The following is a 1,021,733-nucleotide window of genomic DNA, read 5'->3' on the forward strand; positions in this document are numbered from 1 at the left end:
GTGCTCACTCAGTGGTGGCTACTATGTAAGTAAGGACTCTTGGCCTTACCCATGAATAGGCTCAAGAGGTTTTTTGCCATTCTCAGTGGGCCCCAGACTGAGGGTTTATGTGTGTTAGACCTTCTTCAGGAATCCACACCTTCTTCCCCTGCCTGGACCTGGATGAGTCTTAATGATCCTTCAATATTCAACTTAAGAGTTTCTCTCCCTGGGAGTTACCTTCATCCGTACCAGGCTGATCCAAATGCCCCTCCCTTGGGTTTCATAGTTCGCCTTGTATACCATATTGTTTTGGAATGATTTGTTTAAATCTCTCCAACTAGGTGGTAAACTCCTGGAAGTCAGGGACTGTATTTTTTCTCTTTATATTTCAACGTCATTCATGGTTTTTGGCAGAGAAAGGTCCAGTCTGAACAGAACTGAATTCAGTGTCTAAGTTTGTCCCTTTCTACAGGTCAGTTCAAGGTACCTGCTGAGTAGAGTCTTATTTCTGCATCTCTTGTCTGAGCTGGCAATACCTGTGGGGGCTTTTGGCAGATCTGAGCCATTAAAGGGAAGAGAACAAAATGAGAGGAGAGAAAACTAATAGGAGAAACAGGAAGAGGAGAAGCAGATTTATAATAGGTCCATTATAGCTCTTCGCTGATTGACCCAAATAATTGTTGCTTGGTTGGGCATGAAAGGGGAGAAGAGAAAGAGAAGAGTATCAGGGAGAGGACGACCGAGTAACGCCTCCTAGACTTGCACCTGCCTCTGTGCCTTGCAGTAGGTAAGCCCCAGTGACGTTTCAACGATGGGAGGACAGTGTGAGGTGCAAACACCTCCGGCTCCGGAGTCAGCTTGTCTGATTAGGATCCATTTCCACCAAGTGGGCACTCAGTTGGTTTTGAAACTGCATTTTCTGAGTTATACATTCTGGTTAATAATACCTGTCTCATTGCTGCAAGGATTGAATGAGATAATCAGTATAGAAGCAGTTGTCAGAGTGCTTGGTGCATAGTAGGTGCTCAATAAATTATATTAATTTTATAAATATCGATAATTTTTTCTGAATGTCCTGGGCTTACCTCTGGAGTCTCAGAGAGCTGCGGAGAAAGTGCAGTGAAGGGAAATCCTTGGATATAGGATAATATGGCACAGAAAAGTTCTTCTCTCCCAATTTACATTCATTAAGATACTCAAAGCTTTTTTTGTACTGTGGACCCTAGGGAATTAGCTGTATGGAGAGAGGAAAATAAAAACAACTATAGAGGAAAGAATGGTCCTGGAGTCAAATCCCGTCACTGCTCAGTCTTGTGACTTTGGGCAAGTTCTGGAAGCTCTCTGGGTCTCCGTTCACTCATCTGTCAAAGAAAGTAATTGGTCCATAAGCTCCTTCTTCTTTTTCTTTTGGCTGCAAGAATCATTGATGCTAATATTTAGGCAACCTGCATTGTAACATTTTTTTTTTTCTGCTTGTACCCAGTTGGTTGGGGGCTATAAACTGATTAATAGGCAACACAAACCTCACCAGACAGGCTCTTCATAAAAGGAATTGATGGCTGAATAAATACAAGCTGTATCTAGCACTATATGTTCAAGTTCTTAAGTTTAAGAACCCAAAGATTTTTGGGGTGAAGGGGGTAGGAATGAGTGGGCATGAAAAATACAGTTTCCTTAGAATGCGTGCATGATCAGGCATGGGTGTGCACGCGTTCCCCTCTAAAATGCAAACAGTGACTAAATAAAGCAGGGGTTTTCCTCTCAGAGGAGAGACAGCCAAGAGCAAACCCCAGTGATTTATTTTACATAACCAAAGGCCTGCCTGGGGGAGGAGGTGGGGAGATTCTGATGGAGGAGGGGACAGCCTCCCATGGTGCTCCAGGGAAGAATGATGACCCAAAGGGAAGTTGCAGATTTCAGTGGAATGTTAGAAAACTCATCCTTTCCTTTAAAAACAGGGGTTGGGGAACTTTTCTGTACAGGGACAGAGAGCAGGAATTCTAAGTTTAATGGGCCATACAGTCTGTCATAATCCCTTAACTCTACTACTGTTGTGTGAAAGCAGATTTAGACAGTACATAATAAGCATGGCTGTGTGCCAATAAAACATTATTTACGAAAGCAGGTGGCAGGCCAGATCTAACCCATGGACCGTAGTTTGTGATCCTTTCATTAGAGGAGCACTGGGATTGCGTGGCATCCCAAACACCACAGGGGACCAGTGTTCAGGCAGAGGTTGAAAAATCTTAATAGTGCCAGAGTGTATATCTCTTCCTCGGGTGGGGGTTCTGGTTAGCGGGCCTGTGGGGTCTCTTCTAATACTAAAGTCCACAATACTTAGAAGATGGACAGATGGGTCACGGGGTCCTGAATGTCTGGGAGGGGGCAGAGGACCTTGGAAAGAGAAGCCGAGGCTCATAAGGCAAACTCCACAGTTAACCTGTGGCTGCTGCAGTCTACCTTTTGCTTTTGATTCCTCTCTCTTTGGAGGAACGTTGTCTGAGAAGGATTGTCTTATAATGTTGGCAGATTTGAGGGGGGTTCTCATAGAGATGGTCAATTATTAATATACCAGATGGAAAACACTTCTTTCTTTTGTTATTTTGGTTTCCCCTTACCCCATTTGCCCAACACACACACAGACACACACACACACACACACACACACACTTCACCACTCACTAGTTGTGTTTACATGCTTATGAAGACCAGCTGAATACAAAACAGGCATCTGATAACCCAGAAGAAGCACAGCCTGAGTGGAAAGCTGCAGCTGTCTCGTATCCATGGCCTTCTCTCCGTGGTTTGCTCCCCTAGGACATCGTACCCTTTCTGGGTTTCCTTCATAATCTGTTCAGTCTTCCAAAAAACGTAGCAGGACTTGAAGCAGAAGGAGGGGTTTGGGGTTGCTGGAGGGAGTGCTATGTGATACCACCCATGATGTCAGTATGTGACTCCAGGCCGCCAAGCCCTGATGCATGTGGAATGTCAAGGCACTGGGCTCCTCCAGGGGCTGCCAGCAGCTCCCTGTGGATCCTGGAAGAGGCCACTGGTAAATGGAGACCCTGCAAAGCCCAGCTCTGGTAGAGCCAGGGCAGATTCTAGGTCTTTATCTGGCCATTTCTTCCAGTCAAGAGCCAGCTAGGCATTCTTGCAGACCAGCACTGAATTATCTTTCAGTCTTAAGGGGCAGCTGACAGCGGATTTCTAAGACCCGGCCTGCAGGACCCTGGCATTTTTGCTGTTTTAGCATCTTCACTGTTTCAGAGTAGAATTATGGTAGGAGTGGAAGTCAGGCCATTTGGGCTCAAGTCCCTCCTGCCTCCATTACTTAGCAGGTACAGGACCTCGGGCAGTTCTTAGTCTTGTGCAACTTAGGGTCTCCATTTGTAAAATGGACATTACAAAGTAAAGGAAAACAAAGCCATTCCAGTACAGTGGGTTTCATTTTATTCATGATGTTTATGTTCTATGTAGCACTGTGCACACTGAATTAGGGAGTCCTGAACCAGTGACCCTAGGGGAGACAGAGTTAGGCTCCTGTGAACTTCTGGCCACAGCAGTTTAACCAATCTATCAACACCTAACCTTGTCTTACGTGTGTTTCTGTTGGAAGATATCTTATTTAACATATAATTGTTGATTCGTTAATATTAAACCCACTGCCAACAGCACTATAACCCATGCGTGAATGAAGCTAATCTAACCCGTGTATTTTCTCTGTAAGGCGCATCACAGCTTTCTTGCTGTGTAGAACTCCGGCACTATACTTGGGGGCTGTTTTCAACAGTGAAATCACTATCACAAAGCATAAAAATGAGGAAAATGCAGCGCTAAATAGATGGCAGAAAGGGTACTGCTTTATAGAAGGAGCCGAAACAAACATGCGAGGTATCACTTTGTTCAGCCGCAGCTGGGAACTTGTGCAAACATTTTTGCTGCTCTGCACACGTCTGTGAATGACCGTGAAGGTGCTGCCAGGATTGAGTTTGGGGTTAAAAATAAGTTTTAGGGAGTAGGAGACTTGGCACATATCAAATCTGTGAGCAATGAGAATCGACTGTACTTCAGCGAGCCACTGTGAGGATCTGTTGTGATGAAGTCCAGAGGGCCCCGTCTCGTGTGCAGAGCCCTCCGAGGTCTGTCCCATGCCTGTTCTTCCAGCCCTTTCTGCAGCTGCTCCCTGACATGTCCCGCAGCCGTCCCGCTGTTCTCTGGTCAGGGAATGCTGTTTCTTGCCTCACTGCCACTGCACACACTTCGTTTCTGGACGAAAATGCCCTCTTTATCCTTTCAAAGTTAAGCTATTTTTCTTCACAAGGGATGCCAATATATGGGAAACCTGGTCTTCCACACAAGCTGGATATTTGTCTCAGACTAAAAGGGTTTGATTTTTAAGATTTATTTTTTAAGACGCACGTAAGTCATGGGACAAATGGATGAAAATTTCTTTTTGTTAAGGAAATGTTTCTTCTGTTTCTCCTAATCATGAGTCACTGGCAAATGCTGTTAAGTGTCAGGACTCCATTTCTTTGGCCATTGAGCCTCCCTCCCTCCCAGCCTGTGGTTTCCAACCTGGACCGAAGCTTCCAACACTCGAGGCCCTTGAGAATGGTGAGGCTGGAACAAGCATCACCAGAATAACATCAGAAATCAAGGCCGACACTTTATGTCTTAGAATAAGCATCTAGCTCTCATCCTCGGTCACCCTGCGTCAGGGCTGGACTTCTTAGAGAGGTAGAGCGGGCGATGCAGCGAACACCATGCCTCTGGGTCCCAGGTAGTTGCCTCTGCGCAGCTTGGCTGGTGCCATTGCCCGCTGGGCTTGGGCTCCCGTCTGTTCTGCCTGCTGCCTGGACACGCCTGCTCTAATTCTGCCTTTATCTGGTCCTGCAGCTTGTTTCCTCTTCATTCAGCCAGCTAATTTCTAGCGTCTCTGGGTTCCTCTACCTGTATGAAATGCCTTTCCCCCACCCCTCCTGCCAAGAAAAGGTGGCACTGGGTAGTGAAATAACACTGGGTTGACAGTTAAGCAGACAGGGTTCCTTGTCTTGTCCCCATTTCTCATTATCAGGGTATTCTTGTGCTGAGCTTTATTTTTCTGTGGTCCTGTTTCCCATCTGTTCAGTGAAAGCAGTGACTAGATTGCTAAGGGCTTTCCAACATCTACATTCTACGATGTCGTAAGTCCTTGGGAGGGAGGCGGGTAGGATGCATCTGATTTGTCCACAGGTGGATAAATGACCTTTGTGTCTAGCTCCAGGGCTCGTGAGAAAGCTGTTCTGTCACTGTGTGGTTGAAAAAGTCCAGCCAATGGATGTACATTTCTCCAGGCTTGGTGGTGATACCGCCTGTATGCGTGCTGTCAGCAAGAATGAAAACTAAGCAAAAGCAAAAATATTATGGAGGGTACATTATTTGGTTTTCAAAGTAATCTCACATTCATTTATTACTCATCTTTCGGGGGAGAAAAATTTCTTAGGGTATCAGAGAGAGCCTTACGGCTCACTTTTCTAATGTTGCTTGGAGGTTCAGAGATTGGCTCAAAAAGGAAACACGAATAGCCAAATACCCATGAATCAAGTATAGAGAATGTTCATGAATTTGGGGCATTTATAATTTAAAATGAACAACAAAGGATGATAATGATGAGGATGATGGTGATGATGATGATGATAAGAATGGCTAGCACATACAGTTTTTGGTTGGCCAAAAACTTTGCTCTGTCTTTAAGTAAAAATAGAAGACATTTTTCATTTTCACCAATAACTTTATTAAACAGCATATTCGCTATTTTAGTCCACTACCTTCTGCCGTCTTTCAGGAAACTTCATAATTCCATCTTCCCAAAACTTTTTATCTTTTTGAGAAAAGAACTCTTCCAGCTACCTTTTGCAGTCTTCCAGGGAATTGAAAGTTTTTCCATTAAGAGAATTTTGTAAAGACCAAAATAAACAGAACTCCGAGGGTGCAACTGCGGGTGAATCGGAACTTCCCAGCCAAGCTGTAGCAGTTTCTGCCTGGTCATCAAAGAAACATGCAGTCTTGCGTTATTCTGATGGAAGATTATGCATTTCCTCTTGACTAATTCTAGACGCTTCCTTTGAGTGGTGCTTTCAGTTGGTCTAATCGAGAGCAGTACTTGTTGGATTTAATCATTCGGTTTTCCAGAAGGAGCTCATAATAGAGGACTCCCTTCCAGTCCCACCATATACACAGTTGTCATCACCTTCTTTGAATGAAGACTGACCTTTGGTTGGTTTGGTGGTGGTTCACTTCACTTGCCCCACGATTGATCTTTTCCATTCCACATTGTTGTTAAAGTGTCCACTTTTCACTGCCCATCACAATTTGTTTTAAAAACGGAACATTTTTGTTATGTTTAGGTAGAGAGTCACATCCAGAAATACGGTCAAGAAGGAGGGTGTTTGTTTTTGTTTTTTTGTTTTGCCTAACTTATGTGGAACCCAAACATCAAAGTGATTAACATAACCAAGCTGGTGAAAATGATAAATGATTTTCAGTGCTTGATTTGGATGAGTATATCGGCTCTCTCTCATGTGGTATAATGTTAATTGTTCTCAATTCATGTCTCAATTTGATCACTATCCACTTCAACTTGTCTACCCAGCTGTGGAGCTTGGTCCAGTAAGAAATCTCCAGCATGAAACTTCGCAAACCACTTTTGACACTTTCGATCAGTCACAGCATCTTCTCTACATGCTGCACAAATCTGCTCTTTTTTTTGCGTTTTTACCTTGAAATAATAAAGCATAATATTCTGAAATGTTGCATATTTTATTCCATCTTCAATATTAAAATGACTACAGAAACATTCACCAATTTGGATAAGATTTTTAAAAAATGCATGCTGATATGACAGCGGTCACAATCCAATCTAACAAAATTGTTTCGAATAACTTAAAGATAACAGAGTGCTCCTAGAGCTGTCTTATGGAAAAAAATGAATGAGCTCAATATTATGTGCTAGGTAGGGCCTGGGCTAAGTCTGTATGTGTACCATCCCATTTAGTCCTTGGAGCCACGTTGTGTTATTCAAGGTCACAGAAATGAATGAACAATGACACTGTATAAGCCACAAACTCAGATCTGCTTAGGAGACAATAGTAATATTAGTAAATAATAATAGCATCTTACATTTATAAGCCATTTCTTATCTATATCTTTTCTGTTTTGACTTTGGTAAGACATGGAAGGGGTGGATGTATCTCACGCTACAGGTAAGGAAATTGAGACTTGAAAAGGTAAAGTTAATAGACCAACAAACGTGTAAGAAATGACGAATGAAGAACATTTCAGAGGAATTGCTTTGAGGATTGGAGGACAATCTCATCATTGCAGTTTGTACAACACAAAGTGAACAAAGTATTTACTCTTATATTGCAAAACGATTTGCTTAATTGCATGCCATTTGGCTATGTTGAAACCCGATTTGGAAATATTGGAAACTGTGAAAGTTCCCCCAATTTTTTAAAACAAAATTGTTCCCCTTCGCCTCCATGACCCTGAGCTTATTGTTTTTCTGACTTGGTGGGACTCTGGCCCTGCCTGCCCAAAGCTCATTCCTTGAGTTGGCTGTGGGGGGTCTGCCGTGTCGTTGCAACCACTGCTGAGCTCTGCCTCCCAGAAACAGCTGCTTTCTCTGCCAGGCTTATGTGGGAAAGCATCGTCCTTTGAAATGTAGACACGCTTTCTTAATCTCCGGTTTGTTACCCCGGCTGCAACAAACCCTTACTTCAGGCACTCTGTGGAATGGGGCGATGGGCACTGGAGTGAAGTCGGAGATTGGGGCCCTTCTCCTCTCCACTCTGTCGTCACTGCCCCCAAGGCTGCCAAGAGGCTTAGACAAGAATAGAAGGTGATCTCAGTGAGCTCACCCCCTGTTTCTATGTTCAAGAACTTCATGAACTCATTCTTTCAATCTTTCTTTACATTTCTGCCTTGTCTCAGCTTAGTACCTTGTGCCCTTCTGAGTAACTTTCTTCTTATTTCACCTTTTAGGTCATTCATAAGGATGTTAGTCATTTAAAAGGATGGGAGCTTTCCCTACCTGGAGAGTGCTTTTTCCTAAACTCATCAGAAGTCTCTTTGATTTGCCCAAGAACTAAGAAAATAAAATCTAGACTAAGGGGGGAAATATTCTGTGTGAATAATGTATTTACAAGCTGTGGATGTTATATCAAAATCCCCACACTGTGAAGAGGCCTGCTGGCTGCTCTCATTGGCAGAGTAGATGGCTGCCTATATAGTGTATTTTAAATTTTGCTAAAAATGCTTCCTGCCTCTGAATATATTGCCTTGGATTTTACCATTACAGATTTAGAGCTTAGTGTTAAATATTGCCCTCTAATGTTTGTGTAATAGTGGTGAAAACCTCTTTTAAAATAAGAATCCTTCTAAGGTGATTTTCAGCTAGAATAGTGTTTGTCTGGGGTAATGGAGTCCGGAATGAGTTTTAGCAGGTATAGCAGATGTTGTTAGCACCTCGCCCATGCCTGTGTACAAGATTCTTACTGCTACTGCAGATATCCCCTGACTGGTCCTGGGACTCTTTCAGGCTGCAGGAGCATGTTTAGCCTGTCCATGTGTAGGGCAAGCCCATGTGCTGGACAGTGAATGCGCTGCAGAAGCAACCCTCTCCCAAGGAGGCCTGGAATTTCATGGATGCATACCCCAGCCTCCTCTCTTCTTGGTGGGATAATTCTGATATGTGTCCTACATTGTCTCCCAGACTTAACCAGTGGGACTAAGCTCCAGTTTTCCATGGTGGTCATTGGCTTGATGACACACCATTCTTGGCTTCCTTTAATTCCCTGTGGTATTTCCTATCCCTCCTCTTGTGTTTCCTGGGATTACTTCCCAAATAAACTACAGTTGAATTCTTGTCTCAGGGCTGCTTCTAGGGAAACCCAGATCTAGCCACCAGGTAACAGCACGTAGGCACAATCCATGGACCCAGGTTGCATCTTCCAGGTCCATTACTCGAGTCTGTGGTTTTCAGTGTCATGGTAGCAAGAGACCTGTTGCCCCTCCACATGTTACATCCGTATTTTAGGCAGGAAAAGGGAGAAAAACACCAAAATCCAAAGCAGAGGCCACAATCTTCTCCACCAGAGGTTTTACCACTACACATAGAAAGAGATGCTTTCTTCAGAAAGTTCTCCCTGCATCTCTTTTGTCAGAATTATGTCATCCCCACTCCCACTAAAATGGAGACGGAGCATGTTACTCTGCCAAGCAAAATGGGGAATCTGTTGAAAAACAAAAGGTGACAGATATTGGATAGGCAAGCAGCAGTATTTGTTACAGAAGTTAATGCCTTATTATGTATTAGTAACACCCGAGTGAGGCTCGGGTTTATTAGATTCATGCTACTCAGAGTATCTGACTAGCAGCACTGCCGTTACCTGGGGGCCTGTAAGAAATGTAGGATCTCAGGCGAACCCCAACCTGCTAAATTAGAATCTGCTTTTTAACAAGATTCTCCCTGATGCCCCAAACAGGTAATTTGTATACACAATCACATTTGAGAACCCTTGTTTTAAATCACTTTTTTTGGTGTCAAGATGAACAAGGGAATCACTGGCTCTTTATCCTTCCCTTGGCTTTGCTCCGTGCTTTGTCAGTGGTAATTTTAGCTGAATGATGGAGTAAGTCATGCCAACCCAGACTGGGGGAAAAGCTTCCTCCTTAGTCCCTCACAGTCAAAGTGATCCCCTCTCGTTTGGACAGCCCCTGCTCCCCTCAATGCCCTTTGCATCTCTTTTCTGTACCATAGTCAGTTTTGAACATCTCTCATTGTTCACACATACCAAAAAGTCTAGGGTATATTATCTCATTCATCTTTGGCATCATTACTATATCCATCCCAGTATCCACCTGGGCGCTTTGCTAAGTTAAATTGAGCTGAATTAAACTTTCTTCTATACCTAGTCCTTTGTTTTTTCATTGCTTTAACTATTCATTTCTGTGTTTCTTTCCTTAAAGCAACTACCACAATTAATAAGATAGTGTTTTCTCTGGATTTTTTTTTTTTTTTTAGTCTTGTTTCAAATGGCTATGGTATTTGAATAAATTAAAAAATGTAATGCAGAGATTTCAGACAATTTTTGGCAGCATGATTCTTTCTGCAAACATAGAAAGTCGTTGTATGTTCATATGTGAGGCAGACTGTTATGCTTTAATGAAGTGGGGGGCCTGGACCCCATCCATGGGCTTCCCCTGCAGTGCCCCTCCCAACCCTATTGTCCTTAAATGTCTTTTGACTATAGCCCACTTACATGAGGCAAAAGATTCCATGACTCACCCATTCCCTCTTTCAGTGATGGATAGGAGTCCAAGATGATAAAAAAGAATTGAAGAGAAGCCAGTCAACAAATGGTGATAAACTTGTTGCTGGTAAGCAGTACATACTGCATATTATTCACATTGCAGAAGAAGAGAGGGAGCGCATGCAAGTCTATATAACAACCCAATGATTTTATTGCACTTTCTTTGACAGAAGGTTCAAGTTATTCCAATGGCACAAACTCACAGGCAGCACATTACAAATTAAATGTCCTTATAAAAGCCAGTTAGCACAGGGATATAGATAATTAATGTTAAACTTTAATTATTGGAAAAATTATAGGCCTGGAGTACTGCTAATGCACCTATATATCACTACGCACTATAGGGTTAACCAAATAATTGATAGTATCCTAAATTGATAACAATGAAACTAAATGAACAGCAATTTATATTTTAACGAATGGAAAGTAGCAGCTCTTGAAAACCCCACCAGCTCAACATAGTTGTGTTAATCTTGTTGCTAGTAAGAGATCATATGGAGTATTATTGTCATTATGAGTAACGCTTAGTAACACTGAAGACCTGCTGGTGAGAAAGCCAACTTCCTCAGAATTGTTGGGAGCACAACTGTTTATAAGGAGTTGCACACACAGTGAGCAGGAGCTATCAAACGTGGTCAGGCTTTGCAAGGCATTCTTTCTTTTTAGTGGGTACTGAATTAAACTCCTCTGCAAACTCCAGTGATGAGCTGTTTTTCGTTTATGAATGCCAGCACTTAATAACCCCAATAACTCAATGTAAGTTGTTACTAAGTAGCCCATAGTCCCATGTCACGCTTAAAGTCTGCAGAACAGCTCATCATTCCCTGCAAGAAAGGAAGACCTCTTGCCTTCGCCAGGCTTTGAAAATCACTGCTGTAAAGAAGGCAGAGAGGTTGGCTGGAAAAATGCTCCGCTCCCCTCAGAGGAGCCTCCTTCATTGTGTCCTGCTACTGGAGATAGAAGCTAAACTTACCAGATGGACTCCCTTGATGGGCCAGGCACACATTCATCTCCTGGCAAACGTGCTTTGATATTGTGTGACTTGCAGGGAAGTAACCGGCCGGCCGCAGTGCTGGGGGTTCATTAGCAGTCCTCGAAGGCCCCAGGAGGCATGCCAGCAGGACAGCGTCTAAGTGAGTGTTCCTTAATGGGCTGAACTTCTTTACTCTTCTGCTTAAAGACCAATTTAAAAGCAGTTCTGCACTTCTGCACTTCTGCTGCTTCTCACCACCCTTGACCCTGAACTAACCACAGGAGCTGCCTGTGGGTCTCTTCAGTGTTCGAAGGCCACTCTCTAAAGTGGCCCTGACTCTGTGTGTGTGAGCAGTAGACAGTTTGTAAATATGGCTTTCTGTCTCCAGCGATGCTCGTCCTTAGATGTGGCTATAACTCAGGCAGGCTGCAGGTGAGACCCAGCCAGCATTAGCAAGCTGTCAGGGAAGGAAGAAGCAGGAAGAGGGCAGAGATGGGCACAGGACAGCCAACTTTCTCACAAAAATGAAAGCCAGCACATCAGTGATGGGGCAACCAGGGGATGCATCAGAGGCCGTCTTGACTCTTGTTAGCCTTAGTATCCGAGGCAGTTAGAAGCAGGCCAGGGGTTCTGAGACACTGGAATTAGAGGCAGGCTTGCTTTGTGGATATGTGCTTACAGGGCCAGCCTTGGGCACGTGTTCTCTATGACTGGAAAGATCTCCTTGTTCTAGGCTCTCATGGCCCATCCCACTTAAGGCTGATTTCTCTAAAGAAGGTTCCAAGTTACCTCATTTAATCAATGAACATGTCTTGGTCACTCCCTTTGGAATGTCCATTGGAATCTACCCAGGGAAGATTCGCATGTGTCTCCATCTTCCCATAAATTCATGGAGACCCCTGGACATTCTGGGTCAAAATAGTTTAGAAATAGTGTTTGTTCCTTCTAGGGTGGTCAGAGCACACTTAACTAGTTCTAGTGACAGCCTGTTGATTTAACTTGGACCTGGAAGAGTTGAGGAAGAAGGGTTGGACCTTCTAGGTCCTGGGGGAAATCTCATCAGCTCTGGTAGTAGTGATGGAACAATAAGGCAGCGCTTCTTAGATGTTGGTTTGCTCGTCTCTATAGCCCAGGATTCTACAGGTTGAAGCAAGCATCCCAGGCTAGTTTGTTGGGAATCACTGCTGTGAAGTTTGGTTTTACAGCCTACACAGGGGTGGCATTAGTTGTTTTGGGGTCAGGATAGAAAGTGTTTGAAATGACTCACGTCTAGGCCAGAGATATGATTTGTGAGTCAGAGACAGACAAGGACTTAGGAGGCCCAGGGGGAAGAGTGCACACGCGCAGAGATGTGAGGGCGGGGTCGCGGGGCGGGGGGGTGATCATGAGCGCACTCAGGTAGAGCAATAGTGTATGAATAGTTTGGGTTTGAAGGTCTTACAGGCACAGTTTCCTTTACTTAAATGTTCCTTGAAAACTAGTCAGGCCCCAATAATAACTTCTTATTCTGCACCCTAAACTAAAATTTGTATAGTACCTTCTTTTTGGTAATCCCTTTTAGAGGAGAATGTTTAAAAATATCTTATTCTGGTCTTCAGGCCAGAGTTTACCACCTGATTCTAGACAGCAAACTCATCCCTCCAGTTTGAAATGTACACACATTGTCTACAGGTACAGGATGGGAGTCACAATAATTGATTGAAAGATCTGAAGCTTTGATGGAAACATGAAGTTTGGAAATGTAAGAGTTGTAATTCAATAAAAAAAGATGTGTTTCTCAAGGCAAATCCCAGCATCAAGCTTAATAGTGAGATATTAGAATCATTCCCATAAGGTCAGGAATAACACCAAGCCCTATGCTACACTCAGTATGATTTCCTTTGGTTTTTGGAGGAGCTAACCAAGAAAATTTCATGGGAGAAGGAAAGGTGGTATAAAAATCAGAGAGAATGAGGCAAAATTATAATTGTTTTTAGGTGATATAATTGTATACTTGGAAAATCCAAGAGAATCAACTGATAAACTGTTGTAAACAATAAGTAGTATCTGGTTAAGAAGGCTGGACACAAAATAAATAGAGAAAAATTAACAGCATCCCCACATATTTTGCCAATAACTGGTTAGAAATTATATTTGAAAGAAAAAAATCCCATTTAAAATAGGAATAAACATTACACTGTAGATTTAACTAAATAATTTGTAGTATTCTAAATTGATAACAGTGAAGCAAAATTATCAGCAATTTATATTTTAATGAATTAAAAGTAGCAGCTCTTGAAAACCTCACCAGCTCAAAATATAGTTGTGTTAATCTTGTTGCTAGTAAGAAATCATATGGAGTATAATAGTCATTATGAATAACACTTAATAACACTGAAGACCTGCTGATGAGAAATCTGACTTCCTCAAAATTGTTGGGAGCACAACTGCTTATCAGGAGTTGCACACACAGTGAATATGCAAGAGCTATATGCAGAAATTGTCAAATGTTACTAAGAACACAGTTAAAAAAAAGATCTAAGTTCTGGAATAGAAAGACTCAACATTATAAAAATGCAGATCTCCCTATATTAATTGGTTAATTTTAACTGATTTCAATAAATAAAGTAAAGGAACTTTTTAAAACTAGTTGAGTCAGTTCTAAAATTTATATGGTAAAATAAAGGCGTGAGGATAGGTAACTTCTGTAAAGAGAGGATACTTGGAAAGAGGGGACAGCTTTCTACCTATTATACTCCTGGGGAGGGGTAGACAGATGGATCCTTAAATAGAATGGGGGAACCAGAAAGAGACCCAAATACAGGCAAAAAATTATTTTATAATAAAAGTGGCATTTATTATTATTGAAGACCAGATATATTTTTTAAAATCCTCACCTAAGGTACACTTAAATTGATTTTAGAGAGAAGGGAAGGGAGGAAGTGAGATAGGGAGACAAATATCAATGCAAGAAAGAAACATCAATCGGTTGTCTCTTATAAGGACCCTAATAGGCCTGTGCCCTGACCTGGAATCAAACCTGCAGTGTTTCAGTTAATGGGACGACACTCCAACCAACTGAGCCACACCAGCCAGGGCTGAGGAAAAGATATTTTAATGAAATAAATATTGAGTTTATTCAGTGATTCCCATATAGGAAGGAAATAAAAAAATAAAGTTGGATTCCAATATAATTCTTTACTAAAAAAACCCAAATACATTACAAAGAGTAAAACCTAAAAACTCATAAAAATCGTCGTCGTCGGCAGCCGTCCATCTCGAGAGACGATGGTGTAGCTTCTTAAGAGTCTATCTGCACCGCCGAGAATGGCTGTGCAGTCCGACTCGGGAGTGACATGGTAGTATCTGTCTCCTCCCGTGTTGAATCGACATCTTGCGATGACACTGGAGTGTCCTCTCCAGTGAAGCTGAAGCTACAGAGCCTGGGCAGGGTGATATGGAGGGTCTGCTGTTGCCCATGCAGCAGACCCCCCCTCTCTTCGCAGCTGAAGGATCCAAGGGAAAGACGGAGTCAATACAGCTTGGCTTCAGGTGCGCCGCAGGAGTTGCCGGTGTTGACTACAACGTCAAACCGCCTTAGGGACTCCGGCTCCGGATTTTCTGTCGGGGTTTACTCCCTTAGCCTTTCCCCTGAAGAGGTATGCCGCAAGGCAGCGGAGGTTTTTTGGAGTCAGAGTTTTCCTTCTCTGACTCATAAAAATACTAGATTAAAATATAGGGTAAATTTTAAAATAGTGTGTGCATGTGTGTATGTGTGTGAGTGGGGACTTATAACCCAGAAGCCATTAAAGAGATTATTAATTTGATAATTGCAAAATTTAGTTTGTGTGGTGAGATAAAATAATCAAAAGGCATAAAACAGAAATGTGCTGATTTTCTTAATATGTAAAGAAATTCTACTAATAAATAAGAAAGAACTAACAAATCAGAAGACATATGGGCAAAGCACATAAGTATAATAGAAACTTCCCAGAAAAGATACAAGACTTTTCAAAATAGGAAGATATACTCATCTACTATTAATAGGAGAAATGGAATTTAAAAGTACAATAGGATAACATGTTTTTAACTATCAGATATTAATGACCAAATTTTGATAGCATCCTGTGATGGTGAAGTTGTGAGGAAGCCGTCACTCTCAACTATTTTGGTTATAAAAATGGATATATTCTCTATGGAAGGCAATTTGGCAGTGCCTATTTTAAGTGTGTAAACCCCCTGAGCCCGCAGGCCCACCAATAAGAGTTTACTGGAGCGATATCCAGCAGTCCTCCCTTATCTGCAGTTTCCCTTTCCACAGTTTCAGTTACCTGTGGTCATCTGCAGTTTAAAATACTAACTGGAAAATTCCATAAATAAACAGCTCATAGTTTTAAATTGCACACCATTCTGAGAACAATGATGAAATCTTATGCTTTCTCATTCCTTCCCACCTGGGACATGACTCATCCCTTTGTATATTCTCCCCACCTGATTGGGGGGTGGGGTGGGTGCAGGCCACATTCACATAACTTTTATTACAGTAATTGTTATAATTTTTATATTTTATTATTATTGTTGCTAAACTCTTACTGGGCCTAATTTATTATGGGTATATATGTACAGGAAAAAGCAATGTTTATAGAGTTCAGGACTATCTCCAAGTTCAGGCATCCACTGAGGGTCTAATAATGTATCTCCCAAGGATAAGAGGGAATTACTTGCATTTGAACAAAATGAAGAGAAACAATGTTGTTCTATGCAATGTTGTTGTGTAACAGTAATAATGAAAGCAAAAGTTTGAAAAGAAAGCACACTTCATCAATAGGAGCTGGTAGAATACATATGGAACAATCATAAAATAGGATGAAATAGTTATTTTAAAACACCAAGGCTATTTTATACGTGTTGAGATGAAATAATCTCAAAGATATATGGTCATATTTTAAAGAGCTACAGTATGGCCTGCTACCAATTGTGAGTGTGTGTGTGTGTGTGTGAGTATGCGTGTGTGTGCGTGTGTGCACGTGTGCATGCTTTAAGGTCTGAACCAACAGATCTCAAAAATTTGGGTCCCAGGAGGCCCTTACATTCTTAAAAATTACCAAGGAGCCCAATCAAAGATTGTCTTAGAAAATTTTAGAAACCTCAAGAATATACAATCACACATTCTTTTAGTGTCAAAGTGATGATATTATCACATGTCATGCAGTCTCTAGAAAATGCCTTTATACACTTGTGAGAGAATAAAAGTGAAACAAATGAATAAATTTCCTTGGTATTATTACAAGAATAGTTATGACCTTGTGGACTCCCTGAAAGGGTCTTGAGGATTTCCAGGTGTCTGCTGGTCTACTCATATGTGATTATATGTGCATACGAAAGTTCCTTATGAATATCCCAGAATGGGTAACAATTATTGCTTCTGGAAAAAGAAACTGGGAGGGTCAGGAAACTCCAGTAGGAGGAAAATATATTTCACTGCATAATCTTGTGACTTTTCAATTCTCTTCATGTGTTACTGGTTACATTTTTTTTAACAGAGAAATTTAAGAACCTAAAGAAATGAAATGCAAACAGATTTATGAGCTACAGAATTAATCAGAGTCATGTACTAAAATTGATGTACATGAATATTTGCCACAAAATTATTTATTACAGCAAAGACTTAGAAACAACTCCCATATCCAAAAATAGAGACTGGTTAGACAAATAATAGTACATCTATATATTGTAATTCTATGTAGTCATTAAAAATCATAAATCCCTAGAATGTCCTGTGAAATGGGAAAATGCTCACAATCTAATGTTAAAAAATATAGCAGGATATAACTTTGCATGAACTAAATTGTACTAATTTAAAACAATATTGGAACTCTGAGTCATTATTTTTGGGTAGTGAGATTATGGGTTATTTAAACTTCCATTTAAATATCTTTTTGAATTTTCCAAGTTTCCTATAATTAATATGTGTCACTTTTATAATCAGGAAGAAAATGCTATAAAAGAAAAAAGTGTAAATGATTCATTCCCAGGGCTGTGAGGAATGTGTAGCTTCTGTTGCAGGTGCTGAGAGAACAGGGAAGTGTTTCTGAGGGGGTCCTGCCCCTGGCTGCTGAGACTGAGGGGCTGTGTGTGGCCTGGAGCGATGAACACTGTCTCAGGGGTGTTTGGGCACAGGTGGCACCAGCTGTGGTGGGTTGCCCTGCAGTGGCATGACTTGGCTGGAAATGCAGGTCAAGAGGAGATAGAGGAACCTCGTGAGTTTAAAGGGGGTGGGAGTGAATTCTTTATCTATTATGCTACAACAAATTAATGCCAAACTTAGCAACGTAAAATAACAATAAACATCATCATCTCATGGGTTCCATGAATCAAGAATTTAACTTAGTTTAGTCGTTCTGGTTCAGTGTCTCTTACGAGGTTACTGTGAAGATATCAGCTGAGGTGACAGACATCTGAAGGCTGGACTGGGGCTGGAGGATCCACTTCCAAGGTGACTTATTCACCTGCCTGGAAAACTGGGACTGGCTATTGGCAGGAATCCTTTGTTCCTTGCCGCATGGACCTCTTCATAGGGTTTGTTGAATATCCTTATACCATGGCAGCTGGTTTCCACTAGAGCAAATGATCCAGGAAAGCCACATGTTTTTTATGACCAAACTTAGAAGTCATACACTATCATTTCCACATACCTGTCGGTGACACTGGCCAGCCCTATTCAGTGTAGGAGGGCAATGCACAAGGGCACAAGGGCATCTTTGAGGCTGGTTACTACTGGTGGACACTTGGCAGTTGAAAATAATGAGCAAGGCTTCAGAGCTTGGTTAGTACCCCGTGGCCAGGCTGGGTTTGAGGGTCTGTTTTTGCAGAGGGGGGACTGACTCTCTGGGCTGTACTGAGGCTGCTAAGCCACCAGGAGCCATCAGGCGGTGTGTGGGAGTTGGAAAGTGGAAGGATGTACAGACGAGGCTCTTCCCTTTTGAAACTAGACAGCTTACTCTGTTTATAGGGCTGGTGTTATATGCTGGGGGCCCAAGTATTGGTCACTGGTATTATAACCGTGCATCCTGGATGCTTGGGTAGGCATGATGTAACTTTTTTCCTCATAAATCCTTGAAATATCTGCAAAATATGAACATCACAGCATTCAGATTGCCTCCTGTGTGGAAACCTGCCGTACGCAGATATCATATCAGACCACAGTCCAGATTTATGGCTTTGAAAATATGGTCCTTGTGGACCTAGGTTTCTCCAGTTCTGTCCAGATCTACCTGATGACTCAGTTGAGAGTCAAAACAGAAATGAGAGCAGAAGGGCTAGTTCTCAGCTTGTCTTAGTTTGATTGCCAGGAGCAAAGTCCATCCCAAATTTGCCTCCAAAGTGAGTTTTTTTTTTTTTTCTTTAATTTTATTTTTTGCCTTTTTAAAGTTGTTGTTCTTTTACAGTTGTCCTAATTAAAGTGAGATTATTCATTATAAGACCACAGATCTGATATAAAACCATCAGTCCTTGGGGTGCCGCACTGTTGACATGACTCAAATGTCAGTTTCACACAGCCTCTTTGATTCCTAGTTCAAATTTTGGAGAGGGAAGCTGATGGGCTTAACCTAGCATAGGGTTGGCCTCTTTAGAGTCAAGGGTTCATCTCTGGTCTAATCAGCTATGGCCGTTAGCTAAGGTAATTAGTGATACCTTCTTTTGGCTGTGGGCCCAATTAGAAGGAGGGGTAAGGGATAAAAGATGGGCATTTTTAGTTCATATCCTTGGGAGAGAGCATATATACACCTGGGCCACAAAGGATTGTGGCCTCAGGGAAGCCAGTCGGTGGGCAGCAGACTTCAGAGAAAGGATATCGCCTGGAGAGAGAGTGCTGTAAAAATAAGGCTGAGCCAGCCCTTTAAGAAATTAAGGATGAGATGTGGCTGGGTCACAGGGGCAGGCTAAAAATAGCAGTTATTTGAAATAGAATTCAAAGTTAGAGGATGTTTAGTATGAGTGTCAACTGATGCTGAGCCTTCTGGTCTTAATTCTTCCTAACTAGAACCAAGACTGGTCTCAACCTGGTAGGGCTCAGTCTAAGGGGTACAGTCAGCTCTGGGTCTGGAGAAGAAGGGAAGGGAGAAATAGAAAACCAGCCAGGACAACACAGATGTAAAATGATGGATTGGGATGGTTAGTAGGGACTGTCTGTTATTTTGATCATTAAGGTAACTGGAGCAGGTCAATTAGATGTAATCCATTGCTCAGAGATGGACTTGTCTACAGTTGATCTGATTCACCACAAGCATGACTAGGCTCTAAGATATCAAAGCCTTCTCCTTGATGCCAGTAAAAGTCACAGGCCAGCACACTACCCTGTGTTGGCCAAAAGTCAGAAAGAGCTAAATGGAATGGATACTGTGCATTGGGTTGAAGCTCATTAACAGGCTTTTCAAGACTCTATTGATAAACTAAACACCCCAAAAGTTTTACTTTCCTGTTCCTCAGCCAAAAAGGATATTTAAAAACGAGAAGCAGAAAGTATATTTAAAAATACAAGAAAATATTAGGATAGCAGCAGTTGATAAGATCCACATGTGCTACTTAGAGTAATAGCTCACGCTCTTTTTCCCTAATGTACCACGCTTCTGCAAACACGGGGATTGCTGTGAAATACGTATGCTGTACTGTTTGCTTTTATCTCTCTTGTTTCTTCTCTCTTCAGTGAATGTGATATTATTTGTAGTTTCTGGGAGAGAGCTGTCACTGTCGAGTGTTTGAGAAGGGCTTTTTCTGTGGCTGTGTGGCCTCATATCACGCATGGGGAGGGTTAAAGTAGACTGAGCTCTTTTGTCGTTTTCATGATGACATATGCACTGGCTGAGAGGCTGTGGTTTCTGGTGGTGGCTGGGCTCCCCAGCTGGCTGTGGATCCCGGGGGAATTAAGGTCTTTTTCTTCTGGGCAACTCCAGTCTTCTAGAGTCCTCCTGGTTCAAGTCACCTAATGCAACACTTGCAGGTTTTTTCCATCTTTGGAGTCAATAAAGCTGTTTGCTAGATATTTCTGACTGTCTATCTTGTGGGTCTTCTCATGAAAGGTTGGGGCCAAATGGATATTTATAGCCAGAATTGTGAGGGGAAATAACAAGTGACATTTCCAGGCTGGAGTATTTAGTTGTTGGTGCCAAACTCTCCAAGATCATGGTAATGGCTGGTCCGTCAGCATGGGTCCCTAAATCATGATGGTTACATCCCTCTGCTCATCTGAAATGGATATGGACTCTCAAAAGAATATGTTTTACTGTTTTTAAGTTACTGAGACTTGGGGGTTTTGTTTGTTTATTATTGCAACATAACTTAAATATCCTGACTGATACAAGGTCTGTCCAGAAGGTATCCCACCACATAATAAGAAAAATAGAGACATTTATTGAAGATACAAGATACAAGAAACACTGTACATAGGGCAGTGACACCTCAGTCCCCTTCAAAGTAGGCACCTCGAGACCTCACACAGTTGTCCCAGTCTCCATCAGCTGCCCTGTTGTATTTTCCTGAATCTCATCAATGGTTTGAAATCTTTCCTTTCAAAGGTGATTTTGGTTTTGGGAAAAGCCTGAAGTCTCAGGGCACTAAATCTGGGCTGTAGAGGGACTGAGTCACCTGGATGATTTGATGTTTTACAAAAAAATCTCTGCACAAGACATAATGCATGAGCAGGTGCGTTGTTGTGATGAAACTGCCAGTCACCAGTTTCCCATATCTGCGGCCTTCTGAATCATCCGAACAGTTTCCTCAGAGGAATGTTCAAGCTTACTGCAAAATTGGATGCAGATTCATTACTTTACTTGCTCAGTCATTTTGAATGTGATGGCTACACAGTACACATGCTCACTCAATGGCATTTACCTCCCCCACTGACTAGTACAGTGAAGTCGTCATTGTTCTTGCATGCTCATTCCAGTCCACTCTCTTTGGCTGTCAGGTGACATTGATATCAACTGGCAAACCATTTTCATTATATTAACAATGGCTGGACTTTTCCAGACAGACCTCATATACTTTCTTTATTAAATTCTATTACTATAGGAGTCAAATTCTATTATTTATTACACACTAGAAGTTATTTTCAAAAAGAAAAACTTCACCCACAATTCTGCCACCCCAAGAAGCCTATTTTTCAGTATTTTCTCCAGTTTATTTTTATTTTTATTTTTTAATATGCTTTATTGTTTATGCTATTATAGTTGTCCCAATTAGCCCTGGCTGGTTTAGCTCAGTGGATTGAGCGTCGGCCTGCGAGCTAAGTGTCGCTGGTTCGATCTTCCAGTCAGGGTACATCAGAGAAGGAAAACTCTGACTCCAAAAAACCTCCGCTGCCTTGCGGCATACCTCTTCAGGGGAAAGGCTAAGGGAGTAAACCCCGACAGAAAATCCGGAGCCGGAGTCCCTAAGGCGGTTTGACGTTGTAGTCAACACCGGCAACTCCTGCGGCGCACCTGAAGCCAAGCTGTATTGACTCCGTCTTTCCCTTGGATCCTTCAGCTGCGAAGAGAGGGGGGGTCTGCTGCATGGGCAACAGCAGACCCTCCATATTACCCTGCCCAGGCTCTGTAGCTTCAGCGTCATCGCAAGATGTTGATTCAACACGGGAGGAGACAGATACTACCATGTCACTCCCGAGTCGGACTGCACAGCCATTCTCGGCGGTGCAGATAGACTCTTAAGAAGCTACACCATCGTCTCTCGAGACGGACGGCTGCCGATGAGTTGTCCCAATTTCTTTTCCCTTTGTTCCTCTCCACCCAGTGACACCCCTCCCTCCAGTTGTCCCCCACCTTAGTCCATGCCCATTGGTTGTGCATCTAGTTCTCCTCCAGTTTATTTTTTATATTTGTAATATTTGCTTGTAACCTAAGCATGAATTCAATTTTGTATCCTGGTTAATTTAATTTTATCAAGGCCTCAAGACAGTTAGGGCCTTGATTGTTTTATTCACCACAGTATCTCTCCTCAGCACCTCATGTAAAGCCAAGCACACAGTAGATACCTAATAAATAATGGGTGAATTGATAACTATAGCTACTTTCTTCTTAGCATGGTGATTATTAGAAGATACCTTATGTCTGACTGGTCAGCAATTCCAAAATATAGATTTAGGACTCAGATTTGTCTAGTAGAAGATAAATATATATATTTGTATATTCACTCCTCACTTGAGGATATATTTATTGATCTTAGAGAGAGTGAAAGGGAGAGAGAAAGAGAGGAACTTTGATGTGAGACAGAAACATTGATTATTTGCCTTTTGTATGCACCTGGACTAGACCAAGGATCGAACCCACGACCTAGGTATATGCCTTGACTGGGAATTCAACCCACGACCTTTTGGTATACAGGATGATACTCCAACCAACTGAGCCACTTGGCTAGGTAAAGATATCTTTGTTTAGTTTTTCTTCTCTTCAGCATTAGATCCATGCTCTTCCTGGTTCCCATGGAAGTTCATAAATCTCCTTTTAGAACCTGTCATCTGTGGTTTCCAGTCTTGGATGAGATTTTTTTGGCTACTTGGAGAATCTCACAGTGGGCATGTGTCTTAAAGACTATACCTGGTCCTTCTTTTAATTTGATACATGAGCCCAGAAAAATGAAGGGTTTCCCCAATCATATAGTATCTGAAAATCAAGGTTTTGATTAAAATCCAGTTTCCTGAACCCACATCCACAGTTCATTTGAGTTTCTTCTGGGTCCCAGTTCCTGCTTTCGGCTCAGGGAAAGCTACTCAGGTTGTGGGTTTCCAAATGTCTTAGCAGTATCCTGTGATGTCTAGCTTCAGTTTAACCTACTGATTTTTCTCTTGCCTCTTTTTCTTTCTCCTTCTCCTTCCTCTTTTTCTTGCTCCTCCTCTTTTCCTTCTTCCATTTTCCTTTCCACCTTCTCTTCCTCCTCCTTCTTCGAAACCAACTGTGCATGCCTGACTTAACCCTTTAGGTCTCAATCAGATTTTGCAGTTGTGGGGTTTATTTTGACTGAGTCACACTGCCTGGATTTAAAATGCCATTTTTGTTATTTCTCCCCTTACAGAGAATTCAAACACCTCCTGGACTGAGTTGTGCATGTCTTCTTTTTCAGAAACTGGAAATTTCCGGAGGAAGGTCTTGGTGTTCTCAGTGTCCACCTTGGCCCATTCCCCTCCTGGTAAATTGTCTACTCACTTACCTCCCTCCCCAACTTAACTGCCCGAGCCCTAGGCAAGGTGACTCAGTGCCGCCCACCTCATTAACTGTGTCCTCAGGGCTTCCAGTATCTCTTGTGCTGCCCTCCCTGCCGCCCCCACCTTCTGTCTCTGAGTTGGTTTTAGTTTCTTTCTGCGTTCACCTTTGCCCATCTCAATCTATTCCACCCACTTTGTTTTCTCTCTTGTGAGGTTGCCCAGGACTTGGGAGCATGAAATTATTAGCCAGACATGCAGGTTCAAATAACTTAACAAATCTTGTTAGCTATGTGAGTTTATTCTTGGAAAGGTACCCTCTCTGAGCTTCCATTAGTGATCTGTAAAATAGAGGAGATACTATTACTCCCCCTCATAGTGTTATTGTGAATATTAAAGGAGATAATATATGATAATTATTTTGAAATATGCTGGTCCATAGTAAGTGTACCAGACGTATTAACTATTACTTTTTCTTATATGTTTAATCTTTCTGTCTCTATTTCCCTCACTTGCTTTTAACTGCACTCTCTCATTTCCCATTCTCTTGATGGCAATGATATAGGATAGAACTGTCAAAATTTTAGCCGTCAGCATGAGGAAAAGGCCTTATTTGTTCCAGCAAGATGTGTAAATTTGCGGGGAAAAGAATCACTGGTTTGAATTCCAACTCTGTTATTTACTTGTTGTTTCACCTTGGCCAGATTATTTTGCCTCTCTGAGTTTTAACTGTTTTGTCTCTGTAATGGAAATAATATGTAACTTTCCCCCAATGGCTACAGTGTGATGTGACACACACACACACACACACACACACACACACACACACTCCTACAGATGCATATATATATATATATATATAGTGACCGATAGACTCTCTTAATGTTCATTCCTGTCTCCCTTTTTAAATTAACAAAAAAGGAACATTTTTGAGATTTGGTGTGATGTGATCTACAGGAAGAAGAACTTGTCTTTCCTTGGGGGAAGTTTGAGAAAACTTAGAAAAGCATGAGATTTAATCAAGACCCCTGTGTTTACTGGTGCAAATGCAATGAATGGTCCAGGATGTTATCCTGGAGAACGTTAAGAACCCTGGCTGCTCATCTGGTTTCAAGTCTCTGCAGCCCCCTAGTGGCCATTGGTTGTAGCAGAAGATCTCTAGTTATTGACAAATAACTGGAGTCAGTTTGACTTAGAACAAGAATTATATAGAGAATAAAAAATGGAGTGAGGAATGAAAGGTCCTAAATTGTAGTTAAAACATTTTAAGTGGAAAACTATTCTTTTATTAGTGTGCGTGCCAACAAACCTGATGAAAATCCAAATATATATGTTCACATACTAGCAAAGTATCAACTTCTACACCCTTTGCTTCCTGTTATCTTTCTCTTTCTCCCTTCCTGCCTTCCTTCACCTAGGTAGGAGCATAATTTCTTCTCAGGTCAAATTAATCTTTGCCCTTAAACTTGAAGAGCCAGTATATGCAGTTTGAGTTTTGGGGAGAGGCCAGTTGCCTGTCAAATTAAGAGAGTTGCCAAACATTGAGGAGAAAGCAAGTCATTTATAGAATGAATAGTTTTTTTGTTGTTGTTGTTATTGGGTCTTCCAGTTGCCAAAAGCAATATAACACAATGCTCGAAAGAGCCCAGCTTGGGAGAGCAGGGACCCTGCTTGGCCACCACCTCCTATGGGGCAATGGGCAAGTTACTGAAGCCTTTTGAGGCCCAGTAGGGAAATTCAGCTTTACTCTGTGCTCTGGCTCCACCAAGATTGCTACCTGCCAGACTGTTGAGCTTGCTCCTGAAGGGAAGATCTTGCCTTGTTCTGAACCCCTACAAGATCTGACAATCAACCTTTAAGGAGAAGGAACACAGAGGAATTTGTGTGAACCAAAGGTTGTAGTTTTGTCCCTGGTTCTACTGAATTACTTGTTACAAACACAGCCATTATCTGAGCTTTGTGTAGGCAACTGGGAGAGAAATGAAGGGAAAGAGAGACCAGAGGTGCAGTCCTTACTTCGCAGGAGAGTAAAAAAAGGCCTGCGGTTCTGACCTCTCAAGATTGTGAGCAAGAGTATCAGACCATGACTCCTTCCAGATAAGACACTTCTAGGTCTTCTTGGCCTGTTACCCAAAGTGGGGTGGGGGGTGAGGTGGATGGGAGAACAGTGGTTAGGAGCACGTGGGTATGCCTTTGGGATCCAAGGGAATTCAATTAAGATTTCTGCGACTCAATTCCTCATCTCTAAAACTGGAATGTAAAATATTTACCTTGCGGAGACTGAAGGAGGTGACACATGTAAGTATTATTTTGAGAAAACGCGGGGAGAATGGCAGGTCTGAAAAGTACTTACTGTAGCAGAAGAACTCTGCATTATCATTGCCACTCCCCACCCACAAACCTGCCAACTTTCCCTGCGTAGATGGCAGACTGCAAGGTTCTCAGAAATGCGTTCAACTAATAGAAGGGTCAGAGAAAAGTCTCTCAGGGCTCTAATCCAAGCTTTCCTCGGATTTGGCAGTGTCGCCCTGCCCCTTCTTGCCCTCCTTCCTAATCCTCGCCTTCAGTTCTATTCCGGAACCTGATCGTGCCGAAGTCGGACCCATTTAATCTCTTAAATGCATAATTAGGGAGAGTGCTTGATTGCAAAGGCCTCTGCCATCCTCTCATTTATCTAAAACAAGCTCTCGTTCACATAGCAGAAATATAGGGCAGGGAATCTGGAGGAGGGGAAAGAAGGAGAGGGGAAAGGGATGGAGGGAGGGCAGGACGGGCTCTGAGCTTTTCTCAATGAATGCCGAGGCCTCTGCAGATTTGCATAGGAGCCGACTTTGGCGCGCCATTGGTTGGCAGATGTGAGAACGGCGGGGCAGGCTTGCGTAGCTCTGACCGCGGCAGGAGTTGGCTTTTGAGTCCCGCCCCCGCCGAGGCCCCGCCCCCTGGCGGCGCGCGCTCGCGGCTCAGCCAGCTCGCTGCTAGTGGCGGGCGCCCAGGCAGCTGCGATCCAGCGGCTCCGGGGGGCGACAGTGGCGGTAGCAGCTGGCACCTCCTGCAGCCGCTGTCCGAGCGTCGGGGGGCCCCGCCACGCCTTCCGGGCGCCTTCCGGCCACCGTCCGGCCAGCCGACCCGAAGCCTCGGGGGCTGCGGATGCGTGAGGACGGGGCAGCAAGATTTCGGGCTCTCCTGCTGCAGCTGGGGCCGCTTTGGTGGCGCCTGAGAACTCTGAAGAGAAGAGACAGAAGGAGGAGAGCAAGGACGCTAATGCAAACTTGCGCCTGAGCCTCCCCTTCACGGTGCGGGTCCTCCATTCAAGCCCAGAAGTTTAGTGAGAGGTGCAGTCCGAAGAATTCCCGCTGCGGAGAATCGGAGGATCACAGGAGGGTACGCGTGAAGCACTCCCCTCCCTTGCCACCCCCCTGCCTACTGAAGACGGGGCGAGAAGCCCAGAACAGCAGGCAGCAGCTCGGAGTCGCCGTTCCCAGCTGGAAAGTTGTGGCCGATTGGAGGATTGGAGGGCGATCCAGAGCGGCCAGGTACCCAGTTGCCACCTCCCTTCAATCATAGTAGTTCCTCTTATTCCGGAGCACGGCGAGCGAGTTACGGCCGGGGGCGCCGCTCGCGCGAGGCACAGGGTCCCAGCTGCTGAGCCCGGTGCGCTCAGGGTCTCTTGACGCGCCCCTGAGCTTCCTGCTCCGTTTTGCTGAGACTCCTGCTGGCCTCCCTGCAGTTGGAGGAAAGCGAGTGCACAACAGTTCTCCAGAGATCAAGTGGAAAGAGCCGTGCAGGACCGAGGACTGTTTGGTGCCCCTTCCCATTTGGGAAGCGAAGGGCGAGGCTGGATTCCGGAGAGTCGGGAGCACAGTGTAAATAACCGTTCTCTAGCGGGATGGGAGCAATAGGACTCCTGTGGCTGCTGCCGCCTCTGTTTTCAGCAGCAGCCTTGGGCGCCGGAACCGAGACCGGGACCGACCAGCGCGTGGGCTCGCTGGCAGCGGGGCCGGCGCTGCAGCCCCGAGAGCCGCTTAGCTACTCGCGCCTGCAGAGGAAGAGCCTGGCAGTGGACTTTGTGGTGCCCTCGCTTTTCCGCGTCTATGCCCGGGAGCTGCTGCTGCCGCCGCCTTCCCCCTCGCAGCCAAGGGATGGGCGGCCGGAGGCGCGTGGCTCGCTGGCTCTAGATTGCGCCCCATTGCTTAGGCTGGTGGGGCCACCACCCGGAGTCTCCTGGACAGCGAGCACCAGCTCGCCAGAGCCAGCACAGACGCTGTCCAGGGTGCTGAAGGGCGGCTCAGTTCGCAAGCTTCGACGGGCCAAGCAGCTGGTGCTGGAGTTGGGAGAGGAGGCTATCCTGGAGGGCTGCGTTGGGCCCCCAGGAGAGGCGACTGCAGGGCTGCTCCAGTTCAACCTTAGTGAGCTGTTCAGCTGGTGGATTCGCCACGGCGAGGGTCGGCTGCGGATCCGCCTGATGCCCGAGAAGAAGGCGTCGGAAGTAGGCAGAGAGGGAAAGCTGTCAGCGGCTATCCGTGCCTCCCAGCCCCGCCTTCTCTTCCAGATCTTTGGGACCTGGGGTGAGCAGTTCCCGCCTTAGCTTGTCGGGATTTGGTTTTTAAGATATATCAATTTGCAACCACTGTCCAGTAACTCTCATTTCCAAAACCTTAGCCTCTGGTTCTCAGCCCCCTTTCCTCCTGCAAACCTTTCCCCCCAGTTAGACTATATTCTCGTATTTTCGCCATGAAGGTAGTCATTCCTCAGGAGTCTTCTTTCCTCTTCACAACCAAATTGGGAGAAAAGTTTTCTGCTTTTGGCAGAATGCCTCCTTCTCCTCACTTACACAGGGTCCCAGCCAAAACTGGATGCCCTTCTTGGCGGCCTTGTGAAGTTGGAATACCTCTATTATTTATACGTTTCAAGTTTAGTTCTAGATCACAAAACTATTGCTCATCCTCCCTTCCTCTAGTTCCTCTTCTTGGCCACCATGGGTTTGGGTATCCTTTCTTAGGGAATATAGAATTCTTCGTCATACCGAATTCCACCCAGCTGTTTCCTTCAAATGTTGGGTTACCCAGTCTGCTACCCACTTTCAAACTCTTGTTATTCCTCTCAGATGTTGTTGGGAGAGTACCAGAGGAACTACAGGACAGGGCACAGGAGGGAGATGTGAAGAGAGGGAGTAAGGCTGCCAAGATTGTCTTCCTTGGGGGAGTCACTGTGAGGTCTGGAAGGGACAATAGTTGATTGCCCTTTCTTCCCCTGCACCCTTCCTTGCCTCCAATTCTTTTCTTGAATATCTGCAGCAGCAGCTCTGGATGACTGTTTCTGGCAGGCCTGTTTCACTGCAGTTCTCGCTGCTGGAGACTCTTAAAATGAGGTTTCTGTTTCATTTACTCCCTCATTTTCTTCCCATATTCACTGAGTTGTGTGTGTGGGGGGGGGGAGGGCACTCACTTCTGTCTCTTCCTATAGTATCCTTTAACTGGATAACCAGGTGGTTTTGGAAGGATAGTTCTCTTGTAAGACCACTGGGGAAAGTCTTGTGAATAAAATATACGATGTAAATGAATGAAAAAGCACAGGAAAGAAACCATGCCTTTTAAAAGCCTACACCAATTCCTTTGAGCAAACCCAGCATCTTTTATGTCATTCTTATCATCAGAAATAAATGAAATTCTTATGCTCCACTGGTTACTAATGTCTAGTATTAATTGGATGAAAAGCATTTTAAAAAGCCCACTATAGAGTTACAAGTATCTCCCATGCTCGTTCCAACACACACGCATACTCCCACATACCCCCAGTACTCTTACGCAGCAGGATTATTCAGAAGCTGAGGTTCCTCAGTCATTGCACAGTAAACACACTGGTGTGTGGTCCCCAAGCAAAACAGAGCCTGGATGCATATATTAGCATTAACATTAGTGACATTGACATCTAAATGACTCCTTTGCACTCAGTGCTGGAATATATATTAATGCACAGTAAGAGGCAAGGTCTCCCTTCTCTGAACTGAGGGAGACCAATACTGTTGTCTCAACATAGATACTTTTGTAAAGAACAGCTGTGTTTTAATGCCATTGTGGTTTTTGTGGTTTGCACATACAACATTCTCTTTTAGTGCCTAATGTTTTCATAATGGATATAAAAATGACTTCTCTGGGAATGTGGATTTTTTCCCACTTTCATGTCTACGAGCATCTCTAGAGTTTTCCCACCACCTCTTCTGAATGACCGTAGGCCCTAGCGGTCTAGATCAGCCATTGTTAGATGTTGGTGACAGGCAAAAGGGATCCTTTCTGAAGCCCTGGACTTGCCTACTATAAACAGGCAGGTTGCATGAAATTATTAGAAGGTGTCTCTGAAGAGTCACATGCTTAATGCATTTGAAGAATATATTCTAGTTGAGCCTTAGATAAGAGATGAAGTTGCAGAGTGAAGGGGTTTCATGTAGGTTTGAGAGCTGCTCTAATACTGAGAGTAGGGAAGAACTGGGAGCATCCCAAGTCCTCCCTCAGCAGCACAGTCCATTTGGCAGCTGGACGAAGCCCTTATGCATCATTTGACACATCTAGCTATCCTAGTTTCAGAAAGAGCCAGGATTCTGCCATTAAAAAGCTAGAAATTTTGGCCAAGCATTTTTCAACAGGATTGGGATCAAATGATAATTGATAGAATCAAATAAGACAGTAAGTGTAACTGGATGAGTTCCCCATGACCTACAGAGACAGAAAGCTTATTGAAAAGCACTTTGGGCCTGTGGTGATCACACTTGGAACAGGCTGGACTCTCCTGATCTGAGATATATGCTGTCTTCAGTTAGGCAGCTGGCCATGCAGAACTAGCCTCTTGTCTTACCGCTGCCTCCCCAGCCTCATTCAGATATAGTCTCCACTGCAAAACCCCCCTGTGGATGGAGGGAGTAAACATACCCTGCTTTATCATGTTTCATGCCTGGGGCAACATATATCATTGTGGTTTCATTCATTTTATTGTATGAAAACTTAAGCTTAGGTTCTCACCCTTGGATTGATTTTACTATTTATCACATTGGAGGAAATGAGTTTATACTTTTTATATAGGCTGTTATTTATAGAAAAGGCATTTAACTCCTCTATGACATAAGAATCTTCAAGTATAAAAAGGGAAAATAGTTGCAACTCAATTTATTTCTCCCTGCTCTGCCCAAATGACTGGTGGTCTAGCCTTGTGGGGCACAAAGATGAGATTATCTGTGGAGAGGAGAGAGGTGAGGTTGGGTGTTCTGCCACCCCTTATGGTAAGGGGCCTAGAGTAGCCCATTTGTCTGACTGAAGATACATTTGTAAATCTGAGCAGGATCATGACTAGGGATGGGCTAAAAGTGGAAAAGTACTCTGTCAGGACAAAGCAGTATCTTCGTGTTGCTTGTGGTTTGGGTTATCTGAGAGGACAAAAGGATGTCTGAACTGCCTTATAACACATGACATGCTAATATGTTTTCTATGTGTGTTGCTTTGAACTCACAAATGGGATCAGGATTTCAAAGTCGGAGGCAGGTCCCCAGAATACCCTTTCACGGAGAAGAAGCAGAAGGATGATTGCTAGAACTGTACGAGTGGTAGTGCACCCTCAGCCCAGACCTCAGAAAAGAGGTCTGCCTGGAGGCTACCACACTGCTCCCCGCTGCACTCTGTAGCCTGTTTTATAGGTGTTTTAACATCTTGCATCTGCCACCCCCCAGGCAGAGGCCTAGAGGATGATTATTGGTGAAGGGTAGGAGGGCCTATTTTCCTATAAGTACTCCCCTTCTTCCCACTCCAGAAAGGGGGATATATGACTGGGAACTTTACATGTACTATGGAGAGGCCTGAGCAATTTAAAGTAGATGTGTGCAATCTAATACGCCTGACTCTTGACCTCACATATCTGTCAGTCCCTTCCCATTTCATTTCTGGAGAGAGCAAAGAGAGTGAAGGAAGACAGAGAGGAAATTGGAGCTCCCAGAAGGGATGTCATTTCTTGGAGGTGAATTGGGGGAGTTGGAATTAGGCCAGAGAAGAGCAGAGAGCTGATTTAAGAGTTGAAGGGACTGATTTATGGCGAAATATTAAAAGAATTGAGTATATGTGGCGGGGCTAAGTGGTGATGGAGAGGAGGCTATGGTAACAACCTATAGATCTCTGAAGAAGAAGAGTGGCAGTGAAGGAGAGGAGTTATTTAGTGTGGCCCATAGAAGTAATAGGATGATACCTGCAGAAGGAAACTTCAGGCTGGGTATCAGGGAAACCTTATTTTCTGAAATTGATACTCCCCTACTATGGAATAGAATTCCAAGGGAGAAAAGAGTAAGGTGAGATGTGGGTCAGACAAGCCACAGAGTTCATAATTAATCAGTTCTATATTTTCAAATGTTGAGAAGCCACAATGGGTAGGAGAGCTGGGATGGGGAACAGTGGAGGATCAGGATCCTTTGGGATACAACGCTATTTTCTGTCTTATTTCTTTATTTTTAACTTTTGAATTTTTCAATTACAGTTGACATAAATTATTATATTAGTTTCAAGTGTACAACATAGTGATTAGACATCTGTTTAACCTAAGAAGTGATTACCATGATGGGATGTAACTCTTGAGAGCCTTTGAGTATTGGTATTTCCAGGGGAAAAAGAAAATGATTGCATATGTATCTTTGAAGTTGGTGGGAAGTGTTTACAAGAAGGTTGTTAATGAAAAAATACTTTGAAATTACTGGGTGTATTCTTCTCTGCCCCGAGATTAAACACAGAGTGTTTTACTAGGGTTTGTCTGTGTAGCCAGTGAGGGGAGGCACACTCCCCAAAGTATTAAGATGCACCTGTAAGTGTGTGCATCATCAAGTCATTGGATAGGGCAGAAGGTTCCTGGGTCTTGAGAAGATGAGATCAGTTCTGGATTTGGTGGACTCCTACTGGCTTTTTGAAAGGCGAAGTTCCTCTAAATCCAACTGATCCTTTCACAAATGTACAACAAAGAAAAAGAAGGAAAACTCTTGAGGGCTTTGTGTGTGGGGAGGAAAGTGCTATCATGAGTAAAAATGAATCTTTATAAGGAAGTTTGTCTGCTGAAGGTCAGGAGGGACTAGCCTGCAGGGAGGAGAGCGGGAAAATTGGATCAGCAGAGGCTGCAGTCCCTTGCCACTCTTTGGATTACTGCTTGTAAACTCACTTCATGGGAAGTTGCCCAGCTTAATTCCTAAAAGACATGTTGCCTTTATGACTGTTATTAATGCCCTGTTATGGGACTTTACAATTTATAAAGCGTTTTCACATTTATTATTTTTACCAATCCTACAGTAAGCAGGACAAAAAATAATTTTATTTTTTAAATGGAGTAACTGAAATCTAGATGTTTCATAACACTTTTTTAAGGTTATACAGGAGAAAGTGACAGACCTGGAAACTCTAATTTATGTACTGAGAGGTTATGAGATGCTAGATACTGTGCTAGGTACTGACCAGGACCACGGATCTCCTTTTGTTCAAATGAGGGCTCTTTCCACTAAGGGAATCATCTCAAGGTATAAATTATAAACAACCAAGATATGTAAATAGATGAAAAGCTTCAATTTATCTTTGTTATAAGGCCATGAAACAAATATTTGGTGTTCCATAGCCATGACTTAGGAAAGCTTCTCAAAATTTCTGAGACCCAGTTTCATTATTAGAAAATGAGAGTAGTAACAGTTTCTGTCTCAAGGTGTTGTCATGGAGATTAAATTAGACGGTACATGTAAACACTTAACCCAATAAAATACACGTAATGAAGTACTCCATCAATATGAACCATATGATTTCCCCTCACAGGAGCAACACCCCAATGTTGCATATACATTTCGGTCCATTTGAGTGGTGCCATCTGGAGTTGCACAGTCCTTATCTGTGGCCATATGTGGCAACCCTGGCAGCAGCAGTTGTGATGCTGTGAGTTTCCTGTGCAACTAACTTCTAATTCCTAACAGATGAGAGGAGGGTTCTGGTGGAAATGGGGAGAGTGACCAGAGTGGAAATACAGATTTTCTCACTATGGGAGGCCTGCCTTTCCCAGAAGTCTGGATGAGAAGTGTTGAGGTGTGGTATCTAATTAATTTCTATCAACTTGTATCTTCATATTCACAGTCCAATTCTTTTTCTTCTACAGAAAGAAACTGAGCCTTAACTTTATAAAAGTACGAAATCTAATCCTGAGGAAGAACAAGACAGGCATTACAGAGGAGTAGTTTTCAGGTGGTGGATCTTCCCTGAGAGTGATCTGTGCAGTTCAAGCCCCTCCATGCCCTGATACGTGCTGGGCCACTAGTCTCTGGAAACTCCTTTGTTGTAATTAGCTGCAGCTGTGCCCTTTTCTTACATTTCTAGCCTCACCATTCATTGTCAAGTAGAAGGCAGGAGAGAGAGATGGAGAGTACCTACTGGTTAATGGACATGAGCCCATTAAGAGCAGTTAAAGTTTGAGATTCCATGGAAACACAAGGCCCAGGGATTTGAGTTGGAGGCTGCGTAGGAAAGTGCCTGGACCTGAAAGAAGCTGTTAAGCATCCACACAGCATTGTATAGGTGGTGTTTTTCTATGAGCCATAGTTGAGTGACTGCCTCCAAAAGAAACACATGGACCTCATCTCTGCTTGGGAGTAGATGAAGAATAGGGAGTATTGGTGGGAATGATTATAGGTGTCCAGGAGTCACGTGGAGAGAGCAGTGAATGAAGCTATCAAGGAGCCCAATGGATGCCTTCTTCCTTAGAGACGTGGTGTGTCCTCTGGTCTAGGATGTGGCCAGTGTTTCTTAACCTAGTGATGACCTGGCTCTTTCTCACAGGTTGAAGTGTGAAGAAGAAGTTAAAAGAGGGTTTTGGACTGGTGGTGAGGTAGTGTAGTGAGGGGGTGGGAGGTATCCCAGTACTTTTTTCTGGTGAGCCAGATTTTTTATAGCAACTTTTTTTTTTTTTTTTTCCCAGTAAATCTTGTGATGGATTTTCCAGCTGGGCTGTTCTGAGCTTGGGAATTTTCCCAGGGAAATTCTATCAGAATCACTTGGTGATATAATGTAGGTATTCCGGAACGTGGAAGGTCCCAGTGTGGACAGAAGGAGAGCTCGCTCAGTGCAGGTATACCCAACCCTACCTTTGTGGTTAAGGAACAACAGGTGCACACAGAGTGGGCAGTCGGAATTCTCTGGAGTAAGAAAAGGGCTAAAGAGAGGCAAAGAAAACTTTAAGCAATTGACCGTACTTTTCTTTCCCTCTTATTTGTCTTTTATCCAGTTTTCATTGGAAAATGGTTCATGAACATGAGCAGGTGTCCTTTATAGATTCTTTCCACATTCTCAGCCCAGATAATTAAAATAATTGTTCTATGGCAGAGAGGACACTAGATTAGGAGATGGAAGACTTAAAATCTGTTATGATATTTGCTTTTTATTAGCTTTGAAGTCTTGTGAAACTCCCTTAATCTTGTTGAGCCTCTGGGTCTCAGTTCCTAAGGGAGATAATACAAAACTTGTCTTGACTACCTCATGGAGTCTCTGTGAGCATTGTATGAGATAACTTATGTGAAAAGCTTCAGTCTGGATTATTTAAAAATAAATACATGAGGCAGGAAAGAAATGAATATACAAGATCATAAAAAGTGCTGAGAGTCAGCTTCATCCACTTATGGTTTCAACCAACCCTTGGCTTTAGGAGAGGCAGTATGAAGGTCCCAGACTTTGAGGCAGGTCTTGGGGTTTGGTTAATGGCTCAGTAGTCCTGAAAAGGGGTTATGTGGTTTTTTTCCCCCGCTACAGTCAATTTTCTCAATTTCAGACTTTTCTGGAAATGAGTCTCTGGTATTGGGACATAAGAACCTGCATTTTAACATCAGAAAGTGATCTTTTTAAAAAATTGAGGGATGACAACTATAATAAATTGCACTGAATGCATTAATCTGTGTACAGCTTGATGATAATTCACATGTGCAAAATCCATATAATCGCTGCTCAGATAAAGATACACAACATTTTTCACATCCCAGAAAGTTTCCTCCTGTCCTTTTCTTATCTGTATCTCCCCCCTTCCCAAGGTAACATCCTTCTGATCTCTTCGTCAGTTAGTACTTCTTGGTTTTGAATTTCATGTAGATGGAATCATACATACGTACTCTTTGTGTCAGGCTTCTTCTTCTCAACATGGTTTCTGTGGGCTTCATCAATGTTGTTCTTTCTTTCTTCCTTTCTTTCTTTCTTTCTTTCTTTCTTTCTTTCTTTCTTTCTTTCTTTCTTTCTTTCTTTCTCTCTATTGCTGTGTTGTAATTCTTTATGTGAATATAACAGAATTTATTTATCTATTTTCCTACCAAGGAAAAGTAAATCTAAAAGAGTCTATTACAAATAATGGGTAGCATAAGTCCTAGATTTGGGGTTGAAGCCCTGCTCTACCATTTACTGGCCCAAGGCTATTTCTTTTCTTGTCTTTTAACTTCAGTTTTCTTATCTGTAAAGTGAGAAACATAATACCAGTCTTATAGAGTTATGTGATAATTAAATGGAATGAGGCATGTAGTAGGCCCTGATGCACAGTTGCTATTCAACAGTTAGTTTTTTTCCTTAGTTCTTGATTATATATTTTCTCTTGATGGCCAGAATGGAGACTTCAGATATTTCCTGAAGCAGGGAAGGGAAACATTTTTACAAGTGAGATCAATAACTCACAGAGGTAAAAGTAAAAGCAAAGGACCACATAAATTACATGTCATAATTTTTTAATAAATGCTTTTATTTAAAATTAATAAAATACAAATATTTTTTACACTAGCTTTCAAAATTAACAAAGAGAATAAACTGTTCAATAAATAAATAAAAACATTTATTAAAAAAAAAAAAACCTCTTTGGTCTTACATTCAGATCAATTAAAGAAGAGCGAGAACCCTATATATCCTTGAGGGGGGCACGGGTCTGGTGTGGGGCCGTCAGGCAGCAGCACAGGTGTGGCTGCTCCCCAGGGCCTCACGGGATTCCACTCAGCCTCTAGCCCAAGGCGGTTCTGACCTTGGCACCCCACCCTCTGTAGCCCTGCTTGTGACTTCTGTCGTTGGACAAGTCCATTGGAACCTGGCTGCTTTCTCTGCCATGTACCTGGAGCATTGGTTTGGCAGCTGAACTGGGTCACTTTCCAGATTGGTACATGTTATCTCTTCTTTGGCACTAGAGCTGTTCTGATGTGTGGAGCAGGGTGTACTATTAATGACATGTGGGACTGGGATGGGACTCCAATTAAAAGGTTACAAGAACAACAAATCACCCAGTAGCAACTAGAGACATTTCAACTTTTCAGTCCTTGGTGTTTCTCCGGGATAGCTGACCCTGGCACTGGGTGTTCTGTGTATGAATTACTACAGCATAGCTCTTGGAGCAGCATCCCTACTTCTTGCATTACCTACCCCCTAATGAAAAGAATTATGTACTGGCCTCAATTAGCCTTGGGGTTCACTTTTAATTGGGGAGCATTACTTGGATTGAATGCTGTCATGGGCTCCTGTGATCCATCTGTTTGCCTGACTCTTTATTTTTCTGGGATTATGTGAACTCTAATATATGATACTACCTGTGCCCATCAGGACAAGAGAGATGATGCTGTGATTGGTTTTAAGTCCACAGCACTGAGGATTCATGAAAACACCAAGCAGTGGCTTAGTGGCTTCAGTGTAGTGATGGGAGTGGTACTGAGCCTGATGGGAGTGAACAGTGGTCAGACCATGCCCTGTTACACTGCCCTGGCTGCTGTGGAAGCCCATCTGACTCACCAGGTTTACCGTCTAGACATCCCCAGATAGGAGGATTGTTGGGATAAATTTGCCTCCAACCAAACAATAGGACTAACAGTTTTTTTAGGGATTGTCCTTGGGAATGTGTGGAAAGAAGACAGATGAAAAAAAGATATAGATAGTACAATAGGAAATTAGCAAATGGAATTTTTCTAGGAATTTTAAAATCAAACTTTTATAAAACACTCTCAGGTCTTGTTGCTACTTAATTAGATTTGAAAAAGAGTCTTACACTATGTTAAAGAATTAAGAATCAGAAGATGAAGACTTAAAGCATATTTGCCTGGATTTTAGTACAAGTATTTACTAGAAAATTTTTTTTCTCTATCACGGAAACCTGGGACTCTTCAGGATTTGAGATGACCTTGAGTATTTAAGCTGATGAGATCTTCTGCTCATTATAATTCTTAGCTGCAGTTATGGGAATTGTATGAGTTTTTGGCACTTTAAAAGAAACCTGACATGCATCTCACCTAAATGAATGTCTATAGGAAAAAAGCACTCCCTTTTTAAGGAAAAGAAAAGCTGCCATGGAGAGTTGGGGCTTATTGTTCTTTATTGTGACCTTTATCCACTGCCAAAAGCTGTAACTCAGAAAACTATTCTGTTTTTTTTTTTAAACATATTTTAGGAGAATTTAAGTAAATAAAATGTTTCCTACTATAATTATAAAAAATAGAGAAAAAAGTGTAGAGGACAGAAAAAGATGGACAGAGAAATAACGCCATTTAAGGAGACAAAAGTGACTGAGAACAGCAGACACACAAGTGGAGAAGCGGAAGAATGTGAAAGAAGGGGCAACCCAGGAAAACAGGAGGCGAGAATGACCTCCTGGACACAGACACAGAAAAGGAGGCCAGAAGAGGCACAAAGAGAATGAGGGAGAGGAGGGCAGGAGGTGGGGGGGAACATTTGATTATTTTGACCTGGAATGACTCTGATCCGGTGTCAAAATTTGCACTCTGATTCCATGGCCAACATTATAGGATGTTTATTTTCAATTTCGTTGAAATGTAACTCACATAGAATAAATGCACCTATTTTAAGTGTGCCATTTGATTGTTTGATAAACGTATATACCTTTGAACCCACCACTCTAATTAAAACATAGAACATTTCTGTCAATCTCCAGAAGATCCATCTTGAGTTTTTGCAATGAATCCTCTATACTTCCTGTTTTAGGCAACTTCTGATTTGATTCCTACTACAATAGGTTAGTTTTGTCTGTTTTGGAGGTTCGTATAAATCATACAATATATTCTCTTTTGTGTCTCACTTCTTTCACTTAGAACAATGCTTTTGTGTTGTGTGTATTAGTAGTTTATTTCTTTTTATTGCTGGATAGTATTTCATTGTATGAAAGCATCACACTTTTTAAAAATCCATTCATCTGTTGATGAGCATCTGTTTTCAGTTTGGGGCTCTCATGAGTAAAGCTGTTATCAACATTTTGTATATAAGTTATTTGTGGACATACTTTGTCAGTTCCCTTAAATCCATTATGGAATTGCTGGATTGTATGGTAAATGTATGTTTAACTTTATAAAAAATTAAGAAAAGTGCTTTTCCAAGTAGTTGTACCACTTTACACTCCCAATAGTGATGTATGAGAGTTCTGCTTGCTCCACATCCTTGAGAATATTTGGTATTGTCAAGTATGGTGGTATCTCATGGTTTTAATGTGTCTTTCTTTGTATTGCTTATCTAATGTTGCATAGGAAATCAGCCTAAAACTTAGTGGCTCATAACAACAACAACAGCAACAGTAATACTGTATTATCTTTTCTTGTCCCTGTAAGTTAGAAATTTAGGGACAGCTTGACTGGGGATTTTTTGCTTGGCCTCTCATGCGATCGTAGTCAGATATCAGCCAGTGCTGCAGTCATCTTAAATCTTGACTGGGGCTGCAAGGTCTACTTGCAACATGCCTTGCTCACATGGCTGGTCAGCTGATGCTGGCTCTTTGTGGGAGGTCTCATTTCTCTGGGTGGTTCTCTCTGTAGGGGTACTGGGACATCTTTGTGACATGGCATCTGGCTTCTCTCAGAGGGAGCATCTATTGAGATAGTCATATGATTCTTCTTTCTTTCTTTTGTAAATGTGATGAATTATAGAGTTTGACTTTCAAGTGCTGAATTAGCTTTATGTTCCCAGGATAAACCCCACATGGTCATGATATATTATCCTTTTTACATATTGCTGGATCAGCTCACTAGTACAGTATTCCCTCACTTATCGCGGGTATTATGTTCCAGATTCCTGCCCTCCACCCCGCCCCTGTGAAGTAGGAACCTTACATTTATTCTACACTCTTAAACCTATGTAACTTTAACAACATACATATACAGTACTGCAAAATCCCGCGACATAGCAAAAAATCCGCGATAAATAATTAAATATAATATTTTAAAAAATCCCGTGATACAGTGAGGCCGCGATAAGTGAACCTCGATATAGTGAGGGACTACTGTATCTCAATGAGGATTTCTGCATCTTTTATTCATAAGTATTATTGGTCTGTAGTTTTCTCGTCTTTGATAGATTTTAGGGTCTGGATAATGCTAGGTTCACAAAATGAGTTGGCAAGTGCTCCTTCTAATTGTCATGGAAGAAAATTGTAATTTTTTATTTCTTGAATTTTTATTTAGAATTTGCCACTGAAGTCATCTTGGCCTGGTAATGTGGTCTTTGTTGAAAAGTTTCAAATTATCAATTAGACTTATTTTATACAATTACAGGATTATTCAGATTATTTATTTCTTTTTAAGTGAATGTTAGTAGTTTGTATCGTTTAAGAAATTGGTTCATTTCACCCAAGTTGTTGGATTAATGTAAGTTGAGTTGTTTGTAATATTCTCTTACTATTTTTTTATGTTTGTAAGGTCAATAGTGATGTTCTGTCTTTCATACTTGATACTGGTAGTTTACATCGTTTCTCTCTTTTTTTTGTGGTAATTCTGGCTAGCGGCTTACCAATTTTATTGATTTAAAAAGACAGGCTTTATATGATACCAATTTATTTATTTTTTAAAAATTTTGATTTCATTGGTTTCTACTCTTACTATCTTTCATTCTGTTTGGCTTGAGTTTAATTTGCTCTTCTTATTTCTAGTTTCTTAAGGTGAAAGCTTAGATAATTGATTTAACACATTTCTTCTTTTCTAATATAAGTATGTAATGCAAAAATTTCATCTAATAACTGTTTTAGCTGCATTGTAAAAATTTCATTATGTTGTAATGGAATTTCATTTATATTCAATTAAAATATTTTCTAATTTTCCATGTGGCTTTCTCTCTGTCCCATACTTATTCATGTGTGCTTTAGTTCAGGATATTTGGGCGTTTTCCAATTAGCCTTCTGTTTGTGATTTCTAGTTCAATTCTGATATTGCCTGAAAATATACTTGGTCTGATTTCAATTACTTAAAAAATTTTAAGGTTTATTTTATGGTTTAGAATATAGCCTGTCTTGCTGAATGTTTCATATACATTTGAAAAGAACATATTTTCTGCTGCCATTGAGTATTCAATCAATGTCATTTAGGTCAGTTTGGTTAATAGTGTTGGACAGGTCTTTTGTGTCCTTACTGACTTCTGGTTTGTTACATGCATTACCAATAGAGGAGTGCTAAAGCTTCCAAGTTTTGTTTACTATTTTTCCTTGCAATTCTGTCAAATTTTCTTCATGTAATTTGTATTATTAGGTGCCTACACATTTAGAATTGAGTCTTCTCTTGATGATTTGACTCTCTTATTATTGTGTAATACCTCTTTTTATCCTTGGTGATATTCGTATTTTGAAGTTTGATTGATATTAATATTGCCACTCAGGTTTTAATTTTGATTAGTGCTTGCATGGCAAGTTTATTCCATACTTTTACTTTGAAAAATGTGTATTTTTATTTAAAATGAGTTTATTGTAGAAAACATATAGGTGAATCTTGTGTGATTTTTTAAAATTCAGTTTTATTTATTTATTTAATTGAATTTCTTGGGCTGACACTGGTTAATAAAATTATTTAGGTTTCAGGAGTACAGTTCTACAGTGCATCATCTGTATATTGTGTTGTGTGACCACCCACCCCACGTCAAGTCTCCTATCACCATTTAACCTCCCTTTACTTTCTTCTACCTCCCCCCTTAAAAATTTAATTTTATAATCTTTGTCTTTTACTTGACCTGTTAAGCATTTGTATTTAATGTTATAATTAGTATGTTGTGTTTTGGTCTACCATTTTATTATTTGGATTTGTTGGTTTGCTTGTCTCCCTGTCTTCTGTTCCTCCTCTTCTTTTTCTTTCTTTCTTTCTTTTTTTCTCTTTCTTCCTTCCTTCCTTCTTTTCTTCCTTTCTTCCTTCCTTTCTTCCTTCCTTCCTTCCTTCCTTCCTTCCTTCCTTCCTTCCTTCCTTCTTTCCTCCCTCCCTTCCTTCTGTCTCTGTCTCTGTCTCCCTTCCTCCCTCTCTCCCTGCCTCCCTCTCTTTCTTCTTCCTCTCTTTTCTGTGTCCCTTTTCTGGCTTTTTCTCTGGAAAGTCAAGCTGCTTCAGCCTTCACAAATTCCATTCTCTGTTACCTCAGGGCAATGAGACTACTATACAGTATTCCCTCACTTATCATGGGTATTTCATTCTAGACCGACCCCCCCCCCCCCGCAATAGGTGAAAATCCGTGAAGTAGGAACCTTACATTTATTTTAGTATTTATATATATTTTAAGGCTTTATAAACCCTTCCCACACACTTATAAACCATTCCCAGTCCCTTATTAACCTTTCCCACACTTTCATAAACACTACTTATGTCTTAAACATATTCTACACTCTTAAACCTACGTAACTTTAACAACATACATATACAGTACTGCAAAATCCCGCGATATAACGAAAAATCTGTGATAAATAAATAAATATTAAAAAACATCCTGTGATACAGTGAGGCCGCGATAGGTGAACCGCGATATAGAGAGGGACTGCTGTACTCTGTTTGGGTCCAGTTCTCCTTCCTGTATCAGGGTGTGGTAAATGCTCCAGGCGGGAAATCACAGCAGAGCTAAGGTCTATCTCATTTACTCTCTCTCTCTAAGGGATTATAATTCTGTGCTATTGATTATCCAATATCAACAGTTTGTTTTTCCAATTTGTCCAATTTTATAGCTATTTATTTCATAAGGGCTAATCTAGTGCTTATTACTGCATGGCTGGGGAACCTGGATAATGAACTTTGAAATCACAGCCATATTGGCTTATATCCAGATATACCATATAGATCTTTATGAAAGGCGCTCATCAAACAGAAACTAGACAAGGGAGTTCTATATATATATATATATATATATATATATATATATATATATATATATATATGTTTGGACCTTTGCCTGAGAAGATGCTTATTTATTGGTTCAATTGTATTTTATTTACTGAATACTTACCATGGTGAATGAAGTACAACCTTTTTTTTCCAGGAGGACATTCACAATACTGGCTGGGGAGAAGAGGCAGACGAGGCACGCTAATAAATAACTCCAGTGAAAGGCAGCCCTTGAATGCTGAACAAATTATGCAAGTGGTTATAGTGGTTCAGTGGAGGCTTGGAGAGGTCACTTCTTGCTGCGGATGATTAGAGATATTTCCTTCTAAACCTCCAGGTCTCCAAAACCATTCCCTTAGAGGCTCATGAGCTCTGCTTTTCAGTGCCTGACAGGAGGGGTGAAGTTCCTCCAAGACAGGACATTATAGCTCTTGAATTTTAGAAAGGGTAAGCTTATTGCCTATTGGCAGGGAGTCAGGTGAAAGGATATCGACTGAGAATGATGGTTTTCTTTTGGTATTGAGATAGAAGCGAGTTAGGATAAAACTTCCAGAAGGAGGGGCTTTGAGAACAGGATCATGGAGGGGAGTACAGAATTAGACTTGGAAAAGAGAAGTGTGAAGGGCCCTCCAAGTTGGAACAATAGCACAAAATAATGCTCAGAGGAGGAACAATTGGTTATTGGTTAGAGAGAGAGAGAGAGGAAGCGAGAGGGAGGGAAGAAGGGAAGGAGAGAGATAAAGTGGGGAGGAGCGAAACTCTGTGTATGTGTGTGTGTGTAAGAAAGCAGGACTAGCCAGAGCAAAGAGGTTAAGGTATTGAGTCAGAAACTCTGAGTTAGAGGTCAGGCTGGTTTATTGAGTCAGAAATTTATATTTGATGCTGAAGAAGTCAGATATTGTTTAGTTCTTGAGTAGGCAAGATGCATGTTGACTGCATATAGACTGCGGATTCTTTAGAAAATGTCATTTGGTCATGGGTCTTAGGCCTGGATGTCAGAGAGAGATTGTAGTAGGATTGGATCTCTGAGAGGCTGTTGCACTGGCTTAGGGGTCAGGAACTCAGAGCTGGTTCAAGAAGTACCCTCATGTAAGAGGAACAAAAAGCAAGGAGTCAAAGGTCTAAGGTTTCGGCCTGGGGACCCTGAAGACTGATGGTATTATTGATGAAGGAGACAATTGGAAAGAGGATCTGATTTGGGGAGAAAGTGGCAGACATGATAACAGTTATAGTGGGCATCCATCTGAAGATCAGGTTGTCTGGTATGAAGACATAGGATGGAAGCAGGAACGGGTGAGAAGTCCATGCAGAAGATATAAATGGGGGAGTTATTTATTTGGACCTGGTGGTTTAATTCTTGAGAACAGATGTGTTTTCCTGAGAAGAGAAAGGGGAAGGAAGGTCACAACTTGGATTTAGGGAAGTTCAAAATTAAACAGTGGAATGAAGTCAATGATGTTACCAGAAAGAACTTTTTTTCACAAGAAGGAAGAGAGGCCACTGGATGGATCATGTGGTGTCATTGAAGTTAAGGACAGCAGATGTTTCAGAAATGGGATGGAAAGGCCATTGTGTTTGGCCCAGAGCCTTCTGGAGAGCAAGGATAGGCAGAAGGAAGTGTAGAGGGAGTGCTGAAGAAATCAAAGCAGAATGTGGTATGTAGTCATTCATTCCGTGAAAGGAAGAAGAGGATGGAAATGAGATGTTCGTGATGTTAGAGGGTTCAGCAGAATGAAGAAAAGATGTATTAAGGATAGATGAAACTTTTTAATGCCCAAAATCAGAAAGGCAAAAGCTGCAGAGAAAGGTTTTAGGAAGGGAGGGGATATTTGTGTAACCAGACCACTCAATCTGGGCACTTTGGACTCTTACACAGGCCTTAGATGCATTCCATCGAGGCCCCTGTCTGCTTCTGCAGTCTTTTCTTAAAATAGGGTTCCTGCCATCTCATCTTTCAAAATGTCTTGGGAAATGGGGATCACTGTTTTATGAGGCCTCTCTGTGCTTGCTGGACAGATCTGTTGGGGAAAATATTTAAAAGTGGCTAAATTCTACTCTTTTGTAACAATAGTAGTGATAACTGCTACCACTGAACAATTTTACACAGGTTATTTAATCCTCACTGTAACAAGGTAAGGTTGATATTATTATTATTATTATTATTGTCCAGATAAAGAAACTGAGGCTCAGGGAGGTTAAGTAACTGGCCAAAGTCACATAGCTAGTAATAAAAGGATCTGGTATTTGAATCCCAGCCTGTTTAACTCTACACCCATAATCTCTTAAGTTTTTTGCTCCTATTTGTGACTGTCATTCTGCCTTCAAGTATTGTCTTTTCTACAACATGAGAGCCCTTTAAATGTTTAAAGTCATTTATCTCACATATCCAGGATAATCTCCTTTGTCTCCTCCTTTTCTCTCTCTCTCTCTCTCTCTCTCTCTCTCTCTCTCTCTCTCTCTCTCTCTCTCTCATTTGCCTTCTTTTTCTTTTCTTTTTAAAATTGTTAATTCAACAAAACATTATTGATCAGCTTCAATATACCAGACACTGTGACAGGAGCTGCACAGATATCAATGAACAAAACAGACCAGGGCTAGGGAAGCATATTACATGTGCAAGTTAACAAATACATAATAAGAAACGGTGATGAAGGCTGTGAAGGAAACAGACATCTCCAGCCCTCCTCATTACTCTTCCTCATATGCTCTGGTTTCAGAGTGCTCTCTATGCTTGCTTCTTTCCTCCTGACATCCTCTCTTCTTCAGGGGTGGACTCCAAATGAGGGCAAGTTTCCACCACTCTCATCTGACATTCTTGGAGCACAGTGAGGCTCTTAACCTTGTGTTAATGCAGCTTAGAGGTGGGAATGGGCAGAACCACAGCAGGAGACTGGAGAGAAGGAAAACAACTCCCTTCTCTGAGACAAGAAGACAAATGTGCAGACAAAGGACGGAGAGCTCAGGAGTCGGGCCAGATGGTCTTAATATGTTCCATGAAGTATGACCAAAAGTTATGCTAAATAGATCACAAAGCCATGCATTCTACAGATCCCGCCTTTTCCTTCATGCTCCAGCCTTTTTGTACCCATACATCTTGACAAATGTAGCCGGGGGAGGAAGAATAAAGGTTTACTAAATACATGTCAACTAAGGTAGGAAGCCCCTCCCCTCCCCTCTCTTCCTTCCTTCCTTCCTTCCGTAGCATTAGTCTCAATACCATAATTTGAAAAAAATCTGGTTGGAGAAAAATGTCAAGAAGTACAAATGCAGATTTGATACATCTGACCTTTCTTCTCTTCAGAAAAATAAATGTCAAATAGCTTAAAATGACAACCAGGATGGCTAGAGATTATTTATGTGCTTAAATAGTTGGGGAAGAAACGTAATTTAGATTTAAGGCAAATTTACGTAAAATCTGACCTATGAGAATCATAGGCACTTTTAAGAAACCAGTATAAGTGGTGATGTTTATATTTCAGAAAACAGAAAATGTGAAAAATCAGAATAGACTGAAGTGCTAAATGATTCCTGATAGGTAATAAGAACATCAGGAAAGTGTTTTGCAACCCAAAATTGTGTTTGGGTTTTCACATCTGTGTGGCGTGGTAAGTATGTTGGCATTCCAGAGAAAGACCCACAATCCACATGCCCTTTCCTTTGATAAAATACAAAATATTTTATAGTATGTGCATTTTTACTTGTATCTCTTATCCCCGTTTTACTGAAGACTTTATTGTTAAAACAGAAGGAGGGAGAATCGTCTTGCTCCAGCTGTGTAAATCCTGATAGAAGTATAATCCTCCAGCCTGGAGTGTAATTCTCTCCTCAGCCTAATTCTCAATTATCACAAGAAGCAGCAGCAGCGTAGCTTTCAGAGTGGAGGCTCCGAAAGGTGGTTTTGTTTTTACAGAACTGTGACTGTGAGTTAACCCATTTACTTCTGAAAGGACACACACAGTATTGCGCTGTGTTAAGAAAACAGAATGTGGAGTTAGTTCTGGGTCTGGTACTCAGCTTCAGAATTTACTAGTTGAAAGTTCTTAAGGTAGTATGACAATAATTTAACTTTTCTGCTCTTGGCATTCTTACCTACAAAACAGAGATGATTATAGCCTTTGCTTTATAGGGTTCTTATGAGGAATAAATGAGATAATTTTAAGAAATGGTGTAGTACCTGCTACATGGTTAAAACACTGAAAATGTTGCCCATTATCTTCTGTTTTATTATTGTTGTTTTATTCATAAAAGGGTTTCTCTCCTAATTATTTTTTTGTGACTTTCTTTTCATATCATCTTTGCTGAAATCTAACTATACTCAAAATAAGTTTACCTTGTAGAAAATAAACAAGTGGAATATCCAAAAGAAATATTTAAATATTGTAGACTAAAGCAGCCTATTTAAAAAAAAACAAACTAGTCATCAGAAATTCAGTGCCATCCTATTGTGTATTTCCTAAGAATTCCATAAGGAATCAGTAAGTCTTATTTATTTTTTAATATCAAATAATTTTAATTAAGTTGTGGAGGTTAATTCCTGAGTTCCTGTTGTATTTATATTCTTTAAAGTAATTTTTATAGTATTTTTTCCAATTATTGTTTAGTCACCTTACACCCTCCTGACCCCCCTTGGAATCGCCACACTGTTGTCCCCGTCCATGATTCTTTTCACCCTTTTGCTCAATGCCTCCGCCCCGTAACCTCTCCCCCCACCTTAGCTGTCATCTTGCTCTTCATCTACGAGTCTGTATCTATTTTCCTTGTTAATTCCGTTTTTTCATTTGATTCTACATATGAGTGAAATCATATCATATTTGTCTTTCTCTGACTGGCTTATTTCATTTAGCATAATGCTCTCCAGGTCCATCCATACTATTGCAAAGGATACAATTTGCTTCTCTTTTATAGCCTAGTAGTATTCCATTGTGTAAATGTCCCGTAGCTGTTTTATCTATTCATCTACTGATGGACACTTGGGCTGCTCCCATATATTGGCGATTGTAAATAATGCTGCAATGATCATAGGGGTGCTCATGTTATTTTGAACTAGTGTTTTGGGTTCCTTTGGATATATTCCCAGAAATGGGATAGCTGGGTTGAAAGGCAGATCCATTTTTAATTTTTTGAGGTATCTGTGTACTGCTTTCCACAGTTGGTTGCACCAGTCTGCATTCCCACCAACAGTGCAAAAGGGTTCCCCTTTCTCCACATCCTCGCCAGCACTTGTTGTTTGTTGATTTATTGATGATAGCCATTCTGACAAGTATGAGATAGTATCTCATGTGGTTTTAATTTGCATTTCTCTGATGATTAGTGATGCTGAGCATCCTTTCATATGTCTATTGGCCATCTGTCTGTCCTCTTTGAAGAAGTGTCTATTCAGGTCCTTTGCCCATTTTTAATTAAGTTGTTTTTTTTTCTGGTGTTGAGTTTTGTAAATTCTTTATAAATTTTGGATATTAACCCCATATCAGATATATTGGTGAATTTGTTCTCCCATCCTGTGTGTTCTTTTTAATTTTGTTGATGATTTACTTTGCTGTGCAAAAACTTTTTAGTTTGATGTAGTCCCATTTTTTAATATTTTCTTCTGTTTCCCTTGCTTGGGGAGATATATCCAATAAAACATTCCTATGAGCAAGGTCCAAGATTTAGCTGCCCATGTTTTCTTCTAAGATGTTTATGGTTTCAGGTCTAACATTTAAGTATTTGATCCATTTTGAATTTATTCTTGTGTGTGGTATAAGAAGGTGGTCTAGTTTCATTTTTCTGCATGTATCTGTCCAATGTTCCCAACACTATTTATTGAATAAACAACCTTTAGCCCATTATGTGTGTTTGCTTCCTCTGTCTAATATTAATTGACTGTAAAGGTGCGGGTTTATTTCTGGGCTCTCTATTATTTCCCATTAATCTATGTGTCTGTTTTTATGCCAGTACCATGCTGTTTTGATTACTATGGCTTTATAGTACAGTTTGATATTAGGTAGCATGATTTTTCCAACTTTGTTCTTTTTTCTCAGGATCACTGTTGCTATGCAGAACCTTTGTGGTCCCATATAAATTTTGGAAATATTTGTTCTGGTTCTGTGAAATATGTCATTGAAATCTTAATAGGAATTACTCTGGGTAGTATGGACATTTTAATGATGTTAATTCTTCCTATCCATGAATACAGTATGTGCTTTCACTTATTTGTATCTTCTTCAACTTCTTTCTTCAGTGTCTTATAATTTTCTTAGTACAGGTCTTTTACATCCTTGGTTAGGTTTATTCCTAGGTATTTTATTCTTTTTGAAGCAGTTGTGAATGGAAGTGTTCTCCTAATATCCCTTTCTGTTAGCTCATTATTGGCATATAAAAATACAACTGATTTCTGGATATTAATTTTGTATGCTGCTACCTTGTTGAATTCATGTATCAGTTCTAGTAGTTTTCTGGTGGAATCTTTGGGGTTCTCTATGTTCGGTATCATGCCATCTACAAATAACAGAAATTTTACTTCTTCCATTCCAATTTGGATGCCTTTTATTTCTTCTTCTTGTCTGATTGCTATAGGTAGCACTTGTAGTACTTTGTTGAATAAGAGAGGTGGAAGCGGACATCCCTGTTTTTTTCCTGATCATAAGGGGAACACCTGTAGTTTTTGTGCATTAAGTATGATGCTGGCAATGGGTTTGTCATCGATGGCCTTTACTATGTTTAGGTATGTTCCCTCTATTCCCACTTTGCTGAGAGTTTTATCATAAATGGGTGCTGGATTTTATCAAATGCGTTTTCTGCATCTATTGATAGATTCTGTGGTTTTAATCCTTCATTTTGTTTCTGTGGTGAATCACGTTTATTGATTTGCTAATGTTATACCAACCTTACATTCCTGGAATAAATCCCACTTGATCATGGTGTATGATCTTTTTGATGCATTTCTGTATTTACTTTGCTAATATTTTGTTGAGGATTTTAGCATCTGTGTTCATCAAGGATATTGGTCTATCATTTCCTTTATTTGGTGTCTTTATCTGGTTTTGGAATTAGGATAATTCTGGCCTCATAAAATGAATTTGGGAGCCCTCCCTCCTCTTGAATTTTATGAAATAGTTTGAGAAAGTGAGGTGTTAGTTCTTCTCAGAATGTTTGGTAAATTTCACCTGTGAAGCCATCTGGTCCAGGGCTTTTGTTTGTTGGGAGTTTTTATTATTATTATTATTATTGCTTCAATTTCATTAGCTGTAATCTGTCTATTCAAATTCTCTGATTCTTCCTGATTTATTGTTGGAAGAGCGTATTTTTAAGGAATTTATCCATTTCATCCAGGTTGTCTAGTTTGTTGGCATAAAATTGTTCAAAATATTTTCTTGCAGTACTGTGTATTTCTTTGGTGTCAGTTGTTATTTCTCCTCTATCATTTCTGATTTTATTTTTTTGGATGGTCTCTTTTTTTCTTGATGAGTCTGGTTAAAGGTTTGTCAATCTTGTTTATCTTTTCAAAAATCTGGGTCTTGGATTCATTGGTCTTCTGTATAATTTTTTAGACTCTATTTCATTTATTTCTGTTCTCATCTTTATTATTTCCTTCCTTCTACTCACTTTGGGCTTTGTTTGTTGTTCTTTTTCAAGTTCTTTTAAGAGTGAAGTTAGATCATTTATTTGAGCTTTTTCTTGTTTTCTGAATAGACCTGTAATGCTATGAATTTCCCTCCTAGGATTACTTTCCCAGAGTTTCACAGATTTTAGATTGTTGTATCCTCATTTTCATTTGTTTCAAGGTATTTCTTGATTTCTTTCTTGATCTCGTTGTTGACCCATTCATTGTTTAATAGCATGTTATTTAGCTTCCATGTATTTATGTGTTTTTCAGTGTTCTTCTTGTGATTGATTTCTAGTTTCATAGCATTATGATCAGAGAAGATGCTTGATATGATTTCAACCTCTTAAATTTATTGAGACTTGTTTTGTGTCCCAACACGTGGTCCATCATAGAAAACATTCCATGTGCACTTGAAAAGTATGTGTATTCTGCGTCTTTGAGGTGAAATGCTCTGAAGATATCAATGAATTCCATTTGATCTAGTGTGTCATTTAAGGCCACTGTCTCCTTGTTGATTTTCTGCCTGGAAGATCTATCCATTGAAGTCAGTGGGGTGTTAAAATCCCCAACTATAACTGTATTTCCACCGATCTCTCCTTTTATGTCCATCAAAATTTGCTTTACATATTTAGGTGCTTCTGTGTTGGTTGCATAATTGTTTACTAGGGTTATATCATGTTGTTGGATTGGTCCCTTTATCATTATGTAGTGTTCTTCTTTGTCTCTTACAGAGCCTTGGTTTTAAAGTCTATTTTTTCAGGTGTAAGTACTGCTACCCCAGTTTTTTTTCTTTTTCCATTTGCATGAAATATCTTTTCCATCCCTTTGCTTTTAGTCTGTGTGTATCCTTTGATCTGAGGTGTGTCTCTTGGAGGCAGCATATATATGGGCCTTGCTTTCTTATCCTTTCATCTACCCTGTGTTTTTTTGGTGGTTTTTAAGCCATTTACATTTAAGGTGATTATTAATAGATACATATTTAGTGCCATTTTATTGTTAGACTATTTTCCTCTGTTTTTTTTCTTCTTCCTCCTCCTCCTCCTTCTTCCTCTTCTTCCTCTTCTTCTTCAAGCAAGCCCATTAACATTTGTTGCAGTACTAGTTTGGTGTTAACAAACTCCTTTAGCTTTTTCTTGCCTGGGAAATTCCTTAGTTCTCCTTCAATATTAAATGATAACCTTTCTGGCTAATGTAGCCTTGGTTGTAGGTCCCTGCTTTTCATCACCTTGAATATTTCATGTTACTCCCTTCTGGCCTGAAATGTTTCTGTGGAGATATCAGATGACAGTCTAATTGGTGCTCCCTTGTAGGTAACCACCTGCCTTTCTCTTGCAGCTTTTACAATTCTTTCTTGTCTTTAAGCCTTGCCATTTTAATCATGATGTGTTTCAGTGTAGGCCTCTTTGGGTCCAACTTGTTTGGGACTTTCTGAGCTTCCTGGATCCATGTGTCTTTTTCCTTCACCAGATTAGGGAAGTTTTCAGTCATTATTTCTTCAAATAGGTTCTTGATCCCTTACTTACTCTCTTCTCCTTCTGGTATTTCCATGATGTGAATGTTGTTATATTTCATGTTGTCCAAAATGTTTCTTAATCTCTCCTCATTTTATAAAATTCTTTTTTCTTTTTGCTGCTCTGTCTGGGTGTTTCTTCTACCTTGTCTTCCAAATCACTAATGTGATCCTCTGCTTCATCTAACCTACTATTTATTCCTTCCTTCCAAATATTGCATTCTTTATTTCTGATGAGTCCTTTTTTATGGTTTCTGTGTCTTTTTTCATGCTATTGATTATCCTTATAATCATTACTTTAAACTCTTTATCTGATAAATTACTTGTCTCCATTTCATCTAGTTCTTCTGGATAATTCTCTTGCTCTTTCATTTAGGGTTTGATTTTTGGTTTTGGTTTTGTCTTCCCATTTTGCCTCCTTCTTTGTATTTGTTTCTATGTATCAGGTAGAGCTGCAAAGCCTCTGGTACGGGCCTGTGTCAGATGACGCTTGTACTGGCCCTGGGCAACCTACCTGGAGCCATCTGCAACCCACAGGTTGTGGCTCCCTTTGCTGGGCCTAGGTGCATGCAGAAAGAACCAACTGCACACCAAGGCCAGCTTTTGCCAGCACCAGCCTGGGGGAGGGTCAGCTAAAGTCTCCAAGCTCCCAGAGATCTGTGTCAGTTGTTAAACTAATCAATGACATAGCCTCAAGCTGTACTCAGCAGCTGAGCTGAGGATCCACAGGCTGGGGCAGAATAATCCCTGTAGGTGTGGCTATTGCCTCCCCTCAGGCTGATGCCACTTGGAGAGGAGTGCTCTTCTGAGAAAAATGGCCTCTGCAGTGTGGGAATGACTCAGCACAGGGATCCTGGCGGCTATTCCTTTAGTTCTCTCCCCAGAACCAATGGCCCTAGCCTTACCTCCCCTGTCTCTAGTCCACTCTGCTCTCCCTCTGCTGGAGTCCAGGGTAAGTGGCTGCAATAGAAATTTTAAGAAAGCCTTTTAAGAGCTTTCTGTGTCTCCAGCCATGTCTCCCTGGTAGGTAGAAACACTGCAGCTTTTCACAGCTGGATGTTATCTGGGTTCCTTTCCCAGCTCTGGTGCTGTAGGCTGGGGAGCTCAGCTTGGGGTTTAGACCCCACACTTCTCAGGGGGAACCTCCTGGCCACTGAAATATCTCTCTAGATATCAGCTTCAGCCCATGGGAACCCAGCCAGCCCCCTTGCACCTCCTCTGCACGTCCTACCAGTCACATTGTGGTGAAGTGATTTTTTTGTCTGTCCTTGGTTATAAGGCTTCTCTCCAGGTAGTGTTCAGTTGGTTATTCAGGATGATTTCTCTATAATTTAGTTGTAATTCCAGATTAGTTTTGGGAGGGGATTAGTGTAGCTTCCACTTTCTACTCCACCATCTTAGGTCTCTATCCAGACTTACTTCTGCCTTCAAATAAGTAATTGAGGTGCTGGAGCATTGAAGGCATACCAGGAGCTGTAGAGTGAGGGGGTGAGTAGAGCTGAGCAGAGCGCACATGGGCTTGGGCTTGATATACTTATTAGAGTATCTTTTACTTTCATTGCAGAAAAATCCTTATTTCATTAATTATCTATGAAGTTTTAAAAACTACGTGAGTCGAGGCAGTGGAAGGAGGGAAGAGAGTTCTGGCCCTAGGAGTCACGGCATTAGGTTTTCATTTTAAGATGTGCCAAGTTGTTCTGTTTGAACCTTATCATATCACTTAAACTTTCTAGGGTCTTAGTTCTGTCATCTGAAATAAGTGAGTTCTAATCTCTAATATCCCTTTCATATTAAAATTCTGTGCTCTAACTTATTTCCAGAACTGGTGTTGAAGTATTATTGGGGAGATTGGAAAGATGTTATTTCTGCAACATTTCGGAGGAGGGTCGATTAGAATTTCACAGAGCAGTGATAAGAAATGATAACCTCTTATTCTTATGTTTGGTAATTTAGCAGATTATAAGATCTGTTTGGCTCTAACTAATATGAATAGAGACTATAATAAAATTAAATAAATTTATTTCCCTTTCCATAACAAATGTGAATACCCAGGTGTTTTGATGCTTTTCTAGATAAATAGTAAACTTACCCAAGATGCTTTGTTCTGGTGTTCTTTTTTAATCATTACAGCCAGTCAGGGACCAATTGTATGGATAAAGGTGAAAGAAAGAAAGGAAGGAAAGAAGAAAGAAAGAAAGAAAGAAAGAAAGAAAACAAATAGATAGATCTCTATGAACCTACACACAATAAAACTGTACTTCTTCCTTATTTGCAGTGTTTATGTTAGGGGAAGTTTTGAGGGATAAGGGAGTATTTGACCCACCTATCTCAGTATGAGGTACACAGGAGGTGTTCAGTAAGTACTTGGTGAATCAGTGGTGGAAAGAACAAAGAATGGATGATGGATGAAAATGGGGTTTATTAAAAGGGCTACTTGGCAAGTCCTTTCCATCTTTAATACTCCATTCCCCAGTGAACACAGTATTATCTTATGAGTTTATTTGCTCACTTCTTTTTTTAAAAAGATTATTTATTTATTTAGAGAGGAAGGGAGAAAGAGAGGGAGAGAAACATCAATGTGTGGTTGCCTCTCACGTGCCCTCAAACAGGGAGATGGCCCACAACCCAGGCATGTGCCCTGACTGGGAATCGAACCTGCGACCCTTTGGTTCACAGGCTGGTGCTCAGTCCACTGAGCCCCACCAGCCAGGACTCTTTGCTCACTTCTTAATGGCTTATCAACTCTTTCCTTAACTTCAGTTTTCTTTTTAACATAGAGACCTCTTGTGTGTTCAGAACTTTGTAAAGTTCTATAGGGTAAAGGACAACAATTACAAAATGTGGTTCCTGACTTTAAAGAACTCGTAATCAAATAAGGAAGACAAAAAATACAGAATTTGAAATCAAAAGTTGGGGATTCAAGACAACAGCATCAGTTAGCTTTATGATCTTTATTTAAACTCTCTTGAGACAGTGAAATGCAGAGCATGATTTCCTTCTTCCAGGGTTGTTAAGGTTATATATGTAGAAGAGTGCTTTGTAAAATAGAAAGCACTATAAGTATTATACCAGCTACTTAATTAGGAATTGTGCAAGAGATGATGGACTGAAAGGCTAAGTGTGTTGGGGCAAAGAACAGTGAGTAGGGGATGTGAATGGTGACTTCCTGATGGCGCTGATGGGTCCTGAAGAATGAGTAGGGTTTGGATAGTAAAGATGAAAGAAGAGGAGCATTCCAGGTAGGGAGCAGGGATCATGGAGTATGGGGTGAGGGATACTGTATTCAGTTTGATTAAAACTAGTTCTGGATTACTTAACATGAACCTCATGCTTTTCTGGGACATCTTTGGAGAAGAGATTTTATGTTGGAAAGTGTAGTTGAGTGGAGAGGATGGGATCAGGACATGACTGGAGGGCCTCGGAGAGAAAGCAAGAGTGTTTAACCTCATAGCAAGAAGTAGGCAGCCATCAATAGGTCTGACATGAGTAGCATTTTAGGAATGGACTTGGTAATGGTGTACAGTCTGGATTAGCATGTAGAGGCTACAGCCAATCATCTGGAGTGATGGGATAGGGAAGATTTGGAAAGTTGAAATAGCAGATCAAAAAATGACTCCAAAAGCTTCATAGACCTTGGCATCAGAGATGGAAGAGTCAAGATTAGAATAACAGTGGTTCATTTGATAGGAAAGAAGAGTTGGGGAAGAAATGAAAGTTGGGAGGAAGAGTTGAGTTGTGTTTGTACATGGAGGGGATGAGATGATAGCTCTGGGCAGCAATATCCTACAGGTAATTGGGAATGTGGGACTAGAACTCGTAAGAAGTCAGGGCTAGGCCTAGGGATTTGGGAATCATCAGCACAGAGACGCCTCATACATTATGCACTTTGCTTAGAACTTAATTTCATGATTTTTAGAATATAAGAGGAGTGAAAAATTTGCTGAATTATGGATTATGCAAGTGTATTAAAAGCAATTCTCTCTTTCCCCTTCCCTTCTGCCTCCCTGGTGATTTTTGTGTTCTTTCTTCCCTCTGATCCATTCCACCTCCCCCTAATACTTTATAAACTGAGGGAAACAGTAACCTTTATTTCTGTCAGATCAGAAGATTGTCAGTTAAGAGATCGTGGTGTTCAGGGATGTTCACCAGAAGATACGATGATCCTCTTGGCACCCTCTCCAGTCCTTCAGAGATCAGAGAGATGTTCGCTTTCCCTAGAGGAAAGCAACCATTTATATTTATATAAGGAAACGTTTAAAGAGCTAAATTCTCAGTTCCCTGCACAGCCCTGTTGTTTGATTTGCAGCTTTTCTTTTTTTTTTTTTTTTTAAGATTTAATGTGTTTTATTGATTAAAATATTACATTTGTGCCACTTTCCCTTCCCTCTGCTCCCCTCCACCCGGTGGCCCCCTCCCTCCAGTTGTCCCCCCCTTTTAGATTATGTCCATTAGTTGTGCTTACAGTTCCTCCCAACCTCTCTCCGTCTATTCCATTCCCTCCTACCATGATCTCCAATTCCTATATCATCTCCCTCCCTCTCCCCACTCCCCCTCCCTGTTGACCTCCCCCCACTATATTTCCCTTACCCACAGTTCCTTTTCCACTCTCGTTGCCTGTTTCGTTTGCCTTTGTTTCATCTCCCTAGCTTCTGTTTTTTAAACCAGTCCCTTTAACTTCTCATATAACAGTGGTTTGGATCTAATGAACTCTTTCAGTTTTATTTTGTCCTGGAAACACTTTCTCTGTCCTTCTATTCTGAATGACAATTTCGCTGGATAGAGTATTCGTGGTTGTAGGTTTTGGATTTTCATTACTTTGAATATTTCTTGCCAGTTCCTTCTTGTCTGTAGGGTTTCCCTTGAGAAGTCAGCTGATAGTCTAATTGGGACCCCTTTGTACATAATTCTTTTCTTCTCTCTTGCTGCTTTTAAGATTCTCTCTTTATCTTTAATTTTTGACATTTTGATTATAATGTGTCTTGGAGTGGTTCTCCCTGGGTCCAGTCTCTTGGGAACTCTCCTTGCTTCTTGGACCTGCAAGTCTATTCCCTTCCCCAAGTCTGGGAAGTTCTCCTTTATTATATTTTCACTCAATTTTTCAAGTTCTAGTTCATCTTCCTCATTCTCTGGCAAACCAATGATTCTTATGTTGGGCCTTTTATAGCTGTCCCAGAGGTTTCTGATCCTCTCATTGTTGCTTCCCATTTCCTCTCGCTGCATTGGTTGACTGCTAGTTTCTTCTCCATATTCCAGTTTGTTGAAATGGACTCTGGATTCCTCATCATCTGTCTCATATGTGGTTTTGTTCCTTTCGTTATGAAAGTTTTTCGCTTCTTTCATATCTTTTTCCTGCTCTTTTGTGAATTCTGTAAGCCACCTGATAACAATGGCCCAGAACTGAGCCTCTGACAGGTTTCTTATCTGTTCATCTGTCAGGTTCTCTATCTGCTGTCTGGTGAGTTGTGTTACCGGTATTTCTAAAGTTGCCTGCCTCATTTTGACAGATGCGTTTTGTTTTCCTGGGCTGGCTGTCGGGAGCAGGGGGCAGTGCCTGCGTACGCGTCACAAATCAGCGACCGGCAGGCGCCTGCCTGTCCGCGACCTATTTCGCAGCCCTGTGGTGCTTTCTGTGGGGGCGGGGGTCCAAGATGGATTCACACAGTTATTCAGCTAGGAGACCGGGATCCGTCCTCCCGCCCCCCTGGGCCTCACTGTTCAAGGCGATGCTGCGGCCGCTCTCCCCAGCGCCGGAGTCGCGCAGGAGTCGCGCAGGAGTCGCGCAGGCCAGGGGCTTGAATGCCTCCAGGATTTTTCGCCGCCCCGCCCCGCCGCTCCGCAAGCAGCTTTGCCTTCTTTAACTCTTACCTGCCCAAATGGCACCGCTGGTTTATAACTTCATATGTTGGGCTTCCGTGTAGCTTTATTTTCTGGAATTTCTAGTTATCCTTTGTTTTGAAGTAGTTGTATTCCACTATAGTTGTAGAGGGAGACCTAGCGTGTCCGTCTAAGCCTCCATCTTGGCCGGAAGTCCGATTTGCAGCTTTTCTTAAGCAAAGCACTGATTCTCACCAGGAGATGAGCTGCTCAGCAGATAATGTGATCAGATGAAGTAGAGCTTGTAGAGCCTGGTGGTTGGTCTTGAAGCTGGGCCCCTCTCCTGGCACCAAGCTTTCATTTGTGGTTTGAACCGAGTTCAAACTTCAGGTGCAGCACTTCAAAGTAGAATTTTCTTTAGTTTAATCTTCTTTCTCCCCGTGAAAGAGAAAATTTACCGAGGAATTTACTTAGCTTTTCTTAAGCATTACCCGGCCCAGAGAGTATCAGACTTGACATTAGATAAGTTAATAATGGGGAGGGGGAGTTGCAGGAATAAGACACACAGTGCTAACATTTATTGAACATTATTATATGCCGGGCACTTTACAGACATTCTCTTCATGTGACTTGCCCAGATCATACTACTAGTAAGTGGTTGAATTGAGATTTGGTTCCCCTAACTGGGGTAAGGTTTCAAAACCTGAAGATTCCCTTCTTGTTCCAAGCTTAAACTTTCTTTCTATCCCTATTATAAGGAAAACAACTATTTAAAAAAGGATCTTGGTTGTAGTTTTCCAGAGGCCAATGGAATAGGATGAGAATCCCGTAGTGCTCATATCCGTCTAGTCATTTCCTTTGTTCCTTTTTCCTTCCTGCATTCTCCTGTTTTGCCTCCACCTCTCCCTCTTGAGGAGGGTGGGTCAAAGGATGAGGCAGAGTGGTAAAGCTGCGTGGCATCAAGTCCTTTATTTTTTCAGGGTGTCCAGTGCACTTTTCATTGATCTTCTGTGGAGCCCAGTCAAGGGCGGGTAGATACTACAGTTTGACTGCATTACAGCTTCTGATTTTCCTTTTGGCTGCAGGCAGACATTGAGAAAAGTACCTACTATGTACAAGGAACAGTGAGTGCTAGAAAAATTACTTTGAAGTGATTAACTTAAAATTTCCTTAACATAAAAAAAAAAAAAAGAGTGCTTACGTTTTGTATAATTAAGAACTGTGGGGCTTAGAGAGAGAAGTAGGGGAGAGTAAGGAGCCGGCAGCAACCTTGCTCAGAGGCTAAGTTCCTGGGGAGAAAAGGCAAAGACAGCTTAATGTGTGTCCCTGGCCACTTTCCCTGGTCCACTACATGGTCACTGCTTAGTTCAAAACCGTTATGTCTCCATGGCTCTCTATTAGGCAGCCTATTTCCCAGACATCCCTCAGGTGGTACCCATGCAGATTCTGTCCTGCCTTTATTCTTTTCTCCCCCTCTGAAATCTAATACATAAATGAGTTGGCCTGTGCCCGGGGTATATCCGTCTGTGCTTTCCGAGACTCCTTAATCTGGGCAAAATGGGAAAAATGGGGTGGGCCAGGGCCCCTCAGAGCACTCCCAGGTCAGTCGGTGCACGTGAACTTCAGCCTTCCAGAGAAATGTTGCTGATCTGAGGGTTTTAGGTCAATGGGGCAGTGAGGCCAACTGTGAAGCTGGATTGAGATGATGCACATGAGACACCATGAGTCTCCACAGCACTTGGCACATGTTAAGTGACTCATAGATGTTATTTAGTAGCTAAACAATCTCATGTAACGAGAGGTCCAGAATGTGGCTCCAATGTTGGTTAATTCAGTGGCACAGGACAAACTCAAGGACCTAGGTTCTTCTTCCCTGTCCCCTCTGTCTTCCTCAGGGTTGGTAGCTGAAGAAGCTCCAGACACCTTCACACAAAGCTATAAAGGGGCAAGTATTTGCTCTTTGTTCTTGCATAGGAAAAAGGAAAACTTTTCCGAAGGCCCCCAGTGGACCTCTCCTTGTGCCCTGTTTGCTAGGGCTGCCTTAGAAGACTATGCCTAAATCAAGAGGAAATAACACAATTCACTTAATGTCAAACTTGGAAATGCAACAGAATCACTGGCAGAGCTTATTAAAACAAACACTGCTGGGCCCCATCCCCAGCTTCTCATTCAGTACGTCTACAGTAGGGCCTGGGATTTATATTCTAACAAATGCTCAGTTGGTGTGGGGACCGCACTTTGAGAACCATTGGCTTAAACTATTCAACAGGCATTTCCCAGGTCTAGGACAGTGCCCTTGACTACACGGATGACCCAAAGCTGATCAAAATAGGGCTTCTGTTAGCAAGAAGGAAGAAGGAAATGCCTGCTGAGTAGCTACATCATCATTTAACATTTTGGAGTTATACAAAGGACAGACTGTCTGCTCCATATAAGGCTCCTGATTTTCTCTGGGTTGTGTCTTGTAGGAAGCTTTCCCTTCATTTGGGACAATCCTGGAGAGTGTCTGGATTGCAGTTCCCACTCAGCGGAAGATAGGAGAACTTTCACTGGTATTCTGCTACAGAGGCTTGCGGGTACCAAACCTTCAGAACTGCAGAACACTGGCAGTGGTGGTGGTGGCTTCTTCGTCCTCCTCTCTGTCCCCCTCCCTGTCTTCCTTCTCTTTTTCCTCCCTACACACTTCAGTGTCATATGAAAGTTGTACTTTGCAGATAGAAAAAAAATTTTTCGCCCTGCAATGAATACACTCAAAGTCCCCCGCGTTAGGGATGTGCCACTTCTGTGGCAGCTGGGGCTGAGGCATTTCTGCTGGAAGCTGAGCAGCCACAGACTCGGCCATTAGGAAACTTGATGCTGTGGTTATTTCTAAATGAACGCTCATTATCGATGCTAATAGAGCTTGTAGTTAATGAAAAGGATTATTTTACAGGGCTTAAGTCAAGGCCAAAATTGTTATTACAGGTTAATTAGTCTCCTTAAAAGGTACCATTACAGCTATGATTGTTTTCTATCAGCCTTTTCTCTGGTACTGAAAGAGATTTCTTCGAAGGAAGATGCCTGATATAATTAGTCCCCTCATCTAATTCTCAAGCACCAATCATTTCTCTCCAGATAAAGATTAATCAAAGGTATATAAGTTGGATATTCTGCCTTAATTGCATTTGATCAACTTCAAAGAAATTCTTTTCCATTTTTGGTAAGGAATGTTGCGTTTCCCTGTGCTTTTAAACCAAAAATCTGGAAGAAGGAATAAAGGTGGGCTCGTTGAAAGAACACCTGTTCTGCCGCTGGTGGCAGCAGGAGATGGACATCTCTGGGAGTTCCTGGGGCTGGAGGAGGGAGTGGGAGAAGATTCTCTTTGGCTCTACTGTTGGGAATTAATGACATAGAAAGTGGGTCTTCTACTATCCTTTCCCTTCACTCTCCTCCATTATTTTTTTCCTTTCATGGGTGGGGGGTGGCACGTGACACAATTCATAGCAACCCCCAGTTTACCCTCACAGCTTTTGTCAAGCGGTTCCCTCTTTGGGGGTGCCCTTTCCATTTTTCTCCTTCCTGGGAAATGCTCTATTTCAAATTTTTGCTCCAATGTCCACTCCTCCAAGATACAGAGCCTCCATAGCCCCCTCCCTGCTTCCACAAGAGAGACCTCCTTCCTCCTTCATGTTTCCCAGGAGCTTGTGACCACATGCTTGTCTTGCTGTTTCTACGGCAGGGTCTGGGCCTTCTTGTACTCCCACTACCACTCCCACCTTCCCATTGTAGGTATCAGCTTGTGAACTCCATGGGGACATTCAGTATGCGTCTCAGACTTCGGGACGGAGGGACCTCTGCCAAAAGTTTCTGGCACCAAACACAATAGCTGGTAAATGCATGGAAGGTCAGGGAAAGAGCCAGACTCATAACATGTAGCCAGCCCCCTTTCATCACCCCAGGCCCTTGAGAATACTGGCGAACCATAGATTCACTTCTGTGGTCTTCCTTTCAAATCCCACTGGCTAAAAAATGATTCTTGGAAGAGCAATAACCTGGCTGATAAGCTGATGATTGCCTAGATCGAGGCTCACAATTAACTGTTGAAGTGAGATTGCTAGGGACCTCCTGAATTTAGCCACTGGAAGGACTAGTAAAATGCAAATATTATCTAGAAGGAAAAAAAGAAGAAGAAGAATCTATGGCCAGTCATGCAATACTCATTTACTAAGACCTTGAATTCTTTCCCACATTATTTAACTAGTCACCCAGTAGGTTTCTGAAGGACAGTAAGGAGCCAGCCCACGGTTGAGACAGGCTGCTAGCTACTGTGCAAGGATTCTTGGAGCTGAAGCTTGCTGCTTCCATTCTCAGCTCTTGTCTTTCTGCCAAGACTTTTTCTCATGTAACTCAACTCACAGCCCAATGCCTTTTAGAGAACAGCTTTGTCTTTTAACCCTGTTCACTTTCAGTGTCTTTCAAAATGAAAAGATTTTTTAATGGAATCCTGATTCACTCCAGTGTGGTCTGCCTTCCCAGGTTGTCACCCATTCACAGTGCAAAATGGTGCAGAGGAGGCCAACCCAAGTAATAACTTTCAGGGCTAATTAAGGCTTTAAATCATTCTAGAGAATTAGGATCAGCCAGCAGCCCGCAGGTGTGCCCCTGTAACTTGCCAACCCAAAATCCCACCTTATCTCCAGGCATAAAAGCCACATTAAGTTTTAAGAGCTGATTGAAAAACAAATTATGGATAATAATGACGCCTTGATATTAAGTCTACAGAAAGGAACCTGAGCATGTGACTTGACATATAGAGATTTTACCATGGATAGAAATGTGAGGGATTTTATGGTTTCCATTGATTGTTAAGCAAATACTACATCTTCCCATTGGAAATATTCACCCCCAAAGTACATTTTAAGAGGAATATATGTAACTTGCATGTTGTGTTGTGTGTTGTGTGTGTGTTGAAACATCACTGTTCTCAGGTATTGACATTTTCCCTTGTCTTCCTCCTAATGGAAAAGCAAAATACTTGAGAATTTGAAGGGAGTCTAGAGTCAAAAAATATACTGCATTAAAAAGTGCTTAGGTGTAAGAATGAAACAGTATATAATATTATAACACATTTATGTTTTAAAATTTTATTTTTCTGCAGTAGAAGAAAGTATCCTGGCTAAAAGTCAGGCTTCCTGGGTTCTCATTGCTTTCTCATTAATTCACTAGGTGATCTTAGATAGGTTGTTGAAAATTTTAAGAGCTAACTCTTTACTGTTGTTTTGAATCTGGTTTTGCCTCCATTTCTCATATCACCCTCCAAGCAGCCTTGCAAGGGAAGTATGATGACTTTTCCCATTTCACAGAGGCTTAGAGAGGTTGTCACTTGCCCAAGTGGGCTCTTGCTTGGAGCTTGCAGACTCTCAATACTTGACATTAGCCACCATGCTATGCTTCTGTCTTCAGACAAACAACACCATCCATAAGAGCAGCAATGCTCACTGAGTGCCTGCCACGAGCCAGGCTCCGGGAAGGGGACAGAGACAGATGTGGCCCTGGCTCTCAGAGCTTATAGACCGGGACAACTAAGTTCTCTCTTGGTTTCTTGATATTCTACTTGAGAAGAGAGTTCAGATCCTTGACATCTTTTCCATTTGAAAGCTTAAGAGCATTTAAACTATTTGCAATGACTTCTAGTCTTCCATTTCTTTATGAATATTATTAGCCACACACTTTTATTGGATGACAGGCACTCTGCCATGGGTTTTTATAGGACTGTTTAATTTAGTCCTCATACCAGTCCAGGTATGATTGCAAATGGGGAATTGGAGGCTCAGAAAGGTTATTACCTTGGCCAAAGTCATTTAGTTTATAAATGGCAATGCTTAGATTTGAACCCAGCACCTATCATCCCCTTGTTTTCCCCATGTAAGCAACTTCTTGAGCTACAGCTCTTAAAATTTAGTAAGCTCCATTCATTTAAATGAACTAATTCTTATTACTACGGACATCATGGGAATAGAAATGTAGGTAACTGAGCAATCTTGAAGCTAGGGCAGCAATCCACTTATTATAGGCAACATTGTATGCCTGAGATTTCATACCTGGACAGCCTCAACCCCAGTGTTTGGTTTGTTTGAAGCTGAGAATATATCCAGAAATCTTCACAGCAGTGAGAGTTAATATTTCATCTCAGTGAATTGAACTTAGGAAGTTGTTAGTTTTAAGAACAACAACAACAAAAACAAAGAAGTAGTATTTATACATCTTTTTATATTTTTCCAGGCCCTTTCACATCCATTATCTCATTTGGTAAAAGGAAGATAATAATGGAATGAGTTAGGAGCCTGAAAATATATAAAATGATTTTGAATCTGCCAGGGAGAAACTCAGAGCAATGAGAAAAAGGAGCAGGGTCACTCGTCAAAGGAGATGGGCTTATCTTTAAATACCTGATCAAGAAGGTGTCTGAGCAGTAGATAAATGTAGAAAGGCCCACGAAGCTGAGAATAAATGGAGCAGTCTTTTTCTGAATAGAAACTAGCTGAAATTCCAGGGCCAGGGAAGAGGAGGGGTGGAAATATTCAGAAATTATGACCTAAGAAGAATCCCTAAAGCTGTCAGACAGTGGGGGATAAGAACAGCCCGTCAGGAGTGGCCTGGAACAGATGGGGCTGTAACTCAAGGGGAGAAGTGATGGCCATCACAAGACACTGCTGTGCCTTAATGGGGAATGGGCTGAAGGACTTTATAAAGCTGGGTCTGCCTGGTTCTGGGCTTGATGGAATTGACTGTGTCAACCTTGGGAAGGCTCAAAATTCAACTTGCTTTTAAAAATGGGCTTGTGAGGTGCTTAGATCATTCTGAAGATCCACAAGTCATTTTTCCCCCCTCTTCAAAGAGTATTTTTAAAAATGAAATTTCCTTTAAAAACTAAAAATGGAACTGCTTTTTGATCCAGCAATTCCACTGCTGGGAATATACCCTAAGAATCCTGAGTCACCAATTCAAAAAAAACGTATGCAGCCCTATGTTTATAGTAGCGCTTTTTACAATAGCCAAGTGCTGGAAACGGCTTAAGTGTCCATCAGTAAATGAGTGGATCAAAACACTGTGGTGCATTTACATGATGGAATACTACGCAGCAGAAAGAAAGAAGGAGCTCTTACCTTTGTGACAGCATGGATGGAACTGGAGAATATTATGCTAAGTGAAATAAGCCCGTTGGTGAGAGACCAATACCATATGACCTCACCTATAACAGGAATTTAATGAACAAAATAAACTAATGAACAAAATAGAACCACAGGCAATGAAACATGGATCAGACTGAAAGTGACCAGAGGGGGTGGAGGATAATGGTAGAAAGAAGGAGAAGGGACTAGACAAAGACTATGTTTGAATGACCCATGGACACGGACAGCAGTGTGGGAACTGACTGTGGAATGGGGGTAGGATGGGCAGAGGAGGGCAAAGGGGGGAAATTGAGACAACTGTAATAGAATACAATAAAAAATGATTTTTAAAAAATTTAAAAGATTGGGACTTCCGATCGAGGTGGAGGTATAGGCAGGCACACTTTGCCTCCTAGTGCAACTACAAGAAGACTTACAACTAACCTCAAAATGAGTAATACCCAGAACTGCCAGAAAATTGAACTTTATGGAAGTCCAACAACCAAGAATTTAAAGAAGCCACATTCATCCAGATGGGTAGGAAGGATGGAGACACAGAGTCAGGGCAGGAAGGTGAGGAGACATGATGTGGTGCTGAGAGGCAGCCAGTGGCAAAACAGGCAATCCCACATTCACGTGTGGTGGGTAAAAATTAGGAGGGATACCTTGGAAGCAAGTGATCCCAGCCCCAGGCTAGACTGCACAGCTCAGGGTTCCAGTGCTAGGAGGATACGGCCCATAACCTCTGGCTGTAAAAACCAGTGGGGGTTGGGGGCAGAAGAAAAAACTGCCAAAAGAGTCTATTTAAAAGGCCTGCATGGACTTAGAACAAATGCACCTCCCCCCCACCTCTGGGATTCACCACCAGGGTGACAACTGGAAGGGCTCCAGTCACTTATGGGAAGCAGGTGAAGTGACTGGAAAAGGGGTGAGTGCAGGGAAAACCTCCAGAAGCCAGGCAGCAGCACTGTCCCCTCTCTGAGCCCTCCCCACACACAGAGCCACAAAGAAGTGAAGTAGATGCCCCACCCTGGTGAATACCTAAGGCTCCGCCCCATACAATTTACAGGTGCCTTTTCTAAGACAGAGAGTCAAAGCAGCTCTACATAATACACAGAAACAAACACAAGGAGGCTGCCAAATTGAGACAATGAAATATGGCTCAAATGAAATAACAGAACAAAACCCCAGTAAAAGAACTAAACAAAACAAAGGTAATCAACCTATCAGATACAGATTTCAAAACACTGGTTATCAGGATGCTCCAGGAACTCATTGAGTATGGCAAAAGCATAAGGGAAGGAATGAAGGCTACACTAATTGAAATAAAGAAAAATCTACAGGGAACCAACAGTGGAGAGGATGAAGCTGAGAGTCAAATCAATGATTTGGAACACAAGGAAGGAAAAACTATTCAATTAGAACAGCAGGAAGAAAAAAGAATTCACAAAAATGAGGATAGGCTTGGGAACCTCTGGGGCAACTTTAAACGTACCAATATCCAAATCATAAGGGTGCCAGAAGGAGAACAAGAGCAAGAAATTGAAAAATTACTTGAAAAAATAATGAAAGAAAACTTCCCTAATTTGGTAAAGGAAATAGACATACAAGTCCAGGAAGCACAGAGAGTCCCAAAGAAGCTAGATCCAAAGAGGACCACACCAAGACACATCATAATTAAAATGCCAAAGGTTAAATATAAAGAGAATCTTAAAAGCAGCAAGAGAAAAGCAGAGTTACCTACAAAGGAGTTCCCATAAGTCTCAAAATAAACTTTGCAGACAAGAAGGGACTGGCAAGAAGTATTCAAAGAGATGAAAAGCAATGGCCTACATCCAAGATTACTCTATTCAGCAAAGCTGTCATTTAGAATCGTAGGGCAGATAAAGTGCTTCTCAGACAAGGTAAAGCTAAAGGAGTTCATCACCAAGTCATTATTACATGAAATGTTAAAGGGACTTATTTAAGAAATAAGATCAAAACTATGAACATTAAAAGGGTAACAAATTCATAACTATCAACTGAATCTGAAAAAACAAATTAAGCAAGCAACCAGAACAAGAACAGAATCATTGATGTGGAGATCATATGGAGGGTTATCAGCTAGGGAGGGGGTGGGGGAGAATGGGGGCAAATGTGCAGGGATTAAGAAGTATAACTGGTCATTACAAAATAGATGTTGGGGGGGGGGTTGTCAAGAATAGTATAGGAAATGGAGAAGCCAAAGAACTTATGTGCATGGCCCATGGACATGAGCTAAGGAAGCAGATCGCTGGAGGGAAGGGGAGTACCAGGTGGAGGGGGGAAAAGGGGAGAAATTGGGACAACTGTAACAGCATAATCAATAAAATATATTTAAAAAAAGAAAAGTGCTGCAGAGATGGTAATTTGTAGCAACTGAGAATCTAGAAGTCACCATATTATATCTAGAGGTTTATAATTTTTAAAATTCTGCTTTAGTTGTACCATTCCTTAAATAAACAAGTAAATGTTAATAAAGTTGTATTAGCGTTGATCATTAGCTAATATATAGGTTCCTTTTTTACAGAAAAAAATAATTGATTGAACTATGTGCTCAGTGCCTCAGGCCCAACCCTCAACACCCAAGAACAGCCATGATAATTGGGTCACTGACTTGTATGACTAGAACCCAAATCACCAATATTTATATTTCAGCCATTAGCTGAGTCCCAGTTATTGTTTGAGTATCTAAGAGATGATAAACTTCCAATGAGTCTTCTTCTCACAATGATCTTTTTGTATGTGTTTCTACTCAAATGGATAGTGGAGGAGAAGTACCCTAAAGGTTTTACAATTAGCTGACCTGACATCCTCCTTTGCCAAGTGTTTCTCTTTAGTCATTTTAAGCTCCCCTGTGACATCTAAACACAGGGATGTTTCTTTCTTTTGAATTAAAGATCTTTGAACATAGCAGTACTTCCAGCAACCCTGAGAGAAGTTTGGCTGGCTGAGTTGTAAATTAAATGAAGCTACAAGGGAATAAGACAACAGAAAAGTAAGAGAAAGGATTTTGGTGCAATGGAACATGCAGCATAATGGGTTGTTGAAAGCTTTTCTACTGAAAAATGTAATCTATGGAATGGCAGTATCAGCATCATTTGCACATTTGTTAAAATGTGGAATTCCAGGCCCCAGTCCAGATCTAAATTAGAATCTTCATTTCAAGAAGATTTCCAGGCTGGCAGTTTAAAAATTGGGCCCCAATTCTCTGATACTCCTTGTTTACGGAGAGGGGTGTATTCTGTGTCACCTCCCTAGAATCTGGGCAGACGTAGTACTGTTTTGACCAATAGTGTATGGCAGAAGTGACTCTGCATGACCTTCTGAGAGTGGGTCTGAAATGGCCATGTAGCTTTCTCCTGATTCTCCTGAGATGCTCAGTGTGGAATAAACCAGCTGCCGAGTAGGAAGTGTGAGAATCCTCAGATAGCCATGAAGGCGCTTTGATAATCTGTCCCTCCTAAGCCTAGACTTCCAGCCTTTATTGCCAAAGTGCTAGACATGTGAATGAAGCCGCCATGGGCCCTCCAGACCCACTGAGTACCCCCAAATGACCCTACTTGGTGGTACGTGGAGCAGACGCATCACCCAGCCCTGCTTGAGTTTCTGAACCACAGAATTCATGAGATGTAATAAAACAGTGGTGTTTTAAGCCACTACGTTTGATGGTACCTTGTTAGGCAGCAAGATGCATGAAATGTGTCTGTACCAGGTGAACTGTACGCCCAACAAAAATTTAAGAAGCATAAGGCAAAATACCAGTAATAAATTACTCAGGGAGGCACGGAGAGAAATGTGCAGAGTAGTCAGAATGCTAGGGTGGGTCAAGATGTTTCTGATTTGAAGTCAGAAATGTTCTTTCAGTCTTTCTCTTTCCATCTTACTGGGTCAACTATGGCAAGTCTTATCATAAGGATTTCAAAACTGACATCTATTAAGTATCTACTCGGCCAGCATTGAGCTAAATGCTTTACTGAGCTATATCAGCCGCTCTTTGCAGCACCCTCATGAGTTAGATGTAATTATTCCTGTAGCATCAATGATGGAGCTGAAGCAAAAGAGGTTTTATAATTTGTCCAAGGTCAACCACCTAGACGTTTAAGGTAGGTCTCCCTGATGTGAACGCTTTGTTTTCTCGTGTTGTACAACCTCTTGATGGCATAAGGTTGAACTGCTTTTGCCCTCAGATCAGACAGGGTATTGTCAAGGGCACATTCTTCCTTCCTACTCTTCCCTCCTGGGAGGAAATGGCCATGGTCAGTACCATTGGCTTGAGTTTTGAGTTTCATCTTTTAAAAAAATATCCAGTCTCTGATAGAGGGCTGATGAAGGTCAAGGTGCAGGTGGCAGGACGGGTACAGGACCACGGTGCCGCACAGATGTGATGGGCATTTCCTAGGCATCAAGCTCAAATGTAACTAACTGGCTTGAGGTAAAATTCTGTCTTACTCTTCAAAGGATGAGTAGGTCTGAGCCTAGTTTTACCCCACTGAGTATGAGTCACCCAGCTTCTCTGTATGCATCTTTTCGGAGAGAAATGCATTTTAATTTAGCATCTTTTACTGAGTTCACTGTATGTCTGGTGTGATGCTGGCACTGCTGTTGGGGATACAGTGGGGAAAAAGACTCAGCCCCCCCCCCTGAGGACTTCATCATGCACTGATGGATATCACTGGGCAGCGGCCAGAAGGTGGGCAGTCTAGGAAGGGCAGAGAAGGTTTTCTAGAGAAGGTGGGCTAAGTTGGGGCTGTAGGAATTTCACAGAGAGAGGGCTAAAGGCGTTCAGCCAGAGGGACACTTAACAGCACAGGCCTAGAGTAAGGAGAAGGTCAGAGGGATTTGGGGAATGGCAAACAGACCTCGGTGTCTGGAGCTAGTCCAGGCTTTGTGCTGTGTGTGTGGATAGGGTGAAGTTGTGGTGGGGGCTCCCCATTCTGTACACCTTTCTAACAGGTAAGTAAGGGACCCTTTAATTCTTTTTTTTTTTTTTTTTGGAGAAAATAGTTCTTACCAATGTTAATGGTGAACTTACTTGATTTTTCATTTATGACAAAGGCAAAAAATACATTTGCCTACTGGGTAGTCTCTAGATTTAGCAACTAAAAATACAGGATGGCCAGTTAAATTTGAATTTCAGATAAACATATTTCCTACACTGTTTGGGATACACACATGCTAAACATTTATTCTTTCATTCTTTATCTGTAATTCAAGCTTAATTGGGTGTTCTGTGTTATACCAGGCAGCTCTAGTATTAGGAAAGTATAAAACAGCCCCGTTGACTCCTCATGTCTATTCCACAGGTGAGGTGAAACCTATTTGGTATTGTTTAGGTTTTATAAATAGATTAAATTTTAATTTAATGTTATGTCAGACATGTTTTGTTTATACATTGTTTTTTGTTTCTTTTTTTAAAAACACCTGTTTGCATTTTGTCACTTGGTTTCTTCCTGTCTCCCTTTATTCCCCTGATTTTTACACTTGCAAGTCTGACAACCATAATTCTGGAAGGTGTTCTGCCTCAAACCAAGGTTTGCTTTGAGGGGATACCAAGGCTCTCATACTTAGAATCCTTCACTACCTTTTGTGTTTCATGACAAACTTGGAAATGATTAGGTTTAGTTAGAAAACCTCAGATAATGTCCCTGTTTGCAGATGGACAAATTGAGTGTGGGCTGTGGTGTTGGTGAGGGTCTTCACCAGGCTGGTGAAGAGCTGAGGATCAGGAAGGCTGGGCGTAACCCTAAAGGGTCTTCCCCACTCCTAGTAGGGCCCATTGGGCCGAGGAGCCTCTTGTTGGTTTTCCCTACAGTTTCGTGGCAGTAGAAATTATACGGAATTTGAAGTTTTAACACTAGGGAAAAGGAGGAGTATATACAAAGACAATAATGATGAGAGGGTGATTCATTTTGATGTGGAAAAGGTGAAGGGGGTGCAGGCAGGTAAAGAATCAGGAAAAGTTTCATGGAGGAGGTGGCACTTCAGCTGAGCCTTAAAAAGTTGTGTGGAATTTTTACTCCATTCTTGCCTGTGAATCTCATCCCCTCTTCCGGGCCCCCCATGTTACTTTGTAAAGAGTACAAGGGCCCAACTCTTAACAGCGCACTGAGGAGTCAGGGAGCCAGCCAGCCGTCTGCTGAGTCTGGATGAGCTGGCCGCAGGCATAGAGGTTTGCCATTCCCACAATGCCACCGTGCCCTTGGCTCCGGAGTCAGAACAATTCAGCTCCAGCTTTCTCCCTATACAGAATGCTGCTCTTTGAAACTGGGTAAAAGCATTAACCTGCCAATCAGAAGAGGGAAGATCACAATTAATGATAAAAGCTTTGTTTTAATGATGGCTATTTAGCAAGTTAGCAGAACAATACCAATAACACAGCTCCACACGGAATGGGTTGGTAGCAGCCTGACATTTTCTCAGCATTCATGTGGTGCCCCTGGAATTTTGCAAGGTTCAGCTTCCTGTAACTGGAGGGATTACAAGTGAGCAGTCTCCACTTCCTCCTTCCCCAGCAAGGTCTTTCTTCTTTCTTCTCTGTCATTCAATTTGCATCTCATGCCAGGTGCATCTAGCTTGAGTAGGTGGCCCCTGAAGCTACAAGGTTGAACGTGGACCCACATTCTGTTGGGGTAGAGGCAAGAGCCAGAATATGCAGACCCCAGGAAGGCCCCTTTTGAGCTCTTCATCCTTGGTGCGTCTCCCTATCCTGGTCAGACGTAGCATCCTAGAAAGTTAGCTCTGGAAGGGACCTTAGAGGTCCTCTAATCCAGACTTTCAAACTCTTTAAGGCCAGGAGAGCTGTCTTCTGATTGAAAGGAAGGGGCGAGAGAATGCCTGGAAAACACTGCTACCCAGCCTGTCTTGTCCTGGCTGTAGCCGCCTATTTGCTCCATGAAACCCTTAAGACTCCTTGAAGAAATTATTCATCACCGTCATTTTTAAGATGGGGGAGTAGAGGAAATGCATTCTTTTCTACACCCAAACAATTAGATATTGGAAAAATTAAAACCCAGATGTTTTCCATCCCATGCATATGACCTTATAATAAACCCAGTCAGGTTTTCCTTTCAGTGCTGAAAATTCAAATCTATCTATTCATAGATTCCCAAGGGCTATAGAGGAGGAGCCTAGGTAGGTCTCCAGGTGGGGGAGAGCCCCTAAGTCAGTGGCTTTTAAGCTGGGATCCGCAAGTGAGTTGGGGAATTGTGTGTGTTTGGGTAGCACTTATGGGAACGTTTTTTCTTTGTTGAGAAGAGGGTTCATAGTTTTCATTACATTTCAGCAGGATTCATGACCCCCAATATTTAAGAACAACTGCTCAAGGTTGTTTAGCAGTGAAGGGCTCTGACAAAACGCAAGCTCCTGCTCTCTTCCCAGACCAGATCATCACACCCGCCAGCACTGGGGCACATCAGCCTTCCCAGCTGGTTTTTACTACTTCATAGCTGATTCCAAATGACCACAGACACAATCAAGATAGAACCTGACAGGTAGCAAAGGCGAAGCAGAATGGAGAGGGGCAGGTTCTTCCCCAAGGCAACCAGGGAGAGATTTGCTCTGAGAGATGACAAAGTGGCCTTGTCATTAATGAGGCAGACATCTCTCCAAGGATGGGTCTGCAGGAAAGATAGCATTTCTGCAATTCCTTTTCTGTCATGACGCAGCCTTTAACGGATGCAGAGGAAATCTGTAGGATGAGGTTTCTTGGATCTGCTTTAAATCTGCCATGGGACATGGGCAGTCCGAAAAATCATCTCAGATGATAAAGAGTTGGATATAGCATCAGATAACTATAAAGTAATAATTCATCCGTTTGAAATAATTCAGCCAGACTTTCTTTTCTCACAGATTCAGACTACGGACTTTTAGCCTTAATAGTTATCAGATTTACAGGAAACTTATTGGCTGATTCTTAACCAAAGGGAAGAGAAATTTCTCTCTAATAGACTTTGGTCTGGCAATTTTCTGTCCTCTTCTGATTCATAAGTGGCCATGTTCTCTTTTGTTTCCAAGGAACAATAAATCTGTTGCTTTTGGGAGCAAAAGGATAGAATAAGCTGGTATACTACAACCACCCCATCTTTTGAGTCAAGATGAATAGACCGTTGTTTAAGAGGCAAGTCCTGGAGACCGCAATGTCCCATGTTTTCACTCTTCTGGGACACAAGTGGAATGCAGCCTTGGTTTGGGAGAGGAAGGAGCTGGAGCAGAATAGTTTAAAACAGGCTGCCTGTTCACACACCATTGCCAGTCATTGGTGAGATAAGGATCTTGCACCAGAATGTAGATCATCTTTCTCACTTAACTTGAGGGTTAGTTCAGTTGACTTTTTTTTTTTTTTTTAATTGCAAGACTTCTTGAAGGAGGATTCAATGTATTGCTGCATGCTTGGTGTAAAATCCTAGTTTGGTTAGGGGCCAGTATTTGAGAAGCACTAGTTGAAAATGAAAATATTTCCACAAGCTGCTTTGTTTAGAGGTTGAAAGTTTTCCAGGCTAGGTGTTCTCTGGATCTTGGAAAATTAATGGGAGGAGGATTCTTGTCCACTGGGTCAGATCTGTGTGTCCTGGTGGTTCCATGGAGACTCAGGCTGGAAGCAGACAGTAGCCCTTCAGGACCATGCAGGGGAAGGCTGAGTGCTCACTGGGTTCAAAAAACTGTATGGTTCTGGAGTCATTGTTGGCAAAAGGTACTGGGTAGAATTGCCTTTCCTGGGTGCTCTTGGGCCCATCAGGGTGCTTGGTATCAGTCTTCTTTCTGACCTGCTCACTGTTTGGCCCCTTTGCCTGGACTCTGCCCAGCCAGCCTGTTGTGTTCCTGTGCAGCTCCTTGCTCTGGCTTCTCTCTGTGCTCTATCCACCAGCTTTGCCTTCTTCACTCTGGATTCCCGACTGATTTTGTATCCTGCTGCTACTTTCCTCATAGACCCAGGGACCCTGTACCCCACACACCTGCCAACTATAGTGCTTCCCAAGCCCTCAACCCAGCTCTCTATTGGGCCCAGTGCCCACGTCCCCTACTGTGGAGTTCTCTCTGCTACTTAATCCTATGGCAAGGAACCAGCATAGCGATTGGCAACTGGTTCATTCTCTAGGGTGGAATGGATTTTTCAAGGCCCCAGTAGTGATCTGGGCCTGCTGGTAACATCCAGATCTGAACTGGGTGGCGCCGTGTTACAAAATACTCCAGCAGGACAGCTTAGCATATTTGCTTAGGAATGGTCAGAGACCAAAATTTAGGTTTGGGATTAAATCTGGAGTTGATGGTTACCAGCTGTTGGAGTTCAGACAGGTCATGTGACCATTAAGCCTCAGTTTATCTGTATGTAAAATATGGATAATCACAGGAATGTATGAGGGCAATGGAGGCAGTGGATGTGCACTTACAACGAGGCTTGGCTTATTATAGTTTCCGCTACAGTTACTCAGCCGCACGGAGACCTAAAGACCTCTAACGTTCTCCTTCCTTTCCTCTCCGATTTCTGGACTCCTGCACTCCTCCATGGTGGAATAGAATACTCTGGCTCCACACTAGTGTTTCTCAGAGGCAATCAAGTCCCTTTACAAATGGTAAACATGGCGTTTCTGGGTAAACAAAAAGCTGTGTACTTGATGTATCCTGCAATCCAACAAAATAAAGGGACTGTTTTTTCATCCTGTACAATAGCAGAAAAGCTATTCTTACCAAACAATACTGTCCTCAGCTTGTCCACCAGGTTTGGGTAGGTGGGATAATGGCCCTCACAGGCGGCAATAAGCAGTAGGCAGGTGGGCCCCTTACCCACCAATCTGGTGGTCATGTCTTCCCTCCGGGTCTTAGAAGGTGACCAGTGTCCTGGTCCTGGGCAGAAGGACGAGAGACTTCCTTGCTTCTGCTTCTCTGGGAGCCACATGACAGCAGGTCATCTCTCAGGAAATGCACCTCCTTGGCAGCCCCTGCATTCTCCCACCACCAAGACAGGGGCAACCACAAGGCGCAGACCTAGCTGTCCTGCTCTGAGGGCCTGGTTCCCCAACCATATGTGTGCAGATCCTCCGCGTAGGAGGAGTGGGGAAGTGGGGGTCTTGCCCATAATTTGCCTTTACATTCTGTGAAGTTTTGGACCAATTATAACTCAGTGGTGGACTGGGCCTCAGGAGTTCATAGAACAAAAAACTGACTAGCTTACTCACTGAATGAATGAACGAACAACCATTTATTTAATACCTATCATGTGCCAGGCATCCTTTCAAGCACTAGGAATACAACAATAAACAAAATGGAAAAAAGTTTCTGCTCTCATGCTTTTTGTATTCTAGAGAGGAGGGCAGACAAAGACACCAGGAAATACATAACATATCGGGGGTGACACGGGATGGGGAGAAAATGTAGCCTGGGAAAAGGATGGACGGTGATGTGTGGGGAGGGTGCTCACTCAGGATGCACAGGGCAGGTCCTGTGGCACATGATGTTAGAGCAGGAATGGGAATGGTGTAAGAGATGGGGCCGTGAGATGCTTGGAGGAAGTTGCTCCAAGCGGAGGGAACAGTAAGGACAAAGGGTCTGAGGCAGGAGTGTTTTGGGCCCACGCCAGCCTCCAGCTTTAGCTTACAAAGAGACCAGAAAGTTCCAAGGAGACGCTCATTCTCAAGCAGTTACTTGATTGGACCTCTATGATTTTGCTTTATCAAGGACCTTCATATAAATGAAATCATACCACATTTGTTCCTTTGTTTCTGGCTTATATCACTTAGCACAATGTTTTCAACACATGTCAGAATCTCACTTCCGTAAGGCTGACCAGTGCTCCATGGCACGCATACACCACAGTTTGTTTAGCCATTCACGTGTCCATGGACAGTGAGGTCGTCTCCAGGTCTTAACTGTTGGGAACAGTGCTGCTGCGCACATTAGCGTACAAGTGTCTGTTTGAGTCCCTGCTTTCAATTTGGGGGGATCTCAACTCAGAAGTGGAATTGCTGGATCGTATAGTAATTTTATGTTTAATTTTTGAAGAAATGCCAAGTACAGGTATGCTTTTAAAAGTTCCCTAGGTGCTTGGGCCGGTGTAGCTAAGCTGGTGGGAGTGTTGTCCCATAAACCGATGCAGGTTTGATCCCCAGTGGGACACATACCCAGGTTGTGGATTAGATCACCAGGGGCAGTGCATGCGGTTGGCATCCAATCAGTGTTTCTCTTCCACATTGATGTTTCTCCCCCCCCCCCCCCCCCCGTGTCTCTCTCCCCTTTCCTCCTCTCTCTCTAAAAGCAATGAAAAAAGGTCCTTGGGTGAGGAATAAAAAAAAAAATGTTCCCTAGGTGACTGATGTGCAACCAGAGCGATAAGATCTGGCCATAGGTAAGGGCAGCTGAGGAGGTTTGTTGATGGGTGGAGAAGGATGGAGCCAGGAGTCAAGGCAGATCTTGGTAGTTTGTATCTGTGCAAACTCACCTCCAGTACCACTTATTATATCTCCTGTCTCCGATAGGAGAGTTAACGGAGTTCAAGTCCCGAATGTATTCTTGACCTTCCCATTTGCTTCCTGTAGGGTTCTCTGAAACGATTTTCCCCTGTGAATTCGTTCCCTCGTGTGAAAACCCCTCTCGTGCCTGTGCTCCACCTTACTTCCTGACATGCTGAGGAATGATATTGGCCGTGTGGGACAAAATCTCTGAAGCGTGCTTGAGTATTATACACAGTATTTTCCCTGGATGCATGTGGGCCAAGAGGTTCTGTCCACGATATGGTAACTGCTTTAGGTAAGGGCTCCAGTGCTGCTTACTTGCAATGTCTGAATCTTCTCATTCGTTTCTGGGTTCCTCTCAAGAGGGAGGAACATGTCTGATCTGATGTAGCTCTTATTTCACTTAGTCCCTTTGGATTCGTCTTGTCATTGCCAAGGTTTGTTTCAAGTATGTCAGTCTTTGTCACGCCGACAGAACATTTGTTGTTGTACTGGCCTTCAGTTGACAGATGTTGCCTGGTCCTGGATGGTGGGGCTGGAGTGGGGACTAGTGAAGGACGCTATAGATGAGGAAATAATCTCACAGTCTTTTAAAGCCACACAGACAGTCAGACCTGCAGGTGCTTTGGGACGCACAGGTCCTGGGGAGAAGAAGATTCATAATGTTTCTTTGCATTTGTGGGTTTGGTCAGTTGTTGGATGCTTTGATCATGGAACAATTTCCAGTCACAGTTGGGAGGTCAGTGTAAGACTGTTCCTCCACGGACTCCGTAGTTTTTCGCTGCTTAATTTGGGCCATGCCAAAAGAGAGCTTCCAGAATAAACCAGGTTCCCGTGACACATGGGGAAATATGTGCTTTATTGGCCAGAGGCCGTTGCTCTGTTGGGAACATTTAAAGGGTCAGGCTTTTGAGGCCCAAACTCAGAGTGGAAGTGCAGGCAACTGTGGTCTGGGCTGTGAGGAACAGCAGGGGTGCTGACGGTCCTGGTTGCATTTCCGTATCACAGGAGCCCAAGAGGAGTGACTCCAGCTCCGTGGTCTGCTGCCGTGCCCTGGAAGAGGCATCTGTTAGCCACCCTTGCTCTCCTCCCGCTTCTGCAGCGCTGCGTCCTTTCTGTCCCCACCCTCCAGTGGGAATCGAGGGCACTGTTGTTCGGGCAGCTGCGCATTCCTCCGTCCTCACCAGCTGTGGCTGCCTCATCTCCTTTCACCACACTCTTCACTTAAGTGGGACAAGGACACCTGGCCCTCAGGACAGTCCTGGGAGGCAGGAAGGCCAAGTATGGAGGCCCCCGTTTGCAGATGTGAGGAAACTGAAAATCCACGTGGTAAAAGAGCTTGCCCAGAGTTATAAAGAAAAGCAGCTGGAGCTAAGATGCCTTGACTTAGAGGCTGTGAATTTCCATTTGTACGCCTCACTTTCCTCCTGATGTGGTGACTGTCTTTGTGGCTTTGGGCCATTTCTCAGTCTCTTTGTTTCAGTTTTCCCCAAAGTGAATCACAAAACATCCCAAGTTGTAAGCCCTACAGTTGTCAGAGACAAAACAGCATTGTTATAATTCATGAAATCAGTTGAATAACATGAATATTGCAACAAAATGGTTGAATATCTCTTTAGGACAAGCGAACCTTGTAATTTGATCAAATTACCTTCCAGAAATATCATTGTGACTATTTTTAATATAGAAGTGACATACTGAGCAAATGACTATTTTGGTTATGGTAGTTCTACTTCTGACAATCTCTCTTTTTAAGGACTGAATTTTCTTGAATGGATGTGAGGGCACAGGAAAGTAACTTAATTTTGCCTTCTTTGACATGCTTATTTGAGTTCTGGGCCACTGTAGATTGGAACTATTTTCCAGGAAGTTTCTCTTCATCCTGTCATTCTGTTGTCATGGGTTGGAGTGTCCTGAAGAACGTGGAATGGGCTGGAGGTTTTCTTTATGTAAATATATGAATCCTTCTACTGCCTTGAAAACTGTCATCCAGGACCAGTCAGATAATGAATTTTGCCCTTCAAATATTGAGCCAGTGTATATATTTAATCCAAAAGATAGAAACTGGCTTGTTTGTAAGTGGCAAAAAAAGGTCTAGGAATGTAATTTTGACAGGTGCCCATGGTTTCCAGTGCACACTGCCGGCTATGAGCAACAGATCAGACAGAGCAGGGGCAGAGAGCCCCAGGGAGCCTTACTGGGGTGCCTCTCGTAGGCTTCTTGCCCACATGACTGTTGCAAGAGTTTTGGAGTTTCAAACAGGTGATTTGGGCTCCATGTGGCACATTTTCAATAGGCCTTTGAGGGCCTTTTATTTTTTTCTCAGTCCCTTCTGTTTCTGTCTCTCAGCCCCTTTAATCATGGAGCTGTTTTTATCTGCTAACTCTGATTCCTCCTTACATAGGTTCTCTTTAGTCATCACTAGTTCCTGCTAAATCTACATATCACAGTGATTAGCCTGGGGCGTAGGGATGTAGCTCATAAGTTTAGCCTGTAAATAGAACCGGAGTTTAATCTCCTTATTACCATAGAAATTAAAAATTCTTCCACTGCCAGGTAGGTTTGGTCCTTAGACAAGGTCCACTAAACCCGCCAGCTCCCAGCGCCTTCCTCTGAAAGGCTTTGGGTGCTGCCAGCTCTCACTGCTTAAGGCCCCTGGTGTATTGCGCTGTCAAATGTTGCTTTGTAAATATTGGGTTGGCCAAGAAGTTTGTTACGTTTTTTCTGTGCGATGGCTCTAATAGTACTTAGTTGTCTTTAAGTTTATTTGAAACTAATTTATTAGACTGTATTGTAACAGCTGTCATGTTAGCGTGTATTTTAAAAATTATCAAAATTGTTGAATTTTTGTATAGCTAATTTAATACTGAAGATGGAATAAAATAAGCAACATTTTTGGCATATTATGCTTTATTATTTCAGGAAAGGTAAAAACGCAACTGAAATGCAAAAATGGATTTGTGCAGGGTATGGAGAAGGCGCTGTGACTAATTGAACGCATCAAAAGTGGTTTGCGAAGTTTCTTGGTACTATTGACATTTTGACCAAATAATTCTTTGCTGTGGGGCTGTCTTATGCATTGGAAGATGTTCAGCAGCACCCCTGGCCTCTACCCACTGGAAGCCAATAGTGGGAGACAGCCGACATACTCAAGATATCCAAATCAATACAATTATTGGTGAAAATGAAAAATGTGCCTTTTATTTTATGGAAAAAACTAAACCGACTTTTTGGCCAACCCAATACAATTGGCTTCACTGCCCTTCATTTCTCTCCAGTTACCAGTTGGTGGGGGTGAGTTCAGTCCTGGAGCTCAGCTGCAGATGAGAGATGCTGTGGAGGAGGAAGACCGCCTCTCCTAAGGAACCAAGTGGCCTCATTCCACTTCCTGAGGCCGGGGACCCTGCCTGTGGGCCGGTCAGGGTCGGCCTGCAGTTCCCCTTGCTTTCCCTCATGCTCGTGTCTTTCTCTGCCCTGCGGAGAAACACTGATGTTGCTGTGGTTCCAGAAACAGTGGCAACGACTGTCTGTTTAACTTAAAAGAAATTGAAGAACCCATTCCCTGCCAAGCACCAGGCTAGATGCCAGGGATCCAGCGCTGAATGACGGTCCTTGTGTCCAGGGAGCTTCTGGCATCCAGAGACCTGGTTTTAAGTTCTGAGTCTTCTCTTACTGACAATATGACTTTGATCAGTAGTAACAGTATCAATAACCATAATAACTTTTGTTGGGGGCACTAACTGTGTGCCAGGCATAATGTTAGGTGATTTTACACACATTATCTACTTAAGTAAATTTGCCTTTCTTTCTTTTCTTTCTTTCTTCCTTCCTTCCTTCCTTCCTTCCTTCCTTCCTTCCTGCCTTCCTTCCTTCCTTCTTCCTTTCATTTTTGGTATCAGAAAGACTTTTTGTCAGTCTAGCTTTTTGTCCATCATAGTCCCCATGCCCATGTCTCCATGGCTATGGTCATGTGACCTACGTATGGATGTCTGAGCAAAGCTGGGCCAATAGTTCCTTATCCTGGAATTTAGAGAGTGACTTGTGTCAAGAGAGGGCAGGGGAAAGGGAGAAGGAGAGGACGTCGGTGGGGGGTGGGAAAGAGAGAGAGAGACAGACAGAGAGAGAGAGAGAGAGAATATGAATCTTTGAGTCTTTGGGTGTGTGGTTGTTCCACATCAAACTCGGGAGCAGGGGAGGAGCAGAGGCAGTCAGTCCATGCATGAGAAAGAAATAAAGCAAACTGGCAGGACGGTGGAGACAAAGGAAGGTGAGAGGGGTCCCAGGGACTCTCCAGGCCCAGGTACCAGTGTGTTGTGGATATCCAGATGATGACCTGTTCTTGGACTCTGTGAAACAGCCCAAGGACTAGTGAAATCTTCCCTTCCTGGCTGGAGCTAGTATAAATTGGCTCTCTAGCCATTATAACGAAAGGTCCTAAATAACACCTTTCTTTTGTCTAAAGGGGAATTGTCAAAACTAAATGGGACCATGTGTCGGAAGATGCTTTATAAGCTGAAAGGACCTATTTAAAATACAAAGAGTTGTTGGATCATGATAGTGGCCATAATGATAACAATAATATGATGATTAATATTACACAATGTTAGACAAGTTAAGTTTTTTACAAGATGAGGGGAATTTTCTAGTAGAAGTCAAGTGACGCTGGTGTTGCTTGGTGTCAAGTTAAGTAGACTTGGATTTGGCTCTGAACCCAGTGGCTTCCAGGATGACTAAGTTGTCGATCTAGAAGTTTGAGCTCAGTGAGGATGGAACTTGGGTCAGGGGAGCAGCCGGGTTCCCTCTTAAAAGAGCCTCAAGAACTATTGCCCTGGATTGGCCAGAATGGGTCTCCTCTTGCTCCTGGCAACACCCGACCCTGACACTAGCCCATTACCTTGAACTAGTTCTGGTCAGCTGTTCAGTAAGAATAGGGGTTAAATTACAGTCCCATGAAGTGCATGTGCCTTGAGCAGGTCACCTTAGGGTGGCAAGAAGGTCATGGCCGTGTTAGGAAGATGTCATTGAATGAAATCACTCCAGCCACCAGCTCTATTATTTTAATTGTCAGCAGCAGAGTTCTGCCTTGGGCCGACAGGGGCAAACCAATTGAACTCAGTAGCATTAGGCCAGAATGTGGCCGAAAGGACTTGGCTGACATCTTTGACACCATTGATGGATGTCAGCCCTGCTTGATCTCCAGTGTCCTTCAGGGTTGAGGATGGGAGGTGTTTGTCATCATGATGTGACTTGCATTTGAACTGCTAGCTTTATAAGCATCTCTTCTAAGAAAAATATTGCCATTTCTCCAAAGATGGGGCATTTCCTCATAGACCAAAGACTCTCACATTATCAGAGACTCCCTTGTAGCTGAGGCCACTTTGAGGATGTGAAGAATAAGTTTTTCCCACCCAGTAGATTTAATCTTTGCCTTTTTCTTTCCTTTGTGTTCTCTTCTCCCTGTCATTAAACGAGATAATATTTATGGGAAAATGACATGCAAACACATTCATTATTCACCTACCCATTCATTTATTTATCAAATCTGTATTGACTATGTGCCAAGCACTGTACTAGGATTTATTAATACACTAAGAAGAGAAAGACATGATTCTTGGTGTCATAGGTCTTGCACTCTAGGGGTAGAAACGGACAAAACCACTAAGCAGTAAAGTAAAGGAAATAATCTTATATTGAAGTGAGTGCTTTGAAGTAAATAAGCCAGGGGCAGAGATAGAGGAAAAGAGAAAGGATATACTTAGTTAGGGAGGCCAAAGATACTCCTCTGCCAAGACCTAAAGGAGGAGAAAGAGCCAGCCCTTCAAGAGAAGAGCATTCCAGATAGAAAAAACTGTGGGCAGAGGCCCAAGGCAGAAAGAAGTGGGTGTGTGTTCAAGACATGGGATATGCCCAGTATGACTGCAGTGATCTTGAGTAAGCGCATACCCATTCTTTGCTTCACCTGGAAAATGGAGATAATTGTACTTATATCTTGGGTTATCGTAATTATGAAATGGGATAAAGCATTATATTCAGTCAAGTCTTCAGAAAAGCAGATACCAAGATAGGATTAGGTGTGCAACAGATTTATTGGGAGAAACATGTTGGAGGATAAAGGGGAAGAAGCCAGAAAAGGTGAGAGGGTCTTCAGACCTCAGTGCGGGTCCAACATCTATGAAGGAGACAAGAAAGAAAAGCGTTCCGAGAAAGATTTGGAGAGAAGAGGGTGCTTGAGCCGGAGCTGTTTATTGGAGGAGTCTCGCAACTCAATGAGAGGGTGTGGGGGTACAGTAGTCTCTCGCTATATCACGGTTCACTTATTGTGGCCTCACTGTATGGCGGGATTTTAAAAAATATTATATTCAATTATTTATCGCGGATTTTTCGCTATATCATGGGATTTTGCGGTACTGTATACGTATGTTGTTGAAGTTACGTAGGTTTAAGAGTGTAGAATAAATGTAAGGTTCCTACTCCGCGGGGGTTGGGGGGGCGGTCTGGAACGTCATACCTGCGATAGGTGAGGGAATACTGTACAGCTGCTTCACTGCTTTGCTTAGTCATTGGTTGGGAACTGCCCTGGGAAAGGCGTGGCCTTGCTGTGGACTCCATGGAGCCAGGGGGATGGCTCCCACAGCAGGAGGTCTGAGTAGTGCCTTTTCACGGTCTGCCAGCAGTATGATACCTAACAAGTGTTAAAATCAAGGTGTAGCTTCTGTTATTACCAAGGAATCTTAATAATAATTACAATTGTTATATTATTCTTGTTTTCCTGATTCCTTTTCTGTTTCTTTCTCTCCTGCCTTGGCTGCTCTTTAGCCATCTGCTAGGACCTCTTGACATTACCCATCCTCACACAGACACTCACACCTAAGTACAAGTAAAACCAGGGAAATCTGATTAAGATGGTTGGATTGTATCATTGTCAGTGTCCTGGTTGTGCTATTGTACTATAATTATACAAGATGTCACCACTGGGAGAAACTGGGTAAAAGGGACAACATAGGATCTCTCTCTCTATTCTATTTTTACTACTGCACATGGATATATACTTACCTCAAGATAAAAAGTTTAATTAAAAAAATGGTTAGCACTCATAGTTCTAATACTCAGTGGTATTTGTTGAATTGAACCATTTATTTTTCAGCAAGTTCCGCCTCTTGAGAGTAATAGATTTCATGGGGTTTCTGTTCACCTAATGAGAGAATATTTCCACTTACTTTCCTAGTGTACCTCTGGCTTCAGCTTCTCCATTGTTGTCTTTATTCTTATATTCATGATTTTGCAGACGCCACTCACACCTCTCTTGGTGCTCTTGACTATGAACTGAAGACTCCCAATCATTTTAGTACAACCTCAGTGTTCCTTCGGTTGTTTAAGTTGCTCTTCTCTGGTTCCTCATCCGGGCATTTTTTGCTTTCAACAAGTTCTGCAAGTCACAGGATCAGACCCACACTCAGCCGCAGCCCAGCTGTGCTTGCACTATGATTTGGCACAGTGAGTAGGGAATCTTCTATTTAGTTTTTATTTTTCTTCATTCCCCTTTTTTTCTTTTGAACATGTTTGGCTACAGAAACGCATTACATGAAAGTCCTTAGGGTCTGGTCTAGTAAAGACTCCCAGGTCAATTCCATGGGTCTTAACTGAGCACTCAGAGCTTTGACTCCTCTACATAGGAGAAAACTTCTTGCTGCCTTCCCACACCTACTTACAGTGCCTCACAGGAGCTTTTGGCTTTTTCCCATCCGTTTGCCAGTTTGAGATCCAGAAAAACGTAGTGTCACCCTGCAAAGTATGAAAGCGTACTGCACATACCATAGTTTGGGTAATTTATAAATAAGTTAAATAAATTTGAGCCCACTTCTAATTCCACAGAGATGCATGCTCACCCCTTCCAGATGTTGCCCATGTCTAGGTCAGGGTTCTGTAAAGTATTTGCCAAATCCCATCCCCGCAGTTCACTGCCCTGCCCACACCGTCACACAAGAACATGAAGATGCCTTGGCTAAATGTAAAACTAAGAACTGTGGTCTAACATATAACAAAATCCTAGAGGCAGAAAAAACTGAGGTCATCCAATTTCCAATTTAATGCTCTACCTAACTCAAGAACATCATTAGTTAGACAACCTTTCTCATGGTGAGTCCACAGCTCTTGGCCCTCAGGAGGGACAGCGATGCCTCCACCTATGATACTTTTCTTCTAATCGATCCTCCTGTCTCCTCAGTGTCACCTGTACTTGTCTTCCCAGTCATTTTGTGCATATCAGGGGTGGACAGATGACATCACCACTCCTTTCTACCCACTTACATGTGAGTGTCTCCATGAAGGTATGATTTGGTGAAAGCAACCTGATGCTAGAGTGACATAAATCTGGGTTCAAATGTCTATTCCTATACCTGCTGACTGGGTGACCTTAAGCAAATGACTAGCTCACCTTCAGGCTATTTCTTCTCATGTAGAAACCTCTCTCAAAAGGTTGAAGTGAGAAGTGAGATCATGTCTGTAAAACGCCTGGTACGCAGTAGATGCTTTCATTATGAGGACTTAGGTTACTAGCAGTAGCTGTAGTAATCTACTGAACACTTACTACATGCTCGATACTGTGCAGAGCACTTCATGTGCAATATCAATTTCTAATCCTCACAACAACCCTACCATAAAGTTGCTATTTTTATTTTCCACGCTACAGATAAAGGAGCTCAGACGGGGTTAAGGCACCTGCCATGGCCACATAGCTGGAGAATGGTAGGGCCAAAATACAACCTCAGACTTTTCTGACACTTGAGGAAGGAGTCCTAACCCACAAGTCCATGTCCATTTTTCCCCTTCTTCCGTCAGAGAAGCTCAGTGTATTCATTAGGCAGTCTCTGCACATCTTTCTTAGGAAGAGACAGTGTATCAGTAAAGAGAATATGCATATTTTAACTGGAAAGAGCCACAACACCTCTCACTCAATGTTTATGTAATTATTATGAATTTCAAATTAATGTCATCTGAATTAATGGGGTTGCACATTAAGGAAACAAAACATGATCTTTAGGGCAGTTTTTAGTTTTAAAATTTGATGATTCTTTACACATAGCAAATTATAGGGAAATAAACAACTAAATAATTAAAGAATTGAGAAGACAAAACAGAGGCTAATTTTGATCAGGATTATTTTAGGAATCACAAGGCCGTGGCTGTACTGAGACAAAATGGACAGGGCCTCCATCTGTCCACTTCTCTCTGAACCGATGGTTCTAAAGCAAGAACCAAAGCATTTCTGTAACCCCTTATTTAAGGGAGGCATGGGCACTTTTGTCAGTGTGTTGATTTCTACCAATTAATTGTTAGAAGCTGTTCTGTTAATATTTCCTAAAGTTCAAGGTGTAATATTGACCAATTAATTAAAGGTTATCTCTGGGCCTATTAATCTGGGTTTTCTTCTTTACATTTCCATTTTCCCAGGAATGTGAGGTAGCCATCTCTTGGTAGCAAGAAGAAGGCAATACCTCTCCTAGTATTATTCCCAAGAAATGGACATGGCACTGCAAGGAGATGGGTCATTTGTGCATCTAGGCAGCGGCACTGTGCAGCATGAGCCCGAGATTCAAACGGACTCAGATGCAAGTCTCCTAACCTATGTGCTTTGCTGTAGTCAAGTACAGAAACTATGTAATATTTCTTTAGGGCAGCTATGAAGATTAGATGAAATTTTGTATATTAACAGTCACAGTACCTGCTCCTTCGCTGGTTCCTTCAACAAATATTTAGTGAGCCCTCTGTGTGCCAGCCTTGTGCCATGCACCAGCATTGCAGTGGGTCACATTTTTTACCTTAGAAAATAAGGCAGGTTGTTCCTACCCTCAAGGAGCTTACAGTCTAATGGAAAAGACAGAAAAAAAGTCACAGGTAAAATGTGTAATTACAAAATATGTTAAAGGACATAGAAAAGAATACAAATAAAAAAAGAGAATGTATCAGGGGCTGCAGGAAGAGGGACATGGGAAGTTTCTGGTCAATGGGTATAAAGTTTCCGTTCTGCAAGATAAATACATTCTAAACCTCTGTTGTACAATATTTTGACTTAAAAATTTGTTAAGTGGGTAGACCTCAGGTTAAGTGTTCTTAGCACAATAAGATAAGTACATAAATTAGTGTATGTAACTAAAAAAAGTATGTACACACATCAATGAATTGATATTAGTAACATTTATAATACTGACGGATACACAGGAAGTGCTATATAAGTCTATGTTGACTGAAATAGATAAGTTTGAATATAAGGGCTGTATTCTAAGAAAATAGTTGTGGATGAGCAAAGATTTAATTGCAAGGATGTTTAATGCCAGGATTAATTGTTTGTTGTTGTTGTTTTGTTTGTATGTCACAATTTATTTTCTAGATTTTAGGAATGGTGAATTAAAAATAGGACTAGTACTTTTTATGGCATATATCTATATAATATCTATATTTGTCAGGGAAAAGCTTTAGAATTCTCTATTGTTTTCTTCTCCTCCTCCTCCTTTTTTTTTTACTTAAAAAAACTAATTGGGGTGACATCGAATACCAGGATTGGTAATCTAAAGTTGAAACCCACTTAATAATCCAATAGTGGATGATTGATTAAGTAAATGATATTAATCCATAAAGAATAAATAAATGCAAGAGAACCCAAAGAGTGTTAATATAGATAATGTGGATAGTGAATGCTCCTTTGAGGAGGTGACAATCTGATTAATAACTGATGGGTAAGAGTCATTCTGTGTGGGATGTGGGAGGGTGGCTTTGGGGTAAGAGGAGAATATTCCAGTTAGAGAACAGTAAATGCAAAGGCTGGGAAGTAAAGAGGGGCTTGGCAAGTCTGAAAAACAAGCCCCAAATGAGGAGAGAACTGAAGGAGGAAAGAGAGGTATCAGAGAGGCTGGAGAGCCAGGCTGGGTCTGATTCTGCTAGATCTCCCAGGCTGTTGATGTGAATTTAGATTTTATTTCCAGCATGAGGAGAAGCCTTAGAGGAGGTTTAAGTGGGAGGACAGCATGATCTGAATTACATGCTAGGAAGACTGTCCAGATGGCAGCTTGGAGAGTAGATGTGGAGGAGGGCAGAGGAGGAAGCCAGGAGGCAGGCAGAGAGGCTGCGAGAGCAGGTGAGACCGGGTGAGAGATGCTGGCACATGGGCTGGTAGGGTGAGCAAGATGGGTGGCTCTGAGATCCTTGGAGTCAGAACCAACGGTACTTGCTGATAGGTTGGCTATCCAGATGAGTGAGAGAAGGTAAATAATTAAGATCAAAGCCGTAATTTAGTGTAAGTAATGGGAATAATCGAGGTGTTATTAGTTAAGATGGGGAAAAGGCACAATATAACTACTGGGCAAACCCATGAATGTATAGTCACCACTAATTGTATGTTTGGTACTGTGCTAGGCATGATGAAGGATGCAGAAAACACCTGCATGTTTCTTTCAAAGGGTGGAGAACCTGAGTAAGAAGACAAGACAAAATTACACACACACAACTTCCATCCAGCGGAGGATGCCAGATATTCCTAATGGCCTGGGTTGGCAGGATTCTAGAGACTGGGTAGTTATAGAAGTGCTGGGGCAGACAAGGCTTCCCAGAGGGGTGGGGCACAAGTCTGGCATGGCAGAGGAGGAGGACCTTGGAGGAAAGTGTAGAGGCAGAGATTTGCCAGGAATTCCTCTGTGTCCACGGGGAACAGGTTGGACAGGAGTTCACAGTCCCAGTGGGAAGTATTAGAAAATACTTTGGGAGGAGTGGCTGAGGCCAGCTTGTGTGACCAGGCCTAGGAGGAGGAAGCCTCCCAATCTGGCCATATAGACCCTCAGACTCTTCTGACCCTAAATGAAGCATCCTCAGGGTCATTGGCAAGAGCACAAATGGGGGACTCAAGCAGGGTAAGGGGGACCATTTTTTTGCAATTGCTGCTGAGAATTTCTTCTCCCTCTTTTTCCCAGGCTCTTGGGCATTCCCTGATAATTGATTACTTTTCACTTTTTATATTCTTTTATTGAAATATACTAGTCACAGGTCTTAAGTTAACAGCATAAAAAATTTCCCCAAATGAACACACCTTTATTAACCTCACCACGATCAAGTAATGGGACATTTCGACATTCAAAAGCCCCACTTTCCCGCCATTCCCTTCCAAGTTCCCATCTTCTAGAGAATCACTGTTCTGACTGCTGACTTGCTGCTTTTTGTAGCTTATGGGTTCTCTATATCTGGATTCCCAGCCTTACGTTTGTGAGATCCGTCTGCATTATTGCCTGTAGTCGTAGATTATGCCTTCTTATTGCGCCTATTGTTTGGATACAAGACAGTATAATTATTCATTCCACTGCTGATGAGCATTTAGGTAGTTTCCAGTTTGGAGCTATCATTTTGTCACACTGTCACCGTTGATCTGGGTCTTCTTCAGTTTGCTCGGATTTCCTTTATTGTCACCAAATTCATCTCTAAAACTTTGACTGCTGTGTTGTACTCGTATATGTGTTTGGCAAAGGAAATAAATATAAACGAATTCTAAATAAAAAGTGAACAACCAAGAGATAGGTGGGTTAAGAAAACCCAAACTGCCTCCCCCATCCTCCACCTCTGGCCCACTCCTCCTCTTCCTTAGGAACCCAGGTGAGTTGCTGCAACCTGCGCCCCGTGTGCTGCCATCTAAGCACTCGCACAACTGGGCCAGGTGGATGGCTCTCAAGGGCCTGTGGAGGCTGGGAAATATCACTCGTTCATTTTCAAAATGGCTTGGTGTAGGCACTTTGTAAATGTTTCTCAAATGAATGAGTTTCTAATAAAACAAAGCACACAAGTTGCTGTGACTCTGTGATGAGCCACGTGGGCCCTGAGAATACAGCGAGGTATGACTTCCTTCTCTGGAGGATCTTTTGAAAAATGTTTGTCAAGTACTTCTTTCTGTGCCAGAGACCTTAGGTGCTTTACATCCCTGACCTCCTTTAATTCTTACACGGCTCTGTGGGGTAGTTATTCTTCTTACCCCCACGTGCAGAAGGGGAAGTTGAGGCACAGCTGGCCTAAGCAGCTTGCCAGGCCCATACTCACAGTCTCATAGTAATGTTCAAAGCCAACCTCTCAGGCTCACATCTGTGCTCTTAACTGCTGTGGCTGGTGTCAGACAAGCACAGCCAGCAGCCAGGGTTGGGGCGTGGTGGCAGACAGGGAGCCATTCCCAGGTGTGGCCATGGGAGCCCCAGTTCTTCAGGAGAAATGGGATTTGGGTGGGACCTTAAGAAGGGGTGATACTTGCTCTGGCAGAGAAGAGCAGTCAGGTCCTGTGAGACGGGGGACCAGCCTGAGCACCCTCCTGGGGTAGGCATGGGAATGAGAAAGCTGGGGGCCCAGTGAGGTTACCAGAGGGGCTGGGAGAGGCATATCTTGGTTGTACTCAGAATACACACTCTGGGAGGATATCATGGCAGCTCAATCCACCAAGTACTGCCTGAGTCATTATTTCTCGCCCCAAGATCTCTGTGGCATGGCTGCTCTTGGGCTGACTGGTTGCCAAACCTCTGTGGCCCTGACTTCTGCGTTTCCTGTGAACTCTGCTTCCCTCCTTCCCAGTCTCCTAAGTTAGCTGCTGTGCAGCACCCCCAGAATTTGGCCTTCACCTGACACTTAGAGCAAGGCTGCCCCATCTCACCCTCCTGGCCCCCTCAGGATCCCAGCCTCAGAGAGCTCAGGGTCCAGACCGACTGAACCCCTCCCCTCCCACAGATCTGAGAGCTTGACCTGCTCTCCCTGTCCTAGGGAAACGTCTGGATGACAACAACAACAACAAAATCCATTAACATTTACTGAGGTTTTAGAGGCTAGGTATCAAAACATTGTGCAGAAACCCTGCGGCTAGTAGAAACACTTCCACATTCTCTACTCATCCCCTTTCACCACCAGCAATTTGATAATTATCTTGGAGACCATATGGTTTAAAAACCTGCATAGAGACGCTCCCTTCCCACCTCCCTTTAAGTCTAGCTCCGTGGTTCTCAAACTAGCATGTGAGAAAGCTTTTCTGAACCACATGTAAACATAAAGCATGTATGCTGCACTTTATAGGCAGTTTATAGGATTTTCAAGCACAGTTTTGACTATTTTATGTTTTTAACCTTTTCCACTGACTTCTGAATTAAATTCCCACTATACTGCTGAGTCAGCTGGGAAGAAAAGTCCTACCATCTCCCAGGGGCACGAAGGCACACTCATGCCTCACAGCTTGTGAGCCCCCAGTGATGCAGGCAGCTGCATACCCAGCCTCGCCAGCAGCCATAAGGACACTTCCTGGAGACTTAGAAACCCCTGCCACTTATGGAGGGATTGAAATCCACTTGGCTGCTGAGCTGAATCCATATTTTTGGAGCCAGGAGTCTGTCTCCATGATAGATAATGCGCTCATCGTAGGCAAGACTCTTTCCTCTTCTCCCTCTTCTCCCCCTCCTCTTTCTTCTCTTTCTCCTACCTCTCCTCCTCTTACTTCCTTCTCCTCCTTCATCCTCTTCCCTCTTCCTCTTCACTCCTTCCTATCTTCCTCCTTTCCCTTCCCCTTTGTTTCTCCCCTACCCCCCATATTCCACCAGTGAGCAGAGTGTCTGGCACAGAACAACTATTATATAAAGTATGATGAATGAATGAATGAATGAATGAATTAATGAATGTCATTATTTGGCATTGAGGAATATCACCCCCCCTTTTTTTTCTGGTCTGGGGTGCCTGGAACTGGATAGTCATGTTCACCTTTCTGTCTTTTTCTTTATTCTCTGAAAGCACAAACTCAATTTAGGCTTTAGTGAAAAATGAAGAGCAGTAGACCAACCTTTTAAAATTGCTTGGTCAGTACTTCCTGCTTGCTTGTACTTCATGGTGCTGTCGTTACCCGGTAATTATAACATTAAGTATGTACCTGATCAGCAAGTTGCTTTAATTAAAATCCCCGGTTGGTTTTCTAGCATCTCAGGGCTCCTGGAGCATTTGTTCAGCTCCTTGGGCTGCTGGCAACGTTTGAGCTCCAGGGTGGACAGTAGCAGGCTTCCCGTGGTCCTAGTCAACACATCTCCCCCAACCCCTCTCCTAGCTTTCCCACTAGGAGTTTGCCAGCGGTGCGGTGAGCAGTCCATCACGTTCACCTGAAGAAGGCAGCTTACTGTCCATAGACCGGGGGATGGTGAGGCCCCTCAAAGAAGGGAAGGAACCCTGGAAACCAGAGCTCTTGGCGATCCCTAAACTACCTGCAGTGAGATTCCTCCCTGTGCCTTAGCTGGTGGGGCCACCCAACCCCTCTTCTCATGTTTCCATGCAGGGGAGCTGCCAAGTGTGGCAGAGCTATTTCTACTCCTACGCCCTTCACGTGTATTTACAATTCTACAGCTCAGCATGAGTCTGGTTCTGGAGACAGGCAGGCCTGTTTATGGATCCTGGGGCAGGTGATTTTTTCCTGAGCTCCATTTCCTTATTTGTAAAGTGGAAAAATAATAGAACTGATTTCTTGGAATCTTATGAGGATTTAAGGATATATGTAAAGAGCTTTACCTGTTCACGTGTTCCTGGCACATAAACCCTCAGTGAGTAGTGTCTACGACTACTACTACCAGTGGCAGCAGAAGTAGTATTTCCTAACAAATACCCAGTAGGGAGGTTGCCCGACTTCTGATGGTCTCCAGAGGAGAATGGCATCCTTTTCTGGCAGTGTTGCATGTCCTTCAGTGCCAGAGAGAGGAGGTGGGTCTTGGACTACCCAGAAGGGGTAGAAAGAAAATTTTTGCCAGGATAGACTGAACAGATCGTGGAGACTGAGAATCTAATTATGGCACAGCACCAATCTTGAACACCAACATATATTCCAGTAAAATTCACTTATACTTAAAGTAAAGGCCTGTTTCTTTTTGCCAAAGGATTATGTCCCCCTCGCCCATGTAAACAAAAATGATGTATTATGGTTTTATTTCGTGAGTATTTATTTGACGCTCATAGACTATCTAGTAGATGTGATAAATATTTGGTCAATCACTCAGTGACGTTTTCTGTGCCTACCCTGAGTTGGGTGTAGGTATCCAATGGTCAATAGCTGAACTGCTACACAGGAGGAGGACATGAGGCACAGAGAGGGCAAGAGCCTCCCCTAAGGGGGCTCAGTGGTAGAATTATGATTGATCCCAGGCTTCTTCTCACCGTCTTCCCTTCTGCTGCACTGCACTGAAGACAATAGTCTCTGCCCTCAAGGAGATTATAATACTTCTTAAGGGACAAAAGTCACAAGAAATAAATCATTGAGAGCATTCATTCGTTCATTCAACAAATAGTTAATATATCTCCTATGAGCAGGTTCTAGGATGAGTACAAGAGACAAATTCTTGTTCTCATGAAGCTTGTATTTTAGAGGGGAAGACTGACAATAAATAAGCATATAAATAGATGAACAAGGCCCTTTTACACAGTGATAAGTACTATAAAGAAGATAAAATAGGGGAGTGGAGCAGCAGGCAATGCAGAGAGGGGTACTGTTGTGTTCCAGTAGCTGAGGAGAAAGAGCCAGCTGGCCTGAACTGGCTATGGGGAAGAAGAGCAGAGAAGTGGACAGGGTTGGAGGCAGAAATGAATCAGACATATTCAAGAAACAGATAGGAGTCCAAGGTGACTGGCCTAGGAGAGGACACTTACAGGTGATGTCACAGAGACTGAATGGGTCAGATCATAGGATTTACAAGGCATCACATTCCCAAGTCCTAAATAAATTAGTCATGGGCCAAAATGTATGGCCAACCTATAAGCACTAAATGTAGACTGAACAATTGGAGAAGTCTTCCTTCATGAAGTAGGATTTAATATGAGCCTTGAATAGGATTGTGCATTGTGCTAAAGAGAGCCCTGGCATGAACCAGGGCAAGGAGGCCTTTTAGGAACACTTTGGAGAGCCACCTTTCCCAAAATATGCCTTGGAGCACAGGTGCTCTGAGATGCTCCCGAACCAAAGGCTTCTGGGAAAGTCTTCACAAAATTTGGGGAACTAATAAACTAGATTTTCTTCTCCAGGGTTGAAAAAATATCCATAAAGAGTTGGGGAAGTCTTGAAGCAAGATACCTGTTTTACCTTTTGTAAACCAATGTATCCCAAGTTTACTTGACCATGGAATCTTACTTATTTCCAGAGTTCTTATTAACATCTCCTAGAACTAAGGTACCAAAGAGCACCCTTTGAGAATCGTCGTCGTCGTCAATGCTGAAGAAAAAGCTGGGTTTTTTGTGGGCTTGAGGGATCAGTAAGTAGCTTCAGCTTTGGAATCCAAGGATGAATGATTCACCACTTGTGCTTACAATTGTTCATGCTGATGATCCCCTCCAGTGACTCAAATCATTGAGTGTCAACTGTGCCTTTGTGGCTCTGGTCCCCTTGCTTTGTTTTCACTTTGTTAGCCAGACAAGGCAGGCCCTGGAGAGAGGAAGTGAGTACATGTGTATTCATAATCTCCCTCGACTCAGCTGCGACTGAACAGGTGATGAAAATGCCCTTGGGTCTTAGACGACAGCCCTGTGAGCCCCTAGTGCCAGTCTTCTGAAAATATTGATATCCACAGCCTGTGAGGGGACTTTTCTTAGAATGGTCTCTGTGTGTGTGTGTGTGTGTGTGTGTGTGTGTGTGTGTGTGTGTGTGTGTGTGTGTGTGACAGAGAGAGAGAGAGGGAGAATGGGAGGAATCAGTGGGAAGATGATTGTATTCCTTACTCTGATGTCAGCAACATCAAACCCATGTTTGCTAACTTTGAGCTCTAATTTCCCTCTGGTGACAGTGAACTTTAGTTTGTCAACTACTTAGATGACTCAATTAGTCTTAGGCTCGTGAATCTTAGAGATGGAAGGGACCCTAGAGAGAAATCATTCTGTCTACTCTTCGAGTAAGAACCATGACAATGGTTCTAACCTCGAGCATTGTGGACCCCTTTGGGAATTTAATGACAGCTATGGACCTTAACCCTGGAGAAAAAGCACAGACAGGTACTTTTCACCTATAACACCAGAGGTTTACAAGCCTTTTAACATTCCTTATCTATAATCAGTACAATTTATTGAGTACCTATTTAAATCCCCTTAATTGGTTCCTTTTGCTCTTTGGATAAAGTAAAAACATTCTTTAAAATGGCTCCCACAGCCCTGCATGAAGTGCGCCCACTGCCCACTGGCATCATCTGGCACTACTCACTCTGTTCCCATTTGCTGCCCATCTAGTCATGTTGTGTCCCCACTGAGGGTTCTTGTGCTCACCATGCTTTACTTTCCACTGTGCCTTTGCATGTGCTATTCCCTCTGCCTAATATGTTTTTTCTTCCCCAGTTGCCCAGGCAAAACCATCTTATCTTTCAGGTAGCAGTTCAAGGGTTACTTCCTCAAGAAAGTTTCCTTTACCAGGTCCTATATGTCAGAATATTCATTCTGTGTTCTCATAGCACTGTGGATGTTTCTTTCACTGTTGAGTTTTACCTCTCTTTGTGAGAGTAATTGATTGGTCAATATCTGGATCCCCCACTAGATGGTAAGCTTCCTGAGGGCAGGGTCTGGGTCTTTGGTGTCTAATGATATGCTTGACAAACAGAAGGTGCTGGTGAGTAACTGTGGGTGGGATGAAGGGATGGCTTTCTGTCACCAGAGCGCACTATATCTTGAGGTGACCCATTCCAGGTTTCAGTGCTTCTGTTGGGTTCTGGTTTTGGTAAATGACAACTTATTGATTGTGTTCATCATACTGATAAAGTATGAGAGCTTTTGTCCTTCTCTAGGTAAATCAGTGAGCACGTCAGTCTTCACAAAGCTGTGTGCCAGGTCTCTACAATATAAATTTCAATGAATAAATCTACAGGCGGAACTTGTATTTCACTGTTCACCCTCAGGCTGTAGGAGTATACAAGGTCTCTCCAGAAGGGATCCAGCCATATAATATGAAAATAGAGACATTTATTGAAGAAGATACAAGAAACATTGTACATAGGACAATGACGCCTCAGTCCCTTTCAAAACAAGCATTTTGGGACCTCACACAGTTCCCCCAGTTGCCATCAGCTGCCTTGTCATATTTTCCTGAATCTCATCAAAGGTCTGAAATCTCTTCCTTTCAAGGGTGATATTAGTTTTGGGAAAAGGCAGAAGTTCAGGGCACCAAATCTGGGCTGTAGTGGGGCTGAGTCACCTTGATGATTTGATGTTTTGCCAGAAAGCTCTGCTGGAGACAGGATGCATGAGCAGGCACATTGTCGTGATGAAGCTGCCAATCACCAGTTGTCCATAGATGCAGCCTTTGAATCATCCGAATAGTTTCCATGGAGGAATGCTCAAGCTTAAAACAAAATTTAATGCAGAACTGACTAATACAGTGAAGTTGTCATTGTTCATGCATGCGCATTCCAGTCCCCCCTCCTTGGCTGCCAGATGACATCGATGTCATGCAAACCATTCTTGCTACATTAACAACGGCTGGACTTTTTCTGGGCAGACCTGGTATAATAACCACATCCAACAGTAGCCATCTTCCTTCCTCCCTCCCTTCCTTCCTCTCTCCCTCCCTCCATCCATTTCTTTCTTCTTTTCCTTCCTCCTTTTCTCCTTTCTTCTAGCAATGGCATAAGTACCTTCAGAAGTTAAGAAGTTGTGCACACACGCACTGAAAGCTCTTGGAGAAAATTTTATGTATGTGTGCACCTGGTGGGTGGGAGTGGGTGCAGAGAAGGTCAAAACTTCACTAGCAGTAATTCCAATTCATAATTGAAACTAACTCTGCACGGCGGTGGGGCCCTAAGACCCCATCTGGCTGATGATGCCCTTGCCCTGCCCCCTCCTCCCATCCCATTCCCCTCCTCTCCACCAAGACTATCTCACAATGTCAGTATTACTGAAGTCTGAAGTCCTAATATCTTTTTCACCTAATCATCGTTACGGGCTCACCTTTCCCTTACCACCTGGTCAAGCTACGTCCTGGGGACTTCCCACAGTGGGGAGGAAAGATCATGAACGTAGTCTCACAAAAGGCGAGAAACCTTATCTCCTCTGCCCGTAATGTTAGAACATTTACTGAAATGCCCTAAAATGTTCCCTTTCCCTCAGCCTCCTGCCAGTGGCCTTTGAGCCGCATAGTTCCCCAGGTGAAATTTGCCTCCCCACTTGTAAGAGAGGAATCTGGGTGGAACTAGACGAGGAGAGGGGTGCTTCCACAGCCCCAGGTGCTCAGAGCACACCGCTTGCGCTGAGACTGCACCGTCAGATGGAGCGCCTGGCAAAGCTGCTCTGATGGAAGTAAGTCCTGCCCGCCCAGGATCTCCTTACCTTCTTCTTCCCCCTGTGGCCCAGTCCCAGCGTTTGGTCCGTGCTGCGGAGGCCTGGCGGCTGAGGGTAATCAGCTGCTGCCCTTTCGCCATTGGAAATTCCAGAGGCTTTACTGCCTCTTCACCGCTGCCCCCACTAACGCAGAAGCACGAGCGTCTTCCTTAAAGAGATGAGTGGTAACCATGTGCTGTAAGAAGTCCATTGGTGAAAGAGTCCATTGGTGAAAGGGTCCATTGTTAAGAAATTCAAACAAACAAACAAACAAAAAAACCAGACACATGGGATGTAGCTGTGTGCCCTGGTGGAGCCCTGGGAATGAAGAGTGAGCCCGTAAACACCCCCAGGTTCAGATTCTCCCTCTGGCTTTCACTTTTTCTGAAGCGTTGTGCTGGGGCACTTCCTGAGCTCTTGTACTCATGGATCCTCCCAGTAAACCCCTTGTGACTTGAGGTAACTCATTGGAACCACGGGAGAACCTCTCTCCCAGGGCCCTGAACATTGCTTCCCTTTAAACAGAAACACAAGTCATAGATACACCTGTTACGTTTTCCTTATCAGATTATAAACTCCTTGAGACAGGTTCCAATTCAAAGTCGTCCTTCTAGCTTCCGATAAAATTTGTTGGAATAAAGAGAGAAAGGAAGGAAGGAGGGAAGAAGAAAGGAGGGAAACGGGGGAAAAAGGCGGAAAGGAGAGAAGAAGAAAAAGGAGGAGAGGGTGAGTGAGCAGGAAGGCGGAGTGGGGAAGGGAGGGACAGAGGAAGAGGGGCGCAGGCAAAGCGAGTTTTTAGGTGGCGTGTGGTTTTTAGGTGGCATGCCACCAGACTGTATGCCGTGGCTGAGGCGGGATGAGGGTGCAGGACATTTTTCATTGAAGAAGGCCAGGCTCGATTCAGAGCTGAAGTTTTTGTTTTGTTTTGATTTTGAGAAATTAGTTTTGATGGATATTTTTGGAAGCTGAGAAAATGGAAGTTTGTTTCACCGTCACGTCTCCTTTATTTCAATTTGGCAAGCAGATTCATTCACCCTGTTTTGTGTTTTAGATGGCGCTGAAATGAGCATCAGTGGCCGGGCTGTGTTGACTCTGATGTTGGTTCAGTATGTATAGCTCTCTCTACCAGACTCAATGAGCCCAGCCCCGAGCAAAGGCTGCCTGCTATTCCCCAGAAGGCCAATAGAGGGCTCCCAAGAACATTGAGCAGACTTGGGTGGAAGTCTCCGGAGAGGTTCAACTCTAATGGCAGTGGTTTTTATGGTTATGTAACACACAAACAGATGGTAAAGGTAAAAATGATGACGTACCTTCTATGAATGCAAGACAAGAATTTTCTGCATTGGAGGGAGCTCAGATTAGATTAATTTGTATGTAGTATGCATATAGTATGCTGGATATGTTAAAGCCTTGATTCTGTGCATTATGTTATCTTGAAAGAATCACTTAATTTCTCTAATCCTTAGTTTGCCTACTTAAAAAATATGGAATGATACTGACATAATGAGAGTCTGGCTTTCCAAGGACTTCTAAGGTATAACTTGCTATTACTACAAGTTGTAGAAACCACATTCAGCAATGATCTGACAGAAATGGCTTACTCAAAGGGGAGAGGGTTAATCCTGTCTCCACACACAGGCCTGACAAAATGGTCACTTATCTCTCATGCACTTAGACTAACAGTGAGAATAGGGCATGCAGTCTTTGATGACCAGGAAGCTAGATACACTATGGTCTGGGTGAAATAGAACATTAACTACAGCCAAAACACTTAGATTAAGATCTTGACTTTATTTACAGTCCTAGCTAATTACTTTCCCTCTATGAGTCTCAGTTTACTCATCTGCAAAATTGGGATAATCCAAATTGCCTTATCTATTCCAGAGTGTGAAGGTTGGATAAGATAATACAATGGAGGTACTTTGCCTACTGCAATGTGTCACACAAGTGTTCAGCCATTAATAGGTGCACTACCTTATGTGGTCCAAATTTAGTGACATGGTGAATGCTGTAATACTTTCTTTCCTGAACTTAAGATCCCATTAAACTGCATTATAGTCATAGTTTTACTGTGTAATAGTCTTGCAACAGAAAACAAATTAGAAGAGATAGAAATATTTCTGAGGTACAGAGGAACAGGAACTAGTCTTGTAGGTCTTAGAACTGGAAGGGCATTCAAGAGACTGAGTGAAACCAGGTGGTTTGTAACCAATATTGAGACTACGTTTGAAGTAGGAACGAAGATTTGACTGTATTCATTCATTTATTCATTCACTTTAGTTGCTTAAGGTTCTAAGAATACAGATTTCTGAATTGGGAAAAGAATTAGAATCTCACAGTGGGCTTATCTATCTATTCATCCCTTTGAGCATGTTTTGAGATGTATCTGTTTTTCAGATACCATGTGAAATGCAGGAAGCAATACAAGGCTTTGCAAACCACGAACCCTTCCTTAAAGGAACACTGAACACTCTGTCACATAGTAAGTGCTACAGAGCTAGAGATACATAGATTCTTGTTTTTTGTTGTTTTAGGATAAATGAGACATGGATGTCGGAAGATAGAATCATGGTTCAGAACAAAAGGCTATGGGGTCAGGCAGCTTTGGGCCTAACCCTACATCCGCTACGTAGACTAGCTTTATCCTTGAGCAAGGTGTTTTGGCTTGGTTTCCTCTTCAGAGCTGTCTACCTTGAGGAGTGGCTGTAGGGATTAAATGAGCTGATGTATATAAAGCACAGTGAGTACCGCCTGTTAGTAAAGCCATACTACATCATAGTTACTGTTGGTGTCATCATCATTATCATAATGAGCCACAAAAACAAGCCAAGCCCTGGCTGCTGTGGCTCAATGGATTGAGCATCGGCCTGTGAACCAAGTGTCGCCGGTTCGATTCCCAGTCAGGGCACATAATTAGGTTGCACGTCAGGTCCCCAGTTGGGGGCGCGTGAGAGGCAACCACATAGTGGCGTTTCTCTCCCTTTCTTTCTCCTTTCCCCTCTCTCTAAAAATAAATAAATAAACAAACAAACAAAACAAAACAAGCCAAGCTAGATTTCCAAGACAGGCACTGAGAGCCATTGACGTTCAGAGGAGTGAACACTCAGCAAAGGCTTTGTGGGAAATGACCCTTGGGCAAGGATTTTGCACTGGCAGATATAACCAAAAGATCATTCCAGAGGGAGGGAGAAATGGAGGGGGTGGGGAGAGGAAGAGAGAGAGGGAGAAATGGGGGGGGGGGTGGGGAGAGGAAGAGAGAGAGAGAGAGAGAGAGGGAGAGAGAGAGCGTGACAGATGCGAAATGCGAGCAAAAGGGGGAAGCAGGAGAGAACGTGGCAAGTGCTGGGAATGGTGAGATATTCATTCTGCCATGAACAAAAAACTCATGTTGTGATCTGCTTAATGTATTCATTCTGACTCTGAAATTTCCATAAAAATATCTTGCCATGTCTCTCTGTGTAGGAAATTGCTTCAATTACCCTAATGTTTTTCTGGTCTGAATTGGAAGGAAGTTGTGTGAAATCTCGAAGACGATGAAATTTGTCTTCTGGAATCCTCAGCTGCTCTTCCCTCTGCCAGCGCTTCCTCTGGCTGAGCCCCTACCCTCCCAGGTCATCCAAGATCCCCACGTCCTGGAAACGAAACAAAACAGAAGCCTTCACACGTTTTTCTTAAGACCTAAGTGTTATATGTTTATTGAGAAAAAATGAGAACACACAAGAAAAAAGTCTTGACCCCAATCGTATTTGACCCAGGCATCCCCTTAAAACACATTCTTAGAAAAGGACCTAATAAATTAATTTATAATAAAGTAAAATGGTTTTCAATGTGGCCTCATTTAAGGGTTTTCTGCTTTTTGAACAGGCATAGAGCTTCAGATAAATAAGTTGGAATTTTAGACATTCATAGCCTCGTAGGAAAGCCATTTTGGGTGATAAAGTTAAAACCAGGGTATATTTTAAAAATGAAATATCGACCACTTATACATAGATGTTGATTTTCTTTTAAAAATTCTTATTGAAAATAAAAGATATACCATGAGATACACATATTTTTAGTGTACAGTTGGGTGAATTTTGACAATTAACATGTACCTGCATTAACCTCATTCCTGTCAAGATGTACAATTCCATCTCCACAGAAAAACTCCTCACACGCCTTGCCAGTAATACCCCCTACAGAGACAACTACTATTATTTCTTTAAACATAGGTTTGTTTTTCCTGTTCTAGAACTTCACATAAATGGAATGATACGTATGTGTTCTTTTGTGTTTGGCTTCTTCCACTTAGCATACTTACATAAAAGTATTACTTTATGTCTGGCTGTTTTCACTTAGCATAGTATCTGTTTGTTATTGTATATATCAGTTCCTTGTTATTGATGAATCATACTTGATTGTATAATATTACAAATTTTTATACATTCTCTTGCTGATGGATTTTTAGCTTATTTACAATTAGGAGCTGTTATAAATAAAGTTGCAAGATACATTTATCTTATATAAATATTCTATCATTTAGTTTTTTTAAGCTATTTGATTATGATATGCCCTGATATAGCCTTATTTGTGTTTATCTTGCTTACGATTCATTAAAATTCTTAGATCTGTAGATTTGTAGTTTTCATCAGACTTGGAAAAATTTTTACCATTATTTCATCAAAATCTTTTTTTTTTCTGACCCTAATTCTCCTCTCTTTCTGTTAATTCGATTATATTTGTGTTATACTGCTTAATATTTTTTCATAAATCACTGAGGCTTTGCTCTTTTTTGTCATTCTTTTCTCTTGGTTTCTTTCTTTTTTTATTAATGTTTTATTGTTTATGCTACTACAGTTTTCCTATTTTTCCCCATTCGCCCCTCTCCACCCAGCCTGCCCCCCACTTCTGTAGTCAATCCCCACACTGTTGTCCATGACCATGGGTCCTTCATACATGTTCTTTGACTAATCCCTTCACCCTCTTTCAATCAGTCCTCACTTCTCTCTTCCACTCTTACTGCTGTCAGTCAATTCTATGATTCTATGCCTCTGAGTCTGTTTTGTTCATTAGTTCATTTTTAAAAATTAGATTCCTTTTACAAGTGAGATCATATGGTATTTGTCTTTCACAGACTGGCTTATTTCACTTAGGATAATAGTCTCTGGTTCCATCCATGCTCTTATAAATAGTAGGAATTCCTTCTTTTTTCCGCTGCATAGTATTCCATTGTTTGACTTTTTAGCTTGGATAGTTCCTATTGACTTCTTTTCAAGTTCACGATCTTTTCTTTTAGTGTTATCTGTTGTTAAGCCCATCCAGTGAAATTTTTACTTTGGCTATTGCATTTCTCTATTCTTGAATTCCCATTTGGTTATTTGTTTATTTACCATTTCTCTATTGTGATTCCTTCTTTGTTCTCTCATTAAGTTCATATTTTTCTTTAAATCTTTGTATATGGTTATAGTACCCAATTTAAAGTCATTGACTGCTAATTCATTCTTCTTTATTATTTTCAATGTTTTTACTAACTTACTTTTTCTCTTGGTTACTGGATAACATTTTCTTGCTTCCTTGCCTATTATTTTTATTGTATGTTGGCTGTTATTTATGCTACTTTGTTAAGACTATCTTGATTTTATTGTATTCCTTAATAATTCAATTTTGTTCTGGCAAGCAATTAACTTACTTGCAAATCAGTTTAATACCTTTGAGGCTTGCTCTTAAACTATCTTAAGGAATACTTAGAGTAGCTTTGAACCTAGGGCTAACTTAGGCCTACTTTTACATCATGGGCTTTTTGAGGTTTCTACTAAATTCATTGAGGATTTTCCACTCTGGTTTGTGAGAACTCCAATGTCTTCCAGTCCTGTGCAATCTCTAGTAGATTGGGATACAACCTCTAGTAGATATGGGAACAGTTATCCTCTGGTAATTTTTCTTTCTCTGTATGTATAATTTTCCTGGCCCGTGAAATCTTGCCTTGAACATGGGAACATAGTATTCAGCCAAAAACCAAAGAAGACTTCTTTGCAGATTTGTGGATTTTCTTCTTTGTATAGTTCCCTTCTTTCTTGTACCATTCCCCACAAATGCCAGCCACTGCAGTAGCCATGAACCCCAATATCTCTCCCCTGGGCTCAGCAAGATCATGTTTGGGTTCCTTCTTCTTGTGCCACAATCCACCAAGTGTCTCCAGATAGAAGACTGAGTCAATTGCATAGAGTTTGTCTCATGTGTTTCTCATTTCTCAGGAATCACAGGTGTTTTTATTTTATTTTTTGCTGCTTCCTTTTCAATGGCTGAAAACAGCAATTTTGTATGTATTTTTCTGGTCTTATAAATGTCTTCATTAGGATGTATAGCTCGGTTCCAGTTATTCTGTCTTGACCAAGTGAAAGACCGCATAATGTAGTTCTGTTAGTTTGTTTCACCTATGGAGAAACCAAGACATTCACAAGGATTATCCAGGATCACCACATTGTCAACTCATGGCAAAGATGGGATAATAGGAACAGTTTTCAGCCCTTGGTTTCTCTAACCAACCACATAGTCTCTTGTAGAAAGTGTCTGTAAGCAGATTATGGGGATAAATTGATATTCATGGACATCAAATTGAATTTCATAGAGAAGTGACAGATCTTAGGGTTTTAAGCTCTAATTTACTGTAGTAATCATTAGGGAAGTTTTCCTCTGACCCCCTTCTAGCTGGATGGGGCCATGAAACTGGTACAGGACACAAGGCGTTGTAAGCAGAAGTGATTCGTGATAACTCTTAGTGAACACTTATTGTTAACTGAATGTTCTAGTCTTTCTATTCATTATGTCATGGGAACCAGCAACGTTCAAGATGATGGCTCTGCTATCCTGGGTCTCTGAGTGACTAAGGTGAGCGGAGGCTGCGTCTTAATTCTTAATTCTTAATGGAAATGTAGCATGAACAAGAAGTAAACCTTTGTTTCAAGCCACTGAAATTTTAGGGATTGTATGTTTTCATAATACGACTTAGCCTATCCTAAGTTATAGAGAGAATTTTGATAAAATTTGATCGTCTTAGGTTGGTTCTTCTGCAGCAGACCCTGAGGTGAAAATTAATATGAACATGACTTATTAAAGAATCACTACCAGGGGAGACTGCTAAAGGAGTGGGGGAAGTGGGACAGGGAAGGGAAGGTGTGTCTCAGATAAAATTTTCTCAGATGCTGTGCTGCAGCCTAATTTTTCAGGGGAATTCAGGAACGTAAGCTTTGCTCTGGTGTTGCCTCGATTCAAGGCAGGAGAGTTGGGCTTTCTTATGTCCACACACAGTCAGGGCTGTGGAGGGACAGCAAATCAGCAGGAGATGACACCAGGATCTAGATGAGTCACCAGCATGGTTCACTGCTGTGGTCACATGGGACGAAGAGAACGCTCTGTACCTTCACTGTCAGTTCTGTACCACAGAAGACCCCCATCAGTTCTCTTCTCTTATAAAAACGACGTGTAATAAACTAACTGTAATATTATATGAGGATAGAAATGCTGGTGAGTACAGGAGTCTCAGGTGGAAAGGCCTTTTCTTTCTTAGGTCAGTATGTCTTGATTTCCAATAAATACTCCACGGTATAGCCACGGAGCCTTTGCCCCAAATCTTAGTATTTTCTCCTACTTTCTCAGCCTCTGAATCTACTTAGAGCAAAAGGGAGCTTGACAATTTGCCTTCAATCCTTGTTATCTGTTATTTGCTGGCCGCCAGCAGGGTAGTCAGACCCCTTTGCTGCACGAAAAGACATGGCTCACAATTGCTTGTTTCCCTGTCACCACTTGATTTACTCCCTCATGATCCCAGCCTGAGGGATGCTGCTTCCTCATGTGGCTTAGCATTCAAGGCTTTGGGGAGCTTGGCGAATGGGGTGACTTTTTTTTTTTTTTACTAATAGTGCTGAATGAGTTGCATTGCCTTAGTGCTCTGTTGAAAGGAAAGCAAATGGAATTTTGCCTGCCATAGTTGGAAGGGAAGGTGTGTGCTTATTTTGCTCCAGTTGATGATGCAGTTAGTGCTGAAGGCAGATCAGGGAACTCTGGTCTTTGTGTTTTGGTGTGAGTGTTGTGGGACAATTTCTGAATCAGGTGCAGTCAAGTGGTCTGGCACCAGTTGCCAGTTTGGGAATATAGAATCGTCACCCTGTTTTGCTTTTCCTCTTTTTTATGGTGATCTCCCCTCTCGACACTCAGACCCCTTTTATTTGTTGACATTTCTGGACAAACTATTTCCAATTGTAACCTCAGTTCTTGATTTTTAACCTGCTAGAATGTCTGTCATATAGACATTATCTTGATGTCTAAACCAACTTCATTATTAACTTTGGAAAATCGTTGTCACGCCCTCACAGTCTGTATAGATTCTACATGTTAACATTACCCTAATTGTTTAGAGCTGACCCTTCCTATAGAATTCTCTGCCTCTAGCTTTGTCAACCCACTTGCCAAAATAATCTGTCAAATCAGTTGATAAAATTGATGAGACTGGCTACTTGGCATTTAGCTAACGCAGCTGATTTTTCATTTTTTTAAAAAAATTATTTATTTATTTATTTATTTATTTTTAGGGGGAGGGAGGAGAAAGAGAGGGAGAGAAACATCACTGTGTGGTTGCCTCTCACTCGCGCCCCCAACTGGGGACCTGACGTGCAACCTGGTCTTGTGCCCTGACTGGGAATCGAACCAGCGACACTTGGCTCGCAGGCCGACACTCAATCCACTGAGCCACAGCAGCCAGGGCTCTGATTTTTCATTTTTGTACTAATTGGATGGGTACTATGTAGACAATAAAGGTACCGTGTAAATGAGAGCTCTTAGGCAGAAAGCAGCATTCTTCTCACATTGCCCCTAGACGGCCCTGGCTGAGGAGTCACAGTTTGGGCCTTACCAGACATGTGTGAACTTGCTGGATACATGATCTAATTTCACTAGCATTTTGGAGTCTCACATTCCTGCTGTATATATTGGGATATTATAAATAGTAGATCACACATTTCTTTGGCCCTTTGCAGTTTACGAAATGCTTTTATATACCTGCCTTCATTTTATCTGCTCAACTATGTGCCCTTTTGACTTTACATTATTAAATTGTGCTCCCTGGTTTAAGAAAATGAGGGCTGGGTTAGGCTGGGAAGTACAATTGATGCTGCTAATGACGAAGTCTATGAGGGGTCTCCAGAAACCATGTAATTAAGCTTCCAAGGGCAATGGCACCAAAACTGCCTAGAACTGGAGGTTATGCATTACATTTACAATTTTGCAGGAAAGGAGATATAGGGAAGGACTTTAGAATCAGGTAGACTTCAGTTCTAATCCCGAATCCACCACTTATTAACGGTGTCACCTTGAGTAAATTCTACATCTTTGAGTCTATTTCCTCATTTGTAAAATGAGAGTTAAAATGTCTACAATGTGCAGCACTATTGTGAAAATTAAATAAAACAATTAACGCGAATCATATGTACTATGCCTGGGATATAGTAAGTGTTCAGTAAAATCAACTATTATTTCCTTTACTGAATAATCCTTGCTACGGGGACTCCTTAATCATGTTTAACTTCAGTCTCTTTTAGATAGCTCAAAATATGAAAAATGACTGAATTCTCTAACCCAACTGGTGAAAATTCAGATTGTGGGAGCATGGATGACCGTTATGTCCAAAGATGGACCTGATAACATGAAGAGAACTAGATATTTTTTTGTCTAGTCTCTTCCAAATTCAGGGCCAAACCACAAGGCTGCTACAATATTTATTGATCGAGAGTTGGTTCTCACACAGGTGATCTGAGGGGTGATGGCGGAAGATACAGAGACATAGGAGTGTAGAACCGACTTTTTATCACTCATTCCATCAGATTCCTACAGGTGCTCTGATAGAGGAGAGGAGAAAAAGGGCCTGGTGCTCACTTCCTTCTGGGCATGAAGACTTCTGAGTGGCTAAAATCTGGTGGCTGCCCTAAAGACCTTGTCCTCTGATAGACGTCTCTGTCCTGTGCGGTGTGACTCTGCCTCCCTGGGCTCTCCATCCCACGCACTTTGGCCTTCTCTCGGCTCGCCTCCCTTGCTGCGCTTCCTGCCTCCATTGAACATGCCCTTCCCACCCCCTTTGCCAAGTCAGTTCCTATACATCCTCCAGAGTTCAGTTCAGTTGCCATTTTCTTGAAGAAGTAAGCTTTTTCTAACCTCCTAACTACATCTAATTCCCTCCCATGCTCTCACAGTGGAGTGACAGTTTTATACTCATTTCTGCGCTTCCTTGATCTATGTCCAGTAGTCTTAGAGATCCATGGTGGTAAGCACAGCTTCCCTCAAAGCCTAGCACGTAGTAGGTTCTCCATAATCATTTGTAGGGTGAGTGGATAAACGAGTGGATGGGTGCATATGAGGAAGCAGACACAATGGTCTATGGCGGGCCCAGTGTGCCGAAGAAGCAAGGGCTCTAGCTTTCCTCCTAGCCTTCAGGAGCCAAGTTCAGAAACTTGGAGATCCCTGGGCAAAGCAGCTACAAATGCAGGCTGATGAGGCCTGACACGGAAAGCTAGGGAATTGGTGTAAGCCCTAGTGTGCACATACCCTCACTCTCACGTGCGTTCTTCCCATGTCGACTCTCCCGAGACAGCTCACTTGGGGCCTCTTGGTTATTGTTCCTTGATTTATCCCTTTTGAGAGATTTATCCTTTTCTCTTCACCATGGTTCCTTGGTTCTGACACATTGGGCTTTTTCTCTACCTCTTGGACATACTCCTGCTTGTGAGACCTCCTGCCAAGGACTAATGTGATAGGATCCCCCACTCTTGGCTTTCTGAAACTGCCACCTGCTTGCCTCATAGTTCTGATTTTTGGGTCTTCCACCCCTCTCCCTTCCTGTCACGAGTCATGAATCCTATGGAATCATCTTCTGATTGTCCAGAATTCCAATCCAGTCTCTCCATTATATTGAGTAAGATATCCCACATTACCTTCCCTTGCTTGTCTTAGTTCCATGGAGATGGCAATTCAGACAGGAGACCTTACCATTTAATATAGTAAACATTCACCGTTACTCAAGATTTCTTTCTTGTTGCTAGAGATTCTTCATAGTCTGTTAAGTACACTGAAGTCTTTGAATGATAAGATTTTACCTAGTTGGAGATCACTGTGAAACCCCAACTTTTCTAACAGCCTTACAATTAAGCATGGAATGAAAATGGCTAGCCTATTCAGGAGAATAGTGGCCATTAACCCAAACAGATACTCACAAATAATGCCTTGCATTCCCTGTATAATAATGAGCACTGTTAAATATGCATGACCTCATTTGTCCTCCTGACATGTGTGTCCCATTGAGAGTGACACATACGTATATCATCGTTTAGCATCTGCAGCAACTGTAGTCTAGACAGGTTAAGTGATTTTTATTAACAGTGGAGGCTGTTAGGTATTAAACCTTGAGAAAAGACTGAATTTGGTGGACTGACTTGGGTCAACAGTTCTGGGACTGGGTCATCATGGGACACAGTGTGAAGTAAAAACAGAGTTGCTGATTAGGAACTAGGAGCTTGGCCTCTAGTGGAGGGAGTCCTTATACCTAAGGGCACAGGGGAAAGAAAATCTAAAGTGCAATCCTCAAAGTTTAATATATGTACATATCTCTTAGGGATCTTGTTAAAATGTAGATTCTAATCCAGGGGGTCAGAAATGGAGCCTGGGACTCTGCATTTCTAACAAGCTCTCAGACCATGTTGGTGCTATTGGTTATAGGATCATCTTGAATAACCAGGGGCTCAGGAGCCCTGGGCTGGGCCTGGAAAAAACCTTGCACCAATAGTACTGCTCTGAGCTGAAGTCTCTTTTGAAAGCCTCAGATCTATTTCCCCAGTGGAGTCTTTTTACATCCTGGGAGTGGGGAGGTAATGGCTGTCATTGGAGCATGCTGATATGCCACAACCTGGAAATAGACAATAAATAGCAACCCTACTTTTTAAAGATTGGAAATCATTTCCCCCTTCAATAGTTAACTCAGATCAAAGGATAGAGAACTCTTTGCCGTTTGGTGTCTGTGTGAAGGACAAAGCACATATTTGCTCACAGAGATGAAAGAAATGATTGAAAATAAGTTTTAGTGAAGGTATTTACAGCCAAGAGCCTCACTAAAACATCCACTCCGTATTGAATACAGGGGGTGAGAGACTACACGAACACTTTGTCTTCAAAGTCGGAGCCACGTCAACACTAAACTTGTTGGCGGCCAGCGGTTCCATATCACTTCGGTTTGCCAAGGGAGTGATGAAGGATGTCTGGATTGGAAACACAGACCTTGGGAGACACAGCAAATTATGGCATCAACTTAATGGAAATCTCAAATCTTTACCTGGAAGCTGACAGCTCCTGTGCTCCCACAGCCCAGAGCGTGTGATGAGACTTAGAGCTACTGTGAAGGAAGAGCCAAGTCCAATAGGGGAAAAGAGCCTCACAGATCAAGGTCACATCAGGCTGCAGAGTAGAAGGATGCATGCACCCATAGTTTGGAGCAACAGGCTTCAGAGAATCTGGGACAGCCTTCCACTGGCACCCTGGGATTTTTCTAACACCAGAACTCGTTAGTAGCGGGATGGGTTCAGTGTTCACTGAAAATTAATCTAATGAAGAATGTCTTTCCCTGTGTAAGTGGAAGTGATCTTAAGAGTATACCCACCTCATTCATATAAGTGCATACCTATAACCTGATTCTGAATGAACTGTCCCCAGAATAACTGTGACAACCCTAAAGCATGTATAACCTTGCTTGGTAATGATCTTAAGTGGTAGGACTAAGAGTAAGACATGTTCTTGATCTCTGTCTTACAAAACAACCACTTGGACTACTTACCACCCAGCTCCCTTGTCTTGCGAGGGATGCTAGACTCTGTCAGTTTAGCTTCAGCCAGCCCTGAGTTCTGCTGGGTTAGTTTAGTCATAGCCAGCCTTCATCCCAGGGCCCCTTGCAAAGCCAGTGGTGGGAATTTTTCTCAGACTGTGGAACTGGTTTCTCAGTAGGGACACTACATAACCTCCGATGGGGTTTGAGCCTGCTCAGCCAGTCCCTGACCCCGCCTTCAGCCAACAGAGCTCACTGAACAGATAGGACTAAGAACTAGGAATAATAACCAGAAAACATCTCTAATATGGAAACTGCAGAGAACTCATCTTTCGATAGCAGCTCATAACGGAGAAGACCTGTGCATCAGGGAACATCACATCATTACAGCAAACCACAGGAAGCAAATGTGTTTCTTGTTGGAAATGTTTGGCTTGTCTCTTCTTAGAAGGTCAGTGGGATTTTGCATTAGACAGTGAACCACAAATTAGGACTTTTGAATAAATTCCTTAGCCTCTCTGGACCTTGACTCCTCACATAGAAATTGATCTCAGAGGCCTTTCCTTCAAGCTCTGATGTTCTAATTTTCCTGTGATTGGCAAAAGCTATGCATTCATAACTGCTTCTGAATTGTGCACTGTCCTGAGACCATTACTTAGTATTCCTAAGCCTCCCTTTTCCTTTTAGCAATATTTGTTCCATCAAATATCTTATGATCGTTGGTTGAAAGATGCTGTATTGAGACTGATTTCTCTGTTAGTCTCCAACACCTTGGATTTAAGTTAATATATTTGGAAATCAATCTCCTGTAAGAGTGTAGCCGCCAAAGGCGAACCTTTCTGAAATGTCCCACTATTCACATGCCCCCTTAACTGGGTTTAAAGTTTGACATCTGACTTTTATCAGCATAGCAGTTGTCTGTGAAATTACAGCCAGAAGTTTAGACAAAAGCCTCTGAGTGCCAGTCCAGTTCTCCGTTCCTTCTGCAAAGAAACCAGGTGGTGTCCTCTCTTCAGTGCTCAGTCAGTGCTTGGGGGTGGGGTGGGGTGGGGAGGTAGGGGGTGGGTCCCAAGGAGGTGGCAGGTATCGGGGGTGAGAAAGACCTGATTTATTGCTCTGATTAATCATGTAGGACAAGACAGGAATTGCTCTGGTGTCAGACTTTCTCCTGAGAGAGTATAAGAGCATTATTCTCCTCAGTCCTTGCACACCAGGAACATTTGCTGCTGCTTCAAGTGCAGAAAGGGTTGCATAAACATTTTAATATTGCATGAGGCTTGTATAAAACTGAGTACATGAATGCTAAATCCTGACACATAAAGAGAGACAGAAAGAGAGAGCCAGGTAAAGACCGAAGGTTGTCTTATGTATTTATTTATGTATTTATTTATTTATTTAATTAGCCAAGAGGCTGTCTGTAGTAACTCAGCATGTTTTGATGATTCTCATTGTAGAATTTTGTCATGGTGGTATATCAAAGCCCATGATAAATCAAGCCCAAATGCCAAAAACTAGAGGGATAATTCTTGTTTTTGCTTGATTTTCACAGACAAAAAATGTCTTATAAAAATCACAAACACTCTGTGTTTCTTTTTTCTAAGCGTTTGGGGTTTTACAGTTGAATTTCTACTAGCCCAGATGAAGAGGCAGGCTTCCGGTAGACTTCAGAGCTATGATCTATTTGTTCTTTCTACAGAGCTACAGGCCATGACAGAGCTGCTGTGGAAGGGGTGGTAGGAGAGCACAGAACAGGCCAGTCCCAGGTGGGGTACCTCTCACCTAAAAAGACCCCAGGGGGAACAGTTGTGTAGGGAAAACTTATTTTGGTTTAGCATTCAGTGGGTCACCAGATCAAGACATGGGTCACCAGGAATTTTTAGTCATGACTCCCCAGCCTCCAGAGCATTTCTTATAATCACTGTCTTCCAAGCCTGCCCGCTCCCCAACTACCATATCTAATGCTCATTTGGTTGAAATCATCTCATGACTGGAACTCTGCACTGGTTTCCTGGCTGGTTTCCTTTATCTTCATCCAGCCAATCTGGGCCATACAATAGTTTGTTTTTAAACAAAAAATGATCTTTTCAGGAAAGAAACCTAGTTGCTTTACAACCATGTTTAAAATCACTCAATGATCTTTTCTAGGAGTCCTTTAGATAGAAAACATCACCCTTCAACTGGAGTATCAGGCCCTTTAGATCTGTGTCCTGCCTGTTCTCCAGCTTGAACTGCTGTCATTCCTTGACTTGTACTTCATGGCCCAGCCCTACTGACATGTTTTAAAATTGAATTTATTGGAGTGACATTGGTTAATAAAATTACAGAGATTTCAAATATATAATTTATAATCATCTGTATATGTGGTTCACCACTACAAGTCAAGTCTCCTTCCATCACTGTTTATCCCCCCCTTACCCTCCGCCACCCCCTTTCCCTCTTGTAATCACCATACTGTTGTCTGCGTCTTTGAGTTTGTTTTTGCTTAATCCCTTTTTAACCCAGCCCCCAATCCTCGTCCCCTCTGACAACTGTCAGTCTGTTCTCTGTATCTATGAGTCAGTTTGTATTTTGTTTGTTAGCTTATTTTGTTCATTAGATGCCACATATAAGTGAAATCACATGGTACTTGTCTTTCTCTGAATGCTTATTTCACTCAGCATACTACTCCCCAGGTCCATCTGTGCTGTTGCGAAGGTAAGACTTTCTTCCTTTTTGTGGCTAATAGTCCATTGTGTAAATGTACAACAGCTTTTTTATCCACTCATCTATTGCTTCCAAATCTTGGCTATTGTAAATAACTCTGCAGTGAACGTAGGGGTGCAATATTCTTTTGAACTGCACCCATTTCTTTGTATTTCTTTGAATATATTGCCAGAAGTGGAATTGCTGGGTTATAAGGCAGTTCCATTTTTTAATTTTTGGCAGTAAGTCCATACTGCTTTCCACAGTGGCTGCACCAGTCTGCATTCCCAGCAATAGTGCATGAGGGTTCTCTTTTCTCCACATCCTCACCACACTTGTTGTTTGTTGATTTATTGGTGATAGCCATTCTGACAAGGTGTGAGGTTGTATCTCATTGTGGTTTTAATATGCATTTCTCTGATGATTAGTTATGTTGAGCATCTTTTCGTATGTCTATTGGCCATCTGTATGTCCTCTTTGGAGAAGAGGCTTTTCAGGTCCTTTGCCCATTTCTTAATTGGATTTTTTGGTGTGTTTTATAAGTTCCTTATAAATTTTGGATATGAACCCCTTATCAGATGTATTGGTGAATATGTTCTCCCATTCAGTGGGCTGTCTTTTCATTTTGTTGATGGTTTCCTTTGTTTTGCAAACCCTTTTTAGTTTGATATAGTTCTATTTGTCTATTTTTTTTCTTTTCGTTCCCTTGTCCCAAGAGACATATCAGAAAAAAAATATTGTTATAAGAAATGTCCAAGACTTTACTGCCTGTTTTCTTCTAGGAGTTTTATGGTTTCAGGTCTAACATTTAAGTCTTTAATCCATTTCAAGTTTATTCTTGTGTGTGGTGTAAGAAGGTGGTCTAGTTTCATTTTACTGCACAAATCTGTCCCATTTTCCCAACACCATTTTTGAATGGACTGTCTTTAACCCATTGTATGTTTTTTTCTCTTTTGTCCAATATTAATTGACTATAAAGGTATGGATTTATTTCTGGACTCTCTATTCTGTTTCATTTATCTATATATCTGTTTTTATGTCAGTGCTTTAAAAAAAATACAAAAGATCAATGAAACCAAGAGCTGGCTCTTTGAAAAGAGAAACAATATTGACAAACCTTTATTTAACCAGACTCACCAAGAAAGAAAGAGGACCCAAATAAATAAAACAAGAAAATGAAAGAGGAGGAGTAACAACTGACACCAAAGACATAGAAGGGATTATAAGAAAATATTACACACAACTATACACCAACAAATTGGGCAATCTGGGCAAAATGGATAAATTTCTAGAAATGTATGATCTTCCAAAACTGAATTGGGAAGAATCAGAGAATCTGAATAGACAGATTACAGCTAGTGAAATTGAAGCAATAATAAAAAAAAAAAACTCCTATTGACTTTTTTTGACAGTCCTTGAAGTACCAAGGTCTCTTGTTCCTTTAGCTCTTTACACACTTTGTGATATTTATTTAATTCTCTGTCTCCTCTCCTTCACTGTCGTGAGCACACCCACCAAACCATGTCCCTCTTTCTCATTGTCATGTCCCACCGCCTAACAGAAAACTTCGCCCTCTAATGACACTCAATATATATGTGACAAAGGAATAGATGGACAGGCAAAGGGATGGAGTAAAGAGAGGAGTCAATGTCTGGAACAGACTCTTTCTACTATAGTTTCTTCCATGTACAATTATTGAATTTAGAGATAGAGGCCAGAACTGGGAGGGACTTTTGGGAGAGTTTAACCAACTGCTTCATTTTAGAGGTGAAAGAATCAAGGCTCTGTCAAGTAATTTACCCAACATCACACAGCCAGCTAATGTGCTAAGACTAGAATCCAGGTCTTCAATGCCTATTCCATATTTATCAGGTCCTGGAACTTTAGAGATGGAAGGAATCTTTCATTTTATGAGGAAAGGATGCCACTGAGGCTCAGAAAGGCAGAGGCACTTGCTCCCGGTCAGTTTTTGCAAATTGCCAAAGTCCTACAGAACAGGATGGGCGTCAGCCACTCAATGGTAGCCACTTTTAGGCTGAAGTGAGGCAACCCATGAGCTGATAGCACATGACTTTTTGACTACTCACGAGGCTAGGAGAAAGAGTCAGGATTCACATTTAGCCACACCAGCTTCACATTTCTCACCCCACTCCCTAGCTGAGAGTTGTTTCTGCCTTTGTCTTCCCTCTGCTTAATTGCTGTGGCACTTCAGCTCCCTAGGCTGGGCCCGTAAACCGCCAGCAGATGCTAGGTAGTGGTCCAAGACCAACCAGGTGGAATTCAAACTCTCCCCCCTCAGGCAGCGGGAGACATGCTTTGATTACTTCCTCAGCTGCATCAAGAGGCATCCAGAGCCTGAGCTGACTTGACAGGATTGCCAGAAAAATGTGGATAAAATCCTTTGGACTCCTCAGGGAAAAAGGCAATGTAAGTCCCAGACATAATTTTTATTTCTTCCTGCAGAAGAAGGACTGATTTTGGCCTTAGAAGCTAAGCAAACAGGGACTGAGAGAGCTTCCTGAGATCCTTTTACTTCCTAATAGACCCTGAGGAATGTCAGGACAACGTATGGGCTAGCCAACTTGGAGTGGCCTATCAGGCCTCACAGCCCCCATCTGTGCTCATTTTTAGAAGAGCAACTGTGGGAAGGGAGAGTTCACACAAGACTGATTTTTCCTTTGTTAAGACTTAATTGTGGCTGGCAGGCAGGAGGTTGAGTTTCCTTCTCTTCCCCCAGGTTGAGGATAGGAACAGCAGAGGGAGGCCAGGACAATTCGCTCTGTGAAGTGCATTCCAGAGGTCTTCCAGTTAGTGCTGGGAATATGTCAGGAGCCGAGTGGTCTGGAGTAACTGAGCACCCCAGGACCCCTCCAGATGCAGGGCTGGGTGGCCAGGGATGGGGGTGGGGCTGGCTTCCTTTTATTCTTATTTGTGAAGGTTGGTCTTGACCTTCTCAGAGCAGGAAGATTAAGTCACGAGGATCAGAACTTCTCGCTGGGAGGATCTCTTGATTTTGAAGGTCAGGTTCTCTTTACTTTTATCTCCTATACAAGAGAAATTTGTCAAGATTAGTGTCAATCCACCTACAGTCTTTCCAAGAGATAGATCCTTGAAGGGGAAGGGGGGGACAGAGGAGAGGAAAACCAAGCAGGGTCGGAGGCAGGGGTGGAAGGTAGAATGGGAAAGGGTGACCCCCATTACTCATAACCTGCCCCCTTTTTCTCTGGCACCAGTGAGTTGGAAGAACATGAGTTGACTCCACATAGTTCCACATGGTGCCACCTTCCCCAGGCGTCACCAGGGACGCTTGGTTTGACAGCACACGCGGTCACTGCTCCAGCAGAGGCTCCAGTCAGACCCCGTCTCTCACCCAGGTGGGGCATACATGCCGTCTCCTCTCTCCCCCTTCTTCATGTACCCTCCTTCTTCCCCACCCCCACTCTATGATAGCAAGATCAGTCCCCAAAGCAAATGTCCTGGGGTTAGGTTAACAGCTGCATGGGATCTGAAAGCTAGAAACAAACAAACAAACAAACAAACAAAAAAGAAAAATGGGAAAGAAGAGAAGTATTGTATAGGAGTAGCAGTTCCAACCCTCAGAGACACATATGTTAGGTCTCTGACCTCACATCCTCTCTACTCTGAGAGGAAGGTCAGTTAAGGGACCCATCCAATGCCATAAAACCAGTCAGCAGCAAAGCCAGGATCAAACTCAAGTCTTCAGGCTCTAAAGTCTGTGTCCTTTAAGATTACTAAGAATTCAAGGACGTCACAAGTCCTCATCTGCTCTCATGGCTTGAGACTGGCTTCTTTGTCAGCTCGATCCCTATCCTCTCTCATTTTTCTGCGTTGCTCAGGCTTTCAGAAAATATCCATTTGACTTTTACCCGGCCAGTGTATTAGTTATATACTGCTACATAACAGATTTCCTCAAAACTTGGTGACTCAAAACAGCAACAAACTTTTGCTATACCACACAGTTTTGGTGGGTTAGTCATCCAGAAGGGCCTAAGTTGGCTGGTTTGGGCTTAGAGTCTTGCCTGAAGTTGTGGTCAAGTTGTTGGTCAAGGCTACAGTCATTTTAGGTCTTGACTAGGGCTCAGGGATCTGCTGCACTAGGGCCCACTTCCATGGACTCAGTTCCTCCCTGTATGGAACTCTTTATATGGTAGCTGGCTCGTGTCATGGTAACTGGCTTTCCCCAGAGCAAGAGCTATAGCAGAGCGCAAGGAGGAAGCTGCCATGCCGCCTATAACCTAATCTTGCCCTATGTATCGTATTCATTAGAAGTGACTCACTAAGGCCTGGTCACTTTCAAGGAAAGAGGAAGTAAGGTCCATCTCTTGAAGAGAGGTGTATCAGGGACCTTGTTCTGAACATATTTAGAAATCACACAGACTGTTACCCACATCACCCCAATCATAGGGACAGATGTTTTTTACCCTCCTACCAAGTAAATGTACTGGAATTGCCTATTCTTCCCCACTTTCCGTGGAAAGAAAGACACATTGCATTCTGGTCTACTGAGGTAGCTCACTGGTGGTGTGGATGGTGTAAACCAAGCTTTTGGTAGCATTTTTTAGTGCTCTGCTGACAGTGGAGAGTCTGTCTCAGAATGAAGTCCTTTTAGCAAAAGAGAACAAAGGTTCATGTATCCTAATGCCCAGTCTACTTGGTTTAACCCTTTCCTAGTGCCTAATGCTAGCACTTGATCAATAACATTCCGGTTTGGACTGTCAACAGGTTTTCCCTACACACAAGGGGATGTGAAAATAGCAGGGTGAGTGCCAGTCTAGGGTTACACCCAATTGTCCCTCTCGTGTAATAATAAATAACACTCAGAGAACACTTACAATGAGTCAGCAATGTTTCAAGCAGTATTAACTGATTTCCTTCACACAACAACTCAGTGAAATAAATGCTGTAATTTATTTTATAGATGAGAAAACTGAAACACAAGGAGGCTGTATAACATATACAAAGTGAAATAAGTAGCAGAGTGCTTTTGACTCAGGTAGTGTCAAACCAACTCTGGGTTCTTCGACATAAGTCCTAGTGGCTTTACACATACCCTTGAACGAAAAAAAAAAAAAAACAAAACGGGAATATGGCAGTTTTTCAATCTGTAATGTAAATATGAATCCTCTGGAGTCCAGGAATTTTCATTCAGTGGGTACCTGTTGGGGGCTGAGATTCTGCATTTTTAACAGGCTCCCAGATGACATTGATGGGGGTGGGGCGGGAACCACAGTTTGAGCGATGAGGTATCCTTCCCCCATCTCCTCATTCTTCTTCAGGAACAAAGGTTCCTCACCCCGGCTGGACATCAGAATCATGGGAGCAGGGGTGGAGTGGAGTATGAAGATGTTAAAGAAACAAAAAATAAATAAAAGACCTTTTGCCTATGTCCTACCCTCAGATGCTTTGACTCACTTGGTCTGGAGCATCTTTCTGGGGAAGCAGTATTTTTAAATCACTCAAGGTGATTCTCATTTGCATCCAGAGTGTAGATCCAAGGCCCTAGGGGTAAATTTGCAGTCTGGGACCTGAGCTGTCTCATTTCCCTTTGTAGAATCTGTGGGATTGAGGTCCCACGATGAGGTTGGTAGTGCCTGGCTGGGTGCCGAGCTGCTGAAGGGATTGGGGACAGAGTGGCTCAGAGCTGTGTTATTTCGGCAACAGAATATTCTTGGAGCACTAAGGGGTTGCCTTGCTTTAGGGGAGAACAACAGGTCCCAGCCTAGAAGACCTGCGCGCTATTCCCGGTCTGTGCACGTTGGAGATGCGGCGCACGTGTGCCCAGCCGGGCTTCCTCTAGCGTCCCGTTTTGCATAACAGTTTTTGTTTTCATTATGCTTAAATTTGGCCTGCCCAGAGAGCGTGATTAAAATGAAAACCTAATTCTAATAGAGCTCAGAAAATGGGAGGAATCTAAAAATAGGCCATGGAGAAGGGAAAAACTCAAATGATATAATGACCAAGTTGGTTCAAACACACACACTTGCAGTAATTTCTCATGGAGAGAGAAAGCCGTGGTGACGTCCATGCAGGTGTTTGTATAATCCAGGTCACATCAAAGCTCCTGTCTGTTTTACAAATGTAAAACCTGGGGGAAAATGGAAGCAAACAGTAATAAGAGATAATAATAGGGATAATAAGTCTTACTCCCTGCCCCTCGCACAGCACAGTTTGGTGAGCCAAGAGGGTATCTGTAACGCATTGTACTCTGTGGACAAATGCTGGATGGCAAGAGGAAATATTTTAACATTCTAACACAAAGCCTGAGGACTGCCCAGGGGCACTTGGGATTTGGTTTCATTCCTTGCTTTCTCTATAACTAGATAACGCACACTTCCAAGTTCTGCCTGAACTTAACTGCCCGCAGGAAGTATCCTCTAGTCCTTGGCCAAACTTAAGCTTTCTGGATCCAAGTTCTCAGCAGCCGCACCCCATTTCCCCATCAGGGGACTCTTTTCTCTTTCTTCTGTTTGTTTAACCTACGTTTGGCTCAGCGCTGCCTCCCCATGGCTTTGCGCAGTACAAGACACAGAGGACGTGCTCAGTAGGAAAGAATTAATTAATTCCTGGGAAAGTCACCTAAGTTCCTTGGGTCTCTGTGTTCAAGTCATGTTGGTGGAGAAGTTTTGGGCAGATGACCTCGAAGCACCCTTTCTCATCTGATGCTCCATTATGAAGGCTGCAGTTTTTTCAGCTGAGCAGCCCACTGTGCCGGGTAGTTGTCAGCTGGACAGACCAGAGGTAGAAGACATGGCCCCAGTGCTGTTGCTCAGAGGATCGGAAAAGGCCACGAGGAAAGATTCCTTCTCACAGTGACACTGATTACCTATCTCACACCTGTTTCCCCCACCACATCCAGGCCTTGTGATCTGTCTCTGCTTTGTTCTACCGGCTGAGTGTTGAGTGTGTTGGCTCTGGAGTCTTACTGCCTGGGTTTAAGTCTCAGGCCTTGCTCTTTACTTACTAAGCTGTGTGATTTGGGGAGAATCGCCACTTACTCTCCCTGTGTGTCTCTATCTTGTCCCTTGTAAAAGAGGGATGATAACTTTTGTACCTTACAGAGTTGTTGTGAGGGATTAATGAGTTAATACACATAAAGCACTTTAAAACAAGGCTCAAAGTAGGCACTCAATAAATGTCAGTTTTTTTAGTTACTCCCTTCGTCTTGTATATTCCTTTCTCTGCCTCTGTACCTTTATTCATGAGCTCCCACTCCTCTACTGAAATCTGATTCATCTTTCAAGGCCCAGCCCTTCCTAGACCATAGATCACAGCCTGTCCAGCTGGGAGGAGCCATGCAGATAATTGAATTCAACCCCCTCATTTTACAGATGAGAAGTCAGAAGCACAGAGAGGTGCAGCCAGTTGCTCAAGGTCAAAGAGCCAGCTGGTGCGGCACCAGCCACAAACTCATGGAGACCAACTTTGCAGCCAGGGTTTCCCTTCTGACACTGGGCAGCCTCCCCCTTTGGAACTCAGAGCTGTTCTTTCCATCTGGTGCCTGCTCTCTTGTGAAGCCTTTTTACTAGGATACGATTAGTAATCACTTGTAGAGCAAGTAGTCTTTCTTTATTAATCTTACATCTCCATGCGCTGAGCATGTTATTTTGTCCATAGTAGGTGTTCGCTAATAATAACAATGAGCTATATAGGATTAGGAGTTTATTATTTATAGAGTACTATAATAAGATATATTGCTATCTTACTGATATAACAACACCAAGAAGCAGGGCTTATTTTTATCTTCTCTAGAGAGGAAGAAACAGGCTTAAAGAAAGAAAGAAAATTGTTCAGGGCCACTCAGCCAACAGGGAAGGTAGCTGTCTGTCTGCAAATGGCCCGCTCTTCCTGCTTGCCTGAATGAATGAATGTTACTTAATGTTCCATGTGGATTTATCTTGTTTTCTTCACTGGAAAGCCCGGATCATGCCTTAAGAATTCTTTGTATTCTTAAAGAGTCTGCAGTAATCACAGCAGGCTCACAATATGTGTTTGTTGAAGAAAATTAGGAACAGTTTTTTACTGCTGCCTCCAACCCTGAAGAGATAGGGTCTGTCCAGACACAAATATTGTTGTCTGTATGGCCTTAATCCACTTACTTACCAGTCTGTGTTTCTCTTTCTTCCTCTGTACAATGTGGTTGAAGCTATTTGTCTTCTAATTCTCGATGATGCTTTGAGAACAGGCTGGCAACTAAACATTTACGGACTCCGCAGGCTGTGTCAGCAAAAAGCCAGGGGATAGAGTATGAATGGGGGCATCAGAGACTCAGTCTGGGGACAGAGTGTTTCAGGATTGCATGAGGAAACAAAAGTTGGGGGGACAGGGGAAGGAGATGGGAGGGGAGGCATGCCCTGTTTCCTCAGTCTTTAATTCCTTCCTTAATTCATGAGTGAATGATGGTACCACCGCCTTAATATTATTCATTAAAGCAGTTGATTTCATGCAACTCTGAGTGGCCTCCTCTGTGAATCCCACCAGAGAGACCTCTCTTGCAGTCTTAACAGCAGACGGTTTAAAAAGCAAACCTCTCCTTTATGAGGAGGGGACCAGCCTTCAAGATACTTCCATCACCTCTGGGTCCCAATAAAGTGAACTTTTAAATGGATGGTGGACCAGGAATAGTGTGGTCACTCAAAAACTTGAATGAACAGCCCTTACTCCATCCCTTTTATTTTTAAATAAATTTAAAAGATCTGTAAAAACAGGTAATTTTAATCGAATCCAAAGGAACCACACATTTAAATGCCTGATAGGTATAGGCAATATATGCAATGCAGTGAAAGAATAGAGTCCAGTCTGATAAAATGGGACAAGTTGACTTTGAGGAAAGTGGCCAGGGCAGGCTTAGGCTCACTCTTGCCTGATAGGAATCTGAAACCATAAGGAAAGCTTGCTCTTTTTCAAGTGTTGGCAACTGATTCAAAATAAAATAAAATAAAATAAAATAAAATGACAGACACACACAAAACATGTAAGATAAACAAAACTGACTGTGGGACGAGATGCAACCTGGGCCACCAGTTTAAGAGATCCCATAGGCTGACTGCATCCATGTGACTGATGCCAGAGGACCGAGCTTTGGGGGACAGAGAAGCTTTTGAAGGTCTTTGGGGGTGGGGGTGGGGGTGGGGCAGAGAAAGTGTTTGCTACTTTTTTTTTTTTTTTAGTCTAAATCAAGTGGAGTAAATAGTGACTCTGCGATGAAATGTCAGGCAAGGTGTTAAATACTTTACATACTTTGGCTCTTATCCTCACAGCCCTGCCCCTTGGCTATTATTATCCCCATTTGACAGAGAAAAAAAAATGGCTAAGAAAGACTAAATAGCAACTTAGCCAAAGTAACACAATTATTAAGTGACAGAAATAAGATTTTATTCCAGTTTAGAATGCTGCAACAGGAATATCTGGGGTTCTAGAAACAATGCACAAAACACTCCCAGTTTTATGGCTCTCTGCTCATATCCTGGACCATGCCAGAAAGTATGTTATGCTAAGACTGGGCGTACTCATCTTCATTCTTTCATTCATTCCAGATTGTACTAGGGGGTCCCTAGGACTTGACATTCTCTGATTCGGAGGCATAGCACCACCACCGCTGCAGTGACGTTTTCCTGCATTGACCGCTTACTAGGTGTCGGGCTCTGTTATATGCATTTAATTGCACGTAATTCTCATACCAACCCTGTGACATAGGTATTAGTCCCATTGCATAGAGGAGAAAGCTGAGGCTCAGGCACGTTAAATGATGTGCTCAAGCTCACGCAGCTAATAAGGCAGACCCAGGGCTGGGGCTAAGGGATGTCAGACTCTTAATCCCCAAGCAGAGGTGGGGTGGAGGCTTTGAGAGGGGGTGTGGTCCGTCTGCCCAAGGGCACGGGAAAAGCAGTCCTGACGTCTGAGTCGGGATCACAGCTCCCGCACGTAGAGGAAACAGTGCGTGTGACACGGGATGTTCACTTACCTCATCTGTGACACGGGGTGACAGGAGTACACCTGCCTCCGAGGGGGGCTGTGAAATTAACATACGGGGTGTGGCAAAAGTAGGTTTACAGTTGTTGGACCAGAAAATAATATAACGATCAATCGATAATATTACAAGAATAAACTGTGTACTCACAACTGTAAACTTACTTTTGCCACGCTCTATTTACGTAGTGCCCAGAGCTGTGCGTGACACATACTGAAGTGTTCGATGTTTTTTTTATTTTTTTTATTTTTAATGCCAGCTGCACGTTTTTTCCTCCCCTGCGTCCCTGAGGGGGAAATGAGGCCCCAGACTTCTAGCAAGAGGCTTGACGAGTCAGCTTCTCTAATGTTAAGGAAACATTAACTTACCCTTTTTTCCTCTCCTTAAGTTTCTTTCAGCCATGACAGCCACAGACTTAATAGAATTTAATTCACTAAAGTTGTATTAGTTCTGGATATGAGTTATAGAAGGAGCTTTCCTAGGAACCTGCTCATGGGTCTGGCAGAGTAACAACTATTTGCCACACAATTACGGATTAAAGGGTTCCTCAAGGAAAACCTGCTTGAATAGTTTAGGTGAGAAACTCAGAGCAGGCAGGTGTGCTGTAGGGTTCAGCACTGGGTCTAGGTAACAAGTTGGTTTCACTACAGTGGATTATCATTTGCACAGGGGCAGGCGGCCTCCCAGTTTTTGAGGAAACATGCTCGTATCCCTGCAAGTTCTAGGAGGTTTATTTTTATGCTTCTTTCTTCATCTAAGTAATGAACTCAGTACACTGTTTGGAGGGAGACATTGTCTCGGTGCTTCTGGTGTAACCAGAATACGTATTCAACTTCGGGCCCTTGATAGTTATTTTCATGACCTGCTTTCCCCTTCTTCATCCACTTCCTAATTCCTCTTACCTCTCTGACCTTCGTGCCAGAGAGTGTAGCTTGTGACACATCCGCTTTACCCTTGTTTGGAGATGCTATCCAGACTGAAAGGGGTGATTGGCACCTTCACCAAAGTATGAGAAATAGCACAGCAACCAGAGGGGTGAGGGGAGCCCCAAAGAGTCATTCTTGTATCTCCTTTGACAGCTGGCACAGTGCGGAACCCTTAGTAGATGCTCCGCAAATACTGGCTGGAGGAAGGCATGAACTTTCTATGCTCAGAATTGGCCATGTTGACTGGGATGCTTATTAACCCTCCAGCATGTCATCAGTGAAGTTTCGCCTGATTGAGTCTTCATCCAGAAATAATGTCTTACCATCTGATATATCTAGCTCTTAAGAGAGTATCATGCTTCACATTGTGTCAGGTGTTAAGTCCTGGTTCCCTGGAAGATCAGTACATGTCTTCAAGTGAGGACCAGGCGGACCCCCATCTTCATTCTCTGAACAGGACCTAGCACAGAGCTCATTCGTGAGAGGTGTGTGTGGGGGGTTGTGAACAGCATTTCCTCTACAAGCGCGGTCTGCACTGTAACTCAGAGTCAGCCTTTTCCTCTGGACTGTGAACTTTTTCCAGGCCAGTGATTGTGTCTCACTTCTTTGCCTTACCCTAGCCCATGGCAGAACCACACGCTCCCCACACGGCCATGGCCATGCCCGCCCCTCTAGGCGACTGCCCTTGTCATCTCTTTCAAGATCCTTCCAGCTACGCTGTCATGAGGTTTCAGATGAAATTCCGTTTGCCTTAGGGTAAGTGATGCAAAGAAGAGAGCAGTTGTCAGTAGCCCTGCGCTGCGCTTCCCTCCCCTCGATGGTGAGTTGGAGCTCAGTTCCCATGAGCCCCTGAGAGCCGGTTGTGCACGTGGCTTCCCAACTCCGCTCAGTGGCTTTTTGTCGGTAGCTAGAAACTGACAACGGTGGGAGTGTTTACGCCCCAGAAGTTGGCAAATGCTACAACTTGGAGCTTATCGTTTCTCTTCTCAGTGTTGCTGAACCTTTCGCAGCAATGCCTCACCCTCCTTCCCTCCCGCCATTCCAGCAGGCTTTGCTTTTACTTGACGTGTTGCATGGAGCTGTGATGGGCTCAGCGTAACGAAATGCGTGAAGGAGACGCGGGGGAATGTGGACTATGTTGAAAACTTCTGGGTCTCATACCTTCTTCCTTCGTGTACCTGCATGCCCCTGGCAAACACCTGGTAGGCACAAGGAGGCAAGGGGAACCTGAATTACTGCAATTTAAAACTAGAAATGTGCCTTGTCATCTTTTATATTTGTCTGTTTTCCCCCCATTTCTGTCTTTTTCCCCTTCATCCGCTACTTAATTTTTTCCAAGTCTTTATTTGTGCCTCATAGCTTTGCCATATTAGCATCACAGACTCTATGAACATTTGAACTGAGAAGGACTTAGACATCATCTAGTACCCGGGAAGGCACATAGATTTCATTCCTTGTATCACATTGGATCCACTGATTGAGGTTTGCCTCTGTCATTGGTTTGTATCTAAAATCACTGAGAATGAGAGCCAGCATCGATTATTTTTGCCTGCCAAGGGTATGGGGTGTAGGAAGCAGGACTAGCTTTGCACATGCCATGTACTTGCAGACCCCAAGTTCAATCCACCTCATGAAATAGGTAAGAGAACTGGGGATCAGAAGGCTTAAGTGGTTTGCCAGGGTCACATATCTCCTAAGAAGTTATCCTGGAATTTAAACTCAGTCTTTTCCCAGTGTCTTACTGTATACTTTATTTATGCAAAGAGTTATGCAGCCTTCAGGGAGGAGAGTAGAATTACCAACAATTTGAACTTTAAGTCCAGATCAGATCCAGGAATGAAGAAGCAAAGAGATTACAGGCCTTGCAATTCACTCTCCCATCCTCTGCTTGGTCTTCTTGCTTTTGTGTTTCAAGACTTACCTCCTTGTATAAAATCAACTTGTGTAAAGAGAGGAACAGGATGTTTCCTCTGTAAGTCAAACTGTACATTCTCATACCCTGTCGCTGAGTCACACGGCTGAGGATTTGAAAGCGCTGCTTGTGCATAGCCTTTGGAGTCAGGGAGCAGCCCGTTAGGAAGGACTATTACATTTGGTTTAATCCCCTTCTCTTGAGGAATGGTTCAATCTCACAATGACCCGATGGAGCTGCTATTTTAAAATATCTCATAGGTTGACAGTCTCCACATCTTAATGTAAGATCTGTAATCTGTGCTTCTCTGTTCTTGGTTATGATCTGAATTTAAAGGTCAGCTACTTAAGGGAAGAACTCTGACCCCATCCTACCAAACCTCTGCCGATTGTGCTGCCTCCCCAGGCCCCTCCTCTGTCTCATGCTCTTCAATTGCAATGGGGCAGTCTAACGTGCCCTCTACCTCTGTACCTCCCCCTTTGCTAGCTCACTGCCTGGCCTCAGAATACCAGAATGTTCCTCCTGTGTGTGTCACTTTACAACTCTCGTCATACCTCATCTTTTTGGGTTCTATGTTTTTCTGACCAGCTGCTGTAATAAATACCACAGACTGAGTGGTTTAAACAACAGAAATGTGTCACAGTTCCAGAGACTGGAAGTTCAAGATCAAGGTACCATCAGGGTTGGTTTCTGGTAAGGCTTCTCTTCCTGGCTTGTGGATGGCCTCCTTCTCAGGGTGTCCTGACAAGTCTTCTCTCTGTGGGTGTGTGGAGAAAGGGAGAGATCTTCCTTTTCTTATAAGGACACCAATCCTGTCAGATTAGGGCCCCACCTTGAGGACCTTCTTTATCCTTAATTACCTTCCTGAAGGCCTTATCTCCAAATACAATCACATTGAAAGTTAGGGCTTCAACCTATGAATTCAGTCCATAACAGACCCGTAATATAAGGTTCCGGAGATAGTCAGGACAGCATTGTGATTGTCATTCTATTAGCATAGGATTTGAGGCTCAAAATTTGACAATGGAGTCAATCAAATCGCACAAGTTTGCCTGGATGATCAATATGAAGCTGTGGAGAGAACCTGGGCTGTCTGTCTCTGCCTTTGACCTCTTCCCATTGTTCTCCCAGGTTCCCCCACCACAAGTGATTCCCAACTAAAAAGTGCAACCGTCTTTTCTCAGTCCTTACCTCCTTGACAATATTTCACAATATAACTACCTACCCATTAATTTTTAATGGTGACATCTCTATTAATTTAAATTGTAAAGAAGAAAATTTTACCCAAAACACCACCATCTTGACAAAATCACTGTTCTTCCCTGTGTCACCTTTCAAGTTTTATCCATTTATATTCATTAGCTCAGTTATAACCAGTGACTTGGAGCAGGAAATCCACAGGCTTGTCAAGTTCATTCAATCGATAACTTGGGAGGATTCCAAAGCCACAGGCAGAGGCAGCCCCATGCAGTAGGAACTGGCTGCAGATAGACTGGTTTGTCCCTATGAGGCCAGGAAGTCCGGCAGCTACTTTGTTGCTACCTTCAGAAATCAGCTGGCTAATACTAGTTCCTCTCTGGAATTTTCTGGCCTTTATGTGTATCTCTGGGAAGTAATAATTTGAATTCAAGACAGAGCAGCACAAGACACATCAAGAGCCCCAAGAAGTCTCTCTTCTGACTGTATCTCAAGATGTGTTGTGGGTGTCATTGGGATTTCATATACTCTTCCAAACGTCCTGTACCCCTGACATCAGGATGAGGGACTGGTAGGGTGCAAGGCACCAGGAGAACACATCAGGAAGAACCCGCCCTTAAACCAGGCCTTCTCACTTAGAGAGAAGTGGTGACGCCTAGTAAAATGAGTATGCGTGGTGTCAGACCAACTGTAGTTCACATCCCAGCCCTGTCATGTGGTCATTCATTCTTTGTATCCTCTCTCATTCCTGCAAAAATTTTAAATGGCTTGCTGCATTGCTACTTGCTATTGGGGTGACATTGGTAAGACACTTAACTGATTCTGATTCACAGTATAATGGAGATATTAACAGCCACCTTGTAAGGCCGTTAGGAGGATTAAACAAAATAATGAATGAAATTTCCAAGTAAAACATGTGGCAGATTGTAGATGCCCAATAAACAGTATCTGTTACTTAAGAAATGGAATGTGTGATAGTCTTGCAGAACCTTGTGTAATAAAATGACCCTGATCCATATTCTTCTTTAAAATTCATATGTTCTTGGATGCAGTCTAGCTTCTGTGTAAAGTTTATGCTGCCCCGGCATCATCAATAAGGGACTTAACATTTCATTGGTTTGGTGAAGCAGTCCCTGGAAAGGCATTAAGATTTGGGAATGGCAGGTCATTATGGATGGGGCTAAATAATTTACTTCATCAAAGTGTCTCTGGGCTTTATCATGCAGAGCTGTCATAGGAAGCTGTTCATAAAGATGAATAATGGTCCCTTTAACTCAGGGATCTGAAAGGTCACTGGGGCCGTGGCAGACATACAGAGTTGTGTTTGCTGCATCCATCAAGATGCAATTGTGTATGGATGTGATGCATGGCGGGCAGCGTGAAGGTGGACTGGTGCTTTCTCCTCTGTATTCTGGTCACGCTGGGCTACCATGTGGAAAGGCAGAGATCAGCCCTCCAGAGGCCCAGAATCCTGTACTTACACTATTCTGTGCAGCCACTACCTCCTGTGGCACAGCATTCAGGATGTCAGGGGTTTGAAGAACAGACCAGTGAGGATGGGATAATGGCATGACTGTTTTTCTGTTTGATGGATATCCTGGCTTGAGCTCAACTGTTATCTCCCAGGCATCTAGGAAATTGATGGAAAAGGAAAATAAAATGAGGCAAAGGGACTTATTCTGTCATTGCCATGCAACGTACCCTACTGGACTTTTGGCTGTAGACTTCTTGGCCTGAGAAGGCTCTCCTGCTGCAGATCTTGGGACCCAGACCTTTAGAGAAATCATGTGGCTTCTCTGAGCTCCACATGCTTTTTGGACAAGGCTGACTTTTACCTCCACTACACGTTTTGGGATTCCAGCAGCAGGAGAGGAAGACACCAACCAAATATGCCTCTGTGGGCAAGTCTTTTCCTGCTCAGGGCCCAACGTTTTTATTCTCCAAGCTCCAGTCATGTTTGTGCCACCTCCATCATCTGTGTCCTGTTTGTGTAACGTGTGCTTAATATTTCCCCAGTGGGCTAATATGTTATTTCAATAAATTTATTTTTAGATAAGAAACCTTATAGTGTTATAGTAAATAGATATAGAAAATATGTGAAGAAATAAAAAAAGAAAAGAAAACCAAACAATGAGATTAAATTCTTGATAGATGCTTTGGTCAAAGTTTCAACATTAGAGGTTTGTTCCTTTTTTATTCAAAAGAGAGTTAGCAAGCGTTAGAGAATTGTTAAAGATATTGTAGCACCCAGCTGAGACTTTCTCTTTGAGGTGCTGGGAAGGGATAAAATAATTGAAACAAGGAGTAATTTTCTCACAATGCAACTTAATGTTTTTTAATAAGCCACACTTGTGTCATGCATTGCAGCATTTTCTGAACCATCTAAAATCATATGTAGGATTACCACAGACACAAATCTTCTGCTTGGAGGAAAGCCGTATTAGGCATCTTTGGTTCCCTTGGACTTCAGTTTTTTGTTTCTTTCATCTGTTATCCCTAATGATCACCCCATTAACCCTTTCTATTTCTGCTTTCACTTCTACTAGTTGCTTACTGGACTGCCTTAAGCCAGTATTTATTTGAACTGCTCACCTAGAATTTCGCACCCTCAAAAAACTTTCCAGTGCTAATTAACAACCATTGACCCTTAAACTCAGCAAATGCCTGAAGGCTGGCAGCAGGCCAAGGAATGAGCCCGAGAATCTCCTCTGCCCACCTCCCCTGGTATGCATGGGGCTCTTGAGCACAGAGCCCTTCCTACAGGAAGGAGACCTCCTTGCACCCTTCCTGAGGAATGTTTTGAGACAGATGCAAAATCGATAGCACTAGCCTCACACTGCTCTGGTTATCTTCCATTGTTTTTCATTCAGCCTCCCTTGCCTTCCCTAGATGAGAGTCTGGGGAGAGATTCATCTCCTCCCTTGTTTCTTATTATATCACTTTGGTAGCCACAGGGACAAGAGTGACTGATATTTTTAGGCTGTCAAGGGAGAGATAAGAAACATGAGCTCTTTGTAGCACCTGCCAACTCACTATAAAGACTCAAAGTACTATTGGTGGGTTTAAAGAAACAACATTTTAACTGTCATTTTCAATCTGCACAGATTGTAATCCTTGCTCAGGATTGCTCCCAAGTGAAGTTCGAAAGTACTTTAGGTGGTTGGGTTGTCTGAGATCTCTTTAATAAAGGTAGGGATGTGTGTGTGTGTGTGTGTGTGTGTGTGTTTTCCTTGACAGTTGCTTAACACAGACCAATGATCTTTTCCTCCAAGACCCCTGTTTGTTCTTCTTATCACCATCTAACTCTAAATCTTCCTCTGTGGCTCCCTCTTTCTGTTTTCTGTCTCTTAATCACCCAAAGGAGGCCGCTGCCCAGGCCTCGCTGTTTCCCCTGAGGTGGGGAGACCTGTCATGAATTGATCATTTACCCGACTGACCTCTTCATGGTATCACCAGTTCTCCAGCATCTCCCTGGGAAGCTTAAGTCCTTACCACTCTTTCTTCCAGTCTCAGAGTTCATCTGTAAATATCCACATTGCTGGGCAGAAAATATCTCCAGGAGAGCGCATGGGAAGGATGGCCTCAAGCAGCCCTAGGTCCCACCCAGACTTGCCAGCCTGCCGCTCTGCAAGCTTCGGGTAGATTTGTATTTGCCCACATGGGCCTGCAGCTCCTTCTCCCTCGATTCCAATTCTTTAACAGTAGTCTACAGCTCTCTTGCCATTTTGCTGGGGTATGTCTAGCTTTCTAGCTCATCTCCTTTTTAAATTATTTTTTTCCCCCTTCCTCTACCCCATGGACCTTTTTCCTTCCAATATATAGTACTGTTAGTCTTTCTCAGATGCTCTGAAGACGCTAGTCTCAGGCCTTCACCATTCCACACCTGTTCCCCTGGCAACATCCACAAGGGACACAAGGCGCACGTTGAGGGCTTTCACTCAACTTTCTGTGACCCCGTCTTCAGCTTTGAACCCTCCCTCAAGCATTCAGGTCTTTCCCTAAGGTGACACAGCTGGAAGGCAATGAAAACGTGTAACAACGCTTTGGTAACTTTAATTAAACATCTGCATATTTGAAAGCTCCTGGAAGTTATTCGCCCACTGAAGGCTGAGGTTGTGTAGATTCATCTTTAGCTTCCCCCATTGTTATAGCAGGCATACACATGTGTGCACGTGTGTATGCACACACGCACAGACATCTCTGCACAGGGCCCCTCGGCTTTGCCCCCTCATTCACATGTACGTGTCTTGCCCGGTGTGCTACACTCCTTGCAGACTGGGCTCTGTACTTCTCAGCTGGTGACTTTGTCTGCCTAACCCAGCACTGTGAAGAGGGTGTTCAGATAAAGAGTGAAACAGGAAGTGAAGAGACAAGGACAGAGGGGTGGGAGAAACGAGTGGCCTGCTGCCTACAAACAAGGGCTGGAAGGGGTAGCAAGGGAAGAAACGTGCTCCCTGGAGCGAAGGCCTATATGGAGGGTTCCTGTCTCTCAGTCCTTGATATGTATGAGGCCCCCTTGTCTGTTCTCTTAGCTGCTTCCTGCAGTCACTCTGTGAGGTTGGGGAGTGGGCATTATTCTTGCCTCATTTTATAGGTAATGGATCTAAGAAACAGAGTGTAGACATATTCCGGAAGGTCAGAGAGGTAGGCCTAATGGGCCAGCATTCTTACCGCTGGTGAGCACCTTCAACCCAAAGCTGGCATTCCTCTGGAAAATGGCAAGCAGTGGGGGCATGGTGGGAGCTGTGGGCCAAGCTCCGTGTAAGGAAGCTATTATTAGTTCAGTGACCATTTTGAACTTCTGTTGCCTCAACAGCTGAATGCAGACAGTCACCCTGGCCTTACAACCTCACATGGTCATGCTCATAAGCTGCATATGAGATGGGGGTATGAAAGTTCCTTGTGACCTGCAGAATGCTGTGCAATTGTAGAGCTTTAGTGACTAAGTCACTCCCTGCATGCAGGCCTACTCCAATTCTTAGACATCTCATTAGTTCCAAATGGAATGAAATAGCATCGTGAAGGACTGAGTGCTGGCTGCTCTGCCTTGTACCCAACCTGTGACCCCCACTCATCTGTCTGTGGGACCAGGGGCAGCAAATGTTCACTTGGAAATTTGTCTGTAAATACAATAGTTAGCTCTTGGAAGATGAGATTACTGTTCTGAAAATGTTCTAACTGCTGGCTTCACAAATAGGCAGTCTTAAATTTGCAATGTAGTAATGAGGGGGAAAAAGAGATCTCGTTTTCCTGGTTTGCCTCTGAGTGTTGCCAAATTGTCTTGAAAAACAATTGATATGGTGTTTCTTACCCTGCTTCAAATACTAAGCATTACATATATTATGTCTCCCAGCTTCCTTATCTGCTGTTGCTGTTGCTGGGGGAAGGTGAATTTCTTCTCAATCTAAGTTATTTGTTTCCTGAAAATGCTGCCTTTAAGGGACATCAAGACTGAGCCCATATGGATGAATGGGCACTTGGAGAGCGGTGTGATTTACCACGCCACAGAAAGTTTGGAGTCCCTTCCTCCATCCTCAGCTTCCGAGCTAGGGATTCCGTTATCTATGTATGTAGCTGTCTTATGTCTACATTTCACTATGTAGACACCCCGAGACAATGTTTATTCTACATGAATGAATCAACTCTGATGCAGTTAATTTACTTCTCTTAGTAGGATAAAGAGACAGTTTCCACCTGAATGATCTGATCAAGCATACAGCAATCTGAATTAATGATGTAGCAGGTGAAGACCAGCACCCTGACAGCCAATGTAATTAAAACAGTTGAAACTCTCTATTTAATCTTCCACGCCTCAACTGTGAAAAATCCCCCAAACATGACAGTGGGGTAGTAGACTTATGCAAGCAACCAATGATTGTCTTAAAGAAGTTAATAACCAGTTGCCAGTCATTTGTTATTATTAAGCAACCAGTCAAATTCAAGCAAAAAGAGTTTGCTTGACTATATTCAGCTTTTCCATAATAGCTGGTGGGACCTCGATCTCTTCTGGCTCATTCGCTACTCAAGTCAGCTGCCTAATGAGCTAAGCTGTTCAGAACCCCCTGTTAATGGAGTTGTGGTGATGGCAGATTTCTTTGGTCTGAATTCTGTGGACAATTGCCCGAACTACCGCTTTGTTTTGCTGGCATGGATAACAGCTCATTGAGAGTGAGTACTGTAGCTCCCAAAGATTGCTTTTAAAAAAGGGTTGGCATTTAATAAAAGAAATTCTTCACTTGCATTACAGTTGGAGTCTTTTAGATAATTAAGAAAGAATTCCTTTGCATACCTCTTAACTATTTTTAAAAGTTCTCTTATTAAAAAAAAAATAACCACAACATTTTGATTATTTGCATGTTCAAGGGTAAACAGAGAGACTGGACTTACATCAGAATACCTGGTTTGTTAGTTGGTGTAGAGGGGATGGCTGTAACTATCTAAAATGTGCCTTGGACTTCCGTTTTGGTTGTAGACCTCCCTTTTTGTCATTGTTGTTATAAACCACAACTGCTAACCAAACTAATTAGTTTCAGTGTTTTGTTTCTTTTCCTCTTTTCAATGTAGATACCAGGGAATAGAGCATGGATCTAAAAATCATATTGGCAAAGGAAGGGGGAAACAGCAAAGATTTGGAATAATCTACCAACTTGATAACCAGTCCCTGAATACAGACTAGACTATAGAGGGTTTTCTTCTCTTCTCACTTCGCCCTCCTGTCCCCTCCCCTCCCTTCCTTTCCTCTCCTCTTCCCTTTCCTTCCCTCTGTAAGCACGAGTTGCCCACTATAATCGCTACAATCATTAGGCTTTCTTCTCTTCTCATTTAGTCTTCATACTTGACTAAGGATAAGTGGGTAACTATTTTGGGAGACATGCGTGGGTTTCTCATGTGACTGAGAAAAACATATTTGATCTTAATTAGGTTTGGGAGATTTTAATTTTGTTTTGTTTTGACATTTTAAAAAGTAAACGTTTAAAGCAGAACTATTTTCTTTGATAGTATAGTTTACCTTACAACACTAGAAGTAGGTTTTGATTCGGAATCTATTATTATCATCATCACGATTATTTATGCCCTCCTAGACCTCAGGGTTAAGAAGTTGTTTACTTTATCACACCTCAAGTTGATTTTCCCTGTAACCATATTGCAGTGCTACAGGACAAAGACTATGGACAAGAAGTCCACTGACCTGGATCCCAAAGCTGACTCAATAAACAACTGTGATTCCAGATTGTGATTTCTCCACCTTGATTTCCTCAGTATGAAATGATGAGTCACTGGAAGATTTCTAGAGATTATTTTAACTTTAATGGTCTGTATACATCCAGAAAATGGAGATATGTCTTTCTTTTCTCCTGGGGCAGGGGTTGGGGATAGTCAGGCAGAAGTAAAGAAAACAGAAAATGAAGAACTTAAGGGAAGAAAAGAAGGAAAAATAAGGAATAGAAACAAATTTTTATTGAAGTGGCTGTGTGGCTCCTCTGATCCTTAAAGGCTGAAGGTAGCAGCAGCATACACAATAAACGATGCAGGCAAAAGTTATACATCTTGGAGTTGAATTCAGAATCATTAAAAGTAAATTAGAAAACTGAAATGTTGTTCAGTATCAGTAGCAATCAGAATGCTATCTTTTAAAGAAACAAAAACAAACAACCAAAAAACAGTCTCTGGGACCAAGAGATAGATGACTAGTCATTGAGCTTAAAAAATTCTGTGATTTTTTCAAATTAGGTGCAGTGAAGGGGAACTGCACACTGGGAAAGCAAATGGGTTATTGTTTACCATGTTTCTTGTTTTCTTACTCTTGATGGCAGACATTTCTCACACCATCTACTAATTATTATATGTAGTTTTCTTTTCCTCCATCAACTAGGTTGGGGAGGGGTCTCCTTTGACTCCACAGTCTTCTCTGGGTTAAAGGTTGTACCCATCTTGCCATCTGTGGGTTCAGTACCTGTCTCTCCCTGGGAAGAAGAAGATGGTACATGCTTTTAGGTTGCTCTACCCCTAGCTGTGAGTAAGATCCATCTGAATATAAGTGTGTGTGTGTGTGTGTGTGTGTGTGTGTGAGAGAGAGAGAGAGAGAGAGAGATGCAAGGCTCTGCTCTGTCACTACATACCAAAAAAAATAAGCTGTGAATTAGCTCTCCAAATTGTTTGGCTTAGGACCCAGAGACCCCAACCCCTGGGGAAGTTCCCCTTTGCCTGTATGCCTTGGTGGCGGGAGCCAATGGGACTTGACTTGATCCAAAAGGACTCTTCTTGAGTCTCAAAGAGAAGGATCTACTGTTCAGTCCTATGTGGAGGAAATCTGAATGCCCTCAGTGTTCTCCCTGGCCATTCTGAAAGATTTTCAGTTTCCAGCACTTTCCGCTAGAAGCTTCTAGGGGTCATAATTCCAATTTTTTTTTGGGGGGGGGTGGAGTGGTTATAGGGGGTAGTGAGCAGCCTGTTTCCATTGACCAGCTGCTCTTAACAGGAATTCTGTTCCGTAGTGACTTGCTCTCTGTGAAGTCCCAAACTCCTTCCAGCTTACCCTTATGAAACCACCTGGATTGCTAGGAATGATGAAGATATGTTCAAGGATTTGTTGGGGCCTTCCCTTTGGTTAGCATGGTGGTGGCTGGACCTGCCTTAGGACTTTCTTCTCTGAGAGGCTGAACCTGCTGTCTCAGCCATGAATGCCTCACCCCTCACTCTTTTAGACTCAGTTTAGTCACCACCTTCTTAGAGACATTCCCCCCCACTCCTCACTTCTACCTCTAAAGAGTGTGGGTGTCCTCATCTTGGGTGGCCATCATTTTTAGACTGCTGCTGGCACCACAGTTGTTACTTTGCATACTTGCTTCCCTTATGTGGAGGAAGGGCCTTTGTCCTCTTCTTCAGTCTAATGCTACACAGCGCCTGGCAGAGAGAAAATTCTGAACACAAGTGCTGTGCCTAATAGATGTAATAGGTCCGCTGGCCAAAGCCATGACTATTGCATCATTGCATTTTGGGTCTACTGTTGCATTCCTGTGCAGTCAAATGTAATTTGTTTATGATAATAAAATATTTTATTTTTCATTTTGAAGTATTCTTTTATTATACTTTTTTATCCATTTCTCTATTTCTTTTAGTTTTTGGCCAGCTACTCTCTAACTTCAAAACAAAACGAAACAAAACCCAAATACTAACGTTCTTAAAGTGATGTATGGTCATTCTTTCTGACCCATCTGTTCCCTACAGCCCCATTCAGAAGTACTTCAATATCCTCCTTGCCACCCTGAATGCATCATTCAGGAGGTTTTCTTTTTTCTTTTTAAATTAGAGTAGAAGTTTCTGAAATGTTTCTTCTTTAGTTGAAAGACAAGTGAAGTGAAAAAATGTATAGAAAATATCTATGAAAACTTTATTGGTTCCATTTTAATCTGGCTAGTGAGAAATGCCACGTAAAGAATAGCTAGCTGGCATGGACAGGAAGAATTAATATCATTAAAATGCCTATGGCACCCAATTCAATCTATAGATTCAATGCAATTTTTGTCAAAATACAAATGATGTTTTTCACAGAACTAGAACAAATAATTCAAAATTTTTATGGGACCACAAAAGACCCTGAATAGCCATAGTGATCCTGAGAAAGAAGAACAAAATCAGAGGTAACACACTATCTGATATCAAACTATACTACAAGGATGTGGTCATCAAAACAGCATTGCAATGCCATAAAAACAGACACATAGATCAATAGAACAGAATAGCGAGCCATAAATAAACCCATGTGCATGTGGTCAAATATATGAGAAAGGAGGGAAGAACACACAGTGGGGTAAAGATAGTCTATTCAATAAATGGTGTTGGAAAAATTGGACAGATACATGCAAAATAATTAAACTAGACCACCTTCTTGCACCATACACAAGAATAAACTCAAAATGGGTTAAAGACTTAAATGTAAGACTCAAAGTCATAAAACTCCTAGAAGAAAACATAGGCAATAAAATTTCTGACATTCCCCTTAGCAACATTTTTTTCTGATATATCTCCTTGGGCAAGAAAACAAGAGAAAAAAATAAACAAATGAATTATATCAAACTGCAAAGTTTTGCACAGTAAAGGAAACTATCAACAAAATGAAAAAACCTGAATAGGAGGAGCTATTTATCAATGATACAACTCATGAGGGGTTAATATTCATAATTTATAAAGAACTTATACAACTCACCACCAAAAAGACAAACAATGCAATTAAATAATGGACAGAAGAAGAAAAAAGAATTTAAAAAAAATGAGGAAGTGTAAGGAGCCTCTGGGACAACTTCAAGCATACCAACATTTGTATCATAGAGGTGCCAGAAGGAGAAGAAGGAAGAGCAAGAAATCGGAAACCTGTTTGAAAAAATAATGAAATAAAACTTCCCTAACTTGGTGAAGGAAATAGACATACAAATCCAAGAAGCACAGAGGGTCCCAAACAAGATGGACCCACAGAGGCCTACTCTAAGACACATCATAATTAAAATGCTAAAGGTTAAATACAAAGAGAAAGTCTTAAAAGCAACATGAGAGAAGCAGTTAGTTACCTACAGAGGAGTTCCCATAAGACTGTCAGCTGATTTCTCAAAAGAAACTTTTCAGGCTAGAAGGGATTGGCAAGAAATATTCGAAGTGGTGAAAAGCAAGGGCCTCCTACCAAGATTACTCTACCCAGCAAAGCCATAATTTAGAATTGAAGGTTAGATAAAGAGCTTCCCAGACAAGAAAAAGCTAAAGGAGTTCATCATCACCAAATCAGTATTAAATGAAATGTTAAAGGGTCTTCTTTAAGAAGAAGATCAAAACTGTGAACAAGATGGCAATAAATACACATCTATCAACAATTGAATCTAGAAAACAAAATAAACAAGCAGAACAGAAACAGAATCATAGATTCAGAGAATGTTTTGATGGTTGCTAAGTGGGAGGGGGGCAGGGGGATGGGTGAAGGAATTAAGAAGTACCTATTGGTAACTACATAATAGTCATGGGGATGTAAAGTACAGCACAGGGAATAGAATAGCCAAAGAAATATATGCAAACCCATGGACATGGACAACGGAGTGGGGATTGCTTGAGGGAGTGTGTGGGGGGGGGTTGGATGCAGGGGTCAAAGGGGGAAAATTTGGGACAACTGTAACAGCATAAACAATAAAATATAATTAAAAAATGGGCGGACAACCTGAATAGACACTTCTCCAAACAGGACATACAGATGGCCCATAGACATATGAAAAGATGTTTAATGTACCAATTATCACAGAAATGCAAATTAAAACTACAATGAGATATTACCTCATGCCTGTCAGAATGGCTATATCATCAATAAATCCAGGAAAATAAGTGTTGACGAGGGGGTGGAGAAGAGAGAACCTTTGTGCTCTGTTCATGGGAGTGCAGATTGATAGAGCCACTATGAAAACCACTATGAAGATTCCTCAAAAAAGTAAAAATGGAACTGCCTTACTACTCAGCGATTCGACTCCTGGGGGTACTATATCAGAAGAAATCCAAAACACTGATTTGAAAGAATGTATATACATACCCCTATGTTCATTGCAGCGTTATTTAACAATGGCCAAGCAACTCAGGCACCACCAATAGATGAGTGGACAAAAAAGTGGTGGTACATATATATTATTAACATATTACTTGGCCATAGAAAAGAATGGAATCTTACCACCTGTGACAGTGTGGACCTAGAGAGGGTGTTATGCTAAGTGAAATAAGTCAGAGAAAGACAAATACTATATGATTTCACTTATTTGTGAAATCTAAAGAACAAAATGATCAAATAAAGAAAACAGAAACAGTCATAGACACAGAGATCAGACTCATAGTTGCCAAAGGTGTGGGGGTTTCGGGGGGCTAGGTGAAAAATGTGAAGAGTTAAGAAATACAAATTGGTAGTCACAAAATAGTTACCGGGATGTAAAGCACAGCAGGAGAATTATAGTCAATCGTCGTCGGCAGCCGTCCGTCTCGAGAGACGATGGTGTAGCTTCTTAAGAGTCTATCTGCACCGCCGAGAATGGCTGTGCAGTCCGACTCGGGAGTGACACGGTATCTGTCTCCTCCCGTGTTGAATCGACATCTTGCGATGACGCTGGAGTGTCCTCTCCAGTGAAGCTGAAGCTACAGAGCCTGGGCAGGGTGATATGGAGGGTCTGCTGTTGCCCATGCAGCAGACCCCCCCTCTCTTCGCAGCTGAAGGGTCCAAGGGAAAGACGGAGTCAATACAGCTTGGCTTCAGGTGCGCCGCAGGAGTTGTCGGTGTTGACTACAACGTCAAACCGCCTTAGGGACTCCGGCTCCGGATTTTCTGTCGGGGTTTACTCCCTTAGCCTTTCCCCTGAAGAGGTATGCCACAAGGCAGCGGAGGTTTTTTGGAGTCAGAGTTTTCCTTCTCTGAATTATTATAGTCAATAATATTGTAGTAATTGTATAGGGCCACATGGATATTGGAAATACCAGTGGGACCACTTTGCAGAGTATATGCTTATCTAACCACTGTGCTGTATACCAGAAACTAGTACAAAATAATATTGAATGTAAATTGTAATTGAAAAATTAAAAAAATAGCTGGTGCAGCCATGGGTTCCGATTCCAGACATATTTTTACATCCCCTCACCTCACTGATTCCTTATAATAGCTCTGTGAGGTAGGCGAAGTAAATCTTTGTAATATTCTCATCTTAAACATGGTAAACCTGCAACTCAGACATAGTCAACAACGTACTCAATTTCTCATGCGTAGTGAGCTCTGAAGCGGAACTAGAGCCAGTACCCGTGAGGAACCCATTGTTCCAGCCACTACACCAGAGGGCCTTCTCTCTCTCTCTCCCTCTCTCTCTCTCTCTCTCTCCCCTTCTCCCTCTCCCCCTCCCCCTTCCCCTTCCTCTCTCCCTCTCCCTTTCTCCATCCCTCTTGTCACAAAAATGGTGCAGAAAAGTTAGCATCCTTTCCTCTCTGGGACCAAGCTCTCTGAGCACTGTCTCCTCAGGGGCGGGATGAAGGTTTATGTACTTAAGTGGGGTTTGGAGGATGAATGGAGTTCTTTGCGTTATTACCATTCCACCTTTGGGTGTCTCAGGAGGTGTGGCAGGTTCTACATGTGGTGGCAATTTATAAACAAGGTCAAAGATCATCTCCTACTTCTCGAGAGCTTCACCATTCCTTAAATACCCATGAAAGTTGCCTTTTCTAGAAAGAGTTGGGCACTAGAAGTAGGGAGTTTTGTAGTTTGTAATAGGAAGACCACATTCTGCACATATTTTTGTCCACTCAAATCTATGTCATGTATGATTTCTAAATTCTAACTATTCTCATCCCAGCAATATTTGAATTTACAATTTTTCAACTTCAGTAAAACAGAAATCTAATTCCTTAGTTTTCCATGTAATGGGACTTATGTGGATAACAGAGGATGCTTCAAGGGGAAGCATTTGAAAACAATCTTTCATAGACCAGTGAACAGTAGCAGGAGGACAGCATTTTGGGTGGAGGGCATGGCAGGAAAAAAGACAAAGGGGTGGGAAAGCAGAGAATGTGCTCAAGAAATACTGGTTAAAATATGGAGTGTACACCAGTTATGGAAACAGGACTTAACAGAAGTTACAGAACTAATTATTTTTTAATTTATTTTTTAAATCTTCTAAAAATGATTTAAATTCAAAGAAAAATGGCTAGAATAATATAAATCTCCATATACACTTCTGTTAAATTTCTCAGTTCTTCACATTTTTCTATATTCCCCCTCACTATATAGGTACATTTATACACATATGTATATATACCTATATATTATATGTATATATGTGCATCTACATATAATTTTTGTTATTGTGTTGTTATTGAACCATTTGATAGTAAGGTGTAGACATCATGACCGTGTGTGCATCTGCTAAAATCAAACAAATAGGACTTTATTTGAACTTACTCTTCTACATTAAAAAAAAAAAAAACATTAAAAGCTTAACTGCTCTTCTCTTCTCCCATGACATTCATTATAAACTATTTCCACGTCTCTGCCAACCCCATCCCAGCCACCGCAGGTTTTCTTTAAGGTAGTTTCATCTCTACCTTCATCTTTCTGAGCCTTGAAGTGAACAGCTGCTGAATAGCCAGGTTGCCTGGAGAAAAGGAACAAGTTTACACAACTCCCAAGTTGTTCTTAGTCTCTGCTGGGCTGGAGCAGACAGGGCCATCTGTACTTTCTGTTCATATCACAGGACCTCAAAGAAAATATTCTATGAGGCTTAGGAGAAAATGACAGAAAATGAATCCATTCTGCTGTCAGAGATCATAATGAAACTGGAGAAGAGGTACAAAATCAATTCATTCTTATTATAATTTTCAGATTGCCTTCTCCCCGTTTATTCAGATGTCAGCCTGATGGCTCAAATTGGTCTTTGGAATATTTAAGGAGCCTTTTTGGTCCCTTAATATTGGCTTATCAGTTCCAGTAATTTTACCTCCCAGAGTGAAATTGGCTGCTAACATTTGGAGGAAATCTGTGCTATATTTTTTTATAAGTTGTGCTGATTGTTACCCACCAGGCTACAGTAAATGTGCTTCTGCTTATTAGCAAGACAGCCCCAGGGACTGGACGCTTTATCACAGAATCTGCGGTCATTACAGGAGCTCTTCCCCAGCAGAGAGAACTTTGGTTAAGCATTTATCTATCTTCCTTCCTGAATAATACTTTAGATCTCCTGTTTATAAGAAATCTTCCCATTTGGCTGCTCGGATAAAAGGGAAAAGTTAGGCCTATGACAAGAGATCCTTTTATTCCTCCTTCAAGGCTGTGTATGTGGACTTCATAGAGAGAGATTAGGAAGAAAAAGGAGGATAGAAAGCAAGGATGACTGAGTTTAGAAACCCTGTCTTATCTTTCTTGTGTTGCAAAGTAGTAACTGGAATGTACATTTGTGTATTGTTTCTATACCTCTTATTTTAATTGTAAATTATATATATTAATTTTAAGTAATTGAAAAAATAGAGAATAAAATAATTATCAATTATTCTACAAACCCAAAACAACTACTTTTAGCAATTTAATATTTCCTGACAGTATTTACTTTGTGAGTCTTAAATGTAGAGTTTAAAATATATCCCATATAATATTTCTAATATCTTTCACTTAAAATTACATAAACTTACATAAACTCTTAACAAATACCTTTTTTAGAGGTGACATATTAACTTGTGGATGTCTGTAATTTACTTTATCCTTTCTTATTTCAGGTAGCTAGTTTGCTTCCTCGTCGTTCTGGGTTTTTTTCCCCTTGTAAAGACTGGAGCAATGAATATCCTTATGCAGAAAGCTTTTAGGTACATATCAGATCACTTTGTTGGGATAGATTTTAATAAGTGAAATTACTGGGTCAAAAGGTAGGCACATTGTAAGGACTATCTATATTTTCCTTCAGAGAGTTTTTAAAAATGCTCTGCCAGACAATTTATTCCCCTGGCAGTGTGTAAGAATGCTTATCTCAATGAACACTTGTGAGGCCTGAGTATTACTTTAAAAATATATGTTAATTTAATAGGTAAAGAAAAAATACCATCATATTTTAAATGGCAATTCTTGGCTTATTAGTGAGTTTGAATAAAATTTTGTGTTTTTTAGCAATGTGTGTGTGAATTTTCTGTATGTTCATAGTAGTTTTAACTGCTAGTCTTAGATTTTTTTCTAAGTTATTTCAATGATATCAGGAGTAACCTTTTGTCTACCATGTTTGTTGTAAATTTTTCCCAGTTTAAAAGCCTTTTAGATAATTTTTATGCAGTTTAAAAATTTTACATAGTCAACTTTTTTCTTTAAAAAATTTTTAAAACTGTTTTTACTATTAGAAAAATCCTCTGTTATCTAGAGGTGCGTGGGATGCTTCTTTATATTTTCATTGAGTTTTGTTATGGATTAACTTTTTTTTTTTTACACTTTATCTGCCTTTTATTGTGGTAGATGATTGGAATTGAGGTTCCCCCAAGTAGCTAACCAGTGGTCTCAGCAATATTTATTGATTAATCTCACCCTACATCTAAACTGAGATACCCCATTTATTATATAATATTGATAAATTCTTATGTAGATCTGGGTGTTCCTGGAGTTTCCACCGAGTTCCACTGGTCTGTTCTTGTGTCAGCACAAAATTTTTAAGAATTAAAATTTTATAAAATACTCTAATGTATGGTTAGAGAATCTCTCATCCATTAATTTTTTTTTCCTAAAAAGGTTAAAACTATTTAAAACTATTTGTTATAACAGGAATTTTAAAATTATTTTTCCAGGTTCCAAAGTAAACCTTTTGGTGCTTTGGCTAGAATTGTTAACCCTGTACTTGAATCCAACTTTCTTCAAGGCTCCAATTTAACTTTTATTTCATTACTTATATTGTGATCAGAATTGTGATTCCTAAACATGAGATGCTAAATACTGATTTTCAGATCACTTGGTGCATCTAAATTACCCTGATTTAGATGCTCTGAAATGCAACGTTTTAAATTCCATAGAATTTCAATTATTAATTGATCATTAATGACAAAGTTTGTCTCTGGGTCTATATTGGACAAAATATAAAAATTAGTTGAATGTTAGTCAATGAGTAAATGAGATTACAGGTAGACTGTGAAAAAGAGAGATATGGCTTACCAGACGCCCTCATTGCCAGGTAGGCAGAGTGACTGCTACTTGTAAATCCCTGATATTAAGTCTGATAATATCAACCAATGGCTCCCCGTTTATTGTACAGAGATCGGAAACTAAATATTTATTGAGCTATGCTAGCTATTTTGCTAGGTGCTTTTCATGTGTTATAAAAGAAAATAAGGTACAAAAAAGGAAGAGACTTGCCTAGAGGTCCTGAAGGTTGTAAAAGGTGGAGCAGATACAAATTCACATCTCTTGGTCTCCAGAGTCTTTGTGATGCATTCCAGTTCCTATCACCTGTGCATGAGCAGGGCTGATGTACAAGTTCCTAAACAAAGATTTCCCCTGTTCCAATGTCAATGTATGAGAAGCAGTGCAGATAGTAATGTTTTAGAAACACAGTCCCACTGATGACTATTTACCCTTTGAAAAGACCTACAAGATTCATCTTTTGTTTCTGTTATACAAAAGTAGATCTACAAAGACTTGGGCCATAAAGGAGTCTACTGGTGTGTGCTTGAAGACCAGAGGATTCTGAATAGATTAATGTTTTTAAGTCAAGTCCATGTCAATTGTAATTGAATAGACATGTCTCATGAACACTTGACCTGGCATCTAGTCTTAACAAGAGCAGACCTTTTTTAATCTACTTTCCACTCTTCTGCTCTCTATCCAGGGTAGATAGTCTAATTATGGCAGATGCAAGGTTGTGAACTGTGGTTTATTCTTCCTAAAAAAAATGACATTAATGTTGCTCTAATCATTCTTTAGCTGCATATATTAGAGATTCCTTCCCCAGAGCCCCAAACACTTTGCAAATATGATCTCATTAACCCACATGCTAACCCTCTGTGGTAGGTCAGCCATCTTGGTGGCATTTGGGAATTGAATTATGCAAAGAGAATGTGGTCTTTTCAGAGCTATCTGCCAGCTGAGGATGGGACCAAGATTAACAAGGGATCTTAGAACTGTGTAGGTGCCTGTATATCACTTGATTCAACATCCTCTTTAGATAAAATGGAAACTGAGGTCCAGAAAGGCTGTGTTGCTAAGCTTCTCAATTATGGTTCTATGTTGGTATCACCTGGGAAGCTTTAAAAATATATACCATTGTCCAGGCTCTACCCCAGACCAGTTTAATCAGTGTCTCTGAGATCTCACTCCATCAATGATTTTACAAGCTTCATAGATAGTCCCAGTGAGTATCCAGAGTTGCAATTTAGCTGAACAAAGGCAAACTAAGAGGGCGGGGCTCTATCTATACACTCCTGTCTACGAATCTGTCCATGGCTTCCCTGTGTTCTTCTATGTCATACAATTTGTCTTATGTCAAAAGTTTTTGAGGTTTTGACCATCCAGGCTAGTATCTTTGATACAGGAAATATTTGAAGTAATTTCTCAGCTTTTCACTTTATTTCACCAACAGAGGCACATTGCAAAGCAATGGCAATAAGATGCTAAAGTAACTGTGTTATTCTTCCAAGTTAGTCAACCAACTAGTCATTTTACTGGACAAAAACAGTCAGAGCAGTTTGTTGGCTAACTCGGGCATTTCAGATAGGATAGTCTACTTAGTTGTCTGACATTACTTTTCTAAACCTTTCCTTTTACAAGGTATGCAATGATATTAATTTTCTATCAAGACCTTAGTGCCAGCAAACGCTGGAGATTCTCAGCATTAGCCCTCTAAAGAATGAATGAAATCCAGTCCTCTGGCACTATAAGGATTAAAGGTTCAAGTGTTTATCACAGTGCCCATAGTAGGTGTTCAATAAATGGTAATAATTATTGGGTTGGCCAAAAAGTTAGTTTAGTTTTTTCCATACTATGGCTCTAGTAATGCTCAGTTGTCTTTAACTTCATTTAAAACAATTTTGTTAGGTTGTATTGTGACAACTGTCATATCAGCATGCATTTAAAACTATTACCAAAATTGGTGAATTTTGTGCAGCCATTTTAATATTGAAGATGGAAGGAAATATACAACATTTTCAGTGTATTCTGCTTTGTTATTTCAAGACAGGTTAAAATGCAACTGAAATGCAAAAAAAAAAAAAAAAAAGGTTTGTGCAGCGTATGGAGAAGGTGCTGTGACTGATCAAATGTGTCAAAAGTGATTTGCAAAGTTGCTTGTACTATTGCAATTTTGGCCAAATAATTCTTCTCTGTGGGGCTGTCTAATGCATTGGAAGATGTTTAGCAGCCCCCCTGACCTCTACCCGCTGAAAGCCAATAGCAGGAGACAGCTAACACCCTCAAAATAGCCAATAAATAGTTATTGGTGAAAATGAAAACTGTATCTTTTATTTTACAGAAAAAGCTAAATGAACTTTTTGGCAAACCCAATATTATGCTTTCATTGCCTCGAGCTATTGCATGACCTAGACCCAGATCCAGATAAACACTTGTGTGTGTGTGCACCAGTATGGAGCATGTTTTTAGACTTGGCTCTTTGCAGAGGAGAGTGGGAGAAAGAAACAACCAGATAAAAAGTGATAGTACAGAAAGTGAAATTGGTTGGGGAACTGGAAACACAAGCAACATAAAAACTATACCTGAACAAGAAAATGCAGTTACTCTTACTTTTTAGCTTTATACGAGGTACACTACAGTGAATTTCTTGGCTCCTGCCCCTTAACTTTTTGGCTTCTGAAGCTCAAGCTCCTTGATCCTGCAATCTGGAATCAGTTCTACCCTCCACCTCAGTAGCTCTGTATGTCCTTTTCAGTTTTATTATTTTTGACAGTAAGCCAGTGTCCTTGAAGTCCTGCCTGGACCAGTGCTCTGTACCCAGTAACTTGAGGCTCACTTGGTTCCTGTGAACCTTCCCCTGTCTCTTATTCAGTAATCAAGTCCGTATCTAGTGGCCTCTCTTTCCCTTTCCTATGAGTTCCCGAGTTCCCCATACAACCTATCAGTTCTCGCAGGCCCAGGCATCCTACCTCTGCATCGCACAGACTCCCCAAGGCAGGCTGTCGGAGAGACCCCCTCTGGTTTCATCAGCTGGATCTCTTCCTCCCCTATCGAAGAATGGTATGTTAGCACGCCCGCTGGACCATCCCCTTACTGCCTGCCTTCCATGACACTCTAGCCCTTCTCGTTGTGAAACCTGTCATGACAGGTGCTGTGGCTACGTGGCCACGTCATGAACCACATCACCGAAGCACTTGACAGGTTACCACTAGGCCCCTTAATCTAAACAGCTCTTTTACATCAGGTGGCAGGAAGAGCTAAGACAGCTCCGTGGGTTGTCCCTAAAGACAGGCCGCAGCCTAAAGACCAGGCAGAGGCTACGAAGCAGATTTCTTATCAACTGTGATCACTGCTTACTTTCAAGAAGCTCTCTTGCCTTCATAGAAATTCTTAATGTCTGCAACAAATGAGGATGTGTTTCCGTTTCCACAAATATGCTTACATGCCATACCTAACCAATACTTTCATACACCAACACTTCCATTAGAGACATTGAGTCTAATCTCGCTCTCCTGGGATTAATGCTTTAATGAGAACAAACCATCATCAAATGGGTTACTGTGTGTCAATGTGCCCAACCTAAAGCCTGGGTACCAAAGATGACCAGAAGTGACTTTGACACCGTTTTATTTTTGGTGAGGGGCATGGTCAGTTAGTTACTCCCACCCACCTCTTCAGCATCATTTCCCGCCTCTCCTTCAGAAAACCACTTAACTGTTCTTCTGTAGGGAACCCAACCTACTTTCTCACAGCACCCTGTCTTTATACTTGCTGCTTCCTCTCTCCAGAATGTCCTTTTCCCAGTCTCCTCCTGACTAATTCTTACTCTCCTTTCAAACCTCAACCCACTTGTCAACTCTGCTATAAAGCCTTCCCTGAGCTGTCCTCCTTCTCCCTGTGCGAGTACCTTTCATATGCATATGTCCCGTGGCCCATTTATAATTCTTTGAACTTTTTTTTTTAATCCTCAATGAGGGATATGTTTATTGTTTTTGCAGAAAGAGGAAGGGAAAGAGAGAGAGTGAGAAACATCAATGAGAGAGAGAGAGACATCCATCGATCGGTTGCATACTGTATGTGCTCTGACCAGGGATCGAACCTGCAATATTTTGGTGTGTGGGATGATTCTCCAACCAAATGAGCCACCCACCAGGGCTCCTTGAACTATTGAAGGAAAAGCCTGGCTATCATTTGATTTCACATACATGATATATACAGTATGAGCACAAAAAGTGTTTTGATAGAAGTGCATAAATGTGAGCACCAAGTAACAGACACCAGGCCTTGTATTGCCATCTGTTACTTCTGATTCAGTCACAGAACAATGGTAAGAGGCTTGACGAGGAAGCACTGATTTATTCACCTTTCCATCCTTCACCTGACACCTAGCACTGTGTCTAGTACATACTAGGTGCATAATGCATGTTTTCTAGATAAACCATCACCACATGAACTACCATGGTGCCAATGTATCCTACCTGAAAACAATACTTTCTTGGGTTAAATTGAACCTGACATGAAACATGCAGGAAACTGGACTTTAAGAGACTTTTCTTTTTGTTAGTAGGTTTCCATCCACCTTGAAAGCTCCCAGAGTGATCCTTGGGACATTTGTCTGTGCAAACTTAAGAAGCAAAGGGAAAAGTTTCATTTTCATTTCGTTTTCACCTGGACTTTGGGCTCCCACCACTGAGACTCTGAGGCCTCCAGTCAGATGACTGCGTTATTCCCCTTGAAGTATAATTTCCTAGCTCAGTGCCTGGCACACACCCAGTGCTTTATGAGTGTTATTCAAGGAACACCCACGTTATGCTCTCTACATTACTCAGGGAAGCCCTCTTGCGCCATCTCTCCTAACACACATTTTGGTTTAACATCTATCATTATGAGTGCCATTTCCTCTCTAGGCAAAAACTGTTGCCTTTGGATTGTCCTTGAAAAAGAATCCCTGCGGGTTGTGCTGATGTTTCAATGAAATAGGATGAGGTGGCATCCATTTTCACATTGTTGTGTTGGTTCGTGGGCAATGGTTAGAGCTGGGGGAGCAGCCCTGTCCTTTTAGGACGTTAGGGAAGTCTCAGATAATGTGAGGGGGGAAAATGCAAGATTGGATGGAAGAGGGCGGGGGGAAGCGAAGCAAGGCAAAGAAAACGAATATGAAAACACTCTCCAGCGGACATAAAACTCGTTGGCATTCATCATTAGAAAGAGAGCATCAATCATTCCCCGTTTCATTTTATTTTTATTGTATGTGTGAGTGAAGGCACAACTGGAAATGACAATGGTGAATAACTTTTAAAAGGTACTTTATCCAGGAACAGTGAATAAAAAAGATATTTAGTTCCAACCTTGCAGATAGGGTAAAAAAGAAATCTATAAACTCTAAAACATTGTCCCCCTGGATGAACGAAATTCCTTGGAACCTTTCTTGTGCTTTCTAATATCAAGGGAATGAAAGATAAGGAGTAGTTGGGACCCACAGGGAAGTAAGTGCCCATGGGGAGCCAGGGTGGAGCTCGTGGTGGCTCATGGCTGCAGGTCTCACTAAATCCTTTTTCCTGCTGCAGGGGTTATTTTCAGTCTCGTCTGCTTTCTTTCTAGTTCTTAGTCTCGTGGCCCGCACAAATTTGCATGCTTTGCTTCTGGTTTTACACGTTTTGAACCCTGGCTGGTGTGGCTCAGTGGATTGAGCACCAGCCTATGAACCAAAGGGTCGCTGGTTCGATTCCCAGTCAGGGCACAAGCCTGGGTTGCGGGTCAGGTCCCCAGTTGGGGGCGTGTGAGAGGCAACCACACAGTGATGCTTGGGTCTGCTGCATGGGCAACAGCAGACCCTCCATATCACCCTGCCCAGGCTCTGTAGCTTCAGCTTCACTGGAGAGGACACTCCAGCGTCATCGCAAGATGTCGATTCAACACGGGAGGAGACAGATACCGTGTCACTCCCGAGTCGGACTGCACAGCCATTCTCGGCGATGCAGATAGACTCTTAAGAAGCTACACCATCGTCTCTCGAGACGGACGGCTGCTGCCGCCGACGACACGTTTTTCTAAATCACAAGAGCTTATACCCATGCGACTCACCTTTGTTAATGCAAGGCCATGTGAAAGGTTGTGGACAAACGGAACTTTCGTAAATTTAACCATCTTTTAAATGTACTTGGAAGCTTTCTATTTAACAGAAGGCACAAAATGGGAGACTTTAATAATCTCACTCACAATACCAGTTTGTCTGCTCTGAAAGGTTTTTTTCTTTTTAAGTCACCAGTTTTCTGAAAGCCGAGCCTGGCTTTCCTGAAGCGATGAGTAGGTGTCTGCAGTTTGCAGGACATCAGTGTCCTCTGCTGCAATAGCTCTGATCCCACCCCCCTGCCCCTACTCACTGCCAGGAAGTGCCTGGGACAGAACTGTCCCGTGCTTCTATCTAACACCTAATACCAATTAGCACATGTGCACCCAGGTTTTCTGCAGCGCTTGGAGGTGGGGCAGATAGGGCCCATGCAGAACCATGCAAGAAATTTGTGGCAAGAGCTTAGACTGGGCTTGTCCCTCTTTTAGGCCATAGTGGGATTCATCCTAAAACATTCATCCTACTTCTTGTCAATGATTTAGGGTATGTTTACCTTTATCTTCTCCTTATACATTAGGGGCACATTCAAAACTGCTGATAGCTAAAGATACGGCCTTCATGGATTTTTGATAAACCTCTACTTGAACTATATTTTATCAACTCAAGCAGAAGAGATCACTGATCTCTTGCTGAACAATTGGGAGAATGGTTTAGGAGGCAGTATAATATGACAGAAAGACTGGCTTAGGTTCTTGGGTTCAAACATGGTCTAATTAATTACTAGCAGTGTGAACTTGGACCAGTTTCTTAACCTCTATGAATCTCATAGGTAAGATGAATATATTGACACTAACCTCAGAAATCTGGGGCTATTAGGGAAAATGCATATATAGCATGGTAGGTGCTGAGTACGTAGAAGCTATCATCATTGGTGTTCATTAGCACAAAAGTTGTTTTGACCTCATCTTTTTATCCTCACTCCCCACTTTGTCTGCCTTTACATTTTCTGTCGTTGTCCTTCCCACGTGGTTGCCTAAAGACATGTTCTGTCTTGGGTCCCCTCACTTCTTAATTTCTCTCTCGCGCTCTCTGTTACTCTGCACTCTGTCAAATCTAATGTTATTTTATTCCCAATTTCCCTTCCACCTAAGAATCATAACACTTCAGAGCTAAAATCGCCCTTGGAGATTTCTGTATCTGGCTCCTGCATGTCAGATGAGACCACGGGAGCCCAAGGAGGTTTACATATACACAAGGTCCCCAGGTGGTGGAGTCCTGGAGAACTCCGGGGTTTGCTCTGTGTACCTGCTCCTGTAGGGCTCTGTCCCTGGGGGTGACCGCGTGAGAAACGTCCATCCCTAAGGAGCCTGGTAGGGACAGGGATGTGACAATTCTGTTTCCCTAAGGGATAATGTTTTTTTCTCATTCTTTTTTAACCTCTCAGGAACATTTTATATTTCAAAGCTCTGATAAAACAGCTAAACCGGCTCATCTCCTGGGGCAGCAAAACTCAGCTGAGATTTCTTATGAAATTCTCTTGTTAAACTGGGGGTATTTACATTTTTTCTCAGTTCTAAAAAAATCTGTAGTTGCTCAGCGTGGATAATACATCATGAATGAACAATAGTGAGCCTTTGATCTAATTTCTCTGTATGTCTGCTTTCTCAATAATAAATGGGCTTTTGTTATGAGACCGGTTGACGCTTACTGAGTTTGCTTTTCATTGGTCTGTGGTGAGTTGGGAGCAGCTGAGGATGTGCTCTCTTTCCTTAGTCCTGTAGCAAAACTGTGAGTTGACACATAATTGGACATTGTTGCTTAGGCCCGTTCAATATTCTGGGCATTGAAGAAAGAGAAAATTGTGTTCCATCTGAGAGAATAGCATCCACACTAAATGTCAGGTGACAATTTAGCATAGTGGTGCCTGATGTGCTCCATCACAAAGGAGAGATGAACTATTGATTATGATGCTAAAAAGAGAAGAACATATCCCAGAGAAAAAGATAGGGAAAAAAAAGGGACCCTATAATGTAGCCTGCTATGTTTGAGTCACTGCCCTTGAGTAATGACAGCTGCCTCACAGTGGTTCAGAGTTCTTTCAATCAGCCTGGAAATGGAGCCCAACACCTATACCATCAAAGGCATCGGGAGCAATGTTAAGTCCTCAGCCTGCCATTCAGAACTTTCCATATTTTTCCCTTTCCATATATTTTCATTCTTTTTCTGGAAAGACATTCCCCTGCATCTTGTTTTTCTCAGTCTTATTGGCTTGTGAGCCCGTCCTTCAAAACTTCATTGTCATTTACTGCCTGTGGGCCTTTCCCCAGCTCTTCTACATAGAATAGTCCCCTGTTCCCATACAAACTTAAAAAGAAATTGGGTTTTACAAATTCCATTTAAATTCTTCTCTAAAATATTATTGTCTAGATTATTTGGACTCCCTTATTCCCTTATTTCTTCATTCTTCTCTCTTATGGTTGTTTTTCATATTTAATTGCTTTAAACATTATTTTAAATGTAGTAGCAAATGAAGAGAGGTAGAAAAAATAAAATGTAGACTAGCGTCTGTGATAATCTCAGGAAATGGTTACCAAGGAGGTTGTTCTTCTCGGTGTGTACTTGCTACTCCAGCCCATCAAGAAGTCAAGTCTGTTTTCCTTTTCCTTAAATATGGACTGGCTCTGTGACTGACTTTGGCTAATAGAATGCAGTGCAAGTGGCAAGCTCCGACTCTTGAGTCCAGGCTTGAAGAAGATTGGCATCCTTTGCTTCCTTCCTGTTAAAGTCAGATACATTGTAAGAAAACGAACTACTGGTCCACCACGTTGTGAAGAAGGTGAGCCAGTAATAGGGAGAGATTGCAAGGAAGAACGAAGCCAAGGAAGCCTTCTGAACATTTCCAGGCCTTCCCAGCCATCAGCTAACTGCTGGTGGGTGAGCTCCTCCAGCCAGCGACATGTAGAGCAGAGGAACCTTTTGGTGAAACTCAACCAACCCACAGAATCCTAAAAGTTGTAGATGTTTTAAGCCACTACATTTAGAGATGGTTTATTCCTCAATACTAGTAACTGAAAGTTTCTTTTAAAAAACTGTAATAGCATGATATTAATATTATGCTATTACAGTTTTCCCAAATTTTTCCCCTTTGTGCCCCTCCACCCAGTACCCCTATTCCCTCCAGCAATCCCCCTACCCCCTGCTTAGTTCACGTCCATGGGTCACACATATATAAATTCTTTGGCTACTCCATTACCTATACTGTTCTTAACACCCCTTGTTTATTTTTTACCTACCAATTTGTGCTTCGTAATCCTTGCTCCTTTCCCCACCATTCTCCCCCACCCCCTTCCCAAATGATAACCCTTCAAATGATCTCTGTATCTATGATTCTGTTCCTGTTCTGCTTGTTTGCTTAGTTTGTTATTTGGATTCAGTTAGTGATAGTTGTGAATTTATTGCCATTTTAATATTCACCATTTTGATCTTCTTTTTCTTATATAATTCCCTATAGCCTTTCATATAATAATGGCTTGGTGATGATGAACTCCTTTGGTTTTACCATGTCTGGAAAGCACTTTACCTGTCTTTCCATTCTAAATGATAGCTTTGCTGGATACAATAGTCTAGGTTGTAGGTCCTTGCTTTTTATTGCTTTGAATACTTCTTGCCAGTCTCTTCTTGCCTGCACAATTTCTTTTGAGAAGTCAGCTGACAGTCTTATGGGAACACTTTTGTAGGTAACTTTGCTTTTCTCTTGCTGCTTTTAAGATTCTCTCTTTATCTTTAACCTTTGGCATCTTAATTATGATGTGACTTGGTGTGGTCCTCTTTGGCTCCATCTTGTTTGGGACTCTCTGTGCTTTCTGAACTTGTATGTCTAATTTCTTTACCAAATTAGGGAAGTTTTCTTTCATTATTTTTTCAGATAGGTTTCAGATTTCTTGCTCTTTCTCTTCTCCTTCTGGCACTACTCTGGTTTAGATATTGATATGTTTAAAAATGCCTCAGAAGTTTCTAAGCCTCTCCATTTTTTTTTTTTAATTTTTTTCTTCCTGCTATTGTGATTGAATGCTTTTTTCTTCCTTGTGTTCCAAATCGTTGATTTGATTCTTGACTTCATCCTCTCCACTGTTGGTTCCCTGTAGATTTTTCTTTATTTCACTTGTTGCAACCTTCATTTCCACCTTGGTATTTTTTTTTTTTTATGTCAGTGAAGTACCCAATGAGTTCCTGGAGCATCTTCATAACCAGTGTTCTGAACTATGCATCTGATAGGTTGCTTATCTCCATTTCATTTAGTTCTTTTCCTGAGGTTTTGTTCTGTTCTTTCATTTGGGCCATATTTCATTGTCTCCGCATTTTGGCAGCCTCTGTGTTTGTTTCTGTGTATTAGGTAAAGCTGCTTTGACTCCCTGTCTTAGCACACCTGTAAGTTGTATGGGGTGGAGCCTTAGATAATGGCCAGGGTGGGGCAACCTGTGTCACTGCTCTGTTGCTCTTTGTGGGGAAGGGCTCGTGGATGGTACATTGCAGCTGCCTGGCCTCAAGAGTTTTGCCCAGGAAGAAGCTGTCTCACCATTTGTACTTCACCTTCTCCCCATATGCCACTGGTGCCCTTCCAGCTGTTGCCCTGGTGCTGACTCCCAGAGGGGATGAGTCTGTGTGAGTCCTAAGTCTGTTGTAGGCCTTTTAAGAGGACACAGTTTCTTCTGCTGCCCCAACCCCTACTGGTTTTACAGCCAGAAGTTATGGGGACTTATTTTCTTGGTGCTGGAACCCTGGGCTGGGTGGTCTGGACTGGGGCTGGGATCCCTCACTCCCGAAGTATCCCTCCCATTTTTTTTACCCACCGCAGGTGGATGTGAGACCACCAATTCCTGTCTCTGTGCCTCTTCGCACCTCTCCAGGTCTCCTCCCCTCCTACCCATCTGGATAAATGTGGCTTCTTTAAATCCTTGGTTGTTGGACTTCCACTCAGCTTGATTTTCTGACAATTCTGGGTGATATTTGTCTTGTAGTGTAGCTGTATTTTTGCTGTCGGTGTGCTCAGAGGTGAGGCATGTTTACCTAAACCTCTGTCTTGACCTCAAGTCTAAAAGTTTCTTAACTGCTTATTATATGATTTAGAAAAAAAGGAAAGTTTTTGCACTTGAGAAAGGAATCAGCAAACGAGTTAGGGATTACCTGTAATACATTTTAAAAGTATGATCTTTTATTATTACTGATTATTTTTAAAACTCATTATTAGTTGGTTGAAAATCCTGTCACAACTACTCATTAAGCTAAATGACCAGTCAGTTTACTTTACCTCTGTGCCTCATTTCAATCATCATTAAAATGGAAATAATAATATTGTCTCCCTCGTAGATCTGTCATGAGGGTTAAATAAGTTAATGATGGTAACATTCTTAACACAGTGCCTGACTGAGGTAAGGCCCTATTAATTGTTTCCAATTATGATTGTTATTACTATACTCAAGAAATAAGTATATCTCAAAAATGCCCGACAGGAAGAAAGTTGTTAGAAAATCATCACTCTTAGTGAAGCTCAAGATTAAGCATTCCTTTTATGCCTAAGTGCTGCAAAATAACTGTTTGCTTTTTCTGAAGACCCTATATGGTTTCTCCCATGTTTTTCCTTTTAATTTGCCATTAAGAAATTTCATAATCAAATTTATATTTAGCTGTTGCAAATGTGCGGAATCTTAAGGCCTGGCTATCTTTTTCTTTTTTACTTGGAAGGAGTTTGCAACTCATAAATAAGCAAAAAATATGAATGGTTGGATTTTAAATACATTTTGGTTTTGAATCTGTCCAAATTGTGGTATTTTTTTTTTTTTTGCAAACAGTATGCAAATATGAGCTAAGAGTTAAAATGTTTATATAATATATGCAAATGAAGCTTTCTAGGTTATCAGATAATGTAAATTTGTAAATGTTATGTGTAGTTTTCTCATTAAAATCATATTGCTAATTATAAAAAAAAAAGATGTTTTGAGTAATGTTAATGAATAGCAGGATGACTCACACAATGGGACGTCCCTGCAGAATGTGTTTGAAGAGCAGTCTGCGAAAGGCCTGAGAATAAGGACTAGGCGTAAACATGCAGGAAGACTCCTTTGTTTGTGCTCTGGCAAAGGGGCATGAGAGGCAAAGCCGGAGGCTGGCTCTGGGGAGTGATAATGGTGTTTGGATTCTTTCACTTCAGCGCAGGTCACTGGTTCATTTCAAACCCTAACTGCTGGAAATCGTTACAGCTTGATGGCTGATGGGAAATTAGGTCCTGCCTTTCAGTTGGCTTCCTAAACGTCTTGGCTGTAATTGGTCTCCCTTCCTGGAAGCTGCTGAAGGCTGTGAAGGGCAACAGGTACAGAGCTGTTGTGAGGCCAGGAGGGGACTCTGTCGGGGTGGGGAGGGGGTTCAAAGCTGGTCAGGCACAGGGAGGAAAGGCAGTGCAGTGGAGGGAGGAAGATGCTTTCTTTATTCCTCTGGCTTCTCGAAGTGTGAGGGCTGCAGGGGTCCTGAGACCAGTCCATTAGCAGACCAGCCTGGGAACACAGGACAGAGTTGAACTGAGTCACATGAAGAAACACTACCTGACCCATACGGCCTCTTTGCCTCTCTGATGCGCCTCTCTCTGCTCCCCCACCTCTCCAGACTTCAGAGAGCCCTAATCTAATTTGGGGGCAAGGGAGCATGATTTGTGAGCCAGCTTCTGAATCCCCTTCTTAAGCCTACAGACCTTCAACTCAGGCTGTTGCAAAGCCCAGGCCCTTGTAAAGCAAACCTTTGGCTCTTAAATTTCAACCACTTTTCCTGGATTTTTCTACTGTCACCCCCCTCCTGATACAGTGAATGGGAAAGGGGAGGGTCAATAGTTAAGAGGAAATATATGGAATAAAAAGCCCATCAGTTATTATCTCCAGCTGTCACCCTGTTCTACTTCATTACCTGTGTTTCTTTCAACTCTTACCTTATTTCTGAGCTTTTGAAGCTTGCACCCAAATCAGCATGGGGGACCCATCTGAGTCCATCAGCTTCTTGTTAAGAAATAATTCTTTCTCTGGGCAATCACAGAGTGCAGAAGCCCCACGAAGATCTATCTCATAGAGTGAGATAGGAGCTAAAAGACAGGAGACAGAGAAAAGAGCCCATGAGAAACCTGGCTGGTCTAATATTTTATGACTTTACAACTTTTTGGTCCTAAGCAAGGGAAATGAGAGGGGAAAAACTCAATATAACTCCTCACCCATCATAAGTAGGCAATGTCATTTTTATATAGGTGAGATCATTTAAATTTACTTTTCATATTGTAATGATTTGGTTTCTCTTTGCAGATTATCTGTTTCTAAAAGGTGTGCCTAGCATGTTAATTGTGGGATCGTGGGCATGTTCTCTCTCCTCCTTGGAGGTGGGAGCCTGGTTTCTGACCTGGAAGGCCTGTGGGAGAGTGGGGAAACAGGTGTGCTACAGCTCTGTTGGTAGGTCTGTGAGGAGCCCAGAGCATGGCTTCCATTTGTGTCTGCAGTACAGGATTTGTGCAAAACCTTAAATGCTGGGGTACAGTTTTTTGAGGGAATGGCCCTGCCAAGGCAGAGGGTGGGATGGAAAACAAAGATGGCGTTTTCTGGAACACGCTGTTGCGTGTGCCCTCAGTCTCAGAATGAGGTGGGTGTGTTTTAAATATTTCTGTGTAACTTTCTCCTTCATTACATCCTGAACTCCATGGAGGCAGTGTCTGTATCATTTGTGGTCCCTTCCTTCTCAGCAGCTGCCAGACACATAGTAGGAGCACAGAAAACACCTGCTATAAGAATAAATGAAGGGGGAGAACAGAGCTTGGGGCAGTCCTAACTTTACTGCAGATGATGCATGGCTGCCTTGACATTTTTCGGTCAGTTCTTTCCTGGCTTTCTCTTGAAACTACACTTAAGCATCCAGAAAATCATCAAAGAACATTTTGCTGAGTAGGCGAGACACATCTTAAAAATTAGAACTTAGGCTTTCATACGATGATAAGGCCAAAGCTTACTCAACAGGAAGGAAGGGTGTCTGGTATATCGGGAAAGCCTTTTGCCAGCATCACCTTCCTCAAGCAGCATAGGCTGTTCCTGTGGCGTTGGCTCCCGCCTGCAGTCCGAGAGCTGTGCTTCAGCGGAGAGTGAGCCCCAGACCTCGCTCAGTGTCCAGGGAGTGGTTTTCCCCACCTGGCTTCCTCCCGCGTACTCCTGAACCCAGGTGACCCTGTCATGGTGTAGGTAGGCCCGATCAATAGTCTTTTAAAATAAGCTTTGCCCTTTGAAAACCAGCCTGAAGTACTTTGCATTCCTTTCCTGTTTGAAAAGTTCAGTTCTGTTCTCTGCGCGGATCTAAAAATAACACGGTGAGTGGAAGCCGCGAGCCCTGCAGTTCAGAGCTGTTCCGGCAGGCGAGGGTCTCTGGGCTTGACAGGGAGCTCGTGGTGGTGAATTCATCATGGCTTCGGGAAAAGGTGCGTGAGAGACAGAGCCGGGAGGTGAGCATTCTGTCACTGGCAATCTCAACCCCATAAACAACAGGAGGTCATCGAGAAAGTTGTTGAGATGCCGGAGTTGAAAATTGCTGTGACATGTCTCAATTTTTTTTTTTTTCTTTTCAAGATGGATGCAGTGGGTAGACAGTATTGACTGCAAATCGATTGATAATCTTCAGTCTGTTTTCTTGAGTGTGCATGTGGAGATCAGGAGTCGATACCCATTGTCTTCAGGGCTGGGATGCTTGGTCCACAGTGGATGCTGGTTATTTGGTTCTCAGCATTCTCAAGATCAAGGAGTCATATCCAAAGCCCCGTGAGTGAAAGACTGTTTACTGTTTCTGAATATGAATGAAGTAATGTGCTTGTCCCCTTTGCTTATAATTGTCCCAGAGAGGGTCGTTGAGGCCTAATCACTGTTTTGACTCCGTGTCCTTGGAGAATAAAGGCACACGGAGATACATGCTGTTTAAACACTAAGCTTTTTACACTCTGTTTATTTGATTCTTCTGTTTAATTAAAGTTACCTTCTATACTTGATTGGTTTTTAAAGCCCAATATTTGGCCATTAAACCTCCTTTTTTCTAACAACTGGGTGGCACTTCGCTGAGTGATTTAACACATGATGTAGTATTTACAGAAACAAAGACTGGCTCCCTGGGAGAGCTTCTCTTGCAGAATTTAATGTGTGGGTGACGACTCTGAACACCCACCAAGGAATCTGCAGGCAGAATTGTGTGGATTAGGACCAGGAATCCATGGAGCTGGTGTGGGGAGAGCCTTGGCTTGAATTAGGATTCAGGAGACCTACTCTCATGCCCAGTGAGGCTGTTCTTCTAGAGCTCCTGAAGGCCTTCAAAGGTGCACTTTATCCACGTCTACCAGGCATAGCCAAAGAAGCACTGGCAGGTGTTAGCAGAGAAACCGGCCTGCCCCCGCCGTTGCAGTGGGCCTTCAGCCCAGTCAGCCGGGGCCTGCGCCAGCCCTTCCCGGTGCGTAGAGCGCCTGATGGTGGGATGCTGGCGGATCGTGGGGCACACACAGCTTCCACACTGGACTTGCAGAGACTCCATGGGGAAACCACCTCCACTTGGCCCTTCCTGGTAATCCTGTCAAACCACCACGGAGCTTTGCTTTATTCCATGTCCTCTCAGGCAGGAAAACTCGTGGCAGGACATTTAGGGAGTGGAGAGGGCACTGAGATCATAATCACAACCCCTCCCTTCACCTCATACGAGTGAACTTTAGTTCCTAGATGTGTTAGATTTTTGAAGGATGGAGTTTTAATGTCATCTTTTCCAGGGAAATGGAGAAAAGGTGGTTGAGTTACCTCTCAAATGCCCTAGAAAGGTGGGTGCAAGGGAGATGACAGCCATTTTACAGAGAGAGGATCCCTGTTTTACCTCTTCCTTCCTGCTTTGCTCCTGCTCCCCTCCCAACACATACACGCACACACGCACATGCATGCACGCTCAGCCTTGCATCTGCAAAGCCAGTGAATCTCAGCTGTCTAGGAACACTCATCGTACTGTCATTCTGGTCTGTTCTTACTCTGGTGGGAAGACATCTTCTCCAAGTCTGGCATTTGAACTGAAATTTACTCAGTGACCGTGGCCATTCCTCAGAGCCTGGTCCTACCACATACGACATTCTTTATTTGTTTGAGAGTTTTTTTTCAGTCCTTTATCCTCACATATGAGTCCACGGTGATGCTTAAGGGAAGCTAAATTACTGCCACCAACCCGATCTGATTCACTGTGAGGTGATTAGCTCTGCCTCCTCACACCAAGGATTGTGGAGAGCATCCTAATGCATTTGTATTTCATGTACTGTGAATGCAAATGATTTAAGGGGATTCTTTTACACTTCTTATCCTTTCCTGAGGACTCCCCTGGAGAGGATAACTGGGGCTATTGAAGACCTGCTGTAGTCATTCTAAGGGTTTGTAGGCTTGGTTAGCAACACCACCTGCCTGGAGCTGAGGTGTCCTCCTGCCCCTGGAGTCCTTCCATATCTGAGCTTCATTGTTTTTACCAAGTGTAGGACTGGGCTGGTATGTGGGGACAACTGGAAAAGCAAGTGGCCTTTAGGGATGACTCCTGAGACCATATTGTTCTCAGAACTTCTGGCTGAGATGTTTCTGGCTCACAGGCTTGGGGCAGTCAGAGCTGGAAGGGGCTCTAGTACCCCTTCCTATACTGTTGTGGTCTGATGCAGGAGCCTGGTAGCATGCAGAATCTCAGACCCCAGCCTAGACATGCTGAGTCAGAATTTGTACTTTTAACAGGAGCCCCATGTGGTCCGTAGACCTGTTAGAGAAGACAGCCAGTCAGCTCCCTCATCTTATGGGCTGTTCTTTTAATAACTGTCCCTCTGAGATATATTGCACTGAGAAAATGTCCATGTGGGGAATCGAAAGGAAGCAAGCCTGAGTAATTTTCAGCGCGGGCCCTGACTCTGGGGTTGTGGTAGCGGAAGGACCAAGGAACCCAGCAATAGGCAAAGGAACAGCTGGTGATTGGAGAGGGCACAGTGAGAGGTCTGAGTGGACAAAGACTTCCTTGACATCCCTTTCTTCTCTTCTCTTTCCCCGCAAACCAGCTGCTACTGACCTCATAAGTTGCCACGTCTAGGCTGGGTGACGATTTTAAGAGACCCTTGTCCCTAAGAAGATTATAGTGTATTCATTTCCCTACTTCCACCATAAACTTAAAAATAAAAGATCAGGAAACTGTAAAACAGGTATAAAAGATCTAATGAAATTCTAATTCTCCCCTTGATGAATATTTTGATCCTTCCTTTAAAATAGCAAATGTAAGTTTTGTGGGTGAGCCCCTGCATTGCTGGTGCCCCAAGCTTCTCCTGGGGGCATCAGATCCTGCCCACTGTTGTGCCCTCGCTTCAGTTTGAGGAGACTCATCCCTGATGCAAGACGGGGAGACTAAGGTCCCAGCTCTGTGTTTGCTTCCCAGTGACAGAGCCAGTTACCAGTAGAGAGAGGGCCATGACCTGGTTTTTGGAGTTCTACCTGGAGAGGTGCTTCTACTCAGGTAATCCTAGGTCCACCTCGGCACAGCTGGGGCCCTGAAGGAATCATGAACATAATGTTGGCCTCCAGGGCTTGACACAAACTAGGACCTGTTTTGAATGTTTCCACATCTTAGTGTCTGGATGCTGATGAAAAGCAGACCCCACTCAGACTTGAAATAAGCCAACTAGTCATTTAACCACGAGCATTTCACTACATGCTTGAGGATCAGAGGGACAACTTGGCTCCCCGACAGACCACAGGAGGCATGCCCCTGGGAATGAGTCCCTGGCACACTCACTCAGAAGGTCAGCGTAGCCAGGAGGGAAAGAGAGAAGCCGCCCTCCTGGATCCTACCCTCAGCCTCTTGTCCGGTGCTACTTCTCACTCAACACTGAGTCAAGGTTGGGCTTGGAAGGACTGAGGAGGGAGTTAAGAATCTTGGCTACTTTAGACTTGCCAGTCAGTTTGTTTTATCAGTCAATTTTTGATGAACATTCTTCTTGCCCATGCTTAAAGGGCAAGCTTACTTATTAAAAGTCTTATTGGCAATAAACTCTCTTTTCTAAAATTCCCTTGCTTTTTAAAAATTCCAGACAAAGGATATATATTAACAATATGTAGCTTTCTTCTTTAAGGAGGTGCTAAATGTAATTTTAAACTTTGTGTCATGCCTAGCACCAGGCCTGGCGAGGAGAAGATGATCAACATATATCTAACTCAGGGAAGGGTGTGTGATACCGTCCATCACATGGTTCAGTGCTTCAAAAGTGAAAATTAGTAAGTGTCTCGCTCTGTGCCTTACACATGTACTCTTTTAGATGTGGGAGTTCTCCAGTCTTTGAACAGGCATGAGACTTTTTCAAAATGATCCAGGATTTGTGAAGCACCCCATTACGCCAAGACTTTTCTTGCTATAACCTTCATGGTTCTCTTTCAATGCAGCACTTTCTCCGTGAAAACTTTGACCTACAGCAATTCCTCATTCTAATATGCACGGGGTGGTTACTACATCCAGCGAGGAGGCTAAGTAACTCTCCTTAATTTAGTTCTACAATAGCCAGTGGTTCAGTTCTGTGATTGTACCCATTTTACAGATTAAGGAGTTGTCTCAGTCACCCACCTAGTAAGTGGGGAAGCAGGGATTGGAGCCCAAAGAAGGCTTTCTAGAAGAGCTAGGCTATTAACCACTGTGCTGTCATCTCCTAAAAGTGTATGAATCCCTTCCTCTCTTCCCCTCTCTCCCCCTCACCCCCTCCCTCTCCCTCTGCCTTAGCATTTTTGCAGGTGAGGTGAGGGACCTACTCACATCCTACATGGTGGACCAGGTTTCCAACTACGAGGAAGAGATACAACATTTCAATCCTTCATCTCATCCTTCCATGTGGCTTTAAAAATTTTTTTTTATTTTACCTTTACTCTACTTTTTGCCATTACCATTGAGTCCCCTTATACCGTGACTACCTCTAGTTCCTTTGATGAGCACACTAATAAGATTCTGTCACTTTCCCTTGGTCAAGTGTTTTGGTAACAGAGATAGTCAGCATCAGTAAGTGAAACAGTACCCTGACTTCCAAGCTAGAGAATGGTTTTGCTCAGAGTTAATCAAGACCTGAGCATTATTAGGGGTTTTAAAGGCCCTTTTGTCCAGATGCTGATTTACTGTATGACTCCCCTTTATAGCTTTCCACCAAGCATCACGTGTTTTGGTTTGTCTTTTAGTCAGACAGAAGTGGCCTTGTGCTTGTTGACACTTTCTATTATTAAAATAATTTTTTTGTATTATTCTGAATCTTCAATCTGCCTTTCTTATCTTCATCTATTTGTCTGTTGACATGAACATCTAACTTAATTACATCCAGAAATAAATCCCTTCTTTTCAATTATAGAATGATTAACTATGTAAATTTAAATTAACCCATCCCCAAGTCAAAATTTTGAAATCATCTTTTTTGGCAACTCTTTGGTGAAGTTCATTTCGTCTATTGATTTTTCTTGAGAGTGCAATTATGTCATCCATTTTCGAAGAGAGGTCATGTGTACACAACGGAAACTCTTAAATTGCTGCCTCCAGTTTTTATACTTTTCTGGTTCAGAGAGTGGTACCTTTTGCATTCTACTGGAAGAAATTTCTCAGAGATGCAGCGTTCTATTTTTACTACGTGGGCCCATTTCGGAGTCCAAGTGTCAGCGTTTTATGGAAAGGGCGCTGGGCTGGAAGCCGAAATAACTGAGTGAGTCCTAGGTTGGATTCTGCCCTGGAAAGTTGGCATTCATCCTCAGGAAAATGGACATTATGCCAGCTCTGCCCTCGTCATAGGCTTGTTGAGAAGCCCAAAATGTCTGTAAGAGCACTTAGTCATCTGTAATACAGTACGGCAAGTGTAAGGCCAAAGCCCCACGCTCCTAGGATGGTGATGGAGTGGGTAAGGATGGAGACGGGGAGCCAGAAAACAAGAGAGCCCAAAGCTCTCAGCCTGACGGTTGATTCTTGTCTATTCAGAGTGTGTGTCTGCAGATGTCTGGGAGGGGTTGAGATTAAGTGGCCTCAGAGCTGGGCATTCCTGTCACTCAGAAACGTGCAGCCAGGGAATTTCAAAGCAATGGGGCAGCAAATCTGACAGCTATTTGTACCACTTTTATGAACGCTAATTAAACGTCCTGTTTGTGTACCATCAACCTTACCTGAGCCGTTTTAGGAGGTGACATTAACAAGAGGTGTGTCGCTCCAGCCACCACTGTGCTTGGGCGCCTTATTTATATCTTTTAGACATTTTCCTCAATGGGACCAGCTCTCAATGGGCTTTTTAATATTTTATTAAATTTTGTAATCCTACCAAATCACATTTTTCCATAATCCTACCCCCTCCTTTTTTTTTTTTTTGGTAGCATTTCTCTCCCCAAGTAGTAGAGAATCCCGAGGTGAGGATGGAGGTCGCTTCCAAGAATGCCGGCCCTGAGGAATTATTGGCCAATTCTGTTTTTAGTCAGGATTTCTCCTTCCTCACTGCTGAGCAGTAGATAGAGGTCCGGTGGTGTGCTGGTAAGTGTTTCACAACTGGCACTCTGGAAAGGAAAGAGGGAGTATGTGTGTGTGTGCCTGTCCCTATACACACACATTTACTGTCGGTTTTACTGATCTAAAAGAGGTGTAGTGCACATTTTACATGTAATGAAAACTACTTGTTTCTTTGTAAATTCATATTGATTCTCACAGAATGCTTTTGTTGCTTTTTGCCAAAAATTTTGCTTGCAACCAGCATATGGTTTAATTTAACAAACGGGCATAGTTGCCACAGCGGTGCTGTTTGATGTTTTTGTTTACATTCACAGGTAAGACAAACATGAAACAATACGGTATAGACGGGAACTCCCGCACACTTCCGTGTGCATCTCATTTTCCTAGGGCTCTGAGGAGGGAGACGGCGTCCCAGGTCTAAGCCAACGTCCTTATGTCGCATGATCCGCCATCCTCTGCTTCGACATGAGTGTTGGTAGGAAAAACTGTTATCACCTGTGAGAGTGAAGGGTGCTTGAAGAGTTGAGATTCACGTTTTTTTAGGTTCTGATATTTTATTAAATCTTATACATGCCCATAGTTTTAAAAATAGTGCACAAGACTTGTCCTGAAAAACAATAGTCCTCTGTCCCTCACCCTCTGTTTCCTCTCACCAGAGAGACTCCTTTCAACTCAGGTAGCTGATTTAGGGGCACCTATACATAGCTCTCTAAATACCATGATCATATTGTCATTTCTTGATCTGGGGTTTTTAAAGCAATCTATTGACTTCCCATTAGGATAGGTGAGGAATGGATTCTTTCATGCTTCGCTAATCCCCACCAGCCTCCCCAACTCCCCCACTCGACCATACATGCGGAGACGGGCCTTTCTTTTCCCTCCGCTCTCCCAAAAGTGTTACATTTTAATTTTGTTCAAATCAATATTCGGTGTTTATATTATATGGCAATGCAAATGATATTGATGTCTAAGCTTTTCCTTTTCCTTTCATGCACACTCTATTATTTTCCTTTGAGGTTTGGTTTTGTTCTATATTTACATTTAGATTACATTATATCATTTTATATTGGCTTAGTTTCCTCTCAGTTTATCACTGTTTCAACCTCAAACCCTCCACTAGCTGTCTTAAGTGTTTTCTCCACATGTCAAACGCCTGTGCTCTGCAGCCCACCTCATTCTCTGTAAGAATCCTCTCCTGGAGCCCTCTGCCAGGCTCTGACCTGATGGATGGGCTACCCACTGGCATCTGGGCCCTTCCTTCTGCCTCATCCTGGGAACTCCCTCTGTCTCTCCTGTGTTAGGCCCCACTCTTCCAGTATCCCACGGATACTGATGGAGCCCATCCACAGGTAGCTTTCTGAGAAGGATTACAGGGCGATAAAACATCCGGGGCATTGTATATCTGACAGAGCCATTAGTTTACCTTCCCATTTGATTAGTAGTTTCTCTGTGTATAGAATTCTAGGTTGGAAGTCATTTCTCTCCCGAATTTTTAAGGCATCACTCCATTATTTTCTGGTTTCTGACATTGCTATTAAGAAATTCGAAGCCATTCAGAGTCACAATCTTTGGAATGGGATGCTTTATTTTCCTCTTTCTGGAAGTTTATTTGATTGTGTCTTTGTGCTGTGATCTGAAATTTCACGACACTGGGACTTTTGAGTTTATTTTATCTATATTGCTTGATGGATCCCTTTAATCTGGAAAGTCAAGTCTTTCGGTTTAGGGACATTTCCTTGAATTATTTTGTGGTTCACTTTTTTTTTTTCAGTTTGTGTGTGTGTGTGATTTTTTCTGTCTGAACTTCTTATTCTTACTCATTATTTTCATGTTAAGTATTCTGGAGTCGTCATTTATTTTTCTTATCTTTTCTGTTCTATTTTCTGACTCTTTACATTCTAACACTCTGTCAACTTTTTCCATTTCTACTGTAACATTTTTAATTTCACCAGTCCTATTTTACTCTGTCAGTGTTGATTTTTTATAGTATCCAGCTTTTTTCATAAATGCAATATATCTTGTTTTATATCTCTCAGGATATTAAATATATTTTGAATATAAAAAATTTTTTTTTGCATAATTCCTGCTAGGTTGCATTTATCCTGTTTGTTTCATTTCATTTCCATCCTTCATGTCAGAATCTTCCCTCAAATGTCTATGAACTCTATAGTTTCTGCTCTTATTAAGGGAGTGCTCAGATGCTGTCTGAAATTCTGAACTTGCCATTGGGACTTGTCACCTGTGGGCTTCACTATAGGGTGTGGCAGAGCTATTTTGTTGGAGAACCTCAATTTCAGTGTCTTTAGATCTTTTCTCTTGAGCTGTTTAAATCCCCCTGGAAAATTCTCCCAGTCTGCTGTTTGTAGGTTTAGGCTGGGTGGCCACATCTGTGGAAATGCAACAGGGAAGGAGGTTGGCGGTCTCTGCATTTAGGGTGCACAGCTCACACCTTCCCCCCGCGTCCAGCACTCTGCCCTCTTCCTTCTATGTGTTATAGTTCATTGTAAATCCATCTAAATTCTCCCCTGAAGAGAGAGTTCCTTTAAAGGAGGAGATGCATCCCACATATTTAAGAGCCCTCAGTCCTTAGCAGTGAGAGACAGTCATGTGCTGCAGTGTTCCCACCCTAAGGTCAGTTCAGTGGCCCAGCTGGGCATGGGGCTGGGAGCTGAGGCCCAGACACCAGTGGGCCCAGTCTCTGCCCTCACGGAGCTTGTGAGTGGGTGATGTTTTCCTCCCTCCAACCACAAGGAGTCTGGTTCTGACTGTGGGCATCTCCATGGCAGAACAGAGAAGTGATAGCTCTGATCACAAGCTTTTGTTGCTCTTTCTTGATCAGAAAAAGGACACGGGGGGGGCGGAGTGGTGGTGGTGGTGGAAGATAACCTAGACACAGCCTTCTGGAGACTGGTAGGAAAAGGAAGGGCTGAGGCCAGGATGAAATTCAAGAGGCTCCAACCTCTTTCCATATTCTTCTCTGCCCTTTTTATATGAAAGATTGTTTTTTGATTAGAAAGTAATGCAAGTTCAATGTGGGGAATTTGAGAAATAAAGTGAAGTATAGAGAAAATACTTGCAGTTGCTGATAATCCCACCATTTTGAAAGATTCTGTTATAATCGTGTGTATATATACACATAGATATCCATATAAGTATATATATGGTGGGCAAAAGTAAGCTTACAGTTGTTTGTATGGAAAATAATACAATAATTAATGAATAATAATACAAGAATAAACTGTTTCTCATACTCACAGCTGTAAACCTACTTTTGCCCCTCCCTGTATACACATATATATAATTTAATGATTTTGGAATCATGCTGATACAGTTTTAAATACTACTTTTATACTCATTATTACATATTGAGCTCTTCTTATATCAGTTTCCTTTGACAGGATAATTCTTAATGACTGCAGAATTATACTGTGTAGATATATTTTGCATTTCAAACTAGTTACGCTTTAAAATTTTTTCCTTATTATAAATAATACTTTAATTATATTTATTTAGAGATTATAAAAAATGGATTTACTGGATTATGGAGAATGGATATTTTAAAAGAGGTTAACTCATATTATCAGATTATAAAAAAATAAAAAAGTACCACTCATATATAGTACCACCAGAGAGGATAAAAGAAACTATTTCTCTAGTCTCTCACACAGCGTGTGTGTGTATGTCACCCGTGGGCTTCACTATAGCAAAATTTATTTTTAAAATTTGCTCTTCCATATTTGGTTAAACTACTGCCCTTATTTTTTAAGATATTAAGTAACTTTTTAAAATTCCTATTTTGTTAATTTTTCCCAATTTAATATTTCAGCTGTTATTTTAATTGATTATTAAGAACTCTACATATCAATGTTATCAACACTTTGTTGTGTCTTTTCCTTTTTCTGCTTTTCACATCTTCTGACGTAGAAATTAGTAGGTTTTTATGTAATCAAACCAATGAATTTTTTTTTTCTAAGAACATACACCAAGTATATTTTTTGAACAGGACATGAGTAGCTTTATTTTTCCAAAAGCCATCAGATTTTCTTGCAGTTGCTGAATTATCATTTATTAAGCTTACACTTACTTGGAATCTGAAGGCTTAAAGATTGGGCTCTTTAGAGCTCTGGGTCCCGATGTCAAATCCATCCATTCTTCCCTCTCCACTTGCAGGGAGAGGACCTGCCAGCTGCTGGCAGAGCCACAGACCTTGCCACACCTGTCATCAGATCTCTGGACTGTGAAAGTTCACAGGTAGCCCCTTGGGATACTCCAGCTTATATCCACCTTAATTTGAAAGTCCTAGTATCCTTTCCAGAAAACTTGCTAAAACAAGAAGCAGCAAAGACTGCTCCAGGCACCAACTGACAGTTTGACTGTAGCAAGTCGTTTTCCTCTCCTTGTAGCTACCTAATGAGTAGTCATCATGGCCTCCCCAGAATGGGGCCCAGAGACGAGCAATGTGCCTGGGAGTTACGTCCTTTCATCTTGTCTGTTTGACATCCCTGCTGACAGGACCTGAGATGCCGGGCCAGATGGCGCTAGGCACACTCTGCAGCTGAGTGGCAGGAGTCCAGGTGTGCTGAGCGAGGGAGGAGGCAGGGGAGAGACGGGGCATTTCATCACTGGAGTGTACTAGAAAGAACACTTCCAGCTGGGGTCTGTCTCTTCTTGAGAGCCTGGCTGATTGATGTTCTAAACAGTTTCTGAAATGCCTGTTTCACTAAGGACTCAGGGAAAACAAATACATGCATCCTAATGACTTCATCTTCTATTATGGAGAAAGGATGGCTTATGGTGGGAAGAGCCCTGTGTTCTGTGTTAAGAGTCAGAGGCTCTGGGTTCTACTACCTCATAGGGTGACCGACCGTCCTGGTTTGATGTGTTGCCTGGCACACAAAACATTTCATTTTAAAATTGCAACAGTTCAGGGCAAACCATGATGGTTGGTCTCATCCAGCTGTGTGGCCTTGGCTATGACACTTATCCTGCTGAGACAGTCTCTTGACATTTGTCCCTGCTCTGCCTTTAAAAAGTTGAAGAAAGGGTACCAAGGTATTGAGAGGTAGAGCAATTTATAGGTTGTATCGCCTTAATTGGGTTACTTAACCTCTTTAAGGCAGATCTTATTTCTTAGCCTCTACAATGGGGGTAATACTAGTGAATATCTCATCATATTACTGTAGAAAAGAATGAAAATAAAAGTAAATTCTTGATCACAGTGCCTGGCACATAGTAGGCCTTATTAAATGTTTGCTGTGGCTCTCATTTTCAGTACATGTAAAACATTGTCGAAAGTAGGCTACATTTACAAAATAGAAACAGATTCATAGATACACAGAACAGCCGACAGAAGATAGGGGGTTGGGGGGCTGGGTGAGAAAAGTGAAGGGATTAAACACAAAATAGACACAGACAGGAGTATGGTGATTAGCAGAGGGAAGGGGGATAGGGGAAGTGGAAGAGGATAAAGGGGGTAGAGATGGTGATGGAAGGAGACTTGGGGTGCTGAACACACAATACAGTATACAGATGCTGTATTATAGACTTGTACACCAGAAACCTACATAATTTTATTAACAAATGTCACCCCAATGAATTAAATAAAAATTTTTTTAAGTAGTTTACACTTATGTCATTATTACTGGAAGAGCCCTTGGGTTTAGGAAAGTCAATTCCACCCTCTGGGTTGAATGGCCCTCATCAAGGGCAGTCAGAAGTCTCAGAAGGCCAGGATGTACAGGGACTTCTCAAAGAGCTTTCTGGAGACTGGGCTCTGGGCAAATTATTAGCCATGCTCAGAAGCTGGCAGTAAAAAGCTCCTCCTCTTCCCCGAACATGTGTTCTAGTTCTGTCAAGGACTGTTTCATGCTCCTTCTTAGAAAATAAATGCTGCGGGGGAGATGGAAAGTATATAAAGGCTTTTATTTAACAATTGTTATTAAGCTCTAGCTCTTCTCCAAGCCTGATACCAGTTGTTTTGCACACAAAGTTGGGGAATACTCAATTCCTATCATATCTTTGAGGAGTCATAGTCTTGTTGAATAGACAGATTTACATAACCTTAGGTCACAGACATTGTTTGGGTGCCCAAACAGATGTGTGTGTGCAGTGCTGGGCAGCCCAGGGGAAGCGCTGACTGCTGCAGGTATATTTTGAAGAATGAGCAGAGGATGAGGGGGGAGGGGAGGGAGGGGCGAGAGAAGGGAGCTTCAGAGATCAGAGAAACAATTTTTAAATATATGAGGCATACATAGTCTGTATGGAGACTATGGAGTGATTCATGATGGCTGAGGAAGAGAATGGAGCCCATACTGTGTACAGTATTCCCTCACTTATCGCAGGTATTACGTTCTCGACCCCCCTGTGAAGTAGGAACCTTACATTTATTCTACACTCTTAAACCTACGTAACTTTAACAACATACGTATACAGTACCGCAAAATCCCACGATGTAGGGCAAAGTCCGCGATAAATAATTAAATATAATATTTTTAAAAATCTTGCGATACAGTGAGGCTGCAATAAGTGAACCGTGATATAGAGAGGGACTACTGTATACTTAAATACCCAGCTTAGGTGTCTGAGAGACACAGACAGCCTGAGGGGCACTAAACACCCTGTGAAGAAGCTGGGCTGTATAGGTGGGCCAAGGGGATCAGTCCCAGGTGTGTAAGGAGAAAATGGGAAAGGTCAAGTTTCTGGATTTGAACTTGCTTTGTCTATACAGATTTCTCTTCAGGTATGTTCCCCAGGGTTTTGTTTATACCAGAAAAAATTAGAAAAGAGTTTTCATGTTTAGTTCATTATGCATGGATATAATAGAATATCACACAGCTATTTAAAATTATATTGGTGATATATATTTATTGGCATGGACAAACTGTAACGAATGGGTTACAAAGAAGGATGTAGCATTTCCACATTTCACGTAAAATTATATGTGTATTTTATAGTGGTATGCTAGAGCCATCTCATATGAGCTCGAAATAACCAATTGTTAGCATCTCTTCCCAAGTCCATGTTCAGTGACATCATTCTTGTAGCCTGAAATCAGCTGAGTGGCAGTACTTATCAAGGAAATTGGCAAATATTACAAATCGGGGCTTTCTGTTGTTGTTAACAGAGAGCAACTTGTTAATTTATCAGCATATCACTGTGTGTGTGTGTGTGTGTGTGTGTGTGTGTTCAGAGAAGAGCCTGGGCACCACTGGGTGGTAAGCTTAGAGATGATTGCTTTATCTGTATTTTCCAAGTTTTTAAAGTTAGCATGCGTTACTTAGGTAATTTTTTAATTAAAAAAAAGGAGCTCACTCTGGCAGCATTGTCATGATGAGGGATAGGAGCAGGGAGACTAATTAGAAGATTATTCTGACACTTAGCTCGGCCTGCGAGCTAAGTGTCGCTGGTTCGATCTTCCAGTCAGGGTACATCAGAGAAGGAAAACTCTGACTCCAAAAAACCTCCGCTGCCTTGCGGCATACCTCTTCAGGGGAAAGGCTAAGGGAGTAAACCCCGACAGAAAATCCGGAGCCGGAGTCCCTAAGGCGGTTTGACGTTGTAGTCAACACCGGCAACTCCTGCGGCGCACCTGAACCCAAGCTGTATCGACTCTGTCTTTCCCTTGGACCCTTCAGCTGCGAAGAGAGGGGGGGTCTGCTGCATGGGCAACAGCAGACCCTCCATATTACCCTGCCCAGGCTCTGTAGCTTCAGCGTCATCACAAGATGTCGATTCAACACGGGAGGAGACAGATACCATGTCACTCCCGAGTCGGACTGCACAGCCATTCTCGGCGGTGCAGATAGACTCTTAAGAAGCTACACCATCGTCTCTCGAGACGGACGGCTGCCGACGATTCTGACAGTCCTGGGGGAACTCATGACAGCCTGGGATAAGGCACCGATAGAGGCAGGAGGGGAGGGGGTTGCAGTGAGATTTCTAAAAGAGGCCACCCTATAACTTTAAAGATTCTCAGTCACTTTCAGATGAGAAATACATGGAAAATGGATACTTGGCTAGTACTTTCATACAACCAACCCAAGAAAGACCAGAAACAACTGTCATGAAAATAAAGCATTCATGGCTTTGAATGGGATTGCTGACCTTCACTCTAGCCCAGAATTTTAAATCCTCTCTCCACCGCATTATTCCTGAAGCTGATGACAAAAAGTAAATTGGCTAGACTTCAGCGTCTCTGCTCTTGGTCGTTCCTGTGGACCCTACAGGATTAGATGAAACAAGTGACAGAACAAAAGACGTAAACAGACAAGATCCATTATCCATTTACATCTGTAGTGCCTTGTACAGCACCTGGCCCAGAGTGCGTGCTCAAAGAATATTCGATGAATGCATGAATAAAAGATGGGCCTACACCTGTGGTGTGCTGGTAAATGTTGAACAACCATCTCTCTGAAGAAAAAAATTTCTAATCTGTTATTTGTGGTACAAATACTCCCAACCTGGCCACTTTCAAGTTCTAAATGTGAAGTTCCTGAACCTGGGGTTGGAAAGAGATGAGCACAGTGGGCTCTTGGGAGGTTGTGGGAACATGCTTCAGCACACAGCTTCCCAATTGGCAGTGGGGCCTCTCTGGCTGGACCCACCACCCTCCTACTCGCTTGGAGAGCTCTGCTTTGCCCCTCGCTCTGTACTCATCCCAAGGCCTCTCCCTGACCTTGAGAAGACTTGCAATGAATACTGTGATCCCTGAACAGAGTCTAGAATAAGTAAAGGGACTGACACCAAATAAGGAATCCACTGGAAACGTTGGATTGGGGTTGAGGGAAATCTGGGTTATGGTCAGGGCTGACCACAAAGAGGTCACAGGAGGTGTCTTGTTTTACCCTCTCACCTGTTCCTTGGTGATTAGTGATTTCCACCTCCCAAGGTGACTATGCGGACAAAATAAATAAGGTCTTATTGGAAGGAGTTATTAAGGATCACTGAAAGTGGGCATGGAACCCTGAAAGTCATTTCTTTCCCTCCTCCTTTCTTTCTCCTTCTCCCATTTGCACCCTCCTCCCCAATTTTGGTCTGGGCCTTATTGTATGGGAACAGGAGCTAAGACTTCTTTTTCATGTATCCTGGGGTTAGGGGACATGGATTAAGGTTTCATTTTCTCAGGGGGCTAAGACAAATCATAAATAAGGTGTGGAGTTCAGCCCTCAAAACTCATGCGAACAGGACAGCAGGACAGTGATCTGAACCCTTCTGCTACAGCCAGTGACCTGTCAGGCAGGGCCAACTGGTTTCCTTACAGCAGAGACCTATGAGCTCTTTCAGAGGCAGCTGGGCCTCCAATGGCCAGTAAACATGGGGACTGAGCCTGGTTTGATGGGGAAACATTTAATTTCCTGATTTATGAAGCAGTCATTTTTATTAACTGTTCTATTTTATTAGGCTTCAGTCACAACTTAGGAAAATCCCTATCCTTATGGTTCTCAATGCCAAAGTTACTATTTAAGCAGAGAGATAGATGTTCAGGGGACACATGTCTGGGAGAAATGCTTACTCACAAAGTGACTAGAGGAGATTATAGCATTTATAATAATTGTAATAACACGATTTTGATGCCTGCCATGACCTGATCATGGGCTGGTGCCTTATATGTCATCTAATCCTCAAAGCAGTCCTATGTGATGGATGTCATTACCTCCATTATACAGGTGGATAAATCAAGATTTAGCAAATGTATGCCACTTATCCAGTGTCACTCATAGCTAGAGAATGCTGGTGCAAGACCTATCCCCAGATGATCTGAGTCCAGAGGCCATTATTGAGGCACTGCCTTGTATTCTTGGAGCTGGGAAAGGGCGTACAGCTCTCCCCTACAGCCTTCTTGGGGGGTTGGGTGCCTTTAGCTAGTTACTTAAACCTCCTGTATCTTCTTCATTTCCTCTCCTGATTCACAATTCAGAAGCACAGTGGGATATGTCTCCAAGAGCTACTATATTTTCAGGGCTAACATCATCTCAACCATAACTGAGTCCTAACCCAGCCTTTATTTTTCTCTCTCTCTCCTGAAGCATGAATCTGGTGTGATGCTTTTCTCTTGTCAGATGGATTGAGGGTTACAAGTTGTTATGCAATATATACTCATGGGAGACTGCAAAAAACAACCCTCTGCTCAGCTATTAAAGTAACCTTCCCTCTGTAATGGATTAGTTATTTCAGCAATGAAGCCCATTTGAAGGGAGATCATGAGATAATTGACTGTCAAACAGTTGAGCAATGTTAAGGTCAATTGTAGTGGAGGTCAATTCATTTGAACAATGGGCTTGCATGTGACAGGCTTCATAATGTTGATAATAATAACTTTGGTTTAATGGAAGTGTTCAGTGACGTTAGAGAAGAATGACCTATTAGATGTTCAGATTAAGTATTGTCTGAACTCAGAAGGTTTTGGAGATGGTTTGGTCATAGCAAATGCAAAATCCTCGGCTAGGGAAAACCAACTTTAAAGAACAGCTGGATTTACTATTAAATTATTTTCTTTCCCCCTTTACCAATTGACTTGCATTACACTGTGCAGACCATGATTATTCCCCAACTCTGTATTTATAGCTTCTCATTTGCATTTTCTGGAATAATTAAGAATTTAACCTGGAATTGGCCATTTTTGCACAGAGGTGAATGACTTCTTATTTTTAAATGAACCATCTAAATTAGATTCTAAATATACATTGTATTCTCCTTGCCTCCTGCATAAAGTCCTTCTACACTCCTGGGCTCATTACTGGAATCCAAGGGGAGAAATTGCTTACTCCATCCAGAAGTTGGTCTTTGCCTGGGAGGGTGACTCTCATCTGCAGAGGATGACAAGCTGTTTTACAAATGTGACCCTCTACCCGCGGCTGTGTGGAGCCAGAGGACAAGCCCTGCAGCCTCTCTAATGGATCCACAGAGGGACTCCCCAGCCTTTGCTTAAATTCCACTGGAAATCATTTCCAATGAATTTTGCTTTGCTTGCTAGTCCTGGTTCTTCCTTGTGCTTTGAAAGGATTTACTTCTCCAGGAAGACTGTAACTCTGCACACCCCCTTGAGTAACACTGCCCTGCAGGTTCAGCCAAGAAGGGGAGAGCCTCCTTCTCTGTGAGGAGTGTCTTAACCTTGGCCACGGCACAAGGAGGGCTGAGGCTCTGAGGAGTAAGAAACATCCCCCACATCACGAAAGGGCCGGAAAAACTAAGAACATGACCCATATCTGTCTGCCATAAGGGTCTGCTTACTCTTTCTCCCTACTGTGATACCTCCCACATTTATAAATATTGATGCCTGGTGGATGTCTTCTCCCTGAGTTTATTTTCTGTAAGTCGGGTAGGAGACCAGTAAAGCCAACTTGACCCTGCAGTTTCAAGATTCTGTAATGTGACAAAAAGCTTCTAGGGGAGGGGATGCGTCCTCTCTTGGCAGGTGGGCCCTGTGTCCCATGGCAGGCATGATCAGAGCTTCAGAGATGACTCATCCGAGCTTTATGGACAACCTGCAACCACAGACAGTTGTCTTTTTTCCTCACAGCAGAAGGGAAGGAGGGGGCACCGTGTGGCTCTGGGGGGATGCAGGTGTGAAAGCAGCCAGAGACTTCTTTAGAATGGCAGGAAGGAGGCAGGGAACACTGAGGCACGTTGAGGATATGGTGCATCTGATGTTACTGTAGATTAATAAATTGTCTGCAAACTTCTCTGTGCGGCGGATTCTAGGGTCCCAAACATTCCTTCCATCCTAAACAAAAATGAGCAGTGATCCTGACATTAGTGTCTGTAATGACTGTTGCAGAAGACACAAGAGCCAGTCATACAGAGAAACTCGGGGATCCCCTGGCACTCACCTGGGCCAGGTCATAGGTCAGACTAATTAGCAAAGACCCAAGGGGAGGGTTTTATGGAATCTGTTGGGTCCATCTTGCTGTTGAAGTCCAGTCCTTGTGACATCCTTGGGAAGGCGGGGCCTTGGTGAGGTTTTGCACTGGGGGAGCGCGGCTACTGATACCAATAATAATAACAACAGCAAACACTTGCTGACATTTACCATATGTGCCAGGTGCAGCAGGCAGGACATCAGCATGCATTTTCCCACTTCATCTGCACCCAGTAAGGATGTGAGACAACTGTTATCCTTGATATCCAAGTGAGGACACTGAGACTTGGAGAGGTAAACAGCTTGTCTGGGGTCACCCAGATAGTAAGTGGCAGTGCCAGGAGTCTCACAGAAGTCAGTCACTTCGATTCCAGGGACAGGGTGAGCAAACAGGAGTGTGTGTGTGTGTGTGTGTGTGTGTGTGTGTGTGTGTGCGCGCGCACATGCAGTGCTGAGGAAAGGGCAAGGATTTTGCCTCTTTCACAGTTGTCTTGAATTGTGCTGGCATTCTTATGACTACATGGAAAGAAAGAAATATATCACTTTCCTTCCCACGGTCAGGGCTATCAAACAAAATTCTTAGTATAAATTCTGATGAGCCATTGCTATATGTTTATCTGGAAGGCTGGTATAAAATTCACAGCCAGGGTAAAGCAATTATAAAAACAATATTTCCAATACCAAGGACGCAAAATATAATATTCATACATGCTCAGTAAATAAGCCTGTCCTGAAAACCTTCTAAGTAACTTTCCTTTGGAATTCATCTTTCCACTTCGTGGCTGGACAAAATGAGGCCAAGTATCCTGCCTGGCCTGAAAGAAAGAGGAAAATGTGGCTGTGGCTGAGTAGATACTTGTAGCTTAGTCACACTTCCTGTGACAGAAAAAAAGACTTTACCATCCAGAGAATGACAGGCAGGGGTTTAAAGAAATCCTATAATACTTCCTTTGTTTTGGCCTCAAACAGGCTGTTGATAACAGCTGTTACCGGTGTACAGCATGTTTATTGTTGAGTAATTATGTTTTGCTTTCATATTGGCAGAGCTATTATTTGCACTCTTAGGAGCAGCAGACATCTTGTGTGTACAAATGACTTAATGTGACAATGGCTTTTGACGTGGAAAGCAGTGACTTATTAATACTTTCATCTGCAATGTTGTTAAACAGACACTCAGATCCGCTCATCATGGTACCTGTCACCAATGGGTTTCTCCAGCTGGAAATTCCACAACAGCACGAAACTGAAAGAAAGGACCAGACCACAGAAAAGAGAGAGAAGTTACGGACGTCTCTCTAATTATGACTTTGAATTCTGTCCAAAAGCCATCGAGTGTTTCTGATTTAAAACAGATTGGTCAAAGTCAGACACTGGAAAGTCCCCAGAGAGGATGTCAAGGGAAGACTCCTGTGGTGTATCCTGTCCCTAGAAGACTAAATCAAAATGACATTTCTGTCCCTTAATCCCACACAGATGTGCGTGCGCATGCATACCCATATTCAGAGATCTTTCATTTCTCCAGAACTTCCTAAGTACCTGGTGGAAGGCTCATTCGATAGTATTGCTTGGCTGTTTTATTATTATGTACCATTTCTCGTGCACCAGGCAACCCGCAGTTAGCTAAATCACCCACTCAATTGCCTAAGTGGAAAGGCAGACAGAAAACCTAAGTTAGGCAAAAGATGATGAGTATTCTCAAGGAACAGGAAGGTAGAATAATGAAGAAAAAGGTCTGGTGTGAAGATCCTGCAGACTTGCATCCAAATTGGAGAGCTTTAGAAAAGAAATGAGGCTGGCAGGGGGCAAGGAGACAGCCTAGACACACAGGGAAAGGGGAAGGCACAGCAAAGAATTCCCCCAGGCAGTTATTCTAGTGCCTTCATTCTGTATAAAAAAGTGTGGCTTGGGAGAAATAGAGATCTACTTTGAATCCCTGGAGAAGCCAAGTCTTAGGACAGGGTACAGCAAGCACACAAAGAGGTGGCGGTTCCCGCGCATACGAATGGCCTTGGTAGGGCGTTGCGAAAACAAAGCAGGAACAAAGCTTTGCCTCTGAGACTCTTCTCAGGCAAATCCGAAGTGACTAGAAAATGGGAAACTTGAAGGGCTGATGGAAGCTGAAGCCTTTTAATTAGGGGTGGAGGAAAGAGAAAAAGAGTCAGTAGAGGCTAGGAGGGGGTCCCCCATGGGGACGAGTGATGAATAAGGCAGGAGCAGAGCCTGGGGAGAGAATAAGCAGCCCAGGAGAGAGATGCCACCAAAAGGTGGGAGCAGACAGGTCTACAAGGTGAGGTGCAGATCCTCCTTATCTCTGATACATCACACGTTGGGGTCAAATCACCTGCCCAGATTCAACTGGGATGAGCCTGATCCTCAGAAGAGGCTTATCCATTGCCTCGTTAATCCGGAGCCGTGGTTGAACCATGAGGCCAAAGTGAGCGCCAACTCCAAGGCCAGCAGACAGCTGCTCCTCTTGTCAGTGTTGAACGTAATAGCACTGCGAACCCCTCCAAGCTCCCCAAATAAAAGTACTGTGGGAAAGGTATGGATGCTGTCTCTTAGGAATGTGCAAGAGTTTTCTTAAGTGCAAAGAATCCAGACCTAAGTTAGATCATGTCTGTCCAGAACCTTCTAGATCAAGGATCAGAAATTGCAGCTCATATGCCCTATGAGCTAAGGTAGTTTTTACATTTTCAAAGGGTCGTTAAAAACATACAACAGTAACCAAAAAACAAAGAAGCATGTCTGACAAGAGACTATATGTGGCTTTCAAAGCTCAAAATATTTACTGTCTGATCCTTTGAAGAAAATGTTTGCTAACCTCTGCTCTAGAGGATTTCGGCACTTTTAGGAAAAACCCTCCGTTTATTATGGCTTACAGGTAGTGTTGACAGATCTGACAAAAAACCAACAATGAGAACAGCAATAAAAACAGGAGGCTCACACAATATTTGGGATATGTTCATACAAAAAAACTACTCGCTATTTTTCTGAAATGAAAGTACAACTAGTCATTCTGTATTTTATCTGGCAACCTTAAGTACAGGGCATAACAGGGTGGTATAGCAAAAGCCTGTGCTCTGGAATAAGACTGTCTGGGTTCAAATCCCAGCTCTGCCACTTACATAACTGAATGGGCAGTTGACTATTCTATGCCTCAAGTCTGTCATCTGTAAAAGGGGGATGATGGGCTCTCATAGGGCACCAGGAACAGCGCTGACACTAGGAAGATTACCAGGAGTATCAGCCTCAGCTGTTGTTATTACACTCCAGGCTCCCTGTCGGACTTCACCCTCTGCTGCTCTCCATGCTGAGGCTTTACTCCAGCCATGGTGGCACCCGACCTTCCCCACACCCTGCCACAGGGGCTCCTGCCTTAAACCTATGCACTCAGCGTGCCCTGCCTGGAACTCTCTTCTGGAATTCTGCTCAGCAGCTGTCTCCTTAAGAGGCCCTCCCTGGCCACCCTGTCCCTCCCTGGCCCTTCATTCTGCTTTACCTTGTCATTATAGCTTTTATCACCCCCTCACATGTACATCTCAGCTGTTTGCTCCTGGTCTGCTCTCCCAGTAGAATGTCACTTTCCTCGGGGTGGAATCTTGCTGGTCTTGCTTACTTGCTCCTAATCTCTAGCCCAGTATCTGGCATTTATTTGAAGAATAAATGAATTAATAAATGATAGGATATATTTCCATAAGAGGCTTAGTTCAGAGTTTCAAGGCTGTTTTAAAATAGTCAACATGTGGTTAGGAGGCTCTCCTAACCAACCACAGGGGATGGAGCCAGCCTTGAGTGTCCTTCCACTGACAAGCTGTAATTGTGGGCAAGTTGGTTACTCTCAATTTTTCCATGTGCAAAATCGAGTATCATATGCGCTTCATAAAGTTAATAAGATAATTGCATGAAAAGATATGTAATGTGCATGGTTTGTTGCCTGCCACAGGCAGGGCACCTAGGAATGGTGAGCTCCTATCTCCTACTCCCCACTTCTCAAACCCAGCCTTCTTCTACTTGGCAGGATCCATTCCTAGGAGAAGGAAGACTTTAGTTTAGCATTATCCATTGTGTGCCCCTTGAATCCCAGTCCCTTGAGACAGTCTGCAGATATAGGAGCTACGGCAAAATACGTTCCCAGAGAAGTCCTCCCCTAAAACCTCAGGGTTCCTTCTCAAAGCACCAACCAGTGGATTTGTTTCAGAACAGAGCCCAGGAAGTTTGGGTGTTTTACGTACTGGAGCCTCCTGGCAAAGCTATATGGTGACGCAGCATAGGTCCTCATATAGGACCGCTCATCTCTGACGAGTCAGGCCTACAAATACAGGGTTGAGGTGTATTGGAGAGAAGCAGGTTCACTTAAAAATAAAGTCCATGCACGAGAAAAGGTGGGACCAAGAAACAAACATCCCATGGACAGGGAGTTGGCCACTAGCTTCAGAATGAAGTTACCTCATTGTGGACAATTGCCAGAGGGTCCCTCATAGCCCTTCCCCACTGTCCCCCCAGTACCTCCCCCCTGGAGCGAAAGCTGTTAGAGAAGCTGCTGGTGGAGAAACTTTATAAATGTTTTCTCATAGGCAACCAAGCTCAAAATCACATGCTCATAAACCCTTCATACCAGCTCTGAGGCTGGGATCTGGAAGGAGAGACCTCGCCATGTGTACATTTGTGTTGGTACCCAGCAGCTCCTTAGACGGCGGGGATATTTGTCCTGCAGATTTCTGTGCTACTTTTGCTCAAATGAATGAAGAAGCTTTTGTGGTTAGGAAAATATAAACTCATTCAGAATTTTTTTCCTTGTTGGTAAATAGTACCATTGACTACTATGCATGCACGCGTTGACAAAAATGTTTAGTCTGAGAATAGATCTTCATTCCCAAATAGATTTGAAATGCTGCTTTAGAATATTTAGTATTCCCTCATCTGAGATGGAGAAGCAGTCCGGGAGTGGCTGGTTTCTGCTTATAGTCAGGGAGGGTGGGCAGGGGGTAGGAGTGTTAGCTCACAGCCAGTGCCCTGAGCTCACCCTTCAAACTGCTCTGTCCTCCCGAGGGAAGACAGGTGCTGTGTTTTGCATTCTGCCAGGGTGGCTTCTGTTTACCTCGATGGCCTGGATTCAAGACCTGGCTGACTTCCTTGATAAGCCCACTCCTTCTTTGTTTGGGCTGGCAGCGTCCTGCAAAGGTGCAGGGAAGAGCAGAAATAGCACTGCTTTAGGAGTCAGAAACCCTAGGTTCTAGTCCAGCTTAACTACTTGTTATCCTTGTGGCTGTGAGCCAGTCAATTCATCTTTTTCTTTTTTTTTTTGTTTCAATGTTCACATCTGTATAATGGGGGGAAAAAACTCCCTGCCTTCCTTACAAAGATGCTGCAAAAAAGTAACAAGATGTAAAACACTTTGAAAACATTTAAAACAATTCCACCAGATTCAGGCCGCAATTGTAGTTAGGTGTTAATGTCAAAAGCAAATGTTTTTGTTTCTTTCAGCATGTTTAGCATCAGATCCGTGGCCTGAAATTATAAAAATTTGACCAGGAAAAGTTTCTTGGAGTCTTTCAAGGGCACCCAGCTCTGCTTCAGTTGAGTTTAAACCTTGGGATGCGGCTGGCTGAAATTGGAAATCGCCCTGGGTAATGTAGAGCCAAATTGGGCCTTAGAGCAGGTAGCAGGGTGACTTATTTTTTAATGTTTCCAACATGAAAGAACACAATTGATTTTTTTCCTCCTTAATCCTTCCAACTCTCTAGCTTTTATTGTTTCTAAAATAAGATAAACCAAGCAGGTGTTATTTCAGCTCAGTAAACAATCTTTATTTTTCTGGCTGATAGGAATAGAAATTGAGACGGAGACCAGGCTTGCTAGGGGGGAAACAAGGTAATCAAGGAAATCATTGATCTTAAGACTCCAACCACTTCTGCAAATGCTGGCCGGGGTCCTGCTCCCCTCCCCTGCAACATACCCGCCAGCCTTTGTGGTTACCTCATGGAAGTTCAGAGCCTCTGGCAGCGAAATCTTCAAATGCTCTGGTTCCTTTCATGGATCAAATCATACTCATTATTTTCTAAGATTAGTGGCTGCTCTGAAATGACTTCACCTTCTCAATCCTGGCAAATAATTGTCAAGTGATTTTATTTTAATGTTCCCGCGCTAGGCACACTGCAGGGGTTTTCGTTTTATTGCACATTCTGAAATTCTCAACCTGTTTCTCCTCCTTTTGTGTGCTTCTGCCATAGGCAGAACTATGCTAGCTTCAAAGGCCTTTTCTGAGTTGGCAGACCCTCAGCAGTATGTTGACAGGAGTAGAAATAAAACTGAATGGGCCTAGCGGAGGAGACAGGCACTTGATCCTGGGCGCGGGACACACAGCCCCAGTCCCTCTAGCCTCAGGACCAGGTGGCATCTGGATGCGTGTGGCCCAGAGGATATCCCCTTTGACTCCACTTGCAGGCCCTGGCAGACACCCAGCTAGCTGCCGCAGGAGGGTAGGCATCCGGCCAGCCAAGCCTCAGCCCCAGTTCCAACTCCGAAGCCTCTTGCTCAGCCTTGGGTGTGTCCCTCGATTTCTTGGGCAGTGAGGTTGACAAGACTGTTTTTCCTTCTTCCTGCCTTCCAGAGCCCCTCTACAGTGTTGATGTGGTAGTGTGTGCCAGGCGAAGAGGCAGTGCACAGAGCCCAGTAAAGTCTTCGGTGACAGACCCATGTTAGGTGGTGGTAACTTTGGCCAATTGCCTTAGCCTTCCAGTCTCTGTTTCCTTATTTCTAAAATGGGGAGATGCTTTTTCTTGTCTTCCAGGCTGAGGTGAGGAAGGGGGACAAGACATCAGCCCTCCCTCTGAGGTCTGTGAGATACTCTCCTCTTCTCCTTTCAAAACCAGTGTACCCACATTGGTGACTCAGTGGTATCTATAGAGAATATAATGGGAACTTCCATTTTAATTGGTGTGAAGATACTGGTTCATTCATTCGTTCATTTGTTCAACAATTTAATGTCATTTGTTCAACAATTCTAATGTCTGCTACTTGTAGTTAACTGTTCCTGAAATTTGTCTTTAGGTTTTATTTTGGAAACAATCTTTCTTAAGAGCACCTGCTTTCAAAGATAAGTTTTTAAAATTTCAGACTAGTTGGAACATATTCTTATGAATAAAGTGCTGATTAGAGAAGAAATGGGCTATTTGCCCTCAGGTTTCTTAACCGGCAGTTTGAGGAAGGTCAAATTGAAGTTCTAAATAAAGAGGACCTTTCCATCAGTCAGCACTGGCCACTCATGGCTTATAGAGACTCTCCCAACCCCCCGTCTCCCCACCCTCAAAAACACACTTGAAACCTTGTGTAGGAAACGCAGAAGGATCAGCTGTTATGGCCACACGCTTTGAGCTGGTACATGAACTCGGTGACCTCCCAAAGCACCTTTCAACTCTGAGATTCTGTGAGAAATATAGGAATGTGTAAGATGCATCTCAGGGACTGTGTAATTCTTTTCGCATAATAATATTTGATATATGGCTTATTCCATTATGTTTCTGCAGGATGACTAGAAAGGCTGGCAAATGCATGATAGATTCTGTTTTTCTGTCCCAGGTGAGAAGACACTGGGAATATGGCTCGCATGCAACAGACTGAGTAGAAAACATAAAAGGCTTAGAGTGCAGCAGATATCTCAAAGCTGGCAACTGGAAACAATTATAGGAATTTTTGTCCCTAAATTAGCCCCAAGTTTTAGAGTTGTAGAGGAGCCCAGAAAACGTCAGAGTTCTCTCACTAACAGATCTCTTAGTTACATGAATACCTCACAAGACACAACCAGGGGGAGTGCTGGAGATTGCACGGGGGCCAAGTTCTGTGTCAAAACCTATTCCTAGGTAGCAAACTGAGAGTTTAGTGTAAGTTACATTAAGTTAGCCTCTTATTTAAAGGGTTCAAGCAAAGCTGAACCTTTCACACCACCCCTATCTGTTTTCTGAAGATCCAAGCTACAAGTGGCTCATGAACGTTGCTCCTACAATTTGGGTATCTTTCACCAGGAAGCGGGAACCTGGTCCAAATACTAGCTTTATGTCAAGAATGCGTTGTCAGAGATTCTGGTATGCAGTTCTTATTTTTTATAAGAATTGTTTAAAATTTATCACCAGGTGCTTTTTTATCAAACCTTTCAAGAAACCTGTGTTGGCAGTACTGCTTAATAGCGAGAGGCCAGGCTATGGAGTCAGACAGACCTCAGTGGGAATCTTAGCCTTGATTCTTTTGAGCTGTGTTAACTTTCAGCAGGCTGCTTATCTTCTCTGAACCTAAGTTTCCTCATCTATAATGTGGTAAGAATTCTAACACAAATGTGATGGGGTTATTATAAGGATTAAATGTGATCATTTTCATAGAGTGCTAGCAGGGTATCTGACTCATAGTAAGTAGCTCATTAAGATCACTTCTATAACTGACCCTTCCATAGTGGGACTTGAAGGTGTGGACCTAAGGCCCTAGCATCCTAGAGGTCAAGAATTGATCTCAAGACATTCACAGTCTAGGATCATTGTTTCATTCATTCACTTGTTCATCCAAAAATGCTCTCTACTATGCAGTTTTAGATCCTTGGTATAAATGAATAAGGAAGCGATTATCTCTGCCCTCATGGAGCTGACAGTCTAGAAGAGGAGTCAGACAACGAACAATTGATTAAATAGGTATATGCTTACAGATTGGGATGAATAATGTGAAGGAAACAAAAGTGGGCTGTGACAGAACACACCAGGGCGAGGGACCTTCTATGATAGGGAAGGACTTTTTGAGAAGATGACATTTAAGCTGATCCTGAAGGATGAAAAGATCTAACCAGGCAAAAAACCACTGATCACTCCATTAGCACACCAGGTAGATGTGGTTTCACCAGGAGCACGCCATCCAAGTTGAGAGTTCCAGTTTTCTTCCTATTTGTACAAGAACTAGACTTTGCCAGCAACTGTGAGAATTTTGCTAATTTTATTGCATATCACATCACAGTTCCCTACGGCTCAGCACTTTTTTAAGGCTGTTGCACCATGTATTAGTCAGCGTTCTCCAGAGAAATAAAACTATAGGATATATATGAGATTTTTGATAGGGAATTGGCTCACGCAATTATGAAGGCTGAGAAGCTTCATGCTCTGCCATCTGCAAATTGGAAATCCAGGCAAGCCAATGGTGTAATTTTCAGTTGGAGTCCTAATGCCTGCGAGACAGGAGCATCACTGATGGTGTAAGTTCTAGCCCCAAGATAGGAGAAGACTGAAGTCTCAGTTCAAACAGTCAGCAAGAGAGAGAAAATATTACCGTCCTTCCTCTTTTTGTTGTATTCAGTGGAATCGGTGATGCCTACCCACGTTGGGGAGGGCCATTTGCTTTGCTCGGTCCACCAATTCGAATGCGAATCTCTTCCAGAAACACCTGTACAGACATATCTAGAAATAACATTTAACCAGATAGCTGGACATCCCTTGGCTGAGTCAAGTTGGCATATAAACTAACCATCACGCATCACCAGGATGCAGTTCCTGCCCACTGCTGAAATGCAGCTTGTGAGAAGAGAATGAGCTTTAGATCAAGGCCTGGGATACAGCCTTTCCCTGCCCTTTCCTAGTTGAGTGAGCTTAGGCGAAGTTAATTCTCAGAGTCTCAGTTTACTCATCTGTAAAATGAGAGTATGGTTTCTGTTGTTGTTGGGAATGAAATTGAAATGAGATGTTGCACGTAAAATGTTTAATATAGTGCTTTTTATAGATTAGGCACAGAGTAAGCAAGTTTTCCTGTGGGATTGTTTAAAATAGTGGAATCCCATTCTTATTTTCTACCCCATGTGGTAGAAAAAGAAGTCTTTGGCTATGTGGTGGCTTTAAAACAGGCCTGCAGGTTCTTTGACACTCCTCCTTCTCCTTGAGAGTGGGCTTGCCTGGGTTATTCACACATAACTAGTGTTCAGCAGTGACACTGAGTGACTTCTGAGGCTACCTTGGAAAGGGTAATAGCTTCCATCTGGCATTCTCTCTCTCTTTTGGGATGCCGCTGCCCACCCAAACCCGTGGACCCCAGCTACAGGAATGTGAGGAGGCCAAGCAGCCACACGGAAAGGCCACTTCTAGGTGTTCCAGCTGCTGCCCTGGGTGATGTCCCAGCCCAGAGTCAGCATCAACCACCTGACACGTGAGTGAATGAGTGTCTGTATGATTCCAGCCCCGGCCTTCAATGCCCCAGCTGACTCTGAGTGGAACAGGGATAAGGTGCCCCTGCCGAGCCCTGCCCAAACTGCAGGTTTGTGGCAAAATACATATTGTCATTATTTGAAGCCCTAAATACGAGAGTGGTTTGCTACATAGCAACAGGTAACCGGAAAAGCACACTCTCCTGCATTGGTCCATCCTGCCCTCTAGCCAGAGCCTCTGCCATTACCTTGGGCCCTACATAGCAGAGATATTAAGAAGGACATTACTGTAGTGGGATCTCGTCTCTTCCACCAGCACCCTGCGAAGTTTGGGGCAAGTAGTTTCTCCCCTTTGGGCCTCAGTTCCCTCCAGTGCGGTGATTTTGGATTAGATACTCACTGGAATTTGCTAGTCCCAAGGTCATGTAGGAAACTGATGTGGAAGTAGGAAAAAATGCTAGCTTTTGGTAGTTTGGATTGCAAGCCTAAGTTTTACGTTCTGTAGTACAGAAACCCAGCATTTTATTCTCTGAGAGCTTGCTTTGTGAATTTTCAATTAGAGAAAATATAGTCTAAGCACTTTTGATCTGAGAGGGGGATTTTGCATGTCTTAAGACCTCCACGTGAACCATAAAATGGGCTTGGTTGGAGCCTCACAGGCCTGTCCTGATCCAATTGTCTATTGATTCTCATGGAATCCTCATTAGAACCTGCGCCCGAAGGAGGCCTACCATCCTGGGGGCCTGTTTGACACCTGCCAATTCTGATACAGTTTAAACAAAGACTGACTAACAGAGTTTTCAGCCCCGATCTGCTGAGTGGTTTCTGGCAGATGGTCTCTAAAGGGTGCTGTGTGTTTTATCATTTCAGTTTCCTCTGAAGAAGGATTTAAAATCAATTTAGGGGTCATGTTCGAGGACTTTGTCAAAACTACAGGCTCCAAGGCAAACCGGAATCTGCCCCTCAGGGCCGCTGTAATGACAAAGGAAAGTGATCTGGGCTGTCCTCAGTATCCTTGTTCTCGTCCCCCTTCTTTGCTGAGGGGGTGGCTTTTCTCCTGAAGTCTGTTGCCTCCTTCATTTATTCCTCAATTTTATACCACTGACGCAAGTCTGCTCTGTCTGGTGTGTTTAACTCCCGTTGTGAGCAGCCTTCTGTAATGAACATTAGCTAGCCTGAGAAGGGGTGCTTTGAAAACCAGGTCATCACGCTGAACATCACACCTCTAAATGAAACACAAGAAACTCTTCTAATGAAAGGAAACTTCTGGGTAAGCTTTGGACAGGGAAAGGAAAAAGAAAGATTGTAGAGGCTTTAATGATCTCGGCGAGTTTATGGGAAAGCAATATGGAAAATGGGTTTGTTTGTTTTTCTCCGCCCCCACACCCTGAGCCCCTACCCATAGACAGGCAGTTCATGATACTCAGAGCCAGAAAAAGTTAGTAATAAGAGCCCGGCAAGAACACAACCTGTTTTTCTTGGTCTGTTTCAGGCTATTGAGATTGGATTATATTCCTGTTATATTGGGTTTTCTCGCCTTCTACTGCCTAGAGCTTGGCCATTATTGACATTGGCAGAGCTGTTGCCAAAGTGCAAGAGATGCTTGGTGTTATGAGTCCTTAACTGAAGGATGGCCAGCGTATGGAGGGCTCTGCTCATCAGCGAGGTTTTGTAGCTGTCACCCTAGGGGGTGCTGCATCTGTGTGTGGGGCTGGCTCTTGTTCTCGGATGCTCTTATCTGTTCTAGACCAAAGGAAAACGAGGGAATATGCAGTTTTTCTCACCTGGCTAGAATGAGAGAGTAGGTCAGACATGCCAGCAGTCTCTTACCTGGGGGGTCCCTGGCTCTGAGCTGTGGTTGTTGGCTTCTGTTGGTTATAGCGCTAGACCAAGGGATCAACATCCAGTGTTGGATCCCTAGCTGCGTGAAGGATCTAAGATATAGACATAAAGGCTGTAGGTACAATCAGTGCCAGGAGGGCCCTCGGCAACCAGGTATTCTAGCTCCTTTGTATGACAAATGCAAAGTCTGAGATTTACAGCCAGGAAATAATTTGCCCATAGCATGTAACAGCGGCAAGTCTGCTGTTCCCTTCTCTCAACTCCAGCCCAGCTCTCAATTCAGGGCGCAGCCTGTAAAGGCAAACCCTCGATCACAGAGGTGACCAGAGGAGCTGTTAGCACCATTAGCCCATACCTGCTAAGGGAAAAGCAATTTAGTGTTTGCACTGAGCATTTGTTACCAGTGACACCTTAGGGTTAAAGATGGAACCTCACAGAATGAATCTGGCCCTGCCTCTCCTCCAGCAAGAGGGCCCTGGATAAAAACAGCTCCCTGCGCAGTCATCACAGTCATGCAGGCCCTGCCTGAGGTGAGGCTGAATGGGAACGCAGGCCCTGGCATGCGGTGGAGGTGACTTCAGGCCCCGGGGAACCCTGTGGCAGTGACGCTGTAGTGTGGAAGAGGCCAACGTGCTCACTGATATGGGAGGCAGATTTTAGGTCTTGTTGCAAAAATATATAGACTTTTTTTTTTCATGGATGATAAAAACTTGAGTCCCAGCACTTTGGATACATGGTTCTCCTTCCCACCCAGTCCAGTCAGGCTTTGCCAACTGGAGTCCCTCTGTAGCTACAAAGGAGTCCTGCAGGTTGAATCTGATTCAGTTTATCTGCGCGGCACCTTTAACTTGCCCTGGAGATTTTTGTGAGAGGTTAGCGGCCAAAGAGGTTTTTTGTTTTTTGTTTTTGTCTTGGAAGAATCACCATAAATAATTCTCTAATTCTAAGAGAGCGGTGGAGCCTGATTGTTGGGAGCTTCCCAAAGACTGGATGGATGTCACTGGCAGTGACTTGGGCTCATTAGCATGATAACCAAGTAGCTTAATTTAAAGGCTCAGAATTGATCTGACCTCTTTTTCAGATTTTTTTTGGTGAAGATTGATTGACTTCGGTATGCCAATGTTTAAAAATCAAATATACTTATAGTTAGCATGTTTTGTCTACTTTATTTGACATTTAATATTGACACTTTTCATTACCATTTAGAACCTAATACTCTCATTTTTTAATCCTCCCTGAGGATGTTTTTTCATTGTTTTCAGAAAGAGAGGAAGGGAGGAAGGGGTGTGTGTGCGTAGGGGCGGAGAGAGAGAGAGGAGAGAGAGAGAGAGGGAGAGAAACATTGATGTGAAAGAGTAGCATTGATTTGCTCACCTTTTTGTAGGCACCCTGACCGGGGATCAAACCCACAATCTAGGTATGTGCCCTGACCAAAATTGAACCTGCAACCCTTTGGGCTGCAAAATGACGCTTCAACCAACTGAGGCACTGGTCAGGGCTTGCTCTCATTTTTAAAACATTGTTTGAATAGCCTGTGAAGTAACTAAGATACTATCATGGTTTAAAAATAAGATAACAGAGTCTTTTTGCCAGTCTGACTATTCTTTTAACTAAGTGCCTGTCTTTCTGACTGTCCTCTCTGTCCATCACTGCCCCTGTTTTTCCTCACTCTTCCTGTCATCTTCCAACCCTTCCTGTCTCCTTTTTCATTGAATAAGTATTTGATCTCCTACTATGTGGAAAACATTATTTTTTGTTCATTTATGAAGCTGATAGAACTCCTTTGTACCGGCGTGGAGCTTAATGGTCGAGTAAACTGGCACTGTGGAGTTGAGGACAGAGAGCTTCTCAGTGTCAGTCAGAGCGAGAGATTTGAAACACCCACCTCTGACCTCCCAGCAAAATGCAATAGCTCTCTGAAGTTCTGCTAAAGCAGAAAATGAATATGGATGGTGTAGGCACTCAATAAATGTTTGCTGAATTGAATGCAATAAAAATGATAAAAGAGACATTACAAATGCATTTTTTAAAACTTCATTACATGTACTGAGAGATGTTTTTGACATTTTATGTACATTTCTAGTTACATCTCTAGCAACAGGCACATATGATGATAGAATTCTTGCACTGCCATGTTATGAATAAACCGGCCACAGAGTCAGAACCCATGCCGGCCTCCAATAATTTGATTCTAATGAGGGAAGGGGAGACTCTCATTAAAGCAGTCATTGATATGTGTTTGGCATTTACAATACACATCTCATAAAATCTTTAAATATTCACATAAAACAGACTTTTCATCCTCACTCAGTTTTTTAACAGATGAAAAAGTTGAGACTCAACTATGTTCATTAATCTACCTCAATCACACACCTAATAAATGGTTGAATAGAAATGTAAATTCTAATTTAACAAACTTTGAAAAATATGTAACCATTTTTTTTTCTACACTCTTCTGCACTCCCTTGAAATCACATGTGACAGAAATTATTATTATTATTGTTTGCTATTTTTGGATTTGGGTTATCAGTAGAAAACATCTTCCCATTATTCTAACTTAGAAACATTTCATTTTGAGTCTTATGAAATTTTAAGCATAAAGCTTTAAGTAAAACAAATGGCTCATGGTGTTCTTCCCTTGTTTTAGCTTTAAGTCCAGGTCACTCTTTAATGAATTCATTTTCAAAACAGGATAAATGAGTTCAATAATCCCTGTTTGATTATTTCAGTTTTTCATTTGATACCTCTTCTTCATGTTGAAAAGTCCTAAGATCTGCACACTCAAATCATGCCTCAAAATTTTTTTTTTGGTTTTGAAAACCTGGGCAACTTACTCTAAGGGGTCTGGGATTCATTCATACATGAGCCTCTTTATGGCCACCATATAATTTTGCAGTGACAACAAAATAGTAGATGACTGCCAGTTAAAGCATTTGCTCGGGGGGCTTGTAAGCTAAATTATGCTGTCAGGACATAAACATGGAAGTCTGCTTTATGATAAAGAGTAATGATACATAAGATTTGAGCATGAGTCTTCTGCAGAAAGAAGATGTAAATTTATAATGTGTCACTTATTTTTCAACAAAATGCATTTGGTTGTCCTTCTCCTATTGACACAGGCTCCTAGCTCCAGGGGGGCCAGGGACACTTGGATGGGAAACTCATTTTTGTGTCTGCAGCACCCAAATACTCAGGTAGTATTTGATGAATAAATGAATGAGTATTACATAACACAAGCTCCTCCCTGACCTGAGGCACTTTCAAAGCTACTGCCAAAGCCACCTTTTTACTTTGCTGTTGCTGGTGATCTCTCAGCTCCTCACTTCCTCCCATGCAAAGATCTGGGTTCAAGGCTCTCATTGGGCCGTCCAGGCTTGCACTTTTGCCCTTGTTTCCTCTTGTGCCTGCCTTTCTCCTTCTCCCTTTATCTTAGTTCCTCTCTGCAAGACCTTTCTGTTCCTCCTGGGCCTCACTCCAGCTCCAACTCCAACCATTTCCCACCCTCCATGCAGACAATAATGTGCTATTCTGGGGAACTAGCCCAGGATGTTTCCCACTGGTAGATACTTAGGGAGGATTATGTGAAAGGAGACAGATACCAAGTTGGGAAGGATGGTAGAGATAATGCCTCCCAGGAGACCCTTCTTTTCTGGGCAAACTTTGCTCATGACAGATGTCCCTGCCACCTGCTGCTTTGCTCTGGACTCCCTGGTTTGTTGGTTCTTTTCCTGAATTGAATGCAATATTATCTGTGTGCTTTGCCCATTGCAGAGCCCAGGGGAGTCACTGCTGTCCATAGTCTGGAGGTTTTGCCTCTAGTGGTGTCACTTAAAATTGGAATTAATGTCTTGTTAGCTGCCACACTGCATTGCTGCTCTATACAAGCTCAGGGCAATCGAACATCCAGACTTTTTTTTTTTTTTTCTTTTTCTTTCTTTCTTTCTTTCTTTCTTTCTTCCTTCCTTCCTTCCTTCCTTCCTTCCTTCCTTCCTTCCTTCCTTCCTTCCTTCCTTCCTTCCTTCCTTCCTTCCTTCCTTCCTTCCTTCCTTCCTTCCTTCCTTCCTTTCTTTCTTCTTTCTCTTTCTTTCTTTCTTTCTTTCTTTCTTTCTTTCTTTCTTTCTTTCTTTCTTTCTTTCTTTCTTTCTTTCTTTCTTTCTTTCTTTCTTTCTTTCTTCCTTCCTTCCTTCCTTCCTTCCTTCCTTCCTTCCTTCCTTCTTCCTTTCTTCTTTCTTTCTTTCTTTCTTTCTTTCTTTCTTTCTTTCTTTCTTTCTTTCTTTCTTTCTTTCTTTCTTTCTTTCCCTTTCTTTCTTTCTTTTGTACATAAACTGTTATAAAATGAGCACCAACTGCAACACCCCCAAATGCATTCTAGAGTTGTAGAGAAGATATTTTTACATTAAAAAAAATAATTTCATGTTCAACAGAATATCATGAAAAAAATACAAATACATAAAGCTACCTGTATCACATCACGCAAAGATATCTGCCACTAACGTTTTAATATATTGCCTTCTAATCTGTATTTTATGTATTTATCTCTAGCTATTTACCACTTTAATATTTTTTAACAAAATTAGGATCATGCTGTTTGTATTGTTTTATGAATTCTGTCCAGAAAGTGTTGTAATGTGAAAAATAGAGACATTTATTGAAGATACAAGGTACAAGAAACATTGTACATAGGACAATGACGCCTCAGTCCCCTTCAAAGTTACGACCTTCTTGAGGAAATCTGGTTCATTGGTAGTGGTTTGAATCAAGTCATTAGTATCTGGAGCATGATGTTTTTTCTGCTCTCGTAGCAGAAGCTGCAGAATGAATTTGTCATGACAAGTTTTATGCCAAGATCCTGTGTCAAAATCTTGGACGCAGTAGTTTTGGAATCCCCAGATCAGCTTCTAATGATCTCACACTGTCAATCACCAGTCTTCTTTCTTTTTAAATATATTTCATTGATTATGCTGTTACAGTGTCCTTTGCTACCGTCCACCCAGTACCTCCCTTCCCTCCAGCAGTTCCATTGCCCTTAGTTCATGTCCATGGGTCATACATATAAGTTGTTTGGCTTCTCCATTTCCTATTCTATTCTTAATATCCCCTTTTTATTTTGTAACTACCAATTATGCTTCTTAATCCCTGTACCTTTTCCCCTGTTCTCCCCCTTCCTCCTCCCGAATGATAACGCTCCATATGATCTCTATATCTATGATTCTGTTTCTGTTCTAGTTGTTTGCTTAGATTGTTTTTGTTTTTTAGATTGAGTTGTTGATAGTTGTGATTTGTTGTCATTTTAATGCTCATAGTTTTGATCTTTTTCTTAAATAATCCCCTTTAACATTTTATATAATAAGGGCTTGATGGTGATGAACTCCTTTAACTTTACCTGGTCTGGGAAGCACTTCATCTGCCCTTCCATTCTAAATGATAGCTTTGCTGGATAGAGTAGTCTTGGTTGTAGGTCCTTGCTTTTCATTACTTTGAATACTACCTGCCAGTCTCTTCTTGCCTGCAAAGTTTCTTTTGAAAAATCAGTTGATAGTCTTATGGGAACTCCTTTATAGGCAACTCTCTACTTTTCTCTTGATGCTTTTAAGATTCTCTCTTTATCTTTAACCTTTGGCATTTTAATTATGATGTGTCTTGATGTGGTTCTCTTTGGGTCCAACTTGTGTAGAACTCTTTGTGCTTCCTGGACTTGTATGTCTATTTTCTTCACCAAATTAAGGAAGTTTTCTTTCATTATTTTTTCAAATAAGTTTTCAATTTCTTGTTCTTCCTCTTCTCCTTCTGGCATCCCTGTGATTCAGATGTTGGCACTACTGGAGATGCCCCAGAGTCTTCTTATTCTCTCCTCACTTTTTTGAATTCTTGTTTCTTCATTCCATATTGATTGACTGTTTATTTCTTCCTTATGTTGCAACTCATTGATTTGGACGCTGCTTCCTTCCATTCATTATTGGTTCCCTATGGATTTTTCTTTATCTCACTTGGTGTAGCCTTCGTTTTTTTCCCTTATGCATTTGCTGTACTCAATGAGTCCTCTGAGCATCCTTATTACCAGTATTTTGAACTCTGCATCTGATAAGTTGCCTATCTCTGTTTCACTGAATACTTTTCCTACAGTTTTGAACTGTTCTTTCATTCAGACCATATTTCTTTGTCTCCTCAATTTGGCAGCCTAGCTGTGTTTGTTTCTGTGTATTAGGTAGAGCTGCTTTGACTCCTTGTCTTGGTGCATCTGTTACATTGTAAGGGATGGAGCCTTAGGTATTCATCAGTGCCGGTGACCCATTTCACTGCTTTATGGTGCTGTATGTGAGGGAGGGTTTAGAGAGAGTAAAATGGTGCTTGCTTGGCACTCTCCCCTTTTCCTGTAATTTTACCCACTTCCCGTATGTGACTGGCATCCCTCTAGCTGTTGTCCTGGTGGTGATTCCCAGAGTGAGTGTGTTTGTATGTGTTCTGGGATAGTGGGGGCCCTCTAAATGGACTCTCCTGGGAGACAGGCAGTTTCTTCTGCCACCCCAACCCTCACTGCTCTTCACAGCCAGAAGCTATGAGGCTTTATTTTCCGGTTGCTGGAACCCTAGGCTACATGGTCTGGCCTGGAGCTGGGATCACTCCCCAGGTGTCCCTCCTAGCTTTTAGATGCCACACATGAGTGTGGGACTACCTGTTCTGCTGGCTGCCCGCCATTGCCTTGCTGCTGCTGCCGCCTTGCTACCACCACACTGCATCCTCTCCACCTTGGATCCCCAGCTTCGCCCCCACCCCCTTCAGTCTGGATGCATATTTCTTCTTTAAATCCTTGGTTGTTGGATTCCCATACAGTTTGATTTTCTGGGAGTCTAGTTGATTTTTGTTTTAAAGTTAGTTGTGATGCTTATGGTTCTGTGAGGAACGCCTCCGTCTTGGCCAGAAGACTAATTATCCATTTGCATTTATCTTTGTGAGTATGTGTCAGTAAGAGGGAGGTTGAAAAAAAGAGTGTGAGAGGTATCAGGATCTATTTATTTTAGAGGGGTCTTGATTTTGTACTTCTTTTACCTTTTGGGGGGTCAAGGAATGTGTGTGGGGGATTATGTTGCTTTTTTGATAGCATGGATATTATCCTTAGTCTGACCATATCTTATTCTTATTGAACTAGTTTTGTCTTCCTGTAGTTAATATATGTTTCTAAAAGTTTATAAGCCATGCAGTTAATAATCCATTTTAGAAATTTACCAGAGATCATTTTTAAGTTTATAAGTCTGTGGTCCCTGAACTCCATTTTATTTTCTCATTAAAAAAATAAATCTGAAAACATTAGCCAATATTCTATCTCTGGCTCAACTTGAAATTTTCATGATTGCTCAAAGCTTCCAGAAGGCGATGGAAATTTTCTGCAGCACTTTTTACTTGGACTCAAATGTGGGCAAGCAGAATGAGTATAAAGAGCAAAGACTACTTGATTATAGTTAATGAATCTGGGATACATGATCAGCAGGAGGCTGACACCTGGGCTCAGTCTTGGTTCTCTGTCCTTTCCCACTGCTTGTTCTCCAGTTTTCCCCAACTCCCCCGGACCCCGCACATGCCATTGGGCCCCTAACTTATTTCTCCATGCCTGAGTTCTCAACTTGGTAACCTGATTTATGCTTTACTGTGTCCTAGACTGACAACCTAGCTGGCACTCTCCACTATTGGTGAGCATTAAGTCTTCAAGTTCAGGCCATCTGCTGTTGGCCTCTCTGATATTGGTCAATGGTCTATCAGGATCAGCAGGCCCAAGCTCCCATTGCTACCTTTTCCTGAGGCAGTAGCTCTGACCCCTCCTGTGGCTGTGTCTGGATGCCTGCAAAACTTTTGTCCTCCCATGTAAGGAACATGTGGACTCTCTCCTGAAATGTTAGAACTCAGACCTCTTATTGGCTGGGCCCAGATTTTGTCCAGCATTTATTTTATTTACTATAATAATAATAAATTACTATTTATGGCAATAAAATAACATTTACTGAACACTAACTGTATGCTAGGCATTATGTCAAGAGGTTCATAAGCACTTTCTCTTTGCATCTTCAAAGCTAGCATATGGTTCTATTATTGTCCCTGCATCACAGAGGAAGAAAACAGAGCTTAGAGAAGTTGTAGTTAGCCTGAGGTCACGCTGGTGAGCCTCTGAGTTGATTTCAGATCAACCTGATGTCTAAACCCATGATCTAAATTCCAAGATAATATGGCACCATTTGGGACTCCCCATCTGACCTCCTCTTCCTAATCTAGTTTGTAACCCCTTTTATAAATCCACGTCTCCTACCACATATCTCTACAAAAAATGACAGTCCATAGCTGGGAGATGCCTCAGCTGCCATTTCATTCTGTTGGGGTGATATCAGGTATTCTCCTCTCTGATCCTGCTTGTGATTCCTGCATGACTTCCAGGGATCCTGACTGGGTTACTCTCCATCTGTGTCACCCTTGCAGGGGGGCCAATTGTGTGTCTTTCTCTTTGGTGTCACACTCTCCTATTTGCTCTGTGAGTGGATTTTCTCCTACTCACTTCCTAGCTTTCTTCCTTCTCTCCCTGGCAGCCTGCTTCACATCCTAGAGATTCTCTCTATTTCTCTTATGTCCATTCTGCTTTATCAGGTCTCTCTAACAGCAAGCCAGAAACATGCCTTCCTCAAGTCTTTTCACTTCAAGGGTGAGCTAAACCTATTATGGACATAAGTGCTACTGATCTCTGATAGGAAAACTGCGTAGATCTACAAATGTGGACAGTGAGGAAGCCAGGGTTAGTTAGAACTTCTGGGGTGTGTGCTGACAGTTATTGCCTCCCACAGCCCCAGCCCTGTTCAGAGTCTGGACCCCCAATATATTCTCAGTGAATTTCAATATACCTGGAAAAGTACCTTTATGTCTGGTTATATTCTTCTTTTATATTTTGATTATAACAACCTCTCAGTAGTGGCAGATTTAATAGTCACAGCTCTGTTATTTGCAAGTGACTCCAAATTCCATAATATGCAATAAATTGTCATTTTCCTGAAATAAGAATTTGAAAGTCTCATACTGTTAGACTGGGTGTGGTCACAAGTCACTTAGAGAGTGATTGTTGTTTTATGCCTGCTGTGGCAATGAATTTTATGAAGGTAATGGTATATTACAACATGATTCAAGGAAGTGAGCATCTCAGAAGTCTCTGGATATATCTGCCCCCAAATCAAGCGTTAACCCTGTGTGTAAGACACAGGGTAAAAAGTATGCCTCTCCTCCCCACCCAGTGCTAATCTGTTGTGGAAGTTGAGCAATTAGCAAGGAATTGACTTCCCCTTCCCCTTCCTACAACACCTTCCCAGGTCATTGACAGAATATCCCTAGAAGTCAGGCACGCTCTCTATACAAAATTGTTAGCCATAAGAGTAGCATTATTCAGTTAGTCCATGTTTCATTCGCCTGCTTCAAATATTTTTAATGCTTACTTCTGACTGCTTCTCTTGAGTTGGATCAGTATAAGGCATGTTATCCTGGTAAGAATGGAAACCTTTGGTTTGCATTTGGAACCCAGGAAATATTTTTATTTTTCCATCCAGAGGTTTAATGTTGTGAAGATGCTGCCTGAGTATAACTTGCTTATATCTAATATAACCTTTTATTCAGGGGGCTACACCTGGTATAGCAGCCATCATGCCCTGGTGCTGCCCAAAATCTCCAAAACCAGGAAGACCTGGGGAGACTTGGGGAGACACGGTGTCACTTGCAGAAAAAGAGTCCATTATCTTGGAAGCCATTCCTGGTCTCATTGCTGAAAGCAATTTCTCAGAGTTAAAGCTCAAATCGTAGAAGGCTCCTCCTGCCACTCTGATGGAAGGGACAAGGGAGGGAGCCAAGCCATTTTGGTCGGCAAATGTCATCAGTCATGATGAGCCACTAATCCTGATGAGACTTCTGATAACACTCTGGTGCAGTGACGGATGAGGCAGTGTACAGCAGTTAGCTCAGTCATTTGTAATCATTACTTTTTGGCCATTCAGTAACCATCCTGTGAAATTATTTTCTGCATTTCTCAGAGTAGAGAAAGGAGCCGAATTTTACCTCTTTTTTTCTTTGATGAAGCAGCCCTACTTGAAGGGAATGTTCTAGGGCCCCATCAGATCCAACCTCAAGACTCTTATTCACCCAGATCACCTGTACTGTGTGGGTGATGACAAAGTGTTGGGCACATCTGCTCTTTTCTGGACTCTGCCACAAAGTAAGCCCAGAATTCTTTTATGGCTAACTTCTTTATCGTTGTTTCAAATCTCCCCCGCTCAAGAAGCAGGGTGGATGGCACTGTCGCTTCTCACAAAGGGGCTGTGGCCACATCTCTTGGCCCAAAGTCCTTCCTCAGCAACGTGCAGTGGTCGTGCGTGGGCTACAGGTGGCCAGGTGCGTAGAAGAGATGCCGAACTGTTGAGCCCTCAGCACTCTGGGAGGCTGGGTTGGACCAGGAGTAGCTGAAGCACTTTGTCCAGTCGCCTCTAACTGTGGGCAGCTTCTTCTATTTATCCCAGTCGGCCCTACAAATATTACTATTTTCTCTGTGTGTCATGATATGAAAAAACGTTAGGAAGTATTGACTTTGGTTTTCACTTTCCTCCTCTGTAAGTTGGGCTTCTAAAAAATTATCTTACAAGACCCTATCAAGGATCAAAGACTTGAATGCATATGAAGGGGCTGTAAGAGCTCTGTACCTTTATCAGGTGTTATCACTGGTCACGGAGAGACAGGACTCTGTCTCCAGTTTACCCTCATTGGTTGGAATTCCACATTAAAAAATTTTTTTTTCAAGTCATGAAATCAATGTGCTGCATCTCCCATTGAAGTTCAAGCACTGACATAATTCACTTTCTATAGTTTTTGGTTCTTGTAATTTTTTTAAAAAGGCATCTACCAGAGCAAAAGTTCCTTGCCTCTCTGCCCAGTGATGCTGAACATCCGTAGCAGTGTATCTGCTCCCTTGGTCTGTCTGCATGTACATCCCAGATGTTCTCAAGTCCACCCAGGCTCAGGCCTCCCTTCCCACTAAAGACTGGCCTTTTGCTCCCTTTTAGCCTGTGTTGCCTTGGAATGCAGGCCCAGTCCCAGGACCTGGGCCAAGAGGACCTCATGTTTCCATGGTTTCAGAATCTGTGCTCTAGGCTGTGAGCTCACTGGGGTTGATCCTGGAGGTAGTTCCAAAGAATGACTTCTCCTCTCCTCTCAGCCCTGCAGTTAGACACCTCATGGGTTGAGAAGAACTCCCCTCTGTCCTTCTCCTCATCAGGCCTTAAGCCAAATCTTACCTTGATAAGTGTATGAAAGCCAAACCACAAAACAATCTACCATAAAATGTTAACACTTGTATTGCGGATGCTGGAGATATGGGTTATATTTGACTTCTTTAGACCTTCCTGATTTTTTCAGATTTTCTCTAGCGAAGCTGAGTGTGCATTAAATTATATTTCTAAAAGATGCACTCAAGATGTGCTTCATGAAGGCAAATAACAGCTCTGACATTCCTTCACACTTGCTGGCTCAAAATTACTGCCTCTGCTTTTAGAGCCAGGCTATTTGGAGGGGGTGGAAGTCGGGAGGGAGGGAGAGGAGGAAGCAGTGTGGGCCATTGAATTTCTTCTTTTCAGACATCGCTCTGGCAGCTAATTCCAGGTGCTCATCTGTATGGTGGCAGCTTGACTTTCATGTTTTCCCCAAGGTGTTTTATGGCCTTTTTACAAGGATACTTGGAATAACTTTTCCTCCTAACTTCCAAATAGTGAAAAATATCAGGTGATTTCTCCTTCTCTCTCTGTACTTTTCTTTTTTTCTTTGTTTCTGCCCATTCCGTATCTTATTGTTAGTATCTTCACTATCTCTTCTTTCAACTCCCTCCTCCTTTTTCTCTCTTTTTCAGCTGCCCCAGCCCCCAGCCCCAACTCTCTTCACCTAATATTTAAAGCAAAATAAAACATGGCAGTGAGAAAGACAGGATTTGATTATGGTAACAGGGGCCATGGTGAGGGGAATGGAAATACAGGTTGATCATAAGGAGCTCGGTGGCTGCAAGGGGCAGTCCTGTCCCTTCACTTTTCTAGAAGGCAGTTCAGTTTTCAGATTTGTAACAATGGACGTGTCTTTATTTAACTTCATCCTTAAGGCTAGGGGAGGATTGCCTGAGAAACTGATGCTTAAACGGTGGTCCTACAGTGGTTGAATAGAGTTAACTAGTTAGAGAGAGTGGGATGGGGTCGGAGACCGGAGGGGGCGCTTGTCCTCCGTTGGAGAATGCTCCAGGCCTCTGTGATCTGACCGGTCCTTCCGCTGCGTTTCACTGGCTCTTTTCTCCAGGGGAAAGAGCATCATCTCTCAGAGGTTCTGAAGTAAACAGTGGTGTCACTGGTAGGTCCATGCAGCAGGATCCTCAGGAGCACCTCACCTTTCCTGGTGGTGACTGAGGAGCAGGTGCTCTGGGCTGAGACAGACTTGGCCTTGAAAAGACCCCTGCCCCCTCTGGCCTCCCACCCCATCCCGAACCCTTGAACTTGTTAACTCCGCTCATCCACTTTCGGACCCAGCTCAGGCTTTAGTTTCTTAGGCAGCCCTCCCCTGGCCTTATGGCTGAAGTCAAGTCTGTCTTTTATATGTTCTCATAGGGCTGCGGATCTCTCCTTTAGAACACGTACCAGCACTGAGGCGTAGCAAGGATTTGTGAGGTTTTTGGACTGCTGTTGGCATCAGCCTCTAACCCTTAAGAGCGTAGTGTTTAATTCTGCTCACTAATGCATCCTAACTGCCTTGGCACATAGGAGATGCTCAACAAATACTCATCAAAAAATTATTTACTCTCAGCTCCATACCTTTGGCTCTCGGACCTAAGGCAAGTTACTTAACCTCTCTGAGCATCAGGTCCCTGAATGGGAATGGAGATAATAATCCCTCACTGAGAAAATTGTGAGATTTACCTGGACAATGGTGCTAAAGCACCCAATATGGGGCCGCATACACGACAGACACACACAGGAAGTAATGGTTCCTTTCCTTTTCTTTTTCAGTCCCTGACTATTGCAGAGTAGCAGTTTAAAGTTTTAAAGAACATGTACCCCTATTTCTCTCCCCTCCTCCTGTCTTTAGTGCCTTCTTCCTTGGATGGGTGAGGCCCAGGATGAAGAGTCAGAAGATCAGATTCTTGACTTTTCACTAATAAGAAGACCTTGGGCAAGGCATTGTTCCATCCTGTGTTTCAGCTTCTGCGTCTACGTGGTGGGAAGACACAGATAAATGGTCTTTGCAGTCTTCTCCAACCCTCTCACCCTGGTCTCTGCATGGGGGTTAAGGGTAGCATTGATCACTGTTATTCACTGTACAAGATGAATGGGAGCACAAGGGAAATGCGGCGTCAGAACAGGGAGAAGCAAATTAGGCTATTGGCCTATCTATTTTTAATACAAGCTGAGTTTATTTTAGTAATACAGGTGAAGAATGGTTTAAAATGTATCATCATGACAATGCCCTTTGGTAACAGCGCAAGGATTTCTAATGTATCTTTCTTCAGAAGAGCCTGAGGGCTTTGTACATACTGTCTCATTAATTCTCAGCGCGTCCCTGAAGTTGGATGGGAAAGCAAGATGAGTTCTGTTTAATATGTGGAGAAAGAAAGCTTCCAAAAGGTTATGTAGCTTATGCAAGGTCACACAGTAACATTGCCATTCCTAGGACCCCAGGTCTCTAGCTAGCACATCAGACTGTTAGAGCATTCTATTTCCAGTCTCTGAAAATGTGCCCACCCATGGGTGGGGCCTTTGTTCTGAGCCATGTGATGGTTAGTGTCATTTCCTGGAGGATAGGCTCTTTTTCCTGAAATGAGAGGGATGACAAGTAGATAAAGAAGGATTGAAAAGGCTAGATGTTAATAGAAGTCCCCACCACCACCACCACCATTCTGTGTCCTCCCATCCCAAACATTCTTTCACTGGACCAGCTAAGGCACCATCTCAAAGGCCACGCATCAGACCTGGTTGCCATGGAAACAGTGCTAGCTGCGCTTGAGGCTCTGAAGAGCCAGCTGCATTGACTGAAGGTGTGTGATTCTAGGTCACCTTCCTGGCTGACCTGAAGGGATTCTGTCATCCCCAGTTAGGGGAATGTTGCAGGCCTCTGCAAGCTGATCAATCTTCCTGCTGTATTTAACTCAGTGTAGCTGTTCTCCAGGGCAATCAACATCACCTCCGAGATCTGTGCTGGAGAGTGGCGTTTCTGCTTGGTCCACTTACCAGGGATCGTCAGTCGCACATCCTGTTCTGGTTCTCGGTAGCTCTGTGACCTAGGGAAGGGCAGTTGTGCCTTCTGAGCTTCAATCTTCTCATTTACAAGAGGGGTTAGCTAACAGGACTATTATGAGGATTATGAGAGTGAATGGCTCTGAAAAGCATCCATGAATCATAAATCATGATGAATGTATAATAGTATCCATTCTTCTGTGCCCACCAATTCTTGTGAAAGTGGGCCATGACCTTCCCTTGGGCTACCCTGGTAACTGTCTCTTCCCAGCTCGAAGCATCAAGTCAAGAAAAGAGCCAGTTTTTTTCTGGGTAGCTTGTAGCTTCTTTTCTAATTTTTCCAGAGACTGTGGGCTTGCTCTGAAAGAGAAAGGTCTTTCATTGATGGACTTGGTTTTCTGGCTGCCAGGTCTTTGTGTCACTTGTAGTATATAAATTATTTAGTGCCCAGCAAAGCTCTCTGAGATCACAAGATGAAAGGCCTGGTGGCAGTTCGAAGTTTTCCTTTTGATTATTTATTCTAGTCAACATATTTTGGGGAGAGAAAATAGGCTTAGCTTACAGTGGAGTAAATTTCTTAAGGAGTAGAGTAAAAACAAGTCTCAAAAATGGACCCAGAACAGATAGTCATGGTGCCCTGCTAATGGAAGCACTCAGGCCTGGGTGCGTGTATGTGTGTGTACGTGTGTGTGTGTGTGAGCGCAGAATCAGGCCACCGGGAGAATGAGAGCCTCTCAATGCTTTCTTGGATTAGTACAAACATCAGTTAGTCTTCCTTTGCCACCACCCTGAGCATCCACCCTGGCTAGGGAGGTAGGACCAGTGACCAGGAACATGTGGAACAGAAACTCCAGTGCAGGAGGAGGTGTTACCGGGCTTGCAGGCCAGTCAGGAACACTTGCTTGGGAAAGATGGATCATCTCTTGATGTCAAAATGCAGTGATTTGAGACACAAAGTCTGGAGGGGTGGCATCAATTGCCACATTGCCTTTATTATCTGGTAGCTTACATGGACATGGTCAGAAAATGCCTCTGATGTTGACCCTGGCGTTGACCTGGGGAAGCATATTCTACATAAGGACTGAAACACTGAAAAGTTTTCCCCTAATTTCTTCTAAATATGTGCTCTTGAGATTTGTAAGCGAAATTAACATACCATTATACTCCATTGTTGGGATCAACCAAAGTGGCCAAAATGTGAAGGCTTCAAATTTCAGCTATTTCTGCAGTAACCACTTTGTTATATTCCTTTTTGGTGTGGGTCTAGTATATCCTGCAGGTAACCCACTTCCCAAGGGCAGGGGCCATGATAACTATCTCCTTTGTATCCCCCTCAATACTCCTTAATGCTTCTCCTGGGGAAGGAGTGCCGCTTGTATTAAATGACAGGTTCGATTCACCACTGAGTGAATTCAGTAGTCATACATGGGTGCTTTTGGGGCTGGGGAGAGGCGAGAAACGTTGAGATGATCACTGTACAAGAGAATATTATAGTAGATAATAATTATTGCTTCAGGACCCAAGCTACCAAAAGAGTGCCAGCCTTCCCTGGCAGGATGGGAGTGGGGCTTAGAGAAAGGTGAGGTGCAGCGGGGCTGTTTAGTTCCATTCAAATTCCGCCCCTGACACTAATAGCTCCTCTCTGAATGAGCCAGCTGGAGGAGATGTGAAAGCGAACTATGGAGAACTGACAGCGTGTGAACTGGCGAGGACCTTAGTGAACAGCTAGTTCAACCCCCTCATTTTTCAGGCTCTAAGAAGGTATGGGAGGTCTGTGTGTTCAGGACAAAGGCCACATCTGCTAAGTCTCCTTTTCTTTACTCTGAAAATCATATCTCTGTTGCTCAGACTAAATGAGCTGCCTATTCCTCCTTCAGTATCACTGCTGACTCCAGTAGTCATATAAATTCTCTGAGAAGGTTTCTTTGGCGGAACAGGTACAGGCTAGACACAGTGAACACTGAAGCCAGTCCTCTGGAGCTGCCAGTCCCAGACGGGAGGCCTGCTCTGCGCCCCGGCCCTGCTGTGCCCACTCCCCACCACATGTGACATCCAGACTGCTATCTATTTGGCCACAGTAAGCTTTGCCTTGTGTGACACAAAGTCATTGTACAAGAATGCATTATTAAGTGTGTTTTCAAATACGGAGGGAAACTAGCAGGCTGTCACTGATTGTTTTATTGTTAGAAAAAAAATAAATAATTAAAATGTGTACAAGGCAAGGCAGGAGCAATTCCAAGGAGCGTTTAGAAGAGAGACATCTTTACATTTTAGTGATGTAGGTTTGTAAAACATGCTTGCTGGTGAACCCAGGGCATTCATGCAAGTAACCATCACACACACATAGCTCTTTATTATCTGTACCTACACATGTATGATACATTCACTATATTATGTACATTGAGGAATAAACAGACACAGAGTGAGACATGTAAAAATAAAGACTGGAAATAGAGATATTGCCAACTGGCTGAAATTGGGGTAGCAGAGATCATGGACAGTTGGCAGAGCTAACCATTAACGAGCGGATAATAGAGAAGCAGCTCTTTGGGAGCACTTCAGATTTCTGGACATTGTATTCACGATCTGGATATAGAAAAGGAACCAAGACTCCCATTCCCTTTGGATTCTGAAGCAGAGATAAGAGAATGGCATGGCTGATATTTAAAGAGTACATCACGCACACATACTCATCTGGCCGTTAAGACATGCTGAGAGTCGGTCACACACACATCACTCTTGTTCTTCCCATCTTTTTCAGAGCATTGGGGTCCCACAGACTACGCCTACAGTCCAACAGCTAATGAGCGCTAATACTCATGATTTTCTCAAGGGCTCTGGTTTCATTCATTTGACAAATATTTATTGATTGCCTACTATGTGCCAAGCATGGGATATAACAATGATTAGTGCAGGAAATATACAATGAACAAATTAATATAAATATAAGAAATAATAAGTGCAGAGCAAGGGGATAGAGTAGCCTATGGAGAGTGATATTTTTCTACAGGATGAAAAAGAAGCTATTTCTGAGGAGGCGACACTTGGGCAGAGGGCTAGAGGGAGAGAGGCGACGAACATATGTGTCCAGGCAAGGAGCATCCCAGGCAGAGCCCCACCAGTGGGGTGTGCTCGGTGAGCATGAGGACCAACAAGGAGGCCTGCGGGGCTGGGGCCCCATGAGCAAGGGAAAAATGGTCGGAAATGAGGTCAGACAGAGAACCTGGGGCCAGGTCACATGGGGCCTTCATGGGGCAGGCGATGGCAAGCAACGCGAAAGCTTTCTCAGGGCTGAAGTGTCCATCTAACTGCTATGTGGAGAACCCCCTAAAGGTGAGTGATAGTGGGAGCGGGGAGACCAGTTGGGATCTTATAGCAGTGGTGAGGATGAAAGGCGATGTGGGAGAGCTGAGAAGGGATACAATTCAGGTAAAGATTTATTGATGAATTGATGTGGGTGTGAGAAACAGAAAAAAGCCAAGGGTTCCTCTTTGCTGTTTGGCCCAATCAATCACTTCCTGAAATGGGGAACACCTGGGGTTTAGATGGCATGACCTTGTGTTTATTTTGCATGGGTTAAGTCTGGGATGTTTATCAGGCAATAAAGTGAAGTTCAAACTGGCAGTTGGATATATATTCTGTTGTTCAGGGAAGGGGCTGAGCCTGGAGATATAAATTTGGTAGCACTAGTATATAGATGCTATTTAAATCTGTGAAACTGCATAAGATCATTTTGGAAGAGAATTTATAAGGAGAAAAGCCTAAGCTTCCCAACTTTTAACAATTGTCAAATAATAAAATAGAGGGCCCCCACCTCCCCAAATTTAAAAAAAAAAAAAAAAAAAAGCTGACCTTATTTACATGTCAGGCAAGGAGAAATTCACTGAGTAGTTCTCCACGAAAGAAAAGTCAGAGTCTCTAGAGATTTAAGAAGAGGATTGCATGGTGTTCATGCTGATTCAGAACTGAAAATCAGCACTTTGGATAGGATAGAATGAGTTTGTAAGTCTATGTGACTTGGTTAAAACAAGTCCCTTGTTCATTAAAGTCCATGAGGGGGTCGTGTGTCCTAGGGTCACTTGGGATTCATGGTCTTTTGATCTTCGTCAGCTGGTTAACGCCACTGTAATGAAATACAGTATTCAGCCATGAAATCTCCTACGCACATGCTGCTGGAAAGCGGAGATCGTTCATTTTGTATGGCCTAGAAGATGGGGAAGGCCTGGCAGAGAACAGTCAAGGGGACCTGCCACTGAAATAGGAGGCAAGGAGTATGGCAACCAAGGACCGTGTGGTCACCAAGATGCGAGGAACCCAAGGAGCAGGGACGGTTGGTAGGGTCCAGTGCTGCTGAGAGGTCGAGTAGGATAAGGACCGAGGCCTGTCCATTGTATCTGCAACTTGGGGTCGCTGGTGACCTTGACCCGGAGTAGTAGAGACCATCTTGATGTTACTGAGTTTAAGAGAAAATGGGAGGGAAGAAGTAGATACAGGAGCATAAACAAATCTTTTAAGAAATTGATCTGAGAGAAAGAGCAGAATAATGGGACAACAGCTGAAGGAAAGTATGAAGGGCAGGGGAAATTTTTCCTCTCTCCTACTACTTAGGGTGACATATATTTGCTGCAGATGAGGTTGACTGGTGAGGGGGGATTGTTGGTGTGGGACAAGGGGGGACTGCTGCAAGAGCAGATTTCTTGAGAAGGGATGAGGTTAGCACCCAAGTGGAGAGGATGCCATGGCTGAGTGTATGTATTGTGGAACGAGAGAGAAGGTAGTGTGTAGAGGTACTGACCCCTGCAAGTTGGTAGAGTTGCTTCTCTTTTCTAAATGAAATAAGAAGCAAGATGACTAGCTGAGAATGTGCAGAAATGGGGGGAACTGAAGGTTTGAGGGGTGAGGGGAAGTTGGAGGTGGTGATGCTGGAGACAAGGAAGGTAAATGGAGCTCGTGGGGAAATGCAGTAGGATCTCTGGGCAGTCCTGAGGGTTCTCTGGAGGTTTGTAGTCATTGGGGTGTATCCCTCCTCCCCTTATGCCCCCCCCCCGACCCCGCCACCACCACCACATCCAGCTGCTCAGGACAGCTGTGAAGCAGGAAAGAGGCCAAGAAGGAGCATTGTTTGCAAGGGAATTGTTATAATGACGAGCCCTGGAATCACTGAGGATGCGAGGAGGCGAGGTGCTGTGGAAGGAGGCGTGTCGAGAAGTTGGGGTCCTCACTCTGCCTGCACGCCCTGCAGTGCCTGGGAAGGGCTCAGGAAATGACAAGAACGAACACCCTGAGACAGTGTCATCTGTAGCATGTCAGTAATGCCCTCCGTCCAGAGAGCGTTTCTTTCCCTTTCTCTCTTCTGGGGGCAGCGTGCGTGGCAGCCTCGGCCGGGACAAGCTCTCCTCCGCTTGCACCTTTCCCTTCCTCTCCCCCCCCTCCCCCAGGGTCCAGGATGTGCCCTTCCCAAGTCAGCGGGTCTTAATTCACACCTTCACCCACACGTGGGTTCTGGTCAGGCCCGTTTCACTCTGGATCCTCACATTTTCAGAGGGAAGCCCCCCAAACAAGCCTTTCTCTCACCGACATGGATTGGTTCTCATGGCATCCCGTTTCCCTGTGCTGGGGTGAGGATGGGGAGGGCAGGGGTGTGAAGGCAGCAGAGAGCCTCTTCCCCGCACTTGTTAAAGGCAGAAGCACTTCCTTCTTTGTATTCTAAGTTTATAAATATTCTATGAACTGTGACTAGAACCTACGCTGGTCTCAGTGCTTTAGAAACCGGCAAACGGCTTCATTCATGCCGGCTGTGTTTTTCTCGGTCTTCTCCTTTTCAGGTGAGGAAGCCCATCCTTTTGGTTGATCTCTCTATTTGTACCCCCAGCCTCATGCAGTATTTCACTATCCACCTCCCTCTGAGAACCACGCAAGCTCAGCCTGCTGGCAGAAATTCTAGGAGTTCCTGTAAGGGCGAGATAAAAATTCCTGCTTTCTCTCCAGTACTCAACTTTGGAGATGGCCAATAATTTATTGGCATATTTCTTTTTTTTTTTTGATACAAAATGCTTTAAGCTTATCTTTAGGGATGACCCACAATGACACCCATGACTCTTTGCTGGGCCATGATTCAGTTCCCAGAGCCCTTTCTTTTGAATGATTTCAGGTATTTTTCTGTCACCGAATATATAACCTGGCCCTTGTCCATATTGAAAGTCATCTGTCATTCTGTGCCCAGTCACGGGTTCCTAAGTGCTTCCTGAAGTCTAGCCCCATCTGCTTGGTGCTGCACATCCAGGAAGAAGTTAATACCATTCCCAAACTGTCCGTTTAAGAAAAATGACCTCACTTGGAAGTCAGGAAATATAGCTAGGCTTAATCTTCCTGTTGCTTCAAAAGTACTTAAAATTTGAGCTACACTTATGACTCAGAAGTGCTAATTTTTTTTCACATGGAGGTCATTCTAGGGGTTAGTTGCCAGAATCTTCTCAGACCTCTCACACTGTTGTCCAATTCTGAAGCATGCTCAGTGGTGACTTCTGACCTTTGCCGTTGCCCTGTGGGGGCTCTGAATGGCCCTGCAGAGAGCTGTAAAACACCCTGCAGTAGTTTTTAGGCGTCCATAAAAGGCAGTGAATAAACTGTGGGTGATTGCATCAGACTACCCTGGTCTGTGACTGGGCAGCCACAGTCAGAATATCAAACCTCTCTCCACCTCAGTTTCCCTGGCTACAAAATGAGGACCAACAATACTACTTATTCACAAGTACTTGTTATAAGAAGTGAATGTAATCAGACATTTAAAGCACTTAGCATAGTGCCTGGTCCATATGCACTTAATTCATATGATTAATTATTTGAAAGTCTAATAAACTCAAGCCAGCCCCCAGGCAGACCTGTCTGGCCTCGGGCCTCCCCTCCCTCAGCCCCGTTGCCCATCTATAAAGCAGATGCCGTGAGGGTGAAATGAGATGGCTTCCCTCCGAAACTTTCTAGCAGAGATCCTGACCCCTTTCCGTGCATTTCCTCTGAGCAGTTTTGTAGAAATGCTACCAGAAAAATGTGTCTGGGCTATGTAGTCATTTGCTAACCAGAACTTATTCTCAAACCCTTCTTTCTTTAACAGAAAAAGCTTTGCATGCCATAAAATATTAGCAAAAATACTGATTGAGTTGGGGATTTCAGGGAAGAACTGCATAAAAGCCCGTAATGTGTATTCATTTGATTTGTGGATTAATTTAATTTTTTTAAAGTCTAATAAAACTTAAGCCTGCCCTTAGGTAGACCTATACAGCCTTGGATAAAATTACTTTTCACCACACAAAACCCACTCAAGGTATGCAGAGAAATAATGTTGCTTTTGCTCCTTTTCTCTCAATCGTTTTTTCTCTTCTGCAGATAAGAAACAGTAGTCATCTATGGCTTTCTGGACTCCTGGTTATGGGAGAAAACCCATCACCTAGGCTTTTTTTTTTTTTTTTTTTGGAAAATAACATAATCATCAAAACCTCATAACTTCTGAGTGCAATTTCAACCCTCTCATTGATAAGGCAATAACCCAAGCAAACTACATTTAATGAAGTTACACATCTGAACATAAAATAGAGTAGAAGCATTATTTGGATGAGATGAGTTGAAGTTCTCTATAAAGTTGCACAAATTCTTATAGGCAGAATAGATTTTGGACAGGGCTATTAGACCAAACCATTCAGTAGCCTGGCTTTTGGCTCATCTCCCAGAGACATTTGGCACGGCCTTGGTCAGAAGAGTCAGACTTCTTAGATTTGGCTGCCCTTGGTAACACATGTGCATTGAGGTCTTAAGGTCTGTTCGGTGTTCTGGTGGCTCATTTTCCAATGGATGTCATGAAAGCCTCTTACGAACTTTTTTTTATAAGTGATAGAAGTGACAGCTGAAAGATACTCCCCAAGCACATGGGTTATTATTCTCTTTGTTTTTATGTCCAGGTCACAGCTCCTTGGAGTCACCGACAGATCTGCCTGCTCTTCCTCCTGATTCTTTTGCGTGGAATTTGACCTGGATAATGAAAGATTCCTTCCCTTTCCTGTCTCATCGCAGCCGATATGGTAAGTATATCTTGATGCAGTTCACCATCTCATAATTAAGGAAGATGTGAATTTCAGTGTGTTATCTATCCATGGCTCTCTGTGGATCCTCAACCCCCTAAACACAATGGAAGCCTTTCTGTGACCGTAGCGTTCCACTGGCACCCAGGCCTGTGCCCTCTAGACTCATAGTTGCATTCTGCATCCTAAGGAAACCAAGGGTTTTATTGCTGTCTTATCTCACTGACCTCAGTCTTTATGGCATTCCCAATAGCCCCTTGCTGATCATTAGATGTAATACATATTTGTATTTTGACTGCGATTTTCCAGATATAAGGTTCTAACCCATGAGTGAATTTTAATAATGGTGATCTCTTGAGAGAAGATTGTTATTATGAAGATTGCAGGTCTTCTGGGACCCTCAGGTGACCCCCTTACATTTGGTATCTCCTTGAAGCTATCTAAACATGTTCCTAGATATTATTTCAGTTCATTTGATTTTGCAATAACCTCAGTGGTAAGGAGGCCAAGTGTCATTCCATTTTAACAAATGTAGAGACTGAACTTAATAAGACTACACAGAGTAGATTCTCTTAATACAAAACCAGAATTCTTTCATTATGTTCACTTTGTCTCCCTGCTCAGCCTGCTAGATCCTTTCTAGGAGGCCATGTTCACATGAAGTAGGATTCCTTATTCCCTGTGCTCATCCTAACAGCTCGTAGGAGCTGAGCCTCTGCAGAGGGATGAGCAGCTTTGGAGGAGAGCTGATGTATTTTTAGGTGGATATTTCTTCTTCTCTTGAACTCCTCCAGAGTGAACCCCATAAGGGCAGGTGCTAAGTTGTGCTTGCTCCTCACATTATCCCATCATATAGAAGACACATAAAGGTGGTGCATGATAAATGATTGCAGAAGGCTTCCAGGGGCGGAACTCACTCATCAGGCCTGATTCAATTAAGTATTTATGAACCCGGTACAGCTCTGAGTTCTAGATCCCTTCTGGGCATATTTACCTATTCCAGATGCTCAGTCACTGCCCTTGGGCCTGAGCTTTTAAAAATGCACCTAACAGAGATTTTTCACTCACTGAGGTCTCTCATCCATAATGCAGTTAGTCTTGGTTAATAATAGCTGTACCTTTCATTTAAAATTTAAAAAAATAAATGTATCAAAAACCCTAAGGTAGTTTAGGATTATACTCTGCTGGGATGTTTCCACCTACTCCTAAGCCTCCCCGGTGGGAGAGAAAGATCAATAGTTGTCAGGAGATTCCAGATAAGAAATACTTCTTGATGTTATTTAACCCAGACATTGAATGTCATCTTATAATAAGGGCAAGTGTCTCTAAATAATTAAAATATGGTCCTTTGTATCATTATTGCCTTTTAACCAGATTTATGATAAAAACTGGTCTTGGGATACAATTTTTGAATTTGCTTTTCAAGTCATTCAGTATCTCCACAGGATGACAACTTATATAAAGTGCAGAATGTCCAAAAAAGGCAGGTTTACCTCCTGCATGGCACAAAGGGCGTTGCGTTTATTCCCTGTGGAGTATCCAGAAAGAAGGTGTGGGTTGAGAGGAGGGCCCTGGCTGCTGGCTGCCGCTGGTTGGCCTGCTATACCTACTTCCTCTCCCTGGGCCTCATCTTTCTCATCTATATGATTAGGGTGGAGGGGCAAAGGAGTGTATCTGGAGGGTCCCCAAGGTCCCTTCCAGACTCTCCTTGTCCCCTAGAACCTCATGATTTTCCTTCTTGAGAGAGAAGACTCAATCCAATATTGGCCAGACATTGCCCAGATGCTCCACGAGGATTCCAAAGTGGGCACCAGTGCTGCTACTGGTTCACACGGGGGGCGAGAGCTGATTCTTCATTTCTTATTATATTTAATTCAGCTGAGTCTGAATCAAAGCCCTGCCTACCCCCACCTCTGTATGCCTGGCCCGGTGCCAGATGCTGGAGGTGCTAGAAATACAAAAAGGAGCAAGACTTGCTCCTGCTCTCTCAGAGCTCAGAAAACAGAAATCATTCTGTAGGCAGCTAGGCCACAAAGAGCACCTTTGGAGGCCCACCCAGGAGCACAGAGGCTGAGGAATCCCCTGGAGCCCACTGCAGAGCAAATGAAAGACAGTGAGGGTCAAGACTCTTGTCCCCTTAAGAATGTTTGTGAGGGCTCAGCCCAAATCTCTCTGAACCGAAGAGGCCACCAGGCTCAGCGGTGATAAATCCACACCTTTCAGCCTACCATGAAAGACATTTTAAGAAATGTTAACAACTTCATTAATTTTAAGTCCTCAAACTTGGGCCGAGAAATTTGACTGGAAAATTGCCGCCTGAAGGGGTAGTTCGTCAGACACTGAGAAGTAATCAAGTCTCGGCAAATCGATGCGGGCCTTTGAGTGATAGAGCTTTGTGCCCGGCCGGCTGCCTGCACCTGCATTCTGGGGAGACGTCAGGGGGTGTGACGAGAGCAGGTGTCACCAGCCTGCCCACAGGCGTCGCAGCGCAGTGCAGCAGCAGGCCAGCCCTGCACTGAGTGTGGCTTGCTTTTCACCAGTGTTTTCCGAGAAGAGACAAAGCAGAGACAGGCTAGGAAGATTTACTCGGCCCCAGCCTCTAATTACCTGCTTGAGGAAAAAGTTTGACCTACCTTTTTGAAGCCTCCCTTTATTTCTTCTAATTTACATTGGGGCCTTTTATGTTGTGTAAAATATATTCTCTTCACTGGCACTTGGTTTCAGATTTCAGTTCTCTCGCCTCCTGTCTTGAATGACTGAGCCTGCTAATTTCCTCATGGCCAAGCAGAGAGCTGCACATTCATCCCCCCGAGGCTTTGAAGGAGGGAGGACATCTAAAGAAAGACTTTTTTTCCCTTTTATCATCAGCTCTGATGCCTGAAGTCTTATTTATAGACTTGACTACAAGGACTGGGCTCTAACTACCTACCCAGATAAAAATCTGTTCCATCCATTAGCTCCAGGTGCTGAGAAATTAAGGCCCCTGTGGTGTTTGATGACTCATTGAGGGGCACAGTTCTAGAGCCACAGAACAGTCGGTACCCTGCCCAACTGTAATTCAGGTTTGCTCACTCTGGGTGTGGGAAAAATCAGATCAATGTTTAAAACAAAATAACCCAAAGTTCTGGCCCAAATGAAGAGGAGAAAGAGAATTTTCATAGGTTTGAAAAAAAAGTGTCATGCTTTACAAAACTCTTTCATACCCATTTTCTAACTTAAGCTTGTTATAAAATTGTGGTAGGTGGATATTATTTCATATAACAATTTTGTAGAAATGTAAATTGAGGGCCAAAGAAGTTTATTAATGTGCTCCCAAGTTACAGACCAGGTGAACAGTTAGAAAAGACTGAATCCAGATTTTCTGACCCCAAGTTGAGTGCTCTTTCTACCACACCACAAAGTTAATTCAAAGATAACGTCTCCTCTTAATAAGAGGTCTCTCTCTTCCTAGACAACCTGATGTTTAGACTGAATGACAAGTTGGATATTCAAGATCTGGGCAGGACTAAGACTTGATGTCCCTAAGTTGAGACTGTCCCAAGTCAAGTAATTCACCTCTTCCTAGACATAGGTATAGGCCCCCAGGCACCATGGTTAACCTTGTCTTACTCACCATAGACTATGGTCCCTGTTATCAGTTGAATTGTGTCCCCCTAAAAGATATATTGAACTCCTAACATCTAGTACCTGGAAATGTGATCTTATTTGGAAACAGAATCTTTGAAAATGCAATCGAGCTGAGTTCATACTGAATTGGAATGAGCGCTAATTCAGTATAACATGTATCCTTATCATAAGAGTAAACAAAGACACACACAAATGCAGGATGAGCACCATATAAAGATGTAAGCAAAGATCAGAATGATGCATCCACAAGCCAAGGAATGCCATGGATCGCTGGCAGTCACTGCAAGATATGAGAAAGGCATGGGACAGGCTCTCCCCAAGAGCTGTCAAGGAGAGCATGGCCTTGATGACACCTTGATTTTGGACTTCTTGCCTCCAAAACTGTGAGAGAGAAATTTCTGTTGTTTTAAGCCTCCCAGTTTATAGTACTTTGTTATGTCAGCTCTAATAAACTAATACAATTCTTCATCCTTCCAGTCCTCCAATATCCAGAGCATAAACTCCTGGAAAAGAAAGATTCCTCTCAACATGTCAACATCAGGGCACAATAGTCATTGTTGGACTTTGAATAAAATTTCTATTAAGACTTTTTCTGCTTCCAAACCCATGGGACCATCCAATTTGGGGACTGATGCTTTTGGAAAGAGAAAAATTAGACTTTTTAATTACTTTCCCTGCTGCTGCTACCACTGTCACCAGTCCTGTTAATATATCAATTTCTTTGATTGAAAAGACTGGGTAAATTAAATATATTACTCCCTCAAAAAAAAAAAAAAAAAAAATCAACCTACCACAGAATACAAAATGGAAAAGAAAAAGTCCCTCCAGTCCCATGTAGGATTTGCTTCATAGCTCTGGCATGAAGTCAGTTTGATCACATTTCTGAAATTACGTATTTAATGTGGCTGGCTGTGATCAGCCAATCCACCCTCCGGAGCCCGGAATCAGTGAAAAGCAGCTCCCAGCTCCCTTGTGGACTATTGTCAGGGCTGAAAGCTTTCTTACCAATTCTTCTGCCCTGCTTGGCCAGGCCTTTTTGTGTTCTCTCCCCATCCCTGCTCCATTGAACTGGGAAGTCAAGTCCTTTTCTAGTCCATGCTACTGCAATTTTATCTACAATGTAGTAAGCGAAAGGCTTCTGGGTGCATTCACCACAAAAACTGAGTCCCAAAGCAGACAGCACTGTCAACAGTCATACAAGACCAAGAGTATGGAACAACTGTCACCCTGAGGACCCCTGGCCTGCTGGGAGCCAATGAACTCAGTCCATGAAAATTAAATAAAAAGTGGTTGGCTCAGGTGTTTCAAGGAGAGACTTGTTTAAAATGCTCCACTTGATCATACCTTGTACCTTTAAAATGAAGACACAGAGCTCCACCTAATAAATACCCACAATTATTTCTGTGTTAGTGACAGATTGAGTAAAAAAAAGAAAGGAAACAAGTTAGATTAAAATATAATAAATGATTAACCAGTTGGCACAAAGACAAGAAAAGCAAATCAGAAAGAGATCCATTTAAAACAGTTGCCACAGCCAGAGAGGGAAAAGCATTAACAAAAGGGAAAGAAAGAGAGATGCATGAAGGACAGAGAAAGAGAGCAACCGAGAGAAAGAGAGACAGACAGAAAGACAGTCACGGAAAGGATCGCTCAGGTCTGTGTGGGCTTCTGCCCATGTATTTGTCCTCCTGCTAACATGGTCTTAGCTCTCACACCTGGGCAGGTGACTCCCTCATGCTTGGTCCAGTTTTGCTTTCCTACCTACATGCATTATTTCCCTCCTAGTGTGTCTCTGACACCACAGAGAATGGAAGGACGGGGACAAACATTCTTTGAGCACCAACAGTATGCCTGGGTCTGCTCTAGGCATAGCAGTGATCAAGACAAATTGACACACTCCCTTTCCTGGAGGAACTCTCACGGAAGAGGCAGACTTGCCTGCTCTATGACAAGTACGGTAGCAGAGGCATGTTCAAGGCTCCCTGAAACATAGCAGAGGCCAGTTCTGTAGAAGACATTCTGGGGATGGGAACCGCTGAGCTGGGCCTTGGACCCAGGGACAACTGAGACCGGTGAGAAGGCCATGCCAGCCAGAGGGAATGAGTGTGAAAACGGATGGAATTTAAAAAATAACACTAGAGTGGTACTATCCCCATCTTGAAATCTGAGAAGATTCTGATTTATACAGGCTATGATTTGAACATTTGAACATTCCAGATTCTTCAAGAATCCAGTTGGATTATGCCCATTCACAAATCCCGGAGCTTCCTTGTCTTTCCAACCAAATCACTTTCCTCCTTTGTATTTATCCCTTTTATGGCCCAAATGTAAACTAGGTCACCTGATAAAGCAATCATGGATGAGTGTAATGCACCTAACCAAAAAGCAGAGAAGATGTTAAATGCTACATTTATCTCTTTCTTCCTTCTTTTTCTTTCTGTCCTTCCTTGCTTCCTTCCTTCCTTTCTTCCTATCATCTGTCATTTATCCACTTGTCCAATGAGTTTATAGTTGGCCAAGCTCTTTGCCCCTGCTCCTCATAGAGATTTTAACCTAGTTCACTTTTATCACAGGTCTAAGATGGTCCCAAACATCTATCTGGAAAGTGCTTTTTAAATACTTGTTTCATGATTGTTTTATATGTGTGTCCAGTATCCCTGGGCTTGAGGAACCATCAAACCTAATAGGAGGGTTTGCTTGGCTGGCAAACAAAGCTTTTCAGTTTTAGCAAAGATATAGTGGGCCAGTTGATTTTAGAAGAGCTTCATTTTGGAAACCATATAGCGAGCATTCACAGCTGGCAGCTGGTGACCACATTAACCCCAAATCATGAGAGCCTGCAAGGTTGTGGACCTTGTTTTCCCCATTTTACTCCAAGGGAGGTTATATAACATCTTTCTGTAACACTTAGTTATTCATGGCCCGGAAACATCATGATTCCTAGACTGTGAGCTCTTCAAAGTCAAGAAATTCACATCTTGTTCCATTTTGCATCCCTAGTACTTAATCCAGTGTTTTGTCCTCAGTTAGATTCTTAATAAATATATAATAGACGAAACTGCAACATTTGCTGAGCAATCCAGGGGCAAATGAGGAATATATGCAGGTCTCTCAATTCTCAACCGGAACTTTTCAACCTTCCAGGGTATCTGTTTTATTTATTTTTTAAATAGGGATGTTCCTAACAGCCCTCTTATTCATAAAGTCATTTAATTGGTTCCAGGAAAGACATATGTCTAAAGGGAAAGCAGTAGCTGGGCTGGATGTACTTTGGTTTAGAATTCAAAGCTGAGACTTTACAATGGGAAATCTTATGTTTTCTCTTAATCTACAAAAGCATATTCAGTAGGTAAGAGTGAGCTGAGGAATTTTTGTTCTGACAGCCTGGAACATCTGAGATATTATATATGGAACATTTCTAACCAGCTTAGAAAGACATGTGTCCAAAACATATGCAGGAAAATGACTGATTAAGAGGGAGAAAAATGAGAGGAAATCCTCTTAAAATGAAATGTTTTGTCAAGGGCAACTTTGGTTGCAAAACTTGATATCAGAGGAGACCTCAGATTAATAGGGTTTTAACTAGCCCATTTGAGTAGATGGCTAGAATAATTTTGGTCTATGAGAAATTCATAGAAATTGGGAGCTGTCAGGACCCACAGCAGTCTGGTCAAATAGACTCATCTTACAAATGAAGAAACGAGGCACAGAGAGGTCAGTGATCTGCCTACGGCTGGTGGCAAAGCTGAGGTTCAAACCCAGGCCGTCTGTTTGGCAGAGCCCACGTGTTATCCCTCCGCAGCACGGGCAGTGGTTCATATTTCCTCAGACTTGGACTGCAGAGCATTTCCTCACGTGTCCCTCCTGTCTGCTGCTTTATCCATCCCATCACTTTAACTCGCGTCTCCACCAGCCCGGTGGGTTTGTGCTGTCCTAAGGGCCACGCAGGGTCATGTCAGTGCCATCCTGGCATGGATGGGCCCAGGGCCAGGCTCAGTCCAGTTTCCTCATTATCACCTGGAGAACTTTTATTTTCACCTGGAGAACTTCTTAAAAACAAGATCCTGGGGCCTGGGGGCTGGGGACTGGGGGCTGGGGACTGGGGACTGGGGACTGTAGGATTGGTTTGGGAGCCACAGGCCTTTCATTCAACTCTTCATTCATTGCCTGTTTATATCTCCTTTGCCACATCCAAGCCAGTGGTCTACTAGTCTGTCTCTGAAAGCAAAGCACAGAGCAGTGGGGAAGAAACTTAACATGGGGAACTGAGATGTAGAACTCATTCCCAGTTCTGATTCTTATGAGTTTTTTATTACCTTTAGCCAGTAAGTTACTCTTTTGACTGTTTGTTATCCAAAAATGGGAATGTTTATGATTCCTAGTTGACAGCATCATTGTAAAAACTGTAAAAACAGATTTCCATGTGCTGACAAGCACAGGTGCCTTCTGAAGAGGAATGATACTCATCCCATGGAGAGACCAATCAAATAGCCTGCATTTTGGTGGCTCTATTTGCTAGAAGGTTTTTTCTTTAAACTCTTTAAGTCCCCAGTTTTGCACTTTGCAACCTGAAAGCACTTTACCTTTAACCGTGATACTATCCAAGCTAAGATTTAATCCTGTGTACACCAGCTTCAAAATTTATATAACTACATAAAAATAAGCAATACTAGTTCCCTATCTGCCTGGCATAACCTTATTTTCTCCTCTATTTTTAACAAATGTCCTAGCTAAACTTTTACCATCTATGGAAATCCTTTTACTCTTCAAGATGCAGTCTAAAAGTTGTCTCCTCCATGAGACTCTTGTCCTCCCAGGCAGTAAGTGTCTTGTCCTATGTCCCCATGGCCTCACTGTGCCTGCTCACTGTAGAAGTCAAGTGTGAGTAAGTCCATCTCCTCCATTGGACTGGGAGTTTTGCAAGGGCACAAAGTCTGTGCTATGGCAACCTGGCACCTGCTCGGTTTTTGAGTTTGGCATCAGAGAAGAGCTCCATATTCACCTGCAGCCACCAAGAGATCCTCACCAGCAGAGACAGGACCATGTTGCACATCCTGAGGTAGAGACCTTCTGTGTCCAACAGCCTCCCCTGTTTGTTGTGAAGACCACATCACTCAGAGCTGTTGTCCCACCTACTGGTGTCAGGAATGATCTCATTTAGAATGATGTCATGCTAAGCAGTATACGTACTACTAGGCTTTCTATCATGCCTTCTGGAGCCTGCTTCATTCTGTTAGAGACTCCACATGGATGGTTGCTTCCATGGATGCTTCCTGGAAGCCAGAGGCAGAGGTCTAGACTGGAAGTCCAAGCTGAGTTCTGATCTCCGCTTTCTTACTTCTCTAGAACTTAGGCTATTCCACGTTAGCCAAGTCAGGACACCTTCCTAACCTTCAGTGTTCCCATGTGTAAAATGAGGAGGCTGGGCTAGTAACTTCAAAATGCCTACAGTTTTCATTATCTTCAATGTTCTGTTCTGGGATGAAGAGCAAAGTCCCACTTGTTTCTTCTGTAACACTGTTACGACCACAGATAAGAGAAATGAGGATTAAGCTTTTGGTGCCTGTCTCCTACCACGTGGGCATGCATGCTACACAGCCTCTTCCAAGAATGTCTTCCCAGGCTATGTTTATATAATTGATTCATTGAAGGAGACTTGGCCCTTCTTCACTGCAGCTTGATTATAAGTGAGTTAAACAGATGTCTTGAATAGGGTGATTGGTTCCCAGATGCATTTGAGGGAGCAAGCTGGTGGGAAGTGAATGATTTCAGTTCCAGGGCTCCATGAAAAATGAAGAATGGTTGGGGGAGGGGTCAGGCAGGTGCCAGGTTTGGTACTTAGCTTTATGAAGTGAGTGACCAGATGTTGATGACAGCTGGTTGGTTAATATCAAAGGTGACTGGTGGGCTAAGTGCCCCTTTAGGAGATAACCTAGAAAGGGAGGAGTAGAAACCCCTAATTATTTGAGCCTGGGCTGGAAGTCAGGACTCCTGGGATTCTGCTAACTGACTAGAGCTTGTTTCAGCCATCTGCCCAACAGGTAAAATTGGTCTTAGAATGGTAGACATGGGAGAGACTTGAGAATCATTTTATTTCTCCACTTTATTTTTATGATGGGGAGCTAAGGTCTAGGGAGGTTAAACGATTTGCTTGAAATCACACCACAGAGCCAGGGCTAGAATCCAGCTCTTGTCACTCAAGGTCTAGTGTGACTTCCCTTTCAAAGGGAAGCTTGATCAACACATCAAAAAGCAAAGATTGAGTAAGGAGTTTCAACAAGGTTTGACACAGTCAAAGCGTTCTGCCTTCAGTGCCGGGCACACCCCCCCTTCAACAGTCCTCTGCCATGGCTGACCCCTGGAGCCACCCGAAGAGCTGCAGGGATGACTGCCATCATTTCCTAATAAACTATGTGCGAGTCATGCACTAGGTGCTTGATGCATGTACTTACTGCATTTCATCCTCCGCATAATTCCCTGAGCTGGTCCCTGCTTTAATCCCCATTTTACAGATAAAAAAGTGGGGCACAGAGAATTTAAAGAATTTGCCCTGCGATACACATCTAGTAAAGTTACAGAGCCGAGCTTTCATCTTGAGCAGCCTGACCACATGCAGCATGTATGCTCCTAAGTACCTCCCAGGGACCCCGGCGTCCCCTGGAGTGCGGACAGGAAACAGAGCAAGTGAGGAGGATGCCTGTTCCAGTGAGCATGTCCCTGGGTCCTCCAAGGTTAAGTCAGCCCAGCTTCTCCCTCAATGCCTAGTGGTAAATCTGAGGCTCAGGGAGCCCACGATGGTGAGAACATCCACCCACAGCATCTCACAGTTAAGAAGGCACTTCCATATTCCTTTCCTTATTTGTTTGTCACAGAAGATGTTTTTATCAGCATCATTACTGCGATAAATATCTCAGGCTTATACACAAAAAAAACAAGACTCGAGTGACTAAATGAGTTGCCCCAAAGTACAGGCTGATTGGGCCAGAGTTGGAAGGGTTTCCAAGAATTCTCTAGAGATCTTTCTCCTTCACTCCTGAGCCACTGCTTCCCCTCCCTCTGTTCCCACTGTATCTTCTGTCCTGTACACAGACCCACTCTCTAGCAGGGAGCCTCCAGCAACCATCAAAAGGCAACTTGTTGGCAAAGGCATACATCTAGGGTGAGGGAATCCAGAAAGCCTTACTGGAGATTATTTGAGCTATTAAATTATCAGGAGATATTTGAAACCTAGCCATGTATATTTTTGCTAGCTTATTCCAGAAAAACATACTCTACACTATTGAGAAGTTTCCTAATTCTTTAAGGCATTGTTTGCTTGTTTGCTATCTACAGCTTTGAGTAATTACTACTACTACTACTACAACTACTACTACTACTACAACTACTACTACTACAACTACTAAAAATCACAAGGTTAGGAACCTGACCAATGTTGCAATCCACCTACTGTACATCCTTAGACAAGCTCCATCATGTCTCTGGGCCTCAGTTTCTCAATATTAAACCATCTTCAAGGTCTCTCATGACCTTGAAAGTCAATGATTGGGAGGCTCATTTCACTAAACATAATACTCTCCAGTTCCATCCATGTTGTCGCAAATGGCAGGAGTTCCTTCTTTCTTTCTGCTGCATAGTACTCCACTGTGTAAATGTACCACAGTTTTTTGATCCACTCATATCCTGATGGGCACTTAGGTTGTTTCCAGCTCTTGGCTATTGTAAACAGTGCTGCTATGAACAGAGGGGTGCACAGGTTCTTTTGAATTGGTGTTTCAGGATTCTTTGGGTATAATCCTAGCAATGGAATTGCTGGATTAAAAGGCAGTTCCATTTTTAGTTTTTTGAGGAAACTCCATACTGTTTTCCATAGTGGCTGCACCAGTCTGCATTCCCACCCACAAAGCACTAGGGTTCCCTTTTCTCCATATCCTCGCCAGTACTTGTTGTTTGTTGATTTGTTGATGATGGCCATTCTGACTGGTGTGAGGTGGTATCTCATTGTGGTTTTAATTTGCATCTCTCTGATGGCTAGTGATGTTGAGCATTATTTCATATGCCTATGGGCCCTCCGTATGTCCTCCTTGGAGAAGTGTCTGCTCAGGTCCTTTGCCCATTTAATTGGATTGTCTGTCTTCTTGATGTTGAGTAGTGTAAGTTTTTTATATATTTTGGAGATCACACCCTTGTCTGAGGTATCGTTGGCAAATATGTTTCCCCATATGGTTGGTTCCCTTTTCATCTTGCTAAAGGGGAAGTCTTTTTTCTTGTCTGCATCTTGTTTTTTTCATCTGTCCAATGGGAGAAGCAGTTGATCTTGAATATTGTTTCAAGTTTTAATAGCCTCTGACTCTGTGAATATCACCTAAAGGCAGACATGCAACTTTCCCATAGTATAACCAGGTACTAAAGGAATGGTCACCTTCCATCAGCTGGAATGCCCTACATAAATCCTATTTCTCATGGTAAACACAACATTGGACTCACAATGGCCATGACTGTGTGCATTCTGAATCAGCTCCTGTACACTAGGATTGTCTCCATTTCAAGTACATGCATCACCTCATTGAGTCCTCCCAGCAGTTCTGGGAAGTGAGTCTTCTCACTGTTAAAACTGAGGCTCAGAGTGAGGGAGAGGGCACCTCCCATACCACCCAGCTTACAAGTGGCAGGATTGGAGTCAAATTGTAGGTCTTGTGCTCTGTCGTTGAGGAAGAATCATGATGTTATTAGGGTCGCTTAATGAATAACACAGATGGGCAACAGATACATAAGAAAAGATTGTAGGGCTGGATGGTACCATAGAGACCACCATTTAACAAGCAAGGAACATCAGGACCAACATCAAGGCCATCTGCATTCTTTCAGTTAAACATCAGCTCAAGGTAACTAAAGATAAGAAAATAACCCCAAGATAAGATTAAAATTATGTTGACATATTGTAAACTAGCAGCAAACCTGATATCCTCTGTTTTCAGATGCAAATCCCATGACCAACTATCCAATTGGATAAACTCTGTCTTGGGCCCTTGGTGGCCATAGAAACCTTGCATATCCTACCTGCAGTCCCTCTACTGGGACCCCTAGTCTTACCCAAGAAACAAAGCAGATACCTTGGAAGACGTCAGGAAAGCTCAAAGAGAGCATTGAGCCTGGGCCTTACTGTACACGTAGCTTTGGCTTTCTGAGTCACATATACACTGGGGTGAAGACTTGCATATTGGAAATGTGTGCTCTGATTCACTCCTCACTAGAGCATCTCAGGTTGAACTTTATAAAGGTGGTGTCAGGTCCTTTTAAGGACAGCTCCAATGCTCTGGCTTCTGTCTTACCTCCAGCTTGACCCTACCTATCCCTCCATGGGTTCAGTTCCTGTCCTACCTCATTCAAGTTCTCAACCCCTGTTGGTGTCTGTGGCTCTGGATGAGAGGAGCCATTTCTGCTACCATTTTGATTCACAATTCCCTGTTTGTGAGATATTGATATCAAGGTCTCAGGCGTCCCAGGGAAGAAGCAGATCAGTGATAGTCTACTCGGTCACTTCCTATCTCGGTAACCTCAGATGTGACCTCACTTCTCTAAGCCCCAGTGACTTCTCCTGTTAAATGGGGATAAGTTCCTGCCTCCATAATATGGATTGAATAAGGTAATGATGTAGGATTTCTGGCATAGCATCTGACCACAGAAGAACATCAGTAAATGTCACCAGTTGTGAAAATACTTTCCAAGGCCTTCATTGAAGTCCTACCCTCGGGACTCAGAGCTCGGGGCTCTTCTATAAATGCATACTCAGTGCTGCCAGAGTCAAGAACTTAAGTGTGACCCCAGGCTCAACTTCCGAAACACTTGTAATAAGAGACAAAATGAAAAAGGATGAGTATCCATGAGGTTGATAAACATGTGTTCTTCTCTTTTTTATTAGTGGTTTGCGCTTTGTAATATTTCCTTCCTAATCTTATTACGGGCTAAGACTGACATTATCAGTGGGTTCCTGTGACCTGCTCCTTAAGGCCTCTGCACCCTGTGGTCATCTGGAAACTAGTCAGCCTTTGAACAAGTGTCTTAAAAACTTACGGAGATTGCTTGTCCCCTAAACTGAAATTGACCTAGGGACTGAAGAAACTAGTAGGAGGTCTCTGGGTTTCCAGGGTCAAGATCAAGATGGCACAAAAAGCCTTGATGCAGATGTTTTTGTTTGTGTGTTTGTTTGTTTTGGAGCCCGAGGTCAGTCTGAAAACAAAGGAGAATTGTCGGGTTTTCTAAGCCCACCCAAGGGAAGACATGAGTGTCCAAAGTACACATCTCCCCGCTATCCTTCCGTGGTGTTCTGGACAGTGCCTGAAACTTCAATGCGATCTCCTTTGTTTGACTCGGGCTGATACGGCCCCCATCTCTGCCTGAGTCGCTGGTCATAGGCCTCGCACATGACTACTCAGATAGCCTCACACATACCTAGGGGCTAGATTTCCACCTTCAGACTCAGTGTCAGAGTGGGTGGTCACTGCCAACTTCTCTGCAGCTCAGGGGATTTGATAAGGAAACTGGGCATCTCTGGGCAGGCTCACCACAGGGTTTTCTGATCATTTACCGTAACAGTCCTCTGAATGACCGCATTTCATACTAGGACAATGTCTTGAAGCTGACTACTAATGAATTCAGTTTTTGAAATGTGACCCATATCCTGGAAGGGTTCGGAATATAGGTACAAACTGATAAAAAATGCATGAAAACACACATACACTCACCCTAGAACAGGCATCAGTAAAACTTACCTGAACTTTCCTTCTCAAGTCTTTGAGAATTTGGAGATAAAGTGAGTCCCTGTTGAGTGGGGTGCACATTCAGCTTCCTGTCATGAGGAATCTGCTTCTAGGGATGGCAACAAGCCCTCACTTAGAAGAAGACAGAGAGTGAGTGACTGATGGTCTATATGTTTGGGTGTGTTGGCCCAGAATGAACCCTATAGAATAAATCACCATCATAGACAGAGGGCACCATAAAGGGTGTATGCTCAATTTCCTTCGTATTTCAAATGCACTAAACTACACATAGAGAGGGGTATACACCTGCTGAGGTCCTTCAGCTGCTGTTTGCAGGATTGACTCTGGAACCCTCCTCACTGCCCTGCCAAGACCTCTCTCTTCACAGCATTTGGCTCTTGGCAGGCCAGTTCTTTTCAGGAGATTCATCACCTTATCTTTCTTTCATGATAGAAGTGACTAGAAAGTGGGTAGTTGTGATTTCAACTATGTGGTCAGCAGGTTCTGGAAAGTGTGTCTTTCTCTCATCATGTTTTTCAATGGTTAGATTTTCCTCCTGGGTCCTAACAGGTACATAAAGTAAGGTTGAGATCCTAGGATTCTTCTGAAGATCACCGTTACTTTGCACAATGGGGCTGGCACAGAGCACATATCGATCTGTCCCCTTAGGGTAGTGAAGAAGACTTTTCAAACCTGATGAGGTTGCAAAATTTGAGTATAATAACCAAAGTATATAATAGTGGATTGAGATTTTTGAAGCTGTGGAGGTGTGATGAAAAATACCTGGATTTTCATCATTATCCAGCCCTGGGTCACATTCTGGTTCTGCCTCAGGGTAGTTCTTTGACCTTTGGGCAAGAAGAAGAAACTTTCTGAGCCTCAGTTTCCCTCTGTAGAGAGAGGACATCATCATTCATTTCTCATTGTTTTTCTGCAAATTAAACATAGTGACATAAGAAAATACCTAGCATAATCTCTGGCAGATAGCTCGGACTTAGGGAATGTTATTTCCCAATCCTTCCCTTAGGTGTAGACCTGCCTTTGCTATTGGGTTACGTAAAGCTAAACACATCAGTGAAGCCGTGATCCCTCTGAGTTCCATCTGTAAAATAGACTGGATGGTTCTGATCTCACAGGGACTGAGTCAGAGGAAGGTTAAGGAGAGTGATTCAACAAGTACCCTAGGTCTAGAACCTCAAAAAAGACCTAAGGAAAATGAGACTTAACCTGGTGTTTTTAGAAAAAACACATCCCAGGTATTATTGTACAAAAGGCACTGAGGCTAGCTCAGGAAAAAGAAACCCATCTTGATATTTTATGAGAAATTAAGTCAGAATGTAGAAAAGTCTAATTTAATTTCACTCAAAATGAGCAGTAATGTTAACTCCATTTTTATTTAAAGTCAAAGAGTACAGCTCTGACAACAAAAATTTCAAAATGAACTCATTTGATAATTAGACTGTCTGCCTAGCCTGTTTCACTAGGGAGGGTCTGGTCCAAACCCACCCGATTCTTAGACTTTCCAGAGTTCAGAGATCCCAAGATTGATGATACTTGATGATGGGATTACATATTCTGTTTTCTGTTTATCTACAATGTGTACCCAAGGCACATTTGCCATGCAGTGTCTGAGAATGCACACCATACCACTGTCCCAAACAAAAGTAGGATGATTTTCACTGGAGGAAAAAATCAAGATAGAGGCTGGACCACAGAAGTTGAAAATTTGAGAAAGGTTTGATGTGGTTTGCGGATGGCCAGAAAATTTCTCTTCCATCTTCTGACTTGATCATTTCCTAACGTGGATGGGTCCTTCTGACCCTTCTCAGAAGAGCCAGATTTAGTGGCTTCACCTTTCATATGAGGATAATTTTTGTGTTACAGAGTACAAAATGTTGAATCAGTTTTCTCCTTCCATTCCACTATCAAAACCTGATACCTGACAAGAAAGTCTTAAAGATTAAGGCGGCCTACAATTCATGGATAACAATTCATAGCAGCAGCTCAGCCCCCAGAGGCAGGCTGAAGGTCTTCAAGGCTGACAACATATGTAGACAGCTAGTGTCATGTCAACTCAAACAAGGCTTGTTTCAGCTTGCCATTATAAAGGTGAATTGTCTGGATCGTGAAAGGGCAAGTGGTATTAACCTTAGGACCAGAAGAATGGCAACTTCCGGAGAGTCCTTGGTACATAAATCTCCACTGGCTGAGAAGCAGAAAGATACTTAATAGAAGTGTAATTGAAGGATTTCGTTCTTCCCTGTAAACTTAGTTTGGCTGGTGTCAATGGTAATCATTTTACTCCCACTGCAGGGCAGGGCCAGCTAGCTACCTACGGGTATGACAATCCTGTGACCAGCTGCCTACACTAGAATTGCCCCCACTTCTCAGCATTCTGAAATTCTAAACATCAGACTCATCTTGGAGAACAAGATAGCAGTAGCCCCAGAGTCAGCCATTAAAAAGCACAGTGATAGTTGGGACTTAGCACCCCTTAGCACCATCACACAGGTTGATTTACCGAATTAGTTATAACCCTTCTGAGAGTAAGGATTTGGAGCCTTTAAAAAGTTACAGCAATATGGAACTTTAGAAGACAACTAGTCTAGTTCTCAGTTTGAGGAACTTGAGGCCCAGGGAGGTTAAGTGGCTTATTAAAGTAACCAGCAAACCAGTGGCAGAGCTGGAGTTGGAACCAGGCTTCACTGGGTTGCTGTTTCTAGAATCATCTTGTCTTTTGCAGTTGAGTGTACCAAGTTCTACATGTGAGAAGAAATGGCCAAGCCTGGACACTACCAAATTCCCCTAAATGTCCAACCCAGCAGTTCATCCTTGATATCTCATTCTTTCTGTCTTCACATCCCCATGCTGAGGAGAGACAATGAAGTAAAAGGTGGATGAATAATTTGCATTTTGGTACATATTCTATTGATGTGTCAGCTAGCACTGAGAGCCTCCCAGCTGAAAAGTACTTCATCCACTTTGGGTAATGCATAACGAGCAAGCAAGGGAAAAAGGAGAGTGTACCCTAAAAGTAGGGCAGACATGGAATGATTTGGACACAAGGGTGATTCTCCCCCAAAGAAGCCCAGACAAAGGCAGAAAAAGATCATAAAACATCCCAGGGCATGGCCTCTTCCTTCCTCTCTTCTCTCTTTCCTCTTACCCAGTGGTCTTTCCCATTCCCTCCTGAAGAGACAATGAACCTGAACTAGCCTTGGCCCTCTGGAGAGGGGTTGAAGGGTAGACGATAGGGCTGGCAAACAGAACTACGAGTAAGACTTGCATTCCCTTTGGCTTCCTCTTCTCTGATAGGGCAGGACCTGACTCCGGCCTTCCCTGAGCACCAACGATGGACTAGACTCATGAATATAGATAATGCATTATCCTCCTAGTTCTGGCAGCAAAATCCCGAAGTAGCTATTATCATCCCCAATATACAGGTGTAGAAATTTGAGGCCAGAGAGGTTAATTTTATTTCCTAGTGTCACCCAGCTGGTAAATGGCACAGCCAGACTTCGATTCAGACCTAGCTGGTTGCAAAGCCAGGCTCTGCCCACCTGACCTCAGGCCCTCTCCATGTCGCCAGGTAGCCAGCCTCCTAGGATGCAGAGCTTCTAATGGTACCCGCTGTGAGCTCTTTGTTTTACCTGCCTTCCCTGAGGACACCATCCATCATCTGAGTCATCCAAAGAGCACCCTTTTTCTCTTAGACTCCTTTTCATCAGTGTGGAGCCTGGCCACCTGTGAAGTCGTCAGCTTACCACCTCTGGATAGGGTGAAGATTTGTGTGAGATGAAGACCAGCTGCCTACAGTGGAGGAGAGGGGCTAGAAAGTTGCCTTTGGGAAACTGTGCTCCACTGACTGCTGGCGGTTCTTGCAGGTCTGGAGTGCAGCTTCGACTTCCCGTGTGAGCTGGAGTACTCCCCTCCGCTGCATGACCTCGGGAACCAGAGCTGGTCCTGGCGCCGCGTCCCCTCCGAGGAGGCCTCCCAGATGGACCTGTTGGATGGGCCCGAGGCAGAGCAGTCCAAGGAGATGCCCAGAGGTAAGGGCGGAGGCCACTGCCAAGCGTTCTGGGTGGGTCAGGACAGGGCTGGAATGTCAGTTTCTGTTTGAAATGTTAAGGTTTCCATACACCTGCTCTATCCTGTTTCCTTTGAAACCTGCTTTTACCATCTGGACCTCACTGTGGATTCTTGGGCCATGCATGGAAGGGGAGGATGCAAGTCCATTTTCAAGACCAGTCCACCCTTTATTCTCTTACCAAGTGAAAAAAAAAGGGACTTCATAACTCTTTCACACAGATTTCCTAATGTAAGATGTGGGAGAAAGTGCTCACCTGTTTGTCCATTTGGGACAGGGTTGCCAGGTAAAATCCAAGACACCCAGTTAAACATGAGCAACAGATGACTTTTTCATATAAGTATATCTCATGTAATAGTTGGGACAAACTTATACTTTAAAAATTATTCCAATTGTACTAAAAAATTCAAATTTAATTGAATATACTGCACTTTTATTTGCTAAATCTGGCAATCCTAATTTGGAAGGTATTGCATAACTATATTAAAGGTTACTTTCAAAGCCATTAATGAAGTTCAGTCTACTTATTAGCTTGCAAGGTGCTTCTAATAGGCCTGCACTTATTATGAACATGCCCTTCTGAATTATCATGGGCTGATAAAGGCAGGCTCTCCGTAAGTAGCAGGTGCTGGTTGAATAGTTGCTGAATTTGTGGGGAGAGCTGTGGAGGCATTAAGCCCTGCTTCTGCCCTCAGGTGATTCCCTGGACCCAGAAAACTGCTGACTCAGAATTGTCAGCCCATGTTTCTGGCTTGTAGGAAGAAATAATAATCGCCATGGTCCTTTCAGTTTGCAGAGCCCTTTCGCCGCCAGTCTTACTGGATTCGGCTTCCTTGAGGGGGCCCGTGAAGATGAGAAAGCTAGGCCTCTGAGAGAGGCAGTGACTTGCTAAAGATCACACAGCCTGTGTGTGTGGGCCCAGGTCTAGATGTCTGTTGTGATGTGTCCTAGGCAAGGACACTTTCTACCACAGTGTGTTTCTTCTTTGTAGCAGACGCTATGGCCAGAGCTTGCCCTGGGCTCATTTCGTGGGGGTGGTTACTTCAGGCTCCTGTTATCGGGAATCTAACAGCAACAGGGCTCAGGTCAGCCCACAGGGGTCATTGGAGGTGGCACAAAAGTACCTACATCAGCCCTGAACCCTTGAATCCTACACTTTCTCCTTTTTGCTTCTTATGACTCTCTTGAACCTGCCTGACCTTGATTTATATGTTAAGCTCCTTTCACCTGGATATTAATGTATATTGTAGGATATGCGTTTGTATGTAGGTGATTGGCTTTTAACCTGATAGTGCATCCAGATCTTCTGGAGAAATTATAAAATATACTGCATAGGCCCCACAGACTGAGATTCTGATTCAGTAGACCTGAGACAGAGTCTAGAAATCTGTATATTTTAACATTTTTATTATAAAACTTAGTATGTGCAAAAAAGAAGATATAACATATATGCATGGATTAAAGATTACAATAAAGTCAGCACTTGTATTCTCTCTATCAAGTGTAAGAATTTGAACGTTGTTCATCCCTTTACAATCTCTTCTGTCCTTCACCTAGACCACAAATCTCTTCCTCCCTCAGAGGTAACCACTATCCTGCATTTTGTGTTCATCATTTATTTGCTTTTGTTTATGGCCTTACCACTTATGTACGTAGACCCAAACAACACATGGACTAGGTTTTCAAACTGTTACAGAAATGGAATAATACTGTCCTTTTGTGATTTGTCCATTCCAATGCATGGGGCTGTGATTCATCTGGTTTTAAATCCATTTCATGAAACTACCCCAAGTTATCTCTTCTGTTCTCATTAGACACTTGGGTTGTTCTCAGGTTTTTGCTATTACCAACAACACCAATGTGAGTATTTTTGTATATACCTTGGTGCATGTGCATGTCTAAGAGTTTTCCCAGAGCAGAGATCTAGGAATGGGAGTTCTGGGCTGTGGGTGCAGCTTTCATTCTAATGGGCAATGCCAATCTATTTTCCAAAGTGGTGGCACCGAGTTCTACCCCCCACTAGTGATGTGGTCGTATTCTTCCTGAGGACTTACATTCTCACCGGTGCCTTGTACCGTCTGACTCTGTCATTTTTGTTCATGTGGGAGATGAAATCGAGTGTCTCACTGCAGCTTCCATGTCCGTGGGACTCTGTTTTATTTTGTTTTTTTATAAGTGTCTCAGATGGTTATGAGGCATAGCTAGATTTGTTGTACTCTTGATGTAAACCCCTTTTTTAGACTTACTCCCATTCAGCCTCCCCTAGGCATATCTCTGGATCCCAGTCCCCAACCTGTAGAAATAGTCCTGGCAGTACATGCAGTTTTCATCATTGAGGGTTTTTTATTTGATAACTATTGTATTGTGATCACAATACAGTGAGATCAGGAGAGAGAAACAAATATCACTTGTACACATTTTGTGAAGTCAGACTTTATAGGTTTGAAAGCCGGTGCTTTTAAAAATTTTAACCAATTTTTAAAATAGTGCCAATAGATTATGCATTGACATTCTTTGCCCATTTCTCCTCCTCCATCTGCTCTATCTTGTGATCTCTGACGTCTGCATGTTACACTGATTACTATGAGAAAAAAGAAAGGAAAAAGGAATGGAAACAAAGACACTCACTTAGCAGTGTGGAACTATATCAATGCTTTTATGTTTTTATAAAGCTGGGTCCCAAGAACCAAGGCATGTACTGAATGTGAGCCCTTTCCCATTAGATAAATCAGTCAAGATTGGAATATCTAGTTTTTAGTAATTGTTGTCAACTTCCAGCTCTCTGAAAAACCATTGCTTTTCCAATATGGTAGTGAGTGACATACTCAGGACAAAGATGTGACTAACCATGACAAATGCCACTGTGGACACGCCAGTTTGCTTTATTAAATTATTTAGTGAACAAACACATCTAAACATAACTGGGGGAAACCTAACCATTGTCAAAAAACTTGTGTTTATTTTTCCTGGAGTCTAACGGGGATCTATACTCACACAGCCTTGATCAGTCTTAGAAACAAGGGACCTGCAGCCCAGATTTCACAGGGACACTTCTGGAATGTCACTGAGAGGTGTTTAGAACTTTCAGTAACAGGCCGCTCATTCCTTTTTGAGTCAACTAATTGCATCACTACCTGTTCCCTGAAGTAGGGTTGTCTCTCATGAAGCAGGCTGATGTATCTTTAAGTCCCTTGACCATTAGAAAAAGAGGTAAAGGTGAAGGGCGAAGCAAGGACCTGCCTTCCAGCTCTTTAGAATCTCACTTTCTCTGTATTTTTTTGGCAGAAAGCATGCTAGTAGTAGAGATAAGAAGGAGTGATGAGTGCCCTTTAGACTAGTGTAGTCACTAAAGTTTTTTTTAACCCAACATTTATTGGTTAGATGGTATTTAGACTCTATTGCAATATTTCTTGTCAGGGGATATAGAAGGGCCAGAAAAAAGCAGTGAGATAATACCAATCATAGATAATGAACTGTAAGATTATAAATTCTGCATGATTTTAATTTATGGCCCCTGTAGATGAGAATAATAAGGGAGATACAATTCAGAGCAGCAAGATAATAAAAAGTGATGATCTTGATGGAACACAATATTATAAATTAATAAAGTCTTGAGGAATCATCAGGCTGATGAATTCTATGACTTTTCAAGAAGTCCCAGGGGCATATTTTATTTCTGCTACTTCCAGTGTTTTGGAACGCAGTCAAAAAAACATATCTTTCTTCTCCAGAAAGATAAGATTTTGATCTCTGGCATGAACCCGAGCTTTAAAATGGAAAATGGATTAATAGCCTCTCCTCAAAGCCCCTCCCCAGTCCCTCACTCATAAGCATACACAAAAAGAATGGGGGTAGACTGAGCTGGGAGGGGCTGACTCTTCCTGCATGAACACAACTTTTGCCCAGGGCACCAAGTCTCAAATTTTTGTTTTTGGTTGAGGACCTGAGTGGAACTCTGCTATTGAGATTCTTTGGTTTATCAGGATGACTTTGTTTTCAGAAGGTTGGGAAACATTGTCCTAGAGCTCAGGAATGACGAAGAATGCTGCTCCAGGTGACTGGGGTACTGCAGTACCAGAATGGGGTCATTCAGCCTTTTGGTCCACTGCTGTTATACTTGTGTGTGTTAGTTTCTTGTAGCTGGTATGACAAATTAATATAAACTGGGTGGCTTAAAACAACAGAAATGTATCCTCACTCAGTTCTGGAAGCCAGCAGTTGAAAATCAAGGTGTTGGAAGGGTCGGTACCACCTGGAGGCTCTGCAGGAGAATCCATTCCATGCCTGTTTTCTGGCCTCTGCCGATTGCTAGTAATCTGTGGTATTCCTTGGCTAGTAGAGGCATCACGCCAGTCTCTGCCTCCATCTCTACATGCCATTGTCCTTTGTGTCTCAGTGTTTCAAATCTGTCTCTTGTAGGAACACATGTCACTGGATTTAGGGCCCACCTTAAATTCAGCATGATCTCATTTCAAGATCCTTAATTACATCTGCAAAGGTCACCTTCCCAGAAACCAGGGATTAGGACTTGGACATATCTTTTGGGGACCACTCTTTGACTAACTACATGTTGATTTTTCTCTCCCTGTATGTAGATGGGCACATGGATGCTTTGTGTCTCTCCCCGTACCTGGGGGCTGTGGGTTCTCAGACCCTTCAGGAAGTTAGATTAGGCAGGTTCAGAGGAGGCCAGATTAATACCAACATTTCATATTTTTCCTTCAATTCCTTCCTTCACCCCAAGGGTTTGCAATATTCTTTTTTTTTAGTTATATATTTTTATTTTATTGATTATATTGTTACAATAGTTCCAATTTTCTCCCCTTTACTCCCCTCCACCCAGTATCCCCCTCCCCCAGCAATCCCCCCCCCAAGTCCATACCCATGGTTCGTAAAAAATAACTATCCCTCCCTCTCAGGTATTAAGACCCTTTGTAATCTTGTAAAGGACAATGGGCGAAGGTCTCAAGCTCCTCTAGCTACTTCAAGCTGGACATGGTCGTCGTCCTACCTACCCTTGGGTCCAGAAGTCCCTAATAATAGTGGGGGCATGGAGGGGAGGGTGTGGCCTTCCCACATGGGGAGGGATCATGCAGACTCCAGGTCAGTTGGTTGTCTCCAGACAACGGCGTGCTTGGTTTAACAGGCTGGCATCCTTGTTGTGTTCTGGGGGCAACAGATTTGGCAAAAAGGGTTAAAAGACATCATTCAATCCATAACTACTAGGTGACACAATATTCTTTAAAGAGTCCTTGAACACCTCTTAAGCAGACTCCATCCTGAGATAGCTGGAATCTGGGCCATATTTTGACCTACAGGTGCAGCTTGGATGGGAAGTTTCTCTCAGGACACAGCTCCCTTTGCACCTACAGTCACCGAGGCTGCAGCTGGCTGATTAATTGGCTCTCAGCCTCATGCTCTGACCCTTGACCCTTTGGGGTACTAATAGGCAACTGCAGTGATAAAGGTCTGACTAGCATGTCCTCCTTCCTCTAGAAACTTATCATTAGCCACCGTGTCTGCCTTCAGGCTTTATTTGCTCATTGACTGGGACCTCATAAATTAGCCTCTTCAGTCATTGATACACCTGCATGTGAATGGGTTTACATACACACACATGCACGCACACACATGCATATATACATATTCTGAGACAGAACATTGTTTCTTTCTTTTCATTGGTTTCACATGGGATGATTCAGTGATCCAGACTAGGACTGTCCATGCCACATGTTCATGGGCTTCAGCCCCTGAGCTCCCTTCCCGTGTTGCTCCCTGTATCCGCTGTGAAGTTTCTGTCTGCTGACAATGGCCTCTGAGCTTTGTTTTATTGTATACCCACCAGTAAAATATTTCTGAGCATGCACCTGTACTATGTATGTATTTCTCAATTGTATGCACATGTTTGTTCCTAACTGTACAACACTATTAGTAAGGCTAAATTTCTTTCTTTCTTCTTTAAATAAAAATAAATATAATCACACTTTGATAACTACCATAGCACATCTGTCCTTCAGAATTGGTATTGGACTTCCAGGTTCACAAAGGCATTTCACCCTGACCCCAGGGTCACTGAAGTCTCTGTCCTATTTAAAATCCTTTAAGGTGCCTTCTAGGCAGGTTTATTTCTGTACTCAGCTCCCATCACCTGGGCTGGGATAGCCAGGCACTCCTCTACCAAGAAGGCCTCACAGGTCTAGGCCTTGTGGTCTTTTTCCTCAGAATCTACAATACTCACTTAAAAGATACCTTTCTCTATGGAAATTCTTGTTTCCATTTCAACTGACAGACCTAAGGTTGCAACCAAATATTTCCTACTGGTTTATCTAAAGAACTATCTCAGTGATGTTGTTTGGTGGTGAGAACTAGATATAATTTAAATACTCAAACAATAAAGAATTAAACAAAATAAAGTATACCTAAAACATTATGCAGCCATTACATTTCTGTTATGTAAAAATATTTGATAATATGAGAAAGTATTCAAGGCCTATTATTTGATTAGAAACAGGTTAAACTATGTGTATAATTTGGTATGTAAAAGAGAAAACTATGTATATAAGGGAAAAAATCTCAAAGGAAATACACCAATGGAGTGGCAGAAGTTATTTTTAGAAGACTGAATTATCAGTGATTTTTATTTTTTTCCTATGTGCTCTTGGTATTTTCTAAATTTGAGTCCATAATTATTCATTACTTTTATAATAAGATAAAACATATTATCTTTAATACCAGGGGATCAAAAATTCTCATTTAATATTCTATTAAATTATTTTTTACTTTTTTGGGGAAAAAAACATGTTAAGTACTTCCTGCCACAATAACTAAAAAAGCCAGCACTACTGGCTGGGGCGAGATAGACAAGCAGACAGACAGACAGGTTGTTGTCATGCCTGCCGGGGTAGGGTACAGGGCACCAGCAGTTCGCATAGGTTTACAAATCCAGATCACCCCACCCTAACCTCTTCCTGCTCAGCTTATCCTTAAAGAGTTGGAAAAGGTAACGGTGGCGCCCCTCATGTGCAGCAGGCTCAGGAATGTACCCAGGGACCAAATGCAGAATGTAAGCAGGAGTGACGTAAATGTGTTCTATTTCAGTTCAATTTTTGCCCTGCATCCGAAGGGTTCCGGCTGGGCACGCCTTTCATTTGAGCATGACTTCTCAACATACTAAGGTTACCGGGGGGATTTGTAGCCTCTTGTCCCTGTCTCTCTTCTGGCACTTACCATACGAGGCTACGTTAGTTCTCTAGTTCTGTCTGTAGAAATATATCCCCTGGATCCTGAGCAGTGAGGTCACTGGACCTTAGATCTTGACCATTGAGCAATCCCTTCAACAAGGTGTGCCTTGTCATTCTGTCATCCTAATGAGATTACGGTACCAACCTGGCAGCTAGAGCTTGAGCTCCAGAGAGGGGCCTGCCTTTCTGAGCAGGGTGTCTGGTGAAGTATTTTGCTCCTCCCCATCAGGACGGACCTCTCCCAGGGTGTAGCCTCTGTCTTCTAAGGGAATCCTTCAGTGGCAGGGAGGGAATAGATTGTAGTTACTTTGTGAACATTAGCTAAACCTAACAACTCTGCCCACAGGGCAATGGGGATCTAGGCACGTAGAGTAAGGAAAGAAGGGCAAGTATTGCAGGTAGAAGGGACTTGGGCTCTTGTCTCAGAACTGCCATGAGAGATGTCACTTTACTTCTTTGACCCTTGGGTTTCTCATTTGCAAGGTAAACGTCTTAGACTAGATTGCCACTGAGGCTAGTTCCTGCTCTGATATAGGAGTGGGATTAGGCACACCTACTGCCAAGGATGCCCATGTGTACCTGGCTCAAAATCTGTGAGCCACAGAAGTCCCCACCAGCCCTGGGAGAAATATCCATCTCCCAAGGTTTGGCCATGGCTTCTAGAAGCCTGATAGCCCCATGGATCAGATCACTCTCTGAACCTCAACATCAAGATGGGAGCATTGCCTCTAGAAACCTGTGTGGCACCTGGAGGAAGAAAGAAGAGCTCCTGCCTCCATTAGTATAGATGAACCTGTCAAGTCAGTTCCTGGAGGCTAGGGAACCCGAGGAGAGCTCCCAGCATTGTGCTGTGGGCTCGTGTGGCAGCTACGATGATGCCTGCCTGAAGAAGTCCTGACCCCCAGAACCTGGGAACCTGTTGCCTTCTGTATCAGAAAGGGACTCTGCAGATGAGATTATCCTGGATTACTTGGGTGGCCCAAAGAAATGACAGGTGTTCAGATAAGAGAAAGAGGGACACCGGAGAGCCAGAGTCAGAGAGATACAATGATGGAAGCAGAGGCCAGAGAGAGACAGAGATTTGAAGGGCATTCATTATAATTATGGGGTAGTTTGTATCAGTTTTAAAGTATTATTTATTCTTTGGGTCATGTATTTCTTCATTAAACTAACACCTAACTGTAAGTCCCTACTGAATGCAGGACACTGTGGATCAAAATCTAAGTGAAGGGGACATCTAAAATCAAGGGGGTACAGTTCCATGTACAGCAGCAGCACATAGCTGTTGACATCAAAGATGGAGGAAGGGCTGTGAGGGTAGAAGCAGGCAGCTGCTAGCAGCTGGGAAAAAAGGCAAGAATGGATTCTCCATAGAATCTTGTTCAGAAGGAGCACAGCCCCGCCAACCCATTTTAGACTTCTGTCCTCTAGAACTGTGAGATGACACATTTTTGTTGTTTTACGCCTGAATGTCTGGTAATTTGTTATAGCAGCAATAGGAAACTAGTACAGCAGATCTTGACCAAATCTGGAGCAAATGTGATGTGCTTTTGGGTCCCCACTCCAGAAAAAGCAGGGCTCGGAGGGCTGATGGGGCCTCCGAGAAAGCTTCCACGTAGTTATTACAGAGGGTGTCCGGTGAGTTATCGCTGGGAGGGCAGTCTGAAGACCCCCCACCCCTGGCAACAGAGCCAAGATCTTTGTGGTTCAGAAATGGCACAGAAATAGCAGCAGCAGGATCTGAGGCTAGAAATCAGCAGTTGTGTCTGCAAGTTCGTCTCCTGTGGATAAGAGGGACTGAAGGCAACCCTGGCAGAGGCCTAGAGAGGTTCATTGCCTGAAATGGTGGGGCCGGGGTGAGCCTCCTTTGCCTGTGGAAGGAAGCCGTGGCACTGCCCAGGGCTGTTTCTGTGAAGCTCCTGAGTGAGGGCGTCTGGAGGGGGCCGTGCAATCACATGCACAGGGCCTGCGCCGAGCTGTCGGCTGGGCTCAGCGACTCACCCTGGGCTCTGCCCCAAATGAAACTGGCAAGAGCTACAGACTGCAAAGCGCTTTTCTATTCACGATCATGTTTGATTTTCATAGCATCACGAGATGGGTATTACTAGTTTTCCTAACTTATAGATTGTTAAACTCTGGCTAAATACTAAGCGTTAAACAGAGGAAACTCGGTGTTTCTCATTCTTGTGGTGTTCTAAGAACCTGGCCTAAGTTCCAGCATGAAGCAGATATTCATTAAATATTTGTTGACCCACAGATGGAAGCTTAGAGAGAAGTAAATTGGTCTAGTCTGCAAAGGCAGTATGTGGCAGAGCTGGATCCTGAATTTCAGTGTTTGAACACTGAATCCCATGTTCTTTATGTTATATCAAACTCTTCCTAAAATATGATGTCTTACCTACCTAAGACTTAACCTCATTAACTTTGTAGCAGTATCTTCAAGAATCTAGGGCATTTTTCACGTGCCAGTGACGCTGAGGAGACTCACTCTGTTCTATGACACAACCAAATTACATCCACTATGGTATCTGTTAAGGGCAGTGTCTTCAGAAGAGTCTCAAGACGCCCACCCTCACCTGTATCTTCTCTGTAGATGGACAGGGCGACGGGTGCTGCCTAAGGCACCACAGCAGGACACATGCCAGCCAGGCTGCTGAGTGGCACACTCAGTGTGAGAAGGTGGCATCGGGTTGTTCCAACCAGCATTGCCTTTTTAGAAATGAGAAGAGCCCGTCGCCAAGAGTCACAGGTACCCAGTGGGCCTGCCACTGGCTGGCGTGTGACCCTCGGCCTCAGTCTTCAGTTGGCAAACTGAGCGGGTTGGACTGGATCATCTCTAAGAGTATGTGAATCTGTCTTTCTGAGTCCCTTACTCCCTCTTATCAGGAACCTTTCTTTAGTGTTCTCTGGAGTTTTTAGCCCCACGGATCTATACAGGGTGGGCAAAAGCAGGTTTACAGTGGTGAGTACACAAAACACGGAGTTCATTCTTGGATTATTATTTATTAATTATTGTATTTTCCATACAAACAACTGCAAGCCTACTTTTTCTGCACCCTGTACATAGCAAATGGTTCTGATAAGACACATGTTAAAGAAATATAGGCTTTGTCTAAGAAAACCCATGAACTGCTCTGAACTTATACTTGAAGAGAACTGAAGGAAAGCCAGGACCTTGCAAAGAGAAAATAAAATTGTCTTGAATGGGGATAACTACAGTGTGATTCTACTTAAAATAGAAAGATAATCTTTACTCACTCAAAGTAAAGAAAGACTGGTTCAATGTAAGTTGCAGAGAGATCTGGGGCTCATTCTACCTCCGTGGCTCTCCTTCCTGACTTATTATAAATATAAATGGAAACAATGCACCAGAGACTGCTCTGCAAACAGGAAAAGAGCATAAAAGAGTAACATGTAATCCAGTTGGGCAGCAATCATCCCAGCCACAGCAGGTGGAAGCAAGAGTTTCTGCTTCGTCTTGATTTAAGAATCATAACCCTAAAAGACAGGGGTCTTATTCCACCCAGGTATCCATGTATAAGAGTTTTAGGAGTGTTTATTGATTTAGGACTTTTGGGACATGACAAAGGAATTTGCTGAGCATGACTGAGCTCTCACCCATGATGGCAGCCACGCCCATTTACAAATGGAATCACAGGATCTGCAGGTGACACCAGCGTTAAGAGCTCAGTGTCCAGTTCTCCCCACTAAACAACTGGGAAAATCCTCCAACCTGGGTGGCTGTGGTGGTGGTTCAGGTTATTCTGATCCAAAGCTTTATGATCTATTTTGATTCTTTCCAGTTTCCTTTAGAATTCTTAGTACTGGTTGCTAGTCATGCCTGATTGATGCACAATTTCTTGGGTGTTGGGTCTTTCTTAGTTGATCTATAATGAAGCTGTTATTATTTGGAAATATGCTGGGTGCTTGTTACTTGTTAACAAAATGGGTGGCTTGCACGGCATGGCCGCTCCCTGTGTCTCTGTCATGGAGTTCCCTGACCTGCACTTTTGTGGTCTTTGGCAACTATCTTCTCTCTAATGTCATCAGCATGTCTGCAACTGGAAACAATGGAAGAGGTGTTTAAAATATTATGCTGGCCCTGTCCAGCCAGCTCAGCTGGTTGAAGCATTGTCCTGTACACCAAAAGGCTGAGGGTTCAGTTCCTGGTCAGGGCACATATCTGGGTTGCGGGCTTGATACCTGGGTGGGGCTTGTATGGGAGGCAACCGATCGATGTCTGTCTCTCACATTTATGTTTTCCTCTCTCTCTTCCTTTCTCTTTCCCTAAAATCAATAAAAACATATCCTTGGGTGAAGATTAGATAGATAGATAGATAGATAGATAGATAGATAGATAGATAGGCAGACAGACTCTGGCAATAAGGAACTACTTATTCCTTACACATAAAATGAGGGTGATTTTCTCATTGTAAAGCGATAGACATTAAATCCACTTTGGCAACAACAGTGCAGGATACTCCTGTTTAATATCCTTGTCTCCAGTATTGCTTGGGCTATGCAGATGTGAAGTATCATTAATGCATCATTCCTCAGATTATACGAGTATACTCCCCCTCTCCTGAGAATCCTTTTTCTTTATTTATTAACATCATGTGTTTGTGTGTTTATCCCTGATAGCTATCCTTTTCACAGTGGTGTGTACTCAGAGAGCTGAGTGAGGGGATGCCCAGTGCGGTTGCTGCCATCCCCCCAAGTCCAAGCTCTTAGCACAGATTATGTTCTATTTAGAGTCTTCAACTATAAGTTTGATCAAGAACACTGAGACTATAAAAATAGAACAATTAAAATAATTAATGCTTTCAAAATGAGGAGTTGGGAGAAGGTAAGACAGCCTCAGTCCTTCTGGCTGGGCAGTTCTCATGAGATCACCTGCAATTGCCCAGCCTCCGCACCAGTGCTGCGTTTCTTTCTCTCTTCTGCCTCTTGCTTTTTCCTTTTTTCTATCCTTGTGCCCTCTTTTTCTCTTTCTTTTTCAACCTCTTTCTCTCCGCAAAAGCCAAATGCATCCTTCCCATCTCTGACTCTGGAAGCAGAAGGATCAGCAGGAGTGGCTGGCACAGACTGGAAGTGGACTTCCCCTACCCAAACCAAAAGAGACAAATTTAGACCTGTTGGTCTTTTGTGTGACATGTGTATAAAGACAAATTTGAGAAACATTGCTTGCTAGAGAAACAAGAGAGTTAGGCAAATTCTGGAAGTCCTCTGCTCCATGAGGAAATAATTAAAATAAAAATCTCATCTAATAGAAAAATAAGCTGAGCCAACTGGCTTCCTTATTCCTGAGGGAAAATCAGTGTCCTTCAGAATGAAGCAAGCTGCCTGCATGGAGTGAAAGAAGGATCCTGAAGGGGTTCTGTGTCTTTCAGAGGGGTTTAGAAATTGAGTTTCTGCACGAAATCTAATTAGCAACACTGTTTTCCAACACCCCACCTCCCGCAGCAGCAGCAGCACTCCACAACTTTTAAAAAATTCATGTTTCTCTAAATGCATGAGTAAAGTCACCAAGTCCATTTACTTGGAAAAGGGAAAGAAAAAATAAAGTGAAAATAGACAAGAAACAACCAAAGAGTGTGAGATTAATATGGAGCTTTTGTGTGAGCATGATGGGCCAGCTCAAGATAAAGGACTTAGCCTGAACCAGGAAGGGCTAGGATTGAAGGGAGAGAAAGCAACAGGAGCCAACGTTCAGGGACCAGCAAAGCTGTATGGCACCCCTGTGTTAGTTAGAAAAGACTTTCCTTCTCTGGGTGAAAGAATTAGGAAAAATGCCTCCTCTGGATGGATGCAGCCAGTGTGGGAACTGAAGTAGAGCATGAGCTGCATCTCAGCCCCACTCACCCCTCACTCAACATATTTTTTAGGTATATTATATTGACTATGCTATTATAGTTGTCCCAATTTTTCCCCCTTTGTCCCCCTCTTCCCATTACTCGTCTTCCCTCCAGTAATCTACCCCCCTTAGTTCATGTCCGTGCATAAGTTCTCTGGCTTCACCCTTTCATATACTGTTCTTAACATTCCTCTGTCTATTTTGTTCCTACCAATTATGCTTCTTGATCCCTGCACCACTTCCCCACTTCTCTCCCTTCCCCCTCCCAGCTGATAATCTTCCAAATGATCCCCATACCTATGATTCTGTTCCTGATAAAGTGCTTCCCAGACAAGGTAAAGCTAAAGGAGTTCATCATCACCAAGCCCTTATACAAAATCATAAAGGGACTTACTTAAGAAAAAGAAGATCAAAACTATGAACATTAAAATGACAACAAACTCACAACTATCAACAACCAAATCTAAAAAATAAAAACAGAAGCAAAAACAAACTAAGCCAACAATCACTCAACATATTTTTGCAGAGCACACATATCACTCAATTGTCGATATTTGTGTTATGCCAAGCACTTATTATACATTGCCTTATAATATTTTTATAAAACCCCATAAAATAGTTTCAGAAGCATGGCTATCCATAGTCCAGACTAATGAAATTCAAATAAAGTGAGGCAAGACTTCCAAGTGAAGGGACTGGCAAATTCTCTCCCCCAAAAGCAACTCTAAAGCAGGAAAAAATGGACAAAAACAACTATTTGCGTAGTCTAAAAATTGATCAATGAATATAATATACTGAAAAGCATCTGTAATTAGGAAATTGCTGAACTTCTATCTTTCCTGCAGTGTGTGGTTGTAGACAAGACCCAGGAAATAACCCTCGGAGTCTGTGCATTCTGACCTGATACTTTTCCTGTCTACCTCACTCAGTCTGCTAAAAGGTCCTGCCAAAGTAGGGCATACAATGAAGAATAAAAGCTTCTATGCCATAGTCAAAGGGGGCTCACTTGATTTGGAGCAAGGCACAAAGTATATGCCCAGCAGTATTGTAGGTGAAAGTGATGATCAACTCAATTAGCCTGAGGCTCTTTCATGGTAGGGGCAGCCATATTCAGTAAGTCTGTGTATTTATATATATTTCCAGTGGAGATGGAAAAGGGTCCAGGCTAGCCACAAGCTTCTCACTAACCCTAGGATGTGTGTATATGCAGAGGAGACATGAAAGAGATCAGCAGCCTGAGAATTAAAAGCACTCCCCTACCCACACACAGATCTATTGGCAAAAAAACAGGAGTCTTACTGGTTCACGGTGTTTGAGCACATCCTCAGTCTGAACGTCAGTAGACCACCAGGCTACACACTGATGTCCCATAGGAAGCCAGGCTGAACGATCAAAACAAGATTTTTTTTTGAAAGCTGAACAGATATATTAGCAGTCACACACTGCAGAGAAAACAGATTTTACAGATAGAGCTCAGCCAAGTTATTAAGCAAAGAAACAAACTAACTTAAGAAAGAAATAAAACAAAACAACAACAATAAAAGAATCAAAAACAATCATCATAGCAGAAAATTGGAATCCGAATTTGCTAGCAGACCTGCCTTAACAATAAATATTAAAGTAAGTCCTTCAGGCTGAAATGAATTCATACCAGGAAATAACTTGAAGAACACCAGAAATAGTAGACATGTGGATTAATATAAAAGACTCAATAGATATCTTTTCTCTTCTTTTCTTAATGTCTTTGAAAGGCATAAGATTATATAAATGCATAACTGCAAAGCTATATTGTTGGGCTGACACATATATCCCAGTGATATATATGACAGTAAAGGGTAGGAAATGGGATGGAGCTATACTGGGGCAAAGTTTCTATATTTTACTGGAATTGGGTTAGTATTAATCTGAAGTAGACTGTGATAAGTTCAGATGCATATAGTATAGAGCAACCACCAAGAAAGTAACTCCAAAAACATTTTAAAAATCAATAGAAAAATAAATATATAAATAAGTCAATAGAAGTTTGTAAGTGGTACACTGAAAAATACTTCACAGCCAAGTAGGAATAGAGGAACCAAAAAGAAATATATAAAAAATAAACAGCAAAAAGACTAATGTAAATCCAACAAAATCACTAGTTATATTAAATGCAAATAGTTCAAACAGTCAATCACAATACAGAGATTGTCAGACTAGATAAAAAAGAAAAGCAAGATCCATCCATACGCTTTTTACAAGTTGTACACCATCAAATCAATTCAAAGAGGCAGAAAGTAAAAGGATAGAAAAAGAGATGCCATGTAAACAGTAACCATAAGGGAATGGGAGTAGCCACATTAATATCAGACAAATGGACTTTAAAATAGAAAATATTACTAAAAAAAGATGAACATTTAATAATAATAAAAGGGTCCATTCACCAGGTCTATATAACAAGTATAAGTGTATATGTATCTAACAATAGAGCCTCAAAACACATGAAGCCAAACTGTCATAATTTAAAGGAGAAAAAGATAATTTAACAGTTATAGTTGGAGATTTCAATTACCCGTTCCCAGCAATGAATAGAACATCTAAACAGAAAACAACATCGAAGACTTGAACAGTACTGTCAACCAACTGGACCTAACTGAAAAATATAGGACATTCTACACAAGGCCTATAGAACTTCCTCTGGGATAGATCACATGCTAGACTATAAAACAAGACTAATAACAGAATTCATACAAAATATGTTTTTCAAGCGCAATGGAATACATTAGAAGTTAATAACAGAAAGAAATTGTTGAAAATCCATAAATATTAGGAAACCAAATAATCAATGCATAAAAGAAGAAATCACATGGAAACTTAGAAAATAGTTTAACTTAAAAAATTAAAATAAAATATATCAAAACTTCTGGGACAAATCTTTAAATGCTTAGAGAGAAATGTATAGCTTTAAACACCTATATTAGAAAAAAAAAGAAGACTCAAATCCCCAACCTAACCTTCTATTTCAAGAAACAAACAAAAATCTGTGGAAACCCAAATCATACAGAGGAAAAGGAATAAAGATTAAAGCAGGAATAAATGAAATAGAAAACAGAAAAAAACAATAGTGAGAACTAATGAAATAAAAAATTGGTTCCTGGGAAAGAACTAACCAGTGGGGGGAAAATAAAAGGAGAAAGAAGACACAACAAATCACCAAAATCAGGAATGAGAAAGATAACATCACTACTCTCTCTAAACAAATTAAATAATTATAAGGATATATTATGAATATCTTTTTGCCAATAAGTTAGACAACTTAAGTGAAATGGACAAATTATTAGAAAGACACAAATTATCAGAATTAATTAAAAAAGTAAAAACTTTTGAACAGATCTATAATAAAAAGTAAACAACATGTTTTATTGTAGTAACTGACATCTTCCTGCAAAGAGAAACTAAAACCCAGATGACTTCGCTGGTGAATTCTATCAGGGATTTCTGCTTCCGTGATTTCTGTTCAACAGTAAACCTATCCAGTGCACTAAGAAAGAGAGAAAGATGAGAGAAAGAAGGATGGAAGGAAGGAAAGAAGGAAGGAAGGAAGGAAGGAAGGAAGGAAGGAAGGAAGGAAGGAAGGAAGGAAGGAAGGAAGGAAGGAAGGAAGGAAGGGAGGGAGGGAGGGAGGGAGGGAGGGAGGGAGGAAGGAAGGAAAGAAGGAAAGAAGGAAGGAAGGAAGGAATTGAAGGCATTAAGATAGAAAAAAAAAATCAAAACATAAAATTTTTCCTTAGTAGGAAACACTGTCCTTTATTTTGAAAATCTAAAAGAATTCACAAAGAAACCCAAAACTAATAAAACAAATAAATAAATTTATCAATATCACAAGATACAAAATCAACATACAAAAATACATTATATTTCTATGTTTAACAATAGACAATTTCTAAAAGGAAACTAAAGAAACAATTCACACAACAAAGGCATCAAAAAGAAGAAAATAGGAATAGATTTAACAAAAGAAGTGAAAGCCTTATACACTAAAAATTACAGAGTATATTGCTGAAAAAAATTAAGGATAATATAAACAAAAAGAGAAACATTTTCATGGATTGGGAAAGCTCAATAGTGTAAGAGGGCATTTCTCACCAAATAGATCTGTAAATTCAGTGCAATCCCTATCAAAATTCCAGAAGGCCTTTTATTTTGTAGCTTAAAATTTATATGAAAGTGCAAAGGACCTAGAATAAATAAGGCAATCTTTAAAAAATAAAAAATTGGAGAACCTATGCTACCTGATTTTAAACTTAATATAAAGTCAAAGTAATAGAGACAGTGTAATATTGGGGCAAGGAGAGGTATATATATCAATGGAGCAGAATTGGGAGTCCAAATATAAATTCTTAGATTAATGATCTTTTGATTTTTTTTTTCAGATTTAATGTGTTTTATTGATTAAAATATTACATTTGTGCCAATTTCCCTTCCCTCTGCTCCCCTCCACCCGGTGGCCCCCCTCCCTCCAGTTGTCCCCCCCTTTTAGATTATGTCCATTAGTTGTGCATACAGTTCCTCCCAACCTCTCTCCGTCTATTCCATTCCCTCCTACCTTGATCCCCAATTCCTATATCATCTCCCTCCCTTTCCCCATTCCCCCTCCCTGTTGACCTCCCCCCAATATGCTTCCCGTACCCACAGTTCCTTTTCCACTCTCGTTGCCTATTTAGTTTGCCTTTGTTTCATCTCCTTAGCTTCTGTTTTTTAAACCAGTCCCTTTAACATCTCATATAACAGTGGTTTGGATCTAATGAACTCTTTCAGTTTTATTTTGTCCTGGAAACACTTTCTCTGTCCTTCTATTCTGAATGACAATTTCGCTGGATAGAGTATTCGTGGTTGTAGGTTTTGGATTTTCATTACTTTGAATATTTCTTGCCAGTCCCTTCTTGCCTGTAGGGTTTCCCTTGAGAAGTCTGCTGATAGTCTAATTGGGACCCCTTTGTACATAATTCTTTTCTTCTCTCTTGCTGCTTTTAAGATTCTCTCTTTATCTTTAATTTTTGACATTTTGATTATAATGTGTCTTGGAGTGGTTCTCCCTGGGTCCAGTCTCTTGGGAACTCTCCTTGCTTCCTGGACCTGCAAGTCTATTCCCTTCCCCAAGTCTGGGAAGTTCTCCTTTATTATATTTTCACTCAATTTTTCAAGTTCTAGTTCATCTTCCTCATTCTCTGGCAAACCAATGATTCTTATGTTGGGCCTTTTATAGCTGTCCCAGAGGTTTCTGATCCTCTCATTGTTGCTTCCCATTTCCTCTCGCTGCATTGGTTGACTGCTTGTTCCTTCTCCATATTCCAGTTTGTTGAAATGAACTCTGGATTTTTTTTCCTCACCATCTGTCTCATATGCGGTTTTGTTCCTTTCGTTATGAAAGTTTTTCGCTTCTTTCTTATCTTTTTCCTGCTCTTTTGTGAATTCTGTAAGCCACCTGATAACAATGGCCCAGAACTGAGCCTCTGACAGGTTTCTTATCTGTTCATCTGTCAGGTTCTCTATCTGCTGCCTGGTGAGTTGTGTTACCGGTATTTCTATAGTTGTCTGCCTCATTTTGACAGATGCGTTTTGTTTTCTTGGGCCGGCTGTCGGGGGCAGTGCCCGTGTACTCGTAATGACCCAGCGACCGGCGCCGTTTGGCGTCACAAGTCAGCGACCGGCGCCTGTCTGCGACCTATTTCGCAGCCCTGTGGTGCTTTCTTTCTTTGGGGGCGGGGGTCCAAAATGGATTCACACAGTTATTCAGCTAGGAGACCGGGATCCGTCCTCCCGCCCCCCTGGGCCTCACTGTTCAAGGCGATGCGGTGGCCGCTCTCCCCAGCGCTGGGGTCGCGCACTGCCAGGGGTTTGACTGCTGCCGGGATTTTTCGCCCCCCGCCGCTCCGCAAACAGCTTTGCCCTCTTTAACTCTTACCTGCCCGAATGGCACCGCTGGTTTATAACTTCATATGTTGGGCTTCCGTGTAGTTTTATTTTCTGGAATTTCTAGTTATCCTTTGTTTTGAAGTAGTTGTATTCCTCTCTAGTTGTAGAGGGAGACTTAGCGTGTCCGTCTAAGCCTCCATCTTGGCCGGAAGTCCTGATCTTTTGATTTTTGATGAGGGTACCTAGGCAGTTCAATATGGGAGAGATAGTCTTTTTAACACATAGTGCTAGGCTAATTGACTATCCATATACAAAAATAAAGTAAACTTAGACCCTTACCTTATACCATTTATAAAAATTAATCATAAATTATAGGCTTACATGTGAGAGCTAAAACTAGAAAAAAATACAAGAAAATATCTTTGTGATTTGGGAAAATATTTCTTAGGTATGACACTAAAATCACAATCAATAAATGGGAAATTGATAAGCTGTACCTTATCAAAATTTTTGTGCTTAAAAGTCACTATTAAGAAAATGAAATAACAAGACAAAGACTGGGAGAAAATATTTGCAAATTATATATCATATAAAGGACTTTTATTCAAAATATGTAAATCACTTTTACAATTCAATAATAAGACTAAAACTCCAATTAAAGAGGAGAATTATCTCATGCATTTCAAAGGGATTTAATGAGAATTAAGATAATGCCCTAAAGCTCTTTTTGACATAATGTTTGGCATATAGCAAATAGTCAATAAATGATCGGAAAGGTTATAATTATTTCTTAAATAAACTTAACTCCAGAGAAAGTAAAGAACTTGCCCAAGGACACCCAGAGTATAAGCAATGGCATAAACCAGGCTCCAGACTACAGTGTCCAGGGAGAATTTGGGAAATTCTACAGTGAACCTCACATTGGATGAGTGAAAGGTGACAAGATGAGGCCTCATCCAGTGTCTCTGTCCCATCAAGTTCTGCTATCAGGGGAGCTTGGGGGGAATAAGAGAGGCAGGCTACATTTAGTGGGGAACCCTCATGGTTTCACAGTTCCCATCCTTCCCCTCACTTGTTTTTCATTGATTGTTTCAACATTATTATAGTTCATTGTCAGTATTATTTGAAAGAGAGAAAAATTAAAAACTACTTTAAATATCCATTAACAGGGACCAGCCAAATTAACTAGGATTTATCCATTCAAAGTAAATTACAGTCAGTATATACTTATTGAGAAAAAATTTTAGATAGCAGTAGTCACTGACACAGAAGATAGTAATAGTTAAATTAAGAAGGTAGACTGTAAAACAATATGCATGTTGTGATATCATTTTGGTTTTCTATATATTTATTTAGGTATAGAAAATATCCTGGGAGTATATATACCAAACTAGTATCACCAGTTATAAGTGGAAAGTGGAGACCCAAGGGGAGAATACATTTCTGTAGCATTAGAATTTTTTCATGTATTTTTTTTGTAATTAAAAACACAAAACAAAACACATTTTTGAATATTTTTACTTCAAAAATTATATTCACTTCCCATTTAAAAAAGAAATAAAGTGTCTTCCTTAAAGTCACACAGCTAGTAAATGGCACACTCAGGATCTGAACTCAAATCTGTGCCCTCTTCTTTTGAAGGGACCTAGATGAGAAATTAGGAAGTGCTTCCTGAGCATAAGATTGTGAATCATTGATCCATTTACCCAAAGAGATCTCAGATTCTCCTGTTTGGAATGGTTCAGGACGGCGATGGAGCCTTGTGAAGAAACAGGGGCACTGACCAAGTGACTCCTGGAAGCCCCTTTTATATTCTCCTGTGATTCAACAGAATAAGAAAATACCATTTTGTTGATAGTATCAAATTAAATAGGAGACTCTCAAAGCAGCAAGGGAAAAAAGGATCCCAGAAATGACCATCTAGTAATTCAATCCCTGATCAAATAGTGGAACAAATATTAAGAGGAAAAAATACTATCTAAGATAATGGAATTATGAGCAATAAGCATTATGGGTCTTAAAAGAACAAATCATGCCAGACAAAGTTGATTGCTTTTTTGATTAGTAGACTAAGGGAATAGACTAGATGTAATACATCTTGATTTTAGCAAAAGGTTTGATAGTGTCTCGTGAAATTTTACTCAGGAAATTAATTGAAAATGGCCTAGAGATGAGCACTGTTGTGTGAACTGTGGCAGGAGAGTGAAGGCGAATGAGAAACGGAGATGCACCACAGTGAGGAGACGTGGGGCGGGGAGGTTCAGGTCAGGGGTCAGTCCTATTTAATTATTGCATTACCTCTCAGGAAGAGGAGGAGGCAGCTCTTACGTGAGTAAAATTTATATAGTATGTCTTTTCTGTTTTAATGAAAAAATCCTTTGAAAGCTAGCGAGTCTACCTGATTGCCTATCACAGGCGTAACCCCATTCTGGTCCCATGAGAAGCCCTATGGATGCAAACAATATCCTAATGAGCTTCAGCTCTAATTCTGAATGATGAATAAGTGTGATGATCTTAGACAAGAGCCCCACCCATCTGTCACCACACCCTTATCCTGCTTAGGGACCCTCTCAACCCACAATACCAGGGGGCACTCCAACACTTTGGAGCCCAGCACTCAACCCTGTAATTAAATACACAATACGTACCTGTCAGGTCCATGGTAGACATCAAGGATAAAGGATGTCAAAAATACATAAACATAAAGGTAGTTCCTGGATTAGAGTAGATGGCAGACACATTAAACTGGTCATAGCTAGTGCTGTAATCAAATTTAAACAATTTTCTGTGGGAAAACAGAGAAGGCTGAAAGTAACATTAGCTGGCGGTCAGGGGAGTTGGGGAGAGCCAGAGGTTGCTGAGGCCAGCTTTGAGGAGGAGATGACATTTTATCAGGGGCTTCAAGGAAGGGTAGATTTTTATGTAGGATAGAAAAAGAAAGGGCAATTCAGCCAGAGGTTGAAGACTAGTTACTAAAGCTCTGTAAATGCTCTGTAAAACTCTAACGGTGATCAAATCAGCCCTAAGTGCTTTTGTGAGGATGAAGTGATGGGTTGTCTAGGTAGAACATAGCAAAGCAGAGTAGAGGTTCCACAGCTGGAAAGCACTATGGGTGAGGGCAAGGGGCACTGTGGGGCAATGTCATGTGGGGTGTTCTAGTGAGATGTGGGGATGAAAAGGCAGGTTGAGAACCACATTGTGAAGAAGGACCTTAAAAGTCCCATTAAGGAATCCAGGCTTTATAAGGCCAACAATAAATAGGAGAACTTCAATGAGCTTATAAATAGAGGGGTAACTTGCCCAGATCTTGTTTTACCAAGATCAGTCTGACAGTGATGGAGGAGGAATATGAGTCAAGAGTGACCAAAACACAGCCAGGGGAGAGGCTGCTTAAGTAGTCTACTGACAGACAAAGACTCAAACCAGGGCAGTCACATTGGAAGGAGAAAGAAGGCTTTGAATCTGAGAGCTGTCTTGGTAACCGAAGAAAAGAGAATTAATATTAGTTTAATTGTATAATTCAGCCAACTGAATATTTAGTGATACCACTATCTAAGAAGTGGAGCTCAGAAACAGCAGCCCATGAAGCTGGTTTTTTATCAACCCATGGAAAGTTTCTCTGCACTTACGCAAATCAAGGCTCTGAACTATGTGGTAGAGATACCGTTCTCATCTTTATGACCTTTTCATGGCAGAAATGGAGTCCTGGTAGGCTGACACGGAGTTGTTTCTCCTGGATCTGAAAAGTATTGGCAATGAGAGCACTATTTGTAGGAGAAACATCTCTGGATGTTTTACCTGGGCAAGAATTGGAAAAGTTGTACTAAAAGGAAGTAAATTAGGCATCAAGAAAATGGGAGTTTCCAAAGATATTACCCTCCTTCCTTTCTTCCAATCTTATTCTGTTGTTTTAATGTAACAAAGAAACATTTTCAAAAGTCATTTTCAGGGTGCTTTCAGCATGGAGCCAAGCATTTCATTGTTTCTCTACTTGACATATAGGTAACCACAAAGAGAAGCATTATAAATATCCTGGCCTGAAACATCAGGTTATAGATGAGACCTGCTCGCTATGATTTCCCTGCATTGTTACATGGAACCAAGTCTAAGCTTTTACAACCCCTGATGTCTAAAGTTAGATTTAGTCCTGTGCTTTCTTTTAAACATTAAACAAAAGAGGATGAAACTAGTGGAAGATATTCATTGAAACCTGTTGTGAAAAGATATTAAATGTCTTAGATCAGTGATTTTCAACATTTTATTTTTATCTCATGGCACACATAAACTAATTACTAAAATTCTGTAATACACCAAAAATATACTTTTTGCTGATCTGACAAAAAAAAAAAAAGATAGGTATAATTTTGATTCATTCACTTCAGACAGCGATTGTTGTATCGGCCGTTATCATTGTTTTAATTTGATCGTCTAACAGAAAAGAGGTCAGCGCCCCAGACTAAATAGTCAGGTATTGCATGTTTTAAAAATTCTTGCGGCACACCACTTAAAAATCGCTGTATCAAACGCACGGCAGCACACCTGTGAGTCACCCAGAATACAGTCCAGTCTCTTGACACGGTCCTCATAAGGCGAAACTCAACAGAGGGAAAACATGCCAGAGTCTCACAGCTGTCACCGCTGCTTGTGCTCCTTCTAGGGTGAAAGTTGCTGAAGGAATGGGGGCGAGCATGAAGGAGGACAACGGGAAGGAGAAAGGGAGGGAGAGCAATCATTTCTGGACCAAGAGTTTCCATTCGCTCTCTTCCTATAAAGCTTTGACTGATTATGTTTACTTTAACTCACCTGAAGTGATTAATAAGAGGGTGGCTTCATGAAAGAATATCATGTCAGTGTAATCAAGACAATTTTACTTAAACTTTTTTCAATGTCCCCGAGATATAATCACTAGGTCATTTTGGAATCATGTTTTATGGTTGCTCGGGAAGATGAATCTTATGAGTTTCAATGGGGAAATTAGGCCCACAGTTTAGTCTGCTCTGATTTATGAATTGTCCTTTAAGAAAATATAGTGGTAGCTGTACAAGGATTTATGGAAAGTCAGTGTTGTTCAGAGAATGTGTTCAGTGCAGGGAGTATTAGTCTAATAGTCAGACTTCCTGTGAGTTGATGTATGAATGTGCAGATCTCGTTTCTTGTCTGTCATCAAGCAACTCTTAAGCACCTAGAATCTACAGAGCACTCTTCTAGGCCTAGTGAGAAATACACCGTAGTACTGTATGATTCTCATTCCAAGGACCTTACGCTTTCATTAAAGTGATGTATGTCACAAACATGTGATAAGGGTCAGAAACTGTGTTATAAAAGCTGACACACAAATTCCTCTGGAAAAGAAACTGTCTTTATTTGGAAAAAAAACCTTAAAATGGATTGCTTGAAGGATAGATAACAGATCTTAAGTCATGAATGTCCATATGTTCTGATGAAAATAATGAGGATATTTCCTGAAAAAAAGAGAGAGGGGAGAGAGGACCAGTGAAACTATATTTTTTTTCCATTGATCAGCACTTCAAATTTTATTTATTTTAAAATTTTATTTTTCAATTACAGTTTATATTCACTATTATTTTGTATTAGTTTCAGGTATACAGCACAGTGGTTAGACAATCATATGGTTTGCAAAGGGATGCCCTGATATTTCAAGTACCCACCTGGTACTGTATATAGTTATTGTAATACTATTGACTCTATTTCCGGTGCTGTACTTTACATCCCCGTGACTATTTTGTAACTGTCAACGTGTGCTTCTTAATCCTTTCCACTTTTTCACCCACTCCCCAACCCCCATTCCCTCTGGCAACCATCAGTCTGTTCTTGTGTCTATGAGTCTTGTTTCTATTTTGTTTGTTCAGGGAGAGTCATTCAGGAAGAGATAGAAAATAGTGGAAAAGAAGAGAAGATTCCAAAGGGAAGAAATCAGTGCACTTTGACTAGAAGGAACGTTCCAGGCTTCCCTCGCTTGCTGCCTCTCCCTTTGCTCTCCTTCCCCTCTTTCCCTTGCTTCTCTCTCTCTATTTCTGCTCTTTTTCCCAGTGGTCTCCTGTTTGCTTCCTCCCCCTTTGGCCCTCACCTCCTCTATGTGGCTTTCTGTCTTTCTTTCCACATCACATTGGTCTGAGGGTTGATAGAGCTGGGTGGATTGCATCCAGACGGTAGCCCCGCCCCCTTGGACAACTTCCAGATGAGAGAGGCACCTTGGGGGAGCTGCTAAGGCCTGCACTGGGCACTCTTCTTAAGACTGTTTGTTCCTGACTCCTCTGAACAAATTGGGCACCGATGACTCAGACTTTAAAATGCCCTTTGCTCTGTGTTCACAGTCAGTCCGCATACTTACTTTATTTAGCAGGTACGGCATCTCCTGGACCAGAGTTCAATCACATAACCAGTCAGCAAGCTTGTTTGGGGGCGTGTGGGTGCAGAGACCTGGCGGGGCCCTGGGGCCCAGAGGGACCCTCGTGGGAAAACTCTTGATGATGCGTTTTCCAGGGTACATGAGGGACATACTTGCTAAAGTCGAGGCTTCCTCCCAAAATTGTATATATTAAAGGGCTGTTTATTTTGTGATGTCCTGGGATGAGAATGCTGATCTTTCAAAAGATATTCTAGCGAATAATACAGAAAATGACGGTATGCAAGAAAGGACCATGTGAAGATGAGGAAAAGGGAGAAGGCGCAGAATAGGAGAGGAGAGGAGGCAAAGTGAGACAGGAGAGAAAGGAAGGTGGAGGGTAAGAGACTGATCACATTGTTTATATTAATTTTTTACAAAGCTCAAGACCCCAAAATAAAAAGATACATGTATACATATATACATACATATATGTTACCTTTTTTAGAAACTAACAGTCCCACTCACTTTACAAGTGAATATTGCTTTGAGTGAATTGTCCCTGAGGACAGATACTATAAATGTAAGGATGGGTTAGTTTTTATTTTGGTGTCTGTTTACCTGGTAGGCTGGTGCAATTTGTTTGCTTGCTTGCTTTTTTAATGCCTTGGGTCTAGAATCAGCCTTGAGAGAAGTTCCAATCCCTCACCTTTCTTAAGGGGCTGCTCACGTAAAGCATGTGGCCAGCTTTTGTGAGCAGTCCACACCCTATGCAGTGCTAAGTCACCGTTGACAGCAGTGGCAGGAGAGACCCCCAAAATAAGACCCACCCTCAAAATAGACCCAACTAAAAGGGTGGACGTCTCCTTAGCTCACTTTCCCAAAGCAGAGGAGCCCAATCTTGGATGCAGTGATGTCTAGTTGTACATGCTTGCCCAGCCTAGGGACCATCAGCAGCTGATTTATCATGGGACATGAAGTGCTGTCTGTAAACGCAATGCCTGTTTCATTAAGTAGCATTGTTCCGGTGAGACTGCAAATCCTCCTATCAGCCACTAACTCTTTTGTTTGAATGGGTTTAGAGGATCCCAATCATTCCTGTTAACTACCTGCAGCAGGCTCGACAGTGAATGTGTGCTCTGGAGGAGGCAGAGGGAGAGGAAAACCGTGCGTAGTTTGTGAGCACCTGCAGAGGCATTAAAACTTGGGCTTTAATACCACAGTCTCTTATTCAAGAGGAGACGGAGGGAAGGCAGCCCTGGAAGCTCAGTGCGGTGTATGTGGTGCCTTGAGATAATGGGCCCCTCCCCAATTTTATTTTTTCTTTTTGCTGAAAACTATAGTTTTTGAGTAAAATATAAGAGATGTAAAAACCACAGCAGTTGAACAGTAGCTTAAACTAGCTCAAAGAAGGGATTAAATTTACAGTCTTTGCTTTAGTGTAGTTTATCTTGCTCTATTCTGGAGGTGGATATGTAATAAATGTTATATATGTGGATCATATATTAAGCAGTACACATAATTAAGAAAATTTGTATCACTTAATCCCCCCCTAGAAAGTAAATATACAGCATGAATATGCATGCTAAAAAACAGCATTCATTGTACTTGCATATTATACATCTTTAAAAAAAAAAAACGCCAGGTCAACCTCTGTACAAAGGGTCTATACTAGGCACTGATTTCTCTCCGAGAGGGTGTTCAGTAGTTATTTGGCAAATGCCTGATATTTCTCTGAGAAAAGACACATTTATTAACTCAAATTTCCTAACACTAGAGAGGCCAAATGAGCACCTTTCCGTGCAGGTGGGCAGTGTGGGCGAGCTAAGAGAAGCCTGGAGAAACTAAAGCAACCTTATCCTAGTTGTAGAGCTCCTCACGGGGGGAGGTCGGCATACAGTCTGGACCAGAACGTTTGCAACTCTGCAGGGTCTGCTGCATCATAGCGCTCTGCTTCTCATTTGAATGATGGGTGTACAGAGGTGGAAATAACCTCTTTCTAAGAATTCTTGTTTTCTCTGTGTCTTGTGGAATTGCAGTTCTTCGGCCTGGCTAGAGGGATCCTGGGAGGGAAGGATCAGGAAGAGTGCGGGCAGCTCATGTTTTGTTGGCCTTGTACTTGTTGGCCCTACCTCATCCCAGGACTGGGACATGTGCATGGACTGGAGACACACCTACCATCCCTCCAGCTGTTCAGTTGAGTGAGACCGATGATCCGGCCTGCAGGTGACCTGAAGTGACTGGTAAAAATTAATTCACTTGCTGCGGAACTAATAATAAGCTGCCGGTTTGTTTTTTCTTTTCCTAACATCAGTCGCTGAAGAGTTTTTCATTAAGGGGGTTGAATGCTTCCTTTGTAATCAGAATAACCTCATTAGTTATGGTCGGTCCCATCATGGCTGGAGCATTAGACAACAAATCATTGTCTCCTCTTCAGCCACTGTGACCTAACTTGTCATCTTTCATTGTCTTGCTGGGAGGAGTTTCTCTCCTCCCCCGACATTCTCCATCCCTTCATCAAGGCCTCTTTCAGAAATGACTTTCAAACATATCTACTTGCAGTTTTTTCATTGACAGCAGCGCTGTTTCGTGGTTGGTGACCTAGGCATTTGCTCCATGTTTATGTTACCAGTCTTCCTGGCTTCTTTGCCCTGCCAGCTTTGTTTGGTGTTTTGCCATTTTAATTCATATTTGCTAGGTGCTTTACAATGTGCACATCAGTTTGAAAGGCTTCTTTAGTCTTCACAACAACCTTACTATGGAATCCTATTTTACAGATGAGGTCATTGAGGTTCACAGAGGTGACATATCCAGAGTCATGCTTCTATTGGAAGGTGCACTTGAGATGAAGACTAGGACTTCTGACTCAAAATCAATGTTCTTTAACCCATCACAGTTGCCCCTTGGTCCCTTGTTTTCTTCTGTTATCTTCGAAGTTCAGATTTTTCATTCCCCATACCCACTTCCTTTTCCCTTAGTCCCATTGCTCCTTTCTTTGAGGCTTTTGAGCCCAACTGTCTTAAAGTCTCCATAAGTAGATGGCATGGCAGGGGCACTGGATTGCAAAGGATCCACTCAGTTGGCTTCTTCTCCTTGGGGCCTCAGAACCGACACCCTAGTCCTTGATGGATACTTTGTGTGCTTAGCAAGGAGGAGAATGTGAGGAGCCCAACCAGGGAGGCACTGTGCTCTTTATATAACTAGGAAGAGATTTCTAAGATTTCTTCCCTGACCAGTTTTATCTCATGCAAAAAAGTGATGGAGAAGAGGACCAAGGACAATGATGTATGTCTGTGATGGGGACGCTTGGACTCCAGAATTCCAGATCTGCCTCTAAAGAGTTCACTTTTGTTCCTCCTGCTTTACTGGGTGTTGAGTCTTCCCACAAAGACTGCTGTCCAGCTTTAAACCCTGGCTTCATAGTTAAGTTGCTTTTTGGACCGGTTACCTAACTTCTCTGTGTTTCAGATTTCTCCTGTGTAAAGTCAAGGCAATAATAATCTCAACTTTATAGGGTTATATTAAATAAATTTATATACATACACATGCTGCATAGCAGCGCTTGGCATATAGTAAATATTTAATAAATACTAGATAGTGTTATTACACTTGCTAAGAATTGAGATATTAATTTTTTTCTTTTACCATATTCCCCTGGGTATGGGAATGAATGTGTGAACATATGTTAGCCAAGTTTTAAAACATGCTTAACGGTCATTAGTTCTCCTATTAGTGCTCTGCAGCATAGAAATTTAAAGTGCTTGATTTAGGATGGTTTAAATGTCTAAATAATATTAGAGTTGGAAGAGACTCTAATCTTTCTCTCTTTCTCTCTATCTATATATGTGAGACTGTTATTTTTCTTTTACTCAATTCTTCTACTGCTCCAATGAGGACATGAGACTTGTGGTGTGTATGTGTGTGTGTGTACATGTTATTTATATTGGTTGGGTTACTTAAGTATTTAATGTAAAAGTATAAATTTGTAAAGTTTATTTTTATAATGTACATTCCCATGAGTTTGGATAATATATGCTGCTATAAAACCACCACAAAAGAAGCAAATGTTTTTCACCTTAAAACTTTCTGTCATGCCTCCTCTGTGTATTTGAATCTGTATATACACATATGCTTTGACCCTCAGATAGAATTATAGATTCTCAGAGGAAGGAGTCTGCTGACAGTAGTAGAAATAGTAATAAAGATAGAGATATGGAGACAGAAATAGAGATGGGATAGAGGTAGAGGCATTTAGTGGAATGGAGATTCAACTCCTTTATGCCCAGTCTCTAGCTATTATACAATTATATGTCAATCAGTAGAGAAGTGCAAGAAATATTGAGAAACTTGAGATTTAACCCAGTATTTCTCTAAATTGTATAAACTCAACCCCTCAGAAAAGAAAAATGAAACTATATATATATATATAAACATATATATATATAAACATATATATATATATATTTTTTTCTTTTTCTACGAAGAGTATCTATTTTTAATGAACCCGATCTCTGAAACTAGTCGAGCCTTTGCACTATAAGGTGAGGGTGGTAGAGTCCAACGGTCATAGGCCTAGAACCCCAAAGACTATCTTCTTGCCCCACGTGATCATTGCCAAGCCTCCCTGGACACAGCTCAGAAAAAGCAAAGGGAGGACTTTTTGAGTTTCTCATGGAGTCTATTGTTAGATTAATGTGGATCTTCTAAGACATTACATTCAGTATCTTTTCAAGCACCCAGGAGACTGACTTGAAGAAATACCATAGAGAGATGATATATTATCATTTACTGTTCCTTTAGACATCTCGATATTTTTCCAAAATAATTCAACCAGGTCCACAAAATGCACAGTTCCCAGGTCCCCCAATTATCCACTTTATTAATGCCACCGTATTCAACACCTATCAACATTTCTATGATATCCCAAAGGTGCCACTTTTCTACCTTCACGAGCATAGTGAGATCACTTTTCTCTAATCCAGACACAGACAACCGTCTTAGAATTTGAAGGGTGGTAAGTTAGAGCCTAATATGGCTTGTTCTCCTTGGTTTGGGCACATTTCTGTCAGTATTTTTTAATGTTCCTCTGAATTCTGTCTCTAGGAACCAATATCTGGTCTTTAGGAGCTAAGCTCCATTATGTTCCTTGAAGATGTCTCTAGTTGGTGGAACAAAGACCGGGTTTTATTGGCTTGTAGTAAGCTAGCAATGACAGAAGCAGCCAGTTTATCATCTTTTCTTTATTAACAGATGTCACAGTAATTGATGAGGGATTTTTCCCTCCAACCTCTAGTATATTTTTTAAATGGATTGATTCTGGGGCATTTCAGTTCACTTGCTGACAGTGTCTTAAGACATAGAATGTGACTATAATCAATTTTCATTATCATTGTGTAGCTAATAGGGCTAAAAATAAGAACTCATAATTTGCTATGGCATGATTGATTATCCAAGAAGAATATGGAAATAGTGTCTTTTAATATGCCTGGAGAGTTACATTAGACCTTTAAAATTTTTATCCTCAAAACATATTTCCTGTAATTTTCTATTTACTAATAATAATATCAAAGCTAATAACATCATTTTGTCTGGCTCTTAATGTCAATGGGTAATCCCCAGTTGTAGATTTTATACTCAGTGTTCCCTGTACACAAACTCGTGGCCCAAGCTTTCTTTTTATTCTCTTCATTCTTGTTTCTCTTGGGATATTTGATGGAAGCCTTGCTAAACTTGGAAGATCCAAAGCAGCTTCATGGAGTCTTGACTCTGCTTGTATAAATTCTCTTTAGACCACAAGTTGGTCATCTGAAGAATGAGATTCATCACAGAGTCCTTGAGATAGTGTGGTAAAGACAGAATGGGGAGTGGGGGGCGGGGGATTGGGACAAATGTAATAGAACAACAATTTTTTTAAAAAGGAAATTTGAGGATTGTATGGTCTCATGAGCAAAGTGCTGGACTGGAAATAAGGAGACATTCCATCATTTAGGTCAGCTCTTTTATCTCTGGAACTTCAGCTTCCTCATCTATAACATGAAAACAAATACCTGTCCTATCTCATGGGGTTGTTGGGATATACCAAGGATAGAATATGCATAAATTCTCATTGTAACTATAAAATTCTATATATTATTTTTACTACTTATTATATTCTTTCTCTCCCTATTTTGCATCTCCTGTTCCTCATACCATGCATCTTCCCAATTCCTTAACTTCCAATAGAACTTTGGTTGCTGTTTGCTCCTGTCTAATATTTAGGGAACATCTATACAAATCTGGTCCTTTGGGATGTGTTGAAGCATTTGATCCTCACAGTGACTCTGTGGAGTGTTTACAGCCGTGGCCTCTTATAGACAAGTGACTGATGTTCAAACTAAGTTAACCTAGGTAAGCAAGTGGCAGAGTCCTGATGTGAACTGAAGACTATCTGATTTGGGGGATCTGTTCCTCAAGGAGGTCTTCTCAAGTCTAAAGAGATTGCTATTTCCTGGTCTGGCCTAATTAAAAGACAAGTTGTGATGCACTGTAAGGCAGAGAGAGACAAAGGAACAGAAATCGGAGAAAGCTCCAAAGGTGTGAATTGGTGGCTGTTTTTCTTCTTTAGGATTGATGTTTCATGTGCCCTTCAAACTGTCCAGGAAACTTACATTATGGAACAGGGTACAGGGTGGCTCTCAATAGAACACCGTCACCATTCTCCCCTTTCATTTTAAACTACTGTTATACAAAGAGAGTGCTTTATCACTTATTAACTACCCTCAATCATTTTCCTTTGCTACGAGAAGGAAACCCTAAGCCAGGAGTTTCTAACTTGAGGTCTGTTAGGCCTGGGGAGTTATGATACAGAATCCCAACATCTGTGCACCGAGATAAAATGCCTCACACCTCTGGGTGCTCCTTTTCAAAATTACATAGAAGCAATAATTAAGAACAAAATAAAAATTTGTTTAAGAGCATCGCTAAATTCACAGGACAGTAGAAGCTCTCTTAATCTGTTTCCACTTTACCAACTCACTGTATTAAAGTACTCCCTCTGTTAAGCATCCTGATCGATGACCGTGGCAGCCCAAACACTCGAGGTCAACAGGCTTTTTTCTACTGTACCTGCACACTTCTGCCATCAATTAAGATGTTAGTTTCCCAAGAGTCCATTGTATTTATTCTCCAAGTTATTTATGGTAATTATAAAATTCAATTACAATGCAAGAACAGAGCTATTATTTCTATGAAAATTCAGTTGAATGCTTTGGAAAGATTCAATAAAGGCAAGTCAGTAAAAGAAGAAGCTGCTGCTGACTGAGGCAGAGCCGCTGAGGAAGGTTCTGCAGGTCGTCACTGCACAGCTCCAGGGAATGCCCTGGATGGTGCCCCTCCTGTCGCATAGGGCGCAGCTGCAGAGCAATACAGGGCCTTTGCTTTGGGAGTAAGATGACAAAGTTTGGAAAGGAAAGTATTAACATGTTAAGTAGTCTCTATTTCAAATGCTTTGCAAATCTTTTTAGGTTTTTATTCCCCTTTACATAAACCGAACAGAAATTATAGATAATACATTGTCGTAAGGGTATGCTGAGAATATAAGAAAGATGATTCATAAACAGAGGACCCAAGACCTTGGCCTTGGTCCTACATCAAAACATTGGTGTATGAATATATGTATGTGTTTCCTAGTTAAATTAGAATGTTTAAGATATACTATTTTATGATTCTCTGACTTAACTGGCTTTTTTGATAAACCCATGAACTGCTAGTCCATAGGGAACCTAGCTTTTGCTTGTTTTAAATGTTCCCAAGCAGCAGATATTCAAAGTACAGCTACTATCATGTTCTGACAGGTGGTCTGTGAAAAGTTTTAAAGTCGCCAAGGACATTTGTTTTGGTGACACTCAGTCAGCTCTTAACTGAGTACAGGACTAGGAAATTGTGTCATTGTCAGAGAGAGGACTGAGATTCCTGCAAACACCTGTATCAGTTTCTGTGTATGCCACTCACCCTTCCTGAATGGCCCACCCCACTGTTGTTCCAAGAGCTCCAAGTCACTGTGAGGCGACCAGAAGACTCTGCATTCTCCATAATTACACCCAATTTTCCAATTGAATTATCGCATGATTTAATTCGTTGGCTGCATCTGGAGAGTATCAGCATTGTGCAGCTGTTGCAGCTTCAAGAGCTAATTGTTGCTAAGCACATTAGAAGTAGCCCTATTGCAATGCACTGGAGTCAGAAGGGGAGGGGTGCAAACTTTCACTTCCTGTTTTCTCTTTGGTTGAATCATCACCCAAAGAGCCTGAAGGGGTAGAAAACATTTAAGCTCTGTTAACATGGAGACCTCATCGGGTATGGTTAGTGTCACTGGATGAAAGCCCTTAAGTGAATCAGACATATCTAGATACCAAAATACACAGAGACCTGAAAGCTTTATTTAGTATGTCTCAGAGAATCATGACAAATAAGATTAGGTTGGAAACTGAAGGCCCCGGTAAAGGGGAGGCAGTGCATCATTAGAAAGTATTAGGAAGCCAATTGTTGATATCCAAAGACCCCAAATCTTAGTTCCAATAAGAAACAACCATATACCTGCCACCCAATCCATATGTTAAATTCATCTTAATGCATCCCCATAGATCATCTACTATGTGCATACTCATGTTAAGGCTTGCTTCAGTCTGAAATATTTGCCAATGTTCATTTTCAATCTATTGTTATTTGGTATCTTAAAGTCAGAGATCTGAAACTCCAAAAGACATTGATTGGGCGTTTCCATTCCCTTAGTTCCTTCCTTGTAGTTCTAAGGATGTAGAGTTTGATTCCCAAAGGGTCTCAGTCTGCTGCCTAAAATTAGGGATTTAACCATAGGCTCTATTTCTTATGTAAAATATAAAAATTATGAATTCATTCATGTCTTAACTGAAGGCTGGCGGCGGCGTGTGGGGGTGGGTGGGAAGCAGGCATTGGGGGATACATATGTAAAGGCTGAAGGGTACAATGGGTTAACTGAAGAAAAAAAGAGAGGGACCCAACATGTAATCTAAATACAGAGTCCAAGAGATGGCAGAGATGAGATCCTGGGTGGATTAAGGAAGAGTATGTATCTGAAAGGTGAGATTCTCTAGTCTCTTCCTCACCTCTACCACCAGGCTTCAGAAGAGTCAGGCTTATGTCCTCCTACCTAGGAATGAAAGCAGAAGGTTTCTCCTTGAAGATATTGTCAAGACCAAGAGAAATATCTAATGATAATGACATGAGGGACCCTTTATGCAATGGTTAGCTCTTGGCCTGATCACCCTCTTGTAAAATTTACAAGGCAACAGCCCTCACCCATGCACACAGAAATTCTGATTGGTTTTTAATTTCTTCCAATATTAAACAAGAAAGGATAATCAAAGACCACCAGACATTTAATGATAGAATTCTATCAGAAAAAATAAATAAATAAAAAAACAGAAATCAAAACCAAAACCAAGTAGAATATCAAAACAAAGAGGTTTCTCAGAGTCAATGCTGGGAAAAGGAATCATCTTCAAACAATCACACACACACACACACACACACACACACACACACACACAATAACCTCAGAAAGTGCCCGGCATGATTAATTCCAAAACATAAAAGTAATATAAAGTAGCACATAATTGTAAAATTTTGAAATACTAGAGAATAACAAAAGATTGTACATCTTTCATAGGAAAAAATGGAGATCACATTCAAATAACGGAAAGAGAACAGCTTCTGCCTTAATACCTGCAATTTTGGATTCTAGCAGTCAATTAACAAATGCCTTCAAAATCTCAAAGAAAATGATTTCCAGCCTAGAACTCTATATCCAGCCAAACTATAATTAAATGAGAAGTTAAAGATACTTTTAAAAATACAAAGTCTTTATAAACTTACCTTACATGCACCTTGCTTAAAAATATACTGGAGGGTGTGCCACATGGAAATAAAGGAATAAAATAGGAATAGGAAAACACGGGAACCAGGAAACAGAAGAGCCATCTCATAAGGGAAACAAAGAAAATTCCCAGAATAAAGGAGAAAAGAAGCCCTGGGGTGCATTGAAAGTGTCATTTGCTACAATACAACACAGATGAACCTCAACATCACTATACCATGTGAAATAACCCCGTCACAGACTGACAAATACTGCCTGGTTACACTTATAGTGGAGCTAGAGTAGTCAGGTTCACAGAGAAAGAAAGCAGAATGGTGCTTGCCAAGGGCTAGGAGGATGGGGGAATTGGGAGTTATTTTTTAATGGGTATAAAATCTCAGTTTGGGGAGAAGAAAAGATTCTGGAGATGGATGGTGGTGATGATCACACAATATGTGATTGTACTTATTGCCAGTGAACTCTACACTTAAAAATGGTTAAAATTATAAAATTCTATATTGTGTATATTTTATGACAATCAAAAAAGAATTGAAAGTATTTTCTCTGTGGAGTAGGAATTAGGAGGGAGGGACAACTGCTTGCTGTTAAGCCTAAAGTATTAACTGACTTTTAAAAATTGTTATATGTAATACTTTAGTTTTTAAAATGCTAAAACTCAATTTTTATTGTCATAGGCATTCCAGGCAAAGGGAACTGCATGAAAAAAATAAGGGAACCACGAAACAGCATGGAGTAAATCCTAAGAAGTTCCATACACCTGGAGGGTGTAGGCCATGGGAAAGAGCTGGGGCTTTGTTCTCTAGGCCAGCATTTCCCATAGTGTGGTGGGTACTTACAGATGTACCAAATGATCTTTGTCATTTAAATAGTTATATATTTAATTTTAAGGTTACCTTCAATTCATAATAAAATATACTGGTTTCTAGTTTATGGTGGTAATAACAGCAGTATAGGTTCCTTAAACTAAACTTAAGCTTATAAATGTGAGTTGATTTTAAGAAAACCATTAAATGAATAATAATATAAGAGGCACATTCACTCATTCATTCATACCACAACTATTTATTCAACACATATGTGTAAGGACCTGTTCTACACACTGGAGACCCATCAGTGAATAGAAGTGACATCAGTTTCTGTTTTTCCGATGCTCACATTCTCATAGAAAGAGACAGAAAATAAATAAGTAAAATATACAATGTGTTGGAAGCGAATAAGTGCTATAAAGAATAATAAAGCTGAGGAAAAAAGATAATGAAGCTGGGAAGGCAGGAATGATGGGTATAATTATTTTAAAGGATGGTCAGTTAAAGCCGTGTGTGAGGGTTGACATTTGAGCAAAGACTTGAAGGAGGTAAGGTAATGAGCCATGCAGGCATCTGGGGAAGAACACCCAGGCAGAGGATACAGCAAGCATGAAGGCCCTGAGGCAGAAGAGTGCTGGGAACATTCAGGAATAACCAGCAGTCCCATGTGGCTAGAAGCAGGGTTAGCCAGAGGGAGAGTATCAAGAGCTGAGCTCAGGGACGTTTGGGGCAGTTGGATGTACAGGTTCTTAGAGACCATTATAAGTCTTTGGCTTTTACTCTTCGAGAAGCAGGAGTCCTTTGAAGGTTTGGAGCAAAGGGGTCACATATTCTAAAGTGTTTTAAAAGGATCCCTTTAACTGGTATGTTAAGACTAGACCACAGTGCAGCCAGGGATGAGCCATAGATGTGTAGAAGGCATTTTAAGAATGCAGGCAAGAAAGAAAGAAAAAAAGATAACTTGAATCAGATGTTAGCAGGGCAGGGGGTAAGAGGTTATCAGCTTTGAGGGATATTTTGGAGGTGGAGTAAATGATTTAGATGCGGAATGTGAGAGAAATATTTCAATACTTTTGGCTGGGAAGAATGGAGTTGCAATTAATTAGAGTTTTGAAAGACTATGAGTAAATCAAGTTTGTGTGGGTGATTACGAATTCAGTTTTTGACATAGAGAATTTAAACATCTATTAGATGTCCAAGTGGAGATCTAAGGAAGACAGTGATAAATGTGCCTGAAATTTACTGGAGGGGTCTGGGCTGAAGATGCAACTCTGAGGTCTCCACTAGGGAGGTGAAATCCCCCCAGGGAATGAGTGTGCTAAAGAAGAGCAGAGGTCCAAAGGTGGAGCCCCGGGGAACCCCACCATTAAAAAGTTGGGGAGATGAGAAGTAACAGCAAAACAGATGGAAGAGGATGGTGAGGGAGGAGGAAAACCAAGAGGTTCCCCTGTGTCCTGGAAGTCGCGTGAAGAAAGAATGAGAAAGGGATGATCAGTTGTGGATGACGGCTGCTGAAGGTCTGGGCAGAGGATCCGAGGGCTGACAACATTGAGGTGACCAGTGACATCCACAGGAGCAGCTGGCTGGAGGGTGGGGGCACAAGCCTGCCTGACGTCATCCGTGCTGGACTTAGTCCTCACGCGCTGTGACTGTGGCTAAATCATGCAACTTCTGTGGAGTCAGCTTCCTCGTTTGTCAAGCGAGAGGTTTGAACTAGAAGATCTCTAAAGCTTCTTCTAGCTCTAAACTTAGAAGATTTTATGATGATTCGAATGGAACAGTTTTGTTTTGTTTTTTTAAAAAACAGTATCACAAAAGTATTTGAAGTCTGAAACTTGTGTGCAGGGCTTCCCTTTCTTCAGAGGGAGGAAAACATGGGTGGAAATGCAGGACATTCAGCAAGCTGACTGTTGGGTCTTACATGGAAAAAAAAAAGCCAAGTTCATAGTTTGTTTCAATTTAACACACACACATTTTTGGACTTTTCCCACAAGGAAATATACCTCATTTGTATTTGTATTTTTGTTTGTGTTTCATTAAACAGGGTTTGTTTTGATCATTTCCTTGAAGTGAGCCTTTACACTTCCGTAACTCCATCTTTCCAAGGGTGCACCTACCTACTACCACCTGGTGGTAGCAAAAATATTACAAAATAGAGTAAAAGGGGAAAGGCAAAGAGCCTTTCTTAGTCCACTGCTCTCAAGGATTGGTTCTGGGTCTTTCCCAGCAATATTGATGACTTGGTGAGGCCTCCAAGGCCTCTGAGCTGTGAGATCTGCATGACCCCATGGACATCTGACACCTGGGGCTTGGCATGGAGTCCTCACACCCAAAGCCAATGAAATCCAGACACACTTAACATGTTTTGAATATTCTTGCAGGACTGAACCAAGTAAGCGAAGACCATTAAAATTACTCCTGACTTTCCAAAACCACTGTAACTCTCTGTTTAGGAAATTATCTATGCAAACAGGGTCTTTATAATCATCTTTTTGAAGTACTTTTAGAAAACTTTTTAGTAGAGGTTGAGTTTTTGTATTCTTGAGGTCTTCCATTTGAGTCAGAGACAAACTGAGCATATCTGGTTGCTAAGGGATATAAAACTTCTTTAAATTATCAGCCAACATAATAGCTAGCAACTGGATTCCTATATGAATGGAGAAGATTCTGCTATTCCTGGAGAGACCAAAAAAAAAAAGAAAAGAAGAAAAAAAAGCAGAACCAAAACCCCCTTCAGATTGGAAAAAAAAAGTTACTGGGATTTATCCTGCCGATGCAAAGAAACACCAACATGACCATAATCTCTCTCTGTGTTTCTGAAACCACAGGGAAAGCTGGAAGCAGCTCTTAGCAAGGAATAATAAAAGAGAACAGGAAACTGTTAGATTTCTATCACTGCAGCAGCCCATCTCCTCTGCTCCGCGGATCTTCCTGAGCCAGCACTGTCTGAGGTGCACAACAGAAAGGGCTCGAGTCACGACCGACACTGAGGAGAAGGGAGATTTTCCCCGAAGAAGCCAGTCTTGTCGTCCTGAACAACGCTGGGATTCCACACCAGATCAAATGAGTGAGATAAAGGTAGCAGCATATCTCTTAATAAAGGAAACGATTCAAGACCACATGAGTTTAAGATCACTTTAAGGGATAACTTTACCTGAATGGTTATTTCTTGAAGTAGTTCTGTATAAATATAGAAAAGTTTTAAATTGTACTAGGTAGTGTTTGAGTGGCAGTTTCTCTAATCGTGACAGAAAATGAGAAGAAACAGCCTGGCTCAAATTGAGGATGGAGACCTAAACACACTACAATCCAATTTTATATTTCGACATGGGAAGAATTGAAGCAGCAGGCAGGCCAAGTAAATTTAGTAGAAGTGTCAAATTATCAGGAATTTGGCATTGGAAAGGAGAAAATGTGACATATTTGAGTGATGTCACAGAGTGAAAGTGATGGTCTTCATAAACTTTCATGTCACTGTGGAAAGACTCATAGAGTTAGATAGTGGATCTCCTAATCTACTCCTCTCCGCTTTATTTATTTATTTTTAAATTTTATTTATTTATTTTTAGAAAGAGGAGAAGGGAGAAAAAGAGGAAGAAGAACATCAAAGTGAGAGAGAAACATCAACTGGTTGCCTCCTGTATGTGCCCAACCCAGACATGTGCCTGGCCAGCAGTCAAAGTGGTGACCTCCTGTTTTGCAGGACAAGGCCCAACCAAGTGAGCCACACCAGTCAGGGCTCCTCTCTGCTTTAGATGCAAACTCAAGACCAGAGAAGTAGGATTATCTACCCCAAGTCTCAGGGAAATGAGTGCAGACCTAAGACTAGAGTCTGCATTTCCCAGACTAGTGTTCTTCCTAATGATTCACTGGCATCTTTAAGCCCTCTGTGAAATGTAGAACTTTAGGAGCATAGCTTACTGAGAAGCTCTGATAGAAACAAGCAGGGAAAGCTGCTGTGGAGGACGGACAGATAGGGGAGAGTAGGCAGATAAAGCATTTTCCCCTCAGCTGTACTGATTTCAGAACATCCAAATAAACACCCTGGGTGCTGTGCTCTTCCTTTTCTTCCTCCTGTCTCGTTCAGCCCCGTACCCTTAACTCCTGCCTTCAGAGCAGTGGTCCCAAACCACTGCCTTCAGTCTCTTCCAGCCTCAGTTGTATACTTCTAATTGCCTGCTGGGCATTTCCTCCTGAACTCCCCTGGTATCTGAATTTACCGAATTGACTGCCTTCATTTCGAGATGACTATCTTGATTCCCTAATTAGTACCATCATCCCGTCAGACATGGAGATCCAAACTTTTAGCATTGCTTTTACTTCTTCTCCTTCCTTGCAACCCCCCAATGAATTGCAATTTAGTTAGATGCCAGTTGTAGTCCTTTATGACATTACATCTCTTGCCCCTGCCCACTCTTCACTGCCTGCTCTTAGCTCACATCTACACAGCCCTGTGCTTAGCCTCTCATATACCTTCCTCTGGGCTTCAGTGTCCAATACGCTATCATCAGGATTTTTCTCCAAAACCTCAGGCTTAGGCCCTTTAAGTGAAACCTGACCTCCTGTTGGTTAACCTGCTGATGGTCACACATTAAGCCAGAAGACCACTCCTCTTGTGCTTATGTGTATGTGGGGGTGTGCACTGGAGGACTCTTCTCTTTCCAAGATTCTGTACATGTGTGTGTATATATATATATAAAATCTTGTTACAAAAAAAAGAAATCTTTATTATTTTTCCCCAACTGAAAGGGACCTTTCCTTTGGCCGTCCCCCAAACCATTTTATCTCTTTTTCTTTTGAAATCTTCACTTTGCAGTTTCTGTTAGGCATTACTATTCCTAAAGTTTAAATCCCTAATAAACTATGAGCTCCCAGAGGGTAGAGGAGACAGGTTCAATTTAACCTCACCTAGTATGTTACATGGGCTATCATACTAAGTAGGTGCTCAATGAATATTAGGTGAATTAATGACTAAGTGAATGTTAATGAATAAATTTCTGAAGACGGTAGGTAAATTGAACGTGAGTGAGGTAAGAATGGAAAGAGAATTGGAATTTATTCATATACTTCTTATGGAAAGAATTACAACAGGTTTTCGTGGTTGCTGTTGCTTATTTCATTTGCCTTTTTTTAAACAGTAGATGAAAAGGTGAGATCCAGGCCTGAGAGGAAGGAAAATGCAGAACATAGCCCAGGATGAGAAAGACCCAGTGAAAAAAGAAGTGGAAAGAGAGAAGGATATACAATACCCCTGAGGAGAAATTTATGCAGACCCAGATTTAAAGTCAACCTCTGGTTATCTACTATTTATATATTTTAAAGAAATATGCACAGATTTTAGTGCTTCCTTTATTATTTGTCTCCCAATATATGCACGAGCCAGCACAATCCAGGACTTGATTTACCTTTGCTGATTCGGCTTCTTTTCTCTGAGCTTATTTATGGCTGTGAGGGAGACTTTGTGTCCTTGCTGATAAAGGACAACCAGTATTCTAGGCTCAGCTGCCGAGCTGCTTGTACAACTAGAAAGCTGAATGCTCCCCAGTGGCCAGGTTTTCCTGAACTATAGGACGTGAGGACCACGTGCGAATGTGAAAGGGAGAGTCCTAGACTAGAGCATCTGTAATTTTAATGTGACCTCCATCTCATGAAACTTTTGTTTAAAAAGTAGATTCTGTTTCATCAGATGGGGCGTGGGACCTGAGAATCTGCACATTCAACAAGCTCTCACACTGAGTAGCAGAGTCCTAGACTTTTGAAAACAGAAAGAATCTTAGAACTCAGCCAAGACTGTTTATTAGAATCACAGGGGAACATTTTAGAATACAAATACCCAGGCACCATACTCAGAATCTTGGATGGGGCCCAAACAGGTAAGTTTTTAATAAGCGCCTTAGTTCATTGTGATGTACAACTAGGTTTGAGGACCACAAATATTGTCTGATCCCCTCCCCCCAGCACATTAGAAATGGCTAAGGTGAGGCCCAGAGACTACTTAAATTCTTTGAAGAAAGATTCTGTTCATACAGAAGGAGTTTTCCTGACAAAATAACACCTATGCATTTTGCTACCCTATGGGAAAGCTTCTCTTTAACGACCACAGAAATAACTAGATCCTGTATATATTTTATTTCTTTAAATCTACTAACACAAAAACCCATTTTTTTCTGACTCTTAGAATGCTAAATACTCTTGAATATTTTAGTTTCATCGTAATGGTAGGGGTGGTAGTGGTGGCGGTAAGGAATAGCTATTAAGCAATTATGTTATTCAAACATCGTCATTATTATTACCGTGATGAGTGGACTCATTATAATTGGACAATAGAAGGACAAATGACTTTGCATTGTTATTAGTGTCTGTCTCAGGGTCCCTGCCTTTCCCAGGGGCTCTTGTGTTTGGCAGACATGATTCACAGTGTACCGTACTTGTGGTGCTAAACTTGCAAGCTGTTGAATTGATTTTCAGAATCCAATGTAGTCATCTTGTCTTTTCCGGTGCTGACCTATTGTTCATTCAGGACTCTCCTCTCTTCCAAAACTCTTGCCTCCCCCACCTCCTACCAAATACGTAAAATAATCTGAGGAAGACTGTGTCTTTCTGCCTCCATTCTTGTTGTCTTCTCCCCCTCCCCCCACCCCACAGCAGCTAGTGATCATCAGAATTGTGAACAGGTGTTACAGTTCTCTTGCTTAAAATCTGCCAATGTCTGCCTGATTCTTCAGGATAAAATAAACATCCTTGGCAAGGTTCCCAGGCCCTTAATAAACTGTGCCACTTCCTTTTAGCAACCTCATTACCAGCCACTCTTCCTCTTCCTCTCTCTAGACTGTCTTGGGCTTCTGAAATGTTCCAATATCTCTTGCCTGGGGACTTTGTACATGTTCTTCCTTCTGTTTCTAAGATTCCTTCCCCAGTTCTATTCTTTTCATCCTTCAGTTCTCAGCTTAAATTTCTGTTTCTCAGGGAGGCTTCCATGATAACCAGCCTAAATTAGGAGCCCCACTGACCCCCTCCATAACACCTAGTGTTCCTCCATTGATAATAGCAAGTACACCACTAATTACTCAATATCTTTCTTCTTTCACTCATGATAAGCTCCCCAAAGACACGAGTGCCCTTTTGAAGCTAATTCCCCATTGCCCAACACATATCTGACTTAACAGTTATTTGTTGGAGGAATGGGTGTAAGACCAGGCACCTGAATTGACTACACAAAATCACGGAGATCTAAAGGGAAACAGAGGTGCCTGGCTTATCCCTGTCTATTCCCCACCTAGGTACTGCTTTTCTTTTCCCAGTGTTCACAAATCCTCATATGTTTTAAAAAACTTTCTAAGTGATTAAGATATTTTTATCCCTAAGTTAAACTCAAGACCCAACATATTGGATATATGGTCTGTCCAGAAGGTATCCAGCCATGTAATATGAAAAATAGAGACATCTACTGAAGAAGATACAAGAAACAAGAAACATTGTACACAGGACACTGGCACCTCAGTCCCCTTCAAAGTAGGCACCTGGGGACCTCACACAGTTCTCCCAATCACCGTTAGCTGCCCCATTGTATTTTCTTGAATCTCATCAATGGTCTGAAATCTCTTCCCTTTCAAAGGGGATTTTAATTTTGAGAAAAGGCAGAAGCCCCAGGGCGCCAAATCTGGGCTGTAGGGGGACTGAGTCATCTGGGCGATTTGATGTTTTGCCAAAAATCTCTGCACCAGACGTGATGCATGAGCGGGTGTGTAGTCGTGATGAAGCTGCCAGTCACCAGTCGCCCATAGCTGCGGCCTTCTGAGTCATCTGAATAGTTTTCCCAGAGGAATATTCAAGCTTAATGCAAAATTTGATTTTGATTTACTTGCTCAATCATTTTGAATGTGAAGGCCACACAGTACACGTGCTTACTCAGTGGCATCTGCTGCCCCTACTGACTGGTACAGTGAAGTCGTCATTGTTCATGCATGTACATTCCAGTCCACTCTCCTTGGCTGCCAGGTTACATCAATGTCGTGCAAACCATTCTCGTTATATTAACAATGGCTGGACTTTTTCTAGACAGACCTCTACACTTCTTGAAACTGTTACCACAGTGTTACTCTAGAACAGCAATTTTCAACCTTTTTCATCTAAAAGCACACATAAACTAATTACTAAAATTCTGTGGCATACCAAAAACTGCATTACATCTTTTGCTGATCTGACAAATAAAAAAATGTATAATTTTGATTCATTTATACCAGATGACTATTGTTGTTTTGGCTCTTGTCACTTTTTAATTTTGTAATCTAAGGGAAGAGAAGTCAGTAACCCTAACTAAATGGTCAGGTATTACATGTTTTAAAAATTCTTGCAGCACACCGGTTGAAAATCACTGTTCTAAAAGAATATATGGGTAAAGCTGCATAGTCCATAACTGTACTTTATGGACATGTTGTTGAGGATGCTTTTTGCTATAACACTTTGTGTCCTTTACAGAAAGGCCCACCCAAGAAGTGGCTCCTTTAGATTTCTGTCAGGAAGAGGTTTACTTCCTTCAGAAATTATTGAGTGTTTTTCTTACGTCCACTGAATATGTGTATCATACTTATTGCTCTTAACTTTTCCTGCCAAGAAGTTCAGAATCATAGTCCAGCTTAATTTTTGTATCTGTGGAAACCTATGGCTTGCATAGTTGTAGTATAGCTTTGCTCTGGCCTTAATTTTCTATTCTAAATATATTTTCTATGGTCTTGATTTATTAAATTATTTATGCCTTTTTATTTTAGAGTATGAAGCCTTCCTGGCTTCCTCAAATCCTTGGTGGAATGAGGTAGGGAGATATATGAAAAAAAGAACTTCATGAGGCTCTGAGATACAGTCCTTTTAAAGGTAGAGGGTTCCTTTCTGCAAGTAGCATTGGCAGGACCCATGAACAGAGTGAATCTTGCTGGCAACGGTGTCCCTTAGCCATGCAAAGACACGGAAGGACTCCCAGGAGAGGGAATCCTTTTGGAACAGCTTATTGGGGTGATTTTGTTTCTGATCTCTAGCCAAAGCTATCTTCAGGTCACCCATTTCTGGTGAGTGACTCTATCTTGTTTGAGGTCTGAATTCTTTTTTGGGTGGGGGGGGATAAATAGAGTGAGCTTTGTAATCTCTGCTGAAATTCTGTGTGAAAGCTATATTTCCATTGGTGTAAGGTCTTCTTTTGTTGACAAGACCAATTTTAGCTACTTCCCAATCCTTCTTAAGTGTCCAATTTAACAATGGAAATCCTATTTACTTTAAGACAGCATTCCTGGACTATATTACTCCAATCTCTGCCTCTATTGTTAATCATCTTCTCTTTGTGTGTATAATTACCCTCTGCCACTCTCTTATAAGGACACTTGTGATTGGATCTATCACTTGGATAATCCATGTCAAGATCCTTAATTCAATCATGTCTGCCAAGACCCATCTTCTTTATGAAGTTAATATTTAATCTACAAGTTCCAAGGATTAGAACCTGATATTTCTGGGTGGGCATTATTCGTGCCTACTGTAAACCTATATATCAACTTGGGCTAGGTTTCTTTATTTATTTAAATCTTTTTAAACTTTTTTTCATCACATTTTGTAGTTTTCACCACTTAAGTTCTGTATACGTTTTGGTAGATTTATACCTAAGTATTTAATTTTTGAGCAATTGTTAATTGTATTTTATTTTTAATTTTGATGCCCACACATTATAGTGTGTATGTCTAGTATATAGAAATAACATTGATTTATATATGTTGGTTTTGTATCTGGCAACCTTGTGGAATTCACTTATTAGTTATACATTTTTTGGTTGATTCCTTGGGATTTTCTATGTAAACAATCATGTCTTCTGAAAATAAGGACAGTTTTATATCTTTCTTTCTGATACATATGCCCTTTATTCCCCCCCCCCCCTTTATCTCCTGCCTATAATATCTTGTACTGTATTAAACAGCAGTGGTCAGAATGGACATCTTACCTTGTTCTCAGTCTTTGGGGGAAAGCATTCAGTCTTTTACCGATAACTGTGATGTTAACTATAGGGTTTTTTGAAGATTGTTTTTTTATCAAGTTGAAGGAAGTTCCTTCTATTCTTAGTTCTCTAAGTTTTTATCATGAAAGGGTGTTGCATTTATCTATTGCTTTTTCTGCATCAATTGATATGATCATGTAATTTTTCTTTGTGAGCCTGTCAATACGATGGGTTATGCTGATTGATTTTGAGTATTGAATCAGCCTTCTATCCCTGGAATAAATCCCAGTTGGTCATGGTACCTAATTATTTTTATCTATTGCTGAATTTTACTTACCAATATTTTGTTAAGGGTTTTTGCACCTATATGCAGGAGGGATATTGGTCTGTAGTTTTCTTTCTTTCCTTGTTCTTCCTTCCTTCCTTTCTTTTCTTTTTTTGTATTGCCTCTGTCTAGTTTAAGTATTAGAGCAGTTCTAGCTTTATAAAATGAATTGGGAAATATACCTTTTCCATTTTCTGGATGAGATTGTGTGAAATTGGCATGCATTCTTTTCTAAATGTTAGGTAGAATTCTCCAATGAAACCATTGAGACCTGGAGTTTTCTTTTTTGGGAATTTTTAAAAGATGAACTCAATTTCCTTAATAATTATTGAGCTGTTTAAATTATCTATTTCATATCAGGTGAATTGTGATAGTTTGTGCTTTCAATAATTGGTCGGTTTTATTTACAGTACATTGTTGAATTGATATGTGTAGAATTATTTATAGTACTTTCTTATCTTTTTGATGGATGTGGATATATAGTATTCCTTGTTTTAGTCTTCATATTGGTTATTTGGATCTTATCATTTCTTTCTTTGTTATTCTTGCTTAGAAGTTTGTCAATTTTATTGATATTTTCAAAGAACCAATTCGATATTTTCTTGATTTTGCTATTTTTTCTCTTTTCAATTTTATTGATTTCTGCTATTATATTTATTATTCCCTTTCTTCTGTTTGCTTTGGGTTTACTTGAGTTTCTTTTCCTTTTTTGTTTTGTTTCTTGAGTTAGGAGCATAGATTATATTGATTTGAGAATGTTATGCTTTTCTAATATAAGCATTTGGTGTTATAAAATTCCCTTTCAGCACTGCTTCAGCTGTGTCCCACGAATTTTAATGTGTTGTTTTCTCATTTTCATTCAGTTCAGTGTATTTTTAAATTTCCTTTGAGACTTCCTCTTTGACCTATAGGTAGTATTTGGCATGGGTAAACTATTCTACACTCCTAACCACATACCCAAGTGGAGCCTCTTCATTTTCTAAAGATCATTTTTAACATGATAATTATGATTACTATGACTAAGCAGATTCTACCAAAAGAAAAAGTGAGAAATGAAGCCCATTAAACCCATGAGCTGAGTCATCAGGGACTTACTTCACCCCTAGCCCAGTGTTCAGTGTGCTCCCCTGCTGCCTTAGTCTGCTAGGGGTGCCATAACAAAGTACCAGTAGACTGGGGTACTTAAACGAGAGATAAGGATGCCAGAATGGTAGGTTTCTGATTAGAGCCCTCTTTTGCCGATGGCCATCAGAGAGAGAGAGAGAGAAAGGAATATTTTCCCATTAAAAGGCCACCAATCCTATTGGATTAGGGCCCCACCTTTAATTACCTTTTTAAACCTTTTTATTTTTTAATCTTAATTTAACTGTATTGAACCTCAATTATTTAACAGAAATTAACTCCTCAGTTACCTAAATTTAACCTTACTTGTGTCCTAAATTACCTAAATTTAACCTTAATTACCCCCTTAAAGCTGTATCTCCAAATATAGTCCCAGTGGAGGTTAGGGCTCCAACCTATACATTTTGAGTGTGACACACAATTTACTTGGTAGCACCTGCGTTCCCACCGGCTCCCACCCTGAGAAGAGAACCTCACTCTCAGCTCTGACAGGCATCACTCACTTTTATTGACTTCATACTCTGTGTAAAGCGCTGCATCAGACAGCATGGAGGTATGAGAGAGAGCAGTTTTCGCCCTCTAGGAATTTACTACCGACTCCAGGGAGAGACGTGCAGACACTATCCAGGCAGCAGTACTAAGAGACAGATCTGGACTTAACTGCTGGCCCCACCACTTGTTGTGTGGGACGTGCACAACTCAGTTATTTCCACACTTACCTGCTAATTAGAAACCATCTCTATTCTGTTCACCTCAAAGAACTAAGATGGTGAAATGAGATATGCATGAAATATGCAGGCGTAACACAATAAGGTGTTATGCAACGTTGCCATGCAAGAGAAAATGGTGATTTGATTCATGTTGCTAGAGCAGAGGGTACATGGATCAACGGAGAGAAAACTGAGGCAGGGTACACGGGAGGGCACTGAGGGCCATGTTGCAAGATCTGATCTTTATTCTTAAAACAGGTTAAATGTGAAGTTAAAATCATATTTTAACAGCTTTTAGAAAACCTTGACATCCGTTTTCATTTGATGCACGGTCCTTTTGTGCATGAAGGTACTATATTATCAGTTTTAAAGATTAAAAGAAGAAGAAAAAGAAGAAACTCAGAGAGGTTAACTAATATGCCAAGGTTGGCAGCTAGTAACTGGCAGAGCTGGGATTTCTAACTCCCATTTTAGTCCTTTGTCTGCTGCCCCACCCAGATGCTCTAGGAATGCATGAGCACTCCCTGGATGGGGTCTGGAATTAAAGCCCATTTTCATGCTCATGGATTTAACATATTAGCAGAGCCCCAAGTAAGGGCTCCCCCATGTGAGCAGGATTTCCTCGATTGAGCTTAACTCTCTTGAATTTAGGAATAGCGTATAGCTCCTACCTGGAGTGATGATAAATGCTGGGTTTCCTTTGATTTGTCAAAGTTTTAGACTTCATCTGCATCACCCTCTTCATGACATACAGTGCAAATATAATGTCATCACTTGCTTAATGACATCTACTACCAGGAAGTCTTCTTAAATGAATCTTAGTGAGCAACATTTATGATGTAAAGAATGCGTAACTTCTTTTTGAATCTTGAAGTTCTGTTTATAACTGTAAGAGCTTGTTATTCTTTTACATTTTTATTTAATTTGTGTATATTTAGTACAGTTCTGCTTTGGTCATTTTATATATCTATAGGCCTGTGAATTTACTTTTTTATTTGAATATTGTGAATATGTACATTTCTAGTTCCTCATTTTTCATAAAGAACATAGAGTACCATGTACTACACAGATCACACCTAAATATATCTATGTGTAGAGAGATTAGTAATGGATCCTTGATTAATAACAGCCATTGTGATGCTGGGCTTGTATAAAGTTAGCCCACTAGAAAAAGTGGTTCTCAGTGGGTAACTAGCATGTGAATCCTGCAGTGTGAATGCCGAACGTCCTCAAAGACATCAGATAACCAAATTTCAAAGCAGAACCTGTGATAACTATAGTATCTATTTCCTATGAAAAACAGGTCTTTATTCAGAGAGGAAAGCTTTAACCTAGGAGGACTGCTAATACTTGGTGGTTTGTAAGACATTTTTTGTGATACCCTTAAGAGCATTTAAAAATTATATTAAAATTGCAAATACCTAGTGTACTCAGGTACTTAATAATTGCCAATCTTGATTCCATGTCTCTTTTCCTTCTCTGCTTTCAATAAAACATTAACATTTTCCTCTCATTGTCTAAGTCCCTAAGCTACCATATAATTTCCTGGTGTTTGGAATTAGAGACACTATAGTTAGACTTAATATTCTTTCAAAAAAAAAAAGAAATAAAATTTCTTATCTATGATGGCTCTATTAATACCAGAAAATCCCTAAGGTCACCTTACCTTTTAGTTATTGTTTTATTTCCCTCTTTCTTGGAGGAGAGGAGGGAATTTATTTTCTCCCTAGTGGCTTTGGAAGAAACCAGAAGAGAAGAAATACCCACAATCCTCTCTGGTTACTTCCCTGTGCATCCACAAGTATTGTTCTCCAACCAAGTGTTCTTTCCCCTCACCCTCTTCCACGCCAGCTGCCGGCCCTTTAAGGTACACATGGCCATTAACATTCAGTCAAGTTTCTGCCTAGATTCTGAATTGTAGATGTGGTGCCACCAACTACCTAAAAATATGTTTTACTATTTAGTACGAAAGCAGTCTACAGACAACTGTGGGACGTAGACTGAAAACTGTGTTTGGGGTATGCTGCTGCCTCTAGGGTACACACGTCATTGTATGGGACTAGAACTGTGATGCAACCCACATGGGTCTGCACTGCAGTCAGGCTGACCCGTATTCAAGCCCTGACCCACCACCTGCGACAGTGTGGCTTCCTGCACCGAGCCTGCATCTTTAGAATATGAACAGTAGCATATACTCACCTCGGCGGGTTGTCAGCATTAACCAAAATCATGTATGGGAAGGACCTGGCATAATGCCAGGCGGCGGGTAATGTTGGATATTGTTGTTGTTGCTGAAAGACAGATGGTGGTTACTAAGTGGACAGCGGGGCCTGGGATCTCGTTTCTTGCAATCTGTACTTGCTGTAACAGAAAGAATTATGAGAGCAATTTAAGATTATTTAATTTAAGGTTCTCCTATAAACCTTAGCTTTGAAAATCCTAAAAAGAAAAATCTGACTACTACGTGGGAAAATTCAATATTCCATTTCAAGAAAGATTAAAGAAAAACAACAAACTCCTGTTGTAGGTCATTGTGTGTTTGTTCACATCATCATAGATGTTTGCTTGAAAAACCATCTGTGGTTAGGAAACATTTTTCTACTTGCCCCATTCTGTCCTTAGACTCTGGAACTTTTTAGCACTTGTATGTATTCCTAGTTACTTTTCAAAATACAATAAGGTTCTAAATACTTGGTATGACAAATTAGTTTAACTCTAGTTAATATGCAATAGTCCCATACATTGACTTTGGGTGTGGGGCATCATATGTACCCAGAAACATGTGTGAGGAGGCAACTCTCACAGGGTGCCCAGGTCTAGATATGAGCCCACTCCTTTAATGCACACATAACTAAACAGAGAGCGGAGTGCCCTCTCTAAATAACCATCGGTAGCATATAACTTTGCCTTCCAAACACTTCCATGACAGTCTTAGGCTTTGTTTCCATTCTGGGTCCTTGTATCTTCTCCACATTAGACAGAATGGCCACTCCATGTACATGGGACCATTCTCCATTTGGGGGCTGCTCCTATTGCTGTGAAGAGACAAGCCACAGAGGTTTGAACATACTAAATCTGTACCATGTAACTCTTTTATCATGGTCCCTTCTTTTTAAACAGAATGTTCTCCTTTAAAGCTTCATTAACTTAAAAGTTATTTGCATTGACTTGCTTGGGATTACATGTGAACTATTTTTGAAAACAAGTGTTGTAGTCTGGTCTCTGCCAAGCATTTGGTTTTAGTTATAAGGCGGCCAGACATATTTTTCTGACTCAGGCATTTTAAACAGAATTTTGCTAAGTTTTAAAACAGAACTGTAAGCCAGTTTCTTTATAACACAACACAGTACTTGCTATGCAATAACAAATGAGTGCCGTATAATACTTGTGAAGTGGTACAACAGGATTCTGTCCAAGAAAACTCTGCCATATGGTTCCTCCAGCTTACAAGTTTGGCTGAAACCCTGAAGCATTATCCTGGTAACTATGGCTGCTTGTACACTGAGATCCCAAGGAGTCATGAAAAATTGAAGTAAAGTGGAAATTAGTTATATAACATGTTTTAATGGAGAATATATGTGATTCATCCTGAATGTGCTAAGATTATATGAAAAAGTGTACATTTTTCTTATGGTTTTGTGGGACAATTTAATGCTCAAAGATTGCACATTGACAAAGGTAGAATGCTTGCAGTGAATCATAAGAGGCCTAAATGGTGCTTTTATTGTATTTTGGGGTCTCAAGGAAACATATCTCTGAAATCATAATGGAAGTCAAAGGGAAAAGAATGTAGCTTAATGCATACTTTTTAACTTTACACAAGGCTGTTCGGGGACTGCCTGAGATACATACGTAAGACCAAGCTTTACTGAATTTACCAATTTTTCATCTAAAGAATTCTTAAACTAAGCCCTGTTGATTTCTCAATTGAATGCTGAAGGGGAATTAATGATATTTCCCAACTCAAATCAAGGTTTGATGCTCTCAAGATCATTTCACTCCCTTTCCCTTTTTTGGCACTTTTCTTTCAATTCGGGCCCTTTGCAGTGCCATCTAAAATGGAGCACACTAAACTTTTCTGTCTTTATATACACAAGACCTCTTCTTGCTTAAGTGGTAATGAATAAATTACTTTTTGCCGCCTGACAGAAAGATGAATTGTTTATCACTTATTATGCAGCCACCTACTTTAAGTCCTGATTACAGTTCAATTCATATTTGATTCATAGAACATGAAGTATTCATCATTCCACCCTCTCCCCACCCCGCTTCAAAAGGTCCTGGGACATCTTCCTGTTGTAACAAACAAGACATGACTCCTGCCTCCTCATTCCTCTCCCACACTGGGGTCTAAGCAGTAAACCCCCCAGAGACATGTGTGAAAAATGACTTAAGTCGAATGGATCCAGTGCTTCACAATTCCCCTGCCCACTATGGTTCACACAACATAAATGCAATAATCATCTTGATTTGCTAAATTGGGAGGTGGAAGTGTGCTACCTGCCATCTAATGCAGAAATGTGCAGCATCAACAATGAGTCGTCCTTGCCAACGGCCCTGCCTTTAGAATGCATGAAATGATGTGCTGTTCTCTCTGGGTACTGTGCAGAGGGCGGCTGGGGCTGGAGAACAGAGGAATATTTTCTGTTGTAATTGGACTAGAGAGAAATCTTTTGCCGTGGTAGTCTGGAAACGGCACCTATATGCCTTCCAGAGAGCATCTAGCCCAGCTGAGCCTCCTTGTGCCCCTGGGCCTCAGGGCCACAGCATCGCCTAGTATTAAGCATCATTAGGGGATGATGGACATGATTACCTGACACAGGGAAACTGCAGCCAAGTTCCTAGAAGCAGGTCTAAGAACTGCTCTGGGGAGATCGCAGGCAGTTTGGAGGAGCCCTGGGTGCAGGGATGTTTGACAGCTGGGGAAGGAATGAGAGGAGTTTTCTTTCTGCTGCAGGTCCCTCCTATTCCCTTGGACCTCCACCATCATCTTGGGCACAGATGGAGGCTTATCTTGCTAGAAGGCAACCATGTTCAAAGCAGAAAAGTAGAGTGGTAAAAGCATACTATGTAAGCTTCTTGGAATTCTATAACAAAATACCACAGAGGGCTGAACAACAACATTTATTTCCCATGGTTCTGGAGGCTGGGAAGTCCAAGATCAGGGTACCAGCATGGTCAGGTTTTTGGTGAAGATTCTCTTCCTGGCTTGCAGATGGTTTCCTTCTTGCTGTCTTCACATGGAAGAGGGAGAGAGAACTCTGGTCTCTTTACCCTCCTTCTCCTCCTCCTCCTTCTTTTAATTAAATTTATTGGCTAATAAGATCATATAGAAAATATTTATTCACAAAGATATATACACCCCTTCTTATTATAAGGACACTAATCTCTTCATGTGGACCCCACTCTCATGACCTTGTTAAACCTAATTGCCTTCCAAAGGTCTCACCTCCTAAGACCATCACAGTGGGGATTTAGGGCTTCAGCATATGCATGTGGGGTGGGTGACACAAACCTCCAGTCCTTAACATGTGCATCAGCGCTTTCCAGAGCCCCCTGCTACTGTTCACAGCTTTGCCTTTGTATGGCTTTTTTCCTCCATTGGAAATGCCTTGTCTCTCTTGCCCTCTTGGCAAACCCATGTTTTAAGATGCAGTGTGAGGGGTCCTCGAAGCTCTCCCCAGCCTGATCCTAGACCCCAGGTGGAACATAAAGCCCCCAGTATGTGCCCCATCCAGCACTCTTCTTCCCCCTCCCCCACAAGGCAAACAAAGCACAGGGGCCTCCTCTCACCAGGCAGAGACTGAGCATGATTGTTCCGGTCTCCAGGGCCAGCCCAGCCCTGGCCCAGCAGCATCAGTCAGCGGAGGTTTCCTGGATGAATGAATGAGTGCAGCAAGCATGGGACTTACAGCCAGAAAAAGTGGCTTCATGCATTTACTTTGCCATTTACTAGTTACTTATCTCTCAGACTCTGACAATCAGTTTTGTAGCCTGTCACATTAAGGTAATTATAATTGCTATTTTCTGGGCTATTGGGATAATTACATTAAACACCTACAGGAGAAGAGCTTTGTGAATAATAAAATATTATTTGATTCAAACCCTTTAGAAAGTTCTTAGGAATACATACATATGTACGTATACATACAAATACATGGGTATTCTTTCATTCTACCTATGAGCTTTGAAATCAGAGTTACTTTTGGAGTAGAACTCCCACCCTCTTCTAGCTATGTAATCTTTAGTGATTAATTTTATCATTTGTAAAATAAACAAATAAATATAGGATGTTGGTGAGGACCACATAAAGTCATGAAAGAGCTTAGCACGGTGCCTACAGATGATCAGCGCCCATCCTGGTGTCCCACATGTCGCGCAGGTGAGCCAGACTGACCCAGTGCTGCTCACGTCCATGCCACTCACACTGGCCACTACGCTTCCCACACAGTGTGGGCCTACCAGTGACCTTTTCTCTGGGTGTTGAGCATATTACCCCAACAACCATGTAGACTTCTAGAGAAGCGGTACCCGTGCCTCATGTAGTATCAGGCGCTGCCCACGGGGAACATTCTCCCCGTAAATATCAGCCGAACAGAGTGGAGGCTGGGGAGGAACACAGGAACGGTGGGTCGCAGGTACTGAGTAACGGTGATGGCGTCCTTGGTGTTCCTCCTCACTCCGCTCCATGGGCATGACTCCTCCAAAGCAAGGTCTCCTCTTCTTTTCTGCAGGTCTGAACGCCAAAGCGGAACACAGACCCACCCCTCTCCCCAACATTTCCTCTCTCTTCACAGCCCTCACTCCCCTTAGAATGGTTCTCACTCACCTACAGACAGTAAGGCTCCCTCTGGACCACAGAAACGATTGTGTGCTAGAGCTCAAGGCAGTTGGACCGTTGGTTCTGTTTTCATAAAATACCTCAAACCAGATGCACCTGGAAGAAGCTTAAAGGTACCCTTCCATGTGCCGCTGAAACAGCCCCCCTGAGCAGTGCCCCCAGAACTTGCCTGAGGTTCCTACTACCAGCTAGATAGAGCGGGGCCGGAGTTTGAGCACAGGGGTCTGCCCCCCTTGCCCCTCACCCAGCCTCTCCCACTGCAGGGAGCGTACGTTGCAATCTGAAAGCAGAGACACGGTTTGACAAAGGTTTTTTTTTCCTTGACTAGTGAATTGATTTCTTTCTATGAAGAGTCTTGCTAGGGTATAAACATCCAATGCCATATGTTACACATTACACTGAATACACTTCATTGGAAAGGAAAAAAATACAATTTTAGCTTTATGTGTATCTATCTGTATGTGCATCAGAAAACTTAGCAGTTAAACATTTTTATTCATGAAAGTTCCAGAATATTTAACCCAACAACGGAACAACTGTTGTCAACATGCTTTGCAAGGAGACATTTGAAGAAGATTTATGTTATGATTAAATTTATTACTTTTTTTATTTAAAACATTGTTCTGTTGTAAAGGTAGTATAAACACATTTATAGAAAACTTTAAATAGAAAAAAAAAAAAAGAAAAGTCATCTGTGGTTTCACAACCTTAAAAAAAGCAATAACAGTTTGTTTATTTTCTTCCAAACTCTGGATGCATTTTATACCATAGTGGCAAAGAGCACACAGCCTGGGTTCAAATCCAGGCTCTGTCACTTACTAGCTGTATGATTTAGGACGAGTTACTTAACCTCTCTGTACTTCTGCCTGCATCACATATAAAATGGAGAAATTAACAGCACTGTTAAAAGAGGTATTCATGACATTTGTTAAAGAGCGGTAAGGCAGACTTTATTCGTGGGAGCCTGCTATAGTGGGGTTGGGAGTAGTGGAAACAGATTGGGCTCAGCTCTGACTGCAAGGAAAAGTGAGAATTTATAGCCAAGTAGCAGGGAGGGGTCCGTGGACGGAAAGAGGAAACTTTGGGAGTAAGGGAGGATTCTGGCTGAACTCACCTAACGGGATTCTTGCTGAAGGCAGATAGGGTGATTAAATGTCACCTGGGGGTTGGTGGGGAATGAAGAACTGGACCAAATATTGAGGGTGATAGATTTTTAGGGGTTCTGGCTAAACTGACTTAGCAGGATTCTTACTAGAATTGGACTCTACAAAGAAGGACACAAGAGCCCAAGTTTGGGCCTACTTGAAAAAGGACCTCAGAAAAGCCTGCCCTGAGTTTGGTTAAGGAGAGAATCTTTGTGAGTACTGACCACAAAAAGTCAATGCATGTGGATTATTAAAGCGGGCCACCAATATGTGTTAGCTGTTATTTTTATTTTACATGGTCATGTCATTCTATATGTGCATTTTATCTTTTCATGTAATGTTTTACCATATTTGACATAGGTTTCCATAACCATAATTTTTAATGGTTACAAAACATTGCATCAGAGTGCAATTTAATCATTCCTCTAAAGTTCGACATTTAAATTCCAGGCATTTTCTATTTTAAATAATGCTGCCCTGACTATCATAATGGTGATCCCTTTTCCATGGTTTATATTAGTTCCTGAGACTAGATTCCCAGAAGAAGACTGCCAGGGTTAAAGGCTATAAAGTTGCTGTTGCTCGTGATACATCGTGCCACGTGGCTTTTCAAAGGTTTTGAATCAGTTTCTGTTTTCACCACAAAGTAGAAGATGAGTGCTTCCACTCACCCTTACCACAATTGAGTTCTATCGTTTTTTAATCAGCAAGTGTAACAGGTAAAAGGAAAATGGTACATTCACAGTAAGTGATTTTCAGCATTTCCTAGGTGCCAGCGACTAGGTCTCACACCAAGGATGCCTAGATGGAGTCTGTTGATTCTGCCTATGCTCTAGAGGAAGAAACTGGATACTAGACTCACAGTTACAACCAGGGTGACAAGTGCCGTTGGGTGCAAGGGAGGGACCCTTACCTAACCCAGGAAGTCAGGCAAGGCTTCCTAGGAGGGGTGGGCTTGAGTTTAGTCTTGAATGAAGAATAGTGGTTAGCCAGGTGGAAAGGCCCATGAAGTAAACAGCATGTGTGAAGGAGGTGTGAGAGGGTTGGTACATCAGGGAATGACAAGAAACTGGGTATAAGTATGTTTGAAGGAGTGTTGAAAGATGAGGCTGGGGCCAAGTCACGCAGAGAAGCCAGGTTCAATTCAAGTCACTGTCTTTAAAGCTTGTTTATTTTGGTAATAAAAGCAGCTTCAGTAAAACCCTGCAGGAGAGAGCCTGACTGCATGTGATCAGGTTTGCCAAGTAGATCACAGGATAAAATGCTCAAGTCATTCAGCCATATTGAGGCTTCATTAAAGGAAGTTAACCTGCAAGCTACAAGTATTGCTGCTTCACGAGATCAGGCTAACCTGTACTATAGCCCACGTGGCAGAGTAGTGAGGCAGGCAGAGGTGACTTCCAGTGTCTTCTCACTACCCCACCTCACCCCAGTTTGTTTCTCCTCCTGCCTAGTTCCCACCGTGGGTCTGGGGATGTGCCCTGCCCACTTCCTCTCTAGGTGATGTCTCAGTACTATGGAGAAGGATATAGTTGGGACAAATTCTTTCACAGTGAGATGCTAGTGATTACTTAAGAGGTCTAGTCTTATTGTCTGGGTCTTTTTTTCTTAATCCCTTCACCCTGTCACCCAGTCCCCAGCTGCCTCCGCCCTGACAGCTGTCGGTCTGTTCTCTGTATCCATGAGTCTGCCTCCACCTTGTTCATTAGATTCCACATACTAGTAAAATCATATGCTACTTGTCTTTGTCTAACTGGCTTATTTCACTTAACAGTATGGTGATTGCCAAAGGGAAGGGGGTTGGGGAGAGGTAGAGGAGGGTAAAGGGCGGATAATTGGTGATGGAGACTTGACTGTGGTGAACACACAATACAATGCATGGATGATGTACTGTAGAATTGTACACCTGAAACCTATATAGTTTTATTAACCAATATCACCCCGGTTCTTACCACTCCAGAAACATTTGGATTTTAAAAGAAGTGACTTGGAGATAGAAATTCTTGCAACCCCAAAATCTCCAATAGTGGGATTTTAGGCCAGAAGGTGGGCCAGGGAAGGAACTATTTAAGGTTGGGGTGAGCAAGCAGCGCACGGCCAGATTTTTCGTCCTGCTGCTCAGGGTCGATTCAGCCTCAGATTGCCAGACTTCATTGTGCCTTCCAAATGGAGTGTGGAACCAGTGTGCTGGGACGGGGTGTGCCCTGTGCACAGCTGTCTCTGAAAGGTGGTCAGAATGAGGACAGTGGCCAGTGACTGGGAGAGGGTAAGCTTCTGTGAAACGGCCACATTCCTGTAGTCTCAACCCCACCTATATTTTTAACCTTGGTAGAATAAATTGATATATTTTTCCCACTTCCAGGTAGGCAAAAAAAAAAAATCTACGGCAGTGCTTTTTTCTTACCTCAGGAAAACATTGTAATTCCCTCCCCAAAGATTTCCTAGATCTTAAATATCAGCTCAAATATTTATGCATGAAAAATTTGAGATCATGAATGATGCATGTGTTCTGGAAGGTCTACTCATAAACCCCCTCCCTCCTTCGGAAAGTCCCAGGATGGCAGCCAAGGCCTCATTTCCAACCCCTGTTTTCAAGCCACACGAGGAGAAATTTTCTGTTTGTTTCTGACTTGCCTGGCCTTTGCAAATTCATCTCTCCCTTGTGGCAGGCGAGTCTGCTATTATCTTGTCTGCGATACTATTCTTTTCCTTGACCAGATTAGAGCCCAATTGTTAGTCTGCTCTTTAATAATACTACATCACAGGGGGTTTGTAAGGATTAATGAATAATGTTTGAAAACCACTTTGAATTTGTACACACTCTTTCTACAGAGGCTCTGGGGTTATTATTTCCTAGTGTTTATACTGTCTCTTCCATGTAAGAAGTTTTAAATGCCTAGCAAACATTTGGATCCATTTCCATTAGATAATGAAGCTGTTGACTGTTAGAGCTGAGGGGATCATTGAGAAGATCTAGTCCTACCTTCAGACTGAAGAAACTAGAGAGCCGACTCCTTATACCCAGCACCGCCCAGCTGCTTAGCGGTAGAACTGGTACCCTGAATCCAGGTGCCCTGACACCTGCTTCAGGACTTCATGTCTGTTCAGATGAATTGTGCCCCTCCAAAATTTACCTGTTTCAGTTTTAACCTCCTGGTACCTCAGAGTGTGATCTGATCTGGGTCACACATCACTGGTAGTAACTACTTACTTGTTCCTTAGTTTGGACAACTCCGCCCTGGGAGACAGCAGGTGACAGGGAGAGGAGAACCAGGGGCAGGGGTAGCATCTTCAAATCCTGGAGGAGAGAGAGTGGGCCAAGGTAGGAACACAGTGGGAGCACTTAGCTCTGGAGAGGAGCAGGGACCCTCTTCCCCCAAAATGAGGGTAAGTGGGTTCGGGGACAGAGTACCATTAAAATGGAGGTGAAAGAAGGTGACAGAGTTCATGCCCACTGACCCTGATTTCTTCAACAAAGTATAACAAACTGATGACAACTTGGAAGGAGCACTGAGCTTTAGGTTTTAAATTAAAATGGTATTTTAGTCCCCTGAGACTCAGCCTTGTTTCTCAAAGGGCAGAGGCAAGTTGTTTCAGGAAAAAAGGCTGGACTTTGAACTTCAACTGTGGTTCTTAAAACTCTACTGTAATTGCTTCGGGATTGGATTTTGAGGTTGACCTTTGATCATAAACATTGGTTTCCTAAGATTAGGCCTCTCCCTGATTACAAGCTTGTTTGATTGCTCTGAACTGGGTTGAATGTGGGTCAGAGACTAGGAGCAGCTTCTAAAGTAGTGGCCTGGCCCCTCCTTGGCAGTTTACCGTATTGCCTCTGAGGAAGGAGAATGATGGATGTTGCTGGGCAGACTCTATTCCCCTCTTCCATTTGACCCCAAACCACCTACCTGTACTTACAATAGAAGGGCAGGTCTCCCTGGCCCAGCTATGGTGCCAGGAAGGAAGAGTTATCACATGACGGTGGAAATGCTGCCTTTTCAACCAGGAACTAGGGAGACAAATTCTACAACCTTTTGATCCCCAGAAGAGAAGAAAGATAATGGCAATAATCGTTGGCATGTATTATTAAAGAGGAATGAGTCTGGTGATGGTTAAAATGGTAAGGAAGACATTATTTAAGACTATTGCAATAGCAGGGAGAGACCAGGCTCAATTCTAAATACAAGGAGGGCACATGGGTGCGAGGATCAGCAGATGGAAAGTTACTAAGAAGAAACTTAAAGGGCAAAGGATTTCTTGCTAAACTGACTTAGCGGATTCTTGCTAACACTGGGCTAGGATGGGGGCCAATGGAAGCCTTGCTGAAATGTGGGCTCAGAGGAGCCTAACTAAAATTCAGTTAGGTCAAGAAGAGTCTTTGTCAATACTGAGTATTCACTAGGTACCAGGCACTGGGCTATAGTGTCACATCCAAAAAATTATTGCTAAGCTCAATATGATCCGGCAGTCCCACTTCTGGGTATATAGCCAAAGGGTCTGAAATCAGGATCACAAAGAGTTTTCTGTCCTCCCATGTTTATCACAGCATTATTCACAAGAGCCAAGATATGCAAACAACCTAAATGTCCTTTGATGAGTGAATTGATAAAGAAAATGTGATATATAAAATTTAACTTTAAAAAAGAGGGAAATCCTGCCATTTATGACTGTCAGTTTAGAGAGGAGAACCTTGAAGAGAAGACACAAGCGGGGTGAGTCTGCTGGGGAAAAGGACTGGAGAGTAGAGGGGAGGGGAACTAACCATAACGAAATCTTTACTCATGGCCTGACATCATGCCAGGCACCTAAAATAAATTAAGAAGTTTTTAAATTTCTTTTTCAGCTTTATTGAGATATAATTGACACATAACATTGTGTAAGTTTAAGGGGTACGACTTGATGATTTGATACTCATATGCTGCAAAATGATTACTGCCATAGTATTAGCTACGTCTTCCATTATGTCACATAGTTACCCCTTCTTTTTTTGTGGTAAGAACATTCAAGATCTACTCTTTTAGCAGCTTTCAAGTATATGGTACAGTATTATTGGCTATGGTTGCATGCTGTGCGTAAGACCCCCAAACTTTCTTAATCTTATAAATGGAAGTTTGTACCCTTTGAGCATCATCTCCCCATTCCTCCCATGCCCCACCCCCAAGCCCTGGCGACCATCACTCTAATTCCTGTTTCTCCACCTTTTTCTATTTTAGATTCCACATATAAGTGGTATCGTACAGTATTTGTCTTTTTTAGTCTGACTTATTTCACTTAACATAAGGCCCTCAACGCCTATGTTGTCCCAAATGGCAGGATTTTCTCCTTTCTCATGGTCAAATAATATCCTAATATATATATATATATATAAAACATTTTCTTTATCCATTCATTTGTTGATGACCACTTAAATTGTTTGCATATCTTGGTTATTGTGCAAAATGCTGTAATAAACATAGAAATGCAGGTATCTTTTTGATATTCTGTTTTCATTTTGAAATCAAATAAAATTTAATCATGAGGTGGGGATTATTCTCCCTGTTGAGCAAACCCATCTTCTAAGAGGTCAAGTGATACAGAGCTGGCAAGTGGCAGAGCTGGGGTTAGAAACCACATCCCATGAGTGCCAGCTGCCCCTAGAACCTACTACAGGAGTTGCTGTCGAGGGAGGGTTTAGGGAAGCAGGTGGCCCTGGTCAGCAGGTGTCTTAAGGATACAGGGGCCCAAGAAAAGCTGGGCACTGGCTTAGGGAAGGACCCACAGAAAGGGAAGAAGGAAACTAACACTACCTCAGCTCCTCTCCACGTTTCCCGATCCCTGGCATCCCTGGTGAGTCTCCTACAGCTTCGGCTGCCTGGGCCAGATCAGCCCTGGTTGGATGGTAGAGTTAGAGAGCAAACACTGGCTTCTGCCTTATTGCCCATTAGTTCTGTGCTGTATAGAGCTCACCCGCTCCCTGACGGGCTAGAAGAGGATCTGTCTACTTAACCAGAGGGAAAAGCAAGCCTAGCTGAATCTCACAAAGCTAAGTAACCAAGTTACCCCAGGTTAGGAGTAAATCCATTTTGATAATCGCATTTGGCTATATTCCAAGCCGTTTTGCTTGGACAGCACAAATTCATTTTATGGTATAAAATGCTGTTTGCTTCAGCCTGCTCTCTGGTGATCAAAATCTCCACTCATGAAGAACAGGGTTTTATTTTCTTAGTGGAAGAGGTAGGGGTATGTAAGGTGCTTGTACACCTACCTATGTGATGCATGCCCCAGCTGAAGATCAAAGCCAGCTGTTGTCCATAGCAGGGAAGAATAGTGTCCAAGCCAGTGGACTGTGTTTCCATTCACACTCATGTTTTCAAGCTAATGTTTTACAGGAAGGGCTTATTCCTCGAAAGGAAGTGTCAACCTCTGAAAATATTAGCTAATTTGACTTCCCGAGGAGAAATGCAAAAGGGATTAAGTGTTTTATTATGTTAAATCTCAAATAAACCTGGACAATTAAAAATGGACAGGGAGCCAAAACTAATTGAAAGAAGAGAATGAGAAATGCCAGGCATCTGGGATAAATTTACTATTGCAGCTGAGCACTAAATTTAGCTCTAGGCTTCCTTTTGGCGCAGGCATTTGAAAAATAATTTGGGTTAATAAAGTTATTTAGCTTCATTTACAGAAAGTGACCGATGATCACAATCGTGGCAGAACACTTAAAATTAAACAACGAGCTTGGGAGATTGAAATGTAAATAGAACTAAAATTCATGCATTTGCTCTCCGTGTTTTCTGACGAAGCTCGTGTTGGATATTGTGCCTTCACATACTGTATACTCTGCCCACCCTTTGTGTGAGCATGCCCAGAGTGAGAGAAAGTCGTGCTCCCTAAGTTTTATATTTGTTTTGATTTGTTTCTCCCCTAACTGGAGGGATGTGTAGTACAGAACTCTAAAGTTCCAAAGGCGTTTGTGGAAGTAACAAAGAAAACGATCGCTGAACAGCACTTCCAGCGGTGAAAGCAGATTTCACTCAGGGACACAATTGCAATAGCAGCAAAGAGAACTCAGTATACAACTGGGCTCAGTTCTAAACACAACAAGGACAAATGGAGATTCATAGCCAAAAGCAGTGGGTGGATGGGAATTACTTGGAGAGTAGGGTAATTCTTGTTGCATTAACCTCACAGAATTCTTGCTGAAGGCAGGCTAAGGTAATCACATACTCTCTGGCGGTCCGTGGGGGACGAATAACTTGGTCAGGTAATGGGGGTGGCAGATTCTGGCTAAACTGACTTGACAGCATTCTTCCTAAAATTGGGCTCTGCGGGCCCAACAAGGATGAGCCCTGAAGGTCAAGGCCTAGATGGTTTAGAGGAGCCTGACTAGAGTTAGGTCAAGGAGAGTCTTTGTCTGAAGACGGGAAGGAAGACAGCCAAACTGCCGGTTCCCAGACTCACCTCCTCGTTCACATTAACATTTCGAGCCTCAGTTAGAACATCGTGGTTCTCCCACGCCCACCACCACCCCTGCGTGAGCTAAACCACCTGGAGAAGTTGCCACCACGGAGTCCCCCACGGCAGCGCCAGCCTTCAGGGTGTGGGGCCGGGGGAAGGAAAGAGCAGGTCCACAGGGCAGTGGCCGGGAAGAGAACGACCACAAGGCAGAGCTCTCTGCACAAGCTGGTGCAGTGCTGTTGAGCCCACGATGACTGGGAACCAGAGAGAAAGGATCCGTGTCGGACGTAGAATTCCTACATTCACCTTCAGTGTGGAAACCCTGAAATGTGGCCCTACCTGCCATGAGTGAGTGAGACCAAAAAAATCGAAGGGAAATGAAGCTTATCAGGGACTTGAAAGATCACCCAGATAAAGACTGAGGGAAAACAAAAACACAGAAGTTGGAGCTGACATGAAGGGAGCACAGTCCTAGTGACAGGGTGACTACTGACGTCTCTTATAAGCACAAAAGCAGATCGCTGACGTGGAAGGCAGTGGGCAGGGAGGGGCGGGAGGTGTGGGCTTCAGGGCTGCTCTCCTGTCCCTATGTCCCCATTCTGCCACTCCCTGGCCTGGATCGGCTCCAGGAAGGAGGTCCTGGCATTGATACTGTAAAGGAAGCACCTATTTGTCTGTCTGCTCTTTGTTTCTTTATTCAATCTCTACCTTCCTGCTGGTAAGAGTTAAGATGGTTGGCATAACCATTTAATCAAGCTGCTCACAGCAAACAAGCAGAAAAAAGCAGGTCATTAAAACTCCACCGATTTCCCATGTTTGTAGTGAGAATTAAGTGAAATACTATTTATGAGAATGTTTCCTTTATGGATGGGCACATAGTAGATACTCAGTAAATGTGTATTCAGTCTGAAAATGTGCTCCCACCAGTCCAAGGAGGCGAAACATGATGGCTTCTGCCCACAATGCCCCAAAGAGAACTAAAGAAAATCTCTTCTGCAGCAGCTGCCTTTCCCTTGCATGACACATGCCCACTCCTTCCACCCCTTCAAGGCCTGTAACCTGGACATGGGCTCTTTGCTGCCCGTCCTCTCCGAAGCCCGTTCATCCCTGGAGGTGAATCGTGTTTGGTCTCATGGGCAGCAATTCCCCACCTGCCCCTCTCCCGTATTCTGCCATTGTTAGTGACTCAGGTCACATGATGGAAACTTTTGTTCTTCCTTAGGAGCTGACGCCTAAGAAACAGGCTTCAACAGGGATCTGGGAGGATCAGTAAATGCTTCCAGACACCTCAAATAAATTTTTCAGTGGGGTCCTGGAGAAAGCACAGTGTCAGCAACTCCAGACTAATTTTGGTCTAAGTGAAATGTATTCAAGTAACAAAATTCACAAGCAGACCTAGAGCGTGATTTTATCTAGTCATTTTTTAAATTATTGTTGAGAGGCAGAATCTAGTTACCGAGAAATGATTTGATGCCGAAGCCCAGACTCTAGCTGTAAAATGAGATACAGGGTAACATTTGCCCAATGACCTTTTCCTTCCACAGGACAATTAATAGATCTTATTTTTGTAGAGCTATGATCTTGTCAGTTTAAATCCAACTTGCTGACCAAACTGGAGAGAAACCTTTGTCTCCAGCAGACCAAGCGCTCTTGTCTGTGGCTGCCTGGAGTGGAGTTTGCGGCTGGTGTGCGTGGAATTTTAGCTTCATCGGGCCAGCAGTGGAGTGGAAATAATAAACATGGGGTTTGAATGAAGAGAAAGCAGAAAGTAGAACTCATCTAAGAAAAATGAAACCCTTTAAATGAAAGTGCATCTTTCTCAATAATAGGAATTCTAATGTTGTTGGAGTCGTTGCTATAATAGCTTTCTCCAAAGCTTGCAGTACATTAGGGGATCCCAGGCAGAGCAAAGAATGAGCAGCCCCAACCATCTGTCCACTGAGCCAACATTGAGTCATCTGCCATCCACATGCCTCGGTGTCCTGGTAATGGCAATAATTTAAACTCCTGTTGTGGCCTGTGGGTAAACGGACATATTTACTACCCTATATGTGGTTGAATAGCCAATGGAGTTACATATGCTGGTATCTACATCAAAAATTAATGGAATAATTGCTTTTGTTCATGCTCGTAGGCCTATTGGAAGACGTGGAAAATAAATGGAAGGTGAGAGTTAGATAAAAGTAGGTCCCACAGGCAAAATCAGGACCAATGTGTGGAGGTTTTAGAGATCTGGTTTGTACTCAATCCAAGGAAAGTTGTACGAGAGTGAATATAGTCTGTTTCTAACAGGCTCAAGTGAAGATGACTCACATGTCACAAAAGTTTCAAGGGTCACTGCACTGGTGCAAAACGGTGGGACAATTATGACATTCAAGATCCCGCGCAAAACTGGGTTCTCAGATGTTACTAACTCTGAACATGTTAGATGACTGAGGGAAGATCTCTGAAACAATGGTTCATAACGTTTTTGTTCTGTGGGCCACCAAGATGGGGTAAAAAGCTCACAGAGCCTCTTGCCCTCCTTACTTGCAACTGTGTAACAATTTTCTCAAAATCAATGGGCAGACTTACAGTGCTTTGGACTAGACACTAGGGAAGGCGGACAAAATTAAAGCTGTTCACTATCTAGATAAGGTGTGGGCATTATAAACTGGAAACGCAAATATGAGAGACCAGCCGCTTGATGCTGGGACGCCTCCCAAATCATGCAGATATCCACCCCTTGTTCATAGTTGTCTTTTAAGGAGCTGAAGAAGTTGCCTCAAATGTGAGGGGTAAATTCATTTCCTGCTCTAGAATCCTCTTAGATTTATACCTGTTTAAAGACAAACATCTTCTTGGGCTCAAGGGCTCATTACGATGGTGGTAATAAGAGGTTACTAAAGGAACCTAGCCTGGAGGTCAAGGGGTGAGTTGCCATTGTCTGTTCAAAGTACTTAAGAGCAGAAATGGAACCTGCATCCCACTGTCCCTCACAGTGGCTGGCACTTAGTAAAGACTCAATAAATGACCAGATTTCTAATGTCAGTCACTAGCAAGCCATGTGAACAGAGGCAGAAAGAGCTAAACTTAGCTCCCCCAGCTATGAAATTCTATTGAATGCTACAGTCCCAAGGCGGACAACTCACAACTCTATTCATCATCCCAAACTATTTACTTAGTGCCAACTATGTGTCTTTTTGGGTTCCAGGCCCTGGGATTAGAACAAAAAAGTGCCTGCCTTCATGAAACTTACGTTCTAGTGAGAGGAGACAAACAATTAACAAATAACTAAGCAGACATAGAGGCTATCAGATGGCTACGAAGGTTTAAAAAAAAGCACAGTAAGGGAACAGTGGAAGGCAGGAGTGATGGGGCGAAGGTTGTTATTTATACATAAGTTTATAGAGAGTGGTCAAAGAGGACCATACTGATAATGTGATATTTTAGCAGAAACATAAAAGAAGTGAACCCAAGAAAATTTCTGGGGAAAAGCATTCCAAACTGAGGATGGAGATAGAAATGTAGGAGTCATTGGTAGTTAAGTTGTGAGATTTTCTAGAGAAAGTATAGATAGAGAACAGCATTCCATTGAGGTGTCTTGAAACACTTCAACACTTAGTGGTCACAGACATGACGGTGACCCACTGAGTAGCTGAGAAGGAAGGGAGTCAAACGAGAGTGGGATCCCAGAAACCAAGAGAAGGAAGTGTTTGGGAGAGGGAGGATCATTATCATGTAGAATGCTGCAGATATTTTGAGTATGATGACTGAGCCTTGACCATTGGGTTTAGCCACATGGAAGTTATGATGACCTTGACAAAGACCATTTCAGGGGAAGGGTGGGGGCTAAAGCCTGAGTGAGTAGAGTGCATTCTAGAGAGAATAGGAAGAGGGGTTTTGAAGAAGTGAATATAGACAATGCTTTAGAGGAATTCTGGTGTAAATGGCAGCCAAAGAATGGGTGGTAGGTGCCTGGGGATAGGGTTCATGAAAGAATTTATTTTGTTGTGGATATGAAAGATATTATGTCCTTTGCTGTATAGGAATGATCCAATAAAGACAGAACAGATGATGACATTGTAGGGGAAAGCCTCTGGCCCACTGAGACTTCCCCCAATTTTTGATGTTGCCTCTTTCTCAAGGAGAGAGGCCCTTGTATCACTCTGGCCTAAGGGGAACACCACAGCCCTCCCCCCAGATTTCATCAGCATAACTGCCACTAGACTGGAAAATCTAAGCAAGGCTTGTCCACAAGCTTAGGAAAAAAATAGAAAGAAAATCAATTCAGAGAACAGTAATAAGCAACAAGATTGGTGTTTCGCGGAGTGTGCCTTATGCTCCATGGAATGTTGATAGGGTCAAGTGAGTCTGAGGAATGCTGAGTTAAACAAAGTTAAACAGAAATGTGCTGTAAGATTCTTAGAGCCTTTAAAAAGGCTAGTGAGCATCTGGTGTGAAGAATTTTACAAGGTGGCATCTGGTGTGAAGAATCTCCCCAAATATATTTGGAGGAGTATCACATAGGACTAGTGTTGCCAGGCGTACAATACAGGAGATAGTAAATTAGATTAGGAGTTGAGACTTTCTTTAAAGGGCAATATATCAAATATTTTAGGCTTTTGGGGCCATAGTCTCTGTTGTAACTACTCAACTCTGCTGTTGTAGAACAAAAGTAACCAGAGACAATAAAAACTTTATAAACAGTCAACAGCTGGATTGGGCCTGAAAGCTATGGTAGTTTGCCAACCATTGGATCAGATAATCTGCCTCAAGAGGTGAACTCATTTTCCTTCAGCCTTACTACCACTGGGATGCTCAGTTCCTAGCTACCTCTGTATAACAGAGGTCATTCTTTCTTTACCTTCCACTTAAAAGCATTGTCAAATACTCAAAGTCTTTGAAGTTTAGCATGGAGACCCAAGACCTGGAATGGCCCATCTAGATTCATTCCTGTTTTCTCTCTGGGATCCTGCCCCCTTCCCCTGTGATTGATCAGGAGTATCTACTCCTTATCCCGTGTCCACAAGACAGCTGTTGGGTTTAAATTGAAAGCAATTCTGAATGCTCCAAATAGTGGCTTATCTAGTAGGCAGGCCTTTTACTTCCTTGCATCTCATTTCCTCATTTCTGGAAGGAGACATGGAAGGGAAATGGAGGGAGCATGTACCACATTGGCTACTTATTGTCTCTGTTGAAAGCTTTAGTGAAAAAAATGAGACTTGGAATCATATCATATGAAGAATGTGTAGAAAGTATTAGCTTGTTGTGTCTGGAAAAGACTAGTAAGGTTATGGGGAGGCAGCAATGGGCGTTGGAGGTGGAGACAGGTGGAATGGTTGTGGGGTTGTCCCAAACTGTTCCTTTGGAATCCAACGGCTGAAACCAAGACCATCAGGTTGGACTTACAGGGAGCAGATTTCAGCTGATTATCAGGAGTTATGATGATTTTGTCAGAGGTGAGGAGGCATCACTACATGGTCATTCAAGCAAGGGCTGTGGAGAGGACATTCAAATTCAGGGGTGCAGATTGGCTGGTGTCTTATTTAGCTTGTAATGCTGTAATAAAATACCATACAATACACACTCATTTCTTCTAGTCTGGAGGTTTAGAAGTCTTAAGTTTAAGGTGCTGGCAGATTAGGCTCTGGGCAAGCACTTCTGTCTGACTCAAAGTTAGCTGCCTTTTCTCCAGCTATGACCTCAAATGATAGAGAGAAAGAGAGCTCTGGCCTCTTCCTCTTCTCATAAGGACCCTAATCCCTTTATAGGGGCGCAACACTCGTGACACCACCTGAACCTAATTACCTCCTGAAGGCCCCACCTCCTAAAACCATCACATTGAGGGTTAGGGTTTCAATTTATAAGTGTAGGAGGAGGCAATTATTCAGTCCATAATGGATGGATAAGGCCATTTCCAATCCTGGGAGTTTATGTGAACAAATGTATCAACTCAAAAATGGTTTCCCCTGGGCTGTAGATTAATATGAACCCCGTAACTTCCTCCAACAACTGCCCTGGCTCCCGTTGTCATTAAACATTACCTATAGTTATTAGCAGGCGTGAAACATGCAAGAATATCAAAACAGTAACGATTGACGGGAGGATTCACCTGCTTTCAAGAGACATGAATTAATATCCATGTCACCACATTAAAACAGTTCTGGTCTGTTCAGGTTGAGCTGAAGCAAGGCACTCTAATCCAGGGGCGTTAGTCTGCATGGGACTGTGGCTTTGTTCCCGTGTCAGCGATATAAGCAGGAACAAAAGCAAGGTCTGGAAGCAGAGCCATGTGGTGTCAGAACATGAAACTCCACGGTAATTTCATTTTGTAGTAGAATGCACACCAACCTCAGCTTGGCCACAGACAAACACATCAGGCGTCTTTTCACCAGAAATGCTTTTATCCCTTTAAGTGTCTTTTCTCAGGGAGGTGTTCAAAGTGGCTTTTAACAAAGCACCTTGTATCCCTGGTCCTTGGGGTATTTACCTAGGGTGGATATCTAGAAAACCAGCTGAAAGGGGCCAGGTTAGATTCTGGGCCACGGTGTTTGCAGTTTGCAGTTCTCTTGCCTCTTCGGAGAAATTCAATAAGTAGAAGCTCAGCAGGAGTTTGAAAGGTCTGAGTTTAATCCCTGACACATGTCTGAACTTTAGCATTGCCCTCCTCTCCTTTTTCTCTCTGTTGTAACTACTCAGCGCTGCCATTGTAAGGGAAAACAGCCTTAGTTGATATGCAAATGAAGAAACTTGCTGTGCTCCAATTTATTTATTTTATGAAGTTTGAATTTCATATAATTTTCAATGTCATGGAATATTATTCTTTTGATTTTCCTAGCCATTTAAAAATGCAAAAACTGTTCTTAGCTCTTGGGTCACACAAAAACAGATGGAGGACCAGATTCGCCCCATGGGCTGTCCTTTGCCAGCCTCTGGGCTTAACCTTGGGTGTACAGAAGTGATGCTGATGGACATAGTCCGGTCTCATGGCACTTACTCTGGATGGGAGAAATGGGTATTAAACAAATAATTCAGATCACTTTTATGTGATTACTAATTGCATAGGGAGGGAAACAAAGGGTATAATTAGGAGTTATAACAGGGAAATATTTAAATTGGGGAATCAGCAAGTGAGATGAGAAGAGACTTAACGATAAGTGATATTCATCCAGGAAAGAGTGACTAATAAAGGAAGCATTCCAGGCGGAGGGGAATCATAGCTCAAACTGATAAACTGAGTAGTGATTGTTATCCTTCTCTGCAGTCCTATCAGGTAAGTAAATGCTTCCGGAAGTTTTCAGAGAGAATGTGGTGCTCCATCCTGGAAGAATGGCCTGTCTCCAAATGTGACACAGGAAAAAATGTTCCCTGTCCCTTCTTTATTGTCATTGTGTATTTTCAAAAAGGTTCCAACCTCTTTATCCTGATCTTAATCACTATTGTTTCTCCTCAAGGAGGCATGTGAGGGGCAGTGATATTATGAGCAGAACAGGAACTCTGTACAGCTGGGAGTCATGCGTCCTGAGTTCTAGATTCATTTCTGCCCCCCTGTCGTGTGGTTCTAGTCACATCACTAAACCTTTCCCAAACTGGAAAATAAAGGGCTTTTATATGTCAAGAGCCTCCAGGCAGGTGACCTGGGAACTTACCCTGGTTTCTTCAGGGCAGCCCCATTAGTATCTGTTATATACGATAGCAAGGAGTTCTTTCAAAAAGAGGTCCATGAAAAGTCACTGGACTTGATGACTGCAGGTTCCTCCCAGGCAGGCCCTCCTTGATTCTGTGTGAGAGTCTCTTCTTCTCCAACGTTGTCCACATTGGATCTCAAGCTAGGAGAGGACCCAGGTCTGGGGACTCCTTGGGAGAATGTATTGTGGGAGCGTCCATTCAAGCTCTTTGCAGTGAGATTCTGGGGAAATCAGACAAATGATAAACCCCATCCAGCTGGCAAACCATGAGGGAAAAGAAGTATGATTCAGATCCAGGTCATTTAGCCTTGTATTACATTAGTGGCACCCCAGGCCATTGGTGACATAAACTAGATGGAAGGCCTTTGCTTTCCCAAGGGATCAGCATCCTATAGTGAGAAGACTATACCCCAGAGAATGCTGAGCCAGGCTGAATTCCTGTCACCCTTGGAGGCAGCTGTGGGGCCTCCACCCGGCTCCATCCACTTCCTTTTGTGCCACCTTGAACATGCTTCCATCAGAGCTTCTACCTCCCCCTCAGTCCTGATGGGCCAATGAGCTTCGTCTCTGAGCCTGGTGAGGGACGTCCAGACAGCAATGCCAGAACAGGGTTCTAGACCCTGTCTTTGGAAATCTGCCCAAACTGTCTTCTGAGACATCTGAGCCCAGTACCACTGCTCTGGCCTTTTTCTTTTTCCTTTTTTTCCTTCCCACAGCTCTCTACACTTTATAGAGCACTCAGAGAAGCCAGGTGAGCATCATAATTTCTGTTCTTGTCCTCTCCACACCACCATCACACTGAGGAAAACCCACTGTTACTCTTGACCCTGCCACTGAGATGAACGAAGTCTTTAGAATCCAGATTTGGGGTACAGCTCCTTCTTCTGGAGATTCCCTCTACCTCAGCCCCTACTCTGGTTTCCCATCACAGTTAATAAAGTTTTTTTTTAAATTTTAATCCTCACCCGAGGATATGTCTTATTTATTTGAGAGAGAGAGAGAAATATCGATGTAAGAGAGAAACATCAATTGTTTGCCTCCCATACACACCTGGAACCCCAGGATTGAACCCACAACCTAGGTATGGGCCCTGACCGAAAATCAAACCCACAACTGTTTGGTGTATGGGATGATGCTCCAGCTAAGTGAGCTACCCAGCCAGGGCAACACGTTTTTTAATTCATATCCTTGTGGTGGACACTCAAGCCAACCCTAATAGGCAGAAGAGGCATGATGATCCCCAGAGATTCATGGAGAGACTGAGGCACCAGGATCAAATTATTAAATAGGGACAGAGCTATAGCTGGTGCCCAAGGTCTTATTTAATTATCAAATTAATATTTATGAAGTGCTTTGAACCAGCCTGGGGGCTTGCTGCAGTATCAGGCCCCATCTCTGGTCCTATCCCTTGTCCTCCCGACTCAGTATGTTCTGTATCGCTCACTGGGGCCATATGCCAATCTCTGAATTGGCTGGTTTGAAACTGTTTTTAGAAGGGGCATCAGACAGAGCAAATTCCTCTCCATATAGGCACAGCTATGTGCAAATGCAATTCTATCTATTTTGAACTATTTTACACTGAATTTGAGCTTTATAAATAAGTGATTTCTGAGGAATTATAAAATAGGTTACAAACTCAATTCTGAAAACTTTAACCAAATATATTCAGTGACCCAAGCAGCCCTCTCTCTTTCCACCTAGACAGATGTCCCTCTGGGCTTGCCTGTTAAGGAATTTGCCATTATCCTTCAGTAGAAACACTTAGCCCTTTTCAGCTCTTCACGCTAAGCTGCCTATTTTCAAATATATGACCTGGGTGCTTTCTACCTCGTACCCACCACCATCTGCCCCTTCTCAACTAATTTCTACTTTATATGTTTACTACCCCAGCTCTTAAAGTGTCCCCAGCCCCTCCCTTTGAATCATCTCATCCTCCCATTAGTTCCCACGAAGTTCAGCCCTGCCTGAATCCTCAGAGCTCTCAGGGGCACCACATTGTACAACGAACACAGCTCACAACCAGGGCCTTCCCATGGGTGGCTCCATGGTCTCGGCCTGGACAGCTCACCCCTCTCTCCCAGCATGTGCCAGAGTCTGCTGCTCTCATCCCAGTCTTTCTTTTTGCATCTCCTCTAATGCCAGGAGCTATGGCTTCAGCCTAAGCCTTTCGTTGCCCACAGAAGCAATGATTTAAGTTCTTCTACTTTTACAGCCTTCATTTCCAAAATTTCTATGCGTTTTCTCCTTTGGAACTCCCTCTTCTTATTCCATATCTTCTATTTTTTCTCCATGAATGCAATTGGCTCTTTTACCTCTTTCGTTTGACCCCTCAAGGAAGGGTGGTGTGGGACTGAGCCCTGTCATCACGGGTGCAGTACAGCTGCGGGGCCTGGTCTCAGGTGACTGGAGCTTTCCTAACTTGGACACAGGGGAGCAGTTGGACATCACCCTCCCCCCTCAACCTTGGGAAGGTGGCAGGGGTGGGAGACGGCACACACTTAGTTCTGCAATATGATGAGTATCGTGACCCAGCCCCCAGCCTCATGATAGTGGTGTTGGCCTTGATGTAGTCAAAAAGTGTCGGCCCTATTGCTCATGATGGATTTCCTTTTTTCTCTTCCTTTCTGGGGTTTGCAGAATCCCTACTTTACTCTAATGAGACATCTCTTGCTTGTTTTTGAGTATGGATTTATGTTTGTTAACTCTTATGCTCGTATATATTTTTTATCTTTTCCTGGGCTTGGTGTGGAAAATGAAGAGTCAGCTTATGTGCCATTTGCCATCTTGAACAGAAAATTCAAGTTCAGATTCTCCACTTCTGGTTCAGGCAGATCCCTGAAAACATGCATTTTTCTACAGACCATTCAGATAAAGCCCTGGTCACCTTCTTATACCCCAAGAACAGATGCATTCAACAGTTTAATCTAAAAGCCCCCTTGGTATGTCATGTTTCCAGCCTCCAGCTTCCATAATAACAGCTCCTCATCCCCTGCTAAGGGATTTTTTTCAGCTTAAAGAAACGTATCAAGTGAAGGAGCCACCATCCTACTCCCTCGTTGACTTTGAAACATTAAAAAGTACTTAAGAGCTCCCATTTTTACTCTATCTCATCTGGGATTGTCCCTTATTCTAAGGATGTTCTTGTTATACCATAGGCTTTTCAATTACATAGCCCTCCTCTAGGACAGTGTGATTTTTTTTTGCAGAGTCAGATATTTAAGTGAATTTTATTGCCAGATTCTCTTTGTAGTCATTTTAAAGCCAGCACTGCTTCTTAAGCTACCTCTGAGGGTAACTTATCTGTTGATGGCACGGCTCTATCTTTTTATAGCGTTCCACTCCATACAGCTTAAGTGCGTGGACATCGTTATTTTAAAATACAGATTTTTTGTCTGTGATTTTGTATTTCATTTTATATGTAGTTTAAGGCAACTATATATTTTACAATAAGGAACAGAAGACATGGCTTATGGCGCCTTATAATTTAAAACATAGTTATTATTTGTATAATATAAATTATATGTTTATATTCGATTATAAAAGCAATTCATGCCTGTTACAGAATATTCATAAAATACACAAAATGTGTAAAGTTAGAAAATAAAAATCGTTCATGATTCCATTAACCAGAGGCTATTAATTACTATAAATATCATGGAGTATTTTCTTACAGTCTTTTTTCAATGTGTGTGTGTGTGTGTGTGTGTGTGTGTATAAATATAAATAGTAAAAAATCCAGAGCCAGATGCCCTTTTTTGTCTAAATCCACTGGAGCTGCCCTCCTTCTTCATAAAGTGGGGAAGCCATGAGCTCTCATGGTATCCCTAATAAAAGGAATTAGGACGGGAACAATTTGCTTTAGGATCATGCAGTGCCTCAGGGTCGCCCCTAATATTCTACACTGGGTGCTGATACCCTTGTCTACGTGTAACAACTAGGGACAAAAATGTGTTCCCCTTTTATTTCTTAAAACGTGTTTTTCAATCACAGTTGACGTACAATATCATAATATTGATTAGACAGATACCTTACGACGCGATCCCGCCGGTGAGTCTAGTGCCCGTCTGCACCGGACACAGCTATTACAGTATCACTGACTACTCTTCCCTTTTTCAAAGCGCCCTCTGAACCGCAGTTTCCTCTTCTAAAGCGCGGAGACGGAGTTCGCTGTGCAGCGCTGGGCCGGCCTCCCTCCGCGGACACGGGCGCACGGGAATGGCGCTCGGCCTCTGGCCCGGGCACCGCTCCTCAGCCTGCGCCCCTGCCTGCCCTGCTGTCCTCTCACTCCCCCCGGAGGCGCCCTGCATCTCCTCATCTGCCGAAGGGAAGAGAGGCTCTCCAGGAGCTTCTCAGGTTTTAATTAAACATGACTCCAGTCGAGCAGCAGTACATATTAAAACTTATTAAAAACACTGCTAAGACTCCATGCTAATCAGAAAGCCAGCCACATCCTCCCTTAATGGACAGAATTACTCATTAGATCGTTAGAATCAGTTGAGACTTTTCAGCTGTCAGATTTTTTCCCCAATGCAAAATCTATATGAGTCACGCTCATGTTAGTGTTTAATAAATTTATTATTATTTGATTGGTTATGTGATTTTAAGAAAAGGGCACCAGGCTTTATGGAGAATTTCTGACCACTCCATGGCACCAAGTTAGCAGCATTGATTCATATTCTTATTTGATTTATCATCTTCCACATGCTCTGAAGCACAACAGATATGATGACTCTAAGAAAGAGCATTGATCTCTCCCTCGCCACCTGGTTAACAGTAGCTATTTAAGTAGAGTCTGATTTGTGAGGCTGGTCAGGCTTGCGTGTCCATTTCTTCTGTCACCATGAGTCAGCGGACTCGATTTCTAGAGACCCTCCCCCCCTTTCCTTCCAGTTTCCTTCATCTAACTGTTAATAATGGTCTCATATTTCCCAGGCACCTTCTGTGGCCTTAAGGAATTTCAATGACCTGTCTTATTCCCAGTTTTGGAGTGAGTGGTATTTTCCTGCCCATTTTGGAACTGGGGGATGCTAAGAAATAGAGATACTGACTGGCCCATAGTTACACAAATGAAAGATCCAGTGGCCTAGACTGAAAGGTTCCCTCTGGGGAGGAATTCAGTACTGGGTCAGGGGCCTTTCGCCCCCACCGCAGGGTAGTGATGAAAGACATCGTGAACCACTTTGTGAGGCCTGACCTCACTCAAGACGCAGTCATCAGTATGCACTCCACAAGTGTCTGTGGGAGGGTTCCCACATGTTCTCAGTGCTCCTCATAGGAGTTAGGGCCTGCCCCTGTGTGTCTGGGGAGTTCTCAAGTGGCCAGAGCCTTTGTCACTACATCAGCACTTGTCTAGAGTCCGTTTTCTCAAAGACTCTTTTGTCTACAGCCAGTCCCTTACCCTTAGAGTTTCCTGCTGGGTTCCATGCTCACATTATAAATCTGTAACGTGACTAACTGCCCTCAGAACCTGGCCCTGATCACCTCTCCAGGCTCTCCTCGGCCCCTTCCCCCTCCCATCTCTCAGCCATTCTGAATGTCTGCCATTTCTTGAGATATCTGTGCTTTCCTCTTGCCTTCAGTCTTTAGGTGCATTGCCCCCTCTACCTGGAACCCTTTTAGATAAGGAAAATTGGTTTGGGGAAAGGGCTAGTAAGTTGTTTTGGACACTTCGAGTGAAGGTGACAGCGAAACATTCAGAATACCTATAGGCTACTAAAATGACAGGACGTGGCGAATGCAAGAGGCTGAGACTTAAGCTTTGAACCTAAGAGTCATTTTCAGAGATATGAAAATTGAAGCCATCAGTTGGAATATAGGGGGAAGGTCACAGGACCCAGAACAGAGCCTCTAGTGAGGTTTGGGGGAAGAAAAGTCTATGGAAAGGGTAGGCTAGAAAGATGTCTAATTGAAGGAAATTGGGGGTAAGAGGAAAATCCAAGTAGTGTGTGATTTGAAGTAAGAGAGGGTAGCTAATGTTTGTTGAGTGTCTAGTCAGTGCCAACACTGTTTTGGGTTATTTATACGCATGTAGCTGAAATTCAAACCTAAAGCTCATGCTCCCATCAATGTATCACCCAAGAGATAATTCCAGTGACAAATATTACAGAGAGATCAATAGGATGAAGATTGAGAATAGTCATTGAACCTAGTTCAGGAAATTATTGATAATTATCAACAGATGAGACATTGTTGAAACAAGGTTTAATAATTATTAATATTTATCATATTTGGCATATAGTAGAAGCACTAGACTCGAAATACATAGATTCTATTCTTAATACTTCCATTAATAAGAGAAATCATTAATGCGCTTGATCTCAGTTTCCACAACTTAAAAATGGAATGAAGTATATTCTTAAAGGATTTGGTCCTTCAGCTCTTAGTAGAATCCATAATCCTAATTTTGTATATTTTCCTAGAAATATATGTACCTGACATCCTGCTATGTGAAGCAGAAATATTATCTATTTTTTCCACTATTGTATCCACAGAACCTAGAATGATGTCCTGAACACATTAGACACTAAATATATATCTGTTGAACAAATAAATTCAAATCACTTTTTATTAATCTAAAACTGAAGTATAGGCATTATCATATTGGGAACCTGGATAGTTTAAGAGAGTACATTAAAATCAAACTTCAAAACTAAAAGGTAAAAATGACTGGAATTCCTAAAGTGAATATTCAGATATATTTTTATTCTAGTTATAAAAGAATATGAAACTAGAATTGAAATTGAGGAGTTGAGCAAAGAAGTATGAGAATTACTGGTCTAAATTGCTCTATCTTTGAAGCATTAAAAGTGAGAATGATGTAAGTTAATCTAAATCTTTGCCAACTATCAGTAGTACAGTAGGGTGCCGATACTATTAGGAAAACAAACCCAAACTGCAACAAAGACAGTTTGGTGCTGTGCTTTGGACCAATCATTTTATATTACACTACAGCCTAGGAAGATACAGATCGCTTACATATGTTTACTTATGTTCAATTTCTCTTTTTAGAAACAACTTTTTTTCTGGTTGTAAATATCTCCTGTGTGTGATAGGACATTTTGAAAATACAAGACTAAAGAAAGAATAAAATAGAAACTCCTCATAACCCTAGCTAGTAGCGATGCCCCGCTGGTGAACGTTCCACACGCACCTCCGCCTTCTGGACTGGAAGGACTGGGCTCCATTGCCTGGGCTCCTGGGGTCTGAGTGAATATTCTCTACTACTCACGCCTCCTGGACACAGTCCCAGCCCCAATTTCTCATTGTTCAGCCAGTTCGCAGCTCCTGGAGCGCAAGGTGTCTGATTTCAGGGCACGGTTCCCTCCTGGCAGTGTGCAGGGCTCCCTCCTCAGTTCCAGAACTCGCTCAGCTGCAGACCTTCTCTCTGGGCTGCGGTCTCCAACCCACCACGCACTCGCACACCCGTGTCCTGCATGTATTCCGTTTGAAAATGTATGAACTTCTATTTTACTTTGAAAATATTTTGTTTTCTCTCTCTTCTTTTTCTGCTCCTCCCCTCATGTTTTTTTCTTACTGAGAGAATCTAAGTCTCTTACCACAAGCAACATTATCTCAAATTCTTTGCAAGGTAAGTAAGTGAATCTAGATAAAGTGTCCTAGCTTCCAACCTGAATCACTTTGAAACCAACATCTGCTTCAGCATAAGTAAAATTGCTGTCAGATATCCTAACAGCAAGAAAAAAAAGAGAGAGAAATCATCTTACCATCTCCTAATATTGATATATTATGCTTCGTGTAATCTATTCAAATATTTATCACAATGAAATGACATCTGGGTGAAGGAGGCTGTTCACTTCCCATCCAGATGTTTTGATCGTGTAAAAAGATAGCTTTAGTTGCACTACCTCCTTTCCATTTTAAATTACTTCTTGTGAACACCCTATTTCTTCAGTTTCTTCTGTTCGCATTTTTGTCAGAGACTTCATTTTTTCAGTCTTCTTTGGCTACCTCCCCATTTTTGTTTAGGAAAATAGAGGGCTCCACTCCACTCTTTTTTTTTTTTTTTTTTTTTTAAGAGAAGCAAAGAAGAAAGAGAAAACCCTACCCTTTCAGATAACCTATAGCTACACCTCCGGTGCTATCCTGGTGAGTGTTTAACAACTGGGTCTTCAAAAGAGCGGGGAGACCTCACTTGTAGTGTTTGCCTGTTTCCACGATTTTACTGAATGTGAGGTTGGAAAGAGATGTGAAGTTCACACCATTATATGGTATTTCTCCATACAAGATGTATGTAAGCAAATATCCTCAAAACCATTGGCCCTAGTAAATAATTAGGAAGTGGTGAATTTTGATATTTCGGTCATCTGTGTTTTTAGTTTAATTTATTTAATTCAGGATTTCTCAATTTTGGTACTGTTCACATTTTGGGCTAAAAAACTCTTTGTTCTAGGAGGCTATACTTTGATTGTATAGGATATTCGGCGGCATTCATGGTCTTTACCCGTAAGAGACCACACTCTAGTTGGGACAACCAAAAAACTCCTCTGGACATCACTAAATGTCTCCTGGGGTACAAAAAGATGTTGCTCTGCATATAGGAATGAGAAGCACTAGACTGTAAATTAATATACTTTAATTTTAATAATGGCCGTATTTAACAATCTTTTCCCAAATTCCTGAAAATTTAACAATCAGCTCTCGCTCACCCACCATTACATCTTCCTTGTTCTGAGAGCTTAAGGGTTTGCCATTCGTTTTGGTTTGTGCATTTAACCACTGAATTCTTCTCATTCCTATGTGCAGAGCAACATCTTTCTTTCATCACGTTTCTGGTTTTCTTTGAAGTAAAGAGTGTCTTGGCTGACTGTCTGATTTTCTTCTAAAGTCAACTTAGTGTAGTGCACAGCTCTAGAGTTGTGATTTTCTACTTGGCCAAAGTTAGCAACCTCCTGGAGGTCCGTATGTGCTTTCTATGGAAGCCAGCTTTGGAGTGAGAGGTGAAAGGGAGAGAATGAAGGAGGGAGACGCTTCAAAGGCAGTGTTGGGCAGTGCTCTGGATGAAGAAGGGCCAGCTCTGTCATTCTCCGGAGAGACTACATCCTGGAATAAGAAATTCTAGCCTGTCCCCATCTCTCTACCCCAGCGGAAGCAGAATTGGAATGTTAAAGGTGTGAACTGATAGGGGTAGGGATGGGGGCAATTCCTGTCTCATCTATAGTCAGTGAGGTTAGCCTCTGCAGATAGCTGAGACTGTCGCCAACCATTTCCCTCTCAGGGCCTTTCCCGATGTCCTGATGCCCTCATTTTGTGCTTGCACCAAATGCCTGATGGCCCATCACAGACCAAAGCTACCCAAAGCTCCCACTGCCCATGCCCACCAGGCAGAGTAACATGACCTGTGGACTAAATCGTCTCAAGTTGTGAGGGCCAATTTATAACCCTGCTGTCGGCATAAGTATTCCACTATTGATACACCTTGCCTGGCCTCCTAGGATACAGTCGTTTCCTGGGACTGCCATAGTCAATTGCCACAAATTGGGTGGCTTTAACAGAACAAAAATGGGTTCTCCCATAGGTTTGTAGGACAGAAGTCTGGAACCAAGTTGCTGAAAAGGCCACGTTCCCTCTGAAGGCTCTAGGCAAGGACCCTCCTTGGTACCTTATAGCTTCTGGTGGCCCCGGTGTTTCTGAGCTTTTGCCGGCACGGCGCCAGCCCCTGCTGACATCTGCACGCCTCTCCTCCCTGTGTGCCACATTTCCTTCTCTTATCTTTTATAAAGTCATCCGAGTCAGGGCCCTTCTAAACCTAACTGCATCTGCAAAGACCCTATTTCCACATAAGGTCACCTCCACAGGCACTGGAGTTGAGGACTAAAATGTACCTTTTTGAGGGACACTATTCAACCGTGGCGGGGGAATTAGGAGCGAGGGTTATTTCTCCTGCTCCATGAGTTATACAGCTTGTCTGGCCCCCCAACACTAAAAGCAGCCAGAGAGTGAGTTGACTTGGTGGTTCCCAGCTATCTCTCTCTCCAGGTGTAGGCAGGGACCGAACACCCACCCTTCCTCCTCCTACCAGCTGCACATTGGGGAGGTAGCCTTGACACTACAGTCAAGAGGGACCCTTTCTAACTCCAAGCGGCAAGCAGAGAGGGCTTGCAGGGCTGGCTCAGGCTCGGCCTGAGAGGGCAGGACGCTGGGTCCCAGGGAACACAGTGCTTCACAACCCAGGGCTGAGAGCGGCCAAGGGGCAGGGCGATGTGGCTGCAGGGGGGGTGGGGGTGGGGGTGGGGGGGCGCTGTGGTACCACAGGAGCAAAGGAGAAGCAAAGGGTGCTTTGGGATCCCTCTGAGCATCCAGGGAGCCATCAGGTCTTGGTGACTCAGGAGTTTTGGGCCTCTTTCCTTCCTACATTCCAGTCCCTCCTGTCCGTCCCTGGGGATTCGTCATCTGGGTGTTCTTGGGGGCTGGTTCTCCGGTGACAATTTTCCCAGCTTTAAATGTTGGTAGCTTTGACTTTGTACCCGAGACAGAGACTGGCAGAGTGGATCTTAAGCCAAAAAGGATAAAGACCAACCCATGAGCAAGACAGCAGAAGGAATAAAACTCAGAATGAATTAAGATCCTGAAAAATGCTAGCAACAGACTAAAGATGTTTTCTATGTGTGGTATTTTTTTCCCCTCTAATAACGGTGAAATGAGAGGGCACCAGTCGCCTTGAGAATATACATAACTAAAGTTCTGGGAATTGATTTTTAAAAAATGTTTTCTGCCTTCTCCTACCAGGACCCCTCCTTCCTCTTCTTCCATTTCTCTCTGTTTCTCTCCATCTCTCTCTGTCTCTGTCTCTTTCCTTCCTTCCTTCCCTCCTTGTCTGCCTTTTATCTCTAACCTTTAGTAAGAAAAAGCCAAAGCACAGCTTCGAAGGGGTTGCTTTGGAGCTCTGTGTTTATTTCCACCTCTTTAAATTCTCGCAGAGTCCAGCCTGCAGCTGCGCTCCTCTGGCGGTTTATATTCTCCTGTCTTTCTAGCCATCGCCATTAATGTGCCACAGCTTTGCAGCGTCATTGAGGAGGGGGCCGTTCCCACTTACCTAACTCCAGCCCTGCTACATGCCTCTCTGTCTTGCTGTCTATGCTTCTCTTTGGTTGCCATACTGGCTGGGGCTGGCTGGATGCTTTGGTAAGCCAAATATCCTTTGAGATTCCAAATTTAAGAGGAGCTTTCAATCTTTGAACTTCTTTCTAGTGGCTAACAGGAATGAGAGAAGAGACTAGCTTGTCAGGATGAGGAACTTCAAAGGACCTCATAAATGAAGCTGATTAAGATGCATTGGTGTTTTATTTTAATATGGGCGTTCCTGAACATGAACATGAGCTTGGATGTAAAAAATTCAAGCTTTAAAAATGACCAACCGGAAACAAACTCTGAAACCACACATGATTTGGGGTATACTTATGTAGACTAATTAAGGCAATACAAATTAGTGACCAATTTTTAAGGGATTAAAATATAATAAGACTAACAACAACATTATGCTTATAATAATTAAATTGTTTCATGATTAAGAAGGCCTGTGTTCTTTTTAGAGTGCCTCTAGTGATAATTATGCACATCAGTCATCATTGCCTTTGGATGTAGGCATGTGCTGGCTAATGAAGTAATCTTCTCAATGACAATGCACACAAGCTAGCTGAGGCTGGATGGTGTTCTGGGGTGATTCTTTCCTAATGTGCTCAATAATGTTTTATTCCTTGGCACCTAGAGAGTTTGACCCGACGATCCCCCTCAAAGTCCTTACAAACTGGTAATTTGAAATACATGCTACAGGGTATTTTGCTGTTTACATTATGTTCTGCCACAGAGCTTTTACCTGGCACAGAGATAACTACTCCCTGGCCGCCAAATCTGTCTTTATAGAAATACTGTTCTCTGCATATTGATTGGCTTCTTTTGATCTAGGCCATGTTCTGGAACTAGCTTACTCATCCATAAAGTGGGCAGAGTGCAACTTCCAGTGCTTGTATCCTGGTGCCAACTCTGCCCAATAATGATAGAGTTACCCAAAGTCTTGGGGTGTTGTTGTTCTCCTCACAACCTGAAGACAGCAGGTTGTGAGTTTTTGAGGTTTCTCTGACACCCGTGATACTAAAAGTTGTGTCGTGTAGCAAAACCGGCAAACTTCAGGAGTCCAAAGATCCGCGTTCACATTCCAGCGCTATTGCCTGAGCCAGGTGCCCAATCTCTCTCCTTGGTTTGCTCAGCGTGCAAACTTACAACCACCACCTTTTCCCTGGGCGCTTCCTTACACCGGGCTGCTGTGAAGACCTGTGCTCATCTGGAGAAGGACGAGGATGGATTAGGTTAGAGGTTCTCCACCTCCTCCCATTAGGCAGCTCTGGGGCATCAATGACAGTCTGTCCTACATGCAAACTTCGCCTGTCATTCATGTACCAGTAGGCCCCTTCTCTTTATGCTAAGAAAGCAGATCAGAATGCAAGTGAGACAGAACCGCATTCTTACAAAAGCATCAAAGCTGCTCTGATTTATAAACAGGCATAAATCACTTGTAAGCTTTGGTAGTTTATCATCAGCAGCAAATTACTTTACTTAGGATACACCTCATATCGCTGCTCTGTGGTTGAAAACTGCAGAGGTGATAAGATTTCTTCCATCTCTAAAGATCTCAAACCTCATGCTTGTCTTCAGGTTGTATAAATGTTCACTATGATGATACCCAATGTATACAGAGAAAATGGATCTAACAGAGCCCCCTTTTTGAAGAGACCAAGGGGCTTGTTTACCAGAACCCACATGTGTTCAATAGCACAGGACCGGCTCACACCTGCAGGCCACATCTAGCCCATGAGTGAAGAATGGCTATTATATTTCAAATGGTTAGAAAAATCAAAATTAAAAAAAAAAAACTATTTTGTAACTCATGAAAATTATATGAAATTCAAATTTCTGTGCCCATAAATGAAGTTTGGTTGGAACATAGTCAAGTTCATTTGTTTACATATTGTCTATGGCCACTTTCCCTGCAGCAATTGAGTTGAATAGTTGCAACAGACTGTCTGGCCCATAAGGCCTAAAATATTTACTGTCTGATTTTTTTTAGAAAATGTTTGCCAACTCCTGGAATAGCATGTGACTCACTTTACCTCAATCCTCAAACCGAGAGAGAAAAATGAGAGTTTAAATTTCTACTTCATCACTTTCTCCACAAACAGTTAGGGGAACTGTATAATTTGTTGTCCAACTGAGACCTTTTCTGAGAGTCTTAGTCATATGTGGGCTGTTACACAAAATGCCACAGATGGATTGGCAGTTTATAAACAACAGGAGTTTATTTCTCAAAGTTCTAAAGGCGGAAGTCTGAGATCGGGGTGTCAGCATGGCCAGGTGAGGGCTCCCTTCCTTGTTGCAGGTGTCTTGTTGTACCCTTACAAGGTGAAAGGGGCTAGGAAGCTCTCTGTGGTCCTTTCTGAAGGGCACGAACTGCATTCGTGAGGGTGGAGTTCTCCCAAAGGCCCACCTCCTAATGAAACTGGAAAAGCTGGTGTTCCTGTTACCTGTCGTCTACCAAACCCAATAAGCAGAGGCAGGAATTCCATCTTTATGGGCTCTTTACGCAGATGGTCGGCAGTCTCAGAAGACAGCGGCTTTGTATCCTAACAGACCATCTTAAATTTCATTATAAATGGACCCTTTTTATAAGGAGAAGAAAAGTGTAGGTAAGGGGTTTGGAATTCAGAAAAAAAAAATTACTCGTATAAAAGTTGTAGCATCCTTTCATCTGTGTCCTGGGCAGTGGTCTTTGTGTTCTGGGTGATGGTGGTGGTCTCATCCTTGAGTATAACGGCTCACATGCTGTCTTTAATTGCTTGCAGTCCTGCTGAGGCACAAAGGTGGAATTGCTTGTGGTCTTCTGGAGTCAAGGCGGGCCATACCTTCAGTTCCAGAAACAATAGCGTTTTACATACATTGATTACTAAGCTTATTAGATATTATCTGAAACTAAAATGTTTCCAACATTTGATTCCCCCATCACTAATACCATCCATCCCCGGAGCATTAGAATTTCAACATGTGAATTTTGGAGAGACACAAACATTCAGATGACAGCAGAGTGAAAAAAGGATGGTATGCATAAACTCAGAACTGGGAAAGCTGAGACACATGGTCACCCCACCTTAAATTCTTGGTGTGAACAAACTACATTTGTCCAGGGTGGGGGCAGGAGGCTCTGTCGGCCCCAACGCCAAGGGATTCATTCTCTGGATTCCTGCACTAGAGGAGGCATCTCTTTGCCCAGCAAGGGAGAGCGGGGCTGGATTCTGGGAGAGTTGACCTCCCCTTTTGCCTCGTCGCACACCCTCATTGTTTAGGCACTATTTTGATATTTCTGTATGTTACCCTATTTAAAAAAATTTATTTTTAGCACATAAGCGAATACTGAATACAACATAAACAGTCTTTCACCTTTAGTCATATTTTTTAAGTTTACTAAAAATATGTCCATCACCCAGCCTCTAGTTATTTGTATGGAAGATCAGGAATGAAAGAAGTCAAAGAAAAAAGTGTGAAGCTGCTGACAGTTATGCATTTTCAAAAAAAAAAAAAAAAAACTGAAAGCAAAATGCTATTTGCCCCTGGTCAGCAAATTGACAGATCAGCATGTGGTTGAACCAAAAAGAGAAGTGGTTTTCAGAGGGAAACAAACAAATAAAAACCTGATTTACTGTGGGAGGGGCAGAAGGAGAAGTGATCTCTCAGAAAAGCCAGGGTTGTGTCACCTTGGGCTTCATATTTCATTGTGAAGTCAATGCCCTGAGTTGTGCTTAAAAATAAGCTTCCAGCCTAAGCAAGTTATGAAAGAAAAATGTAACACATCAAGCAACAGCCGGGGATCGCAGGTCTGCTGTACCAGGAGACCAGGAACTTTGAGTCTTTGCCCATGTTTGGAGCTTGGGAACATTCTGCCCCTTCTCTGTGTACACAGGAAGTATATTACTGTCCCTCCAATTGCCCTAGAGGATGGCCTAAGTCACCACCATCTGTGGGAGGAAGACTAACTCTCAGGCTAGGGAAGGCATGAGCAGGAAGATACAGATGCAAAGCTGTAATCCAGGCCCCATCCTCATGGGAAGTAAAGCCTGTGCACACCTCAGCCTCATGGATCCCCTTTCTCAATGCTCCTACATCCTACACTCTGTTCCACTGGACCTGGGACTCTTAGCTTACAGTCTTGGAAAATAATCACCCCTAATTCTTGGAACCAACTCAAGAATTTTGCTTCCCTGGCTTTTGGGTTTTGTTTGCTTGTAATCTGTAGAAAGACAAAGGGTATATGTATAATGGTGAAATTCATTTGGGTCCTCTCCATAGATGCTAAAGATCCTATATATTTTTTTGAGAGGTGGCAATGGAGGGATTCACTGATTCACTTCTAATCATCCTGCGGAAGTTGTTACGAGCATTACCAGCAGCCTAAATTAGGAATGCTTAACAGCGTCCCTAATCTCCCAGGATAGACATCAGAGGCACGACCCCAGGAGTCTTGGAGAGGACTAATACATTCCCATAGGCTCAGACCCGGAGCCTTCAATAGAAGACCGGAATACGCCAAAATAAACTTTTGCTAAATTTGATTAAATTTAAAAGGTTAAAGCATTTTTGAAACTTAAGTATATCTACACATGAATAGTTATTTTATCCTCAAATGTAGAAGAGAATTAAAATAAATTGAATAAACTTTTTGAGATGATTATGTAAGAAATAAAAATCTATAATCTAAAATGATTTTAAAAAATGGAACACAGACATATTTTCCAAAAATAAATAGGAAAATAGTTGATGTGTTTAATGTATGTAAAAAGCTTCACATAAATAAAAAAAAGAACATTCTTATTCCCAAAAGAAAACTAGGCAACTGATAGGAAGCAAAATCCAAAGAAAAACACATGAAAAAGGTTAATAAAGAGCTGAAAAATGTTTCAGAATGTTTCAGATTCTAGTAATAAAAAATTCTAATTAAAAAATAAATTGTTTTCAGCTACAAAAATAGCTAAGTTTTTAAGTGATGACACAATGATGCCGGTGAAGTTATGATGAAATACGCATGTTTCCTATGCTGCTACCAGCAAAGTAGACTGATTTAGTGTTTTTGGAAAGCAGTTGTACAATATTTGTTAAAAGCATTAAAAATGTTTATATCCTCTGACTAATCCCTTCACCTTCTTTCAATTAGTCCCCACCTCCCCTGTCCCCTCTTGCAACTATCAGTCAATTCCATGGTTCATGCCATGAAGGACCCATGGACATGGGCAATGGTGTGGGGATTGAGTATAGAAGTGGGGGATGGGCTGGGCAGAGGGGAGTGAAGGGGGGAAAAATGTGGCAACTGCAATAGCATAAACAATAAAACATTAAAAAATAAAAATAAAAAAAATAAAAGTGTTTATATCCTTTAAACTATAATGTCTCCTAGGAATCCATTCTAAAATAATAATTAGAAACTTGAAAATATATATATTCTGGAAAGGTCTTTAGTATGTATTATTTATAACAGCAAACAAAACAAAACCCTGAAAACATGCTAAAATCCCTCAAATAAGAAAGTGTTAAATATAGAGAATATTTAATGTCATAGAATATTAAATACTGTAAGGAGGAAAAAAACAAGATACAAACTTGTATGTAGCATATGATTCCGAATATTTTTTAAATGATTGACAGAAAATACATCAAACTATTAGCAGAGGATAACTTTCTCTAGGTGTTGGGTTTATAGTTGATTTTCACTTTCTTGCATCACCACTTAAAATGAACAGTTAAAAATTTTTAATTTTGCATTTTGCATTTATTCCTTGTCTTAGTCCATATAGAACTTAGGGTTTAAAAATACAAATAATTTAGCCAGATAAAATACATTTAAAAAAATTCAGAAGTTAGGATGAAGTAAAAAATATGAATAATAAAATTACTGTGGGTCTTTGAATGTCCTTAGTACCACAAACCATATCATGTATTGCAGAATACTAATGGAGGAAGCCACCGATCTGCCTGTAGGCTTCCTAGCAGCCCTCGCAAAGCATGAAGTTCTTTTAGTTACAAGATTCATCGTGTGTCTGTTAACCAGCAAAGCAGGGCTTGTTCTTGTGGTGACTTGGTGTACAACCCAACAATTACTGTTGGGAAAAGCAGGTCTTTATTTACAATATTCCAACCTTGGAGGGTCTGGGAGCACTTCAGCTCAGAGCCCTGTTCTCCCACAAGACCCAGCACTTCCCTTGCTCCCGAAAAGGCTATAAACTAAAACCCAGCCCGATCATTCCCCATTCCTTATTTGTCAGCTCTCCTTCAGGATCTGGGGTATACTGTCATTAGCTTCCATATAATAGTTCAGAAAAGCATGTGCCATGTTGCACTGGATCATGGTGAAGTCCAGGAAAGGCACAAAGTCCTAAGAGAGTGTCCTGTCCTGATGTCCTGAGTTCCAAGGGTCCAGATACAGTCTGGGACTGCAAGGCTGAGTCCTTGGTGGCTTCAGAGTCAGCTGGAGGGGGCACGACCAAAGCAGCAGCATGCCTGCTTTCTTACTAGCCCAGCCCACATGGCCAAATCCTGACTACAAACTTCATAGCTGCTTCTTCCTTCTCACTGTGGACCAGCTTCACTACAAACTGCACAGCTGCTGCTTCTCTACAGGCAGCGTGGCTGAACCCCCTTCCAGCTCATGGGTCCTTCCTCACGGCTACTCCTCCTCTTCTCTTCTACACGCACTCCACCCACATGGCCTCTCCATCGCACACCAGCGCTCCTACAAAGCTGCCTAGCTGCTATGTCATAGTCATAGCTCTCTTCCTACACACCAGACCTCGTAGCTGACTCCTGTCCACACCCTGTCAGACTGCATGGCTTCTCTCTTTTTATGGCTACCTGCCCTTATTTTAAATGCTGACCTGGAGCACCGTGTGTTGTTGTTTTGAAAAGTATCTTTAGGCTATCATCTGTCCTTTTGCCCTGGACTGCAGCACAGCTATTATCCAGTTACCAACTTTCCACAGATACACAAAGTACCTTAAAAGCTGTACTATCTCCTTTCCCCATCCCCCAAACGATGCTGTTGGTACTTTGGGGAGGGCCCTCACTCTGTTACGTGTCTACAGTAAAACCAAACCAATTGTTTATTAAAAATATGTGTTCTGAAACTGACCAGATAGAAATGCTTTGCATGGGTCCTTAAAGAAAGATGAGCAATCAATATCATCCGAATAATAATCACAGCAATGCATTTTATTCAGCTTTGCTTACAGTGACTTTTAAATATGGGCTGATGTCACCATACCGAGGTATAAATCAGAAAATAATTCTGATCATTTGGCTACATCCAGAGGTAGGCTCTAGAACACCTAAACCAGCCATTCTAGAATGAGTTCTGCAGATCCTTGATGGCCAAGTTTCTCCATGAGAAGAGGAAGTGTTTACATGGTCACAGGGGTTTGAGGACACCTGTGTATCCTGTGTGCCTCTCTGACAGCCCCAGTGCATGTTATGAAGTCAAACTTTGTTTAATTCAGGTTTGCCCAAATTTATTTGCCAAATTTCTTTGCAAAATTCCTGTTAAGATCCAGATGAGCAAATCATTAGCTTTCCTCGTATTTTACTTGGGAAAAATACCCAAGGAACATGCATTGCTTTTAAAAGCAGATGAATATAATTTAACATATAATAAAAGAAGAAACTTCCTGTATCATGGAGCCTGTGCATGTGGTTTCCTGTGGATTCACTGTGTTCTTGCCCTTGCATTAAATCCTGCTACACTGATGCTAGGATGGTTCCTAGGGACTCATTCTCACAGAGACCCCACTCAGATTTGGTGATTCTTTGTAGGATTTTGGGGGGGAGGGGAGTCAGTCTTTTGAACTTCTACCCCTCTTACCCCACCGCATCTTGGCTTTGTCTTTAGCACTCTGCTTCCTGCTGCTCCACGGCCAAAATCCAATAAAGGCAAAACTACGTTTTATTGTTGCATAACTGTAGCTGGAGTTTCTGTGATACAGAGCTGGGGAAGGTGGGCAGACCTTGAAAGACACAGAGTAAATAAATCAGACCTCTAATTAAATTTACATGATAAATAAATAGGTTGTCTCGTTTATTTAGTAAACAAATGTGGTCAGATAATGAGGTTTCCACTGGAGGCCTGACAAAGCCCCAGAGGCACATGCCAGCAATCACCCTGTTAACATTCTGTGTTTTCTGTAGAAGCATTTATCTGGCTCATCAGGTGGCTGTCTGCAAGAGATGGGACAAGTGACAAACAGCAAGGAAGAGGCACTTCTGTATATATGGGGGTCTGTCCTTCTATTTGTGGCCACAGAAGAAATCGGAGACATAGCACCCAAGAAAGGGTTTTTTAGGGAAGAAGGTGCAGGTATTTGGAAAAGCATGAGAACGGATGGAGCATTTTTATATCAGTGTTAAAAAATCAGAAAACAGAAAAACAAAAGAGAGAGAGACTGGGGTTGGAATTAGCCTCAAGACGTGACCAGCTCGTGTTCCCTGAGCAGGGCTCGGCTGTGACTGGCGCTCCAGCAGCCAGGCCTTTCGCCTGCGCGGCGGAAGCTTCCTTGAATTAAGAGAGGCAGGCTGTGGGATTTCCCACTGACAAGTGCAGTGACCTTAAGCAAATCATCCCACATCTGTGTGACTTAATTTCTTCATCTTTAAATAGAGACTAATAATGGTGAAAGGATCACTGGATTGTGAGGCTTGGAATGCTGTGCAAATGGCGAAGAATGATGCAAATGTTTAGTTTTAATATTGTGAATAGCGGCAGGAAGCAAAGCACAGTGGGAAGAACTGTTTCTCCGGATTAAGAAGAGTGCTGGGCTTGAATTCTGATTTTTCTTTTTTCTTTTTTTCTTCCTATGTATCATGACACAGGAAGAAATTCTGCCTGTCTGATTCAGTCTGTCCGTCTTTCTTTGTATTCATGTCTTGTGCTCTGTCTCTCTATCTATGAAACAAATGTGACTGCTTCTTAGAAGGAAATCTTGGTGCTGGGCTTTGGAGAATCGTGCTCCCCAGAACTACTGTGCAGGTGAACCTTCTTTAATGCACCAGCACAGAAACTCACAAAATGAGATGGCATCACAGTGTCCCTTTAATTTGCAAGCCTCTGTAGCCTTGCAAAAGCCTGGCAGATATAGGACAGGTAAGAATGTCCAGGATGGAGCATCTGAACAATCTAACACTTCCATGTCCCCCCACCAAAATCCAAGGCCCCGGTTTTAGGTCCTACATATCAGATCGGTCCTATGAGCTCCTGCCTCACACTCACAGACCCTGTTATTAAATTACATTCTGCACTTAGGGAAATGCACACACAGGAGGAACGGGAGGTTTACATTCTTCCAGGACTTGGAATGGAGTTTCTAGAGTCTCCTCAGACCTCTCCCCCCAATTCCACAAGCCCTTCAGGGTTGCCCTAGCAAGAAGTTCATTTTCCTCTGCTGCACCTCAGAGTGGTTTGTGTGTATCACTCGTAGGCACTCTTCCCACTCTCTCCTCCAGAAACGGTTGGTTTGTCTCTGCAGATCCTCTCCTCTGTGAGACGTGCAAACAGCCCACAGTTGGAAACGACTCTACATGGGAGATATCTCTACATCTTCACAACATTGGCCCATGTCTTGCCAACAGACAGGAACTAACAAATACTTTCAGAGGGAATGTTTGAGTTGAGCCTGAGAGGACCCACACCCTTGCCTCCCTCATCCTGGCCTTTCACACCTTTCCCTTCGCTGAAGTGATGAGGAAGAAACGAGGCAGGGTGGGCAGTGAAGCCATCATTGGCCAAAAACTTGGCAGAGCCAAACACCAGTCTTCTCAGAGGTGATTCCAATTTGGAGAGAAGTAAAAAGAGAGAAGAAAGAGACTTTCCTGATCTGAGAGTGCTGGGGCTGGACTCCCTCCGTCCCCCTCACCGCCCTGGTCATCTAGATGGTCATCACTTCCTGGAACTCTGGGTGTCGCTCCCAGGGACTCCCACCTCTAGTCCTGACCCGCAGCCTCCAGACCTCAAGGTGCCCCCAGGCTGTATTTCGCTTCCCCAGCCTCTCGTCCTCATGGGCTCTGACAGCAGGGAGTGGTGAGCAGAGCCCGGTGAGAAATGAGCACAGCAAAGTGGTCCTCGCTGGGGTTTCCTTGCCTCTGGGGCCACAGGTGGATTCCACACAATAAGACCCCCTCCTCTGAGCTATTGCCGGGTCTGCCCTGTGCAGTTCTTGGCAGGTGTTCACTGTGAGGCCTTAGCGCACTGTGGAAGACTTTGACCTTGGGAAGAGAGGCAGCATATGTTCACCAATACCAATTTATCCCTGAGTCCTGGCCTTGACGCTCCTTTCTCTCCAACCGAGACTTGAGGAAATTGAGACCAAAAGGACATTTAAGGCCTCAGCAGCACATGCTGACCACTGCTGAGCGCTGGGGCGCGAGCCCGCCACTCAGCATCTTTGACACACAGCCACTGAACGGCGGGGTGGCATAAACAACCCCAAACCACATCGGGGCCTGTCTGTGTGCAAGCTGAACTAAACCGCCGTATGCATGGCAACTTTCCCCTCCACATCTGTTTCGCATAATTTAAAAATCACAGCCCCTGCACCTACCCGATCAGAACCACATGTTGTTCATCTTCCTTATTATCCCAAATTAAAGTGTGGCCTGGTGTCTGCATTTTCTGCATTGACTGTAATAACGGAGCTCTAATCTGACCCGCAAACTTTGGGAGAAAGCTTATTGAATGGGAGGGGAATCACGTAAACCTGCGTTCCCCGCGCTCGCAACAAGAGACCTTCATTGTGTCTGAGCCTGAAATCCCAGGCTTTGGTTAAAATGCTGTTCAGATGCCAGCGCGGACCTTGCGGTTTGGCTCCTGTGCATGACAGAGCCAGAGCGAGAGAGGACACGGAGGCGAGTCATCTGGGCTTCATTAGTTGCAATGTAATTTACAAAAGGCAGCTTTTCAGATGTCGGGATAATCAGCAGGCTGTTATCGAGGCAGCGCATGGTAATCATGGATTGACATGAGCAATCCATGCTCAGGGAGATAAATGAGTTTGACTGGCAGGGCAACGGTTGGACTTTAATAAAAAACAAATTGAATTTTTTTCCTGTGGCTTCATATAAGAATCATCTGGACATATGCATAAAACCCACACAGTAGCAAAAACCTCTGGCAGAAAGAAAACGCCACAGTGCTGGGTCTCAGAGCCAATTTCTGGGTTATAAATTCTGTAGGTGCTTGGGCAGTGGTTGAAGTGGGGGTAGGGGGATGACTAGGAGAAAGCAATGCAGGGACCTCTCGGCCCAGTCCCAGCATAAATCACATAATAATGGACAAGTAATTTAATACCATTCTGAAGCCTCAGAGTGAATCATTGCTTTTTCCTACAATGAGTCTGGGCTGTGGTGAGTGAAAAACTTGAAGCTGTTGACTCCTAGAATTATGCCCGCTGTGGGGGCGATATATCCATGTGTCTAGTTTGGCCAAGACTGAAGTTTTTGCTGAGGGGTCTGCTAACCTTTCCTCTACGTACCCAGTGCCCAAGGCCTCTGGGACTGCCTTCCTTCTGCCACTGGTACTGTCCCCACGCCCCCGAGAGCCCCATGGAGGGCCTGGCCATCCCTCGAAGCAGCTGCTTCTTAGCCTGACTGGGCGGCTGTATGAACAGGTTTTCAAGTCTAGCGTGTAGCAGGTGCTCCTGGATAAGCCTCAGAGCAGCTTACTTAAGCTGAGCTAGTTTGCAGGGCACAGGGGAAAAGAGCAAAGTACAAGCAGAGAATAAGGAGGCCGTCGCTGAGGATAGGTGGAGAGGCCACCAGAGCTTTCTTTGTGTGTCACAATCAATCCACGTGGTCATCAAAGCTGGGCTGAACATTTTTTTATCATGTCATGCCTACGTGAACCAGAATGTCACCTTTTTGAAGGCCAGATTAATATGCCATGGGGTCTTTAAGTCACCTGAAGCTTGTGAAGCTAGAAAGGAGCAGCAGAGATCTATTTTTTATGGCAAGTTGGTTTAACATACAGATATTGGTGCAAGGAAGAGGTGGTTGCTAAAGATCAGAGAGAGCAAGTCCAGAATTCTAAAGCTAGAGAAGCTTTAGAACCAATCTCTTCGTACATGAGGAGACACCAACACAGAATGACTTGCCCAAGGTCACAAGGCAAATTGTCAGGGCTAGCACCCCGGGCTCTGAGCCCTTTGGTGCTGCTTCATGTCCTGTGGAGCCCCAGACCCGCTCAGCAGGGCTACCTATAGGTGCTGAAGAAGGGGCCTGCCAAACCCAGAATGCCATAAGCACAGCACTGCAGGCAACTGCTGCTTCTTCAATAGGGCACATTCCCACGGCGACATTACTCAGACTCCCTTTCACTTCCCACATTTAGCTGCCCATGGCCACTTCCTGGCATCACCAGACGAGAAAGCATAGATAGTGCTCAGGTTTCTTGAAGGACAGGTGGAGGGGGGAGAGGTCTATCATTGACCAGCTGGCTGGGATCTGTACTAACCAGCTGGGTGACCTTGGGCCAGTCTCAATTCTCTGGACTTTAGGCTCCTTTGATTAAAATGTGGACGTGGAATAAACCAGCTCTGGAGCTTTAGTGGCAGTTTTTGATTTGCTACAGTGGAACCCTTTTATTCTAGATGAATCCTTCATTGGCCACGGACCCCAGCATTAAGGAAGAGATGGGGCAGAGTGGTTCTGGTTGAAGGCAGGGAGAAACATGTGCCTTCTCTTATCTCCTCTGCACCCACAAGCAGACCCCGAGTTCCCTTCTTAAGCTCAGGACTCTGCAGAGCATAGTTAGTAAAACAATGGAATAAGCTGTCTCAAAGCCCTTTCAGCTTTAGCATTTTATGATTCTGTTAATAGCCTGGGCTCAGGTGTCTGAACAGAGACCATGTTAATACAGGGCACAGTACCCTGTGACCTCTCCCTGAGCCATTGTGGATCAGGATTCTCTCTAGCTCCTCTTTGCCCAGGGCAAAGAGCCCAGTGCAGCCAGGGGCTGCCACCCTCTGCCTGCCCATCTCCACAGTACCTGCTGCCTCTCTCTCGGCTTTACCCAGAATCAAGAAGCAGTGTGGCTTCAAGGACTAAAAGCCTGTCCTGAAGAAGAGAGGCCTTGGGTATATTGAGAATTACATTAGACTGTCCATTTAGGTTGCTGGAAAAAACTCATCACCTGCCAATTCATGTGAGAACCGGGCCAGAGAATCACCAAGCACATGATTTGCTCTTGGACCAGCGTTTTAGGCCATCTGGGAAACAAGGAGGTTGTGAAGAGCCCTCTGGTAATTGCAGGGGCGTTTGCACGTGCGAGAACAATGGTCACATGAGGGGCAGTGTTCGCAGAGCTGCAGTGTCCCCTCCGGCCAGACCCTCGTCTCCTTTCTCTGCCTTTCCTATTCTGTCACCATCCCAGCCCCAGGTCTCCCCAGCCCACTGCTTGCCCCCATATATTACTAACTATGTTATTTAAGGAAATTAGACATATTCCTAGCACTGGGCTGCTCACTAAATCCCTTCCTGCCTTTTTTTCACACCTCGGGAAAGGAAGGGAGGGTCACTTATTCAGTGATTGCTGGGTGCCAGCACAGGGCATAAAGGGACTGCTACAAATGTCATCTGCTTTAAACGCATCTGAAATGGATTATTTATTTCTAAACGAGGAAACTGAGGCTCAGAGGGGTAAAATGGCTCAAAGAGAATCAAGGATAGGCCCAAGATTTGCACTCAAATACACCAGGTTTATTTTATGGACTTCCGCTGCCACTTTATGCAGAAACAGAGATAAAAGTCTCGCTCTTCTGACGAGCGGGAAGTGCTGACAGGCAGCTAGAAAATTTGACGGGTGACAGAGCACCTGCTGAGGGCGCTTGCCCCTCCCTCATGGCGCTGGCATTGACAGTTGATGGGGGAGCTGGTGGGCTAGGCCGCAGTCAGAGGGGAGCGTGCAGGGGAGGAGAGTGAAGAGCAGGACCGCGACCCTGACCAGGGCCTGCAGCCACGCCCTAAAGGAGGCAGGAGCGGAGACATGAGTTTTCCCCCTGCTCTCAGACGGGTGAGTTGGAAGTAAAGCGCACTTGTAACCCAGGTCATTTCTGAATATCCAGTGACTATGTGTCAGTGGGGATATATACAGGCAACCCCCATTTCTTCAGCGCATCACTTCCTCTGTTTCATCCATTTCACAGTCTCCAAACTGCACCGCTCTTTCATGTCAGTCTTGCGCCGCAGCGAACCCATCAGCCCTCGTGCCTGACCCTCCACCCTGTGCGTCACGTTCCATCTAATAGAAAAGGGGGTCACGCTAGGCTCTCGCCTGCAACCCCTCCTCGTTCCATCTGCAGCAGGGAGACAGGTGGGAGCCTTTAGGCACGTGTTGACGGGGAAGGCGGAAGAGGTGTACCAAGTGTTCTAAATAAAAACATTCTCCTGGCAGTACTCGAGTTTTAGGTTACGCCTCTCAGGAAAACATCGGCCGGGCCCCTCATGCGGAGCCCCCTGGACCCCGCTGCGTTTGCAGTTTGGCGAGCCTGGCACTCGCAGACTTGGCTACCCTCGACAGCATCCCGGGCCGCAGCCCTGCGGAAGAGCAGCCTTCTGCCCAGAAACTTTCCAGAGGGCTGGGAACTCACTTATCTGCCGGCAAAATTGCCGACTTGGGGATTCAGCGCTGCTTCTCTGCAAAAACAGGCGCTGAATTACCCCGCACTTAACAAATGGTTGCCCTGCTCTCCTAAAGCTGCCAACACAAATTGAATTGTATTTTTTCACTGGTGTGTACAGTGGGTGTGCTCCGGAGCCAGCACTAATTCCCCCCAAGCAAGATAAATGCACAGACCTGAGCCTTCCCGCTTACATTCTGTCTCATTCTAGCAAATTAAAATGTCACAGGGCTACAGTGATCCTCTAGGAGACCCAGGGAATGGGGGGGGGGCGGAGTGGGGGGCGGGCTAGCATTTGACCCTACACCTCAGCCACCGCTTGGATATCTGGGGCGAATGAAAACGGATGAAACGTGGTTACAAATACTCCCAGCTTGCCATAGAGTAAGTCTGTAGAAGGCAGTGTGGATGGAATCTTGCAAGAAACAAAAAGCTATTATTTTGGCAGTTTTCTTAAGCATGATTTTTACCTTCCTGGTCTCCGCTCATGGATTACCCTCTGTTCACTCTTATAACCAAGCACAATCAATTTGGTTTAATCGAGTTCTATGAAAATTTTCACCCTGAGTGGCCACTTCGTGAATCAAACTTTATCAGCAAACAAAGTTCACATGATCAGGCACAGAGTTTGATTTCGAGGGGCTCTCGGAGGGGAATTGCAGTAGGAAACGGAACCGTGTTTGCAGCTGGAACGCCGCTGGCTGTGCCGCCTGGGTTCTCTGAAGTCGCAGGAGAACGGGCGTTAATAATGTAACGGCCGGCGATCACGTGCTCTTTTTCTCAGCCCTCTCCCAGGCCTTCAAAGGCCCTGCCGCAAGCTCACCTCCTCCTCAAGGCGCCCTTTCAGGCATCCTGTTTCCTGAGAGCAGAGAGCACTGGCCTGTAGGAGCTTCTGAGGACCGGAGCAGTAGCTGAGAGAGGAGTCCAGGGCCAGCAGCCCCTCCACCCCCAAACCAGCGAAGTGGTAGAAGCACTGATCTCAAAGCAGTTCCAGGGGCCTTCTTCCCTGTTCCTGCCCACGTGCCCGGAGGCCAAGCTTTCTTCCTCAAATCTTCGTTAAGGACCATCTGCAAAGGGGCACTTCCTGCAAGAAGCAGTCAGGAGGTTGAAATATGAGACTTTCCAGGACATTTCAATGGCTCATAGGGCCAGGGGAACAAACACAAACTTGTAGCTCTCCCAGAAAATTGAAGATAAATGGCGGCCAACCCATGGGGCCTTACAGTCAAAAGCAGAGAACACCCACAAAGGCAGGCACATAGAAACCCATCATAATGGTGTTTAAGCTCCTCGTGCATGTTTCATTTAGAAAAAGCCTTCATATCCTTGATCTCATTCAACATCCTGGGGATGGGCTGAGGGGAGGTGGCATGGCCTTGCTTTACGAGGAGGGAGCTGAGACTCAGAGAGACCGGGTGGCACGACACGTCTCTGAGCACAGCTGGGATCCAGACATAGCTCTCCTGATACTACAGCCATGTTCTAACCACTGTGCCACACGCCCCTCCACACAAGACTAGAACTAGTGGAGCATGTCAGCTCGGCTCCAGCACCCATGACTGTCACACGGAAAGATTTCAAATTAAAGGTTCTGTGCAAGGACTCTCTTCCCTCAAAGCCTTTGCACTTGGTGCTCCAAACGCCTGAAATTCTCTCCCCCATATGTCTAGTCTCCCTCCTGTCCCTTCCTCAGGTCTCTGCTAAAATGCCAGCTCGCCAGTGAGGTCTTTTCTTACCAGTCATCATGCCCTCCAAATTTATCCGCCTCACTCCCTTAAAGTTTTCCCCCCAGCATTTCTCCCTTTTCATTTGTCAGGAGCCAGTTTCCTTCTGAGTCCAGCCATGACAGCTGAGACTTTGTCCTGCTCATTCTATCCCAGGGTCTAGATTAGGAGTTAGCTCTTTCTATAAAGGGCCAGGTCGTAAATATTTCAGGCTTTGGGGGCCATAGATTCTGGTACAACTATTCAACCATGCCATTGTAGTGTGAAGGCAGCCATAGACAATGCATATACAAATGGGTATGAGTGTCTTTCAATCATATTTAATTTATGGACACTGAAATTTGAATTTCATACGCTTTTTGTGTCATAAACTATTCTTCTCCGCCCTCATACCGTTTCAAGATATAAACATTATTACCTCTGGTCATACAAAACAGGTGGCAGGCTGGATTTGGGTCTAGATCAGTGGATAATATAGAGGAGGCATATAGTAAGTAATTGTTGAGTGAGCAGCTAATCAAATATGTAACCATATCATGCAATTGCTTCAAGTAACAGGTACTCAGCCATCGGTGTTTCTGAAGCAGTTAGGTGCCATGCTGGGTGCTGTGGCAATCAGACTCGGCCCTGTGCTCAGGGAGTCTGTGGTCTCCTTTTACATTAAGCAGAAGTAGGGCAAGGAGGAAGCTTCTGGAATTCTTTATCTGTTCAAGAGAAAGCCAGGGAGCTATCCCAGCTTCCCTGAAGCTAACCCAGCGATTGGGTCCCCTTAGTAGCACCCTCTTGGGACCTAAGGAGAGACAAAATGACAAGCTCAGCAGCCAGGGCCTCAGGGGAGCATTGTCATCTTGGGGGCTGATTCTCGAGAGAGATACTGCAGGACACTTGTCCCCAAACATGCACAGACAGCTACGGTGCTATGTGTCTAAGGCTGAGGGAAGAAATGCACTAGGCACTCTGGGAAGGCAAGGGAAGAGGACCTTCTGGCAGCCTGGGGAAGTGGTGGATCAGAGACACTTGCTCAGTAGGAAATATCTGAGGGAAGGCTTCATTCGTACATTCAACTACCATGTGTTGAGAGGCATTGAATAGGAGCTAAAGATAAAGACAGGCATAAACTTTGCCTTTGAAAAACTCACAGCTGCAAGGCAATCATAGACATTAATCATTCTTTTATTAGACTGGTGGTAGGTGATATGGAGAAGAAACAGGTATGAGAATATTACAGGCACCCAGGTTAGGTGCCAAGGAGATTATGGGTTTGTCTGATAGACAAGGTGCCAGGCATGTAGGACATGTGCAAATGTCCAGTCGCATGGAGGAGCCATTAGTAGGGCTACACTGTGAGATTTGTGCCATGGAGTGAGGGTAAGTAAGGGCCATCCCATGAGGGAGTGCCCAGCTCACCCAGGCCCTTTTATGCTATGCTAAGGAGTTTGGGTTCAATCCTGAAGGCTAAAATTTTTCATTGGTGGCCAGCCACCTCTCTGGATGGGCTAAACTCTTGAGTTCTCTATTGAGGGATCAAGGCCTCTCATCAAATTTGCCTCACAGGGCAATTTCCAAGAAGAGAAACCCTTATCTCTACTTAGGGCTGAACAAACCCAAAATGGCTTTAAGTGACACCAGCCAAGATATTCTAAACAAAGTACCACGATTTGGAAGTGATACCCTGAACCCAGGCCTTTAAAATGAGATGTGACTCTACCCACTTTGTAAGATGAAAAGTTTAGAGTTCTCTCCAGTGACAGCGAGGATGAGATGATTTTCCTCACATTGCCTTTTAACTGTGTATCACTCATTCTGGTAGGGTCTACTAGCATGTTCTTCATCTGGGTCTTCTTTGTGTTTGCTGGTGTTCTTATTTGTAAGTTACCCATGTGGGTCTCTGGGTGGCCTTGCATAGATCTCCTTTGGTCCATCCCTCTGCAGAGTATTCCTTTTAGTGGTTCATCCTCAGGGGGTGAGGGTTGGGGGGCAGGAAGCACGTGATACCACGCCTGTCCCATCACTCTGGGCCTGTAGACTCCTTCTGTGTCCCTCTGTTTTCATTTTTCTCCTCCAGCTATCTCTTCCCTGCTTTCCCCCCTTCCCCTCTCCCCGAGTCTCTGCTTCATAATTATACATAGTACAAACAGAAGATTTTATATTTTTGTGATAATTTGAGAAGATTTTATAGTTCCTGCTTCTAGTTTAAAAGGCTGAAGAGAGTACTGAATTATATTCCTCTCTCAGAAACAGGTAAATAAGTTTTCCTTTGTTGATGAGCCCTCGTTGGATAAAATGTTCACCATCTGCTCTCTGCATGAGTACGCCCTATGCCAGGGAACTCTGTTCTCTTCAAAATCACTCTTGAGCAGCCAGCTTTCCTGTTGAGAGAGTAAGAAGTCTGAAAGAGATAAGCAATGTTTGTCAGAAGCTGTGAGGCTCATTACTCTGCAGTTGGGGTTCCCGGGTTCTGAGAAGGAGCTTTCTGCCAGGGCGCAGCCTCAGGACCACCTCTGGGAGGTCGCCATCTCCATGTGAAATGCCATGGTCGGGGGCTGGGGGGCCCTGTGAGCCCGTTCACCCCAGAGCACTTCCACAAACACAAACACCTTCTGTTCAATGTTTCCCTCGTCACACACGGCACTCCCAGGAGTTTCACATTCTTGAGCACGGGCCGTCCCGTGGGAGCAGACTCAAAGACGCTCCCTGGAGAAGAGGGCCTTAAAAAATAGGCCAATTTCATATGCAAAGTTGACGACGCGTGCACATATTCACTCTGTCTTAAACATCACCTTCCAGCTCAGATGTCTCTGCAACATCTTGAAACTCCATCTCAGTTGTTTATCTTCTCTTTCTTTTTAGAAATCTGTTAGATTCCTGGCTTTTAATAGTTGTTTCCTTGATATAAGGAGTTTAATTGTGCAGCTCTTAGCATGCCCTGGAGAGTCTAATGAGAAATAAATAATCTTAAATAGCTTCCCTCAGGAATGAAAGCTTAAACTCTTTACCCAGAGACTCTTGTTAAGGAGATTTGCTAATTGCTTCAACAGTGGTAGACTACTCCCCAATTAAGTAGGAGGTTCCCACTAGGGTGTCCCCTTTAAGTCCTTAGCACAGGCCCTGGGCAGAGGAGGGCTCAGTATAACCCCCAGGAGCCCTTCTGTTCCTCTTGATTGTTTGAGCAATGGCTAAGGAACTGTATCAGTTTTCCTGTTGCCTCCATGACCTCATCTTTGAAAGAAGACCCTCTCTTTCTTTGGGGGAAGAAAAGGGAAAGGAAGTCACATTTATTGAGCATGAGCGACACCCTGCGCTAGGTACTTTTTCATCTGTAATTACCCCCAGTCTTTATGCAGCCCGTTTAGCATCCATTCTATTTTATATACAAGGAAACTGAGGCTCTGTAAATAAAGCTGAGTGACTTACCCAAGTAACACAGTTATTAAGGGACAGAGTTGGGATAAGTGACATACTCTGGATGAGGACCTCGAATGGCAGCGGTAAGGGGCACCGTAGGTGGTAATCAGTGTCCCTGCCCCTGCTGCGGTGACAAAGCCAAGTGATGTGATTTCCAAGCCTAGGCCCTAAGGGTGAATGAGAGAAAACGAGATCGGATGAGGAGCTTCACAGGTTGGATGAAATTCAAGTAGTTTATGCCCTATCAGGTGCAAATTAACAGCCAGTGTCCCCAGGGCTAGCCAGTGGGGCCTGTGGTTGGAAGCTCTCTGGGCTCTCAGCCTCTGGCCTCCTGTGGAAGGAGGGGCACTGCAGGGTCCCAGGCTATAACCTCTAGAGAAAGACTCAACCCCCGCCCTGCGCCCCCCCCCACCACCCCATGACAAGAAGTGAAAAGAACCAGCCTAGTTTTGGAAAGTGCTCTGCGGTGCCCCTACAGAGGGCACACAAGAGCCAGGAAGAGATGTCACCTCTCACGGCCACCTCAGTGCCAGGTCACGGCCACCCTAGTGCCAGGCAATTGCCTTTCCCACCCAGTCCCACTGAGAAAACACTGGCAACACATTGACTTTAGGACCCAAAAGGGAAAGGGGGCTTTTCCCCAAATTCAGATTAGCTCCTTCCTCTCTTTCCTCTCTCCACCAAGCAGGAGGCCAGCCCACGCTTTCTCTTCCTTTACTTCAGAGACTGTGGAGTCGATGAGCAGGTAGCACAGGGGGCATAAGGAGTTATTTGCCTCCCCCTCCCCAACTTCCAGTGGCTGAGCTTTGCCTGCGGACCCCTCAGGACCTCCGTTTGAAAGGTCTGCTCTGCCCTCGGAGTCACCACCAGAAAAGCGCACTGCACATTCACAATTACTGGCCGACACCAGTTTGCAATTCGATGTTCTCCGCCCCTTCTCAGTTCTAGACTTAGGCAGTGACAACTTGTTGCCACTCCAAAAGGTGGCAGTGGGAAAAAATGACTGTGCTGTTGACAAAAGGGGAAAGGCGCTCTGTTCAGTCAGCTGTGGGAGAGACTGAATTATTCATACTGTCTTTGTCAGTCACTGGGAAAGGTAATTTCATTGCTGAATTTAAATCTTTCATTAATTAACCACTTTTTCAGTTCAGTGCCCTGCAGCTAGGCTTAAACCCAGGGTAGAGTCATTTTGGAGGGGGACGGGGGCGGGAGGGGCGGGCCTTGGCCCTGCTGCTCCCAGTGACATATGGATGTTTTCGTGTTGCTTCTCTGCAGTCTCGTTGGCTGTAGGCTGGTGCAGATATTGGCTGTTTCGTTTAGGACTCAGAGTCTCACCCAGACTGCCTGCAATTTAGTGTATATGTGGGTAAATCATCTCTGTGTCACCTTTCCCAACATTCTGTTATTAAAGCCCATTTTTCATGGTAAAATATTCCTCCAAGAGATGGCAGGAGGTGCACACATCCCAGAGCCTCGTATTTAACACTTAATAGACTGAGCCTTCTCTCTGAACCTAAACTAGGAATTGGGAAAACGTAGCAGAATGAATCAGGAAAATGCTTTCTTGGAAATGGAGTGAGATTTAGGCTGGAAAGGAGATTCAGAAAGAAAGCTGACATTTTACCTGGACTCTCCAAGATAATTGCTTCATCTTTTGCACTTTGCTTAGAAAGTAGAAGCCTGGCTAGACTTGCATAGGGAGCGGCAAGTAACTTGTTTCAGGGAGTCTGCACCGTGGTACTCCGGAAGGAAGAAGTGTGCAAATTTTCAGAACTTTTTCAAGTGTATGAGTAAGTTTGTGTCAGGAGAGTGTGAAACTTCTGTCCGAAGGCATCTTTTTGGCTAAGAATCTTTGAAATATCACTCCTGCTGGAAAAGGAGAGCAGATAAAAGCTTTGTCAATTTCAAGGAGACACCTGAGTGCCTACTATGTGCCAGGCACTAGGACAGATGCTGGGCATGTGACGAAGAATGTGGGCTTGACCCCTGCCCATTGATGAGTGACTGCATTGAGACAGAAAACATCCGTGTGTCCTGTCTGTTGGCTTTTGGCAAGGCCAAGGCTCTGATCACATTATCCTACTACAGTAGTCCCTCTCTATATCACGGTTCACTTATCGCAGCCTCACTCTATCGCGGGATTTTAAAAAATATTATATTTAATTATTTATCGCGCATTTTTAACTATATCGCGGGATTTTGTGGTACTATATACATATGTTGTTAAAGTTATGTAGGTTTAAAAGAGTAGAATATGTTTAAGAACATAAGTAGTGTTTACAAAAGTGTGGGAAAGGTTAATAAGGGACTGGGAACGGTTTATAAGTGTGTGGGAAGGGTTTATAAAGCCTTAAAATATATATATAAATACTAAAATAAATGTAAGATTCCTACTTCGAGGATTTTCACCTATCACAGGGGGTGGGGGGTGGGGGGGGTCTAGAACGTAATACCCGTGATAAGTGAGGAATACTGTATATCAGTAAACCATAGGTCATCACTCTGTCAGCAAGGACGTACTGAGTACCTACTGAGTCCTTAATGTTGAGAGAATGCAGAAGATGGTAAGACAACCAAGTGGTGCTATCTAGTTTCCATTGCCTTTGGTCTTCCTACACTGTGACTTCTTCATTTACATAAAGCCACAGCCAGAATTCATTGCATCTTTTTAAAATTCATTTTTATGATTTATTTTGATTAAAATAACATATTCATTGTGAAAAAATGAGAAAAAAGAAAAGACAGGCATAAAAGTTCAGAAAAGTTGTTCATAATGTTATGACCTAAAGATTACCGTGTTTAACATTTCGGTGCCTATTGTCCCAGTCCCTTTTTTATATGCATATATTTATATATTAACATAGAGTTCATATATCATACTACAATTCTGTTTTGTGAACTTTTTCATTACTTATGTATATATCATGATCCTCTTCTAGGTCATTAATTATTCCCCTCCAACCTTACTTCTTATTCCTACTTTTGTGTGAATGACTTCACTCAGTCATTCTCCTTTTTAGGCTATTTCTCTTTTTTTTCTTTGCCATTATAAGCAATATTTCTTAGAATATTCTGGACACTAAATTTTTACTCACCTTATATCATTTCCATTAAATAAATTTTGAGAATTTGAATTGCTTGGGCTAAAGTTCTTGCCAAATTTTAAAGTTCTTCCCATATTTTTTACCAAAAATATTCAGCCAATTTCCATTCCTACCAGCCATGTATGCAATAACTTGTTTCTCCATATTCTTGCCTTGGTTTCTTGCAAGGGTTAACTTCTTAACAATATGAGAGTGTTTGGGAGATATATTGTCCCCAAAGATCATTCAAGTTCTATGTAAACCCAAGTCAATATAACAAGAGCAATTCATTTCTTGTGCTGGGTGTAAAGCAACTCCATTTTGCTACGATTACTGATTTCTTAAATATAATGAGGCAAGCTAGCAGTACTTCCTTGATGCTCTTGTGAGTTCAGTGTAAATCCAAGATGTCCAGACCAAACATGATGTGGCCGCTCAAATCCCTTGGATCCCAATAGCTGATTAGAATTCAGCAGTGGTGAGTGGCCGCTATCAACAAACCAGAATCAACTGGGTGGCACATAAAGTGATCCAGGCAGGGTGGCTCTGCCTCTGGCCTTCGCCTATTTTCCTGGCCTAGCTTTTTTCCCTGCAAGTTTGTAGCTCAGCGAGGAACACCAGGTTCAATTTTCTGTAAAGGGCAGCTTCCACATTGGAAGAGCCAGGAGTAAAGCTCATTTGGTGCTCATACACAACGGTTTGAGTGTTAATATAGTTCCCACACCTGCCCATAGATTTTTCTCTTTTCTTTTCTCTTGTTTTTCTTTCCTTCTCCTTTTTCCTCTTCTTCTTCTTCTTCTTCTTCTTCTTCTTCTTCTTCTTCTTCTTCTTCTTCTTTTTTAACTGCTCTATTTTAATCTCACCAAATATTGAACTCATATGGGAAAAGTAATAAAATCCCTTTAGGAATAAAACAGTTTACGTGCAGAATAACAACCTACCAGTCTTGCAACGTGCTGTGAAGTTGCCGCCGTGCCAGTGATTGCGTGGAGTGAGGCTGGCTGCCTGTGTCTTGTTGCCCTGCTTTTCTGTGCGATGAAGCAAGGGAAAGGGGGCTGCTGGGGGTTAAGAGTGCTGGGCCATTGCCTTGAGGATGCTCCACTAAATAATCTGACTGCGAAGTAGATCCCCAGAGCTCCTCTCATTTATGAAAGCTCTGTCGTTGCTTATTCAGTAGCTATCAACTACAATTTTACCATAATCCACTTGCTTGATCCTTGGTTTTCCTTTGCTTTCCTTTGCTCTGACCACCCTCCCCTCACTAACTGAAAGTTTTCCTTAGGCTTGCTAAGCAGCTGAACAGGGTCTTAGGATATCTATGTCTATATATCTGTATCTCCATGTGTATCTGTCTGCATCTAAATTCATCTCTAGATCTATCTCTCTATCCATCTGTCTCTATATCTATCCATCTTCACGTTCACCATTAGTAAGCAACATGCTGGCAAGACCTAGGTTTAAATCTTAGTTTCATCATATACGATCTTTCTGCCCTTAGACTTGAACGGTCTTTGCCTCAGTATTGTCATTTGCATGAATTGGTATTCCCAGGGATTTATGGAAAGATTACTTGAGGCCACATGAAGTCATCCTTCCATGCAGGGCTACAACAGCACCTGAACCCAGAAGGCACAGTTCATGTTGTCACTGGAGTTATGTGGTACAATTGTCCCTTCTCCAGCTCCATGCCTGGCACAGTGTAGGTGATCAGTACATGGAAGCTATGGCCTTTATTGTTGTTATCATTATTACATTCTTCTCCTTTCTGAAGATGGTCTCAAGTCATTATTCCCAAAAGGTTATGGTGAATGCCCCTGGTCATATGTGCCCTGCAAACCTGGAGTCCCACTGTGAGGTTAGCTGTCCTACTTCTCTGGAAAGATCCATGAACAGTAGATCTGAAGGTAGACAAAATGTTCTCCTCTCCAAGGAAGAAAGCAGTGTGCCTTTGCGGGCTCATTGTGTGCTCCTTGTCCTGGCAGAGCAGTCTTGTAGAAATGCTCCTTATACCTGTGAGAATGGAACTAGTTGCCTTGCCTGACCTGCCCTAAAATCCCGCTCAGCAGGTTGCTGAGGTTCCCTTGGAGCCCTTCAGTCAGAGGCTGTGGTCAGAGTTCGGAACTGATCTAATTATCAAACTGTACAATTCCTGGATCTCTTCTGGAAACAATGCTTTTCAGCAATTCATCCCAATGGTACCCAAATTTATCTGCACATTAGAATTTTCTGAAAAAATGTTAAAAATTGTCAAAGTCCAGGTCCCACCAAGACCAGTTAGTCACAGTCTTGGGAGTGGGACACCCCCCCCCCCATGTTTTTTTAAAGCCACCAGGTGACTCCCATGACAGACCAGTCTGGGAAGCACTGGTTTAGCCTGAGGGGGAAAGCGGCGCAGGGTGGGAGTGGCACAGAGCCTGCCATGCTCCCTGCCTGCCATCATCTGATTCACCCCAGTGCTCCCCACTCCCCCCCACCCCCCAAGTAAGACTGCTGGGAAATCTGCTATGGAGTTTGTGTTATTCCATTGACCATGATCCATTATGTCTTAGATTTCTAAGGCCACCTTGCCACATGCTTCGTGGATACAGCATCTAATATATATTTCCTTGCGAAGAACTCAGAGGAAGTTTTGCAAATAGTACCATAGTCAGAGCCTTAAGAGAAAGTAAACCAAAATAAAAGTTCCCACTCACTCCGCCCTAAGCGGGCAGGACTGCCTCCCCTGGTCTCTCTGTAATAAAGTGAGAAGGCGAGGGTCCTCTCAGATCAAACCCTGGAAGAACCATGGAAAAATCAAGTATAGCAGCACACACACACCTAAACATAAAGCAACAACCCGAAGGTGGCCAGAGCGGCTCAACCTGCCTCCGACGTGGAGCGGAGCCTTAACACTACCTGCGTTCCCGGGGCCGAGTTGTGAGGGTGCAGCTGCGCTCTGCCATTCACCCCAGGACCCGCCTATACGGGTGCTTTTTATTACTTTCATTTATTTATTAAGAGGGAAATGGATAGGCTGGCCAACCCAGTGTGAGGCATCCCCTGGCAGGAAGACCGTGGCAGTGACAGGAAACCTCGGAGGAGAAGGACATTCTGCCGGTGGTTTTGGTCGTGTGCGGAAGCCACAGCTGCCCCTGTTGCTGGGAGAGGAACTGACGGCGGAGATCCGACGTGGCAGGCACGGGCTAGGCACTCTGTCTCCCTCATTTTTGTTCAAACACCCGTTTGACCGTGTCTGCTTCTCTCTTGATTTTATTTTGTTTCGATTTTGATAGTTAAATAGATAAGCTGGGTAAGAGAAAGTGCCTGTCACTTCTTGAGACTGGCCTTTGAAAGTCCAAGCTGGAAAAGTCTGTTTTCAGGGTTCAAAAGAATTATCCCCTGGGAGGATTTGTTACCTGGGGGTGAGGTGGGGAGGAGCAGAGACCAACAGCCATCAGGAAGAGGCTGTTGGTTTGTATGTTGCAAAAGCATCCGTTACCCTGCCTGGTGTTCCTTTCAGCCTCTGCTGTGTCTGCCTGGAGAATATTGTTAATTTCAGAGGGGCAGGAGACTTCATCCATGTGAGCAATGTCACTGGAAGGCAATGTGGTAGGATTTGAAAATGGTCCCAGTCTATGAATAATCACAGGATTAGGCAGGAAAATCGAATATTCCTGAGTATTTCTGTTACTTCCCCGGGTCTTCTCCCAATTCCAGTATCAACTCTCCATCCCCCTGGAGTCCGGTAATTTTTTTTTCTGAATACCAATCAATGTCTCCCCTTCCACTCTGTAATCCAAGTAACCTCATTGCAAAAAGCCAAAGAGGTTTATATAATAAACCATGTGTAGGGGCACCCTACGTAAGTGTCTATCACAGAGTGAGTACTTGATATACATAAATCGAATTTGAAATGAATTATCTTTGGAGAGACATGTGTATAATTAAGCTAGCTGAGAAGGAAGTACCTCCTGCCTGTGTGTGGGCCCTGCGCCAGCACAAAGGGGTCGGACATGGGCACTGTTCTTTGGGAGACCATGTTTTTGTGAGCAAAGCAATGTAAAGCCCAGCTTTACTTCACAGCATGGAATTTAAATGGCCTCTCCAGGCAGATGTATTTGCATTTGATGTGGGCTTATCTTTGGGAACCAAGTCATTTCCCCAAATAGAATGTACCCTACCCAAGACACACTAAGCCCTTTCAGATGTGCTAAGCCCTTTGCTGAGTATTGTCATTTTGCCAATGTCCCCAAATTTTGATCCCTGGAACACCTGATGAAAGCCTAATAGTGAAGAAATGAGTTAGAATAATGAGAATTCCTTTCTCTGCCCAAAACCTGTCCATTCTCATAAATGGGGTCCACTTTCACTCAGATGTGTATTTTGTGAAGTGCCATACTCAAACGTTAAAATTTTACAGGTGAAAAATTTCAGGAATCTAACTTTCCTTTTTTTTCTTCTTCCCTCTCCTCTTTCCAATTGTTCTGCTATTGAGCCAATGCAGTGTGGTGATTGCGTTACTGGGAATGTAATGGCCTTATCAAGGAATGCAATTGTCTGGCTGTACTCTGCCCTAGGCAGGCACCATCTGGAGGATGAGCATTTGGAGTCTCCACGTTTTATTTAAAAGGGGTATTGACAAACTCGTGCTGAGAGGTGGTTACAGGCCTGGGGGGTGGGGGGCTGGGAGAGGGGGCACGCCAGGAACAAGACAAAAAACTGGGAGTATATATAGTGTAGAAAAGGGAGTTTAGAGAGCTAGATAATTGCTTTCAAATAATGGAAAGATCATTGTATGGGGAGTGGACACTTATCAGTTTTGTCCTGATGGCAGGGTAGGACCGAGAAATGGACATCAGAGTGCAGCAAGTCTGAGCTTGGACTAGGAAAGACACATCTCACAATGAAAGCCTCTCCAGCACAGGAAGAGCTGTCTCATGAGCTGCAGGGATTCTCCAGCGGAGGCTGGATTGCTGCCAGGGAGAGCTGAGGGGATTCTAGTCCTGGCTGGGAGGAGGATTGGGAAGTCCGCATTGCCTGTGGGAGGGAGTCTGCGCTTCCTCCTTGTCAGCTCTCCCCAGTCCTCTCCCTAATCCAAAGTGCATTATCAAGTGCTTATGAGCAAGGCCCTGGATCCCTGACTCTCATGCTGGCCTCTATTAGAGTCACTTTGAAAATATTAAAAAATATCATTCCTACCCCAGACTAATTAAATCAAAATATCTGGAGATGGGGCCCAGGAATACACATACTTTTGAAGTTCCCCAGGTAATTTCAATGGGAAGCCTGATGTGGAAGCCACGGGCCCCAGACAAGGACAGAAAGTGTTAACCCTGCTCTCCTCACGCCCAGGCCACTAACATGTACTAGTTTAACACACTGTATGATATTGTTTTAAAAAATAAAATTTAGTTTTGACTCAATAAATTAGTAGTATTTAAGTTTAGATCCTCCTAGATGGTTTTGAGAGTTGATATTCTTCTATGATTTTAACAGGTAACACCGGCACTGAGAGGTACAAAGGGTGGTAGACATGTGGATGTACAATGAATATGATCCATTTTCAGACATGCTGGGTGCTCTCCTGACACTGCACTGGGTTCCCCTTTGGCCTCTGTGTTTTAACTGGCAAAGGGCCACAGCCTCGTCCGTGCCCAGCCCCACACCTCTCTTCCAACCACCAGAGTACGTTGTTTACTCGATTGCCTAAACAGCTGCAATCGATGCAATTTCCCCCTATTTTAGAGTCTTTTGAAGGATGCAAGCACCCTGTTCACCTATGAGACTGAGTGTGAGCCAGGGAAAAGGAAAATACATCCTCTGAAATTGAACGGAGTTATGAGGATTGCTTAGTTGGTGTCATGGAAACTTCTAGAGTTGTTTTGCCCAGTAGAAACATAATGCAAGCAACATATGTAATTTGAAATTTTCTAGTAACCCCATTTAAAAAAAGGAAAAATGAACAGTTGGCATTAATTTTACTAATACATTTTACCTAACTAACATATCCCAAACATTATAATTTCAACATGTAAGGAATGTAAAAATCATTACATTAAAAATCACACTGGGAATTATTACATATTAATGAGATGTTGAGTATATCATACTACAAAGTGCCCTTATTTTAGGTTTAAGATTCTATGATTTTTAGTAATTTTACTGAGTTGTACAACCATCACCACAATCTAATTTTAAAACAGTTTCATCACCCCAAAAGAAGGATGCAGCCCATTTGTAATCATTCTCAGTTCCCATCCCAGCCTCAGGAAATCACCAATGTATTTCCTGTCTCTATAGCTTTAAAGGTAATTATACAATATGTGGTCTTCTGTTTGCCTTCTTTTATTTAACATAATGATTTTTACTTTCCTTCATGTTGTAGCATGTATCAGTACTTTGTTTCTTTCTATTGCTGAATAATATCCCATTTATGGATATGCCACATTTCATTTATCCATTCACCAGTTAATGGACACTTGAATTGTTTTTAATCTTTGGCTTTTTTTTTATCCTCACCCGAGGACATGCTTATTGATTTTAGGGATGTGGGAAGGGAGGGAGAGAAACATTGATATGAGAGAGAAACATTGATTGGTTGCCTCTCCTACATGCCCCAACCAGGTACCTCTCATGCCCAACTGAGTACCTCTCATACTCACTGGGGACCAAACCCACAACCTAGGCATCAGACCCATGACCTTTCAGCATAATGCTCCAACCAAGTGAGCCCCACTGGCCAAGGCTTGTGTTTGGCTATTACATACAAAGAAAACTGCTATGAATATTCATGTACAAATCTTTGTGTGGATGTTTTCATTTCTCTTGGGTAGGTTCCTAAGAATGAAATTGCTACGTATATGTAAATTCTATGTTTAAAATTTTAAGACACTCCAAAACTGCTTTTCAAATAATGAGTTATTTTACATTTTTGAAAAACAAAGTCTTCACAATCTAGTGTGCATTTTATACTTACAACACATTTCATTTGGGAATAGCCTCATTTCAAAAGATCAGTAGTCACATTGGGCTTGGGCTATTGCATTGGATAGTACAGAACAAAAGTGTCTGCACAGCATCTGTTGGTGTGGCTCAGTTGGTTAGAGGATTGTCCCAATGTTTCTCTCTCGCATTGATGTTTTTTTTCTCTCCCTTCCTCTCTCTGTAAAATCAATAATCATATATTTTTTAAAAGTCTCTGCACAGACATTCTATTCAAATCCCAACCAGGTCAGAAGGATGTGTTTTACAGATCAACACACACACATACACTAAAGCATCTCCACACACATCTGTACACTCACCATAAACACATGCAGAGCAGCTCTGCCCTCATTACCCTTCGTTCATGACTTATTCATTTGCCTTTACTGAATGTTGCAATAATTAGATTGCACTAAATAAATATACTTTACAATAATTTATCCATGACTTGCTAAAATTTCTCATGGACTGAAGGTGATAAATTAATAGAAGTATATCCCGCAAAATGAAGATATAGAACTTCACTAAGGGTTGATGGCAAATATTAAAAATGTGGAGAGACAACAAAGGTTAGAAAGCTGAACATATTAAAAACTGTGTCATATTGCTAGAGATCTCTGTTACTTGTCACGGACAACGAGTGTTCAGCCAGTGATCGATCCTCTGTTGCTCCACTGGCAAGGGTTGGGGCTACTTCTCTTACTTACCCCATCAGTCCTACCCAGTTATCCAAGATCCCAAGATGTTCATTCTTGCATCTCTCTGAATCTCTAACAGATAGCCTTGGATATAATTCTGAGGCTCCAAAACCACCTACAGAGTACAGATCCCAAGGCCATCAGATGAGTTTCCCTTCAAAACACAGATTCCTAGAAAGGCTGATGAAATTCAGTTTGGGGTTTTCTATACCACTTCAGGCAACTAAGCTAAAGTCCATGCAACTTTTCAGGAACTCTCTTTGCTTTCATATCTGGGTAGATCTGTCTGAATCTTTCAAAGTGTATCAAATGGTGGGTGCATATTAACTGGAAAGATACTTTTCCCACCTGTACATGTTTATGGTAGTATTTATGGACAGAAATTTATAGGCTGTCCTCTTAAACTTTTCAACTTTGATCTATTAAAGCAATTAATAAATTATTTCACATTTCTAAACCTAAATTCCATCTGTTTAGTTCAGGAGTCACTTATAGGTGCCAGGACTGGGGTAAATGATTGAATGAATGAATGAATTAATGAATGCTGATTGAATGAATCAGGAACACAGACTAGCTGGAAACATGGGTACATAGTCATAATAATACACAAAGTTATGGATGTAAGAAAGGAAAAACAAGACAAACCTTGCTTGAGGAAGTTGGAAAAGGCAAACCAGAGGAGGCAACCTTTGAATAGGACTTGAAGGGTGAATAGGAGATTTCTAGGTAGAGAAGGGGAGAAACGATGATTCATAGAATTGGAAGAATGGCACCTTGGCTAGCAGTGACCAGCTCTGTGGATTGGGGGCTGGGACATGGAGTCAACTAAAGGAACTGAGGTCAGGAGGGTATAAAAAAGATGCTGGGCCAGGCTAAAGAGTTTAGACTTCATTCTGTAGGCAAGTCTAAGAGTAAAAAGTACTCATGGAAGAGGCAGAGTGAAAGCATTTAACCAAGGCCTAACCCTGAGATGAGCAGGAATGTCAGACATTTCCAATTCTAAGAGTTCTTTCAGGTCTAAGGTTCTCTGATTCTGTGAATGATCTCAAGTGTTATAACATTCCATAAGCAGGCAGACATAATAAAAATGAAGAAGAAATAAGCCCACAATTAAGGATGATATGTAGTATTTATACCTGCCAGGAAGAAGAACTTTTCAGATCAGATTTGGTTGGCATCAGTTTTTTCCAGCAACCAGAAGAATTTTTGAAACACATGATTTAAAGGGGGAATGTAATGCAGACATCACTGGCCAGACAGAGAAGGAGTAAACAGATGGTCTTTCATCTCTTTAAAGGCAGTACAGACTCCCCGCCCAGAGGTCATCCGTGCCAGGGGTTCAAAACAGCATTGCATGCAAGCTCAGACCCCCTGGGGCAACTTGGAGGAGAAAGCACAGGACACTGGACATAGGCAAGTGTCTAACCTTAACTCACAACCAAAAATCTCAGCATCCCTTATTTTATCACCCCCTGGCTCCTGTGACCTATCTGTGCCTTTTGTTTTTCTTGTTTTTTTCCCCACTATACTCTCTGTTCCCTGAGGACAAGGAGAGTGCATATACTACTTTCGAGACACCCCACCCCCCACGCACACTCAATATAATGTTGTGTGTACTAGATGCTTAAAACTATTTCACAGCCTGTGAAATGAAGGAGAATACTTGTATTTCAGGGCCCTTGGTCAGTTTTGTCTCATGCTCAGCTGTTAGTTAAGGGATCAGAGTAAAGGATGCTGATCTGCTCTTGCTACTTATTCCCAGTCTATCAACCTGCCAAAACATTCCTCTTGCCACATACTGCAAGATCTGAGATCAGTGAGCTCTGAACCCTGAGCCCTGACGGTCTGATTGGAATTATTTTAAAGGTAGTTTCCTAGGAGAGTGTCAGCATCCTTGGCTAGATAGGAAGTACCTACATTTCTCGTGACCATTTGGTTCCTGAAAACCAAGCACTTCCAATATGTCTTAGTGTTTCCAAATAGGCTATTTGATGATCTGCTCTGGGCTATGTACGGGCAGAATCTAGAGGCTACATCTCTATTTCAGGGTTATTCTTAGCTCTTCTATTCTTTTCATTTTTCTATTAAGATGGTATAATTTGCATTTTTTTTCAGTTAGTAAACATTTACTTGTCTAGGACCTACTCAGTATTTAGAGGACAAAGTATAAGTGATTTTATTATGCATTTGTATGGTAAACGTTATTATCAATGGGACAGACCACATGTTATATAAAATGTTGTAGAAGGGAGTCAGATAGTAAAACTGGAACACTTGTAAAGATATTTCTGATTTAACTAGTTAGTATTTTTTTTAAAAGGAAGAAATCCAATTATGGAAATGTAATTTACTACAAGTTGTCTGGAAGAGAGATATTTACAACTTATAACATAAGCTTTACAGTATAAACTTATAAACTCCAGATGGAGGCTAGCTGAGGTCCCTTGAGGCCTCCCAACAAGCCTTGAGAAACCTAGGAAATGTCATCAGTATAAATCTGTGCAGGTGGAATATTGATTAGAAAACCTTAAGCTGAATGTCACTTCTAGGTTTAAATGAAACCTGCGTAGCTCTTACAGGCCCCAAATCACTAGCAGAACCTAAGTTTCTTGCTTTTGTATTTAAAGAAGAATGAACTTATGAAGTCACAGTGGCTGCCTTCCTAATCCCTCTACCTGGCCCAGCTCCATTTAGGTTCCTTTTGTGATTACGGCCTTGGGAATTTGTCCGTGTTACGTTTCTTATATCCCTCATCACTGAAAGTTGTCCTGACAGCAACGCAAGTGCTCAGGGCAGTTTTGTTTGGAGAATAATGATTGTGTTGACAATAATCATGAGAGCGAACAGTTATTGAGTCCTCAGTGAATACCAGAGGGTATGCTAAGTGCTTTTCATGGCTTTCTTCTGTGAATCTTCACCAAAACTTGGTGAGAGTGTCCTGTTACTGTCCCTCCTTTCCCAGTGCCATAGAGAGGCTGTGTACCTCATCCTACAAGTGATGCAGAGCCAGGATTTGGCCATAGCTGTGGTCTAAGTGCTGAGCCATAACCAACCACTCTAGGCTGCAGCCTCTCCCAGGTAAAATCCCAGGTGTGAGTTGGGCATCGCAGGTACAGAGCTTTGGTGCCAAGTTCCTCTTGGGGCCGATGTTGACCATGTCCTTACTCAGTGGGCATATAGTTGCTCTTACGTCAGGATTCTTTAACTTGACTCTTTGGACAGTTTCTATACAAACTTATACCTTTAATAAGAAGAAAAGCCACTTTTTCTTTCACAACCAAAAGTTTTTTTTCCTCCAAATGTTACTTAGAAATATATAACAGTTATTCTTTTCTTTTTATTTAATCCCAAACAACTGACTGATCTTTGGTCATTTTTGTCGTCTTCTTCTTCTGATTTTTGGAACTTGAAGCATTGTATTTTCTGAAGAAACTGAGAGTCTGCCCCTATTAATTTACCTCATTGCCTATGGCCATTAGGATGTAAGATAAAAGATACCAGCTGCATCTTCAGGCTTTCGCAGTGAGGATTATTTCAACATCTGTTTATTTTGCTGGACTTTAAGTACAGAGTTTCTGAACTGAAGTCAATATAAATCATATTCATTAGATCCAATGGGATAGGAAGCAGGCAGGGGTTTCCATTCATAGAAACAGAAGTCAAATACTCGTAGATCGCCTGTTCCCAGTTCAGAAGCACTGGATTTAAATGTCATCCTCATAGCTCCATGGTTGGTGGGATTACCAAGCAGATTCTAGGAGCCTGATCTGATATCCTAAACCCAAACTCAGGTGCCTACAGCAGCCTGGCAGACATGGTAACTGAGTGAAGTGGACCAAGAATAAGATGATAAATGGCCCCTGACCCTGACCCTCACCCTCAGTGATGCGACACCAGGGAACGTGAGAGCACATGGCCATCTGAGGGGGCAGCAGATACTCAAACTCAGCCAATTATTCTCACCCAGAAAAACAGGCCTGTTGTCACCAAATCTCCCCCGTCCATCTCTGGACTCTGCCAGAACAGCTGGGTATGCAGATATTCGTGTGATTGCTGTTTCCTGACTTTTGAATGTTGACTGTCAATCCAAACGTAAAAGCCAGTGCTGCTCAAGACTTGCGCCAAAGGAACGCCCACCCACAGACAATGGGCACGTAGGGCTGACTCTGCCATTTCTTTCCTAACCCTTCAGACCTGGCTACTGTTTTGCAACTTAGATCTCACTTGAAATTTAGGGCTTTTTCTCTCCCTAGTCTAATAGATAAGGAGGCTTAATTTACAATATAAAATTCGGTAACTTCACTTAGTTTTTCCTGTTGTTGTTTTTTTGTCTGTTTAGTTTATGATTACCAGGAATATAATTATGCTTAAAAATTCCATCCAAAGATTCATAAAGCAACTTGAATACCTTTACATAAAGTTATTCTTATCAAATATTATTGCAAGTAATTTTTTAAGATTTTATTTATTCATTTTTAGAGAGAGGAATGGAGGGAGAAAGAGGGAGAGAAACATTGATGTGTGAGAGATACATTGATCAGTTGCCTCTTGCATGCCCCCTACTGGGGACCGGGCCAGCAACCCAGGCATGTGCCCTGACTGGAAATTGAACTGGCAACCTTGCATTTCACAGGCCAGCACTCGATCCACTGAGCCAGGCCAGCCAGGGCAGCCTATTAAAGCCATTATAGAACATTTAAGTTCACCAATATAAAAAAGCAAATTGGTAAACTTAATGTATAAGATTTGATAGCATACTCACCTGACAGAGGAGGTACCATGATCATGACGGTGGTTTTCCCAAGGTGAGGTTTATCCATTGCTCTCTGAATGCGCTGACCCCTGCGATTTCCCCGAATGTGGGAAACTCAGCTGCATAATTTGTGGTCGTGGGGGACTGCATTTGCACTCTCCCCTAATGGGTGGGGGATTGATAGCATAAAATTGCACAAATTTTATGCATTAAAAACAAAATTAAATGACAAGGAAAAATGAGAGTACTTTCTTTTAGCAAATATAATAAACAAAGGGTTAATGGCCTCGCTTTAAAAAGTTTTTACAAATCAATAAGGAAGACACTAAGCCTCCTATAGATAACTGAACAAAAGAAATGAACAGACAATTCACAACAGAGGAAAATACCTAATTAAGGAACATATGGAGAAATGATTCAACCTCACTAGTAATTAAAGAAATGCAAATGGAACAACAAATGTTAAAATCCCCAGTGCAGCAAGAGTGCAATGAAACAGGTACCTCAGTGCATTGCTGATAGACAAAGTAGAAAGCCTTGTTGGTGAGCAATTAGTTAATGTAAATCAAGAGTTCAGTCTGTTAAGCAAATATTGAGCTCCTCCTCTGTGCTACAAATTGGTGTATGCAGATGACAAAGGTCCACCCTTAACTGTCAATGAGTAAGGGAGTGTGTCCCATGCAGGAGAGACACAGGTAATCCCATGGATCAGTGGTAAATGGCAGAAGCATCCTCAGCATGTGGCAAGTGCAGGGGTAAGACCATAGCTCAGCCTGGAGGGTTTGGAAGGATTATTTGAAGAAATGATCCTGAGCTCAGTCTTAAAGGGTGACAAGAAATTAGCTGGATGAGGAAGGGCAATGCGAGGAAGAAAAGAGTAGTCAATGTCTGCAAAGGGTCCGCGCAGGAGGCTGGGACCGCTGCAGCACTGAGCGTAAGGCGGTGAGGCGGACAGGAGGCTGCCCGAGGTACAGAAGCGGGGAAAGGACACAGTCAGATACGTATTTTTTAAAAATTCTGCATAAAAGTCACTGTGGTTTATCTTTCTAATTTAAAATGTAACAGATGAAAACAAACAACCCAATTAAAAATTGGGCAAAGGACTTGCATAGACATTTCTCCAAAGAAGATACACAAATGGCCAATCAGCACATGAAAAGATGCTCCACATTACTAGTCATTAGGGAAATGCAAATGAAAACCACAATGAGATACCACTTCATATTCGTTAGGATGACTTTTTTTTTTTTTTTAAGTAGGGTAACAAATGTTAGTATTTGGAGAACTTTGAAGTGTTGTTCATTGTTGGTAGGAATGTAAAATAGTGTAACCACCGTGGAAAACAATTTGTCAGTTCCTCAAAAATTTACACTTAGAATTACCACATGACCCAGAAATTCCATTTCTGGGTATTTACCCAAAAGAATTGAAAGCAGGGACTCAAACAGATATTTGTACACTCATACTCGTAGCAACATTATTCACAATAGCCAAAAGATAGGACACCTTACTGTTGATCAACCAACGAAAAGATAAACTACATGTGGTACATACATACAATGGAATATTATTTAACCTTAAAAAGAAATGAAATTCTGACACATGCTACAACATAAATAAACCTTGAAAAAATTAGGCTAAATGAAATAAGCCAATCACAAAAGAACAAATACTGTATGATTGCACTTATGTGAGATGACTAGAGCAGCCAAGTTCATAGACAGAAAGTACAATAGAGGTTTACAGGGACTGCGGGAAGGGAGTAATGGGGAGTTTCTGTTTGGGATATTGAAAAAGTTCTAGCATTAGATAGTGGTGATAGTTGCATAATATTGTGAATGTCCCTGAATTATACACTTAAAAGTGGTTAAAATGGTGAATTTTATGTTCTATATATTTTACTACAATAAAAAAGTACAGAAAAGTAGCATATTTTTAAAAATTCAGAAAAGGTATATGGAAAAATATTCTACCATCCAAAATTACCCATTTTACTTTTTCATAACTACTCTCAAATGTTTTCTTTTTTCATATATATATTCATATATGTTATATTTTACTAAATTGGGGTCACACTACCCATGTTGTTTTGTAACTGCCTTTTCCACCTAATGACAGATGGCGAACATCCTAGTATTTACACAGCATAGTGGTGAAGTGTATAAGCCCTGCAGACAAAGTGCCAGGTTTGTGTCTTCGATCCACTGCTTTTTGGGTTACCAGCTGTGACCAGCTGTGTGGCCCTCAGGGGTCACCTAACCCTCTAAGCTTGTTTCCTCATCTGTACCAAGGAAATGAATAATGATAACAGTACCAAATGCAAGGGTTGTTAAAGATTAAAGTATATCCTAACTATGTATAAACACAGTGCCGGGAACTCAGTAACAGAAAGCTACTGTAATTATTAATTATTATTATTATTTATAATCCTCACTTATTTTTTAAGACAGCATATCTTATGGTGTGTTGCATGAATATACTATATGTTACTTAACTCATTTCCTATGTGCAACATTTACCATTTCTAAATATTTGTTCACTTAAATAATGCTGAAAACCTTTGCAAAGAAAGAGAATTGTTGCGTCAAAGAATAATCACAGTATAAGATGTTGATACGTGTCGGTGGACTAACCCTCCAGATGGACTGCATATTGAAAAGAGCAGGAAAGCAACTTTATAATAACAAAAAATTAGAAACACTTAATTGTCTAAACTAAAGAAATAGTTTAAATGTGATGTTCACTTATTGGAATATTATACGAGTGTTTATAAATATTTTTGCAAAGCCTACATAAGAGAATAGAAAATGCTTATGGCATTATTTTAAGTGAAAGAGCAAATTTAAAAAGTATATTATAATAATACATTTTTAAATCCTATGAATATTGAGAACAACAAAAAAAGAAAGTTTTAGTGATAGATCTATATGTTTCCCCTTACCATTGTTTTTTCTAAATTGCATTTAATGTGTATACAATGTTTAAAACAAAAGAAAAATAATTTCACTGGGAAAGCATGATATGTTTATGCTATATATTAAGGCTGTTATTGAAATTTAGTTTCACATTGCAAATAGATCTTTAAATAAGCACCCATAGTCATGAAGCCCATATTTCAATTTTCTGGTTGAAAACTTTTTAGAAACAAAATCACCTTCTTGAGTCTTATCTATATAGTCAAAGATTGGAGCTTGGAAATTTCTTCTGTGTGGTGTGGAATCAGCAGCAGGATAAACAGACATTATTTCCCAAAGGAAATTAATCTAACAGGACTCTGGGAGATACCCCTACACATTACCTAAACAGAGCCCAGCTGCTTTTGTGAGGGCCACGGACCAGGGAAAGGCCCTAAGTATTCAGTCATTTGCATGGACGTCCTAGACCCTGGGCTCCTCAGTTTATACCACCTTGAGGTGATAGGCAGGTTAACCAGCATCTCTGAATTAAGATGAGTTTCCTCATCCTAAAAGTGGGTATAATAATACTTATACCTACCTTATTGGGTTGTTGTAAAATTAAATGCAGTAAACCTTTTCAATGTAAATCTGGTGCCCAGGAATTATTAGTTACTCATTAACTGTTAGCCATCATTATTGTTCACTCCAGGCTTCAGGAGCTGTAACTTGTAATTCAAAGGGAGGAGTCATGGACTTGGTGTTGAATGACCTGGATTGTCACAGTAGGTGAAGGATTTACTCACTCAGTGGCCTAGGGGAAGATACTTTAGCATTAAAGCAGTGCCATCCAAGAGACATGTAACATGACCCAAAAATGTAACTTTGGATTTTCTAGAAACCGCATTACAGAAAGAAAAAAAGAAACAAATGAACTTAATTTCAATAATATACTATATTTAACCCAGTATATTTAATATTATCATTTTAATATGTAATAAATATAAAAATATCCATAAAATGTTGTATTTTTAATACTAAATCTTTGAAAGCCAGTGTGCATTTATACTTAAAGTACATTTCAATTTGGAGGCTAAAATTTTATCTGAAATATTTTATCTGTATTTCATAAAATATATAGTTGAAAATTTAGATTCACAAGCCCAAGCTGTTCCAAACATATTCTGATAACTAAATCAGGCTTCAGTTTTTAAATGTAAATTAATTAAAATTAAATAAAGTGAAGAATTCAGTTCCTCAGTGGCATCAGCCACATTTGAAGTGCTCAGGAGCCACACGTGGCTGGTGGCTGCTACAGCAGACACAGTACATCTGTTTCAACGAGTTGTTATAAGATTGTTTGTATGAGAGAGTTTTATAAATCATGAGATGCTGTCCAAACAGATTACTTCTCCCAAAGTCGCCCAGCTAATGAGAGGTAGACATTTGAAATTTGAACAGTATACTCAATGAGCCTTTCAATTTCTTAACTGTGATCCATAGTAAGAAATGTATCTTTCGTAACACCATGGTATACATAAATTGTGTGTGTGTGTGTGTGCGCGTGCGCACACGTGTGTACATATAGATAAGCACCCATTATTTCCCAAAGGAAAATTACAATATGGATATTCTTAATTCGTTTTATTTTTTCTCCTCCTGATCCCCCCACCCCCTTCTCCTTCTCTTCCTTTTTATTTAATGCTGGCCATGACCCACTAAACTGATTTCGTGGCCCACTAATGGGTTACAAACCGCAGTTTGTAAAACACTGAGTCTAAACTTATGAGCATTTTAAAAATTGATTTGTTTTGCATTGCAAATAATTCCCCTCCATAGCTACCAGTCAGTTCAAAAGGGAAAAATATTCTCCCCTCTATAAGTAAGAAGAATGATACTATTTTGGATAAGATACAAGGAAACAAGGACATTACCCATCGCTGCTGTTGTTGTTAAGTACCATTTCTTTGTCCTTCCAGCAAGTGTGCATTAAGGAAGCACTGGCCCTGTCATTGTGCTAGGCACTAGACAGTTGGCCCAAGACAGACAAGATCCCTGATCACAGAGCGTCAGCTGCAGAACAACAAAGTCCTTGTTGCAATGGCTTCGTCAAGTCAAGATCTTGGGTATTTTGTTTTATTGTTCATGTAAGAAGACCAGAGACAGGCAATGGTGCAGATGTCCAATGACACCATTAGTGACTCAACTCTCGTTACCTCTCTATTTTACACACTCGTGCTGGTCACTTCATGGTTGCAAGACAGCTGCCTCATCTCCAGGCATTATGCTCCTGCTCTAGGCAAGAAGAAGAAAGAAGCAGAGAGGGGAAGATTTCCCCAAATTCTTCAGATAGAACATAGGATATCCAGTTAAATGTGAGTTTCAGAAAAACAACAAATAGAGTTTTTAGTATTGTTTGTACTAAAAAAAAATTATTCATCTGAAATTTACATGTAACTGAGTGTCCTGTGTTTTATTTGGTAACTCTGGCAACCCTATGAGCACAATTCTGCTTAGATGTCATTGGCCAGAACTGTTACATGGCCACTCCTCTCTATAAGAAAGGCCCATTGAACAAATTATTTTTTAACTTCCAGTTTCAATAAAAGAGAAAGGCAAGAGAGAAGGAAGTCAGTCATAAAGTTGAGTGAGCCAGCCTATGGTGTCCGCTGGAGGCCAGTTCCCTTCTGGTCTTCCTTATAAATTATATTAAGGAATTTACATTGTAAGCTAGGGTCAGTGGGAAGCCATTGAAGAGTTTAAAACAAGGGAATGACTGACTAAATTATAATGAAGAAGAGGCCTGTAGCTGCTCTGTGCAGAATATATGTGAGGGGGGAAACTGAGAAGTGGGAAGAGCCATTAGAAGAAGTCCAGATTTTCCCCGCACCTTTGGGAGCTCAGCCTAGCCCTGCTGCCCTGCCCCGCCTGCCTCAGACACAGACCTCACCTTCCTGCGGGTGAGTTTCTTGTTCTGAAAAACGAAGAGTCTCAGGGATGGTGTGCTGGTGCTCCATTCAGCCGTCCCTGTGGCCTTCCCTTGCTCTTCAGCTGCAGGGCTCTGCTGTCCCCGTTTGTCCACATTTTGTTCTCTTTCTTCAGCGGTCTGAGAGCCAGGGTACATGCAATGTCGGAGCTTATTATTTCCAAGGCTGGGATCCTGTGAGACTCCCACAAGGAATAAGTTGTCACTGTTTCCTTCTATTTATTGGCTTTGCCTTTATTTAAAAATTGCTTTTTAAAACTTTTAATTAAAAAAAAATTTTTTTTAATTCACCAAAAAATAAAATAAAATCTGTTACCACTTAGCAAAATTTTAAAAATAACATGAAAGGTTTTTATAGCCTGGCATCTGAGACTTAAAGAGAAAATTGAGCAATCTGAGTCCAGGCCTAAGGACCTCTGTGGGAAAGGGAAAACTCGATTTCGTGCTTCTTTCTCTCCAAAGTGGGTTTTGTGACACCAAAGGCACTGTGGTCCCCTAACTGCCTTCCCTCCCCGACCCCCAATGCAGACACTGTTATCGCCCCCCTCCGGGCTCTCATCGAATTACATAAGTTGTTTAGTTTTCATTTGGCTTCTCCTTTCTCCCTCTTGTCAGATCAAGCGCTTTTCCATTTTCCTTCAGGATTACCAAAATGAGCTCTTAGGGGGGAAAAAAAAGGTTTCTCAGTACTTTAGCTCCTGTTTCCTTCTATTTATTTGCTTTGCTTTTTATTTTCTTTTTTTCTTTTTCTTTTGCTGACACCTCAGGACACATGTGCAGTATAGAGATTATTGGCTCTTTCCTTTTTTCCTAAATAAAATCTGTTGGTTAAACACACACACACAAACCAAAACCAAAACCTATGTGTCTCCTGTTAAAAAGGTTTATTCTTTTTAACAGGGTCAGAGATCCTGTATACATATGTATACGGTGGACCTGTGAACCGAACGTGGGAGTTAGGGACACCAACTTCCCACGCAGTATGACTGCAGTGGGCTCTGTGTATGTGTGAATTCCCAGCCACAGAGTGAACCCTAGAGCGAGGAGGATTTGAACTGCACAGCTCTACTGAACTGTGGTCGACCGAAAAAAACTCCCTGCATAAGTGGACCTGTGTAATTCAAACCCATGTTGTTCAAGGGTCATCCATAAATATACATATGTATATATATGTAATAGATATAGCTATACACACACATACATGCAAATGCACAAATATACATGTATTTACTATGTACACACACAAGCATATATATATTTTACTATTTCTAGGGAACTTTTGCTTCTCAGAGGTAATTTACAGAATGCCACCAAACATGCAAATATACTCCTACTTTAGGCTACAACTGAACTCATTATGTTAAGATTAATAATACTGTCAAGAAAAATCAACTCCCTCTACCTCCCTTTCCTTCCTTAATGAACACATTCGGTTTTTTTAATCATTTGATCTCGAACTCTGATACCATTTCTCTTCAAAATGTTTCCCAATGAGGGTGCAGAAAAGCAGTCAATGGAAGTCCTTGTGGTAGAGGGTAGCCAAGCTAATTCCAAATGTTTGACATTCATGGCAGAGCGAGGCGGACAGAGAACAGCACAGGACTGGGACCAGACCACCAGGTCCTAACATAGCTCAGCTACCCAAGCATATCTTTTCACCTCATTGGGCTGAATGTCCTCACCTGCAGGGTAAAAAGGTTGCATTAAATGCTCACCTAAAGCTCTAGGTCTTCGAAGTTCTGGAGACCTGAGTTAGGAGATTCCGCCTATTCCTCTAAGTTCCAAAATTCTGCTCTCAACTCTTCACGCCTGAGTTGAGGCTACATAGATAGTAGAATTAGAACTTGTAAAATAAACAATAAGGGCACCCTTTCAGTGACCCCAATTTGGTGTGGCCACTTCATAAGACCACATGACCAGAAAAGACCCTCAAATACTGCCTAGCCCTTGGTGACCATACTGAGACCTCATGAGTGATTTTCAAGGGACAGCTAGTCTGTCTGGGTCCCACCTGCCCAGGCCTTAGTCTGTGACCTCTGGAGACAGTCAGATGGGTGGGCAAGAGACCTACTGGGCCCGTTCCTCAGAGCTGTGAGAATGAAGAAGAAGGAGAGCGATCTGGGTGCAACTGGGGACCAAAACCATAGGACGTTTGACTGGAAACATTGTAGATTTCTATCATGGGCAGACAGAGACCGGACTTTCCCCTGAACAGGGAGCAGAAACCTTGCTTCTAATCCCAGATCCACCACTAATATGCAGTATGAACTTAGGCAAGGCCTTAACTCTGTGCTCCTTGGTTTTCCTCGCAGTGCAGCAAGGGGCTGAGCTGTGTGACCGCCATGTTTATCTCTAGCTCCGACATTTCGTCAGTCAGATATGGGCTGTAGCATTTTAAGTTGCTGCAGGTAGAAATGCGGTAACTCAGAGGAGCCTTTCCGAACACATTATTCTGCCATAAGGAGCTTAGTTCCTGATGAGAGGACAGTTTGAAAGTGAGACAAACAGAGAAGGCATAGGATTTAAGAGATGATATAATATGTAGATATACATTGGGCTATATTATTCCCCCTGTAGAATACATGTTTTTCCCCCATATTTTTTTCCTATCTTACTTCCTGCAAATGGTCTCTAGAGCAGAAATAGATGAGAAGAGGCTTTCCGAAGCATATTACATGGTACATTATACATAATGGCAAAAGAGTTCTGTGCTTAAAGGAGTTTGGGAAATCTTCATTTTATATTCCACTCTTGAAGAGTCACAACTCTTATTGGCATAGTAAGGTCTTAAGAAGTCCTGCAGTAAAAGAGCATGTTTACTTGGGTTTAACCTGGTAACCCTCAGGCTTGCTTGGTCCCAGAGCTTTCCCATATACCCATTAACACCTTGTGGGGCCCGTGTTCTAGGGATTATTGTTCCCCGACACTGCATCTAGTGGCAGAGACCTGTGCGCATCACATTGCTCTCCTTCTGTCCATATTCCAGCCCATTAAACTTCTGCTATTCCTTAGGTGCCACCTGATATGAATAGCACCATGATCACTTGAATAAGTGATAGCTTTATGGTAATGATCTAACAGTTTAATTGCAGTATGGACAATTAGCCAATAGTGCCACAATCATGTGTGATTTATTGAGATAGAAATCTGTCCATTCATGTATTTGTTTATTCAGATTCTCACTCAAAGAATGATTAAGAGCCTTCTGGTTCTGAATGGTGGATTGAGCACACATTTTGTCTCCTTTCCCGCAATCCCACTGAAGAGATAATAAAGGATTTAGTGGAGGAATAAATTCTGAATAGCAAACAGAACAGGAATAGAGCTGTGAGTGATTTCCAGGCACAAAGAGGATATGGAAGCTATTGATGGAGCAACTATAGTCCACCATAGCTAAGAAGATCCAAAAGGGGGTTAGAATAGAGGAGGGGGCCCATCTGCTGGGAGATATCACAGGAGGTCTGGTAAGTCTCCTCCAGAAGGAAGGAAGAGACTAAGGAGGAAGAAATTCCTCTGTGGTGTTATTAACCCATATGGTCTCCAGCCCCTTTTCAACCCTTTTTTTTTTTTTTTTTTTCCGAACTAAAAGGCAGCAGGATGCTTAACCATAAGGGAAAGAAAAAGAGAGAGCTTTTGTAAAAATTTAAGTGAACGGAAAGAATGAGGGCTACTCATGGGAACAGAGTGTTCATTCCCAGAGTGACATATCCATCGTGCTAGTATTGGAGAGCAGCCCCCTGGAAAGTGGCCTATCCCTGACCTTTGCCATCAGGCCCATTCTGACATAGAGAATAGGTGTAATCTATGTACATAGAAGTTCTACCAGCATTGCTAGTCTCTCCAGGATCAAACCACATATGGTTAAAAAACAAAATTCAACTGAGAAAAATTTAATCTTACTGGCTTTATTTAATGATTTACGACTGGGCAGCATCTCCTCTAGCAAACAGAGAGGACCTCCAAGAAGCTGTACAAAATGAAAGACATATTCAGAAGGGAGCAGGACAAGGAAGTTATACTAGCAAAAAAACGGATTGGTTGTGGCAAAGTCTCCTTCCTTTAGGAGACAGCAGGGTCTATCAGACTGTTGACTTCATTAGTGCTGACCAGAAAATTCCAGCTTGACTAGTTTTGAGATTCCACTTCTGGGAGAGGCTAAAACTGTAATTAAATTAGGAATTAAGTCTCAGTTTGGTGATGTGGGCTTAGCACAAGTGACTCCATTTTGGGCCTGTTGTCTTTTTTTTCCTAACAATATAAATAACCCAGAAACATGAAAAAGAAATATCAACATAAAAAATTGATAAAGATAATTAGGTAAAAAGTTACATAAATGATAAAGCTCTTCAGAAAGATTCGAGACTGAGAAGAAGGGTGGGGAATGAAAATATCAGATAAATAATAAAACAAAGTTATCAGAGATGAAAGAGACATGTATTTCCTGATTAAAAGAGTCCATCAAATGCCACAGAAGAATCTCTATAGAGATCCATACCTACACACAGTATATCGAAATTTCAGCATCTCAGTGTTAAAGAGAGATCCTGAAAGCTTCCAAAGGGGAAAAAACAGATTGGCTACAAAGAAACTAACAGTAAAAACACCCTCAGACTTCTCCTCAGGCACCGATGCTAAATAACAGTGAAACTAGGCATTCAAATTTTTGAAGCATAATTCTAATCTAGAAACCATGGCTAGCGAAGCTATCAACCAGGTATGAAGACAAAATAAAAATATTTGAGATATTCAAAAAGAAGTTTCCCCTGGAGGAAGTTACCTGAGGCTGGTGGCACTAATAGAAGTGTCCCAGTGAAAAGAAATTCCAGAATAATGTAACTATGCTGGAGGCCCAGAAAGCAAGAGCTGCAAATTAAAACAGAAAGTCAATTACTTCAAGAAGGGAAAGATTTTCAAGCAATATGTAGAAGTGTTAGTGATATGGTAAAAAAGGTAAATAGAAAATAAAGGAGAAGAAAGAAAGAAGCTAGAAAATAGAGAAAAGCAATTAGAAAATTCTAGAAAAACAAACTGAACAGGGTAGTCCTGAGTCAAATATAAGGCCAATTAAAATGTGCCACAATTTTGACAAGTAGCTGTGTGTGTCCGTGTGTCTGTGTGCGTGTGTATGTGAGAAAGAGAAAGCGGGGGAGAGAGAGAGAGAGAATATTTATTTGATCTTGATGCTGGGAGCATTCTCCACAGAGTGGGATATATTATTGGACCTATAGAGAAGATTATAAATACCATCCTTGTTTGCTGCAGTGCAAAAATATACAGTCATCAGTATAAAAGTTCTGCTTATTGATGTTCAATGTTTAGAATCAACCTGCAAACAAAACACAAAGCTTAATCATTCTTTTACAACCTTGACAATGGGAAGGAAAAGCACAGCCCGGGAGGTGGATGTGGAAGAGGAAAAGTGCAGACAAGGGCAGAAAGACTAATAACTTCCTCTTCTAGTGAGGAGAGTGACGTGATACTGTCTAAAGCTGATGGAAGGAGTAATAAATTTGCCATGTAAAATTAAAAAGGTAAGGAATAAAACAGTAAGAAGGGATTTTAAAAATCAAGCAGTAGAAGGGCGATAGCGTCATTTTTCTTACTGTCCCACCAGAGGAAGGAACCTGAAGCCGTTGCCACACGTAACACTATGATCAAAATATTTAGTCATGAGGCAAAAGAAATTAGAAATCTTTATTTCTTTTTTAATAGTTCATTTTCATTGTATTTTTCCCATTACAAATTATCTTCCCTATAACTTCTCCTGCCTCTCTCCACCCTCTCCTCCCCGCCCCTCATCCCCCAGCACCACTCTTGTAAATTTTTAAGACTTGGTGAGAGGAGCAAGATTTGGGGGTAGTTTTTAAAAATTACTATTATTAGTTATTCTGAACAATTTTATTTCTTGCCATGCATATATATTACTTTGATTTTTGAAAGTCATTGAATACCTACCTTGTGTCAAGCATCATTTTATACCAGACATTTAGCACTGGTCCCAGCTTTATTACGGAAGTATCTACAGAAACAAATGATGTGAGGGCAGGAGCCCCTGATGTGTTTGTATAAATGGCAGGGAATCACAGTTCACAGAGTATTTGGGCAACTGATTGAAACTCTTGGTGTAGAACCCCCAGAGAGATGAATTAGGAGAAGTCTTTAGGACCTGGGGGCTTGGAGACTTGACAGGGATCCTTTAGATGAATAATGTTCTAGGCAGACAAATAGAATTACTGGCAGTTTGGAGCCCTGGGGGCCAGAGAGGCTCTGTCCAGGCCTTTCACCTCACAAACCAAGGAAACTTAATAGTGGCAGAGCTAGGGCGCAAATTAGGTCCTTCTGATATCAGGTGTAGTGACAGATAAAAGGACCTCTGGATTAAGACACCCCTTGAAGCAGGAAATCACCATTGATCACATCCCTACTAAGGGCCAGGAACTATACTGGCCATTTTATGCATCTTATTTAATTTAATCTCCACAACAGCCATATCAGGTAAACTATACTCATATTGAATTTGAGCAAACTAAGGTTTAAAGAGTTTAAATAATTTGTCTAAAGCCCAGAGTTGGATAGAGACAGAGCCTGGACATGAAAGAGTCTCTCTGACCTCAAGGTTCATGGCCCTTGGTTTCTAGCTTGTAGTTTGAGTCCTGCTGGCTGAGAGGAGAGCGGCACATCCTTGTACTGGTGACCAAAGGTAAAAATAACAACCATTTCATATGTCATCAGTGGGCACATCAACACAATCCAATAATAAGGAGAACACAATCCAGTCCTACCACTGTGGAAGCAAAGCTTTTGATCTGCCTCTCCATTCCCCTTTGGCCCACAATGGGGGAAGGTCTGTGAGCGGCCGGGCCATCCTTCTTAATTAGAAGGGACCCTAGGAGCTTTCACATAGCCCCAAGCTATTCTGAGCAAAACAAACAGGAAACAGAAAAGAGGGAGAGGAGAGATGAATTCTCACTGACTTTAAAAGATTTATACTGACAATATCCCAAGGAGATTATGAAATATATTCTTTTCTTTCTTTTTCATTTGTTTGTTTTTTTGTGGTAGAGGAAAACTGCTGATGAAGAGATAGCTCTTAACTATGGAGTTTCATTGAAAATACTTTAAATTCAATCTGTTATTGATAGTCCAGTTGCACAAAATAAAATTCATATAAACATCATCTCATATATTAGAAGGGGAAAAATCATCTATCTTCCAGTCAGCTCTGAAAGAGTCCATTATTGAGGTACTGAATCACGAGGACAGTATCCGCATGTTTCCACACCCACGAGGGAGGAACAGTGGTGCAGGAAGACCCCAAGGCCCAGCATCTTCAGTTTCATTCTCTCCTGCTGGGAACTTGAATCTCCCAGGAATGTGTGTGTATCTGCATGTGTCTGTGTACACATGTACACATGCATGTAATCTTTCTGAGAGGGGGAATATCTCCTTTATTTACCCACATTCTTCCCTTCAGAGGCTCCAAAATTGGTTTCAATTAGACTTGCCATCGATTTGAATACATCAGAGTAAAGTCTCAGACCCAGGGCACCTGATGTGTGATGTGTGTGGCTTTATCCTAACCCCAGACCAGGCCCCCAAAGTGTCTGGAGCAAGATGAAGTCCCATAGGTGTTTCCAGAATTCTCACCTACTCTGGACAGATCCACTCTAACCTAGTACAGTACTGGAAACCCTAGTCAGTCCCAGAGTGTCCCCAACAGTGCCTTTGCTTAAAACTGTAACATACCAAACACTTCATGCTCACATTTAGTCGCATCCTTGCCAAGCGTGGGCTGCTGGGGTAGGATGAAGCTGGGTCCGCACTGATCCCCCCTTCCTCCCACTGTACCAGATTATTCTTCCTGAAGCACCACTCGGATGATGTCACTGTCCTGCTCAAAACCCTTTTCTGACTCCCTATTATCCACAAAATAAAGATTAATATCTTCAGCCAGGAATTAAGTATTCTTTATGGTCCGGCCCCACCCCCACCACCCTAGCCTTTCTTATTCCCCAGGCTGCCCTTCATGTACCCCATTCTGCAGCCAAACGCCATGACACACTTCCTACATTTATGCCTCTCAGGTCCTGCACAGTGGATCCTGCCAGGACCTTTGCTCTTCTTGCCCATTAAGACCTTGCTCAGAAGTCATCTTCTTTATGAATCTTCCCAATGGAACTTAATGTCTCCTTCACAGAGGCCCCCAACGCGCTTTGCCTGTGCGTGTCTTGTGGCTTTAGCACTTCTCCTTTTGACTGTAGTTACTGCAGACATCTCATCACTCCTCCTGGACCAGAAGTTCCCTGAAGGCCACAACTGTGTCTAGTTCATATCTGTGTCCCCAGGGCAGAGCCAGTGCTTGCACATTTGCTCAGAGTAGGTATGCAATAAATGAAATTTGAGGGCAGAAAGGAGCAAGGAAGCCAGTGAACAGATGGGTTTGGTTCAGTACCCATGTGCCTGTATTTCTCCTCTCCCATCCCTCTGATTCCTGAACTACACACCTTGGCCACAGAACACCCTGATCTTATTTTAAGCTAAAGGATACAGTGGGACAATGGGAAAGAAGGAAAACGGCACTGGTTAGGAGTCCAGAAACCTGGGCTCTGGTCTGGACTTTTAATTTAAGACATTGAACGAGTCATTTTTCCATTCAGATTGCCATCCCGTCTGCTTTCGTAGAAAAACAAGGCTGTTATATTACATGATCAGTAAGTCCTTTTTAATTCAGAGGCTTTGATTCTAATCCTCTCATTTTACCTCTGTGCCCATGACAAGAATGTCTCCCCCATTGTCAAGCACAGTAAAAATATAGATTATTTTCTGAGGATTGGAAAACTTTTCAAAGGCCCATATGCCATGCTAAAACTTCCTAACAATTACAGAGCAATCAGTTTCCAGTACTGACCCATGTCCCCCCCATCCAGCTCAGAAACAGTCTAGTGCTGACCTCATCCTGATTTTAACCAGAAGTCACGTTTACCTACTTCCAGAATATCGCAAATCTCCAATCTCAATGCAATAGCTTCTCCTTGCAAACTGCTTTGCTTCTCATAGGAATTCCACCCCCCAATTTTTTTTTTAATCTGCATCATTCTCTAGTGCAGGCTGCTAGTTCACTTGCCTACTTGGTAAATGAGGTTATTTTATTTGGAAGAGGAGACTAATCTGAGGTGTAGAGGTTGAGGGAGGTGGTAAAAGGCTGAGCACTCATTAGCTGGTTCCCACTGGAAGTGTTAGGGATCTTGTTGGAACAGCTTCCACTGCAAGAGAAGCAGCACCTAATGGTCTCAAACTTTAATGCAGAAGCGTGGCAAATAAATTTAAAGTGTCGGAAGGAATCCTGAGCTTTTATGCTGACAGTAATCCCATGAATATGAGTTTCTGGCAAGTCACTTGGCCAGTGCTACCGGAATCAGGGTTAGCTTGTCCCTCTGGAGACGGCCAGGCACGGCACCAGGGTGTATTTGCAGGGCTTCCTTTGTGAAGACCAGTTGCAAATTCACATCACTCACGGACTTCGAGCAGAAATGAATCTTAAGAGATTACTAAATTCAGCCAACCCTTCTCACCCTATTTTATAAACAGAAAACTGAATCTTGCGAAAGTCAATGCTTTGACCAAGATCACTCAGCTAGTAAACAAAGGAGCAGGAGCTGTAAGTGACCCAAAGGACTTTCTTTCCAAGCCACCCACCTCTCAAGGAAAACCTTGAGCCTGCCATAACTATGTGAGAGCCTAAAGCCGACCCACACATTACTGGGAACCTGAATTGTCCAACAGTTGTAAATAGTGTATTACAAGGACTTGAATGTGATATGGAACTCAGGTCAGGTCTGATTTAAACTGTGACCTCTAGGGTTGCCTGGGATGCCCGAGTGTCCTGGTTTGGGAGGTGTGAGGTACCCTACCTTGGTATTTACAAGATGGCACTGATGTCCTGGCTTTACTTTTGGTACATTTATGGAGGGAGTGACTCTGTTAGGCTGTCCCCCTAGACCAGGATGTAAATCGATAAGACCGCCCTAGCACCTGGGTTGAGTTTCTGACTCTGATCACTCTAGTTCACACTAGTCTTTCCCTGTGTCCTATGGGACTTTGTTCATTGTGCCTATTGGCCAGCAAAGAATCTGCGAGCTGTCATCTCTACTTTAACTCAGAAGGTAGTTGAAATCAAATAACTGGTTATTTAATAGGGTGCTTCCTCCCTTTCCACGCTTATCTCACATAATCCTTGCGAGCATCCTTTGAAATAGATGTTCTTGCTCCCATGTTACAGGTGAAGAACCTGAGACTCAAAGACATAGAGTGAATAATTAGGGGCGCTAATGTGAGAACCTTGGTCTGCTTAATTATAAAGCCCAACTCCTCAGTCACCATTCTCTTTCAAAGACAGCCTAAGAGAGGGGCAAGAGGGCTGGTGCGTGCCAGGAGTGACCAAGACCTCCAGCATTGCGGGCTTTGGTGCCTCTGGTCTCTAACTTCTGCCGCAGAGCTACGCTGGCTCACGGGTCCCGGTCCCTGCACACCTGCAGAGTCACTTTCCCTGTCTCTCAGCAGGCTCCTTCCTCCTCCTCAACACCTCGGCCAACTCCAAGCACACCATCCTGAGCCCATGGATGCGGAGCAGCAGCGAGCACTGCAGGCTGGCCGTCTCCGTGCACAGGCACCTGCAGCCGTCTGGGAGGTACGTCGCTCAGCTGCTGCCACACAACGAGGCTGGAAGAGAGATCCTCCTGGTGCCCACCCCAGGGAAGCATGGGTAAGTTTTTTCCCATTCCAAAATTCATCGTATCAAAGGCGATTTGGCTTTTGGCTGCAAATTTCCAGAGTCTGTGGCACCTACTTAAAACTCACAATTGCCCTTTAGTGGGTAGGGACCAGATTGAACTGTAACTGCTATTTTTCCCTGGATAGTGTCTCACGCACTGTTCTGTGGGGCTCTCTGGCTACCCAAGCTGGTGGGCCTTCCAGAGGCCAGAGGACTAGTTGGCAGAGTGATCGTTTAATGATTGAGTATTCATTTCCCAAAATCCAGATGAAGCCAAGAAGAAAACAGCCAAGGGGGAGTGTTAAAAGGCCAAAATGAAAATAATCTAATATGCTGGAAAGTGGATTATACCAGCAGAATTTTTGCGGGAAGGCAAAGAGCAAACTATTGTAGCCTCCCAAGCAGGTCCTGCAGGAGTGTGGACTGCAGAGCAGAATTGGTCAGGGAGAACACAACGGGATCAGTGCAATGGAGTTTGGAACAACCTTTGTTCTAGAACATTTAAGGCTTACACAGTGTTCTGAAGTCACATCTAATACTCATGTCAGTGAACTATTCTGCTTCTAGAAGACACTCACCTGCTTACTTAGCGATCCATTGTGCCTCCAGAGGCGGTGACATTGGAAAGCCACCTTGAACCATGGCACCTCTGTGCCTGCCTTTTCTTCATTCCATAAGTGTAAATACCATTGTAAGACTCCAGTTCTGAATGGCCCCAGATCTGATTACTTTATAATCAGTAAGGGTGAGACATCCTTCTTTATGGAATGTTTTCAGGAGAAAGACCTCTAATTTTTAGCTAAGCTTAGATTTAGCTTCTCTCTGAGAAAATACCTTGCAGAGAGGACCCATCTGAAAGATGATGTTACCCATCCTCAACCTCCATGGTGTGCTGGGTTGGGGGAGGGAGATTCCGCCTGCTACTTTTCCAGCAAAGCCATATGACCTCCTTAGTAATTTCTTGAAGGTTTCCACCCCACTCCCCTGTTACCGACTCTTCTGTATTTAGTTGTGCTTCAAAAAACCACAAGCTGCTAACATTCCCAGCAAGAATGAAATCTTGGCTTCAGGAAGGATGTTGTCCCCAGGCATAAACTCATATCCATCCTTTTGCCTCTGAAATGCCTTCTGGTGCTGGCTGGGAAGACCCCAGCCACCAAGTGCCTCTTGCTCTTTTTAACAGAAGGCAGGAATGTTGGGTGTCAGGCTGCCCATTGTTTTGAATGAGCTGTCCTCTGGGCCAAACCTCTGTCCGGCATGGCCTCCCTTTCCTGTGAGAAGCCCAGGGGGTAAGGCCACCCATCCATGCATGGGGCTGGTGGCGGCCTGCCTCCGCTGCTGTGACACCCTATAGGCATTTGCCCAGCCTCGTGAGCTGTTTGTTCTGACTTCTGCCCCACCAAGCCTGGCAGAGACCAGAGAGTGCTGCTCAGGGCTCCTGGGACTTCAGGCAATCCATCTGTTGAGGTGCTTGGTCAGGGAGTGGGGGAGCTCACTGATGTCACAAGGGAAGGTGGAGTGGGGGGATCTCCCTGAAACATCAGCTGAGAATGTGTGCGAGTGTGAGAGGAAGAGTGCCAGAGTGACTCCAGCACTTCCTGAGTAGCAGGGCCGGGTCCCCTGCATGGTGTGGTCAGTGTGACCCCCAGGAGGGCTTGCAGCGAGCTTTCCCCTCTTTATCTTCTTATGCTCCCAACTACCAAGTCAGTTCCCATTTAGCAAATGAGAAAACGGAGTCAGAGAGACAAAACAGGAAGTTATATGGCCCAAAATGGGCTCCAGGTCTCCCCTTTCCCCATCCGTGCTCTTTCCAGGGAACCCATAACCTCTCAGCAGGAACTCTGAGGGGGGAGGGTGGCAACAGGAAAGGCCCCTCCAGACAGGTGAGCCCAGGGGACATGTGATGGCAGTCCCCCATCTGCATGTGGGGAGAATAAGGAAACCACGCCACACAGCACAGGCAGGCTGTGAACTTCCTCTGAGGCTGCCATGGCCACCTTTCTCAAGGCCCCTGCCGCTGGCCAGGGCATATTCTTCCCATAGTCACTCTTCCATCACCAGAACTGCTCTGCCCTCTGGAAGGTGGGAGATGAAGCTGGAGAATCGGTGGGGGTTGCGAGGGCAAGGCCACTAACTTGATGGCTTTGCCTGGGGCTGCCCTCCATTGACAGGGGCTTTGCCTCAGGCTAGGCTCTGTACATCCGGGCAGAGATGCTCTCTCCTAGCCCTGCCGGAGCCATCTCAGGGCTTGATGATGAGCAGGAGTGATTCTAAATTTAAATTGAAGATGACCTAGCCAGCCTGCCTACCTCCAACAAGATCAACGTGGTGAGGTTGGAAGGTGGCAGTCAAAGGGGCAACCCATAGACTTCCCTGCTGTGCAGAGAGAGTCTGCTGCCGTGAGCATTTTGGCCAATGGCAGGACATAGGCACTTGTCCAGCAATCCAGAGAGCTCTGGGTGTTTGTGCAGAGCTGCATCTGGGCAGCTCCATCTTGGCGTTATTGACATGTAGGGCCAGACCATTCTTTTTGTGGACACTGTCCTGTGCATGGTCTCAGATTCCCAGGCCTCGACCCACGAGGTGCCAGTACTGGATGTGACCCAAAAAAAAAAAAAAAATGTCTCCAGACACTGCCAGATGTCCCTTGGGGTACAAAATCATCCCTATTGAAAACCACTGAAATAAACAGCATTTTGGAGGTGGGAGGAACCAGGGGATTTACCTGATCCAACCTCATCAGTTCACGGGTGTGGGAACTGAGGCCCAGGAGAAGGAAGGGTCTTGCTCTCTGTCGCATGATGAGTATCAGTGTTGTCAGGAAAGTGTCTTGAGCACTATACTCACGTGCCGACCACTGTACTGAGTCCTCGGTTACAAAGCTATGTAATGCCCAGTCCCTACCTTTGAATAATAATTATTGCCAACACTTACTAAGCACTTCCTACATCAGCTAACCAGCCATGGCTGTGCACTTTACATGCATTTTCTTATCTAACACTCAACAACCTTGTGAAGCAGGTGCTATTATTATCTTTCATTTTATAGATGAGGAAATTCAGTGTCTAGACAGGATGGAGGGGGTCTGAACCTAACTAGCCTGGCTTCAGACTATTTTTACCCGTTGCTGGAAAAGCTCAATTAGTCTACAGAAGTGCAGCAGAAAAAAATGTGATGCTGTGGATCAAAGTCCTGAATGTAAGTTGTAGTTCACTATTTAATCATCAGTTCAATTAATGATCATTTATTGGCTCTTTTCTATTTATCAGGATGTAGAGGCACAAGAGATACAAAAGGCCATCCCTTGATGGTCCACAAAGGATGTTTTATGAAAGAGCTCTGTGACTGTAGGCAAATCCCATCCCCTCCCAAACCTCAGTTCCTTCGTCTGTAAAGTGGGGATGATGCCGCTAGTCCTCTTCAGTTGGTGCTGTGGGGTCAGTGCAATGAAGGGCATGAAGGGTTTTGCACCCTGAGCTGGACGCAAATGTAAGAAGTCATTAATACCTTCATCGGCTCTGCTCTGCTCAGAATTGTGGCACAAATGATTGGGACCCGTTTGCTCTCTGATTATGGGTCAGTGTCAGTCTCAAGAATCCTTTGGCTTTGGGATCCTGAGCAGTTTGCCTCTCTGGAAGCTCACCCCTTTTAATGTCAGAGATGACCCCAACAGCAGTCTTCAGTGTGGCAAGGGGGACATAGTGAAATCCTGGTGGGGAGGGCAGGGACGATTATAAGTGAGGCTGGCTTCTTCTCAGAACAGAACATGGTGGTTTGGGGACCGCTATTTGGAAAATGGCATTCAGCGTTTATAGCAATAAGGCAGGAAGTCATCATAGCAAAGTTGGCTGGGGAGAGCCTGACGCAGAGGAGTGGGCTGAGGAATGACGACTCGGAGAGGCCACCAAGTCCCCAGAAGCCATGAGTCATGAGCAGGCAACATCAGGGGAACAGCGGCCTGCTGGAGGCGCTGGAGATGGGAAGGCCATTGGAGAATGCCGGCAGCCGCTCCTTTCCTTCTGGAAAGCAGCAGCATGCATAGGATCTAATGAGTTACAGAGAGTGAGTGCATGTCGGCCAAAATGGCCTTGCTTTGGCCAGGGTCTCCCAGGGTACCGATGACAATGATGAGTGCCCAGCCTGTTCATCTGCTCACCTGGCCAGCCAGAATGGGACAGAAGCAAGGAAGCAGAAAAATGGGATGTCAAATAACCCAGCCCCATTCGCCACAGAATCCAGTAGGCATAGGTTAGGACATCTTAACTAGAAATTAGAAACCACAAGTCCCCATGAATTAAATGAGTATGATAATACCTAGTTAATATGGTGAGTTGTGAAATGGCTGAGGAAAATGGCTCCCAATTTGCCTGATTGAGGTAGATATTTAATACATGCTAGATCCTTTCCAGTTCATACATTTATTTTACAACCATGAATTGAGCACCTACCATATCACAGGTGCTGGGAAAACACGACACAGACATGGTTTTCAAGGAGCATCCAAACCAATAAGGAACTCAGGCAAAACAGCAACAGCGCATGCTTGTGCAGATGTTTTTAAGTTGGGTCCCAGAGATATTGAAAGGCTAAGCTGAGATCACCGGCAGCAGGCCAGCACAGGAAGCCCAGTCCCTGCTTCTGCCCCCTGCACTTCCTTGCCTTTTGCAGAAAGCTGTTTTAGAAAGAGCAATCCAGCAGCAATTGGCAGTGTGAAGTCAGTGTGAAGCCGGGTCCTGGACTCAGAAACACAAGCTCAAGGGCTGGTTGTAGGAGAGCAACTCTCCAGGGCGCCTTCCATCGCAAGCTCTTCTTCTCTGAGCACACAGCTTTCTCCTGCAGCCTTGGGTATCTGGGGACTTTATGATGCGTGACCAGAACTACATACACGGTGTGTGGAGGGAAGAATTGGGCCCAGAGGGGATAGACATTGCCAATCATTTGAATTACTAATACTTGAAAAGATGTTTTAAACCTAAAGGATTTGGTGATACTCAGTCTTGAACCAAGATGAGCTGTCGGGGCCGTTTCACAGCACAAACAAGGCTCATTCTGGAGGGTGGCAGAGAAATAAGAGTATCCTCGGCACAAAGCTTGACTTTCTGCAGGATCTTAAGCCTATACTCAGAGATCTGCGTTCCATTTTCCCCATTGATTTCCTGATGGGGAGCAGCAGGGGGTGCAGGGGGACCAAGCCTAGAGGCATGATGGGATGAGATGAAGGTCCAAGTGCACAGTCCTGGCACGGTCAGGACTCATGCCCGTGTTGACCCTCCAGAGCCCAGCCCTCCTGTGCTCTGTCTCCTGGCTGAGCAGCTGTGTCCAGAAGTCCTGGAACTTACTGGCCTTAGGTTAAAATCTGCAGGCAATCTCCCCAGGTGAAGAAGAACCAATGTCAGTGCTGGGTACTTACATGGCTGCCTCGTTTATGTCAACCAGTCACTTCTGACCAAAGACCCCAGCTGTAAAACCAGTAACAATTCTAATGGGAGACCTGTGAAAGTAATCTAACCCAAAGTGGTTTAACTCAAAAGGTGTCAGGAGGTGTAGTTTCAGTCGTGGTTTCACTGCTAACTTGCAGCGTGGCTATGGAATAAGCATGGCCCTTCCCAACCTTGGCTTCTTACCTTCTCAAATGGAGCTTCCAGCTGCACTCTGCTCCCTTCCTTTATCCGGCAATAGCAGCAACCCCCATCTCAGGTTGCCACTCAGGATTGGGGTCGCAAGACATGACTTTCCCTGCCCAGGCTCCTGCTCTTTGCCCTACCCTCCCCCGCTCTGGCAAATGGGACAGTTACCCATCACTGACCCCCAGAGACTTTCTGCCGCTAACATACAGAACCCTGAATTTTCCTGCAAATAGACCAGCTGGACTCAGCGGGCTGTGTGAGGAAGAGGCTCAGGCTAAGACGACATGGAAAGATGCCACAAGGAATTTGCTTCTGAAAAGATGCCTGACTGCCTTTGTCAAGCTATGTGGTGTTAACTCCAGTCGGCCCAGAACAATGTGGCAAATCGGGCCAGTGTGGGGAAATCAAATGCCTATGGCCCTCAACATTGCCCAGCCAAAGTTCGCCTTGCGTCCTGCCTACACGATGAACGGATGGAAATAAAAAGGGTGATCATTTACTGAAATTGATGCCCTCGAGTGGCAGTGTCGCAATGATTTAATTTCCAGCCCAGCATTTTCTCACTTTCAAAGTCATTCCTGGTATCAGCTTCTCCCTTTTTCCCCTTGGTCTGAATAACACACTGATAAATATACAATAAGGGCTTTAATGTTCGGGTGATTTACACTAAAAAGAGAAAGCCATTCAAAGGCTTTAAAGATAATTTTTAAAAGCCTTAAAACTCACACCCAGGCTGGTCAAGGGCATCTTTCTGAGGCATGGAGCAGTCGTGAGCTGGGAGTTCTCTGAGCATAGCATAGCCATGGGATGCGGGCCCTGAGTGTGATGGGCGTAGCTCCCACCAGTGTGAGCTTGGGCAGATCTTTGTATGTCTGTGAGTCTCAGTTTCCCTATCTGTAAAATGGTTATTGTAAGGATTAAATTAGATTACACACAGAGTGGGTGCTAATCTGCTCCTCCCACCAGCCTGCACCTGGCTCCTGGCTGCCCCTCTAATAGGTCCAGGTCTGGCCCCCTCTAAGGTGGTGGGGGAGTGGGAGTGAGGAGAGCCATGTTCAGCAATTTTATACCCCTCATTCTTGGAGTAATCACCTGTATTCCCTAAATTGGACCCCGAAGTCCTAGCCTCACTGACCATGCCTAGATTTACCATATTTCTCACCCTGTGAGTAGTAATATTAAAAGAACTAGTAAAATGCTAGTCCTCTCTGCAGTGCCTGAACTTGAAGCCATTAATAGGGTAGGTCTCAAGCTTTAGGGGCACAAATCAGAGCCATACATTTATATAAAACTCATACAACTAAGTCTCATCTCAAGTGATTCTGATTAGTCTTGGGAAGGGGCATGAGTGTATATGTATTTTAGAAAGTGCCACAGGGATTCTGGTATGCATTGAAAGTTAAAGATCACACTAACATCTCAGCTTGAATTGGTTGATAACATAAGCTGATAGCTTTTTTATATCCATTTACTAAATAGTAAGGAGAAAAGTCAAAAAGAAAGCTTGAAGATGGACTTGATTGCAGGGTAGTCATTTTTCTCTCTCACATAGGGGGACAGGCCATGACAAGGCTTTCCAACACTTGCCTGATCCTGCCTGTGCAGCCCCAAAGCTGGGGAAGTTGGGGCACATCTAAGGCCATGTATAGGACTGGTCTCTCTACCTGGAGGTCTACTCAAAACACACCTGTTATTCTCTCTCCAGAAAGACTGGCTTTCAAGGCCAAAGGGGCCTGAGAGGAATACTGAGTAGACTATAGAGACACAGTTCTTTAGCCTTTGTTCACCCATCTACCCATCCATCCATCCATCTTTGTTCTTCAAAATGTCATGTATTGACTCTCATCTAGGTCCCAGGTTAACAGAAGAGCTATTGAACTGCTCTTTGTTCTCAAGAGGCAGATACCGTGTTAATATTCACGCTGACTACCTGTATAGTGCTCGTTCAGGTTAGCAGGTGCATCAACATCTATCGACTCATTTCACCTTCACTGTTTTGTCATATATTGTCTTCTCCTCATTTTACAAATGGGTAAACTGAGTCTTGAGCAGGTTCATTAATTGGCTTATAGTCAGGGGAGCACAGATCTTTTGGGTCTTTTTTTCCCTTTTCACGTGTCATTTCCCCAAGCGGGCCTTGTAGTTGAACCTTGGTATCACTCCTGGCTCTGAGAAAACTGATACCTGTTCTCATCAGTCAGGAAAATCTCTTTTCAAGAAGGCTCATCTGATCTTTGGTCATTTAACTTTGGGCCACAAGCCTTGAAGGTAAAGACCCAGGCTCGTATGTCTTCTTATTCTTCACAGTGCTTGGCACAGCACCTAGCAATAGTACGTGAGCAAACACCAGATCAATTTGTGGTGGTTCTACAGTGCTCTTCTTCTCAAACCTAAGCTCTGGGTCTAAAAATTAAATCTCCGTCCAAGATCACAGGAGAGCCTTCAATTGATGACAAGATGGAAAGTATTTTCCCTCGCCCTCTGCCCAGGTGCAGGGATGGATGTATAATCCTCCCTGGGGCTCAGGAAGCAGCTGTCAGAGTGTACCTCAACTGTGAAGGTTGCCACTAAGTACAAAGGACAATTCCTTTCCTGGCAGGTACAACTTTTACTCACAATTGCTTTCATTGATGGGTGTCAAGAAAAATAAATGAAAAGACCATTGGCACCTGCCAACTTTGACCTTTGAGATTTGACAGCCCAGGGCTTATAGTGGAGCTCTCCTGAGCCAGTTGCTTTCGTTTTCCACTCTGCCCTGGACATGTGATGGATTGGACACCAGGCAGCTGGGAGAATTGTGAATACCTGTAACTCCTTGGCTTGTCAGAATAACATCTTGACAGATCCCATAATGATAAATATAGGTTGTATACAGAGAGAGGTCAAAATGCATAGAGACAATCACTTCTCATCTCAGAAGTGTTTACGGAGCCTCGCCATTTCCCAGTGTGGAGGGAGATGTTAGAAATAGGTGAAGGAATTTAGGCAAGAGACCCCTGGTGTCAAGGGATTCACTCATTCATTTCAGCAGGTGTTTTGTCAACAACTGTTGATGAGTCTTAGGCACTGGTTGGGCTCTGATGACTCACCTGTGTTAGGGGTTCACAGTGAGGTTTGGCATTGGATGACAAGGGACAGTTATGATGCTATGGGAGAAGGACTGTAATGGGTGTGTGCACAGGTGCCATGGGGGTGAAGAGGAGTATATGCCTGAGTGGCTGGTGGCTGGCAGGAGCTGGCTCTGAAGTGACAAGGGGAGTGGCCAGAGGCATGACGAGAGGGAGGCATCCCACACAGAGAAGGCAGGTGTGTCGAGGCGTGGAAGATCGAGAACGTGGGTAGTGTGCTGCGTCTGCACCATCCTTTGGGTTTGTCGCTCAGCTTCCCTGCCCCTACCCAGTTTCTCAGAGTGCTCACATTTTTGTGTGTATGTGCCACCAGCTTGTGTGGCAACAAATCCTGTCCCCTCCCTACCAAGGTAGTCTCCAAACAGAGAAATCTCATTCCTGGATCCCCCACATCCTTTGCATACCTCTTCTTGTAGCAAAAGTCCTGCTACACGTGCTCAGATGGTATCACCGTGGGTTCAGGCACTTTCCTCACATTCTCCTTCTCTCCGGTAGTATCTTCCTCCCAGACAAGGACTGAACTCCAAGGTTCTATAGATGCTGCACATATGCAACAATTTTCCACCCCAGCACATACGGATTTCAGAGTGCAAGCAAGCTGTTCCCCCCTTTTGCTTACAATTGGCCTAGACTTTAGGACTTTCCTGTTGTCCCTCCTTGCCTTCCACTTTGCAGGAACAGTTGCTGTACAGTCTGCTATTCCCGGTGGGTTGCCCTTCACTACCTTTTCCATCAAAGACCCTTACTCATTTTTAGCACCCAATTCAGCGTCTCCTTTCCAGACAAGCTCTCTTAGGGTTTCCGGAAAGGCATTGCTCCTGGGAGCCTTGTGATGACCCAGCCCAGCCTGTGTCTCCCACTGGTCAGCAGGGACCCAGGGCCCTTTCCCTGCTGACTCTTGAGTGCCCACCCATAGGGGAGAAGGGAGGGAAGCTGCTGGCTGGGGGAGAGCCTGGACCCCGACTCCCCTTCATGGGAATAATAATCATAGTAGCAACAACGAGGGGGAGAAATGTCTTCATCTGTCTGGGCTGCTGTACCAAAACACTGCAGGCTGCGTGGCTCAGAAGCAGAAGGTATTTCTTTCTCACAGTTCTGGAGGCTGGCTGGGTCCTGGTAAGGACCCTCTGCCTGGTTCCCTGCCAGTCTCTCCCTGCCATGTGTTCTCATGGAGGAAGGGGGCAGGATGCTGCTCCTGGGAGCCTCTTTTGTAAGAGCACTAATCCAGTTCATGAGGGCCTCACCCTCAGGGTCTAATCAATTCCCAAAGGCCCCGCCTCCTAAGTCATCACCCTGGGGGTTAAGTTTCAACACGTGGATGTGGGGGACGCCTGCAGACCACACCGAGGAAAAGGAGGCAGAGAGTTACTGAGTGCTTACCCTGTGGTGCCAGGGATTGTCCCAAGTGCCTTCTTCATGTCCTGTCACTTACTGCTGTGCTTAGGTACTATGCTTATCCCCGCTCGTGAGGGACGCACCTTTATTGCCTGCATTTTACAGAGTGGAAGCTGAGGCTCAGTGAGGTTAAACAACTTGCCCAGGGTCACACAGCTAGTAAGGAACAGACTGGATTTGAACTCAGGCCATCTAGCTCCACAGTCCAGTCTGAATCACTGGACCGCGGGCCTCCCTATCACCAGCCAAAAATTAAGAATATATTATTAGTTATGTGTAATTATTAACCAGTGTTTATTCTTAATTAAATACCCATGCATATTTTCTATGGTGTTACATGTAATCTTTTCCACCCTAAACAAAGGGCAAAATTCTAAGGCCTTGGCCTGCAGAAGCAGCACATTTTGGTGAGCGGGCAACCCTGGGAGCAGCGACTAGGAAGCGTTGTGCCTGGCCCTGCAGAACGTTATGAAAGGTCCAGCCAGAGAGGGTGGTCTCGGCTTCCCTGTCTCCTGAAGCTCCGTGCCAGTCCCATCCCCTCACCTGCAGATACAGGTCTCCGTCCGTGCGGAGGAAGCAGTCAGGCGATGGGATCATCAGCTCTCTTATCTGTAATGGAAAAGGTCCAGGCCACCAGTGCTGATGGCACATGAGTTAAAGACACACCGTGACCTGCCTCATAGCTCAGCTCAGCCTCGCGTTCACTCCAGGCCTCAAGATACACCTCCCTGGTTTTCCTCACCTGGCCTGCTCCTATGTGTTCTCCTCCCCGCTTGGTTTTGTTTATAGTTCCACACTCACTACCTAGCTAAACTTCCTGCTTTTTATTACAGAAATGCATTTTCGTATGGTTCACAGCTTTAGTTAAGAGCTATATCAGCCATGGATTTCACATTTAAAAGGCTTTACAGAATCTACACACGGATTTGGTGCAGTGTTTATTCCTGGGAGGATCTTACATCACTAAGACCCTAGAGGGAGAGTTCCCACTACTACTTCCGTATTACTGATAGCTTTCCCTCTGCCAGTGGATAAGTCTTTCGGTGGCCAGAAAGGGGAGGGCATGCAGGGAAGGCCCCCGCTCGTTGACTGAGAGCAGGCTGAGCCAAGGCACCGGAACTAACATGGCTGGTAGCCTGGATATTCCTTGAGACCATTCACACAAGAGCACTGGCTTAGCCTAGGGTCTGAGGCTGACCCCCCCTCCCCAGGGCAACTCCACTCAAGTGGCTGGTGCACAGAGGTGGTGCTGTGGTGTCCTGCCTGGCCCCACTTCCTGACTCACGCTTCCACTTCTGCTGCAGGAACGCGGGGTTCTTCTGTCTTGGTAATACCGTGAGGTGTTCCTTGAAGTCTTTGACAATGATAACTTCTCTTCCTGGGCATTAGGAAGTTCCAAAATGGAACAAATCAAGACCTTGATGAGAGAACTGGCAAGTGAACATTGTAGGCTATTCATCTTCGGCTTCGAACCCTTCAGTGAGACCCTGTGAAACTGAGGAGCTGCTCTGAGCTCCGTGTTAGCCTGGCACACGACCCCATCTGACCCCACCCCTCCTGAGCCTGGCTCACCCATCCCTTTGGACCCGTACTTCGTTGACATCAAACTATCACAGTTGCCCCAAGTGAAACAAGTTGTTTCAAGCCCTCTCGCCTTCTCCCACCTCCCTGACCACCAAGAACAATTTTCCTCCTCAAGAAATAATCTCCTAGCTCCCAAACCTTTTTGGAGACCCCAGCCCCACTCCAAGCAGGGTTGTTTACACCATCCTTTTGCACCAACTTCCGTTGCCTCTTCCACATCCCTATCAGAGTTCTCAGCACTGCACCACATTTGTCCCTTTACATGTCTTTCTTACCAACCAGGCGCCCTAAGGGGAGGCATAAGCATTACAGTATTCCCTCACTTACCGCGGGTGTTATGTTCCAGACCCCCCGCAAAGTAGGAACCTTACATTTATTCTACACTCTTAAACCTACGTAACTTTAACAACATACATATACAGTACCGCAACATCCTGCGATATAGCGAAAAATCCACAGTAAATAATTAAATATAATATTTTTAAAAATTCCGCGATACAGTGAGGCCATGATAAGTGAACCACGATATAGAGAGGGGGACTGCTGTATTTATCTTTGTATCTCCAGTGCCTAGCACAGTGCCTAATTCACAGCATGTGTTTAAGAAGTACTTATTCAATGAATAATACCCCCCATCCCCACCCCTGCAATTTAATTGGACCGGGGACTCTTTGAGAACTTGAGATATGGTTTTAAGAAACAAAATGCATCTAAGAAAGCTCTTGACCAAAATTTTATCTCCATCTTCTATAACAACCCACTTCCTCCTACCCAACCCCAGATATAATGACCGTCCTCAGTCTGTGTCATTTCCATTTGAGCCCCAGTCATTCACACGCCAGACAAATGCTGGCATACGTTAGCCTCAAAATAAGATGGTTCCCACGCTTTCTGGTTGCCCTCTCTGTGATCCTTGTAGCTCCTCCGATTTTCCAGGTAATTTCTTACATACGTTCCCTGTATGTGTTCTAATCTCCCACAAGAGACTCCTACCTGGTATTTTCCCCCAATTTCTCCTTCCCTTTAGTTTACTACTCTTAGTCCCCACTTAAGCATACTGACTCCTGTTGCGTTTTTTTTATCTCTTCAGACAAGCTAGAATTAATTTCAATTGCATTCTCTCCAACTGTTCCTTACATATTCCCTCCATTAGTTTGTTTTTTCTCTCCCAGGACTAAAATTCCTTCCTAATTGCATGAAATTCTAATCATTACCACACTGGATGCTTCTCTACAGCCTCAGAGTGACTGCTCTGTCTAGAGTTTGCCTCCCTGGTCACTTCCCGTAGGGACCCTCTTGGTGCCCATTGAATGGTCATCCTCTCAATAGACCCAGATGACTTCCATTCCTAAAAATCCTCACTGTCTGTCAACTTTTGTAATTAACCTTCTGTCACCTTGTCTAACTTAAGGCTGGCTTCTGGGGATTGGGGAGCTGGTGGCAGCAAGTTCATCGTGTATGGAACTGAGCCAGGAAGTTTGGTAGTTGGCAAAGCCAGAGTTCAAATAAAAATATAAACTCTTGTAATTCATGGTTCTCAAGGCCTTGGCCTTCTTCTGTGACTGCCTCTCCAATTTCACATCCCCACAGGACTGTTTATACTAAGCTGGGTTAAAGCATAGTAAAGCTAATAGAACTTGAATAGAATCACTGAGCAGAAAAGAACCTTAAAAGTAATTGAATTCAACTCCTTTACCCTCCACCACAAACCAACGCAAGAGCCTCTTCCAAAGCTCATCTGGTTTCAGCTTACCCGGCTCGGCCAGGAGGGTGCTTACCCTCTTGCAAAGAAGACAATCCTACCGTGGGGCAGCCTGAACTGCTAGGAAGGGCTTGCTAATGGCCTCCTGGCTTTGTAAACTTGGGAAAGTTATTGAACATCTCTAAAAAGTTATTTAACTTTGTCCAGCCTCTCGTGTCTCATCCTTAAAAAGGGAATAGTAATACCTACTTTGTAGAAGCTTTGTGAGGAGTATTGCTTTTAACATTACATAGTTAATATGTACTGAGAGTTCATCATGCTCTTAGCATTAAGGCATAGGATTGCATTTAACACCATAATTTCCCTATGAAGTAATACTCTAACAGAGTATTACTTAGAATAACTTGAGCAGAGAATATATGTCTGTTCCTTTTCCTATTTCACCATTATCCGGTTGATCTTGTATTTCTCCTCTGAAATCACATAGAAAAAGCCTGCTTATACTAACAAGGCAATTTTTCTTTCCTTTGAAGATAGTTTCCATGACTGTTTTTAACTTTTTTTTCCATAGGCTAAACAATTTTAGTTTCTTCTATAGTGTACTTCCCAGAGCTACATTTTTCCACTGTTATTCGGAAGTAGTTGGCAGTCTGTTCTTCAGTGATCAGAAAGCTTCACCCACTGCTGTAGCTTAAGCTTGGATCACTCTTCCACTAGCTGCACCCTGCTGTCTGAACCCCAGCACCCTAAAATTGACACCATTAGGAACCAGGGAGGCTGTAGGAGCATTTCATCAAAATCATTTTACACTATCTGCATCTTTTCTTTCCGATGGAGAATCTTCAAATTTCTTCTGCAAGCAAAGAAGACCTTTCTTGTTTGCTATTGACATTCCCAAAAATGTCTAATTCAAAAAGAAATTTAATTCTGTCCCCAGCTTTCACGTCATCTTGCTTTGTTTGTCATCCTTGTGGTCCTCCAGCTTTGCCCCTTTGTTCCCCTAATTGCCAGAGACATTTTTATACTGAGCAAATTGCATCAGGCCCACTGCAAAATGAATCAATTTGGGAAGAGTATGAGCTGCACTGTTGTCTTAAGTGTGCATTAACATTTAGATATGTTATTTAAAACTGGTCTGGGGTTAGTGCCAGGGAGACAGTCTCATGACTATTCTGACTCATTCCGCACAGTCAGACTCCACAGAAGGGAACTGGGGAACCCTGTAACTCATGCCCAGCCCCGTTTTAGTCACATCCCTCTAGGGAGGGCTTGAACTTGGTAAGATCTTTTAAGAGCTCAGATTTGGTAACTTGATTGACAAACTGAGTTTGACTTGGTGATCTCGGGGCGAAACACAGCCAGGAGTCGGGGAAAATGGGGAGGAGAGATGCTCTTTCTCTCATCGGAGGGCAGGCACACACATGTCCTCTAGGTTTAAGTACAAACCAGCCAGCCAGAAGCCTTTGACAGTGAAATAAACACACGCAGAAACAACAGGCAGCCAACATTCTCCAGCATAAAAGTTAAACAGCGTCCCGGAGCCTGGTGAAAAGGAAGAGCTGCGGTTCAGGGGATCATGTGGTGATTTGATGAGCTAATTCTTTTATCATCAGGAGAGTCAGGTAATCTCTCCATTAGTAGTAGAAGGCTTGAAAATTGGAGAGAGTGGCAACACCAGGACAATTGCCTGATTTGTGCCTTTGCAATCACCTGGGCTCATGGCCTAAACCGATAATGGACTCCATCCATCAAAAAATTATTCCATCTGGCCTCCTGGTTTCTGAAGAAACCTGGTCATCTTCATAGAGAGTTGGATAAATGATATAATGCGTGTGAAAGTCCTCAGCACAGTGCCTCGGTAAAAGGTGGTCAAATCTATTCAGTCTATTTTAATTTTATGTTCAGAAATATAACTGTGCATTCAATGCATAAGAGAAATAAAACATTGATTGTATAATGCCATAATTAAGATCCTGAAGCGCTGAGATGTACAACTATGAGGGTTGTAAGGATGGTATCTGCTCAGGGAGACCTTTCCAGACATTTCTGTCCCTGGGTACCCCTTCTGCCTTAGCTTCTAAGGCCCTTAGTAAGTAACAGCTCCACTCCCATGGAAACTCAGTAACTGTATACATTTCTGCTGAGTTCTCCCAACAGAGTCTGAACCTCATGCCAGCATACACTGCGCTTTCACTCTGGTGTCCCCAAAGTCCAAAACAAGTGCCTGACACGGAATAGGTATTCAATAGGAGTTTGTTGACTGAGCAATCAGAACTGAAAAAATATTGTCATGATGATATCCAAGTTGAGGTGAATGATAAGTAAGGGTACCTTACACCTTTGTGCTGGGTAGGTATAAAGCAGTAGGATCCTTGACTAGAGAGAGAAATCAGTGCTTAAAGACCACTGCTAACCAGCTTGTTGCCTGAAAATAACAGCTATGACATATAGCACTTACTATATGGTGGGCATTGTTCTGTGGGGTAACATCATTATTATCCCCATTTTGTGGATGGAGCCACTGAACTTGCCCACAGTCCTATAGCTAAGAGCTGGGATTTGAACCCACAGCATCTGTCTCCAGAGCCCATGACCACCACACTCTATGATATGAGATGTGACGAGGTGGCTTCCCCCACTCCCACCCCGGGAGAGGAGTTCACCGATAGCCCTGCCAGGTGACCTGTGAGGTGGACAGAGGCAAACACCAGTGAGAAGAGCCTGTCTCCTCTATATTTTCCCTGTGAAATAGCATCTTTGCTGCCTACCCAGAGACACACCACTCCCTGCAGGGTAGAGAAGTGGGCCCCTTAATTCAGCTACCGTAAGGCCCCAGGTGGAGGATGCTATGCATGGTGCTGACTTGGGAAACTGAGAGCAGGATCCTTGTAGGCTTTCGTTGCGTGCTGGAGAGAAGCTTCCAGCATGGCCCTGTGTCCTGAGGACCAGAATGGGGAGGGGGAGGGGAGGCAGATCACATTTGCACTCCCCCCAGTCTCCCAGCAGTGCACTTAGTCATTTCCTTCTATTCATAGGTGAAATTAAATAACAAACCACTAAGAGGAGGGACGGGTACTTAATGTATTATTGGATAAACTGAGGCAAGATGGAAATAACAAAGTCTGCATACATTCTGCTGCTGGATGGGAAATAATGTTGAGCTGGGACCCAGACTCCAGCTCTCCACTGCTGAGGCCAGTGGAAGGGGTCGGGGGCTGGGGGCCAAGGGAGTGGGGGGGTGGGGGAGGCACTTAAATCACTGGATCCTGCTTGCTTCAGTCCTGCTCAGCCAGGCTCGCACTGGTCTTTCACATCAGTGTGAAAAGGATTTCCAAAAGCTCTGGAGGAAAAGTGAAGAAAAAAAAAAATACAATCTCCTTTCCAATTGGCTTATGAAAATATCCACCTCTAATTGAACTTTCCCCTTTTGCTTTTGCCTTTTGATGCCTGGACTTAATTGCTTTTAAACAGGAAACTGCTGTGATCAGAGAATTCAGTTACATCTGCATCTTTTGTGCTGAAACAATTTTACCACATGTTTCTAAAGCTGGCTACAGGTTGATTTTGATGAGAGTGACATAATCCCCACCAGTCTTGCTATAATTAGTTGTCTGCTTATATGATGGAGGGGAAGAACATTATTTCTTAATTCCTGATTCAGAAAGAAAATCAACAATTGTGTTTTCTACAACCACATGTTTCTATTCTGACCTCGCTGTCTTAGTGAGACGGTGCCCCTTGGCTTATCCCCTTCCCTCCTTCTACCCGCGGTTGCCCTTCTCTTTGTCTTCATTCATTTATTTAGTAAATACTTATCTCGATAAGTACTCCTCTATTACATGCAGGGAAAAGTGCTGGGTGGTGGGAACAAGCAGGAACAATTGCTGTCCTCATGAAGCTTACAGTCTAGAGGGGGAATGAACATACATCACTGATTACGTGTGTAATAGTGAAATTACCACAGTGATACATGGTGGAGGAGGATAGGCTTCTGTGAGCTCTTATAAGAGGGGCACCTGACCCAGGCCGGGGATCAGAGAAGCCTTCCCAAAGAAGTGGCATTGGAACTGCAGTCAGAAGAGAGAGTGGTAGAGTGTCAAATTGGAAAGTCTTTCTGGGAGTAGGAACAGCCTACAAAGGCCTTGAAGGGGAAGAAGTGAGACAGTTTTAAGGAAATCAGGGAAAACTGATACATCTGGGCCTGAAAGTAAAGAGACCTGTTGGAGAAAAAAATGGGGGTTAGACAGACACAGGAGAGACCAGGCACATTTAGGATCACAGCTCTTATCTTAAGAGCCAAGGAACAGCTGGTGTAGTTTTAAGGATGGGACCCTGAGCGGATTGGAGGTGGGGCAGCAGTGGGCATGGAGGGCCAACTTTTGCCGCAGCCCAGGGGACCGGAGGGCAGTCCTGCCTGGAGAGTGACGTAGAGAGAGGATGAACAGGCTTGTGCGTATCTCTGTACAAGGTGCAATAGACAGGTTTAGTGATAGACTGGATATAGGTGGGAGAGAGAAGAAGGTATTTTGCCTTGACTGATGAGGTGAAGGGAGCCATTCACTGAAACAGGCAAAAATGAAGGAGGCACAGGTGTGGAGAGGAAAGCAGACAGTTCTGTGTGGCGGTGCTGAGAGTTTAGAAGTGGATATGCACGTGGACATGGGGTTCTGGAGCTCAGAGAAAAGATTTACATTCGAGAAAAAAATTTAGGATTTGTTGGCATGACCTTGGAGCCAATGGGAGTGTATTAAATTGCCTAGGAAATTAACTGTTAATGAGTCATAAACCTAAATGTAAAATCTAAACTACAGTGAGTCCTTAAATAACATTGTTTCTTTATAACACTGATAACAGAAAAAAATCAATTGCCAGCAGGGGCCACTGTCTGTGTGGAGTTCGCATGTTTGCACCGTGTCTGCATGGGTTTTCTTCAGGGACTTTGGCTTCCTCCCACATCCCAAAGATGTGCACGTGAGAAGCATTGGTGTGTCTAAGTTGTCCCAGTCTCCATGAGTGTGTGTGTGAGTGGCCCTCTGATGGAACTGCATCCTGTCTGGGGCTCCTGCCTTGTTCTCTGAGCTGCCAGGAAAGGCTCCCGCCACCCACTCCCCTGAACTAGAACAAGCAGTTTGGAAAAGAATTAGTTAGCTTACTTGCTTTTATTACTCCTTCTCTCAAATGTACGTCTAGCTCACATTTGTTTCAGTGTTTAATATTAGTGGTGTTTGAGTCTTTCTTTAGAAGTTGGATGATGTTTTTGTGACCAGAAATACGCCACAGGAACTTAGCTCTTATTTATATCAATTAGTCTACAGTAAAATTGGTTTCGTTATAGATCGGTTCACTTAAAGTCCCAGTGATCAAGAAACCTACTGATGATGTTAAGTGAGGACTTACTGTATAAGATCTCTGCAAACTTAGGTAAGCAGATATTTCTTAAGTAGCACACAAAAAACATAAACAATAAAAGAAAATATTGATCGATTAGAAATAATCAAAATTAAAAGTCTGTTCTCAAAGGATTTCATTAAAAAATACGAAAAACCAAGTCGCAGAATAGGAGAGATTATTGAGAAGCCAGGGACAAAGACGGCATAATGTGTGCTTCCATGGACATACAATTCCAGAAAATGCCAACTAATCTACGAATCCACAGTGACATAAGCAGGGCAGCAGGGGCCTGGGGAGTAGGGCAAGACGGACTGCAAAGGGAGGAGAGCTTCCAGGGGCTGGTGGGGAGCTCGTGGACATCTGCATTTTGAATGTGGTTATGGTTTCATGGTATAACAACTATTAAAAGTCATCATGCTGTACCCTTTAAATGGATGCCGTTTATTGCACCAACATTGTTCCTCAATGAAGTGGATTAAAAAAAAATACCTAGAGAGGGAATCGAGTGGGAAGACGGAAGAGGTGAGAATAGTGAAGCTCCTCATGTGTAGGCAGATCAAAGAGCTTAAGTGTGAAGGGGGGTCAGAGGTGGCAGCCGGAAGGACAGAGAGATCAAGTCCACTTATTCATGTCCCATTTGTCCTTCAGTCTGACATGCCTGGCTCAGATACAGCCCCTGATTCATGAAGTGCCTCCCTCTTGAAGGGTTCAACCGATTCAGTTCTCTTCTTTTCTCAACTCCGTAACTGTCCACACTACAAAATAACACTCCAGTGTCTCATCTGATCAGACAGTCACTAGGTTCCTAGATTCGATTCTTTGTTTCCTTAGTCAGTCTATCAATATCCAGTGTTATCTTTGTTTATAACTTGCTTTGTGTAGGTGTTTCTGGTTTTCCCCAAGACTGTTCTCTCACTACTAGTTATAGAATTTTTGCACATATAGAATACTTGTAACATCCTATGAAGTAAGTATTATAAAAAACAACAAAGGCTCAGGGAAATTAAGCAAGTTCCCAAAGCAGTAGAGTGGGGATTTGAACCCAGGTCTTTCTGAGTTCTGAGTTTTCATTTCTTTTGGAGTTTTAAAGCCCGTTCATAGGCATGGTAGTCTTTGCCTCCTTCCAGTTGGAGCATGTTTGATACTTATTTTGCACAGTTTTGCAACTGGTATGGTGCTAAGCACACTGTAGATGCTAAACAAATATTGATTTATTCATTGATTGATTCCCCCAGCTAAGATTTTTATGCTTTAAAATAGCAACCACCAGCCACCAAAGACTCTTAAGGAGCTTTAAGAATGTCAATTACTAGGTACATTTCATCCTTCTAGGGCAGAGTAAGGAATTAATTAAAGGAGTCCCAGGCTTTATGTCACTGTGTGGGTGGGAGAAGAGATAAGACAGCTGGAATGAGCAGAGAGAAGGAAGCTGACCTTTCACTTCCCCTGGGACTTCTTCCTCTTCCCTTCAATCGAAGCCACAGGATTATCAGGGGATTATGGCCACTTCCACTGGTCACTTTGACCCAGACTAATGTGGGAACTTCCATTTGCACTCATGACCCCATAGGGAATCCTGAGCAGGGAGTGGTGAGTAGGGCCACTCATTGGCCTTTCTTCTTCTGATTGCAAAGTGGTTAAGTCCCAAACTTGAAATACAAATGAGTCATAATTACCAAACAGAACAGCCACATTCAAAGCCCCCTCTCCAGTTCTCTCCCTTCTCCCCTCCTTCCCTCCCTTTTTAAATGTCTTGCTCCAGCCTACCTTCTATTTCTCTCTCAAATGTCCCAAAAACTCTACATTACAATTGCTTACATAAAAAGTTCTAGTTGTAAAAGGCATTGTATTAGAAATACATTGGAACTAGATTCGAATTATGTATCTTTGATATTTACATATTTAGGGTGAGTCACTGTTCTTTGATGACTCATTTGGGGGGTGGGGATAAGAATGAATGAATGAATGAAGGTTTCCAAGGATTCCAAGGATTCATGAGGGTCCAGAGTGAGATACTTGCCTAAAAGATAGAAAGGCTTTTTTCTTTCAGATTTCAGAGTTTGTATTCAGTGAAAAGCGTGAGAGTAGGAGGGCCTGAAAGGGATTGTACAAGTGAGTACAGAAAGCTTTTGCTGATCTAATTTACTCTTAAAACAGCCTTCTCCACGGTTGAAGGACTCCCTCTTCTCCTTAAGCCTTTCTATCTTGGCTACGCTTTTAAAAATAAGCTTTTTTTTTTTTTTTTTTTTTAGTGTATAGAGGAAAACCAGGGATGTTTTAAAGATGCTTCAGAGAGAGATGAGGCTGGAATCAGTAATGGTGGTAAAGGTCAGAGTCAGAATTAGTTAAATGGTGAATACCCTAAATTTGCTGTAAGTTGCTTATAAACATTCACAAAAATCATCGCTCTTTTTTTTTCTAGAAGCTTTCACTACAAGAAAGCCTTCTGCACATGACCATTGGCACTGTGAATTGTCTGTGTCCCAGAAACACATGGCTTGAGCATTTCTCTTCCCTGGTGCTTCAAACATGAGGGAATCTTCACATGGTGCACGTAGCCCATTAGGAACCTTTTTTTCCTTTCCATTGAAATAAAAATACCTAGTGAATCAGAATCACCAAGGGGGGAGGGAGCCTGGGAATCTTCTTTAATAATAATGCACCCCAGATGACTCACATGACTGAGCAAGCTTGGGAAACAAGAGTTAGGTGGTCTGAAGCAGATCTTCTCAAGGTTTGTTGCCCACATGGATTCCCCAGGGATCTAGTTAACATAGAGATTCCGTTTCAGTAGGTCAGGGATGGAGCTGAAGAGCTGCATTTGTAACAAGCTCGCAGGCAGTGCCGATGCTGCTCCAGCCACTGGGTAGCAAAGGTTCAAAGGAAATGTGTCTGAATGTCCACACACAGATATTAATTGAGGCTAGAGGTGAGAAAAATTAGAGTCTCGGTGCACCTTCTGCTCTCTTGGCCCATCACATGGGCGATAGTAGAAATGATTCTGGATCCTCCAGAAAGCCAGCAAGGCCCTGCAGGGCAGCAATTTTTCAGTGACTCGCCTAGTTGATCAGACCTTCAGTCTGGAGGGACAGACGTGCTCAGGACTCAGGCTAAGTACACCCCCAAAAGACGTATGTAAGTTATATATGCTAATTTTTAAATGTCCAGTAAAACATATTATCATTGGTGAGAATCCTCTCTTAAATGAAAGCCTCCTAGGCACCAGGTTCGGTGTGGGGGCACTGAGGTCACGGAAGTGTTAGTGAAAGTTGAGTTCTGCTCCTCTGATTTGCCTCTGGAAGCCATTCTGTCTCTTTCTTTTAAAAAGTAATTTTTAATCATTAAAAATGTTAATAATGGTAAAAGACACATAACATTTGCCATCGCAACCACTGTTAGGTGTACAGCTCAGTTGTGTTAAGTACATTCACATCGTTGTGCAGTCGTCACTACTGTCCATCTGAACTTCTTCATCGTTCCAAACTGAAACTCGGTAACCAGCGAACACCAACTCCCCGTGCCCCTCCCCCGGTCCCTGGTAATCGCCATTCTACTTTCTGTCTCTGAATTTGACTATTTCAGGTGCCTTGTAAAGGTGGAACCCATGGCATTTGTTTTTTTGTGACTCGCTTATTTCACTCAGCATAATGTCCTCAAAGTTCATTCCCGTCGCAGCCTCTGTCAGAGCATCCTTCCTTTTAAAAGACTGAATAATAATCCATTGTATGAATACGCCGCATATCGTTTATGCATTCATCTGTAGATGGACATTTAAGTTGCTTCTACATTTTGGCTCTTGTGAATAATGCTGCTATGAACATGAGTATACCCATACCTCTCTGAGACCTGCTTTCAGTATGGGGGGTATATATCCTCACGTGGAATTACTGGATTATATGCTAATTCTGTTTTTAATTTTTTGAGGAATCACCATCTGTGCTATTTCCATAGTGGCTGCACCATTTTACATTCCCATCAGCAGTGCACAAAGGTTCCAAGGACATATTCATATCCTTGCCACAGCTTTAAGCGACCTCCTTGGCTATAAACTGGGTATTTGCTGCAGTGTCCCACCCGAAATATGCTGCCAGTCTTCTCTGGCCCTGCCAACTCCTGTTCAGCAGCTAAAGTCAAGGCAAGTTCCATGTTTTCTAAAACGTCTGATGCCATCAGCTTGATGATGAGTGTATCCTTCTCTGATCGCCTCCTGTTGCTCCAAATAGAGGTCATGTTCTATGCTCCTTGGTTTAACCTAGCAGTAAGTGCAGTTGCTATATGTTGTAACTTATTTGATAGCATAATATGAAGAAAAGAAATGTGTGGACTCCGATAAAGGGTTAGGTTTAGGGGTAGAAGTCAAAGCTTGATTCCTTATCTGAGAACCCTGTACATGGAGAACACAAACCAAGTCCTGCTGTCCCAGATCATTGTCTCGGGTGGACACTTACTATGATCCTCTGCATCCGCCTAGCCAAACATCCTTCCCACGGGCACAGTCCCCTTGGAGAGCACTGACTCCAACGATCATCAGGTGAGGAGAAATCCTCCCAGGGCAGGACTGATGCTGGGAGAGCTAATGGCAAATCGCAGCAAACCAGAATTCATTAGTTCGGGGGCTTGCTGTAGGAGCCCAGGTGGTTTTCGTTACAATGTCTGCAGCTCATTACTTACACAAGGGCTGAGTTTTCTTCCATATCCATTCGCACCATCGTGGATGTCAATAAATGGCCCTGATGAGGCTGATGCTGGCTACCCAACTAAAAACATGTTACTTTATTTCCCAATTAATCTGCCCCCTTTTGAGCTTGAATTCATCCCAGCCTCTCACTGTGTTCTCTTTAGAGAGGCCATAGTATGATACTTCTTGGCTACCTTCTACATTACAGAAGGAGCTAAACTGTGCTGGTGTTGGCCTCTTGAAAAGATGATTTCTCTGCTCTGATGTGTGTCATGGTTGTCAATGTCCCTGGCTTGCCCTGCACCCCTTTATCAATATGAAGCTACTCACCGAAGCACCCACCCACCACGAAAAGGGGCTAGGCAGAGAGGGCCCACTTCCAATGGCCTTTTCAAGCTCTTCCGTCCAGATGGAATTCCAATCATGTCAGGAGTGCGAGCCCAACACAAGGCTCCTCCCAAGCTCACCAGAACCAACAGGAAGGAGATTTTTAGGGCCTTTAGTACAATTTCCAGTTTTATCTGAAGCCCCTGCTAAGTGGTGATCAGTCTATTTGAACTTCTGTGACAGGGAACTCACTGCCCTTAAGAGAGTTTAATCTTCTCTAGATAACACATTCATTCTGGAGACATTGATGTCCCAGGAGTCTACTGAGAAGGAGTGGGAACACACTCAGGGAGGGGGAGTCTCCTGCCCAGCTCCTAACAGCAGGTCCCTGGACACCCTCCCTTTTCCGGGTAGCCATGGGAAGCTATGCTGAAGACAGTGTGAGGTCTAGGTGCCTCAGATGGTTAAAAAACTGCCACCGAGGTACCCCATCTAGTATGGAATATACCAACCTTCCCACTCTGAGGGCCAAAGATCCTCCCAGCTGCTTCCCAATTATGCCCCATCAAAGGCTCCAAAGATTCTGGGGTTACTCTAGACCTAGCTGGCTTCCCTTGCCCTGCTTTGATTACTAACCCCTCCCAGACATGTTCTTTTTCTTCATAATCCTAACAGAGCCAGATACCTGAGGAGTCACAGACCATAAGCAGCCTGGGAACTCTGCCATATTTTAGACCCTCATCACCTCAACAGTCATCCTGGACTCCCGCCCTGCCCCTACTCTCCACCCAGCTGTCAAAATGACTTTAAAATGCCATTCTGACCATGTTCTTCTTCTACTCAGCATCACTCAGTGGCTCCCCATCTCCTGTGGGATCAAGCCCAACCTTGCTGCCAAGCCTTGAGGTCTCTAGTTTTTCCATGTTACTCCACCCTGGGCTGATTCCTTAACTGCATCTCAGGAAGAGGCCTGTTATCCAAGCATTACCCAAGGTGGTAATCTTCCTCATATCTTTCTTTCCTCTTCACCCAACGTCCACGCATCAATTCTAGCTCCAGAATATAAACTTACCCACTTTCATCCTGTCTCCCAGCATCCTTGGATGATGGTCCAAGTCATCATCATCATCTCTCACTTAGATCATAGCAATAGCCTTCTAACTGGCCTTCCTGCTTCCACTTTTACTCCCTTCTAATTCATTCTCTACGTACAGGGGTGGGCAATGGGCCAAAATAGGTTTACAGTTGTGAGTATGTAAAATAGTTTATTCTAGTATTACTTTTTAATTATATTTTATTAATTATGCTATTACAGTTGTCCCAATTTTTCTCTCTTTGTCCCCCTCCACCCAGGACCCCCCACTCCCTCAGGCAATCCCCACACCATTGTTCATGTCCATGGGTCATGCATATAGGTTCTTTGGCCACTCCATTCCCTATGCTGTACTTTACATCCCCATGGCTATTCTGTAACTACCTATTTGTACTTCTTAATCCCCTCACCTCTTCACCCATTCTCCACACCCCTCTTCCATCTGGCAACCATCAAAATATTCCCCATACCCGTAATTCTGTGTCTGCTCTTGTTTCCTTAGTTTGTTTTTTAGATTCAATTGTTGACAGGTATGCATTTATTGCCATTTTATTGTTCATAGTTTTGATCTTCTTTTCTTAAATAAGTCCCTTTAACATCTCATATCATAATGGTTTGGTGATGATGAACTCCTTTAGTTTTTTTCTTGTCTGGGAAGCTCGTTATCTGCCCTTCCATTCTAAATGATAGCTTTGCTGGGTAGAGCAGTCTTGGCTGTTGGTCCCTGCTTTTTATGACTTTAAATATTTCTTGCCAGTCCTGACAGTCTTATGGGAACTCCCCTATAAGTAACTAACTTCTCTTGCTGCTTTTAAGATTCTCTCATTATCTTTAACCTTTGGCATTTTAGTTATGATGTGTCTTGGAGTAGGCCTCTTTGCATCCATCCTGTTTGGGACTCTCTGTGCTTCCTGGGCTTCCATGTCTTTTTTTTTTTTTTTCCCACCAAATTAGAAAACTTTTTTTCTTTATTTTTTTCAAATAGATTTCTAACTTCTTGCTCTTTCTCTTTTCTTTCTGATACCGCTGTGATGCAAATGTTGGACCTCTTGAAGTTGTCCCAGAGGCTGCTTACACTATTTTTGTTTTTTGGAATCTTTTTTCAGATTCTTTTTTCTTCTTGTTGCTCTGGTTATTTTTGCTTTCTTATGTTCCAAATCATTGATTTGATTATCGGCTTCATCTACTCTACTGTTGTTTCCCTGTAAATTGTTCTTTATTTCAATTCGTATCTCCTTCATTTCTAACTAGATATTTTTTATGCTGTCAAGGTCCTCACTAAGTTTCTTGAACATCCTTATAACCAGCATTTTGACCTCTGCATTAGATGAGTTGCATTTCTCCATTTTGTTTAGCTCTTTTTCTGGAGTTCTGATCTGTTCTTTCATTGGGGCCATGTTTCTTTGTCCCCTCATTTTGGCAGCCTCCCTGTGTTTGTTTCTATATATTGGGTAGAGCTGCTATGACTCCCTGTCTTGGTAGTGTGGCCTAATGTAGTAGGTGTCCTGTAGGGTCCAGTGACACAGCCTCTCCCAAGCAGGTTATTTGAGGTGTGCCCTTTGTGTGGGCTGAGTACACCTTCCTCTTATAGTTGAGCATTGGTTGCTGTTGAGAGGTCAATGGGAGGGATTTTTAGGCCAGTCAGCTGCAAGGACTGGCTGTGACCACTGACAACCAACCTCCACCCTCTGTGGAGGATCAGCTGTGCAGGGGCAGGGTGGTGGTGCTCTGACATGGTCTGCAGCTGTCCACTGGGTGCACAGACCCTGGGGTTTCCCTGGTGGTGCAGGCCACGTCAGCCCCCACCTGTGTTTTGCCCAGGGCCACCCTGCCTCAGCTGTAAAGCGATCTGAGATGACTGCTACTTAACATTGGGCTTGGAGATTCCCAGGCAAAGCCAAGCTGTGAATCAAGGCTGGCTGCTGCTAGTGCTGGGCCTGGGGCTCACTAAGGGCAGCTGTTGCTTATTTGAAAGGATTTAGTAAGTTGTGAAGCTTGAGCCAAGATCAGCCATTCATATGGAAAAGCAACTGTCAACAGCTGTAAGTTGTGTGGGATGGAGCCTCAAGGGATCTCCAGGGTGGGACAAACAGTGTTAGCCAGGTTGATGGAGTCTCAGATATGGCACCAGCCTGCAGGCTCTGTGGCTCTGCCCACCTTTCTGTCTGGGAGAAAGCTGTCCCCCAGCTCTTGCCTAGATGCCAGACACTTCATTTCCTCCCTGTATGCCACTGGTTCCTTTCAAGATGCTACCCCTATGCTGGAGCTCAGAGGGAGTGAGTCTGAGTAAGTCCATTGTGGGTTCTTTAAGAGGAGCTGCTTGGAACTCCAGAAGTTTCTTCCACTGACTCAGTCCCCGCTGGTTTTTGCAGCCAGAAGTTATGGGGACGTATCTTCCTGGCACTGATACCCTGGGCTGGGGGCCTTGTGTGTGTCTGGGACTCCCCACTCCTGAGATATCCCTCCTGAAGTTTTATCCACCATACATGTAGGTTGGACCAGTCCGTTCCACTTCTCTGCCCCTCCTACCAGTCTGGATGGATATGGTTTCTTTAATTCCATAGTTGTCAGACTTCCATTCAACTTGATTTCTGCCAGTTCTGAGTGATGGTTGTTCTATATTTTATTATAGCTGTAATTTTGATGTGGTTGTGCGAGGAGGTGAGCTGCGTTTACCTATTTTTCTTGTATTATTTATGTATTATTTTGTTATTTATAATTAACCTACCTTTTTCTACCCTTTCATCACCACAGTAGGCTAAAAATATATATCAAATTATGTCACTTCGCTATAAAACCTTTGATAGCTTCCCTTTGGTCTTAGAATAAAATCTTGACCGAAAGCTCTGTATGACCTGCTTCGCTCACATGTCTGACCCTGTACCCTCACATTCTCCCCACAGTCACTGCCCATCTGTGTCTCCCAGTCACAGGCCACTTATACTTACGGCTCACAGGCGTGGAACACCCTTCCTTCGTTCTACACTACCATCTCCAGCTCATCCTTTGCGTCTCGGCTAAAACATCACCACCACATGAATGCTTGCCCTGCCCTGCTTTTCTCTATCCCAGCACATTGGTTAGTTCTTTTCAGCGCTGCTCACAATCTGGTGAGTCATTAATGTATTTGGTTCCTTGTTTGTTGCCTGATTTCCTGCCTAGAAAGAAAGGTCCATGCGAGCAAGGACTCTCTCTCTCTCTCGTTATAGCCACTGCATGGACAGCATCCAACGCACTTTGTACTTGGTAGGTGCTCCATAAATTTGTCAATTTAATGCTAAATGACACTATCCCCTGCCACCTCTCCAGCCTTTATTCTCTGGCACTCTCATTCCGACACCCTCACTCCAGCTAGGCTGACAGGAATTCCCTGAACACGCGGCTGCTGTACATCTCTGTGCCTTTGTGTCTTTGGTTTTAAGCCACTGTGTCTCTCTAGAAAACTCCAATCGCCTCTTCCGCAAAGCCTTCCCAGCCTTCCTGAGCAAGGGTGGTCCCCCAGACTGCCTTGTGCCACAGTATGGGCCCAGGCCTCCATTCTTCCTCTTGGCAACTTTGTTGTAAGGCACCATTTTAATGGCCCTTTTTCATGACATTAGGATAGCTCACATTTACTACATAATTACTACTTGCTAGTCTCTATTTTAAATGCCTTCTATGAACTCTTTTACTGAATATTCTAAACAGTATTAAGAGGTGGTGGCGACAATACAAAATAACTTTTACGGTATTTATTGAGCATTTACATGCCAGTGGATTGAGCGTCGGCCTGCGAGCTAAGTGTCGCTGGTTCGATCTTCCAGTCAGGGCACATCAGAGAAGGAAAACTCTGACTCCAAAAAACCTCCGCTGCCTTGCGGCATACCTTTTCAGGGGAAAGGGTAAGGGAGTAAACCCCGACAGAAAATCCGGAGCCGGAGTCCCTAAGGCGGTTTGACGTTGTAGTCAACACCGGCAACTCCTGCGGCGCACCTGAAGCCAAGCTGTATTGACTCCGTCTTTCCCTTGGACCCTTCAGCTGCGAAGAGAGGGGGGGTCTGCTGCATGGGCAACAGCAGACCCTCCATATCACCCTGCCCAGGCTCTGTAGCCTCAGCTTCACTGGAGAGGACACTCCAGCGTCATCGCAAGATGTCGATTCAACACGGGAGGAGACAGATACCGTGTCACTTCCGAGTCGGACTGCACAACCATTCTCGGCGGTGCAGATAGACTCTTGAGAAGCTACACCATTGTCTCTCGAGACGGACGGCTGCCGATGATGATGATCTTATGTCAGATGTGATGTCCCTGAGGAAAGCGATCACGTCTTCTCCATCTCTGCAGCCTTCACCCTAATCAGGTACAGAACCTGTACAGAATATATTAGTTTCTCAACAAACATTTGTCGAAGAAATGAATGAATTAAGTAGAAGAGCAGTTCCTGCATGTGAATTCAATAGTCCACATGACTAATCCCAGTTCCCTGGTAACTCAAGTGACTCATAATGCCACCTTGTATCTCAGTTTCTTCACCTATAAGTTGGAAATAATGATTCATTATCTATCTCACAAGATTAGTTTAAGAATAAAGTTAAATATTTAAACCTTATGCAATGATAAGGCACTCAAATTGCAAATATGAAGATATGATCTCTTAAAGGGTTCTAATTCTGCAAGGTGCCATTATTATTAGTTTCCCATCCACCATAAAGACATGTCTACCTCTTCCTATCTTAGTTCTTGGTCTGCAGCATCTCTACCTCTTTGCCTTAATCCTTTGCTTTTGGATTCACTGCATAGCTATATAAGCGAGTTTTACTGGGGGCCTCTGCATGTTTTCCAGCTGTAATAACAGCTGAATGATTTCCTTACCGATCCCGATTCCATTTCAGGAAAACTGTCAGCAGTATACACAGCACCAGGCTCATCCATCTGTGTAAGAGATAATGTAATTCTAAGACAATATTTAACAATGTGGGACGAGGCATAAACTCAATATGTTTTCAGGCAGAATAGAAAAAAAGTATGTCCCCCATCTCATTAATCACAATAAGAATGAGGAATGGGGCAGATACCCAGGCCGGTGCTGTTCCCTCAAGTTAATCTGTCTTAATACTAGGCCCTTGATAAAAAGAATGCCCATGTCATTGTTCTGCTTGTTCAATGACAATTTACATTGGGAAGCTCAAGATTTATGAAGTAACAGGAACCCCTCAGTAATAAAAACTTGAGTGATCCATGCTGTGTTTGGAGGCAACTTCTGCTGCAAACACTCTCTGGGGATGAAACTTCAAGAGAAAGATTTCAAAGCATGTATTTATAAAACTGATCTATTCACAAGTGCTTATTGGATTCATTCATTCCCTCATTCAACAGATTTTTACTGGGCACCAACTCTGAGCAGGAAGTTCTGTTAGGGGGTTGGGGCTGCCCAAGGAGCCAGAGATGGTCTGCATCTGCAGGGGAATCCCGTTAGGGCAGACGAGACTCATACCCCGTAATGTGTGCACCACATGGGCTGTAAGCTCCACAAGGACAGGAGCGTTGTCTGTTTGCTCTCCAGTGTATAGCAGTGCCTGGCACAGAGAAACACATTAAAAATGTGTTAAATGACAAGTATCAAGCAAGTGTTGAATGGATAAACAAAAATGTGCTACACACATGCAATGGAATATTATTCAGTCTTAAAAACTAAGGGAATCTTGCCATGTGTCATAACCTAGATGAACTTGACACCGTTGTGCTAGGTGAAATAAGCCACGCACAAGAAGACAAATCCTGTATGAGGCCACTTGCATGAGACACCGAGAGAGGTCAAATTCACAGAGACAGAAGGCAGAATGGTTTCTGGGGGCTGAAGGTAGGCGGGATTGGGGAGCTAGTGTTTAATTGGTATAGTTTCAGTTTCACACGATAAAAGAAGTTCTGGAGCTGGGTGGTGATGATGATTGTAGAGCAAAGTGAATGTACTTAACAACACTGAAGTTTACACTAAAAAATGCTCAAGATGGTAAGTTTTGTGTTATGTATATTTTACCACAACAATAACAACAAAAATTTTTAAGGGCTAGCAAAAAATCCAGACAGAGAGCTAGGCAGGAGAGGCAACAGGGCCTTCCACAGAGAAGGGATCATGGAGAGGACACGTGCTTTTCACAGAGAGGGAGGGAGAAGAAGGCCTAGGATTGTGCTGAGGACACACTCCAGAGGTGTCAGGGGAAGGAGGCCAAGGGAAGAGTGGTCAGAACTTGTAGGAACAGCAGGCCAATGGGGGACCTGGATGTGAAGGGGCAGGGAGTTCCAACGAGGGTCTTTTAGGGGCCAAGAGCAGCTGGACAAAGCCTTCTGATTTGACAAGTAGGAGGTAACAGGTGGCCCCTGGTGGAATATCTTCAGAGGCCGTGAGCATGGCAGTGAGGCTCATAGGGTTAAATACCAAGTGAATGGAAAATAAGAGTGAAATCTGATCACAAAGGAGCATGGTGGAAGAAACTTGAAGGAATCAGTGGAGGGGAGAGAAAGACTTAGCAAGAGACAGAGCGGTCAAAAGAAAAGGTTCAAGAAGTATCTAGAATGGCTGGAAAAGATGAATTAGACAACTCTGTTTTATTCCTTTAAAACAAGAGGGCAGGATAAGAAGATGGAGGTTTCAGGACAGAGGTGGACAGAAAGGAGCTGAAGGGCTCCTGGTGGACAACCCAGTCTCCTCGGAGAGGCAGGAAGCAAGGCCAAGTGCTGACAGAGAGAAAATGAGAATACACTGGAGTTGAGTTAACAAGTTTGGAGCTGGTGTTCAGGAACATGGATGGACACAAACTGGAGAAGAAGGCACCGGATCTAGCTGGTACCAGAGCCCTGTGTGAAGAGGAAGATCCATGGGTCCTGAGACATAATGGAGCTGTGCTCCTGTGAAGGAAGACCTGCCCAGTGGAGAGGGGGACATAGGGTCACAGCCACTCAGAAGGACATGCCTCCTCAGGATAGGCAAGAACATAGATAAAACCAATGTCTTAGCAGTCCAGGCTGATGCTAAGGAAATGTGGATCCAAGGGAGCAAGGAGGATGTGAAGTCAGGGCCCAGAGTTCAAGATCAGTGTGTGGAGACGGTTCTGGAAGAAAGAGAGGGGAGGCCAGGATGAAGGAAATGAAAAGGTAGCCAAGCAGGAACCTTGGAGTCTGGAATTATGGTGGAGGAGCAGCAGGGTCTAGGTGAGCGGAGCTGATGAGTGGACACCATCCAAGTTTAAGTCCAAGAGCTGTGAGGTCTAAGTATCTGTGGAGTGTTAAAATGTTCCTGGTGACAGTGACAGGAGGACGAGGTGGAGACAAGTGTTAGATGAATGAGAAAATCAACCACTAGGGAGAGAAGAGCCTGGGAAGGGGAAGGTTTACTTGGTCAGCAGGGACGAAAAGAGGATAAGCTTGCTGATGGAGGTGCCGCTGTGGGTCACAAGGACATGGGAAGACCTGGTCTGCCAGCCAGGAAGGAAGGAACAGGCTGGGAGCATGAGTCAGCTTCCCCTGAAGTGGGGGTTCTCTGTGGAGAAAGTAGAGCCCACCCATGAAGGAAGGAGGGTTGGATAGAGAAAGCTGGGGTTCGAATTTATTGCTTAAGCAATAGTGATGAATAAGTCAGATGAAGAGGCAGGCTAGAGGGGAAGGGAGAAGCTTCCAGAAGGGTGGAGTCATTTCCCTGGAAATGAACCCTTAGGAAAGGCACCTGTGAAACTAGTCACCCTTCAACCTGAATGTGGAGAGAAGCCCTGGGAAGGAGGCCCAGAGGATGTTGGCAAGCATATGTGTTTAGAATGAAGGACTCCTGTCTTTTATGTGCAAGCCTGCCAGTCAGGATAGAAGGGTTCTCATTCCAACTGCCACCGACCAGCTTTATGAACATTATGTCAGGTCTGCTTTTTTTTGTTTTGGTTTGGTTTTTTTTTTTTTTTTTGAGGGTGCATGGAGTTATCTTGAGTCTTGGACTCCTTTACTGAAAAATGAGTCTTTGGAATACGTAAGTGATCTTCCAGCTTCAAAATGCAGTGCTCCTGTGAATCGGTGTCTTTGGCCTCTTCATGCCACTGTGTCTGCCTGAGTTCAATTATAATGATGATCCAACTTCACATTCTCTCCATTGGTGGGAGGGATAGACACTCACCAAGAAAAAGTGGCAGCTCTTGGCTGAGTACTAATGTCATTACACACTTATCTTAATCAGGGCGCTGCTAGCGCTGACAGCCCTTCTTGCAGATTAAACAGATGAGCGCAAGGCCGGGCATGGCAAGTGCAGCCAGGCTGGGCCGGGGGCACCCTCCTCCCCTCAGCAGGGGGTTCCCGTGAAGCTCCCAGTCTGCACACCTGCGACCCGGGTTTTGATCCTCGTGACATCAGATGTGTCACTTACACTGAATCAGCACTCCCATTTTACAGATGAAGAGATCAGAAGGCAGAATGCTTCAGTAATTTCCCCATGCAATACCCCAACCCTGCCTGCTTTACATGTCTGAAAAGAGTTGCATTTGAAAACTATTTTGTTTTCATTTTTGTACGTTTTATATCAGTGAGTATTTCCTTACCTAAATAGCTTAACACCGAATGGGGGATAGCTCCCCCTCAGCCCAACCTGGTAAGCATGCCTTCCTTTCCACCTTTCAAGCCCTATTTGGACACTAATCATATCCCCCACAGTCAAAATGCCATTGACTCTGGAAGGAACACAGCTGCAATATTAGGAGAACACGGCATAAATACCGAAACCCATAATTCTTTATCATCCTCTCAGCTCCTAGATGCACTTACTGAAATGCATTTGTTCAAATGGGAAGGGGGGCGGAGGAAGAAAAATGAATCCTAAAGAAGTTAGTAGTAATGGCATAAGAAATTGCATTTTGACTTATACTATTATTACTTAGTATTATAAAGATATCAGGAGCTCTTAATTAGGTTTGTGCGCTTTCTTTTTTTTTTTTTTTTTGGACTTAAGAGAGAAAAAATGTAAATTTACTTTCTGGACCAGGAGAGCAATAATCATTTTATGACTATATTCATTTTCTTAGCCTCGAATGGAAAAGGTGACCAGGGACTAGTTGTAACAGATGATCATGCTTTGTTTGCCAAGGACCCTGCATGACCAAAACCATATGGTTTGTGAAGTTCCCATGTGAGCCGAGCACTGAACATAAAAAGCAGAAAAGATATTCTCTTCAAGGGATTTGCCTCCTTGATGGGAACACAGAGCCTAGACACATAAAAGTTGTAATTAGTTTTAGAGAGACTGACAAATCACCACCAAGTGCTGATTAGGAACGAGCAACAGGGCACGGCTCTGTGCCGAGCTTCCAGGAGAGAGAAGGGACCTGGGCGAGCTGGGGTGAGTGAGGGCACACGCAGAGCTGGGAGCCCCAGTCTCCTGGGTCTGACGCAGACCCAGTGTCTGACGCAGACCCAGGCTTCACGCGTATTTGATCCGTGTTTGAGGCAGAGCGTAGGTTGGTAGAGAGGCAGGCACCACGTATTGGCAATAGAGAGAATGGTAACCCGAAATGTGAGGAACATTCCCAGAGCTGTGGTGGAAGTTCCGTGGTGTCATACAACAACAGTCCTCATCATGTTCCAGACACCATAGATTCATCGTCCTGAAATCCTTACCACACCCTCTCAGGAAGTGACAGCGAATGGGTGTCAGCTGACAGGCCAGCCCCCTTTGGTTGGTAGTGGCTGCCTAGGACACGGTGTGGGTTGCATCCAGACTTGTGAGAAAGGAGTCATGATGGGTTACTGGGGTCTGCAGCGGGCAGAGAGTGCTGTGGTACTTATGGCAAATATTGGCCATCTTTATTCCAAGGGATGCTCATTGATTAGGTTACAAAACTAGGGTTAAGTTAAAGAACTCTCATAAACTTATAGACCTGCTTTTTGTGAGGCTCTAGAGTCATATTAGGAAAAGGTATCCCTTCCTCAAGACATTTTATTTTCATCTGTTATAAAACTGTCATAATATACCAATTTTAACAGAGCAAGCCACTCTATTATCACTTTCTGGAAAATGCTCATAAAGAAAAACCCCATAAAGATCTGTAGCAACTATGATGTGAATGCCTTAGAAGTGGCGTCCTTGGGTGCAGGAGACAGGTTTCACATCTGTACACAGAGACCATGAACCAGGATCTGAATCAACACGGTCCATGCACCACTGCCCCACACTGCCATAATGAAAAAGCGAGGGAGTTTTAGAGGCTTGGCAATAAAGTTTTAGAGGGCCTTGACGTTTTGCCTAAAGCACGTGGATCTGATGTAATAGATAATGATCAAAAGGGCTGTTTATATGCATATGTTCTCCTTAAATCAAATATTTATAGTTGAATACCAATAACATTTCACATTTTGTGAAGCATGTTACACTTTTTAAGATACTTCAAATAAGTTATTTCATTTGATCCCTACATGTGGAGCCACAGGAGATTCCAAAGCAAAGAACAGTCATCAGTTGGGGAGTGGGGGTGACTGGAGAGGGAATATCAGAGGGAATGTCAGGAGTTATATAAAGCTTCCCTCTTAAAAAAAATTAAGAAGCATGTAGATTGTGCTCTTTTCCTCAACTAGGTTTAGATTCTCTTAACTGAAACTTAAATGTGCATTTCATTATTAAATTTATCAACATCTTGAGTATATGTGATACACCATAGCTCCATTCATTGTATGTACCAGCATAATTAATTACACTGTGAAACCTCCTGACAGCATTTTGTAGGGACTGAGCAAAAAGACTAAACACAAGGAAACAGGAAAATCTGGGTCCTGGCTTTCGGTAATTGAGTGACTTTGGACAAGTCACTTCTTCATTTCCTCCTCTGTTGAGATGAGGAGGTTGAAATAAATGGTCTTTATCATTGAAGGCTGTAGGAGGAAACAGATGGCAGGTTCAAATCAGATAATTTAAGGGGAGTTTAAGAAAGGAGATTCTGTAGAAAGCTGTGAGCAGGGTAGAGCCATATCCCAGAGCCAGTAACCAGAGGCCATGCCCCTGCAGGGACGAGGGCGACATGGTTCCTAGAATCCAGAGGGAAAGCTCAGTGGCTGCCACCAGCAAAGCAGTGACCTTTGCTGGGTGACAGTCAGACCGTGGTAGGGCTGCACTAGAGGAGTAAAGAAGTACATTCCCAGTGCTACCCTTCTTCCCTCCCTCTGTGATGCTACCTGATGGCCAGCCCCAACCAGAAGCCGAAAAGCAAGGGAGCTGGGGATGCGCTCCTGCAGCTCAGGCTCCTGCAGCAGGAAGCAGGGAGAAGAAGGGCAGAGCAGATCTGGGGGTGGGCAGAAGTCCCCCGGCACACCCCATCAGCCCGTCTCAGCAACAGGAACTTACTTAATGGACAGTAACTACCCTGTTCTCTCAAGCACGCCAAATGGAAATGTGTGTGTTAGAAAGAAATTTGAAAAGAGAATGTGCTAGCAACTTATGGGAAATATGGCAGAAAGCATAGAGTCAGCCTTAGTAGCTAAGCAAAATGTATTTACAGAGTGAATAAGTAAATAAAAGAAAGAAAATACGTTCAACTGATCTAATAGCAAGGAACTATGAGACTACACACGCACACACACGAGCTTTACGCTTCTCACAATAGCATGGAATTTACTAGGCACTAAGTCAATCCTGAGATTCCAGCCTTGAGACAAAATCATTGAGGCACCTGACGGGTCCAATGTAATGACATGTCACAAGTCCTAGGATTTCCAGCCCAAGAAGGACTCGAGGGAGCCGCTGTCCAACCCACTGCTTCCCATCCCAGGCAGGGTTGGGTCCGGCAGCAGAATGGCCTGACCCGTCAGACACACGCCTGGATGGGGCAGAGCCTGTGTCGGCACGATGCCCTGCCCCCTGTAGGACTCAGGGCTTCACTCCAGTGTCTCAGCATGAGTGTGGGAAAGGCTACTGGTTTGTAAGATCTCAGAGCCCCCAAACTTGGTGGGTCTTCTCAGCACCCTCTGCTTAGCAAGCTCTCCACAGTATTACCATTTGCCTCTCGTCACATATTTCTCCCACAGCTTCTGTTCAAGTTTTTTTTTTTTTACTGTCTTCCCCCTCACCATTAACAGAAACCTTAAATGGATTAATACCATTTAAGACTTAAAGGCTTGAGGCTGTTCTTGATACTAATATTACTACAAATAATGTTTAAAACTGCCACATATTCAGTACCTCCTGAGTGCCAGGCTCTGATCCAGACAGTTATACCTACCTTATCTCAACTAACCCTCCCCAAATCCATCAGGGTGGGGTTCTTATTGCTCATAGGGAGACCCTGGGACAATGCTCACAGACACTGAGTGAACTGCTGAAGATTCCATGACCAGCTAATGGGAGGCCAGTGTATCTCTCAGCACACCCCCAGCTGCCTCCCCTCTACTCTGCCAGAATCAAAGACCTGCAAGGGTAGAAAGAACCTGCTACTTCACCATGTGTGGGGCCATTCTATCCTGGCAGTGGTGGCCCTGCAAAGAGGGACTCTGTAGGCTGTGTCACTAAGCTCTGCATGGCACCTCTCACGGCACCTTATCCAGCCTCCTTACAAAGCGCACACCCTAGACCTGGGTGCTGGGAGATGGGAGGCAACTAATGTTTATCCAGAGCTTCCACTGTGCTTTGTGCCTTAGATAGGTATGCAGTCCACTCACACCCTTGTGAAATAGGAGTTACTACCCCCGTTTTACAGATGAGGAAACTGAGACGTTCCAAGAGAGGAAAGAATGAAGTCAGTTCTGTTTTGAAAGCTAGCATGCTTTTCACTGTATACTGCTCCCTAAGAGAATAAAAGAAAAAAAGAGCCAACAGGAAGCTTTTAGAAATCATCTTCGTTAACCTTTCACTGATGCAGGGACCTAGAAAATGTCCTTTCTAGGACCCACACTGTCCTTCCAAAGCAGCTCATTCTGTGATGGGACAACTGGAGAAAACACTCACTCCCTGATAGCATATGCCTTTGGTTTTGTCTGGGTGGGGGACAGAGTTTGGGAATGAGTGGAGAACAGGGTCTGAATCAGAGGAGTCCTTGAAGCAACTGGAGACACCAGAATTCCCAGAGTGAGTCACCCAGGGAGAGCCACTTGAAAACCTAATCAGCAAACCTTCCAGTCCTCATCCCAGTGTTGGATAAAAACCTTCAACAGGACAGGGCAAAGGACAGAGAGACATTAATCTACACTCCTTTGCTGTTGACACTAAGTAACTGTAAATCCACTTAATACTGTTATCAACTAATCCACATCCGTCTTATTACTCAAAAGGATGGCAGGAAAGATTTCATCAAAAGCTGAAATGAGATGCATGCTCTCTGCTGCATTACTCCCCAACCTGCCGTGCACCCAGACTATCAGAAGAGAAAACAAAATCGGTCTGTAAGCCTGATTCTGTGTTTACCCGTGATGGTTTTCCAGTGGTTCCTGCACTCTTTCCTAAGTGCTCCCAAACAATCTGGTTAGAAATCGGTTTTAAAATTTGGCCAAGGATTTATGCCAGGACTGCCACGATGAAGTTGATTTTATAAATTGGAACACTTCTCTAGACCTGCTCGGTAACAGGCACCTGAATAACCAGATAGCCTTGGATTACCTCCATAGCTTAGACAACCTCAAAAATCATCTTTAAGAACCATTATAAACAGAAATCAGTTCCCCATCTGTACTCTTGGCTTCATTCTTATTCAGCAGAATCACTGGACGAAAGTGAGGTCATCAAACGTTTTGCTAAGCGCTCGCTATGTGCCACGCACCGAGCCAGGCGCTGGAGAAACCCGGAACTGGAAAGGACCCAGTTTAGGCCAATGCAGAGTCTCACCCTAAGGCCCTGACTTTCATTCCATCCCTAGTACCTTTTCCCCACTTTTTTTAAAGCAGCTCTGACCTGAACCACCAAGGATTTGCACGTTGTCTCTTCTTTCCTCAAGGGCAGAAATGGCATTTTACTTCTTGATGCGTCCCCAGGGGTGAGCCTCCTGTCCTCCAGTCCACTCAATACACCAGTAACAGTGACAACAATGTTGATGATGAGTTGGGGCAAGAGGGCACAGTCTAAAGATAAATGAATTTCTGATTCAGAAGGAAAGCGTTATGGAAACACATTAAATGTGATGTTGCCAATAAATATGATTGAGTGTTAAAATAGGTCCTCCAATACTGTAATCTGGAATGGTAGCTATAGTACATACTTCCAGTCAGGACAAGGGTGAAAATACTTCCAGTCAGGACAAGAGTGACATTTTTTATCATCATCTTTTGATTAATTCTACTAGATAGATATTTCATTTATAGCCTATACGTTTGTCCTTAAGGGCTTAATTGCTTGTGCAATTTATAAGCATTAGAATTATTGTTATGTAAATGAATTTCCGGCATTCAATTCACCTTTAAGGTAATTAAATTAAGTGTGGTTAGTTAAGAATATTAGACATTTGGTTTGCTCAGATAAGAGAGCAGCCTTCTAACTTTCTTTCTCCTCATTTTGTATTTCTCCCAGAGCCTGGGTCCTCCGTGTCCCTGCCTCTCTCCTTTAGGGCACTACCTGATTTGTCAGCTAAAGAAAGTTACATGTTGAGTGGAAGTAACAACCTGTTTCAGAACTAAGATCCACCGTTTTCAAGAGAAACCAGAGGGATTCTATTCCTTGCTGAGATACTCCTCTCTTCAATCTGTTGAGTTATTTTCCAATTTTGATGGAATGTTGCTCATGATACATGTATTCAAAATGAATTTTTGAATCAAAGCTCAGCTGTTGGGTCTAGCCGATCAGGGGACTGAACTTCCCTTTCTTGTCCCCTGGAATATGTAAGAAATGTCCCATTGGTAGCAGCATGGGCGGGGGTGGGGGGTGGGGAGGGGTTGACAGTAGAAAAGCATGGGCTTTTGAGGAAGGCAGGCTTGGCTTTCGGTCAGTCCCATTCATTGTATTCTTTCATTCAGCAAATACGTACTGAGCACATACTATGGACCTGGCCCTATTCTGGGCACTGGGGAGAAACTAGTGGACATCTTGGGAAAACTTGACCGCACAGTGACTTTTGAATCTGCACTATCTTACTAGCCCTGTAAGACATTGATATGTTGCTTCAATTCTCTGAGCATTAATTTCTTCATCCATAAAATGGGGCTATTAAAAATAATATTGTTGTTAAAATATACACGTGGGTCCTGAATATCACCCGTCTTCATACTATAAAATGGATTATGGGTTCATGAATGACCATGCTTTAAAGGTCAAATAGTTGTTGATGCCTACTGTGTGGTAGCCCTTGATGATTATGAGGATTAAAAAGATGAATAAACTTAAAGTAAAATAGAATAATATAGTTAAAAGAATAAAATAAGATAATGTTTATTAAATACTTATACCGCAGGTCATAATCCTGGATCCATGGATCCTTGGCGGACTGTGGATAGAATTGAAATGTCTAGAAACTTGAATGGAAAAATTACATCTTTATTTTTACTACTTGTAATGGAAAGTTAGCATTTCTTCAGTTGACATGTAGGCAACAAATCTACAATAACAGTAGTAGTCTCTGTGATTTTGTCACAAATGCAAATCTCATTATTGTTCATTGTTGTAGCATCATGACATACTGTTTAAGCTCATCGCTACTTCAAATGCACAGGTATTAGATCTGCCATGAGATACTGTTATTAAATGTGTTAGGAGGCATACATATTGTTATATCATAACTTTTTATGTATTGATAACTATTTGGTACAGTTGGTTTCCTTCATAGTCCTATGTATTCAACCTTATGTATTTGAAAACATTACTCTAAGAAAGGGCCCATAGACTTCATCAGACTGTCAAGGGGCTTCATGACACGCACAAAAAGGGAAAAACATCTGACTTGAATGGTGCCTGCCACGGTGGTTCTCAGACTTGAGCATGTGTCAAAATCACCAGAAGGGTCGGCTAAGCACAAATCGCTGTCTACCACCTCCACGTTTCCGGCACAGTAGGTCTAGAGCAAGGCCTGATAATTTTCATTTCTAACAAGTTCTCGGGTGAGGCTGATGTCACTGATTCAGAGACCACTCTGAGAACCGTGGCCTAGTATACAGTAAGTGTTTAAGTGTTGTTTCTCCCCCACGCTGACCTGGCACGTGGATACTTTCAGGCCAGTGGAGTGCTAGCAAATGATCCAGAGCACCATGTGAATATATAATACCAGGTCCTACTGGGCTTTAGCCCCTCCTCTGCCCAAGGCCAGGGTCATGTGACTCTGCTGTTGGCAAACTCAGTTCTTCTCCTGCCTCTAGCTCCAATTCTGACTTAGGCTGAGACAATTTAAGAAACACTGAATATTCTGGGATTTTGTATCAAGTCATATACTTGTTTCCTGGCCAGCTCTAACACCTGGTCTCTTGTCCCCAGGGATGATACCAGATTTCTGCTTTATTCTATGATCCTTAAAGCCCTGACTCATACCCTAGTCCATGTTAGACAAGTTCCTGCCCTCATGCTCAGGGTTTAGAATCCTAGCCTGGATGTAGAGCAACAACCGAGTCCCTGCTACCTAAAGAATTCCCACCTTCCTGCATTTATGACCATTGCCTGCTTTTGGTCTTCTTATTGACGTGTTTCTTTCTTCTGTGGGGCTACATCCTTTTCAGAACACCTGCATGACCAGCTTTCTATGGCCATTTCCTTCAGATACCAGATCTTGGGCCTTTTCTGGACTCAGAACCTGAGACAGCCCCCCATCCTGGACTGAGCCTCTGGGGTCCAAGTTCTACTTGCTTCAGTGAACTCATTCTTCTGGGTCCACTATGACATACCCCATCATGACCTAGATACATAACATATTTGTCATACTTTGTTTTTTTGAATGGAATCAAGCATAAGATCTTTGGAAGTGCTTATACTTATGGAATATTGAGTTTAATTAATCATTTATTGAACATCTAGTAAGTACTAGGCAGCATGCCAAGCCTTAGGGATAAAAAGGGAAAACACTAAGATATAGCTCTTGTTTTAAGAAGTATACAGACTAATGAGGAGGCCAAGAACCACTGCACTCTGGCAGAGAAGCTGGGGGGCAAGGCTTTATAAGGCGCCTCGTACCCTCTGCCTGCAACATCTGGCAACCCTAGACCTGCCTGTGGGCGTTACAGGCTGCCCCCTTCCTGCCAGTCCAGAGGGGCTGGGGGATCTCGGCAGAGAAAGGCCAATCCTTTCACCCAGTTGCCAAATAGCACCCCCACATCCTCTGGACCTTTCTCTTTTCTCCACCCCTGCCAGTTAGGACTCCTCCCATGCCTCCTGGTTCCCCTCCCTTTTTCCACCTGGTGGCCACTCATGGAAGCAAGGCTAATAAGGGGCCTTCAATTAGATCAAAGAAAAACACAACAGTAAAGAAAGAAAATAAATGCATAGACTATTGTGAGTTGTAAACATGTACATAAATAATTGTGGCCTCTTTTCATCTCCTTTGCATATTCATTTGCATAGTTCTGCTCTACTTAATAATTCATCTCTAATTCTTCTTTAACTGGACTTTAAGAAAAAAATCCCTGAAGAGGACCATTTGTGGGGTTTTTCCGGCAAATTTTTTCTTTGGCAACTTTTTTCTTCTCCGAGTTTATAGCCCCATTCATTACTCCACTGACCTCAGTGATCATTGGTGTTGAGCTGGCTGATAGAGTGATATTCTTCTCCTTTGCTTTATGAAACCAAAGTCATGAGCTTGCACAAGGACAACAGCGTTCCCAGGTGGTGGAGGACCAAGTTGTGATCAAAAGTGCTCAACTAACTTCACTTTCCTGCTAAGTCAACTGGAATTCCACTTCCAACATCCTCACCTCCTTTTGAAGATACACCATGGTTAAGGGATTCCACTGGGCCTGAACCATTTGATGTCCTCCCCATATGCCATTATTATTAAATAAGAGGTGGAAGAGCATGAGTAAATTATGAAGAAAAAAATGTTAGATGTCTTTTTTCTATTCTTTGCTTTTTCGACGAACCTAGGCATAATTTATAAAATATGACCATGAAAGCTAACTGGATTCTTACCAATATTATCTGGCCCAAACCAACCCTATAGCTTCGATGTGCTCAGTCATGCAGGGAACTGCTTGGCATGCCCTGAACTAGTGCTGCTCTGCTCCAGTGCTTCTGTGATTAATGAGATGTTTAGGAGAGCTGGTGAGTCACTGCTGGTCGGAGTTTCAGGTTGAGGGGTTAGGGAGTGACCCCAGAATTCTGCTGAATACAACAGCACAATGAAACACAATTTATGTAAGAGGAAGTAAGCACCTGGTAGAGCATGGTGACAGGTTACCCAGGAGTGAATAACAGGAACTTGTCAATTACCCAAAAAGCAGCCTGCAAAACAAAGTGAATGCACAGCGTTGAATCTGTTAAATAGGCGTATATAAGTAGCATCTGTTTTGCCTGGAGAACTGTCCTCTGATTACCTAGAGCTGCATATGAGGTGATCCCTGCTGCCATGAAGTCAAGTCTAAGTAGGGCAGGCAGAACGTGAAAGGCTGTTGGTGTGGTGTGTGTCTATGTGTGCATGCATGTGTGTGCAACTATTATGGAAGAGTCCAATGGAAACAAAAATGACCAGAAAACAGAGGACACCAAAATATCTCCAGCCACACTGGGTCTGTCTTGCCTTTGAATATGGGCTGAGCTCCAGGAGCAAGCACAGGATAGCCTACAGCCTGCGGGGAGGGGACCCGGCACACACTGAGAGCTGGGTGGGTCTGACCCTGTCTGTGGCCCTGATTCTGCCTTGGTGAAATGACAGTTAGATCAGTAAATGGACAGGAAGTTAAATGAAATAATGTTATCTAGTAAGGTGGCTGGCACATAGTAGGCACTGAACAAATGTCTCCCCATCTCCTGAATCATCTGCTGTTAACCCCATTTTTTCAGATGAAGAAACTGAACCTCAGAGAGGTTAAGTGACCTGCCCAAGGTCACAGAGCTGTTAAACTACAGAGACAGGACTCCCAACCTTGAATCTGGTGCTCTGAACACTAAACCATCTCGCCTCCCCTTTCACATTTTCACAGATTAACCATCTCACGGAGAGTCCTTTCTTCAGCTGCAGTTGGAGTTCATAAATAGCACAGTCCTAACTGAGTGCAACCACCTTTCCTCAGAGCCCAAGCTGGGACTTGGAAGAACAGTCCCACTTTATTATCTAGGCTGAATCCAAAAGCCTTAGTATCAGATTTGGTCACAGCCACAGAGAATGGTCAGGGGTTGGCGGGAACTGCCCACACTGCCCTCCCCACTCCTGCTCAGTCGCTGCCCTGTTCCCAGCAGAGAGCTGATAGGGAGCTCCCCCACGTGCTAATTTATGTATTTCAGTCCCTTTTGGGCCATGATTCCAAACTGGCAACCCTTAGAAATCCAATTTTTTGTCTACTTTTTTCATGAGTCCAAAGATCAGAAAGGTAAAGTATTGCTTTTTAATTAATTCTACTTCCCTGAAGCTCCAAATACAACGTCCTGCTAACAACGATCCACTGTAACTCCACTGGAAAATGCATATGGACCTGTTAGTTGGCATTGTTTTTGGTCACTGTTATTCTTTTAGGAATCTGCTTTAGAAAAACTTGCATTTTTAAAATATTGCTGGTCATTTAATTCCGTAGGCTGTTGATTTAAGCTTTTTGTCCTCCATTAAGTGAAAATTAAATTAAGTTCATTATTGTATTAGACAGGCATTGATTGTTTTCACTTTGGTTTTAATTAAATGCTACTATTCATTATTTCCTCCTGTGTAATGCTTTTAATTTTTTTTGGTATATAATTTAGGGTAACAACAATATCAGTAAATTATTTTTCATAAATAATATTCAAAGAGAAAGACGTGCAAAAACACACTGTGAAAGCCATTTGAAGGTATTTGCTTCTTGTTTTTAATTTACTGGCAGGATGTATATCAGGGAATATTTTTGCATGTTGCTCCTTTGTGATAAAACAGGGCATGCCCATATCGCTCTTGAGCAGCTCTGACTTTTGCAGTTAATGGCTGACTTCAAGATGTCATTGATCTTAAAAATGTGCTGACTTTATGTGCAGCACCGAAGTTATGGTCCAGGGGGTAGATGTTTGAATTTAAGTGTAAGAACATTATCACAAAGACTCAGAAAAATGTCCAGAGAACCTTATGCAGTTTTTCTATGACATCTGTGAAGTACTCATTTAATTCCTGGGTCCTGGAAATGCACGGAATGATAGGGAACCACAGGCCTTGTCCTTCTGGGGCTCGTATTTTAGAGGCTAGGAGATAACGTAATATACACTGACTTCAACCCTTCAAGAAAACAGGATTCCCCATTGACCTGCTGACAGTGGATATTCTTGCAATTCCTCTTCTTGTTCTTTTTCCAGGTGCAGATTTTTGCTTGTTTCTTTCTAGTTCCTGTCCTTTGGGTTTCCTGTTGCAGCCCAACCTACGTGTAGTCATAGCCAAGTGAAACAGAATTGGGCAGATCCAAAGCATGTTTGCAAACCTCATCAGGCTGCCATTGGCCCCCTTCGGCCACCTCCCTCCCCACACAGTTCCCCTCCAAGCACAACGGGAATTACTCTTGGGCAGCGTCTTGCCATGGATTTGAATAAGTAACATCAGGAAGGAATAAAGGACTTTCTTCTCCGAAGATGAGGTCTCTGAGTGTTTCAGCTGTTTGTTTTGGTGTGGTTTGGTTTTTGCTTTGCTTTCTCTTCTACAGCACTCGCCTGCTGTCTCACACCGTGGGCGCCACACTGAGAAGGCCTTAGCTCATGACCTCTTGCCATACAGCTTCAGCACAGCCTTAAAACACAAGGTGAACCTTTCCCAGGGGTTCCCAGTTGTCCTTCTCTTCTGGCCTTGACCTCTGCTCTTCCTTACCAACCCACCTTGACTTGAAACTTCCTCCCTCAGATGTAGGCACGGACAGTTTTTTTCCCACATTTCTCCTTGACCTTGAAACAAGAAGGGTTTATGCCTATCCTTCAAGCCTACCTGTAGATACAGAATCCTAGAACTATGTACTGTTAAAGAGACTAGAAAATCTTGCACACCAGCATCTTCTTTTTATAAAACCAAAGCCCTGAGCAGTGGGTGAACCCGCCTGTCCCCTTCATGGTGTGCTGTCCCGTGGTATATCTCATCCTGACCATCTGGCTCCTGTCACCAGCAATATCTTCACAAACCCAGAGACAGCCTTTATGGTGCCAGCACTACTAGTGTTTTCATTTCCAATACTGGTCTCAAACCAGAACAGTCTCAGAGGGAAGAGGCAATGGCTGGTCGGGATTTCCCCGGGGGTTACGTTAAAGGTTGATATGTTGTCTATCTGAGATATGTAGTAACAGGCAGGAAGGGAAAGTCACAGTTGTCTTGATTAGGTTTTCTAACAGGCCCACAGCACGGAGCATATTCTTTCATCTGAGGCAGGTAGGCCATGGGGCAATTAATTACTTTTGTTTGTGTGTGTGTCCCAAGCCGGGGAGAACTGAGGCCTTAGGGCCTTTGGAAATCAACCCACAAGTCATTCTATTGCTGGGTTTTAAATAATACCTTGACCCTCTTTTCAGAATGTAAAATAACTACCATATCAATAGGCCTTCTTTTTACTTATCACTTTTCTGGGCAGGAAAGCGGTGAACCATGTAAAGAGAGGAACGACAGCTGAAGAGAGGAATCCCAGAAAACCGTATTTAAGGTATACAAAGAAGGAAGGTTTAGACTCAGAAACTACTAAAACTGAAAAGACCTTAGAGACAGTGAGTCCACAACCATTTTTTAGGTGAAGAAATTGAAGCCAAAAGGAGTAGCTTTACCAAAGTCAGAGATTTTAGAAAGCTAAAGAGAAACTGGGACCTGGGCTCTGAGGACACAGAGTAATCAGTTGAGCTTGGCCAGTGTTTATGCCGTATGTGCTGCTAAAATAGTTTGTATAAATCGATTTGGGGTAAAATCAAATGATTTGTGTAGTCTATTATGTGAGGTTACAGTTTATAGGAATCCTATGATAAGACTGAAAAGCAATTTTTTTTCCCTTTCCCGTTGCTCTTTTAGTTTAAATCTTCAAGGGACTTGCTTGATTGGCTTAAAGGCATTCAGTGAAGTTTTGCTATTGAATTTGTTTTCTTACTAAGATGAAAATGATGAAATGGTAAAATATTTAAAGCACTGAACTCCCGATCAAGAATTCAAGTTCTAGTGCAGATATACCACTAAGCAGCTGCATAGCCTCGAGTGAGTCACTGAGCCTTCATGGGCAGCTGTTTTCTCCCCAGCTATTCTAGAATAATCTCCAAGGCCTCCCTTTCACTGAATCCGGAACCTATCTTCAGAAATAGAAGCAAGGCTCCTGTTAGAGGAAGACACCTACCTGCTGTATGGGGCAACCCACAGAACCACGCCGGGTCCCTTTTCCTTCCTGGGACCTCACTATCAATGTGTGGTCCTTGCACCAGAAGCAGTGGCATCACCCGGGACCTCATTAGAAACTCAGACTCTCATACCTCACCCAGACGTGCTGAATCAGAATCTTCATTTTAATAAGGCCTCTAAGAGAGTCATCCTTACATTTAAGTGAGAGAAGTGTTGGCCTGAAGCATTGGCTTAGCATACTTCCACCAACTTCCCAGATGATAGATGGCTTTGCTTTGAACTTCCTCAGTGCCCACTTCTGCATCCACCTGAGTACAGAGAGAGAGTGCCTGGGGCGCTCTTGCCTGAGCCAGCCAGCCCCGGTTCTGCTTGCCTTTCTATGTCCGACTGGGCTTTCCTCTTGGCTGGTGGGTAAAGTAAGTGGATAAGTTAACTGGCAACACCCAGAGACGTTAGGTGTCCCTGGTACAATGAGACAATACAAAGCTGAAGGATAAACAGACAACCTCAGTCCACCTCGTTTAGGGATAGTAAACAATTCCATACAACAAAGCAAACTGAAAATAACAATGCACTACAAGAAAAGGGTTATGTCCATTAAAGAGCTGTTATACGAGTTTTTCTAGTTCAAGAGTGAAAAGAACCAAAGACAAATAAAAGAACAACAAGTATATGAACAGGCAATTCACACACACAAGAAAAACTAGAATGGTCAATAAATCCATGAAAACATGCTCAACCTCAGGAAATTCAAGTTAAAGCAACGAGACATCATTTCACGCTTCTCAATATAATTTTTATTCTTTTAAAAATAATATTTTACTTTTAATTATGAAATATTGCTGACATACAAAAACAAAATACCAAGTACAACCAACACCTCTGCACCCACCACTGAGATTAATAGATTTGACAAGTTTGCCCCATTGGCTTTCGTTTCTCCCCTCTTTAATGAAGCCGAAGCCTCACTCCACTCCCCCTTTATCTTCCCCCATCACTCTCCTGAAGGTGCTGGGTTATTCCATGTGAGACTTTATACTTGCGCTGTATATGGATGTGTCCATAGTCAACACGTGTGCTTGTTTTGTCTTTAAAAAAAATTTTTTATTGATTGATTTTAGAGAGAGAGAAGGAAGAAGAGAGAGAGCATGCATGAGCGTTCATTAGAGAGACAGAGAGAAAGAAAGAGGAGAGAGAAACATCTATTTGTTGTTCCATTTATTGATGCACTCATTGGTTGCTTCTTGTGCCCTGACCGGGGATGAGCTTGCAACCTTGGGGTATCAGGACGATGCCCTAACCAGTTGAGCTACCCTGTCAGGGCTGCATATCCTTGTTTTGATCACACTATATATATGTATCTTTTGAAACTTGCATTTCTTCAGTCCATATTATTTTAGGCATTTTTCTGTATTGAAGTATATAGAGTTTATTCATTCTTTTAAAACTGCTTTTTAATATCTAACTGAATGAATAAAATTCTTAGGGACAGTCAGATTGAAAGGAATGAAGACTGTTTAGGAAAAAACAAACGAATTTTAGTTATGTGTCTAGTGTATTTTAGGACAAAGATTTTCTGTACCAGATTTTAAGAATTCCATGCCCCTTTTCCTGGTCTAAACTTATGCCTTCCACCACTGAGAAGAATGATCTTAACTTCTCCCGAGGTCATTGCCTGGGCATAAGCACCCATGGGTAGTGGCAGAGGGCAGAGGACAGGCAACCCCCAGGGCTTACAGTTAAGCTGCCTCATCAAGTTCGCCTCTCTTACGCCATGGTCTGCAATCAAAGTGCCACAGCTGGAGAAGGCTCGACTCCCAGAATCCCACAATATGTGGAGAAAAAGCAGACACTTTATTGCTACAATTTATCCTAAAGGAGATTTGCAAGCCACATGCCTGAGATTTATGGTGTGACATCCAGAAATTTCATGCACTGCATTTCTCATTTATGAGCCTCAATTTAGTTAAGAGAAAAGAAACTTTCTAGAACAAAAACACCCTAAAGCTTTGGTGAAATGGGATATTTAATTAATTCCAAAATCACCAAGCGGGTAAAGAGTGAGTTTTAGACCTACGTGTTCAAGCATCCCCGAGACCTGGTTATGAGCTCCCTCCTAGGGCCCTGCGACAAAGCTATGCAAGGAGAAGGCTGTAGGATGTGAGACCTTAAATCCTCCAACTGTCTCAGGCAGGCCTGGGGTCTAGGAAGCTCAAGGTGGAACCTGGAACCACCCCTCTAAATAACCTGATGGCATAAATTGATTTGCACAAGCAAATGACTCGTTCCTAGTAGTTCTGTAGAAGCCTTGAAGGCACAGAATAAATCCTCTACTTCAAAGCTCTTCTGCAGGTTGGCTTAGCGTAAGAAGGCAGCAGCCACCAGGGAGAAAGACCCTTCACTGTCCATGGCTCTTCCACATGCACATACAGATGGCAGCACCTGCCCTACCTTTCTTGGAAGGGGCTTGTGTGACTCCTCGCAGACATTGGATGTGAGAGCTGTTCAGAGGCTCTAATGCACTTTTACCAAAATAAGGATCATTATAGTCATGTGTATAGTAAAATGTGGTTTGTTGATTGACTCTCAAAGGAACATGGAGTGAGCCATCTTTCCCCAGAGATTACAGGAGAGATATGTACCATATTCATATGTATTGTTAGGTCTTGTATTTATGAACATATTTATGTTCATGTGTGAGTTTGTATTCATGTTTGGGATTATATTCATATTCATATTTCTATCTATTTGGTCTGCAGCCCAATTCAGGGAACCTGGGAAGTTCTGAGAAGATGAAAATGAGGTCTCTTCATTTCTTATGGATGGAGAAACATACCAAGTGGGACACTTTGCACAGCTTATCAATAATGAACTTATATTCAGGAAAATAATCCTTTTTTCTTTTTTGTTTAAAATCAATGTTTCATCTGCTAGCAGAGGACCTCAATTTGCCTTGCCTATATGCTCCTGCAGAATTTCTCCAGCTGTAAGCCAAGCTTTTGGATTCTAAGTCACATTCAGATTCAGCTCAGATTTTCTGACCGCCACATTGTGCTGACCCAGTAATCAATTTGCTTTAAGTCATCCAGCCACATCTGAAGTCCCCACATTCCTTATTGCTCCTTACCACCCAGGGCCCCTGCTTTCTTTCACACCTCTTCACCACCCCTCAGCATGCCATCATGTACCTAGGTTAGGACCTATCACACTCAGAAGTGCTGTGCCCCAGAATGAAAAGAGCTAGAACCTTTGAGGTCATCCTTTTAATCTGTGACCTTCAAATTCTGGAAACCACTCTGGAGCCACATAATGCCTCTGAAGAAGCAGCCTGGTCCTGAGAGCAGGGACTTACTGATTTGCTTAGTTGCGATGGAAAGGAAATCTACATTAATTGAATACACATTGTGTGCCAGTCAAGCCATTTCATGGTTTTTATCTTCCTAAAAATCCTCACAACTAGAAAGGTGGGCACTGCAATTCATTTTATAATATGGCATCTCAGATATGTTAAGAATGTGCTCCAGACCACAGAGCAGCTGTCTCTGATGCTCCGGCTAGTGGGATAAGGCGGTACTAAGCATGTTGGTATTGGTTATGTAATTTCCAGGCCCCTTGCTCTTTCCAATCTCTGTGACTGACTCAGACTTTCCACGCCAGGAATCATCTCCCTGCTCCTATCCACATGCCAAACCTTACCCAACATGCACTGCTCAGCTCAACTCCCCCTCACCAATCACCTCTTCCTGTGGATACCCACAACCATTTTAGACTGGGTGTCCCTCCTGTATCTCGTGTCTACCACATGGTAAATGGGAACCCCACCCCCCCATCACCCAGTCAAGCCCCTACAGCAGCTTTAAGTATGGGTCTGATGACATCCATCTATGGTCCTCCATTTGGCTGGAGTTCCATTATTGTGTTCATTTATTTGGCGCAAGAGTTTATGATTGCTAATAGGGGAAGTAATAGGAGAAGTGATAATGCACTAAGTCTTACCAGGCATTTCCATCCTTCTCTGATCTCATTGTAGGAAAACAGTTTTGATAAGGAGAGGAAGAGTCCCCTTGGAGTTGCTCAAGGACAATTGAAAGAAGAATAGCAGTTGGGAGAAGGAGGTAGAGTGGGAGAGGGTACGAAAGGTCAAGATTGGCCTCACCCTCTTGCCAAGTTTCCATAAAAGCTAGGAGGGTAGTTGTTGACTGATTGGTGAAGGATTCCAGAATGGGAGAAGTAGAATACTTAGGGACCATCTAGGGCTGTTCCTAGAAATTACAGAAAAAGAGACTAAGGACCGAAAGAGGCAGCTGTCATTCTTTTTAAATCACAGATCTGACCGTGCCTTTCCCATCCTGCAAACTCTTCGCCACTATCAGCCACAGCAGCCAGGCTTCAATCAAGGCAAGCCTCAGTCTCATGCATGACACACATCCATCAGCATATGCAGATCTTGACTTTTCTTCCATTCAATACATACATTTTTTAGCATCAGGAGTGTTCCCGCCCCTCTAAAAACCAACTGATAAGTGATTTCCTCAGCAATGTCTGCATTATCCCTAGTCTAACGAGCCCTCCCCATGCAGAACCAGAACCCTGTACTGTGCTTTCACAATATCTGCCACCATTTATAATGAAACGCTCATTAGTGTATTTATTTGTTCAAAGTCTTCCCCTCTCACCCCAACTGGACTATAAACTGCACGAGGCAGGGAAGTTTGTTCACCATAGTGAAATGTGTCGATTGTCAGACGCATAGTAGACATTCAATAAATACTAAATGAATAAAGAAATGAAATGTGCTGAGGGCTGCAGATCTGGCAAACATTTAGACAAGTATGGACTCTGCCCTCACAGAACTCACAGTTCATCAAGGTAGGAAGAGGAGACAAAACAGATGATCACCCGTGGGCAGGAGCGGGTGTTGAGGCTCACCTTTGGGGAGGCACCAACCCTGACCTGCTCTCCGCCCATCCACTCTTGAAGCAGATCAGTGTGTGGGTGAGTGAGAGTGACCGATGTGAATCTACGCTAATGTAAATTAACTATAAAAAGGCAAGTCAGTCAATATGTGAAAAGTCATTAGCGACAAATTATTAGAAAACCATCTCACAACTAATTTCTGACGTGTGACAACAGAGACCGCTGATGGGATCTGAGTTCTGCGCAGGGCCCCGGGGCTCCTTTGTAAGCTGCCTGTCCTTCCTTTCAGCCCCACCTCCCACCTCCTCCCCCTGGGTGCCCTCACACACAACCTGCCCCAGCCACACACGCACCGTGCTCCCTGCCCCTCTGTACTCCCTCCCAGGGAAGCCCTGCCTGACTTCCACCTGGAAAGGCCTCCCAGCTTCACAGGCTGCTCACTCCCTCTCTCTTCTGTGCTCCTACTCAGGTCTGCCGCTCCCATGGCACTGGTCACAAGGGACATGAGCTGTATCCATATTCCTAACTATGTGCATGGTTGTCCATATATCTAACTGCACACGTGTTTGACCATATACCTAACTGTGTACATAGTTGTCCATACGCCTAAGTGCGTTCATGGTTGCCCACATACCTCATGGCATACATGGCTGACCCTAAATCTAACTGAGTACATAGTTGTCCATATACCCAACTGCGTACATGGTTGTCTCAGGATAGTGAGATTATGTGTGGTTTTTATTTCCTTCTTGATCCTACTTTCAGATCATTTCTATTTTTTCTACACTGTATCTATCCTGCATTTACCTTTATAATGGAAAAAGTGCTGATGTTTAAAAAAGACTGTGGTTGTTTTATGTCTGTCACTCCCACTATACTGTGGAATCTGGAAGGCCAGAAACCTGGTCTTCTTTGTTTTATCTTTAAGACTCAGAACCTATTATGTGCTCGTCGTATGTCAGGGGACTGGATGAATGAATAAATGAGTGAGTAAGAAGAACAGGGTGGCAATTGAGCTAACAACTAAAAACATGGATCTGAACCTCGGTTCATCATCTGGAAAGCAAGTAACAAATTTTATTGGCCTCCGCATCATAAGTTAATGAACTGTTCCTGGAGTCTTGTGGCCATTCTCTCACGTAGCAAGCGCTGCTGGGCATGCAGCTCCCCGACTGGGGTGTCTGCCCCACTGTCCCCACCCTATCTGTCTAAGGCAGCTCTCCAAGGCTCAGAGGAGACTTTCTTTTCACTGCAGTTGTGGGATTTGATGTCGCCTGTCACATTTGCCGCCTGTCTGAAATTTTATAGACATGCGTTCTCTGTTTATTGTGATGTCAGTTGCACGATTTCTCTTCAAGCGTTCAGAGCCTTTCAAGCACGAAGCTCCTGGAGATGAATGAGCCTTTATGGGGGCTCAGTACTCTTTACTCAGTGGGAGCCCACTGTGCTCTTGGCTGTCTTAAATTTCCGGCCAGATTTTCCAGACCTTTGACTGAGAGGCCAAGGCCGAGTGGAGGCTAGCCCCCGAGGGTTCATCTTATCTTCATGGTGCTAGTGGGGGTCAGCCACTCAATAAGGTGGAAAAGTGAGGATGGCGGACCACCCCCCACCCCCTGGTGCTGGCTGGGAGGGCCTGGGGGTGTGACCTCCTGCAGCTGACCTGCAGCAACTCCATGTGCACTGCCGTAGGGACCTGCAGAACGGAGAACTCCCTTGCGGGTGGGGAGGGACAGGCTCTGGGATAAGGCTGGAGAGGCAGATTCTGCTACCTCTGTGACCCTGGGCAGGAGACCCAACCTCTCTGAGTCAATTTTCTCATCAATCAAGTGGAGATAATGTTACCTGAGACAATGTGGAGTAGGTAGTAGACATTCCATACCAGGGAATCCTCTTCTTTCAGTGCCGCCTTCGGGCTTTCTGAGAGTCAGCTTGTCCCAGGGATGTGCCTCTGGTTCAGCCACTGAGGGGATTTCTCCAGGACTTGCTGCTGGGCCTCTGATCTCACCTACTGCTTTTCTCGGTTTCTTTTCTTTTCCTTTCTTTAAATTAATTTTTTTGACATACAATATCATCAGTTTTAAATTTACTTTAGTTGGCATACAATATTATATCAGTTTCAGGTGTGCAACATAATAATTAGACATTCATATACCTTAGGAAGTGATCACCCCAATAAGTCTAGTACCAACCTGGCACCATAGTAGTTGTTACAATTTTATTGACTGTATTTCCTATGTTGTACTTTACATCCCCATAACTGTTTTTTATAGATGCTTCTTCTCTGCTCCCTCTCCTCTCAGGTTGAGGTTGGGTACCATTGCTTCAGGAATGAGCTGAAGGAATCAAAACTCGACTTCATGGTGACTGGGGCAGATAGGAGGGGACTTCAGATTAGACAGAGTTGCCACAGAGGCTGCTTCTGAGAAACTTCAAGGGTTCCCTAAGGTCTCCCTTCAAAGTGACACTGAAGCCTGAGCCCTGACAAGTGGCAAGAGCGTCAAAGTGCTTTGAAGATAATTAGTTCAGGATTTTGTGCACTTCTGTCTCTGCTTTTCAGCTTGATCTGATGAATCACCACTCCTCCTCCTCTTAACCATCTTTCACGGCCCCCACCTGTGTTCCTCTAGAAAAAACACCTGAACAAAACTTCCCCAAATCCAATGATATAAGAAATGAATTCAGGAGTAATTTTTCTTCTTTTTAAAGTCTACTTTATTGATTACATTATTACAATTGTCCCAATTTTTCTTCCTTTACCTCCCTCCAGCAAACCCTCCCCTTAGTTCATGTCCATGGGTCGTACATATAAGTTCTTCAGCTTTTCCATTTCCTATACTATTCTTAACACCCCCCTGTATTCTGTACCTACCAGTTTTGCTTTTTAATCCCTGCACCATGTCCCCCATTTTCCCCCTTCCCTCTCCCCACTGATAACCCCCCAAATGATTTCCATACCTATGATTCTTTTCCTGTTCTGGTTGTTTGCTTAGTTTATTTTAGAGTCAGTTGTTGATAGTTGTGAATTTGTTGCCTTTTTAATGTTCATGGTTTTGATTTTCTTCTTTTTCTTAAATAAGTCCCTTAAACATTTCATATAATAAGGGCTTGGTGATGATGAACTCCTTTAGCTTCGCCTTGTCTGGGAAGCACTTTATCTGTCCCTCCATTCCAAATGATAGCTTTGCTGGATAGAGTGCTCCTTTGTAGGTAACTCTCTGCTTTTCTCTTGGTGCTTTTAAGATTCTCTCTTTATCTTTAACCTTTGGCATTTTAATTGTGATGTGTCTTGGTGTGGTCCTCTTTGGGTCTAGCTTGTTTGGGACTCTCTGTGCTTCCTGGACTTGTATGTCTTTCCTTTGCCAAATTAAGGAGGTTTTCTTTCATTATTTTTCCAAATAAGATTTCAGTTTATTGCTCCTCCTCTTCTCCTGCTGACACCCCTATGATTTGGATGTTGCCATGTTTGCAGATTTCCCAGAGTCTTCTTATACTACCCTATTTTTTTGAATTCTTGTTTCTTCTTTCTTTTCTGGTTCTATGTTTATTTTTCCTTATGTTTCCGTCCCTTCACTCTTGGTTCCCTGTAGTTTTTCTCTATTTCACTTAGTGTAACCTTCATTTCTTCCTTCATTTCACCCTTCCAGCTGTGGTCCTGGTGCCAAGTTCCAGAGTGGGTGGGTTTGTGTATGTTTTAAGACTGTGCAGGCCCTTTAAGTGGAGCCCCCTGAAAATCTGGAAGTTTCTTCTTCTTCCCCAACCCCCACTGGTTTTTTACAGCCAGAAGTTACAGGGATTTATCTTCCCAGCACTGGCACCCTGGGCTATGTGATCTGGCCTGGGGCAGGGATATCCTGCTCCCAGATATCCCTCCAGATTTTCATCTACCACACATGAATGTAGGACCACCCATGCCTGTTCTGTTACCATTGTCGCTGCTGTCTCTCTGCATCACCCCCCCGTCTCCTTGCCTCTCTGCCCTGTTTCTACATTCTACCCCTCCTAACTGTCTGGATGAATGTGGCTTCTTTAAATCTTTGGCTGTCAGACTTCCATACAGTTCAATTTTCTGACACTTCTGGGTGTTATTTGTTTGAGATTTAGTTGTAATTCCTTTTTGTGGTTTCGCGAGGAGGTGAAATGTGTCTTGTGAAAAAGCATATTCCTGAATTCACAACTTTTACCCAGAGGCAAAATAGATAGTGCTGTTACACAGTAATAACTGAAACTCTATATGTGATACTTGCATGAAGCCCACTCCTTGGGCATTTGGGCAAGTACACACATCTGCCTAGAGACAGAAAGCCATCAAAATTGACCCCCAAGCCATCACTCATGGTTTTTCTTTTTTAATTTTTAAACTCTTTATGAAGTGTAATATATATACAAAAAACCCACACACTGGTGGGTGAATTTTTATGAAATGAAATTATTTATATAATTACCATGCAGACCAATATCTATATGTGAGAAGCCTCCCTATGCCCACTCTAGTCATTACAAATACCTTGAAGATAATTATTATTTGGACTTCTTTCCCTATAATTTAGGTTTTTCTGCTTTTAAAATGTAATTAACTTCATATGAATAAGCATACAAAGAGTATTAATTATTTTATATCTGTGAGATTTTCCATTTGGTTGTATGTAGTGGTCATTCCGTTTTCACTATTGTATAATATCCTACTGTATAAACATACCACCTTTGTCCAATAATTTGGTTGCTTTGTATATGTCTTTTGCTGCAAATATGTATGCATTTCTTTTGTATATTTACATAGGAGGGTAAAAAATGTGTGTACATTCAGCTTTAATTGATATTGCTGAAACAGTGGTTGTACCAATTCACACTGTCTTAGCAATATATGAGACTTCAGGCTGCTCCACCTTCTCAACACCTTGGGAAGGTGTTTCTTTTTCTGTTGTTTGTCTTTAGCCATTTTGGCAGATATGAAGTAGTAATTCATTGTGGCTTTAATTTGCGTTTCTCTGATGAATAATGAAGTTGACCATTTTGTCATATGCTTACTGGACCTGTGCAAATCTTTCTCTCTTTTGTTGTGGTTATTGTATTATCAATATTTTCCTATTGATTTTAAGAGTCCTTTATATATTCTAAATAAAAGTTGTTTATTAGATTATGCTTTGTGAATATTGCAGATATTTCCCCCAGTCTGTGGCCAGCCTTTCCATTTACTTGACAGTTTCTTCTAATGAGAAGTTTTTTAATTTTCAGGAAGTCCCGCTTATCGTTTTTTTATGATTAGCACATTTTGTGTCCTGGTTAAGAAACCTTTACCTCTGTTGGCATTATAACACGGTCTCCCGTGTTATCTTCAAGAAGCTGCATTGTTTTGCTTCCCATTTATCCGACATTATCTGTTGAAAAGATTATATTTCCCCATTGCATTACAATGGCAATTTTGTTATTAATCAGGTGATTATAAGTGTGGGTTTGTTTCTCCATTCAGTTGGTCTCTATGTTTCAGCCTTTGCATTAATATCACTGTTTTTATTAATGTAGCTTTAAAATCTATTTTGATATCTGGTACTTTAAGAGCTTCCATTTTGTTCTTCTGCTAGATTGTCTTTGCCATGCCTTAGCCCTTTACATTCCCATGTACATTTTGAGTCATCTCACATTTTTTAAAAACCTGCTGAGATTTTTATTGAAATAGCATTGAATCTAGATTAATTCAAAGAGTACTCACATTCTTAACAATATTGAGTCTTCCAATCTTATTAGTATAATAGGGACTTCCATTTATTTAGGTCTGCCTTAATTTGTGTCAGTAATATTTTGTAGTTTTCTTTGTGTTCTTGCCAATGTTCTTTAGATTTAGTTCTCTGTGATTTTCAAGTGCTTTATAAAAGATGTCTTTAAAAAGTTATTTTCTTTTGTGACTAGAATTTTAAAATAGAGTTTTTGTTTTCATCAGCTCTATATCCAAAGACCATGCTGATTTAGTTCTTGGTTCTAAAAATTTATAGATTATTTTGGACTTTCTACCCTAAAACCTGCCAAAGTTGATAGGCTTCTGTTTTTAAGAGTGTATCTTTTATTTGTTTGTTTGTTTTGCTTGTTGTATTGGCTAAGAAAACAAGTAAAATGTATTTTAGAAGTGGTGATATTATCATTGTTTCATCTCTTAACTCAGAGGAAAGCTTTCAATATCTCATCATTAGGTGTGATAGGATTTTCAAAGATGTCACTGACCATAGTGAGGAAGTTTCCTTCTGTTTCAGTCCCAAAACTTAGTGGCAAAAAATAACCACTGATTATGTTCACAGATTCTGAGTGTCAGGAATTTAGACAAGGTATAGTAGGGAAGGCTTGTCTCTGCTTCCAAATGTTTGTCTGGGGCCTCAGCGGGAAGACCTGAATTTGAGAGGATGGAATCATTTGAAAGCTTGTTCACCATCGGGTGGCTGATGCTCGCTGTTGGCTGGAGGCCACCCCATTTGGCTTCTCTACATGGTCCATCCATACAGACTTATCTGAGCTTTCTCATAGCATGGTAAATATCCTGTGAGAGAGCTGGGTGGAAGCTGGGTTGCCTTTTATGATCTAGCCTCAAAAGTCATATAGTATCATTTCTATTACATTCCATTCAACAAGATAGTGAGAGTCCTGCAAGTTCTAGAAGAACCTATGGGGACAGAAATATTGCTATAGCCATTTTTAGAAAATATACTCTGCCACAGCTTCTATTCCTGGTGTGCTAAAGGTTTTAACTATGAATGGTTGATAAATTGTATCAAATATTTTTGCATTACTATCACGTTATTTATATAAAATTTATTCTTTTTCCTATAATGTAGTGAATTACACTGATTGAATTTTGAATATTATATTGAGTGCTCACCAACCCGTCATATCTCTATTCTTTGTTTATTATATTTTATTATTTATGCTATTACAGTTGTCCCCACTCTTTCCCTCTTTGACCAATCCCCCCAGCCCTCCCCCCCAGCAACCCCCATACTATTGTCAGTGTCCGTGTTCTTTAGCTACGCTCTTCACCTTCTTTCATCCAGCCACCCCCTCCCCTACCCGCTCTGGCAGCTGTCAGTCTATTCCACGTATCTGTGCTTCTGTTTCTATTTTGTTCATTAGTTTATTTTGTTCTTTAGATTCCACATATAAGTGAGATCATGTGGTATATGTCTTTCACTGACTGGCTTATCACACTTAACATAATAGTCTCCAGGTCCATCCATGCTGCTCCAGAAAGTAAGAGTGCCCTCTTTTTTACTGCTACATAGTGTTCCATTGTGTAAACGTACCACAGATTTTCTTATCCACTCATCTAGTGATGGACACTTAAGCTGTTTCCAGGTCTTGGCTACTGTAAATAACGCTGCTATGAACATAAAAGTTCATGTATGGGATTCTTAGGATATATTCCCAAAAGTGGAATCACTGGGTCAAAAGACAGTTCTTAATTTTTGGAGTTATCTCCATACTGCTTTCCACAATGTCTGCACCAAGCTGCATCCCCACCGACCCATGGATAAGGATTCCCTTTTCTCCACATCCTCACCAACAGTTCTTGCTTGTTGATTTATTGACAGTAGCCATTCTGACAGGTCTGAGGTGATATCTCATTGTGGTTTTAATTTGCATCTCTCTGATGATTAGTGATGTTGCGCATTTTTTCATATGTCTATGAGCCATAGGTATGTTCTCTTTGGAGAAGTGTCTATTCAGGCCCTTTGCCCATTTTTTAATTGGGTTGTTTGTCTTCCTGGTGTTGAGGTGTTTAAGTATTTTATGTATTTGGAAATTAAACCCTTATCCGATATATCATTGACAAATATGTTCTCCTGTATATTGAGTTCCCTTTTCATTTTAATGAAGGTTTCTTTAGCTGTGCAGAAGCTTTTAAATTTGATGTAGTCCCAACTATTCTTTCTTTTTTCTACTAAAAGTTTGAATATTTGGAAGAATTCACTAGTGAAGCCATCTTGGCCTTGAATAATCTTTGTGGAAAAGTATCTTATTAACTTGTTAGTTATATATTATTTTACATACTACACTATTTGTTGTTACCTAGGGATCATTAGAATAGGTCTTCAATTAGTATGCTCATCATTCCTGAACAAGAGAAGGTCGTTAGATTACCTAAATTTCATAGACTAGATGATTTTAAATTGCTTTGATGTCTGAGACATGTTTTATAGCTCAGTACGGGCTATATTATATAACTTTTTAATGTGTTCTGCAGGTTTGGGTAGAGTGTCCTATAAAGTTCACTTAGGTCACTTTGAATGATACTGTTAGACAAATCAAGGATGATACTGTTACCTTTATCTTTTATCCTATTGTTGTCATGCATTTTATTGTTACACATATTTGAAATCTCTCAAGCAATATTACTGTGTTAAACAGTCAAAATTCACTTAAATATTTCCCTGTTCTTTCCCTTTCTTTCCCTTCCCAATGCTATTTAGTCCTTTGTATTACTGTGCTTTTATCTAGGGTCATTTTCTTTCACCTCAAGAGTTCTTCTTAGTATTCCTTTCAGTGAAGGTGCAGGAAAAAGACTTCTCAGCTGTTTTGTCTGAAAATTTATTTATTTTACCATCATTTTTGAAGATTATTTTTACAGAGTAAATAATTCATAGCTGACAGTCATTTTCTTTCTTCATTTAACATATTCACTCTCTTCTCTGGCTATTTTAAAGATTTATTTTTTTGTCTTTGGTTTTTAACAGCTTTATTATGATGTGACTAAGTGTGGTTTTCTTTATATTTATTCTGTTTGGGGTTGATAAAGAAACTTGAAGTTTTTGTTAATTAAAACAAATTCTCAGCTTTTGTTTCTTCCGCTATTATTGCCTCTGTAACTCCCTCTCCTCTTTTTCTTGGATTTCAGATTATATCTATTTTCAGCCTTTTCATTGTGTCTCCTATGTCTCCTGGACTCTTCTGTATTTTTCTCTTCTTTTTTCTCCCTGTGGCTCAATCTGGATATTTTCTGCTGACCTCTCTTCTAGTTTATAAACTCTCTCTTCTGCTGTGTCCCATCTACTACTTAAACCCATTTATTGAATTATTTATCTTACTTATTATAGTTTTCACTTCTACAATTTCCATTTGATTCTTATGTCATAGATTCATGTTCTCTGCTGAAATTCTTTATTTTTTATCAATTTTCTTGAACTTCAGATAATTATTTTAAAGTGTGTATTTGGTAACTTCAACATCAGACTTCAAGATCTGGTTTTCTATGTTTTGTTTTGTTTTTATCTTGGCTTTGGGTCATTTGGCTCTGTTTTATTTCATTATGATAATATTTTATTAAATTCTAGAAGCTTTGAATGACGTTGATCTTCAGAGAAGTTTCATTTTCCTTCAGCAGGCACATCGTGTTGATCTAATCCAGGAGTAGCTGATTCAGGGCTGTGGCGTCTCAGTGAAATACTAGCTAGAAGTGGCAGGAATCAGCAATTTATTGAAAACCAGGGGCTGGAGGAAAGGGAATGATTAAGACTGGCAAGAGAAGAAGTCACACACTAAGCTGGGAACCCCAGTGACAGGAGGTTGATGGCATTAGAAGAGCTTCAAGGAGGACCATATTAGAAAACAATAGGAAGGGATTTGATTGTCATGGAGTTAGTGCATGCATGTGAAAGGATGTTGGGGCTGGACAGACCCAGTGACTTTAACTTTTTGGGAAAGAAACCTTGGACTACAAATCAAACATTAAAGTGAGAGAGACCGTATCAGAATACTTAGGCTGATAAAAGCTCTCCTACCCTAAGACCACCTGCTACTTTTTAAATTTGATATTCCTATTAACATCACTGGCTGTTATCGGTCCCTGTCAAATCAAAGGCTCTGGGTGTTGAGAAGTCAATTTGACACAAGATAATGACTGATGATCACTGATTCGGATAATTCCCTACATTAGCCCACATATCCAAAGATGGGAATAGAGTGAACATTTATCTTGCTGACAAGATGCCTGCTCCTGCAGTCAAACTGGCAGTCTGGGTAGCTTCCTTAGAAATGCCTCCTAACCCTGTCTTTGCCCTCTGAGGCCTCGTTTGTGCTGGCTACTTCCAAGACACTTTGGTCTGTGCTATTAATGTTGAGGCCATTACCACGGTTTGTTTCATGCCAATTCAGTCTGAATCAGGAGCTTTTCATTTAGACAAACAGAAGGAAGAAACATATATTTAGGAACCTATATTGCACTCGTACCTCCTATAAGCTAGCGTTCTTCTATTCTGTATCTCTATGATTCCTGAGTTTTACAAAATACGTCTATTTACCCACCAACTTCTCAGCACTGATCTAGATTGGCAGTTATCAAACATTTTTGTCTCTAGATCACTTGACATTTTTAAAAATTATTGAGCATCCCAAAGAGGTTTGTTCATGTGGGTTAAAGCTATTGATTTTATAATATTTTATATTAAATTGAGAAATTTTAAAGACATTTGTCTATTAATTCACTTGGCAATAATGATACGCCCATTATATGTTAACAAATAACACATTTTAATGAAAAGTAATTATATTTACTAAAAACTAAAACAGATTTAATTGTAAGAGCGGCATTATACATTTTTGCAAATCTCTTTAATATCTGGCTTAATAGAAATCACATTGCCTCTAGAAAACTCTATTATGTACTCATGAGAGAATGAGAATAGAAAAGGTAAATAATATCTAAATACGATTATAAAAATGTATTTCGTAATTATGAAAAATGACAATTTTTGCTTTTGTTAACCCCCTGAGACTCAGGAATCCCTGATCCCCGAGTCACACTTTGAGAAGCTCTAGTCTAGCTGATAGACTTTGACACCAGAAAGAGTGGCAAGATTCAAGTTCTGATCTTTAACCAGGCTCTTTTTAAAAGATTCTCTAAGCTTTTTAAAATCAGAAGTAGTAACGTATTTGAACTCTTCCAAGTGACAGTGGCCTCAGATAAACCAAGTAAAAAAGGAGGATTAATTGACTCATATAACTGAAAAGTCTAAAATAATAGGACCAGGATTCAGATTCTGCCCTATCAAGGGGCTCAAGAATTCCCTAGAATGGAAACATTTAAAGGACTTGCTCACTGTCATATCCCCAAGGCCAAGAATAGTGCTAAACACATAGTAAGTACTCAATATATATTTACTAATTTATTAAACAGTAGATTAATTACCAAGACTCTTTTTCTATTCTTCAACTCTGCTTGCCTTTTATATTTTCTATTATCAGTAAGACTCCATGGTAAGGCAGGATAGCCCCAGGCAGCTCTGCTCCAACTCGGTTGTTAGTGCCTGTAACCCTAGAGGAAAAAAATCATTCCTTCCATCACAGCATCTGTATTATACCCCTGAAAGAAAAGTTATTGTCTCTTTTTGGGCCATGTGCTCAAGCTGAGTAAATTATTGTATTTTAGTGGAACTGTTATTTGCAGCTTAGAAGGGGAGAAAGAGTGAAGTTATTAACAATCCTCGCAAAATCAAATTAAGTGAAAAAGTGACAGCTTCCAAAAATAAAGAATACTGAGCATACATCACACAAAATTATAGATGTTCACTAAAGATTTCATAATAACCTATCAACAAATGGCTTATGTAATCAAGTATAAACTCATTATGTATAATATAAGTCTGGTAACTTCATAAGCTAAACAGAAAATTGTCTGTTGCCAGGATAGCAATTGAGTGATTGATTGGTGATTATTTGATTTAGTTCTAGTTGCTAAGCCTCAGAACAAACCATAAGCTTTTTAAAAAATATTTTCTTGATTATACTATTATAGTTGTCCCAACTTTTCCCCCTTTATCCCCCTACACCCAGTACCCCCAACTCTCTCAGGCAATCACCTCACCATTGTTCATGTCCATGGGTCATGTGTATAAGTTCTTTGGCTTCTCCATTTCCTGTACGGTACTTTACATCCCCATGGCTATTCTGTAGCTACCTATTTGTACTTCTTAATCCCTCACCTCTTCACCCATTCTCCCACAACCCCTCCCATCTGGCAACCATCAAAATACTCTCCATATTCACAATTCTGTCTCTGTTCTCATTTGCTTAGTTTGTTTTTTAGATTCCATTGTTGATAGATGTGTATTTATTGCCATTTTATTGTACATAGTTTTTATCTTCTTCTTTTTCTTAAATAAGTCCCTTTAACATCTCATATAAAAATGGTTTGGTGATGATGAACTTTAGTTTTTTCTTGTCTGGGAAGCTCTTTATCTGCCCTTCATCCCAAATGATAGCTTTGCTGGGTAGAGCAATCTTGGCTATAGGTCCCTGCTTTTCATGACTTTGAATATTTCTTGCCAATCCCTTCTAGCCTGCACAACTTTTTGAGAAAGCAGCTGACAGTCTTATGGGAACTCCCCTGTACATAACTAACTGCTTTTCTCTTGCTGCTTTTAAGATTCTCTCATTATCTTTAACCTTTGGAGTTTTAATTGTGATGTGTCTTGGAATGGGCCTCTCTGGGTCCATCTTGTTTGGGACTCTCTGTGTTTCCTGGACTTGTATGTCTATTTCCTTCACTGAGTTAGGGAAGTTTTCTTTCATTATTTTTTTTTAAATAGATTTCCAATTTCTGCTTTTTATCTTCTCCTTCTGGCACCCCTGTGATGTGAATGTTAGAACACTTCAAGTTGTCCCAGAGGCTGCTTATGCTATCCTTGTTTTTTTGGATTCTTTTTTCTTCTTCTTCTGCTTGGTTGTTTTTTGCTTTGTTATGTTCCAAATCACTGATTTGATTCTCAGCTTCATCCACTCTACTGTTGTTTTCCTATAAATTGTTCTTTATTTCAATTAGTGTATTTCTCATTTCTGACTGGATCTTTTTTTAGCTTTTGATGTCCTCACTAAATTCCTTGAACATCCTTATAACCAGTATTTTGAACTCTGCATCTGATGAATTGCTTATATCCATTTTGTTTTGCTCTTTTTCTGGACTTTTGAGCTATTCTTTCATCTGAGCCATGTTTCTTTGTCTCCTCATTTTGGCAGCCCCCCTGTGTTTGTTTCTGTGTATTGGGTAGAACTGCTATGACTCTGTGTCTTGGTCGTTTGGCCTAATGTAGTAGGTGTCCTGTAGGGTCCAGTAGCACAGCCTCCCATACCACCCAAGCTGGGTACTTGAGGTGTGCCCTTCATGTGTGCTGAGTACACCCTCCTCTTGTAGTTGAGCTTTGGTTGCTCTTAGCAGGTCAATGGGAGGGATTTTTAGGCCAGTCAGCTGCAAGGACTGGTTGTGACCACTGACCACCAACCTCCATCCTTCATGAAGGATCAACTGTGAGGGGCAAGATGGTGGTGCTCTGATGTGGTCTGTAGCTATCCACTGTGTGCACAGGATCTGGGATTTCCTAAATGGTGCAGACCAAGGTCAGCCCCCAATTGTGTTCTTCCTGGGGCCACTCTCTATGACCCTTAATGCAATCTGAGATTACTGCTACTTGTGCTGGGCTTGGAGATTCCCAGGCAAAGCCGAGCTGTGAATCGAGGCTGACTGCTGCTAGTGCTGGGCCTGGGGCCACTTAGCAAGAGGTATGGGGGCTGGGGGCTCACTGAGGCTGGCTGTTGCTTGTTTGAGAGGATTTAGAAAGTTGTGAAGCATGAGCCAAGACCAGCCATTCATATGGAAAACTCCCTATTAACAACTTGGGTGGGTCCATAAGTTGTGTGGGACTGTGTCTCAGGTGATCTCCAGGGCAGGACAGTGTTAGCGAGGTTGATAGAGTCTCAGATATGCACCTGCCAGCCTACTCTGTCGACTTTATAGGGGCAGCATTCAGAAAAAAGACAATGGCTTCTGCTCACCTTTCTATCTGGGAGAAAGCTGTCCCCCAGCTCTCGCCTTGTTGCCAGACACTTCAGTTCCTCCCTGTGTGCCACTGGTGCCTCTCAAGCTGCTATGCTGGTGCTGGAGCTCAGAGGAAGTGAGTCTGATTAAGTCCGTGTATGAATTCTTTAAGAGGAGCTGTTTGGGACTAGCAGTTTTTCCACCTACTCAATCGCCGCTGGCTTTTGCAGCCATAATTTGCGGGGCCTTATCTTCCTGGCACTGGAACATGGGATTGGAGGGCCTGGTGTGGGGCTGGGACTCCTCACTCCCAAAATATCCTTCTCAAATTTGTATCCCCGTATGTGGGTGTAGGACTAGCCTGTTCCACATCTCTGTCCCTCCTACCAGTCTGGGTGGATGTGGTTTCTTTAGTTGAATAGCTGTCAGACTTCCATTCAACTTGATTTCTGACAGTGCTGAGTGATGGTTGTTCTATATTTTAGTTGTAATTTGGATGTGGTTTTATGAGGAGGCGAGCCATGTTTACCTATGCCATCATCTTGATCAGAAGTCCATAGGCTTTTTCTACCTCAGTTTCTCCAGATGTATGATGTGTCAGAGCATTGCTGTCATATGTCACACCATCCAGAAACCATCAGTGATTGCTTGTTACCTATAAGAAAGAGTCTGAAACTCTCAAGGTCTTTAGTTCATCACAGTCGTTCCATGGTTCCTGTCCTTTTCAAAATTGAGGAGCCTTTTTAATGACTCCCATGTAGTAGAAGTTAATTGTTAGTTATAACATTAATTGATTTAAAAAACACATGATGCCAGCAAGTCCTATAAATTTAATGTACTTTAAAATAAATTTGCATTATGAGAGCATCCATATACATTTGAAAATTATTCTACATATATTTGTGAGACATATTTAACATTCAGTCTCCATGTAAAGTTTGGCGTATGTGTGTGTTTTGTCTGTGTGTGTGTGTGTGTGTGTGTGTGTATGGTTTCCGTAACTTTCTGGACATAGAATGACAACAGATATTGAGGACCAAGATTTCAGCACTGTTAGAGGGGTTTGGAGATTCTTTTCTGAGATCTGCACTGATGTTTTCCTGGCTTTCTAGAGAATAAGGAGGAAAGCTATCCACATGGTGCCCAGAAGCCCTGGGACCATCAATAGCTTCAGGTTACTCAAAAAATGTTTTCATTCTGCTTTAGCTCCACCTCTGGTTTATTAGCTATACCTCTTTGTTTTTACATCTTAGTAGGTATTCTAGAGGTTTTAGTATTCATCTCAAAGTTATCACAGCCTACCTTAAAAAACATTAATTCACGTGTAGTATAAAATTGTTATATTAGTATCTGTCAATCCTCATCCTCCAGCCTTTGTACTATTGTTATATGTTTTAATTCTACTTACACTAGGAACCCCACAATATATTGTTCTTGGTTTTTGCTTTAAAGAGCCAAATCTTTTAAGTGGACTGATGAGACAAAATATTTCTTACATTTACCTGAATATTTACCCATTTCTGGCATTCTTCATTCCTTTGTATAGATCCAAATTTTCATCTGGTATCAATTTTCCTTCTGCCTAAAGAACTTCCTTTAACATGTGTTATATCAAAAGTCTCTATCAGCTTTTGTTTGTCTGAAAAGCTCTTTATTTTGCCTTTATTCTCAAAATGTGTTTTTGTTAAATACAGTTTTAAGTTTGACAGGTTTTTCTTTCAGCACTTTAAAGATATGGCTCTATTGTCTCTGGCTTGAATGACTTCAGACAAGTTGACTGCCATTCTTATGTTTGCTCCCCTGTACATAATGTGCCCTTCCATCTGGTGATCTTTTTCTTGCTGTTTTTAAGCAATTTGACTATGATGGGTTTTGATGTGATTATGTGTCTTCAGTTTGGGGTTCCTCAAACATCTTGGATTGGTGGATCTACAGTTTTCAACAAATTTGGAAACCTTTCAGCTGGTGTTTCTTTAAATAGCGGTCTCCCTTTCTGGGACTTCAATTACAGAAGTCAGATTGTTTGGTAACTGCCCCCTAGTCCACCGATGCTCTGTTAGTTATTTTTTATTCTTGTTCTCTCTGAGCTTCATTTTGGTTAGTTTCATGCTGCTTTACATCACTGAACAAATTTATAAGAGTTGTTGTAAGATCATCGTCTACTAGTTAGTTATCTCTATTACTTCTGGGTTTGTCTCCATTGACTGATATATCTCGTGATTATGGGTCACGTTTTATTTCTATCTGGGTGCCTGGTAACGTTTGGTTAGATGCTGCACACTGTGATTTTACATGGTTGGAAGGAGGGTGTTTGCTATATTCCCCTAAAGAGTGTTGGGTATTGTTTTGATGGGCAGCTAAGTAACTTGCAGATCAGTTTGATCCTTTCAAGGACCGATTTAAGTTTTGTTGTGTCAACTTCAGAGTAATTTTTACTCTGGGACTAATTTAGCTCTACAGCTATTGATGTGTAATTCTTCTGAGGATGCTACTGAGTGGTATTACTAGATCTCTCCACTCTGGCTGGTTGGGACACAGACTGTTCACAGTCCCCTGGGAATTGTTCAGCCTATTGTTGTCTGGCGCTTCTTTCTTTGTCCCTTGTGATTTTCCTCTCATGCATGCGTGAATTAGTACTCAGACAAAGATTCCAGAGGAATCCTCTGCATATTTCCAGGGTTTGAGCTCTTTTTCTCCCCCTTCCCAACCTGCCCCCTCCCCTGCCCCCACTTCATCTCTGATCTGTTCCTTAAAAAATGTAGCTACTTTGGCCTCCCCAGACTACCCTCTCTGCCTCCTCAACTCAGCCAAGTCACCGTGCTCTGCTTGGATTTACTCTCTCCGAATTGCAGCCTAGAAGCTATTCATCTCATTTATTTTCATTCTTTCATGGATCACAGCCTTTCTGCTGTATGTTGTGAGTTGTCTGATACCCACCACTTTATATAGATTTTTGGTTTTCTAATTGGTTACGACAGGAGGCCAATCCCTGTAGTAGTTGATCCTAAAGGGCTGAGTGGAAGTTCCATGAGAAGCTTTAAATAAACCAAAGCAACAGCAGACATTTACACTTAAAATATTTTTTTCCATATTAAAAATACCACTCCTGCCATTGTGGATCCCTGAACAACAGTCATCATTTTCCATAAAATTTCAAATGAAGGGAATATTTGTACTATTTCTGCTTGCCACAGGAGTCAATCTAAAACCAGAGAGTGCATAAAGTACTAATTTCCTCGGATATTTCACACTTACATTTTAGATGTAAAACTCCATCTAAAATCTCAAAGAAGTAAATAAAATTATCATTCATTACATATTTTTGGTTTATTATTGTTAGCATGTTATTTTTAGCTCAGATTTATGGTGTAGATTTTTATGTTTATATGTTATTTGACCACTTTGATTATACAGTGAACCCAGGTGTGCTATAATATGTTCAATATATTTATCCCCTGACTTTATAGAACATGGGTCATCGCTTTATTATTTCAAATAATGTTACATCTTGTTCTGTGACTTGTTATTGGCTATATTTATAATTAATTGGTTCCTTTTTATGACATGATTCCTATGGGGAAAATAGGAATCCTCTTGTAATAATTTGCTTTATTACGCTGTTTCCTGGGACATATTATAGAAAAAAAAAGTAGCCATTGCTTTAAACAGCTTTAGTTTAACTCTTGCATTGTTTCTCAGCATGGTGTGTGTCTGTCTTATCTCTTCAGGTAGGTAGAAAATGAGCTGCGAACAATAATCAGGTTTTGTAGTTCTTTGTATCTATAATGCCTTCCATATAAGAGCAAAGAAGGAAAAAAAAAAGAGCAAAGAAGCATGGTATAAAGCTATTTTATTTTAAACTGTTTTTTAAATCAGCAGGACCCTTTTCTTTAAATTATATCTCACATGAAAGCCCAATTTATAAAATCAATTAATAACAATTCTTCTGGTTGAAGTGGGATGAGAAGCCCAGACCACCACTCATTGAGTTTCTTCTACTTTATTATAAAGCAAAGCTTCAGAGTCAATGCTTCAAAAAAAGTCAACCTGAGTTCAAGTCCGGGACCCACTATTTACTTGATGAGAGATTTTGAGCAACTTACTTAACCTCTCTGAGGCTGTTTTCTATAAAACCCAGATATTAACAACTATAATACATCTGTATCAATTAAGAATGCTGTTAGCTGAAAGTAACAGAGAAGGTCCAATTTATAGTGACCTAAACAGACTTATTTTTCCTAATTAAAAACAAGTTCAGGTGTAGTTGCTAAGGTTTTATCTTTCTGTTCCACCATATTTAGGCTTTTTCATCCTTATGTCTGTTGCTTTAAAATCACCAGATGGCTACTTATTTGTGAGTCCCAGCAAGGAAGAATGGGAAAAGGCATCCCCCTGAGAAAGTTGAGTTTTTTTCATTTAGGAAAGGAAATTCTCCCTAGCATACTTCTTTATACATCTTATTAGCTAGAAAATGTCCATCTTTTACCAATTATTTGCCAAAAGTGAGTTTGGACCAATCAGAAATTTTCCCTGGGAATGGGATAAGAAACCCATGTTCTCAGGTTTCATGGGCTTTCTAGCCCAACACCTTACTTAACACATCAGAGTCCAGTGGGCCAGAAGAGGGTGGCTCACTGGTGTCTGCCATATCTGTCCCCATACCTGCCCAATGGAGTTTAGATGGCTGGCGTGAGCTTCATATGAGGGTGTATGTGAGAGTGACTTCTAATTTGTACAAGCACCATAGAAATGAGATTTTTCATAATGTTAACTTCTTAATGAATGTTTGAGACATGAATGATGGGGAAATTTTCAACAGAAAATAAGAATGGCATTGATAGTCTAAGGTCAATGCTTATGAAAGTATAGCCCCATGATACCTGCTTAGAAGGCATTAGACAAGTAGATAATTAAAAATATAAATTCACACCTACTGAAGGTGAATTTTTAGATAGATCCCAGAAACGTATATTTTAAAACACTTGACAAGTGATTTTTATGCCCACTAAAATGGAGAACCATGGTTCTACATGACTGGGGACAATGCGACAAGGTAGGACCAGGTATTCTTGGGGAGCCGCGCATCTGCACTGGGTATTTTGACACGTTAGAGAGAGGAACACCAAACAAAGGAGCCGGCTGCTGAACAGCAACTGTTCTTTCTCTTTAGCACAACCCCTTACGCCATGTCAGCACTCCATGTTACATGCTCGCACCTTGTAACATTATTGACAATATTCTCCAGCATCAGGGGACCTGGATCTCAATGGATCCCTCAGCTGTGGTTCAGTTGTCCAGTCACCATCTGTGAAGTGAAGTCACTGTCTCTCAAGTCTGCTAGCAGTAGACACCAGTGAAGTCTCCCCCTCCAATCCACAGAGAACAGTGCGAAGGTTCCAATGCGTTCTGTAGGTCAATAAGAAATTTCAAGGCTCAAGATAGTTTTGAAGGTAAGATTGATGTAATATCTATAAAGGGTATAAAGTCCCTCCAAAGAAAGACAGCTGAAAATAAATTCAAGCTGTAATGACTAGAGTCATCTCCTTATCCCAGACTATTGGGAAGGGCAGATGATAAATTACTACAAAACCCTTGGCAGAATGCTGAAAAGTTCTACATAACATAAAATAGCGTATCTGAAGTGAAGTATCTGTGTGTGATTGAGCAGGTGCTTTTCTGGTTGATTTTGGAACAAATTAATCAGCTTAGAGGTTATCATTCTAGTCTATGTGCCCCAAGTTACATAAATGGACCTGAAATTATTTTTCAAATGCAAATAGTATAATGCACATACACACATATATATTTAAATTTATATGTATATATGTATGCATATAAATGTACTTTATACATCTATAGCACACATCTGCACATATATACATATATTTAAATTTATTTACATATATACATACATATTGTAAAAATACTACGGGAGGCACATGCTCAACATGGTTATTAGTTTAAAAAGTAAATTGCATGTCTCTATTTGTTATTCTTTGAAACTTCTTTTTTGCAAGCTAAGCATGCCTCTATGGCTTGCACAAAGGCCATTGGTAGGTGCAGTGTCTGAGATTTTCTTAAACTTCCTAAAGTAGCAATAGTACCTTTAAGATGCTGAAAAGTTAGAATTGGGAGGGGAAGAAAGTATATGAAAATAAGGAGGATTTTTTTTTAACATTGGACAAGCTACCTAACCTCTCTCAACTTTAGCTTTCTCGTTCATCAGATGGGAATAATAATACCGGCATCAAATGATTGTTATGGGGATAGAATAGAATAATGTATAGAAAGCACCTGGTACAGTCTCTAACATATAGTAGGCTATATAAACCACTATTATTTTTACTTTTATTACTCTCTATACTTAGATAGAAAGAAGTGATTTGAGCCCAAATCACTTACTCATAGTGTGCAAAGGCACCATCTGAGAAAAAGGAACATAGTTAAGATGGTACCGTATCCATGACAGAATTCCAGTCCAACCTGGCAAGATGTATGTGCTCAGGTCTGGCCTGAGACCCACGGACTGCAACCTGTCATCCAACCTGAAGGCCACAGATGCTCTGAAATTTGGATTCAGAAGAAGCCTTAGAGAAGAACTCTTTGGCATAATTTCTTACAAGTCCAGGAACCTGCCCTTTAATTTACCTCTTTACTCTGTTTCTGAAGGTCACCTGAGCAGAGGTGGGTAGGTGCAGTGACTCTCCACCCAGAAAGGGTGTTCAGCAAGGTGGGAGGGATGCTGGTTCCCACACCTGAATCGAGCCGGCACTGAAATGTTTGTTGGCCCAGTGATCTAAGGAGGTAAAGATGCTTTTCTTCACTCTTGAGACCTAGAAAAGTGTTTCTCCTTTCCTGTTTTAAACTCAAGAAAATTTACAGTTGTCCCTCAGGTTTGCCTTTCTGCATTCACTTTGCTTCAAGAAGTAGATTATTCTTAAAGCATAAGATGGAAGGAAGCAGGGTCTCAAGACTGATCTATAATTAATGTCTTCCCTCTTTGAGTGTGATCATCTTTGTGCAGAAATGCTCTTCTGTACCTTCTCCATCTGGGTGGCCACTTCTTAGTTATAATTTCCTGACTAAGAAGCCAAAAAGAGGCTCCATGTAAATTGCAGAGAAGGATACCAATATGTGTTGAACATTTACTATGTGACAGGCATTGGTTCTAGATAGTTTTCATAGCACATCTACTTTAATCTTCAAAATAACCCTCAAGTTAGTTGGTAATATTCCCTTCATTGTGGTAAAATGTACATAACATAAAATTTAGCATTTAATCAATTTAAGTATGAAGTTCAGTGGTGTTCACCATCGTTCATCTTCAGAACTTTTTTCTTCTTCCCAGATTGAAACTATGTCCTCATTAAATACTAACTCCCCCGTCGCCACCACCCCCGCCCCCGCTTCCAGCCCCTGGCAACCACCGCTCCACTTTCTGTTTCTATGCATTTACTATGCTAGGTCAGAGAAGGAAAACTCTGACTCCAAAAAACCTCCGCTGCCTTGCGGCATACCTCTTCAGGGGAAAGGCTAAGGGAGTAAACCCCGACAGAAAATCCGGAGCCGGAGTCCCTAAGGCGGTTTGACGTTGTAGTCAACACCGGCAACTCCTGCGGCGCACCTGAAGCCAAGCTGTATTGACTCCGTCTTTCCCTTGGACCCTTCAGCTGCGAAGAGAGGGGGGGTCTGCTGCATGGGCAACAGCAGCCCCTCCATATCACCCTGCCCAGGCTCTGTAGCTTCAGCTCCACTGGAGAGGACACTCCAGCGTCATCGCAAGATGTTGATTCAACACGGGAGGAGACAGATACCGTGTCACTCCCGAGTCGGACTGCACAGCCATTCTCGGCGGTGCAGATAGACTCTTGAGAAGCTACACCATCGTCTCTCGAGACGGACGGCTGCCAACGACTATGCTAGGTACCTCATATAAGTGGAATCATACAGTATTTGTCCTTTTGTGATTGGCTTATTTTACTTAGCTCAATTTCTTCAAGTTTCGTCCATGCTGTAACATGTGTCTGAATTTCTTCCCTTTCCAAGGTTAGCTGATATTCTATCCTATGTATATACTGTATTTTGTTTATCCATTCATCTATTTAAGGGCACTTGGGTTGTTTTCACCTTTTGGTTTTTGTGAATAATGTCGTGATGAATGCTGGTGTATAAATATGTGCTCGAGTCCCTGCTTTCAGTTCTCTTGGGTCTATACCTAGGAGTGGAATTGGCTGGATCATATGGTAATTCCATGTTTAACTTTTTGAGGAACTGCCAAACTGTTTTCTACAGCAACTGCACCATTTGACATTCCTGCTAACAATGCACGAGGGTTCCAATTTATCCACGTTCTTACCAACACTTGTGACTCTGGTTGTTGTTGTGTGACAATAGCCATCCTAAGGAATGGGGAGTGACATTCCCATATTGTAGCTGAGGAAGCTGAGGTTGAAAAATGAGGGGTAACTTAGTCAACATCAGGCTGTTAGGAAGTGAAAGAGGCTCGGTTCCAATCTAGAACTCTTAGACCTCAACTTTTTGCTGTAATTCTTGCATCAGCATGATGCTAGGAACGCAGGGCCCTCAGGAAAGCCATAGAGGAGAGGGTCCGTTTAAAAGAAGAGCCTGGTTGGGTCTTTTTTCATTTTCAAGAGCCACCCAAGGATGGACAGGCTGTTTCTGTGATGTAATTGCCTGGTCAACACCACAGCTCAGAACTTCAGTTTCCACGGTTATAAATAGAGGCTTTTGAATTCCTGTTTCTGTTACTTCTCTTGATCAGTCAAGTGGTTTTTGACCTTTTCTTTCCTGCATCCAGACTAAGGTTCCAACATTGTGCGTGTTCCTCTCTGTAGTCAATTAGATCTTTTTGATCGTGAAGCTAACAAACAGTTCTTATATGAGAACTCAGAGTGAGAGAAAGAGATCCACAGAAAACACAGCTAAATAGAAGCGGTGAAGGAGAGCAGAAGAGAAAGGATTGTGGTTGATGTAATTAGCATGGCACCCACATTTCAGCCAGTTAAACAACTTCCGTATCTGTCCCTGACATAGAGGACAGCGACTCCGATAGGAACCAGACTTAAGGCCCCACCCTGCCACTCTCCTGGAGTAGCAGAGGGCTTCCACATCTTCACCATCGGACAGACAGCACAGCCAACGCTCAGGCAGGGCAAATGTCTTGACAAAGATCCCACAGCTAAAATTATAGGAGAGGCAAGACAGACACCAGTTGAATGACAGTCCTCTGGGCATTCTGCACACTGTTCCTGCTGGCCTCATGCTTTTGCACTTTGTGAAAGAGACCATGGCTAAGGGTCCCTTTCTCTTAAAGTCTAGTCTGGCTCACCTACTAATGCCTACTATTGGCAGCATGAAAGCTGGGTCAAAGCAGAGTAGAGTTTAAGTTAGATGATGTCTAGGGCCCTTTTCCAGAGCTTTGGATAAAGAAGAGCTGGGGTTGAGTTTCTGGCTTCATGATTTTAGTGTGCAAATTAAGAGCAATCATTTCACCTCTCTGAGCCTCAGTTTTCTCATCTGCGAAGCATAAATATTAACTTAATAACAAAGGAAGTATATAAGTAGATGCTGGGTACACAGTTATTAGTTGAGGTAGAATTAAAAGAATATTCAATGATGAGATTTCATTTCTTCTACTGGAAAAACACCCCAGATGTTAAGCTCTTCTCATGCGCTTTGATTTGGAGGACTGCACAGTATATAGTTTTATGTATCCTACAGTTGAAAATAAATTCAGTTCTGTAGGTCATTCCAGGATGAGCTATGTTTCACTGAATTAACTTTACTCCAATTTCTAACAGTCTGTAGAGACTCACTTACCCAAAGCCCTCAGGACCTGGCCTCAACACTGTGCCACTTCTATTCAGCCAAAGTTATTAACCTGCCCACCAAAGGCTGAAGAATTCTCTTGGGAGGACATCACATGTGTTCATCTAACCATTGTGTTTCATATGAGTCATTTACTACTTTAATTAAATTGAATTCAATAAGTGTGTATTCAACAGTTAGAGTGTGGCATGGGCACTAGGTTCTGGGGACACAAAGGTAAATAACCATGGCGCCTGCCTGAGGGATATCATGGCATGGGACAGGTGCTGTGAGTGAGCCTTTTCCTTGAGAACTTTAGCAGGTCTGCTGTGCCTCACATCATCTTCAAGGGAAACCTCAAGTCTTCCCAAAGCTGCACACTCCCTTCTTTTCACACATCCTTCTTCCCCATTCCCTCCTTCTTTCCCTTCACCAACTCATCCTTTTCTCTATCCTATTCTGTTTTCATTCGCATCCTTTCTCCCATTCACAAATAGTTACTACCAACAATGTAGTAGCTACTGTTGTAGAACAAGAGAGATAATCACCTGCTCTCAAGAACCTTGTATTTTTTAAAAGAAAACCCTTTTATTTTGAGGTAATTTTCGACACATAAATGTTGCAAACATAGTAGAGCTCCTATATACCCTTCACTAACTTCCCCTTCTTCCAACATCTTATATAACCATAATATAATATAAATACTGAAACGAAGAAATTAACACTGATACATGTCTATGAGCTCTCTTACAGATATTGTTTAGGGTTTTTTCCAGTTTTCCTACTTCTTTTTTTTCTGTCCCAGTTCCCAGTCTAGTTTTCTGTGTCCTGTTTACTTATCACGTCTTCTTAGTTTTCTCCAGCCTGACAATCTTTCAGTCTTCGCCTGTCATGACACTGACTCTTTTGAATAGAACTGGTCAGGTATTTTGTAGGCTGCCACTCAGTTTGGGTTTATCTAATGTTTTCTCATGACTAGACTGAGGTCCTGCATTGCTGGGAGGACACCACCGAAGGGCCGTATCTTTTGTCAGTGATCGTATCAAGAAGGTACAGGATGTCAAAATGTCTGATCACTTATGACACTAATCCTGGGTTGTACTTGGAGAGGGTAACACTCAGTGAGGGTGAGGACTGATAGCTTAGTGTTCTTCTCTGTGCTAGTCACCTTCTCCTTTATAATGAATTAATATTTTGTGGGGAGATATTTTGAGACTATGCAAATTTCCTCTTCCTTATGCTTCCACCTGCTGATTTTTATTACGCATTGTTTAGTGCTTCCTTACTCAAGCTTACCCTTTATTAGGAGGAATTAGACAATCAAAAAGTAATCAAATAAATAAGATGATGTTATATGGTGCAAGTTGTAAAGAAAATATGAGAAGGCGGAATGTCAGAAAGAGAGGTGTACTTTAGATGGCACATCAGGGAAGTCTTCTCTAAGGAGGTGACATTTGAGCTGAGTCCCAAGTGACAAAAACCCAGCTGAATGAGATCTGAGAGAAAAACCCGCCAGGCAAAGCACACAGCAAGGACAAGAGCCTGGACGCCAGGAGGAGCGAGGCCTGTTTGACAATGGAAAAAAGCCAGGCATGGCTGGAGTGAAGTGAATAAGGGCTGCAAAGATGAGGGCTAAGGATACGGCTAAGGATGGAGAGTCTGGAAGTTTTCTAAGTGCAGTGCAACTTCCTTCGTTAAATACGTTCTCTGTCTGTGCCATCCCTAGGGAATTCACTAGCCATGTCTGCTACTTAAATTTAAATTTTCATTCATTGAAATCAAATCAAATAAAAAATTTAGTCACGCTAGCCATGCTAGCCACATTTTGGGTGCTCAGTAGTCAGTCACCATGGTAGCTAGCGGCCGCTCTGCTGGACCACAGATACAGGACATTTCGACCACGGCACCAAGTTCTATTGGAAGCACTGTTGTGAATGCCTTTTGGGGCACGTTCCTCGTTAGATTCTATGGGAGAGACAGAGTTGAGTGAGTTACGGCCCCTGTTCTCCAGTAACTTCAAGGTTAGACAAATATGCAAATAAACACACCTCCGGGTAGCATTTATTAAGACCAGAAGCAAGGCCCAGAAAAAACTGCTGTAGGATTTGGACAAAGCACTCACAAGCAGAAGGCCAAAAAGGCTTCACGGAGAAGCTGAGCTCGGATCTCTGGAAGCACGGCCAGATTCTGGTGGCTGGAGAGGAGGGTGTCATTGCAGATGAAAGGGTGGGTACGAGCTGAGGAGTGAGAGCTACGAAGTGGTCTAGGCTGGCTGGGGTTTGGATGTGTGTGTCAGAGAATGTGAGAGGGAAGATTAGCAGGCAGGTAGGCCATACAGTGAGAAAGGCCTTGAGCCAGGCCAAGGAATTTTATCTTTGTCACAGGAGGAACTCTTTATGGTTTTTACGGAAGAAGTAACCTTATCAGAGCTGTGCTTCAGAAAGATTGGTCGGTCCGTGGTAAATGAGGTGGATTGCGGTTGGGGAGACAGACTGCAGGGAAACAGGCCTGGAAAGCCATTTGTAGCAGAGCAAGCGTGAGGTCATCCCTCTTCCAGCTTGTATTTTTCTAAACCTAAAAGCATTCAAGCACAGAAAGATAGACTGCTTGGAATATAACATTCTGGAATAAACTCTGAGATTCGAAAATACATTATTTTTTCTTGATAACTAGTAAACATCATATATAACCATCGTGTGAATATTGAAACTATGGAATTAACATTAACATACAAGACTCATAGGACTTGATTCTGAGATTTCATAAACAGGCCCTCCTTGTGAATGTTTATCCACCCAAATCAGAGGGGTTGTTTTTTTTTTTTTTTTTAACATTAGTGTTCATAAAAATCGTCTGGACAGTTTATCACCCAGACATTCAGATTTAATAGATATGGGATGGGGTTTAGGGACCTGGGTTCTAACAAAAGGAGCAATCATATGAAAAGCGCCCAAGAAACACTGCCCAGTCCCATTTCTGTTAGACAGATTCCCCTTCTCATTATTTATAGGGTCTAGCCCAGCAAATACTTAAAAAAAAAAAAAGTTCCTCTCCCATTATGCCTTTTTCTTCCACCGCATGAAACAATAGATTGGAAAGAACTGTAGCATATTTTGCCACTTATAATTTCTTTTTATTTTATCTACTAAAATAGGCTTAAAGAAGTATGCTTTCATTATCCTCTCTCTTCCCAAGTACTTATTTCCAGAGCTTGATCTCTCTACCTTTCACCCACATAGCATTTACGATGACATTTGTTTTGCTTTGCCCTGTCTGCCCTACACAAGTGAGAACCCTGTGAGGACAAGGACCTTGTTGGAGTCACTTGCATGAACCCTGCAGGGCTTGATAAGTGCCCATGGACCACCACGGTTAGCACTTGTGTGGCCTTCAAACCTCCGGCCCAGCTGGTACCACACTGTTCTAATAATCCTGCCAAACTGGAGTCGCTACCAAAGCCATCACCCAGGTGAGATTACCTGGTCCCATGGGGTCTACATGGCATCCTCAAGGGCACACAGTAAATATCTGAGTGGTTTTGAACCTAGGACTCTGACCCCAGGATCTCAAAGGTTTTGCTCTTTACTACATGGTCCTAGAGAAGGTAGGTGCTGGGTGACTCTGATGTTCTCTCCCTGGGGTCATAGGAACCCTGTTGCCAAGGCAAGAGCTGGAGAGTGAGAGCATCTTCCTTCCCCTTTGCCCTTTGGGCTTTGCTGGTGTCACCCACTTCCAACTCTGGCGCTTTCTCTCCCTACTTCTCCAATGCCATGTGCCCAGGGGCAACCTGCACTGACAGGCAGCTGTTCCGTGAGCCCATCTTCAGGAGGAGCATTCCCAATTCCCAGGTACATGGGGAGTCCCGAGGGTGATAATCGCGGACCTTTCCTCCAGTTCCACACAAGTAGGGCGCTTTCACAGTGTAACATGGTCCCTTTCTTCCAAACATGTCATGTTGCAGACAAGATGCTTCCAAAAGGAGCCTCAAGATTTCCACTAGTAACCCATGCCTCCAGCAACAGATGGGGGTTTCAACACAAGAGCTTGATCTGCACAGACGCTTCTGTAGGGGAGTGACTGGGGAGGGAACTGATATCCATGAGCCCTCAGGTCCTGCACCCAGATCCTTGGGGTCATTATCTTCTCCCAAGGGCTCCCCTGCTCCAGACAAAGTGCCCTCAGGTTGAAGAAAGTTAGGATGAAGACGAGAAAAGTACCTAATCTCAACTGTCAGAGTCTCCATTAACGGAGACCCCAGCACAATGGCTGGGCCAACACCAACATGCAAATCTCTTAATGAATTTGCAAAATAGCTTCAGGGTGGAAATATGTAGACCTTAGAGTCCAATTCCAAAGCCAACACCATAGGAGGCCTTCTCTGCTTCCAGTTATCCACCCACCCCCCAGACGACTTTGTTGAGACCTTCATTCACTATAGTAAATTCAAATTAGTTGATTAGGTGTCTGGTTCCTTATTATGTTGTGAGAGCAGGTTTCACATCTTATTCACATCATCTCTACACCCTAGTTTCTGGCACATAGTAGGTGCTCAATAACTGTTCAGCTAATGATGAAGAAATAATGACATGACAGCTCTCTGCAACTATGGAAGATCGTCATGCAAACAGGGATTGTTTTTACCCTTTGTGCAATAGTCGATCAAGTAGTAGATGCTATCATTTTAACAGCATAAAGTACAGGGTTTTGTTTGTTTTGTTTTGTTTTTTAACAGTCTGGACATTGAGAAGTTGACATGGGTTAACTCTGCTGGGGGAGGCAGTGAGATCCCCAACATGGAAGGGGTTCAAACCAGAAACTAGAAGAGAACGTGCAAAGGTGTCCTTAAGGGGATTCAAGCATGCAGTTCGGATGGGTGGCTGGCCTAGACACCTTGAAGTTTTCTTCCAACCTTGAGACTGATTTCAGGATTTGTTTTTATTCACCTGCCTGGCTACTTTATTGGCCTGAATAAAATGGGGATATTTTTCATCTTCCAAAGTAATTTGCAGGCAGCCTCTCCACTTACCTAAGGAGTTTTGGGTGGGCAGCGTGGATTGACTTATAGCGGGGCTGACTTGCGTGTTGCATGATTCACTGCCCTCTATAGATGCCCCCAAACACGTATATCATTGTGTCTGCTGTTTTAAGATGACACTGTTATGTCCCACCTGTGCAAATACAGCTGTAAAAACTGATGCATGGCCAGCCATCCCTTCCCCAGAATGTAGACATGGAGCACACACCCTGCTGGCTTAACTCACCCTCAAGGCACCCACACCTTCTTCTGAATTTTCAACAGTCATTTCCAAGCCTGGTAAGAAGAGAAGAGAATTGCAAATGAACTCACATTACCAGCAAAGCCAAACCAGCCTCCCTCCTAAATTACTTTGTATATTAAATCTGGATTACAGAAGCCCCTGCATTCTTTCCGGCTTCCTAGAAAATCAAAAAGGTTTCCAGCCGTTTCAGCAAACAAGCCTTCTCTCTTTGTTACAGATTTGATTCAAACTGTGTTTGCCAGCAATGAAATACAACAGGAGAAGTCCGTATGATATAACTTTGAAAATTTTAACGAGCACCACAGGAAAGAATAATAAAGCATCACTTGCTGCATCTAGCCTTCAATTTATAAAAATTTATAAAGAAAACAATACTGAAAGGAAACAAAAATGTTACTCTTCTTTGTCATTAAAAAATAGTTTTGACTATCATTTTTTGTTCACACTTTTACTTCACTAATTGTGAAACTGTGTCCAGAGAAACGTCAGTTTCTCCCATCCCTCTATTAGCTAATACACTTGTGCTGAAAATGCACACGAATTTAAGCAGCAAAGAGGTAGGGACAGGTGGAAAGTGGTAAGGCTCTCCACCCCAAAGACAAGTCGTACGGGTAGGTTTCCAGTGAGGAGGCAAAACCAGGAGCTCACCTGGAGAACTTGTGCCATTGAACCAGAGATTTCAATGGCCATCTGTGTTCAAGGTGAAATTCCTCCATTTCTCCCTCAGCCACCCTCTTTTTACCAAAGGTGCCACTGAATTGTGTCATCTCCTAATAGAAACAGACTGTGGAGAGAACACAGGGCCAGACTTCATTTTCTTTCCTTTTATGTGTGCTCAGCAAACCGGGACCAGTTCTATTATATCTCATTCATTCGGGGCAATCTTCTCGGACTGCATTATAATAAACGCATTGGATTTTTTTCTTCCCCTCCTGAATCCACTGCTTGCTGTGCTGCTCAGAATAACTTACCAATCTGACAAAAGCACCACATGTCAGCAGACCAGTTCTGTGTGCTCTCTCTGTCCCCATCCTACCCAGAGGCTCTGCTGGCTTCATCTGCATGCTCCCCGCCCAGGTTCGGGTGTACCTGCACACTAACGAACAACAGCAAATAACCTCTGGACAAGGAATAGGACTTGCCCCCAGAGGGTCAAGGTTAAGCAAGGTTTGTGCTCTGCTTGATCCTTCAGCCCAGTGTGGGAGGCACGAGGTGACCGGGTGGCACATCAGTGTTGCAACTGTGCTGTCACCACGGTGAATAAGCCAAATATGGGGCATTTTGGTGGTGAGACAAAGGACGCAGTGTGGGTCTCTGGATACAGCGAGGAAGCCACCCCACCTCTCTTCTCTGCAACCTGGCCCCTCTGTTACAGAGCGAAAGCAGATTCTTTCCCGTGGCGCCTTGATGTGAAACCCAACAACTAGTGTTGAGGGAAACAGGTCTTTCTTTACAATATTCCAACCTGGGGAGGGCAGTGAGCACTTCAGCTCGGAGCCTTGTTCTCCCACGGGACCCAGCACTTCCCTTGCTCCCCAAAAGGCTATAAGCCAAAACCATGCCCAGAAGTTCCCCATCCCTTATCTGTCAGCTGTCTCCTTCAGGATCTGGGGTACGATGTCATCAGCCTCCGTGTAACAGTCCAGGAAAACATGTGCCATGTTGCACTGAATCACGCATGGTTCTCTCTGCCCTTTCAAAGCTGTATGGATCTCTCCTAGCCAAAATGCCTGCCACCTTATTTTTAAATCCCTGACCGTGGCCTGTAATGCAGTGGGCAGGGTAACCAGTTCTGGCCATTCACAGAACCTTGCACAGGCCCTGTGTGCTCTTTCCTCACCATTCTATGGTTCCAACCCCTCCCATCTCCTTGGGGCCTTGGAAGAATCAAAGCCATTTGCATTACTAAGACACTAGCTACCAGCCACAGATATGCAAAGGTATTTTGAAAGCTGTCCCCTTCCCCCATCCCCATCCCCCAACCGCAGGCTCTGGGGAATTTTGCGACCATACTCTGTAACACCTCCAGGGATATTAAAAGGATTGATGCCTGGACCTCAACCCCTAAGATTTTTTAATTTGTTAGGGTGGAGCCTGAGCTCTGATAAGTTTCAAATCTCCCCAGGTGATGTTAGTGTGCTGCCAAGATTGAAAACTTTTTGTCTGGACTCTGGAGGAGTGGACAAAGGTTGCACGGTGCCCAACCCAGAGCTACTCTCACTGTTATTGTATCTGTTAATTTAAAGGCTGGTTGCATATCCTGGGAGCATCTAGATTGTAGTCCCCTGGAGGGGATGACCTTGTCCTAGAACTTTAATATCCTCTTACTAGTTTCCACCAAAGGTAGATGTTATTCAACATAGCATGACTTGTTTAGAGGACCCCGTGACTTGATCCATCTGTTATAAAGAGTCCTAGAATTGGGTCAGGACCCTGGGTTCCTTGTTCTATCTCTACTACCTTGATCAAGTTCCTTCTCTTCTCTTGGCCTCCGTTTATGCATTTACAGAACCAAGATGTAGGATTATGTGACTGTTCACTAAAGACTCACCTGCTCTGTCTTTGGCTTTAAAAGCCTAAGTTAACAAAATACTCCTGTTTGTCTGCTAACAGGAGATCCAGGCCAGGAGCAATGATATAATGGTATTTGGTGTTTGGGAAATAAGCAACATCTGAGGCACAGAGGCAGAAATGGGGTCAACGCGTTTAGAAGAATACTGAATGCTACATACTAAGCATCTGGGAAAAGCAGAGATTGTGTGAAGAGTGGAAGTGGGGGAGATTCTGATGGAAAAGTCCATTGAAGCTAAGTTCTGGAGAGTCCAATCAGGTATTTGGACTTTATTCAGAATGGAACTGCCCCCCCCCCCCATGAATGTGTGCCAAGAAGGTGATGCCCCAGCTATGTTTTAACAGCCAACTCTGGCATCCACATTACCAGGCAGGTGCTTACGGGAGGGCTCATACCTTACTCCTCTTAACCATTGTTAAGTGCCTGGCACCACCATTGTTGAATGGTTAATAATCTAAAGACTTTGCTGAACGATTGTCAAATATCCCGATGAAGACTGACAAAGGATAATAACCATACTAACTCTAGGTTCTCTTAATTTTTAAAACACCTAGCAGGGTCACTGAAGTTTAAAATATTCTTATGTCTTTGGCCACCAGATTTTTCTAGGCTAACACAGGGATAATATTCGTACATTACTTTGCATGAAATGTAGTCATTTACATATATTTGCATCGTGCTTTCGCAAAGCCTTAATTCCAAGTAAGTCAAATAAAATAAATTAGTGTCATCTCCTGCCATTGTATGGCAGCACAGCTTGAGGATCTTGGTGGTGACAAGGCAAGCAAAGAGCAAAGAGCAAGGAGCCAGCTTTTAGAAAGCTGTGACCCTCGAAGCTCATGTCTCCAGAGGTAAATAGGCACAAGCCTGAACACAGGGAACTCTTGGGCAGGGAAAAGTCTCAAGTGTCTGGACAGCGCTCTGTAGTTCACAAACGCCATTTACATCCCTTATTTCATTTAAGCCTCACAAAACCCTGTGTGCTTGGTAGGGCTGGGATTGTTATGAACTTTTAATGAGCAAGGGGATTAGCAAAGTGGAATGACTTGCTTGTGACACACAAGTAAATGGTCTTGGTCCTTAGAGTCTTGATGCTCTGAGAATTGGTCCAGAGTTCTCTGGAGAAGAGGTGAAATGTCCCCATTTTCTGCTAATCCAGCGCCACTGGGAAATTATATGAGGGAATCCCCGATGGCTCAGGGACAGCGTTGCCTAGTTTGTGATGCAGCTGGCCCTAAGTAATTGCCTTTTTATTGTTTGAGACAGTTATTTGAAAGTTATGGTAATGGCGTGAAAATATAAGCAGCTTACAGTTTACTAGAACATTAATTCTCTGGGAATGATTTCTTTTTCCTTCTGAGCATCTTTTCCATTGCTCGGTGGGAGCTTTTCCATTGCATGATATAGCATTTATTTTTAGACTTTTCTCCCTATGATCCACTACCACTGATTCACCATTGCCTAATTACTAATATATCATATATACATACAGAGGTGGGCAAAAGGAGGTTTACAGTTGCATTGTGGCATTACTTTGGGTTAATAAAGCTATTGTAATAATCATAACCTGCATGTCTGTTTGCATATGAACAACTGTAAACCTACTTTTCACCCACCCCTATGTGTGTATGTATGTATGTATGTATGTATATGTATATATGTCTCTCTGTGTGTATATATGTATGTATACGTGTGTGTGCATATATACGTGTGTGTGTGTGTTTCTGCTGCAGATCTCAGACAGGAAGTTCTCTGGTTGGGAAAGTGGTGTTCAGTAGCAGCCCGGATACACAGAATGGGAAGTGGGAGTCAGATCATGAGCTTTGGACAAACGAAGCTAAATTCAAATCCTGGCTTCTCCATCTCTGATAATTTGACCTTCAGTTACTTTATCTAAAAGGCAATGATGTATTTATACCCCCTAGAAGCTCAAACCCATTCTTTGAGGTTGATTCTGTAAGTTTGGGTGAGTCCAGCCTGGACAGGCTTGGGCCGACCCAAGGGGTCAGCTCCTACAGCCTGCAGGCCCAGGAGGCATAAAATGCTCCCCAAGACACATGCTTAGGCCCACAGTGGTTTTAGGACCCCATGAAAACATTTTAATTTGTTTTAGAATCAAAAGGAGAAAAAAATGAGCTTTTAGCTCAGCTCAACTAAAGTTTTAATATAATATTAATGTGTCTTCATACCAATACAATTGTAAGATAGGATTTTTAACTTTTTTTTTTTTTTTTTTTTTTTTTGGTGGAGCAAATGCCCCATGAAGACAAAAGTGCCTGTCCCTCAAAAGTCATAATGCAGCCCTGGATGCTCCCGCCTGGCTCTCTGCTGTCCGCTGAACACCCATTCTTCATCTGTTCATTTACAAATTGTGGACCTTGGGTGACTCAGCCCCTAACATCTCATGATATCCAACAAGAACCCACCTTTCTGAGAATGCCATTTATATCAAAATGATCATTGGTTTATCCAGACGTAGCTGCCTGTAGCTGCCTGCTTATCTGAATCTTGCTCTAGCAGGTGCCATTCCGCATTCCCCAGTGTCCTCGTGTTCCTGCCCACAAGCCCCTAACGGCCTCATGCCAGGCAAGAGAGAGGACAGAGAAGGGAGAAGTGGCCTGGTAACCCGGAGCTCCTGACTGCTGTTCCATGGCACACTGTTTCTCCCTGCCCTCTTCGTCAGGAACTGGGCAAATAAATAGTTCACTGGCAATCACATTGTCCTTTACTCTAGCTTATTGGACATAAATGGTTGAGAACATAGTGGAACCAAAGACAATTTATGGTGTGACTTGCTCCTTTTTGTGCCTCAGTTTCTCCATCTGCAATCTGGGGCTAATAAGAGCAGCCTTGTAGGAGCAATGAGCCAAGGGATGGAATTAGAGCTGAGAAGGTTCAGAATACCTTCAGAAGAAGCATTCTAGCTGAACTAGGAGTTACTATTAGCTTGATTATCAATGAGCTCCAGCTTCTCAGATGCCCATGGCATAAGGACTTCCTTCGTCTATAGGACTAAGCGTCCTCCTCTGCTGCCTTCCTGAATTAGCATCAATTAATTTCATCAATACTGAAAGGGCTCTGATGTTCAGTTCCTCTCGGTCCAAAACCATGGCTGAGTGAGCCAGTGGCTGGTTCAGCATAGAGACTTAGCAGTGCCCCTTCCCAGTCATTTCTGAAATCATTGCATAACCTCCTGGCAGTCCCAAAGTCTAAGGGAGGAGGACGCAGGAGAAGGAAAGAAAGAGCAAGAGGAGAAAAGGAAGATAAAGCTGTCACAGGGAGGGAAAGGACACCCTCAGCTGCCTGCGTGTCACTTCAGGACTGTGCCCTCATTTTCTATTGCACGGTCATCCTTTGAGCAGAGCTTTCAGGAAGGGCTGCGCAAGCCCTGTGTCTGTTAAATTTTAACTGCCCTGTGGCACCTAACCTTAGGCGGTGGTAGAGTCCTGACCTAGTCCCGTTCATGTTCAGAGTTAGAATCAGAAGTCTTTGACCTGGGAAGGACTTTGGAAATCATTTGTCCAATACAGTACAGTACCGCAAAATCCCACAATACAGCGAAGAATCCACGGTAAATAATTAAATATAATATTTTTAAAAATCCCGCGACACATTGAGGCCGCGATAAGTGAGACGTGATAGAGAGAGGGACTACTGTACTGTTTTTTTACTTATGAAATTGAAGCCCAGAAGGTTAAGAGACATGTCTAAGTTCACACAGCAAAGAAGTCAGGACTAGTGCTCATGCACACAAGCAGACAAAGGCACTCACACACACACACACACACAAACACACACATGCACACACACACATTTCCACATGCTTGGGACTCTAGGTGTGCTTTCATTATTTTCTTCATCCGTACAGTAACCAGGCCTGGAGAACAAGTAATATATCCCCATTTCTACCAATGAGGAAGCTGAAGCTCAAAAGGTTAAGGGAGAACATTCAAGATCACTCAGGCTGTCGTAGCAAAGCTGGTATAAAACTCAGTCTCCAGTTTGAGATGATTGCCCTGAATGAATGAAATATAATAAAACCAGAGAGCACACTTCCCAGCCCCCACACTGCCTATAAGCCAACTGTCCAGAGCTCATGCTATGGCTGCTGTGAAGGAGCCAGGATTCCCATCCATATTTATAGGAAAACTTTTGGCTTAACTGCATTCATGCTTAGAAGTCTCACCATTTTTTAAAATTTATCAGAGGAAAGAGAGTAACAATGGAGTTGATGGGCATCTGTGTAATTAACACCCCACAGCTCCTAGTACTATAAGGCTTTTTGATTCAGTGCATTCTCCCAACAGATGCTCTTTTTACTGGTCAAGTGGTATTCCCATGAGGATTATAAGGGAGGGGAAAGATTCCTACCAGGGGAGAGCAGTGGGTAGGCATGATTGGGGTTTGTCATTAGTGATCTTAGGTACGCTTTGATGTACCTATGAGCCTGCTTCCTGCAAAAAATGTGAATGATGAAACCAGCTAGTTCCAGACAAGGAGTAGGACATCTGCTTCTCAATTAGTGCTCATTTAGCTTGTTTGGAAATGATTTGTGCCTCTACAAGACAGCGTAACTGAATATTGTTTTCTTTCCCATGACCGTAACCTTTTGCTCTTCTCACAATGGGCCAGATGGATGCATCAGAGGGGCCTCATCGGGCTACAGAAGAACGATGGATATTCCCATTCCTGCCAATGTTCAAAAAGACATTGCTACTCCTTAATCTCAATGCAATTATAATACCCAAAATCAAGGCCTTGAGAAATGTCCAGCCCCTTCCAAAGCACTTCATGGAAGCACATAATTGGCTCTTCAGTGCTTGTTAAGCCAGGGCTGATGTTCAGGTGGTACACATCACTACAATTGTGCTGGCTATTAAAACATTGACATATTTCAGTTGGAAAACAGCCATTTCTCCAGGCCCTGCAAGTGCCCCATCACTTCCCCAGTTGCCCCAAACTCAAGGAGCCCAGATAAGCACCAATAAGGAGCTTTCCTGACACCCTCCAATTTGCCAACCTGACCCCCATGGCTCCTGTGTACCTGACCCATTGTTGCATGTCCCCCAACCAAACAGGCCCTCCCCTGCTGAGGGAGACAGCATCGCTGACTTTTATCGTGGCCCCAGCAGGCAAATGCCCATTCTGTGGATCCCTGGAGGGACCCTTAAGTGACTGGTTGCTAAGGTTTTAATGTCACACTGTGTATTCAAAGTCCTTAGTGAGGTACACAGGGATGTCAGTGCTTCTCACAGGGGCCACTGCAGGTGTGGGAACCTTCTGGCTGTGTGGTTGACTTGGACTAGCCCTGGATACAGTGTGCCAAGCCCTGGACACAGTGTGCCAAGCCCTGCCTCTTACAGTGGTTGGGTGGACAATGCTAGAGGCTGCCTGCCCAGACCCTGACTGCAAGGCCAAACTGAGGTCAAGTGTGATGGGGAGTAGAAGTCCAAAGTAACTACTGAAGCCAGAAGCTCTTGATCCAAGAGTTAACAGCCAGGGCCCAGAGCCATACAGGAATCAGAGAACCAGGGGAGGCCAGAAGAAGTGATAAATAGACAAAATCTAGTTTTTCCTGCCCCTCAATCAGAGTTCATGGACACACAAGGGTCTGTGAGTTCTCTATAGTAATTTAAATGAGTTGTTTTTATTTTGATAATCCAAGAGAAAGATATTTTTGCCTCTATTTTTTGGGCTTATGTTTTCAATCACTTGGTATCCAGGAGTGGTATTTTAATTGTCATGACACATGAAAAAAGAGGTGAGGCAGACTTGGTGAGGATTCACACCCTTGACAGCCAAAGGACCACAGGGGACCCTGATAAGAGAAGGGTTTGCAGCAGTTGGCCCAGCAAAAACTCTTGGGAGAAATGATTTATTAGACAACCTGTGTAGTATGGACATGTCAACCTAAAATCCTATATTCGTTTTCTAGGGCTGGTGTGACAAAGCACCACAAACTGGATGGCTTATTCTCTCACAATATCGGAGGCCAGAAGCCCAAAATCAAGGTGTAGGATGGGCCACGCTCCCTCAGAGCCTTCTGTGGTGGCAGCTGATCATTGGTGTTTTTTGGCCTGCAGCCACATCACTCCAAATCTCTCTGTCATCCCATGGCCTTCTCTCTGTGTGTCTTTCCCTTTTCCTTTGTATAAGGATACCAGTCATATTAGATTAGGGTCTACCTAATGACCTCACCTTAACTCATGTACATGTGCAAAGACCCTATGCTCGTATAAGGTCACATGCACAGGTACCCAGATTTAGGACTTCAACATATCTTTTTGGAGGACACAATTCAACTCATAATGGAACCTGAGTAGAAACAGTCTGTGCCCTAGTTGTCCTGTGAGCAGTGATATTGTTTCAGCAAACAGCACCTTGAATTGATCTGTCCCTTGAATTGATCTGTCCCTTCAATTGCATGGTTTTGTATATTTGTTTGTATTTAGCTTGTAAATAGTTATTGGGTTGCTTGGTTTGGTTTTAATAGTCATGCAAGAGCTATAAGCATAAGCAGTTTATACCCACTTTTATGTTGCACATTTTAAAATAACATTATCATACCAATAGTTTGTCAGCTCAGGTAGTCCTTGACAATTTCTCTTTGTTCTTTTTAAAGTATGTTATTTCTGTACTAGAGCCCCTGGGGTCTAGATGAATTCTAGATGTGAGAAGAGACACAGTGTCTTTCTCAAGACGTGTATATGTGAGTGGATCTATTAAGAAGAACCTTGCCTTGACATATGATCAGATTTCAAATTCCCTGAAGGCCTGCGTTCTTCATATGACCAGCGTATGCCTCCTAGATAAGTGTTGGGCTTTGACATGGCCTAGAGCCAAGGTTACTTCTTGAAGGGTCTCCTCCCCTCCCCCCTTACCTCTCAATGGTAATAGCTGGGCCAGAGAAGGGGTTAGATTCTGGCTTGAGTCCCACAGTAGGGGCCGCTCTGGACATAGCCAAGCTCCAGAAAGCTAGATGGTCCCTGGAACCTTAGAGGAGAGCTGGTGTCTAGGAGAAGGCCACAATTCCCTGCCCCCAGAATCAGTACGAGCCCCAGGAAACACTGTACCTGACTCTATTGGCCCTCAGAGCCCTGAGGACAAGTTGGCCCTCAGTGCTCCAACAAGAGAACCTGAACGTCAGTTCAAGGTGTTTGCTTCATGCTCTCTGATCCAGAAACAGATGGGCATTAGGTGGACTTAACAGCTCCAACTAAGTATGCCTGAGTACAGACCCCGGGCGTGGGGGAGTTGAATCTGGGAGAGTAGTCTTAAGCCACTTGTAGCAAATCATGAATTTTTTTGCTTTCTTTTTATCTTTATTTTTTCTTTTAGTTTTAATTTCAAAATGTTTAAACATCATTTAAAAAATATGTTAAGCTAGTTTTCTCAAAAATCTTGAATTAAAATTAATACTGCTGAAAGATATTTGAACCCCATTCCTTTCTCACCTATGTCAACATTGTATAAATGAATCAGGAGGCTTCACGAGAATTAAATGACAGTTTTATTCAAGGGTCCTGAGATTTGCAAAGCAAAAACACTACCAAGTAACACCCAGAGTGTTCCAAAGGAAAAAATCAAGAATAAACAGTGCATTCTTGAGAAGAATCAGTCCTGCATTCTTAGTCTCTGGGTTGGTCTGAAATAATAATCTTCCAGATGTCTGGTGGTCTGGATAATGGATGTCAGGCAGTCTGAACACATGAACACTTTTCCCTAAATTCTTCATGTGAATATTCTTTCCTAACTCTTCAAAGGGTTATCTACAGGATATATATATATAGTCTCCAGGCATTGATGCATAACTGAAAAGTTCAAAAGTTTAAGTTTTCAGGCTAAGGTAAATTAAAACATATTCATCATGTTTCAACCCATTCTGATTTAAGGAATTTTTGTAAGCTTGGCTATAGTGACCCCATTTTGTTTCTTCACTCTTTCCTCACCCACAATCTCCAGTTGGAGAAGCACTAAATGAATGGCTGAGGAACTTCTTTCTTCCATGACCAGTCAAGGGGAAAAAACACTGAATAATTGTAACAGGAAAATACTCGATTTCTCTGACTCAGTCTTGTTCAAGCCTGTGTTATTTCCATGGCCTTCAGGCTAATAGCTCCTGCTTTGTCTTGCCTATAAATATGCTAATCATTAGTGGAATTCTGCTTGAGGCCTGAGTTTTACAAGAACAGCCCCTCTCACTTCCCCTTCCCTTGACTGAAAAGAAGCCTCAGCTCTGTACTTAAGATGAATTTGAGGATTAGGTCTCCCATCTTCTTGGTTGACACCTTCTGAACCAACAAACCTTTCCTTAATCCAAAATCTCATGTTTTGGGTTTGAGCCTTCTGAAACATCAGGTGCATGGACTTCGGACTTGTAACATTGAACAAAAGTTGGCTCAAGTCCCAATTCCAATACTTAATAGACCTTTGAACTAAACCTATTTAACCATACTAAGCCTCATTTTTCTAATCTGGAAAATGGGTATAATAATACCTGCCTATCTTCCACATTTCGTGAAGATTGGAAAAGACAATGGGTGTGAAAGTTTTTTTTAATATAAATTGCTATTTAAGTGTGAGTTATTTCTGTCACTTATCAATATTCTTCAGGCAAAGACCACCAGGAACATACCAGTAGTTAAAGAAGCTGGGCTTATTACTGGTTGCAGTGCAGTAGAAAAATCATCATGAGAACCATGGGATGTCTCAGTAAAAGGGAGTTAGGCTTTGATTGGATGATTTGAGGGAGGGTCTAGGTAAGCAGGGATTTGCTCTAAATTGGATGCTGTCAGAAAGTGGGGCAATATGATTGGATAGCTCAATAAATCTTCTCTACTGGGAGGGAAAACTAAAATGAGTTTAAAACTGTAACAGTAATTGGTAAAGAGCAACTCATCTTGGGCGTTTGGATTTTGTATGCAGCATAGTGATTATTATTTTCTTTCTTTTTTTTTTTTTTTTTTTGGTTTGGCCTGGCTTAGAAGTGGCCTTGCTTTATCTCATTGTGTTGTGATCTCCGAGTAACCTTGTCTAAGCTCAGTATTCTGTATTCATATCTAACAGGAGAATAACAGGGCTGAGCTGTGAGTGCCAGGTCAGCTTCTGAATCTCGGGGGCTGCTTTTTAATTATTCTTAACATTACACATCTCAAACCAACAGATTCTCTATCAAACAATGGGTCCACATGGGGTTTCAAAAAGAGATGTACTCTGAGTATGTAAAAGAATGAAGAAGGGAGGGAGAAAAAACAAGGAGGAAGGAATGAGAAGCTTATAGGGGAGAAGTTGTTGAAAGGCTGTAGTGTGTTTGCATCCACCAAGACTCCAGGATCAGAGGAAGAACTCAAGTGGATGAAGCTGATTCGGCTTCATAATTGGCCGAAAAGTTCAGCCTAGAAAAGCCACCCAAGTACCTTAAAGGGACACCAATTTAATCAAATCCTGGGATTGGCTATAGATTTGGTCCCAACTACCTCTCCTGTTCTCCCCGAATTTCATGTCACATAGATCTTGGGCTCTATGCTACCTAAGTGGTTTGAGGAGGATTCCAGAGCCATTTTCTCCTCTGGCTGTTCTATGATCAATATGCACAGATGTTTCATAAGACTTAAAATGACTAAGCCATTTACCTCAGGTGGCTAATCAAGCAAGTTTAAAGAATTTCCAGGTATCACGAAACCACAAGTGCAGAGTGGAAATTGAATTGCGGTCACAAATACAGTTTGGCCATTAAAAGCTGAACTTGATGGGCGAATAAGGAGTTATCAGCTAATGAACGACCATCGATATGATAGCAACAAAATTGGCCTCTGTTGAAAGGAGCTTTTCCCAAAGACCTCATGATACCCAGTAGAAGATGAACCCTTAATACCTGCCATATCTTAGTTAATAGCTTCAGTTGAATCAGAATAATTTGAAGGGGATAATGAAAATGATGTAGAAGAAGAGTTTGGAGGTGATCATTAGATTTGGAGGTATCATTTGAAAGATGACAACATTATGAAACAGGTCCCCTGGGGAACAGGCAGTGAGTGCTGGGAAGTGAGAAGGAAACAGAAGTCTCCTGCCTCCTTTCTATCAGCTCACCGCGTCTCACTCAGACAGGAAGACGTGGCGAAATTGGTTGACATTTATCAGTGAAAAAATTTAAACGACTATCGTAGATCTCAGGAGTTCAAGTCTTACTGATGATTTTATAATGTATGAATTCTGCATTTCTCTTACATTATTAGAAAAGTTCTCTGGCTGCACTTGCTTTTTTTTTTCTTTTTTGGCCTCTTGCTATTATTTTTTTTTTAAATCAAAATTATACTCAAAGCCAAGCTTTGCATTATTAAGGCCACATCTTATACAGAAAACAAAACAAACCAAAAAACCTAAGACAGGTAGAAAATTAAGTGGTTAATGAGTAGGAGGAAAGAACTTTAATGGCCAAATGGATCCCACCTTTGTACTTGTTTTAGTATACTCAGGTTGCTATACCAAGCACTCTGCAGACTGGGTGGCTTAGACAATAAACATTTGCTCACAGTTCTGGAGACTGGCAAGTCCAAGATGAAGGGACTGGCATTTTGGTGTCTGATAAGGATCCACTTCCTGGTTTGCAGATGGCCACTTTCTTGCCCTATCCTCAAATGGTAGAGAGAAGAAGCTCGGGTCTCTTCATTGCCTTGCAAGGCTCCTGATTCTATCATGAAAGCTCTACCTTCATGTCCTAATTATCCCCAATGGCCCTGCCTCCAAATATCTTTACAATAGCAATTTAGGCTTCAATGCATGAATTTTGGGGGGACAAAAACATTCAGTATATAGCTCTACTTTAAAGGTCGGAGTTGCCAAAGCCTGTTTAGCTGACTGCTCATGATAAAGTTCCTCAATAAAATAGGCAAATAAAAGGCAAAGCTTATATTGCCTCTGGAGTCAACTTTACCTGTATTCAAATCTTAGCTCCAGCTTTTATTACCTATGTGACCTTGGCTTGGCTTCATAAAACCTTTCCCAACTTCTGTATTCTTATATTTGTTTGTTCTTAAATATAGGGAGGAGATGATACTTCATTCTGTTCCTGAGAGAACTAGGTGAGATCATGAATGTGAAAGCACTTGGCACTGCACTTGGTGGTTCAAAACTTTTTGATGTTATCTTTTTCTTTACAGTGCTTGGCAGGGCCACCTTTGACAGATGCATAAAGTCATTACTCTTGAAGTAGATTCAGCAGCATGGTTTTTGTGGTGCTGACCACTCCTATGAGTCTTTCTGTTGAGAAATGAGCTCTGAAGTTCTGGGTAAGAGTTCAGTGACTCCTCGGGATTTAATCATTTGAGTATCTGGCACATAGTAGGCTCAACACATATTTTGTATAATAAATAAATATCAAGTGGTAGAGACTATTTGTTTCCTTTAATCGATTAGTTCATTTCCACTGTGTTTTGGGTCAAAGACACAAAAATCTATTGGTAGAAATGGTAATGGCCCACTAAATTGTGAGCTTCCAAAGACATTGTGTGATACAAGACAGGTGCTTCCTTGAACTGTACTAGCCTAACAGCCAAGAGATCTGGGGCTGTAAATAGTTGTGCAATCTTGAGCAAATCAGTTCAGTTCTCTAGGTCTTAGTTTCCTTATCTATGAAATGATAGCTTTGGGCTAAAATATTTCTATTGTCCCTTCCAGTTTTAATGATCTGTGATCCAAAATTGACTGTTCCTTGTACATGGATTCCCCAATGAGCTAATAGGAAAAGATACAATTGCCTCATAACTCAACCAGAAGCCCAGGGATGTCCATTAGAATTGGAAGGCGAGTATCCATTGTCAGTGGACATTACACCTGTTGGGGACTGATCGATGGCTTTCCTTTGGGGGTGAAGCGTTATTTTGATAAATGCCTATCTTATGAATTTTAATCATGTGGTTTGTCAGTGCTCCTCAAACCCTAAAGACCAAACTATTGTTATTACTTATTGACTGGTTTAGAGCCAGGTCAAAGAAACAAGTCCCGAATGTTGACTGCTGAAATATTTATGATGCAGCCAGCGTTGCTTCCAAGTAATGCACACTATATTCAAGAAGAAACACATTATGGCTAGCCAGGGCTTAAATTGATGACCATGTTTCTATTTTAGCCATGCAAATCATTCATCAGAGAGCAATCAATATGAACTTGATATTCTTAGGAGACAAAGCAGGGGTAGCAGTGGGCCTTGGGACAGATTCTGCTTTTTCAACTTTCAGAAGAGGAGTAGCTATCCCAATATCCCATCATAGCCCAGTCTCATTTTCCTTAGTCCATTATGCCTCTCCATCTTTTTTCAAAGGACAGTGTGCCTACTTGAAGTGTGTCATATAGATATATAAGACTGAGATTAGGGGTTTTTGAAAATATTTAAAAATGTTTTGTATTCCCTTTCTAACCAAAGCTAACACATTGGAGATTCTTGTACAAATATGGAAAACATCTCTTATAAAACTTCAGACAAGAAAGCCCTGGCTGCTGTGCCTCATTGGACTGAGTGTTGGCCTGCAAGCCAAGTGTCGCTGGTTCAATTCCCAGTCAAGGCACATTACTAGGTTGCACGTCAGGTACCCAGTTGGGGGCGGGAGTGAGAGGCAACCACACAGTGATGTTTCTCTCCCTCTCTTTCTCCTTTCCCCTCTCTCTAAAAATAAATAAATAAATAAATAAATAAATAAACAAAACAAAATAAATTAATTAATTATTTAAAAACAACAACAACAACAAAAAAAAACTTCAGACAAAAGCAGGCATCCCCGTGCCCACTACTTCTCTGTACTTTACAAAAGCACATTGACCGGTTCCAACCATTGGGAGGTTGGGGTCAAAGAAGCTCCGAGTTTTAAAATATTTTGTAAATATTTCATTAAACTCTGCCTAAGAAATCTAGAAATTCTTAATAGGAATTGCCAACAGGATAGGGTGCGCTATTGCAAGTAGGGGAAGCCATTTGGGCTTTGCTGCCCTTGGAAATGAAGAAGAAAAGAGATGCATGTTCTTCTAACCTTGAACAAAGAGTAAGATTCATCAGTCAGTGAGCAAGCCCTGACTAGCCACCTACTTTGAACAAGGCCATTCAGTAAGCACTCAGAGAAAATACAAGTTAGTTGAAATTTGCTATTCTCTAGATACAGTATTAAGCCTCCTAATATCAGTTTCATGTCTCTTAATGGAAACCTTCTAGAACCTTGCTGCTCAAGTGTGGTCAACATCAGTATTAATCAGGAGCTTGTTAGAAATGTAGACTCTCCAGCCCCACCCTGGACCTGCTGAATCAGAATCTGTATTTTTAAAATCCTTCTGTCACTCACATGCACATTAAAGTTTAGGAAGCACTGCTGTAGACCACAGGGGTCTGAGAAACAATCACTTAGCCCATCAAAGAGTACCCACAGGGGGCATCCTCAAGTTACTACATGCATCCAGTATTGCCATAACAGCCTCCTATAGTGATTTACTATTGCCCGGTCACTGGGAAATAATTAGGGATTCTTTCTAAGGGTCTGATAAAGAGGGCATTTTTTATAGATTATGTAAAATCGTAGATGGTGCAGCTGAAAAGCATCTTACTGATTACCTGTTTCTGATAGAGATAAGGAAATCTCATAGTTCATTAAGTAGGAGAGTTAAGACTAGACCTGAGTTATCCGAACTTATTATCTAGTGTTTATTTACCTCCACTTCCCTGAGAAAGAAAGACAGAGGCTGAAGGGCACATCTGGATGAGCCATTTACAAATCAATTGCACAATGGATCAGAGCAGTCAGTAAAAAATGGCTACATCTAATTTACCATTGAGTGATCCACCGCTTAGAGACAAATTCTCAAGTGGAAAAAACAAAATCACAGGAACATGGCCATTTTGTATCATAATTAGTGCCATGGCATAGGGACAGTGTGGGCACTGACCAAGTTTAATCATGAAATAAATGACCCAGTTATCATATAAGCTAAGGTTATTTGTCCTTCGGGAAATGTGTGTCAAAGAGAGGCCTACCTATAACCTAGACCCCAAGAATTGAGGGGGTCCCCTTAAAGTTCCTTTTGTGCTAGAATATCCTCCCCCAAGCCTCATTCTTCAAGGACCAGCTAACATGCTGCCTCCTCCTCTTCAAGCATGGACCAGAACATTCTCTCCTCCAGTGGCCTGGGAGCTCCTAAAGACAGAATACACATCCAACTTATATTTGGGTCCCCAAAGCACCTACTATCTAGTAGGCCCTTAGTCCTATTTGCTTGGTGGAACATTTAGGGGGACTATTTCATAATTCCCCTATTGACTCAGCTTCCATCACAAGAATGGCTAGAAGAACTTTGGAGAGCCCCAAATATTCTCGCAACCATCGCCAGGGGTACACACCTACCTGAACACCTCCTAAGTCTCTGATGCTCTTCTTGCTTGTAGTTGGTGTGGTACACACAGTTGCCAGTCAGCTGGGTCAAGGGACAAGGAGGCAGTCTGCTCAGAATCCTAAGCAAAAAGACTTATCAGTCTTCATGAGCCTAGAATAAATCATTATGAATAAAATAAATAAGTCACTTCTGTAGTTTTTTATTTGTGATTTAGTTTTGGCTAAAATTCAGTCAGTTGGTTCCAGGCATCAAGAGGATTGACTCCCATGTCCTACAATCCATTAGCCTGAAGGTTCCGTTCTCACACTGTTGTGTTCTGCCTTGTAGACAACAGCCTTAAATCCACATTAATGACTCTTCGGGGAGACAGGCTGAGAGCATGTTATCTTCCCAAATTTATTATTTGGTCCCTTTGTGTTTGATATCAGAAATCACTTGACTGAATCACCTATATCAGTTTTCCTTCCCTTTTCCCTAGCTTTCTGTTGTCCTTTCTGGTTCATAGCTTGTAATGATTCCCTTGTGTCTAGCATCTCCAAATCTGCCTGTTATAGAAATAATTATGTTTCCAAGAACTCTTCATTTTATCCCCCGGTCACAGGAAAGGAAAAAAAGCCTTCCCTTTGCAGTATAGCCTCCTTGTCTTCACCTTGCCTGTCAGCCCGGCCGCATCCAAGCGGGGTGCTGACAGGGTGTACCAGCGCGGCCCGGGCCAGGCTCTTTTCCTCCCAAAGCTCTGAACTGCAGGGCCCGGAAACACAGGGTGTCAGGGGACTTGTGTGGAAACTTGCATCGGAGTACATAGGAGATCATACACAATACGTGGCCTATGCCTTGCCCCGTTTATTTTTTTGTTCATTACGTAAACAGTGCTCATTAATTGCTCTCTTTATGTCAGGACACGAGCACCTGTTACAGTCTGGGTATGCCCATAGATTCCATTTGGTCTTCAGAATTGACATATTAGCTTTACCTCTTTGTTTTAGTATTTTCACAAGTTGCTCCAGTGCTGGGGTTGGCAAACTCTGGCCCACAGGGCAGCCCCCCTGTTTTTATAAATAAAATGTTATTGGAACACAGCCATGCTTATCTGTTACAGATTTTCTATAGCTGTTTTCATGCTACAAATGGCAAGGTTGAATAGTCATAAGAGACTGTATGACCCTTAAATTTAAAATATTTACTATATGCCCATAAAAAACTTCCCTTTCATTGATTTATAGCGTCTTTTGCACATTTTTAATTGGTTTATATGTTTTTTCAAGTAATGACTTGTAAGAAACTTTTTATGTATTCTAGATATGAGTCCCTTATCAAATACGCAATTTACAAATATTTTCTCCCATTCTGTGGATTGTCTTTTTACATTCCTGATGGTATCCTCTGAAGCACTGAAGTTTTAAGTTTTAATGAAATCCAATTTCTCTGTTTTCTTTTTCTTTTGTTGCGTGAACATTTTGAACCATATCTACTAATCCATTGCCAAATCTGAGGTCATAAAGAATTCCTTATTCCCAGGAATTTCATAGTTTTAGCCCTTACATTTAAGTCTTTTAATATTTTGAGTTAACTTTTGTGAGGTAAGGGTCTAAGTGCATTCCTTTGCATTGGATATTCTGTTGTCCCCCACAACATTTTCTGAAAAGACGATTCTTTCCCTCATTCAGTTGTTCTAGTACCCTCTTCCTCTTAAGTATCAATTAACCGTTAACATTAGGGTTGATTTCAATTCTATTCCATTCACCTATGAGTTTATCTTCATGCCAGTACCACATTGTCTTGGATACTGTATTACTGTAGCAAGTTTGAAGTCAGTTCTCCTACTTTGATCTTATTAAAGATTTTTTGGCTATTCAGAGTATCTTGCAATTCCATGTGAATTTTAGGATCAGCTTGTCAGTTTCTTCTGAAAAGTCACTTGGAATTCAGATAGGGATTGCATTTAATCTACAGATCAATTTAGGGATTGTTGCCATCATAACAATATTGTCTTCCCATTCATAAACGGAGGGTGTTTTACGTTTAATTTCGATTTTCTTTTATCTCTTTCAACCAAGTTTTGTAGTTGTTTAGAGTAAGTTTTGTACTTCTCTTGTCAAGTTTGTTTCTAAATATGTTATTTGTATGCAATTGTAAATATGATTATTTGCTTAATTTCATTTTTGGATTGTGCATCACAAGTGTATTAAAATCCTATCCTGCAATCTTGCTGAACTAATTTATTTGTTCCAATATTTTTCAGTAGTTCTTTAATATTTGCTCTATACATGATCATGTCATTTACAAATATACTTTTACTTCTTCCTTTCTAATGTGAATGCCTTTTAATTTCTTTTTCTTGTCTAATTGCCCTGGATAAAACCTCCAGTACAATGTTGAATGGAAATGGCATGACCTGATATCCTTATCTTGGTCCTGATCAGAGATGAAACCATTTAATCTTTCGTAATTAAGTATGATGTTAACTGTGTTTTGTTTTTTGGTGTGTGTGTGGTTTGTGTGTGTGTGTGTGTTTGTAGATGCCCTCATTAACTTGAGGAAGCTTCTTTCTATTCCTAGTTTTTTGAGTAGTTTATCATGAAAAGTTGTTAGATTTTGTCAAATGCTTTTCCTGTGTCTACTGAGATTGTCCTGTGGTTTTGTTTTTTAGCTTACTTATAAGGTGCATAACATTAACTGATTTTGGAAATTAGCCAATCTTGCATAAACCCCACTTGATCATAGCGTATAAACCTTTGTATGTTGCTGGATTCAATTTACTAGTATTTTGTTGAGGATATCTGTGTCTATATGCATAAGAAATATTAGTCGTTTTCTCGTGAAATGTTTGTTTTTGGTATAAGGGTAACACTGGCTTCATAGAATGAATTGAGAGGTGTTCTTTCCTATTTTTTGGAAGAGTTTGTGAAGAATTGATATTATTTATTTAAATATTTGTCAGTAAAGCCATTTGAGCCTGAGATTTTATTTGTGGGTAGTTGTTGTTGTTGTTTTTTATTGCTAATTTAATTCTTTACTGGTTGTACCTCTATGTGGATTTTCTATTTATTTTTGAGTTAGTTTTAGTAGGAATTTATATCTTTCTAAGAATTTGTCTATTTTAAGTCACCTAATCTATTGTCTCATCGTTTTTTATTGTATTCCATTATAATACTTTCTATTTCTCTTAAATTGGTGGTAATGTTCCTTTTTCATTCCTGATTTTAATGATTTGAATCTTCTTTCTTTTATTCTTGGTCAGCGTAGCTAAAGATTTATCAATTTTGTTGATTCTTGCAAAGAACCAACTTTAGCTTCCTCTGTTTTTTTCTAGTCTTTATTTTGTTGTTCCTGCTCTAATCTTTTTTTTTTTCCTCCTTTTCTTGATTCAAGCTTAGCTTGCCATTCTTTTTCCAGCTTCTTAATGTGGATGGTTACTTTATTGATTTGAGAGTCTTCTTCTTATTTTAATACAGGCCTTTACTGCTATAAATTTCCCTTTAAGGACTGCTTTAGCTGCATCCCAAAAGTTTGGATACATTATCTCTTCATTTTAATTCATCTCAAATTTTCTTATGATTTCTTCTTTGATAAATTGCTTATTTAGAAGTGTGTTGGTTAATTTCCACATATTTGTGAATTTATTAAATATTTTTCTGCCATTGATTCCTAATTTTATTCTGTTTGGGTCAGAGAAAGTAATTTGTGTGATTTCAATTCACTTAAATTTATTAAGGCTTGCTTTATGGCCTAGCATATGGTCTAGCCCAGAAAACATTTCATGTTCACTTGAGAATAATTTGTATTCTGCTATTGTTGGATGAAGTGTTTTATATTCTTCTATTACATTTTGTTGGATTATAATGTGTTCTATTCTTCGATTTTATTGTTGATCTTCTGCCTAGTTGCTATCTGCTATTGAAAGTGAAATATTGAAGTCTCTATTTGTTATTGTAAATTTTCTATTTCCTCTTTCAATTGTATCATGTTTTCTTTGTGTATTTGGGGACTCTGTTGTTAGGTATGTATATGTATATAATTTTTGTATCGTCCTAATAGATTAACCTTTTCTCATTATATAATGTCCTCTTATATATAGTAACATTTTTGTCTTAATACCTATTTTGTCTGATTATTAATAGGGCCACTTTATCTTTTTTGTGGTTGCTATTTGTATGAGATATATTTTTCTAACTTTTTACTTTCAGTATGCTGTATTTTTGAAATTAAAGTGTCTCCTGCAGACAGCGTATAGATGACCTTTTTTTTTCACCCCCAGTATGACAATCTGACAATTTCTGCCTTTTAAATGGATTGTCTGATCCATTCACATTTAATGTTATAATTGATATACATGGATTTACATCTGTCATTTATCTTGTTTTCCCTAATGTCTGGTGTCTTTTTTTTGTTGTTGTTGTTCTTCTTTTTATCTCATGCTGGTTTCTATTTTTATTAAGCAAATATTTTCTAGAGTAACATATTAATTTCATCTGATAATTTTTTCTTATATTCTTTTGAGTTATTTTCTTAGTGATTGCTATAAGGTTTACCATATACATCTTATCATAATCTACTTTAGATTTATAGTAACCTAATTTTGGTGAGGTAGAGAAATTTTACTTGTATGCTGTTATTATTACACATATTATGTCTATATGTGTTACAAACTTAACAGATACATCGTTATGATGATTATATAATTTTTAAAAAGCTGGGAGGAAAAAGAGCAAATATATATTCATAGTGTTAGTTATATTAACCTTCTTATTTAACTATTTCTCTTAATTTGTTCCTGTGGGTTAAATTACTATCTAGTATCATTTTATGACTCTATTACCACTTTGTTGCACCATCTCCCACATCTTTTATACTGTTATTATAAAAAATGTTACATCTCTATATTATAGGCCCAATAATACAATTATATATATATATATATATATATATATATATATAGTTTTATACAAGTGCTTTTTAAACCATTAAAGAGAAGGAAAGAGAAAAATACACATTTATGCTGTCTTTTATAATTACATATTTACCTTTACCAGCATTCTTTTGTGTATGCGTGTGTGGAATGACTTGCTTTAAGCCTGAATAATTTTCTTCAGTGTTTTTTGTAAAGCAAGTCTACAAGCAACAAATTCTCTTCATTTTTGTTTATTTGGAAATGTCTTTACTTAGCCTTCGTTTTTGAAAAACAGTTTTGCTGGATATAAGTTCTTGGTTGATTACCCAACTACTAGCCCACTAGTTTAGATATGTCTTCCCACTGCCTCTGGCTTTTCATTGTTTCTGATGAAAATCCAGCTGTGAGCCTTATCAGGGTACTTTTATAAGTAAGGCATCACATTTTCATGGTGCCTCTAAGAACTTTTCTTTGTCTTTTGTTTTCAGCATCTTTACTATAAACTGTCTGTATGAGGATGTTATAGGTTGAATTGTATCCCCTCCTAAAAAAAAAAGATGTTGAGGTCCTAACCCCCAATACCTGTGATGTGAACTTACTTCGCTTTAGTGAAGTCACCCCTGCTGTGTGAAGCATCGGAAGTCACTTTTCAGAGGGTGTAGTCTTGGTCCTGCGAGGATGACAGCCTACAATGACAGCGCTTTTTAACAGTGTTCTCCTTGACTGTCCCTTTCTCTGATCTCTGGTAAGCTCTTTGTCTTTGTTGGCATCACATCCAGCTCTCGGATGCCACTAATTGTTAGCTGATTGTTTTATTATCTTCAGAAAAGCTCTGAGGTATGAATTGCTCCAAGTCTGATCCAATTCAATTTGGGTCCCTTTTCAGTCTTTGAAGTTTATTTTGAACTCAGATGGGAGCTTCTTAGTTGTCTCTTTCCCTTATTCTTGGTAAAATAGCTGGTCCACTGTTTTGTTCCTTACTCTCGTGAACCTACCAGTCTCCTATCAGTCAACATTAATTTTGATATTATCCTGAGGTTTGAATTTCTCCACATTGTTTCAAATAAAGTCAGTTCCTTTGCAGAAAACTTTTCAGATCTTTGTTCTTATGCTCGCCTTTCCCTGGAGCTGGGGGCATAAAATGGGGCCTATTTCTGTTAGAGTGGCACCCTTGCACAGTGGCTTTATGGTCAGGGCACTGGGCAGGGTTAGTAGCTTCTCTTGTCTTCAACTAGCTTCTCCCAGCTTGGAACCTCTGTCTTACAAGTGAGCAGTGGTGAGGCCACCGGGACCCCAGTATTCCCAATGCGCCGTACCCAAGACAGCGCCTCCACTCTCTGAGCAGGGGCTGGCCACATTCATCTGGAATTTAGTCTCTGCCACATGTAGCTGGGAAGATGAGAAAAGCTGGCGACCAGCATTTCCTGGGGAGGCCCCAGAACTCTAGATTGGGTGCTGGCAGAAAAGGGAGCCCTGTCTTAACCTGCCTGGAGTGGAGTTTCCAGCATATTGAGCAGGGAGAAGGAAGTTCCGATGTCAAAAATTCTCACTGTTCTTACTGAGTTTTAGTAGATTTTTTTTGAATAAATGATTTTTTTTGAATAAATGATTTTTTTTCATTGCTGTATGCCCTTAGGACACTTTCCAGAGACTTTAAATGACTGGGTTTTTTAAAGTAAGTTTTACCACTTACGCTGTTTCACTGGAGAGAAGGTCCCCAGAACCCCTCATGGCACCATTCCAAAGTGGGACCCCTCTGTAACTGTTCCTTTATTCCTCTCTCTCTCACACCAGGTAGTGAGCTCCTTTAGAACAAGGAAGGTGTCCCCATAATAATTGCTACCTACATTTGCTCTGTGCCAGAAACGATGCTATCCTGAGAGAGTGTTATTGCTAATCCCCTTAATAGCAAGTTGGTTATTATCACCAGTCCACAGATGAGGAAACTGAGGTTTAGGAGATTAAGTTGTCAGCAGCCGTCCATCTCGAGAGACGATGGTGTAGCTTCTTAAGAGTCTATCTGCACCGCCGAGAATGGCTGTGCAGTCCGACTCGGGAGTGACACGGTATCTGTCTCCTCCCGTGTTGAATCGACATCTTGCGATGACGCTGGAGTGTCCTCTCCAGTGAAGCTGAAGCTACAGAGCCTGGGCAGGGTGATATGGAGGGTCTGCTGTTGCCCATGCAGCAGACCCCCCCTCTCTTCGCAGCTGAAGGGTCCAAGGGAAAGACGGAATCAATACAGCTTGGCTTCAGGTGCGCCGCAGGAGTTGCCGGTGTTGACTACAACGTCAAACCGCCTTAGGGACTCCGGCTCCGGATTTTCTGTCGGGGTTTACTCCCTTAGCCTTTCCCCTGAAGAGGTATGCCGCAAGGCAGCAGAGGTTTTTTGGAATCAGAGTTTTCCTTCTCTGAGGTTAAGTAACTTGCCTGAAATCTCACCATTAGTAAGTATTGGAGACAAAAACCTAAACCAAGTCTCTCTCTAAAGTCTCTGCCATGCTACCATTGTATCTCTGCCACCTGGCATAGTGCCTGGAGTCCAAGTTCTGGGAAAATGAATGAAAAAAATGTATATATAAATGAATGAACAAATAATAAAATAAAACTCTTAGGTACGAGAAGCCTGAGAATATCTATTGGCACATGGCTACTCTCAGTTCCTTTCATATTTTGCTTTCGGGCTGACGGATGTACCTTTACAGCAACCTCTCTGACTTTGCTAATTAGTTATCTGCCTTAATGGCCATCATAATGTAAAAGAGCAACTTTAATCCTAAATTCATTAAATTAGATCAATGGGTATTATATAGCCACAGTGTTCAGGAAATATAATATTAAGCCCTCTGGAATTTGCAAAAGGTCTTTTCTTCAAGTTTATTTCAGTGACAGATCACAGTAGTATTTTTTGTACTACTTGATTTTTTTGCATAATTCATCAATTTGGCTATTTTTAGGTTGGTCATCTTTAAAGCTGTATTGTTAAGAAATTCAGGTCAGATATACCGTTCACAGAATTGTTATACCTGAGTCTCTTTCTGACAAGTACATTGATGTGTTGGACACCCAACCGTTGAACCAGTAGCTTCATTCCAAAAGTGAGCTTTATTTTTAAGTTTTATTTTTCTTTCTTTTCTCCTTTTCTGTTTTTAGGATTACATTTTCATTACCCAAGTAACCACATGAATTTATTCTCCTTGTGAAAATCTCTATGGCAATGTGTGTGTGTGTGTGTGTGAGAGAGAGAGAGAAAGTGTGTGTGTGTGTGTGTATGAGAGAGAGAGAGAGAGAGAGAGAGAGAGATGAAAAAAGGCCTGAAAAGATATATACCAAATTTAATGTAGTAGTTACCTCTAAGGATGGAAATTGGAAGAAGAGGGAGCCTTCTGGTCAAAGAGAATACTAGGCTTATCTCTCATGTTTTAATATTTTACAAGGAGAAATTATCATCCTCCTCTTTCATTCCCTTTCCTCACTGTGATTCTTAGAGCAAATATGTGAATATATATGTATATCCTCACATGTATATGAGGTAAATTCAGCCAAAACCTCCTGTGGGCTCCCAGTGTCCTGAGGAATCACTCACTCCTTCTTAAATGTTCTCTCCTGAGTAGGAGAGATAGAGTATTGTTATTCTTGCCTTTGCCTTTTTCATCTATTTGTTTGGCCTTTTGCAGTTTATGGCAGTTATATTGCTTACATTATTTGCCAGTGAACACCAGTTTGATCTTGAAGAAACAGAAGGAATTGAAGAGGCACTTCTAAAGGCATATTCTGTTACCAATAGCAAGCTACTTCCTTGCTTCGAGATTCGAGCAGAGGCAGCCTGGGGAAGACAGATTGGGATATGGCACAATCCAGGTGTGCATTTCGGCCATCTCCCCAAGTGACACTGATTTCTCCCATATAGTTCATCACAGAAAGAAGCAGACTGTTGGCTAGTTCAACGCAATGGGGAAGAGAGAGCAAGAACTTCAGGGTTTCACTCATGATACAAATCCTACCTACATCTCCAGCTGAAGGGTCATAGGCAAGTCTCAGTCTGTTTCAAGTCAGTTTTAGTTTCTCCCTCCTCCTCCTCTGCCTTCCAGAATTAAATGAGGTAACATTTGAAAGAACCTAGTTCCATTATTTTAGGGACACATAGAGATGTGTGTGCCATAGAGATATGACTTCCAGTTTCCTTTCCCTCTGCTAAGACAGAAAAAGAAATCCTTTCTCTTTCTAGCATTAATGTGACCTCTATTTCTCCTTCTAAAAATAAGGGAGCCGTCTTCACCCCTGTCCGTCTCCTATGGCATTGTTAGTGACACTCAACAGTTAAGACCCCTTAGACCGAGTCGAGATTGGATGCAGGAGAAAAATTAAGTAAAATAAAGTACTAAATGCTGTTCTGATTGAGGTTTGGAGTTGTTAGAGACCCAGGCACCACTTCTGAAGCAGTTCCTGGAAAAAGCTTTAGAGATCAAAGATTTCCAATATCTGCAGGAGTAAGACTTGGACTCCTGAAGGAACTATGACCCCAGACCATGCCAAGTGCTTCCATCGTTTAGAATGGGGGCTCTTGTGAGAAACCGTCGCTGGCACATGTCATTGTCATTATTTTCACACGATGTAAAGGAGATCTAACAAGTCTGAAAAAGAGAAAGCTAAGTAAAATCTTCTTGAGTCGCATGTTGCTTTCATCCTTGGAAAGTGAGTGTTGGGGAAGCTGGGAAAGGGAGAGTGTCGCATTCAACTCGCACCTCAGGAAACACCCAAACCTGCTAACGCCTAGGCGATGCTCATCATTTGTAGTAAGAAGCCTCGGGCTAGAGAGGCCCCCAATAGGATCAAGAACCAGGTTTTCTCTGAGTAAGTAGGCCCCCACCAATCTGGAGCCTGCAACCAGTCATTGTCAAGGCTGTCTGTGTGCCAAAAGGGACAGTGTTTTCCATCAGTGAGAAAGTCAAGGGAACCTAGTCCCCTTCCCGGATCTCAGTTGATTTTACTGGGTACTTTTAGGGCCTTCTGGAAAGGACTTGACTATCATTAAAGTCAACCTTTTACTTACATGCTCCTAGCCGAGAGGGACAGAGTCGTACCCACCTCCAGGTTCCTAAGAGACTAGCCTGCTTTTCACCCACGGACTCATTCCTTGGCCTCTCTTCATGGACAGAGCCCAGAGCGCTTCAGCACAGAGGCCTTGTCAAGATGAAGTTGTCTGGGGAATTCCAGGATGGAGTTCACCTAAAAGCTAATCCCGAACACGTTTAGCAGTTAAGAAAAAAACAGGAGTTGGTTATAAAATGAATTGCTTTCCTAGAGTCTCTAGGAAACAAAGGCTTTTCCTCAAGACTTTACGGTGGGGTATTTTATAGAGCTTATGATTTGCAGGGTGGGGCTTTGTAAAGAGGTCTAAACATAAGGGCTCTTCTTTACCCCAACCTTGACCATGATCTGGGCAGATGTTACTCAGGATGCCTGATCAAAGACTGGCACTTAGGACTCGTACACTCTGGCTTTCTGAAACATAGGAGGCGACCAGGCTGAGCCTGAAACAGTGAACCAGGAACTAGGGCCCATATCTCTAACCCAGTGCCCATCCCTGCTGGGGTCAGAGGAGGCGGCCACCCCGCACAGGCTGTTAGGCTGGGAAGGCGCCTTAGAAATCATGAAAACTGGCCCAGAGAGACCAAATGGCTTTTCCAAAGGCCTCCTCCCCCAGCACATCCCTCAGGGGTCCCATTCATATAAATGTTCTCAGCTAAGCGCATGCTTCCTGACACGCCATAGGCGGGCGCTCAACAAATGCTGACTGAAGGAGAGAGCACACATCGTGCAGGTGACTCAGAGCCCAAATCAGCACCCAAGGCCCCTTCCTACTCCTGTCACTCGTCAGGGCCACACACAGCACTGCCTAATCAGCACATTCAAGCACAGTCACTTGAAGTCAAAGTCAGAGAGAGACTCACACAAGGTGGTCTCTGCCTGCACTCCATTCTCCATGCTCTGGGGACCTCTGGGTGGGGGGCTGTGCCCCACCGCCCCAGCAGAGGGTAGCCGCTCACCCAGGGGTGGATGGGAGCCCCTTGCCCCTTGGACACCAGCCAAAGGGGACCAACAGTGCTTTTCTGCCAGAGCCACTCTGGGCTGGTCACGGACTAACAGTGAGACAAAGGGCGTCCTGCGCCACCAGCAGCCCCCTCGGTCCTTGCTTTCCTGACCAGTTGCGTGACGCAGGAGGGCACTCCGCTTGCCAGATCACTTCTGCTACTCCTGCTGCGGCTCCAGGCGAGTAACTGCAAAGCAGAGGGGCCCGTCTGTCCGTGGAAAAGGAAGGTCCGGCCAGCATCACATTTCCGCAGACTTTAAATAACAGGCGGCAGGGCTAGCATTTCTGCTGTCTGTGGTTATCTCTTTCTTTTTGCAAAGCAAGACGTTTCGGTGAAGGGCGCTGAGACTGTAACGCAGGTCATAACGGGTGTGACAGAACCGAAACAGAGTCGTCCGCAGTCTCCTCTGCTGGCGATTCACTCCGCCTGCTTATTCATCCGCACAGCGGAGTCGCGGGCCTCACACTCTTAAATGGCTTCATTCATGATGACTGACTTTGGAAATTCGCCCGTGCCTTTTGCAGAATGTTAAGAAGGAAAGAACTCGTTCCTTCTTCCAACCAGCTATGTCAGGAAGCTCTGGTTTCACAGGCTGGCAGGAGAAATCAGGCCTTGGTGGCAATTCTCAAATGAAAATAACCACTGAATAAGTATGGTAACGAACCTGGGAGTGGCTGCATCAGTGAAATTGATGCCTTTCCATACTCAGGTATTTTCTGACCAATTCTAACACCTTCAAATACCAGTAGAAGTGTCTTTTATTAACATACCATCACTTACGTCTACTGACTATGTTTGGTCGCTGCATTACAGAGGTTGAAGAAGATCAGAAATTAAACATTGTTTTTGGAGATGCAGTGTCAGGTGCATTAGTACAATGTCTTGGAGACCTTTCCAGTGTAGGCCCCACCTTCCTAGTCAAACTGTCACCATCCTACACCAGGCCTCATCCCCCCAAAGCCTGACCCTTCGCTTCCCATCGTGGATCTGTCTCCACTCTTCCCAGTCCCCTTATCCTTAAGTATCTTTACTGTTGCTAATGCCAAGACGTTTTTTCCTATGGGCCACTTTGCTTATTTGCCTTCCCTGATGCTGGTAAACCTTCATAAGCTCCCTGCTCATCGTCAGCAAAAATCAAACCCCTTCATAGAGCGAGTGAGGTCTTTTGCTTTGTGTCATACCTATCTTCCACACTCCCCATGCCAGCCAAGGAATTCACTCCTTATTTTTTAGCCAACCTTCACATCTGCCTGCTCTGTAACTTTCATTATGAATGTTCCTCTATCTGAAAGGCCCCCACCTCCCATCGGTGTCTATTACATTCCAATTCATGCCTCAGGGTAAGAAAATCTTTATCGATAACTCCTGTTACTGATCTTCTTGTAGAAGAACTTGTGAGTAAATATCTTGTCTTCCCCTTAGACGATAGGGTGATTAAGAGCAGGGACTGCATAATTTTTTTGTATTTCTGCCCTACTTCCTTAACTGTGGTAGCCCACTCCTTTCCATGCCACATACAAATAATACATAATTTTTAATGATGTATGAATATATAAATGAATGAGTGACCAACAGATTAATTAGTTAATACTTTTAACCTCTAGTCTCTATTTTCCTATGTCATCAAAAGCAAAGGAATTTACCTATTAGTAATGTGACTTGAAAAGCAAGGTTATAAAATACCTGCTACTAATTACGTTTTTTCTCTGAAATCCTTTGTTGCGAAAGTACTTTAAGAGAGTAGAACATGAAAACTTGGAACTCAAAGCTGGGTTTTCTGGTCCCATGAATCCCGTCAACGAGTGCTGTGGCATAGAGATTGGAAACTATCAGGAATAACACTGGCCCAAGCACACAGAGGTTGGCTGCTTTCTGGTCTGGGTGAATATATTTTAATTGCACAGTTGATTCAATCCTCAAAGGTCATAAACTTGGAAATCTATCTTAAGGACAGGTTACTCAAATTAAGGACTAATTGAATCCAGCCAATAAACGTAAACCACTCCTTATGGTGGTGAGTCCTGTATAGGGAAAGAGAAGGAAACCAGGAAGCATGGACTTAGAGGGGTGCTATGCCCCAGGGGTGTGAAGCTTAGAGGGCTCTTCCATTGATTTTCACAAATAGAATCACAGCTCTACTTGTAAAAAGCATAAACATGTCCTGAAACATTCACTTTATAAGCCCATCCACTAGGGTAAGTGCACTCTTGGCCCTAAGCGTAGTGTTAAGCTGTGTTTCAGTACATGGGACAATCATACTCAGCAGCTGCAAGAATAGAACACAGTGGTTCTAGTCCTTACACATTTAAAGCACAAAGGATGGGACAGCCTTGGGGGAAAGTCTCTTTCTGGTGTCATATCTGGGTTTTTTATTTGGGTTGGAAATTGTCTAGTTGATGATCATGGGAGGTAGGCTAGAGGCTATTTAATCAGAAGAAATAGTCTTGCCTTGGAAGGAACCCACTCTATTACTAGCTATATGATCTTGGGGAAGTCATCTGCATCTCCATCAATCTCTTTATCTGGTGAACTAAGGGATTAGAATAGAGGGTCTCAAGGTCTCCTTTAACCCCCTGGCTCTCACTCATGGATTAAATTCTATTTGTCTATGAATCTTTGTTCTGCATAGCATCTACAGCACTATCACTTTGCAGTTCAAGTTTGCCTCTTGTGATCTATCAAGAACAGGTTTAGGGATTTGGGGGCAAGGAAGGAGAAAGTGTTTCAAAAGTTGATTAAGCAAAGAAGCAATGCTAACATTGATTGACGTGCTGCAATGTTTAAATTCCATTCTCATGCACCTAACATCTATAATACGGTAGTGATTCTTGTCTTACAGGCAAATATTTATTGACTGCATAATGCAAGACAGATATTCCGCCGGGTACTCGTGGTGCAACATGGATCTTATAGTCTAATTCCTTATTACAGATGGAAAAAAAGTAACTTGTACAAGGCCGCATAGCTATGCGAAATCCGAATTTGAACCCTTAGACCTCTGATCTCTGCAGTACATCATATTGCATCCTAGAAACAGACAAAAAGGACCAAAGGAGTAGCATCTGGAGCCTGAGGCTGGATCTGACATCCTGATATTCTTCTTAATAGAGCCACCAAAGTGAGCTTTTTTGCTTCCTGACGCTGTACCCTAAGTATGATAGTCTCTGAAAATCCCTCACTTCCCTTAGTAATTTTTGTTGAAGCATCTTCCGTAAAATATACTCACCCCTCGGAAAATTGCTTCTGGAAAACTCAAAACTAAACCTCTCAAGCCTGGCCTTTGGTGCCACATTTGGTATTTCTAGAAGCTGAGAGAACTTAGTCCTATTTCAAATCACAAATCAGATACTTGAAAAGATAGTTGAAAGATGACTGTCCTGCAATTTAAAGTTTCATTCCCTAGTTCCATTCCTATAGCGCCTCGCCTTTTGTTGCTTTGGCATACGGGCATTCAGGCACCTGGCAGAGACTGTGAGGTGGGCCAGTAGAGCTGGGTCTGTACCCATCCCATCCTCCCGCTTCTTCTGACCTGCAGCCTTTAGGCCTCTGTCCTCAACACAGTAGCCCAGACTGGGGAGCCTGTTCGTTCCAAACCTGTTGGATTGAAACAGTACTGCACGCTGTACGGGAAGTCCTTGCCCACTACCTCCTGAAGGGCTGCAGGGTGGGTTCTGAGAGATCAAAGGCATCAGGGTGTGGACTGCGGGGGGAGGCAATGACCTGAGTTTAGATGGATCTTATGCTAAAAGGATAAAAACAGTTTTTAAGAAGAGCATGCCAGGTTAGGTGACCAAATAGAGCTTCAGCAGCAGAAACTAGATGAGAGAGAAAGCATGCGCTTTGGGGGCACAACGGGAAGATAATGGGCTTGAATGCCAGCTCAGCATACTAACCGTGTGTCTTGGGTTGCTAGGCATTAGTGTCTTCCTCAATTGAATGGAGATAATAACATTTCCTCTAGAAGGTTGTGATAGATAATTTGCTAACATAAAGCAAAAGTCTAATGTACAATAAAAGGTACCTATTATTTTTCCTTTATTTGCATTATCCCTCATGAATCAGGCAAGATTTTAGACCTAGCATGTCAACACCGTGGCATTCTGGATATTCATTTATTAGCAAGGGAAGGGAAGACTAACTGTGAATGGAAACACGTGACTTTGTTTTATGCTTTAGGTATACGTGTAGGCAGCTATGTCTGCATATGTGTGTATGTTTATATCCTGTCTGTACCCATATCCTGTGTGTATGTGTGTGTATGTTCATGCCCCTGGGCCTGGAGCCATGCCTCCATGTGATGCTTTCTGAAGTGACTGGTGGTTTTGATAACCTCTCTTCCCATGCATCCTGTCTTGGATGTGGCAGTTTGAAAATCCCAATTATAGACTCTGGTCTCAAAACCGCATGGAAAGCATAGAGACAAGCTTCACAAACATTGTCTCATTAGTTCAGTAAAACCTTACTAATTTACCCTAATTGTGGGGAAGGATCGTTTGTATGTGGAGAATGTCTGAAAGGGGCCTGCTTTAATAAATAGACAGGACTTATTTGTAATTAGTGGTGGCACTTGCACACAAACAATCAATGTGCTCAAGTCCTTAAAAACAGTTTGTTCTCGTAAATGGGTTGCACGTTCTCCTTGTCAAACTGAAGCTGCTAATGCAAGCAGTGACCTGGGTGCAAGGGCCCTTTATTTTCCTTCTTATACCCAAGGAAACAGCAAGTTGACAGATGGCCAGGGGGATTGAGTTAGGGCAGGGACGGGGGGAGACAATGGCAAAGCTGAGAGATTTGGCAAGAGTCACGACTTAAAAGGCCTAAATTCTAATCCCAGCTTAGTACCCAGACTGTCAAATTACTTTATCTTTTTGGGTCTCAGCTTCTCATTGCTCAAATGAAATTGTTTAGCTAAATGGTCTCTGAGTGCTTTTAAATCATAGCATTTGAGAGCTGTAGGAGATTCTAGAGATCATTTGATTCCCCTCCTCGATTTAGATGTGAAGATAGTAAGGGGTTCTTCCCGTACTACGATTCTCTGAGTTCCTGAACTACAAATTAAGATAGGACGTATGTTTGAAGATGTATATGACTGAGATAAAAACTCAGGCAAGAGAGTGGGACTGGAAGAACTTGACCCAGATCAAGGTCAAAGCAGAGAACAGGTGAGCAGCTAACAGGGCATGTGGAGAATGGGCAAACAGAGAAGCCAGAAACAGGATAGAGAAGTGGGCAACAGGGCAGGAGAATCCAGAGCTTAAGGAGCAAAACAGGCCTGGGGGTCTCCAACGGAGCAAGCAGGCAGGACAGAAGTCCCCTAGGAATCAAGGATCTAGATTAGGGTCTCAGCCAAGAAAAGCAAAACTCAGAAAAAAATATTGGACCACATCCCAGGTTGTCAAAGAGGAGATGAGACTTGCTTGGCTATGCTAATGGTAGTAATTACAAGGTTGGAAGTCCAAAAGCATCTTCTCTGATTAAAGGAAATCAAAGAAGCCCTGGACTTGTGAATTGTTTCCTGCTTTCTGGAGACGTGTAGAATAATGGATGGAAGGACTGGCTGATTGATTGAAGGGAGCTCTGTGTGGTGCAGGGCATCCAGGTAGCGATCGCTCAGAGATGCAGGAAATGCAACGCTGATGGTCCAGATGAGTCGTCAGATCAGAGCTAAAGCTGAAGATCTGAAAGCCATCCCCACCGAGAGCAGCACTGAACCCCTGAGAATGGACAAGTTCTCCTCAGAGAGAGAAAGGGGAAAGGTCAGAGATGATCTTAGCATGCCCTCCCATTCCGGCTGGGCAAATAAATTAAAAAATGACCTGCCCTTTTACCTTACTAGAGACGAATAGTGAGTGTATATTGAAGATGTGTGGGATAAAGGATGGGTGGCATTTCAGAGGACACACAAATAAATATGCGCTTTCCTCCTTGAGTTGCATGTTACCAATGTCACCTCCCTGTACTTTTCCTTCACTTACATTACTGTTCACTGATGAGGTGGCATCACCACTGTCTTCAGAATGCAAACAAGAACAGAACAAGTCTCAAGTTTTCTTTTCCCTCGGAGCCTGTGGGTTGAGATATGGAAGCCACAGAAATAAATCAGCCTCTCGATATGGATGTTTTTTTCCTTCTACCTGAGCAATTCGATTTCAAAGAAAACATCAGCAAATCCTGCTTTTGTCTTAATTCAGTTTTCTAACTGAGCCCTCTCATGCTCAAAACTGGTGACCTTGAGGCAGTTGGCTAGAGCGACAATCCCAGAAAGGTCTGCCTGCCTCTCTTCTCAGCCTAAAATACACAGAACTAAAAATTATCTCATCTAGCCATCCCCCATTGTATCGGTATTTTTCTTTTTCTTTTTCTTTTTTAATGAAAAATGAAATGGCTTGCTCAAGGTCATTAGTACATACAACAGATTAGATAGTATTTTTCAAATCAGAATATGAACGCCTTTTAAAATAAAAAAAAAATAAAAAAAGGATACTTTAGGAGTGCCTATAATATGTACTTATCCCTCTAGAGAACCCCAGACTCCAGGTTAAGAGTCCAAAGACTAGTTCAAGGTGGCTGGTGACAGAGACTTGTCTCCTGAAGAGCCCAGCTGAGATGTGCTGGACACTCCTGTCCCACGGGCACACATCCTGAGCTCCAGCTGGCTGTTGCCCTTCATGGCCCACTCTCATTGTAAGCTCCATCTCGGTTCTATAAAAAGTTTTTTCCTGAATATCTTTACCTCCAGGAATCTTCCCAGACCCCACCCCGTAGCCTGCTCGCTCTTTCTGCCTTGGCCATGCTGGTGTATCTTCCTGTGTCTCTATGGCTTTTTGGTTTCCAAGGCCACCCCACCAGGAGTTGGCTTTCATTTGGCTCACTTCCTTTCTCATATCCACACTCACCCACAAGGTACAGAAGACAAAGGTGGAAGAATTTACTGGATGAGGTGACAGCTGGGCCACGATGGCATAACACACTGGGAGAGAAATGTCAGTGGCCCAGGAAGAAGAGGGCACAGCCCTGAGAAACTCTGAAGGGAATGTGCTGTAGAAAAAGGTTTCTGGGTCAAAGAGGAGGTGTGAGGACTTGATCCATAGCGTGTGGGAGCTGGGGGGACCTAGGAAGTCCTAGACCTACCCCCTTATTTTGCAAATAAAGAAGAAACCAAGTCCAAGAGACCCAAAGGGGCTGGCCTGGTTCCACGTAGGTTGGGAGGCAGTACCAGTCGTGGTTAAGGGCAGGGGTTTTGCGGTCAGGCAGACCTGGGTCCTCAGTTAAAACTCCACATCTGACCCCAGCTGTGTGAGTTTGAGCAAGTCACCTAACTTCCCTCAATTCATGTTTTCTCATCATGATAGACCCCCTTCAAGTGGTTGTGGTAAAGGTTGAACAAAATAATGGATATGAAGTGCTTAACGCCTTGTCCGATGCCTATGAGAACTCAATCACTGTTGGCTGTGCCTAGAACAAAGGTGGAATTAGTAACCCAGGTCTCCTGAATTCCTCATCTGAGATGTTGCCCAGCTCACCCAAGGAAACAAATTCAATTCACACGTTTATTTATGGTGGAGCCTGGTGGAAAATACGTTCTGCTAAGAAAATAAAGAACTACCTCAGATCAGAAAACTGTGAATTCCGGGCAATTAGAAGTATTGGCTGGAGAGCTGAGGAACAGTTCTGCCTGTCCAGGATTGAGCACAAAGCGCAGGTGATGCATGTAGACTCCACACGCAAAGTTAAGACGTGCTGCTAATGGGGACAGCTGGCACCTGAGCAAAAACCAGAGCGTGCAGAGTGGGGGCAGTGTGGGCAGGAAGTCCTGCCTCTCAGTCATTAATCATGCCAGTTCTCCCTGGCACGTCCAGGAAATTCTGTTTTAACTTCCTAACACAGGAAGTCTGTGAATTGGGCAGCCCTCTCAGCCCTACACAGTCTCTACAAACGAGCAGAGGGCTTGACTGCAGGGGTGTTGGTCATCCCCCAGGCTGAGGCCTCTGGGCCTAAGAGGCACCTGATGTTTACTGAAGGCAAGTGAGAACAGGCTGGGAATAATTCAGCTCATAGCCTCATAGATTCTTGTTGCACCTCAAATCCTAAGGAGTCTCAGTACAAAGGAGTTCTGGGCAGGAGAAAGGGAGAATGGAGAGGTGTGAGAGAGGGCTTTCGGTGTTTCCTAGGAAGACACAGGGTGGGGAATTTGGTGGTTCCTTGGGCCTCTTCTATAGAAGATGCCCCCGCCTTCCCTGAATTGCATCCCAGGGAAAAGTAGGGGTTGACTTGTTCCAAGGTCATGCTCATCACTGATAGGGATGGAGAAATATCACTCTGGGGCTTATTGGATCTGTAATTATTCAGATGCTTTGCTTATAACAATCACAGCTCCTAGCTCTGATTATGGGCATCATCAACATCATCTATTAATGGGTGTTGAGTTCCTGTGGATACAGGGCCTTGTACAAGATGCTAATGATGCCAAATACAGATTCAGAAAATGGAAGACAGAAAAGAGCGGCAAGTGGACCAAACAGGGCATCCTTCTGAGTAGCAAGATCTCAATCAGCCTGAATCCATTCTCGTGAGCTAATCTTAAAGGGCCAGAGCCTCCTAAATTCCCTAAAGGCATTAATTATTCCAGGCTCTTCTTTATCATCCCTGTCTTCATTATTTCCAGCTGCCTACTTTTAAGCAGAAGTATTTAAACTTCTATTCATTTTCCTATTATCCCTTTTGTTAAATAAACCTTCTCTTTATCACCTATCAGGCTCTCCTGGTGCGGCTGTCGGCAGGGGGAGAACAAGCAGAAATCTAACAGAACAAAATAAATAGGTAAAGGAGGACGTGCCTCCCAATTGGCCAGACCTTGCAGTGTTGGCACAGCGGTGCCTTGCCACCTGGCGTTTCTCCTTGATGGTGCCTTAGGAACTCAGCACAAAGTGAGGAGATACGCTTTGTTGAAAACGCCTGTCACCCCTACATGAAGCACGCTCGCCCCGCCGCAGAGCTCCAAACATCTGTTCTGCCTTTTTTTTATTTTTTATTTGTGTGTGCCTGTGCTTTTAAGCTGGTGGTGGGAGACAGCCTGCCAGAAACGTCTGAGCTTTCACTGAAGACATATTGCAGGTTAGAGGCAGACGGCTGCTGTTGCATTGCAGACTGTTCGTCAGGGTTTCCGAAGAGGACAGATACGAAGGGTTCAAATGAACCCTTCAGGGTTTCTCCATCTAACCAGGCCTTAAGCTCTGCTTCTCATTAATCTTTAATGAACAACAAAGAAAATGTGTCGCTGGCTAATTATTGTGTAGGATGGCAGATGCTGAGTGAGAAAAAGTCCCCAGAGTCACATCATTTAAAGGGACACTGTCAAAAGGAAGTCTTATTTTAAAATGGAATCCCTGACCTGTAACATTACATATTTCTTGTTAAACTGGAAGTACCATTGTCTCAGTGTGGGGGATTTGAATTTTAAAAGTCTGGAGCAATCAGGTGATGGAATCTCAAATTTGTTCCCTCCCTCCCCTAGAAAATTCTCATTCCTGATCACTGGAGCTGGATGAAAGGATATGCATGCTGCTTTTCCTTACATCATATGCCTGTCTGGAATGTCTTTCCCCCGCCTCTTCTTCCTTCATATTTCCCTTTTACCAGCTACAGTCATGCATCACGTAACGTTGCGGTCAAGGATAAATCACATATGCAACAATGGTCCCATAAAATTACAATGAACTGAATTTTCTGTTAAAAAGGGAAGAATATGTGGTTCAGAATAATTCTTTTTTCCTCTGAGGGGAGCAATATCTGTGGGGCTCAGCAATAGATTTCATTTCATAGCACCTCAATTTTGAGTGCACAGAATAAGTCCCAGGCAGTCGACCACTGACCTGGTTCAGTAGAGAGGAGTCTGTCTCCCCAGTGCTACATACTCAGAGGACACTGCAGGCCTCTCACATCTAGCTTGGTGGTCTTCAGAAAACATTGCTGTTCATTCTTTGTTGAGGGCCTAAGATCCGGTAGAAGGACACTGGTCCACAGGAGCTACTTTAACAACTATTAAGGGTCACTGCACGTTAGTAAAAGATTTCTGTGGTAGTACAGAGCCTGCCTGTCCCTGTACTCTATGAGTATTTTCAGTTTGTAATGATGAAAAGAAAAGACAAGTTTTATTTCTTCCATCAGTTCAATGGCAGAGAGAGAGCCCTCTGTGCTAGACAGAGTCCATGGAACCAAAATCTAATTTCCAAAGTCAAAATAGTGAGTACTCAGTTCAACACCCTCTCCCTATTAAACACCCTCTTTTGTGTGTGTGAATACCACAGAATTCCTTAATCTGACCACCGCTTTAACCTCCAATAACCAAATCTCCTCTGTTCCTTTCTCTCCCTGTCTTGATTTCCTCTTCCTCCTGATCCTCAGACCCCCTTTCACTCCCTCTCAACAGCCACTGTCATGGTAATCTACATCTTACCCAGCCAGTTTCTCCTCAGTATTTCCAACCAGCCCAACCGAAATCTCTGTTCCTGGAGCAGAATTGACAACTTTGGTGTTCTGTCTCCGACCCTCTCAGAAGGAAGCAGGGGGAGGGCTTGTCAGAAGTATTGACAAAGTCGACAGGTTTGTAGCCTAGGAGCAGCAGGCGGTACCGTACAAACTACGTGTGTGGTAGGCTGTACCATCTAGGTTTGCGGAAGTGCACTCTGTGATGTTTGCACAGTGACCAATTTGCCTAACAAAGCATTTCCCAGTGTCCCTTGTCTTTTAGTGACGCGTGACAGGAGTTAATTAATCCTGTCCCATGCTGGACAAATCCCTTAGTTTGAATTTCCTCGGCATATGTGAGTTCTTGAATATAAGTTCCTTTAGGGCAGCAACTACGTCTCTTCGTCCATATCCAGCACCTGCCATATGCCTGGTACATACTATACTCCGTGAGTGTTTGTTGAAATCAGTGGAATTGCTGATATATGCCTTGGGCTTCTTGTTTCCTATTTCATGCTGCTGCCTCTTTAGTCTTCACAACTAAAAATGTCTTAAGGGCAGGGTTCTTGTCTCAGTCTTCCTTTGCCCTACCTCTAGAACACTTGCTATAGATTTATATAAAAGATTCTCCACGTATTGGATGGCCATGTTAATTGTTGATTAAAGTCAGCTTTTTGCACCAACACAGCATGAATTATAAAGTGTCCTGTTTGGAATAAATATTACATGCTCTCTATATAAGATGAAACTAGGCTAGTCCGAATAGATTTTCTTCCAGAACCAATTTACTTTTTGATTTAAATGCAAGGATATCCATGCTATATCTTTAGGGTTCTTTTTACTTCAGGAGTCAATCAAAAAATCTTTGAATTTAAGAATATTAACCCCAGTCAAATTCTAAGTGAGTTGCTGAAGTGGTTTTGGAATTTTTAGAAAAGAATGTGGTAATTCCAAGATTCAACACGGGCTTATGATCTAAAACAAGTCCTAGGAGAGCCCTGCAGTAATAAGGGGAGGTGACAGACACAGAACGTCTCAGTTTAAGAAACACACTTGACAGGGCTTCCCTTGATATCCCGGAAGGTGTGTCTGCAGCAAATTGAACGCTTGCAAACAAAGAGGCCCAGGGAGTAAGCTTTGTCCATCTGGAATGTGTCTCTAATGAAAACAATAGAGGACTCTGCCTTGACCTTTGGCCCTTCCATGTCTCTTAGGCGTGCCTGAGATGGTGGCAGGGAGAGAACCTGGTGTTGGTTTAGACCTACATCCCGCCACCACGCTAAAAAGCTGCACTTTCATGGTCTTGTTTCACAGGGGGCCTGGTCTGCAGACGGCTCCAACCTTGGTAGGAGCGCTAACACCGCAGATGACAGATTCTAAATTTCAGAAACCAAGCCGGTTAAAGATGGCTGCGGGAAATGTCACGCTCTTACCTTCAGGTTCAAAATAATCAGCTGCTTTGAGTCACAACCTATAAGGTCTAGAAAATTTGGTTTGGAACCAGTTTGTGAGGAAAGGCTTATGGGTCACCTAGAGAAGGCGAGGGAGAGGGAGGGGTTCCAACTGATCACAAGTCAGCATAAAGCCATATGTGTTGCAACTGCCTGACAAAAGAATATGCAGAACCCAAATCCCAGGGAGAGTTGACCCTAGCATTTCCTATATTGGCCAAATGAGCACAAGGCACCGCCACCAGCCTAGTATCCAGGAGCTGGAAGGAATTTCAGGAATCATCTAGCTGTATTTTTATCAACACACTTTCAGGGAATCAACATAAGTCCAGAGGAGAATGACCACATTAAGGTGAGCACCAGGAACCAAAACAGTAGAAACCTATTACAACATATATTTTCAAAGCACTCTCCTATATATCCTACCATTTAATTCTTCCAGCAATCCTTGGAGGGTTTAATAAAACAGAGGAACCATTTAGGAATGACTTGCCTAAAGCTCTCAGCCAATGAGGAGGCCAGGTCATGAGCCAGGATCTCTGGACTCTCAACCCGGTGCTCTTCCTTGGAACCCAGCTGCCTCCCCACGGCAGCCCTCAGCCCCTCTACCCCCACCCCACCCCCCGAACAGTCTGGCTCAGAGCAGCTGCATAGCAGGCAAAGGCCATTTGCACTCCAACTTTCTGCAGAACTTGGGCTGGGCTCGCTGAGGAATGGCTCTGCCAGATTTTCACTCAACACCCCTCTGCCAGGCCTGCCTTCCCTTCCTTCCCTCATCTCTTATGAAGTGAGGGAGGTAAAACGCAACCCAACGAGAGCCTGCAGTTCCCACCTGCCCATCCGTCCTTCAGAGCTGCCCCCGCACCCAGAAACAATACCCTGATTATCATTCATTATTTCTACTTCTTAGTATTAAAACCCTTTTAATATGGCATTGCAGACCATTGGGGAGTTTTAAATTTCATGTCAGACCAGGATTTATGGGCCAGTTTTGAAATTTTACCTCTGGGCTCCATAATTGCAATTTCCTTTTAATCGCTCTCTTAGACACCTCTGTTAAAAGACTTCAATTATTTCTACACAGTGGCCCCCCGGGATTTGGCTGATCTGAGTGATCCATTTGTGTCACCTCCTTGGGAGCCCTACTCAGGAGGCTTTAGCCCCAGTTCTGGTCTGAAGATACCAGGTCTGACAAGCAGTCCCACCAGTAGCCTGGGGGTTCTTAGGAAAGAAATTGTCCCCCATAAGGAGTTGCGAGTTCAGGAATGGTGCTGCTACCCACCCCTGCCCTTCACCCCCCGATAGGAAGCAGGAGATTAATGCGCTGGGATGGACACATTGGCCGGAGCTTACTGTGAAAGCCGAACAATTCCGAGAATGTGCAAAAATGCACATTGGGAATCCTTCCATGGGCAATTGCTTCAAGGAATATGATACTGGGATTCGGGTGGGAGGCACAAAGAGGAGAGAGTTCCTTCGGCTGAGCCGTCGAGGGCCCCGTGATGCTTGTGGGAAGGTAAAAGCTCTCTGAGGTGCTGTGTGGTATTGAAAAAGGACCCCCTCCCACCACCAAGGACAGTGAGGACACCAGAGCAGCAACAGCCCACAAAGGGCAGCTTTGTGGCGGAGAAGACAGAAGAGCTGGCGTGACTGCAAGCTCCCAAAGACCCAGATAGGTCAGCGTGCAGAGAAGGGGACTAAGGCAGATGCTGAGGGTGGGGACTAGCTGAATGAGCCACCTCGGAGATGTCATTTCGTGCTTCGTACCTGGCGACAGTGAACGGTATGGGAGAGGTGCATCACTCAGTATCCAGAATGACCAATGGCTGAAAGAAGGTTTAATTATGGACCCAAATCATCCTCCGCTGGGTGGGGGACCGAGCTGAGGCTGGAAAAGGGGGGAGTTCACCAAAGAGGTTGGGAAGGGAAAGAAACAAAGTGGGACTAGGGGCCTCCTACATGGATGCTCAAAGTCCTGTTCTCAGGTAAAGGCAGCCAAGAGGGAGCAAGACTCCCTGACCTTGGCAGGGAAGTGGCCCAGGCTCTCTGTCAGCAGCCCATTCCAGGCTGCCTGAGGAGTCGCCTGCCCTGCTGGCATGCGTGGCCTGTTAGTAGGCGATGAGGACCACCCTGGGCGAGAGGAACCTTTATCACCCAGGTGTTGTCCTGTGCCTGGAACACAACAACAGACTGGGCATCTCCACACAGAGTGCCGTCACCCTAGAGCATGCCAGTGATTGACTGGGGGTACCATTAACATAGCTTATTATATATATTACTAATTTAAATTTATTGTATATATTACTAATATGTAATATCAGATTAACAGGATTACATGTGCATGCTCAAAAGATTTTTGTAATAGAGGAAAATAAGTAATAAAATGTGTTAAATTCTATGATGTACTTGATACTAAAGGATGTAATTCAACAGGAGGCTCCAGCCCCTGTCCTAACCCCAGGCACATACCTACAAGTATGTAGAGTCAAGTGTCTGTGCCCTTTTCCTGTCTGCAAAACTGGGTTCCATTCCCTTCTGTTTTCCAAGCCTGCTTTCTCATCTATGAAATGCAGACACTCAGTCATGTGTCATCCCTGTCCTGTAAGAACTGATGTTTTTTGTCACCCATGTGGAAACTCCAGGGAAGGACAAGATTTCCAATGCAGGTTTGCCCCCGGCCCCTACACATACATGCCCCTGCCAAAGGGTGACTCTCAGTACAGACCGTCATTGGTCAGGCTCGACATGTACCAACACCGAGCAGACAATTTGACAGCCAGTCCAGACACTCTGAGGCCCTTCCTGCTGTCAGGACTCTTCAGGAGATGGGCAGGAAATCGCTGGCCCTGGAATCCCAATACCAAGCTCTAGTACTTCCTAGCTAGTCCTTGAACTTGAACAAGCCCGGGAAACCTCCATCCCTCACTACCTGGTTGTGTAATAAAGGGTATGAGCAGCTGTGTTCTTATCAGCCATGGTGACTGTAAGGATCAGGTGAGAGGGTGTGCTCGCAAAGACAGGGCCCCTCAGAAGGGGCTAATTGCTGAGGCAGGGTCCCGTGGCTGTCCCAGGGAGCACTTACCCTATGAACCTGAGCATGCTGGACTGAGCATCCATCTTTGCCCTGAGCCCATCTCAGGTTTAAATCTCTTGATAAATGTGGTTGGTGCTGTGCTCTGCGCATAGTGGGCTCTCAAGACACTATCTCATCTCTCTCTGGGATATCTCTCAGCTCTGAAGTTGTGAAGCCACTGTCCCCTGTATTTTAGCAGGCCAGGTTGCCTCCTGCTTCTGTGGGAAGTTGGGGCACAGAGTGACAGCTGTGGACTTGGAGTGTGACAGGCCTGTGTTTGCATCTCAGCTCTGTTACATATTAAATCAAGACAAGATAACTCGCCTGCCGGAGTCAGTTTCCTCATCTGTACAATGGGACAACAACTCCTGCCTTCCAGCTCCTAAGTGTCCCTTCAGCGTCTGGTACCGTATGAGCATCCTAGGAGTGGCAGGCATTATAATAATCATAATCACTCAACAGCAATGTTGCAATTATTACCTCAGTGCTCGGATGACAACACTGGCAGGTTTCCAAAGCCAGAGAGGCTTGCAGACCACAGATCCCTTCCACATCTTTCAGAATCTATCCGCAGCAGCCCCTGTGACATGAAGCCCCAGACATGTGTGTCCACTTCCAGGGCCACCAGCCCCTGGGCCCCCAGCCCCTGGAATCAGAGGCTGGGACTGTTTTGAATGATGTCTCTGAACCTGCTCTGAGCCGTTGGCAGAGCCTTGGAATGACCCACAGAGCTCATACGAGCCAGGAGTCTCTTTCCAGCCTTTGTCACAGTTCACACGTAAAATCCTGTCCTTTGAAGATGCCATAGACTGAGCAGGAGAAGAGGACTTCTGCGCTCCCTTTTGGCTTTATGAGAAATGTGCTGCACAACCGGATAGGCTCCAGCTTCCACGATCTATCAGTCGAAGGCCTGAGCCAAGGGATGGGTTTTACTACCTCATCCCAGGAGTGAATTTTTATTTACTCTTTGGAGGTTTGTGCTTGGTTTTTAGTTTTATCAAAACTGTATTGCAGGCTAACCAGTCAGTGGCTGTGGTGACATTAACGATATAGTGGGTATGTAGGCAGCCTTTTCATAGACTCTTTGCATCCATCTCTTGGGAGGCAGGTCAAGGAAGAGGGGCTATTCTTATTTTGTAGGTGACTCTCCCTCAAGCCCTTACTGATTAAATACAGGGTGGGGCAAAAGTAGGTTTCCAGTTGTATGTGAAACAGTTTATTCTTGTATTATTACCTATTAATTATTGTATTATTTTCCATACAAACAACTGTAAATTTACTTTTACCCCACTCTGTGTATTACTGAAGGACTAAGCCAGCCAAAAAACAGAAGCCTGCCTTTTCCAGAAAAATTACAGCTTCCAGTACATAGGGTCAGGGACAGTGTCAAAGAATTCTGAATGTTCAGGGCTTTCTTACTGGAAATATTCAAAGTCCCAGAGGAATCAGGAGAGGGATGAAGGCCAGTCTCCTGCATAAGGATTCTGGCCCTCCACCACCCCGGCTTAAATCTACCTGGCTCTCCCATGTGCCTCTGCTTCTAGTGCGAGCCCAACATCCCCCCCCCCAAATTCCTGATCACTATTTTGAGCTGACCGTCTACTGCCTTATAAGAATTGGTAGTGGCACTTCTAGCCCAGAAATTGGCTCCCAGGTGAACATGTAATTGGCACAATCCCAAGGCTCGGGAGCAGTTCTGTCTGCTGTGCACAGCAAAGCTCTCCCATGGCTGACAGGATAGGACCCTGAAGTCCAAATTCCATTAGTCTCCTCAAGCACAGATTAAAAGTACTAGCATTGCCTGGGCAAACCTAATGGGTCCCCTGATTCCTGGGCTTTAGCAAGCACTTCCTAGCTTCATGCTGCAATATAGGGCCTCCCTAAAGGCGATGGTGACATTATTCATCTCGGAGGCAGTGATGAATGTGTAGAAAAATGTCCTGTGCTCTTTCTGGCCCCAAGGAAAATGGGATTCCTTTGTGAGAAATGGGTCATATTCTCAGCAGCCTGTGGGCTGCCTGTCACGAGCTGGTCATCACACAGAAAGATGATGCTATTCATCAACAGTAAGTAAAAATATTTTAAAGTTTGTTCCTCCACTTAGTGGGGATGGTTCTGAACTAGTCAGTTATATTAGTTTGCTGAAGCTGCCATAACGAAGTACCACAACGCGGGTGACTTACACAACAGAACTTTATTATCTCACAGTTCTGGAGGCTGGAGGTCCAAACTCAGGGTATTGGCTGGGTTGGTGCCTCCTGAGCGCTGTGAAGAAGGAAGGATGTGCCCCCGGCCCCTCTCCTGGCTTCAGGGGCTTTGCAGGCAATCTTTGGAATTCCTTGGCTTGTAGAGGCAGCACCCCAAATCTCCATCTGCCCCTTTACGTGGTGTTCTCCCTGGGCGTCTGTCTGTCTCTATGTCCAAAATTTCCCCTCGGAAGGCATATAGTCATGTTGCATTAGGGCTCACTCCAGTGAGCTCATTTGTACTTGATAACCTTTATGAAGACCCTATTTCCAAAAAAGGTCACATTCTGATGCACTGGAGGTTAGGACCTCAACATATCTTTCTGGAGGGACACAGTTCAGTGTTGTGTGAGTATGTGAGGTGGGTGTGTCTCCAGGCCTCGGCTTCTCTCTGCCACGTGAGAGAATTAGATGTGGTGGTTTCCGAGATTCATGCCAGTCGTATATCTCTCAAACCCGCGACAAGGTCATTGTCCACAGTCGCTGCTGCAGCGCAATGCAGGAGCCGTAGCAGGGCCAGTGAGCCCCTCTGCACCAAGAGGCTCAGGACACGATCCACCAGTGCTACTGGCAATTTCCTTCACATCCCTGGACCACCGCCAGAGCAAAGAGACTGAGCAGGAGCAGCCTCGTGGAATGGGGGCGGGGGGTGGGGTGGTCATCTCAGACAGGTTCAAGTCTGTGAGCTGCCCTCACCTTCCTCACCAGGCCCCTCCAGCCTTTGCCAGAGCAACTGACCACTGTGCTCAGAATTCGCTTACAGGGAGGGCCGCAGTTTATGGCCAGGTATACCCCACCATCTAAAGTTCAGCACAGTTCCCTGACCTGGCCAGAGATTTATGACTGAAAAGCAACCTCTGAGCTGGGGCGTCAGCATTTTGCTTGGTTCAGAGGCTTACATATTGAACCAATCAATACCTTAATGCATTAAGTGACATTTAGGTTGGCTCTGTAGGGAGCAGGATGGGAGACTGGATGTCATTTGAGCATGACCAGGGCGGACTCCTTCGAGGCTTGGGGAGTCCTAGGCATTGAGCCCTGAGTCAGGGGGCACAGAATAAATGCCACAAACTCAGTCCCACTCAGGACTCAGGGCTCAAGCTGAAGGACAGGGAGCCTACAGAAACAGCCACAGTTCCGTTTCCACATTGCCTTTCTCCTTCTCCCCGGGGAGAATGTATTTAAAAAAAAAAAAAAAAAGAACTGACTGCATTGAGTTGACTTGAAAGAAAAGATTGTAGTTGAAAAGAACAGATGATGCAAAAAGTTATTGGAAGGAAGAGTTAGGAAACCCAATTCCAGGTCACCCCTGGCTGCTGGTGTGGGTGATGTGCCCAAACCTCCTCCCAGAAAGAGGTTGAAACAGTCGCAGGGGGCTTTTGAGAAAAGTCCCCACTGCCCCGGCCAGAGAAATTGTCTCACAAATCTGTGGAGTGGTGAACTCCTGTGCCCACTTCTGAACTCGTAAGTGATTTCTAAAATACCAACACCAACCAAACTCTCTCTCCTCTCTCTTCCCCTGCCCAGCATCTAGCTGGGTCCCTCCCACAGGACCCCTCCCCCAGGGCCCCTCCCCCCTCATTAGGGGTGTTCAGCGGCTGCTGGAGAGGGTGGTGCATGCATGGGACCTAATCCAAGACTCAGAAAAACTGGGAAAGAAACTTAAGCATTCACAGGATCGCCACTCTTGACTTGAAGAAATTTTCTCTGTTGATTTTTGGCCTGGAGAATCAGTGTTTCTTCCTTTTAAAAGATGAAAAAGCACGAGTGAATCCTCTACGTATAAGAGCAATAGTTGCTTGGGAGTCAACTTACACCCTTATACAATTTATTTTAACTTGCAGCTTTGAAATGGATGCAAATTCATCTGTTTCTTACTATAGGGCCAAGACCTTTGCTTCAGGTGCGGGTCCGTTGACTGGAGTTCTGCACTGTCTTTCGGCACAAAGTCTATTCGTGACACCATCACGCCACATCCATGAGTTTCAGTTTTAGTTTCTCTCAAGTGGAAATAACTTTAGAACACTTAGGAACTAATCTGGATTTTAAGATTTTTCTATCTTTTCTGTTGCCCTATTCATGCCTAATTAAACAATAATTATTTTTAGTGACTTATCGCTTGGAGTCTTTGCAACAGTGATTCAAATTTTTCTTGCTCATGTTGCAGCAACTTGAGGACAACCGGCAGGGAGAGGCTTGGGAGTAAGCATAACTGACTCAGTAGGTGTACAACTCAAGTGATAGGACTGGAAGTTGTAGGAGTACTGGGGAGTAACCTTGAACATTTAGTTAACCTTGGATGTTTGAAGGTCAGGGGCTTTTCCTTGAATGTAAAATGTAGAGATTGTGCTAATCCATCAAGGAAATTGGTCACATGGAGGCCAGTTAAGAGCACTTCTACTATGATTTTTCCTTACAGCTGTGGCTATGGTGAGTTTGCTCCTCCCCACCCACATTGATTTAGGGGTTAGGTCTGTAGGGTTGGACTCCCAGTCTCTTCTTCCTGGCCTGATACATAGAATGAAGGAAAAAAATCTCAGCCAGGGACCAGGGTGGATGCCTGCCTCCCACAAGCCTGTGTATTCTAACCTCGATTATGATGATGTGGAACTTGAGTGGAGAAGGAATAGGATAACCCGGGGCAACATCAGGAAGAAGCCAGAATATTTCTTGGATGCATCCTTTTCAGAGTACTGCTCTTCTTCACATACACACCGACCCACTTAAGAGCTCTTCTAAAAATAGAAGCATCTAAATTTAACACATTTTAACCTACGTGCAATATAGCAGAAAGTACAAGAGTTTTGAAGATAAATAGTCTTGGGTTTATATTACCTCTTATCATTTACTACATGGGCAAGCTATATAAACTCTCTGAGCCTCAATTTTTTTCATGTATAAAATGGGAATGATAATGTCTGTCTCATGCATTGTAAAAATTAAGTGAGATAAAGTAAAATAGCTGCCTTAAATCCTTTCTGGAATGAGGCGGAACATAAATAAACATATACTCAAACAAATGAAATGTGTTTCAAGAGCCTGGCACAACATTCCCTGGGATATCTGCATTTGTACATTTGTCTCTTTGTCTCCACATGGGAGAATGAAAGGAGTCCCCAAAATCTTGGTGCTCTGGAGTGGGAGGTTCTCCCCAATCCCCGAAATACTATCATATGTTCCTATTTCACCTTCATGTAAGGTCATTTCTTATAAGCTTATCTGTCACACTAGGTTTAGGAGAAAAAAGCAACACTAATATAATAACAGCATGAGCTAATGCCTACTGAGTGTTAGCTAAGTGATCTACATGTCTTAATCCATGTAACCGTCATGACACCCCTCTAATCTTCTGTTATCATCCCTGCTTCTTAATGACAGAGTGCAGGCACCCGGAGCTTAGGCTAGGTAGCTGGCCAGAGGTCACAGCCAATAGGAGGCAGAGTTAAGATTATAAAGCAGGAAGTCTGGCTCTAACGTTTGAGCTCTTAATCAATATATTTCTCTGGAAGGAAGGAAGGAAGGAAGGAAGGAAGGAAGGAAGGAAGGAAGGAAGGAAGGAAGGAAGGAAGGAAGGAATGAGGGAGGGAGGGAGGGAAGGAAGGAAGGAAGGAAGGAAGGAAGGAAGGAAGGAAGGAAGGAAGGAAGGAAGGAAGGAAGGAAGAGTAGAAGTTAAGAGAGAAGGGTTAGGGCAATGAACCCAAGACCATTCATTTTTTCTTTGCTCAAAACCATGAGAGAAGAATTAGGGAACACACACCTTGGCAGCACCTTCTTAGCACCCCCGTGGGAAGGCTGGGCCTCTTTCCACATCCTTGTCACGTGTACAGCATCTGTAACGAAAACCAATACTGCTTTCGAGCTGCCTGTGCTAAGGCCTCAGCCAAGTCCTCCTGTGGTCCCAGCCAGCTCGCCCCAGCCAGGACTCCCTTTGCTCCCGCAGCTCCTTCCAGCACAGCCAAAGCGGCCCTCAGCCTCAGGGCAGCCATAGCCTGAATCAGCCTACAGCCTCTTTCCATCCAGATCTGATCCTCTCCGGGGGCATATTTATCCAGCTTCTGGGAAATTGTGAAGGGCAAGGGAATAACAAAGTCAAGGCTACTTGGATAAAAGACCTCGTGCCACATACCAAGTATTATTATTACAGAAAATTAACTAGCAACAAAGAACTCCACACTAAAATTTACATTGATCTGGCATTTTTTCCCCCTGCTATCTCCCATAAAAATGCTTTAAATGCAGGCTGATTTAATGGAAAGAATAAAAAATAGTGCTGAATGGTTTATATTTGCTGCGGAATTACTACGAGGTATATTTTAAGAAATACTTGAAAGTTATATGTTTTTTTTTTTTTTCTTTAAGGTAAGATTAGGGAGAGAAGTGCAATTGCCTTTTTTTTTTTTTTTTTTTTTTTATTGATCTAGACGAGCTCCCACAGGCTCAGTTTCTTGTTTCTAACAAATCTTCACATCTTCACATTCACACACAGACACTTGTCAAGAGAGAGTCCTAGCAAAGAGGCACATGGAAAGATCCTATGTGTCCTGAGACTTGACAGAGTTCCACTCAGTAGTAATGATAATCATGTGACAGCTGTACATGAAAGGAATGTATATGGCTGGTCATCTAGTTTACGTGGTCCCCATCATCCTTGACCTAACCCCTGAGTTTGGCTGTCCCAGAGAGGGGGTTGCCACCACCTGCATGACTTAGCTATGGTGACTACTACAGAGCATGACAATGGCCATGTCTTTTAGTTTCAGGTCCCCAACCATGTTCACTGGGGCCAGAAGTTGAAACAAAACCTCAAGGAGATGAGATTTCTAACCTCGAGAAGCTTAAAAAGGCAGTTTAAGATCACGTTCATAAAAACTATGGAGCCACACTATCCTGGGTTTAAAATTCAGCTAGAAGCAAAGCATACAGTAGGCCTTCAGTAAACGTTCACTGTCATCGATCACATTTTAGTACTGTTGTTATTGGCATTGTTGCAGTTGTTAATATCCACATTGACTTGATGCGGAGCGGACCTGCCTTATAGAATCCAATCATGCATCAGGTGGCACCTCCCCTCTTTGAGCACTCAGGTTTCCTCCATGTCCCGATTACTATGATTCCCTGATTCCTTTGTTGGGTTCTAGGCACATGAATAAGAACTAATTTGATGGCTGCTTCCCATGGTTCTGCTTCTTTTAAAAAAGGTGGGGGTGCTTGTGGATAATGGGGAGCCAAGAACATTGTGATGAACCAACTCCCAAGCTTCCCTCAACCCCCAAATTTCCCCAGTCCTTAGGTTTCTCCTAACAGGGAAGCCATCATTATCACCTGAATGGATGAGAGCTAATTATAATGAACTCACATGAACTTTCAGATTAACTCAGCTTCACTACAAAATAAGTTTTGGCCAGTAATGTCAGAAATCTTATCTGATTTAACAAAAATCTATTTCTGCATTTGTTCTCTCATTCAACATATATTTGTGGAGCATCCGTGATGTTTTAGGCACTGGAGACACAGTGACGAATGACCCACCAATCCTGGCTTTCAGGAGGTTGGGGGTGGGTGGATAGACACAGGGACACAGGGACCTTCTTCCTATAGAGGCTGGTGGAAAACATGGACTCATGCCCGACTGGACTGCCTGTTCTCGGAACACAGTCCGTATGGCCTCTGCTCATGTGCCCATGCCATTCTGTCTTTCTGCATTGCCTTCTTTCCAATTCCTGCCCACTCCTCACACCCCATCTTCAGGGTACACCTCTCCCCATCCGCTGGTCTGAGACACCGTCCTGCCCTCTAGTACAGAGTACCTAAGCCCCTTACTTAGCTCTTCCACACTTCTGCTCTTTCTCACCAGTCTGTAAGGTCTTGAAATGGGAAGCTAAATCCTAAACCTTCAGAGTCCTCATTGCATTTAATACTTTATCTGGTGCATAACAATGCCCCAATAACAACCTGAGAAATGGAACTCAGGAACTTCTAGTGGAGATCTAGACACAGGCATCTTTTCACATGCTCTAGGAAGAGGCAAAGGTAAATAAGAAGTAAGTGAGATGGGGTACTTTGGAGCTTCTGCTCAGAAGGTTGATTTGCTATTAGGGTCCAATACTAATACGTTTTGTTATAAGGCTATTTCAGCATAATTTCTTTGGGTTGTGCTTAACATACGAAGGGTCACTTAACTAAGAATTTTTTTTTTTTGGTTTCAACAAATAAGGTGGCTTCTGTTCATAAATTACAAACATCTTTCTCACTTTCTGTTACCTACCTCGCTTGTCTCCTTGAATTTCATAAATGAGTTGAGATGCAGATTGTTTCATGGACCCATGCCATTCCGTAAAGAAAGTTGTGGTCTTCTGTAGGAATGGCTCCCATTTACGGAGCCCTCAATAAAGACATCCCTTCGCATACATCCTTCTCACAAATCCTCACAACAGTTCAACAACTGGAACAGAAAAACAATAAATAAATAAATAAATAAATAAATAAATTGTTTTAAAAAAATGCAATTCAACAAGATGGAGGTCTTATGACTTTCATCTTAAAAGGAAACCAAAAATCAAAGACGTTAACTCATTTGCCTCAGGTCACTTCGCTAGTAAATGGTGGAGCTGAAAACTGAACCTAAGCCTTGGGGTGTTACAACAGCTAAAACCATCTCAGAACAGCATTCCATTGATAGCATGCGGGGTTCTGTGAGCTAGCCCTACATCAACATCCTATTGGAATGTCACACAGCCACAAAATGATACGCTTACTTCTCTCTTGTCAACTGCCATCTATGGCCTTCACACACTGTCAAAAGTGTCCCTTCGTCCTGGGCTTAAAATAACTCAGTGCCTTTGTCCTCTTGAGATGTCTGCCAACCCTTCAGTCTCATCAGCAACTTGCCTCACGCCCGACATGCCAGACAATTTCCTTTGAGTGTATAGAGACTGACCTGGTATGGAACAGTGGGAGCCTTAGAGGTTCTTTCTGTTTCCATGCCAGAGCTCCTTATGATTTTTGTGTGTGTTGTATGCATTTGCTGGTATTGTATTTTACTGTCTGGCTGACCTATCCCCAAAACCCAGACTGGGGATCCCTCTCGCAATGCTACGGAGACATAATCCTTTTCTATTTCTGTGCTTCTAGGGATATGAAAAGCAACTGAGTACATAGACTGATCCATAGTTTGCTTTGTTCCCTGTACTGGCAGTCTGGGAGCAATAATGTACATGATTTTAATCTTAGTTCTGCAGGTAACTAATGTGTGATCTTGGGCAAGTCTCTCCATTTTTCTGAGGAGGTGAAAGTGAGTCCCTTTGCAGAAATAAATCTGTGGCTTTTTTTTTTTTTTTTTTTTACTAATAACTCTCCTTCCACCTTCTGTAGAATATTATCTGTCCATTGCAGCTTCCAGGGCTTTCATAAGTGCTTTGTCACTAGGACTCCTGCAATCTGTGAGAGAAGTTATAGGCATCAAATCAATAAGGGACCTTGGAGAACTTTAATTTCAATGCCCACGTGTTGCTAATGAAGAAACTAAATCCCCAGGAGGTGCAGGGTCTTAGTCTAGCCTATGCAAATCCAAGACCAGAATCTGCGACTCATTCCCAATGGAGTGGCCTTTGTACCTACTACTTCCAACCCCCAGGTCAGAAATGAACCTTGGTATTCCCAAACCAACTCTCCTACCTTTTTTAATGGCTCTAATTTGTTCATCATGATGAAGCCACTCAGCAAAAATCTGTGGTCAGTATTTTTTTCCTCAGCAAATTCACACAAAGTTGAAGATAGTTTCTCTAGCTCAGAATACAATTGATCAGAAAACATCCAAAATTTCAGGCATTCAGAGTAAAAGTGCCTTGTTCAAAGTCATCAGACGAATGAAGGAGAGAGCCAGACCTGAAAGTGGAAAGCTTCAGAAAGACACTGGAAAAATAATGGATGATTATGGACTGCCCATATAGGTTTTCTGGCTTCCCAGAGTCCAGATAGACTTTCCACACTGTCAAACTGATTGATTGAAACATCATTGCTAAGATGTTCTCAAATCCCCAGCACATGGATATGGCTGCACCTTTGCTTCTAGGAGACTCTCGTTCAGTACATAACCTTCTCGGTTATGAGCACTAGTAAAGTTGCCACCAGCTAAAGAGGAAAACAAGACCCTAATGAGCAAGTTTCCTGACCACTGGGATGTAAGTAAAGAAAATGGAGACAGACAGAGAAGGGAGAGTGGATTTCTTTTTCATGAGGTTTTTGGCTCTCTCTTAAACATATCTGACCCTAGGTATAAGCTTGCCCTTTTCTGGTCTCAACTTCCCTGGTGATAAAATACATGTTTGGCAACGGCTCTGGAAGTTATTAAAGTTGCAGCAGTAAACTATGGGAGGCCAGAGGATTTCAGACAAAAGTTATTGCATCAGTAACTCAGAAACTAATTCCTAAAACTCTTGACACATTTATCCAGAGGGCTAGTGCCAATATAGAAATGGAAATCATTGTCAAGGGCCACTGTGTACCTGGACTTAAAATCCATCATTCCTCGGGGCAGAGAGCTAAGATTTTGGCAGAATATGAATAGTCATGCCTTTCACCATCATCTTTCCTTAAAAATAAGGTCCTTTATTTTTCAGAAGAAAAAGAAAAAACGCTAATTTCTTTGTTCATTTTTTTCCCATAAGCAACCCTTGTTTACATTTTATTTTCAAATACTTCTTTCTTTGACAGTCCCACATTTAAACCAAAAGGCCTCCATGCCCTAATTTAATTGTACTGGTTATATTTTGGATAGAAAATCTGCTGGGTACAGTAACAGAGAACAAACTTTACAACAGCAATAATCCCTTCTACAGCATCTATTGTAGGGAAACTTAATACACTTTTATTAAATGGCTGAGGCATTGGCTCCAGTGGTCTGAATTAACTACAGGAGAGTATAGAAAGGGAACAGAACTACCCTCTTCACTCAACAGACTCCCAGTGCATGGCCCGCTTAAAACTGCCATCCAGGAACACCCCACCAAAAAACTGTTGATTGCCTTAGGCAGCACCTTTATCACCGAAGGTTAGCGAAAATGGCAAGGCTTGATGGGTTCCAGTGTCTCGGCCAAATGGAGAAGTGCGCCCTCTGATTCACTGTTGGAGGATTGACAATGTGCCTCCAAGTTTTAAATGTCCATCCATGTACTTTGACTCAGGCTCTAAGATGTTATCCAAAGGCAGTATCTACATAAGTGCACAGCATGATCATAAAGAGGAAATCCCAGGAGCAATGCACCAATCATTAAAAATGCAATCAGTGAACTGATCCTGTAATCTATATTTATTGTGTCATAACAATAAAACATATTGAGACAGGCCATTGAGTGGCAAAGTTCAGTCACAGAGAGCATTTGTAGTATGGTCTCATTTATATAATATTATAGCTGAAAGGCTGTTCACTGAGGTGCTGACAGCGGTTTTCTCTGAATAATGAAATTCTAGGTGACTTTTACTTTTTTTTTTATCAACTTTTTTGAGTTGTCAGACTTTTAACATTTTATATAACAAGCAACACTTTATACTTGTAGGGAAGGATGCTTTAAATTTTTTTAAAAACAGAAAGCTGGTCTTTCCCTAAATCCCTTAGCACTTGCCCTGCCATAGCAAAGGCCAGCCTAGTGGCAAGGTGACATGAGACACCGTGATGGGTTCACGAGTGCTCCGTACTCCCGCATTATCTGCAGGGCATACGTTCCAAGGGGATGACTGAAATTGTGGGTAGTGCTGCACTTTATATATACTCTGTTTTTTCTATGCATTACACACATGATAAAGTTTATCTTATAAATCAGGCACAGTAAGAGAGTAACAACAATAACATAATAGAAAAACAATTATAACAAAATACTGTAATAAAAGTTATGTGAATGGCTTTGGGGCCCTCATTAAGTAAAATAAGGGTCACTGGAACACAAGCACGGCGCTACAATGGTCTGAGAGCCAGGTGGCCGCTGAGTGACTGACCAGAGAGTAGTGCGTACAGCGTGGCCACAGTTCACAAAGGGCTGATTCCTGACCCGGACAGACAGAGCAGGGCAGTGCAAGATGTCATCCAGCAGAACAACGCACGATGTAAATTTTATGAATAGTTTATTTCTGGAATTTTCTATTTAATTAGATAACTAAAACTGCAGAAAGCAAAACTGTGGATTAGGGGAGACTACTGCATACGTATATCAAAACTCATCAGCTTATACACTTTAAGTCAACACATGGTGCACTTTCGGTAATGCAATCTTTTGTATATCAATTTCACAATAAAATTCTCTTTTTCAAATAAAAGAAAATATGAAATAGTCCATAGAATTTCCATCCTCCACACAAAATTCTCAAAATAACTATACATTTCTTTAAAAAACTTGAATCAATGTTGGAAAGCAAATTTGATGTTCCAATCAGTGACAGGAGGCTATTCCAAGAGGTTAATAGACTGAGTGAGGTGTAAAAATGTTCATTTAGCTTATTCTCTGTCACTCCACGGTGTCAGTGTCCTTGATTATAGATGGATACAAAGCTCATCATTTGACCTGCTTTTGTCTTTTTCTGTTTGCACCTTTTTGCAGCGTCCACGTCAATCTTAGGTACCTTTTACCCCAAAATACATGCTTCAGTGCACTTTAATTTTCGTGCAGTAAATAAATAGCCCTTGGAAGCTTCCCTTAAGTAACTCTATAGCAAACCTGAGGATTCTGAGACTTTGCGATCAGATAAAATTCTGAAAAGCAAGCAGTTTTTCCAGACATAATTATAAATGGACAGGTACATGTTTTAAAGACTATTGCTTCACTCTGCTGCCAGGGTTTCTCAAGCATATACACTCTTTTCCTATAAGACTGGCTACTGAAATAGTCGACCGGTCTGATTGCCTAAAGAGAATATGACCAAAAAAAAAAAAGCACCCACCAATGGCCCCCGTGGGTTTGAAAATGGGCCTCTGAGTTAGCGGGATGGGAAGGAAGCAAATGTCTGTGTGCTGCTCTCAGGGTGTCTCTCCCCTGAGCCATTTAGGGTTCCATCTCTTGTGCACAGGTGCCTTGAAGAGTGTGGGCCCTGAAGTCCCAGCAGGAATGGGGCCCCTCTGGAGGCCAGGCCTGCGTCTCACCGCTGTTTTCTGTGCTTTGCCCTTTGCTTTTCAATGCAACCAGCTGGACGGTGCTGCAGGGAAGAATCGGTCGCCCGGAGAACCCGTTCCGCGTGGCCCTGGAGTACATCTCGAGTGGAAACCGAAGCCTGTCTGCAGTGGACTTCTTTGCCCTGAAGAACTGCAGTGAGGGTATGTGAGTCTGGCTTTCCCCTTCCTCCTTGACAGCCTGTGGCTTAAGTGTGTCAATAACCAGCTGTGCACTTACGCAGGAAAGTCTGCGGTGCTGAGGGGCTGATTCTGAATATCGTCGAGTGCGTCATAGCCCAGATGATCTCTTTTTAAAGGTCGAGTGTAACATTACATCTGCTTAGCATTATATCTGCTTAACTTAAAAGTTAGAATATCGTCTTTATTAGATAACATATTAGCTTAAATTCTCTGGTTGCCAAATTATTTCACCCTTTTTCTTAAAATTTTATTGTGGAAAATCTCAAATGTATACAAATAAATAGAAGAATGCAATGAACTCTAATATACCCTCAACCCAGTTTCAGTAACTATCAACATCCTGCCATTTTTTGTTTCACCTGTATCTCTACCCACTTACAACTTAGTACTTTGAATGATCTGGGTTAATCTCTTATCAAGGGACATCATGAGAAATAGTTATATGTCAAATATTTCACCTCCTTCATAAAAGCCATTGGAGCATGGCCCACTGTGTCATTGAACTCCATTTGCATAAGCCCCACATTGTGTGTTCATTTCTAGAAGGCGTCTCTCTCCTGAAGCATAATTTATTGTTTGTTTTTCTTCTTGCCTTTGTTGCCAGAGAACTCTGAACTAAATCACAGTAATTATATTTGTGTACTTTTTTGATAAGTGCATTTCCCCCTTCCTCTACAGAATTTTTGTTTTTCAAGGTCATATTTTATATGATGCTTTTTACTAGCCATTGACTCAATTCTGATTGGTGAACAGGATGAAATGGACCACGAGCAGACACAAGGTGAGGGGAAAGTAAGTTTACGGTTGTTTGTATGGAAAATAATACAATAACTAATAAATAATAATACAAGAACAAACTGTTTCACATACTCACAAGTGTAAACATACTTCTGCCCACCTGTGCATGAGGTTGGTCTTCCCTTGACTCTGCAGAACGCCTAGAGTCATGATCGTAAATGTCCTACACTGTTTCCCCCTTGTAAAGAGTAGAGGAGACAGGTATGGAAGAATCATCAGGAAGAAGTTGATTGCATTGCTGCTCTTCTCCTGCTGCACCAGCTCTGCCCGGGGGTTCACTGGGGAGGGAGCTCTCACCTGTACCAAAGAATCTGTGGTCTTAGAGGCCCAAGGATGAAGTGTGGACAGGAACGAAGCCCGTGGCACTTCCAGACCTAAATTCTGAATTTAGACTGTTCGGTAACAACCATGAAGGCCTATGACACACAGCCATCTGTTGCACGTAGAGGCCCAATTTTCAATCTTGTGCCTCTTGGATCTTGTGTATGCAAGAGACTCCCTTTGGTCGGGAGCTACACTGACCGCCCAGCTCCTTACGCTGCTGTTCATTGCTTGTTTTGCAAGAACTTTTACAAAGTGTGTGTGTGTGTGTGTGTGTGTGTGTGTTTTCCTTTTAATCAAAACTGGTTTATGTGTGGAGGAAAGAAAAATCACTATAATGTGATAGATTGAACTTCAGTTCAGGTTGAAGAGGTAGTTAACCTGTGACGTGAGGCAATGTACAAGAAACATGTGGTTTGGGAGTAAGCCAGGAGCTTGTACAAATGTTTTCGCACTCACAAACTTAGGGATTTGTGAGTGCCTCTGGACAGCATCAATCCTTGCAGGTGTCAAGGGCCTGTGTACCATCCAAAAGAGGCCATGTGTTGAAATGGAGCCTGTTAATAGGAACGTGACAAGGAGAGGGTATCAATTTCCAGAACTGGCCTAATCTCATTTGAGCAACATCAGGAGAGGGGAATAAGAGCCTACAAATCTCCAAATATCAGACTCATCACAATTACTCCTGCAAAAATTATCTGTACCTTTGATGAAGGATCTCAACCAGCTGTGCAACTTTTTTCTTCCTTAGCGCGACACCGCCCTTTACTTACAAAATTCTTATTCTGTAGCTTTGTTTGCATTTACAATGAGTCTGCTGTAGAGTTTCAAAAACCTATTTGTTGTCTGCTTCTCCACTCTACGAAACCAAGAGAGTCGACCTAACTTTCTCTAATGATCCAGAAAGTGTTTCCTTTGGCAGAACACTTTCTTGGTGGAGGCAGGGAAGAAGTCTGCCTCTGATTCTCTAGGGAAGGTGGATTAGCCAAGAGACCTAGGGAGATTCTAATGGTCTAGCTACCTTCCTTGAGAGGTTCCAGGTCCAAGAACAGCTGAGGGCCATGGGGAAACAGCTGTTCTCTGCACTCCTTCTCTGGCTTGGCCTCTTGTGTCCGCTAGGGGTGTGAGGGGTCACTGGGGATGCGTAAGGCAGAGAGCAAAGAAGAACAAAGTGATCCAAGTGTTCCCTGAGCATTTCTAACTCCTCCTGCCACAGTGGAACAAATTCAGGTGCACATCAGTTGGTATGAACAAAAAGAGAGAGAGAGAGAGAGGAAGAAGAAGAATCATCCTAAAACTATACTCATGTATCTAAAAAGGATGATGTGGAGGCATGCTGAAGGCCTATTGGATGCAGGCAAATGTTCTTATTTTCCGAGGACAGAAGTTATATCTCTGAGAAGGGTGAACAGGGCTTCTGAAATGCCAACCAGGATCGCAGACAGGTCTACGGGATGTCTGGTCCATTTTCTGATGGTAACTTGGTCCCCTCATATGAGGCACAGATGGCTCGCGGAGGAAAACACATCTATAGAGCTCCACAGGCCTTCCTTGGCTCACACAAAGAGAGGTCTTATTTCAGTTAATCCACAGAAGCTCTTACAGGAGCTGTTGAAATAATTCTCCCTGCAAAGGAGAAAATATCTATCTGTGGATATCATGAACCCTGGATATCTCTGAATCCTGATACCTATCACAGTGTATAACAGTTAATAGGTGCTCAGTTAATAAGTGATATAAACTAACATCAGTGGAGTACTAACCATGTGCAAAGGCAAAGACAGGTGTACTGTCTCACATGAGCTTTGCGGTAATGCTCTGTGTTCAGCAGGAAGGCTGTCATAATCCCCACATTACCTGTGAGGGGTTATTTCACTAACTTTTATAGCTCAGAAAGGAGGGGGAATCCAAGTTGTAAAATACAGTCCCAGCATCATGAACACCTTGAAACAGGTGTCTCAAAAGAGTTAGAGATGCACAGACGCCTTAACCTTTCTGGGCCTAAAATAAGGGCATTTAAACTAGATCCGGGTCTTCAAATATTTTTTAGAGGCTAAATCCTTAATCCAAGATCTTACATAGAAGTCCAAAATTACGCACGCAGAGCCGCCCTGGGGAAAGTAAGGGCAGGGAGCTCAGAACTCACCTACTCCACAGCCCTTGACATTCCCGTACACATGGGGCATTTATGAAGTACAGTTTGAGAACCCCTGGACAGTCTGATTTTCAACCCTCTTATTAACTCCGGATTTTTGGTCTTATAATCCTATACTTAAAATGTGAAAGTCAAAAATAGTTATATTAGCCATATCTCCTTTAAATGATTAAGACTAAGCACAAGGCTATTATATACTGAAGGTAGGCCATTTTTCCAAGGCAGGTTTTTGTCCCAGAGGTGGGTCCTGGCTTTGAGATGTTAGGTATGGAACAAATACGAATGTTTCCAGTAAAAAATGTGTAGCATCCTCCAGTCCTGTCCCCTCTCTCGCCTTCTTGACCAAAGACAATGATGGGCAGTGTAGGATATCTTCCTTGTGCCTGGAGGGGACAAAAGGAAATGAGTGAAGCTAAACAAACAGATTCTAATCTTGGCCAGCCATGTGGAACCAATCAGCCTCTGGAGTAGGCTCCAAATTCCAGCTGGGTAAAATTAGGGATAACCTCATAGGCTCCTGGCAGCCTGGCCCAAGCTGGGCATTTTCTGTTCCAACAGCAAGCAAGACACCACAGAATCCTGTCTACACTTGTAAAAGTCTGCTACTAGGGTAGTCTGCCTTAGGGCTGCCAGCGGAATAGTCTATATGTAGCAGATGCATCCATGCATCCATCCATCCATCCACACCATCCATCCACGGATTCATTCATTCAACAGTAATTTATTGAGCAAATACTAAGCTGATCGCATCCTGACACTGGTATAAACGTGTTGCTTTAAGTGTGTGTGGTAGCTTTAAGATCTTCACCTACTTTGCGCAGAAACTGCTCCCCAAAGGGCATCCCTGACTTACATGTAGTTTGCACCAGAGATCTTGAGTAGTTGCGCCATTTGTAGAGATGTCTTCCTCCCAACTAGTGCCAATGTGCCTTTCTCAAAAAGACCGCAGAGTGAGCACTGAACTAGCGATCAGGGTCTCTAAGTCCCGTTTCCACCTCTTATTTGCCGTAGAGAGCCAGCTCTGGATCAGAAGGGACATTAAAGTTCTCCCCCAGGGTGACAGAACAACAATATGTTGATGCTTTCCTAAAATTGGCCTTAATCATGAGTGTCAATGAGAAGACAGCTGTGGAGGCGCGTTTAGATTACGCTCTGAGCTACCTGACCTCTCTGGGCCTCACCTGGCCTGAAGCCTTAAAGAACAAAGCTGCTCCCTCCATGCTGCTCAGTGTCTCATGGAGAAACTGCTAGGCACAGAAATGAATTGGCTCTTGACTCCTCCTGCAAAGCTTTGTGATGATGGGAGCCACAGCGTCACCAGGCTGAGACTGGCACCGAAGTGGCTCCGCCTGGGTAGGCCACTTCAGGCAACTGAATGAGCTATGCAGGAGTGGGATGTGTTGCTTGGAAGTGGAAGCCAAGGAGAAACAGTAGCCACAGTGTTGGGTGCTCCGGGTGGAAGGTGAACCCTGTTTTCTAAACACTCTCCTTTTTAACTCCCTCGTTCTAAAACTTCCTGCTCATAATTTATCTGTAGACTGTACTGTTTAGAAGATCAGCACTAAAATGATGATTTCATCTAGCCACTGAGATTTCTGACCCCCCCCCCCCCCTCCGCCCCCGGTCAAGCCTTTGTTCCAGCTGCGGCACATGAAGAGCGCCCTCCCTCTCCGCCTTTCTTTCTGTCTGCGAAATCCTGCACCTCCTTCATGGCTCGCTCAAATGCTGTCTTCTCTAAGAAGTCTCAGCTCAGAATTGTTTCCATATATTTCTATTTTAGGACAGTTTACTTCTTTCCAGAGTTATTTATGTGTCTCGTTCAATAGATGCTAAGTTCCTAGAATCAGAAGACTGTGTCTTCCTTTTTAATCTCCATATTCAAATGATTAGAAATTAACAATGCTTTTTTCACGGTAAGCACTGAGTAAGGGTATTCTTGTTACAATGTAAGAGAGACCTTGCTGGCTTTGGAATGAGTGTGGAATCCCAGCTCCATCACTTACCACCCTTTTGAGCTTAGAAGAGATTTTTCTTAAAGACCATGAGTTTTGATTTTCTCATCAGTAGATCAGGCTAATAATATGTAATTATAGGTTTGTTGGGAAATTAAAACTGATATTGTGTGAGCAGTCCCGAGCACAGTGCTTGGCACAGTAAATGCCATGGTCCCCTCTCTCCTGCACCCCCTGACTGAGCAGAATGTCCTCATTCTGGAACGAGGGCTGAATAATTCTGCACAGCCACCCCTGGGCACGCGTGCAGGCTCGTGCCCACATTTCACGTTCTGTCGGGTCCTCGTTGGAACCGAGGGGCCCAGGGAAAAGCTGCCCCATCTCCAGCAGAGACTCTGACAGCGCAGATCTACGTTCTGATTTTGAAGGCAGCCGTTTCTCTTCCCCACTCCCTACAATCTATGCTTTTATCTTTAATAGTGACAGGGTGCACAGAATTCATTGCACCACAAAAAGGAGGGGGACTGTTTAATCCTGTGGCGGTGGGTGGAGGCCAGGGAAGAGCCTAGAAGTCCTTTGACGTGCTAATCACAGGGCCTTCCACAGGCAGACTGAGCACAGGGTCTAAAACAGCCCGGCCTTGGCTGGCAGAACAAGGAAGGAGTTTGGCCAGTTCCTTCTTTCCCTACCGATGTATAACTGCCATTGGCAGAGATTTTCTAACTTTGCAATGGCTTATTCATAATCACTAATAAAGCCAATTAAAAATGCCCCACAAGGTGCTGAAGAACAATGATGATCGCTTGGGCGACTATTTTAAATACTTGACTTTTGGAAATCACCCAGAAATAGGGACAGATACAAAGGTTTTTTAATATAAATAAATAAGGATCTAGTGTACTGAGGTCACTGTACTCCCAGAAGAAAATTACTTTTAAATTACAACTACATAAGAGAAATAATTGAAAAGATTAATCACACTAAAATAATTGGTCTATTTTACAAGTAATTAGGAGCAATATTCACTCATTGACATCAATGTCTAGTGGTAAAATAGTAATGAATTTCATTCTTTAATGTATTTATTTTATTAATGGTACTAAATGGTGTTGTTACTGCTTATAAATATTTCATAACTTTTAATTCATTAAATGTTCAAAGAATTTTCAAAAGCGCTTATTAGTTTTAAGTAACTCTTAGTATTTAATATGTGATTGACACTCTGCCTGGGTAATTTTTTAAAATATTGTTTTGGGTAATGGGAGTCTCTTTGAATGTGGAGGATTAAACCCCAGTGATTAATGAGACCAGTGCTCTAGCTGGTGGTGAGTGAGGGGCTTGGTGAAGCTGCGTGCCCTCTCTAGGTCTCCAAGGCCCCTCTTAAAGCCATTCCTTAGAATCTGTGGCTCTGGGGAGAACAAGGTGGACCAAGATAAATTAATTCCAGAGATGATAAGAGAAACGTCGGTTTAGACTTTGGTTTCAATCCACTAGACCTCCCACGCCCTCTCCATCTTCCTGAAACAGCTGACGGCAGAATTCACACATCCCAACCTCGCGTCTTTCTTCTGCTAGAGCCCTTGTGAGTGAAATGGGTGAAAAGATGCAACAGACAGAAAAGCAAGGGCCACTGCGTCATGGGCGGTGGAAGGAGAACAGGATTTGGGTTAAAAAAAGCAAACAAACATGGATTAAATCCTGAGTTGTGTGGGTGCTGCGTGTCCATGTCACCCTGCACTAGGTCATTTGTGTATGAAATGACGACAGTGGTACCTGCCCTGGGGCCTGTGTGAGGATTAAATATGACGGTGTGACCCAGTGCCTGCAACCTAGTGGGAAATCAGACAGGGTTAGTCCTGCCCCTCCCTAAGTCAGAGAGCATATCATGGTGGTACCACCCAGTGGTCTTGGCAACTCTTAATTGACCATGGTGCAAACAATGGATAGGAGTCATCAAGAAACACTGGATTAACCATGAATTGCTCAACTGAGGGGCTTGGTAAGTTTAAAGATGGTCCCTGGAGGAGGGACGGGATGACTCTGATCTTGGCTCTGCCCTGCAGGTGTGAGATCTGGCTGCCTCCAGAGCCTCGGCCAGGCAAGAACTGGCTAGAAGCATTTGGCTGTGGGCGAGTTGGAGGGGCCAGGACCCAATAGGTGGGTCAGGATCAAGTGGTGTTCTGGGAATGTGCAAACCCACAGAATCAGCAGAGCTTTAGTTTTACCAAATGGTTGGAGTGGAGGGGCATTTTTATATGAAAACTAGCATGGCTGTATGTTGCACTCCAATGCATACTACACACAAATTTTAAGATAAAGCATGAGCTTTAAAGACATTTCCTGCTCACAGGAAATTCTGGATTCTGGGAGGTGACTTCATCCTTCTCTGCCATTCGGAGTACATCAAGGGGATGTTGGTGAAGCGCCACTCCAGGGAGACAGAGGGACGTGGGTGAAAGAAGGAGGTACGGCCAGGCCTGGGATCACCTGCTGGAAAGCTGGAGCCAGAGGGCAGGTATCCTCTTATTTCAAGCCATACGTGTGCAGATGGTAGACACAGTCCCGAGGTGACACCAGAGACCAGCAATGGGGCCCTAACCCACCCATCAGGCAGAGAAGAGCTCAGTTCCTAAAGCTGAACCACAAGGTCGGGGCCAGACTAACCAACTATTAGATTTTAGAGTCCCCTGTGCATTGGCCTTAAAGCTCCTTAAATTTTCCCAAGGACAGAATGGATCTCAGCGTTGGTTTTGTTTTGTTTTGTTTTGTTTTGTTTGGAGAAGGACACAGGGAGGGGTACCAAACTTTTATCTGAAGAACTGGGAGGCATTGCAGTTCTTCTCTGCCCAGACCCCTGAACAGGACTCCCCCCGCCGGGAGCTGTGGGAACCAAACTGCGAAGTCCTCCTAGTGGGGCAGAGACTGGGAGGACGAGAGCATGCCCTGCTGGAATACAACGCTTTTTCTCTTTTTACTAATGGTTATTTGGAAATTTCTGGCATTATCTGTCTTCACGTTACGCTGCAACCACGGTTTCTGTGCCACTTTAGCTTGCCTCTCCAGTTGCAGTTCGCTTCGGGAGGGAACACGGGGAGGCATTGCAGGGCAGGTGCCCGGAAGGCCCCGCAAACACAGCTTAGAAACGGCAGAGCCTGCGGTCTCTGTGAGCCCTCCTGTCCTCACCCCAATGCTCTGGGATTCTCTGAGCAGCATTGGGGTGGATGCACAGTCTTTTGGATTTTGCTGCTTCTGCTCTTTCATTGAACTCCTCGCCAGCATTTTGTGTCTGTAAAACGCTTAACAAACAGTGACTAATTATCCTTCATTAATCATTTATGCAACTGATAGACCAGGGTCTTATCATTTTCCTTTGAGAACAGGCGTGTAATATCCTGTCCGCATCCCAAGTCACATGCAGGTGGGGATGAGCCGTCATGGCAGCACTGGGACGCTCCCAAGCTCACCAGGAGGCGTGGGGCCGGAAGGTGGGCATGGGCTCTGCGAGGCTGCAGCCTCACTAGGATGCCGTTCTGCTCTAATGAACAGGAAGGACAAGCCACATCCCTGGCCAATGGCAGCTGAAAAGCAATAAGCTTTAATTAAAGGCTTCTTCCTGGAAATTCACATGGACATAATAAGTCTGTTGTCTTAAAAGGCCCAGAGAGATTGAATGCCTCAACTTTCTTTTGCTTTTCTAAGCTAATCCTTTCAATCATCTGTGAAATGTAAATATAATGAAGACATTGGCTTTGATTAGCGCCCCAATGCCACAGGGACAGGCAGTCTGGGCCAGGAGGCAGCCTGTCTATACGTTCAGAAACACACAGCAGGGCAGGTGAATGAGCTGTCACAGCTGGGGACAGCAGTAGAATGACCTTTAGAGAGGGTCACTTCAGTTTGGGGAGGGCTGGGAATGGAAAAAGCTACCTCCACTCCACTCCCCAGAGGTCAAGGAGAGTCCATGAGTGACCTGGAGCCTCTGTCCCATGCATTTGGGTTTATGAGTTCATTAAGTTGGGGGTGAGAAATGCCTAGGATTACCTCATGTGGGTTAGAACAGAGAGCGGAAATTTACAAGGAGAGGTGGTCTGTTTTCCTTCTTCTCTTACCATCTCTGTCTTTCTTGTTCGTGCACAGACACGAACTTACTTGCTGGCCTTCGAACACTCTCTCCCTCTTACGTGGGTGTACTTATGCTTGAGGGCTGTCCTGCCCATTCGCTGCCATGTCCCCCCGCCTGACAGGGCCCTTTTGCCCACTTCTCGCTCCACCCCTAACCCGTGGCTGTATCCAGTACCAAAGCATTTACTCGGTTCACAGGGTTGTGTCATTTGCTTACTCGGTGCGATAATGAACAGGTAAAGGCATACCGGTCAGCTCCCTTCCCAAATGTCTGTTCTGACATCTCATGGACAGCGTCTCTCTACATCTCCGCACCCTCAGGCTCTCTTTCCTCCACTTCTCTCAGACTCTGGCTACTATCTTTTTGCTTGTCTACTAACTCATTCTCACTTCTCAGATTTCTTCCTCTTGTCATATGAGAAGGGGAGAATTGGGTAGCCGAATTGGTCTTCTGATCGCTGTGGCCACCCCTCAGTACCAGCGCATCCTGCTCTGCCCTCACTCCAGGTTCTGTACCCGTGGACAGGGGCTGAAATGGTCAGGCTGGCCGCACAGGGGCCAGAGCTGCGGTGTGCGCTTAGACCATCTTCTCTTTCCTTCCTCAGTCTAAGCACAGGTTTCCTCTTCTCCTCCTTTTTCCCTTCACCTATTATTGCTCCTTTCCCTTCATGTGCCTGTCATTCCTCCAGTAGGAGACTTTGCACACAGACATGCACACACAGTCACAAGCACACTCAGACACATGAAGAATGAGGGGTTTCGTGGGGGCATTTGCACAGAGTGATCCTAAAGAGGGCCTCAGGGACAAGACCACACACAGCTTTCAATAGGAAGGTGGGGTCTTACCTAAGTCTGAAGTCCGTCCCACTGTCCATGATGTGGCAAAGGCAAGGATCTAGATAGATGCGATGGTCCCACATTCTCCTCTTGGGGTGAAGAAGTTAAATTGACGTGAGCTCATGGGGAATGGAAGTTGAGGTAACACTCAGTACATGGGAAAACACTGGAAGTGAGGAGGAAGAGCGCTGGGAAAACTCATGTTCAGCAGAGCACAGAGTTTAAACTCATAGTATATACTGGAGGTTTTCTGCCTTGTCTTTCCCAGTCTTTAGTAAAGTCACATTGAACACCCCAACTTACTGTGGTTGTAGTCCAAGAGCTTTTTCTGGGCTTTGGCCAGGGTTTTAAAAGATTTAAGCATCACTCCATACACCAGATTGATGATGGCAGTGGTGACCCACAGGATTCTCCACCAATGAAGGAAGGTGGGATTCCCCTACCTCATAACTGTCCAGATGCATAAACTGGGCCCCCCATTTCACCACCACCTAGTAACTGGACTCTAACAGCAGGAACCCATGTTTCCAGAATCAAGGCTGGAGACTTTATTAAAGAATACAAACTCATATTTGCATTTCTATGTTATTATGTTTTCTGGTGCAATTTTGTCAGAAGCCCTCCTGGCTTACGAGGTGCCACCATCTCTCACCATTGGTTTTTGCTTTTCAGAGATATAAATATAAAAGAAGTCACACAGTCATCATTTAATGGGATATTTTGTCAAGTATAGAACTCCCTCTGTTCCCCCAGCCCCACCCTTGGTCTAGGGCACAGACAACCCCATTAAGTGTGCAATGGGGGGCAGCCCAGCACTCTCCCTCTAGAGCTCTAGCAAGGCAAGATCATTCAAGTACCACAGCCTGTTTGACTTCTGCTTGTGCAAATTTTTCCTCCTGCTAAGTTGCAAGTCTTCCACCTCATCTCTGCATTCCTAATACTTGGCTCAAAGCCTGGCACATGATAGGGGCTCCGTGAATTTTTGTAGAGTGTTGAATGAGTGAACGAATAAATGAGTCAAGAAGGAATGGCATGGAAACATGTCTTTGGATGCAGAGTGGAAAATTGAGATCAGTAGCTAGAAAATGTAAGCAAGGCAAATACATCAATATTGCAGATACGTTCAGATATCCACATAACCATTAAAGGACATTCAACTTTGTCAGCATAGGCAAAGGCGAACACACCTGGTAGCATAAGCTTAAATTCCCGATTCTCCCTTGCCAAGAAAATAATAATACTTAATAATAAGAGTAGTAATAGCAAGTGTAAGCCCTCCAACCCACACCATCTAGAATCTCCTTCCCCGAGTCCCTGGACTCTTCCAGGACCACTCAGAGAGGTTATCAGAGATAAACACACCCCCTTTTGATGGCTTAAGGCAGAATTCTGCCATTGCTCTGAGTATGTTACCAAAGAATCAAACAGCAAAAGTACTTGTACTCACTGTATTCTGTCAATTCTCTTACCTTCTGGGGCTTCAGTTAACAAGACAGTTCTTCACTTTTGAAAATCACAAGTTTCATATAACTTAGCATCTGGAAAGAGCCTCAAGGATTTTTTCTGTCTTCCCTGCTCCCCAGTTACGAAAGATTGATAGACTGAGGCCCAAAGAAGTTAAGGTCCTATAATTACACAGTGGCCAAGTCATGATCTCTTGCCTCCTATTCAGTTTTTCCTTCCACGTCTCCCTGCTACTTCTCAGACTTGGAGAGACTAGAAGGTGACTTAACATCTATCTATCCTGTTCCCCCCTGCACAGGGAGCTTCATTCCAGGTCCTGACTCTCCGGCCCAGAGCCTGGCACAGACCAGATGCTCATTCCATGGTCTTAAATTGAAATAAATGGAATACATGGCATCCTTATCAAGTTTTCCATGGGTTATAAGCATACGGGAACCTTATACCTCAGCTTGTGTTTTCAAATAGAAGACCATCCCACATTCAGCCCAGTGAAAGGACAAACTTAAGAAGAGAGCTGTGGTGGGGGAAGAAAACCCAGGCCAGTTGTGATATAAAAGGATCAGGCTGTCGGAAAGGGTTTTGAACAACATGAAGAAGATGCACATTTTACAGTCTGTGTGCAAAAAATTAAAAATTAAACCTAATGTAGCTCTTAGAAGAACCCCCCACATTTCTATTGATAGCAGACAGCTTAATTTAAAATCAGTTCTAAAGTCAACTCTGATGCAGGACTTTTCTTTATCTCTTTGGATAGATATTCTGACAGTTCAGAACTTTTTCTGTTCTCCTTCCCATTCCTCTATGGAGTGAGAAAAGTGGGAAGGCTTCCTGGTAATAAAGAGCTAGGCTTCCACAAAGAGATCCACTCCTGTTGGTCTCTGGTCATCAGGCCAACCCCATGAGCATGACTACAGGAGGTCATTTGGTCTACATAAATCATTTGACAGGTCCTTTGGTCCACATGGGTCACTCCAGCTCCATCCACAAGTCCTCCACACACCATCTCGGCTACCTCCTGTCGGGAAGACACTGAGACTCTCGACACTGTCCCATGCTGCTCTGGACTCTGGGGTGCTCTCTACCCATAGACTCCCGGCTGCCACTGTCTACTCTCCTGATCTGTTGAAGAGCCCAGAGCTAACCCAGGGCACACATGTCTTTTTGCTTGCAAGTCCCGTCGACCCTTCTGGTCTTTCCCTCCTTCTTACCACCCCCACAAGGCCAAGTCCCAGGGAGGAACACAGACCTCGTCGCCCTAGGCTCCTCACTGGCTCTTCTTCTCTAACTGTGTCCTGATTACTGCCCTGAGCCCCAGCTCTTCTTCACCCATATTGCTAAGGAAGTGCTTAGCAAGGACCCCTGAGTTGGGCTTCAGTTGCCTCTTAGTGCCAACGTGTTAGGGCTTCCAGCTTTCCTAAGCTGTGACATGAAGCCCATGGGGAGCTAACCTCCTTAGCTGGCCCTTCCCCAGCTCCATCCCTGCCCTCATCTCAGAGAAGTCTCCACGCTCCTCACACCATGTCACTTCCTTTCCCGGGAGGGAATGGGGAAACATTCCTGAAACTAAAGCCTGTCAGCCATGCCCGGTGTTATCATTACCCAAGCTGGGCACTTTTTTTCCTGGTCTGAATACACCAGGTGTCTTGTCATGGAGGTTGAATAGCTATCTTAAGCTTAAGTATCTGGATAGAAAGTCTCCCTGTAATTAATCTGTAATCACGAGAAGACTCCAGTGTAGAACATTAACTCAGTAATATTTAGACTTTTCCCATTTTAAGTCTGTGCTTATAGCCCATAATAATGAGGGACTATGAGATTGTGTGGCATTTTTAAGGGCTTATATTTATTTCAATGAGACCATTAGAGTTTTGTAACCTCACTCCCAAAATAGGAGGCAGAAGAAGGTCCCATATGGGAGAAAGCACCAGTTCTTGCCAGAGTTCCCCTAGTTTCTGGCTAAGGTATAATAGTCTCCTGATGCTTTTCACAAACAGAATGCAATCTGGTTTCCTCTGTACACTTCTTAATAACTCTTCTGAAGAGATGACTGAGTCTGAATTGTTGACGCAGGTTGTACCAGCTTTCCAATGATCCTGCTTTCAGAAGTGGAAATGAATTGAAGAGTTAATAATTTTTGTTTGTTTGTTTGTTTTAAATACCTGTATGTCCATCACTGAGGCCCCTGGGCTTCTGCACAAAGATTAAAAGACACAATTCCCTCAGAAAAATAGACTGAGTAACCCCTATGTAGGCCAGGCCAACTACAATCTAGACAACCATGTAGTCCTGCATCTTAGGTCCAGAGGTGGCCCAGGGAGTTCAGAGACTAGGGTACACGTCCTGGTGAAAGTGGCAGTTTCAAGAGGGTGTGAGTGACAAGGCCAGGTGACTTCCACCTATACTTTCAAGTCAAGAGACCAACATCTTCTGGGCTGAGTGGAGTGGGCTCAGGGAAGCACTGCCTTGTGGGAAAGGACATGCCTCGTTACCTAGATATGCTGTTTTCCAAGAAATAACCCAGCAGCAGTGGGTGAAGACCCCCTAGGAAGAAGATAGCCAACGTGGGATCTGTACTCCAAGGGAAGAGACATTCCGAAGAGCCACGGATTTGCTGTTAGTGCACACCCCAGGCTCTGCCTGAGAAGAGACCCCTGAAACGTCACACTCAGAAAAACATTCTAGATAGCCAGTATGAAAGAGAGACTGAGGCTAACCTACTTCTCCTGGGGGCACCTGAAGAGGGGAGGGGGCAGCTGCCAAAGAAACAGAAGGGAAGGGAGCGGAAGAGGGAGGGGAGGGAGGGGAGACATGTTGAGAGAAGCACTCAGTGAAGCATCTTTCCCCAGAATGGTGGTGATGTCATGGAAATAGTGGGCGGGGGAGTTGGTTCTTGTGGTAGCCCATGTAAATGGGATCTAGTAGGAGAGAGGATGATGTATTTTCACTCAATGTGGGCTTTTTTGGGTTTTTTTGGTTGGGCGTCGGGGTGGGTGGGTTGCATCTATTTGCTGACACTGTGCTAGGTAGGTCCTGGACAATATAAATACAAAAGCAACTACGCTAAGTTTCCTGGCTTTAAAGAATTCAGTCTACCGAGTGAGACAGATGTGGAAGGAAGGGATTGCAACACGGGGAGGTGAGTGCAGCTGCGTGTCACGGCGCTGTGGAAATATGGGGAATGGAGTGACTAACTCGGGGCCTGCATAAAGGAAGACCATTCTATGCAATAGAAGGGCACAGAAATTTTTTCCATCTCATGAGGCCCTTCCAGTTCCATGAAGCCTCCCGGACCCTCCTTCCCTCCCCCAGCAGAATTGACCCACTCCTCCTGCTGTGTACACGCCACTCCTGTGATAGTCTTTCCACACCTCGTCACACAAACACTCAGCCTCCTCCTAATATGCTATAAATTCCTTGCATTCCAGAACAATGTTTTATTCATGTTTAGCACCATGACTTACTCATCTGTAGGACATTATGTGTCAGACTGTTGGTTGCTAGTAAGTATTTGTTGGATGGAAGGAAGGAAGGAAGGAAGGGAGGGAGGGATAAAGGGAAATGAAGTTCTTAAACTTCCAGAACTTATTTCCATAACCTCCATCATTCTCCTGTACTCGGCCACCTTCCAGTAACCTCTTCTCCAGGAGTTTTTTCCCTAATTCTCTTCTAATTCTCCTCCTCTTCATCTCTCCCTCCCTATCCTTTTCCATCTTTTTCTCCATCATTCTCTTCCCTAATTTACCATTTCCTTTGTGGAGTCAGAGGTATGATAGGGATCATGAAGAACAATGAAATGAAGAAAGGGTGAGCCAAGTATAATGTTTTTCCATGACAGCCTGTCTTCGTGGCTTTAGGTCAATGAGGAACAAAGAAGTGCCAGGCCCGGTGCTTCCACAACCCCACTCTTTGGGGTCGGTGGCCACATAGGCCACAGTATCCAAGGACCGTGTGGCCAGTCTGTTTCGAGAGTTTTCAGAACAAAGCAAGAGTCATGGAGACCCCATGCTCTGCTCATAAAGACACCACATGGTGACCTCCGGTGGCAGATCCAGAGGACTCACCTGTGCCAGCCTCCTCACATTACATCTTAGGAAACACAGGCACCAAGGAAATTAAGTGACTCACCCAAGGTCACACAGCAAGTCACAGCTGAGCCAAATCCAGAACCCTGGTCTCCCGACAACTAACTGGTCCAGTGTTTTTCTCACCATATAATGCCTTGGCGCTCACTCCGGGGCTACCTTTCCTGCGTGCCAGGATTGATGCAGCTGACTCGCACACGCGTGCGGGGAGTCATTCTTCCTGCCGAGAAATGCATCCAGTTATGGGGAGGAAGGTGACAGCTGTTTAATAGCAGCTCTGTGGGACGGTTCTGGACTTAGAATGTGGAATATTATCTCCCGCTAATGCGTTAGAGGAGACACAGGGAAACAGAATGTAATTATCCAAATGGCTGTTTTTCCCGGATACACTAATTCTCCCGCCCTGGTGAATAATGCTGAGGGGTCTTTAACAATTAGTTTATGCCCCGTCTGAAAGCTGTCACCACTCCTAATAGCACGGGGACCTGTTTTACCAATCAGGGGTATCGATTTGAGACTGCCTCAGAGATCAGCCTGCGGGTTCATCGGTTTCCTGAGGGCTCCAGAGAGTCTCTCCAACAAGGGGGATCCAGGGAGACTTTGCAGCTCAGCTCATGACAGCATGGCCTCCGGGAGCCTCCCTCCAATATGTCCTTCTCCTCCACCTCCCTTTGTCTTTCTCCGAGCCCCCGGCAGCCTATTTGGTTCCAGGCGCCAATGACAGGGAGTGCACGGGGAGGAGGGATTTAGAGAAACACTCTATTCTTAGAAGAACACAGAATAAGTGGGCTTCCTACCACCCCTCTTTAAACAAACCTCATGTACAAGCATCTCAACTATAAAGCACATAAATTAAGTATAATGAATTCATCTCATCAACCAAGAAATAACTTCTCCTCCTCTAAATGTCTGCAGGCTTTTATTTTTACCTCCATTATGGTACTTAAGTTTTACCACAACTCCTAGTTATTTGTGGTCTTGTCACATCTGCCCTAAGATTCTTAGTCTTTGAGGATAAGAGTCAAAGAATCAGCACCTGCCACCTGCCATAGAACCATGTACAGGGAAGATGCCCAATGAATAAAACCTTAAGATGAAGTAACTGACAAAAACATCTGTAATGCATGGCTTTAGAAAAAGTTACGCATTGTGTGTCGGGGTGAGCCTTCCGTAAGAAGCTCCGGGAAATGTGTGCCCTTTGTACATCCTTCTCTCCAAAGGCCAGTTGGCTACACTGAGGCTAGACCTGTGACAGGAGAGGATTGGCTGGCCAAGGCCAAGGCAGTGAGCAAACTCTGCAGCAGCTCCTTATTCAGAAAGAAGGGCAACAGAGCCAACTCAGGCTGACACGGAGCCCGGTACCCAGAAGACTTGCTCGTGGCTCGCTCTGTAGACGCTTTCCCATAAGGGAGCCTCCGTGGACTGGAGAAGGCTAAGGACAGAGCTACGCCAGAAAAGCCACAGCTCACGGCTTTAAATCTGGCCAGGTTGTCAGACTGTGGTTGCTGACTGCCCTGCACACAAGAAGGGAGGTGAAATGCACATCCTCCTCCTCACACTGATGAGGAAGCATTTGGACAAAGTCCGCAAAGGCCTCGGCACCATCCCAAGGGCCAAGCTGCATAAACTCCAAGGTGGAGGAAGGAGGTGAGGAGGCTGGAGATCACCCAGCCAGGCCTCCTGCTCAGGAGATTTCCTGTCTGGAGGAGGGCTAGATGGCACTGCCTCCTCCTGGGAGCTGCGCTGGCTGATGCAACTCCCTGACGATACACTGAGAGCCTTTATGAATTGAGTCTCTGGAAGCCCAACTGGAGAGGGTATTGATCTCAAAGTCACCCTCAGGTGCAACAGCCATAAATTACCAGTCAGCTTTTATTATGTGAGAGACTTTCACACTCTAAGGGTTTGTCTCTCTCCCTTTTATTATCCTAATGAAATGCCATGATTTGACCCAACCGCAAGAAAGCAGCCAGTGAAAAGGGAACAGGATTTCTGGGCTAATTGACTAAGTTCCTCACTGAGAAGGAACTAACCTGCCAGGAACCCTGCTGTTTGTGGGGAGCAATCTGGAAAGTGAGTGGCACAGCATTGGTGAAACTCAAAGGGGATGAAGTCTGGCACTGGGGTGCAGTGGAGCGCTGGGCCGGCCTGCACAGTCCCCATCATGGATGGGCACAGTCTGTAGTCCAGACCCTGACTTGCAGATCCAGGGTGAGATGCCAGTCCCAGCTGATGTGTGCGCAGATACCACAGTGCAAGTGGGTCATCCTTCTACGTCGGCCTAGAATATTCTTTTTTTTTTTTAAATGTGTTTTATTGATTATAATATTACATTTGTCCCAATTTCCCTTCCCTCTGCTCCCCTCCACCTGGTGGCCCCCCTCCCTCCAGTTGTACCCCCAATATTCTTAATTGTTCATCCCTTAGCTGAAAAGATCTACTCCAGAACCATTTATTTATCAGTCCCCCAAACATTTATGAATATCTATGAATGTGCACAGTAAGGAATTGCTTGTCCTCACAGGGCTTGTGTGGTAGAAAAGGAGAAGGCTGAGTGACAACTAATTAGAATGGAGTGAAGTGCCACTGTGGGAGAACAGGGACATAACTGAGCAGGTGACTCCAACCGGGAGAGAAGGCATCCGTGCCACCTGTCACTGAGGTCACACACAGTTTATTTCATGGAGACGAAGGTGAGAAGCTGCATGGAAAGGCGCGGACCCATGGGCAGGGTAAATCCACATTCATGTATAACTGGTGAACAGTCAACTTCCCTGACGCTTGAGCAAACTTAAGATTGAAAGTTTCCCCAGAGTCCTTGGAAGAATTTGCCATCAGCCAGATTGCTTCCTGGGAGCCATTTGCCAGATGACTTTTAGTCTTAGCTGGGGACAAACAAGACCAAGAGCCCTAAGCGGAAGCAGGCTGAATTCCTAACATTGTGCGTGAGACTCAAATATTTATCGGAGTTAGGTGTTTTCTTCATCTTTCTTTTTCACCTAGGACCAGAACATTTATTAAAAATTATAGAATTTGATCATCAGTCCTTTCAGTTGTCATTCAAAGATTTAAATTTCCAAGTAAATAAGATAAAATATCTTATGAGGACATTATTGCTTATTTCAAAGAACACCACCTGTCTCGCGACAGTTATTCTTTTCTTTTGCAACATTTGTAGGTTTCCTTGCATAAGTAAACTCATGATGTAACAGAAACTTTAGCGGTACCCTGACAAACTCAATGTCATATTGGTTAAGAATTCTGGCTCTGGAATCTGACCTTCTGGGTTCAAGTCTCCATTCTGCTGTTTACCAGCACTGTGAACTTGGCCAATTCCTTTGCTTCTCTTAGCCTCAATTTATCCATCAGTAAAATAATGATAATAATAGCATCTATTTCATAGGGATGCCAAGTGGAGCAAATAACATATGGCATATTTTGTGTTTATCACACTGATTAGTACATCTGGAGATTTGATAATAGTAACTACTCTTTTTAAGGGCTGAGGAAGGGCCAAGCCATTGAGATATCATTAAGCCATTCAGAAATTGAGGCAACAGGGTCTGAGATACACCCTTGACCACCACATGCAAGAAGAAAACTCTTCCCACCCACCCCAGCAGGAAGACCTTGTTAAGTTGGCCTGCAGATTTTAAAGGGGATCGCTAACATGAAAGAAGATGCCAGGTTGAATCCCAGCTGGAACTTGGCGCTTGACATGAGAGACCTTGAATATTCCACAGGACAGGGAGGCCAGGGTCTTGTCACAGCACTCCTCTATGATCAGGAGGACAGAATGGGACTTGAATCTGGCCATGGTATGACCCTAAGTAGCATGGGCATCTGCCATGAAAGTTAGCCAAGACTGCTGAGGCTTCAGGAAGAATGAAACTGGCCTTCCTAGAAACCAGAAGCAGTGTTGTGACATTCTGCGTGAAGGGGCAGAGACCGCTCTCCCTGGAAGAGCCACAGAAGTCTTCAAAGAAGCACAGTATGAGTGGGGCCTTGCAGGGGTGAAACTCAGGCAGAGAGAGGTAAAGGGTAATCCAGGTGCAGAGACTGAGGATGTGGTAAGGCAGGGACAGGGACGAGGGCAAAGCACTAACTAATAGCAACAGCACCACCAGCAGTGCTGAGCCATATCCAGTCCTGGCTGGGAACCAAACTCGGAACTGCGCACTCTGGATGGGTTATCTCGCACGCCTCTGCATAACCCACCCAGTAGTTCTTTATCCTAGTTTTAGATAGAACCTAGTGGCAGAGGCTTTAATTAGAGCTAATGTGTAAAAAGAAAGATGAGAGCCCTCGCCTGACCGAATCTTTTCATTCAGTTTGAGGCGAGAAAGCCTGGGGCTTTCCTAGCAAACTGAGTGATGTGGGATGGCTGAAGGTCCAGAGGGTGGGACTGGGACTTCTTGAGGAAAGGTGGACTTGGAGCTGTCCAGGGTGGGTTACAAACGGTGGGCGAGGCTTCAGGCACTAAGGTTTCAGCTCAGACCCAGGCGTTCTTTACCCTTGGCTGACCTCTTCTCCATCCAAGGCAGCCTGGAATAAACAGCACCCAGCAGATGCCCGGGAGCCCGTGCTATGTGCGGGGCCAGATGGTGCACTTGATTTTCTTCATTTATTTAGACGTCATTTTCAGCATAGCTGAGTGATTCCACACCAGGGTGGGTCTGTTCAGTCTCCTGTCCCAAAATCAAACAGGAGGGGTGGAGAAAGTTTGGGGTTCTTGAAGTATACTTATCGTTTATTGATTCAGCCAACTCTGAGCTGAATTCCACTAAATTTCAGGACAGAGGAAGCAGGAGGGTAGAAGGGAATACTCAGGTCTCTCAGTTAATACTTAAGTAAAAATGTTAGTTGATTTTCTAACATTTTTTGACCTGGGAAATTTTTTTTTCCAAATTAAATTTGATGCAGAAAAGCAATAGAGCATAGAAGGTAGGAGTGTGGGTTAAGAGTCAGACTGCCTGAGTCCAAAGCCTGGTGCCACTCTTCTTAGCTGTGTGATGTGAAGTGAGTTACTTGACCTCTCTGAGCCCCCTTGTCCTCATTTGCATAAAGGCAGTTAATAATACTACCTACTCTTAGAGTCATAAGGAAATGAAGTGAGTCAACACTTGAATTGCCCAGCATAGAACCTGACACATGTTTAATGCTCAGTAAGGTTAGCTACTGTTATTCTGTGGGACAGACAAAAGCATGGCTGCCCAGGTTGCATTATGACCGACGGGCCACTCTACCTGGTCAGCCTGTACCACACTCCCCACATACTCTAGTGCTCCCTCTGGGGGCCCTGGGAAGTGGTGATCTAGCAGGTGTTTAACAACAGGCTCTCCAGAGAGCTAGGAGAGACAGCCCTCTGATTTCAGCATTTGCTGATCTCTGCCTTGTGCACCCTCCCAATAATGACCAATTTTAAGATGCCACCTGAGGTCACTGCACACAGACTTAGGACATGATGCAGGCCCACAGCTGGGTCCAGCACGCCTCTGGCCCTGGGACTCGGGAGCATAGCAGGGAACCCCAAGAACCCGGGAGATCCCTCCTGGCTCTGGGAAACCCAGAGTCTACCTCAGGGGAACCCAAACTTTGGAGTTAAGCCCTCTGTTCCCAATAGCAGGCAGACATCAGGGAATGGTCAGAGTACAGAGCAAGAACAGAATTTGGAGAAATCAGAATCTTGGGTTTATGCCTAATCCGAAAGGTAATGTGTCTGACAGCTCAGTGACTCCTAATTATATGAAACTGAATCTGCAGAACTACTTCCTGTGGCTAAAGGGCTTTCCCTTCAAGTGCAGCCATTCAATTACTGCCAGGGCCCATTGGGCAACAAGGCTCAGCTAGCTGAGTGTGGGGAACACAGTAGTGTGATGGTATGTGTGGCAGAGACCTTCAAGGACAGTGTGTGCATGAAGGTGTGCAAGTGTGTGTGTGTGTGTGTGTGTGTGTGTACGTGTAGCAGGATCACAGGCCGGGATGGGCTGAGATCCTTGGACTGACCAACTCAGCAGTTACTCTAGTAGAAGGTAAGCCAAGAACCAGAAAGATCACATAGAAAAGCACCTGACTGCCTATCCAGGGGCGTGGGTTTTAGGCCCAGCACTATGTAACTTTGTTTCTCCTTCTGAAAATATCAGCAACATGATGCCTACTTTGCCTTTTTGATTGATTATAGGAGCAGGTGAAATAATGTCTGTGAAAACTCTATTCAGAGAAGTGACAGAATACCCCACGCAGGGGTTGGCCAGTTGGCCAGAGGCCTCTGAAACAGGTCAGTTGCTAGGGCAGGTATCAGACACCCACTCAAGTCACCAGCAAGACAAGTGGGAGCATCGTAAGGAATTCCACCCTGCGCCTGGAGTCAGAAAGATACAGGTGCTGAGAAAGCAACTCCTGATCTTCTCCAAGGGGATGTGAGAGCCTCTCACCTCTGGTCCTGTGTGGTAGGGATCATTAGGGCCTGAGTTTTCGCTTTTTCTCTGTCTCAGATTGGGACAGTGAGGAGAAAGCATGGAGAATAAGATGAAGAGTTATCACGGAGCCCCACGTACAGTTTCTGCTTCCGATGGGGCACTGTGTCTGCCCGTCGCTCTAAGATGCAGCTGCCCCCCTCAGCCCCAGACCCACTCCAGGACCGTCAGCGGAGCCCTCCCAAACCCCTAGTGCTGCCTCAGTTTCAAAGTCTGAAGAAAGACACCTGCCTGGCCCACACGGGCTTCTGGGCAAGGCCATGTAAATCCCGGTGCTTGGCCAGCCTGCAAAAGGGCTGCTCTTCGGCCACGGCCAGGAAGGGATCACACAGTGCAGAGGGGACCGGCCTGCAATGCAGGCAGACTTTTTGAGGAGCAATTACAGGGAGCAGGCTGCACTGGGCCTCTGAACCCCCTGCTTCCTTAGACGTTTGTGGCCCTACTCACTCAGAAATAAACTCTGAAACCTGTGGCGGGGCACGAGACCACCCTGGAGGTCACACGGAAGGGGCTGGGGGTCGTGGGGCTGGTTGGGGCTGCTAGAGCTGCCTGTAAACCATCCCCAGGGCTGTCCTCTGTTGAAAGCTGCCGCCTTCGCCTATTTCTCCCCCGACCTCTGAGTCTCATGATCCTAATCAGGCAAAAAGAAGTACAAGGTTGTTTCCTTGGTGGAGTTTTTATGCACCATTCAGCAGTGTTTGCATGTGTTAGGTTGAATCATATGAAATAACCAAGTCCATGGGTCCAAAATGGTCAAATGTCAGCAATTTCAACCTAACAGGAAGTTTTTAGCCCCTCCCCCTACCATGACCTCCTCTATCAGAAAACATTACAACCTTAACTCACTGCCTTCAGATCACTTACAGCTTAGCACAAGCGCGTGATGGACAAAACACCTCTCCCCGGTGTGCAGGCAGGAGCGAGGCTTCACTCAGGCAGCTCTTTGCAAATCCCCTGCCCTCTGCCCCCCAAGAAACAGGGGCTGCTGCTAATGATGCCAGACGGAGACTCGGCAATGCAACAAAATTCAGTGCTCTCAGGATGGAAAATTCCAGAGATCAGTCTTCTGTTCAATTATGTTAATATTTTTTTTCTCTTTCCTGGAAATTGGGGCAACTGCAAATGTAAATATACAAAAAGTGAAAAATTGGCGGTTGATTGACAGGGATGAGAGGTGCATCCAGCTCGTTATCTTCCCTTGGAGATACACCCAGCCAGCCCAGCAGGTCTTCTCGGCACTGTCCCCAGAAGCTCTTGCGCAGCCAGGGCATAGGAGAGGATGTGGGCCATGGAGGATGGAGATAGCTGAAACAGAGCTGGAGGTCACCGGCCTGGGAGCCGACTCAGCCACTGACACCAGGGAACTCAGAACTAGTGCCTTTCCTTCTCTGGAGCTCAGCTTCCTCATCTGCAGAATGACTGATCAGTTAGGCATTCAGCATCAGTGATCTCTGAGATGGGGGCGGGCATAGTCAGATAACCTAGAATGAGAGGGGGCAGCCAGGGGAGCCCCGCACCAATGGCGACAGTGAATGAGTGGTCCAGGCCCATTCACCCCCACACCCTTGACCCTTTCTCACTCTGCCCCCTTCCCAGACACCCCGTGCCCAGGTGCCATGGGGCTCTGCCCCTCTCCGACATCCCTCCTTATTCCCCACTACGCCCAGCCCCCTGCCACCATCCTCAACCTCTCTTCTCTTTCCTCTCGCCCATGACAGTCTCGGTTCTTAGTGACTGACTTGCTCATTGCCGATTAATTATTTAGTATCACAATGTCACATAACCCTCCCGGGCCTCAGTTTTCCCATCTGACACCCTGTCCTCTGCCTTTGCTTGAGCGTGTTTCATACTGCCAGCACACAGGCACGTCCAGGGGAGAGGTGGGAGAGCGAGGCTGGGGAAGGCCCCGAGCAGTGGCTCCCACCCCGCACTTCCTTCGAGACCTCCAGGCCCACCTCAGCTGGAGACCGGTGCGCGTGGCTCCCCCAACATTGCCATCCACCGTGTAGCTTCTAAAGGCATCCCTGGCTTTCCTGCTTGCCGACACTCCCACAGCTAATAATCTAAGAAACGTGTGCTGCTTGTGACAGCTTACCAAGAGCTTCCACACAGGTACCCCTTGGCTCTTGCCCACAAGCCTCACTGTCTCCCCCAGGTCAGCAGCGGGGACGGTGAGGGCGCAGCACAGGCATGAAGTGGGTGGCTAGTGGTTAGCACAGCTGGGACCGGAGCCTGGGGCCTTCTCCAGAGTACTGCACTGCCTTGCTCTGAGACGGCCGTCATTTCCAACTTCTTACACTGAGGGAAGCTGCAGGAAGAGGTGGCAGCTGCCAAGGTTAGGAGCAACGATAGAACTGGCCTCTCTGTGGCTAGGGCTGAGGAGGTTTGGAATACCTGGGGCTGTGGGGACCCCAACAGGAGAGTTCTTGGCTCTTAAAGCCAACTTCTGCTATTCAGAGGAATCAGCCCTAGTTGAGTGCCATTCCTCTCTCTGGCTCTCCTCCTTCCAGCCAGAGCCCTTACTTGAGGAAGAGTGTCTGCCTCCTCCACCACCCCCACCTCCCACTGAGGTAACTGAATTACACCTGGCCCACCTTGGCCTCTCCATCCTGACTCCACGTTGAAAGTTTTCAGCTGCCATTGTAGCCATAAATCATCAGGTCTTTCCATGTGTTCAATCAGATTTCCCAAGTTGAGAATCTGATTGCTCTAGCTTCGTGCTTTGAGCCAGACCACCTAAGTCCTAGGCCATGGCCAGCCTAGGATCGGCTGTCCCTGCCTGGAGCCGGTGCTGTGTGGTACACAGGCGGCCTATTGGGAGGCAGGAGCTCAGGCTGTGAAGGCAGCAGGGTGATATGTCCAGCACAGGCATCTTACTCGTGCCCTGGCCTTTGCCTGGGACACACTCCCTTCTGTCCTTATCAGATGGTCACTACTGATATATCATGGCCCAGCGCCAGTGTTATCCCCTCTGTGAAGCCTGCAATGACAATGAGTCAGTCCTTCCTTTAAATTCCATGTATCCCTCCTCGGTTTTCACATGTGTCTTAACCCCTGTAGGAATATAAGATCTCAAAAGAATAAAAGTATTTTTGACATACCTTTAGTAATTCTATATATTAATTTTAAAATTCTCTGCTATAACTCAGTATTCCCGAACACTGCTGGGGTGAAAAAGTGCTCCATCTTCAAATACATGTAATGAATGCTAAGTTTTATAATGTTGCCCAAATTTCTCTAGTGTAGGAAATTTAGTGTTTAATGTGCTAATGTGCAATATAAATCTCCGAGAGGAAAATAGAATATGTAGCCTTTCTGTACTTACTGCCATGAAATTACCTTTTTATGAACCACCAAAATCAACTTCAGAACCAGAGTTTTCTGCCCAAAACAGTTTGGGAGACACCAATGTAGCAGAAGTTGCTTCCAGTCAGGTGTGGACAAGTCATAGTTCAAATTTGGCTGTGACCTTGAACAAATCATTTAACTTCTCTGGGCCTGGGTTTCTTCGCCTATTCAATGAAGATAATAATACCTACTCATAGGGCTGGCAGAGGATGAAATGACATAGAGTGTAATCAAAGTGACTTGCACAGTGACTGGCACTGAGCAGGTTCTCAATCCATGATCCCTGTTAGTTTCTTGGGACTCCTCTACCTCTGAGTTTACTCTGGAACAGGTACTCCAGAGGTGCCCATTCAGAAGCACAGAACCACAGAGAAGTCTGGAAGGCTTCTCATAGCGAACAGAAACCCAGCAAGGCCAGACACTGAAATTAATACAGGGGTGTCCACAGGATCTCCACATCTGCCCACCTCCTTAGCAGAACCAGAGATCACTGATGGACCACTAACTTCTTTCTGACCATAACAAATGCTCACTGGCACTACTTGGCCACTTGGGTTGGGCCATGATAAATCACCCTCATACAGCACACTGAATAAATAAGAAGTCACTTTCCTCTATGGCTTCTGTCTCATCACCTCAACTGTGTCTGAGAGACCTCCCGTGAAATGCCCTGGAGTTGTACACAGGACAGTCCTGATCCTGCATCCCCGTAGATAGACCAAACAGGAATTATTTATGTCATCTTACAGACATGAAAAGCAAGACATGGAAAGAGCAAGCCAGGGGTCTGAGCCTTTGCCCCAAGGTCAACAGTTGATCAGCCTTGCCTGCAGGACACGCTCTTACTGGTTCTCGGTCAGCCTCCAGGGCTCTGGGGCCTGCCTGCCTCCACCTTCGGTGTGTGATGCACCATCTCAGTGATTCCTCCCTTGCCTGAGCCAAACTGCCCAACCAGGTCCCTCCTGAACAGCCCTCCCTAGTAGCCATGGTGACCGAGACCTTGCAGGCACTGATTCCTTTCATCCAGCTTGAAGCCTTGCCCCCAGGCCTCACCGTATACCCCAGGCTGCTTTCCACTGGGCATGGTATATTCCCAGGTGTAGCATGTATAAGGCACATTTTCATCCCTCTCCTAATCACCCAGCCAACCTATACACACCCTCCATGCCACCTGCAAGGTGCTCCTTAAAAGCTACAAATAATGAAAAGAGAGGGCACCAGGCAGGGCACATGCTGCCACCGATTTTTGCATTGGAGGGTGGATACAGCCCCACTACAATGGGCCACTGCCTCCTAGGTGTGGAGTTGTTTTGTGTCTAAATGAGCCTCTCTCTTCAGCGGCTGCCCGCTGCCAGAGGAGATGCTGTGCCAATGGCCCCCGCATGCTGCACTGTGATGATCTCCCCACTGCGATTCCTAATGGACCACTAAGTCAGCGTTGCCCCGTGCAACTCAGCCTACGAGGCAGCAATCACAAGCAGGCAGTCTGCAATGACTTTCCATGGATGACGCCACAAATACACAGAGGCCAAGCCCAGGCCGAGGCCTATTGTCAAGACCTCAGTCAGAATGGGGTCAAGAATGAAAGGACAGGCTGTGCTGCAGGCCAGAGAAAACACTACCTCCTGGTAATTAGGACTCAGCAAGCCCCACAGAAGAAAGCCGGTGCCATTGCCTGCCCCAAGCCAGTGGAGACGGCAGCCCTGCGACCCATTTCGTCGGGGGGCTGGGGGCGGGGGGGCGGATGGCGCGAGGGCATGCAGCCAGCATGCATCAGGCTGTGCTCCGCGTTGGTGCCCGGGGAGCCTTATGGACACTGGCTCATTCGCCCTTCACAGAGGCCTTGAAGAAGGCACTCTTATTACCCACATTACACCCATGAGAAAATTGAGTCTTAGTGAGAATAAGCTACTTGCCCAGGCTCAAAGAGTGCGTACGTGAGGGAGCAGGGTCCAACTCAGGCAGCCTGTCTTCAGAGCTCAGCTCAGGGCCCCCTGAGGAGTCCTAGTTGAATTGGGGCCCCTTTTATGGGGCCTCTCAGTGAACACTTCACATGAAGAGAGTGTCGAATTAGGAGTCTGTCCTGACAGAGGGAGCTGTGAACAGAGGAAAGCAGGCTGCCTTCAGATCCGCCTCGTTCCTTCTGTGTGATCTGGACAAGAACCAGGTCTCTTAGTGACTTTATAACCACCTCACAGAATTACAACAAAGACTAAATCTCGTAATAGTCTCAAAGTGCTTCAGAAACCATGGTGTGGACCATAGGAGCCATTAGTACTTGCTGTCATATCATATGAATAAACAGGGTATGAAGAACCCTGGCCCCGGGGGAGTGGGGTTGCTGGGCAGAGGGGAGCAAAGGGGAAAAAACTGGAACTATTGTAACAATATAATCAATAAAATATACTTAAAAAAAAAAAAAAAAAGAACCCTGGTCCTGCTACTAACTAGCTAACTAAAGTGTCCCAGCTGCCTTTGTGACTTGGTACCCCTGGGCTCCAGCTTTTCAACCACAGAATGGCACTACTGATGCGTGCCACCTTCTCACCTCACTTCCTGCTGCCCCGATTGCCCAGGTTGTGGCAAAGCCCCAGTGAGCTGAGGCCCATGGGCACCCCGATGCTACACAGCATACAATAGGAATGGAAAGCATTTATTATGAAGGAGATTGTGCTAAGATGCCCTCCCCAGAGCTGCCAGCACTTTACAGACACAGTTTATTCATTCTCATAAGCAGACCCAGATGGACCACCCTAGGGGACCATCTGGCTGGGCAGAGGAGCCAAGGCAGCCTCAGAGAGATGGGGAGACTCTGGCTCGCTGGGCTGAGGGTGGAATCCTGTAATTCATGCTTTCAGTACCCACCCAACCTGGCACAGAGCATGCTTCCTCTGAGAGAGGAGATGCAGTCCTTCACCCTCAAATTTCTCCTTGTCCAGATGTACCAGTTCGTCAGCCCACATTAAGTTCATGGGAAAGTCTTAAAGGTGACACAGAAAACCCCGACACCTCACAGCCAAATGCAAGGTGCAGCCCCAGGACCAGCACCACCAGAATTTGCATAATTAGAAGTGCAGCCCTGGCCAGGTAGTTCCGTTGGTTAGAGCATCATCCCCATACACCAAGGCTGCAGGTTCGATCCCCAGTCAAGGCACAAACAAGAATCAAAGAATCAACCAATGAATACATAAATAAGTGGAACAACAAAATGATGTTTCTTGATGTCTCTCTCTCTCCCTTCCTCTCTCTCTAAAATCAATCAAAAAACATTTAAAAGAGACATAATTTATTTATTTATTTAAATAATTTATTTATTTGTTTGTTTATTTTATTTTTAGAGAGAGGGGAAAGGAGAAAGAGAGAGAAACATCACTGTGTGGTTGCCTCTCACTCATGCCCCCAACTGGGGACCTGACGTACAACCTAGTCATGTGCCCTGACTGGGAATCGAACCAGCAACACTTGGCTTGCAGGCCAACGCTCAATCCACTGAGCCACAGCAGCCAGGTCAGAGGCATGCTAACGTTTGAGAACCACGTCTTGGAGTAAATCCTAGTTTCCTCGGTGGCTCATGGCAGGCACTCTGCAGATGTGGAAGGTTAGCTTTATGGCGGCTCATTTCCTGCACAGTCATTATTCCCAGGGATGAAGCCTGAAAGGCAGTGGAGTTGAATGTCCCCCCTGTTTTCTCCCGTACGTTCCCTTTACTCTCCAAGCAGTCCCTGCATCGTAGGAGTGAATCAGACCATAAATCAGTTCTTTTACCATTAGTAAGGGGTAAAAGGAGACAGGCTTCCCAAATTCGTTGCTTTGGGGCCCAGAATCTGGACCTAAATCTCCTCTCTGCCCCCTAAGAAGGGTGCCAAGGTCTTAGCTGCAGGCACACCCCACTCAGAGCATCAACCCGTTACTCTCCCCCGCCCACACTCACCCCCCTCATCCCACCTGAACCAACCGATTATCTGATTATGTTTAGTGGTTCTGTTCAGTATTTCTCCCAAGTGCTAATGGAAATGCTCTCGCCTCTCACTGCTAAGCAGAGATGTCTGCTCTTGACAGGAAGCTCCAGGTTCACTGGTCACTGGGATGTGAGCAGAAGCAAGCGGGCACACTTGCCGGTTAGTCTGGCCTCCCCAAGCATACTGGCACATCTACTTGGGAACCGCAGGGGAGAAGACCACGCCATGTCTCATTTATCCTTGCAGTCCCATACGGCATGTGGGGGGTGCTCCGCAGTAACTTTGATGGGGTGGGGGCGGGGGAGCGACCTGCCCTGGGTTCGCCAGAGTGTTATCAGCAGAGCCTGGGCAGAAGGAACACAGAGTGCAGGGCTAGGCTGTAACCTTGCAGCTGACAGTGCTTGCAGGGAAATGGATCTGGCTCAGCATGCAGGTCGGGGAGAGCCTAACACTGGCCAGACGAGCAGAATTGCTAATAAGGGAATGCTGGAGTCGGCTGGGTGATAACCGATTGCCATCCCACTGTCTTGATCACGAGGGATCTCTGTGCCCATCAGGAGGCAGGGGGCAAGAGAAAGCCCAGGATTTGGGTCCTGAGAGACAACTTGAGAAGTTAACAGTCGAGTGGTCTTTGGTAAGTACTGAATCCTCAAGAGTCGTTTCCCATCTGGAACATGGGAAGAGGACAAGCTAGGCTCCAGGGTCTCTGTGCGGCTCCTGAGCCATCACACATGAGGCGCCTTATCACAGAGGGCCTTTCTGTTCTCTCCTGCTCACCTTAGGACTCAGCACTTGGACGGGAGGATATAGGAGTGGTAGAGTCCTAAGATTTGAGGCAAACAGGTTCCAAATCAGTTGTATAAGGGCTTGCAGAATGAGTGAAGAAATGGAATGATCTGGCCACACCAATCTGTGGGGTTAGGCTTGTGCCCAGAAGCTGATAGTGGTCACAGGCTACTTGGAGTGGCTTCTCAGAAATTTGTCCTGAGTCCCTTCCTTGTGAGGATATTAACATCAAATGGACGCCTCCCCATTACAACTCCCACCCCACCCTCCAGGGCCTGGGCTCTGAGTTCAGCAGGTGGCACGATCAAGGACGAAGGAGATACAAAGAGTCAGTATCATATGATTCCATTTATCTAAACTACAAACTGATCCTGAGTGACAAAGTGCAGACCAGTAGCTGCATGGGCCCAGAGACAGAGAGAGAGCACGGACTGCAACGGGCATGAGGAGTGTCTTGAGGGTGATGGAGATGTTCTGAATTTTTTACTACAGTGATGATTTCACAGGTGTAGGTCAGCATGGTCTCCATCAGCACAGAGGCCCACCTGGAAAGCCAGGATTTGGCAGAGGGAAGGTACCAGGACTTCAGTGGGAATGGTCAGGGTCCTTCTCCTCAAGCAGGGTCAGAGGATCCCACCCTTAGAATATTCTAGAAGGTATACCAGTCTGGCACCCAGAAAATCACAATTGTAGTCCCTCTCTACCCTTTGCCACCTATCTGACCTTGAACCAGCTTCCTCGTCTATAAAACCAGGTAACGGTAACATGTCACAGGGTTGTTGAAATCACTTATGCTTTTGAGCTTCAGAAGATGGAGCATGCTGAGCAGATGAAGGTCTTTTATGCAGAGTCACTCCTCAGAGGAGCCAAGTGAGGTCAGGGGAGCAGATGTAGACCGAGTCTGACCATCAGGGCAAGAAACCATGAGTGAAATCACCCCGCCGACTGTCCTGGAGACCCAGGAAGCGAGTTGCAGAGTGAACGGCCAGCTCCTGGGGACTGCCAGGCCCGTTCAGCTGCCTCTGACGCACTCATCTCCCAGTTCAGAGAGTCTGACGGACAGGTGCAGGAATTGCTTCCTAGCTCCGTGAGGGACATGGACGCAGTGAACAGTTTACAGTTACCTCTGAGCCAACAAACCCAATTCTTCTGCACTGTGTTGTGTCTGGAACACATTAAATCTGGCATAAGACGAGACATAAAATACAGCGGAGTTTATTTAGTTGATTTGTTAATTTAGCTGTCAATGGAAATCAGATGTTGAGATTCACTGCAGTGCAAAGTGGCAATTTGTGCCTCTGTTAAAAGTGCGGTCTGAAGCGTGATTTAGAAGCCTTGCCAGGGCACTGTGGGCGTCTCAGGGATGCGGTAGCCCTGGAAGTGTCAACAGCGGGCAGTTCGACCTTATAAGGTCCATCTGCCCATCCCTACCTCTGGCCTCACTTGTATCAGCAGGAGGTTCTCAGGCAGGTGTGGGTCAGGGTGTAAATGAGGGGTGGGTTTCTAAAAATAAAGCAGAGATTCCATTCCAATGGTACAGTCCTAGGGATCTTTTTTTTCTCTCTCTCTCTCTAAAAATGGATGGAATCCCTGCCCTGCCTGCCTCCTGGAGTGACTGCCAGACTGTAATGAGATAATGGATGTGAAAGTGCTTTGAAGAGTTTCATGAATAGAGACGTGGAATGAATAGGGACGTTTGGGATGGAGGCGTTGGCCTGGGAAGAGAGAGGATTCTTCTTTCAGAGTCGCTACTTCGTTTTTTCTGATTGTAAAAGTTATATATGTGCCTGTTACAAACCACGTAAATTCAGAAAGGTAGAACAAAGAAAATTCAAAGCATTCATAATCCTCCAGCTCAGGGGTAACTTTGTTAACGATTTGATATATTCCTTCTAGTTTTTCTTTCTGTGTATATAAATGGGTTTTGGCGTGCTGTTTCAACAGTCTTAGATATAGGTCAGGTTTTGGGTTTTTGGGTTTTTTTTAGTTAATTTATCATGAAAATTTTCTCATGTTAGTAGACGTTCTTCAGAAGCATCTTTGTGTGAGACAGGTGGGGCAGCTTTTATTACCATTCCCCTCTCACTGGGTTTCTTGGTTCTTTGTTTTCACTTTTATGCTATTATAATCTACTATGAAAATTTTAGAGCTCTAAGGACTTATATAACTCTCTGTTTCCTCAAGGACATTTCCTAGAAGTAAAACTTTGAGGTTTAAGAGGCTGAATTAGATTTTTAAGGTTCTCAAAACATTTTGCCAAACGTTTCTTGGAAATTTCTATCAGTTTACATTCTCACCAGCAATATGGAAAAGTCTCTAACTCACTACATCTTTTCCAGTACTGACTGTTATTTTAAAATCTTTGCTACCTTGATGCAGCCCAACTTGAAAATCAAACCCTCAGCTGACTTGTGTGCTTCAGAGACAGCACTATAAAAGGTGGCTAAGTGAATGGGCTATTATTGTGCGACTGTGCAGATGCAGGTGACTCTCTCGTCAGCTGAAACACTTTGAGGACCCACGAAATGATTTCTCTTGGAGTTCGGTGTCAGAAAGGGCATTCACTTTTCTATGAACACTCTGAATCTTATAACTGATCTTATTTCCCTTTTGCTTTGGTGGCTAGGAAGCACAAAAGTATACTTTAGCCAAGTTCTAGTTACTGCGCAGAAATCTTATAGCACATTTATACTAAAATATTACTCTTAGACCTCCCTGATTTATTTAGTCATATGCTTTTATTACATGTAATTGCAGGTCATCTCAAATCCTTTTTTGAACAATGCAGAAATAATTACCTTTTCTCATCTATTATCTTCAAAGAGTTGGGCTTATTTTCGGTGAAGAGAGTAGCTTTGCCATCCTTAAAATGGACTTTATAAGAAGTTCTAACTAGTGGTGCTCACCTTCATTTCCCCTCTGAAACTTAAACTCAGAGTGATATACACAGAGGCCTCTAGCACTAGGGCCTTGATAATTAACTAGTTTCCTGCTCCTTCCCATTCCCTCCCTTCCTCTACCGTTGATGGGCAGGAGACCTCAGAGGGTGGACATGACCGTTGCAGGGAACAGGCTGCTTAGCGCTAAGATGTTCTGTGCCTGCGCTCTTCCTGAGGGTATCTTCTTTGCTGATCCCACTTTTGACATAAGACGCCCGAGGCCGACAGATCATCGACACTGATGGTGCTGGGCCTTGGCCAGAATCTGCAACAGGCAAGGACGCTGCTCGGCCAGCACGCTGCAGTGCCCCAGGGAGGTCCAGAGATGGCTCTGCTGCGGCTTCACATTCCAGATCCCACGGCAGGGCTCTCCGAACCCCTCAGGCCTGAGCCGGCACCCACCCTCCCACCTGGCATCTGCCTTCTCCCCTCTCAGTACCAGACGCTTCAGCAAAGAGCCACGTGGGGGAGCCAGCAAAGAGCAGCCCCGTCTGAAGCCAAGGCCCGCAGCTGCCCACCAAGGGGCAGGTCTGTGCTGAGCAGATGAGGGCGGCTCTTGTTGGCCCCGAGAGCTCAGCTGACAAGGCAGGCAGGTGGCTGCGAGGCGGAGCTCAGAGCGGGGCCCCCCTGGTGGGAACTGGAGAGGGAACCCTTACAACCAGCCTCTTTCTGGCTGCTTTTCTAAACTCTGCTTATGTTTACAATTATCCTGCAAAGGACAAAGACATTGGTCCTCAGGAGAGGAAACTGAGCCTCAGAACGGTTACGCAAATAATGGCCAAGCTGAGCTTGAACTCCGTCTGCCGACTCCAGAGCCTTCACTGCCCCACTCACTGTGCTCCGAGGGAGGCAGGAGGGGGTGGCTGTGGCGGGAAGGCTGGGAGCCACAGGGAGAGACCCCGGCACTCGCCACAAGGGGAGCAGGGCCAAAGCAGCAACATGGCTGCCTGCCTCTGTCCGGACACCATGACGCAGCCACGCTAGAGATGACGGGCTTCACAAACTGCTGGCACGCGTCGCAGGCGGCATGGAGGAGGAGATGGACCCTTGGAGCAGAGAAGGGAAGAAGCCATCGCTCCATCCTCAAGCCGGTCTTGGCTTCTCTGAGAGTTCACAGCACATAAACGTTTGTGGGGGCTGCACCTGTGAAGCCAGCTGCTCCCAGAGCCCCAGGGTCCATCCTTGTGACATGGAGCTGCTGGAGAGTGACAAGGAGAGGCCTGTGATGAGGGAGCCGAGTCAATGGGGACCAGAGCCGGCTCGCTCCCCACAGCTCCCCCTGCAGCCCTGCCTTCCCAGGACCGCCCTGGACATGCTTCCCTGAGCTGCAGTTGGAATCCTCTTGGCACTCCCCAAGACCCCCACTGAGCCCTACCTCCTGGACCTCCCTGACGTCACAGCAGCTGCCCTGTGAGACCCCAGGCCCTTCAAGAGGAAGCAGTGTGGGTGGTCCGAGCCACCACCCCGCAGCACAGCGGCCCCCGGCAGCAGCCTCCTCCTTTCCTCTGCCTCTGCATTGCCGTCTTGTACTTGAGCCTCAGGGCCATCTTGTACTGCTTCTTCCATCATCCCACAGCCCTGTCCTAACGAATTACCTTTGAAATAGCGCCCGCCAGCCCCCTCCTGTCCACCCCACAGCCCAGTGCTGCCCCAGGCCTCCCCGGACGCCTGAAGTGACCCTCTGGCTGCCATATCCAGCCCCTCCCCACCCTGGGCCTTTCTCCACACCCCTCCAGGGTGCGGTCCTAGTCCTGTCTCCTGCTCTCGTCCCATCCCTTCTGGAAGCATTTTAGATATTCTTTGTCGCCTCTGGGCTTGCAGTCCACAGTCCTCCCTGTTGTTTATTCCAGAGGCCCCTAAAGTGGCCTTTTCCACCCTGTGAGCCTAGCATATTGATTAAGAACATGGGCTTCAGAGTCAGGCAGACCTGTTCTATTCCTGGCTCTGCCGATACTCCACGACCTTGGGATGAGCTTACAGACCCTTGCATCTCAGTCTTCTTCTCAGTACAATGGAGATGACAACAGCCACCTCACATATTGCTCTGTGATCTAACTGAGATGATGCTGATAAAGCCTAAAGGGCAGAACTCTGGTGCGTCATTCAAGGCCTTCGGGATGCTTCCTGCTTGTTTTGCCAGCTTGCCCTCCACCCCAGGTCCCCAGACAACCTGCTGTTTCCTGAGCATGTCGTCCTCTTCCTGGGCACAACTTTGTCCTTTCTCCTCGTCAATTGTTTGAGCAACTCAAGTGTCACTTTCATGCAAGAGCCTGCCTTTGTCCCATAGTCAGACACCCCTCCTCTGTGTGCCTGTCATTCATACATTTTAGTCATCTACTTTTAAATAACAAATATTCCAGAGTGTAGCTATTTAAAACAACTACTGTGTTTTGTGGGACTAGAGTTCACAGAGGGCTCAGATACGTAATTGTTTTTGTTTTATTTATTTTTTTTTGTATAATGTGGCATTGACAGAGGTCATGCAGTGGCATTCAGCTGACAGATCGAGTGGTGTGCAGGGTCCACACTGGCTTTGCTTACACGGCTGCTACATTAGCAAAGAGACTGGGCTCACCTGGGACTGTCCCTTGAGTGCCCACCCTTGACTTCTTCAGCGTGGCAGCCTTGGGTCAGTCAGACTTCTGGCATCAAAGCTTCAGGCTCCAAAGCCAAATATATCTATGAGAAAGGTGGGAATAGTGTAGCTTTTTATGATCTAGCCTCAAAAGTCATGTAGTGGTTTCCAGCCTATGCTGTTAGTACGAGCAGTCACAAGCCTGCCTAGATTCACAGGGTGGAGACGGAGCCTACCTCTCAGTAATTCTCTCAAGAGAATTGTTTTAAAATTTTTAGATGTTTTAAAACTGTTACAACACACATCTATTTTAGCACATTGCTATTATTACTATTATTATTATTATTATTATTATTATTATTATTAGCCTGCTTATCTGCCCCACTTGTAGACTACATTTTCTCCATTTGCCACTTGTTGAGCAGCCACTATGTACCAGGCATGGATGCTTACCTGTAATTTTTCTAAACCTGGAAACAACCCTGCAAGATAGATTCTGGAGTCCAAGGCAATCAAGTACTTTGTACAAGACCAATTGTTGGAGCCAGAATTCAATTTCAGTCTATCTATCTCCAAAACCAACCCTTTTTTCTTAGGCTCTGAGTATGCTCACCAAATTACAAAGCCCGGTGGAGCTTCAGGACCGCCAGACAACTAAAACCTTGTCCATTTCCAGCGTGTCGTGCTCGTACTCCCAGGAGTTCCACGGCAGAAGCCCTTCTGCTCCGGCCCTTTCCTGGATGGAGAAGATGCATGTGCTGCTGCCCCTGTGACCTGGCAGGTCTGCCTGAGACCTGTGGGCATGAACAGTCCCGTAGGTGTCCTCACACACCTGTCGCATCAAGTCTTGTCTGTCTTCTCACCTGTTTTCTCTAAAAGAAATTGTAAACTCCATTCAGTAGCACTTCACTCTCAAGCACAGAGTACCTGGCAGAAATCCCCTGAGAGTTCGGGAAATACTCATAAAAATGGAAATGGAGCCGTGTGTGCTGGGGGACCTGCTGGGCCTGAAGCAGCCTCCGTGTGACGTGTCCCACATTTAATAGCAAGAGCGGGGCTGAGAAGATTCTAGCTGAGCAGAGGCTCCCGTAGGCTTTCCAATTTGACATCGACATTTATTACTATTACCAGACCCTCCTCCTCCCACCCTGCCGCCTCTCTCCTGTCCCCTGTTGTAGGCCAAGACCTTGACTCATGGTGGAGCAGGAATAAAGGCCAACCCTGTCATTTCACAGATAAACAGACTGCAGGTGAGAGAGGGCACGTGCCCGATCCAACGCCACTCAGCTAGTACATGGCAGCGTCAGAGCAGATCTGAGGCCCCTCGCTGCCAGCCAGTGCGTTCCGGCTGTGTCCGCGGTCTCACACACCAGAGTACTCCCCTGGAAGCCCGACGGGGAAGTCGGGGGGAGGCGGGGAGAAGGACCTGCGCTCCTGGCAGGGCCGCAGCAACAGACTTTTCATTAGCCCCTACTCCATACTGCTGTCTTCTTGCCCTGCCCTCTTAATTAGGGCTTATTTCCAAGGCCAGCCATTTTTATGTCTAATTGTGGTTAAATATGCATTACATGAAATTCACCACTGTAAACCATTTTTCAGAGTACAGTTCAACTGTGTTAAAAATATTTATGGTATGCAACGAATTTCCAAAACTTTTTCATCTTGTAAAATTAAAACTTTCTACCCATTAAACAATTCCCCACTCTCCCCTCCCACTCGTCCCTGGGAACCAGCATTCCACTATCTGGCTCAATGACTGACTGCTCCAGGCACCTCATCTAAGTAGAATCAGGCAGTATTTGTCTTTTTTGTGACTGGTTATTTCACTAGCGTAATGTCCTCGGGGTCCATCCATGTTGTGGCATGTGTCAGAATGTCCTTCCTTTTTAAAGCTGAGTAATATTCTGTTACCCAAATGTAACACATTTTGTTTATTCATTCATCTATTGATGAACATTGAGGTTCCCTCCATCTTTCGGCTGTTGTGCATAATGCTGCTTTGAACCTGGGTATTCAAATATCTCTTCAAGCCCTGGCTGGTGTGGCTCAGTGGACTGAATGCCGGCCTGAGAACCAAAGGGTCACTGGTTTGATTCCCAGTCGGGGCACATGCCTGGGTTGCGGGCCAGGTCCCCAGTTGGGAGTGCTTGAGAGGCAACCACACATTGCTGTTTCTCTCCCTTTCTCCCTCCCTTTCCCTCTCTCTAAAAGAAAATAATAAAATCTCTAAAATATATATATCTTTTCAAAACCCTGCTTTCAACTTTTTGAATATATATGTATATACATATATATGTATGTGTATATATATGTGTGCAGAGAAGGAAAACTCTGACTCCAAAAAACCTCCGCTGCCTTGCGGCATACCTCTTCAGGGGAAAGGCTAAGGGAGTAAACCCCGACAGAAAATCCGGAGCCGGAGTCCCTAAGGCGGTTTGACGTTGTAGTCAACACCGGCAACTCCTGCGGCGCACCTGAACCCAAGCTGTATCGACTCCGTCTTTCCCTTGGACCCTTCAACTGCGAAGAGAGGGGGGGTCTGCTGCATGGGCAACAGCAGACCCTCCATATTACCCTGCCCAGGCTCTGTAGCTTCAGCGTCATCGCAAGATGTCGATTTAACACGGGAGGAGACAGATACCATGTCACTCCCGAGTCGGACTGCACAGCCATTCTCGGCGGTGCAGATAGACTCTTAAGAAGCTACACCATCGTCTCTCGAGACGGACGGCTGCCGCCGCCGCCGCCGCCGACGACGATATATATGTATGTGTATATATATATATATATATATATCTCCAGAAGTGAATTGCTAGATCATACAGTAATTCTATTTTTACTTTTTTGAGCAGCCACCATAATGTTTTTCATAGTGGCTGCACCATTTTACATTCCTGCCGACAGTACATAAGGATTGCACTTTGTTTGCTACATCCTACCAATATTTGTTATTTCTTTTTTAACTTATTGATTTTAGAGAGAGAGGAAAGGGGTGGAGAGAGAGAGACTGATTTATTGTTCCACTTAATGCATTTATTGGCTGATTGTTGTATGTGCCCTGGCTGGGGATTGACCCTGCAACCTTGGCGAATCAGGACAATGCTCTAACCAACTGAACTATCGGGCCAAGGCCTATTTTCCATTTCTTAATAGTAGCTATTTTAAATCACTTATCTTCTTGTACGTCTAAGTTATGTTCATTCAAAGAATCAAGTAAAAGGTAATATACACAGAAAGAAAATGGCTGGTACATAGTAGGTACCCACTGAATATTATTTCTTCTTCTTATGTGTTATCCTTTCTCCCTGTCATCCAGTTTTCCTTTTCACTGGGTTTCTACCAATTTTATGGTTCTGAGAAGGTCAGACCCTGACATGAGAGCCTTAGAAAAGAACTAGAGACTAAAAAATGTAGACATTCTTGATTCCTAGCCAAAGCAAGTGACCTTGATCTTTCCATAGGAGCCTCTGCCTCCTTTCCACATTTCTTTGTCTATCAAACTGAATAACACAGACGGTCTTCACATTTCCTCCAAGGAAATCCTGCTTCCTCCTGACTCTGACTGCAAGTGGCCCATCCACTGAACACTGACATCTTCGGGTCTGGTCTCAGCCTTCCTCTTGGTTTTGAATCTGAAGTGGGCAGTATTTTCGGACAGTCTCCCAGCCCCTCACTACTTACTGTAAGTTGGTCATCACCTCTCTGCCTGGTGCATGGCAGGCTCCCAGCAGCCCATGCCTGCTACAGCTTCATTAAACCCCTCCCCCACCCCACCCCTGTTAGTGTTCAGTTGTGCATGTGAGTGTACAACCATCCTCCCAAATGGAGTTGGCAGCACTGAGCAAGGTCTTTAGAGACAGAGAAGGCCACAATCACTGTGATGCGCCTCCCCCATAGTTTGCTGTTTGTGGGAACAGATCCCAGCTTGGTACCCATGTAGCCATGGGGGTTGGGACTGTATGGAAGTCCTCTTCGGTGAAGTGCCTTTTCTCTGAAATGCCAATTCTAAATTGTGCTTCTGAATCCATTGCTCAACATAATTTATGAAAGAGATACATTCACTTATCCTTTCAACAGACTTTTACTGAGATCCCACTACATGCCAGGCACTGTACAAGGCACTGTATTCAGCAGCAAAAACCCTGCAAGTGCGGGAGAAAAACTAGCATCAAAAGTGATAAAGAAAGTGGACATTGCCCAGGAATAAGAAGCAAGGAGAAGCAATACAGCAGGGAACAGCAATAGAAAGTGTCTGTGTTTTGGGTGGAGGCAGGGGGGAGATTTTAGATAAGGTCGAGAGGGAAGGCTGCCCTGAGAAGGTGACATTTCAGTGAAGACCAGGTGAGGGAGTGAGCCTTTTATGGCTTTGATGAGATTCTGTATGAATGTCAGGTGGCTCATTATAAAAATAAAATCTTAATCATTTGCTGGTACTCAGTGGTTTACAAAGTACTTTTCCGTAATTATCTCCGTTGACCCAATAACCTCCAAGACAGGATTTTTAACCTGGCCCAGGAAACAAACTATAAATTCTGATACTCATTTTCTGTCCTGTCCCCCTGTGCCTGACTCTCCACCCCTCCGCGAGTCCTGATGCTGCCAACTTCCTTTCCCCGGCCTCCACGGCCAGCCTACTGCACACAGTCTCTCTCTGGTGCTCCCCCGACTTGCAGTCCACATTCTCTCTCTCTCTCTCTCTCTCTCTCTCTCTCTCTCTCTCTCTCTCTCCTGGGGCTCCTAAAATGGATTTTGCTTCCAGTGACTCTAGCATATCGATTAACAGCATGGACTCTGGAGTCAGGTAGACATAAAATTCTGCCTCTAGGACATCGGGAATGTGTATACAAACCCTTGGGTCCTAGTTTCCTTCTCAATAAAATGAAGATAGTAAAAACTACTTCATACTGTTGCTATAAGGTCTAAATAAAATAATGCATGTAAAGCCTTTAAAAACAGTACCTAGCCATGGCCGGGTGGCTTAGTTGGTTGGAGCACCATCCTGTGCACCAAAAGGTTGTGGTTTGACCCCCAGTCAGGGAACATACCTAGGTGGTGGGTTCAGTCCCAGTCACAGTGGGTACAGGAGGCAACCAATTGATGTTTCTCTCCCACATCAATGTTTCTCTCTTCCCCTTCCTCTCTCTCTAAAATTAATTTTTTTAAAAAAAGTACCTAGAAGATTATAAGCACTGAACAAATGGTGAGGTCATTGTTATCACAGGTTGACACCTGCAGCAATACCCAATGGCCATCTTGTGTCTTCAGCAAGGAGTTAAACCTTCCCCCATAGCTATTATGGGCCCAGTGGTCGCAAGATGACCTCCTGTCTTTTTCAAGGGGCTGAATCCACCAGGCTCCCTTCAGTGGAGATGCCTCAAGAGGCCATTTCCCCGTAATTAGTGCTCCTGTCTCTACTCCTCCAGTCTGAATGGCTCAACTCACCTTTGCTCTCTGTCCCAAGCAGCCTTCGCCACTGCATCGTCTGCATAGTCCCTCCTGGGGCCTCAGTTGTAGCTCTACTTTGTTTGTGATTAGTATTACTTCTTCATGGTATGATTGGAATTGTTCATTGTTTACTGGAAAAAACAAGAGGAGGAAACAACATATTTTATGGGGAGCTGTAGTGCAGAATGGTTAAATGTCACCGCTTTTCTGGGAGACGTATGGTAAATTGTACAGAGAGGTCATTTATAATATTGAAAATAAACCTATCGCCATGTCTTTTCAGCAAAGCAATGAAGATAAATGTCAGATAGGGAATCCTTGGGGAAAGGACCACACAACAAAACAAAGGGGCTGTTGAGGACACAGAAGAATAAGAAAATTTCTACTTTCTTCAGAGAGCTCAGCCTCAAACAAGAGACACCTTCTGCTTTCCTACGAGTGGCCTAAGGGAATCTTAGGAGGGCTCTGTGAATGTGTATGGAGACCGACTCTGTCCGAGGAATTGGGATTTTGAAACAAACGCTCCCCGGCCCTGTCATGTCAGCTGGAAGCCACGGTCCCATCCTGGCACCATCCCTGATGTCGCCCTTCTCTCGCCCTCCCCTCCAGGCCATCAGGCCTCCTGTGAGGGTCACCTCCGGCATGTGACTCACACCACTCACTTCTCTCCATCTGCACCATCGCTGGCCTCGTGCAAGCTGCCTTCATTACTGCCGGTTGGTTCCAACAGCCTACAAGCTGCTCTTTCCACGTCTGTTGCGTTCTCCAATCCGTTCTCCCGAACTTGCTCAGAATGATCTTTTAAAACACTAATGAAATTGTTTTCAGTCTCTTGCTAAACTCCTTAAGCAAAATCCACTCCCCTTACTACAGCCTGCAAGGTCCTGCCTGATTGAGCCTCTGACCCCCACCCCCACCCTACCCCCAGCCACCTTTCCCAGCCCTCATGACCCTCTGTGACCCTCTTGAGCCACACTGGCCTTAGCTGTGTTTCTAGATCATAAGTGTACCCCCCCTCCCCCAGTATAGTAGTTCCTGCTTCTCCACAGCCTTTTTGCATGGCGGATTCTGTCTTATCCTTCAATAGCAGCTCCCCAGAGAGGACTCATGTGGTCCACCTATCAAACTAGGTCACCCACGTTACCCTCTGTTCACCACCTTAACCCCAGTACCAGGTCTTCGCAGAAGCTCTGAATACAGTCATGAAATAATCCAAAGATGAAACGGGTTGGAGGGAAGGGGGAGGCGGGTGGAATGTTTATGGTATAAGCTAGAAGAATTAGCGATTTCCAGAATGCAAGGGGATTCCACCTGACCCCACTTTTCTGTGTAAACTTGGTGATCTATTTTGCCCTCCTTCGCTATACATTCATTAGTGCTTACTTTGTGCCAGACACTCTCCAGGAGATACAATAAGTAAGATGGACCACCTGCCTCCAAGAACTTAGAATTTTGTGGGAGACGCTAGCAATGCAGACATATCACGCAATAGGTGAGGTGAGTGCACGGTGAGAGGCATGTAGTGATTACCAGAGCACCCCAGGGGGAGTCAGTCACGTGTCTCCCTTAAAGGAAGAAGAACAAGCCATTGGGGAAAGTGACACCTGAGTCGGGAAGAATCGTTCAGATGGAGAAGATGATGCAAGACAAAGGAATCGGGTTACACAAAGGCTGTGGTGTTGGCCGCATGTGCAAGAAGCACATGTTTAGCTAAACATACAAAGGAGCACAGCGAGGCCGGGAGAGCAGGCTGTGCCAGGGCTGCAAAGCCTCCGTGTGGATGGAACGCCATAAAGACCAGCAAAGGCTTATGGTAGGATTAGGACCAAAAAGGAGCTGGGCTCAGACAGCTCGCTCTGGGGGCGGGGTGGCTCCAAAGACAAACCAGCTTGAAAAGTCATCACTGTAGCCATTATTTTTCACAGCTGTTATTGTGTTGCAGTGATTATTGGGTTTGTTTCGGTCATCATTTTGCTGATAGGTTCTAGCCCTGTGGATGCTCATCTCTGCTGTGGGGTGCGAGGGATTCCCAAGGCGCTGTCACCAAGATCTCGCCTGTCTAACCTGCTTACTGATCTCTCTCACCAACCTCTGTGGCCAGTTCTCCAAGACCCCTTGAGATATTCCATGAAATTAGCTCATAAGCACCCCACATATTATGTATACAATTTCATTTGATCTTCACCAAAATCCTATAAATTAGATAGCACTCCTGATTTACAAAATAGAAGAACCTCGGAAACTGGCAGAGTTCACACCATTAGCTAGTAAAAGAGGGCACTGGAACCGAGTATTATTTTCTCTACACCACAGGGGTCTCATCAAGACAAACTGAACGAAGCAATAGTGTGGGCCGCTGGAGGGACAACGGAAATGGAATCTGGGTAAAGGGAACCCTGATAACCGTGGATCCAGGAGGGGACAGTCCTGGCGAGACGGTGTTGGGGGCTGGAAGGCTTGAGATCCTTCCAAGGGAAGAAGAAACTGAAGAGCCACTTATTTCTCTAATACTAGAGGTTCTCAGACCTTGGTGTACCCAACTGTCACCCAGGGAACATGTGGAAAGTGCTGATTCTGGGGTGCCATCCCCCGATATTTTGAGTCTGCTGATCTAGAGGGCGCCAAGAAAGGCTTAATGCGTGATTAACCAGTTCCCGTGTGACTTTGTTGCAGAGGGTCTGTGGACACAGCATCAATGGCTGCCTTTAGAGGGTCCACAAACAAGGACACTGAGGCCCAGAAGGGGAGTGACTTGCTCGTGGCCCCAGACGCCTTGTAGCACAGCGAGACCTCCAACCAGCTCCCTCAGCTCCCAGCACAGCGCTTCCTTGCTCCGCCTACTGTCAGCCCTCCACCGCGAGGCCCTCTCCTCGCCAGGTTACATTTTGAGCAGGAACCCAAGATGCCTGTTCTTTACTGAGGCTGTCCACGCCACAGTTTATGAGGCTCAGAGCCCTCAGCAGGACCGGGCTCTGCCAAGCTTCACTTACACAGTTCGCAGGCCTTCCATGACGTTGGCGCAGTAGTAACAGCTGTTGCCCGGTGGCCGCTGTCCGACTGCACCTTCATCACGGCAGCGTCCTTCTCCGCGTCCCTGGGCTGAGCTGCCCCTCAGCACCTGGTTCTCTTCATCCTGGGAAACAAACCCCTCGTCTTAATGTAAGAGTAAGACCCCCTTCTCACCGAAGCAGCGCTCGATGGTACTTTAACGAGTATCATTGGTTAGCCAACAGCAGGCAGGTAGGAGACAGCCCAAAGGCTGATACTAATGTGCCTTTTTAAATGCCACATAAATCACCTTAATTAAAAATTAATTAAGTGACCTAAAATTTGACATTCATTTAAAAAAGAAATTTTAGTGAGGAGAGTTGCGTAGACTTTGTAGCATCGAATCTCTAAGACATGATTGAAGGAGGGGAGTATTGGGTTTCTGCTTTGAATGCACAATTAGGGAAAAGGAATCATTCCCAGCGAGTGAACCCAATAAGTCACTCACAGTGTGGAACCGTGATTCATGTAACCTGACCTGGGCTACACGTGTCTCAGATGCAAATATGAACTAATTTCTAGTGCACTGGAGAGTAGATAAATGGGCAAACAAATGTGGGGCGCTGTTCCAGGAGACGCGTTCCAGGATGCAAATGACAGATGACTAAGACAGGAAACGCTAACAGGAGGCGACAAAGGAAGCTTGCTGGGTGAGTGGCTTCGTACAGGTGCCTGGGAAAGAGGGAGGCTTCAGGGGAGAGTCACTAAATGGTCAGTATTAATAAAGATGACACTATATCAAATCAACCTTAGAAATGGAGCCACCAACACCAGTGGCCCAGAGCTCCAGAATCAAGACGTGGCTGATGGATGGTGGTCTTTAAGGTTGCATTTGGGGCCCCGCCCTCACTGAACCAAGGCCAGTAGAGACCCATGGAGTCAAAGAATACACCCAAGACACAGAGATGCTCAAGGGCAGATCTTCCAGCCCTCCAAGGAAGTGGTTCTCAACCTGATACCCGTGGGAATCACTCGGGGAACTTTTAAAACCACCAATGCCACAGGCCTCTCTGTCTGCTGATTTCACTGGTCCAGGTGGGGCCTGAAGAACAACAGTATTCTTAATTTCCCAGGTGACTCCCACGGGCAGTAGGATGCTGCTCCGGGCTGCTGACCAGGTTCTGGGCCTTCCCCTGTGGTTGTTGGCTGTGATACCACAAGCAAAGTGCCTGGCCAGGAACTGGTTGCATTTTATAGGGCCTTACTATTTAAAAAACTTGTGCTTAATCAGGAAATAATAATCACCATTCTGCAAGTTTTTAAATGAGGTTCAAACAAGGAAGGATTAGGGAAGCACATTGTAAACTATTAAAACGCTATACGAAGATAAGGAGCGATGACAATTTACTGCCCCCTGTGACTTACATCATTATTCTGGGAAGAACTGGTGCTGTTTCAAAGATAATAAATACATTCCCACACAGAAGAGCCTTACTAACAAAAGACCCCCAAGCACCAGCTCTCCCCAAAGCAGCTTGATCTCAGATCTCCCTACGTTTTCTGTGATTAGAGCATTTGGTATAAAAATGGTTACCAAGATCACTGGCCCCCATGGGTGGACAGCATCAGGAGGTGCCAGCAGGAAGCCCTGCTGCTCCTGAGGCTGGCTGGGACCACCCAGGACCTCGGGTACCATGCTCCACAAGCTAGAACAGTCATTTCACAACCACAGAGAGGATGCTGTTTAAGAAACTCAGGCCCTTGATTAAAACCATTCCCCAACGGTACTTAACTTCCTTGGAATTTATGGGCCCCATAAAAAAGAACTTGAGAAGACAGAGCGGTTGTTTTTGTTGCGCCTCATTAGTTTTGAGTTTGGGCCGGCAGGAGAGATCAGAGTACCAGGCACACGTCTAATTGAATCTCACACAAACACCAATTCCCTGCGGTATGGAGGACGCCATGCCAGGGAGCCCAGCCACCTCCAGCCAGGGGAAGGAGATGGGGAGGCACTGGTAAAAGGGCTGAAGGACATGGCTTCTCTGGGCTGGCACTGTGCTTTAGCTGAAGAAAGAGAAATTTGGGGGTTAAACTCTGGGGCATCCGAGGAGTGAAAGCAGCACTGCCCTCCCACTACCGGACCCTTCCTCTGTCAAGGTTTGGGGGGAAGGGCAGTGGTGCCAACTTCCTGCCCTTGTGGACTCATGACCACTGCTCCTGAGGACACCCCTCACTGGAGGAGGGTGGACCTCACAGACAGACGCAGATAGAGAACAAGATGTCAAAAATGTGGGTTTTCACCCATCCCTCAGCAAGCCGTGTAACCACGCTAAGCCTTTCTATTCTCAACTATAAAATGGGTATAATAAAACTTTCCACATGTGATACCTAGGATCAGTTCTGTTCCCAAACACTGGGGTGAGGAGGTCTTCCAGCAGATACTGTTGTAGACTTGGGAGGATAGGACTCGATGCCTCCCTTCCAGTCACCTACAGTTTGGTGAGGAAGACAGGCATATAAAGAGCTGGTTGCAACATGAGACAGAATGTCCGCGGTGTTAAATGCAAGAAGTAAGGAGTGATAGAAGTCCAAGTGAAAGGATGCTTCCTGGAAGGGGAGGGTGGGAGAGTCCACAAAACTTGTAGATGAGGTGGTGAGGCCTGGGTCCCCATTACTGAGAGATGAGATGATGGTGGAAGACATTCCCAAATGAGAGGGCAACCCAAAGACTCTAAAGGGTGACCCACACATAACCAATCCCACATGGAACAAACTCAAAGCATAAAAGAAAAGAAGAGATCACCAAGGAAAATATGGATATGTTTGGATTATGTACAAACTTAAAACTCCTATATACGAAGATACATTATAAACAATGAAAATACATATAAAATACTGGGAGAAACTGTTAACTATATAATAAATAGTTTCACATCCTTATGTCTAATCTCATACAATTCTAGAAGAAAACATGAAAAACCTAACAGATAAATTGGCAGCTGGAAGTGGGCAACATGAAAGTAAAATAAAGCTGGCAACATGTGAAAAACTATTCAGCCTCACTAAGTACCAGAGAAATACAAAATAAAACAGCAGGTAAATACCTGTAGTTAAAAATGAAAATCATCATAATATTCAGGGTTGGCCAGGATGTAGTCAGAGGGGCATGCATGTGTGCACACAGCTGGTGAGAGTGTAAATTGGATTAGCTTCTAGAAAACAATTTGGCACTATCTATTAAGGGCCTTTAAAATGTTTACACCCTTTGATTCAGTAATTCCACTTCTGGGAATCTATCCTATGAAAATAATCTGAAAGGTACGCAAAGGTTTGTGTTCAAAGACATCCTTGAAAGCAGCGGTTCTCAACCTGTGGGTCACGACCCGTTTGGGGGTCGAACGACCCTTTCACAGGGGTTGTCTAAGACCATCGGAAAACACATATATAATTACATATTGTTTTTGTGATTAATCGCTATGCTTTAATTATGTTCAATTTGTAACAATGAAAATACATCCTGCATATCAGATATTTACATTACGATTCATAACAGTAGCAAAATTACAGTTATGAAGTAGCAAGAAAAATAATTTTATGGTTGGGGGTCACCACAGCATGAGGAACTGTATTAAAGGGTCGCGGCATTAGGAAGGTTGAGAACCACTGCTTTAAAGAGTTATTAAAAACAATCTAACAATGCAGTCCTCAAATAATGTTTAAATAAATAATGATACATATCACAAAGTATCATGGCCATTAAAAGGTATTCTTCTGGAGAATTTTTAAATCTTTGGCAAAGCTTGTGGTATTACTTAATTATTTTAAGGCATATATAGATATGGAACAATTATACAGTCTTTGAAAGAAGAGGCCCAAAAAACTTCCGAGATGTTAAAAATGATGACCTCTGGGTATTGCTTTTGTTTATTTTTACCCTGGTTTCACACTTTAGACAATGGGCATATGTTTTTAGAATGAAGGAAAGTAAAAGAAACTACAAGACATGTTCAGGGAATGACAAGTCTTTGGTGTGTGAAACATGCATGTGTTCATGAAAGCACACACCGAGAAACAGGGCCTGATCACAGGAGGGCATGAAACACAACGCCCCGCACATGTGTTTCATTGGTTGAGGAGGGCTCCACAGGTTATTTATTTATTTATTTACTTGCTTGTGTTTCCTTCATTAGGGCTGGGAGCAAGAGTAATAACATTCCTAACTGTATATAATGACCCAATGTAAGACATAAGAAAAAATATTTTGAAAACTAAAAATCACCGTGCAAATGGGAAGAATTTTTCTTATTCTTCTAAATACCTTGACCTTGAAAGAGGGACATAAAGGACAGGGAGTGTCACTGGATAGGCAGGGCCCACCAGCCTGGGGTGGACACTCCAGTCTGGTCCTCAGGACGGCACCCCCAGCCGGAGGCCACCTGCCTGCCACCGCCCCTCAGCCTCACTTAACTGGCAACTTCCTCCTATTAAGTGGGAAAAAACAGAGTTGCCCAGTCCTGGTAGTTACCGCTTAGTGAGCGATCAGGTAAGGCGCTGGTGCTCTGCTGTGCAGGTAGCAGGTGCGCTACATATGATGCCAAGTGTCTTTGCTGTGAGCTTGATTTCTGCAACAAACCCAAGCCACTCCCAGGCATCCCTTTAGGGAGGACGCCCCTCTGCAGGGGGAAGGCTGTACCTTCCAGGGACCAACACCAGTTTCTTAGAAGCATTTTATTTCCTAGCTTCCAAGAGAACATGACCAACAAGTGGTGCACTTCACTGTACTTGGAATTTGGAGGGATTTGGAGAACACCTTGGCTTGGGCTGCCTTGAGGCACAGGGACAGACAGGGGCGGCATGTTTCCTCCTGCGTGAGGAAGAAAGGGTCAGAGGTGACCAGTCCAGGGGGCCACAGAGGTCTAGTTACAAAACAAGGTAATGAGCTGGAAAGTTAACCTAAAGCTCTACTGGGTTGCAGATGGCCGGGGTCTGCAATCTTCGATTGCAGCTGGAATCCGGTCTAGATGGTGTATTTGTCTCCCATGGCTACTGTTACAAACTACCACACACTTGGTGGCCTAAAACAACATGTATTGATTCTCTTAGAGAGCTGAAGGGCAGAAGTCTGAGATCCGTTTCACTGGGCTGAAGTCGGGACAGCAGAGCCGGCTCCTTCCGGAGGCTCTCATGAGGATCCCTCGCCTGGCCTTTTCCGGCTCTGGAGGCTGCCTGCGTTTCTTGGCCAGTGACTCCAGCCTCTTGCTGCCATCATCATAGCTCCTAGTTCTTACTTTGACTTTCTTGCTGCTGTCTTTATGAGAACCTTGTGATTACACCTGGACAACCAGGATAATCTCCCCTATCTAAAGTCCTTAACTTAATCGCATTAGTAAAGGCCCTTTTACCACATCAAGTAACATATTTGCAAGTTTGGGGGATTAAGATGCTGGCCTTTGGGTCGGTCCATTATTCAGCCAGGCACAGACAGGTAACCTAATGTGCAGGCACCTTGCTAACCCTTTTAGGGGCCAGACGGTGGCTAGGGCTGGGAAGGGGTGGGGTGGGGGGACACACAGAGGCCCGAACAGCTTGGGGAGAAGATGGGAACATGCATGAGAGCTGGTCCTAGAGCCAGGTCGCATGGAACCAGCGCCACATGAATCTGGAGCACAGGGTTCATGGGGAGAGACAGGCAGGTAAGACATGGAAGGAAATCTGGGCGCAGATCTCAAAGGACCTTGAAGAGCATGGTTAAAAGCCTAGATGTGATTCCCTGAGGGAAGCAGCACCTGTGTTTCCCATGTCCAGCAGTTAACAAAATGCCCTGCCAGGCTGGAGGCCCGTCTGACGAGGCCCGGTGTCCGCCTGCCACCAGCTGACAAACTGAGCCTTATCTGGACTAGCCTAGGTAAGAGGGCCCAGTGCCACCTCCGGCACCTCCCACGACATGGAGAGGGCAGCTTTGCAGTCTGACACATGGGGCCCAAATCCCCTGTACCAGCTGCGGGACCTTAGACAAGTCACTTCAGCTCGCTGACTCAGTTTCCCGCTTAGGAACTCACTGTTAGGACTTGCCTCGCTTCCTTACACAGCCAGGTGTGCTGAGGTACAGAGGCACCTGGAAGGAAAAAGGCTGGACTGGATGAAAGCTCTGGTTCATTCTCTCCACCATCCAGCTGAGCACTGGGGTGCATGGGATGCAGTGGGGAGACTGTTGAGGCACCAGCCGCCGTGGGGATAGGACTTGAAAAGAGGACAGAGCACAAGGCAGCCCACCTTGGGGTGGGCCCGAGGCTCCCCCATCCCACACCAACCAAGGACTGCGTGACAGAAGGTGCCATCAGAAGCACCAGCCTGGCCCTTGCTAGGTGGCCCGGGCAAAGTGCCCATTCAGTAGGTTGCGCTGGGCCAGACCAGCCTTCTCTTCCCCGACACCTGGCTCTCTGGAGTCACAGGTTAATTAATTATCATACGCATTGTTCTTGATACAGAAACAAATAACCGCTAACATGTTCATTATAAACTGCCCCCTCTCCCTCCCTCCACTGGGTAGTATGATTTATCTAGAATTTCAGAACTAGAACAGGCCCTACAAATATGGGCCAAACTCCTCCTTTTGTAAATGGAGAGGCTGGAGCAGACAGGGGTGAGGTCAGCCTCACGGTTGTCATGGAGGAGCTGCGCCCTCACAGTGCTCTTCTTCGTGTTTTGCAGTTGAGAGGACTGCATGTCTCTAGAATCAGTCCACTGGTGGAATCTAGGGTCAAGAACATGGGGGACGTACACTGGACCAAATATTCCCCTTATATCCCAAATTTGACCTTGAAGGTAGAGCTGCCTGTGTGCAGATGAGGTGCCACCTGTAAGCTGTCTACCTGGCACACTAAAGCCATGGGTTTGAGGACCCCAGCTTGTTGAGGGGCATGGACAAAACCTCGGCTTCTCTACTGCCCCCCATCACTAGAATATGAGGTCCCCAGGGGCCTGAGGGGGTGTTAGGGCTTTGACTTCCTCTCAGCCTCCTGGTGTTGGCCCTGGGTGTGGCCAGATTGAGAAGCCGCTGTCTCAGTCAGGCCATTGGGATGTGAATGGCAGGGCCACCCAAACTGACCAGGGGTATGTGTCTCCGTGTGCTCTCCAGGAACATCCCCGGGCTCCAAGATGGCCTTGCAGAGTTCCTTCACTTGCTGGAATGGGACAGTCCTCCAGCTCGGGCAGGCCTGCGACTTCCACCGGGACTGCACCCACGGAGAAGATGAGGGCTCGCTCTGCAGTGAGTAGATGGGGGCTGCCCCCACCCACCTCACCCCAGCCCCCCCTCACAGCCCTCTTCTGCCCCCATCACCCCATGCACTCGAACGTGGACTACCTCCCTTACATCCAGGGCCATTTGTGTCTCTTCTCAGTGGCAACTTTCAAAACCTGCCCAGTCCTCAAGAGACAGAGCTATGACCTGTGGTCCAGAAACAGCATACAAGTTAGGAACCAAACAAGATCTTCTAAGTTATACTTTCGACTTCCTTATGCACAGAAAAAAAAAGTTCAGGCCAAAGCACAGCTCTGTAACATGACATCAGAAGCGTTCCCCACCCAGAGGTCCCTCGCTTTTCAGCTTTTCGGTCCTTATCTTCGTCACCCACCTGCCTCTCTCACCCTCCCAATCTTCCGTGACCCCAGCTCCAGCCACATCAGACCACGTCTCAGCTCCCTCCTGCCTCCAAGGCTTTGCTTATGTCATATGCCAGAACGCCCTGTCGCTTCTCAAGTCACATCTGCTCCTTGAAGACTCACCTCAACAGTTGATTCTTCTGGGAAACCCCCTCTGACCATCCCTGAAAAGTACAGTCGGTTCCTCTTCCTCTGGACCTCCCATTCTTCTATGCACCATAACATCCATTATTTTTTAAAGCTTTTTTTGAGGTATAGTTCACATACCATATAATTCACCCACTGAAAGGGTACAGTTCGACGTTTTTAAGCATAGTCAAAGGGCTGTCCAACCATCACCACAATCTAATTTCAGCACATTTTTATCACTTGACAAGGAAACTCTGAGAAACCTTTCCCTTCTTACCTCCAACTATGCCCCCTCCACTAGCCCTAAAGCAATCACTAGTGGACCTTCTCTTTCTATAGATTTGCCTATTCTGGGCATTTCCTATAAATGGAATTATATACTATGTGGTCTTTTGTGATGAACTTCTTCTTTACCTTTTTTTTTCATTGCTGTTCTTTTAAAGTTGTCCCAGCAACCCCCACCACCATTACTCTCCCCTGCCCCACCCCCCCATCCCTCACCCTCGCTCCCACAGTCAATCCCCACCCTGTTGTCCATGTCCCTGGGTCATTCATACATGTTCCTTGATAGACTCGTCCCCTTTCCCCTCTCATCACCCCCCCACTCTGGTCACTGTGATTAACTTCTTTCACATAGCATATTTTCAAGGGCCACCCATGTTTCAGCTCATATCAGTCCTACATGTAGTTTTATTGCCAAATAAGAATTCATTGTAGAGATGTTCCACATTTTATTTATCCTTTCATTGGTTGATGGGCATTTGGGTTGTTTCCACTTGGGGGCTATTACGGATAATGTTGCTGTGAACATTTGTGTGCAAGTTTCTGTGAGAACAGATGTTTTTATTTCTTTTGGGTATATACTTAGGAGTAGAATTGCTGGGTCATATATTAACTCTATATTTAACAGTCTGAGGAACTGCCAAGCTGTTTGCCACAGTGGCTACACCATCTTACATTCCCACCAGCAATGTTTAACGGTGCTAATTTTCCCACATCCTCACCAACAGTTATTATTACCTGCCTTTCTATTTTAGCCATGTTAGCAGGTGTACATTTATCACTTTTCAAGAAGGTGATTTCCATGTTTCCCTCCCTCTCTGTGGGCAGATGGAGTCTGGTACTCTTCCCTGTACTAAAAACTCCAGTGATTCGTGACCCATCTAACTCTTGTTGATTAAAATGAATAAATGAGCTGAGAAAGTTGGACACCCTAAAGGAAAACAAATTGCTCTGTTGGCCGCAGAGTTAGACTCCCAGCCCATTGTTCACTCCGCTTCAGTACAGTGTCCTCGGTAGTTATTTGGCTAAGGAGTGAAACTCTACAGGTTTTTACATTGCTTCCAGGGAGACCACAAATACAGAATACATGATTTGAGATAAAAAATATGTTAGATCCTGGAGCAGAGATGGATATCACAGCACATTCCCTCAAAACACTGAAAATCCAACGTGGGGGCCGGAGGGGAAAGAGCAGAACCGGGTTGAGAAGGATGCAGCAGGTGTGTGCCTGGGAGCTGTGGGGCCCAGACTCCCAGCAACTGCCTCACCCCTTAGGCGCCAGGTCCGGCCTGCGAAACAGATTTACAAAGTTGTGTTTCCCAGGTCATCTGGAGGACAGGTTATCCCTTGGGAGAACAATGGTTTTATTTATTCTCTTTCAAATGAAGCAATAAAGAAATCCATCTTTCAACATGAAAAACTACCTTTTATGCAAAACTCCCAGTGAAGTGGGGTTGTTTAGATAAAACTCAGTAAAGAGTTGCAGGTAAGGCTTTGTTTGTCCCACTCGCTTTGGCCCCAGGCCTTTCTCACAGAGCTCCCAGGATGCAAGTGGAAGCCAGCGGCCCATGCTGCCCCCAGGCAGAGACGCAGGTGAGTCTCGCTAGTTACTGGTCTCTGCGGTGTTTCCAGCAGTGCCTCAGAGCTGTGTGACTTTGCTTCTGCCTTTTTTAAGTTGTTTGATAACCACGTCCTAGCAGAGACACAGATCAGGCAGGGCATGTCCAGATTTACAACTGGGAAAACAAAAAGCACAGAGAAGGTAATTGGTTTGTTCGGGTCACACAGCATGTCAGGAACAGAACCAAGATCAGAGCATTGAGCCTGCGGGGTCCAGCGCATTGCTGTGCGCTCAGGGCATTTTCCCACCATTCTAGGACTTGCCATTATCTCCTTTCCAGGACCCACTCCAAGCTTGAGGGCAGCCTGGCTCTGGCCCAGGGGCAGGTGCCTGGGGCCCTGGGGCCTTTTCGCCACAGTTGAACAGCTGCTCTGACCAGCTGTCCGAAAGACAGCTCCGCACTGGAGAATACCCGCACCAAGTTCTTTGCTCCAGAAATCGGTTGCTAGGAAGTTCAATTTCAAATGAGGGTTTCTCGATCTTTTTGCCACTCTAATCTGAGCAGTACTGTTGGTAAATATCCTTTTCCTTATTTGTGTGCCCCATTGTCTCTGGGATATTTGCCATTTTTCCTATCACATTGACTGATGTTGATTCTAGAAACCATTCCCGTGAAGAGAGCAGCAACAGCAATAATAATTCTGGCTAACATTTATTGAGCATTTACTATGTACTGGCAGCTGCTCCAAACACTTTCCATGTATTAACTTATTTCATCCTCCCACAATCCTGTGTGATGCTGTCAAATCCACCTTAGAGATGAAGAACCTGAAGTCTAAGATCAAAGTGTCAGCCAGTGGCTGAGCAGTGATTCAGGCTCAGTCTGACTCCAAAGCCCACACTCTGAATCACTACAAGCCAGACTTTTCTGTGAGTTTCCAGCCGCTGGTTGTGACAAGCACATCCCTAGCTACATATCCCCCCAGGAAGAAGGGACCAGGAAAAAGGGAAGGTGGCAGGGCTTTGCCACCGCGTTCCTGGGAAAGGGGTGGGCGGTACAATCATTCGTCCCCACCTCCGGGCCTCAGTTCCCTCACCTGTAGTGTGAGTTGGCACATGATGCCCACTGCTGTGTTGATGCCCATAGTGCATCATGCCCTTGGCCTCACCTGTGCTTCCCACATAGTCTGGAACCTATTAGAATGTTTTCTCTGAGCAGGTGTTTACCTGTTGGGGACGTCCAGGTCTTCTACGGAACCCCCAGGAGGGTCACCAATCTTCGTTCAGGATAGTCAGCCAAGCAGGTCGAGTTCCATCAACACTCAGCTGCAACTTCACACTTTCCCCAGAAGGAATTCCTCACTCATACCGGAGCTTCATTCAAATGATCAGACTCAACCCTGAGCAATATTTCTGTCTCAGATAAGTGGGGGACCTGAACCAGAGGTGGTAGCATTGCCCTTGCCCTTCTCCCTCCAGTCATGAATGTGTCCGTTCCCAGCCCGTTCTCCAAAGCCATCCGCCATCCTCCTTCCCTTTTCCAGTTAAACACCGCCAATCCCAGTGAGACATCTGGGATGCTATGACCTGTTGAAGGGTGTCTTCACGGTTCCCTGTGTGTCGAGCGGTGCCCTCCATGGTGTGTATCTGCCCAGGAAAGGCCCCACTTCATCCCCTGGACAGCTGTTTGCAAGCAGCTCACTTCCTCTCCGTGTGTTCAATAATCTCATCTGTTTGGTGGGGATACTTTTCCTGCCAGGCAAAACCAGGTTTTTTATGTTTCTTTATTGTAAAATAAAACCTGTTGGTGGTAAAATATTTGAAAAATCTAGAAAAGTACACAGGAGAAAATAACTATTGCCCATAATCCTCCCTCTCAGACATTCAGAGATAACCATAATATTTTGATGTAGTTCTTCTACCATTTTTTCCCATGACTATATTCTCAAGGAAATGTATAACATATATTTATCAAAAACGTTAACGGAGTTGTCACACAGGAAGGAAAAGAAGCGATGTCATTTGGCCTGGAGTTTTTACTTGGCAGTCCCTCCAGCTGTTGCTAAGGTCACGTCTCCCGTGACTCCACAAATTTGTCTCTCTTAGAGTGGAATCAGGTGTCTTAATTACCAAATGTTGTGGGATTGACTGACCCACACACAGCTTGATTTGGCCATCAAGCCGATGAAATCTGGCTGCTCCAAGAAGAGGGTCCGGGAGAACCGTGCTTCTCAGAGGTTAGGAACCACCTGGAAATTGTTAAAAACACAGCTTCTGGTTCTCGGGTTGGGGGACCTGAGATTCCGCACTTCTAATAGTTTCACAGGCGGTTTAGATGTGGCTGGTCCCTGGACCGCATTTTGAGTGGCAAGGGGTTAGAGGATTGAACTCACGCCCGTTCCATTCACCCACTAAGTATGGAGATCCTACAATGTGCCAGGCACTGCACAGGTGCTCGGGGTGAATGAGAGGAGAAAGGGATGATCAGAGAAGTTGACATTAGACCCCATCCTGTGTGCCAACGCTGCAGCAGTTGGCCTTAGCAGCAATTTCCCAAACCCAGTCTAAGCCACCAAGAGTCTTCGCCCCGATGCCCACGCCCACCAGCTGCCTGAGAGCAGCTCCTTGCTGAGCACATGCCCATGCGCTTGCAGCAGTAGGAACCTCTCATCACCTCCCCCTACCCCGCCTTTCCAGGTTTTAATTCTCACACAGATTGCCCATTGACTGATTTACCTAACTCCTGAAAAGAAAGATGCTTCCAGTCCCAGCTCACCCTGGATTGTTTGCCAGGCCTGAACAAAGATGGGCTTCTAGAAGGTGGAGAAGGCCAATGGCTTTCCTCACTCCTGCCCAGGTGGAAGGCTTAGGCAGAACCACCACAGGCCCTTCTGGAAAGGCAGCTGAGGGACCTGGCTCTGCCTCAGGGCGGCGTCCGCTGTTTGAGCGCGCGCCCTGCCCCAGGGGGGAAAAATCATTAATCATGCCGCAGCCACTCTATATTTTCTCAACTGTTTGCAGAATGTTTTTCTACACTCTCTCTTTTATTTTGTCCTCAAAGCAACCCTATGAAATTGACACTGAGATTACCCCAGTTTACAGATGAGGGCGCTGAGGGGGGAAGTGACTTGCCTAAGGTCACACAGCAGGAGGTGGCGAGGCTGGGACTAGAGCCCTAGTGTCCGGTTCCAGGGCTGTTGAGGTACCAGCGCCGGTCAGTCAAGCTCTCTGCTCAGCTCCTATGCCCTGCAGGCCCCAGCTCAGCCCTGCCTCCTCCTGCTGACGGGAGCCCCTCACCTGCCAGAATCTTCCGCTGGAGCTCCCAGTAAAGCATGCCTCTAAAGGACGCTTCATGGAAGGTCACCAGTTCGTTTTTGCAAAAGAAGTGGATGTGGGATCCCTTGAGGGGGGCATAAAAAATAAAACAGGAAGATCTCCTTAGCTTTTGGATTTTTAATCAGAGGAACATGCAGGGCTTGGGGGAAAATGATTTCTTCAGGGGGGTATAAATGGGAAGAGATGTTCAAAGTCACTGACAGCCTGTTTTAATTTATAATCTGCCTCTGTGTGAAATGCACAGAGAATCGGGAGGGGGAAATGAGTAATAATTCACTAAGGTGCTGTCACAGCCAGGAAGCGTGAGGGCCCTCTTTGTTAGCCTGCCGCTGCCAAGAAGGCTGAGACAGAGGAAGGACACAGAGCAGAGGGTCCAGCGAGAGCACCTTCCCTCCTGCACAGGACGCCACCCTGCCGCTTCTCCCCAGCCTGGCCCGTGGCTGCTGGGCGCTATCACGGTGGCCTGCAGGGGCGCACTCAGGGCCCAGTGCCTTCCCTGCTGCCGGTCTCTGAGGAAACTGCAGGGCATAAGCTCTCTCTAACCCACTCCCCTTTTCTCCTCCCTCTGTGGGCAGCAGGGAAATCGATGGTCTATAAAGCTGATTGGGGCCTCTTCAATGGGACCTGAGGTCAGTCTGTTGCAGAGAAAAGGAAATTGGGGCCTTTCTGCTGCGCCAACAGATGATATAAAGAGGCCCCAGTGACGGGGATTGCTTGGTCAGGATAGGCGAGGTTACGCTGCAGTAATAAACCATTCCTCACTTCAGGGGCTTAATGTAACACTTACAGGCCCTGACCACTAAGGGTAGGGGGCCTCTGCTCCGCAGGATCTCTCGGGGATGCAGGCTGGCATCAGACAGCAGCATCCCCAGGAACAAGAACTCTCCTTGGTGCCTTCAGCAGGGGAAAGGAGACACTGAAGAATTGTCCATGGGCTTTTCTCAGTCTCAGTCCAGAACAGACACACTCATATTTCATTGGCCAGAACTGCTCGTGTGGCTTCACTTAACTGCAAAGGGGTTAGGAAATCAAGGGGAGCAAAAAGAAAGCTCTGAACCATGTGTCTCTGTAGAGACGGGCATTTGAGGAACCTAAGCCAACTCCTGGCCACCACTGCCACTGCCACTGTTAAATTCTTGCCTTTGGGTTGACTCTTCCAAATGTAGTTCAGTGAGTTACATGTTGGTTTCTCGTGGGATCATGGTCATTGTGGAGCCAGGTAAAGAACACAGAATTTAGAAATAGAAGAGCCAGGTTCAAGTCCCAGCTGGGTTACCTAATGGCTGTGTGACCTTGGTCAGGTTGCTTAACATCTCTGAGCCTCTGCTTTGTCCTATCTAAAACTCGGTTAACAATACCCATTGCTGTGGAGTTGTTGTTACTGCTATTTTTTTTCTGAAGACTAGAAAACTGTAAGCCAGCACATGCACAGGTTTGGGAAGAGGGCCTCTCTTCATTATGATCAGTATCATTAGCCATCAAGGGTCTCGCTGGGGAGCTGTTATTAGTGAGAACAATTTGGTCATGCCTGGCTAATTATACTTGACATTGGCATAGTTTGCATTTGGCCTTCCTGGAAATGACTGTGTCCCTGTGCTCTCCCTGCAGGTAAACTCCCTGCTGGTTTTTACTGTGATTTCGAGGATGGTTTCTGTGGCTGGTCCCAAGGCACACTCTCACCTCACATGCCCCGGTGGCAGGTCAAGACCCTAAAGGAGGCCTGGTTCCAGGACCACCAAGGTACTGCCACTCCCTTTTCTTCTCCCTAGTGCCCACCTGGCCAGATGAGAGACTTGGGGCACTGCCCCAGGGCAGCTGGACCTTGCCGTTCCTGGCAGGGCAAACCCAAGTGGGTCCCTCTTCAGACCTTCTTGTGCTCTAGAGTGATTAAACAGGCCCAGGTAGATGTCATCTTTTGTTACTTAAAATGAGAAGCCTGGTGAAGGATTCACTGAAAGGTAAGAATAATCCATTTGTTCAACAAGTATTTGTTGAGACCTACTATGTGTCGGGCCCGTTAACTCATTGAGAGGTAAGCGAGACAGTAGCCCTCTTTATGTCTGGTGAGACTGAGGCACAGGGAGACCTGTGTCCTTGGCCCCAGGGTGATACCCTGGGAACCTTGCCCCCATCTGGTCCATTCCCTGCAGCCCGGTCCCTCTTTCCACGACCCGTGCTAGACGGCAGAGGGGCAAAGGGCCTTCACACACCCAAGAGATGGCTGCCTACACCTGGCTGAGCTGACTCCACACTTGGAGACACTGGCCGTGGTGGGATCAGAGAGGGTCTGTGAGGCCAGCTTAGCTCAGGGAGTCAGGCTGCTGGAGAGGCCAGATCATCCAAGCTTGGGCCCAGCCTGGTATTGTACCTGGTGGTAAGGCCTGGGCAAGCCCTGGGGCCTACCTCCCTGCAGAACAGGCTGGAGTGCAGGCCTCTCTCCCTCTTTCCTCCCCTGCATTTTCTTGCTCTGTGTGAAGCTAGAGACCCTCATACAAGAATCCCTCACTTTCCAAGACATCACAAATCCTATGGATTCCTTCAAGAACTAATAATAATAATACTAATAATTATAGAAGTGTGAAAGTGGACAACATCCAGAGCAACTACTGAAAGTCCCAGAGCCCGTCCAGTTCCGTCCTTGGTCCTCAGAGCTAACTGCATCTGCGTGAGCTGCCTTTGGCCCCAGGAGACTTCTGCAGGGACCCTCAGCAGACGTGGAGGCCCGAGAGCTCCTGCTCCTCCTCCCAGCCTCCTTGGCACAGCACGCCGCATGGTCCTCAGTGCTCCGTCTGCAGGATCAGGGAGAGAAAAGGAGCTCAAGCTAGGCGCTATCTCCACGGCTCTGCTCTGTGTCTGATAGTCCCCCAGCAGCGCCCATAACAAATCAACGTTCAGCACTTGTTGAAGACCTCTAATGCCTCCCAAAGTAATTCATTTCATTGATTGCTCTGATCACAGAGCAATTTTCCTTACCTGGAGATAAGCTGTACCTTTCTGTAAACTCTACTCATGATTATGATTTGTCTCCTGGAGCCACACAGGACCAAACTACAGCCTTTCCCACACAGTGGCCCTTCACATATTTAAAGACAACCATTGTGACCCACATACTGTATGAGATCCTTTCTCCCCCGGCCACATAACCCCATCCGCTTGATTCTTCCTGAGAAGTGGGCAGCGTGCCTTCTAAGATTTCTGGCCCGTCCTGATTACTCTGTTCTGGACCCACCTAAATGTGTTACTTGGCAGTAGCTCAATCACAGACTTTGCTAAGAGACAGGGAGAAATAGAAATGAATGACTGAAGCCCTGCTTGGGGTTCTGTGGGGTGCCTAAAAAGTTGCGAGCTCACTCTGGCCCCTGTTTCCAGAGAACTGACCATCTACAAAATGCCCTGCCATTTCTGGGGGTTGACAGATGCTTCTTCCACCACCACGTGGGGTTGGAGCTCATACTCTCCCAGGTTTTCAGGCAGGTTAGTTGAAGATCTTTGCACAGTCAAGTTTTGTTGACCGTGACAAGAGGTTGTCTTATCCATTGGAGAGGGCAGAAAGCCACAACCTCCACAATGTTCTGAGGCTAGAGAAGGTTTTCCCATTAACCCTGCACTTACTAACACTGCATCCTTGGGATCTTTCACTGTTTGTTGATGACTTTTTTCCTCTCTGCCCCAGACCACGTCCTGTTGCTCAACACCACTGAAGTCCCCACTTCTGAAAGTGCTACAGTGACCAGCACTACGTTCCTTGCGCCGATGAAGAACTCTCCATGTGAGGCAAGTCTCAATGTTCCTCTAGCTCTCTGACCTCTCCTCCACCCTGCCCCTCTGCACTTCCAGAGGAGCAAAGTAGCCTGGGTGGTCAGGTTGCTTGTTCTCCTGGGGGTAGAACAATAGGGCCACTTTGCCATCTTCTAGGCCGAGAGTACCCACCAGCATGGTAAAGTCCCCTCTGCAGAGGATCTTACCTTAGACACCCATATTCAGCAACACTGAGCTTTTGCAGTTGGACCCTGATTTAAGCAAACTCAGAAAGTATAATACATCTAATGCATCACAGGGGGAGGGTAACAGAGATTTGCAAAAGACTGTCTACAGAATCTTTTTAAAAAATAACCGCCTCTTGTTACACATTTCAAATTTTATAGAGCATCAAAATCTGATTTATGTAAATTTCACTAAGACATCAATTGTATTCAGTGAGGCACCTCCAGAGTCACGCACCCAAATGGTTCCTGTAGCTGTTACCTCTTTAGGATGAGGATGGGGGGAGTGCTGCCCTGTCTGAGCAGAAAGTCATATTCTGTGGGGACCAAGAAATGTGCTTAGAGGCAACATGGCCCAGTGATTAATCTCAGGAAGTCCAGAATCAGCCAAGTCCAAGCCAGGTTCCACCCTGGATTGGCTGTACAATATGGGCAGTTAATAATCTGTCAGGGCCTCGGTTTCCTCATCCGGAAAGTGGAGACGATAAGGGCATCTACCCCAAGGAGCTGAGAGTTCAATAGGGTAATGTGTGCAGAGGGCTAACCCCAGCACCTGGCTCCACATGAGTTCGCCAGCAGTGCCTGGCACCCGGTATAAACACACGGAAGGAGAAAGGAGGGGGAGAAAGAGGACTTGAGCCCAAAATCAGACTCTCTGCCCTGGGCGCCGGGCCACCCCTGTGCTTATATTGTCCCCCCACCCATCACCCGCCATGGCAATGCATCAACCCCTTGCACACGGCAGATAGCCGATACCTAGTATCAATTTGGCCCATCCTCTCTTTCTGGGAACTTACAGGAGAAATTCCTTGCTGGCTTGTTTCAGGAGTAGCCATATGCCCTCTGAGCCACTTGCTTTCCTTCAGACCGTGGACACTGTGACACCGGCGAAATGCACTTCCCCTCTGCGGGCTGGTAGGGATCCCAGGTCGCTGCGGCCCTCCCAGGCTGCGTCCCTGCCAAGATGCAGGCAAACTCAAGCCTTCCAGGTGCTCTCTGAAATAAAAAGTCACAGACATAAAACCAACGAGAACAGAAAAAGATATATCAGTGAATTTTTTTAATCAGAAGAATGGTCACATTAAATCTGGGGCTCCCCTCTTAGTAAGCACATAGGGGTTCATGGTGTATTGTTCATCACAGCCTCAGTCTTGGTTCGATTTTGTAACTCGACACCTGCCCCGTCTCCCTCACCCTCGCCTAGTCCGGGTGCTCTGACTAGATTGTGTGTATGTCTGTGAGCTACGGTAGGAAGAAGTCAGGGCACAAGGAAATAGGTTTATTACGTTAGACTGTATGTGAGAAATCACGCTCTCTGATGCATATGGTGGAATCACAGTCACCGCTGATATTTCTCAGGTGCCTCAGAGCAGGCGCCGGGAAAGGAAGGCTTCTTAAGAGGAAATCTCAATGAGGAGAGGTGGTTGGCCCACCTGGGAGGAGAGGGGCATCCTTAAAAGCGTTTGATCTTTGAATGTGCTCTTTGCTGGATTTAATAGAGCCTGATTTTAGAGCAAGAAGTGTCAAGGTAAAACTGATATTTTTCCAACACCGTCATTTCCCTAATAACATTTGGGTTGATTGATAGCTTAAATAGGAGTTTTGTTTTCCCGGCCCGTTTTGTTTTTCTTCCAGCTACATTTGCTCTGGGCTGGTTCTGCTCCTTCCTGCCCTTTTCCAGAACTCTGCTCAGCAGGAGTAATGGAGGGAAAGCAGTGAGTCTGTTCCACTCGCCGCGCACCGTTGTTTCACATTCGGGTTTCCAGACCATTCATCCAGCGTTGATGGGTCTGTGAATTCAGTGTTGGGGGAAGTGTTTTCATCAGAAAAATAAATAACCAAAACAGAAATATGCGTTTCCAGCACTGGAGGCCTTGACATTTATTTTCTCCAGATCCTAAATGCAGAAGGCAGGAAGTTGGATTCTCTTCTCCTGGGTTGGCTGAGTGTTGGTGACAGGGAAACGGGTGCTGCGCTGCTGTGTGAGGCTGTGTGAGGCTCACTCGGGACCCTCAAACCCCACAAGCCCTGCAGGGGCTTCAGTTGGCTGTGGGGCCCAAGTGCAGGAAGGTGGATACTACACGGAGCCGCGGGGGGTCTCCAGTGAGGGCCAGGTCCGCAGGGACTGGCTGCTAGCCAAGCCGAATTCCAGGGCTGACACCCACCACCGAACTTCTTCTCCAAACCTAGACCAGTCCTGGTCCATGGGACCTCCAGGGAGTTGAAGTAATTGCAGAATATCACAAAATGCTTTCTCAAGAAACCACACAATCACCCGTTAATTCCATAGGGGACCTGGTGTCACCTTCAATGCATTTGCATGGAAATCTAGATACAAGCTAACTGGCAGGTCTGTGTTCCTCCGGTTGCGGTCACTTGTAAAATGTAATAAACACAGACTCCTGGGCCCTACCCTGGACCTCCCGAATGGCATCACTGAGCAGAGCCCAGAAGCTGCATTTCCAAACCCCACCCTCAGGGATTTGAACGGACACTGAAGCTGGAGAGTAATTGGCCAAGGTGTTCTTGTCAACCATGACCAAGAGTTATTCTGAGCCCATGCTGAGAGTTTTCCTCTAGGACCTGTGGCCCCAAATGGCGTCGTGTAATTTGCCTTTTAGAAGGATGAGTCAGTGAAAGAATCGGAAATGACAAGGTAGGGAACAGAGGCAGTGGAGACAGAAAGAAGGGGCTGGAAGAGCCCCTGTCAGAGCCCAAGGGAGCCAGGTCAGGTGTCCACCAACGATAGAGACACAGCCAGGATGTGCCTTTATGCCAGCCAGCTTCCAGGGCATTCCAGAAGCATGCCGGCCCTGGCCCCCTCCTACAGACAGACATCTGTGGCCACCACAGCCAGCCGCCTCTCACCCGCCTGGCCGTGATGCCGGCCCCGCCACCTCCGTCGCTCTGCAGTTACATATGGGGCATGAAAATTTAAAGACCTCTGCCTCACCCAGCTACAGACAAGAGAGCTTTGTCATTCTTGGCCCCCTACCCCATTCCCCACCATCTCGTCTCTGTGGGAAACTGGGGAGCTACAATATATTCAGATTTTATTTTTTATTTTTATTTTGCTGAGCTCTAGTTCAAATAATTAAAGTTGCCGCCAGGGAGGGGAGTCTTGCAGTGGCTTTTATGTGTCGCTGGCTCTCTGACCCACTCGCTCACGTCGCCTGGTCTGGGAGACACTCGATGTGTCTAGTGTTGCAGCTGCTGGTAATAAAGAGGACGATGGGAGAGTGGCAGGGCTGTCTCAGCCCCGCCCCTGCCTTTCACACATCCTAGAAGCCTGAATATCTCAACAAGCCCCTTGTGGTTTGAGATTCTATTTTATTTGAATAGCCTCCCTGTGACTGGAATATTTTAAACCATGTTCTTGGAACAGAACACGGCCTAGGGGCAAAAACTGGGCTTCCCTCATCCTCTTTGCCCCTTAAAAACATGGGAGCGGTTTTCCTTCCATGAGCTGCGGGAATGAAAGGGGCCCAGGAAGTGTGGGATGAGACCCACTCGATTGGTGGTGGGACCCTAGGGTAGGTCAGTGCCCAGCTGCTGGTTGTGACCTTACCAGAGTGGCAGCCACTTGTGTCCTCACCCTACACACATGTGCCCACATATACACACACATACATACACACTGGGATCCTCAAACATGGGCAGGCCTTTCTGCCCCTGGCATCAGCTTTGATTAGCCGCTCAGGGCAGAAGATGGGCTGCGGGCTCCTCCGTGGCAGCATGGACTATCTGGCCTGCAGGGAAGGAGGCCTCTCCTCAGCGTCATTAAAACCAGCAGGTGTGGCCCAGACGGATGTGGGAGAGGCTGGCACCTGGACTTGCCCTCTGCCACCTGTTAAGCCCTGCTCAAAGCCCCACCGAGAAAAAGCCCCCGAAGGAGGGAGCCTGCCTGCAGTCATGTACAGCTAGCCAGCAGTACAGCCCAGAGTCCCTAAGACACAACAACGTCTCCCCCTTCCCTGGGAGACTTTCTGTGAATGGGACTGCAGCAGTAAATGAGGGGACAACAATGAAAGGAGAATAAAACTAGACCAAAGTCACCAAGGCAGAGAGGGAGTCTGGGAAATGACCCAGAGCCAAATATCAGGTGGCCCCCATTCAGAAGCCCAGCGGAGGAGCTCCGTGCCAGCTGCCTTTCTCTGAAGCCCAAAGGCTTCGCTTTGTGTGACCTCACTCCATCCCCAACCCTAGTCACCATTAAGCCCATAGATAGTGTGGTTGGCTGTCCCCCACCCCAACCTCATGTGTCACCCTGGTCTGGTGCTGGCTATGAAACTCCAGGGAGCCTCAGCTCTGGCAGCTGCTCACCGCTCCCTCGCCCAACTGTGATGGAGACAGTTGCCTCGGGGGGCCTTGGCCTGGGCCTAAGAATGGGCCTCTGCATCAGAGTGGAAGAGGGCAGAGGCCAGAGTGGTTCCCAAGGCATTTTCTAAATGGCTTTTCCAAAGCTCCACCGGAGAAAAGATTTGGGGCCCCAACCTTCAGATCTAGTAACAACCATCTCATGCCCCTGTAATAACGTTACTGCTCTAAGAATGTCCTATATGCAGCCATCAAAGAATATGGAGACTGTCCAACTCCCCCCCAGCCACCCTGTGAGGTGACTGAAGCCTTCCCCGGTCACTGAGGAAGAACAAGCCTTGAAGTCCCAGGAGATGCTCCAAGGTCTCAAGCTCAGACATGCAGAAACCAAGACTCACACCCTTACCCCTGACTTCAAAGGTAGTTGCTCAGCAGCTTTCTCTGGGGAGTCAGCAGGCAGCTCCCTCAGAAGGGTGGGCAACCGCAGGGCCTGGACCGGAGAGGCGGCACGGGAGGGGGCTGGCTTGGATGGGGACGCAGTCGCCCGGCAGGAGAGCGAGGGAGGGAAGGGCACAGAGGCTCCTCAGTCAGGCAGAGAGCCACACATTCTCATTGCAAAGCCCCATGTGGTCAGCCATGCCTCAGAGACCACAGGAATCTGGGATCTCTTTAGAGTATTTATTCAGCAGAAAAGTCAAGAATACTTATTTTCAATATGACAGGTCCTGGTCTCCAGGTTACTTATAGATCACTTGGCTGCATTACATTAAAAAGCAATCCCGAATTCTTACCTAGAGCACTCAAACACCCTAACTCTTTGTTACCCCTAGGGGAAGGAAGCCTTTCCTCAGTCAGGGGGCTGAAGGAGGGGACCCTTCATAACCGTTAAGCCAAATTAGGGAGCATTTTAAAAGTACCGATCCCTTAGTGTATGGCTGGCACCATGCTAAGTGTTTCACATGCAAATATCATTGCCAAAAGAGGTTCTGTGAGAGATTGTTACCCTCATTCACTGATGCAGACCCCATGGTTTACAGAACTTAAATGACTTGTCCAAGGTCACCTTGCTGGTAAGAGGCAGAGCCACAATTCAAACCAGGTATGTTCAACTCCAAAGTCAAATGTGTACACACTCTAAAGTCACTGAACTCACCTGAGTTTGCATCCCACCTCTGCCACTTATGAGCCATAAGACCTCAAGCAAGTCACTTCCTCTGACTGGGGATAAAAATACCTGTTTTACCTGCAAGGATCAAATAAAAATGTGAAGACTCTATTTCCCACAATACTTTATGAGTGGTAGGGTTATTATTATTATTATCATCATCCCTCTTCTTACTTGCACAGGCATGAAGAAGTGACCGCAAACATGAAGTCAGACATTGCGTGTGTTCTTATTTCCCCTCTGGGTTGATTAGTAACGCATGAGCAGCTTGGGAGCATTATTTTGCACAGTGCCTAGCATTAGCACCAGGAGGCTGTGCCCAATGGATTTAATCAAAAATTAGTTTTAATTCATTAATTGGGCAACCCCTCGGTTATGAGCATGACCCTGGTCCAGGATAAAAGCTAACAAGACTCCCCATTGATTCTCAAGGATTCAACAAGTGTGGCCCCACTGAGATTTCCGAGCCCAAAGAATTGTTACCTCAGTACCTAGAACTGCAAAGCTGCTGTCCTAGCAGTCTGTCACCTCTTATTGAGATGTGGTTAATGCTGGCAGGACACATGCTAATGGGCTAAAGTAATCAACAGCAATTTTAATTGCAGTTGGACATAATTAATTCAAAACCTTTGAGCCATTCAAAATTAATACCTCTGCCATTACATGATGAGACAAATGAAGAATTACTGTCAAGGCGTGGGCGTTAATATAATCCTCCTGGGCACTTGGCAGAGAGTTGGACCTCGTGGCTCCCACTGGTGATGGCTATAACATATCCGGGTGACCCAGACATGGAAGGACCCTGTTGAAAGCACAGACTGTCCCCAGCTGTGTCCCTGCAGGCACTCATGCACCTGGAGTCTCTTCCCTTTCCAATGGCTGTCTGGAAAATAGGTAGGAGTTCCATTGCAAAGAGCTGATCCTGTTTCCCAGTCACAGGGTTACTAAGCCATTTCCAGCACCCACCCCATCACATACAGAGCAACTGAGGCACGGAGGAGGGTGTCAGCCCAAGACCACACCCCCTACAATGCAGCTGAAAGGAAAATATCGTTCTCTTCCCGTGAGACTGGAAAGATCATTTTCTGGGGAACCAGGAAGATGAAACACCAGACTAAAATGTTTAATTCAGTATCCTTCACGCTGCCCTGTTGTTTTTTGTGAGCTGTTTGTCTCTGACAGGGTGTTCCCTGTCTGTCCTTTGCAATACCAGGGAAAGGACCTAACACTGAGCAAGAGAATTTGGTAAGCTGGGCACAGGGCTCACATACTCTTATTCAAGCCTCTCGGTAACTCTGAAGGAGAGTGTAGCTGGCCCCATTTTACAGATGAATGCTGAGGCCCTGAGATATTACCTCATATATAAACACAGAACCATTCTTTCTGATTGCAAAGCCCACGCTCTGTCCTCTGCACAACCCCGCCTCCCTCCCCAGAGCTGCCCCCTTCCCTCGGTCTTTTCAGCGCAGAGAAGCTGCTCCTCTTCCCCACTTGACGACAGCATCAGAATCTTCCTCCCTCGCTGCTTTTTTTAATATAGTGTTTATTGTCTTTTCTGATTACAAAAGTGTTCTGTGTTTATTATGGAGCATTAGGAAAATACAGGAAAGAATGAAGTAGAAAATTGAAATTGCCCACAGTCTTACTCCCCAAAGATAACCCCTGTTACCGCCTTGGTACATTTCCTTCCAGACAGATAAATGTGGATTTGAGCAGAGTGATAGATAAAGAGTTCATACATTCAGTGTCACACAACATAAGCAGTTTGTGTCCTTCTTAATGTTATATTTTTCTTTTTTTTTTAAATTTAATCTTTATTGTATTTTTTCCCATTACCATTTAGTCCCCTTATTCCCCTCTCCCACCAGCAATCACTTAACTGTTGTCCATGTCGATGAGTTCTTTTCCCTACCTGCTCAGTCCCTCCACCCCTTAACCACTGCCCCACTAGCTGTCACCTGCTCTCCATCTATGACTCTGTCTCTGTTTTGCTTGTTCGTTCAATTTGTTGATTAGATTGTGCATATGAGTGAAATCATATGGTATTTGCCTTTCACTTAGCATAATGTTCTCCAGGTCCATCCATATTGTTGCAAAAGGTAAAATTTTCTTCTTTTTTACGATCCAATAGTATTTTATTGTGTAAAATATCCCATAGTTGTTTTATCCACTCATCTATTGGTGGACACATGGGCTGTTTCCATATCTTGGTGATTGTGAATAACCCTGCAATGACCATAGGGTGCTCATGTTCTTTTGAATTAGTGTTTTGGGTTCCTTCAGATATATTCCCAGAGGTGGGATCGCTGGGTCAAAAGGCAGATCCATTTTTAATTTTTTGAGGTGTCTCCACACTGCTTTCCACAGTGGTTGCACCAATCTGCATTCACACCAACAGTGCAAAAGGGGTCCCCTTTCTCCACATCCTCGTCAGCACTTGTTTTATTTATTGATGATGGCCATTCTGACAGGTGTGAGATGGTCTCTTATTGTGGTTTTAATTTGCATTTCTCTGATGATTAGTGATGTTGGGCATTTTTTCTTATGTCTATTGGCCACCTGTATGTCCTCTTTGGGAAAGTGCCTATTCAGGTTGTTTGCCCATTTTTAATGGGTTGTTTGTTTTTTTGGTGTTAAGTTTTGTAAATTTTGGATATTAACCCCTTATCAGATGTATTGGCAAATATGTTCTGCCATTCTGTGGGTTGTCTTTTCATTTTGTTGATGATTTCCTTTGCTGTGAAAAAACATTTTAGTTAGATGTAGTCCCATTTGTTTATTTCTCCTTTTGTTTCCCTTGCCTGGGCAGATATATCCCATAAAAAATTTCTATGAGCAATATCCAAGATTTTGCAGCCTATGTTTTCTTCTAGGGTTTTTATGGTTTGGGGTCTAACATTTAAGTCTTTGATATATTTTGAATTTATTCTTGTATGTGGTGTAAGAAGGTGGTCTAGTTTCATTTTTCTGCATGTATCTGTCCAATGTTCCCAACACTATTTATTGAATAAGCTATCTTTAGCCCACTGTGTGTGCCTGCTTCCTCTGTTGAATATTAATTGACTATAAAGGTGTGGGTTTACTTCTTGGCTCTCTATTCTGTTCCATTGATCTCTGTATCTATTTTTATGCCAACACCAGGTTATTCTGATTACTATGGCTTTTGTTCTTCTTTCTCAAGATTGCTATTGCTATGTGGGGCCTTTTATGGTTCCATATAAATTTTTGAAATATTTGTTCTAGTTCTGTGAAATATGTCATTGGATCTTGATTAAAAATTGCATTGGATCTATAGATTGCTTCGGGTAGTATGGACATTTTAATGATGTTAATTCTTTTTATCGATGACTACAGTATGCGCTTCCATTTATTTGTATCTTATTCAATTTCTTTCTTTAGTGTCTTGTAATTTCCTGAGTAGAGTCTTTTACATCCTTGATTAGGTTTATTCCAAGGTATTTTATTCTTTTTGAAACAATTGTGAATGAGATTGTTTTCTTAATTTCCCTTTTTGTTAGTTCATTATTGCCATTTAAAAATGCACCTGATTTCTGGGTACTAATTTTGTATCCTGCTACTTTGCTGAATTCATTTATCAGTTCTAGTAGTTTCTTGGTGATGTGGGTCTGGAGTCGCCAGGAAATCAGGAGAGGGCAGCAAGCTTATAGCAAAGCAATTGATTTATTGGGGAGACTCTCCAGTGAGAGGGGGAATTTGTCATATCAGGACCAATTCCCCCCCAAAGAGGTTCAGATACTGGTTTTTAAAGCAACAAACTGCACTAGGGGCGAGTGTATGTTGTGTAAGCTTCTATTGGTTACTTTCTATATTTTAGTGAGTTGTTCCCTTATTGGCTAGTGGGTTTCTCTTTGGGCACTGTAATGCCCCTCCCCTCCCCCCTTCCAGGCCTTGGGATCAATACACAATCTCAGGGTTTTCCTTTTCCCAGCTAGTGGAGATGATACACACAGACTTTCAAGGGCTACCTTGTTCCTGCACTATCATAGTTTACTTGTGTTGTTCAGAATGCCTGGTAGCCTTATCAGACCAGGCTCAGGATTACTGGGTCAGTGGGGGAAACACATCTTCCTTTGCTTCAATGGTGAGGTTCCTCCCTTTGTTTTTGGGCTATTCTGTTCTTTTCTGTCCCTTCCTGTTTTTCTGTTCTGGGTTGTTAATTATGTTACTATCACGTGAAATCTTTGGGGTTCTGTATGTACAGTATCATGTCATCTGCAAATAAAGGCAGTTTTACTTCTTCCTTTTCAATTTGGATGCCTTTTATTTCTTCTTGTCTGAATGTTGTGGCTAGGTCTTCCGGTACTATGTTGAATAAGAGAGTTCGTGAAAGCAGACAGCCCTGTTTTGTTCCCGATCTTAAGGGGAACGCTTGTAGTTTTTGCCCATTGACTACGATGCTGACAGTGGGTTTGTCATATATGACCTTTATTATGTTTAGATATGTTCCCTCTATTCCCACTTTAATGATAGCTTTGATCATAAATGGGTACCAGATTTTATCAAAAGTTTTTTCTGCATCTATTGATATGAACATGTGGCTTTTATCCTCCATTTTGTTTATGTGGTGAATCACATTTATTAATTTGCAAATGTACCAACCTTGCATTCACAGAATAAATCCCACTTGACCATGGTGTATGATCTTTTAGATACATTCCTGTATTTGATTTGTTAATATTTTATTGGGGATTTTAACATCTGTGTTCATCAGGGATATTGGCCTATAATTTTCTTTCTTTGTAGTGTCTTTATCTGGTTTTGGAATTAGGATAATGCTGGCCTTGTAAAATGAGTTTGTTGTGAGGCTTCCTTCCTCTTGAATTTTATGAAATAGTTTGAGAGGTGTTAGTTCTTCTCAGAATGTTTGGCAAAATTCCCCCATGAAGCCATCCGATCCAGGGCTTTTGTTTGTTGAGCGATTTTTTATTACTGCTTCATTTTCACTAAGTGCAATCTGTCTATTCAGATTCTCTGATTATTCCTGATTTATTTTTGAAAGATTGTGTTTCTAGGGATTTATCCATTTCATCCAGGTTCTCCAGTTTGTTGGCATATAATTGTTCATAATATTTTTTACAATGCTTTATACTTCTTTGTTATCAGTTGTTATTTCTCCTATTTCATTTCTGATTTTATTTATTTGGATCCTTTCTCTTTTTTTTCTTGATGAGTCTATTTAAAGGTCTGTCAGTCTTGTTTATCTTTTCAAAGAACCAACTCTTGGATTCATTGATCTTTTGTATTGTTTTCTTTTTAGATTCCATTTCATTTATTTCTGCTTTGATCTTTATTATTTCTTTCCTTCTACTCACTTTGGGTTTTATTTGTTGTTCTTTTTCAAGTTCCTTTAGTTGTGAAATTAGATTGTTCATTTGACCTTTTTCTTATTTTTTGAGATAGGCCTGAAATGTTATGAATTTCCGTCTCAGGATTATTTCCGCAGTATCCCACAGATTTTGGATTGTTGTGTCCTCATTTTTATTTATTCCACAGTATCTTTTGATTTCTTTCTCGATCTTATTGTTGACCCATTCATTGTTTAATAACATGTTATTTAGCTTCCATGTCTTTGTGTGTTTTTCTGTGTTCTTATGATTGATTTCTAGTGTTACAGAATTATGGTCAGAGAAGATGCTTGATATTATTTCAGTCTCTTAAATTTATTGAGACTTGTTTTGAGTCCCAACATGTGGTTTATCCTAGAAAACATTACATGTGCACTTGAAAAGTATGTATATTCTACTGCTTTGTGGTAAAATGCTCTCAGATGTCAATGAATTCCATTTGATCTAGTGTGTCATTCAAGGCTACTGTCTCCTTGTTGATTTTCTGCCTGGAAGATCTATCCATTGAAGTCAATGGGGTGTTAAAATCCCCAGGAATGACTGTATTTCTATCAATCTGTCCTTTTATGTCCATCAAGGTTTGCTTCACATATTTAGGTGCTCCTGTGTTGGGTGCATAAATGTTTACTAGGGTTATATCCTCTTGTTGGACTGTTCCCTTTATCATTATGTAGTGGCCTTCTTTGTCTCTTACCATAGCCTTGGTTTTAAAGTCTATTTTATCAGAGATAAGTACTGCTACCCCAGCTTTTTTTTCTTTTCCATTTTCATGAAATATCTTTTTCCAATCCTTTATTTTTAGTCTCTGTGTATCTTTCAATCTGTAGTGAATCACTTGGAAGCAACATGTATATGGGTCTTGTTTTATTATCCATTCAGCTACCCTGTGTCTTTGGTCAGAGCATTTAAGCCATTTACATTTAAGGTGATTATTAATAGATACGTATGTAGTGCCATTTTATTGTTAGACTGTTTTCCTCTGTTTCTTTTTTTCTCTCTTTCTCTATTTCTCCTTCTCCTTTTTCTTCTTAGAGCAAGCCCTTTAACACTTGTTGCAGTATTTGTTTGTTGTTAACAAACTCTTTCAGCTTTTTCTTGTCTGGGAAGCTCCTTATTTCTTCTTCAATTTTAAATGATAGTCTCACTGGGTAAAGTAGCCTTGGTTATAGGTCCTTGCTATTCATCACCTTGAATTCATTTCATGCCACTCCCATCTGGCCTGAAATGTTTCTGTTGAGATATCAGAGGACAGTCTAATTGGTGCTCCCTTGTAGGTAATTACCTGTTTTTCTCTTGCAACTTTTAGGATCCTCTCCTTGTCTTTAAGCCTTGTCATTTAAATTATGGTGTGTTTCAGTGTAGACCTCTTTGGGTCCTATTTTTTGGGGTCTCTCTGAACTTCCTGGACTTGTGTGACTTTTTTTTTCACCAGATTAAGAAAGTTTTCAGTCATTATTTCTTCAAATAAGTTCTTGATCCCTTACTCACTCTCTTCTCCTTCCGATATTCACATGATATGGATGTTGTTACGTTTCATTTTGTCCAAAATGTTTCTTAATCTCTCCTCACTTTTTAATTTTCTTTTTCTTTTTTGCTGCTCAATCTGGGTGCTTTTTATACCTTGTCTTCCATATCACTGATGCAATCCTCTGCTTCATCTAACCTACTGTTTATTCCTTCCAGTGTATTATTATCTCAGATATTATATTCTTTATTTCTGGCTGGTCCTTTTTTATGGTTTCTATGTTCTTAAAATCATTACTCTAAACTCTCTCTCTGATAAATTTCTTGACTCCATTTCATCTAGTTCTTCTGGAGAATTCTCTTGTTCTTTTATTTGGGGTCTCTTACTTTGTTTTCCCATTTTGGCTGTTTCTTTGTATTTTCTGCCTCAGATGTTAAACTTGTTAAACTAATCAGTCATTAAATTGATTAGGTGTTAATCTAATCAGGCTGTAAGCAGTCAGGCTTAAGCACCATAGGCTGAAGCAGGATAATTTCAGTGGGCAGGGCCATTGCTTCCCCTCAGGATGATGCTACTTGGAGAGGAGTGTTCTTCCTGAGAAAAATGTCTCCTGGAGTGTGGGAATGACTCAGCAAGGAATCCTGATAGTGTTACCGAGTAAAGCAGGGCTCATTCATGTGGCGCCTCAGTGTAAGACCCAACAATTACTATTGAGAAAAACAGGTCTTTATTTACAATATTCCAATCTTGGGGGAGCTGGGAGCACTTCAGCTCAGAGTCCTGTTCTCCCATGAGACCCAGCACTTCCCTTGCTCCCCAAAAGGCTATAAGCCAAAACCAAACCCAGTAGGTCCCCATTCCTTATCTGTCAGCTCTCTCCTTCAGAATCTGGGGTATGATGTCATCAGCCTCCATATAATAGTCCAGAAAAGCATGTGCATGTTGCACTGGATCATGGTGAAGTCCAGGAAAGGCACAAGTCCTAAGAGAGTGTCCTCTCCACTTGTCCCAAGTTTCAAGAATCCAGATAGAGTCTGGGGCTGCAAGGCAGACTCTTGGTGGCTTCGGAGTCAGCTGGAGCAGGCACAACCAAAGCAGCAGCGTGCCTGCTTTCTTACTAGCCCAGCCCACATGGCCAAATCCTGACTACAAACTTCATAGCTGCTTCTTCCTTCTCACTGTGGACCAGCTTCACTACAAACTGCACAGCTGCTGCTTCTCTACAGGCAGCGTGGCTGAACCCCCTTCCAGCTCATGGCTCCTTCCTCACGGCTACTCCTCCTCTTCTCTTCTACACTCATTCCACCTGCATGGCCCCTCCCATGGCCAACGAGCTCTCCTACAAAGCTGCCTAGTTGCCACATCATGGCTCTCTTCCTACACACCAGACCTCCTAGCCAACTCCTGTCCACACCCTTTTTAGACCACATGGCTTTACTTCCTTTTATCCTCATGGCTCTCCCTAATTGTAAGTGCTGACCTAGAGCACCATACCTCACTGTTATGAAAAGTCTCTTAAGCCTACCATCCGTCTTTTTACCTGGGGGCAGCATAACTTCCTTTCAGGAAAGGCTAGTATCTTAAGGGCTTCTGGCCAAGACCGAGGCCTAGATAGACACGCTGTGTCTCCCTCCACAACTAAGAAGTAATATAACTGCCTCAAAACTAGAGACAACCAGAAGTTCCAGAAAACTGAGCTGCATGGAAGTCCAACAAACAAAGATATAAAAAAGAAGTACTCATCCAGACAGGTAGGAGGGGTGGAGGAGCCCAGGTGGAGAGGACATAGTGTGGTGGTGGCAGCAGCGGCAGCAGTGGCAGGCCAGCAGAAAGCGCAAACATTTTTAAAAGTTGAGAGGGATACCTGGGGATCACTCCCAGCACCAGACCAGACTGCACAGCTCATGGTTCCAGCACCATGAACAATAAAGCCTCATTGCTTCTGACTGTGCAAACCAGTGGGGGTTGGGGCGGAGGAAGAAACTGTTGCTCTCTCAGTGGAGCCTGCTTGTTTAAAGGGCCCCCACAGTCCTAGAACATCCTCAGACCCACCCACTCTGGAAACAATGGCCAGGGCAATAGCTAGAGAGGCGCCAGGCCTCTGTGGAAGTGGGAGAAGGGCCTGGAAAAGAGGCGAGTGCTGATCAAGCAGCATTGTTCCCTCTCAGACCCCTCCCCCACACACAGCGCCACAATGTGATGAAACAGGTCGCCTTGTACTGACGAATACCTCAAGGCTCTGCCCCTTACAATGTAACAGGTGCAATAGCTCTACCTAAGACACAGAGGCAAACAAACACAGGAGTCTGTCAAGATGAGGAGACAGAGAAGTATGGCCCAAAAGAGGGAACGCATCAAGGTTCCAGTGGGAAAACTAAGCGATAAGGAGATAGCCAACCTAACAGATGCAGAGTTCAAAACACTGGTGATAAAGATGCTTGCAGACTTGACAGATATGCTTAAGTATGGCAAACGCATAAGGGAAGAAATGAAGGCTATGCTAAATGAAATGAAGGAAAATCCACACAAAACCAATGGTGAAGAGAAGGAAACCAGGGTTCAAATAAATGACTTGGAATATAAGGAAGAAAACAACAGTCAACCAGTACAAACTGAGGAAACAAGTATTGAAAAAATTGAGGAGAGGCTTAGGAACCTCTGGGACAACTTTAAACATGCCAACATCTGAATCATAGCAGTGCCAGAAGAAGAGGAAGAGCAAGAAATCGAAAGCTTATGTGAAAAAATAATGAAGGAAAACTTCCCTAATTTGGCGAAGGAAATAGACATATAAGTCCAGGAAACACAGAGTCCCAAAGACGCTAGACCCAAAAAAGAGCACACCAAGATGCATCATCATTAAAATGCCAAAGGTTCAAGATAAAGAGAGAATCTCAAAAGAAGCAAGAGAAAAGCAGAGAGTTACCTACAAAGCAGTGCCTATGAGACTATCAGCTGATTTCTCAAAAGAAACTTTGCAGGCAAGAAGGGACTGGCAAGAAGTATTCAATGCAGTGAAACGCAAGGACTTACAACCAAGATTACTCTATCCAGCAAAGCTATCATTTAGAACAGAAGGGCAAATAAAGTGCTTCCCAGACAAGGTAAAGCTAAAGGAGTTCATCATCACCAAGCCATTATTATATGAAATGTTAAAGGAACTTATTTAAGAAAAAGAAGATCAACACTATGAACATTAAAATGACAACAAACTCACAACTATCAACAACTGAATCTAAAAAAATAAAAACAAAAACAAACTAAGCAAACAACCAGAACAGGAACAAAATCATAGATATGGGGATCATTTGGAGGGTTATCAGCTGGAAGGGGGAGGGGGAGAAATGGGGAAATGGTGCAGGGATTAAGAAGCATAATTGTTTGGTACAAAATAGACAGGTAGAAGTTAAGAATAATTCAGGAAAGGGTGAAGCCAAAGAACTTATATGCACAACCCATGGACATGAACTAAGGGGGGTGGGATTGCTGGAGGGAAAGCAGGTACTGGGAAGAGGGGAGCAAAAGAAAAAAAATTGGGACAACCATAACAACATAATCAATAAAATATACTAAAAAAGGAAAGAAAGAAAGAAAAAGAAAAGCTAGTATCTTTAGGCTATCATCTGTCCTTTTGCCCTGGGCTGCAGCATAGCTATTATCTAATTACCAATTCGCCATAGATATGCAAAGTACCTTAAAAGTTGTACTATCTCCTTTCCCCATCCCCCAAACCATGCACTGTGGGGACTTTGGGAAGGACCCCCGCTCTGTTACAGTAGCTGTTCCTTCAGTTCTCTCCCCAGAGCCACCAACCCCAGAATCTCCTCAAGCATCTCTAGTCCACTCTGCCCTCCTTTGCCAGAGCCCAGGGTAAGTGGCTGCAGATGAAATTTTGTGCATTGGCCCTTGAAGAGGCCCTCTGTGTCTCGTTTCTTTTCCTGGCAGACAGAAACCCTGCTGCTTTTCACAGCTGAGTGTTATCTGGGTTTCTTCATGACTCTGGTGCTGTAGGCTGTAGGAGCCCCATTTGGGGTTTAAACCCCACACTGCTCAGAGGGAACCCCACACCACTGAAATATCCCTCCAGAACTTCAGCTTCCACCTGTGGGAGCCCAGTCAGCCTTCTCGTGCCTCCTCCAGACTCCCTACCAGTCACATTGTGGTGAAGTGGTCTCTTCCATCTGTCCATGGTTATAAGGCTTCTCACCAGCTAGTGCTCAGTTGGTTATTCTCGATGATTTCTCTACAGTTTAGTTGTAATTCCAGGTTGGTTGTAGGAGGAGGTTAGTGTAGCCTTCACTTACTCATCCACCCTCTTGGATCTCCTGTGTTTTTCTATATCAATATTATTCTTTATAAACATGCTTTTAATAGTTGCATGCCCTAAATTTATTGTATTGTTTTTATTCTATTTGTCAAAAGTAATAGATGTTCATTGTTAAAAAATTTCAAAAAGATCAAAAAGGAAAAAATACCTGTAACTCCATTACCTCACCAGCCAGAAATCCTATGGTTATGATTTGTATACAAAGCCTTCACGTTTTCTTGCTGTGTTTTTACAAAGGGGGCATGTGGATGTCCCTGGTTGGGTATTTTCTGGCTTCAATATGATGCCTCAGAAAGGAAGAAACATGGGATGCTGTTTTCAGAAGGGATCTGAATCTTTTGTTTCTTATCTGGCCAGGAATCCAACATTTCTTAAGCCTCCATAATTGCAAGTATTTGCCAGCTTATTTGAATTGCTTGTTATCAAAAATCTGCATCTGGCCTGTTTCTTGCTGTGTTGGGTTGATTTTTCATTATGCTATTTATAGCTAGAGAGTTGGTGTTTGTTTTTTCCAGGTGAATTAGGAGATGGTGTACAAAAACACTGGGGTTTTCAGTGAGTCAATACTCTGAAAGTTAGTAAGAGACCATGTTGAAATCGAAGAACTTTTAAAATTACAAGTTCACACCCAGAATCACAGACCTGTGGCACCTCAGGTTGAGAAGGATTCTTAACCTTCGTTCATAGCTTGGATGTCCCTGATGATGACCTCATTCCTGGTCATTCAGCAGTGACTGGATGTGGGGACTATCTTGGGAATACCCACCCTCCGCCTCAAGCAATCACATCTTTGAACATCCCTGTGTGTTTAAAAACATTTCTATTGTTGAAATGAAATTCACACTAGAGTGTCCGTTCTTGGTTTTGCCTCTGCTGTGGGAACTCATGCAGCCCTCCAGAAATGTGAAGGAAGACAGCACATCCCTTCATAGCATTTCCTACATTTGGGCATGTATGCAGAATGGACAGTATTTGATACCTTTGGTTCCCTTTGGTCCAACTGCAGCCTAAATTCCATGCTGATCATTTTGATGGGTTCAAGAGATCGCTGTGAAGTAGCCACGAGGTATGCATAGCAAACACGGGGCATGCTCTAGACATAAAATTGCGGTAATTACCTCTGGGGGAGGAAGGGCCATGAGAGAAATAATAGCATTAGGCCTAGCCACAGTGCTGCTTCTGCTTTACATACAGAACTTTAATTAATAAAATGACAAACACTGGTAGCACATAATTGGAAAGTCTATCAGGCCCTAGTGAGAGGGAGGGGAAAGGGCCCCTGTGAAAGGGCTGGCTGGAGCCAGAGAGAAAATTGTGGGGGTTGTGCTCCTGGCATTGTCGCTTTTCCCTTGTCTCCATATAAAAGAGTTTATTAGCGAAAAGTTGTCATTTATAACCTAAATCCATTAGGGCATGTCCAGAAGGATCAAAAATGTTATTGCTACAGGCCCCAGCAAGTATAATTTCTCATAACTATTATTTAGGATTTACATGAGATTTCCCATATTTGTGTGAATACTCTTGAGATATATTATATACACACACATATACATGCACATATATGACTCTTAATTGTTTGGCAGAGACAGTGGTTATAAATAACTTAAAATCCATTATCTCCCTGATTCCCCCGATGTGAAGGTATTTCTGGGAGAAGATCTTGTTAAAATATAACAAGGGTGGGGCCTGAGATCCTGCATTTCCGATAAGCTCCCAGGTCATGCCCACACTGCTGATCCACAGACCACACTTAGAGCAACAAGGATCTAGAAAACCTTCACAATACACCCCAAAGATTTAAGTACGTATTACTACAATGTCTTACAGGTATGTACCGCAATGGATATGGTAGAAAAAATATAGAATATAGTGAGGAATCCAGGTCTGCAGCATATGAACTTAGTGACCGCAGGTGACTGACTTTACCTATCTAAGCTTCAGATTCCACATCTGGAAGATGAATGTGGTAATACTTACACTCGTGAATATAAAATGAGACAGCATACATGCAAGTACCTTGCACAGCTCTCCAGTAGTCAATAAACAGTCAATTACTTTATCCTATAAGCCACGCAGATAGAAATTGATCTTGTTAAGATCAAGTTGCTAGGGTGTTTTTGGCCGCTCTGGGCACCTGAACGGGGACCCTCGATATCAAGCCAGGTCTACCTGGCATGGGTACCTACACATCATGATATCAAGGGATTCTTTAACCTGGGAAAATGAAAGTCTTTGAGAGGGACTTGAGCCGGTGATCTGCCCTGGGAACCACAGATAGGTGTTCTCTTCATTTAGATACAAGTAATTAATAAGGGATATTCAGTAAGAATTGATATCAATCAGTCCTTTAGTTCTTCTAATTAAGAAACTGGTGAGAACCATACATGATAGGTCCAAGAGGGCTGTTCTGGTCCCATTTGCATTCTCAGGTCGTCCGTGATAACCCCCAGCTCCAGGATCTCTTACTCTCTGGGTTGTTCTCATTCTTTGCCCGGGGGCAATGTCAGAGCCACATAAAGGCCTTCTGATGAGGGTCATATCCTCCCCACTGCAGGAAAACACTCCTACACCCTGGCTATGGTGGGCACATTTTAAGCCACATTTTTAGTTATTAAGAATTGCCTCTTACTCGAAGTCCAAGATGATGGACCCTCACTGAGAAGGCCAGGCTACTTCCTGCTCTACCTAGCCCATTTCCCCAGTGGTCTCAACTCAGGCTGCACTTTAGAATCACCTGGAGAGATCTGAAAAACTGCTGATGCCCGAGCCCTACCCAAGGCCAATTAAATCAGAATCTCTGGGATCTCAGACATGGGTCATCTTGAAAACTCCGCAAGGGATTCTAATTTTCAGCCCAGGTTGAAAACCACCAGTTTATCCATTTCATGCAACGTGAGCTCTGCTGCCACATTCTTCGCCTCCCTCCCCCTTCAGAACCACATTTTAAGGCAGGCAGGGGAGGTATGGTTATTATCCCAAGTTTGTCTATAAGAAAACAGAAGTTCAGAAAGGGTGAGTGGTTTGCTTAAAGTCACACGGTTAATTCACTTTGGCCTTGGAGCCTAACCTCCAAATTATCCCATTGCCACTAGAGAAGAAAATAAGGGTAGACAGATCACCAGAGAATGGATGTTGGTACAAAAGGGAGTAACTTCCAGTGCATTCTAGAAAGGAAGCAGGGCCCCAGAAGCTGCTGTATTGCTCCATGCTTCTCTGCAGATTCTGATGTAACGGGTCTGGGATCAAGCCAGAGACTCTGCATCTCTGTTGAGTGTCCAGGAAACACCAATAACCCCAGCCTGACAACCACGCTCTGCATAGCAAAGTACTGACTGACCCTTCGAGGCAGAATCTGGAGTGACTGGGGATAACTTCGGGGGAGAAGTGTGCCAACTGAAAGACTGCTTGTAATCTTGAGGAAGAATGACATCTGCCTGGACGCATCACCTTCCCACACATTCAGCGGATGAAAAAAAAAAAAACGACCAAAAGACAAACTTCGCTGGCCACTCACCGGCTGCCAGTGTGCAACCTTATCCCAAATGCTTTGCATCTGTTTCTAGAGCATGACTGCTGGGTCGCGAACAATGCGCTCCTCGTCTTCAGTTTGCCTGTAGATACGTTTTCTGCTATAAACACAGGTGATAGTATTATAAGATGAAAGGAAAGTCAAATGTTTTATTTCCCTATTTATCCATAGTGCCGAACGGTTGGGTCAAGTGGCTGTCTTGACCCAAGTCCTGCCTGTTTGTCAAGTATCTTGACTCTCTTGCATCTCTTCTGTCTTCACTTTCAAGTGGCTTTTATTGCTTCTCCTTTCGTTATTTAAATTCAGACCTCCCGGCTATAAGATATGCACCATGAGGGTCGGGGAAGAACAGCTCTGCAGTAAATATCTGTTGACTGAAGGCATGATCATACCAAGAGGGATCCTGTCAAGGCTCTGCAAAAGCTAAGGAAGCCATTCCTTGCACCATCGTCACCCAGATGGTGTGGCCTAAAATATATAGTGCAGGAAAACGGAGACAGCTCAGCAGTCAGGCCACCCAGTGGCACCCCTTCTCCTCTGCTCTGCCATCAGAGCAGCTAACCAGCCCCCCTGTTATACTTAAGGTTTCCCAGGCAGGAGACAGACACTAGTCCACTGTGTCCCCCAAACTGCAGGGGCTCACTCTCAGTTGCTCTGGGCAGTATCATCAAAACCACTCTCTCTTGACTTGGGACGCAGAGGGATCCTTCTTAGGAGAAGGATGAGGTGATGAATATATAGCAAAGCGCATTCCCAATAATCGGCCACCAACTGTTTATGTCTAAAGTTTGGATGAGGGAGTAGGAATTATGTGACCTGCCTTTATCCACCTCTCTTGAACGTTCTGTATCATTGTGCTCTTAGGCTTCCTTTGAAATGTAGTGCCTAGTGTCTCAGTGCTTCGGCCAAAATTCCTTGTCAACATTTTGTTACATTATTTATTATCTAAGTGCCATGATAACACTCTAAGGTAGATAAACCTATTCCCACCTTAGAGAATAGAGAACGGAGCTTCCAAATGACCGAAGTGGCAAGAACTTGTTTTAGATCCAGACCTCTCTAACTCTAGAGCTCTCAGACTGTTCTAGAATGGAGGGTACATGAGGCTCCACATAAATCCTCGATAAATATTCATTAAGAAAACAAAAAGTTGGTGTGCTTAGATAATAGAGGAATGTGAATGCCTTGATAGTAACTCACAGGGAGTTAGAAACCACTGAAGAATCGCAGATGGTGATGATAACCAGGACAATGTGACAGATACACAGATAGAAAGGAGAAAGGGTGGAGAGAGAAAGGCACCCCAGGAGGCCATGGGAAAAGCACACAGAGTAAGTTAGAAAGGACTCTGCTGGAGTAATGAGGATAAAAATTAGAGAAACTGGGCGACAAGGAAATAGAAGCAGCAGTTACATACCAGTAATCCAACGTGTTAGCATCTGAACAGAGGTACATAAACAGGTTGCCAGCCGGAGGAGCTAGCAGGCTCAAATAAAGGATATTTTCCAGGATGAGTGAAAGCTTCTCTTATTTGTAAACAGAGAAGCAAGAAGTCAGAGAGACTCTGAAGGTGCTAGAGGGAGGAAGAGGAAGAACTGAGAGAACATGGACCAGGGCAGGTGAAATGATGCACCTTCCTCTAGGACAGGAAAGGAAGAGACACTCTGGGGGGTGGGGGGGTTGGAGAAGAGGCTGAAGGAGATCCACCTGAAATGCTACATTTTATCAGTAAAGTGGAGATCAGAATAATGAGCTGGGGGCTGAGGACCAAGAGGGGACAGCATCGGCGTTTGAGGAAGAGTTTGAAACACCCATTGTGCTATGTGTGTTTAGAAATCATCTGCAGAAACCAACGGTGGGTGAATAAGTACCACCAACCATCCAGGGCATGGAGGTCTAACAGTCTGCTTTCACAGAAGTCCAGATTAGCAACATTCCGTGGCCAAGAAGCAAAAGGAGAGAAAGCATGTGGCAAGCATTATCTCTAGCTGGGCACAGCAGGGCGTGGGCTGAGGGCTGAGAGGGTTTGCAAGGTGAGGATTAAAATTTCCAGTCATTGCGTCCAGATTGCACAGGAAAGCCAAGTGGGGCCAGAAAAAAATTAACAGTTTTGCTAAATGACCCTGGGAGGTCTCAGTGGAGAAACAATTTGCTACATGCATTTGGGGAAATGGAAAAGGTGTAAATGAAGAGGTAAAAGTCATAGACCAGGCTTACCTGACTTGAGGTCTCAGTAGAACAGCCCTTGGGCACCCAGATGCCGGGTGTGGCCTGCTTGGTTGAAGGGACCGTATGCAACACAGGGAAAGTCTTCAGCCCGAGTACCTCATGGCAAGTAATCCTTCTGATCAAACTTTGAGACAACCATGAGCTCAGGGACTGGGAAACAGAGCATTAACATCAGTGATCTACAAAAAAGAATGCCTTCAAACAACGAGCATCAGAGAAAAGGGGGCAGCATAGCTGATGAGAATTCCAACTTGCATAGGACATATTTACCTTGCTTTCTACAATAGCTATTTTTCATTGTAGGATCTGAACAGGACTGTTCTGGGCATCTTCTGCTGTAGTCGTCCTAACTTTTAAATGTTGTTTATAGATTGTTTCTATCAAACATGCCACCTCTATTGCTTTAAACACAAAGATCAGAGACCTTGTTTGTAGGGTGCGCTGCCTCTGGGCATGACGATAACTTAAGATTTCTTCGAAATATTAGCTAAATTTTACTTTCATATGTCTAAGGAATGATGCCATAGAAATCTTTAATAAATACATACTGACTATATGTGGTTGTCTCTTTCTTTTGGCAAAGTGGACATTCACATTCTGAAAGAAAACCATATTAAAAGATTTTAATATATATAGATTTTTGTCTCACCTTTGTGTCCCAATGGCCCCAGGTATCAAGTCACAGGGTCTTGAAGTAGCTAACACATGATGTGGTACCCTTTAAATAAAATTATGAGCATCATTGGGGAATAAACTAAAAGATCTATGATACCGACATCACTAAAAGAAATTGAGTCACAAAATTACTTGCCCAAGGTCACAAAGTGAGTTGGGGCCACAGACAAGAATGTTTGGGTCCTCTTCAGGAAGTTCATTTAATGCCCCCATTGATCTTGCTGTCACCTCAGAGGCAGAATCTTGTGAAATTTAGCATGATGACATCAACCTGAACAAAGTTCAAAAACTGCCCACTGGTCACCCCTGCCCACTGAGCCTAACTTAAAGCCCTTTGGGGGGCAGGGAGCAAGATCAGGCCCTGGGCATCCAGCTCTCCTCACTGGGCAGACCTCAGCTACATCGCCAGAAAAATCCTTCAGGGGTGAGAATTTCAGAAAGGGGACCTAAAGTCTCCTTGCAACATCATGTCCTCTGGCTCTTCTCTCCCTTGCAGCTCCGAATGGCCTGGCTCATCCGTGGGGTCTTTCGGGGAAACGTCTCCTTGGTGCTGGTGGAGAACAAAACCGGGAAGGAACAAAGCAGGATGCTCTGGCACATTGCCGCCAACGAGGGCTTGAGCCTGTGGCAGTGGACGGTGCTGCCCCTCCTCGATGTGGCTGACAGGTGGGCCTCCCCCCAGCCCCGCTGCTCCCTTTGCCTCTATCAGCCAGAATGCAGAAGGGGGTTGTGTCTTCCCTCCCCCGTCCTCTCTACCCAAGACACACATCCAGATGTGCACATATGCGTGTACACACACCCGCGCGCGCACACACACCTTCTGCAGCCTTACAGAGAGTACCACGTTTCTCTGAGGGATGTCAGTGCTAATGAGCATTCTCCTCCCACACCTCTGACCTGGCCTGACTGGCTGCCTCTAATGTCTGCAGGAAGGAAAAATGTACAACTCATGTCACTCCCAAATAATAATCAGGCTTTATATGTATACAGTTTCTCTCATTTAATGGATTTTCTTTACTTTTCCATTTGACTACTTATTCCTTAACTAACAACAACAAAACCTGCCACGCAGGGACAACAGGCCCCATCACGTTCCCCACTCCTGCCCTTTTCACCAGGGGAGAAACTGAGAACCAAAGAGGTGAAGCACCAGCAGGCTGGCATCAGAGTGAGGACTGGCGCTCAGGTCCATCTGAGTCAAGGGCTCCATGGGGTCAGGTCCCTGAGGCGGGTGGGTGAGGTGAATGGCAAATTCTTCAGTAGACAGGAGCGCTTCCACCATAGGCCTTGCCGGCTAATTAGAGTCTATCACTAATGACCTTTGTGAGCTTGAACTTCTCCGGGTCTCAGTTTCTTCATCCTTAAACTGAGAGGGTTAGACTAGAAGATCCTTAACTCCATGTGGCTCTGAAATGGAGCAGTAACCGCTGAGTTCAGCTGCCACTTGTCTCCCCGGGATGGCACCAGACTGCCACCTGCAGTTGGCCTGGAGCAAGCGGTGCTTGAGCAAAGATGGCCCAACACCGCCACTCACGTGACACTCTGGTGCGTCATAGTGAATGCTAGGTTGGTGCTGGTCTGTTCCAGACTGAAAAGGGACAGGGTGTTATTTCTATAAAGGGGACAGATGAATGGATCTGGAAAGGTAAAAGCCATCTTTAATAGGGTAAATATCAAACCCCACACCCCAGAGCAGCCTCTGCATTAGACTCCCAAAATACATTTAAATTGCTATCCTGGTAGATCCACCTTCAAAAAACGAGGGAAGAAGGCTTACAGCAAAGCAGAGGATGGTTTGTAAATATACGACTGAGTCTCAGATTCTGCCCCCAAAGTTCACATGGTCTGCTATTTGCAGGAGCTCATATTCCAAGCTGTGCTGTCAGAGGAAGAAGCCATTGCCCCGACTCTGAGCACTAGCTTCCCGCTCCTTCCATGTCTGTAGGTTAAAGATCAAAGCCTTCGGACATCCCAAGGCTCAATGTGCCCAGGATGAATGGATTTAATTAAAGCAAAAGAAGGGGCAGTGTGGGCACTCTCCCCCACCCACTAGTCTTCTGCCCTTTGGGATTGTGGGGGCTCTGTGCAGGGCATAGAGATCAGGAGGGCAATGCCAGAGCCTTCCCTACGGGGAGATGCTAAATTAATTCAGATGAATCAAAGGGATTTTCCTCCTCAATCCAGCAAGTCCCCTCTCTTTCATAGCCACTCCAGGGGATTTACAGCAAGTAAGATGTTGACTCTGTTCACTCCCATACACCAGAGCTTTGTTGAAAGGAGACTTTGTTCTCAGCCTCCCTCCTCCCTGTTCAGGGCTGTTTACCAGACTGACATGTCCAGTATTGATGAGCCCAAACTCCCCAGTGGGGATTCAGACAAAGGCCAGCTTGATTTGATGATGCCTCATGACCTAACAAGTGTGCGATTACAGCACACGTCAGTGCCCCATTCTCAAGGAGCCTGCGCCCCACTGACATGCTTTGATGTGGGAAGTTGCCCCCGCCCCCCACATACTCCTAGCCCAGAGCTGGAGACAATGTGGGAAACATCAAGGCCCAGAGGCAAGTGGGACTACAGGAGGATGAGGCAAGGGGCTCCTACTTGCTACAGTGCAACTAGATGTAGATGCAACTGGCCCAGAAAATGAAAAAAGCACTGTGGATACGAGCAGGGGCTTTAGAATCAGAAAATCCCTAGTTTAGAAACTGTCTCAGCCACTTAGTGAACCGCTCTTGGCCTCAGTTTTACATCTATAAATGAGTATAATAACATAGGATTGTTATAAGACTAAATAAAAGGACTATCAAAAGCATCCATATATAGTAGATATCAATGAATTTTATTTCCCATGTCCTCTGCTCTCATCCCTCAGTTACGTGACCTCAGATGATTTACTGCATAAATAGCACAAATCACAATCACTGATCTTCCAAGTCAAACCATGTTCTATAAAACAGCAATAGCAGCATCTACCTCTTAGGGGCTTGGGGAAGGAAGGTACTTGGGGAACTGCCTGGCCTGCAGGAAATGCTCAGTCAATAATTCATCATCATCATCATCATCATCTCCCCACCTACTGCCTCAGAAGAGGCCGGGATGGCCAATTTAGCAATAATAACCAGTCATCCAACCCTAAGATGGAATGAGGGTTCTTATGAATTTGCTGTCATCAAGTGCTCTGTAGATTCCTTATAATGGTAAGTCTCTGATGGGAGAAAACCAAGAGGCGCAGTCTTTCCTCTTTCTTCCAGAGAAAGTGAGCTATAGCTGCCCAGATTACCAGAAAATGAAAATGGGAGGAGGGAGAAGATAGAAGAAAGAAATTAATAAGGGAATGAGAAAAAGGAAATAGATAAAAGACAAAGAAAGACCAACAACTCTCTTCCTCCTGATCCTGAGGCAGGTGTTAGCACCTTGCACCACCTGTTCACATCCCATGAAGCTTCCTTAAGCAAGTCCTGGCTTCAGTTCATCAGCACCAACTCCTGGACAGCTCCCCAACCATGGACCTAGAAGAGGCAAGAACTTTGGTCCCTATACTGTCCCAAATCATCTGTGCTCACAGGTGCCCCAACTACCACACACCAGAAAGTTCGTTAAAGCCACTTTATCAGGGTTACAGGTTAGCCCTAAAGAGCTTCCAGACTCCAGACACTGGTCATAGCCCCTGGGCAAAATACGAGACTAGCTGAAGCCATTATCCTTTCGCCTCAATGTGGCGGTGACCCCCCAACTTGTCTCCTTGCCTCCATTTTGTTCACCGCCCATTACTTGATGAAATTTAAAGCTAATCATTTCCCTGTTTTAAAAACCCTTCAATGGTTTCATGTGGTTTATAGGGTGCCTTTCAAACCCCTTTAATAAAGTCCTTAGTTAGGCCCATGTGTTATCTGCCCAATATTAACTTCACCAACCCCTTTTTATATCATTCTTCCTCAATTATTCTACCTGGGAACCACACTGAACTTCTTTCCACTCCATTGTACCGTGCTAAGTTCTTGCTTCCGGGCTTTTGTACCTGCCTTTCTCTTCACCTGAAAAATGTTCTTCTTACACCTTGCATCGCCTTAGCTACAACTCTTCCTTCACTTTTTAAAGAAGGCTTCCTAAATAAATAAATAAATGAATCAAACAAAGAAGCCTTCCTAGACCACTAGACTATATAGCAAATCTACAATATATTCTCATGACCCTATAGTAACTTGTCATACTTCACTATCTGTTTTATTTTTTTTCAATATCTAAATATATACCAACAAGGGAGAAATTAGACCTGTCTTCAATATCACCATTTCCTGAATATTAATAACACATAGTATGCCTAATAAATATGTGTTGACAGAATGAAGTGAGGGAAATTGCACATATTTCCAAATTCTAGCTGAATTAACAGAATTTCACTTGTTGAAATTCATCTAACATCCCTCCTCTGTTCAACCCGTGCCTAACAAAACATAAAATCACATTATAATAAATACTACTGCAAAGTGTTGTGTGTATGTCAGCACAACACCTGTGTCCCATAAGCACCCTCTTCCCCTAAATATCATTTGTTACTCTTAGGACAAGAATTTCTCCTTAGAGCTTTGCCTGGTACCTATGCTTCCTTTGCCTCTGGTCACTGTCCTGTCAGAATCTCTTTACATGAGAGACTGTGATCTTAACTGTGTGTCCTGGCCCTTGTGAGTAGGCAGATCTAGGGCTGAACACTTGAGAGCAAAGAGCTATATTCAGACTGATGCCACCACACAGTAGTCCTTCTGCAAAGACTCAGAGAATATGCCCTAGCTATATGAAAGCTGATGACAGGGAGACACTGAGCCATGGAATGATATTTCTTCTGTCCATTTACAAACAGCAAAGTGATAGAAATAATGTCATAGTCTGTCATCGTTATGAAATGATATTAACTGTACAACCAAACTATAAAGGGTGACAAGAAAAATCTCCAAGAGCAGTGCCCGAGATGTTCGAGCAGTGGCAATATCCCTGGAATACAAATACGTGCTCTCAAGGTCATTCTGAAGGACAGCACTAATTTGAATATTGGCTTGATGTGCTTAAACCTTATCACATTGCTTTATATTCACCTCAGATAACTAGCTCTCTTCCTTTTCTCCCTGCTTTGTCATCTCCCCTCCCATTCAGCTGCCACTCTTTCTGTTGGAATTCATTTATTCCTTTTCTCAGAGTGGAAAAAGGCAAGTTCCCTTTATTCTAAGTGTCAGTCTGTTGCAGGGATATATCCTAAGTTTTCCTATTTATAATCATATATCTTACTAAACGAAGCCCATACCATTCTAAACTTTGACATGCTTACAGAGCAGAAGCAGATGCTAAGTTCAACTCATTACAAGATGGATTTGGAAACACCATGGATCAAATCATGTCCCACAAATCACTGCAATCGTACAGCCAAATAGAAAGCACATCACCTATCACATGTGTGCGGGCTGTTCCCCAGCATTATTACTACAGGCTTTTAGCTGTGCATTATTTACAGAGTCTAATAAGAAAAAATGTCCCCTCTGGAGATATTTAGATTTTCTATTCCATTTGCATCCTTTGCCCTAAACAACAAGTGGCATGTTTCACAAATGCATCGTTCAAATGGGATTGGTGAAATGCAGAATTATGTTCATGTACTTAGACCAGAAACTCCACAGGGCCAAGATCTTTCTCCTGTCCCATTCTTGCGTCTCCTGTCCCATTCTTGTGTCTCATGCACAGAATCCCCATTTTATGTGGGTGCTGTCACGAACAATACTCTCCCTTTGCGGGGCATCTTTCTGTGATGAGAAAGGCATTAGAGGGGCATTTTCATCATGACCTAGTAAATCCCAGTGAATGGAAAACCAGATATTTCCAATGACCCATAGTTTACAGGTCTATACACATCTCTGAAAAAAAAAAAAATGTGTTTAATTCAAATTTTTGTAAACTGAATCACAGCTTTCTCATAGTGCCCTGGGAAGAATTCTATCTAGTGAAGACTAGTGCTAGCACTTGTTGAGAACTTACTACATGCCAGGTACTGTGACAGGTACTCAACATGCATTATCTCATTTCGTTCTTAAAACCACCCCCTTGGGGTAGATACTATAATTCTTTTTTTTATAAAAGGAATCTGAGATCTAAAGAGGTAAAATAACTTTCCCTTACCCTTTAGGCTAGTCTGCTTCCTCTGGACGCCTGAGGAAATGAACGCACAGTGTTTGGCACATAGTAGGCAGCTTGATAAATCGTAGCCGTTGTTGTTAACAAAATATTTTGGTTTTGGATTATTCTAGGCCACACCTCTTATTCATTTTGAGTTAGCCTTTTCCGTTGCTTATCCATCCCCTTAAATCCATCATCTTAACTCCTTACCACCTACTCTTGCTGAAGACTGCTCCCTGACCAGCCCCACCCTACCTGCCCCCCTTCTCCCACACCCCCCAGCGGGCACCCCAGGAACATTCTCCCCTGCTCCTTCCAGGGCAGAGTGGTCCCCTCCCCACATGCCTAGTCAAGTCACCATCCTAGCATGCTTTTGACCATCTCCACTCCAAAATGAGAGCATAGGTTCTGATGGACATTTTCCATTTGCCAATATATTAATGTGCAAACAAAAGCACAAAAATAAAATACATTTAGTTATACATTGACTAATCACCCTTAGTAGAAAATCAAGTTCACTACCGTAAGGACTGACACAGAAAATCCAGGCCATACGGTGGCTACGCTGTCCCTGGGAGAAGCCAGCAGAGGGTCAGGCCTTGCCTGTGGTCCTCACCTTCTGCCTGCCTGCCCTACCCCACAAGTTTCCATTAGCCACTGCTTTGCCTTCACGCCCCATCCTTCCCCAGGAAGGAGAGATACCTTAGGAGGAGTGGATGTCACACTAGCAGCACCCCCTGACTATCACAGCAGCCCCTGAACCTCTGCACACCCTGCAGCCATGTTGTCCTGCGCTCAGCAGCCACGTGCCTCTTTCCTAGCGCTTTACTCCTTCGCAATACGAGGCGCCCACTCTGTCCCCAACTTCTGGGTAGTCAGGGCGGGCATCATCCCCCATTTTCCGGAAAGAAGGCTGAAGCACAGAGGGGTTAAATCAATGACCTACAGGTAATTAAACAAAGAGACCCCTCCTCCTTCGGGGTCCTGTTTCTGCCTCCTTTCCCTTCACTAGAAAGTAGCTTGTGAAGATGCTCAAGTGAGAAATGGTACTGACCTCAAAAATCATCCCGGTATTAGGTAGTTATTTATCTAGCCGCTACTTACCAGCCTACGTGGTACCCAGACAAGCGGTGCAGCCCAGCCCCCTGGGAATGTCACCTGTTAGAGGAAGTTAGAGGGAAAGACTGTCTCACCACAGGGCAGTAGGGCTGGAGAGGATGGAGGCACAGGAAGCAAGACAGCATGAAAACAGTCGGGACTCCTCGTTTCCAGATAGGCCCCTCTCTTGGTACAGTCTTGGGCTCTCCTTCTGCCAGATGTACCCACGCCAACAGAAGAAGAGAGCAATGACTGTTGTCTTGGGTGAGCCTACATTTATTCATTCCCTCACTAGCAATAGCTACACATCTGGGACTCACTTGGGAGCAGCCCCACAATCAGAGATGGGGGTGGGGTAGGGGGAAGGGAAGTTCTCAGGGTGGTGCTATCCCTCCTGAGGTCAGTCTGGCTGCCCTCCATCTATGTACGCAGGCAAAACCCAGCCCTTCCGGAGTCTTCCTCACAGTGGGTGAGGAGAACAGAAGGTGCTCTGCCCCTAACCAGCTGTGGCAGCACATGTCCCTTCCTGAAGCTGCAGGGGCCAAGGACCTCAACCGGGTTGTTATCATTAGGCAGAGTCAGTCCTTTGAGAGTACTGATTCCTTATTTAGCGACTCTATGCATTGATAAGTCTTGGGCTCTGGGCCCCATACACAGAGATTCTAATTCAGTAGCTTACACACGGGACCAGGAGTATGTGTATTTTAAAAGTCCCCTAGGTAATTTTGATGTTTGACCACATTTGGAAGTCAAATTCAGCTATCTTGTAGACAAGACAGGGCCTTAAGCAACTGGAGAAGTATGAGCTGTCACACTGTTGGCACACATATACTAAGCCCCCAGCAAGTGAAGAAGGTGAAAAGGGCTGTGTGACCCAGCCTCTCGCTGGGTCACAGGGCCTGCACAACGGAGGGGGACACAAAGCACACACATTGAGAGGCAGACAGTAACACAAGGAGATGCTGTGCAGAGTCCCACGGAACATGGCCAGTGCTCAAATGGCACAGCGACCTCTGTGTGTCAGGGGCAGTTGTCATGAAGAAAATGGGGTCATTGTAAGATGGAAGTCAAGGAAAATTTAGGTCTTAGGGAAATGCAAATGGCACAGGGCATTCCGAAGAAGGCTATCAGGGTGAGCAGAGGCTCAGAGACAGGACTGTCTTACGTGGGTTCTATTAGGTTGTTCCAGAGAGTCCTAAACACTCTCCTTGAGAGACGGTGGATGTAGATGCTGGGCCATGTGTTTTCAACTATGAGCTGTGGGGAACAGAGAGCCCCTGAGCACAGAGACTGGCTGGGGGATCAGAAACCAGAGCACAGAGGCTCTGTTGGAGGCTCTTGTGAGGGACCAAATGTGAAATAATTTGAGCCTCCAAAGGGAGCTCAGAAAGGGGGAAGAGGAACTGGAGGAGAAGAGGTCCCTTCTGCTGCTGCCTTCCAAGTGGCGCTGTAGCCCAGGACAGCCTTGGCGTGGCCCTCTGAAGGGCAGAGGTGGGGGTGGGGGGTGGGGGTGGCTGCAATGGCTCAGCAGTGCAATGTGCAACAAGGCGTGGGTGTACACAAATCACATGCTCATAACTCCGGAAGGATCTGGCCTTGTTTCTTTCTCAGAAAATACTTCAGATCATTGGAGCAAGGAGTAGATTAGCAGTTCTGAGCTTTAAATCCTATTTCTAACACTGATTTACTGTGACATTTGGGACAAGTTGTTGCTTTTGATTGCTAAGATTTTACAATCAAGAGTGCAAAGCACTGAGACAGATCCAGCCCATGAGCCTGGTTTAAGGAGTAGTCACTCAGTATGGCAATAAGTGAGCCCCTTTTGAATAAAGGAGTATTCAGATCTGCTCGAAATTGTCTTGGTGAGACCCACAGCTCAGTTTACAAGTCAACAGATGCGTATGTTTTTCATAACTCTTAGTGCCTCAGAAAACGTAGCACTGTGTTCTCAGCCCCTTCTCTCCTCAGGCATGAAGTTTAGAATTTAAGGGATAACTGGGCTGCTGATACTTGAAGCAAAGCCAAATCCATTTCTCTATGCGCTATTCTCTATTCTCCAAGAACCTCATTGGTGCTCATGACTTTCTTCCTCACCTCCATGTGGATAATTCAGTCTTTATTTCCACCTGAGTCTCCAACCGGGGTTTCCAGCTGCCTGATTGGCATCCCACCCACACCTCAAACACAGCCCCCACCACCACACCTGTTCCCGAGTGATTCTTCTGTCCATTGCTCTGCCATTCTCCTAGGTGTTCAGTTCTTCAGAGTCTTTCTTGATTTCTTCTCTCTCACTGCTCAGATTCAGTATTTTCCCAGGTCCTGTAGATTGTAGTTCTATGAGGAAAGAACAAAAAGGACTTTAGAAATCCCCTAGTGAATGAATAATGTGAATTACAAATCTGTCCAAATTCCTCAAGGTCAAGATCCATGTGTTATGCATCTCTATACTTCCAGCAGTAGACACAGTGCCTGACTCATATTAAATGCTCAAATAATCTTTGCTCACAAATAATCTTTGCTCAAAGGCAGAGGGGGAGATAAGTAACTTACAATACTACCTGGAGAAACACAGATTTCTAATAAAATATAAAATAAAATGAGAACAATACACTGGAATCTCTCATGTTAAAAAAAAAAAGAAAATGTCCACTATGAAAATAACCATGTGACAGATTTTTTGAAACAAAGGTGGCACTGACCAAGTTTCAATGGCTTGCTCAGAGTCCAAATACATAGCCCAGCCTTAACTCCACTCTACCTTTGAAATTCAGCCTCCACCAAAAAGAGAAGGCTGTTAATTTACCCACTTAAACATGCCTTTATCAGGGGAGAAAAGACCCCTTTTCTGGGTATTTTTCCCATGGGAAGTGGCACCATCTCTAGCACCATCTCAGCCCTCTAAGGCCAGAGGCCAGCACAGCAGCAGAGGGGAGTGGAAGAGGCCAGTGTTGGAAATGTCTGTGTCTGACAAAGGCGGAGCAGATATCCCAGTCTCTCTGAGAAAAATGGATACAGGAACTTTCTAGCTCTAGACGGATCCCAGGTCCCCAATTGCTCCAAGGGGCTTATTGTACTTCACCAATACTATGAAGTACGTAAGAGACTAAATGAGATTAAAGAATTTGGATAGTCCTGCAACGGACAGTGAAAAATTTGCCTGGGATATGAGAGGCCTGAGCTCCCATCTTGCCTCTGCTCCTGTCTCCCTGTAGAGCTAGACAAGTCAGATGACACTCCCAAGAGGTTCCTGCTTTTTCTTATTTTTAAGATTTTATTTACTTTTAAAGAGAGGGGAAGGGAAGGGGAAAGAAAGGGGGAGAAACATCAACGTGTGGTTGCTTCTTGCACACCCCCAGCTGAAGACCTCGCCTGCAACCCAGGCATGTTCTCCAACTGGGTATCGAACCAGCGACCCTTTAGTTTGCAGTCCAGTGCTCAATCCACTGAGCCACACCAGCCAGGGCTCTCTTTTCTTTTGCTGGGCTTCCGGACATAATCTCCCCTCAGTGACTCCTACAGGAACATCCCTCCCCCACCTCCAAGTACATTACTTCTCTTTCCTTGGGGCACCTGACACATTCCAGCTTGTGGGGCAGCTATTTTTGTGCACAGGCACTTCTCCTGCTGGGCCAGGGCAGGTATGGGAACAGGATATCCTTAGGCTCAGCCTCTGGCAGTGAGCACACAGCCAAAGCCTAGGAGCCTGGGACAGAGACCGGTGAAGAGTCTGAGGGGTTCTTCACATTTGCTCTGCTTGGCCTGACTGAAAATTCATTTTCTCCCCTCTTCCATCCCAAAGGGCTTCCTGAATCATTGTGGAAAATCTCAGTGGTCCTTGGCCACCCTGGAATCATTCTGAATTGACTTTCTCTCACTGCTCTTGGTGTCATTAAGCCCAGAAGGGAAACCAAGTCAGGAGATGGTAAAGTACTCCTGAGAGTGGGACAGAGTGCTCCCAGCTGCTGAGTCTGGCCTTGAATGTCCAGCCATCCCCACTCTATGGCGCAGGAGCCAAAGATTCCTAGAGCCAGGGCGCACGTGTCCAGCCCTGGCCATGTAGATCCCAGTCAGCACTGGTCTTGGGAACCCAAAGCTGGCCATAGGCCCCTCCTCCTCAACTGGTAACTGAAGTCAATTATGCAGATAATAGGAAGGACTCAGCAGGCTTTTTCATCACCTACATTATTCTAATAGAAATGCATACTGTGAACCAAGCTTTGTGACAGACCATTTTAGAAGACTTGCCTAGCAAATCAACTGTGCAGTGAGAAATTGGAGAAGGTGGTTTCCCTCAGCAGAATCTGCCAGCTCTATCCTAAGCAGTCAGAGCCCAGATAAGCTCCAGCCGCAAGAAGGGATGCAGAGCCTCCCTCCTTCCAGGCCCACTGGATGATTGACAGAGGAACCTGAGACATGGTGCCCATCTGTCAAATGCCTTTTACCCAGCCCAGCCATTGTCTTGCCCTCTCTCCAAATCATTCCTATTCCCTCAGTCCACATGCAGGCACACACCTTTTTGTCAGCTACTTAAAATCATTAAGTGAACTTAATTAGGTTTGTCAATCCCTAAGGCTGGCAGAGTGGCAAATAAGGCATTATATTCACTGTCCATTAACAGTCTGTTGCCTAAATGAGCCCGAGCATTTTCCAATCTGTGTGTGAGCAGCATCAGCACTTTCTAGGCAGAGATCTGCCTGATGAGTCTGGGAGACACCCAATTCCAAGGCCACGCCTCTAAGCCTGGCCCACTGCCCAAATGGCCATCTCCCAGAATTCCCTGGGGCCTACTTTCAACAGGCCTCTTTGTAAAGCTGAGCAACATGGAGTCAGGGGATGCATTCTTTCTGAAAAGCCAGGCTCCAACTAAGATCTCTAGCAAAGTCTGTTTTAATGACAAGCTCCAAACCCCACTGACTGGATAAGGGAAAAAGCAAAAACAACCCATTCAATTAAAAGTGTCTTCTTCAGGGAAACTCAAGGAGATGCAGGAGTGACCTATAGAGGGACGGTTCGTGAAATCTCTGATGCTAAGGGCTAGACAGAGGGGAGCTCAGCTGCCATGTTCTTAAGTAGCACAGATCAGTGAGGGAGCTGGAGGAGCCCCAAAGAGCTTGCTCTCCCCTTCTCTTTGAGCAGGCTGCCCAAGGAGAGGGAGGGCAAAGCTTTTCTAGCCTTGGGGGTTAAGATTCCTTCCCCCACATAGAGCTAAGGCTTTGGGGTAGGGGCAGCAGAGTAACCTGTGTGTTCATTAGAACTACCTGGCCCCTGTGATCCTGAATGGATGTGACTTTCTCTCAAACCCAGAGCAGCTCACCTGGCACCTGCTAGAACTTGAGACCTGAGGGCATAGCTGACTCTGGAGAGTAACCTGGTATCTGCCCTTGGGGGCAGGGGGATCAACAGAAAAGAGTGGTTGGGCCACTCTGAGAGTCCTGAGGAGTTCTCACCCGTGTCCAGCAGGGAGACAGTGAGCAGAGCCGGGAGCAATCTCTTCTTCACCTGAGGTTCAGGCGCCACCCACAGTAAAGGACCCTGAATTTGGTGTGTCCCGATGGCTACCTCTTGGCCAGTGCCCCTGCAGATTGGTTCTGCTGTCCTGTCCCCTTCTTACCCCGCCGCCTGCCATCCCCAAACCCCATTCCCATACCGCCTCTGCCTCACCCCTGCCTTTCCCATGGCTTCTGTCCCACCTGTCCCTTCCCTGGAGCATCTGGAGTCTGGAGCATTTGGGGAAGGGCTGCCTCCCTGGGTAGACAGAGGCAGCATCTCATGTTTATATCTGATTTGACATCTGATTGAGTCTTCCCTGATTGTTATGAGTGTTCCTAACTCAAAATATGTGCAATTCCCAGTGTCAATCAAACTCTGTTAACCAGCAGCTGCCACTGCCATTGCCTTACAAAGCACTTCAGAAACTCTTCTCTTTAGAAACCATTCCAGCCCCAGCTTGCATCACGTCATCCATGCTAAGGGTCCCAGTGGTTGCTTGAGAACTTTGCAGCTCTGATATCTCAATCATAAAGAAGGTAGGAGGGGAGATATGTGGTTTCTCTGGAAGGACCCATTTAGGGGATGACAGGGATTTTTGTTCCCTTCCCCCCATTCTTCACCAGCATACATATATGTTACTGGCTCGCGCACCCCAAGCCCACATGGATGGTATACCCATGGTGCGGCTCAGCGTTGGCATCAGTGCCCAGCATGGCCCCTTGGCCTGTGGATGTCAGATTAGGAGATGGCACACATTGGAGAATCAGAAAGGCGGGCTGCAGGCTGTGGGCCCCTTACCCACTGCTGGGCAGGACATCGGGCAGCTCTGCACTCTGGCTGCTTCCACCCGCAGAGAACACAGTTCTCTTCGTTCACCATCCCAGATGCCTGGGAGCAGCATCTCCCTTGCCTGGGCCGCTGCTGTAAAGAGAGCGAGACAGCAATATTAGAGCCCTCTTTTGCCGCTTAAGAATCCCAGGCCTGGCTGTGTCCAGGGTTACACAGGCTCAAGCCAGGACCTCATCTATGGACCATGTGCCCCGTGGAGATCTGGGGAACTGTGGCTGTCATGTCGCCAGGCTCTGAGGAACCCACTGAGGGTGTGTGAGACACAGGTGCCTCTCACCATCTCTACCTCCTTCCACCCGCCTCACGCTGCAGCAGCGGCCCGTCTGCTCTGGCACATCCCTCACTCCAGCTCCTCTACTGGAGATGCCCTCTCCTCACTACTCCCCCTGACACCCACGTCTTCGAGTTCTTTTCATTTTTCACCACCAACCTAAATACCCTGTCCCCATCTCCTCGACCAGGTGCAACGCCTCCTTCCGCTGAGCTCTCAATGTTTTACCCACGTCCCCATGTGGCATTTGCCTCTGCCTTACTCTGCACTGACGCATGTATACATCCTTCATCTCCCCCTAGACAGGAAACAACTGAAACACAGTGTTCCTGTTGGATTTCCCTTAGAATTCCCCATAGGCCTAAAAAACAGCCCACCACAAGATGGGTGTGTTTGAAATGAAAACCTGTTTGATAGGTGTTTATCAAGGTCATAAAGAAAGATGCGTCTCAGAGGCAAATGCCCCAGTGCCGAGAGCTGGCTGGACGAGTTGGGTGGTCTTCATGCTGTCCATCCCCCACACACACTCACCCAGCATGCTCAGGTGCCCCAGAGCGGGACTTGGGCATTTTCCACTGGGCACAGCTCAGTCCATGCCCAGCCAACCACCAACCCTCCTTGCTGGTTTATCCTGACTGGGGTGGGGGGCGGGGCTGCAGAATGTAGGCCATGACATGGGGAATGTGGCCTGAAGGGCACCAGTGGGCTTGGCCGTGGGCACAACAGATTCAGGCATTTCCTCTTTAGAACCAAACCACATTTGGGCCCTCTAATTGTCACTTGCAAATGAGAAGGATCATTTGTGAATGACCAGGTTTCACAAGATGGGTAAGGGCATAGACGGTCTTACTACGTAGTTCAATTAAGAATAATTATAATCAGTCACAAACTTACTATTTAGACAAAAGTTTGCTTTTGACTTCAAGTCCTGCCCCCACAGGAGACAGTCATTGCTCTCTGCCTGGGAGTAACCAAGCCAGCACCCAACTCATCCATGTGTTGCTTAGGGGTCATCTGCTCATGGACACGACAGGGCTTCCAGCCCGACGGGCAGTTCGCTCATCGACTGCAAGTCTGTGCTGCCCTCCTTGCAAATCCTGAGTGAACATTCTTTCTTCTGTGAGCCTCCTCCCCACAGGCCTGTCCTTCCTCTGGTGACACCTGTATCCCATGTTGCCTCTGCCCTCTCTGCCTGCTGGTCTCCGCACTGTTGGCCTCCCATTCCCGCCAGCACTCTGGTTTTCTGCTCCTACTGCCTGCCCCGGCTGCCAACACTCTACCGGCGGCATTCTCTCCTCTCTCTCTCTCTCTTTCTCTCTCTCTCTCTCTTTCTCTCTCTCTCTCTCTCTCTCTCTCCTTTATTCCCAACAGCTCTATTGAGCTATAATTTACATATCATGTTAGTCACCCGATTTAGGTGTACACATCAATGACTTCTAGAAAAAGTTCAGAGTTGTACAAAGAGCACCACAGTCCAATTTTAGAATAGTTTCGTCACCCCCAAAAGGACTCTTGTGTTGATTTAATCGCTACTGTTCCCACATCCAGCCATAGGCAAACATTAATCTGCTTTCTGTCTTTATAGGTTTGCCTCTTCCAGACATTTTATATAAATGGAGTCATTTACATGAATGGAATCATGAGGTCTTTAACATACTGTCTGGCTTCTTTAACTCAGCATAATGTTTTTGAGGTCCATCCATTTTACAGTCTGTATCCTGGCCTGTTCTTTTACATTGGGGAGTAGCATTCCATTGTATGGCCATCCCACATGGGGTTTATCCAGTTGCCAATGAACGCATGGGTTCCCTCTCTTGATGGTTCAACATCCCCATCCGAGATGGCATGCTCTCCTGCAGCTCATTCTTGAGTGACTTTCTGAAAGGAGAAAGGTTCTTAAAGTTCTCGGGAAACTCTCCCTTCACAGCAGGTTGACCGACAGCCTTCCAGGAGGATGACTCCCTAGGACACAAAGGAACCAAAGATGTTTCCTGTTTATCCCACACTAATGCCTTCCCTGGCCACCCGCCTAGGACTGACCCTGCAAGGCTATGAAAGAGGCAGAAAGTGATGATGTCTCAGTGGGTTTCCTGTGAATACTTATGGCCCACTGTGTGCTGTTTACAAATGTCCCCCCACAAGGCTCATCGTCAACTCATTTAATATTTAACAACCAGCTGGGCACTACACAGACCACCCCTAGTTGGAACTGACTCTGGACACCAAATCCTTGAGACTCCAGCTGTGTGAGTGATTGGCCTTTTGCTTGCTGGATGATGGGGAAATCCAGGGTCACCAGGGAAAGAGCCAGGCTGCCTAAAGACACAGGTAGAGGACTCTTAAGGGACAGTGGCTCTTTATCAGTTGGTGCAGAAGCACTTTAATATGTAATAATGACTTCAGCTCCACATGGGAGTACCAGCTGAATATCAAGCCTACCCACTTCCACCCACCCTGTGCACTCAGAAAGCGGAAGGTCTCAGAGTTTCTGGGAGTCCTAGATCCAAGCCCCAAACTCCACACTAGCTTAACATATGGAACAATCCCTCTGGAAGGGCAGTGCTTTGTCTTGGAGACACAAGGGCAGTGTTGACTGCATCCCTCAGACAGATGCTCTGAGGTTGGGGTAGGCTGATAATAACTAATCATGAGCAGCGCTCAGCGCCCGTTTGCTGCATGCTCAGTCATGCATGGGCAACAGCAGACCCTCCATATCACCCTGCCCAGGCTCTGTAGCTTCAGCTTCACTGGAGAGGACACTCCAGCGTCATCTCAAGATGTCGATTCAACACGGGAGGAGACAGATACCGTGTCACTCCCGAGTCGGACTGCACAGCCATTCTCGGCGGTGCAGATAGACTCTTAAGAAGCTACACCATCGTCTCTCGAGACGGACGGCTGCCAACAACAACGAGTCATACGGCACAGCCAACCCAGGGTGTTTTTCACGCACACTCCTCTTAATACATGTACAGGTTCTGGCTGCAGATTGTCGCATGGTGGGGACAAGGATCCAGAGCCACCGTGGCTTTTGACAATATCTCCATCAGCCTGGACTGCTACCTCACCAGTGAGTTCGCCCTGTCCTGGCCCTTGTTCTCCAACCCAGACTATCCCGGGCCTCACTGCCCCTCCTTAACCTAAGCCCACTCTCTCCCACCTTCCCTGGGGGCATACTCATCTCTCACCCTAAAGAGCCTCACTTAACCCAGCCAATGGGGCCTTCTCTATTCTAGTCAGTGGAGAGGACAAGATACTGCAGAACGCAGAACCCAAATCAAGAAATCTATTTGAGAGAAACTCAAACAAGGAGATGAAGCTCTGGGAAGATACACCAAGCAAGACCCCCATCTTTGACCCTACAGGTAAGGGTTCAACTTACAAATTTGAGTAATTTTTTTGTTGCAAAAGGCAGAAGAAAGATGTGTGTTTTGATTGGGGTGGGGAGCTAAGTTTAGAGAATAAAATGTCAGCCTTTAGAAGGAACATTACCTACACTCTGGCCATGGGGCTCCAAGAGGAAGCTGTTTGGTTCTCTTATTACCTGGGCAAATGGAGCTTCTGAAAGTTGTGTCAAGGAGCATCTTTCTTCCACGCCTGCGCAATACCCAGGCCCTGACCAGCGGGGGGACCACGCTGGTATCCTCTCAGCTCAGTCCCATGAAACCGCTCTCCATTCACTGAACAAAGCAAGCCTTCCATCGGACTTTTCTCCTCATAAGGAGGCTGGGGCCCAAGGCCAAGGTTATCTGGTGCACAAAGGCAGGCTGCCCCATCATGGGTAAAAGCCCAAAAGTGTCAGGTTCAACACATTTCCCCAGAGCTTGGCTCCCCTCCAAAGCTGCTTGACTCAGCAGCCCCCAGGCTGAAGGACTTCTCCTGGGGACTTTGTCACTTCAGAGTCCTCTTCAACCTCTGGCCCTAAAGCATGGGTGTAACGTCTCAGCTACTCTTTGTACCAGGAGGAAATCTCCTGGAACCAGCCTCAAACCCAGTCTGATAGCAATAGATAAATGATAGATCTCTGATTTCTTCCTATAAATGTAAAATCCTCATTTAATGCAAAATACAAACAAAAAGTAGAGGTTTACACCTTTGCACTCAATTCATTGGCTCTCTATGCATTAAGTAAACATTAGCTTTGCTTTGTTTTTGAACACATCCTTTTCTTTCTTTCCTCCAAAAAGCTGCTCACAGACTAACTATCCCGTCCTAATTCCTGCCTGATGTAATAGCTGCCAAACCAGGGGAAAGAGTTCATTGCTTTTCCATCCCCTCTCCCCTTTCCTCTCTTCACCTATAATTAGAACCTCAAAATACCTTTTCATGTCTCCTCACAAAGGGGAATTTGGCCTCCTAATCTCTGATCTCTGTTTCCTGGCCCTGCCTTGTGGTTCGTGGTTCATGATGCGGAACATGAGGGACGCAGCCTTCTGTTAATTGTTCCTCCACGGCCTTCCCCGCCACTCCATCCCATTGAGTTACCTCCATTACTTCCTGGCCCTTTGTCAACCACTGCCTCCCGCGATAAATTCAGGACGTGCTACGCAAACTTCGCGGCACGCTGCTGCCCTGTGTAACCACCAGCACTGATTACATAGCAGGGCTTCCAGATACGCTTATTGATTGACTGGTAGGCACTTAACGCTTGAGCTCAGCTCTCAGGTGTCGGCTGCTGCCTGCCTGCAGCCAGCACTTAGGAACCAGCCATCCACCGGCCTGACTCGCGGGTTTATTGCCATATGACTCCCACTGTTCCTAAAAGGCTAATCGATAAGGGCCTGCCCAGTGGCCACTCAGACTAATGAAATCACGCAGCGACTCAAAAGCAGCGGTGCTCCCCTTCTACTTCCAGATAAAATTAGAAGCGAGTGGCTGCCTGAGAGGCTGGAGATGACAATGGCTGGAATACGTCGTCTTCTACTGTGTGGCCCCAGCCTCAGAGCAGGAGTGATAGGCAAATGGCTATGGGCCAGCATTCTGTCTCCTCCAGACCCCCTTCTGGAGTGACCCCAACACACTGAGCCTTAGGAGGCTCCTTGGGAGGCTTTAGAGAACCAAATAAAGAGCCAATGCTTTCCCAGGACCTACTGCCACCTCAGGGAGCAGCACAGGGGAGGGAGAAGCTGAGGCAGGCTCCCCACACCCCTCCCCCTGCTATGATTCAGTAGCAAGAGGCCTCTCTCCCCTAGCCTGACCGAGCTCCCAGTCCCACCTTGCTATAGACCCTAGCAGGGCATGGTGGGTTGCCTCTGTCTTCATCAGGAGGATTTACAGGGAAGAGGGGAGCAGGGCCTCCTTTTCCCGCCACCCACAAGACACGGTCCACTGAGCCCTCTGAGTCAGCACTGGCCAGGGCCCAGCCTCATGGTCAGGGAGAACAGGACAACCACCCCAGGGTCCATGTTCAGGTTCACCCTTGCCGGCTTTAATCTGGACCCACCCACAGTTCTTGCAGACTTCCTCTGAGGGCAGTTCAGCACTTGGCGATGCGGAGCAGAACAAGATGCAGGTCAGGAGCTCAAAGAACTCACAGATTAGAAGAGGAGAGTATAGGAAGGCAAATCACTAAGGCCGAGTTACGTGCTTACAAGAAGAGAAGTGCCAGGCACCGGAGGGGTCCTGACGGAGGAGGGGTCCAGAAGGCTTATGGAGAGGCCGAGGTCAGGGCCACACCCACTCAGAAATAATCACCAGGGCAGACACTGGTCTGGCACCCACCTCCCACAGGCCCAGCTCAGCAAGCACAAGGTGAGCCCATACTTACTATTCTAGAGAGTCTAGCCCAGGGGAGCCAGGAGCCCTGGGAATGGGCAAATCTCAGCCTACAACATGAAGCTTAACCCAAACTTGGTGCTCCTTCCTGGGGGGCCTCCTGGAGAGGAAGGGAGGGCTGGGGTCCAGGAGGGAAAGGAAAGGGAAGGAATAATTGATGTTCCACATGTGAGCTCCTCCTGTGGCCCAGAGACAGCTGCTGCTGTCAGCATTGTAGGGATGAGGAAGATGATCTAGAAGAATGTAAGTGCCCGCAGCTGGTAAAGAAGGGGACCGGGCTGTGGCCTGAAGTCTACATTTTTTCAGCCAGCTAAGCTACTTCTGAGTATCCAGGTCTCCAATCAGAGATCGACGCTAAAAAAGAAAAAGCGCAGGTAGCTCATCCCAGATGAGAGCTACCAGTAAACAAATCAATTGTCAGAGGAGACAAGATAATAAGATTTTCTTCCCAAAGTTCAGCGCTGTCTGTTTCTGCTGGGCTGGAACGAGGGCGGCAGGTGGCATTTCAGCTCCCCTCTGGGCAGGGGCTAGAGCAGCTCCTGAGAACGCAAAGGCAGATTCGGAAGACAGTCACTCACAGAGCTTCCAAATTTCCCTAAACACTCCCCACTTCCCCCAAGCCATTCCCCCCCCTCTGATGAGGGCCTGACACCTGGGTCCCTCACCCCCAGCCCATGGGGCAGATCGCAGCATCCGGCAGGAAAGGCCCATCCAGGTGCTTCCCAAAGCATTCTCAGAAGCCTGAGTTGCTTTAGCTAATCAGAAAGAAACTGAGGGAGAAAATGGGACAAGTATTGAGTCTGAGAAAATTACATTTGTCAGCTTTGCACATACAATTACACTAACCAAATGGCTGGGATAATGCAATCACAGAGCTCCAGAGCGAGCTCTGTCTATCTATCTAATGAATGTTAGAGGGGTGAGGGGTTGTGACCAGGCTCTGCCATCCAGTCTCTCTCTAAAAGCCCAGGTAAGGACAGGCAGGACCCCCAAGACCCGGTGACCCTGCCGCAGCTTCCTGACCCCTCTCTGCTTCTCCCCCAAGGTTGTGTAGGGAGAGTGGAAAGAATTCAGCTCAGTGTGATTGAGAACAGCCTAAACACACAAGGAACCATAACGCATGGAGTGCTGGCATCACACCACAATCTTGCCTCTGAGTTGGCTGGCAGCAGTTGGTGTACCATTTTCTGAGTAAACCCGTCTTGTCAAACGGAGGTGGGGAACGATTAAAAATACGCAGGATCATGCAAAGAGCCCTGGGCCAGGAGTCAGAGCCCTGGGCCTGGGCCTGGCTGGCCTGCACCTGGAGCTGTGATCCTGGGCGGCCCCGCCTCTGCACGCTTCCCTCCCCTCATCTGACGCCTGGATGGCAGCACACACACAGCTAACAGAGCTTGCATAAGAGGGGCTAACAGGAACACAGACAAGGGCAGGAAAACGGGTGTTTTTAAGTCAGGGTTTGAAGTAGATGGTCTCCAGGCCCCTCCCCAGCCCCAGCTCCGTGGGTCTGAGGGGTGAAGGGGTGTGGCCTCAGGGAGCCAGCGCTCTATGTGGCCCGGCTCTCTAATTAACCCGTGGCCCTGCTAATGTGCCCAGAATAAGGGTGACGGACTGTCCATTTCCACATACGCTCCTGTGATTCAAGAACAGATGCCAATTCCAATGAGGAGTTTTATGTGTTTCATACAAATTGATTGGGTCTATTTCTGCTAAATGCATTATCCATTCACCGCAGAACAACTATTAGAGTTAATAGAATTTGTAGCTAGAGCCATTACGTTCCAAGCACACCCTTCTAGGGATGACGGCATTGCTGGAGGGCAGGCTTTGTCAGACCAGCCCTCCCTCGCTCAGGACCTGTCCCCCCACTCCCTGGGGGTCTTCATTTCCATCAGAGCCCTCTGTGCTCAGGCCCTGAGGGCCCAGCCAAGCTCACTTCAGCAGCACACCCACTAGTAAAGATTTACCCAGTTCCTAAATAAATAAATGTATTCCAACCCAAGTTCAAAAATCCTATCATCTTATACCGGTTGGCACTGCAGGCAACCCAGTGCCAGGTCAGGGCAGAGAGGAAGCATCCCTCTGAGCGCCCCAGCCTTCCCTGGGCACTGGGCACTTGGTCAGCACCCATTCAGCTGGGGGTAGCAGTGGGGCAGGCATGGGACCACAGATACAGTCCCGGAACCTGCTCGGGCACTGACATTTTCCTGCTCAGCGGGCCTACTGTTTAACCACGTGCTTCGTTTTCTCATTATTTGACTAATTTTAGATTCGCATCTATTTATAGCAAGCCACCTAGTGATGATACATGAAGCACCAGCCTTAATAAGGCTCGTGGGCCCCCTGTCACCGCAGCAGGTTCGGCACCCTCCCAATTAAGATGTCACTCTCCATTTGGGTGTGTCTCCCTTCCCCAAACATGACTGTGCTCCAGGAAGAGAGGTGGCATGGAACTCGTTTGTGCTTCATGACCGCCACTACTGACGTTAAGGAGTCTCTTCCGGTGCAAGCAGCTTTGCCTGCTGGAGAGCCATCCCTGAGGGGTGGCCCAGACCAAGGCCCAGGGGCTGCATGGCTGCCAAGGCGGGGACCTGGTGACAGTGACAGGATAGAACTGACAGTTCCCCAGGCAGAGTGCCCACCTACAGCACAGTTCCCAGGTGAATGTTCCCTGTGTGCAGGCTGCCTCCTTTCATCTGCACACGGTCCACAGTCACTCAGCATGTTCAGTGTATCTCCTTTGATCCTTCCAGGCTCCCCCAGACTCCCTGAGGATGAGCATCATTATGGGGAAGCAATATCGCACAGTTTTTAAGAACACAGACTACCTTTGTTCAAGTCCCAGCTATGCCACTTACTTTAAGCCACTGTGTTCTCTCCCTTTCTGTGCTTTTGTTCTCCCACCTTACATCATGGTCTGATGAAAGGATCACGTGAGTGCATATGTGTCAAGGGCTTGCATGAGCTATGGTTATTTTCTCCATTTTAGAGCTGAGGCAACAGAATCAGAAAGGTTATGGGCCTCACCCCAGCAGCAAACTGCAAAGCCAGGGCCCAGACTCAATCCAGCTCACCCCTAAGTCTTCCTGCCCTAACCCCATGCTCCCAGGAACAATCCCAAATGCCGCCCAAATGCTGACCACGGTGTGGGAGAAGCTCTTGCCACATCCAGACTGATCCGTTTCCTCTTTTAATTCAGGAGATTTGGCTCAGCATTCAATGGAGAAAACATCATTGCTTTCTAGCCAATGTTTTTACAATTCCCTGAATCCAAATTCTAAAAAAGAAAAAAACGCATGTAGAGCTGAGTGCGTTTTAACCAGTATGTGCGTGTGTCTGCTCTGTGCCAAGCCCTGTGCTGGTGCCACTGCTGAAAACTTTACCGCCCAGAGCTGGGTATGCATAAGTCTGATATGAAGCCACTGTCATCCCAGCACGAGAAAGACTCCGGTTCCCTTTCCGGTTTCCAGTTGCACACACCTGGAGTTAGGACAGGATTGCTACCCACTGGCTCTGGCTTTGGAAGGGTGAAAAGGTTTTCATCCAATATGGGGGCTTTGGAAATTATACTGAGCTGATCATCCTTTCTTTAAAAGAAATCCAGGGCCTTTGAGAAAGCCAGGAATCAACAGTGTTACTTTAGAAATGCCCAATCCTGGACCCCACTGGAGAAATAGGATAACGTTATCCAACCCTGGCAGACTCCAAAACACCTCACGAACCTAACACTGTGGACAAGGGGCTGGAATCATGGCACATCGAAGACGAAATGCCTCAACACCATGCCACGGCCCCTCTTAGCAATGGCGAGAACTCATTTTCTTTCTCTCTCCCAGCTGGCCTGAGAAAACAAGCTGTTTATTCCCATTTGCTTCAGTGAAAGGTTATCTAAGTGGGAGACAATAAATGATCCAAGAACTCTGGTCTCAGCACACCTTGATTAAGATCATTTAGCTTCAGGACAAGCAGAACACAAAAGGCCCCTCCATCCATGCAAGTGTGTTAAGCACTTATTATTTGGGAAGTTCACTTTTAATTATCATCTTTCTCCCAGATTTTCTGGTTCCACCTGCAAAACAACCCTGCATCCCCTTGGAACCTATTCAGCTCTCTGCTCATTGCAGCAAAGCTTCAGAGGTCCTGGGCAAATAGATGTTATTTCGTTTAAACTCATCTGGGCCTGGAGCTGGACAGAGGAACTAGGGGGAGAAAGATTGGAATCCTAACTCTAGATCACAAAAGGGGATTCCTTCCACTTGCTCCTTCAGTGTCAAGAGGAAAAGCAACAGGAGGTGGAATTACCATAGCCATCACTGAGTCAAGGAGGAGAGAGGGCCCAGGGGAGAACTCGGCCCAGCCAGTGCCTCCACACTGGGTGCTCACAGAAAAGATGGGAAGGCCAAAGGAAGTACTGGCTGCAGGCAGGGGCTTTGGAGAGACTGGGTAGTTATCTATTGCTGTGTAACAAATTACCGTAAATGTGGTGGCTTATAAAACACACATTTTTTATATTAGTTTCTGTGGGTCAGGAGACCAACAACAGCTCAGCTGAGTCCTCTGCTTCATAATTTTTCTTAAGGTTATAATCAGAGTGTTAGACAGGGCTGGGGACTTATCTAAAAGCTCAAACGGGGAAGAAGCCATCACTCCAAGCTCACATGGCTATTGGCAATTCCTGGAGAAGCCAGTGATGGCGGGGGTGGGGGGAGGAGGGGAAAAGTATAGGAAAGTATATACAGGGGTGGGCACAAGTAGATTAATAATAATAAATAATACAATAATTAATTAATAATACCAGAATAAACTGTGCTTCATGTACTCACATAGACCTACTTGTGCCCAGCCCTGTAGAGACTGCTAACAAGATGAAAGTTAAAATCTTACATAACATCACCACAAACATACCTTTGCTATTATGTTAGTTAGAAGCAACCCACAGAATTGCTCATACACTAAGGGAGGGAATTATGCAATGATATGACTACCAGGAGTTAGAGATTATTATGGACCATCTTAGAGACGATGGACACAAATATTCGCAAAGCACCTACTAAGTGCCAGGTAGTAGCAAGATGGTAAGTGGATCATCAAAGAACCCTAGAGACCAAGGCTCTAGCTGTGCAAATTGTGGAGCATCAAGCTCTCTGCGCCCCAGATTTTCTCTCATCCACAAAGTAGGGGTAATAACTATAGCCGCCACAGGTCTTTCTCCAAGCTGGCTCTTGGAGTGAGCAAATGAGATTATTTCTAACAGGCTTTGAAAGGTACAAAAGAATATACTAGTATCAAATGTTCTGTGGTATTGTTATTAACATCTTTATTTAAATGAACCAATTCACTCATCCTTCATACGTTGCCTTCTATAAATTTTCAGTGTATTCATATTTCTCTTCCTCCCAACCTAAGAGCTGTGCATTCATGTTTATGTATGTGTGTGTGTTCTGGGAATGCCTCATCAAGATTTCTGCAGAACTTTCAAGCAAATTCCAGGTTCTGGCCTCTTAAACCTAGCCATGTTAAAAAAAAAAAGGTGGAGGAGGGGCAGGTATTTTGCATTTTGGGGTCTCTTGTTTAATCAGTTCTCCCAATCCAAATGATCATCAATTTGCAGGTAAAACCCTCAAATTCCTCTTGGGGGAAATAAATGACTTGTGTGGGGTCTAGAGGGCTGTCCAGGAAGACCCACTCATCAATATAAATTGAAAAGAACGTTTTTAGTCTTTTAAAGTTTGTCAAGATCTCAGTTGTAATGGGGACTCCAGAACTTTATCCAGGAAATTTTTCAAACAAATCCCAGGTGATTGGATGTGGGAGGGCTGATTTGTTTTTTATAGTGAATAGTGACAATTACTTCAAAATAATGTGAGAGAAATTTTTATTAAATTATTAATTTAATAATTTATTGATTGTTAATAATTTATATAGTTATTTACTTACAATAACAATTGTTATTTATTAATTATTTATAAAATTAAATGATTTTATTTAATTAGTATTTATTAAGTAACTAACAGATTGATTGATCATCTTTCAGGATCAATGTTAACAAGTAAGGAAAATAAGGCATATCTCAAGCTTGTCCAGTAACCTAACTAAAAATCAGAAAAACTCCCCAAGCTTCAGAATAGCTCCCCGGAAAAGAGGACTATTTCTTTTCCCTCAAGTGACTTTACGACTTTGACACTAACTAACCCAATCACTCTTAGGCACTGAATGCCTGAGCTCCATCAGCCATCGGGTCAGTGGAGTGTCCACACTGCTAAGGAGTAGGAGGACTGGGGTGTTTTCTCATAGCTTGCAGGGCTCCCTGGATGTCAGCGGTGTGGGTGTGGGTCTGCAAGTAGGAGTGTGTGCTAGTGTGTATGTGAACGACATGGGGGTGTGTGTGCTGTCTCCTTGAGCGCCTGCCCCCTTTCTGCTGTGCAGGTGTGGGTCAGAGACAGACATCCGTTTATACTACCAGAACTCCTGTGGTTCACTCCACCCTAGATTGCTCTCATTCTAATGCAGGAACTCCAGAGGACCTACAACAGGAGGCAGCAAATCCTACTAATATAACCCCTGGGCCAAGCATCAGACCAAGGCTTTCTCTCCCCCATCTGGGGACAAGGGCAGATTAGGGCAGAAACCAATGACTCTCCGGGCCTGAGTGTGGCAAAACTCGGCTTTGAACCATCACCACTTCCCACTTAAGCCTCAAAACCAAATCCATTATGTGTAACTGCCAGATGGGTGAGGCCCCAGCCCCCCATATCAGTATCAAATACTTTATTAACACACTCTGGCCCGAAGCCAACTGGGGGATAACCAAAGTAGCCCCGAGGCATCCCTTAACGTAATTTTTACAGTTCTACTTTCAGGATAGTGTGTTTTCCTGTGACCTTTCTCTTCTCTCCTGTGTTTCCGACTTTCCCTTGGGGAGAAAGAGGTGACTGAGCACACACCACAGTGGCCATCACAAGAGCCATTAAAACTCCCTCAGACTGCCAGTGTCAGAGATGCTTAGGCTAATTCAGTTCTGAAAGCAGCTTTTGTCCCCGCAGCCCTGACTGGTTGCCCTGTGGGTGGCGAGTTGGCTCACTGGGTGGCGTCTCAGTGAAACAATGGCTGCCCCCCAGCATAGAGGGACCTCTGGCCTTTGTTCCCTGGGAGACTCCGCTTGTTCAGGCCTCCTGTCTAGAACAACTTCGTGAGAGCAAAGGAGACAAAGATGTACACGTGAAAAGAAGTCATGTGTGTGAACAAGGCTGGCACAAAAGACAGGGCTGGTGTTATAATCATTGATGTTACTACCCGCTAACTTCTCACCAAAACACGCACGTGCGCGCACACACATACAAGAGAAATGACCAGAGAGCTCTGCAGGGATGAATGAAGGGTGTGTGTGTGTGAGCAGTTGCATGCACACGCAAACAAGTTTAGTCTGAGAAACAAAGTAGAACAACATGGGAAAGTCATTAGCTGAACGGGTGTTGGAGAACAAGTGACCGTGACATGCCTCACCTCAGCCTCAGGTGTGCCCTCTAATGGCAGACCAATTGTTTGCCTATCTTATTAGATAAAAGTAATCATTCTTCCTTCTTTCCTGCTACTGCCCTAACATGGTTTTAAAAAGCTAAACTCGCTGGTGGATGAAGGCGCTACATAAATGAACTACAACTAAACACACTGAAATCAAAGGCCCGAAGACTCCCAGCCCTGTCTGTTCATGACCATAGTAACATCCTCTCACGTGAGATTGTACTTCCCTACCTTCCACCACCGACCGGATATGTTCCCCAATGTAAATACATCCCAAAACAGTCAAAGAAAGGCTTCCTGCATCCAGCTGTTGCTGAGCCAATTCCACACCCTTGCCCAACATGGGGCATAACATAGATTGCACACAGGATATGATGAAGCACTGAGAAAACATACGTGATGGGAGAGAGAGAGAGAAAGTGAGTCGGTATAAAATATTTACATCGGGGCCACTCAGTGAAGAGTCCAAGGGCCCTGAACAACTGGTTAATTCTGGGTATCACTTTCAAGAAAAGTTAAATTATACTCAGTGGGCTGCCTTTTTAAACAAAGAGCAGAACATGATGTAACAGCAGGCTCTAGGCCATGGTTACTGGAGATGTCAATGAGGTGAAATCTGGAAAAGTCCTGCAGCCCCAGGAATAGAAACGTAGGCTAGGACCTGAGCAGATAGATGGTATAAAGGGGTTAATCACAGCAAATCACCCCAAGTGATTCCTATATTAATTTTTTTTCAAGGATCCTGGAAATATGGCAATGATGGCAGTAACAGCATAGTTCTTTTTCTCTCTCTGAATCCTAACATAAAAATGGAGCAACTACATATCAAAACTGAAAACCATGGATGTTTCTAACAAAATTGTTTTATAAGGTATACCCCTTCAACCCCAAAATACAAGTGGGTGAGGACAAAGCACAGACAACCATGAGGTCTACATAGTGTCAACACCTGAACACAAGAAAGAGGAGGAAAGCAACACGCTGTCTTACAAATCTGGGAACAGGAAAAGCCCAAAATACCCAACAGGTATTTGCTGGAAGTGACAGAAAGCCGATCTTCTGAGACTGGGAGAGGCTTCGCCCCGTTCAGTGGTGTGTGAGTGCAAGGGGCTCATGGTAAGATCCGAAGGAATAAGAGTAGTCTGGCCACCAAGCCTCCTTCACAAGAAAGAGCCCACACTAAGAAGAAACTTCTGGAAGTGAAATCAATGTCTAGTAAGATGGGGATAATAGAGACAAAAACTAAGAAGATTCTAGAAAAAGTAGGTGAAAGAGCCAGAAATATCAGAAAGCAAGCTACCGTATCTTTAAATGCTGTCTTTTTTTTTTTTTTTTTTTAAGAAGAACAGAGGGAGTTCTGTGAAGTTAGAAAATCCCCTGAACCCTAAAAGTTCTAGAAAACTAATTTTACATAAAAATGTGTAACAGATAATTATCAAGATCACATCACATACAAAATTACAATAAGAATTTTAAAAGGACATAGAGGACAGAATAACATCTGTGCAGAAAAATGAAAGCGTCCCCAAAAGACAGATCAAAATTATAAACTTCTATTTCAACATGAGTTAAGTGATCATAAAACAGTGATACAAGACATGAAAAATAACATGTCAGTGTTACAAAATATGAGAAACTAGGTGGTAGAGCTTAGAAAAAAGTAAACTAAAAGGAAAAAATAATTTCAGAGATGAAAATTAAATTAGGTGGGATGCAAGAGCAAATAAGTACACGTGAATGCCTTACAAGAAATAGAAGATGAAAAGATTTTTTTTAAGATAAAAATGATGACATACATCAAAACTAGGCAAAGGAGTTCCAACATACAGATAACAGGCATGCCTGAAGATGAAAACCTAAGAAGTGCAGCAAAACAAACACTTAAAGCTATAATTTAAAATTTTTCTCTTATTGGAACTACTTACTAAAAGAGTACTCTGCGTATCTGAGAATATTGACCCAGAAAGAGCAATACCAAAGAATATTCTAGTAAAATCACAAAACCTTTTAAAAACTACTTTAGGAACCTAAAAAAACAAGTGATTTATTAAAGAATAAAATTTAGATTATCATCAAAGTTTTTCACAATAATTCTTTATGCCAGAAGAAAATAGAGTAGCATGTGTAATATACTCAAAGGTAAAAAATATTATCAACATCAAGAACTCAAAGAATATTGCTCCCATGAGTCCTTCCTAAAGAATCTACTTGAAAACAAGTTTCAGACCACCAAAATGACTAGCGATATATCAGTATAACTAGTGTGAACATTAAACACATAGTACTTACGAAAGTAAAGCCAAGGACTAAAGAGGAAAGAGTACCACATATAATGGCAATAGTCACAAAGCGTGTAGGAGTGTAGGTGTAGGTAGAATACAATTCCAAGGACTTACAATAGAATGAAGAGTATCATCGGCAGCCGTCCGTCTCGAGAGATGATGGCGTAGCTTCTTAAGAGTCTATCTGCACCGCCGAGAATGGCTGTGCAGTCCGACTCGGGAGTGACACGGTATCTGTCTCCTCCCGTGTTGAATCGACATCTTGCGATGACGCTCGAGTGTCCTCTCCAGTGGAGCTGAAGCTACAGAGCCTGGGCAGGGTGATATGGAGGGTCTGCTGTTGCCCATGCAGCAGACCCCCCCTCTCTTCGCAGCTGAAGGATCCAAGGGAAAGACGGAGTCAATACAGCTTGGCTTCAGGTGCGCCGCAGGAGTTGCCGGTGTTGACTACAACGTCAAACCGCCTTAGGGACTCCGGCTCCGGATTTTCTGTCGGGGTTTACTCCCTTAGCCTTTCCCCTGAAGAGGTATGCCGCAAGGCAGCGGAGGTTTTTTGGAGTCAGAGTTTTCCTTCTCTGATGTGCCCTGACTGGAAGATCGAACCAGCGACACTTAGCTCGCAGGCCGACCAGCCAGGGTAAATGAAGAGTATATATATATATATATATATATATATATATATATATATACACACACATAACAGATTTCTGGTTTTAGACTGATGATGATATTGTAGGAATATTGTTACTCTGATACTATTGTGTGTTTAATGAAGGATAAAGTGAATGAGTAGTTATAGAATATTGTAATTCTATTGGAATGTTCCTGAGAACCAAGATTCTTAATGTGGAAAAAGAAATGCAGATTAATATAGAAGAGGTTAAATCTAAAATCCTGTCATCCCGGTCATCATAGAGGATTTTAACACCCCACTGTCAACAATGGATAGATTTCCAAAACAAAGAATCAACCAGGATATTGTGGCACTGAACGACACTCTAGATCAAATGGACTTAATTGATATGTATAGAACCTTTCACCTCAAAGAAGCAAAATACACATTCTTTTCAAATGCACATGGAACATTTTCAAAAATAGACCACATGGTAGGACACAAAGCAAGCCTCAACAAAATCAAGAAAACTGAAATCATATCAAGCATCTTCTTGGATCACAATGGCTTGAAACTAGAAACCAACCTCAAGGAAAAAACTTTTAAAAATTCAAATACATGGAGACTCAATAACATGTTATTAAATACTGAATGGCCAGTGAGATCAAGGAAGAAATCAAAAAGTTTCTGGAAGACTTCCAGCCAAGATGGAGGCCTAGACTGACACGCTCCATCTCCCTCCACAACTAAGAAGGAATACATCTACTGCAAAACCAGAAATAACCAGAAGTTCTAGAAAATAAAGCTACATGGAAGTCCAACGTATGAAGTTATAAAGAAGTGGTTGGTGCTCGTCCAGACCAGCAGGAAGGGCAAAGCTGGGGCAGAGAGGTCAAGCTGTGCTGGAAGTGGCAGCTGCAGCGATGGCAGCGGGACGGCGGTAAGCACAGACACCCGTATTTAAAAAGAGGCAAGAAACAGCTGGGGAGCACCCCCGGCTGCAGACCAGACCCGTCAGCTTACGATCCCAACACCGGGGAAGGCACCTCCATTGCCTTGGACTGTGAGGCCTGGAGGGGGTGGGGACGGAGGAAGAAGCTCCCAGTCTCTCAGCGAAGAGTAAACATCAAGAATCCATCTTGGACTCCCGCCCCCACACAAAACGCCACAGCGTGGTGAGAAGGGTCGCTCGGTAGTGACAGGTGCATGGGGCTCTGCCCCCTATAGCATAGGAGTTGTGACAGCCCCGCCCAGGAAGCAAAGGTAAACACAAAATGGTCAGGTTGGCAGAGATCATCATAGAGATCCCGGTGACGCAGCTGACCAGCCAGCAAATATCCAATCTAACAGCTCATCAGATAGGAAATCTTTCTGAGGCTCAGTTCAGAGCTTTGGTTATAAGAATGCTTACAGACCTGATAGCAGATCTTAAACAAGACAGGGAAGGAATGAAGGTTAGTTCTGCTGAAATGAACGAAAAGACATACGAAACAAGTGGTGAGGGAAAGAAAACCAGGGATCAAATCAACAAGTCGGAACATAGGGAAGGAACAAATAGTCAACCAGTGCAGAAAGAGGAAATGAAAAGTGAGGAAAAGGAGGAGAGGCTCAGAAACCTATGGGACAGCTATAAGCAGGCCAACATTCGAATCATAGGGTTGCCAGAAGGTGAAGAAGAAGAACTAGGAATTGAAATTATGTGAAAAAATAATGAAGCAGAACTTCCCTAACTTGGGGAAGGAAATAGACTTACAGGTCCAGGAAGCTCAGAGAGTTCCAAAAAAACTGGACCCAAGGAGAACCACTCCAAGACACATTATAATCAAAATGTCACAAATTAAGGATAAAGAGAGAATCTTAAAAGCAGTAAGAGAGAAGAAGAGAATTATGTACAAATGGGTCCCAATAAGACTCTTAGCTGATTTCTCAAAAGAAACTCTGCAGGCAAGAAGGGACTAGCAAGAAATATTCAAAGGAATGAAAAGCAAAAACTTACAACCACAATTACTCTATCCAGCAAAGCTGTCATTCAAAATAGAAGGTAAGAGAAAGTGCTTCCAGGACAAAGTAAAACTGAAGGCGTCCTTCAGATCCAAACTACTGTTATATGAATGTTAAAGGGACTTGTTTAGGAGAAAGAGGATCAAAACCATGAACATTAAAATGAAAACTGTATCACAACAACCAACAACAGAAGCTAGAGAATCAAAACAAAGCCAAACTAAGTAGGCAACGAGAGTGGAAAAAAGAATTATAGGTATAGAGAACATATTGGGGGGAGGTCAGCTGGGAGGGGGAAGGGGAGGAAGGGAGGGAGATAGTACAGGAATTAAGAAGCATAGTAGGAGAAAGTGGAGTAGACAGGAAGATGTTGAGAAGAACTATATGCACAACCAATGGGCATGGACTAATGTGGGGGGACAACTGGAGGGTTGGGGGGGATCATTGGGTGGAGAGGAACAAAGGGAAAAGAAATTGGGACAACAGTAACAGCATAATCAATAAAGCATATTAAAAAAAAAAAGTTTCTGAAAACAAATGAAAATGAACACACAACAACCCAAAGCCTATGGGACACAGTGAAGGCAGTCCTGAGAGGGAAGTTCATAGCAATACAGGCCTACCTAAAAAGGATAGAAGAATCTTTAATAAACAACCTAATCCTACAGCTAAAAGAACTAAGGGAACAACAACAAACAAAACCCAGAGCAAGTAGAAGGAAGGAAATAATCAAGATCGGAGCAGGATTAAATGACAGAGAGACTGAAAAAACAATTCAAAGGATCAATAAATCCAGGATCTGGTTCTTTGAAAAGATAAACAAAATTGACAAACCTTTAACCAAATTCATCAAGAAGAAAAGAGAGGACCGAAATAAATAAAATCAGAAATGAAAGAGGTGAAGTTACAACCAATACCACAGAAATACAAAGGATTGTAAGAAATTACTATGAACAATTATATGCCAAGAAATTGGACAACCTGGATGAAATGGACAAATTTCTAGAAACATACCATCTTCCAAAACTGAATCCAGAAGAAGAAGAAAGCCTGAATAGACCAATAACAACTAGTGAAATTAAAGCAGTAATCAAAATACTCCCAGCACACAAAATCCCTGGACCTGATGGCTTCACAAGTGGATTTTACCAAACATTTAAGGAAGAACTAACTCCTGTCCTTCTGAAACTATTCCAAAAAATTCAAGAAGAGGAAAGACTCCCTAACTCTTTTTATGAGGCCATTATCATCCTAATTCCTAGACCAGGTAAAAGTACAACAAAGACAGGAAACTACAGGCCAATATCTCTAATGAACATAGATGCTAAAATCCTCAACAAAATATTGGCTATCCATATTCAGCAATATATTAAAGAGATCATACACCATGATTAAGTAAATTTATCCCAGGGATACAAGGATGGTACAATAGTCACAAATCAATAAACATAATATACCACACATAAACAAAATGGAGGACAAAAACCACATGTTCATATCAATAGATGCTGAAAAAGCATTTGATAAAACCCAGCAACCATTTATGATAAAAACACTCTGCAAAGTGTGAATAGAGGGAGCGTACTTCAACATAATAAAGGCCATATATGAGAAACCTACAGCCAATATTATACTCAAGGGGCAAATACTAAAAGCCTTCCCCTTAAAATCAGGAAAAAGACAAGGGTGTCTGCTTTTACTACTCTTAATTCAATATAGTACTGGAAGTTCTAGCCACAGCGATCAGACAAGAAAAAAGAAATAAAAGGCAAATCAAATTGGAAAGGAGGAAGTAAAACTGACATTATACACAGATAATGTGATAGTATACATAGAAAACCCTAGTCTCCACCAAAAAACTACTCAACCTAATAAGTGAATTTGGCAAAATAGTGGGATACAAAGTCAATATTCAGAAATTGATGCTATTTTTGTACACCAACAATGAAATATCAGGAAGAGAAACTAGGAAAAAAAACCCATTTACTATAGCAACAAGAAAAATAAAGTATGTAGGAATAAATTTAACCAAGGAGGTAAAAGACCTATACTTGGGAAACTATAAAACACTGAAGAAAGACATTAAGGAAGATACAAATAAATGGAGGCATATACCATGTTCATGGATTGGAAGAATTAACATCATTAAAATGTCCATACTTCCCAAAGTAATCTATAGATTCAACACAATTCCTATTAAAATATTCTAAAAACTTGTATGGGACCAAAAAGGACCCTGAATAGCCTCAACAATCTTGAGAAAGAACAAAGTAGGAGGGACACAATACCTGATATCAAACTATACTACAAGGCTACTATAATCAAAACATTCTGGTACTGGCCTAAGAACAGACACAGATCAATGTGAATAGAGAGCCCAGAAATAAACCCATGTCTCTATGGTCAATTAATATTTGATAAAGCCCTGGCTGCTATGGCTCAGTGGATTGAGCATTGGCTGCGAGCCAAGTGTAGCTGGTTCAATTCCCAGTCAGGGCACATGACTAGGTTGCAGGTCAGGTCCCCAATTGGGGGCGCGAGTGAGAGGCAACCACACAGTGATGTTTCTCTCCCTCTCTTTCTCCTTTCCCTTCTCTCTAAAAATAAAAAGTAAATAAACAAACAAATAAATAAATAAATTATTATAAATAAATAAATACATAAATAAAGGGGCAGGAGCATACAATGGAGCAAAAATAGCCTTTTCAATAAATGGTGTTGGGAGAACTGGACTGATACATGCAAAAAAATGAAACTAAACCAACAACTTACACCATATGCCAGAATAAACTCAAAATTGATAAAAGACTTAAATATAAGTCATGACACCATAAAAATCCTACAGGGAAACATAGGCAGGAAAATTTCATATACCTCACGCAGCAATATTTTAGCCAATATATCTCCTGGGTAAGGGAAATAAACAAATGGGACTACATCAAACTAAAAAGCTTCTGCATGGCTAAAGAAACACTCATCAAAATGAAAAGGGAACTGACCATATGGGAGAACATATTTGTCAATGGTACATCAGACAAGGACTTGACCTACAAAATATATAAAGAACTCATATGACTCAACAGCAGGAAGACAAATAACCCAGTTAGAAAATGGGCAAAGGACCTGAATAGACACTTCTCCAAGGAGGACATACTGAGGGCCCATAGGCATATGAAAGGATGCTCAATATCACTAACCATCAGAGAGATGCAAATTAAAACCACAATGAGATATCACCTCACACCTGTCAGAATGACCATCATTAAAAAATCAACAAACAAGTGCTGGTGAGGATGTGGAGAAAAGGGAACACTCATGCACTGTTGGTAGGAATGTAGACTGGTGCGGACACTGGAAAACAGTATGGAACTTCCTCAAAAACTAAAAATAAAATTGTCTTTTGACACAATGACTCCACTACTGAGAATATACTCTAAGAATCCCAATCACCAATTCAAAAGAACTTATGCACCCTGATGTGCAATAGCCAAGTGCTGGAAAAAGCCCTAGCGCCCATCAGTAAATGAGTGGATCAAAAAACTGTGGTGCGTTTACATAATGGAACACTATGCTGCAGAAAGAAAGAACTCCTACCTTTTGCGACAGGATGGGTGGAACTGGAGAATGATATGCTAAGTGAAATAAGCCAATCAGTGAAAGACTAATACCATATGATCTCACCTATAAGAGGAATCTAATGAACAAAATAGAACCACAGGAAATGAAAACATAGAACAGACTGACAGTGACCAGAGGGGGTGGGGGGTAATAATGGTGGAAAGACAGGGAAGGGACTAGTCAGAGAACATGTATGAATGACCCACAGACAGGGACAACAGTGTGGGAATTGACTATGGGAGCAAGGAGTGGGATGGGCTGAGGAGAGCAAATGGGGAAAAAATTGGGACAACTATAACAGGACAACAATAAAAAATGATAAGAATAAAAAATAAAAAGTTAAAACTCTCTAATCCTGAATATGAGTTGGAATTATCAATGGGAGTTCATGAGGTATTTTGTCATATATTTCCTAGCTCTGTCCACTGAAGAAGCCTAAAAGCAATCAGCAGCCCAGTAGCTGTAAGGGTCTATAGCTCTCAGATAGTGTAATCAAAATTCCTTTTCCCAAAGAAACAAATGTTTTGGAGAAAATAGCTGAATCCAGGCCTAGGGAATACACATTTGTCATACCAGATAGCAAGGAAGCAAAAGAATTCAGGAGGCTTACCACTGAACAAAAATGTGATTAATTAGAACCCAAAAATGTATTTAAATTCAAGAATTCATATCATATACAAACAACAAATTGGCTAACTTTAAAGGATGATAGAAAAACAATTTATCATCCTGAAAACTGTAAATAAAGAGAAAGAATTGAGCTCTTATATGGGTAACCAAAAGTAAATGAGAGGAAGCAGCTCTTTATAAATGTATTCCAACTAATAAATAGGAAAAACAGATATAATTTGAGTATCATTATTTTGCAACTGCCAATATATAAATGTACCTAGGCATTAAGCTTCAACAACTGCTAACATCAGAAAGAAAAAGCAATAATCAGGCATTGATCATATATGTAGAAGAGGGCCCTGCTCCCTTGTTTATAGAGTTGAGACAGATGGTAGAAATGTTTTAACCTCACAATGGCTACAATATGCATATTATTTTCATTTCACCCTAATAAAGAGAACAATTTATTAATTTTCATTACGTATTCAAAAAAGGTTACTTTTTCTAATCTACAATAAGGAATAGTGTTTTATACATTATGGATGATGAATGATGATATTTACTTGGATTTTGATCACGACTTAATTTAATGGGGTCTATAATGGCCATCAAAATGATGCCATATGCAGGTCCCATGAAGTTCAACTCAGTCAACAGGTAGGGTATATTTCAGTTCCAAGGATCAGACTCAAAATGATACAAAAGATCCACATGAGCCACTTAGTGCTCTTCTGTGGTGCAGCCACCTTGGCCTTCAACATGGGGCCGATCCTTAATATTGTGATTAACAGCGATAGTTGAGAACTCATTTTTCTTTAGATAGCACCTTCTTTGCGTTCAGCTGAGCAGATGAGATGGCTTAGCAACAATAATAGAACCAGTACAATCACTGTCTAGCCTATGTTTTTTTTGTTTGTTTGTTTGTTTGTTCTTTAGCATTGTGCTGTATGTCACTAATAGATTTGTTTCTTCTTGGAGGGCTCTGCAATGTACTTAAAATGAAACCCAGTGCTTAATGGATTTTTTCTTTACTCAAATGTCTATAACCAATCAGTATTTTAATGTCTGTGGGTTCTTTATACAATAAGTAAGAGCAACATAAAGACTTTTTTTTTCTTTCATAAGTTAATTTTAACACAATAGTTTTTTGGTTTTGTTTTTAAAGTAAGAGGAGAAGAGCAAGCCAGCCTTCCTCCCTCTCCAGCCCCCAATTCAAGCTCCTCCTTGGGGGCCATTTGATCCTCTTTGATGCCAAATGAAGCACTTTGCTTAGGTCATCCTATAACACCAACAAGAAGTCTAAGTAATAGGCATTGTTACCTCCATTTGTTCATATTAGGAAACTGAGTCTCAGAGAACCTACACAACTTACCCTGCAGTTCCTCCTGAGCAAAATCTAAGATGAGAAAACTTGGCCCATCTGGATCCAAAGCCTATGCCTCTCTTTCTACTTCACTGAGTGCTCCACCTGGGCTGCTTACTGTCGGCACAGACTGGGCCTGCAGAATAGTCTTCAAGGAGCTAGAGATCATGGGGCGAGTAGATTTTCCAACTCCTTTTCTGAGCTCTTCGTTTTCTCTTGCCCCATCCCCATCCCCAGCTCACTAGGTTTATAAATTCCTAGGTGCAGCTGACAAGGGATCCATCCATATTCCCAGACACTGCTCTGGCCACACTTTTCTGTTGTTGGCAATAGCACCAGCCTTGGGTGTAGGTAGGAGTCATCGACCCAGCTCACATTTTTAGAGTTTTGAACTTTACAATGACCTTTCACACCCCTTGTTTCCTTTAATCGTAAAGCCAATCCAGGGCCCACAATCAGTAAGTGATGAGGCTACTCCCAAACCCAGGTGTTCTTGCTGATTTCAAAACCTGTGTCCTTTCTATTTCACCCACCCAGCCACCCCACCTCCTGCATAGCTCACTGCTAGGATTTGGGCAAGAGAGCACTTCTGGTAAATGCCTTCAGTAAAGAGTTAGAACTTTGAATGAACAGGTTACCCCTTTACAATACAAATGGATCAGAAAACTAGCATTCAGCCATGCATACCAAAGATGAATGGACTCATCACCTTCTTGCCCTTGAAACAACCTTTAGAAACCAAATAGAAATCAACATCTTCTGGAAAAAATGAAGCCAAGAAAAGCGTGGAGCACTCAGTGTCTAGTAGCTGTAAGTGCAGAGCCCCAGTTAGAACTTCGGCCTCCTGCCCTGGGGGCCAGGGCGGAGTCACAAAAGCCCACCACAGCTGGCCCGGTTTTCAGACTGTCAAGATTACCCAGAGTAATCTCAATCTGATCGCTTATAATTAGTTGCCCAAATTAACCTTTCATTTTTTGCATCATTAAATTACTTGAAAGTTTTCAAGAATTTTTCACTCTAAGGTGTTACTAAACAAAGCTATATGTGCCCAAATTAGTCTTTCCACAATTTTCTATAGGTAGAATTTTAGTTAATCTCATTAAAGGGAAGTAATTTCTTCAATCTTATAATGAGATTTTTGTATTTGAGATAAAGCCATTTATCAAGAATACAGTTTTTTTAGTTTTTATAGGTTATAAAAAGTGTTTGCATTCCAGCCAACATGATATTTGACAACTCCCCAAGATACAGACTGACTCAAAGGTGGAAAGTTTGAAAGGAAATGGCCCAGTGGCAGTGGAGGGGTGGGGTGTTATAAGTGTTCCGGAGGCACCCCCAGATGGTCATCTGAGGACATGGGGTGCTCCAGGTGAGGACAGACCGGTAGGCAGTGGTGGGCTTGGAAAAGGAGGGGATGCACCAAAGACAATGCAATCAACTTCGTTTTTTACACTGTTTCATCGAAAGCCTGGAAGCCGCTTTCATTGCATTTCTTAACCCAGATGGCTATGAATAAGGAGGCCAAGCCCTGCTGAGACCTGACGGTTAGATAAAAACCCTAGCCAAGGTGCGGTGGGGAATGCAAGTCTTCCTAATCCCACCACTGCCCTGGATCCCTGGGCCAATAAGGAGTCATGGAGCTGACTCTGTGTCTACTTTACTCTTCTGATCTTCTCCAAGCTATGAGGATCCTATGTGAAGGCGCCAAATCCCTGGCCACAGGTTAGACACAGTCACAAGAGCACAATGCGGTTGTTTGCCCAGCACTGTGCTGGCCTTGATGAGAAACCAGGAAAGGAAGGGGCCCAGCCATTGCCCGTGCCTGTCTCACCTGAAATGGACCTTCTCTCCCTCCCCGAGTTCACACCGTATTTTTTTAATCGCCCTGTATTGTAGCTGGTGGCATCCTTCTTGGTCTCCCTTAGTAGGCCATGGGCTTCTCAATGCCAGGGTCCAAGTCTGCTGCACCTGTGCCTCTCACCTGACCCATCTCTCATCTGACGCAGGACCTGGCACAGAGCTGATCCTCAGGAGCAGTTTCCAGGTTGAGTGACTGAGCAGCGTCTCTTGCCGTGATCTTGGGGCCAGCTTGGAATGTTAGGGTCAGGGAGCAGACAGCGCAGAGGCAGCCCGGGGAGACCTGTAGAGCGGGGAGGTTCAGGCCAAGTGAGTGATTGCTTTTCCTCTTGTGCTGCAGTTCACTGGCTGTTCACCACGTGCGGGGCCAGCGGGCCCCACGGCCCCACGCAGGCCCAGTGCAACAACGCCTACCGGAATACCAACCTGAGCGTGGTGGTGGGGAGCGAGGGCCCGCTGAAGGGCATCCAGACCTGGAAGGTGCCGGCCACCAACACCTACAGGTGCGTATGGGGCCGGGGAAGCCGAGGGGCAGATTCGCCCTTCTGAAGAGGACTGGGGTCCTGCCTATGGATACATGTCCCCGAGGTACCTGGGTGGCACACCAAGCTTCAGAGGCCACAGCCTCTGGCCCATGGCAGGGTGTAAGGACCAGGGAGATTTGAGATAATGGAATATAGCAGCAAAGGAAGATGCGTCCTGATCCTCAAGGAGCCTGCTGACTATCTGTGGAGATGGTACACACGCGTGAGCCAGCTTTAGAACATTCTTTATTTTATTATTAATAATTATCATTGTAATGGGCTATTCCTTGAATATTGCTGTTCCAGTGAGGCAATGCCTGTAAAAATGTTTGGAAAACAGAAGTGTGATGCACGTGAAAGGCGGTGTTCTTATCCTTGGCCTCCTTTCCTGGGACTGCACTGTCCTCCAGCAACTGTTCTCAAGCTCTCGTCTCGTGCCCTGCCCCGAGCCCCGAGTGTTCCACTGGAGCAACACCGGGCTGAGGGGGCCTGACTCCCCTGGGGCACTTTGAGGCCGTGGCACTAGGCAAAGCTAATGGTAGAGCTTAGACCAGGGGTCCTCATCAGGGAGTGGGCATCGGAATGACGGCAAGGCTGGTTAAAAGACAGATTGCTGCGCCCACTCTTGGAGCATTGGATTTTGTAGGTTTGGCGTGGGGTCCGAGCATAAGAATTTCTAACAAGTTCCCAGGTGATGCCGGTGATGCCGATGCAGCCCCTGAGAACCGCAGAGTTAGGTCAGACCCCTGACGGTGGTCCTCACATGGCTCCGTGACGTGGGCAAGGGCAGTGCTGCAGTCCTCCTTCTACAAGTGAAGAAACTTGAGGCTCTGAGAGTCGGGAGTCCCCCCCAGTCCAGAAACCTGTGCCCCAGAATGTCAAGGCACAGTTTCACTGTGGCTCCTTCCACCGCACAGCCAGGCTGTTTACACAGGAGACATCACTATTGTGTCCTCGTTGAGCGAATGTCCCCCAGAGACAGAAGGCAGCAGGAAGTAGGCGCTCCCTCCTCTCCTGCAGCCGCCAATCCCGGGCACATCCTCCACCCCCTGGGAAGAAAGGAGACTTCTCAGGTTGCCTTGTTTTCTGTGGCGGCCCCACCCCTGGGACCTCAGGGTAAAAGCCTTTCAGGGAGATCCCTAAGTGCTTTTTAAGTGACATTCTGGGCAGGAATGCAATTACAAGGTTTGGCTGCAATCAGATTAGCTGCTCTAAGTCCCGCACCTTCCCAGCAAAGGGCCAAAGACACTCAGCCACCACCGACCCCACCACCCCGGGCTGGCCAGGCCTCCCCTTCCCGCCCGGCTGAATTTCCATGGGTCATCCCGGTCCCAGAGCAGGAGGAAAGGACTCCTGGAGAGAAGAGGGTGATTATATGTTGAGAATCCACAGGGTATTTCTTCTCCTTTCAGTAGTGAGGTTGTGTTATTATTGACATTCCCTTGAGCTTTGCAACAGATCCGAGGCTGCATGGTCAGAGGCAGCAGAGCCAGGAACTGAGGGGGCCCTCAGACAGTAGTTTCCGATGTCTGTGCTTCCGAGAACTTTTTTCTGACTTCCTCAGAGGCACTCCACATTTTGAAAGAGTTTGCCTGCCAGACAAACTGCGCTATTAAGTAATAACTAATTCGTTTTCCCATTTGTTGTTAACTAGTGCTATATCTAAGTCTAGCCGGGTTTCTGGTCTGCATGAATTGCCACAGTATCACCATACTGTGTTGACAGAAGCCAGAATCAGAGCACTGTTTCCACTTCTTTCTCTGGAACACTGAGCCTAGCTCCCAGCTGCCAGCATCGCCTGGTGGGTGCTCATCGGAAACGTACACAAGGAGCCGCGTTTCTGCTGAAGCAGGACACTGTGAAGTGTCCAGATTGCTAAAGGGGACACTTTGAACTGGCCTGAGAGAGTACCACATCAAAATGGAAGAATCAAAACCCAAAAGCACTGGGTTTGGGTTATTGTTGAATCTGTTTCTAACCAGTAAAAGGCTGTAACAGATACAGACATCCTTCAGGGTCCCAGGAGAACTGCGGACCCTGGTATCCCTTGGGATACCCGAATCTGAGGACGCTCAAGTCCCTTACATGAAATGCCACAGTGTTTGCATATAAACTACACAACACCCTCCTGTAAAATTTAAATCATCTCTAGATTACTTACAATACCTACTATAATGAAAATGCTTGCAAATAGTTGTTATACTGTATTGTTTGGGGAATAATGACAAGAAAACAATGTCTGTACATGTTCAGTACAGATGCAGCCATTCGTAGGCCTAACTCCATATGAGTAGCACACACCACCAACAAGGTAACATTTTTTTCAAATACTGTTGATCTGCAGTTGGTTGAATTTGCATATGTGGAACCCACGTGACAGGGAGGGTCTACTATTTCTGACCTTCATCCTTGACCCTGGATAAGGCTCTGGGCTTGGATGTTAATGTCTATTGTCCATGTTACTTAGTACTCAAAGAAGCAAAAGTTTAATGATTTGCATTTTGGACCACATCAAAATGTCCCCGAGTCAGACTATCCATGCTGAGAAGTCAAGAGCCCTTTTTCTGGAAGACAGTTTTTTTCCTATTAACTAATTTGTATTTAGTAAGTGCAGCTCATCTGGCAAAATAAACACAGGACACATCAGAGGACAGGAGAAGAAGGTTCTTGGAAACCAAGGACTGGAAGCATTGCTGTGGAATCCATCTATCCTGGGGGTGTGGGCGCTCAGCTAGTGCTGTCAGCCTGCTGCCGGAGCCCTGGCGGGCTTACCACTGCAGCTGACTCCTCTGCCTGGCCAAAGGGGGGGAAGGGGACGCTTGTCAGGCACCTGCGGCACACAGCGGGGAGGCCGCTGCTGGGGCTTTCTCGGGGATGGGTGAAAGCGGCCTCGCTCTTAACTGATCATTTATGCCCGGCCCCTCTCCCTGCCACCCTCCGCTGGTTTGCCACCACCACACAGCACAAAGGGAGAGGCCCACACCGGGACGGGGGTGGCAACCAGGGGCAGCACCCAAAGTTCCATCCCTTCCCAACCTGCACTTTTCTGCCCTTCCCCTGGATCTGCCACTTCCTCTGTCACAACGGGAGAGGTGACACAGTCAGACCCCTCCCAGAACTTCTGTGCTGGTGTGCAGAACTGCTTTGCAGATCTCAGGGGACCACACTAAACACCCGTTAGGACACTGTGCCTGGCACTGAGTACAGTATACAGAGACAAACAAGATGCCCCTGCCCAAGAGGAGCCCCAGCCCACGGCGGCGGTGGAGGCAACATTTCAGAGTGCCGTGGGCAGGACCACCGTGGAGGTTTGCACAAAGCTCAGAGGCTAGGGAAGAGGCTGAGTGCATGGGCGGCTTCCACAAGGAGAGAGAACCCCGTGTTAAGTCTTGAAGGTGGTAAGAATTGTCTACAAAGAAGAGGGAAGGGCCTCCTGGTGGAAGGAGTGCCTGGGGCAAGGTTGGGCCTGCCAGCTAAGGCAACAAGGCCCTGGGGCTGGAACCTCTCCTGGCAAATGCCTTTAGCTCCCTCTGGTGACAGCATGGGGTGGCAGTGAGAGAAACAAGCCTAGAGGCCAGGAGAGCGGTTAGATGGGAGGCTGCGGGTCACCCAGGCAGGAGTTCGACAGTGTTTCACCAGGGCAGGGGAAATATGGATGGAGAGAGGGCGCAGGGCCAAGAAGTGCGGGGGAGGTAGAATCGACACAGTTGGAGGACTCAGGGAGAGGCAGCACCAGGGTGACAGCCAGTCTTGGGCAGCTGAGGAAGCCAAGACAACAAGCGGCCGATACCGTCTCAAGGAGCCTGATCAAGGTAATGGCGAGAAGAGCACCTGATTAAGGAACATTTCTGGGTACAGTACAGCATGGCTGAAGCAGCTCACAGCAAAGGCACTGGTCATGGGGCGTGTGCTGGGTGGGCGAGATCCTCAGACTGACCATATAGCAGAGACAGTGCCCGCAGGGCCGTGCTCCGGGACTGCTGGGGGACCAGGGTGACTGTGTGTGTCATTCCCACGCAGAGGCAGTCCCATCAGTAGATGTCGGCCGGCCATCTCTCACTCTTCCTGACTTCTCCCCCCTTCACCCCCCTCTTTTCCTCCAGCCCACCTTCACCTTCCTTCCTTCCCTTCTTCCTTCCTTCCTACCTCTCCAGGGCTTAGCACCCAGCCCAGCCTTGGTCCTCCCCCACTTCACACACACACACACACACACACACACACACACACCGTGCCTACAAAAATGGTTGTCAGGCATGGCCTGCAGCTCCTGATGGCAGTTCTCCCATGGTCCACTTGTTCCTCAGACATCATGTGCAAGAGGCCCCAGGTCCCGGCTGGAGCCAGCAGTCCCGCCCACTGACCTGGCCACAGCTGTTTCTGACGCATTCCACTACTGAAGCTCATTTTCTCACCTGGCCCCAGGGACCACAAACAGCCGTGGTGCTCCTACTGTGTGCAGGGCACTGAATAGGTGCTGCAAGACTTACAGAAAGGACTGAAACTCTGGAGCGTCACAGTCTTCAGAAAGACCCCAGGGCAGAAAAGTTAAATAAGAGTCCACAATACCAGTCAAGTCCTAGACAATTACAGAAGAGAGTCGTAAGTCATGCTTAAGTGTCAGGGTAACTGTGCAGTTAGCCATCGCCATGAAGAGCGCAGAGCAGCAGAAGTCAGGAGAGAAGGATCGTGCAAAGATTGATGGGCTGCAGGCAGAATGGAGTTGGAGTCTAATTTCTGCCACGTGCATTATATGACCTTGAAAGTGTGTTTTCCCCTCTCTACAGTGGCCTGTCTGTAGAGGGAGGGATTGCTGAGAGCTCTCCCAGCTGTGACATTCCCAGGTGCTTAGGGCTGCCCTGGTCAGGCCGGTTGCTAGGAAGAAGTGCAGCCTTACTCATGGGTGCAGCCTAGAATAGAACTTGGGCAGCAAGAAGCAAGTGCCTTGACAACTGGCCCTGCCTCTGCTGACCCCAGGGGTGTCTCCTGATGGCTCAAATGACCTGTCTGGACAATCCAACTAAACAGGAATTTCCTGACCTAGCCCTGTACACACTCACAAGTCACCTGTGTGCTCGCAATCGCCCTGTGGGCTAGGATAGGCAGGGCAGGTCTTACTACCCAGATTTCAGGGAAACTGAGGCTCAGAGGAGGGAAAGGGATTTGCCCAAGGTCCCACTGGGAATTAGGGGCAGAGCCCAGTGTGGGATGCGGGAGAAACACGAGGTGCTTCTTGCTTCTCCAAGTGGGGTCCACTCACTCCTTCCCCTCCGCCACACGCCCAGCACCCCCTCGAGGTGTGGTGGCCACGCAGCCACTGTGCCGCTCGCCAGCTGTGCTGTCATTCAGGATCCAGCAAGCAGCCACTTTGATTTGCTGCTAATGCTTTATTTAAAAAAGATTCACAACTCAGTAACAGCACGTAACAATAGCTCACAGTCGGTAATACAAAATGCAAACCCAATAAACATCCGTTTTGACCGGGGGCCATGGACTTGGAGTAGGAAAAACAAACAAATAAATACACACCAGCTTGTCGAGAACAGTATCTTGTAATTTCGAGCAAATTGGAATGACTGCAACTCATATTCCCCACTTGAGTGGCAGGTAAATTAATTTGTCATTTGTCAACCATCAAAAATAAATTGTTTACAAGAAAGGATGGGGAAAAAGCTTCCAAGATTACTCTGGGATCTTCAGAAGTGCCAAGGCTGGCCTGTGTCCCACTGGCTCCACAGAGGTGGGGTCTGGGGGGCACTGAGCAGCCTTGACCCCAGACCCCGTTGGCCACACCCTGCTCTGCCTATTGCTCTCTAGAAATCGGGGGCTCATTCACTCTTCTGCCTCCCAGAAGTCACTCCCTGGAGAGGCGTGGACAGGCTCAGCCACAGGGGTATTGATACATCACAACAGAAGCTACTGTTTGTTGCTCACTGGCTACCCTCCGGGCACTGAATTAGGTCCCTTACAGGCATTATCTCATTTAATTCTCACAGCAGTCCTTCAAGGTAGCTATTAAGATCTCCCGTATACAGATGAGGAAAATGGAGCTCAGAGAGGGTAAATAACCCACGCAAGGTCACACAGCTAGTGAGTAACACTGGCAGAAGCAGGGCCAGGAGAGGTAAGCAAGGTGCCTTGGACACAAAATTTAAGGAGTCACTGGCTCTCGGGGGTCACCTGAGTGCTGGGTTGGCACCTGGGAGGAGCGCCTTTCTTGCCTCACCTTAGCCTTGGCCCTGAGTGACTGAGCTTGAATTTGCATCCAGGTCTGCCTGCATTCAAGTCCATGCTTTTTACATCCTGCTCAAACCTGCCTTGTAGCAGCACCTAGAAACTTCCAGAGGAGTGCAGCTCAGTGGTGGGATTTCAGCCCTCAGAGGGTTGGCGAGGGAGGCACTACTTCCCAAGACTGCTGCAATTAGTCCAGGCAGTTAGTTGTCTGTGCTCCATCACTTTAAGCAAGTCGATAATCCAGGTTTACAATGTGGGACTGAGGCCATCATGCAAGAAAGTAAAATCTGGCTGTTGGCTCCTGGTCATCAAGCTCTCTGCCCACTTTGGAATCTGTGGCGCTGGCCCCAGCCCAAAGCGCCACCCTGACTTGGCATCAGTTTGGGGTCTTTCCAGATGCACAGCTTATCCCCCTGAGGGTAGGAGCCCTTGTCCTCATTTTTCTCCTTGGAAGGGAAAGTTGAGGCTCAGGGAGGTTAACCAAGTTGCCCCAAGTCACACAGCCAGCAGAGCAGAACTCGGCTCTTTGTGTCCCATCTCATTGCCAAGAACTAGGTCAAGCAAGACCCAGATGAGGCTGTCATTTGGACTTGGTTGGAGGTGGCAGAAAAAAGAAGGATGGTTTAGGGAGCGGGGAAAGGTGTCAGGAACAGACAACTCATAAAAGATAATAATTTGGCTAAATTTAAACACGTGAAAGATTCAGATTAATTCATAATGAATGCAGATTGATGCAAATGACTATGCAAATGATGCAGAAAATGACGAGAAGGCTACAGCTTACCACTCAGCCATAAGCAGAGCTGGGCAGGACCAGGACTCTGCCTCAGGCAGCAGTTTTCTGAGCAAACCACGCTTTCAGGTTGACACAACTTTCCAGAGCATGGTGACAGAGCCCCAGGACAGAGGCTGGCCATCCGCAGTGCTCATCTGTCCTCGGCACAGCTGGTCTCTGAACCCCGCACCACCAGCAGCACCAGCCCCTGCTCTGTGCCAGCTTCCCTCGTCTGAGCTAAATAACTCTCCGAGTGCCTTCCACTAATAAGCCTCCCTTTTCCCCCCGCGTAATTATCCTTATCACCTTCTCCGTTCTTTCTAGTGGGTCAAAAGCGAGGGCTTGGCTTCTCAGACCACCCTCGCCAGGCACCCAGATAAGCCTCACAGCAGCGCATTGGGAAGGAAATGGCCTCTTATGAGGGGACAGGTGGGGGTGTGGACCAGGCTTTGCCAGTTGTGTGGCCTCAGATGAGTTACTGCATCCCTGAACCTCAGTTTCCTCATCTGTCAAGTGAGATTACTAACAGCCACTGTTTATGGCTATGGGGGAGCGGGGCACATATGCCTCCCTGCCTGGGCACTGGCCCCTCCCGGGCTCTGCTGTCTCATAGCCCCCGTGCACTCTTGGCCCCCGCAGCCACCTGCTGCGGTCACACAAACCCCAGGCGTTCCTGCCTCTTCACTTCCGGTCACACAAGCCTGACTCCTCCCCTCTCCTGCTTGTCTGAGAGCCCTACCTGCCCATCATCTCCACCGTGAAGCCAACCTCAAACCTCCACCCACACACCCCACAGCCAATCCAGATCCCACGCCTGGCACGGGCATCTGTCTCCCTCCTGGGTCCTGAGTACCTGACGGCCCCGATTCTGTGCAGATTTTCCACTTTCTCTTCCTCCACCCCATTGTCTTCTTCTGATTTTGAACCCCCCACTACCCCGTAAGTTCGGAAAATAAGATATGGCTCTTACTTGACTGGCGAAGAGGTTGGGATTCTGAGAGGGCATGAAGCTAGGAAATGGCCCATTCGGATCGTGGAACCCCGGAGTCCTTCGGCCCCTCCACCCTGCCTCCCCAGTATAGCCACCCTGATGGTGAGAGTTCTCTTTTCATAACTATGACCATCTCCTCACTTTCTCTGCAAGCCCCTGACGGTCTGGAGCCCATCTCAGGCGTTCTGGTGCACACACCCTCTGCCACACCAGCTTTCGGAGAGCTCTGGTCAGCGCCGGCCACAGGCAGGGAGGCGGGCACCTTCATGTTCCAGGGAGACCTCCGTTCCTTGCCTGCCACACTGGCGATCCGTCAGCCCTCCAGGCTTGGCCCTGCTAACGGGGCCTGAGCTCCGCCTTCAGGAGCCCCAGGAAGTGCCTCACACGCTTGGAACCTGGGGAGTTTCCTAGAATAATAGGAGGGGAAGCCACTGTATGTGCCCATGAGCAGAACCACCTCGCCTCTCTTCCTGGAGGCTTTCCATAAAGTTCCCTGCAACTAATACATGGGGACATGAGAACCTCCGAGTCCCTTCCCTGGCAGCCGGTCTCTGGGGAGGCACTTGTAGCTGGTATGCTGGCTGTCTTCAAGACATGCCCCTCTTGGTTCACCGGTGGAGTTATTTTTTTCCCCATCCTCGCTTCACTTTATCTCAGCAACCTAAGAGGCAGTGGAAATAATCCCACCTCCCCACACTGTTTTTATTTTTATCATGATTGGTTGTTGGTTGTCTGCACACAGATTGTTCCAGAAGGAGTTGCTGGTGGGGTGGGAATAGTCTGTGCTCGTAAACACTGCTCTCCTCAGTCATTCCACGTGGGACCTTCGTGTGTCTAGGCCCCCGTGGAGAGACTTTAAAACTGTCTACAAAGTCAGTTCCTGCTAATTCCACCATCAGTAATAATAATAACAATAATAATAATACATTTGAATGCTTATTATGTGCCAGCCACAGTTCTAAGTCTGCATGTCTCGATTCCTTTCATCCGTTTTGGACAGGGAGATAAATCCATAGTGGGGAAACCCCAGTACTGAGAATGCCCTCACCTCAACACCCTCCGCTAATACAGACTTGCCCTCCCCTCCCTCCCTCTCTTTCTTCCCCAACCCCTCCCTTCCCTCTCATTCTTTCTTGCACCCCTTACAGTGCTTTCCCTGCCACACTCTGCCAGTGAGGCAATTCACTGACCCTCTCTAGGCTCCACTGTCCTCTCCTGACTGTGGGGAGAGGGGCCTTCCTTGCTGACCTCAGGGGCTGATGCAGGGGGGAACCATCAGGACGAATATGGGGGTGCACGAGGCCCCCTGGCAGCTGCCGGGTTGGCGGGAAGGGAGTCAGCCTTCATCCACGGCAGAAGCCCACGTGCTTTGTCCCATTGCAGCATCTCGGGCTATGGAGCCGCCGGCGGGAAAGGCGGGAGGAACACCATGATGCGGTCCCACGGAGTGTCGGTGCTGGGCATCTTCAACCTGGAGAAGGACGACACACTGTATATCCTGGTCGGGCATCAGGGGGAAGACGCCTGCCCCAGTGTAAGTGCCCAGGGCAGGGGTTTCTCCTCCACATTCACCCAGGACCCTGGGGGGCCCACAGAGGGTACCAACGCCAAAGAATTCCTTCCAGGAGCTCATGTTCAATGATGGCAGGACTCGCCCTGGTCCGGCCAGCAAACGACTCTCCCTCCCCAGGACCATGGGTGCTGAGAAAGCCAGTGTTGGCTGCTGGGGTTTCACATCCCCACAGGGGCCAAGGCTGAGGCGCAGGTTTCACAAGGGACCCTGAGAATTAAGAACCAACTCGTGTTTGAAAGGGCAAATGGTTGTTCCTTTTAGCAGAAGTACAAGTTGAAGCCACTTCCTGGACTTTCTTGCTAGGGCACCATTGTCTTCGTATTATTACAAGGAGAAAAATACCAGCTTAAACATTTCATGTTCAGCTATTGGGCACATCCGTGTCCATCATTGCATAGAAAAAGTTCTGCAAGATACAGATAACAGCGGTTGTTTCTGGGGAGGGGCAGCAGTTGAGGGTGCTTTATCAGTAATGTCTGATATGGTTAGAAAAAAGAATGCATTCATATATCACATATTGTTTGTGTGATTAAAACTTTTAAAAATGCAAAGCACAGATCAGAGCTGGAAGATCATGTAATCCGCTTTTCCCATTTTCCAGATGAGAAAATGGAGACCACAGAGGTGAAGGGACTAGTTCAAAGTCACTCACAGCATGGCACAGAATAGGGACTTGGGCTCCCGTTTTTGCTGGGACCCCAGTTTTTATGGCCTTTTTTTCTTATCCACGTACAGCCAATCACTGGACAAGCCAAGCTGCCCTTCTCTGCAGCACCAGAGACAGCCTGTCATTCTGATTTCCAACACACACACACACACACACACACACACACACACAGGTGTCCTGCTGTCACACATGGGGAGCTCCAAGAGCAGGAGCTGAGAAAGCTGGTAATGATCTGACATTACCAGGAGAATGAGAAGTGAAGGCTAATCAACCAGCCGCCGTGCAAATTCCCAGCACCTAGTTGTCTGCTTCTTGCCAGGATTGAGGAGGGACCAGCCACTGGCAGGGCTGGCTCTCCTGGCAGGAACTCAGCACCTGCAGGGCATGTCTCCCTTCGGGCCAAGCCCCAGCCTTACCTAAAGCACAGCTTCCACCTGGGGCCCCCAAGGGGGTAGCCTTGGAGGACGGCTGTGGGAACCCGGCTACTGAAAAAGCAATTCAATGCCACAAAATAAACTCAGGCCTTCTAAGAGCTATGCACTGGGCTGAAGCAAAGCACAGCCTCCCCCACCCCTACCATGATATGGGGTTAAAGCAACGGGAGTAAGTTTCGCAAGGACAACCTTGTGAATGAGAAATGTCTGGACTCCAACTTTTATTTAGCAACTATAATCAGGACTCTTCAACCTGATATAATATATTAAGTCGTTAAATCGCAGGCCGCTGTAATTTTCACAGGTATTTATTGAGTACTAATGTAATTCTTCCATCTAAGCAGAAAGATTGCATTGACTTTCGCAAGGAAGTTTTACTTGGTTAGATTGTAATCAGTTATGTCTTTTCACAGGACTGCGTCCTTTTTTAAAAAAATTCAATTGTAATCTGCTTGTTCCTCTGGGTTGCGGCACTTTATCATTTCATTAATCAACCCACTTGCTCTCAAACTTGGATGCGTAGGGAGAGTTCAGAAGTCAGTTCTCAGCCAGGGACAGAGGGCAGCCCCCTCTGCTGGTCGGAGCGGGCATAGCATGAGCGTGGGGAAAGGAATTGGTCTTCCATGTTGGGAGAAGGAGAAAAGAAGGAGAAAAGAAGGAGAAAGAGAGACTGTTCACAGGTACTACCTCAATCTCGAATTTTCCAAAAATGGTGTCCAGAAAGGGAGCTCTAGAAGGGGACGTGGACTCTAAGAACTAAGCTGTTTGGCAGCTTTGCTGGTTCGGCCCCACATCCGTACAGAGTTGCCCTTCCTGTGCACGTGGCCACACGGAACCTGGAGCAAGTTCCAGCTGCCGGCCGCCCCACCTATACAGCCCTCAGGCCCTGCTCCTCCAGTCCCTCCCAGCCTCATCTGGCGGCATGACTCAGGGTTTCTTGACATCAGCACTACTGGCATTTCGGAGCAGGTAATCTTTTTGAGGTGTGGGCCGTCCTGTGCGCTCAAGACAATTTAGCAGTATTCTTGGCCTCTGCCCACCAGACACCAGCAGCAGCCCCCAGGAGTGATGGCCAAAACTGCACCTGACATTTCCAAGTGTCCCCAAGGGAGCAAAAGCGCTCATCTAAATGCTGAGCCTCACCATGCGAATATTGTAAGGGGGCCAGCACACACCCAGGCAGCACCCACCTCATTCAACTGTATTCAGCAAATATTTATTGGATACGTACCACATGCGCATCATGGTTCCAGGAACTTGGAAAATATCCATGAACAAGAGAAATATCTTTGCTCTCAATACCTTCACTTACTTTCATGCCAGGCGGGTGGAGGGACAAAGGGACAATAACTAACTCGTCTGTTTCTAAGCTAGCCAGGGTGTCCCAACGTGAAAGTGTTGGAGTATACGGACGGAGGGTTAGGGAAGTCAGGTGTGCCAGAGCGTGGGACAGGCTGCAGTTTTAAACAGGTGGTCACGGAAAGCCTATTGGAAAATAGGACAGTTGAGCAGAGTCCTGAAAGAGGTGAGGGACTGAGCCAGGAAAATATCTGGGGAGTCCAGCCAAGGAGAGTCCCAGTCCCTGAGGTGGGAGCAAGAGGGAGAGTAGGTTAGAAATGAGGTCAGAGGTAATGGGCACCAGATCAGGCCCCTGTAAGGTCATGTTTAAGCCATAGGAAAATTTTGAGCAGAATAGTGAGAAGTGACCTGATGCAGTTTGGGGGTCTAAAGGCCACTGCTGCTGCCAAGTAAGGAACAGACCACATGGGCCCAAGGGAAGAATCAGGCGGTGAGTTTAATGGCTATTGCATTAATCCCAGCAAGAGGTGATGGTGGTGTGGACCAGGATGGTAACAGCAGAAGGGGTGAAAAATGGTTGCATTCTGGGCATATTTCAAATGTAAAATCCAAAAGGATGTCTTGCTCAATTAGATGACGAACTGAGAGAAAGGATAGATCTGGGATGGCTCTAAGAACTGTGCCTGAGCCGCTGGAAAGAGGGGGCTGCCATCACCTGAGTTGGGGAATGCTGTGGAGGGAGCAGGTTTAGGGCAAGTTCAATGTCAGACGTGCTGAGTGTTAGAGTTCTGTCTGGCAGCCAGCCGGCCAAGGGCTTTGGTAGACAATAGGAGATAAACCACTTGAACTCAAGAGAGAGGTCTAGAGTGGAGATACAAATTTGGGAGAAGCCAGCACAAAATTGAGACGGGATGAGGTTGCCTAGGGAGCAGTATGGATTGAGAAGATCAAGGGCTCAACTCTGGGGACCAGGCCAGGAAGAGAATATGAGACAGCAAGGAGGCTGAGGAGGAGGAGCCAGGGAGGTGGGAAGAAATTCAAAAGGTTCAGGTGACAAAACTATATTATGAAGAAGTGAGCAACTCCACCCTACTACTGACAGTCTCTTGAGATGCAGACTGGATTAGCAAGAAGCTAAATCAACCATCCCCACCCCTGTCCCAACTCATCCAGTTTAAAGGAGACACCCTAGTAGGGGCAGCAGGGCGTGAGCATGAGCCTGGGCTCTAGTTACACAAAGGCCACCATCCAGCCCAAGAGCAGCAGTCTCCAGCTACCTGCGGATTCTGTTCACAGGAAGAGGAGATCCCCAAGGGCCAGAGGCCCTGCCGAGAGGGAGAAAGGGAGCATGGCCTGAGGGGATGGCCTTCCTGGCACCACTGGTTCAGCCTGGCAGCCCCCTTACTAACAGAAGAGGAGACAGGTCCAGAGAGGTGAGGGCCCTCAGTCAATGTAGCTCAGCAAATCTCTGGGCCCTGTATTCTGGGCTCTGCTCTGCCCAGCTGACAGCCCACATTTCCGCCCCCTGACCCGGGGCTCGGGCCCTCCCCAGACAGCAGTTAGCAGGGTTTCCTTCCAGCAGCGCCCCCCGCACCGCACCCAACCCCCCAGCCCTGGACGGCACCGCACATATACAGGAGAAATGTCAGCTTTCTACAATAACAACTCACAGCCTTTCACCCACACTAAATCCACTCTAAAAAATATCAAATTATTTCCATCATTAAATCCAAAATGCCATAAAACAAATTGCATCTTGGCTATTTATCTGGAAATTTCTTCAGTACTCGTTGCCGGCACCCGTGAGTGCTTCAGCATAAGGAGAGGCTAAAGATGGATTGCCACATCCGCCGGCTGGTTACACAGCAGCATTCGATGGAAATTTGGTGTTTTATTGGCCTTGTATCTATCGAGTAAAAGGAAAGTCATTTTCCTCTGAGATCAGGCCAATGTTTGCAGAGTTCATCTCAGCCACTGCGGCCGATAAGCCGGCCAAGCTGTCCTTGAAGCAGTGCCCTCTGTGTTCAGGGGTCCTGGGGTCTGTGTCACGGGAGTTCCAGCACTCCCCAGGGACTCCCGGGTGCCTGGCATGACAACAGCACCATGTGTGGGTTCAGACAGGAGCCCCGATAAAACAGCAGCCGTTTCCTCGGTCACTGACGCGTGCAGGACACTGTCCTAGACACCGTCCTCTGCTACCCACAGCTGATGGCATCTTTGTTCCCGTTCCACACGTGGGGTCAGAGAAGCCGAGTACCCCCTCCCCCATTGTTCAGGGGTGTCCAACCAATTCCCGGGCTTATGCCATTCTCAATGGCAGACATAGCAAGACCTATTTAGGGCTATGCCAGGAGATTTCTGGAAGCAAGAAATGAGACATTAGCTGGAAGGAATGAGTTGCCCAAAAAGGAGAAACGACTTTCCCAAAGAGAAGCTGGGAATGCTAGCCAAGTCTGCCCCTCCACCCGTTTTTCTCTTTCCGAGAGGCACCAGAACTGCCACTTCCTGAAACTCCTCAATGGCTCCCTACTGCCTGGAGAACAAAGTCCAGCTCCTGCTCAGATTGTGCCCAAAGCCCCTGCCGCTATCTGGCTGTCCACCTTAAAGTCCTCTACCCGCCCCCCCACTACACTCCCTCCAGGCCCATCTCCCCACTTAGGCCCTTCGTCATCCCCTCTTCAGAGTCCAGAGGATCCTTCCAGGTCCTCCCGAACCATCCTTCTGTCCTAAGATGGATTTTTCTGAGCCAGAAAGACTCCTTGGGTTTTCCCCAAATACCCTACTCACCTTCTGAGTTTGTGCTGCTCTCTCCCCGTGGATGCTCTAACTTTCTCTCATTCTCTGTGTTTAAAAATTACTCTTACCAGATGTAGTATACAACATTGGAAATAGAGTCAATAATATAATAACTTGATATGGTGACAGATGGTGACTAGACTTAACATGGTGATCACGTCCTAAGATATATAAATGTCAAATCACTGCTTATACCTGAAACTAATATAATGTACTTTAACTTTTTTTATCTCCCTATTCTTTAAGGCCCATGTAAACACCACCTCCTACAGGCAGTCTTCCCTCATCACCAGTTGGCAAAAAAGGCTCACTCTCCCTCCCCCAACTTCCCATGAATTTTCTAACTAAACTTTTCTCGTGGTCCTTCTCTAATACTGCCCAGAGTAACTGTTATCTGGATAGTTTTTTTTGGTCTCTCCAACTCAACGGTAAGCTATTTGAGAGTTAGACCCTATCTTTAAACAGAGAAGATCTGTCTGCTGGGAAGTAGAGAAACTTGGACACGAACCTGAGGTGCTTTTTGTTTCTGCAGACCAACCAGTTAATCCAGAAAGTCTGCATTGGAGAGAACAATGTGATAGAAGAAGAAATCCGCGTGAACAGGAGTGTGCACGAGTGGGCAGGCGGGGGCGGAGGAGGGGGCGGAGCCACCTACGTATTTAAGGTGAGGTCAGGTGAGGTCTGCTGTGTCAGCTCCCCAAGGCAGTGACTTCTGTGCGTCATGGGGTTGGAGCCTCACAACAGCCCTGGGGCCCAAATGCCACTCAGTGCCCCTTGGAGATGAGGAAACCAAGGCCCAGAGAGATGGAGGGCTCCCTTCCTGTCCAAGAACGGGCAGGCTCTCCTCTTGCTGAGGTACCAGCTCGAGTCACCACGCAGGCCTCTGCCATCCCTGCTTCAGAGCTCCAGAGGGTCCACTGTGCCCTCCCCTGTCCCGAGGTGAACTTCTCTGGCATCATCGCAGCCAGGCCGGAAATGAAGGGCCAAGGTTCCTGCTAGGTCCTCCCACAGGGACAGTGATGCTGAGGGCTTAATCTTGAGGTTGTGGGGGTCAGAGCCAGAGCCCCTGAGAATGGAAAGGAAGGAGAGAGCAGAGGCCTGCTCTATCCCCAGCACCCAGACCTCTGAGGCCACTCCATGAAGCTTCGGGAAAGGGGCCACATAAGCAGCCTCAAGGATGGAGCCCATGAGCGGTTTTTCTCTCTGATGGGACCCTGACTGTTATAGGAGCCTGGGGGGGTGGGGGGGGTGAAGGGTGGAGTGCGAGCTGTTGGGTTGCTGTAGCAGGAGCTCAGAGCCCTCAGACCACCAAGATGTCACCCCCTGCCGAGCAAACACTCGGGTACCTTAAACATTTAATCTGGGGCTCTGGGGTCTCCAGCATGAAAGCCCAGCTGGGCTTGTCAGCCTCTGAATGTCTCTCTGACCAGATGAAGGACGGCGTGCCGGTGCCCCTGATCATTGCGGCTGGCGGTGGTGGCAGGGCCTACGGGGCCAAGACGGACATGTTCCACCCCGAGAGGCTGGAGAATAACTCCTCAGTTCTGGGACTCAACGGCTATTCTGGAGCGGCAGGTACAGCAGTGTGAGCCCGCTCTCAGAGCACTCTCCCAGGACTGTGAGAACGCCCGCTTGGCCGAGGGCCATCGCACACCTGTGGGCGTCTTAGTCACTGGTACCTGGGAGGCTGGGAGCGCTGAGACAGGGACGGGGATCAAGGGAGGAAGGACAGGCAGCACCCCCTGGGCCCCGGGGACCACCTTGCTGATGTGAGCTTTGGACTTGCAGAAGGTCACTGAGAATATGAGGCCCTGCCTCCAGGGGGCCAGCCCAGCCCCGCCCCCCTCACCCCGCCCCGGGTTTTACCAAATGCAATGGGAGGTGAGCGGGTGGGAGAACCCAGGGTGGAGTCTGACCCTCCAGACCCCCAGGCTCTGCCTCCAGGCCCCGGGCAGCCAGCTCACTCGGCTCCTCTCTGGAGAAGCTCTTTCTGGAAAACTTTGTGGCTGGGCTCTCTGGGCCGGTTAGTGAGAGCCAGCCGCCCAAAGGCAGTGTGGATTCTCATATTCTTCCAAAACCAGCCATCCCTAAAGAGAAAAGGCAGCTCATTTTTGTATTTTCTCTGCAATCAGAGGGAGGATTTTTGAAGGCATTTATCATTTGAGATTAATTAAAGCAAATATTCAAACTTCCTCTTTAATCAAGAGATGACTAGGGATAGAAGAAAGTAGAAATTGTTACTGGGTCGACAGTGAAGAATTACCGCCAGCAATATTTATAGTGCCCCGTACCCCAGTACAAATTTAATAAATTAAAAAACACTTCCACAGCTATTCTACATATGCTTTTCAAAGCAATCCTATAGGTTTTCCAGAAATATATTAGTATTCCCATTTTTACAAGTATCAGCAAGCTCATAGAAAATTATATTTTTTTCTCAACATGGCCAAACTGTTTCATACTCAATCCATTAAAAAAAGAAATTGTTGTTGATTTATTTTTATGTCCATTATTTTCTTCCCCACACATTTGCTTCAAGGCTGCTAGGTGGAGTAGGGGGACAGAAACCACCTCCACTGGGGACGCCGTTCCTGGCCAAGCACTCCCAGGGCTTTGAGCCAGAGGTCTGGTGGGAAGCATTGGGCACAAGGTGTGTGCCCACCAGGACGCTCAGCTGTAGCCAAGGCAGATCTCTCTAGTACAAAGGCTAGCTATGGACCCTAGCTCCCAGGCCAAACTGCAGACGGGGCCCCTGGGCTGCCCCTTCAAAGCGTGCCCTGTCCTGCTTCCTTTGCCAGATCCAGCGGCTCACCCAGCCTAGCAGCAGCCTCACTAGGGTGTTCTCTGTCTCCCTGCAGGTGGTGGAGGTGGCTGGAGTGATAGCACTTCCTTGCTCTGGTCTGGGAAATCTTTGCTGGAGGGCGCCACCGGAGGACATTCCTGCCCCCAGGCCATGAAGAAGTGGGGGTGGGAGACCAGAGGGGGTTTCGGAGGGGGTGGAGGGGGGTGCTCCTCCGGTGGAGGAGGCGGAGGATATATAGGTAAAGATGATTTCTGTTCGAGGTGTCACTCCCCTCCCCTCTTAGTCCTAGGCACCCCCACCCGGTCCTCTCCCAGCCCTTGCCTGCCCTCCCCTGGCCGCCCCCAGTGTGGACTGTGATGTGTCATGCACGCCTTCCTCTCCGCCCGTGGATGAGCCAGAGGCAGGGTGCTGGCTTGCGAGCCAGCATCCTGCCTCGAGGCTTCAACAGCGACAGCATCAAGATCCCGTGCGGTTCTTGATCACCTCCAAAGTCAGTGATAAGAGGCTTTGGCTTCCCAGGCTATTCCTTGGCCACCCCTAAGGATGTGCTGGCTTGAGAATCTTGGAGGCCAGACTTCTCAACCTTGTGCCTCCCTGTGGATGGCCTGGTCGCGACCTTGCCAAGCCAGTTCCCTAGGGGCCTGGTGTGTGGCTTCCAGCCTCAAGGACTCCTCATTCTCCCTTCCGTGCCCAGCCCACCAGCTCCAGAATGCCACCGCCATGCTGATGGGCGCTTCTCAGGAGGGCAAGCAGCTGGCCCCTGGTCCCAGCTCTCCTCTGAGCTAGAGCAGAGCCCAAGAGCCTTCTGAAGCTGAGAGGCTGTGCAATGGTGGCCCCGCCGTCCCCACAGACTAGGACACAATGCATGCACACACTGTGATGTTCCGTCTGTGTTTTGCTTTACGCTGTGTGAGATGCTTGCATTAACCAGTGCTCTCTTCCAAGCTGTGGGTCGGTGGGCAGAGTCCGAGGGGGGAGCCCAGAGTTAACCCAGCCCCAGCTGCATGGAGGGACAGGAGCCTAAAGGCACAGGGGCCCTTCCCCCCATGTCCCAACCCAAGCTTGACGTGACTGAACAGAAACTCCTCAGTGCCACTGCCCTGGCCAGTCCCGGAATAGGCCCCATGGGGCTAACCAGCCCAAGGAGACTAGAACTTTCCCAGCTCTTGTCCACACACACTGCTTCCTCTGGGGCCCTGGTAGAGCGGGGACTGCCCCAGGGGAGCTGGCCTGGACCTGAGGAAAGTGGGCCCACACCCAGCATCTCCCAAGTCATGCCCGTGTGCAGCCCCTGTGCCCGGGGCCTCCCTTCCCTCCCATCCCCCGCCCCTCTAGGCGCCTCCCTGACCCCCTGCATGGCCACTGTTGCATACATGTGTTGGGCTTGGGCACCCCCCTCTGCATTAAATTCTTCTCTGATTTGCCACAGGCGGCAACGCAGCCTCAGACAATGACCCCGAGATGGATGGGGAGGACGGGGTGTCCTTCATCAGTCCCCTGGGCATCCTGTATACCCCGGCTTTAAAAGGTACCTCCCGCCAGGTGCGGAACCGACTTCCTCAGGCCAGCTCCGCCCCGCAGCTGAAGCCTCAGAGCTGCGGGCATGAGTCCAGGACACAAAGGCAGGATGATGGGTCACTTGCAGGCAAGGCTGCCTGATACTCATCTCATCTAGTTTTCTGGAAGTCAGGTGGTGTGGCCTGATACGGACAGAGGCAGAAGACTGACTACCAGGCAGGCTGGTCCTAAACACGCAACAGTAACAGGGCCTGTACCTGTCACAGCCACCTGAAGGGCCAGGGGTGTGGACCCTCCCACCCACCTCCATACATGCACCCAAACATCCTCTGAACTTCACTCGCCAGGTGCACCTGGACTTCCCTGCACAGAGCAGTGCTTCGGCAGCAGCGGGACATGGGAACAGGGACCAGGCACCCACACGGGCCAGATGGACATGAGCCCAGGAGCCGGGCAGGGGTGCAGGGCGGCCTCCATGGGTCCCCCCGGGCTAACACCCCGTCCTTGCTCACAGTGATGGAAGGCCACGGGGAAGTGAATATCAAGCACTACCTGAACTGCAGCCACTGTGAGGTCGATGAGTGCCACATGGACGCTGAGAGCCATAAGGTCATCTGCTTCTGTGACCATGGGACCGTGCTGGCTGAGGACGGTGTCTCTTGCATTGGTAAGGGCTGGGGGTGGGGGCCCAGAGATGGAGCCCCAGCTGGTTTCCATGGTTCTGGGAGACGCTGGACGCAGTTTTATAGACTTCCTGACCGCACCCCCACCCTGCCATTGCCTGCCCCAGCATGAACGCTCTGACAGCTAGGCAGAGACCAGAGGGAGAAAGGTGCGCCGTGGCTCACAGAGGAGCGTTAGGTCCTCTAGTCCCACACCTGACCCAGGGCGTGAACCCTCACACCCTCACCCAGGTGCCGTCCCGTCTCCACGGGGACACCCCTAGTTCCAGGGACATGGGCACTCCCAAGGCACGCTCCTCCTCCAGATCCATTCCTTTCAGCTCCCACTCCTTCCAAGGATATCCTCCTCCTGCAAGGCTGCTCCAGGTTAAATGACTATTGCCTTTCCGTCCGCTCACACAGGACACAGAGGGATGTCTCCTGTCCATCGTGGTAGCTCTCATCCACGGGTGTTTCCAATGTCCCTTTTGAAGTTTAGTGTCTGGACCAGGCATGATCCCACAGGGTGGCTGATGCCAGGTGGCACCTGGGAGCCTCCCGCCTGTGCCATGGGCCCAGGGCTACCAGGGCTACAGGACGTAATTCAGCCTCAGAGTGTCACTGACGGGCACACTCTGTCATTGGCTTTTGCCCTGGGCCGGGAGGGCATTTCTGACTTGGGCCAGCTCCAAGGGGAGTCAGCGTGGTCACTGGCGTCTCGTGGGGCCTCTCTTCCAGTGTCGCCCACCCCAGAGCCCCACCTGCCGCTCTCGCTGGTCCTCTCCATTGTGACCTCCGCCCTCGTGGCCGCCCTTGTCCTGGCGTTCTCTGGCATCATGATCGGTGAGTGTGCCACAGCCCTGGGGCTTCTGAGGGAGGCAGGAAGGCAGATCTGGCAGAACAGGACAGCGTCTCAGGCTCTGCCACAGACCACAAGGTGTCCCTCTGCATGGGGGGTGACTGGGGCAACCCAGACCCCCACACAGCTGTGGGTCCCTAGGAGCCCCTGATTCCGAACCTCAGCCCTGTAAATAAGCCCCTGGCTACCCTTGGGAGGCCAGGGTGGGGGGCACTCTGCAGAGGCAGCCATCATAGTTCAAGGTCAGGCCCGCCCCCAGACTTCACTTCCAGCTCCCATCAGACACAGGCTTCAGCCGCCACTCCTAGCTGGGCTCGCCTGCTATGTAACACCTCCAGCCCCTCGCCCACCCTGCTTCCCCACTACAGGCAGAGAATGCAAGTTGGTTTGTGCGCGTTTCCTATTAGGCCTGGGAGCCCAGGTGAGCTGAGTAGTAGGGCACGGAGGGCTCACGTGGTGCAGCCGGGCTCCTGCTTCCGGAAATGCCAGGGCAGGTGGGCAGGGGCGCACAGGGAGGCAGGGGAAAGGCTCAGCTCCAGACCAGCGTCCTGGCGCGGGGGGCAGGGGACTGTGGTACGGGAGGTGGCCGAGGAGATGGCAGCTTGGGTAATTCCCACATGCACGTCCTTCAAAGGGACAGGATGATAAGAGCTAACACGTGTTGCACACTTACTACATGCCAGGCAATTTGTACATCTTAGTTCACTAAGAGGAGGCGGGAACTGAGCGCACAGCCGCTCCCTCACCTGCCCTGGCCCGTAGGGGGTGAGGCCGGGCTTGCAGGCAGAAGTCACCCTGTGAACCACAGTTCCGTGCTGCCTCCCGTGGAGTTTGCCTACAGAGTGTTCTCATGTGTGTGACAACAGAGATGATGGCCCCTTGCATCAGCAGAGCTCTTTAGAATCGTTCAAAACCCTTTAATATTTGTGAATTTATTTTATTAAGACAACCTTGGCAGTGGGGACTGGGAGGCTTAGGGGACAGGGCAGGAGTTACTTTCCCTGCTTGCAGAGGAGACTGGGGTCCAAAGAGGTCACTTGACCTGGTCATATCACTCAGCTTGTAAGTAACAAAGGTGAAGTTAGAACTCAGGACCTCAGACACCAGTTTAGGGACCTGTTCTCCAACCACAGAAAGCACAGGTGACTGAGAGCCCCAGCTGCTGTCAAACTCATTGCCATGTTTGCTCCACCCGACGATGGCCAGCTTTGGCTCCAGAACATCCCAAAAGCCTTGCTGGACCATCTTAGACTACATGGCCACAGAGGGTTTTTACTCAATCTTCCCTCGCCCTCCTGCATGCGAGACCAGGCTTTCAACATCGTCTGATGGTTCTCCCAGCCTGCTTGGTTCCCTCCCCATTTCTTCTCAGCGCCATTTTCCCTAATGAAATTCTCGTATGCTTAATCCTGTCTTGTGTCTCTGCCTCTGTATGATACAGTAATCATAATCTTTTGATTAAAAGTACACTTTCACATCTATAATAATTTTGTTAGCATTACTAAGTGTGGTGAAAGGGTTCAGATCTCAGAGGGGGTGGAGATCCAGGAAGGCTGCCTGGAGGAGGTGGCTTGTGCTGGGCTTCAAGGGCCAGGCTGCTTGGTCCAAGCCACACTGAGGCTGACCTCCATCTATCTGCAGTGTACCGCCGGAAACACCAGGAGCTGCAAGCAATGCAGATGGAGCTGCAGAGCCCCGAATACAAGCTGAGCAAGCTCCGTACCTCGACCATCATGACTGACTACAACCCCAACTACTGCTTTGCTGGCAAGACATCCTCCATCAGTGACCTGAAGGAGGTGCCTCGGAAAAACATCTCCCTCATTCGGTGAGTGCCCCGCCATCCTTCAGGGAAGGGGGTGTGCCAGGGGCCTGGATGTCACCCCAGCACCAGGGATTCCTCCAGCCACCAGAGGCCAGTCCCACCCTCCCAGACAGAAAAGGTTTCATGCTTGGGGCCATTTGTAGGGTATTTAATCGCTTAATACCCTGTGTATTCCTGGGATTACTTTACAATGAGAGGAGGACTAAATGGGAGAAACCAGGACTCTCCTCAAAATCCACACATATGTCCCCTCCTGAGCCTTCCTGGCTCCTCCCTCCTCCTGATGGAGCAAAGTGCCCCTCCTCCAAGCTCCCAGGGCACCCTGTGCATGCATGTCTGTCACTCACTGAGCACACTCCACAGAAGCGTCTGCCAGGGACCTGTCTCTCCCTCCCCAGGGGGTGCATGCCTCCAGGGTGAGGGTCAGGTCTCTGTCACCCCTATGTCCTGGGCAAATATAAGAGACTCAAGCCTTCACTGAAGGAACGTTCAACCATTGTCATGAATCCCAAGTTGGAACATCTCTTGCCAGCTTTCAGATAAAGCAATGGAGGTCTGGCATTGAGGAGCAAAACCAGTTTGAGGGTGTGACTCGTATGTGTGTGCGTGTGTGTGCGTGTGTGTGTGTGTGCCCCCTGTCCCTCGTAGGCAGCCACTCATTGTGCTAACCCCTTTCTCATGGCCAGCCCGCCTCTGCCTCATCTTGCCTTCTTCTCTGTGCAGGGGTCTGGGGCATGGTGCATTTGGGGAGGTGTATGAAGGCCAGGTGTCTGGAATGCCCAGTGACCCGAGCCCCCTGCAAGTGGCTGTGAAGGTAAGAGGGGCTCCCTACAGGCCCCAACTTTGGCCAGCGGTCTCTGCAGGCCGCACACTCTGCTGACAGCCCTCACACCCGCTCTAACGGCCTTTTCCTGTTGTGTGCCAGACGCTGCCTGAGGTGTGCTCCGAACAGGATGAGCTGGATTTCCTCATGGAAGCCCTGATCATCAGGTAATCATGGAGACACACCCCCATCGCCCCCCCTGGAGACGCTTCTAACAGACATCGCCAGCATGCCTCTCCCTCTCCGACAGGAGACTCCCCAGATTCTCAGCATGCCTTACCTGGAACAGCCCCACATGGTCATCTCAGAAAAAAGCTCTGACCTAATAAGTCCATTGCTACACTCTGCCTTCAACTAGCACCCCTGTGCCATCCATCCGTTCTCTTCCCCTTCCTCTTAAAAGTAGAGCGTGCTAGTTTTTGAAGTGGAAGATATAATCTCCCTCCAGGTGACTCTTCTGCCAGGCCTTCCACGAGTGTCTGCTCTCACATCTCCTGCCCCAAATGCAAGGGAAGGCTGCCCCTTCAACTTATGGCTCTGGGACCCCTAACTGGAATCCCAGTGTCCGGGGCTCTGACAGCAGGTCCCTTTAAGGAGGACGCATGGATTTGGCCTTGAGATCTGGCTGGGCTCATGGCCTCCTGTTGCACTGGGGAGCTTCAAACATCCTGACAGGTGGGGCAGCCTGGGGTCCCCCCTTGGTGGAAGTGGAAGAGGGAAGGATGCAGAGCAGAGTGTGGTATCTGGAGCCACAGGAGGACAAACAGCAGGCTCTGTGCCTTCCTTTTTAAAAATAACTTCTTTTCTGATTATACATGTAACACATGATTGTTGAATGAAACTTGGAAAGTATAAGATTATATGAAAAAGATCCAAATCACTCTATCTCACATCTTGGAAGAACCACTGTATTTCTGCTCTGCGTGCGTGGGTGCCCGTGGCAGTCTCCCTGCCCACTGCCGTGTCCTAACAGGGTCACATCAACAAGAAAACCCAAATCCCAGGGCTTCCAGGAGGAGTCCACAATGGGATCAGTGTGCCCCTCCTTCAGTCTCTTTCACACATCACCTGGCAGTTCCTCCAGCTTCTGCCTGAGGCCCGCCTCAGAGGGCTCAGACGGGAATCCCAGCAAGCAGTCCTGCACTGGCCTCCGAGAAAGACCCTGGGTGCCCTCCTGTCTCCCCTCCCACTTTCTCACACAAGAGTCTGTGCGGGGTCCTCCCACCTCCAACTCAATACTCTCCAGCAGACCAAACTCCAGCCAAGCCTGCCCTCTGGTCCTTCTACCTGCTCAGTGATGAGACACTTCTCAGCTTAGGCTCAGCTGCCAACGTTTGCAGAATGCATTTACCCAGTGTGTCTGCAGAAAACATAACTTTGCATCCTGCTTTCCCCACTTCGGATGTTCCCAGACTGGACTCAGTTAACTTTGCGTCTTCCCCCCTGCTCTGCAGCAAATTCAATCACCAGAACATCGTGCGCTGTATCGGAGTGAGTCTTCAAGCCCTGCCCCGATTTATCCTGCTGGAGCTCATGGCCGGAGGAGACCTCAAGTCATTCCTCAGGGAGACCCGCCCTCGCCCGGTGAGTGAGAACCGGTCTTTCCCCGGCGCTTGTGCCAGGGGACAGAGCAGGGTGGGAGGAACAAGAGTGGGCAGCCTGGGAAGCAACTGGGGGGAGGGGGCCGGGAGTCAGCCCCTGGGCCCGGATCTGGGCGAACAGCCAAGAGAGAATGAACAAAATGTAGCTTACAGCCCATGGGAGCTCCTGGAAGCCTCGTGCAACGGGCTCACCAGCCTGAGTCCATGTTTGGACGATCATGGAAAACCAAACTAGGGACAAGCACAAAGGGACACCCACACCAACCAGATGACTTAACCAAACAGCAGGTGTGGGGCGGGTCAGTCTCTACCCACTTATTCGGAACCCCACTGTCATGTCTCAAATGGTGATATCTGACCTTGTAGTTTAACTATCAAAATAAAGTGCTAAATTATTTAGGAAGGTTCTGCGTGTGTGTCATAGCTAAAGGGCTAGAGCTGGGGACAGTGAAGACTGATGTGGACCCAGGAATGCCACACCCCAGTCCTGTCTGGCCATTAGACAACCCCGTGCCTTAGGGCAGCCTACCCAGTCCAACCTCAGCATCTGCAGTGCGTGGTCCGAGGGCTGGACTGGAACATCTCGGACATGGTTCTAAATTATAAATGCAGCGCAGTGGGTGGACCCGGAATCCTGCTGCCCATCCCTGCTGCTGCCGGGGTCTTTAGGAGGCCCCACACACCAGGAACAGAAGCAGAGCAGACCCCTGAGTTAGGACCTGGCTTCCTGGGGCTGCCGCTGGACTGTGAGGACTCCAGGGGAGACGTGTACCCTGCCACCACCAGGAAAGCAGAGAAAGGCTGACAGACTCCTGCCACAGAAAGCCCAGGGCTGAGCATTCTGCCCTCAGGGGCTCCAAGTGGTGGCAGTTAACAGGGACGGACTTAACGGCGGGTGCACTGGGCGCGCGCCTTGGGGCCCGACTTCTGAAGGGCCCCGCAAAACCCCAACTTTACACTTTTTTCTAATGACACCAAGTTTGATTTCATATGTGCAATTTTAATTATGTACAAGTTGTAAACTTGCGGGGCGCTTCAGAAGTCAGGGCCCAGGGCGCGCTCCCAGTGGGCTCGCCATTAAATCCACCTCCGGAAAGCCTTGAAAGGTCACACCTCTCCAGCCCCCACCTCTGGCCAGGCTCAATTTACAATATCTTAGTCTGAGGGACCCGTCTTGGCAGTTAAGAATCCCATCTACCTGGCTGCTGTGGCTCAGTGGATTGAGTGTTGGCCTGCGAACCAAGTGTCGCTGGTTCGATTCCCAGTCAGGGCACACAACCAAGTTGCACACCAGGTCCCCAGTTGGGGGCGTGTGAGAGGCAACTGCACATTGATATTTCTCTCCCTCTCTTTCTCCTTTCCCCTCTCTCTAAAAACAGATAAATAAAAATAAAACAAAACAATAAAATAAAAAGTAACCTTGTTAAAAAAATAAATTTAAAAAAAGAAGGAATCCCATCTAACTCCTTGAAACGGTGAGTGTGTGTGCTCCTGAGCGCGCTTGGCAACGGGGGTCTGGGGGAAGAGACTGGCCCACTTCATAGCTCCTCCATTAGCTTTGACATATCTCAAAACCACTGTCTGCAGTAACCAGCACAGATCTTTCAGAGAAGAAAACTGTAGCTCAGAGAGAGTAGGGGACTTGCCAGGGCGGCACAGGAAGCGGAAGAGCTGGCCCCAGGACTCAGGACTAGTGGCTCCTGGTGCGGTGCTTGTCCAGCCTCCTGTGCCCCTTCCCAACGAGCCCCTTTGGGAGCCACAGATGGCCCAGGCGAGGTGGGGCCATCACGCACCCACACTGCGGATCGGGCTGGTGTCTCTGCCAGGGTCCGAGCTCCAGCCTCAGTGGCTTTTCTGCTACCACCCATCCAGGCAGCGCCGTCAGAGCTTGTGGTCTGAGGCTCTCGGCAGTGCTCTGGCAGAGGCCGCACGGGGACACATGACTCCGATCTACCCACTGGACTCTCCTGGGGCTTGAGGAGAAAAATATTGTACACACACACGAGAGATCTGGGCTCTGTCCAGGGGATCTGGGACCCCTCACCTGGCAAGTCCAAGGACTTTGGTGGCAGTGGTGGGGGAGGCATGAGGAGTGATGGAAGATGATTTGAATATTGTCCCAAGAAACAAAGAACCAGGAAGGAAAGACAGCCTACTGATACCTCCCACCCCCTAGCGGCACCACAAGAGGCTCAGAGCAGGAGCCTGCTGCCAAGTGCTGACCTCCGACAGCGGGCACTCCCCTGAGATGCCCACAATCATGGGACGGTCGGCCCTCCTGGGGCAGCCCCTTCTAGGGTCAGGATTCCTCCCGCCAAACCTGCTCTTAACCTTTGACCTGGCTCTTGATTCCTGTGGCTCACCTTGCCAACCACATCCCCAAGTCTCACAGCGCCTGTCATCCTTCTCACCACCACCCCCACCTACCACCCCAGGTGAGCGGGTTCCCCCTGAGACACCTGTCACGGGGGGTGATCTCACAGGTCTGATTGTAGACTGCAGGGGGACCCCAGGCAAATGGGTCTGTGGCAGCAGCATCCCTGGAGGATTAGAGAAGCTCCTGCGTGGATTCTGGAGCCACAGAGCCTAGCTCAGTAAGGTGGGGTCTGGCTGGCTAAGGACTGTGATTTAGGGGGCTAATATCGGTAAATCCTACACGTAATGAAGAAGGAAGTGACAGTTAATGAATATTGGGGCTGGAGAATACGGTGGTTGGGGCGGGAGTCTCCAGGCTGTGGAACTCTCTGAATTCAAAGGCCTGAATTCCACCTGGTTCATTTGTTTGAACCCCCTGGCCCTCTCAGGACCTATGTGATGACCTACTGTGTGCAGGTACCCATCTGGGCTCTTAGAAGCAAAAGAGGTCTCTGTCCTCACTTCCCACCCTCCCTGGAACTCAGAGGTCCCAGAGCCTTTCAGGATCAAAGCACCTCAAAGCTTGTCTAAGAGGCTCTGGTTTCAGAGAGCGTATGTGCAGACATGAAGTGGCAGGCAGATTACAGAGGCAGTGGGCAGAGAGCATGCCCAGGCTCCCCACGTTTGTCATGGAAATAACATGCATGGGTAACTGATGAAAACATCCCATGGTCCCAGGACCCCACCTTTTCCAGAAGGCATATCTCAGATGTCAAAAACAATTTTTTTTTTACAGACCCTGTCTTTACTCAACAAATATTGATTGAGGCTTTATTATATGCCAGATATGGGTAATCACTGCCTTTTAGTAGCTGTAGATTCAATCAATAATGACAAAAACCATTAAGGAGCCAGGGATCTCTTTATTCACGGTGGCAGTCATTGCCCACCTCAGTGCCTGCATGTTTGTGGAACATGGTGACATCTGTAGGGACGTGCTCAGTGCGCAGGTGGCTCTGCGGAGCCCAGAGGTCGCCGTGTCCAGGAGGGAAGCTCCGGTTTGGACTAACGCTCAGGTTGGGGTCTTTGGTTCTGTGATACCAGAGCTGGCCCCAGCTGTGTGAAGGGGCCTTTGGCGCCCGTGAAAAGTCAGCCACGTGAGGGGCCAGGAATAGGGGGGCCCGCCGCCACTGATTTCTCTCCGCTCTTCAAATGGCCTTCAAACACTTTCTATAGGTGGCGTTCCCTGTCTGATTCGCTTCTTCCTCCATCTTCCCTTCTCGCTCCTCTACGCCCCAATTTTACAATCGATCACTATTGTTTTTCTCTTGGTGAAACGGTTCCTACCCCGTGTCCTGTGACTTCTTCCTCTCTAAGTGACTCAGGAGAAGCTCCTGAAGGAAAGACTAGATGTCGATACGAGTCTGTTTTTCATTCGTATATGCTACCCTTTGGGAAAAGCCCCTCAGAAGCTGTGACCAAAGAAATCATTCCACTTCCCCAGACCTGCCTGCAAACCTGTAAAGAGGGGTACTGGTCTGAACAGTGTCCCTGAAAGGAACGCCCGTGCTCACAGCGCCCACACTCACACACGCGCATGGCAGGATACTGTGGCCAATGCCCAGAGCCCTGACAGGCTCCCCTCGTGGGTTCTCAGTGTGCCTCCCTGTGCCACAAAGACCCTGGGAATTCCCGTGGCAAAGAACCTGCGTAACTCAGGCATTTCCATGCCTCTTTAATCAAATTCCATCCCACAAGCCCACTCTAAGAAACCCCAGACAAGGTCTTCTCTGTGAGTGTTGGACAGAATCCACGCAAAACCTCCACGGCCTGAGGTTGTCAAAGGAGGTGCCATGCCCAGCAGGAGATTTGGGGGTGGGGGGAGCCTTGATTCCAACTCCCCCTGTGCCCTGGATGGATGCGAACAGCACTGAGCACGCTGGCTGTGCCCTGCACGGCTACTGTATCTGCTTTGCCGCAGCATGCACACCTCCCTGACCACACACTCACTCACACGCACCACATGGGTTGCCAACCATCTGCTTCTGTGCAGAGTGATTAGCGGGGCAGTTAATTTGCTCTGAACAGCCACAGACAGGGAGCCCAGGTAAACCTGGCCCACAGGTTAATGCCCGGGAAGATTTAGTCCCTGCCACGTGCCGGGCTCACAGAGCATTTGAGACATCAAAGGCCCTGCCGTCCTGAGTGATGCGGAGACGGAGAGACTCAGGGAAGCCAGGAGTGGGTCCCCCTTTGGTCGGAACAGAAAGCATTTTCCCAAGGAGAGAAAAGATGTTTCTAATACTCTAGCAATGTGGGCGAATGTTTTCCTCAGGAATATATTTTCTTTTTCCCAGGAAGTGGGGACTGCCTCTGCCAGGGTACCTGGTATTTCTGGCCTGAACAAGGCCCCTGGAGAAACCAAACGCTTGGACCGTGTGGCCCTCCACACAACCCATCCATAACTGCAGGTCCCTCTAGGGCAGCGGTTCTCAACCTGTGGGTCGTGGCCCCTTTGGGGGTCGAACGACCCTTTCACAGGCGTCACCTAACACCATTGGAAAACACATATATAATTACATATTGTTTTTGTGATTAATCACTACGCTTTACTTATGGTTGGGGGTCACCACAACATGAGGAACTGTATTAAAGGGTCGCGGCATTAGGAAGGTTGAGAACCGCTGCTCTAGGGAGGATTCCCACTGTGCCCCTCCCACTCTGTGTGTCCTCCTGGCAGCCCAGCGAGGCTGATGCCATGCCACTGTCACAGATAAGGACACTGTGGCTTGGAGAGTGACAAAGCAATTAGCCCCAGGACACACAGCCATGAGGGACAAGAAGGAGTGAAGCCCAGGCTTAAAACTGCCAGGTGATTTCTTAATGTGCAGCCAGCGCCAGGGCCCCAGGAGGCCAGCAAGCCCGGGCTCTGTCCTCTTGGGAGCACTTGAAGCCAGTGTTTCAGACTTTTCTCCCCCCAAGAGCTTCTCACCAGTGAACCATTTCTGTGTCGCCACAGAACCAGCCCACCTCCCTGGCCATGCTGGACCTCCTGCATGTGGCTCGGGACATCGCCTGCGGCTGCCAGTACTTAGAGGAAAACCACTTCATCCACCGGTGAGTCCAGGGCCCTGACCTTCCCCTGCCTTCTCCACGCTTCCTTCCACGTCTTGGGGGCCCAGACCTCCCCTGCAGAGCACAGGCGTGGGTCCCCTCCAGTGAGGGTTCCTTTGCCTTTGTTTGATGATGATTGCTGCTTCCTCTCTCCGGGCTTCACTTGCCCCATACATGAAATGGGTATCATCAAACATCTGCACCAGCACTGATGAGCTGTTCTTGACTTCCTGTGGGGCCCTCTGCCTGTATCTTGCAGTGAAACCTTCAAGTCCTGTATCACTTAACGTTCCCCTCTTCTAGAAAACTGAGCTCCTTAAGGGAAGTTAAAGGAGTTCATACTTTCACACATTTGACTGTGGGGACTCGAAGGCAAGGACCCTGTTTTATTCACCTTCATATCCCTGGTCTATAGGGGGGCTCAAGAGATGTTTGTTGACTAAATTCATTTTTTTTCTAAAATACCTTGAACTGAGCATAATGATTATTCAATTTACTTCTCTACTTCATTTCTTCCACTCCACGTGACCCTTGTGTTGCAGGGGTGTGTGGACCGCAACATCAGGTCCACACGCCACACCATAGACATCCGAGGTGACACACAGGGACATGATGGCTTTCTCAGCTGCCAGCTTCATTCTGAAAAGTCAAATAGAGCGCTAGACTCTTTGCAAAGCTCTTCCTAATGATTTCCTTCGCATTTAGAAAATAGGAACCTGGTGAACTAACAATCATTTGTTAACGCGCATCTTCAGAGAGGATGAGGCATATTCTTAATCATTAGAATATGCAAGAACAAAGGAGAAATTGAGAGATGTTGCGTGAGGTTACAAATAGAACAGCAAGTAAGTAGACAGGAAGCAATGCTTTCTCCCTAATAGAAATAACAATGGGGAAATTAAAAACCAAGGAGTAAACCCACCTAGGGAGCCAAAGTCATTCCTACAACGAGGCAACACACCTAGCATTGGCTTATCCTTTCCCCATTCCTTCATTGTTCAGTCTCCAGTTCTTCCTCGATTCTAAACCTTTCTTGGTAGAAATAACAGATGCAGAGCAGGAGCCGGGGCCCATCCTTTATGTTCTCAGCTAAAGCTGCACCCTCTGCTCTGATCACGGTCAGCCCTCCCGTCGTTGTTCCTGCCCTCTCTGTTGTGCCCAGAACTTGCCATGCTGCTTAGCTCTGGGCTTTACTGGTGCTCGATGGGACAAGGTTGTGCTCTTTGCGGAATTCGTCCTTGGTTACAGCCCCCTTTGCATCTGTTTCTAGGTCCTTTAAGTCTGGATTCATCCGAGAGGAACATGTGCAGTTACCTTAGTGACTTCACATGTCTCCCTTGGCTTCTCCCCGAGATCATTTCTGCTTTTTCATCTCCTCCCCATCTAGTCACCGAGCATACAGATTCTCTGGCTGACGGATCGCATCCATCTTTCCTCTGATGTTGTCAAATCTGCTTCCCTAGAGCCATGATACATTGGACCATTTCCAATCCTCTGTTATTAGAGATAATAAGATAACAGGATCACATTCTCTCAAGATTTCTGTCACTTCCATATCTAGAAATAGCTACTGAAGGTCAGAATCTGATCCCAGAGTAATAGTTTATTGCTCCTTTTATCTTCTTTGAGAAATGAAATTGTCAGAGATAAATCAAGAATGTATCAGATGATCTGTCTGATAAGCAAAAGGCAACTTCTAGCAGAAATTGACCATCTCAATCCAAGCTCTTCTCCTGGGGTCATTGGTATTAGGAAAGCATCTTTTGCATCTTCTAACTGCCTAGGAGGTCTGTGGCCCACTCCCACAAAAGTAGCACCTCTACTCCTCTCTCTGCCACCCTGGATCTGCCTCCTGGCTCTTAGGATCCCAGCAAGTACACCTTCTGAATTCAGAGCAGAACGCCCCCACCAGATACACACACTCCCATTTTTCTCCTAGATCTGCTTCCTTTGGTTATAGTTTATTACCATTTTAAGAATTATGTGTCATTCTACCAATTCTTGGTGTGTTCTACGATATTACATTTACTTTCTTGTCATGGAATTCAAGATCACTTTTTCAAGCAACCTTTCCATGCACGTCCGCGTAAAGACCTAGCTGGAGCCATAAATATTGTTCTTGGCTACCTTGCTATATTTCTCTTGAGACGTAATGGCTATGTATTTCACTATTTGTCTTCTTTTTGATGTCATACCTGTTATGCTTCTATAGCTTTATTAGGACACTTTATGCACCATTGCTCCTCAAAATACAACATAAACCTCTGGATGTGGCCAATGGCATTAACAACATCCATCTCCCTCCCTGGCCCATTGTTCTGGTACCCTAAGCCACAAACCTCAATCCAGATCCTATTTTTCAAATACTATCCAGTTGTTTATTTTCCATGTCCTTCTTGGCCAAAGATCAGGACCCTCATGACACCAGTCAAACATATGAAAACACCCCCGTGGTCACCAAGTACTACCACCTTCTTTTCTGTCCTGAATTTTAATACTGTTGGAGACCATTCCAGATTTCTGGCTGCACCCTTCCTTCCCACATGCATGTCCAGAGGGGCGAGCAGGCCCACAGTGAAGAGGAGCTGATGAGTCTACTGATCATGCCTCATAGGCAGGCTGGAGGCAGACAGGTCACCTGGAGCACAGCAGCAGAAAAGACACGATAACTCTATAACTTGAAAGAAGCCATTCTTCAGCCACTTAGCTGTGATGCAGACAGCTGAGGAAAGGCTTTAGATAAAATTATGAATGCAAGCCATCGTGGCTTATTTAAAAAAGAAAACTATAGCCCTGACTGGTGTGGCGCAGTGGGTTGGGCGTTGTCCCGCAAGGCAAAAGGTCGCCAGTTCGATTCCCAGTCTGGACACATGCCTGGGTTGTGGGCCAAGTCCTCAATTGGGGGGGAGGGGGGTGAGAGGCAACTGATCAATGTTTCTCTCACACATTGACATTTCCCTCTCTCTCTTTCTCCCGCCTTTGCCCTCTCTCTAAAAATAAAAAAAATAAAATGTTTTAAAAAAGAACACTATAAATATTTGGGAATACTTGAACCTACTTGAACTTGATAGAATGGAAGCCATGCTAAACCAAGCAGCAATCTGCACAAACAATAGCCTGAGGACAAATGGCATTTATTACATCTCTGTATTATCTGCTTTGAGCTTAATTTGTTTAATAAAACAGAGATAATAAGAGTATCCTGTATCCCATAGGGTTGTTGTGAGAATTAGAGATGAAGCACTTGGAACAATACTTGGTACCTAGTAAAAGGCCAATAAATTCCAATTTCGATTATAGTTATTTTCATGTTATTATCCTATTAGACATTTTCAATCATCTCCCTAATCATTTCCCATTGCCCTGTTAGTTCTGAGGCCCAGAATTGGCATAGCTATTTCATTTATACCGAAATATAATAGAGTAAAGAAAATGTAGAGCAGAAGATGGAACTATTTGACCTTCAGTTTAGAGGTGAAAATGCTAGGGATAAACACATTTATTTTCCCAGGGACATAATAAGGTAATAGATTTTCTCCTTTTTTTTCCTTCCCAGGGACATTGCTGCCAGGAACTGCCTCTTAACTTGTCCAGGCCCTGGAAGAGTAGCCAAGATTGGGGACTTCGGGATGGCCCGAGATATCTACAGGTGAGTCAGTGGCCGGCACCCCTCATAGCCCATCGCCTCAAGAGAATGGGACGTGGCTGCTTGAGCCCTAAATCATCTCTGGCATTTTGTCAACGTGCCCCCTAAAATGTCATTAAGTTCCTTTTCAGGATATGGGAACCCTTAAATAGTGCCCACATAACAACAAGTCTAAACCTAGGCTCACACCGCTGCTGTAACTGACACCAAGTTCCCAGTTAGGTCGTCTCTCTGGTTCCAATGCTCTAACCCTAGCACATGCTGAGACACAGGATAACTTGGGTACACGATATGGAACAAGTTTCTAAGTAAACCAAACAGCTTTAGCTTCCACCATGCCAGGCAGAGCACCCAGGGCTGACAGGTATGCGACCCAGCTCACTGGCCAATGTCACCAGGAGACTCAGGAGTAGAGTCCAAAGCCCGTAGTTATTTTGCCCGGCCTCCTTTCTTTTTCTCCGTAATAGTCTCAAGGCTACATTTAAAAAGTAAAATCATTTTTAATTAAAAAATACTTGTATTGCTCTTTATCTCATCTTCGCTCATCTAATATTTATAACAGTTACTTGCTCCCTGAGCCGAGCATCTCACTCACAGTCACAGATCAAAACTTCCCTAATCCAGGGACAGAGAGAGATGGTCATATAGAGCTCTTGCAGCTCCGAGAGCAAGGGAGACCCCCCCCAAAGGCCTCTATCAGAACTGGCAGCCACCTCTGGCTGAAGGATGCTGGCACCATCCTGGACCCACGGGGGAGCAGCGCCTTGACCAGTCACCTACACTGTTCTCCACCACGTTACCTTCTTTTACTGCCCGAAGTCCAGCGCCCCTTCCCCTCCTTCCTCAGGGTGCCCAGCATGGCTGTGGCCGATGATACCAATGCTGCGGCATGACCTAGCAAGCCGTTCCTCTCCGCCCTCAGCTCTGACAGCTCCCCAGCTCTAGGCTTCACCACCCCAGCTTCCCTGCAGCCCCACGTTCCCATGTGCACTGTGCCCAGCAGTCAGGAACGGGCCCCCAGGAAAGCTTGTTCACCACTCAGCCCCCTCTACCCCCTGCTATGAACACTTCCTGCCCCTGACCCCTGGCCTGAAGCAGAACAAAGCAATTCTTCATCTGTGTCACGGAGCTTCCTACCGACTTACATCATTACGTGTGGTATTCTGTCCCGCAATTGTTCTTACGTCTGTCTCCTCCACTAAACTGCATCCTTGGAACGCATTTATGTGCTCACCATGTGGCAGAGGACCTGACACATTCTAAATACGCAGTACATGTCTGGTGAAGCATGTGATGCATCAAGGCGGCTGTCGGGACGCTGCCTCCACGGCACAGCCTGGCAGAACACAGCACAAGGGGAGCAGCCGATGTCAAAGATGCACGAGTTTGTGTGTTAGCTCTCATCAGGGAGTTGCATCCATGGCTTCACTGACCAAACTAATACAGTAACTCATAACTCTGAAGTCCTTCTGCGGGGCTGGGCCACGGGAGGCAGCTTCCCCACCAGCCGCCCAGAGCACCTGTTGAGCGCTGACACTGAACTAAGCGCTGGAGGAGCCGAAGTGAGTAAGACCCAAACCCTGCGCTCCGTGCTCCCTGCGGACCATCAGGAGCAGGCCGCACTTATAAGGTTGTGCGTCGTAGTAGATACAACACGATAAAAAAACCTGAGCATCCTCTAGTAGGTATTGCAGTCATTGTGTAGATCTTTTCTTTGATGCCTCCAGTGGGCAGTCTGGTCTCTGGTTAAATGACACCAAGTTCTTAACCCAATGACCTCTGTGCCCTGGCTCTCCTCCCGACCCGCAGAACCCTCTTTCAGGTCAGTCCTTTTGTGCGTAGACCTTGTTGCCACTTCCTCAAGTTGCCTGGAGCGTCTGCTCAGAGCCGTTTCCAGAACCAAGTTCTGCTTTCTTCTCTTCCCCCGCAGAGCGAGCTACTACCGAAAGGGCGGCTGCGCCATGCTGCCGGTGAAATGGATGCCCCCGGAGGCCTTCATGGAAGGGATATTTACGTCCAAAACAGACACATGGTGAGTCTCCCGCTGCCCTGCCCCCGGTCTCACCGGGGCCACACTCTCAGCAGGGAGGCCCTGTGTCGGGGAGGGTCAGAGGAGAAGCATCAACACACCTGCACCGCAGCGGCCCTCACATGCTGGCAGACTCACAGTCCTCAGACGGGCTGGTTACAGCGGATCCCTGGGCCCCACCCTGAGAGCCTATGATTCAGGCTGAGACTCTGCGTTTCTTACAAGTTCCCCAGTGATGCTGACACTGCTGGCTGGGGGACACCCGTTGAGAGACACACACACGTAATTTCTTTTCTTTTCTTTTCTTCTTTCTTTTTCTTTTTGTACATAACAGCGAACAGCAAAGTTAGATTTATTCCAGGCGTACAACATTAAGATTAGAAAACTGAGCTTTGAGATGCCCCACATTGACAGAGTAAAGGAGAAAGGGGGGAGCACTGAAGGGCTGCTGGGGTAAATAAGGTACACTGCCTGTACCTTAGCTCTCCAGAACTTAGTCATCCTTCATGACTGACGTGGGCGCTCCCTGAGCAACATCTCCCCATCCCCTGGCCCCCAGCCCCCAGTACCCCCCGTCCTGCTCCCTGCTTCTGTAATTCCACATGTAAGTGAGCTCGCGCAGTACAGCTCATTCTGTGTCTGGCTGATTTCACTTAGCATAATGCTCTCCAGGTTCATCCATGTTGTCAGCAAAGGCAGTATTTCCTTCTCTTTAAGGCTGGAAAATACCCATTTTATATATAATGTATATGGGTGAATTTTAAAAGGTGGTATGTGTGGTTATATAGACACACATGTATTAATATGTATTGATATTAATATATGTATTAGTGTGTATTAATCTAGACAGCTAGTTACTAATTTTAATAATTATATTAATTGATCAAAAGGAAATATATATACACACATCTATAGCCTTTTCTTTATCTATTCATCCTGGTTGTTTCCATGCCTTGGCTGTCGCAAATAACGCCACAGTGACCGTGGGGTGCAGCCATCTCTCTGAAACACTGATTTGTTTTCTTCGATAGTTACCTGGAAGGGGATTGCTAGGTCATAAGGCAGTTCTATCTTTAACTTCGGCTTACCCTAACCCAGTGGATAGCCAAGTGAGGTCCGTGGATCAGCAGCATGAGCCTCACCTGGGAACTTGTTAGAAACAAAATCTCGGCGCCCACCCCAGGCTGCAGAAACAGGAACTCTGCGGGTGAGCCCAGCACTCCGCGTTTTAATGAGCCCTCCAGGTGATTCCCACACGCGCCGACACCGGAGCTTCGCCAGCCACCCATCCAGATACAGAGAGTGAGGCAGGCAATTAAGTGGTGGCTCTGAACACACGCACAGCCTGGGGCCCGGCAGTCCCAGCTCCAAGTGTCTAGTCAGAGATGATGACACAAATAGACGTGGGCAAGGACGCTCATTTGCAACGCCGTTCACAACAGAGGAAAAGCTAAAGCAGCCTACCTATCCCTCGAGTAGGGAATAAAAGATAAAGGAACTATGGTTTACAACCTCGTGTATCACGGGAAACTGGTCGGCGGTATAAAAGTACATACTTCACCTGCATATGTCAATGTGGCTAAATCTCAAAACCTACATTTAGTGGTTTCCACAAACAAGTTCCAAAAGGGAGCAGGATATTATTTAATGCATAATTTTATTAAATCTATAATATAGGGACTTTATTGTTTATGCTTTCTCACATAAAACACACATGGGGAGGACGCATGCTAACTTCAGTGGGGGGGAGGGCAGGAGGGGCAAAGAATGGAGGGTGGGGCTTGCCTGTATCTATTTTATTTCTTCAAAAAAAAAAAACCTGACACAAGGTAAAATATTAGCAACTAGTTACACAGGTATCTATTACTTTTCCTAAAGTTTAGATTGTTTCATAAAATGCTTCACAAACAAATAAATCACATAACTTCAGATACTAATAAGTGTTATGGGGACAAAAAAGCAGAGGATAAAGAGTGTGTGTGGTGGAAGGGGCCAGAGGGGGGCAGCTGCCCCAGTGTGGAGGGTGCGGAAGGCTCCATGGAGGAGGGGCCACACCAACCCCCGAGTGGCAGCAGGGTGCGTTGAGGAGAGATCTGAGAGGCGGGCTCTCCAGGCTGAGTTTGAGGAATGGAAACGCCTTCACAGCTGGAGCTAGCGCACACGGGGCCAGTGTGAGCTGAGAGGGCAGGGGCAGGCGGGGGACCCAGGTGAGGGAGTGCAGGTTTCATCTGAGCACAGTGGGATGCCACGGAGGAATTGGAAGCAAGAGTGTGACATGCTATTTAAGAGAGAGAGAAGAAGGAAGGAAGGAAGGAAGGAAGGAAGGAAGGAGGGAAGGAAAGAAGGTCACTTGCTGCCACTGAAAACAGAAAGGAGTGGACAGGTGAAGAGGGGGAAACCATTAGGAAGATACTGCACATTGCTACACAGAGGCTGGCCCAGCGGTGTCAGTGGAGGCCGTTACAAGTGGTTAGATTTAGCTGTCTTCAGAGTAGTGACTAAGCGGGACTGCTGACAGCGGGACATGGGTCGGTGAGACAGAGTGAGGTCAACAGCTTGGGTCCACAGATGACCATGGGCCACTGAGCTATGCAGAAGTGGGGGCCGGTGTGGGTGCAGAGAGAACAGTCAGTGCTGGCAAGTGTCTGGTGCTCTTGGGTGACATTGGCTGGTAATCAGAGTGACACATCTGGAAGTCAAGTGGATACTCTGTGTCAAGAACTGTTCGGTGTTAGTGTTTTTTTTGATCTAGTAATTTCATTAGACTTATCCTAGAATTCACAAGGTTCTCCTAATCTTAAATTAGGGAATTTATCCGAAGCAAACTGTCCTTTTAAAAAATGTGCGAAGATGTTCATCGCATTATTTTAAATAGTTTAAAAATTGAAAATGACATGGAACTGATAAAACAAATTATGGCAAGACTGCTCAGTGGACTGTTTTATAACCACTTGAAATTCTACTTATAAAATGTTTGTATTAGCATGGAAAATGTTCATGCCATAATGGAATCTGCAAAAAAATTAAGGTTCAGAATTGCACATTGAATATATCTGCAATTATGTAAAAACATCTAAGCATAGAAACTTGACTGGAGCAAACGAAAATAATAACCTGCTAATAGTGGTTGTCTTTTTCATGGAGCATCACATGTGGCTTTCTCATTCTTTTATTTTCTCCATCATAAGAATTCTCTGTTGTGGAAAAGGTGTAATCAAAAAATTAGAATTTTACATCTGTGTGTGTGTGTCTTTGTCCATGTGTGTTTGTGTCTGTGTATGTCCATGTGTGTTTGTGTCTGTGTATGTCCATGTGTGTCTTGTGTCTGTGTGGCCATGTGTGTGCGCATGTGAGTGTACATGTACCCATATCCACATCTCCTGTCCCGTGTGCAGGTCCTTTGGAGTGCTGCTGTGGGAAATATTTTCTCTTGGATACATGCCATACCCTAGCAAAAGCAACCAGGAAGTCCTGGAGTTCGTCACCAGCGGAGGACGGATGGACCCACCTAAGAACTGCCCTGGGCCTGTGTACGACTCTTTTAGGAACATTTCTACAAGTTACTAAGCCCAGTTCTCCCTTTTCAAAAAAAAAAAAAAAAAAAATCTGCAGCCACATACGTGTTCTTAAAATGAAAGGGCGGAGGGCCGACCTCACTTCATGTGCCCCGAGCTAGGGATATGCCTGTGACTCCAAGGCATGGGTTAGTCTTCCGCCCCCCAGAGCAATGTCACACCCAAAAGGGTGTCCTTTGTCTGGCTCAAAGGCTAGGGACTCACCAAGTGCACTCTCCTCAGGGAATCTGTGTCCTGGCCTCCACCCTTTCTGCACAGCCATACTTGAGTTCCCTAAATACAGGGCAGGGCGGGGCAGAAACAGGTTCACAGATGTTTACGATACAAGAATAAACTCTGTGCTTCACATACTCGGAACTGGGAACCTACTTTTGTCTCACCTGTAGTTCTATCCCCTGCGTTTTCTGCTCTCCTGTCTGTCATCCCGCCTTGCTACCCACAAGCAAGGAAGACGGGCGATATAATTAGAATATTCCTCTCCAGAGGTGACTTTAATTCAGGAGTGGAATGACAGCAGCCATAGTTAATGGAACCAGCATGGCTGTGTGGCTGAGCTTTGGTACCACACCTTTCCCACCTGGCACGATCCCTTAGCCCATCAGCAGAGGGCAGCAGATGCCAACCACACGGGACCTAGACCAGGTGCCACCCTCCAAGAGAGTGCCACCCCTAGTGCCACTTAGAAAAGTGCTGAGGGGGAATGTAGTTTTCATCCTTGTTTCTCCTGATTTTAATTAATGTGCTCTTTTGTCTTTTAGATACAGGATAATGACCCAGTGCTGGCAGCATCAGCCTGAAGACAGGCCCAACTTCGCCATAATTTTGGAGAGGATTGAATACTGCACTCAGGTATAAACACTTCCCCCTCAATCAGCATTTATATGGAAAAGTATTAAAGGTGGAAACTACTAAAATGTGAGATAAAAGTTAAACCAGCCAGAAATTGTGAGTTATGATCATGAGGATGAACGTTAACTATCTATAAAGGTGACTGGTTTCTCAGTCTGCACGTTTTATAAAGAGTACTAATAACTGCCACTTTCTTCCCAGCATGCGACCCAGTGGCAGACACTCGATAATACTAGGGAATCAATTCAGTTCACAAGTACGTAAAGCTGAATCCCTGCTGGGCACCTAATGTTTTATTAAATAAAACTGGAGCTTCAGAGAAGTGAGGCAAGCACCTGCTCTCAAATAGCTTACAGCCTGGCTTGTGAAATAATTAACAGTATGTAATTGTTCAGTCGTATGTCCGATGATGTATGTTAGAGGGATTAAAGGAGGGAAAGGTCGGAGTGGCCTGGAGAAGCTAACCCTCATCAATGGCACTAGGGTGGCATCTGTCATACACAAGTCCCTGTCCGTGCAGTTCATGTAACCCTCTTTGAGGTACAGGAAGTGTCCCCCTGTTCCAGATAAGAAGTGCAGGCTCCTGGCAGTCCCGCTGTCCCAGGGCAGGTCCCTCTCCCATGTCCTTCAGCAAGGACTCCAAGGTTTCCCTCTGCCCCCCATTTTCAGCGGATGACTATTCCTGCCACCTCAAAAGTGGGGAGGCTGTCAAGTGAGATGCCCCCTTAGTGCCCTCCCTGTCTCTGCACCCACACCCACTCTCACCACTGGCCCCCAGTGTCAGAGGAGGTGGCATCCCTGCCACCCTTGAAGGCAAAGCCCCACCACTCCGCCAGCTGCCCCCGGGGCTTTCACTCCGCGGTTCCCTCCACTGCCTCTGCTTCCTGTCCCTCTCTCTGGGCTCTCATCCTGCCAGGATGCGTAATCGTGGAGAATGTTGTAGAATGAGACAGTCACCCCCTAAATCCCCTCATCTGAGTTGTGACAGAAGATGTATCCATTTGCACCAGACAGGCATTTCCTGGCCTCACGGATCCATCCTTCCAGGTCCACCAAGTAGGGTAGGGGGACTGGCGTTTATCTGGACAGACTTCATTTACCAAGTTATTTTGGGTTCTTTAAGAAAACTTGACATTCAATGGCAGTTTGGGTTATGATGTTGTAATACTACTGGAATATACCATTTAAATACAGGGAGGGGCAAAAGTAGGTATACAGTTGTGAGTACACAAAACAGTTTATTCTTGTATTATTATTTATTAATGAGTGTATTAGTTTCCATACAAACAACTGTAAACCTACTTTTGCTCCACCTTGTAGATCTACTTTGGAGTAATTTATCTCTGAGGTACACACCATCCCTCCTAAACAGGTGGCTCTATGGGAGCACATTTCAAATGGCTCACTATAGACGTTAATAATTAATAGGAATAGAAATAAAATATAAAAGAGAATCAAAAGGTCGTTAGTTTTTATTCTTAAATTCTTTACTGATGAATACTTTTCTGTTAAACTGCAGTAATGGTTTTCCCAATTGGCATGAAATATTAAAGAATTAAATTTCCCCAAGTTTAAATTTTCCTTCCACAAATTTTCCTCAAACCTCTGGCCACTGCTTTTGCTCCTCTGTATTACGGTCGATGCTGTAACAACGACCTGGCACAAAGTTGGTCGTGTAAGTGGTTTTCCTCATAGCGCTTCCGAGTTTCCTGGGCTTCACAAAGGGCCTCATCCAATCCAGGCAGCTACAGAACCACAGCATTGCAACAGCTGACATGTGACGATATGATGATGTAACGGAAAAATTATAATCATGCATAACCCGTCTAAATAGGAGAAAAATGGGAGGTAACAGAACTAGAAAAAGAGATGAACCCTGTAAACCAACACGGGACAGGTGTCTCTCCCCTGCCCTCCCTTCCCATCCCCCTGCCCTATCACACATACACACACCCGGCCTGAAACACATAGAGTTTCTTTTTAGTTGGAAAGATTTTATTGGGAATAGACTGGGATAATTTTTAAAATCTGATTTATAGTTGTTGTTTTGTTGATCCACTAATCTGCAAGATTTGTCCCATAGTGGTCCCTGCAAAGCCTTTCCTGGCCCCACCCCAGCCCCGGCACACACTTGTCACAGAGCGTACTCTCCATGTTCCTCAAGGATAAGGCGGCTTCCCACTGGTTTCTCATTCCCTAGTGCCTGTTAGTTAATATATTCCCCATACACTTTGAATGTTTCCTCATCTGTAAAGTTTGGATGAGATCATCACTCAGGCAGCTTCCAGATCCAAAATTCTGTGTCTGTGACGGACTTTTAATCAGTTCATTTCTCCTACCTGTAGGATCCAGATGTGATCAACACTGCTCTGCCGATAGAATATGGCCCGCTCGTGGAAGAGGAGGAGAAAGTGCCCGTGAGGCCCAAAGACCCTGAGGGCATCCCTCCTCTCCTAGTCTCTCCTCCGCCAGCTAAAGCGGAGGACAGGCAGGACCCAGCTGCCCCGCCCCCGCTGCCTTCCACTTCGTCCAGCGGCAAAGCCGGGAAGAAACCTCCAGCGGCGGAGGTCTCTGTTCGCATCACTGGAGGGCCCGCTGTGGAAGGGGGACACGTGAACATGGCCTTCTCGCAGTCCAACCCGCCATCAGAGCTGCACAAAGCCCAGAGATCCAGAAACAAGCCAACCAGCCTGTGGAACCCGACTTACGGCTCATGGTTTACAGAGAAACCTGCGAAAAAGAACCCTCCTCCAGCAAAGCAGGAGCAACACGAGAGGGGAAACGTGGGCCCGGAGGGGAGCTGCGTGGTCCCAGCGAATGTTGCGGCTGGCAGGGCGCCGGGGGCCTCTCTGCTCCTGGAACCTTCCTCGCTGACCGCCAGCATGAAGGAGGTGCCTCTGTTCAGGCTGCGTCACTTCCCGTGTGGAAATGTCAACTATGGCTACCAGCAGCAGGGCTTGCCCCTCGAGGCCACTGCTGCCCCCGGAACTAGTCACTATGGGGACACCATTCTGAAAAGCCAGCCCGGGCCCTGAGCCCACTGGCGCTCATTCCTTTTCCTTGGGAGCCCCGAGCCCACCGAGGGGACACAGGTAATAAATAGCTCCTCCACAAACCAGAGACCGAATGTCACTTTTCATCTTGTGCCAACTTGTTTTGAAGTGCCACATACAAAAAGCTGTATTTTCAAAATGCTTTCGAAAGGTTTTGAGCATGAGTTCATCCTATTCTTTCAAAAGAAGAAAACATCGTCAAGACGAGTGAGGAACGCACGGCCGGGATCTGGCTGCACACGGGTTCCCTGCACGGCTGACGTGCCCGTCCTCACGCCTCCCTCAAGCTGCGCGTGTGCTCCGCTGTGACGCGGTCAGAATTAGAGGCTCGTGTGTCTTACACTTGGAGTCACAGATGCTTCTTTGCCTGTCCTGATGGACCCAGACCCCTTGAGGGGAGAGGGAACGGAAAGAGAGGAGTCGTTTGCAATGAGTCAGCCTGGGAGGAGACATTCTTTACTTGGAAAATTCATAGAACTGAAACGTCACGCCTTCAATGACATTTAGACGCTTTCGACTGTGCTAATCCATGGACGATCGTAGAAATGTGAACAGTGACTACAGCATAGAGAAACCGTGTGTATCCTCATCTAGATGAAATGCAGATAGGCAAGGTGCTTTGAGTGTGATAAAACCCCAGCGCAGATCCGGAGACTCAAAAGCATTCTGTTAATATACCTCATGCCTTAAGAAAAACTCTCCTACCATACGTGAGCAACTGAGTGTGAGGTTTCCTACTGGAATGAACACTGAAGATTTAAATTAATTAGTTATTTCAAAACTTCCACTCATTAAAGTAAACTGTGATCATTTAAGATAAAACTTTGAAGTAGCAATGGTACATCGAAGGATAGAAACAGACCCCTTCACGGGCATGATGTCAATGTGTCTTAGGCCAAAACCTTCTCACAATTTATTTATTTTTTAATAATTTATTTATTTGTCTGTTTGTTTTTAGAGAGAGGGGAAAGGAGAAAGAGAGGGAGAGAAACATCACTGTGTGGTTGCCTCTCACTTGCGCCCCCAACTGGGGACCTGACGTGCAACCTAGTCATGTGCCTTGACTGGGAATCGAACTAGCAACACTTGGCTCGAAAGCCGACGCTCAATCCACTGAGCCACAGCAGCCAGGGGTCCCTTGTCACAATTTCAGTTATGAAAGCTACCAAACTGAAGTCTCTACTTGTAGCGACAGAGGGTCACTGGCATCGCAGGTCCCTGGCAGTCCTGAGGAGGGTGTTCCCGCATGTCGTTCCGCCCACTGTCCACCTGTCTCTCCTCCCCTAACCAAGCAAGCCCAGCACACACGAGAATGAACACACGTTTGCTGGAATATATGCGGCACACCTTGTACAGCCCTCAAGTGCAGATTAAAACCAAGAATTTTTCCGCTGGTTGGGGGGGGGGATGCAGTAAGTAATGGAATTAAGGGACATCTGGAGTGCTGAGGTCAACGGTGACATGTTATAGAGTAAAAGTTCTGAACGTGGTTTTCACAGATGACATTTCCACAAAAACAAATTGAGGGTCTATTAAATTTTACATGGGCATTCATGCAATAATGCTTGACTCTATCAGTAAGTTTTCACTTCATTCTTTCTTTCTGCTTTGCCTCCGTTCTCTTGCCCAGTTTCTTTCCTGGTAGTAGCTGTGCCAAAGCATCACTTTGGGAGGAAAGCATTTATTACTTGCTGGACTCTGAGCATTCCCAAGCAAAAGGACTGTATGTATATATGCCTTTCCCTGACCTCCTCAGTTTCACCAAAATCCAAAGCTTCATTGTGGATGTGGGAAAGCCATTCTGCTCTAGACAATAAAAGACAGCGTTCCGCCCTGCGCAGTGGCCCCATCCCAGTCAGAGCTCAGCACACCTGCAGACGCTCTGGACCACACTTCCTCGCCTTCTTAACCTAACAAATTCATCTCTAAATACGCGTACCAGGGAGGTTTTGGCTCATATTGGGCGCAAAAGTAGATTGTCTAATTATATACAATTAATCTAATTCATAAATCCCCTGAAGGGGCCCAAGGATCACACCTTGAGAAACATTCTCCTAAAGGATGATGACAGAGGAAATGTCAAGAACGGAGGAGAATTTCATTTCCTGTTTGTAACACCAGTGACCAATTAAACAGGGAGCACGCTACAAGGTTCAACAGCTGACTCTTCATTGTTATTAATGGTGGGAAGAGAACCTTACCCCTTTCCCTTCTAAAAACTAGAAATAATCACATTTTCAGGTTGTGTCAAGTTCAAATGACAGTCAGGTCTTCAAAGCCTGTACTCACAGACAAGCAAACAACTCCACACTGAGATACAATGCCTTCGAGACATTTCATTTCCCTCTCTGTGAGCCCAGGTGCCACTTGGCCTTAAGCTGGCCCCTGTCCACTGACTTGCCCAGCTCTATGACAACAGCAATGCATACAGATACTGTGGGTTCTCCCATTAGCTAGGATGGCAAGTCCCACCTAGACTGTGAACAGGCACAGTTAAAGCTGCAGAAACCATGTTAATTAAACCATAAGCTAGAATAATTATTTCTGTTCCATGTCTATAAAGCAGCTCATCAAAAGTTCACAACCGTTCCGCTGGGACATTGGCAGGTTGCTAGGAATTACCAGTTAATTAAATGTGGCACCTCAAAATTAGACCAAATCAAACTGGCAGGAGTAAACTATTTTTTTAAAGACTACAATCTACTTAGTAGTCAAAGGCCTGGATTCTCTTCTGCCAGTGAGGGTGAGCCCTGGCTCTCCTGGGTCAGCAGGCCTGCAGGACCGCATTGTCTCCACCCACCAAGCAGGACAGCGACTCCTGCTCTCACTGGCCTCCCGGAGACTGTAAATGGGGTGAAGGCACAAGCACCCCTCCATCCCACCACCACCACCACAGCTCTTGAATCCCTAAGTGACTTGGGGCTGGGGGTGGGGAGAATTACAAAAGTCAGTGTCTGTGCACCCCTGCCCTTAACCACCACAGCTCAATGGGGGGTCCTATCCCCACTCCCTCCACAACCCTGGCTCATGTTTGACTTCATCTGTCACTTGTTTAATGATAGTAGCAAGAACCCTACCAGAACCAAGTCCTTTTTGGCTCAAAGGATGAATGTAAAACTGTCTACCACACTTAGAAAGAACTAAGTGTTACAAGTAAGCATCACAGAAAGGAAGATGTTTAATCAGGCTGAGTAATCCTTTTTTCTTTTGTTAAGTTTCTGGCACCTTCATATTAATACTCGGTAAACTCTATAGCGGTAAGATATGTAAGTGCAGATGATTTTGATCCCACTAAGAAATTCTAAGTGATCAGTCTACTTTGATATCTTTTCTTCACAAGTAGCAAGACTAAAATTCATGAGCTTTGTAGACCTACAACAGATGTATATGAATTCAGGCTACGCTGAATAGCAGAGTCCCATGACAAGATTCATAAAACTGTCTGAAGTGCATTGTCAATCTGTCTTTAGCTAATGATTTTTTAAATGGGTCCCTGAAGAACATACAACTTGACTTTGCTAATTTCACCGCAGCAGATGGTCCCCCATGTTGTGTGCACGTACAAAACAAAAACCAGCATTCCTGCAGTTCTCCATTGAATGCCCTAAAACAAGAGATAATTACTGAGAACAGAGAGTAAGGCTTCTCTGCTAAATTTCTATTTTCGTTTCGTATCCTGAGTAGGCGTGTTTAATTTCTAATGCACTGCTCACGTACAAAGCTATGTTTAGCTCTAGCTTAACAACTTTACAGCACTGGAAAAGCTCAGAGTAAGAACAGACTCTTACCTACAACTGAGGGGAGGGAGGAACATGAACCAAAACCACCAAGCTAAAGCGACGACGTCCCTCTCTTCAGGGCTGAGCAAATGTAAAACAAGTGGGTTACCCTCGCATGTAAAGACAGCACTACCAGGCTCACCTCAAAAAAGCTGCAAGGACCAATATCTGTTTCCAGTGCCCTCCCGCGTCCACTTCTTCGACCCTTCTGCCCAACACGCTCTCAGGCGCTCTCCGGTTCCACTGATCTCAGGCCGACCTGTCCCCGCCTCCCAAGCAGCTGTCCCACCATCACTCAGGTCAGCAGGTGCCTGTCAGCTGTTGGGAGTTAAAAGGCCGTCTTACTGAAGGGGCTCTCCCTAAGCCTGAGCAACTACGGTGGTGGTGCTCCTTAGAATATTTACATTTAAAGAAAAAGAATACTTACACTTTAAGAGAGGTCATTTTCCAATCTCGATGGAGAGCAGACTGATAAAACTTCGGATGAGTATAATATTTTGGATGGCTCAGCACTTGTCTATTACTTGAGAAACGGCAAGCAGACTGGGCAAGACCCAGGGATCAGACTGCAATTATCTACCCACGGGGAGGGACAAAAAGCAGGTTTACAGTTGTCCGAGTGGAAAATAATGCAATAAAAGGTAATTCAAGAATAAACTGTGGCTCTGACTGCTATGGCTCAGTGGATTGAGCACCAGCCTACAAACCAAAGGGTCGCCAGTTCGATTCCCAGTCAGGGCACATGCCTGGGTTGCGGGCCAGGTCCCCAGTTGGGGCGTGTGAGAGACAGCCACACATTGATGCTTCTCTTTCTCCCTCCCTTCCCCTCTCTCTAAAAATAAATAAATAAAATATTTTTTTAAAGAATAAACTCTTTTGCATACTCACAACTATAAACCTGCTTTTGCCCCACCCTGTATGTGACTCGAGTCACTTAAACTCTGACTCTCTCATTTAAAAATCAGTTGTTCTGTCTCAAAGTCCCCTTCCAACTCTGACGTCTGCAATTCTGTAAGACCGCGCTGTGTAAGTAAATTCCAGCCGTCCATAGGACACGACTGTTGTGTGTGTGCGCACACACGTGTGCATGTGTGTTCTTTTCCTTGGCCTTGACTCTTAATTCATTTAGAACCAAAGCTAATTAATTCAGTGCACAATCCCAGGGATCCAAATTATATTTAATCTTTACATGGAAGTAGACCAGAAAGAAGTTTAGTATCCGTTTGCTGTTTATTCTTTTTAGTCAAAGATCCCTTTAACAAATCATAAACTCATTACCGTAGCACAATGAAGTCAATCAGAGTGAGTTCCCCGATGAAGCAAAGCTACCAAGACTCTGAGAATCACAGCACTTATTTCTCGTTTGTTACATTTGCTGCAAGTGCAACCTAATTAGCAGAGCAAAATTATACAGCTTACCTTCTGCAGGTTATTCCTTACCACACCTAGTATTTGCTGAGAGATTTGATGCACTTACTGTCATTTGTCAGTTCGCACCTCCCACCTCAAAGTAAAGTAACAAAGCCCAGAACAAGGCACGTGGCTGAGACCAGGAGGCGTGGTGGAGCAAGAGTCCTGGTGCCATTGTGATGAGGAATTCCCTAGGAACGGGAGTCCTCTCTCCCAGTTACCACAGGCTGAATAGAAGCCCTCCATTCAGATTTATAGAGACACCCACTGCCATTGCACGGCAATTTTTGGAACCCTGTTATGAATTATATGGCTTTATAGTGGATTTACAATCCTACGAAGACAGCCGAGTCAAATCACCCACCAAAAGATAAGACTGAAGATGGCAGGCAAGTCACATGCAGTGCATCTAAAAGTCAAGGAAAAAAACAATTGAAGTCTTTCTGCATTATTTCAAGGTAACACTTATACAGTACTTCACGTACTCAGAAGAAATAAAGTAATATGAAAGACAGAGATTCTTTCCTCATGTGCATGCCGGAAGCGGCTGGTGATGATGCAGCAGATAAGAAACAAAAGCAGACTGCACACTCCCTTGTTGCACACCGGCAGCGTGCCGCGAAGCCTTGGGAAGGCTCATGCTCTTTCTTAATCCCCCAGCTCTCTTCCCTTCAAGAAAAAGATCACTTGAGAAAATTACATTTTGACTAACTCATACCTGTAATCTATTGGAATTATTAGAAACCATTTTTATGGGTAGGTTCAATAAACGGGACTGAAAATTTTCACCTTATTCTTCTCCTCTGTTGTCTATAATGCAAAATCCGCTTGCTCCTGCTATCAATATGTGACTTGTTATGACTATTAAAATTCAGTTTTAAATCCATTTTAGGATTCTTTTTTCCCAAAAACATTGGATAGTAGCACTACCCTTCATAACAAGAACTGTCTGGGACAGCCAATGTCATTAACGCTTGACTCGGATTGAAGCTGAATCCAAAAGTCATATTAAGAAAGAATAAAAAGAACAGCCCGAATCTGTGCATATAATTTCAACACAATTTATTTCCATGTCAGTCTATTTTGATTTGTCCTGTGAAAAATAATTGGTTCAGTCTTCAAGAAGGTACGTCTAATCCAAGCAAAGCCATGACAAACTCTATTAGGCTGGAGTTGAAAGAACTTAACCTCTGTGAGTTTGACACCCATCAAGAACACGGCATCCGGCTCTTTCAACTTCCTACACTTTAGAGATGCTTCAAATTTAAATTCCGTACAATACAAACAGATTTCCGAGACTCTCTATTTAATTTGATTTATCCAATTCAAACAACTGTAAGTACCCACTCCTGAGAACACACTCCTCCGGACAAAGAGGCTGACAAGGTGCGCACGCGTGTAAATACCTGAACATCGACAGTAGCAACACTCTTGTGTGTCTGGGCTCATTTACAGTTTCAGAGCTGAATTTAAACCAGATTCATAGCATTTTTTAAATGGCACCACTGATCACTGGGAACAGGTTACAATTTAAGCTAATAGCCTCAATTTAAACACCTAAACCATCTTTCCTGAGATAATTCGGAACTCACTGCTCCCCCCACTCAGCACCACCCTTCCCTGGTTGAACTCTACAGTAAGTGGTGACATTTGCTGCTGCTTTATCATGAAAATTCTGTCCATTATAAGATATTCTGAAGAGATAAGAGGAGAAAGGGTTCCCCTACCCCCTTGGTGCCTTTCTCCTTCAGGGAGAGGCTGTAAGCATAAAAATAATTTTGTTGTCACCAAGCATAATGAAAATATACTATTGTCAGTAGTATGTGCCCGGCACTCAACTCCTCCACATACACTTCTTTTTCCCTCCTGTAACAAGGAGCTTTAGCAAAAATTTTGGTAGAAAAAATTCTTTTTGCCTATGCAAAGGCATCATACCCTGCTTGTCACAAAATCTTTAATGTGTCCAACTTGTGCGGCCTACACACAGGCTTCATTAGGAATGTCTGTTGTATATTCAAGCAATTGATGTGACATTGTTTGTAAATAAGGGTCTATGTATGTACCAAGGGGTATTATTAAACAATTACTAAAAATGTGTGTGATAATGTGAGTTTTGTATTAACTAATGTATTTGTATTTTAAGTAAGTGTAGTGAAGCAAAGGGCATGAAGAAAAATAAAAAGTAAATTATCCTACCAGCTCGCAATGTGGTGATACATATTACATGTCTCTGAGTGAATCATTCAGATAACAAATGACTGGTGGGTAGTTAAAATGATCTGTTTCTTAATTAAGACTGATTCTTGCCCTGGTTGGGTAGCTCAGTTGATTAGAGTGTTGTCCCAATACACCAGAGTTGCAGGTTCGATCCTTGGTCAGGGCACATATAAGAATCAACAAATGACTGCACAGGTAAACAGATTAACAATTCAATGTTTCTCTCTCTCTCTCTTTCATCAGTAAATAAAAATATTTTTTAAAGAATGATTCTTAACACATTAGGTCTGTAGTCATCAGTCACTGTGGTTTAAATAACATGATCACATATTATATGTATATAGGTCCAAAATAAAACTCTGAAATAAAATGCTTGGCACCAGAGACCAATGCTGTGTACACTATGGTAAGATCCAGTTATTCTCTCTAGAATAGACGACACATATCACTATCTTCCCTAACTTATCATCACAGCAAAAGGGAAATTCAAAGCCGGGCCCAGGGAAAACAGAAAGGCAGTTGCCTTAGATGCTCCGGTTGTGTCTTTCTTGTCTCTTTTTCTACCCCTGACAACCAACATTTCCTACCTTCTTCGTGTCATTATTCTGCACTAAACCTGGGCTACATGACTCAAACCTTTCTCACCCTCTTTCCTCCCTTACCTGGTAGAATTCCACAGTTCTGTGGCCGGCTCTCTCAAGACCCCCTGTCCAAAGCCAGCTAGACAATATCTGAACTGAAAACCACCAGTGTCCTGCACCCCCTCTGTTAATTCAATGAACATTACCAAGCACCTGCTAGGAGCCAGCTATTATTCCAGGTGTTAGAGCGATGAGCAAAACAGCCAAATATCCATCCCTCGATCCAGTGAGGGAAGAGAGAAATAATAAGTGAAAAGTTTACCATGATCAGGGTTGTGACTGCTCAGGAGAAAACTTAACACGAGGATGGACGAGGAGGTCAGGAGAGGCTGGGGAAGGGACTCACCCCAAGATTACACTGTCTCGGTTCAGATGAAGCAAACATCTGTATCTGAACACTTCTAAGTATTTTAAAATATTCCTACCAAATTACCCTGAAATACAGAAACAAAGTTTTTAGTAAAATGCAGATAATTATTTATAGTTTTAAAATCTAAATTCAACGTGTCCTGTCCTACCTTAAATGAACAAATGGAATCCCAATGGTATAAAGGACAGTTAAGCAATTTTAGAAAACTACAGAAACGCATTTTTTCCTTAAGCGGCTCTCAGTCCATCAGAACAATACAATAGGTGTGGCTAGAAACATAAGCCTACTGTTTGAGTAGAAAGCATGACACTTTTTAAGACTCTTTGTAGGGACAGGGCAAATCCAAGTCATTACTCTAAGAAAAAAAAAAGTTAAGTACAAAGCATCTATACTCTGAGTTAACTGGAAAAAGCAGGGTTGCAGGTAAATGACAAGACACCATTCCAAAACCAAAACATCTTCCCTTTTTATTAATGCTCAAGAAGTGAACTTTGACATTTAATAAGCAAAACACAAATGAAAACACTGAATTTGTATGTATAGTATCTGTATACATACACATTACATAGATTTAATAATCCTAATCTAAATATGAAAACAATTGGTTCTCTGATCTCAAAATACATTCAGTATTGGCATTACTGTTTCTAACTTACAGCATTATGTATTTAACAGGAAGAATTATAGACACCCAAGTTCAGTATGATCAGGGATTACATGTTAAAGTATAAATAGAGTCTTTAAGAAATAAGCTACATAATAAAATAAGTTTACTTTTGAATAGCAGTACAGTCATTTTCTTCAATCAATAAAAATATTCCTTGGTTACAAAGCAGCCTCATTTTGCAAAGGTATTTCAGGAAAATAGCTCTAGCAATATTTGAAATGCAACACTTCTTTTTAAAAAGGCAGCAAAGGAACAGAATTTAGATTTTAAAGAGTATACTACAAAATACTTCAACATATTATTTCCAAGCACAAAGTAAGCTCCATTCTGAAGGATGATTTTAATCTTATAAAGCAAACTGTTCCAATATTTCTGTTGTAGTTTAAGGTCTAAATATGTACAATTAAGAGATAAATCATTACATATTTAGGACCATAAACTTCAATGCTATCCACAACACAAATGTTTTGCATTATTATATCACTCTATTATGAAGCTTCGTTTGTTACCATGTGCTCAACAAGGAAAATAAAAACATGATACAGTTCTGTGGCTTTATAACAGAATGAATCTGCAACAATCAGCTTTATGAATAATAAAACAAAAAAAATCAAGAATAAGCAAATGAATACATTCTCCCTAGTACATCTTAATTTGCACTCTTCTGTTAAATATAATCTTTTAGTGTTTTTCATATCCCAGGAGGAAATGATGACAAAGATGAAAGTGCATCATGTTTTAAAAGTGCTTCGTGTGTGTGTGTGTGTGTGTGTGAGAGAGAGAGAGAGAGAGAGAGAGAGAGAGAGAATGTCCAATAAGTTAAACGTGTGCAAAAATTAAATCCAACATTATGTGCAAAAATGAAATAGAGTAAGCAACATCAGTTGGTCACCTAATGGCACATTTTTTCCCAAGTCTCAGAATTTTCTTGGGTCTAAAACTTCAAAAGCTTTTTAAAATGCTTATTTCAAAATTGTTTTAAGAGAGCCATGATTCCCATAGTTCACACTGCTAGCTTTTTAAAGGAGTCTCTCTGAATTGTTACAGTAGTTTTCAAGAAGATAGCCATATTTTCAAGTTTTAAATAATGGCTAAATGAAGGCAACCTGTGCCACGGACTCCTTACTGTACATCCTATACACACAGGAATATGTGCGCGCGCGCGCGCACACACACACACACACACACACACACACACACACACACACACACACTGAACACTCCAGAGGTTTAACTCAGCAGCTCTCATCCACAAGCTTCGACCCATTTATTCCCCGGTAGGTTACTCTGCTTGGTCTCACCAAAACGCCGTGGTTTGGCTTACAGGTGAAATAGCGGGTGTCGCCCACCGCTCCATCATTCTTTCCCTTGGCGCTTCGGAGCTCAAGTCCGAGCCAGATCCCTGCGGCAAAGTCCGTGGGGCCCACGTACCTCACGGTGCCCATCTCGTTGGAGCTGGTGAGGAGCACCTGCGAGCCCGCGCGCAGCCGGGCGCCCCGCTCCGCGCCGCCCCCCGTGGCCGTGCTGCTCCAGCTGCGCCGCAGGGCGGACTTGGACCTGTGCGCGGGGGAAGGAAGAGAAACGCTTACGTGCGGAAGCCACGCGACGTGGCTCCTCGGTGTCATTTCCACGGCCAGCTCACAAGCCAGCCACCAAGAGAATAATTCATCGTCACAATTTGATTTTTTATTCTGAATAGCAATATTAGGGTATATTTTTGCTTAACGTTTTATAAGTTCTTTCCTCTTTTGACTATTTTAACAGTACACTAATCTGGATATACAGTTGACCCTTGAACCTGTCAGCACCTAACGTCTTTCTTTCGTCCTTTTGTTCTTTACACCGCCAATCACTACGCATTTCGGTCACATATTCTATAAATAAAAGTAAATGAGTTTTAAAATTGAAAACGTATCCTCGAACATGTACTTCTTTTTTCAAACAGGTGCTAAGTCTCCATCTGTAGGGGTCGGTAAAGCTTCACTCAGTTTTACCTTCAAAGAAAACACACCGAGTACGGACACTGTCACGCCCGTCAGTGGGTCACCTGGCGCATAACCACGCCTGCCACAGACCCCCCCAGCTCAGACCGGTTTCTCCTCCCGTTTCTCCGCGTCGTGCGCTTGCACTCACCAACATCTCGACCCTGGCTCTGTACCTCTTCCCCTTCAGAATCCCTTCTATCTTGGTTGTCTCTTCTTAGGATTTGCTTCCATTCTGCCTAAGAACTCCTGAGTACCTTCAATAAACTGGAGCATAAAGTTTCTGCCCCTACACTCGCTCAGCTACTCACGTGAGGAGACAAATTTCAAAATTCTCAAAATCAGTGAAGGTTTTAGGAAGGAAAACAAACACGCACGCAACCTGCCAACCAGCAGGGCTCTTGACCGAGATTTCAGATCTCCGCGAAGCCTCCCGGTAACTTTACCCAGGTTAGTATCTACACGCCTGTCTGTTGCTCAGCGGATGGTCCAGGTCTGGTGCTTGGGTTCTAATTTGTGGTGACTTCTAGGGTCTCACTACTTGAGCAACGATATGCACGTCCCTACTCAAAAACCACCCCCTTACGCCCAGGGCTTTGTTCATAGGTTCACTGAAGGATTAATAATTAAAAAAAACAAAAACAAAAAAAACTCCATAACTCAAACAGTCTGAAGAGCCTCACATTCCTCTATCACTAAAACAGTTTCTAAAGGTCTTAGAAAACTTTGAGGGGAAGTAAAGTGGGTGTGGGACCAATCAATGTAAATGAGAAAAAGAGGTTCTCTCTATAAGAAACAAAGGGGAAAAAAGCATTTTGAGCAATATATTCCAGAAGACAAAGTGGGAGTATTTTTTTTTTCATGGCTGGTAAGATTATCTTATGCAAACGGGCCTGACATTTCTCTAGTGTATTGCTGAAAATATTAAATCTCTGACTAATTAAGTAAACAGAGTTTAAAAAGTCAATCCACACTATTCAATTATAACACAAAGTGTACTCTGCTCTAACTTTTATTAACAGTACTAAACAAATATGAAAATATATGCAGTGTAGTACTTATAGTCACTGCTGACATTTTTAATTGAGAAGGGGGGAGGAAGAATTCCTCTCGATACACTCATCACACCTTTTTTTCCTACGTGTTAAAATTCTACCAAGCAATATAAAAGATGCAAAATTCCACTTTTCTTCCTTCACAAAATCTTGTCACGTTCCTCTTGAAAGGTGTTTTTCTAAATCTTCTAATACTCACTTGGCAAAAGCATTTCTTCTGTTAATCTCTTTTTGGGAAGAAGCAGAAGTTGTACTAAAGCTTCTCCTAAAACCTAAATATGAAAGTTAAGGTCAGAAGAAGGAAAATAAATCACAAATTTGCAGTCGTTATTAAAAGTTATCTTTTATCACTTCTTCTATAGATGTTCTATTGGTACAAATGTTTCTTTGGAAACAGAAAACAAAGAAAATAAATACATAAGAATATAAAAGTAGTTTAGATTTCATGACAAATTTTTATCTTACCTTTTTCATATACAATGCACATATATGAATAAGTTAAGACCTTGACATGACTTTTGGAAGTTTTGTTATTAAATTTCTTGAAAATTGAATTACACATTGATAAAGCTACATCTTTGTTTCTCAAATATTAATCTTGATAGATCATACAAAAAGGATAAAATTATTTTAAGGCACTATCACTAAATATATCCAATTTATAGAATAATAAATTTCAGAGCTTATGATTGTTGCCATCCCCAATGACAGTAATTTAAAAAAAAAAGATTTTACACAAGGTAAATTTCCAAAAAGATGTTTTAAAAAAGAATAGGATTTTTGGCAGTTAATGGCAGACCTGATGTGCTGAATGAGTATCTAGATAAAAGTGAATATAATTTAAAACAACAATTTTTTCAATACTGTGGAGCTAACACAAAAGGCACAATTTCAAAGGAGTCTAAATCTAAAAAGAGGAACTGGGAGAGGTAACCAAGCACCGAAGCAAACTACCACCTTGTACCACGGGATGCCCAGGAGACAGGAAGGACAGGCAGCCTGGAGCTGCCAAGATAAGGATTCCTCACAAGACTCCTGGTTAAAGTGAAATCCCAAACTGCTCACCCTCAGTGTAAGGTTAGATGAGAAACAAAATGAAGTACCATTTGGCCAAAGACAAAGGGAAACTGGATTGTGTAAACATTCATGCTCAAGTAAAGGCAAAATTTTCTCCTCTCAAAATTTGTGAGCATAAATGAATTTTATTTTATCTGTGTAATAATTTTTAAAAATTGCAATAAATTAATATAGACCCAGTTTGGCAGTGCCTCTGGATAACTGGCAGAAGTAAATATAATTTTCTCTGCAGGCACCAACACAGGCCTCAAAAATTCCCATACATTAAATTCTGATTAAAAGAAGCATCTCACAATAATAAACTATAAAAGTCACAAGGATTAAAGGCACCATAAGTTAGGCTCGACAAAAACATATGGCAGAATCAGATCCACAAAGATGTAAAATATTGAATTATTTAACATAAAATGAAAGATAACATTTAAAATGTTTAAAGACACAAAAGAAAACTTGAAAATATGGGAAAAGAATAAATGACAATAAGTAACAACCAAACAGATTTACAGAAAGAAATAAAAAGTGTATAATTAAAAACGTTGTGGGTAGATTAGCAGCAGAATAAACAGAACTGGTGAAAGAACCAGGGAATGAAAAGATAGATCTGAAGCTGTCCAGATGCCATCCAGTAAGACAAAACCATGAAAGTGACAGAAAAGACATGGGAAAGTGAAAGTGCTACTCTACTCATCAGTTTCAGAAAAAGATAATAAAAAGAATGAAAGAGAAAATATTTTAAGTTATATGGACAAGAATTTTTACAGAATTGATCAGATACTAATTTCCAGATCCAGGAAGAACCATGATGCCAAACAGGATAAACAAAAGAAATCCCCACCTAGACACATCAGTGGAACTGAGCAATACAAAGGGAACAGAGATCTTTAACAGCAGTCAAAAAGAAAAGATAAGTAAGCTACAACAGTATGACTTAGACTCACAGCCAACTTCTCAAAAAAAATGACAGAAGACAGAAAACACAGAATTATATTGTCAGTGTGCAGGGAGAAAATATCTTTCAAACTTAAATTTTCGCCAAGTTTTCATTTTACCCAGTAAAACTATCATTAGAAAAGACAAAAACTGACAGACTTTGCTACCAACAGAGCCTTTCTAAAAGGACTTTCAAAGAATACACATGAGGTAGAAACAAGATGATCCCAAGTAGAAGTTTTGAGGATTAATGACTGGAGATATTTGCAAATATGTGAGCAAATTAAACAAATATTTATTATATATAGAACTATTATAATAGTGGAAAATTTGTGGGGAAAATAAAATAGAAACTGAATAATTCCATTTGTAAAAATTTTGTTATTTGGGAAAGAGTAAACATAATGATTACTTAGACTTTGCTAAGTATGTACATCAAAGTACCATTAGTAATTATTAAGAAGCATACTTATAGTTATAACTTTTATACAAGTAGAAAATAAAATGAGATTATAGGAGGATAGGAATATAGCTAGAATAACAGCAAGAAAGAAAAAATATTTAAGCATAAAAACACTGAAAAATAAAAACATAAAATAGCATAAGTTAGCTGATATATGGTAAAAAGAATTACTATAAAAGCAATACCATTATATTAGCACTCAGAAGTGAAATAATGTAGGCATAAATCTAATAAAACATGTACAAAATCTATATGAGGGAATCTATAAAACTTTGATGGAAGAAATCAAAGAAGATCTAAATAAAGAGACAGGTATTCTATATTCATAGACAGGAAGACTAAATATTAAGAGATCAATTCTTCCCATTTCAATCTATACATACAGTGCAATCCCAATCAAAATCCCAGAAAATTATTTTGTGGACATCAACAAATAGATTGTAAAATTTACATGGAAAGGCAGAAGGCCCAGAATAGCCAACAAAATATTGAGGAGAAAGATCAAAGTCAGAGGCCTGACACTACTAAACTTAAAGCATTATGACTATAAAGCTACAGTAATCAAGACAGTGTGGTATTAGCGAAAACAGACAAATAGATCAATGGACCAGAATGGAGAGCCCAGGCACACAAATACAGTCAATTGATCTTTAACAAAAGAGCAAAGGAAATTCAGTGAAGAAAGGATCATCTGTTCAATAAATAGTGCTGGAATAACTAGACATTCACATGTAAATAAGTAAGTAAGTAAATAAATAAATAAATAAATCTAAACACAGACCTTACACCTTTCATAAGAGATTAGCTCAATGGATGATAAACCTAAATGTGAAATGCAAAATGATAAAACTCCCAGAAGATACCGGGAGAATATCAGGATGACCTTGGGTTTGGCAAGGATATTTTAGATACAACATCAAAAAACAATTCATGAAAGAAAAAAATGATAATTTAAACTAAATCAAAATTGAAAACCTCTGCCCTGTGAGAGGCACAGTTAAGACAATGAAAAGACAAGCCACAGACTGAAGGAAAATATTTGTGAAACCATTCTGAGAAAGGTCTAATATCCAAAAAATATAAAGAACCCTTAAAACTTACCAGTGAGAAAACAGAAGACACAATTTAACCAAGGCAATGGCTCTGAATGGACAGCTCCCCAAAGAGGCTGTACTGATGGCCGAGAAGCCAGTGCAAAGGCCCACAGAGGGGTGGGTTAAACAACAAAAATTTATTTTCTCACAATTCTGGAGGCTGGAAGTCCAAGGTCGAGGTGCTGATCATGTCCCCACCCCAATATGTTGAAATCCTAACCCTCTGTATCCCAGAATGTGATTGTACGGGGAGACTGGGCCTTTAAAGCCATAGTTTGAAGTTGTAGTTCAGTTGAAACGAGGTCATACATTGGGCCCTAATCCAATCTGACTGGTGCCCTTAGAAGAAGAGAGATGGATACAGACACACACACAGAGGAGAAGAGCCTGTGAAGGCACAGGGGGAGACAGCCACCTGTGAGGGAGGAGCGAGGCCTCAGAAGGAATCAGCCCTGCCCAGCACCTCGACCTTGGACTTCCAGCCTCCAGAATTGTGAGAAAATAAATTTCTGTTGTTTGACCCACCCCATCTGAGGCCTATCAAATTAATACAACATCATACATCTTAGGAATTTCAAACTGAAATGAGATACTTCTGCACACCTATGAGAATAGCAGAAATTCCCAGGCCATAAAATTAACCTTAACTAATATGTAAGGATTGGTATTATACAAATTGCTCTTTCACAGATGGCTATGCATAAAGACAAAAATACAATTAGATTCTTACTATACACAAAATCAACTCCAGGTGAATTGACAAATATGAAAAGCAAAAATAAAAGACTTTAAGAAAGCAATATAGAAAAAATATTTTTATGATGTCTCTTTTAGGAAAAGACATCTTAAAACAAAACAGGCAAAACATAATGGTTTGCTGTTTGACTACTTAAAAATTAAGACCTTCTCATCAAAGTACATCAAAATGGAGGGGGAGACAAGTCAAAACTGGGGAAGATATTTGCAAAACACTGACAAAATATTAGTGTCTAAAATATATACAGAAACCTAAAAATTAATGACATAAAGACAAAGCAATCAAAAGAAAAATGGGCGAGAGACTTGAACAGGTACATTATGAAAGAGAAAATGTATGTGGCCCATAAACATGAAAATAGGCTCAACCTCATTTGTCATCTGGAAAATGCACATTTAAATCACAATGAGATACCACTTAAATCCATCAGATGGGCAAAGACGTCTAAATGAAACAAGAGGAGTGCCGCTGAGAGCAGCAGAGACGCCCACCCACTGCTCACGAGAGCGGGCACTGGAGCAGTTTGGCTGAAGGCATGGTACCCCCCTGGCAGTCCTAGAGAAACTTGCAAATGTGCACAATGGCATAGTTTGTAAGAGTAAAAAACAGGATATAACCCAAATATCCATCAAGTACAGAATGAATAATGTATTTTAAAGAAACACTAACAAAACAGCAAACATCAAAACTAAATATATATTATTTATTGATATATCTATACATGGTTGATAAAGACAAAGAAAAATTTTTTTAAATTAACATAAAATTCAAGGTTCATAACCTGAGGACAGGCATGTGAAAAGGGAGGGAGAAGAGCTGGGGTTCCTCTTGCTCAGGTAATCGTCTTCTTTAGCTTGGGGGTGGGTAACGAAAGTCTGCTTTGTGAGTGCGTAAACTACACAAATGTGTGTTATACACTCTTTTGTGTACATATATTCTTCACAAGAAGATGCCTCAATAAATAAAAGCAAAGGAATAATTATTCGGAACACAAAACTGTGCATAATCTTACCAGGATAAGAATGATTCCGTTTATTCGAAGAAATTTCTGAAAGTGTATCCAGGGAATCTGAGACTCTGTAAATAAAACAAGTATAAACTAGGTAAAAGTTGGGTGTCAGCAGAAAGCCATCCGAGCAGAGGAAATAATATGTGCCAAGATTGTGGGATGGGAGGCACATTTTTAAATAGAAAGGGAGGAAGAAAAGGCCAGCTACAATCTGGGTGAGCTTGTGACCGGTCACTACTGTATCCAGACGGGTCCTCACGCAGTCCCTAGTTTAAAATTCTTCCTTCTTGAAGATCAGTGGTGTCATTAAAAGAGCTCCAAAGCTAGTTTAAATAAGAAACGCCTCCAAATCAGGGACCATGTCTGTTTTATTTGCTTATAGAATGCCTAGCACAGCACAAAGTGCGAAAAGACACTTAATAGTATCTGATGGTGATGAATGAGACAATCAGAAGATGAGGGAAAGACAGCTGGATCGAGACAGCAGTTCATTCAGAGAGAGCCCCGTTCCTCCCGAGGGGGGGGGCTGCTTTTAAATGAATCACCTTAAAGACCAAATAGAAGGCAAGAAAAAAACAAATTAGGAAACATGTGTCCCATTAACAAAGCGAGAAAAAGATGAAACCGTGAAAAAGAAAGTGGCCCCACAATATAAAGGAGAAGCAAAGCTGTTGCAGCACAAAAAACACACTGCACTCGATTTGATCAATACTTACCGTGCCTACCACATGCCACACTGTTCTCTGGGTAATCAAACAGGAAATGAAGAGCCCTGTCCTCGTGACTGGGGGACTGCAGCAATGTGTTAATGGAGATTTGTCCCAAGTCACACAAGAACTCAGAAGACTCACTCCCTAGTAAGATGGTCTATAAATGCCCCAACCTCACCGCTCCTTTGGGTATCCACTTCCTTTTGTGATGCCCTGTGCATGTAAAAATATAATTTAATACATTTGCATTGTCTATTCTCCTGTTGATCCATCTGTTGTCAGTGTAATTCAGAGACCCACCCCCCCACCTCCAGCTACTGATCCTGAGGGTAGCGAAGTTTGTTCTCCACTACTCTAGCTATAAGACTTGAGCTACATTACTTTATCTCTTGAAAGTTTCTTCACCTTCAAAATGGGAATGCTCATAATGCCCCCCTGGGTGTGGGGGGACTGATGAGATGCACATCCAAAGTGTGGTGCACAGAGCCTGCCACTGACTAAATGCTCAGTAAATTCTTGGAATAGTCACCGTAATTTCCCAGCTCACCTGACCAAATACTCAGCAACTGCAACTCATGTTATGTTAAATGTGACATAACCAAAAATACTACAATTATATCAAGTACATCATGGAAGAAAATTAATACAAACAAGGTAAGTAATTATTCAATATGAAAAACAGAGAAAGAAAATGGGTATAAACACGGTTAAACGTGTCCAGCCGGCAGTGAGCGGCTGAGACCCCCCGGTTGTGGCTGCAGACCTCTTCTCGGGGACGCGGTTACCCCCCACATGCTATTTCCTGTTTAAAGATCAGCGTCCCACCGGCCCTCCCCAGGAAAGCATACCAAGCCAGCCTGTGCTGGCACGTAAGTCACGTTACAAAACGGTACCTGGAATTTCATGATGACTCAGTTCCTGCTCAACTTATTTTTTAAAACCAAAGTGAGCTGGTACAAGAGCGTGCTATCTTCAGAAGAGATACCAAGGAGGTGTATAATACATAAATCCTTGAAGTTTCACTTCCCCCAGAGATCTACTGCCTCTCTATTTTTGAAAACTAAAGAATTCAGAGGGAAAAGCCATTTTGGTTCCATTAGGTACGGAGGAGAATGAATGGGACGCCTGAAGCAATCAGAGAGCATTTTTACTTTTGTTTGCATCACAGATTAGGCCCGCTGCTCTCACTGTGCTTAGCTGCAGACGTCATTTCTAATGGCCTAGCCATACTCATAGGGTTTGCAAATGAGGACTAAAGGAGGTTTTTAAAATTGCAAATCATCATCAAAGCAAATTTAGCTTTCCACAAAGGAGGTGGCTGGTTAACCCCTTGAAAGACGCCAAGAGCTGTAGTCAGTGCACGTCTTCAACATAAAATTAGGGACTCTAACTATAAACCATGCAAATTACAAACAGTCCTGGTGAATAAACATGAATTCCATTTGTCCTCACCTCTGGACCCTGGAAGGGGGAGCAAATATTCCGTATCTCGGAGAGCAGCTGAAATACTGCACGCCTCCCACCGAGCCGTCGTTCTTGCCGTGGGGCTTCTCCAGCTCGATCCCGTACCAGGTCCCTGCAACGAGGCCAAGGCCGGCGGTTTGAAAGGCACCTGGCTGCGCGGGCGGCCAGAACTGCGACGCTGTTACACAAACCCAAAGCCTGAATGGCTTCACAGTTTCACAAATGACCGAAATGAGGAACAATCATCCCGATCACTCAGCTATCAAATGATAGAATTTGAAAAGTTGAAAACCAAACAGGAAAAGCGTCTTACGAGCTTGATTGCAGAGGCGTACATTGAGAGAGAAGCTAAAATGCACAAACACAACTTGGCAAGGATTAGCTGTGATGCAAGCAGGGTAGGACCAAAATCTGTCTAAAAGCTATAAGGGCAAGAAACTGCCCTAGACAGGGTAATACAGTGTGTGTCAATGAGGGAAGCATAGCCTCATATTGAAATATATAAATGAACACGCAATCTTTTCATTTTACTCTCCCGATATTAAAAATGCCACAAACAGTTCTTAAATAATTAAAGGACAAAAATAATGTGGAAGATATGACTACACATCATAGTGACTCTTTTCTTCCCCCTCACCCCACCCCCAGTCAGAATGAAAAAAAAATATTCTTTTAACCTAAATGAAAAGATTTAGGTTCACTAAGAAGAAGGATTTTCTAAAAGGCTTTTTTAAGCATTTAAAAAGATCCATTCTGAGAAAAGTCATACAATTTCCTTTTCTAGAGAGCTTACAATTACAGAAGCGAGGTTGTTTTTAGTGTGGTAAATATTAGGTAAATGGACAAATATTCCTAAAGTAAAGATCCTCAAATTGAGGGCACCTTAAGACCAGTTAAAAGTATCTAATAATCCATTCATTATTTTTATTAAAAAGAATAATACACTAGTAATTGTATTTAGCCTCTTAAATCAGTATCAAATAAAAAATAAGAATATAGGTATTGAAAAACTTATTGCAAATTATAAATTCCAAAATACAAAAATATTGTTTCTTTCAGATCACTAGTTTGAAGAGTCAGTGGTATAATGCCTAAGAAGGCAACCTAGAAGTTCTTAGTATTTTTCCCTCTTTTCTTCAAAAAGATGACACTTGAGCCCATTTCCAAATATTGCAGATTGGGGTGGAAAGATTCATGGCATGACCATGTCTCCTGTGTTGGACAGTCTTGCCACGCACAAGGAGAAAGCCATGCACGCAAGCCTACTGGTTGACCAGAGCCCATGCTCTGAAAGTAGCATCGCCTATCCCAAGGTCATTAACCAGGTTAGCCTGGTTGCCACTGTTATTTCTCTAAGTGCCAGAGTTGTAATTTCCCATGTTTTACTTCTTCTGCCGTTGATGCTTTCCTGTATAATCTTTTGCATTCTCCCATTTTAATATTCCATATAACTACTACATGTTTACCATATAACTTTTGAAAATGAGTCACACACAACAGAAAGACATCATGACAAGTGTCAACAACAGTGATTACATACTGTCAGGTAGTGGTGAGGTATGGATATCCTCTATTTAAGTGGTAATATTCTTTCAGAGGTGGCACTGATAGAAATGCTAAAGGGGCAAAACAAGAGCTTTCTCAGGTCTAGAGCTTATCATCTATAAAAGCCTAGAGATGAGAGCACTGTTTTACAGAACTGAATGGCATAAGTTTTGATGGCACAAGAAATACATGCTACTACTTTCTAAAAGGCAGAATGATTTTAACAAAAGTCTCTAACTTTATTATATTTGCTTATTACTTCTCAAATTTCTAAAGGCTTCACATTAGGAATTTAAAAATGAAATGTCAAATCAAACAATGAATTGTATCCACTGAATCAAACCGCCCCTGCCTTGTCTCATATCATCACAGAAAGGAACCTCGCAGACATATGGCGACTGTGAAAAATAAGCCTACCTTTAGGACTCCTACGTTTTTATTTGAGAACTATAATAAGAACATCCTAACTGATCTCAGTCACTGCCTGGAGGCCTAGGAGAAACATGATTACAAAACACACAGCCCCTCTCAAATCAATGAGTTGGAATGCAATTATAAGTGGTAGTAATGATACAGGAGTACGTGGGGAGATGACTCTCCACGGTGCACTTGTGTTTCTGCATGTTTTATGGACAGAGGCACTGACTGGCTTTCCACGGATGTCTGCAGAGAGGGCAGCCATGGAGGAGACAGAGTTCCCCCGCCCCCCCCCCCCCCCCGGACAAAAGACGGGCGTGCCTCCTGTGTGGTACCAAGGTTCAGATTCTTCAGGTTCCCCGCTCCCCGACTGCAGCGTAAACCCTCTCTGTGTCCCGCTCTGGGAACTGGGGCTCAGGGAACAATGGCAAAAAGAACCCAAAATGGTGACACTGGCTCCTGCTATTGTGAGCTCTGAAGTCCTCTGTCTCTGATCCAGGAGCCCAACGTCTTCTGACAGCATCTGTGAAACAATGGCGATCTAACCTGCCGGCTTGCAAATAGGGTAAAAGCTCAGACCCTTCCGTTCTTGACAGACTGCTACGAACTTTTTAGAAAATCAAGTGTTCTAGGTAACCTGGTCCTTACATGCTGCGATGCCACCATGTGTCAAAATAGTGCATTGCTATTCAAAACATATGAACGTGGTTTCATTCAACTGGTTTCTACTTGAAATTACAGTCACTAAAACCGCAAAGGAAAAACAACCTTCACACAATACAAATCCAGATTGGAATTAATATATAAATACGCGAAGGGATTTTTAAGGCCCCAGGGAACTCCAGAGCTTTGCCATTTGCCTTTGAACCCTTGCCTTTCTCTCCAACCCATTCTGATCAAAGCTACGTGCAGTTAACTCACTGTCTACTCATTTTCAAGATTATCTGCAGCAAAAAATCTAATCATAAAACGTTGTTTCTGTTATTAAGCACACTCAGCAATCAGAGTAAAATTGGGGTGACAACTAGTTTTAACACTAGGTAATTTAAAATATAACTGGAAAGAAAATTTTATGACTAACAGTCAACCTGAGTACAGTCTGTATTTTAATCATCGTTTTGCATTTTCTGCACCAGAATTACCAAGTGTTGATCAAAAATCCTCTATAATTAAATGGCATTTACATGTGACATTTTAAGCCTTTTGTATCCCAAAGAATTCAAATGGAACAAAGAACAAACAGACGGTTACCTGGAGCAAAGTTGGTTGTTCCGAAGAACCTGATGGTGCCGATTCTCTGGCCGACCACCAGCACTCGGTCTCCGAGCTGGAGCTCTCCCTCACAGCGGGCACTGTTTGCTACAGATGTTGCTGAGGAGCTCAAGCCTGTTCAGTTGTTTGGTGGGGGAAGGCGATAGGGCAGGAAAAGAGGAGAAAAAACAAAGGGGAAAAAAATCAAAAAGCACATTAGCCAAAAAATCACTTTGTATTCTAACCAGTCTAGCTGGTTGGGGATTTCACTACACGGTGCCTTTCATTACAGATCATCTACAGCAGATTTCCAACCTTCTTCATCTCGTGGCAATAAGCTAATCACAAACTTCTGCCGCACACCGAAAATATAGCGTGTGGTGACTGTTGCCATTTTTTATTTGACCGTCTCAGGGAGAAGAGGTCAGTGCCTCTGACCAGTCAGGTATTGCATGTTCTCAAAATTCTTGTGGCACACCGGTTGAAAATCGGTGATCTACAGTTCTGTTTCTCGTATATGAGGTCAAGCTGCTAGAAGGAAACATGAAGGGTTTCCTGGGAAAATGATTGCCTTGGGAATTTACCACACATGATTCCTGATCAATTCTCTCTAGAGTGTCTGGTGGCAAACTCTCCGAGAACAGAGGTCAGCACGCTTTTTCTGTCAAGGGCTGGATAGTAAATACTTTAGGCTTTGCAAGCCATAACGTCTCTGTCACAACTACTCAATTCTGCTGTTGCAGCACAAAAGCAGACAGGAACAGAATGGGCACGGCGTGTTCCAATAAAACTTTATTTACAAAAGCAGGTGGTAGGTGGGTTTGGCCTATGGGCTGTCATCGGCCACCTGTAAACTACTACAATTATAGTAGTTCACTGGGACTGGGCGCAAGTGATACACAGGGAATGTGATTTGAAAGTGAAATTGCTATAAGGTTCCAATTACCCCAAACTGATACCCTTATGAGGAAAAAAACCATTCCCCCCTCAGCTTGACTCAAACCTAAACCCTGAAATGCCCATTCGTTAACATCAGAAGTCCTGGAGAAAGACTGCCTAGAAGGCTGTTCAATTACAACAGAGGAGAGGTTGGCCCTGGGGGCTTCTCCACGTGTCACAGACAGATGTGTAGCTGCTACCTGGGAAGGTCTGGAGAACCTCATGGAGGGCAGGGGCAGGAGATCAGCCACACTGTTAAAGAGGACAAACCAAACCATGGCAACAAATGAGCCACATAAACCCAGGGAGGAGGAGAAAGAAAGCCTGGATAAACACAATACTAAAAAGTCCTAGGCCCTCATGATAACTAATATTCCCACGGTTTCCCCATTTGTAAAATGAGGACCATGACAACAGTACCTGCTCCAATGGTTTGTTGTGAGAATTAAATGCAATGAGATACGTCAAGTGCCTAGAATAGTACCTGAGATAGTAAGTATACAGTATATGTTAGTTATTATTCGGTTTATGCTGGAAGAGATGAGGAAGATAACACACCATATATTTCCAGTTATCTGAGGGTGTATCATAAAGTTCTGTGATGAACCTTAAAGGGACGGAGGCCTTAGACACATGGGGGAGGGAAGAAGTCAACCAGAAAAGGGAAACGGGGGAGGGGAGCACTAGCCTGGGAACCCCAGATCACGCTGCAGAAGGGGAGGGGGGTGCGGGCTGTGGGGACAGAGAGAGGAGTGCAAGTGGTTCAAACTGACCGACATAAACAGTTCCTTCTACACATTTAAAAAGCAAATCCACTTACAAACAAAACAAGATAAAAAACACCAAGAAAGCCTGGTTGAAAAAGCCATAGATACCAGCACTGGCTCGCGATGAAACAGACGGGCTTTTGCTCATGGTCTTCTTGCTGTTGCCACGTGTGTTCAGCTTCTTGGGGTTGCCCTGTTTGTGTTCCAAAGAGGATGTCGAGGACAAGCTGCTGAGGGATCCGGGCAGGGTAACTAGAGCAGGAAAAGGAGAAGAACGTATCAAAGGGCTGAAAACAGGAAGTGAACCGATGAGATACTTATCCAGGGCAATCCTTCGGAAACGCTCCACTTCGCTTCTCCAATTGTGGATTACCTGGTGTTGAATTAAATGCCTGGTTTCACCCACATACAGTTGAACCATAAAAGATTTTATAACCCAAGCAACTGTACCTTAAGGATTCACACTCTATGGTGAAAATCACAGGGCAATGTCATCGCATCCAGGGACTCAAACTGACCTACTCGCACCACCTCTCCCCTCTGCTTGAGATGGACGGGAGCATCCCAGTGTATGTACACAAACAACCCTGTTAGTTATGTGTTAAGATAACAAAGTTTAAGGTTGCAATGCTTTGAGTTAACCTGAAGCAAGCAGGAGTACTTCTGAATGTTCTATCCATGTTCTACTCACCCAATGATCCAACAGCAAAACGCAACTCTACATAGTTTATCAAGCCCTCTGCCCTAAGTGATCTCGTTTACTCTCTTAATATAGTCCGACAGTTCTCTAATTGAAGTGTACATAAGAATCACGGCACAGGATTTTATATACAAACATACACATACTTTAGTATGAGCTGCTTAGGGGCTTTTGAAGGACAAATTTTTACTGTAATAATTTTTCCCTGAAAAACTTTAAAATTTAGCCCTCATATAAGCTATATCACTATATTTTCTTGAAGTTCCGTCGTGAACTTTAATTTTGAGAACAGCAGTTATCAAGTGCATTACCATCTTTCTCTGTTACGGTCTTCAACTCCTCACCAGGAGGCAAGAGAAGGGTTGCTTCAGAAGCACTGCTTTTTTTTGATGGCATTAATCCTAGAACACAGGAACAAAACACTTTCAGCAACAGAGAATTCTGTTTAACGTTAAACATAAAAATGTACTTTCTTTTTCAAGTACAGACACCCCTCATTACCCACTTCTGAAAACATGTGGGATAATACATTGACAGACAACAGGGGCCAATAATTCATTATTGAAAGGGAAAAGAATGCATTTCCAGCCCACCTGAAAACCGCAATTTCCCCAAATGTCACTAAAGTATCTTTTAAACCTATTTAACACTCCATTAAGGAGTTCTAAACAATATAAAGCATTTACAACTCAACTACTTAATTGTTTGATATTTAACACATGCATCGGTGTGTTTGCGCAATGCTAGCAGGTAAAGCAAATCTATGCAGCTGAGATATGTCTGTTGCACACATGCTAGGACTTGTAAACAACTTACATGATTTCACTGGTATGTGCATACAAATTCATTATAGAAGATTCTCTGTTTAGACAGTAAATTTGGGATAAAAATTTTTTACAAGTAATTATAGCAATTACTGATTTAAGTGAGACTCAGATAGTAAGAAATCCTATCCTCTTGGCCACTGCTATTTTGAAAATCATTACCTCACTCTCAATACACGGAACTCGCACAAAAAAGCTCACTTAAAAAAAAAAAGAAAAAAAGCTCATGACTAACACCCTACCGTATTAAGACTCCTGTGTCAATGCTACAGAACCAAATTATGTAAATAATAAACCTAGTGGACCACACCCAGTCTTAAATTCCACCAAGCATTTATTCCAACTCCACTCACTCACGAAGCATGTTGGGTAAAGACCTGTGCTTTGCACTTTAGCATCACAAACATGAGCAAGACATGGTCTTAGCCCTAAAGGAGAACCATTTCAATGCAGTGAGGGAGAAAGACACAGAGATGAATAACTAAGGTAGGAGGATGCCTTTGATATAAGCACAAGCATAGAAGGAGGAGACAACCATGGCTACAACGATAAATTGATGCTTCAACAAGATCACGTTTTGAGATGGGTCTTGAAGGATAGGTCAGATTTCCTCCACAGAACACGCAGGTATGGTCAGAAAGAACCAGGGGTAGGCATTCTGGATGGACAAAAAGAAAAAATCTTAAACACAGGGTCAGAGAAGGATGAGTAGCTTGGCTGGAATACAGAGCACTTTGGAGATGGCAGGGAAGTAACCAGGTAGATTGGGTCACAGGAAGATCTGAGAAGGGGGAGTGCTGGCTAAGGAACTGGAAACTCTTTGGTAAGGAACGAGACTCTGGTGGGGCACTGACTGGCATAATAGTTACAGGTGAATGGCGTGACCCTGACAGCAAAGTTTAGAAGGAACTGGAGGAGAAGCGACTGAAAGCAGAGACCAGCCAGAAGTGAGTTATCACACAGGCCAGGAATGATGGCCAGAACTGCAACAGCAGGAAACTTAATGGTCAGGCGGGCGAGGGAGACTGTGAAGGTAACCCACAGAGTGAATTTCTTATTTTTCAGTCCTAAAACATCCATTTGGTCCTTTCTTTACATCTGAATTTTTTTGTTGAGATAACCTGGAGATTCATATGCAGTTGTAAAAACAATACAGGAAGATCTCCTGTGCACTTTGCCTAGTTTCCCCCAATGGCAGAATTTTACAAAACAATAGTGGAGTGTCATCACCAGGGTCCTGAATTGATACAACCCACCATATGTGCACATGTGTGCACATGCATCATTTGGTGCTTTTTATATCTTCATTTCTCTGCTGATTCTTTCCATTTGTCTAAGGAGTGCTCGCCCTTAATTGTTAGAGCATCTTTTTTTAAGTATATTTTATTGATTATGCTATTACAGTTGTCCCAATTTTTTCCCTTTGCCCCTCTCCACCCAGTACTCCCTTTCCCTCCAGCAGTCCCTCCACTTTAGTTCACATCCATGTGTCATGCATGTAAGTTCTTTGGCTTCACCCTTTCTTATACTATTCTTAACATCCCCTATCTATTTTGTTCCTACCAATTATGCTTCTTGATCCCTGCACCATTTCCCCATTTCTCTCCTTTTCCCCTTCCCAGCTGATAACCCTCCAAATGATCCCCATACCTATGATTCTATTCTTGTTCTGGTTGTATGCTTTGTTTTTGTTCTTATTTTTTAGATTCAGTTGTTGATAGTTGTGAGTTTATTAACATTTTAATGTTCATAGTTTTGATTCTCTTTTTCTTAAGTAAGTCCCTTTATCATTTCATATAATAAAGGCTTGGTGATGATGAACTTCTTTAGCTTTACGTTGTCTGGGAAGCACTTTATCTGCCCTTCAATTCTAAATGAGAGCTTCACTAGATAGAGTAATCTTGGTTGTAGGTTCTTGCTTTTCATCAATTTAAATACTTCTTGCCAGTCCCTTCTTGCCTGCAAAGTTTCTTTTGAGAAATCAGCTGACAGTCTTATGGGAACTCCTTTGTAGGTAACTCTCTGCTTTTCTCTTGCTGCTTTTAAGATTCTCTCTTCATCTTTCACCTTTGGCATTTTAATGATGATGTGTCTTGGTGTGGTCCTCTTCGGGTCCAACCTGTTTGGGACTCTCTGTGCTTCCTAGACTTGTATGTCTATTTCCTTTGTCAAATTAGGGAAGTTTTCTTTCATTATTTTTACACATAATTTTTCAATTTCTTGCTGTTCCTCTTCTTCTGGCACTCCTATGATTCAGATGCTGGTACATATAAAGATGTCTCAGAGGTTTCCAATCCTCTCCTTATTTTTTTCAATTCTAGTTTTTTCTTTCTGTTACAGGTGAATGTTTATTTCTTCCTTTAGTTCTAAACTGTTGATTTGAATCCTGGCTTCCTTCCAATCACTGTTGCTTCCCAGTATATTTTTATTTCATTTTGTATAACCTTCACTTCTTCCTTTATTTTGTGGCCATACTCAATTATTTCTCTGAGCATCTCGATCACCAGTGTTTTGAACTCTGCATCTGATAGGTTGGCTATCTCCGTTTCATTTAGGTTTTTTTCTGGGATTTCGTTTTGCTTGTTCTTTCATTTTGGCTGTACTTCTTTGCCTCCTCGATTTGGAAGCCACCCTGTGTTTGTTTCTGTGTATTGGGTAGAGCTGCTTTGACTCCGTGTCTTGGTACTATGGCCTAATGTAGTAGGTGTCTTATAGGATCCAGTTGCACATCCTCTCCTATCTCCCAAAGCTGGGCACTCAAGGCATGCCCTTTATGTGGGCTGAGTACAGCCTCCTCTTCTAGGTAAGCCTTGGTTGCTGTTGGCAGTTCAAGGGGAGGGATTTACCCAAGCCAGTCAGCTGCAAGGACTAGCTGTGACCATTAACCACCAATTTCCACCTTCTGTGGAGGATCAGCTGTGCCGGGGCAAGGTGGTGGTGCTCCAGTGTGGGCTGTAGCTATCCACTGGTTGTGCTGGCTCTGTTTCTTGGGTGGTGCAGGCCAAGGTCAACCCCCAACTGTGTTTTTCCTGGGCCACCCTGCCTGAGCTATAAAGCAATCTGAAATGGCTGCTACTTGTGCTGGAGATTCCCAGGTAAAGCCAAACTATGATTCTAAGCTGGTTGTTGATAGTACCAGATCTAGGGCTCACTGAGACCAGCTGTTGTTTGTTTGAGAGGATTAAGACATTGTCAAGCATGAGCCAAGACCAGCCATTCATATGGAAAAGCAGCTTGGGTGTGCCCATAAATTGGGTTGGGTGGAGTCTCTGGGGATCTCCAAGGCAGGCCAAACAGTGTTATCCAGGTTGATGGAATTGCAGATAATGGAACCAGCCCTCCAGCTCTCTGGGGGGAAGGCCCAGAAAAGAGACAATGGCCTCTGCTCTTCCTGATGCCAGACACTTCAGTTCCTCCCTGTGTGCCACTGGCGCCTTTCAAGCGCTACCCCGGTGCTGGAGCTCAAAGGGAGTGAGTCTGAGCAGGTCAGTCTGTGTGTGGGTTCTTTAAGATGAACTGTTTGGGACTGGAGCAGTTTCTTCCACCAACTCAATCCCCACTGTTTTCACAGCCAGAGTTATGGACACTTATCTTCCTGGCACTGGAGCCCTGGGCTGGGGGGCCTGGTGTGGGGCTGGAACCCCTCATCAACATCATCATCGGCAGCCGTCCGTCTCGAGAGACGATGGCGTAGCTTCTTGAGAGTCTATCTGCACCGCCGAGAATGGCTGTGCAGTCCGACTCGGGAGTGACAATCCCTGCCGCACTTGTTACAGGTGAAGGCAGATGGCTGTTGTTGCTGCTGTTGACGCTGCTTCCGCCTCGATCTTTTCTGGACCGCCTCCTCATTGCGTGCAGCCTCTGCACGTGACGTACCTTGTCTGACCGTGAGCCTCCAAGCTAGGCGGTCGTCTGCTTGAACTTCCCATGTGTTGAGATTGATGGAGCATTGTGTCATGTCCTTTTTGCAGATGTCTTTGAACCGCAGTTTTGGGTGCCCTGTCATCCTCTGGCCTTCTGCTAGCTCGCCGTAGAGGAGGTCTTTGGGAATACGGCCTGCATCCATTCTTTTGACATGGCCGAGCCACCTGAGGCGTCTCTCACTAAGAACTGCATGCAAACTGCTCATGTTGGCTCGCTTCAGCACCTCGGTGTTGGGAACCTTATCCTGCCAGGCGACATGCAGGACGCGTCGCAGGCACCTCATGTGGAAGCTGTTGAGTTTCCTTTCGTGCCTTGCGTAGGTGGTCCACGTCTCGCTGCCATAGAGGAGAGTGCTGAGTACGCAGGCTTGGTAGATGCACAGTCTGGTTTTCTCAGTGAGGCTGGAATTGTTCCACACTCGCCGGTTCAGTTTGGCCATAACTGTGGCTGCCCTGGCGATTCTCCGGTTGACCTCCAAGTCAACTGACAGAGAGCTCAAGATGGTGGACCCGAGGTAAGTGAAGTCGTTGACAACCTCCAGGGTGTATTCGTCGATGGTGATGCATGGGGGAGTCCCCGTGCCTTGAGCCATAACGTTCGTCTTCGTCAGGCTGATGGCTAGTCCGAATTCCTTGCATGCGTGGGAAAGGCAAGTGACTAGCTGCTGGAGTCCCTCTTCGGAGTGTGATGTCAAGGCTGCGTCGGCGGCGAAGAGCATCTCACGGATGAGCACCTCTTTGACTTTGGTCTTGGCTCGTAGACGGGCCAGGTTGTAGAGCTTGCCATCGGATCTGGTGTGAATGAAGACACCCTCGCTGCAGTCCTTAAAGGCGTATTGGAGGAGCATGGAGAAGAAGATTCCGAACAGCGTAGGCGCGAGGACGCAGCCCTGCTTTACTCCGCTGCTGACTGGGAAGGCCTCAGAGGTTGCGCCGTTGTAGGACACCGTGCTGTGCATGTTGTCGTGAAAGGACATGACCACAGCAAGCAGATGTGGTGGACAGCCAATCTTCCGTAGCAAGCTGAAGAGTCCGCTTCGACTGACCAGATCAAACGCCTTCGTGAGGTCGATAAAGGCGAGGTAGAGTGGTTTATGCTGCTCATGACACTTCTCCTGCAGCTGGCGTAGGGAGAAGATCATGTCCACTGTTGATCAGCCAGCTCTGAAGCCACACTGGGACTCTGGGTAGACACGGGAAGCAAGGGTCTGCAGGCGGGCAAGAGCGACCCGGGTGAATACTTTGCCGACGACGCTGAGGAGAGAGATGCCCCGGTAGTTGTTGCAGTCGCTGCGGTCTCCTTTGTTCTTGTACATGGTGATAATGTTGGCGTCTCTCATATCCTGGGGGATGTAACCCTCCTTCCAGCAGAGACGGAGTAGATGGTGGAGTGGCTGTAGCAGGACTGGTTTCCCGCTCTTTAGGATTTCTGGAGGGATTCCGTCGCTTCCTGGTGCTTTCCCGCAAGCGAGGCGGTCGATGGCTTTGCTGAGCTCTGCCGCAGTAGGTGGGGTGTCTAGCTCCTCCATGACTGGTAGGTCTGGGATGGCGTTAAGAGCAGTGTCTGTTACGGTGTTCCTCGTCGCGTACAGCTCAAGGTAGTGCTCGGTCCACCGCCGCATTTGCTGTTCCTGGTCAGTGATGACCTCACCTGTCTTGGACTTAAGGGGTGCGATCTTGGAGGGGATTGGGCCTGTTGCCTTCTTGATACCCTCATACATTCCTCGTGCGTTGCCTATATCGGCGGCTTCCTGGATGGTTCTGCACAGGTTTAGCCAATAGGTGTTGGCACAGTGGCGGGCGGTCTTCTGGACTTTGTTCCTGGCAGCCCGTAGAGCTTGAAGTGTACTGGGAGTGGGCGTGGCCTTGTAAGCCAGTAGGGCCTTCCTCTTAGCCTCGATCACGGGTTCCATTTCTTCCCAGTGAGCCTCGTACCAGTCAGCGTTCTTCCGCTCTTTCTTCCCGTAAGCAATAATGGCGGAGTTGTATATGGCGTCGCGGAGACGTGGCCAATTGGATTCGATAATGTCATCTGCCGCCACTCCCTCGCCGAGTGCATCTTCCATCCTGTTGATGAATTGCTGGGTCTTAACTGGGTTGCTGGCACAACTGGTGTTGATGCGTGGGCGACCCTTCATCTTGGAGTGGTGCAACCTCTTCGGCATTATGCGCACCTTGCTTACCACGAGGGCATGGTCCGTGTCGCAGTCTGCACTGTGGTAGCTGCGGGTGAGGAGGGTGCTGCCAATATCCGTTCTTCTGGTGATGACGAGGTCAAGCTGGTGCCAGTGGTGGGAGTGGGGGTGCCTCCATGACACCTGGTGGATCTCTTTGCACTTGAAGAATGTGTTTGTCACGCACAGGCCGTGGTGACACGAAAGCTCAAGCAGTCGCTGACCATTCTCATTGATCTTTCCTCTCCCAAAGTTTCCGAGGCAGGTGGGCCAGGCCATGTGGTCGGCTCCTACTCTTGCGTTGAAGTCTCCAAGGAGATAAAGAGCGTTACTTCTGGGGATCTTGGATAACGCTTCGTCCAGTGCATGGTAGAACTGTTCTTTCTCTTCAGTGGTGGCGCAGAGGGTTGGGGCATACGTGCTAAGAATGCTGACTGGGCCGAAAGTTGTTGACAATCAGAGGGTAAGTAATCTCTCTGTGCCTCCTGTGGGTGGCTCTGTGGAGTTAACAAACGTGTTCTTCACAGCGAACCCAACACCGTGCTGTCTTGGTTGGTCCGGAGACTTCCCTTGCCAGTAGAAGGTGTAGTTGGTTTCTCTGATAGTTCCGTTGTCGGCCAACCGGGTCTCCTGTAGAGCCGCAATGTCGATGTTTAGTCGTGCCAGTTCCCTGTCGATGACGGCAGTTTTCCTGGCACCATTGATCCACGGAAGGTCTGCAGTAAGTCCGGGACACATGGTCCTGATGTTCCAGCTAGCGAGGCGAAAAGCTGGAGGCTTCTTTCTTGTTTTTTGCTTGGAATTGCCTGGTGCGAGTGTTTTGTGGCCCACTTTTCAAGAGACGCCTCTCTGATCCCCACGCACCCAGTGGGGCAGGTGAGCCATGGCGAGACGGCACCTAATTGGCTGGGGGCTGCCCAGCTTGAGGCGGGCGGTAGCTGTCCAGTGAGGTGCGATGACCTCTCCCACCGTCAGAGGAGACCCCTGGCGCTCGTTTCCTTCGCCAATCGGATGAGCTTATAACCGGTAACTGTCTCCTCCCGTGTTAAGTCGACATCTTGCGATGACGCTGGAGTGTCCTCTCCAGTGAAGCTACAAAGCCTGGGCAGGGTGATATGGAGGGCCAGCTGTTGCCCATGCAGCAGACCCCCCCTCTCTTCGCAGCTGAAGGGTCCAAGGGGAAAGACAGAGTCAATACAGCTTGGCTTCAGGTGCGCCGCAGGAGTTGCCGGTGTTGACTACAACGTCAAACCGCCTTAGGGACTCCGGCTCCGGATTTTCTGTCGGGGTTTACTCCCTTAGCCTTTCCCCTGAGGAGGTATGCTGCAAGGCAGCGGAGGTTTTTTGGAATCAGAGTTTTCCTTCTCTGATGTGCCCTGACTGGAAGATCGAACCAGCGACACTTAGCTCGCAGGCCGACGCTCAATCCACTGAGCCAAACCAGCCAGGGGGTGGAACCCCTCACTCCCGAGATATCCCTCCCATATTTTTATCCATGACACGCGGGTGTGGGACCAGCCATTCTGCATCTCCACCCCTCCTACCCATCTTGATGGTTGTGGTTTCTTTAATTCGGTAGTTGTCAGACTTCCATTCAACTTGATTTCTGACAGTTCTGGCTGATGGTTGTTCCATATTTTAGTTGTAATTCTGATGTGGTTGTGCGAAGAGGCAGCTGCATCTGCCTACATTGCCCTCTTGGCCAGATCTCAGAGCGTTGGTTATTATATGTTATGTAAATCCTTTATCTGATAAATATCTCTATCATCTCAGGACTGGCATCTTTTGATTGTCTTTTCCCTGAGAGATGTTGAGATTTTCCTGGTTATTCATTTTTGAGCAATTTTGGATTGCATCCTATAGATTATGAATACTGTATAGGGCTCTGGGTCTTGTTTAAATGCTATGGAGAATGTTGTTTTGTTTTTTGTCTTGTTTTGTTTTGCGGTAGCGGGCAGTTGACCCAGTTAGGTTCAGGGTGGAAGTTCCCACCCACCTTCTGTGACTGTGGGTCCAATGTCAGTTCGGTGGCCAAAGCCTTTTTGGGGACCCATCTCATGTGTCGTGCTACCCAGCACCCATCTGGGGCCTGCCTGGGCACACCCGTGCACACCCAACTTGGAAGTAAGCCCAAGACTTCACACCCAACATGCTGAGGTCACTTTCTTGAGCTTCCACCCCTCCACGGTCTCCCCGACAGTTGCCTCTCCCAGGGCACGCCCCTTCCTGGGATTCTGGGTGCAATGTGCAGGCTTTAATTTCCCTGCTCTGTCCTACAACCTCCTGAGACTGATTCTGCCTTGGGGCCAAGTAGTGAGAAAAAAGAAGACAATCTAATGGGGGTTCCACGCATGTTGTGGGGACCACAGTTTCTCCAGTCAGAGACAAAGTTTCTGCTCCTTTGAGGTGGAGCCTGTCCATCCGCTGCTGCTGATGATGCAGCTGCAGACGCACCTCACGGGGCTGCCTAGGGGCGGGAGAGGAAACCAAAGGGGGAGAAAGTACTCCAGAAAGCAAGCAAGGATTTCCTCCACTTTCTGTCTAGTAGGGGGCTCCTTTCCCACTCTCAGACCAGAAATAGAGGGCTTCTCTGTGAGCTTTCTTTCCCCATGTGCTATGAACTTCAGGGTTTCTGCTTAAAGGATCCCATTTACAACGACTTCAAAAAGTATGATATACCTAGGAATAGACAGAACAAAAGAGGTAGATAATATCCATAGAGAACGTTATAAAATTTTGTTAAGATATTTTCAGAAGACCTAACTTAATACATAGCCCAAGCTCATAATTAAAAGACTGAATGTTGTAAAGATGTCCATTCTTGCCACCCTGATTTAAAGTTTAAATGCAACACCCATGAAAACTTCAATGAAAGTATTTTAAAAGAAACGTGCCAGCTTATCCTATAATTTATACAGAAGTGTGACTGATAAGGGCTCAAACATTGATAAATAAGACATTGTTCAAGTTGGGAGGCTTTCCTCTACTGATATCAGGAAGCATTTTTTTAAAACTATAGTAATTAGGAAGCGCAGTATTGACAAAGAGTTATTCAAATAGCCCAATGGGACAGATTAGAAAAGCCAACCAAATTCCTGGACAAAATCCTTGAATCACAGTAGAAAGCCTTCCTGCACCAAGTGTTAATGAGGTAACAAGAAGGCACCGAGCCCCTATTCTGTGCTGTGTGCTACAGTGCGTACCAAAATACAAAACATTCTCGTCGTCAGATTTCAGATTTTGCAGAGAGAATGAAAGATCTGCCCAAGTGAAGTAGTCAGAGGACAAAACCCAGGGTAACAGACAACAATGAGGTGGTACAGGTCAAAGTGTGGACGGAGTCAGGCGATGAGGAGATCCAAGTGATCGGGGTCCTCGGAGACATTTCCCTGGAGAAACAGGATCTGAAAAAGGAGCTAAAGAACGGCGAGACCCTCAAAAGGCACAAAGCAAACGACTGCTCTCGGGGACTAGCAGGAGGAAGCCGTCAGTGGGGAGTGAGAACAACGCACAGGAGACAGGCGCCGACAAAACCTCCGCTCGGCCTCAGAGGCGGGAAGGCTCCGCCAAGCAGCCCAAGAACTCTGCCTGCCAGTTTCAAGAGTCAGGACATTTTCTTATTTAAAAACTCAATGAAGTTTTTGAATACGTGATAAACATAAAGCTAGTTGTATAAAGATTCATTAGAGGTGCACAATCTATCTGTGAGGTTAGATTCAGGGGGTAATAAGGGCATGAGATAGTAGGGAAGAAAAGGAACAACTCTGAAATACTCTTGGCAGGAATTAAAATCATGAACTATGATTGAGAACTGAAACTACGTTAAGATGCAGGTTTTATGAGATTCAGGGTTAGGTAGCAAAAAAGGTGGGAAGGAATCTGAATATAAGGCATAAGGCATTCCACGAGTAAAATGAAAATGCTGAAGAAGATATTTAACTTCCTGGTTTGACCTACCAGTACTGACTTTTGGCGTTACATGGGCTACATCAGTTTTCTGGGACCTGGTGAGAGGAACAGCTTTCGTGGAAGGAGCATGGGCGGCATTCTTCCTTCGATTTGCTTTACTTATCTTTGAAAGAGGTGCAAAAATACCTGAGGGAGAAGGTAGAATTTTAGTGTTAAGCAATTAAAAGCATTTCAAATAAAGGGCCCAAGGCAAGGACTTAGTAATATAAACCTTTAAGTTCCTTTTCAGTGCCTGCTAGGTGTCCTGGAGTGAGATACAGAAAGTCTCAAAGAGCTGGCAATCTAATTGTCAAGACTAACAACACCACACAATAATTTAAGAATCACATACAAGACACATAATCAGATATTAAGCGAAATACAGGGAAAAGAGAACTGAGTAAAGGTTAACAGTTTTCCATTAGAATTATTTCTGACTAAGCTATTGACAAATTCTCTCTCACATCACTTTACACGTCCTTTCAGACTTATATTTTTCCCATATTAAAGCTTCTTATGTTCATGTTTTATCTTTCTTCAAGCTATACAGCTTTAGAAGAGAAAATTCAGTATTACTCATCTCTGCCTTCCCCCACCATACTGAATTACAGTGCCTTACAATATAAAGATATAAAAAAGTCCTTTGAGTATAAAATGCAATGTTCCCTAAATGCCTAGCCCTCAGCTCCCGATGATCAGAAACAGAGCAGTGTGTGCTGGGGAAGGGAGGCGCACGCAAGGCACGGAAAGGGGGTGCCTACTTGCAGTGGCTGGGAGCACAGAATTCCATTTAAAAGGGAGTTTATCCAAGCAAAAAAAAAATCCAGTATCAATAAGTATGTATAGATGTTACAGACAGTGGATATGAACTATAAATACCAAAATTATCTGGCTAAGACAGTTTTTAAAAGAAAATTAAGTCCTAATATGTATATTACACTCTTACAATGAGTGTTTATAATCTAAAAGAGACATCATGAGTAAAATGTGATATTATATACCCTCAGTATTATAAACAACTTGTTTTAAAATAGGATTGTAGAAATGCTCAAGACTACAAAAAGTGAGTGCTTTGTTAATAGCTAACAAGAATAACAAGTGCCAACTATGATACTTTTCTGTTGATCTCGAAGCTCTTTCCTCCCCTGGATTCTACAATACCTTAACCTGACTTTCCTACCTCTTTGGTTTATCCGCAATGTTCTCTCTTCTGTCTCCTGCCTATCTGATCTTCCTTGACTTCCTATTCTTTGCCAAACACACACACATGCACACGCACAACCTTGATAATGATTACATCCAGTGTTGCCAAGAATTGGAAAAAATTATTTTATACACTGGGTATATAAATTTGTACAATCTCACGGAAAGATAAAAACTCCGAGCAAATCCACTTGATGGCATTATTTATAAGGAAATACTTACACTTAGAGGTGTGCCCAAATGTTACAATGTTACATTTGTGTATTATAAAGAGATGATAGATTCCAAGAGCCAAAACAATTTCTAGTTTACTAATACTATGACCCATTTTTGAAAATTAATCATGAAAAAAAACTTAAAAATAGGAAGAAGAGTCTATATACCTGAATATCTCACCATTGCAATACTATTTATAAGTAGGAAAAACAATTTTTGGCAATAGAATGAATGAACTATATTGATGAACTACAATATCACCATTCATAAGCAAAAAAATAAAAATTATGTAGAAATATAAAAATATGAAAAGTAAATCAAGAATACAAAATTAATTAAAATTTTATTACATTATGATTAGATCTATAAAAAGGACTAGAAAATTGGAAACTAAAATATAATTATGAGAGCAGACTATGAATTATTTTTCAAATTTCTATCAATAACAATAATGTGCAATTAATTCTTTACTCTAAAAAAATTACGTGATTTTTCTTTCAGTCTTACTAAAAAAATTCCATGTGATGCAGTATGTTTATTTTAATAAAATAATTAAATATTTACTTCTTTGGCTTTAAAAGATTTCTTTTATATGTAAAATCTCATCTATATAATTCTTATTCTTTTTTATTTATTTATTTTTTTTTGGTCTTTTAAATTTTGTAATTCCATTATTTTATTTCTTATTTTTTAATTTTTAATTTATTTATTGTTTTTCTATCACAGTTGTCCCACTTTTTTTTTTTTTTAATTAACCAAATCATTTGGGAGAACCAAAACTAAACTTAAAGCAATGACTGGATACCATCAAAACTCAAAATGGGCAGTGTGTGAGCTAATCTTCCTACTTAGTAACGCATACTAATCAAAGTATTGATGGGATTTTTTTCAGATCTTGACATAAAATTGTATGGCTTAAGTAAAAATAAACACATAAAGAAGAATTATTTTTAAAAAGAAGGGTAATACATTTCCAGAGAAACACAGCCCATTTGTTGAACTACAGTTCCTCCCTAACGCCACTAAAACATATGTATTTAACATGTGTGTTTAACTCCAATTTCTCCCAAATGTCACTAAAATATTAGTAAGGGACATCAGGGGTGTAAATTCTAAATAAAAAAGAAAATGACAAAAAGAAGAAAAAATACTAAAAGTGTCCAAAGGAGCTCCCGAAGAGTAGGGGGAAAGGTCAGGAACAGAAGACAGACAGAAAGACTCTGAAACTTCTAAACAGCAGCCCTGGAAGCTCAAGTGGGCAGGAGTGGGAGAGCCATGACCTGCCCCAACGCGCAGGCCTATTTTTGTAAAGCTGCGCTGGAGCACAGCCAAGCCCGTTTGTTCACATGTTGTGTCTGGCTGCGTCTTCACCACAGCAGGAGAGCGGAGTAGCTGCAACATGAGATTATGCCCGACGAAGCCTAAAATACTCACTGTGTGGCCCTTCACCAAAGAGGTTTGCCAAACTACATTAGACAATAAAGTATCGCCTGCAAAAATACTGAGAGAATATAAATTCCAACCTAACATTCCTTATGTTACCAAACTATCATATGAAGTGTGAGGGTAGTAATAAACATTGTTTTAGAATAAAACATCTCAAAAAATCTATCTCCCATGCGTCCTTCGTCAAAGATACTGAAGAATATGTTCCATCAAAACAAAAAAGGAAACAAACAAACAAAAGAAACTGTCTTAGAATAGTGTGAGTACAAAGTCTTTCTCTTCATAGTACAAAGTCAAAAGATGGGAAACATCTAAAATTGGGAAAATCGAGAAAGCTTCATATAAATATATGATTTACAAATGTGAATATCAAAAAATACAGCTAATAGAGTTGGAAAGTTCTTGTCTCTGAAGAGCAGGCCTTGGGGTCAGGGAAGGGCAAGCCACAAAGGGTTTAGTTGTTATTACAATAAAAACCTTTCAATAACAATTTGACTTATTAAACTAGGTACATGTATTCACCTTGGTAATTATTAAAAAGCATAAAGCAGTATTACCAATATTAGAATTTATCATAAAATGTTCTTGATTGCCCAACCTTAGAAACAACTGAGATATCCCCCAGTAGGTGAAAGGGTAAACTGGGGTACACACAGACAATGGAATATTACTCAGCGGTAAACAGATATGAGGGATCAAGCCACGAGAAGACATGGAAGACATGAGTAAATACATATTACTAAGTGCAAGAAGCCAAAGTGAAAAGGCTTCCTACATACTGTATAAGTCCAATGATGTGGTCTTCTGGAAAAGGCAGAACTACTGCAACAGTAAAAAGCTCAGTAGTTGCCAGGGATTGAGGGAGAAGAGAATTAAGAAAAATTCAAGGAAATGGAGACATAAAAATCACAATATTTAAAGATTTGGGGAAATTATATTGGCTGTCAAGTAAAAATGCAGAATATATAGCTATATATATTCCAAATCTTGTGAAAAAGTTAAACAGAAAAAATATACAGACAATTTTTTCTTCCTCCTCCTTTTTTATGTTTTTCAACTCTTATGAGAATTTTTATAAACAAAAATATTAATAATAGGCCAAATAAACGAGGATCCACTTAAGTGTATGACAAAAGGAGCTGCTCGTTTTGACAAATGTATAGCAGCTAGCAAATAGCTAATATTTTTTGAGTGCTTACAGGGAATCAAGCACTAATCTAGCTGCTTTATATATTTATCAATACATTTAATCCTTACATGAATTCTTTGGGTACTGTAATCCACATTTTATAGAAGATAAATTGAGGCACAAGAAAAGAAAAAAGGTCACATATCTGGTGAGTAAAGAAGCTGACTCACCCCCAAGCACTCAGACCCCAAAGCCCATGCTCTTCAGCAATGCACCATATTGCCTTCCCGTGGAGCTATGAGATGAAACACTGAATGCTCTAGAAGAATATCTAATGACAAGGAAAAATATTCACAACATAGTATGTGACAAACTGAAATCAATGTGTCAAGGTGTTTTGTGTGTGTGTGTGCGTGTGTGTGCGTGTGAGAGAGAGAGAGAGAGAGAGAGAGAGAGAGAGCATGGATTTAATTGAACAATCATTTGTCAGAAAGAGAATCATCCCAGCTCAGGAGTACAGAAATAAAGTTGGTTTCACTTGCTTTTCCAATTTTTCAAGCTACAACCTCCAGAGTGCTCTGTTTCTTTGATAATAAAGCCCTCTGCACAGTCACGATACAACCACAGGCAGGATTTTAGGGGGGTCTAGAGAGCTAGGCGCTCTCCTGCTGAGACAGGGTCTCCTGGCCGCTGTACTGCTCACAGCAAGAAAATGCAGCCCTTCTTTTATTACGTAAGTGACCAGGGGGAGAGTTTTAGGTTAAAACAATGAAAGAGTAAACACGTGATTACTTTAACTTAATTAAGTTAGATAAGCTCGTCCTTACCATATTTGGGGGCACATTTAAAGTACTGGACTTTCCCAACACTCCCATTGTTTTTTCCTTCTGGTTCATCCAACTCAATGCCAGCCCACTGCCCGCTTGCAAATTCAGTTGTTCCACAAAATCTTAACGTTCCAACCTAAAGAAAATATAAATCAGAATAACTTTTGAGTATTACTAGTAGCTCTAAGTGTCCTACTCTTGCAGCTTTACCACAGAATTTAAAAAAGAAACAAAAAAACATTCTCTTACAGTAGACTTCAGAACAAGGAAATTAACCAGGGATAAAAGAGACGTTAAATAATGATAAATGAGCTAATTCACCAAGAAGACACAAGAGACCTAAATCTGTATGCACCTAATGACTGAGCTTCAAAACATACTAAGTAAAAATTGACAGAACTGAAAAGAGAAATAGACAAATCCACAAGTATAGTTGGAGACTACAGCACACCTCTCAATAATCAACAGGCCAAGTAGGCAGGAAATCTGTAAGAATAAAACAAAGAACCAAAAAACAAGCAAACTTGATGTAACTGACATGTATAAAAATCTCCACCCAAAACAGCAGGATAAAAATGTAAAAGAACAGAAATCATATAAAATATGTTCTTAGACCAGAAATCACTAACAGAAAGAAATATGGAAAATCTTCAAATATTTGGAGATTAAACAACATACTTCTAAATTACCTGTGGTACAAGAGAACATCACAGGGAAATCAGAAAATACTTTAACTTGAATGAAAATGATTGCACAGTCTATCAAAACATATGGGATACAAAACCAAAAGCGGTGCTAGAAGGGGAATTTATAGTATTAAAATGCTTGTATTAGGCAAGGTCTCAAATCAATGATACCAACTCCCACCTTAAGAAACTAGAAACCGAAGACCTAAAGCAAGCAAAAGGAGGGAAATAATACAGGTACATAATTAAGAACAAAAAAACAATAGAGAAAAATCAATGAAACAAAAAGCTGGTTCTCTGGAAGAACAAATAAGATTAATAAACTTCCAAGGGGGGATAAAAAGACAACACAAACTACACACATCTCAAGTGAAAGAGAGACATTACTGCTACATTTCCTAAGTCATTTAAAGACTAGTAAGAAAATACTATGAATAATTCTATGCCTATAAATTTGGCAAATGAGGTGAAATGTTCCAATTCCTCAAAAGATACAAATTGTGAAAGCTCATACCTATATTGAATTTGTAGTTTAAAAATCTTAGAAAGAGGACTTACTGGTGCATTCTACCAAAGAATTTAAGGAAAAATAGTATCAGTTCTATATAAACTCTTCTGGGATATGAAAATAGAGGGAACAATTCCCAGCTCATTTTATGAAGCTAGCATTACCTTGATACCAAAACCAATCAAAGACATTATAACAACAGTGTAAGCCAATATTTCTCATGAACACAGACACAAGAATCCTCAACAGAATAGTAGCAAATTAATGCCAGTGATATACGGAAAGGAGAATACATCATGACTAAGTGAGGTTTATCGTGAGAATGACAGGTTAGTTCCACATTTCAGTATTAATATAACCCATCATAGCCACAGACTAAAAGGTGAAGGGAACCTTTTTCTCTTGACACGTGCAAAAAAAAAAAAAAAGCATGTAGCAAATTTCAACATCCTTTCAGAATGATATTAATTTTAAAAAAGCTCTCAGCAAACTAGGAATAGATGGCAATTTCCTCAACTTAATAAAAGACAGATCTATACAAAATCTGCAGCTAACAATTATCATACTTAATAATGAAAGACAGTGTTTTCCCCATAAAACTGGGAAGAGGGCAAGGATGTTGGCTTTTACCATTTCTATTCATCCTAGGCAATGAAATAGGTGATAAAAATTAAAGGTATACAGATTGCAAAGATGTAAAACTATCTCTATTAAAAGACAGCATGATTGTTTATACAGGCTATCTCAAAAAATCCACAAAAATGTAGGCCCATAGAACTAACAAATTTAGCAAGGTTATAAGATACATGGTCAATAAATGAAAATTAATTGTATTTCTATATGCTAGCAATGACCAACTGGAAAATGAAATCTCAAAACCACCACCATTTACAATAGCACCAAAGATCATGAAGGGCTTAGGTATAAATCTAACAAAGTATGTGCAATATCTATATGCTTAAAACTACAAAACTGATGAAATAAACCAAAGGCCTATTAAATATAATGTATTCATGATTAAAAGACTCAGCATTTCTAAGATGTCAATTCTCCTCAACCTGATCTGTGTTTAACACAGCTCCATTCAAAATCCCAGTAGGAATTTTATAAGTTTTTAAGCTGATTCTAAAATATCCATGGAAAGGCAAAGGAACTAAAAAAAAGAAAAAGAAAAAAAATGAAGGTCTAAAAATACCTGATGGCAAGAATTACTATAAAGCTACAGCAATCATGACAGAGTGTATTGAAGAAAGGATAACTATTAGATTAATGGATCAAAATTGAATCCAGAAATATACCCACACATACACGGTCAACTGACACAGAAGCAAAGGTAATTCAAGAGAGAAAGAACAATCTTTTCAAAAAATGGTGCTGTTTGGGAGAATGAGGGGCAGTGGTAAGGTTTATTGAAGCTGGAGTAAACACAAAGGACTGTCCCCAAGTGTCCAGTGTCTAAAAAAAAAAAAAAAAAAAATGGTGTTGGAACAAATGGATGGATGGATGGAAGGAAAAAGAGAAAAGTGGGTGAGGGGAGAAGGAAAGAAGGAGGGAGAGGAGGAGGCAGGGAGGGAGGGACCTCTACCTACACCTAGTACTTTATATAAAAATTAACTCAAAATTAAACATAAAACTAAATGTAAAACCTAAAATTATAAACTCCTAGAAGAAAACATAGTAAGTCCTTAGATATACTAAACACTTAATCGATGAAAGAAAAAGTTGGTATTTAAAATTTGAATTTAAAATTTCTGTTCTTTGAAAGACACTCCTCAGAGAATAAAAAGCCAAGCAATAGACTGAAAGAAAATAAAAACATAACAAAACTGGAACAAGATGATAAAGTTAAACCCAGCTGACTGGTATATGCATGTCCATTATATGCTTCTAATTTTTAATTAAATTATCCAAAATAAAAAGTAAAATAAAACAAGAGAATAACTCTTCTAAAAGTGCATTCTCAGGCACTGGACAGGAATACTAAAGAAGCTGAATATTAATCCTAAATTTAAAAAATGCTCTGCATTTGTAATTTCCTGACACTTGGTCCCACCGAGAGGACGATGAAAAACTAACAAATGTCCTATAAATGTATCCTTTCGGAAGTTGGTAAATGTCATTCTCAGCATAATTGCAGCTTACCATCCTTCCTGAGGCAATTTTCTCAGTCAAGCAAACTTCCAAATTTCAGCGTTTTCTGAGAAACAGTCATCTCCCTCCCCCGAAGCCTACCCAAATGTTCAGCTGTAACTACACTGGAAAGTTCAATTTCCAACAGGAATTCCCTGTTCCATTCTCCACAGCCCCAAAATCCTAAAAAACAGAACAAAACACCCATCCCAGATGAGGGATCAAGAGAAAAGAGAATGGCAGTAAGTGAATGCCATGAGGAAACTGAGGCTTTGGAGCGTCTTCAATGGGGTGGCCGGGGGTGGGGTCCTTTTTCCACATACATTTTTATTATTGGGTTAAAATTATATCTAAGATTTCACTGTTTGTGGGGGTCTCAAAGCCAGACGCCCCTGAATGGCGAGGGCCACCTTGCTCATTTGCGTGACCTAGTTGTGGGAGAAACACCACAGAGGAGGGCGGGGGGGGGGGAGGGGGGCAAGGAAACACTCCAGGCTTGACCACGCCCCTCAGTTCACTCAACAGCCCTACATAGTCCACTCATTTCCCATCCAAACAAAGGTGTCTTCATTATAAAGTTCAAATAGTTTATATTCTTCAACCACACTTTATGGTAAATGTGAATTTTTGTTTCAAATTTTCAATTAAGTATCTCTCTACTTACATATTGAACTTCTGTTAAAGACTCAAAACTGACCACACTGAATGCACCGTCGGCACACAGGCTACGAACAGTGACCTTGGACGCAGCTTGAAACACTGTCGTTACTCACGATACCTTCTGTCCTGCAATAACAACACGGTCCCCCAACTTCAGGCCAGCTGACGCAAGCACTGCCTTGCTGGTGACAGGGTCGTAATTTGGAAGCAGGGGCTTGGAGACATCACAGGACAGAGGCACCGCATCTAACAGCATCTGCTTGATTTCTTTGGCGGTGGCCGCGGCGTCGGCCATTTCCAAGGGCATTTCCACTGGGTCTGGAACCACATCAGCAGGCATCTCTCCTCTGTCGTTCTGCAAATACAGAGAGAGCTTTACTTCATACCTACTGGGAGCTCTACAGCCATATAAATAATTTCTTCTTTAAACAGCTGGCATCTACTACAGGCCAGGCACAAGTGCTGAAGTTACCACGTGGGGAAAACAAAAGCGCTGCCTGCCCTCCAGGAGCACGTTCTAGTGGGAGGGACAGACTATAATCAGCCAAGCAAGTAAAATACATGGTGTATTAACGGTAAATGTGGCAGCGCGGGGACAGGGAACAGAGAACCCAAGCACAGAGGCGGCTGTTCGTGCAGAGCGGTCCAGAAAGGCCTCGCTGCGAAGACGGACTGACGCAGAGGCCCACAGCCACGCGGGTAGCATGCAGGCTGGCTGGGAGGGAAAAGCCTTCCAAGCTCTGGGAACAGCAAGTGCCAAGGCCGTGGGTCACAGCCTGCCTGGCTGCACCGGTTTAGGAAAGGCATGTTTGGAGACCGAAGTCACAGGACTGACTGGCTTCCCAACCCCAGACCTGAGACCCTCTCCGCTACTCCACACTGCCACCTCGGCTCAGTGACCGCGGCCCCTCCTGAACACTCAGGGAGTGACTCAGATTTCAGGAATAGAAGCGACATGTAGTTTCCACACGTTTCAAATGTGGGCTCTGAATCAAGAAAACAGCTCTGTTCTCCCTATGAAGGAGACACTGTGTCCTGGGACGTATCCTGCAACCAGATGAAATGGGTCAGTGACTAGACAGTCTCCTAACATTTGCGTGGTGTTTGTGTCATGAAACCCTGTCATACAAATGATCTCATTTGGTTCTCACATCGAGAAAAAGTTCGTGAATAAAACAGCTAAAAATCCTGGCTCGTTAATAATTTATCGTAGGAGAATCTGCAGTAGGAGAGACGATCACCAGCTACACAAGTAACACATTACCAGCACATCCAGTGTGCCAGGAGGAAGTAAGGCCCAGCAAGGTGAGTGACTTGCTCAGACTCAGTCACCTGACCACTGGCAGAGATGGCATTATAATCCCTGGGGAGCTCACCAGACCCTCGGCATCTCTCCTCCATGCTCTGCTTCCCTCAAACGAGTTATCTCTCTTCCGTTCCTTAGCCAGAGAACTTGGAATTTATGAGACAGATTCCAGATTGTAAGTTTTTAATACGATGAATCAAGATTCTTTTGCTGAGAAGCTTTTTTCCCTTTCCTTCTCCACTGATAATTATCTTCAAGTGATTCATATGGTGAAGATAAGTTTAAAAGCACAATTTTTTGTTTAAAATCTGAGTCAGAACCCTGGCCAGTGTGGCTCTACATTGGCTGGAGCATTGTTCCATAAACCGAAAGGTCACTGGTTCGATTCCCGGTCAGGGCACGTGCCTGGGTTGCAGGCTAGGTCCCCAGTTGGGGGCGTGCGAGAGGCAGTTCTTGATGTTTCTCTCCCTCTCTCTCTCCCTCCCTTTCCCTCTCTCTAAAATCAATAAGCATGTTCTCAGGTATGGAAAAATAATAATAATAAAATAAAATTCAAGTCAGTTTGGTCCTTAAGTAAAAATATGGTAGGAAGACATGTTATCACATTTCTGGGATGGTTATGGGCTATTTTAATCCCGGATTTTAAGGAAAAAAATTATAAAATACAATGAAGGTATGTATAGCATTAATGTATTTGATAAAAGGAGACCGAAAAAGTTAAGAACCATTTAATTTCATTCACATGTGAAATATAAAACTGAAAGCAACAAATGAACGAACAAGAAAAACAAATTGGAATTCAAGGACACGAACAACAGTGTGGTGGTCACCCTAGGGAAAGGGTGGGGGAGCAGTAAAGGGGAAAGGGGGTCGGATATATATGGTGACAGAAGAAGATTTGACTTTGGGTGGTGGGCACACAATGTAACATGAAGATCATGTATCACAGAAATGTACACTTGAAACCTCTACATTCTTATTAGCCAACGTCACCCCAATACATTTAATAAAAAAGGAGAGATGGAAAATCTTAAAAATAAATACCCGTACAAATAAGCTGTAAGCTGTATTTACAAGGAATATTTTACTTCAATTTTTGTTAAGTCTTCACCTTTCTAGAGTAAGTCACACACTTAGGTCAATTCCTATAAAATTTAGCAACTACAACTTCTGTTAAGAAAAATACTTTTAAAGAAATAATGATTATGTCACGGTAACATAAGAAGACTTGTTCATGATTAATTACAGAATCCCATTTTTTCTACAATAGTGGTTATAGAGCATGACCCAAGGGCTACTGCTGACCCACGTATTGACTGATTTTTTTTTTTCCTCACATACTAAACTTAAACTGTGGTAATCTATTCTTATTCCTGGCCTGAATTGGTAATTTACCTCAATGACATACTTCACTGCATCTTACTAAATTCAAAATATTCTCACCACTAATGAGGTTTTGCCAACAGCTGCACTAGTGTGATAGACAGTCAGACAGGCAGGAGCAGAGCAAGGACAATGGACCAGGTAGGAAGGTCACCAGGGCAGGAATCTCCAAGCGCCTAGCAACGGGCAAAACTGGGAAAACAAGGACCTTGCCCCAGGATGACCTTTCCTGCCCTCGCTTATCACTGGTCATGTGGTTTAGATGCCTGACCTTTCACATCACTGGTCATGCTGTTGGTTCGTACCCTCCCCTGACCTTTCCTCCAGACATGCTGCTAGTCCTGCGGGTTAGACCTCCTTAAAGGAGGAATGAAGAAGGGGCCTGCAGAGCAGCCCTTAGCAGTAAGCCCTCGGGGCAAATACATCCAGGCCTCAGTGGTGTTTTAACTCCAAGTCCAGAAAAGCATCAAACCAGCCGGCAATGCCAGGAGCAGCCGCACTGACTAATGACCCTCTGCCCTGGCACTGACCAATCAGTGGAGACCACAACCCTGCAAGGACACACATGGAAAGCTGTTGAGAATATTCCATTGAGCTCCTTCCCCTGGGACAGCCCCTAAAATCCCCCCCCCCTTTAAAAGCCCTTAGGCCTGAGGACCCAGGAGCGCACTGCCCCAGGCACCTTACCTTTACTCTTCCCTCCCCTAAGCTCCAAGGGCCCTCCTCTAGCCTCTGTAACTTGTTCCCTGAGCCCACTCCTTCTACCACTCACTTCTACCTCTGTGACTTTCTAAACAAACAAGTCTCTTACAGTCTGAGTCTGGCTCTGAACTCTTTCCTAGCCAGAACTCAAGTACGGAGGCTGATGAACCAAGGTCCAGCGGGACCCCACCAGTGTAACACCTGGTGCCATTCTCGCCACTGCCAACACTGGCAAAAGCAAACAGAGGTGACCCTCACATTCCAGCCAAACTGAATCATCATCTCCTAGCCTTTGCTCATGCTACTGTCTCTGCCTAAAATGTTTTCCTCACCTCCCTCCTACATGTACTAGGTTAGTTCTTAACTATGAGCACTCACTGTCACCTGTGCCAAGAAGCCTTGGATAGACACCCTCCTACATGGCACTCTGTGCATACCCCACCAGCCCCTCAAACACCAAACTAAACAACTTCAGCAAAACTGACTGCTTACGTGTCCATCCTCCCCACTAGCGTATCTTCTCTTTGAAGACGAAGACTTTTACCTTATTTATTGTTGTTTTCTCCCAGTGCTCAATAAACAGTAGGGAAGGAAGGAAGGAAAGAGGGAGAAAAGGGTTAATTAACTAATTGATGGGGTAAAACAGAAAGAAAAGTGGCAAAGAAGTAGGGGGAGGAGGAAAAAGGAAACCATCGAGAAAGAGAGGAAAAGGAGGAGAGACGAACCTTTTTCAAAAATTCCCCATCCCTGCCCCTTCAAGGGCAGACACAGACCCAAGTAAGAATCCTTGTCAGGGGAGGCTGCCAAAATGAAGAGACAAAGAAACATCGCCCAAATGAAAGAACAGATCAAAACTCCTGAAAAAGAGCTAAATGAAATGGAGATAAGCAATCTATCTGATGCAGAGTTCAAAACACTGGTTATAAGGATGCTCAAGGAACTTAGTGAGGATCTCACCAGCATAAAAAAAGATCCAGTCAGAAATGAAGGATCACTAATTGAAATAGAGAACAATTTACAGGGAAACAACAGTAGAGTAGATGAAGCTGAGAATCAGATCAATGATTTGGGCCATATGGAAGCAAAAAACAACCAAGCAGAACAACAAGAGGGAAAAAGAATCAAAGAAAATGAGGATGGTGTAAGCAGCCTCTGGGACAACTTCAAGTATTCCAACATTCACATCATAGAGGTATCAGAAGAAGAGAAAGAGCAAGAAACTGAAAATCTATTTGAAAAAATAATGAAAGAAAACTTCCCTAATTTGGTGAAGGAAAGACACGCAAGTCCAGGAAGCACAGAGAGTCCCAAACAAGATGGATGTAAAGAGGCCCACTCCAAGACACATCATAATTAAAATGCCAAAGGTTAAAGATAAAGAGAGAATCTTAAAAGCAGCAAGAGAAAAGCAGTTATTTACCTACAGGGGCATCCCCATGAGACTGTCAGCTGATTTCTCAAAAGAAGCTTTGCAGGCTAGAAGGAACTGGCAACAAATATCCAAAGTCATGAAAAGCAGGGACCTACAGCCAAGATTGCTCTACCCAACAAAGATATCATAGAATCAAAGGGCAGATAAAAGAACTTCCCAGATAAGAAAAAACTAAAGGAGCTCATCATCACCAAACCATTATTATATGAAATGTTAAAGGGACTTATTTAAGAAAAAGAAGATCAAAACTACGAACAATAAAACAGCAAGAAATATATATCAACAATTGAATCTAAAAACAAACTAAGCAAACAAGAAGAACAGAAACAGAATCATAGATACAGAAAGCGTTTGATAGTTGCCAGATGGAAGGGGGTGTGCAGAATGGGTGAAGAGGTGAGGGGATTAAGAAGAACAAATAGGTAGTTACAGAATAGCCATGGGGATGTAAGGAAATGGAATAGCCAAAGAATTTATAAGGGGGCTGAAATTCACTGCTATGCCCTAAATGTATTTGAGATAAAGTTTATCATCATAACTCTCTATATAAGACACAAAAATACACACTATTTACTTACATAAGAGTTCAATAGCAACATCTAGATTCAACTCTTTACTGGGAGATAATACTAGATGTTTTAATTCTTTTCATTTAACCTCTTACCCTAAATGCTGGATTTGCTCCAAGTTCCAATAAGCATTTCACGGTACCTGCACACAGGTTATATGCGGCAATATGCAGAGCCGTTCCAAAGTTAAAGTCACTGCAAGTGGCATCCACATCTGCAATCAACATCACAAGTATATTAATTAAAATTTTAAATTTAGCTATTCCAATGTAAAAGGAGACAGGTTTCAGGTTTGGCGGGATGGCTGAATAGAGGAGCTTTATTAGCCAATTTTTAAGAATTAACCCACTAGAAGCGACATTTCACAATGGAACAAAATTTTCATATTACAATATGGTTAACCAATTATTTTCTTCCTATTATAAAATGGACTAATGTTATCAGTTTACCAACTATCACAAACTAAACTATATTTAAAAGCAATTAATGGCAATAATTCATGTTTGTAGAGACAACTATCTGACAACTATCTTAACACAATCTCTCATTAAACCTCTCATGTTATTTGCCATGATGACTACAAGGAGGTAATAAGGTTTAGGTCAGGACCAGAAATCAATGATCCATGGGCCAAATTGAACTCACCATCTGTTTTTGTACATAAAGTTTTATTGGAACACAGTCACACACATTCATTTACATATTCTCTATTGCTACTTGCATGCCACAACTGCAGAATCAGGTAGTTGTAACAGAAACCATAAAAAGCACAAAATATTTACTATCTGACCCTTTACAGAAAAAAAAATGGTAGGTAAAACAACACAGAATTTTCAAACCAGGAAGAAGTTAAAGACTAATTTAAAATAGAAATGCCTACATATTATACTCATTCATAATATTTTATTGAACAAATGAATATGGACTTCATAGTAAGAAAAGAAATCTTGCAGTTCTAAGGACATTTTAATAACTTTCAGTAAATCATCATGATGCTATATTTAGACACAGGAAATCCTCTAGATTTGGGAATCCCATTTTGAATGTTTTCTATAACAGGTGTTTACTATACCTCTGGTTCTGCTAATCCTACCTTAACCCTTTGAGTGCCAACATCACTGTGAGCAACACTGACAAATTTTCCCAAAAGTGCCAGTTGCTCCCAGTGACTCTTTTTTCGATGGCTATAAATGTAAATAACAATGAAAAAATTCGTATTTTATGTTTTGTTCTCTTTTTTGGTACCTCAGGTTATATATTGATATAATTTTTTCTCATGTTGATCCAAATTTTGAATTATGCATAGCACTCAAAGGGTTAACCACCCCACATGCCTTACCTACAACTGAAAACCAGCAAGATGTGCTCAAGACAAATTCTCCTGACTTACTAAAGACACCGTACTATTGAGAGAGGCCTTCCTCCTAACATTATTCAAAAAGGTTAAAGAGAAAATGCACATTTATACAAAGCAGAGGTTACAAATAAACATTCTGGGAAATTTACCTATTGACTCTCTAAAACAAAACTTCTAAAATGGGGAAAACACAGTATACTGCCTTTAAACTACTGCACTTTCTCTTGTATTTTTCTCAAAAAAAAAAAAAAGAAAACTGACCCACTGAGAGGACCAGAGAAAAAGTCAAAACACCAGGACTGTAATTTAGACATTTGGATGTTCAAGTTTAAGATATGAACATCAAGACAGGAAGAAAAAAACAAAACAAAACAAAACAAAAAAGGGAAGAAGGAAGGAAGGAAGGAAGGAAGGAAGGAAGGAAGGAAGGAAGGAAGGAAGGAAGGAAGGAAGGAAGGGAAGAGAAGAAAGAAAGAAAGAAAGAAAGAAAGAAAGAAAGAAAGAAAGAAAGAAAGAAAGAAAGAAAGAAAGAAAGAAAGAAAGAAAGGAAGGAAGGAAGGAAGAAAGAAAAGAAAGAAAGGAAGGAAGGAAGGAAGGAAGAAAGAAAAGAAAGAAAGGAAAGAAAGAAAGAAAGAAAGAAAGAAAGAAAGAAAGAAAGAAAGAAAGAAAGAAAGAAAGAAAGAAAGAAAGAAAGAAAGAAAGAGAAAAACAAAGGAAGGAAGGAAGGAAGGAAGGGAGAAAGGAAAAGAAGAAAAGAAATTTCATCCTTTCATAGAATCACAATTTCAGAACTAAATGCCACCTAAAATAAATGTTCTTTATGATTTCAATGCTTAGCTCTGACGGCTTTATTGCTCTATTTCTGGCTACTCAAATAAGACAAAGAATTATATAGTACAAAGATTCAATTACACTTTATAAAATCCATGTTATACTGGAAAATTTACAGAGATATAAAGTCCAGAAAACACTTTTTATTTTGTATCTCTTTGTTCTAAGCCTTTTTTGAAAGGATAGAAATTAGTCTTCAATATAGAAAGTTTAAAGTACTTTTTAAATGATGGGAGGCCATATGGGTTAGAAGCAAAAATCTCTTTGAATTATCATTTTTATGCCATTAATAAAATGTTCAATTAGTAACATCGAATGCTGGTCTTATAGTACTTGCCTTTTGGTTTAGATGTCTTCAAAATCACTCTTACAAGCTCAGGGACATCAAAATAAGCAGCATAATGCAAAGCATTCATATTTGTCCAGCGACTCCGCAAACTAACATCTGCTCCCAGATCAATAAGTTGAGTTGCAAATTTTACAGCTGTATCAACATCACCTAAGGAAGGTTTTCTAAATTACTTTCTTCAGTACATGTTAAGTTTCAATGGATGGCTACCCACTACCTCATTTCAAAAGCCAAAGCAAACAATATATACTGAATATACACTTATACCTCAGAAGTTTCACTTACAGGGAATTTATTCTAACAAAATAAACACACTCAGGAATATGGATAAACATTTGGCTGTAAACGTGTTCACCACAGCACCTTTTATACAAATAAAAGTTCTGAAACAACCTAAAAGAACAATAAGAAGAAATGGGTTAAATAAATTATGAGACACCCATGGGATGGAATAACACAAAGCCATTAAACCCCAGGAGCTGGACCAGTGCTCCGCAGACCACTGATGATTCCAAACTAGAATTTGTTTGTACTTTTTATTACTCTTTTCTTTTTTCCTATGTCATCATTTCTTACAAATACATTAATTGAAATATCATTTTATGCCTTTTGAAAAATATTTGGGCTTGTGTTTTATGTCTTTATTTCATTCCTCAATTATAATTTTATTTTTATTTTATTTTACAACAGTATCAGTCCATGGGATTGCAAAATAAAAAAAGAATCCTTCACCATCAATAGTTTTAAAAGCACGATATCGGACAATTGAAACAGAGAGATGGTTCTACCAGTTAAATAACAGAGCGAGTTTTATGCAATAGTAAAGCAAAGGAGAACATCAAGTTTTAAAAAGGTGAACATATGTTATGTATGTAGGAACAGACCATAGGCCTAAAGACAGGGGTCTGTATGGATTGTGTCGCCTAGAAAACTGAGCTTGGCTCTAGAAAGGGTGGGAGGTGCCAGGAGGCTACACAGACCACCTTGAGAAAAGGAAGAAAAGGGAACAAGGTTTGTGGAAGGGCCTGACTGAGTCCTCACCTGTTCAGGGAATATTATCATCAGAGGTGGGTGCCCTCCCAGAGACGATGGTTGGCATACACAGCTTACACAGACACCAATACAGATGTCCTGAGCAGTTCACAGCTTTACCACACACTTACCAACACCATGAGCTCCAGACTTGCACGTATAGTGTAAAAGAGTCATGTCTGTCAGTCCGTCTCTGTCGTTTACATTGCACCCTCTCTTAAGAATCTGAGGAAACCAAGAAGAGACAGTAATAGCATGACTACTGAAGTCAGCTGATCTCAAACCAGTGCCGGGCCAATAACTTGGTCTATCTCATCTGAACTAGTTCTCAACAAAACGGGTAGCTAGAACTGGCTTCTCTTGAGGATACATTTTAAATCTGCACCCAACGGTAATGAAAACTGAACTCGTCAACAGACCGAAGGAAATTTTTAAAGAGCAGTACAAGGGCCTCTAGCATTCCAAACATTTCTCAGCCTCTCAAAGAGTAAGTAAAATGTTCTTTCTCCTGCCTGTAATGGTATTTGAAAAAAGTATAAGCTCTCTCTTCTTACAGTATGGCAATATGCTGGTCAAAGGACGCAGTTATTGTTTGAGCTCACCTTCAGAAAACCAAATGTTTTTTTTTAATTACATTTAAGCCTAGATCTTTAACAAACCACCCAAATGTATAGATGAAATATGACGGTAATCAAATGCCCTCATGAAAGAATGTTTTAAAGTTTACAAAACTAATTTGTACAAGAAAGAAAATATGAAAAATGCCTGCTTTCACAAAAAGTCTACGAAGTCAGAATTCCAAGTGTGAAAAAGTGCGGGGCATGAGGGAATAATGGAGAATTTAGAGTACCAACTTGCTGCTCCAGGAAAACCTTGAAATACAAAGAACAAACATCAGACTCTAAAAGGTCTCCCCTTTATCACAATTTTTCCATTTAGATAGGAAAAAAAATCTATGTGATTAAGAATCCTATCAATGCAAAACTTAAAATGTAGTAATTCTTTACCTCATTTCCAATAATGTCGATGTTTTGCTGGACCTGAGGAACCCACTGTCTTAAAATGGCAAATAATTCTGATACAGAAGTTTTGGGATCAAAGAGAATTTCCTGACATGATGTATCATTAGGATCAAAGAAAGAAAACTCTGAAATAAAAAAAAGTTGTAAATTAAATTTATTAAAAGTTGCAAATAAACATATTGAAAATAATACACAGTAACACCAGGGCCTAAATGATAAAAATATTTCTAGATGTTAGAAAAAGTAGGTTTACCTTAAGCAATTCTCAAAAGCAAAGTCAAAATCACCAAAAAGTGTGAGGTGTTCCTGAACTGTTGTGAGAATGAAATTTTGATTTATCATACCACATATTATTATGTAGAATAAACCAAAAACAGAAGTGCACAAATCCTGACCTCAAACTAAATTTTCCAAAAATTATTTCTAAATCAGAGAAAATTTGTCGTTTTATCCATATTTTTGCCTCTAACAATATAAACATGCCATGAAAGGTAAGTGTACAACTAAATAAATGAATTTGATATCTAAGTAACAAACTTTATAAAGAAAGAGCTCAAAAAACACTGATCAATAAATTAAGTTGCAGAATAATATGCAATTTCTATCATTTACATAAAATTATAAATACACAAAAAATACTGCATATTGTTTACAGACACTCATATAAGTTGTAAAAGTATAATTGCATGGTTTGGAATACTCACACTAAATATAAGAGCATAGTTACCTCTGGGGATCAAGGGGAATAGGATCAAAAAGGAAAACAGAGGAAATTTCAACTTTATCTTTAAAGTTTTATTTCATTTGATTAAAACATAAATAAAAAACAAGACCTAAAGGAAATATGACAAAATGCTAAGATTTTTTAGTATATGGTTTTTTACATAAGTCAGTATATTTGACCAAAATAAATAATCAAGAGCGGAAGAATGCTAGAGGTCTAAGCACCACTGCATTCTAAAAATAAGATCCTCTAAATCCCCCATAGTGCTTAAAATGAACATTTTTACATAATAAAAATGCTGACAGCAGAAATAAAACATCTAATTTAAGAAGGAAGGAAGAGCAACTGTATTTTTGAAAAACGAAAACTCTAGTGATTTTATGAAAATCACAGCAAACTGTTGTAGGAAAAATTACAAGTGTAAGAAAGACATTAAGAGAGAAGTCAAGCTACCAGTTCACAGAAAACAAAGACAGCTGTGTAACATACCACAGTCTGAAGGCATTGGTGCTGCAGAAATAGAAAAGGTCACTGGTGTATCGGAACCTGAAAATAAAAACGGGTATCTTCCAATCAAAGAAGTTTCTTCCAGTGGAAAATCTGGAAGGTCCTCTATGGTCATCTTCTAGAAAGCCACCTTCAATGAAAGAGGGGAGAAAGCAGAGCTATTACATCTGAATGGAACTAACAACAATTGCCTTCAATCCTCAAAAGCCTGCATTCTTTTCATATCTCACTTACCAACATTTTTAACTTCAACCTTCAAGCATCTCTTTTAAAGGGGAAGAGGGAAAAGAACTTCCTTATTGTTTAAAGTCAGCAGCACACATAATCTTTCTAGACAAAGCTCAGGAGTAGTATTATTTCCCAATAATAGGCAAAAACACTTTTTAAATGCTGAGTTAATCTAAATCGGTGCCGTCCTCTTTGCTCACGGTAATAAACAAGGGCATATTTTCCCTTGTCGGTGGCTCTTCAACCTCTCCTGGAATCTCACAGAGGTTATACTATCTGTCATCCACTCGCTCATGCCATGTGCTCATCACATGAAAACAATCTAGTTTAGGGCATTCTCATTAATTTCTGGCATCCCAGAAAACTTCAGCAAAAATTAATCACATCCCTCATACAAATCTAAGAACTTGACATGGTTCCACTGTCAACAATGCATGGGATCTGTATATTCTATCCCAGCAGAAGATGGAAGGGCCTGCCTTTTAAACCATATCACTGATGCTACCTCTTTTTCCCAGACAACATGAACACTTTGAATAAATTTGCTCTAGATTAGACTGGTGTTGCACCAAGTCCACATATCAGAAATGATGGAGAAAAGCAGAGAAAATGTTAGTAAACCTAAACTAGGAAGGTAAAAACCTTTCCATTTCTTTTACAACAAAGCTTCAAAGTCTGAAACATTATGACCTTCTATATCTGTTTTTAAATATAAGCAGAAAACCGTATTACAAAACCAAATGAAAATCATGTTAGTTTATTTCAGTAGGAAAAAACAGAATTAGTAAAAGTAGCTGAGAGCTTACTCTAGCAGATTATGCCCTGCTAGATATTACTCAACGTGCGCTGTTACACTTGGTCAACCAGCCCGCACCTAAGTTAATCGCCTTTAATCCCCACCCTCCTCTAAGCAAAGAGTCTCCTCTCTGAGATAGCTGGCTCCTTTCCAACTTGATTTACAGGCTTTCTGAATCCCAGCAGGAACTGGTAAAAAGTAAGATGCTTTCTTTTTTTCTCACGAGGTGCACGTTCATATGGACATGGGTATTATTATGTATTAATTAACCTAATTCAGTGTTCCTATGTTAAAGGTATTCAAGTTTTCATGGATGCTAAAATTACTTGCCACCCAATACTCTGAATCATTTTGACATTAACCTTGCCCCATAAATAGGAAAATAATAAGGAATTGGTGCCATACAGCATGGCAATCTTCCTCAAATATTATCAATTCCAAAAAGTACACACCACAAAGACAGCTCTCCGTCACTGCTCTAACTTCTCAGTGTGGAAGTAACGCAGCATTTCTACTTGTTGGCCTCTAGTTGTTGAGCAGTAAGTTTGAAGCTACCTTGAAAGTCAAGGAAGTGAAATAAAACTTAATAAATATGTAACCAATATGCACAAGGCACGACACTACTCTAGATGTTTCAGAAAATACAAAAATGAGTAACAGATGGTCCATGCTTACAACCTACCAGAGTGACTAAAATAGCACTGATTACTATAGACGAGGAAACAGAATGGGTTTTGTTCCACAGCATTAGTACATGGAACACGTCCTAGGGCAGCTCCTGAGAATCAGAAGTGGTGCAGGAAGAAGGCATCACATAGGATGGTCTTGGAAGATGAGAAGGCAGAAACTGAGGCAGAAATTTAAAAGAGGAGCACTTTAGAGGCACAGCAGGCTGGAAGGTACGTTACATCCAGGAAAACAGTAAGAGGTAAAGCTGTAATGGTTCTTTAGGGTTAAACTCAAGAACACTTCAAATACCTGATCAAAGACCAAACCATCTAAGTCCACGAGCACTGAAAACCACTGATTACTTAACAGGAGAGTATCCGATGATCAAGCTGTGATCTAGGAAGATCAACCTGACTACAGCCACACTTTGAGACTCAGTCACCTTTTTTATACTAATAATTCTTCTGCAAAATGACTAAGTAGTTATCTTTCTGAGTCAGTTAAGAGGAGCCCCCTTTCAAAGAGTGGGCTTTCCATTCAAAAATATGTTTTTTAAGTGATCCCCAAAGCACCTTTCATTTCCTTGTAGACTGCTGAGATTCTTAAAGAATTGTATCTTACACAACTATCAGTTGCCACAAGAATTAGATTAGTGGCTTACTCATACTTGATAAATATGTAAGTCCTAGATTCAAGGTGGAAAGATGATTCATTCAGCAAAATGTAATCAACTTCATCATTTTATATATTAGCTACTTTAAGCCTGAGAAGCTACAATATTATCTAGCCAATGTAGTGAACATTCTTTGTATTTTGTCTCCATTGCATTTTTTCCTCCGTCTCATTTCCTTTCTTTCATTAAAAACTCAACATTCTACCTTTTGTCTCACCAAAGAAAATTATATACTTCTACAAACTTTTGTATAGTCTTAGAATCCTTTTCTAAATGTAATTTCTAGATGCAAAGATCTGTGACACCTGGGAATACTGGTCAAACTCAAAGATACACCAATCTGAATTGAGTACATATTTTCATTTCAAATTCTACGACGGTTAACTGGTGATAATAGATTATACAAAGTAAGCCTAAAATTTTAAAAAGTTAGCCCTAATTAACTGTGTATATAAGTAGACTCAAATACCCAAAACGTTTGATTTATATAGGAATCCCATCCTACTCTATCACCCTAAATCAGCTCTGAGCAAAAGCATCTGGTAACATGGCTATAATATCTCATGATCTCTCAAGGATTCCTGGTCCGTGTCCTAACACAGAATGGTGGTGAGTGGAAAAGCCCACCAACTTCTTCAGAATAGCCGAAAGCTGTTAGGGCCTCGCTAAGGAGCCTGAGGCCAAGAGATGCCCTCAGATATTTTTTGGAAAATGGTTTAAGGGCAGCAACCTTGAGCTACTCAACTAACTGGAGACCCAAGCGGTATCCACACAAGTTGGAGTCATGGGACCCTTCCATTCATCTTCATACACTCTTTTCTCATGAGTCTTTAAGACAGTCCAGCCCTGGCTAGTGTGGCTCAGTTGGTTGGAGGATCATCCCACAGAACAAGACGTCACAGGTTCAAACCCCAGTTGGGGCACATAGGAGAAGGCAACCTATTGATGTTTCTCTCACATCAATTTTATTCATTCTCATTCATATTCCACCCCCCCGCCCCCACTTCCTTGCTCCCTAAAAGCAATGAGAAAATGTCCTAAGGTAAATATAAAGGGAAAAAAAAAAAGAGATTCCAAAAAAAGTACTCCAACCAAAATAAGCATTTAAAATATACCTCCAACAAACCATTGATATGAAATCTGTTCAATCACTAAGCAGAGATTTGCAGTGTTTGATACTTCGTTTGCTCTAGGCCTTAGAATATAAAAGATACCTGCCCTCCAGGAGTTTATTTAGCCATTCAACAAATATTTATCTAGTGCTTCTTACTAAACCCTAGGTTGTGCATAGCAAAGGTAAAGAAAATAGATAAGCCTTGCCCTTAGGCATCAATAGATTACATCCTGGTGTGGGAATCCTACAAGAAAGCTGGAATTACTGTATCCTTGTACTAAGTGCTGGATTCAAGAGGGCCAGGGGATACTTCCTGAGGGACTAATTAAAGCTGCAGTGTCCAAGCAGGTGGCTTCTAGCTACATGTGGTTATTTAAATCAAATTAAAAATTCAGTTCCGCCAGCTCTCTGGCCCCACACAAGTGCTCAAAGCTGCATGTGGCTGGTCGTGGAAAGTTCTCTTGACTATTGCTTAAGGGGAGCTGTGCTGCTCAAAGTCCAGGTGAGAAAACAATATGCAGATGCCTAAAACAACGAGAAACAAATAAAGGCTAACGAACTAAGCAGGCCCAGACCAGCACAGTTAATTATACACAATTAATAAGGGAACAGTAAGCCTAAAAGCAACTAGGCATTTGTAGATTTAAACAGGGAGAAAGAGTTGATGCTGTAACATAAAGATCACTAGCATGTTTCCAAAAACTGGAGTTATTAATAAGCAATAAAAGACACTATAAAATATCACTTTTAAAAAAGGCCTTGCTGGTGGGAACTGTATCTGGTAATACTCAATGTCTGAAAGAAATCCCATATATATTATTTATGTCAAATCTTCTATAAAATAAAAATAAACATATTCATTACATTTCAGGATAGAATCTTACAGCCCAGGTAGTCCATAGAGAATGAAAGCATTTAAAAATGCATACTTATGTTAGCAAAATAAGATAGAACCAGGAAGGTGTTGAAGCTTAAAAATCCAGAGAACTATACTTCTGCCATTTTCCATTCTCTCCTTTCCCTCCATAGTTGCTGCCTATCCTGCACCACGTGATCTGCCATCTAGACGACTTACTTTAAATTGTAGAGAAGATTCCTAAATGGCAAATGGCAATGTGAAACTGAAGCATTTACAATGAAAGGATTCGGGGGATGTTTATACAAACAGGGTTGAACTATTTCAAAGGCACGATTTACACTATGATATTGCTACAATATGAACCACAGTCTAGCTGGGCGCACAGAGCAAAGTTAATATCCCTTGAGTATCATCCTCTGATACAAATCAAAACACTGTCTCAAACAGAATTTAAACCCAAATTGACTGTACAGTGTCTGGATAAATGAACAACTTGACATCTAACTGAAAAGAAAGCCGGTATTATAAACCCATCAATCTAATCCACAGGGATGAGGGCTAAACTGTGTCTGTGTTTAGGACAGGTCTCAGCAGAAGGGTTTCTCCAAACTTCCCAATTCCCACGATTTAGGATTAAGGGATCTTGGATTAGCAAAAGGCTGGAAGCAAAGTCATTTGGTTTAATTTTGAGATTCCACTGGCAAAAGGATTCTTAATTTAATAAGCAAGGGGAGATCTGAAGAGGCTCGTTTCAAGAAAAAGACGAAGGGCTGAGCACAGCCCGCAGCACACCCACGTGCGCGGGGGCACGGCTAGGGCACCAGGGCGGTCAAGGTTGGAGCCGAAGAGCTGCGCCGCTGGTTCCGGCCAGACTCACACGCCTAGAAGCCTCTCATCCTAAAGTTAAACGGTCAGTGAGGAAGAGAAACGAAAATCCACATCCCCGCCGGTGGGCCACGCCACCCCAGCGAGGCCTCAGGGAGCCAGCGCCACCGGCGCCCTATGGAGGCGGCCGCCAGGTCCCCAGTGTCCCCAGCTGCTCCGCGCACGCCGCCCTCCCGGAACCGCCAACGGCCCCACGAGCACCCGCGCCCCCGCCCACCCGGCCTGCAGCCCCCGCGCGCTCCCGCTCCACCTGCCTTCTTGGGTCCTCTCGGGGCGGCAGGCTGGGAACGCGGGGACGCGGAGGAAAGGCCGAGAGGCGCGCCCCTCCGCCCGGCGCCTGTCTACTGTGGCCACCGCGGAGCCTCCCGGCGCGCCGCCGCTCCGGACCTCCACCCGCCCCTCCCGCCTACCCCTCTGCGCGTGCCAGAGCCGGCCCCACGCGAGGTCTGCGCGCGTGCGCGCCCGAGCCGCGCTCAGATCTGGTCCTGGGCCCCGCGCACGCGCCAGCGGGGGGGGGGGGGGAGGGATGGAGGCGGGCACGCGCCTGCAGTAACTCGCCCGCAGCATGAGCCCCCATCTTTTCAACAGACAGAAGGTTAGGCTTCAAGGTTAGGACCCTGGGGCCGGGGGCAGAGGAGGGTAGGCGGGGCGGGGGGACCTCATGGGTTCACCTTGCGTGGAGGTGGTGCTGCTGTGACATTTCCTCCGCACCCAAGGCGGGCTCTCGCAGGAATGCAGCCTGGCCCGGGGCAGTGAATGGGGGAAGCAGCTCACTGCACGCTGTACGACACTGTCCTATTAAAGCCCTTAGCCCAAGGACTCTGACCTGCATCCTGGGCTAGAAGCGCTCCTGTCACCTCCTTCAAAGCAGGGACATTGTCTTACCCATTTCGGGCTCCCCAGCGTGTAGCCCCGTGCATAGCCCAGAGTAGATCCTTCAGTCAATTACCTGTTTGCTGGCCATGCTGTAAGAGCCTAGTCGATGCTATACACAAAGGGTGTCAGTGCAGAAGCAGAAGTGAGCAGTCATTCCAGAAATTTATTTCCCCTATTGCTCTGCGCCCTTCTCACCCCCTTCTCTCCTGGTCCCATTCTACATCCCCCAAGAACCAGAAAATGGTGAGACTGTGAAAACTAACAGACTTGAATGCTGGCATCCTGGTTCTCCATAATCCAGTGGAAGGAAAGGCATTTTGCACTTGGCAATGAGACCCCTTAATGAAGAAACTTAATGAGTCCACTGTTTGCGCATGACTGAGGTTTTTAACACGGAGTCAGTAGTGTCACCACGTAACAACTCTGCGGCCTTTGTTCTGGCTCTGACATACAAACTACTACACGGTACTCCCATGTTCACCCTGCACAGTGCCTGGCAATAGCTGGTGCTGAATGAATGTCCATCCACGTCTCTGCAAGAGCAGAGATGATGTTCGGGGTACACCAGAGCATCTTGTCCTTTTAGAATCAGTGATTCCAGGGACTAGAAAAGGCTAACCAACTCCCTCCAGTGCTTGAGTCTTCCTTACAACATCCTTCCACCCAATGATGGTGGCTGAACACCTCCAGTAACCGGGAACTCACTTCCTTTGAGAGCAGCCATTTTACCTTTGATCAGCCTTGTTGAAAAGTTCTTCCTACCTTGGAGGCTAAAATCCAGCTCCCTGCATCTCCTCCTTATTGCATTCTGTTTCTGTCCCCGGGAACTTCCAAATCGGGTCTCACTCCAATTCAGGGTACCCAGGACAAGTATTCTCTGTCCCTTAGGCTGCTCTTTATATGACATGGTTATGACCCCACTCACCCGCATGTTGAGGGACTCTGAGTGATGCATCTCAGCTTGTCTAGAACTCAGGAAGGAGCTGGTTGTCCCGTTGAATGCAGAGAGGAAACTGCCACCTCTTTCTACCTCCTATACTTCTATCAGCATAGCTCAAAGTATCAAAATAGTTGTTTGCAGCAGCCACGTCACATTGTTGAATGGGGTGGGGCATACTGTCAACTAAAACTATAGCACTTGCGCAATACTTAAACACCATGACCATCCCACAGTCCCTGGTCAGCTGCCAGTGTCTCTGTCCCTGCAGGTTTAGCATCTTCCTGCTTTCTCAAAGATGATAAAATGACGCAGATATTTCCTTGGGGGTAGGGCAGCGGGGAGGCGGGGCTCCCCCTCCCCTCCCTGCTCTCTTCAGAACCTGTTTTCGTCTGACCCCGCCCACCTCTAACAGATTAAAAGAAGGAAAACAATCTGCCCTTGGTTGGCTTTAAGCAACTATAAATGTTCCCGATTGTCAGTGAGCCACAGAAACTCATAAAGATATGTGTGTAACAGAAGGTGCTATGGTGAAGTTTCTACAGGTATACAGTTCACTTTTATAGCTGATTTAAATAATTCCTCTGAGATAACCGCTTTTAGTAAATGACAGGGTGTGGCTAGCTGACTTGTTCTTAATGACCATAAAAGTCTCTGTTAGAACCAGCCAGGCCACTGGCTTTTTCTGCTACACCCTAACACCGTTTAGTAGTACACACAGGTAAATTCCCAGGATACCAAACCAGTAGAGAAAATCTCCCACTCACCTCGTTGCCTTTTCCAGAAAAGTGAAGTTATCCCCTAGACCATCAACAAGAATGTAAGTGCTGCCCTGGCTGGTGTGGCTCAGTCAGTGCATTGAGCACCAGCCTGCAAATCAATAGGTTGCTGGTTTGATTCCCAGTCAAGGCCCATGCCTGGGTTGCAGACCAGGTCCCCAGTTGGGAGCATGGGAGAGGCAACTGATCCATGTATCTGTCACATAATTAATGTTTTTCTCCCTCTCTTCCTCCCTTCCTTCCCCTCTTTCTGAAAATAAACAAATAAAATCTTTACACACACACACACACACACACACACAAAGAATGCAAGTGCCCATCAGAGTTTTGCTTCCTAGAGCATCACATGAGTCATATAATTCTTAGAACCAAGTATTGCCAAGTTAACAAAAGTTGGTCTGGGCAATGATATGGAGCTAGAACTTGACCTTGAATCTTCCAGCAGGATGAGAAAGCACATGGGGATATGGTCCAGCAGCAGCTGCTGAGATTGAATTATATCTGAGGGTACAAGGTTCCTGGACAATGTAGCAATAAACCAGTCCCAGGAGGTGTTCAGCATTGGTGGACAGCATCAGTGTGGAGAAGGGGCTTACTGACTGGCCATTGTATGGCCCTTTACCTGTGGAATCTTACATGCCTTCACTTTACAAACGAACAGACTCCTAGAGGCTGTGCAATTTGCTCCATGTACCCTGTGGCAGAAATAAGATTCCAACCTAAGTTGGAATGAAGACCTATTTTGATCCAGTAATTTAAATTACCCACACAGAGGGTCTTTTCGGGCACTCAGGACACAGAAATGCTGCATTGAGCCACAGGGATCATTCAGAAATTCGGGCTGACAATCAGAAAGTCAGCATCAAGAAGGCCTGTCGACAGCTAACAGGACCACACACCATGAGAAAAGGGTTAGAGGAAATAGACAAAAGGAGACACGGTCACTGCTCTTACATGGACTGAGGTGTTGAGCAAGATATCATTGAGAGGAGGGGAAGAGAAGAACTCTGTTTCCAGAATCTGGGTATACAGGGTATTAGAACCACAGGAGACATCCAACTGTCAGAATTGGGGTGCCAGAATGGAGGAGGACTAGCAGAGGCAATTAAATGCAAAGCATCGGAGCACTAGGTAGAGCCTCTAAAATATTTCTATTGGTAGATGATATAATCATTAGCATAGAAAGCCCAACAGAATCAACTACTAGAAGTAATAAGTGAGTTCAACAGGTGGCCAAGTACAAGATCAATTTCTAAAGCTCAGTAGTTTCTTTTCATCAGCAGTAAGCAACCAGGAACTCTAATAGGAGATAAGAGACCATTCAGAATAGCAATTAAACTCTAAAAGCATAATATCTAGGAATTAGCTAACTACTTACAAGAATTTTATGGAACAAATTTTTAAATTCTATTATAAGGACATACAAAAAGATTGAATAAATGAAGATATACCACGGATAGGATGACTTTACATTGTAAATAGGTCCACTTATAATCTCTGAATTTACTGTTATAACCACAAAAATTCCATCAGGAACTCCAAGTTTAAGGAAGTTCAACAAACTTATAAAATATATAAGGAAAAATAAATTTTGAAATAGTTAAAAGTCAATTTTGAAAAGCAAGAGAGGAAACCTGCCCAGCCAGATATTACATCATTACTGCAGAGTGACAAAAGTACAGGGTGCTAGTACAATAACAAATGGGACAGTGAAACAGAATACAGGACTCAGAAGCAGCCCCACGGGACCACAATACTTGTAAAGGTGGAACTATAAGCCATTGAGAAAACATATAAATGATTTAGAAGATGGTGTTGGGGAAACTGGCTTACTTTATGAAGAAAAAATGAAGTTGGATTTCCCATATCCACCATACACAAAGATGAACTCCAGATGGATTAAAGACCTACATTTGAAAGGTTGAAAAGAAAATTTAGGAGAATGTGGAGTAGGGATCGACTTCACAAAACCAGACTGCAAAAGCACAAACCTTAAAACAGAAGACCGGGAGATTTGACTACTCCGCAATTTAGGTTTCTCTTCAGTGACGCATACTATAGAAAAAAACCCAAGAGACAACTGACAAATTGGGGAGAATGTGTACATATGATATGTTCAAGAGCAACTAGGGAATAATATCTAAAGTATATAAGGAACTTTTTCAGATTAGCCAAAAAAGTCAGAAAATTCAGTATAAACATGAGAACAAGATAGAAATAGGCAATTCACAAAAGGAAAAGCTGGATGGCAAATGAGTTCGAGCATCTCTCTAGCGGTGGGAGAATAGAAATACAAGCAGTATGATAGTACCTCTAGCCATTGGTATTATTTAAAAACCAGTTTGAGGATGGGGGAGTCCTGATTTATAGTGTTTGCCAATGCCCACAGTGCAAATACTCTCACCCCCAATTTCAGGCTACCACTGTGAGGTCACTGAACAAGGAATTGGGAAGAAATATGACCAGTTCATTCTCATGAGCCAGTTCCAACAAACACCACTGCTTTACCCACCAGTTGGGCAAAAATAAAAAGATAATCGCAAATACTGGCACCAATGTGGGGGAATGGGTATTCTCATGTACTGCTGATGGGAATTTAAACTGGTAAACACATTCTTTAGAGCAATCTGGCAGTATTTAGTGAAAAAAAATTGTTAGCATGGTTTATGACCTGGCAATCACCCTCCTAAATATGTCTCGGAGAAACCCTTACAATGGTCCTATAAGAACCTTTTTCATGTGGCCTCTCGGAAGCATTCTCTCATGTACTAGGTGACATGATCCAGTCCGTGACTTTAAATACCATCTCTATTTTTATGATTCCAAAATTTCTGTCTTCAACCATGAACTTCAGACACACATACATCCAACTGCATACTCAACATTTAATTCATAGAGTAAAATAAGCATTCTGAATATAACATATTCAAAATAGAATCTTTCCCCATAGCTTTCACATGTCAAAAATGACAATTCTATTCTTCTGTTTGCTCACTGGAATCATTCTTTCTTTCATAATTCTGGATTCCCCAAAACAAAGTCCTATTCCCCCTTCTTAAATTCATGATATCATTTATTGATAAAGACATTCATCAGTACGACGGAAATCCCTATAAACCAGCCACCACCAGAGACCCCGGGAACTTCCTTCTGCTCTCACTTGGGCTTGCTTTCCTCGGACCCATCTCCTTCGCTATCTCAAGGCCTCCAGTGGGGACTGCCTGCTGAAGTGGACAATGGACCGAAGACCTTACTAGACTTATATTCTGAGTCTGTGGTTCTCATTTCTGGTTAAACATTCAAATCTCCTGGATATCTTCCATGAAATAAACCCTACAGACCCCCTCCAACAACCCAATTCATCTGATCTAACTTAGATTTGTACAATTCTATACATTTATTCTCTTGCATTAGCCTACTTCCCAAGAAAACACTAATACGAATGTTCAAAACCCAAGTTGTCCTATGTGTAGAGCAGTTTCCTGGGTCCTCCAGTTGTTCCCACTCCCAACACCACATGGCACAACCATTTTTAAAAGTCTTCACAGACCAATATTTTAAAGGAAGAAGGAGCAAAGGGAATGTGTCATGGCATTGGGATCCAAACTGCCACTGTTGTATGAGAACTAGGTTTTCACACTGGCCACCCAAATTTTTAGCCACCAAGACACCTCCAGAAATATCTCTGGCACACAAAAAAAGGTGTCAAACCAGGGTCCACTAGGGTGTTAGTCAAGCAAGGGGACTATCATAAACAACGCCATAAAGATGCAATCAGCCAAGTCTGAAATGTGGGAACTTCCACAGGGCAAATAACCCAATTCCTACAACTGAAAAATAGCTAAGAGAAACTGGTGTAGATCAAAAGAGACATAAGAGCTCTGTCTGCAACATATAATGTGCAGACCCTGTTTGGGTCTGGCCTCAAAGAAAGATTTTTTTTTTTTTAATTATTGAGGCAATTGAAGGAAATGATATCAAGAAATTTTTGTTAATTTTATTAGGTACCATAATGACATTGTGATTGTTTTTATTAAAAGTTCTTATCTGTTTGAGACTCATATTGAAGTATTTATGATAAAATGTTTAGTGTCTGAGATTCACTTTAAAGTGCTATATTAAAAATGTGTGGTGGGAATGTAAATTAGTCCAACCACTGCGGCAAACAATACAGAATTTCCTCAAAAAATTTAAAATAGTTCTACCATACAATCCAGCAATTCCACTTCTGGTATAAACCCAAAGGGAATTAAAACAAGATTCCAATGACATATATGCACTCCCATGTTTATCACAGCATTATTCACAATAACCAAGATATGAAAACAATCCAAATGCCCATCAACAGGTGAATGGATGAAAAAGATGTGTTACATGTACAGGCATACCTCGTTTTATTGCATTTCACAGATGTTGCATTTTTTTTGCAAATCGAAGGCAAGAATCTCCACCAGCAAAAAGGTTATGCTTTATTGCTATACTCACTTTATTGTGGTGTCTGGCAGCGAACCCACAATATCTCCGATGGATGCCTGTCCACAATGGATTATTATTCAGTATGAGAAAGGAAGATATTCCTCCATTTGCAACAACGTGGGGGGACCTTGAGCACATTATGCTAAGCAAAATAAGTCAGGGAAAGACAAATACTGTATGGTGTCACTTATAGATAGAATCTAAAAAAATTAAACCTGTAAAAAAAGAAAAAACAGCCAGAGAATAAAATGGTGTCTACCAGGGTATTGTTGGATCTAAGAGATGGGGGCAGCATAGAGTGATGGTATTTAAGGGTACAAACTTGTAATGAGTAGTAAATAGGCCATAGAACTCCAATGTGCAGTATAGACATTAATAGTGTATTATAATTATGTAATGTCATAAATATTACTACATCAGCAATCATTTACAATATATGAATTTGTCAAAGTAACACACTGTTTACCTTAACTGAGACAATGTCACATGTCAAATGTATTCCATAAGAAAGTGTGCAGTAGGAGGGATAGATGAAAAATATGATAAAATATTAATAATTATTAAAGCTGAATGATGTGTATATTATCCTTTCTTCTTCTGTATAAATTTTGGGTTTTTTTTTTATAATAAAAAAGTTTTAAAAGAAAAGGCTCCACAAAGAAACTTAGTCAATTCCTGTCACTGCTCTATCCTCAGTACCTAGAACAGTATCTGGCACATAGTACAAACTTAATAAATATTTGTTGATCGAATAGGCTGGTTCTTTAAGATTTCAGTCTCAGTAAAGAGAGACTATTGTGTCTAAGGAATTTAGAAATCACAGAAGTTGCCTTTGTATCACTTGCACACACACACTCTAAAATGGAAAGCATTCATACATCGCTAAAGCTTCACTAAGTCATCTTTCTAGCAGCTGTTTGCAAAACCAATACAGTTTCCTCCCTGTTCCCTGTAAACCATCAGCTGCTTTAGTAACATCTTGATTCAGGGCTGAAAGAATGACAGACCTACTGGCATTCCCCCAGAGTGGGTAGGGAGCAGCTTGCATCATGTCAACAATGAAACCAGTAACTCACCTAACAAAGAAAGCCATTGACAGACCAATTAGCTGTACTGAGTCATGAGAAAGTCTCCTCTGTAACAGAAACATCATTGATAATAAGACCAGTTTTGACATTTCTCATCGCACCATGTTTGCACCAGCAGGGAACAGTTAAGGTGAACCTAAGTGTTAATTTCCTTTGTAGATTCACATGGGGTTCAACCCAAGGAGAATAAGTTATAGTCCCTCTTTTAATGGCCCATCAACTATATTATACAAATATCTTTATCATCACTAAGATAATCACAACTATGAGGCACTTAACAATACTTCGAAAGGCAACCAAATTGCACATTGGTCCATTGGATCACCTGAAATACACTGAGTGCCTACTACCTGCAGGGCAGTGTGGAGGCCAGCATAGCATAAGGTTCACTCCTTGTTTTCTAGTAAAGGGGAGAGACTCATGGCTGCAATTGTGGGCAACCTGACTTGGAACCTCAGGATCATCTCTCCCTAACTCTGTAACCCTGGCAAATCACTGAAGTTCTCAGGGCCTTAGTGTGCTCCGTTGGGAAAAGAGATAAAGAATACCTGCTTCCAAGTTTTGTCATGAGCCCTAGGCCTAACTCAGTAAATAGCTGGGTGAAAACTAGAGTGTGTGGTCATGAGAAAACAATATTAACCACCTGCCAAAGCAATAGTGTCAGTACTAGGGATTTCCCAAGAGGGCACGTTCATTGCAGGATGGGCTAATCCGGAAAGGCTTCAAGGAAGAGACATTCTGAGCCAAGTAAGGGAGAATAACGAGATCAGGTTATATAAGTGGGGAACTAGCATTAACTGAGTTCTTTGTATGTGATGTGTGTTGTGCTAAGCATTTTGGTGAGTTATTTTACTCCTGATGAAGAAATATCATTTTAATTTCATTTCCAGTAGGAGAAATCAAGGCATACAGTATTTAGGTAACTTTCCCATAAGCACACAGTAAGCAGCAGAATGAAAATTTGAACCACGAAGTCTAGTTCAAGAGATTAAACTCTGCACCATGATACTTTGCAAAAGGAAAGCTTGGAGACCGTGAAGCTAAATGTGTGTTTGGAAGAGAACAAAGAGTTTAGCTGGAGCAGAGCCTACGGGACAGACTGGAACGTTAGGTTGGGGTTTGACCAGAAATGTCTTCAATTATCCTGTGGGGAAAAGACCCCGTGAGTTTCTAAAGAAGACAGGACTACGGAATCTGTCAGTACTGTTCAAAATGGAAACTCCTGCCTAATCGTTAGGCCCCCATATCTATTATGCTCTCTTAAAAGCCTGAAACAAAAGCATATTTTAAAATTCAAGCATTTTAAAGTAAAATTTAGCAACTAAAAATAAAGTTGCCCTGAGAGTCTTAGCCTTTATCAATTTAATTTAAATAAAAGTTCTTAAAATAGCAAATAATTTTTTCCCAGAGGGCTTAGTTTCTATATTTAGTGTGTGCTCAGTAATGACCCGCATTCAAAATGAAGCTGAGACAAGTTATACAGGTGCCTTTGGGGGATGGAACTCTCTTGTTTCTACCTTTCCCATCACACCTCACTAACCACTCTGCAGCGTCACAGTAACACCTACCTATCCTCATGTTAACCACGTGGTTATTATATAATAATGCATTACTATAACAATCTTTCGGATATGTGCCCATTGCACAAAAGCACAGGGACAGCAAAAAGAACACCACACTCAGAGGGCCTCCTTGGGCGCTGTCCATCCAGCAAGGTGCTGATGAGCTTGCTGCCCACCCTCTGCGCTCCACTCCCTGGCATGAGGCTGTAATTCTGATTCAAAGAAGCAAATGGTTCAGAATATCTGTCTTGAGGTGTACATGGAACCCAACCTAATGGTTCTAAAAGAACCAGACCCAAAGAATCTGCTTAGAAACTCAACTCCAAGCAATTTATCAAGATACGATTACTCACTTTGATGTTCTTCATGATCATTCCCGTCTTTGCCCGATGTGATAAATAAAGGTCATCCCTTCACCACCCTCGCCTCTGCAACCCTGGGCAGGCCATTTCGTCTGCCCAGACTGTGCCTCCAACCCACCTCCACCTACCCGAGTCCTACTATTCGTCAGGGCCTTCCTCCATGTCACCTCTTCCATGGAGCTCTAGCTCCCTAACTACTCCAGACCACACTACGTTCTCCCTTTCACTAAGAAAGGACACGTTTAAAAACTCAAGTGTATACTATAACAGGAGGGGGCAGAGAGCATTTATAGAAATTCTCCGTACTGTCTGCTCAGCTTTATGTAAATCTAAAACTGTTCTTAAAAATAAAGTCTTTCACAAAAGTTAATTCAAAATGGATCATAGATATAAATGTAAAATGTAAAACTATAAGACTTCTAGAAGATACCATGGGAGAAAATCTAGGTGACCTTGAATTTAGTAATGACTTTTAAATATAACACCAAATACACAATCTATGAAAGAAAAAATTAACAAGTTGAATTTTATTAAAATGTAAAACTTCTGCTCTACAAAAGACCCTGTTAAGAGAATGAAAAGACACCCATAGACTGGGAGAAAATCTTTGCAAAACATATATCTGATGAAGGACTTGTACCCAAAATATACAAAGAACTCTTAAGATTCAACAATAAGAAAACTAGAATAATAGGTAAAAGATCTTAACAGACCTGACCAAAGATCTACAGGCAGCAGGTAAGCATATGAAAATATGCTCAACGTTGTATGCTATTAGCAAATTACAAATTAAAACAACAGTAAGATACCATTAAAGACCTACTAGAATGGCTCAAATCCTAAACATTAACAATTCCAAATTCTAGCAAGGACATAGAACAGAAACTCTTATATATTGCTGCTGTGAGAGGAATGGAAAATGGTACCAGTTACTTGGGAACAGAGTTTTACAAAGATAATATAGTCTTGGCAATCTCACTTCTAGATATTTACCCAAGTAATTTGAAAACTTATCCACACAAAAACCTGCACATGAATGTTTATGGCAACTTTATTCATAATTCCCCCAAACTGGAAACAACCAAAATGTTTAATAAGTGAATGGATAAACAAATTGTGGTACATCTATGCAACGGAATATTATTCAGAAATGAAAAGTAATGATCTATGAAGCCATGGAAGACTTGAAGGAACCTTAAACATATATGTATTGTTAAGTGAAAGAAGCCAGTCTGAAAGGCTACATACTGTATGATTTCCAACTACATGACATTCTGGCAAAGGCAAAACGAGAGGCACTGAAAAGATCAGTAGTTGCCAGGGGCTTGAAAGTAGGGAAAGAAATGAAAAGGTGGAGCAGAGAGGATTTCTAGGGCAGTGAAAATACTCTGTGATATAATGGTGGATATGTGGAATTATGCATTTGTCAAAACCCATAGAATGTACCACACAAGAGTGAACCTTAATATAAACTATGGACTTTAATTGGTAATGCATCAATATCAGTTCATCAATTGCCAAAAGAAAAACAGTTGAATTGTGAAGCGTTTTTAATACTCCCTTTAGGCATATGTAAAATATGCCAAAATCGCCTCGCAGTATATATGTTCTGTTACTAAAGCCCATGTTCACTGGTCTAAAATCATAGTATGCTTTGTTCAGGATGCTCACCTGTCCCTTAGCAGGAATGAGGTCTCGTTGGAGGCCTGGGTGGGCAGGAGATTCATTTCATAATGAAACTTACCCAAATCATGTCACCATCTTTTCAATGTCACCCAGAAAATTTGTTTTTCCATTCCTCATCGGTCTTCCTCAGCAAGAGCACCAGTTGTTTAGAGTGTTGGTTGGGAGTGTAGCGAAATATGTGTTTTCATAATGGGTTCCTTTGAGCCTGCACACAGATTCCAATCACAGAAAGCCAGGACGGTGGGGGCAGGCTTTGACTTGCCTCCCCATGTGGAGTCTTCCTTTGAGTGCACCAGTGGGCTTCCTGCAGGCAGCAAATACATAGTAATGACAGTGCCTGCAGCGCTATGGATACCAGATTTAAAGGGCCGGGCACCATCAGTTAAGACCCTTAACTAACCTCTTCAGCACAGCCTGGTCCTTCACTTCCCAGCAAGGAAGAATCCCAGGGAGCTGAAGAGACTGTCCCAAAGGGAGATGGAGGTATCAATGCCCTGACTCATGCCTCTCCCTCCTTCCCAACTCCCATCCATGCCTCTAAAGGGCAGGATGCCTGGGATCTGCCTCCCAGGGTGCAGAGAGATGGAGGGGTGTGCAGGCTGGGTCTGGGGGGCCAGACTTTATTCTACACAACCTGCAATTTCATACCTTCCCCAATGGGTCATGGGGTTCTAATCTGGACTGAGCCTCCTTAGAAGTTGAAAAATGTGTTTGTTCCACCAGCAAGGGTTAGCTCTGCTTTCTGATATAAAGAGAACACTTTGAACAGAAGTTTGAATGGATTTCGTCATGATTTCTGATAAGACGTTGTGTTGACCTTTACCGCTGCAGCCACAGCTCAGGTAATCACTTGGAAGGGCAGCCCATAATGACTCTGTAGTCTGTCTGGAGATTTTGCTGTCACCTGACTGCCTGTAATTATGAGAGCCAGTACAAATTTCACAGTCACTGACTCAAGTGTGCAAAAACGTCATTTTCTCTATTCTCCCGTAATTGAGTGCAATTTCTGCCTTGAGCCTCTATTCTGCCTCAGAGCACAGAAAATTTAATCTAGTCACTCTGAGATAAACTCATCCAAATTTAGTCATAGTCAATTCAAGTTTATAATTCAGTCACAATTAGGAGTAAAACTCTCTCTTTTCTCCCTCTCTTTCTCTTTCTTGGAACTGAATCTCAGTTCTCAAGGACTTACCTGAGGAGCCCACTTCTTGGTCTTAATCTGCCCTGTCAAACTCTGGGCATGATTTATGCTCCATTGAAAGGTGACCTGGGTGGTGCATTGGTCCCAGGGGGTTCTCATTGGTCCTCTCCATTGAGAGGGCAGCTCCAACCTCACCTGGTTCTCACGCCTCACCTGGGCTGACCGCCTGGCTCTCTCTTCTTCTCTGCTAAATCGCGCTCTCCATGGAAGCCTTTGGGACATGGTGGTGGTCCTCTTCTATCCCTCTGACCTGTAGGAGACTGGGGCAGACAACTTCTCGTCCCTTTGTACCTAGACATGCCACATCACCATTCCGACTCTGCTGCATCAAGGTGGTATGAGGCATTTTTCCCCAACGCTTGCTGGCTCACTCTCTCTCCAGCGTCAGGATGTGGCCCCAGAATGTGGGCACAGACATGTCTTTTCTCAAGACCCTCCAGATGAAGCCTTGAGATCCAAGGTGGGACACAGAGGGTCCCACGCTCACACACAACCCTGTGGCTTCTCTTCAAACTCTGTCCCTTCCTAACTCAGGAGGTATTTCTTAACTAGTGGGGAGGGGGTGCAGGTAGGGAGACTGTTCTGTTCTGTCTCCTCCAAGTCCCTCAAAGAACTTTCTGTCTTATAACTGAGTGCAGCCTTCCAATTTAGCAGTCAACAATTCACTGACCTGCTCTCGGGTTCTCCACTGAAGGACTTTTCCAACATGGCCGTGAGGAAAGGGACTTGCGATGCACTCAGGAAACCTGAGAGAGTGAGGAGAGAGGAGGGCGCATCCATTAACATTCCATCCGCGTCCCAGTCTGCCACACACAGTCTGGCTTATTTCCATTTATTATTTTACCTTGAGAAGTACAACTCTTTTTATTTCAGGACTGAAATTAGCTCAGAAGAAAATGCTAATGAGATTGTTCTAAAAATATTTTTGGGAAATAGCTACATGTTGAAATGCATGTTTATGGCCACCCCCACCACCCCAGCGCCCACAAGTCCCTATCTCCCCACTCTGACTGCTCATTTGGATATGGAAATTACTGAAGGGTGGTGATTAAAATAGTCTACTGAATAATCACACTTCTCATCCTTCTTCCCCCTACAGCTCATCTCTCACGAAGGCTCACACATTTTCAAGTCAACCCGTTAGTTGACCATCAGCGGCCCCGAAGAATTTAGTATCATGTGTCAGCCAGTTCACTTTCCTTTTTTTAAAAACATTATTTATTTGTTTGTTTGTTTATTTTATTTTTAGAGAGAGGGGAAGGGAGAAAGAGAGGGAGAGAAACATCACTGTGTGGTTGCCTCTCACTCGCACCCCCAACTGGGGACCTGACATGCAACCTAGTAATGTGCCCTGACTGGGAATCGAACCAGCGACACTTGGTTCACAGGCCGATGCTCAATCCACTGAGCCACAGCAGCCAGGGTTCAACCAGTTCACTTTCATTGTGAGCGTTCTTTAAAACATTAAAGCCAGCCCCAGAGCCCCCTAAGAGGAACCATAGTTTAGTTACCCTTCTTGACCTGTGTCCACAATCAATTTCAGAGACAAAGCTCAAACTGGTCATGTTCTCCCATTTCCTAGGAGCTCAGCTTTTAAAAATGATAACTTCCAAAAATAATAATAACATCCTAAATATAATTTTGTCCAGATATTTTACAAAGTATAAATTTAGCCTTTTAAAATATGACAACACAGAAATTATGAAGAAAACAATTGAAAGAGTTGGTTATGTGAAATGAAAATTTATGTACTCCCAAAAAGATCATAAACAAAATTAAAAGGCAAAAGGAAAACTTTAAAAATATATACTGGCCACATGGCAACATATACAACCAGTTAAAATGTTAATATGCTGAAAATTAACAAAACATAGGTAAACAACCCAATTTTAAAAAATAAACAAGTAAACCCTGAACAAAAATATGTAAATGCCCCACAAAGCATATAATTTTTTAAACAGACAAACTTTTTAATAAATTTATAAATGCAAATTAAAATGAGATGCCATTTTCCTCTTTCTAAGTAGGAGATTTTTACCTAAAGGATAATATCCAATGCTGGCAAATTTGCACTAAAGTAGATACATTTTCACATGGCTGCTGGGAATATAAACCGGTAGAGTCTTTCTGGAGAGTCATTTAACAGTTCGTCCCAAAGCTTTAAAATGTTTATATTGAGGGGGAGCATAACTCCCTGCTCCCCAAGTGTGGCTGCTCACAGAACTTGCAAAGAGTACAGAAGAGAAAGGGGGGGGGTGACTTTGCAGTCGAGTGACCTCACACACGCTACGTCAGCCACGTGATCAAGGTCAACATCAGCAGTCATAAATCATGTTGATAGTATGTACTCTTAATATGATGTAATAAAAATGCTACATTATCTCCATGACCTTCCTCTCAAAAACCCATCACCCCAATCTAATCATGAGAAACACATCAAACAGATCCCATTTGAGGGACAACCTACAATATGACCAATGATTCTCAAAACTCTCAAGGTCATCAAAAACAAGGCCAGTCTGAAAAACTGTCACAGCCAAGAGGAGCCTAAGGTATCACAATAACTAAATGTAATGTGTTGTTACAGACAGGATCCTGAAACAGAAAAATATTAGGTGAAAATTAAAGAAATCTGAATAAAGGATGGACTTTCAGGAATAATTATGTATCAATCCTGGTTCACTAATTGTATCAAATGTATGAATGTTAAGATGTTAACAACTGGGGAAACTGCCTAGGGGATGAGGAACTCTGGATGGACCATTCTAAGGTAGATGATAGTAACCAGATTAATTTTTTTAATGATGGCTAATGATTCTCCTCAGCAAAGCAGGGGAGGTCAGCCAATGAAATGATATCTGTAACACAAACCCTAGCTCCCTCTTCCTGCCAGATCACTAGAGTAGTGGCTTGCTTGCTGCCTGTCCATCCTGCATCTGGGCCAGGGAATTACGTTGCAAAGAGCATCCCCTCAGATCTGACCAGGGATGCCCTAGGCCTTGGCTAGTGACACATTTTTCTCAGCTTCTACAGTTCAGGAGAGTTCACGGTTAAAACTTATAGAACTTGAGAGATAAGACATTTGTTTCAGGCTGCTTAAATGACCTAGTTGTGGCTCAAAATTGATGCCACATTAGAATCATCTTTTGCTAATCGATTAGTTCAGGGCCACATTCTTTTTAAATGGGATGGAATTTATTTAACATGCTGAAGGGCAAAGATGAGCTCTTAGTAAACTAATGTTTACAAAGTTATGTTTTGGATGTCATGGCTTTACCTATAATATGTCCAGATTTTTTTTTTTTTTTTTTAGTGATCTTTTAAACACGGAGCCTAATTTTTCTCTCCTTGAATATAAACTATACTTAGTGACTAGAGTCTAAAAAAAACAGAATGTGGAGAATGTGAAAGTATATGGCTTCTAAGATTAGGAGAGAGAGGCCTGCTCCTGCTCTGTCTTGACTTGCTCGCTCTGGGTGAAGCCAGCTGCCACATTGTGAGGACACACAAGCAGCCTCATCAAGAATGCCATGGGATGAGGACCTGAGGCCTCCTGCAAACCCCAGTGAAGGATCGAGGCCTCTGTCAATAGCCATGTGGATGATCTACCTTGGAAGCAAATCAACCAGCCCCAGTAAAGCCTTCGGGTGACTGCAGCCCTGGCTGACATCCTGACCACAGCTTCATGAAAGACCCTCGGCTACCACCACCTAGAGAGCCGCACCCAAATCCATGACCCCTAGAAACAGGTTTCATAATGAGATAATGTTTGCTATTTTAATCTGCTAAATTTGGGGGTAATTTGTTATGTAACAATAAACAACTAATACAAGGGCTCTCTTAGGCACAAAGTGAAGCATGCAATACTGCATCTATTTAAGGGCATGTGTGTGTGTGTTCACATACATAGAATAAAATGCACAACTTAAATGTACAATTCAAGGAATGTTTGCTTATGTATAAACCCATGTGACCACTACCCAGGTCAAGGTAGAGAATGTTTTCACTATGCTAAGAAATTCCCTCACGCCCATATTCACTTACTAACGCTTCCCACGGGTCGTCACTTTTCTGAGTTTTATAACTAGAGATTAGTGTTGTGTGTTCTTGAACTTCCGAATAAATGGAATCATTCAGTATGTGTTCTCTCTGCCTTTTATTCACTCAGCATAATAAATTTCAAATTTATGTTGTTACATGTTTCAATAGTTTCTTCCTTTTATTGTTGAGAAGTATTCTACTGTACAATTATGCCAGATTTATTTCCCTGTTGACAGACATTTGAATTATTTCCCACTTGAGGCTACTATAAATAACGCTAATATGAATAGTCTTGTACCAGTCGCTTTTGTGGGCTTATATATTCAATACTAACCCTGGCTGGTTTGGCTCAGTGGATTGAGCGTCGGCCTGCGAGCTAAGTGTCGCTGGTTCGATCTTCCAGTCAGGGCACATCAGAGAAGGAAAACTCTGACTCCAAAAAACCTCCGCTGCCTTGCGGCATACCTCTTCAGGGGAAAGGCTAAGGGAGTAAACCCCGACAGAAAATCCGGAGCCGGAGTCCCTAAGGCGGTTTGACGTTGTAGTCAACACCGGCAACTCCTGCGGCGCACCTGAAGCCAAGCTGTATTGACTCCGTCTTTCCCTTGGACCCTTCAGCTGCGAAGAGAGGGGGGGTCAGCTGCATGGGCAACAGCAGACCCTCCATATCACCCTGCCCAGGCTCTGTAGCTTCAGCTTCACTGGAGAGGACACTCCAGCGTCATCACAAGATGTCGATTCAACACGGGAGGAGACAGATACCGTGTCACTCCCGAGTCGGACTGCACAGCCATTCTCGGCGGTGCAGATAGACTCTTAAGAAGCTACACCATCGTCTCTCGAGACGGACGGCTGCTGACAATATTCAATACTCTTGGGTAAATTCTTAGGAGTGGAATTGATGGGTCATAAGGTGGGTGTATGTTTAACTGTCAAACCATTTTCCAAAGCAGTTGGGTCATTTTACTTCGTCACTCACAGTAATTTCTTTTTTCATCTGAAGCAACCCTAGCTTGAAAAGAGAGAAAAACAAACGTCAGTCTTAATGAAAAATGAGCAGCAATGAATAAAGAACGTCCTAAATTATTTGGAAGAGGCAAGAAAACCAGCCTACAAGGCACAGAGCTATCTGACAGCTGAACCTCCTGGCAAATACTTTTATTTTGATCATTGGTTTGGAAATCATTTTAGCCGCTTAGATCAAAGGTTTTCACAAAGATGATTCCAGCAGGGACCCAGATCCTGAGAGGAGAAGAATTTACATAAAGAACCCTTCTGTTAAATGGAAGAGGAAAGAATCTTTCCGCCTAGTGCTCTTGTTTCCTGGGCTAGATCCAAACTGTGACTGAGAAAACAACTTCTGAACTCCTAACACAGCACAGCCCCAGGCAGAGGCAGCTTTGTGTTTCCCCTGAGTCCTGCTGGCAATAAACAGATCAGAGAACTTGATTAACGATGACTCTGGGGCATAGGGCTAAAATAGTCATCAGCTCCAAGTGCAGGCCCAGTAGATGAGGTATTTCCAAGTCCTTTCTGTTTCTGAAATCACCTGGACATCCACAGTGTTATTTTCATTGGCTGTACGGAGCTCAGTCAGAGAAAAGAAAAACTATACAGCCAGAACATCAACTCCAATCTCGGCAACTTCAGGAGATGCTCAATGAATTTCTTTTCTATTAGGAAACTTAAAAATCGCTACAAGCTGTAGGTCCATAAAACAGGAACCGGTTGCGTAGACGCTCCTCTTGCTCCTGCTGTTGTGGGAACGTGGTCAAAGAGCAGAGAAGTGACCCAGTGAGGCCTAAAAGACTCCTGCGGCAGCAGTGTGCCGAGTGGAGGGCCGTTCTGCACAGACAGAGAGGCCAAAACCCTGGATCCCAGGGATCTAAGCCCAGTGGGAGGCGACTATTTCCAGACAACTCAGGAAAGACTGGGGCTTGATCCTGGACACACTAACAAATTTCCTTATGACTTTTATTATTGTAAGAGTCCTGGATGCCAGGGTGGGAGGAATAAGAAATCCCGCCCTTTTTTTTTTCTGAGTACCTAACCACTTGCCAGCACTTAAGCATTCATTTACTTAACCCCCACCACAACTCCAAGAAGTAGGTACCGTGATCCCAATGGCAAAGATGCACTCTGCCATGATGAAGTTAAATAACTTGTACAAGATCCCCAACCAGAAAAAAAAAGGAGTCAGGATTTAAACCTGAGTTTCCCTCCTCCTCCCCCTTACTTTACTAACAGCAAATAAAGATTCAAAGGGGTTTTTAAATGAGCAGCTACTACACTTAGCCACCTGAAAAGAAAGACACTTTTACCTTAAGTTCTACTCCTAATGACAAAATGGCTCACCACTGCTCAGTTCTAGCTTGTATTCCCGAGAGAAAGGTTTAGCAGAAAGCCTCATTCTATGAACGCATTGCTTCTCTGAGCCCTCATGGTCCATAGCGACTGACCGTGAACTTCATATGGTGGTGGGTTTTTCTGCTTTCCCCTCCAAACAGGGAAGATGACTTCCCTGCTGTCCGACTCACTTCTCTGGTGTCAAAAAAATGCCACCTTGCCTTCTTTATTCACCGTCTTATTAGGAGGGGTTCTCCAGCACTTGAATCATGGCGTTTTTCTAAGTCATTCAAACAAGAAAGCATGACTTCCGCTACCGTCTATCGCATGTTTTGGGGTCTTCTTGATAATAGCAGATGGGAGCACACTCATCTGGTTTGCCCTTATTAAACTGTGGAGGTCACTTCTCCACCAGGAACTATCACTGGGGAGCCCTTGCTCCTTTTCCACAAATGTGTCTCTTCCAGAGCCTTTCGCAATTATGCCTCATTTCTCTAGGTTTCACATGGCAGGCATCTGAACAGAATTAAAGCAGAAGCACGTGCAAAAATAATCCGCTTCCCAAGATAGTAAATGCTGAGGCGTTCTATATTAGAACACAGTGTGAGTGCTGACTGGCTGGGGCATGATTAACCTAATAGGCTTAAAGTCCCACTTGCCATCCGCATCCATCAGGACCCGAGCAAAGTCCAGGCCCCTAATCCATGGGCCCGAGCTCCTTTGCAACTTCTCTGCTGCTCACCAGCAGCAAAGGATTCAAACTTAGAACGGCGCAGGACCGCAGGCACCCGCGCCTCTACACGGTGGGGCCAGGGAAGTAAGAAAGCATGTGCCATGCTGGGGACATGGTGCCATGGACGTCAAAGGATCCTGGCCTGGAAATTGCCTGGATGGACTAGTAAGACTGCCTTTTGCTGCTGTTGCAAATATGATCCTGCGGAAATTCTGACAGTTGCGGGTGGGAGATGACCGCAGGCTGAAGTCATGGGGTGCACACCTTCTCACAGTGGCATTGTTAACAGCGTGGCTAAGAGTAGCATCCAGTTTTTTAAAAAGCCCAAAGCACTTCTGCCAGGAAGTCAGGGGGACAGTGAACGAAGCTCTATCCCTTTGCTGGTGCCAAGCTCCACCTGCTATGACTCTGGGGCAAACTTGTCCCAGGGACAGAGGCCAACAGAGGCGCAGCCAGATCCCACGTGGACCCAAACCATGGCTGAAGGTAGAGATTCCACTGCAGGCAAAGAGAAAGATACGGAAGGACTGATCTTAGAAGCCAAAACTTCCCCATTCCAGCTGAACAAATCACGAAGCCACATGGCTAAGGATATTCCGTTCAAGACACAGAGCCCCCATGAGTCACTGGGGGCAGCCTTTTCTGAAGAAGAAAATGCAGAAAGTATTACCCACGAGACCTCCCTATGGGAAAGGAAGCCAAAATGCCACAGGTCAAGGCAGCAGGATCTTTGTGGCCAGACCCCGCTTCTTGCTCATGGGTCTGAAGGCAAAGTGGACTTTCCTGAGCCCCTAGTGATGGCCCACCAGCATGCCTACACCTATCTGCACTCCTGCCTCTCCAAATATGAAGCAATTCTGAGCCTCACCCATCAGGCCACCCGCACACAGGAGCTACTGCAGCCCATGGTCAGCTTCCTGCTGCTGTGCTTTGATGAGGTCAACCAGCTCCTGGGGGAGATCTCCATGGATGGAGAAGTGCTCCTCCAGGAAGTTAGGGAGGATCTGGCTTGGCCCTTGAGGAAAGCAGAGCCCCTGGAGCAGCCAGATCTCCTGCAACAGCTTCTGCAGTACACGGTCAGCAGGCTGCAGGAGCTCAGTGGCATGGTGGCCTCACTCACTGGTGGCTTCCTGGAGGGCTCCAGCAGCTATCTGCAGACCACTGCAAGCCACTTGGGAAACAAGCTGAGCACCAAGCGGGGTATGGATGAACGCCTCCTGAGGGCTCTGGGGCAGCTGGAGAGCTTGGCAAGCAGCCACAGTGACCCCAGGGTTCAGGGTCTGCCCTTATGCTCTGAGGACAGTGGCATTGGTGCAGACAATGAGTCTGTGAACCTGGTAGACAAGCCGGGCAAGCAAGCCAGCTGGGACTTCATGCTGGAGCCTGCAGAATGGAAGCCAGGGATGTCCCCCCCAGTGGAGGCCAGGCTGTTGGGACACACCTGGCAGCAAAACCCAGTCTGGACAGGTTCGGACAGACCCCGGGACTCCCCACTCTCAAGGCCACCTGTGGCAAAGGATCAGCCAGCACCACAGGGTGGAGCAGGGAGCCTAGGCCTCTCCAGCTTAGGCCCAGAAAACGCTGCCCCCAGGCCTCTGGGGTGGGGCAAAAGCAACTCCTGTGACTCCTTTGGGGCTGGGGTCTCTGTGGAAGCACATCTTTCTAAAAGCTTGGGGTTGATGGGTACTCCATCCCTCAGCGAAGGGGAAGACAGGACCACAGAGGAGGAGGAAGACCATTTCCATCCAAGGCCACAGTCTTCACCTGCTGGCCCATTTCAGCCATACCCCCAGAGGCTCAGGGGCCCCCAAGCCCAGGAAATGATTCTGAAGATGAAGGAAGCAATCAGTGAAAGGATCAAGTTTGTCCCTCTGTCCTCTGGGCCCCAGGATTGGGCTGTGGAGGAGGAGAGGACAGTGGTCCCAGCAAGACCTAGCATGATCATTGGCAGCCGGAAGGCCCCCGGGCAACAAAGAAGGTCCCAGTCAGAGGCGTGTCTTAAGAGCCACTTGGAGGAGCCCACCGTCCAGGAGCTGCAGCAGGTCCAGAGGGACCTCAGCCAGAGGATGCAGGCATTCTATGCCCTGAGGACTCGACGGCAGGAGCCAGGAAGGGAACAGGTTCCGCAGCCCAGAGCAGCCTCTCTGAGGCCCAACGACCATGGCAGGGCCACCCCAAGTAGCCCCATCAGCAAGCTGAAGGCTTCTCTGGCCAAGAACTTCAGCATTTTGCCAAGTCAGGACAAGGGCATTTTGCAGAAATGCAGGCCCCGCCCCAAGGGTGAGCAGCCCTGGCAGGGGGACACTGAGGGGTTCCCCAATGCCATCCTATCAGGGGAGAGAGCCAGTAAGGCTCCCAGGGCTGAGGACCAGGATGTCAGGGGCCAACCCACCAGGACATCGGTCAAGAAGCTCATTGAAACTTTCAGTTCCACTGAGAATCTTCAGCCATTGGGGCAGTCCAAAGACTCTGGGCCGAGTCCCTGCCTCAGGAAGTGGGGGGTCCCTATCACGCCTCCTCGATTTCCCATTTACAGGGGGCTTGCCCCTTTATACCCAAAGCCCCGAATTTCTCCAGCAGCACGCAGAAGCTCTCTCACAGGGGGCCCAGGCTGGAAGCCCTTAGTGCCTGTCTTTCCCCCTCAGTCAACAGCGTCCATGAGTGAGGACCTCCACAGTGAAACAGAGGGGGAGGACCTCCCTCCACCACCTCCGGAAATCCTGATGGATAAATCATTCATTTCTCTGGAGCCCTCCAAAAGCAGCAAGCCAGCAGGGAGCTCTCCTGCAGGGCTGGCAGAGGCTGACCCTTCCAGGAGAACATGGGTGTCCCCAAAGCTAAGAGCTTCTGTGAGCCCCGCTGACCTGTTGCCCAGCAGAAGCACTAACACCCCCACCCTGCCCTGCAGCACAGCGCCAGGGAGCAGCAAGAGCACCTGCAACCCTGCAAAGCTGGCCTTGGACCTCACCCACCCCCCAGCAATCAGCCAAAGCCCAGAGGTGGAGGGCAGGGGGGCTCAGAGCCAGGCACCAGGGGACAGACCTGCCAGCCTGCCCAGGCAGCCCCGGAAGGCAAGCACCTGGCACCACGCCAGGCACACATCTGGGCAGCAGAGGACCTCGGACCCCAGCCTGCCCAGGCCAACTCGGGGGCCACATTCTTCTGAAGCCCCAAGGGAGGCCCAAGAGAGAAGCTCCCTGCTGGTCAGGAAGGCCTCTCCCATGAGGGTACACTGGGCACCCAGAGTAAACAAGAAGCACCCAAGCCTGCCCTCCTCTCACGGACCTGCTCAGCCAAGTGTCCCCTCGGTGCATGGGTCCCGCAGCCCAACAATCAGCCCTCTGGCGAGCCCCCGGGCACTAAGCCCCCCAACAGTAACGAAAGGAACTTCCCCACCACCCCGGCACAATCTGCCCAGCCCTCCCCCAGAGAGCTCACTTGCTCAGCACAATATCTCCAACGCCCCTACCCAGCAACCCGAAGCAAGTTCTCCTGCCTCTGGCCCCTCACCGTCCCCTCCAGTGTCCCCTCTGCAGGAGCACAAAGAAACAAGAGATTCTGAAGACAGTCAGGCAGCCACAGCCGAAGCACCTGGGAACACACGTTCCGTATTCTGCCCAGCCACCTCCTCTCTGTTTGAGGCTAAATTGCCATTCTCAACAGCCCACCCAGTCACCCCATTACTGACACCTGAAGCTGCGGGCCCTCGTGGGAGCCCCACAGGGTGCTGGAGGAGCAGCTCAGGGCCACGACTAAGGGGGTGCTCACCGCGGGGAATGGCTCTGTGTGCCCTCAACCCTCAGCCCTTCATCAGACGGACAGCTTCTGACCGCCAGCCCGGTGTCCACCTTCACCTGCCCATCTCAGGCACCACCAGCAACGCTTGTGAACCCCAGCTTGGCCAGAGCAGGTAAGGACAGTCCCCAGGGCCATGGCCTTCAGGTACTGGAATAGAACCGATGGGCGCTTAGGATCATCGGGTCAGAAGCTTTCAAACTGTGCTCCAAGAGGAGAGGCAATCAGAAAAAAAGGGTCTAGGGACATCCAGCCTCCCCCCACCAGCCCCCCAAACTCTGAGCAACTGTGCTTCCATTTGTCCCTCATTTCAGGTTCTTGAGGTTTTAATTGGAAAGAGGTTCTGCTAGGTTAAAAATAAAGTTTAAAACAATCAAGTTCATCCAGCCGCACACAGCCCTCTCTGCAACAGGTGGGGAGACGGAGATGAAGCGACTTGCCTGCTGGTGGAGACTCTGTCGCTCTGTTAGAACCAGCAGCCTGATTTCTGATGCTTCTGTTGTTTGCCTCTAGGTGGGAGGGTCTCGAACTTGCTGGTCCCAGTACCCCTTGAAACACTTAAAAATTATTGAGACCCCCCGAAGAGCCTTTGTGTATGTGGGTTGGGCCCGCCACTTTTCACTGTTAGGAATTAAAATTAAGAAATGTTGGAAATCTTTATTAATTAATTTTTAAAAACAAACATGACCCCATTATATGTTAACATGAATAATATATGGAAATGAAAGTTAACTATGTTTTCTACAACAAACAAATTCAGTGACACATGGCCCTCTCTTACATTTTTGCAAATCTCTTTAGAGCGTGGCTTCACAGAGACACAGCTAGACCCTCAGATCTATTTCTGTAGTCAATCTGCTGTAATGTCACATGTCGCACAGACAGGAAAACTCCACTCTATACTCATGGAAGACTAAGTAAAAAGGCAAATAATATATTAGTACTACTATTAAAATAGTTTTGACCTCGCAGACCCCCTCACCAAGTGTCTCGGGGACACCCCGGGAACATGCTGGTCCTGGAGCTGTGCAGTATAAATGTTTACTTCCCCATCCCCCAAAGACCTGCCTTCACTGCTCTTCCAATCTGCCTCATCTCTACCCTTCCCCCTTCAGAAGTTTGGAGACTCTTCATTAGCACTGACCACCAGCACCCAGGTAGAGGGGTTACCATCCTTGCCCTGGGCAGACTGAGTTCTTTTTTTATTTTAATTGCATGATTTTGAGAATGAGAGGGAGAGAGAGAACGTGCGGGGAGCGGGGAGGGGGGCATCGATTTGTTGCATTCATTTGTTGATTCTTGTATGTGCCCTGATCAGGGATTGAACCCTCAACTTTGGTATATCGGGTTGATGCTCTAACCAAATGAGCTACCCAGCCAGGGTCTGGTTTGGACCTGGAGTTAAGAGTTTAGTCTGCCTCAGCATTGAACAGACTGGTATGCTCAGATGGCTGTTCTACAGACTATATGGAGAAATGTGTCTTTTTTAGACTTGTGCCATGGTGGGGAAAATGTAAATCTGAGGCCTATTAGAGAGGAACTCTTATCAATGTCTCTTGATATCAGAGCAGACAAAGCTCAGCCAGCACTAGTCCTTGCTGTCTTTGTATTGCCTACAATTGCGTAAATCAGCAGTTAATTTCTGCCAGGATGATACATGTTAGAGACTTCACAATCTGTGGAGGCATAAAAGTTTTTTGTTTTTTTTTTTTTTTTTTACGAAGTACTAGGTAGTCAATTTTAAATAAGATATTATCTTGGGAAAGTTGTGCATTATTATAGTTATATAAACTTCCCCAGCCACTTGAAAGAAATGAAGTATTGATTATTTTTGCAAGAATCTTAATGTAACATTGCTCTTTCCTTAAATCTAAAATGAGCCCCTACAGCACAGCGCCTTCCGTCTGAGAACCTCTATAAATGTTAAGACATTATTCCTCATACTAGCCATTTACTCAGTTATTAGATTTCTAAAACTGTGTCCTTCTGGAGAAAAAGTTGAAAAAACAAGGACAATAAAATGGCATTAATTAAAAACACTAACATTTTAAAACACAAGGAGCAATAAGAAAACAACATAAAATTGTTCAAGAAGAAAATAATGCCCTTCTCCCAGGCTTTTCCTCAGAAAAGGGCAGCCAAAAATGTTATTTTACGTCCCGAGTCTCAGTACTTGGAGACACAGGGGTGGGGTTGGGGGGCAGTACTTGTAGCTTGAAAGAGAGAGGAGGATTCATAAACAGGCACCTTCCCAAGGTCACGTGGAAGGTCACATCATGACTCACACCCATTCCAGTCTCCTGGGAAGACCACACCCCTGAGCCATTCCCAGCTGTGAAACTGCGCAGGCAATGGATGTGATGGGAAAATGCTCCTCCCCAGCCCCCGCCCCCCACTCAACCCTGTAAAGTTGGCATCTGGGAGCAGAAGCCTGCCAGGTATAAGAACACTGGGTGTTTTCCACTCTGTAGATGACCAGCATTTTTTTTCCTGCCCTCCTGTCTAAGGGAAACCAGACCAGGAAATGGATCACGCAACAAGCCAACAAGCCCCGTGCCAGAGAGCCAGAAACTGCTCAGAACAGGCTGGTTCCCCCAGCAGGGACTTGCAGGGACAGACACAACCACACCTATGAGATCTTGCCGCCAAGGCAGGCTTGCAGGATGCACTGGCCTGTGGCTGGCGTTGACCCCCTTCGGGTCATCCTGTGCTAGGCACAAGCCCGTCTTATATAAATATCCTCCCGGTCTTGGGGCTCAGAGGATTGGGAACAAGTCCTTGCAGGCATGCCCAGGAAGTTCGGTTACTGGGCTTCAAATATGTGAATCCCCTGGGGAGGTGCCAGTCTCTCACGCTGGGGCACTGTGAGCATTCAAGCAGGAACCAGGCTTTTCCCCCTAAATGCCGTGCTCTTAGTCTTTGCCAGGACTGGCCCCCCAGGCAGGGTCTCTCTGCAGACCCCTGCTCCCCCCCCACCATTTCCTGGATCAGGCTACCTGGGCAGCCTGCGTAACAAAGCTCATAGAATAGCAAGAACGTGCTGTCACCGGCAGAGAGAAGGGCTTTCTGCCCTGTGCTTGTGGGGACCTGGGTCTGATCCTGGCCCTAAGGGAACTGATCAAGAGGCTCTGACCCTCAGGTGCCCACCTGCAGTATGACAGGGTGGTCCTAAATGTCCTTTCTAGGTGTGACTTCCTCTTCATGCTACGAAGCAGCACCAGAGTGACAGCTGGCCATTTATTGAGCACTCACCTCATGCTGGTTAACATACTAAGAGCTTTACATGTTTCACCCAATACTGATACCTTTGAGTCCCCTGTGAGATGGGCACTACCATTATCTTCACTTTACAAAAAAGAGAATTGAAGAGATTAGTTAACATGCTACAGGCCACACAGCTAGTGAGTGGAAGAGTCAGGACTTGAACCCAGATAGCCAGACTCCAACCTCCATGCAGTAATTGTAAGGCTAGCCTGACAGCACACAGACAGTGTGGCTCTCTGAGCTGGTCTCCTTCTGGCCCAAGCTTGCTCCATGTTTGTGACTACCTTTCATTCTGTGCTCCCAGTGCACACTGGGTGTCCTTCCCCACTCTAAGCGCCTCTCGCTGCATCACTCAGCAGCTGGGAAGGTCTATTCTAGCCACCTGCCCTGGGCAAAGTGGTTCCCATCTTACTCCATTTAGGAAGACGGTGGCAGCTGAGCAAAGCAGGGTGGATTTGGGGCAGAGGGCTGGCTGTTATTGTTGTTGTTGTTTTTTTTTTTTAATGTTTTTATTTATTGATTTTAGGGAGAAAGAGAGAGAGAGAGCAAGACATAGATTTGTTGTTCCACTTATTTATGCATTCACTGGTTGCTTCTTGCATGTGCCCTTAACAGGGATCCGAACCCGAAACCTTGGTGTATTAAGACAATGCTCCAACCAACTAAACTACCCAGCCAGGGTGTTGGTGTTGTTTTTAATTCAACTAGCTGAGCCTAGCCCTTTTTAAATAAGAAGTGCTTCAAAAACAAAAACAAACAGAGGCCCACTCCCAGAGCTCCTGAGGGAGTGGCTCTGTTCAGCACAGCAGGATCCTGGGCATGAGAGGAAGAACAGGACTCAACTTGTCGGTTGAAATGCCCAGAGTCTGACTTCCCTGCCAACCGGCTACAGTGGGCACACACGGGGACACCAACAGCTGGCAAGCCTGACACAGAAAGGCAGAGGCCAGGCACCAGGGGTCCACCAGGCTTGTGGGAGGGACGGACAGGGAGGGACAGAGAGGCAGAATGGAGAGCAGGGGTGGGGGCCGGAGGAACAGCGAGGACTGTTTGACCTGCACCTGTTCTTTCTCTTGGCAGCGGCAGTTGGGAGAGCCCCAAGAAGGACACAGAGCCGTGGAGCAGCCCCCGTGCCCCAGAACTAAAGGGCAGCGGCAGGGCTGCATCTCCCCCGGGACTCTGCGTGCTGGGCCATGGGCTGCAACGAGCGGGAGGCCAGTGCCAGCCACCCCGGGACAAGCCCCAGCAGAAGGAAGTGGCCTGACAGGAAAAGGGTGACAGCCAAGCGTCAGGCTACCCCATAGCTGGCAGACCAACCAAATTCCTCCCAAGGTGTCCTGGAAGGGCCTGGAAGGTGCACTGCTCAATTGTAAGCAATCACTGTTTTGGACCCCAGGTCCTAGTTTGCCTTGGGGTCCAAAAGTTAACCATAACTTCGGATCCCACTATGACACTCCTCATCCTTCAAGTAGTGGCCTTCATTTAGAGGAAAAATGAGTTTATCGTATGCTTGATGGACCAGGTGTCATACCCGAGTCAGCTCCCTGAAATCATTTTATCCTCCCAACAACACGTGAAGCAGATAGTATTCTCCTGGTTTTGCAGGTAAGAAAACCAAAGCACCCCATTCCCCAACCCAGTGACTTGCCCAAGGTCACACAGCAAAAACTTAAACAGGTGTAGGTGCACAGAATCTATTGTCTCCCATGATGTCACATTGCTCCAGAGGATTCCACACCCCCCCCCATCTGCCTAAAACAGGTTAGCGTTGTGCAAACGATGGGAAAGTTTTGTTTTTTAAAGTTAAATGCCGGCACAGCATTCGAGTCCCCAAGATGAGCTTTGATTAGAAGCTGGTTGCTCCAGAGGTGAGAGCTCCACCCACCTTCCTCCTCCTCTTCCTTCCCTTTTGGAGCACCAAAGCCCAAAACACAAAGTTCCCAGCCCACCCAAGCAGCCCTGTCCCTTGTGAAGCTCAGTGTGTCTCAGAGGCGAGTCTCAAAGTCTCCGCCCCACGCGTCCACATGCCTCTGGGACCAAGTGGGCACGGCCTAGCCTCCCAAACAAGGCAGCCTATTCTCCAGGCGCCTAAGGGGCTGGGGCTCAGGTGGGTGTGTAGCTAAGTTCCCCTGTACTTGGGCCAGCTCCCCCAGAGGCTTCTCCGCCACCTTTATCTGGGTCACCTGCAGAATTCTGCTGGACTTGAAACTGAAGTGAAGAATGGTCATTTGTGCCAAAAAGTGGCTTCTGCCAATGAGCTAGATATTTGCAGCTGATCTTGGAATTTTTCCATGGGAGGCTGTGGAGTGCTATCTATTTAGAAAAGAATTTGCAGTAATTGGTGATTCAATATCAGCTCAGTGGGTTGTCACAAGACGAGAATTGTCACCCATGGGTTATAGCTAAGAGGCAACCCTCCAGATCTGCTGCAAAGCTGATTTTTTAAGTTTGGGAAAATTATAGACTCCAGGTCCTTTTCTTGTTGAAATAGGTCATGACTCAAGAACACGTTAAACTGGGTCCAGGGGACTAAGCTCTGTCCTCTGGGATGGGCACAAGTCCAAGTAAATTAATCCCCCCTTGATTTGTCCAGTTACTAAAATAGGGGTGACAGGGATCGACTCTTCAAAGGCGTCTGAGGAACGGTGACTAAACTACTGAGCGCGGCCACAACTGCCCCCCTGTTGGGAAATGCCTGTGGGTGCCCACCTGCGTGCTCGCCTTTGCTTGTAGCTGCACTGATCGTCAGAGCAGAGCTCGGCGGCAGCAGGGCGGGGTCTGGGCCCCAGCCAAGCCCAGGAGCCTGTGGGTGGACCCTGGGAACCGCTGGGACCGCAGGAAGTGGGAGGAAGCCCGGCTGCCCAAGCAGGGCAGGGCTGAGGTACATGAGTGAGAACATCTGGTTCAGGAAACCTGCTTGATATAAAGCTGGGCAGTGTATCTACATGTCAGGCCTGCAGTGTGGGTACCGAGGCGGGGGTGTGGGCCGGGTAGGCTGGGCTGGCAGGAAGCAAGCCTGCCTTGCGTGAAAAAGTTCAGGGGAAGGACTCTGAAGACACGAAGCAGAACTCTAGCTGCAGGGAGACAGGACAGGGACACGGTTGATGAAAATGGGACACAACGTGGAAGCGTAACCACAGGGACAATAAAAAGCCTAGTGACTGGGACCAGGAGAGAAGCAGGAGTCAGATCCACACAAAGGAGAAGTAAGTCTCAGCGTCCAGCCCAGCCCCCCCGAATGGGCCTCATCTTAGAGGTTTGGGGCTGGCCAGAGTGTGCAGGTGGGGGCTCAGTGTTCCAGGCTGCAGCAGGGGGAGCTACAGATGGAGAGCTGGGAGCCAGGCAGCGTATTCTATCACAGAGGGGGTCAACATCAGAGAGAACACTCCGGAAGAGTCTGGAATGAACCATTGCTGGCCTCCATCAGTGTGCCTGGTGGGAGGAGGCTCTCTGAGATGAAGAGCTGCCCCTCCTCCAAGCTAGGCTGGTGAGCAGCAACCCACACCCACACCTCTAGAGCTACAGGCAGGATTCCTGCCATCAGCCGGGAAGCAGTTCATGCCTCCTCATTCCTCTGCATTGCTGAGCACCCACCTGGGCCAGGGCAGTGCTGGGCTCTGCCACGTATCCCACGTGTGGTAATGAGAGGTCCCAGGAGCCCTGAGGCTCAGGCAGCAGGGACGACAAGCTCCTGCAGACAGCCTGTTGCCAAAGGACCCAGAGGCTTCAGGAATCCCAAATCAGCTTCCCTGGGGCAGATAGGGAGGGTTTGTCTCTGCTAAGGGGCTGGGAGGCATTAAAGGTCAAAGGCGAAGCAGGGCCTAGCCAGCACTGGAGCAGATGAGTCCAAGATGTGCTTTTTGGCTACCATCCTAAACACCAGATTTAGCCCAAATTATTTGCAAATCAGGCTTTGCACAAAAGAAATTAAATTCCCCGCAATGGACAGCTTGTGTGTCATCAGCTCAATCGCAGGGCTCCTGGAGCCCAGACATTTCTTTTGTCCAACACTTGTCTTGGGTTCCACCTTGGAGAGCACAGCGCTTGTGGCCTTGGGGACAAGCTCAATGCCACAGCTTCTCAGATGGGTCACTCTTACCCTCCCCTCAGGAAGCTCATCTTTGCTGGCCAATTCACTCCCTGTGCTCAAGGCAGAAAGGAGGGCAGTCTTTCTGCTTTGTTTTGTCTTTTTCAATTAATTAAGCCATGGACCCAACCCATGGAGGACACAGGAGTCTGTGCTTTTTCTTCACAGGGTTAGAAAGCAAGGACGGATGTTGGGTAGAAAGACAAAGGGAGCCCACCACAGGAGATCCATTTAAAGGGTACATAATACACCCATATTTTTATCTGGGCCAACTCCCTTGCAGGAGGGGCAGGGCTTATGGCCTTCTTTCTCCACGCCTATGAGGACCCCCAACTGTGGAGAGGGAGGAGCTCGGCCAGCTCTTCACCCAACGCATTAGTCACTTAGCAAAGAGTTCTGCTCCCAGCGGGAACACAATTCTCTTGTTTCATCAAAAGAATTCATGAAGAAAAAAAGCAAATATAATATTCTGGCGGAACAGATAGCTTTTTGCAAGTATAAATACACTCTTGAAGCTGAACTGTAACTTCCCGTCACAGCATGGGTCTGAGCAGCTGTTTACAACAAACAGCATCTATTTTCCTTCCTCCCATCAGACACCCAGTTCAGAACCAAAAACAACCATGTGGAGAGAGAGTGCAGGGCAGGCAGACCAGAGACTTTTCTTTCATTATGAAGACCTTACGTTGGACAAGGTTTGCCTCATGAACCTTACGACGTGAATGAAAGGGATTTTGAAAAATGTATTCTTTTTTTCTAAAATAAACCAGTGATTTGCATGTATCGGGGAGCCGGTGCAGTGAACTGTGTCAACATGTTTGTCAACTGATCATCTGATTGATGGGTCCGGGGCTGCCGACACCCACCCAACCTTCCAAAGGTGAGCTTTTCGAAGAGAATCCACTTTTCAGTAGCCCTGCAACAAAGCCGGTGTTCCGAGCCTGTATGAACAGAGCATGTTATACTGTGCTGTGTTTTACTCCTTGTACCTGCCTGGAGTTGAAGTAAAGCTCCATCAGTCCATCCAGTTTTTATGCAATGTAATTAAAGATGCATGTCATTTGCTCAGCACTCTAATGCAATTTTATGCAGGACCCTGGACTTCAGAAAGTAACTTTGCTGATAGTCTGGGGGCCCTGCATCAGGTGACTATGGAATTGGACGGATCTAGCAGCCCAGGTTCTGAATGCTTATAATCCCAGCCACCGTGAAGTCTAGCGTTCATGTCAACAATCTGCTTTGGCTGGAATGATGGCAGCAGCAGGTGTCAGGTAATGCCCACAGACTGCCCTGATGGGCCTATGTTGGAGGAGGAAGAAGGAAACAAGGAGGAGGAGAAAGAAGGAGGGATGTGGTGAACATGGCATGGCTATCACCATTGGGAGCCGGAGTTGACCACACTCCTCACGGCTGGAATGAGGACACCTTCATCACCCTGCCCTGGGATCTGCCTTCCTTCCTAAACCATCTTTTGAGCCACCTTGGAGAACTGAACTCATAATCTCTCAGCCATTTTTGTTCTCAATGTTCATCTGCCATCTCCTCACTTTAAGAGAGTGATTGGGAGAAGAGCCCAGTGCCCTCTTCCCCTCCTTCTACATCTGCACTTTGATCCTTGAAGAAACAGCTGTGAAACTCAGCACTGACTTACATCTCTGAAGGATTCCATGTCTCTCAAAGTGGAAAGACTTTAAAACGCTGTGCTTCTGATCACAACTACATTATGTCAAGCATACCAAACAGAAAAAAAAAAAATTAAGCTTAAGAATCTCCCATTTATTCCCATATTGAGTCATGCATGGGTGATCTGTCTGTTGGATGTAGGAATGACTTGAGAGCCTTCTGAACAGTGGGTTTTACTAAGATGAGGCTAGAGTTAATAATTATACCTTTACTTTGTGGCAACACTACTTTTTCAAAATACAATTATCTACATTATTTTATCAGATCATTTAAAAATCCTACGCTATGAAAAAAGCAAGCATTTTTGAATACCTTTCACAAATTAAAAAACGTAAGGCAAGAAATGTCAAATGTCTTGCTCCAGAGACACATTGCCAGCTACCAGCAGAACACGTCCCACAGCCCCCGGCCAGCTGGGGTTCTAACACCTACTGCTACCCTCAGGGTCAGCCCCCAACCTTCCTTAGAAGAAATTCTCAGTTCTTTCCAACAATTACAAGTAGGATGTTATTTTTCATACCCAGCTGTAATTTTAGCCATTCCCATTAAACTAGTTTGTGTGGAAACTCAAAACATAATACCCAAGAGAATTTTGCAAAACAATAATTCCCTTAACACATCTGAACCATTTCCCATCCCTTTCACACACGCACATATAAAACAGCACATGTAAAATGTTTTTAAGGAAAAAAGTAAAGTCTTTTCCAAAACTTCTGTTGTTTCTCATTGCCATGAACCCTGAAGTGGGCTTCCAGGGAAAATCCCCGCAGGAGCAAACGGCGCAGGAGACCGGGCTGACGCTTCACCACCATGGCTCCAACGTGGTGAAGTCATGGGTGACACAAAGTGGAACACAGACCCTGGGAAACAGACTGCCTTTGTAAAAACTTTTTTATCGGTTGTATTTTATTTTTCTCTCCTTTGGAAGGAGATGGGATTGCCTGTGTTTTTAAAACCTGGTGACGTCTTAAAGCTATTGTTTAGTTAACGGCTTCTGACATCAGCTCAGGAGGTGCCGGGTTACTTTCTGGATATAAAAGTTCTCAAGGAGAACCCAAGGACACACTAATAGCAGCTGTCAACCCACACAGAGGTAATTATAAAGCCATGATTGAAACAAAACACAACCTTCTTCACTGAAACACCAGGTGACAGGATACAGAGAAGCCATAACACCCCCAGAACAAGCCCCAGAAATTATAAGGACTGTACTGGAACCCCTGAATGTCCCTGCCTCAGAAACGCTCACCGCTGAGCCCCCCATGTGCATGGTGATGCTGCTTCCACAAGGTGCCCAGAGGTTCCCACGCACTGGCTGAGGTCGCTTATCGAGCGTCTGAGGCCCAGCTTCCTTCCTGGGAAATGGGGAAAACAGTATCTTCCTTATGAGGGGTCCAGAAGGATGACAGACTGGGAGTGTGGCAGACACCCAGCTGAGAGGTTGGCTGCGCCTCTCCTCTTTCCTTCCCAGGGCTGTTTTCCTCCCTCTGTTACCGGGAGAACAGATCATCCTCTTTCCCCTCATCTTTTCTCCCTTTCTGTCCCTAAGAGCAGAACTGAGTTACAACAAAGGAAAGTGTTTCAGCAAGAAAGTGCTGTTCAATCCTCTAGACCAGCGGTTCTCAACCTGTGGGTCGCGACCCCTTTGGGGGTCGGATGATCCTTTCACAGGGGTCGCCTAAGACTATCGGAAAACACATATATAATTACATCTTGTTTTTGCGATTAATCACCATGCTTTAATTATGTTCAATTTGTAACAATGAAAATACATCCTGCATATCAGATATTTACATTACGATTCATAACAGTGGCAAAATTACAGTTATGAAGTAGCAACAAAAATAATTTTATGGTTGGGGGTCACCACAACACGAGGAACTGTATTAAAGGGTCGTGGCATTAGGAAGGTTGAGAACCACTGCTCTAGACCATTCTGTCCTGTGCTGGGGAAGTGAGGGAGGGCACCTGCCCGGAGAACAGCTTCCAGATTTCACAGCCAAGGGTGGCTGTGAGGGGCACATCAAGTAAGGAGACGAGGATGGCAAATGAGAGATGACAAGCCCCTGAAGGCTGAGAACAGCCCTACTACCCCCAGCAGAGAGGACAGACCTGCTCTGTCCTCTGAACTGAGCACAGCACAGTGGGTCTCAGCCTCCACAAAGCCCCAGGCACATTCTTCTTTCAACTCCAAGGGCAGCAGAAACCACAAGACCCTGATCCTAGCTGCTCCTAAAACTATGACTCCCCAAAACATGATGGCCAACATTCCAGGGCTTCCTGAGCTCTTAGCCCTATGCTAAGTACTTTACAAGAATTATCTCATTAATCATCACAATAGTCCAGGGAAGGTTGTAGCCATCTTCTCCCCATCCACCCATCACACACATGTGCACACACATACACAGGATTGACAAGAAAAGATCAGAGGGGCTGACAAGTGGGTCCAAGGCCACACACCAGCCAGCAACAAGGCCCAGACTTGAGTTCAGCCTCTCTGACCCCGGGGCCTGGCCTTAGTCTCTACCACCAACCCCAGGACACCCCACGGCTGCCAGGTGAGCAGAGCTGGCAGGACAGAAGCCTGGAGGGCCAAAGCCATTGCCACTTTCCTATAACTTCGATTTTACTGTGGTTTCAGAATTTGGCCACCCATTGGAATCACTTGAAGAAAACCAAAATAATTATTATTGTAGACAAATGGAAAAGAGAGAAGAAGAAAGGAGAGGAGAGGAAGGGAGAGAAGGGGAGAAGAGGGGGGAGGAGGGGAGGGGAGGGAAGGTGGGGAGGGGAGGGGAGGAGAGAGGAGGAGGGGAGAGGAGAAGAGCAGAGAGGAGAGGAGGGGAGAAGAGAAGGGAAGAGGAAAAAACAGGACAGCAGTCTGCCCCATCCCAAAGCAATCGAATCAAAATTCCCAGGGATGGGGCCCAGACATCAGTATTTTAAAAAATCTCCCCAGATGATTCTGAAACACAGAAGGTAGGAGATGAAGCAGAGGAAACAAGACAAGAGGGAGACCTTAGGAAAATTTTATTTAAATCTCAAAAATTCAGCTGATGAGAAAGGAAATCCTTAGCAGTAGGCTGTTCTCAAACAAGTCTTTGACCCTTGATGAGCGAGGTGGCAGGGGGTAGATATCTTCTGGAGGCTGTATTTCCACCCCAAAGAGCATCTGAGATAAGTGGCGTTTCTGGACACATACACAAGCAAGAATGGTGGCTCAGCTCAAACACACCCTGACTCCCAGGCCAAGCTTCCGTCCCACGACGGGCCTCCTATTGGGCCTCGTTCTGCAGGCGCTCCCAGGTCACTAACACACTGACCTGGCCAGAACCCCAGCCTGGCGCCCAAGGTGCCTGGGACCAGATTAAAACCTGAAATAGTGAAGGAAAGCAGAACCAGGCACAGATTTATTCTTTGCTTTTCAGCTGTTTTCCATTGTTTCAAACACCTTCACTATGGGGATGAGTACAGAGCCCAGTGGACGGGAAGCTTCAGGTTGGAAAATGTACCAGGAAGATAGGACAGGAACGCAGGGAGACAGGACAATGACGTCGAGCCTAATTTCTGCCTTCAAAATCCCTGCCAGACTCTATGTCCCTGGGCTCCTACAGTTCTAAAAAAGCCCTGAAATGTTCTGATAGGTTCTAGAATCTTGACAAGTAGAATATTCAATCTCCTGACCAACCCCCAAAAGTATGCTCAGACCCGCAGCAAACAAAACCAATTAAATTGTGTAAAACTTAACAAACGTTTAAAATCAGCCTCTTGAGCATCTTTGATGGCTTCCTGACTAGCAGGCCTTTAACCTGGTTCAGACAGAATCAACAAAGGGCAGGGTGGTGGCCAGGAAGCCCCCGCTGGGTCACAATTAGGTGAGAAGTGCTCAGGCTGGGGCTAGAATTACCCGAAGTCACACTTGAGCTGTCTATGAAAACCCAAATCTCAGGATGGCTGTGTAGGGCTCAAGCTCACGCCAGGGCCTTTGGGGGAGGGGTCAGCCTAGTTACACCTGGCAATGTGGGCAACATGGAAGAGTAGACTGCTCTGCCAGGGGCACCCACGGGGTTTGGAAATACAGAGGCGAGTCAGTTTGGGCCTTCCCGGCCTGCTCTGGGCCTAACTCCCCAGAAGAGGCCAGACCAGTGATGCTCCGCTCTGGGGAGGTGACAGTGGGGGGAGAACTTGCTGCTGTTGGGAGGGGCCTCAGCGCTTCAGACTCTGGATCTACCTCAGAGCATGGCTGCGGGTCTGGGCTACTTGGCTGGGATTGGGACGCTACTCATGTGTTTGAGGTAATGGCGTGACCTCTCATTCTTCCTGGTCACACCACTGGTCAAGCCAGGGCCACTCCTACTGTGTCCAGAGTCCAAGCCCCGGATGTTTCCCTCTCACTTGCCAGGATGCCATTTCTCTGGCCGCCCCATCAGTAGGCAGCACCTTCTCTCAGCTTCCCTGTGTCCTGGCCCAAGGGCAGTAGCCTGTGCCATTTCAGCACTTCCACAAGACATCCCCATGCTGCGTACACGCCACCAAGTGCCTTCAGTGCGGTGTTTCAAGTGTAAACATCATTTAGTCCTCTTCCGAACTAGCCAGAATGTCAGCTTCCGGAGAAGGCTTTGTGGCAGCCATTTACACAGAAGGAGCAGAGCAAGGACGATGGGCCAGGTACGGACGATCACCAGGGTGGAAAGCCCTGGGTGCCCAGCAACAGGCAAAACTGGGAAAACAAGGACCCCACCCCCGGTGACTTTTCCTGCCCTAGCATATTGCTGGTCATGTGGTTTAGACACCTGACTTTTCCCATCACTGGTCATGTGGTTCAGACCCTCCCCTGGCCTTTCTTCCCTAACGGATAACATCTAGGCCTCAGTTGTGTCTCAGCTCCAGGCCCAGAAAAGCAGCAAAACCAGGTGGGCAATGTCAAGACCAGCTGCATCAACTAATGACCACCACCCCACCACCCGGTGCTGACCAATCAGTGAAGACCATGACCCTGAAAGGGCACACCTGGAAAACTGATGAACGTTCTGCTGAAACCCTCCCCTGAGACCTCCCCTAAGACTCCCACCTGCAAGAGAGAAATGAAAACCCTCCAGACAAAGGATCCAATGCTAAGTCTCCCTCTGGGGAGCATGCCAGTGCCTTTCCCCTCCCCCTCTTTTTCTCCAGCAGACAAACATCTCCTAAATGCTAAGGGACCCCACAAGGCTTGCAACCAGGGAAGCAGAGGGCGGCGGCAGCCCATCCCGGGCTTACCTGCCTCCAAGGTCCCCTTTTCCCTGACTCTCCAGTAAGCTAAGGCAACTCCACCTTGACTCATTTCTTTCCTATTACATTTTTAAAGAACCAAAGCATCCCAGCCTAGGCTCTCCTGTTGCTTCTTCTATTCTAAGCCTTTCCTTGTTTCACCGTCCCCAGCTTTCATAAACATACCCTAAGAGTCGCCTGGACTCGTGTCATGAAATCTTTCCCACATGAAGTCAAGCACCCACACAGTACCGGCAGGCCCTGGGCAGACCCGCTCAAGGCCAGGTCCCCTGTCCAGTAACAGCTCTCAGTAATGCACATGTCAACTGCTCCTTGCCTTCTGACAGCTGCGTAGATCTCGTTAGAAGATCTGCGTAGGACCGATCGACACCACACAGAAGGTTTTGTAAGGCAGAAGCCCAGTGCCCCCCCGAGTTGTTTGTTACACTCACCTCAAGTCAGGTCAATGACAAATGGACTGGACTGGAATGACCAACTCAGGGGGCCTAGGTTGGGGGATCTGCTCAAAGATGGGGAGCTTTACCCCAAAACTGGCCTGCACATGTGAGTCTGTGCTACGCTTGTCCTCCCTACGTCTTGGGCTCAGCATTGTCTATAGCTGTTTTTGTTGAGGTTAAAGAAGTGGAAGATACGAAAACCTTAGAAAAATAAATCACTCTTTTATTTCTACTTCAAAATATACTATATACATCGGGAACTCTAAGGAAAAGTAGACCGGGAGATTAGGCCATCATAAAATAAAATAAGATAAAAAATAATGACCACCCATTTCAGATCCGTCTCTAATCCAGCTGAAAGGGATGTGGGCTGCCAGAGGCCTTGCTGTTGGGTGCCGTTCCTCTGTTGAGGCCGCCTCCCCGGGATTCCGTGTCTAAGAGTTGCTGGAGTGCGTCGAGGACTCGCTTCGGCTGGCGGGCGGCCAGGTCCTGCAGCCGGGGGCCCATGTGCTCCTGGAGGCACCTGCACAGCCGGTGCACTGCTGCACGCACGTTCCCGCTGCGGCCGGGCAGGACGCCGTTCCCGGTCATGTTGCCCAGGAAATACCAGAGAACTGGAAGGACGTGGCGCTCCACAGCCTGGGGCTTTCGGGGGTATGCCGAGGCCACTAGCACTGTCATGCAAAAAAAAGAGGAAGAGTTACTTTAGTCAGGCACTGTCTTCCTCTCTCGCTGCCCTCTGGTGGGACAGCAACGCTGTCCTCGGAGGGCAGACACAGTACTTGGACCTCAGGACATGTTAGGGGTCCATGAACATGACTTAATTTCTTTTAAAATCAGAAGAAGAAAATATGAAGATAGGCAGCCTGGTTTATATTTGTGTTTATAGCAACTGATCTCACACACACACGCAAAATTTTATATATATATATATATATATATATATATATATATATATATATATGCTTTTTTTTTTTAATGGAAGAAAGGGTAGGTAAAGGCAAAGTGTTCGGGGCCCATGACAGACACAATGGGTCCCTGCAGCTCAAGGGAGAGGAAGAGGCAGGCACAGCTGCCTCTGCTGTTTACTGACTGTGGGAACTTGAGAAAGCCACCTGATCTGTTCCCTGATCTGTAAAGATCACAATCCTGAACCAACTCTGCGATTATTAGAAATTAGACAATAAACGTACATGAAGTGACTAAGTAGGTAGGCAGGTGACAGAGTAGCCAGCACTTGTATTGCTTAAACCCACATTACCACCTGTGAGCCTTCACGCAAAGACAGAGAAAATTGGTACTGGAGAAAGAAATCAACTCTTGCAAAAGACATTCTGGAAAATAACACAGCCAGCAGGAGGTCAGACCAGTATCTGGAGGCCAAACCTCACATAAGACCAGCAGCAATTCGGGAGGCGTGAATGCGTGACCCCACTCTCCTCACAGCATCCCAAGAAGCAGGAGGCTGGTCCATTCACGGAGAAGGAAACCAAGACTCCGGGTGCAGCGCTGGCCCAACACCACACAGCTGGTAAGGGCAGAGCAGAGCCAGAGGCCAGACGTGCCTTGAGTCCAAAGTTCGTGCTCTTTCCACCCCCATGCCCCGAGCCTCTACAGGTTCTGCGTTTCAGAGGCTGATCTGGAGTTTTATTTTCAATGAAACTGCCTATCTGTCCTTACTTTATGAGCTTAACATCACTCTATCCCCCAGATTTTCTTCCAGAAGGAGCCCTGGGGGGGCCCATCTGATTTCAGGGCCAGCCTGGGACAATGGGGAAGCAGAGGTGACCTGGGCCCCCTCAGCCCGGCCTGCCACTTTTGCAGGGCCATTTCCCATGGGCTGTGTACACTGACTCTCAGGCTATGCACTGCGGGGCCTCCCAGGGGCTCCCCGATGTCACAGAGCCCTCAGAAGCAAAGGCGATCCTCATTCATTCCCAGGAAGCGCAGGCATGCCCCCAGTGAGTCCCCCAGCGGTGTCAGGCACTCACTGGCAAAGTCTCCCAAAGGGGAGGAGCCTCAAGCAGCTGCATAAAGTGGGATGCGTGCTTGGAACAGGCTGTGAAGGGAGGGTATAGCTAACAGGAAAGCCACCCAGTCAGCTGCAAGGACCAGGGAGCAAGCTCAAGGTCCGAGGGTGGCAGCACAAGGGAACCAAAGAAAATACTCCTGATTAGCTCCCTACTCTGAACACCTTTAACTCAGAGGTTTCCTAAATCTGCACCTGCACACGTAGGTGACAACTTTCCCAAGAACCAGGCCAGGCCCAGGCAGGGCTCCCCTGCTTCCACCGAAGGGTGAGGGACTCACCTGCCCCCAGTAGAGCTCCCTTCCCTAACCACCACACTGGAATCCCCTCCCTCCCACCATCAGGCATTAATCCTGCCCACCTGAGTTCCACATTTTCCCAGTACTGGCGGTGGGGGGGGGGTCACCTGGCTGATGGGTGGATTTCTCAAGCTCGCAGAGACTGGCACTGGCCCTTCTGGGCATCGTCATGAGGAAGAAAACCCCATTAAACTTAAGCTTAAAAGGCCGCTGAAGTAATTAGCAAGAGATTTACTCCTGTTAAGCTGTGCTATTATTAGTCTGCACCTTGGATCAATTGAAATTTTCTTCTGTGTTCCTGGCTGACTTCTAGTTAACAAAAGAGCTATGTACATAGAAACTCTTGCTTTTGGGGTCTCTTGGAAATAGATGGAAAATATATACAGTAAATAGATACGCAACTTAAAGTGAGGTACCCGCGCACCTCTGGACCCCATAAAGGACCTATACAAGGACAGCTAGGCTTCCACCCAGAAAATACCTATTTCGAGCAACAGAAAGCGTTCCTTGCCTGGCACCCAGAGTGGTCTCAGTTATGTGGGCATCTACAGCATGGCACGGCGGCTGCATCCTGGCCCCAGCCCTGCCTCACTCTCCTCGCCTGCTTGGGGGAGGTCTGGCACCTGGACGGGAGGTAAGGGGCCACTCCAAGGTCACTGAGAGAACCGAACCCAAACAAGCTCAAGGCCAAGAGCAAGAGATGGGGCGGTGGGGGAGCTGGAGTGATGCCCCCGTCAGGCCACATGTGCTGAGCACCCCAAGTGCCCTGTGGGGTGAGGCCCTGGCTGGGCCAGCATGGTGTGGGATGTGCTCTTCAGAGGCACATGGGACCAGGCAGGAAGGCTGGGGAGGAGGGAGGCAGAGGAAGTGATGCCAGAACCAAGTGGGCATCGCCCAGGCAGAGGAAGAAGGGTGGAGAGGGCTTTGCAGGCTGGGAGCCGCAAGTGGGCAGGCAGAGGTGAGAGCATGGGAGCCCAGCCTCTGTGAGCAGGGTGGCATGTGGCACCCAGGGGGCAAAGGCTGGGGCCGCTCAGGGGCAGGCAGCACAGCACTGAGGTGGAGGGCTTGGCTCTGCAGCCAGGCTCCTGGGGACAAATCCTGGATTACTCACTTGCTCAGGGACCTTGGGCACTTAACCCCTCTGAGCTCTGTTTTCCTTATTTCTACTAAAGGGGTAATCATAGAACCTATGCCCTCCTTATGGGGTTGTGAGGACTCACGACCCAGGACTTATAAATTGGGGGTTGGGGAAGAGAGCAGAGTCTAGAGAGCCAGCAAGAGCCAGACTTGTGGGCCCCTCCAGGGAGCCTGGTCGCACTCCTGAAGACTGCTGGGTCCCATGCAAGGCTCTAAGCAGGGGTCCAGAGAACAGACTGAGCTCTGCCCCCTTCCTAAGCCGGGGGAGGAGGCCTCCGCCGAGCAAGATGATAAAACCAGTTTAGGTAACCTGCCCTTAGGTCAGAGTTGGCAGGTGGCAAATGCGTCTGTCCCCCCCAAACTGTGTCCTTTCCATGCTGCCACCTCATGGACCCCGGGAGAGGGTTTCAGCGCTGGAATGAAATCACTCGAGGCTAATGCTGCAAACTCGATGCAGACATAAGCTTGGAGCTGGCTTTCCTTGGCTGAAGCTTGAACAGGGCAAAGCAGGTTCAGGCTGAGGCCCCGTCTGCATGTCACACAGTCCCGGGCACCTGGCCGAAGGATTGGCACCTGGCTGATGGCTCGAACGGGGTTGAAATCCAGTGCAGGCTCCGCTTGCCAGGCCACACGCTCCGAAGAAGAGGCAGCTTTGTCGAACTGTCACGACAAGGCAGCTACTGACCGAGCCACGGACCCACAGACGGCGTCTGGCCAGGAGGGGCCCGTGGCCGAGGGGCAGAAAAGCATCGCAGTTTCTAAAGAACTATTTTGGTTACGTACAACCTGCTTGGTTTGGCACAAAGAGAAAGATCATCTTCTGGCAACATGGGGATTATCTTTGCAAACCAGATTATGAAAAGTTGTCAATGGTCGGTCACTATTTTTGGTCTAAGATAAAGTGGGTGCAGCCACAGGCCCAGTGGAGGAGAACAGAGATTGGCTGGGAGGCAGCGGGGGCCGGGGGCGAGGGCAGAGAGGGCCACTCACCTGACAGGCGGTCTGTGACCTGGAGCACTGCGCTGCCACTCAGGAATCGCACCCGCCCAGCAAGCAGCGGCAGGAGGCAAAGCGTGTCTGAAAGAGACAGAGTGTCTGTGGCCGTGACGCTCTGGCCGAGCAATGGCGCCAGCTCAGCTCTAGGTGCCCACAATGCCCACGTGGGGAAAAAGACCCTTTGGGGAGCTGAATTACTTTTTCCAGATCACAATGGAGCCCCTTTAAGAAACGGAGGTACACAAGTTGTTTGGGGAAGAGTGAGTGGCCTGGTGTCATTAAAGTGGCCGCAAATAGGCCTCCCTTCCTCCCAAGGACCTCCTTCAGCTTGTCGGTCCCCCTCAACACTGCTATGAGCTGTGGGGTGCGAGAGAGTACAGACAGAGATGGGGACAGCCGCAGATGGGTGGGGAGAAGGGAAGAGAGAGATAATACACTGATAGATGACGACAGATGATTGATAGATTGACAGATAACAGGTAGATGATGAATAGACCATTGATAGATGATTGATGATAGAGATGATAAATGATACATGACAGATGGATGACAGAGACAGACAGATAGATGGATATAGATGTGGATACACAGATACAGCTTTAGGGGAAACTGAGACGCTGAGCCATGGTCCCACCAAAGGGTAGATACATAGAGATAGATGATAGGACAGATGACAGGTAGATAGATGATGGACAGATGACAGGTAGATAGATGATGGACAGATGACAGGTAGATAGATGATAGACAGATATAGGCAGATAAGGGTTGGGGTCAGAATTCAGAACTCATGGCTCTCCTCCGAGCCTGCACTTGAGCTGTAAGCAATAGGATGTCCTCACAGCCGCAAGGTCTGTTATTTCCACCCTGGACATTTATTGGTGGTACCCTCTATGTGTAGGCATGGAGCTAGGAACTAAATCAGACCTGTCCTCCTCCTCCCCCTCCTCTTTCCCCTCTAGAGGATGAAGAGACAGACACTGAAACATGAACTCTAACACAGTGGGAAGCCCGGTGCTCAGGTAACTAAGAGCTGGGGGAGGGTGCAGGGCGGTGCCTGGACCTGTGGCCACCGGCTCATCTCCTACTGTCCAGACCTTCCCACGGCCCGGGGATCCTCCCAGCCCCTGGCAGACCAGGATGGTTGGTCACCTGGTCAGGAGCGGAATCACCTGTCTGGCTCTGGAAGGGTCAGAGGAGGGACTCTAAGGGTCAGGGGTGGGGGCAAGTATTATCTCTCACTTGTCTCTATATAACCTCATGGTGTGTGACCAGCCCGGATGACAGACACATAAAGAGACCAAAGTTCATTCTTCACAGGCCCCCAGCTCACCTTCCAGAAGACTCAGGCGAAAAACAGTTATCATCTTTTTCTAATTGTCCAGCACCCCCATACCCACCCAGCCCCCCAGCCACACCCAAACCCAGGAGCCCAGCTCCCCCTGCTGCCTAGCCATGCCCATGGGTGAGGCCTAGTGGCCAAGTACTTCCCACTTGGATCTTGCGGGGGTGTTCATTACAGAGAGGAACCACTAGTGGTAAAATCACAGCAAATGGGGGAGGGGGAGTTCTGCCATAAAGAGACAAGTCTCCATTATTCTTTGATGTATTTCTCAAATGAACTCTGGGGGGACCCCACAGGAACTGAATTTAGAAGCTGTTCCTTCTCCCCCATCCTAGATGACATCTCCAAGCTTCTCAAACGATTAAACTTGGGATCCTGCATCCCTCACAAAAACACGTAAGGGAGGAAAGCGGCCCCTCGCCCAGAAAAATGCACTAATCTAGAACATGCACAAGGTAGGACCAGCCTCCTTGTCCTCAGGAGTGCCTCTGCCATGAACCCTGGAGGCAGCCAGCACACCCCGCTCCCAACATCCTGCCACCACAGCAGTCATGGCACAATCCAGTGGCAGGTGGGGACAGTAACAAAATGCATTTTTCAGGGCTGTGACTGTGGAGTCTGGGAGGCGAGTGTGTCCTGAGGTCCCAGGAGCTGACCATCTCAAGGCCAGATTTCTCTTTGCAAGGGACAGCAATTAGGGGCCTGCCTGAGGAATCTCTTCCGGTAAGTTGCACCTTTGCTCTGCGTTCTTGCGCTACCTTAGCACAGAGCCTCAGCCCTGCCCCCCAACCCCCGGCCCCGAAATGTGCAATCAAAGCTTTCTGTTTCCGTCAGGCAATCTTTCTTAGAGAAGAGCTAATTCTGCTTTCCTTGCTCTCTTCCTGAGACCTGTAAGGTATTCGGGGGAGAAAATGCACATCTCTGCTGCTTACAGAAGCTCCATCCCTAAGGCAAGAGTCTTTAAAATAATTTGTGCTGGGAGATAGAAGAGATACCAGCCTTTAGGATATTGCAATTTGCAAGAAGTGGTCTCAGGGTGTCTCAGTAAAAGCTGTAATTGTATACAAATAGGTTTTTATATTATCGCCTGCATTATTGTGTGCTGGTGCTTCTGTTTCTCCCTCCACCCTGCCCCCATCATCAGCCACAGGCTCACCTCAGAAAATTAGAACTTCTCCCTCCCAGAGCAGGAAAGAAGTAAAGTCTTGGGGAATACTTAAAAATGTACATCCAGCCCTGGCTGGTATGGCTCGGCGGATTGAGCGCTGCCGTGCGAACTGAAAGATCGCCAGTTCAATTCTCAGTCAGGGCACATGCCTGGGTTGCGGGCTGGGTCCCCAGTTGGGGACATGTGGGAGGTAACAGGTTGATGTATCTCTCACACATAGATGTTCCTCCCTTCCTTCTCCTCTTTCTAAAAATAAATAAAATATTTTTTTTAAAATGCACATCCAGCAGACACCTACACCACACCACGTTCCCCCAGTGCCTGGCACACAGCAGGTGCTCAATAAATGCTTGCAGAGTACAGGGCAATGTACCCCAAGTTTGCCCAAGCACCATGCCCCCCCAGGTGCTGGCCTCTCTTCCTCGGGCTACTTTTACAGTGAAGGGTGCTCACCTTCCCAGTCACACCCAGGTTCAATGAGAGGCAGGAAAGCCTAGAGGTTAGGGGTGTGGGCTCTGAGTTCGGTTGCCTGAGTTTGAACGCTGGCCCTGTGTAATGTTGGACAGGTCAGTTATCCTCTCAAAGCCTCAGTTTACTCATCTGTAAAAGGAGATAATATAGTACCTTCCTCATGGAGCTGCTGTGACAATTACATGAGTTAACAAATGCTGAGGACAGTGCCTGCAGCATAACAGTACAACGTAAGTACCAGCTACGGTCGTTGCTGTTATCACCCTAAAATGCTCCGAAAACCCAGCCAACTTCATGGTGGGGAGGCCAATTAAGAGGCTGGAATCTAACTTTTGGAACCTTCAAATCCGTGCTCTGTTAGCCTGGCCCCAGGGGTTCAGAGGCTCCTCTTCTGCACCACAGACGTCACGGCAGACTCGGTGCTGCCCACGCCAACAGGCACGCAGAGCCACGCAATCAATGGAGAGCAGAGCCACGGGCTGGCAGGCCAGACACACGCCTTCCCCGGGCCTCACCGCCCTCTCTGCCATGGGGTGGAGTCCACGGGCCTCGCACCTGCCCATTCAGCCAAGCCCCTGAGGCCACAGGGCCGCATCCTCCTCCAGCTCCTGGGAGACCAGAGCGGAGCTTTGAAGAAAATGTAAAACCCATGGTAGCACGTGAACCCTGGCAGCAAAGAAACTGGAATCAAACTGGACTGCTGACAAGAAGCTTAAGAGTTATGATGTCACACAGCTGAAATCCCTGTGGCCACCAAAACTAGCTCTGTTCATCACAGGAAGAAACTGGGAATGATCCACCTAAACAGGAAATGCAAGCTATGGTGTAGCAACTGACACAGTATGTAACTCTACACATGTAAATGCTTGTGCTTTGCCTTTAAAAAAAAAAAATCAGGATGCAAATTCAAATGTATGATATAGTCACAGCCATGTCTACGAACAGGCACAGAAAATATCTGCTATGAAAAGTGTCAAATGTTAATAATGGTTTATTTTTAGGAGTTGGGACTATAAGTGGGTTGTTGTTTTTTTCCCTCCAGATGCTCTGTATTTTTTTATTTTCTCAATAATTAATAAGTATACTTTTACAGTGGTAGAAAGTACATTTTATGTTTTTAAATTGACTAGAAAGACTACATAATAGCATGGGAAACTCGGTAGTGTTAAATGAAAGATCCAAAGTCAAAACTGTATTTACACTATGATTTTTAACCAGGGAACTCTGTGTGCATGTAGATAAGAAACAGATGATAAGAGAGGTGTTTCTAAGCATCTGGTGTATTAGAGGGGCACCACGGATGAATTTGGAAATTCCATTAACAATATAATGCTGGGCATATGATTTATATAAGGTAACAAGATTAAAGTCAAAGAGAACAATAGCCAAGGTAGACCTGAAGTTGCTCCTGCAGCCCTCTGAGGCCAACGCCATTCCATTCCAGCCTAGTACCGACTGACCTAAGGATAGAGAGGAAGACAGTTCCCCTCCTGCCAGCTGCCTGTCTCCCCGCACCAAGTCCTCCAGCTGATGGACCAGAGCAGGCGTCGTCAGCCAGATCTTAAGGACTCCCTGTCCTAGGAGGAAATAAGAACTCTAGGCATCTTCCTGGAAACCGCAACCTGCCTCCAGGCATGGTCAGATCACAAAAGCAGGCCATCCCCACACCCCTTTCCAGGGCGCTCAGCCCAGCTGCACGTAGCAGGGTCCCAACTAGAGTGGACCCGAGTCTTATGACAATGTGAGACACTAGATTCTGCAGCCCAAAGCTTCAGAGCTCCTGTGTGCTCAAGAAGGCTGCCCTAGCCCTGGCTGGTGTGGCTCAGTCGCTTGAGCACCAGCCTGCGGACCAAAAGGTCACTGGTTCAATTTTCAGGCAGGGCACATGCCTTGGTTGCAGGCCAGGTCCCCAGCTGGGGATGTGCAAAAGGCATCCAATCAATGTATCTCCCATGCATCGATGTTTCTCTCCCTCTCTTTTCCCCTTCCTTCCCTTTCTCTAAAAATAAATAAATAAAAATTTTAAAACAGAAGAAGTCTGGCCCAATGGCAAAAACGGAAAGGAAAATACCTGGAAGGGAAGAGTTAAAAGCGCCTCTCCCCAGACAAGGATGCTTAGCCCATGCAAATAGCTAAAGCCTATTTTGCTTGGTGTGGGTTTTCCCAATAAATCCAGGTCCTGTGGTGATTTACCAAGAGCCTTGGTTATTGGCAACAGCAATCTCACTTACCCACAGCAGCACTAAGAACAAGCCATAATTTAGAGCTGGATTTATATTGTTTGTTCTACAGCAACAAACCCAGCAAATCATAAATTCCCTCTGAGATGAAGTGAGGAAATTGACAATATTTATGAACTTGAGAGGCAGAGGAGGACCTGGCCAGGCTTTTGATTTGTAACTGAAACTTCTCCTGGGCTCCAGCCAAGGACATGGTGCTATCTCAGCCCCAGGGTGCTGTGCTCAGGCCAGAGTGCCAGGATGAGGTAGTGGGGGACGTGCATGTGCCAGGCGTGGTTCAAGCCTCACCATGGGGATGCTCTGTTGGTGCCAAAGACAGGGCCTTGCTCTGTGCTCATCAGGACACACAGCAAGCCACAAGGCAAACAAAGATGGTTCTCAGACCATAAGCTTTCTTGCATCAAGGCAAGACTGGTTTGCAAAAATTCATGCTTCTACTGGTTGGGACGTAATCCTACTCATGAACCACATTCTCACATGTACTGGGGGCTGCGAACTTGCACTTTGGCCTCTGTAGTCAGTACACTAAATATTGATCTAAAGAACGAAGATGTGATACCGCAAAGTCCACAGGGAACTGGGGAGCTCTCCCCTTTCCTTCTGTCTCTCCCACAGTTCCCTCTTCTTTTTCTTTTCATTCCTCTCCCACCCCTCACACCAAATCCTTCCCACCTGAAGCTCTGGCCCCAAACAATTTTTCTAAAAGGCAAACCTCATCCACTTCACATTCAAAAAGCCAACGGAACCCCAGCCTGACTCCTGTGCCAGACAATCAAGGTGGCCGCCCAGCCAGGCCCACCTACTGGTCAGCTTTGTCCTCTCCAACAGGCTTGTCCTGTGGTCTCACCAGTATCCCGCCTGGTCCCCAGCCACATTCACTGCTACCATCTCTACAACTAAGAAAACTGTTGACAACTGTTCCCAACTCCTTCCTGGCAACCCTGACCTGTTTTCCCTCAATACCCTATTGGCTCGCTCACTGTGGCACCGTGTGCCCTTGGGCGAGTCATTTAGGAGGCAAGACTACATCATCTGCACATCTCCTCTACTTCTCACCAGCTACGACACACCGGTGGATGTGACATGGACCTCAGAGGCCCTGGGCTGCCCACCCCCACCCCACACAGCCTCCGGGAAAGCGTTGAACCAGTGCCTTTCACCACTCTGCGGATTCCCAAGCAGGAAAGGCGGGTCCAGCCTCGGGTGGCCCTGGGAAGGCAGCCAGCTGCTGCCCAGCAGAGCCAAGCGGGCGCCACGGCAGGAGGCTCACCCAGACTCTCAATCATGGCATCCAGGGCGGTCACCGCGGCAGCATAAATCTGCGGGTTCTTGGAGTTGAGGTTGTCTGCCACGGCGATGAGGATGGAGAGCAGCAGGGGCCGTAAGCTGTCTCCGAGGAGGGGGATCATCTTGGTGAGGCACTCCAGTGCCCCCTGGTTCACTTTCTTGTTAGAATCCTGAAGCCTTGGGGTGAAACCATCAAAGACCTATTGAGGGAACAGAAACCAAGAGCCCATGGGAACCCAGGCTGGGCAGGAGTCCCACAGCCCCACCAACCGCCCTCCGCAGGGTTTCCTCCTGCATCCCTGACAGGGGACACCCAACCTATTCCAGAACATTCTCAATGATAAAGAGTCCGCCTCTGCAAAGACAGGCGGGAGGGCGCAAGAGGAAAGAAGGACTGTGTGTTGAGCACTCACTGTGCGCCATGTTTGAAAGCATCTTGTTGGGTAGGTACTCTTTCCTAGGAAAGATCTTAACAACCCAAGAGGCGTGTGTTCTCATCCTCACTTCACCATTAAACACAAAACAAAACTGAGGCTGGAAGAGGTGAAATCACTTGCCCAGATCACACAGCTCGTAAGAAACGCGAATGGGAGCCCAGGTCTGCTGCCTTCGTGCCTGTGTCTTACCTGCTCTGCCATGGGGCTTGCCTGTCAGCAGCCTCACTCCTGGGAGAAGCATCTGTCCTGTCTTCCAACCCGTGAAAGGGCTGTGCCTGTTTCTGACCCATCCTGGCCCTGTCACCTAGCCAACTACGTGCTCTGCCCCCAAAACATCATGCACACGCTAGACTAGTAGTGGCCCGTGGCCACAGCAACCTTCACTTCTGCCTTCCTCCCCAGAAGCCTTCAAGAACGGCAGGAGATGCCCGGGACACCTCTGAGCAGCCCCAAGGTGCCTGGTAGGAGGCAGTGCCCTCGCCCCCTTCAGTCACTTCCAAGTCGTCTTAAAGCGATACCAAGGCCACCGGACAGCAAATGCTTGTGGGGCTTCCTTTACCCTGAAGGGTCTGGCACAACGTCCAACCCTGTTCAGAGTTTTCCAAATTGAAGTGTCGCCCGTGGGGAGAGACAGGTGCAGGGTGGGGGGGTGGGGGGGGCGCTCACCTGGACCAGGTTGGCGGCGATGAGCTCTGGTGTGGCCTTGCAGAGCTCGAGGAGCTGCCCGACGCCGTCCACGCGAGACTGGTAGTCCTTGGCCTCCAGCAGTTGCGTCAGCCCTCGCAGCTGCTCCACCTCCAAGCCACCCGGCCTGGAAGCGCGCAGCCCCGCCAGCCTCGGGCCATTGAGGCGGAGCCTAAGGGGAAGGAGCATCTGACCTGGGCAGCCCCAGGGGAAGGACACACCTCTTATCCCACGTCCCCTCCCACAGACACGTAGGGCTTGGGAACTCTAGAAATTCCTTTTCCTCAGGAGACAATATGGTTTCCAGAGCCTCACAGGGCAGAGCTTTCTCTTCCTGCCTTCCTTTTTCTTTTCAGAAGACGGGTGAAAAACAGGGGAGAAAGCTTAGAGTAAGGGGCTTGGGATGCACAGAAGAATAACTGGGGCGCATTTCATCTAAGCGTGGGGGAAGATCTTGCGAGGTGCCTGAATCCTGACCCCTAGTTGTCTGCCCTGCTCACTGTCCTTCATTAACTAGGGAAATGTTAGGAAGCCCTGTTGTCTTAGGCTGGGATTACAGGCCCACCACAGCCTCTGGCCCATTCTAGCCAGCATGAGAGCAGCTCCGGAGGGAACTCCTAGCCCCACCCCAGCTCAGAGCCTGGGTCTTTGAGCTCATGCCCTGCACCTCCGTCCCACCCCAGAGAGCCTAACATCAGTCACTCTGTCATTCATCCCTACATTCCCCACACTTTGCCTATGGAGTGCCAGGACTGGTGCTGGGCACTGAGGACTGGGAGGTGAGAGACAGTCTTCGCCCGAAGGGCTCACAGACAGGACAGCTAAGTCAATGGGCTGACAGAGGAATGAAGAACAGGGAGGACCTGTCCATCCAGAGGACATGGGGCACAGAGTGTCACAAAGAGCTTCAGGGAGAAGGTGGCAGGTAAGCTGAATCCCGTGGCATCTTGGAGAATAAATAGGCCTGTCCTAGGTGCACTTGGCCCAGCATAAGGCAAAGAACCAGCAGAAGCAGAGGTACAGTAGGGAGAGAACGTGGAGGGGCTGGACCCATGAGCTGCTCTGGTCTGGCTGAGAGGAAGCATGGAAGAGGGAGCAGGCAGCTGCTCCTGAAGAGGTGGGTGGGGCTTCCCTGGGGTCCCTGCTAAGGAGTTCAGACGTGGTCCTCCGCAGTCCTCCCAGCGCTGGAGTTTACGCTTCAGGCACAGGACTGACCTTCTGTTTCCTGCCTGGTTTCTAATTCCTCCTAGCAGCGACCCTACAGCGCCTCAGTCCAGTCCTTTGTCCCGACTCTGCTTCTGAACTAGTCCCCGGCTGACCACTCTGCTGGTGAAGGGGTCTGCTGATCTAGGTGAACAGAGAAACTCTGAGTTCCCACGGGTAGCCTGACTGACAACATGTCCCACCAATGCTAGTGGAATGGCACCCCAAGTGCAGACGGAGGCTCCTGAGTCCTGGACGTGGTCTCCCCAGGATTTTGGTCCTGCAGACCCAGCCAGGTCTTAGCCACATCCCAGGTCCGCACGTCGTCCCAGGGCCACCCCGGGCCCCCTTCATCAGTAGCCTTGGAGGTGGAGCCCCAGAGAGACAAGAGTGGCCATACCCTTCCTCACCAGGCAGCCCATTCTCACGCAGCACCAGACTCCTCGACACCTTGCGGCCTTTGGCAGATGGCAGTTCGTCACTATCTTCCAGTCCCTTGAAAAATACACACAGAACGTGAACCCAAAGGAGTAGCCCCTGGAGAATTGTCAGACACTCCAGCCTAGACCCTAACCCCTCCCACCTGGGAGGGCCTCCCAGGGCACAGGTGAGCCTTCCAGAGCGCTGGGAGTCAGTCGGGGGTCAAGATCCCCATCTCACAGATGAGGACATGGAGTCCAGGGAGGCTCAAGGGACACAGACAGTGAGAGGAAGAACCAGGGTGAACAAGGGCAAGCAGATCACATCCATCTCCCCCAGCAGGAGTCATGGGTGAAATAAAGCCTCTGGAGTACAGTCCCCTCCCCGGACCAGCATAAGGCTGCCGGCTTAGCTCTGGTCCCACCTATGACCCGCTCCACCTATGACCCACCAACTCACCCGCTGTTTAATAGCTGCCATGACCTTTCGCAAGTCATGGGATGGAAGCGACTGCTTCAGAAATGCATCAAACTTTGTGTTTGACATCAAGGTATTCACCATCTTCCGACCATAAAACCTGCCACCAGAAGAAGAGCAAGATGAAGACACACACAGAAATGCATCATAACTGTGCTGCACAACTGCACGTAATTTTCTAATTATAGTAACAGAGTCTTTAATGCTTTTTCTAATTATGACAAGAATCCTTACCCAGTTAAAAACTAGATTCATAAAAAAACAAATGCCATTCACACTCCCATTACCAAGAGAAAAGCCATGGCTACATTTTTACATGTTTTCTTATAGTCTTTTTCCCATGTATGAGTTATACATTTAGTTAATATCAGAGTGTATATACAATGTGTATCTAGCTTTTTTCACTTTATCATTAATCATCTTTCCATGTCACCCTTTTTAATGGGTACATAATATTACATTGGATGGCTATACCAGAAATGTATGTAACTTGTTTTTTGTATGGGACACTTAGAAGTCTGAGAAAGGGTGCAGTAGGGCAATATAGGAGGGAGTGGTAAATTCTACCTGGAGAATAGTGGTGGGGGGATTAAGGAGGGCTTCATAGAAAAGGTGACCTTTGGGTTGGGACTCAAAAGATGAGTAGGAGTTCACAAGTGGGACAGGATTGGGGAATAAATGGGATGAGCGAGACATTCTAGGGTCCATAAGGCAGCCTGACACAGCCAGGTGTGCACTTGGAGAAAGGCAGGCAGGGACTGGACTCAGGAACAGAATAGGCTGGAGAAGATGGTAGGACCAGTTTAGGGAGCCGGGAAGGAGTTGGGCTTTAGCCTGCAGGCACGTTCATCAGAATGTCTTGGCATACCCAAAGCAATCTATAGATTCAATGCAATTTCTATTAAAATATCAATGGCATAGTTCAAAGTTCTAGAAAAAATATTTCAAAAATTTATATGGAACCAAAAAGACCCTTAATAGCCTCAGCAATCTTGAGAAAGAAGAACAAAGTAGAAGGGATCACAATACCTGATATCAAACTATACTACAAGGCCACTATAATCAAAATAGTCTGGTACTGGCATAAGAACAGACACATAGATCAATGGAACAGAATAGAGAAATCCAGAAATAAATCCAAGTCTCTATGGTCAATTAATATTTGACCAAGGGGACATGAGCATACAATGGAGTAAAGATAGCCTCTTCAATAAGAAGAGAACTGGGCTAGTAGATGCAAAAAAATGGAACTAGACCAACAGCTTACACCATACACCAGATTAAACTCAAAATGGATAAAAGACTTAAAGATAAGCCATGATGTCATAAAGGTCTACAAAAAAACTAGGAAGGAAAATTTTAGATATCCCATGTAGCAATATTTTTGCCAATATGTCTCCTAGGGCAAGGGAAATAAAGGAAAAAATAAATGAATGAAACTATATCAAACTAAAAAGCTTCTGCATGGCTAAAGAAAACATCAGCAAAATGAAAAGGGAACCAACTGTGTGGGAAAACATATTTGCCAATGATACATTGGACAAGGATTTGATCTCCAAAATATATAAAGAACTCAGACAACTCAACACCAGGAAGTCAAACAATCCAATTAAAAAATGGGCAAAGGATGTAAATACACACTTCTCCAAGAAGGACATACAGAGGGCACATAGGCATATGAAAGGATGCTCAACATCACTAGCCATCACAGAGAGGTGAATTAAAACCACAATGAGATATCACCTCACATCTGTCATAATGGCCATCATTAATATATCAACAAACAACAAGTGCTGGCCAGGATGCAGAGAAAAGGAAAGTCTAGTGCACTGTTGGTGGGAATGCAGACTGGTGCAGCCACTATGGAAAACAGTATGGAATTTCCTTTAAAAACTAAAAATGGAGTTGCCTTTTGACCCAGCGATTCCACTGTTGGGAATACACCTTAAGAATCCCAAATCACCAATTCAAAAGAACTTATGCACTCCTATGTTCATAGTGGCACTATTTACAATAGCCAAGGGCTGGAAACAGCCTAAGTGCCCATCAGTGGATGAGTGGATCAAAACACTGGTGCATTTACACAATGGAATACTATGCAGCAGAAAAGAAAGAACTCCTACCTTTTGCGACAGCATGGATAGAACTGGAAATAAGTGAAATAAGCCAGTTGATGAAAGATACCATATGATCTCACCTATAAGAGGAACCTAATGAATAAAATAAACTAACGAACAAAATAGAACCACAGGCATGGAAACATTGGACAGACTGAAAGTGACCAGAGAGAATGGGGGAGGGGGATAATGGTGTAAAGAAGGGGAAGGGTCTAGAAAGAGAACATGTATGAATGACCCACAGACATGGACAACAGTGTGGGAACTGACTGTGGGAGTGGGGGGTGCGATGGGTGGAGAAGGGAAAGCAGGAAAAATTGGATCTACTGTAATAGAATAACAATAAAAACTAATAAAATGTCTCTGGCAGCAGTGTGAAGGATGGCCCTTTGGGGACAGGGCTGGGGCAATGCTCACTGCCTTCAATGACACTCCTCATGTGTGGAGACAACCCTTTCACGTGCTATCTCAGAAACAGAAGGTGACAGGACTAGTTGGTAGTGTTTTTCTTTAGGTCGCATAAAGAATTTGCTGGTTGCTTTGCAATAAAATGTGGAATTTCGGTCATCCCTTCAATAATGAATGTTTGCATTAACATCTAATTCATATCCTGTCACTCCATTTCCAAGCCTTTTCTCATATGCAATAACTTTTTATTTCAATGCTGAGTAATGGTGCAATATTTCTAAGACATTTTAAACAGCAATTAAGGTCAACAATTCCTCACAGAGCATCCACGGTGACTAATTAAAATAAACAGGAAAGGGTAACAAGCAAAGAAAGGCTCCTAGTGTAGTTCCTACAGTGCAAATTTTAATTCAGAGTTTTATACCATGTGCAACAATGACCAAGTTTGCAAATGTGCAGATAGTAAAACCTAAGTCATAATTGCTCCCTGGTCAATAACTGTGATTTGTAAGATATTAAAATGTGGGGAGGAAATGTGTGTCTTAGAATCAATGAAGGATGAAATTCCCCATTCTGCATTTTAGACGACTCAGTAAATAATAGTGACTTTCAACAACAGAGGGGACACAGCCAAAGAAGCAGACTGGGGGAGAAGCACTGAGTTAATCTCGGGACACTTGGCACTGAAGACGGCAGCGGGACATCCTGGTGATGTGTCCTATGGAGCATCAGAGATATGGGACTGGAGCCACAGCGTGGGAGGCATCAGAGTTTGCTGTGGCCGAAGCCAGCAGAAGTGATGACGCAATTCTGGGAAAGCTGCAAGCAAGGGACAAGGACTGAAGACACCTTATGGCCGCCTGCATTCAGAGGGCAGGTAGGGTGAAGAAATGGCCGCAGAAGGACAATGAGAACCAGGGACTCCAGGGTCACAGAAACGAGCAGCATAAGGTTCCAGGAAGGAAAATGAAGTGTATTAACACCATCCAACGTAGAGGCAAGGTCAGAACGGAGGAGGGCATTAGATCTGGAGAGATACTAGACTTTGATTTCCATCCCCCACCGACAATTAAAACCAACCAACCAGTATTGCTCATTCCAGTAAAAGGTAATACCATTCACCCATTGTCCAGTTTACAGACCTAAGCGTCATCTTTGCTCCCTCTTTGAAGGCGTCACCACCCACGCCGTGTGGTCTCTGCCTCAAAATATACCCAGATCCACCTCTCCTCCCCCTGCAGCCAGCCTCCAGCACCTCTGGCCTGGACGATGGGGTAGCCATCCATCAGTCGGGCGACCCTCCCGCATCCTGCCCCCACCCACTCTCAGCCCTCCAATGAGCAGCCAGGGAGGTCTATTTGTGGTTGTTGATGTTGGGGCCGCGGCTTTGTGAAAGGCTAGCAAGCACTTACAGGAACATTCAGACTAGGAATTGGGGAGAAAAGAACTCTGAAACACGAGCAGGCACATTTACCCATCAGCTCAACAAAAGTCAGAGGGCCAGTTATTGCGCTGCTGTGAGCGCAGAGACACACCCCGGGCACCGAAGGAGGAGGCAGCCTGCAGGAGGGAGGCTCAGTTTGTTTCTTCCTCTATAACCCTTATCTGTATCTAAAACTATCCTAATTATTTATTTGTTTATTGTTCATCTACCCCATTAGGAGGTGAACTCTAAGACAGCAGAGGCCTGGTTTTTCTTATGCACTGTCATATCCATAATAACGAAAAGAGTGCTCATGAAATAGCTCTTAAAAGAGCGAATAGACTGTCTCGACAGAGAACGGAGCTGAGGTGGGACAGGAGCAAGGGCAAGGTGGTAGTGGCTGGAGAGAGGAGGGAAGGCGGAACATGGAGGTGAGGCATGCTGAGCATCCCTGAGCAGGCCTGGCCGTGACGATGGGGAGACAGGGGACAGCGGTAAGGAATGGACACAGGTCTGTCCCTCCAACTATCCATCCACATGATCCCAGGGAGGCTGAGCTGTGCAGGCCACGGCTGGCTGGTTGCCTTATGTGCCCTGGACTGGCCAGGTCAGCGGTCCCCAGGCCCCTGGCCCGGTGTTACCTGGTGTCCTGGTTGGAGTCCTGGGCCAGCCTCACCAGGTTGTGCACCAGCATGTCCGTACTGTCCCTGGGGCCCGAGAGCAGCTTCTCGGCGCCTATCTGCTCCAGGACGGCCAGGAGGTGCTCAGCAGTGCACTTCCGAACTAAGGGGTTTCTGTGGCTGAAGGAAACAATAGTCACAGTCAAGGGCTCACTCAAGAAATGGGACGCGGGGGTCCCCAGACGGGCACACATGGACCTACAGTGGTGCGTCCACGTTTCACGCTGTAATGGACCCCAAATTCTGACCCATTGTGGGCTAAGGGGAATCTCTGAGGAAAGAGAGTCATCCCGACAATGGAACTAAGGATGATGACAGCCACAGTGGGACAGGGAAGAGCACATGAGGCCACCTGGTGTTCCCTGGATACACCTGTGGCCACCGTGCTCTGCACCTCCCTGAGCTCGCAGTCTGCCTTTGTGTAAATGCACATCCCCATCTTTGCTCCACCTAGAAAGGTCCTACCCAATCAACATCTCCTCTGCCTTCCCTAGCCCCCCAGGTGGACCTGGATGCTCCCTGGGGTAGCACTGGCCCCGTCCCCTGGGAAGCTCAGGTGCAGCGTTGTGGCTCCCCCGTGGGGCTGGAGCTCCTGGGCAGTGGACAACTAGTCTCCCTCTCTGTTGAATCCCCAGGACCCGCTGGTGCCTGGCACACGCCAACACTTAGGGGAAGCTTAGTGTTGAGCTGCACTGAGGCAGGAGGGAGGGACAGGAGGTTGATGGGTGATCTGGTAGCCCTAACAGCAGGTGCTTGAGCTCCATCAGAATGTCACCTCTTTCTTCTTCATCTTTATCAAGCCAGGTCTCTGTGCCCACAGTCCTTTAGGCAACACGAGCCCCTTCCCCTACCCGTTTCTGGTCCTTCCCAGTGGAATGCAAAAGAAAACCTCTGGGCTCTCCCTAGTCAGGGTGGGCCAGGCACCAGCACCATCAGCATCTGGATCAGAACCTGCACTGTAGCAAGGTCCCGAGGAATTCAAGGGTCCCCTGAGGACACTGACCCTGGGTCCTACAACAATGATCAATTATCTCACATTGTCGTAAGGGCACCCTCGGTGCCAGGCACCCTGCTGAGCACCTTCAACCATTATCTCCTCAACTCCATAAGCTACTGTTATCATCGTCTTGCGGGCAAGGAAGCTGAGGCAATGGGAGGAATCCAGGAAAAAGTACAGTTCCTGTCTCCCAAGTCAATAGTAGCCACAGGAAGCATGCGATAATGTCAGGTGGAGAGAGGCAGGCCCTGTTCTCAGTGCTCTTCCGTGAATCAGTTTGTTTATTCCTCAGAACAATTTTACTATTATTCCCATTTCACAGATGAGGGAATGGAGAGGCACAGGGAAGCGACAGAACCAGGATGTGGACCCAGGCAGCATGGCTCTAAGGCCTCTCACCCTTGGCACTGGCCTGCTGGCTGCTTCCCATACCCCAGGGGCTGTCTCAGAACCCCCAGCAGAAGCAGGAAGTGTCACATGTCACAACTGGCTTGTGGTTGAAGGCTGTTTTGCTGTCTGGGAGAAAGGGCTTGAGAAATGCTTTTGCTTTTGCTTTTGCTTTTTACAAATGTGGCTGCTAAAGTCATAAGCCCCTTTCTCCTCCCCAGGAGGAGGCTGAGCACGCCAGCTAAAGAATGACCTTTTGTGCCTTGCTCTCCTGATGGCCCAGGTTTGGTCAGAAACGTCCCTCCCCGTACAGGTGGCAGGCTGCCTCTATAGGCCGGTCTCTGGGGATGTTACCACGGCCACTGAGCTCCTCAGTTTTGAACAGAACAAAGCACCTCTCCCTTTTTATCCAGAACTCAGGGCTGCTCTCAGCTCATCCCATCACCAGGCTCAAGAGAGGTGGCACAGAAGCCCACCAGAAGCTCCCCCAGCTAAATGTGCTCCATCCCCCACCTCCTCTCCCACCCCAGGTTGCTGCCCTCCCCTCCCCTTCCAGGACCACCCTTAGCCCTCAGACAACTGGCTGCCACATACTAGACGCCCCCTGAGGTGAGGGCCACCAGGGATCGCGCAGGGGTGATATGCTCCACCATGGCCCCCAAGGACCGGTTGGCCGCTCTCTGGATGAACTCGCTGGTGTTCCCCATCTTCTGCAGCAGGCAGCGGGCAATCTCTTCAGACTCCTGGTCCATATTCTTCTTCAAGGACCGGAAGAGGTCTCCCAGGGTGCTGATGGCCAAGCGGGACACCTTGGAGCGGAGGTTGGTGACCTTGGAGAGAGATGAGAGAGGGACCCTCCAGCCCTACTGCACCCTGTCAAGGGCTCCAGAACATACCAAGAATGGGGCATGGCACCTCCCCCTACCACCACCTCCACCCTCACCCAGGCCTCGGCCTTGCCAGGCTGGAGACAAAAACGCCATAGCAGCTCTGGGCAAAATAGTTCCATTTTTTAAAAACATTATTACTGTTGTTATCATCATAATTACTAATTCCATCATTATAATCTGAAATTTGTACAACAGTCTTCAAAGCACTTTTATAAATAATTAATGCTCAATTTGATCATCACAAGGCTCCCACTGGAACAATCTGTTCCCCGGGGGCTGGGGGAATGGCCTCCATCTGTGATGAAGTGCATTTTACTGCCCATCTGGGCCCAGCCCAGGCCCAGCCCAGGCCCAGCCCCCGCCCCCTGGGAAAAAGAGCTTGGAATGCTACAACCGCCCTGAAGTTGGAGACCTGGCCCAGAACACTCCACAGCTCCTCTGGCATCTTGAGTACAGGGGACAGTGCAGGGCTGTGACAGAGGAATAAGGACACCCCAGGCCTCAGTCTTCCAATCAGAAATGGGTGGCTACCTCCCACCTCAGCGGCTGAGGGCTGAGAAACAAGTAGGAGACGTTCCTGTTCCAAGGAGCCGTGGACACCTCCGCGGCTGTTATGTGACGCGTTTTGAACAGCAGCCGCAGGGAAGGGGGACTGGCTGGGGGTGGGCAGGGTGCACAGGACACAGGCGGTCTGGGAGGCCTCACCTCCCCAGTCACTGCCAAGGACACTTCGTGCAGCCTCCCTGCGAGGACCTCCGAGTGACAGGCTGCCAGGTGCCGCATGCTCCTCAGGCCCTTCTCCTTCATGTGCCTGAGAAGCAAGTCCAGGCCCTGTCACAGGCAGGTGGGGCAGGAGGAGCTGCTCCCTCTGCAAACCAGGGGCACCCACCTGGCCGCCCTCATCTCACCAGAGCAGGGTAGGGTCTGACAGCCCCAAATGTAGGCTTGCCTGGTGTAACACGCAGGCTGAAATCTTAATGGTCCGGTAAAAGCCATTTTAGGGGGCCCCTGGCTCAGCCTCACCTAAAAGAGAAGCTCATCCCCCGACCCTGAGAGCACACCTGCCACAGGCTGCTGGTGCCCTCAAGAGAAGGTTCTGGAACAGGGAGGGACCTCAAGCCATGGTTCAGCTCATGACTAAGATTATGTGTCCACCAGGGCAGTGGTAGGACCACTGGAGCAGACTGAACTTGATGCAAAGAAATAAAGGACTGGGACCCATCTAAGGCCCCCTAGAGAAGTGTGGAGCCACACGATACTTGTCACGCCTGGCTCGGCTGTGCCACCGAGCTGTAGGAGGTCACAGAGCAGACACAGGAGGCTGGACTCACACATGCACACCCCCTCCGTTCCCGGGGCCAGGCCCTTGCAGTGGGGGAGGAGGGCAGCCAGGGGCAGGAGCAATTCTGCAGCTCCCCTGGCCACAGCGCACAGAGGGGAAGATGTCCCCTCACCAGTCACTGCTGTCGAGGCACCGGAGGGCATCTGTCAACCCCAGTTCTGGGTTCGAGAAAGGCCTTAGCTCCTTAAAGGCCTGAAGATCCATCTCGTCCTCCTCTTCTTCCCACTCAGGGGACCCCAAAGTTAGCACCGCAGGTAGCGAGTTAGCTGCACATACAGAAAAGAAGAGGAACAGGGGGGCTTTCCCCAGGAGGACCCAAGGCCTGGCCTGCAGCACTGAGCCCACCTGGGGGTGGAGGGCCATCAGGGAGAAGGGGCTGGGGAGGGCTCAGAAGCCTGTGCCTGGGCTCCGCTGCCTGGGGAGCCACACAGACTACCAACCTCTACCTGTTGTTGACTCTTCCGTTCCTGCCTTTGCCGACCTAAATCTTATTGTATAAACAAACTAGCCTGTGATATGCTACCGGATTCCGATGCGATTAAACCCAACCAGACAGCAATGCACCCCCAACCCTGCCCTATCTGTGGTTGGGTGAGGCCAGTGGTCTGTCAAGGGATGTGGCCAGAGGAAGCCGGGAACAACAAAAGCAGCAAGGCACCTGCGGTCAAGATACGGCCACGCTTGCGGGACTGCCAATAAACAGGGAGCTGTTTAAAAATCAGATCATGTTTTCTAGGCTCCGTCTTTGGGGCCAGATGCTAGAATCGTGAAGTCCTACAACAGGAAGGCAGTTTCGCGGCCCTCGATCTCAGCCAATGTGCAAGTCACCGAACTGAGGCGTGGCGGAAGCGAGCTCTGCTCTCGGCCCTCGCACCCACCCCTTCTGACAATGGTCCCTGGGTCCTGTAGCAGCGGGGCCTGGACAAGGAGGTGTCCGAATCCAGAGCTCTCCCTGCCAGTCCCACTTCATCTCCCCTGCCATGATTTTCACTCTGCAGGCCCAGGAGGTCCTGGGAAAGTTGGAGTCCAGGGGCAGCCCTGTACTTAAAGCCAAACGCAAAGACCTCCTTCCTGCATTCTCTTCTCAGCTCTGCACTGCGCAAGAGTCATTAGCCAAAGTCTTAGTCCCGATGGGCCACCATCGCCTTGAGTGGCCTTGGATGACCTTGAGTCTCTGAGTCTCAGTTCTGCTGTATAAAATTGGTAGGGCGGGTTAGATAGATCAATATTTCCCAAGTATCAACATTCAATTACCACTTGCATGGGTTTTTGTTTGTTTGTTTTTGCCATATCTCTTAATTACCTGTACTTTTATTTACATGGTGTTTTTCTTCAAATTAAACCACTTTTCAAATCTTACATATGTTTATTTCGAAGGCAAATTTATGTCACCACCATAATTGGTAAACTAATGTTATCTTTCATAAAATATGGTAAATATTCACAGCAAAAATAAAAGAATATCATAAACTCCAGCTATAAATTGCAGCCCGCTTCTGATGTCTCAAGCCTGAAGCAAGATCTCTGTTTAAAGAGGACAGGGTGTTTGTAAGTCTTAAAGACAAGCTAAGGCAAACTTGATGACTCACCCAGACAGAAGGAGAATGGAAAAGGAAGTGAGTCAGCATTATTTCTGGCACAAAAACAATGCTCTGCTCTACCATCAATGAAACTCTGACAGGTTGGTGGTTTCCAATGTCCCTTAGTAGCAAAATCCCTTTAAGTGAAATGCTCAGTATACAAAAGAGCAAAGCAAAACAGACATTCCTCTGGCAGAATAGTGACAGAGCTTCCCTTGGCCCCATCCCAAACATCTCATAGAACCTTTGGGTCCTCAGATCCAGTCTGTACCCAGCACTGTACAGCCCTGACATCTTATGAGGCCACAGGCAGAAACCCAGCGTCTTCCCAGAACCCTATCTCTCCCTCTCCCTGGTGTTTGCAGCTACTTTTGTGAATGCTGTTTCCTAGCATCTGTGGCCCTGGTGCATCTGAGTCCTTCAGGATGTGCCACATAGGCTGGGTGTACCTGTTACCCATCCACAAACCCAGTGCTCATCCCGTGGGTCCCCAGCCTGGCCCATAGATGCTTTGACTCCCAGACTGTTCCTCTCTCTAGTGAGGGAACCACCATCCCTACCCTAACATGGACAGAGCAGAGCAGACAAGTTCACCTTTGCCATGCTCACAGCGTTGCAAGGCAGCCCAGCTAGAGGGACACGTGCACCCCGCCAGCCGTCTGGGCCCCACCTGAAGCATGGCGGGCAAAGCTGGGCTCCTGCTTGCTGACAGGGATGCTGGGCAGTGAGGCCCGGCTGGCTCGCTTCCTCAGGTGGACGCCAATGTTTCTGCGCGGGCTGCTTGCCCCCGTGGGCAGAGACGGGGTACCCCTGCTCCGGAGGGGAAGGAGGCCTGTGGGGGCAGAGAGAGTCCTAGGATGGAGCCAGTTGTGTCTGTCCCGTGGCCCCAGTGTCCTCCTTTGGAAATGGGCCCGAGAGAACAGGTGTGGCTCCCTGTCCACACCAGGTGGGCGCTGCGGCAGCCTCTCTTTTGGCCAAGGTGTTGGCCAAGGAGTCTCCCCAGCCTGAGGGAATCCGCCCCGGGTCCCCAGTACCTTCCTTCAGGAAGGTCCTCCGGGCGCCCAGGCTCTGGGATATGAGCTCCCGCTCCCTCTCTGGCTCCTTCGTTCTCTGGAACAACTCCGTCTCCTTCATCTGCTTCAACCGCATCTTCTCCTGGGCGGACTTAGAGATGGTAACCTGGATCTGGCACAAGGTCAAGGCAAACTCCATTACCCCTGGGGACCCAACTGTGCTTTCTATACCTTCGTTCATTTAATCATGTGCCAATCACTGTTCTGAGAATAAACGAAATGACAAAATCTTTACTCCCAATAAGCTGCCATGGAGTGGGGCACCCAAGCGACAAAGAACACACAGACCAGTCTCTAAGGACAGGCAATGCATCAGAGCAGGAAAGTAAGGGACAGAGGGTGATGGGGCTTCTGTTTGAGGTAGGAGGGCCCAGGGGCACTAACTGAGGAGGTGGTGTGTAGGCAGAGAAGTAAATGAAGCGAAGCAGGAAGGCATGCAGAATTCAAGAAGTGTTCCACCAGAGGGAACAGTGACTGTGGATGCCCCGAGGCTGGACTGCACTGGGCGTGCAGGGAGCAGCGAGGAGGACACTGGCTGGAGCACCCAAGGCCGAGGATGATGGGATGTGGGCTGGAGGTGGCGGGGTAAGGGCAGGAGTGGGCATGCACTGGGCTTGGCGGTCCATGCTGAGGACTTGGGCTTTTCCTTGGAAGGACAGAGCAAGCCACTGGAGCTTCTGCGCAGAGGAGTGACATGATCTGACTTCCACTGGGGGAGGGGACTTCTTAGTGTTGCTTTTTATAACTTATTTTGAAATAATTTAAGACTCACAAGAAGTTGCAAAAATAGAACCAAGAGCCCCCATGCAATGGGGTGCCGGGCTTGTGCGAGGGAGCAGGAACAGGGATGGCAGACTGGCCAGTTCTAGACTGTTTCAAAGTAGAGCTCACTGCTCTTACTGATGTGTGAGGTGTGCGATGAGGGAGAAGGAGGAGGCAAGGATGGTCCCAGGACTTTTGGCCGGAGTAGCCGAGCAGCTGAAGTTGCTTTTTGCTTCCACTCAGAGAGGGGACACTGAGAAAGAGCGGTTTTGGGGGGTAAGGTTTCAACAGTTGAGTTTTGGACAAGCTAAGTTTGAAAGATAATTAGATACCTAAATGGGGATGGTGAGTATCTATCCATGCTTTTATATATATATGCTTAGGGTTCTATATATTATATATCTATAATTTCTATATATAATATTTATATGTAATTTAGGGTTATATACATTATATGTTATATATATAATTTAACTGCTACTTGATGTCTGGGGAAGGTCTGGACTGGAAGGGACACTTGGAAGTCCCTGGCATAGAGATGGTACTTAATGCCTCAGGCTGGATGAGGTCACAGGGTCAGTGTAAATGCTCAGAGGCCAGAGGTCTGAGCTCCGGGGCCTGCAGCAAGTACAGGTCAGGAATGTGAAGAGGACCCGCCAGGAAGGACTGGGAAGGGGCTGCCTTCGATGTAGGCAGAGAACCAAGGAAGAAATCTCCATCCCTAGGTGGGGAATTCAAGTAGAATGAGCTAAAAAGGCTGCTCATGGGTCAAGTTAAAAGAGGGCTGTGGTGTGCCACCCCGGGAAGGTGACTCAGGCTATCAGTGGCCTTGATGTGGGCAGTTTCAGTGGGGCGTTGGGGACCAAGGCCTGGCTGCGGTGGACTCAGGGGAGAATGGGTTCTGGCTTTCCAGAGAGGTGTTCTGGTTTCGATCTGTTTTGCTAAGATGAAAGAAATAACAGAGAGCTAAGGTGCTCATAGGAATGACCCAATTTCAAGGAGAATATTGTTTTTGCAAGAGAAGGAACAAAATGCTAGAGTTGGAAGAGCAGATGGATTGAGCGAGAGCAGCAGGAGATGGCAGTGAGCGAGTGGGATGCCCGAACTTGAGGGGCCGGTGGGGGCGGGGTTATTTGCAGCGCCAAGGCCTTCGGTGCGACCTTGGGCGTGCGTGGCAAAGGTGAGGTGGGGGATGGGATCATCTCACAGCACTGGGTCATTCTTCCTCTGTCTCATGGTCTGCTGCCCTTGCTGCAGCGGGAGGACTGTGGGCCTGGGCATGAGCATTGTCATCCCTGGATCGCAGGCCTAACAGAGCACATGCACACAGTAGGCCTTCAAGATGTCGTTATTGCACTTTTACATTTGTGTTTCAAAGGAGGAGCATGAGCCCTCATCACAGTAACGGTCCCAGCGTTACTCGATTCTTTCAGGCCCTGGAAGAGAGGTGTCTGCGCCAAGGTCACCTTAGAAGTGCAAGCTATTTGTCAGCCTGTCAAGCGCAGCCTTTGGCTCAAATCTGTCTCAGTCAGCTGCCTCTCCGTTGCTATCTTGGGTGTTGGTTCAAATTACTGGGGTTGGTTCACCTAAGCCCCTCTGTACTCTCCTTCACATCCTGCTTCCTTCTGAGCCACACACGCCCTCCTTCCGCCCGCCCTCGTCGCTGCCCTCAGCTCCCCCTGCACTCTTCCCTCCGCCCAGCCCCCGATCACCCCTTCTCCTCTCTCTCCTTTCTCCTCTTTTCTTAGCCTTCTCCCCAAGGCCATCTGATACAGGTTCTCGGGGAAGCTGCCACAAGGCTCTTCCTTGCTTTCCTCAGGCTGGGCCCACACTGGTATATTTCAGAAACACACTGGTGCACTCTGACCCCGACTTCCTCCTCCTCTCACTTTCCAGATACCTTGGTGCTGCTCTCCTTCTGGTCCTCTTCTTTTAGCAAGGCGTGGGCTTCCTCAGCATGGCTGGAGGAGAAGACTGTCAGTGTAGGAGCAGACCAAGACGAAGGCAGAGCAGGCTTCTCAGGGGCAGCAGGCCTGCCTTTGATGGGCGGGGCCAAAGGTTTTGGCTCTGAGGGGTCAAGAACAAGAAGGCAGCTGAGGACACCCAGCAGCACCCCAAAGCAGCAGCTGTCCCCTTGGGCAGAGACCTGGGACTGATGTAACATTTCACGGCATAAGCCCTCCACCCTCAATTCTTCTGCTCACCACTTCCTGGATGGAGAAAGACCAAGTTCAATTTACTCTACAGGATGCCCGACAGGCATAGCACAGGCTGTCCGAAGACCAATATCCTCTGCCTTTCATCCATCCATTCACCCATTCATTCCTTTACTCAATAATTGTTGCACACTTTATTCTAATACAAGGAAGGGTGGGGAGGGAGCTGGGCAAGAAACAGGGCCACCTGATCTGTTACCTAAGTGGTCTATGATATTTCCTGGGACTATAAATCCACCTTACCTGGGAGGTATGTGTCTCAGGAAAAAATAAAATGAGGTCACGGACCATTTTATACCAGCGTCACCTGTCTGAGGCTGTGGCACAGCACGAAGGGACGAGAGAACTGGTGCTAATCCCATCCTCCGACTTTATAGACGGGAAAGCTGAGACCCAGCGACCTTTAGATGCTCTTGTGACTCAAACTCATTTCCAAATGACATCAAATCCACCATATTTCTTCGTCATTCTGTATTTTCCCAATCAAATAATTTTAAAACTACATTTCTTATCATGGAAACAGGGCAAGGGTAGGTTCATTGGTTTTCTTTTAATGAAAGAAATATTAACCAGTTTCTCCTGCTCACAAAACTTAGAGCTCACCACCCTTGGGAGAACCTGCAGGTCATGGGTCCGCTGGGTTGGGGGCCACCATCTGGGGCTGTCTAAGGCTGGAAAGGATGTCTGAGTCTGGGGCCCTGCAGGGCTCCCAGGTCACCCTGGTCCTTTGCCTGGCCCATGCCTCCTGGGAAGGTTCCCACTGCTTGGTGCAAGGAGCAACCAAGACCCTGGACAAGGATCAATGGCCAAGAAGGAGCAGCTGGCTAGGTTTCCTTCTGCCCAGAAGTAAGAGGTGGGGCAGAGCGCACAGGTGCCCTGGTGCCAGCTGACCAGGGCAAGGACTGCAGGAAGCCACGAGGTCTGGGGAAGCCCTCAGCTTCAGACAATACCACATGGCCCCTCTCTAGCAGGAGCGTTACGTGTATTGGGCTGTCTTACAGCTGCCAGCTGGGGCATCAGAGAGCTCTTTAAGGACTTTGCTATTTTGAATCCTCCCCTTTTCACCTATATCTCCAGGAGACACCCTAGAAAGCCTTGTCCAAGCAGCCTGCCCCACCCCCAGGCCCCTGGGGACCTGGTTCCTCAAGCAGCAGGTAGTCAGGCAGACAAGGGAGTGGCTATGGACTGGGATCTCCTGTCCCCAACCCCCACACCGGCATTCTCAGGGTTGCTCTAAGGGACGCTTCAGGTACCAGGGCGTGTCACACCAGACTGCCTGAGCTCACCCTGCCACAGCCCGGCCTGGGAAGGGAGGAGACACAGCTACCACAGAGGTTTCTGTGCCAGGCCTGCCTCCCTGGCCCAGCTGCACATCCTGACCCTTGGGGCCTCTTGGGCAACAGCCTGCCCCTTGCCAACGGACCCAGCTGCTGAGCTGATTATGACAGGGACCTGCCAGGAAGCTGGACTAGGAGTCTATCCCTCTTGCTGGTGGGGCCGGGCTCAGAGTGCTCTGCCCAGGTCCCCTTGCCTAACCTGCCCAGGGCTCAGGTTCCAGCTACCTCGCCCGCCTCTCCACAGATGGGTCATCAGGTCGGAGAGCCTCCTCCTCCCCCATCTAAAGCCTGCCTCCCTTCCAGTCCCGCTGGCCCTATTCCCCTGGCACTGAAACCTTCTCACTGACTTGGGGGTTTGTGGGATGAGGGTTAACTCCTCTCTCTGCCTGGTGAGGAATACTCTCCTCTACCTGCTTCACACAGCGCAGGGGCAGCCGTGCCGTGTGCAGGAGCACCAGCGTGGGAGCCACGCAGATCCGTGTGCAATGTCACAGGCTGGCTGCCTTCCACACTCTGAGACCAGGGCAAGGCCGGCTCCCTGAGCCTCAGTCATTCCTCCTTCAGCCAAACGGGAACAGCGTCCCCTCTCTCAGCTGGGTCGTTGTGACACTCCCCTCACTGGTGCCCATCAATGTGCTGGCACAAGCAGGAGCCACCAGTGTGGCATGACAGCTGCCATCAGCGTCCCCATCTGTGACGTGAGGGGCTGTGGTCCAACTGCTCCCAGGTCCATTCTGGTCCTAATTCTGACCCCATGGCCCAGCATAGGAACCCAAGAGCTGAATGACAAGTGGGGGTGCACATGGAGAGTACATACCCAGAGGTTTAGGGGTCTTCTCCCGAGGCCCACTCTCCCGAACCAATCTTAAAAGAATGGGGGAGAAAAAAGCACCGTCAGCAATGACTGCCACTGTGAGGAGCCCTGGGTGGGTCGCTCAGGCACAGGTGACAGCCGAGGGGGAGGCCCCTGTGGAGGGGGCCCTGGAAAGAGGCTCTTGGCCAGGGGTTCAAAGCTACAGTAATGCAGCTCTTCCCACAAACTCAAGGTCAGGTTGGGCGTCCAGACACAGCTCTGAGCCTCATTTCCTTGCTGCAGGGACTCTCGACTCCCCAGGAAGCCAGTCTCTCCGTGGAAACTGCTCAATCTTAGAGGAGGTCCATCCCCCGCTGTGACCTGCAGCAGGCCAGGCTTAAGTCTCCTCCCAGCTCAGAAATGGCCACATTTAAGAGATGGATAAAAGAGGGTACACAGGAGACTGCTTGGAAGGTCGAGAAGCAGGCATGGAGTGAGGAAGGGGAGAAGCAGAAGAAGAGTTCCAGGGCATCAGCAGCTCAGAGCAACGTGATGGAAGGAAAGGCGACTGGTCTGGAGCTAGAGTCATTCTAGCCACCAAGAACGCCACTCAGAGGGGAGAAAGGGGCAGACGTCCAGGCAGGAAAGAAGGAGGGAGCACCTGACGGTGAGGAAGTGGAGGTGGTGGAGCAGACCACTGTGAGAATCGAGCAGAGAGCTCCAATCCAGGAGCAGGTCCACGGGGCTGGGAAAAGATGGGGACATGGGTGCAGACAGAGGGAAGGCCACGTGAGAGACACAGGGAGTAAAGGGCGTGAGAGAGATGGAAGAATTCAGTACCTCAGGCCCCAGTGAAATGGGAGAGAAGTAAGTCACAGCAGGAAATTGACCGTGACCTCTGCTGGGGGAGCCAGGCTGTGAGCCCTTCTGTCTCTGTCTCTGTCTCTGTCTCTGTCTCTGCCTCTCTGTCTCTCTCTGTCATACACACTCACTCCGACTTCAGTCTGGACTGACCGCAGGTGTGTGCCTGTCTGTCCGCAGAGCACTGTCTGTCCCCACTTACACTCCATAAACCCAAGTCCATTACAACACAGGGAGCTTGCCCCACTGGTTTCTAACCCTTTTGGGGTATGAAGACCCTTTCAAAGTTTTGTGGCCCAACCCCTGCTTGCAGCCTCAAACACAGGATAATGCTCGTATTTGTAGTATCCATTTATTAAGAGACTACATAATACCAGAGAGCTACCAGGAATTCCACAGAATTTTAAAATGATTTCTATTTTATTCCTCACTGTAGCAACCACACACACCAGGAAACTGGTGGGAGGTCGAGGCTAGGGGGAGTCAAGGACCAGAGCAGGGAAACAACGCTGCAGCCTCCCCAGCTCATGGGTGGGGGACCCTGTCCTTCACACGCCCGGTGCCCCAGAGCCCTGCCCTGGCCTGAAGGTTCAGCCACCGGGACCCTAAGCAGATCTTGGGGGGATAGAAGAAGAGAGGATTGCATGGTGGTTTTGATTTAGGGCTGCTTACCGTGTCGGGGGGGCCGTTGGGCCCATGAGGACATCCTGGCCTGGGGGCAAGAGGCTGGGAAGGGAGCCACGTGTGCAGGAGGAGGTCCCGGCGGGCACCTCCGCCTTTGGGATGGGTGGGATCACAGTGCCCCCCAGTGATTTGTACATCTTCTGGTCACTGCAATGCAGGTATTGCCGGGAGATCTGCGCCTGGGAGCAGAGGTAGGGAAAGGCTCTGGCCCACAGAAAAATCCTCTGGACACTCACTGCCTCGGCCCCTCACCAGGGTGGTCACCCCTATCAGGGGGCACCTGGGCGGTGGCACTGGGAAGTGTCCTCTGGTTTCTCTTCCCAGCCACACAACCCTGGGACGCCCGGGAAGCTCATTGCTTCCTCACCACTCCACATGACAAGACTGGTTAGGGGTCCCCTCACCCTTGCTTCAGCCCCTTTTTCCTGTTATTATTGTTTTTCTGTTCCTCTCCTTTCCGAAAAATCCTAGAACATCAGAGCTGAAAGGGAGCTTCAAAAGCATCTGGTCCAATCCTCTCTTTTTATAGACATGCAAACTTGGGGCCCAGAGAGGGCACTGACTTGGCCAAGGCCACACAGCCAGTGAGAAGCAGAGTAGACACCAGAGCCCAAACTCCTGAGTCCTGACCCAGCATTATTCCCTTCTGCTCCAAGCCTTGCCTAAAATGGAAAGGGTCAGGGGCATGAGGGATTCTGGAGCATTTACACCAAAGAAGGCCTGGGGGCCACCAGGTGAATGACAGATGGTCACACAGCCTCTGCCTGAGTGACAGCTCAGGAACTCGGGGGCAGCCACCCAGGGCTCCCAGGCCAGCAACAATGGCTTTGGATGGCGTGGGGAAGAGGAGGTGAGGGCCCCAGCCCCTCCTGTGTGTCCCCATCCCTGAGACGCCTCTGGAGAAGCTCGGGGCTCAGGAACAGGGGTTGATAAAGGACGGAAGGAAAGACAGAGGGACAGAGGCAAGACTCAGAGCAGTCGAGTCTCCTTACCTCCTGGACGTCGTGTCTCCTCTCCTGGGGCGCCTGGCTGCCCCCAGGCTGGTCCGGGCTCCTCTCCTTGGTCCCGCTGGCCTCGGGGGTGGTCGGGATGCTCTGGATGGGCGGCATCGGCCTGGGCACCCTCAGCAGCCTCTGAGAGGTGGCCCGGGGGAGGGCACTCCTCAGGGGAACTCCTCTGGGACCTCTCCCAGGATCCAGAGAGGCTGTATGGGGTGGGGATGGGGAAGAAGCTAGTCCCAGGAACTCAGAGAGTAGGGGGCAATTCGAGGGCTGGCCTGGGGCGTACAGAAGGTGGGTGGGCAGGGCCCAGGGCTCACCTTGGGTAGAGGCTGCCAAGCCCTCCGAGAGCCTCCTTTTCTTGAGCTTGTCCTTGATCTGGGTAGTGTCCCGGGCCACACTGCTGGCCTCTGACTCCAGCGAGGGGGGAGGCACCAGGGAGTGGGACCCCTGAGACAGGGCCCTGAGGTTCCTGGGGTGGCCATTCCTGGCCTGCCAGCCCTTCAGGGGAGCATCCACCTTGAGGCTGCCGGGGTCTCCATGCCCACTCAAGAGCTGTGATGTCTTCTTCACCAGGATGCTGGACATTGCCTGGAGGGAAGCTGAGGGAAACAGAGGCAAGAGTGTCTTGGCATACAGAGCCCAGGCTGGCACAAAACACCAGCAAACTCTTTGGCGCTGCCTCCTTGGAACCATCAGGCTGTCACTCAATGATGCCGTCATTCAATGCTTCAGCCAGTCCTTGGGCTGACTCGTTCATTCAACAGCATCTAGGAAGCCCCTAACCTGAACAAGACCCGGTCATGAGGTCACTAGAGAGTGAAAAGGGGCATCAACAGGGAGCCTATCACAGCACAGACGAGGGGCCATAAATACTTAGGGACATATACCAGACATGGATGGAAAAGGGTGATTCATGCGAATCAGAGCTAATCATGCTCCTGCCCAGGCACCAGCTTATCCAATTACTCTCAACAAAGCACCTAGAGCACCTAGTATGGGCCAGGCACCATCCAGGCGGCTATAGACACAGAGGTGTGTGAGGCACACTCTTCTTTTTTTAATGGAGGTCCTTTTGTTAATATGTTATCTTAGAACAAGTTATTTGAAAATAATTTATGATATTACCATGAGAATACATAGAAAAGATATAGCAGAACCTTTGTGAGATGTTAAAATTTTCTGAATCTTTTTTTTTCCTTCGGTATTAAAACATTTTAACAATATTATTCTGAAACATATTTGCTACCTAGTAACTCCCCAGAGTTTTTTTTTTTTTTCTTCTTCTTTAGGATCTTAGAGTGCCTATTATCCCATTTTAAAATTCCATCCAACCTATCCCTTATGACAATTTACGTAGGAATAAAACACAATGTAGAATTGCATCTAATTTATATTCCACTTGCGTGAGCCACAGTCTTTATCACTAAAAGGCTTTCAATCTATTAGAGAAATAGGCGGGTTCATTACAGGGTAAGATGGGAGACGTGCCATAGAGAGGCAGCCACAAGATGCCTGGGGCACGTGAAGTGTTTGAATGAGGCCTTGAAGGAGCCTGGCCCTGGGTGGGGGGATGGGCGGGTGCACACAAACAGACCCCCTTTCAGAGCCTCTGTCACACCTCACCTCTTCTTGGAACCCCTTGATGAAAACCGTGCAACCCTGAGGCCCAGGCCACCGACACTGGCCTGGTCCTGGCACCAGACCCAGGAGGAGCTGACCTCGGTGCCAGCCACAGGCCTACAAGGGGACTGGCCTGCAAAAGGACAAGTCACCAGACTGGACCTGGAGCTCTGCAGAGAAAATTGTCTGCAGCTGGAAGCAGAGAGGCTGAGTGGGTGTCCTGAACCTCACTGCTCTGGCAGCTTTCATGATACAGGTGCCACTGCCCCACCGCCAGCCTGGAGGCCAGGCACCAGCCCAGGCCCCCACGCAGAGACAGCAGACCTGTCTTCCTGGGTGCTCTGGGGGCTTCCGCCGGGTTTCTAGGAGAGCTAGGCACATGCGGAGCTGCCCACGTCCCTGTTCTGAGGGCTCCCCTCTGAAAACCTCCATCCTCTGTGGCCAAGAACTAAAAGAGCCCACCTAAAACCAAAGGGCATTTTCAGCAGCGACCACAGTAAAAACCACACCTGCTGGAAGCTTGAGGCCACTGTCAGTACCTAAACACATTCTTCTCTGCCCTCCAGGATGAGCTCCACACCTGCTCTGCAGTCATCGGCCCTGACGGGGCAGCTGCCAGGTGGCATCCCCCCCTTCTCTGCCCAAAGGCCCCAGAGAGGCTGCCTGGGGCACTTGAAAGCTGTTTGGTGAGATGCCAGGCCAAGTCCTCTGATCTCACCTTCTCCATCAGCCTGCAGACTTAAGTCATGGCTCCCACCTGGGAGTCCATGGGGCCCGGAGCTGGTCCGAGGGACACTCCCACAGTACACTGCCACTGGACCCAGAACCTCAGCTGGGGACAGAACCGCAGGAAGGTGGCATCTTAGAGTCCTCCGAGACCAGCCCTGGGGAACAGACTGCCCCAAGCACTCTGCCCTTCCCCGCAAACCAGAGCCTGGCCCTCAGATGGGGGCTGGCCACCCCCAGCCCAGCCGGCTAGGGCACCATGGCCATCCCAAAGCCCATGACCCCACCCCACTCTTCCCAGCCTCTCACCTGGCCGCTCCCTCCTCACACCCCGTCTGCCTTCTCCCTCCTCGCTTGGCTCCAGACCCACCACCACTGCACTCCTTCTCAGCCTCCTCATGGGCTCCCTCCCCCCACACCTCTGGTCCCCACCTCTGTCCCCTGCACAACTCACACCAGCTGCTCTCACGGGGCCACCCCTCCACTGTCATGCCTTTAACGGTCACCCTCATGCAGTAGCCCCCAAACCTGTGTCTTTAGCTCTAACCTTCCTGCCCCCTCCACCCCCGCCGCGGCAGAGCAGAGAGACCCATTCCCTGCTCAACCGCCCTCTCCTGGGAGGCCGGGCACCTCCTCGCGGTCCCACACTGACCCTTCATCTTCTCTCGTGAGTTCCCCGCTCAGCACCCGGCACCAAGATCCCAGGGCACATGCTTATTAGGAGCTTCTCTGCCAGGAACTCAGCCCTGCACAGTCGCTGGTGATACAGCCCAGGCACGGCTGACTCAGTCCTCAGGGGGGCCTGACGTCTGGTGGGGGGACAATGAGTAACCAGCAATAGCAGTGCGGGGGCAGTGAGCCCCAGTTGGGGTGGGGACCGGCAGGGCTTCCTGGGGCCGGACCCCTGAGCTGAGAGTCACATAAACAGGAGGGGAGACTCAGCTAAGCGTAGGCTCCTTTAAGAAGCCCTGCGTCTCCCCTGCGCCCCCACAGCACCCAGGCCCACCTCTGCCTGGTATTCGTCCCTCCTTGCCTCGCCCCGCCTGGTGCTGGGGCATCCTACTCACCTTTGCAGTGCCTGAGCCCAGCGGGCACTTAAATGTTTGCAAACTGAACCAATGGTCCTGCCCCTTCAAGGCTCAGCCCCTTCCACACACTCCTCGGGACCACTCGTGGGGCCCTCACCTACCACGTGGAGAAGCCCCCATGCAGGTGAAAATCCAGCACACCCACCGCCAAGGTGGAAGGTCCCTAAAGTAGGAGTCAGGAGTCTGGGCTCCCGCCCTGTCTCTGTCGCCTGTGACCTTGGGAAACTAAGCTAACTTCTGTGAGTCTTGGTTCCCAGATCAGTAAAACAGGAGTGTTGAACAGGACCAGAGATTCATATGATCACATCTTCATTCTGTTTCTAGATTTCTCGAGTTTTCTGAAGCCTTCAGCACCTCCCACTTCCCCACAACAAACCAGTGCTCCGCAGGGTCTGGTGTGGCACTAAGTTTCCTGTCTTGTCAGTTGAGGAAATTGGGACACGTGGCCCTCCCTGAGACCCTAGCCCTATGTCCTCTGCCCATCCTCATTCTCCCACCACAGAAGGGGGCAGCCCCTCAGCCGGACCCCAGCTCAGAGAGGAGGTGGGGCGCTGGCTGCATCCCCAGAACATTCTGGGTTCCTCCCCATACCAGGAGCCCTCAGACAGCACGCGGGAGCCCGCGGAGAGCTGGAACGGGATGGAGGCCGGCCTCCCGCTACATCTCCTAGGCAGAGCCCAGTCCCCAGGGGAGTCCGAGGAAGATCCTGGCCCATGGCATCTGCTGATGCTGCTTACCTGGGGGGGCAGCATCACGGTTGCCCATGCCCTGCGTGGGGAAGGGGCCCGCAAGGTTGTCCAGAGGCAGCAGCTACTTTCTGGCCGTGAGTACAGCTCTCAAGGGCCCAAGGACCCCAACCTGTAAACATCCAGGGACCGCTGGTGGGAGGGGCAGAGAGAGGTCAGTACACAGAGAGCAAATGCTTTTTAAATGCTTCCCAGAACGCCTGTAGGAGCTCCATAAAGCATTCTATAGTAAAACCTGCCTCCGGACCAAAGGACGGTTCTTTTCTGACATTTGGCCTCTCTGACGACTTCAAAGTTTTCAGCTGTGAAGGCCACATGCCTGCGGGCAGACCTCCTTATGAAGAGTGTCAAGGAGACCCACAGACCTGGCTTTGGCATCGATACTTTAGGGTCGCAGGGATGGAGGGATTTATCAAGGGCAGTGGGGGAGGGGGGTATTGGTCTGACATGGTTTCTCCATCAGTTTCTGATTTCTGCAGAAACCGTTACTCTGCCGGATGCCCTGGAAGCTCAAGAGGAATGTTGGCCTTTGTGACCCCGATCACCTCTCGGGTCTCTGGTGGCCTGTCCCAGGAACCCGCTCTGTAGCTTTCTTTCAGGGCGTGCCTGCCTCTGCCTGCCTGGAGCTCTTGGCCTTCATTCTCCCCTCACTGCCAAACCAAACCTTGACTCCACCCAGCCTTCCGTGAACCTCAGGGGCCATCATCAGCTCTTATCTTCACCCTGACTCCACTCTACCTGACAGGGGTCTCACCGCAGACTCCGTGACTTCCCACAGTCCTGTAAGTGCTTTGCTGAGATGACAGCGAGCACTTTCCCCTGACAGGTGGAAGGAAGACAGGAGGCCAGAGCCGGTCAGTGATACATCAGGGGTAAAGGCCGCATCTGCATCGAAAAGGCCACCAAGCTCTTCTCTGGGGTAGCTCCCTCGAGTGTCATCTGGGGACAGGGCAGGATGCAGCGCCAACTCCCTTTGGCTGAGCAAGAAACCCCAGCGCAGGAACTGAGAGAACCTGCCCTCTGTCTGGAAAGCCGCCTGCCACCAGCGCCACCCAGGCCCCCGGGGACAGAGCAGCTCCTGGCAACGCTTCTGGCCAAACAGAGCTGCCAGCCCAGCCCGCACCTGGTCTCACCGCTTAGGACCTAAGCCACGCGGGTTCTCTGTCTGAAGAGAGTTTTCCTCACACCCAGGGGGAGACAACAACTCCCTGTCTCCTGACGACGGGGCAAGGATTTGGCCACATGGTGGTGACAAGCAGCCAGCATATCCAGGAGACGCCAGCACTTCTCCCAAGCAAGGTGGCAAAAGAGTCCCCTCTGTGGTTCCAACACCCCCCCCACAACCCCAGTGAGCTGGGGAAGGGACAAGAGATGGGTAGGGTGGCTGTTCCCGGCAGAGGCCAGCAGGAACGTTCCAGAAGAGGACAGCCCTTCCACAGCTGAATTAAGACAAACAAGCTGGAGTGGTGGGTCTGGGGGCAGCGAGAGCCGCAGGCCCCTACAACGAACCGGAGTGTGGACTTCCCGTGCACTTTCTATGTAGACAAGCGCTAGTCAGCTACAGCTCTTGTCGCAACCTCGGCTGCAGCTCAGAACCACCTGGGGACGGATTAAAATGACACATTCCAAGGCCCTACCTTGGGCTCCTATGAATTAGTCTTCTAGGGAGCAGGCCACAGAGATCTGTTTGGTTTTTTTCCATTAACTCTTGAGTGATTTTGATGTTCAAATAGGATTGAGAACCACTGGGCGATGCGTTTGGGGTTCACTTTATAATAAGATCCCAGTCCTATTTCTCGCTTTCAGCTGTCAAAGTGGTTATTTCTGCCTCAGTTTCCCCAAAGTGGTCACTCTCCTGAAGGCTGAAAAAAGGAGTTGGAGCTGCTTGAGAGCACAGATGGCATGGGCTTCAGTGGCCACCTCTATGGCAAAGGGCCTTCTGGGAAAGACTGTCCCCCTCCCCGCCCACCACATACTTCTCAGCAGGCGGAATGGCCACCAGCCAAGAGCCCACACTACCCCACACTCTGAGGGACACCGGCAGTACAGAAAGGAATCCTGGGTCCCCTCCATAGCTTGCCAAGGCACCCAGCAGACAGAGCCCCTTTGAGGCCTGCCCCCTCTCTGGATCTATGCCTTTGACCTCTCAGACCCTCAAGGTCCAAAGTGCAGGATCTCCCCGGCACCGCCCAAGGGGAGGTGGCTGCCGCTGCACATAGACAAACAGCCATCTCTATGTCTTATGTAAGAGCAATAGGTGGCCCCTCCCCAGGAAATCCCTGACCCAAGACTTGGTAGGAACTGAAAGATCCACGTCCAAACTCTAAAAACTGGAGTCAGAAATTTCAGCTCAAATGCAGACACTGCTTTGGGGTTCAGTGTGGACAGCACTTAGAGCCTGACCCCCAAGGCACAATGGACTATAAGCCCCCATGTGCCCCCAGCACTCTGCTGGGCACCAAGGAGTGGCTGTTCCCTATTGGGAGAGCCAGGCTCTGACCTAAAGGGCTGACCGTCAGGGGGTCTGGGGACCAGGATTCTGTCCTCAGTCCCTGATGCTCTGGATTGCCCAAGCTGGGTGGCTCTTCCACCCTCGGCCTCAGTTTTCCAGCTCAGGGAACAGGGCGGCCAGAGGTCACTGAACGCCATCCACACCTTCCAGTAAAGCTATGACAACAGGGATTCCATGGTGACCAGTACCACAGGAATGAGGAAACGGAGACAGAAGGGACTCAGGTTTCAAGTCGAAAGGAAACGAAAATGATGACTGGCCCAGTCAAGAATGTCGGCCCCAAGGACAAAAGTCCCAGCCCCCTCTGTGCCCTGCACAGCCCACGGGGAGCAGGGCCCTGCTCCATGTCCACTGGCTTCCCAGGGAGCTGGCAGAGACCCATCCCGAGAGACCGGCGCTTGGACAGGAGGGCAAGGGCCAGGCTCTGAGCAGGGAGGAAGGGTCAGGGCCCAGAGGGCAGGAGGAGAGAGGCCCCAGTCCTGACACACAGCCCTACCTGCCCCGCTCCCAGGGCTGCCGCCCCCTCAGCTTCTCTTCATGTGGGGGTGACACTGGAGAGACCTCCGAGAGATGGGGATTCCAGAAAGTCAGAGTTCTCCTCTCTCAGACGTGTCTGGTGGGAACACTAGAGCCCAAGTCAAGGTGAGCAGAGAAAAGGAGGGGAAAGTGAGAAAAGCTAATGAACCTAGTTTTTGAACCCCAGAATATATCTACCCTAGAAAAACCCTCTGAAGAGAAGTTCAGATCCAGGCACCCCTCCCATCCCACACACCAGGGTCTGGAATATTCCTGAAAGGCCCCCTTGGGACACCTACAACTTTGGCTTTGGGGTCAGACAGCTGGGTCGGACGCCTGCCCTTGACACTCTTGCATGAACTTGGGAAATTTATTTAATTCCTCTGAGCTTTGGTTTCTTGATCTGAGGGGGGAAAAAAGTCCTAATAAAGGGCATTGTTAGGATTAAATAAAGTCATCTATAAAAATGATCTAAGACTATTACTGGTACATAGTAGTTGCTCATTGATACCAGGTCTGGACTCTTCCTCTTCCATCCCCCGACACGTGCTCACACATGCCTGGAAGCCCCAGAAGGTGAGTGGAGCCCCAGGAGTCAACGCCGTCCATGAGAAGACCGGCCACAAGAGTGTGCCCACAGCAAGGACAGTGGGGAGGCAGGGAGGCCGGGGCCTGGGTGCCAGCAAATCCAAGAGAGTGGAGTGATCAGAAGTGTCAGTTCAGCACACAGGTTGGGTGGAACAGGACGGGAAGGGCCCATTGAATGTGACCATTAGGGAATCATCCAGGAGGTTAGGGAGAGCAATTGCTATGCATGTGAGGACCCGGAGGTCACAGAAAGTTGCTGTTGACAGTGTGTGGAAGGCTGAGAAGCAGAGACAGTGAGTGTAGACCACTCTGGAAATGCTGGATGGGAAAGGAAGGAGAGAGACTGGGTGGTAGCTGGAGAGGAAGGGGGGTGGATGAAGTTTCTTGATTGTTCTCTCCCTCTGTGTGTGTGTGTGTGTGTGTGTGCGCGCGCACATGTGTGTAAGGACAGGAATTACAAGAGCATACTTACAGGAGGAGAGGAGAGCCAGGAGAAGGGACAGGCTGAAGCTGTGGAAGGAGAGGGGGGCACTGATGGAGCAGGGTCCCAGAGCTAACAGGTGGGCGGGGAAAAGGGCACAGGCACCGGCAGGGAGCCGCCCAGCGGGGGTGGGGGAGATTCTGAGAGAAGGCAGGGAGACCACAAAGGCGACGGCTGCGATATTGCCCATGAAGTAGGAGGTAAGACTGCTGAGCTTGAGAGCTGGACTCACATCAGCGAGCGCAGAACAAGGTGTGTTCTGACCCCCGAGAAAACGAATGACTCTAGTCCTTTTCCCACCCAGCCCCAGCCACAGGCCTCTATATTCGTTAGCCTGGGGCAGGCCTCATTTCATCTCTTCTTCCTCCCAAACCCAGGAGACTGGTACCCACCCCGCCAGACCCTCTGTGAGGGGCACCCCAGGGCCGCCACTCAGGCTCCTGGCTCCAGCTGCGATGGGCACAGGGACCAGCAGGAAGGCAGGGTGCAGAGGAGCCTGCCCTCCACCCTAACTGTCCTTTCCTGGGCCCATAGTCGGCTCTGCAGACATGCCCGCTGGTGGCTGTGGGACCATCTCCCCTGCTGCGGGGCCCACGGGATCAGATGGGGCGGAACTCCTGCAAGCACTCCATCCTCCAGACAGGACGAGGTGCAGGTCAGCTCACAGGCCCCAGGGGATTTAAAGAAACGCAGACCAAGTGCCAACACAGTGCCTGCACATAGTACACCTCAATACTGTAGCATGAACGCATGAAGAAATCAAAATCAAAACATTCTCTCCATACTGTCCTGTTAAAAACAAACTAAGTAAAGGGAAATAACGTTTCTTCATTCCATGGTGTCACGTGCCAGGCACCAGGCTAAGCGCTGCTAAATAGTTTGCCATTTAACTTTTGAAATAGAGCCACAGGGCAGATAATATTGCCCTCATTTTACAGATAAGACGATTAAGGCTCAGAGAGGTTAAGTAACTAGATCAAGACCACAGACCTCCTAAGTGGAAGCCCCTGGGCTGATGCTCTCTGTTCTCCGTGATGAACCACAACACTTCAGAGTCTGCGCTTAGAAATCAACAGACTTGGATCAAAGTCCATCGCCTGCCGGCCATGTGACTTCACACAGCTCAGCTTCTCTGAGCACACAGCACGTGACTAAACTCTTTCAAGCCTTTATTTAACTGCAAAATGGAAATGATGTCTATGTCACAAGGTGGTTGAGAGTATTCAATAAAATATGAAAAGCATTTAATATTATGTCTGTGTCCTAGCAAGTACTCAATAAACAGTGGCTGCTAATACTACTGCTTGTCCAAGGAGAGGGAAAATGTCCTTTTTGAAAGCTTTTGGGGCAAGAAGTTACGGAGGACTGGCTAAGACTGGGTGGCAAAATGGAGGTGCCACCCCCGGGAGCAGGATATCCTTCATCCTGTAAGTTTTCCGGGGTGAGCAGGAGTCAGCGGGCAGGCTGGGGCAGACCCAGAAGAGCAGGTCCGGTACAGCCTGCTGGGAAGCACTCCACGAGATCTCGTTTTATCTTCAGGCCTACATCACCTAACCCTCAGGACAGGAGGATCTCATGGCCAAGAGCTCAGAGCAGCACTCCTTTATGCCCAGCACAGCCAAGGCAGTGACCTTCCGCTTGTAACAGCTCGGTGTGTGTTTGCGGGGGATGGGTGGGCTGGAGAGAGGAAGCGGGAGCCCCGTATATGCGTATATGCCGAGGTCTGTGACTTTTGAAACAGCCACAGGCACCGCCACCCCAGAAATTTCTATATGAGACTCATGGGTCTAGAAGACACGGGAAAGCCTATGGGTGAGAGAAAGTCTTATTTAAGCTGTGTTTCTCAAACAATGAAGGTAGGAGACAAGCAGGCTGCCCGCTTTGATCATCCAGGTTGGGCAATGCACAAGGACATCATAATTCAAAATATAACAGCAATTCAGGGGACATAGGGCATGTATAGGAGGCGACTAATTGATGTCTCTCTCTCACATCCATGCCCCCCCCCCTTTCTGTAAAATCAATAAACATGTCCTCAGGTGAAGATTGAAAAAAGAAAAAAAGGAAAATGTCTTTTCCTCACTCACACAAGGGCGCTGTATGAGCAAGCAGCAGTCCTGGTGACAAAAGGTAGTTACGCTACCCATAACTTTACAAAATTCACAATCCTCTGGGCCTGCCCCCACTTCTGTGTATCATGTTGGTGCAAATATAAGTGAGATACCAGAACACATGCCAGTCATTTGACGAAGTTTCACCTTGTGGGGATGTGCTTTATCTGTTTCTCCTATCACTCAAATGTGAGCTGTAAATGACCTCAGAGGCCAGCTGCTGTCCTGGCTGGTAAGTGAGGGGTTAATCCGAGGCCTGGAGAGGCTGCAGGACAAGATCCAAGCCTGTCCTGGGGCCCACACCCCAGCAGGCAGCAGACACTGGCCACCCACTCAGCAGGGCAGGGAGGAAAGTTTCCTTCTCTAGCCTCCTGGCAAGGCCTCCCAGAAAGGTCACTTCAGAACTACAGGGCCTGCTCAGTCAGGACCGTATGTCTCTGAGCACTAAGGTTCTTGGTGGGCCTGGGTGCCATTGTGTCGATCCTGCCCCAAATTGATCAACTGCTGGCCCTGGCTTGGAAGCCTGCTGCCCATTCTGTGCTTTCCGGCATCGAGGTCAGAGCGCTGGCGTCTTAAACAAAGGGCAGCCAGTCCGCGGCCCCGGGAATGCCTCCTGCGTGGTTTGGCTGTTCAGGGAGCCCTGCCCAGCGGCTGGAGCCCAGCCTCCAGACTGCCGTGTGTGAACACTTAACAGGTACCACAGTGACTGAGGAGAAATAAAACATCTTTTCCAATCTGGGTATCAGCAAAGGCATTTTGACCATGCCTAGCATCAAAATGTTGGTCACTTCCAGGAGAGGGCTCTTGACAAAGGCCTCCTTGCAGGAAGCTCAGACAACATCAGACCTTTCCAATGGCCCCAGGAGAGAGCCAACGGTCCTTGACCAAGAGCTGGAATTGTTCATGTGCCTCTCCAGGGCATGTGCCAGGTTTTGCCTGGGCAACTGAAGTGGCTTCTGTAGAAGACTATATTTTTTTCTGTCCTAATGTTATGGAAGGGAAATCCGAGGCCCAGGAAGAGATGCAGTTGAACCAATAACCAGAGGTTTTGAAGCAGAGACAAAGTGAAAATCTCAGACTTCTAGGCAGCTCCTCTGGAGCCCAGGTTTGCGCTCAAGGATCAATGACTGATAAATTACATGGATAAGTGATTGGCGTTCCAAGGAGAGGAGCAGGAAGGTAGGAACAGAGAGGCAGAAAGGGGGCTGAGGGAGGAGACAGGGGAGAGAGGGCACCCAAAAACAAAGGAAAAGGGGGAGGAGGAAAGGCGAGCACAGGTACTTGACCTCCTGGTAATCAGGGAAACACAAATTATGTCAGACAGAAATGCTACCAGCGGTCTGCAGAGATTGGCCGAAGTTAAGATCACAGCCAATGCCAGGTGCCGATGAGAAGCAGCAACAACGGCTCTCATGCACAGCTGGGGAGGTGCAAGTGGGCACGACCGCTAGGGAAAGCGGACTGGCTTTATAATAAAACTAGAGATGTGCAAACCCTATGCCCAGCAATTCCTCTCCTAGGTATCTACCCCAGAGAAAACGTCGCACATGTGAACCAGGGAAGAAGTATGAGAATTAATGTGTGTAGGAGCTCTGTTGATAACCGCCAGAAACTAAAAATAATCCCCATGCCCCACAGGAAAATGGAGAAAAGAAATAAATCATGGTGTACATATACTGTGGAATATTCCACAGCAAAGAAAACAACCTACTGCCCTACCCAACACCATGCAAGACTCCACAGCACAATGTTTAGTGAAAGAGGCCAGACACAAAAGACCCCGTAAAGTGTGGTTCTGTTTCTATAAAGTTCAAAGGAAAATGAGTGTCTGTTTCTAGACCTGGGTGGTGGCAGCTACACAGACATTCACTGCATAATCCTTCTTCAAACTGTGAGTTTTACCTGTTCTTTTGTCTGCAGGAAGTTGAGTCTAAAGCAAATAATAAACTTCCAAGCAGCCATGCTGGTGAGCAGGTCTGGTGCCTTTGAGGTGGCCCTGGGGGCCACAGGAGACCTTCCAAGGGCGGTCTATCCGAAGTTCAGCTGGGGGTCTCCCCATTACTTGGGGAGTGGGGGTCTCTCCCACTACATTTCTCCTTTCTTCAGATCTGCTAGGCCAAGGCTCCATGGGCGGAGGCAGACCGGTCCCGGCAGCTGGCCAGCCTGGGGTTGGAAGGCTGCAGGGCCTGTCCTGCCAGGGTGTGCAGGAGACCAGTGCGGGGCTTGCCCAGCTCAGGCACAGCCCGATGACTGCCCTGCACACCCGCCTGGGGCTGGCATCACCAGGCCCTACGATCGCTCAGTGATGCACCAGCAGAACACGGCCCCTTCAGTCCCTTCCAGTGCCCTGGAGGAAATACCAGTCCTGTGAGGTCCCCAGCCAATGTGGGCCCTTGCCCTGAAGAAGGGGTTCACGAAACCCTTGTTTCAGAAGCCTTAAATCTGCCGTGGAAGGAACACAACTGTCTCCGCAATAATAATGGCATCGACAAAAGTAGCTTCCATTTGGCAAGGGAACTGACACTCCAGTTGCCCTCCTTCCTATCTCCATTCCTTATCAGCAGCCCCAAGGGAGGACTGTTTAGCCCCTACCCCACCTTACAGGTCAGCACACTGAGGCTCAGAATGACAAGTGTCTAAGTACACACAGCCAGTAAGAGGTGGGATCAGAACTCCCACCCAGAGCAGGGCCCCTCCAAGGCCTGCCTTTACCTGGGTACCCCTGGGCCCCTCAGCACAGAGCCTTCCCCACTGCATGCCCCACCCCTTCCAGCGCTGGTTTCAGTCACCTTTGGCTGGCAGGGGGCCTATGCCTCCTGCAGTTTACCCCCAAAACAGAGAGCTCTGACAGAGGACAGACTGGGGTGGGGATAGCCCGGGGCAGCCCCTCCTTCCTTGGCTCATAGGCTCAGAGAGCCGAGGTCCCACATCCTCCTCCAGAGCTGATACTGGAAGGCGCAGAGAGAGAAAGGGACCTCCCTATGGCCACGCAGCCTCCATTCGTGGCACGAGGCCTTTCCTCCCAATGCACCCTTTGTCCTTGCTCCAGAACAGACCCTTGACGCCTCTCCGAGGATGTCGGGTGTCCCGACCCACCTCCCACACCCCTCCCCCTGCAACAGCTCAGCGGACACATCACCTCTGACTGCTGCTTCCACAGGCTGAACCCGTCACGGGAGGGGTCCAAGTACCATGGTCCCTCCTCAGACGATGCTGCCAGTGGGTGCAGGGAGGCAAGGACAGGGCAGCCCCACGCCCGGCCTGCCTGGGCCCGGGCTTCCTGTCTGGGCAGGTGCTGGGGGCAGCCGCGGGCCCTGCTGCTGGCGTGCTCCTGCTCCCTGCCTGGCTCTCTTTGCATAAACAAGACTGCGTAGCAACCACTCCTCTAAGGGAGCCCACAGCTCCCTGCATGGGGGAGAGGGGAGCCAGGAGACCAGTCCCCTTGGCTTACTTTCCCTGGGGCTCACTCAGGCACTGGGTATGCACAAGGGGCCAACCTGTCCTATGGGGCCACCAGAGAGAGAGAGAGAGAGAGTGAGGGAGAGAGAGCTGGGCCCCACTGCATGGTGACCCAAGCACGGGAATGCCTGGCAGGCTCAGGGCAGGGAGGCCGGTGGCTGTGAACCCCTGGTTTTGCTGCAATTGGCCTCCAGGCCCAATTCTGGGGCAGCTCGTGCCGCTTCCAGAGGTGGACGGGCAGATAATGCAGACATCCAGGCCTTGGCAGCAGGCAGAGCTGGATTTGAACCCCGATCTGGCTTCTTCCAGCTTTGTGACCTCCGGCCCGTGCTTACCCTCTCTCAGCCTCAGCTCCCTCACCTGTACAATGGGGATAACAGTGGCACTGACGTGACAGGGCTGCTGTAGGGATTACACAGGGCTGTGACAGGCTCGTGGTCACGTCTAGCTCACAGCAGGCCCTGCATCGCTGCCAGTGTCGTGTCTTCCCTCAGAACCACCTGGACGGCAGAAAGCCTGTGGTCTCCTCCACACCAGATCCCACAGCCCCAACTCCTGGGAAACGTGAATGCTAATAGCCCATATGTGCTTCCTCACAGAGCCCAGGCTCTTCGACAGACACACCGAGGCTGGCCTGTCCCCCCTCAGATGATAACCATTCCCACTCCTAACCCTACTCCCCTTCTAACCCTCACCACCCAAGGGGCAAGGGGGAGCCAGGGACCTCCCCAACGTTACGCAGCTTTGCAAAGAGCCACTTTCCCAAAGACACTACAGAGTTTTCCAGGCAGGTCCCCCCCCCGATCTCTGCAGAGGAACCGGAAGACACATGAAATACAGAGCGGGGAGAGCTGGCGGGATGCTGTCACACACACAGGAGGCCCGGTCGACTGAGTCACATGTGCCCAGGGCTTGCCGGCTGAACCCAGTCCCTGCTTTCCCAGGACTTTCCTGGGGTTCTCTCCTCTTCTTTGGGACACTGCCGAGGACAGGTCTGTGGGGGCCTCCTCTGAGGCCCTGGAAGGAGCAGCTTTCATTAACCAAGCTTGAGGAGGAGCCAAGGAGGGCAGCCAACGAGCAATGAGAACAAGCTCCCATGGCCGGCGCTGGCCCAGAGGCAGACCCACAGGCACACCGGGATCCACAATGGGGCTGCTCCGCTCCACGGCCCCTCAGGGAGGGGTGGGGATGGCGGGGCAAGCTGGCCAGTTGAACTGAACTAATGAACTCCCTCCAACAGGAAGGAGGTGGCAGCAAGGAGCCAGAAGCGACTCTTTGTCTTTTGTATTGGGTCCCTCGTGAGGTAGATATGAAGACACCCGAGTCTACAGATGGGGAAATAGAGGCCTGTAGAGGTAACCCCTGCCCAAGTTTCACAGCTTATAAGTAGACATGAGTTGTCAGTGGGAACCCCAGACAGGGTGGGGGCAGGATGAGGCCTGCCTTGGTGTCCCTTAGCTCCGCCAGGGAGAGGGCGTGTGTTCATCTCCTCCCATACCCACGCTCACATCACAGCCTGAGAGTAAGAGCTTCTAAAAGTCAGATCTGATTGTCGCTCCCCAGCCAGACACCCCTTGTGGCTCCCAGTGTCCCTGGGTAATGGCCGCACTCAGAACCTTGGCCAACAAGCCCCTCCAACGTGGCCCCTGCTCTGTCCTTCAGCAGCGTCACTTCTCACTCCCCTCACTGCCCCCTGGCCCTGCTGTGCTGTCAAACATAAAGCTGCCCATGCTACATTCTGTGCCAGGTGCTACCAATGCAGAGAGACCACTGTCTGCCCTCAGGAGCTGAGGGATGGAGAGAAACACCGACAGGTGCATTTCTGGGCTTCCTGCATTACCTATAATAAGGGAGGAGAGTTTTACACAGGCCCTGAGAGTCCACCCAGAAGAGTCCAGTGAGGAGTGGAGCTTCCACCCCCCCCCCACCTCCCCATTAGCAGTGAGGCAAGGCATGGCCGCGTGAGGCTTTGGCTGGGATGGTGTCAGTGGGGCCCCGTGAGGAACTGAACATCAGCCTCCACCTGGTCTGTGGCTTATACCTAAGCAGAGTGAATGCCCGCCAGGAAGACTGAATGGGTTCTAGAGTCTCACAAGAGAACACCCAAATGTCCAGGACACAACTGAAAATCACTTATCATGTCAAGAACAAGGAAAACCTTATCTTAAATGCAAAAATACTATCAATGATGAAACATCAAGGTGACACAGATGCTGGGATTACCTAACAAGGATTTTATAAAATGCTCTGATGAGCAATTATGTACATGCTTGAAATTCATAAAAAATAGAAAGTCTCAGCAAAGAAGTAGAGGATATAAAGAAGAACCAACAGATATTTTAAAACTGAGAAGTACAACTGAACTAAACAACTCAATGCAAATATGACTGTGACAGGAGAAAGAATGGTAAACTTGGAGACAGAGCAATAGAAATTACTCAATATAAGTAACAGAGAGAAAATAGACTGAATAGAAATTAACAGAGCCTCAGAGACCGGCGGGACTATCACCAAAGATTTAACATTTGTAATATGGAAGTGGAGAGGAGGAAAAAATGTGGCGCTGAAAAAATATTCAGAAAAATAATGACTGAAAACTTTGCAAATTTAGTAAAAAACATTACTCTATTGACTCAGGAAGTTCAGCAAATATCAAATGAAATAACTCCAAAGAAATACAGATTGGGACACATCATAATCAAAGCTCAAAGAACTAAAGACAAAGAAAAAAAATCTTGAGAGAAAAAAAACCTGCCAACTCAGTATTCTGTACCCAGCAAAAATATCCTTCAGGAATGAAGATGCAATCAAGACATCCTTAGATGAAGGAAACTAGGAGACCTTGTTGCTATCAGACCTATCCTAAATGAATGGCTAAAGGCAGTACTTCAAACAGAAAGAAAATGATAAAAGAAAGAAGCTTGAAACATCAGGAATAGAGAAGAACTGGAAATAGTAAAATTATTGCTTTCCTCCCTGGAGCAGGGAAGACAGTGTTCAAAGGTGTGGAAATACCCAGGCATAACTTACACAATTGGGCACCATAAAGGGACAGAGAGATAGAGCACATCTGAGGCACTTTGAGTCAAGACACCCTCAGGCTCTGCTGCTGAATGCCAGAGCTAGTGTGCTTCTGGAGGTTCTTTATTGCTTAAGACATTCTGAGGAGGATTTTCTATTACTTGAAGATGAAAGCTTCCTAACTGACAAGGCAGCTTACTGAGACTTTCTATCCAAAGACTCTTATGCTGAGAAGAATAAAATAGAAGGCCTTGACAAATCTTTCTTATTAGGGCAACACCTGATGCAACCATGTGACTACAAATCACGTTCTTGGCATGGACGGACTAATCAAAGGAACTTTCCCCCAACACGTGAGTTACTTCCCTAGGAAAAAGGCAAGCAGGTGAAGACAGACTTGACCCTTCTGGGCCAGAGACTGGGGTGGGCGCTGCTCTGGGCTCTGAAGGGAAATGCTCAGTCTGTTCAGATCTGCTTCTCCTCACCACACTGTGTGAAGGACATCAGCAAATGGCAGTCCATCCAGAAGAAAGAGAATGTCATGATGAAGAGCTCTAGACCATATCCTGTAAGCAACAAGGAAGCCTCAGAGAGAAGGGGCTCAGAGGGGAATGGGGGGGGGGGCTCCACTGAGCCTTGGTAGGGATTACAAGCCCCACAGGTCCAGAGGCCAGGAAACTGATAAACGGCTAAACAGGGGATGGAATTCCTAACACTCTAACCAATGGTGTCCCTGGAGGCCGTGAACGTTCCATTCTCAGGGATGTTCAAGAAGTCAGATAGCAACCTTCCAGGATGTTTAATAGGGGTCCAGGTTCCTCCCACTCACCTCGCATCCCCCAACCCCACTAAATCCTTTGTAGCTCAGTGATTCTGGAATATGGAGAAATGGGACATACAGCCCCCTGCCTTTCAGGTAGATTCTATATTTCATTCCAACAATATTCTGGAATCATGCTATGGGCCAGACCTACCCCAGGATCAGTGGGAATCTCCAGCCCAGCCATTGCCCACTTCCATTTTGTGAGACAAATGTGAATGCAAAAAAAAAAAAAAAAAAAGAAAAAAATCTTTTAAAGGAAGTCTGAGAAACACAAGCTTAAATAATGCTGAACTAGTTTCTTAACTGTCCCATGTCTCAGGGCCTTTAATACATGGTGGAGCTGAAGTAGCTTTACAGCTGTATGTGAAACACAGAGTTTATTCTTGGATTATTACTTACTAATTATTGTATTATTTTCCACATGAACAACTGTAAACCTACTTTTGCCTCACCCTGTAACTTCTATGCATTGTCATGTGCCTATAAGAACCACAGAGAGCATGAAGCAATTTCCAATGCATACAACCATTGACACCTTCATTCACAAAATAGTTTTTAAGACCAGAGTATTTTTTGTTGTTGTTGTTTTTAAAGTAGTTTTTCTGTTATTTTTTAAAAGATTTTATTTATTTACTTTTAGAGAGAGGGGAAGGGAGGGAGAAAGAGAGGAAGAGAAACATCAATGTGTGGTTGCCTCTCGCATGCCCCTAACTGGGGTCCTGACCTGAAACCCAGATATGTGCCCTGACTGGGAATCGAACCAGTGACCCTTTGGTATGCAGGCCAGAGTTCAATCCACTGAGCCACACCAGTCAGGGCTGGACCAAAGTTTTAAGGAATATATGACATAGAACAATGCTCTGATCTGTCTTGAAGTTTCCAAGACCACTAGCTCAGTGCCTGAGCCCAACCAAATAACAAAATTAGAATTCAACTCAAAATACATTTTATCTCTTGTGACCATCAAGACAAATCAGATCTCAAGAAAGGTGCCCAGATGAGTCAGAGTGTCTATCTCCCTCTACAGCTGGTACCAGAACATCATTACTTCCCTCCAGAAAACTCATTAGAAAGAGAAGAGGAAGAAAAATCCATTGGAGAAAAAAAATACCTTGAGAAGATATAAAAGCAGCCTCAGGGGTGTGGAGGGAGTGGGTGTGTCTCCCACTCTCAGAAATTTGATCATGGATCTCCCCATGACTGCTACCAACCTTTCCTCTAGAAACTACGAACTACCACCAAATGCAAGTTTTCTTGAGTCATTTCAAGGCCCCCTGTGGAAAATGACTGGCAAACACTTCCCAAGCCTTTCACATGTTACCTGAGGAGCTGGGCTTCAGGGCAGTTTCCAAAGATGAGAAGTCGCAGCCCAGGTTCTGCAGTCCCCAGGCCTGTGGGTCCCCAGCACCTCCAGCCGTCTGCCAGGGCTCCCCGGGAGGGAGAAGGGAGGAGAAGAAACACATCCTTTCTGAAGAGACAAGCTTGGGCCAGTAAGGAGAGCCAGGCCTGATGGTCTCTGTTTGATGTGGCTGGAAAGAAAAGACTCTTGTTTCTCTCTGTTCCCCTGGGTGACAGTTGCCATGGATATAAGTCAATTTTTGGTGCCTGTCAGTGGCCCACTGAATATAAAGAGGGAGCTCTTCCTGAGCAACGTCATTCAGAGACATTCACAGGATACGGAGACAGACAGCAAGCTCCAGTCTGCTGAGGGAGTGAACTCTTATCACCCTGCTGTACAGATGAGGAAACTGAGGGTCGGAGAGGCCACCCAGCGAGTGGTGGTGGGTCAGGGCTAACACAGCTTCTCTAGTTCCATGGTTCTCCTGCATGGTCAGGACTTCTGGGACCCAGACCCGGCTCCGTCCCTGTGGCCTCACGCCACATTAGTCTCTGTTTCCATTTGCTCATTTCTCAAAAGTAAAAATATTTTCCCTGTTTATGTTCTGGGACTATTATAAGAAATCATGTCAAAGGTAATCCAAAGTTGGGAGAAAGAAAACAAAAGGAAATTAATGTTCATTAATCACCTACTTTGTTACAGAGCAGTTACACTGCTACTTACAATGGTTTATCTCTAATTCTGCAAGAAAGATAAGGAACCTAAGGGGAAAGCCTTATATCAAAGACCTCATAGTCAGGAAGCCCAGGAGTCTGGATTTGAACAGATATTTATCTGGTTCCGGAACTTTTGCTTTTTATGTTTTTTGTTTGTTTTTGTATACCATGATGTCATGGGCACAAAAAGAACCCATCAGCCGCAATAACCCAAGTCCCCTTGGGAACTCAAATCTTCTGGAAATCTCATTTACCACACCCATGTGAGCATGTCCTGCCTCACTGGCCTCAGAAAGGCTGCAGCTTGCTGCATCTGCACTTGGGAAAGGTGCCCATCCTAGCCCCTGACACCCTGCCCCTGAATCCTCTGTAGCACCTGCTGCTCTGTGCCACATCCTGCCACACAGTTACAGAGCCAATGCCATCACCTTTAAATGGGGCTGAAACCAGAACTGAAGATCACCTGGTAGATCCCAGTCCCAGAGGTGGTCTGCAAGGCAAACCTGCAAAGCTCCTGAGGCCCAGCAGGAATCCTTCTGAAACCTCACCATGCGAAGAGTGTCCCAATGTTTCATTGTTTGTCATTGTTACTGCAAATAGCAATGGCATGTTCTGGAGAGATCAAAGAGAAACTACTCTGTATTCCTCTCATGCTGATCTTCCTGGAGCTCACAGGGCTGCCCGGAGATGGCCTCATCCACCCCAGAGGCAGGGTGAGTGTGCGTGGGGGGCCTTCTGAGACACTAAGACCAAAGCAGAGGCAACGGCTCTCCAAGGGCCCTGTGGGGTGCTTCCCCCCAGAGGCACATCAAACGTGCACACTTTCCTTAGGGTACGTGTGGGTCAGAGGAGGAAGACAAAGGCATACAAGGTCTATCCAGAAAAAGTCCAACAATGGTTAATATAATGAGAATGCTTTGTGCAACATCGATGCAACCTGGCAGCCACAGAGAGTGGACTGGAATGCGCATGCGTGAACAATGACCACTTCACTGTACTAGTCAGTGGGGGTGGTCGACACCATTGAGTGAGCATGTGTATAATGTGGCCGTTGCATTCAAAATGATTGAGTGAAGAGAGCAACGAATCTGCATCAAATTTTGCGTTGAGCTTGAACATTCCTCCATGGCCAGTATTCGGATGATTCAGAAGTCTTCAGGGACGATGCAATGAGTGCTGCATAAATAAAAGTGTGGCACAAACACTTCAAAGATGTTCTAGAATCTGTTGAAAGTGACCCACATTCTGGACAGCCTGCAACAAGCAGAATATCTAAGAATGTTGAACATGTACAGGCTGCGGTCAACAAAGATCGGTGACTGACAGTGCGAGGACTAGAAGTTGATCTGGGGATTCCAAAAACTACTTTGTTTGAGATTTTGATACAGGATCTTGGTATGGAATGTATCATGGCAAAATTTGTTCCGTGGCCTCTGCTACCAGAGTAGAAGGAACATTGTGCTGCAGTTGCTAATGACTTGATTAAAATTGCTACCAATGAACCAAATTTCCTGAAGAAGGTCATAACCAAAGATGAACCGTGGGTCTAAGGCGATGATCCAGAAACGAAGGCCCAGTTATCCCAACAGAAGTTGCCTGGTTCTCCATGACCGAAGTCACAGCAAGATCAAGACCACATCAACTGCGTTTTTTGATTGGGAAGGTGTTGTCCAACACAAATACATCCCTAAAAGACAATCAATAAGGAGTACTACCTCAATGTTCTCTCTCAGTTGAGAAATGCAATATGACAAAAAGGGCTACAACTGTGGGCAACTGGTGACTAGCAGCTTCATCATGATGATGCACCTGCTCATGCATCCTGTCTCATTCAGAGTTTTTTGGCAAAACATCAAATCACCCAGGTGACTCAGTCCCCCTGCAGCCCAGATTTGGTGCCCTACGACTTCTGGCTTTTCCCAAAACTAAAATCATCTTAGAAAGGGAAATTTCAGACGATTGATGAGATTCAGGAAAATACAATGGGGCAGCTGATGGTGATTTCAACAAAGGATTCTGCAGAGCCTTTTGAACAGTGGAAGAGATGCTGGGAGAACTGTGTGTGGTTTCAAGGTGCCCACTTTGAAGGGGACTGAGGTGCCATTTTCCTGCATACAATGTTTCTTGTATCTTGTATCTTCTTCAATAGATGTCTCTATTTTTCATGCGTGCGTGTGTGCGTGCATGCATGCGTGTGTGTGTGTGTTTAGCAAAATGGCTTATTGGTTTCTTTTAAAACTATATTTTGTTGATTATGCTATTACAGTTGTCCCAATTTTTCTCCTTTTGCCCCCCTCCATTCAGCACCTCCCACTCCCTTAGGCAATCCCCCCCTCCTTTGTTCAAGTCATGCATGTTTAAGTTCTTTGGCAACTCCACTTCCTATACTTGCTCTTAACATCCTCCTACCTATTCTGTAACTACCTATTTGTACTTCTTAATCCCCTCAACTCTTCACTCATTCCCCTACTCCCCTCCCATCTGGCAACCAGCCAAACACTCTCTGTATCCATGATTCTGTCTCTGGTCCTTTTGTTTGCTTAGTTTGTGTTTTAGATTCAGTTGTTGATAGATATGTATTTATTGCCATTTTATTGTTCATAGTTTTGATCTTCTTTTTCTTAAATAAGTCCCTTAACATTTCATGTAATAATGGTTTGGTGATGAAGAACTCCTTTAGTTTTTTCTTATCTGGGAAGCTCTTTATCTGCCTTTCAAGTCTAAATATCGTTGTTTGGTAGAGCAGACCAGGTTCCCAGTTAGGGGCATGCAAGAGGCGACCAGTCGATGGATCTCTCACACATTGATGTTTTTCTCCCCATATAATAGTCCAGAAAAGCATGTCCCATGTTACACTGGATCATGGCGGAGTCCAGGAAAGGCACAAATCCTAAGAGAGTGTCCTCTCCATATGTCCTGAGTTCCAGGAGTCCAGATAAGAGTCTGGGTCTTCAAGGCAGAGTCCTTGGTGGCTTCGGAGTCAGCTGGAGCGGGCACCATCAAAGCAGCAGCGGGCCTGCTTTCTCATTAGCCCAGGCCGCGTGGCCGAATCCTGACTACAAACTGCACAGCTGCTCACTGCTTCCCACAGGGTGGCTACAGCATCCTCCTACATCATGGCGCCCCTTTATCAGGCTCTCCAACATGCTCCTGGGAACCTGGCCTGCAACCCAGGCATGTGTCCTGATTGGGAATCGAACCAGCGACCTTTCAGTTCATAGGTCAACACTCAATTCACTGAGGCACACTAGCCAAGGCTAAGATTTTATTTATTTTTTTAAAGAGAGGGTAAGGGAGGGAGAAAAAGAGGGAAACATCGATGTGCAAGAGAAACATCAATCAGTAGCCTCTCATACACCCTCCAGTGGGGAACCCCCGCAACCCAGGCATGCACCCTGACTGGGAATCAAACGGGTGACATTTTGGTTCCCAGGTCAGCATTCAACCCACTGAACCACACCAGCCAGGGCATATCCTATTTTATTTAGTGCACTCATGTTAAACATCTACTGTGTACCCAATATTGTGACAGAAGTAAGACAGGGGATGTAAAATAAATATATCGTCATCGTCAGCAGCCGTCCGTCTCGAGAGACGATGGTGTAGCTTCTTAAGAGTCTATCTGCACCGCCGAGAATGGCTGTGCAGTCCGACTCGGGAGTGACACGGTATCTGTCTCCTCCCGTGTTGAATCGACATCTTGCGATGACGCTGAAGCTACAAAGCCTGGGCAGGGTAATATGGAGGGTCTGCTGTTGCCCATGCAGCAGACCCCCCCTCTCTTCGCAGCTGAAGGGTCCAAGGGAAAGACGGAGTCAATACAGCTTGGCTTCAGGTGCGCCGCAGGAGTTGCCGGTGTTGACTACAACGTCAAACCGCCTTAGGGACTCCGGCTCCGGATTTTCTGTCGGGGTTTACTCCCTTAGCCTTTCCCCTGAAGAGGTATGCCGCAAGGCAGCGGAGGTTTTTTCGAGTCAGAGTTTTCCTTTCTCTGATATATATATATTATTGCAATTATCCCGATGATTCCCTGGCTGGTTTGGCTCAGTGGATTGAGCGTCGGCCTGCGAGCTAAGTGTCGCTGGTTCGATCTTCCAGTCAGGGCACATCAGAGAAGGAAAACTCTGACTCCAAAAAACCTCCGCTGCCTTGCGGCATACCTCTTCAGGGGAAAGGCTAAGGGAGTAAACCCCGACAGAAAATCCGGAGCTGGAGTCCCTAAGGCGGTTTGACGTTGTAGTCAACACCGGCAACTCCTGCAGCGCACCTGAAGCCAAGCTGTATTGACTTCTGTCTTTCCCTTGGACCCTTCAGCTGCGAAGAGAGGGGGGGTCTGCTGCATGGGCAACAGCAGACCCTCCATATCACCCTGCCCAGGCCTCTGTAGCTTCAGCTTCACTGGAGAGGACACTCCAGCGTCATCGCAAGATGTCGATTCAACACGGGAGGAGACAGATACCGTGTCACTCCCGAGTCGGACTGCACAGCCATTCTCGGCGGTGCAGATAGACTCTTAAGAAGCTACACCATCGTCTCTCGAGACGGACGGCTGCCGCCGCCGCCGCCGACGACGACGATGACGGTAGAGCAATCTTGGCTGTAGGTCCCTGCTTTTCATGACTTTGAATATTTCTAGCCCGAAAGTTCCCTTTAAGAAATTAGTTCACAGTCTTATGAAAACTCCCCTGTAGGTAACTAACTTCTTTTCTCTTGCTGCTTTTAAGATTCTCTCTTTACTCTTTGACATTTTAATTATGATGTGTCTGGGAGTGGGCCTCTTTGTATCCATCGTGTTTGGGACTCAGTGCTTCCTAGACTTGTGTGCCTATTTCCTTCACCAAGTTAGGGAAGTTTTCTTTCATTATTTTTTCAAATAGATTTTCTATTTCTTGCTCTTTCTCTTCTCCTTCTGGCACCCCTATGATGCGAATGTTGTAACACTTGAAGTTGTCCCAGAGGCTGCTTATACTATTCTCGTTTCTTTTGGATTATTTTTCTTCCTTTTGTTCTGGTTGGTTGTTTTTTGCTTCCTTATGTTTCAAATCATTGATTTGATTCTCAGATTCATCCACTCTACTGTTGTTTCCCTGTATATTGTTCTTTATTTCAATTAATGAATCCTTCATTCCTGACTGGATCTCTTTTGTGCTGTTGAGGTCCTAAGTTCCTTAAGCATCCTTATAACCAGTCTTTTGAACTCTGCATCTGATAGATTATTTCCATTTCATTTAGCACTTTTTCTGGAGTTTAGATCTGTTCTTTTATTTGGACCATGTTTCTTTGCTCATTTTGGCAGCCTTCCTGTGTTTGTTTTTATATATTAGGTAGAGCTGCTATGACTCCCTGTCCTGGTGGTGTGGCCTAATGTAGTAGGTGTTCCATAGGGACCAGTGGCACAGTCTCCCCTATCACTCAAGCTGGGTACTCAAGGTGTGCCCTTTGTGTGGGCTGAGTACACACTTTTCTTGTAGTTGAGCCTTGATTGCTATTGGCAGGCCAGTGGAAGGGATTTATCCAGGCAAAGCTAAACTGTGAGTCTAGGCTGGCTGCTGCTAGTACCAGGCCTGGGGCCCCTTAGCAAGAGGTACAGGGACTGGGAGCTCACTGAGGCTGGCTCTTGCTTGTTTGAGAGGATTTAGGAAGTTGTGAAGCATGAGCCAAGACCAGCCATTCATATGTAAAAGCAGTTTCAGTGGGCCCAAAGTCAGGTGGGACAGAATCTCTGGGGATCTCCACGGCAGTGTTGATGGAGTCTCAGAAATGGCACCAGCCTACTGGCTCTGTGGCTCTGTGGGGGGAGGATTCAGAAAAGGGACATTGGCCTCTGCCCACCTTTCTGTATGGGAGAAAGCTCTCCCTCAGCTCTTGCCTTGATGCCAGACACTTCAGTTTCTCCCTGTATGATACTGGTGCCTTTCAATCTGCCATCCCAGTGTCGGAGCTCATAGGAAATGAGCTTGAGGTAAGTCCGTGTGTGGGTTCTTTAAGGGGAATTGCTTGGAACTCCAGAAGTTTCTTCCACCAACTCAATCCCCACTGGTGTTTGCAGCCAGAAATTATGAGCACTTATGATACCCTGGGGTGGGAGACTTGGTGTGGAACTAGAACTCCTTGTTCCCAATATTTCCCCCCAAATTTCTATCCACCACACATGTATGTGGGACCAGCCTGTTCTGCATCTTCACCCTTCTTACCAGTCTGGATGGATGTGGTTTCTTTAATTCCATAGGTGTTGGACTTCCATTCAACTCAATTTCTGACAGTCCTGAGTGATGGTTGTTATATATTAGTGTTACACTTTTCATGTGGTTGTGCAAGGAGGCAAGCTGTGTTTACTTGTGCTGCCATCTGGACCAGAAGTTTTCTGTTTGTTTCTTTTTAAGTTTAAGAGGTCCAAAGTAATAAACAGTACACAGACTTGGATAAATTTCTTAAAATCTGACAAGCCATTAAAAAAATGTCTGTCTTTGTCCACTCAAACAATGCATTTGATGAACAAGCCTATTTGGGGCCTAAAAATACAATGTCAAATCTACTTTTCTCTCTCTCTCTCTCTCTCTCTGTTAAATAAAAGATTTCCTCTTGTAAACTTTTGCATTTGCAGAATTGCAGACTTTAAAAAATAATGATAATTTGCCCTGGTTGGGTAGCTCAGTTGGTTACAGCATCATCCTGATACACCAAGGTTGCAGGTTCGATCCCTAGTCAGGACACATATAAGAAACAACCAATAAATAAGTGAAATAACAAAGTGATATCTCTCTCTCTCTCTGAAATCAATAAAAACATTTTTAAAAGATTTTATTTGTTTCTTTTTAGAGAGATGGGAAGGGAGGGAGAAAGAGAGGGAGAGAAACATCAATGTGTGGTTGCCTTCCATGCTCCCCCAACTGGGGACTGGCCCACAACCCAGGAGTGTGCCCTGACTGGGAATCGAACCGGCAACGCTTTTGGTTCGCAGACCAGTGCTCAATGCAGTGAGCCACATCAGCAGAACTAAAAAAAATTTTTTTAATAATGGTTTTCTTTTACACACGGAATTTCTCAAGTCCAGGGTCCTGCAAATATTTCTGAAATACAGCAGGCTCTCCTGTGAAACTCATGAGCTGTCATAATGCAGGGGAAAAATGGGTGCTATTTGTCCTGTGTTCTTGGGAATAGGCAGCTGTTATAAACCATCATTGCAGTGGGGACAGTATGGTCTTATTTTTGTATTTATAGATACATATGCACATAGAAAAGTCTGGAAGGATATATGCTAAAACATTGTTTCTGTTTACTTCAGGATGGAGGGGATTATGGATGGTTTTTACTTCAGTTGGCATTTCAAGGTTTTCTACTTGAACATAGATTATTTATTATTACTATAATAAAGACTAGGTAGCCACATAAAAAAGATCAATAATCAAAAGTTAAATGAGACTTCTCCTTCTCACTAGATGAAATAACATAGGCCAAATTTACCCTCCCACAATAAGCAATTAGAAAACCAGACAAAATATATGAAACAATTATTTTCAGACATTGGACAACAGGCAGCACTGTGAAACTGAAGAGAGAAAAAAAGTAAAAGAAAACAGACGAAGTGAGGCCCGTAGAAGCCCTAGCTTTCTGCCTGGAGACACAATTCCAAACCACAGAGCAGGGAATGGGATCCCCAATTCAGCTGTGTTGAGGAGACAGAGAATGGGGTTCACAAAAGCTGAGGCAGCTAAAAGCTTCAGAACCGAGTTTTGGCAAAAAGAGAAGTAGAATTAAAAAAACAGCTCCAAAAAACAATCTGCCCAGGAATGATGATCGTTTGTAGGGTGACTCCCAGGAGGTCAGACCAAGAGCTAACAAGAAGCAGGGAGCCGAACAGCCTCCTGAGCTTGCACAGCATGTAAGTCCCAGCCAGCCAGGAAGGACGGCCCTTGCTGATAATCAGGGCATTCGCCAGGGAAGTGAGTGAGGCCACATTGTGATGCCTGGGTCAAACCCCAGAGCCACCACTAAACAAACAAAGTAGGGCAAATAAGCCAGGAGTGAAGATAAAAGAGAATTTTTAAAAATTTCCACCAAAAGTTACAAAAAGAGGGAGAGAGGGGGAACAAAGAACAAATGAGACAAACAGAAAACAAATCGCAAAATGGTACACTTAATCCCAGTCCTACTGACGACTACATTACATATAAATAGCATACGTATTTAAATTAAAAGGTGGAGAGAGTCAGACTGGGTAAATGTAAGACCCAATTGCATGCTTACAATAAATATACTTTAAAATTAAAAACACAGGTTAAAAGTAGGAAAAATGGTAAATCATGCAAACAACAAGCATAAGAAAACTGGAGTGGCAGCCTGGCCAGGTAGCTTAGTTGGTTAGAGCATCATCCCGACATGCCTATGTTTCAGGTTCAATCCCCCAGTCAGGGCACATACAAGGGCTCAATGTACACCTGTGGCTAGTGACGACCACACCGGGCATCACAGAGAACATTTCCATCATCACAGAATGTTCTGTCGGATAGTACTGATATGAAACACCCAGATTATAGAAAATACAGAGGACAGAGCAATGAGCTAAACCCACACTGGGGAAACAATCAAATCCAACACGCGCTACACAGGACGAGGTCGCAATTAGCAGCTGTTCCTCAAGACTCCTGGTCTCTGCTAAGAAATTTGCACGAAGCAAAGCTGCCACCTAGTGGTTGTGTCTTGTATTAACATTGTCCTTCTAACCAGAAAAAGTAACCAGGCCAATTGGGACAGGTCTGGCGAGGAAGAGAGAAAATGCCATGAGAGCGCCCTGGTTCTAATGTGCACCCGCTGAACCCAGCAAATCAGAACAAGAGCAGTGAGCAGCACACACATGCGGTCTGAACGCCACACACAGGCTGTCTGGTGAGGGAGAAAGGATTTGGTGACATCTGAGAAAAATTTGCCATCAGTTCTCCATTCATCAGAACTCATTTTGGGGTCTTAAAACTAGACACTCTCTCACACTTTACTGACTCAAGGAGCTCAGTTCTAAGCTTTCTGAGTTTTAAGTTTCTAGAATGCACCTATTAGCCACTCACTTTAATCGGTCTTGCTTCCTACAAGGCCGGGGCCAACGTCCTCATATCCTCCAATCTTCTGATTTCTGGATGGAAACAGATCGATCTTTCCTTCTCGTGGCTTCCACAGCACTTCATGTGTGAAAGTAAGTGACATTCGCTTCATTCTACCGCATATTCTAATTAGTTGCTTGACTAAATCTCCCCCCTCATCCCCATGCCTGTATGTAAATGCCATAATCCCAATCCCAGGGACACGCTGTGTCAAAGGCAGTCAACGGTGTGCACAGCACTGAGGACCCACCTGCGAGAAAAGCCAGAAAAACTCCTTCCCATGGCAGACTCCCACCTATGCACCCCCAGTCCTTTCCCATCTTATTGAACCGGAGCCCTAAATTAACAGACAAAACCATTCATTCCATCCATTCATTCACAAGAACTTGCTAAAACCATGTGTCTTACCTGTCTGCTTTGCTTAAGTGAGGATGTTAACTACACACTCCTAAAGAAGCAACTAGATCACTATTTGTGACGTAACTGTCCCAGCCTGAGGACACAGAAGAACCAACATTTCCCAATTACAAAAAAAAAAAATCATATTGTACTATTAAAGTAAATGTTAATGTTATAATATTTCATAATGAAATCAATTCTCTTCTATTGCTTTACCTCAAGCTCAGTCAAAATTCCCATTGGATTTGCTTTTAACCCGAGGTTCCCCGGAGTTTGTCAGTCAGGGTAGGCGAGCCCTTCAAGTGACCCGATGCTGCTTAAAAAAGGCAGTTTCTATGTCACTGACTTGGAAAGTCCTCCGAGATACAGCGTGTTCTAAAACAAATTCAAGTACGGAATTCCCCATACTGTGTGACACCACTCGTGAGAAAAAAGAAAGGACTTATCCTCTAAGAGCACATCTGTATGCACACAAACGCGCAGCAAGATTTACAGAAACCCAGCCTCTGAAATACCAGCGGCTCCCTCTGCAGGTAGCCACGGCAGGCAGCGTGGGAGGTGGTCACAGGCGGTGAGCCCGGTGGACTTGGCCTTACAGGTAACATGTTCATCCTTTTGTACAAGGATGCATTTCTATATTTACTTCTCTAATTAAAACTGATTTTTTAAAGAGGGACCTAGAGTAATCAAATTCATAGGCAGAAAGGAGAATGGAGGTTGCCAAGGACTGTGGGGTGGGGGGTGGAAGGAGTCAGTGTTTAATGGGTACAGGGCTTCAGGTCGCGAGGAAAAGAGGTGGTGGTGATGGTTACACAACAATGTGAACATACTTAATACCACTGAACCGAAAACTTAAATATGGTTAAAATGATGTTTTTATTATGTGTGTTTTACCACAATTTTAAAAATAAAAAAATAAGCTGTCTGAGGTCGACACCAGCTCAGCTCACAGTGAACCTGATTTTGGCAGGAAGACTGCCCTCTTCACAGGGGCACACTTGCAGAAGTCACCAGTGCGGCAAGACACTGCCCTGGATGTGGGTGAGGGCACGTGGTGGACACCTGGACACCTGAACCAAGATGCAGCCAGTCTCTCCCAGCAGCGGGCAGTTTGAACTGGCTTGGACTCCTAGCAGGTAACAGACTCATGCAGACAAGGCACCTGTGAGGTTTCACAGACTTCTTACAAAGGTGTGGTTGGAATTCAGGAAACCAGCAGAGGAGGGTGAGGGCATCTAGGGCAGATGAGAATGAAAAGCAACCTTTAAACTGAAGTCACAGCCCTGGCTGAGTGGTTCAGTGGTTAGAGCGTCGTCCCAGCACAACAAGGTTGTGGGTTCAATCCCTGGTCAGGGCACATAAAAAGAAGCAATCAATGAATGCATGGATAAATGGAACAACCACCTGATGTCTGTCTCTCTCTCCCTTCTCTCTCTAAAATCAATGAAATAAAGTAAATTGCAGCCACAAAAGAAAAAATAAATAAAACTTTAAAAATAAACTGGAGCCACAAAAGAGCAAAGGACTCCGGAGACACACAGAGCTCACCAGGGCAATAAGTATTCTGCCTCCCCTCCCACCCTCCAGTCCCCTGCCAGGACCACCCATTGGCTGATCCCCACCAAGGGAGCCGGGCTGGGCTGCCACAGGGTGTAAAACTCAACCTCCTAGCACACGGAGCAGTGGAGAAGGGTGGAGACTGGATCAGGGAAGCAGAGAATACCGAGCTTTTCCACAGATCAGCAAGTGGCTGGGTTACAGGCCTGGAAGGCAGACAGAAGACAGGCAGGACCATGAGGCAGCAGAGGGCAACAGATAAGGGACCACATGAAGGCCCTAATGGTTCTTTCCCCTGCCTGCTTGTAACCCCTTCCTGAGGACCCGCTGTTTCCTTCTGTTCTGAGATTCTCCGAAGTCATAATACATTTATTTTGCCTATGCTGCCTCTGGTAAGTTCATGTTTCTTACAGCCAATGAATCTTTACTGAATAATATGGAATAAAAGGGCAAAAACATACTCAGGAAAACATGTCAGGGTACAAAAATACCAACAAGAGGAAGTTCCAACTAAGGTTGCTTTGGCAGAAGAGAGATCAATGTCATAATGACCAGCACTGAAATGCACCCACCACGTGACAAAGTCAGCCCAAGTCGGTCGATGGGATAGAAAAAGGGCCTTTGTCCACCTGGGATGCTATAACCAATCACCGGACTGTGTGGCTTAGACAAGAAACATTGATTTCTCACAGTTCTGAAGGCTGAGAAGTCCAAGATCAAGGTGCTGGCGGACCTGGTACCTGGGGAGAACCTGCTTCCGGGTTTGCAGGTGGCTGTCTTCTCGTCGTATCCTCACGCTCTGTCTCTGCTTAAAGGGCAAAAACCCTCTCACCAAGGCTCCACTCAGGACTTAATTACCTTCCAGAGGCCCCACCTCCAAACATTGCCGCCTTGGGGATTAGGGTTTCGACATAAGAATTTGAGGGTGGGGCACAAATTCAGTCCATAGCACACAGTATTCAACAGCATGGCGAAAACTGGTGGGCGTGGGGCAGGGGCCCCTCAGGTAGAGCCTCATCTCCCTGACTCTTCCACCCGGATTAGCGCAGCAGCTTTCAAATGTCGCCACGGAAACGCCTTTGACATTGCACCTCAGCACATACATACACCCCTCAAAAATAATTACCCTGAACTACATGCAGCGCACTGGTATTTTCCATGTTAATTACCTTTTCTCCTTTGAAAAACAGTGGTTGCAACCCCCTTAATTTCACAACCAGTTACTAGAGAGGTAATTTTTTTTTTTAAGTAAAGATTTAAAATGACTATAACAAACTACAAGGAATATCTTCCAAGGAGGAAGATTTTTAAGCTTAAAAACAAAACTATAAAGTGTATCATGAAAAAAAGGCAAATTGAGGAAAATATTTGCAGCATATGTTTACCAATAAATGAGTCTCTTTAATATATACAAAAAGCCCTTTCAGGTAAGTAAGGTCATCCCTTTCAGCACGGACAAGTGCCTGAACTGTAGGAACTGAGGTGCATAATGAAATGGAAACCCAAGCACTGCTCGTGGGGCTTAAAATCTGGAAAAGAACTTTGGCAAATTTCTTAAATCTGAGAGACTATCTTGTATTTTATTAAGTAAAATTACTCCTAGAAATATCTCACAAGTATGTCAAGAAAAATATAAAGGAACATGTATAAAGGACCCATGAACATGGACAACAGGGTTGGGATTGACCGTGGGAGCAGGGGGCAAGGCGAGGTAGGGGAAAAATTGGGACAACTATAATAGAACAGCAATAAAAAAAGAATTTAAGGATGAGATATGATGTCTCACAACTGCTAAGAAGGAAAAGAAATGCAAAAAGATTAGCAAAATATTAGTAATTGTAAAGACTGAGCAATGAGCACATGAAGGTTCATTGTAACATTATTCTTTTTGTATATTTGTAATTCACTATAAATTACTTTCAAAATATTTTTTAAAAAAGAAAAATATAGAATGTAAGAATGTTCACTATAGTATTACGACAACAAATTATAATAGGAGAATGTTTAAAGTGTAACATGGGTGAAGTAGTAATAGCCGAAAGCAACATTATTTCAAAGGATAATTAACTATACGGTATTATGTGACAAAGGATAAAACATGATTCCAATTTCGTAAGAAAATGTGTCTGCAACATGCAAGGCAAAAGATTAAAAGGAGACACACCAGAACATTACAAATGGTTATCTTTGTTAATATGATTTTATGTTCCTTTATGCTTTCCGGTATTTTCCAAAATTTACTCAATGAACATCTTTACTTTTAAAACAATATTGAAAAACATACATGAAAGAAAAGGAGAAAGATTTAAGTTCTTTTCCACCTGTAGAAAAAGACTGTTTATATGTAAGGCTCTATTTCAGTTTCTTAAAAGTCCCAGAGACAAGAGGGAGTTAGTTTCCCTTAGAACTTGTGCCCTGTCTTCCCTTCCCATATTGGAAAAAATGTCTAACAATTCGTTGTCGGCAGCCGTCCGTCTCGAGAGACGATGGTGTAGCTTCTTAAGAGTCTATCTGCACCGCCGAGAATGGCTGTGCAGTCTGACTCGGGAGTGACACGGTATCTGTCTCCTCCCGTGTTGAATCGACATCTTGCGATGACGCTGGAGTGTCCTCTCCAGTGAAGCTGAGGCTACAGAGCCTGGGCAGGGTGATATGGAGGGTCTGCTGTTGCCCATGCAGCAGACCCCCCCTCTCTTCGCAGCTGAAGGGTCCAAGGGAAAGACGGAGTCAATACAGCTTGGCTTCAGGTGCGCCGCAGGAGTTGCCGGTGTTGACTACAACGTCAAACCGCCTTAGGGACTCCGGCTCCGGATTTTCTGTCGGGGTTTACTCCCTTAGCCTTTCCCCTGAAGAGGTATGCCGCAAGGCAGCGGAGGTTTTTTGGAATCAGAGTTTTCCTTCTCTGATAAATAAATGTACAATGTTGAGAATTCACTTCCATAGCAATTATACAGCCTTACATATGGCATCAGTGTACTCAATGTTCTATCAAGATCCCATCCTAACGCTCAAACTTCTGCATTAAGGCTTCAAACATCTGAAGCCTAGTCTCAACATCTACTTACATCAAAACACACGAATACACGAAGAATTTTTGCAAATCAACCTCAAATACAACCACGTATTTAGTATTCTTGCCAAAAACATTTAAACCAGAATCTAATGAGGAAACAATCATTCTTCAACACAGCTTAATGCATGTTGACTCGTTTAAATTTCAAAATCATGGAACACACACACGCCACACATGGGAGTATTATGGATTAACAGAGCAATATGACAACCAAATACTATGTGTGATCCTTGGTTTGATCATAAACAGTTAGTTTTTCAAAATCAAGAGTCGGAAAGAAATATTCATCTCACCCCACATACAACTTCATCCTCTACCTCAGGAGTGAGACACAGTGAGATACCTCATAACCAACCTAATCTGACTCTGGATTCATTTCTCCAAACTGAAAGACAATCAGTAAGACAACACTGTAGTTATCTTGTCCTTTGCTTCTCCAGGTGCAGGGAAACCCGACTTGAGACCACCCACCAGGAACTGTAAGAGCACGTGCATCCCAGTCAGGCCACGGGGGCGTTGGACTGCAGCAGTGTGACCCGGCCAAGTGGGGCTGCATCAAGAAACCACCACGAAGGTACAACAGTTTTAGGTCCTTTCACCTCATGACAAACTGTAGGTTATCCAACAAGCACTGAAAGCATTTACCTGTTAATGCCAGCAGAGTAAGAGCGCTTTTACACGTATAACCTTCATGCCACAAGCCCAAACAGATGGTTGTTTCTCCATATACACAAGACAAGCAATGGGTAAAGATGAATATTTATTCACTTTACAAAGAGAATGGTATTAAATTCCCATAAACAGCTCCATTTATAGACAAATATAACTGTACATTATAACATTAGCTGGCTCAAATGTCCTTCCCCAAGATGCCTGTACAGCTCCAGCTGTTAGCTGAACACAGAAATCTGTTCTGCCACCGATGGTTACAAATCCCTCAGAGATAATGGTTTTGCAGGTTTTGCATTTTACATATTCACAGGTGGGAAAAATAAAACCATCTCCCCAGCCCTTCCTAAAGAGTTGGGTTTCCATCTGCACATTCCCTAGAGAGCACTAAACAAATACTGGCTTGTTCTTTAAAAAAAAAAAAAAAAAATTACTGATAATTTGAAAAGGCTCTTGTAGCACACCAAAATATTTATTTATACAGACATAAAAAATCTTGAGTCAGATTTATTATTTTAAAGGTAAACAGATACCCTAACACTGCCAGGAGTGGGTAATGAAAAGGAAGGGAGACATTAAATTACTGAATTATAAAAATATTTTCTTTGGAAAAAATTCCAATAAGGTTATCATTAATATCTAAAACCAAAGAGAAAAAAAATAAACAATTGTTCTTTGACCCATTAGGAATTTAAATAAAAATGAAAATCTCTTCAAAAGCAGCTTTAACAGAATTTTTTTAAGTTGCAGGTAATGAGCACTTCTAAATCTAGACACTAATGATTCTTTACAGGCAACTTGCAGTCAAGAAAAATTCTTAATATGGCTAGCTCTTTAGTTTTTTTCAATTACCATAATTTTTGTATTTTTAAAAAATATTTCACATGACAGCTTAAAAAATAAGTGGTTGTCTTAGGGAAGCACTCCAAGATCCAATCTGACTCAAATCAGATCACTACAGTTAACAGACAAGCTAGGGACACCGGAGATTTCATTATTCAGTCACAATCGTTTTTACTCATTTTTTACTTCATAGTTTATGAAAATGCATCAAATTAAAACCTTTTCACTAGTGCTGCATCTGGATTTGATGAAAGATACCAACCTGAGATAAGAGCTGACTCCTTCACAAAAGTCCAGTTCTCAAACCCCCTCCCTGGGAAATGTCTTTATCTTCACTGATGTCAATTCTTGGTATAACCAAGTCATACTAGGATATTATATTATAAAAATATACCATATATTGGACACTCATGTCAGTACATTGCAGAAAATGTGTCTATTTACTGTGTAAAGTTTATTAACATTTGAATGAAACACGCTCTTATTTACACAGTTAAGTTTTGCTCGGGACAGCAAGGTAGCATGAAGCCACCACCAGGAATTTGGAAATGTGCCACGGTCCTTGGCATCTGTCACAGAGACCCCCCCCTCCCCAGGAGACTCAGCAGCACTGGGGAAGGGGAGTCGGAGCTCACACAGTTCCATTGGCTTGCTTTTCTGCCTTCACTCTTCTTCGCTTTCATTTTCAGGGTCTAAGTCAGAATCTCCATTTAATTCTTTTTCACTTGCCACGTCTCTGTCCTCACCATTTTCTTCATCTTTTTCTTCTGAGTCCTCATCTTCCTCTTCATTCTCTTCATCAACATCCTCATCCTTTTCACTTTCTTTCTCTTCCTCATCTTCATCCCAATTGTCCTGGTAGAAATATTAAGCAAGGACAGCATTCGTGAAGGCCTTATTCTCAGAGTACAAGGTCATGAAAGAAGATGTATGTACCAGCAAGCAAATTACTCACATCAGAATCTTTATCTATTTCGTCATCAGACTCCTCTTCAGAAGATTCTGTAAGGGGGAAAAAATCCAGCCTTAATTTTGTGATCAAAGCAGAGAGCAAAGCCCTGAAAACTAAGCAGAATCAAATACCTGAATTTACTTTCAGAAATATTATGTTCAACTATGATCCATCTAAGTAACATTAATATTTTTATCTGCATAAAAAAACACTTATTCCATCAAGATTCCATTAAGCAAGACTAAGTACCAAAACCCTAACAAAATCCCATCTTAAAAAAACAAAGCAGAGCCCTGACTGGTGTGGCTCAGTTGGCTGGGCATCATCCTGCAAAATGAAAGGTTGTCAGTTCATTCCTGGTGAGGGCACATGGCTGAGTCGCAGGTTTGGTCCCTGAATGGGGCACATACGAGAGGCAACCAATCAATGTTTCTCTCCCTCTCTTTCTCCCTCCCTCCCCATCTCTAAAAATAAAATAAAATCTTTTAAAAAACAACAACAACAAAAAACCAAGCCAAGGACATGGAGAAAACAGAACCCTGTGCACTGTGGATGGGAATGCAGACTGGTACAGCCACTATGGGAACCAGTATGGAGGCTCACCAAGAAATTAAAAATAAAACTACCATATGATACAGCTATTCTACTTCTGAGTATATACTAAAGGAAACGAAATCAGAATCTACACCCTATATTCACGGCAGCATTATTTATGACAGCCAAGATATGAAAACAACCTAACTGTTCATAATAAATGAATGAATAAGAAAATGTGGCACACATACACACACATACTTTCTCTCTGGAATACCCATTTAAAAAAAAAGAGAAAAAGAAATCCTGCCATTTGTGACGATGTGGATGGAACTTGAGGGCACTATGCTAACTGAAAAATATAAATACTGTATGATCTCACTTAGATGTGAAATCTAAAGTAACCGAACTCAAGAGATACAGAGAACAGACTAGTGGTTGCCAGGAGTGGAGAGTGAAGAACTGGGTAAAAGTCAAAAGGTACAAACTTCCAATTAGAATTGAATCCTGCGTATGTATGTACAGCATGGTACGCTTTTATGTCCTTCAATTCTGTTTTAAAATTCAGAAAGGTTTTCTTTCACTTTTTAGATATATTTCTAGGTACTTCATAGTTTTTAGATTGCTCTGAATTATATCTTTCTTCCTAATACATTTTCTGACTGGGACATACATTAAGTAAAAACAGTTTGGGGATATAATAATGCTACAGATTCCATTTTTTGTGCATCTTGGTATCCAGTAAACTTGATTATTTACATATCTCATTAATAACAGTGTATCTGTAGATTCTGCTGTATTTTCTATGTAGAGAACAATTAATAACTGCAAAGTTCAGTGTTCTAGAATTTCTTTCTTTCATATAGTACCAGGCGGGACTTCCAGAATAAAAGGTAAATTTATTGTCTTGCTTCTGACTTTCTGCAAATGGTTCTCAACTTTGTTTGATATAGATTAAGAAAATTCCCTCAAATTCCTAGGTTGCTTAAATTATGAAATAATAAATTTTACTGAAGTTGTTCTATTAAAAGAATATATAGTGTTCCCTGTTAATCTACTAATATGATGACTACATTAATAGGTTTCTTGATGCTCAATCATCTTATAATCTTTCAATAAATTCTACTTGGTAATGGCTTAATTACTTAAGCACTTCTGTAATCAATTTGCTACTTAGGATATTTAAGGATGGTCTAAAATGTTATTTTCTTCACTATCTTTGTCTGGTTTGGATTCACAAAATACGTAAATTGCATATGGCAAAAAGAACTTGTTCCCTGAAAGACTGATAAAATTCACACATAAAGCCCCTGTATCTGGTATCCTGTATGGGAAAGTTTTGATTGAATCAATTTTAAAGCTACTGACTTATTCAAGGTTCCTATTATTTTAAAATCAATTTTGGCCATTGATGTTTCCTAACAAATTACCTAATCATCAGTTTTTTTAACATACGGTCATGAAGTTCGTTCAGTATTCTTGTATTTAGATCTCTTCCACACTTGGTGCCCTTTTCTGTTACCGTTATATTCGTGCCTTTTCTTACCTGATCATACTGTTGCCTGTTTTTGCCTCCTTGCTCATTTTATTAGAGAAGGTGTGCCGAACCATGATCTAACCCACGGTGATACTTTTACAATAAAGTAACAGAACTGAGTTTATGTGAAAAACCATCTCCCCCACACTCCCAAGCTTTACCTTCTTCATATACCAATTTTGCCTTCTGTTCAGGACAAGGCATCCCTTTTGTTTTTTCTGAAGCTGTAACCTGAAAGATAATAAAATGCTGTTAGGTAGTACAGTACCAGTTTATCTCAAGTATCATAACCCAAGCTTTTCCAACAGTAAACGTGCCCCTGACCACCAATTAGGAAACACTTATTCTGTAGAAGTTGAAAACCTTTTAAAAAGGGAATCAAAATTTCATCCTATGCCAAAATATTTTAACTGTTTAACTACCCTGTAACTTTTTGTTCATAGTACCACAATCATCCAAAGTATTAATAACTGAAATATAATGAGAACCTTTGAGTAAAAGCTGAAAATAGGCACAATTAAGTCTACCCACTGTCAAATACATATCATTTCCAAGTTAAAGACTGGCTCCTGACTTACCAGTTTCTTACTGAGGTGGGGAACTTTCAATGTTCAGGTAAATGATCCTTATTCCTCTCTCTATTCCTATCATATCCAAAAGTTTTAGCACAAAACATTGTAATTTACTTACTTGTGTAATTAGAAGGATAAGCTTTCCGTGAAGGTGGGAGAGTTTCTGAAAAGTTTTTACTCTGCTTTCCATTAACTGGTATAGTGTCCCCAGCTGGGGTACCAGGTCAGGCAACTAAAAAAAAAAATAAAAACAAAAAAATCACTTGATACTATTATGACATAACATAGATAATAAATATACAGACGATCACGCTCTGATATGCCTGAGCATTTGGCAGCTGCACCACAAGCCATTTGCTTGCACTGCCAGGGGCAGTGGCTGCTGTGACACAGCCTGGCAACACCTCAGACCTCTTCCTCTGCTGTGCTATGACCCTGCACGCTGTACATCTACCACCCCAGTAGTTACACCCCAGCAGGTGATCCCAGAAGGAATTCTACTACAAGGCCTCCTAGGGCTCTTTCCACTTCTAAGCAGGGAAACCCAACACCCACGCTAACTGCTTCCTGCCTCTCTCCCTGTTCTAACATTTTAAGCAGAATTCTCCATGGACGCACACGGAACAAATTGCGGGCTGCAAGCAGCTTCCCCACAATCTTGCACCTACTTCACCCTACCAAGGGCAGGAGGAGCCCGAGGCAGACAGCAAGGGCAGTGACCAGGGAGGAGGTGGGTGGAACTGGGGTAAGAAAGGCCTTATAGTTGAAAGAGCAACTAAAAATATACCTAAAATTATCCACTTTACCCCTTTAAAAAGTCTATTGTAAAGTGACAATTAATCCAAGAAAAGAAAATTTCTTCTAACCTGAAAATTAACTGATTTAATGGCGTGGCAAAGACCCCAACTCATACTCTGACATATAACGTCTTCTTGTGTTGCTGTAAGACTATGCTCCCTCCCTTCCATTTGCCCCGATAACCACGCGCTGAGAGCAGCCCCAGCAAAGGGCCACATGTTGGACGTTTAATTTATGCCATTTTAATAACAAGCTACTTTTTATCCTTCTGGGACAAGGCAGGGCAGACATGTTTGCATATATACAAAACTTCTAAAATCTGCTAAGTCTTTAAGAGGGAAGAGGAAATATAAATATAATTCTGCTGAACAGGTTATGAATATATAAAAAAATCTGAAGGCTAATTTATGTCAATATATATCTTTCTCCAAGTCCTCTATAAACATGTCATATTAAATCCAGGAGACAGAAAGACCAACTTGTAAAAGACAACAACTGTGGCCTTACGACACTGCACCTGGGAAAATAAAACACTAGCAGCAGCAGCTGATGGCTGAAGGACTGATGGAGAGGGTGGTCTGGGGAAGCCATCAGTTCATGACCCTTATCAAAGCCAAATTATTTACACGGTAGCTGAAGACTTACTGTGGATAGGTACGATGCATGGACTGTTAACACACATTTTAGCCACTGAACCATTAAAACAGCACTGGAAAAAAGGGAAAAAAGGAAAAAAATCCAAGTAAATATGCACCAATTCAAAATTAAATACAACTGAGTTATAAAATTAGGAAAGCTCAGACAAAGTGAAGATCTACAAATCGTGCTCCAAGAAAATGACTACGAGGAAGAAACCACTGTGAACTGGACAGTCCTTACATGCTTGCACTGATCTGTAATACACTCATCTCCTGGGAGGGAGGGGGATGTAAGATGGACTGGGAAACAGGACAAAATTCCTTTCCTCAAAAATAACTGAAGAACAAACCTCAAGCTTTACTCCATAATTAACTGCTGTCAGGGCACTAACCTGGACTCTGCTGACTTTGCATTTTTATGTTCTTAATATGTGAGCCCATCCACTACCCATCACCAAGTATAAACAGCAAAATTCCCACACCAATGTTAAAAGAAATATAGACCAAAATGTGTGAGCTGGGCATAATTAATAAACTCTTTAGCTTTTTTAATGGAACCTATCAGGAAATAACTTGGAAAAGAAAAACTGCATATTGTAGACACTGATAATACTATACTACGGCTTAGGATCTCTGAAATATCAAATTTCTTTTTAAATATTTAATAATTGGATTAACAAGAAAGACCCACAAAATTTAGTCTTCTGTAACATACTGCCTTACACTAACTGTCTTAGCAGCTCCCAGGGGCTGTGCGAGTGCTACAAATGGCAATTTTACAACAAATCATTAAATAAGACTAATTCACTAAATGACCTGATGATAAAGCTACAAACCCTACACAGGAGTTTTCTAAAAGAAAAAAATAAATAAAATAAAATTTTAGGAATAAAAACATCTTTCATCTTAAAATGTGGGGACTGCAATATTTGATGACACTTAAAATTTTGAGTTTTTTTAATCGGAATGTGGGGCTGCCTACTACACCGTTTCATGCTGTTGGACATTCCCTTTTTTAACAATCACCTCTAAAATATTTATAAAAGCAAAGCAATTGAAGTCACCTAAACATCTTACCTATTCGGATGTCCCTGCAATCTCTTTGTAAGCTGAGGGGGAGAAAAACAGCATGAGCAACAGCACGTCAGCGACAGCCCATCCCCACCAATCCCGGTAACACGCACACCCCCAGACACAGAGGAGCATGATGACCACACTAGGAAGCCGTCGTTCCCAAATACCCTAATGTCTAAATGTTCAACCAGCATAACATTCCTATAAGAAGAATAGTAATTAGCCGATAAAAATCTAGGCTAGGATTTATAGGAAAGAATGTCCAGAATGGACAAATCCATAGGGACAGAAAATAGGTTTGAGGAGGAAACCGGGGGTGAGGGAGAATCTGAGTGACCAGTGGGTATGTGACTTCTTTTTGGTGTGACAACTGTGCAACCTGTGAATCCACTAAAAAACATCAGCTATATATATTTTAAAGGGTGCAGTGTATGGGTTGTGAATTATCTATCAATTAAAAAATACTGTTTGAGCAGATCTAGTATCTATCATCCACTGTGGACACCCAGCTTGCTTATATATTGCAAATCCATGTCTCTAAGTACTGGATCTAGTCTTAAACTCCTAGCATTAGACTCTTAAAATGAACAGAGTGCTCAGTTACCTCTTGCAACAATGGAATAACAGCATGCAGGGGCATCCTTAACACAGTCCTCCTTATTAGGTTTAAATTCCTAGTTTGAAGTACTTTCTGTGAGAAAATAAAAGAAGTATAAGCATACTCAGAAGCTAAGAACACTACAGAAAATAACTGTAAAATAATTTTAAGAACCAAACAATAAATTGCCAACTTAATTTTAGCAAATAAAGTTTGGAGAAACTGAACAAAGAATGTTCTATCTATGGTTACCAGAAAAGTAGAGTCTTCAGTTATCAGGACATTTACTTCAATAAACTGATTTCTTCAGTAAATACTGGCAGTTACAGAACAGTCATGTGGGTGCGAAGTGCAGCACAGAGATCAGAGCAGCCAAAGACCAAATACGCAGGACCCGAGGACAAGGGCAACCGTGCGGGGACCGCCTACGGGGGTGGGGCGTTGGGGGTGGGCTGGGTTGAGGGGGACACGGGAAAAACCTGGGACAACTGTAATACAGCAGTCCCTCTCTATATCACGGTTCACTTATCGCAGCCTCACTGTATCGGGGGATTTTAAAAAATATTATATGTAATTATTTATCATGGTTTTTTCACTGTATCACGGGATTTTGCGGTACTATATACGTATGTTGTTAAAAGTTACGTAGGTTTAAGAGTGTAGAATATGTTTAAGAACATAAGTAATGTTTATAAAAGTGTGGAAAAGGTTAATAAGGGAATGGGAAAGGTTAATAAGGGACTGGGAACGGTTTATAAGTGTGTGGGAAGGGTTTATAAAGCTTTAAAATATATATAAATACTAAAATGTAAGGTTCCTACTTTGCGGATTTTCACCTGTCGCGGGGGGGGGGGGGGATGTGTGTGTCTAGAATGTAATACCCGTGATAAGTGAGGGAATACTGTACTAAATAAAATAATTTAAAAAATAAACAGGTTCCGTTTCTACAAATTCTAAACTTTCATGAACTATTTTTTTAATATGAAACAGAAAAGAACACCTCTGAACATTTAAATACAGACATACACCACTTTGGAAAAGTTCCCAAACCTTCATTTTATCAAATTAGAGTTGTACCACACAAGACTGAGCAGAACATACTAAAATCACACATGAAAAATAACAAACATTTTAAAATTAAGTGTCAACTTCTTCACAATGAGAAGATTACAGAATGAGGGCTTTAAGGGCGTGTCAGTGAGAGGAACCCAGTATCCAGAACAGGGCCCAGAACAGGAAGCAGAACAGACTAGTCCTAACCCTGGCAGGCCTTTCAAGTCCTCCAGACCCCAGATGCCTCATCTCTAAGAGGGTGAGAGGTAAGAGTCCTTTCAGGCCTCAAAATCCTGATTTCCCCTTCCTCTTGAATACTTTTAAATACTTATTTTTTCAAAAGGGTTTACTCCTAGAGGAACTTCCCTACCCTTGTGGCTGGTGCATAATGTGTTGTGGTGGCCGTTGACATAAAGGTCATACTTGGGAACTAAACAAACAAGTACTGAAGGACAAGATACAGAACACTAGCCTTTCAGAATTCCCTATGGAATTTAGTTGCTTGTAATAGTATCTTCACATCAAGCCAAACAAGTACTATTTAAAAGCTATCACTGACATAATTACATAGTTCTGTATGCAAAAGAAATAAAACTTTTTTATACATAGTCACTGTGGAACTGAGAGATGGACTGTCCTAATTTAGTAGTCCCACTTAACCCAACATTTTCATTTTCAAATAATCAGAATCAAGACTCAAAGCAAAGTATGTTGATCAGAACTTCAACAATAACTTAGAAGGTGTTTGATGACACTAACATTCCTGAAGTCACCTCTTTTTATAAAGTTATGACAAAATTCTAACGATGTGCAAGGCAAGGGAACATTCTGTCTGAATAGTCTAGAAATTATTTTTCAAGATACACGTTTTTGTTAATGTCCTCAATTTTCATAGGACGTTCACCAAACCACCAGGCTTCACTGTCATAAGTGGCTAGGGTAGTAGCACTTCAGGTCAAAAACTACACTCTTGAACCTGCTGCTGGACATTATACCGAAAGCTTGGTTAAAGAAGAATTCAGGAATGAAGGTTTGAAAAGGAAGTCTGTAAAATCGTCTAGTGCTCTACATGTCAAGTGACCATGTAATCTGTTGTCCAAACTGGGACCCTTCTGAGAATGAAGGGAGTTATTATGAATAATTACACCAAGGACAGAGGTGGGAATCACAAAGTCACAGGCAAATCGGAGGGTTCTGTGTGGCCTGACTAGAATTTGTTCTGAACTGTGGGGAAGAATTTTTAACAAGCTCTGATAATCCTCATAGCCACTGAAGACGGGTTCTATGGTAACAAATTTTCAAATTTAAAACGAGTGTGATGCAGTAGGCAGACAGTGTGCGGTAGAGCTGTGCCCTTGAAACCTCCAACGCTAACGTAAGCGGTCTATCACCCTCAGGTCTCCTTAGGCCCCTCTACGTTCTAGCCCATCTTCTACCTACACTCCAGGCAACCGTTAAAACTATATACTGGTCTGTGTTTTCTGGAATTATTATATAAATGAAATCATACAAGAATATGTACTCTATATGTGTCTGGTTTCTTTCTCACAGCCTAAAGTTTGAGATTCATCCATGTTGATGTAGGAATAATATATTTTTTATATTGCTAAAGAGGCAGTTTGTTTATACATTCATATGTTGTGGGACAGAGGGGTTCTTTCCAGTTTGGGGCTATCAGAAATAAAGTTGTTATGACCATTCACATACAATTCTTTGTATGAACATCTATTTTCAATTCTCTTGGTACATACCTAATAAGTAGAATGGCTAGTTCTTATGGTAGATGGATCCTTAACCTCTAAGAAACTGACTACTGTTTTCTGCAGTCGTCATACCATATTACATTCCCACCAGCAAGATAGGAGTTCCAGGTGCTCTACATCCTCCACAACACATTGTATTAAATTTTAATCAGTATACAATGGTTATGTAGTGTTATCTCACTGTGATTTTAATTTGCATTTGTGATAATGATGTATAATAGCTTCATGTGCACTTATTAGCCTTTTGATTTCTTTTCTGTAGTATCTATTCACACCTTTACCAACTGTTTTTTTTATTTGAGTCTGAGTTAAGAGTTCTTTATATACTCTGGATATAAATTCTCAGATCTATGAATTGCATATTTCCCCAGCCTGTGGCTTGCCTTTTAATTCTCTTAGCAGTGTCACCTCAAGAATTATTCAATTTTAATTAAGTCCAAATGACTGATTTTTCCTTTAGCATTTCATGCCTTTTGTGATGCATCTAAGAAGTCTCTCTCCACTTGTTTGCATAGGCTTTCTCCTGTTTTCTTCTAGAACTTTTGTAGGTTTTGGTTTTTCATTTCTATGATCTACTTTGTGATTTTTGTGTAAGGTGTGAGGTAAAAGCTGAGATGCATTTTTTTCCTGTGTGGATATTCAGTTGGTTCAGTACTAGTTATTGGAAAGACTTACTTTCTCCATTGACTCAATTTAGTAGCTCTTCTGAAAACCAGCTGTGTGCACCATTTAATCCATAATCTACCTTCCAAAATATAATCACAAACTATTTAAATAGTAATTTTAACTTTTTAGATATGCTGGTTTCCCATCTCATTTTGCAGTATCATCTTAGACAAATATGAGATATTCCCATTTAGATCAAAATACAAATCAAAAAGAAACTATTCACAGGGTTACACATTAAAGTCACATTTTTACTACGTGGCCCTGTAATATCCCCGAGTCCCTAGGAACAGACGCACTGAAGTCAGTGTAAACTGCTATAAGCTGACCGGGCAGTGCTCATGCAACCTTTTACACTATTTTCTACAGAACCACTGTCAAACTCTGGAATTTAAGACTTAATTAAGTAACTTCATACAAGCAGTCACCAACTTACAAACACAGCAATCATAAACGCTTTCCTTTATACAAAATTATTTTTACCTCTATAAATACTTAGTAATATAACCCCCAACCCTCCTGAATTTTTCCCCAAACCTCCTACCCATTGCCAAGGTTCCACCTCACCGCCCCCTCTCACGGCCAGGGGGAAATAAGTTTCTGGAATCCAGAGTAAAAACTCAGGAACGCATTTTCCTACAGAAAAAAATATAAATTGTGATCTAGAACGCTGAGTATTATAATTCAGGTATACTATGTTTATAAAGGCTTTTATGAACTAAAGCCTAAGAACCTAATAACAATTCTGAACAAAATTTCTATGAGAAAATGCATTCCAGGTTCAAAATAATTTAATACAATCCCTTTGTAGGTTAGTGACTGTCTGTATAATGCCACCGAATGATTATATATTTGACTCAACTTATAAAACAGTAAACTCAAAAATGGCTATATAACATGACTATTCATTCTGAATGTGCTATGTCAATCATTTCTAAGAAAAATTAACCACCTTATTTCATTTAAAAACTGCTATAATACTTACATTTAGCATTTCAAGATCATTACTTTCTAAACCCTGTGCCAGAAGAACTGGAAAGCTATTTGTCTGTGGAAGGTCATCCTTTTCTTTTTTGGATTCTATATCCAGTGCTCCCAGGCGTTCTTCGATGCTAACCTACAGGAGAGAGGTGACCTATCAATGTTAGAGCAGACAAGGCCTAAAGCAGTTTGGTCCAATTACTTTGTGCTTTTGTCTCGGGAGACAAAAAGCACACCTCAACCCCGAGAAACACAACTATGCTCTTTCTCATTCCAACAGAATCCCATTACCATAAAGTCAGTGTTGGAGACAAGTGTAATGTCTATAATCCAAGTTTCCACAGTCTAGTGGAAAGAAAAAAAAAATAACCGCCCAAGAAGTCATGATTTAAAAACGTAATTCATAATGAAGATTCAAAAAAGGCAAGCATCTGGTATCTGATTACAAAAACACAAGACCTAATTTCATAGACAAGTACAGTAGGCACGGGAGGGTTTGGGGAGCTGAGAAAAAATGAAGCTTATAACCACTGTACGGAGTTATAATAATGATCACTTTTAAAGACCAACTGGCACTAAGCCAGCCAGGAATGCTCAGACAGCCAAGAGAAGAGGCATCACTGGAGCTCAGCAACATGCGAAACCCAATGAAAATCATCACAGCAGGTCCTGGCTTAATCTAGTCAACTATGTTTTTCAGCTAACTGAACAACTGACCAAAACAGCACTCTCTTTAGTTAATACGAGCGCCGTCTTCTCCATTAACAGTGGCTTTGTAAATAAGCCACGGATTAACTGTGTGAGTCTCACAAAGGCCACAATCTGGAATTTCAGAACCAGCACTGCAGGGGATGAGGGGGCAACAGCAGCGATCTAAGCAAAAGTTTCCAAAGTTTCAACTCCCAAGTAATCTTAAATTTCAAACTTAAAAATGGTCAGGAGGTTGTATTACCTCATTTTCCCCTAATTTTCTCTTGCTCTCCCCTTTCTTAGTTTGTGGAGGAACGGGCTTGATGGCTGCATGATGACCAGGTATCCCAGGCACCAGAACCTTTGCTTCAGAATTCATCACTGGTGTCCTCACCTGTTAACCAGGAAGAGCAGAGGTGTGACAGGAAATTATGCCATGATCCCCAATGAGAAAACTAACAGCTTTTAAAAGGTTTTTCTACTAGAAAACTTAATATAACAAACTTTTTATGATATGAGTTAAATTTTAAGTGTTGGCAAGTAAGTTTTTAAACTGTAATCTGAAAGGTCAGTTTTAGAAGCATTCACAACCACATCAGAGGAGAAAGCAGGAAAAACAAAATCTACACATGCCACGAGAACACGCCGACTTGCAGGGTTAGGAGCAGAGCGGTACATCTCACAGCCACCGCCAGTCAGTCATCTTTGCCAGAAATGCTCAGACAGCCAAGAGAAAGGTGTCATCTCTGAAACTCAGCCAGAAGCGAAACCATATGGATGTCATCATAGCATGCCGTGGCTTTCCTTTTCCCATCAGACTGCCAAACATGACACCTACACGTAGATGCCACATTATATGCAAAATAAAGCATCATGATGATGCTCTTATGCATGGTATTAAGTTCCAGCTCCATCATGGTTTTAGGTCTTATTCCACCCTGAAATACAGCATTCCTCTCAACCAAGTTATGCTCCATTAAGTACTGAGATTGAAAAAATAATTTTTAAATAACTCTGATACTGGCATTTATTTATTCAGTGATCAGGCATGGGTGACAGAAAAAACTAAATCCAAGGTTTCCAGCTTCTAGTCATCTATTCACTCATTCAACAAGTCAAGAGCACAGAAATGAACACTTTTTAAATGCTGGTATCTAAAACCTAATCCCACAAAATGTGCTAAGAGGATATTAAAGAATCTAAATGTTACATAACAATTCAGTTCACCCAACTCTTTTCTCAACTTCTATATGTAACGCACTTACCTTTGTAATAGCTGTTTCTACTTTTGGAGCCCAGCAGTTTGAAATATCTCTTACTAAACACATATGAGATTCTTTGGAATTTAAAGCCTGAAAAATATAATTTTAAAGGGGGTGGAAGGTGAGTGTGTTAAACAAAGCAGTTGGGTATAAGAATAAAAACAAATGCCTACTTGTAGATTTTTATAAAACTACAGAAACGTATGAAAGGATTCACACAAAGTCGTGAGCCGCTCAGACTGATGGCACTGAGGAAACGGGTCGACTCTGATGTGAGGCATCATGTTTTACTTTCTTCAGTTATGAGCTACTCAAACTTTCTACATGCATAGTTTTAGGAAATCACCAGACTTTTTAAGAACATGACACACTTTAAAGAAAACATCCATTCATCACCCTTGCAAAGAATTACTCTGTGCTAAAAAATGGTCCTGCCCAAAACTTCCTGCTGTGAACTTTTCCATCAGCTGGTCAGACAGCACTGCTGATTAACAAAATGCCCTGAGGTGGCTTCTCTGGGTACGGTCCTGCACAGGGGAAAGTCAAATGCAGCGAAGTCCGTGTGTCCCCATAAAGCTTTAAGGTTACAGGTAACTCTCTGTGCCCATATCCAACATCTGGAAGGACACAAAGCAAACAGGAAACAATGGCTGCATCTGGAAAAGGGGGTTAGCAGGGACACATGCAGCAAGGAGCCTTACAGTTACAGCTTAACAATTTTCTTTTTTATTAAGCCAAATCCACTTGCTAAACTTCTTAAAAGTATTTTAAAAAATATTTTTCATGTTTATTGATTTTACAGAGAGGAGGAAACCTCAATGTGAGAAACATGACTGGTGGCCTCCCAGATGCACCCCGACCAGGGATCGAACCCGCAAACTAGGCATGTGCCCTGACAGGGAATTGAGTCCCCAACCTTTGGGTGTATGGAACGAAGCTCCAACCAACCGAGCCACACTGGGCTTTAAAAAGTATTTTTAAATAAACTTAACAAGAGCTTGCTTGAGCATGTATCTCTGAAGAAGGCCTTACTGAATCAATGAATCATAAATGCAAGCTTAAGAAATCACCTATTGGACATGCTCACTGTAACTCACCAGAGGTCTCCCAAGAAACTATTGTAATCAAGTCTATTCACTGTGCCACCCATTTCATTTCCACTTAGAAAACTCAGTGAATGCTCTCACCAAGAGCTCTTTTATTAAGGTTAACCTTTTGTGTAGCTGGGTAAAATTCACCCATACCTGTGCTGGGAACGGCAGCCCCTGGTCTGTGTGGCCACTGAGCACTTTAAACGCGACCAGTCCAACCTGAGATGTGCATGTAATTGAGTAATATACACCGGATTTCAAAGTCGCAGCATACCAAATAGAGGAGCAGGAACCAAACATCTCAAATAATGTTTTGTATTGACTATGAAAGTATTCTGAATATGCTGGTTTAAGTAAAAGTATATATAGTGTTCTCAGAAATTAAAGTAAACAACCAGTGAAAGTTTTTTCAGGGAAAATACGTGACTTCTTTTTAATCCCAATAAGCAGACCATTGTATCACCGTCTTTTCCATGCACACAGATACTGCTTTACTGCGAAGAAGCATCTACGTACCACTCGCTCAATGGTGGGCTGAAACCAACTGCCATATACAAGCAGCAAGGACATTTTGTCTGAGCAAAAACCAGCTGCTAGAACAGGGATGGGTTTGGGTGTTGATTTCTTGCCTTTCCCAGGTGTCGATATCTGAATTGTGCAGTTTGAAGTCAAAGGCTTTTTGCAGTATCTAGAAAAAAAATTAAATGTTTGAAATAACAACATCTCACACTAATTATCTGAAGTTGGCATGAGATGCCACACTACCATCAGGAGCGATCAGGGTCCCCAGAGCACTGATGTCCCTGTCAGTACTCCATCTATCCCCCCGCCGCCAACACTCAAGACCTCATCACCAGAATCTTCCTTCAACCCCATCTGCCCTTCTCTTCCACTTCCTCCACCCCCATAGGAGGCCCCACGCTCCTGAGGGCTCTCTCGCCACCCCAAGCTTCAGTCCCAAATGGCTCTGTACACGCCCTAAACAGTGCCAACTCTTAATCGCTCGCAACCACTAAAGCCTCACCATGACTTTAGCAACACAGCTCCAAGAGCAAAATTATCAGCAAAATATAACCAACGCAATTACACCCTCAGTGTCCTAAGAGCCCTCCTCACCTGGCTGTTCGGTGGCTTGCTGTGGCAGGCCTCTCAAGTTGTAGCTGCCCCCAGCCTTTTGTGCCAGGAGCCTAGGACATGACTTAACCTGCTCCTTGTCCTTTTAATACGCCCAAATAGTCTCTCTCCCTCCGTCACCTCCAAAACCTTTGAACCTCATCACTGGATACCAGCTACCTGCCTCTTCTGCTGTCATCCAAAGACCTTTGTCTGGGTCCTTCCCCCACATCTCTTAGGACATTTTAGTGGCTCCCCATCATTCTGTCCAACACCCTGCGGAGGAATTCCTTTCTTGGGTTTCCATACCCAGCATGCAGCTGGGATCCTTATGACACCCCGTCCTCTCAGTTCCTTACTTAACCTTCCTACCTCCCACAACTGTGTCCTTCACTCTATCTCAGCCACTCACTGCTCACAGCACAGACGTCTTATCACCAATAAATGCACACCCTCCATAATCTCAATTGTAAGCACCTTGCTTTCTATCTTGCCAATTCACCCTTCCTAGTACCCTGACTCCAAAATGATCTCTATCCAGGATTTCTGGCCTCTGCTTTGGCCTCTACCCTTCTGTAGTCTCTTCTCAACAATGAGACAGAATGACTTAAAACTTAATGTCTTAAAACTTAGGTCAAACTCTATCCATCCTTTGCTTAAAATCCATCAACAGGTTACTTACTGTTGTCCAGGGAGAAATGCCCAAATCCTCACAATGATCCACCAACTTAAGGTCCCTTAATTACATATTCCATGTACACATCACTATGTAAATGGAGGTATCAGGTTACTAACAGTCACCTCTAGACAGTAGAACTCAATAGAGGAGACTTGGATTTTTAATGGTCTATGCATCCTGAATGCTTGAAAACACGTGCATACTGCTTTCACAAATAGTTTATATTTAAATAAATTACTCCACTAGGATTGTAAATGGAAAGATTATCAATTGACAATAAAAAGCTGAAACTATTTTAAAGTTCAACATAATTATGCACATGACTGAGTCTCAGACCACGTTTATAGTGTATGGCAAAGGTCGGGAAACTTTCTATAAAGAACCAGATAGCAAATATTTTAGTTTTGGGGGGCCACATACAGTCTCTTTTAGGTTTGGCCTCCAGCCCATAATTCACTGACCCTTAATCTGTGGCTGCTATGTATCTACCAGCAACACTCCTCTGTCCACAAAGCACTAGCATCGCCATGCTTCACTGACCCACATGCGTGACAAGGAGAGGCACTGAGTTAGAAACTAAGGCTTCGCCAAAAGTTCACACACAAAACTCTCCAACTAAACATTTTCCTTTTAAAATTTGTCATTAGAACTACCAACATTTACTGAGCGTGCATCATAAAAAGCCATTCTCCTAACCTCAAATAGGAAGAAATAATCCATGAGCCAAAAACTTAAGTTCTCACTAGGAATGTATATAGTAATTTTGAATGGAGAATGAAGGATGCTTTCAAAACAATCTAAATGAAAATATAACACAAAGAATACTGAAGTGAGAGTATAAAGGACTAAGTCAGGGAAGGAAAATAAATTTCTGACTTGAGAGTTCTTACTCACCCATTTAGTATGTGTTCAAAAAGATGAACTTGACCATCTCTGCAAACAACCGCTAACTTGACAGGCTAAAAAAGAAATGTAACTGATTACTCTAATGGGTAATGCACTTCTGTCTACTCTAATGGATTATTACTTCATAATATACTTATGAAATTTCAACTCTCCTCCCTACTCCTTTAACCAGAGAAAAAGCTAGAACAGCAAGGATGCGCAGTTGCTGCATTTAAAAATAATTACTGTCTTCAAAATAACAATTTGAGTTGTTTTCAAGCTTATAAATAAAAGTTTTTAGGCCAAGAAGATAACACAGTCAAGGAGAATGCAGCTTGGAAGTTAGATGAGAGAAGTCCCTACCAAGTGCACAGGCTAACAACGGGGGACCGGTGGGTCCCGCACGGAAGAGCAGTGTGGACTGCTGAGAACGCCCCTGCACCCTGTCCCTTCCCCTCAGGAGAGCTGACCAGTGACCAAATGGTTACTTCAGTCTAAGACTTTTGTTTTACTTTCTTCTTCCACCCTCCTATCCCCTTTACTACATCATTAAATCATCAAACCCCAATTTTGAAAATATTCATGAACTCCAAAAACAAATTCTCAAAAATTGAGCCATTTACCTCTTCTTTGTTTTCTGATAAAGTCAAGTCAATATAGACAGGTTCATCTGTAACCGTGAAAGACATCACTGCATTCTTCTCTTTGTTTTCTGACCGGACCTGCCTAGATAAACAAAAGCAATGATTGGACAGTAAAAGAGATTTCAAAAAAAGGGGCAGGCACTAAAAGGAGTCACAGCATTAGGTTCCAAATAGTTTTTCATCTTTCGAAAGCTAATAAGGTGACTAAAGATCAAAATAAGGAAGCTCCAGTATCACTACCATTATAACATGGTTGCACGAGAAAAGAGAAAGCACTAACTCATTTCTGGCAGATAACAACACAAAGAGGAACATTCTCTGTTCTTTTCCATTCACCTATACGTCTATCTTGATGGGTGCCAATACCTCACTGTCTTGATTACTGTAGCTTGACAAGTCCTGAAATCAGGCAATATGAGTCCTCCAACGGTTTTCTTCTTTTCCAAATTCATTTTGGCTATCTTTGTCCTTTGTATTTCCATTTGAATTTTAAAACCAGATTGTCAATTTCTACAAGAATTTGCTGGGATTTTGACTAGGTTTGCATTAAATCTACGGGTTAATTTGAGAATTAACATCATAGCAATACTGAGAAGAAACAAATCCAGATACACACACACAAATGATACTCATTATTTGTTGATTCCGTTATCTGAGAAATTACCTACTTGCTAAAATATATTTGTAAACCACAAGGTCAACATGTATTGACCTTTCATGGCCATTAATAGGTATGCGCACAGGCAGTGCAAAAAATGAGTTGCCCAACACTCCCAAGGTTAAACAAGGCTATTCTCTGCCTTTTTATTTCCGTCCTCATACTATAAGTATTCTTTTTTAAATTTTTTAAAAAGATTTCATTTATTCATTGCTAGATAAAGGGGAAGGGAGGGAGTGGGAGAGGAAGACTGATGTGTGAGAGAAACATCAATAGGTTGCCTCTCGCACGCCCTCAACCGGGGACCTGGCCCACAGCCCAGGCCTGTGCCCTGACAGGGAATCTAACCAGCGACCCTTCAGCTAGCAGGCCGGCACTCAATCCACTGAGTCACATGAGCAAGGGCTGTAAGTATTGTTTTGGTGGTCTATATTTTGCTTTCGTGCTTTTTGCTGGGTGATTTTACTGTTTATAATGGCCCAGGTGTAGCAGTGAAGTGCTGTCTAATGTCCCTAAGAGCAAAAACGCTGTGATGTGCATTAGAGAGAAAACGTCTGAGTTTAACACAGACGTTCTTACATGAGTCAACCAATACAGGCATATCTCCAAGACACTGTGTGTTCAGTCCAGACCATCCCAACAGAGCAAGTACTGCAATAGAGTCGTAATCAAACTCAACATCTGTGAAGTACAATAAAGCAAAGCACAATAAAATAAGATATGCCTCTCTGTATGTGTGTATTACAAGGTACCTTTAAACAGAAAGACACATAAAACAAGATTACATATTGATTAGATGACAAAAATGTTATAACCAGAGGCTTGTAGAAACCTAAACCTGTATTTCCTCGAGGAGAAATAGTTCAGTATCACTAAATCAGTGTTCATGAGAACTTTATACAATATAATCAGTGAATAACAAGAATTGACTGTATGTCTATATATGTGTATATAGGCAAAACCAATTCAATGGAGATAAGTCTTTTCAACAAGTGATACTGGGACAACCAGATATCCATAAGGCAAAAACATGAATATGAATCCAGTCCTCAGACCATATATGCATATTAACTCAAAACATATCACAGAACCAAATTTAAGATCTAAAACTACAAAACTGCCAGGAGAAAGCCTTTGTGATCTTGGGTTATGCAAACATTTCTAAACATGATCTGAACTTCATCAAAATTAAAAACCTCTTCAAAAAGATAAGTAATGGACTTGGAGAAATATTTGTACAGCACATGCCTGATAATGAATTTATACTCAGAATATACACAGAACTCTTAAAATTCAGTAAGAAGCCCTGGTCAGTGCGGCTCAAGTTAGCTGGAGCATCATACCATGAACTGAAAGGTTGTGGGTTCAATTCCCAGTCAAGGCACATGCCTAGGTTGCTGTTTTGGTCCCCAGTTGGAGCATAGGCAAAAGGCAACCCATCAATGTTTCCCTCTCTCTCCCCTTCCCTTCTCTCTTAAAAAACAAAAACAAAAAACTTAATAAAACAACCTAATAATAGGCCAAAATATTTAAACAAATACTTAAAAAACACATCCAGACAATCTTTCAATATTTCTGTCCAGAAAAAAATTAAGAAAATTGATCAGACAAATTTTAAGTATTTCAGGCACAGTAAGTTCTTAATAAAACAAGATTAATTCTAACCTGGCCATTCATACTATACATATTCAAAATCACTGCTCTCAGAACACTACATACAGAAGAAAGTGCTATCTTAGCTCATCAACAGGAGACAGTACTATCATCTTAATAATATAAAAGGTTTTCTGAAATCTTTACTCAGCAGCAAAAAGCCTTCAATGCTATTTCCTTACAGAAATGGTCTTCCAATGGTAATTATCAGGGAATCTCAGGCTTGCCCATCTATGAAAACAGTTTCACAAATGGTCCTATTGGACAGCCTTTTAATATGGGTTTTTTAAATTTATTCCTCTGTTACAAGGAAGCCACCAAGACATTAAGACAACAGAAATCACCTTTCTTTTACAGAAGAAATTTTGTAGCCAGAGACCCCTAGGCCTAGGAGCCAAAGAGGTACAGCATTTAAGACTGAAGCACCTCGGTAATGTCAGAAGACTGGTGGCAGATTTTAGCTCTTTGCCTTTATTAATTTCTTATGTTAAGTGTTAAAGGCTCTAGAACTAAAAGAAATCATCCCAATAGGCATTCCTCAAATATCAGACACAGAGCACAAAACCAATGTAATCTGAATGAGAGACATAACTAGGAACTACAGCTTAGCTGATGGTTTGAGGGTGAACAGTGACCCACGAACCTTTCCCCGCACATACGTGATGAGCCCAAATATATCTGAGTAATATTTGGTATAAATTCATAGTAACTTTATATGGTCAAGAAAACACTCAAGTAATTGATTAATAGGATGAGAAATTACTAGTATTTTTTAAGTTTTTTAAAAAGTTACTATCAGATGATGTCGTAAAATCCAATCCATTTCTTACATTTCTTAAAAATTTTTTGATTGCCCTTTAATACAAAATTAATTTTTATTTTAAAATTAGTTTCAAAAACATGGCCAAGGAATTTAACGTCCTCCGTAAACCATCAGTAAATAATTACTGTAATAACCCAACAGCCATCTATTTCAACAAAATCAATGGTTTCCCCGAAATCCTGATTTTATTTTTAAATCGCCCAGTCATAAAATACTCAGCCCACTACACCTCTAAACAAGCATGGAGGAGGCTCTAGTATGCAACGCTCCCAGATTTCCCTGATGTAGATCTGGTTAAGGCAGGCTCGATTCTTCATTACAAGTCAAGACAAATCTAACATTAACTACAATAAAGCCACCCTCACGTTCAGCATTTCTGCTAACCATGTAAGCTATGACAGTCTTTCAAGACAAAGTTATCTCCCAAATCCAAAAGATTACATACCAGACATTAAGTAACCGGTCATGTACTGCTCCAGATAAAAAATAAAGACCTGTAATTCCATCAAAGGGTTGGCTCTCCTTAGGAGGTCTGATAGTAGTGAACATAAGTGATGAAACTGGTGTTGCATGTCCTGTGAAGTGCTAAAAAAAGTTAATCATGTTAGGAGAGATAGATTCAAAACAGTAAAAAAAAGTTAGGTGTCCATATGTACCACAGGATATATATCACAAGTCTGAAATCAGAGCTCCAGACTAGAAGTAACAAATTCTAAACCAAGGTAATTTGTGGTATATATTCTTCTCACTTCTTAAAACTTCATCTGAAGATAATGAAAATTAAGATGCTCTTTTTAATGCCATGACTGCACCCTACAATGTCTTTTCTCCCATCTCTGAGTTAGAGTCACTTAATTCTATCCATTTATAAAGGGGTGATAGGTGCTCAGACACAGCCAAGGAATTGTAGGTCTTCATTTTACTCAGTGAGTCGAAACCACAATTTTACGGCATCATCACGGCACCAAAAGTTCAGTAACCCCTGAGCGCACTCAGATCTAATACTAAACTTCCAGTTAAATACTATAAGTGGACCAAATGCTGGAGGCAAGCTAGAAATCAAAATCACTACACTCTACATAGTAGAGTAAAAGATTTTTAATTCAAATTCCACTTATTTGGTCTATTCATTTCTCCAATGCATGTGAAGTGGACATGTATAACCTTAACAATAAACCAGATTTGGAGGCTAACTTTTACCTATTAATTCTACTATTCAATGTGCTTGAAAATAAAGAATCTGTATTCTTAAAATAATACTCTATGGCTCAGGCCCCTATTTATTTCTCCATGCTTACTCTAGATGACTATTATGCTTATAACTAATTTGATTCACTCACTCTGTAGACTTCTTTGGTCTCCAAAACCCACAGTTTGATTGTTCGACCAGCTGAAAGCAACATCTTTCCATCTGGGCTGATACACAGGGAACTGACGCTGCTATTGTCACCTTTCCATTTGCTATGTAGAGAAAAGAAACAAAAACATCTGAATAGGGAGAAAACTTTGTTCAGAGCAAAGACATACCATAACTATGTAAGGGTCTATGCCCAACTGCATTCCCTAAAAGCTCGTGTCAGGTAACTAACCTATCACTAAGGTACAGTAGTCCCTCTCTCTATATCACGGTTCACTTATTGCGGCCTCACTGTATCGTGGAATTTTTTGAAATATTGTATTTATTTATCGCGGATTTTTGGCTGTATTGCGGGATTTTGCAGTACTGTATACGTATGTTGTTAAAGTTACGTAGGTTTGAGAGTGTAGAATATGTTTAAGAATATAAGTAGTGTTTATAAAAGTGTGGAAAAGGTTAATAAGGGAGTGGGAAAGGTTAATAAGTGTGTGGGAAGGGTTTATAAAGCCTTAAAAAATATATAAATACTAAAATAAATGTAAGGTTCCTACTTCGCGGATTTTCACTTATTGCGGGGGGCGGTCTAGAACGTAATACCCGCGATAAGTGAGGGAATACTGTACAGCCTCCCTGACAGAGAGGTTCTCAAGGGGAGATGCAACATCTACACCAGCGGTCCCCCAATCTTTCTGGCACCAGGGACGGGTTGCGTGGAAGACAGTATTTCCACAGACCGGTGCCATTCCACGGCCAAGGGGTGGGGGACCCCTGATGTCAACAAGAGTGAGTACTAAAGAAAGATTTTTAAAGAGCAGATGAACATAGTACAAGAAAAATGAAGGACACGAATTTCCAGGATAAACGGTCCCACAAATGCCAATATAAAAGAAAAAAGATCCCAGGCTGCTTTAGAACTCTAAGGGTGACTAACACTGACAGCTAGAAAGCCGTGGGACCAAGGCTGCAAAATCCTGAGGGAAAATTACTTCCAACCAAAAATTACATACCCTCAAATGATGCCTCAACTGTGAGGCTAGAATAAAGACTCTAGGGTACGAGTAAATTTACCATCCATGCACCCTTCCTGAGAAAGCCACCAATTTGTGTGCTTCACCAAAAGGAGGAGCAAACCAACAGTGAAAAATGGAATTCAGGAAACAGAGGATGCATCTGACAAAAGAATCTTCAGGAAGATGGAGAAAGGAGATCCCAGGACAAGTGCTTGTTCAGCAAACCCTGGAAGAAGGCAGAAGTCCTCAAGCAATAAATGTAACTGGAGGAAAGCCTCCAAGAAACAACAACACTGATGTGTCTAAAAATAACTGAGAATTCTACTGCAGGAGTGAGAGCGAAATGCCAGGTACACACAAAACTAAGCACATGAACAGAAGTCCTTTGAACTAGCTCCTTCCCATTTATTCCAGACATCGCTGATACCACTTTTCCCCAACGCATAATTTTGGTTACTTTATTTCCAAGACATTGCCCTTCCCTGGCGCTCTCCTGCTTACCAGATAGCTGTCTGTGGCTTTTGTCTATGCTACTTAAGGCCGCCAAACTCTTAATATACTTGCCCCATACCCTCCAACATAATCTCCTAGTATGGCCCCCTCGACATGACTCAGTTCTAAGTAAATCTTTCACTTCCCTTTCTGGTCACCTCTGCCATTTCCCCACCCTCTTCTTCCCAAAACTTTACCTACCCTGGAAGGCCCAACAGAAATCCCTGTTCCACCAGGCCTTCCCAACACTACCCTACTCGTGTGACCAGCGATCACACGCCACCTTGTGGCATCTCCAGTGCAGTTATCGCTTGCACCACTATTTAACTTTTGTGGATTAAAACCTGACATGACTTAAAAAGTTCCTCAAAAACAGTCCACACAGTCTTACTAGTGTCAACACTCCCCACTATGTCCGGTATCAAATTTTACTGATAGCAAGAACAGTTTCGATTTGTCAAATCCTAACACATCTCCAAACAGTAACGAAGTCGCCCCTCCAACGCCACGGAACCATCAACATTACGTACCACTTTACTTTGCACATCTGTGTATTCCATTCCACAATATGTTTATCATCTGAACAACTATACAAACAGCCATTGTCTTGATGCCACTGTATGCAATTGACTTTGTTGTCATGTCCACCGCTCTGTAAATTAAAAATAAAATAAAATAAAAAAAAATTCTTCTGATATAACGATAATATGTACCCTGGAATTATCACTGAATAGTTAACTATAATGTTAGGCTTTAACCTACTTAAAAACAAAAACAAAAAACACCTATCCTTTTCTAACATCAAAAATGAGATAAACTGGCTGTAACTTCATCAAATGTTAACTTTCCCCTCTGCTGGAAAATCTAGGGGCTCATAAGCTGGAGGATACTACTCCTCAATGCTACTGGTTTTTGACAGGAATGCCCACACAAAGCATGACAAATGTTTCATACACAGTGGCAAAAAGTTTGTGACACTTGAGTGAATAGTCAAATCCTAGAGTTGAAAGTCAACATTTAAGATAAAAATCATGTCAACTATCATTGACAATCTTTTTTAAAAAGATTTATTGATTGACTGATTGATTGACTGATTGATTGATTGAGAGAGGGGGGAAGGAAGGAGAAAGGGAAGGAGAGAAACATTTGAACATCGATCAGTTGCCTTGCTCGCCTCAACTGGGGACCGGCCTGCAACCCAGGCATATGCCCTGATCGGGAATTGAACCAGTGGCCTTTCCAATCACAGGCCAGCATGCAATCACTGAGACACACGCACCAGTGTGAAAAACCTTTTTTTATAGGTGCCAAAAATACCTCTCAATAAAAAAATCTGTTTTTTCAGGTAAACACTAAATGTTTCCCTGTGTTAGAGATCATACCATATTAATGATAAACATTCTCAGCATAGCAAGATGCTCACTCACTCAGAAGCACAGATTAAAAATCAAGATAAAAAATTCCACCTATCAAATCAGTTGTTTTTTTGTTAGTGTTAGTACTGTTTTAATGGCAATATTCAATGGAGACATTAACACTACTAAAATACAGGTACCATCCTTCCACTGCTGATTCAAGTACAAATCAGGAAAATTCTTTCAGAAAGTATTTTTATACTATGTATAAAATGCCTTTAACACTCAAAACCTTTGACTCATTAAATTGCAGGAATCACAAAGGGAAAAAAATTGGGATAACTATAATAGCATAACCAACAAAATATACTTTAAAAATTACAGGAATCATGTAAGAAAAAAATGTGTTAACCAAATAAAAATCAGTAACCACCTAAATGGACAGTATAATTAAATCACCAAGGGACTATCCAATTTAATGGTACTTTAATTAGTCCTAAAATGTTTATAACTAGTTCCTGACAAATATGAAAATTATGTTGTAAAGTAATGGAAAACATCAGGATATAAAATAAGCAGATGGACAGAACCCAAATGTACTTTTTAACCCATCCTTTGAGTGCCACGCGTAATTCGAAATTTGGAACATGAGAAAGTTATATCAATATATAACCTAAGGTACAAAAAAAACAAAAACAAAACATAAAATACCAATCATTCCATTGTTATTTACATTTATAGCCATCAAAAAGAGTCGCTGGGAGTGACACTGGCACTTGTGGGAAAATATGTCAGCGTCACTCACAGCGATGTTGGCACACAAAGGGTTAAACATGTGCATAAAGCAAAGAAATACACAATCTATGTTACATTCCTATCTACAGAAAGCACTCCTATATATAGGCAGGCGTTCAGTGAACACCAAAATATATTGTAATAGATTCTGTCTGAAACAAATTGTCAGTTAAGTTACTGTCCTGCAGAGCCAAGCCCTCACTTCTGTGCTCTGCAATGCTGGGGCGGGGATTCTGCGAACCACATTTCTGCTTTGCCAGTTGGAAGGCCAGTAGGCTCCACCAGTAAGGGGTGCTAGAGGGAGACAGGCTGGAGAACATGGGACTCCTTCCTTCCAGTCTCCCAGTCTGCATCACCCCGCTGCTTCTTCCCCCCAGCAGTGATCTTTTTAGCAGCAACTGCATGTGCCTTTTCCAGCATCAGGAGAACCAGTTTCATCACCTCCCTCCAGAGACACCAGTCATCAGCTAGAGACTCCTCCTCAGAGTTCTGGATCCCAGGCCCATGGGGCCAACACCTGCTCCAGAGACAGCAGCAGAGAGAGAAACATCTGTTCCTCAAAGGTCTTTCAGCAGCAATTCCAACCATCTTCTTTGTTCTCTAGCCCTAGAGATGGTGGGCTCCTTCCTGTCATTATCTGTGATACGTAGAATTCTTTCTACCCTTTATTTTCAATTGAGGCAACAATTTTTCATATTCTGGTCTGTAAGAACTATGTGACCTATCATAGCTATTATCAACTATTACTGTTTAGAATTGTTTTAAATGTAGAAGGGACAGAAAAATGGCCCCATAATGCAGATCCTAAACAGTTTTGTTTTTATTTAATAGATCTCTAATATACCAGCTTCCTCGTCGTATCGCTTTTATATAAAATACACACATACTTACTATTAATTTACTGTGTAATTCTCCTTTCACTGTACTGTATAATAAAATACTACCAACTGCTGTACCGAGAGCCAACAAGTCAATCTGGTTACTCGTTTCTATAGGTTCTGATTTCCTTTTTTTCCTCTGGGGACTTTCCTAAAAATAAAAGAAAAAAAAATGTTTATTTTGTATTTCAAACACTGAAGTATCACTAATGCGTAACTGCAAATGCCCAAGAGCCCACAAATGAAACATGATTGCCACTAAGGGACACTTACTAAAAAAAAAAAAAAAAACAGAAACAATTAAGAAAAGAATGAGAATGGTGGAAGTAGGATTCCCTCTTTCTCACTACTCAGAACAAAAATACCCACTCCAAGAGCTCATAATTCTCACCCCTGCCTCCCTGCCTCCCACCTCTGTGGAAGGAAGGCGTCAAACAGGACAGCTTGGTGTGCTCTTGGCCTTCTCTTAGCAGGTGCAACGCTCCACTCCCAAGCAGAGAGATGACAGATCCACACCCAAGCAGCTGAACGCTTCCCTTCCCCCTCATCTTTTCTTTCATTCTACTTTGGTTTTTAGGAAAAGGACACACGTGTTTTTATATTTATAAAATGCATTGACTTCCATTTCAGTCAAGAAATAGCTGTAACTAATAGAGCAGCACAGAGCACATATAGAGAAGTTGCTCCCGTGTCTGAGTAAGTGCTGCCAAATGCCACAAGATTGTGATTTATTTCAAAATGACAGTAACAGCTCTTGTCTGTCCATCAAAAAGAAAATGATCCTAACTTTAGAGTACTACATCAGTTCATAATTCTGCAAAACTGCAGAACCTATCTTCCATGTTTATAATTTTTAAATTAAAGCCTGCCAGCCCGTACTTTAGTATAAAGAAGCGCTGAGAAATCTGTTCTATTAGTGTAAAAGAGATCAATACTATAGGAAAAGGGATGTTTTCTCAATAGCGTAAGATCTTTGCTCTACAGCACAAAAAAAGCAGATGAGGATACATAAAAATCTGTTCAACCCAAAACCCACCAATGAAAATTATGTTACCAGTGCATAAAGAATATCAAGGAGTAGATTTATAAAGCATTTTTCTTTAAGGTATCTTATGGAAATGATACATTTGAAAAATTTGATTCATTGGACATACTTGACAATAAAAAACATTTAATTAAAAATAGGGCAACATTCTACATACAGAAAAAAATGCACATTTTGCAACTCTGGAAAAATGTATCTACATTCATAAACCCAAAAGAGAAGTTACAGTTAAAAGCTAAAGTATAAAACAACCTGATAATCTCAACAGCAACATTTAATTTGCTTGAAGCACTGAAACTTTAGCACAAGCCTTGTCCTAGACCCCAGCTTCAGTTAGCGAAGTTCTAATGCCACCCCTAAATGATCCTAGAAAACAAATGTGGTTTCTGCATAAGGTTATGAACACAAACACTTATTTTAGGCAAGGACTATAGGGGAAGTATATCAACCTATTACTACCTCAACAGGAAACTCAAAACGATTCTAGAAATTATTTCTTCTGGTTTTGGTTTTCCCAAATCAAATTAAAATGATCTACACTGAGGTTTCTAACATGTGAAACAAGACTGGTTCAAATATGTACAATATGTTTTTCTGCAGATTTGAATTTGCAGTTGAAAGCAAAGCAATTTTAGAAATTAAAAAGTAACATATTATTCCAAGCCCTAGTTCCCTTATCAGCAAAATTCTCTATTTTGGGGAGAAGCAAGCAGGGTGAACAAGTGGGAGGAGTACCCACAGAATCTATGTCCAATTTTCAGGATTCCTGATCTAAACCTTAATAATAATCCAATTAATCTCAGAGAACTAGTGACTCATGTATGCTTTCTCAGAGCTAGGTGATCTCTTAAAAAATAACTTCCCATTCAGCAGGATGGACTTGTCCAAACATGTAACATGTCAACCAGATAAGAAGTTTAAATAACCAATGTGCATTTTAGTGAACTCCAATATTTTAAGCATTGCCCCATTACTGAGTATTTCTGAAACCAGTAGCTAAGTGATACGGATGACTGCAGATTGTGACAGACCTTTACTGGCATTTTCTGTCTGAACCCGTTCTTCCTGTGATCAAAAATGTCAGGGACTCCCCAGAGAAGAGTAAATCAACAAAATTCTCTGGCATCCAAAAACATCCAGAATTTGCCTCCAACCCACTTTGTCCAGCCTTATTTTCAACTCCATCCTTGTATTACACACCCTCATTACAAATAAACTTTCCAATTTTGGCCTCTGCTTTTCATTGCAAAGCAAATGAAAATTTCACCTCAATTTTCATTTGGTTAAAAAATCTATCCATGCTTCAAGGTCCACCTCAAAAATCACATCTCCATAAAAACTTCTTTCTCTTAAGGCAAAAATCATACTCTTCTCTGCACTATATAGCATATCTGAATTGTCTTTATTGCTTTGCTGATATCTTAGTCATACAATAGTTCCCTCTAATGGGCATAACACAATGTAATATGCACACAAATTATACATGTAATTATATAAAGTAATGGAAAAGGCAGTCTAAAAATTTAGTTCGTAATGTACTTGTGATAGGAAAATCTGAGTTCCTGAAGGTACCAAGAGTGAAGACCAAAACAAGATGACTTTTTAGACTAGAGTTCTTCTCAATATGAGGGTGTGACTGAGTGAAGCAGTAAGTACCAACACCAATCTGAAGCAAGCTTGTCAGCATTTGATTCAGAAGGCAGAGAGTCCGAATGGCACATGTACATAAGTTATAAAAGCAAGTACAGACGTGGCAAAGACAGAGAGAAAAAAAGACATCCAGGTAACGAAAGTCTGAATTTGATCAATTAATCAATGACTTTTTAGACTGAAATCCTAGAGTAAGAAAAGTGGTTACATAAGACAGTACGTACTCATAACAATGTATGTATATATAACTGAAAAAAGTTTCACCAGAAAAACATTTACCACGCAAAATATACTGATATTGTTTTATGCCTTCGCAACCCACTAAATCTGTTTTGTTATCCACTTAAAAGTCAAAGCCTCTTTTTGAAAAATAACAATCTCTAGACCCTGAAAATAATGATAGTTTCTAACTTCATTCTGCAATTAATCTCCCATGCCATTTCTTGGCCTTAGTCACTTACTCTGGCAAATGTTTCATGGATAACAATGAACAAAATATGTGTATTTTATATATGACTACATGTATTTATATAAAAAACAATTAAATTCTAATACATCTATTTCTGCCACTGGATCTAATTTGCAAACCTTACGTTCTTTTGAAGCTTAAATACTAAAGAGACCTTAGGACAGTGTATTATACAAGAACACAACTGGACTGTGCTACATCTCTAACAGACAGGAGTGGGGATACTCAGCTCAGATTTTCCCGGAAGCATCCTTACTACTCTGCTTGCCCTGCCCAACGTCTGAAATGCTGTGCTCTTCAATCAACGAGCACTAAGCTGTGTGGCTGTACTTCGCAGTGAGAGCAAAGAGCATCAATACATTTACTGCAGAAGCCAATAGTAGACAAGGTCAGTTTCTTCAGGGTTGGGCTCTACAGTAGTTAGGGAAGGAAAAGAGAAAATTTTGAGAGACTTGAGGGGAGAATGAAATAGGCAGTTGCTAGGTGGCTGGCTCAGTCCCTCACTGTGTAGCTTTGGCAGATCACAGACCATCTCAGCCTCAGCTTACACACCTAACTCAAGGAGCTCAAACAGCAGCATCCATCCAGTCGATCAATCTGTCTCCCTGTACTTTTCTTGTCATCATTAGAGGGCCTCTTCACCCAGGCTCTATCAACCAGTTGGAAATACTCAGCTATATGATACGTACAAAAACCCTTTAAAAACTATTGTGGCCTAAATGCACAGTATTCTAACCATTCTGTGACTGAGAACAATAATAATTTTTCTAAAAATTTATGAGCTGTCTTAACTCCTGTTATCCTCCAAAAAAACCCAGCACCAACTCATTTTCTCTCCACTGATACCATGGGTAGTGAACTGCCAACTACTGAAACAGATAAGTACTCTTACAAACTGATTTACATTGAGGAATGGAGCAGTCAATGACAAATGAGCCCATGAGGAACACCTGTTGATCCATTCAATAACAACTAACATTTATTGAGCACTCACTACATGCCAGGCCATGCTACACCAGCCACAGTATCTCGACTCCAGTGGGCACAACACCTTCATTGGTTATTACGGTTTTAGTGAAGCCATTTAAACCTTCTTTGTTCTGATTCTCGGTTTTAAAAAATGTAATAATTCCAGAGCATTTCAAAGAGTTGTGTGGCTAAAATGAGAGAATACAGGCAAAGGATCAAAAACATATAAAAACTTTTTAATGTAACCCAACTCATTTTTCAATGAGGCCCCCAAAATTAAAGTGACCAATGTGACAAAACCAAGTTTGAACTGAGTCCTGGTTATGAAACCAAATCCAGATTTTTAATATTATACCAGAGTGTTATATTTAATCCAAAACTCTGACTTTTAACAGGCCATTTAAGACTAGGCAGATGTTTTATTCCTGAGACATACAATGAGATTGTAAGTCAACAGAAAACCAGAGTGGGCAGAAAATGTTTGCCAGCCTAATAGTAACTATTTGTTGCAGATAACGGAGAACTGAGTTCTAAATACCTGAGATCTGGTCCAGGTTCAGTTTTTAGCTTTTTGCAAGTTGCTTCATTTTCCAGAGCCTCAGTTACTTCTTCCCAAAACTAAAAAATTGTCCTTACCTTGCAGAACTAACAATACAAATATGAGGTACTAATAAAAACTTAACTTGAAGCACTTTATATACCAAGAACTACTCTAAATGCTTTATGCATTATTAAATAAGTTAACCTTCACAACCACTCTGATGTGGGCACTATTATCCCAATTTTACAACTGGGAAACTAGAGGCAAAATTACTACTAAGAAACCAAGCCTGGATTCAAACCTAGGCAGCATACTTAACTTCAGTCCCCACGTGCGTTATGTGTTAGAAAAGATGTAGTGGGAGGCAACAGGGAATGGCACCTTATCTGCGAGGGATCTCCAACAATGAAAAGCCTTCCCAAATTCTGCTGTGTCCCATCTCAGACAAATTTCACCTGGACTCATATTTAACTTAAACTACTTCACATCACCTCCATATCCTAACGCAAACTTCTCTGGGGGAGAAGGGGGTTTATAAAGGAAAGTCGAGCCGATGTTAAAAATAAAAAAGCAATAAGATTCAAACGGCTGAGACTGGAAATGACCCTGGAAGAGTCAAGAGTTAAGAGCCCCCCGTCTTGGACGGGAAAGACTACACGTGGTGAGCCGGCACCCCAGGGTAGCGGTGCAAGGAAGCAAGAAATAGACTTGTTGATTCCAACCACGCAGGACAAACCCGAAGAGAAGGTAATGAGTGGGTCTGTAGTGCAGCCCCGAGGTGGAGCTCTGTTAAAAGCCATAGCTCAGAATATTCGCATTCTGCTGAACGAGGCCCGGCAGCAACCCCCCCCACCCCCCGCGCCACGGGGGTGAACGGGCCCTCAGCGAACATGGCGGCCCCGGCGACAGCGGGGCCAGAGACTGAGCCCGCTGGGAGGGTTCCGGTCCACCGGCCGTCGGATCGGGCCAAGCCCTCGGTCACTGCCTCTGGACAGGCCGCGCACGGAACTGGCGGAGTGGGCCCACTACGCGCCGCCGCACTCTGTGCATTCTCTCCCCGGGCCTCCGAGGGCCACGCGGGATGCAGCGCCACGCGCCGTCGGGCCAAGGGACGCAGAGGCCGAGCCCCGGGGGGCACCTACCTCCCGCCATCCCGCTTGCTTTACCTTGGCCTGCAACCGCGCTGGCGCCCAGGCCAGACAGGTGCAGGTACCGCTGAGGTGCGCGGAAGGCACGTACTCTTGGTGCAACCTGTTGTTGGCTGTCTCCCACACTCGTAGGTGACCGTCGGCAGACGCCAACGCAAAGTAGGCCTGACTCTGCGGGGAGAAGGCGCAGGGGACCCCCGCGGGAGACAGGGGGTCGGCAACTCCGCCGCCACCCGCCGCCATTGCTGCTCCAGCTCCGCGGCAGCCACGTGTTCGCACGTGCGCAGGCGCACCAGGCCGGGGCGGGGCCTGGAGGGAGGAAGTGGGGCGGAGGGACCGCAGAAAGCGCAGGGAGTGGCTCTTCGCGACGCAGGAGAACGTTGGGCGGGCGCAACCTGTGGACAGTGGCCCGCTGGGCCCAATGCTAACTTGTACTAGGGATTCTGGACTGTGGAGTAAGTTGTGCATTGCAAGACAGGCCCATTATTTAGAAAGAAAGAAAGAAAAAGGTTTGGGTTTGTTTTTGAAACTGTTTATTTTCTGTCAACCTTATTTCCAGTCTGTTTAAGAGTTTGTAGAAGAACAGCTTAGGACCAGTCGTTCCTACCCATTCAGTGGCCTGGGCAGTTGGGACTATAGGCGGGTCTTCGGTGGCAGGTGGAGCACTCCAGCCTCCAGTAGGAAATCGCTGAATAGGCACAGAGAGCAGCTGCACACCTTCAGGCCAGTCTGCGACCTCAGGTTCAACTGCACTGAACTCAGAAGCTGGAGCAGTCCATTCATCTTGAAATTCCATCCTCTTCCTTTTAAATCTCTTAAGGTTTTCTGCAGAAGTAGATTGACCTTGACCAGTGTGGCTCAGGTGGTCACTGGTTGGATTCACTGTGGGTTCCGTCCCCAATCAGGGTGCATACGATAGACAACTGTTCGATGTTTCTCTCCCTTTCCCTTTATAAAAAATAGATAAATAATTTTTAAAAAGAGGTAAAGATTGGCCAGGACCTTCCGTGGGTCTTCACGGGAGATGGTGCCACGCATGCACAGTACTTCCCTGGCCAGCAGCCACCGCATCAGGCCCACTGAGTGAGCCAGCTTGTTGTTGCAAGGGCTGGCAATGAACACATAGCGCAGAGGAGAGTCTGTGTGCACAGATCAATGGGAGCCAGGTTAACATAAGATGTCCCTCTGAGGAGCTGCTGGTCAACCCTGGGGTCAGTAACCACCACAAGCCTCAGCTCCCAGAAAGCTGCCCAGATCTGGTTAGTGAAGGTTATAGGGGTGAAGTGGCTCCAGTGGCAGCAGCAAACCAGCAAAGCTTGGTGAACGGTATTCCTGGACGATATGACACTGACATCAGCAGGTTTTTCAATGACAACAATGGCAAAAGCTACCAGCGGAGGTTTCTCCCAGGTTCTCTTCAGATTTATGATGTAGATGCTATCACTTTTCCTTTTTTAGATGTACTTTTCCATTTGGAAGTCAAGGTTGGTAGGACCTTGAACAAATGTTTAAAAGAAATATTCACTTATAACTCCACAATTATAATAATTCCATTTTTACCTATCCACTTCCAGTCTGTAATTATGTATACACATAATAACAATTTATTTAATCATAACAGTGTAAAAGTAATGCCTGAAGTGCCTATTGCCTCTTATTTCATCAAGACTTATCCCATGTTACTACATCAAATAGAAAATTTTTAATGTTTCCATAATATTTCACCACAAATCTATGCTTTCTGATTCAAGAAATGTCAAGTACCATTCAGCCTACACAGCTTATTTTCACACTCGCAGGAAAGAAAAAATACCACCCTCAAGGCTATGAGGAGACTCTGAAGCTTTTACAGTGATGAAATTCCATGATGAACAAGACACAGCCCTCTCAACAATCTTATCCTCTAACCTGGGAAATGGTAAACAGTGACTTCCAGAAAGTATGACAAGTGCTGTGATAGGTCTAAAGACAGGACACACCAGGAGCACAGAGCAGAGGCACTTCTCCCAGTCTTGTAAGCCACCAATGTGAGGTTGATACCTGAAAGATAAGGAAGTTATACATAACAGAAGGGAGAAACATGTGCAAAGAGCTATGGGAGAAGATTTGTGGAACTAGAACTAGTGGTCTAGTATGACTGGAGGTTTAAAAAGGTTAGCCATCAGCCGTAGTATCCTTTGATAGCTATTCAGTGTTTAAAGTAATTGCTTGACTAAATGCCACTACATGACAGTGTCTTTCTGGCCTTATAAACAGATGAATTGAAGATACCTCATATTTTCATAGAACAGTTTCAGAGTGCATGTTGACAGTTTCATAGAGAAGACAGGTGGAAAGAAGAATAGACAGGAATAGAAAGGTACACATAGTGATCTTTTTTGAGAGCTCAAATGCTCTAAAAGATCATGACTAAAGAATGAATATTTTTCAAATGCATTAGTGTAGTTAACACACCTTTGAAATAAGCCATAGCCACTCTCAAGAGAGCACATAATCTTGGTAACCACCCTATAATCCAATCCTTGCTGTACTTTCTTCCACTTCCATGCCATCTTCCTTACTTCCCCACCTTACTTTCAAATGAATAAAAGAGGCTGCAAAACTGTTATTCTCTGGAGCATTTGAAATCTTGCTCCCTGGCATACGTCATCAGTTTGGCTCAAATAAACTTCAAAAAAAAATTTTTTAAATGTGTGTAAGACAAGTACTTATTATATCTTTGTGTCTGTTATGAAAACAACAGAAGGAATGCCACTTACTGTTCACAGTTTATCTCAGAACTCAAAGACATTTCAATTTATTTCCCACATTTTTCAATATACCTTCTTTCCAATTCCTACTCCTGAAATAAATCAAATATTATTTAATAGTATTTAAGAGATAATAAAGTAGGAATGATACAAATTACTGTAAGGCTTAGGATTCAGAAGGTTCCAATTGAGACCCATATTTGGCAATGTTAATAAAGAGATTGGTCATAAGAACTTTTCTTTAAAAAAAATCAAAAGTGAGACGTGTATTTGGGGTGGTGAGGGGAGAGCAGTTTTTAATCCATTTTTAGAATTAAAATAGAGAAATCTGATGATGGGTTTCATGGTGGCTTATATTTTAGATAGCACAGATTAGAAAAGTATTAAGTCTTCCAAAGCAGTAACAAGACCTATTTTATTGAATTTAAACTGGATTCACAGCCCTTTGAACATATTTTGATTGTAACTCTGAATTCAGTCGTACTGTTGACAGGTCTTTGAGAAGGGATAGTACAGTACAAAGAGCATGGACTGCTAAACCAGACAGATCTAGATAGAAAACCCTGTTACGCTAGCTGTCAGTTATTCGATGTTGCCCAAATCACTGAATCTCCCTGGGTCAGTTTTCTTATGCACAAAACAGGAAAACTTATTTCTGACACAGGGTTATTGTAAACTTAAATGAAATAAAAATCGAATGTGCCTGGTATTATCAGACCCTTGGTAAATTTTTGCCAATTGAATTAATATTAAGTAAATAGCTTAGAGATATTTAGTGTTAAATAAGCCTCTGGACTCCAAAGAAAATCTTTTCCTGGTTTTGTTTTGTTTTTAGGAGTTAATACATTTATTCTTATTTAATTTTTTGGAGGGTATCAAAACCTTTTTAAGGAGACCCAATTAAAGAGAATCAGAAAATATAGTTAATGCTTTTTGGTGGGGGGGCGGTTAGGGGGGTTAAACAACAAAAATATCTCATAGTTCTGGAAGCTAAAAGTCCAACATCAAGATGTGGACAGGTTTGGCTTCTTCTGAGACCTCTCTCCTTGGCTTGTAGACAGTGGTCTTCTCCCTATGTCGCAATGTCTTCTTATAAGGATAACAGTCATGTTGAGTTAATACCCATTCTAATGATTTCATTTTAACTTAAGTACCTCTTTAAAAACCATTTCTCCAGATACTGTCACAGGCTGAAGTACAGAGGGTTAGGTTTCAGCACATGAATTTTGGGTGATGAAATTAAGCTTTTACCATGCCCTGCCATCCGTTTTAGCAATGGCCTTTTACCCTGTTGAGATGCTTCCAGTGTGGGGGAGGGTAAAATATTTAGTTAACTAAATGTTGTATTTTAATTATTAAAAACGATTATGTTAAATAAGCACAAAGTGCACTGCCACTATAATCTCTGGACCTGGGTCGAGCATGCAGGTGTTCAGAACGAAGTCAAAGAGACATGGTAGGGCTGGGGAAAGATCGCAGGGTCAGGAGGCGGTCTGTCCAACCACCACCTGTCAAATGCAAGTCTGGGCCAGTTTTACTTATACATCCTGGGGGTGACCAAGAGATGTTCGTGTTCTTGATCACTAGAGAATTAACTTCAGTTTACACAGAGGTTTTGAAAGCAGAAAAGCGGAAAAGCCAGTGTTCATGCCGCCTGCCATCTACCAGACCCAATAAGCAGAGACAGGGGTTGAATTTTTATGGGCGCTTTATTCACGTGGTCGGAGGGCGGGTTTCTATAAACAAGCCCTTTATTTTTATTTACTTATTTTTTAGAGGGGCAGGGAGGGAGAAAAGAGGGAGAGAAACATCAACGTGTGGTTGCCTCTCCTGCGCTCCCAACTAGGGACCTGGCCCGCAACACAGCTATATGCTCTGACTGGGAATCAAACCAGTGGCCCTTTGGTTCGCAGGCCAGCGCTCAATCCACGGAGCCACACGACTCAGGATAAACAGACCTTTTTTATTAGAAGAAAAGTGTAAGTAAGCAGTTCAGCATTCAGGAAAAAAGGTAATCAGATCAAAGCTGCAGCATTCTTGTCATCTGTGCCCTGTGTGGTTGACGGCTCACCCAGGAATGTAATAGCTCAGATGCCATCTGGATCGCTCGCAGTCCTGCTGAGGCACAGAGGTGGAACTGCTTATGAGTCTCTTGGAATCAAGGTAGGTCATTCCTTCAGTTCCAGAAACAATAGCTTTTTACATATATTGATTACTAGGCTTATTAGCTATTACCTTAAACTAAAAATTTCCCAACATTTAAGTCCCCATCAGTTTCACAGGCTTTTTCGCTCTTAAGCCTACTGTCCTCAGGCAGGCTAGTTGAGACTTGTCAGCCGTCGGTTGTTTAGTCTGTTCACATCCTAAAGACCCTGGGACAGTTACTCAGCAAGCAGTCCGCTGATAAGCGCCCCTAGCTTCGCCTCTCCGCCCACTCTAGACGCAGGTGCAGTCACCAAGCTCTTTTCCCAAGGAAGCTCCCGATCCCCAAGGCAGCTGCGGCCAAGCATCTCGCAGCAAGAGGCGGAGCCTCGCCCGGCCTTACGTCACTTGCCTGCGACGGCGCCTGCGCGAGTCAGCATGCTGTCAGCGGGCCGCCGCGGTCTAGTCTTGCTACAGCAGCGGCCAGTGATCGCAACCTGTCCATTCCTGCGCGGCCTTGGAGAGCCCTTCGAGAGAGCCGGGTCACTGTGTCGCAAGTCCTCTCAGACAGACGTGGGAAATGAAGAGGGAGAGCACAAGGCGACACCAAAGAAAGTCCCCGGCGCAGAGTCGCCTCCATCTCTCCCTCCGAGCGTCCAGGGCATTGGGACCAGACGCCTTTCGTCACTGGAAAGTCTCAGACTGCCGACACCTCGAGAGGAGTCATCCCCTCGAGGGTGCGAGGACTCGAATGGGGACCAGGGCCAGTCCAGTCCCGCACACCCGGGATCCGGGGCTCCCTCACTCTCCGCCCTGGTCAGAGAACCTAACGGCTCCTCTTCCTGGTCAGCTTCTAGAGAGGAGCCCTTTCGGGCTGGAGAGCTGATTTTAGCCGAGACTGGGAAGAGGGAAACACAATTTAAAAAATTATTTACGTTGAACAACTCTGGATATTTAAATAGTAACTGGGGGGCAGTCCCGTTCAGGGATATCGTGGGGAAGTTCCCTGGCCAGATACTGAGGAGTTCCTCTGGTAAGCACTTCACGCTGAAGAGGCCGGCACTGGAAGACTATGTATTACTAATGAAAAGAGGTCCTGCCATAACATACCCTAAGGTAACGCGATGAGAGTTAGGTGCATCTTGGTTCCAGAAAAAGAAAAACGATGCTTTCCTACAGACCTGATTCACGGACTTAAAGCACATCTCCTAAGTTTCGGGTGTTTATTGTTCTCAGCCTCTGGGGAAAAAAAAAAAAAGTCAATGGATATGGCTTTTACGCTAATTTTCGGACACAGCCAGATTTTAATTTTGATTTGGGAGTCTCGATTCTCTGACCTGTAAAGCAAAGAGAATATCGACTACTATATAGAGTGATGTGGACACTAGGCCGGTAAAAAGTACTTGTATTTGTTCCCTATAACTTAAGTTTACAAGTTCAGCTCTCAAGAGCATGTTGAACTCATTTTGGGACAATTTTTAGTACCATAATGGTGATATTTTAATCATTTAATTTAATAAGACATGCTGCTAGAGGTATATGTTAACCACGGATATATTACAATGCTTTCCGTTTAGAAATGTTTTATATTAAAACAATTAAACACTAAACATAAAAGGAATATCCTTTTTAAGAAAATATTTTATTTATTTTTAGAGAGATGGGAAGGGATGGTGGCAAGGAGGGAGAGAAACATCAATGTGAGAGAGAACATTGATTGGTTGCCTCTGCCTGACTGAGGACCAAACACAGAACCCAGGCATGTGCTCTGACTGGGAATTCAACCAGTGACCTTTTGCTTTGCAGGACAAGGCCCAACCAACTGAGCCACACCAGCCAGGGCCCTCTCAGATTGATTTTCATAAAAAGCCATTTATATTACCTCAGTGACATGTCTTAGTTACTTACCAGGTCAAGTTTAAATGCTTTAGCCTGGCATTTAAGTCTCTCCTTATCTTTCCTCCTGAGATGGGCAAATTGTATTTACTTCTGTTGTGTTCAAAGCTGTTCCTACCTTGTGGTTGTTTCCTTAAATTTGCCATTCTGTCTTCAAACTAGGACAGTTTGCTGATTTCTCCTTTCTCTAGGATCCTATTATATTTATTATTTGTAACTATTATACTGCTTTATTTGCTAATCGATTCTTGAATCTATTTCATCAAGTAAAAAATAAACTGTTGCTAGGCAGCACCAAGGCTTAATTCTTTGTTTTCATTTTTTTTCCTTCTTCAGATCCAGCATAGTATTTGATAAGAGTAGGTGCTTAGTACATATTTACTGGCTACTGTGTTTAAATCGTAGGATGTAAATATGATGCTGTCGATGATGAATATCCACCCAGGTGATACGGTTTTGGAAGCTGGCTCAGGTTCTGGTGGAATGAGTTTATTTTTATCCAAAGCAGGTAAGAGACTGGGATAAATGAGTTGAATTTAGATAACAAAGAAAACATTCAAGCTGTTCATAATAACAGAAAGTTAAATAAAGATGTTTCAGAAAATATTCACATAACTTTAGGATATAGAAATTCTCTTTGAAACCAAATGTAAGCAAGTTTTTCACTTTGTACATTTTTCTAGTCACTCTTTCTAAACCTTCTGTTTTCTTTGATTTCTCTTGCTCTCCTTATCCTTTTTAATGCTTCTACCTCTTTTTATTAAAAAAAAAACAAAAAACTATTTACTGGAGCATAACATAGTAATAGAAAAGTGCCCAGATTATAGGTGAATATCTCAATGAATTTTTAAAGATTTTATTTATCTTTAGAGATAGAGGAAGGGAAGGAGAAAGAGGGGAGAAACATCAATGTAAAAGAGAAACATCTGTGGGTTGCCTCTTGCAGACACCCGCAACTGAGGAAACTGGCCCGCCACCCAGGCATGTGCCCCGATTGGGAATTGAACTGGTGACCTTTCACTTTGTGGCTCAACCAACTGAGCCACACCGGTCAGGGCTTAATGAATTTTTAGATAGTGACCACCCTCGTGTAGTTATTACCCAGACCAAGATGGGGAATGCTGCTGCACCACAGAGCCCCCCATGTTTCCTCTCAGTCCTTATCCTCCCAGAGGTAACCACTATTCTGACTTTTATCTTCATTGATTAATTTTGCCTGTTTTAAACCTCAGATAAAAGGAATCACACGGTATGTACACTTTTAAGTCTGGCTACTTTCATTTAACACTCTGAGCTTCAGCCATTGCATGTAGCAGTAGTTCTTGCCTTCTAGTTGCTATATAGTTCCTCCATTTTATAAATAAATCACAATGTATCCATTCTACTCTTGATGGGCATTTGAGATGAATGTTATGAGAGTGCTGCTCTGAACATTCTTGGACGTGTCTTTTGGTGCAGATAGGTACATGTATTTGTTAATGACAGTGCCAGATGAATTCTCAGTATTAAAGAACATAGAGGGAGGGCTATCAGCTGCTGGGATGGCATACTCTCACAGGCACAGAATTATTGTTAGTGTTTATAAATAGATTAATCATAATACAGAACTAAGTTAAAACTAGATCATAAAGAATGTTCCTGTCTTAAAGAAAATTATATGAATTCCATTGGTAAAAGTACTGCTTGAAGGGAAACCTGATCAAAATAAGAGGTGTATAGTAAACATAAATATTTATTCATGTTCCCACCACTTGATTTCTGATTACTATTATCCTAGTTGATTATGGTTCCCTATGACCACTTAATTCCTCTGAGTGTCAGGGTTGCTTTCTGGCTGCCTGTGCAGTGTTCCCTTTCTTACAGAATAATAGACTCCTGAACAGTGGTGGTATTCTATTTGGGTAGTTTTTAAATTTATTTTTAATTTTTTAAAGATTATTTATTAGAGAAAAGGGAAGAGAGGGAGAGAAACACCGATGTGTGAGAGGTACATCAATCAGTCGCCTCTCACACACCCCCAACCAGGCACCTGGCCCGCAACCCAGGTGTGTGCCCAGACTGGGAATCGAACCGGCGACCTTTTGTTTTGCAGGCCAGTGTTCAATCTACTGAACCACATGAGCCAGGGCTTAGTAGCTTTCTTTTTTTAATCATTTATGTTGTTCTTTATTAATGTATTCTTTTATTTATTTTTTTAACTAATAAACTGTTAGAGCAGTTGTAGGTGCACATGTGTCAATTTTATAAAAATTATAGGTAGAAATATGCTACATTATACTTAAACCTTTTGTTCTTTGACCTAATGCCATTACGTACAAATAAAACCCAGCTTATACTAGGTCAGAAAATTCATTCTGGCTCCTCAAATCTTTTGTTTGAATCTTTGTACATAATTAAAGACAGTCATTTCTTCACAATCTGCATTTGACAAAGTGAATTTATAAAAATTTGTGACATAGGAGGACTGCTTATATTTCTAATATCTATAGTATTGGCAGAGTAGCATGGCATGAATAATTGCAAATGATGAGTGATCAAAAATTATTAATATCTACCTTTAAGATGGATGATTTTCCTTCATAGTTGTATTTTCCAGTTGTTTATTTTATGCTACTATTAACATTGATTTTTATCCCTTGAAGACATGATGACTCACAGCTAGACTTACATTTCAGAAATCATCTGGGGCCCTGGCTGGTGTGGCTCAGTGAATTGAGGGCCAGCCTGGCCTGCGAACTGAAAGGTCACGGGTTCAATTCCCAGGCAGGGCACAGGCCTGGGGTGCAAGGCCAGGTCCCCAGTTGGGGGGTGTGCGAGAAGCAACCGATTGATTTCTCACACGTTGATACTAGTCTCCACCTCTGTCTCCCTCCCTTCCCCACTCTCTAAAAATAAAGAAATAAAGTCTTTATTTTAAAAACAGACATCTGGGAATGTAAACTTCATTAGTAAACTACAGGCTGATTAATCTGGAACAGCTTCCAAATGATAGCAAATCACCTCAGATAGAGGTGGGTGGCAAGTTAACTGCCTTGTTAAACGATAGAAGTCTTCTGTGAGACAGTGATATTACTAAGCTAACAGTTTGAAAGTTCTTCAGGCACACATAAAAATAGAACTACTTTTTAGATATATGAAAGGCCTAACCTCATCCATAACAAAAGAAATGCAAATTAAAACTACAATGATAAACTATATTCAGTTTTTCGATTGACAGATAAAAATTTTGAGAGAGAGTATGAATACATACTCTTAACACACTGTTGATAGAGTATTAATTGGTACCATTTTTTTGGAAGACAGGTAATAATTTTCAAAATAAAAAAATCCACATACCCCTTGAACCAGCAATTCCATATTTAGGACTTTGTTTTAAAGATATATTGGTTCATGTGTACAAAAACTTGGGCATAATGATTTTCACTGCAATATTGTTTGTAATAACATAAGACTAGAAACAACTAAATGTTTATCAGTAGGTGATTGCTTAAATAAACTATGGCATAGCCATACAGTGGAATATAATAGCTCTTAAAAAGAATGCAATAAATTGTTAGTCACTGAAATGGCACTGGTAAGTAAAAAGGAAGGTACAGGACATAACACATCACAATGTTTGCTAAAAACAATGATAAAGAGGTACTTCCACACTTGTATAGGCACCAACTATCTTGGGAAGGGTAAATAACTAGTAATATGGTTGTCTCTGAAAAAGATTGGGAACTATTTGTTGTCCCAATTTTTCCCCCATTGCCCTCCCCCCCTCCCGCCCCCTGGCTCTGCCCAGTAACCCCCTTCCCTCCAGCAATCTCCCCACCTTAGTTCATATCCATGGATCATGCATATGAGTTCTTTGGCTTCTCCATATCCTATACTATTCTTGACACCCCCCTATTTTATAGCCACCAATTTTGCTTCTTAATCCCTGCACTTTTCCCCCCATTTGCCCTCTTCCCCTTTCCAGCTGATAACCCTCCAAATGATCTCCATATCTTTGATTCTGTTCCCATTCTGGTTGTTTGCTTAGTTTAATTTTTTTTAGATTCAGGTGTTGATAGCTGTGTGTTTGTTGTCATTTTAATATTCACAGTTTTGATTTTTTACCTAAATAAGTCCCTTTAACATTTCATGCAATAATGGCTTGGTAATGATGAACTGTTTCAGCTTTACCTTATCTGGGAAGCACTTTATCTGCCCTTCCATTCTAAATGATAGCTTTGCTGGATAGAGTAATCTATGTTGTAGGTCCTTGCTTTTCATCACTTTAAATACTTCTTGCCAGTTCCTTCTTGCCTGCCAAGTTTCTTTTGAGAAATCAGCTGACAGTCTTATGGGAACTCCTTTGTAGGTAAAATTCTCTGCTTTTCTCTTGCTGCTTTTAAGATTCTCTCTTTATCTTCAACCTCCGGCATTTTCATTATGATGTGTCTTGGTGTGGTCCTCTTTGGGTCCAACTTGTTTGAGACTCTCTGTGCTTTCTGGACTTGTATGTCTATTTCCTTCACCAAGTTAGGGAAGTTTTCTTTCATTACTTTTTCAGATACATTTTCAATTTGTTGCTCTTCTTCTGATACCCCTATGATTCAGATGTTGGTATGTTTAAAGTTGTCCCAATGGTTTCCAAACCTCTCCTTGTTTTTTTGAGTTCTTTTTTCTTCCTGCTGTTTTGTTTGAATGCTTTTCCCTTCCTTGTGTTCCAAATCATTGATTTGATTCTCAGCTTCATTCTCTCCACTGTTGGTTCCCTGTAATTTTTCTTTATTTCACTTAGTATAACTTTCATGTCTTCCCTTATTTTTCTACAGTACTCAATTAGTTCTTTGAGCATCCTGGTCACCGTGTTTTGAACTCTGCATCTGATAGATTGGTTAACTCCATTTTGTTTAGTTCTTTTTCTTGGGTTTTCTTCTGTTCTTTTATTTGGCTCATATTTGTCTCCTCGATTTGGTAGCTTTCCTGTGTTTGTTTCTGTGTATTAGGTAGAGTTACTTTTGACTCCCTGTCTTAGAAAAGGCACCTGTTTGCACAAATGTGGCTTCTTTAAGTCTTTGGTTGTCAGACTTCCATACAGCTCCATTTTCTGACAGTTCTGGTTGTTATTTGTTTTGAGATATAGTTGTAATTCTCTGTGGTTTCATGAGGAGGCGCAGCATGTCTACCTATGCTTCTAGCTTGACAGTAAGTCCTTGAACTATTTAAATATTTTTTCACATCCATATAATATCTTTTGATCATGAATGTTTTATATTCTTTCATGAACTGATTAATACTATGAGATCCCTCTCTCTTTTTTTTTAAATTAAGTTGGATCACAAGGCCGAGTCATAAGTTTTGAAATACGAAAAGACTACCATACACTGGCTAAGAAGAATTACAAACATTGGCTTGATTCATGGAAAATTAGTCATGTAGAAGAGTGGCCAGACAACGTGGATTTTATTCATAAAGATATTTCAGGAGCAACTGAAGACATAAAATCTTTAACATTTGATGCGGTAAGTTTTCAGAAGTTGTTCCTATAATATTATCTAATGCTCAGTACAAAGAAAATAAGGATCGCACTTCTTTTGAGAGGGTCTTCATTATTTGCTTCATTGCTATGTGGGGCATGGGAGGTATATTTTCCTTCAATATCATGGTGGGATTTTAGAACAGAGAGACTTATTGAATCAGTTGCCAAAGTTGTTAATAAATATAGGGTTGTGACTAAGGAGAGTAGTTGAGTATCTTAAACCTCATCATTTCTAGGATAAAGGAATAATAATTTGGAAGCAGCATTGGGAGCATAATAAAGCCAGGACCTGACCTCATGTTGTGATATTTGGGAAAATAAATAGCCTCTATTTGTGGGGAACAGGCCAGAGGCAACTTTAGAAGTCATGATGTAGAGGAGTACATATTCATTAATGATGTTGAGGATATAAGCGTTTATCATGAACATATTTCCAGAAGTGGAATGGAGGAATTTGTGTAAAAGAGGACCAGTAGGAGGTTGAATTAGGGGAGGAGAAGCAGAGTGCTATGAAGATAAAAGAATAGATTACCAGAGGGTAACATTTTAAGCTGTGACCAGTGATGGTGGAGATGTGGGACATGGAAATGTTAGTTGGCTTCAAAGTTTAAGAATTCTAGTATAACTTGCCTTATCCTTGATCATGCCATTATCAATTCATAACTTGACAGTATGGACCAAGGTCTAGGCAAGGAGACTTCATTTTTCTTAATTGGCTTTTGGAAAGTTGGATTATTTTAGGATTCTTATAAGGAAATATAGGTGGGAAATGAAATAAAGTTCAAAGAAGAGAGTAATAATTTTTATCAGGACTAGTTCTTTATCAAAACTCTATTGTTTTAGTAGCACAGCTCTCTGGACATAAAGACCACAGCCCTTTTACCCCATCCTTGCTTGGCTTGCATATTATAGCTTAGTAAGGACAAAAAACCAAAAACAGAAACTGAAAAAAAAAGGGAATTGATTTACCTTGGCCATCCATAGGAATGTCACATCACAGAGACCTGGGAGGTTATTTGGTCATCAGAATTTTGCTTCATGAGTATGAAACACAACAAAGGGTTTTAACATCATGGAAGCTTGTAGGCACCTGCTCAATCATCCTGAGCTAAAGGGAAGAATACTTACTAGAGTTACTCAGTTGAATCTCTCTTGAACAATAGTGCCAGATAAATACTCAGTATGAGGGAATATAAAAGGGGGAGAGCTGTCAGCTGCTGGGGAGAACCTATATACTATTAAAGGCAAAGAATTATAGTTGGTTTTCATAAATAAATTAATCATAATACAGAACAATTAGGTTAAAAAAGTAGGTCATGAAGAATATTTCTTTCATTAAGAATGTCTAGCCCTGGCTGCTGTGGCTCAGTGGATTGAGTGTCGGCCTGCGAACCAAGTGTTGCTGGTTCGATTCCCAGTCAGGGCACATGACTAGATTGCACACCAGGTCCCCAGTTGGGGGCGCGTGAGAGGCAACCACACATTGATGTTTCTCTCCCTCTCTTTCGCCTTTCCCCTCTCTATAAAAACAGGTAAATAAAATAAACTAATAAAAATAACAAAATAAAAATAAAGTAACCTTGTTAAAAAAATAATAAAAAATTAAAAAAAAAAAAAAGAATGTCTAACACGCAAAGACATGGAAGCTAAATAACATGTTATTAAACAATGAATGGGTTGGCAATGAGTTCAAGGAAGAAAGCAAAAGATACCTTGAAACAAATGAAAATGAGAACACAGCAATCCAAAATCTGTGGGACCCTGGGAAAGCAATCTTAAGAGGGAAATCATAGCATTATAGGCTTATCTCAAAAAAACAAGAAAAGCTCAAATAAACAGTCGAACTCCACACTTAAAGGAACTTGAAAAAGAACAACAAACAAAGCCCACAGTGAGTAGAAAGAAGGAAATAATAAAGATCAGAGTAGAAATAAATGAAATAAGAGTCTAAAAAAATGGTACAAAAGATCAATGAATCCAAGAGCTGGTTCTTTGGAAAGATAAAAAGATTGACATACCTTTAACTAGATTCATCAAGGAAAAAAAGAGAAAGAGCCCAAATAAATAAAATCAGAAACGAAAGAGGAGAAATAACTAACATCAAAGAAATACAAAGGATTGTAAGAAAATATTATGAACAATTATGAACAAACTGGACAACCTGAACAAAATGGAAAATTCCTAGAAACATACAATCTTCCAAAAATGAATCAGGAAGAATCAGAGAATCAGAATAGACAGATTACACCTAATGAAATTGAAGCAATAATAAAAAAACTGAACAAACAAGTGCCTGGGACCAGATGGCATCACAGGTGAATTTTACCAAACATTTTGAGAAGAACTAACATCTCTCCTTCTCAAACTATTTCATAATATTCAAGAGGAGGGAAGGCTTCCAAATTCATTTTACCATGCCAGCATTATCCTAATTGCAAAACCAGATAAAGAAAGAAAACTATAGGTCAATATCTGTGATGGACATAGATACTAAAGTCCTCAGCAAGACATTAGCAGACCAAATACAGAAACGCATCAAAAAGATCACACACCATGATCAAGTGGAATTTATTCTGGGAATGCAAGGTTGGTACAACCTTTGCAAATCAGTAGTGTGATTCACCACATAAACAAAATGAAGGATAAAAACCACAAGATTGTATCAATAGATGCAGAGAAAGCTTTTGATAAAATCTAGCACCCATTTATGATCAAAACTCTCAGCAATGTGGGACTAGAAGGAACATACCTAAACATAATAAAGGGCATATATGACAAACCCACTGCCAGCATCATAATCAACAGGCAAAAACTACAAGTGTTCTCCTTAAGATTGGGAACAAGACAGGGATATCCGCTTTCACCTCTCCTATTTAACATAGTACCAGAAGTTCTAGCCACAGCAGTCAGACAAGAAGAAGAAATAAAAAGCACCCAAATTGGACAGGAAGAAGTAAAACTTTTTATTTGCAGATGACATGATACTCTACATAGAGAACCCCAATGATTCCACCAGGAAATTACTAGAACTGAAATGAATTCAACAAAGTAGCAGGATACAAAATTAATATCCAGAATTCAGTTGCATTTTTATATGCCAATAATGAACTAGCAGAAAGGAAAATTGCGAAAACAATCCCACTCACAATTGCTTCAAAAAGAATAAAATACCTAGGAATAAAACCAAGTATGTAAAAGACCTGTACACAGAAAATTATAAGACACCAATGAAAGAAATTGAAGAAGGTACAAATAAATGGAAGCACATACTGTGTTCATGGATGGAAGAATTAATATCATTAAACTGTCCATACAAACCAAAGCAATCTATATATCCAGTGCAATTCCTATCAAGATTCCAATGACGTATTTCACAGAACTAGAACAAATATTTCAAAAGTTTATATGGAACCACAAAAGGCCCTGAATAGCAACAGCAATCTTGAGAAAGAATGAAGTTGGGAGAATCATGCTATCTAATACCAAACTGTACTACAAAGCCATAGTAATCAAAACAGCCTGGTACTGGCATAAAAACAGACACATAGATCAATGGAACAGAATAAAGCATCCAGAAATAAACCCATACCTTTATAGTCAATAAATATTTAACAGAGGAAGCAAGCTCATACAATGGGCTGCAGATAGTTTATTCAATAAATGGTGTTGGGAAAATTGGACAGATATGTGCAGAAAAATAAAACTAGATCATCTTACACCACACACCAGAATAAATTCTAAATGGGTCAAATACGAAAATGGTTAGACCCAAAACCATAAAACTGGAAGAAAACATAGATAGCAAAATCTCAGATATTGCTTGTAAAAATTTTTGTCAGATATATCTCTCCAGGCAAGGGAAAAGAAAAAAAACAAAAACAAATGGGACTACATTAAACTAAAAAGGTTTTGCACAGCAAAGGAAATCATCAACAAAATAAAAAGACAATCCACAGAATGGGGGAACATATTTGCTGATACATGTGATATGGGGTTAGTATTCAAAATTTATAAAGTACTTAACAAGACTCAACACCAGAAAAGCCAATTAAAAAATGGGCAAAGGACCTGAATAGACACCTGTCCAAAGAGGACAGACAGGTCGCCAATAGACATGATAAGATGCTCAGTTACTAATTATCAGAGAAATGCAAATAAAAACCACATGAGATACTATCTCACTCCTGTCAGAATAGCTATCATCAATAAATCAACAAACAACAAGTGGTGGTGAGGATATGGAGAAAGGGGACCCCTTTTGCACTGTTGGTGGGAAATCAGACTTATGCAGCCACTGGAAAGCAGTATGGAGATACCTCAAAAAATATAAAATGGATCTGCATTTTGACCCAATGATCCCACTTGTAGGAACATATCCAAAGGAACCCAAAACACAAATTCGAAAAAACATAAGCATTTCTATGTTAATTGCAGTGTTATTTACAGTCACCAAGATATGCAAGCAGTCCTAGTGTCCATCAATAGATGAGTGGATAAAACAACTATAGGGCATTTACACAATGGAAGTCTACTTGGACATAAAAAAAGAAAATTTTACCCTTTGCAACAGCTTGGATGGACCTGCAGAACATTATGCTAAGTGAAATCAGCCAGTCAGAGAAATACAAATTCCATTATTTCACTCATGTGGAATCTAATGAACTAAACTAACAAGCAAAACAGAGACAGATTCATAGATGGAGAGCAGATGACAGCTAGTTGCGGGGGCGGGGGGGTGGTTAGGGGTAGAGGGATTGAGCAAAAAGGAAAAAGGATTCATGGATATGGACAACAGTGTGGTGATTGCTGGGGGGTGGATATAGAGGGACCAAAAAAAAAAAAAAAAACCTCAACAACAACAACAAAAGAAAGCCTAACCCTTAGCGATGTGGCTCAGTTGATTGGACATTGTCCGCGAAACAAAAGGTCCAGGTCAAGGCACATGCCTGAGTTGCCGGTCGGTCCCTTGTTGGGCAACAGACAAGAGGCAACCAATGGATGCTTCTCTCTCACATTAATGTTTCTCTCCCACATTAATGTTTCTCTCCCTCTCTTCCTCCCTCCCTTACCTTCTCTCTAAAAACAAACAAGTAAAATCTTTTTAAAAAGCATTATTTTAAAAAAAGAATGTCTGTTCTCAATTGGTAAAAGTACTGCTTAAAGGTAGCACTTGACCAAATATCAAGAGATGTAGATTAAAAATAAATTTCTGTTCACATTTCCATCACTTGATTTCAGGTTATTATTATTCTAATTGATTTTGCTCCTTTTGATTGACTAACTGCCTCCTCACCTCCTGGGCCTTCACACTTGCAATCCATTGTCTTTATCTCTAAGTTAATGTAGTTCTGGTACTGTCACTCTCCAGCTGAAAAACCAATTAGGAACTTCTCATTCAAAGACTTGCAGTGTTATTCAGAATCTGTACTCAACTTTCTCTATCCTTTTATGTAACCTGTCTACAAAATTATTGTAAATGACTGAAAAATGTGTTAAACCACAAAGACAAAGAGAACAGAAAATGACTAATAAAAAGTTATTAACAAATTTTGGAAACAGCCTGACCATCAGAAGAGGAATGGACACAATGAAATACTAACAATAGTATTTTTTAACATAGTGAGTTACCTGTACTATATCTACATCTATAAATCTCAAAGACATGGTATTTAGTGAAAAAACTGTTATAAAAGTATATGTGGAACGGCCACATATATGTAAAATTTTAAACTACACAAAACATATATTGTTTATAGTTTTATACATATGCTGTAAAAGTATAAAATTACTTGGGAATGTTACCAACTTCAGGACAATGATTGTCTCTGAGGAGAGAAAGCGGGAGGCAGGCAGAATAGAGGTAAATAGTTTTGCAGTCCATTCAGCTTGGTTCATTCTTGGGCACCATAATAGATGATATGATCTTAGGTAAGTTTCTTAATCTTTCTGTGCTTTAATCACCTCATGTGTTAAACAGAAATACTAATATTAATTATAATAGTACATATTTCATGGAGTTGTTGAGGATTAAATGAGATAATTCATGTGAAGTACATAAAATAGTACCTAGTATATAACACACATTAACATAAATATTAGCTATGTTTTTCATCGTTATTTCTTGCCTGTTTAAATTCTACTTTTTCTTTAAAACTTAAAGGTTGTCTCCTCCATGCAATGTACCTTAATCACCTAATTGAAGGAATATCATCTTTATCTGAATTATTGAACCACTTTTTTCTTGAGTCAACAAGCATTTATTAAAGATCTGCTATGCGTCATGCACTATGCTAAGACAAAAATTACACATTTAAAGGAGCTTTCAATCTAGAAGAAAAGTTAGACATGTTAACAATTATTAGAAAGACTCAGAAGCGTGGAACACCATGGCTGTAGAATTGGGTATAATGAGATGCAGTCATAAGGGGCTAAATAATGAAGAACACATTTATGTATATCAAGTTAGGGGGTGTGGACATTATCTTGCAGATTATGGTAACCTACTGATGAATTTTTAAGTAGGGGAGTAGAATGTCCAGATTACTGATTTAGAATAATTCTGGTGTTAGAATGGAGGCTGTGTCTATATAGAAAGCTGTAATGTTTCAACGAGATATGATGAGGTCCTGAATTAAGGCATTAGCAGTAGATGACTTGGAGAATACTTAAGAGGTAGATTTGTGGGACTGGGTAATTTTAACCAAGACCAAAAGAAAATCCCACAGATTCTCAAAAGAGAGTTCCAGATAAAGAAAATGATGTCTAAGTTCCAATTCGAGTGACTGGATGACTGGTTCATGTTAACTGAGAACAGCATTGAAGAGGATTGGCAGGTTTCTTGGCTGTCTGATTTTTGGTCTTTGTCAATAATATAGTGAAACAACAGTCAGAGAAACCTACTAAGTCCATCATGTTGATCTTCTGATCCAGTCATTGAGATATTTATTTGGATATCTAATAGAAAACCTGAACTCATGTTCAAACCTGAATTCTTGATTATTTCTCCCCAAGCTTTCTCCTCCCATAGTCTTCATCGTTTTCCTCGTTAGTAAATGATATCTCCATTCTTTTAGTCATATAGGCTAAAAACATTGGATTCATTCTGACTCCTGTGTGTTTCTCTTCCATCTCACAGCCAATCCTATTTGGCTATTACCTTTCCAAATGTTGTTTGCTATTGCAAGCCATCATTATTCTTCCTCGCCCTCTCCCAGTCTTTTCTACATATAGTTTTTAAAAGTAAGCCATAATGTATGTAATGCCACTAAATTATGCACTTTAAAATGGCAAGTTTTATTATGTGTACCATAGAAAAAAGATTTTTAAAAAATTTAGATTATATCATTCTTTAAAACTTTATAGTGGCATTTTCTCTTCCTGAGTGACACTAAAGCTCATAAAATTCGACATAATCTGTCCCTCTCCCACTCCCACCATATCCCCACCATTTTAGAACTCGTCTGTTACCATTTTCCTTACTTTGTCTCCACTGCCGCGATGGTGGCCTTCTCAGACTCACCAAGTATAGAACAGACTCGTAGAGTATTCGTATTTGCTGCTCTCTCCATCAGGAGCACACTTTCCCCTTAAATTTCCACAGGGTAAGCGTAATCATTTCTTCAGGTCTCTTGACTGACCAGCCTGTGTGTAAAGTAGCCCTTTCTCTTCCTCATATTCTGCTTTATAATTCATCACCCTCTTATGTATTTATTGGACATTTGTTTAATGTCTGTCTCTTTATTAGAATATAAGTTCCCATGAAACCACATGGTACGTAAGCTCCTATTCTTGCCATGCTTGGCACATGAAAGGCATTCAGATACTCTATGAATTAATTAATAATGGTGTTCCTTGACGCATTACACTGTTTAAAAAAAAAAAAAATAGAATTACTTCTAATTTAGTAAATATATTGATGTGCCAACTACTCTTAGCTGTCTGTAATTATTTTTCAATAATAGTCCATTTATTTCCTATTTTGACCATATTTATTTTTGTTTTTATATTTTTGGAAAACTTTATTTACTCATTGTATTCATTGTATTCATTTGACATCTTTTGTGAGTATAGCCCTGTATTCTGCAATTGAATGTTGAATGAAGTATGAAAAAAATAAGGGCATGCTTGTAAACCTACTTTTGCCCACCCTGGATGTATGTATATGTGTGTATAAAATATAGCCAAAGAAGGATTCCTGTATTACCAGTATTGCCCAGTGAAAGACATGCCATTACATTTTTGTGTAGTTAAGTATATAAGTGTATAACGAAAAATATTTCTTTTGGGGAGCAGTAAAATTAGTTAGTAGTACTATTTTATGAAAAATAAAATAACTGGGTCTCAATTTACCATGATAAAAAAAGAAAATCTATGCTTTATTTAAACAGAACACAGTTTGATTCTCTTCCCCCCCCCACAGGTAGCTTTGGATATGCTGAATCCTCAAATTGCTTTGCCTGTTTTGTACCCAAATCTTAAACAGGGTGGTGTATGTGCTGTATATCTAGCAAAGTGAGTGATGTGGCTATTACTTGTAATGTGATTTTAAACAAATGTTCTTTTTATAACTGAGTTAGATGTACGCATTATCTTGTAAAACTTATGAAATGACATAATGTCCCAAATCATTTATATTGCTGTTTAAATCATCCTTTACATAAATGACAATATAAGATGCATACTTTTTCTGGCAATTTCAAAAAAAAGTTTTAAAAGTGTACTGTGAACAATAATGTTAAATTATGTTATCTATATTTTTTATTTAGTATTCTGTGAAATTGCTTATTAGGTGCCCTAACTTGCATTTTTACTTTTTTCCCCTGAACAATAACATTTAAATTTGGATAAAAGATATAGTAAACTTATAAAGTTGTACTAGAAATTTAAAGTACATTTTTTTCTTTTCTGAAAGCATCACACAGGTTATTGAACTTTTAGACGGAATTCGCCTCTGTGAACTTGCTCTCTCATGTGAAAAAATAAGCGAAGTCATTGTCAGAGATTGGTTGGTTTGCCTTGCAAAACAGAAAAGTGGGATTTTAGTTCAAAAAGTAGAACCTAAAACCAACATGGATTTACAATTACATTCTCAAAAGAAAAGTAGAATTGAAGGTGAGATGTTTCAAGAGGATGACCATGGTGAGCTTCAATTTCATTTTATGCAGGGGTTTGCAATAATAAATGGAGACACGTTTCCTGCTTGTATTGACCAATAAATTATAAAAATATTTCTCAGATTTTTTTTTAATATCTAAATTGACATGGGTATTTACACTTTTAAAATAAAATCTGTAAGGGACAGCATAATGACTTTGCTTGCCTTTTATGCAAAGCTCTGGTACCTTTGAAGAGCTTAGCTTCTTATAATATTCATATTTTACTGTGACAAGAGGTTGGCTTGTGAAATATTGTGTATATATACTAAAGATTTTTAAAAATTTAAGTCAGTGATTATTACTGAAGGAAAAGTATTTCATAGGACATGCTATGCAAATAACTAATATTTGCTATTTCATGCTGATAGAATTTTCTAAATTTAGGTCCTTGTTATATGTATACATTACTTAGGCTATGCACAAGTTTTCAAATATCCCTTGATTTATGATATGAGTATCTATTTGGTTATAAAACCATATATAAGTTTATTATTAATCCTTGACAAATTGTTTCTGTAAGATAACTGGTATAGTAGCTCCAAAACAAATACTAAAAAATTATGTGAAAAATATTTACAGTAAAGGAACATGAATTTGTATTTTAACAGTTTGGAAATATTTGAACAAATTATGAAGTATTTTGTGTAAGTTACAATATATATTTTGTTCTACAACAGAAGAGTCACATTCTGATTTTGCATATGGATCATTTCCCTACATTGCTAGACCTATACGCTGGCAAACCGGTCATACAGGTGAGTAATGTTTGTAGGCCATATTGAGTGGTGTTTTGTTCTAATTATTATAATGACCTTACTTTTTTTCTCTCTTAAATTAGCTTTTCTTGTCAAATTGAGGAAGTTCAAACCATAACTTAACTGAATACCTCAGATGACAGCAACTGACTTGAAGACAGCAAAGTATCAAAATACAACTTTATATTGCGAATTATTACTTTCATAGATTGGTATTTCTAGCCATTACTATAATTTGTGTAACTTCTACATATAATTTTGAAAAATAACAAAAGGTAAAGAAAGATATGTAACATTTCAAAACTATTTAAATGTCCCGTTTTGGCACTTGTCTTGTCGTTAGACATATTGTAGTTAATGATTCCAGGTGGTTTAGTTGAGCCATCTCATTCTTCACTTCCTGTAAACCACTCCATAGATTTGTCTTTCTTCATGAAATTAGTTTTCTTTTCTTTGTTTGATTGATGGTCATTGGCTACTGAAATAAAATGTGCATTTTAAGATAAATTTTATGTATCTGTATTTTAAATACATATTTTAATGGCTTGTATATATTTTTAAAAAATTATACAGAAATATGGGTTATAGTAAATAATAGAGGGAAGGAAACTGGCAAGAATAATACAATCACCTCAAAATTATAAAAAAAGATGTAACAATTTTTGCATCACTTTTATCCTTCTGAGAATCATTTTAACCAGCTTGAAAGAACATTAGAATTACTCTGTTATTGCATAAATGCTTGGAGAAATATACTTTATAGATATTAATTAATTAGGACTAAGGCTTATTATTCATAGGTAGCAGTTATTTAGCATTTACCATGTCCCTTACATTTTTTTAAGAACTCTCTAGTTTTTTTATTTAGTATGTGTGGCTTATCTTTAAGGTTATCCATATTTTACAGGCAAAGTTTTCGAGTAGTTAGGTTGTTTTTTAAGCATAGATGTTTCATGAGTTTTATAGTAGTAATGCCTGGGAGGATAAATGCCATTCCTAGATTTATTCCTTCCACCAGGACTATTTAAAATAATATGTACATTTTAAATAACATTTTACATAGTTTTCATTATGTGGAATATTTTGACCTACAATCTTTGCCTTTGTAGACTTCATAGCCTATAGTAGCGCTAGATATTTATCACATAAATATAAAACTAAAACTGTCACATATGCTCCAAAGAAGTACGGGGAACTGTAATAGGGGTTTTGCGCTGGTTAGGTAATTACCTGTGAAGTGACAACTAAGCTGACGCCTGAATGGTAACGAGGAGTTAAGTGCAGCGGGGAAAATAAACAAAGAGGCCAGTGATGCCGGGGTTGAGTGAAACAGACTATAAAGCTAGGTAAGGGTCAGGCCATTCAGAATCCTATAGACCTGTGAAGGAGTAGGCCTATCCTATGAAAAATGGGGTGCCAATGAAAGATTTAATGAATAAAGGTTAACATCCTTAGACCTGTGTTTTGACAAAAATCACTTGGAGGACTATTGAATCATAAGTAGTGTGTTCTGGTGCCATTTTTCTCGATGGTAGGTATCTGAACTCTCATTCAATAATAATGGCTTTAGAGCTTTCATAAAGTTTCCAGCTATATAGAAGCTCTAAAGTACATTTTAAAATTCCATCATGAAATACTCCCTTTTCTTTTGCCCTTCTGTTTAACGAACAACAGAATTCTGTCCTTCACTTATTGTTTTGAATGCAGGCCTTAATTGTACCACTTGGAGAAGGGGCTGGTTCAAGAGCAAAGAAAAGTTGTGCCTTCTCCTATCTCACGTAAAATAGTTTCTATTCAGTACACTCTGCTCAGTAGATGTTGAATTCAACAGTGTCCATTTTATGTTCACTTGAAAACCAAACTACATAACCGAATAAGCATTTATTTATATAGTTAATCAAAGTCCAGCCTAAGCCTTTCCTCCATCTCTCCATCTGACACTAAGCATGTTTACAGTCTGGTTTATGGGACAGACACCTTCTTCTAAAGTTAGCTTTCAATCTTCATGTCTGACTCTCATTTACCATACTAGGAACTCTAGAGATTTGTGAATGACTCACAATATTCTTCCCAGTGCCTTCCAGAGGCCCTGCCTTTTCCACCCAGAAAAAAATGGTCAGTAGAAGTTTGCTAATAGTTTTAAGCCTACACTAGATCATGTATTGTTTCATCTGTTGCCTTGGTGGTTCTAGGGAAATTTTTATGTGTATAGCTCTTGGGTTGTGGAAGACTTTCAGTTTGAACTTTATACTTCAGAACCAATAGGGAACTTCTAAAGGTTTCATGGTCATGTAAAAGGCGATAATTTTTAAAAGTTAGTTTATGAGTTTAAGGGAAGCAAAAAACTGTTAAGAGATTTCATAGTAACACAGTATACAACTATGAGATGATTGTTAGTAATAAACAATCATAAAGTGAGGAAAAGGGGTAAATGTAAAAATATACATTGTGAAGGAAGAGCCAGATAAGCTGGTAATTTATTGGATGTAACGGGAGAGAAGCTATGTATTTTCAAATTTTTATCCTCTATTCAGAAGCCATTTTCTTACTTCTCTGGGCAAAACTGGCCCAGTTAATGGCCAGCTCATATACTTCCTTTGAAAAGTTCTCACCAAATTCCTCACCTCACAGAATTCTGGAGTCTTTTGTGCTCCTAAATGTTGATCATATAATTAGCATTGCCCTTATCACATCATTAATTTATAAGCCCTGATTATGCCTTCATTAAGTGTAAGGATTTTAAACCTGGATGATTAGTAGTGACAAAAATAAGAAAGTTCAGAGAAGGATTTATTTTTGAGGAAAAATTATTTGGTTTTAGATTATATAACAGAATACCCCATGCCTGCCTACAAGACTCAGGACTAAAGTTTGTATATTGCTTTTTTCCCTTGGCTTCACTCTAAAATCTGAGGTAATACCTAATCCTTAGGTAATACATAATAATACATATCCATGTTTCAGGTGGACTAGCCCAGGTGTCAGAAGGCTTAAGACAGCGTAAGATAAACACTGTACAGTTGACCCTTGAACAATGTGGGGGCTAGGGGCACTGACCCCCCCCCCCCCATGCAGTCAAAAATTTGTGTATAACTTGATTTCCCAAAAACTTAACTACTGTTGGCCCATTGTATCTGCAGGTTTCACCTCCACAATTCAACTATTTTCAATCTGGGGTTAGGAATCAGTGGATGCAGAGGACCAACTGTACCAATATTTACTGTTGACTGGAAGCTTTAACGATAACAAACACTTAACACATTTTATATATAACTTGTATTATATACTGTATTATTAAACTAGAGAAAAGAAAATGTGAAGAAAATTTTGAGGAAAATACATTTACTCTATTTATTGAAAAAAAAAGGCCACATATAAGTGGACCTGTGTGGTTCAAACCCATGTTGTTTAAGGGTTAACTAGTTAGTATAAAAATGTGCAGCCCTGGCTGGTGTGGCTCAGTTGGTTGGAGCACTGTTCAATTTCTGGTCAGGGCACATACCTAGGTTGTGGGTACAACCCCCAGTCCGGGCGCCTTCTGGAGGCCACCAGTTGAGGCTTCTCTCTCCCATCCATGTTTCTCTCTCTCCCTTCCGTTCTCCCATTCTCTCTTTCTAAAGGCAATGAAAAAGTGTCCTTGGGTGAAGATTTAAAGAAAAACTGTGCAGTGTATTCAGATAGAACTGGGTTCCCATCTTGCTGTTTTTATTGTTGCTGTTGTTTTACCTTACAACTGTGACTTTCCTGAGTTTGTTTCTTCATCAGTAAAATGAATGTTTTAGTGCCTCTTAAAGATTTGGGGTGTCCAGGTCAGGTGTTAAATGAGACTACCTTTATATGCCTAGCACATGATTGGTGCTTGTGATGTATGATTTGTAAAAAATGCCTCTTCTATCCCTCCCCACCCCTCTGCCTTGTCAAAATGAGAAATATTTTGTTTTTGATAACTCATAACCCTGGCTGGGTAGCTCAAATTGTTAGAGCATCATCCTGACACTCCAAGGTTGCAGGTACAATTTCTAGTCAGGGCATGTACAAGAAGCAACCACTGAATGCATATAAATGAGTGGAACAACAAATCTATAGATCTCCCTCTCTCTCTTTCTCTCTCTCTCTCTCCTCTCTTTCTCTCCCTCTCTCCCTCCTTCCTCCCTTCCCCCTTCCTCTCTAAAAATCAATCAATAAAAAAATTTTAAATAATAAATATGATAAACATGTTTATGTAAAACTTGTTTGAACATTGTTTTGAGGAAAGAATTTTAAAAGTAGAAAAGTATGTTTTACCTGAAAAGTGAGAAGTTACTTGCTTGTGTTTGAAAGAAAGATGGAAGCATTGGTAACCATCTATTGCTAAGTTTTAGCATAAAAACCTGGAGGAGAGCATCAGTTTATCGTGTTTCTACTGGAGAATGCTGAATTGAATTTTCTGCAACCAAAAACTGTTCATTGATTCCAACCACCTTCATGTGGATGAGAGGAAGATTTTGCTAGCAGAGGTCACTAGGAGGAATCAGCAGCTGCTGAGGCAGTGAGACTGGCCACTGCCCCTGATAACATTGTGTTACCCCTAACTGCCCTCCCCTCTACCCTCCCTCCCCACAAATAGCTCACTCCCTTGTTAGGCCTATTGAGGGAATGTGAATGTAAATGTTTAGGTGTGCAAGTTGATTTCTTTGTATTTCCTACCCTCTGTCATCCTGAAACAAAAGGTCTAACATTGATTCTTGAGTTAAACAGTTGACAAATAAATACTTATTCCTTACTGTATAGCACTGGTCCCCAACCTTTGCCACCAGGAACTGTTTTCATGGAAGACAATTTTTCCATGGATGAGGTGGGGATGGGGGTTGGGGTGGATTCAAGTGCATTACATTCAAGATCACCTGCTATGTGGCCTAGGTCCTAACATGCACGGTCCTGTGTGTGGGGGGTGGGGGGAGGTAGTTGGTGACCCCTGCCGTATAGGGTCTGTACATCCTAAAGCAGGGCATCAGGGCTTTCATCAAGGGACAGAGTGAAAGCACAGCTCCATTTACAACTCCACTAAGTCAAGTGCTGCACTCTTCATCCAAAATCCCTCAGACCTGCTCCCCCCACCCCCAAAGCAAGCTGACTGGCAGAGTCCTATTCCTTGGATGCAATCTGATTCCCTATTGAGATATCACTAATGTAATGTTACTACTCTTGATATCTACAGGAGCTAGTTTGAATAAAATATAATGCTTCTGTTCTGCTTTCTGTAAGTATCTGTTCAATTGTGGTTGGCATTCTCTCCCAATTCACTCCATATAGCCTTTCATCAGGGACTTGGTTCTTAATGCTTTCACCACTTCCTTAGTCCTCAGTAGTCTGCTGGAAGACTTGTGTGGTATTTTTACCACAAAGGCATGGTTTCATCAAAGGGAGCAGTAAAGCATAATAGTCAGGAATTCAGGCTCTAGTTTAGAGCCATCCTGGTTCAAATATCTCCCGATCACCCTGGGCAGATTGTTTAAACTCTCTCAGCCTCAGTGTCTTTATCAAGAAAGTGGGGATAATAGTATTTACCTTAGGGTTGGCTATGAATATTAAATAAGATTATGGTGTAAAATGAGTAACACATGCCTGGAACATTTTAAATCTATTAAATCTTACCTATTATAAGGATCAAATAATGTAGGTAAAAAGGGGTTGGGGGTGGGGAGGGATGCTAAAAAGAAATTCTTATATAACCTATGGTAGACCCTATTTATCTTCAAGTATGAATGAACCAATAAAAATTATACTTGGACAGAGGAGGGAGAAGGTGGGAAAGAAGGGGAAGGGTTTAGTCAAGGAACTGGTATAAATGATCCACGGACAACAGGGTGGGGATTGACTGGGAGAGGGGATGGAGTGGGTGGGGCAGGAGAGAGCAATTGGGGAAAAAATGGGACAACTGTAATAGAATAACAATAAATTTTAAAAAAATTATAGTTGGAGGTGTTAGGGAATAGACTGCAAATTCCATCGGTCAAATTTGTGTAGTGATTACTATGGCCAGGCAATGGAACAATGACTGAGGCATGACCCCTACCTTTTCTTCAAGAGTCTTAAGAGTACTTTCTCATTAAGTAAAACTTCCATGACCAGTGTTAATCTCATAAGGATGTGGTAAAAATAAATAGGTGAAATCCTGAAATAATATAAGTCTCATAGAGTTAGGACCATGAGAAATCTGTCAGTCTTATTTTTAGATGGGTGAAAATTTGGAAGAAAGGCTTTATAAGAAGTAAAAAGGATCACTGCTAGTAAAATATTCTGAATCTGCTTCAAATTGAAAAATGTCAGAGAAATGTTATACCTTTAAATATATAATTTAAATAAAAATTGTAATTGACTAAAAGCATTTCTAGTTTATATGATTATTTTCTAATATATCATTCTTCAAAGCCACTTAAATCCCAACAGAAATGAAGTATACAAATAATTATGGTACTTGTACCATGTCATGCCCTGGCTGGTTTGGCTCAGTGGATTGAGCGTCGGTCTGCGAGCTAAGTGTCGCTGGTTCGATCTTCCAGTCAGGGCACATCAGAGAAGGAAAACTCTGACTCCAAAAAAAAAAAACCTCCGCTGCCTTGCGGCATACCTCTTCAGGGGAAAGGCTAAGGGAGTAAACCCCGACAGAAAATCCGGAGCCGGAGTCCCTAAGGCGGTTTGACGTAGTCAACACCGGCAACTCCTGCGGCGCACCTGAAGCCAAGCTGTATTGACTCCGTCTCTCCCTTGGATCCTTCAGCTGCGAAGAGAGGGGGGGTCTGCTGCATGGGCAACAGCAGACCCTCCATATCACCCTGCCCAGGCTCTGTAGCTTCAGCTTCACTGGAGAGGACACTCCAGCGTCATCGCAAGATGTCGATTCAACACGGGAGGAGACAGATACCGTGTCACTCCCGAGTCGGACTGCACAGCCATTCTCAGCGGTGCAGATAGACTCTTAAGAAGCTACACCATCGTCTCTCGAGACGGACGGCTGCCGACGACGACCATGTCATGATTTAAAATCAGGTTTTCAAAAACTAATGGCATGGGGAAATGTTTTATGTTAAGTGGGGGGGAGGGGCAGCCTAGATATGGTATGGTTCTAATTTTTTAAAAATAAAAAGTAGAAAAAGTGTACAGTATTCCAAAGCTATAGTAATCAAAGTGGTATTGTGTTGGCATAAAAACAGACACAGAGATCAATGGAACAGAAAGGAGAGCCCAGAAATAAACCAACATATCTATGGTCTGTGGTCAATTAATTTGCAACAAAGGAGCCAAGAATATGTGTACAGTTGGGAAAAGATAATGGTGTTAGAAACAGTGCAAAACAATGAAACTGAACCACTATCTTACATCATGCCCAAAAATATGCTGCCAAAAGACTTAAATGTAAGATCTAAAAATCATAAAACTCAGAAGAAAACAAGAGGTAAGCTCCTTGGCATAGGTCTTGGCAATATTTTTTGTTGTTGTTCTTGTTGTTTGTTTGTTTGTTATTTGACATCAAAAGCAAAGAAACAAAAAGAAAAGCAAAAATAAGCAGTGAGACATCAAACTAAAAAGCTTATAGCAAAGGAAATGTTCAACAAAGTGAAAAGGCAACCTATGCAATGGAAAAAAAATGCTTGCAAATTATATATCTGATAAGGGGTTAATATTCAAAAAATATAAAGAACTCATACAACTCAATAGGAAAAAACACCAAACCAATTTAAAAATGGGCAGAGGAGATGAACATTTTTCAAAAGAACTACAAATGACCAACAGGTACATGAAAAGTTGCTCAACATCACTAATTATCAGGGAAATGCAAATCAAAACCATAGTGAGCTATCTCACACCAGTGAGAATGGCTCTTATCAAAAAGACAAGAAATAAGTGTTGGTGAGGATGTGGAGAAAAGGTAACCCTTGTATGCTGATGGTAGTAATGTAAATTGGCACAGCCAATATGTAAAGCAGTATGGAGGCTCCTCAAAAAATTAAAGATAAAACTACCATATGATCCAGAAATATCACTCTGGGTACTTATGTGAAGGAAACAAAATCACTATCTCAAAAAGAATCTGCACCCTCATGATTACTGCCACTTTACAATATTCAAGACATAGAAACAATCTAAGTGTCCACCAATGGATAAATGGATAAAGAAAGTGTGGCATATATATACAATGGAATTATCATTCAGCCAAAAAAGAAAAGAAAAGAAAAAAAAAAAAGGAATCCTGCCATTTTCAACAACATGGATGGACCTTGAGGACATGATGCTAAGTGAAATAAGTTAGAGGAAGATAAATACTGTGTGATCTCACCTATATGTGGAATCTTAAAAAACAAAAACAAAAACCAGAACTTATAGATACAAAGTACCTATTGGTGGTTTCCAAAGGTTGGGTTAGGAGAGCAGGCAAATGGATGAAGGTGGTCAAAGGCACAAACTCCCAGTTATAAGATAGATAAATCCTGAGAATGTAATGTACAGCATGGTGATTACAGCCAATGACACTGTACTGGATACTTGGAAGCTGCCAAGAGAACAGACCTTCAAAGTTCTCATCACAAGAAAAGAATTGGTGATGAATGTTAACTTATTGTGGTAATCATTTTGCAATATATACATACAGCAAATCATGTTGTATATCTAAAACTAAATGTTATATTTCAATTATATCTCAATTTTAAAAGTATATAGAAAAAGAAGAAGGGGTAAGACAAAGGACTTCTGTGTTTCTTTTTCAACCATATAGCATAATACTATTAAACCTTTAAAATTAAAAAAGTACAGAAGGAAACAAATAATCACTGATAAAACTAGATGAAATTACCAATAAATTTATTTTCTTCTTAAAACTTCTTTTGAATAAAATAAATATTTTGGCCCTGGCTGGGTAGCTCAGTTAGTTAGAGCATTGCCCTGATACACCAAGGTTGCAGGTTTGATCCCCTGTCAGGGCGCATACAAGTATCAATCAATGAATGCATAAATGGAACAAGAAATCAATGTTTCTCTCTCTCTCTCAAATAAATAAATAAAAATTAAAATAAACATTTTAAGTGCTCTTAAAATACTTAATACCTAAAATACTCAAGACCCATGGTGATAAGGTTTCACTTTAACATAAATCTCATTAAAAATCTTCAAGTAAGCTACCAACAAAAACAGTAACACAAAAAGTAACTGAAAAGGGAAAGACTTTCAGTGCTGATTTAATTTATATTGCTGTAGTATATGTTATGTTTCCCCGACTGTTAAGGACTGACTAGGTTAATAACTAACTTGGATTTATTAATAACTTGCATAAATCTAATTCTGACACATCACTAAATCATACCTTGAGCATAGCTATAAGCTTGAGAAGGATCAACTATTACACCCATTGAGATTGCGTTGTGTGATTCCTGAGAGTGTTTTTCCATCACCTCTACTGTATCACTTGATGAAGACGATGATGAAGACAATCCCAGTCTAACATATCTTCCCTTTTTACCACAGAGTGAGCAATCTACCGGTGTGGCACTAGGTCCCCGGGGCAGTTGAACTTCATCTCTGTTGTAGTTTCTAACAGCTCCACTGTGATGCACCGAGCGTTCTCGTTGCCATATAAAATGGGTTGGAGCAATGGCCATAACCTATAGTGGAAAGCTTTCTTTTAGAATTTTTATAAGTTTTTACATTTTAGTAAAATTTCATACAAAAAATATAACTAAAGATCAGCTACCTCTAAAACTAGACTTAAAAACCTAAGTTACTGAGCTTGGGGAAAAAAAGCATCTCCAGATATAGCAGTATTTACCTATAAAGTGATTCATTGCTTGGATCCTTAAGACAATAATTGAAAGTATTTAAATTATTGCAAATAGGAAATAAGACTGAAGCAAACTTCTTGGGTTTTTAAATTATGAATATTTTAAGTTTGTAAAAGACAATAGAGTTATCCCAAAATAATTATTAACTTTGGGGTGTACTGGGCTGAAAATGTGTTTAATTGAGGTTTCTAACTATATACGTTAGGGTAATCTTAAAACGTTTACAATTATGGCAATAGATGTAGAAAGAATACAGGTAAGTTACTTAACCATTCTGTTCCTCAGTTTCCTCATCTGTAACATGAAAAGAATGTGTCTACTTTAGAGGGTTGTTGCGAGGATTACAGAAGTTATTTAGAAAGCCCTTAAGATTTCTCACTACATGTCAGGCATTGTTGTCTAAAGTTTGTTAGGTAAAACACTGCTTTTAGAGTCAGGATAGATAAGTTTCTTACCCTGACTCTGCCGCTTGCTAGCTGCATGAGTGGGCAAGTTACTTAACCTTTCAGAGGCTCAATTTCTTTACATCTAAAATGGGGGCACTATCTGCCTCACAGGATTGATCTGAGGGTTAGATATGTGTAAAGTCTGTATCACATCATAAGTAATTGACAAATGATAGCTATTTAAGAAGACAAGCGAGGGAACTGTACCTATATGAACCTCATGATGTCTAAAACTCCTAGCAGAATGGTAGAATGTTACTTTTAAGCAAAAATGTTTAGTTGCAGTTATCAGTGACCCAAAGTGAATGAAAACTGTAAAATCTAAGTGTTAGTGCCCTATTAATGGTCTTGACCAGTGATTTTCAAACTGTTTTGAGGAACCCTGAGGCTTCACAGACTATTTGGGGGCGGGGGAGTCTTAAGCAGGACTAACAGAAAGAGAGCAGGCTCAGAAGCTCAATTTTGGGGATTGTGTGTAAATTTTTATTTGGAAAGAAAAAAGGCCATTTGCTGTTAAAAAATAAGTACCTTAAAACCCCTAGGTTAAGACCAGTCACTCAAGAAAGTGGGATTACTGTAGCCTTCCTGAGATAAATGGCATAAAGAATATTAGTTATGCTACTTTTTAAAAAGTATATTTTAGGACTGAATTTATTTTATAATCCATTTCTTTTAAATCCCTCAAAAAAGTTTTCAACCAAAGACGTAATAAAGTTACACATATTTTAAAAGGTAGAAGTAAATAGAGGTGTTTCCTCAATAAACATATTTTTAAACCATATAAAACTAGACTCAGAGTACCTAAGTGAGAAAGTAGAATATCAGAATTTTTTTATTCCTTCTATATTTATCTACTATTTTTCCTCAACACTTCAATCTCTTTACTTCCCATGTCTGAAACGTCCTTTCCCTTTGTCTAAGTGTTACCTATCCCTCAATGCTCAGCGTAAGTTCCACCTTTCTAAAAACTCCTGCTTTTGGTTGCCTTGTTTTATTTTTAATGCTGTATTAGAACTTCTGGCATATATGTGTTCAATACTCAAATTATCTTTTTATGCATGTAACCTATTCTCCTGAAAGTCCCCTTTGTGTAGGAATAGTCTCCCATATACCTCTATATTAAATGCCCTCCACACAATATTATTGTCCTTAAGTATTTCTAATGACAGATAAAAATTAAGGACTAGAGGCCACTGACATTATGAACCTTCAATAACATGACTTTTATAGGAATCTTATAGCAAAGTCTAGTGAGAAGAGCAGAGGGAAATATGAAGCAAAGGATACAAAATGGGTTTGGTAAACTGTTCTTTCTGCAATATGCTAAGCATCATTGTCTCTCCACATGCTAACCCAGCTAGAAAAATACATGTACACACACTTGTTTACTTTTAAATATATACTATGTATAATTTAAACACATTTTATACACAATTAGAACGTTATTGTGATAACAGCAGTAGATTAAAAACAAAACTGTACCAGGATCAAGGGAGCAGGATTTTTGTCTTAGTTCAATTAGCTCTATGACCTTAAGCAAATTACATAACTTTCTGGGCCATAAGGTGTCTTTTATATATTAGAAAACAAGTCACTTACAGTCATCAAATTCTATGATTCTTCATTATGAAGGTAACTACTCTGAAGCATTGGCATTTTACCTACTAGATACGTTATCCTAGTTTTTACTTTATCTTACTCTTCTGTAATTTTTTAGTGATCTTTGTTGCTGCCTTTGGTGGATGTTTCTAAAATACAATACTTGGCCTTCTGGGTTGTTTTTTGTTGTTGTTTTGTTTTTGTTTTTTGTTTTTGTATATGTACTCTGTAACCTCAAGAGGTAGTCTAGTATAAGTCTTAACAGCACTGGAATCCGACTACCTGGGTTTGAAAACTGGTATGCTGTTTTACTGCTTGTGTGACCTAGGAAAAGTGAGAGAGCCTTTCTGTGCTTCAGTTTCCTCACCTGGGATTACCTGGCTAGCTATAAGAATTGTGAGTTAGTACATGTGTAGTACTTAGAACAGTGCCTGGCAAGTGCTCAAAAGTATTAATATTACTGTCACCTTGGATCTCTTCTCTACCAAACTTTAAACATCACTTGAATGTTGTGACTCATACCTGTTGACAAGTCATTTATCCAATTATCACCTTAAATTCATATGTCTAATACCAAATTCCTTATCTTCCCCATAAACCAGTTTGCATTATGGAACCCATCACTTTTCATTATGTAGGCCTGAAACTCTGACAGCTCACTCTCCCATATGCCCTCTAACCAACAATTGGTCACCAAGTAATAACTATAACTCTGTAACATTGATTTTTCTTTGGCACTGGGTTTACACCTTTCGTCCTGACCTATAGGGAGTATAACAGTCTCCAGCACCTCCCCTATATTGGATCTCTTCTGCATACTATCATTGGATTATTTTGTCCATAGCATTGCTTATATCACATTGCTGCTTGCTTTCTAAATTCCTAATCTGGAATCAAGTAGTAGCTGACAGAGAAGCCAGCTATGATGATATTGTGCCATTTAAGCCAGAGTACATAACAAGAATAAACTTCCTCTTGATAAAAGAGGAAGTCTTTTTCTCATCAGATTGGCATTCTCCATAATCTGTGAACCAATCAAGAAATTAAGCTGTCACCAACCTAAATAAATTTCACCTCAGAGGAGCTGATGTCATAAAAGATAAGCTGGTTGTAAGATGATAAGATCAGATCAAGTAGGTTGAAATAGTTCTTTATTCTTTTTTGGAGAAGCCCTATGTAAATTTTTCAATTTAATCATTCCTCATCTCTCTCTAAAAAAGGATTTGAGGCAGTTTTTAAAAAGAGAAAATGAATTTTTTTTCATTAAAGTAGGACCCAAAAGGGAAACTATACCTAAAGTGGGAACACAGACTTGCCAGTAATAAAGGGTAAGAGTTAATGTGGTCAAGGATAAAAGTTGGCTCTTAGCTTCTCTGCAGCAGCCAGGGTTTAAATAATAGGAGACAAATTATAAAATTCACATTATCTCAAAGGAGAGAATAAGTTCGTTTGACAGTGGCGTATAATGGAAAGTGTGCCAAATTTAAGTACTAGCTGGCCCTGCCACTTATTTACTGAAGGACCATGGACAAGTCACAACCTTTCTATGCCAGTTTCTTCATCTGTAAAATAGAGAATACTTATGCTGTTTAATTCCTGAGATGAAATAACAGAGGTAAATGCATTTTCTAAACTAGTCAATGAGAGGTGGAGGCTAGAGAAAATAGAACATTGTGAAGTCCTTAGTTGTGAGATCGAGTTCTGATTGACAATTAGTGTAAGATCTTGAGTAAATCTCAACCTTGTTGGTCCTCAGTTTCATCAGCCTTAAAGTGAGAATGCTATAACCCTCAGAGGCATTTTTATGAGGATATATTAAAATATTTATAAATTTATAAGTACAATGCAAATATAGATTATTATTATTATAAACCAGTTTGTAGCTGCTATCAAAACAGGTTTATTGTACAATATGAAAATAAAGAATTGGCTTGGCATTATGGCAGTACCAGGCTCTCAATAACAAATGCATAGCAAACTTAACTAAATTTCTAAGCATCTCTTGCTACTTTAATGCAGCAAACTTCAGGGCAAGGATGATGTAATACTTCTAATAAACCCTGGACTCGGTGTCTTACTCATAAATAAGCTGTTGAATGAATACTAAAGAGAATAGGAAAAAATGTGATTAGGTAGTTACCTTTCCTATACATCATCATGATTCAAGAGTATCTTGTTGGAAGAGAAGAAAAGCCTATCTGGCCCTAAAGAAAGTGTTAAGTGAGCTCTGTGAAAAAGCGTTTTTTTCTTTTTCATGTATAAACAAGTATGAAAAAGAATTGGAAGTCTTAAGTTTCAGTCATTCTGTCAGTCAGCAATATTTGCTGAGTATCTACTATACACCAGGCACTGTTCTAGGCACTGCAGTTATAACAAGAACAAAGTAAAGACCCTGCCCTCTTAGAATTTATATTCAAGTGGGGCAAAATAGACATTAGCAAGATAAGTAAGTAAAACAGAGTATGTTATATGGTGATTAAGTGCTATGAAGAAAAACAGGAAAAGGAGGTACTACTTGCTATTTTATTGGCTTTATTGAGATATTACTCAAATACCATACAATTCACCCATTTAAAGTGTACAATTTAATGGCTTGTAGGATATTCATAGTTGCACAACTATTACCACAATCAGTTTTAGAACATTTTCATCATTCCACAAAGAAAGCGGTCACATCCCCTTCCTCCCTCCCTCAGCCTGTGGCAATCACTTTCTGTCTCGTTCAGTTTGTCTATTCTGGACAGTTTATATAAATACAGTCATACAAGGTGTGGTCCTTTGCGGCTGGATTCTTCTACTTAGTGTAACACTTTCATGTTTCATCCATGTTGTAGCATGTACTTCATTCCTTTTAATTGCCAAGTAATATATCATTGTATGGATATAACATAGTTTATCTATTCATTAGTTGTTGGACATTTGGGTTGTTTCCGCTTCTGACTATTATAAATAATGCTGCTGTGAACATTCGTGTACAAGTTTTTTTGTGGGCATGGTTTTCATTTCTTAACTATAGATCTAGAAAGTAGAATTGCTGGGTCATATGGACCTTATGTTTAGCTTTTTGAGGAACTGCCAGGCTGTTTTACAAAGCAACTGCACCATTTTACATTCCCAAAAGAAGTGAATAAGGGTTCAAATTTCTCCACATTCTTATCAACACTTGTAATTATCTGCCTTTTTATGATAGCCATCCTAGTGGGTGTGAAGTGATATCCTCTTGTGGTTTTGCTTTTGTATTTCTCTGATCACTGATGTTGAGCAAAACTGTTCATGTCCTTTTTTGCCCATTTTGGAGAAATGCCTATTCAGATCCTTTGCGCCTTTTAAAATTGGGTTTTCTTTTTATTATTGAGTTGTAAGAGCTCTTTATATTCCAGATAAAAGTCCCTTATAAGACAGATGATTTGCACAAATTTTCTCCCATTTTATGGGTTGTCTTCATTTTCTTGAAGGTGTCCTTTGAAGGTTGTTTTAAATTTTGACGATGTCTACTTTGTGTTTTCTTTTGTTTCTTGTGCTTTTGGTATCATAGCTAAGAAATATAATCCAAGGTCATGAAGAATTACCCCTATGTTTTAAGAGTTTTTAGTTCTTTTTTTTTTTTTTTTTTTTTAATATATTTTATTGATTATGCTGTTACAGTAGTTCCAATTTTTTCCCCTTTACTCCCCTCCACCCAGTATCTCCCTCCCCCAGCATCCCCCCCCAAGTCCATACCCATGGTTCGTAAAAAATAACTATCCCTCCCTCTCAGATATTAAGACCCTTTGTAATCTTGTAAAGGACAATGGGCGAAGGTCTCAAGCTCCTCTAGCTGCTTCAAGCTGGACATGGTCGTCGTCCTACCTACCCTTGGGTCCAGAAATCCCTAATAAGAGTGGGGGTGTGGAGGGGAGGGTGAGAGTTTTTAGTTCTTATATTTAGGTCTTTCATCCATTTTGAGTTAGTTTTTATATATTATATAAAGTAGGGGTCCAGCTGCATTCTTCTGCATGTGGATATCTAATTGTCCCAACACCATTTGTTAAAAAGAGTCTCTCTCCCTATGGAATTTTCTTGGTGCCCTTGTCAAAATTCAATTGAACATAAATGTGAGGGTTTATTTTTGGACTCTTCTATGTATTCCATTGAGTGAGACACTATTCAATATAAGGTGGTAAGGAAAACTTTCTCTGAGGTAATATTTAAGCAGAGTCTTGAATGAAGTGAGGAAGTGAAACATACAGATATCTGGGGGGAAAACCATTCCAGGTAAGGAAAAAGGCAAATACAAAGATTCTAAAGTGGGAGTGCCCTTGCTGTGTTTGAGAAACAGCAAGGAGGCCACTGTGGCTGGAGTGGAGTTAGCAAGAATCGGGGATGAAGTCAAAGAGAGGAGGAGAGTGGCAGACTATGTAGAGCCACGATAAGGACTTTGCCTTTTACTCTGTGTGGGATGGGAGGCCTTGAGGCTTTTCAGTAGAGAAGTCATTATTTGACCTGCCTTTTGAAAGATTTACTCTGGCTGCTGTATAAAGAATAGACACTTAGGAAGAAAGATCATAAGAGACTATTTCAAAGGTTATGGCAATAATTGAAGCAAGAGATGACCATCAAAGTAGGTTTTTGTGATGAAGGAGGTGAGAAGTGGCAGGAGGCTGGATTTTTTTTTAAGATTTTCTTTATTTTTAGAGAGGGGGGAAAGGAAGGAGAGAGAGAGAGAGAAACAGAGAGAGAGAGAGAAAGAGACATCACTGTGTGAGAGAAACATTGATCGGTTGCCTCTCGTACACGCCTCAACCCAGGCATGTGCCCTGACTGGGAATCGAACAGGTGACCTTTTGCCCTGCAGGATAAAAACTCAATCAACTGAGCCACATTGGTCAGGGCAGAGGCTGAATATTTTCTTAAGATATAAATGCAAGAAAAAGAGCAGTCTAGGGTGACAGCTTTTTGGCCTGAACAACTAGAAGGATGAAGTTACCATTTATTAATATGTGGAATATTGCAGGAGGAGCAGATTTGGAAGTCTATGGAGGGCGATCAAAATACAATTTTTGGCATGTTAAGTTTGAGGTATCTACTAGATAATGAAATATAAATAGGAAATTTGATATGTAGATCTGAAATTAGTAGAGATATCTGTAGTTCTCCGTGTTGAATCTTGAGAGACTAAACTTTTCTGTAAACCCTATTACACAACTGTTTACAGCTGTCTGAAACATTTTAGTCTTTTACACATACACCATTAAGTCACTCCATTCTCTGGCTCTTTAAGAGTCTGGTGCCAGCAACTGTGGTAATTCCAGTTTCAATAGTGTAAATTAAAGTTGTTGCAATTTAAAAATACTGGTCATTATATCTTTTTTTAAAAAATGTTTTTCAATTACAGTTGTCCCATTTTCCCCCCATTGTCACCCCCATCCAGCCCACCCCTTCTCCCACAGTCATTCCCCACCACGTTGTCCATGAGTCATTTATACAGGTTTTTTGACTAAACCTTTCCCTTACTTATCCCCCTTCTCTCCCTCCCTCCTCTCCCCCTGATAACTGTTATTCTGTTCCTTGTTCAATGTTGTTCATTTGTTTGTGTTGTTCCTTAGTCTCCTGTATTAGGTGATATCATATGGTATTTTTCTTTCTTTGCCTGGTTTATTTCACTAAGCATAATTCTCTCTAGTTCCATCCATGTTGTCGCAAATGGCATGAGTTCCTTCTTCTTTCTGCTACATAGTATTCCATTGTGTAGATGTACCACAGTTTTTTAATCTACTCATCTACAGATGGGCACTTAGGCTGTTTCCAGCACTTGGCTATTGTAAACAGGGCTGATATGAACATAGGGGTGCATAAGTTCTTTTGAATTGGGGTTTCAGGATTTTTTGGGTATAATCCTAGCAGTGGAATCACTGGTTCAAAAGGCAGTTCCATTTTTAGTTTTTTAAGGAAATTCCATACTCTTTTCCATAGTGGCTGCACCAGCCTGCATTCCCGCCAACAGTGCAATAGGGTTCCCGTTTCTCCACATCCTCGCCAGCACTTGTTTGTTGATTTGTTGATGATGGCCATTCTGACAGGTGTAAAGTGGTATTTCATTGTGGTTTTTATTTGCATCTCTCTGATGGTTAGTGATGTTGAGCATTCTTTCATGTGTCTATGGACCCTCTGTGTATCCTCCTTGGAGAAGTGTTTGTTCAGGTCTTTTGCCCATTTTTTAATTGGGTTGTCTGTCTTCTTGGTGTTGAGATGTGTAAGTTCTTTATATATTTTGGAGATCAATCCCTTGTCTGAGGTATGGTCATTATATCTTAAGAGTAGGTGGGCAACCTGCCATGAAGTGAGTATTGTCTATCCTGGCCTCTTGTTTTAGTGCCCACTCCATGCTCTTAAACTGAGTGTTCCATGGGGCTTGAAGTGTTTACAATGAAAAAATCAGAGTGCTCAAATAAGGCCTTGCTTGGACTATCACGTCCAAGGATGGCAAAGGTGCACAGGTGACCCCTCTTGACATGGAGAGATAAGTGACAAAAAATAACAAAACAGGACTCTTCCAATGCCCTGTAATTGGAATGTGTCATATAGATCCTTTAATTAACAAGGATCCTTAAATTATGGGAGCCTTATACATCCCATTTTTAATATTTTTCTATTGAATTTAATCTTGTAAAGACTTGGCCTGCTGTACAGTTTTCTAAGTTATCTCTGAATCCTTGTATTTTTCCCAACATTCAAGAATCCTCCTGATTTAATCTACAAAAATATGCATACCTGCTATATATTAACCTCATTAATAAATGTAATTAACATGATTAGTTCTTGGAAAGGTTTTGTACCACACTCCTAAAGTTCTCCCTCAGGTTTGACATTAATCCATTCTCTCTTTTGGTCTATTTAACTGGATATGACTTTATTTAATTCTAGCATTAGCTGGCTCACATTCACCAAACTTTTCTGAACTAGTCCTGGTTTCCAGTGGTCACTGCCTTCATTTAATTTTCTACTCAATTTTTTTCTTTAGTTTAAAACATTAATTTTCTTCTTTACTGAAAACCAGAGCATTAGGTAAAATAACCAATTTTTAATTTTTTTGTGTCCTTCCGCTTTATCATAATAAAATCTGGCATCAAGAAAACTTTATGTATTTTATGTGAAAAAAAGGTATGATTCTTAAAGATATTTAAATTTATATAAATTTTATATCATGCAATTCATATTTCAATCTTGGGGACTTGAAATTTCATATACTTTATTTAATGAAAACTATTATTCAACTCCGGTGATATTTTGAAATGTGCACATTATCCTTTTCTAATATACTGGTGATCTTTTAGACAAGAGAAACACACTAAGATAAAAATGCTACAGAAGTAAGCTGCTCTGAAAAACACAAATAACAATTTTAAATTCTTGTGATATAAAATTAAAACATCGACATTATAATGCACAAGTTGTATTCATAGTAACCATCAAGTTAATGGTCGACCCTTATTTTACAAAAACTAAATGAAATGTTAGAAGCACATTAAAAAACAAGACAAGGGAAATTATATGAACAGAAGACAGAGATTACATATATAAAATATTTTAAAATCTTACCTCCTCACAGCACCGCCTACTTACTATAGCCCTATAATCAATTCTATCCCAGAGTTGATCCCTTAACTTTAAGAAATTAGGGAACAATTTTCTCCAGTTTTTTCCTAAAGCCCAGGGAAATATTTCATATTTGGACTCTTCTTCATCTTCTTCTACTGTATTAGCCAGGTACCTAACAAAGAAGACCAACAACTCAAAAAAAAAAAGAAATAGGTAAAGGACAGGAATTGGCAGTTCGCAAAAAAATGCAAATCACTATAAACACATTAAAAGAAGTTCAACCTTACTCATAATTGAGGAAATAACAGCTCAAAAATAAAGATACAGCCCTGGCTGGTGTGACTTAGCAGACTGAGCGCCGACCTGTGAACCAAAGGGTTGCCAGTTTAATTCCCAGTCAGGGCACATGCCTGGGTTGCAGGCCAGGTCCCCAGTTGGGGGTGTGCAAGAGGCAACCACATGTTGATGTCTCTTTCCCTCTCCTTCTCCCTCCATTCCCCTCTCTCTAAAAGTAAATAAATAAAATTTAAAAAATAATAAAATATAAATAAAGATACAACAAATTTTCCTTAATGAGTTCTAAATATTTGTGTATTCCTATACATCTTGAGCTTTGTTCTGGGCTGCAGTTACTTGGAAACAGTCTGATCCTTTCAGGTGTTGCTTTTATGATTTGGTAGGTAGATCTAGAATAATACTCAGTCTGGGGCTAATTATTCCAGACGAGTGAGGCAAGACCTTCCTAAATACTCCCTGTCCTGTGAATTATGAGACTTTTCAGTACGGCTGGAATAGACACTATTTCCAGCCCTGGGTAAATGTTAGGCACTGTTCCCTCTAATCCTTTCTTACGGTCTTTTGCCACAATCAGGTAATATTCTTAAGACAGAAACAGAAACCAGTATCCTGTCAAATGCTTGAAAGAGATCAGGAATACACAGAAGCAGGAAAACACAATAGTAAGTAGAATAATTAATCAAAACTGACACACATGGTAGAAGTAACAGACAAGAACATTAAAAGTTATAACTATTCCAGATGTTCAAAAAGATAAGACACACTTTCAGAGATGAAAACTAGGTATACAATGAAAAATACACTGAGTGGAATTAATAGCAGATTAAATATTGCAGAAGAAAAGACTTGTGCATTGAAGACAACAGTATAAACTATCCCAAATTAAACATGCAGAGAAAAAGAAATAAAAATAAACAGAGCATCAATGAACCATGAGACAACTTAAAGCAGCCTAATAAAGGTGAAATCGGAGTCCATAAAGAGGGCAGTGAAAGAAAAAAAATATTTGAAGAAATAAATGGCTAAAGATTTTAAAGATTTGATGAAAATCATAAACCCACAAAGAAGCTCATTGAAGCCCAAAGCACCAAGCACATCATAATCAAATTGCTCAAAACCAGCGATCAAGAGAAAGTCTTAAAAGCAGTCAGAGAAAAAAAGGTAAGCTGAATAACATAAGAATAGAGATAAGGATGGAGTAGATTTCCCATTGGAAATATTGCAAGCCCCCTAGATGACTTTCCAAGAAAAATAAGCAACTTACAATAAAAAAAAATTACAAAACACTTAAGGCATCATGAGGAGAAACTGACCCTGAAGCTTGAAGTGTTGGAATTAATATATAAACAACAAAGAAAAAAAGGGTCTTAAAAGCAGTCAGAAAAGAAGGCAAATGATCCTAAGAGGAAGGTTTGAGATACAAGAAGGAACAGAAAGCAAAGATATATATATATATGGGTAAATATAAACAAATGTTGAATGTATAAAATAATAACATTTTCTGGGCATCAGAGAGAACTAGAGAATTGCAAAACAAGAGAATATAAGTTGGGGAAGGGGATGATTGGAGTTAAAATGCTTGTGTGATTAAAAATAACTAGGGTAATTGCTAAAATAATAGATATAGACTGCATAATTTTTAAACAAGCAGAGGTAAAAATAGCATCAGAAAATAAAAAATTTTTAAATCTCAACCAAAAAAAAAAAAAAAAAAAAAGGGAAAAATGGGACATATAGAAAGTACAGAACAAGATGGTAGAAAAAAAGTCAAATATATAAGCAATGATAGAATATTATTCTGCAAAAAAACTGAACTATAGCTATACATACCATATGTTCTTTCATACATATTTCGCATTAAAAAATTTTTAAGGTACAGAAGTATAGCGTACACTTCTATTCATGTAATATACACACTAGTTCATGTATAGAAAATTATTTCTAGTCAGATACACATGAAATAGTTAATTCTCCTTGAGAAGGGAGGCAAAGGTTTTGAAATAGGAGGAAGACTTACTTTTAATTGCATACCCTCTTATGTACTTTCTAAAACCATGTGCATATTTATGTTTAGTTACATTAATTATAAAGTGAGTATCTACATATTATTTATCCTCCCTTAAAATAACTACATATTTTAATATTACCTTATTATAAAGCACCTAATTGTTAAACCCATTTAGTTATATCAGTCAAATCCTGTCCTCTGTAAAGTTACCTAAAGTAATTTCTTACCTTTAATATCCCTGATAGTTCTTAGTACAGGGTAGATAGAGCAGGAGATTGGTCCCTTTCATGCTTACTAAGTGAAACATGGAAAATCTATAATGTACTACGGCATCCAGACATCATGATTCTACTCTAGATTAACAATTTTTCAGGCTCAATGTGATGAAATATCTGCATTGAATACATGTAAGGTCCTTTCTAGATGGAAATAGTTAAGATTTCCTTGGAGCAGAGTCCATTTTTTTTTACACAATAGTCAAGTCAAAGAGGCAACTGAGTATGAAACAAATAACTGTAAAAGAGATAAGAATGATAATTGAAGTTCAGGGCTATAAGAATATATAGAAAGGAAAAGAACTTGAGTTAGAACTATGGCTAATTGAGAAAATATGGAGAAGAACTGTTGAGTCAGGCTACACAAAAAGTATGATTAGATATAGAAGGAAAATTATAATTCATGTTATTTTTAATAGGAAGCTTATAATATAACATGCAATGCAACTTCAAAGACTGTCTCAATAGTGGAAGTTGAAACAGTGCTTCACTGATAATAACCTTTCTAAAAAAAGTCAAATAAATCCAATTTAAGGTATCTAGTAAGACTTAAGCTTCTTTAGATTTGTTGTTAATTTTCAGATGAGAAAAAAACTACAAAATAGATATTACATCAACATACAGATATAATGCAATACTAAGAGACATGTGAATGGCATTATAGCTAGTGGTCAATGGCTGAATTTGGCCATTGGCAAGTCATCCATGAATTTGTGCCCCAGCTCTGATGCTTACTAACTCGTGATCTTGGAAAGTACTTAATCTGTCATAATCTTCCTATCTGTAAAATGGGGCTAATTTAAAAGTGTATCTCATAGGGAAGATGAAATGAGCTTATATAAATCTTGGTGGTGCCTTGCACATAATACTCAGTATTAGCTAATACTATTATATTCGCCTAATTTAGTAATCATCACTAAATTTTATATTGAATTTATTTTTCCCTATGCATGTGGAAATGTGTCTCCTGAATACATGCAATGATCAAATCCTTTGATTCTGAACTAAAGAGACTTTGAGTAAAAGTTTATCTAACAGTTGTTGTGGTATTCAACTTAAATATTTTTATATGTAGTAGTTCTTTAGTTAAGTACTTAAAATTATATTCATACATTTCCAAACTGTAATACTATATCCAGGTACTGGGTAGAAAGTTTTGAGATTGAGATACATATTCCTAATTTACACCAATTCTAGCAGAATTTTGATCTATATATTGAAAAGCCATGTCATTAAGACCACTTACCAGATCACAAAGCTAGTATATACTGTCTAATACAAAGTCAATGGAAGAACTGAAAAACAATATGCCTTGGTCGAAGTACAGTGTGCTAAGTGAAACAATGAGAGGACACTATGGGTATCAGATATGAATAACTCCTAGATTACAGACCTAAATCCACAATGAGTATGTCGAGAGCATTTTCAGCAAGTTGTTCAATGTAAAAGAGCTATGATGATAATATTATATATTAACTGGAAATTTCAAAGAAAATATTCCATCTTAAAAAAATAAAAAAGTAAATCCAAAAGAGGAAAATTTGGAATAATTTATATAAAACAATCTGAAAAAAGTAAAAGGTACAATAAAATTCAAGCGGAATATTTAATAATAAGTCTTAGGCATAAAGCAGAATAAGATCAATGAAAAGAACATAAAATATCCAAGTACAGTATGTGTATTCAAAGATATACAGCCTGTTTTAAACAGCCTGTTTGAAATAAAGTATCATATATATTATAAAGAACTACCACAAAAAATCACTTAGTAGAAAACATACTTACAGAGCAATGAAGAAATTTATCCTGGTATGCTCATTTATAGTAAATTTGGCCCTCTTGAAATAAACAAAGGTCATAGCCAAAAGGTACTATTGGGAAAAAATTAGAAGTTTTGCTTTCATAAGTAAATGGCTTTAAAATAGTTATTGAGATCAATAATAAGCTTAAACAATAAAGCATTATTTATTCTTATTATAGAATTACCTATTTGAGTCATTTTTTGGCTTCCTGTAATCCACGTGAACAGTGAAAAATAATTCTTGATCATTTATCACAATTAAGATTACAACTAGAATGAACTCCTAAATTTTATTGCCAAGATTTTTTAAACCAAAACCCAATTTTTTCTATCTTAAATTTCAAACCTATAGAGAAGTTGAAATAATCATAAAATGAATAAACATACATCCTTCACTTAGATTCACCAATTGTTAATAAGTTGCCACATTGGCTTGATGTATGTGTATATACAATTTTCCCCCTGAATCCTTTCAGTTACAGACATCCATATTCACTTTTTAACATAATCCTTTAAAAATAACTAACAAAAAATTAGAATAACATGGCTTTAAGTGAAAAAAAAAGTGTTTTAAGTTTATTATTAAAAAGACACGTATCTATTCTGGTATTAGGACACTATGCCAGGCTCTGGTTGTTAACTTAAAAACAAGCTATAATACTGATATATTAGATTCCCTCTCATAAAATGCCTCTTCATCCTACCTTCACAGGATTGGCCATATGCGATTTTCAGTGGACTCCTGAAATTGTGCTAAAATATAGCGCTCCTGGTTAGTTGCTTTAAAAGCACTGCCCCCTGCTGTCCAACAACTTTCATTACTGTAATGTCTTAAAATCATCAAGTTTAAAACAACATGAATTTCATATGATATTAAGGCAGTACCATCAATTTTTAAAAGTGTTAGTGACATTGTGATTATGTTTAAAAAGATGTCATCTTTTAGAGATACATCTTGAAACATTTATGGATAAAATATTAGGATGCCTGGGATTCACTTTTAGGGAAAGGGATTGGAAGAAACGAGAATGGTAAACAGACCCTGACCAGGTGGCTCAGTTGGTTGGAGCGTCGTCCTGAAGATCAAAAGGTAATGGGTTCAATACCCGGTCAGGTCACATACCTAGGTTGGGCGTTCAATCCCTGGTTGGGGCCTGCATGGGAGGCAACTGATCAACATTTATGTCTGTCTTTCTCTTTCCCTCCCTCCATCTTTTTCTCTAAAATCAATAAACATATCCTCCAGTAAGGATTAGGAAAATAAGAATAGTCAGTAGTTGATTGTTATAGTGGGGTAGGCACATGGAGGGTCTTTGTTCTAATCTCTACCCAAAATTGTGTATGGTTGAACTTTTCCAGACTTAAAAAAAAAAAAAAAAAACCTCTAATTTTGTCTGTTATCTTAAACCTGAAATTTAAAAAACTTCATACCAGTATTAACTTAGTGCGTATTTAATCATAAGCTAGTCTTCCATTCATTCCCTTTTTAATCAGTTGGCGTATTAAGTGTGATGTGAAGTCATGTTGAATTTTCTGATATGATTACCTAGTCTAAGATGGCATTTTCAAAGCTGAAATCAGAACTGTTCAGCTAAATCTTTAGAGTATAGAAACATCAAAGTCCCTAGTAGGCAAGCTAGCATTTTTAAAATGAAACATTGATTCCTAAATAAAGCACATGATAAGCTAATTTTGCTATATAAGATTTTTGGGATTTGTTTTATATAAATTACCTACAAAATATTAAAATGTATAACAGACTGCCTTAGTGGAATGAATCTCAGAATATTCTTTCTCCACAGCCTGAAAAAAAGTAGTAATTCTGATCAAAGTATATTAAGTCTATACTGATTCTTGTTTTCAATCGAACAGATAGTCTTAAGGTTTTTTAAATAAAATCAATAATATTCTACAATTCTTCAAAATATATAATGAATCTATAGTACATGCTAATTTCAAAAAAACAATGTGTAAGGATTCCACTTTGAAGAAGGAATGCAGGCTAGTTCTTTTCCTAAACTTAATAAGAGGAAGTTCTTATGAAGTTTCTTTAAAGTTCTGATGGTCTAGTAATATAATAATATTAATGATTATATTACTAAATTTACCTTGTCTGCAATTTTACAGCAGCAGTCCATCCACAAGAAATCTTGAATTAAATCATCATCTACAACAAAAGATAGCTATGACTTGTCTTTTAAAAATAGAATGTTTTCTTATGACGAATTTCTACTTAAGGAGATTATACATAATGCTTAGAACCAAAAGAAAATGGCTGGACCAGTGTTGTCTGAGGTGTAGTTTTCGGTCCTGTCCTTTATCTACCATTGCAAGAACTATACAAAAAGTCACTGCTTTATCCTTCAGTTTAACCATCTGGTTTTTCTTAATGTAGTATAGCTCACACTGAATCGGGAATGGTAGAAGTGTTTGATTTATTGAACATACCAACAGCTCTTTGAGAAATATGTCTAGGTAACTCTAGATTAGCTCTTCATTACTTTCCAAAATCAATCCTTAACAGGTGGAAATGGAATCTGATAGAGAACTTAGTCTCTAAGAAATAATGACTTAATGAATACTTTGTTTTTTAAAATGTTTTTTCTAAATTTTTTATCCTTTCTCCTTTTAGGTCCCAGGGTATTTTTAGGTTTGTATTCTGCTTCTTTCTTCCTATTTATTTCTGTCCAATTACATATTATCCAATACACATGAAAATGTCTATATAAAGAAGATTCATTATTCATTACTTATAATTAACATTTAATTTCGGAGAAACTGAATATAATGACAAAAAGATCAACAAAGAAAAATGTTGTTAAAAAATAATAATATCTAGAAAGGTCAAAAACTTATGTTAATTTTATAACCCCAAAATATATGACAGTTGTAGAATATAACCTGAGAAAATCTGCTTTTTTTCCATTTCCCCCTTTCATTTTAAATAACAAAGCATAGCTACTTTCATTTTTACATCCTAGAGATATTGTAGTCAAATACATGAAAAGTTCCAAGAATAAGTACTGATTTTCTGAGAATAATTAATTTCTGCCTTATTAATTCCACTTTTATTTCTTAAATTACCTAAAGTGGTATAGGCAGGTATTTCGTCTTACTTCTAATGATTAGTTATGAATAATTTAAAAAGTTGTGGGCAATAATTTTGCTCTACTTTTAATAGAAAGGCAAACTTATAACAGCATTATAGACCCTGACTGAGAATACTATAAATTATAAATTCATTATAAATTTTTTTCTACTTATGTTACTTACATTTTTTCTTCATATCTCATTTTGCTTTTCAATTGTAAGCAGCTTTCCCTCACTGTTTTAAAAAAAAATTTCTGTCCTCTAAACAGGGTAAATACTCTTGTTCCCAGATGTCTCCTCTCACATCCATCTGCCTTTCTCTATAAAGAAGGAAGCTCGTTACCTGGATCTACAGACTGTGGTATCTACTTGATTTCTTTACCACAGATGTTTACCAGAATCTATTTATCTTAACCTTTATTCTGTCTACCCTACTATCCTATCTCAAAAAACAAAAAATCCTTCTTTTTCTTGGCCAGTAGAAGTTTCTTTTTGGTGATTAAAAAAATTTTTATCATCAAAGTACCACCTACTAGCTCATTGTCTGAACAAATTCAAACTGATTTTGATTTTGAATCAGTTTGAATTTGAGCATGATAATAAAGTATAGGTAATTTTTAACAATATTCCCCAGATATAACACTGAAACTTCTCTAGCTTGACTAACCTTCCCAGTTTGCTGAGTTCTATCACTAAAAGTCTTGGGGAACCCTCAAACTGGGTTGGTAGGCTCAGCTGAATTCATGGAGTATTTTTACTTTAGGTCAAGGAAAGCTCATGCTATGAATTTGAATTGCCCAGAATTTACATTTGACACTTGGATTTAAGCAGTCTAGAAGTGAGATGAGTCTGAATTTCTAATCCAAAAGAATCAAAACAAACAAAACCCAAAATTTAAAAAAAAAAAAAAAGACTTAAGTAAAACAAAAACAGATTTGGTTGGAAATGAGAAATCTGACAGAAAATAACAGCACCCTCTTTGATTATTATAAAAGTACTCTCCGGTTACTGCTATTTCAATATTTTAAACCTACCAAATAATTTAAAGAAAGCAGTCATTTCCTGACGCTGTATAACCAGACAGGGCCCTTTGAGGCGTTTAGATTTGTTGCTATTCTGCGCATTTTTCTCAGGTGCTGGCCAACTATCTTTAAAAATAGGACGCTTCAGATTAATCGGTTTTTTAGGTTGATGTGATCTACTTGACCCAGATTTTACATGAACAGTAACAGTAGGTGGTGTCTCACAACACAGCTGATTATTCCTCATTTTGGTTTCCCAAGATTCCTGTAAAAGTAAAACGTACAATTACTGATCACACTCCTAATATAAAAACAACTAATTGAATGATTCCACCAGAGGCAGTAATGTGAAATGTTATTGAACTTGCTACTAAAATGTTGTGACAGTGACTCACATGAGAAAGTGCTTTTAGAATTCATTGTTAAGAAATGCTATGCTTTCTTTGGGTAACTGATATACCTCCTCTTTCCAAGAAATAAGATCCTATACACCATTTTGCTTTGACTACTAGGGAACACAAAATCAAATTTGAAAGTTAATTATAAAATCTATGCTGAGTTTCTAATCTATTTGTGGTAGTCTTCTTTCCTGATAATTTTTTATTCTGCTCGCATTGACATGGTTTTATTGTGTGCTTGTTATATGCCACCTCAATTTTTTAAAATAGATTAAGACAAATGATTTCCAGAACTTAATTATAATCAATTTCAAGTATTATATTAAAAAGCAACCCCCCCACAAGAACATATTTTCTTTCTGGTAAATTCCTAGTTATGTTACAAAATTTACTTATTCAATAGCATTTATTGATATTTATTGAAAAGTAAAAAATGATTCTAGAAAAGATGTATGGTATATATACTTTGAGGGATTCCTATAATCTGATCATTTTAAAATTTAAACTTGAATGTATGAGCATGCTATTGAGTGGCAGGTTGTGAGTGTACATGAGTGCACAGTGCTACAATCCAATAAAACTTGAAACAAAGTTAAACAATCAATATTTAACAATATGCATAATAACAACCATGTGCACTCATATGGCAAAATCCTTCAATGAGTTTTTACATGGACTCCACCAACATGAAAAAAATCATACCAGAATTCACACTTGAATAGAATGTCTGGGACTTTTTTTTTTTTTTTTTTGGTGGTGGTGGTGGAGTAAACAGATAAAAGCTAATCTATAGGCATCTAAATATTTCTTCTCTTTACATGTAATATAAGGAGTGATGGGGTGGTGTTTCATAGAACCATACTATAGATGTAGTAGTTTGGAGAGTCATCTGCCTATATGACAAAAATCTAATAGCAATATCCATTGGCAGCCCAGGGCAGGCAGGTAAGCCTTAACTGCAGCCTTACACTAACACTTAATATATGCCAGTCACTATGCTAAAAGTTTTACATGCATTATCTCATTTAATTCCCAAAACATCTCCATAAGGTGGGCATTATTTTATCCTTTTTTTCTAGATTATAAGTTTGAGTCTTAGAAAAGTTAAGAAAGTTGCCCATTACCACATAATTAGTGAGTGATAAAGCTAGGAATCCTGGACTGTCTGATACCAAAGCCCCATATTCTTCAATCACTAAAGAAATGTTTTCAAGATTAAATGAAATCATGGATAAAACACTTGACACATGATAAGCAGTCCAATGTTACTTACTGTCACCATGCCAGGAAAACATAAACACAGCTATAAGATTACACTTTGTAAATATTTAATTCTAACATTTGCAGTGTAAGTGTGCACAATAAATTACAACTTGGTTTAATAAGCCATTCCTGCAGGGAAGAAAAATGGACTTACCACATTTTTGCTAAAATAAACTTAAAATATTTATTAAAATGACTGTAGCATTTCTCTCTATTATAACCACGGACTCTAATCATTGAAAGACAATACCGCAAATTTAGGAAAAACATTCTGGCCAAGTTGCTGGAGGCTTTGCTGGGGCTATTATCAGATCTTCACAACTTTCACGGTTAAACTTTTCCCCCTAATGTAGCTAAACGTTACAGGGCCCTTTCAGCCTCAGTCAAGTGCTAGATGCTGCACTGTTCGTAAAATTACAAGGCACGACTGTCTCAATGAAGTCCAAACCCGATGAGAAAGCCACCCCACTAGTGGATAAAGCCATGCACGGCGGTGAAGTGGCGGGATAAACACAAACTAGGCTGAGCAGAACTAAAGGAGTGATGTGCTAGAAAACGGCGGGAAGGAAGCCAGCGGCCAGCAGCTGGGCGGGACTCCAGTCAAACGAGGGCTGTGTTATTTGAAGGCCCGGGCCCCGCGTGCGCCGCAGCAGAGGGCGCCGCAGCGGGGCGCGCGGCCAGTGGCGAGGAGGCAGGTGCGCAGACTCCGCGGACCGAACCGGACCGAAAGGAAAACCGAACCGTCACTCCAGCGTTGTAACCTCGGGCTAGTTCACTGTGGGGCAGGCTCCTCCCTTCCCACAGCATGATAACAACAACGGCATTTGTTTTTGTTCCTGACTTTTTAAAGCCCTGGCATATAGTAAATATTCAATAAAAATGACGTGCCGCTGGGCGTTGTTCACTGTGCCTATGTTGCAGGGTGGAGGGAAGGGACAAGTACGTGAGTCCTGCCTAACATGGCGCTGAGCACTCACCAAAAACAGTACAGGCGGCACCGTTACTGTGTCTTTTTTACAGGAAGGGTGCCTTTCAACAGAACCCGGCAGGTAACCAAGTTTCACGTCAACGAATAAATTAATTTAAATGTTAAAAAATACACTGGTAACAAGAGTGTAGTATTTTAAAATGTGCCGTGTTAGAGAATGAAATCTGTCAATAGACAGGATCTCAGTGTTAGCATAGCATGGGTTTAATCGGTCTTTCAGTGTTAAATTACGCCGAAAGTTTTGTTTTCTTTTGTTTTGTTCAATTTTAGCTGGTCGGCCCCTGGTGGAACCGAAAATGTAATAGGAGTGTGCAAAGTTTGAGGAATGAACTAAAGGCGTAGGACTGACGTACAGCTGGTCCTATTTCAAGATTCTGGCACAGACGCTCCTTGCGGGGAAAGGTGTGTTTAGCGGGGCACCAGGAAGAGGCCCATTTACTCAACACGCTGTGACACCTGCCCTCCACAGCACCAAGGGGGGCGGGCTGGGCGGGGACGGGGCCCTCCCCGCGGGCTGTAGGAAACGCGGAGCCCGCGGAACCAGAACTCCTCCGGGCCCCGAGGGGAGGCCGCGGCGGAGCAGTTGGGGCCGACAGCGCGCGGCTCCGCTCCTTCGCCATCGCCCCCTTCCCTGCCCTGCCCGGCCAGCAGCCAGCACCCGAGGCGCGGCCGCCGGAGCTGAGCGCCCGGTAGCTCCCGGCGCCGCCCCGCCCCCTTGTGTACCGGCTCTTCTCGAGCCTCGCTGTCTTCCCCACGCCCCACAGCCACGAGCCGCCCGGGGTCCGACCTCCTTGCCCCCGCGTCCCGCCCGGCCCCCCTGACCGCGCTGCTGTTGCTGGAAGGGTGTGTTCTCGTCGCTGCGAAGCCACCAGAGGAGACTCACGGGCCGTCGTGTGAGGCTGGGGCAGAGGCACCGCCCCATCTTCACACACGGTGGACAGCGGGGTTGGGTGTGAGAGGGTGTGTGAGGGAATGGAGGGGCCGGGCACAACTGGCGACGCTCAGGACCACGGTACCTTCCAAAACCTGGGGCTGGTGGCAGGGGCCTGGCGGGCGGTCAGCTTCCCCCAGACGCCCCGGGCTTCTGACGGTAGCTCGCAGGGCGCTCCACAGCTGCACGACCTACTCGAAGACCTCCCGCCAATTGAGAGCAAGGCCGGCGCGGGCCAATCAGCGCGCAGGGACCCCCGCCGGGGGCGGGGCCGGCCCGGGGATGCGCGCGCCGCTCGCGAGTCACAGCTGTCCGCCGATTTACCGTTACCCCGTTATCCCGATAGACTTACCGTTATCCGGCCCGGCTTACCCTCCGGGCAAAGAAAAGCGCCACGACGCTCCCACATCTCCCCAGGTCTTGTAATTTAACCCTTTTCCCTTGGACACTTAATCATAGTCAGGCTTGTATTAAAGCCATTTATCTCCCGACCCCAGCTCGGTGGAGATGCCCTGCTACGTTAAAATGATTATATGAACAGACCACTTAATAAAAGGCGTGACTACCAGAACTCTGTGATAAGGGGTAATACTTTCCATTCTGTTAAGTCTGTTCTAAGTTGTAAAGTCTACAGGAGCCTTTCTTGCCCCTTCTTAACCCTTGGCCAGGGGCCTCGATTGCAGTAGGTGCTTAGTGTTTGTGGAAGGAGTACGTAAGATTCTCCACAGCTTTCTAATTTTTTCTGACATCCTTTCTTCTTCCCTTCTACCTCGGATAACTTTCTATCCCCTGCCATTCCCCTGCTCCGCCCCGCCTCTTTTCACGTTGCTAGTCTTGCTAAGTAGTTCTTCCGACTGCATAATACTTCACAGTGGGTGGGTCCAACGGAACAGATCAGAATTGTTACACTGTATCTAAATGTCACTTGTTGAATAAACATTATAAAGAGCATAATGATAAAACTTTAGGTGTGTATTTCTATGGAATCATTTATGTTTAATTGTTCATTTTGTAAGGTATGCTGTCACTTCAAGATCCTTTTAATCATTTTTTTTTTTTAAGCTATGTAAGGACATTATAAAACACGGAAATCTAGCAAAAAGGGACATAGTACAATATTTCTAAGTGGTTGCCACTGGTACAGTCAGGCTGTTCCGTGTCTTCTCGGGTGCAGCTTTGATTCAGGGATGGGTCCACAAGGAAGAGGAGTGAACTGGGTAAGGGTGGCAAGAGAGGAGTAAGCTCAACCATCTTCCTTCTCTCAACATATTTTTAGCATAAATATGTGAAAGAAAAAAAAAGCTGAATTCAAAAGTTATGGTTGCCAAGGAGACAAAGAAATGTATCTGAGCTTATAAATGAAAATCTATTTCATTTCCTTGGCTCAATGACACACTCATATTCTTAAGGGACACATGCCAAGATGTTCCTCCTGGCTTTCCCTCAGATGCACTTTTTTTTGAAAGGCATATATCCTTTGAATACTTCCAACTAGTCACCTTTTAACCTTTAAAATTATTCTTCCTGGAGTTTGATTCCACATTTTGCACAAACCAGTCTTGCTGGTCATAATTACAATTTGTCTCTGGGCAAAATTAAAACAATGAATATTAAAGTTTCAAATGCAAGGGGTCTACTCTAGTAAAATCTTTCCATTCCAGAACTAACAGAAATCGACCTTATCACAGTTATCTAGTGGGGTTTAATGAATTGGAATATCATGACATCTGGATTAGATACATTTAAATATAGAAAATTATTAAAAATCAGAGTAAGGACATTATAAATTACTGACACTAAAATTACAGGGTATTTTTCTCCTAAGAAATGAAGTTATATTTATTTCAAGTAGAAGTATTACCAAGTGAGTATTTTTAATAAACAATATATAAATAGAAGCTCTTAAAGTGTTTTTAAAACTGCTTGAGTAATATTTAAATATGATATATTTCCATCCTTTAAAATTTAGTGACCAATATTAATTTGCTTAATTAGTGACTGATTTCATAATCAGTATTGACCTGGATAAATTATTACAAAACTCCAGTAAGTAGGATCTAAGTTAATATTTTTATTAATACTGAGATTAATAAAAGACTACCCTGTTTTCTGCCAAAGGTTTATTTTCTAGGCCCATGTCACTATGACTACTAAGAGTGTATCTAAAATTCTATTAGGAATTGCTCAACTTCCAATTAGGAAGATACTGAAATCACATTAGATAAAAGCCTGTGTGACCTAACCTAATACATCATATGCAGTACACGAACACCTTCAGAAAAGGATCAGTTCAATATATATCAAAGACACTGAAATCTATTTGAATAAAATGTGTCTAAAGGTCTCACTGTAAAGGAAAAAAAAAAGGTGAGGGATAAAATAACCAGTCAGGCTTCATATCAATTAAGACAACTTTTACTAAATGAGAAAACTACATTTAAAATGTGCTTTAAAACAAAACGGAATTAGAAAAAAAAAAAAAAGACATATGCATTTGAAGGAACGTTGCACTGTGCTGAAAATCAAATCTCTTGCAGTAATACAATACACCAATTCATAAAATGTAAGTTAACAGAGTTCTCAATTTAACATTTTAAAAGACAATATTAAGGTCAAGAATTTCACATCTATGGTAGCACACATAGAAGGGCATTATAAATATGATGTCCATCCCTATGAAGCTTACAAATTTGACAATGCTCAATAAAAGCTTTTAGAATCACATCCAAAAGTATTGCATCCAAAAATCATAAATCTGTGTTCTCTAAGTTCTCTTATAAAATCTTTACGTTCACTTTTCTACTCTTGTCATTTGTTAATACTACCCCTTAAGAAAAAAAAGAGAACAGGAAAAGAAATACTGCAAATAACCCTTGATCATGTACAGAAATTATTGCTACTATAGTTCACTACAAAGCATGTCTATACAATATGAACTTTGATCATGAAAAATCAGAATAAAAATCTTTAGTGACATAAGCCTTACAATCGTATACAACATTCACATGGCAATATTAGACAGGTAACTCATAGATGACAGAATGTCCCACTGACCAGCATTCATTTAAATACGTCCTTCGTACAGAGGGAGGGAAAAAGAAATAGTGTCAGCTTTCTAAGGCTTGTCAAAAAAGGATTCTGTTTTGTGGATCTAAAAACAAAAAACAACAGTAACAACAACAAAAACCCCAAAAACAAAAATGATGCAGGTGAAGAGTGTTACCAGAAAGTTAAGCATGCCAAAAGGTGTTTCGTGCAAATTAAAACCTAAAACCAAGGTACCACGTAATCACATTACCAACTAGTTGGGTAATACTATATGAGCCTTATCTTAAAGTTAAATGAAATGCTACTGCACAATAGAGAATCAATAAGTTAAAAATTAGAGTGCACAAATCCAAATCTGTGGCAATTTCTATATGAAGCAAAATATTCACTATCAGCTGTAAAGTTTGCCCAAACTGTTTGATTAAATCACTGGATTGGACAGTTTGCATACTTTTAAAATATCAATCTCTAAAATTCCTTTTTACGGTAAAGAGGCATAAGTTTTCTTAGTTAAGATCAAACAGGTATGTAAGTAAATAAGCAAGAAAAAATAATAGTTGGTGAATGTCTTTAAAGCTCGTCCCACATTTCACTTTTAAAAATGTTTAGGGAAAAAAGTTTAAAATATTTGCCATTATTCTAGCAAAAACAAACAAAACAAAACAAGCCCAAAATAATTAAACAACCAAGCAACACTAAAACCACATTACACAAATGGATCATCATGCTTTCATCTGGTTTAACTATCACATCTAGTTTAATTGGGATGCTTTTCAACTTTAAAAACTGTGATAAGTGAAGATGTATCTTTAATGGGTAATTTTGAATTTGGATTTAACTTTGTTGAGTATTTTAACAGAGTATACTTATTACAATACAGTGTAGCACATCTTTCTATTAGAAAAAAATTTAAGATCCTTTACCCGTCTCCTTAAGTTAAAGGTGTGACATCATAAAGGGTGTCAAATGGCTGGATGGTTTTACAGTGCACACTTATATATCATGAAGTATGTCCTTAACAAATCTGACGGTTTGTTTACACAGTTCCTTTCTTCACCTTTTCTTCGGTGGATTAGCTGTTCGGGGTGGAGTGACGGGACGTCCTGAATTCAGTCCACCATACTGGTACTTAGCTTTCTTTTCAGATGGTTTCAATATCTTAAAAGGAAACAATTTATTAACAATGTCATTCTTTAAAGTGCAATAAGTTTAAGAAAATTGTTGTTCCAACAGTGAGTTTTCAATAAATGGTACAAGTTGTAAAGTGCAATAAAAATGGAGAAAAAAAGCAAAGTTGCACAAACATTTCTCACATTTTAAAGAATGTGTAAACATTCAAGTATCTGAGTAGTACTATTTGTCATTCCATCAATGTTAGTAACAAAAGCTTGAGTACATGAATCCTATCAACTAACCAATCTTTAAATTTAAGCAAAAAAAAAAAAGAAAAAAGAAATCAAATTAGTGTCTCTGCGGTGAGGAAAAACTAGGTTCAAAAGACCTAGGCTCTCACCACAATTCTGCCACTATTTAGAGGGTAAATAGTCACAAACTCTTCAAGCCTTAACTTTTTATATTAAACAGATCTTTTTATTTAAAACAACAACAACAAAAAGATTTGAGGAGCATTTGAGATCTTGCTCCCCAGCATATGTCATCAGTTTAGTTCAAATACACTCATAAAAATTCTCCAAACCCCTCCCCAGCTTTATTTTTACATATTACATATCATAAAGTTCACATATTTAAAATGTGTAAGACAATGATTTTTAGCATATATATTTACAGAGTTGTACAACCACTGCTATAGTCTAATTTTAGAACATTTTGTCACCCCAGAAAGAAACCTTGTTCCCACCCCTATTTCCACTTCCACTCCCCTAACCCCCTTCAATTCTAAGCAAGCACTAAGCTACTTTATCTACTGACTTGCCTTTTCTGGCTCTTTCATATAAATGGAACCATACATACAACGTGTGGTATTTTATGGTGGGCTTTTTTGTTTTTAAGACTCATGCATGTTATAGCATGTATCAGTACTTTTATTACTTTTAATTGCCAAATAACATGCCATTTTATGGACATTCCACATTTTGTTTATTCATTCTTTAGCTGATTAACATTTGGGTTGTTTTCTCCTTTTGGCTATTATAAATAATGTTCCCATGAATATGCATATACATGTAACTGAGTACCTATTTTTAATTCTTTTGGGTACATAACTAGGATGGGCACTGCTGGGTCATACAGAAACTGTTTAACTGTTTTCCAAAGCAGCTGCAACATTTTACATTTTTCCCACTTATGTACATTCCTACTAAAGATGTATGAAGGTTCCAATTTCTCCAATCCTCACCAATACTTGTTACTGTCTTTTTAAATTATCTTTATTCTGGTGGGTGTAAATAAAGCTTTAACCTAATTACAGATAGAAAATTTCAGTATTTACACAAAAAAGTGTACAAAATATTTATGAAGTATTTCTTAGAATTATTCAGAACACCATAGTGCCTCATCAAAAAAAAAAAAATTAATTCAATTCCACTATGGCAACTACTGAAGGATAATGCCTGGTTACTATCTTTGGAAATGAGAAGGCAAACAGTTACCATTCAATTATACTAGTTGTTACAAATAGTATAATAAAAAAAGACAAATGGAAGCTTTACATTGAAAAAAGTTAAGTATGTTGCATGTTAGGGATATAAAATAACCTTTGCAAAAACAAAGTATGGAAGAACTTGTTTTGATCTGTGAACAAGAATAATTTTAAGGAGCACATTAAAGCTAGAGTTCACCACTTTTTAAAAAGCAAATGTTTTTATACTTGTAAATCGGTACTTTAAGATTATCTGAAAAGTTTTTTCCTAGGTATTCATTATTTTCATCTGAGTTTATAATTCTTTCTCCTCAATTTCTGTCCCAACCTATTCATCTTGTAAAAAAAAAACAAAATCTAATTCATCACATTCACATTCTTTTAGCAGGCAAACCACTATCCAAGGAGTCATACAGGAATTTAACAATTTAAAACCTGCATTAAGAATGACTGATACAAACTGATGACTATTCTATCGAGAGCCTCCCTTAGGACCTCCCCTAAACTCCCCCCTCTTTAAAATCCTCACATGGCAGGACATGCACCCAACCTGAGCCTTTCCCTAGCTCCTCTCCTTCCCTCCCAGGTGCATTACCTTTGCCTCTCTCTCCTAAGTTCCAGGGGCCCTTCTTCAGCCTCTGTAGCTTGTTTCCTGAGCCTACTCAGCCCAGCTGGCTCACTTCTTCTCTCTCTATAACTTTCTAAATAAACTTTCTCTTTTAATTTCAGGGGGGAAGAATGACTGATATAACTTAGTTTCCCTAAACCTCAAATATAAAAATAGATATCTCTAATGAATCTATGCCGAGAACCCCTTAATAAAACCGATTTTCAACCTTTAAAGGAACAAGGAAAGAACACAAATCTAAAAAAAAATTCTTCTGACAATAATTTTAATTAATTTCTAGTTGTTATAAATTTATATTATACCTGAAATGAACACATCAAAGTTTCATCCACACTCATCATTCCACCAGCATTATCAAATTCACCACAGTAATTTGGGGCTGAAAATAGGGTTACCAATTGTCGTTTAGCAAAAAATTCATATCCATCTTCCACCACCTGTCAAATGAAATGTCAAAAGAAAAAAACATATTTATAGGTAATTCTCAACTATCTATACCTACTGAGATTAATGTAACAAAGACCTAAAAACAAACAAACAAACCCTGTTTGTTTTGGAAGCTTGATTTTTATTCTTAAACTTGCCTTAGAATATTAAATTTAGTGTGCCTTTTCTACAATGGTAAGGATGTAGCTTAAATGAAATCATAATAAATTTATGATTAAGAAGTTTAGAAATCACATCATTTCAAGGCTCTCCATACGCTAATATGTATAAGTGTCTACAGGGAGCTGGGATACTAAAGTACTTCTTAGATGGCATTATAATCCAACTAAAGAATCCTTAATTTAATGAACAATAACCAGACAATGAAAAACGGATTACAGCAAGGACATTTTTCTTGCTCCACTGTTAAATTTTCTATTAGTATTATGTAGCTACACATTAAAAAGTCTACTAAATTGCGCTTATTAACCTTTTCTGTTAAGACCATGGCCACCTTATCCACTCCAGGCTCAGCATCATGCCTGGGACTCAGCCCATCCTTTTAGTTCTTAGTTTCCTTGTTCACTTGCTCATTCAATCACACATTTACTGATAGAACAGGTTTTTGTTTCTACAGGAAATATTTGGAGTTTGTGTTATTCTATATCATAAATCTCTTAATTCTAGAGACAATATGCATTGTGTATTGGTTTGATATGATTTCAAATCCACTTGTTTATGACAAAAATAAAATTTTTAAGAGTTAAGTTGTTTTGATATGAAGTAAGTTGTGTCAGGGTGCCATGATCTCATCTGTTGTCATTGATAAGCACTCAGCAGCTCAGCTGGTACAACAGGGTGAGTAATCTACTGTTGCTTTGGAATATGTTATTTCTTTACTGGCTTATTAAGTGACATAATCCTTTATACTACTGGCTTGTGAAATTATTATAATTCCTGCAATAAATTTGTGTTAAACCATTGACAAAGATAATCTTGGTCAAAGCGTAATTTGCCCCCCTGTCTCCTGCAAAAACCCCCATCTGTTTGAAAATAAGCAGAATAAGATTTTGAAGGCATCTGGAAAAAGACCACATGAACTAAGGTAGTTCAGTGATCTGACTTACTAAAAATCACCTTGTTTTGAAAAGACCAGTGAAGGAGATCAACAGCTTTAACAATGTAAGTATCAGTGGCTATATTATTAGGAACCTTAGCAACTCTGCCTTTTTATCTAATGGAAGGCTTATCTTAATTACCTCAATCATAAACACAATGTTTACTGATTAAAAGACACCTCTGCCAAAAGCCAAGAATTTGTGGACATGACTTCATTTCAACTAAACTAAGATATTCTGCTGGGAAAAAAGCATGTAATATACAACGTGTACAGAAAATGGGAAGCCAGTCCCTTGTGTTTATCGCACAGGATCACAAAGAGGTAGCAGCAGCCAAGTGCTGTGGTGAAAGCCCCAGAGAAAAGGGAGGTATTGTGGTACAATATACACTTAATAAATTTGCTTTAACAAAAAACAACAGCTTTAAAAGTATATTTACAAATTTCAAATACTTTTAGTATACTTTAAAATGGTTTTTAAAAATGCCTCAATGTATTTCATACAACTTCTGTTTTAGAGAACACAAGGACTTGGTATATTTGTTAAAAGAAGCTTTTGTTAATTCTTTTGTTCAACAAACACTAAATGCATCTTATAATAAATATGTAAGTTTATAAGGCAGTGGATATTGGAAGGTCAACAAGTCACAATGCCCTCCTCAAAAAGTGTACACCTTAGTCCTGACGAGCGTGGCTCAACTGATTGAGCATCATTGCACAAAGAGAAAGGTTGGCAGTTCAATTCCTGGTCAGGGCACGTGCCAGGGTTGCGGTCCATCCCCAGCTGAGGCACATGTGAGAGACAACCAACTGATATTTCTGCCCCCCTCTTTCTCCTTCCTTTCCCCTCTCTCTAAAAATAAATAAATAAATAAATAAATAAATTTTAAGTGTACAATTTAGTGGTGGAGGATATAAAACAAACCTAAGTTGTTGCCTTTTTTAATGAAAATTCAAACATGCAGAAAAGTAGAGTTAATGAACTCCCATTTATTAACCACTTTGACTTAATAATTATCAGCATTTACTACATTTCTTTCATTTCCCCCCCTTTTTTCTCTGCTGATATATTTTAAAGCAAACCCTAGACATGTCATCTTACCTTTACATACTTGAATATGCATGTTAGACATAGACATCCTTCTCACCTAACAGTAATGACATATCAACACAGCTAAAACAATCAACAATTACTGGATATCTAGAATCCCGTCTATAATTGAATTTCCCCAACTTTCTCAAGAATGTTTTTTTACAATATAGTTTGTTATCAAAATCTCCACGATTCATTTGATTACTATCTATATTTAAACATATTAAAATGGGATCAAATATTTCTAGAAAGCTTCAGACAAGCACCAAAAATTTTGTTAGAATTGGAGTATACTGAAAAAATATATTCCTTTGAAACATTTCCTCTTAGAGGGTGAGAAGGGGTTAACACAATCATTATATTATTAATTGTGAGAAAAAGGTATAGGCTTCACCTCTCAGTTTCCTCAAAAAATGAAAGGAGTGGACTTGGGTGAAGTTAATAAATATGAAAATATCTTAAAGTTATATTTCATACCTGATGAGCTCGACAAATCAAGTCTAAATCATGACGATTCAGAAATTTACTGACTACATCAGCTCCAAAAGTGAAGGAAACACCACGATCATTCTCTCCCCAGCCTTGTACATCCTTATCTGGGTCAGACCACAGCAAATCACACAGCAAACCTTTAAAGAATAAAAACAGCAATGAATAAAACAAAACAAAGTTTATAAAGTACACCTTTATCACACTTCTCCTGTCCTCTTACCCTTTAATAAACAACAACAATCACTTGTCCCCTAGTATCCCTGTTTATCAAACTTAGCCTTTCTTTTATTTTATTTACTTATTTATTAATACTCACCTGAGGACACTTTTTCATTGCTTTTAAAGAGTGGGGGGAGAGAGGGAGAGAGAGAAAAACATTGATTGGTTGCTGCCTTGTACACGCCCCAACAGAGGATCAAATCCACAACCCGAGTACGTGTGCTGACCAGAACTGAACCCGAGACCCTTCAGTCTGTTAGACAACACTCCAACCAACTGAGCCACATTGGCCAGGGCAAACTAAGCCACTCTTTGTTAAAGCATCATACAAATATAATCTTCCCTGGCTTCTTAAGGAAGTATTTTCCAACCCTTTCCACATACAGGAAATAAGTGTATGGCACACTCTCAGCACACAATATATGGAAAAGGCTGTTCATCTTTTGTACGCAGTTTCTCCATTTGGATAACCAAATGACCCAGCAGCATTTCCTCACAGAGCCACATAAAACTGTCTATTTCTGGATGTCAGTCTACTCCACTAATCTATTTTATTTATCCCTGAGCCAACAACACATTAGAGCTTTTAGATAAATCTGTGGGGCTAGTATCCCCAGTTAATATTTTTTCTTAGGATTGTCTTAGCTACTTTCCATTCATTTTCCTTCCACATATAAACTTCTGAATCAGTATGTCTAAGTCCATGAACCCAACTGAGATTTCACTGGATTGCATTTATCTATGGATAAAATGGAGGGAAGAAAACATTTTCTTCTAAGACATGAAGGATTTAAAGAATGAACAAAATCAGATCTGATCTTTGGCATTAAAGATGCTTATCTGGGTATATTTATCACACATACCAATAGTATAAATTTTAAGAGGAACTCAACCTTGGCAATGAAAAGTGAGAACAGTAAAGGAATTCTGAGGAATCAAATATTTAAGCAAGCAGAGGAGGGAGAATGACTAAAAATTGTTGAGAAAAAAAGACCAAAACAAAAGGAAGAGATTAGAATAGCAGAGATCTCTTAGAAGGGGTAAGAATTATCTAGAAGGAGGAAATGATTAAGTTTCAAATATAATGAACGAGCGGAGTATGTCAAAAACCAAAAAAAAAGTGCCACTTACAATTAGATAATCAGATCTTTAATTAAAGCAGTTTCCTGACAGTTGAAGGAAAGAGTGGGTAACAGTCAAACTGCAGAGCTGTTAGAAGGGATGGATGATGAGGTGGTGATACTGAGCACTTTTCTAAACTACGGTCCCAATGGCAGGAGAAACCAGTGCTAAGATTCTTTTTAAAAATAATTTATAAACTTCATAACATAGCTTATCAGAAAAGATTTTTGTTTTAAGTCATAATATAGCTTATCTTGATAGGGGAATTACCTAGAACACCTCAAAGAATTGATGGCAATGCACTCGTAAATCTCTATCATTTCCTAAGCTTCTACCGTGACAGTCAGTCTCAATTTACAAGCTCTTACAAGCTCTTGAATCACAAGCTGATTCTTTAAGAAAAATACAAGCACACAGCCCCAGTGCTCTAATTGCTCATACTTTCTATCCAGTCTTGTTTCCATAGGTGAAGCACTAAGCAGGAAGCCAAGATATTAGTCTGTATTTTTAATGTGACAATAAAACTAGAATGTAGTTGCTTTTGGAATAATTTGGGCATACAAAATCACATAACGGTAGCGACAAAAAATCTGGCATTCTTCAACCTTACTGGAATCAAGGTAACTATCTCAAAGTTCAATGTTTTATAATTCAATTCCTAATAAATAAGCATCACAATATCAGGCTATTGTTTTAAAAACATTAGTTAGCCTTGACCGGTGTGCCTCAGTGGGTTGGGCATCGTCCTTAAAACGAAAAGGTTGCCAGTTCAATACCTGGTCAGGGCACATGCCTGGGTAATGGGCCAGGTTCCCGGTTGGGGGTGGGCAAGAGGTAACCAATAGATGTTTCTCTCCCTCTCTTCCTCCCTCCCTTCCCCTTTCTCTAAAAATAAATAAAATCTAAAAAAAAAAAAAAAAAGCAAACAAATAAATAAATACTAGTTTCTGTTAGGTTTAGTCAAATATATTCTCAAAATCTTGTAAAATGTATGCTTTTTCCCCCTTGTATAATCAACTCAGATAAGTTGAGTTGCTTACACAAGAAAGTTACGAAGTAACTTATTATAATATGTCATGTCTGTGGCTTACTGACCACAGAGGACCTATACAGCCATTTATAATGATTGATGTTTAGTCATGAGTAGCATTTTGAGTGATATTAGGCTTTTAGTACCCTGAGCAAAACAATCCAATCGCCTTGGAAAACAAGCAACCAAACTCATGCTCTTAACAGTCTAATTTAGAAGTTTAGGCATGTTTTGCTCAGGCATTATGTCCACAAATATTCTTTAATGCCCATCTTTCTAAAGAATTTTTGGACCTTTTCAAAAATTAGTTTATGCTGTTATAGTTGTCCCAATTTTTCCTGCCTTCATCCCCCTCTGTCCAGCCTGCCTCCCACTAGAATTTTTGGATCTTATGTGTGTGGGACATAAACTTAGTAACCAACCAGCCCAACCACATTTGATGAATAATCAAGTCCCCTTTACAAAATTACCAATAAACAATCCTCTTATTAGTAAGCTGGAAGACCTTTGTTTTTTTTCATTTATATGATATTCCTATTATATGATAGGATTTCTGGACCCTATAACACTCTAGGCAATCCTCGTTTTAAAGACATTCAAGTTGGTTGAGAACTGATTAATACAATACATTATGGGTAGCTTTGATTGTCAAGTAATGAGACAATTAACCCAATGTAAATTTGTTTTTAGAAAGTCTGGTAGAAACTGAGGGAAAGGGCAGTTTTGTTCATGTTAATGCTTTGAATAATATGAAATTATGATACGATAAAATTATATTTGGTCTTTGTTCCCATTCCTGGCACAGAGTTCCTAAAATCCTTGGAATTTCTTCAAGTGATAGATGAGTCTTTTGTTATTCCTAAGGCATCTCTCATCAAATCTAAATTTACAGTGCAGAAGTGACCCAGGGGCCCTCAGCTGGCTTCCGGATGGGGCTAGTCAACAGAGACCAAGCATCTGATTGGAGGGCTGAAACTTGCAACCCTCGTTCCCTGTCCCCATCACCTCTAGGGAACGGGTGGCTGGAAATTGAGACCTACAGGAACTCTTGAATAACTGGACTCGGGGAGCTTCCAGGTTGGTGAGCACGTTGATGCCAAGAGGTGTGAAAGCTGTCCATCAACCAAGCCCCACCCTGTAACTTGTGCTACACAGCTCCTCCACTTGGCTGTTTCTGAGTTGTATCCTGTATAATTAACTGTAAATTAAGTAAGTAACCTGAGGAGGTTATGTGAGAACCCTGAAATTTGTAGTCAGCCAGGCAGAAGTATGGGACTCCTAGGGACCCCACTTAAGGCTGGCATCTGAAGTGGGGGCAGTCTTGTGGAATGGAGCCCTTAAATCTGTAGGGTTAGTGCCAGTATTGAATTGTTTGACACTCACTTGGTGTTGGAGAATTGGTTGTAGTGTGGAAAAACCACACACATGTAGTGTCACAAAAATGCCACACAGAAAGGCACTGATGTTTTAAGCAAAAGTTGAACTGGGAAACAGAATGACATAACTGCATTTAATTCACAGGTCTCTGTGGCATTTTATTATATGAATGTCGTAACAGGTATATACCTTAGTATATACACTGGTACTCAAATATAAGTAATTACCATTTAAAAGCCAATATTAAAGTTAGGGCAAGTAGCAACTGTGCCCAGACATTTATTTATAAAATTACATTTGGTTCATTCATTAATCAACACAGCAATTTATCCTCAATTGGAACATATTTGCTTTTGTTTTGACTAGCTTCACTTAAAGAGTTAGAATTCTAAATGTTTGATTAGTCAATTTTCGTAATTTTTCACATAAAATTTTCACAATATTTGTAAAATTCACACCTCTAGAACCTTCTGCCTCAAGAACGTTAAGAGCTCAAAAAATTTAAATATAAATGATGCAGAAAAAAACAACGGAAAACTATTAGATAATTTAAAAGAAGGTAACTGTATCCTCAGCTAAGAAAAAAAAATTTTAGTTTAAAAACTGTTGACTAATTTTTAAGAAGTCTTTGAAGGGCATAACCAATGCTGATATGAGTGAGAGAACTGAGAAAGATAGAAGGCTAAGAGAAATCAATAGCAAGATCTTTTGTGATAAATTAGTTTGACAGAACCACATTATGGTTATATTTACAAATTAAAGTCCTATACTTTGGGAAATAGAAAGTGAAATATTTTGTTACTGCAAGTAATTGTAGTTAGCTTACTGACTAAAAAAAAACAAACAAAGCTCTATTATTTACTACATAAACCAATAAAATATGCCAGCATTTTACATTAAACAATTAAGCAAACTTGTCTTTATATGTTACCTGTATCGGGGACATCAGTGGGTCTCATAATTCTCCGAATCTGCTCCATAGATTGCAGGTCTGGTGACAGTCCTATAAATAAAAACATGAGTTACTGTACTGACATCTACAGAAAAAAAAATTAATCAAAGTAGATTCATTATGTTAAATTAAGGATATTTAAAGTGTTCCTTTTACTATATTAAGTTATTAAGTAGTATCCCACTTTGACATAACAGAACATTATAATGAGGTCTTCTCCACTCTTCCCTACCAAGGAATGAAATTCCCTTTCATTGCAGATTTCCTAAGGAAAGAAATCCTACCACACTTTCCAACCACTCCCTGTCCATCATAGGAATATACTCAATTCCATTATTTCCTACCACTTCACCACTTATCACCTATTCTTAAACATGTTTACTTCCAAGTAAAAGCGCCTCACTCTGCCCCATTATACCTTCCTATAATCCACTGCAACATGCTCATTCTCTTCATAAGAGTATAACTGTTGTTCAGAATGATAAACAAGAAAGAACACATCAAAATACTTTGCAATCTTTCAAGTAGTACACAGATAATGGCCAGTATTTCTTTTTAGAAGATAATCTAAGCATCATCACAAAGAATGAAACTAAATATTCATATTCCATACTGCTATTGCTACATTTCTATTCTTAGCTATACAGTATTCCCTCACTTATCGTGGGTATTACGTTCTAGACCCCCCGGCAAAGTAGGAACCTTAGATTTATTCTACACTCCTAAACCTACGTAACTTTAACAACATATGTATACAGTACCACAAAATCCCACGATATAGCAAAAAATCCACGATAAATAATTAAATATAATATTTTTTAAAATCCTCGATAAGTGAACCGCGATATAGAGAGGGACTACTGTACTAATGTGCAAGAGCTACAATTTCATACATATTTATCATGTACTGTAAAATGTTTCAACTAATATAGTGAATTATGTACTATTAGAAAATAAACCCTTTATCTCAGGCTTACAAATGTGCATTTATATTTTTAGCATTTTCTACTTAATTCTTCCCACATATTGATGGAAAACTAATTTTCTTACAGTGTTTTCATTAAATTACTTCCCTGTATAAAACCCCAATATGGTTATCAAACCATTCAATAAACTTCTTTGTTCAGTATTCAAATCTCTATAATCTAATCCCATCATTCCCCAACATGTACTTGACATTTTAGCCAGGCCAGTCCTCACACATTTCTTGAACTAAACATAAAAAAGATTGTCTTAGAGTAGAACCTTGGTTCTCGAACTTACTTCATTCCAGAAGAGTGTTTGAGAAATTTGTTCAAAAACTGAATCATTTTTTCTCCCTTAGAAATACAGTATCAGCATGAAACAGTTGTCGGGTTGAGAACCAAAGTTTTGTTTGACAATCAAGATATGTTTTCTGTGAACAACTTGGTCAAGAATCGAACTGTTCAAGATGGGAGACGTTCAAAAACTGAGATTTAACTCTATGTCCTTTCCACCTCTCCAAAGTCTATTTATTCTCCAAAATCCATGCCTCCATAAACATTCACCCCAAAATTCTCTCCCTTTCTTGACTTCTCATAATTACTGTCTCTACCAGTACTTTCACATAATTAAATTCACTTCATTACTCAATATCTGTTTTGGAAGTATATATTTTATCAATAGGTTTTTAAATTCCTCAAAGATGGCCAGATCATAGACTGGCTATATATTTTCATGTCATCTAGCCAAGTGCTAGAAACATGTTAGTGTTTCAGATAAACTTTCATGTATTCAAGCTTATTTCACAAGTCATACAGAATAACATACCAAAAATTATTTTTAGGACTAAAGCAGACATATTACATAAAGCCTAGAACTCTTGGCATGTGGGAATATTAAATTATGTTTAGATTCTGATGAAACACATTTAATATAGGCAAGAAAAACAGTAATAATCCTCCTATTTTTATGGATAGTACAGGCATCTTCCTGTTAAAACTGAGGCAAAAGGAAGGTATTTTTTCAAACAGAATTATGGTTATACTCCTCATATGTGAAATTCTTTCAAGACAAATACTAAATTTCCATTTTAATTATGTATAAATAATCAAATTTCTAGGTAGAAGAAATTTTAGTTATGTTTAAAATAGCTTTAATCACTTGAGTTTTCACAAAAATGCTTCTGTTTTCTAATACATCTTAAATATTATAGATCTTTTCTGAATGAAAGAAGAATAAGAAAAACCCATGAGGCAAAACTACTAGTCTACCTCCATGACAACAGAAGATTTTCTCATCCACAATGGCAGCTATAGGCAGACAGTTGAAACAGTCAGTGAAGGTCTTCCACAATTTAATATTAAATCTTCGTTTGCCTATAAAAAGAACAAGCAAATAGAATAAATAAATCTGAAACTGTTCTCATTAGTTATCTCACAGCCACAGAATTATGATGATTTTAATTTTTTTCATTATTTTATCTAGCACTGGGTTTTTCTATAATGAATGTGTTATAAAATGGTAATAAATATAATAAGCATTCACACCTTCAGTAAAGTTGCACAGACTTCAAAGACTGTGGTAGGTGTTTTATGAAACAAATACATCAAACACTTGTCTCTCAAGATCACTACAATATAGCAACTTTGAAACAGCCTAATAGACAATTAGTTTATTTTTCCATTCAATATGTATATTACTTAAGTACCTAGACAAATAAGTAAGCAGAAACAAAGGGGTGCCTCTGGACACTGTACCTCTTAACTCTAATGTATGGAGTAACACAGCATAAACTTACTGCCAGGCAAGGAGAATTTCCAAGTGCTTACCAGGTATTCTCTTTTGAGTAAATTACAACTTGGCACCATAGCAAGTATAAATAGAGACACAAAGACTATAATTTTCCTTTAGTCTAGCATAAAGAGCTGTAATAAAGACAATCTCAAGTGTATGCTCACCTTTTTAGGATTACTCAATGTTTCTGAATTTGGCAGGAAGTTTCAACAGCTAACCCAGGGGGAAGTGATGAAAGGCACAAGCACTAATTTCCTATGCTTTTATGCCATAACCTGCCTCTCAATGAGCAAGTATAACGCAAAGCAGTGTTTACAAGCTGTTCTCATACATGAGTATGTTACTTTATTTGATGTAATTTCTATCCCAAGAATATTCAAGCCTGCATTTTATCCCTTAATAATATATCTCTGACTTCCAGTCAAGACGGAGGTGTAGGTAGACATGCTTCGCCTCCTTGTGCAACCATAAGAAGGATCACAACTAATCTCAAAACAAAAAACACGCAGAACTGCCAGAAAATCAAATTGTATGGAAGTCCAACATCCATGGATTTAAAGAGCCAAATTCATCCAGACGGGTGTGCTAAGACAGGGAGTCAAAGAAACTCTACCTAACACACAGAAACAAACACAGGGACACTGCCAAATTGAGGAGACAAAGAAATATGGCTCAAGTTAAAGAACAGAACAAAACCCCATAAAAAGAACTAAATGAAATGGAGCTAGCCAACCTATCAGATGAAGAGTTCAAAACACTGGTGGTAAGAATGCTCAGAGAAGTCACTGAGTATGGCAAAAGCATAAGGGAAGAAATGAAGGCTACACTAAGTGAAAAAAAGAAACATCTACAGGGAACCAACAGTGAATGGAAGGAGGTCGGGGCTCATATCAACGATTTGGAACATAAGGAAGAAATAAACATTCGACCAGAACAGAATGAGAAGATACAAGAATTCAAAAAAAAATGAGAAGAGAATAAGAACACTCTGGGATATCTCCAAAAGTGCCAACATCTGAATCATACGGGTGCCAGAAGGAGAAGAGGAAGAGCAAGAAATTGAAAGCTTATGTAAAAAATAATGAAAGAAACCTTCCCTAATTTGGCTAAGGAAACAGACATGCAAGTCCAGGAAGCACAGAGTTCCAAACAAGCTAGACCCAAAAAGGACTACACCAAGACACATCATAATTAAAATGCCAAAGGTGAAAGATAAAGAGAGAATCTTAAAAGCAGCAAGAGAAAAGCAGAGAGTTACCTACAAAGGGGTGCCTATAAGACTATCAGCTGACTTCTCAAAAGAAACTACAGGCAAGAAGTATTCAATATGATGAAAAGCAAGGACCTACAACCAAGATTACTCTATCCAGCAAAGCTATCATTTAGAATGGAAGGGCAGATGAAGTGCTTCCCAGACAACGTAAAGCTAAAGAAATTCATCATCACCAAGCCCTTATTACATGAAATGTTAAAGGGACTTACTGAAGAAAAAGATCAAAACTATGAGTATTATAATGACAACACACAACTATCAACAACTGAAACTAAAAAAAAAAAAAAAGCTAACAAACTACCAGAATAGGAACAGAATCACAAATATGAACATCATTTGGAAGGTTATCAGCAGGGAGGGGGAACGAGGAGAATGGAGAAATGGTGCAGGGACCAAGAAGCATAATTGGTAGGGACAAACTAGGCAGGGGGGTGTTAAGAATAGCATAGGAAAGGGTGAAGCCAAAGAACTTATATGCACGACCCACGAACATGAACTAAGGGGGGGGATTGCTTGAGGGAAGGGGGACACTGGGTGTAGGGGGGAAAGGGGGAAAAACTGGGACAACTGTAATAGCATAATCAATCAAATATACTTAAAAAAATAAGAATATAACTCTATTTCTGATGTAGCTTTAGAAAAGCATTTATAGTTTGATATAATACAACCCACTTCCATTCTGATTAAACTGAAATGACATACACCTCAGAAATAAAAATGCAATATAAGAATGAAATATCATTTCCATTAGAATGTAAGCTCCATAAAAATAGTGATTAGAATATCTTATAATTAGCAGTACAAAAGAACCAGTCTTAAAAAAAGAAGATATTGCTCAATGTAACAGTTACCAATAAAACCACTTTGACAATCCTTTAGACCTTATCTAGTGAAGTTAAAGATATGCCTATACTTGACCTAGCAATTTTACTACCAGATATTCATCCTAAGAAATGGTACTTGAAGCTGCTACCAAATCCTGAAACTTTTTTGAAGGTGATGGTGATTCTGCAGTAAAATCAGTTGCTTCTTGGCTTTCTCCACTGAGGATTCGGTCTTCTTTAATTTGAAAATAGTCACTCTTCCTAAGTTTTACTTTCTGTCCTATTCTCTTTTTACTTGTAAGCTTATGCATTAAAAAAAATTCCCTTTACTGTTTTTTTTTTTTTTTTTTTTTTAGGGGAATTACATAAGAGTTAAAGTAGGTACGTGTGTTTATCTTTTTATTTTTAGAAGATTTTATTTACTTACCTTTTAGAGAGAGGGGAAGGAAGGGAGAAGAGAGGGAGAGAAACAACAATGTGTGGGTTGCCTCTTGCACGCCCCAACTGGGGACCTGACTCACAACCCAGACATGTGCCCTGTCTGGGAAACGAACTGGCGCCCCTTGGGTTTGCAGGTCAGTGCTCAATCCACTGAGCCACACCAGCCAGGGGAGGTGCATGTGTTTAATGCACCATTTTTATTTGGAAGTTCCATACGTTTTTTCATTATATATCAAACCCCTACACATTGTTCTCAATGACTAACCTTTCTCCCTATTGTACACCTGTTATTTCTTCTACTGTAGTCTAAATTATTCAATTTTGATGTTGAAAGATTGAAATATTTACCACAAGATGGTTACAAATCAGGAGGGAACTGAAATAAGGGTAATTTTGAAGTTTTATTTTTCTTTCTTATGTCCTAATGTACTTGTTTACTGAATGGTCCAGTTGACCAGTCAGTGGCTTGTGGGGGAAAGAGAGAGTTAATACATCACACATTTAATATTCCACATTCTGTTATGCTTGATACACCTGCCAATTTTGGGATGACAAATAAGGATAAGATGACTGAATGAATGGCTGGTAAAGTCTATATAAATGAGGCCAGTTTTCAACTGGTTAGATACTCAGGACTTAGGATTTAGGTAAACTAGCAAGAAATAGTCCTGACAGTTTTGTATCATTCCTCACAGGTCCAAAGTATTGATTACCCTGACTAGACCTCCAGGGCATGTCCACACTAGATGTGGGGGCATGCATAGATCCAAGCAGTGTTTAGAAATTCAGCACACTAAGAGGCTAACTGGCATTCTAATACTGTAGCAATTCCAAATTGATAAATTCTTTAAGGAGTTACCTAAGAACACTTGACAAACCAACATATTCACATCAGAATTTATTTTGATGCTTAAAAAGTAGTAATATTATATTATATAGTATCTGAGCCTTGTAAAAATAACTTATATTTTGGAAGAAGGAAAAAAAATACGTATTCCTTGTAGGAGATCATAACAGAATTAAGTAGACATGAATCAGGTTATACCCCTACCAGTAGTGGCTGAGAGTGCCTCTCCTTCTGTATTTTGATCAATACCCCATACTAACAGTCTTTGTCATGTTGATAGGTAAAAAATAATATCAATTTAATTTGTTCATTTACTAGTTAGGCTAAAGACTTTTCTATATTTTTCCCACTTTTATTTCTTCTTTTGTGACATGCCTGTTCATGTTTTGTTGATTTTTATTAATTTGTAGGAGCTTTCTGTATTTATTAAGAACAATAACACTTTGTCTATAACACATTACCCATGGGTTTCTTTTCAGTGACTTTTTTAAAAGTACAGTAATAAAATAAACCTTTAAATAAAAAAAAAAGAAAAAAAGAAACAGAGATCATCTGTCTAGTGCACTACTGCATTCCTAGTGTATAGAATAGTTCCTTAAACGTTGTCAAATATATAATTATATCAATCAAAGAGATAGCATAAATAGGACTCTATATTTAAGGATAGAGAAAAGAAAAATAGATTCCAATAGAAAATTCAGAGCCAAAAAACATTGAATTCAATTTGAAAATCACTGTAATTGGTTCTAAATTGTCATTAATCAAATATATGTTCAATTCCATATTTTAGCAAAAATAAAAAACAATTCAAATGCAACAGGATTAATTCAGTAATAAGATATGGAAGTAGTACCACACAACAGCAAATCAGTGATTTCTTATTGATGAAAAACACAACAAAATAAGGGTATCTAAGAATTCTCAGTATCTTTATCTCTCTAGGTTTACAGGCATAGACTAAAATCCTAATAATAAACTAGAACCTTTAAAATAATTTCACAGAATATCTCAATACCTCTTTGACACAGAGCTCGTAAGAGAACAAGAATGCTAAGAGCTAAAACCTTAATGGACACTAAAAAACCAGAGGCTACTGTCCACAGTGACCTCTGTTCCACTTGGATATTTCATTATGTAAACTAATTACAAAGGGGCCTTTCAGCTGAATAAGCCATAGTCAACCTGAAAGATGACAACTAAAGAGACTCCAAAGAACCAATTTAATTAGTAATGTCTCCCAGTTTTAGGTTCCCCTTCCATGAAAAGCTCTCTTCTTGAGCTTATGCTTACTGGTTCATATTTTCAAAAAACTATGAATCAAAGGAACTCTTTTGAAAGAAAATTATTAGGGAATTTCTCCCTTAATAAAAAATAGGTGTTTATTTTTACTTACATTCATCATAGAATCCATAAATGCGATTGATGCTAGCACACTCATGGTTTCCTCGTAAGAGAAAGAAGTTCTCTGGATATTTGATTTTATAAGCCAGTAGCAAACAAATGGTTTCCAAAGACTGCTTTCCTCTGTCCACATAATCTCCTAAGAAAAGATAGTTGGCTTCTGGTGGAAAACCTCCATATTCAAATAATCGCAATAAATCTGTATACTGTCCATGAATATCTCCTAAAAACAGAAAAAGTCAGTTTTAGAATATTTGGTTACTGTTGTAAAATCATCTTCTATGACATAATTCTTCATGTTTACTCTCTTGTGTAATCCTCTTCCCTTGAATGTGGGCTATAGTTAGTGACTTGCTTCTAACAAAGAAGATACAGCAAAAGTGAGAGTGGCTGTCACATCTGAGATTTCATTTCAAGACTGTGACTTCCATCCTGCTTGCACTCTCTTGCCTTCTCTTGCTCTTAATGATGCAGAAGCACACATGGTGAAGAACTGAGGGAGGCCTGTGGCCAATACCTCATTAGGAACGGAGGCCCTAAGTCCGTCAGGCCACAAGGAACTGAGTCCTTTCACAGTTGGGCCTTGAGATGACAGAAGCCCCAGACAGCATCCTGACTGCAGTCTTATGAGAGCCCTAGAACCAGAGGACCCAGCCCAGTTGGGCCCAAATTCCTGACGCCCAAAAACAGTGAGATGATAAATTAATGTTGTTCTTTTAAGCCACAAAGCTTTGGGGTAATTTGTTATACAATAATAGAGAACTAATACAGTTACATCTTATTATCTGATGGTTTAACTTAGGTCATTTTGTTATACCAAATAGCAAGATAAATAGCAAGAACTTAGAAATATTTAGTATAATTAACTTCTATTACCTTCAAATTCTTTCTATATTAAAGCATTTTAAAGAGAACCTTACAGAGAATTTGAACTGTGCCCAAGGATGTTTTTATTGATGTGAGAGAGGGAGGGAGGGAGAGAGAGAAAAAGACACAGACAGACAGACATCAGTTGCCTGCTATACACACCCTGATGGGAGGATTGAACCTGCAATCCAGGTATGTGCCCTGACTGGGGATCGAACCTACGACCTACAACTGAGTCACTCTGCCAGGGCTGAATCATTTTAACTTTAAGATAATTTATAAGTAACTACATTTACTTCATTTAAAGTCACAGAAAGGATAGATCATTTTCACAAAATTCCAAACCCTAACTTTTACTTAAACATGATACTATAAGCTAACTGATTTTCAACAAACATTCACTTAACTAATCTATTTGGTAAGCACTGAACAAAAAAGCAACCAAACACATGACTTAATAAACCACATGAAGAAAAAGAAAAGAGTATTTAAAGAGCACGTAAGCACTGCAGGTTACATGGTGTGACTGTAGATCATGAAGAAACATGCAGAATATAATTTGCATATAGCAAATAACCTCTGATTGAGCAAAAACTGATGGTTAAGTTCATAAAAATTATGTCATAAACACTAAGAGCCACTACCAAAAAAAAAGTGTGTTATTAATCCCAAAGCCAGGACATTACATTATTTATACCACTTCCTGCTATTATGTGAAGTATGGAAAAATGTGATCATTCCACTTAAGTTCATATATTAAGTTTTTGCTTTTGGCCAAAAGCCACTCGAAGACTTCAAAAAACTACAGTATTCCCTCACTTATCGCGGGTATTACGTTCTAGACTCCCCCACAATAGGTGAAAATCTGCGAAGTAGGAACTTTACATTTATTTTAGTATGTATATATATTTTAAGGCTTTATAAACCCTTCCCACACACTTATAAACCGTCCCCAGTCCCTTATTAACCTTTTCCACACTTTTATAAACACTACTTATGTTCTTAAACATATTCTACACTCTTAAACCTATGTAACTTTAACAACATATGTATACAGTACCGCAAAATCCTGCGATATAGCGAAAAATCCGCAATAGTTAAATATAATATTTTTAAAAATCCCATGATACAGTGAGGCCACAATAAGTGAACCGCAATATAGAAAGGGACTACTGTATAAAGTTACATAATTTTCAAAATAAATCAAAATGATCATAACAAAGCTAGAATACTATGAATATTATACTGACCCCAAAATTCTGTACCTGCTTTTTCTAACCAGTGTACTGACATGCCTTTTTCTTCATTCTTTTAACACTGGATATCAATTTTTGACATTTTTTCCAATCTGATTAGCATTCAGGATTTGTTTTTAAACAGCATTTCCCTAATTACCAGTGAGACTGAAGATCTTACATTTACTGGCCATCTGAATTTCTTCTAAAATCTGCCTCTTTTATATTTTTTTTATCGTATTGTCTTTTTTATTTATAAAAACTATGTAGTGTGAACAGCAATCTTTTTATCTGTTGTATGGCAAATATTTTGCCTGTAATTTGTCATTTCATGAAAGTTTCAATTTTTATAGAATTTCATAAAATAAAACTTATCAATCTTCTCTTTTTATACAAAAATGTTTTCTCTAGATTATCTTCAATGTAAATATGAGAGGAAAACTGGCATTCAAAAGAGATCGTTTCCAACTTTTACCAATTTACATACCACAAATCTTCAGTGGTGCTTCCAATTCCAAAAGAATAGGCTGGCTGAGAAAGATCTCCCGAGACTTGATACATAAGCCCCGAACTTCTGCTTCAGTCATCTGCACAATCTTTCCTGGACGACATCCTCGTACTGGTAAACAATGAATGAAATTATCAGTTTTCTAAAATTTATTCATAAATAATAATCCTTAAAAAGAAGTCACACCCATATTTTGAAGATCAGGAAAGTCACACAGGCGGCAAACTACCAGATATACCGGTGTACCCTATGGCTAACAGTGAGGTTATTCTATGATAGCTGGCTTCTGTCTCCACTGTTGCTAGTTCTTGATGATACTCTGTAAGGCTGCTACCACGGAAATGCAGTCCTCCCTGCTCTCCAGGGGAGGCCTTACAGGCCAAGAGAAAGAAAGGTTTCAGGGAGAGTACCTCTAAGTGTCTGGCCTACTATCTCAGCAACGTCTTGCATTTAGTAGTAAAAGGCCAAAATTGCATCAGTAAGAAGCTGTGGCTAAGAAGAAAGGAAGATTATGAAAGGCAGCTGACAACAAGAGACTTAGCTTCACCACTTTCTTGTAATATCACCAGCAGTCCCCAAAATTTTAGCAACTACCACTTCTATTTTCTGGTCAAAAACGAAACAAATTTTAAAAAAGGTGCTAGATATTTAATAAATGTTAATGCATTATTATGGTTACCATAGGGCATTATATTGAAAATTCTACAGATGGAGGAAAGCATTTTTCACATGAATAAGCAAATAAAATCCACTAATATGGTCCCCAACAACTTCTGAGATGGAATGGAAAGAAATGGTGCACGGCGGGTTCCTTATTTGCCCTCCTGAATTGAACTTGTAATCATTTCCTCTCATTACCTTCTCCACTTGCTCTTCCTCTTTAACCTCTAAAAATACTGCTAGCTCCCATTCAATCTTAACTGAAAAGACATTTAAACAAAAGAAAACAGGGACGATATCTCTATATAACCCTATTATTTTCCATTTACAATGAAGTCCACACATTTCTTACAAAAAGTTGCTATGATTCTTTTGTCAGGGCAAGAGAGGCTTAACCCTTTGAGTGCCACGCATAATTTGGATCAACATGAGAGAAAATTATATCAATATATAACCTGAGGTACAAAAAAGGAGAACAAAACAAAATATGAATTATTCCATTGTTATTTACATTTATAGCCATCGAAAAAAAGTGTCGCTGCGAGCAACTCTGGCACTTTTGGGAAAATTTGTCAGCGTCGCTCACAGTGATGTTGGCACTCAAAGGGTTAAGGGATGGGGGAGCCCTGTGGCCAAAGCCAATCCATGTGTATTTTCCATTAATATAGTAATACACAGTAACGAGGAGATATAGATGCAAATGTTGAAATGTGCTTTAGCAAATATGAGTTAATATGACCACCTCTGAAATTCAAAACAATGATCAGAACTTTTTAAAAATTATATTGTTATTACAATTGTTCTGAATTTCCCCTCTTTGCCCCATACCACCCAGCGCCCCCCACTCCTCAGGCAATCCTCCCAACATTGTTCATGTCCATGAGTCAGGCGTGTAAGTTCTTTGGCTGCTCCATTTTCTATACTGTACTGTACATCCCCATGGCTATTCTGTAACTACCTATTTGTACTTCTTAATCCCCTCACCTCTTCACCCACTCCTCCATAACCCCTTCCCATCTGGCAACCATCAAAATGCTGTCCATAGCCATGATTCGGTCTCTGTTCTTATTTGCCTAGTTTGTTTTTTAGATTCAATTGTTGATAGATATGTATTTTTTTGCCAATTTATTGCTCGTGGTTTTGATCTTTTTCTTAAATAAGTTCCTTTAATATTTCATACAATAATGGTTTGGTGATGACAACTCCTTTAGATTTTTCTTGTCTGGGAAATCTTTATCTGCCCTTTGTTTCTAAATGATAGCTTTGCTGTGTAGAGCAATCTTGGCTGTAGGTCCCTGCTTTCTATGACTTTGAATATTTCTTGCCAATCCCTTTTAGCCTGGAAAGTTTCTTTTGAGAAATCAGCTAACAGTCTTATGGGAACTCCACTGTAGGTAACTAACTGCTTTTCTCTTGCTGCTTTTAAGATTCTCTCTTTATCTTTAACCTTTAGCATTTTAATTATGATGTGTCTTGGAGCAGGCCTCTTGAATCTATCTTGGTAGGAACTCTCTGTACTTCCTGAACTTGCATGTCTATTTCCTTCATCAAATTAGAGAAGTTTTCTTTCATTATTTTTTCAAATAGATTTCCAGTGTCTTGCTCTTTCTATTCTTCGGGCAGCCCATGATGCAAATGTTGGACCTCTTGAAGTTGTCCTAGAGGCTGTGCATACTATCCTAATTTTTTTGGATTCTTTTTTCTTCTTGTTGTTCTGATTGGTTGTTTTTTGCTTCCTTATGTTCCAAATCATTGATTTGATTTTCAGCTTCATCTATTCTACTGTTGTTTCCTTGTAAATTGTTCTCTATTTCAATTACTTTATCCTCCATTTCTGACTGGATCTGTTTTATGATGCCGAGGCCTTCATTGAGTTCTGTAAGCATCCTTATAACCAGTTTTTTTAACTCTGCACCTGAGAGATTGCTTATATCCACTTAGTTTACCTCTTTTTCTGGAGTTTTGATCTGTTCTTTCATTTGGGCCATGTTTCTTTGTCCCCTCATTTTGGCAGCCTCCCTGTGTTTGTTTCTATGTATTAGGTAGATCTGTTTTGATTCCATGTCTTGGCAGTGTGGCCTAATGTAGTCCTGTCAGGCCCAGTGGCACAGCCTCCCCTATCACCCAAGCTGGGTAGTCAAGGTGCACCCTCCATGTGGGCTGAGTACACCCTCCTCTTGTAGCTAAGCCTTGTTTGCTGTTGGCAGGTCAATGCGAGGGATTCACCCAGGCTTGTCAGCTGCAAGGATTGGCTATGACCACTTAACAGCAACCTCCGCCCTCCGTGGAGCATCAGCTGTGCAGGGGCAGGGTGGTGGTGCTCTGATGTGGTCTGTAACTGTCCACTGGGTGTGCTGGCTCTGTGGTTTCCCAGGTGGTGCAGGCCAAGGTCAGCCCCCACCTGTGTTTTTCCCAGAGCCACCTTGCCTGAGCTATAAAGTAATTTGAGATGGCTGTTACTTGTGCTGGGCTTGGAGATTCCAAGGTGAAGCCAAGCTGTGAATCTAGGTTGGCTGCTGCTGGTGCCTGGCCTGGGGCTCACTGAGGCCAGTTGTTGCTTGTTTGAAAGGACTTAGGAAGTTGTGAAGTATGAGCCAAGACCAGCCATTCATATGGAAAAGCAGCTTGGGTGGGCCCATAAGTTGGGTAGGGCAGTCTCTGGGGATCTCCAAGGTGGGTCAACCAATGTTAGCGAGGTTGATGGAGTCTCAAATGTGGTAACAGCTTCCTGGCTCTGTGGAGAAAGGGTTTAGAAAAGGGACAATGGCCTCTGCTCACCATGATGCCAGACACTTCAGTCCCTTCCTTTATGCCACTGGTACCTTTGAAGGTGCTACCCTGGTGTTGGAGCTCAGAGGGAGAGTCTGAGTAGGTGAGTCTGTGTGTGGGTTCTTTAAGAGGAACTGCTTGGGAATCTAGGAGTGTCTTCCATGACTCAATCGTCACTTGGTTTTGCAGCTAGAAGTTGTGGGGACTTATCTTCCTGGCACTGGAACACTGGGCTAGAGGGCCTGGTGTGGGGCTGGGACTCCTCACTCCTGAGATATCCCTCCCAAATTCTTACCCACCACATGTGGGTGAGGGACCAGCTGTTTCTACCAGTCTGGATGGATGTGGTTTCTTTAATTCCATGGTTGTCAGACTTCCATTCAACTTGATTTCTGACAGTTTTGAGTGATGGTTGTTCTCTATTTTAGTTATAATTTTGATGTGGTTGTGCGAAGAGGAGAGCCATGTCTGCCTACGCTGTCATCTAGACCAGGAGTCAGAACTACTTTTATTATAGGAACTTAAGATATCTTAATTAGCTCTCAAACATTAATTAAATACTTCCCGTGGACATCTGAATTTTTCTAAGACCAAAAAAGACATCGAACTTTTTACCTTCCATTAAGTATTTAGAATACTAGCTTAGATTCAATGCCTTGTGATAGGAACAATTCTTAGTCTTGGCATTAAGTTTTAACTGTGGGAAATGATGGTGAAAAATACAGTTCTACAATCAAGGCATGATATATCTGTTTTAGGTTAAGGAAAACAACATATACTCCTTGAAAGAGTAAAGATCTCTGGTTGCTTTCAAATGACAAATACACTTCTTACGTGACCATTATTAGGTTGAGACTAGTGTGGGGTCACTTTGACATGTCAATTTAAAGTGTCTAAATTACAATGGTGAATATTTTATCTATTTGTTTTATCTTCTAAGTTATGTGTCTATTTAATTTTGACCTCCTAAGTGAGCAATTTAGGTTATACTAAGGTGTGTTCTGACTAATGTTTTTAGAGCTAAAAATGCTTCAACTATAAGTCATGCCAATCCACAGAAATGAAAAATTTGCCAAAACAAAAATATACCACATAAAATGTCTTAAGTTTCTAATTCTGAAACGCATGTTTTTTTCCCAATTAGTATCTCTGAAGTTGGGATATACTTCTGCAACAAAAAATTTCTTGCAAGTGTAATTGGCAGTGGCTCTCCCACTCAAGTGGCACATAATAGTGTATTTCAAAATCAATCACATTTAAGAGTTGATCAAATACAGAGAGGCTAAAGGTTCTTCAGAAGATTAAGCCTTTGACAAATGACCACTTTTTAGGAATAAATTAGCCAAATGTTTGGGAGATTAGGGAAGACTGCTCAGGGCAATCCCAGCTCTCTTTCAATTCAAAAGTAGTGGTCCCTTATATACATAAGTCCCTCCTTGTCTGCTGGGAAGTGGTACCTCTTTTTCAATTTTCTGTAAGAAACTGTATAAAATTGATGAAAGGTCTTCTTCAGATGTTTAGGTCACCAGTGAAACCATCTGGGCCTAGAATGTTCTTTCTGAGAAGTACTTCAAGTACAAAATCTTTTTTTTTTTTAAGCACATATAAGACTGTTCATATTTTCTATACCTTGTATGAGGCTTTGCTGAATTTCTAAATTGTCAAATTTATTAGCATTATTTATAATATCTTATCCTTAAAAATACACACACACACACACACACACACACACACACAATGTATCTCTGAACCATCTGAGAATGGATTGCATACATCATGCTCCTTTACTCCTTGATAGCCCTGACTGGGGTGGCTCAGTGGGTTGGGCATTGTCCTGCTCACTGAATGGTGGCTGGATTGATTCCCAGTCAAGGCACATGCCTGGGTTGTGGGCCACGTCCCCTCCCTTCCCCTCTAAAATTAAATAAAATATTTTAAAAATACATCAGCATATATTCTCTAAGACTATCCTCTTATATAAAACCCTAGTATTGATACAAGTTATCAAATTCAGGAATCTAACATCAATACAAATCTAAGAATAAACTACAATTTCAATAACTGTCACTCATGGCCTTTATGGCAGTCTCTTCCCTTCTAATACAGAACTCAATCCAGGATTACACTACTGAATTTATTTGTCCCATCTCTTTGGTCTCCTTTAATAGTGACATCTCCTGTGTCTTTCCTGGGTGTTTTCTATTTTATTTTTATATTTGTATTTATATTTATCAATTTTATTAATTTTTCAATGATTTCATTTTTAAGAATACATCTGCTTTTTGATTTCAGCTCTTCTTTCATATTTTCCATTTTATTAAAATTTTCTTATTCTTCTATTGTCTTGAAATAGAAGCTTAATGTTCAGTCTCTCGTTTCTCATATATACACTGAAGCTCTACATACCTCTGTCAGCATTGCTTTTAGTTGCAGTTGCACAAGTTTTGACACCTATTTTCATTATTATTTGGGTTGACATTATTTTATGTACATGTAAAAATATACTGCTTAATTTCAAAGTATTTGAGGATTTTTCTAGTTATCTGCTACTGACTTCGTTTATCATCACTGAAGTCGGAGAGTATACCTGAGATCTCATTTCTTTCAAATTCACTGAGATTTGCTTTATAGTATATTTTACAGTATTCTTTCGTAAGTGTTCTATACATATTTTAAAAGCATGTACAGTTGACCTTTGAACAATACAGGTTTGAACTGCTCAGGTCCACTTATAAGCTGTCCCCTCTCCCCAATAAATACCTGTATTATTTTCAATCCACAGTTGGGAGTATGAAGATGCAGAGGGCTGACTGTATGTATTGATTTATGCCATTTTATATAGGAGATTAGAGCATCTGTGAATTTTGGGGCCTGGACCCAATCCCCTGTGGGTACAGAGCATAGTTAAGTTTGGGAGGAGTCATGAGTCAAAAGTTATACATGATTTTTGACTGCACCCCAACCTCCATATCATTCAAGAGTTAACTGTGTATCCTGTGATTGTTGGGTAAAGTGTTCTGTGTGTGTGTCAATTAGGTCAAGTTGACAATGTTGTTTAAATCTTTTGTTCTATTAGTTATTAAGAAAAGTGCATTAATCTACTATGGTTGTGGCTTTGTCTATTTTATCCTTTTGATTCTATTAACTTTTTTTGTGTTTTAGACCTATATTATTAAATACCTAAAAAATTTAATTATATCTTCTGTCAAATTTAATTCTTTTAACATTATACAATGCCTTTCTTTACCTTGATCAATACTTTTTGTCTTATACTCTACTTTTTCTGACATTAATATATAGCCAAATCAAGGTTTCTTTTAATTAATATACATGTGATTATATTTTTCCTGTTCTTTTACTTACTCATCTGTACCCTTAAAATTAAATGCCCCTTGTAAACAGTATATAGGTTAGGTCTTCTGAGCTGTCTTGAGTGTTTGTTCCTTTTACATTTATTATAATTACTGACAGTTGAGTTGAAGTCTACCACCCTGTCCTTTGTTTAGTCTCCTCTGTTCTTTATTCCTTTATTTCTCTTCTCCTGCATTTCTTTGGAGAAATCAAATTACTCTTTACTACTCCATTTTCTCCTCTATCAGCTTTTTAGTTATATATTCTTTTTCTTCTGGTTGTTACTGTAGAGATAAAAAAGAACCTTTTGACAGACTTACCACTCTCCAGTCTTTTGTTCTACAGTCATCACATAATATTGTTTCCACATTTTAAACCCCACATGCAGTAATAATTTTGAAGAGTATTAATTTATATTTACGTGCATTAATCCTCGTTGTTGTTCTTCATTTCCTTCTGCAGTTCTGTGCTTTTATTTGGGATCATTTTCTTTCAAAATGAACTTCCCTTAGCATTTTCTTGTGATGGTCTGTTATAAATTTCCTTTTACTTTGTCTCTACGTTCACTTGTGAAGGATATGCTCATTGGATTTAGAATCTAAGGTGAGCATTCTTCTTCTTTTTTTTCCCCTAGCACTTTAAGAGCTCATTCTATTGATATTTGGCTTCTGTAATTTCAGGTAATATCAACCTCTCTCCTCAAGATAATAATTTCTTTTCTCTGGCAGCTTTTAAGATTTTCTTTTTCTTTCACTTTTAGCAGTTAAGTCTGTGATGGGTTTACTCATTATGGGTTTATTTGTATTTTTCCTGCTTGGAATTCACAGAGGTTCCTTAAACTGTGTTTTGGTATCTTTCTCAGTTTTGGAAACTTCTTAGTCATTTTTCCAATCCCATGTCTCTCCTGCTGGGTCTCCCACGGTACATGTTAAACCTTTCCACTGTCTCACACTTTGTGTATTTCACTTCCTTTTTTCCCTCAGTACTGCATAATTTTTACAACTTTTTCCCCCCTAGCTTACTACTCCTCTATTCTGCTCTTTCAAATTTGCTAGTAAACCTAACTACCAAAGTCTAAATTTTAATGTATTTTTTTAGTTGTAGAGTTTCCAGGTCTGATAAAAATTTTCATCTCTTCTTCTTTATTCTGAACACATTGAGTCAGTAATTTTAAAGTCTCTGTGTTATAATTCTAATTTTAAAGTCTCTGTGTTATAATTCTAATACCTAAATTACCTGTGGATTTGTTATTTTTTTCCTCTTGATTTTTGGTCAGTTAATCTTGTTAGTATGTCCTGAATGAAATATTTGATTATGGTTGAAAAAGGGGGAAATTCTAGACAACTTCCTCCATAGTTGTTTCCTTTTAGCAGCAAACAAGAGTGCCAACGACGCCCACATTTTCTTGAGGGTTGATCTATTTCAGTTTTGCCTTCAATCTTACAGGTATAATATGGCCCCTCTAACTTGGCAGAGTTTGAATGTCAGCTTTTACCTCCCTGGCACTAGGGGGATGGTGGAATCGCTGCTCAGATCTTTTAGCTTCCCCGTTACTGTTTTTCTTAGAATCTTCTTTTGCACACATATACCTTAGAAGTGAGTTAATGACTTTAGGGGGGCCTGACTACAGATTTGAAATGAGAATCTATGTGGATTTCACCTCTTTTGGACTTAAATTTCAACTGTTTTAACGGCCCCAGACTTTCACCTCTCCTCTGTGTCAGTTAAGACTGTAACTTTTTGTTTGGGGTCAATTCCCCTAGGCCTCCAGGAAAAAAGCCAGAGTGACTGGTGAGTTCAATGGTGTTTCCCTTCTCCCAAAGATCAAACCCTCAAACATTTCCTTTGTTGGATGTTCTCCAACAACTGTTGGATTCACATCAAAAATTCAGATGATTACATAAAGAATTTAGAGGAATACTTTCCAAGGATTAGACACTGTGGATCCTAACCCTGTTTTACCTGACTGAATCAGTCACACAACTTTGATGGAAGCACCAAGGACTCCTGACTCCTGATAAGTTACCAAATTTTTTGCTCCATAAGACGCACTTTTCTTCTCCCAAAAGTGGGGGGGGTGGGGGGGGGATGTCTGTGTGTCTTATGGAGCAAATATTGCGTCAAAGACTGTGATGTGTGTTACCTGACCTGTCAGCGGTGGCGACAGCTGTTAGAAGAGGAAGCGGTGGGCCCAGGAGAAACCCCTGGGGAACGTTCAAATGTCCCTCTTTACTGCTGAATCTCAGGGTGTCTGGTCAGTATGAAGATAGCGAAGAAAGTAGTATCAGTGATTGTGTGCAACTGAGCTTCATAAATTCTGACACTAGCGATGATGAGTTCTTGGGGTTCCCAGAAAACTAGAGGAGTACTTGAACCTTAAAGTCTCTCCTCATTTGTTAATGACAGTGATTATTTGTTAATGACAGTGATGATGGTTCTTAATACTGCTGTTGACTGCTGTTCACTTTACATAGTTGAAATATTATGTTTTATTAAATATTTTAGTACACCATTTGGTTCAGAATTTTTTTTGTTTTGTTTTCCTTCTCTAAACCTAGGTGAGTCTTATAGTGCGAAAAATACTAGTTTGCTTTTTTTTTCCGCAAAGGGTCAAATTTGGCCACATGCCTTTTTCTTTCTTTCTTTTTTTTTAAATCCTCACCCGAGGATGTTGTTACTGATTGGAGAGAGAGACACTGATGGAAAGGAACATCAATTAGTTGCCTCCTGTACGCACCATGACCAGGGAGGCATCAAACCCGCAACCTTTGGGCATGCTTCAGGGCCCAATGTCCATTTTTGTATAACTTATAAGTGAAGAGTAATTTTTACATTTTTTTTAATGGTTGAAGGAAAAAAGAACAATACTTTGTGACATAAAATTATATGACAGAGACCACACGGAACATTCTCATCGACTGGTACTGCTTCTAGGGTACTACAAATTGCAGAGATGCAGTTATAACTCAACAGTGTCTTGAGTGTCGTGCTTATTGCTGAACAATAACATTTTTATTTCTTTTATTACCAGTGCATATTCATTGTGTCAAAGCAATATAAGTGGGATGTGAATGTTATGCTTAAAAGCACAGTGGAATGTGGATTATTTTGTTATTGAATTAGATGGCTAGGCATTATATTTATGACATTATAGCTGTATTAAGAGAACACAACATTCATCACACAACATTCCCAATTCATAGGAAAGCAAGTCAAGAAATATTTTAAAAATTTAAATGGAATCTTATCACAGTAGAATTTCTTCACAAAAATAAAAGTAAGGTTGCAATGAAATAAGTTTCCAACTGGTTCATGCGTCAGCAAGTGAGGAAAGCCATTTACTAATGGTAAAGTTAAGTAAATCATGTTTGCTTGGAAAAGCCAAATTAATGTCTTGAGACAATAATCTTGCTTAAGACTATTAGCCTTTCTGTAAAAAACAGTTCTTGTAGAGTTGAGGACACTGGAAGCAATATCAAAAAGCAGTTAAAAAGACAGAACAAATGATTTTGAGTGGTTTTTCTAGGCTCTTGATGAGTTCACAGTTATTACAAATACTTAGATGTTGCTTTTTATGGAGCTAACACTGAATTTGAAGTGAATGGGGGAGCGTTAGCCTATAGCTTATGTAGAACAACTACAGGTAAGACTTTTTCAAAGAAGCTGAGGGGAAAAAAAAATACCAATGGTGATATGGAGCAGTAAAAGACTTAGTTGGACAATTTTATAAAGCTTGTGAAAATTTAGGTGTTTAAATCTATGGAGTTCCCTGGCTGGTGTGACTCAGTGGATTGAGTGCCAGCCTGTGAACCGAGAGGTTGCCGGTTCAATTTCCAGTCTGGGCACCTGCCTGGGTTGCAGGCCAGGTCCCCAGTTGGGGGTGTGCGAGAGGCAACCAATCTATATTTCTCTTGCACCTCGATGTTTCTCTTTCTGTCTCCCTCCCTTCCCTCTCTCTAAAAATAAATAAGTAAAATATTTTTTAAAAAGGTCTATGGAGCAATTACTCATTGGAAAAAAATTTTAAATCAGTTATGTATTACTGAAGTGGTACCAATGTTGAACTTCATTAGCTCTCATGAACTTAACCATTTTCAGTTCCATGAATAGTTGTCAGAAATAAAACGTGACTATCTTGACTTGCCCTACCACACAGCAGTTCAATGGCTTAGTAGTGACAGTTTTATTGTGACTTTTTTTTTGTTGTTCAGGGTCAATACTGAAATTTTTCTTATAGAGAAGAATCACCTTCAATCACTACTATCAAACACTGAGTAGTTTTATAAATTAGATTTTGCTGCAAACTCAGTAATGCTTCTTAATAATTCCTAAAATTATAAGGCAAAAAAAAAAAAAAAAAAGACTGAAATGTAATGCTGTGATTAAGTCATTTTGACAACTAATGTTGCTTGAGTCACAAGCAAATGCCAAATTACTTTATACACTTCTAGTGCTGTCAAAGTTAAAACAAGTGAGATTTTCATTCCCTCACTGATTTGCATGATATTTTCTAAACTCAAGCCACATTTCCAAGAGCACTTTTGAGACATCATCACTAGTGCAATATATATCAAAATCTATGTAGTTGTGCAGATGAGAAGCCTTAGACTAATCCTCTCCTGGAACTGATTAGTCTGCAATATAATGAAATGCTAAAAGACAAATATCTACAGAAGGCTAGTTCTATAAATGCCTTCCTAGTGACAATTAAAATCACTTAACTAAAGTCATATGCTTGTGGACATAAATCAGTATTTGGCAGTACCTGTGTTAAAAGTCATCTTCCAAGATAAAATGCATCAACAAATGAACACTTGCAATTGATTTTGATACAGAATACTAACTGAACCTCAATTAATCAAAATGCTATCTTCACGCCAAAGAATTCCCCTCTTCCCAGTATTACAAAAAAATTGTATTCAAGCATTATTTTTCAATTTCTTATTTATGTGGAAACTTCTTCAATGCAGGTTTGTCTTTTAAATTACAAATGGTGTGTCCTATATATGTGTCTATATGTGTGTTGTGTGTATACCAGTTTTTATCTTTCAATAAACACTTGCTATTTTCTCCATCAAGTTCTCACTAATAGTTGCCTTCTCCAAAACAGAAAGGATTCCAAGAAAAAAAGAACTAATTCCACTATCATGTCTGTCCCATGAAATCTCAGTAATCCTCATTAATCTTTAATATTTTAATTTCAGTGTGGTCTACTGAGTAGATTAACCCCCAATAAAGATTCACTCAAGATTACATACTGATCAACAGCAAAGTTCACTTAAATCCAGGTTTCCTATATTTTCTAAAATTTTCTGTACAATGAAATATCAATTTCAACATACATGGTGTGGCAAAAGTAGGTTTACAGTTATATGTATGGGAAATAATACAATAATTAATAATACAAGAGTAACGTATAACCAAGATTATTCTATGCAGCAAAGCTATCATTAAGAATTGAAGAACATATAAAGAGCTTCCCAGACAAGAAACGTCTATAAGGAAATCATCACCATCAAACTAGTATTACATGAAATGTTAGAGGGTCTTCTTTAAGAAAAGGGAGGGGAAAAAAGATTTTAAAAAATATTAGTGGAGGTAGGTGGGAAGGACTGAATGAAAGAAGGGGGAGGGATTAGTCAAAGAACAAATATGCATAACTGAGGAACAGAGACACCAATGTGGTGACTGCCAGAGGGTAGGGGGCGGGGCAGGGTTGGGAAGGGATGGACAAAAGGGGAGAAATAAGGACATTTGTAATAATGTCAGTAATAAAAATAAAGACAAAAACAAACCAAAAAATATGAATAAGATGGTATTAAATATATATCTACAAACAATTCAATCTAAGAAAAGTAAACAAGCAGAAAAAAAAAGTACAAGAATAAACCGTTTTGTGTACTCACAACTGTAAACCTACTTTTTCCCCACCATGTATTTTGCACATAAGCCAAAAAAAAAAGGAATAACTGTATAATTTTTATAATTGGCTATAATGTGGAATTTTAGTTTTAAGTGAAAGAATCTGGCAGTTGCCATAATTTCAATTTACCTGAAGTCTGATAGGAATAATTACCGTGGTTTCAGAGCCTACAGACGGCCTTCAGGAGCCCTGTATAATACCCCTATATGTCCATAATATTGTGTACACACATGAACATTTATATTTTTCTGAGGAGACCCATGGCTTTCATGAATTCTCAAAGGGGTCTGTGAATCATCTTAGAAAACTCATTCCAGGGACACAGATAAACAGATAATGAGAGAATTTAAAGGGTAGTGACAGACACAGGTGAGGGCTAGACAACTGAGGAGTAGAGGAAGGGGTGCTGTGGCTCCGACACTGCGATCCCTTTTTCACTGTGCTGACATCTACACGGTGTAAAGCAACGGCTGACACCTTAGCACGAACCAAGTCAGCGGTGCCAAGCACGGTGTGCTTACAGCCATGCCCTTACAGTGAAACACAAAGAAGCCCAGTTTCATTTCAGAATGCCCTTGATGGAGCAGTAAAAACAATCAATTTATTAATCTCCACCACTGAGTATACATCTTTTTAATATTCTGTATGATGAAATAGAAAGTACCCATAAAGCATTTCTGCTGCATACCAAGTACAACGGCCGTCTCCTAGAAAAGCACTCATGCGGCTGTTTTAGTTCCAAGCTGACCTAGCCACTTTTTTTCCCACAGAACATAATTTTTACTGGAAAACGCAACGGACAAACTATGATCATTCACACTTAAATCCTCTTGAAAATGAAAAAAAGTGTATCTGTCATTTCAATGAAAACAATTGACAGCATTTGTTGCTAATATGATTCAAGCTTTCAAGTAAAAATTAGAATTTTGGAAACCTGTATCCAGCACCATGAATTAGACAGCTTCTCCATACTTAAAGACTTATAATACCTTACTGCAATATTAACAAATGTGATTATTTTTTATATTGTATAAGGTATGTCAACATTTGAACATTTGAATAACTATTAACCGTTTTTCTCCAAATGACTAATGCATGTTACAATGTCATGTGTAAGATCCATTTAAGGTGCAAGATAGATCAATGAATTTTAATATAAGAAAATAAAAAATTGACATTTTAGATTCCACATTACAGTTAACTGTTAAGAAATTACCACTCGTTGCTTTTTGGTATAATATTAAAAAATATCCACAATTATAACACATAATAGGTGTTCTTAAACTTCTTTTACTATGAAAAGTAATTTTGATTTCTTAATCTTGAACATAGGGGATAGGATTAGGGGAAAAGTAAAAACAGTGTTAGATAAGGATGCAAAGCCAAGAAAATGTTTTGGTCAACCTGTAATTGACTAGTTGGGAACTCAGGGATATTCTGGTGAATATTCTGGGGATAAAATTCCTTTATAGTAAAATAAGTGTGTCAAAACCTCCAAATAATAGTGTCAGCACAAATGAAGACCCAAAGGCAATGCTCCCACTACATTAAGCACATAACATAAATACCTCTCTCCTTGGCCATGCACAAATGCAGGTGAACTTGGGAAGGGAGAGCCCTGAGGCCAGTGATTTTCAGGAAGGCTGTGTATACCCGCAGAAATTCACACATGTGAATAGCGCAGAGGCAGAATCAAGGACAACTGTCACTCTCCTTTTACTACTTTTTCTGTTGTATGACAAGTACCCACTGAGACCAGAAACTGAATTCCTCCATCCAACTAGGAAAAGACTGGCGACCTATTATTTATACTTACTTACCTACAGAATTAGTTTCTGCACTTTTAGTCTTCTACCCCTCATGTGGAATAAAGATGTTATTTCCATTAAAGCATTTTCACTTATCCAACAGATGGAAAATCTCAACTGCATGGTATGTTTTAGAGAATAAGATGTAAAAGAAATTCCATTTCACCTACTAATAACCAAGACTTCAAAAATAATCCAGTTCATTCTGGGGGTGGGGGAGAAGGGGAAGGTGGAAGGGCAACAAGAACTGTGCCACTGATCTTCTGTCTTCTCTGATCCGCTACACTCCAGAAGAAGCAGCCTTGAAGTGGCTATTTACAGCTGCTAGGGGAGCAGTGATCACTGCCTGAGGGTATAAATTTGTATCCATGCAAAATTAATCCTAGAAGATTCAACTGGAATCCCTATCTCCACCAGCACACACCACTGCTAAGCGTACTGACATTTAGAAACCATTTCTCCTTGCATCCCTATATCCCAAGACTTCCAGGATAACCTTTGTTTCAGAAACACTTACTTTAGCTATTAACACTTATTTTAATTATTATTTCTAAATATCTTGACATTCTTATGCACCTACATTATTTAACATATGTTAAAGTTGTTTAAGAATGCCTGCCATTGGAATGGATACTCTGTTAAACAATAAATGTGGAGAATAAGAAATGAGAGGGGAAAAACCTACCAGATACAATTTACTATCTTCTTAACTAATCCTAAATCTTAATATAATCCTGTCTTTAAACTCAAATGTAAATAGATTTTTAAATCCCAATGAATCCTAATCTTGGATTTAGATATTTACCAGAAAAACTCCAGCTTCTGGGATACTTCTTTAAACTGTCAAACTTTCCCTCACCTGCAGGAACTAACTAATGGGAAAAAAATGAAGCATCTTTATGCTTCCTCTAGCCTATCATCTGAGGAGAACGAAAAGAAGAGAGGAAGTATCCCTTAGGTGATCTCCCCTGCTCCCCAACCTACTCTTTTCTAACAGACCTGGCTTTGGACCTATGTACACTGCCCCTGCAGACACTGAGGTTGTGAGGAGCAACTCAGCACCTCCTTCAAATTGACCAGCCTTTAGCTTGAGGGATCATAATTAAACAACTTAAACAGAAAAGAAGCTTTAAATAGTCTGGCAGTTCCTCAAAAGGTTAAACATGAAGTTGCCACCATATGATGCAGCAATTCCACTCCTAGTTTTATATATATATATATATATTCATATTCAAGGAAATGAAAACACGCCCACGGGAAAACTTGTACACAAATATTCATAGCAGTATTATTTACAATAGCCAAAAAGAAGAAACTATTCAAGTGATGAATAATAAGTTAATTTTATGAAACATTCAGTCATTAACGGAATGAAATACTAACATATGCTATATCATAGGTAAACTTTAAAAACATTAAAAGAAGTCAATCACAAAAGACCACATATTATACAATTTCATTTATATTAAATGTCAAGAACAGGCAAAATCCAGATAGAACATAGATTCAGTGGCTGCCTAGCATAGGGGAGGAGGGAAGCAGCAGTGAAGAAAGGGTGGTGGCCAATGGGAACAGGGCTGTGTTTCAAGGTGGCGGTTGTGAAAACATTCTACAGTTGACTGTGCTGATAGCTGTTAACTCTGTGAACATACTAAAAAATCACCGAATTATACACTTCAAAAAGGTGAACTGTATGCTATATGAATTATATCTAAATAAAACTATTACTTACAAGGGGAGCTTTAATGTGGTTATTTTATTTTTCAAATGCATTTTTTTAAACCTTCAAAAGGACACATAAGAGGAAAATTTCCCATTTGCTTAGTCTGTCAGTTTAAGTAAATTTTTATAATACATGATCCACAAGAAAGGAGGGGAGATGTATACTAAATTGTCACAGCAATTCCACAAATTCAGACATCTGGCAGGTTGAGACAAAGTGAAAAACAGATTTAAAAACAAAAGAAGAACACACATAGCCCAAGATTTTCATAAAGCTATTAGTGGGCCAAAAATATAAACACAATCATATTCTGCCACAGAAGTGTATACAGTGCTAATAGTCAACAATTCATGTTGTAATATTTAAGCTTAGTTCTGTGGCAGATTCGAAGAAAAAAACTTGAAGAAAACTTTTCTATCATATAGCAAATAGCTTTTGAAACATTTCTGAAGACATTTCAATGACAAGGAGAAATGTTCATGATGTAATACTTGAGAAATTAACCCATAAAGCTATAAAAATAATATTCTAATAGTATAAAGTATATAAACAAAAATATAACAAAAATTTTAAAAGACTTGTTTCTGAATAGTGGATTTAGAGGAGTTGGGTTTTTTCCCATTTGTACTTTTTTGTTTCACAAATTTTCTACAATACTTACTTTTATAATCAGAAAAAAGCAAATTCCAGAACACAGTTTTACACATATACATTACATACATAATATATGATAATTATCTGATATATATAATAGATGCATGTTAATTACTATTAACTGGTACAACCCAGTTTTTAAACATCTGGATCAAGTCTGTGCTGGGAACAGAGCTAGCACCATCTTAACTGGTGGAAAGTAGCTTTCCATACTTATTCTCTTCCCAAAACAGCAGACTATAGTCATTCCATTTCACTTCCTCCAAAATAAACACAACATTTATAGTTTGAATAAAGATCCCCAGGTGATTCTGCTACACTACTACTACCACCCTAACTCCTTTTGGAACTACTGATATCAAAGATTTCCCAGGATTTGCATCGGAACTAGCTGCAATTTAAATAATTAGTCAAACGCACTGCGATAAGCCAGAAGAACGTGGTAGCAGGGTCACTACTGGGGTACAGTGGCTTACAGTTCTAAGTAAAACGAAACCCAAGAAAATATAACTAAAGAAATATACACTCTCCAAACAATAAACCAGTGTATTATTTTGCATTAAATAATACAATTTAAAAATTGTTCTAGGCACTTTGTAAATATGGCATCAACAATATGTCCACCTAAAAAAACACAAAGCAAAACTCATAAAATATAGTTAGTAAAAGTTATATAGCTGATTGGCAATTTAATATAATAAAAAAATCAAGAATATTGTGGAACTCTAATCAACACTTTAAAAATGAGATCAAGTCCTGCTGAACCCCACCCCACGTAGAGAAATTGCACCAAATTTTAACATGTTCATGTAATTAAAACAAAAACAAATACAAAAAACTAACAGTAGCTATTCTTCTGGGCAACCTTTACAAAATACCATCACTTAAATTTGAGTTAAATTTAACTAGCATGTGACATCACTGAAGGAAAAAAAAGCAAACCCAAAATTTTTTATTTGAAGGCTTAAAAATAATTACTTATTAGAAAATCCAAGTCTGTCTTGGATGTCATTTAATGGTCTAGATTTTGGAAAGGGAACGGAGAGGAGGAGCCTGGAGAATTTAAGAATCTCAGGGAGGCACTATCAAACTAAATATATTTCCCTGGATTAAGAAGCAAGTCGTGAAACTCTTTACTGAGAGGTGTGTTGAACATATGAAAAGAGAGGAGGCCAAAAAAACCCCAAATCACTTGTTTATGTTGGGAGCTCCTTGAGTGAAGAGACTGTGTCTTATCTTTGGATTCCTGGTGACTGGCTGGCACAATGCAGGTCAATAAATGCTAATTTAAAAGGAGAAAATGTCTGGACTAAAACTCTCACCAATAAAAGGAAAAACGGTCCAAAACCAGGACCAAACATTTAATTTGAACTCATAAAAACAAATGAAATCACTCACTCTATTTTTCACACCACATCTCTTTCCCACTCGTGAAAATTCTTAAGTATCTATAATCATAAAAGGTTCCAGATCAAACATTTTAATACACAAAAGTCCACTGTTTTTTTATACCTACAAAATATATAAACATGTAAGTATATGGAAAAGTAGTTGAGACACAAACATCAGATTTTAAAAATATTTAAATTTATAAGCCAAATTTAACAAGTATAAAAATGTTTGTGGGCCTAAATTTCCCTCAAAGTTAACAAGATATTAAGTCTTTAGAATACCTATACTTCTCTCTTACAACAACACACAATTACCAAATACAATTTCTTTCAAAGCAAATGCCTCGGACACTCAGCAAGATTTTCACATCTGCCTAAGTCCACCGTCTTCAGCAGTGAACACTAACTGCAGGCGCCAGGGGGCCTCCCAGGAATAACTTGGTAGTAAAGAGAAAGGTAAATAAGAGTTCCTGGTAAAACTTCGCTCCTTACTCAGCCTTAGATGGCTGGAAGGCTTTCACATCTGGAGCAAATATACTGTAGCTCGTTACACAACGGGGACACAGAACTGATGACAAACCGACAATGGTTAAAAAGAAAAGAAAGTAGCGCCCCCCTAGCCCCATCATACAATCTCTGATGATTTTCCAAAAATAAGTACATACTGAGTTTCTACTGCACCAATTACCTTCAGATAATATGAAAGCAAATAATAACAGCTGCCACATATGCAACCTTCCACGGTTTCCGGAGAAAAGGACTCAATTATTTTTAAGGCTTAATTTTTTCCCTACACATCCACGAAGCAGTGAGTGATGACGCAAATTTTAGGCGGAAGGGGCTCACTGGGAGAAGCCCGCGTTTAACGCTGAATAATATCCTGGCCTCTCCATCTCTTCACTCTCCCTCAGTAACCCACCCCAAAATAAAACTATTCAATAAAAACGGAAGGGTCCGGAAACTTCAAAAGCTGCAAAGACTTGTCAATACCTTTTAAAACACGAGAGGCCGGACAACAGACCTTTGCTAAGTTTGTGCAGATACCGAATTCTGTTCAAACCTGTTAAAGCCTCAAACCCTAAAGCTAATACCTTCAGCAAACGTGTCTACATATTCCATTTTTCTTGCGTGCATCTTCAACTCGATCAGAGACTTACTATTTTTTAACGAAAATAATAAACAGGAGGTACTCAACTCGCGTTGCTATCCTCTCCTTAAAAAGAGTTCGTCCTAGAGCATCATATAAAAAGGCAGAACAGGTTTTTATAAAATTCACCCCCGGCGCTAGAATTGGAGGCAGCCAAGGGCAATGCACAAAGAGAACAGAGAAGAAACACACGTTCCACGGACACACCATGCACAGGAGCGCGCATCCTGGCACCCTCCTTGGGAAGGGTCACCCAGCCGCCCTGGGCTCCTCGCGCCCCCAGGCCCGCGCGTGGCCGTGCCGGTCGCCGAAGGTCCCCGGGGACACTACCCGACGCGCCGGGCCCGGCCGCCTGCGACGACGGTCCCTCTAGCCCTCCTTCACCCCCGGCCCTTTTCCAGGAGGCCGCTCCCCCCGGCCAACCAGCCTCTTCGCCCCTCTTCGGCGGCCGCCTCAGGACGGGCAAGCGGGTCCCCTCCGGTTTCCGCAGCAAAGAGGGAATGCGGCTTTAGGGAGGCGCCCCCTCCCTGCGGCCGGCCGGGCCCCGCACTCACCCTCCAGCAGCCGGGTGATGAGACTGTCCACGTTCAGCTCCCCGTCCGCCATCTTGTCGGCACCAGACGCTCCTTCCCGGCAGCCGGAACAAGGGCTTCTCGGCGGCGGAGGCTGCGGCGACCGCTCGGCGTTCCCTCACCTGCAAGTCACGCGGCGTTTCGCCCCGATTCCAGCTCCCCCTTGTCCCCCGAGCCCTCCCCCCACCCCCTCCCCACCAAGTAGTGGAGCGCGCGCACTCGGAAGCACACACAAGAAATAAATAAATAAACGAGCCAGCGGAGCCCCCAAGAACAGGGCCGCGTCAGACCCAGCCGCCACCTCGTCGTCGTCCTCGGCGCCGCCCAACTCCTCAAAGCTCACCAGCGCCGCCGACGGGCCCACCCGCAGCGGCACTCACTCCGCGCCGCCCAGCCCTGCCACCGCGCTACGCAGCCCCGCGCAGGCGCACCGCGCTCTCTTTCACTGACACCTTTCGCCTTCCCGGCCTCCGCGCAATCGCACTGGACTCGGTTCTCCCGCCGCCGCCACGGCCACCGGCGCCACCGTCTTGGTGCAGTTGCGTCGCCTGCTCTGGCCGCTCCCACTGCGCCGAATCGCCGTGGAGGCTCCCGGGGTCGGCCGAGCGGAGGCAGCGCTGCCCTTCCCGCTTCCCAGCTGCCCAAGCCCTGGCGCTCCGCCTCGCTTTTCTTTTCTTGGCTTCATTCCCGGGCTGTGCGAGCAATTCTTCCTGTGTCCGTTAATCGGGAAACGCGGACTGCATTGCCCATGTTTGAAGCAGCAGCCATAGAGGCCGTTGGAACCCACCATAAGGTTCAGAGTAGGTGGGTACCAAAGAGAGAGAAGCCTCGCTCGGCTGATACTGACGCTAAGGAGGCTCTTGGCAGGAGTGTGAGCAGTGGCCTGTGGGCAGAGTGGAGGTCATCAGTTAAGGAAGGCAGCATCTTGGGAGCAGAGACGGGAGAAGGCTGCCAGTGGTGCAGGAGACATTGGGTGGACCAGACACCGTGGTGGGCAGCAGCTCTCTGTAGCACCCAGGCCTGGAGACTAGCAGACCTGGGAGCAGGGGACTCAGGTAGTGGTTCTGATTTCATGAAGGAAACTGCCTCCTACTCTTTGGGGACGTGTGGCAAGACTTAGAAAAGGGACCAGGCTTAGACGTTGCTCCTTGTTAGACTAGAATTGTTCATCTGACAAACCGAAGGGCAAACTATTAGCTGGGACTTCCAACCCAGTGGGGCTTTAGATTGTGGTGTGCTGGAGCCAGTTTACATGGTTCACGAGAGCCAACTGTTCAACTTTCAGGAATTTTGCAAACCGGTTGTTAAACAGAGCTATTATTTTAAAAATTATATAGACTTACAAGTAAATCATACAGTACTAAAAACAAAGGTAACGATTACTCAAAATTCATCACATCCTATTTATGTTGCTTCATTTTACTATTATGTATAGTCAGAGGTTGTTTAATTCTCCTGTGTCTGTATGATGGAAATACTACATAATGATACGTTGCTATGCGTCTTTTTTCCAACTCCATATTTAGGGACATCATATTGACCACGGTGGGAGTTTTTACAACAAGGAAATTGGCATATGCTACAAATCTGTTGCTTTTTCCATGGGAGAGCTGGGTTGTTAAACATTTACCAGCATCCCACTGGGCTTAGGGAGACTTGGATCACGTATGTCAATATCCTTGGGTAATTCCAGAAATGTCTGTGGAGGAAAATTGGACTTCCTGCTTGCAAGGGGCTTTGGGAATCATGATTTGGGGCCATAATAAAATCATGATCTTATTTGTACTTACTAACAGGAAGTGCCTGTTACAGATCAGTGCCCTTTACATAAAGGCAGACAGGTGCTCAGAGGAACCCAATCATCACTGTACTGAAACAATCCTATGGATTGTCCTCAAGGAAGGCACTCTAGAACACAGGGAATAGGAGCCTCATTTCTTTTAGTAAACATGGCACAGACTTTCGTAGGGATATTTTATATGCCTCTCAATATTGGCCAATGGCCAATGGCCAATATAGTGTGAAAGTGAGTAGGTTTAGATAGCAAAGTGTGGAGGTTATGACAGTGATATACAGCTCTTTACTGCCCTAATTCAAGGTAGCTTATAAATGAGCGAATGGATATTTATTGAGCTGTCTTTCCATAATTATGATTCCTCTTAATCAACTCTTTAATAATTGGTCTTAAGTGGCAGTAAGTTCTAAATTTTACTAGATATACCTTGAGGGCAACCATTCTGTATATCAAATGTCTTTGGCTTTTGTAGTCAGCTCAGTTCAAGGATTGAGAAACCAGGCAAGGACGCATGCATCAGTAGGAGGCCACCCCTCTCAATACAGAGCCAGGCCTATGTGGTACACCTACGCAGGGCCAAGGTTTTTCCTTAAGGCTTAGTTTTTGTTTCATCTCAATACACATATGAGGGAATAATCAAGCACCAAAGTTACCAGGTAAACCATAAGGCATTTTCTCAGTTACTTTAGTCCGAAAAATTATAAAGCCAGGTATTACCCAAAGCCTCTTCTGCTCTTCCCCTGCCCTTGGCCAATAATAGTGCCCTCCCCTGTCTTCCCCCTCACCCCCATCTCCCAACACACACACTCTCTCTCTCTGTCTCTGTCTCTGTCTCTGTCTCTCTCTCTCTCTCAGTGGAGCATTGTTTCTTAAGCTAACTCTATCCTTCAAGATAAAATGATTGCAAAATAAATGCCTAGTAATTGAAGGAGTTAACTCCGAGACGATTAAGGTTGGATGGGCAGCCACTACAAAGGATGACTATTTAATTTTTCAAGAGTCAATGGGTGGCCCTTCTTTTCCTTGTAATTAGATTACAGAGCCAGCTGTCTATGTAAAAAAAGCATATCATCTACATGTATGAGACTGTTTCTCTTCCAGTGCTCTCCCATTCTGCTCAAATAGGATACCAGGAAGTAACTAAATGTGTTTATTGGTGAAGAAAAGTATACAAAATATGAAAATTTGTTTCAAATAAAACAATTTAAGTATTTTGTTTCTAATGGTGTTTATTCTCCTCGTGAAGTACATATAAATTATGTACCTTTTCAGTTGGAGGTTTACTTCTGAAGGTTTCATAAGTCTCTGTTTCAATTGGTTTTGGTAAATAAAACACAGTTTTATTAAGTTTTCTAATGTAGTTATAAAATGAGTAGCTCTCCCCTAAGACCACATAAAAATTAATGACATGTATCTCCTAAAACTAAAACCAAAGGTGTCTGTGAGCTGTGAAAAATACTTATTGGAATGACATCCAACATTGATAGGTCATTTTACATAGGAAACACTGGTTACATAGAATATTTATGAATTATTATTCAAGTCTTTATTTAAACCAAATTTAGTCTATTATAAACAAATTAATTGAAGTGCCCAATGGTACTTGTTATTTAAGGAAATCTTACAATGAATAAACCTCTAAAGCAAAGTGAAAAATGAACCAATCAAGTATTTACGAAACATTTAGTATGTTTGATTCTGCACTGAGGAAGACATGATCTTCCCAACTTTTAAGTGGTTTAATGATTATGTGGAGAAATGAGCACAGAATGATCTTGATAGTGGGGAAAGCATTGGGTTGGAGGTAGGATACCAAACTGTAGACACATCTCTATGTTTCTGAACCTTGGCTTCATTACCTACAAAATTAGTCCATTAATAAATCATCTCTAAAGTTTCTTCCAGCTCGAAGAAGTCTTTGATTCTAGAACACACAAATGAAACCCAAAATGTAATGTAACATTGTACATGCCGTCCCCAACTTAGGAACTGGATCAACTCCAAAAGGTCAATTGTTTGGAACACAGAATATATTTTCCCACAGAGACTGTGGTTAAATTCCCAGATCAGTCTGCAAAATCAATTTAATTCTTAATGTAACTGTAGAAGTGTATCCATGGTAATAGGGGCTCTAACCACCAATTATAACAGAGTTTTATGGGAAAAAACCATTGAGGATTCTAATTTGGCATGTCGGAACACATCTATCAATGTTTTCCACCACCCTGAGCAATAGGCATGAATACAATCCTAGTTCTAATTCACAGGCAGTCCTGGGCCCTCAACATGAAACAAAGGCTGAGTTGGCCGCTTGGAGAGTGAGGGAGGCTCTGATACCTCTGATCCAGTAAGGGGGGGCGGGGGGTGCTGAGGATACTCACAGTGTCTGGGGGTTTGGTTGCCAGGAAGGAATTGGTTCCAAACCCAAAGGTAGGGAATGTAAGGGCAGAAGGAAAAAAGGGGGTGAGCATATGTGCTGGGAACTTTAAAATATATATACAATTAGTTTTAATCTTATTCTGCAGTTGAGGAAGTTGAGATCCAGGAAATTGCACTGACTTAATAGCAAACCTAGAACTTGAACCTGGAACTTAAGATTCTTAACCCAGGTATCTATTCATAACTCTCTCTCTCTCTCTCTCTCTCTCTCTCTCTCTCTCTCTGATCTTTTCTTGAAAGATCTCATACTGTGTAAGAACTTACTTTTTTTTTTTTTTTTTTTATCTCCTTCCTGTGCAGGAATCCTTTAGAACCCTGCACCCTCAATGCCCAGCCTCATCCTACTTTTTATCCTATACTCTTCCAGGACAGCCTGGTTAACCATTAGCACAACAGTCTGCCATTTGGCTCCAAGAACAACTTTCTAGTTGCTAAGAAGAAGGTTGCGTAGGCCCCTCGTATTGTATTCCAGTCCAGGTTTGAACAAACCACCCAGAGAAAGAAAGTGAATACCAACTCCAGTAACATTGGGGTACTTGTAGTAGTGGTGCTTCTGTTAGAACACAAACTGGCTGGGAAGGCTAGTGTTTCAATGGCCAAGAGATGGGTGTTACTCCTTTGTCAGAAAGAAGGCTTCTGGCTGGAGTTTCTTAAGTGTATCATGTGCCAGGAATTTTTACTGACAGCACATTTAACCCCCCTGAAAATCCTGTTACGTAAGGGTTTTCTCTTTTATAGATATGGTAATGAAGGCTCAGAGGCTTTGACTTCTCTCCATTCAACACGTCAGTCTGATTCCAGTTTCAGCCCTGGCAGGAACACCAGGCAGTGTAACTTAGAAGTTGGGGCTAGTGAGGTGGACCAGCTCGGGGAGAGGAAGTGAGAAGGGAGTATTGGGGGGGCTTGGTCAGTAGCTGTAATCTGTTTTGATGGTGGGGATAGTTAACTCACAGGGGTGGGTGGTTTCTTAGTGGGGCAGAGTCTTCAGGAATGAGAGGGAAGGAGAGGTCATTCTTGGCTACAGCCAGGGGAAGGTGGATAGTGAGATATCAATGCAGCGATTTTCAACCTTTTCCATCTCATGGCACACATAAACTAATTGCTAAATTCTGCAGCACACCAAAAAATATATTAGTTGCCCATCAGACAAAAAAAAAAAAAAAATAGGTATAATTTTGATTCATTCACACCAGATGGCTATTGTTGTGTTGGCTGTTGTCATTTTTTTTTTTTTTTTGACAAACTAAGGGAAAAAGGGTGAGTGCCTCTGACTAAATAGTCAGGTATTGCATGTTTTAAAAATTCTTGTGGCACACCAGTTGAAAATTACTGCATTAATGTCATTTTAATTTGTGTTTTTAATGAGCCTCTTCATTTTTTCAGATGGTAATTTACTATATTTGTAATCAAATGTGCAAACTTTCGGTTCATTTTCTTTGATTACTTATGGACTAAAATTGAATATTAACCATACATATTTGAATCTATATATTTGTATCAATTTCTATCAATATCTTTTAGAATGAAAGACTGTATTGTTTATATTTAGCATATGTATTTTTCTTCATTCTGTGTGTTTACTTAAATATATATTTTACGTTCTGATATTTATTTGAATTTACCTATTTCATCTCTACAAATGGCATCAATTAAGTAAAATAATATAGCATGGTAGGGCTTGGAGGAACTTTAGTGCCATAGTCTTTATAATTTTTAGATGAGGAATCTGAGGTTCTAAATGAGGACTCTGACTTACTTAATGCCACAAAATTGTCATTTTTAGTAGCTAAATAAAAATTTCTCCTGTAGCCGGGGTGAACAGAATGTTTTCTAGTTTTTAGTTTTTAAAAATATCTCAGATATTCCTGTATAGAATAGGATTTGCTTAAGCCATGAGACATGTAAATGTAATGTTTAAACTACTGAGAGCATGAGAAGAAACATTTGTTTAACACCTTCTGCTGACTGCATATTGGTGTGTGTGTGTGTGTATGTTTGATGAATGTTTGAGAGTGGTAAGATAGAAAGCAAAAGAGAGACAGACAGACACAAAAAGTTAACCATAAAGGAAAGAATGATGATTTGGACTATTAAAATTAAGAAGTTTTGTGAAAGAGCAAGTCACAGACTAAGAGAAGAGTATAGGAGGTCTGTCCAGAAAGTATCCAGTCACGTAATATGACAAATAGACATTTATTGAAGAAGACACAAGATACAAGAAACATTGTATATAAGACTACGATGCTTCAGTCCCCTTCAAAGTAGATACATTGGGAGCTCACACAGTTCTCCCAATCACCATTAGCTGCCGCGTTGTATTTTCCTGAATCTCATTGATGGTCTGAAATTTCTTCCCTTTCAAAGGTGATTTTAATTTTGGGAAAAGGCAGAAGTTGTAGGTCACCAAATCTGAGCTGTAAGGGGGCTGAGTCACCTGGGTGATTTGATGTTTAGCCAGAAAACTGCACAAGATGGGATGCACGAGCAGGCATGTTATTGTGATGAAGCTGCCAATCACCAGTTGCCCATAGCTGTGGCCTTCTTGATCATCCAAATAGTTTCTGCAGATGAATGTTCAAGCTTAATGCAAAATTTGATGCAGATTCATTGTTCTACTCGCTCAGTCACTTTGAATGCGATGGCCACACCATACGCATGCTCAATGGCATCTACCACCCCCACTGACTAGTACAGTGAAGTCGTCATTGTTCATGCATGTGCATTCCAGTCCACTCTCCTTGGCTGCCAGGTTGCATTGATGTCACATAAACCGTTCTCATTATATTAACAATGGCTGGATTTTTTCCAGACAGACCTCATATATCTAACAAGAACTGGAATCCTATAAATCAATAAGAAAAAGGCAAACAAAGCAATTGAAAAATAGGCAAAGGTTTGAACAAGCATTTCACAAGAAAAGGATGTCCAGTGTCCAATATGTGTTTGAAAAAGTGCTCAACATCATTAGTCACCAGGGAAATGCAAATGAAAACCACAATGAGATACCAACTCATACTCTACAGAATGGCTAAAATGGAAAAGACTGAAAATATCAAGTGTTGGGCAGGATATATAACAGGGTTGAGCAAAAGTAGTTTCACACTTGTGAATACACAAAACACCGTTTATTCTTATATTATCATTATTAATTATTGTATTATCGTCCATATGAACGACTGTAAACCTACTTTTGCCCCACCCAGTTATGGCACTTTTACACATTCCCAATGGAATGGATAATGATGCAGACAGTTTGGAAGACTGACACATTTCTAAATGCCAGCTCCAAGACTCCCCTTTGACTTAACAATTTCACTCCTACTTGTATACCCAACAAGAATTAATGTGTATGACCACTAAAAGACACAGTCAAAATGTTCACGGCAGTTTTATTTTTAATAACCAAAATTTGGGAAGAAACTAAATATCCCTCAACAAAGCAATTGATAAATTGTAGTATATTTACATGGTAGAATTTTATGCATCAAAAACAAACAAAAAGCCAATCTACTGCTACATGTAACACATGGATGAATGTCACAGACATTATAATGAGTGAAAAAAGGAAGACATACCATATGATTCCACTTATATGAAATTCAAAAGCAGAAAAAACTAATCAAAAGTGATAAAAGTCAAAATAGAATTTACCTCTGGGGCACAGGGATATTGACTGGGAAGGGGCATGTAAGAACTTTCTGTAGTGCTAGAGTGTTCTTTATTTTGATCTAGGTTTTGGTTAATTAAATAAGTATAGAGTTATATAATGTATTAAAATGTGTATTTAATATCAGTATGCTGATATTAAAGAGTATTAAATAAAGAGTAAATAAAGAGTATTACAGGAAGTTTTAATTTTCTTCTTTTTGCTATGTGTTTTAAGTGTTCTCACCTTTCTCTCAGCTATATTTTCCAAAAAGTCTAAAGACATGATTAATTGTAACAAGAGAAAAACGGAAGTTATTATTTTTAAAAGCTAGAGCTATATCTTAGCTACCTAACCAGATGAAGTGCCCTGAGTCCTGGACCCAGCTAAAAAATAGTTCAGAGCCTTGCTGCTGCTGATTACCTGGGAGCTGGGCTCTATTTAGCAAAAACCAGTAGGTGAGCCAGGTGGTCTGATGGGCATGGCTCTCTCAGTAGGTTGTGTAAGCTATACTTGTCATGAATAACTCAAGCTCTTTCCCCTACTGCAGGTCAACAGCAGAAAGTAGACTCACAGTTTACTGGTAGGTGGAAATGAGAGGGAGGGACAATTATTCATATTTGTTAGAAGGGAGACAGGTCCAGCAGTAGGCAAGCAAATTGACATAGAGGAAGTCAGACTAGCTAAACCCTGGCTGAGCCCAGGATATAACTCCCTTTTTTCTTCACTGGGTTAGACTCGATTTTTGTTTTTGCAAAAATATATTCATTTTCAACAGCTCAATTTTCAGTGTTAAGCTTATAGAAACTAGTTGCAGAACTATTTACGTTACAATGATGAGAAGTTCCCTGAGTGGTTTTGCTGCTGATTCAGCCTAACCTGAAGAGTTAACTTCATGTGGTGATTGCTGGGGGGGCAGTGGGTATAAGAGGACTAAATGGTAATGGGAAAAAATATAATAAAGGTTAAATTTTAAAAAACAGTTAACTTCTCTTAACTTCTTTCTTTAATGTGGCCATCTAAAATGCAGAAATGAGCAGTGTAATCATCTATGCCACAGGGATGTTTGGAGACTTAATTAGTGTTTATAACGCAATCTGAAGAATTCAGATGAAGAGAGAGTTCTACTGTACTTACAGACTCTACTTCCAAATGTACTAGCATGGCACCTCCAAGATTTAATTAGTATCGCTGTCACTCAGCCAACACTAAGCTGAGAGGACTCTTCCTATATTTGTTCATTTTTAAAAGGAAGGTGTAAATATGGGAGTAATTCATGACAAGTGACATTTAGGGAGATGGGTTTAAATAAGTCATATATGTTGCTGTTGTCAGTAGAGAACTTGGAGACCCCAAAGTAAGATGCAACTCAACCTTCAATACAGGGCAGTAATGAGCCAGACACTGAGATCAAAGGTAAACTTTAAGTCAAACACTGTGGATGCCATTAGAAACCTTTCTAAAAATAAATCCAGCCTGTTGCGTGATTTGGAAATGGCTCAGGATACTCTTGTTTCCATCCTTCAGAAGCAGAAACCCTGAAAGATCATCAGTGAAAAACAGTCTGGGAGATGCTATTAAGACTCTGTCAAGGGTATAGTCTCCCTTACCACAGTAACCAATAAACTTGGCTTTACTTCATTTAAAAAAATATATATCTTTGAGCAAACAGGAATGCGATGGGATGAATGAGGACAATGAAGATGATGAATGACATTAATGATGGTAATAATAATGACAGCAAGCATGTATTGAGGGCTTACTTGGTGCCAGACAGTGTTCTAAGGGCTTTACACATCTTGACTCATTTGATCCTATTATTATCTCTGTTTTACAGATAAATAAACTGAGGCTTGGAGAAGTTAAGTGATGAGCTTGGCTGGAGTTATGTAGCTTAGCAGCTAGCAGTGGTTTTTCAAAACCTTAGTGTGCCTACAGTCCCCCAGAAAATAAGGTAAAATTAATATTTCCAGCCGAGGACCAGAGAATCTGATTCAGAAGTATGGGATGAGGCTGGGAAAAAATGGATTTTTAATAAACACCCAAGGCAAATTTACTGCAGGTAGACTTTAGACCACCCTTTGGGAAACAGTGGACCAGACCTAGAAATAGGAGAGACTGGGAGTACAGACTTGCCAGTATTGCTCCAGGACTAGCCTTCTCTGTCCAGCTGATTGCCCATTTGGGACTGTTATGTCCCTGTAGTGAAAAGAAGACCGTAGCAGGTTGCCATGGCTTAGGGAAAACAGCCCTTCAAAACATCCAACTTGATTTGTTCAGCTCCCATATTTAACATTTAACCTTCTGACTTTAATATGATTTCTTAAATAGATTTTTCTACTAGGGCGAGTATGTGCTGACCAATAGACATGAATTTTAGCTAGGAGTTATAACTCTCACAGGTAATGAATAAAATGGCATTGCACTTTATTAATCAGTCTACTATAACTCTGATTAATGTGAGTCATTTCACTAGAGCCAGCTCTCTCTTGAATGGACTGAGAACAAAGAGTTTGTGAACCTGCAAACCTTAGAGCCGACATACATTTTGAGGCCTGATTTATTCTTTCTTTTGAAACCCAGAAACTTGAAACCTCCATCCCTCAAACTTTGTCAAGTTTGATAAGACAGTTCATAAAAAGTCATTCATCTGGGTCCTACCCTTCCATGCTTGGCTTTTAAACACTTGTAACCTCTGAACTATTGAAGGGGATGGCGATGAGTTTTTAATATCCTTACCTTTTGCTCTTCTCAAATGTCATTTGTCTGATTTGGAACACAGTAGCACCTGGTAAATCTGGAAAACACACACAAATGAGTCTGACTGGAGACAGTGGTATGGAAACTGAAGCAACCCTTATTAGACACCCCTTTTTTCCTTATGAAATATTTTAAAAATAGAGCAAAAAAACATGAGTCAGGGTAAAGCAGTTACAGTTTCCGCGGTCCCCCTGAATGAGGAAATTATCAAGGTATTTGCCCCTGCACACCTTCCACATCCTGTGCTCTGCGTGGAAGCCTATTTCTTACTGCCACTCTCCTCCTTGCCAGCTGCACTCCATGAATCTTTCTCTTCACGTGCTCACCAAGCCCGCTCCTCCTTTTGGGGCTTTGTCCCTGGCCTCCTCTCCCTGTAATGTTCTTGACCCTCTTTTTCTTATGACAGGCTTCTTCTTTTCCTTCACGTCTCAGCTTAAACATCACCCTTCACTGATAATCCCATCTAAAGTAGCCACTATTTCATTATTCAATTATATGCTCTGTGTGGCACTTACCAACTGCTGATATTTTTCTTGGTTATTTATTTGTTTTTTATAATCTGTCTCCCTCAACTAGAACATCAGCCCCATTAGGGCAGGAATCTTCTATTACATCCTGTGTTCACTGTTATGTCTGCAGTGCCCCAAGCTGTGCCTAACACAGGAGAGGTATCTGGGGAGGAGATAAAGGATGACAGAGGAAGGACATTTCTGATCTGAGGCTGATTCTATTGTTGGAGGCACCCAACTGGGTATTTCTTTGCTTTAAAAATAAAATATTTTTATCCACCTCCTCTGGAAATAGATCAGAGATTTTAGAGATGTGTTGAGTTTATTGCATAAGACTATTTAATAGTGGTTAAAAGAAAATAGATTAGTTAAACAGAGTCCTCACTAAATGTTTGTCTTCGTTAGCTCGGTCTCGTAAGTTATTACAGTATAAAATCAGGCAAAACTGCTGAAATACTTGAATTCAGGTAGTTAATTTGCCAAGCATGATAAAAATGTTTATACTAAAGGTTTTTTGTATTTTGTTTCCAAAAGAGCTCAAAAATACCTTGTTGACCATAAATGGGGTAATAGTAAAGTATCTTTCAAAGAAACCTGGAAATAGGAAATGAGGCTGCCTTCTAAGAGTTAAATCAGTAAGACACACACACACACACACACATACAATAAATTGACTGAAGAAATAAACTGATAGACACTAATAAACTGATAGATAAATATGATAGATAAGACTTTGGAAACACCTATAACTTCAGTCAAAGTGACTTGCAGGTAATCTCAGGATGGCAAGCACCAGAATGGGACTGTTAATTTAACAAGTGCAAGTCTAATCAATTATTTGGAGAAAGCCTGGCTGAACAGAGGAGGTGGGCAGAGGCACTGTTAGCCTATAGCATGGAAAACCTAAGCCGAAGGAGTCAGATACTGGTAACACCTTCCAAATATTGTTCAGAGGAGAAGGGGCCATGGCCCAAGGACTTGAGCTCTCAGGTCTCTGTGGCAAATGTATCCTTTGATAAGTCATCTACCTACCTCTCCTGACTCAGATTTCACTCTCTAAATATAGAATTTAAATCACTTTGCTCCCTGTCCACAAGGAGCAAATGCCTTGATGTACTGATGTGAGGGTCCATCTGCTAACTGGCTGCATTTACCGTTAAAATGGACCAAACCTGAATTCTGGCTATACAGCAATTTCTGTGAGCTTGGGTTAGTGTGTCTCTACCCCTGAGATAAAGTTCTAGGGCAGAGTGACTTGTGCATGGCATAGAATGGACCAGAATTTATACTGCCTGTGATGGGCTGGGGCTGAGGAGACAAGGGCTGAGCTTAGCTCAGTTTCTTCTCTCAAGCTCACTAATCATATAACTCACATGACCTCCTGAGAATATATTGAGTGAGGGAAAGACAAGAGGCCAGGAGTGTATTCTAACTGGACACATCCTCAAGAACCCACAAGGTGCCAAACCAAGGAGCCATAGGGACTCTAGTTCATGGGTTGAGAAAGCTTTTCTGTACATTTCCAGATAATAAATACATTATTAGGCTTTGCTAGCAAAGGAGACAGGTAGGCCCCAGAGGGAAACAGAGACCAGTGTGAGAACAAGGGTAGAGGTGGGAGGGCAAGATGAAACTTTCTAGAGAAAGCTAAGGAGAGAATTCCCTTGGCCAGGAATGAGATGAGCTCAGGTAATTGGTGGAAAGTACCAAATCCCAGGGCACCCTGAGACCACTCATAAAGTGTCTCCAAGCTACACACTCAATTCTCTGTGGGTCTGTCTCTGCCTGGCTCTGATAGGCCCCGTCAGCTCTCTACCACTCATTAGGGTAAAGGGATCTTCCCCAGGAGTTAGGATAACACACCTAGATGGTACCCTAATGAATGAATGGCATTATTTTGAAACTGAATCCTCCAGCTACAGATGAATGTCTGTTTCCTTGAGGGGACAATGAGACTTACTGAAAGAACCTAACTTAACTAAACTTGCTGTTTGTTTTGGGGATAAGTATATAGCAGAGAGTCTAAATATATGTTTTCCATGATAGTTTTTTCATTATATATTTTATTCTTTGGACTTGAAATCACTTTAAATTTTTATTTATTTATGCTAAAAATATGCAGATGAACAGATTAGTGTAATTGAGCAGAAGGTGAACCAGAATCACAGAGCAGTTGGGGAGTTGGTGTAAATGGAGTGTGGGCTCCAGGTTCTAATCTATTATCCCTCTGCCTGCAGCAATTCTCAAGTGCTGCTGTGGACAGGGATAGGCGGGGGTGGGGGTGGGGGGACCATGTAATTTGAAAAAGCTCTCATTCCTCTTTACCCCCATTGAAGTTTCTCTGGGTTTTCCTGAGACCTCTTTAAACAAAATAGAACAGACAGACAGATTAACAAAAAATGAGTTTTACAAGAGAAGCTGGGGAACGGTTCTACTTACTTAGAGGTGGCCAACAGAAGAGCTAGGAAGCGCAGAACAATTCCTGGATCAGCTAACCCCACGAGCTTGGGTGATGCAAACCAAGAGAGTGGAGAGAAGCCACCCAATAAATCACCAGATAGAACCATTTGAAGGCCTTTCTTTCCTAAAATAGAAGAGAGGAATGTGTCTCAGATCTGTATTTATTTCAAAAGGATCAAAGACAAGTAAATTCTTTCAGAATTTGAATATGTGTCAAGTAAGTCACTGGAGACAAATGACAAAATTTTTTTTTTCCCACCAAAGGAGGGTTGTTTAAAGGGGTATTGCACTCTCAAAACATACCCACACCAAAACCCCTTCCTCCCAACAGTTAAAATGTAACTGGGGGCTTTAGGTAGGTCAAGGATCCCCAACCTCTGGGCTGCGGGCTGGTACCAGTTCTGGCCTGTTAGGAACCAGGCTGCACAGCAGGAGTTGAGCTTGAATGTAATGTGCTTGAATCATCCCCAACCTTCCCCCGACCCCTGGTCAGTGGAAAAATTGTCTTGCCTGGAACCGGTCCCTGGTGCCAAAAAGATTGGGGACCACTGGGTTAAATAACATCAGGAAAACATTACGAGGAGTCTGGAAGAGACTAAGACTGTTTCTAGCATCTGCATGGTAGAAGTTCAGTAGATATATCAGTGTAGCTGTAAAATACCTAATATGAAATAATATGGAACCTAGACTCAACAACTAGAAATATATACATTTTGGAGTTTGAATAGACCCCGGAGAAATTACTCAGGCGAAGAAACTGAATTCCTGCTCTGGACTCCAAATCCGTGAGCTGGACTGGAGAAGGCACCTGTGCAGGCCTCTGGTACAGACCACGCAGAATGCCCTTTGTCTGAACACTCCCCACTGAGCTCCTTGACTGCCAAGACTATATTCTTCATCTCTGCACTCCTAATATCTAGTGCAGTGCTGGATACCGAGTGAGCGTCCAGGGATGTCTGTTAAACCATTCAGAAGAAGCAAGAGTGTAAATCCTAGGGCAACAAGAAAAAAAATCTAGAGGAAAAACCCTGTGACCTCCCAGGGCATGGCAAGGCAACATTACCCCCAAAAAACCAAAAGTAAGCTTGACCTCATGTATGTTTCTTCAGCTGATCACCCCAAGCCACAAGTAAACATTTGCTGGACTGCCAGAGCTATCACTTCCATCATCGCTATTAACAACATGGCTTGCTTATTTTTACCTGATTGGAGTATTAGAATGAACTCACTCACAGTTACATCCCCTGCTTTAATTACAGCTGAAATAAAAATTAGACAGATAGGTGACTTTCATTCAAGTATTTCAGAAATGCTTCATTTCTGAAGTCTGAAATATTAAGGGTAGGTTGAAAACAGCATATGTTTTGAAGCTAAAAGTAGAGGTTATCTCCTCATGGAAAAAGATCAAATGCAATTCTATTTACCTTGTGATTATAATGGCTCATCAGATTTAGTAGCTGTTGGGAAATAATCATATCTTTTCTGTATCTAAATTATTTACTTTTTTCCCCTGAAAAGACTAAAAATAATCTGAACCCTGAATTTCAATGGCACAAAGTATTGTGTGTTACATATTTATAAGCCAGCCACAGAACAAAAGGAAGCAATAAAGAATTAAACATTACATTCTCTTAAGAAATATTTTCTTTCAGTATCACATAAATATCTTCAAGCACTTCCATTTTCTTTTTGAAACCAGTAATTCTATGACATTTCAAAGTGTAATAACTATATACACAATTTTTATATAGAGGCTAGGATGACTTCTTTTTAGAACCAAGAATAATTAGCCACACATGGCATATTATTTATTGTCCTGTGATCTTTGTTATTTAATTTCATATTCTGAAACTGCTTGCTTCTAAATTTAGTCAAGAAAATGAGAGAATGTCATGGTTGCTTTGCTGGCTGTACAGTACATTACAGTGGATGTGACGATACCTAGAAGGATTTTTCAAATGTGGATTTTTCAAATGTAGATATGTTGTTTGTCTTTTCAGGTTTGTGAAAGGTTTGAAAAAGTCTAGTAATTTCAGTTTACTAAGAGACCCCCCATCCAAGGTCCTAAAAAATTCTAAGTGGCCGTAAAGGGCAATACCTGGTGGGGTGAAGGAGAAGAACATAACTATTGCTACAGAAACTAAAGCCAGTGGCTACTGATGTCCCTGAAAAGCACACCCCTTCCTCCCTGCTGTCCCCTTTCTTCTGTTGCCTCCAGAGACCATGATGTCTAGATCTGGACTTAAAAAAAAATTTTTTTTAAGTTGTCCAATCCCCGTTCCAGACAAAAATCCCCAAACAAAAACCAAAAACAAACAAACAAACCGAAACTCTGCTGCACATCAGGTGACAGGGACCTGCTATGGCTGATGTGTCTTTAGGGGCAGGGGGTCAGAGGCACCTCCGAAGAATGTAGTGGTGCATGGAATGGAGTTTTGGAATCTCTGCCACCTTGTGCCACCACCGGAAGTCGGGCCACCCTTCCTGATCCGGTGTGGTGCCACTGTCCAGGCTAGAGCTGCATGCACAGTGGTGCAAGTTGTGTGCTATGCTTGGTGCCCAGCAAAGGGGAGCCCGGGGGTGGGGGGTGGGGGTAAAATCCAGATCTGGCTCCCCTTGCCCAACCAAGGTCCCTGGCCCAGGGCTGCTTCTGCAGGGAGGAAAGAGAACCTTTTATGTTTCATCTACCTACAGAGAGGGGTGGTTTTCTTACTTGCATGAAGGTCTGAGGAGCTAGCAAGGCCCAGGCCCAAGACTCTAGATGTCCTGGAGAGACCTTCTGACCCTGCTCCTGCCCCCGCCTTTCTGGCCTGCGTGTCCCTGGGGCTTGTAGTGCTCCAGGTAGGGTGATGATCACCGGGAATAAGCCCTGAAAAGCAGCATGGCTCTGGGTTGATCCCATGGGGGAGGCCCTCTCTCAGCTTTGAAGGGGCCTCAGTGAGGCAGGGTGGGAGGCTCTGACTTGCTCCCTTCCCCCCACTGGGAAGCATTAGTGTGTGGGGCCCTTGTCGCTTTGATTTGCAGAACTAGGATGGAGACTTGGGCTTGTTATGGCTTCTCTTCTCTTCTCTCTCCTCCTCCCTCCACTTGGCCCCTTTGCTCCAAAGGAAAAGACTCATGAAATGACTCCATACCTAAGGTTTTAGGGGCTTGATTCATTTTCTCTCTTAGGTGAATTTTAAGTGTGCTCGGAGAAGTATGGCTACCCAAAGGAATTCCTGGAATTTTTATTTACATTTCTGGAGAGAAAGCCAAGATTTGGGCCTTCCCCCAACCTCCTCAGTTTATCCCATAGATTTCCCTGGATTACCTGGACCACTCTGGAATCAGGCCAGGCAAGGGCTCACAAGGACACCCACATACCCTAGATCCACACATTTGAAAACTGCAAAATAAGTTTAAAACTGTCAAATAAAATATGTTTTCTCTGTCTTTCTTGACAAGTCAATGAGAAAATCCAAAAACATTGATAAAGATGTGATCTTTATAAAACGGGTTTCTCTTTTCTATCCTAATGGCTTGGACAGAAAAGGCCCAGAGGTCTGAGAGGGGGAAATACCTAAACTATTTACCTCAGCCCAAACTAAGTATAATGGGCAAAAGGGTTTTGGACAGGCGAGATGTGCCTAGCACACCTTCTTACAAAGAAGCTTTTTTTTTTTTTTTTTTTTTCCCTAATATGGAACATTGAAAAATTAATCCCTGCCTTTTGTCATCTAGTAGTTATGGATTGAATGATGTCTTTTAACCCTTTTCGCCAAATCTGTTGCCCCCAGAACACAACAAGGATGCCAGCCTGTTAAACCAAGCACGCTGTTGACCGGAGACAGCCAACTGACCTGGAGTCTGCACGATCCTTCCCCATGTGGGAAGGCCACGCTCCCCTCCACACCCCCACTCTTATTAGGGTTTTCTGGACCCAAGGGTAGGTAGGACGACGACCATGTCCAGCTTGAAGCAGCTAGAGGAGCTTGAGACCTTCGCCCATTGTCCTTTACAAGATTACAAAGGGTCTTAATATCTGAGAGGGGGGGATAGTTAATTTTTACGAACCAGGGGTATGGACTTGGGGGGGATTGCTGGGGGAGTGGGGTGCTGGGTGGAGGGGAACAAGGGGGAGAAAATTGGAACTGTTGTAACAATATAATCAATAAAAAACATTAAAAAAAAAAAAAGATGTGATCTTTATATGATGAAAGTTAACAAAATAACAAAGGTGGCTGAATTTAATTATTTTTGCACATGTTTGGATGAGCTAGTTACATTTTATATGAGTAACAAAAGACAAATAATTCAGAAATTATTCTTTTATTCCACAATATTTTATTTTCTTGATTTCAGTAAAACACTATGTCGTTAAAGTAGATTTTTATGTAATTTGTGTTCAACTGACAGTAATAACAAAAAATTAAAAATTAAATGCAATTATATTCAAGATGTTTAATGTGTCAATATGTTTTCATGAAAATGGAAGTTAAAGCAAATATAAAATTAAAATTATGATTACTTTATGTTCAAGAAGTTGTTTTAAACATATTTTATATTGTCTATTATAATTAAAAGACAAATTTAAAAATAAACCATGAATACACCAACATTTTATTTACTTTTTTCTAAGTCAAAGTGTTTTTTTAATTTGCAATCCAAAACAAATACAATTTCTTTTCTATTGAAGTAGATGAGATGTGTATTATTCTTGTTTCCAAAATTATATCATTTAATATTTTTGTGGTTCTTTTCCATCTTCTAAATGCTTTCAGAGATATACCAATAATTCTTATAACAACCTTGTGAAGTAAGCAAGAAAGTAGTATTATCTCTTGTTACTAATAAGGAAGTAGAAATTCACAGATATAACAAGATTATAAAAACACTTGACTTAGATGCCTGAAGATTGCTCTGACTTCTGTTCTTTATGTTGCAGTTCAAGTCCCTCACATATTCAGTATTTTAAGAAGTTTTTACATATGTTTTATTTTTTAGATTATGCTATTACAGTTGTCCTGATTTTTCCCTTTCCCCCACTCCACCCATCACCCCCCATCCCTCAGGCAATCCCCTCACTATTGTTCATGTCCATGGGTCATATGTATAAGTTCTTTGGCTACTCCATTTCCTATACTGAACTTTACATCCCCATGGCTCTTCCGTAACTACCTGTTTGTACTTCTTAATCCCATCACCTCTTCACCCATTTCCCCACACCCTCCCCCCATCTGGCAACCATCAAAACGCTCTCTATATTCACAATTTTATCTCTGTACTTCTTGTTTGCTTAGTTTGTGCTTTAAATTTAATTGTTGATAGATATGTATATATTGCCATTTTATTGTTCATAGTTTTGATCTTTTTTTCTTAAATAAGTCACTTTAACATTTCATAGGATAATGGTTTGGTGAAGATGAGCTTCTTTAGTTTATTTGTCTGAGAAGCTCCTTATCTGCTCTTTCATTCTAAATGATAGCTTTGCTGAGTAGAACAATCTTGGCTGCAGGTCCCGCTTTCCATGACTTTGAATACAGTATTTCTTGCCAACCCCTTCTAGCCTGCAAAGTTTCTTTCGAGAAATCAGCTAACAGTCTTATGGGAACTCCACTGTAGGTAACTAACTTCTTTTCTTTTGCTGCTTTTAAGATTCTCTCTTTATCTTTCACCTTTGGCATTTTAATTATGACGTGTCTTGGAGTGGGCCTCTTTGCATCCATCTTGTTTGGGAGTCTCTGTGCTTCCTGGGCTTGCATGTCTATTTCCTTCACCAAATTATGGAAATTTTCTTTCATTATTTTTTCAAACAGAGTTCCAAAGTCTTGCTCTTTCTCTTCTCCTTCTGGCACCCCTATAGTGTGAATGTTGGACCTCTTGAAGTTGTCCTAGAGGCTGCCTATACTATCCTCATTTTTCTGGATTCTTTTTTCTTCTTGTTGTTCTGATTGGTTGTTTTTTGCTTCCTTATGTTCCAAATCATTGATTTGATTTTCAGCTTCATCCACTCTACTGTTGTTTCCCTGTAAATTGATCTCTATTTCAATTGCTGTATCCTCCATTTCTGACTGGATCTTTATGATGCTAAGGCCCTTGCTAAGATCCTTAAGTATCTTTATAACCAGTTTTTTTAATTCTGTATCCGATAGATTGCTTATATCCATTTCACTTAGCTCTTTTTCTGGAGTTTTGATCTGTTCTTTCATTTGGGCCATGTTTCTTTGTCCCCTTGTTTTGGCAGCCTCCCTGTGTTTGTTTCAGTGTATTTGGTAGATCTCTTTTGACTCTATGTCTTGGTAGTGTGGCCTCCTGTAGGGTCCAGTGGCACAGCCTCCCCTACCATCCAAGCTGGGTGGGTACTCGAGGTGTGTCCTTCATGTGGGTTGAGTACATCCTACTCTTGTAGTTGAAACTCGGTTGCTGTTGGCAGGTCAGTGTGAGGGATTTACCCAGGCCAGTCAGCTTCAAGGACTGGCTGTGACCACTTACCAGCAACCTCTGCCCTCCTTTAAGGATCAGCTGTGCAGGGGCAGGGTGGCAGTATGTGGCTGTCTGCTGGGTGTGTAGGCCCTGGGGTTCACTGGTTGGTTCAGAACAAGGTCAGCCCCAACCTGTGTTTTCCCCAGGGCCACCCTGCCTGAGCTATAAAGCAATTTGAGATGGCTACTACTTGCTCTGGGCTTGGAGATTCCCAGGTAAAGCTAAGTTGTGAATCTAGGCTGGCTATGGCTAGTGCCCAGCCTGGGGCTCACTGAGGCCAGCTGTTGCTTGTTTGATAGGATTTAGGAAGTTGTGCAGCATGAGTCAAGACAAACTCTTCATATGGCAAAGCAGCTTGAGTGGGCCTGTAAGTTTCATGAGGTGGAGTCTCTGGGGATCTCCAAGGTGGGTCAAATAGTGTTAGCCAGGTTGATGGAGTCTCAATATGGTACCAGCTTGCCGGCTCTGTGGCTCAGTCTGGATGGATGTGGTTTCTTTAATTCCATAGTTGTCAGAGTTCCATTCAACACGGTTTCTGACAATTCTGAGTAATTGTCGTTCTACAGTTTAGTTGTAATTTTGATGTACTTCTGCAAAGAGGTGAGCCATGACTGCCTACGCCACCATCTTGACTGGAAATGCTACACCAACATTTTAAATAAAATTATTTAAATATAGCTGAACTTTTAAATATTTGAATATTTGGTTAAATCTTATTAAATGTATTTATAAAAATTAAATTGTTACAATCTTAGCATTTAATATCCATCTAGTTGTCAGTATAAAGAATCAGTATTATGGTTCATGCATGCTGCAGCTACATCCTTATATTTACATTTTAAAAGTTAATATGTATTGCTTGTTATTGAAAGCTATCCTCAGTCACTGTGTGCAAGTATTGCAAATGCCATCTGATTCTCAAATACGTCCAGGACTATGAGATGGAACACAACGAGAAGCCAGAAGAGGGATGCTCAGCACTACTGGATAATGATACTGTGTTATGCAAGAATGTATTGCATTCATACACTTAGAGAGGAAGGATTTGACAACTTAATTAGTTTGTCTTTTCTTCCCTAGGAGCTTCCACCACTCAAATCTTTTCAAAGCAGTTTTTGTTTCTAATATTGGCAGCAATACAACCCACAAAACTTGTTCTGTTTTGAAGACATAGGGCAAGAGAGGCATGAAGTATTTCTGTGAGTCCTGGATGGTGTTATCTCAAGAAGAAATGTTTAGGGTCATGGTTGCACTGGGCCAGCATGGTGTGCTGGATCCCTAGGGCCCGAGGCACCCATATGTTTTTAAATCAGTTTAGTGTGTGTGCGGTAAACACAGGGGACAGGTCAGGCGTCTGGGCTCCCTGGGTCCTACGGTGGTGCTATCTGGAAGTTTAGGAGAATTCATCCTTAAAGAAACCTCTGGTACCAGAATTTAGAAGCAGATATTTACTTGGTAGAAACCCTACTTTAATTAGAAAATTACAAATAAGTTACGTTAAATTTTTACTTCCCATTTTGCTGTGGTTTCCCTCTCTCTCTCTCTCTCTCTCTCTCTCAATTCCCTACCCTCACCCCCCATGTGTTCTGCCAGCACAAATCAAAACTGGTCTGGGACCTATCAGTCAATTTGCATTCTGAATTTGGTGCCTGAATTATTTTTCTTTAACATTCTTATTACGATATAATTCACATACTGTACACTTTATTCATTTTAAGAGCACATATCAATTTTTTTGTAGATTCAGTTTTGCTACCATCACCACAATCAACTTTAAGAACAATTTCATCACTCCAAAAGGAAACTACACAGCCATTTGTAGATACTCTTTATTTCCTTTCAAACTTCTTCCCTCTCCTTCTCCCTCCTCTTCCTGGCCCCAGGCAACAACTAATCTACTTTCTGTCTTTATAGATTTGCCTATTATGGACCTTTCATGTGACTGGTATTGTACAATATGTGGTTTCTTTCACTCACTATGTTTTCGAGTATCACCCATATTGTAGCATGTATCACGACTTCATTTCTTTTTGTTGCTGCATAATATTCCACTGTAGGGACATACCACATTTTATTTATCTACTCATTAGTTGATGGACATTTGAATTGTTTCTACTTCTTGGCTGTTAAGAGTAATGATGCTATGAACATTCACACGTAAGTGTTTGTGTGGACATATGTTTTCATTTCTCTTGGGTATGTAGATAAGACTGCAATTGCTAGGTTATATGTTAATTCTATATTTGACTTTTGAGGAACTGCCAGGCTGTTTTCCAAAGAGGCTGCACCAATTTACCTTCCCACCAGCACTGTATGAAGCTTCCAATTTCTCCATACCTTTGTCAACGTTTGCTATGGTCTGTCTTTTTTATGACAGCTGTCCTAGTAGATGAGAAGTGGTATGTCATTGTGATTTTGCTTTTGTATTTCTCTAATGAGTAATGGTGTTGACAGTTCTTTTTAACTGGCTATTTCTGGTGAGAGAGAGAACCAAAAATTCTGTGAACTGCCCTCACTCAATGCCAAGCTCATGGTGCTTAGATATAAACCAAAGAACAAAAGCGTCAGGAGAGACCCGAGACCCAGGGCGGGATCCTGCTTTACAACAAGGCTCACCTGAAAGGCTGGGTGGTTACTACTTCCACTGTCAGAAAGTGCTGATCTTCAGTGAGGTTTTTTTTTTTAATTCGAAGCTTTTTAAGAAGTTTAAAGAGTCTAGAAATTTTATTCTGATATATTTCACAGAAAATTAAAAATATATACACATTTTATTTATATTAACACATGCTCTTAGTTTATATAGGTTCTAGTTTTACAGATTGGCTAATAAAAGAATTACAAATGTCATAAAACAAAATCTTTATATAGTTTAAGTTTTACTGAATTGCAAGAGATGAATTTTCATTTAACTATACATATAAAAACCTTTGGAAACAACAAAATAATTAAGAAATTAAAATTACAATTTCCTGTGCTCTGGGATTAATCTAATGTTTCTTCTATGCTCAGATCCCACTTAGTCACTGGGGGTCTAGCTTTGTTCTCAGAAGAAGACCAGCTTTCTCTTCACCCCAACAGCCTCCTCCTTCACTTGACTAAGTCCATTTACAGATTTTTAAAGACAAACTCCTGCAGCCCACTAAGTTGTTGCTATTTTCCTTTCCCTTTTGAGTTAACGAACAGTAGCCTGAGGCTAGTATGCAGATCTGGGCACATTTACAGGCAGCAGGCAGCTGAGCAGGGATTTGCAGGGAAATTCCAGTAGGTCAGAAGGGTACAGACCAAAACCTGGACAGAGGGGCATTAATGACTAAAACATACAGTGACATACAGAAAATATAAAATAATAATAATAATAATAACAAAACATATTCTGCGATCACCTTGCTTTGTTTTTAGTTACTAGATTTATTTTAAAATTTCAAATGACTTTAAAAGAGTGCATGTGAATTTTATGTTCACTGAAAAGGAACAAAGGTTTTAAAAGGTGTTGAAAATGCAGTCTATGAAAACAGAGGCTTGACCATCCTGCTTCCTGTATATATATATATATGTGTGTGTGTGTGTGTGTGTGTGATACATTTAGCTCATTTTCCTCAACCTGGCACATTTTGAAAAGGCACCTGGCATTGCCACATATGTGTGTGACTGTGTAAGAGCATGTATCCATCTGGGTCCATCTATCTTCCCCCACCCCCTTTGTAACCCTGACCCCCCTTTTCTGATTCACCTTTCTCCAGTTCTCAGACCTTTAAAGAGGATTCTCTCCCTCCAGCTTCTACTCAAACCCTGGCCCTCTGTGAGCAAAATGCCCTAAACTAATTTCTCTATTTCATATTTCCAGTCCCCCATTCTTCCTCACCCAAACTGATGGTTTTCTCCTAAAGGCCCGTTTCCTGTTCTCCCTTTCTTAAACACACCTCATCTTTCCCTTGCTCCCTGCCACCCCCTTTGGAGGCTCCCCTCTCTGCTCCTCAGGCTCCAGTCTCTTTCTTTCCAGGGCCATTGCCACAGGCTGCCATATTGATTTTCTGAAACCACAGCCGCGCCTGCCCCCATAGCTTGGAATGGAATTAGAGGGCCTTTGTTATCTGAACCTCTTACCTTTGGCAGAGGACATTTCTTTCTTGGCGTGGCTCCTGCCTAGTGACCTAGCAGCTACAAGTGGCCTTCGTGTGTGGGTGACTGGAACCCAGGAATGACTCACCGAATTCCTTCCTTTTCCTGGAATGCATGGAGCTAATGCTCTTTCAAAGCCTTTGCACTGGGCTCTTCCCTCTGGTTGGAACACTCTTCCAGGTGTTCTCCCCTGGGCTCGCTCCTTTTCACAGTCAGACCTCAGCTCAGATAGCACCGCTTCTGAGATGCCTTCCCCGACAACCTTCACACGGGCTCAGTGACAGGAGGGGCCTCTGATTGGTTCACCGCAGAGTTCTCAAGCACCTACAACAGTGCTGGCACGTGGTATGCACTTGAGAAGTATGTGCGGACGTTAGAATAAAGCAGCTTCTACAGAAACGTCTAGGTTGCACGAGTCCTGCTGTTCTCTTTTGGGCAAGAAAGGAACTGAGGGATGAACAAAGAAAGGAGGAGCAAAGAAGAGAAGAGGGACAGAGAGCTCCTTGCAGGGCAGAGGTAAACATAGACCCCTGGAGAGAAAAGAGAGCGTAGGGTTCAAAGCCTGTGCTCCACTTCCTCTCACGTGGAAAATGCTTTCTGCTGTGATGAAAGCAAAAACCATGCTTAACTCTCAGAAAAAGACGTTTCTGAAGAAACCGTAATAGGAGGCAACCTGGCCCCATCCCTCCAGCCTCTTTTCTCAGTTTCCAGTTTTTACCACCAAAATTAAAAGTGGATGGATAAGTGTCAATTTCCATTGTACAGTAGAGAATTCCTTAGTTAAACATATCAGCAAAAATGAGTCCAACTTCAAGGAGCACAAATCGTCTGAAATTATTAAAAAACAGTTCATTATGTCTAAAGGGCACATTATTTCCTAAGACTTTTGGCTGCTCTCTAAGATATTTTGTTCATGACTGAGCCAATTACCTGTCATGGTAGAAACTGACAATATATAAAAGATGTTCCCAGCTCCGAAACCCATTGTGCAACTGTTCTTGATCTTTTTTTGTCAAACTGGATCTCCTGCTTCCTTTGCCAACAGAAATCAAATGAATGTGTTAGGTCATGGCATTAATATGAAACAGTTTCCACACTTGTTTTTCTTCCTCCTTTCTTACCCTCTTTTTTATTACATGTAACAAACCAGACTGTAATTATGAAAGTGAACAACTAAAGCAGCTCCCTAGCACTCTGAGGCTGAGTAATGCTGCTGGTCTTGTTTGGGCCTCTCGGTGACAGCCGAAGGGTGTTAGTCACACGCTTGTTCAGGACATGCAATCATCCAAGGCTGAAATGACATCACCGGAGTGAATTACTCTGGGACATTGAGATCTGCTATGAAGGATTTGCCAAGAAAAATGAAAGCATTAGCTCTTTTTGCTCCTCCCATCCCCTGAGTAAGTAGTCTGCTTCTTCTAGTGACTTCAGTTCTATGCTGCAGAGGAACTTGGTCTAGTTCTTTTTTCTGGTACAGAAAAGTGTCCTAGAAACGAAGTCTTCATGAATGTGAACCCACTACCACTTACAATTTTTAATTTCTCTTTCTCGGTGTAACGACCCAATGCTTTAGACCTCTGTACATGATAGGTTTTCTTGCCCGTCTGGTTCTGGTATGTCGTGCTTCCTCAGTCTGGCATGCCCTTCTCCCCGACACTCTCCTCTCATCTAGCTGGTGAACTATTCATCCTTTAAGACTATTTCAAAGGACTCCTCCTGTGTGAATTTTAAGGACATGCAAATTTAGAATTGTTATATCTCCCTGAAGAAAATTTTTATCAAAATGCAGGGACTTGCTTTATCCCAAACTCATTTGTCTGATACGAGTAATAGCCACATTAGTTTCTTTTTGGTTAATACTGGTCAGTTCTATATTCTTTCATAATTTTACTTTTTGTCCTTCTGCGACTTTATAGTTTAGCAAGTCTCTTATTAAAAGTGTATCTGGATTTCTAATATTTTTTCAATCTAATATTTCTTGTATTTTCAGCAGGCTGGTTTGACCCATTTGCATTTATTGTGATTACTGATATTTGGATTTATTTCTGTGGTCTCGTTTTGTGCCTCCTATGCGTACTGCCTTTATTCTGCTTCCTCCTCTCCCGCTTTTTCTAATGTTGTAAGAAACTGAAACTCTGTGACTCTTCCTTTTGCATAAACAAGTTTGATGTTCTATTCATACAGGAGGATTGAACTAGCAGGTTTCTGTCTTCTTGTTTCTTAGAGTTTCTTCTTTTAACTAGGCAAACGAGAAGTTTCTAGAGACTATTAAGACTACTCATTGCATCATTGAGAATGAAGAATAGTTAAGAGACTTGGAGGAAAGCTTTATTTCTTAACAATTCTCATGGGGACTAAAGCAGTTTAACAGCCAAGTAGCCAGTTCTCAAAATGATGAGTTAACATGGGGTGCAGTGCTGGATACAGAAAGATGGAATCTTTGTAATGGATCTGCTTTCAGTGTGAGGATGATACCTAAAGGGCAAATCCTTGTGAACTTGGCATGCCTGTATTACTATGTGCTGTGTGACTGCATGAACAAGCAATTCTCCCATGATTTGTTTCTACTCAATCTACAGCAAAACCCTCATTTATTTAATGTGCTATAAAGGTATTTGGCCTCCTCTTAGCTAGAAATCAATCATAAGAAAACACCAAAAGGAGCCATTAAATTGCTCGACAGGACTCAGTTATGTTTGGACTGCTCAGTGACCCAGATTATGCTTATATCAATTTTAAGATTATCATTTAAGTGAAAATAAATATTTTAAACATTCTACGGCAAGCTTTGGTTTCACACACACATACACACGCATGCACACGATTTCTTTTCTGTAAAAACAGGTATGGCGTAGCAGTTAACAGCCTAGAATCTGAGGTTTGAGACAAACTGGGGGTTGAATCCTGATTCTTCCATGCACTAGCCATGTGGTCTAAGGTAAGTTACGTAATCATCCCAAACCTCAGTTTTCTCATCGTCTACAGAAGGCTAATGATAAATATACAATAGGGTTGTAGTGAGAATGTTACACATTAAAACACAATAAATTAAAAGGCTTTTTTCATAAAGTTAATTTTAAATAAAAGTAGTAGCTATTATAATGTTTTTTTTTTTAATGAATAAGGTGTGTCTTGGAGGCACTTGTTCAACCCTGTGTCCTTCAGCATAGATTAATAGGTAGAGGACAAGGTCTTGGGATGGAGCTGGAACTGGCTTAGTATTGATCTCTCTGCTTCAGGGAGTTAAGAGACTGAGAATGGTGGAAATCCCTTTTTATCTGAAGATGAAGGTAGGGAGTGTGACTGACACCCTCTCGTGTGCCGTCCTGAACCAAATGGATACCAGCAGTGTCGGTGAACTTGGTTTCAGCAGACGTGGCCTCCTTGAAAGGCCAGCATGAGCTGTTACCCTCAAATCCTGATCTCCCCCAATCCAGCTAGAGAGCTAGCAGGTACCACACAGAGTCGCCAGCCTTCTCATTCTCAGGAATTCTTACTTCGGGGTCTCGGGAGAACCCTGTCCTGGCATGTGAGTTAGAATCGGGAATGCATTTTGCTCTACAAATATGTAGGTGATGTGTACCATTGGACTCAACGCTATTAACAATGGGTAAAATAAGGCCTTTAGGACCTACCTGAGACCATAACCTTTTAAAACAACATGTTTGCTTATGGGAAATGTGTTCTCGGTTCCACATAACTGATTCACAAATTAAATACTGAAGTGTAAGCCATTAGGAAAACGGGGCTGCAATCCTTCAACACCTTTAGTGCAGGAAAAGGAAGGAATTTTCCACAGACTGCCCAAAATATGGGCACAGTTGAGTACTGTGCATTTTTCTAAACTGGAAGTCAGCCCAGGCAACAGATGAGCCATTTCTTGCAAAGAGCAACACTGGCTCCTTAGTGATCATCAAAGATGGGGGCATGAAATTAAGCTTGGCCCCATGCAGTCCCTGGGTGTCTCATTATTCCCCGAAGAGCCTTCCTTAGAGGAGAAAAGGCCACCTCCCTTCTCAGGACTTTCTGAAAGTTCCTGAGTATCGTCCAGAGGGGCTCTCTGTGCCTATACCCCACCCCGTCCCCCAAATCAGCCTGGCTTTAAAGCAGCTCTGCAAACCCTTTGCAAGATGCCTCTCTATCTCTTTGTGACTCTTGTCTCTGGTGTTTGACTGCCATCCGTCAGTCAGTTAACAAGTGGATGCCAAGAGCTTACTATTGCTCGGGATTCTTCTAGACTCTGCAGGAATACAGGAAAAAAAGCCAAAACAAGACAAACAAACAAATAAAAAAAAAAAAAAAGAATCTCTGTTCTGACGGAATTCACAGCCTAGTTCAGGAAACAGTATATCTTAGATCAGCGATTTTCAACCTTTTTCATCTCATGGCACACATAAACTAATTACTAAACTTCTGCAGCACACTAAAACAATATATTTTTTTGCTGATCTGACAAAAAATAGGTATAATTTTGACTCACACTGGCTGGCTATTGTTGTGTTGACTATTGTCATTTTTTTTATTTGACAAACTAAGGGAAAAGAGGTCAGTGCCCCTGACTAAATAGTCAGGTATTGCCCATTTTAAAAATTCTTGCAGCACTCCAGTTGAAAGTCACTGCCTTGGATGCTAAACCACAGGATTCAAGTCAGCCAGCCCTCCTCTAAATCCCAGTCTATCATTTCTTAGCTATGTACCCGAGTCTCAGTTTTTTCATCTGTAAGATGGGTGGTTTGATGATTGTATTGCAAGGTGAAGCACTTAGCAATGCCCGGACATAGTAAATACTCAATAAATATTAGCTATTATTATTATCATCACAATTCATAAAGTACTAGTCTGGGCTATGCAGAAACACCTGATAACACTTTTCTCAATACTCTTCTCAGTTTTCTCAGACCTGGGGAGGAACTAGTGCTTTGTGGGTCACAGAAATGGGTGGGCATGAGCTGGTGGGAGAGGAGCTTTGGGACACATTGAAGAACTGCTGTTGACCTCCTGGCAAAGGCAGTCTGCCAGTCTTGGCTCACTTCTGCACTGGACACCTGGTTGGGCTTGGAAACCAAACAATTGGAACTTCCTGTGCCTTTGGAGAATTGCTACTAGCTAGGTGGGGCTTCAAGACATACACACATGACGTAGCTTTAACATAATGAAGCAGCCTCTTAAGAGCGAAATAACATGCTAAAAACTCAGTATATTTATGATAAATATTTAGAGCCAGAAATGCTTGTTGGTAAGTCTAAATTCTGGAGTCTGGGCAAAATGTTCTGAAGCTGTTAATGCCATCCATGACTCTGCAGCAATCACAGCAGAGAGAGGCCCTCTTCTTACCCCCACTCCCAGAACCCTGCCTCTCTGTCCCCAGGGGATGTTTCTCTCCCCTGACAACTGTGGTCTAGACCAGCCAGGGAAACATAATTCCGAATCACGCCCACAGGCTGCGGTGATTTTGGAAGAAAGACCAGTGATTTCCTAGGGGAGCCCATGTTTTGTTTTGTTTTGTTTTTTTCATGTTTCAGAGCAGGGACTGGTGGAGTGATGAATGGTGAATGAGCACCCTTTCAAAGAGCCAGCTCTGCTTTAGGTGACTGCTACCTTGGGCTTTTGTGGAGGATGATGTTTACACTGCAGGCTTAATGACAGGGCGGGTTTTCTGGGAGTGTTGCAATGAAAGAGATTCAGACAGAGGCCTCCACAGACCTCCTCCCTAGCAAGGCTGCTCCAGCCCGGCATCGTTCGATTGAGCTTGGGATTTGGGGGTGAGACACACACTTGTCAGGTTTTTAACCAAATGTCTGTGTGGTTTTGCCCTCCGGATAAATGTGCGTTGGGCAGAAATCACATCTCCTTGCCTCATTCTCTTTGGAGAAGCAAAACAAATATAAAACAAAAAATATGTTGTGATTCCATATTGGTTAAAAATGTCCTATCAAATTTGAAGGCACCAGAGTAATTATCCGCAGATGGGAAAAGCTGAAGCCCAGAGAATGGAAATGTTTGGGGTCACACAGCAAACGGATGAAGAGCTAAGACTGAAACCCAAGTATTCAGCTTCTGGTCCTGGTCTCTTTTCATTCTTCTTCTTCTGTTGACAACCGCGGAGAGTTTTCTCCCTTTCATTGGACTTGTCTTCCTTTCCAAACCCCCCCAAAGAGCTAAGATGATCCAAGAAATCCTAATTCACTTGCAAAGGCAGTTTGCTGTCTGTTGGCCATGCTGTATGTCTTGCTATTTCAGTTAAGTTTTTCAGCATTTCATACGAAAGCATGCCAATTACCACTGATTCTACATAAATCCATTTAAGTATTCAGAGTTTATAAATATAGACAATTTTGCTTTCCCTTTCATTTTTTCTCTCTTTCCTGGCATTCTTTCCTCTACTTACTTTTGTTAAGATAATTTATTTTTTTTTGAAAGATTTACTTGAGATACATAGTGGGGAGAATTCCTCAACATTTTTTTCTTTTGCAGTTTTTATATTATTGTTATAACGACCAATGTTATAATAATTTAGATTTCGCAGCTTTTTAAAATATATCAATTTTGCACTATAATTCTCTCAAGCTTTCTGATGAGGAGGAGGGGAAGGAAGAGGGGGTGGATAGGACTAGGTAGAGAGACTTTTGAAAATGTGGGCAGGGTGTTTGTAAATGTCTGGGCAGTAGGGTATTTTTACAGCACGGTGGGTGTTTTGAACTCTCTGGAAACTCACAAGCAAGCCCCACACATACACTTGATGAAAATCCCCCAGCCTTTTGGACAACACAGAAGCCTTTCAGAAATCTGAGCTACATCCAAGGCAAATTATAGCCCAGAGTGCTAGTGCAAATGGGGGGTAGAGAGGATCAGGGGCAATGACATTGGTCTGGGACCCCAAGAAGCCCCAAGGCCAAGGCTATTTCTACCACTGACAGTACTTTCCTTGCCTGTAAAAAGGAACATAACAGCTCCTACCTCATGGAGTTGTTTTGATGATAAGCGGTTGTTATTGGTATGAGGTGCCAATAGGCTTCTGGAGAGCTGATGGCCAACAAGAGAAAGCGCCCGCTCAAACAGTGAAACACAAGGGCCAGGGCCACAGGCTTTGAAATTAGACAGCTGGATTTAGATCCCACCTCTAGCATTTTCTAGCTGTGTGAGTCTGGGCCAGTTACTTAACTTCTCTGAGCCTCAATCCACATCTCATAGGGTTACTGCATGGATTAGTGATGCAGTCTGTGTGAAGCCTGCCTTAGTGCTTCCTATGTGGTAGGTACTCAATAAATGGTGGTTGTTGTTCCAGGTTCTCAGAGAAAGGGGCCATAGTGAGGAGTGAGGCAGACAAGAGAACTGTTAAGCTAGGAGGGTCAGAAGAAAACTAGGAAAGCAAGGTCAATCCCTTTGGTACCCTTTTTAGTTTTCTGTAGCTGTCATTACAAATGACACAAACTTAGTAGCTCAAAACAACAGGGAGGTATTCTATCACAGTTCTAGAGGCAAGAAGTTCAAAGTCAGTATTGCTGGGTTGCCATCAAGGTGTTGGCAGGGTCATGCTCCCCCCAGAGGCTCCAGGCAAGAATCATTGCCCCTTTCAGCTTCTGGTAGCCATTGGCTGCATCACTCCAATCTTTCCCTATGGCTTCACAGGACCTTCTCCTCTGTGTGTGTGTGTGTGTGTGTGTGTGTGTGTGTGCATGCGCACGTGTGTGTGATCTCCCTCTACTCCCTTGAAGTAGCATTTAGGACCTACCTGGACAACCCAGGATAATCTCCTTTTCTCAGGAGCCTTAATTTAATCACATTTGCCCTTTTTTTCGTATTTTATAACATTTGCAGATTCTAGGGATTAGGACCTGATATCTCCAGGGAGGCATTGCCTCGTCCACCATGGGCCTACGGCAACAGTGGTTGGGAGATGATTCCAGCTGGCGTTTCCCTGGAGTGATGTGGCAGGGGCAGATGTGTGTGTGGGGGGGGTGAGGCGGGGACAGGGGAGGAGACCTGTCACCAGGGCAGTGGCAAGGCAAAGCAGGGCAGAACAGGGCTATGGGGGAGACTGGTGGGGTCCACACGGTCATAGGCAGGTGACATCAGTAAAGCCATGGGGAAGAGTGGAGCTCAGCACCAGCATCTGGGCAGGGAGGTGTTAATGACCTCCAGAGAAAAGCATGGAAGGAAGAGACCAGGACCTGTCTGACTGTGCTGCTGGGGTTCAGGGCCATGGTGGACTGTCCTAGGAGCCTCAGACCTGAGCACCCATGCCCAACTGTCTAACCTGGGCCTGGCTGGGCCACAATGAATAGCACACAGTCCCTGACCTTGATGAGCTCACATCCTGGTGGGGAGCAGGAATATCCCCATTTTGACAGGCTGTCTTCTTTCCCATCTTCTCTTCCTCTTCTCCATGTGCCTCTCCTGTATGTTTCTTATAAGGACATTTGTCCTTAGATTTAGGAGTCCATCTGAATAACCCAGGATGATCTCACTTCTAGATTCTTAAGTTGATAACATTTGCAGGGATGCTTTTTCTCAAATAAAAAGTCACACTCACAGCTGCTGGGATGTGAGCATATCTTTCGTGGTGGCTCTCATTCAGCTCACTATACCTCCCCTTGTCAAAATTTACCTGTCCCACGCTTCATTCCTTCAGGTCCCAAGGAGATGTTAAATATTTTGAGCAAAAATGTTAATGAGTTATTAATGATTTAATATGTTATGTCTTTGCTTTATCAGAGGACTCCTAATGCCTTTGTCAAAAGAATGGCTCCCTGGGAGTTGAAAAAGAAAGCCTTGGGGAAAGGCTCTTTTGTCCGCAGCTCCTCAGATCACAACTTTCCCTTGTGACCAGTCACAGGAATTCACCTCCTCCTGGCTTTCTAAATAACTCCTGCTTCTTTCTAGTCCTGATCCTTCCCTTTTAATCCAGTTCATAGTTGCCCTGTACTATGCTAAGTAATTTACAAGCATCTTGTTTAATCCTGGAACATCCCTGTGAGGTAGATACTATCAGTGCTGCACTTTGCAGAAGACATTGAGGCTTAGAGGTTAAAGGGCAGAGCCAGTAAGGGAACACAGGCTCTCTCTTGCCCCAAGGTATGTGCTCATAATGGTTCTCCCCAGGAAGCTCCTGCAGACCTTTGAATGGCATTGCTCTCAGAACTGGGCTGTCAGGAGCACGCTGGGAATGGTCAGAGGAGCCCTGGTGGAGGGGCTGGCTCTTCCAGAAGGTCAGGACGATGGAGTGTGATGGTGGATCTTCAGGGCTGGGAGTGTGTATGTGCTTTTATCAGTGCCAACATGACTGAGAGAACCCCTCTTTTTAGGAGTGAGCATTCTCTAATCAGCAAAACTGAGAGAAACTAATGGGTGAAGGACCAAGTGGAGTCTTCCCAGTGCTTCCCTGTGAGCATAGAGGGAGGGAAGAACGAGGAAGAAAATACAACTGAGAGAACACACAAGTCTAGTTTCTGGTGAGGTGGGGATGCCTTTAAAACCCGTACTGGTATCAGGTAACCCGTGTGTCCCACCCCAGCAGGAAGGGCATCTGCCCCAGGGGTGGGACATCTGTCCCACTGAACTGTCTCACCTCTCAGAAAGGAAGAAAACTAACATTCATTTGAGCATGTAGGTTTTCAGACAATTTCCCTTACATTACTTTACTTAATTCTGAAAACAATCCTCTGAGGAAGATGTCACTACCTCGCTTTACAATTTGAGGGCAATGGGACTCATAGGGCATAAGTGGTTCACTCAGGGTCACCCAACTAGTCAATGGCGAAGCCATGATCTGAGCTTATGTCCTCTAACTCCAGTTTCGGAGTCGGCTTTATATTGCAGCTCCACGTGGATTATAAAACCCTGACAATGCTTAATTGCCTATTTAGGTGTGAAGGAGGAGCTCCTTGTCTCATAGCAAGGTGGAACTTGCAAAGCTGTGACTGCTTTCCTTAACCCCAGGTATCTCCTTATCTCTCAGCTGGACTTTGTCCACCTCTGCCTAAGAACTCCTTCTTGGACTTTAAAACTCATCTCAAATGTCTTATATCTTTAAAAGTTTCTAGATCCACCACCTTCTGGCTCCAGGTAGAATAAATGTTCTTTTATATATGTTCCGTCAGACTCATATAGATATATGTGCTTTACTAAGAGAGCACTGTTAACATTCTTTGCATTTAACCACTCCTCATGCTCTCCTGGATTCTGAATCCAAAAGGTCGTTAGTAATGTGTGAGGAGTATTGACCTTCCCCACCATCGTGGATCTAGGATGGCGACGACACCCAGAGCAGGTGTGAGAAGGCCATAATGGACTGGACACGATACCTATCTATGTTATTGTGATCTTGAGATGAATGCCAGGTACACCAACTGACAGTGAAATTATCACAGTGCTTCCAAAGGAGGGAACACTTGGCTGGTTGCTTTCTTATACATTGCAGTTTAGGTTATAATTCCACTCTGTAGGCTTTAGATAATCTCCTAGTTCAGAGCAATCTGTTTATTTTGGTGTGTCGAACGCAACTCTCCTGTTCATCTTACACTCGTTTTTTAAAAAATTTCCAAGTGAAGAGTAAAAAAGAGTGCAAGTGAACATTTGAAGACATTAAACAAAAGGAATGTGTCTGATGTTTTTAATAATTAAATGTATCTTCTTTTAGAACATAGGGTACTGGAGAGCTCTGAATGCATCCTTCTGTTTAGTTCTCTACAGTGCTATGTAGCAAAGGAGTGGGAATGTAGAGGGGAAGGGAGAAGAAAATTCACTTTCATGAGGGCTAAGTACCAGGCATTGAGGTAGATACTTTGTAGACATTATCTCATATAAAGCTCACAATAATCTCAGAGTTAGGTACTATTATTTCCTTTTGTAGGTGAGAAAATTGAGACAGAAAGTTCACAAGACTTGCCCAAGGTAATGCAGTTGGGATTAGGAGCTTGACCTTGAATCTATATACTAATGTGGGTGCCTGATACATTATGGAATAATCATAATGAAATGCTATTTAGAGATCAGCTAGAAACAGAACTAAAACTGTGGTCCAGAACACTCGAGGCATACTGCCTGTTTGCTAGAACATGAGCTGACATGGGCTCTAGAGATCTTGACTTTATTAATGGAAGCTTGTAAGTATAGGAGGAATCTGAGCTGTAGTTGGAGGCTGCTTGCTGACTACAAGTCTACTTTTTTAGACTGTCTTGCATTAATTAACATTCCCAGAGCCCTTTAAGATTGAAAGATAACAGATGTCATAGGCGTGACAAGTATGACTACAATACTGCCCCTAAAGCAAGAAAACCTTCCAGAGACCAGGCCAGGGCCTGGCTGATGCCCAGGTGGGTTTCCACGGCCGGCCTGTGTGGTCTATCTCCCATGCTCAAATCCAGACTCTTCCCCTTGGAGATGCACCACAGCGAAATTCTTCAGAGAGATTTCAGTGCTTGGGCAGAAAGTTCTCACCCTCATTCAAATATCTGTTACTTTCGCCAGAGTGCAAAGGAATTTCAGCTCCTGTCCAGAGATCAGTTTTGATTAGGAGAGAAAAGCCAGGGCCTCAGGTGCCAGGGCCTGGGAAGAGGAAGACAGCAGCAGGCTGAGCTCTCCCAGTTTGCCTGGAACTGGTCCTTGGAATAAGATAGTATTTTAAGTCTCCAGCGAAAGGCCTGGGTACAGCACATATCTAGGCACTAACTGCAAACGGGGATTGGAGCCTCCAGAAGCAGATGGAAACTTCCAGGGAAAGAAAACACAAGCACAAAGAATGAGCAAAGGGCAGAAAGGTATTTCAGAAACTGAGGTTGAAATGATTTCCCAGGGGAAGGGGTAAAAATAAGGAGCCAGAAAAACAGCAACAAGAATTCCACAAGACATGGGAAGAAGGTTGAGAAGCATCTAATGTGTTTGCTTGTCTTCGACAAGGCCGAAAATGTTCTGTGTTGGCGTTTTCACCCTGATGGGTAGCTTTACCTTGCTCACCACACCTCTCCTAAGTGTTATGGTTCTCCATTGTACCTGGGGATGTTGAGGTTCAGAGAGAAGGGGTGTGTCCCAGGTCACCAGCGAGCAGGTAGGACCTGGGACTCCATGGCCGTGATCTTCCCACCAGCCCACGGCTGCTTTCACATTTGTCATCATCAAGGATCCAAGGATCCAAGAGAGTTGAGTGGACACAGCGGGAAAGAATGGGAGCTGAAGAGCCAGCAGATCCGTGTTTGGATCTTGGCTCCAACACTTATGTGCTGTGTGGCCTTAGCAAGTATTTGACCTCCTCAGCCTCATTTTTCCTAGTTATCGAAGGGAGTCAGGCTTCCCACCTCGTAGGAGTCATTCATTTCACACTTAAAATACAGTGATACCTCGGCTAATGAAGATAATTCATTCCGGAATCACATTCATTAGCCGAAGACTTCGTTAGCAGAAATGTTATTTCCCGCAGGTTTCTATAGAAAATCATTTAATTCATTCTGGATGCTGCCCACTATTTAAAGATGAGTTTTATAAAATAGTAAAAAGCACACTATAAAGGGCAAAAACTCACTAAAGGTTGAGATGGACAGCTACCCAAATGGACGAAGGAGAATGGAAAGTAGAATGAAAAAATGACAACATTTACACACTTACAGTACATTGTCATCCAATCTGAAGCAGCTTATGTCATCAGGTGTCTCACTCCTCACTGTCCCGAACGTAAACAACCCAGTCAGGTTGGCGGGTCTCCCCTGTGTGACGTGGTCAGCCCATTTCTTTGTCACACACATACAGACGGAAAAGAAGCTCCTGGAATGCCCTGACTTTTCACATTTGCTGCTCTATGTTAGCATGCGCATCTACTAAAACATTCATTAGCTGAGTCCAAAAACAGCGAAAAAAACCTTTGTTAGCCAAAAAATTCATTAGCAGGATCACTTATTAGCCAGGATATCACTGTAAAATGCAGATGACAGTGATAGTGAAAATCAACATAGTTCATACTCACTGAGTATGCCAGACACTGGTTTAAACACCTCCCATGTATTCAGTTACAGTATTTCCTCACTTATTGTGGGTATTACATTCTAGACCCCCCCCATGAAGTAGGAACCTTACATTTATTCTACACTCTTAAACCTACGTAACTTTAACAACATACGTATACAGTACCACAAAATCCCGCGATATAGCAAAAAATCCGCAATAAATAATTAAATACAATATTTTTAAAATACCGCGATCCAGAGAGGGACTACTGTATTTGATCCTTACAACTCTGTTAGATAGAGTTTATTATTATCCCCATTTCACAGCTGAGGAAACCGATGCACAGAGAGGTAAAGTTGCACAAGGTCCATAGGTAGTAAGTGGGAGCATTATTCAGCAGGCGAGGCACAGATAACCCCCCGGGAGTGGGGCATGGGGATTGGTAAGGACTGGGGAAGTGGTGGCCTTGTGTCATTACTGTTTTGCACAGTCTCTGCCCAGGTGGGAGCTCCACAGGTAATGTTGACAATAAGCAGTTTCTTCTAGCTCCTCGCTGCCTTGGTCACTTTCCCCAGAGGCTTCTCTATCTCCAGTCTTGATTTCCTCTTTGCTGTTCTTCAGCTGCTGTCCTATCTCAGCTCACCTCTCTCAACAGGCTCTCTTAGGAGACCTGATCAGATCTTGACTCCATCATCCCTCACCAGTTCCCTCCCCCACCTGACTCCCCGTTTCCTATCTTTTGCTTCTCTAGTTTCTCTGTTTCCGGGCACCCCATCACTTCCCTGTCCTCGCCTCTCAAGTCTGCTTCTGGGAGGCAGTTTACACTGACCTCAGCTCCCGAAACTTCCAGCCCCAGGAGCACTCGGTCCTGTAGGACGAGGCGGAGGCCGTGGGGACAGCGGGGGGGGGGGGGGGGGGGGGGATGGGACGCACCTATGAGAGCACTCTGTCTCAAAGCAACTCTCCTAAAGTGAATGTGGAGCCTGCGCTGGGCCCTTTGCGAGGAAATAGTCACGGGAAGATGCGTCTGGACCTGCTGGTCACATGCAGTCTCCAGACCCCATTAGGCCATGCGGCTTCAAGTTTGAATTTCAAGGTCAAGCTGTCCTTTCAAGGCCTTGGAAAGTAAATTGAGCCCCCATTGCTGGGCTTCTTGCTGCAATGCAAGTCTCCCTACCCCCATTCTCTGAATTTGTTCAAAAAGCTACAAGTGTTGGTAGTCAGGTCATTTGATGATGAAAATGTTTTTAAAAAATCCACTTGGTCACACAGGGCAAACCTGGAAGAGGAGAGGTCCAGAAAAGCCCACACCTCCCTGGCCTCAAAGCAGATTAAAGGGTGAATGGAACTTGTGACCCTACGCAGCTGAACGGCCCTGTGCCAGCTGGTCTGGGAGTGTGTTGCACAGGCGCCTCAGTGGGGAATGGACAAGGTGCACACCCAGCCGCCCAGCTGGGCGCCTCAGACCCAGCCAAGGCCCTGAGGCCTCCTCACTGCTGTGCTGCTGCCGTTTGACCCCCATGGGCCCTTCCTGGAGGTGGAGCAGCCCCTCACCCGCCTCCATGCAGCAGCCCTGGAAAGGTGGGCGGGTGAGGCTCAGAGCTTTGGGCCTGGAGGAGGCAGCAACCTGCCCAATTACACCCACCACCCCCAAAGCTCCTTTTAGCACTGGGCTGTTCCACTTTCCATGTAGCTTAGCAACCTGAGCCCCCGACGACCCACTTACTGAAAAAAAGCTTGACTTTCTCCAAACAGGTTTTCTTTTTCCTCCTTGCTTTCTCTCTTCTTGTTTTCCTTTCTTTCCTTTCCTTTCTTCCTTTCCTTCCTTCCTTCCAAATAATCAAACCTTCAAATAAAGCATACCTTGCTTTATTGTGCTTTGCTTTATTGAGCTTCACAGATGTTGCATATTTTACAAATTGAAGGCAAGACCCTTCACCAGCAAAAACATTATGACTCGCTTTATTGTGTTGGTCTGGGACCAAACCCACAATGTCTCTGAGGTTTGCCTGTAAACCAGGTCCTTGTGAGTCCCCCCTCCCCGGGAAGGGGCCTCGCCTTCCTCTGCTCGTGTGGACTTGGGCATGGCACCAGCTTTCCTCCTGGTCTTCTACCTTCATGACCCTCCAGCTGTAGCCAGAGTGATCTTTCTAAAGCTTAGTTCTGATCAGCTTTCTCTCTTTCTTAAAGCCCTTTGATAGTTCCAGGAGAAATAGTGTCTTGCGCCCTCCAGCAACCAGCCCTGCCTGTCTGTCGGAGGTCACGGTGCCCTTCACCACACCATCACACCCTCTGCCTTACCGGATTATAATTCTCTTTCTGCCTCCGTGTTTTTGCATACGCTGTTCCCTCTGCCCGGAAAGCCCTACTTCTGTTTCCTTAGTGGTGAAATGTTCTTCAAGATTTGGCTTAAACATCAGCTCCTCTGGGAGCCTTCCTGACCACCCTCCAGGAGAAACTGACCTTCCCTTCTGCTGCTTCTGTGGGTCATCCATGGACATGTACTGTCAATATCTGTTTATGTGGAATTGTCACTAGATTGTCACATAAGTTGTTTCATTCTCTAATATGTCCCCAGTTCCCAGCACAGTGCTTAACACATAAAAGGTGATCCGTACATGATTAAATGAGTGAATAAGGAGTACTGGAGGAAAGAAAAGGAAGAAAAAAAGAAGGAAAGGAGGGAAGGAAGGAAGAAAGGAAGGAAGGGAGGGAGGGAGGGAGGAAAATGTAATGGAAACAAGTGAGTCTGAACATCCAAAAGCTATTGTCCAAGTGGCTGGGGAACGAAGTCCAGAATGACATCTGGCCACCAGGATGAAAGTGGCTTCTCTTTGATTCTCAGGCCCCAACCCAGTGGACCCAAGGCAGCAAGGTGGGCTTCTGCAGGCCTGGCACAGGTGCATGGTAAGAGGAAAGACAAAGCCCAGACAGCAGTGCCCTGAGCTCGTTTGCTCACAGATCTATTCCTTGTCTGGCTCTGTGTGTCTGTTCAGGGAGGCTGACCATTAGAGGTTTCCTTCATGTTGGGCTTCTGGCTGGATTTGACCAACAGGAGGTCTTGGTGGGAAACTGGAGGGCGAGAAGGGGGAAAGCAAGGGTATTCTCCCCTGTCTCTCTCAGCTGCCGGCAGTGGCTCTTTTTTGGGTTTCTGGTTTCTGCCAGATAGGCTGCTACTGTTCGGCTTTTGGCAGGTGACCCTGACCCCTGGGCTCAGGTAACTCTGCCTCTCCCTCTCCTTGTCCCTCTAGCCCTTGGGGAAGGGGGTAGGGACGGTGACAATTGCTTCCAGCTGTTCTGCGTCACCTCATCATCCCCTGTGGATTTCCTAGCACCTCTGTCACTCAGGTGACCCATTCCCTGCATTCAATCCCCCTTGTTGTAAACATTCGTAGTGGTCTTCTGTTTTCTTGGCTGGACCCTGACTAATACGCCAGTTTAGTTTCCTGATCTCACTACAGGGGGCAAGGTCACTGGTGTTTACCCTGGAGGAGGTGTTGTATTTCTTCTCGTCTTTATCTAGTTAATTATGGGGTAAGGTTGTGTGGTGTATACGTTTAAACCAAATGGGGAGAGTTGGGTACATTTGTTGGGTTGGCCAGGCCACATTGCTGCTGAGTCTGAGCTCCAGGGCCTCTGTGCAAGTTGGGCCCCTGACGCCTGGCCCAGCCTCCTGCCCCTGGAAGAAAGTGAGAGTTGGGCCTCAGCCCCTGCGTTCCTCTTGGAAACCTAACATGGAGGAGGATGTCAGGGAAACAAGGAACTGGTGAAAGGAAAGAGAGACTGAGAAGCATAAAGGAGGGAGGAAAGGAAAGGGGGAAGATGGGAAACGGAGAGCATGGAGAGGGTAGATCCATGTTCAGCTCAGTGTCTGTATACAGTAGGGCTCGACTGATATTTGTTGAATCAATGAAAGAAGAAAAGAAGTAGAAGAGGCGGGGAGCATGGGCAGTACCGGCAAAGAGCAAGGGGACTTGGCCACCATGCCCTCTGTTGTCACCTTGCTCCAGGACTTCCGAATAGCTCACCTGTGACAACAGGCTCCTCACTGGTTTCCCCGTCTTCCTGACCACTGTTTCAGGGGACTTCTCCTAAATCACAGTTGTACCAGAAGAGAAAGCAGCTGTGGGCATCAGGGCACAACAGGGGCTAAAGCTGGTGCTGGGCTTTCCAGATGGACCCAAGCCTGGTCAGGGCTGCTGTGATAAGGGGACAGGGGAGGACACAGGACCTGGCTGAAACAGGGTCTGTGACTCCATCAACTGCTGACATCCTGGGTAAAGGAGGGAACCCCAGTCTGCGGCTGGGAAATAGCAAGAAGATTGACAGCCAGGGAAGAAGGTTCATCTGTCTGTGGCACTGGGAGGGGGGCCTGAAAAAGAGGGATGGGTGACAGCAGCAAGGCCAGTGGGGAAACCAGCATGTGTAGGGGACAGGCTGGTTCAGAAGCAACTTCTGGGTGACTCTGAGCACTTGGGGTTCAGGGGTGAGGTTTTGAAGGCCCCCCTTGTGTAGAGCAGTGTTGTTGGCAGAAGCAGGGAGGTCCAGGAGGAGGCTCTGGTTTCACTTTGGGATTTGAACTGGAATGGGGGTATTTTGGGGGTGAGAGCAGGCTGGCTCTGCGAAGCCAGAGGGTTGTTGGGACACAGAAACTTCTGCTCTGGAGTTTTGGGTCCAGCACTTTAAAGAGAGGGTTGGAGCAGCAGCAGTGAGCCTGTCCTCTGAGGAGGGGCCATTAAGAAGAGAAGAGGGCCAAGGATCAAAGGTGCTGAGAGGCTGGAGGGAGAGGTGCTGGCAGGGGAGCCACCGGGATGTCATCAGAGAGGCAGGGTGCGGACCAGAAGAGGCAGCTTGCCAGGAGACCCAGTGAGACAGGGTTCCTGGATTCAGGAGTCAGCCTCTCTCCTGTGGAAAGTTCTGAATAAAAAGTCAGTATTGAAGGGATGGCCATGCAGGCTTCTGCTTAATTCCCTTTATATCAAGTGATAAACCAAGCTTTTCTGGATAAGGGAGGGACAGAGGAGTCCCGTCAGACCTCATAGCAATTTGATCCCATTTGAATGCCGGAGCTCAACAACACCAACCAAAAATCTCCCCAGCGGATTTCATGAGGCCCTGACCCCTTGCCTTGTGAGAGGGGGCAGCTGGGGATCGTGGAGGGGAACAGGGACAGCGAGAGGCGCAGAGGGGACAAATGCACTGCCAGCTCCTTTGGTGTGTGGGACTCTGGTGAAGGAACATAGGGACAGGACAGAGACTGACGTCATGGAACTTCCCAGGTAATGGAGTAAGGGAGGCCCAATCCCAGGTGGAGAGTGACAGGTGACACCAGGCAGGTATAAATTGCAGGGTCATTTCAGGATGGGGTGGAGTGGGCAAGAAGGGGGAGGCTGTGGGAGGATCAGTGAAGCCTCTATGAGGGAAAGGGCATTGGAAGCTTCTCTGAAAGGGAGGGCAGGATCTCAAGAAGCAGAGCCAGGTGTCCTATGGGGAAGCCCAGCGTAGTACCTGGGTGAAGCTGGAAGGGTAAACTGCAGTCAGATTGTGAAGGGCACTGGACGCTGGGCTGAGGAGTTTAAATAGGAGCTTGGCAGTGGGAAGCAACCATTGAAGTTTAGGGCAGGGAGGGACAGGCCGGTAGTGACATGATCCAAACTGGCTTTTAAACGGTTCAGCTGGAAGCCCCCCTATCCTGAGCTGAAGCAGGGTGTGCCTTGCACCAGGGCACCTTCTGAACGGCCCTTGCTGCGGTCCAGTGGTGGCCTGAGCTTTTTCATTTTCCTGATGGGGACCTGGAACCACACTGTGCCAGACAGGGCTCCTGATAAGGCAGCTGGGTTACGTGGGCCAGTCCGACGGTGACCACGGCTCTGGGGCTGTGTCACAGAGAAGCAACGGTCCTCTCTCTTGCCCTGACCTTACCCGGTCATGTGGGGTGGGAAGGGATCAAGTAGCACGCCTGGCTCTTCCCTTTCCAGTCCAACCTCTGCTTCAAAACTCAGGCTTTTCATGGAAGCTGCCCTGAAAGGGAGGGCAGGATGGGGTAGGGGTCACCCTCCTTTTAGATTGCTGTTTCTTTTTATTGACCACTATTTATTTTCTCTCCTGTATGGCGGACTACCTTGAAATCAAGAATCGCATATTTTCCAACTTTGTATACTTCACACTATGCTTTGCACATAGCAGGCATGTGATGTTTCTGCCCAACTCAAACCCAACTAAATAAACTCTCCCTTTCCCCCAAGAATGATCCGGTCCCATCCCACGGTGCACAGACAGACCCCTGCCCTGGGTTTACTGGAACTGCAGGATCTCGTCAAGAGGAGAAGGGATAATAACCAAATAAAAACATTCCCGTGGCATCGGCACTTTCGCGGATAGAGGAGGAATTGTTTTCCCATGTGGGTTTTGTAAGGGTATCTAAAGAGTTAATTAAGTCCCTGCCCAGGAGACTCAGACTTGGCCATATAAAGGCATTCCACCCAGAAGGAATGTGGGAGTCATGCTGGGAAGCAGGTTTCCCTCTAGGCCTGAGCCAAGGCTAATGTCCAGGGCCGCAGAGCCCTGCCGACAGAGGAGACACAGGTCCCCTGGGGCCCCCCCGAGCGGGATGTACAGCACCTGCTTCCTCTGCCCGGCCTGTACCTGCGGTGCCCACGTGAGCCCAAACGGTGATGTGGCTTGTGGCTCCTGAGTGGGGAAGATTCAGAACAGGGATGATCATGACAGCTGCTGCAGGCCTTCTGCCAGGAGCTCTCCAGATAAGACCTCATATCCACTCTTCACTCTGGAAGCTGGGGCTCTTGAGGACACCTTGTTCATGGCATCCACCTGGAGCACTGGTCCCTTGGCCTTTTACCAGTCCTGGACCTGCTGCATACCCCTGAGTTTGGTTCTTGGCTGAATCCCCAGGACCAGGCACATAGTAGGTGCTGGAGACTGAATGACCTTAGTTGTCTCACCTTCAACCTGAGCACGAAGGGAACGGCTTGCTATCTGCCTTCCATGTCTCTGGCTCCAGGAGGGGTGCTATCATTACCCCTTGGCTTGCTGGGTGGAAAAATTTATTTTTTTTCTCCTCTTGGCTGATCAATGTTTACTTGCTCTAAGACCTTCCTCAAATACACTTATTCCATGGAGCCTTCCTAAATGCACTCTCTCAGATCTCCCTCCTGTATGCGCATATATGTAAACAATTGTATGGTTTTTAAATATTATAGTCAAGATGTATTTCTTTCCCCTCTCGAAGTATTTCACTCCCCAGCCACAACGCCTCCCCTCTGCCCTATTCAAACAGCCAGGCCTTCTGAACCTGTCACCTCAGAAGAGGGATACGACAGGGCAAAGGAAGAAACAAAGGTGCGTTCTCATCTTTGGGGCACCACGATCTTGAACTTGAAGAGACCAGAGGGAACTCTGGACACCGACAGAGGGTTTAGGGGAAACACCTGGGTAAGAGCAAGAGGCTTGAGCTTGGTGGTGAGAGGGGCGGCTGAGAGGCTGTTGACCCAGAGAAAGGGGCCCTACGCTCTGCTTCCTGCAGCAGAGCCCGGGGGAAAGGGGCAAGACCTCCAGAGGGGACAGCCACGTGGTGAACTTGACCAAGGGGGCTGTGGCCGGCCTCACAGGACTTCCTAGGCCCAGCGTGGCACAGAATGGGCTCAGTCCCCTGCCCTGACATGGAGCACCCTGCTGGAGGACAGGAGCAAGGAACCCCTAGGGCAGCCACGTGGGACTTGACAACGGAGGCCTAAACAGGTCCATGAACCCCAGACCTACCGAGGAAGAGATGCCTTTTGGCGCTTGGCAAGTCCCCCACACCTTGTACTCGCAAGGGAAGGGAAGAGGAACCATGAAGTGACAGAATTTAGGTTTCTGCTTCCCCAGTGGGGGGAGACTTGCCTAGAAACTTAGTTCTCACAGAGGAAGAGTATGTGGGGAAGCACTCAGACTCTGGGGCCAGGCTGCCTGGGTTCAGATCCCAGCTCGCTGTGTGACCTCAGGCAAGCCACTCCACTTCATTTCTCTGTGCCCAGTTTTTGTCTTTCTTTCTTTCTTTTCTTTTTTAAATATTTCAAATGGCTGACTCTAAAATGATGATTTATATCAGTTCTAAGACAGACCTGGGTTCCAGTCCTGGCTCAGCTACTAAATAGCTGTGTGGCTCTGGGACAGTCACTTAGCTAATTTGTGACCAAGTTTCCTCATAATAATCTTTAGCTGAGCTCATAGCATTGTCATGAAGATCTCACGAGATGCATGATCTTCCTTTGGTGGTGCCGTAATGTTGAGTTAATGTTTAAATTCTAATGCATTTTATATATAACATTGATTATTATTGTAAGTAGATTATAAATAACTCCAGGGTGATGCTGGTTTTAAGCTGTGCTAAGACTGGATGTGCCACACCTATGTCCCATCCTGCCCCAACCTAGCTCAGGGCCCCATCGCAGGATCAGCTCAATAAATGTCTCTTATTAACGAAGATTCTTAAGGAAGAGATGTAATTTGATTAACAAAGAAGCCAAAACCAAGGTTTGGTTCTGGCGGTCAGGTGATGTCATCTGGTCAGAGATTGCTTGGCCAGGACAGATAGAATATTCAGTTTTGACTTTGCTCAACTCTGTGACTGGCCTTCAAGGACAGAGACACAGCTAAGTGGGCCTGACCTCAGACAGGGGTCCCAGGAACAGATCTGCGGGGGTCGTGGTGATTTCCCACTGTCCTCAGTTCTCATTTCCTGAGTGCCAACAGAAGCACGCTGATTTTAGATGTGGCTCTAAATCTCAACTTCACCCTGGACAAATGTTGTGACCTTGCTTGAGGTACCTAGTTAATCCCCTTACCGCTCAGTGCCAGCATCTATAACCTAGCTAGGGCCGCCCACTTTCCGGGGTTCCTGTGGAGGGTAAGTAAGATGGTGCATGCACAGTCCTGTGTCCAGCACTCAGCACAGAGGAAGGACTGCCAACGCTAGTTTGATGTCCTTCCCCTCCCTCGGGGAGCTGGATTAGTAGGAACAATCTAAAAGCAGGCAGCTGGGGTTTTCATCTGACCATGAGAAGGATGGCACACCTAGTTTGCCCCTGATGAGGGCAAGATTTAGTAGCTTTTCCCCCTCTTAAGGGACATGAAAAGCCCTCCCTCTCCCCTGGGGTCAGAGAAGGGCAGGCTTGAGGCTGAGAAGCAGGGTATTGTGTTCAGAAGACATTATACACTGTATCAATATTTGATGAGGGCTGGGGGCGTGGTGTGGTCGGTTGACCGACTCCGCTGTGTGACTACAGGCTGTCCTGTGCCTGATGGGACATGACAGAAATCAATGTCCTCCGGGAGGGAGTGGCTTTGTCCTTTAGGGAAGAGGGCAGGGCTGATGGAGCTCCACATTGGCTCTGATCTTTTTCTTGCTGTCCTACATGGGAGGCCAATACTACTAACCCCTAGGAATTACTGACCACTTATTCCATGACAGGCACTGAACAGGTGTTATCTCTTTGAGTCCTCAGAAGGCTCATTTTACAGTTGAGAATGCTGAGGCCTGGAGGATGAAGACACTTGTGCAAGGTCAAATAGTAAGTCGTGACTCAAAGAGGCTGACTCACCAATCATAAAAGGGACATGAGCCAACTTGACCTCAAGTCTGGGGACTGTGAAACTCTGGAGAACCTTAGGGAAACAGAAAAAGGATGGGAAGCCTTGTTCCCCAAAGCCTGCAGGTCTGCCTCAGTCTTAACACAAGAATCGTGAGATTGACTTTCATGCCTTCTTCAATTAGCTTCTCTTTTCCATTACTGCTCTTTGCCTGGTTCTTTAAGAGCAAATGTAATGAAATAGGAGTTTTCAATTGTTTTTTTGTGAGAACGAAATAGTGTCTGACCTGCAGCCCTAAACAGGTCTCTCCCCACCTGGTAGACTAGGCAGGAGGTACCCATTCTCCCCTGGGTCTGTCACAAAGTGTCCACCTGTCAGCCAGCCCCTCTTGATTGCTGCTGCAGATGGACTGTGGGTTCCATTGAATCGTGAATGTTCCCTCTTAGAGGCCCTTGATTGTAGCATTGCAACATCTTCAGTGTTCATCCCTGGAGGTCTTGAGAACAACCAGCCTGGGCACAATGCCCTAAACCTGCCTGGCAGGGAAGTGGGTGTAGAGTAATGAAATCACAGATTAAACGAGATCATGTCTGCAAAAGCACTCACCACATTGCCTGGCCATGGCAGGTACTCCATACATGTTATTGGAACTTAATTTAGGGTAGATTTTAGTTCTATAAAGGCACCTAAAAATTCTTGGCTCAAACCCCACATTTTACAGGCAAAGAAATGGGGCCCAGAGAATTGAAATACAGTTACCCAAAGTCATACTCCGTGGGAGTGATCTGGGTGAGCACTGAGTTCCTGGATTCAGATTTCATATAACAAAGATGCCTTTAGATGCCTTCTCCTACCCTGGGACCTTGCAGGACTCCTATGTGACCCTCCTCCAGCCATTCCTTTCAACATGGGTAAGGAGTCTGCAGGGCCAAGGAAATGTAACTTCTGGAGTCCATGAACCTCTTCCAGAACATTCTCTGGGGAACTAGAGAATTCTAGAACACTCTCTGAGTACTTAGTGACTCTCTACGTTACTTAGAATTCCCTGCTTCCAGCCTACTTCAGGCTTGTTTTCGAAGTCCATCCTATCAAAGGCCAAGGTCACAGTCAGTATGGCCAGTCTATGCAAAGGATGGTTGTTAGTGGGTGTGTGGACAGAGATTAGGTTTGTGGGTAAATAGAGTGGGGGATGGGAAGAGAAGTCCAGGAGCTCAGGGCTGAGCATTTGGGAGAGGGTTCTCTCTGTGGAGCAGAATTCCAAGGAGAGTAAGAGAGTAAATCTGAACCTGGCCTTCTAAGTCATTGTGAGTATTTGTTCATCAACATAGAATGGTATAACATTTTATTGTTTGTAAGTTTGATCAATAACTTTTAAATATTAAACCTACACAAATATGGTTCTATTTGCACTCATGCTGGGCCCCACTAATGTTAGGGGTAGCTTGTATTTCTGAGAAACCCCAGGGGAACCCTGATTAAAAAGATGGAGACTCACTCACTGAGTAGACTGTGAGGGCATGGCTGAGTATTTCTTTTTTCTAACGGTGGGTGTTCAAACCTCTCAAAAGGCAAGCAAATAGCATGGGAAATGTGAATGGGCTGTAAACGTGGCCCGAAGAACTGCCTGCACTGTTCTGTTAACCTACTATCTACTTTTGAAAAGAGTTGACTCTGGCCTTCAGATTAATTTTGCATTAAAATTAATGAAACTTTCACAAATGCCTTGAAGGGTTCCCTCTCAGGCCTTTAGCCAGAGCAAAAAGACTTTTTGTAGTAGGTAGCCATTTATTCCCCATTCTTCAAAACTGGAGGTCCCGGGAGGGTGTGCAGTTCGCCCTGTACAGGGGTGTGTCTTTTCCCCTTTCCTTCTCCCAGGGATAAGTTTCTCAGAGGTGAAGGGATGGATTCCGTGAGCAAGAGTTAGGCTAGAGCCTTCATTCTAGCAGAAGGAAAGCCCTTTTCTGTGGCCTTCTGCTTGTCTAGAAGGCCAGAGGTGCTGCCTAGCCACAGACCTGCCCTCTGGCGCCGAGGCAAGCATGTCCTGGGCCGTGAGGTCGCACTGCCAAGGTTTATAGGAAGCTATTGTACTGCTCTCCCTGAAGGAGATCTCTTTCCCTTCCCATGATGACACATCCTGCCATCTGTGTTTATTGCTGTGCCCAGCGTCCAGTTTCCAGAACTCCCTGGAGGATTTACAGCCTCAGACAATGGTATGTCTCATATGAAGAGAAAGGAGGGGCACAAGAGGCACCAGAATCCACGCGGACACAGTGACCTTGGGAGGCTGAGGCTGCTTGTTCCCGTCTGACCGAAGCCAGCCAGTGGTGCTCAGGGTCTAACTGTGTTTCCCAAATGAAGAGGGGGTGGGAGGTGCTCAAGCAAGTGCTTTGGGGGAAGGCCAAGGGCTCATCTTAGAGGACAGAGTGGGGGGACCCCTGTCACGCCTCATACCATCATGCTCTAGTTGTTCCCCTATTCTAAGCTGGAAGGACGGACTTTCAGCAAGATTCAGAGGTCAGGCAAGTTTGTATTCATCAAGCTACCCTCCACTACCTGGGTATTTTTTTGTCTTGGTCTCTCAATCAGCATTTACCCATGTCTCCCAGTTCCCCAGGGCCAACACTGGGCTTGCTGGATGGATCCTATCATACTACTTTCTCTCTCTCCACACATACACACACACACACACACACACACACACACACACACACACACACACACACACACGAAATTCATTGTTGGCATTTCAGTCAGTTCCCCAGTGTTCTATTGCTAATGGGAGGCAGGGGAAGAGTGACCCTCCCATTCCAGGGAGCATTTGTTTCTTTTTTTAAAGATTTTATTTATTTACTTCTTCAGAGTGAGGGGAAAGGGAGGGAGAAAGAGAGGGAGAGGATCATCAATGTGTGAAAGATACATCGATTGGTTGCCTCTCAAATGCCCCCAACTGAGGAATCTGGCCCGCAACCCAGGCCCTGAGCTCTGTCTGGGAATTGAACCTGAGACATTTTGGTTTGCAGGCCAGAGCTGAATCCACTGAGCCACACCAGCCAGGGCGGAACATTTGTTTCTTTAAACCAGGATTACTTGTTTCTAACCTCTAGGAGAGGGATGTGCTGGTCCATATGGCAGGTCATCCATGAAAATGAGCAAAAAGCACCTCTCCCTCTGTGTTGGCACGGGCCCTCATTGGTGGGGTTTGGGCTAGAATCCAGCCCCTGCTTGCCCCTTGCCCAGACACACTTGTGCTCTGAGCAACCTCTCATTTCATTTGAACATGCCCCATAGGAGTGATTCTGATGGGAAGAATTCCAGGTTGGGGAGGAAAGGAAAGTTCGGGGGCAGATGAAGCCTCGTAGCCACCCACAAATCACATGTAGGTATCTGTTTATTCCATCAACTCGGACAGCTGGTGCTGTAGGCTGGATTGTGTCTCACGGGAGCAGGGTTAATTCCTGGGAGCCCCAGCTAAGTGCCCCCCACGCCCAGGATCATTGATGCCAATGTGTATGTGTGTGCCTTTATCGTGGGCCGCATTTTTAGAAACATGACCTCACTGGATCCTGTGGCAATTTTGGGAAGTAGGCAGGGCAAGAAGATTATGCCCATTTTACAGATGAGAAAACTGAGACTCAGGAGAAGTGAAGTGCTGTGCACTCAGTCTCCCAGCTAGTAAATGGCCAAGTTGGAACTGTCATCCTCCAACTGTCTGGTTCAACAGCTATGCCATGTTGCTTCTTACCAGACGGACTCACGAAATCCAGCTTTCACCTTAATTCTCTAGAATCGACAAACCTTTAAGAAGTCCTTTGTGCCTCCAAACTACGGACCACTTGCCCCACACATTCTCTCATGTCCTACCAGCCATTTTGACTGGATTCTTCTCACAATACAGCTATTTGTCTAGCACAATATTTTAGAGAGACCTTTTCCCAACAATCCCATGAGGGTGACAGGGCATTCCTCTCGCTACAGATAAGCAAATGGAGACCTAAAGAGGACGGGCGAGTTGCCAAGCTCACACACTTGGTGTGGGACCAGCATCCAGGTCTGCTCATTTTTAAGTCCACAAGCTTTCAGCTTTGTGCTGCCTCTTCCCTAGAGGGCTCAGGAGACAGAAGCAACTGCCTACAGGAAATATGCTTCAGCTTCCTCCACAGACACAGTGTTCCAGAAGAACCAAACTCCATGGAAACAGAGCAGGGAGGGTGTGTCTATAGCATTTCTTCCAGGCTCACTCCAGTTCTCATTAGAAGCTGATGAGCTACTGCATATTTTCATGGTGGGTCAGTCCTAATCTGTATCCCCTTCCAAAGACACCAGAGCCCTGACCAGTGTGGCTCCGTGGGTTGAGTGTTGTCCTGCAAATGGAAAGGTTTCAGGTTCAATTCCTGGTCAAGGCACATGCCTGGGTTGTGGGCCAGGCCACCTAGTTGGGGGCATGTGAGAGGCAGCTGATCAATGTTTCTCTCCCTTTTTCTCCCTCCCTTCCCCTCTCTCTAAAAATAAATAAATAAAATCCTTTTTAAAAAAGGACCAGAAATATTAAATATCAGAATTGGAAAAGAAAGGGAACCACAGAATCTTCTATCTAGTCTAATGCCTTCATTTGGCAGGTGAGGAAATAGTTTTTTTTTCAGCTTTCCTGAGGTAAAACTGACAAATAAAATTCTAAGATATTTAAAGTATACAATATAATGGTTTGCTATATATATATATACATCATGAAAGGATTTCCTCCACTGAGTTAACTCATCCATCACCTCACGTTTATTATTTTATTATTATTATTTTTGTTGAGAACTTCTAAATTCTATTCTCTTAGTAAATTTCAATTATGCAATACAGTGGTATCAACTACAGTCACCATGTTACCTATTAGATCCTAAGACCTTATGCATCTTATAAGTAAGTTTTTATCCTTTTACCAACTTCTCTCTATTTCTCTTACCCCCATTTCCTGGCAATCACTTTTCTACTCTCTTTCTATGTGTTAGATGTTTAAAAAAAATTATTTTTTAGATTCCACATGTAGGTGATACCATGCAGTATTTATCTTTCTCTGTCTGGCTTATTTCACTCTGTATAATTTCCTGTAGGTTTGTCCATGTTGTTGTAAATGACAGGATTACTTTCTTTTTAAAGGCTGAATACAGTAGTCCCTCTCTATATCGCGGCCTCACTGTATCGTGGGATTTTTAAAAATATTATATTTAATTATTTATCACGGATTTTTTGCTATATCGCATGATTTTGCAGTACTGTGTATGTATGTTGTTAAAGTTACATAGGTTTAAGAGTGTAGAATATGTTTAAGAACATAAGTAGTGTTTATAAAAGTGTGGAAAAGGTTAATAAGGGAGTGGGAAAGGTTAATAAGGTACTGGGAATGGTTTATAAGTGTGTGGGAAGGGTTTATAAAGCCTTAAAATATATATAATTACTAAAATAAATGTAAGGTTCCTACTTCACGGATTTTCACCTATCGCGGGGTGATGGTGTGTGTGTCTAGAACGTAATACCCGCGATAAGTGAGGGAATACTGTACTGTAATATACCATTCTTAAGGACTCTCACATTTACTTGATCTATTCTTCTATTGATGGACACTTTGGTTGTTCCCATCCCGTGGCTGCTGTGAACAATGCTATGACAAATGCAGGAGGACAGATATCTTTTTGAGATTACGGTTTTATTTCCTTTGAATATATACCCAGAAGTGAAATTGCTGGATTGTATGGTAGTTCTATTTTTATTTCTTGAGGGACCTCCTTACTGTTTTCCATAGTAGCTGCAGAAGGGTTTCCTTTTCTCCACATCCTTGCCAGCATTTATCTCTTGTTTTTCTGATCACAGGTAGCCAGTCTTTTGGTGTGAAGTGGCATCTCATTGCGGTTTTGATTTGCAGTTGCCTGATGATTGATTAGTGGTTGAGCACCTTCTCATGTACTTGTTGGTCATTTCTATGTCTCTTTGGAAAACTGGTGAATCAGTTCCTTTGCCCATTTTTAATTGAGTAGTTAATTAATTAATTTTTTGTGATCAAGTTGTATCACATCAGTCCCATGTATATTTTGGATATTAACTCCTCATCAGTTATGTGGTTTGCAAATACTTTCTCTCATTCTGTAGCTTGCCTTTCTATTTTGTTGATAGTTTCCTTTATGTATTCTGTGTTTATGGGTTAAAAGAATTAATACTGTTAAAATGTCCATATTACCCAAAATGATCTATAAATTCAATACAATTCTAGTCAAAATGTAAATGACTTTTTTCTAACAGAAATAGAAAAAAAAAAATCCTGATATTTGCATGGAACCATAAAAGACTCCAAACGGTTAAAGCAATCTTGAGAAAGAAGAACAAAGCTGGAGGCATCACACTTACTGATTTTAAACTATATTACAAAGCTATAGTAATCAAAACAGTATGTTATTGGCATAAAAATGGGCACATAGACCAGTGAAATAGAATAGAGAGCCCAGAAATAAACCCATAGGTGTATGATCAATTAATTTTCAACAAGGAGCCAAGGATAGTCTCTTAAATAAATGGTCCTGGGAAAGCTGGATTGTCAGATGCAAAAGAATGAAATTGGACCTGTCTTGCACCATAAGGAAAACTCAACTCAAAATGGATGAAAAGGTAAAACTCCCAGAAGAAAGCATAGAAAGGAAGCTCTTTCACACTGGTCTTGGCAATGATTTCTGGGATTTGACACCAAAAGCAAAAGCAAAAATAAGCAAGTGGGACTACATCAAGCTTTTGCTCAGTACAGATGAGGAAACAGTTTGAGGCTATAATAATGACAGGCTAAATGACTTGCCCAAGGTCATGCACCTAGATGTAGGGAGAGGAAATACTTCACAGTCACACGTTGAAGTTTTTCGCTTGGTTTCTGCTTACACATATCCACAATCCGGAGATTAGGCCCTGGGAAAGGTGAATGGCTGTTGTCATTTGAGTCCTCTGCTCTGTTCTGAAGGAGACCCAGGAAGGTGACAGGATGAGGGATGTGGTACAGAAGACTGACATCTTCTTGCTTGCTCTCAACCTGAAACCAGGGCTCTGTTGTCTTCATCGTAGTCTCTATAACTTGGGAAAAAGACCTCTCCACTTCTGTCTTGACTGTGAGGGTTCTCTGGGTCTTAGACCTGTGCTCCACCCCCCGTAGATTCCCACTTTTCTCTAGGAGCAGTTGCTCCCTCCACACACATTTATTGAGCCTGCATTTCATACTAGGCCATATGCTAGTGAATACCCTATGAACAAGACAAACATGGTTCCAGGCCTCTGTCTAGCAGAAGAGCAAGGCTGCTTATAATGAGTAATCCTAGAGTCAATTAATTCTGAGAATGCCCTGGAATCAGCGCTCATAACTTAGGCTTTTAGGTGGCCCCACCTACCCATTACAGATTCTGAGCTGCCTTTTCTAACCTCTAGGTCTGAACTCTATTCCTTGCTTGTTTCTTGAAGCTCATCTTGGACCCCAAACCTTGGTTTATGGGTGTCTACATGGATGAACACATGCATGTGCTCTCCTGCCTGGCCTGAGGACCTGAATTTATCACTGTGACTGATATTGGGGATAGGATGATAAAGAAGTCAGCCATGGCTCCTACTTTCAGGAATGGATGCTGGCTCTTGACCTGTACTCTCTGGCCAGGGCTATGCATGTCTTCTCTGTTTACCTGGAACTGTTCAGCATTGGCCTTGGCTCTCTTACGCAGACTATCAGTCTTCTGTGTGTCTTCCCTTTGATCTCCTGTCAGTCATGACCGATGTTTGGGTTCATGGTAACTGCACATCTCCTTCCCAAAGAGCTGACCCCCAGCTGTGATCTCCAACATAACAACTTCCTGCCACCACGCCCACCAGAATGACCCACCCCCTGGATCTGTCCCTTCCTGGCCCACTTCATCTCAGGCAATCGTGGCTTGGAGATGACTCATTATCATAACAGGCCCTCGATAAATATTTATAAATTGAGTCAACTCCAGAGTGGTTAAAATTTTCAGGAGCCTCTAAAAGAATCTAGAAGGGCTGGTTGTAGGCTAAGGGAAAGAATGAGAATAGATGGCGACACCGGCTGGAATTCAGTATACCCCTGTACTGTCCGTGTGCCTCTGCACTCCAGCAGTTCAAAAGAAGGCATCGCGAGTCTCATGGTGGGTGGGAGTCAGGGTGAGACAAAGGACACAGGGCTTGTGGGTCTAGGGTAGTCGACAGCCTCAGGCCCAGCCATCCAGGGAGCCTGGAGGTACTGGAAATAGGTGCTGCCTGGCTCTGGCTCTGGCTGATCTGATTTTTCCTTCCCTCCACACTTCCGCATAACAGGTCTTACCACACAGAAAGCAGAAACAAAGCTGGCCTGTGAGGCATTTTGTTTTCCTTGGATGCCTCTTTGGATTTCTGCATGGGCTGCTACTCTGGATTAGAAACCTTTGTTGGCATTCATGAACTTTCCTTCACACCCACATGAGGCAGAGGCAGACAGCTCACTTGAGCACCGAAGCTAAAGCCTTAGTGAGCAGATGACCAGGAGCCTACTGAGGGGGCAGCCAATGGCAATTACTTCTGCCATCTGACTCAACTCAGCCACCGGGTCACTCACAGCAGTATGCCCTGGTCCCTGTTTAAGGTGAGCTTAGGACTTTCCCCAAATTCTGTTTGTCTCTTAATGGTTTCACCCCCAGGGTAAGAGAAAGAGGTTGCCTTCTGGAAGAGCAGGTTGAGCCTTTCTATCCTGATAGGCAGCCTCTGAGATGGCCTCTAATGATCCCCACCTCCCAGGATTCACCCTTATTTTGTAATCAATTAAATTATAAAGAGACCATGGCTTCTGTATTGGACCTTCACTTGTCCCTCCTCGCCCCTCCCTTGCCCTCCGCTGTCCTCTTCTCTCTCCTCCCCTCCCCTCCCCACTCTCTCTCTCCCTCTTTCACATTGGGGGAAGGAAGCAAACGCCATGCTGCAAGCAGCTCCATAGAGAGACCGTCCTGGCATGGCAGGGAACAGCCCAA

General features: G+C 43.5%; 8 protein-coding genes, 2 long non-coding RNA genes, 4 other non-coding genes and 1 pseudogene across 17 annotated transcripts; 5 read left to right on the plus strand and 10 right to left on the minus strand.

Annotated features, from left to right (window-relative positions):
• Positions 1-27,368: 27,368 nt before the first annotated feature.
• On the plus strand, positions 27,369-668,523 carry ALK (ALK receptor tyrosine kinase). Its single transcript, XM_090280984.1, has 29 exons — positions 27,369-28,047; positions 209,338-209,457; positions 227,726-227,890; positions 361,955-362,156; positions 499,592-499,719; positions 551,144-551,275; positions 558,587-558,718; positions 560,652-560,752; positions 584,531-584,700; positions 600,877-600,971; positions 601,138-601,266; positions 623,884-624,046; positions 633,448-633,598; positions 639,366-639,497; positions 640,264-640,408; positions 641,692-641,874; positions 643,066-643,164; positions 643,669-643,821; positions 644,555-644,659; positions 646,317-646,503; positions 647,224-647,314; positions 647,426-647,490; positions 648,778-648,907; positions 654,299-654,396; positions 657,950-658,042; positions 659,970-660,071; positions 663,464-663,598; positions 664,402-664,492; positions 666,838-668,523. The coding sequence occupies exons 1-29, from the start codon at positions 27,369-27,371 to the stop codon at positions 667,525-667,527; spliced, it is 4,866 nt and encodes a 1,621-aa protein (XP_090137110.1). The 3' UTR covers positions 667,528-668,523.
• LOC150005693 (4-hydroxybenzoate polyprenyltransferase, mitochondrial pseudogene) lies at positions 28,214-37,299 on the plus strand (annotated as a pseudogene).
• LOC150005694 (U1 spliceosomal RNA) lies at positions 345,516-345,677 on the plus strand. The gene has a single exon (XR_016512193.1). It is a non-coding gene; the product is annotated as a U1 spliceosomal RNA (small nuclear RNA).
• Positions 561,765-671,702, minus strand: LOC150005695 (uncharacterized). Its single transcript, XR_016511891.1, has 4 exons — positions 671,467-671,702; positions 593,495-593,625; positions 583,348-583,509; positions 561,765-561,957 (listed from the first exon to the last, which is right to left on the minus strand). It is a non-coding gene; the product is annotated as an uncharacterized LOC150005695 (long non-coding RNA).
• Positions 671,703-677,820: 6,118 nt separating this feature from the next.
• CLIP4 (CAP-Gly domain containing linker protein family member 4) lies at positions 677,821-730,856 on the minus strand. Of its 2 annotated transcripts, none has more exons than XM_090280986.1 (16): positions 730,703-730,856; positions 723,660-723,807; positions 722,432-722,571; positions 721,556-721,649; positions 720,381-720,542; positions 717,951-718,069; positions 712,582-712,818; positions 708,480-708,615; positions 703,668-703,805; positions 693,101-693,190; positions 692,198-692,341; positions 690,384-690,518; positions 687,159-687,282; positions 685,000-685,064; positions 679,866-679,938; positions 677,821-678,186 (listed from the first exon to the last, which is right to left on the minus strand). In XM_090280986.1, the coding sequence occupies exons 2-16, from the start codon at positions 723,790-723,792 to the stop codon at positions 677,865-677,867; spliced, it is 2,112 nt and encodes a 703-aa protein (XP_090137112.1). In that variant the 5' UTR covers positions 723,793-723,807; positions 730,703-730,856; the 3' UTR covers positions 677,821-677,864. The 2 variants fall into 2 exon arrangements, with proteins under 2 accessions (XP_090137112.1, XP_090137113.1); XM_090280987.1 differs by lacking the exon at positions 730,703-730,856 and adding an exon at positions 729,156-729,299.
• Positions 730,857-749,239: 18,383 nt separating this feature from the next.
• On the plus strand, positions 749,240-757,311 carry PCARE (photoreceptor cilium actin regulator). The gene is made up of 2 exons (XM_090280180.1): positions 749,240-752,898; positions 757,128-757,311. Exons 1-2 carry the CDS (start codon positions 749,240-749,242, stop codon positions 757,309-757,311), a joined length of 3,843 nt encoding a protein of 1,280 aa, XP_090136306.1.
• Positions 757,312-767,749: 10,438 nt separating this feature from the next.
• TOGARAM2 (TOG array regulator of axonemal microtubules 2) lies at positions 767,750-804,626 on the minus strand. Its single transcript, XM_090280181.1, has 19 exons — positions 804,438-804,626; positions 802,605-802,718; positions 800,584-800,865; positions 800,258-800,469; positions 799,254-799,444; positions 797,745-797,791; positions 795,275-795,441; positions 792,574-792,724; positions 792,210-792,371; positions 790,072-790,225; positions 789,323-789,428; positions 788,322-788,557; positions 786,305-786,463; positions 781,698-781,815; positions 781,219-781,313; positions 779,598-779,787; positions 778,478-778,694; positions 771,981-772,067; positions 767,750-768,199 (listed from the first exon to the last, which is right to left on the minus strand). The coding sequence occupies exons 1-19, from the start codon at positions 804,463-804,465 to the stop codon at positions 767,871-767,873; spliced, it is 3,045 nt and encodes a 1,014-aa protein (XP_090136307.1). The 5' UTR covers positions 804,466-804,626; the 3' UTR covers positions 767,750-767,870.
• A 31,457-nt stretch (positions 804,627-836,083) lies between these two features.
• On the minus strand, positions 836,084-868,287 carry WDR43 (WD repeat domain 43). The gene is made up of 18 exons (XM_090280988.1): positions 868,040-868,287; positions 862,213-862,350; positions 859,702-859,823; positions 857,653-857,773; positions 856,758-856,897; positions 853,158-853,260; positions 852,544-852,608; positions 850,374-850,545; positions 848,770-848,856; positions 847,767-847,898; positions 846,819-846,950; positions 842,358-842,444; positions 841,757-841,788; positions 840,687-840,750; positions 839,362-839,475; positions 838,833-838,902; positions 836,604-836,650; positions 836,084-836,503 (listed from the first exon to the last, which is right to left on the minus strand). Exons 1-18 carry the CDS (start codon positions 868,262-868,264, stop codon positions 836,312-836,314), a joined length of 2,043 nt encoding a protein of 680 aa, XP_090137114.1. The 5' UTR covers positions 868,265-868,287; the 3' UTR covers positions 836,084-836,311.
• Positions 847,405-847,480, minus strand: LOC150005700 (small nucleolar RNA SNORD53/SNORD92). Its single transcript, XR_016512137.1, has one exon. It is a non-coding gene; the product is annotated as a small nucleolar RNA SNORD53/SNORD92 (small nucleolar RNA).
• Positions 848,219-848,296, minus strand: LOC150005701 (small nucleolar RNA SNORD53/SNORD92). Its single transcript, XR_016512136.1, has one exon. It is a non-coding gene; the product is annotated as a small nucleolar RNA SNORD53/SNORD92 (small nucleolar RNA).
• Positions 857,195-857,277, minus strand: LOC150005702 (small nucleolar RNA SNORD53/SNORD92). The gene has a single exon (XR_016512138.1). It is a non-coding gene; the product is annotated as a small nucleolar RNA SNORD53/SNORD92 (small nucleolar RNA).
• Positions 868,288-873,333: 5,046 nt separating the features above from the next.
• Positions 873,334-890,738, plus strand: TRMT61B (tRNA methyltransferase 61B). Its single transcript, XM_090280182.1, has 7 exons — positions 873,334-874,029; positions 875,215-875,317; positions 880,114-880,304; positions 888,741-888,832; positions 889,233-889,459; positions 890,154-890,231; positions 890,315-890,738. Exons 1-7 carry the CDS (start codon positions 873,352-873,354, stop codon positions 890,347-890,349), a joined length of 1,404 nt encoding a protein of 467 aa, XP_090136308.1. The 5' UTR covers positions 873,334-873,351; the 3' UTR covers positions 890,350-890,738.
• SPDYA (speedy/RINGO cell cycle regulator family member A) lies at positions 890,551-918,406 on the minus strand. Of its 2 annotated transcripts, none has more exons than XM_090280185.1 (6): positions 918,172-918,406; positions 916,156-916,214; positions 914,032-914,117; positions 909,667-909,838; positions 899,569-899,866; positions 890,551-890,706 (listed from the first exon to the last, which is right to left on the minus strand). In XM_090280185.1, exons 1-6 carry the CDS (start codon positions 918,404-918,406, stop codon positions 890,618-890,620), a joined length of 939 nt encoding a protein of 312 aa, XP_090136311.1. In that variant the 3' UTR covers positions 890,551-890,617. The 2 variants fall into 2 exon arrangements, with proteins under 2 accessions (XP_090136311.1, XP_090136309.1); XM_090280183.1 differs by having other exon boundaries at positions 890,551-890,709.
• A 5,732-nt stretch (positions 918,407-924,138) lies between these two features.
• On the minus strand, positions 924,139-966,384 carry PPP1CB (protein phosphatase 1 catalytic subunit beta). Of its 2 annotated transcripts, none has more exons than XM_090280990.1 (9): positions 966,337-966,384; positions 965,976-966,115; positions 945,975-946,106; positions 943,378-943,608; positions 938,077-938,181; positions 935,822-935,893; positions 931,128-931,279; positions 928,317-928,451; positions 924,139-925,945 (listed from the first exon to the last, which is right to left on the minus strand). In XM_090280990.1, exons 2-9 carry the CDS (start codon positions 966,025-966,027, stop codon positions 925,841-925,843), a joined length of 984 nt encoding a protein of 327 aa, XP_090137116.1. In that variant the 5' UTR covers positions 966,028-966,115; positions 966,337-966,384; the 3' UTR covers positions 924,139-925,840. The 2 variants fall into 2 exon arrangements, with proteins under 2 accessions (XP_090137116.1, XP_090137115.1); XM_090280989.1 differs by having other exon boundaries at positions 966,295-966,350.
• Positions 966,385-976,611: 10,227 nt separating this feature from the next.
• Positions 976,612-990,522, minus strand: LOC150005706 (uncharacterized). The gene is made up of 3 exons (XR_016511698.1): positions 990,272-990,522; positions 979,582-979,726; positions 976,612-976,670 (listed from the first exon to the last, which is right to left on the minus strand). It is a non-coding gene; the product is annotated as an uncharacterized LOC150005706 (long non-coding RNA).
• Positions 990,523-1,021,733: the final 31,211 nt, after the last annotated feature.

This window comes from Furipterus horrens, unplaced genomic scaffold, assembly GCF_987537825.1.
Source record: "Furipterus horrens unplaced genomic scaffold, mFurHor1.1.pri manual_scaffold_6, whole genome shotgun sequence".
NCBI lineage: Eukaryota > Metazoa > Chordata > Mammalia > Chiroptera > Furipteridae > Furipterus > Furipterus horrens.

Coding starts and splice junctions, on each gene's coding strand:
- WDR43 (XM_090280988.1), bottom strand. CDS start 868,264: ATGGCGGCGGGTGGCGGCGGAGTTGCCGACCCCCTGTCTCCCGCGGGG. Junction 857,774..859,701: donor CAGATGTGCAAAGTAAAGTG/GTACGTAATGTT, acceptor TTCTCTACATAG/CAAATGGAAAGGTGACAATA. Junction 852,609..853,157: donor TATCAGAAAACAAAGAAGAG/GTAAATGGCTCA, acceptor TTTCTTTTTTAG/CCTGTCAAGTTAGCGGTTGT.
- PPP1CB (XM_090280990.1), bottom strand. CDS start 966,027: ATGGCGGACGGGGAGCTGAACGTGGACAGTCTCATCACCCGGCTGCTG. Junction 928,452..931,127: donor TGATTTGTCGAGCTCATCAG/GTATGAAATATA, acceptor TTCATTTGACAG/GTGGTGGAAGATGGATATGA. Junction 925,946..928,316: donor CTTTGATGTGTTCATTTCAG/GTATAATATAAA, acceptor TTTCCTTTTAAG/ATATTGAAACCATCTGAAAA.
- ALK (XM_090280984.1), top strand. CDS start 27,369: ATGGGAGCAATAGGACTCCTGTGGCTGCTGCCGCCTCTGTTTTCAGCA. Junction 640,409..641,691: donor CGGCTATTCTGGAGCGGCAG/GTACAGCAGTGT, acceptor GTCTCCCTGCAG/GTGGTGGAGGTGGCTGGAGT. Junction 664,493..666,837: donor GGATTGAATACTGCACTCAG/GTATAAACACTT, acceptor TCCTACCTGTAG/GATCCAGATGTGATCAACAC.
- TOGARAM2 (XM_090280181.1), bottom strand. CDS start 804,465: ATGGGCAACCGTGATGCTGCCCCCCCAG. Junction 799,445..800,257: donor GGAGACACGACGTCCAGGAG/GTAAGGAGACTC, acceptor CTCTGCTCCCAG/GCGCAGATCTCCCGGCAATA. Junction 792,725..795,274: donor AGAAGGAGAGCAGCACCAAG/GTATCTGGAAAG, acceptor ACCTTGTGCCAG/ATCCAGGTTACCATCTCTAA.
- PCARE (XM_090280180.1), top strand. CDS start 749,240: ATGGGGTGCACACCTTCTCACAGTGGCATTGTTAACAGCGTGGCTAAG. Junction 752,899..757,127: donor CCCCAGCTTGGCCAGAGCAG/GTAAGGACAGTC, acceptor TTCTCTTGGCAG/CGGCAGTTGGGAGAGCCCCA.
- TRMT61B (XM_090280182.1), top strand. CDS start 873,352: ATGCTGTCAGCGGGCCGCCGCGGTCTAGTCTTGCTACAGCAGCGGCCA. Junction 889,460..890,153: donor GTTTCAAGAGGATGACCATG/GTGAGCTTCAAT, acceptor GTTCTACAACAG/AAGAGTCACATTCTGATTTT. Junction 890,232..890,314: donor CTGGCAAACCGGTCATACAG/GTGAGTAATGTT, acceptor CTCTTAAATTAG/CTTTTCTTGTCAAATTGAGG.
- SPDYA (XM_090280183.1), bottom strand. CDS start 918,406: ATGAGGAATAATCAGCTGTGTTGTGAGACACCACCTACTGTTACTGTT. Junction 916,215..918,171: donor TGCTTTCTTTAAATTATTTG/GTAGGTTTAAAA, acceptor CTTTTGTTGTAG/ATGATGATTTAATTCAAGAT. Junction 890,710..899,568: donor AGCTTATAGCTATGCTCAAG/GTATGATTTAGT, acceptor ATTTTATTTCAG/TAGCCAATGACCATCAATCA.
- CLIP4 (XM_090280986.1), bottom strand. CDS start 723,792: ATGACCATAGAGGACCTTCCAGATTTTCCACTGGAAGAAACTTCTTTG. Junction 703,806..708,479: donor TAAATGTGCCCCCAAATATG/GTAAGGACGAGC, acceptor CTTCTCCCTCAG/GTATTTTTGCACCTCTTTCA. Junction 690,519..692,197: donor TTCATCGCGAGCCAGTGCTG/GTATCTATGGCT, acceptor ACAACTGAACAG/GCTTGAGCTCCTCAGCAACA.